At 47.0% G+C, this 1,066,645-nt stretch overlaps 11 protein-coding genes, 8 long non-coding RNA genes and 3 pseudogenes across 52 annotated transcripts; 6 read left to right on the top strand and 16 right to left on the bottom strand.

The window, feature by feature from the left end:
* Positions 1 to 13,271: 13,271 nt before the first annotated feature.
* SLC22A14 (solute carrier family 22 member 14) lies at positions 13,272 to 27,748 on the bottom strand. Of its 3 annotated transcripts, XM_058729427.1 has the most exons (12): positions 27,213 to 27,748; positions 26,068 to 26,583; positions 25,217 to 25,320; positions 24,921 to 25,075; positions 23,753 to 23,921; positions 19,859 to 19,979; positions 19,480 to 19,577; positions 18,797 to 19,011; positions 16,508 to 16,616; positions 15,870 to 16,073; positions 14,099 to 14,310; positions 13,272 to 13,581 (listed from the first exon to the last, which is right to left on the bottom strand). In XM_058729427.1, the coding sequence occupies exons 2-11, from the start codon at positions 26,581 to 26,583 to the stop codon at positions 14,142 to 14,144; spliced, it is 1,860 nt and encodes a 619-aa protein (XP_058585410.1). In that variant the 5' UTR covers positions 27,213 to 27,748; the 3' UTR covers positions 13,272 to 13,581; positions 14,099 to 14,141. The 3 variants fall into 3 exon arrangements, with proteins under 3 accessions (XP_058585410.1, XP_058585409.1, XP_058585411.1); XM_058729426.1 differs by lacking the exon at positions 13,272 to 13,581 and having other exon boundaries at positions 13,937 to 14,310; positions 27,213 to 27,747; XM_058729428.1 differs by lacking the exons at positions 13,272 to 13,581; positions 14,099 to 14,310 and adding an exon at positions 15,527 to 15,753 and having other exon boundaries at positions 27,213 to 27,373.
* A 5,839-nt stretch (positions 27,749 to 33,587) lies between these two features.
* On the top strand, positions 33,588 to 34,698 carry LOC131513031 (small integral membrane protein 19-like; annotated as a pseudogene).
* Positions 34,699 to 44,879: 10,181 nt separating this feature from the next.
* Positions 44,880 to 56,152, bottom strand: SLC22A13 (solute carrier family 22 member 13). 2 transcript variants are annotated; one of them, XM_058729424.1, is made up of 10 exons: positions 55,704 to 56,148; positions 50,530 to 50,633; positions 50,146 to 50,300; positions 49,720 to 49,888; positions 49,360 to 49,480; positions 49,174 to 49,268; positions 48,724 to 48,938; positions 48,434 to 48,542; positions 47,668 to 47,883; positions 44,880 to 47,463 (listed from the first exon to the last, which is right to left on the bottom strand). In XM_058729424.1, exons 1-10 carry the CDS (start codon positions 56,079 to 56,081, stop codon positions 47,370 to 47,372), a joined length of 1,656 nt encoding a protein of 551 aa, XP_058585407.1. In that variant the 5' UTR covers positions 56,082 to 56,148; the 3' UTR covers positions 44,880 to 47,369. The 2 variants fall into 2 exon arrangements, with proteins under 2 accessions (XP_058585407.1, XP_058585408.1); XM_058729425.1 differs by lacking the exons at positions 44,880 to 47,463; positions 47,668 to 47,883 and adding an exon at positions 47,944 to 48,275 and having other exon boundaries at positions 55,704 to 56,152.
* Positions 56,153 to 56,277: 125 nt separating this feature from the next.
* LOC131511598 (uncharacterized) lies at positions 56,278 to 66,718 on the bottom strand. Its single transcript, XR_009261618.1, has 2 exons — positions 59,651 to 66,718; positions 56,278 to 57,988 (listed from the first exon to the last, which is right to left on the bottom strand). It is a non-coding gene; the product is annotated as an uncharacterized LOC131511598 (long non-coding RNA).
* Positions 66,719 to 75,447: 8,729 nt separating this feature from the next.
* Positions 75,448 to 77,899, bottom strand: LOC131511597 (uncharacterized). Its single transcript, XR_009261617.1, has 2 exons — positions 76,169 to 77,899; positions 75,448 to 75,934 (listed from the first exon to the last, which is right to left on the bottom strand). It is a non-coding gene; the product is annotated as an uncharacterized LOC131511597 (long non-coding RNA).
* A 9,205-nt stretch (positions 77,900 to 87,104) lies between these two features.
* OXSR1 (oxidative stress responsive kinase 1) lies at positions 87,105 to 190,708 on the bottom strand. 2 transcript variants are annotated; one of them, XM_058729419.1, is made up of 18 exons: positions 190,290 to 190,708; positions 168,762 to 168,874; positions 158,482 to 158,590; positions 149,296 to 149,437; positions 135,271 to 135,326; positions 121,245 to 121,354; positions 117,140 to 117,241; positions 114,754 to 114,887; positions 107,678 to 107,726; positions 106,948 to 107,013; positions 104,013 to 104,135; positions 99,380 to 99,415; positions 95,691 to 95,837; positions 93,983 to 94,047; positions 93,051 to 93,103; positions 91,421 to 91,489; positions 90,491 to 90,555; positions 87,105 to 89,834 (listed from the first exon to the last, which is right to left on the bottom strand). In XM_058729419.1, the coding sequence occupies exons 1-18, from the start codon at positions 190,357 to 190,359 to the stop codon at positions 89,760 to 89,762; spliced, it is 1,584 nt and encodes a 527-aa protein (XP_058585402.1). In that variant the 5' UTR covers positions 190,360 to 190,708; the 3' UTR covers positions 87,105 to 89,759. The 2 variants fall into 2 exon arrangements, with proteins under 2 accessions (XP_058585402.1, XP_058585403.1); XM_058729420.1 differs by lacking the exons at positions 168,762 to 168,874; positions 190,290 to 190,708 and adding an exon at positions 155,732 to 155,868 and having other exon boundaries at positions 158,482 to 158,591.
* LOC131513000 (elongation factor 1-alpha 1-like) lies at positions 164,878 to 166,860 on the bottom strand (annotated as a pseudogene).
* A 171-nt stretch (positions 190,709 to 190,879) lies between the features above and the next one.
* Positions 190,880 to 218,134, top strand: LOC131511596 (uncharacterized). Of its 5 annotated transcripts, none has more exons than XR_009261613.1 (5): positions 190,880 to 192,203; positions 195,601 to 196,052; positions 196,904 to 197,018; positions 200,909 to 201,158; positions 217,920 to 218,134. It is a non-coding gene; the product is annotated as an uncharacterized LOC131511596 (long non-coding RNA). The 5 variants fall into 5 exon arrangements; XR_009261614.1 differs by lacking the exon at positions 217,920 to 218,134 and adding an exon at positions 203,129 to 207,794; XR_009261615.1 differs by lacking the exon at positions 217,920 to 218,134 and adding an exon at positions 196,390 to 196,440 and having other exon boundaries at positions 200,909 to 201,865.
* Positions 218,135 to 219,860: 1,726 nt separating this feature from the next.
* MYD88 (MYD88 innate immune signal transduction adaptor) lies at positions 219,861 to 222,446 on the bottom strand. The gene is made up of 5 exons (XM_058729422.1): positions 222,048 to 222,446; positions 221,088 to 221,222; positions 220,564 to 220,744; positions 220,292 to 220,383; positions 219,861 to 220,015 (listed from the first exon to the last, which is right to left on the bottom strand). The coding sequence occupies exons 1-5, from the start codon at positions 222,373 to 222,375 to the stop codon at positions 219,861 to 219,863; spliced, it is 891 nt and encodes a 296-aa protein (XP_058585405.1). The 5' UTR covers positions 222,376 to 222,446.
* A 1,525-nt stretch (positions 222,447 to 223,971) lies between these two features.
* Positions 223,972 to 233,699, top strand: ACAA1 (acetyl-CoA acyltransferase 1). Its single transcript, XM_058729421.1, has 12 exons — positions 223,972 to 224,257; positions 224,444 to 224,537; positions 225,513 to 225,570; positions 227,420 to 227,499; positions 227,802 to 227,844; positions 229,893 to 229,991; positions 230,833 to 230,913; positions 232,058 to 232,248; positions 232,393 to 232,572; positions 232,842 to 232,897; positions 233,010 to 233,155; positions 233,413 to 233,699. The coding sequence occupies exons 1-12, from the start codon at positions 224,081 to 224,083 to the stop codon at positions 233,486 to 233,488; spliced, it is 1,281 nt and encodes a 426-aa protein (XP_058585404.1). The 5' UTR covers positions 223,972 to 224,080; the 3' UTR covers positions 233,489 to 233,699.
* DLEC1 (DLEC1 cilia and flagella associated protein) lies at positions 232,883 to 325,916 on the bottom strand. 4 transcript variants are annotated; one of them, XM_058729415.1, is made up of 37 exons: positions 325,174 to 325,911; positions 324,005 to 324,155; positions 301,251 to 301,361; positions 299,503 to 299,693; positions 299,053 to 299,273; positions 297,914 to 297,992; positions 272,366 to 272,453; positions 271,452 to 271,625; positions 270,625 to 270,761; positions 269,127 to 269,219; positions 265,859 to 265,949; positions 264,969 to 265,131; positions 263,830 to 264,022; positions 262,976 to 263,034; positions 262,237 to 262,405; positions 261,768 to 261,861; positions 261,426 to 261,556; positions 261,158 to 261,316; positions 258,308 to 258,447; positions 245,645 to 245,798; positions 245,143 to 245,253; positions 244,156 to 244,286; positions 243,479 to 243,670; positions 242,497 to 242,567; positions 241,909 to 242,060; positions 241,215 to 241,333; positions 240,643 to 240,713; positions 238,081 to 238,286; positions 237,885 to 238,001; positions 237,643 to 237,768; positions 237,454 to 237,548; positions 237,194 to 237,278; positions 236,840 to 237,052; positions 235,357 to 235,518; positions 234,454 to 234,607; positions 234,154 to 234,277; positions 232,883 to 234,068 (listed from the first exon to the last, which is right to left on the bottom strand). In XM_058729415.1, the coding sequence occupies exons 1-37, from the start codon at positions 325,570 to 325,572 to the stop codon at positions 233,945 to 233,947; spliced, it is 5,250 nt and encodes a 1,749-aa protein (XP_058585398.1). In that variant the 5' UTR covers positions 325,573 to 325,911; the 3' UTR covers positions 232,883 to 233,944. The 4 variants fall into 4 exon arrangements, with proteins under 4 accessions (XP_058585398.1, XP_058585399.1, XP_058585400.1 ...); XM_058729416.1 differs by having other exon boundaries at positions 243,479 to 243,661; XM_058729417.1 differs by having other exon boundaries at positions 244,156 to 244,275; positions 245,162 to 245,253.
* A 7,315-nt stretch (positions 325,917 to 333,231) lies between these two features.
* On the top strand, positions 333,232 to 355,424 carry PLCD1 (phospholipase C delta 1). Of its 6 annotated transcripts, XM_058729409.1 has the most exons (16): positions 336,954 to 337,278; positions 338,036 to 338,164; positions 341,582 to 341,746; positions 345,113 to 345,341; positions 351,262 to 351,391; positions 351,485 to 351,716; positions 352,312 to 352,513; positions 352,618 to 352,762; positions 352,840 to 352,989; positions 353,088 to 353,246; positions 353,461 to 353,620; positions 353,800 to 353,916; positions 354,285 to 354,463; positions 354,558 to 354,690; positions 354,769 to 354,918; positions 355,063 to 355,424. In XM_058729409.1, exons 2-16 carry the CDS (start codon positions 338,068 to 338,070, stop codon positions 355,146 to 355,148), a joined length of 2,334 nt encoding a protein of 777 aa, XP_058585392.1. In that variant the 5' UTR covers positions 336,954 to 337,278; positions 338,036 to 338,067; the 3' UTR covers positions 355,149 to 355,424. The 6 variants fall into 6 exon arrangements, with proteins under 6 accessions (XP_058585394.1, XP_058585391.1, XP_058585396.1 ...); XM_058729411.1 differs by lacking the exons at positions 336,954 to 337,278; positions 338,036 to 338,164 and adding an exon at positions 333,232 to 333,383; XM_058729413.1 differs by lacking the exons at positions 336,954 to 337,278; positions 338,036 to 338,164 and adding an exon at positions 333,261 to 333,383 and having other exon boundaries at positions 341,590 to 341,746.
* LOC131511591 (uncharacterized) lies at positions 346,138 to 352,322 on the bottom strand. The gene is made up of 2 exons (XR_009261611.1): positions 352,184 to 352,322; positions 346,138 to 346,983 (listed from the first exon to the last, which is right to left on the bottom strand). It is a non-coding gene; the product is annotated as an uncharacterized LOC131511591 (long non-coding RNA).
* A 321-nt stretch (positions 355,425 to 355,745) lies between the features above and the next one.
* On the bottom strand, positions 355,746 to 372,474 carry VILL (villin like). Of its 4 annotated transcripts, none has more exons than XM_058729406.1 (20): positions 372,307 to 372,474; positions 369,599 to 369,665; positions 369,342 to 369,416; positions 368,857 to 369,062; positions 367,411 to 367,519; positions 366,287 to 366,397; positions 365,831 to 366,030; positions 365,378 to 365,456; positions 365,179 to 365,277; positions 364,090 to 364,228; positions 363,566 to 363,666; positions 361,578 to 361,715; positions 361,314 to 361,472; positions 360,621 to 360,800; positions 359,934 to 360,079; positions 358,799 to 358,943; positions 356,985 to 357,170; positions 356,724 to 356,795; positions 356,249 to 356,500; positions 355,746 to 355,991 (listed from the first exon to the last, which is right to left on the bottom strand). In XM_058729406.1, exons 1-20 carry the CDS (start codon positions 372,333 to 372,335, stop codon positions 355,878 to 355,880), a joined length of 2,607 nt encoding a protein of 868 aa, XP_058585389.1. In that variant the 5' UTR covers positions 372,336 to 372,474; the 3' UTR covers positions 355,746 to 355,877. The 4 variants fall into 4 exon arrangements, with proteins under 4 accessions (XP_058585389.1, XP_058585388.1, XP_058585386.1 ...); XM_058729405.1 differs by lacking the exon at positions 372,307 to 372,474 and adding an exon at positions 369,759 to 371,014; XM_058729403.1 differs by lacking the exon at positions 372,307 to 372,474 and having other exon boundaries at positions 369,599 to 371,014.
* A 7,142-nt stretch (positions 372,475 to 379,616) lies between these two features.
* CTDSPL (CTD small phosphatase like) lies at positions 379,617 to 500,235 on the bottom strand. 5 transcript variants are annotated; one of them, XM_058729398.1, is made up of 9 exons: positions 500,030 to 500,235; positions 416,050 to 416,204; positions 406,687 to 406,719; positions 399,831 to 399,932; positions 394,412 to 394,468; positions 390,911 to 391,003; positions 386,914 to 387,099; positions 383,171 to 383,292; positions 379,617 to 382,196 (listed from the first exon to the last, which is right to left on the bottom strand). In XM_058729398.1, the coding sequence occupies exons 1-9, from the start codon at positions 500,106 to 500,108 to the stop codon at positions 382,130 to 382,132; spliced, it is 894 nt and encodes a 297-aa protein (XP_058585381.1). In that variant the 5' UTR covers positions 500,109 to 500,235; the 3' UTR covers positions 379,617 to 382,129. The 5 variants fall into 5 exon arrangements, with proteins under 5 accessions (XP_058585381.1, XP_058585382.1, XP_058585384.1 ...); XM_058729399.1 differs by lacking the exon at positions 500,030 to 500,235 and adding an exon at positions 475,643 to 476,630; XM_058729401.1 differs by having other exon boundaries at positions 379,617 to 383,292.
* Positions 396,259 to 399,344, top strand: LOC131511513 (small ribosomal subunit protein eS1-like; annotated as a pseudogene).
* Positions 500,236 to 501,315: 1,080 nt separating the features above from the next.
* Positions 501,316 to 519,884, top strand: LOC131511587 (uncharacterized). Of its 2 annotated transcripts, XR_009261609.1 has the most exons (5): positions 501,316 to 502,225; positions 511,764 to 511,957; positions 512,042 to 512,230; positions 516,381 to 516,521; positions 518,426 to 519,883. It is a non-coding gene; the product is annotated as an uncharacterized LOC131511587 (long non-coding RNA). The 2 variants fall into 2 exon arrangements; XR_009261608.1 differs by having other exon boundaries at positions 516,381 to 519,884.
* Positions 513,430 to 877,403, bottom strand: ITGA9 (integrin subunit alpha 9). 3 transcript variants are annotated; one of them, XM_058729394.1, is made up of 28 exons: positions 876,982 to 877,403; positions 859,367 to 859,494; positions 857,478 to 857,584; positions 847,172 to 847,295; positions 834,189 to 834,256; positions 826,248 to 826,377; positions 823,481 to 823,566; positions 820,697 to 820,765; positions 816,457 to 816,594; positions 813,263 to 813,368; positions 812,025 to 812,119; positions 807,269 to 807,359; positions 804,330 to 804,375; positions 797,074 to 797,228; positions 786,070 to 786,230; positions 699,049 to 699,198; positions 683,793 to 683,869; positions 659,852 to 660,002; positions 612,046 to 612,132; positions 608,247 to 608,326; positions 600,854 to 600,943; positions 598,620 to 598,728; positions 593,669 to 593,776; positions 569,543 to 569,668; positions 567,363 to 567,482; positions 562,681 to 562,782; positions 548,031 to 548,150; positions 513,430 to 513,708 (listed from the first exon to the last, which is right to left on the bottom strand). In XM_058729394.1, exons 1-28 carry the CDS (start codon positions 877,164 to 877,166, stop codon positions 513,571 to 513,573), a joined length of 3,147 nt encoding a protein of 1,048 aa, XP_058585377.1. In that variant the 5' UTR covers positions 877,167 to 877,403; the 3' UTR covers positions 513,430 to 513,570. The 3 variants fall into 3 exon arrangements, with proteins under 3 accessions (XP_058585377.1, XP_058585378.1, XP_058585379.1); XM_058729395.1 differs by lacking the exon at positions 513,430 to 513,708 and adding an exon at positions 530,170 to 534,620 and having other exon boundaries at positions 876,982 to 877,401; XM_058729396.1 differs by lacking the exons at positions 513,430 to 513,708; positions 548,031 to 548,150 and adding an exon at positions 530,170 to 534,620 and having other exon boundaries at positions 876,982 to 877,402.
* Positions 626,516 to 627,585, bottom strand: LOC131511588 (uncharacterized). The gene is made up of 2 exons (XR_009261610.1): positions 627,105 to 627,585; positions 626,516 to 626,716 (listed from the first exon to the last, which is right to left on the bottom strand). It is a non-coding gene; the product is annotated as an uncharacterized LOC131511588 (long non-coding RNA).
* Positions 877,404 to 895,298: 17,895 nt separating the features above from the next.
* On the bottom strand, positions 895,299 to 900,855 carry LOC131511584 (uncharacterized). Its single transcript, XR_009261607.1, has 3 exons — positions 900,351 to 900,855; positions 899,638 to 899,750; positions 895,299 to 895,790 (listed from the first exon to the last, which is right to left on the bottom strand). It is a non-coding gene; the product is annotated as an uncharacterized LOC131511584 (long non-coding RNA).
* A 17,826-nt stretch (positions 900,856 to 918,681) lies between these two features.
* On the bottom strand, positions 918,682 to 1,048,164 carry GOLGA4 (golgin A4). Of its 8 annotated transcripts, XM_058729385.1 has the most exons (27): positions 1,047,836 to 1,048,164; positions 1,035,075 to 1,035,134; positions 1,032,892 to 1,032,981; positions 1,018,680 to 1,018,778; positions 1,014,268 to 1,014,333; positions 1,003,941 to 1,004,255; positions 1,001,249 to 1,001,296; positions 999,614 to 999,670; positions 992,766 to 992,864; positions 992,105 to 992,234; positions 990,567 to 990,748; positions 990,193 to 990,276; positions 987,931 to 988,078; positions 975,825 to 976,003; positions 973,561 to 973,689; positions 970,033 to 970,188; positions 963,884 to 968,124; positions 962,950 to 963,071; positions 962,442 to 962,572; positions 948,584 to 948,697; positions 945,736 to 945,756; positions 945,461 to 945,529; positions 942,524 to 942,599; positions 933,763 to 933,866; positions 928,839 to 928,925; positions 922,104 to 922,166; positions 918,682 to 919,358 (listed from the first exon to the last, which is right to left on the bottom strand). In XM_058729385.1, exons 1-26 carry the CDS (start codon positions 1,047,902 to 1,047,904, stop codon positions 922,137 to 922,139), a joined length of 6,906 nt encoding a protein of 2,301 aa, XP_058585368.1. In that variant the 5' UTR covers positions 1,047,905 to 1,048,164; the 3' UTR covers positions 918,682 to 919,358; positions 922,104 to 922,136. The 8 variants fall into 8 exon arrangements, with proteins under 8 accessions (XP_058585368.1, XP_058585369.1, XP_058585372.1 ...); XM_058729386.1 differs by lacking the exon at positions 922,104 to 922,166; XM_058729389.1 differs by lacking the exon at positions 990,193 to 990,276.
* Positions 939,792 to 940,493, bottom strand: LOC131511583 (uncharacterized). Its single transcript, XR_009261606.1, has 2 exons — positions 940,297 to 940,493; positions 939,792 to 940,071 (listed from the first exon to the last, which is right to left on the bottom strand). It is a non-coding gene; the product is annotated as an uncharacterized LOC131511583 (long non-coding RNA).
* Positions 1,048,165 to 1,066,645: the final 18,481 nt, after the last annotated feature.

The raw sequence follows: 1,066,645 nt of genomic DNA, 5'->3' as shown, positions 1-1,066,645 counted from the left end.
GACCTAGAAGCTCTTGGTTAGGAGGTGACATTTTAATTAACTCTATCTTGTTGGGCTTTATGTTGTTGTTGTTGTTGTTTGGCTATGGCTGATGAATTACTGAACTTTCAACTTTTGGACTAAAAGAATTTAAAAAAAGAAATCAAGAAAACAAAACAACAATAATGGGGGGTTATCAAGGCGTTTAGGACTTTTAACTTAGTCTCTTAAATAATTATGGGTCAAAAAGGAAATCAAAATCTGACACACTACTTAGAAAGCAAGAAAATGAAAGCATCCTTAGCAGAATCTTTGGAATTGACTCAGAGGTGAATGCATATGATTGAATATTTTCTTTAAAGAATGAAAAGAAATTAATTCTATGTAATGAGTACAATTGTGTGCCCCCCAAAATAGTGTACAAGTTCTAACTCGTAATACCTGTGGGTATGACCTAATTAGGAATTAGGGTCTTTGCAGATGTAATCAAGTTAAGATGAAATCACCTAGATTAGGGTGGGCCCAAATCCAATGACTGGTGTTTTTATGAGGAGGGAAATTTAGACACAGACATACACGGGTGGGGAGGGGGAAGGGGGGGGCATGTGAAGACAGAGGCAGAGATTGACGCAAGGTGTCTACAAGCCAAGAAGCCCCGAGGATTGCCAGAATCTAGAAGAGGCAAGGAAGAATTCCTCCCTAGATCCTCTGGAGGGAGTGGGGCCCTGCCCAAATTTCAGTCTCAGACTTCTAGCCTGCGAAACTATGAAAGATAAGTTTCTGGGGCACCTGGACGCCTCAGTCGGTGGAGCGTCTGACTTCGCCTTAGGTCATGATGTCACGGTTCCTGGGTTCGAGCCCCGCGTTGGAATCTGTGCTGACAGCTCAGAGCCTGGAGCCTGCTTTGGATTCTGTGTCTTCCTATCTCTCTGCCCCTCCCCCGCTTGCACTCTGCCTCTCTCTCAAAAATAAATAAACATTAACAAAAATTAAAAGAAAAAGATAAGTTTGCATTTCAGCCACCCATTTTGTGGTACTTTTTCTTTTTTCTTTTTTTTTTTTTTTAGCAGCTCTAGGAAACTAAAAGAGCCCATAATTCAGGAGGTTAGAAAAGAAAAGAAGAAAAGAAAAGAAAAGAGAAGAAAAGAAAAAAAAAAAGAAAAGAAAACGTGAGCCGGTAGGAAAGCAGACAGGAGACAAAAAAGGTGAAAACAATAAGAAAATGGTACAAACACAAAACTGGTAAATAATTCAAGAGCTAGTCTTTGACTCCAGAGAAAAAGATGAACCTCTTCAGAAACGTAAAACGAAAACAAAAGCAAATCTTCGTAAAGAGCTAAACCCACAATGTGGAGCCACGTGCTGTTGTCAACACTCAGGCCTCGTCACCAGGTCGGTCAGGCATCCAGGACCCAGATCTCCAGGCCCTGCCAAAGCCCGGGGCAGGGACACTCCCTGAGGATGCCCCACAAGGGACCCTGGATCCAGTGCCCTGTGAAGATTTGTCCTTCACCTTCTCATCTAAATGGGTGAGGAAGGTGACAGCAGGGCCACTGTCCCTTCCTTGGAGGAGAGCCGGTGGCATAGGACAGCAGGAGACCACTGAAAGACCGGAGCGGGGGAACAGTGTGGTCGGGGTGCACTTCTTTTTGAACTGGGGGTTCACTTTTGAAACACGAAGCTGAAATTGTAAAAATATATTGATTTTACTATGCTGACAATAGATAACCATATGTATGGGCTCATTCTTTTCATTCATTCATTCATTCATTAATTTTTTTAATGTTTTACTTATTTTAGAGAGAGAGAGAGAGACAAAGCGTGAGTGGTGGAGGGGCAGAGAGAGAGAAGGAGACGCAGAATCCAAAGCAGGCTCCAGGTTCCGAGCTGTCAGCGCAGAGCCCCATGCGGGGTTTGAACCTGCGAACCGCAAGACCGTGACCTGAGCTGAAGTCAGACGCTGAACTGACTGAGCCACCCAGGCACCCCTAATGTGCTAATTCTTATAATAGAGCGTGAATCAAATGTCAATTTGCTGGCATAACCTTTCCCACAAACTGTAGACTGGAAAACACTTTACATTTGTTTTAGGTCTATTTTTTTATTTTGAGAGAGACTGAGGGTGGGGGAGGGGCAGGGAGAGGGAGAGACAGAATCCCAAGCAGCCTCCGCGGTGTCAGCACAGAGCCTGATGCAGGGCTTGATCTCACAACCAGGAGATCATGACCTGAGCGGAAATCAAGAGTCTGATGCTTAAGTGACAGAGCCACCCAGGTGCCCCAGCACTTTACATTTTAAGTGTCTCACACACTTAAAAAGAGGGTTTGTTTGGCAAAAAATATTCGTGTTTTCCCAAGGAATGCTTAGTTTATTCACTACAATTTTAAAACCTTTTCCATGGTGACCTTTGAAAATCCATGAAACTAGATAGAATGGTAAAATGAACCCCCATGGATCCATCACGCAGCCCCCAAATCATTCACCTATGGCCCGTCCTGCCCAACCACACCCCCCACCCATCATTTCCCCCACTTTATTATTATTTTGAAGCAATCCCAGATGTGATAGCATTCCATCAGTATGTAGTTATTTAACAATTGGGGGGGTGAGGTTGGTGCCTGGGTGGCTCAGTCGGTTAAGTGTCCAACTTCAGCTCAGGTCATGATCTCACAGGTCATGAGTTCAAGCCCCACGTCGGGCTCTGTGTTTACAGCTCAGAGCCTGGGTCCTGCTTCGGATTCTGGTCTCCCTCTCTCTCTGTTCCTCCCCTGCTCACTCTCTCTCTCTCTCTCTCTCTCTCAAAAGTAAACAAAGAATTAAAAATTTTTTTTAATTTTTTTAATTTTTGGGGCACCTGGGTGGCGCAGTCGGTTAAGCGTCCGACTTCAGCCAGGTCACGATCTCGTGGTCCGTGAGTTCGAGCCCCGCGTCAGGCTCTGGGCTGATGGCTCAGAGCCTGGAGCCTGTTTCCGATTCTGTGTCTCCCTCTCTCTCTGCCCCTCCCCCGTTCATGCTCTGTCTCTCTCTGTCCCAAAAATAAATAAAAAACGTTGAAAAAAAAATTAAAAAAAAAATTTTTTTTAAGTTTACTTATTTATTTTGAGAGAGACAGAGAAAGCACCAGCAGGAAGAGAGGCAGAGAGAGAGAATCCCAAGCAGGCTCTACAAGGTCAGCACAGAACCCGACACGGGGCTCGAACCCACACAACTGGGAGATCATGATCTGAGCTGCAATCAAGAGTCAGATGCTTAACCGACCGAGCCACCCAGGTGCCCCTCTGGTTGTTTTTTTTAAAGTTTTTTTTAGGGGCGGAGCCTGCTTGGGATTCTCTCTTTGCCCCTCCCCCCCAAATAAATTTAAAAACTTTAAAAAAACCCCACAATCCCATTTTCAAACCTAAAAGAAAATTTAAAATAATTTCTTCGTATTATCAGTATTGAAATCTCCAACTGTCTTGTGAAGGCCATATTCGTTTGCATCCGGACCCCAAAATACTCACACTTTGTGATCACCCGCTTTGCCTTTTAAGTCTCCTTCCATCTGTAGATTCTCCTTCCAACTTTTTTTTCTTGTAAATGGCTTATTGCAGGAGACACGTTGTTCATTCCACAGGGTTTCTTACAATGTGGATTTTGCTGAATGTGCCCTTGGGGTGTCATTTAACATGTTCCCCTGTTCGCTGTCTTTCCTGTAAGTTGATAATTTTACACCTAGAGGCTTGATCACAAGGAGGCGGCAACAAGAATGGGAGAACAGTACCCAGTGGTATTTTGGGGAGACGAGACCACGGGTCTTGGAGACTGAAGTGGAAACACGAAGGCAAAGAAGATGCTAAAGTGAGCTCCATTCACCCCCTCTCTCAGTGTCAGGACTAAGGGTGTTCTGTGCTTTGGAGATGCTCCATCAAAGATCTTTCCTGTCTTTTCAAAAACTTTATGTGATTTTGAGCTTTTTAACATTTCTTAGTGAATTTTTGTAACCCTTCCCGAAGGTCATCATCTTTGTGAAATTTGAAGTGTGAAGCTTCATACTCTCTTCATACTCCATGCTGTTCCAGAAGTTCCCTAATAAGGGCACTGTGTGGTGTGGTCCTCTGGTGACCGGCCAGCTCCTCCGTCTGGGCCAAGTCCTCTGCGCCTGGACTTGGAAAGGAGGCTGGCTCCTTGGCTAACATGCTCCCGAGAACTTCACAGGCAGCACATGGACGTGGACTGAAAACCTGCGTGGAGACCAGCTAGTTGTATCTTTCATTTCATTTATTCCTAGAGTTTTAAACTTTTCCTGCGTGGACTCTTCTCCTATCTGCAAGTGTAATGATAGTATTTTAACATCCTTGTTCCCTTACTTGTCTCCCTGCACTGCCTTGGACGGCTAGTATTGCAGAATAGAAGTAGCGAGAGTACAGATATGCCTGCACCTGATCTCCGAGAAAATACAACATTTTAACAGCAAGGAGAATCTCTGCTGCCTAATTTTATACAGAGACTGTATTATTTAGGGTCCTCCAGAGAAAGAGAACCAATAGGGTGTATAGAGATATAGACAAGAGGAGGTTTCCTATAGTATTTGGCTTCTGTAGTTGTAGAACCCAGGAAGCCCCACCATCGGCCACCTACAACCTGGAGACCCAGGAAAGCCGATGGTGTAACCCAGTCAAGTGTGAAGGCTGGAGGGTTGAGGAGCTATAATGTGAATCCTGATGTGGGTCTGAAGGCCAGAGAACCCAGACCGCCAATGTCACAGGGCCGGAGAAGGTGGATGGATGTCTCAGGTCAAGTGGAGAGAGTGAATTTGCCCTCCCTCTGCCTTTTCGTTCCATTCCAGCTCTCATGGGATTGGATGGTGCCCCCCTTCCCTCTGCTTTACTAGTTCACGGGCTGATCTCGTCCGGAAACACCTTCACAGACACACCCAGAAATAATGTTTACACCAGCTCTCTGGGTGTCCCTTGGCACAGTCACGTTGACACACAAAATTAACCCTCGCGGATGCCCTTTATTACGGAAATTCTCTCACCTTCTTGAGTTTATGCTAACAGGTTTTTTTTTTTTTATTTAATGTATGTTAAATTTGTAAATGATGGTTTCAAATTCTGTGAATGTGGTCAAATATATTAATCTATTTTATAAGGGTAAGCCAATCTCGAATTTCGGGAATACATTCAACCTGGTCAAAGTGTATCGTCATTTTATTGCGTTTTGCTGGACTTGCTTTGTAATTGCATAAAGTTTTTACATCTATGTTCGTGAATGAGATTGAGTCCTAAACTGTGTCTATGTTGTAATCAAGACTTTGCAACGCTCATAAATTTGCTCAGAACTATTTTCTTTTTCACTATCTTCTGGAAAATTTTGTGTAAGTTTGGATTATAAAATTCCTTGAATAGTGGAACTTACCCTTTTGTCCTCTTTCTTTAAAAAAATTTTTTTAATGTTTCTCCTCTTTGGGAATAGCTTTAATATCTTATAAGCATCATGCATACATATTTAAATTTTTTCTAACATTACAGAAAAATACAGAGGCACCTGCCTGGCTCAGTCAATAGAGCATGCAATTCTTGATATCTGGATCATGAATTCAAGCCCCACGTTGGGTGTGGAGCCTATTAAAAAAATATATATACCAAAAAAAGTGCCAAAAAATTTTTTTTCAAATTAAAAAATTTTTAAAAATATTTTCATAAAACCTTCTATCCAGTGGAAATCACTCAACATTTTGAGCGTATTATCTCCGTATTAATCATCTCTGTATAAATAAATGTCTAAATTTTATATAACTGGATGTGGTTCTACAGTAAACTGCTTACTTCCCACAACATTATTCCACTGACATATTTTATGGCAGGAAATAAAGAGCTTTATCATAAGTTATATTGATTACTTAGCCTGAACAGTAGTGTCTCTAATGATGACTAAAGTCTATTTTTAAAAATTGTGTTTTTGAGGGGCACCTGGGTGGCTCAGTAGGTTAAGCGTCCAACTTCAGCTCAGGTCACAATGTCACAGTTCATGGGTTCGAGCCCCACATCGGGCTCTGTGCTGACAGCTCGGAGCCTGGAGCCTGTTTCGGATTCTGTGTCTCCCTCTGTCTCTGTGCCTTTCCCGCTCATGCTCTGTCTCTGTCTCTTTCAAAAATAAACATTAAGGGGCACCTGGGTGGCTCAGTCATTTAAGCGTCCGACTTTGGCTCAGGTCATGATCTTGCGGTCTGTGAGTTCCAGCCCTGCATCAGGCTCTGGGCTGACAGCTCAGAGCCTGGAACCTGTTTCGGATTCTGTGTCTCCCTCTCTCTCTGACCCCCCCGTTCATGTTCTGTCTCTCTCTGTCTCAAAAATAAATAAATGTTAAAAAAAAATTTAAAAATAAAAAATAAACATTAAAAAAAATTAAAATAGAATCATACAACATATGGCCTTTTATGACGGATTTATTTCACTTAGGACATTGTTTTCAAAATGCATCCATGTTGTAGCAGGGATAAATTTTTCTTTCTTTCTTTCTTTCTTTCTTTCTTTCTTTCTTTCTTTTTTTTTAGCCAAAAATATTCTCTCACATGTACATACCACATTTTATTTATCCACTCATCTGCTGATGGACATTTGAGTTGTTTCCACTTTCAGGCTCTTATTAATAATACTGCTGTGGACATTCCCGTACAAGTTTTTTGTGGATAGATGCTTTCATTTCTTTCGAGCATCCACCCAGGAGGGGATTGCCAAACCATCCAATATATCCCAACATTGGTCCTTGTTTGCCTTTTTCAGGGGGCTCTTTCCCTTTAATTCTTAATATTTTTGTTTATACCTTTTCTCTTTTTAAGAATTCTTATTGACAGAGGTTTGTCCATTGTGTCCAATGGACATTGTGTCCAATGTGTCTGTCATTAATCTTCTCAAATAACAAACTTTCAGCCTTCTTTGTTTTCTGTATTACATCTTTGTTTTCTACTTCGTTGACCTCTGCCCTTATCTTTATCATTTCCTTCTTTATATATTCGATGGGCATATTTAACTGGCCTATTTCTAACTTCTTATGTTGAAAGACCTAGCTCATTAATTTTCAGCCTTTTCTGTTTCTTCAAAAGTGTTAAGGCTCTCAGCCACGAGCGGCTAATGGCTGCTGTATTGAGTGGCACAGCTGCATAACGCTGCCCAGAAGCTTCTACCAAACCGGCCTAGTTGAAAGGGTCTAGGAGGCACAGCCTTCAATCTTTCAAAGTCTTAATAAAGGGCCTTACAGTGGTTGCATTTTTTATTTGCTCTAGACCCTGTGGCCAAGGATTCTGTATTTTAACAGGTGCATTAGGTAAATTTGTGGAGCTAGGCCCACTGACCTGTGTGGAAGCCAGGCATCCAAGCCCCATCCCGTTGAGCTCAGTGATACGTCGGCCTCCTGACTCATGTCAGCCCACACTCAGCCCACCTCCCCACAGCAGCCAGAGTGACCCCTGAAGAAGGCAAAGCTGATTCCGACATCCCCTGCTTACAAGCCGTCAGAGGCTCCTCTGGGTCCTCAGGATAAGGACACAGGCAGTGCTGGGCCAACAGGCCCGCCCACAGCCCTGCTCACGCCAAGGGGTAAAGGGAGGTTTGCTGGCCGTATCCCTTCGGGGGCCTCAGCTCCTCGTACTAACGGGTGCCGGGCGCAGGGCAGGGTGCAGCGTCCGTGGGCCAAACACCCCAGACAGGGGCGCCGGGTGGAGGGAGGCACCCTGCCGGCCCCGTCCGGGCCGGCCTGCGGGCCGCATGTGGTCCGGGGCTGAGCTGGGGCCTACCGGGCCGCGGGGGCCGTGGGAGGAAGGAGGACCGATCGCCAGGTGGGGAAGCTGCCGCCCGCCTTCGGCAGCGCGAGGCGACGGCCTTGCTCACGTCTGCTCAGGTGAACGTGTCCTTCTCGCTGTCCCTGGAGCTGCTCTCCTATCAGAAGCTCCCGGCGGACCAGATGCTGCCCGGGGTGGACGTTCGGCGGCATGCCAACGGAGAGAAGGAGATGGTGTTCGCCCAGAACCTGCTCCTGGAGTACGCCGACCAGCCCGCTCAGGCGAGTCCCGGGCCTGCCCCCCGCGCGTGCCGAGGGGGGCAGCGGGCCAGACTGTCCCGGTGGGTCGGAGGAGGTGGGACCCCCCACGCGGCCCTCAGAAACGGGAGCGGCCCCGGCCCTTGCCCTGAGGGCCCGGGGTGCCCTGGAGGACGCCTTTCCCCGAGGACACACCCCGAGAAATACAGGTCTTCCTTCCTTCCCCATCTCGGCTCAGAACCAGGGGCCGTGCCGTGGGGTGGGACGCGGGGCTCCGGGCTGCAAGACGCAGGTGAGGACCGAGGAGGGATAGCCTGAGGGGCGGGTTCGAGAAAGGCCAGGAGGAAGAATCAGTCTAGCCAGGCGGGCCCTCCAGCGGGAGCCCAGGGGCAGGGGAGGTGAGCGCAGCAGCGCCTCGCCTGAGGGTGACGTGGGGGGACTGCCGGGAAGAGGGGAGATGGCCCAGAGCCCAGGAGGGGCAAAGGGCTGGGCCTCGGGGGCCCCCAGGGGATGGAGGAAGGCGGGGAGCAGGAAACCCAGGGCTTGATGGGGGCAGGGGGAGTGGGGTGGTGGGGAGAGCAGAGGGCGCCTTCCGGGCCCTTGACCTGCAGACACGCCCACCGGCCTGGGTTTTCCATGCCAAGCCAGCCCCCTGCACAGCTGCGCTGCTGCCTGGGGGCTCCTCAGAAGCTTCCGCACTCGTACCCCTGGCTCCGAGCCCGGCAGGAGTGGACGAGGGCCCCCACGTTACAGGCTCTGCTCTGTCCCCCTAGGTGGTGCCCCTGAAGGCCACGGTGGCCGTGCCCGAGCTGCAGCTCTCCACCAGCTGGGTGGACTTCGGGACCTGCTTTGTGAACCAGGCACGGGTCCGGGAGGTCTACCTCATGAACCTGAGTGGCTGGGTTGTGCCTATGGGTCATGGAACTGAGACCCGAGTTGGTCTCCACACTGAGCGCCGAGCCTAAGATTCTCTCTTTCCCTCTGCCCTTCTCCCCTGCTTGCACGCTCTCTCTCTAAAGTAAAAATAAAATAGTTTCTAAAATTGGAGTAAACATAATTTTTTTTTTTTAATTTTTTTTTTTCAACGTTTTTTTATTTACTTTTTGGGACAGAGAGAGACAGAGCATGAACGGGGGAGGGGCAGAGAGAGAGGGAGACACAGAATCGGAAACAGGCTCCAGGCTCCGAGCCATCAGCCCAGAGCCTGACGCGGGGCTCGAACTCACGGGCCGCGAGATCGTGACCTGGCTGAAGTCGGACGCTTAACCGACTGCGCCACCCAGGCGCCCCGGAGTAAACATAATTTAAGGCAAAATAGAACTGATGGCAAACAGTATCAGTAGTTATGAGGGATGCTATTTAATGATAAGGAAAACAACTCACAAAGAACATCGGACAATCTATTCTAGCTTCCCTTCTCCATTGTGTTTTTAAACTTCAGTCGCTATATTGTTCATTTCTAGGATTTATGGCGTCTTCGGAGTTATGTCGCTTCCTCTCTTTGACCGTTTAAACAAATGGGTAACCCTTTTCCGAGAGCCCTACCACCGCTGGATGGCACATTGATGGTGAATCCTTCGCTCTATTGTTCCTGCCTCACGCCGGCATCTTTCCTCCTGTACTCAAGAATTACTACTTAAAAATTTATCTTGGGTGAGATTCATCTTCCCTGGAAAGCCCTAGGAGTCTTGGGCTGTCGGTGGCAACATCTGTGTGAAATGGTTTTCTGTCTGCTTCTGCCGGGACCTCACAAGGTCCACATCTTTTTGTGTTCATTCCTGGGCTTGGGGCTGGTATCCGTGGGGCCAGGTGTTCCCCCGAGGCCAGCACCCGAGCCCCCTTCTGAGCTGCTTCCATCTCGCCATCAGCTTGTGCAGCCGCCCTGTGGGGTTGGGGTTGGAGGCGAGCAGTGTAAGCAGCTGGGTCCCACGTGTAGGTCAATGCCTGGGCAGTGATAGAAATGCCCGAGCACCTGGGGGAGCCTAGGTGGCTCAGTCGGTTAAGCATCTGACTTTGATCTTAGCTCAGGTCTAGATTTTAGGGTTGTGAGTTCAAGCCCCGCACTGGGCTCTGCTTGAAGAAAAAAGAGGGGCACCTGGGTGGCTCAGTCAGTTAGGTTTCCAACTTCGACTCAGGTCATGATCTCATGGTTTGTGAGTTCGAGCCCTGCATTGAGCTCTCGGCCGTTAGCGCAGAGCCTGCTTTGGATCCTCTGTCTCCTTCTCTCTCTGACCCTCCCCCACTGTCATGCATACTCTCTCTTTCTCTCGAGAATAAATAAACATTTTTGTAAAAAAAGAAAAAAGAGGGACACCTGGGTGGCTCAGCTGGTTAAGCAACGGACTTCAGCTCAGGTCATGATCTCGCAGTTCGTGAGTTTGTGCCCCACACCGGGCCCTGTGCTGACAGCACAGAGCCTGGAGCCTGTTTCAGATTCTGTGTCCCCCACTCTCTCTGCTTCTCCCCTGCTCGTACTCTTTCTCTCTCTCTCTCAAAACTAAATAAACATTAAAAAAAATTTTTTTAAGGTAAATAAAAAAGACTTTCTCTCTCTCTCTCTCTCTCTCAAAAAGAAAGGAAGAAAGAAAGAAAGAAAGAAAGAAAGAAAGAAAGAAAGAAAGGCCCAAGCGGCTGAAAGACACTGGTGACAGAGTTCCACATAAGCTAGTGACCATGACCCGGGCAGCAAGAACCCCACGATTTACAGGCATCCCAAGCTTACAGGTCATTCCTACAGGGAGCCCCTGGCTGATGTGTCTGCTGTTGATTATATCATAAAGACACCAGACTTGTAGGGTCATACGATGTGCAGCTTCATGCAATTTTGGCATTTAATTTTCATTATTTCATTAAGCAACCTGTGTGATAAGAATGATGTGGGAGACCAAAAAGAAGAAGGTTCCAGTCTAGTGCTGTCTAGTAGAGATGTAACGTGAGCCACAAATGCAAGTCATGTGTGTAGTTTTAAATTTTGTGCTATATTAAATAAATATAAATTTTCTGTTATGTTAAAAACAGTTTTTTAAAAAGGTGCAATAACTTCAATATCTTATTAACTCAATATCCAATATCTTATCACCTTTACACACAACGAATATAAAAAATACTGATGAGATATTTTATGTTTTCGTTTGTATAAATGTTTGAAATTGGTGGTTTTTTACACAGCACATCTTTTTGCTGTTATTATTTATTTTTATTTTTGTAAATTTTATTATTTTATTTTTTTAAATTTGCATCCCAGTTAGTTATCATGTAGCGAAACAGTGATTTCAGGAGTAGATTCTTTAATGTCCCTGACCCATGTAGTCCATCCCTCTTCCCACAACCCCTCCCGTAACCCTCAGTTTGTGCTCCATGAGTCTCTTCTGTTTTGTCCCCCTCCCTGTTTTTATATTATTTTTGTTTCCCTTCCCTTATGGTCATCTGTTTTGTCTCTGAAAGTCCTCATGTGAGTGAAGTCATAGGATTTTTGTCTTTCTCTGACCGACTCATTTCACTTAGCATAATACCCTCCAGTTCCATCCACGTAGCTGCAAATGGCAAGATTTCATTCTTTTCAATTGCCGAGGAATACTCCACTGTATACATACACCACATCTTCCTTCTCTGTTCATCCATCGATGGACATTTGGGCCCTTTCCATACTTTGGCTATTGTGGATAGTGCTGCTAGAAACACGGGGGTGCATGTGTCCCTTCGAAACAGCACACCTGGATCCCGTGGACAAATGCCTAGTAGTGCCATTGCTGGGTCATAGGGAGTTCTATTTTTAGCTTTTTGAGGGACCTCCATCCTGTTTTCCAGAGTGGCTGCACCAGCTTGCATTCCCATACACAGCACATCTTAATTCCGACTATCGCCACATCTGGCTAGTGCCTATTGTGTGAGACAGCGTGGATGTAGTCTGTTAAGATATATAATGTCAAACTCTGAGTAATATTAGCCATTGATTAGATAAGCAAACCAGATAGGTTTATCTAGAACTGACTGACAAAGTCTTGTCCACCCAAAGAAAATCTAAGTCATGTAAGGGTACACTAAGTCTTGCCCACAGCCACGTCTGAGGTTACCAGCTCCATCGTGCCAGCGCTGCCTGTCCGTTTTCTGTCCTGACCCATTTCCTCTTCCGGTTTTCTGAGGCACTGGCTGAATCCTTCCAGCAAAGTAATCTGAGGTGAGGTGTTTAAATGTGGCTAACGTGTTGGTCATCACAACCCACAGACAGGCCTCCCCCAGAAAGAGCAGGGGAGGCCTTTAAAATTCCTGTCGGGGCACCTGGGTGGCTCTCTTGGTCTCCGCTCAGGTCATAGGCTTACAGTTCGTGAGTTTGCGCCCCCTGTCGGGCTCCGAGGCGGGGAGCCTGCTCGGGATTCTGTCTCTTCCTCCCTCTACCCCTCCCCATATCACACACATCGTCTCTCTCTCTCTCAAAATAAATAAACATTAAAAAAAAAATAAAAATAGGGGCGCCTGGGTGGCTCAGTTGGTTAAGCGTCTGACTTCGGCTCAGGTCATGATCTCACGGTTCATGAGTTCGAGCCCTACATTGGGCTCTGGGCTGCCAGCTCAGACCCTGGAGCCTGCTTCGGATTCTGTGTCTCCCTCTGCCCCTCCCCCCTCGTGCTCTGTCTGTCTCTCAAAAATAAAGAAACATTGGAAATATATACATAAATAAAATAAATAGTAAAAAATATAAAAAATAAAACATCCTGTCATCCTGTAAGCAGATGACTTATGAGACCCCTCTTTCTGGGACCTGCAAACGCTACTTGGGGGGCAATCTTGGGAAATTTGGCAAAGAACAGGGGGACCAGAAAATGAGACTGAAAGGAGGTGTGGGCACCAGCTTCTTGCTGTGCCCAAGCTTGGGAACACACACCTGGAGCAGGGTGTTTGGACCAGGCTCTGTGCACTGCGCTCCAACCCTCTCTGGGAGACCTGGCCTCCCTGCCTTTGCTCCGCGAGGTTGGACATTCTTTTCTGTCCTTCTCTCCGAAGCTCCAGGGAATTAGCTCCTCCCCGCAAGCTGGTGATCTTCCTTTTTTTCTTTTTTTAAAACTTTTTTTTAACATTTGTTTATTTTGAGAGAAAAAGAGTGCGTGTGCATGCAGGAGAGATGCAGAGAGAGGGAGACCTAGAACCGCAAGCAGGCTCTGTGCTGTCAGCACAGATGCGGGATTTGAACCTATGAACAGTGAGATCGTGACCTGAGCCGAAATGGAGTCCGACGTCTAGTAGACTGAGTCACCCAGGCGTCCCTAGCTGATGATCTTCCAATTAAGGGGGCAGAGAAAGAGAAGAGCCAGGCCCTGCCCTCCCAGGGAGAAAGCATGTGCGGCCCATGGCCCGACCCAAAGGTTTCTGACTCTGGCTAACGGATGAGGAGCTCTGGGCCTTCTCCAGTCTAGAGAAGCTCTCACACTGGCTGGGAAGGGCAGACTCACCCTCAGGGTAGTTGGGACTGTAAGCTGGATGTGGGGGCTTATCCTCAGGGAGGTGGAGGTCAGAGGTCAGCCAGGCTGGAGTCATCAGGGAAGGAATACCCAAGGATGTGGTTTGGGTAGTCCCCGAGACCGTGCTTATCTGTGAGTGTCAGAGGGAAAACTGAGCGAGAAAGCGCCATGCAAATGGGAAAAGGAGTCATTATTCCCTGACACGTGCATACCTCCTTTCAGGCAGAGCTGAAATCTATCTCAGCCTGCCCCCACTAGCAGACGCCTGGGCTAGAGGACGCGGGTGGCATGGGCGCACAGTCCTGGCCTTACCCACTCCCAGCCCTCTTAGACACAGCCCCTCGAGCCCCCACTCCGGAGAGCTCCTCACTGTCCCCAAGGGCTAGCTAAGGACATGAAGGACACTGAGAAGCCTGTCTGACCCAGCTTCCTCTGGGCCTGGGGCTCTGGGCTCTCCAGACACAGCCAATTGTGACCAAGCCATCTCAAGTCCAACCACGGCACATTTATTGCCATGAATCACACCCTAGCTCACCCAGGAGGGACCATTTTCGGGGCTCGAGGGCTGGCCTTGGAGCAGGACTGCCCTGGCCCCCGAGCTGGACTGGGCCCCTGGAGTTCGTGGCCTGGAGTCCACGGCCCCACACCCAGCCACTCGGCTCCGGTCGAGATCGTCTGGGGGCCTGGACCTCAGTCATTCTGTGGGTCTGGGTCCCCTGCTCTGCCCGGCACAGGTGTGTGGGAGAGAACGTCGGAGTCCAGTGTCAGCATCGTGGAATCGAGAACCGTGTTCCTCACCACGTCCCCAGTCCCACCTTCGGGTGCCACTTCCTTGGCGAGCAGTTCCTCAGCCATGTTCCTGAAGAAGCCATTGAAGAACAAGTCACGAGTTGCATCTTTAGGGGCTGAGAAAAGCAGTGGTAACTAGAGGCAGCAGTAGCCACGCCTGGCGCTGTGATCCCGAGAGGTGGGGCTTTCCCACACCTGCAAGTCCCCGGCCAACTTTTGTCATGCGCCCACAGGGACCCTCATCTCCAGGACCAGGCCTGTTCCATCTCCCAACCCTGCCCAGACCCTTCACACTCCTGCATCTCTGGGGCTCATCTCTAGCATTTACTGAGCAGCTGCCATGGGCCAGACTCTGCACCAAGTGCTTAATTGGACTTAGTCTTACCAAGAGCCCTATGAGAGAGAAAGGCTAGGCCTCATGTCTTTCTTTACCTCTCTGTGCCTCAGTTTCCTCCTCTGTAAAATGGGGCACAGTGAGAGGACCTATCTTGCATGCGGCTGTGGTTAGGACAAAGTATGAAAAGGCACGTGTGGAACAGGACTTGACACATGGTAAACGTTCAATAAAGGTTAGCTATTTTTATTACTCTGGTATCATTCCACTTTGCAAATGAAAAAGCTGAGTCTCAGAGGTATTAGGTAACTCCCCTGGGCACATGCTAGGATGTGGCAGCAGAGACAGAAGTCCAGGCCCTCTGGCTCCAGGGGCTGTTTCTTAGCTCCTCTTGCTGCTTTGTATTTCCCCCTCTCTACAAGGGGACAAACTCCTATTCATCCTTCAAAGCCCTACTCAAATGTCACTTCTTCTGTGACGCCTGCCTCAACTCCCCAAGCTGAAGGTCCTCCCTCCTGGGCCGTCTATAGGTCCTGTGCATCCCTCCCTCAGAGCCCATTAAGTGAAGACTTTCTCCCCATAAAATATTGCTTGAGGCTGGGGACCTCTTACCTCTGACGACGCCTAGCACAGATGGTGCCAATAAGAGTTTGAGGAGGGAGGGAGACGGGGAAGAGGGCAGAGGATGGCCAGAGACAGCCACCCTGTGATATGAGCACAGGGCACTGGAGGACATCAGCCAGCCTCTGTCCCTCACTGGTGCTCAGGTCCCCTCAGGTCCAGGGGGAGAGCGATGGGCCATATCGGCCCAAACCCCAGGAGACACGGTCCTGCTAGTCATGAGACCAGAAGAGACCAGAGGCCAGAAGTGCCCCTGGAGCAATCAGGATGAAGTCAGAGTCACGAATCAAGACTGGGTCCTCTTTGAGAACCTGAGAGTTCAGACCGGAAATCAGAGGTACTCAGAGAGCTGGTGGCCAGCCAGTCCCTCTGCCATGGGAGGGAGGGAGCCCAGGGTATCTCCATGGACAGCACCCAGTCCGGACAGGCAGCCAGAGGGGAAGGGAGAGGGGAAAACCTGGCCCGGGGTTGGTCAGGAGAGCCAAGAGGGTGGGAGCTGGCAGAGGCCAGGCTGCACGGAGGGGGTCACGGCAGCATCCGGGAGAGCTGGGCAGACTTCTGTAGACACAGAGTGGCCCTTGTGTCGCAGGGCCATCTGGCAAACAGGCAGGGATAGACGGTGCCTGACTATTCTCAGTGCCAAGGGCCGGAGCCCAGGGGCCACACACACCTACCTTGTCTGTAGGGGGTAGTGTTCCAGGATATCAGGGAGAGGCTGGTCTTGCGTTTCTGGCAACAGGGAGCAGAAGAACAAGGCCAGGATGGCTGAGACGCAGCAGAGGAGGATGGGGAGGAGGGTGAGTCTCTGGCTGATGATCATCAGGGACGAGATGGCTCCAGCTGCCCAGGCCAGGGACACCAGCCCCAGACCTGTCGCCCTGGAAGGGGAGGTGAGAGCTCGTCTGGGAGGCCTCCTGGGCCCAGAGGCTGGCTGGAGGTGGGGTGGAAACAGCAGCTCCCCAAAACCTCACACTCTCCAGTCTCCAGCCCATCCCGACTCCCCAGAGACCCTCGGCCCGCTGTGCAAGGCGCTGTGCAAGAGACATCTCGGCCCGCTGTGCAAGGCGGAGACTGCAGTCAGACTGCCTGCTGCTGCCATTCGCTGTCTGGCCTCCACCTGATGCTGTGGTCTGAGATCGGGCTAACGATGGAGTCTGCGGGATTTTCTGGAGGGTCAACGGGGTGACCCAGGGAAACCACTCATCATCACGTGCCTGTCACCGGGTGCACGGCCGTTCTCACGGAGGTCTCAGTCTCCATCCCGCGTGCCCTCGCCATGCCCTCCAGGGGCCCTGCCCGCCAGGCCACCTACCTGAGGACCGTGGGCAGGAGCTCAGCAGTGTAGATGAGGAACACGGTGACCGAGGCCGCCAGGCTGAACTCTCCAAGCGCGACCATCAAGACCATTATGGATTTCAGCTCTATGGCCAGACAACGGGGCCACCTGAGTCTGGGGCCGTCTTCCCCTGGGGACGAGGGTTGGGGGCCGCCCATCTGCTCTCCCTCCATCCCTCTTCAAGGCATCTGAACAGTCCTCCCCCACCACCCGGTGGTCAGCTGGTCAGCAGACTCAGGCCGGGCCAGGCCAGTATATCTGCGGTGAGACTGCTCCCCCCCTCTGCCTCTCAGTCCCCGCACCTCTGCCTCCCGGCTCACTCCTTTCTCCCACAGCCTCACCTGAGGCCGCTTCCCCTACTACTCAACCTGCTCAGGGCCCTCCCACCTCCCCAGCCATCCTCTGCAAGGTAGACCAAGCAGGGAGGGGTGCACAGGGGCCGGGAAGGGTTCGGGCCCTGGAGTCCCCAACTCTTAACACATTCCAGGATTCCCGACTCGGGGCAGCCAGATGTGCGCGTTGAGGAAGGAAGAGAAGATCCCACAAAGGCCATTCCTCGGCCTTGGGGAGGTCCGGGGGCAGGAGGGAGCTGGAAGCTTCCAGCTCTCCCTCTACTAGCTTCTGCTGGGCCCTGCCCGCGCCCCGCTCCCCACTCTGGCCCCAGCTTTGCTTGGCTTTGGTATGAAACCAGAGATATGGTGCATCTATTGGGGATTCCTAGTTTCCCTCACACATGTGAGAGTCTTAAACGTTTCTGTTTGACTCAGTGTAGGCCCACTTTTTACAAAAACCACCAAGCCATAGGAATTTAAGAATGCCTTGGTTTCCCCATTTTGTTTTAGCCAGTCAACGCTGCCGGCATCCGAAAGAGGGAGGGTCTCAGGCGACATGTGCGCGACGCTGACCCCCGGAGAGCAGGAGGGCTCCCCCTGGAGGCAGATCTTGGACAAGCTCCCCCACCCTGACCCCTGCAGCTGAGGGGGCTCTTGCGGTTAGCAATTCTGATGGAGTGAACCCTGACATCTTAACACCCACATCCCCAGCCCTGCCACTCTCCAGCCCTGTGACCTGGGGCATATTCATCGTCTAAGGGCTCTCTGAATTTTTTTTTTTAATAATTTATTGTCAAACTGGCTTCCATACAACACCCAATGCTCATCCCAACAGGTGCCCTCCTCAATGCCCATCACCCACTTTCCCCTCCCCCCACACCCCCCTATCCACCCTCAGTTTGTTCCCAGTATTTAAGAGTCTCTTGTGGTTTCCCTCCTTCCCTCTCTGTAACTTTTTCCCCCTTCCCCTCCCCCACGATCTTCTAAGTTTCCCAGTTTCCACATATGTGCGAAAACATATGGTATCTGTCTTTCTCTGCCTGACTTGTTTCACTTAGCATAACACTCTCCAGTTCCATCCACGTTGCTACAAATGGCTGGATTTCACTCTTTCTCATTGCCAAGTAGTATTCCATTGTATATATAAACCACGACTTCTTTACCCATTCATCAGTTGATGGACATTTAGGCTCTTTCCATCATTTGGCTATTGTTGAGAGTGCTGCTCTAAACATTGGGGTACAAGTGCCCCCATGCATCAGCACTCCCGTATCCCTTGGGTAAATTCCTAGCAGTGCTATTGCTGGGTCATAGGGTAGATCTATTTTTAATTTTTTGAGGAGCCTCCACACTGTTTTCCAGAGGCTCTTTGAAATTTTGAAAATATTGCCACCCCTGCCCCCCGCCTCCATTTCCTTGTCTGGTTCTGAGCTGAAGGGTACTGCGCCTTCCTGGGAAGGAGAGGCCTCCATGCAAGAATGTTCCGGAGAGTTTAGCCCACTGTTACATGCAGTTTTCAGTGGGCAGGTCGTTTTTTTCCTGGTGGGGTCACAGATAAAAGGCGTTTCCCAATCAGAGGCTGCAGATGAGAGGCAGGGCCGGGGGTACCAGTTGAAGGCCTGTTTGTGTGCCTCCGTTCATACGCAACCATCAGATCTGACCGGAAGAAGTCCACCTACTCTCCCACACAAGGATGGGTCCTGGGACAGCACTCCCTCCTCTCCCAGGTTTCTGAGAGCTTCCAGCACTCGGTCTCGGAGTTGTCCTTCGGGGAGGGCAGTGCTCCAGTGACTGGCACCAGCTCAGGAGGGTAGGTGAGCTGTGGGAGCAGGAGGCTGGCTCCCCGGGGTGTCTTGTTGGCCGGGCAGGGCAGGAGGAAGGGGTCTGAGGAAGCAGGAAGGCTGGGGGCTGCCGAGGGGAGGGTGAGCTGTACCTGGGGGGAGGATAAGGATAAGCAGGCACGTCAGGGTGCCTTGGAAGAGGCTCGCAACCAGGCTCCACTTCCTCCCGATCTGCTCGAGGAGAAAGATGCAGCACAGCCGGGCGGGCACCTCCATGATGCCAGGAATCACTTGTCCGAAGTGGATGTTCATGGCAAAATCCTTCAACTTGAAGCACAGCGTAAAATAGCTGTAACTGACAGTAAACCTGAAATGAAGCCAGGAGAGAGACATTCAGAGAGAGAGAGGGAGATACAGACAGGCCAGGAATAAAGACAGGGGCAGAGGAGCGCCCGGGGGGCTCGGTCGGTTAAGAGTCTGGCGTGATCGCGGCTCAGGTCACCATCTCACAGTTCGTGAGACCAGGCCCCGCGTAGGGCTCTGTTGACAGCGTGGAGCCTGCGTGGGATTCTCTACCCCCACCCCCTTCCAGCCCCTCCCCTGCTCGAGAGCTCTCTGTCTCACAAATAGGTCAGTGAACTTAACAACAACAAAGACAGAGGCAGAGTCAGCTGGGAGCTGGGCGGGACGGGCTGGGAGAGAGAAACAGAGAGAGCACAGAGCTCTGGACCCATAGGCCAGCTTCCCGCCTGCAGCCCGCTTATGCCCCCTTCCCTCTCCAGAGCCCCCGACACGCCCTGCTTGCAGTCTCTGCCAGCCGGTCCCAACTACTCACCACACACAGCCCATCACCAGGGTCACCCTTCGGAGGTGCCTATTGTTATAGAAGTCCAGGACAGACGCCTTAGTCACCTTCTTTCTGGGCAGCTGGAGCTACAGGACAAGCGGGACCACCAGGGGCAAGGCCGAGACCCCGGCTCGCTCCCCACCCCCACAGGACCTCAAGGCCCTCCTGCCCCCCACCCCCGTCCCCCACAGTCCCAGCTCGGCCTCCGGCCTTCCACTGGCAGGGTTCGATGTCGCTGCCTCCGTTCTCCTCAAACAGTGGACTGGGGACACCCTGTGGGCGGAGGTCCCACCTGAAAGGATGAGGAAGGAAAAGGCCCTTCCTGCAGCCCCTGTCCTGGCCCCACTCCGGGCCCGAGGCCTCTTACCTTGTCCAGCAGACTTAGGGGAATGGTCTTCTTGTTCACGCCCGCCGCGTAGCACAGCATCTGCTTCGCTTCCTCCAACTTCCCGTTCATCAACAGCCACCGTGGGGACTCCGGCAGGATCCTGCACGTACCACCCGCTCTTACCCATCCTTGCGAGATGCCCCCGAGACCTCCCACATGAGGCGACGTGGGTGTCGGAGGACTTGAAAGAGACCATCAACCTCGGGCGCCCCTGCCCCTTTCTGGCAGTCAGCCCTTCCCCTGCCCCGGCCACACACGGCCCCCCTGCTGCCCAGTGTCACCCCAGACACAGGCTGCCTCTGCCCTCCAGCGTCTTCCCCCTCGCCTACCTCTACAAACTCCCTACCTTCTGATCTCAGGCGTCAGTCCCGCCTGCCCAGGCACCCTGAGGGCACTGTCCCCCACGCCCACAGCCTCTATATTAGAGCCCCGCTCTCCTGGGTGGCATTTCCCTGCTCCCTCTCTGTCTCCTAACAGCTTGCAGAATATGGAGGGCAGGACCCCAGGGCCCAGCCCCTGATTGAGTGAGTAGAGGTCCTCCCTGTCCCACCTCCTCCCTCGCCACATTGCCCACTGCCTTTGACCTCTGCATAACTCTGGTCCCTCAGTTCTTCCCGATCCTCCCGGGCTGTCAGAATGTCCACGGACGAACATTTATTAGGTGCCCTGGATTGTGCCTGATGCCCTTACATATATATATATATATATATATATATATATATATGTAACATATATATGTTATATATATATGTAACATATATATGTTAATATATATATGTAACATATATATGTTATATATATATATGTAACATATATGTAACATATATATGTTATATATATATACACACACATATATATATGATATGTTACATATATATATACATATATATGTATACATATATGTATACATATATATATGTAATATATACATATATATATATATGTAATATATACATATATATATATATATATCATCCGGTTTAATCCCTGCCCAGCCCTGGACCTAGTTTGATTATCCCCTTTTTATTCCCAGCCTCCAGGGGTAAGGACTCGCCCAGGGTCACAGAGGCAGAGTTAGTATGGACGTCAGTGCCCTGATTGGGCACTCTTTACAAACTGTGCCATCACTCCCTGCAGATTCTCGCGTCACCCTCCTCTCGAGGCCCTAGCCTGAATTCCACGGCCAGCAGTGTATACATGTGCCCATGACACTGGAGGCAGCTGCATTCTTATCAAATTTGTTTAATATCTATTCATTTCTGAGAGAGAGAGAGCACAAGCGGGAGAGGAGCAGAGACAGAGAGAGGGAGAGGGAGACACAGAACCCGAAGCGGGCTCCAGGCTCTGAGCTGTCAGCACAGAGCCCGACGCGGGGCTCGAACTCACAAACTGTGAGACGGTGACCTGAGCCGAAGCCGAAAGCTTAACCGATGGAGCCGCCCAGACGCCCCAAGGCAGGTGCATTCTTTCTGCCTGCCCCTGCTCCTGCCCTCCCCTGGGGCCAGCCGGCAGTGCCCCTGACATCCTTCTCCACTGTAAGGCTGAGGAACTCTCCTAAAGAAAGTCACCCAACTGGGACTTCTTCAGAAAGATGGGAGATTGACCACATGCCCACTCTAAACAACACGAATGAAAAAGGATAGCAATAGAGAGAGTGGGAGAGAAGACCGGTGGAAGAAAGACGTAAGAAATACACATAGCTCAGAAGCTGAGGGGCTGGAAACCTCCGGTTCCTGGTGGTAAGACTCTCTTCCCGTCCCCAGGCTGCTGTCATCTCTTCAAACCTGGCAAAGGAGCCTGTTTTTGCGAAAGGGAGTCAGTCTGCCCTCCCACTCCTTGCCTGGAGCTTACTGATCCCGAAAGGCGGGAGCTGCCCTGTCCTCTGGACAGTCATTTCCAGGAGAGCTAATTCGTGTCCCCTCAAGTCGGAGGGCCTACATGAAACCAGAGATGGGGGAGCTCCCCCTCAGGAAGGAAGTCGGTGGGAGCCATCCACGATGGCAGGGCGGGGGCTGGGGGTGGTGAGAGTCTTTTTGACGAAGTGGACCCTGCTGTCTTGAAGTCACCCCACATGCTAGGGTGAGGGGACCCCTGCAGAGAGAGCCTGGGGAGTGACCTGCCAGGGACAGGGTGCGGAGAGATCACAAAGACAGTACCTAGAGCATGAGAAGACACGGTGAGCCCCTGAAGACCCACAGGCGGGCCCCTGAGGCACCTGCATTTGAACATCTGCCCTACAGAGGACAATGACCATGAATACAGCCCCTGTTGTGCACTTATCTCTTTTCTCAAATGGCCCCTCCCCTGCCTAGGATCTAGAAGATCACCGAGCAGGTAGACTGAGGAGAAAGGGCAAAGGTCAGAATACTAGCCTGAGCCGGCTAGCCACCGGGGAGAAGCTGCGAACTAGACGTGAGATCAAGTTTTAAACTGGCCTGGACTGGATTTTTTTCATGCCCGAAAGTGCGTCTGAATGATCAAAATGAGACTTTTTTCTTAGAACTAAGACTGACCGTAAAGAGATGGAACCTGCCCAAGATAATGTCACGAGTCAGCAAAGGAACAGCTGACAGGGCGGGTCTGAAGAAAAATGGACCCCATTCAATGAGCCATCTGTTCACAGAATTTAGAACTAGGGAGGCAGCTACCAGAAGAAAGAGCTAAGAGTCCAGCGTCATGGCATCTGGGGAAGGAACTGGGGGGGCTGAGGGGAGCTGAAATTGTCCACTTACTTTTCACCACAGACCTTTTGGTTGTTACGTAGTCGTCAACCACATGCATCCATTGCAGTAGTGACATTTCGAAGAAATGTTTCAAGGTCAAGCCGTGAAACACCATTTCCTAGTTACATGACAGAGTCACGCCATCTGGTATCAGCTGGGTCCCCACGGACACTTGGGCATCCCGGTGACTGCCAAAGACGGTCTCCAGCACCTGCCGAATTTGGAAGGTCTCCAAACCACCTACCCGGCCTCACTCTTAACTGGTCACTCCTCTCACCATCCATGTTGGGTATGGCGCAGTGGGTAAAACGCAGAGGCTCCCGGGCCACACAGGCTGAGTCAAATCCCAAACCGCCACTTTGTAGCTATATGGCCTAGGGCAAGTTACTTCCATTCTCTGAAGCCTCTGTTCTCCCCTCCCTGCCCCCCACCCCCCACCCCCCACGTCTTCAGCGCCCAAGAGACTCACACCCATCTTTCAGGGTCGTGAAGATTAAATGTGATGATTCCAAGGTGAGACCTGATCCTTCCTTCACACTGAACTGCCTGGCCCTTAACCAGGTGATTTCAGTCTCTTCCTCTTCTCTTCCCTCCCTCCCCAATCACTTGTCCCTTCCTAGCTTCAGTCCCTCGGGTTCCTGTCTGTGACGCCCCACAAGTCAGAGCATCACATACCCTCCCTGACTCTGCCTTTGCTGTCCAACCACGTTATCACTTTGCCCCTGCCCACCGCAGCGCAGCGCTGTGGAAGAGTCACCTCGTGGAAAGCTCCATTTTTCAGCCTCTCTTCAGTCCCTCAACCCCCTGCCACTTCACTGAGGCTACCTCCAGGCCACCAAGGCCAGTAGACTCTTCCCCAGCATCACCTTTCTTGCCTTCAACCTTGACCATGCTCTTGTCCTGAGCTCCTGCCTCTCAACCCTTTGCCTTCTGATTTCTCTGTTTCTCTGACATCTCTTTGAGGGTCTCCTCTGCTGGGGGTTAAGGCTAGGGTTCCAGAGGCTCGGCCCTGGGCTCTTCCTCATTACATCCACACCCCATCCACTTTCTTCAAGGGAAAATCCCACCCACTCCACCCCTTCAAGGACCCCCCGAAACCCTCAACTTCCAGCCCGTCAGACCCGTCACTGCGCGTGCCCTGTTTGCTCACCAGATATAGAAGATGAGGGGGAACACAGGTGCACCACCCACCAGAAACAGCAGCCGCCAGTGGGGAAGGCTGTTGGCAAGCCCTGTCAGGAACATGACTCCCACAGAGAAAAAGCAGTGTTCCAGGATGATGGCATGGGACCGGTGCTCAGCCACTAGCCACTCAGTGGCTGTGAGGAGGCCAAGAGGACAAAATCATGGTCAGCTCAGTGTCCCCAGGGCTACCCCTGTACCCAGACTTCTGAGATGCCCCAGCCCTGCTCTGGACAGTTCAGCCTGGGTGAACGTTCTTCTGCCCTAGGTGGACGTACTAGATGGCCTCCGGTCCTTTCTCAGCCTGACTGCTCCCTCTGAACACATCCTGCCTGACCCCATGCGTCTCTCTCAGAGATGGCTCATTTCTGGGTTCAAGTCCTCACACGTGGTCTGACACACAGTGCGGCGAGTTATCTGTGCCCTTGTGTTTGTTTTTAGTGCCTCGGGGCTTTGGCCACCCCGGCCTCGGGCCCTGGGGAGAATCTAGTTCCTTCTGACCCGCTCCAATGAGAGGAGGTCTCTGGCCGGGGACCCCTGAGCTCACTGGGCCACAGCAGCTGTAAGCTCCATGAGCATATGGGCACTTAGGGCTTTCGCATTCCACAGGCCAGGGATGAAATCCCAGCTCCTTCCTGTAACTGTTGTGTGGCCCTGAGCAAGTTGGTTACCTTCCTGGGGCTCAAGTATCCTTGTCAGTTAAAGGGATAGTAGATGAGCGCGTACTGAACAGGGTGCTGTCATGACACGCTGAGACAGTATGTAACGGGGTTAGCAGCTCGCCTGGTCCTTCCGAAGGGCTCAATAAATGTAAGCCATGTACGGGGAACGCGAGAGAGGTAAGGGGGGTTAATGCGTGCGGTACGAGGGGCCTAGGGTGGAGGAGGAGTCTGGAAGGGCGGTCTGCGGACATTGGCCCGCATCGCCACAGGCAGCTGGGAAGAGCCTCTTCCCTCCACGGCCTGCCTGGATTGGGCCTCAACTCTACTCGTCCTGCAGGGTCCCTGAGTACCCGCCAGCCCCGCCCCGCCCCACGATCGCCCCGCCCTTCGACCGGCCCCGCCCCTCCAGGCCCCGCCCTCTGCTCCCCACCCGCCCCGCCCCTCACAACACCGGCACGGCGGCCCGGGGCTCACCTAAAGACACGCTGCTGATGGTGTAGCCCACCAAGGCCTGGGACACGCCGAAGCGGAAGAACAGGTACTGGTGAAAGGTGTTGACGAAGGCTGTCCCGAAGCCGAAGATGATCAGCCCCAGCAGCGACATCAGGACGGTGGGGTGGCGGCCCAGCCTGCGGGCAGTCGAAGGGAGGCTGCGCCTAGCCTAGCGCGAGGGCCTCCCTGGCTCGCCCAGCACGACACCCGGGGCCAGGCCTTGAGTGCCCCTACCCTCGCCTGCCCCAGCTTGAGACTCTAGCTCTGAATGCACTCACTTGTCACTCATGAGCCCGAAGATGAGGGACCCGGTCAGGATGCCCGCGGCGAACATGGTCTGCATGCTCTCCGAGTTCTGCTCCTTGCCACACACCAAGTCAAACTGGGGGGTTTATACAGGATTGGCTACAGGTCTCCACCCAGGGCCAGGGCCAGCCTTCTGGGTCCAGAGACTACACCCCTCTACCCCGCCCCCAACCCGCAGGTGGGCCTTTAGGCAGAAGAGGCCTGGGTCAGGGACAGGCAACCGGGCCTGCAGCAGCGTGCCTCAGGTGTCACCTCTGCATTCTACACGGCACCTGGCAGACTCTGGGAGTGAGGCCTGGAGAGAGCGGACCAGAGGCCCAGGCCAAAATGGGGAAGAGGCCGAGAGGAAACTGAGCAAAGATGGGAATCACTGAAGACCCTTTCCCAAGTACAGATATCAGGCCTCAGTCTAGAGATTCCAGTTGGGCAGGTCTGTGCGGTGAAGGGCCCGGCTTGCAGCTTGGGCTGAGAAACCCTGTAGGAGGTGCCCGATGAAAGCTGCTTCTTCCCCGGGGCTCTCTATCTTGTGTGAGTTCAGAGGGCAGGGCCTCGACTACAGAAGCAGCTCCCTGGACAGATGGCAAGGCCTGCCGACTGACATTTGCCTCTGCACCCAAATCTGCTCCAGCTTCGCGGCGAAGACAGCTGAAGCCAGGGCTGGACAACAGGACCCTGAGGTTCTGCCCTGGCTCTGCCTCTGCAGGGTGACCTCGGGCCAATCACTTCCCCTCCCCGGGCCTCAGTTTCCCCACCTGCTCAGTGAGGGTGAGGGCACATCTCTGGGCCTGTGGGGTAGCTATAGACAACTCAGGAGAAGGCACACCTCATTGACCAGTGATCGCTTCTTGGTGTCAGGGTAGATCCACCCATCTTGGCATGACTCTGTGTGGTTGAGGCCAAACTGGATGATAGAATCCAGGTCCCAGGCTACGGGCAAGTACATGAGGCACGTCTGGAAACTTCCATTGGGTTCTCGGGGCAGGGTCAGGTTCATCTGCTCAGCCTCTGTGAGGTTGGGGCCCACTGCTAGAATCCAGCTGGTATTACAATAGGGCTTCTGGGCTGTGAACACGAAGACGTCGGCAGAGATAAAGAAGGCCAACAGGATGTTGGGGATGAAGGTGAGGACCACCAGTCTCCGCTGGAATGTGCCGAACTCCCCCACCGCATCCAGGATGTGGGCAAACTTGTCATCCTGGTTGGCTTCTGTGGCCCTCAGTCTGCGTAACAGCATCTCCAGAGACCAGGAATTGGAGTGTTCTTGTGCCTCGTGCTGGTTCAAGTTCTTGGAAGGGTGGTGGGATCTGTGTTTTACCTTGCAGTTGCTTTCTCCTGACATCTGTTCCAAGAAAGGACGCCACTCAGGGACTGCTGCTACCACTTCCCAGACACAAGAGACTGGAATGGGAGCCACTGGTCAGAAATGGGCCTCTCGAGAGTCTTGGAATAGTTTGGATTCTGGCCTTGATGTTCTCTGTAGCTCCCTCCTTGGCTTATGAAGTTTCTCAGTCAACGTCATTTGTCCCCCATGAGCCCCACCCACCCCTGATTTTCAGCACACTGAGGGTTTTTTAAACATTTGAGACAGGGTCACTTCTGTTGTCATGAGTAAGTTCTGAGAAGCTTTGGTCTCCCACAGCTTTCCCAGAACTGAAACTTTGTTGACACACACAGGGAGGCACTGACAGTCTTGCAAAAGTAGGAGAGGTCTCCAGGGACAATTCCTTCAAAAACAAACAAACAAACAAACAAACAACACCCCCTCCCCGCACTCCCCTCCCCCCCCATATCTGGACCAAGAGTTGCCAGGAAACTGAGGCCAAGATAGGTGGCTGGAAGCCTTGACCACAGAGGTAGGGAGCCAAGCCTGGGCACCAGCAACATAGAGCCAAACTGGAAAGGCAGGTAAGGGGAAGGCAGTGTGGGGCGGGGGGAGGTAGCAATTCTGACTGTAAGGAGATTTATTACCTTGGAACAGCAGCGAGGTGGGAAACGATGCTTAAAACTGTGTTGAGCTGAAATCCTCAATGTAGCTGAAAGAGCTCCTGGGTTGGGCACCAGCAGAAGCAGAAACAAGCCTTCTCTGTTAAGCCTGCACAGATTACAATCAAGCAAAGAGTTCAAAAAGAAAGATTACAAAAGTTGTGAGAAGGCAATCCATTCTGAAACAACAGCTCCTGGCTGCAGGTGTCGGAACGGTCGGTTACACAGTATAGAGCCACTGTCATACGCAGTTTTCGAAGAAACGAAAGTCGTAATTACAGGGTGGACCCACGACAAGAATTGACAAAAAGCAGACATTTTCGGAGGGCAGACGCTGAGCTTCTAAATGAAACAGAAACACTAAACGGAAGACTGCTGAGTCAGATCTGATGCAAAGAATTAGGGAACTGGAATGTATAGCCAAAATGTGAAACAGAGGCCCAAAGACTCAAGAGATACAAGGTTTCCCATGCATGGAGACATAGAGAAGCAAAATCTAAAGAGAGAAAAGCAATGCATTTTCTAAAACTTGGAAAACATGAATCCATAGTCTCAGGAAATAGTACGTCCCAAGCAGGATCAATGAAAAAGAAACCCACGGCTACGCACATTGCAATGAAGCTATAGAAGGCATCAGTGACAAAGGTCTTCGAAAACGTCTAGAAAGAAGACATATCACTGACGAACGACCAGCGGTGGTAGCCTTCTGTTAAACAAAAGTGGATAATCAACAAGGAAACCAGAAGAGAGTGAAAGTCTTTAGGAAAAAAGAAAAGAATAGCCAAGCTAGAATTGTTTACTCATCAAAATTATCTGTCAAGAATGGGGTAAAATAAAGACAGGTATAGCTGGTCAAAAATTGAGGGAGCATTCATGTAAAAGACCTGATTTAATGGAGTTTCTAAAAAGTAAGGAGGAGGAAAACTATTTCAGGAGAATAGCCTCAGAAGCAATGAGCAATCAAAAAAGGTAAACATGTAAGCCAATCCAAATATTGATCATATTAAATAATAAAGATCCTGTCCACTTGTGGAATTAAAAAAAAACATGACAACATGATGGGCAACAATAAAATATGTCAGGAAGGGGACATTCAGAGCCAAAATATCCCTTTCTATTGTTTGGGATGCAGGACAGAGAAACCAAAAATTCAAATTTACATATGCATGATAAACTTTAAAGGACAACCACTCCAATGATATACCCAGAGAACAGTAGTGGGAAAAGGTGGATGAAAGGGGAAAACAAATACAAACCGTCAATCCAAAAGAAGTTAAGGAAAGAGGAAAAAAAAAAAAAAGGGTGGCAATCATTGAGACTGGAAAAATGAGACACAGTACATTGATTATCACTAGTTTAAAAAGAGATGGTTGGATTGAGCCTTTTAAAAGTCAAATTCATACGCTGTTTTTCCAGAGGATGACCAGTATTTTCCAATTCTCCCAGAACACACCCAGTTCACGTCTGTTGTGCTGGTATAATGACTCACAGTGTCCCCTTAACCCCTCATAAAAGTTTTGATTTGTATGACAATTTGGTCACCCCGAGAGAAGGCACGTGTAAAGCATAAGCATGAAAGGTTGAGGGTAAGAGGATGGAAAAAGTTACATTAGGCAAACATTATTTAAAAAAAGCTGATTTAGGGGCGCCTGGGTGGTTCAGTCCATTGAGTGACTGACTCTTGGTTTTGGCTCAGGTCATGATCTCACGATTTGTGAGTTTCAGCTGCGCATCAGGCTCTGTGCTGAGTGTGAAGGCTGCTTAAGATTCTCTCTCTCTCTCTCTCTCTCTCTCTCTCTCTCTCTCTCTCTCCCTCCCTCTGCCTCCGTCTCCCACTTGCACTCTCTTTCAAATAAAATGAAAGAAAGAAAGAAAGAAAGAAAGAAAGCTGACTTAGCTACATTACTATCAGACAAAATAAAAAGATAAAGCATCATTTGGAATAGAGGGATTCCTTATCTAAATATAAAAGTTCAGTATACCACAAGCGTGAATTTTAAATATATATGAACCTAACAAATGTCTTCAAATATGTAAAACAATAATCAGTATAACAGGAGAAATTGACAGCTCATCAATATCATGATGAGAAATTTCAATGCACCTTTTGTTTTATAAGTTTATTTATTTATTTATTTGTTTATTTTGAGAGAGAGAGAGAGAGAGAGAGCACACGTGAGTGGGGGAGGGGGGCAGGAGGAGGAAGAAGACAGAATCCTAAGCAGTCTCCATGTCAGTACAGAGCCCAACCCAGGGCTCGATCCCACAAAAGGTGAGATCATGACCCGAGCTGAAATCGAAAGTCGGATGCTAAGCCACTCAGGCACCCCTTCAAGGGGTCAAATATACAAAAACTTAGTAAAGATATAGATTATTTGAATCACACAATTAATGAGATTTTTCTAATGGCCATTTGTGAAAGTCTGCATCTAACCACTAGAGAATACCCATTTTTCTCATGCCTCCTGGGAGCATTTGCAAAACTTTATCATGTACTAGGCAATAAAGCAAGCCTCAACAAATGTCAAAGAATAGTCAAAAATTGTCTTGTGACTACCACACAATTAAATTAGAAGTCACTAACAAACAGCTTAATGGCTTAATTTAGAATTCTTGTATATTTTAGGGGGTGCACGGGTGGCTCAGTCATTTGAGCATCTGACTCTTTTATTTTTAAAAAAATTTTTAAGTGTTTATTTATTTTTGAGAGAGAGACAGAGACAGAGTGTGAGCGGGGAAGGGCCAGAGAGAGAGAGGGAAACACAGAATCAGAAGCAGGCTCCAGGCTCTGAGCTGTCAGCACAGAGCCCGACTCGGGGCTCAAACTCACAAACCGTGAGACCATGACCTGAGCCGAAGTCGGACACTTAACTGACTAACCACCCAGGCGCCCCAAGCATCTGACTGTTGATTTCAGCTCAGCTCATGATCCCAGGGTCATGGGATTGAGCCCCACACCAGGCTCTGAACTGGGGGCATGAAGCCTGCTTAAGATATTCTCTCACTCTCCCTCGGCTTCTCCCTCGCTCATGCATGTGCTGGGGCGTGCTCGCTCTCTCTTTCTCTCTCTCTCTCTCAAAAAATAAAAATAAAAAAAATAAAAGAATTTTGTATATTTCCCATACATTTGTAATACAGTTGTAGTTACTTGTCAGAATCTGTCTTCTATCCGGGGACTTCTTGGTCTCCTAAATGATTTTTTTTTAAATTTACGTATGTTAAGGTTCACTCTTTGCTCTTTAAAGTCCTATGGGTTTTGACAAATGCACAGGGTCATGTACCCACTATGACACCATAGAGGACCATGCAAAAATTTCACTGCCCTAAAAAAAATTCCCGTGTTCTACCTATTAAATCCCTTTCCCTCCTCTCACACCCCTGGCAACCACTGACCTTTTTACTGTATATCTTACTTTTCCAGAATGCCAGATAGCTGGAATCATAGAGTATATAGCTTTTCCAACTGGCTTCTGTCACTTAGCAATATGCACTTTAAGGGTGATCCATAAATCTTCATAGCTTGATAGCTTTTTTTTTTTTTTTTAATGTTTATTTTTGAGAGAGAGAGAGACAGAGCATGCGCGGGAGAAGGGCAGAAAAAGAGGGAGACACAGAATCCGGAGCAGGCTCCAGGCTCCCAGCTGTCAGCCCAGAGCCTGACGCAGGGCTGGGGCTTGAACTCACAAGCTGGGAGATCATGACCTGAAGCGAAGTCGGATGCTTAACCGACTGAGCCACCCAGGTGCCCCATAGCTCTTTTTTTTTTTTTTTTTTTTTTTAAATCACTGAGTTATATTCTGCTATATCTACTTACCACGGTTTGTTTCACCATTCACTTATTGAAGGACATCTTGGCGTTTCCAGTGTTTGGCAATTGTGAATAAAGCTGCTATAAATGTTCGCATGCAGGTTTTTGTGTGAATACAGTTTTCAAATCGGTTGGGTAAATACCTAAGAACACGGGTCACTGGCTGCACCAGTTTGCACTCCCACCAGCAAGGAACGAAAATGCTTGTTTGTCTGCATCCTTGCCAGAAATTGGTGTTGTCAGTGTTTTGGATTTTAGCCACTCTAATAGATGTGTAATGTTATCCCATTCTTTTCAACTGTGAGGGGCGCCTGGGTGGCTCAGTCGGGCTGACTTCAGCTCCGGTCACGATCTCATGGCTCCTGAATTCTAGCCCCGCGTCTGGCTCTGTGCAGACAGCTCGGAGCCTGGAGCCTGCTTCGGATTCTGTCTCCCCCTCTCTCTGCCCCTCTGCCTCTCAAAAGTAAATAAACATTAATTCTTTTATTTATTTAAAAAAAAATTTTTTTTAAACGTTTATTTATTTTTGAGACAGAGAGAGACAAAGCATGAACGGGGGAGGGTCAGGGAGAGGGAGACACAGAATCTGAAACAGGCTCCAGTCTCTGGGCTGTCAGCACAGAGCCCGATGCGGGGCTTGAACTCACGGACTGAGAGATCATGACCTGAGCCGAAGTCAGTCGCTTAACCGACTGAGCCACCCAGGCGCCCCAACATTAATTCTTTTAAACGGTGATTCCCTAATGACAAATAATGTTGTGTATCTTTTCATGTTTATTTGTCCTCTGTATACCTTCTTTGGGGGATTATCACTTCAGATTTTTTGCTCATTTTTAAATTGGGGTATTTGTTTTCTTATTCTTGAGTTATGAATTTTTTGTATATTTTGGATACAAGCCCTTTTATTAGATAGGTGTTTTTGCAAATATCTTTTCCAGTCCATGGCTTGCCTCTTTATTCTCTTAACAGCATCTTTTGTAGAGCCGAAGTTTTTAATTTTAATAAAGTCCAACTTACCAATTTTTTTCTTTCATAGATTCTGTTTTCAGTATTGTATCTAAAAATTCATTGCCTGGGGCGCCTGGGTGGTGCAGTTGGTTAAGTGTCCGACTCTTGATTTCAGCTCAGGTTATGATCTCAGGGTTTGTGAGTTCGAGCCCCATGTTGGGCTCTGTGCTGACAGTGTGGGGCCTGCTTGGGATTCTCTCTCTCTCCTTTCTCCTCTCTCTCTGCCCCTACCCTACTTGTTCTCTCTCTCTCAAAATAAATAAACTTAAAAACCTTTTTTAAAAATTCATTGCCAAACCTAAGATCACCTAGATTTTCTTCTTTGTTTTCTTCTAGAAGATTTATAGTTTTGTGTTTTACATTTAGGCCTATGATCCACTGAGTTCATTTTTGTAAAGGGTGTAAAATCTATATTTAAAGGTTTTGTTTTGTTTTGTTTTGTTTTCTTTCTTTCTTTTTTTTTTTTTTTTTTTTTTTTTGAGAGAGACAGAGACAGTGCGAGTGAGGGAGGGGCAGAGAAGGGGAGAGAGAATCCCAAGCAGGCTCTGCACTGTCAGCACAGAGCCTGATGTGGGGCTCAAACCTATGAAACTGTGTGATCGTGACCTGAGCCAAAATGGAGTTGGGGGGTGCCTGGGTGGCTCAGTTGGTTAAGCATCTGAATTCGGCCCAGGTCATGATCTCACAGTTTTGTGGGTTCGAGCCCTCCATCGGGCTCCGTGTTGGCAGCATGGAACTTGCTTGGGATTCTCTCTCTCTCTCTCTCTCTCTCTCTCTCTCTCTTTCTATCTCTGCCCCTCCCCCACTCACACTGTCTCTGTCTCTCTCAAAGTAAATAAATAAACTTAAAAAATATACATATATATAATAAGAGAATCAATAAAGTCCAAAATTGGTTCTTTAAGTAGATGAGTAAGTTAGACAATTAAATAAAAATTAAAAAACAGAAAGTACAATAGAGGCTTTTACATATGAAAGAAAAAGGAATATAAAGGTACAGCAAGATTAAAAATATTAACCAGGGGCGCCTGGGTGGCTCAGTCGGTTGAGTGTCCGACTCCGGCTCAGGTCATGATCTCGCGGTTCGTGAGTTCGAGCCCCACATCGGGCTCTGTGCTGACAGCTCAGAGCCTGGAGCCTGCTTCGGATTCTGTGTCTTCCTCTCTCTCTACCCCTCCCCCACTCATGCTCTGTCCCTGTCTCAGAAATAAATAAACATTAAAAAAAATTAAAAAAAAAAAAAAAATAAATAAATAAATAAAAATATTAACCAAATGCTAATATCAACTTTATGTCAATCAACACCGATGGTGTTGGACTAGACTCAGAGGCACCAGTATGAACCCATGACTTCAGATACATATTGATACATAAGAGATACGTTGGATATATATTTTGTAGCCTTGCCCATTGAGATGGCCTAGAGCAGTAACACCCTAGTAGCAATGATCACACTTAGTTCTTAGATCTTGGTTTCCAAGTAAAAGAATGAAGGTTCTTTGGAGAAGTGGTTGGTTCCAGGGCTGGAGCAGGGAAAGTGCAAGATGAGGGGGTATGCACTGTGCTACCAGAAAGTAAGGAAGTACCCCCAAAATGACAGGAGCACATCAAAAGGACACAGAAGCCAACCAGAAGAAGTCCCCAGTAGCCACACCTCGGACAATGTTAGCAAAAAATAAATGACTGTAATAGATTATAACCCATAGACTAAATATACCTGAGTCCATGGTGATACAATAGTTGAATTAACAGGAGAAAAGGGACAGTTCTTTCTTACTGTAGGATTTTACATTAACAATATAGAAGGAATGATGGAAATAGAAAATCACCACGGTTGTAATTGTTGCAGGCAAGAAGCATTGAGGGCTGTATAAAACTACAGGATGAAAATAGGAGAAATAGGTATGTGCAGAGGTTCAAAGTATCTCCCCACCTGACACTTACCAATTACAAAGGGAAAATAATGACTTTATAATGAAGAAACTTGGTGGACACCACTTCAAACAAGTGATCAAAGTTAAAATCCCAGTAACAGGGCACGTTGACATCAGGTACCCCCTGATATCATGCACTAAGAAGGGTACATCAACACTTCTCGCCCAAAATGCATAGCGCTAATACAGTCATGAGGAAACACCAAACAAATTTAGGGACATTCTACAAAATAGCTAGTTACTACTTTCCAAAAGTGTCAAAGCATGAAAGATGAAGCCCTAATTTTTTTCCAGGTCGGAGGAGACTAGGAAGACAAATCAATGCAGTGTGGGATCAGCCCAACTCTAAGGGAAGGAGCCAGGAGCAGTCCAGTCACTTGCTGCCTTCCAATCTGGAGGTTAGGGGGTGATGGATGCCAATGGCACTATCCATTATAGCCTTCACAAGGCCTAGAATGAAGCCACCAACTTTTACTGGGTCAGGGTCCTTATCGGCTTTGGGCTCTTAATGCGGGTCAAGAGGAATAAAAGGAAATTATGAGAATATTCAGTGTGCCGCCTACAGCAGAAACTTGGTCAGAGCCCAACTTTTACGACACGATAAGCCAAATTCGTTTAAGATAGCAACTGGAAATGTATTCCATTTCCAGGCAGTCTGACTATCAGCAGCTACAAAACCAAGCTAACACTATGCGGCTCTCGTTGGAATGATATCTCAGAAAAGGAGCAACATAAGCGATTATCATTAAACAACGTCGTAGCAAACTCCGGATTCTACTAAACCATGAATAGCATTTTTTAAAAACTTCTGTCTTGCTAAAATCATTTACTTGTGACTTTTCAATTTTTTTGTGTTTTGTTTTGTTTTCTAAAATTGCATCTTTGGGGGTGCCTGGGTGGCTCTGTCGGTCACGTGTCCGACTTCGGCTCAGGTCATGATCTCACAGTTCATGAGGTCAAGCCCCGTGTCAGGCTCTGTGCTGACAGCTCAGAGCCTGGAGCCTGCTTCAGATTCTGTCTCCCTCTCTCTCTGCCCCTCCCCCACTCACACTGTGTCCCTCTCTCAAAAATAAATAAACGTTAAAAAAATAAATAAATAAATAAAATCTCATCTTTGGGGTGCCTGGCTGGCCGAGTAGGTAGAGCATGTGACTCTTGATCTTGAGGTCGTGAGTTCAAGCCCCACCTTGGGCATAGAGATTATTTTTAAAAAGTAATAAAAATAAATAAATAAAATTGTATCTCCAACTCATTTTTTGCACACATTTTAAAAATGGTTTCAAAAAGCCTCAACACAAAGAGTCTGCACATACCTAGGAACATAGAATATAACCAGGGATGAGGATTTTACCTTTGACTTCTTCAGGATACAGTCAATCAGGAATAAAAACACAGCTCTGGCGGAGAGTATCTGTAGTGCATGCCACTTTGACTTGAACATTTTTGCAGAATTAAAAAAACAAGCATCATCAGCATAACTTCCTCTTTGATTATATTCTGTGATAAAGGTACCATGGGGAATGGATTAATCTGTGTTCTTACCTGTTATTACCACTCTTTAATTGAATTAACTATCTCTGCTTCTTTAGAACTTACACAGTAGACTATCTTTTCTTTTCTTTTTTTTTTAATGTTTTTTAAAATTTATTTTTGAGAGAGAGAGAGAGAGAGTGCGTGTGAGCTATGGAGGGGCAGAGGTGGGGGAGGGGCAGGGGATCCAAAATGGGCTTTGCACTGACAGCAGAGAGCCCGATGCAGGGCTTGAACACATGAATCATGAGATCATGACCTGAGCTGAAGTAGGACACTTAATAGACTGAGCCACCCAGGTGCCCCTAGACTATCTTTTCTACCTCGTGAAGTATCCATCTGCTAATTGTGGAAGCTTTCTGTGGCTGGACTTTTCCTCCCTTAATTGTGTTCCCAAGAGTTTGTTCTCTTTCTTTCTTTCTTTTTTTAATCCCTCTTCCATGGGAAGAGTCTTCCTTAAACCATACTGGGGGGCCATGCTGCTGAATCAATGGACACTTCTGTATTGATGTTGGCAACGTTTTTTTGTCATAGGACTATCAATGTTTACTGTGACTATCTGATTACTTATGCTTTTTTTAGTATAATGAGCTTCCCTGAAGATTCTCATATCCTGTACCATTTTGTACTGTATATTAAAATCTTTTAACCTCATTTTAAAAAGTATTTATTTAAATAAAAGCTGGTTGTAGACAGTGGCAAGGAAGTTTGTCCAGGTGACTGTTCAATAATAAGTTTTTAAACCAAAGTTATTCTTTATTTAAAGAGTTAAGAGTTAATGTTTCAAGCATTATTGCCTTTTCCTTTTATAATTGTAAGGTAAAGAATATAAATTTTAAATGAAAATTTGGGCCAAATAAAATAATTCAGGGAGATTGTATTTACTTTTTTCTTTTTTATAAGAGAGAGTGCAAGTCAGGGAGGGGCAGAGAGCGAAAGTCTTAAGCAGGCTACACGCTTGGTGTGGAGCCCAAGATGGGCCTTGATCCCATGACGCTGGGATGGTGACCTGAGCCAAAATCAAGAGTTGATGTTCAACTGACTGAGCCACCTGGGTGCCACTGCAATTACTTTTAAAATTTAAGTATATCACTCAAAAATATGTCTGTGGTACAAGGTGGAATGTTGGCCAAATGAAATAATTCTTTATTAACTCACAAATGAGTTTGATGTATCACCTATGCATAAAATGAGAAATTAACCAAAGGACTGAAACAGGTATAGTTATAGGCTGGGGGGAAGCAGAGCATCCAGGGGACAATCTTAAACTTTGCTCTGTTCTTAGGGGAACTACTGTGTACTTCCAGGAGCAGAGAATATAATCAGAAACAGGAATGGTTTACTTATTGTCACTGATGTGTGGCACACAAGCTACACTATGCTAAATGATAAACCTGACCACTTAAAAACGAAAATCTTAAGACTCTTAAATACAGAGAACAAACCAAGGGTCGATGGAGCATGGGGTGGGGAGGAGGGGGAAAATGGATGATGGGCATTGAGGAGGGCACTTGCTGGGATGAGCACTGGGTGTTGTATGGAAGCGATGAACCATGGGAATCTACCCCCAAAACCAACAGTACACTTCACACACTGTATGTTAGCCAATTTGACAATAAATTATACTTTAAAAATAAAAATAAAAAGCATTCTTTTCACCCAGAAACTGTATCAAAAGCTCCTGATATGTGTTCAAACCAGGGACTAGTACAATCCTTCATCCCTCGCAACCTTTTCTATCAGAACTGTCTTACTGTAAGTAACTCAAATCTGTCCAGTTAAACTTTAATGAATGACAAAGTTTTATGTATAGTCATTGCTTATTAACAATTGTCTAACTAAGAAATGTCTAATCCAAAAGCACTAACCCGATACATAGAAGGTACTCCGAAAAAAAAAGAAAGGAAAGAAAATCGTAAAAAAGAAAAACAAAACAAAACAAAAAAACAAGCCACAACTGACAGAATGTACTTGAAAACACATATTGCTGGGGAAATAATTAGAATCAAAATCTATAAAGTACCTTACAAATCAATAATAAAAAGTCAAGAGAAAAATGGGCAAAAGACATGAATAGGCATTTCAAGAACAGGTAATTCCGGTGGCCCACAAACGTATGAAGAAATGTTTAATCTCTTTAATAATGAGGGAAATGCAATTCAGGGCCATAATGAGATATTTACACTAGTTTGAGACTAGTGTAAGACTTAGGAAATCTGACAATACCAAGTGTTGGAGAGGGTCATCATTTCTGGCAGGATTATTCATTGTTCCGCTTTGAAAAACAATCTGGGATTGTCCTATCCAGTTGAGTCTTTGCATACTTGATGACCCAGCAATTCTGCTTCCAGGTGTATACTCTGGGGAAACATTTCTATGTATGATCCAGGAAATAAATACCGAAATGTTCATGACAACATCAAACAGAAAAAATAAAAGAGCATAAATGCCCATCAACAGAAGAACGGGTAAATGGAAGCATATTTATACAATGGAATACAATACAGCAGTGAAAATGAATAAACTTTAGCTATATCCATTAAGAGTTGACCATTTCTGGCTTCAAAGATGGAAGGGGATTAGGAGCCAAGCAATGTGGACAGCCTGGAAAAGCTGGAAAAGTTGAGAAAACGAATTCTCCCCTAGAGCCTCCAGAAAGGAATGGGGCCCTACTGACAGCTTGATTTTAGCCCAGTACGACCCATTTTGGACTTCTGACCTCCAGAACTATAAGGTAACAAGTTTGTGTTAAGCCACTAAGTCTGTGGTAACTTGCTATAGCAGCTATCCGGAACTAATACAGTGTGTTTGTGTGTCAGGTTGGAGGGAGTGGAGGTGGAGAGAGGCTTCCCAGAGAGAATTTTGCTCTCGTCACAGAGACTGGGCTTTCAGGCATGGAGCCAGCCGTACTGGCCTTCCCCCATGGGGTCCCCTTCAGTGTCCCCCTCACGGGGCTCTGCCAGTCTGCAGGGCTCTGGAGCACCTACTCCCTCAACTGATCCCGCAGTTCCCTTGCCAGATGGACAGGCCCCAGGCAATTGGTTCTCAATATACAAAAGAGGAAACCGAGACCCAGAAAAAGGAGGTAAAGCCAGGAGCAGCACTGCATTTGAGGGCAGGAAATGACCAGATGCCACACCTGGGAACTCACACTTCCTGTGAGGGCAGCCTGTTCCTTCCACAGACTCGTCACAGCTGAACAGGCCCCTGCAGGCTCCTGTCCACATCTGTGCTGAGAACGCAGCCCCACAATTGCCAGGTGTCATCATAATTGCCACCTTCCACCCCCACCCCCACCCCCACCCCCGTCCCTCCTCCCCGGAGACAGGACCACAGTCAAAGCCAGGACCCACCTGACCACAATCCAGGCCTGGCCAGACCCTTGGAAGCAGAATCCTTGGGTTCCATTGGCGGCCGGGGACGAGTGTCACAATGGGGCCAGGCGGCCCGGGGGAGGGAGGGGAGGAATGGTGGGGAGCAGTAGTCGACCCCAGGGCACAGCTACCGCAGACCCCAGAGACAGAATGGGGCAAGGTGGGTGGAAAACCTCCACGTGGAGCAGCCCTAGGCCTCAGCGTCGACTGTTCTGGCCCCCGGAGCACCTGCCGTCTCCAGAAACCCTACCGAGGGGAATTCTCCCACCCTTTCAAACACCACTTGCCCATCCCCTGTCCCCATGCCTAAGGCGGGGGATGGGAAGGAGAGTCCAAGGAGCTGCTCCCAGACCTGAGAACAGAGGTGTAAACAGAGCGGAGGCCTGGTCCTCAGTGGCTTCATTTGAGATTGGGGGTGGGGGAGGGGTGGAGAGAAGTTTAGGGAGCTGCCATAGGATGGTTTCTGCTTTCTCTGAAAGGAGGGAAGCCAGATGTTAGAAAGGAGGCAGGAGGGAAGGGAGCGATACGGAGCGGAGCGTGGAAACAGCCACTGGTGAAGATTGGAAAATAAGCTCATGAGAAAAAGCTGGCAGGGAAAAGCTGGGAGCTGTTAAACCTGAGGCTGGTGGCCAGGAATTCACAGAATAGGCCTGCTGGGCGTGTGACTTTGGCAGTGACGGCAGCCTGGGGTTCAGGGAGAGAGAAGGCCAACAGTCGGGCTCGTTCGCTGCTATGGTGTTGCTAGCTAGCTGGTCGCAACCAGAGTGGAAGGGGGAAAGAGAAGGCTTTTGGCAACAGGGAGGAGTGGTGTCTCTCCATAGACGTGAAAGTGGTGACTTCCTTCCTGTAGTCCTAGAAGAGAGGACAGAGGCGGAGAGAAAGAAAGTACCAAAGTCAGCAGACCAGGGGGCCCAATGAGGCTAAGGAGGGTGTTATGGGATTGGATGTTTGTGTCCCCCAAATGTATATGTTGAATCTAGCCCTCGGTGTGATGGTATTTGGAGAAGGGGCTTCTGGAAGTGATTTAGTTTAGATTAGCTCATGAGAGTGGGGCCCTTGTAATGAGACTAGTGGCATTAAAGAAGGAGGAGAGGGGCACCTGGGTGGCTCAGGCCATGGTCCCAGGGTTCGTGAGTTCCAGCCCTGGATCTGGCTGGCTAGCCATCTTGTGCCCCTGGCCCCTCCCCTCCGCTCCCTCCTCCTCCCGCCTCCTTTTCCCCTCCCCACCCTGCTCTTGCGTGCTTGTGCTCTCTCAAAAATAAATACTAAAAAAAATGTTTTTTTACATTTATTTACTTTGGGAGACAGAGAGAGAGAAAGAGTGAGCAGGGGAGGGGCAGAGACAGAGGGAGACACAGAATCTGAAGCTGGCTCCAGGCTCCGAGCTGTCAGCATAGAGCCTAATGTGGGGCTCAAACTCATAAACCATGAGATCATGTACTGAGCTGAAGTCAGACACTCAACTGACTGAGCCACCCAGGCACCCCTCAAAAATAGATATTACAAAAAAAAAAGGAGGAGGAGAGAGAGAGAGCCTGTTCCTTCCCACTCCACGTTCTTGCCCCGAGGAAAGGCCATGTGAAAGCACAGCAAGGATGTGGCCGGCTGTCTGCAGGCCAGGAAGAGCCCTCACCAGAACCCGCCTCTGCTCACGCCCAGCCTCAGAAAGTGTGAGAAAACAAGTGTGTGTTTTTAAGCCACCAGTCTGCGGCACCTCGTTGCAGCCTGGGCAGTCCAAGGCAGACAGGAAGGAAGAATGGAGCAAACCAGCCGGAAGGATGGGGCTGCGGCCAGAGAAGGGGGTGTCTGAATTAGAGGCGCCTTCATTTACTGACTTCTATGCTAGGAATTGTTGAGATTTTGGTGGTGGGCGTGTAGTTTTGTAGGATGACAGCAGGAGCCTGGGTGGAAGGGACGGTGGTGATGCAGGTGGTTTTCGGTGAGTGAGGCTGTGTTAGCTGGAAGTCAGTAAAAGGTTTCTGCAAGAGCAGAGCAGCAGCAGTGAGGAGAGAGGAGGAGGAGGAGGAGGGAGGGGGAGGGGCTTACCTTGGCCCCCCAGCTGTGAGAGCCCAGGTGCCCAGAGGCAGAGATGGGACACTGGTGTCCTTCTAAGAAGGGCTGGGGACACGGGCAGTAGTTCCGGAGAGCGAGGTTGAGAGCACAGGGAGGGACCCAGGTCAGGGGGAACAGTGTGGGAGTAGAGGAGTTGGCTGGAGAAGAGTGGGGTGCCCTAGGCTTTGGACATTGATGTGGCAACACAAGAACAAAGTACAGAGGTCTCAGTCTCAGAAGTCTCTCTGAGGAGGGCGGGCCCAGAGAAGCTGAGCTGTGCACCCAGGGCGCGGGCCAATGGGGCACCGATCAGCTGTTCGCCTCTTCCTCCCTCCAGTTCCACCGTTATCACCCCATTTAATCATCAGGTCAGGTGAGGCAGTAACGTTTGCAATGGATTTCATTGTCGTAAGGACGCCCTGCCTTGTTTCTCTGCTCTTGCTTTTGCCCTGTTCCAACCCATGCTTCAGATACAGCGTGAGATTTATCATACCCATCTTGCGGGGCCACCTCCCTTGCTTGGAGAGAAAAAGACAACCAGTAGCTTTCATTGTTCTCAGAACAAAGTTCAAAATTAAACACGTGGCCCGATCTCTGCTGTCAGCGCGGAGCCCACTTTGGATCCTCTGTCTCCCTCTCTCTGCCCCTTCCTGGCTCATTCTCTGTCTCTCAAAAACAAATAAAATATTAAAAAAAAAAAAAAAATGTGGCCTGAGTGCGGCTTCTCAAACTTCCAGAACTCGTTCCGTCTTCACTCCAAAGTGCTTCTGCACCCCCCTGGCTGCCTGTGCCTCCTCTGGCCTGCACTTCCTTCTCTCCATGGATGACCATCCTTAGGGGGCCTTCCACGTCCTGCATGCTGGGTCAGCTGCCCGGTTTAACCCCACGGGGACCTCCAGATTCATCCAGATTCATCCAGAGCATTCCCCTGAGGCACTGGGGAACGGTTTCATGGCTGCAGATGAATTGTGCACCTGTGGGTCCAGCATGCTCCCGAAGGCAGAGCAGTAGGTGAGCGGGTCGGTGAGTGAGGCGAGCCCGGGGTGCGTGAGTCAGGCCCAGGCTCCAGGACTCAGCCCTGAGACCTAGGGGTGTGGGGGAGGGGGGTGGGGAAGGGGTTGGCACTCCTTTTCTATCTCCTTGGACTTGGGGGCCCACTGCCAGAGACCTTTGTCTTTCACACCCAAGATTAGAATCCTTGAGGATTCGAGTAAAGGGACCTATGAAACCATCCACTTGAGGGGCGCCTGGGTGGCTCAGTCGGTTAAGCGGCCGACTTCGGCCCAGGTCATGATCTCGCGGTCCGTGAGTTCGAGCCCCGCATCGGGCTCTGTGCTGACAGCCCAGAGACTGGAGCCTGTTTCCGATTCTGTGTCTCCCTCTCTCTCTGACCCTCCCCCATTCATGCTTTGTCTCTCTCTGTCTCAAAAATAAAATAAACGTTAAAAAAAAAAAACAAAAAACCATCCACTTGAAAATGGGGAGCCTAAGTATCAGGCTCCCGTCACCAAGGCCTGAGAGCTCAGCCCTGTGCCCCAGCTGACCGTCAAGGCTGCACTGCTAGGGTGTCTCCCCAGTCTGGGCTTTTCTCTGATCAACACAGTCTATGGAGAACCACCACAGTCCAGCCTGTGCTGGAAACTTCTTGGTATCATCAAGCCCCCTTTCTGTCAAGCTTCTCAGGGTAGAGCCAAGATCAGGTCCTCTGAGGTCCTAGGGGCTCAGCAGCTGAGCTCCTGTCAGCAACTGCTAAAAGACATTTCCCTTTTTTTTCTTCATTTTTATTTAATTTATTTTTTAAATTTACATCTAGGTTAGTTAGCATATAATGCAACAATGATTTCAGGGGTAGATTCCTTAATGCCCCTGACCCATTTAGCCCATCCCCACAACCCCCCACAACCCCTCTAGTTAACCCTCTGTTTGTTCTCCATATTTAAGAGTCTCTTCTGTTTTGTCCCCCTCCTTGTTTTTATATTATTTTTGCTTCCCTTCGCTTGTGTTCATCTGTTTTGTATCTTAAAGTCCTCATATGAGTGAAGTCATATGATATTTGTCTTTCTGTGATTGGCTAATTTCACTTAGCATAATACCCTCCAGTTCCATCCATGTAGTTGCAAATGGCAAGATTTCATTCTTTTCGATTGCCGAGGAATACTCCATTGTGTGTGTGTGTATATATATATATATATATATATATATATATATACCACATCTTCTTTATCCATTCATCCATCGATGGACACTTGGGCTCTTTCCATACTTTGGCTATTGTTGATAGTGCTGCTAGAAACATTGGGGTGCATGTGTCCCTTCGAAACAGCACACCTGTATCCCTTGGATAAATACCTCTTAGTGCAACTGCTGGGTCGTAGGTAGTTCTATTTTTAGTTTTTTGAGGAACCTCCACACTGTTTTCCAGAGTGTCTGCACCAGTTTGCATTCCCACCAGCAGTGCAAAAGACATCCTCTTTCTCCGCATCCTCGCCAACATCTGTTGTTGCCCGAGTTGTTGATGTTAGCCATTCTGACAGGTGTGAGGTGGTATCTCATTGTGGTTTTGACTTGTATTTCCCTGATAATGAGTGATGTGGAGCATTTTTTCATGTGTCGGTTGGCCATCTGGATGTCTTCTTTGGAGAAGTGTCTATTCATGTCTTTTGCCCATTTCTTCACTGGATTATTTGTTTTTTGGGTGTCGAGTTTGATACGTTCTTTCTAGATTTTGGATACTAACCCTTTATCTGATATGTTGTTTGCAAATACCTTCTCCCATTCTGTCGGTTGCCTTTTAGTTTTGCTGATTGTTTCCTTCGTTGTGCAGAAGCTTTTTATTTTGATGAGGTCCCAGGAGTTCCTTTTTGCTTTTGTTTCCCTTGCCTCTGGAGATGTGTTGAGTAAGAAGTTGCTGCGGCCAAGGTCAAAGAGGTTCTTGCCTGCTTTCTCCTCGAGGATTTTGCTGACTTCCTGTCTTACATTGAGGTCTTTCATCCATTCTGAGTTTATTTGTGTGTATGGTGTAAGAAAGAGGTCCAGGTTCATTCTTCTGCATGTCGCTGTCCAGTTTTCCCAGCACCACTTGCTGAAGAGACTGTCTTTATTCCATTGGGTATTCTTTCCTGCTTTGTCAAAGATTAGTTGGCCATACGTTTGTGGGCCCATTTCTGGGTTCTCTCTTCTGTTCCATTGCTCTCTTCTGTTCTTGTGCCAGTACCATACTGTCTTGATAATTACAGCTTTGTAATACAGTTTGAAGTCCGGGATTGTGATACCTCCAGCTTTGGTTTTCTCTTTCAAGATTGCTTTGGCTATTCAGCGTCTCTTCTGGTTCCATACAAATTTTAGGAGTGTTTGTTCTAGCTCTGTGAAGAATGCTGGTGTTATTTTGATAGGGATTGCACTGAATATGTAGACTGCTTTGGGTAGTATCGACATTTTAGCAATATTTGTTCTTCCTATCCAGGGGCATGGAATATTTTTCCATTTTTTTTGTGCCTTCCTCAATTTCTTTCATAAGCTTTCTATAGTTTTCAGTGTATCGATTTTTCACCTCTTTGGTTAGATTTATTCCTGGGTATTTTATGGTTTTTGGTGTCATTGTAAACGGGGTCGATTCCTTGATTTCTCTTTCTGTTGCTTCATCGTGGGTGTGTAGGAATGCAACCGATTTTTGTGCGTTGGTTTTATATCCTGCCACTTTGCTGAAAAAGACATTTCCCTTTTAAGCAGAACAGGCCACAGGGCATTTTTTATTACATACAAAGAAAAATCTTTCCCCCAACAGCCCACAATCCCTAAAAGAAAGTTCTCAAAGACCTGACCCAAAGGCAATAGGTGAATCTTTGCAGCATTTATGCTTGTGTCCTGATCTGTTTAAGTCTCTTCCCAGGAATGGAGATCATTCTGCCTCAAAAGGACGCAGTGTCCACATTGGTGAGAAGTAAATGAGATGAATCCTTTTCAGAATTACCAAATAAAATCTGTGCTGTCTAGTTGACAATAGGTTTACAACCTATGGGAAATACGTACGAACCAACCCTCCCTCCCCCAAACCTTAGACACTTCCCTTCCTGGTTCTTCTGCCCCTCTCCATTCCCAGGGCTTATTTGTTGTGGGCTTTGCAATGAGCATGAGCCAAAGAACTGAAGTCTCTGTGTCACCTCAAGTCCAATCAGACTACTTTTTGGGCTTACATGGGCATAGGCGACTTCCTGGTAAGACTGTAACCTCTATAGTACTCAGCCCAGGAATCGGGGCGGGGGAGGGGGGGACTTCACACTAGGAGACAAATTGCCTGCTGTAACCCCCCCTCCCCCACCCCAGGGTGCCTGTCCATCAGACACCTGCTCTCACATGAACTTTAATTAAAGCTTCGCTTCACAGCGCTCCAAGTCTCCGCGTCCCTCCTTTGGTGGAGGAGTTGCCTCTGGCTTTGAACTGGCCTCTGCCCAGATCCACTGCAGGTTGTTTTCACGACCAGGCAGGTTTGGCCTGCGTACCACACTGCGCCACAAAAGACTTTCAGGTGTACCCAACGGGTGACTTTAGCTTGGGATTCCATGACTGGGTGCATAGCGGGAAGCTAAAAAGAACTTTTCCCCACCATCCCAAAGCTGAGTCTGTAAGTAATAAATGATGTAATCTGGAGGTTGGGTCCGAGAGCAAACAGCCAAGAAAGAATTCTTGAGACGTTTTTGGTGCAAAAAAAAAAAGAGTGATTTTATTAAGGTCTGAGGACAGAACTCGTGGGCAGAAAAATCTGCATTCTAAGTGTGAGGAGTGACTGATTATGTAGGGCTTTTTATCCTATGAAGGGAGGAGGTGATGTCAGCGCTCCAAGAAATTGAGTCTATAGGTTTCTGGAGGTCTGACTATTCCTAGGATTGAGCTTTTCTTGTAAATCACGAAGACAGTTACAAACTGATGGAGTCTTGTGTCCTTTATGACTGTGATCTTTATCAGGTGACCATTGGCTTTTTCCTTCCTTTGGTCATGAGTCTGAGAAATGTCCCATGTGTCCCACTGCCACCTTGGGGGAGGGGAACGTGGAGTGCCAACTGGCCTTTTGTTACGTCCTCAATAAAGATTCGCGTATTCAGAAGAGGTGCTGGACACCTTCGTGCCAGATTTACAAAGATGGGGAGCACTCCCTCCAGCCTCCATCAGGGAAGGTGAGTGGGAGAAAGGGAGGGAGGTCCAGAAGGAGCCCCTCTTCAGGCCTGGGCCTCTGGGGAGAGGCGGAACCTCACTGTCTGCAGGGCAGTTAGCTGGGGAGGCCTTGGAGGAAGGGCACAGGAGGGGAAGAGGCCGGGCAAGCTCTTTTCCACTCTTTGCTGGTGCAAGGATGTATGGTGCTCTTGTGGGCCAGGTGGCTACCGGGGAAGGTGCTCTAGCTGGAGGTCCCTTGATGGGATGCAGCCAGGAGGGCTGTCTCGTAAGATGAGGAATGCTGGCAGTAAGAGACATGATGGGGGCAGCAGTGCTGGGGCAAGAGCTGAAGAGAGGGCCCTGGAGGTCAGCTGTGAGTACGCTCCTCGGATGAAGGAACAAGGCAGGGGTCCTGGGAGCACCGCTGAGAAATCCACCGATGTGTCCCCATGGAGGAGCTGTTAGAAGCCTGCCAGAGAACACTCGCTGATGATCAGCCAGTACACGCAGGGAAAGAACCACGGCCAGCAGCAGCAGAGCAGAAAGCCCTTTCCCCTGGCCCTGCAGGAGCCAGAAGCAGCAGAGGTGAAAGGGAGGAGGGAGGTGAGGACGGGAACAACCAGCCTCCTCCCTTTCCCCACTGCTGTTCCCTGGGCCACGAGGTCAGGTATGAGCTGGACTGAACTCGGAGCAGGGGGTGGAGGCTCTTTGAAGAGAGGACAACACTGAAGCTTTGGTTTTGAGCAGACAGAGTCCTCTCTCAGCAGGATGGCGGGTCCTCTGGGGCCTCCCCCTGAGCCAACGGGGCCCAGCCCAGCCACCGGAAGGAACTACAACCTTCCCATCCACAGCCTTTTCTCCCACCGGCCTGGGTACCGGCTGCGGCTTCCAACTTCCTCTCCCCCTGCTGCTGCATTCTTGGAAAGGCCCTACCCATCTGCTCTGCTCTGGGCTTAAATGTTTTGAGGGCAGGGGGACCCCAGACTGAGGGAACTAGAGGAGCCGTAAGCCCACAAGTCTATTAGAGAACCAGGGAAGCCCAAGAAACGCGCAAGGCCCGACCCCAGAACAGGGGTGGGGGTGGGCTGGGTTGAGAAAGGTGGTGAGGGGTGACGAGAAGAGGGAGGCCCTCACAGACACTTCAGAACCGGGCAGCCAGCGGCCGGGACGGGGACCAGGTCAGGGGTGTGCTTCCTCCAACTGCAAGGGGGGCCGTGCTGGCAGCCCCCAGCCATTTCCAGAGGGTGTCCAGGCAGCTCCCTGCTGTGCTCCAGCTCCAGGGACACAATCAGAAGTACGTGCTGCTCGTGAAGGTCACCCCTGGGCTGGAAGTTCTTCCTGAAGCCTCTGTTTCCTTTTCTGAAGGTGCTGACTCCAGAGACCTGGTGGGAGCCGGAGGCCGTCACCGGCCGGCCACGAATGGGTCCCGGGGCAGCGTCCTTCACCGCCCCTCCCCCAGGGGAGGGGACCTGGCCCAGAGCCAGTCGGATGTGTGTGGCTTCCGAGGACCCCCGTATTGGCCTCTAAGCAACAGAGGACACATAGTGAGGTGGGGGCCTAGGCTTCAGAGAAAGCGAGCAGCTCACCGTGGGTGGGGCTCCTCCTCCAGCTCCTTGATGGTGTCCTTCAGGGGCTGGCCCTGTGTCTCCGGCAACAGGGCACAGAGGAAGCCTGCCCCGATGGGGAGGCTGCCGTAGATGAGCATAGGGAGGGCTGCCTGGTACTCGCCCAGCAGGCTCACGAGAGGGGTGAGGATCCCCCCGATCCTCGAGGAGATGCCCATCAGCCCCATGCCTGTCTGCCTGTGGGAAGGCCCGTCCGACTGAGCACACCCAGCCGCGACCCCCGGGCCACAGCCCCACCCCCGCTGCGCCTTGGGGGGGGGGGGGTGCCCAGCCCCTCATTATGGCCCCACAGGCCTGCCGCCTCCCCAGCCTCACCGGCCTTCTGCTCTCTGCTCCTGCATAGTAACTACATGTGGTCCGGCCACGTGCCACGCCTCTCTCACCTCCAGGCCTGTCTATCTGCTGCCCCCCTGCTCGCCTCCCAAGTCTCAGGTCAAAGGCTGCACCTCACGTCTCCCCAGCAACCCCTGAGTGTTCCTCCTTCTGAGCCATTCATTCTTAGACTTGCTCCATATCCCAGGCTCCACAAGGCCAGGGCGTGCCCTCCTTCTGTATCTGTCCTCCACTGCCTGGGATAAGACGGGGACTCGGGCTAGATTCCTAGCTGCCCGGACCCCATCCGCGCTGCTGCCCCGCGCGCGAGCCAGCCTCATAAGCCAGCTGCCTGCGGGACAGGGGTGAGGGCAGAGGAGCGGGAGGGGTGAGGGCAGAGGGCGGCAGCCCTTACCGGATGACGGTGGGGAAGAGCTCGGCACAGTACACGTAGGAGATGGTAAAGCTGGCGGCCATGGCGAACTTGCCCACCACGGCCAGCACAGTGACCACCACCGGCAGATCTGGGGGAGGATGCCGGTCAGCTGCAGGCAGGTGGACGGCCCCATGCCCCGGGCCCCACCCCTGCCCCGTCTGGCCCCCTCTGCTCCCGGGCCCCAGGGTTGCCCTCACTCCTGGAGGCAGGGGGGGGGGGGGTGGGGGGGGGTGGGGAGGGTAGGAATGTGGCAGAGCCAGCCTCTGCACCTGCTGGGACAAAGACGATGCCGATGCACACGAGGCCACCCAGAACCAGAGTCAGCGTCTGGCTCCACTTGCGGCCCAACCACTGCATCATGAAGATGCTGAAGCAGCGGGCGGGAACCTCCACGGTTCCGAAGATGAGCTGCGTCAGGTAGATGTCCAGGCCAAAGTCACCGACTTGGAAGCTCAGGCCAAAGTACCCCAGACTGTCCACAAACCTGCAAAGTGTCCACGAATCCCTCTCACTGCTGGGGGATGAGACACCATCCCTCTCAGAGGGAGCCTGTCTCTGAGCAGGAGGCAGCAGCACAGCCAGGGAGAAACCCAGTGAGGCCACACAGCCCGACCCTGACCGCCAGCCAGCCACCGTGTCCCAGCCGCTGACGCGCACCAGAGAAGGGACAGCCCTTTGGCGTGGGCCTCAGGGCGGGGCGCGGGCCCTGGAGCGCTCACCAGACATAGAAGAAGATCAGGGTCACTTTCCGGAGCCGGGGGTGTCTGAACAGATCCAGGGGGTTCCCTGAGGGGCCTGTCTTCTCTGGGACCAGCTGGGGGCACGAGGCACAGTGAGGGGCCAGGCAGAAAGGTCTGGGCCCGCCAGACTCAGGGGCAGGGCTGGGCTTGGCCTGTGAGAAGTACCTGGCTCAGGAGCTCTGGGGACAGTTTCCGCCTGTTGACGGAGGCCGCCTTCTGGATCACTTGTTTGGCCTCCTCCACCCTCCCTCTTGTCAGAAGCCACCGTGCTGACTCTGGCAGAGCCCTGCAGGTCAGGAATGGCTCTGACCTTGGAGCCCACCCCACCCCCCCCACTCCCCCAGGGGCCTTCCCAGCCGTTCCAGGGCACACAGAACCTCACACCCATCGCACTGTGGAGCGTTCCCCGAGGTGAATGTGAGTGTTGCGCTCCAACCACACCCCCGCCCCCCCCCCCCCACACACACAGCTAGCAGGGGCGGGTGGGGAGGGGGAAACGGCTTGCTCCTGGGAAGTACTCCTCACCAGATGTAGAAGAAGAGTAGCAAGACAGGTGCGGTGCCGGCCATTTGGAAATACCTCCAGTTTCGGACGCCATAGGCGAGTCCTGCTAATGCCATCTGACCCAGGGAGAAGGCGCACTGGACCAGGACCACGGCCTGAGTCCTCCTGGAGGGCCCCACCCACTCTGTAACTGTGCGAACAGAGAGACTGAGACCCGGCCAGGCCCCCACCCCCACCCGCGGGCCCCCCCGCTCCCTCCCCGTCATTCCCTAGACGGTCTTCTGTCAGGGTGGGCCTCGGTCCCACTTGCGATGTGGGTGCCTGACAAGGCTCCCCCGGGCAGTCCGGGAAAGTGGCCGGCCCAGACCCCAAGGCCTCACCCCATGCCTGAAGGCTTAGGGACCCAGATACTCACCTAGGGGGACGTTTAGGGACCCAGATACTCACGTAGGGAGACGTTGCTGAAGGCGAACCCAGAGACAGCAGTAGCCACGGCAAAGCGTAGGACCATGTAGAGCTCAAAGCTGGGCACAAAGGCCGTGGTCGGGCCGAGGAGGGCGAACAGTAGCAGCTGCACCAGGATACTGACCTTGCGGCCAATCCTGGAGTAACAGAGGGGCAGGAAGTATGGGAGACCCAGCCCTGCCCTGGGCTCTCTGTCTGACAGAGGACACGTGACCCTGCCCCGCGAGCTCTGTTTGAGGGAGAGGGGAACAGGGCCTTATCCCAGACACCAGTGAAGGGCACGGGGGCGGGGGCGGGGCGAGGGGGGGAACTGTACCGGGAACGTAGGAGCGTGCGAGGTCAAGGGCGAGCCGGTCAAGTTCCTACCGGTCACAGAGGGGCCCGAAGACGAGAGCCCCAGTGAGGAGCCCGGCCATGAACACCGACTGCGAGGTCTCCTTCAGGTGCTTCTGACCACAAACGAGGTTGAACTGAGGCAGACACAGGCAGATGTGAACCAGGGGCAGCCAACGGCAAGTCCTTTGTCGTCCAGCCCACCCACTGCAAACCTCTCAGGGCAGATGCCCGTGGTCCCCAAAGTGTGTGCGAAGGCACCCCAGGGCACCAGAACAGATTCATGGGGCACGGAACGACATTCGGAATTTTAAAGGAAAATGCAGCAATCCTCAACATCTGTCTGGCATTACAAGAACTACCAACTAAGGACAGTTCTGGTTCAACATGAGATCACGCTACATTCCTTCCAGTGACATCATATCTATGTGAAGCTGTATTTTGGGGAGGTGTTTTGCAAAAAAAAAAAAAAAGCAAGCACCATGGGGAATGGAAAATGAGGGTGTCGGTGTTTAAGGACTGAGAAGTTGCACAGTTCCCAATGGGTACATACATCCTATTAGTAGGGGGTTGTATTTATTTAAAGATGAAAAATATGGAGTGCCTGTGTGGCTCAGTTGGTTGAGCGTCTGACTTCGGCTCTGGTCATGATCTCATGGTTTCTGAGTTCGAGCCCCGTGTCGGGCTCTGTGCCGACAGCTCAGAGCCCGGAGCCTGCTTCGGATTCTGGGTCTCCCTCTCTCTCTGCCCTCTCCCACTTGTGCTGTCTCTCAAAACTAAATAAACATTAAAAAAATTAAAAAAAATTAAAATGAAAGATATTTCCTTTCAGTTTCTGTGTATTATTTTTTAAAACAGTTCCTAAGTCATTTGAACATAATTACCTGTTAGGTTGTTTGGCCCTAATTACTCAATACACAAAACTTAGGTTTTTATTTTGGCTTGGAGATGCCAGGTAGAATTGCTGAGACATTAAGGATACAAAGTTTGGAACCCTTGACAGGCCACTAATTACTGCTTCCTGACAAATGGGGCCTCTAGCCCACAGCCAGGGCACCCCTGTGACTTCCTTGGGCCTCATCAAATGTCCCCATCCGGCTGCAAAATCTCCGTGAAACTCTCACCATTCACTGCCAGTGAGAATCCCAAGGAGCCCTCACGCCCCACTTGCAGAAGGAGATCAAGACGGAGGGACATGCACACGCGTGGGCGTGCGTGTGGGCGCTCATGTGCCTGCACACACAGGGGTGGGGCGACCCACCTGGAGACTCAGAGAGACTGAGAAACTGAGTGGAAAAAATATGCATGTTCGCCTAACTCTGTACGTATCTACTGCAGTGCACATGTGACTGACCCCGCCCCCCCCCCCCCCCCCTCCATTGGTCTGTGGGCCCTTCCGGGAGTTCTGTGCCCCCTGCACACAGCTCAGCTCCGGACGTGAATGTCGGTGGGGGGGAAACACGACAGGTGAGTTGTCCTCTGCGGCTCAAGGTGATAGCTTCACAATCACTGATGCCGTTTGAGGGCTCACTCTGTGCTGGGCAGTCTGCTGCATGCTTCACATGTATTATCTAATTCTGACACCAATCCTTGATTTATTATTCCATTCCCCTGAGGGAGGGGAGGTTAAGCGGCTTCTCCGAGGTCCCGCTGCTGGATGGCAATGGAGTTCAGGCATCCCTTTTGCCCCAGACAGGGACTGAAACTGCGTGAAAGCTCAGAGAACGTTTGCTGAATGAATCAACACATGAATACCTAGAGCTAGCCAACTAGCCACTCATCATCAGTCAAAATCGCTAAAATCATTTTAGCAAGAAATGAATCAGTCCAGGAGATACCATTGTGCTCATACTTCTGTTCTCAAGAACAACTGTTAATTTTCAGTATATGTCCAATGATTGCCTAATGGCCCCTGGGAGCGAAGGGGGGCAAGATAAGGGATCAGAACTTGTTCCACCCAGTTCTATTCTTTTTTTTTTTTTTAACGTTTATTTATTTTTGAGACAGAGACAGAGCATGAACGGGGGAGGGTCATAGAGAGAGGGAGACACAGAATCTGAGACAGGCTCCAGGCTCTGAGCTGTCAGCACAGAGCCCGACGCGGGGCTCGAACTCACGGACCGGGAGATCGTGATTTGAGGCGAAGTCGGACGCTTAACCGACTGAGCCACCCAGGCGCCCCCACCCAGTTCTATTCTGTTTGGTTTTTGTTTAGCAACCACAGAGTGCCTTTGTAGTTAGACGCTATTTAAAGTAACTCATAAAGGCCTGCTGCTATCAGCCTCTGGAATCTGAACAGAGAGGCTTTGTGGGACTTTGTTAACCTATCTGTTGGTGCCTTGGTTTCTCATGTACAAAATGGGGATAAAATATATTACATGGTGTCCCCCAGCAGGATTAAAGGAATTAATGCATGGAACATGCTTAGCACAGTGGCTGTCACACAGGAAGTCCTCAGTAAATGTCAGCTCAGCGGAGGGGGCACCGGCCCCCCCGTGCTCATGAAACTCACAGCTGGTGACCGACACCTCGGACACATGGGGCTATAGTGTTCTGAAGGCATGGATGCTGACCCCAGGGAGTCTTCCGAGGCTGGTGCCCCTACTCGGTGGCCACCACTCGCTACCTCCTTATAGCTTGTGTACCCCTTATTTCATTCAGTCCTCATTCTAACCTCTTAAAGGATTATCATTCCCACTGTGCAACCACAGAGGCCAAAGCTTGGAGAGGTGCCAAGACATGGTGTTCAGATGGAACAGAGGCAAAAGGCCTCCCCACCTTGGGACGCCAGCCATTACCCTCTCCGACCCTAATGCCCAGAGTGGAGGGTTCTGTCTGGGGCTTGCCACGTGGGCACACAGAATCCCGCCCCCATTCTTGGAGCACTCACATCACATCTTCCTCCCCTGTTCCAAAAGCTTCCATGGCTCCCTTTGGTCTCTAGGAGAGAGCCCAAATCTCTCAGCTCTGTATCTAAGACCGTGGAAGAGTCATCTCTTCCTGATTTCCCAACATCTTTGTTGGTCAGCATTCCTCAGTCATGCCAATCATTTTCATGCCTCCGGATCTAGAAACGGCTATTCTCTCTGCTTCCCCTTCCCTCCCATTCTTTCCCCTTCTCTGGGCCCAAGACAGATCACACTGTTGTTAGTCATTCAGAGTCTATTTCCCTCCCGATTCCAAGGTTCATGTGGACAAGGCTGGGAATTATTTTTTTTCTTTTACCAAGGACGGGCACCCAGGAAATGTTGGGAGGTAGATTGAGAAGGAGAAATGCACTCTGCTCTTCAAGAATACATAGCCTATAAGGCAATGTGCTCTTTTCTTCTCAAATTAGGACTATCCGTATTTCAGTTTGAATATGAAGCTGCTGGTTATCAGAAGGAACGTTGGGAAGTCAGCTCAGAGAGAGTCCCCTGAATCAGTGTGGTGGAGCCCCTCCTCACAGATGGGAAGCAGAGGGAAACGACCTCACGCAACAGAGCTTTGGAAGCAAAGTTGGACTCAGCACATGGGTACAGGGCACAAAGTACCCAAGGTGTGCACTCTTTTGGGAATCCAAGTCCTTGAGAGTGTTGGAGCAGGAGAAGCATGGTAGGGAAGGGCAAGAGGTCCAAGGCCCAATGCCGGTGGTGGCACAGTCCAGGTTGGTGATTAAAGACAAAGAGGTTAGCCTCAAATCCTTAGAGAACTCGAACAAGGTGCCTCCCTCCTCTGACTGTTCCCTGCACAGTTAATACTCAGCAAGCCTTAGCTGAACAAAATTGCATGAGCAGTCCAGCACAGGGTGTAAACGGGGCTAAAGAAGTCTGGAAGTCTGAGAAGTCTGGAAGTTTGCCTGGGTTTTGAGGATGGTGTTTGGCCAGGTAGGCACCCACAGCATATGGGGACCAGTGGAGGCTGGTCCTACCAAGAGGGTGATGCTGGGAACCTGGAGAGGCCACTGGGGACCAGACTGGGCTCTGCTGGGAGAGCTCCTAGGCCGCATGCGGCTCTATGGAGCAGAATGGGGTGGAGGGTCAGGAGGAAGACAGGCAGGATAGATCTTTAGGCTGCAAGGGTTCTGGGGGCAGGTTTATGGTCACATATTAAAAGTGAATGCCTGGGGGTGCCTGGCTAGTTCAGTCAGTAGAGTGTGCAACTCTTGAGCTTGGGGGTTGTGAGTTCAAGCCCCAAGTTGGATATAGAGATTACTTAAAAATTGAAAATCTTAAAGAAAATGCCTTTGGTCAAAACATCATTCTCTGAAAGCCTCTAAAAAGTAAATACTTTTTTTACCTGCAGAGAAAAAAATAAACGAAGGCTTCTGGACTCCAGATTCCCCTCTCCACAAAGGCTCAGGATTCGCCACCCTCAAGGTGAGTCATCCAGACCTCCCAACAACACTCGCCCCTTGGATGCTGGACCATCTGTGCTCTTTCCCACTCCTGCAGGGACCTGAGTGGGAGTCCCACGTCCACGATCAGCTCATTATGTTGCCCTGGACAAGTCATCTCCCTACGCTGTGCCTCAGACCCAGCTTCTGGGAAGGAGTAGAGTGGGCCTGGATGCTTCCAGAGAGCTGTCCTTGCTCAGGTGGCTGGAGTGGGAATCTGTCTGCCCAGATCCTCCCTAAGAAAATGAGTTAAGCAGAGCAAGTGCTGTTATCTGCCGGACAAATCCTAGAGTCACAGTGCGTCCGGTCCCCTGGAGGCAGGTGGGGAGAGCTTTAGAGAGGGCAGCTGAAGGGCAGGAAGCCCACATCAGGCAAGCAGGAGGTCAGACAAGTGGATGGGGATCCAGGAAGGTAGGTAAGCAGGCAGATACGCAGGGGTAACTGAAAGACAAAGGCAAGTGGACCGACAGATGGGAGCACTGGGGGGAAAGACATAAAGACAGGAAAGCAGGAAGGGATAGGAAAAAGGTCAGGCAACTGGGCACACAGGCGGATAGATGGATAAAAGGGTAGACAAAAATGGACAGAGGGGCAGATAAATCAGAGACAGAATATGGATTGAAAGGTAGATGGACCAGTAGTCAGAGGACAAAGAGAAAAGCAGGATGAATGGCCAAAAAAAAAAAAAAAAGCCATACCAAGTGGTCAATCATTCGTGGACGGGTGCTCCAGGGCAGATACAGAAGCAGCAACACCGGCAGCTGAGGGCAGACGGTCAGGCAAAGGAGCTGACCGACCCCAAACGGGCAGACAGGCAAAAGGGCAGCCCTACCTCGTTCTTTAGGGACAGGGGCCTGTCTTCAGGATACTCCCAGCCTGCCTCACAAGGCTGCGTCTCATTGGAGTGGTGGCTGAGGATGTCCTCCAGGCTGGCGTCGTCAGGGGGCGGCCGGAACATAAGGCAGGACTCAGGCTTGCCCGCAGCATCCAGGGGCACGCTCAGTGTCAGCTGTTCAGCCGCACTCAGGTTCAAAGTGTGGTTCTTGACCCAGGCTACTGAGCAGTGGTGGGCCTCGTGCTGGATCGTGAAGACCTGGGCAAACATGTAGTAAGCGGACAGGAAGCCGGGAATGCTCAGCAGCATCACCAGCTGTATCTGGAAGCGACCAAAGTCGCCTATTTCAGCCAGGACCTGGCCAAATTGAGCCATGTCAGCCTGGGGCCATAGACAGCTCTGCAGCTCAGCTTTGGGGCGCTTACTCCTCCGAGCGGAGGTGACAGCTGTGTTAATGTTTAATCCAGCCTTTGACCTGTCACACTTCAACTCCCTGGCTGTAGCCTGGGCAGGATAGAATATGATAAAAAAAAAAAAAAAAAAAAAAAAAAAAAAAAGTAGTCTACTCTGGTTTGCAAAATGCAAGGATGCTTTATTGACCGTGCGATGGACACAAGCCCCACAGAAGGACTTTCTCAGGCCCCGCACAGGAGCGAGCTTCAGCCAAATGTTCGACAGTGCACAAGCAGCATCCCCTCCCATGTCATCCCAAACAAATCGCACCCAGCTCAAACCCCTCCCATTATGATAGACCCCAAATTCTGAGGGTAGTTCTGACACTTAGAGGGACACAGAAGTCCCTTCTAGGGACCAGCTCAGAATAGACAATGGGGTAAATCAGGAGAGGAGCAAGGACCCAGCCTGCCTACTCACTTGGTCAGCTGCCCAATCTGGCCTCTTGATCTGCTGATCTTATCTTTCTCTTTTTTTTTTTTTATTTGAAAAATTTTTTAATGTTTTCTTATTTTATATTTGAGAGAGAGAGACAGAGCATGAGCAGGGGAGAGGCAGAGAGGGGAGGAGACAGAATCTGAAGCAGGCTCCAGGCTCTGAGCTGTCAGCACAGAGCCGGACTTGAGGCTCAAACTGACAAGCAGTGAGATTGTGACCTGAGCCGAAGTCACACGCTTAACCAACTGAGCCACCCAGATGCCCCTTGTCTTTCTCTTAGCGGTGATTGGCATGTGGTAGGACACCATGAAGTCCAGGAGACCTACCAAGGGCATAAGCTTGCCAAAGGCAATCCGAGAGCACACAGCAATTACAGAAGAACCAAGAGTTGCATTTTGAGCTCTATTCTGATCCAGGAACCATTAACACATTCCCAGAATACACAGGCAAGCTGCTCCAGGGTAGCTCCAGTCCCAACGGGCAATCTCAGTGGTAACAGAGGAACACAGGACAAAGCCTCCCCACACCACAGCGGCAGCCGTGGACGCCCTTGCTGGCCTCAAGGCTGGAATGGGGCTCATGGTGGCTGACAGGTCAGGATTCTTACAGGACTGGAGGCTGACAGGATCTCTGACAGGAGGAATCTCCCAAAGATTAAAAAGTCTCCATCCTTTCTACCCTGGAAGAGGTCTACTGCAGGTAGACCCAGGGCTTGGAGAGCACCTCGTTCAGTCATAGGAGGTGGGGAATGATAGGACTAAAGACAGCATTTGGGAAAAATACACACGCACGCGCACATGCTCACACATACACACACACATTCACGTGGTTGTCTGTGTATGCATAGGAAAGACTTCTTATGTTTTGGATTTTGAACCATTTTAAGAGAGGCTGAGCGGCACAGCCGTGAAGGGAGTGCACGGAAGGAAGGCTGCATGGGGCGGTTCTGGACACAGCATGCCTGCATCTGCCTAGCCACCTGGCTGGCACAGCTGTTGGAGGCAGACTGTGAAGGGCGGGGGCATGGGCCCGAGACCCCGTGTAAGGAGAGGACCTCTCTCTCTGCCCCATCCCAAAGTCCCCACCAGGCTCACCGCTGTCCCCAGCTCGATCTTTTCTTCCTCACTTAGCTTTCTCGGATGTGCTTGTGCTCAGCGTCACCTTGATTGAATTGTCAAGAAAACAGACGTTGCAGGTTGTCACTGCCCCATATGGTGTCCCCCTGGTCGGGGAGGACTGAGACGGAGACGTGAACCTGTCCTCAGCCCTCGTCATCTTCTTATTCGAGTCGGGGAGATTTTTGCTTCTTTGGTTCCAAGCAGTGGGGGCTGTTGCAAGGAGGCAGGAAGCTTGGGCACTGTTATTGATTCCCTGTGATCCTGAGTTTGTCCCTGTTAAGAAAACAAAATTCAGCCGGGCAGATTGAAAGATCTAATTGGCTCTCCTCAATGATTCATGAATTGGGCAGCATCCCATCTGGCAAGTAGAAAGGAGCTCCAAGGAGCCGTACAAAACGGAAGAATTTAAAGTCAGAAAAGGACAGAAAAAAGAAAATTTCCAGCAAAGAGTGGATTGTTTCTGGCAGTGACCCTCCTTTGGGGCAATGAGGGGATCTATCAGGCGGATTACCTCACTGGTGCTGATCAGGTAGTTCCAGATTGACTTATTTAAGGCCACATTCCTGGGAGAGACTGAAATTGCAATGAGGTCAGGTGTTACACTTTGGTTTGCTGATGTGGGCTTAGCACAAGGGACTCTGTTTGAGGCCGGTGGTTTCTTTTTTAACAAGTCCTCCTTTCGATCAGACTCGAAGCTTAACTAAGCGGTGGGATCAAAATGTAAAGCGTTGATGCCACCGTCAGCCACCACACTGTAGTTCTCACAATTTTTGTTTGTTCTGTATGGTGTTCACAGATCAGGATGTATTTTGCTGAATCTCTGTGGTGTTCACAGACCATGACTTTAGGCTCATAATTTTTTAGTTGGTTTTTCTCTTTGTTCCTTTTTTGACAGTCCAGTCTTAGGGAGATCATTTGCTCGGTGTTTCGTGGCAACGAACATGCATTTAAAGCTTTTGAGAGAACACAGCGTGGCAAGGAGACTGCTACGATTACTGTAAGCAGGGTAATTCCCAACGTCTCACTTCAGAGCCATGGTCCCCAAGACCCCAACCAATCAAAATCAAATAAGTCAAAAAAGGATCCCATAAAAGGAGTCATCTTTTTAAGCCAAGTGGTTTGCCCAGTGGTCTTATGTAATTGAGTTTTAACTTCCCCAGAAGCGCTAATCCAGGTACAGCCGGTGGTGTTGGCTGTAGCACAGATAATGAAAGGGTGGGCCTACGCCAGCCGACTCCATCTTGTTCTGCGTCCTTCACCTTGACCACGCCTCCTCCCCTTGAGTAACCTCCCGCTCACCTGCCTAACAGGACTCCGACCCTTCCCCAGCCAATCGGTTGAGGCCACAGCCGTTACCTCACCAACTGCCCCTAGGCCCCAATAAAACCTTTGTCCTTTTGAAACTAGCTCTCTTTCCCCAGTATCTCACCGCTGCGTCGGTGCAGGTAGGGGATTGAGCTCGAGCTAGCTCGAATAAAGGCTCTTTTGCTTTTACATTGGACTCGGCTCCCTGGCGGTATTTGGGGATCACGAATTCTGGGCATAACAATACCTTCTTGCTTGGCTAAAAGATAATCAAAGGCCATCCTATTGGCAAGAACAACTTTGGCCAGTGAGTTTAAGGATCTTTGTTGGTAGCTCTTGCTATGGCAGCAGATTCCACAATACTTTCCAGAGTTAAGGAGAGTTTCCTGATGATAGCCTCATTTGTATTCAGTCCTAAGTAGAGAAGCAAGGACCTCCAAAGGAAGCAAATCTTGAATGATGACAGCACCTCTTGGTAGGTGCTTTCTAACTTAACAATATAAATTCAGGGGAGTCAACCAATGAGGTGTCTGTCAACAGCTAGGGGCACTGCTCAGCTGTGTGCCAGCTATCTGGGCATCCAAAGGTCCAAGGAGGTGATAACCACCACAGACATAGAAGATCACGCACCTCCGGGGATTAATGACTCTGCTGTCTGGGCTCAAGCCGCCGTGCCTGAAGAACGCCCAACGTGGGATTTCACCACAGAAGAAGGACGAGCCCATATCCGACGATACCAGGAAGCCCTCCTTCGGGGAATCTGAGCCAGAGCCAAAAGGCCTATGAACATGACTAAAATATCATCAGTCACGCAGCACCCTGGGGAGTCTCCCAGAGACTACCATGAAAGATTATGTGAAGCATACCATGTATATGCCCTGTTTGACCCCGAGGCACCAGAAAGTCAACAGATGGTAAATGCCTCTTTTGTGGCACAGGCTGCCCCAGATATCAGAAGAAAACTCCAGAAGTTGGAGGGCTTTGCCAGAATGAATATCACTCAGCTGATAGAGGTCGCCAATAAGGTTTTCATGAACAGAGGAGTCGCAGCCGAAAGAGAAGTGGAGAGGACTAAAGAAGAAGGCCACCCTTCTCGCAACAGCACTAAAAGAAACAGACGCTGCGAAGACGGGAAGACCCCAGCCACCTTAGCAAGGGACCAATGTGCATACTGCAAAGAGAAGGGACACTGGAAGAATGCATGTCTGAATTGGAAGGGGCCCTCAAAACCCAGCCGATATTGGGAGGAACCTCGAGGCAAGAACCTCGTTGGTCTGGCCGGGGTAGAATCAGACTGAGGGGGACTGCGCTCTTTCTCTCTTGGCCCCCATGAGCCCATGGTCGAAATGAAGGTACGGGGCCGAACAAGAACTTTCATGGTTGACACTGGGGCTGAATACTCTATTGTTACTTCCCCGGTGACGCCCTTCAGCCAAAAGACGGCAACCGTACTTGGGGCTACTGGGACACGGGTGATGCAGCAGCTCTTCTGTCAAGCTCGACAATGTGAACTTGGGGGTCATGAGGTCCAGCATGAGTCCCTCTACTTACCTGACTGCCCAGTTCCTCTCCTGGGCCGGGATCTGCTCTCCAAACTTGGGGCCCAGATAACTTTTGAACCCACTGGACACACTAGTCTCCAATTAAACCCAGGGCAGGAGGAAACCCCAGGTCTTGGCGATTACCCTGCCAAGGGAAGAAGAATGGAGACTATTCTGCACACAGACCCTACCCTGTAGCCCCTCAGAATTCAGGCTTACATTCCCCTCTGTATGGGCTGAAGATAACCCACCTGGACTAGCTTGCAGTCGGGGCCCCACCGTTGTTGATCTGATCCCTGGAGCCCAACCTCAGAGACAAAGGCAGTACCCTTTTCCACTCAAGGCTAGAATGGGTATATAAGAGCACCTGACCAAGCTCAGGGAAGCAGGTACTCTAATTGAGTGCCAGTTGGCTTGGAATACTCTGCTCTTGTCAGTCAAGAAGCCAGGAGGAGGATACCAACCAGTACAGGATTTGAGGGCCATTAACAAAATGACTGTTTCCTTACACCCAGTGGTTCCAAACCCGTATACTCTCCTCAGCCAAATTCCGGGGTCAGCCAGATGGTTTCCATGCCTCGACCTAAAGGATGCTTTCTTCTGCCTCCGCCTGGCTCCTCAAAGTCAACCCTTGTTTGGCGTTGAATGGACTGAGCCCGTTACAGGGTGCCAGATGCAGCTGACCTGGACACGACTTCCCCAAGGTTTCAAGAACTCGCCCACTCTTTTTGGGGAAGCACTAGCTGCAGACCTCGCCGACTGTCCGAGGGAAACCACAGGGTGTGTCCTCCTCCAATACGTAGGTGACCTCCTCCTTGCCAGCGACACCCAAGAAGACTGTATGAAAGGTACCAAGGCCCTCCTGCAGCTCCTGTCCTACTCGGGGTACCAGGCCTCTTGGAAAAAAGGCACAGGTTTGTCAGCAGCAGGTCTGATATTTAGGCTTCCTCCTCACAAAAGGAAAAAGAGAACTAGGACCGGGAAGGAAGAAAGCTATCACCACACTGCCACAGCCCCAAACAAAATGAGGCTTGCGTGAATTTTTAGGGGCCGCAGGGTTCTGTCGCATTTGGATTCCTGGATTCTCAGCCATAGCGAGGCCCCTCTATGACCTGTTGGGAGGGCCAGACCGGGGGCCCCTGAGGAGGCAAGGGCTACTTTCACAGAAATAAAGTGGCTCTGGGATGAGCCCCAGCCCTGGGTTTGCCTGACATAGAAAGGCCCTTTTACCCTCTTCGTACATGAAAAGGACAAAATAGCCCTTGGAGTGCTCACTCAGAGCATGGGGCCTTGGCAATGGCCAGTGGCCTACCTGTCAAAAAAACTTGATCCTGTGGCAGCAGGATGGCCACCGTGCCTCAGAGCACTGGCAGCCACACTGCTGCTCATCAAGGATGAAGACAAAGTCACGCTGGGACAAACACGTGGGACCCACACATGGTCATGTCCCTCATGAGCACCCAAGGCTATCGTCTCCTCTCCAATTCTCGGCTGACACAATACCAAGGCCTTCTCTACAAAAACCCAAGGGTCACTGTCAAAGCAGTAAAAACACTAAACCCGGCCACCTTCCTTCCCATGGGGGAGGGAGAACCCGACCATGAACTGTTCCGAAGTAGTGGATGAAGTCTATGCCAGCCGCCCGGACCTCCAAGACCAGGCTATAACAAGCCCGGAGATCACCCTGTTCAGCAATGGGAGCAGCTATTTACAAGAGGGCAGCCGAAGAGCAGGATATGTAGTAACCACAACCACCGAAGTTCTGGAAGCCAAGGCCTTGCCGGAAGGATGGTCGACACAACGGGCTGAACTGTACGCCTTAGCCCGAGCCCTCATCCTTAGCAAAGGTAAACGAGTTAACATCTACACTGATTCCCGGTATGCCTTTGCTACTGTGCATGTACACGGGGCCATCTATAAAGAAAGAGGCCTCCTTACTGCTGCAGGGAAAACTACCAAAAACAAGGAAGAAATACTAAAGCTTCTTGAGGCTGTATGGCTGCCAGACAAGGTAGCTATCCTACACGGTAAGGGACATCAGACAGGAGACAACCCCATAACTCAACAAAATCGCCTGGCTGACAAAACAGCCAGAGCAGCCACCTGTAGTGACCCAGGAGAAGCTCCTACCTAGACTATGACTCTTGCGCCCCAGAGAGAAGCCTCCTCGCCCTGTACACAAATGAAGAAAGAAGTTGGGCCTCGACAGAAGGGGGCACGCTAAGCAAAGACGGATGGTGGGTCATGCCAAACGGACACATCTGTCCCGTCATCTATGGGAAAACACCTAGTGAAGGAATATCACCAACCCACGCACCTAGGGAAAACTGCACTGGAGGCCCTCCTCAAAAAAAACTATATCAGCCAGCTGCCAGCATTATGCCGAGCTGTCAGTGAACAATGTGTGACATGTGCCGAAAACAATGCTTGATCTGCCCCACGGCCCCCGCCTGGCACGCAAAGGATGGGGGCCGCCCCTTTCAAAGACTCAGAGGTGGACTTTACCGACATACAACCAAATACAGGATTCAGGTACCTTCTTGTAATAATCTGCACATATTCGGGATGGGTTGAAACATTCCCGACCAGAACGGAATGAAGTCACGAGGTGGCCAAAGCCCTTCTACGGGAGATTGTGCTTCGGTTTGATCTACCCTTAACCATACACAGTGATAATTGACCTTCGTTTGTGGCAGACATTATACAAACCCTGACAAAGTCCCTCAACATTACCTGGAAACTGCACACTGCTTACCGACCCCAGAGCTCAGGGAAAAGTAGAACGGATGAATCGCACCCTCAAGGAAACCCTGCCTAAGTTCCACCAAGAGACTAATCTCCCACGGCCAGATTTACTACTGCTGGCCCTCCTGCATGCCCGATGCATGCCTGGGCCACTGGGATTCTCCCCTTTTGAGTTATTATGTGGGCGACCCCCACCCCCCCATGTTTAGGAAAACTCCCAGGAGACCTACACCAGATTGGAGACAAGGGAATAAGAGAACAGCTCCGGACCTTGGGGGTAGTCCTAAATAAGTTACAAATATACCATAGAGAGGGCCCCAATTTCCTTAGGGACCCCCGTTCACCCCTTTCAGCCGGGAGACTCTGTGTGGGTCAAAGATTGGAAGAGGGAACCTCTTAGACAACGGTGGACTGGGCCTCATACTGTTATTCTAACAACTCCTACAGCCCTTAAAGTTTCAGGTATCACCCCATGGGTCCATCACTCCAGAGTTAAGAAGGCCAACTCAGAAGAACCCACAACCTGGCGAAGTGATCCAGATCCAGTCAACCCACTTAAACTGACCCTCAAAAGGGAAACTGCCCCTGAGACCTCCAGCCCTGCTCCAGCCAAACCCCGGAAGCTGGCTGGCCTGTGCACGGCAGAAGCTTGAGGAATCAACTCATGAATCTAGCCCAGGGGTCTGGATGCAACTCTGCCAGCCCTGGCCCCTTATTGGTGTCATAGCCCTGATCTTACTTCTTACTGTGGGGCTGACAGAGACTGCACCAACAAGCTGGACATGGGACAAAAGATGCATGCTGGGTCTCACACACCTCCTCTGGATGGGAGGGCCATTAAGTATTGCCTGTATATTATGATAACCTCTCTCACCCTCACAACTGCCGCTTACCCACTTTGCCCCCAGGATTGCTATATGACAATAAGGGGGTCAAGGGTGCTCAGTGCCTTCACCTCCCTCCACGAAGATTGCTACAAGGGAAAAATACCCACTCTCTGTCAGTCACCTGGTGCCCCCAAGGACTAAGTATCGGACCGTAGAGATAACCCAAGATGTCAGGAACCCATGTCACAACAAGGACCTCCAGAGAGGGAAGCCAGCTTGCTACACTTACCTTCCTCAATGGGGGATCTCAGATGGGGGAGGGGTGCAAGACAGGGCCCTTCAAAGAGTTATAAAGGATACCCAGGATAGGGTAATACAAGCCATAAAGGCGACCACTCCCCCGGCAGCCTACCAAGGTTTGGACCTTTCAGCCCTCAGTCAGATGCTTACCAATTCCCCACTCCAACGCTACTCTCCAAGTCCTCCGTAAAATAGATAATCACACCCAAACCTGCTGGATGTGCTAGCCCCTCGGCCGGAGGGCTTACCTAGCCACTCCCATCCCTTTGACCTGGGAAGCTCCTGAAAATCTCAAAACCAACACCTCTGTCTTAATTGGACCCCTGGCCACTGGGGTCCGTCTCATAAATGCCGACAATCTAATCTGTACAGTCCCTGAAGGTATGAACAGTACCTCTCTATGCAGAAGAAATATAACCTTAGAGAGGAATGCAACCCTGTGTTCAACCCCTGGGGTGTTCTATCTGTGTTCTAGTTCGGCCTACTGGTGCTTAGAGGCCAACTGGACTCAGATATGTTATTCCGTCTTCCTAACCCCAGAGATATCCGTGTACACGGAAGATCAGCTCCTAACAGCCTTTAGGCCCAAGTCCCGGACTAAATGGGCAATCCTGGTACCCGTTCTGATAGGAGCAGGAATTGCTACAAGAATAGGAGCCAGAATAGAGGGCATAGGTTCATCCGAAGGACTGTACCATAGACTATCTCGAGAGATAAATGAGGACATGGAACGGGTGGCAGATTCTCTGGTAAACTTACAAAGCCAAATAAACTCTCTGGCGGCAGTGACCCTCCAAAATAGGCAAGCCCTCAACCTCCTCACTTCAGAAAAAGGAGGGACATGCATCTTTCTGGGGGGGGAATGTTGCTATTTTGTAAACCAGTCAGGAATAGTTACAGCTAAGGTTAAGGAACTCAAAGAATTCAACGTAGACAACAGGAAAGTATCAATCAATGGAAAGGATGGGATCTCATGGATTGGGCATCCTGGCTTCCTGCCCTGGCAGGGACCCTCCTCTCCATAATTTTACTTGTATCCATTGGCCCCTGTATACTGAATGCCATGGTACATTTTATTGAAAACACTGTTTCTCGCCAAACTACTGCATGTGGCTTAGCCTTCCAAGAGTACCAACCTATAAAACTGAAAGGTGATGCCTACTAAAAGTTTTTTAAAAGGCATCAAAGGGGGGGACGTTGGAGAAGTGAATAAAGTATTGCACCAAAGATGACCGATGGGGCTAAAACAGACTCTGGTCTCTAGCTTAGAGACCCCTCCTCCGGGTTCTTCTTCCTTTGTTTGCTGTGCACAGGAAAACCCCCACAGATATGGAAGCTGATGACTATACATTATCCTCCCCACTTACATTTGGCGCCTAGACCTTTGGAGAAAGTCTCCTCTGAGCCCGCCGGTGTTAAATAAATCTCCGATCCACCAAGGTCTCCGAGTGCCGCTTGGTTTTTCCACCAGTGTTCCAGCCTGGTTCCATAACAAGACCATGACCAGAGCTGAAATCAAGAGTTGGATGCCCAACCCAGCCACCCAGGCATCCCAGAACTTTGTCCTATTAACAGCCAATTCTAATTTTATACCACTGTACTTTTGATATTAAAATTTATTAATCGCTTTTATGTGGAATTTGAAAAACTTAACAGATTAACATAGGGGAAGGGAAGAAAAAATAAGATAAAAACAGAGAGGGAGGAAAACCATAAGAGGCTCTAAAAAACCGAGAACAAGCTGAGGGTCGTTTGGGGGGTGAGTGGGAGGGGAGATGGGTTAAATGGGTGATGGGCATTAAGGAGGGCACTTTTTGGGATGAGCCCTGGGTTGTCATATGTAAGAGATGAATCACTGGGTTCTTCTGAACCCAAAACCACATTATATGTTAACTAACTTGAGAAAAAAAGAAAAATTCATTAATCCCTTTTAAAAACTTAATTAGATCTTGGGAATGCAAGCTGGTGCAGCCACTCTGGAAAACAGTATGGAGGTTCCTCAAAAAACTAAAAATAGAACTACCCTACGACTCAACAATTGCACTAGTCGGCATTTATCCACGGGATACAGGTGTGCTGTTTTGAAGGGACACATGCACCCCCATGTTTATAGCAGCACTATCAACAATAGCCAAAGTGTGGAAAGAGCCCAAATGGTCCATCGATGGATGAATGGATAAAGCAGATGTGGTCTGTATATACAATGGAGTATTACTCAGCCATCAGAATGAAATCTTGCCATTTGCAACTACGTGGATGGAACTAGAGGGTGTTATGCAAAGCAAAATTAGTCAGTCAGAGAAAGACAAATATCACATGACTTCACTCATATGAGGATTTTAGACAAAACAGATGAACATAAGGGAAGGGAAGCAAAAATAATATAAAAACAGGGAGGGGGACAAAACAGAAGAGACTCATAAATATGGAGAACAAACTGAGGGTTGCTGGAGGGGTTGTGGGAAGGGGAATGGGCTCAATGGGTAAGAGGCATTAAGGAATCTACTCCTGAAATCATTGTTTCACTATATGCTAACTAATTTGGATGTAAAATTTTAATTTTTTTTTTTTTAATGTGAGATATTTTTTTTTTAAACAATTTAACGGTTTTTTGTTTTTTGTTTTGTTTTGTTTTTTTTTTTGAGACAGGGAGAGACAGAGCATGAACAGGGGAGGGTCAGAGAGAGGGAAACACAGAATCTGAAACAGGCTCCAGGCTCTGAGCTGTCAGCCCAGAACCCGACGCGGGGCTCGAACTCACAGACCGTGAAATCATCACCTGAGCCGAAGTCGGCTGCTCAACCAACTGAGCCACCCAGGCGCCCCTAAAATTTTAAATTTAAAAAATAAGATTAAAAAAATTGTAGTGAAATATTTAACTCTGTCTAATGCCATTGATGATGTGTGCTCAGAAGTGTGATGTACTAATGTGTGCAATTTGCTTTGAAAACAACAACAACAAAAGATGCTCAGAAATGAGATACACTGATGTTTGCAATTTGCTTAGAAACCATAACAAAGATGGATTTATTGTTGGACAGGATACATGGATGGATAGATATATGATAAAACAAATGAAGCAAAATATATGCTGCAGAATCGAAGTAATGGGTATGTGTGTGTTTACTATACAATTACTTCAACTCTCTTATATATTTGAAATTTTTCATAATAAAAAAATAAAGTAATAAAGGGATTTCCAAAATACCAAAACCAAAAAACCAACAACAAAAAAACCCCTTAATTAGATCTATTCCAATCTCACCCAGCTTGACCACACATAAAATTCTTTTCCAAGATTGCTTTTCCACAAAGCCTCTACAATCTTTTTATTCTTTTCAAAAGTTGTTCACATTCTGTCCTGTGCTGTTTCTCTTTCCCGTTCCTGGGGTGGGAGTGGGGCCTAAATTTAAGGACAAAATTATTTTCTTTTCCTTCAACAAAAATTCATTTCCATTCCTCATCATTTCTCTTAGCAAAAACCTACATCCTATTTTCTTTGCACGCAGAGATTGTAAAGGCTGCTTTGAGGCAGCAGGCTTGAGCAATGGAAACTGAGTAAGGGAGCAGGGCCCACAGTGCCCCCCAACCCCTTGGCTGAATACAAACAGGCTCATTACGTGACCCACCTCAAAATACCCATAATCCCTAGCTGACCAATGGGCTACTGATAACCGGGCACAGGTACCAAAAAAGGAAAAATCCATATGTCCCCGTTCCTCTTCACCTACCCCCCTTAACTACAGCCCCCCAACACTGCCTCCTGGCAGACAGTCTCTCCTTTGCTGTCCTGCCTGACACTCCCTTTGCAGAATGTTCAGTAAACTTGTATCTCCTTTGTTCTGCCTCTGGTGAATTCTTTCACCACCTAGCTGGCTCCACCTGATCAGGCTGCCCCACAGAGACGTTTCCCTTATTATTTCTAGTAGCTTTAAACAGTTGTGAATGGTCTGTTACTGGCAGATTTATAAATATTTTTTATAATTTCTGGAAGCATTTGCCTTCTCACAGTAAATTTTTCAGTAGGACAAAAAAACATGTTTACTAATAGATGCAAATCTTTAGTTCCTCTGCAAAAAGGAACCAAGAGTGGATAAACCTATTTTTAGTAATGTTTCAGTGTTTTTATTTGGAGATAATCTAAATATTCCACGGGATAATCTAAATATTGACTTAACTCATCATTTAACTTAGCCAAATTTAAAGATTTGAGAAAGCAAAATATTTTGGAAACTATTTGCTGCAAAGTTATCCTAGAAACTCATTTCTTTTATCGCTTATTACATTGATTTAAATAATTTGTTCTTAACAATTACATTTAGATTACCTACCAGACCTTCGTTAGACAGTAGACAAAATCAGTCATCACCATAAGTGATTTTTCTGGCTGACGAATTTTGTTAAGAAATAACACGAACTTAAATTTCTGATTAGTAAACCCAGGTAGAACAAAAGTATTGTATTTAATACTGATAACTGTAGAGATATGCCTGTTTTAATTAAACCAACAATATTAAACTAGCTTTTATTTACTAATGGTTCATTATAGATCACAATGATGAGGTTCTGAGGTGATGGTGGGGAGTCTGGAGCCAACGGCCAAGAAAGAATTCTTGAAGACCTCTTTGGTGCAAAAAGGTGATTTTATTAAAGCACAGGAACAGGACCCGTGGGCAGGGAGAGCTGCCTTGGGGTTGTGAAGAGTGGCTGGTTATAAACTACTTAGTTGGGAAAAGGTAAAGGCAAAAGAGAGGCCTCCAGAAGGACTCTGATATGTTAAAGAGGACTCATAAAATGCCAGGGGCTTTGCTATTGTCAAACTAAGATGGTTTTCCCTCTAATAAGACATTAACATTAGGACAGTAGGGGGTTCCTGGAGAAATGTTCTACTCTGCATTTGCCTCAAGTATTTCCCAATAGGTTGCAGGTTACAGAGAAATTTAATTTTACCTGCCATTTCCATCTTGCCTTTGTTCTCCACATCGCTGTGGAGGGGAAGTTGATATCAGGGTCTCCAGGAAACTAAGTCTAAAGGTTTCTGGAGATTAGGCTGTTGATAAGATTGCCTTTTTTCTTGTAATTTACTAAGACATTTGTAAACTGATGGAGACTCCTGTCCTGCAGGACTGTGATCTCTATCAGTTAACCATTTGTTTTCTTTCCTTTTCTTTGTTTTTGGGCAGCCAGGACTGCCTGAGAAATATCACACACGTCCCAGGGTGGGGGTTGTGGGTAGGGAGATGGGGGGGTGTGGAGCTTGTACTTGGCCCTCAGCTCCCTCATCAACCGAACTTGAAAAACATTTGGGTTATGTTTTTAAGTTTCAAATTTTAGAAATCCTTAATTTATATAAGAGCTTAGTTTTCTTCAAGTCAGTTGTTTTTTTGTTTTTGTTTTTGTTTTTTTTTTTACAAATTAATTGTGGCAATATGATCCAGAGGTAGAAAATACCACACATCTACATAAACATATAGACAGACACAAACAGATGTCTTAAGACTTGCATTTTTAAAATTTAGCCATGACTGTACGTTAACTAACTAGAATTAAAATAAAAATTTTTTTAGCCATGAGATGGGTATAATAATGCAAAACTCACTAGCTTTTAAAAAGGAGAGCTGGAATACTGGCCTGCTCAGCTTGTCAAAGCTCTTAAAGTTAGTATTTGTGGAAGAGACACTTAAGATTTGCATTTGTTCGGGGCGCCTGGGTGGCGCAGTCGGTTAAGCGTCCGACTTCAGCCAGGTCACGATCTCGCGGTCCGTGAGTTCGAGCCCCGCGTCAGGCTCTGGGCTGATGGCTCGGAGCCTGGAGCCTGCTTCCGATTCTGTGTCTCCCTCTCTCTCTGACCCTCCCCCGTTCATGCTCTGTCTCTCTGTCCCAAAAATAAATAAAAAGCGTTGAAAAAAAAAATTAAAAAAAAAAAAAGATTTGCATTTGTTCTTGATAAGTAATCCTACGGAAGCTGTGGACTTTTTGGGCAAGGGATCAGTTTGCATTTAAAAAAAGCCTCTTCCCTATTTAAATTTTTTTCTTCTGTTAAGAATTACCTTAGTGAAGTGTGCATTTCAAGAAGATGGCCTAGATAAGAAGATAATAAGAGTTCCTGGAGAAGACAAGGTAGAAATCTTACATCTCAAAATGGAAAGAATGCAAAAGCCTCCAAGGACTTTTGCTCCTGAAGGTCAGAATTTTACAATACAAACAAGCCTTAGGAGATGAATAGGTGAGGTTAATTGTTAAAAAGGGTGAGTGAACCTTGAATTGTTTCTAGAGCTGCTTTTCTGGTCTTGTAAAGATCTGTAGGTAAGCACAGTTGCTTCTTTTTATTTTTATTAAAAAAAAATTTTTTTAGTGTTTATTTTTGAGAGACAGATGGAGCACGAGTGGGGGAGGGGCAGAGAGAGAGGGAGATAGAATCAGAAGCGGTTGAGCTGTCAGCACAGAGCCTGACCTGGAGCTCAAACCCCTGAACCATGAGATCATGACCTGAGCTGAAGTCCCGAAGCTTAACCGACTGAGCCACCCAGGTGCCTGTTTTGTTGTTGTTATTTTACAAATGGAAGGTTTGTGGCAAACCCGCATTGAGCGTCTATCAGCACCATTTTTCCAACAGCATTTGTTCATGTCTCTGTGTCTGTATTTTTTAATTAAGGTTATGTAGGTATTTTTAAAAAAGACATAATGCTATTGCACAGTTAATAGACTACAATGTAGTGTAAACACGACTTTTTTGGAGAGATAGTGTGCATGAGCGGGGAGCCGGGGAAGAGGGGCAGAGGAAGAGAGAGAGAATATCTTAAGCAGGCTCCACGCTCAGCATGGAGCCTGATGTGGGACTCAATCTCATGACCCTGGGGTCATGACCTGAGCTGAAATCAAGAGTTGGACACTCAACCAATTGAGCCACCCAGGCACCCCTAAATATAATTTTTATTTCCACTGGGAAACTAAAAAATTCATTTGACTAGCAAAACTAAAAGGCAACCGATGGAATGGGAGAAGATATTTGCAAATGACATATCAGATAAAGGGTTAGTATCCAAAATCTAGAAAGAACTTATCAAATCCAACACCCAAAAAACAAATAATCCAGTGAAGAAATGGGCAGAGGACATGAATAGACACTTCTCCAAAGAAGACATCCAGATGGCCAACTGACACATGAAAGAATGCTCAACATCACTCATCATCAGGGCAATACAAATCAAAACCACCATGAGATATCACCTCACACCTGTCAGAATGGCTAACATTAACAACTCAGGCAACAACGGATGTTGGCGAGAAAGAGAAAGAGGATCTCTTTTGCATTGTTGATGGGAATGAAAGCTGGTGCAGCCACTCTGGAAAACAGTATGGAGTTTCCTCAAAAAATTAAAAATAGAACTACCCTACAACCCAGCAATTGCACTACTAGGTATGTATCCAAGGGATAGGTATGCTGTTTCGAAGGGACACATGCACCCCAGTGTTTATAGCAGCGCTATAAACAAAGTTTGGAAAGAGCTCAAATGTCCATCAATGGATGAATGGATAAAGAAGATGTGGTATATATATACAATGGAGTATTACTCAGCAATCAAAAAGAATAAAATCTTAAAAAAAAAAAAAAGAATAAAATCTTGCCATTTGCAACTATGTGGATGGAACTAGAGGGTATTATGCTAAGCGAAATTAGCCAATCAGAGAAAGACAAATATCATATGACTTCACTCATATGAGGGCTTTGAGATACAAAACAGATGAACACAAGGGAAGGGAAACAAAAATAATATAAAAACAGGGAGGGGACAAAACAGAAGAGACTCTTCAATATGGAGAACAAACAGGGTTGCTGGAGGGGTTGTGGAATGGGGGATGAGTTAAATGGGTAAGGGGCATTAAGGAATCTACTCCTGAAATCATATGCTAACTAATTCGGATGCAAAAAAATTCATTTGACTCACTTTATTGTGATACTCACTTCATTGCAGTAGTCTGGAACCAAACCTGCATATCCCCAAAGTATGCCTGTAGAAAGGAGTTCTGAGGAGCTGTACAAAATAGAAAGCTTTAACAGGCAGAAGAGGGCAGAAAAAAGGAAATTTCCAGCAAAGAGTGGATTGTTCCAGGCAAGATCGCCTTCCTTTGGGAGCGGGTGGGGGTCTACCAGGCAGATTACCTTACTAGCGCTGATCAAGTATTTCCAGATCGACCGGTTAAGGGCCACATTCCTAGGAGAGGCTGAAACTTTAGCTAGGTATTACCTTTGTTTACTGATGTAGGGCTTAGCAGAAGTGACTCCATTTTGGGCCTGTTATTTGTTAACACCCTACTACCCCCCTGGACCTCAATTTCTTTATCTACGTAAAGGGAAAGATTGAACTAGATGGTCTCTAAAGATCCTTGTATTTCTTGATGTGGGATGCTAAAATAGAGAAGTGATGAGGAGACTCTTGACAGATGAGTGAGTCATAACCAAAGATCTTCCACAGTAGGAACTGATTCCCAAATTTTGATATTAAGGTGCGGGATGCCACAAATGTCATTCTCCTTTTATATTCCTCAAATTTCAAGTTTCTGGTTAACTTCTTTCTCATTGTAACCCTGCCCACAATCCTAACCAGAGGGCCAAAGGCTCCCCATGATGCTTCAAGGCCCAAAACCAGCTCTCTTCTTGGAGGAAGCTCTCCTAGGATCACTGTCACCCCAGCAAACTTTTGTTACCCCATGTCTCACTGATGTGGGGGTATGAGCTCAGCACCAGCATGCACTGTTGTTCTCTGACTTCTCAATGCAGTCTGGTCACCCCTACCACCTTGTGGAAGACTACTGGATAGGACTGAGGTTGCCTCTGGCCCTTCAGGGAGAACCTATAGGCTGTCTCCCTCCTCTTCCTTTTCTCCTTATGCCTGGCATCATTCAAGTGCACAACTAAGACCAAAGAGGGTGTAACAAGAGTTTGTTTTCAAGCCACCAGAGCAATTTAAGTAGAATGAATACACTCTCCTTATAGGAAGTATTCAGGAAAATCACTGGCAATCATCTGTCCACGGAATACAGTGTGGTAAGTTTCTTGGGGGTAGGGAGATGGGTGGGAATGGAAGGTGGTCCTCAAAAATTCCCTATAGGAATGCACTAGAAGTATCTCAAATCTCTTCCAAATTTGAGAATGACGCTAGTAAATAAAAACTGGGGGTAGGACTACCGGTTTCTGCTCTGGTTCTAAACAAGTAAAAAGCTGAATGGAAAAATCAACAGCTCTTCTTAGGTTCATCAGGGAAGTATGGTCACAGGGCAAAATGCTGTCCCTAAAATTGGAAAGGCAGGTAAACACAGAGATTTATAATGTACTGGAAAAGAAATTCACAAATGGAAACTTCTACCAGAACTAGTGTCAGAGTAAGAAAACCTGAACTGTAACTGACAAATTGCTGGAGGCTCAGAGTGGTGAAGTCTGAGAGTTAAAACCTCCAAAGGAAAGAGACCCCACACTTTTATGAGTGTTACCTCCAGGAGCTCCACCAGGTTCTACCAGGTTCATGGAAAAGTTCCCTGGGAGAGGAAAAGTAACCATTTTGAAATGTGAGAGCATTCTGAACTTCTAACCAGGGCCTGTCCTCAAGAGACACTTCTGTACCAGGGCCTAAACGGTTGGGTTCTTACCAGACCCTAAGTAATTTACGGGTTACACAATTCTAGTGCCTACTAGCCTTCCACATAGTGGAAGGGAAATATCCAATTCCAGCCACCTCTAGACATCCTGTCCCACCTAAGGGCGCAGGGGAGAATGAGAAGCACTTCTGTAGTTCCCAGCTGAGGCACAGGCTCATTCAACACTGAGACCTTATCACAGGACAATAGGATGCTTCTCCTGTCTCCACAGTTTATCACCACATCACTAAATGCCTATGTACTGGAATTTCTTTTACCCAGTACATCATGTTTGGCTTTCAAAAAAAAAAAATAAAATTACAAGCCATACTAAAAGGCAAAAGCACAGTTTGAAGAGACCCAGCTAGCTGGCATCAGAACCAGAACCAGATCTGGCAGGGATATTGGAATGAACAGACTGATAATTTTTGAAAATATATAAACATGTAAGGATTCTAATGAAAAAGTAGGCAACATGCAATAGCAGGTGGGTACTGTAAGGAGAGAAATGAAAATTCTATCAAAGAAAAATGTGAGCAATCAAAAACTGTGCAATAGAAACGAAGAATTCCTCCGATGGGCTCATTAGCAGATTGGACAAAGCTGATGAAAGAATCTTTAAGCTTGAGGATATGTCAACAGGAATTTCCAAAACTCAAAAACAAAGCAGGAAAAAAAAAAAAGATGGGGAGGTTGGGACAGAACAGTATCCAGGAACCGTGGAATAAGAACAAAGGGTGTAACACAGGCTTATTGGGAACACCAGCAAGCAGAAGAAACATAATAAATATTGGAAACCATGACAGGATTTTCCCAAATTAGTGTCAGACACCAAACTACAGATCCAGAAAGATCAGAGAACACTAAGCAGGATAAATGCCAAAATGACACCTAGGCATTTCACATTCAAACAGCAGAAAATGAAAGAAAAAATCTTGAAAGAAGACAGAGGGAGGGGAGAAAAATCCCACCTTACCTTTTAGGAGCAAACATAAGAATTATGTTGATTTCTCAGAAAGCATGCAATCAAGAGGAGAGTGGAATGAAATATTTGAAGTGTTGTGGGTGGGACGCCTGGGTGGCTCAGTCGGTTAAGCATCTGACTTGATCTCAGCTCAGGTCTTGATCTCAGGGTTATGAGTCAAGTCCCATGTTAGGCTCCATTTTGGCTGTGGAGCCTACTTAAAAATAAATAAATAAATTATTGAGGAAAAAGACCACTAACCCAAAATTCTGTATCCTGTGAAATTATCCCTTCAAAGTAAAGGATACAAACACAGAGGAAGAAATGTTAAAATAAGTTTTTCATAGAGAAGGAAAATGATAATGAGTCAGAAACTTGGAACTGCATGAAGAAGAGCGTCAGAGAAGGAATAAATGAAGGTAAAAGAAAAGCTTTTATTTTTCCTTTTCTCTGTTGATCTAATAGTTAACGATTTGTTCAATAATAATAGCAGAAATGTACTAGATCTTTTCTTTGAAAAAAAATTTTTAAACATTTATTTATTATTGAGAGATGGAGAGACACAGAGCACGAGCAGGGGAGGGGTAGAGGGAGGGGGACACACAGAATCTGAAGCAGCCTCCAGGCTCTGAGCTGTCAGCACAGAGCCCGACGTGGGGCTCGAACTCACGAGTTGTGAGATCATGACCTGAGCCACAGTTGGTTGCTTAACCAACTGAGCCACCCAGGCACCCCTAGATTATCTTTTCAAGTACGCATATATGAGTGTGCCTGTATACATACATACATTCATTACCCTTGGATTGCTCACATGTATATGATATGAATGATGATACAAATGATACAAAGAACCAGACGAAGGAAGTAGGATTGTTTTGTTATTATTTGGTACTGACACTACCTGGGAGATGGTATAGTGTTCTTGGTTTTTTGTTTTTTATTTATTTATTTATTTATTTTTGGGACAGAGAGAGACAGAGCATGAACGGGGGAGGGGCAGAGAGAGAGGGAGACACAGAATCGGAAACAGGCTCCAGGCTCTGAGCCATCAGCCCAGAGCCTGACGCGGGGCTCAAACTCACGGAGTGCGAGATCGTGACCTGGCTGAAGTCGGACACTTAACCGACTGCGCCACCCAGGCGCCCCTATAGTGTTCTTGGAAAATGGCCCTGAATTAATTTTAAATACTATGTCAAAAACCCTAGGCAACCACTTAAAAAAAAAAAAAAGTATAATTGATATCCTTCTAAGCAGGGAGAGAAAATGAGTCATATAAAATTCTCAGTTACAACCATAAAAAGCAGAAAAAGGGTAGAAGACAAAAAATAGGAACAAAGAACAAGGGTAAGAGTAGAAAACAAATATGGTGGATATTAATCTAACTATATTAATGAGCAGTTTAAATGTTAATAATGGTCTAAGTACATCTAGTAAAAGTGATTGTCAGAGTGTACAAGAAACAGGACCCAACTATATGTTATCTACAAGAAAACTACTTTCAATGTAAGACACATATAGATTAAAGGTAAATGAAAGGTTGGGCCCCTGGGTGGCTCAGGTGGTTAAGCGTCCAACTCTTGATTTTGGCTCAGGTCATGATCTCATGGTTGTGAGATAGAGCTTCACGGGGCTCCGTGCTGAGCGTGGAGCTTGCTTAAGATTTGCTCTATGCCTTTCCCTCTGCCTGTCCCCTGTTCCTGAGAGTGTGCTCTCTCTCTCTCTAAAAAAAAAAAAAAAAAAAAAAAAAAAAAAAAGTGAATGGAAAAAGATATATCATGCTAGTATTAATCCCACCCCCCAAAGTATAGCTATATTAATTTCAGAGAGCAGGCTTCAGAACAAGGAAAGCATTACATAATGATAAATACTCCAAGGGGAAATTTTTGAAAGTAGAATTCACATAGTGTTATATGTTTCAGGTGTACAATAACAATATAGTGATTCAACCATTCTATATGTTAGTCAGTGTTCATCAAGGTAAATGTACTCTTAATCCCCTTCACCTATTTCACCCTCTTTTCCTCCATCCACCTCCCCTCTGGCAGCCACCGCTTTGTTCTCTGTATTTAAGAGTGGGGTTTTTGTTTGTGTTTTGGTCTTTTTTGTTTTTTTCACTTATTTTGGTGTCTTAAATTCCACATATGAGTAAAATCATATTGTACTGGTCTTTCTCTTACTTCACTCAGCATTATACCCTATAGGTCCATCGATGTTGCTGTCAATGGCAAGATCGCATGTTTTTTTATGGCTGAGTAAGTCCATTGAGTGTGTGTGTGTGTATATATATATATTTATCTCACATCTTCTTTATCCTTTCATCTATACGGACATTTGGGTTGCTTCCATATCTTGTCTAGAAAATAATGCTGCAATACACATAGGGGTGCGTGTATCTTCCCAAATTAGTGTTTTCATTTCTTTGGATAAATACCCAGTTAATAGAGTTACTGTACCATATGGCAATTCTACTCCGTTTTCCACAGTGGCTTCATCAGTTTGCATTCCCAGAAACAGCACATTAGGGTTCCTTTTTCTCCATATCCTTTTCAACATTTACTGTTTCTTGTCACTTTGATTTTAGCCATTCTGACATGTGTAAAGGGATATCTCATGATCACTCATGATGTGTGATGTTGAGCACATTTTCAAGTGTCTGTTGGCCATCTGTAGGTCTTCTTAGGAAAAATGTCTATTCAGGTCTTCTGTCCATTTTTAAATAAGATTTTTTTTCCCAGTATTGAGTTGTATATGTTATTTATTTTGGGTATTAATCTCCCATCAAATATATCACTTGCAAATATCTTCTCCCATTCAGTAGGTTGTCTTTCTGTTTTGGTTTACGGTTTCCCTCACTGTAGAAAAAAATTTTTTTTGTAAGTTTATGTATTTATTTTGAGAAAGAGCGCGAGCGAGCAGGGGAGGGGTAGAGAGAGAGAGAGAGGAGAGACTCCCAAGCAGGCTCCATGCTGTCAGTACAGAGCCTGATGCAGGGCTCAAACCCACAAACCATGAGATCATGACCTGAGCTGAAACCAAGAACAGGATGCTTAACCAACTGAGCCACCCAGGTGTCCCTAGGAAAGCTTTTTATTTTATTATAGTCCCAATAGTTTAATTTTGTTTTTATTTCCCTTGCTTGAGGAAAAAGACCTAGAAAAACGTTTCCATGGCTGATGTCAAAGAAATTACTGCCTATGTTTTCTTCTAGAAGTTTTATGGTTTCAGGTCTCACTTTAGGTCTCTAATCCATTTTTTTTTTTAATTTTTTTTTTTTAATGTTTTTTATTTATTTTTGGGACAGAGAGAGACAGAGCATGAACGGGCGGGAGAGGGGCAGAGAGAGAGGGAGACACAGAATCGGAAACAGGCTCCAGGCTCCGAGCCATCAGCCCAGAGCCCGATGCGGGGCTCGAACTCACGGACCGCGAGATCGTGACCTGGCTGAAGTCGGACGCTTAACCGACTGCACCACCCAGGCGCCCCAGGTCTCTAATCCATTTTGAGTTCACTCTGCTGTACGGTGTAAGCAGTGATCTGGTTTCATTCTTTTGCGTGTAGCTGTCCAGTTTTCTCAGCACTATTTGTCAAAGAGACTGTCTCTTCTCCATTGTAAATTGTTGTCTCCTTTGTCATGGATTAATTGACCATATATATGTGGGTTTATATCTGGGATCTCTATTCTGTTCCATTGATCTATGTGTCTGTTTTTCTGCCAGGATTACACTGTTTTGATTACTACAGCTTTGTAGTATATCTTGAAATCTGGGATTGTAATACCTCCAGCTTTGTTCTTTTTCAAGATCTATGTGCTTTGGCTACTGGGGGGGTGGGGGGTGGGGGGAGGGGTCTTTTGTGGTTCCACACAAATTTTAGGATTATTTGTCCTAGTTCTGTGAAAAATGTTGGTATTTTGATAGGGATTACATTAAATCTGTAGATTGCTTGAGCTTTATGGATGTTTTAACAACACTGTTTCTTCCAATCCATGAGCATGGGGTATCTTTTCATTTGTTTGTGTCATCTTCAGTTTCTTTCATCAGTGTTTTATAGTTTTCAGGTTGTAGGTCTTTCACCTCCTTATTTAAATTTATTTCTAGGTATTTTATTATTTTGGATGCAATTGTAAATGGGATTGTTTTCTTAACTTCTCTTTCTGCTACTTCATTATTAGTATATAGAAATACAGCAGGTTTCTGTATATTAATTTGTATCCTGTGACTTTACTGAATTCATTTGTCACTTTTAGTAGCTTTTTGGTGGAATTATAGTTTTCTATATATAGTATCATGTCAACTGAACACAGTGACAGTTTTACTTCTTTACCGATTTGGATGCCTTCTATTTTTCATATCTGGCTGCTGTAGCTAGGACTTCCAGTAGTATGTTGAATAAAAGTAGTGAGAGTGGACATCCTTTTCTTGTTCCTGATCTCAGAGGAAAAGCTCCGTTTTTCACCATTGTGAATGATACTAGCAGTAGGGTTTTTCATTTATTGCCTTAAGTATGTTGTACTGTTTCCTCTAGCCCACCTTGTTGAGAGATTTTATCATGAATGAATGAATGCTGTGGTTTATCAAATGCTTTTTCTACATCTACTGAGATGATATGGCTTTTATTCTTTCTCTTGTTAATCTGATGTATCACGGTGATTGATTTGCAAATATTGAACCGTGCTTGCATCTCTGGATTAAATCCCACTTGATCCTTGTGAATGATTTTTTAAATCATTAAATCATTAAATTGTCGGACTCAGTTTGCTAACACTTTGTTGAGAATGTTTGCATCTCTTTCATCAGAGATATTGGCTGGTAGTTTTCATCGTTTGTAGTATCTTTACCTGGTTTTCATGTCAGGATAATGTTGGCCTCATATAATGAATTTGGAAGCTTTGCTTCCTCTTCTTTTTGGAATAATTTGAGAAGAACCGATATTAACTCTTTAAATGTACGGTGGAATTCACCCGTGAAGCCAGATGTCTGGTCCTGGACTTTTGTTTGTTGGGATTTTTTTGATTACTGGTTCAATTTCATTGCAAGTTCTCATCAGTCTACACAAGTTTTCTATTTCTTCATGGTTCGGTTTTCGAAGGTTTTATGTTTCTAGGAATTCTTTTAGTTTGTCGAATTTGTTGGCATGTAATTTTTTATAACATTCTCTTATAATCCTTTGTATTTTTGTGGTGTTGTTATTTCATCTCCTTCATTTCTGATTTTATTTATTTGAGCCCAAGAGGACAATTCTTTTTGTTTTTTAATTTTTTTAAATGTTTATTTTTGAGAGAGAGAGACGGAGTGCAAGCAGGGGAGAGGGAGGGAGAGGGAGACACAGAATCGGAAGCGGGTTCCATGCTCTGAGCTGTCAGCACAGAGCCTGATGTGGGGCTTGAACTCACAGACTGTGAGATCATAACCTGAGCAGAAGTCAGATGCTCAACCAACTGAGCCACCCAGGCGCCCCAAGAGGACAATTCTTAATGTGTATTCACCAAAAACAGATGATCAAAATACATGAGGCAAGAACTAATAGAATTGCAAAGAGAAATAATATTATTCCATGATTATAGTTTGAGACTTCAACATCCCTCTATCAGAAATGGACAGATCCAGGGGTACCTGGGTGGCTCAGTTGGTTAAGTGTCTGTTAGTTTTAGCTTAGGCCATGATTTCACGGTCGTGAGATTGAGCCCTCTGTGGAGCTCTGCACTGACAGCACGGAGCCTGCTTGGGATTCTCTCCTCCCACCCCTCTCAAAATAAATAAATAAAACAAAACAAAAATAACAACAACAACAAAATCCTGCAGGCAGAATCTCAGTAAGGACACTGTTGAAAGTACCATGGATCAACTGGATATAATTGACATTTATAGACTAACTTCATCCAACAACATAATGCACATTCTTCGCAACCTCACACAGAACATTTACCCACCATATTCTGGGCCATAACATGAAGAAGGAGAAGAAAAGACAAGAAGAGGGAGAGGAGGAGAAAGAAGAGGAAAAAGAGGAAGAAGAAGGGAGGAGGAGGGAGGAGGAGAGGAGAATGAAGAGAGGAGGAGGACAGGAGGAGGAGAAAAGGGAGGAGGAGGAGAAAAGGGAGGAGGAGGAGGAGGAGTCAACGTTGTCATACACTGAGTTCTTTAGAAATCAGTAAGATGAAGATAGCTGAAAAATCTCAAAAATACTTGGAGATTAAACAACATACTTTTAAACAACACATGGGTCCGAAAAGTAATCAAGAGAAATTTTAAAATATTTTGAATGAAATGAAAATACAATTTATTAAAATCAATGGGATCCACAAATGCAATGTTTCGAGTGAACATTTATTAATTTTTTTAACGTTTACTCATTTTTGAGAGACAGAGACAAAGCACGAGTAGGGGAGGAGCAGAGAGCGAGGGAGACACAGAATCTGAAGCAGGCTCCAGGCTCTGAGCTGTCAGCACAGATCCCAACATGGGGCTCGAACCTATGAGCTGTGAGATCATGACCTGAGCTGAAGTCAGATGCTTAACCGACTGAGCCATCCGGGCACCCCTAGAGTGAAAATTTTTTTTAATGTTTATTTTTGAGAGAAAAGGTACATGCGCATGGGAGTGGGGAGGGACAGAAAGAGACAGAGAGACAGAGGGTCTGAAGCAGGCTCCATGCAGACAGCAGAGAGACTGATGTGGGGCTCGAACTCGCAAACCATGAGATAATGACCTAAGCCAAAGTCTGACGCTTAACCAATCGAGCAAACCAGGTGCCCCTTAGAGTGAAATTAATAGCACTTTAAAGGAGAAATATCCAAAATAAAGAATTCTAAGCTTTAGGAAAGTAGAAAAAGAAGGGCAAATTAAATCCAAATAAAGCAGAAGGTAAAAATTACAGATATCGGGGTACCTACATGGCTCAGTGGGTTGTGTCTGACTTCAGTTCATGGTTTCGTGGTTTGTGGGTTCGAGCCCTGCCTCTGGCTTTGTGCTGACAGCATGGAGCCTGTTTTAGATTCTGTCTCTCTCTCTCTCTGCCCCTTCCCCACTCACTCTCTCAAAATGAATATAAAAAAAAAAAAAATCAGAGAAATTGGTAAAATAAAGAAAAATAATAGCAAAAATCAATAAAACCAAAAGCTGATTCTTTGAAAAGATCAATAAAATTGATAAGCCTCTAGTCAGACGAACTAAGAAAAAAAGAAGACAAAAATTACTAACATCAGAAACGAACGAGACATCATTACAGATCCAGTGCACATTAAAGGATAATAAACGAATACTATAAATAACTCTATGCCTATACATTTGATAACCTTAATGAAATGAACCACTTCCTTGAAGAACACAAGCCAAAACTTATAAGAATACATGATCTGAATAGGTTTGTATCAACTAAAGAAACTGAATCAATAACTAATAATCTTCCAATACAGAAATCACCAGGCCCAAATGAGTTCACTGATGAATTCTACCAAACATGCAAGAAATTATACCAATTCTCTACAATCTCTTCCAGAAGATAGAAGCTAAGGGAATACTTCCTAACTCATTCTATGAGGCAGCCATTATCCTAATACCAAAACCAAAGATACTGCAATGAAACAGGAGAGCAAGATTTCTTATGAACAAAGACATAAAAGAACATCTACAAAAATCCTATAGCCAACATCATACTTACTAATGAGAAGCTTTTCCACTAAAATCAGGACCAAGGCAAGGACATCCTCTCTCACCATTGCTTTTCAACATCATACTGTATATCCAAGCTAATGCAATACATCAAAGGATATGAAGGTATATAGATAGGGAAGAAAGAAAGAAAACAGTCTTTGCTTGCAGATGACATGATTATCTACCAGACAACTAGTATCTAATAGAAAACCCAAAAGAATTGACAAGAATACTCCTGGAACTAAGTTGAAAGATATAAGGTTAAGACACAAAAGCTAATCACTTTCCTATATACCAACAATAAAGAGGTGGACTTTGAAATTAAAAATATAATATACCATATACATAAGCACCTCCAAAACTAGTTATGTGTGAAGCTAACAAATATATAAAAGATCTAAATGAGGAAAACTGGAAAATTCTGATGAAGAAAACCAATATAGAACTAAATGAATGGAGAGATATTCTACATTCATGGATAGTTAAGATGTCAGTTCAACTTGATCTATTGATTCAAAACAATTCCAATCAAAATCCCAGTAACTTGGTGTGAACATTGAGAAACTGATTCTAGAGCTTATACGGAGAAGCAAAAGACCAAGAATAGCCAACATGATATTGAAGAAGAACAAAATCAAAGGACTGACAATACCTGACTTCAAAACTTACTGTCAAGCTATAGTAATCAAGAGTACAGTATCAGTAAAAGAATAGACAAATATATCAATGGAACAGAACACAGATCTTTTTATTAAAAATTTTTTCTAAATGTTTTTTATTTTGAGAGCGAGAGAGAGAGAGCAAGGGAGGGACAGAAGAGAGGAAGAGAGAGAATCCCAATCAGGCTCTGTGCAGTTAGATGCGGGGAGTCAGACGCTTAACTGACTGAGTCACCGAGGTGCCCCAGCAACTGATCTTTGAACAAACAGCGAAGGCAATGGAAGAAAAATAGGCAAACAAAACAAAACAAAACAAAACAAACCCTCTAGATACAGACTTTATACTCCTCAAAAAAATGAACTCAAAATGGATCACAGAATTCAATGTAAAATTCAAAACTATAAAACTTTTAGAAGATAACGTCAGCAAATATCTAGATGACCTTGGTATGGTAATGACTTTAAGATACAGCACCAAAGATATGACTCATGAAATAATAGATTAGCTGGACTACCTTAGAATTAAAATCTCCTGCACTGCAAAAGACAGTTAAAAGAATAAGACAAATATATAAATAAGAAAGAAAAGAAAAGCAACAATGTGGATGGAACTAGCATATTATGCTAAGTGAAATAAGTCAGTCAGAGAAAGACAAATATCATATGATTTCACTCATATGTGGACCTTAAGAAACAAAACATATGAACCTAGGGGAATGGAAGGAAAAATAAGATAAAAACAGAGAGGGAGGCAAACCATAAGAGACTCTTAAACACAGAACTAAGGGTTGCTGGAGGGGAGGTGCAAGGGAAGATGAGTTAAATGGGTGGCAGGCATTAAGGAGGGCACTTGTTGGAATGAACGCTGGGTGTTATATGCAAGTGATGAATCACTAAATTCTACTCCCCAAACCCATACTACACTATATGTTAACTAACTTGAATTTAAATTGAAAAGAAAAGAAAAAGAATGAAGAAAAAATAAGAAAATAAGCCACAAATTGGAGAAAATACTTGCAAAGACATATAGGCACAGGGGAGCCTGGGTGGCTCAGTAGGTTAAGCATCTCTTGATTTCAGCTCAGGTCAAGATCTCATAGTCCGTGCTGAGCATGGGGACTGCTTGAGATTCTCTCCCTCTCTCCCTCTCCCTCTCTCTCTCTCTTTTTGCCCCTCCCCTGCTTGCACTTTCTTTCTCTCTCAAAAAACAAAACAAAACAAAACAAAACAAAACAAAACAAAACAAAACAACCCAGACATAGGGCATATGTTGGAGATAATGCTGGTTGGGTTCAGGATCACTGCAATAAGGCAAACATTGCAGTAAACCAAGTCAAACGACTTTTTTCATTTCCCACTGCATATAAAAGTTATGTTTACAATACGTGGTAGTCTACTGAGTGTGTGATAGCATTATGTCTACAATAACAACATATATACCTTTTAAGCTTTTTTATTTTGAGAGAGAGTGGGGGAGGGGAAGAGAGAGAATTCCAAGCAGGCTCCATGCTGTCAGCACAGAGCCCGATGTGGGGCTCAATCTCATGAACCATAAGCCGAAATCAAGAGCCCAACGCTTAACCAACTGAGCCACCCAAGCACACCAACAATGTACATACCTTAATTAAAAAACACTTTATTGACACAGAGACACAAGGTGAGCAAATGCTGTTGGAACAATGGTACTGGGAGGCATGCTCCACGCAGGGTTGCCACGAACCTTCAACTTGTACACTGACAACACCAAATGGTGGCAAGGATGTAGAGCAACGGGAAGTCTCTCATTCATTGGTGGGAACGCAAAATGGTACAGCCACTTTGAAAGACAGCTGGGGGTTTCTTACAGAACTATACTTTTACCATACAATCCACAATTGGGCTCCCTGGTATTTACCCAAAGGAATTAAAAACATATCTACACAAAACCTCCATACAGATGTTTACTGCAGCTTGATTCCTAATTGTCAAAACTTGACAGAAACCCATAGGCAATTGGATTAATAAACTGTGGTACATCCAAAGAATATTATTATTCAGCATTAAAAAGAAACGAGCTATCAAACCACACACACACACACACACAGTGAAATGCCTATTACTATAAGCAAAAGAAGCCATTCTGAAAAGGCTACATACACACTGTAGGATTCTAACTACAAGACACTCTGGAAAAGGCAAAACTGTGGCGACGCTAAAAAGATGAGTGGTTGCCCAGGACTAGTGGGAAGGGAGAGGACAGGTGGAGTACAGGGGACTTTAGGGTAGTGAAGCTATTCTATATAACAATGGATACGTGTCACTATGTATTTCTCTAAATCTATATAGAATGTACAACAGCCAAGAGTGAACCTGAACGTCAACCATCGTCTTGGGGTGATAAGGACGTGTTACTGTCAATGAACCTTCATTGACTGTAACGAGCATACCACTGTGGTGCCGGTTGTGGGGGAAGCTGCGCGCGTGTGGGGTCAAAGGGTACATGCAAGTCTGTGTACTTTGTTTAGTTTTGCTGTGAAACTAAAACTGCTCTAAAAAAGGAAGTCTATTTAAAAAAAAACAACAACAACAAAAGGCAAAAAATGTTGTGTAGATGAGCTGGTCCAAAGGAGAAATCCATGAACTGTTGCACTGAGAATTGTTACTACAATGAGGAAGAGCTAAGGAATCAGGCCTCTTGACAACATCTGACCTTGTTAGAAAACGGGCAACGGAAAGGTTCTATTTACCCTTGCCCCGCCACCTCCTTCCTCTCCCCACATACATCTCGATCACTTTTGAGTGACTAGCACCTCCTCTGTCCCCACAGTAGTCAGAGTCCACTTTTACAGCCTGCTTATCTTGAAAGCAAATTCAATTAGAGATTACTTATCCGCAAGGTGGTGGAGGAATACAGAGGAGCCTACAATCTCACGTGTGACCCCACCATTTCGATATCAAAGCCAAAGAGGGACAAGTTCAGCCCTGCTGAATTTTCCAGAAAGACTCCCAAGAGCTCAAATCTTGCATCTTTCCCCTATCCAAAAGCCCGAGCGGAGTCAAACAGAAAACATAAATACAAGGAAATCCCACACCCCACCATATCAGATTTCCCTGGCCAGATCTTCTCTCTCCCTTCGGGATCTTAGTTTCCCCATTCGTACGATGGTTTTAAGCTGTTCTACGGAACCTGTAGATCAATTCACACATTTTTTAGCTTATGTACATTTTGGTTCTTCTCCATTCACATGAAAAATTAAGTAGTGACTCCCTGACCCACTCCTCACTGCCCCCCACCCACAAGCACTAAAAATATAAAATAATCTTTGGGGCACGTCGGTGGCTTAGTCAAGCGCCCAGCTTCGGCTCAGGTCATGATCTTATATTATTATTATTTTTAAATGTTTATTTATTTTTGAGACAGAGAGAGACAGAGTATGAACAGGGGAGGGTCAGAGAGAGGGAGACACAGAATCTGAAGCAGGCTCCAGGCTCCGAGCTGTCAGCACAGAGCCCGACATGGGGCTTGAACTCGCGGAGTGTGAGATCATGACCTGAGCCGAAGTCGGATGCTTAACCGACTGAGCCACCCAGGCGCCCCTCAGGTCATGATCTTATGGTTGGTAAGTTCGAGCCTTGCATCGGGCTCTGTGCTGAAGGCTTAAGAGCCTAGAGCCTGCTTCAGATTCTGTGTCTCCCTCTCTCTCTCTCTCTGCTCCTGCCCCTGCTTGCACTCTGTTTCTCTCTCAAAAATAAACATTAAAAAAGATTTTTTTAAAGAATCTTTACACCACCACAGACAATTTACTCTTTATTAAAAATGAAGGAAACATGCAGCAAAATACAAAGTCAAAAAAAGGGAGGGGGAAGGTCAAATATTTTACATCTTCCATAATCTAGCATACGTCATAAGGAGGAACCTCCATTTATCGATACACCATTATTCTATCCTCAGATTATTAAATAGTATCAGCTGGCTCTAGGATTTGGTTCAAAACTTAAGCGAAAAACCCAAACAAATCCATTAGTCATTTGGAATAAGACCATACATTTCACAAATAGCATTGGCACATGTTACCTTGTGCTGAATTAGTCCCTACCCCCAGGGACCAGGGGATCCTGGGGACTCAAAGACAGAGGTGCACCCCGAACCACCACTCCTGGAAAGGAGCAAGGTCTCTCAATGTGTCACGTGCTGTCCCACCTGGGAAGTTTCTGTTCACGTATTTTCTCAGCATCACTGTGTAAGTCAGCAAAGGGAGTCCACCATACATCATGCAGAAGAAGAGAGAACACTGTCCTAAGGCTTGGTGTCTGGCTCCTAGTTCCCAGCAGGGCAAAAAATGAACCGAAAAGAAAAAGAAAGCCCCAGCCCACTGCTATTGGCATGCTGTCATTCAAACATGTCCCACTGTCATTCAAAGGTAATGGCTGGCTGGAGAAACTGAACAGGGGAGTGGGATGCCGCTGACCCCCAGCCTGGGCTCCAGACCACCTCCAAAGAAAATGCCAGAAAAGAGTGATGCCACCACCCCTTGGATTTATCAGTAAGTAGATGATGATGGCTTGCTTGAAACCAAAATATGGACTTTAAGGCAAGCCACTAATCTTGTGCCAAAGAGGACACTGTCCTCTTATTCCCACCTCCCGGCCCTCATTCTTCCCACCCGCCTAAAGAAAAAAAAAAGAGAGAGAGAGAGAGAAAGAAAAGCTAAATATTTTTCCAGCAAGCTGATCAATCTTCTCTTCCTTCACTAGGCTCAGCACGCTCCCTCTTCTTACCAATCCTGCTGGGACCCTGGACTTTGGTGTGTGATCCTCTCATTTACTTTCCTCCCAACTTGCCATCCCAAACCCGCCCCCCCCCCTCCTTCTCCCCAACATCCACTCCTTTCCCAGTATGTCTTTGTACCCAGGGCAGGGGAAGAAAACCCATGACTGAAACTACAAGCTCAGAATGAGAAACAAAAGCTGTGACGACTCAGTTGTGGGGGAGGTTTCCAGAGACTCTCCGAGAGAAAACTAGGCGAAGCGATCTTGTTATTCACAGACCAACAGTGCTGGAAAGGGCCTGAGCGATTCTGTAAGAGGCAACTCTCCCCTTTCCATGGGGCCACAGCCCATCTTTGTGTGTCATTTTAAGGCCAGATCGAGTGTCCCTTTCGAATACAAAAATTGTTAGGGCTACTTGCAGTTAGACAAAGGCTGACTGTGAAGCAGTAGGAAAGAAAATCGGCCCCACCGACTACTCACATATTGCATTATGAGTGCTCGTTTCGAAACCTAAAGAATAATTTATATTACTTCTATAGAAAATCAGATGAACACTGTCTACTCATAAATCCTAAAAGTCACGGCACATGTGGTTTCACTTTCCGTCCTGGGTCGGGTTCAGCACACAGAAGTGTGGACCCCCTCCAAAGGGTCAGTGCAGGAGAGGGGCGGAAGGCAGGCCTCGCTGGCCTGGAGAGGCTCCTTTATTGCTGTAGAGAGCTCAGCCTTTCATTTCCTCATGACGTGGAGGCCAGGCAAATTTTCACGGGAGGACTGAGGAGCAGTTTTTCCTCAACTGAATTTTTTTAAGATTCGAAAATAAATACTTCCACAATGATATGACTTTTGCTTTTTCCTGTTCAAAACCACTGCTGGGAAAGTTCACTTTTATAGGCCATTACTCGGTGTTTTCACTACAATAGGTCCAAACTTCCACTTTGAAGGATCTGATGGCTTGAAGTTCGACTACAGATGTTTTGCACCAGCTGAAGTTAAGGCTAGCAACCCTTTCTGGAGGGAGGGATGAAGAGGGGTGCCTGAGAGCAGCTTCAGCAAAACGCTTAGAAACATGAACAAAACAAAAACACAGTTTAGGCTGCCTCCTCTGAGGCTGTGCTTTTTCCTAACAAAGGTTGCTAGAATTCACAACAGATTAAAAAAAAAAAAAAAAAAAAATCACTAAATTAAATTCTCTGGGCTCCAGCTAAACAATCGCCTTTTAGGTGCTACTTCAGTGGTAAAGAGATATCCCAAGATGCCCACATCCTGTCAGGTGTGGGGGAACAGGCAGGAGGAGGAAGCCCAATATAGCTGCTACTTTCCACCCAGCGCCATCATTGGAGTAAGGCAAGATGAGCTGACCGATCTCCCTCCTGGGCCTTGAGGCACGTGGACCCCTTCTCAGATGGAGGAAGACAGGGGACACGCGCGGTAAGTTTACTAACGGAACTCTTTAAAGGGATGCTGGCCACTGGTGATCCGACTTTTCTCTCCCTGTGGGAAAAAGGGGAAATGATGGCAGGAAGAACATAAAGAAAGACCTCTAAAGCTCCTAGCCGGGAGGTTTGTCGCTGGGTTCTTTGGCAGTAGTGGGTTTAGGCCAACAGAAGCAACAGAGATACGCATGTGTGGAATCTCCTTAGGCCGCCTCTTCCAGGGCTGTGGTTTAGCTGATGCTGAGCTGGGCAAATCCTATTAGTTTCCCATCATCAGGAATATCCGAGCCTTCGACACCAGATGCCTAGGAATCAAACAAAATAAGAAGCTGTGGCTACTTGTGAACAAAATCGCAGGTAGCAATTGAAACTGACTGACACAAGGACTGTGGGAAGGAAGACAGTGGGGGACAGGTCCCTGGGATACAAACGGGGGGGCAGATCAAGTGTCTTTTCCAGAAAAGGTGGGGGCTGGGTAAAAAGCTGGAGTCAGACTGGCTAATACTCTCTTGAGAGGAGTCAAGGGCGTGGGGTAGGAGGCTTCCTGGGAGGGAGAGGGGAAGAGAGGACATTCAAAAGGAGACATCAGGGGGCGCCTGGGTGGCTCAGGTTAAGCGTCCAAACTACTGGTTTCGGCTCATGTTTCATGAGTTTGAGCCCCGCATCAGGATCTGCGCCGACAGCCCAGAGCTTGCTTGGGATCTCTCTCTCCTTCTCTCTCTGCCCCCACCCAGCTCTCGCTCTCGCTCTCTCTCTCTCTCTCTCAGAAAAAAAAAAAAAAAAAAAAAAAAAAAAAAAAAAAAATTAAAAAAAAAAAAGCGACATCAGCCTAGGGCCTCAGGAAGGCTAAATGAATACAATCCACCATATTTTAATATTCTCATCACTCAGGGAATATAGAAACTGGTTCTGCAGAGGCTGCTGCTGTGTAAAGATAGTTTAAAGAAGAAGGGATGAATACCAGTTTGAAAGTGACAGATCGATTTGACTGAGGTTCTTCCACAATTTTCTGCAAATTCGCTGCCACTGTAATCACACAAACAGAAAGTAATGAGAAGCTAAGTAATCTCTACTTTCCACCATACTTTAAAAACTTAAACGGTAGCTCAGAATCTTCTATGGTCAACCGAGATGGAAGCAGAAAGATAAGTCACTCCCTAAACAAAAGTTATCTTTTAAACTTAACCCTAAGTAGCACAAATAAATCTTGAATCGTGGTCAGATTAACTTTCTTTAGGATACTGTATTAACTGGGACAAAACACACAGGTGAAAGAGGTAGGATTTGCCTACTCCTGGGCCAGAAAGCTCTAGACTGGGAGCTGGCCAACTCTGGCCAGCAGCCTGTTTCTAGTCTGGCTGTGGGCCGGGAATGGTTTAAAGAGGACGAAGACAGTGCATGGGCCACAAAGCCTAAGCTACTTACTATCGGGTCCTTTACAGAAACACTTGCTGCTTGGCCGTAGACAATGGTCTTTTCCTTCAATAACATGTACACATGGGCCGACTGTGCCTTTTCTTATTTCCTGCTTCTTCGAGGAATAAACCTCTAATGACTTTGGCTTACCTCTTAGCTCTAGAAGGGTCGAGTTTCACCCTCCGAAATGGACTAGATGTGGCTAAGCTTACTTTAACTCGTGACTTATGTCATCAGTCCTACTAGTATTTCCCAGAGACCTAAAGTGCGCCTCGACTCACTGCCACTGCAAGTCACAAACGTAGAAAGGAGACTTTCTGTTTTGTGAGGAACTGTCCCCAATAGCTGTTATTTCAGCAACACCAGGACCGTCCCAAGACCCGCGAGACCTGCTCAATGAGACAGACCTGGTTTTCTAGGTCCTCGATACACCGACAGAGACACAGGGGCACAGGGCAGAGCACAAAGTAGTTACCTATTACTAAATCCCTTCCATCGACCAGGCCAGCAGAAATAAGTTCCTGAGAGACGCCCTCGGCGGTATCTGTGGGGACAAAGCAGAAGGTGCTCTTTGTCACATCACTACTACCTCTCAGAGGAGGCGCTGGCACTGCCAGGCCCAGGCTAGCTGCTAGATCCACAGAACCAAGGAGGCAGGTGGAGTCCTCTCCCCACATGAAGGTTCCTCCCACCACTGGGGCTGGCTAGAGGGCTGAATCTATAGCAGCCAGACGGCCAATATCAGCTCGATGTAAAGGTAACCTACGGAATGGTGTAATTTAGAGGACTACAGGTTCTGCTCAAAAGAGCCCCCGCAGTGATGCCGCAGGGGAAACTCCTATTCTGAGGGTCACCGTGGCCCCGAGCCCCATCAGCTCTGAGAGGCGACCGCGAGCGTGCAACACCTCCAGGGCTAATACAACAAAATGCTTTATTTTCAAGTACACCTTGAAAGAGCAAATTGTAATCTCTTCCCTTTGGAGATCACACCCCAAGGGTTTTGCTGAAGTTACTTTCTTTTTTATTCCGGTGGGCTTTTCTTCGTATCTAGTTGTTACTTTAGGTGGCACAATCGGATTGATGGGTGTAACAGAAATGAAAAGACAAGGAGAGAGCGTCCCTAAGCTGATCTCATCTCCAACTGTGACTCAGGGCTGCTGAACACTGAGCCCCCCAGAGGAACAGGAGGACCTCGGGGGGGAGGGGGCGGGCACACATTTGAGCTGATGACCAGTGTGTGTGTGTTTGTTTTTTTTAATTCTCAAGTTAGTTACCATGCCATGTAGTCTTGGCTTCAGGAGCAGAACCCAGTGATTACCAGTGATTTGAATTAGTTCCTTAGTATGTGACTCTTCCTGGTTTTAAACAGTGAAACAGATACACCTCTGCACATCTGTATCTGTTCTCTTTCGTACTTAGTTACTGATGATACCAAGATAGCGGGGAGACCAAGCACGGCACAAAGGACAAATGTGCTGGAGTCAGGCCACCTCCCCAATCTGAACCCTGAGTAACAAAGGCAAGAAAGAAACAAGCCTCATCTCAGGGAGAAGTTCAAGGCCAGAAGCTATGCATGTCAGGGCTCAGCTTCAGCCTGGGGAGAGAGGAGCCTGGAAGCCTTGTTTCTTCTTCACTGTCATGGAGAAGGAAAACCGTGTTCAGTGAGAAGAGTAAGAAATCTGCACCCTGACAAATGTGGATATGAATTCTGGCTGCTCCTCTTTCCAGCTGTGTGAATAGCAACAAGTAACCTCCCCACTCTCTAACTTCATCATCTATGCAATGGAGACCATAATCCTTCCTTAGGGGCTGCTCTGAGAATTTAATGCGATATAATGTTTAGCACAATGCCTGGCCTACTATAGTAGGCCGCAGATTAGAGCTACACTCGTTACTGTTGGTATTACGGTAGGTTTTATAAATGAGGTTAGTAGCAAATAAATTGTATTTGAATTGTATTCATATGCTACCCCAAACCTTTAAACCAAGAACGTTTTCATCATCTTTTAAAAGCAAAATATATCCAAAGGACAAAAACTTCATGATATATTTCATTAAATAATAAATTAGAAGTTATTTTGTTTTCAATGTTTTTGATGTCTCACCTCTCCCAGGAGTAAACTCGAATCGAATATCATTTAGTTCTTTTTTTGAATTCCTATGAAAGAAAACAGAATGTGTAAAGTCAACTGAATTCATGCATACAGATGCTGCCAACATGTACTAGGAAAGCTGTGCCTCAAGAAAGAACGTTCTTTCTATTCCCATAGATCATATGATTTGTTCTAACATGCTCACAGTGTAGGGAACAGACCAAACAACTGAAGAGTGAGCATCTAACAGTCTTACAACCCTTTTAACTTATATTCTCCACTGCAGAATATAAAAACCTCATGCTAAGAGGAGAAGGGGATTAAGGGCACACTTATTGTGATGAGCACCGAGTAATGTATGGAATTGCTGAATCACTACAGTATACACCTGAAACTAATATGGCAATGTATGTTAATTATACTGGAAATAAATAAATGGAGGGGAAAATCCCAAGCACGAAGTAAACAAAACCAAACCAAAAAAGCCCTCATGCTTTTGAGGTGAATCTGACATGTGTACTCCGGTGCTTATTCCCACTAAGACGATCATATAAAACTAAGAGGAAAATGTAAGAGCCCCGGAAGGTATAATTAAAATGATAAATGATACAGGACGGGAGGGTTAGTATCTAAAATTATATAAAGAACTTACACAACTTAACACCAAAAACCCCAAATGATCCAATTAAAAAATGAGCAGAATATGGGGTGCCTTGGTGGCTCCGTCGCTTAAGCGTCCAACTTCGGCTCAGGTCATGATCTTGCCGTTCATGAGTTCGAGCCCTGCGTCGGGCTCTGTGCCGACAGTTCGGAGCCTGGAGCCTGCTTCGGATTCTGTCTCCCTCTCTCTGCCCCTCCCTCACTCGCGAAAAAAGAGTTACTTGCAAAGAGGAAGAAAAGCATCTTTAGAGTATTGAGGAAACAAACAGAAGCTGTTTACTTGCCTTAATCTGAGTACGAGGCTGACTGGGATCTTGGCTTCTTGTGAGCCTGCTCCTGAAGGCGGAGCCTAAAAATCGTTGACAGTATAAAGTCAGTGTCTGGTCTACCAAGCACGGAGGTTACTCACTCACGGTCACCAGCAGAGGAAATGTCCACGTGGCGGCAATTTCCTTCATCTCCAGGGGAGGCCAGACCAGTCCCTGGGACATGTTCCCTGCTCTGGGAGGACATGCACTCCAAGGCAACAAAAAGAACCAAGTGCCAGCACGAGTCAAGCACAGTTAGAAAGATAATTCTCAACCCCACGTGAAATTCCATACACAGCCGTTTATAGTTTGCAGTTTTCAGATCCTTGTTTCCTTCTACAAGGGTGAAAAACACGAAGGCTGGGTTTTTCCCTTTAAAAATTCTGCCAGTGTAGGGGCGCCTGGGTGGCACCAGTCAGTTAAGCTCTTGGTTTAGGCTCGGGACGTGATCTCACGGTCACGGGTCCAGGCCCCGCATGGGGCTCTGCAATGACAGTATGGAGCCTGCTTGGGATTCTCTCTCCCCCTCTCTGCCCCTCCTCTACCTGTGCATGCTCTCTCTCTCCCAAAATAAATAAACAAACTTTAAAAAATCTGCCAGCGTATCACATAGCAATGTACAAGATAGGATCTAAACTGGCTGTGCCTCAGGAATCCACCTGGCCTGGAGGTTCCAGATCTTCTGATGGCTAAACGAATCCTCTCTGAAAACTGTTAAGTTATTCCTTGCTTACTAGAGAAGACACATTCTATTTAAGTCGTTTATAAAGTAAATCCAATCTTTCCATCAGTTTTCATAAGATAAATGTATCTTTTCCAATATGATGGAAAGAAATGAAAAGAAAGCTTGGGTTCGATGGAAAGGTTACATAAAGTCAGCACCGTGACTAACCGGAAGCTTCTCAAAGCAGTGGTCTCTAAAGGCAGACCATCACGGGGACACAAAAGAAAAAAAAAAATCAGAACTTGCATTTTTACCTCTTTCTATTGAAAATGTTAGGGGGAAAAAAAATGAAGTCTCCAATGTCTAATAAATGAATAGACTCTGGAAAGCTTACTCTAACCATGGGGCATAAGGTCACGTGTTCTGCACGGCATTTGGAATTTCCTGAGGGAAGCGAGGGAGGGATTCACACACAGTGGGGCCCTCACTCCCTTGACTGCTTTCAGTGTATGAGTATTCATGATTTTTGTGTGTGACTGACCACGTGCATTTATGGATTACATCACTTCACTTTAATGAAATCAACCCTCACAAAATTGATAAATATCTTAAAAAAGAGGAAAACAAGAAAATCATGGACGGGAGACGGTATCGATAATGCAAGCATAAGCGAAAGAAAAGGAAACAGAATTGCTGACAATCCTAGTGTGAGACGAACTCCAGCGGCCGCAGAATAATAATGAGCTCATAAAAAGCTGACCGGAAACTACCTCCCGAATTTCTGATGTTTGGAATGTGGTTCATGTTATCCGTCATTAACTTATTATGCTGCTTAAAAACCTGTGGGATCCTTGAAAAACTCGCCTATTTGTATACATTTAAAACTGTGAGAACAGAACCTCTAACTTGTTTCAAAATCTCCCACCACAGCAACCTCACTACATAAGGTTGTGTTCCACGTCAATCTCTGCTTTCTTCATCTACCCAGAAGGCAGACCGCTCAAGTGCACTCCTGCTTACCTGGGCTGTTTTTGCCGGCTCTGCGGGGGCTGGGGGACAGACTTGAGTTGGCTGTGCAGGCGTGTGCCCGGCTGGCTGAGGTAGATGAGCAGAAATCTGTTCTGGAACTTGGAGTAAAGTACCCACGGGATCAGCTGTCGGAAATAGCTGTAACAAGAAGATACACACAGTGCTGCTTCAGTTGAGTGGAAAGGGAGGGAGGTGTATTGACGGGCAGGCAGGGCCTCCCAGGGTGACACTTTCAGAGCAGTGTTTGTGTGGCGTCCTGGCACATCTCTACATCTCTTGAATACATCTACTTCAAATGGAAGTCAAATATTTCTACCAGGCTTTTTTGTTATAACAACTTTTGTGAGATGTAATTCATATCCCACTAAATTCACCCACTGTAAGTATACAATTCAGTGGTTTCTAGAAAATTTATACTTGTGCAAACATCACTACGATCTAGTTTTAGAACATTCCCGTCAACTCAGAAAGTTCTCTTGTGCCCATTGACATTTAATTCCTCCAGCTCCCACACCCAGCCCTAGGCAACCACTGATTACTTCCTGTCCCTATGAGTTTGCCTTTTCTGGATCTTTCATGTAAGTGAAGTGCATGCTCTCTGTTGTGTCTGGCTTATTTCACTTAGCACAGTTTTCTGAGGTTTAGCCATATTACAGCCTATATACCAGTAGTTCATTTTTTTCTTCAGAATAGCATTTCATTACATCATATTTACTTTCAACTACATCTATTCTACCCTCTTTGCCCAATCAAATAGCACCTCTAAGATGCAAACTTAAGTAGTAAAGGGAAATTACAGAAGCTACATTTTTCTATGTCTTGGAACTTTCTATTACTTATAAAGAAAAACAATTAACCAATGATTCATTAAAATATCTGAAATGCTTTTCAAGACCGAAAGCCAACATAGACATTATATATCTATTTTGCATGGTTGAAAGATTTCATAAATTTTAGTTAGGAAACTTGGGGGGGAAAGACTGATGTTGAGTATAAAATCAAGGTGAACATATTCAAAATTATAAGTTGATGAAAAAAGTACAATGGCTAAAACTTAACAGTTGAAAGAGAAAATAACTGAAAAGTCAACAAGAGAGGTCTAAGGGCTGACAGTATGTAAACAAAATTGAGAGGCAAAGAAGTAAGGTTTTGTATTCATTTAGCTTCATACAGAGGAAATTCAAGTAACTCTGGTGCTGGGGCACCTGGGTGGTTCAGTGGGTTAGGCAACCAACTTTGGCTCAGGTCATGATCTTGCAGTTCATGAGTTTGGGCTCAGATTCTGTGTCTCCTTCTCTCTTGCCCCTCCCCTATTCACACTCTATCTTTCTCTTTCTCTCTCAAAAAGAAATAAACATCAAAAAAATTAAAAAAAAAAAAAGTAATTCTGTGGTTCTGAATTTTGATAGAAAAAGAGAACGTAAGATTAGTTTGAAATTGATGGGGCACCTGGTGGGCCCAGTCGGCAGAGTTGTGTGGCTCTTGATCTTGGGATTGTGAGTTTGAGCCTCATGTTGGGTACAGAGATTACTTAAAAATAAAAAAATCTTTAAAAAAAAAAAAAGATTTGAAAATATTAAATAGGAGTATTAGCACTATTTCAAAAGGGCAGTTTCCAAATTGCATGCACATATATGCTAACTTATATTAACTGAAAGGTTATACAAAACAAAGCAATGAGAGGATATAGAGAAATTGGAACCTTGAGCACTGCAGATGACAATGTAAAATAGTGCAGCCACTATGGAAAACAGTAAGGTGATTCCTCAGAAAGTTAAAAATAGAATTATCATATGATCCAGCAATTCCCTTCTGGGTAAGCCCCAAAGAATTAAAAGTAAGAACTCGAACAGATATTTGTGTAGCCATGTTCACACTGGAATCATTCACAACAGGCTAAAGGTGAAAACAACGCAACTGTCTGTCCAGTGGAAAGGAAAAACAAATATGATACATACCCACAATGGAATATTATTCAGCCTTAAAAAGGGAGGGAGGAAGGAAGTTCTGACACATATTACATGGATGAACCCAGAGGGCATTATGCTAAGTGAAAAAAGGCAGTCTCAAAGGACTTATGGTTTATGATTCCACTTTCATGAGGTATATATAGAACGGTGGCTGCCAGGGGCTGGGGGGGAGGAAAAAATGGGGTGACTGCTAATCTGGAGTTGCACAGTTGGTGATGGTTGCACAACAGTGTGAATGTACTGAAAGGCACTGAACTGCACCCACAAAAATGGTTAAGATGGTAACTTTTATGCTATGTCTGTTTCACCACAATTTCAAACATAACAAAGCAACGAGCCCTGAAGTATGAGTATGAGCTTGTGAGAGTCCATGTGGGAATGCCACTGAGGCAAAGGGACAAGAAGATCACACGAACAACTCTGGGTAAACTGTAAAATACCCTCTCCACTCAACTTTGGAGAAACTAAGAATTAATTAGTCTAGATTAGGTTAGAGTAAGAAATAATCTTAAATGCTCAGAAAATCATAAGAAGAAAAGTTATTTCTTTTCTTAGCAGAGGCTAAGTTTGGGATCATCCTCATTCAGGGACGCAGGCTGTGGTGGCAGGGGTAAGGGGACCCAGGGAACAGAAAGGCTCTTCCTTCTGCTAACATTTCATTGCCCAAAGCAACTGCCATGGCCACGAGTAACTTCAAGGGGTAAGGAGATGCAATTCCACCAGGTAGCACAAGGAGGAACCAGAAATCTTAATGAATCGCAGTGCTGATGTAAGTTCTGACATAACTGGCCTGTTAATATGCTGAAGTGCAGTATTTATTTTCAGTCTTAAACTATGTGATACCATGTAGACAAATCCTGTACATAATCGTGTACAAAATTGTATACTATACACACAAATCAAGTGGGGAAAAAAGCAACTTCTAAGAATAGGGGCAAAACCAAACTGATTTAACGGGCCAAGATGTGGAACTGGTAAATCACTACTGAGCCTGGAATGTAGATGCTGCCCGAAGGAAAAATGCATCCCCCAAAATGATTGCTATCTTCACGTAATGAGCGTAAGGCAGGCCAGCCCAACAGGATTCTGTTTAGTAGGACTGCCTATCATAATGAGGCAACAACTAAAGACAACATAATGTATATGACAAGAGAAGATGACAGAAGGGTGAAACCCAAAAACGATAGGTAGCATACGACAAATTCCTGGACAGATTAATGCAAAAAGACGACTTTCCACTTTAGGCGGCCCAAGCCAAAAAAGCAATTCATAAAGTCAGGCAGGAAAGGAAGGAAGAACTTCCTGGGCCTCCAAGCCAACCTTTTTTTTTTTTTTAATGTTTATTTATTTTTGAGAGACAGAGCACAAGTGGGGGGAGGGGCGGAGAGAGAATGAGACACAGAATCAGAAGCAGGCTCCAGGCTCTGCACTGGCAGCACAGAGCCTGATGCGGGGCTCGAACTCACAAACTGTGGGATCGCTTAATTGACTCAGCCCCCAGGTGCCCGCAGGCCAACTTTTGAAATGAGTGCAATGGCGCCGACTTACTGCAGAAGCCCATTCAAACTCAGAATCGATACCTCTGATGAAATTTGGCTGCTACAAATTCTCATTCCCATTTAGGCACATATAGAAAAAAAAATGTGCTTACCATTAAAAACAAAACAAAAGCACACACACTTTAATGACTCAAAACCCACAACTACTTACCTCAGAATTTGATAATGATTCTTTCACTCGGGGAGACTAAAAGAAATACAAAAAAGGCTTATTAACTCAAAACTTAGGTTACTTGTAGTTCCAAACTGCACTGAATGTTGAAATGCAAGTAAACTCCATTTCATTCTGATCCATTAAGTCACTGGTAACTCTAGTGAAAGTTTTCTGGAAAAAGAAAATATCATGATGCTATTGTATTCTTTGTCCAGGTAGCCTTCAATACATCAATGTTCTATGGTATTTTAACAGTTCCCAACTTGAGGTTTATAAACAAACATGGGACTGAGTTCTCAGGCAGCAGGGAGGTCACACTCTTCAAAGTACAATTCTTTCTACTAATCATGAACATGTTATGTACATAATATCCTAGACCAACTGCAAGCCTTCAAGCTCATTATCCAACACACCCTCAAAGCAGAGTAATTTGTATTATGGGCTTCAGCTGGAGAACACTCTTGAGCCAAAACTGAAAATTTTGGCAAATGTATAATCTGCCACTTGAAAAATCTATGCTAAATTTATTTAGTAAACCATAACAGTTAGTAGTGATTCTGGATACAGGTAATGGAGAATACAAAAAAACAAAAAACAAAACCCTGAACATATCTTTAAACAAATATCAGTTTCTGGTAAATTCTACCAAGCATAAATTTAGACTACTTAAAAGGTTAGCTTAGGCTTTTTTAAGTTTTCATCACTATTTCATTGAAGAGAATCAAGGTTCAGGTGATAGCTAATATATCACAGCAAGTATATGGCCAACCCAACACGCTTTTCAACTTTATGTTTGGAAATAATTTCAAACTTACAGAAATTTCTGTTAGAATAAGAACAGTACAAAGAACACAAGTATACCTCTGACCCAGATTCACCCATTAACTTTTTTTCCTTATCTGCTTTATTGTTTAGATGTTCACTTTCTCTCTTTTTGAACACACACACACACACACACACACACACACACACACACACACACACAACCAATCATATTGCTCTTGTACTATCTGAGAATTAGTTGCACAGACTGTAGCTGTTTACCACTGAACCATTACTGTGTATTTCTTAAGAACAGGGATATTCTCTTCTATAACTTCATACTACTATAGTAGTAAATTTCAGTAAATTCCACAATCATGCTAATTTTCATCAGCTAGTCCAGGCATTTGCCAAGTTGTCCAGTATGCGGTAACTATTTTTCCCCTTGTAACTAATAGGCAAGCTGTGGAGAAGACACTTCAAGACCCTGAAAATATTCTGCTCATCAAAAATTTCCCCTATACTTAGCACCCACTGATGATCCTTGTCTGACCTAATTTTTATGACTGCTATCCTGGCTATAAAGTGATGATTTTGCCCTCCAATACTCCTCTACATTTCCCAGTCAGCACCGGCAATTTACTGTAATGAAAAACCATCCCTCTCCCCCACTTATAATCTACCTATTCATTATTGGCACAGGCTCATAGAGTCCTAGTTTTTAAGTGGTTTACAAATTATTACTGCATTTAAGGATTTTGATAGTTAAATTCTAATTTGGTCAGTGGGAGCTCATTCAATCTGGGCCTTGTATTATTATGATTTTTTTTTTTTTTAAATAAAACACTTTTTTTTTTTTTTGACAAAAGAAGATATTCCAGAGTCATCTTGTATTTTCCCTGTGTAAGCCCTGGAATCAGCCATTTCTCCAAGGGGCCCTTGTTCTTTTAGTACAGAATGGCATTAAAGACCAAGATCTGGGCATAAATTGTGCTCACTGTTCTTGTTTTCCTGACTCTCTGCATACCTGGTAACCTCTGATTGGATACCAGATACTGTGAATATTATCTTGCTGCATGCTGATAATTTTGTATTTCTATAAATCTTCTTGAGCTTTGTTCTGGAGTACAAATTACTTGGAAACAGCTTCATCCTTTCGGATTTTGCTTTATGAGTTGTTGACTGGATCTGGAGCAGTGCTCAATCTAGGGCTATATGCTCCCCACTACGTAGACAAGCTTTCTGAGAACTCTACCCAATGTCTTGTGAATGACAGGTTTCCACACTCTGGCTGGTGGAAATGGGCACTGCTGCTGGCTCTCTGTGAGGGCTGGGTGTTGCTATCCCGTCTCAGGCAGTTTTCTCACATGTATTCCTTGAAGAGTATTCCACTGAACCCTCAAAAGGGAACCTCTGCAGACTTCTGAGCTTCTCTCTGTGTGTAGCTCTCTCCTCCCTGGTATTCTACGGATTTTATCTGCTTCCGTCTCCCTGGACTCTTAGCCCTATTTCCTCAACTCAGGAAAACACTTTTCAAGCCATAATGAAGGGAACAGTCAATCAAATAAAACTGCCCCATAAATGGAAGAATGAGCAGAGAAGGACATTAAAATGGTTATTATCACTATACTATAGTTATAATACACATTAGCTTCAAAAAGTTAAGTAGAGACATGAAAGTGTAAAAAATGAACAAGCATGCAATCAAACTTCTAAAATATTACCATGTCTGTGATATAAAATACACTGAATGGGATTAGCAGCAATCAGGTATTGCAGAAGAAAAGATGACTGAATTTGAAGGCCCACAACAGAAACTGTGCAAAATAAGACTGAATAAAAAGAGAATTTTTAAAAAGGAAAATCAGTGAACTTGCAGACAATTTTAAGCAGCCTAATATCCATGTTATTGGAGCCTCCAAGGTGCATGAAGGGCAGAAAAAAATATTTGAAAATATAATGGCTGAAAATTTCCAAACTTGATAAAAATCTACACACCCACAGATACATGAAAATAAATAAACCCAGGCATATCAAAATCAAATTGCTCAAAAAACCATTGAAAAAGAAAAAAAATATTAAAAGCAGCAAGAGTAAAAAGACATGTAACTTATAAAAGAACAAGACAAGGGATACCAGATTTCTCAACAGAAACAATGCAAACAAGAATATGGTGAAACAACATCTTCAAAATACTGAAAGAAAAAGCCTATCATTCTAAAATTCTATGCCTAGCAAAAGTATCTCTTCAAAACAAAGATACAAACAATGGAGACATTTTTGGACAAAAAAACCTTAAGCAAATCATCACCAACAGATTCACACTACAAACACTGTTTAGGGAAGTTCTTCAGAACTTCCAAAAAAGGAAATGATATAAAGATGGAAATTTGGATCTCCGTAAGAGTCTATTTTGAATATGTGCTGAATTTTGTCAAAGCTTTTTTGGAACATATCAAAATAAGAATATGACTTGACCTCTCTTTAGGCCTATTAATATCACAAGATTTCCTAATACTGAACCATCCTTGCACCCTACTCCATGTGATCATGGCATTTACTTTCAACATAGTTCAGTTTAGTTTTAAAAGACCCTCCTTTCACAAAAGAATTCACAGCATCAAAAATGGCTAACGTGAAAACTACAAAAGTGTATAATTCTCTATGCTGCTTACATATCAGTGTATTATAAAATCTTATATGTATTTCAGAACTACAAAATTTTAAATAAATTTCTCTTACAGTTAGCTAGGGGGTAATAGTCAGACATTGAAACACTATAATTTTTCTTCCCAAATATTGTGTGTTGGTCAGAGAAAACACTGTATCATCTCTTTCATAGGAAGCTAGAACTACAAGATTCATGTACCTCTACCTTCCTCTGATCACTTTAATAGAACATTACAAAAGAATACTGATTTAAGGAGGAATCATATGAAAAAGTAAGGAGAAAGTCTCTTTACACACACAGTCTCACATTTTAATAAACTCACAATTGTATGTAATCAAATGTTTAGATCTGTTATCTCCTGAAGAGCTTTCCAAGGTTGGAATGTAATAAATTTTTACCAATTTTCCTTGGCAAAGTCTTTACAAACTTAGCTCTGCAAAAAGACTAGACTCAAAGACTTCAGCTGACAAGATCAACAAGTCTTCAATGTTGACCAGCAAGTCATAAGTGCTATGACGGAGCGGGTACCACCTACCCACCATTCATACCACAAAAAGGTTCTAGGCAGTAAAAGCCAAGATGAACCTCAAACATTAGTATTTCTCATGTACATTTCTATTCTTAGGAATGAGTCCTAACAATCAACTTGAGGCATTAACTTTAGGCAAGAGTGATAGAATAAAACCAAAACAAGACCTCTGTCTACACACACACACACACACACACACACACACACGCATGCACCCACGTACATAAACACCAAAACATACACCCTCCAGGATATACCAACTGAAGAAAGGTATATTGTTCTTCTTCAGGCAGAAGGTTTGCAGACTTCAGGGAAAAAGTTTTGATTGTTAGGCTTTCAAGTTCAATAATCTCTTCTTCTGCAATGTCTCATCAGCCATTAATCCTATCAAGTGTATTCTCAGACACAGTAGTCCCCTTCTCTAGATTTTGGTCATTTTCATATGCCCTAAATATCATATCCGAACAGATGTGTCAGTCCACTTTTTCACGTAGAATTAAATGGGTTCCTATTGTTAATAACTCGCTCAAGGAAATTCTATCGCTAACACTTGTATTTCTCACACTTCAGCTGTCAAACTGAACAGAACCAAAGAATATAGCACATCTCAGAGGCTTCAGACAAAAAGACAGAGCTCTAGCTAAAGCACACAGTTTAACAAAACTTACCCTGAGTTGTGAAATTGCTGCTTTCCCTTCCTCACTTTCTTCATCAAATTCATCATCACTCCACTCCCAGCCGCCATCTTCTGTCTTATGAAGGCGGCCACTAGAACCCGGCACTCTCCGAACCTGCACATTAGGAAGGGAGATGTGGATTATGGTAGTGCTTGGTATTTACTAGGTATAGTATACATATCTTCTGCTCCTCACTTGCTCTTTGTGCTCTGCTATCGGTCTTTACTCCCACGACTGACTTTCCCTACGCTTCTATACTCTTGAGCCCAAACACCATCCAAATCCTTCTTCTGTGAAGTCACAGACCAAATCTTATCAATGGTTTCATGTTCCGAGAAATTTAAAAGTTTTTTCAGCCCCCAAAATAAATAAATCCAAGATAAAGAAGATTCTGCTTTTTTCATTTTAAAAATCACAATTATGCCTACAGTTTCAAGAGTACTATAGCTGCACAAGTTTTGTTAAGAAAAACAGCAATTTCCTAACTTTTATCCTCTTACTCAGAGGGAGCCGCTTTTAAGTCATTCTGGCTTATTCTTTTTAAATTAACATTCATCTCTCTAAGACTGTGTTCTTATTATTACCCCTTGAATTTTTGGTTTTAGGAATTATCTACTGGACTTCAAGCTATAAAAGATGAGAAGTTAATCTTATTATCAACCCCCCTCTTTTCTCAAGATACATTGTAATTTTGGTTAAATCAAAATTCAGTGTTTCCATGACATGATTGTATAAATGATACAGTTAAGTCTTATTGTGTATTACAATTACTTTCCTCCACTGTATAACTTTTTTGTTTCCCCTATAGTTAATATTTGCTTATTTTTATGTACTTGTCATATTCATCCTCAAATTCTCTGTATAAATCTCCTCTCACCATATTCATATACATTATTAGGTATTCATCACCTTCCTGAGGAAGACCCTCACCAGAGCCTCCCACCTAGACTGGTTTCACACCAGCTCTGGACTTCAGATCTCACTCTATCAACAGCTCTGTTTCCTGGACCACATGACTTCCTTGTTCTCAGTTTAAGCACTTCCTCCATTATTAGCATAGCACATTAACTGAAGCCATGCATTTCTCAACTTTTCGAGTCCATCCCTACACTTCACTTATAGTTTGCCTGGTAAAAAAGTCTGGGTTAGTAGAAAAACTTTCTTTCATAATGTTGCACACAACTGCTTCATTGTGACCTGGCTTCCAGAGGAGCAGTCCGTGATCTTTCCCCTTTCCCTGGAAGCTATGGGATCTTTTTTCTGCCTCCAGTATTCTGAGCTGGCATGGCAATGTGTCTTAGTGCTGGTCTATTTCCATTCATTGCACTAGGGCTCTTTCAATCTGGAAATTCAGGACTATCTGTTTTGGAAGTTTTTCTTGAATTATTTCTTCAGTGATTTCCCTTGTTTTTCTCGGTTCTGCTTTTCTAGAACTCTTTACTCAAAGACTGAACCTTCTCAAATGATCCTCTAATGTTGTTGTCTTTTTCTCCTGTAATCTGTCTCTTGGCCATCTGGGGTCTATTTTCTGGGAAATTTCCTCAGCTGTACCATACAACCTGTGTATTGAATATTTTCATTTCTTCTCTGATGTTTTCAATTTCCAAGAGCTTTTTGTTCATGGAGGTGTCACTGTCTATATGCTCCTCTTCTAAAGTAACAGCTTTAGGGGCGTCTGGGTGGTTCAGTTGGTTAGGCATCTGACTTCGGCTCAGGTCATGATCTCATGGTTGTGAGTTCGGGCCCCACGTCGGGCTCTATGCTGACAGGTCAGACCCGGAGCCTGCTTTGGATTCTGTGTTTCCTTCTCTCTCTCTCCCTGTACCCCACTCATGCTCTGTCTCTTTCTCTCTCAAAAATAAACATGTAAAAAACATTTAAAGTAACAGCTTTATTGAGATATAATTCATATACCATATAATAATACCATTTAAGGCATACAATTCCATTTTTTTTTAGTATATTCAGAGTTGTGAAACCATCTCTACAATTAAATCCAGATCACTTTCCTCACTTCCCGACACCGCAAAAAACACCACATAACCATCAGCAGTCACTGCCCATTTCCGTACAATCCTCCCAGTCCTGGGCAACCTTGCATCCACTTTGTCTCTGTACGTTTGCCTATTCCGGACATTTCACATAAATAGAATCAGATAATATGTGGTCTTTTATAACCAGCTTATGATGAGCATAAGGTTTTAAAGGTTTTACTCACATTAGGACATGTATCAGCACTTCATTTCTTTTTACTGATGAATAAATATTTCATCATATGGACACATGACATTTTATATATCCATTCACCAAGAGATGAAAAATCGGGTTGTTTCCACTTTTTGGTTATTATGAATAATGCTGCTGGGAACATTCCTGTACGCATCTTTGTGTGTACATGTTTTCCATTCTCCCAGGTATGCCTAGGAGTGGAACTCCTCATATGCTCATATGGAAGCTTTGTTGAGTCTTTTGAGAAACTGCCAGACTACTTTCTAACGTGGCTGCACCACCTCACATTTTCATCAGTAGCGCGAGGGTTCCAATTTCCCTACATCTTTATCAACACTTGCTATTGTCTGTCTTTTTTATTATAATCAACCTAGTGGGTCGTCACTGTTTTTGTGTAGTGTGAGGAAAGGGCTCAACTCCAAAATTCACTCTGCTGCCTGCAAACAGTGATTTAATAGAGTCCAGAATTAATTCATCAATTGTGTAACATCCCTTTTCATTCTAGTAGACAGTTCACATAGGCATACTGTGGACTAATGATATTTGATGAATAAAAATATATCAAAGGATGCTAAAGAATTGAAAAAAATGAGTACTATACTATTAACAAAGAATTACTTAACATATACTTTCAAAATGCAGAAGTAAATTTACTCTAACAAATTTCCTAGAAAACTGGAGTTAAATCCCCATTTACCTTTTTAGCTCTTTCAGAAATAGTTGGTGCTCTCTGCAGTATTTTTTCTTGAAGAAATTCTTTATTCTGCAGAGGAAAAATACGTTTTCTTCTTAAAAGAAGCTTTTATTGAACCACAGAAATTGACACAGAATATTCAAGCACAATTAAAATACCATATAGTAACTTTTATAAAGAAGTCTGAGGAACGCTTCCATTCTTTTATTCTGAAATTGAAGCTCCTTTAGTACATTACTACCATGGTTTCACAAACTGAGACAGAGCCTTAGTGTGCTGTATGAATATTATCAATGAAAAGTTTGCTTTACCCTAGGTCCTTTAGGATCATGGTCCCACACTTCCAACTACAGTAACATCACACTTACCCGTTAGCTTTGGGAAATGAGAGTTTAACCAAATTCAGTAGTAAAACCTTTGAACTGAGAGTTCAGTATTTTTCACAGATTGTATTTATAATGGCAATATTCATTGTTCTTGTTCTAAGTTTAACCTGATGTTTAATTTATATGAAAAACACATTTACCAATTCTAAAGCATGTGTCTTAATTACCAAAGGTTGTACAAATAATGCCCCCAGCAATTATTTGATCTACTTTTCCAAACATCACTTTTGGATCACTTTTCCAAACATTATCATCTAAAGATAAAACAATTTCTGAGCAGTGAATCTAATTTAGGTAGCTGAGGTAGGTCACACGAACACATAAAATCAAAAGTTTGCATTTCTTACCTTTGCTTTTTGGAAAAATTTGTGCCTTAACAGTTCTGCTGCTGTTGGTCTAAAACCAGAAAAGAACGTTTTAATAGTTAATTCAAGTGTAACTGTGGGTTTCCATCTTCAAAAATGAGAAAATGAGGGGCGCCTGGGTGGCGCAGTCGGTTAAGCGTCCGACTTCAGCCAGGTCACGATCTCGCGGTCTGTGAGTTCGAGCCCCGCGTCAGGCTCTGGGCTGATGGCTCGGAGCCTGGAGCCTGTTTCCGATTCTGTGTCTCCCTCTCTCTCTGCCCCTCCCCCGCTCATGCTCTGTCTCTCTCTGTCCCAAAAATAAATAAAAAACGTTGAAAAAAAAAAAAAATGAGAAAATGATTTCTTGAGCAGCAAGATAAAATCTCAGTGTTCTCCACTTTCCTTAACGGGCTAAAAAGCAAAAAGCAGGATAAACTCGGTACAAGACATTGAGTAGAGAAGAAAACCCAAATAGAAATGTTCTGATAATAATTATTGTAGGTTCTTTGCAAAATTCATTAGTGAAATGTTTCTTTTGGAATCATGATTTCTTAGTGGCTTCCAATATACTTGCTATTATTTTCTCAAGAATATTATTTCCCAATAATATAGACAATATCTACTTTAACAAGTCGTAAAAATAAATTTAATCTCACATAGAGGAAATGGACCAAATCAAGCTGCTTCTTGCCATGTGGCTGCTTGCCAGCCTTCAACTTATGTAAATACATAGTCTTAAAAATAGATCTGATGGGGCCTGGGTGGCTCAGTTGATTAAGCATCTTGATTTCAGCTCAGTTTGTGATCTCATGATTGTGAGACTGAGCCCTGAGTCAGCCTCAGCACTGGACATGGAGCCTACTTAAGATTCTCTCTCCCTCTCTCTCTGCCCGTCCCCTGCTTGCACTCTATCTCAAAACACACACACACACACACGCACACAAATAGATCTCACAATTTCCTTTAAAAAATTGAAGATTCTAAAAGTAATGTATATATTCCCCAAATTGACTCTAAATTCAGTTTTTAACTGTACAGATAAAGGCATCATCACTGTCAATTGTACAAACTTTTAAATAGTATGTTTGAGAATAAAGAATAAACAATACTACACTTAAGAGACTGGACCTGATTACACCACATATCCCACTATGTAACTCTGAGCAAATCTCTTCTCTAAGGTTCTGTATTACCTACCTGGTCAAGCCCCTGAAGGCACTGGTTCTTAAATACGACTGTGTACGTACTATTCTATCTGGGAGTTTCAAAAAAAAATCCCAATGCCCAGGCTGTACCCCATATCAATTAAAGCAGAATCAGTGGGGGGGGGGGGGGGGGGGGGGCATCAGTAGTTTTTAAAAATTTCCCAGGTGGTTTTAATGTGCATTCACACTTGAGAAGAACCAGGGCTTCAAAGAAGATTGAGAAAACAGATTTGAATGTGCTATGCAAACTGAAAGTAGACTTTACCCTTCCTGTGTTATTAATTATTGTACCAAAAAAAAATGTTTTTTAATGTTTATTTTTGAGAGGGAGAGACACAGAGTGTGAGCGGGAGAGGATCAGAGAGAGAGAGACACAGAATGCAAAGCAGGCTCCAGGCTCTGACCTATCAGCACAGAGCCCGACGCGGGGCTCGAACTCACCAACAGTGAGATCAGACCTGAGCCGAGGTCAGATGCTCAACCAACTGAGCCACCCAGGCACCCCCTCTATGTTCTCATTCAATCAAGATTTCAGTATGGTCAACAGTTTGCATATATACATATGTATATATATTTAATCCAAGTTAGTTACCATATAGTGTAATATTAATTTCAGGAAAAGAATTTAGTGATTCATCACTTACATAGAAGTGCTCATCCCAACAAGTGCCCTCCTTAATGTCCATCACACATTTATCCCTTCCCCCCCACCCACCTCCCCTCCAGCAACCTCAGTTTGTTGTCTGTATTTAAGTCCTACGGTTTGTCTCCCTCTCTGTTTTTATCTTAATTTTGCTTTCCTTACCCTATGTTCATCTGTTTTGTTTCTTAAATTCCACGAATGAAATTATATAATATCTGTTTTTCTCTAACTTATTTCGCATAGCATAATACAGTCTAGTTCCATCCACGTTGTTGCAAATGGCAAGATTTCACTTTTTGATTGCTGAATATATATGTATATATATACATATATGTGTGTATATATATGCGTGAATATATATGTATATATATATGTGTGTGTATATATGTATATGTATGTATATACACACACACACATATATATATATATATATATATATATATATATATATACACATACACACACACACACACACACACACACACACACACACACAAACACACACACACCCCACATCTACTTTATCCATTCATTAGTCGATGGACATTAAGGCTCTTTCCATACTTTGGCTATTGTCGATAGCGCTGCTATAAACACTGGGATACACGTGCCCCATAGAATCAGCATTTTTGTATCCTTTAGATAAATACATAGTAGTGCAATTGCTGAGTTGTAGGGTAGTTCTATTTTTAAATTTTTGAGGAAGCTCCACACTGTTTTCCAGAGCGGCTGCACCAGTGTGCATCCCCATCAACAGTGCAAGAGGTTCCTCTTTCTCCTCATCCTCGTCAACATCTGTCGTTGCCTCAGTTGTTAATTTTAGCCATTCTTACAGGTTTGAGGTGGTATCTCATTGTGGTTGTGATTTATATTTCCCTGATAATGATAAAGTAAAATTTATAGGAGTTCTTTGATAAAACGTGATTGGAAATTTTTGTCTGAAAAAATCTCAATTTCATGCTTATTCTTGAATAAGAGTTTGACTGGATGGAGAATTCTGGGTTAACAGTAATTTTCTTTCGGCATTATTCCGGTATATTCTGGCCTCAACTGATTATTATTGGGAAAGTGGCTATCAGTCTACCTGCTATTCCTCAATAGGTAATCTGCCCCCTCAGTTTGCATTTAATAGATTCTCTTTGCCTTTGTAGTTTCATGACTCGTGTACAAATGGGAAAAGGGAAATACCGCTTGGAATTTGGGGGGATGGTTCTTTAATCTGAGGATATAGGTATTTCATCAATTCTACAAAATTCTCAGCCATTATTTCTTTGAATATTGCTTCTCCCATTCTCTCTAATCTCTCCTGGAAAGTCTCTATATGTGCATGTGTATGTATGTACACGTGGATGTACATATGCATGCATGCACATGCACACACACACACACACACACACACTGAACCTTCTCATTCTGTCTCCCAAATGTTCATCATTCTTTTCTATTTCCATTTTAAAATTTTTTTTTTTTAACGTTTATTTATTTTTGAGACAGAGAGAGACAGAGCATGAACGGGGGAGGGTCAGAGAGAGAGGGAGACACAGAATCTGAAGCAGGTTCCAGGCTCTGAGCTGTCGGCACAGAGCCTGACGCGGGGCTCGAACTCACAGACTGCGAAATCATGACCTGAGCTGAAGTCGGGAGCTTAACCGACTGAGCCACCAGGCGCCCCTCTATTTCCATTTTTAAAAATCTTTCCGTGTTGCATTCTGAGCCATTTCCTCAATATAGTGTAGTGTGATTAAGAGCAGGAATTCTACAGTCAAATTGTATGGGTGGCAATTCTAGCTCCAACATTTTCTGGCTGTGTGACTTTGGGCAATGGTACTTAACCTATGTTTCAGTTTCATTCGTAAAACAGCGAAGATAATAGTGTCATCCTCAAGGGATGATATATGTTAAGATGATGTATGTCCAGTGTTTACAACACTACCTGGTAACTTGATTAGGAGTCAATAAATAATTCTCTTTTTTGTGTGCTTTACTGGCTGTTCTATTTAACCAACCCATCTAAGTTTTTTTCTGAACTTGGAAATGTTCTCAACAAGGTATAATTTTGGCTTACAAACTGGAAATAGATGTTCTACAGCTTCTAGATATTTTTCTTTTTTAAAAAACTTTTTTATTTTGAAATAATTTTAAGCTTATAGGAAGATGCAAAGATACTACAGTGTTCCTACATGCCTGTCACCAGCTTCCCTAAATGCTGACATTTTATATAACCATGGTATAATTATCAAGATATTAACTAAACTAAAAACATTAACATTGCTATACTATTATAGAATTTATTTTTAAAAATATTTATATTTATTTATTTTTGAGAGAGAGCCCGTGCCCATAAGCAGGGGAGGGGCAGAGAGAGAGAGTGGGAGATACAGAATCCTAAGCAGGCTCCAGGCTCCTGTCGGCATAGAGCCTGACGTGGTGCTCAAAGCCACAAACTGTGAGATCATGACTGGAGTCCGACACTTAACTAACCCAGGCGCCCCAATTACAGTCTTTAATATATTAATAGTGGTATAACACTATAAGCTATAGACTTTATTCAGATTTCCCCAGTTTTTGCTCTAACGTCATGTGTCTGTTCCGCAATCTAATTAAGGACACCACGTTTCAATTAGTCTTCATGTTTTTTTACCTCCTCCAATCTGGGATACTTCCTCAGTCGTCCCTTTCCTTACTTGTGAAGAGTGCTGGTCAGGGAGTCTGTAGCTTATTCCTCAATCTGGATGTGTCTGATGTTTTCTCACTACAGACTGAAGTTAAAGATTTTGGGAAGGAACATTTCAGAGGTGATATGCCCTGCACCTTGTATCAGGGAGCATATAATAATCAATATGCCTTCTTACTGGTGAGGTTAACCTGGATCACTTGTGACAGAGATGTCCACCAGGTTTCTCCACTCTGAAGCTACTATATTTCCTTTTTCATACTCGATTCATCAGAAGCAAAACACTAAGTCTAGCCTACGCTCAAGGCAATCCATTAAATTTTACATTTTTGTTACTTTATTTTTCATTGCTAAGCAGCTTTGTTTGTTTTCTTGGTCACAGTCATAGCCTTTTCTTATGGTTTTGATTTCTTCCATTAGGATTTTAATTATTATTATTTCTTAAATTTTTAACGTTTTTATTTATTTTTGAGACAGAGAGAGATAGAGCACAAGCAGGGGAGGGGCAGGGAGAGAGGGAGACACAGAATGCGAAGCAGGCTCCAGGCTCTGAGCTGTCAGCACAGAGCCCGATGTGGGGCTCGAACTCATGGACTGTGAGATCATGACCTGAGCTGAAGTCAGACACTTAACCGACTGAGCCACTCAGGCGTCCCAATTATTTTAAATATACTTATTTTATAGATTCTTCAGGTATCTCTGCATTATCCAAAGCTTCTGGAGCAAGGATTCTCCTGTTCGCTGTGTCTGCAGACTCTAGTTTGCTGTGTACTATCTTACTGTGTGTTTTATAATTTCGGATTGTGATCACTTCAATGTGGCATTATTTGGAGGAACCTCACGGACCTCGAGTTTCGAACAGTTCGAACAGTACAGTTTTCTAGTTGCTTCTGTCAGAAATAAAATTGGCTTGGCAATAATTCTTTTTGACTCTTTAATCTTGTGGGTTCCTGGATAATATGGGTAGTATAAATTCAGACTGTCAACCTACACAATGTCCAGGTCAGAGGATCTGATTATTCAAGACGAGTTTTTGGTGTGTCTTTGTGATGATGGACACATATTTTGTTTTCTGGTCCATCCTTTTACTCAGAAGGCTGACTTATGGAGGTCTTAGTCTGAAGGAGGGATCTCAGTTCAGATCCCCAATGGCTGGACCCAAGATCTCATTTCCAGTCCCACGTGGGAGTTTGAAATCTAACCGAGTAGGTTATTAAAAGGAACAGTGTCCCACTGAGGGCAGCCACAGGAGTGGTTCATGATATTTCTTCCCTGATTTGTTTTTTTTTTTTTTTTTAAGTTTGATAAATTTGTTCAGCATTTATAGGTGTTTGTGACAAAGTCTGTTATTTTAGTTAATTAACTAAAGCAGAAGCAAAAGTCTCCTATCTTTTCTACCAATTTGTTCAGAAACAAAGTTCTAATGGCACAAGTTTGACCTTTGCTACCTATTTTTCTTACCTTTTCTAATATTTCCAACAATAAACTCTGAAGCCCCATTAAGTATACTGAAGACATGACTTCGATTGAAATCTTTTATTTTTGTTGATCTTCACAGAAATCAAAATTTAAAAATTCTTAGTGCTAAAAAACTGAGTGGAATATGTATGTGAAACAGAAAAATGAGATATAGAACAAACTGAACCCTAGTTCAGAATCAGAAGTTTTGGATTCAAGTCCCACCTCAGTGACTAGGTAGCTGGTTGACCTCACAGATAAAAGGTTGTACTCAGTGACTTCCAACATATTTGATTCTGTTTAATTCATAAAGATACACACATTAGATGATCATGTTTATTCACTTACTTGGCATCCAATCTGTCTAGTGTTACCAAGTAAGGGCTATGAATTTTTGGTATGATTACTAAAATCTTTCCAATAAGGAAATACATATATGATTACATGGCCTTAGATATAACATTGGCTATGTGTATTTCTTTTGTTATTAAAATTATAAACAGGGGCGCCTGGGTGGCTCAGTCGGTTGAGTGTCCGACTTCGGCTCAGGTCACGATCTCGCGGTCCGTGAGTTCGAGCCCTGCGTCGGGCTCTGTGCTGACATCTCGGAACCTGGAGCCTGTTTCAGATTCTGTGTCTCCCTCTCTCTGACCCTCCCCCGTTCATGCTCTGTCTCTCTCTGTCTCAAAAATAAATAAACGTTAAAAAAAAATTAAAAAAAAAAATTGTAAACAGCATTAAGATACTTGTTTGCTCATAACTTTTAGGTACAAGCTGAAAACAAGTCCTCCCACTAACTTGGCATTTTATTAACACAGAGAGTTCACAATGTACAGATTTATAAAAACGTAACCAGGAAATAGCTGAACTATTTAGAGTATACACTGTATACTAAAAAGAAGGGAGAAAGTAATTAATTTCATTTCCAATCTAGTGTAATAGTCTCTGTATATTTTTTCTAAAGTTTATATTTAAATAAATATATGTGAATATGCAGAAATAATTTTGTGCGCATGAATGTAGGTATGTGATACTTAGACTTCCCACAATGGTTCACATATTTCATGAAGACAAACGTAACCTTTATCTCATATTTTACCTTTTTTCTGGATCCTTTTGAAGGCACAATGAAATCATTTTCCTAAATGATTTTCCATATTTTTTCAGCATTTCTTTATCTTGAACGCCAGTTTCCAGAGAAGGAGGATCATTTTGTAGTGTCAGCATTAAAACCTGGAAGAATTTTCGATACAACATAAACTTGTGAAAATTCAGTAAAGTACTGTGGCCAAGATTCTTCAATATAGACAACCTCACAATACATGAGGCTATATTTTCTCAAAGTTCACATCTAGACCAGTTGTTTGGAACACTGTTATTTAGACCTTTTCCACACAAACAATATCCTACAGACAGCTGGTTTCCCAGGTAACAGTAACTGTTGCAAGGGCTCAACAGTATTAGCAATGAATGTCCTTTAGTTAGAACCTTTCTTCACAGGGCGCCTGTGTGGCTCAGTCTGTTCAGTACCTGACTCTGGCGTAGATCGTGATCTCATGGTTCCCTCTCTGTCCCTCCCCTGCTCACCCTCTCTCACTCTCAAAATAAAGAAACATTAAAAAACAAAACAAACACAACACCCCTTTCTTCAGGTCCTTTGTCCCCTTCTTCCTTCCTCCTTCCTTCCTTCCTCCTTTTTTTCTTTTTTCTTTCTTTCTTTTCTTTCTTTCTTTTTCTTTCTCTCTCTCCCTCTTTCTTTCTTTCTTTCTTTCTCTGTTTCAAGAGCAAGAAGGGGAGGGGCAGAGAGAGACAGAGAGACAGAGACAGACAGAGAATCCCAAGCAGGCTCTCCACTGTCAGCACAGAGCCTGATGTGGGGTTTGAACTCATGAACCACGATATAATGACCTTAGCTGAAATCAAGAGTCAGACACTTCACCAACTGAGCCACTCAGGCTCCTCCTCTGTCCCCATTCTTATACTGCCAAACTACTTTAAAAAAAAATGTAAAGTCAGGGCGCCTGGGTGGCTCAGTCGGTTGAGCACCCAACTTCAGCTCAGGTCATGATCTTGCAGTTCGTGGGTTCAAGCCCGGAGTCAGGCTCGCTGCTGTCAGCCTGTCAGTGTGCAGCCCGCTTGGGATCCTCTGTCGCTCTCTCTCTGCCCCGCCTCGCTTGCACTCTCTCAAAAACAAACATTTAAAAATAAATAAATAAATAAATAAATAAATAAATAAATAAAGTAGAATCCTAGCAAAATAATAAAATAAAATAAAATAACAAGTAAAACCATGGCTGATTTTACCTATTCCTGGCTCTGTTTTAGTAATCTGGCCTTCTCTTCCCAGAACTCCTCCAGCACGTGGATCCCAGAAATCGCTGATGCTGCCTACTTAATAGAGCTAAAGCCTTTTTCACTTGTCAGTCTTCCACCTTCTCTGCAGTAACTGACTATTTTGATTATTCTGCCCATCCTAAATCTCTTCCTTCTCTGACTTTCATGGCAACATACTAGCTTGATGCACTGAGGTGTAAGTAATGAAGGTCATATCTATGTGGTGGGATTGGGGGTGATTTGTGTTTTTCTAGACTGTGTGACTTTTTTATAAAAGCATAAGCCATTTTTCTTTTGTTTTTTTAAGTTTATTCATTTGTTTTTGAGACAGAGGACACAGTGGGGGAAGGGCAGAGAGAGAAAGGGAGGGAGGGAGATAGAGAATCCGAAGCAGGGTCCAGACTCCTAGCTGTCAGTGCAGAGCCTGACATGGAGCCCAAACCCCTGAACTACAAGGTCATGAGCTGAGTGGAAGTCGGATGGTTAGTCGACTGAGCCACCCTGGCACCCCATAAGCATAAGCCATTTTTCTTTTTTTCTTTTTTTTTAACGTTTATTTATTTTTCAGACAGAGAGAGACACAGCATGAACGGGGGAGGCGCAGAGAGAGAGAGGGAAACACGGAATCGGAAGCAGGCTCCAGGCTCTGAGCCATCCGCCCAGAGCCCGACGCGGGGCTCGAACCTGCGGACCGCGAGATCGTGACCTGAGCCGAAGTCGGACGCTTAACCGACTGAGCCACCCAGGCGCCCCTCAGCCATTTTTCTAAACACAAAGTCAACACTACTTTAAAATAAAATAGGGAATAAAAAGGGGTTGTAGTTAGAATTAACACTTGCTTTTCAGATTCAATTTATATTTTACTGAAATGGAATTACTAAAAGCTGGAGGTATTTCTCATTCCAAGCAAACAGGCTAACATGTATATGTTTGGCTACAATTCTGGAGTCACTGCCGGTAATGGATGAAAAGTAAACCTCATCTCCTCCCCCACCTCCTTTTGAGAAATAAACCATTCCTCTGTCCTCAAAATAGCTTCCCACTTTACAGTTATAAAAACTCATCCTTTTCAAATCCATTCACTCCTAGGCTTAGTCTCTGAAAAGAAACTGGGACATGGGCTGGGGTAGGATGTTGACTGTGAACCTCACCTTCATTGGTGGATATTTATGATAAGGAGCTGCCCCGGTGGCCAGTTCAATTGCCGTGATCCCGAAACTCCAGATGTCCGCTTTGAAATCATAGCCTCGGACCTGTAAAGAACATAAAGATGTACATGATTACTTTTGCCACCCTAAAAGCACTTTTATTTTATTTCTCTTTTTAGTAATCTCTACACCCAGCCTGGGGCTTGAACCCACAACCCCGAGATCAAGTGTTACATGCTCTTATGACTGAGCCAGCCAGGTGCCCCTAAAAGTACTTTTAAAAGGAAGCTTCTAGGGGCGCCTGGGTGGCTCAGTCGGTTAAGTGGCCGACTTCGGCTCACGTCATGATCTCACGGTCTGTGAGTTCGAGCCCCGCGTCGGGCTCTGTGCCGACAGCTCAGAGCCTGGAGCCTGTTTCAGATTCTGTGTCTCCCTCTCTCTGACCCTCCCCCGTTCACGCTCTATCTCTTTCTGTCTCAAAAATAAACATTAAAAAATAAATAAATAAAAATAAATAAAAAATAAAAGAAGCTTCTAATATGTATCAAGAACCACGAAAGTGTTCATAAGCTTTTTTTAATTAAAAAAAATTTTTATACTTATTTATTTTTGAGAGAGAGAAACAGAGCATGAGCAGGAGAGGGGCAAAAAGAGAGGGAGACAAGAATCTGAAGCAGGTTCCAGGCTCTAAACTGTCAGCGCAGAGCCTGACGTGGGATTCGAACCCACAAACCGTGAGATCATGACCCGAGCTGAAGTTGGACGCCCAACCAACTGAGCCACCCAGGGGCCAAGTTTTAAACCATTAAAGTAATCTAGAGTAAGCAAAAGCTAACTATACTTGGTAACAGAAGAAGAAAAAGCAATCCCAATAAATGTTCCCCAGAAATGGTGAAATTAAGTATGGGATACTCAGTTAAAAGAAATGTTACATAGTCAACTAAAAGCAATGTAAATGAATTCTATATGAAAATATGGAAAATCACTTGTGATAAAGCATTTACGAAGAAAAAAGAATACAAAATTCTTCACAAGTTTTGATACTATTATAAAAGTGCATCAACTATGTTTTTTAAAAATTTTTTCTTAAAAAAACATTTTTTAATGTTTATTTTTGAGAGCGACATTTTTGCTCTCTCAAAAATAAATACTAAAAAAAATGTTTTTTACATTTATTTACTTTGGGAGACAGAGAGAGAGACAGAGTGAGCGGGGGAGGGGCAGAGACAGAGGGAGACACAGAATCTGAAGCGGGCTCTAGGTTCTGAGCTGTCAGCACAGAGCCTGATGCGGGGCTTGAACCCATGAACCGCAAGATCATAACCTGAGCCGAATCAGACACTTATCCGACTGAGCCACCCAGGGGCCCCTCTGTTTGGTTTTTTTAGAAAAAGAACTAGAACAAAATTGTTAGGCAGTAGTGGTAAGTCCTGTTTTCCAAATTGTTCTATGTTACGGTATTGTTTTATCCTGTTATGGTACTATTTTAACCTGTTCCATAACTTAAAATGAAAAAAGATACAAGGGGTGTGAATATTTTCAAAGTTCTTAATGTGACCATGTTGCCAAATTTCTTTCCTTTTATACTGGCATGAGCACATTATAAAATTAAATATTTTCATTTTCCATCCTAAGCAACACAGGAGAAGAAATAGGTTGGTGGGGGTGGGGTAGGGTGGGGTGTGGTTTGAGACCTGGAATTAAAGCTCCATATGATGTGCTGCCTTGACATCCAGTAAGGAGGTGGGCCTCTAATGAGCCAAGTGCAAGTTCCCCTCTCCAGTCTGTTCCCAAGGGTAAAGTCCCCTAGCCCAACAACCTTGTTTCTTACCTGGACAAGCAAAGTTCCTGCTTAGCCTTGAGTAGCAGGCTTCAGCTCCTGACCAGCCCTCAGAGTTAACCATATGAGCCAATCACACCCTCGCAAGGAAACCGAGGAGCACCTCGCTCTCTCGATACTACAAAGCCTGTTTCCCACAGCAACCGTTTATTTACTCTCTTCCTGAACACAGCCCCATGTGACATGCAGTGTCCTCCTCCCTGAACCTATGTGTATATGCGACTAATAAACTGCTGTCGGTCTCGCAGGCCCAGAACCAGGTGTTGTGTCCCTAGGGTGGGAATGCTTCCCTCACCAACAGGGCGAATACAGGCATTATAACGGAGTGAAAGTGAATTCGGTTCTACAATACCAACTTTGATGTATTTCTAGGACATTTAGGTAAAACATCTATAGGGAGCTGGAAACCTCCACCTAGAGGCTTAGGAAATAAGACTGGCATGATATACTTTAGAAAATATAATAGGTGAGGGCGCCTGGCTGGCTCAGTCGGTTAAGCGTCCGACTTCAGCTCAGGTCATGATCTCACGGTCGGTGAGTTTGAGCCCCGCGTCGGGCTCTCTGCTGTCAGTGCAGAGCCTGGAGCCTGTTTCAGATTCTGTGTCTCCCTCACTCTCTGCCCCTCCCCTGGTCACGCTCTGTCTCTATCAAAAACTGAATAAATGTTAAGAAAGAAAGAAAGAAAGAAAGAAAGAAAGAAAGAAAGAAAGAAAGAAAGAAAGAAAGAAAGAAAGAAAGAAAGAAAGAAGGAAGGAAGGAAGGAAGGAAGGAAGGAAGGAAGGAAGGAAGGAAGGAAGGAAGGAAAGAGAGAGAGAGAGAGAGAGAGAGAGAGAGAGAGAAAGAAAGAAAGAAAGAAAGAAAGAAAGAAAGAAAGAAAGAAAGAAAGAAAGGGAGGGAAAGAAAAAAGGAAAGAAAGAAGACATATTAGGTGGGAAGTGGAGATGAGACACATCAGTGAGAGAAGAATTCGAGAACAAGGTCCTGGGACATAGAAGGAAAGACAGAAAAGAAGTCAGAGAAACGGCCTGACAGGTAGGGGAAGAATGGGGAAAACTACACTAGGGAAGCTGAAGACGTAAATCAAGGTGGAAAGGTCCAAGTGCTTCAAATGACAGGACAACAAACAAGTACAACAAGGAATAAGGAATGAGCATAATTTGAGAATAGCAGAGTATCCGTAAGGTGGCTAGATGAGCGACATCTGACTGCAGTTGTTTCAGAGCAAACGGAAATGGAGTTGTGGGCAAAACCAGTCCTTCAAACACCAGAGCAGTGAAACTACACGTACAAAGATTAGGTCATTTAATTTGTAAAGCGGAAACTACTATCGAACCAGTCTTCATTATATTATTGCTTAGGTTGTGTGTGGTAGAAATCCTGAGTTTTATATATCATTTACAAAGATCTACAGGCTTTTTGCTGCTGTTGTTAACGGTGGACGGATCCTTAACCAAGGAACAGAGACACGGATCTCCCAGAGTTAGTGTAGCACATGTATCCCCTACTTTTTTTTTTTTTTTTAAATGTTTATTTATTTTTGAGAGAGACAGAGACAGAGTGTGAGCAGGGGAGGGGTGTGAGTAGGGGAGGGGCAGAGAGAGAGAGAGGGAGACACAGAATCCGAATCAGGCTCCAGGCTCCGACTGTCAGCACAGAGCCCGACGCGGGGCTCGAACTCACCGACCGTGAGATCGTGACCTGAGCCGAAGTCGGACGCTTAACCGACTGAGCCACCCAAGCGCCCCTGTATCCCCTACTTTTTAAAGGTTCCCGTTAAGTCACCTGGCTTCTATGGAAGACCTACAGTAGTGCCTGTTTACTGAAAGAAATCCAGAGGATTTCTACTTTTGTGAAAAAGGCAAAAAGCGAAAACGGCTTCGAGCGTTTTCTCCTATAGCCAGCCGGCATGGAGGTAGTGCGCAGAGCCGCGAGACTGGTGCCGCCCAGCTCCTTCCCCAGTGTGTGCACATCTGCTCTTTATCTCCATTTATTTTGTGCATCCAATAGCAAGATGTGTTCTCTGCTTTCAGAAAAGCCTAAAAGAAGTTATTTCTTAGGTCTGGGAACGCTAAACAATTTTTCCAGATAAATTAATGGTAATTGCTCCTTCGTTTTGCACCATTTCAGCTTATCAAAGGTTTCACAGGAACAAACTGCTCTGCCTTAGTGGGGGAACCTGTATACCAAACAGAAGCAAACACTACTCCGTTTTTTCCATTCTGTAACAAAACCCTAAGCCATTTTTAAAAGACAAAAGACAAAGAGTACCTGTTCCATAACTTCAGGTGCCATCCAGCAAGGAGTTCCAACAAAGGTCTTTCTCACTTTATTTCGGGTAATATCACCACCAGTTGCTAAAAAAGCACTAACCCCAAAGTCTGAAATAGATATGACGGCAAGGTATTAGAAATACGGCAACTAACACAAGTAAATAGGAAAATAATATAGTTGTAGTCCTATCCACAAACAACACATTTTCTCTTCTTTCCACTGAGGTTCTTGACTAAATTAAGACACAGTTTAACACAGACCCATCCCAACAGATTTTCATCCTTGCTCCAATCCATTCTATTAGCGTAGTCCTTCCAGACTAAAAGTCTATACCCATTAACAGTAACCCCTCCTTCTCCTCCCCAGCCGCGGGCAACCATCATTCTAACATTCGGCTTCTATGATTTTGAATACTCTTAAGGACCTCAAATAAATAAAATCATACGCTATTTGTCTTTTGTAGCTGGGTTATTTTACTTAGTATAATGTCCTCAATGTCCATCCATTTTGTAGCATATGACAAAATTTCCTTACTTTATAGGCTGAATAATATCCCACTGTATGCATATACCATATTTTGTGTATTCTTTCAATCGCTGAGGGACATGTGGGCTGCTTCCACATTTTGGCCATGGTGAATAATGATGCTATGAAAATAGGTGTCCTAATAATTATATGAGTCCCTGCTCTCAGTTCTTTGGGATTCTAAACGCAGAAGTGGAACTGCTGGATTACACGGTACAGTAATTTTATGTATGTATGTATAAATGTATGTACGTAGAACAAGGAGGGGGGAAGGGCAGAGAGAGAGGGAGAGAAAGAGACAGAATCCTAATCCCAAGCAGGCTCCACGCTGAGTGTGGAGCCCGACCCGCTCAATCTAAGGACTGTGAGATTATGACCTGAGCCAAAATCAACAGCCAGACACCGAACAGACTGAGCCACCCAGGCACGCTGGTAATTTTGTTTTTCATCCTTTGAGGAACTGCCATATTATTTTCCACAGCAGCTGTACCATTTTACATTACCACCAACAGTGGCCAAAGGTTCCAATGTCTCCACATCATCTGCATTTTCTAGTCTTGGGTTATTTTTTTTTCTTTTTTTAAAAATTATTTTGAGAGAGAGAGAGATTGAGAGAGGTAGTGCACACGAGCAGGGGAGGGGTGGAGAGAGAAGCCCAACTAGGCTCTGTGCTCTCAGCACAGAGCCCAATGTGGGGCTCCATCTCACGACCACGAGATCATGACCTCTGGAGCCAAATTCCAGAGTTGGATGAAATCAGGAGTCCACGCTTAACCAACTGAACCACCCAGGCACCCTGGGGGTTTTTTGATAGCACCCATCCTGATGGCTGCAAGACGGGATCTCACTGTAGCTCAAATTTATATTTCCCTAATGATTAATGACGTTGAACATCCTTATGTGCTTATCAGCAATCTGCGTATCTTTGGAGAAATGTCTACTTACGCCCATATTCTTAAAGACTCAATTTACTTAAACTAAAAACAAAAATAGTTCACCATTTTTCCTATCCTGTATTCCTGCCTCTGGCAACCACCAATCTGTTCTATCTATCTATGAGTTTGTGTCTAATATAAAAAATTTTTTTTAATGTTTATTCATTTTTGAGAGAGCACGAGCAGGGGAGAGGCAAACAGAGAAGGAGACACAGAATCTGAAGCAGGCTCCAGGCTCTGAGCTGTCAGCATGGAGCTGGATGCGGGGCTTGAATTCACGAACCCTGAGATCATGACCTGTGCCGAAGTCAGACACTTAACCGACTGAGCCACCCAGGTGCCCCAATGTGTCTAATACATATATTAGGTTTCATTTCATTATTTGTCTGACTTATTACACATACGACAAAACCCTCAAGGTCTATCCATATTATCATAAATGGCAAAATTTCATTATTTTCTATGATTGAATAGTATTCCATTGTATGTATACACCACAATTTATCCATTCCAAGACCTTTATCAATGAGATTACCATCTATGTTTTCTTCTAGGAGCTTTACCATTTCAGGTCTTACATTCAAGTCTTTTTTTTTTTTTTTTTTTTTAAACACTTATTTTTTGAGAGACAGAAACAGCGTGAGCGGGGGAGGGGTAGAGAGAGAGGAAGGCACAGAATCCAAAGCAGGCTCCAGGCTCTGAGCTGTCAGCACAGAGCCCGATGTGGGGCTGGAACTCACGACCCTGGGCTGGAATTCACGAATGTGAGATCATGACCCAAGCTGAAGTCAGACGCTTAACCAACTGAGTCACCTAGGCGCCCCACATTCACGTCTTTGATACACTTTGAGTTAATTTTTATCTACAGTGTGAGACAGTGATCCAATCCAGCTTCACTTTTTTGCATGTGGCTGTCCAATTTTCTCAATACCACTTAATTAAGATACTGTCTTTTCCCCATTGTATATTATTCGCTATTGTAAATAATGCTGCAATAAACATGTATATTTCTTTTTGAGTTAGTGTTTTTATTTTCCTCAGATAAATACCCAGAGGTGGAATTACTAGATCATACAAAAGTTCTACCATAAATTTTCTGAGGAACCTCCATACTGTTTTCCATTGGCTGCACCAATTCACAGTCCCACCAATAGTGCGTAAGGGTTCTGGTTTTTCCACATCCTTGCCAGTGCTTGTTATTTCCAGTCTTTTAGATAATAACCATTCTAACAGGTGTGAGACATCTCGATGTGTGTGAGGTTCTGATTTGCATTTCCCTAATAACTCATTTATCTGTTGGCAACTGTATGTCTTCTTTGGGGAAAATGTATGTTCAGATCTTCTACCCATTTCTTAATCAGATTGTTCATTTTTGATATTGAATTGTAGGAGTTCTTTATATATTTTGGATATTAGTCCCTTACAAGATATATGACTTGTAAATATTTTCTCCCATTCAGTAGGATGCTTTTCATTTTGTTGATATCCTTTGCTGTATAGATTTTTTTTTATTTATTTAAAAAGAATCTTTTTTAACATTTACTTGTTTTTGAAGGAGAGAGAATGTGAGCAGGGAAAGGGCTGAGAGGGAAACACAGAATCTGAAGCAGGTTCCAGGCTCTGAGCTGTCAGCACAGAGCCTGACGCAGAGCTCGAACTCACAATCTGTGAGATCATGACCTGAGTGAAGTTGGTCGCCCAGTCGACTGAGCCACCCAGGCATTCCTGTACAGATTATTTAAAAAGATTTTTTTTTAATGTTTATTTATTTTAGAGAGAAAGGGAGGGAAGGAGGGAGGGAGGGACAAAGAGGGGGAGTACAGGGGATCTGAAGCAGGGTGTGCTGACTGCAGAGAGACTGATGCAGGACTTGAACCCATGAACCATGAGATCATGACCTGAGCTGAAAGTTGGGATGCTTAACTGACTGAGCCACCATGCGCCCTGCTGAGCACATTTTTTGTTTGATATTCCTATTTGTTCATTTTGTGCCTTAGCTGCTTTTGCTTTTGGCGTCAGATTCAAAAAATCACCAAGACCTGTATCAAGAGGCTTGCCATCCATGCTTTCTCTTAGGTATTTTATGGTTTCATGCCTTACATTCATTCTTTAGTTCAACTGGAGTTAATTTTTGCATATGATGTAAGATGGTGTTCTAGCTTCATTCTTGTACTTGTGGCTGTTTAATTTTCTTAACACCATTTATTGAAGAGACTATCCTTTCCCCTTGTACACTCTTAACTCCTTTATGATAAAATTAATTGCCTATGTATGTATGGGTTTATTTCTGGGCTTTCTTTTCTGTACCATTAATCTGTATGTCTGTTTTTATGCAAATATCATACTGTTTTAATTAATGTAGCTTCATACTATACTTTGAAATCAGGGAGCATGATGCCTCCGGCTTTGTTCTTTCTTAAGACTGCTTTGGCTATTCAAAGTCTTTTATGATTCATACAAATTTTAGGATTGTTTGCTCTATTTCTCTGAAAAATGACATTATAACTTCGGTAGGGGTTACACTGAATCTGTATATTATTTTGGGTAGTACATCTTAACAATATGATTTCTTCCAATTCATAGGCAAAGAATATCTATGTCTTCAGCTTCTTTCTTTAATGTCTTGTAATTCTCCATATACTGACTGGTCTTTCACCTCTTTGATTAAATTTATTACTAGATATTTTACTTATTGTGATGCAACTGCAAATAGGATTGTTTTAATTTCTCTGATAGTTCATTACTAACATACGGAAATGCAACATATTTGCATGTACTGATTTTGTATTTTGCAACTTTACTAAATTTGAATATTGTAACAGTTTTCTGATGGGAGTCTTCAGGGTTTTCTGTGTTCAATATCAAGCCAACTGCAAATGGTGACAGTTTTACTTCTTGCTTTCTAATTTGGATGATTTTAATTTCTTTATCTTGCCTAATTGTTCTGGCTAGTACTTCCAACTACATTGAATAAAAATGGTGAGAGTAGGCATCTTTTCCTTGTTTGTGATCTTACAGGAAATGCTTTCAGCTTTTTGCTACTGAGTATAACATTAGCTGTGGGCTTGTCATATATGGCCTTTATTATGTTGAGGTATGCTCCCCCCCTATACTGGCTTCATTGAGAATTATAAATGGATGTTGAATTTTGCCAAATGTTTTTTCCACATGTTGATCTGATACAATTTTTATCCTACATTTGGTTAATGTGGTATATCACATTGACTAATTTGCAGATGTTGAACGAACCTTGCATTTCTGGAATAAGACCCACTTCATCAAGGTGTATGGTCCTTTTAATAATGTATTGCTGAACTGAGTATACTGATATTTGTTGAAGATTTTTGCATCTATGCCCACTAGAATATTAGCCTATAATTTTCTTGTGGCATTCTTGTCTGGTTTTGGTATCAGGGTAATGCTGCCTTCATAAAGTATGTTTAATGTTTCCCACCTATTCTATGTTTTTTGAAAGAGTTTGAGAAGGATTGGTATTAATTCTTCTTTCGAAGTCTGGTAGAATTCACTAGTGAAGCTGAATGGTACTGGAGGGTTGGGAGGTTTTTGATTACTGATTCAACCATTTTACTAGCAACTGTTCTGTTTAGGTTTTCTATTTCATGATTCAGTCTTGGTAGGTTGTATGTTTCCCGAAACATATCCATTTCTTCTAAATTGCCCAATTTGCTAGCATATAATTGTTCACAGTAGTTTCTCATGATCCCTTCTATTTCTAACTTTTTTTTTTTATTTCCTTGAATCCTCTTTTTCTAGGTGAATCTAGCTAAAGGTTTGTCAATTTTATCTTTTCAAAGAACTAACTCTTAGTTTCAATGATCTTTTCTATTGTTATTGTAGTCTCTATTTATTTCTGTCCTAGTCTGTTATTTCCTTCCTTCTGCTAAATAGGTCTCATTTGTTCTTCTTTTTTCTAGTTCCTTGAGGTATAAAGTTGTCTGAGACTTTTATTTCTTGGGGTAGGCATTTATCCATGATGTACTTCCCTTGTAGAGCTGCTTTTGTTTTCAGAACCAAGAGATTGGTGATTTGGGCGGGGGATGGGAATTGGGAAAAGAACTGCTTTTGTGGTATCCAATAAATTTCATACGTTACATTTCTATTTCCATTTGCCACAAGGTATTTTTTTTTCTTCTTTGACCCAGTGGTTGTTCAGCAGCATGTTGCTGAATCTTCATATAGCCCTACATTTTCCCATTTTCTTCACATAGTTAATTTCTAGTTTCATACCACTGTGGATAGAAAAAATGCTTGATTTCATTTCAGGTCTCTTAAATTTATTAAGACTTATTTCGTGGCCTAATATATGATCTGTCTTGGAAAATGTTCCATGTGTACTTGAGGACAGCGAATATTCTGTTGCTTTGGGATGTTAAGTCTAACATATCGTTTAAGGTTGATGTCTCCTTATTGATTTTTCTGTCTAGATGACCTACCACATTCTTATTATATTGCTGTCTACTTCTCCCTTCAGGTTTGTTAATATGTACTTTATACAACTAGATGCTTCTATATTGGGGCACAATTTTTACAGATGTTTTATCCTTTTTTTTTTTTTTCTGGACTGACCCCTTTGTCATCATGTAATGCCCTTCTTTACCTCTTATTACAGTCTTTATTCTGAAGTCTACTTTGTCTGATTTATCTACTTCACTTGTGATTTTTGTAACCTGAATCTTCTCTCATTTCTTCTTAGTCCACTGAGCTAAAGGTCTGTCAATTTTGGTGACCTTTCCTAAGCATCACCTCTCTACTGCTTTTCTATTTTCTATTTCCTTTATCTCTTCTCTAAATTTTATTATTTCCTTCCTGCTACAGCTTTGGGTTTAGTTTCTTTTTCTAGTTAATTTGCTATCTTATTTTTTAAATAAAGTATCTACAGCTATAAACCTGCCCCTTAGCCAACAGTTTTGCTATGTCCCATAAATAGTGATTTTGCTCTCATTCATCTGTATTTTTAGATTTCCCTTGCGGAGTTTTCCTTTATCCATTGGTTGTCTGAGTGTGTGTTATTTAATTGCTACAAATTTGTGACACTTTTAGTGTTCCGCTACTAATTTCTAACTTTATCCACAGGGGTCAGAGAGGGTATTTTGTATGTTATCTTTTAAAATCTACTGGGACTTAATATGTGGCCTAACATGGTCTACCCCAGAAAATAACTCGTGTGCACTTAAGACGAACGTGTATGCTGATCCTGTTGTATCGTGTGTGTGTCTGTTAGCTCTAGGTGGTGTACTGTATTAAATGTTTCATTTCCTTATCTCCTGTCTGTTGTGTCCATTATCGTGGAGTACTGAAGTCTCCCACTACTAACGTGGAGCCACTTCTCCCTTCAATTCTCTATTTCCTTTCTATATTTTGCTAGCTATGTTATTATGTATATAAACATTTATAATTGTTATATCTTTTTGCGGTATTGAACCTTTTGTTAATGGGTAATGTCCTGATTTTTTTTTTTTTTAATTTTTTAAAATGTTTGTTTGTTTTTGAAGGAGAGACAGAGCGTGAGCGGGGGATGGGTAGACAAAGAGGGAGACACAGAATCCAAAACCGGCTCCAGGCTGTGAGCTGTCAGCAAAAAGCCCGACACAGGGCTTGAACTCACAAACTGAGCTCATGACCTGACCTGAAGTCAGCTGCTTAACCAACGGAGCCACCCCGGTGCCCCTGTTTGGTAAACTTTTTTCATTTAAAGTTTATTTTCTCTGATATTAGAATAGCCACCTCTGCTCCCTTTTGGTTACTATTTGCATGGAGTATCTTTTTTCCATCCTTTCACTTTCTTTTTTTTTAATGTTTTTTTTTTTTTTTTTTCGAGAGAGAGAGAGAGAGAGAGAGAGAGAGAGAGAGAGAGAGAGAGAGAGAGACTGACTGTGGGCAGGGAAGGCGCAGGTAGAGAGGGAGATACAGTATCCGAAGTAGGCTCCAGGCTCTGAGCTGTCAGCACAGAGTCTGACGTGGGGCTTAAACTTACAAACTGTGAGACCATGACCTGAGCCAAAGTTGGATGCTCCACCTGAGCCACCCAGGCCCTCCATCCATCCTTTCACTTTCAATGTATTTGTGTCTGAGATCTAAAATTAGTCCCTTACAGAGAGCATATAACTGGATTAAGTATTTTGTTTAATCTGTTCTGCCAATCTGTCCTTTGATTGGAGAGTAATCAACTTACATTTGAAGCAAGTACTGATGAGGAAGAACTTCTGTCACTGTGTTGTTTTCCATGTCTTCTAGTTTCGTCCCTCATTTCCCACATTACTTTAGTTACTTTTTGTTGTGAAAGGCTTCATTTTTTTCTCATTTCCTTGTGTTTATATTCTATAACCGTTTTTTTTTTTTTTTTTTTTTTGGTTACCACAGAGATTACATTTAACATTCTAAAGTTGTAACACTTGAATTTGAATTTATACCAGTGCAGAGGTGCATGGATGGCTCAGTCAGTAGAGCATGCAACTCTTGATCAAAATCAAGCGGTAGTGAGTTCAAGGCTCATGTTGGGCATCGAGGTTACTTAATTAAAAAAAAAAAAAAAGTTTTTTTAAAATCTTGAATTTATACCAGGCTAACTACAATAATACAAAATCTCTTCTCCTTTATAGCACTATGCCCCTGTTGGTTGTTATCACAAAATTATAACTTAATACACAGTGTTCAAATATGAAATGATAATTCTTCTAAATATATTGGTCTCTTAAGCAGAAAATATGTTTTGGAATCACAAACCAGTTAACAGTAATGACTTTGAGACCACTGTTTTTAGTAATGTATTCATGTACAAAACAAAAAGTGAAGTCACAATCCACCATTACAATAATACTAGCTTTTATAGTTGCCCATGTATTTACCTTTATGAGATCTTTATTTCTTCACACTGCATCAAGTTACTGTCTAGTGTCCTTTCATTCCACCTTGTGGGACTCCTGTGATCATTTCTTGACAGCAGATCTATCAGAAACAAAGTTCCTCAGCTTCTGTTTATCTGGAAATGTCTCAATTTATTCCTCACTTTTAAGGAGGATTTTACCAGATATAGAATTCTTGATTGACATTTTTTTTTTTTTTTTTTTTTTTTTTTTTACCACTTTGAATTCACTGGCCCACTGCCTTCTGGCTTCCAAGGTTTCTGATGAGAAATCTGCTAACTGCCTTATTGAGGATCCCTTGATTATGAGGAGTCATTTCTATCTTCCTGCTTTCAAGATTCTTTGTCTTTAGCTTTTATAAGTTTGATTATCCGGCGTCTCTGTGTAGGCCTCTTAGAGTTCATCCGACTTGGAGATCACCGAGCTTCTTGGATGTTTATATCCATGTTTTCCATCAAGTTTGGAAAGTTTTCGGCACTTATTTATTCAAATATTCTCTCTGCTCATTTCTCTCTCCTCCTTCTAGGACTTCCCACATGTGTATTGGTCTGCTTGATGATGTCCAACAGATCCTTTGAGCTCTGTTCACTTTTCTCCAATCTTTGCCCCTTCTGCTTCTCAGACTATACTTTCTATTTTCCTACCTTCAAATTCATCGATTCTTTTTTCAGCCAGCTCAAATCTGCATTTGCATTTGAATCCTTCTAGTGAGTTTTCCATTTTGTAATACAAGTTATTGTACTTTTCAGCTCCAGAATTTCCTTTTTGTTTTTAGGTTCTCTCTCTCCTTATTCCTAATTCCATTTTTGTTCACACATTGTAGTCTTGAGTTTGTCCACATCTTCCTTTAGTTTTCTTTGTCTGGCAGATCTGCTGTCAGGTCTTTTTCAGAGACAGTTACTGTTATTTTATTTCCTTTGAATGAGCTATACTTCCCTGTTTTGTTGAATGCCCTGTGACTTTTTTGTTAAAAACTGGACATTTGAATCTAATGATATGGCAATTCTGGAAATCAGATTCTCTCCCTTTCCCAAAGTTTGAGGCTTTCTTGGTTATTGTTTTTATTTTGGCTGTGAGAGGCTGTCTCTGGTCAAGCATCAGCCTAAAGTATAAACAAGCTCTTCTCAGGACTTTTCTGTACCTTTTCCTGGAATGTGCAGTCATTTTCCAATTTTCCTCATAAATGTAACTGTTTTTTAATGTCTGGCTCCAAAATTGGGAAGACAAGAAAACAGAAGGCAAGGAAAAAAGATGCTGGCCCTTAAAGTCCCCTGGAAGTCACTTAGAAGGGACAGAGTGCCACAACAATGGCTGTCTGCCTCTTTATCTGCAGCACTGTGAGCAGAAGCAGCAATCCGTGATCAGAACACAGATCCATGATATTTAGAAGACAGGGTCCATTGTGCCCACTGTGGGTCACACAAGCTGTCTGCCAGTTGCTCCAAAAACATGTGTGCAGTTGCCTGCCAGGAGGCCGATGGGTAGGGGATAGGAATGGACTGAAATTAACTGCAATTTACCTTCCAAGTCTTCCCCTAGAGCTTGCATGCCTTCCAAGGAACTGCAGAATTATAAAATACAGTAGTTACATCAGACAGACTCTGCTGGTTCAGTTTGTGCCTAGGTGTGGAGAGATTCCTGGTGTTTCCTATTCCACCACCTTCCCAGAATCCACTCTTCTTTAGTTTTTGACCACTTGGTTTTGCCTCTCTGAACAACACAGCAAAACTGTGCCTGGTTTTGAACCTATATAAATGAAATCACATGCCATATATCCTATTTCAACTGTTTTCTTTCACCTTATCTCTTTATCATTAATGCTTTCAAATGCAGTTGTAATTCTATCCATATTCATCACTATACAGTATTCCAATGTACAAGTTAACCATAATTTATTTCTCTGTTCTACTAACGAAGGGCACTGGGACTGTTTCAAACTTTCAATGCTCTTGAACACTGTGCCACATGTAAGCATAATCTTCTCCACGCCATACATCCAGAAGCCAAAGTTTTAGGGTATGCGTATTTGAACTAATTTATTCTCCCACTATTGGAATATGAGATTTTTTCCCTTGCTTTACACTGATACTAACCACTGTGCTGTCAGATGTTTTTGCCAGGTCATCTAGTATAACTTGGTATCCCAATACCATCTGACAGGCATACCTTATTATTTAATGCTTCTCTGTACTATGTTTCACAGATACTGTGTTTGTTAGAAATTGAAGGTCTATGGCAACGCTGCACGCAGCAAGTCTATGGGCACCATTTTTCTAACACTTGCTAACTTCTGGTCTCTGTGTCACATTTTGATAATTCTTGCAATATTTCAAAGTTTTTCATTCATCACTGCATTTGCTCTGGTGATCTGTGATTAGTGATTTTTTGGTGTTACGATTACAATTGTTGGGGTGCCACAAACCAGGCCCTTAAAAGGTGGTGAACTTAATCAATACATGTTGGGTATGTTCTGACTGCTCCATTGACCAGCCATTCCCCCATCTCTCTCCCTCTCCTCTCAGGCCTCCCTGTTCCCTGAGGCACAACAATATTTCAATCAGGCCAATTAATAACCCTACAAGGGCCTCTAAGTGTTCACGTGAAAGGAAGAGTCACACAGTCTTTCACTTTAAATCAGTCAAAAACTAGAAATGATGAAGCTTAGTAAGGAAGGCATGTTGAAAGCCCAAATGGGCAAAAAGCTAGGCCTCTTTGCATCAGTTAGCCAAGATGTGAGTGAAAAGGAAAAATTCATGAAGGAAATTATTGCTGACATGGAGAAAGTTTTAGTGCTCTGGCTAGAAAATCAAACCAGCCACAACTTCCCCAACACCAAAGCCTCATCCGGAGCAAGGCCTTGACTCTCTTCAACTCTAGGAAGGAGAGAGGGGTGAGGAAGCTGCAGAGAGGAGTCGGAAGCCAGCCGAGGTTGGCTTAAGGGAAGAAGCCGTCTCTAGGACGTACAAGTGCAAGGTGCAGCAGTGAGCACTGATGCAGCAGCTGTAACGAGTTACCAGAAGATCTAGGCAGGTTAATTCACAAAGGCGGCTACCCTGAACAACAGATCTTCAATGCGGACCAGACAGCCTTCCTGTGGAAGAAGACGCCACCTAGGACTTTTTAGCTAGAACCAACTCAATGCCTGGCTTCAAGGTCTCCAAGGACAGGCTAACTCTCGTTAGGGGCCAATGCAGCTGGTGACTTTAAGTTGAAACCAATGTTTATTTACCAGTCCAAAATTGCTAGCGCCTTTAAGAATGACGCTAAATCTACCCTTCCTTGCTGGAACAGTAGAATAACAAAGCGTGGATGACAGCACATCTGCTTACAACATGGCTTACTAAATATTTGAAGCCCACTGTTGAGACCTACTGCTCAGAAAACAAGATGCCATTCAAAACAGTACTGCTTACCGACAACGTACCTGGTCACCCAAGAGCTGCGATGGAGTCGCACAGCGAGATTAATACTGTTTTCGTGCCTGCTAACACAACACCCATTCTGCAGCCCGTGGATCAAGGAGTTAATTCTGACTTTAAGTCTTATTATTTAACAAACACATTGTATAAGGCTAGGGATTCCTCTACTGGGATCTGGGCAAAGTAAACTGAAAACCTTCTGGAAAGAATTCACCATTCTAGATGCCATTAAGAACATCTGTGATTCATGGGAAGATGTGAAAATATCAACATGAACAGGAATTTGGAAGAAGTTGATTCCAACACTCATGGATGACTTTGAGGGGTTCGAGACTTCAGTGGAAGATGTACCTACAGACGTGATGGAAACAGCCAGAGAACTAGACTTAAAAGTGGAGTCTGAAGATGTGATGAATTACTGTAATCTCACGATAAAACCTGAACAGCGAGGGACTGCTTCTTACGGATGAGCAAAGAAAATGGTTTCTTGAGATGGAATCTATTCCTGGTAAAGGTGCCGTGAAGATTGTTGAAATGACAACAAAGGATTTAGAATATCACGTTAACTTCCCAGCAGCAAGGTTTGAGAGGACTGACTCCAACTCTGAAAGAAGTTCTTCTGTGGGTAAAAGCAGCATCGCATACTACAGAGAAATCGTTTGTGAAAAGAAGAGTCCATTGTAGCAGATGTTATTGTTGCCTTATTTTTAAGACCCCGCTACAGCCACCCCAGCCTTCTGCAGCCACCACCTTGATCAGTCAGCAACCATCGACATGGAGGCCAGACGCTCCGCCAGCAAAAACTTTATGACTCACTGAAAGCTCAAAGGATGGGTTAGCATGTTTTAGCAATGAAGTATTTCTAATTAAGGTATGCACATTGTTTTTTCAGAAATACTGTATTGCCCACTTAATAGACTATAATACAGTGTAAGCATAACTTTCATACACTCTGGGAAACCAACAAATTCATTTGACTTGCCATTTTGCAATATTTGCTTTGTTGTGGTGGTCTGGAAGTAAACCCACAGTATCTCCAAGTACGCCCGTGCTAGGCATTTACCTGCTTACTAGTGAGCCTGAAACCTTTTATTACATTTATGTTTTGCTGTCTTCATTTGGGAATCTTCTGCCCATTTGTTATCTGATTTTTTTTCTTAATGAGTTCTTTCTGTAATTCTAAATTTAAGCCCTCTGTCAGTTATTCATGCTGCGAATATCTTTTCTACTGTGTGGTTTGCCTTTTTGTTTATTACTGATGATAAACCATTTGTTCTTTCAATAAAGAGAAGCTGGGAATTTTAAAGGAGTCAAATTTATCCATCTTTTCTTTTATGCTATGTGGCTTGGTTAAAATATTTCCTTAGGTTGGGACATGAAGGAAGATGTGCACTTAAATTATCTTTTTTTTTTTTTTTTTTTAATGTTTTTATTTATTTTTGAGACAGAGAAAGACAGAGCATGAGCAGGGGAGGGGCAGAGAGAGGGGGAGACACGGAATCCGAAGTGGGCTCCAGGCTCTGAGCTCTCAGCACAGAGCCCGATGCGGGGCTTGAACTCACGGACAGACTGTGAGATCATGACCTGAGCTGAAGTCGGACACTCAACCGACTGAGCCCCCCAGGTGCCCCTTAAATTATCTTCTAAGGGTGAAGAAATGATTTATGGTCTGGGTGATTATCTTTCTCCTGCCAAACACCTGACTGTCCCAGCAGTGTGGGACACCCCGATGAGCGGCTTGCTTGACGATCCCACGGTACAGCCACTCTGGAGGGGTATTTTACCAGGATGGCAGGTCCTAGACTCCAACTCTTATCTCTTCAGCCCTGAATTTGCCAAAAGTGCACTTTCACCTCTCAGATTCCTCTTCTTAACTGGCAAACACCCCAATCGCCCCAGGACAGAAGCAGCGCTGTATCACTTCTCTATAGCACATCAGTTCACAAACAGTGAGGTCTCTTGACTACCTCTCCCTCAAAGGAAAGCACAGGATGCTGGGAGAACCCATCAAAGATGACTCTCTGCGGGTAAGGAGTGATAACTGGAAGGTAATGAATAATGGACAAAAAATGTCTGAGATCAAAACTGCAGGATGAGTGGTGGAGGGTATCTTGAGAGTAAGCAGGGATCGACAACATAGGCTGCTTGACTAGGGACAGTCCAGGAAACAGAAGAGAAAACTGGCTCTGAAAACATCCAAGATAAGTAAGGTGGTTCTACTGACCATTAAATCAAAATTAAAAGAAAAACTAATCATTACCTGCAATCTGTACTGAGCCATCTTCTCCAAGAAGAATATTTCCAGCTTTCACATCTCTTTAAGGAAAAAAAAATTAAAAAGTTACATATTAAAAAACACCTATTCTTTGGAGTCACATAATTTAAGCAATTGTTTACTGTATTCACACAACACTGGCAGTAAATTCTCTATTTTACATTAAAGGGTGTTAAGGCCAATAGTAAACGATTTTTAAAATTTTAGTCACTTGTACCAGAATCTAAATATTACAAAGAAAGCTACAATAACAAATAACTTTTTACTATAAAATCTAGAAGACGCAACACAATTAAATACTTGTTTGGAATAACAGTGGCCAAAGAATGCAACCCTCACCTACTGTCACCTAATTCTACTTTTTAAAATATATTGATTAAAAGAACATTTTTTTCAGTTCATTCATTTTGAGAGAGAGCGAACATGAGCAGGGTAGGGGCAGACAGAGAGGGGGGAGAGAGAATTCCAAGTCAGCGGAAGTCACTGTCAGTGCAGAGCCCGATGCAGGGCTCAAACTCACAAAACCTGAGATAATGACCTGAGCCGAAACCAAGAGTTGGACACTTAACCACTGAGCCACCCAGGCACCCTAAAATATAATGATTTTTTTCCACAACATAATACATGGTCAAAATTTTTATTTTTTTATGTTTTTATTTTTTGAGAGAGTGAGTGCACAAGCAGGGTAGAGGGACAGAGAGAGAATCTCAAACAGGCTCCATGTTCAGCACAAGAGCTCGGTAAGGGGCTCGATCCCTAGGATCATGACCTGAGCTGAAATCAAGTCAAACATTTAACCGACTGAGCCATCTGAGGCACCTCTCAAAAATTGTAAATGGTCAGTATGTGGTTAAAAACAGGGACTATCCTACGCCTGAGACATAAAGATAGATATTAATCATTCAAACATCTTTATAGTTTTAATCGGTAACTATTTGTAACTCAAATAGTACACATGCACACATTCTTATTCTAAAAACAAAATATCACCGAAGAGCCCAAAGTCCCTCTACCCACCATTCTCAAGTCTAGAACTTTCTTCACAGTTTTCAACTATTACCAGTCTAGTCAATACAATATGTTCCTGTGACCTACCTCGGCTCTTCTTCCAACATAAATGATACTACACTATCCATTCAAAGCTACAACTTGTTTTTCTCATACAACAATGTGTTAGCAATATCTGGCAAAATTTAAAATCCTCAAATCCTGAGTAGTAGCAAATCCACTTCTTGATAACCCAGAGAAACCCCCACCCGGGTACAAACAAGGACGTCACTGCAGCATTGTTTGTAATAATAAACCAAAAATGATAACAACCTAGAAGGCCAACAATACCAGAAAGGTTGAACTAATTTTGTTACAGCCATAAAATGGAATAAGGTCAATCAACATGGTTTGACTTGAAATACCCTCTAACACATACTACTAAATGAACAAATCAAATGAGAGGACAGCGCATTTTGTAGGGCATCATTAATGTTATACATACACACACACACACACACACACACACACACACACACACACACACACACTTTACATCTATTCCAAATGGAGAGTAATGAATGTTTCCTTCTGTGGAGAGGAATGGGTTTGGAATCAAGGCAAACAGTGTTGAATATCTTGTGGAAATGTGATCATGTATTTATTTTGTAATTAAAAACAAATATACAGAGAGCCAGTCTTTGAGGCTAGACAAGAAAGAGCAAGGCTAGCTCACGGAGGAAGGCTTTGTCATGAAGAGGAACCAGCGAAAAGCACAACACTTCATCCTTTTCCTATTCCTGTCTTATCTCTTATCTTTAGATCATAACCATTCCTCAAAAAAAAAAAAAAAAAAAAAAAAAGGGGGCGGCTGGGTGGCGGAGTTGGTTAAGCATCCGACTTCGGTTCAGTTCATGATCTCATGGTTCGTGGGTTCAAGCCCCGTGTCGGGCTCTGTGTGACAGCTCAGAGCCTGGAGCCTGCTTCGGATTCTGTGTCCCCCTTTCTCTCTACTCCTCCTCCACTCGTGCTCTGTCCCTCTCTCTCTAAAAAATAAACATTAAAAAAAATGGTTTTTAATCAACAATAATTTCACAACTGTGTGTATCAGCTTCACCATACCACAACATGCAACACTTTTCCTGAATGCGTACTGACGCATGAGGCAATCACGCTGCTGAGTACTCTGCACTGTTCATACATCCACGCAATTCACATGGCATTCCCCCAGAGCTGACTTAGACTCCAACTAAGTCTACTCTACAAGCAATTTACACAGCCTTCTCCCAGAGCTGACCCAGAGTAGAGCCCAGCTAAATCTACTCTACAAACATAAAGTCTCTGACTCCAGATACTATGAATAGGAGAAAACTGAAGACCTTCCCTTCCCTTGGTGACAAAAACCATCCAAGTCAACCACCAACTTTTAACTCCCTTTTCTGAGTTCATCTGGAATGACATCTAAAACTCAAAAAATGTATACTTTAGTCACTTCCTCCTCTGTATTTTTGCAGCAGGCTGTAACACAGCATTAGCCCAGACTACAGAAATGTGATCATAATCTTCGGGCTGCCTCTTTCAGCATGAGCTAAGATCTGGACCTGTACCTTACTAGATTTCTATATCACCCGCACTTACTTACTTACTAGCATTATGATTAGTAAACAGGAGACATCTCCCAGATATTCACCGAATATATTTAAATAACTAAGGAGGCAATTTCCTTAAATACTCTTCTGGAGATAAGTGGAAGTATTAAATGAATGAATGAATGAATGAGTAAATAAATAAATCCAACTAAATACCAAAATAAAACTTGACTGTTTCCTTTCCACCGTCTCAAACCCCAATTTCCACCTCCTAACTCGGTTCCAAATGTTAGGGTTATAAAGTAATACACTGCAGTCAAACAAGACAACCTAACTATCCAACAACGGGAGACCAAATTGTGGTATATCTATACAATGAAATACTAAGAATAGCAATGAACATATGAATATGGAAGCATCACCAAATATATCCTTAAGTGAAATAATACTATGTATGTATGTTTCCATTGTCTTCTTTTTTAAGCAAAAAAAAAAAAAAAAAAGAGGGATATACATATGTTTATATTGGCATAAAATCTCTCTCAAAGGAGTCACAAGAAAATGGCAAGAAATGGTTCCATTTAGACCAGGACACCAGAGGTTCAGGGAAGGAGGAAGACTTTTTAAAAAATACTTTATTTTTTAGAACCATTTTAGATTTACAAAGAAATTGAGAAGACAGTGCAGAGGCATTCCCACATGACTTACACTTAGTTTCCCCCATTGCTAACGTCTTACATTAGTATGGTACTTTTACCACATTTAATGAGACCAGTACTGATGCATGATTATTGAAGTCCACAACTTACTCAGATTTTTTAAAGTTTTTACCTAATGTCCCTTTTCTGTCCCAGGATCCCATTCAGGATTCCACATTAAATTAGTTATGTCTCCTTAGGTTCTGCTTGTCTATGACAGTTTCTTTGACTTTCCTTGTTTTTGATGACCTTGACAGCTTTGAGGAATAATGGTCAAGTATTTTATAGAATGCCCCTGTAATGGAATTTGCCTCATGATCAGACTGGTGTTATGAGTTTTTGGGAGGAAAACCACAGAAGTGAAGTGCCATTTTTATCACATGATATCAAGGTACATAGTATCAATATGATTCAGGACAGGACCTTTTTTTTTTTTTTTTTTTTTAATCGTATACCATTTTGTGCTTTTTTGAATATTTAAGTCACATACATGTGTTACCTATTCAAATAATGTTTTATACAAGTTTTTGTTTTTTGGAAAGTGAAGAGACAATAATCTATTTTCAGTAAAGCCTGCACTTAGGGTGACTACTTTTCCCGATCAGCTCCTCAGATAATCAATTCCATGCTTCCCATTTGAAACCAAAGTGCAGTCTGCAGAACAGCTTCCAGGAGTAAAAGCAGGAGAAAATCATGAGGCTAAATGGCTCACTGGACAATCAAACATACCAGTCTGTCCTCATGGGCAACAGGACAACTGACCTTCCAAGAAACAGATTTGTAACTAAATACCTGGAAATCCATAAAGGCCTTAAGAAAACAACCTTTCTTACTCTGCCACAAAATCCAAGCAACCCAGCAGCCCAACAGTTAAATCCACAATCCATTCTTAAATAAAAAACAACAGTGAGTTTTGTTTTTCACAGCTCAAAGCCATTTCTCACATGTCACTATTGCACCAAAGTGACAAATTCCTTGTAAAATTAGAAGGAATATCATATTTTTCATAAGGAGTCCCTTTAAAAAAAATGTTAAAAAAAAATAAAGGGAATATCATAGAAAGAAATAAGAAAGAACAGTGAGTATTTTCACAGGTTAATGCCATTTCTCACATGTCATTACTGCACCAAAGTGACAAATTCCTTGTAAAATTAAAAGGAATATCATAGACATGCTTGACTCTTTCATTAACAGACAGCAAAAGTGACTGCCCGAAACATGTTTATGACTCATCAATAGGCACAGTTTGTGGAAAACTCAAAAAAGGTCAAGAGAAGCAAAGAATCAAAATGAAAGCTGGAAAATACACTACATTTTAAGCATCTTTTTTTTTTTTAATGTTTATTTTTCAGAGAGAGAGAGAGAGACAGACAGACAGAGTGTGAGCAGGGGAGGGGCAAAGAGAGAGAGGGAGACACAGAATCCGAAGCAGGCTCCAGGCTCCGAGCTGGCAGCAGGGAGCCCGACGCGGGGCTCGAACTCAGGAACCATGAGATCATGACCTGAGGCGAAGTCAGACACTTAACCGACGGAGCCACCCACGCGCCCTAAGCATCTTAAACTGACTAGCCAACATTTCTGCTGGGGCAAACCTCTTTAATGGGGAAAATATTGGAGCAGGTAGATACAGAGAGAAAAGTTTAAGTCTAATTTAGAGACCTGTTCACCCTAGTTAAAACCTCTAAACATAGTGAAGATGGAGGAAAATTATTTGACCCGATCCACCAGTCTAACCCACAAATGGGTTAGACCAAAATAAAGATGAGAAGCGGCAAAAACTACTACATAGGTTCAGCTGTCCCCCAGGAAGGCCGCCTTCTCCCAAGCCTGCTGAAATCTCAGAGTAGCTCACAGCTCAGAGTGGTTGCTGCTGAAGTTTAAGCAGTGGTTCGCAGTCTTCGCTGCACATTACAATCACCTGGGGAGCTTTTAAAGGGCCCAATGCTGGGGCACCTGTGTGGCTCAGTCGGTTAAGTGTTGACTTCGGCTCAGGTCATGATCTTGTGGTTCACGAGTTTGAGCCCCGAGTCAGGATGTCAGGATCTGCACTGACAGCTCAGAGCCGGGAGCCGGCTTTGCGGATTCTGTGTCTCCCTCTCTCTCTGCCTCTCCCCTACTCGTTCGCTCTCTCTCTCTCTCTCTCAAAAATAAATAAAACATTAAAAAAAATTTTTTTTTAACTCCCACTGCCAATGCCTCATCTCAGACCAACCGAATGGACTTGTTGCAATGGATCCAGGAATCAGTACTTATTAAAGTTTCCTCGGTGATTCCAGTATGTAGCCAAGGTCGAGAATCTCTGTTTTAAAGTGTGAAGATAAAGAATCCATTCCAGCAACATGGCAAAATATGTACGGCAAACAGTCTTTCGTCACTACTGCCCGGGCCTTTGCTGCAAAACCCACCATTCCCCTGCTACACAAACAAAGAAATGCTGGATACATTAGGAAGGGAAATTGTCACACTGCTGAACATGAACTAAAATGAAATCCTCAAGTTTCAGAAATGCAAGGAACACTTAAGAGCCAGAGCAGTAAGCCTTGAGAGAGAGAAGACAAGCTGCCCCAAATGGCTGGGAATCTCGGATTTTAAAATGGTCCTGGACCGGTTTAAGGTTGAGAGTACAACTGAGACCCTTGCATAAAACCAGGAGCCTGGGAAGAATGAGCCACAGTGAAAGATACCCTTAACAAAAGTAAACTAGCATAGCCATATTAAAATAAGATGTAATTGTCTTTAATACAAAAGCATTTCTAGGAATAAAGAGGGTCATTATATTATTTTTTAAAAAAGGAATAATTCACCAGAAAGATAACAATCCTGAAAGGGTCACTGGATTCCAGGGCTCCTTCTCACGAACCTCTGGTTTCCATTGTTCTGACAGGAAGTCAGCTCTCAGTCATACTGAAGCTCTCTGTCTTAGCTTGTTCTGTTCAAGCTGCTATAACAAAAATATCACAGCCTGGGTAACTTAAACAACCAACGTTTATTTCTCACAGTTCTGGGGGCTGGGAAGTCCAAGATCAAGGCAGTGTCTGGTGAGGGTCCACTTCCTCCTGGTTCATAGGTGTAGGAGTGCTGACAACACTGACTCCATCTTTGGCCCTTCATTTCGTCCATGCCCGCCCAATGACCTCCCTCGGGGCCACGTGTTCCAGTCCCCATGGAGGTTAATGCATGCCCTGACCAGATGCAGGAAGGCTCGTGCTGACCTTCCCTAAAGTGACACACACAGAGGTGCCACTTTAGATATCTACCCTTTGACATCACCCCCATGCCCCTCACGGTATAAAAACTGGGGGTGAAGATGTGGACTGGGAGGTGAATGGAGGCAGACAATAGCGGCCATAGCTGCTTGGATCGTCAAGTTCATGCAATCCCCCTGTCAGGAAGTTACCCCCAATAAAACTCTGTAAATGGTATGGAGTGACTTTCGACATTTTTCATTCTCAAAGTGACTTCTCGGTGTGGAGGACACATTACTGACCCGCGTCCACCTTTTAACCACAGGTGACCATCTTTTCACTCTGTCTTCACGTGGCAAAAGGAGCCAGGGAGTTCTCTGGGGTCTCTTTTGTAAGGACAGTAATCCCTTTCATGAGGGCACCACCCTTATGACTGAATCACATTCCCAAGGCCCCACCTCCAAACACCACCACAGTGGTGATGAGTTTCAACACATGGATCCTGAAGAATCGCAAACATTCCTCCTATAGCACTACGCCCCCTACGTGATGGGCTGTTTTCCTCTTGCTGCTGCCAAGATACTCTGTGCTTGCATTTCAACGGTGTAATTATAACGTGTCTGCTTATAGATTTCTTTGTATTTGTCTTCACCATGGTTCGCGGTTTGGAAGTTGGGGGCCATTATTTCTCCCAGTATTTTTTTCTGTCTCTTTTACTCATTTAGCTAAATGAGAGCTGATATGTATGTATATACTCAGAGTAGCGGTTACGGTCATACAAAACTGAGCAGAGACTGAATTTGTGCTTGAACTTGATGTGAATCTATTCATTGCTTTCTAAAAGAGACAGTGACCTTAGTGTGTATGTCAGTGTGTATTTTGGGTTAATTTCCTATTAATTAGATAAAGTCTGTATATGTAAAGTTTTAGGAAAAAGGATATACTATGCTCTGAAGTGAAGACTTTGACTTTTAAAATGGGGACTGGATATATTAAATAAAAAGAGATAGCGCATAGTATATATTTAAAGCAAATAACCTCAGTGGCAGAACTGAATTCTACTGAGTTAGTAACTAAAAAATACTGACATTGAACCACTGTGTACCCAGCTTCATAGATTAGTGCGATCTTTCTTTCCTAGCAGGTTTTGGGAACCCACTGGCCTAAATTCGAGTCCCAGCTATGTCACTAGGTGGGGGACTTTTAGCTAACTACTCACCTCTCTGCCTCGGTTTCCTCCTCAGTAAAATGGGGATGGAATTACCTACCTCGTAAAGCAACTGTAACTGTAAAGATTCAATGAGGCAATTAATGCAGATGACGCACTTAGGATACCATACAGCACACGAGCTTCAGTGAATGCAGTATTGCTATCTACACCCGAGGTCAACAAACATTTTCTAAAGGCCCAGGGAGTAGACGTTTTAGGCTCTGAGGGCCAGATGTTCTCTGTCACCACTACTTTGTTTTCATCGTGCTAAAGCAGCCACGGACAACCACTAAATGAATGGGCGTGGCTGTCCTGCTGTCGCTTTTACAAAAAACAGGCGTCAGGCTGTGTTGGCCAATCCCTGATGATGTACAAGGCGATAGAAGATGGGCTTTTCCCTCTCAGGGAATAGTCCATCCATAAGTGACATCAGTCCAGTATGGTGACTCCGTAGAATCAGGGAGTCAGGCTCTTTCCATGTTATTGCTTTATCTTCCCCCTAAGTTCTTGCTACATAGCTCAGGATGGCTTACCACCACATCCACATTTCAGGGGAAGGAAGGAAAGGGGAAATAGAGGTTATGCCACTTTCTGTTAGCAGTGCTTCTCAGGACATTTGGCAATGTCTGGAGACATCCTGGGTTGTCACACTGGGTGTGGGGGATGAGGGGGTGCTGCTGGCATGTAATGGGTAGGAGTTAGGGACGTTGCTTAATATGTCCTACAACGCAGAGTTCAGCCCCTGCAACAAAGCACTGTCCAACCCACATGCCAATAGGGCTGGCGGGGGGGGGGGGGGGGGGTGGCGGTGAGAAAACCTGCTAAGGGAACAACCTTGAAGTAGTATACATTTTTGTTCTCACCACGGTGGCTAGAAATTCATTCACACAGGTGTATCTGACCTGCATGGTAGGCTATGAAGTGTTGCCTTTCTTCTGGATGGTCATACGCCCAGTAAAAATGTTACGTTTTACGCTTTTTTTCTTTGAAAAGAAGAGGAGACCCACTGGGGGCCAAGTAGCAGTTTCTGGCACTTTTTTTCCCCCCTAGAAGACTGATGAACATGAAATCAGAACTGAGGTATTAACTGAATTCTGTTCATCGAGAGCATTAAGGTATATATTCATAGGGTTACCGCTATCCAGCGGTCAGGAATCCTGTTTTTCAGGCCACCTTTTCCTCTTGCCAGTGCAGGAAATACAGTCCCAAAGCTTTACTCTTTGGTCATGCCCTTTTCAGTCATCTGTTAACCCATTATTGTAACTAGGTCCAAAATGACAGGATACAATTTTAAATGAAAAACCCTACTGTCTTAAGAATATACCTTCAATGCTTCCAAGATGTCTGGTTTATATATTATTCCTTTCAGTCAACTGTTCTTCATAACCATAAAAAGAGTTCATTTTTCTTTATAAGACTTAAGCTGGTTGGAAAATTTAGACAGCTAGAAAGCATTATTCATTTTTATCTAGAGTAAGATACTTTTATTTATTTATTTTTTTTAAATTTTTTTTTTCAACGTTTTTTATTTATTTTTGGGACAGAGAGAGACAGAGCATGAACGGGGGAGGGGCAGAGAGAGAGGGAGACACAGAATCGGAAACAGGCTCCAGGCTCCGAGCCGTCAGCCCAGAGCCTGACGCGGGGCTCGAACCCATGGACCGCGAGATCGTGACCTGGCTGAAGTCGGACGCTTAACCGACTGCGCCACCCAGGCGCCCCAAGATACTTTTATAAATGGCTGATTGCATTGGTAGATGTTTAAAAAAAAATTTTTTTTTTACATTTATTGATTTTTGAGAGACAGAGAGAGACAGAGCGTGAGCAGGGGAGGTGCAGAGAGAGGGGGAGACCCAGAATCCGAAGCAGGCTCCAGGCTCCAAGCGGTCAGCACAGAGCCTGACGCGGGACTCTAACTCACAAACTGTGAGATCATGACCTCAGCCGAAGTCTGACCGGACGACTGACCCACCCAGGCGCCCCTATATATGTTAATTTTTTTTAAATGGTGCTATTATCAGGATAACCTAATTAAAGGTCTATATGTGTGTCCATGTGGGGGTGAGGAGATTACTTGTTTTTTTTCCCTCCCTATTCTGATTCATTCCTTAAAGCCTCAGTTTTAGAACTTGATAGTTGTCTGACCTTTGATCAGTTACTTTTGTGGGCCTTTGTTTATCTATTTGCTGAGAGATTAGGGTTAAGTAGGTGAGCTTTAAAAAACTGAGGTATGGGGCACTTGGATGGCTCAGTAGGTTGAGTGTCCAACTTCACTTCAGGTCATGATCTCGCAGGTCGTGGGTTCGAGCCCCGCATTGGGCTCACTGTCAGTCTGTCAGTGCAGGGACCGCTTCGGATCCTCTGTCCCCCTCTCTGTACCCCTCCCCCGCTAGCGCTCTCCCAAAAGCAAATAAATATATTTTAAAAAATTTTAGTAAAAGTTGAGATATCACTGACGAATAAAATTGTAAGATATTTAAAGTGTACAATGTGCTTGTTTGACGTATGGACACACTGGGAAAGGATTCTTCCCACCAAGATAATTAACATACCTGTTACCTTATATGTTTACTTTTTGGGTTTTTTTTTTTTTGGTGAGAACACTTAAATTCTACTCTCTTAGCAAAACTTACTCATAACTGAGTTTGTATTCTTTTACCAATCTCTCCCTATTTTCCCTATCCCACCTGCACTCCCCACCCCAGCAGCCACTTTTCCACTCTCCGTTTCTAATTCAACTTTTCTTTTCTTTAGCTTCTACATACAAGTGATACTAGGCAGTTATTTGTCTTTCTCTTTCTGGCCTAATTCACTTAGCATAGTGCCTTCCAGGTTCATCCATATTGTCGCAAACCACAGCATTTCCTGCTTTCTTTTTTTTTTTTTTTTTTTTTTTTTTTAATTTTTTTTTTCAACGTTTTTTATTTATTTTTGGGACAGAGAGAGACAGAGCATGAACGGGGGAGGGGCAGAGAGAGAGGGAGACACAGAATCGGAAACAGGCTCCAGGCTCCGAGCCATCAGCCCAGAGCCTGACGCGGGGCTCGAACTCACGGACCGCGAGACCGTGACCTGGCTGAAGTCGGACGCTTAACCGACTGCGCCACCCAGGCGCCCCCCTGCTTTCTTTTTTTTTAATGGCTAAATAATAATCCACTGTACATATACACATCTTTATCCATTCATCCACTGATGGACACTTAGGTTATTTCCACAGCTTGGCTCTGAGATGATGACTTCACTTTCTTTGACTATATACCCAGAACTAGAATTACAGGATCATATGGTAATCCTATTTTTAATTTTTTTGAGGAACCTCCATACTGTTTCCCATGGTGGCTGTTATCAGTTTATGTTGCCACCATCAGTGTACAAAAAGGTTCCCTTTTCTCCAATCCTCATCCAGGATCTGTTATCTCCTGTCTTTTTGAAAACAGATATCCTAACAGATACGCGATGATATCTTACTGTGGTTTTGACTGTATTTCCCTGAGGATTAGGGAAACAGATCATCGTTTTTGGGAAAATGTCTATTCGGAGACTTTGCCCATTTGAAATTAGGTTATTTGGGAGTTTCTGTCTCTGAGTTGTACAAATTCCTTGTATATTTTGGATATTAACCCCTTATCAGAACACGTGGATTGCACATATTTCTCCCGTTCCATGGGTTGCCTTTTTATTTTGTTGATGGTTTCCTTTGCTGTGAAGAAGCTTTTGAGTTTGGTGTAGTCCCACCTGTTTAATTTTTCTTTTCCTGCCTTTGCTATTGGTTGTGTCACATCCAAAAAAAAATCTGTATTTCATGTATTCCCATTCTGATCTTTTAAAATTTACTTCCTTCTGCTAACTTTGGGTTTAGTTTGTTCTTAATTTTCTTTTCTAGTTCCTTAAAGGTAGGTGATTTTTAAGATTACAATCTTGTGTCTCCCGCCTTTTTTCTGCCTTTATTTTAATTGAGCATTTTACATGATCCCATTTTCCTCTCCTCTCTTAGCATATCAATTCTTTTTTCATTTTTTAGTGGCTGCCCTAGAGTTTGCTATAAACATTTACAACGAACCCAAGTCCATTTTTAAAGAGCACTATACGACTTCTCTGAGTTTTCTTTTAGTCTCACATATCCTGGACTGGGCACTAGAAAGTCTCTCAACCCAGAACTATGAACAGGCGTACACGACAAACAAACGAACAAAACAAAAATTTTAAAAATCCTCCACACCTGCTCTCTGGGGCCAAAGGAGCAGAGAAGGGGCAGCCTAGCACAGACCGAGCAAAGGACCCACAGCTGGAGTCACAGGCTGGCCCACTGTGCCAGAGCCAGAGGTTTTAGGCAAAGACCAAATGGGAAACCCCATCCTCTGCCCCACACCCACGGCAGCAGGTAGGCCCATACTGCCCGCCCCAGTAGCACCAACAGCCCAGCCAGCATCTCTTGGCCCAGTAGCCGGCTGTGGAGAGCAACCTGGGCCGAGCACTTCCTGGCACTTCACACAGCGGCAAAGGACAACCCAGACCCAGTGTCTTCCAACTCTCTACCCAGCAGCAAAAGGTGGCCCAAGGAAATGCCTTCATCCCCACAGGCAATACTAACAGAGAACGAATGGGAGCCCCACTGGCACCACGTGGCATGGGCCACAGGATGGGCCCCCAACAGTGCTCACAGACCCACAGGTACAGCATCTATCTTCCACCTTCCACCTAGCAGCATCAGGCCTGGGGCATTCTACTCTGCTCTCAATGGTGGCATCAGCAGGATTGAGCAGAGAGCCCCAGCAGTGCCGGGTGAACAAAGCAAACCAGAACAGCACTGTAATGGCTCTAAAAATCAAACTGTCATTGGAACTACAGCCCACAAAAGTAGACTAGGTTTTACATTCTAAACCTCAACACGGCAAACACCTGCTACGATATATATTTGAATGGGATCAAGAGTCTCCTAACATGATATGCAAGATATCCAGGATACAATTTAAAAATCACTCATCATACCAAGGACCAGGAAGAACTTCAGTAAGAGAAGACAACTGACATCAACACCGAGACGAATCAGATCTTGGAATTAATTATATGCCAAGAATTGTAAAGCAGCCATTACAAAAATGCTTCCACGTGCAATTTGGGATCATCAAAACAAATGAAAACCAGAAAATCTCAGCAAAGAAATAAAAGTGATAAAAAGAAAAAGAATCAGATTATCTAAAAGACTATAATAACCGAAATACTCAATGGGTTCTATAGTAGAATGAAGAGGACAGAATCAGAACTTGAGAACACATCAATAGAATCCACTCAGTCTGAACAGAGAAAACAAATCCGATGACAAAACCTGAACTGAGCCTCAGGACTTATCGTACAATAACAAAACAGCTAACTTTTGTATTATCAGAGTCCCAGAAAAAGAGGCGGGAAAAAAAAAAAAAAAAATGGATTAAAAAACTACCCAAAGGTATGACTGCTGAAAACTTGCCAGACTTGGTGAAAGAGAAAATCCTACAGATTCAAGGAGTTTGGGAACCCCAAACAGAATATACCTAAGGAAGTAATTAAACTTCAGAAAACCAAAGAAAAAATCTTGAAAGCAGCCAGAGAAAAACAACATTATAGAACACGAATTCAAATGACAGACTTCTGATCTGAAACCACGGAGGCCAGAAATTCTTATATCCAGTGAAATTATCCTTCTGAATGACCACCCCCCCCACCCACACCGTGCCAAAAAAAAGCCTGATATGAAGGAAAACCAAATCCAGGGATTAAACAGATTTGAGCAACACAGAAACCATCATCATTTGGATTCTTCTTATCTGTACCCAGGGAATGAATAGAGATGGCCAGGAATACTTGGACCATAAAATGATACATAGCTTTTTACATTAAAAAAAAAAAAAAAAAAAAATCTTTAATAAGAAGTTATTTTACAAAGAGCTTTTAATAATGTGAGAAAACACTCAAGACAAAATACTAAAAAAACACAGTGAGAAGCAACAGACAAAACTATAAATAAAGTTTTGTTTTAAGTATCTTGTGAGCACACAAAAGAAACTAGAAAGAAATATTACAAAACATTATCAGTGATTACAAGGATTGCCTCCCGACAGGAAATTATGAATTTTTCCTGTTTTTGTATTTCCCAATTTAACTAAAATCTTTACTTTTTCAATCCTTGCTAGCTGTGTAATTCAAACCCGAACCACAATGTGCTGAAACTCGCGATTCCAAGAGCCATGACGACATTCAGAGATTATGAATTCTGTGGAAGAATGGGGAATGGCCTCAACGAAATGAGACGGCACGACTGTCGCTGCACCTTCCCCAAAAGAAGAGTGTTGTCGTTTACATACCTGTGAATCTGTCCGTTTTTATGCAGGTATTCCAACCCTTCCAGCACTTCTCTAAGTATCGTAGCAATGGTAGCTTCGTCCAGGACTCCGCTTTTGTGCTCCCCCTTTGCCACAATGTGCTTAATAATATCGAGAACAGAACCTAAAAACCGAAGACAAAATTTGCCATAAACCTCTGACTCATGTCATATAATTCCAAGCCATTTTGAAATCAAACCAACGTAAACCTTTTCACAAACTTAACTGTATAGGAAAGGGAAAAAAAAAGCAAACACAAGGAAATACAGAAGTTTAAAATTAATAACTTCTTCTCCATTTTAATCGAAAACAGAAAGCAGCCTACTAGCCAAATAGCAGTGTTACACCAGCATTTCCTTTAGACTTTTTAATAAGAATTTGGAAAAGGTGGTAGAGGATTTTTAACCACATCTGAAGAATCCCTAGGTAAACCTTACCCATCTATAACACATTAGTATAAAATACCACGAACGAATTTAAGTTTCCGACACTGGATCAGACTATGCGACGCTATATGATTAAACGTATAAAAATACGATTGTAACACAGGTCAGATTACAGAAGAAATACTTGGAAAGTCAGGGTCACATGTGGGTTAAAATTAATTTTCAGTTTAACAAATAATAAGTAAGGCAAGGAAAAAAATGAAAGGATAAAAACGGCAGTTCTCTCTAAATAATAGCTACGATGTATTAGCAATCCCATTCTTCCCAGGATCAGAAATAATGCCCCGACTAAAAACTGGGGGGAGGGAGGGAAAAGACACCTACATAGTAATTAAAATCATAGAATCCTGACTGCCATACATAATTATAATAATAAAAAGTGTGCTGAAGATTAGTAAGATTTCTGGTAGTACAATGGCCCATAAAGATCACAGAACCAAAACAAAACAATCTTTAATATTAGAAATTGTGCCAAGAAGTAGAATATAACATAAACTGCACAGAAAAGATTAGATTTCCATTTCTTGGCACAAGACCTGAATGATCAAGACTAAAACTGAAACACAAACTTATGTTGAAAACTTGCCCTGGTGGGTGCTTTTATTTCACACACTTAACAAGTAAAAAATGTACTTCCAAATAGATGGAAAGCAGGGTCTAGATGGGATCCTCCAAAACATGGGAGGACAGAACACACATTTACTTCAGCTCCCACTTGAAATCCATTAACTCCATACACTTGATAAAACAGGCATAAACCCCGGATGAAAAAGAAAACAGAGAAGATAAAGAAGAGAGACAACAATCATGTTTTGGAGGAAGGAAAACAAAAAGCTAGGCAGAAGAGAGAAATCTGAAAGTCCAATGCCTGTGGAGGACTATGCCAATTAGGAAACGGCGTATCCCAACAGAGCACATACACCAAGGACTACCTGAGGGGAAGTGAGAGGAGATTGAAGAAAAGGGCTGGAAACGGGAAAACTGGTTGAAAATTCGTATCATGGGGAAGAAGATGCCCAGATTCCTCCTCCTCTCTCTGGAAACCAGACCACTGCCACTCCCCATGTCCAGCAGGAAGACAGGCAGTTTACTTTCTGGAGACAGTGAACCAGGGAGGCTCCAGATCCCAGGTGGTGTTTTCTAATACACTATCAGACTTTCCCCTCTTTATTGCTGGGATTCACAAGACTGTGACTCACACAGGGGGAGCCCTAAAGGAGACATTTTAAAAGTTCTGCTTAATCAATCACATATTAATCTCCAAAGCAAAGCCACTATACCAACAGGCCATATGTCTCATTTTTTTGAGAAATCCAGGCCACATAAGAACTCCTTAGTAAGAAGACATTTGTATAAACGCCAATTGAGACACACGTTTGTAAGGCAAAGAATATCGAAAATAGGGAATGCAAACGGGAAAATTCCTACTAGGAATTAAAAACTAACACAATGTATTCATTCAACAATTTGGCCATATTATATGCAAGATCTAGAACGGGGTGCCACAAAGTATGTCAAGGTACACATGGCACAACAGTTGACTCTGGGAATTTCCAGTCTGGTAGATCAAGAAAATGGAGCAATAAAGACCTAGGGTACACAAAAGGTTATTAGATCTGTATTTTTAAAGAGTTTGAACCAGGAACTCCTTTTTAAAATCTTAAAAGATCGGGGCGGCTGGGTGGTTCAGTCGGTTAAGGGTCCGATTTCGGCTCAGGTCACGATCTCGCGGTTCGTGGGTTCGAGCCCCGCGTCGGGCTCTGTGCTGACAGCTCAGAGCCTGGGGCCTGCTTCACATTCTGTGTCTCTCTCTCTCTCTGCCCCTCCCCTGCTCATGCTCTGCGTGTCTGTCTCTCTAAAATAATAAACATTAAAAAAAAAAAATCTTAAAAGATTTTTAATGATTTCACAACACCAATGATCAGTGGGGAAATCAAAGCAGTGCACGTCCCCAGTCTATGTTCATAACAGACATTTTTAACAAGCTATATAAAAAGCCCCCTCTTTTGTGGTATAAAACTTCTTCTCCAATTCAGTCTCCTAACAATATAATTTTTATTGGTGGAGGGATAATCATGCCACTAAGACCTTTATCTTTAACTGATAAATTTGGTCCTAGAAAGTACCCATTTGTTCCCATATGATTTCTTCAGCATCTTATAGCACCCAACATGATGCTTATAATCCTCCCTCCTCAAATATCAAAATTACACGGAAGTCTTCATACCAACTAAGAAAGGTGAAGGTAAGATACGCTAAGCAAAAGAAGACTGCAGATTATCACTGGATGAATCAATTAACACCTAAAGAAAATTAAGAATAAAAAGGGAAGGTTGTAACAGCATGCACCGTCTTATATCCTTGGGCACAACCTGGAAGAAATATTTTACACAGATAATCAGATCTCAAACTTTAACACATGAAGGAATTAGTTGGCAAACTAGTTAAAAGTGTAGATTTCCAGATCTCGCAGACTGTCTGTCATTCAAGAGATCTAAAGTGGGCCCACGAAGGTGTATTTTAACAACCTAGGCTCCTAGATGAACACTGTCCATTGAAACCTAAGCATTTCTCAGAGTAATAGCAAGGAGAATGGAAAACAAGAGGGAATAAGTACAAATTTGGTAACAAAGCAAAAAGTTAAAATGTAAACGCCTATTCCAAAAATCCATCTCGTGTCTGCTCTCCTAGCCTATGGCACAGAACATTTAAAAAGCAATGCAAAACTTTTACTGTCCAAGAATATCATTATTACATATTAAAATACTTTTGAAAAAGTAGCAAAGGAGCTTCCGGGTTAAGGCACTTGTGAAATCTCCTAATTATACTGCTCAATCAAATTATTCAGTCAACATGTTTATCGCCTCAGTTTACTTTTATGAAACAACACTCTTTGAATCCGAAATTACTCATTTTAGTTATCAGAATTTCTGCCAAGAAGCTTTAACCGATATTCAGCCATTGGGTTTTGTTCGTTTCTTCCTGAGCCATGGAAGGTTTCAAAGGGGTCAAATTGGCTTGGGCTGAATATTCCACTTCAGACAAATAGACATACCCCTCCGTTGTTGCCTGAACAACCAAAGATGGTCCCTATTATTAATACCAGATATTCTACTCGGGTCCTGCTTAGATCGAAGAAGTTCCCATACTTGGGGCACCTGGGTGGCTCAGTCGGTTAAGGTTCCAACTTCAAGCTCAGGTCACGATCTCACGGTTCACGAACTCAAGCCCCATGTCGGGCTCTCTGCTGTCAGTACAGAGCCCGCTTCGTATCTTCTATCCTCCTTTCTCTCTGTCCCTCCCCAACTCGCTCTCTCTCAAAAATAAAATAAAATAAACTTGAACATGAAAAACTTCCCATACTTTTTTTTATGTCTTAGAAGATGACAAAGTTGAGAGCATCTCTAAACAACAAAATAATTCACTCAGACAGTGAATTTAAATTAGATTTCTGCGTTGCTACAAGTCATCACTCTAAGTCGAATAGGTAACTCTCTCTTCTCCTTTCAGAAACTTTCTGAATTACTTTGATTTCTAAAACTCTTACATTGCAGTTTGGTGCTAATAAGCTGCAGAAATAGCTCTTTAGATCAGAACTGCTTCCAATTTCTGAAGATTAACTTCCTATACTAAAATCTCAACATTCAACATCAGAGATTAATTCACAGAAGAATATTACAGTTATAAGGAGGCATTAAGAAATGACTATAATACTGACACACGAAATTCAACTTATTTTAACCATGACGTCCACCGGGTTGATGGGTGTAAGAGTGACAGCTGCAACTCAGATTATGATTTAATTAGCTTCTTAAATTCTACATCGGTACATGTTGCTAGATGAAAAATATGCTTCTGGTTTTTTCTTAAAGTTTATTTATCTGAGAGACAGAGAGAGAGTGCAAGCAGGGGAGGGGCAAGGAGAGAGAAGGACAGAGGATCCAGAGTGGGCTCTGTGCTGACAGCAGAGAGCCTGATGCTGGGCTTGAACTGACAAACCGTGAGATCGTGACCTGAGCTGAAGTCAGACACCTAACCAACTGAGCCACCCAGGCACCCCAATATGCTTTTGTTTTTATGGGGCACCTGCGTGGCTCGTCAGTTGCATGTCCGACTCTTGGTTTCAGCTCCAGTCATGATCTCAGGGTCATAGGATTGAAACTCACGTCAGGCTCAGTGCTGAGGGTGGAGCCTGCTTCAGATTGTCTTTCTTCCTCTGCCCCTCTCCCCACTCACACTTTCTCTCTAAAATAAATTTTTTTTTTTTTTTTTTTAAAAGAAAGAAATCTGGGGGCACCTGGATGGCTCAGTCGGTTAAGCACCCAACTCTTGATTTCGGCTCAGGTCACGATCTCGCGGTTCGTGAGTTCGAGCCCCGCCATCAGGCTCTGTGCTCACAGTGCCACGCCTGCTGGAGATTCTCTCTCTGCCCCATCCCTCTGCACACGTGTGCACGTGTGCTCTCTCTAAATAAATGAACTTTTTTTTTTTTTAATATGCTTTTGTTTTATATATTTTGGCTAAAAAAAGTTGATGTGAAAGAAGATAGCCTAAACATATTTCTGTTAACTCTGGTTATTCACATGACTTAATTACTCAAAGGGAGCCTCTGCTTATCAATGGTCTTCTCCTCTCACTCTCTCTGCTCCTTCTATAGGCCCCCATCGGTTCCGCAAGACACACCATACTCTTCCATCCTGCCTCCAGAACCTTCTCTGCATGGTGTTCCCTCTATCTGGATGACTTCTCCCATCCTTCCCTTGAAATCACGCCCACTTCCCACGTTACCTGGCTAATTATTACCTATTCCTCTGGTCTCAGCTGAACGTCACCTCCTGAGGAAAGTCTTTGTTAACCCCACCACACCCATTCTCCCTCAATAAAATACAGTCTCCTGGTACTTCTTCCTGGTACCTGATACTTCTTCCTGGTACTCTACGTACTTAGACTTATTTAATTGTAACTTTTCCTTATTAGCTATGAGGCCCATAAGAGCAAGGAACATGATTCACCAATGCAGTGGTGATCAGTAAGTATCTGATGAATGGAATTGTAAATGAGCAATAAATCTTGGCACAGTTTCTCTGCATTTTAAAAACATTTTAGGGGTGCCTGGGTGGCTCAGTCGGTTGAGTGCCCGGCTTCGGCTCAGGTCATGATTCCACGGTCGGTGGGTTTGAGCCCCACATCGTGCTCTGTGCTGACAGCTCAGAGCCTGGAGCCTGCTTCAGATTCTGTGTCTCCCTCTCTTTCTGCCCCTCCCCTGCTCACGCTCTGTCTCTGTCTCTGTCTCTGTCTCTCTCTCTCTCTCAGAAATAGACATTAAAATAAACAAATAAATAAATAATAAAAAAAAATTTTGAAGCTGTGCTCAGGTCTAGCTTTTGTTTTCTAAAAGTATTTAATGTATTTCTTCAGCTTAAATGTTTATTCACTTTCTGACTAAAACAAGCAAGATTTCATTTTCCTAAAAAAGATGCAATTCTTTAATATTTTTAAAGGCTTAGATGGAAGATTACGTTGACTCAAAAAAAAAAAAAGGTAAGTAATTATAAAAAGAGTTAACATAACAGCTGGAACATGTTTGAAAATTATCCCCCAGGAAACGTGCTGAGTCCTAGGCTGGAAAAGTTGGGCACTGTCCCAGTAAACCTAAGATGAGGAGAGACAGAAAGGTACATTTAATAGACGTCCCACCCGGCTACATGTCCTGCCCCTTCTGAGATCAGGATATATACTCCCTGCAGAAGAAACGGGGATTTCTTAAAAAATATACATTCGTTCTGCTCAGGAGTAGCAGAAAGCATGGGCTGGCATACAGGTACGGATGAAAGAATTAAGCAGACAAAGTATTGCTATTCATCAGAGGACTTTTCAGCAAAACATTAAAAACTCTGTATTACACATTTTTGTAAGTTACAAATAAAGCAAATTATGCTATAGGTGATCAATAATGAAAGATACAGTATTACCTAATATTCCCATATCTGTCCATACTGAAAGAACCATGCTTGACCACCATCTTGAAAGGTGGTTGGTGTTAGCAAGGATTCCAACCATCATATGAACAAGGCCTTTAACAAAGCAATCCAGTTTCTCCAGTGTGTCACTAATGGGATTGAAACAAAAAGGTGATTCTGGCTACACTGAAAAGCATCAAATAACATGGGATTATTATTAATGACTCAATTTCTTGTGCATCTACATGTCAGCACAATTATAGATGCTTGACGTACGTCATCTCAATTACTACTCCCCAATACCTAAAATACAGAAAGGTATCCCCATGTGACAGAAAAGTTAACAGGTTCAAAGGGTTTAAATAATTTGCCCAATGACATAAACCGGCTAAGTAGGAAAGCTGGAATTTAATTCTAAAGCCTATGCTCTTTCCTTTATGGCCTCGCTAGGGAAGTCAAGTGTTCAATTCTAAAATGGAAAATCATGCTCCTACACAAAATACATATGCAAACAAAAACCAAGCAGCACAGTGATGGGAAGGTCGGGTGGCTCCATCACTCACTAGTCCTCCCAATCTCGCCACGATTCAAATCCATGCTTTGGCAAAATGTCTAATTTACTACGTGACTTGGGCCTTCAGATAACCATAACAACAAAATGTCCAATCTAGTGACAATGGTCTGCTTCTGGCCATCAGTAATACTTACATTTTATTCTAAGGACTTAAGCAGAAATAACTGTATACATATGGCAGGATAAAGCACCATACTTAATCATAATACTGGGGACCAAAATTTTCTGTATAAGAGAAAAGAGATTCACGTATAATTTCAAAGAAGCTTCAAAAGTCTATAATGTTAAACTTGAAATGGAAATATTAATTCCAAATCATAATTTTTAATATATTTCTAAGCTCTTTCAACTAGAAGTGACGATAATGATGTAGCAATGACCAAACATCCTACTTATGCTTTCTAAATACCCTTCCCCTAACAAAAATCAGAACTCCTTGGAGTATTGGCTGATTGTGGATCTAGGAAAAGTAATATAAACGTGACCCTAGGAAATCCTGAACCAAAAAACAAGGAAGTAACCAAAGACTAACGCATTCATGTCAAAAGGACATAGGAATAAGCTTAAAGAGAGTCCTAAAGGGGCGCCTGGGTGGCGCAGTCGGTTAAGCGTCCGACTTCAGCCAGGTCACGATCTCGCGGTCCGTGAGTTCGAGCCCCGCGTCAGGCTCTGGGCCGATGGCTCGGAGCCTGGAGCCTGTTTCCGATTCTGCGTCTCCCTCTCTCTCTGCCCCTCCCCCGTTCATGCTCTGTCTCTCTCTGTCCCAAAAAATAAATAAAAAACGTTGAAAAAAAAAAATAAAAAAAAAATAAATAAATAAAAAAAAAAAAAAAAAAGAGAGTCCTAATGACAAAATTTTGGATGACCCGAGCATCCAAAGAAGAGAGTAAAACTACATTGAAAGACACTAAATATATAAAATTCCTTGTGTCTATGATGACACTCAAAAAAAAAAAAAAAAAAAAAAAAAAAAAAAAAAAAATGAAAGCCTTACCCAACAGGAAAAAGGAAAAAAACAAACAAACCCTATTTGCAACCACTGGAGGTGAGTATTAAATCAACTCTTTACTCTGAAAATTAGTACTGAAAAAAAAAAATCAATTATTTATCTTGCATTTTTAGTAGGAACCACAATACAGATTACCCAAAGAACTCCAGTTAATGAGGTAAAGTTCCTTTACACAGAACAATGCCAAGTTTACAAATGTAAAAGAAAGGATGCAATGAGAAAAGTCACCATTCTGCAACCCTTGACAGAATAATTAATTCAAACAAGGACTGTGAATGGATGCTAAAATCATTAAAGGAAAGAGTAAGGGGGGAGGGGCGCCTGAGTGGCTCAGTTAGTTAAGCGGCTGACTCTGGGTTTCGGCTCAGGTCATGATCTCACGGTTGGTGGGACTGAGTCCCACGTAGGGCTCTGCGCTGACAGTGCAGAACCTGCTTGGGATTCTCTCTCTCTGCCCCTCTCCTGCTCATGCCCTCTCTGTCTCTCTCTCTCGCTGTCTCCAAAATAAACACATAAACTTTAAAAAATGGGAAAAAAAAAAAAAAGGTGGGGAACTGGATCCTCTCAGTGCCCAAGTATCACCTCACAGATTACTCGCTAGCTGCAAAGGGGAACAAGTTAACTTTTCCACGGTGAGGTCTGGCTGTCAAAATCTCAAGCAATCAAAAGTCACATCACCATTAAAGATATAACCAGAAAGCAACACTTCCTGGTGTGATGCACTACGAACACAGCATCACCCACAAAATACTGTCCAAAAATTTCTAACTTACATCGAATCAAGCCTTTGGGTCCAATTTTTAATTTGTAAGAAAGCAAGGGAAACAAATCGAGTTAAATATCACCAGGAAGAAATAACCAGATAAATCCGAAATGCGGGTCATTCTATAAGAAGTTATGGTCAGACCCTTGACCAGAACCTTCAACAAGCTGCTGTCATGGCACAAAGGAAGCTGTGGGGAACCATCAGAGATGGAGTGAGGCTTCAGAGGCATGGCAACCAAATGCAACGTGTGAAACCTGTCTCGGCTCATGCCCTCCCATCTTTAGCAGATACTAAGTCCTCAGCATCTCCTCCAATGCCAATGTGCACGAAAACCAAACCAGGAAAAAACCAACCGGATATCTTTAATACCTTTCCAACCAACGGAAGTTAGTGTTTCACCATACTCTACTCACCTCCACTTAGCAGCTTCATGACTAGCCACAGCTCATCTTTTACCACAAAAGACGTGTAGTAAGACACAATATTAGGATGATGGCACTGACTCATGGCTTGAATTTCTTTCTACAAGGAAGAGAAAATAGGATTAATTTATCATACGCAAGCCTGAAACAACACTACAAGTGAGCGAATTCAGATTTGTAAATCCAAGGCTGGCTTAAGCCTCTGTGAGATCTCCATGGCTCTGACCTCCTTGAGAAGAGTTAAACGAAAAAAAACCCTCAGTTTCCCTCAGTCCATTCTGACTAGTCATTCCACTCATAATCTTTGAAACTCGAAACATGCACTACTTATCAGAGCCTCACACGACACCGCAAAGGCCTCCGTGGGGACACACGTTGTTACTTCAAGGTGCTCTTGAAAAAGCATCTTGGGAAATCTGGTTTTACAGCCATAGAGCATAATGACTAATAAACAGAGGGTGGTTTTTGTTTTGTTTTGCTTGTCTTCAAGTGTCTTTATTCTGTCTTTAAAATGTATTTTTATTATTGAAAGACAGTTGAAATACAAGGTTGTATGAGTTCTAGGTATACACCACCAGTGACTTGACAGTTCTATACATTACTCACTGCTCACCACGGGAAGTGTGGTCACCATACAATATTATTATAATATTATTGACTATATTCTCCATGCTGGACTTTCCATTTCTGTGACTTAGTTATTTATAACTGGAAGTTTATATCTCTCAGTCTCCTTTATCTAGCTCACCCATCACCCTGCACCCCCACGGTGAGATTGTTCTCTGTATTTAGCAGTCTGGTTTTTGTTTGTTCTCGTTTTGTTTGTTAGATTCCACATGCAAGTGAAATCATACGGTATTTGTTTTTCTTTGTCTGACCTACTTCACTTAATATAGTATCCTCTAGGCCCATCCACGTTGCCACAAATGGCAGGACTCCATGATTTTTTATGTCTGAGTAGTATTCCACTGTGTGTGTGTCTGTGTAAAAATCACATCTTTTTTATCCATTCAATCTATAGATGGACACTTGGGTTGCTTCCAAATCTTGGCTATGGTAAGCAATGCTGCGATAAACACAGGGGTGCAAATATCTTCTCAAATTAGTATTTTCATTTTTAGGCGGTAAATACCCAGCGGTGGAATAATTACTAGATCATATGGTAGTTCTATTTTTAATTTTTTGAGAAGCCTCCATACCGTTTTCCACAGTGGCTACATCAGTTTGAATTCCCAGTAGTGCACGAGGGTTCCTTCCCTTTTCTCCACATCCTCACCAACACTTTTATTTCTTGTCTTTTTGATTTTAGCCATTCTGACAGGTGGGAGGTGGTTTTGATTTGCATTTCCCTGATGATGAGTGATGTTGAGCATTTTTCATGTGCCTGTTGGTCATCTGTAGGTCTTCTATGGGAAAATGTCTATTCAGGTAGAGGTTCCTTTTGGTTTGTGGGTTTTGTTTTATTTTGAAAATATCGTTTCATCCCATTTTTCTGAATTAATGAACAATTCTCACTCTGAAAAGAAATCTCCTGAAGCAGGACAAGGTCATAAACTAAATCCAAAGTAGAAACCTGAGCACCCTCTAAGTTTATCTACAACCTTGGGGTTATGCATTTAAATTAGGCTGGGTGAGATAAAATGCCTCATATAGCCCTGAGTGATCTGGGCCCTGCCTACCTCTCCAGTCTCAATCCTACTCCCTTCACTGACCCTACCCCAAAATACCCTCTACAATCCAGCCACAGTAAACTTCAGGTGAGCATGCTTCTTCAACCATGGATATTTAACCCTATTGTTCCCTCTGCCTCAAATAGATTTCCATCATTATTTTACCCTAGCTAAAAATGCCAATTCTTCCTTCTGATCTAGCCAAAATATCATTTCCACCAGTTCCCCAAGGTTGCTTCCAAACTCCCTGTGTATCTCTTTACATCACAGCCCATATGTACTGGAGAGTGCATTGGGTGCTTACTTATCTGTTCCTCCCTGGTGGACTGAGAGCTCCTGAAAGCAAGTACTTCCAAAAGTGGATCTCTAAATGCAAGCTGGTGCATATTACACACACACACACACACACACACACACACACTGGGCTATTAGCCTAAAAAAGAATGACATCTTGCCATTTGCAATAACATGGATGGCCCTAGAGGGTATAATGGCCAAGTGAAATATGTCAGAGGAAGACAACGTATGATTTTACTCATATACAGAATTTAAGAAACAAAACCAAGAAAATAAAGAGACAGACAAAAAAACAGACTCTTAAATACAGAGAACAAATTGGTGGTTGCCAAAGGGGAAGTGTGTGTGTGTGTGGGGGGGGGGGTGAAATACATAAAGGGAATTAAAAGTATACTTATCGTGAGCGCTGAGTATTGTACAAAATTGTTGAATCGTTATACTGTACTCCTGAAACTAATATATAACAGTGTTTGTTAATTATACTTGAATTTTTAAAAAGTCACACAAAAAAGTAGATTCCCTAAACACTGCAGAACTTATCATATTATATAGTAACTGCTTATTTATTTTTCTGTAACCTTCACAAAACTTTAAGCTCAGTGAAAGCTACGACTCTGTATTCGTGGCACTTAACACTGTGCCTGGCACACAGTACACCTTCAACAAATATTTATTGAATGAATTAATTTATACAACTTTTTACTTATTCAATTACTGTACTTGCCCTATGCCCTTGGTCTTTGTACAGTAGAGCCAATTGTGTAAAAGTTGCCCATAGGCTCTGATTCAAAAGCAGTGCTCTGTGAACCTTAGTTTTGCTTACCGTTTCTACTTGAATGTAAATTCCTTTATAGCAAGGACCTTGCCGTATGCATTTTTCCAACCTCCAAAGTCACCAGCACAGTCTTCTGTACTAAAACCTAAGTAAAACTAAAGTCAGCACCTGCCTGTTGACATAGTGCTATGAAGATTAAAGGGGATGAGAAGTACATAGGAGAGGGAATATATAGGACAACATATATTGCCAGCAAGTTGTAAAGATAGCATGTTACAAGAATCCTCTGGAAAGAACAATGAAGGTAGGCAAGAAGTCCTTGCAAAGGAGGTAAGAACGAGGTTTAGTGCGGTAGGATATAGGGAAACGACAGCAGTAGAAGGTGAGAGGCACAACCACACAAAAGATGAAATACGCAAGACATGTTTTAGGATGCAATGAGTAAACCTGTCTAAGGCAAGCAGTTCATGCTTTCAACGGACATTTACCAATGTGCCAGGCGCAGTGCTAGGTGCTTGACTACGAGGGTGAGCCCTCATGAAACTTACAGTCAAGTGAAGAAGTCAGACCAATACTAATTTAACAACACACAATGATAAATAGTTTGATAGGAGAAGTACTAGATACTACGTGATTTCACTGGAGAGGCCAATTATCAAAAAATAGGAGTGATAATCAGGGATGGCTTCCTGTAAGTTTTACAGGTTTGACTGTTGAGTTACTTGGGACCGTATCATAAAGGACTGTGTAAGTGTGTTCAAGAATTCAGGCTTCACCTTAACAGCAAAGGGAAGGCATCAGAGCTTTAACTATATATGCCATTTCATAAAAACACTCTAGCTACAATTAGAAGTAAGTGTGGGAAGGCGAGACTAAAGGCAATGATACTGCCTAAGGCTGTTGCTATGACCTGGGTGAGGGACAATGGTGGCCTGAAAAATTATAAATAACCAGTTACTCGGTTTGGGTATTTACACTGTGGTTATGTTACTGTCAGGAGAACCTGGGTGAACAGCATACAGGAACTTTCTGTACTTCTTTTGCAACTCTTCTAGAAGTTTAAAACTATCTCAAAATACAGTTTTAGGGGCGCCTGGGTGGCTTAGTCCGTTGAGCGTCCAGCTCTTGATTTCGGCTCAGATCACGATCTCCGGGTTCATGAGATTGAGGCCAGGATCAGGCTCTGGGCTGACAATGTGGAGCCTACTTGGGATTCTCTCTCTCCGCCCTCCCCCGACTTGTGCACATGTTCTCTCTCTCTCAAAATAAACATCTAAAAATAATTTTAAAAAACAGAATGCTAAAAAAAAAAATAAGTGGCAATATGAATGGAAAGACAGGGAGGAGTCAAGAGCTGTGCTGAAGAAGTATACACCATAGGACTTGGTGACTCACTGGATGAGGGAGGTAAGACAGTGTGACAATTCATGCACAGAGTTGGGGTCAAACTGTCCAATGTCTTAAACTGAAACTAAGGGTTTTCAGCTTTACTCTGGGGCGTGGCGGGGGGGGTGGGGGGTGGGCAGGGACAGCTCACAAAGGGTCTTCTAACAGGAGACTATCAGAGAACCATCAAATTCAAAAACCGAAAGGGCCTTAAAGATTTCTTTCCTTCTCGTCTATTCCTTTAAGGGGTGGGAGGGAGGGTTCCTTTATCTTAACTCCCACTGAAATTATCTTTTTCCCTTTCAGTTCAAAAGGAAAAATATGTATATAAGTTTTGCAAGAATGCTATATTCCTGACTCAATTTTCCCAGTGGCTCCCTTCCACATCAAAATGAATTCCACCCCCCTACTGAAAGTGCTTTCTTGACAGTCCTGTTACCTGCTGCTGCCACAGCTTTTGTGTGGACTTCGTTCTCCACCAGAGGCTCTCAAGTATTGCTTAATCACTTTTCATTCCTGGAACGCATCTCCATTTGTAACATTTATTCCTGATTTTCTAATTACCCCAATGCAAGCAGTTTTCATCTGTTTCACACCATTCAGTCAGGCCCCCAAGTAATGTTAAGTTATTCACTCATACAGAGTGAACACAATAAAGTCCCTGCCCTCATGGAATGCTCAATATGAAACAAACAATTCTTCCATCTATCGAATGTCTGAGCAGGGGGCACCTGGGTGACTCAGTTGGTTAAGCGTCCAGCTCTTCATTTTGGGTCCAGTCATGATCTCGTGGTTCTTGAGTTTGAGTCCCGCATCAGGCTCTGCGCTGACGGTGTGGAGTCTGCTTGGAATTATCTCTCTGACCCTCTGCTGTTCTCTCTCTCTCTCTCTCAAAATAAATAAACTTTAAAAAATAAATAAAATAAAATAATAAAATGTCTAGGGAATGTGCCTTCCTTTCCATTATTACTGTCACTGCCTGAATTTAGAATCTTAATACCTCTTTGTATGGCCCATTGTACCTCAAATTATGGGCCGCAACCCACATGGGCCAGGAAACAAACTTAAGTAGGTAATGTTAGAAACAAAAAAAAGAAATAGAAAATCAGTGTGTGTCCCACATAATATAATTAAAATTATTTTATGAAAACGTTTCAGGGATATTAATATTTATGAATATATACATAAAAAGAATTCTTTCCCAACTCTACACCCCTGCCTAGTAAGGTTTCTATCTCTGTTCAAAGTATCCCCCAGCTCTGGTGGGCCAGAACACAAACATCTCCACGGAGGCCTCCATTTTTGTAACCAGGAGGATGCCTCCTCTCTTACTTCAAAGTACTTAATACCTCTTCCAGGTGTTTGTCATGCTTGGCCTTGTATAGGACACAAGAGTCTTAACTTTTTTTTTTTTTTTTTTTTTTCCCCCAAATAGGCTTCATGCCCAGGGTGGAGCCCATCGCAGGACTTGGAACTCATGACCAAGACCTGTGCTGAGATCAAGAGTCAGACACTTAACCGACTGAGCCAGCCAGGCATCCCAAGAGTTTTGACTCTTCAACTGGATTGTGAGCCTCCTAGTAGATAGAAAGACATTTTAAGTCTCTTCATGTTCCCCTCAAGTGTTTGTCCAATGAATCTAGTCCTAGTATCTACCAGAGAAGAGAAAAAGCTCAAAATACTGCATAGTGTGCCTGTGAATAATATCTCTGGAGAAAATAAATGTAGTAAAATTTGACAGCTGATTTCCCAATCACACTTAGCAAAGGCTGTCAGACAAGAAAACATTTTGACAAAAGAAAGGAGCGCTATACTGCCTCCTCACTGATAACTGTCACACAGGATACGCACCTATAATCTGGTTCACGTCAGCACCCTTTCTACGTTATTGTAAAGATAATTTTGAAAAAAAAAATTAAAAATCACAACACCAAAAGTTTGGTATGTTGATCTAAAAGATTTTTAAGATAAACTTAAAGGGCTTCTCGACTCTCAGAAACAGAGCCCTTCTCACTCAGATCTCAGCTCCTGACCCTACAAATACCACACATAAATCCAGCATTCTTTATGTTCCCGATGTTTCTTCAGGCTTTGGTGGGACCTTACTTGTTTGCGCCCCAAAAAAGCCAATTATCTTAAATGTGCTTTACTACAAGTCACTCTCCTCCTCCCTTCACTTATTTGTCAAATATATAAATACTATATTTGCAATCTAAAGCTTATTGGACTAGGTGGGCAAAATGATGGAGATCTAACCTATTTCTTTTTTTTTTTTTTTCTCATTAAACTTTTGTTTTAGTGGGTCTCAAAACTCTGTGACAGATTTTTGGCCAAGTTGTTTCCATTAAAAAGTACTGATTTTAAAAACTAGTAACTTAAAACTGTCACACACACAAAAAACAAATGGTCCACAAAACATTCTCCTTTCCTTCTGAAGGTTTTACGATGCACTGCTGTCATTAACCAGTCGTTTACTATTCAACTTAAATGGCCAACGGACACAAATAGTTCTGAGACCGTTCTTCCACCACTGATTAAGACTGGGATGGCACGTATTGGGGATAATATTCATTTAGCCTTCTGAGCTTTCTAGAAGACTTGGTGACTCTGCCAGTTCCAGCTGCCTTCTTGTCCACCGCTTTGATGACACCCCCAGCAACCGTCTGTCTCATGTCACCAACAGCAAACAGCCCAGAGGAGGACAGTCAGAGAAGCTCTTGACACCCATGGGCGTGCCAGGAACCATATCAACGATGGCAGCGTCACCAGATTTCAAGAACTCAGGACCATCTCCCAGCTTTTTTCCAGAACAACGGTCCATCTTCTCTTTCAGCTCAGCGAACTTGCGGGTGATGTGAGCTGTGTGACAGTCCAGCACAGGTGCATATCCGGCATTGACCTGGCCTGGATGGTTCAGGATAATCACCAGAGCTGGGAGGCCAGCTGCTTCCATTGGTGGGTCATTTTTGCTGTCACCAGCCACACTGCCACCATGAACATCTTTGACACATACGTTCTTGACACTGAGGCCCACGTTGTCCCCAGGAAGAGCCTCACTCAAAGCTTCATGGTGCATTTCAACAGACTTTACTTCAGTTGTAACACTGACTGGAGAAAAAGTGACCATCAGGCCTGCCTTAAGGACACCGGTCTCCACTCGACCCACAGGGACAGCACCAATACCACCAATTTTGTAGACATCCTGGAAGGGCAGACGCAAGGGCTTGTCAGTTGGACGAGCAGGTGGCAGAACGCAATCCAGAGCTCCAAGCAGCGTGGTTCCACTGGCATTGCCACTCTACACTTAACTTTCCATCCCTTGAACCAATGGCATGTTAGCACTTGGTTCCAGCACGCTGTCACCATTCCGACCAGAAATTGGCACCAATGCTACAGTGTCGGGGTTGTAGCCAATTTCCTCCATGTAGCCGCTGACTTCCTTAACGATTTCCTCGTATCTCTTCTGGCTGTAGGGGGGCTCAGTGGAATCCATTTTGTTACACTGACAATAAGTTGTTTTACGCCCAGTGTGTAAGCCAGAAGGGCATGCTCACGGGTCTGCCCCTTCTTGAAGATACCTGCTTCAAATTCGCCTGAGAGGTGCCTGTAATCATATTTTTGATAAAGTCTCTGAGTCCCGGGGCATCAATGATGGTCATGTAGAACTTGCTGGTCTCAAATTTCCCCAGGGAGATACCAATGGTGACACCACGTTCCCGTTTGGCTTTGGTTCTCCAAGACCCAGGTATACCTGAAGGAGCCCTTTCCCATCTCAGCAGCCTCCTTCTCAAATTTTTTGATAGTTCTTTTGTCAATCCCACCACATTTGTAGATCAGATGACCAGTAGTGGTAGACTTGCCCGAACCTACGTGTCCAACGACGACGATGTCGACATGAGTCTTTTCCCATTTTGGTTTAGGTTCAGTGGTGGTTTTCACGACACGTGTGTTCTGGAGGCAAACCCATGGCAAAAAAGCTAACCTATTTCTTTTACCAAGCTATGCCAAACACGCATTCCTCTACGAGTAAGGCCCTAGTGTTAATACACAAATGTTTCTTTCAAGAGGTCAAACATCTGAGAACAGATGTTCTACTTTTGAAGCAAGATTATAATTAGTTAGTATTATGTGAAGTAGAAAACGATAGACCTGACTCAGAAAGACCTGATTTTTAATCCGGACCCTGTCACTTATCGTAGGATTTACTTCCTTCATCTAAAATGTAGCTACTACCTGTCTCATGGGAGGCATTTAGGAGGGTAAAGTACACTTAAGTGCCTATCACTGAAAAGATGTTTGCTATTATGGTCATACGAACACAGTCAAGTTATTTAAGCTTTGAACTTTCATTTCTTTAATCATAAAGTAATAAATAATAAGACTTTCATTCACCTGTAAGCTCTCCTTAAGGGTTATGTAAAGTAACTGACAAATGATACAAATTCATACTGGGCTTCTCAAATTCCAGTCTTAATTATATAGGTTAAAAATTTTGTTTCTCCTCAAGGGGCACCTGCGTGGTTCAGTCAGCTAACTGTCTGACGTTAGCTCAGGTCATGATCTCACAGTTTGTAAGTTCGAGTCCCGCATCAGGCTTTCCACTGTCAGAGCCCATTTCAGATCCTTTGTCCCTCTCTCTCTCTGCCCCTCACAGGTGCTATCTCTCTCTCTCTCTCTCTCTCAAAAATTAACATTAGAAAAAAAAAATTGTGTTTCCTCAAAAGAATTAGTTTACGATTTATAGCCTTTTTGTATGATCACTGCAGTTCAATATCCAAATGATGCCCTAAGGGGTTGCGGACATCCGTAAATCCAAGATCACTGTGTAGGATTTCCAGCAGCATCTCCCTTCAAGTGTATGTTCTCTCACCAGAGAGGCTCAAGATCATACCAGAAACTTTCTTTTTCAGCTTCTGCTCATACATTACCAACTCCTAAGAAATGCATCTGTTTCCTCTGCTGAAAGTTCAATGTGTAATTCTATTATCCCTTTTCCTTTTATCCCAGTCTTCCCTAATACTCAGTGCAGGTTACACCAGAAATTAAATCCAGTCTGGGAGCGGAAAGACTTCTGGACTGGCAGATCATCCCAGGCCTAACTCCTGCCTTCCTATCACTCACTGCACATGATCTTAGACAAATACTTAAGAAAATAACAATATTAGTTCACATTTGCATGGCAGTTTATAGTTTTCAGGTACTGGGTCATTTGATCCTCAAGAAAAACCTCGTGAAGTACACAAAACAGATATTATTATTTCCATTTTAAGCCAAAGAAACTGAGGATTTACAAAGTGAAACGATTTGAAAATCTACCTCATGTCTTATTGCTGAAACTGACTACACACCCACAGCTCTGGGTGTCAGGGCTCATAAAAGAAGTACAAAACAATCTCTGTGTGACCCTCTTTTAATGCCACAGGACATCTCTTGTAGCTACTAATCCTTGAGTCTCCCTTTCCTCTCTTTTTCCCCAGCGTTTGGAGAAGGCAATGCTGCTTGGGGGTCATTCTGCCTCTCACCTTGCATCAGTGGTCAGAATGCAGACTGGTACCATGTTCCTAGGAGGCCAAAGCCTTTTCAAGCATATTCCACTCAACCCAGGTGTCGTAACTGCACGATACCAGCATGATAATAGTTTAAGGAAAGAGACGAGCAAGGAAGCAAGGTTTATAACAATAAAAAAGAGAAAAAAATTAACTGTCCGATACCAGAAATAGGTTAAATAATATGTGGTCTACCTACGTAATGGAAAAGCACACACATACTGAAAAGCATTTTAATTCATACATATAGACATAGAAAAATTTGATTAAATTTTCAATGAAAAGAACAAGTAGATGGCTACATTATCATAAAAATACAAAGATATTTAAATGTACACAGTCTAAAAAACTATATAGCAAGTATTAATCTCAGAATGAGAGGGTTACAACTAATTTTTTTGTTTCCCTGGATTTTTGTAAATTTTACAATAAACAGTACTTAATTTATAATATTTTACTTATTTTACAAATTTACAAAAAACATTACTTAACCTTCTTTTTAGAAAAGCAATAAAAAAATTTCTGGTTATTTTTCACTCCAACATGAATATACACAGAAGTGTATTTCTCCAAGAAATAAATAGGAGATGTGCATACCAGGAGTTCATCCATGCTAGTCTGACATTTCTCAAGGTTTATCCGTTTGATTGCCACTTTCTCCTTTTTAGGGGCACAGTACGCTGCCTGGACCACAGCCGTTGCTCCGCTCCCTAAAGATAAATACATAAATGAGTAAATGAATAGATGAATAGATAAGAACATGACATTTCTAATTCCCACACAATTTAACAAGAGAATAATCCTTATCTTGTTCCTACACTCAACAACAGATGACACCCTAAAAAGCAGGGTGTCAATAAAAGCAAAGGCCTTCGACCATTTCATAGAATTGCTAATAAATACTGGCAGGGAGGAAGAATCAAAATGGCTACAGGTCCAGTTCCTGAGTATGATGGCACAGGCTCACCTTTCCCTGCTCCTCTCTTCTGAATACAACTGAATACCCTAGAAAGAATTCATCAGACAATCCTAAGATGACCCTAAAAGAAGGTGGATGAGCCAGGGGCCTTGGGATGTGAGGAAAAGCACCACTGTGAGTTCATTGGGTTTTCCTTTTATCTCCCATATATCCATGGCTGGGCACAAGAAAAGCCTGAAACCCGGAACCACCAACATAGACGGACAAACAAGAAAATCTTGCTTTTTGGCCAAAGACTGTGAAGGGGGAAGCTTAGCAGAGACCTAGAGGGAAGACAGACTCCCCAGTCCTTATCTCAGACAGTGGAGGATCCCCAGTCATCACAGCATCAGCATCAGCAGGGTCTCCACCCCAGCCCCAGACAGAAGCAGACCAGATCTGCCCCACGTGGGGCAATGTCCAGGCAATCTGCCCTTAGCAGTAGCAGAGATGGGGACCTGCACCCACCAGTCAGCGCAAGCAGCACCTGTAGAGATCAAGCAGGACTCCCTGTGATGCCAGAATAATAAAGAAGAGAATAGCAATGCAGAGCTCTGAAAACTAAATTATCATAGGAATTACCCAGCTCACAAAAGCAGGCCAGAGTAGGTATAGCTCAGTGGTAGAGCATGTGATTGCACAAAAGCAGGCCAGGACCTACACACTAAACCTAAAAAGGGGCGCCTGGTGGGGTGCCTGGGTGGCGCAGTCGGTTAAGCGTCCGACTTCAGCCAGGTCACGATCTCGCGGTCCGTGAGTTCGAGCCCCGCGTCAGGCTCTGGGCTGATGGCTCGGAGCCTGGAGCCTGTTTCTGATTCTGTGTCTCCCTCTCTCTCTGCCCCTCCCCCGTTCATGCTCTGTCTCTCTCTGTCCCAAAAATAAATAAATAAATAAATAAAAACGTTGGGAAAAAAAAAAAATTTAAAAGGGGGCGCCTGGGTGGCTCAGTCGGTTAAGCAGCCGACTTCGGCTCAGGTCATGATCTCGCGGTCCGTGAGTTCGAGCCCCGCGTCGGGCTCTGTGCTGACAGCTCGGAGCCTGGAGCCTGTTTCGGATTCTGTGTCTCCCTCTCTCTGACCCTCCCCCATTCATGCTCTGTCTCTCTCTGTCTCAAAAAATGAATAAACGTTAAAAAAAAAAAAAATTTAAACCTAAATGGAGTTATTGCCTACTAAAACAGAAGACTTAAACAGGATCAAGAGTTGCCTCATATTAATATCTTAAATGTCCAGGATAACATTTTTTTTTTTAAATCGCACACCAAGAATCAGGAAAAACACACTTGGATGAGAGTGAGAACCACACTGATGTCAACACCAAAGTGAATCACAATTTGGAGTTATCCGACAAAAATGTTAAGGCAGTCATCATAAAAATGCTTTGATAAACAATTAAGAATTCCCCTAAATAAAAAAATAGAAAATTTTAGCAAAGAAACAGAAGTTATTTTTTTAAAACCACCAAATGGAAATTATGTGTACAACTGAAATATGCAATTTCCAAAATAAAAAAGTGCTGGATAGGCTTAATAGTACAGATGATGGAGGATAAATTTGGTGAACTTGAGGACAAGATCAATAGCATACTCAATCTAAACAACAGAGAGAAAATGGACTGAAAAAAAAAAACAAAAAGAAAGAAAAAGAGAAAGAATAGAAGCTCAGGGAGCAGTGGATAACACAAAATCTAATGGCCGTGTGGTAGGTAGATAATGGTCCCCCACAAAGGGTCCATGTCCTAATCTTCGAAACCTGTGAATGTTACCTTATATGGCAAGAAGACTGCATGTGTTATTATGTTAAATTAAGGATGAGAAGATTACCCTGGATAATCTGGGTGGGCCCAGTGTAATTATAAGGGTCTTTCTTTATAAGAGGGAGGAAGGAGAGCCAGAGTCAGAGAAGAAGAGTTAACGGAAGCAGAGGTCAGAATGATGGGACCACGAACCAAGGAGCAGGTACTGATATATGCAACATGGCTAACCTTGAAACCATTATGCTGTGTGAAATAAACCAACCACAAATTGTATGACTCCATTTATATGAAATGTCCAAATCAGGCAAATCCATACAGAAAATATATTACTAGTTGCCAGGGGCTAGGAAAAGAAGACAACGAAAGTTACTGCTTAAAAGGAACAGGATTCTTTCTGGGATAATGAAAATGTTCTGGATTTAGACAGAGGTTGCAAAATCCTGTGACTATACTAAAAAAACCACTGAAATGCACACTTTTAAAATGGTGGGTTTTGGGGCACCTGGGTGGTTCAGTGGGTTAAGCGTCCCACTCTTGATTTCGGCTCAGGTCGTGATCTCAAGATTCATGATATCGAGCCCGAATCAGGCTCCATGTTGATAGCATGGAGCCTGCTTGAGATTCTCTCTCTCTCTCTCTCTCTCTCTCTCTCTCTCTCTCTCTCTCCCCACACCCTCTTTCTGCCCCTCCCCACTGGCACGAGTGTGTTCTCTCTCTCTCAAAATAAATAAACATTAAAAAATAAAGAAATAAAAAATAAATAAAATGGTGGATATGGTTATGTGACTTTTACCTCAAATTTTCAAAAAAGAGAATACCACAAACAACTTCAGTTCCTAATTCCACAATTTAGAAAAAATGGGCCAATTCTTTGAAAACAACTATCAAAACTCAGCCAAGATGAAATAGATAACCTGAATAATACTAACCCTATTAAAGAAATCAAATTTGTAATTGAAAAGTTCTTAAAAAAAAAAATCCCCAGAACTTTACCAAACACTAACAAAAGAATTAACAGTCATTTTACACGTTTTCCAGAAATGGAAGAAGTGGGAACACCTCCCAACCCATTTTATGCAACCAGTCGTTACCAATACCAAAACCAGACAAGGACATCAAAGAATTAAGAAAACTACAGACCAATGTCTCTCATGAACTGAACTGTAAAATCCTTAACAAAATATTAACACATTGAATCCAAAATAGCTAATGCACCACAACCAAGCATCATGTATTCCAGGTATGTGAGGCTGATGACACATTATGAAAGAAAAAAAAATCACTGCGACACATTATATCGACAAGCCAAAGGGGGAAAAAAATCATGTATCAACTGACACAGAAAAACATCCTTTAAAAAATTCAACACCATTCATAATAAAAGGCTCTCAGCAAACTAGGAAGAGGGGAGCTTCTTCAACCTCATAAAGAACACCTACAAAAAACCTTACAGCAAACAACATACTTAGTGGTGAATGACTGAATACTTCTGAACTGGGAACAAGGCAAGGCTGTCCATTCTCATCACTCTTAGGCAACACAGTACGAGATACCCATAATTATAAAGAAAAAGAAATAAAAAGCACCCAAGTTGGAAAAGAAGAAATAAAACTGCCCTTATTTTAGATGACATGATTGTCTATAAAGAAAACCCCAAGAAATCTAGAAGCTCCTAGAACTTGTAAGACAGTTTAGCAAGGTTGCCAAAAAAAAAAAAAAAAAAAAAAAATCAGCACAAGAAACCAACCCCATTTCCAGATATGAACAAATAAGTGGAAACCTGTTCCCCCAAAATGAAATACTGTATGAATGAAATGGTATAAATCCAATAAAATATGAAGAGGATCTGTACGCTGAAAATACACACAATAGAACAAAGAACCAAGAAATAGATTTACACAAATAAGCCCTGCTGATTTGTTTTTTTTTTAATTCACCTCCAAATTAGTTAGCATATAGTGCAACAGTGATTTCAGGAGTAGATTCCTTAATGCCCCTTACCCATTTAGCCCATCCCCCTCCCACAACCCTCTGTTTGTTCTCTATATTTAAGAGTCTCTTATGTTTTGTCCCCCTCCCTGTTTTTATATTATTTGTTTCCCTTCCCTTATGTTCATCTGTTTTGTCTCTTAAAGTCCTCATATGAGTGAAGTCATATGAAGTTTGTCTTTAACTGACTAATTTCACTTAGCATAATACCCTCCAGTTCCATCCACGTAGTTGCAAATGGCAAGATTTCATTCTTTCTCATTGCCGAACAGTATTCCATTGTGTATATATACCACATCTTCATTCATCCGTCGATAGACATTTGAAGCCCCACTGATTTCTGACAAAGGTGCAAAAGCAATTCGTTGGAGATGGATAACCTACCAGAATGGCTTAAAATGTTTTTTAAAGTGATGAATCACTTTATTATTATTGATAGTATCACTATTATTATTAATAATATTAGTAGTAGTATTAACCAGGGTGCCTAGGTGGCTCAGTCGATTAAGTGTTTGACTCTTGATTTTGGCTCAGGTCGTGATCTCAGTTTGTGAGATCAAGCCCCACATCGGGCCCTGTGCTGACAGCACGGAGCCTGCTTGGGATTTCTTTCTCTCCATCTCTCTCTGCCCCTCCCCTGTTCATGCTCGCTCTCTCAAAATAAATAAACATTAAAAAAAATAAAAATAAAACAAATAAAGTGATAATAGCAAATGCTGGTGAGGACGTGATGAAACTGGATCATTCCCACATTGCTAATGATTAATACAAAAAAAAAAAACCATGGTACAGTCACTCTGGAGAATAGTTTGGTCATTTCTTTTAAAACTGAAAGTGGACTTGTACAACTCAGCATTCTCACGCTTGGGTATTTATTTCACAGAAATAAAAACAGATGTTCACACAGAAACCTACATATAAATGTTCATAGCAGCTTTATTCATAACAGCCTCAAACTGGAAACTACCCAAATATCCTTCAACAGGTGAATGGTTAAACGAACTATGGTACACCCATAGAGAGAAATACTACTCAGCAATAAACATGGACAAGTTATTAATACGCACATTACGTGGATGAACCTCAAGGGCATTACGCTGAGTAAAAAAAGCCACTTTCAAAAAGTTACATATTTCATGACTCCACTTACAACAACTAAGTACAGTACACATATAACTAGGAAACTGAGTAAGCTTACTGGATTGTTAAAATATATATATATGTATATATATATATATATATATATATATATATACGCCTAGGCTTATTAATAAGATAATCTTCAAACACCATTCACACAATGTCATTCATCAAATCACTAAACCACAGCAGCTACTTAATACTGTACCACTTGATAACTGAACAGGTTGTTTTTCTGTGCCCCAGATGAAATTTAATTATCCCCATCTCCATGCCTCTATAAAAGTCCTTCACTTTGCTTTCTACATATTAACACGTACTCGTGCCTCCTTTCAAAGTCCAACTCACAGCCCAGCTAACTGAAAAAATTCTTAGATTCAAACTTCAGCCCCACTGCTGTCAGGAGAGTAAGTGTTCATTTCCTGACTATGTGCCTGGGACATATAGATGCCCAATAAATGTCTCTATTGTTCATTTCCTTGCCCTTTGTCTTCTTGTAGGATGCTTAAACTGTTACAACACATTACCGTGTCTCCTTAAGTATTTGGCACAGGGCAGGTTTACTATGTCTATAAGGTACTTAAGTCTTAACCAAAACACATGAGGAAGAATGATCCCCACCAACTCCCCATCTATACCCATTCCATTAAAATAGGTTTTGGATTTACCATTTTAATCGCTGATATGACCACAGACTAAACATTCTCCTGCACAAACACTCAGCCCTGAATAGAGATGAACTGTAAATACTTAAAAAAGGAAAAATGAGCAATCATTAAATTCTTCCCCCTTTCCTCTCCTTTGTCTCATCCTCTTCCCAAATAGTGATTTTATCAAAAGGTTGGCAGGAGAGACCATGGGGAAAGAAGAAGTGCTCCGTGTACTACACAGTAATTATATTAAGAAAAAGCAACTTTGAGCAGAATGCTTCATGTAAAACGCAACATGCTTTCAATATCCTAGACATTCTCATGAAGAGCATGCACTTTAGAGAATGAGATATTTACTTTAATAAGATCCTATAACAGCCTGTAAAAAAGCTAATTATCTGATCATTTAAGAGAAGGAGAAGGCAATTTAACATCTGGGGCTTTAAAACTTAAATTTCTAAGTGGGAAAAAGCAAAGAGCAAAACACCCCACAAAAGGATATATATGTATTAAAGTTTTCTGAAAGGATCCATAGAAGCTATTAAGAGTAGCTAACAGAGACAGAGTGAAAAGGAGAAGCTTATCATCAGCAAAAGACAAAATAATACACAGTATTCTGCTCTTAAATGTCCATTTTCCCCAATTTACAAGTCATATTATTATGTATATTACCAGAAGAAATCATTTCCATTTTTATTATCTTAAAATATTCAGATATTCCAGAAGATTTCTGGATTTCTAGGAAAGAAATTTCAGAAATTTCTTTCTAGTAAAGAAAAAAAAGCTTGGTAATTTTGCAATCACTTTCAAATTACAAGTCAACTTACACGAACATCAGAACATGGCAAAGAAAGACCATCTTAAACATGAATTGAGGGGCGCCTGGGTAGCGCAGTCGGTTAAGCGTCCGACTTCAGCCAGGTCACGATCTCGCGGTCTGTGAGTTCGAGCCCCGCGTCGGGCTCTGGGCTGATGGCTCGGAGCCTGGAGCCTGTTTCCGATTCTGTGTCTCCCTCTCTCTCTGCCCCTCCCCCGTTCATGCTCTGTCTCTCTCTGTCCCAAAAATAAATAAAAAACGTTGAAAAAAAACAAAAACAAAAAACATGAATTGAGAGCTGCCTTTGTTTATGTGGTCGAATGCCTTTGTTTATATGGTGAAATATATAAAAAAAGTCAGGATCAGGCACCACAGTAATTTAAATTTACTTCTTATAATTATCATTTATTTCAGTGTTAAAGTGATTTCAATTTCATTATTTATTATTCTTACATATTCCCTCAAATATCGACTCTAATAAAGACATACAATGTACAACAGATAACCCTTTCTAATACACAAAGTTTTCAATTTGAAAAATCTCTTCACAAAACCATAGTAAGATGACACTTCACACCCACTAGGATGGCTGTAATAAAAAAGACAGACTGTAAGAAGTGCTGCAAAGGATGTGGAGAACCTGGAACCCTCCGACATCGTGGGTGGGACTATACAATGACGTACCCACTTTAGAAGAGTCTGGTGGGGTTCCTGGGTGGCCCAGTCAGTTAAGCATCTTGATTTTGGCTCAGGTCATGATCTGGCAGTTTGTGAGTTCGAGCCCCGCCCCCGTCAGGCTCTGTGCTAACAGTGCAGAGCCTGCCTGGGATTCTCTCTCTCCCTCTCTCTCTGCCCCTCCCTCAAAATAAATAAATAAATAAACTTTTAAAAAAGCAGGGAGGGGGGAGGGGTGTTGCCTGAGTGGCTCGGTCTGTTAAGCGTCCGACTTCGGCTCAGGTCATGATCTCACGGTCCGTGAGTTTGAGCCCCACTTTGGGCTCTGTGCTGACAGCTCGGAGCCCGGAGCCTGCTTCAGATTCTGTGTCTCCCTCTCTCTCTCTGCCCCTCCTCCGCTTGTGCTGTCTCTCTCTCAAAAATGAATAAATGTAATGGGGCGCCTGGGTGGCTCAGTGGATTAAGCCTCCGACTTTGGCTCAGGTCATGATCTCACGGTCCGGGAGTTCGAGCCCCACTTCGGGCTCTGTACTGACAGCTCAGAGCCTGGAGCCTGCTTCGGGTTCTGTATCCCTCTTTCTCTGCCCCTCCCCTGCTCACATTCTGTCTGTCTCTCTCTCTCTCAAAAATAAACAAACATCAGGGGTGCCTGGGTGGCTCAGTCGGTTGAGCGTCCGACTTCGGTTCAGGTGACGATCTTGTGGTTTTGTGACTTCGAGCCCCGCGTCGGGCTCTGTGCTGACCGCTCAGAGCCTGGAACCTGCTTCGGATTCTGTGTCTCCCTCTCTCTGCCCCTCCCCCACTCACACTCTGTCTCTCTCTCAAAAATAAATAAACATTAAAAAAATAAAGTCTGGCAGTTCCTCAAAATGTTAACCATAGAGTTACTATACAATCCAGCACTTCAGCTCCTACGTGTACATGCAAGAAACGTTCACTGCACTAGTACTCATAAGAGCCCCAAAGTGGAAATAATCCAAATGTCCATCAGAACAGAATAGGAAAATGTGGTATAGCCATACAATGGAATACTGGTCAACAATAAAAAGAAACGGGAGTACTGATACCTGCTACAACATGGATGAACCTTGAAAACTTGCTAAGTAAATATGCCAGACACAAAAGGCCATATATGGTATGATTCCACTTATGCAGACTGTCCAGAATAGGCAAATCCATAGATGCAGAGGTAGATTAGAGGATGCCAGAGACTAGAGGAAGGGGAAAATGGGGAATGCTGCTAATGGACAGGGTGTTTCTGAAGCTATGAAAATGTTCTGGAATTAGACAGTGGTGATGGCTGCACAATTTTGTGAATGTACTGAATTGTTCACTTTAAATTGGCAAATTTCATAGTGTATGAATTATATCTCAATAAAGCTGTTACTAAAAAAAATCTCAAGTATGACATCAAATTTCAAATAGTATAAACGTGCTACAGACATTAAAATTGAAAGACAATTTACATATAATTATATAACTCAACAAAATCTGTTACATTTAAATCCATTTGAAAGTTCCAGACCGGGGCGCCTGGGTGGCGCAGTCGGTTAAGCGTCCGACTTCAGCCAGGTCACGATCTCGCGCTCCGTGAGTTCGAGCCCCGCGTCGGGCTCTGGGCTGATGGCTCGGAGCCTGGAGCCTGTTTCCGATTCTGTGTCTCCCTCTCTCTCTGCCCCTCCCCCGTTCATGCTCTGTCTCTCTCTGTCCCAAAAATAAATAAAAAACGTTGAAAAAAAAAAAAAGAAAGTTCCAGACCAAAGCCAGGCATATAGAACCATAGTCAATATGGACATGGATAAACCCAAATCATGATGATTAAAAAAAATTTTTTTTCAAAATTTATTTTGAGAGGGGGGGAGGGGCAGGGAGGGGGGGAGAGAGAGAGAGAGAGGGAGGGAGGGAGGGAGACAGAAAGAGAAAGAATGAATCCTAGGCAAGCTCTGTGCTGAGAGCAGAGGCCCAAGTGGGGCTCAATCTCAAGATCCATGAGATCATGACCTGAGCTGAAATCAGGAGTAGGGCGCTTAACCAACTGAGTCACCCAGGCACCCCACAACTCAGAATTATAATGAAGCAAAAACTCTACACAAAGCTCATGTCATACAAAATTCAAAATAAAATCTAGTATTTAAGAACACATTTCCGGGGCGCCTGGGTGGCTTGGTCAGTTAAGCGTCCGACTTCGGCTCAGGTCATGATCTCACAGTCCGTGAGTTCGAGCCCCGCGTCGGGCTCTGTGCTGACAGCTCAGAGCCTGGAGCCTGTTTCAGATTCTGTGTCCCCCTCTCTCTCTGCCCCTCCCCTGTTCATGCTCTGTCTCTCTCTGTCTCAAAAATAAATAAACGTTAAAAAAAAAAATTCAAAAAAAAAGAACACATTGCCCATTCAATGGCATCCAATAGTGTACCTGAATTATTTCGACAATAATTTAAGAACACTAACTTACTGCTTGATAAAAATGATCCAATAGGCTACCATTGAAATAGCTTGCAGTTTGCCCTCCGCTCTGCACAGGAGTTCGGGGCAGAATGAGGCATGACGGAGGGTGGGGCAAGATGAGGGCAAAGTACAGGCTAACAGCACCCCCCCCCCCCCCACCGCCCTCTGCTCCAGGTGGAACATATATATGATATTCCTTGGACACTGCAGGCTACCCCAAAAGGAGAAAGGACAAAAAATAAATGGTTAAACTGGTAAGAGTCTCCCCCAGTTTACCAGAAAAAGGCAATTCCATCATAGTCTGAAGTCCAGGAACGCCCTACTGTCTTTCGGCTAATGCTCTGCTAGAGGGAAAAACAACCTTGGCCTGACAACACAGCTAGGCCTCCAGTAAGTCTTTAGCACGTGAAAGTCTCTCTGGAAACTCTGTTGACTTTGTCTCTGACTCCGTAAAACGGTCGCCCCTCACACTTGGAGCGCAGCTCTTCCTGCCCATGGGTCCTGTCCCCATGCTTTCATAAAAATCACCCTTTTGCACCGAAGATAGCTTCAAGAATTCTTTCTCGGCCGTCGGCTCCACCCCCCACAAACCCATCACCCCAAAACTTCATGAGGCAGAACAGCAGTGTCTGCCATTAACTTTTCTCTCCCTCCCATCCTTTTCCTTTCCAAACTCTTTCTTCGTGGGATCCCTAAAGAAAACTTAACAACTCTCTTGCCTTCAGTGAAAGGCCCCTGCCCCACTCTGGGAAGCCCCAGAGGAAGGAAGCTAATCACACAGGTCCCGTTATCCATCAGGCTAAGATGAGACGCATTCTTAAGTCACAGAAGACACAATGCAGTCTCTACAGGGTACTTTTGGTCCTAGATAACAGATGTCTTCTAATATGTAAATGTGTTCCCTAATGCTTTATCATTTTAATTTTTGCAAATGGACTACTGAATGGTATTTTTTTTAACTCTCAAACCAGTTCCTCCACCCCTGTATAATCAAACATTGATCATTTATCTTATATATACAAAATCTAAAACACTAGCTTTTTAAAAAAAAATTTTTTTTTAATGTTTCTATTTATTTTTGAGACAGAGAGAGACAGAGCATGAGCAGGGGAGCGGCAGAGAGAGAGGGAGACACAGAATCTGAAGCGGGCTCCAGGCCCTGAGCTGCCAGCACAGAGCCTGACGCAGGGCTCGAACTCAAGGACTGTTAGATCGTGACCTGAGCTGAAGCCGGACCTGAGCTGAAGTCGGACGCTTAACCGACTGAGCCACCCAGGCTCAGTCCCTAAAACGCTAGCTTTAAACATACTAACAGCATGTCCTACATAAACCAAAACCATGCTGGGGTTAAAAATACAGACATAGGAATTTGGGGAATTTCGTTGTTATTAATCCCTAGTCATTAACTATAGAATTTCACTAACAATAAAACACTAAACCTAGGTATTATCAATCACAATTGTCTATATACTAACGCACCTTTCTTTTACACAAAGAATCGCTCATTTAATAAATCTCGCTAGAAGCAAGACACTAAATTCTGGTGTGATTTAACAAATGGCCTTAAAAGACAAGTGGCACTTCCCACATCTGATGATACAAAGAAATTCGCGGGCTCCGGTTCTTCCGTGTTAACGATCGCTTTCATTGACCTTCATATTCCCCCCCACCCCCCAAAATACCAAAACGTTAATGAGCAACCAAAAAATATTTTAAAGTTCTAACATTAAGGATTATGGATAATACAGTAAAAACTCAATACTAACACCACTATTTCAGAATAGCCAATGATGTTCTATCTTCCTTTAGGAAAACCTTTACTTCACAGAAAATAACTATTAATAATGTAAATAAGAGGGCTCCGTTGGTTGAGCATCCGACTTCAGCTCAAGTCATGATTTCACAGTTTGCGGGTTCGAGCACCGCATTCGGCTCACTGCTGTCAGCACAGTCTTCTTCAAATCCTCTGTCCCCCTCTCTCTGGCCCCTCCCCTGCTCACGCTCTCTCAAAGATAAATAAAATATTAAAATAATAATAATAATAACGTAAATAAGAAGATAGGGAAGACTATCTTTAAAATGTCTTTATAATCATTTTAAGTATTCACCAATTCTTTGCAGGACTTTAAAAACACAGGATTCGAGATACGAATTTTAAAAATACTCGTCTCTTTAAAGCATGTCCCTTCATGAGGAATTTTTCAAAGTACACGTCAATTTACAGACTTTCAACCATCACTTTTCTTACAGTTAATCGAGGCAAACAGAAAACATCAGTATGCATTGCACATAGCAAAAGTAAATGTTATTTTGCAAAACTTTTACTTCAGTATAAACACACATGCAAATTGTAAAATGTATCTCTTAGGAGGGTTTAGTGAAAAATGTCAAAGCTACTGCTCTAATGCCCTCTACTAAGCACCGGACTACTACGGAGAATAATACAATGGAAAATGCAAAACAGTTTCCAATAAAACATCCTCATTCAGACTTTCACGAGTTTACATTGCTGATCCGTGCACCCTTCTCTAGATCTCCAGCTCTTCCAACCTTCTGTCCTCTCCTAGTGAGCTCTTAAACTGCAGTGTTAATATGCAGTACATATCAGAACAGATTAATATACAAAAATATCAAGGAGCTTTCTCCTGAAATTCTTCACACTGCATAACTTCGTCTCTTGAGACAGAAAAGGAGATGCCCAAAGGCATGGGGTTACTAAAAATTTTTTTAGTCTCTGGCCACTTTATAAGACCCAGAAATTCAGGATAGAAAGTAAAAAATGGGTATTATTCCGGTGAGGAAAACAATAAATGAACCAAATCAGCTGAAGATAATTTCCTCCAAATTTTGGGCATCCATCATTGTAACAGATACATATTCTAAAGATCTTAAGTGTTCTTTAGCAAGGTTTTGCATTCACTGAAGAGCTAGCCCAGACTCTTCATTGTGAAAGACGATTAAGGCACCATCACCTAAACCAAGGAAAATATGGGAAATTACAATTTTGTAAACCCTCTTCTCTTGTCAGTGTCATGTTGAAAATTAAAGCTCCTAAAACTGGTGAAACAGCTGTATGAATAGTCCTCATCATAAAAATCATGCTATTCTCCCCATACGAAGATGAAATTAAAGACACACTGCCATATGCTTTGAGTAATTATTCACACAGCCTGACGGTTTTGAAATGAATCATCACTCTGTCCCCCGTTCACTCTGGTAATCTCTCATCTCAACGGATGGTAACTCCATCCTTCCGGATGCTCCAGCCAAAAATCTTAAAATCTTTTCACATCTAATCCAATGGCAACTCTCTAACTCCAAAACGTGTTATTATCCAGCATCTGACGACTTCTCACCACCTGCATCACTACCTCTCCTCTCTCCACTGGATAAACTCTCCTTCCACCCTGTGCCCTTGCAAAACTACCCTCCACATACCAGCCCGAGTTACCCTCTGAAAAGACAGCCATAGTACTCCTCTGGCTCAAAACCCTGCGACAGTTTTCAACCTCACTCAAAGCAAAAGTCAGGTGCCCAGATGACTTACGAGGCGTCGCCCCATCTTCCGGTCAGGACCACACAGCCCTATACCACCTTACTCTTCTGATCCCTCCCCATCTGCCGCCACACCCTGTCCCTCTGCTCCAGCCGCTCCTGCCTCCGAGCCCTTAGTGCCATCAGCAGGCTTCCATTCCACTTCGGGGCCTTCACTGCCTCTGCTCCCTCTGCTTCAAACACGCTTCCTGCAGAAGATCCTCCCTGGTTCACCTCCTTCAGGTCATTCCTCAAATGGCATCGTCTCAGTGAGGCTTTCCCTGACCTATTTAAAACTCACCTCTATCCCTAGGAATCTCCAACCCCTTTCTCAGCTTTCCTTTTATCCTTTGTCACACTGGATTATTAACTCCATAAAAGCAGGGATTTTCTGTCTGCTTCACTGCTGTCTCCCTAGCCTCCGGAACAGTACCTGGCACGTAAGAGAAGTTCAAAAAACATTTGCTGAATACATTAACCAACCAGGTGGTGACACATATTTGCAAGAAAAAAAAATTTACTCATTTAAGGCCGAGGAAACACTAAAATGGCCCAGTCTTCATGGACATTACCTCATTATTACCATCACGAGCGCTAACAACTACTGAATGTTTATTCTGTGTGCCAAGTACTACGTTTGCATCTCGGTTTTTCATCCGTTAGGTATTATTGATCTTACAAAGCAATGTAAGAAAAGCAATGCAGGCAAAAATAAGACTGAGGTCATGCACCAGCAAGAGGCAAAGTAGGGTCTAGAAACCAGAACTACGTGATGATTCAACACCATACTCCTAACTGGTAAGCAACTGCCTCTTTAGATTAAAGCTAACATTTATTAACTGATTACTATATGTCAGGTTAAATTATTTACTTGTAATGTCTTAATTATTTTAATTAAAAAAAAAACAAAGCCAATACTTTAGTTGCCTATCCAACAATTTTCCCTTCTTTAATAAGAGAACCTCGACCTATTTTGTTTGAAGTTATAATGTGCCCAGCTAAAAAGCTTTATTTCACAGCCTCCCTTGCAAATGGCCAAATTACACGGTTCTGGCCAATAAACTAGGAATGGAAGTCACTGAGTAAGGCTTCCAGGAAAGAAAGCTCTTTGAAAGGGAGCCAACTCAGTTGTCACGTGCCTTTGTCCTTTTGCCATATTCCTCCAGCCTGGAACACAAGCACGAGTCTAGGAGTGGAACAACTCTCTTGCAACTATGAGAATGAGAGTCACGTGCCAAGCTCAGTGGAGTAAACCCCAGGAGCCTGGGTGCCTGACGGCACCTAGGCTGCACCTCCAGTTCCATAAGGGGCAGAAGGTACTTTATTAAGCCACTACGGTTTCCATTACATGCAGCCAGATGCAATACCTATTTGACACAGCCCTATGAGGTTGTTGGCCCAATGTTTGCCTTCCTGATCATGCCACCACAGCTACGTGTCTCCAACTGGGGGAGAAAATACGCTAACCATTAAGAATCACTCTACTCATGGCGCCCGATGTCTTCCACATTTATGGAGGGGCTGGAGGTGGGACCTGGAATGTGTGCTTGAAAACCACTATTTCAGACCTCAAAATGCGTGGCTAGTGAAAATTAGTGAAAATTAAAAAGGGAAAGTAGAGAATAAAGCTAACGAGTTGCCTTCACCAAAGCGTCAAAGGTAGGTAAGTTATACCATATTAAAAACAGATCTTAAAGGACAATTTTCTAAACCTAACCCAAGGTAAACAGCAAATATTTATGGAGCCTTTTCGAGCTGTAGGACAATAAGAGGCCCATATCATGGCCTTTGCCAGACTGTTTCCCTATGCGCTATCGTACCGTATTGTTGGCAGGGCCTTATGCAGCTATATTCCCGTGTCCGCCACAAATCCTAAAATCCATCTAAACTTCAATGAAAGGCGTCTGAGTGACTCAGTGGGTTGAGGGACCGACTCTTGATTTCAGCTCAGGTCATGATCTCAGGGTCGTGGGATAGAGTCCTCCGTCAGGCTCCACGCTGAGCATGGAACCTATTTAAGATATTCCCTTTCTCTCTCTCTCTCTCTCTCTCTCTCTCTCTCTCTCTCACTCTCCCCAGCTCGTGCTCATGCTCGCTCTCTAAAATAAAAATAAACAAACTTTAAGGAGATCTGGAAGTAAGGGGAAAAAAAGATGCAGTGATAAGCATTACAACAGATTCAAAATATTTAAGTGTCACAAGATTTCAAGTCACATAGTATTTCACATTTCATGGTAATACCAAAAATTAGGGGACATAGGAGAGGGAGGAAAAAAGAAAGGCAGAGATAACAAAAACCATTATCTTAAGGAACACTCAATAAAAACTAAACCTTTTAACAGTCTTCTCTTTCTTTTTTGACCGAGAGAAAGCACAAGAGGGGGAGGGACAGAGAGAGAGGGGAACAGAAGATCCAAAGCAGGCTCTATACTGACAGCAACCAGTCCAATGCGGGGCTTGAACTCACAAACCGTGAGATCGTGACCTGAGCCAAAGTCAGCCGCTCAAGCGACTGAGCCACCCAGGCACCGCCAAACTAAACAACATTTTCTGCAATTACACTTAATCTACATAACAGCCCCAATGATAATATGTGCCATTATCTCCATTTTTCCCCAAAGTTTATTCATTTATTTTGAGAGAGAGAGAGACACACACATACACAGCACACATGAGTGGGGGAGGGACAGAGACAGCAGGAGAGAAAGAATCCCAAGAGAATCGACTCAGGGCTTGAAATCACAAACTATGAGATAATGACCTCAGCCAAAACCAAGAGTTGGACGCTTAACCGACTGAGCCACACTGGCGTCCCCCACTACCTCCATTTTATAGACAAAAAGCCAACACTAAAACCAGTTATATAAATTGCCCAAGGTCGCATAGGTAATTAAAGATAAGGCAGGATTTGATTCCAGGTCAGTACAGCCCCAAGACCATACTCTTCTAGCTATTTCAACACATGTCAACTACAGTGCAACACCCGTTCAGAAATTCAAATACAATAATAATGGCTAGTAAGGAGCTCAAAAAAAAAAAAAAAAAAAAAAAAAAAAAGATGAAAGAGTGATAGTGAAAATAATACTAACATCTTTTACAAGTAATCATACTTAAAGAACTTCAAATCTTTCCAAAGCATGCTTAAAATGATACAGTTCTTTAAAAGGAAGTCCTCTGAATTCCCAATCTGTATGCTTTTAATATGCTCCAGGAAGGGAATTTTTCTTTTCTCTATAGGATTTTGCCAGAGAGAGGAAAAAAAACAGAATGTGAGAAACAACCCCATAAATATTATAGGCCAGGAAACATAGGTAAAAAAAATTACATTTCAAATAAATGCAGGTGCTTTGATCAGAAAGGAGGCATCATTTAATCACTGCCTTAAAATACAATTCTTTGAAAACAAAACAAAAATTGAAAACAAAAAACAACAAAAAATTCAAAGGATCCTCCAAACTTTTTTTTTCCTGAACTCCATTTGTTTCCTGCAAATTTTAAGTGTAATCTGCAGAAATCACAAAGATTCATTTTGAAGATTATAGCTTATTACAAAATATCGTATTCCAAATATTTCAGCACTGAAGCAAGTTCAGAATAAAAATAAACTGCTTTATTGAGGCTTGCTACTTGTAATAAGCTATAGTTCAAGGAAAAACATTACTTTCCCTCCCTGTTGGGAGGATGGGGTGAGAGAGAAGTAGAATGGAAGGATGTTAGCAACTTTCAGGAACTTACGAATGAGAGGGAGACATTTATTTATTTATTTATTTATTTATTTGAGAGAGAGAGCACGCACACGCGTGCGCACACGCACACACACACGCACACACACACGAGGGGCAGAGGGAAAGAGAGAGAATCCCAAGCAGGCTGCACACTTGTCACAGCCTGATACAGGGCTCGACCCCATCACCCCAGGACCATGACCTGAGCCAAAATCAAGAGTCGGACACTCAACCCACTGAACCACGCAGGGGCGCCGAGAGGGAGTTATTTAAAACTTACAGAATAGGATACACAAAAGAAAAATTCTACTACATCCAAAAGGGTCACCTTCAAAATAGCTGCTATCAAATTTTTTTATTTAAAAGATATTTCCCTTAATCCTTCACTGTAAGGATATTTTCCCTAATTAATTTCGCTTGATCCCTTAATATTTCCCTTAGTCAGACTATGACTACTATCTTATAGTTTATATCTTCCATTTTATATTCAAAAACCAATCAAATTCCTACATAGAAACAAGGATGCTGAATTAAGCAATAGGAGAACTGAACACCAGTATTGGCTATGCCACTAATTAGCTCTATGGCTTTAGACAGTCATTTTACCCTGTTAGGTTTCAATGTCTTCATCTGTAAAACAAGATAAATGAAATCAGGGGCACCTGGGTGGCTCAGTTGGTCAAGTGTCTGACTCTTGATTTTGGCTCGGGTCATGAACTCACGGTTCGTGAGTTCGAGTCCCACGTTGGGCTCTGTGCCGAGAGTGTGGAGTCTGCTTGGAGTTCTCTCTCTGCCCCTCCCCCACTTGCTCTCTTTTGCTTTTTCTCCAAATAAATAAATAAACGTTCTTAAAAAATTAACCCAAAATGTCCTGGAGGTCTAAAAGTAAGAGCTAAAACTCTAGCTAAAACGCTTAGAAGAAAACATAGGAAAAAAAATCCTTGTGATGTTGGATTAGTAAAGATTTCCTACACCATCAAAAGCACACACGATCAATAAAAGAAAAAAATAATAAACTTTATCGAAATTCAAAACTTTTTGAAAGTTTTCAAAAACTCACCCCAGAACTCAATAAGAAAACAAACCATGGGCAACCCAATTGGGCAAAACATTCGAATGGACATTTCACCAGAGACAGATGAAAAGCTAATGAATAAGTACATCGTTAGTCATGAAAGAAATGCAAAACCACCACCAAATACTACTTCTTACCCACCTGGACGGCTATAATCTAAGACACCAAATGCTGACAAAAATATAGAGAAACAGGAACTCTCACCCAGGGTTGGTGGGAATGAAAAATGATGCAGTCACTTCGAAAAGGTTTAATCGGTTTCTTACAAAAGTTAAATATAAATTTACCACATGACCCAGAAACTCCACCCAAGGAAAATGAAACATGTTCATATGAAGATTTGATAAGTGAAAGCTCGTAACAGCATTATTCCAAAAGAGCCGAAAAGCAGAAATAACCCAATGGCCATCAAGAGGTGTCCAATAAGAAGGAATCACGTAATGACACCGGCTACAACATGGATGAACTTCAGGAAGCGCCATGCCAAGTAAAAGAAACCAACACAAAGGATCACAGATTATAGGGTTATATTTACATTAAATATCCAGAAAAGGCAAATCTATAGAGACAGAGAAAGTAGATCTGTGGTTGCCTGAGGCAGGGGGTGGGAACAGGGAGCGACTGCGAACGACATGAGGCATCTTTGTGGAATGATGGAAATGTTCTAAAATTGGATTGTGGGGATGACTGAACAACTCCGAAAATTAACTTAAAAAATTACACGATTGTACACTTAATACAGGTGCATTTTATGGTGTATAAATTCTAACCCAATCAAGTTGTTCTTAAAAATGAAAAAATATCACGGTGAGTGGAAGAAGCCAAACGCAGAAGACAGTATGTTATTATGATCTCACTTACACAAAATGTCCAGAAAAGGCAACCCTATAGAGACAGAAAGGTTTGTGGTTGCCTGGGGTTAGGGGTGGGAACAGGGATTAACTGTAAACAGGCACAAGGATCCTACTGGGTGAGGAAAATATTCTAAAACTGGATTATGCTTCCTGGCATACGGCACAAGTTACTAAAAACCACTGAATTTTGTACTTAAAAATGGGTGAATTTTATAGCATTAGATTGTTTTTTAAGGTTATTTTTAAAAATAAAATGGTAAAGTTATTTTTTTAGCGTTTATTATTTTTGAAAGAGAGAGAGAGAGAGAGAGAGAGTGGGAGCGAGCGAGGGGGAGTGGCAGAGCGAGGGGGTCAGAGGATCTGAAGTAGGCTCTGTACTGAGAGCAGAGAGTTGGATGCAGGCTGAAACTCAGGAACCGTGAGATCATGACCTGACCTGGGCTGCAGCTGGATGCTTAACCAACTGAGCTACCCAGGTGCCCCAGTAAAGTTATTTTTAAAAATAAAACGGCCAAGGGGCACCTGGGTAGCTCTGTCGGTTGAGCGTCCGTCTGACTCTTGATTTCGGCTCAGGTCACGATCAATCAAGCCTGTGTCGGGCTCTGCACTGTGCGTGGAACTTGCTGACAATTCTCACTTTCTCTCTCTCTCTCTCCCTCAGCCCCTCTCCCTGCTCCCTCTCTCAAAAGAAAAAAAAGAAAAAGAAACATAAGACGGTCAAATCACATTGGAGCTCTTAACCTTTTACCCATGGAGCGCTTTAGAAAGGAGATGAAAACTAACCCTAACCCGGAGGACTGAGATTTAAGTTGAGCCGCTGGAGGAGGAGAAGGAGTCTTAAGATGCCAGGGAAGAACAGTTTGTGAGTTTGCGCCCCACATCGGGCTCTCTGCTGCCAGCATAGAGCCGGCTTCGGATCCTCGGTCTCCCTCCCTCTCTCTCTCTCTCTCTGCCCCTCCTCTCTCTCAAAAAGAAATAAAATTAAAAAAAAAAAAAAAAAAAAAAGGAAACTGATTCAGGAACCCAGAAACAATCAATCAAGACAGAGACCTAGCTCGCTGTCTTCAGAAGCAACCAGTACATGTCAAAGACCCGGGAAGGGCACGGGCACAACGTGGCTTAAGGAAAAAAAAGGCGATTTCTTTCAGCTAAAACTCAGCCCAGATTTGTTTTGAAACAAGGCAAAAAAAAAAAAAAAGAAAGAAAGAAATAAAAAATGACAAAGTTTCTCTAAAATACAAATTGCAATAAACACCCCCCCAAGGCAGCTAAGGAGTCTTCAGCCAGTCTTTGTTATAAAACTAATTTTAGGACAGGATGCTGATCTAGGCAAAGTAGACAATCTCCTTCCTCCAAGACATAGGGGTCTGCTCATGTCAGTTAGATTGAGCTTCTGTTTAGCTAAACCCACCCTCTTTTGATTTCTAAAGTCACTGGATTATTGTTGTCCAACAAACACTTCCCTCATCCCAAGTCCCCACCCTCCCCCGATCACTGTGCCTGAGAATTACAATCCATGTTTGTGCCAGTTTTGGTCTCTGCTAACTGGTATTCCTGGCCCTCAAATCTACTCCACACACAGAAGCCAGATCCGTGGAATCATGTCATGTCTCTGCTTGAATCCCTCCAATACACTTAAATTCCAAAATCCTTACCATGCCTGAGAAGGTCCACTTTCTATCCCTGCCAGTTTGCCTCCGGGTCCTGAAACACATCAAGCTCTTTCCCTCCTCAGGGCCTTTGCACTTCCTCGTCCCTCAGCAGGGAAAAATCTGCCCTGGCATCTTAAGACTCCTTCTCCTCCTTCAGCGGCTCAACTTAAATGTCAACGCCTCAGAAAAAGAATTTTCCTTGAAATCACCCTACCTGGGTCTCCAGGTCACTCTCTATCAGAACATCTTGTTTATTTCCTTCCTAGCACTTGCCAAGCCTTGTAATTCTTTTTATTTGCCGAGTTATTCAATGTCTACCCCCCTGACCACAAAGTCAGTCCCAAACAGTGGGAAGTTGTGTCTACGCTGCTCGGCGCGGTACCTTCAGCTTCACCTGGAGAGAATCCCCAGCTCCACCTAAGCAATGTCTGGCGCTTGGTGGGCACTCAAGGGTGCTCACCCAGCGCGGGAGTGGACTAAAACCCCTATCCCACCATCGCCAAAGTAGGTGGCTGTGCCCACAACTCGCCCATCATTTCTCGCACAGCCTCCCTAGGGCCTGTCCGTGCCTGCACTTTTCTTCCTCTCCCAGACCCATGCATCGCTCAGGTTCAAGCATCTGTCACTACCCAAATCTCTCCTGAGCCCCTCAAACCCCAGCCCAACCAACCTCCCCGCCTCGCACGCGCTGCACAAACCCAGAGCCTCACCCACGCGCCCTACAAACCCCGAGCCCCATGAGCGCTCACGAATATCTGTGAGTCCTGCGCTCCCCGAGCTCCCGCGGGTCCCCACGTTCCCGCGTGTCACCCGCCTCCCAGCGCGGCGCCTCCCCCCTCAGCGGCGCGCCAGCTCTCACCGATCACCTCCTGCAGCTCGTAATCGTCCCTGTTGATGGACCAGGGCAGGGCGCTCGAGTCCTCGGACATGACGGCGGCGCGGCTGGCGATCCTCGCTCAAACTCGCTGACCTCTCTCGTCTCCTCGCCGCGCCTCTCCCCACCCCCAACCGCCGCCGCCGCCGCCGCCGCGCCCCCACCAACCGCCTCTGGAACAGCCACGGGTCGGACGGCGCCTGGGCGCGGGGTCACCGCTCGACAGAGCGGCGGAGGCTCGAAGCTCCGGCGGACCTCGCCTCTTGCTCCTCCGCGTCCGGCACTCCCCACCCGCCCCAGGTCCCGGTCCCGGCCTCGGCCTCGGCTGCAGCAGCGACAGGGTTTTCGCCTGGGCCCAACCCCTCTGTCCCGCCCTCCACCCTAGCCCCACGCACGGGCCAAACTTTCCCTTCTCCCTCCACCTGCCGACACGCAGCGCGCTGACGTCACCGCGCCGGGAAGGCCCCGCCTCGGCCCCGCCTCCGGCCACCATCTCAAGCGTGGCTGCGTATACACGGAGCTAGCAAGAATCCCGAGAAGGTGGAAGTTGACAGTGGGAGGCAAGAAATGCTTAGGGGGGAGTTTAGGGAGGAGTTTAGGGAGGGTATCGGACAGTCAGAGGAGAGCCTAAAGTAGCACAAAGGCGGTAGCCACACTCATCATGGCGGCCAAAGGGCGACCGAGCGGAGGGGGGCGGAGCCACTCCTGGCGGTTGGGGCACGTTGCCGTCTCCGTCGTCGCATTTATTGGTTTGTTTGAGAAGGAATCAGAAAGGCAATGGGTGGAAGTGGACGTCGGTCAAAGTTAGTCCCGCCTCCAGACTCTCAACGCGCTTCTCGGCGCCGGGACTCCTTCAAGATCGCCAGTGCCTGCCTTGCTCGGTTTGCCCTTTTCTCCGGGGTGACGTCACGGCGTAACCGTCACACCCTCGAGACGTGCGAACGGCTCCGCAGGGTGTGGAGAAGGTGGAGGGTGCAGTTGGGTGAGGTAGCCTTGGGGTGTGGACTCCTGCCTGCTGGGCTGAAAGGCCTTGAGCTACGGGACGCAATGGAACTGGGAAGCTTACCGTTTGACGACGCTTGTTCCAAGGCGGAAGTGCTCGCTGCAGCCTCTGTCGCCGCCCTCTCTGTAACCTTGTTGGGCTGGGCGGGGAGTTCCTGCCCATTCTCAACCTTGGGTCCGGAGCTCAAATGACCACCCATCTTGGGGGCCTCGAAGAGTTGGGCTTTTTTCCCCCTGCCGCGGCTTGGGCCATTAGGCAAGTGAGATTCGGCCCATGCGGTTTGGCGTCGTTTCAAGGGCCTTGACTTTTGTGTCACCTCCCCGAATTTGAGTTTTCTCTGGCTGACCACGTAGGTCCCCTGGGGAAGTTCCTGAGGGGAAAACTGATCGCGCTCGGCCAAATGAAAAAAAGAGGTGCAGCATGTTTGGGGCTGGGTGCGAAACCGTTCCCTCTTGGACGTATTTCAGACCCAATAGTAGTCGTTAAGGAGGAGACCTTCACGCCCTGCCAGGCCCTGGAGCTGAGCTCTGCGGGAGGAGGGCCGCCGACCCCAAGAGTAGTCAACTAGGGGTTGCGGAAACGGAGCTGTTAGGCTTACACCTGGTTGGTGGGACTGGAGGACGTTTCACGAAGGAGGTAGCATTCGCACCGGACCTGGTAAAGGTAACGTGATTCCAACAGGTGGGAGTTGAGAACCTAGACTATTCTGGTTACAGCCGAGGGGCCATTTCCCAAGTTTGAAGGAACCCAGGCCTTGCTGTAGAAACTGGTTTCTGCCATTACTACTGACGCCTTTACTGCCGTGTGTTGCCTTTCTTTTTGCAGGGAGAAGAGGGATGACGATTAAATACATCAGATAAGAGCTAAACCTGATGGTAAAGATTAGAGAGATCAAGGTTTGTGTCAATAGAATGATGCATAACCATAGATTCTTAACCTAGGATTGTTGATCTGTGTGGACCATGGACGGGCTTCAGAAGTTTCTAGTTTTTTGTTTTTGTTTTTTTCTGTTTTACTCTCTTGAAATTACATGCAGAATAGTATATACTCCTGGGAGAGATTTTGGCCACCTTTCTCATTCCCTGTTTCCCGATGGAAAGGAGCTGCTAACCTAATAGTGAAAATTCAGTATACTCATGGCCCCACATTCTTGCATTCATTAATGGGTTCTCTTCTACCTTCCCCCCACACACGGTTTAGTTGAGCCGGAATCTGCTGTGTAGATGTGGTCATTTTGCCTGTCTCCTGGGCTTTCCCATGTGGCCTCGTAGAGGTTAAGATTCCACGCTGTTAATGAGCAAAGAATTGGTGGCTGTTTGAGGCCAGGAGCCCAAACCTCGACCTCTTTCGCCGCTTATAGAGTATCTGCCATGTGAGAGTGCTGTCATAAACACTGGTAGACAGAGGTAAACAAAGTGACTTCCTGTTTTCGTGGAGGTATAGTCCAAGAGAAATAGTAAACAGCCAAGCAAATACATAGACAATTGTGTTATAAAGGACAATGCAGAAAAGGCCAGTGCAAACATCATAGCTTAGCCTGGCCTACCTTTAACATGCTCAGCACATTTACATTCACCTACAGTTGGGCCAAATCATCTAACATAAAGCCTGTTTTGTAACGAATTATTGACCATATCATGTAATTGATTGAATACTGTATCAAAAGTAAAAAACAGAATGGCTAGGGACGACTGGGTGGCTCAGTTAAGCATTCGGCTTCAGCTCAAGTCCTGATATCACAGTTCACAAGTTCGAGCCCCGCATGGGGCTCTGTGCTAACAGCTCAGAGCCTGGAGCCTGCTTCTGATTCTGTGTGTCCCTCTCTGCCCCTCCCCTAGCTCGTGCACGCGCTCTCTCTCTCTCTCTCTCTCTCTCTTTTAATGTTTAAAACATTAAAAAAAACACAATAGCTGTATGGGAACAGTATGGTTTAAGTATGGTTGACCCGGGTGATCACGTGGTTGATCAAGAGCGGTAGCACCTGCCACTGCCCAGCCTCATGGGAAAGGATTGTCCCGCATAGCACTAACCTGGGAAAAGATGCAAATTCAAAATTTTGGGTACAGTTTCTACTGAATTCGTATCACTTTTGTACCATCATGAAGTCTAAAAAGTATACATTGATCCATTGTAAGTTGGGGACCATCTATATACCATGCTACAGCACCCTTAAGGAGTTTGGAGAACACCCTCTATGAGAAAACTGAGAGGAAACCAGTTATTTATTTTTAATGTTTATTTGAGAGAGAGAGAGAGAGACAATGTGAGCAGGGGAGGGGCAGAGCCAAAGGGGACAGATAATTCCAAGTGAGCTCTGCACCGACAGCACTGAGCCTGATGTGGGGCTTGAACCTACCAACCACGAGATCATGACCTGAGCTGACGTCAGACACTCAACCTATTGAGCCACCCAGGTGCCCCTCCTTTCTCTCTTGAGGATTAGTTAATGGTCCTGAACTTCTACCTAACTCAGTGCTGGGAAAAGCACGTTCCTAAAGTCAGAGAATGCACTTGAGCAACATTCACAGGCAATCTTCCTCATGTACTAGAATGCTCCGAAAGCAAACTCTGGGGTAGGCCTGAAGGATATGAGCCAGGTATAGACAGCATCTACTACAGTGTGTAAACGCAAAAGTTGAGAATCACTGCCTGGACTGAGAAACCTAGAGGGAAAGTATATTCACACTTCCCTTTCATTCTTTGTTGCCGTTAAGCAGCTCACCAGCATTGTGCTCTGCTCTTAGCACCTGCAGGGTGGAGGAAAAAAAAGACTGATTTCAAGACTTAGTGATGCCTTGAAGTGGTAATTGCAGCTGTAATCAAGTTTTGTAGGCTCCTTTAATGAAAGAAAAATTTTGAAGTCTTTTTTTTTTTTTTTTTAATTTTTTTTTTCAACGTTTTTTTTTAATTTATTTTTGGGACAGAGAGAGACAGAGCATGAACGGGGGAGGGTCAGAGAGAGAGGGAGACACAGAATCGGAAACAGGCTCCAGGCTCCGAGCCATCAGCCCAGAGCCTGACGCGGGGCTCGAACTCGCGGACCGCGAGATCATGACCTGGCTGAAGTCGGACGCTTAACCGACTGCGCCACCCAGGCGCCCCTGAAGTCTTGAAATTAATGTGTGCCCTACATAAGTAACCTAAATATAAAGAAAAGCACAATTTTATGTCTGTGTTATAAACTGATTTTCTAAGCAGTTCCATGTCCGTGGAATCTGCCCCCCCGCTTCATCTGTCCCTTATCACATGTCACAGGTAGAATAATGTCATCTCTTGTTATGAGAGGGGACAATACCCACACCTTATTTAGGTGTGCTTCCTCTCTTGTACCTGGAACAGTGCCCCCCCCCCCCCACAGGCACATATTCGGGTGTCGTGTTGAATAAATAGACGGAGCATGAGAGTACAGGAGACATGCACAAGCTAGGAGTGTGTAGCCTGGTGAGAAGCTGCTATCTTGGCAAACCCAGGAAATAAATGTCCAAAGGGACAGGCGCTCAGAGCCTGTAAGAAATAAGTAGGTGCAGGGGCGCCTGGGTGGCGCAGTCGGTTAAGCGTCCGACTTCAGCCAGGTCACGATCTCGCGGTCCGTGAGTTCGAGCCCCGCGTCGGGCTCTGGGCTGATGGCTCAGAGCCTGGAGCCTGTTTCCGATTCTGTGTCTCCCTCTCTCTCTGCCCGTCCCCCGTTCATGCTCTGTCTCTCTCTGTCCCCAAAATAAATAAAAAAGCGTTGAAAAAAAAAAAAAAAGAAATAAGTAGGTGCAAACGTTACTGTAGAAAAAAAAAAAATCGGTCTGTGCAGAAAGAATTAGCATCAAGCGGGATTCTGAGCCAGAGAGTAGCTTGAGGGTCACCCCCGTTGGCACCAAGCCAACTTGATAAGCTCAAGCTGAATTAAGCAAAAGTTGGGAAATACTTGACTGAGGTAGAGCCAGTTCCTAGGTGCCTGCTCCATTTCCAACACTACTCTTGTAAGGGTTTAATATGTCTAAAAGGCTACCTCATTAGGATGTTTATTGTAGCCTCACTGTAGTAGGGGAAAACTGGAAACAAGTTACATGTCCACTGATAGAGGATTGGCAGTTGCTCGTATATATTATGTGAACATCTCAGGATACATAAATGTGTGTTGGTGTAATTAATGCTAGCTGAAGTTACAACCCCAAAAGTTGGCTGGCTGAACCCAAAAGCTTATTTCTCACGTAAAGTCCAATGCAGATGTCCCTGGTCTCTCTCCTCCAAGCAGAGAGACAGAGATTTTAGTTTCTAATGTGTTGTGGCACCGTCTTCTAGGGCCTCCTTGGACTCCTCCCCTGGACCCTCTGCATCCAGCCGGCTGGTTAGCTAAGAGAGAGAAAACCACGAAAGGTAGTGAACGCTGGAAATGGTGTCAGTTATTTGTTCCCACGTCGTGTTGGTCTGACCCAGTTGTCTGGCCCCAACCTGAGTCAAGCAAACTGGGACATGGCTTCCTATGTGCTCAGGAGGAAGAAATGGGAATGATGAGCATCTGGCCAATCTCTGCTGCGACTGCTCATTTTGGTGGCCTCCAGGCCAGAGCTACTGACTTGCTGAGGAAGAGATGTAGGAGGATTATACTCTTGTACACATTGGATTTTATAAATCCAAATATTACCTCTTCAAATAAATTAAAAAAGAGGAGACTCGTGGAATTATGGGTCATCCATACCATGAAAGAGTGAAGTACATCTGTACATACTGGAATGGAACGATCTTCAGTGAAGGTAAACAAGCAAGTTGTAGATAAATTACTGCTATTTAAAAAAAAAAATTTTTTTTAACGTTTATTTTTGAGAGAGAGACAGGGAGCAGGAGAGGGATAGAGAGGGACACGGAATGTGAAGCAGGCTCCAGGCTCTGAGCTGTCACCACAGTGCTCCACACAGGGCTCAAACCCACGAACCACGAGATTATGGCCTGAGCTGAAGTCGGATGCTTAACCGACTGAGCCACCCAGACGCCCCTGTAGATAAACTAGATTTCAACATTGACTTAGTTGGGGCTACTCTAACAAATTACCATAGGCGGCTTGTTTGAACAACAAACATCTTTTTCTCACAGTTCTGGAGTCTGGGAAGTCCAAGACCCAGGTGCTGGTGGATCTGATGCCTGGTGAGAGCCTGCTTCCTGGCTTGTAGGTGGCTGTCTTCATTATATTCTAGTTTGGCAGAGAGCAGGAGCAGGTTCTAATCCCATTCATGAGGGCTCCACCCTTATGACCTAATTACCTTTCAAAGGTAATCCTAATAGCACATTTAGGAGTAGGACTTCAATATATGAACTTGGGGAGACACAAACGTTCAATCTATAACATACATATATGTGAATGTATAGAGTAAGTTCTGGGAGATGTTTGGAGGTGCTAAAGACACTTGTTCTATGTGTGTTGTTGGAACTATAAGAACGGAACATTCCAATAATTGCTAGCTCTAACAATATAAATTCTTGAAAGTAATTCATTAAGGTTGGTTCCACAACAGTATTTTGGGGGCCCATAAATATAAACCCCAGCCACGTTAGTAATCAAGAAAATGCACGTAAAACCTAAAATGAGATACCATTTCACCCTCACCAGATGGGCAACATTTAAAAGCCAGAGAATACCAAGTGCTGGCCGAAATAAAGAGCCGCCGAAACTCTCAGACCTTGCTAGGTGGAATGTCACCGGACGCAACCTCTTTGGAAAGCAGGTGGGTATTCCCTAGTAAAGCAGAAGCCGTGCTTCCCCTGCAGCCCAGCAGTGCTACTCCTTGGTACATATCGTAAATAAACTCTTGAACATATATTCGAAGTAGCATACCGAATAATACTTATGCCACCGTGCTTTGTAATAACGAAATAAAGGAAGTCACACAAATGGAACGTAAAAACATCCGTAGAATGGACGCTGTCCCTGGTCTCTCTCCTCCAAGCAGAGAGCCAGAGATTAGTTTCTAATGTGGCACGGTGGAAATGTACTTATTCCAGCTATATAAAAAACTGGGATGAATCTCCAAAAACGACAGAAACAAAGTAACAATACATACACTGTGATTGCACTCGCAAAAAGGTCAAAAGTAGGCATAATTGAATAAGCTTTCCTGTATTTGATACTTACGAAGAGCAAGGAAGCAAACAAAAAAAAATCCAGTGCGGTGACTGGCTCGAGGGCTAGGGAGAGGGACACAACCAGGATGTGTGAACAAAAGGAAGACTTTCCAGGTTCAGGTCACAAGTGCTCCACAATTCGTATATGTTCATGTGCTCTTCCAAAGAGTAAAAGTTTGGTTTCTCCTGTCTCGGGCAGTTCTGGTGTTTAGGGTACCCCACAATCTGCCCTTCTCTTCTTTCAGACTGAGGGGTCTTCCAACACTCCCTTCAACCTGGTTTCACTCTGCCTTCCTTCACCGCTTTGTTCAGACCGGTCTTCTTTTTTTTTTTTTTTTCAATTTTTTTTTTCAACGTTTTTTATTTATTTTTGGGACAGAGAGAGACATAGCATGAACGGGGGAGGGGCAGAGAGAGAGGGAGACACAGAGTCGGAAGCAGGCTCCAGGCTCCGAGCCATCAGCCCAGAGCCTGACGCGGGGCTCGAACTCACGGACCGCGAGATCGTGACCTGGCTGAAGTCGGACGCTTAACCGACTGCGCCACCCAGGCGCCCCAATTTTTTTTTTTTTAACGTTTATTTATTTTTGAGACAGAGAGAGACAGAGCATGAACGGGGGAGGGGCAGAGAGAGAGGGAGACACAGAATCGGAAGCAGGCTCCAGGCTCCGAGCGGTCAGCCCAGAGCCCGACGCGGGGCCCGAACTCACGCGAGATCACGCGAGATCGTGACCTGAGCCGAGGTCGGCCGCCCAACCGACGGAGCCACCCAGGCGCCCCCAGACCGGTCTTCTTTTGTCCTCTTTTCGGGAAGGCCAGTTTTGTCCTCCACCTGTCCAAAGTCCTGCTGGCTCTGCCAGCTTCAGCCGATGGTCCCCCCTCCCCGCCCTCCCCTGCTTTGAATGCTTGGAGATTATTCCAGGCCCGAGGGAAGCCATGTATGCTTTCCAGCTCCCCCAAACCATTTCTGGGCACTTAGCCTGTGCTGCTATGGACCCACAGTCTTCTCTTTCTGTGAATATTCTGTATTTCAGGTTAGGTCACAGGTCACCCATCAGGAGTGAAGGCCACCCTATCACTAGAAAGGAAGTCAAGGACTTTTGTGGAGTTTTGGGTTTGGTGGTGTTTTTTTGCTTTTTTGCCCACTGTAAGCCCTGCCAGCATGATGACAATTTAGAAATTTGTGAAGAGCCACATTTCTCTCCTAATTGGGAAAACTTGCAATAAGACATTTGCCATTTAATTCTCAACCCCAGGTGGGGGGCGGGGGTGGGGTCGGATTCTCTGAGGGCGGGTGTAGTTTATAAAAATATTTGAAAATACAGGTATCTCTCACTAAACTCAGGAACCTGATACTCCTATTTATCTTCTGATAACTTGGTATCCCTCACTCTCTGAACTCAGGAACTGAAGAGATTTCAGGCAGCCTGGAATTTGACTACCTAGTTTTCTAATATAAATTCAGATAAAAAAGCCCAATAACATCTTTACAGCAACAATTAGATTTAAGTGCCAGGCAGTGTGCTAAGGGATATAAATACCTCACGGAGCCTTGTGAGGTTTTTTGTTTTCTTTTTGTTTTTTTGTGTTTTTTTTTTGAGCAGCAGGCCAAAGTTTATTAGAATATAAGACCAGAAAGGAAGAAAATAGGAAAGATCTCTTTGCAGAAAGGGGACATTCGAAAGTGAATGCCCCTGGCCTGTGAGGTTTTCGTGCCAGTTTCACAGACGAGGAAACCAACTCAGAAAGTCTGAGGAACTTGGCTCCAGAAATTCCTGGAAATGCTCAGCCCGGCACCCGCCCTGTTGTAAGTGCTCAACAAGTGGTAGCTGTTCTTTATTAGTCGGTGGGAATTGGAGTAAGAAAGCCTTGTGTGGGTTTGGAGAGGGACCAGTGCCTGCTGCGTGGCTGACCCAGGTCTGCGTCCTCAGGACAAACAGGCCTCCACCACCGTGTGCGTGATGACATGCGGCACCACTGCCTCCGCCTTGCTGCCCGTGGCATTTCCGCTTCATCTCTAATCGCAAACTCTGATGAAGGAAATGAAAGCTCTCTCTTTGATTCTCCGGGGATTGCGAAGGCTTGTTTGCCTCAGCACCCAAGCTGAAAAAGTGAATTCGGGCTTCAGGTCTTCCAGAATTAGAGAGGGCCCTGCCTGACTGCCTGGGCATTGAGTTGGAAAATTCAGGACACTAAGACATGGGGACAAAAGTGCCCTATCAGATGCAGTGCCCAGACGTTTATGAACGATTCTCCATATGCACAGCTGTGAGCAGTCTGCCTAAAGAGGAAGTTGTCTTTCAGTGTCCAAAAGGACCTGGATCCCAGAACTGGTGTTGCTTCCCTGGTGAATGGCAGCAGACCACGACAGAGGGAGGGCTCCGAATGACCTTGGAGCGGAATCTAAGCTCTGAGCATCCCATCTAGCAGACAGAGAAGGTGTTATCCTACTGTTAACAGATTCTTCTGGTTCAGTCGTTGGGGGGTGACCTGATCTCTCTTAGGTAAGTGCTAATCCAGTTAGCTCCCCACCCAGTTCCCCATGCCATCCTCCCGTAGAGTATCTAGTCGGACATGAAGATAATAAAACCCACCTTGACCCCTTACATATAATTACATACACCTGTCCTTCAGTGTGCCCTGCCCAAGAATGTAATCCACCCAACTAGTAAAAGTAGCATTGTGGTAGCTGTCATAGACTAGTTGGTGCCGTCGTGAGTCTTCCCGTGCACCTGATAAGCCTTGGGGAACAGCCTGAAAGTAGGGAAACAAAGAGGAACTCCACACGGCGAAAGAACACCCATCGGTGTTGAGAAGGTAGAGCTCTATAGGCTCCGTTGCAGCTAGAAACAAACATTTCCCAGGAAGGAGTTGGGCAGTTTCACCTGTTAATGTGCATCTGGTGTTCATGTTGTGTTACTACAATTTCAACCAGCGGGGAGACCTTGGAAGGAAGCAAATCTGGAGTGCCAGGAGCCCCTTGGACGGTCCTGGTGAAGCAAGTGCATGTGCTCGGTCACACACAAATGTGGTATTCTTCCAGATTAAGTAAATCAGGCTGTAGGAGACGTCCTGCCAGATGAGTGTGCCCACAGACTGCCTGGGCTAAGAGAGCAGATCTTCGTGCCATAACCCCTGGAGGTAGAAAGGATAGGAAGGACTATTTGAAAAAGAGAAGTGGGTAGACCTGAGGTCAGTAGAGTAGAACCAGCAACTAGGATGTTTGTACAAAGCACCCCAGCAGAGTGTCTTAACTTTTTTATGGTAAAATTTGAGGGATGGACCATCAATAGAATTCTTTGGAGGGCCCTAGTTCACAGTTGTCCTGCAGCCCTCCTATCAAAAGCCATGCCTGACTCACCCAGAGCCTGGTGTTCCTTCCATCCTGCGGAGATGAAAACTCACCTACCTGTCATATCCAGGCCATGAGGGCCACTGCCCTGGAAAGAAGGAAGAGGAAATAAAAGTAACATTTGTGTTTTCCCACCTGCAGGCATGTGGACAGAAGAAGCAGACGAGGGAAAGGAAGCAGGGCAGGCAGGCTCCAGGGTTCTCATTTCCCCGTCTATCTCCCCAATCCGTCTAGATCTTGACCGGGGGAAGCTACAGAAGACAGATACAGAGAATACAAAGAACCCAAAAGCATCAGAGGCTTGTGGACCACTTCCCCAGTATGGCATGAGGGAGGCTGCAGGCTGCTAGAAGAAACCTTGCATTTGGCTCTGCATCGTGTCCGAAATACTGTAAGAACAATAAAGTAGCAATTCTGAAGGGCAGAATCTAGGCCAGAGAATACCAGGATACCTTACCCAGTCCCTCACAGCCTATACTTGTTCTGCAGGAGATCAAAAGCTTCCGTGTGCCCTATGAAGGCATGAGGAAGTGTCGTAGAGGCTTGCACAGAGAGTGGGAATGAAAAGGCTGCACAGGTAGGACTTTGTGGCAGAAGGCGAATGGTTGGGACCGTGGACTTTAGCTCTGTGTGCTGGCATCACACTCCCAAGACCAGACTAGGCCCACTGCATCTCAGCAGGTAATTCTAGGAACTCAGGAATCAGACCCAGTGTTCATGGCAGAACCAGAGGACAGTGCAAGGACCTGCTCACAGGGATCCAAGGCAACCCCTTCCTTCTGCCACAAAGTCATGTTTGTGCTTTTCCTTTCCCATACTCCCAGATGCCACCTGAAAAAGTGGGGGGGAAGGGGAGAGAGAAACAGCATTTACTTAAGAGAGACCAGGTTAAGGGCGCCTGGGTGGCTCAGTCGATTAAGTGACTGACTTTAGCTTAGGTCATGATCTCACGGCTCAGGTCATGATCTCACAGTTCGTGGGTTCGAGCCCTGCATCCGGTTCTCTTTTGACCACCTGGAACCTGCTTCGGTTTCTGTGTCTCCCTCTCTCTCCCTCTCTGCCCCTCCCCCACTCGCGCGCGCGCGCGCTCTCTCTCTCTCTCTCTCTCTCTCTCTCTCTCTCAAAAAGAAACATTAAAAAAAAGAGACCAGGTTACCTCCAAAGACACTGTTTGAACCAAACTAATCTCATCTATTACCTACTGGCAAATCTAAATCTCCCCTTCCCACCTGGCAGAGCAGGGGCTTATGGGAAAGATTATAGAAAACAAAGAAGTTCCATTGTCTTTGCACCCCCAACTCACAGGATGAATAAACATGCATCCCTGCTTTAACTTTTCTTGTGCTTTAAACTATAGGGCAGGCATTTATAGTGTCCAGTTATAGTCAGCCCTTCAGTCAAGCCAGATACACCGTCACAGCTAGCAGTGAAGCAGGAGAAGGGGGCCTTTGTGACAGGAGCAGTAGTGATCCAAGGCAGACCGTGGGCCAAGTGTTCAACAGCAGAGTGGGCAGGACCCACAATAGAGCAAGGAGGGGCCCATCAGCAGACATCATGGGACTGTGGTTGGATGAACACTGCAGGGGGCTTGCAACAAATCCATTTTCTCAGGAGCTCTTGGTTGCTAGTGACAGAAAACTCAAACTACATCAGGCTATAATTACATTAGGCTATAATAATAGCCTACTGTTTTTGCTATGACAATAACCAAAATAAAAATTTGTTTCTTTCTGACATAAAAGCCTTAAGCAGTCCCACAACGATAGGTCAGCGCCATAGTGTTAAGGTCCCAGGCCCCGGCCCCGTCTTGTGTCTCCCATCCTTAACAAGCAGCTCTTAGCTCCCGCCGCCACACCCGCATTCCTGCAGCATGAAGTCCAGGCAAAGTAGAGGGCACACACCTTTCTATTAAGGTCATGAACTAAAAGTTGCATCACTAGCTTACTCTTCCATCCTGATGCCCAAAACATAGTCACATGGCCACACCTAGGGTCTCAGCCGTGGCCACAAAAATGCTTTGTAACAAACAACCACAAAATATCAGTGTGAGCAGTTATTCCTTGTTCACATGTCTACAGTGGAGCTGGTGTTTGGCTGGTCTGTGTTGGATTCAGCCGGACATGGCTCCAGGCTGCGGCTTGCGTTCTGATCTGTTCCATGTTTCTCTGGTCCTCTTGCCACCAGCAAGCTACCCAGGGCATGTGCTCCTTATGCTAATGACTTTCATGATAATGGCAGCATCCCTAGGCCTTGGTAAGTCACGTACATAGGTTAGAAGCTCCGTGGCAAAGGTTGCCGTAGAGCAAGATTGGTGACCTGGCACAGGTCTGAACCCTTTTACTTCTGTACTTACCTCTCCAGAATCGGAATGGCAAGACGAACGTCGAGCCCGACAACTTCACAAGCACATTTAGCGCCTTTGCTTGGATCCTGTCTGCTGACATCCCAACGGCCGACATAAGTCACATACCCGAGCTCAGCGTCAGTGGGGCAGAAAGTAGACTCTCATGAAGAGAGGAGAGAAAGAAAGGAATAAATGTCTTCTGAATTATAATCTAATCTGTGATCTTCGGCACAGTGGCCATAGTAACTCCAGTGAAAATTCTGGAGTTCTATTCCTAAGGAAAGGAAGGGAAGCTAGATTCGGAGGACAATTTCTGTCACAATGTGTATCAGTCAGGAGGCAGTTTCTTCTAGTTTAATGGAAACGTGAATGTGTTCCTCGGTGGAAGCATCCTTCTCTTTGGCACTAGGACCTCCAAACCCACTGAGCCCAAGTTTGCGGAGATGAGAAGCACAAAAATTCCTTTATACAAAGTTCATTTGATGTAACAGTGAGGAGGGTCACCCCACTCCATTCAATTGACTGAACCACCCAGGTGCCCCTCTCTAAAAAAAAAAAGAAAACATAAAGAAAAGAGTAAACTTGAACTCAAGGTGAACAGAAGAAAAGAAATGACAACCAGAATGAAATTCAGTGAAATACTAAACAAAAAACGAGAGAGAAAAAGCCATGAAACCAAAAACTGATTCTTTGAGAAAAAAATCTATACAGTTGTTAAACTAGTAGACTAATCAGGAAAAAGTAGAGAAAACACAAATTACCAATATCAGGAATGAGAGAGATGACATCACAGTTTTTACAGATATTGAAAGGGTAATTTAGGAATATTATGAACAACTTAAGGCCAATATATTTAACAAATGAAATGGATGCATTTCTTGAAAGACACAAACTATCAAAACTCCTTTCTGAAGGAATAGATAATGCACATAGAGTTATATCCACATTTTTGAATTTTTAGTTAAAATACGCACCCGCCGCCCCCAAAGACAGTGTTGGCAATGGCCAGATCAGCTTGGTGAGAGCAAGTCTGTGTTGTTGAGTCCATCAATGTCTCCTTTCGTCACCGTGGGCCACTTTGCAAATGGATCTATTAACCAAGCACTAGAGAGTATCTGAGGAAGAGGCCATCTGATGTTCGCAGATTGTGTCATCTTGTCCTGATTACTGAGAGTCTCATCTACAACAGATGCCCTTGGGTGAGCATTTATATGGAACATGAATATACTTTGTGGATCGCAAGAAGTCCATCTTTCTTTCGACCTCCTTGTCCCCAGCCTTCTAATCTTGTTCTTTCCAAATTCCTGACCAGTGGGCCAGGCTAACCCCCAAGTCAGGTTAGATCTGTGCATTAACTAGATCTGCAGTAGAGTTCTGCTCACCGGAGAATGTCCCTCCTCTACAGGCTTTTGGAGCCACTCCAGAGCCGGCTGTGCTGCAACGCTTCTGGCTGCTTCTGTAAGAAGCCTGCACTTTCCTTTCCTCCACTAACTGACCTTTTTTGTTTTGAGAGAGAGAGAGAGAGAAAGCGAGAGCACGCAAGCTGGGGAAAGGGGGAGAGAGAGAGAGAGAGAGAGAGAGAGAGAGAGAGAGAGAGAGAGAGAGAGAATGAATCTTAAGCAGGCTCCATGCTCAGCTTGGAGCTCGACATGGGGCTCAATCCCATGACTCTGGGATCATGACCTGAGCTGAAATCAAGAGTCAGACGCTCAACCGACTGAGCCACCCAGGCAGCCCTCCTCATGGCCTTATCCTTTTCCACCTGCACTTTATCCCAGGCCACTGCCATGATAATGTGCTTATTTGTGAGGACACTGCCTGTTATGGACTGCCAGGGTCCCATTTCGCCACAACAAGGAGGTTATCCATGCCTTCCTCATATACATGAGCATCTCAGTTCTGGAATCCTATTTTTTTTTTTCAACAATTCTATACATTACACACTGCTCACCACAGTAAGTAGGGTTACCATCTGTCACCATACAGTATTATTACGGTATTATTGACTGTACTCCCCATGCTGTACTTTTCGTCTCCATGACTTATTTGTTTTATAACTGGAATTTTGTGCCTCTTAATACTTTTAATACCTTTCATCTATTTCATCCATCCTCCCCACCCACCTCCCCTCTGGCAACCACCAGTTTGTTCTCTGCATTTATGAGCTTGTTTCTGTTTTTTGGTTTGTTTATTATTTGCTTGTTTGTATGTTTTGCTTTTTAAATTCCACATGTAAGTGAAATCTTACCATATTTGTCTTTGTCTGTCTGACTTATCTTACTTAGCGTAGTACCCTCTAGGTCCATCCATGTTGTCACAAATAGTAAGATCTCATTCTTTTTTTTAAGTCTGTGTAATAGTTCATTGTTATATACCACATGTTCTTCTTTTTTTAATGTTTATTTATTTTTTATTTATTTAAACATTTATTTATTATTGAGAGACAGAGAGAGACAGATCGTGAGCAGGGGAGGGGCAGAGAGAGAGGGAGACACAGAATCCCAAGCAGGCTCCCGGCTCTGAGCTCGGCACAGAGCCCGACGCGGGGCTCGAACTCACACAGTGTGAGATTATGACCTGAGCCAAAGTCTGGCGCTCAACCGACTGAGCCACCCAGGTGCCCCTATACCAAATGTTCTTTATCCACGGAATCATTTTTCCCCCCATGGAATCTTATTTCAAAACCACTTCTAATACCAATGATTGTACTAGTCAGGTCCCAAAAGGAAGTAAGTGGCACACTCAAAATGGATAACTTGAGAGTTTGATAAAGGAGGTTTTTGCGGAGTCATGGTCAGGGAATAGGGAATCCAAAAAGAATGTGCAGTAGTCCAGGATTGGCAACCTTGGGGAGCAAAACAGCCCTAGGCCATGAAGGAGCAAGGAGACAGGGGACTACTGGGACCAGAGAAGGTAAGTGAAGGAGAAAGCTACCTGAAAGTAGCTATAGCCTTTGATAGGAAGTTAGCCCTCAGCAAGCTCTCAAGAAGGGAGGCAAGCGAATAAATACCCCAACTTCCATCTCTTCCTACTCTCTGATCTCCTGCTGGTGCCTCCCATTGGCCAACAGAAAACCAGTGGACAAAGGGAGCCTACTGATGTCATCTTTGAAGGTCAATACTCTGAGGCACAGATCCTGGTGGAGAACAAGGGGAGGAGAAGGGGAGGAGGAGACCTATCTAGCACACAACCCAAACAAGTTAAACAGGGAATTTACTGGTTCCTGCAAAGTCAAGCTGTAAGGCTTGAAGCAAGGGCTCAAATGAAGTCATCAGTGTCTGGTTTTTCCTCCATCCACAGGTTTCATATACAGGCAGGCTCTCCCATCATGCTCCAAAATGGCTCCAGAATGCACAGCCTTTTTCATTCAAACGTAGTGGAATCTGTCAAAGGATTCATTGGGTCTCATTGACTCTCATTGGGTCACATGAAATGCCTGAACCAACCGCAGTGCTTAGGATCAAAGAGAAGTGCTGCTTGGCTTAGATCTCTGGAGCTAGGACTGGGTGAAATCATGGCATGGAACCTGGATGACTAGGGAAAAGTTGATATTGAATAGCCAAAATGCTACATACCCTGTATCATCTTTTAATGGTTGAGGCAGAACTTTTCCATTTTTTTTCTATCTGTGGATCATCTGGAGATCCTGTTAAAAGTGCAGAATCTGATGAAGTAGGTCTGGGGTGGGGCAAATTAATTTCATCTGTTTCTTTTTACTTTTTTAACATGGTTACTAGAGCATTAAAAAATACATGTGTTTCTGTTGGATAGTGCTATCCTAGAAGGAGGTAATGAAGTGGATGAAGGTGTTGATCTTGAAACACATTCATTTTCACTTATGAATACTCAATCAGAAGAACCAAATATAGCAGAGACCACATGAGACTTACCTCATGGGTCCTTGGACTTGGTCCACCCTCAGGACCTCAGGGTTATGTGGTTGCAGGTTGAATTCATGCATGAGTGCTTAGGATAGAGGACACTGGAACGAGCCTGGTACGGTTTGACCCGAGGAAAGAGGAAATGCTGGGGATCCCAGAGTTGCTCCCCCCAACCAGCAGTCACTTCATTTCCCATTTTTGTTTACGCGGTTGTCTGAATTACAGGAATTACAACTGTGCTTATCAACTTCCCCGATCTGTCCTGCACACATCCACTCAACTGATCTCTGCACTCCCTTTTAGCCCTTTCCTGCCCAGACATATGCACCCAGCTGCAGTCTGCTTTCTAGGAACTCCCTACTGAACCCAGAATGTCTTGTCCTACCAGTCCACGGGCCCCCAAATGTGTCTCTCACTTTCCCCATCTGTCTAAGTTATTCCCTTACTGCTTGAATCTCTGTCTCCACCAGCTCCACCTTTCAAAGCCCACGTCAAGGTTATCTGCCTCCAGAGAGGCCTTTTCAAGACCTGGCCCACAGAAGCCTGCCTTCAGAACTTGTAGGACATGCTGTCTTTGGCCAGCGTATCTGCTATGGAGGGCTGTGTCGTCTAACTCTTAAGTTATTAGGGTTTTCCTGCATTTGTGCCTTGATTCTTTGGGCTGTAAGTTCCTTGAGGACAGAGCCCTGTTTAGTTTATATTTGAATTCCCCTTTTGACCAGGGCCTGTATAATAAATAGATCCTCAAAAATATAATTTGGCTCATTTTCCCAATACAAAACAAAACGCTAGTTGAAAATACATAGACTTGGGGCGCCTGGGTGGCGCAGTCGGTTAAGCGGCCGACTTCAGCCAGGTCACGATCTCGCGTCTGTGAGTTCGAGCCCCGCATCGGGCTCTGTGCTGACAGCTCGGAGCCTGGAGCCTGTTTCCAATTCTGTGTCTCCCTCTCTCTCTGCCCCTCCCCCGTTCATGCTCTGTGTCTCTCTGTCCCAAAAATAAATAAAAAACATTGAAAAAAAAAAATTAAAAAAAAAAAAAAGAAAATACATAGACTTTTATATGAAATATATGCATAAACATACATTTTCAGTGATCATTTTTATAATGGGGAGTATTCTTTTTTAAAAACAAGATAGTAGGGGCGCCTGGGTGGCTCAGTCGGTTAAGCGTCCGACTTCGGCTCAGGTCACGATCTCACGGTCCGTGGGTTCGAGCCCCGCGTCGGCCTCTGGGCTGATGGCTCAGAGCCTGGAGCCTGCTTCCGATTCTGTGTTTCCCTCTCTCTCTGCCCCTCCCCCGTTCATGCTGTGTCTCTCTCTGTCTGAAAAATAAATAAACGTTAAAAAAAAAAATTAAAAAAAAAATAATAAAAATAAATAAATAAAAACAAGATAGTAGATAAAGGCTGCGAGGATGTGGAGAAAAGGGACCCCTTGTGCATTGTTGGTGAGAGTGCAGAGTGCAAATTTCCAATAGGCCAGTTGGAAAGCAATTCCACTTCTGCGTATATATCCAAAGGAAATGAAAACACTGTGTCAAAGAGATATCCGCACCTTCATGTTCATAGCATTATTTATAATGACCAAGGCATAGAAACAACCCAGGTGCCCACTGTTGTGTGAATGGATAAAGAAGTTGTATCTATATACACAATGAAACATTTAGCAATAAATCCTGCCATTTGAGACGACATGGATGATCCTAGAGGGTATTATGCTAAATGAAAATAAGTAAGGCAGAGAAAGACAAATACTGCATGATCTCACTTACATATGGAATCAAAACAAAGAACCAAGCTCATAGAGATCAGATTTGTGGCAACCACAGGTGGGAGGTGGGGAGGGGGAGGGTTGAATTGGATGAAGGTGGTCAAAAGGTAGAGACTTCCAGTTATAAAATAAATAAGCACGGGGGATATAATGTATAACTCAATGACTAATGACTATGGTTAACACTGCTTTATAGTATATTGAAACTTGTTAAAAAGAGTGGATTTTAAGAGCTCTCTTCATAAGTAAAAAGGTCTTTTTTAAAATCTATATGGGATGATGAATGTTAACTTACTGTGGTAATCATTTGCATTGTATGTAAGGAAAGTCATTATGCTGTATACCTTAAACTTACATAGTGTTATATGTGAATTACATTTCAGTGAGACTGGGGGAATAAGCAAGTTGGAAAATTAACTTTAATCATTGCATAAACGTTTTTTTACTTCATTTTTATGTTAATTTTTTTCATTGCTTAATTTATTTTGAGAGAGAGAGAGCACACGTGCACACACGTGCACAGGGAGCAGCAGAAAGAAGGGGAGAGGGAGACTCCCAAGCAGGCTCTGTGCTGTCAGCATGGAGCCCAACTTGGGGCTCCATCTCACGAACTGTGAAATCATGACCTGAGCCAAAATCAAGAGTCAGATGCTTAACTGACTTGAGCCACCCAGGTGCCCCAATTTTTTATGTTAAATTTTTAAAAAACTGTTTTATCTTGAGATAATTACAGATTCACAGGAAGTTGTAAGAGTAGTACAGGGTGTTTTTTGGGCCTTCTCTACAATTTCCCCCAATGGATATATCTTAGGGAATTGAGATACAATATCAAACCAAGAACTTGACATTGGTACAACTTGTGTGTATAGTTCTTTGCCACTTTATCACATGTATAGATCTGTGTAAACACCACTGCAATCAGGATACAAAACTTTTACCTTTAAGATCTCCCTTGGCTCCCTCTTTATAGACTACCCATTCCCCTTCCACCAGCAGCCCTAACACTGGACTAATCTAATCTATTCTCCATTGGTCATTGTAAGTAGACGTTCGTTTTGACTTATTTTTGATGTATAGAGAGTGTTTCTTTGTATAGATATTTAGTAGGTACTCGGTATAATGTTGTATGTACATAATTTATCTCAGTTCTCCTTGTGTTCACATTACCAGTTTCAGTGAGGTGTCAAAACTTTCTTCCCTTCAGGTCCCTTTACCTGCCCCTGTTTGTAATCGTCTTAAACATTTCCTCTGCATTAACTGAGAACCATATCAGACAATGCATGAGTGTGTGGGAGAGGGAACCCTAGACTGGGCCAGGTGGGCTTTGTTCTTCTGAGGAAAGAGGAAATTGTAGGGGTCACAGAATCCCTCCTCCTGGCCAGCAGTCACTCCATTTCTCCTTTCCATTGTGCAGTTGCTTGAAGGAGAAATTGTCACCATACTTATCAACTCCCCTAATTTATCTGGCACACAACCACTAAACTATCAGATGCCACTCAAGAGGAGAAGGAAAACATTTTTATTGACTTGTTTTTGCATTTTAGTTCTTTCTTCCTGATGTCCCAAGATTCTTTTCCTAATCATTTATTTTCTCTTTCAAAAACTTCCCGTAGCTATTTTTTGAGGTTAGGTCTGCTGTTGACAAATTCTCATCATTTTTCTTTGTCTGAGAATGTCTTCATTTCTTCTTCCTCCCTGATTTTCACTGGATATAGGATTTTGCATTGACAATTCTTTTCTTTCAGCACTTGAAAATGTGGTGCCACTTTCTTCTGACCTCTGAGGCTTCCAGTGAGAAAGCTGGTGTCATTCAGGTTGTTTTTCTCCTTATAGGGAAGGTGTCATTTCTCTCTGGCCACTTTCAAGATTTTGTCTTTGTCTTTAGTTTTCAGCAGTTTGAGTATGATGTATCTCGGCAAGGATATCTTTGGGTTATCTTGTTTGGGATTTGATCAGCTTCTTGAATCTATAGGTTCAGGTTTTTGCCATATTTGGAAAATATCCAGCCATATTTATTTGAATACTTTTAAAGTTCCATCTTCTTGGGCCACCTGGGTGGCTCAGTCGGTTAAGCGTCCAACTTTGGCTCAGGTCATGATCTCACGATTTGTGGGTGTGAGCCCTGCATCAGGCTCTGTGCTGACAGCTCAGACCCTGGAGCCTGCTTCCAATTCTGTCTCCCTCTCTCTCTGCCCCTCCCCCGCTCGCACTCTGTTTCTCTGTCTCTCAAAAATAAATAAACATTAAAGCTCTACCTTCTTTCTCCTCTACTTTTGGGATCCCAGTGACACAAATATTAGATGTTTTCTTAAAGTCCCACAAATTCCTGAGGTTCTATTAATTTTTTTCAATCTATTCTCTGTCATTCATATTGGGTGATTTCTATTATTCTGTCTTCAAGTTCATTGATTCTTTCCTTCATCCTCTCCATTTTACTATAGAACTAATCCAGTGAGCTTTTTACTTCAGTTACTTTTTTTCAGTTCTAAAATTCCAGTTGGGTTCTTCTTCATTTCTTTTATTTCTTTGCCAAAACTTTTTGTTTGTTTGTTTATTTGAAGTGTGTTTGTAATTGATCACTGAAACATTTTTATACTGGCTGCTTTAAAATCCTTGTCACATAAGGGCCCCTGGGTGGCTCAGTTGGTTAAGCATCCGACTTTAGCTCAGGTTAGGATCTCATGGTTCGTGAGCTTGAGTCCGTCATCGGGCTCTGTGCTGACAGGTCAGAGCCTGGAGACTGCTTTGGCTTCTGTGTCTCCCTCTCTCTGCCCCTCCCCTGCTTGTGTGTATTCATTCTCTCTCTCTCTCTCTCTCTCTCTCTCTCTCTCATAATAAATGAGTAAACCTTATTATTAAAAAAAATAAAATCCTTGTCAGGTAATTTCAACATCTGTATCATGTTGGTGTTAGTATCAGTTGGACTGTCTTTTCTTGCTCAAGTTGAGATTTTCCTGGTTCTTGTATGAGGAATGATTTTCAGTCCCAGACATTTTGAGTATTATGAGACTCTGGACCTTATTTAAACCTCCTGTTGTAGAAGGCCTTCTCTGGGGCACCTGGCTGGCTCAGTTAGTAGAGCATGTGACTCTTGATCTCAAGGTTTGAGCTCAAGCCCCACACTGAACATGGAGACTACTATTAAAAAAAAAAAAAAAAAAAAAAAAAAAAGGTCTTCTCCATGCTGTCAGATGGAGGTTGAAGTTCAGGTTTCCTACTCAGCCTCTGTTGACATCCTGAGAAGTGGGAATTGGTGAGGGGTACCCAGTTACTGCTGGGCCAGGATGGGAATTCAGACTGCCCACGGAGCCTCTGCTAATACCACCCTGGCTAGAGGGGGAAGGATGCCTCCATACTGCTCCCCTTGTGGCCTCCACACACATGGAGGAGGGGCACATTGCTGCCGGCCGTGGTGAAAATCTGACTCTCGCTGGCCTCTTCTGACACTGCCCTGCGTGGAAGTCTAGGGTCCCCATTTGGCTTGGCGGAGAGGGTATAGGTGGTAGTGTAGCTTTTTGTACAGTTTTTGTGGCTGGAGTAGAGTGATTATTTTCTAAAAGTTTTCTTTCCTGCTACGCTGCCCCTTGCTAGTCCTTTGGCTAGAAAGAGCAAGCCCTTTTTTCTTTCCCTTTCTTTCTTCCTTTCTTTCTTCCTTTCTTTCTTTCTTTCTTTTTCTTTCTTCCTTTTTTTTTTTTTTTTTTGTCAGTACCAATTAGTTTCTGGGTTGCTGGCTTCTCCAATACTCACTCTGAAATACATAATGCAAAGAGAAAACCCTGGGAATCACCACCATGTCATTCTGTGGGTCCCAGGGTACCTTAGCCTGTCTGCCTTCTTTACACCTTTCAAAGTCTCCTTATGTTTGTTTTATATGTTAAGTCCAAGGGTTTGTTGTTTTTTTTTAAACTGTACTTAACAGAGGGAATAGGGAGATGTGTGTTTACTCCATATTTTCCCAGAACCAGAAGTCCCCAGGGCCTTTTAGACCATTTATTCTGCATGATCTGGCATACAGCAGCCAGTGGGGACAAAGTGTCCCTGAATTGATGGTGAGTTCACCCACCCACCTACCAGCACAATGGCCCAATGTGTTTTGCTCTGTGAGTCTGAGTTCACCTTCTAGAATTTGAAATTATCCCAGCCTGGTTTGAACAGGCATTCTCCAGTTTTCCACCCCTTGCCACTTCCCAGCCCCATAACTCAGAATTTTCTGTCAACCAGAGGCTCCAAAGAGGCTGTTCCTTCATTGTTGAAGGAAAGAAGTGTGTTCATGTCTTCCTGGCTTGGCTGAAGAGCCAGGGGCCCCCCTTGCCATGAAGCAGGCTTTCGGCATGGCTACTAAGGAGCCCTGACTCTTCTCTCCTTGTTCAGGGTCAGTGGCACTGGCCCTTCTGACTCAAATGCCATGCTGTTCATGAAAGTCCTTTTTAGGGGCACCTGGGTGGCTCCGTCCGTTGAGCATCCGACTTCGGCTCAACTCATGATCTCACGGTTCGTGGGTTTGAGCCCCGCATCGGGCTCTGTGCTGACAGCTCAGAGCGTGGAGCCTGTTTCAGATTCTGTGTCTCCCTCTTTCTCTGCCCCTCCCCTGCTTGCTCTCTGTCTGTCTCTCTCTCTAAAAATAATAAACATTAAAAAATAAAAATGAAAAAAAAGAAAGTCCCTCTTAAAATAAAGTATTTTGAGTGAAAGTATTTTGAGTGAAAGTATACCAAGGGTATACTTTTTTTAAGCCTCAAAATGAGTAATTAAAAAAAAAATCAATTGTCAGAGATGAGGTTTTCAGATGTCTAAAAATAAATGATCAAACTTCCTTTCTACTTCCCCAACCAGATGAGAAAAGATTATTTTTTTGTTTCAGTCATTCCTAATTAATGGTTTTAAAATACCTACCTTAGGGAGATGCAGAGAGATCTATCCAAGTGGAGTAGTAATACTGCTTGTACTTTTAAGCTCAACACAGTTTCTAATTATCAAAAATTTTAAACACACAAGAATAAGGAGAAAAAATGAACTAATTTAATAACTATTGTGTGGTCACATTTATTTTATATATACTTTGCTACTTTTTTCAATTTACTTATTATTAAATAATAATTTAAATAATTATCTGAGAGAGAGAGAGAGAGAGAGAGAGAGGAGAGCGCGCTCATGAGTGTTTGGAAGTGCAGAGAGAGGAACAGAGGATCCAAAGCCGGCTCTGTGCTGACAATAGAGAGCTCGATGCGGGACTTGAATTCATGAACCGCGAGATCACGACCTGGGCCAAAGTTGGACACTTGACCAACTGAGCCACCCAGGCGCCCCTACTTAACTATTTACAAACAAATCCCAAACATCATTTATTTCATGCCAATATACTTCCAATTTGGACTCTAACAAATTTGGACATTTTCTTATGTAACCGTAATGCTATTATCACATCTTAAAAAAATAGTGATCATTTTTTGGCATCATCTAATACCCAGATTTCCCCAATTGTCCCAAGACAATGTCTTTGTTTTTAGTGGTAAAACACACATGACATAAGATGTACCACCTTAACCATTTTTATTTATTTTTTAAATGTTTATTTATTTTGAGAGAGAGAGAGCGAGCAGGGGAGGGGCAGAGAGCAAGGGAGAGAATCCCAAGCGGGATCCTCACTGTCAGCACAGAGCCCGACGCGGGGCTAGATCTCAGGAACCGTGACATCATGACCTGAGCTGAAATCAAGAGTCATAAGCTTAAACGACTGAGCCATCCACTTAACCATTTTTATACAGTTCAATACTGTTAAGTACATTCGCGTTGTCATACAGTCGAGCTCCAGAAACATTTTTCCTTGTGCAAAACTGAAACCTTGTACTCACTCATTAAGCAACTCTCCACTTGTACTCACTCATTAAGCAACTCTCCGTTCTCTCCTCCCCTCAGACCCTGGAAACCACCATTCTGTTTTCTATCTCTATAAATTTGGCCATTTAGATACCTTGTGTAAATGGATTATACACTATTTGTCTTTTTGCAACTGGCTTATTTCACTTAGCATAATTGCAGCATGTTAGAATTTCATTCTTTTTGAAGGATGAGTAGTATCTCCATTTTATATGTATTCTACATCCTGCTTATCCATTCATCTGTCAAGGGATATTTGAGTTGCTTACCTGTTTTGGCTATTGGGAATAACACTGCTATGACTATGGGGTCTCTTCAAGACCCTGCTTTCAGTTATTTTGGGTATATACTCAGAAGTGGAGTTGCTGGATCACAGGGCATATTGGTGTTTAAGTTTTTGAGAAATTGCCATACCATTTTCCACAGCAACTGCACCATGTTACATTCCCACCAACAGTGCACAGGGTTCCGAGTCTGCCACATCTTTGCTAACACTTGTTATTTTCTGGAATTGTTTTATTGATAGTGGCATCATAATGGGTGTGATATGGTATCTTGTTGTGGTTTTGAGTTGTATTTCCCTAATGATTAGTGATGTTGAACATTTCTTCATGTATTTTATCGATCATTTGTATATTTCCTTTGGAAAAATGTCTGTTCAAGTCCCTTGCCCATTTTTAAAATTGTGTTATATTTCTTTTTTGTTGAGTTGTAGAAGTTCTGGATATTATTATTTTTTTATATTAAATATAATTTATTGTCAAATTCGTTTCCATACAACACCCAGTGCTCATCCCAACAGGTGCCCTCCTCAATGCCCATCATCCACTTTCCCCTCCCCCCCCACCTCCCATCAACGCTTAGTTTGTTCTCAGTATTTAAGAGTCTCTTATGGTTTACCTTCCTCCCTCTCTGTAATTTTTTTTCCTCCCCTTGGTCTTCTGTTAAGTTTCTCAGGATCCACATATGAGTGAAAACATATGGTATCTGTCCTTCTCTGCCTGACTTATTTCATATTTCACTTAGCATAATACCCTCGTGTTATGGTGGGTAACTGTGGTCTCCCCCGTGGTCTTCTGTTAAGTTTCTCAGGATCCACATATGAGTGAAAACATATGGTATCTGTCCTTCTCTGCCTGACTTATTTCATATTTCACTTAGCATAATACCCTCCAGTTCCATCCACGTTGCTGAAATTGGCAGATTTCATTCCTTCTCATTGTCAAGTAGTATTCCATTGTATATATAAACCACATCTTCTTTATCCATTTGTCAGTTGATGGACATTTAGGCTCTTTCCATAATTTGGCTATTGTTGAAAGTGCTGCTCTAAACATTGGGGTACAAGTGCCCCTATGCCTCAGCACTCCTGTATCCCTTGGGTAAATTCCTAGCAGTGCTATTGCTGGGTCATAGGGTAGATCTATTTTTAATTTTTTGAGAAACCTCCACACTGTTTTCCAGAGCGGCTGCACCAGTTTGCGTTCCCACCAACAGTGCAAGAGGGTTCCCGTTTCTCTGACCCTCTCTAGCATCTGTAGTCTCCTGATTTGTTCATTTTAGCCACTCTGACTGGCGTGAGGTGGTATCTGAGTGTGGTTTTGATTTGTATTTCCCTGATGAGGAGTGACGTTGAGCATCTTTTCATGTGTCTGCTGGCCATCTGGATGTCTTCTTTAAAAAAGTGTCTACTCATGTCTTCTGCCCATTTCTCCCCTGGATTATTTGTTTTTCAGGTGTGGAGTTTGGTGAGTTCTTTATAGATTTTGGATACTAGCCCTTTATCTGATATGTCATTTGCAAATATCTTTTCCCGTTCCATCGGTTGCCCTTTAGTTTTGATTGTTTCCTTTGCAGTGCAGAAACTTTTTATCTTGATGAGGTCCCAATAGTTCACTTTTGCTTTTAATTCCCTTGCCTTTGGAGATGTGCCGAGTAAGAAATTGCGGCTGAGGTCAAAGAGGTTTTTTCCTGCTGGATATTAACTTCTATCAGTTTATGACCCAATAATGTCTTGTTACACATGACCTGTTTGAACCAGGATCCAGCACAGTCACATAGTATTATATATATCTTATTGTCTAATCTGGCAGAAACCCCTCTCCCTGTTGTTTTTCCCCTGTCATTGCTTGTGGCAGAATTCAGGTTCATAGTCATGTAGTCTTATAGTTTTGTATTTTAACTTTGCTGCTGCCCTCCAGAATTTTCTGCTTTTGCCTTTCATAACATTTCAGCCGTGAATTTTCCCTATTGAAAAATGAGGGGTGGGATGCCTGGGTGGCTCAGTCAGTTAAGTGTCTGTCTTTGACTCAGATCATGATCTCACGGTGTGTGAGTTCAAGCCCCGTGTCGGGCTCTTTGCTGTTCAGCACAGAGCCCACTTCAGATCCTCTGTCTCCCTCTCTCTCTCTGTCTCTTCCTTGCTCTCTCTCTGTCTCTCTCTCAAAAATAAACATATTTATAAATAAATGTTATAAATATTTATTTTTGAGAGACAGAGCATGAGTCTGGATGGGGCAGAGAGAGAGAGAGAGAGAGAGGGAGACACAGAATCCAAAGCAGACTCCAGGCTCTGAGCCTGACACAGGGCTCCAACTCATGAATCTCGAGATCATGACCTAAGCCAAAGTTGGACCCTTAACTGACTGAGCCACCCAGGAGCCCCTACAAAAAATTTTTTTAAAGAAAAATGAGGATTTCTCTATCAAAGGTTCCTAGAGGACTAAACCCAAAATGAGAAGAGGAAGCCTTCTTGGCGTCTGGGAACCCACCGGTGGAGAACTGGGCATTGGTGGAGAGAATGTGCGAGAGGTGTGAGGATCAGGTGGGAGTGAAGTGAGCACATTCAGGCCACCAGCCTGCCTGAGAGAATGCAGACTTTTCCCATGACGTGACTGGTGTTACCCCGAGACCCCTGCAACCTCATGACCAGGAGCCGATCCAAAGGCTATTCCCCAGCCATAGGTAGCACGGGGCAGATCCTAGGGGCTCTTCCAGGACCACCCTGTGGGTCTGCCCCCTGGGGGACCCTGGAGAGGAAGGTCCCATCTCACGGCTGCCTTGAGTACATGGGGCCTTTCTAGGAGTCCCTGAAGGCACAGGGGCAAGGCCGGGGAGCCTCCAGTATCCAGGAGGCTCAGGAACTGGGACACGGCAACAGGGAGACCATTGAGAGAAAAGCTATGGTCACTGATAATGTCGGGGCACTCTAAAAGATCACTAGAGTTATCTCTCGGATTAGAATGATCAGAGATTTTTAAAAATAATGTATTTTCCAGGGGCGCCTGGTTGGCTCAATCGGTTAAGTGTCCGACTTCAGCTCAGGTCGTGATCTCATGGTTTGTGGGTTCGAGCCCGCATCGGATTCTGTGCTGACAGCTCAAGCCTGGAGCCTGCTTCGGATTCTGTGTCTCCCTCTCTCTCTGGCCCTCCCCTGCTTGTGCTCTTTGTCTCTAAAATAAATAAACGTTAAAAAAAATTTTTTTTAAATATATTTTCCAAACTTTCTTGAGTGAACAGTAAAAAAGTGACATTCTATTTAAAAATAGATCAAAAGCAGGGCATCTGGCCAGCTCATGCAACTCTTGATCGCGGTCAGGGTTGTAAGTTCAAGTCCCGCATTGGGTAGAGAGGTTACTTAAAAATAAAATCTTTAAAAAAATAATAATAAAAGTAAAAATAGATCAAAACCTTCAGGATTAACACAAATATGCTTAAGGACCATTACTGATAACTGAGTTCTCCAGAGATCTGTGGGCTGGAGTGGAAGTTCTCCAGACCCTCTTGGAGCCTAGAAGAGCCAGGCCAGGACCTAAAAGTGTGGCACAATCCAGGGAGAACCACGCTTGGTGAAGGCGAGCAGTGCCCCTGGTGTCTGGAACTGAGGCCACAGCCCCGGTGAGGCCTGGGACGTGTGAGCAGGGGCCCAGCCTTCGAGAAGCCCCTGCCAAACAAACCCACTGGAACCTACCCAGTGGGCCCATTTCTCTTGCCCAGGAGAGCTTTATCCCCGGTCAACTGCTTCCAATCTCCCAGACACAAGTGAAACCTACTATTTTTCCAAAAGTAGAGAACTCTTTATTATAAACCCAGGATACAGAAGGGAAATGACAAACACAGGCATATCTCAGCTCTCTCTGAAATTCTCACAATGCAGACAAAACAGGTACGAAAGATACTTTTTTGAAATTGTTTAAAAAATATTCCCCAACGTCCCCAAGTGAGGATAAGTGCATGGTCAGCTAGGTGCTTCATCAAGATCATGCAGGGAGGGGCCTCCAGTCCCCCCACCAAGACCCCGAGGAAAGGTACCTTGCCCCAGCCTGGCTGGGTGCGGAGCAGAAAAGACACATTTTCTATTCGATTTAGGGTCCTGGGCTTTGCCCTGGGACAGAGACCTGAGACCAAGACATTTTCTCCCCTGAGGAGAGCTCAAAGGTAACTAGCATACAGATGCCGTAGGGAGGGAAGAACACCTATGTCTGCAGCTCACTTGCTATGCGAGTTCAAGCAGCTCGCTCGCTCTCTCTCTCTCTCTCTCTCTCTCGTTCTGTGCTGCCCTGCAGGCACAGATGCTGGCATATTGGGTTCTTTCCAGAGTCTGGTTTCTTTCAACGTTTTTTTTTTATTTTTGGGACAGAGAGAGACAGAGCATGAACGGGGGAGGGGCAGAGAGAGAGGGAGACACAGAATCGGAAACAGGCTCCAGGCTCCGAGCCATCGACCCAGAGCCTGACGCGGGGCTCGAACTCACGGACCGCGAGATCGTGACCTGGCTGAAGTCGGACGCTTAACCGACTGCGCCACCCAGGCGCCCCAGCCAGAGTCTGGTTTCAATGAAGGGGGTAAAAAGAGAAAAGGAACACACATGGGCCGCACCTTTGTCCAGGGCTGGGCTCCCTCGACAGTGATTCAAACACAGCTACTACCAGTTCTCCCTACCCTACTTAGTTCTCCGGTGGAGAGACCGAGGCCTAAGACGTGTGGACAGGTCAGAGCTGGCTCTGCTGGAGCTCTTCTCAGTCCCAGCTGGCCCTGGATTCCACTGTCCTGGCTCGATAGCCCAGCACGTGGACACGTTACTGGTCCCGTGCAGGACGTACAGCGTCTCTGTGGAGTTGGCATCTCCCGGAACTGAGAAGCAAGTGGGGCACAGGTTACCCCTACGGCAGGAGGAAGCAGGGGCAGAAGCACACACGCCCAGGGGCCCGGGGCAATCTTCAGGGCAGGGACAGGGCCTTGGCAAGGCGGGTCCAGAACCAGGACTTGGTGCAAGGGTTGGTGTAGTCGCAGACAGTGATGAACCGCAGGATGCTGGGGAACTCTTTCTTCATTGCCTTGTACTTGATGGGGATCAGTCGCTTCTGATGGGCACCTGCAAGCCAAGAGGTTCAGAGCTGGCACCAGGCCCTCCCTCCACAGCTAGTGGGATCCGTCCCCAGCCCAGGCGTTAACAACAGGCCTCCCCGCAATCAAGCACCCGTGGCACCCATTCACCCACACAGAGGGCACTCATGTGCACACACACTCAAGTGTGCGGAAACCTACAGGAGTTCCTTGGTGCTGCATCCGTGGCCCTTGATGAGGGACTGATGGCATCCCGGGGCCCCGTCTACCCCCTCCTCTGTGGCAAAGGCAGTGCTGAGCTTACCGGGAGAGAGGCTGAGCGCAAACTTAGTCTGGAAGTCACATTCCTTGCTTTGCAGGTAATCATCAGAGACCACCACCACCATCCGGCGGCACCTAGGGGAGAGCGGGCAGGCTGCAGGCACTGTGCCAACCTGGTTCATCAGGGGATGGCCTCAGGAGGAGTCCACTGTGGTCAGCCTAGACAGGGTCCAACTGGGAGAATCTCAGCATCTGGATCCCTTGGCCAGGCCTTTGTGTACCCACCCACTTGACCCCACTGGCCTCTTAGCCAACCTCTTCTCAATGAGCTCACTGGCGATGGACCAGACACACGTGCCAGGGAGGACATCGCGATCAGACACACACAACTTCAGCCGATAATCTGTCTGTTCCAGCTGCCGGATCATCTCCTGAACAAACTGGATATCGCTGGGGCAGTAGCAGATGAAGGCATCAAAACGCTCCGGCATTTGCCCTGGGTGCAGAGCACAAGGGTGATGTTAAACCTCTGCAAAAGAGGAGCCCGCCAGGAACCCCCAGCCTGGGTGACTCGGTCCTGAACCCTACACCAATCCCAAAATGACACTAAGAGAAAGTGCTCTCCCCAGGAGAGGAAAGGTGAGCGCCTCTCCCCTCCACCTCCCACCCTGGGCCAAGCCCTGGGTTGACCATAAGACAGATACATCATTTCATGAGAGTCTCACACCAACTCAGAGGTAAGATCATTATTCCCATTTCCTAGGTGAGGATGATCTTAACACAATGTCCTATGGTCCACCTGTCACGCCTGGCTCGGCAGAGCAGTACTGGATCCTTACCCAAGGGGTCATCAAGCGTGGTGATGCCCGCCAGCTCTGATGTCCGTGGGTCACTGCTATCTACAGCAGCCACCTGTAAGGGCTTCTCAGACTCCTCCTGCTGCTGTTTCAGAATATACTTCTGGCAATCCTCCTCTGTGGGGAAGAGACAGGGTGTGGCAGGCTCCCTGGGTTTGTCCCATGCCTCTATCCACAGTCAGGATCCATCCCTGGCCCTACTTCCTTAGCTATGTTGTGCTCCAGGGCTTTCCCAGCGCACTGGTGCCATGCACAGTCCAACAGCTCTGAAAAGTTGAGCTCCCACCTGGCTCTGACCATCCCGAAGGGACGGTGTTCTGGTCGTCTGGGAAGTCATCATGGCCAGGCTTGTGTCCTTCTGTCCCTTTGTCCTGGCCCTCCTTCCTAGGACTCCTGAACCCAAGGTCTACTTCTTCTAGGATCCACGGCTGATGTGAGCAAGGGACGGGATATGCAAGAACGGCTCAGGAGACGCAGTGGTGGGTATATAAACGAGGCCCCAGCCAGGCAAGATGCAGCCGTCTATATTATGTGGCAGGTAGTGGCAGGAAGGGATGCATTTCCCTGGGACCTGAGGTTTCCGTGACTGTCAGCTTTCAGTCCCTCACCTGTCCCGTTGCTGTACTTGAAGTAGTCCTGACTCCCCCACAGAGGACCCCGATTCTGAGTCCTGGCCCTACAGGAAAACATTTGCCTAAGATGTTTCCCTCTGTTGTCTGCCTCTCCCACCCTTCACCTCCTTTCTCCAGTTCCTGTCATCCCAGTGTTGAAAGAGGGAACTGGTCCCACACGGTGGTACCCCCTCTGCAGGCTGCCTCCAGCCCCCCTCCCCTGCCCCCAGGCAGAAAAAGGGGGCCTCTCCAGGGGAGAATGGATGCTGAGGCTGGTGAAGGTCAGCTCCCTCGTCCCCCCAGGTATGAGGCCGGGAACGCGTGTCCTCACCGATGCTGGGCCCCAGTTCCACCAGCACGTCATCGCGGCCCAGCTTGGTGAGCAGCTCCAGCAGACGGCCCACCGAGGCTCCCGGGCGTCCCTGCCAGTCGTCCAGTAGCTTGCCCATGGGGTCGGCATGCGCCTCCAGCTGCCGGATCTCCAAGTACTCGAAGCCCATCTCCTCAGCCAGCGCCGTCCAGTCGGCCGCCACCTGCGTCCGCACGTTCAGGAACAGCGACAGGCGGCGCCGCACTCGCACGTTGAGGGCAGCTAGAGGCAGGGAGGACGCCGAGGGGATGGGGGACGCGGACCCCGCGCGGGAGCCTCCGGCGGCCATGGCGGGCTACCGCGGAGCCTCAGCGCTGTCGAGTCGCGCAGCCGGTCCGCTCTTCCTCCTTCCTTTACCGCCACCCCCGCCCCCGGCCCCGCCCCGCGGGTTTCTGTTTCCGAGAAGCGCCGCCCTGCCCTTCAATCTGGAGCCCTAGCACTTGTGTGGAGGTGGGGGTGCCCCATCTCTGCTCGCGGGGTCTCGGGCGACAGGGGACATGGGAACCGGGGGACCTGCCTTTTGAGGTGTGGAGGCCCACAGACCTGTCCTCCAGGGTCTAGGGCGGTGGCGGGAGGGCGGGGCGCCCGGGGGCAGTAGGGGGGACACGACCTTCCTCTGGGGGTTGTAGGAAATAGGGGCCTTGCCCTTTGGGATCTGATAGAATCACATCCTTTCCTTTGGGGGATCTGCGGGGTTCATATGTTACTGCCCTCGAGGATGGCGGGGAGGGGGCAAAGGAGGAGCCCTTCCCCCCAACCCTGTCCCTGGATCTCCCGGGAATGCACCATCCAGGCCTTGGGATTGTGGGGGAATCTCCAGCTGTACACCCAGAGGTGAGGTGGGAAAGGGTATGCTACCTTCTGGAGCCTGAGGCATGCCACGGTCCTGCCTTTGAAAGGTGGGAAACCGTCCGGGGTTGAGGATAACACCCTGGCCTTTGGTGTCTGGGACAAACGCAGGGCTATTCTCTGGGGTCTAGAGAAACACATTTACCAACGGGAGTCAAGGGGGCACCAGCCTTGCTCTCTAGGGTTCTGGGGGGAGGGAAGTTGGAAAACACAGTCCTGACCTAAGGAACTTTGGTCTTTAATTCAATAGGTATTTATTGATCACCTGCTAAGTGTCAAGCATGTTGCAGGCATCCCGGATACAGGGTGCCTCCCTGCCTTGGTGCAGACCTCAGCCTAGTGCAGGAGGTGGGCATTAATTAAATAAACCCAAATTACTGCAAAATTGGTAAGATAGGTATTCTCTCTAGATTAAGAGCTTGTTACATCTCGGCCACTTTACACAATCTGTTCTCCTGCCGCACCAGACTCCCCAGTTCCCTCAGTGTTCTCGAAAGACTTCCCAGGAGAGCTCAACTACATCGGGGTAGGGCTCTGGGGCGTCTCGGAATTAAGTCCCCCAGCTTCGGAACTGGGACTCAGGAGACAGTCGAGAAGACCAGGAAGGGGAAAGAATTGAGTCCCCGCCTCCTCCTTCCCAAACCGGAAGCCGTAGGCGGGGCCTTTGGTGGTCCACTCTTCGGTTTGGTGGCAGGCCGTGGGCAGAGTTTTAGGGGAAGCGAGCCCCGGCAGTGGCGGAGTTTGTTTCAAGGTACCGAACGTGCTCCGGGAGTCTCTCCTCGGGTTTGGCAGTAGGCGGTGCTACGAGTAGAAAGGTTTCCGGCCCGCAATTCTGGGCGGGGCTTCGGAAGTGTCCACCTCCTGGTTGGCCGCCTTAGGCCACCGCAGGCGGGGCTTTGAGTAGAAAGACTCTCGGCGTAAACCGAGAGCTCCGCTTTAGCTGCTTTGGTTGGAAGCGGGGGCGGGACCTCAGGCACACAGCCCTCTGGTTGGCTGAGACAAGCGATAGGCGGGGCCTTGGGGGCGGGGCTGTGGGCCGTGTTAAGGGGCCGGGGTAGAGTGCGGCTCTGCGCCTGCGCCGCGGGCGGGCTGTTAGCTCCTGCGCTGTACCCGCAGGTTGGAGGTCTATCCCACAGAGTTGCGCGATGCGTAGGTTGCAGGTAGTGCTCGGGCACCTGACGGGCAGGCCCGGTTCGGGTTGGGAGCCGGCGCCGCAGGCCGCGCCGTGCTGGAGCGGCGCTCAGCCGGTGTCGGCCGACGACGTGGTGGTAGTGCACGGGCGGCGCACCGCCATTGGCCGAGGGGGCCGCGGCGGCTTCAAGGTGAGGCCCCTGGGCCGGGCGCCGGGTGGGAGACCGCGGGCCAGAGCGGTCTGGGGTCTGGCGCGGGGGTGGCTCTGCGCCCGAGCTGTGACCGCTGTGTCCCTCGGGTGGGATGGGGGAGCGGGGGTCCCGGGAACCCCGTGCATCGCCGGCGGGAGACCACGGTGGCCGCGCTTCCCGCTGCAGGACACCACCCCCGACGAGCTTCTCTCTGCCGTCATGACCGCGGTTCTCCGAGACGTCAAGCTGAGCCCTGCCCAGCTGGGGGACATCTGCGTGGGTGAGCACACTGCCCAGGCCCTGGGCTCGGTCCTCCTCGCCCTCCCATCCGGCCAAAGCCCTTCTCAAACACCTCCTCACCCTCCAGGCACTTTCCAGGTGCTTTCACTGAGAGAAATGACCAGGGGCTCCTTGCATTCGAATTTAATTGTTCCTTTAGGGCTACCGCCTCCGGGCACGTTCGGCCCCACCCCTACCCCAAGCAAGTTCTGCCTGTGGAGTTAGTTGGAAAGCAGCGATCTCAATGACATTCTAACACCCAAGCACTTGTCACAGGGATTTGCGGACACCGGACACCATAGGAGACCAAAGGCTAGGGTTCACTACCCATCCTGTCTGTGCCACCACAGAACACAGGGACCATCAAATACCATGTAGTTCAGCCCCTCACAGATGGAGAAACTAAGTCCTGGGAAATTTTCGGCAGAGATTGCACCCGAATCCAGGGTCTCTTGACTTTCCGACCCTTTCCCTCCACCCCTACTCCTCTAGCCTGGAAACACCAGAACACGGCCAGGCTCCCATCAAGTAGGTGCCACCCCTAAGTGGGGAATCACTGTTCCACCTCGGAAATGCCTGCACGGCTTGGCTGAGGACACTCAGGGAGGTGGGCATTTTCAGAAATTCATTTTCCTAACTGACAAGACCAGTTCGTTTGCCTGCAAGTTTTGCCTTGCAATCTTCGCCTTGCAATCTTCTTTCCATGTTTCCTTTAAAGGCAGGCAACCAGCCCGCTGTGCATTGATTTGGAAAAGCAGGGTGCGTGGGCAAGGGACCTTGCGACTCTCGGAGATGGGGTTTAATTGTATGGTCAGAGCAAGCTGCTGTATGACTGGCTCCTTGAAATTCTAGGGCCTCAAGGGAACTGCTGAGGGCTTGTGTTGCTGAAGAAAGATCTGGAATGTCCCCTTTCTAGTAGTCACAACTGTACCTTCCTGTCTAGAACACTATCTGAATAAAGGTTTGTTGTCCACAGGAAATGTGCTTCAGCCGGGGGCCGGAGCAATCATGGCCCGAATTGCCCAGTTTCTGAGGTAAACTTTTCTAGTTCTAGCTGTGGGTTATTTTGACTCTCGAGTAGGCTCGGGCCCCAGGGGACTCAGCCTATGAGTGGAAGAGGGTCAGGTTGGACACCAGGCCTGGATGCAATCTGAGTCCTTGGCACCCTGTTCTTGTGGACACTACCTTTCCCCTACTTTGGCACTTTTTTTTTTTTTAAGTGATGTCTACACTCAACGTGGGGCTCAAACTTACTACCCCAAGACCGAGAGTTGCATGCTGTACCTACTGAGCCAGCTAGGTGCCCCTCCCTTACTTTGAGTGAAGGGTACATTACTGGCTCTGAGCCAGGACAAACAGGGCCTTGGGGAATAGAGAAAAAGTTATCTGTGCCGTGATGATCTAGACAAAGTTAGCTTGTTGCTCTGCCTTTTTTAAGTGTGGGTTCTGTCCTGTTTTGGCAGGTAGCTAACCAGGAAGGTTACCCTTCAGCACACTGAAAAGTGACTTTGAGCTTTTTAAAGCTAGTTGAGCAGGCTGGGACCTCCCAGGGCACAGCACATCAGAGACTTGGGGACATGGCAGAACCCTGGGGCAAGGGGTCTTCCAGGAGGGGCCCTGGTTGAACTTGCCCTTCACCACTCGCTGTCCTAAGACAGGAGAGGAGTGCTTAAATTATTTTAATGTGTGGATTTAAAAACCACTTAATTTTGGGGCACCTGGTGGCTGAGTTAGTTAAGTGTCCAACTCTTGATTTCAGCTCAGGTCATGATCTCAGTTCATGCCCCGAATTGGGCTCCGTGCTGAGAGTCTGGAGCCTACTTGGGATTCTTTCTCTCACCCTCTCTTTCTCTGCCCTCCCCCACTCGGCCCCCCCGCCCCATCTCAAAATAAAAAAAAAAAAAAAAAAAAAAGAACCACTTAACTTTGCACACCCAGCTACCTGGAGAAGAAATAACCCTCCCTCACATGGTGCCTTGTATGGAGTAGGTATTTACTGAACACTTGGTGGCTGGGGGGAAGAGGTGGTGACTAGGTAGTAAGGAGTCAGGAGACCTGGGAAGGCCTAAACAGGCTGCATGGGCTTGGAGGCTACCTCTCTGAGTCAGCAGAGCCTGGCCTGGCTCAGGGGTTACCAACACTGGCTGCACACCAGCATCACGGAGCACTTTCACCCACTGAGGTTCAGGGTTCATGGGTCTAAAGAGGGCCTGAGGATTTCCACGGGGCTTTGTACCCTTGGCGAGGGCAGGATACTTCAGGAGGGGCAGCCCCACCAGCTTCTAGGACTGGGACCAGTGTAGGAGCCTCGGGGAACACACCCCAATAGGGCATATTACAACACTTGGTACCCATCGAGCGTTCTTTGTCCAGCTGGGAACAGGCCTTCCAGAGAGAATCGGAACATAAAGGGTTAGCCATATGGGTACTAGTAAGGCTGATGGTTTCTGACTTCATACTTGAGACTTTTTTTTTTTTTTTTTTTTTTTTTTGCTTTGGTTCTTTGTCCCAGCAATAGATCCCCTTCTCTGTTGTTTTGGAGGAAACAGATGTATAATTTTCCTTTTTTAATTTTCAAAGGGAAAGAAAGAAGGCTCCCAGTGGCCCAACCAGCTTTCCTTGACCTTGGGCTGGTTTTGACCTTGGTTGAGGAGAATCACGGGGAAAGGGCATGTACTATGGGGCCCTGGAGAGCAAGTGCCTGCAGAGATGGGGTGTGCTCAGTATGGGTCTGGCCTGCAGTGGGGATAGGGCTGCTGGTTTGTTCCCCTGGTTTTTGCACCCCTTGATGGGGCAGTGCTATTGACCAGGAGCATAGACCTGCTTTCCATGAGAGCCTGGCAGAGGAGAGGGTGCTGATTGTGGTCTCACTTTCTGTTTCAGTGACATCCCAGAGACTGTGCCTTTGTCCACTGTCAATAGACAGTGTTCGTCTGGGCTCCAGGCAGTGGCCAACATAGCTGGTAAGTTGTGACAGGGTGGGTGCCCACTGCTATAGCCTGGCCTTGGTCCTAGCTCCACGGGTTTGGGTCGGCAAGATCACTGTCTGCTGGGCAAGCAATACGGATTTCTGAGAGGGCTTTCTCTGACCACACAGTGAAGGATAACCCTTTGCCACTGTACCCGGCCTTTTCTGGATGCTTGAGTCTTCCAAATCTGAGGCTCGGGCTGAGTCCCACTTAGAGACCAGGTGGGGAAGAGGCTCCTCTGTTCCCAGAACAGATGGACTCTGATAAAGGATGTTTATGAAATGCTTTTGTTGCAGGTGGCATCAGAAATGGGTCTTATGACATTGGCATGGCTTGTGGGTAAGAATTTCTTTCTGCCAGAGCTTACTGACCAATTTCTAACAGTAAAACTAATTTGCATCTCTTGAGTTCTCAGAGGCTAGGATTACAGGATTTCCCCCTACCCCTTTAAGGCAGCTGGCTGAGAGTAGGTTCCCACAAATTCAGCTTAGAAGTAGCCCCAAGCTCTGGGTGCTCGGGAATCATGCATACCTCTTAGCACTAGTGGGGAAAGGGAATTAATTGGCTTTTAAGAGCTTGCTTTCTTGGAAATCTGTCAGGCTGGAAAATGCAAGTATTTTGAAAAAACCTAGAACTTGGGTTTCCTTCTCTGGCCCCTTTCTCATTTATGATGCTGTTGAGAGAAGCATTGCAGTTTTGGTTTCCTAAAGCCAGGGACAATTGCCTGTTGTATACCTAGTCTGTCCGTTTCTTTAGGCTGTCAGTCCCCTGGTCTCCCTCTTTGGTACCAAGGCGGAAACTTGCAGCTGCCTCCTGGGCTCTGAGGGCACGGTCAGCTGTGGCTGTCTTCTTCAGCCGTGGCACATGGAGCCCCTGGAGGTGCAACAGGCAGTGCCTCCCGGAGGGGAAGGGCCCTCGGGCCCAGAGCGGGAGGAGTGTCTTGTGTTGGGAGGGCAGGCTCTGGGACGCGAGCAGCCCCAGGGTTTTGACACACTCTCTGCCTTTCGTTTCTTCTCTGTAGCATTTTTTTAATTTTTATTTTTTTAATGTTTATTTATTTTTGAGAGAGAGACAGAGAGACAGAGACAGAGCATGAGCGGGGGAGGGGCAGAGAGAGAGAGAGGGAGACACAGAATCGGAAGCAGGCTCCAGGCTCTGAGCTGTCAACACAGAGCCCGACGCGGGGCTTGAACTCACAGACTGTGAGATCATGACCTGAGCCAAAGTCGGATGCTCAACTGACTGAGCCACCCAGGCGCCCCCTTTGTAGCATTTCTTGATTGGAGCACTGTCGGGCCTCCTTGAGGCTGTACTGCGTGGTGCTGGGTTGCTCTGTCCTATCCACTTGTAAATAAAGCCACAGGCCACACTGTGGGGCCTTTGGCCAGGCAAGGGCCACTGCCACTCTGCCCTTTGATTTCTCTCATGTTCCTCTATCTTACTGGAGGACGGAAAGGTGTGGGTAACTTGGCAGGAGCCCTCATGAGTTTTTTAGAGGGTGTCTGAGCCCCCAGGCGGGTTAAAGACTGTGTTTCCAGACTATTGAGGGTCTGGGTCAAGACTGTCCCCCATAGGCTGATCATGAACAGTAGCTCCTGGCATCCTGGTTGGGAGTGGGCTCTGGGGCCAGACACCTACATTTCTAAATCTGGATCTCTGCTGAGTGACTACGGACAAGTTACTCACCTCTCTGGGCCTCATCTCTAAAATGGGGATAACTACCGCAGTCCTGTTGAAGTTGATAAAATCAAGTAGAGTAATAACAGCAGCTAACACTCTGGGACGTATGTCATGGGACTGATGCTGTCAAAGTGCTCTAATATCTGAAAAGATTTTAAAATAGCACAGGGCACATGGAAAGCACCCAGTTATGTGTCATCCCTTGAGGCCCTGTGTTCCTGCATCTCATTGATGGGCTTTTTGACCTCTCTGAGATCTTGCCTTCCTGTGAGCAATTACCACCTCCTGGTCTATGCAGGTCAGATGCTCTTTGGTCTCTGGCTTTTTAAATATTTGTCTCTTCTGCCCTCTGAACCTTTGGTGCCTGAGGGCAGGGCCTGGACTTCTGGCCCTGGGCTCTCCCCCTACTGTGGCTAGCACTAGGCCGTTCTCCTAGGAACTGCTGATTCGGCTGGCTACAGGAGAGTTGTGTTAGGGAAGCATAGTGCTGTCTGGCAGCATGGACTGTGCAGACTCTGTCCTGGGGTGGGAATGACTCAGCAGCCCTGCACCCCCAGCTCTGCCTTGCTGGCCAGTGCCCTGCCCAGGGTTCCCACACAGCCCGCTGGATTTCCCAGGGCTCCCTGGCTATTTCCCATCACTCGCCAGATGCACAGCTAACCCTGGGCGAGTCCGGAGAGTGTCCACCTCCTCCGCTCCCTCCTCAGGGTAGAGTCCATGTCCCTGGCTGACAGAGGGAACCCCGGAAATATCACTTCACGCTTGGTGGAGAAGGAGAAGGCCAGAGATTGCCTGATTCCTATGGGGTGAGTGTGTCCCCGCGGCTCCCTTCCTGACCTGGAGCAGGGGCACAGGGGCTTGGATCATCTTGTGGCCTCCTGCCTCTGGGCCTGTTCTGCTCCGCTGGGACATGGGGGTGGGACTTGCCCCTGACTTCCCTTTCCTGGGGCCTCCAGGTCCTCCGTGCTTCTGGGTCTCCAGTCACGGCCCAGCCTGTCCTTCCCACCCTGAGGGGCCAGTTGCACGAGGGACGATGGCAGCTGTATGCCAAAGCCTTGGAGGCTTAGACACTCGCAGTGGGAAGCTTTGAGTTGGAGCACACTGTGAGGGGGCTTGGGCCCTCTCAGATGCAGTGTTACAAGCGCCTTGCATTGGCGTGGCACCTTAGCTCTACCGCTAATGTCATCGAGCCTCTGGGCCGTCCCCTGGGTCCGTAAGCAGGGAGTCCTGGCTCCCCTGGATTTGAGGCTCGGGGAGGGCAGTGCCCTGGCTTCCTCCACATCTGGTGACCCTATTTCACGGGGAGGCCTGGAAAGCCAGAAGCCCAGGTTAGAAGGCCTAGCTGTGGCTCTGGGCTCCCAGGATGAGGGCGGGCTCTGACCACTGTGAGCAGAAAGCCTGGGCGTGGCCTTCCCGGAGGACCCTGGGAGCCTTCATCTTCCCAGATTGGAGCAGCTTTCCTCGAGGCATAGCAGATGTGCCCCCACACTCCACCCTGAGTGTTGTTCGGTGTCCGTGGCGGGACGGGCCCTCCTGCTCTCCGCTGCCTACGGCTGCAGGGGCCCAGGCCTGCAACCACAGCCCTGCAGCCCAGCCTGGGTCCCCAGCTGCTGGGCACAACCGCATGGTGTGTTGGTTCCATTTTAGGATAACTTCAGAGAATGTAGCCGAGCGGTTTGGCATTTCACGGGAGAAGCAGGATACCTTTGCCCTGGCCTCCCAGCAAAAGTGAGTGCTCTTTGGGATGGGGTGTTTACGGGGCTGCAGAGCGAAGTTTTGAGGCCGGATTAAGTGGCCTCAGGTGGAGCTGTCCTTAGGCTACAGCTGGGCAGTGAGTGGTTTCCAAGCCCAGCGCCTGCCAGGAAAGAGAGGCGGGCAGGGAGCAGGGCCACTGTGTGTTGGTAGCACTTCCACGTCCTATTACTGTCTGCTCAGCCTGAGTCTCGTCTCCCTGGCTGGGCTTCAGTTGCCCCATCTAATCTTCAGGAGAGTAACAAGAGCCGGGACTCTTCTCTGTCTGTGGCTTAGCGATTAGACACGGCAGCTACCTAATCGTGTACCCTGGATAGCCTGGATTGCGGGGCCTGCACTGCTGGAGCCCCTGGCATGCCAGCTTCTGGACTACTGGAGCTCGGGTAGCATCAGAAGAACCCCAGGGGCTCGGGCCTCAGGGCAGGGGCAGGCTGAGGTTGGCAAGCCCCAGATGCCCAGACAGAATGGCAAGAGAAGGGAGTGGGCTTCTCTGAGGCAGTGGTTCCTAGCCACTTGGGGTCAGGTAGCCATTTGAAGACTTGGTGGGAAATGTGGAATGTTCCCCAGGGGAGACCCCCAGGCACTGACATTTTGCATATGATTGCAAGGATGACCCTAAAACGCCTTGTGCTTTTGTACTGTTCAAATCCTAAGATGTGCTAAGTAGCTAGTATGTGTCATTTTCAGTAGATGGAAACTGGGGAGATGAAATTGAGCTCCCAGGACGGGCAGACAAGGTGGCAGAGCCTGGCACAGATACTCCTGGGGCTCTGTCCCTAGTTTGGCAGAGGCAGACAGCAGGCTCAGTCCCACTTGGGTGCCGGGCTCAAAGGGGAGCCACCACATCTAAACGTCCCCTTCCCCATCAGGACTGGGATTGGCCGGGATCTGAAGGTATGAGGCTGGCAGCCAAGAAGGCCTCCCGCGCCCAGGCTGGGGTGGAGGGGCCCAAGGCGGTCCCTCAGAGCTCCCCGCGACCCGAGGCCACACGGCCTCGCATTTAGCAGCCTGAGCTTGTGTGCCTGCCCCGATGGGCAGGGGCGGTGGAGGCAATGGGAGGGACCCTGGAGGGAAGGGAACCCCAAGGGAGCCTGAGCCTGGCTGTCCATGGTGCTGGCAGGGCCGCCAGAGCCCAGAGCAAGGGCTGTTTCCGAGCTGAGATCGTGCCTGTGACCACCACGGTCCATGATGACAAGGGGACCGAGAGGAGCATCACCGTGGCCCAGGATGAGGGTATCCGCCCCAACACCACCATGGAGGGCCTGGCCAAACTGAAGCCTGCCTTCAAGAAGGGCGGCTCTACCACGGCTGGTGAGATCGGGCTGGGGGCAGGGACAGGAGGGGCAGCGGCCTTGCAGGGTGTTCTCTGGATGCCTGGAGCCTCCAGGCGAGGTGTGCAGGTGGAACTCTTCCTCCCTGCCCTGAGGCGTCCTAACGCCTGTGATTTGCCTCTAGGAAACTCTAGTCAGGTGAGTGATGGGGCAGCCGCCCTCCTGCTGGCCCGGAGATCCAAGGCAGAAGAGTTGGGCCTTCCCATCCTTGGGGTCCTGAGGTCCTATGCAGTGGTTGGGGTCCCACCTGACATCATGGGCATCGGACCTGCCTGTGCCATTCCTGTAGCTTTGCAAAAAGCAGGTAAGGCGCCTCCTTCACAGTCTGGATCTGGATCTGACCCCTGCCTCTCTCTCGCTGTTGTTGGGGGTGGGTAGGTCACGTGATTGGTGCAGAGGGAAGGTGGGGCAGGCCAGCATCCCTACCCAAGCCCCTTCCCGGCCGGGACCCACCTGCCCGTGTGGGGCAGACACACCAAGCTGCCTTTAGGTCTTGGATGGGATGGGGGCCTGGGGAGACGAGTCCTCCCAGGGGGACACTGGGTCAGTTCAGGTCTTTCCCCTTGTCCGCAGGGCTGACGGTGAATGACGTGGACATCTTTGAGATCAATGAGGCCTTCGCAAGCCAGGTGAGCTTTTCTTTTCCACGGCTGCCCGGGCCCTGGCTAGTGGAGCTGGGGCGAGTGGGCACACGGTGGGGGGAGGGGAGGGAACTACAGCTGATGCTCTGCCTCCCTCCAGGCTGTCTACTGTGTGGAGAAGCTGGGACTCCCCCCCGAGAAGGTGAACCCTCTGGGGGGTGCGGTGGCCTTGGGTCACCCACTGGGCTGCACTGGAGCTCGACAGGTCATCACGCTCCTCAACGAACTAAAGCGCCGCGGGAAGAGGTGAGGCTGACCCCCATGGGGGTGTCACGTGGATGCGCAGGGTGGGGTAGCGTACAGGCCCCCACACGCTGAGGCTAGAGGGCCATGACCCTGGTCTGCCCTGAGGGCCAGGGGGAAGGGCGCCGGGGCCTGCAGCGAGGGTCTGCCACCCTGTGCGCGGGCCTAGGTGGGCAGTCTGGGAACCCGGGAGGGCTTGGTGATGAGGCCTCTGCCCTGGTGCCTTCACCCAGCAAACACAATCCACCTTGTGTCCACAGGGCATACGGGGTGGTGTCCATGTGCATCGGGACCGGGATGGGAGCCGCTGCTGTCTTTGAATACCCTGGAAACTGAGTGAGGCCCCAGGCCAGAGGCACCGTTTAGTTCTGCTCTGGGGGTGGCCGCAGCACCGGGCAGAGCAAGACACGGGGACTAACGTGAGCGCTGGTGACGCAGTGTAGGTGTGGCCGAGGTAGAGGGCTGCTCTCTGCCAGGTTACCCAGGCCACCGTGTAAGTCCTGGGGGGTGAGCTATGCATCAGACAGTAAATATGCGTTCTCATCTTGGTGGTTGTGGTTTTTCCCAAGGGCCAGTTCTGGCCGTTCGTGGCGTTGCCTCTTGCCTAGCTGAGTACTCATTCTTCCTGCCTTTTGCGTTAGTGCTGAGGGCACGCGAGGCCTGCCCTGCAAGGGAGTCCCTTCCATCCCAGGAGCTGCTTGGAGGTCCATTAGCGTGCACGTCTGCCCAGCAAATCTGTTCCCGGCTCTGGGTCATGTTTTATTTCCGAAGCTGGGGGCTGAGGGCAGAGCCTCAGAGCTGGTGGGGTGACATGTATCTCTCGTCATAAGAGCCTTGGCCTCGGAGCCGCAGGGTGCAAGCCGCCTCACCAAGCACACCTTCCACCGCCAGCGTGGACTCGTACAGCTCACTGCTCCTATGGGGAGTGGAGGTGCTGAGGTTAGGAAGGGAGCCCCGGCCAGGGGCTCTAGCCTGTGGGCAGGGCTGGGAGAGGCTGGTACCTGGCAGTGAAGAAAACTTGGAGGGTGATGGTATTTGGGGGTGCGTTGACCAGTCGTGCTTCCAGCAGCCCACTGCTTGGAGATACCCTGAAGGCCCCAGGGTCGTCGTCTGGCTCCTGCCGACCTGCACCAAAGGAAGCATAGGCAGCTCCATGTGCCGCCCCGGGAAGGTCCCCATCAGTGCCACAGGGCAGGGCAACCCTGGGGTCACTTGGGATTTGGGAATCGGCCTAGTTTCCAATGCAGGAACTCCCAGGTGGTGCCAGCCTGCAGGGGAAACCGTGGGCATGTACAACCTACCCATCAGCACGGCCCAGTAGCTCCGACAGCCACTCAGGTTCATGAGGTAGACCTCCCGGACCCGTGCCTGGTTCACAAAGCAGGTCCCGAAGTCCACCCAGCTGGTGGAGAGCTGCAGCTCGGGCACGGCCACCGTGGCCTTCAGGGGCACCACCTAGGGGGACAGAGCAGAGCCTGTAACGTGGGGGCCCTCGTCCACTCCTGCCGGGCTCGGAGCCAGGGGTACGAGTGCGGAAGCTTCTGAGGAGCCCCCAGGCAGCAGCGCAGCTGTGCAGGGGGCTGGCTTGGCATGGAAAACCCAGGCCGGTGGGCGTGTCTGCAGGTCAAGGGCCCGGAAGGCGCCCTCTGCTCTCCCCACCACCCCACTCCCCCTGCCCCCATCAAGCCCTGGGTTTCCTGCTCCCCGCCTTCCTCCATCCCCTGGGGGCCCCCGAGGCCCAGCCCTTTGCCCCTCCTGGGCTCTGGGCCATCTCCCCTCTTCCCGGCAGTCCCCCCACGTCACCCTCAGGCGAGGCGCTGCTGCGCTCACCTCCCCTGCCCCTGGGCTCCCGCTGGAGGGCCCGCCTGGCTAGACTGATTCTTCCTCCTGGCCTTTCTCGAACCCGCCCCTCAGGCTATCCCTCCTCGGTCCTCACCTGCGTCTTGCAGCCCGGAGCCCCGCGTCCCACCCCACGGCACGGCCCCTGGTTCTGAGCCGAGATGGGGAAGGAAGGAAGACCTGTATTTCTCGGGGTGTGTCCTCGGGGAAAGGCGTCCTCCAGGGCACCCCGGGCCCTCAGGGCAAGGGCCGGGGCCGCTCCCGTTTCTGAGGGCCGCGTGGGGGGTCCCACCTCCTCCGACCCACCGGGACAGTCTGGCCCGCTGCCCCCCTCGGCACGCGCGGGGGGCAGGCCCGGGACTCGCCTGAGCGGGCTGGTCGGCGTACTCCAGGAGCAGGTTCTGGGCGAACACCATCTCCTTCTCTCCGTTGGCATGCCGCCGAACGTCCACCCCGGGCAGCATCTGGTCCGCCGGGAGCTTCTGATAGGAGAGCAGCTCCAGGGACAGCGAGAAGGACACGTTCACCTGAGCAGACGTGAGCAAGGCCGTCGCCTCGCGCTGCCGAAGGCGGGCGGCAGCTTCCCCACCTGGCGATCGGTCCTCCTTCCTCCCACGGCCCCCGCGGCCCGGTAGGCCCCAGCTCAGCCCCGGACCACATGCGGCCCGCAGGCCGGCCCGGACGGGGCCGGCAGGGTGCCTCCCTCCACCCGGCGCCCCTGTCTGGGGTGTTTGGCCCACGGACGCTGCACCCTGCCCTGCGCCCGGCACCCGTTAGTACGAGGAGCTGAGGCCCCCGAAGGGATACGGCCAGCAAACCTCCCTTTACCCCTTGGCGTGAGCAGGGCTGTGGGTGGGCCTGTTGGCCCAGCACTGCCTGTGTCCTTATCCTGAGGACACAGAGGAGCCTCTGACGGCTTGTAAGCAGGGGATGTCAGAATCAGGAGGTGGGCTGAGGGGAACGTGAATCAAGGCCAAGGTGAATCTTAGCCCAAGGCGGGTGGATGCGTGGTTCCCCCGGTTCTTTGGGACTAGCTCCATACAGTCAACTGAGGCACTTGTTAAAAAAGTAGCTTCCTGGGCCTCAGCCTGGACCTTCTGGTCTCTGGAGGTGGGGCCTGTGAACTTCTATCTCCAGCAAGCTTTCAAAAGGCCACGGCTTGGAAATCATTGTCCCAGAGCAAGACGTGGGTGTGGGACGACCTGGAGACTGAGGCTGGGGGTCAGAGAGGGGCTGGGAAGGAGGACGCCAGGCTCTGCTTGGGCACAGGGTGGAGGGTGGTGCTACCTGCTGAGGTCAAATGTTTATTTTGAGAGGGAGGGAGGGAGAATCCCAAGTCGGAGCCTTGCTGTCTGTGCCGATCCTTCCCCGGGGCTCCCGCTCATGAACCTTGAGACCAGGACCTGAGCCCAAACCAAGAGTTGGACGCTTAATCAACTGAGCCACCCAGGCGCCCTCTCCTGAGGCATCTTAAAGGGACCTTTAACCACTTGGTGACAGCCGGCTCTGGTAGAACCGGACTCGGGCTGGGCTGTGTTTGGGGCTGCCCCTCAGTTTTCCTCTGGAGAAGGAAGCAAATGCTGAGTGAGGGTGCCCTTCTTCTGTAGAGCTGCTCCCCTGCTCCCCTCCGTGATGAGGTCCTTGGGGTAGTCTGTCACCTAGCACAGCATATGGCCCGCCCTCAACACACCTATGCCCAAGCGCACACCGGAGGAGAACGTGGCTGCTCCCTCCAGCTCTGGAAGTGGATGACACGAGAGCGTGCCGTGTCTGGATGCCAATGTCTGCGCACACGTGTGTGAGGGCGTTGTGTACGCGTGTGTGCGTGAGGGGAAGGTGCCCACTGACCAGCATGTTCTCCTTCGGGCGGAGCACCAGCGGCTGGCCGGCCGTGGCCGGCTCCTCGTCACACCCCTGCACCCGGCCAGGGGCTCTGCGGCTGCGGCTGGCCCCATCTCGAGCAACAGAGAAGGGCCTGGAGACCAGGAGCCGGAAGGACTGTGGGATTTCTGTGGTGTTGGTCAGCTTCAGACGGTGGGTGGTCACCAGCTCGCTCAGCACCTGGGTGGCCACAGAGGTGGGGGATGCGAGGGAGGTCTCTCTCCCCTTCTGGAGCCCATGGCTCTGGGCTGGAGGCATTTCCAGGGATATCTGAGGTCCAGGTAGATTTGTGGGGGGCGGGGGGGGGGGCAGCACACTCACCCCAGAACAGGGCTGCTTGGGGATGAGGTCGCTGGCCTGGTGCCAGAACTCCGTGCCACCGCCGTAGTCCGGCTCCACGCTCAGCCTGCCGGCAGCGGGCATGGCTGGGCCCCAGGGGCCTCCGGGCTGTCCCCTCTCGGCTCCCCCGGCCCCGGCCGGCCTCTGCCTGGGCTCACCTGCTGGCTTCTCCCTCCCGCTCCCCACCTCCTTGCTCCCGAGCGAGCGCGGTGCTCCCCAGAAGGGAGGCCCAGCCAACTCACTGTGCGGGCCTCACAGAGCTGCACAGGTCCAGTCTCAGGGCTCCCACGGCGAAGTCCTGCAGGCGCCGCCGCCTCCCGGGAAGCTCTCTTGCCACCTACCGAGCCCCAGACCCGTCACGGGCAGCGTGCCCCCCCCCCCCCCCCCGCGACGGGCAGCGGCCGCGGCCCCACCCGGCCAGGAGGGCTCACCTCATCGTCCAGGCTCATGAAGCCCAGGGCATAGCCGACACACTCCACTTTGTGCCGGGTACCGGGGCCGAGCAGCATGGGCGTGAAGGACACAGAGATGCTGCTGCTGCCGCCGGCGGGGACCACCTGCACGGACCGCGGCCTCAGTGCCCCAGCCCTCCTACCGCCCCGGCCGGAGGAGGGGCCTCTGCGGGGCCGCACCCCCCCCCCCCCCCCCCCCCCCCCCCCCCCCCCCGCCTCACCATCTGCTTGGGGCTGACGCGGTACAGGTGGCCACAGGGCACCCCGTCGTGCTTCCGCAGGACGACCGAGACGATCTTCCGTGAGGCCCTGTCGCTGACCCTGGAGCAGCCCTCGGCCTGTGGTCAGAGAGTCCCTGGGGCTCGCGCGGGCTCAAGGCCCGCAGGCCCCGCCCCCTCCACCCCCACCCCTGCTCACAGACTGGGCAGCTTCACGGCTGGAGTCTGACTCATCGGAGGAGCTTGGGGGCCAGAAGGAGCTGCTGCTTGCAGGGGTCTCTGGGCACAAGAGGTCGTTTCCAGCTTGGTCCCGCAGCGGGAAGGGTGGCCCATAAAACACCAGCAGCTCCACCAGCCGGTCCTCCCTGTCTTCCGGAGTGTAGGTCTCCCAGTCCAGGCGGATATCTGGGACGGGGGTGGGGGGGGGGGGGGTGGTGGTGAGGGCTGAGGTAGGGGCGGACGCATCTTCCCTGGACCCCCTCCCCGCAACCCCTGATGCTACCTCTTCTGCACTCAGGGGCGGGGGGGTGGGGGGGGGCGGCGGGCTTGCCTCCTTCCTAGTGCCACTTCACAAGAAAAGTCCACAGGCTATCCAGCTGGCTCTGCCAGCCCGACCCCCTTGCGGGAGCAGGCCTTCACATCCAAATGCGCCACTCCAGGCATTTGGGGCTCTCCCCACAGCTTCCCCAGGCCCTCCAGCCCCTCTCCCCACCTTCTCCCTTCCATCCATCGCCTCCTGCCGCACTCACTTCCATCCCCAGCCAGGCTAGCCCGGGTGCCACCACCTTGCCAGGATTCTCACCCCCTTTACCCCCATCCTTCTGCCCACCTGCCAAAGCCTAACCCTGGAGAACTGAACTGAGCCTCTGGTCCCCACTATCATGCCCTCCCTGCTCCCGGACACCTGCACTGCCTCCCGGGTACCAGGCTGCCAGCCCCCGCTCACCTCCCGGAGCCCCCAAGTCCACACGGCCCTGGCACCCCATCCCGACACGCCCGTGTACCGGCGGGCATCTGTGCCATCCTCCCTCCCCCCGCCGCCTCGGCCCACCCCCTCTCCGGGGCCAGCCCTGCCCACCCTCCCCTTTCCCACCTCCCACCTGCTTCAACGGCAGGTAGGCGAGGCCAGTTCTCCCCGTCTTGGACAAGCTTCCCTCTGCCAGACAACCTTCCCAGGACCACCTCTGCCTGCACAGCACACTTGTAGGACCCCATCCACCGTCGCCCACCGTCCTCTGCTCTCAGCCACTCCCCAGCTCACGTCTGACTCGGCCCGCCCTGCAGGAGACCTGGTGAGCACGCCCAGGTGCCCGAGCTCGTGTTTCTTCAAGTTATTACCTTGGCATCTGCCTCTCACACCTACCAAATCCCTCTCACCAAGGCCACCCAGTGACCTCCATTCTCTGAAGTTCAGTAAAGACAGAAATGTGCGCATGGTGATGAGCCCCGAGGCCGGGAAGGGAACCACCAAAAGGAAGGAAGGTAGAAGAGAAATTCCAAACTAAACCAAAGGAAAACAGAACAAAGTCACAGAGAGCACAAGAAAGAAAAAGCAAAACGAATCACAAAATAAGGGAGAAATATATAGATTGATTTTTCCTATTAAAAGATAACGCCAGGTTGGGCTTTTAAAAAGCTCAGCTCTCTGTTGTTTATAAAGAAACATCTCAAAGCGATAAAGGGTGAAGACAGGGAAGCACACAGAGGACATTAGTTCTCAATGCATCTGACGACACAGCAGCGAAGAAGTGAAACTGCTGGAAACACCAAGAGGTTTTCCTTTTTTTTTTTTTAAGATTTTAGTTTTAAGCAATCTCTCCACCCAACGTGGGGCTCGAACTTCCAACCCTGTGATCAAGAGTCGGAGATGCCAGGAGATCTTAATACAATAAAGCCGATTAAAGCGCAAATTCAATGTCCCTCCCCTAACTGCCCGGACCTAGTGGACACACCGAGCAGGGTCACAGGCTGCCAGTGCCCCCGCCTGCTACACATTCCTTACAATTGCCAAGGAGCTTAACGACAGATCTGGCCTGGCCCTGCCCCTCGAGACACTGGCTCAGCCTGTGGGGTGGCCTAGCCTCAAGATGCCTTAATCCCTCCACCTCCAGATTGCCACAGCTCCTCCTGTGGCCCAGACGCTCCCCCTTCTCACACGTTTCCTCGGGCCCAGCTGGCTCGTCCTCCCTCCTGGACGTAGCCTGGACGCCCTTCCACGGGGGAGCCTGCCCTGCACCCTATGCGATTCTCCAGCAGTCCCCTCGATGCCCTCAACCTGGGGGCAGCCCACAGTCCCGTCTGCACCCCCGTCGGCACGGGAGCCTCTCGGCAGACTCTGCCGTCTGTTCCCTCTGGATCCCCAGCAACTTGTACAGCACCCAGCTGTGGCTCAGTACTCCTGGCTAAAGGGATGAGAAAAGGTGTCCCCCTGCCAGTGTCTGTCCTTTTGCAAAGTGAGCCTGATGAGGACAGCACCTAAGGCCCCACGCACTGAGGGACCCACGGCTGGGCAAGGGCAAGTCCTGCACTCAAGCATGGAAGCAGCTGTCGCTGACATCCTCCGGGCTGGCTGGTCGCTCCCCTGCTGGGCCCTCCGGGGGCGGGGGGGGGGGGGGTCTTCCTCAGTCACCACAGGCCACCCGGATTCCTGGGCCTGGTCACAGGCCATCAGCTTCCCTTGGCCCCATCATCCCTCCCAGCCTTGCCCACCGCATGGCACAGCCAGTAGATAGAGCCCCAGTTTATCTCGTGAGTCTCTTACCACAGGGGCTGGAGTTATTCAAACGAAGGACCCGGGTGACTGTGTCTCCTCCGGAGACCTGGGTGCCGAACCTGGAGGTAGGAGACGGGGTTCAGCGCAGCCATAACCAGCATGCACCTTGCAGGCAGGGCTGCTTCAGAGAGGAGGCCCGCAGTGGTTTATCCTGAAGTCACGAAGACCCAGGGCTGGAGTCCTTCCCCGTGCGGTGCCTGGTGAGCTGGGACCTGGGCTGTTGGATGCCCTGGTAGCACCCGCCCCACACCCCCACCCCCCATCTACCGACAGCGCAGATCCCAACTTGTGGGGTGGGGCCGCAGGCCTGGCACTGACCTCAGGCCACACGGACTACTTGCTACTTCTATCCTCCAAAGCCCTCTGCGATGTGCAGACAGCAGCCACGTGCCCGGAGGCCTCTCTCCTCCAGGGCAGCCCTGTCCTGGGGCTTTCTTGCTGGGTGGCACCAAGTGGCCTTGGGCCAGCTGGAGAGCCACGAGTCAGCACGGGGAGCCACGTTGGAGGCCAGGGGGTTTCAAGGGTTAGAGGATGAGGCCGGGGGCAGGGGGGAGGGTCACCTGATGACAGGCTCCTTCTGCAACTGGTCAGTGGTATAGTAAGTGGTCCTCAGGGAGCTGATGGGGCAGCCCACGACCGCCATATGCACCGGGATGACTGTTGGCGGCAGGTCGCCCACCTGCAAGCACACACCAATCCTTTGTCTCTTGTCCCTTGCTGCCATGGCATTCCCTGGCTCCGCATTCCCTCTGTTCACGGCCTTCCCTCCCCAAATAAGACAATGTACGTAGCTCACCCCTCCGTACTAAACTAAGAAATGCCTGTTGGGTCATCCGTTCTCAATTATCCCTGTATCCTCCAGTCCAGAGAACCACACAAGAACCCATGCACAGCAGGTACCCGCGGCACCCTGAACGAGTGAGTGGAGGGCCAGTGGGAGAGTGAGTGAATGCACCAAGGGCTAGGTGACAATATGGCTTTGGGAGGCCGTTACGGCTTCTCCACACTCACTGCCCCTCCAGGCCTCACGTCCTGGCCCAAGCAGGCGGCCCATCAGACTCCTCTGCCCTCCTCCGTGTGGGCCCAGCCTCGTGGGACCCCACAGGAAAAGGTACGGAAGGTACGGAGGTGAATGCCTATCCCAAGCTCAGTGGGCACCGTCTTACAACGTGGAGAGATTTGAGAGGCTGAGGGCCAGGGGTTGAAGGAGACAGAGCTCGGAGGTGAGGCCGGGCCCAGGACATCTGTCCTTACCGTGCAGATGAGGTCGTCCCAGTACTCGCCCCACATGTTTGCATAGCCCGTGATGTCGATGCGCAGCCGCTGGTGGGCCCCCAGCGTGCCCTGGGAAATGTGGGGAAAGAAGGCAGCTCCTTTCCCATGAGACAACAGGCTTTCCATAAAATCTGGGCGAGAACCAGGAATGGGGATTCAGGACTCCAGGGTAGGAATGAGGTCCAAACCCTCAGGAGTTAACGAAACACTGTACCAGAGAAGCCGCTCCACAGGCTCTCCTTGGTCTGGCTAAGCAGACCCTCCTGGGAGCCCAGAATCCAGCAGACGGCCTTCTTTACCTCTTGGGGGTCAGGCCCCAGTGGGAAACCTCCCTTCGGAGCCACCACCCGTCCCAATCAAAACCAGGCCCTGTGCACAGGCCATCTGCCCTAGCCAGAAGATGGCCTCATTTGAAAGGGGGGCACGGAGGGCTACGGCCATCTCAGAGGTCTTGCTAGAAAAGACACTGGAATGGGGTCTGTGGCCAGGGTCCTCTCCCTGCGGCAGGCAGCCCACCCCTGAGAAGGCCCCAGGAAACCCTGCTCTGGCCCGCCCCGGGGTTCTTACTCAGCTGCTCTCGCTTGGCCAAGCGTTCTCGAATCCGCGACGTCTTCAGCAGGGCAGGGGGCACGTCGGGGCTTTTACCAGACGGGACACAGAAACAGCATCAGGCCATCAGGCCTGTTCCCCAGAGCCGAGCCACCTCTCTGGGCGACGAGCATCCCACCAGGGGCACGGGGGGAGGAAGGCGGCTCTGCCCGCTCCTCGCAGGGAAGAAGTCAGGTCTGTTTACCTCCCTCTCTGGTCTCGGGGCCTGCCACACCCCTATCGCCCAAAGCACCCCAGCTACCGGCCACCTTCCAGCCCAGGCATTGCCTTCTAAGAAACTCAGGAGGGACTTGTTATCCCTAGGCTCTGTGCCCTGGTGATCCCCGATACAGACCCAGCCCAGGGCCCCCCTCTCTTGCCCGGCCTTCTGCAAAAGGCCCTCTTTCCAGTCTTTCCTGCCGACATCTGTTCAGCATTGAGTGTGCACTAACTTTCCTGGAGTGGGCAAGTTAATGGCTCATAAACCCCTAGTGGCTCCCACCACCCACGGCAGGGGTTTTTATGTTGGGCTCCCCTGACTTAGGAGGTTAAGCGGTGAGGGGTTCGCTGGGGGGGGGGGGCAGGACCTGCCAATTTCTGGGTGTCACTACTCCCCCTGGGGGCTGATTTCCAGTTACAGCTTTGCAGAAGGCCTCACTGCCACGTCTCTGCCTGCACAGCTCCCTCCGCTGCCAGTGAACTTCTCCCTTATGCACTGGCCTGCATGCTGCCTGACCTACCGGAAGCCCTCTACCTCACCACAGCCCTGGCCTCTCCCGGAGGCCCCCCCAGAGTCTGGGAGGTGGGCCGGTGGGAACCCTTCCTCTCCGTGTCTCCGTGTCTAAACACCTTCTCTCTCTCCTCATACCAACCGGCCTCTGGCCACTTAGGCCACACGTGTGCCCAACGGGGCCAACCCACCTGGCCACATCCTCCCTGGGACGTGAATCCCCACACTTACAGGCTGGGTTTCTGATTCGGGCCGTTTGGGGGGCCCCCGAAGTACTCAAACTTGAGGGTGAAGGGCGTCTGTATCGGGGAGCGGTTGGTCAGGATGAGCTGGCGGTTCACGCGGGTCCTCAGAGGCACTGTGGAGCCAAAGTCGAGGCAGAGCTCCTGCAGGTGGTCCGGCCACAGCTCTGTGCTGGGAATGCTGCCCCGTGCCCAGGGCCACCAAGTTACACGCCACCCTTGGCCCTGCCCAGTGAGCCCGCTTGGGCGGGAGCGCGAGAGCCGCCTACGTGCTAGGCTTCATCCTTGGGCTGCCTCCCCGGTGAGCTGCCACCCCAAGACATGTGCCAACAGGGGCCTCGGCTCCATAAACTCTCCCTGCCCCGGGGCGACGGGCCCGTCTCCCGGTTGCTGGGCCTCGTAGCTGCCGACAGCCCCGTCCCCTGCGTCTCCTACCCGCCTGGGCGTCGCGCCTCCAAGTGTGTGGGCAAAGACTGCACAGAGGGCAGGGTTTGGGTAGGGAGACCTGTTCCCACAGAGGTCGTGAGGGGCCTCAGTGACACCGTGGCCCTTTCTCGGCTGCAGGAATCAGCCGGGAGTAGGCCGGTGCCACCGTGGCACCACTGCTAGGCCAGTCCTTCGTACGGTCGCTCAGCCCTCGGGCCCCGGCCCCAGCCCTGGGCTCACCTGCCGTCAGAGCCCTCCGCAGAGATGGCAATAGCCACTTGCAGTCCCTGGGGTTTCCCAGAAATGCCCAGGACCACTGGCTCCTTCATGCCCGACACGGTACAAGGGAGGGCCAGATGGCTCAGCTCGTCCTGTAAGAGAGCCCACCGGGGGGCACATCACTACAGGTAAGTCCCAGGGCAGCCTGAGACGGTCCTCCCTCGCACAGGTGGTTGTTGTGGGGCGCTCAGCACAAAATCTTGACCTCTGTCCCGTCCCATCTCTCTGGAAGGGCTCCCCAGTCCCTCCCTCCGGTGAGCCACCGTCACTGGCCTAGCCCGCCATCCCACGCCCTGGGCCCTTCCTCAGGGCTCCTGGCTCAGTCTGCTCCAAATTTCTGGCCATGCCCACGCGGACGGGGACCCCCTCAAAGTGGGCCTCTGGAGAAGCCACACGCTCATTCCGATGAAGCTGCTACGACAGAAATCAAGCCCAGCCCGCGTCGGGTCTGCTCTGTGCCTGAGCCCATCTGCCCGTCACCCTGGAGCTCAGATGCAGCTGAGGAAGAAAGTCTACTCTGTCCACATTTGCCAGGGAGGAAATGAGACGGAGTCTCTTTCCCCACCAGAACTGCAAACAGCCAGCAGCCAGCCCCGATGGCCTTCCTGTGGGCCGAGCTGGGGAGCAGCTGTGCCCTTCCTGGGACAAGGTGGCCACCAGCGAGCCTCGGGATCATCCGGGCAAATTGGAAAGCCGGGCCCACCCGCGGCTGCAGAGGAGGGGAGGGGTAAGCTGGAGCCAAAGGCCAGACGTGGCCAGTGGGTTTCGGCACACTCAGGCCTGCTCCGGGCTTCCTGACCTCGTATCCCTAGACAGCAGGCCTAACGGGGACGGGGACCCCAGCCTTATGGGAGGCAGGAATGGGACTTGAGGCAGACCTCCCGCCAGTACAGATACGGTTGCGGGGTGCCTTCCTAGTGCCTCAGGCCCCCTCACCACCGTACTCACCTGGGTGTGAGCAGTGAACTCCAGGCTGAGCTGGCGCTCCTCACTGGGACCCAGCGTGCCACGTCTCGGGGAGACCTTGGCCATGCAGAAGTCTGCTTGGTGCCCCAGCAGCTGGCAGACACGAGGACAGGCCTGTTGTCACCCGCGGGGTTCCCGGCACGGACCCAGGATCCACGCGGCGCTGGAGGCTGGCAGGCTGGGGGCCCGCAGTGGGACCGGGGGGCTGCGTGCTCGCTGGTGGGAGTAATCCGCTGGTCCTTTCCCCTCCCCTTCCCGACCCTGGATGAACCTCACACCTATCAGGAGTTGCTGGGCTGAACAAGCTGCCCCGGGAGACCTAGGGTGATGGTGACCAGAGGGCTGCTGCCTCTGATGGCAGCAACAGACTCTGGGCAACGGACAGGGCCACGGGGGAGAGGAGAGCCTCTCTTCCGGGGAGCAGCTGGGGGGCAACATCCCTCTCCGCATGGGCCTCTGGTGCCGACCGTGCAGGCTCATTCACCTTGCCCCAGCGGAAGCGGGTGGGCAGGAGTGTGCCATTGATGAGTCTAATGGTTGCCTTGGTGGGCACACCCAGGTACAGGTTGCTGACTTCCACGTGGCTGTTTGGCAGGTACACGTAGGGCTCCTGTATGTCGGCGTATACAGGAAGGTAGCTGGAACACAAGGAAGAAAGAAGAAGAAACAAAACCATATTTATTTTCAGATGATACAATGGTCTCTATAGAAAATCCCAAGGAATCCAGATTTAAATTTTTTTTTTAAGTTTCTTTATTTCTGAGAGAGAGAGAATGTGCATGAGTGGGGGAGGAGCAGAGAGAGGGAGACACAGAATCCACGGACGCTCAACCGACTGAGCCATCCAGGCGCCCCAAGATTTAAAAAATTCCTTAAAAAACAACAACGAGGGGCGCCTGGGTGGCTCAGTCGGTTAAGCAGCCGACTTCGGCTCAGGTCACGATCTCACGGTCCGTGAGTTCAAGCCCCGCGTCAGGCTCTGTGCTGACGGCTCGGAGCCTGGAGCCTGTTTCAGATTCTGTGTCTCCCTCTTGCTGACCCTCCCCTGTTCATGTTCTGTCTCTCTCTGTCTCAAAAGTAAATAAAACATTTAAAAAAAAAAAAAAAAAACGAGAAAACAATCCCCTGCAACTGATGAGTGAGCCAAGTTACAGGGTACAAACTACAAAAACTAATCACATTTTTATATGCTAACAACGAACAGGTAGATACAGACATTAAAAATACGAAACTACTGACAACTGCTCAGAAAAACTGAAATACTGGGGCGCCTGGGTGGCGCAGTCGGTTAAGCGGCCGACTTCAGCCAGGTCACGATCTCGCGGTCCGTGAGTTCGAGCCCCGCGTCGGGCTCTGTGCTGACGGCTTGGAGCCTGGAGCCTGTTTCTGATTCTGTGTCTCCCTCTCTCTCTGCCCCTCCCCCGTTCATGCTCTGTCTCTCTCTGTCCCAAAAATAAATAAAAAAAAAAAAAAAAAAAAAAGAAAAACTGAAATACTTAGAGGTAAATCTGATAAAACCCATACAGGATTTGTATGCTGAAAACTACAAAACCAGCTGAGAGAAATCGAAGATTTAATAAACAGACAGACAGACTCTATTCATGGATTCAAAGACTCAACCAGAGTAAAGATGTCAATTCTCTACAAATTGATCTATAGATTTAACACAATTCTTACGAAACTCTCAGAAAAGATTTTTGTAAATATAGACAAGCTCATTATAAGATCTATGTGGAAAGACAAAGGACACGGAATAACTAAAACAATTTTTAGAAGAACAAATAATAAAGTAAGAAATCACTGTGCTGGCTGTTAAGACTTACTATATGGCTATAGTAATCAAGGTAGTGAACTATTGCCAGACGCATATACACACAGACCAGTGGACCGATATAGAAAAATCTAGAAATACACTCACACAAATATGTCTGGCTGAGTTTTGTTTTTGCTTTTGCCTGAGGAATAGAGATAATATGTATTATGCTTTTACCCTTTTATTTTCAGATAACTATAGATTCACATTGCAGCTAAAACAAAAATTACACAAGAATCCCGTATACCCTTCACCCAATTTGCCCAATGGTAACCTCTTGCATAAATACAGTACAGAATGGCAACCAGGAGATCAATATTGATGCAGTCCATGATTTCGGCTCAGGTCACGATCTCAACAGTTTGTGAGATCGAGCCCCAGGGCCAACTTGGGATTTTCTCTCTCTCCCTTTCTCTCTCTGCCCCTCCCCAATGCACACACACACTCTCTCTCTCTTTAAATAAATGAACTTAAAAAAAAAAAACAAAAAAAACCCTATTCACCCATTGAAGAACTTCTGAGTTGTCCCAACTGATTTTTGACAAGAGGTGTAAAAACAGTATAGTATGGGAAGAACAACCTTTCGACAAACGACACTGGGAGAATTAGATATCCACAGGCAAAAATAAAATAAAGCTCTACCTAAACCTCACAACTTATATAAAAATTAACCCAAAACGTATCACAAGCCTAAATGTAAAACGTAAACCTATTAAACTTTTAGAAAACAACAGGAGAAAATCTTTAGGACCCACAATCACAATTCATAAAAGAAAAATTTGATAAACCGGACCTCACCAGAATTTTAAAAAATGTTTGCTCCGCAAAAGGCCTTGTTTCCTTCAAAAGACAAAATTGCAGACTGGGAGAAAATATTTGTAAACCAGGTATTGGACAAAAGACTTGTATCTCGAATAGGCAAAGAACTCTTAAAACTCAACAATAAAACAACCCAATTAGAAAATGACATAAAGGGGTGCGTGGGGAGCTCAGTCAGTTAAGTGTCTGACTCTTGATTTCAGCTCAGGTCATGGTCTCAGGGTCGTGGGATGGAGCCCTGTGGCTCTGCACTGAGCGTGGAGCCTGCTTGAAATTCTGTCTGTCCCTCTCCCTCTGCCCCTCTCCCCCACTCATGTGCACTCTCTAATATAAAATGAAATGAAATAAAACAAATGACAAAAATTTCACCAAAGACCTTGGATAAGCAGATAGCAAATAAGTACGTGTAATATGTTCAAAATCATTAGCCAGTTGGAAACCATACATGAAAACCACTCCGAGAATGGGGTAATATCCCTATAGACCTATCAGAATGACTCAAATAAAAAACAGTGATGACACCAAATGCTGGGAAGGATATGGTGAAGCTAGATCACTCACATGTCGCTGTGACAACGTAGAATGACAAAGCCACTCTGCAAAGTTTTCTGGCAATTTCCCGCAAAGCTAAACGCCCACTTACCATACACCTGGCAATGTTATTCTTGAACATTTATCCTAGAGAAATGCAAACACATGTCCACACAATGACCTGTACACAAATATTCACAGCAGCTTTATTCACAACAGCTCAAACCTGGAGACAGCCCCGGTGTCCTTTCAAGGGTGCTGCTTAAACCGCACGTTCACGCCATGGAACTCTACTCCGCAGCAAAAAGGAATCGACTGTTCACACATGCAACCTGGAGAGCTCTCAAGAGAATTATGCTGAGTGGCGGGTGGGGGGAAAAGTCCTCGTCAAAAGTTACATAGGGTATGATTCAACATTCTTGAAAGAAACGAATTGCAGATATGGAATACAGAATTGGTTTCATAATTCCAAAACCTCTAACAGACTGAGTCTGGTTCTGATGTTTGCTTTGTCTCTTCAGACTGTGGGTTTTTGGGGGTTTTTTTTTCTTGCCTCTTTTCATGCCTTGTAATTTTTTGCTGGAAGCTGGACATTATGTATTGAGAAATCGGAATTGATGTAAATAGAGCTTTAACACAAAGTTTTATGTTCATCCGTCTAAGAGCTGGGCCACGTTTACTATTCGCTGTAGCTGTGGGTGACAGAGGCTTCAGTTCCCTCCAGTGTCCTTGTTTTTTGTCTCCCCTGTTGTCTTTGGGTTTACCTACAAACTCTGTTTTTTTCAAACTCTTTTTAAAAAATGGTTATTTATTTATTTTTGAGAGAGAGAGGAAGCGCACCAGCGGGTGAGGGGCAGACAGAGAGGGCGACATAGAATCCAAAGCAGGCTCCGGGCTCTGAGCTGTCTGCATAGAGCCCGATGCGGGGCTGGAACTCACGAGCCGTGAGATCATGACCTGAGCCGAAGTTGGACGCTCCACTGACTGAGGCACCCAGCCGCCCCTCTACAAATTCTTTCTTAAATAGAGTCTGAAGTCCTGCATTTCTTTTGGCCACAATCTTCTGTTATTATACCGAGGCCTGTTGATGCCGTGGGAAGGTGTAGGGGAAAAGGAAGTGCTCTATAATCCAATGATTGGTCTCTGTCTTGTACTAGTGAGGCTGTGTCCCTGGACTTGACCTTCACAAGTCCTTCTGTTTTTTTCCCCCTTTAGGTGAGATACGAAGACCAGAGAGGGCTGGGGTGGGTAATTTCCCTTCCCCCATGTCAGATGAAGCTCCTGTGAAGTCTTTCCCTTGCTGGGCAGGACTCGTGGAGAACACTCTGGACTTATTTCAAAGTGGTTCTCTGCCCCCCGCACCAGGCATATTTCAGAAGCGTTATTTTCCCCTCCCCCTGACCAAACTGGAGAATTTTTCTCCAGTGTTCCCCACAAGAACCTGGTGAGTCTCCAGAGTTTTTACCTCTCATGTTACACCACACAACCTCCAGGAATGTTCCTACCCTGACTGGCTTCAGCAGCTTTTGCTTCAGCAAAGTGACCTGCATTCACCCATCTCTTTGGTTCTTGGGGTGGCTGCTCCACGGCCTCAATTCTCTGATGAATCTAAGAAAAGTTACTGTTTCAGGGGCTCAGTCGGTTGAGCGTCCGACATCGGCTCAGATTGTGATCTTGCGGCTTGTGGGTTCGAGCCCCGCGTCAGGCTCTGTGCTGACAGCTCAGAGCCTGGAGCCTGCTTCGGATTCCGTGTCTCCCTCTGTCTCTGCCCCACTCTGTGTCTGTCTTTCTCTCTCTCTCTCTCTCTCTCTCTCTCTCTCTCTCTCTCTCTCAAAAATATATAAACATTGGGGCACCTGGGTGGTTCAGTTGGTTGGGCGTCCAACTTCAGCTCAAGTCATGATCTCACTGCTCATGGGTTCAAGCCCCGTGTCGGGCTCTGTGCTGACAGCTCGGAGCCTGGAGCCTGCTTCAGATTCTGTGTCTCCCTCTCTCTCTCTCTGCCCCTCCCCTACTTGCGCTCTCTCTCTCTCTCAAATATAAAAAATAAAACATAAAAAAATTAAAAATATGTATATATGTAAACATTTAAAAAAATTAGAAAAGTTACTGTTTCCGTTTGTTCAGCTTTTTTCTTGTTACGAAAGCAGGAATGATGACTCCTGAGCTCTTTACATGTCTGGACGTCTGAAGGTATTTTGTAGATGTGACCAATGTTCATCATCGGTTGAGTTTAAGTAAAGGAAATTTTCCTAGATGATTTGGACGGGCCTGATTCAATCAGTTGAAAGGCCTCAAAGCAGAACTGAGGTTACTCGGAAAAAGAAGAAATTTAATGTGTGCACAGCATCTTCAGTTTGTGCCAGAGAGTTCTAGTCTGCCCTTCCTGACGGCCTGTCCTATTGATTTGGGGAGCGCGAAGCCAGCCCGTATAGTCGTGTAAGCCAATTCCTTGTAATAAATACAACTACTCATTCTGTTTCTCCGGTGGAACCCTAACTGGTACAAATACATCAAGGTGAATACATAGGTAATGTAAATGACAATATAAATATATTTTTGCCTGTAACTGTTTTATTCTACCTGGTATATTTATTTTTTATCTTTTTTTTTTTTAATGTTTGTTTATTTCTGAGAGAGAGAGAGAGAGAGAGAGACAGAGCGTGAGCAGGGGAGGGGCAGAGAAAAAGGGAGACACAGAATCCAAAGCAGGCTCCGGGCTCTGAGCTGTCACACAGATTATGACCTGAGCCAAAGTCAGACGCTTAACTGACTGAGCTACCCAGGCGTCCCCATTCTATCTGATTTAAAAGACAACTTCATAAGCCAATAACTATAAAACTGTGTTGATGGATCTACATTGTATAAAGATATAAGGAAGGAGAGGGAACAGAGCTATATTGCAGCAAAGCTGATTACTATTGAAATAAATTGGTATTAATCCAAACTAGATTGTTTCAAAATTAAGATATTACCTAAAACACCCAGGGCAGCCAATTAATAAAATGCTTTTTTTTTTAAGAGTGTATTTATTTATTTTGAGAGAGACAGCACTAGCATGCATAAGCAGGAAAGGGACAGAGAGAGGGAGAGAGAGAATCTCAAGCAGGCTCCGTACTATCAGCACAGAGCCCGACGTGGGAATCGAACTCACAAACCATGAAACCATGACCTGAGCCAAAATCCAGAGTCAGATGCTTAACCGACTGAGCCACCCAGGAAAGAAAATACTTTTTAAAAAAGGTACAAGAAACACAGGAATTAAAATACAGTGCTAGAAAATATCTCTCTAACACAGAAAAAGGTAGTAATGAAGAAACGCAGGTGAAAAAAAGAAGGCCTACAGGAAACAAATAGCAAAATGGGAGATATAAGTCCTAATCGGTAATTAAATTAAATGTAAATGGATTAAACAGTCCAATCAGAAGGTAGAAATTGGCAAAATGGAGGTGAAAAGAATGTTCCCACTATATACCGTCTACAAGAAAGATCTCAGATCCGAAGACACAAATAGGTTGAAAGTAAAAGGATGAGAAGAGTATATCATGCAAACAGTATTCCAAAGACGGCTGTAACAACTAACTCATGTGAGATGAAGTAAACTTTAAGATAAAAAGGGGGGTGCCTGGGTGGCTCAGTGGGTTAAGCGTCCGACTTTGGCTCAGGTCATGATATCACGGTTCGTGGGTTCAAGCCTTACATCGAGCTCTGCGCTGACAGCTTGGAGTCTGAAGCCTGCTTTGGATTCTGCGTCCCCTTCTCTCTCTGCTCCTCCCCTGCTCACTCTCTCTCTTTCTCTCTCTCTCAAAAATAAATACGCAGTAAAAAAAATTTATAAGATAAAAACTGTTACTAGAGACAAAGATATTTTATAATTATAAAAAGGTCAATCCATCAAAAAGACATTACTGTTACAAACACACATGTATCTAACAACAGAGCCCCAAAATACACAAAGCAAAAAATGACAAAATTGAAGAGAGAGCCTGACAATTAAACAACAATAGCTGGAGAGTTCAAAACCGCATTTTAAGTAATAGAACTAAGCAGAAGATAAACATGGGAACAGAAGACTTAACACTATAAGCCAAGCAGACCTAATAGCCAACAGAATACACATTTTTCTAAAGTGCACATGGAACCTTCTACAGACTAGACCATAAGGTAGCTCAAAATAAAAGCTTCAATGAATTTAAAAGTACTGGATGGGGCGCTTGGGTGGCTCAGTCGGTTGGGCATCCGACTTCGGTTCAGGTCATGATCTCACGGTTCGTGAGTTCGAACCCCGCGTCGGGCTCCGTGCTGACAGCTCAGAGCCCGGAGCCTGCTTCAGATTCTGTGTCCTCCTCTCTCTCCACCCCACCCCTGCTTGCGCTCTGTCTCTCTGTCTTTCAAAAATGAATAAACATTTAAAAAAAATTGAAATTTAAAAGTACTGGAGTCAAAGTGTGTTCTTCAAAAACAAGAGAATCAAATGAAAAATCAACAATAGAAAGAAATCTGAGGAACAAAAATTTGTGTAAATTAAACAACACATTCCTAAATCAGCAATGGATCAAGTAAAAATCATAAGAGAAATTAGAAAACACTTTGTATCAATGAAAATGAGAACATAACCTATCAAAGTTTATGTGATGTAGCTAAAGCTGTGCTTAGAGAGAAATTTATATCTGTAAATGCCAATATTAAAAAAAAAATAAAAGATCTCAAATCAAAAACCCAAGCTTTTACCTTAAGGAACTAGAAACGAGATAAAAGAACAACAAACTAAACACAAAGCAAGCATAAGGAGAGAAATAAAGATTAGAAAGCAGATATGTTGAACAGAAAATAAAAAAAGAGAGGAAATCAACTAAACCAAAAGCTGGTTCTTTGAAAACATCAACATTAACAAAGCTCTAGCTAGACTGACCAAGAGAAAAAGAGAGAAGACTCGAATGACAGAAATTGGGAATGAAAAAGAGGGCATTACTACTGACCATGCATAAATAAAAAAGGATTACAAGGAAACACAATTAACAACTGTATGTGAACAAATTATGTAATTTAGATGAAACGGACAAATTCCTAGAACAACACAAACTACCAAAATGGAGTCAAGAAGAAATACAAAACTTGAACAAACCCATCACAAAAGATTAAGTAATTTTTAAAGTTCTCACAGAGAAAAGCCCACCTCCACATGTCTTCACTGGTTAATTCTACCAAACATTTAAAAAATTCACACCAGTCTGTCACAAACCCTTCAATAACATAGAAGAGGAGTGAACACTTCCAAACTCATTTCTAAGATGTATTACTCTAGTAGCAAAACCAGAAAAAGACATCGCAAAAAAACCTACAGACCAGTATCTCTTATGGCTACAGATACAAATATCCTCAGGAAAATATCAGCAACCCATATCCAACAACGGATAAAAAGAATCATACACTGTGACCAAATGGGATTTTTACAAGAATGCAAGGATGGTTTTAACGTCCAAAGGTTAACATAAAACACCCTGTTAACACACACAACGAAAGGACAAAAAATGACATGATCATTTCAATAGATACAGAAAAAACATTCAATGAAACTAACATTCTTTCATGATAAAAACACAATCAGCAAACTAGGAATAGAAAGGAACTTCCTTAACCCGATAAAAGACATCTACAAAAAGCCAGTAGCTGACATCATACTTAATGGTGAAAGACTGAACGCTTTCTTTTCGAGATAGGTTAACAAGCCAAGGATGTCTACTTTTGCTGCTTTCATTCAATATTGTACTGGTGTATTAGGTGCATTAGGCAGGAAAAAGAAATAAAAAGCATCCAGATTGGCCAAGAGGAAGTATAATTATCTCTATATATTGATGACACACTATCTTCTATTTAGAGAACTATTAGAATAATGAATTCAGCAAGGTTGTAGGGTGCAAGATCAGTATGCAGAAATATTCGCATTTCTGTATACTAGCAATGAATATTCATAAAATGAAATTACGAAAGCCAGTTCATTTCCAAAAGCCTCAAAACAGACACCTAGGAATAACTTTAAAGAAGAAGTGCAAGATTTATACAAATGACAAACATTACCAAAATGATAAACATTACCAAATGTTTGGTAGTGACAAACTTACCAAATGTAATGACAAACATCACCAAAAGAAATGCCAGAAGGACCTAGATAAATGAAAAGACATTTCACGTTCACAGATAGGAAGACTTAACATGGTTAAGGTGAATATACTCTCCAAAGCGATCTACAGATCCCATACAGTCCCAATTAAAATCCCAGCTGGCTATTTGCAATCATTGATAAACCGACCCTAGAACTCATATGGAAATGCTAAGGACCCAGAATAGCCAAAGTGACCTTGACACAGAAAAACAAAGTTGGAGAATTCATACTTCCTGATTCCAAAACTTACTACAAAGTCACAGTAATTAAGCAACTGTGGTGCTGGAACAAGAATAATTCTATAGCTCAACAGAACAGACAGCCCATAAATAAACTTTCACGTGTACAGTTGATTTATTTTGATAAGGGTGCCAAGACAAGTCAATGGGTAAAGAACAGTGTTCTTAATAAACGGTGCTGAAACAAGTGATTATTAAGAACTAAGACAGATCCCTTTCTCACACCATACACAACAATTAACTCAAAACGGATCAGACATCTAACCCCATGAGCTAAAACTACAAAGCTCTTGGAAGAAGGCTGCTGTGCACATTAGATGAGGCAATGGTTATTTTTAGATGGAACCTCAAAAGCACAAGCCACAAAAAAGAAAAATAAAGCGGACTTCATCAAAATTAAAAAAATTTTATGCTTTACAGTAAACCATCAAGAAAGTGAAGACAATCCTCAGAATGGGGGAAGATATTTGAAAATCATATACCTAGTAAGAGACTTGTATCTAGAAGATATAAAGAATGCTTACAACTCCATGGTAAAAAAACAACCCTATTTTTCAAAGTGGACAAAGATCTCAATCGACATGTCTCCAAAGAAGACCTACAAATGGCCAATAAGCACATGAAAGATGCAAAACATCATCTGCCACCACGAAAATATAAACCAAATCCTCAATGAAATATTGCTTCGCACACACCAGGATGACTACCATTAAGAGAGATCCTGAGGATGTGGATAAATAGGACAGCAGGGTGGAGAAGAAGGATGGAGAGTGGGTCAGGATCAGCCACCATTACACCTGTATCATTACATTTTATCAAGCACCATAAAGAATAAAGAAGTGGGGCCCCCCGGGTGGCTCAGGCAGGTAAGCATCTGGCTCTTGATTTTGGCTCAGGTACTGATGTCACTGTTCATGAGTTGGAGCCCCATGTCGGGTTCTGCACTGGCAATTTGGAGCCTTCTTGAGATTCTCCCTCCCTCTCTCTCTCTCTCTCTTCCCCTTCCCTGCTTGTAATCTCTCTCTCGAACAAATCCCGGAGGCAAAGGCCCTGCAGAGCTTCCCTAACAGAACGAGGGGCCTCATGGGGCAGGAGTGGGCCGCGGGGAAAGGGCAGAGGAGTTAACCAAAGGCTGCCCCGAGATGAACGTGGCCAGTTCAGGGCCCCAACACCTGAGCTCCCGCACACCACCCGGCGACACGGCAACGCCCCGGAGGGCCAAGCGGTGACTCCCCTATTCCGTGAAGAATGTGGGCGTGGCCTCAAGAGACACAGATCCTGCAGTACCGCTGGGCTCTCGACTGCCACCGTGGGAAAACACCCCTCCAGATCCAAGTCCTTCGTTCCTATTTACAAATGAAGGCGTGCGGCGATCTGCCGAGCTGGCCCTGGCCCGTGGGCTTCCTTGGCCGGTTGGTCTTGGCTGCTTTCCCCAAAGGTCCTTCCTCCTGGATTCGGGTAGCTGGGGGCTGAAGGTGCTCCCGTCCCCTCGGCTCCCTGGAAGAGGGGTGCTCTCCGCACCCACACCCGCTTCCTCGGGAACTTCCACCACCGGCTCCTCGTGCAAATCTGCTTCTCCTCCCGCTCAAAACCGGGGGTGGGCATCCAAGGATTACGTGATGTACAAGGAAACCCGAACAGTGAAGACGGGACCCCAACCAAAATGTGAGGAAATAAAAACTCGTTTCCGGAGGGGGGGGGGGGGAATCTGAGATGCGGTTGCATCCCTAAGACTATAACAGATTACTCTACAAAAGGAACAACCCAAGAACAAAAAGCTTGACATTTAAAAATCCGACGGCCAAAAGAAGGGCATCCGCCAAAGGCCAAATTAGTGGCGTGCAAGGCCCAGGTCATGCCCCTGAACAAGGAGCACAAACGCTGCGCGAAGGCGGGTAGGAGGGAAATGGTTCGACTGGTCCCGCCGTACAGCCCCTGCGGCGGCCGCGGTCTTCGTCGTCTGGCCGACTTTCCCAGCAGCTTCTTCCGGAGGCAGCCCCTCCCCCCTCCGGCAGGCCTGGGTGGGGGGAGGGGGGAGGCACGTGACCCAGAGAGGACCAATCCGAGTCTACCTCCGGAGCACGCGGCTCCCCTCCCCGGGGCCCCATCGATCGGCGGCGAGAGCAAGGCCAGCCCAGAGGGCCGCCGATCTGAAGGCAGGGGTGAGGGGAGGGGGGCGAGAGACTGAGACAGAAGCAGGAAGGGCAGACCGAGGAAAAGGCTGGAGCCCGTGGACGCAGCAGGGCAGGAGGGAGCCAACAGTTTCCCAAGCCGGTTACATCGGTGTTTCCACCGCCTGCCAGTGTAAACGTTCTGATTCACACGTCCTTTAAGAACGACAGAGTAGGAAAGGAAGCAGGGAGACGTAAATAAAGGCATTCTCCCAGAGGAGAAAGACTTGTCCTTCGTATTTAAGGCCCACGAGATGCCACACAGGACCAGTGAGGAACACTGCCACTGAAACCCGGGCTAGTAATCGTGTAAAAACACAAACGAGACACGGGTGGTACTCCCCCCCCCCCCCACGCCCCCCATCAGATGTCACAGTATAAATTCTCAGATAATATCTGCCACTGTGAGAGGGCAGGGTAGTGGGCAGTCTCGTACACAGTAGGCGCAAAAACAAAACCAAACAAAACCCCAACGATTTAAAACGAGCACGTAAGTGTTCCATGACGAAGTACTAAATACATGCAGAAATGCCTATTACACACATCTACAGTTTAAATATATATGCAGTTTAAAGAATAAAAAAGAACACCTGTACATCCCCCTAAGCCAGCTTAAAAAGCAGAGTATCGCCAGCCAGCTTAAGAAAATGAATATTATGCTTCAAAATCATTTGGGAAGGGATGGGGACAAGTGGAGGAAGGATACGAATGAAACGGTATTAGTGGTGATTTGCTCGTTACTGAAGGTGATGGGTACATGGGGGCTCATAATACGGTCCTATTTTTATGTATGTAAGAAAGTTTCCACAAGAAAGAGAAAAAGGCAGGCAGGCAGGAAGGGAGGGAGGGAGGCAGGAAGGAAGAAAGGCAATAGCACCAACGGCCTCCGAAATCTCTAGCGTGTGCTTCCCAGAATACAGCGGTAATTGCTCATTTAAATATGTCATGATTTTTGGTGTCCCTTCTCCTGTTGACACACGTTCAAGGTTTCCAGGTTTTCGCTACTGTGAACAGGCTGGCTGTGAGCATCCCACGTGAGCACTCGACTCCCAGTGTGTCGGTGTGTGTCCCTCTAGGAGCACATCTCCAGGGGCTGATGCTGGGTCACAGGGAAGGCACATAGTTCCCTTAACTGGGCAACGCAAAATGCTGTTGAAAGTGATTGCACTAACTGACGCTCCTGTAGCACCCAAACTGGAAGGATACACCCTATAATATCACCAGTGACTTATCCCCGGGTAATGGATTTTCTTTCCCGTAATTTCCAAATTTTATAGAACAAACACGTTTCAGTACCTTTCAATTCGGAAATGCCTGTAAATACTTGGTGCCGCGCAACATAAACGTACTGTGAGTAGACGCAGGGTGTGTTGTAGCAGCCTCCCGCCCCCCACCCCGCTCGCCCTCTTACCTCCAGGCTCCGTTTACCACCTGCAGCTCCAGGACGGTCTGCAGGCGCTGGCACTGCTTGGCCTCCAAGGTGATGGTCACCCTGCACTCCCCCAGAGCAGGGATCTGGCCGCTCGAGGGCTCAGTGTCGAAGGGAGACACCTGATGTGGAGGTCAGTCGAGAAGGACGAGGAGTGAGGACACTTGGAATTGCAGAACTGGTGGCTTTCCTGTCCCCACCGAGATAAGGAGCACCGGTCTGACTGAGGCCCCCCCCGCCCCCCCACCATGGCCGCCCTGCCTCGTGAGGGCGGCACTGAACCTGAAAAGGTCACACCCAGGAGGGTGTATCCCCCTTTGGTCCCTTCATCCCAGGAGACGGAGACAGTGAGTGCCAGGCACTTGCCTGCAGGGCAGCCTACCCACCCGGTGGGGGCCTGCCTTCGCCTACCCCCACCTCCCACCCAGCTGCCATGCTGGCCAGGTCGGGTCCAGGGCGCTTGTCTTGGGCTCTGTGCTCTCTAGCTTCTGACGGCTCACCTCCCCGGCACTGGTGGGAGGGAAGGGCTGGCCTAACTCTCAGTAAAAGTAGTTCGTGGGCTCAAGTATGGGGCCCAAGCTCCGCCAGTAAAGAAGAGACCTTTTGCTTTCCTTGGTCTTTGTTCCTCACAGGCATCTCCCCGGGAGTCCTGGGGGCATGCTGAAGGCCAGGACTGGGTTTCTGTGCCCCTGACCTGAGCACATCCAACAAACCCCAAATCCAACATTATTTTTGAGAGCTCGAAAGAATAGAGTACAGAGAACTGTTGAGACAGGATTCGTGCCCGCCTCCATTGGGACATAAATCCTGATATATGACGAAATTGATGGCTACTTCAATTACAAAATGTTGTCATTCTTCACAGTGGGAGAAAAACCCAGACTGGGAAGTAGAGAACTGGGATCCGATGATTCCACCACCCGCTAGCTGTGTGACCCTGGAGAAGCTGCTGTCCCTCTCGGTCTCTATCCAGTAAGGAGGTTGGCTGTGGTCTGTAAGTTTCTAAGTGTGCTCTGGGAAGTCCCAGAGTGCCTAGGACAGGGGACTAGGATGTGGGGAGAGGCAGGATGGGGCAGGGGGTGCCTAACAAGGTGGCCAGAGCGGTTACCCTTTATGGGTGTGAGCCTGGAGGGAAAGCACTAAACTCCAAGCCTATGTAACAGGGCGCTTGCATGCAATGGTTCTTGGCAATGGTGTTGGTGATTTGATGCAAAGTTTCCTAACTGCTAAGTTTCGGTGCCCCGCTGGAGAAATGAGGCTGTTGCCTCAAAGGACAAGGCCGGTCAAGTGGAAAGGAAAAGTCCCCGAGAAAGGGAATACCTGCTGGCAGATAAGATGGATGTGTGGCCGCACCCGTCTTTCCTCAGCTTCTGAATATGGAGGAGGGGGTGGGGGGCAGTGTTCTGACCCGGAAGGGGGCAAGCAAGAGGGGATCTCGGCAGGGAGCAGTCAGAGGGAGGGTGCTTTCACCACAGAGACCTAGTCAGAGCCTCACACACGGACCACAAGGAGCTAAGGCAGCTTCTAAGGAGCCACGGCTGCCACCTGTGTGAAGAGTGGGGGCGACCCGCCGTGACTTACAGCGAATCCCTGGCAGCTAGGGAGCGACTGAAGTTTTGTGCCACTTGCTCTGGATCTCACATTGATTTAAAGGTCCGACGGTAGGGGCGCCTGGGTGGCTCAGCCGGTTAAGCATCCGACTCTTGGTTTCGGCTCAGGTCGTGATCTCAGGGTTTGTGAGTTTGAGTCCCACGTGGGGCTCTTTGCTTGGGACTTCAAATTATTTTTTATTTATTTATTTAAAAAAAATTTTTTTTAACGTTTATTTATTTTTGAGACAGAGAAAGACAGAGCATGAACGGGGGAGGGGCAGAGAGAGAGGGAGACACAGAATCAGAAGCAGGCTCCAGGCTCTGAGCCATCAGCCCAGAGCCTGATGCGGGGCTCGAACTCACGGACCGCGAGATCATGACCTGAGCCGAAGTCGGACGCCCAACTGACTGAGCCACCCAGGCGCCCCGGGACTTCAAATTAAAGGCGATGATGATAATACTTAATCACTTTTAGTATTTTCCGTTTTTATAAGAAAAAGGGAAGGGCTTTGAGTGGAAACGAATCCTGTGTTCTTTCTCGGAGCCCTTTAGTTCGGGCCCCAAGTTCATGCCCAAGTGCCCCCTGGTGGTGGTACTCAAACTGCAAGCACAGTCCCTGGGAGGTTTCGAACTTTTGAGGCGAGCCCCTCCCACCTGCCCCTTCCTAGAGGCCCGGGAGCTTCCCGCCCAACTCAGCTGCCCATTTTCTTCCTAACTCAGGCTGCTTTTTAAAAATGTTTATTTATTTTGAGAGAGAGAGAGCGAGCCAGCAGGGGAGGGGCAGAGAGAGAGGAAGAGAGAGAATCCCAAGCAGTCTCCGTTCTGTCAGTGCACAGCCCGACGCAGGGCTCGAACCCATGAACAGTTAGATCATGACCTGAGCTGAAACCAAGAGTCTGATGCTTAACTGACTGAGCCACCCAGAGGCCCCCAGCTTGTTTTGACAGAAGGAGAAACCCCTGTCTTATTTCCACATCGGATGGTAGAGAAAGGAACAGGAAAATCCAGTTCAGGATTAAGTTCTGCTGTAGAGGGGACCCCAAGTGCCTCACAGATGGGGAGAACTGGGGACACTGCCAGGAGGGAGTCACCAGGCAGGCTCTTCCTTTCCAGCCTCAACACTCCAAATGCACCAGGACAGGTTTCACTGTCCCTACCCCACGGGTCAATAGGCTTGTGTGTGTGTGTGTGTGTGTGTTTTGGGGGGGGGGGTCCATTTAGCCAGAGGTGCCTGACTTACACTCTCCTGCCTTCCTTGGAGGCACACCAGGCTCTCCTTCATGCACCACGTGGCTGGGAGCTGGCTGATGTTCTGGATCTGGATGGTGTCGGTGGCTTTCTGCCCCAGGCGGAGCAAACCAAACTGAAGGGCTGAGGCTTTGATGACAAGGGCCGGCCCCTGAGACATCCAGAGGGGCCTGTCACCGGGCCGCCTGGGAGTGGGGGCTCTGTGCCCTACCGCTGCCACCCTTCTGGCCCACCCAGCTGCCCAGCCCCCCAAACAGCACCTTAAAGGCCGCCTCAATGTGTAACACCACCGGTGAGGGTGAGTTTTGGATTTCACACGGCAGGTCCTGGCTTGTTGGGCCGGGGACACCCCCGGTAAAGCTCAACTCAAAATCCTCCACCTCGTTGGGCTCTGGGAGAGAGGGCAAAGTGAGCTGGAGAAAGGGGGCGGGGCAGTTTCCGGCTGCGGCTGGGCCCAGATGTCTGGCCTTTGCTGACTTCTCGTCCACCGCTTGTGCCGGGCTGCGGCCGGAGCTGATCCCGGGACCCCCCGAATGCCTGCACAGGCCCCTCTTCCTCTCAGGTCTCCTTCCCCAGCCAGCCCCAGGAGGTGCCCCCGGTACCTATGGTCCCTGCGCAGGGTTCCACTTCAATGATGTGGCAGTCACTGACCTTCCCCCACAGGTATCTGATGGGGGACTTGCTGTTGTTCCACATCTGCAAGACATGCCCCAATCCAGGCTCCCCGGGCACTGCCCCTGCACACATCTGTACCCACCGAAGGACTGCGGGGCTCCGGGCTCACAACGGGTCCTCCCGACACCCTCCCTCCCCGCTAATCCTTGGCCATCAACGCCACGCGGCAGGGTCCGTGGGCATCGTGTCCTGCCAGAGACCCAGGAGCGCAGGAAGGCTTCCGCAGCCCTCTCATTCAGCGGATGCTGGGGAGCTGGTATGATGACAGACGTGCCCAGTCCGGCATCGGGTTACAACCAGTAAGCGGCCATCTGCCCCTCCAGCCGTACCCCGCCCCCCCCCCCCCCCCCTACTCATGCCAAGTTCAGCCCAGGCTCGGGAAGGACCACAGCCTACCTTAAAGTCTTTCTTCACATTTATACCAATGTAGTTCTCCCCGGGGATGATGAGGGCATACGGTTCTAAGAGAACCTGGAAAGGTTCTACCGAGCCTTTCACCTCGATTTCCAGGACAATGACGTCATCCGCAGAGCATGAGCAATCCTTCAGGGTTTCCAATTCCAAGCTGAACACAGACCCGCCGGGAGCTCAGAGCCGACGCAGCCCAGGAGCATGGCCCTCCGTGCCCCTCCCCTCTGTCCCTTGCCTGGGGTCTTGTGAAGAGGAAGCACTCCCCCCCGCCCCCCCACAGCTCCTAAGCGCCCTCAGATCAGAGGCCCAGCCAACCAGTGATTAACTCCCGTCACAGTACTGGGACGGGGCCCCTTGCCGCTGCCTCCAGGGACCACACCGCGGCGTCATGGGCACCCAGCCCGGGGTCTCTCCACGAGGCTGACTGGAGGCCCACCCTGACCGTCTGCCCGGGGCAGAGCTGGTAGAGGTGCCCCCACGGGGCACAGCCTCGCCTCGTTAGTCACCACCGCCCAGGGCCCACTGAGTGGAGCCCGGCGAGCTGTCCCCCGCAGCTGAGCCCCTCCAGGCCTAGGTGCCAGGACAAGGCAAAGTGCTCCCCTGTGTCAAAGCCTGCCGGGGAGCGGGGGGCTCCTTCACCCCTTCCCGTTGCCTTCCCCAGGACCCCCAAGGAGAAGGCAGGCCCCGCTGCCCAGCCCTCGCGCAGGGCCCAGCCCCCGCTCACCTCGTGGGATCTGGGACTTCTTCTAGCACCATCTGGAGCACACTGTGAAAATCCCTCAGCTGCAAGACAAACACAGCGCCCTGAAAACAAACTGCCCTCCGTTCAGGTGGCCCCGGAGAAGCCGGGAGCCATGGCAGGAATTCCTTCTCCCCCTGGCCTAGCTGCCACAAAGGCCTTCTGGAAAACACAGTGCTGCTTCCCTGCTACCTCCCCCCTACCCTAGGGGAAGAGGCGTGGGCCTGCCAGGACGGGAGCCAGGACTCGGGGGCCACCGCAGACTCCAGACTGGTGTTCCTCCCTCGGCTGCGCCCGAGCGGACAGGAAGGAAAGGCCCTCCAGACCCTGACGTTGCCCACCGGCAGAGCCCTCAACCGTGGGCGGCACCACACCCTCCCAGAACAGTGAGGCCGGGGTGCGGAGCTGAGAGGCAGAGGGTCCCAGGGCACCCCCTTCACACCCAGCTCTCACTCCCCTCTCGAGTCACACACAGGGCCTCGCACTGGAGCCCCCCCGTGTGAACCTTGTGCTCTGCACCTGCACCTCACACGCCGGGGGGTGCCGGGGGCTGCCCAGGTGTGGCACTGTTGTCGACTTAGCGGAAACACGGAAGACACCAGAGCCGAGGAAATGAGCCCAGGGTCTCGCGGCAGACCGGGCGTGTGCACGGTCAGGACCCGGCCAGAGAGGCTGCTTCGTCCTCCAGCCCCACTCTTAGCTACGGGCCGGCCTCAGACGGTGCCGGGATCTCGTCAGGCTCGGCTGTGGCCTCAGTGTCACTGAAGAACATGGGCGAGGGGGTGGTGGGAGTACCCCGACCCAGGCATGCGTGGCTACCACGATGGCATCATTTTAACCTCACGAGGAGAGAAGCTCAGGATGAACTCGTGGTCCGTGTGGGGGCTGAGGACCCCTCTCTCGGGCAGGACGGAGAAGGCCGTCTCCCTGTCAGGGTGGTACTTGAGGCTGTCCCTGCTGTAGGTCTCTCCAGGCATTAGGGGCTGCAGGTTCGGCTTCATGATCTGCCAGCGGAAGGCCAGCTCCACGTGCCTGTGGGGGCAGGGGATCCAAGGCTGTATACCACCTCTGCCGGGACCCGGCTCCCCACCCCCTGCCTGGCCCGGCCCTGCTGTAGGAGCGAGCAGGAAAGGACCCAGGAACAGGAAGTGGCCAGGTCAGCCCTGAGGCTCGTCCCGTGGAGGAGCCTGGGGAGCGCGTGGGTCAGAGAGTCTGCCAGAGACCTCCTAAGAGAGCTGCCCCCTCCCCACCATAGCAGTTGGGGGTTAGAGCCACGGTGACTCAGGAAAATGGTGAACACAGGGAACCAGGCTCTAACTATCAGGCTACGGACCCTAGGACATTTTTCTGCAGTGTCTCCTACCATGTGAGAGTTCCAAAGGTTTGCCCCATGATGAACTCCCCCCTCCACTGCCCTCCACCTCTCCAGCTGTGGCCTCCCAGGGCGGCTCTGTCCGGCACCGGCTGCCAACAGAGCAGGGACAACTGCATGGGGGTGGGGAGGTGGGACTCTGGCACGCTGCTGATGGGGAGGGACAGCAGATGGTAAGGCCCGGGGTCACCCGGGAAGCCTGGCTGGCAGTGAGAACTGAACCCACCGGCCACAATCTGATCCTGGGACGTGGATGGCTTCCCCTCATGGGCATGGCAAGACCTCTCTGTAAAACCGTTCTGGGGCTGAGGGTAGTCCAGGATAATCTAGAACACGGCCCACTAGAACTTCCTGCAGTGAGGGAAAACGTACGTATCTGCTCTGTCCAGTGTGGCTAGCGACACGTGGCTAGTACTCAACATGTGACTGGGGCCACCGAAAAAGTGAGTTTTAGTTTAATTTTAATTGATTTCAACTTAAATGGTCACCTGTGGCTACCATGATGGACAGGGAAAATCCGGACCCTCCTGGCCCACTGGGAGCTCCGGGCCAGGCGGGGAAGGAGAAGGGGTGCATGCCGAAGGGTACTGCCCAGCGGTCACTCACGTAGCATTTCTAATAATGAGCTGTTTTCTAGCTGTGGACTGAACGTTCTCCGGCTCAAAGCGTATGAAGTGCTGGGCTGTTAAGTCTGTAAGCTCTCCGGGCTCTGGCTGGCTTTCTTCGCCAGAAATATAGATCAGATCCAAAGCAACCAGCTGCCCAATTCCTGACACAGTAAGGTGATAAAAAGGGCTGAAATCAGGACTCTGTGGCCAAAGGCTGTCACGGGATCTAGCTACCATCCACATGCAACTGGCCTTGATCGTGACCCCAGGAGGCAGACCTAAGAGGGTAACAGGGGCCTTCGGCACGCAGATCCTGTCCCCACATCTTCCCAGACCAAAAGGAGGTGATTTTGATAAGCTGGTACATAGCGGGTACTCAGTTAAATGCTTGCTGGGTCAAACTGGAAGGAAGGAAGGACAAACTGGAAGGAAGGAAGGAAGGAAGGAAGGAAGGAAGGAAGGAAGGAAGGAAAGGAAGGAAAGGAAGGAAAGGAAGGAAAGGAAGGAAAGGAAGGAAAGGAAGGAAAGGAAGGAAAGGAAGGAAAGGAAGGAAAGGAAGGAAAGGAAGGAAAGGAAGGAAAGGAAGGAAAGGAAGGAAAGGAAGGAAAGGAAGGAAAGGAAGGAAAGGAAGGAAAGGAAGGAAAGGAAGGAAAGGAAGGAAAGGAAGGAAAGGAAGGAAAGGAAGGAAAGGAAGGAAAGGAAGGAAAGGAAGGAAAGGAAGGAAAGGAAGGAAAGGAAGGAAAGGAAGGGAGGGAGGGAGAGAGGGAGGGAGGGAGGAAGGAAGGAAGATAAGTAGGTAGGTAGGTAGGCAGGCAGGTGGGCATCTTGGGGAAATTTCAGCAGGATGCCCCAGAACCTGAGGTGGCCTGGGCGCACACACAAGCCCACCTACGGTCACCAGCTCCTTTATCTGGCAGTTGTCGCACACAATGATGAAGGTCTGCTCTGCCTTTTCCAGGCTTGTCGGGAGGAACGAGACCTGGGGAGAGAAGGGCTGTCGTTCAGGAGCTTCCCCCTCTCAGACACGCACCCCTCCCCTTATTCTCCACTCCTCGTTTCCCTCTCTGCTGCTCCCCCTTCTCCCGAAAGCCAGGGCGTTCTGCCAAGGCTCCACCCCAGGCTAAGGCAGGAAGCAAGTTGAAAGGCATGAAGAAAAGGTTCACAGAGACTGAGATGCAAACAAATGACAACACGTTTAACCTCATTCATGATAAAAGAAATGGAAAGGAAAACCACGCAGAAAACATTTTCACTCTTCATACTGGTAAAGAGCAGAAAGTTAGGAATCGTAAATGCAACAAGAAGATATCTTCATTTTCTCCAAAATCATCTGGAGGGAAAGGGGGGATTGGCTGGAAGAGATGGAAGGGTGTAGATGCCATATTGTTGGCCAAGAGTTGATAAACGTTGACGTTGGGTACTGAGGACACAGTGATCATTAAACTATCCTCTCCGTTTTTGTATATGCTTTAACAGTCCATGATAATAGTTTTTCCTTTTTTTTTAAAACAGTTTTTCTTTTGAGTTTGACAACACATTGTTGGCAAGAGTGTGAGAAAACAGGCACCCTCATATCTCCGCATGGTGGCGATTTTGGCAATGTGTATTACAATTCGGACCAGCAGAGACCCCCGAGACAGCAAAACCACTTCAAGGACTGTAACCTGCTGGGAGACTCATAGTTGGACAGAGTGATGTATGCAGTCACCAAAATGGCCAGAGATCAGAAAAAACCTTCATGTCCATCAGTGGGGGACGGCTGACCTGAATCATGGTTCGTTCACACAGTGGAATACTATGCAGCTGTGAAAAATACGAGACTGCTCCTTAAGATCTAGCAGAACTGGGGCGCCTGGGTGGCTCAGTCGGTTAAGCGTCCGACTTTGGCTCAGGTCACGATCTCACGGTTCATGAGTTTGAGCCCGCATCGGGCTCTGTGCTGACAGCTCGGAGCCTGGAGCCTGCTTCGGATTCTGTGTCTCCTTCTATCTCTGCCCCTCCCCCACTTGTGCTCTGTCTCTGTCTCTCAAAAATAAATAAATGTTAAAAAAATATTAAAAAAAAAAAAGATCTAGCAGAACTGGGACACCTGGGTGGCTCAGTGGGTTAAGCATCTGATTCTTGGTTTTGGCTCAGCTTGCGATCTCATGGTTCGTGAGCTCGAGCCCCATGTCAAGCTCTGTGCTGATGGCACGGAGCCTGCTTGGGATTCTCTCTCTCCTTCTCTCTCTGCCCCTCCCCTCCTTGTATGCACGTTCTCTCTGTCAAAATAAATACACATTTAGAAAACAAAGGTATAGCAGAACGGTGAGTGGGCAGCGATGTGTGGGAAGGAAAAGTGGGAACAAAGGAAAACACACATGGGGTATCTCTGAAAGGGCGTTCAGAGGACCCGGTGAGGTTGTGGATATCTGGGTGGCTGAAAAGCTGCAGTGGAAAAGGACATTTGACCGTTTATTCCCATCTCTGGATTTTAGTCACGTGAATTTGTTTCTTACTTGGAAATATGAGTACATTTTAAAACAAAACCCCAAACAATGAAAAAAGAAAATACACAAGGAACGCCAAGGGGAAAAACCTCCTCTTGGCTCCTCACTGCTCCCCACAGGGTCCTGCTGCTCCCCTCTGCCTTTCCCTGGGGATCAGAGGACAGCGGCGTGAGGGAGGTGTCCTGGCCTGGGCCGGGGGTGACTGACCCCAGTTTCTTAAAGCCACACCGCAAGGTACTGACACGGTCTGGACCAGGCAAGAGGACCCAAGCCATCCCCCAGCAGCAGGCGAGGACTGATAAAGCCCTATGATGCCCTGAATTGGCCTCATCCCAACTCCAAGAGCCAGGTTCTTACTGGGGATCAGATCTGCACAGACATGAGCATGAGAGCATCACTCCAGAGCTCCAGAAGATCCCACCAGGCACTTGAAACTGGAAAGCAGCTGATACAGGGAAGCCCTCCTTTTCACCATGAAAAAGCAACTTACAGCAGTGGTCCTCAGACTTTCTGCGCACCGCAGAGCTTTAAAAATCCTATGCCTTGGGGTGCCGGGGTGGCTCAGGTGGTTAAGGTTCCAACTTTCGATTTCAGCTCTGGTCACGCGCTCACAGTTTATGGGATCAAGCTCCACGTCGGGCTCTGCGCTGACAGCACGGAGCCTGCTTAGGATCCTCTCTCTCCCTTTCTCTCTCTCTGCTCCTCCCAGGTGTGCTCTCTTTCTCTCTTTCAAATAAATAAACTTAAAAAAAAAAATCCTATGCCTCAGGCAAACCCCAGACCCATTAACTCGAAACCTCAGGACGGGGCCAAGAGAGCAATGTGTCTACAAGGTTCTCAGGAGGCTGCGATAGGCAGCTACATTTGAAAACCCCATGGCTCTTGGCTCTCACTGTCTGATGCCATGGTGTGGTCCAAATCCTCCTCACCAGAAACCAGACAGCCTTCACTCTTGAGTGTCGGTGCCTCCTCCAGCGGACTAGCGAGGAAGGCCACGTACGCTTGTGGCACGGTCGGTCGGATTCCTGGGCGAGGGAGTCAGGGAGGGCGAAGGTGTGGAACGAGAGGGGCAGGGAGACGTCACCGTTTCCCACAGACCGTGCTGGGGACCAGTGAGTAGGTGTGATGAGCCCAAGGGACCTCTGAAAGAAGCTGGTTGGGAAAGGATAAGCCCACAGCCCGCAGATCCGACCCCGGGAGCTTTAAGCGGACGTTCAGAATAAGGCCTAAGGAAGCCAAGCCTTGCAGACTGTATAACCAAGAATTAAAGAAAAAAGAGGACAAAGCCACTGTCAGTCCCCAGGCACCAGATCTGGCAGGGGTGGGGGCTGGTATCCAAGAGAGATTGAAGAACCAAAGGACGATCCTGGAGGCAGCTGAGGTGGAAGGGGCCCCCCTGCTAACGGTGTTGACAGGCAGCACCTGGGGATCATGATGGAAATGCTGGGGCTGTCTCCACTTGCTTTGTCAGAGGGATCATAAGGCAAGCAAATCGCCTCACCCCCACAGAATGTGAGACTATGCTCCTACACAGAAACCACCCTGGAATGGGGGTGGATATTCAGGTCATGAAAACACAGAGGCAAAATGAAATCATGCAAGCAGTTGAGGAAAGAGTCACGGCCAATCGTAACAAGGAGAAAATACACGTCATGTCAATTACCTACCTCCACATATACGGCCTGCCCCGGAGCCAGCTCAAACATGGAAGGCAGGATTCCAAAGGGCGGTTGCTCAACGAAGCCCAAGGTTGCGACAGCCTTAAAGAAAAGTGGAAAATTACACAAGAGTGCGGAAGAGATTGTAAAATCCAGCAGTTAAGATTACACACTTCTCTAAACATCCATTTTGCAATCTGAAGGATATTAACGACCATCCGGTACACAGTCGGTGAAGAAACTGAGGCCCGTCCATTCAGCAAGCACTCGCTCCACCTTCCCTGGGCACCAGGCGCGCTTCCGAAGGCTCCCAGAACCCCTGTGAAGGGCTGACCACCGGTAGGAGGAGGAAGGAACACCACTGACAAGTGCTTCACACGTGCAGCAACAGTGTGAGAGAAGGCCTCATCCAGGAGATGGGCTCCCCCAGCACAGTCCCTTCCCCACCACAGTGCCCGGTGTGGCTGGTGCCAGCTTGCGTGTCTGCCTCCATCCCCAATCTGCCCCCGGGGCTCGAAGCTGCAGCCAGAGCCGAGGGGAGCCCCCACCTCGCTGGCAAGACTGCAGCTCGATTGCCGACAAAGGGAGCCGTCTCAGCAGGCCGGGGACACGACCCCACACCTACGGGACCCCGGCAGGTAGCAGAAGTGAGCGAAACGTGTGTCCTCCGGATCTATCGCTTGTTTTCCAGAGACACAGTTACCAAGAAATATCCCGCCCACAAGAAAAACAACCGTGTGCACATGCGGTCCACGGTGCAGTGCTGGGCTCCAGCCAGTGGGGCCGCGGTAAGGCCTGGCCCAGCGCTGCCCGGCTGCCCGTTTTTCAGAGACTGGAAATGCAGACTTTTACGTGAACTCTCCCGGCTTCTCAAGGTCGTCTCAAAAAATGTTTTTAAGCACAGTGACAAATAAATAGGCACACAGAATTCAGTCCAAGAGCTGCCACCTTGTGACCCTGTATCTCTTAAACCATTGGCGGGGCGCCTGGGTGGCTCAGTCGGTTAAGCGTCCGACTTCGGCTCAGGTCATGATCTCGCGGTCCGTGAGTTCGAGCCCCGTGTCGGGCTCTGTGCTGACAGCTCGGAGCCCAGAGCCTGTTTCAGATTCTGTGTTCCCCTCTCTCTCTGCCTCTCCCCTGTTCATGCTCTGTCTCTCTTGGTCTCAAAAATAAATAAATGTTAACAAAAAAAAAAAAATTAAAAAAAACAAACACACATTGGCTACGGTGGTGACCGCCTGAAGGAATAAATGCAGCGACACGTGAGCCAGGCCTGGGAGGGCGAGGGAGGTGAGACCACCTGCCCAGGTGACACGGGTGTCAGCACCGGACTCCGTACGTCTGGATCCGCATGTGGATCACGGCAGCCGGGAGAGAGGGTACGCCGTTCTTTTTCCCGTGTGTTTCCCATCACAGGTGCACTCTGACAAGTCCCCACGGGGTGGTGGTGGGGGGTTTCCTTTGCCGGATTCGTTCTCACTCCGGGTAGCAGTCTGCAGTCACTTACCCTGAAGCTCAGCGGTGGCCAGCTCTTTTTAGGCATGATGCAGAACTTGCCGACGCTGAAGCCCACGTTTTTGCACAGGAACCTGGTTATCTTCATTCCCCCGATGAGGCAGTAGCCACAGTCCAATACCGGTGACACTGCAGCCATAGGAAAAGACACACATGAGAAATAACCCGTCCTCCGGAGAGGCCCCGCTGCCCTTGTTCTCCTGAGGCCCAGCCAGAGCTCAGAGCAGCCGTGGCCCGGCACCCAGAGCAGGGGATGAATGGGGACACTCCCTGACCCCCACTCCCACATGGCAGCCTCCACGCACTGAGGGCTAGGACAGGAGTCTGTGCCCACTGTGGACTCAGGCCTCAGCCAGGACCACCCAGCATGGGCCTGGGGGTTGTGGTGAGAGTCCTAGCTTCTAGTCTGTGCCCAGGCTTGTAAATGAGGGGGCCCAGCCAAAGCTGGCCTTCCAAGGAAACGCCCCCCCTCCCCGGCCAGAGCCACAGAGGCGACATCTGCCGAGGGCCCCGGGCACCTCTTTCTTGCCTCCGTGTGGCACAGGCCCTCGGGGGTGTCCACGAGTCAGAGGAGCCCATGCTGGAGATAGCTGGGCTGCTAAACTCCTCTCCTCATGCGTGCGATTCGGAGTCAGCCTCCACTGGGAAGTAGGACAGTTGGGGTCTGACACCGTGGAAGTCTGCATGGAAGCTGCTAGTAGGTCCCTCCTTAGGACCCAGAAGCCCCTCCCCAAGAGGACCAAGTCGTGTGCTGCCACAAAGGGGCCCTGAGAGGAGGCAGCCTGACTGAATCGCGGGGAGGGCAGCGCGCACACTCACATGTCAGCACTGGGGGTGGCCTCCGGGCTTGCAGGGGGATCACAAGCGTGTGGGCTGACTGGGTCTCAACTAAAATGAAATCATCAAAATCCCCGAGGCAGTCGGGAGAAAACTGGACGATATACTGGCAGGTCATCCCAGGGGCCACCATTCCGCCTTTTCCTGGGAACATCCCTGTGCATGAGAAAAGCAACCGATGAGGATCTGGGGACCAGCCGGCCACCAGGGCTTTGACTCAAGGGCTACAGACGGCAGCCGGAGGGTACAGGGAGTCCCCACCACAGCTGGGGCTGCTCCATGAGTAGATGCTGTCTGGGCCAAGGCCACGGCGACGGCAGAACAAGGGCGCGCGAGGGGAACAGGCTGTGAGGGCAGGGAACCCAGGTGAAGACACCAGGGTTCGGGGCAGGGAGCAGGCGGGTGGGGGTTGGGGGCGTGGGGGACATGGTCCACCTGGAATAGTTAGGTGAGGCCATGCCTGGCCTGATGGGACAGCAGAGAGCCATTCGAGCTTCTGAGCATGGTGGGGGAGGGGAATGACTCGATCAGGCCGTTCTTGGGATTTAAAACGCCGTGTTCACGGAAGCTGGAAGGCCAGCTGGGAAGCCACCGCAGTGTTAAGTTTAAGTGACGAATGAGGACGGCCTGACCGGACGCAGCGGCAGAACGGAGGGCGAGCAGAGAGAGGGCAGGCCCGGGCCCGGAGGGGTGACTGGAGAAAGGGCCTGGCAGGTCTCAGAGACACGGTCAGGAGGATGGGCTGGCGGGTGGGCAGGCTACCGGCAGAGCACGAGAGCCCCAGGGACTCAGGGAAACGCGGGCCCAGGCCCATCAGAGGGCCACGCGGGCCGGTGCCAGGAGCGAGCCCAACACACACTTCCGGGGCGGTCCAGACCGTGGCTGGGCTGACTCACCCAATCCCAGCGCGAAGAACGGCGTCGACGGCGGGATGACTCTTAGGCAGCGGCTGGCCGCCGTGGTGTTCTGCAGCGAGATCGCCATCTGCCCAAAGGTAAAGGGGAGCTCTTTTAGACAGCAACACACACGGATGAGCGACCCGAGGCCCGGACGGACTACCTAGCGCGGAAAGCAGGCAGAGGTAGAGGTGAAATGAGTCTAGGCTGGCCAATGGGCACATGGGGATTCCTTTTGCCCATCGATCCACTTTTGATTGCATCTGGAAAAAATACAATACGAGGTGAACCGGAAGACGGGAATAGATCTGACCTTGGCTTTGCCCGCTTTACAACAGCTGCTGTGTACTGACCGTCCGCCATGTGCCCCATCAACCTCACAATAACCAGGAAAAGGTGGGAGTTCTCGCTGTCTCACACCGCAGAAGCTGAAGCTCCCAGACGTTCCTTAACCCGTGGTGTTTTGAGATGTGAGCCCAGGATATCGGGCCCCAACGTCCTGCCCACCTGGCCTCTTACTTGCCGACTTTCCCCCTACGTATATCCCTCTGGGCCACTTCTTCCCATGGGCACAGCGAAGAGGGCTATCGGCACCCGTATGATAAGGTTGTAATCGGGCCTCCCTCCAGCATTCAACCCATCCAACTCTATCAAATCCTGCCTTCTCTTCTTCCTCTCTCAGACTAGGAGACCCCCGAGGGCAAGGCCTAGGATTCGCGCACTGCTAACCCCCACCAGAAGAGGAGCTCGTACGCAAACATACCTTGTGCTTCGGTTTTGTGAAATATTACACTGGGGAAAAATGGATAAAGTATAACATGACAAAAGCCAAGTTTCCATCGCCCAGTTTAATAATAAATCATAAAAACACATGGGGCGCCTGGGTGGCTCAGTCAGTGAAGCATCCGACTTTGGCTCGGGTCATGATCTCACAGCTCATGGGTTCGAGCCCCGCGATGGGCTCTGTGCTGACCACTCAGAGCCTAGAGCCTGCTTCAGATTCTGTATCTTCCTTTCTCTCTGTCCCTCCCCCACTCTCTCTCTCTCTCTCTCAAAAATGAATAAACATTAAAAAGTACAGAGGGAACCTACCCTAGCCCCTTTTCCCTCCACCAGATAACACCTATGTAAATTTGAAGTGTGGGTCTTCATACTTTTATTCATAGGTATGTGTTCCTAAATCAACACTTATCCATTGTTGGCCAATACATTTGCACCAGTCTATCTGTGAACCACACCCAAGTGTGCAGAGAACCATATTATGGTTTTAATCTTCATCTCTCTGTTATTAATGATAATGAGCACTGTTTGATATGTTTATCTGCTATTTGGGGTTCCTCTTGTGTGACTCGTCTATCCATATCCCTTTACGATTTTGCCATTGTGTACTTTGTCTTTTTCTTGTTTTTAAAAAATGTTTATATCTTTATTTTTGAGAGAGAGACAGACAGAGAATCCCAAGCAGGCTCTGCACTGTCGCACGGAGCCCAACACGGGGCTCAATCCCACGAACTGTGAGATCATGACCTGAGCCAAAATCAAGAGTCAGACGCTTTACAGGCTGAGCCACCCAGGCGTCCCTGTCTTTTTCTTATTGATTTGTAGGAGTTCTTGATATATTCTGGGTACTCATTCTTTTTAAGGTACGTGTTATAAACAATCTCCAAGTTCATAACTCATATTTTTTGAGGTACAGTCTCCAAACTTTTAATGTAAAATTTATCAGCCTTTTGTGGTTTGTGCTTCTGTTTCATGAAATCTTTCTATATCTCCTATATTTTCTTCTTTAAAATTTATTTGAGGTCTTTGCTGGAAAGTACTTCGCTTAGGGTATGGAGTGAGGTAGGGATTATATTATCTTCCGTGCAGCATGGATGCTATCTCAGTCTCGTCTCTGCAGGGGTGCACACGTGCACAGAATAGCCTGAGCAACAGCATGTGCAGTTCCCCCCATCAGGCTGCTGTTCCCTCAGAAACATGGAGCCAGCTGCACCCACTGTTGAGATGACCAGTCAAGGTGTCCATGGCAGCAGCCGGTCCTCGCATCCACTGAGGCATTAAGACAGCCTTGCTCCAGGGGCGCCCGGGGTGGCTCAGTCGGTTAAGCATCTGACTTCAGCTCAGGTCACGATCTCACGGTTCATGAGTTCGAGCCCCGCCTCGGGCTCTGCGCTGAACAGCTGGGAGCCTGGAGCCTGCTTCAGATTCTGTGTCGCCCTCTCTCTCTCTGCCCCTCCCCCACTCGCACTCTGTCTCTCTCAAAAATAAACAAACGTTAAAAAAAAAACAAAACAACTTTATGACAGCTTTGCTCCAGCCACACAAGGCAATCCCCTGGCCAGTGAAAGGCAGGGGCCAGCGGTTTGCAAGGCTTCTGAGGGGATGTGCGACAAGCACAATGAAAACGTCAACTGCATTTAATGGCAGTCAGCTCAATGACACATTCTCAGATTGGCTCTTCCTCCTTCCCCGCACTCCCTTTCCTCACTCCTCTCTAGAGATGGCAAATGACAGCACCTACTCTCCCTGCCGCAGGCTCTGCTTTGTGGGGCACCCCGGCTGTGACAGTTGGCATCCGAGGAGTCCTAAAGCAGCAGACCCTTAGGATGCAAGTCGAGAGTTGGCTCTCCTAGCAGTCAGGTGGCAATCTAGGACTCTAGCTGCCGGGCAGGAGGGTGTGGCGAGCCCTGGTACGCAGTGCACCACAATTGGCACGGTTGTCACCCACGGCCAGCTGAAATGAGGTGCAGGTGGAGGTCAGGCACTGAAACATGGGGTAGCTACAGTGCCCGCAAGGTCTGGGGCCGCGATAATTATAAGGGCTGCAGAGTGGGCTGGCTTTCCTTAATGGCACTGGAAGGCCCAGAGGAAAAGATGACAGGCTCAGAGCAGCGAACTGCCAACTCGAGGCCCACCGTGAGGACATTCCTCGCATTCCTGGTCACACACAATTTGCTCGGGTGTCTGTGTGGGTGTGCACATGCGCACTCCTCGCTTGATTTGGTTTGCCATTTTTCACCTGGTATTTCTGCACCTATGTTCTTTTTTTTTTTTTTTCTTTCAGACGCCTTTTTTAAGTTAGCAAAATACTGAATGGAAACAAAAGACCAAGTATATGAAAGCTATAACCCCCTGGCTTACAAGGTACGGCCTCTATTCCCACCACAACCCTTCAGCCTTCCGCTCACAGCCTGGGTCCCATCTGCCCTCACGTCAGGACGGAGAAGCTCTCTCGAACCTTCCGGGGGCTGGGGACTGGGAGTGTACCTATATTCCAAAGCAAATCTGGCCCATGATTTTCATTGTCATAGGTCCTCATCTGGCTTTGGGGTCAGTGTAACATTAGGCTTAGTCTGTTCAGGCTCGTGTACAAAATACTGTAAACCGGTTGGCTTATAAACAACAGAAATTTATTTCTCACAGTTCTGGAGGCTGACAAGTCCAAGATCAAAGTGCCAGCATGGTCATGTTTTGGTGATGGCCCTCTTCCCGATTCATAGCTGGGGCTTTCTCACTGTGTTCTCAAAGTAGTGGAAGGGGCAAGGGATCTCTAGAACCTTTTTTACAGAAGCATTAACCCCCGGGGCACCTGGGTGGCTCAGTCGGTGGTTGAGGTCCGACTCTTGATTTCGCCTCAGGTCATGATCTCCTGGGTTGTGAGATGGAACCCCACATCAGGCGCTGAGCTGACAGTGCAGAGCCTGCTTGGGATTCTCTCTCTCCCTTGCTCTTCGCCCCTCCCCCACTTGCACCCACGCACACTTAGGGTCCAGTGCACGCTCTCTCCCAACATAAAATAAACTTAAGGGGGAAAAAAAAGCACCAATGAGGCCCCACCCTCGTGACCTAAGCACCTCCCAAAGGTCCTACCTTCTAATACCATCCTCTTTGAGGGCTAGGGTTTCAACATATAAATTCTAGGAGCACAGGAACATTCAGATCATAGCAGGCTCATCACCCAATAATGAGGGTATTCTTTTTCTGGTCTCTGAAACAGTTTATACATAATAGGGGTTAGTTTCAATGGCTGGTGATGGACACCTGTCAGGTGATCTGGGCGGAGCATTACTTTGGCTAGAAAATGGTTTTGTTTTATTTTAGTTATTTTCATACAAGTTGGACGGTCACATAGGTAAAGAGTCAAAGGTTTTGGAAACAGAAATCCTGCCTTCTTCCCCTGAATCCCTCTCCAGCCATTTCCTATACTTTTTCCTCCTTTGACTGATCATTTCAGAATATGTCTCCAAAGGGCATGCCACTTTTTCTTCATTTGTATGCACATATTACGGATCAAGGATATGGATATTCTCTCTCTCCTCTCCCATATCCAACTCACCATACGATATGCCCTTCCTATCCCCCATCTTTCCAATGTAAGTTATATAATATTACTTGGTTAGAACAGTCATTGATGTTTACCTTATTGTCACTGTGCAAATGATATTCACAACCGAGCATGAAATTGTCCCTTATATAATTATTGTCTTTCCAGAGTTAATAATCAACTGATTATTTTAATAGGTACTTGTTAATAATTAAGTCTCTCTGCACTACTCTAAAAATCTCTTTCTAAGATGTCCAGATATATCAGGGACCCTTTTTTTTTTTTTTAATTTTTTTTTTCAACGTTTTTTATTTATTTTTGGGACAGAGAGAGACAGAGCATGAACGGGGGAGGGGCAGAGAGAGAGGGAGACACAGAATCGGAAACAGGCTCCAGGCTCCGAGCCATCAGCCCAGAGCCTGACGTGGGGCTCGAACTCACGGACCGCGAGATCATGACCTGAGCTGAAGTCGGACGCTTAACCGACTGCGCCACCCAGGCGCCCCATATCAGGGACCCTTAATGATCCCCCCATAAGTCACCCCCATAAGTCAATCTATGCTAGAGCCTTCTGGCCTCTTCCAGTCTGGGCTGCTCTCCTGCTATACCAACTGCTAACTATCACCCAGGACAACTCCTGTGGCAGATTTAAGATACATCCACAAGTTCTTTGACACTCCTCCCATTGAGAGGTGAGGTCTATGCAGCTTCCCCTGGAATCTGGACTAACCTTAGTGAGTCACTTGTAACCTACAGCATGCAGAGGAAACAGGGACTTTCTCTACTTGTCTAAGGTAACCTCCAAGGTTAGGTCATACAACTTCCATCTTGCTTACTGTGACAATCACTTAGAAGCTCGGATACTCACTCTGAGTTGCAATGTGCAGTCTGATTACACTGAGGTGGCCACTCAGTGAGGAAACCCAGGCCGTGGGGAGAACCCACGTGTCGGTACTCTGGTAGACCCCCTCAGCTGCCTACCGACAACCAACCACTTGCTATGCAAGTAAAAATGGCTCAGACAATTCCAGCTTCCGGCTTCCAGGTCACCCCTAGGCCCTCTTTATAGCTGAGGCCTCAAACACTCTGGAACAAGTCATCCCCACTGTGCCTTATCTAAATTTCTGATCCAAAGAATCCTTGAGCATGATAAAACGGTTGTTTTAAGTTGCCAAACTTTGGGGAAATCTGCTTTGCAGCAACAGCAACTGGAAAATCATTTAACCATTAGGAATCCGGGGATTTCCCTCCCCTCTCTCCTACGCTGGATCTTTTGTTTTTCACACAACAGCCCTCCTCTTCCTTGGTTTACTCCCTGGTAGGACAGCATGCTCCCTAACGGTTTCCTCACGAAGGGTGCGTGGAACATACACTTGTAAAAAAAACTTTACAATTTTGAAAATGTTTTTATCTTTAAACGTTGTCGTTTAGTTGGGTAAACGACATATGGACATAGTCATATACCTAACAAATGCAAGGCGCATTTCTAAGAGATATCACTGTGGTCCCTGGGTGGTGGCTCAGCTGGTTAAGTGTCTGACTCCTGATTTCGGCTCAGGTCATGATCTCACGGTTCGTGAGTTCGAGCCCCCCTCTGGGTTATATGCTGGCAGTGCAGACCCTGCTTGGGATTCTTTCTCTTTCCCGCTCTCTCTGCCCCTCCCCCACTCTTGCTATCTCTCAATATAAATAAATAAAACTTAAAAGGTCTAAGAGGTATCACTAGATATAATTCAATTTATGTAACAGACTGTGGCAAACTGTATTTCTCTTTTTGGGAGGCTTGCTCTGGGGAAACCAGCCACTGTGCTAGGAGGAAAGGGGAGGGGAGGAGATAGAAGGAACTAGCTGATGTGGAGAAGCCACAAGGGGAGGAAGTGAGACCTAAGCTGAAGGCCAGCATCAACCAGCAGACACGTGGGTGAACGGCCCTTCAGAAACTTCTAGCCTCCAGTCTTCTGGTTAGGACTCCAGACATCACAGTAGAAATAAACTGTCCTTACGATATCCTATCTGATAAGCAAGCAAATGTCTGTTTACACCACTAAGTCTTGGGGAGATTTGTTACATGGTTATACTAACTGGAATACTGAATAGATTAAGATAAAATGAAAGTTGCCCTTAAAACCATGCCAGAAAGGACCATTTCAAGTACTTTTTTTTTCTATCAAGTACCCTGAACCACTTTTATTCTTAAGCTCCAGAACATAATACATCTGAGATATATGCCTTCCCCTGTATAAATGCTTAGAATCCTGCAACCGTACAGACATCCACTTACTGTGGAGACTTGACCCTGAGCCTCACTAAAAAGCCACTAGATGCAGAGGCTTCCAAGAGTAGAATTTGATTCCAAGATTCATCAGATGACTGTGGGGGAAGGGAGCCATAAGCACAGAATGGGAAGAGGCAATGTGGAATTAGACGGTAACTAGAAGATCGGTACAAAGTCATGATTTTATTATTTTTATCTTTTAAATATTTTTAAAAATTTACATCGAAGTTAGTTAACATATAGTGTAATAATGATTTCAGGAATAGAATTTAGTGATTCATCACCTACATATAACCCAGTGCTCATCCCAACAAGTGTCCTCCTTAATGCCCATCACCCATTTAGCCCACCCCCCTCCCACAACCCCTCCAGCACACTGTTTTTCTCTATATTTGAGAGTCTCTTATGTTTCGTCTCCCTCCCTGTTTTTATATTATTTTTGCTTCCCTTCCTTTATGTTCATCTGTTTTGTATCTTAAATTCCATATATGAGTGAAGTTATATGATATTTGTCTTTCTCTGAAGGACTTATTTCACTTAGCATAATACACACTAGTTTCATTCACGTTGTGGCAAGTGGCAAGATTTCATTCTTTTCGATTGCTGAGTAATACTCCATTGTGTGTGTGTGTGTGTGTGTGTGTATATACATATACATATATATATATATATATATATGTATATGTATATGTATACCATACATATGTATGTACGTATGTATATATATACCACATCTTCTTTAGCCATTCATCCATCGATGGACATTTGGGCTCTTTCCATACTTTGTTTATAGCGCTGCTATAAACATTGGGGTGCATCTGTCCCTTGAAAACAGCACTCCTGTATCCTTTAAATAAATAGCTAGTAGTGCAATTGCTGGGTTGTAGGGTAGTTCCATTTTTAATTTTTTGAGGAACCTCCATACTGTTTTCCAGAGTGGCTGCACCAGTTTGCAATCCCACCAGCAGTGCAAAAGAGTTCCTCTTTCTCTGCATTCTCGCCAACATCTCTCACTGCCTGAGTTGTTAATTTTAACCATTCTGACTGGTGTGAGGTGGTATCTCATTGTGGTTTTGATTTGTACTTCCCTGATCATGAGTGATGTTGAGCATTTTTTCATGCATCAGTTGGCCATCTAAATGTCTTCTCTGGAGAAGTGTCTGTTCATGTCTTTTGCCCATTTCTTCACTGGATTATTTGTTTTTTGGGTGTTGAGTTTGATAAGTTCTTTATAGATTTTGGATACTAACCCTTTATCTGATATGTCATTTGCAAATAACTTCTCCCATTCCGTAGGTTGCTTTTTAGTTTTGCTGACTGTATCCTTTGCTGTGCAGCTTTTCATCTTGATGATGTCCCAATAGTTCACTTTTGCTTTTGTTTCCCTTGCCTCCTGAGATGTTGTTGAGTAAGAAGTTGCTGCAGTCGAGGCCAAAGAGGTTTTTGTCTGCTTTCTTCTGGAGGATTTTGATGGCTTCCTGTCTTACGTTTAGGTCTTTCATCCATGTCGAGTTTATTTTGTGTATGGTGTAAGAAAGGGGTCCAGGTTCATTCTTCCGCATGTTGCTGTCCGGTTTTCCCAACACCATTTGCTGAAGAGACTGTCTTTATTCCATTGAATGTTCTTTCCTGCTTTGTCAAAGATTAGTTGGCCATACGTTTGTGGGTCCATTTCCGGGTTCTCTATTCTGTTCCATTGATCTGAGTGTCTGTTCTTGTGCCAGTACCATACTGTCTTGATGAGTACAGCTTTGTAATACAGCTTGAAGTGCGGGATTGTGATGCCTCCAGCTTTGGTTTTCTTTTTCAGTCTTTGTTGCTTTTGGTCTTTATTTACTTGTTTTGTTTTGTTTTTTCATCTTCTCTCCCTTCAGAGAGTCCCCCTTAAAATTTCTTGCAGGGCTGGTTTAGTGGTCACAAACTCCTTTAATTTTTGTTTGTCTGGAAAATTTTTATCTCTCCTTCTATTTTGAATGACGACCTTGCTGGATAAAGAATTCTTGGCTGCATATTTTTCTGATTCAGCATATTGAATATATCCTGCCACTCCTTTCTGGCCTGCCAAGTTCCTGTGGAAAGGTCTGCTGCAAACCTGATCTGTCTTTCCTTGTAGACTAAGGACTTATTTTCCCTTTCTGCTTTCATGATTCTCTCCTTGCCTGAATATTTTGTGAATTTATGTTGACAGTCAGTTTTTGTTGAATCTAATGGGAGTTCTCTGTGCTTGGTTTCCTTTTTCAGAATTGCTTTGGGATTGAAGCAATCAATTTAGTTTGTTCTAGCTCTGTGAAGAATGCTGGTGTTTTTTTGATAGGGATTGCACTGAATATGTAGATTGCTTTGGGTAGTAATGCCATTTTAACAATATTTGTTCTTCCAATCCATGAGCATGAAATGTTTTTCCATTTTTTGTGTGTGCCTTATTCAATTTATTTCATAAGTTTTCTATATTTTTCAGTGTATAGATTTTTCACCTCTTTGGTTAGGTTTATTCCTAGGTATTTTATGGTTTTTGGTGCAATTGTAAATGGGATCGATTCCTTGATTTCTCTTTCTGCTGCTTCATTATTGGTGTATACAAATGTAACCAACTTCTGTACATTGATTTTATACCCAACGATTTTGCTGAATTCATGAATCAGTTCTAGCAGTTTTTTGATGGAATCTTTTGGGTTTTCCATATAGCGTATCATGTTATCTGTGAAGAGTGAAAGTTTGACTTCCTCCTTGCCCATTTGGATGCCTTTTATTCCTTTGTGTTGTCTGATTGCTGAGGTTAGGACTTCCAGTACTATGTTGAATAACAGTGGCAAGAATGGACATCCCTGTCATGTTCCTGACCTTAGGGTGAAGTTCTCAGTTTTTCCCCATTGAGGATGGTATTAGCGGTGGGTCTTTCATATATGGCTTTTAAGATCTTGAAGTATGATCCTTCTATCCTTACGGTCTTGAGGGTTTTTATCAAGAAAGGATGCTGTATTTTGTCAAATGCTTTCTCTGCATCTATTGAGAGGATCATATGGTTCTCGTCCTTTATTTTATTGATGTGATGAATCACATTGATTGCCTTGTGGATATTGAACCAGCCCTGCATCCCAGGAATCCCACTTCATCATGATGAATAATTCTTTTAATGTATTTTTAGATCTGGTTGGCTAGTATCTTGTTGAGGATTTTTGCAGCCATGGTCATTAGAGAAACTGCTCTGTAGTCCTCCTTCTTAGTGGGGTCTTTGTCTGGTTTTGGAATCAAGATCATGCTGGCATGATTTTAAATATGTATACAGCTGTGTATGGACAAATGCATAGACATGTGTATACATACATATGCATATATATGGTTGAATCCACGCAGTTACTCTTTTTCTCCAGCTCTGTCCATTGAAAGGACCCAGAACCAATGACAACCCAGCAGGAAACAGCAGATCTAATGCTTGGACCCTGATTTCTAAATACCAAGTTTCTGTGTTCTCCACATAAAAGAACAGGGCTTCTTAGAAACTGATTCAAGAACTGGGACAAGTGAGTTTAAGATGAGCCTGGAGCATCCTGTAATGCCAGAATGTAAGGAAGTGCTAAAAAAGAAAGCGAAAGAACACAGAAGACCATTTGTAAGGCTCCCACTGGACAAACCTAGTAGAATTACATAAGCTTTAAACAAACTCATTCTAGGCTAACACAACTTCGTTATCCAGAATGATTCTAAATAGATGCGCCCTTGAATACTGGCCAAGGAAATGAACTCTATGCAATAGCTACATTTTATGGTACTACTAGGATACATGTTTTGAAAAAGATAAAATCATCAATTGGTCAAGTGGGGAAAACCCAACTACTTCACTAAAACTGACCAAACAGACCTTTAAGGTGTATTCTCTTGATCAGACCTATGCTGACCAAAACACTGGGTACAAAATAGGTTCCAAGTGTTTCTTATAATATTTATAATTGCCCTGATGTATTTTACTCTCCTCCACTGTGGGATATTCAGGTGTTCAAATGTTGCTATTCTGCCAATATCAAACTGACATCCCAAAATGATCCTGCATCAGAGACTAAAACCCTTCTGGTTAACTCCTGTCCTTTAGGAACTTTTGACCAAAATGGGAGGAGTTGAGAAGTTTTGGAAGAGTTGAGGGCAATGGTGCAGACCTGGCCTAAGACAGAGATACTAACAGCAAACACTGGAAGATTCACTGTCCCAGGCTGCAAGTTTTTTTCTCTCTCCTCTCAGTTACAAATTTGTTTTTGCCTTTGTTCACTGACCACAGCATACCGACTACTATCCCTCAAATGGGCATGCAGATAACAAATTCCTCTGAATTATCCTTTGAAAACGTCTGTCTACTAATGAGTCTTCCAATCCATGAATATAGTATATTCAGTATTGTGCTGGTAAATGTTTAATGACAGGTTCTTGGAGATGGTGGAGAGCCATGATTTGATAGTATTTGCTGGCTTTCATGGTGTAAATACTTCCTCTGTGGTCGAATCCAAGATACCATCACTGAACATGGAGTTGGGGAGAGAGGTGCACGGTACACTCTTCTGAGCTACTATGACCTGGCTCCAACATACTACTGGCTATATATCTATTCATCTATTTGGGTCTCCTTTACTTTCTCTCAATTATATTGTTTAGTTTTCTGTCAAAGTCTTGTACATATTTATTTAAATTTTATTTATTTAAATGTACTACAAACTATCATATTTTAAATTCACTTTATAATAGCTTGCTCTGGTACATAGGAACAAAATTAGTTTTATACATTGACTTTATATCTAGAGACTTTTAATAAATTCACTGATTAAATACAATAGGTTATCTGTGGATTTGGATTTTCTAGGTACACAATCATGTCATCTGTGAACAATAACAGTTTTATTTTTGTAAATACCTTTTGTCAAATTATGAAAGTTTTATTTGATTTTTAGTTTGCTTAGAGTTTTTTAAATTATGACTAGATATTAAATTTTGTCTGTGTCTATTGAAAGATAACTATGTGAGTTCTCTCCCTGACTGTTAAATGGGGAATTCTACTTATTGCTTTTCAGATGTTAAACTAACTTTGCACTGCTAGATCAAACCATGCTGGTTATAATGTTTTTTTTTTTTAAGTTTATTTATTTTGAGAGAGCGCGCATGCACCCATGCCTGTGCACCCAAGCAGGGGAGGGGCAGAGAGAGAATCCCAAGCAGGCCCTGCACTGCCAGCGCAGAGCCCGATGCAGGGCTTGAACTCACTAACTGTGAGATCATGACCTGAGCTGAAACCAAGAGTCAGATGCCTAACCAACTGAGCCACCCAGGCACCCCTGTAATGCTTATCATTTTCATATAAAGCTGAATTCCGTTTGCTAATGTTTTCTTGGGAAACTCTGCAGTTCTGTTCATGACAAAGTCTAGCCTTTCTTATAATAATCCTTTTCAGATTTTGGTATCCAAGATTATGCTTTTCTCATAACACAAGTTAGGCTGTCTTCCCTTTTTTTCTATTCTCTGTATTGTTTATAAAAGGTTGTTGCATTTCTTCCTCATAGGTTAGAGAGAATTCACAGGTGAAGCCATCAGGGCCTGAACTTTTATTCGTAGGTTTGTTGTTGTTTTAGACAACTTTACTGAGACATAATCTCCATGCCACAACTCACCAAATGAAAGGGTATAATACAGTGGTGTTTAGTATTTTCATAGAGTTGTGGGACCACCACAATTTTAGAGCTTGTTAGAAATTGTGAGGTTTTAAATTACAGATTCAGTGTCATAAGGTTTTTCGGGTGGCTTATTTTCTCTTGATCTGTTTTGTATATTGTATTTTCCTGCAAATGTCTCTATTTCATCTACATTTTCAAATGTCTAGATATAAAGTTGTTCATAAACCTCTTATTTTTCTAACGTCTGTAGGATCTATAATATCTTCTTTTCCTTGATATTGGTGACTTTGTACTTTCTTTTCTTTTTGATCAGCTCTGCTGGGAATTTATTAATTTTATTAATCTTTTCAAAGAACTATGGAAAGAGCCCAAGTGTCCATCAACTGATGAATGGATAAACAAGATGTGGTTGCTACATATATACAATGGAATATTACTCGGTGATCAAAAAGAATGAAATCTTGCCATTGGCAACAAAGTGGATGGAACCAGAATGTATTATGCTAAGCAAAATAAGTCAATCAGAGAAAGAAAAATATCATACGACTTCACTCATATGTGGAATTTAAGAAACAAAACAGATGAACATAGGGGAAGGGAAGGAAAAATAAGAACAGAGAGGGAGGCAAATCCTAAGAGACTCTTAAATAGAGAAAACAAATGGAGGATTGCTGGAGGGGTGTTGGGTTGGGGATGGGCATTAAGGAGGGCACTAGTTGGGATGAGCACTGGGTGTTATATGTAAGTGATGAATCACTAAATTCTACTCCTGAAACCATTATATGCTACGTGTTAACTAACTTGGACTTAAAAAAAATTTAAAAAAATTGTTTCAAAGAACTAACTTTTGGCTTTGTTGATCCTACTGCTTATTTGCTTTCTATTTCACTTAAATTTGTTCTTGTTTAGGTAGGTGGCCCAGTTGGTTAAGTACTGGACTCTTGGCTTCAGCCAAGTCATGATCTCATGGTTTTGTGAATTCAAGCCCCACACTGGGCTCTGTGCTGGCAGTGCAGAGCCTGCTTGGGATTCTCTGTCTTTCTCTCTCTTTACCCCTTCCCTGCTTGTGCTGTCTCTGTCTCTCTCTCTGAAAAAAAAAAAAAAAACCCACAATTTAAATTTGTTCTTGTTTTTATTATTTCCTTCCCATTTCTTTGGGTTTAATTTGCTATTATAATTTTGGGGAGACACCCACGTAGTGGATTTTCAGACTATTTCTCTTCTAACATGTAAATATAAGTCGGTACATTTTCTTCTAAGCTTGGCTTTAGCTGCATCCTACAAGCCTTGATGTACCATTTTAAAATGATCATTCATGGGGTGCCGGGGTGCTCAGTCAGTTGAGTGTCCAACTTTGGCTCAGGTCATGACCTTGAGATTCATGAGTTTGAGTCCAGCAACAGGCTCTGTGTTGACACCTCAGAGTCTGGAGCCTCGGATTCTGTGTGTGTCTCTCTCTCTGCCCCTACCTTCCCCCCATCAAAAATAATAAATAAACATTAAAAAAAATTTTTTTTAAATATTCATTCACGGGGCACCTGGTGGCTAAGTTGGTTGAGTGTCCAGCTCTTGATTTCAGCTCAGATCATGATCCCAGAGTCATGGAACTGAGCCCCAAATTGGGACTCAGCGTGGAGCCTTCTTAAGGCTCGCTCCCTCTCTCTCCCCCTCTGCCCATCTCCCCTGCTTGTACCCTGTCTAAAAAAAAAGATAATAAAAGATTATCATCCATATAGAGTAAATAAGGCATGGAGATGAAAACTATAGCATAGGGAATATAATCAGTAATACTGATATTGTGATAACATTGTATGGTGACAGATGGTGGTGACTTATCATGATGAGCACTGAGTAACATGCAAAACTGTTGAATCACTATGCTATACACTTAAAACTAATACAGCCCCGTGTACCAATTATACTTCAATTACTTTTTAAAATGATCATTATTTTCTATTTTCTCATTTCCATTATGATTTCTTTGGTTCATGAGTTTAGTAATGAACTGCTGAATTTCCAAATATTTGGGTAGTTGCTAGTTATATTTTTGTTGTTGGTTTCTATATTAAGCCCACTAGGTTCAAACTCTATATGCGTTTAGTCTTTTGAAAAAAAAATTAAAGATGTATTTTTGTTTATTTATGGAGGGTGCATGCTCAAGTGGGGGAGGGGCAGGGAGAGAGGGAGAGAGAAAGAATCCGAAGCAGGCTCGGTGCTTTGTGTGGAGCCCAACATGGGACTTGACCTCACAGACCACAAGACGCCACCTGAGCCAAAATCTAGACTTGGATGCTTAACCGACTGAGCCACCCAAGCACCCCAGTCCTTTGAAATGTTTTGATAATTGCTTCATGATTCAGCACATGGACAATTTTGATGTTTCATGTGCACTTTTAAAAGAAAATACATTTTGCAAGTGCTGGCTGTAGTGTTATATATAACTCAATTAGACACAGTTTGTTAATTGCTCGATTCTTCTATGTCTTTATTGTTTGGGTCTAGCTGCTTTTTAAGTTTTTGAGAGAAAAAAATGTTAAAATCTCCTACATGTTTGTTATTGTAGCTGTTTTTCTTTTAGTCTTATAAAATTTTGCTTAGTATTTTGAGGCTAAACCATTCGTGTGTACAGATTTTAAATAGTATCTAATGCTTCTCGCCTTCTCTGATATTAGTAAATCCACACCACCTTTCTTGTGCATAAAATATATCTTTATCCATCCTTATATTGTCAATCTTTTTGTACCCTTACTTTTAAGGTTATCTCATATAAGCAGCATTTAGTTGGTTTTTGTTCTTATTCACAGTCTGAAGGTCCTTCTCTTTTAATTGGGGTACCTGGTCCATTTACATATCATGTAATTGTTGTTGCTTTTCATTCCTTCTTGCATTTCTCTGCTTCCATATGAGTGTCATTTTCTTCTGATTAAAAATTCCTTTGGTGTAGATCTTCTGGTGATGGAATTATCATTATCTGATAGTGAATTACCAGTTTTCATCTGAGAATTTCATTTTATCTTCATTTTTTTTAAGTTTATTTATTTATTTTTAAGAGAGAGAGAGGGAGGGAGGGAGGAGAGGGCATGAGTGGGGGGTTGCAGAGAGAATCCCAAGCAGGCTCAATGTTCAGCATAGAGCCTGACACAGGGCTTGATCTCACGACCGCGAGATCATGACTTGAGCCCATACCAACAGCTGAATGCTTAACGGACTGAGCCACCCAGGCATCCCAACTTATTGTTGAAATTTTTGAAGAATATTTTCACTGGGTTTAGAATTCTAGATTGAAAGTTACTATCTTTCATCACTTTGAAGCTTCCAAGTATTTGCTAGCTTCAAACATTTCCATTAGAAGGTGGTGGGTCTTTTTTTTCCAGATGCTTTAAGTTTGGGTTTCCGCCACCTTTTCTTTGGTTTAGAACAGAATTTTACTATAATATGCCTGGGTATGATTTTCTTTTATTTTACTCTGCTTAGGGTTGTTAGTGTTTTACTCTATGGCTTGATGTCTTCATTACTTTTTGGTCACTGTCATCCACTAAGTTTTTCAACCCTGCTGCTGCCCCCATGCTCTCTCTCCTCCCTTTCTGGGATTTCAATTACACAATAGACCTGCTTACTAGGTCCCATATTTTTAAATGCCACTTTCTGTATTTTTTCTTCTCTTTTCCCTTTGTGTTTTAGTTTGGATCATTTCTACTGACCTCCCTGTAAGTATTATCTTCATCTGTGTCTAATTTGCTGGTAAGCCCTTCCATTGAGTAATTTCAGTTCTAGAATTTTCATTTCTTGTAGATTCCTATTCTTCAGGTTATCTAGTTATAATACGGCCATAACTGGAAATCTGCCTAATACTTGTATGTTTCTAACGCTTGGTTTTGATACTAGACTTATAAGAGTTGTAAAAAATAATCCAGAGAATTCCCATATGGTCTTCACTCAGCTTCTCCTTATGTTAACGTTTTCATAACAAGAGAACTATGATCAAATCTAAGAAATTAAGCTTGCTACAATATATTCACGAAAGTAAGAATCTATGTAAACTTTTCCAATTTGTCCACTTTCTTTTTCCATTGCTGGATCAAATCCAAAACCTGAAATTCCATTAGGTTCCCATGTCTTTTTAATCTCCTAAGATCTTTGACAGTTCCTTAGTCTTTCCTTGTTGTCCATGACCTTAAGCATTTTAGAGAGCACTGGTCAGTTATTCTGCGCAATGTCCTTCTAGAATGGTCTTCAGTTGGGTTGGTCTGATGTTTACTCATGATTACATTGAGGTTATGCATTATTTACAAGAATATCATACAAGTGACGTGCCCTTCTCAGTATGTCATATTGGAGGTATATGATACGTATTAGCAGTGATGTTAAAATTAATCATTTGGTCAAAGTCCTATCTGCCATGATTTGCCATGGCACAGTTACTATTTTTCCTTTGTAATTACAAGGTATTTGGGGAGAGACTATGCAATCATCTGTTTCTGCTAAAACTTTTACCCCCAATTTTATCATCTATTGGTATATCCTGCCTGCAGATTTTATCAGTGTGATATTTAATGGTAACTTTTTTATTTCTTTCATTCTTTCTATGTATTAATTAGAATTATTCTGAGCCACTTGGCTGGCTCAGTTGGTGGAGCCTGCAACTCTTGATCTCGGGGCTGTGAGTTTAAGTCTCACACTGGGTATGGAGATTACTTTAAAATTTCAAAAATGTTATGGGGCGCCTGGGTGGCGCAGTCGGTTAAGCGTCCGACTTCAGCCAGGTCACGATCTCACGGTCCGTGAGTTCGAGCCCCGCGTCAGGCTCTGGGCTGATGGCTCGGAGCCTGGAGCCTGTTTCCGATTCTGTGTCTCCCTCTCTCTCTGCCCCTCCCCCGTTCATGCTCTGTCTCTCTCTGTCCCAAAAAAAATAAATAAAAAACGTTGAAAAAAAAATTAAAAAAAAAAAATAAATAAAATAAAATTTCAAAAATGTTTTAAACTAACTTAGAATCCTTCCATAACAAAGAGTCATCCCTTCTCCTCCATTTATTTATTCAGATGTTTACTTATTCAGTATGAATTCATGGACTTTATTTTATTCTTTGGGTTACAATCTGAATACCATTATCATTTATTTTGTTGTTTGAAACGTTTCAACTTTGGCCATTGAGAGCTCTGTGTCCTTTTGACATGCCCCCTCTTCCTGCCCCCCTTTTTCTTTCTCTCATCACTTCCTTACACTTTATGGCACCACAAGATGTTCTAGGTTCACATATTTCCCCTGTCTCAGCCCTGGAATTAACTAATTTACCAAGGCGCCCTAGTGCCTTTTATTGGAGAATGGTACTTAGAAACCAAGATGTGGACACTAGGTGTGCTAAGTGCTGCTAGGATGCCACTATTTCTGTTCCTCTCGGTAGCTGCAACTAGGAAATACATGCAAGTGTACTAACTTATGCATTCACACACATCTATATTTATTCTTGTATGTGTGCACCTGTATGTGTAATACATAAACACATTTCGAAACCACAAATCCATTATTTGTATCTCTGACTACAACCCAGCACCCAAGAGCTGATTCCAGCAGTCCCTTTCCTTATTTGCAACTTCTTTCTGCAACAGTGGAAAACCTAATTCTCATCCATATATTTTTAAAATTTAAGATGTTTCATCAATATAAAGTTTGTGAAAAACTTATAACCATAAATTCTTCTCTGAAATGTACTAATTATGTATGATTCTTTGTGTACCATGGGTGGCTTCTTCCAGCCACATGTACTCAATTTTACACAGTCATATTATGTTGTACTTTAATTTTTAACATTATTATACATACACATCCCCATATATTTAAACATTTTTTCATCCTTAGCAACCTTCTTTTTTAAATTCATTTATTGTGAGAGAGAGGGAGAGAGAGAGAGAGAGAAAGAAAGAGGCAGCATGAGTCAGGGATGGGCAGAGAGAAGGGGAGAGAGAGAATCCCAAGCAGGCTCCGCACTGTCAGCACAGAGCCTGACACAGGGCTCGAACTCATGACATCATGACCTGAGCCGAAATCAAGGGTTGGATGCTTAACCAACTAAGCCACCCAGGCACCCTGCAATGTTCTAAAGGAATAAATAAATACCTTACTAATCCACTTGTGGGCTGTTATTCACTAACTTATCAAAACCCCTTATAAGTTATTTTCTCTCTCCCCTGCACACACACACTTGGCTTTTTTTTTTTTTTTTTTTTTTAGTAAAATATGACACCTTTCATTTGTTCTTGATTTATCAGGGGTAGGCAAGGCCAAGAGGTAGACCCATATTTGAGTATTTATGTAATTTAGTCCACACATATTTACTGAGGAACTACTATCTGCTGAGCACTGAAAATAAAATAACACAAGCCTAGAAATAATTCCTGCCCTTGTTGGGCTTACAGTCTAGTGGGAAAGATGAATATAAAATTGTGCCACCAAAGAGCAAATGGTGGGAAAAGGGCCTGCAATCAGGACATTTAATCCAGTCGGGAAAGGTCAGGGTGACTTTCCAGAGAAGTGACAACTCAGCAATAGGAAAGGGATGAGCCCTAGAGGACCAGGCAAAGGCAGAAGGGAGGACTGGTCCATGGCAGTCTGTGACCACCTCATCTACAGGCTTCCACAGATGGCACCTTCCAGTCCTGCATATAAGGGTCTGTCACACGGCCCTGAGCAGTTCTTTCTCTGCCCTATTCCACCCCCCCCAACTGAAATTATTTTTACCCCCTTTCTTGGAGTCTTTGCCAACTTCTGCAACTGTCCTTGAAATCTGATGACCAGACACAGAGGTCCAAAAGAGAATATATCACTGTTATATTTAAGGAATTAAAAAAAAAACATTGCTTTAACATTTAACACATAAGACTGACAGGTTTGCCCGCTTTTGCCCTGGGTGCTTGAGAGCTCATAAAGAATAATGGACTGCTCTTTAAACTGTAAAGTACAATACACATGTGTGTGAAAGAACTTGCCACGATTAGGCCTGGCAGTCTTTGCATCTGGTGAACAGAGTTGGCGGCTACTAAGCTTGGTCTCAGTCTGATTCCCTAGAATGGTGGAGGCTAGAATGAAAATGAAGGAGGCTAGGGAAAAGGAATCAGGAGAGTCCCTATAACTACTCTCAGAGGGATCATTGTATATGCTGTTAAGTGAAACAAGCAAGGTGCAGAGGACAGTAAGAAGGAGAGGGGGTTCAAATATATCCATATATTTGCTTATGATTCCAAAAAGAAACAATGGAAGAACCCAAACTAATGAAAATAGTTACTTGTCAGGTAAGGAGAGCATAAAGAAGAGGGGAAAGGAGCATGAAGTGAAATAAAGTTTCTTTTTATTTTATTTTTTTTAAATTTGTTTAATGTTTTTATTTATTTTTGAGACAAAGAGAGACAGAGCATGAGCAGGGGAGGGGCAGAGAGAGGGGGAGACACAGAATCTGAAGCAGGCTCCGGGCTCTGAGCTGTCAGCACAGAGCCCGACGTGGGGCTCGAACTCACAGACTGTGAGATCATGACCTAAGCTGAAGTCGGACGCTCAACCGACTGAGCCACCTAGGCGCTCCAGAAAGTTTCTTTTTAAATAGAGAATCACAGCCAATAAATGCAGAAGGAGTAACAGAATTAGAAATGACCATGTTATAACCCTTAATTTTGTTTAAAAAAAAATGGATCTAGGTAATAATCATCTAAGGCTTCTAAAGCCACTACAAGAAAGGTTGATAAAAACTTCATAAATGACGGTTCAGGCTCGCAGCACCCAAAACCATTCTTTCCTGGTAATAGGAAAAGCAGATACATGCCTCCTGATGTGATATAATAAGAAATACATAGCACCACCAAAGTATTATTCTTGCCAAGAAAAGAAAAAAAACTGAACGTGAATCTAATCAAATGTCTACATCGAACTATAAGTTTATAGAAATAGGAACAAAGGAACGTGTTTCGTGTCACCACAATGATACAATCAGCCAAATCCAGGATTTATGAATCCTGGGCCTTTTTATTTATTTTTTTTTCAACGTTTTTTTTAAATTTATTTTTGGGACAGAGAGAGACAGAGCATGAACGGGGGAGGGGCAGAGAGAGAGGGAGACACAGAATCGGAAACAGGCTCCAGGCTCCGAGCCATCAGCCCAGAGCCTGACGCGGGGCTCGAACTCACGGACCGCGAGATCGTGACCTGGCTGAAGTCGGACGCTTAACCGACTGCGCCACCCAGGCGCCCCACCTGGGCCTTTTTAAATAAATAAAGGGCCTTTTTAAAAAGTAGGCTGAGGGGCTTCTGGTCCAAGACCACAACGTAGGAAGACCCAGAACTCACCTCTTCCACAGACGCTCTAACCCTCCACCTATTTACAGTGAAATTCCTCCTGAAGAAGGGCCAACTGAACAGCTGCTCCATGACAGGAGACAGAGAGACCACACAGAGAACAGCAAGAGAGATGGGGAACAGTCACAGCGGGAACCCCTACCCCCAATGCCGCAAACTGCAGCAGGGAGGGAGGACATTGAAGGCACAGTTAAAAAAAAAAAAAAAGCAGTAGTTGAACAGGGCAACTAGAATATAAAGGATCCAGCCTTAGGACTCTGCCGGACAGAGGGAGCTGCTGAAACTCTCCGGCGGGCGAGCCCTGCGGTTAGCACTCCTCCTCCAGCCGAATTACACAGCCAAGAGCAGGGTCTGGGCACCAGAGCTGGCCTGCCACCTCCCCTAGCACATATGAGCCCCAGCTATCCCACCACCGCGGCCCCAACACACTGCATATTGAGACACCCCTGGTCAGCGCTCACTGCAACTCCAGCCATCACAAATGCAAAGCATCCCAGAACACCCCAGGCTGCCACCACCACTGTGACAGAGTTGCCGGGTCACCCCCGGCACAAAGCACCCTGGCACCCCCTGGCCCATGCCCACCTCAGCTCCAGCCGCCCCACCAGGGTGTTCCTGTGCAGAGTATCCTAGGAAACTCGAGCCCATGCCACGCCTCAGCTCCGGCCACCTCGCAGGGGTGCCCCTTCCTGGACCACCCAGGGTCTCCTGGTCCGTGCCTGCTTCAGCTCCAGATGCCCCCAAGGGCACTCCTGTGCAGACGCCCTGGGACATCTCAGCTGTACCCACTTCACCTTTAGCCGTCCTGCCAGGGTGCCCTCTGCACAGAGAGTTCCAGGACCACCCCAGACGGCACCGACTTCAGCTCCAGCCATTTCCGCAGGACAGTTCCAGCATGGAGTACCCCGGAACCCCCTGCCCATGACAGCCACAGCTCTGACCAGCCAGCCTGTGAGAAGGTGGGGAAGGGACAATAAAATATCTTCCAAACTGAGAAGGCGCTTTGTGACCAGAAAACAAAGCAGGTGAACCCACGCAATTTATAGAGTTTTATCCAGGGTAACTTACTGACAGGGGGAATCCGGGGGCCGATGATTCAGGCAGCTGCTACATGGCTACTTTCCACAATGTCTGCACCTTAGTCCACAGATTTTATAAAGCGAAGGGGTGTGCAAAAGGGCACTGTAGTGAGATCAAAGGGTTCACGTGCACTTCAAAGGGTCTGCATACACCTAATTGGTAGCTGGCCTTTAATTAGATCTCATGGTGCCACCTGCACATCAGGACTGGGGCGCCTGGGTGGCTCGGTGGGTTGAGCACCCGACTTTTGATTTTGGCTCAGGTCAAAATCCTGAGGGTGGTGGGATTGAGCCCCACGTCGGGCTCTGCACTGAGCATAGAGCCTGCTGAAGATATTCTCTCTCTCTCTCTCTCTCTCTCTCTCTCTCTCTCTCTCTCTCTCTCTCCCTCTCCCTCTGCCCCTCTCCTCCACTTGCTCTCTCTGTCTTTAAAATTAAAGGAAAGCTGGGGCGCCTGGGTGGCGCAGTCGGTTAAGCGTCCGACTTCAGCCAGGTCACGATCTCGCGGTCCGTGAGTTCGAGCCCCGCGTCAGGCTCTGGGCCGATGGCTCGGAGCCTGGAGCCTGTTTCCGATTCTGTGTCTCCCTCTCTCTCTGCCCCTCCCCCGTTCATGCTCTGTCTCTCTCTGTCCCAAAAATAAAAAAATAAAAAAAAATGTTGAAAAAAAAAAAAGAAAAAAAAAAAAATTAAAGGAAAGCAGAGGTGGGGGGAAGGAAGGAAAAAGACTATGTTATCTCTAACAGATCTCTAACAGAAGCAAGCTTCCCTCCATCCCAGCCTTGGTGGGCATTTCTAACGTGTATATATTAATCTCCAGGGGGCTTGGAACACGTAGCCCCAAGAGCGGTCACCTGACGAATGTGAACACGATGGAGGGCCAAATATGAAGCCAGCATTGCCAGCCTTCCTGCACTCGACAGTCGCCAGGCGCACGCTGTCTACACAGAGGACAACCATACACAAGATTATCCCTTCAAGTTTAGAAGCAGCTGTTCCACCTAAGTCACACAAACACAGAAAGTCAAGCAAAATGAGACGGGAATACGTGCCAAAGAAAGAAAAAGACAAAGCCTCAGAAAAAGAACTAAATGAAACCGCGATAAACAATGTATCTGATAAAAAGCTCAAAGTAATGGCCATAAAGATGCTCACCAGGCTGGAGAGGAGGGTGGAGAAACTCAAAACTTCAACCAAGAGAAAGAAAATATAAAAAGAAACCAGAATTGAAGAATACAATAACCGAAGTGAAAAATGCACTGGAGAGAACCAACAGCAGATTGGCAGATACAGAGGAATGATTAGCAATCTGGAAGACAGGGTGATGGAGAGCAACCACGCTGAACAGCAAAAAGGAAAAAAAAAAAAAAAAGATACAGGAGAGCAGGTTAAGGGATCCCTCAGACAACATCTAGTGAACAAATATTCACATTACAGAGGTCCCAGAAAGAGAAGAGAAAAAGGGGCAGAAAATTTACTTGAAGATATAATAGCTGAAAATATCCCAGACTGGGGAAAGAAAGAGACATCCAGGTTCAGGAAGCACAGAGAGATCCAAACAAGATGAACCCGAGGAGGTCCACACCATGACATGTAATGACTAAAATGTCTAAGATTAAAAATAAAGACTGAATTTTAAAAGCAACAAGAGAGAAGCAACCGGTCACTACAAAGGAAACCCCATAAGCCTATCAGCTGATTTTTCAGCAGAAACTTTTCAGGCCAGAAGGGAGTGGCATGACACATTCAAAATGTTGAAAGTTAAAAACGTACAACAAAGACTATCCTACCCAGCAAGGCTATCATTCAGAATTGAAGGAGAGAGAAGAAGCTTCCCAGAAAAACAAAAGTGAAAGGAGTTCATCACCACCAAATAGTCCTCAGAAGGAATATGAAAGGGACTTCTTTAAGCGGAGAAAAAGTCATAATTAGAAATAAAATTACGAGAGGAAAAAAATTTAGGAGTAAGAGTAAGCAAACAGTACAGGTAGTGGAGTCATCACTTATAAAGCTTGTATGAAGTTGAAAAGACAAAAGAGGGGCGCCTGGGTGGCGCAGTCGGTTAAGCGTCCGACTTCAGCCAGGTCACGATCTCGCGGTCCGTGAGTTCGAGCTCCGCGTCAGGCTCTGGGCTGATGGCTCGGAGCCTGGAGCCTGTTTCCGATTCTGTGTCTCCCTCTCTCTCTGCCCCTCCCCCGTTCATGCTCTGTCTCTCTCTGTCCCAAAAATAAAATAAAAATAAAAAAAAATAAAAAAAAAAAAAGAAAAGACAAAAGAAGTAAAATCAATTATATCTAAAAAATTAGCTAAGGACTCACAAAATAAAAAGATGTTAAATATGGTAACATATATAAAATGTGGAGGGGAGAGTAAAAATGAAGTTCTTTTACAATGTATTCAAACTTAAGCGACCATCACTTAATATAGACGGCTATATACTTAGGATGTTATACATGAACCTCAGGTTAACCACAAATCAAAAATCTTTTATGATACACAAAAAATGAAGAGAAAGAAAGCCAAGCATAACATGAAAGAAAACAATCACAAGGAAAGATAGCAAGAGAAGAAAAGAACAGAAAAGAGCTACAAAATAACCAGAAAACAATTAACAAAATGTAGTAAGTTCAGACTTATCAATAATTACTTTAAATGTAAATGGTCTAAATGCTCCAATCAAAAGACACAGGGTGACAAATAGATAAAAAAAATAACACCCCTCTCTATGCTGCCTACAAGAGACTCACTTCAGATCTGAAGACACATACACACTGAAAGTTAAGGAAGGGAAAAATATATTCTGTGCAAATGGAAGCAAGAAAAAAAAAAAAAGCCAGGGTAGCAATACTTATATCAGGAAAAACAGACCTTAAAACAAAGACTGTAACGAGAGACAAAGAAGGGCATTACATAACGATAAAGGGATCGATATAGTAAGAGGATATAACTATTGTAAATATCTATATACCCAATATTGGGGCATCTAAATATACAAAGCAAATATTAACAGAAATAAAGGGAGAAATTGACAGTAATATGATAACAGTAGAGGACTTTTTAAAAATGTTTATTTATTTTGAGAGAGAGAACACAAGCAGGGGAGCAGCAGAGAGAGAGAGGGGGGGACACAGAATCCGAAGCAGACTCCAGGCTCTGAGCTGTCAGCACAGAGCCCCACGCAGGGCTCGAACTCACAAGCTGTGAGATCATGACCTGAGTCAAAGTCAGATGCTTAACTTACTGAGTCACCCAGGAGCCCCAGAATACACATTCTTTTCAAATGCACATGGAACATACTCCAGGATAGAGCCCATGTTAAGCCACAAAACAACTCTCAATAAATTTGAGAAGAGTAAAGTCATATTAAGCATCTTTTCCAACCATGACAGTACGGAACTAGAAATCAATTACAAGAAAAAAGCTAGAAAAAACGCAAACACGTGGAGGCTAAATAACATGCTCGTAAACAACCAATGGGACGATGAAGAAATCAAAGAGGATATAAGAGAAATAGACTGAGACAAATGAAAATGAAAACACAATGGTCCAAATCTTTGGGATGCAGTGAAAGTGGTTCTAAGAGGGAAACATACAGCGATACAGGCATACCTCAAGAAATAAGGAAAAGCTTACCATAGTCTTCTCCCTAATTTTGTATATAGTTTTAAAATTCCATGAACCACTTTAAAAAAAGAAGGAAGCTGATGAAGTAGGAGCTGTAAGGAAATAAGATTTTTGTTTTAAGTAGGCTCTATGGCCAGCATGGAACCCAACACAGGGCTTTGAACTCACAACCCTGAGATCAAGACATGAGCTGAGATCAAGAGTCAGACGCTTAACGTGCTGAGCCACCCAGGTGCCCCAAGAAATAAGATTTTTACCTCATAAACTGGCCCAACTTCATAATCTGTGAAAAATCCGACTGATGGTTTAGCAAGAAACACTGGAGTATCAGCACAACTGTGGGAGGGCAAAAGAGGGGAGAAAAGCTGTTAATTTCATCCATGTGCCTCATGTAAAATAAATACACCCAAACCGGGGCGCCTGGGTGCCTCAGTCGGTAGAGCACCCGATTTCGGCTCAGGTCATGATCTCACGGTTCTTGGGTTCAAGCCCCGCATCGGGCTCTGTGCTGACAGATCAGAGCTGGAGCCTGCTTCGGATGCTGTCTCCCTCTCTCTCTCTGCCCCTCCCCTGCCCGTGCTCTGCCTCTCTGTCTCTCAAAAACAAATAAACGTTAAAAAAAAATTTTTTTTTAATAAATATACCCAAACCATCAGAGATATTCACAAGATGTCATTTACTGGATTTTGTTCCTGTTGTTGAAGCAGGTTACAAAATAATTTTACCCCACGATAGAATCTTTGTGAAGATATGTACAGCTGCGTGCTTCATTTTCAATATGCATAGAAGGCTTCAGCTCTGGAAGCTTACATAGCAACATCCTAAACTGGGTTTTTAATATGGGTGCTGGTTTTCTTTGAAAATATTAATTTTCTAATTTTTCTTAATAAAAAGATATTTGACTTATAACTGTTAAATAGTTTTAAGTCCATTAAAACTATGAACTCATAAAGCAATTCACTCCCTTCATGAGGACAACTGATGAAATAAGCCAAAGGCACTCACTGAAAGAAAATCACAATGTATATTATTTGTCATTAATCAAATTTTACGTATTTTTATTCTTGAGTTTCTATTCCAAGACATAGGAGTGCAACAGAAGAACATGTGGCTACGGAGATTCCTCCCATCTGACCAAGACTGTTCAGATGTGAGCAGAGGACCAACACTAACCCGATTCCTCAAACCCCCGGCAGGTCAGAAAAGCACAGTCCAGGCCTCTGGGGGATGTCCGAAGGCCAGGCCTGTGGGGAGCCCAGAAGCCCTGCTCTGCTCTGATACTGACACCCTGTCCCCCAAAAGTCTAGGATCCTCTATATCCCAGGCCAGACCCAGGACCTTCTGGGTCCTCCAACGGGTCTGACTTTCTGATCACACAAGTCAGGGAAAGACCCACCTCTCCACTGGCTCTCCACTCTGGAGGTCTCCTGTCAGCACTGGCTTCTTCGGAGGAAAGAGGAGAGACGTACCTCCACGTGGAGTGTTAGGAGGGAAAAACCGGGGGTTTTTGAGGAAGCGGATCCGACTGTCCATTCTGGCGAGCAGAAGTCGCTCCAGCTCTCTCTGGGGCACAGGTAAGTGGTTCATCCAGTTCTTATTCTTGGGTGGACCTGTTTTCTTTGAAACACACACACACACAAAATAGAGAGTCAATGACAGGCAGGGGGACTGCGTGTGCTGGCATTTGGCCAGCCGCACGACCCACGGGTAATCACGGCAAATCCTCCCCCCTATTTTGCTGTGGATCCACAACATCCTGTGTCACCTGGAACTCCTTCCCCAACCCCCACAACCTCCCTGTGCCCGCTGCCCCCACACCCCACCGCGCCCAGGCTTCCACACCAACCTGGACAGTCTTGCGCTTGGCCTCTAAAGATGAGTCCCATGTCAGGCTGTCCACAGTGTAGTCCAGCTCCTCGTCAGACTTACTGAGCATCTTCCTGCAGGGATCTTCAAGCTTCTTGGTCAGGTGCTTCTTTGGGACAGAACGCTTCTCACAACTGAATGTGAGTTTTGAACATCCAGGGACAGAGACGCCTGCGGCACCAAAGAACCAAACTGAAAGCTGCCACAGATGAAGTGGACATTTCTAAGATGCCTAAATAAAACCACCAAAGCCACTTTGAGACTTTTTCCTCAACTTTCACATTTATCATACTAGATATAATTGCTCCTCAGCATATAAATTATCCCTGGGACTCATTCTACGTACTCGAGACTTAGGAAGAGAGTGTTACAGTACTTGTTTGATTGTCAAACTTGGTCAAAGAACATGAGTAGGTCGCTGCCTGCCTGTCCGCCTCTAACGCATGTACACGTACCCTGTGTGTGAACTTGCTTTTCAAACAGTTCACAGGAGAAATCAAAGTTTGTATTAGTTTTGTATACGTATAAGTTCATCCCCAAAAGGTCAAAGGAGAACGCTCATTGCTAGCAAGAATGCAATGAAACTGGCAGCAGTACAATACCTGGTAAATCCTCAACACATGTTAACTCTATCCTTATTCATCTGCGGAACACCGAATTTCCAACTACCTTCACAATATTAAGTGGCTTGGTATCGCGTGACACTTAATTCTGCTACCTCTCTCTGGTCTGCCTTCTCTGTGCAGCTCAGGTCGTCAATGGAACTCTGTTCTCATCAGCACCCTTGATTCTCTGGATCACAACCTTCCCACCCCAAATACCTTCTTGGCTCCAAAGCCTCAGACTGGGTGGCTGGCGAGCTCAGCTTCCAAGCCTGGCACCACTGGGCCATCCTGATATGTGGCCACGGAATCCACAGAGCAACTTCCCCCTGTCCATACACTGACTCTCCCAAAAGTCCACCTCCCTGCTTAAACCCACAACCAAGCTCCCACCCCACTCACTCTCAAAAGATCTTGCCTCCCACATTACAGGAAACCTCAACATCACATACACATCGTTCTCTGGCTCTCTATTCAGTCTTCCCACCAGACTCATTAAAGGAAAAAAAAAGTTGTTATTTTCCTACATGGGGTATGGAAAAACCCCATGGTCCATGTTGTGACTCCGTCAGGAATTTGCCCCCTTACTTATCTAGGTTTTCAGACCCTCCCTCTCTTGGTTCATTCAACCACTTTTCTTTTCTTTTCTTTTTTGAGAGAGGGGGAGTGAGTGTGAGCAGGGGAAAGGCAGAGGCGGGGGTGGGGGGGTGGGGAGAGAGAGAATCCCAAGCAGGCTCCATGCTGTCAGTGCACAGTCTGACGCAGGGCTCGAACTCACGAACCACGAGACTATGACCTGAGCCGAAATCAAGAGTCAGATGTTTAACCAACTGAGCCACCCAGGTGCCCCCAGCTACTTTTCTAAACATTTTCATATCTCTCGGTGTTGAGCAGCTAAGAAGAATGCATATTCCACCCTGAGGAGTTGAGACTTTGGTCTTGCAGGTGTTAGGGAGTTAGAGAGGAAGTGGAATGCTTAGGACTGACCCTCCCAAGAGTCATTATCAAATTAAACGAAAGGGAAAAAAATCCGTGGGGAAATGGCAGCCAAGGTGGCCCGTGCAGTCCTGCTACAGAACACCCCTGGAATGATACCAAAGGCTCGAACAGAGTACAGAAGCATTACCTTTAGGTGCAGAGCAAAACGGTACGGTGTCACTGTAGTAATCATCCGGGCAGATCAAATGATGCTTCTGTAGCAACACACTGTCCACACACCATCTGAAGATAGACTTCACTACATAGAAGGGAATAAGGACAAAGGTGTTTCAAGCATTACATTAAAGAACCTGAACCCCAAGTTTTTCATCCTCCAAACCTAAACCAGCTCACAAAATTTTCTCAGAACCCTGTGCAATCTTGAGATTAAAGAAACTAATCGTCAAGTGATTACCAGTCACTTAAAAGAAGGCAACCATCAGACAAGGCTGTGTTGTGGTATCATTTGAGCTAACGTACTGTGTGACTCATGGAGAGGTCTGTTAACAAAATGTAATTAAGGAAAGTATGGTAGGTCAAATAAATGGCCCCAACCCCTCACCCTTCTCTATATCCACACCCTTTGCCATATGACTTTGCAGTCCCTACAAGTAGAGACAGAGTACACTTCTTCACCCTTGACTTTGGCTGTGCGATGTACTTTGGCCAATGTTGGTAGGGGTTTGCACAGCTGAGCCTACTCTCTTGAGCCTTTGCCATCATGAGAAGAGCTTCCCTGCCCCTGAGAAGAGCTCCTGCCCCTTTACCTTGGACTCCAGCATGAATCCATGTTAAGCAGACTTGAGCCCAACTTGTAGCAAAGAGCCAAGTTCAGCTGGCCCACAGCTTAAAGCTGGTCTAGCCAGCCAAGACTGGCTAGATCAGCCAACCCCCAACAGATCTACTGACAGACAAAAGAGTAAAATCTCATTTAATGAAGTGGGAAGTCAAGCATTAATATCCATGGTTGTTGTTGTTGTTGTTGTTATTGTTGTTTTGCCTCTCTCATCCCTGAAATGCTGCTAGATCAACACCAAACCATCTTACACACCTAGAAAACTGATCTGAAGATTCACACAACAATCTGCACAACATGAACCACAGAACTCAGCAGGTATGTGGCATGGAGAGGGGAACTCGGGGAGAGAGAAGCTGTGGAGGGCAGGGAGCTGTTTTTGCTTGTGAGGAGAGGACAGAGATGGGGGGGGGGGTGGGAGAGTACAGGAAAAGCACTCATCCTGAAAATAGCTGGAGAGAAAGAGAAAGAGTGGCAACACCTATAAGGGACTGAACACGAAAGGGAGAGAGGAGAGGGTTTAAATACCATTAAGACTCTATAAACAGGGGAGCACAGAGTCTGTGACTCTGCAGCTTGATACCTGGCAAAGCTCTGGTGGGAAGGGCAAATTCCCAGGAGCAGACAGCAGGGTTCGAGGGGTCTTTGGGCAACACAGGCAGAGGCGGTTCCCCTGCTGAGAGGACATTTGGTAGAGGCTGTATGGCCTCCCCACAGGCAAAGCTTCCAGTGGACCCTGGAGAACAGCCACGTTTGTTGGTGTTGGAACAAGGATGTTAAGGGTGAAGCCTGGTGCCAGATGTGTGTTGTGATTTCCCATAATCCCCGAAACACTGCTGCTACACGATCCTGTGAACTTTCTCTGGGGCAGGCTAGTACCCAGCCACAGTCTCTGGGCATCTGTAGCAGTGCGGTCATGTGAACGAACATTCTGGGGGGTGGGCCAGCTCACGGAGACTCATCCTCAGAAGGTCTGAGCGGGTCAAAACTGCAGGACCCTCAGAAGTGAGTTTTATCTCAGCCCCATCTGAGATAAAACTCAGGAGGGAGGTGCCACCTAGCAGGACGATGGCTTGGTCGCAGACAGTGTAGAAGTGGGGAATGGACAGAAGCCTGAGACAATGGAGGAGTGCTTGATGGCCAGCTGGGGAGGGTACAGAGTTCTGATACTAGAGACTGGGTAGGTGGGTGACGCCATTTGACCCCTCCCGTGCATGCGCGTACACACATATATGTGAAACAATGATCCACCCCAGTAAACTAAGCAGCACCATCTATGGAGAATGGAACTACTACACCAAGCCCCACCCAACTGGGCCAACTGTGCTCTAGAGGATCACCACAAATCTCTCTGCCTGCTAGTTTATGGCCTAGAAAGTGCTTCATAGTTTGATTTCTAGGGGAAACTGGACGTAATTTCAATAATATTTCATTCTGTTTGCTGGCCCATCATTTCAAATTTTTTCCTTTTCTTATTCTTCAATACAGAAAGAGGAAAAAATTTATTTTTATTTACCATTTTCATAAAAAATATTTTTCTTAATTTTTCTCTACTATATTTTTTACTTCTTTGTAAATTTTCCTAATTCTATTTTTACTTTTATCATTTCATTTTATTCTAGTTTATTGTATTCATTTTAAAAAATGTTTTTATTTATTTTTGGGAGAGAGAGAGACAGAGCATATGCGGGGGGGGGGGGGGGCGGGGGGAGGGGGGTAGAGAGAGGGAGATACAGAGTCCAAAGCAGGTTCCAGGCTCCAAGCTGTCAGCACAGAGCCCGACACAGGGCTCGAACCCACGAACTGTGAGATCGTGACCTGAGCTGAAGTCGGATGCTCAACCGACTGAGCTACCCAGACGCCCTTAATTGTATTGATTTTTTTTTTTATTTTTAAATGATTTTTTTTCTTTTTCTCTTTTCTTTCCCTTTTTTGTCTATTCTATCAAGATTCTTTCAACAACCAGACCAAAACACACCTAGGATATAGCATCCTTCATTTGATTTTTTTGTGTTTTTAATTTCTTAATTTGTTTATTTATTTTATTTTATTAATTCTTTTTCTCCCTCAAAATGATGAAATGAAGGAATTCACTCCAAAAGAAAGAACAGGAAGATATGACAGCTTAATCAACAGAGATACAAGCAAGATGTCTGAACCAGAATTTAGAATCATGATAATAAGAATACTAGCTGGGGATGAAAAAAGCATAGAATCCCTTTCCGTGGAGATAAAAGTAGTAAAATCTAGTCAGGAGGAAATTAAAAGATGTTATAACTGAGACGCACTCTCAAATGAAGGCCATGACAGCATGGATTGACGAAGCAGAGCAGTGAATCAGCGATATAGAGTATAAACTTTTGGAGAATAATGAAGCAGAAAAAAAGAGAGAAACTGAGGCAAAAGAGCATGATATAAGAATTAGAGAACTCAGTGACTCATTACAAAGAAATAAAATCTGAATCATAGGGGTCCGAGAAGATGAAGAGAGAGAAAAACGGGTAGAAGTTTTATGTGAGCAAATCACAGTGGAAAACTTTCCTAACCTGGGGAATGACACAGACATCAAAATCCAGGAAGCACAGAGACATCCAGTTAGATTCAACAAAAACCAACCATCAACAAGACATATCATAGTCAAATTCATAAAATACACAGACAAGGAAAGAATCATGAAAGCAGCAAGGGAAAAAAGTCCTTAGTCTACAAGGAAAGACGGATCAGGTTTGCAGCAGACCTATGCACAGAAACATGGCAGGCCAGAAAGGAGTGGCAGGATATATTCAATGTGGAAAATTGGAAAAATATGCAGCCAAGAATTCTTTATCCAGCAAGGCTGTCATTCAAAATAGAAGGAGAGATAAAAAGTTACCCAGACAAAAACTAAAGGAGTTCATGACCACTAAATCAGCCCTGCAAGAAACTTTAGGGGGGGACTTTCTGAGGGGAGAAAAGATGGAAAACAACAAAAACAAAAAAAGACCAAAACCAACAAAGACTAGAAAGGACCAGAGAACACCACCAGAAACTCCAACTCTACAGGTAACATAATGGCAATAAATTCATATCTTTCAGTATTCACTCTAAATGTCAATGGACTAAATGCTCTAATCAAAAGACATAGAGTAACAGAAGGGATAAGAAAACAAGATGCATCTACATGCTGTTTACAAAAGACCCATTTTAGACCTAAAGTCACCTTCAGGTTGAAAGTAAGGGGATGGAGAACCATCTATCATGCTAATCATTGCCAAAAGAAAGCCAGAGGAGCTATACTTATGTCAGACAGTCTAGATTTTAAAATAAAGACTGTAACAAGAGATGAAGAAGGGCATTATATTATAACTAAGGGGTCTATCCACCAAGAAGATCTAACAATTATAAACATTTATGCTCCAACATGAGAGCACCCAAATATATAAGTCAATTAATCACAAACATACAGAAACCCATTGATCATAATACCATAATAGTACGGGACTTCAACATCCCCACTTACGGCAAATGGACAGATCATCTAAACAGGAAATCAACAAGGAAACAAGGGCTTTGAATGACACACTGGATTGGATGGACTTAACAGATATAGTCAGAACATTTGATTCTAAAGAAGAATACACATTCTTCTCAAGTATACATGGAACATTCTCCAGAATAGATCACATACTTGGAACATAAATCAGTCCTCAACAAGTACAAAAAGAACAAGATTATACTGTGCATATTTTCAGACCACAAAGCTATGAAACGCAAAATCAACCACAAGAAAAAATTTGTTAAGACGACAAACACTTGGTGACTAAAGGACATCCTACTAAAGAATGAACGGTCTAACCAAGAAGTTAAAGAGGAAATTCAAAAGTACATGGAAGCCAATGAAAATGATAACACCACAGCCCCAAAACTCTGTGATGCAGCAAAAGTGGTCGTAAGAGGGAAGTATATAGCAATACAGGCCTTCCTAAAGAAGGAAGAAAGATCTCAGATACACAACCTAACCTTACACCTTAAAGTGATGGAAAAAGAACAGCAAATAAAACCCCAAACCAGCAAAATGGGGGAAATAATAAAGATTAGAGCAGAAATCAATGCTATTGAATCCAAAAAACAAACAAACAAGCAAACAAATAAAACAGTAGAACAGATCAATGAAACTAGGAGCTGGTTCTTTGAAAGAAATAACAAAATTGATAAATCCCTAGCCAATTTGATCAAAAAGAAAAAGGAAAGGACCCAAACAGATAAAATCATGAATGAAAGAGGAGAGATCACAACCAACACTGCAGAGATACAAACAATAATAAGAGAATATTATGAGCAATTATATGCCAATAAATTGGGCAATCTGGAAGAAATGGACAAATGCCTAGAAACATATAAACTACCAAAACTGAAACAAAGAGAAATAGAAAATTTGAATGACCTATAACCAGTAAAGAAATCAAATTAGTAATAAAAAAATCTCCAAAAAAACCAAAAACAAAAACAAAACAAAAAACAAAAAAAACAAAAACAAAAACCAAGAGTCCAGGGCCAGATGGCTTTCCAGGGGAATTCTACCAAACATTTAAAGAACAGTTAACACCTATTCTTATGAAGCTGTTCCAAAAAATAGAAATGGAAGGAAAACTTCCAAACTCATTCTATGAAGCCAGCATTATCTTGACTCCAAAACCAGACAAAAACCCCATTAAAAAGGAGAACTACAGACCAGTTTCCCTGATGAACATGGATGTAAAAATCCTCAATAAGATACTAGCCAACCAAATCCAACAATACATTAAAAGAATTATTCACCATAACCAAGTGGGATTTATATCTGGGATGCAGGGCTGGTTCAATATCCACACATCAATCAGTGTGATTCTTCACATCAATAAAAGGAAGGACAAGAACCACACGATCCTCTCAATAGATGCAGAGAAAGCATTTGACAAAATACAGCACCTTTCTTGATAAAAAACCCTCAAGAAAGTAAGGATAGAAGGATCATATTTCAAGATCTTGAAAGACCCAATGCTAATCTCATCCTCAATGAGGAAAAACTGAGAACTTCACCCTAAGTTCAGGAACGTGACAGGGATGTCCACCCTCGCCACTATTATTCAATATAGTACTGAAGTCCTAGCTTCAGCAATCAGAAAACACAAAGGAATAAAAGGCATCCAAATGGGCAAGAAGGAAGTCAAACTTTCACTCTTTGCATATAACATGATACTCTATATGGAAAACCCAAAAGATTCCACAAAAAAACTGCTAGAACTGATGCATGAGGTCAGCAAAGTCGCAGGATATAGAATCAATGCACAGAAATCGGTTGCATTTCTATACAATTATAAAGCAATAGAAAGAGAAATCAAGGAATCAATCCCATTTACAATCGCACCAAAAACCATAAAATATCTAGGAATAAACCTAGTCAAAGAGGTGAAAAATCTATACACTGAAAACTTTAGAAAGGTTGTGAAAGAAATTGAAAAAGACACACACACACACACACACACACACACACACACACACACGGAAAAATATTCCATACTCATGGATTGGAAGAACAAATATTGTTAAAATGTAGACACTACCCAAAGCAATTTACATATTCAATGCAATCCCGATCAAAGTAACAGCAGCATTCTTCACAGAGCTAGAACAAACAATCCTAAAATTTGTATGGAACCAGAAAAGACCCCGAAGAGCCAAAGCAATCCTGAAAAAGAAAAGTGAAGCTGGAGGCATCGCAATCCCGGATTTCAAGATGTATTACAAAGCTGTAATCATCAAGACGGTATGGTGCTGGCACAAAAACAGACACTCAGGTCAATGGAACAGAATACAGAACCCAGAAATGGACCCACAAATGTGTGGCCAACTAACCTTTGACAAAGCAGGAAAGAACATCCAAATGGTGCTGGGAAAACCGTACAGCAAATGCATTAGAATGAACCTGGACCCCTTTCTTATACCATACCCCAAAATAAACTCAATATGGATGAAAGACCTAAATGTAAGACAGGAAGTCATCAAAATCCTAGAGGGGAAAGCAGGCAAAAACCTCTTTGACCTCGGCCGCAGCAACTTCTTTCTCAACGCGTCTCTGGAGGCATGGGAAACAAAAGCAAAAGTGATCTATTGGTATCTCATCAAGATAAAAAGCTTCTGCACAGCGAAGGAAACAATCAGCAAAACTAAAAAGCAACCTATAGAATGGGAGAAGATATTTGCAAATGACATATCAGATAAAGGGTTAGTATCCAAAATCTATAAAGAACTTATCAAACTCAACACCCAATAAACAAATAATCCAGTGAAGAAATGGGCAAAAGACATGAATAGACACTTCTCTGGAGAAGACATCCAGATGGCCAACAGACACATGGAAAAATGCTCAACATCATTCATCATCTGGGAAATAGAAACCAAAACCACAATGAGATACCACCTCACAGCAGTCAGAATGGCTAACATTAACAACTCAGGCAACAACAGATGTTCGTGAGGATGTGGAGAAAGAGGATCTCTTTCGCACTGCTGGTGGGAATGCAAACTGGTGCAGCCACTCTGGAAAACAGTATTTAGGTTCATCCAAAAAGTTATAAATAGAACTACCCTATGACGCAGCAATTGCAGTACTAGGTATTTATCCAAAGGATACAGGTGTGCTGTTTCGAAGGGGCACTTGTACCCCAATGTTTATAGCAGCACTATCCACAATAGCCAAAGTATGGAAAGAGCCCAAATGTCCGTCGACGGATGAGTGGATAAAGAAGATGTGGTGTGTGTGTGTGTGTGTGTGTGTGTGTGCATGCGTGCACACACACACACAATGGAGTATTACTCAGCTATCAAAAAGAATAAAATCTTGCCATTTGCAATGACGTGGATGGAGCTAGAGAGAATAATGCTAACCAAATCAAATCAGTCAGAGAAGGACAAATACCATATGATTTCACTCATGTGTGGAATTTAAGATACAAAACAGATGAACATAAGGGAAGGGAAGCAAAAATAATATAAAAACAAAAAGGGGAACAAAACATAAGAGACTCATAAATACAGAGAACAAACTGAGGGTTGCTGAAGGGGTTGTGGGTGGGGGGGGATGGGCTGAATAGGCAAGGGGCAGTAAGGAAGACACTTGTTGGGATGAGCACTAGGTGTCATACATAGGGATGAATCACTGGAATCTACTCCTGAAATCATGATTGCACTATACGCTAACTTGGATGTAAATTTACAAATTAATTAATTAATTAAATTTAAAAAAATATCCATGGTTGATGATCCAAGGAAGAGTGGTAGAGACACGTTATTTAGATGTATCAAGAAGAATCAAAGCTGAAAATGGCCACCTTTGGCAAGTAGACTGAGGTTGGGAGAGGTGGCACGGAGGATTTTTTTTTTTTTTAGAGCATTTTTAGGTTCTTAGCAAAATTGAGAACAAAGATGTCCCATATACTCCCTGCCCCCCCCCACACACACACAGCCTCCTGCATTATTAACGTCCCCACACTAGAGGGGTATGTGTGTTACAATTGACGATCCCACACTGACACATCATTTTCACATAAAGTCCTTGGTTTACATTACAATTCACTCTTGGTGGTGTATATCTAAGGGTTTGGACAAATTTATAATGTCATGCATGGGGGACGGCTTTTTATATTTCATCCGAAGCTTCTCTAAACCATTTGAGTTTTTAAAATCATGTATATGAAGAGATTGATTAAAAAATAAGGAATAAGTAAGATGAATGGAAGACTCAGAAGTCCTCAAAGTTTGTTGTTTGCTGCATTAACCAACATGGTGCCTGTAACTGGCCTTGCCCTTTGGAGTTTCCCTATAACCCAGGATATAGGTGAGACAAGTGAAAAATATGTGTTTCTCCCATGATATTTGTTAATTTAGGAGTTTCAAGATTTTGCTTACTGTTATAATCAGGGTTCAATGACGAAAACAGAAATCACTCTCTGTAGATCATATATAAAGGGCTAAATGTAGGGGATGATGGAAAGGGAGACAGAATGTCAGGGAAGCTATTGCTACCAACTTCGGCCAGCAGCACTGAGGTAGGGAGTTCTCAAGAAGTTATCTGGAAGCTGCTGTGAAATTCACAGCTGCTCAGTTATCTGCCTGCTACTGCTTCTGGAGAACAGTGACCTCCCCTTCCAAAACTCGCCCAAATCTCTCATGAGTGACCTAACCTGGAAACCTCGGGGAAAGGTGCATTCTGGGAAACGTGGTCCCTTGGCCTCTCCTGTGCAATAGAGACCTCAGCAGAGGGTGGCGGGAATGCCAAGTTCTGTTCCATCCCACTTCCCAACGACTTTGGTATTGGCCTATTTGAAATATTAGAAGATAAAACTTCCATACAAAGGGCAGGGGGTGTGTGGGATGGAGACGTATCCTCTTCTCTTCTGATACCATTCTCTCCACGGTCCTCCCCCAGGCTGTGGGCAGTTAGGTGTTATGTCTGCAGAAGCAGGGGCCAGTTCATTTGTCAGATCTTTGGAAAGTCTTTCTCCATGTCTGGCCTGGATTATGTACCAGGTGAGCCTTGGAAAACCCTGCACTGGCCTCGTGACCATCCTCCACCACCTGGGAAGAGTGGGCTGCCTACACCGACCCTATACTCTTGAGCATGGCTCTGTTCCATTCCCTGAGAGATAATGTGGGCAATTTACCAGCAAGGGAAGGGAATGAAAGCACAAGATGTTCTGATCCTCTCCCCACCTCCCCTCCCCGACTGGGGAATTTACATGTTTTTCACCTTGTGACATTTAGCAAATAGAGAAAGGCTGCCTCTGTGCCTAAAAAAGAAAGGTTTCAGGGGAATGTCATCATCATCAATCACCGAAGTTACAAAAAAAGGTTTGGGGCACCTGGGTGGCTTAGCTGGTTGAGCGTGTCTTAATTTCAGCTCAGGTCATGATTCCAGGGTCATGGGACTGAGCCCCAAGTCAGGCTCTGCATTGAGCGTGGAGCCTGCACCTGCTTATGATTCATTCATATTCTCTCTCTCTCTCTCTCTCTCTCTCTCTCTCTCTCTCTCTCTCTCTCTCCCCTGCCCCCCGCCTCTGCCCCTCTCTCCCCAACTCACACACTCTCTAAAGCAAAAAAAAGTTCCTGGGTCACCTCATGTTCCTCCATTCCCCCCACCTGCCACCCAGAAGCAGGAACCAGAGGGATGTCCATGGAACTGGATTAAGATCTTTACTTCTGCTACTTTCGAAATAAAAAAAGAGAAACGTTACCAGCGGAAGGCTGAGAAACCAGAGCAGATAATGTCTGATTATAACTATATTATCTTGGGTAAAAAATAGAATGAAGGTCATTGAAAAACTCCCCTGACTGAGGGTGCCCAGTTCTCAATGTTTTATTTCACTTTCACTTAAAAACAACCAAACATTTCATCCCCCTTGATCTCTAGCCAGAAGAATCCCACCAAGACAGGAAGAGCATTGGACTTCTGGGGCTCAGGGGACATCAGGCAACTGATAATACCTCCTGAGAATTTGCTACCAATAATCTCTGCCAAGTCCACGGTGGAGGGAGGGGTGCTGGCAGCTACGCAACTCTGCTGTGGGGTGGGGGACACAGGACGAGATACGGAGTGTGCACCGAGTGTTCACTCTCCACTGGGCTGGGCCTCAGAGGTGGCAGGCCTGACCGAGGTTAGGGCCTCGTACCCAGGGCCACGCCTTGAGGGAAGGCATCTACACCTGTGGGACACCAGGCCTGCTCTGGTCACCAATCCTTCCTCCTCCTCCTGATAGAAGCTGAGCTCTGACAGCAGACTCACTCAAGTTCAAATGTGGGCCCCAGTACTTCTGAGTTGTGGGAACTTAGGGAAGTTATTTGACCCTTTCTCTCAGTTTAGTTCCTGTAGCTATAAACTGGAGAGGAAACCTACTTCGCAGGATTGTTGGAAGGATTCAGCGGGATAACCTAGGCAACGCGTCTTACACAGCATCTGGTCCCTAGGAAGACCCCGTAAGTCTAATGCCTTTCTAAGCCACTCTCTTCCACCTCTCCCTCCCTCTGGGCCACAGATATGCAGTCTCCCAACCCTAAAAGCACAGTCCCTTCTTCCTATTGCACCAGAAAGTGATGATTTTCAGGGATGCAGGAGGATAGATCAAAGTCTTTGGGGACAATAAAGGGAACCAGGCCTCCTTGGAGAAATGGCTGATTGCAGGTCCGGGGCAAGAAGATAAAGCCTGGAACATCTAACCATTCTAGAAAATAAGGAAGCTATCAAAGACAACTGCTATTGTATCAAAAGAGTTAGGAGGGAACTTGAAAAAGCTCCGATAGGCCCAAGATGGGACGATGTGAGCATTAATAAAGATAATAAATACAACTGTAGTTATGAAATCCACAAGTTCATAATGACACGAAAAATCAACCAACAAACCTCATTAGTCACTTTTGGAAATGCTCGGGGAACCAACTCGTTATTTTAAAAACCAGAAAGAATTAATCCTGCCCATCAATGATAACCATAGTAGTTGCTGAAAAGCTTCCCCATGGAGAAGTACCCCATACCATTAGCGTGTCATTATAATTTACAGCCCCTAATGAGATAATGGATCCAGGCAAAGGTTACCAGCATCATGAAGAGAGAGACATCAGAAATCAAGTGCCTCCCGAAGGCAGCACACAGCAAGACCTATGAAGTAGTCTTGCCCTTTCGCCCACAAAATAATCGAACCTAGGCCTCATGAAGTCTCTAGAACTACTCACTCAATTGCAGGAAATACAGGAACCAGGAGACCAGGTTAAATGACACCACAATATTGAAATCAGCAAAATCAAGACTACGGACAAGTCTACAGGAAAACAACCCAATTTCTTTAACAAAGAAATTGACCAAAGAGAGTGTTGCCATCGAGGTGGCTGTCTGAGAAAAAGGTTCTCAGTGAATGCTGGCGGGTGTGGTGATGGAGCTTTGAGGAGGAAGGAGAATCGGTGAAATCTGACCGTACCTCTCCACGAATACTCATCAGCTGTAGTTTCATTTGGAGAATTTAATGTGGAAAACCACAACAGACGCCAGCTTGACCAGGTGGTCCAGGTTACCATCACCTGTGCCTTCTGACGGCTGCAGTGAGAAGAGCACTGCACGCCTACTGTTGGTGTTGCCAAGAGGGAGTCTGAATCCGGCCACAAGGAGACATGAGAGCCACAGAATGAAAGGCCGGCCAAGAACGTCAGGAGAGGATTCTGAGACGGCCAGAAGCCATCTCCCCGCTTAGACAAGAGCTGCACTGGCAGAAGCAGCCTAAAGTAACTGTTCTGGAACGCTGGAGTCTACAGAAGACTTGGAACTTCTGGGCAAGACTTGGAGGTAAATGGCGGCTAACTTCAACTCAGCAGAGTGGCAGCTACCCAGCCACCATCCCACCCCCATGGCAAACATCTGTGCGTGCATTTCTGGTGCAACTTGCACAGTTGGCGGGAGCCTGGGTGAGCAAAGAGGGCTCCATCTTCCAAATACCAGGTATCTGTGCTCTGATTTCACATTACTGCTTCTGACCACAGAGGTGCCTACAAAGAGGCCAGCGGCCATTGCTGAGGGCCTTCCTCCACAGCTGCAAACCCCTCCTCCTACAGAAGTGACTTCTAGGCAATTTAAAGGGCTGGTGCCTTTTTCCTCCCATTCATCTTCCTTTTTCCCCCTTTTGGGAACCAGATATTAAGGACTAGGACATTCAAGGGGCACCTGGGTGGCTTAGTTGGTTAAGTGGCCCACTTCGGCTCAGGTCATGATCTCGCGGTTCATGAGTTTGAGCCCTGGGTCAGGCTCTGTGCTGACTGGTCAGAGCCTGGAGCCTGCTTCAGATTCTGTGTCTCCCTCTTTCTCTGACCCTCCCCCACTTGCATTCTGTCTCTTTCTCGAAAGTTAATAAACATTTAAAAATGTTTTTAATTAAAAAAGACTAGGACATTCAAAAACAATTGCAGATGTGGACAAAATTAGAACTTGACTGCACATGTCCGGGGAAAGGCTGAGAAAAGACCTGAGAAGACCTTACGTTTATATCTCAGGCTGACCCTTGGCACAGACAGCCTACAACAATTTTTTAAAAAGCAAGAACAATAAACAAAAATGACAAGTTCTAGAGAAGGAGGAGAGTCTGATTTCTACAGTTAGTACATTAGATTCAAATATCCAGTTTTCTTTTTTTTTTAATTTTTTTTTTTAACATTTATTTATTTTTGAGATAGAGAGAGACAGAGCATGAATGGGGGAGGGTCACAGAGAGGGAGACACAGAATCCGAAACAGGCTCCAGGCTCTGAGCTGTCAGCACAGAGCCCGACACGGGGCTCGAACTCACAGACCGCGAGATCATGACCTGAGCCGAAGTCGGCCGCCCAACCGACTGAGCCACCCAGGCGCCCCGCAAATATCCAGTTTTCAACAACAACAAATCACAAGAGGGATACCTAGGTGGCTCAGTCAGAGAGCACATGACTCTTGATCTCATGGTAGAGTTGGGTGTAGAGTTTAGTTTAAAAGAAAAGCATCACAAGACATACAAAGAAATAAGAGAGTGTGGCCCATTCAAAGGAAATCAATCGACCAACAGAAACTGTCCCTGAAAAAGACCTGATTACAGATATACTAGACAAAGACTATAAAACAACAGTCTTAAGATGCTCACAGAACGACAGGAAGATGTGGAGAAAGTCAAGAAGGTGCCGTATGAACAAAATGTAAATATCAGTAAGGACAATGAAAACCGAAAAAGAAACCAGAAAGAAATGTTGAAGCTGAAAAGTACCATAACTAGAAATGAAAACTTCACTATCAAAGAGATTCAAAGTCAGGTTTGAGCAGGTAGAAGAATCAGTGACATTGAAATAGGACAATGGAAATGATCACGTCTGAGGAACAGAATGGAAAGACTGAAGAAAAGTGAACAGAGCCTGGGGGACCCACGGGACAGCATCAAACCGACCCACACACACATGTGGGAATCCCAGAAGAGGGGAGAGAAAGGGGCAGAGAGAATATCTGAAGAAATAATGGCTGAAAACTTCCCAAATGGGAGGAAATACATGAATGTAAACATCCAAGCAGCTCAGTGAACTGTAAGTAAGATGAACTCAGAGACTCACAACAAAACACACTAATCGAGCTTTGAAAGACACAAAGAGAGAATCTTCACAGCAGGAGAGCCACTCGGCACATATAAGGGCCCTCAGTAAGGTTGTCCGCAGATCTCCAAGAATTTTGGAGGCCAGAAGGCAGTGGGACAATGTGTTCGAAGTGCTAAAAGGAGAAAACTGTCAACTAAAAATCCTGTATCTGATAAAACCGTCCCTCAAAAGTAAGTAAGAAATGAAGACATTCGCAGATAAACAAAAGCTGAGGGAGTCTGTTACCATGAGACCTGCCTGCAAGAAATGCTGACAGAGCCCTGCAAGGTGAAATGAAAGGACACTAGAGAGTAACCTGAAGCTGTATGGAGAAATAAAGATCTCAAAAAAAAAAAAAAAAAAGGTAAATGCATGGGAAATCATGGAAGGTTTCTACATGATTTAAGAGATTATTATTTAAAGGGAAAAAAACAAGTATTAGTCTAAAAGCTGGAATTATATTAGCTTCAGTTCATAACTTGAAGTCTTGTTTTCTACATCATTGAAAGAAACTAATGCATTTTTTAAAGTTTATTTTGAGAGAGAGAGAGTGTGCGAAAGCAAGGGGAAGGGTGGGGCAGAGAGAGAAGGAGAGAGAGAATCCCAAGCAGGCTCCTTGCTGTCAGCACAGAGCCCAATGCAGGGCTCGGTTTAATGAACATGAGATCATGACCTGAGCTAAAATCAAGAGTCAGATGCTCAATGGACTGAGACACCCAGGAAACCCAAGAAACGAATGCATTTAAAAGAACTGTTAGTTTATGTTTCTGGGCACACAATGGGTAAAGATGTAATTTTGTGACTTCAGCGACCTAACAGGGTGGGGACAGAACCGTAAAGAAGCAGAACTTTTGTAGGTTATTGAAGTTAAGCTGGTATAAATTCAAATTAGAGTGTTGTAACTTTAGGTTGTTAAATATAATCCCTATGGTAACCACAAAGAAACTAGTTGTAGAATATACACAAAAGAAATTAGAAAGGAATTTAAACATTACACACACACACACACACACACACACACACACTCACACAGACCCAACACAAAAGAAAACAGTAATGTGGCAAATAAGAGACAGAAGATCTATAAGGCATATAGAAAAAAATAACAAAATGACAGAAATCCCTCCTTATTAGTAATTACTTTAAATGTACATAGATTAAACTCCCCAATCAAAAGACAGTTTGGAAGAATGAATAAAAAGACATGATCCAACTACATGCTGTCTATAATGGACTCACTTTATTTTTAAAAATTTTTTTAACGTTTATTTATTTTTGAGAGACAGAGAGAGAGAGAGCGAGCAGGGGAAGGGCAGAGAGAGAGGGAGACACAATCTGAAGCAGGCTCTAGGCTGTGAGCTGTCAGCAGAGAGCCTGTCGCAGGGCTCAAACCCATCAACTGTGAGATCATGACCTGAGCCGAAGTCGGACGCTTCATCATCTGAGTATAATGCACTCACTTTAGATGCAAGACACAAATAGAATGTAAGTGAAAGGATGCAAAAAGATATTCCATGCAAATAGTAAACAAAAGTATAGCATTCCATGCAAAAGCACCTAAGGGGTGGCTATTCTAATATCAGACAAAATAGGCTTTAAATCAAAAGGTCACAAGACACAAAGAAGGACAGGGGTGCCTGAGTGGCTCAGTTGGTTAAGCATCTGACTCTTGATTTTGGCTCAGGTCAACATCTCATGGTTGTGGGTTCAAGCCCCGCAACGAGCCCCACGTCAATCTCTGCACTGAGCATGGAGCCTGCTTGGGATTCTCTCTCTCCCTCTCTCTCTCTGCCTCTCCCCCGCACTCTCTCTCTCTCAAAAATAAACATTCAAAAAAAAGACACAAATAAAGGCATTATATATTAATAAAAGGTTCAGTATGACAAGAAGATATAACAACTATAAACATTTACACACTTAAATACAGGCCATCAAAATAATGAAGCAAAAATTGACAGAATTGAGGGGAGAAATAGACAATTCTACAATATTAGTTGGACACTTCAGTACCCCATTTGCAATAATGGACAGAAACACAAGACAGAAGATGAGTAAGGAAACAGAGGATGTGAAGAACACAATAGACCAACAAGATCTAACAGTACGCTCCCCAACGACAGCCATTTATTTACATGTTCTTCTCCAGTGCACATTAGACCTTTCCCAGACCACACGTAAAGCCACAAATTGAATTTCAATAGATTTTAAAAGATAGATATCATACAGAGTATCTTCTCTGACAACAATGGGATGAAGTTAGAAATCAGGGACAGAAGGAAACTGGAAAATTCACTAAACTGTGGGACTTAAACCACACATTTGTAAACAACAAATGGATCAAAGAAGAAACCACAATGGAATTAGAAAATACTTAGAGACAGACAATGAAAGTGAAAATACAACATACCCAACTTATAGGACACAGTGAAAGTGGTGCTAAGGAGAAAATTTATAGCTATAAGCACATTTAAAAAAAAAAAAAAAGAAAGAAAGATCTGGGGTGCCTGGATGGCTCAGTCAGTTAAGTGTCTCACTCTTGATTTTGGCTCAGCTCATGATCCCAGAGTTGTGGATCGAGCCCCGTGTTGGGCTCCGTTCTGAGCATGGAACCTGCTTAAGATTCTCTCTCTCTCTCTCTCTCTCTCTCTCTCTCTCTCTCTTTCTCTCTTTCTGCCCCTCTCCCCAACTTGCTCTTTCTCACTAAAAATAAACAAGGAAATATGAAAAAATAAGAAAGATCTCAAGTCAACAACCTAACTTTAGAACTTAAGAAAGCAAAAAAAAGAATTTTTTAAAGAACTTAAGGAACTAGAAAAACAAACTAAACCCAAAGCTAGATGAAGGAAATAACAAAGATTAGAGCATAAATAGAGAACAGAAAAACAACAGAGAAAATCAACTGAACCTAAAAGTTGGTTCTTCAGAAAAATCAACAAGACTGACAAAACTCTAGCTAGATCAACTAAGAAAAAGAGAAGACTCAACTGACTCAAGTCAGACATGAAAATGGGATGTTACTACTGATTCCACAGGGGGGGGGAAAAGGATTATAAGAGTACTAGGAACAATTCTATCCCCCCAAAATTGAATAACATAGATAAAGTGGACAAATTCCTAGAAACAGGAAACTTACAAGGACAAAATCCCAAAGAATCTGTTCAGGAATAGAAAATCTGAATTGACTTATAACTAGTAAGGAGATTAAATCAGCAGTCAAAAATCTCCCAACAAGGGGCACCTGAGTGGCTCAGCTGGTTAAGCGTCTGACTTCGGCCCAGGTCATGATCTCACTATTCGTGAGTTTGAGCCTCATGTCAGGCTCTGTGCTGACAGCTCAGAGCCTGGAGCCTGCTTCAGATTCCATGTTTCCCTCTCTCTCTCTGCCCCTCTCCCACTCATACTCTGTGTCACTCTCTCTCTCAAAAATAAAGAAACATTAAAAAAATTTATTTTTAATCTCCCAACAAAAAAATGCCCTCCCTGCACCTGATGGTTTCACTGAATTCTACCAAACATTTACAGAATTGAACATTAAAAAAAAACCAAGCATTTAAAAAAAATGAAGTTTTTTTTTAATGGAGTAGGAGGGAACACTTACTAACTCATTCAATGAAGCCAGCATTACCCTGATACCAAAGCCAGACAAAGACACCACAAGAAAACTTCAGACCAGTATCTCTTATTAACCTCAGTGTAAAAGTCTTCAGCAAAATACTAGCAAATGGAATCCAGCAGCTTAGTGAATGGACCATATACGATGACCAAGTAAGACCTATTCCCAGGATGCAAGGTGGTTCAACATATGAAGAAACTTATCAGTGTAATACACCACATTAATGGAATGAAGGGGGAAAAATCACATGATCATCTCAATTGATACAGAAATAACATTAAACAAACTCAACACACTTTCATGATAAAAACACTAAAAAAACTAGGACTAGGAGGAAACCACCTCAACATGATAAAAGCCACAGATGGAAAACCAGTAGCAAACATCATACTCAATGGGAAAAGACTGAAAGCTTTTCCTTGAAGGTCAGGAACAAGGCAAGGGGCAAGGATACCTGCTGTCACCATTTCTAGTCAACACAGCGCTAGTAGTTCTAACTAGAGCAATTAGGCAAGAAAAAAAAAAAGGCATCCAAATTGGAAAGGAAGAAGTATCTGTTTGCAGATGATCTGACCTTATATGTAGAAAACCATAAAGGCTCCACAAAAAACTGTTAGAATATATGAATTCAGCAAAGTAGCGGGACACAAAATCAACATGCAAAAATCAGTTGCATTTCTATCCACTAACAGTGAATGATCTGAAAAGGAAATTATGGAAACAATTCCATTTAAGATAGCATCAGAGGGGCGCCTGGGTGGCTCAGTCGGTTAAGCAGCCGACTCCGACTTCGGCTCAGGTCATGATCTCGCAGTCCGTGAGTTTGAGCCCTGTGTCGGGCTTTGTGCTGACAGCTCAGAGCTTGGAACCTGTTTCAGATTCTGTGTCTCCCTCTCTCTGACCCTCCCCTGTTCATGCTCTGTCTCTTCCTGTCTCAAAAATAAGTACAACGTTACAAAAAATTTTTTTTAAAAGATAGCATCAGAAAGAATACCTAAAAGCTAATTGAAAAGGTGAAAGACTTGTACAATAAAAAGTACAAAACACTGCTGAAAGAAATTAAAGATGACGTAAATAGAAGGAAACACATTCCTTGTTAATGGATTAGAAGACTTAATACTAAAATGTCAATACCACCCAAAGTAATCTACAGATTCAGTGCAATCCCTACCAAAATACCAAGGATGTGTTTTGCAGAAATAGAAAAACCCATCCCAAAGTTCATATGGAACCTCAAGGAACCCCCAATAGCCAAAACAACCCTGAAAAAGAATGAACAGAACTGGAAGATTCACGCTTCCTGATTTAAAAACTTACTGCAAAGCTATAGTAATCAAAATAATATGGCACTGACATAAAGACAGACATAGAAACAAATGGAATAGAATAAAAAGCCCAGAAATAAACCCTCATATCTATGGTCAAATGATTTTTGACAAGGATGCCAATACCATTCAATGAGGAAAGAACAATCTTTTCAACAAATGATGCTGGGGAAAGTGGATATCCTTATGCAAAAGAATGAAGTTGGACTCTTATCTAACACCATATAAAACAGCATATCAAAGTTAATCAGGGGCACCTGGGTGGCTCAGTCAGTTGAGCGTCTGACTCTTGGTTTTGGCTCGGGTCATGGCCTCACAGTTTGTGGGTTCGAGCCCCACTTGTTTGGGATTTTCTGTTTCTCCCCTCTCTCTGCTCCTCCCCCTGACTCATGTGTGCATGCTGACTCTTGCCCACTCAGGTGCAAACTCTCTCTCCCTCTCTCAAAATAAATCAATAAACTTAAAAAGAAAGTTAAGACCTTTGTCTTTCTCTTTCTGACTTCTTCGATTTAGCATTATACCCTCTAGGTCTACCCATGTTGTTGCAAATGGCAAGATCCATACTTTTTTATGGCTGAGTAATATTCCATTGTGTGTATGTACCATACACACAATGTTTATTTTAATGTTTTTTTAATGTTTATTTAGTTTTGAGATAGAGACAGAGCATGAGTGGGGAAGGGGCAGAGAGAGGGGGAGACAAAGAATCCGAAGCAGGCTCCAGGCTCTGACTTGTCAGCACGGAGCCCTACGCGGGGCTCAAACTCAGGAACTGGGAGATCGTGACCTGAGCGAAAGTTGGACGCTTAACCCACTGAGCCACCCAGGCGCCCCTATAGAACCTCAGTTTCATCTATGAAATGGGGAGGAGGCTTACTTAAGTCAGAGGAGTTAGCTCTAGCGCGGAAGCAAGAGTTCCTTCCTGAGCTTCCCCCCACCCCCGCACGAAATATAAGTCTTGGCTATTTTGGAATATCTTGTACATTAAGATCCCTTGGTAGTTTATAGAAGCTAGTTCCAAGAAGCACAAAATTTTATTCAGAGCAAATAAAGCCGACTCACTTAAAAACAAAAACAAGTATGCTTATTGTGACGAGCATGAAGTAACGTACAGAATTGCCGAATCGTCATACCGCACACCTGAAGCTAATAGAACACTGTATGTTAATTGGACTTCAATTAGAATTTTAATCAAAGGCCTAAATGTAAGACCTAAAACAGTAAGACTCTTAGAATATAGGGCAAACACTTCACAGCACTGGATTGGACGATGGTTTCTTGGATATGACACCAAAGGCACAGGCAACAATTTAAAAAATGACGGGGGCACCTGGGTGGCTCAGGGAGTTGAGCGTCCGACTCCAGCTCAGGTCATGATCTCAAAATCCCAATTCCTGAGTCTGAGCTCCGCATCAGACTCTCTGCGGTCAGCACAGGACCCACTTTGAATCCTCTGTCCCCAACTCTCTCTGCCCCTCCCCCCACTCGCACTCTCTCTCTCTCTCTCACACACACACACACACACACACAAATTAACATTTGAAAAATTTTTTTTTAATAAAAATGATTTTAAAAATGGCTTCCATGGGCATTTCTCCAAAGAAGATATATAAATGGCCAATCGGTACATGAAAAGAGGCTCAACATCACTAATTTGCCGGGAGATGCAGATCAAAAGTATAATAAGATACCACCTCACACTCATTAGAACGGCTACTATCAAAAAAACCCAGAAAATAACACGTGTTGGAGAGAATGTAGAGAAATGGGAATCCGGGTGCACTGTTGGGGGCGATGTAAAAATGATATAACCACTGTGGGAAACAGTATGGCAGTCCCTTCAAAAAATTAAAAGTAGGATTAACATATGACCCAGAAATTCCACTTTTGGGTATATACCCCCAACAGAATCAAAAGCAGGGTCTCAAAGAGCTCTCTGTACGCCCTTGTTCATAGCAGCTTTATTCATGATAGCCAAAACATGGAGGCAACCCAAGTCTCCATCGACGGACGAATGGATTAGCAAAATGTGGTCTATACATACAATAGAATACTATTCAGTCTTAAAAGGGAAGGAAATTCTGACATATGCTACGACACGGGTGAAGCTTGAGGACATTGTGCTAAGTGAAATAAGCCAGTCACAAAAAAGACAAATACCATATGATTTTACTTATATGAGGTACTTAGAGTAGTCTAAACTATAAAGGCAGAATGTAGAATGGTGATTGCCAGGGGCTGGGGTAAGGGGAATGGGAAACTATTGTCTAATGGGAAACTAAATGAGATTTTTAGTTTTGGAAAATGAAAAGAGTTCAAACTTTAAAAAAAAAAAAACTACTTATATAAACAAAGGGGCACCAGAGTGGCTCAGATGGTTAAGCATCCGACTCTTGATTTTTGACTCAGGTTATGAGCTCATGGTTCATGAGTTAGAGCCCCAAGTTGGGCTCTGCACTGAGAGCACGAAGCCTGCTTGGGATTCTCTCTCTCTCTCTTTCTGCCCCACCCCTCCCCCACTCATGCTTTCTCTCTCCCTCAAAATAAATAAATAAACTTTAAAAAATACTATGAAAAGAGCTCTGGGGGCATAGGGGTGGCTCAGTTGGTTAAGTGTCCAACTCTTAGGCTCAGGTCATGATCTCACAGTTTGTGATCAAGCCCCAAGTCGGCTCTGCACTGACAGCATGGAGCCTGCCTGGGATTCTCACTCTCCCTTACTCTCTGCCCCTCCCCTGCTTGCTCGCTCTCTCTCTCAAAATAAATAAACATTAAAAAAAGGAATTCTGGAGATGCAGGGTTGTAATGGTCGTACAACATTATGTACGTGCTTACTATCTCTGAACTGTACCCTTAGAAATAGGTAAGATGGCAAATTTTAGGTGTATTTTACCACAGTAAAAATATTGAGGGGGGGGGCACCTGGGTGGCTCAGTCAGTTAAGCGTCCAACTTCAACTCAGGTCACAATCTCGCGGTCCATGAGTTCGAGCCCCGCGTCGGGCTCTGGGCTGATGACTCAGAGCTGATGGCTCAGAGCCTGGAGCCTGTTTCTGATTCTGTGTCTCCCTCTCTCTCTGCCCCTCCCCCGTTCATGCTCTGTCTCTCTCCGTCCCAAAAATAAATAAACATTAAAAAAAATTTTTTTTTAAAAATTGGGGGGGAACAGCTGTCAAGAACATGAAACACAATTATGGGATGATAAAGTCACAGGAATAAAAGGCACAACATAAGGAACGCAGTCAATGATGCCGTAATAGCGACGTATGGGGACAGACGATGGCTACACTTCTGTCGAGCACGAGGTAGACATGTGCAGTCACTAAGTCATACACGTGAAACTGATGTAACATCGTGTGTCAACTGTACTTGGCTAAAAAAAATTTTTAATGGTCATTTATTTCTGAGAGAGAGAGACAGAGAGAGAGAGGGAGGGAGGGGCAGAGAGAGAGGGAGACACAGACCTTGAATCAGGCTCCAGGCTCTGAGCTGTTAGCACAGAGCAGGACGCAGGGCTCGAACCCATGAACGGTGAGATCATGACCTGAGCCGAAGTCGGACGCTTAACTGACGTGAGCCACCCAGGCGCCCCACAACTAAAAAAAAATTTTAAAGAACATGAAAGACAAGAAAAGATCAAAGAATTCTTCTGAACCACAGACTCTAAAAGGGGGTCTGGACAATCCCATGCAACAAGACTTCCTAGGCAGAGTCCTGGACCAGAGAAGAGAAAAAGCCACCGTGGGTCAGCTGGTGAAACCTGGATGGGATCTGTGAATTGGAGGTTAATGTTGCACAAATGCTGATTTCTAGGCTTGGAGGGTGGTATGCTGGTGGTGTAGGGGACAGTCTCTGTTTGGGAGACGTGCATGCCAGAGTGTTCTGTGGTACTGAAACATCACATCTGCCATTTGCTCTCCAAACATTCAGAAGAAAGCTAGAGAGCAGACAGTGGAACAAACACGGTCATGTATTAACAACGGGGGAATCCGGTGAGGGGCATATGGGAGTTCTTTACACACACCTGGAGGCATCTTGATGAAGGTCTCCTGGGCATGCACATCGGCCTGTTGCATGATCCGTTCTTTCTCTGCAAGAGCTCGTGCGCGGCCCTGAATGATATGTCTCTCCAACATTTCAATTTCATCCAGCCGCTGCTTGTAGAGCTCCCGAATCTGACGGGTAGACCATCAAACGCACAGAAATCTGGTGAGATCACAGAGCTTTACTCACCCTCCCCCCAGCATCAGGCTTCCTGGGAAACCCAGAGCAGTCACAGAGCTATGGAGACCATCTGGTCCAACCCAACAGGTGTGAAAACTGAGACCCACGAAGGGAAACGCCTTAAAGGTTTCACGGTCAAGTCAGGGAAAGAGCCGAGCCTGAAAGTCCACCTCCTGCCTTCACGGCTGCCATGCAAACTCGGCAACGGCACACACACCACCTGGGGTAGACAGAATTGTGCCAGGCAGGTGCCCCTTCAAGGAAGGACCTGCTACCTAGCAGCAGGGAGTGTAAGGAGCAGTCAGCCTCCAGCTGTCAGCCCCTTCACAGTTGACCTCAGCTGCTGGAAAGTGCTCATCTGGGACTCCCTACAAGGGATTCCTCGGCAGTGCGGATCCAAGGCAGCTGCTTGCCTCCCTGTACAGATGGGGAAGCAGGTGTGTTCTCATCTGTACAAGGGACTGGGCGTGCTTCCTCAAATCTGGACACGGAATGCCTAGGTTCCGACTGTGGTGTGTGACACAAACACAGGCAGCCCCAAAGGGGTGACTTTTAGCTTCACGATCTCCAGGGAACAATTATTCAGCTATCTGCCCCAGGCCTTTTATTTATACGTGCAATATGTAACTGTGCGTGTGCATGTAGAGAAATGTCGATGAAGAGGTGCTCCAGACATAGGCTGTGTGTGTGTGTGTGTGTGTGTGTGTGTGTGTGTGTGTGTGTGTGTTACGTAAATGCGCGGAAAGCGTGTCCTTCTACTACACTGTCGAACGCACCGACGCACGGACTCTGCGCTTTCCCAGCGGCATCCCCAGGGCCTCGCCCCCGGCAGGTGCCGGCATTTGTCCAGCGGTTGAGTCCCGTGGGAACCCGCCTTTCTGGGGTTGCGCCCTTGGTCCCCCGCACTGTCCCCCGCCCCGTCCCCGGCGAGCACCGGCAGGGAGCGCGCGGGGCTCCGGGCCGCCTCACCCGCCGAAGCTCGTCCACGAATTCCTCGTGGCGCGCATCCTGGCTGCCGCGGGCCTTGATCAAGTTCGCGCTCAGGTCCTCGCCGATCACCTCGTTGGTGTACAAGCTGCGGAAGAGGCCGGTGAGCAAGTGCGAGATGTCTTGGGTGCGCAGCGAGGTGGGGCGCAGACGCAGCAGTGGCGGCTCGGGGAGCGGCCGGAGCGCGGCTGGCCCCGCGCGGCGGCCCCGGCCCCCAAAGCCGTAGTGAGAGGCTTCGGAGCAGGCGACCGAGGACAGACGGGTGGACTCGCTGGGGCTGCGGACCCGGGCCTGACGCGAGGCGGGCGTCCACGTCGCGCCCCCGAAAGCGCAGGACCCGGACTCTGCAGACAGCCGGTCCCCTGCTCTCCCCGTCTCCATGGCAACTGAGACGCCGCTCACGCCTTGCCGCCCTTCCGCTTCCGGCCGCGCCTCTTCCGCTTTGCCTCGCTCGTCGGAGGTGCCTTCGGTGTCGTCACCGTTGTAAATATTCGCATCTTCTCTGTGGACCTTGTTAAAGTGAGCTTCGCGTCGGGCACCTGTGGAAACACAGTTCGCTGGCGCAGCCGGGTCGGTCTGGATGCAAAACCTGGTTCCTAACTACCTCTCTTCGTCCGTTCATTCTCTGATTTCTTAAGCAATTATTAACTCGTTCATTTAATATTTATGGTATAAAGACTGTCTTTCAAGTCTGTGCTGGGAGCTGAAAATACCAAAGGAAGTAAGATGCTGCTTCTGCCCTCAGTCGTGTGTGTGTGTGTGTGTGTGTGTGGAGAGAGAGAGAGAGAGAGAGAGAGAGAGAGACCGAGACGTGGAGACCAGCGTGATGAGCAGGGAGGGAACTGGAAAACAGTGCTAGCTTTTAGTGGGTTAAGCCCAAGGTGGCGATAAGTGTTGGTTTTCAGGGAACCACAAAGTGACAGGACCTCATCATTCTGCGGACGGAGCGTAAACAGTGGCTTTTTGGACGAAGTGAAGACCGGGCAGAGATTTTTTTTAAATCACCATCATTAGTCATCAGGGAAGTGGAAATTAAAACCACAGCGTGATACCGCTAACACTTAGTACAATGTCAGGAAGTTAAATAAATGTACCAAATGAGTTCTGGTGAAGATGTGGGGAAACTCAAAATCTCATGTTGCCATGGGAGTACAAACTAGTACAGCAACTCTGGAAAACGGTGTGGCAGTTTCTTAGAATGTTACACATACAGGAGGCCCACTCCTAGGTATTTTCCGGAGGGAAATGAAAACCTAGGGGCACACAAAACCCTGTACACAAACGTTTATGGCGGCTTTGTTCACAATCTCCTGGAAAAAAAACCCCAAATGTCCTATCCACTGGCCAAAGGATAAGTTGGGGTGTATCTATACAACAAACGCTCTCAGCAATAAAGAGGAAACAGACTACTGATACAACAGCAGGGATGAATATCAAATGCATTACGCTAGGTAGAAAAACCCATCCTCAAAAGGCTATGTACCGAATGGTTTCATTTTTAGGACCTTCTGAAAAGTACAAAACAGAAAACAGATCAGTGGTTGCCAGAAGCAGGTCATGGAAAGTAATGTTGGCTCTAAAGGAGGCTGAGGAAATTCCTTGCGGTGAGGGAACTGTTCTTTATTGCGGTGGTGGTTACACAACTGTATGGCTTTGTCAAACCTCACAGGACTATAAAGGATAAATCTTATTGTATACAAATTACACTCCAGTTTTTTAAAAAGTGAAGGAAAAAAAAAAAAAAGGATGAGTAGGAATAAGCCAGGAGAGGAGGAAAAGGGGCACTCTGGGCGGAGGGAACTCATGGTACAAAAGCCAGGCAAGAGCACTGCATGTGGGGGAAAAAAATTCCGGCAGTTCATGAGTGGAAGTTAGAGTTTGAGCGGGACGAATGAAGCTGAGTGGCGAGGGCCAGATCATAAGCAGGTTTGTAGGCAACATTAGAGAATTTAAACTTCGTTCTGAGCACAGAAGGGCCATCAAGGGTCTTCAGGTGGGAGTGTCATGATGAGTTCTGTGTTTACTGAGAGCGCTCTGGTTGCTGTGAAAGAACGGACTGGAGGGAGGCAAGAGGCATCAAGGTGATGGGTTAGGAAAGTAATGCAGAGGTTAGGAAACAGGCGGATTGGGAGTTTAGGGTAGGGGAGGGGAATGGATTGGAGACATGTGAATGGGGGAATTCACAAGACCTGCCGGTGGAAAATGGGAGTATGAGAGAAGAGGGGCCCAGAATGACTCCCCAATAACCTGTGTGTGCAACCGGTGGGGGGGATCATCTCCACTGAAAGGGGGGAGAGGACCACGCTTGTCCAGGACAGCCACTTGAGATCCCACAGACTGCCATCATTAGCACGCGATGGCTTCTGCTCACAGCTGATACAGTTCGCTGCTTTTTCCTCCTGGGGTGAGCCTGTGGGCCTTCACAGCTGAAACCCGCTCCCTGAGATGAGCCCCAGGGTGTGTGTATATGTATATATATATATATATATATATATATACATATACACACACACACACACACAATTTTTTTTTAAGTAGACTTCACGCCCAGTGCAGAGCCCAGTGGCAGGGCTTGAACTCACCACCCTGAGACCAAGACCTGAGCTGAGATCAAGAGTTGGACATGTCTCCCTCTGCCTGAGAAGCTGGATTCATCCCTGATTCTGCCTCCAGCATTCGACTTCTGTTTGCCCCCTGACTGAACCAATTAAGGAAATGGTTCAGACCCGGCCCCAGAAGAAACAAGGGGCCGGGGCCCTCACTGGCACCACTCTCCGGCCTCCTCCCCTAGGCAGACCTCTTAGCACAAAGAGAATCCCTTGAGCTGCCTTCTTCACTTTTTCACAATCTGTTCTGCTGACCAGAACTTTTGTTTCTTTTAAATAAATGCAGGCCCACTCACTGTATGAAAATATCTTTTTTTTTCAATATATGAAATTTATTGTCACATCGGTTTCCATACAACACCCAGTGCTCATCCCAACAGGTGCCCTCCTCAATGCCCATCACCCACCCTCCCCTCCCTCCCACCCCCCATCCACCCTCAGTTTGTTCTCAGTTTTTAAGAGTCTCTTATGCTTTGGCTCTCTCCCACTCTAACCTCTTTTTTTTTTTTTTCCCTCCCCCTCCCCCATGGGTTTCTGTTAAGTTTCTCAGGATCCACATAAGAGTGAAAACATATGGTATCTGTCTTTCTCTGTATGGCTTTGTATGAAAATATCTTAAATTATTCAGTCAGGTGCCCCCTAATGAGCTTCACCTTGTACAATGTTTTTGTTTTGTTTTGTTTTTGAAGTTTATTTATTTATTTTGAGAGAGAGAGAGCGTGCTCACGCACGCGAGCACAAGTGGGGGAGGAACAGAGAGAAATGGGGAGAGAGAAAGTCCCAAGGAGGCTTCGCACTGTCAGCACAGAGCCCGATGGAGGGCTCGATCTCACGAACCGAACCGTGAGATCACGACCTGAGCCAAAATCAAGAGTCAGATGCTCAACCGACTGAGGCACCCAGGCGCCCTTCACCTTGTACAATGTTTTTGTATGTGATATACAGATAATATCACAGAGTTAGATAATAATATAATATCACGGAACTAGAATTGCGTAGCCAAAGGGTGTGTCCTTGTTAATATTTCAGATGCTGCCAAACTGGCCTCCAGAAAGATTATCCCAGAGCAGATCTCCACCAGCATTATGTGAGAGCTGATGGACGTTTTCAACATGTTTCCAACCACATTCCAGATTTTATTCCCAGCCTGCACCCGCCTCCAAAACTCCAGATTTGTACATCCATCATGTCCTTGATATGTTGCCTTGGCCATCTGAAGGTATCTCCAACTTAGTATGTCCGGAGTAGAGCCCCTCCTCCTCCTCAGTCTTCTCCATTTCGGGTTTTGGGAGCCGCCTCCTTCCGAGGCCCAGCCAGAAGCTTGGAGTCATCCTTGACTCCTCTCTTGATCATACTGGCCCCACTGGTAATTCTTGCTGGCTCTCCCATCAGACTGTATCCAGAGTCCTGCCGCTTCTCTGACCCCCACTCCTACCCCCGAGGTCTGGGCCACCATCTCCATCACCTGAATTACTGCGACAGCCTCCTCACCCAGCTTGCTGCTTCACCCCTTGTCCCTCCATGATACGCCTCCCTGCAGCCAGAGTGATTCTTTGAAAGCACAGGTGGGATCATGTCCCTCTTTGACCTGAAACCTCCCAAGTGCTCTCCATTTCTCCCAGTGTAAAAGTGGAAGCCCTTAGAAGGCCCAGCAGAACCTGGCCCCCATTACCTCTCACCTCCTCTCATTATCTCTCTCCCTCTGCCCCAGTCACACTGGACTCCTTGCCGGTCCCCCAACACACCGGCCACACACCTGCCTCAGCCTCGACACTTCCTGTCCCCTCTGCCCAGAATCCTCTTTCCCAGATATCCCCGAAAGGCTCTCCTACATGTCTTTGCTCAAATGTCACTTGCCTTGTAAGATCCAGCCCATTTAAAATTGAACCCTCTCCCTTCCAGAATTCCCTCACCTTACACACCTTGTAATATACAACTCACTTCTTATGTTTATTATAGCGTCTCTTTTTGTCCTACTAGAAGTTAAGCTCCACGAGGACAGGGGTTTGGAGTATATTTTGTTCACTGACGATTCCCAAGCCTCTAGAACTGTGCCTGGTACAGAGTAGGCACCCAATAAATGTTTGTTGAACAAATGAAATAGCAGAGCAGGGTCCTCTCCAGTTCACAGACGTAAGTGTGCTCCTCCCTCACAGGGGGGTCTGAGGGCCAGTCTCCTGAGTATTTCCCCACACCTGTGGGGTGGTATAGGGCTGGGGCAAGCATTGGGACCTGGTCCACAGTGAAAGAAACATCGCAGTTGTGTTCACAAACAAATACACAATGAAAATCTCACAAATATAATTATGGAAAAGTAACCCAAGTCGTCCCATATCATCCTGGGATGACCAATGGGCCCTGACACCCTGTGGTCCATCCCAGCATCCTGGATCCCTGCACGGTCAGTACTGTCTTCCTGGCATGATCTGAGCACCTGCACTTGCCCTAGCCGCTTCCTTGGGAGAGGCCGCCTTCACCTTTCCTCCTAGTGCGTCCGGATTTGGGTCCAGGACCCTCTGGAGTGGGGCTCAGATGGGGTTTTCCAGGCCTCACAAGCATCAGGGCACGCCCTTAGACCAAGAGCCTGAGGCTGGGCTCTGTGACCACCAGGCTCAGTAGAGGGGGCCAGGTAGGGGACAGCCGTGGGGAGAGAGGATTCCAGTCTATGTCTGTCCAGCAGGCACTTACTTGTACCAGGTAGGGGACATCTGTCATTTCAGTGGACTCCAAGGGAAACTGCAGCTCCTGACTGTAGAGCTCACAGAAATGAAGGGATTGCTCAAAGTGTCACAACAGGAACCCACACAGCCGATTTAAAGAGCCCCTCATCCCCGTGCCCTGGGACAGGGGCTTCAAAGACCAGGAAGGGTGGAATAAACCTACTCAAAGTTGCCTAGGTTTGCATTTCTGGGGGATGGGGTGGGCGGGGCCAGTCCTGAAACACAGAGGAGCCCGACGGTCCGGAAAGTTGACATTCAGGTTTGATCCTCTCTCTCCCCAGGCCTCTAGAATGAATAGTGGTGGAGCGGCCTGGGAAGTGACTGGAGGTAGGCACGACCCTAATACTAGGTCTCACTAGGTGTCCCCTGTCTCCAGTCATCCCAGAAGCCCCCTTCTCCTGCACCCCTCCCCACCCCCCACACACACTGAAGACAGGATGGTCCACTGAGGTGGCAAGATGCCTGAAACTCCACCACAGGACAACATGGTTGGCCATGCACGGCCCCTCTCTGCACACTAACTGAGCTTGCCAGAAGTCCTGTGAGTCACCAGGATCTCAGGGCATCTTGCAGAGGTAACTGAGAGCTAGGTTTCGGGGAGGGTAATTCAGGCGCCAGGCCAGGGCTGGGCCCACAGAGGGCCCTGCTTGTTTAGGGCAGAGGTTTGTGGTTGGGCACAAAGCCTCAAGCTAGGCCCTCCAGGCTCCCTCCCCTCCAAAGACGAATAGCTATACTCCCCCGCACAGGCAGGCAGAGTGCCTCCCAGCCTGTGAGAGAGGGAGGGGGCCGACAGGGGAGGTGAGGACAGTACCCCGGAGTGTAGACTGACCCACAGGTCAGGGCGGCAGCCTGGTTGCTCTGAGCAGGGCATCGCCCAGCCCTCTTTTCTGGCAGAACCTGGTTGCCTGTGCCAACTCTGAGTCAGCCATGCCTAATAATCTCAGGCCGGGGAGGAGGCTTCAGCTCCTCTGCTTGGGCCAGATGCCAGAGGAGGGCCTGAGTGGGGTGGGTCTGGGGTACGTAAAGGAAGAGCCTGGCTGCAGCGCCCCCCCCCCCCCCCCCCCCCCCCCGGCACCCGGGCAGAGGGAGAGGCGAAGTAACTAAATAACGCTCTAGTTTGGAGCCTGGGGCTCAGAGCTGGGAGGTGACGTGAATAAATAGGAATGATGCTTGAGATGAAGCCAAGGCAACTGCTGGTGTCAGAATTTCAATGGTCTCTGGCTGGAAAGAGGAACAGGGCTTGAGGAGGCCTGACTTGCTGAGTAGAGGGTATTGTGGGCCCCCCTGGGAAAGTCAGTGTTCCCCAAAGGGCAGGCCTGGGGACATGCGTTCTAGCCTAGAATTGAGAGGGAGAGACAGATGTGAGGGCAGAGAAAGGACCCCCTCATCCACCCTGCCCGCAGGCGGGGGCTCCAAAGTGAGGCCTGCCGGTGTGGACTTGCTCATCCCAGACTGGAAGGGAAACCAAGGAGGGCTCTGACAGGCCTGCCAGGAGCAGGGGCGGGTGGCGCTCCTACTGAAGGACAGGACCACTGGACTCAGTGCCAGATAAAGGACTAGACCTTCTCTATGTGCAGGAGGCACAGGCAGGGAGGGGGCTCTCCAAAGTCTGGAAGTTCTGACCCAGTCTCAGCCGTCAGAACAGGAAGATGTGCCCTCTGGTTTACACCCCTCCCTGAGGTATTCAAGGCCACCTAGGCCCGGTTGGCCGGGAAGAGGAAGGATTGAGGTGAGCCAGGCCTCGTCCTCCTCCAAGAAGGGTCCAACGGGCTTCTGCCAGACTCTCACATCGGCTTTACCAGCCCAGGAAGCCTGGATGATTCACTGGTGGGCCCGGCACCCTTCATCCTGGGAGGCCTTGTGGAGGCTCTCCCAAAGGGTGATAGGCAGCAGGATTCCTGGACTTTTTTTTGGGGGGGGGGGGGGCGGTATCTGGGTACCCTATAAAGAGGGTGTCTGCGTTGCAAGACTTGAGGGGATACAAGGGACCATAAGGGCCTCTTGTTCAGACAGCCCCTTGGGAAGCTACCCAAGGAAGGGACCCTGGAGATGTAACCCCACCCTAGGTCCCGTCCCTCCACTCTACTGCACAGATCACCAGGGGGTTGGGGTGTGAGAGGCTCAAAGGTGAGCTCCCTGCATCTAATTGCTGTAAACTTTCCCTGCCTGAGTCTCAGCCCTCACCAAAGGCACTCTTGGGGTCAGAAACTTCCCATCGAGAGAAGAGGGTACCCTCCTTCGGACGAGGTTCAGGCATACCTCTCCGAGGACCTCCTAACCCGTGCCCGTGCACCCATTTTGCAGAAGGAAAAGTACAGCTCTGGGGAACCTCTGCTGGCCGCCCGGCCGCCCAGGCTCCCTTTCGCAGCAGCCCGGCTGGGCGTCGGAAGCTACGCGGTCCTTTCCCCAGAATGACGCGATTCTTTCGAGCATCACCCCAACCCTGGCGAGGCGCCTACAAGTAGGGCGTGGGGCCGGGCCGCCCTTGGTAATGACAGGGCCCGCGGCCTGTGGGTGGCGGCGGCGGAGGAAGCGGGAGGAATCTGGCTATTTCTGGCCGGGACGCGCCCACTAGCCTGGGCCAGGGTTCGGGGGGGGGGGGGGGGCTGCTCGGCCCCCACTCGGCCCTCCCCGATCCCTGGAGGGGGCGGGGAGAGACGCGGGTTGGCGGGTCCAGGGGGCGGGGCGGTGTCCCGGGCCCACCTCCGGTCTCCTCCCACCGCAGTCCCTTCGGGTCCCTCCACCTTACTCGGCTCGGACCCCAGGCCATCGGCGCAGTCGCCGCGCACGTGTGTCGCGCGGCGCCCCCTCCCGCTGCGCCGCCCGTCGGGCATGGACTCGGGCCGGGACTTCCTGACCCTGCACGGTGAGTTCCTGGCTGGCGTGCGGGCAGACCCTGAGCGGGCCGACCCCCGCGGAAAGCCGTTCCCGGCCCTGGGCGGGGGGCCCGAGGCTCCTCCGGCTGCCCTCCGCCCCGCCCCGGGCCCGCCTCTCGGCCCTTTTGTTGCATTGAGGAAATCTCGGCCCAGGACTCTCGGGGTGGGACTGCCCCGCAGGACCTTGGGCGTCTCCAGGCTTGTCCCCCAGATCTGGCCGGAGGTGGGGGGGCGGGTCGTGACTCTGAAGACTTCCCTGAAGGCTACCCCCGACCCCGCCTGAAAGATTCTGCCTTTTTCTGGTCTCAGAAGGCTGGGCTCTATGGTCGGCTGCGCACGGAGGGGCCGAGGAGGGACGGAACCAGCATCCACGAATAACCAAGTTTTCCCCGCCCCGTCCGGGCTGCCCGAGAGGCTCCCCAAATCCCAGGCGTGCCTGGACCGCGTCTGGCCGAGCGGGTGTGGCGCGGGGAGGAGGGGGAGGGAAGGAGAGGCGGAGGTGTGCAAGGAGCGGGGAGGGAAAGAGAGGAGGAGGGGTGCAAGTTCGGGCTGGGCGGCCGTAACTGCCCCGCGCAGAAATCCTGGTCAGCGATGCACCAGCTGGACGGAGCAGCGCGACCCTCGTGACCGCGCACCCTCCTGGCGGGGCCGGGCCAAGTCTCACCGCGCACTGCCTGCCGCTTCACCCTTTGTCCAGCCGAGTTCTGGCCCTCCGACCCACCGGGGAAACAGTCTGGGCCGGCTCCTGGCCATATTGCTGTCCCTCCCGGAGAAAAAGCAGCTGTGGGCTCCCCCACTGCAGGGCCTTGGCGGTCTTCTGGCAGGTCAGGACCCTCAACCTGGTCTGGCATTCTTTGCTCCGCCCTGGGGACTCACCCACTCTTAAGGGTATCTTGTCCTCCTGGCCCCTGAGATCATCTGCCAATTCAGCAAACCCTGCCCTTCACGCCAATCACTGCTTAACCATAACTCCGCGTTCTCTGGCATCCCTGGGGTTGGAGGCTTCAGTGCCCACCACTCAACCATCTAAACCATACAGGGAGATAATAGATGGGAAGGAGAAAGGCAGAGGCCTCCAGCTGACCACTAGAGACCCCCTGGATTTCAAGGGGATAGGAGATGTTCTTTTCAGCCAGCCCCCAGTCTATCTTGTGTTTCCCAGTTGGCCTGCACGTGGTCTCCATGGCCCAAAGAGACCTTTGCTCAGTGCCCAGAGCTGTTACCCTCACACCAGTAGCCTGGGCTCCGCCAGGCAATCTCGTCCAGCTGGGTCATGGGGTTCCTGCCCCCTTTCCAGTGCTCCCTCTTCTCTCCTCAGACCAGACGTGTTCTTAGTGCTTCTGCCAGACTGGCAGAAAGGGAGGCTGGATGGTTCAGAGGACCAGAGTAGAGACCTCTGCTTTCTCTCTCATCCCTTGGTTAGTGCCATCTACCCTGCACACTGCCACGTCTTCCATGCCTGTCTCACCCTCAGGTCTCCTCCTCCTGCAAGCCCTCTGGTCGCCTCTGGCCCAGCTCATGTTGGAATGGGCTCCATTCTCGGGCATCTGTGCCTCTGTGCAATATCTCTTCCCTGGTGTCTTCCCCGGAGAGGAAGCTACGTGGAGGGACTGTGGCGTGGGTTTGGCCGCACTGGCCCCTTCGGTTTGAGACCTGCCTCCCAAATGCCTCACTCTGTCCAGCCCTTCCTGTGGGGCCGTCATGAACACTACAATCCTCAATCGTTTCTCTGAAGGCCCTCCTACTTCTAGCACATCACCCAGAATTACGTCCCTTAATCACCTTTGTCCCCCCCGCTACAAACCAAATCAGGACGCAAGAACCTGTCAAGGAGAATTGATGGTGGGAAGGGGTGGTCACTGTGACCTGTGCTGTTCCAGATTGTCCACGCTGCACCCCTTTCATATTTCGTGCCCCCCAGCACTGGACATGTGCTGTAGGACCACACCATCTGGTTTGGGCAGTTGGCAGTCTGCTGCAGAAAGGCCCCCTCCATTGGCCCGGGGTCGGGTGGGGGGGGGGTGGGGATGGGGGGAGGGCGCTACACAGCCTACCTAGATAGGAGATGTCCCTTACGTCCTCACCCCAGATGCATGCGGATGAAGTGTAGTCTATAGGCATGCATTCTGGAGGCAGACTATACGAGTTCAAGCCTTGACTTTTTCATCTCAGACAGATCCCTTGATTTCTTTGTGCCTCAGTTTCCTCAGCAAAATAGGGGATACGAATGCTACCTACCTCACAGGCTTGCTGTAAGGACTGAATGCGGTAATATGTATAAGGCAATGGAAACAGTGCCTGGTACTCAGCAGGGGCTACGTTTCTGCAGGAGGTTCACCCCCAAGTGATCATGCCCTGTGCGTTCTTTGGGAGATGAGGGGGCACCATAAGATAGTCCCTTGCTAGGAAAAATGTGACCAGAACAGGACTCGAGAACCAAGGGGCTCTTTCTGGTGCCTCTGAAGCCCTCAGACTGATGCTCCAGTCCCCTGGCCTCCTTCCCCTCCTCCACTACCTCTGCTGTCTCCATTCTAGCCAGGCCTGCATCCTAGCCAGTCACGGCCTCTCCAGCAGCTCCCCAAACGTGCCTGAAAGGATACTACCTCCCAGGCCCTCCCCTCACGGAACACATCCACCTTTACCAACTTTTCCTACACCAAATCCACCCTGCCCCACTCTACAACTGGCATTTGTGAAAGTGGAAGGCAGGCTGTAGGAGGGCCCCCATCTGGGCCCCAGGAACCCTGGGCTCCAGTCCTCATTTCGCATCTCTTTATGTTATGACCCTGAGCAAGTCTTTTTGCCTCTCTGGGTCCTTTCTTTTCATCCATGGTATACAACATCAATTTGCAGGGGATGTCGTAAGGATAAGACACTTATGGGCATAGGAGCTCTAGGTGGGCAAAAAAGCCGGTGCCCTCAAGAGATAACAGTTCCAGAGCCATCATAGCAGGTGGGGGTGGCCAGCCCCCTGTTCACCTCAGTTATGTTTCAAACCTGCCTGTCTCCGGAGTTCCAGGCCCATATACCCCACAGGCACACCGATCCACGCTGATCCTAACATTTTGTGCCATAGGTCACTTTGGCGGTCAGATGAAGCCTGTGGACGCCTCCTCAGGGTCATGTGTTTAAGTGCATAAAAGAAAATACATGAGCATTCGAAGGAAGCAAGTTCCACTTGAAGTGTGATTCTATCCATAGGCCCTTGGGGTGGGGGGTGGTCCTTGGTCCTCTGAATGAGAACCCTTGTGTGGTTTCTCTAAAACAGGCTTACCTTGCCCTCTGCCCGCTCCCCTCCAAATAAAGAACAACTTGCCTGTGCCCGTATTTCAGCTCATCTACACCAACACACGTTCTCACGATGTACTTACTCTCTGTGACGTGACCTTAGGCAAATCACTGTGCGCTTCAGTTTATTGTTAGTATTGTTTTGCTTGGCTGTGCTAATGGCTGGCTTTGAGGGTGACTCACTGCCCGCGCTGGTGACTGGAGCTGCAGTGAGGCCAATGGAGGAACTATTCAGAGGCGGAGAGTAAAAGAAGGGTGAGTCAGGCCTCTGGGTGGTGTTCTGACCTTGGCACAGAGTAGGGGCTGGATGCATGAAAGAGAAGTTGTAACTTACATGAAAGGTCCCACTGTTCCCGAGCACACTGGCGGCCCAGTTTTGTATAAAGTTGCGGTAGTTCTCGTCTGTTAATCAAAGCAAGCCTGCGTGAATGGGCTCATTTTTAAGATCAGCCTTTTTTCGAGAATTCCATTCGCATTCGCAACCGTGGAGATGACCCCACTCTGGTGGAGAAACCGAGAAAAGAAAACAGGCCCGCCTGAGGTTCACAAGCGAGGCAACAGCCGGCTGAATTACAATGAATTCGTTGAGTAATTGAGGTAAAATACTTGGCAGGCTTGGTGGTCTGCCCCAGGCTCCAGCCCAGGCTCCTCCTTAACCCGCCCCATCCCGTCTTCTAGACTCGTCCGCGGTGGCCGCCGCCACCCCGTCTCCCCTCCTCTGCTCAATCTCGCTCCAGCTTCTGGTCCTTCGCCCGGCCCCCAGCAGGTGTTTCGAATTCGCGGCTCGGTCTCCGCCCCCCGGTGGGACACCGCCTCCAAAGCCGAAATTCCTCCCTTCCCTGCGCGAACCCCGCGTTTTTAGGGCGGTTTACCCTTCCCTGGTCTGCCCTCTGGACCTCGGCTCCGCCCCTTGAGAGAGGCTCTGCCTCCAAGTTGCTCCCCAGACCCGGTTCCTTTCCTTCGCCCCCCGACCCCAGCTTCTGGGGCTGTGGCTCCGCCCCCTATCAGCTTTCTGGGCTGTGGCTTTCGCCACAGATCTGCTTCCTGGGTTACGGATTTGTCCCACTCCCGCCTCTCTGGCTCCTCCTCTCCCCGCCTGGGGCCCGCCCCCCCGGGGGCGAAGGTCCCGCCCCCCCGGGACTGGCCACGTCTCTTAGGGTCTGCCTCCGCCCCTTTCAGCCCAGATTTCTCTCACGCCCCGCCTCTAGGGCCGAGGCTCCGCCCTTCCAGGTTAGCCCCTCCTTCTGGGTTCTGGCCCCGCCCCCCACGCCCGGTCTCCTCCCCTGCTCCTCTCGGGGCGGTGCTTCCGCCCCCACGGCCAGGGCTTTCTAGAGGCTTTGCTGTCCCGGGCCAGGCTCGGTGGCGGCAGAGGCACCGGGGAGCGTCATGCAATGCCTAGGAATCCGCAGCCGGACCCGCTCCAGAGAGCTCTACCTGCAGGAGCAGAGCCTCAAGGTGGCAGCGCTCAATGGGCAGAGGCTGGGTAAGGGACCAGGAGGGGACCTAGCTCTGCTGGGAAGGCAGCTGGGACACGATGTAGGTAGACCGTATGTCCCTGAGCTCGGGATTCCTGCCTTCGATGCTTTGATTGGACGTGTTCAGTGCTTCTGTGAGTGAGAGCCACGGTGGGGCTGTGTTTGCAGGGATGGTGTGTGGAGTGAGTATGGGGGGACTGGTTACCTCTTCTGATCTACCTGAGCCCCTCCAAAGTGCCCTCCTTGCCACCCCTAGCCCCTCCTGTTTACAGATTTCTGAGGCATTACTAGGTATGTGGCCCGGGGTAATGACTCTGTAACCCAGTGAGATGATTGTTTGAGACTACGTGATCCAGTGTGATGCTGCGCAAATGTGAGTGACAAATGTGACATTGGGTGACCCAGTGTGTGACCTAGTGGTGATTCTGTCCCTCGTGCGGCACGTGGGGCCACTGTGCAGCAGCGATGATATGTAACATGTGTGTGACACCGTGGCACCAGTGTGACAGCGTGTGATCCAGTGTGATGCCGTGTGACTACGCGTGTCCCAGGTGACCGATTCTGTTTTTCTGTGTTACAATATGTGTTACATGGATTTTCTGACAGTGCTGTTTGTAACATTACTCATTGTGCCTGAGTAGTGACTACATAAGGCAGTGTTTCTTAGCACTAACCCTTGGGCAGGCTTCTGAGTCCTGACTCCACCGTGTAACTTCCTTGAGCCTCAGTTTCCTCATCTGTAAAATGGGAGTAATGATAGTGCCTTCTTCATAGGGTTGTTGGGGAGATTAAATACACGTGCTAAGATCAGTATCTTAGTCAAATCCTGACCATTAATGTTATGGTGGCTGCTATTATTATCGTTGTTATGACGATGTTCTGGCGATGTTGAGGACGGCAGTGTGTGATTGTGTAGCTGTGCGTTGCCGTGGGTCCCAGACCCGATTTGTCTCCATTATGCATCACCCTAGGTGCATGGGGGCAGGATTCCTGGCACCCCCCTCAGCCTCTTGGCACCCGCAGCACCCTCCGTACTCACAGAGGCCACCTCGCTACGTGTAGCCAGCCGGGGCAGGCTGCAGATCAGCCCAGGGGCCCCTGAGCTCAGAGGCCCCTTCTCAGGAGGAGAAGGTACCACAGATGAGCGAGTGGGGCTGGGCGCGGGGTGTCCGTAGACTTTCCGGGTGCTCAGGGAGGAAAAGTGGTGGGGCGGGCAGCCCAGAGGCCCCCAGAGACAAGAGGGCCGCAGGTGAGGCTCAGAGGTAGGGGTGCCTGCCCAGGTTTGCTAATGGCCCAGGAGGCAGTGGCGATTATCAAGGCCCACCTTGGGGCTGAGGTCCGTGTTCCGGAAGCCACGTCGGCAGCCAGGGGACTTATCTCTGCCTGACCGCAGACAGGGCCACGGCCCGGCTCCAGGACAGGATGAACATGTCATCTCCTCACGGTGTTTTCCAGGGCCGGAGGGTGGGGCTCACCTTCGACTGTCCGACCCCGTCCCCCCATTACCATCTGTGGTGTGGCAGCGGCTGGCCCGGATGAGCGCCCGGCTTGGGCGCGGGGGCCAGGCAGAGGGTCCGGAGAGGCCCCTGGCAGTCCTACCTCAGCCTCAGAAAGGACAGCGGGATGAATGCCCCAGCAGAGGCTGGGGGACTCCCTTCGGGCATCCGGGAACTCCCTTCCCCCTTCCTCTTGTTTCAGTGCCACAGACACAGCCGACAGTTTAGGACTTCCTGCAGGAGCCCCCTTTTCCTGCACTGACCCTCCCCAGGGGCTGAAGTAGGCCTGCTCACACCAAGGGTCTCCCAGCGGGGTCTCCCAGAAGTGTGGGGAGACTTGGGACAAAGGAGGGAGAAGGCACATCAGACAGACGCCTCTGAGGAGGCCCACAGATGCCTCTTCCTATGCTGTTCTGACCCAGTGCTGATGGGGGAACAGAAGCCCAGAGACAGAGGGGAGCTGCCTAAAGCCATGGGGCGGGGTGGGGGGGGGGGTGGTTTTCAGCACTGGGTACTGTCCCCAGTGGAGGCAGGAGATCGGGGAGGGATAGGGAGGGCAAGGGTGGCTGAGGCCTAGGGAAGTGGTCCAGAAGGTTCTGTAGGTCTTGTGGGGGTGTGGGGAAGGCTGGTCGGGGTGGGGGGAGTGGGAGCGTGGATAAAGCCGGAGAGCCTATCAGGCGCTGCGGGTCTGGGCTCAGAAAAACAAAGCTTATAGGCCTAGTCACAGGCCCCTCAGACTGGACCCACGTGGTCCCTGATGTCACCACTCTGCTGGAGCAGAAGGATAAGGACCGCCGAAGGGCCACCTAGTTTTAGTTTGGGGGACAGAGCGAGGGGAGATGGCCGATTGCCTCTGAACAGAGCTGGCTGCTGGACTGCCTCTGGCTTGGGTGACAGATACAGATCTAGGCGCATTTATCTCTGTATTACGTTGATGAGTCATTAAGGTGGGGAGTGGTCTCTCCCCGATCACAGTTGATACAGGGTCTGCTTGGGGATGAGGGCTCCCGGGGATCCAGGCCTCGTGCCCCTTTGGTACCTCCTGCTTGGAGCTGGTAGGACAAAGGGCATTATATCTTTGGGAGCCCCTGCCACGCAAGCCAGCCTGTGTGTCTGAAGACAGCTGGGCAGGAGGGGCCGTGCAGCCAGGGTTCTGGTCGTCACTTGGCGCCCTGGACCAGGTCTTGCCTCAGCTGCTGAGAAGGCTGTGCTGTGCCTCAGGGCTATGATACGCTGAGGTTCCCCGACCCAGGACACTCAGAGGTGAAGCGGGCAGGGAGAGACAGGGGCATCCCAGCAGGCCAAACATAGGCCCCAGTAGGCTCATTGGTCTCCCTGGGGGCAAGGATCAGAGACCTACTCGAGCAGGTGCAAGTTAGGGTGGGGGCAGCAGGGGCGAGGGAGGCAGGGACGGGCACAAGGGCCCTACTGCAACCATAATGTTGACACCAAGAACTACAACTGCTCTGACCTCAGGACCTTTTCTTTCCTGCCCTGCCTGATATTTTGGTCCCAGCTTCCTTCAGATCAGTCTGATCCCTAAGTATGACCAGGAGGGTTCTTACAGAACCAGGCTGTCTCAGGACACCTAAAAAACCTCAGGAACCAGATGTTCTTGAATTAGCTGCTTTCCCTTTGTCCATTCAGCTGTGGGTGGCAGGTCACGGTGTATAAAGTGTGGCGTTCAGTGGGCGGGTGTCCTGAGGTTTACACGGCCTCAGCTGGCAGTCAGAGATGACTTCCTGGAGAAGGCAGGGCTCCAGGATCAGGCTGGAGCTTGGGTGAAGGTGGGAGAAGGGAACCAAGAGCTGAGGAGGAGGCTGGTGAGAAGTGGGCTCCGAAAGGGTCCAGAGGTGGGAGTAGCTAGCATGGGTCCGGTGGCAGCAGGGACACTGGAGGCAATGGCATCTCACCAGCTCTGTCCCCTAGGCCTACAGGATGATGAGGACCTACAGGTACTGCTGAAGGGCAGCCAGCTCCTGAAGGTGAAGTCCAACTCATGGCGGAGGGAGCGTTTCTACAAGTTGCAGGAAGACTGCAAGACCATCTGGCAGGAGTCCCGCAAGGTCATGCGGACCCCAGAGTCCCAGCTGTGTGAGTATCCCAGGGCCGCAGGGTGGGAGCAGAGTGGGGAGCCTGTGTTTGCGTGGGGAAACTGATGCTGGTTGGGGCAGGGAGTAGGGGACGGTCAACCCTGGACCGGGACCACAAATAGGGAAGTCCAGGCCTGGCCTGGTGGGGCCAGGGTCGGTCACACAACCAGGACCAGATGTGGGGAGACTGAAAGTTGGCAAGGGTGGCGGAGAAGAGTTTGTTAAATCACCGATAGGGAAACTGAGGCCTAGTCTGGGCCAGAGAGGGTGGTCACGGAGGACCACAGATGGCGAGGCCTTTGGGGGGTAGGGGTATATAAACACGACCACAGATGGGAAGGTCCGGCTCAGAAGTAGGGAGGTTGCTGGAAGTGTTGTCTGAACTCACAGGGTATCCACTGAGACAGATGTGGGAGGCAGGGAAGTTGGGTGGAGTTTGACTCCAGGTGTAATGAGGCCACAAGCCAGGCCCAAAGTCCGGGGGCAGATAAGGCCCTTCCCGGTGTCAGTGGCCAGGATATGAGGTGGGGCTGTGGGAGGCAGTTCCTCCCCGGGACTGGGGCCATAGCGAAGAGGTGGGGTGGAGCAGAGAGAGCCCTTCGCTGGGCAGTTCCCTTGAGGGTGTTGGGCCTGAGGGTTTTCTGGCAGCTTCTGAAAAGGCCCAGGAACCCAAGCCTCGGGCCTGTAAACGGAGAGCGCCTCCAGCAAGCCCTCACAGAGACAGCTACCTCTTGACACAGAATGCCCTAAAGACTCTGCAACACGAGTGTTCCCCTCCGCATCTTTACGTGGTGGGAAATTTTTAGATCAGTGCTACCCCAAAAAAACTTTCTTTGGTAACAGGAATGTTCTAGATCTGTGCTGTCCCGTATAGGTCCACTGGCTACCTATGGCCATCAGGCACTGGCAACGTGGCTGGGGTGACTAAGGAACTGAATTCTTAATTCTACTGAATTTTAACTAATTTATATCTAAATAGCCACATGCGGCGGGTGACTGTTGTGTAGGACCGCGCAGGAAGATCACTGCCGTTGGATTCCACACAACCCAGATCCCTGCCTTTGGCTGTGGCAGTGGCAGGGTGGGGGAGGGGGCACACGGAGACAGGGTCAGTCGGCTGGGAGTGAGATCAGACACGGGCGACAGGCCCGGGGTGGGAGGGGGGACAGCAGGAAGCGGAGGGCCTGCCCGCTGAGGGTGCCCAGGGAGGGTTTGCCGGCCTCAGGAAACTGAGGTAGTCAGCTGAGAAAGTATGGCCTGCTGGCCCTGTGGCTGTAGCAAGGCAGGAGGTGAGGCGGGGTAGGAGCAGGGTCGGATGCGGAGCTGGGCTAGGGCCTTGGGGCTATGGGCCACGGGTTTCTGAGCAGGGCAGGGTCAGCTTGGAACGGATGGAGCCTGAAGTCTCTCAAAAAACCACCCGAGTGCACATCAGCCACACAGCATGGAAGCGACCCAGACCTTTCCTGTCCGTGGCACCAGCCAGTCTCCTTCGTAGGCCTCTGCCCTGATATGGGGCTTCCTGTTAGATGCTGGTGGGAATGGGGCATCTTGTTCTCTGAGCCCTGGGGATTCCCGAGAGCCCACACAGCAGCCAGTACACTTGTGTGCCCAGCACTTGGTGGCGGTGGGCGGGGGGGCGGAGACAGGGGAGGGGACCTGGGCTGGGGAGACGAGCCCCTCATCCTGGGACAGCTGTGAACACGAGGGCAGGAGGGGCGTCCCAGGCAGGAGACCAGCGTGAGCAAAGATGCAGAGGGGAGGACGAGGAAGGGGCACAAGTGAGTGAGGGGCCTGGGCAGAGGGGCTGCAGGGGTGACAGGTGGGGGGTCAGGCACCAGGTGTGCTCAGGTGAGGAACATGGCTAGAAGAGGCTCTCTTCCGTGACAGAGACACTGAGACAGCTCTCGGGCTGAGCACCCATGTTGGCTGCTTCCCTTCTCTGGGTGAGCAGCGAGACTGTTGGCCCCAAATGCGCTCTGTCCTCGGGGAAGCTGAGGCCAGGTGATGGAGGAGGGGAGCAGCGCCCCCAGTTCTCTCTGCCTCTGCTTCCTGCTAAGTTTCCCCTGACCCTTCCACTACCACACTCCCCCCACTCTGGCTCCCAGAGGCAGACAAGGCATTATCAGCAGCGGAGGCATCTGGAATCTCTCTCTGGTGCGGGTGGGGGTGCTGGCCCAGCTCCACAGCTCAGGTTTCCTGTTGTCACCCCAGCCTGGGTCAGCTGCCTGCCGCTGGGGTGAGCCTTGCTGGCACAGGAGGCCGTGGGCAGAGGGATTAAGCACAGGTACCCCCAGCACCCCAGATGGCCGAGGGCTCACGTGTCTGGCCATCAGAGCCTGCTGCCCAGGCGGGGGCACATGTCATACACCTAGGGCTTGTAGGTAGGTGGCTGGGAGGCGTCTGGGCACTCAGGGTGCAGGCAGGCACCGGGAGGAGAGGTGAGCTTGTAGCCAGAGCTGGTCTAGGACCCGAGACAGATGGATGTGGATGGCTCAGGACGCGGGTGGGGCAGGGGCAGAGCCTGAACCTTGATGCTGGGCAGCTTAGCGTGAGCCCAGCTGGTGGGACTGGCTCATGGCCAGGCCAGGGAGGACACACTGCGGGTAGTAGGGAGGCAGGGGCTTGCTGCTCCCTGAAGCTTGGAAGGCTTGAATGTGACGGGAGGCCTTTCCCCCCAGCTTCTGAGGTCAGAATGGTGTACTCCCTCAGACTCCTAAGGGGCACCCCTTGGGGTCCTAGAGGGCCACGGCCTTCCTGCACCCTCCTTGCCAAGGGGTTCTCTGAGGTCAGGACACACACAGACACATGCAGGGCAGGGCCCTGTCTACGCTCCAACGCAAGCACTTCTCCCTCTGCACCCACACCCCAGGGCCATGATGGCTTCTGTCTCCTGGATGGTCAGGAGAGGGGCCTGGAGGCTCTCATGGCTGTCTGAGGGGAAGACGGTACAAAGTCAAGGGCAATGAGGAGGGTTTGTGGCCTCCTGTCTGTCACAGGCTCCAAGCTCCAGAGTGGTCTCCCCCATCTCTAAAAGCCCTGTCCGGCCCCAGTACTCTCCCAGGGGTCCTACACCCTCCCAGTCCAGACAGAGCAGGGCTGGGGTCCCAGGTGCCCCTCTCCGAGGTCGGCCTCTCCCTCTGTCCCTCCCTGTGCGTATCCGCTGCGCACCACAGTTGTGTCTCACGTTCTTCCAACACCTCAGTCTCTGGCCTCCTTCCTCCCTTCTGTGCCGCCTCGTCTGTCCTCCTGTCCCTCTCCTTGTCTCTGGATCGTAGAGCTCCAGCCCCGGCTCTACCGGCCCCTACGCTGTGCCTTGGGCGCATCGGGGGCAGGGACTGGCCCTCTGCCACCTGTCCCCTTTTTGCAGTCTCCATTGAGGACATTCAGGAGGTGCGGATGGGGCACCGCACGGAAGGCCTGGAGAAGTATGCCCGTGACGTGCCCGAGGACCGCTGCTTCTCCATTGTCTTCAAGGACCAGCGCAATACACTAGACCTCATCGCCCCATCGCCAGCTGGCGCCCGGCACTGGGTGCAGGGTCTGCGCAAGATCATCCACCACTCGGGCTCCATGGACCAGCGGCAGAAGGTGCAGCAGTATCCTTTTGGTGGCAGTGGGTCCTGGCCCAGCCTGTGGATACTGGCTTTGGCCATCCCCAGGGCAACATGGGAACGGAAGATACCCAGATCGGGCCGTCGCACCAAAATAGCATAGCCTGGGGGCTTAAACCACAGGAGTTCACTTTCTCACAGTTCTGGAGGCTGGAGGTCCGAGGTCTGGTTGCCAGCATGGTTGGATTCTGACGACAGCACTCTTCCTGGCTTGTGGGTGACTGCCTTGTCACTGTGTCCTCACATGGCAGAGAGAGAGAGAGAGAGTCAACACGATCCCTGGTGTGTCCTCTCATAAGGGCACGAATTCCATCATGAGGGCTCCACCTCGTGACCTCATCTAAGCCCCCCAAGACGGATCCCCAGATGCCATCATATTGGGGGTTAGGGCTTCACCGTATTAATTTGGGGGAACACACTTCAGTCCTTAGCTGAAGGGAGGCAGAAAAGGTACCTGGAGCCCTGTTTGGCCTACACTGTGCACCCCCCAATGTCCCCTCTTCTCCCCACCAATAACCAGCACAGGTGAGGCTAACGGCAGCAGCCTGCTTCCACGAGAGGCCGTGCCTTGGGTGTTTTAAGCATGTTTCCTGGAGTTACTACATTTTTTCTCTCTGGGAATTTGGGAGGCCCTGGTACCCCCTGTGCCATTCTGGGGGGAGTGGGGCCCAAGTTTCCCGGGGCCTGGTGTGCAGGCCAGCCTGTGGGCTTAAAACAAATTCACTTCCAAGTCTGGGTGCACGACATGCTAGCCTAGGATTCAAAGTGATCGGGCTTCTGGTACATAGGGTTAGGGAGGAGCCAGCTCCAGTCCCCTCTTTTAATGACAGTTTTATTGACATATGATTCACATACCGTGTAATTCACCTGCTTAAAGTGTACAAGTTAATGCTGTTTTGTATATTCACAGAGTTGGAAGTAATTTTACAACATTTCATCACCTTAAAAAGAAACCCCACACCCCTTAGCAGCCACTCCCCATCTCCCCATGACCCCCCAGGCCCTAGACAACCACTAATCTACATTTTGGCTTTATATGTCTGCCTTTTTCTGGGCATCTCACGTTAAGTACAAGATACAGTCTTTTGTGACTGGCTTCTCTCACTGAGCATGTTTTTCAGGCGAATCCATGCTGAATGGATGAATCAGGACTTCATTCCTTCTTATGGCTGAATAACATTCCATGGCGTGGTTATGCCCCAGTTTATTTATCCATTCAGTAGTTGATGGACATTTGGGTTTCCACTTCGGAGCTTTTATGAACCAATGCTGCTATGAACATTTGTGTAGAAGTTTCATGTGGTATATACCTACAATTTATAAGTCTTATGGTAACCGTATGTTTAACCTTTCGAGGAATTGCCGAACTGTTCTCCAATGAGGAAATTTACATTCTCACCAGCAGTGTATGAGGGTTCCAACTTTTCACATCTTCGCTAAGGCTTGTTACTATCTTTTTTTACTGTAGCCAGCTTTGTGGGTATCAAGCGGCATCATTGTGGTTTTGCTTTGCATTTCCTTGATAGCTAATGATGTCGGGTATCTTTACATGTGTTTATTGGTCATTTGTATATCTTCTTTGAAGAAATATCCGTTAGATCCTTTGCCCATCTTGTGTTGTTAAGCTCTTAAAAAAAAGAGATTTTATTTTTAAGTAATCTCTACACCCAACATGGGGCTCAAACTCACAACCCTGAGATCAAGAGTCGCATGCTCTACTGACTGAGCCAGCCAGGTGCCCCTATTAAGCTCTTTTTTAAATGGATCTTTGAAAAAAAATTTTTTAATGTTTATTTATTATTGAGAGACAGAGAGACACAGAGCATGAACAGGGGAGGGGCAGAGAGAGGGGGAGATAGAATCCGAAGCAGGCTCCAGGCTCTGAGCCATCAGCACAGAGCCTGACGCGGGGCTCAAACTCACAAACTGCAAGATCATGACCTGAGCCGAAGTTGGTCGCTTAACCAACTGAGCCACCCAGGCACCCCATTAAATGGATCTTTTTAAAAAAAAAATTTAATTGTGGTAAAATATATGTAACATGAAATTTACCGTCTTCAACTATCGTAGTAGTGTTGAGTACATTCCCATTGTCGTGCAACCAACATTCAGAGCTTTTTTCGTCTTGTAAAACTGAAATTCTACATCCATTAAACAACTTGCCATCCTCCCACCTCCAATCCCCACTCCCCAGCCCCCAGCAACCACCGTTCTCCTTTCTGTCTCTCTGAATTTGACGACCCTAGGAACCTCAGATAAGTAGAATCATACAGGATTTGTCTTTTTACAACTGGCTCACTTCACTTAGCAGAACGTCCTTAAGATTCATCTACGCTGTAGCGTGCGTCACGGTTTCCATTCTTTTTCAGGTGGAATAATGATAGTCCATTGTCTGCACCGACCACATTTTGTTCATCCATTCCTCCACTGAGGGACACCTGGTTGCTTCCACCTTTTCACTGTTGTGCGTAATGCTACTCTGGGCATACCTCTTTAGACCCTGCCTTCAGTTCTTCGGGGGTATATACGCAGAGGGAGAGCTGCGAGATCATATGATTCTACCCTCAGCTTTTTGAGGAACCACCATACTGTCTCCCATAGTGTTTGCACTGCTTTGCATGGCCACCGACAGTGCACAAGGATTCCGATTTTCTCCAAGTCTTCAACACACTTGTTATTTTCTGGGGTTTGTGTTTTGGTTTGTTTTGGTTTCTGATAGGTATCTTATTGTGGTTTTGATTTGCATTTGATTCATGATGTGGAGTGTTTTTTTGTTTTGTGTTTTTTTTTTTTTAATGTGCTTTTCTGCCATCTTCTCTGGAGAAATGTTTACTCAGATCCCTGGCCCAGTTTTTCACTGGGGCTCTTTGTCTTTTTATGATTGAGTTCTAAGAGTTCTTTATATATTCTAGACACAAGTCTCAGCTTGGTTATGCTTTGCAAATAATTTCTCCTATTTTGGGGATTCTTTTCTTTTTCTCGATGGTATTTGAAGCACAAGTTTTTAGTTTTGGTGAAGCCTAATTCAGCAACTTTTTGCTTTCATTGATGTGATTTTTGATGTTATATCGAAGAAGGCTTTGCTTAACCCAAAGTCACAAACATTTACTCTTATGTTTTCTTCTAAAAGTTTTACAGTGTTAGCTATTACATTTAGGTGTTTGATTTTTTTTTCTTTTTAATTTTTTTCTTTTTAATTTTAATTTGAATTTTTTTTCTTTGAAGGATGCTCCACGCCCAGTGTGGGACTTGAACTCACAACCCTGAGACTAAGGGTCACGTGCTCTATGAACAGAGACAGCCAAGCACCCCAGGTCTCTGATTCATTTTGAATTTGTTTTTGTGGCATGATGTTGGGGGGGGGGGGGGTCCAGCTTCATTTCTTTGCATGTAGGTACACCATTTGTTGAAAAGATTGTTCTTTCCTCATTGAACTGTATTTACAGCCTCATCAAAAATCAGTTGACCATAAATATGAGGGTTTATTTAATGACTCAGTTTTATTCCATTTATCTATACATATGCATGCACCACATTTCAGTTACCATAACTTTGTACTAAGTTTTTTTGTTTTATTTATTTATTTATTTATTTATTTATTTAAAATCCAAGTTAGTTCATGTACTAAGTTTTGAAATCAGGACGTGTGAGTCTTCCAAATTTGTTCTTTTTTTTTTTTTTTCTTTTCTTTTTTTTTGTAAGATTATTTGGACTATCCTGGGTCCCTTGATGCCCCGTATAAATTTTAGGATCAGTTTCTGCAAAGTGGCCAGCAGGATTCTGATAGGGGTTGTGTTGAATCTGTAGATCAATCTGGAGAGTATTCCCCATTTAACAAATCAAGTGTTGTGGTCTGTAAATATGGATATCTTTCCATTTATTTAGGTCTTCCTTAGTTTCTTTCAACATGGTGTTGTCGTTTTCAGAGTGTAAGTTACACATTTAAATTTCCTTACTCTCTGATTTTCAGCAGTTCAGAGTTTTAAGTGTTTTTTTTCTCAAGGCTATATCTACCTGATTTTGAGCTTTCTTAAAAGTCCAATTCTGTAGTACAGGCTTGTGCTTGGACAGGCTTCTGCCCTCTGGAGGATTCTGCTGCCCAGACCCCAAGGTCATAAACCCATTCCAGCCTACGGAATAGCAGTCGGCAGGGGGACCTCATGCTTGGCTGGACCACTCTGAACGTGATTTTTTTTTTTTTTACCTAGAATTCTGCCCTAATTATTTTCTCATGTAAATATATACATAAAATATGGCTATGTTAGAATGAAATTTTAAAGGCCCCCAAAACCCATCTCCTTCAGAAACTGCTGATTTGGGTTCTGCCCCGAATCTTCTCTGCATTTCAATTTGCCTCATGATGCATTTGCCAAAAATAGTGGAGATCATACATTTGTATCCACTTTCCGTGTAACATTACATCATAATTCTTTCCCCATAAACAGCTGTAACGACTGTAATATTCCATTGAGTAGATGCCCTATAAGTTAGCGCTCCATTCTTTTAGCGGTGAACATTTATTTTTAGTCTTTCACTACTACAAGTAACATGGCAAAGAACTATGTTCATAAAACCTTTCAGTATTTAGTAGGAGTATTTCCTTACAAATAGATTCCTAGAAGTGGAATTAGTGAGTCAAATGATGTAGAGGTGTAGACGTTAGCTGTATCTCTACACCACATTCCTAAGGGCTGAACTGATTTCCTTTGTCCAAGTGCAAGATGGGAGTGTCCGTGTCACCTCACCCCCGCGTGCCTTCAAAGTAACATACTTTGAAATTGCTGATCTTACAGTTTAAGAAACCGCAGCGCATTTGCAAATTGTTAGTCTCTTTGATTACCGAGAACGTTTGTAAAAGGTCAGTTCGTGTCCTTCTCTCATTTAGTTATTAGGGTCATCGTACTGTTTTCTGGACTTTATTTTTTCTTTCTTTGACCCTCAGAATTGTGTAAAGTTTATGTGGCCTCAATTATGTTGTTTCCTTTGCGACTTTTTCTAAAAACCTGCTGTTGGTTTTTAAAAATTATGGTCGTTGTCTTTGTTCTCTAATTTCTGTGGAATGTACTGTGGGGTTCCTCTTTCTTGACTTCTCCAGGTCTAGTCTGAGGGGACAGGGGACAGAAGGGAGAGGTGGGGGCCTAAGTGCCCCCATCGTGACAGCATGAGCCAGGCTTTGTTTTTTGCTTGTGATATCCTCACCTTCTGATCTGTGGCTTCAAGTTTTGATGTTTCCTGTAAAATAAGCCTCACATGCTTTAGTCAAGTTGGCTAACAATGATGTATTGGAAACCAGAAGGACAAACCTTGAAGGGTTTGGGTGATACAAACTACGGGGGATTTGTTTGTTTACTTTCTGCATTTTCTTTCTTTCTTTTTTTTTTTTAATGTTTATTTATTTTGAGAGAGAGAGCTGGGGAGAGGGGCAGAGAGAGAGAGAGAGCGAGAGCGAGAGAGGGAGAGAATCTTAAGCAGGCTCCATGCTCAGTGTGGAGCCTGATATGGGGTTTGATCCCACGTCTGTGAGATGAGGACCTGAGCCGAAATCGAGAGTCAGACGCTTGACCGACTGAGCCACCCAGGCGTCCCTACTTTCTGCATTTTCTAAGTTGTCTATAAGCGAACTCTCCCACAGTGAGAAAATAAATGTTTTTACAAATGTGAAAAGGTTCAAATCCAGCCAACAGAAAATAGACCTCTTAATAGAATGTAACATTTTCTCCGAAGAGCCCGTTGGATCTTGTCCCTGGGATGCTGATGTGCATTTGCACCTGCAGGGGGCTTTGTCTGTGGGTGGTCTCAGTCCACCGGGGCCCAGGACTTCACCCTGGGCTTGAAACATGGCTCTAGCTGGGACCGTGGGGGTATCAGGGCTCCTGGGTTCTTTCTTTCCTTACCTCTTGCCCAGCTGGATTCACTCTTGCTTGCGAAAAGCCGACAAAAACAAGGACAACAAGATGAGCTTCAAGGAGCTGCAGAACTTCCTGAAGGAGCTCAACATCCAGGTGGATGACAGCTATGCCCGGAAGATCTTCAGGGTGAGGCAGGGAGTGAGGGCTGCTTCTGTGTGGCAGTGGGCCCTAGACCCTAGTGGGGAGCATGCTCTGAGCCTGGCCCACGTGGCCTTGCAGGAATGTGACCGCTCCCAGACAGACTCGCTGGAGGATGAGGAGATTGAGGCCTTCTACAAGATGCTGACCCAGCGGGAGGAGATTGACCGCACCTTTGCGGAGGCCGCAGGCTCCAGGGAGACGCTGTCGGTGGACCAGTTAGTGACGTTCCTGCAGCACCAGCAGCGGGAGGAGGCGGCGGGGCCTGCGCTGGCCCTCTCTCTCATTGAGCGCTATGAACCCAGCGAGACGGGTGAGGGCCTGGCTGGGGCCTTCAGCCTGCACTCCCTGGGTCTACACTGGCTGGGAGACGCCTGGGGAGTGTCAGGAGCTGGAGGGAAGGGGGGTGCCTCAGCCTGCCCCATGAAGGCAAGCAGATGGGAGACAGGACTCCAGCATCACTACCCCTCTCTCTCGGGTCCTTCTCCAGAGGGGTTTGAGGGTCCTCCAGGAAACAGGAGAGGAGGCTGGAAAAACAAACCCTTTTCCTGCTTCCTTCTTTGTGCCCATTCTGGGCCCCTCCTTGTGCTTCAGTCTAGAGGCCCGGAGGAGGAGGAGGAGGAGGAGGAGGAGGAGGAGGAGGAGGAGGAGGAGGAGGCAGACTGAGGAGGGGGCCTCGGTGTGGGGGGGGGGACCGAGAAGGTGGGGGGAGGGGGAGGAGGAGGGAGAGACAGAGCCCCACTCTGGGGTAATGACGGCCTGATGATTTGCCAGACTTACCTCTTCCGAGAGACGTCCAGGGCGAGCTCGGGACAGGGAGGCGGGGACAGCAGGGGGCTCCTCCCGAAGGTCTCCGGGAGGCGGCTGGCCTCCAGAGCTCTGACTGGTGCCGGCCTCCTCCCTCGCAGCCAAGGCGCAGCGGCAGATGACCAAGGACGGCTTCCTCATGTACCTGCTGTCCGCCGACGGCAGCGCCTTCAGCCTGGCGCATCGGCGGGTCTACCAGGACATGGGCCAGCCGCTCAGCCACTACCTGATGTCCTCCTCGCACAACACCTACCTGCTGGAAGACCAGCTCACCGGGCCCAGCAGCACGGAAGCCTATATCCGGTGGGGCCCGGGGGCGGGGCGGGGCGGGGCGGGGCCGGGGCAGCCTGGGGGCGGGGCGGGCCCGGGGCGGGGTCGGAGGGCCTAGCCGCCACGCCTACCCGCAGGGCGCTGTGCAAGGGGTGCCGCTGCCTGGAGCTCGACTGCTGGGACGGCCCCAACCTGGAGCCGATCATCTACCACGGCTACACGTTCACCTCCAAGATCCTCCTCTGCGACGTGCTCAGGGCCATCAGGGACTACGCCTTCAAGGTGGGCGCGCTCCTGGCGGGTGAGGAGGGCCGTAGTAAGGGCGGCACCCCCCTCCTAACCTGCCCTGGGGCCTCCAGGCGTCCCCCTACCCCGTCATCCTGTCCCTGGAGAACCATTGCAGCCTGGAGCAGCAGCGTGTGATGGCGCGACACCTGCGCACCATCCTGGGCCCCATGCTGTTGGACCGGCCGCTGGACGGGGCCACTGCCAGCCTGCCTTCCCCTGAGGTTCGCGGTGGGCACGGGGGTACCCATATGAGAGGGCAGGGGGGACTGGCCGGGAGGCCCGTTGGCTTGGTCTTGACCAGCTGCTTCTCCACTCTTAGCAACTGAAGGGGAAGATCTTGCTGAAGGGCAAGAAGCTTGGGGGGCTCCTGCCCCCTGGCGGGGAGGGTGGCCCTGAAGCCACTGTCGTGTCTGATGAGGATGAGGCTGCTGAGATGGAGGACGAGGCAGTGAGGAGCCGAGTGCAGCACAAGCCCAGGGTTCGAGGGGGAGTTGTGGGGGAGGGGTCAGCCCCGGGGACCTCCCCCATCATGGGATGTTTGCCTGGTCTCAGTTCTCTGTGGCTGCCACTCAGACCCTCTGCCCCCCTCTCTCTGTCTGTCTCCCTCTGTCTCTGTGTCTGGGTTTCTGGCTCTCTCAGTGCCCACCTGCCCCAACCTCTGAATCTAACCGGGGCCTCCCCATGGCCCCCAGGAGGACAAGCTCAGGCTAGTGAAGGAGCTCTCCGATATGGTCATTTACTGCAAGAGTGTCCACTTTGGGGGCTTCTCCGGCCCCGGCACCCCAGGGCAGGCTTTCTATGAGATGGTGTCCTTCTCTGAGAACCGCGCCCTCCGACTGCTCCAAGAGTCAGGTGAGCCCCGGCCCTGCACCCTCAGGGTGCTGTCCATCTGTCTGACCGTTTGGACTGGTCAGGCCTGGCTCCCCCTGCTCGGGACCTGGCAGAGTCGGCACCAGATGGAGCTGGTTGGTGGGGGGGGGGCCTGGGCTCCTGGGGGGGGTGTGCACTTCTGACCACCTACACCTCCTCAGGAAACAGCTTTGTTCGCCACAATGTGACTCACCTGAGCAGGATCTACCCTGCTGGGTGGAGAACGGACTCCTCCAACTACAGCCCCGTGGAGATGTGGAACGGCGGCTGCCAGATCGGTATGGGCCGGCGGGGGCCGGCGGGGCCTGGGAGGAGGCCTGGGTGAGGGTTTCGGTCCAGAGGACCAGGGGCCAGACACAGCGTGTTGTGGGTTCGGTTTGAAAATAATCCCCCCGCCAGCAAGTCACAGTGTCTGAAACCTCATCGTGAGCACACTAGGGCTTTGCATTCTGGCACCAGCAATAAAACGTGAGGCTGGTGTGGTGGGTCAGGGAGGGTGGCAGGAGGGCAGCAGGCACTGGAGTGGCGCTGGGCCCTCCTTCTGCCTCCCCATGGGCCTCTAAGGCCTCAGTCTACCCTGAGCAGGCCGGGCTCTAGGGCCCCGGAGACCAGCCCACAGCCTGTGACTGCTCTGTCTCGCCTCCAGTGGCCCTCAATTTCCAGACACCTGGCCCAGAGATGGATGTGTACCAGGGCCGCTTCCAGGACAACGGGGCCTGCGGGTACGTGCTGAAGCCTGCCTTCCTGCGAGACCCGAACTCGACCTTTAACTCGCGTGCTCTGGCTCAGGGGCCCTGGTGGACCCGGAAGCGGCTCAGTGTCAGGGTACGGCCGGCCACGGGAGGGACAGGAGCCTGTGGGCCTCCCTCCTCCCTCACCACCATTCCCCACCCCTCATTGGTCCCCTGCCTTTCCTCAGGTCATCTCCGGGCAGCAGCTGCCAAAAGTCAACAAGAATAAGAATTCAATCGTGGACCCCAAGGTGACGGTGGAGATCCACGGCGTGGGCCGGGACACGGCGAGCCGCCAGACGGCTGTGGTCACCAATAACGGTACCTGCGGGGCCTGGGCGGGGGGCCCCCCCGCCGGAGCCGGCGTCCACGCTGCTGACGCGGTGCTTGCACCCCTAGGTTTCAACCCGTGGTGGGACACAGAGTTTGAGTTCGAGGTGGTTGTGCCTGAGCTCGCCCTCGTGCGCTTCTTGGTGGAGGATTATGACGCCTCCTCTAAGAACGACTTCATTGGCCAGAGCACCATCCCCTTGGGCAGCCTCAAGCAGGGTGAGTGTGTGTCGAGGGGGGGAGACAGCGAGGTCGGGGAGGCAGGGCCTGCGGTCTCTTGGGCCGGGGCCCTTGTCCCTTGAAGCATCCTCATCCAGTGACCGGAACTCTCCGTGTGCTCTTTCCTGCCCATGCACCTGCCAGGATACCGCCACGTCCACCTCTTGTCAAAGAACGGAGACCAGCACCCTTCTGCCACCCTCTTTGTGAAGGTGTCTCTCCAGGACTAGGTTTGGGGATTCTGGAGGCGGCTGCCCCAAGCCAGCCGGGCCCTCTGTCCACAGGCAGGGACAGGGCTGGTGTGGCTGCTCCCAGCCTCTCGCTTGCAGCTAGAGGCCCCGTACGGCCTTCAGCTCTAGCATACTGTCAAAGCTGCTGCCTCTCTGGGCTTCCAGGAGCTGGCCCGGTCCCTGGAGCTCTCTTCGATTCCGTTAGGAAAAACACTGCAGCCCTCCGCCCTCTGGCTAGCCCCAGACTGAGGGTTTTTATAAAAATTATAAGACTGAGTCCTGTGGTCTCTCTCCCTGAATGCCGGAAGGATCCCTACAGAGGGCGCATGTGTGTGTGTGTGCACGTGTGTACCCGTGTGTGTGGGGGAGCACTGGAGCCCCAGCACCTCTCTCTCTCCGCCTCCCCCACACTCACACTGTGAGTATGAGGCTTGTCTGTCCCTTTGGGCGGGAAGGACCAGCAAGAAACAAAGCCCTCCATGGAAGACAGAGAGAGCTCCGTCCTCTGGAATATTCCCCCTCCAGCCCCAGGGGCCCCTCCCCCTCCAGAGGTGGACCCACCAAGTGAGGCAGACTCGAAAGCCCTTACAACACACCTTGTGAGGGCCACGGACTTTTATTGATGGGGGAATGCCAGCGGGGTGTCCCCGGGGGCTCAGGTCCATGCTGGGAAGGCACCCCTGGGGGTCCTGGCTACGTTAGTGGCACCGACACGGGCAGGGCCTGGGTTCAGAAGAAGCCAAGCTGCTTCTTCTCCTGCTGCTGCCTCCACTTGGCCATGCTATAGAATTCTTCCTTGGACTTCCCAAAGATCTCTTGGAAGTCAGAGTCTGAGAGATAGAACTGGCGGGGGGAGGGTTCAGGGCCAGCGTGTCAACTGAGCCCAGAATCCTGGCCCATCCACCCAGGGGTGTCATCGCAGGGCTCAAGGCTCTCCTCTCCCACATCTCTCTGCCCATCATCCCCTCTGAAACACACGTCTTCCCGGGCAACCTGCCCACTGCCCACCATCAGTGGGTCATGCCCCGGGTTACTCCAGCTCAGTTTTAGATGCATCGGTTCCGGGGGCAGTGAGTGGCAGGGGGGCCTCGGGCACCCACCTCCTTGCGGGCCGGGTCCACACCCTCTGGCAGGTCTTCAACAGCCTGATGCATTAGCCGTTCGCGGGGCAGGCTCCCATTGATGGTGGGTCTGGGGCTGCTGTGGTGGCTGTTGGTGCTGGCGTCACCTGCCTTGGGTCCTGGCTGCAGCTCATTCCCTGAGCCGTCCTGGGAGCCCTTGAGGGTCTGCAGGGTCAAAGGGTCTGCCCCGCCATTGCTTGGCCCTCTAGACAGCTGGAAGTCGTTGAGTTCCTGCTCAGAGAGGGGACTCAGGCTGGGCGTATGGAGGAGAGGCTCCCATGGAGAGGCCACACTGAGCCCACTGGGCCTCTTGCCCCCACTGCAAACCCTGCCGTCCACCAGGGCCTGGCTCCTTTCTTGTCCGTTCTGCCCATTTGGATCATGCCAACCAAGCCTAGACCCTGGTGGGAGCCTGGAGGAGGGGGGGGGCGGGGTGGGAGAACCCAGTACTCACTGCTGGTATCTCACATATGGCTGGCATTGCTCCCAGGCTGCCATCCACCACCTCCTTGTAGGACTGGTCATTCTGGGGGCAAGAATCAGGGCAGGGGCAGGATGGAGGGCACCCCTGGCACCCAGGAGGGGACCTGACAGCAAGACCAGGTCTCCGCCACCCACACGGGAGGTCCCCGGACAAGGCGATGCCTCCTCCCAGTCTGCTCAGGGCATACTCTCCCTGGAGTAGGGTGGGGCTGGGAGTTCAGGCCTCACTCACAGTCCACTTGTAGGGGTCCCAAGCGAGGAACCATCCAGTGAAGGTGGGGGGCTCATGGCCCTGCTTGATCACCACGATAGGCGTGGCGGGGCTCCTCCCTGCCGGGTGGGTCTTCAGGTACTCCTGGCCCCAGTCCACCGCCTCCTTCTTCCACTTGCTGGCAGCTTCCCCGAGCCACAGGAAGATCTGGGTCACAGAGGGGGCCTGGCCTTGGGCGAGTGGAGGGGCTGCCCAGAGCTGACCACTCCCTTCCCACTTCTGTCCGTTAACTGGTCTCACAACCCCTCCACACACCCCAGCCAACCAGGCACAGCCAAGCAGGCTGGCCGCCATACCCATACACCCATGAACATGCCAGAAGATCACAGGCATGCACATATACATTCAAGTCACAAATATTTATTGAGTACCTATGGTGTGCCAGGCACTGTTCTAGGCACTGGGGGTTCAATAATGGGAGGAAAAGCAGGCAAAAATCCCTGCTCTCACAGAGCTTTCATTTTACTGGGGAGACAAAAATAAGTAAAATATGTACTATATCAGATGGAGAAAAACAAGGCAGGGAAAGAAGACACCAAGTGTGGGGTGGGGGGAGGCAGAAACACTGCTATTTTTTCTTTTAACGTTTACGACGGAGAGAGACAGAATATGAGCAGTGGAGGGAGAGAGAGAGGGAGACACAGAATCCACAGAATCCGAAGCAGGCTCCAGGCTCTGAGCCTGTCAGCACACAGCCCGATGCGGGGCTCGAACCCATGAACCGTGAGATCATGACCCAAGCTGAAGTCGTCAGATGCTTAACCGACTGAGCCACCCAGGCGCCCCAATTCCGTCATTTTAAATTAGACTCAGGGAGAGCCTTCCCGAGAAGGTGACGTTTGAGTGAAGAGCTGGGGGAAGCGTGGGGAGCAAGTCGAGTGTTCTAACCGGAAGAAACAACCAGTGCAAAGGCCCTGAGCGTGTTAGGGGAGCGGCAGGGAGGCCACTGTGGCTGAGGCAGAGCCGGTGGAGGGGGAGAGTGGGAGCACACGGGCCCCGAGAGGGCCGTCAGGTCTTGTGGGCTGTAGGAAGGGCTTTGCTGAGATGAGAACACGCAAGCCTCGTGGCTGCATCCACACAGTGTCACAGACCCCGTGACACAGACACCCACATGATCGCAGCTACGGACACACGATCCCCTACAGTCACACGTGGCCGCACGTAAACACGATGGCGCCCCATCACACAGTCGCACGCGCTCCTGGAAGACGCAGGTAGCCCTAAACCGCTGCTGCATGTAGCCTCCCAGAAACATAGTGACCCTGCCACACAAACAGTCACTCAGTCACTCACTGAGGCCACCCAGTCTCTTAGTTTCCCCAGTTACAGCCAGGGCTCCACCACGGCCAATACAGTCACACACAGGAAGCACACACACGCGCGCACGGTCAGTCGTTTGCTTTGCAAACGCTCACGCTGACACGTTAGCCACAGGCACCCGGTCGCCCGGAATCACACGTACCGTCACAAGGCACACAGTGGCGCCCAACCACAAAACTGGTCACAATCGCACACAAGTCCCAGACGTAGCCAGAGTCTCCTGCAGCCTCCTGGTGACACGGAGCTGCCCGTGGTCACACAATGTATGCACAGTCACTCACGTGACACTCACGTGTCTCACTCACGTGTTACAGTGTCACACGCCATCACACAGACTCCCCTACAGCCTTACACGGCCGGAAACACACAGCCACGCACACTCAAGCCGGTTGCACAGACACGGAGACCCCCCCCCCACCCCACTCACCCCAGCCGGACAGGGGAGGCCACCTCACCTCCTGCCAGGTGTCCAGTAACATGATGTCATACTTGTCCAGGTCCTCTTGACTAAAGAACACCATTTCCGTGAGGACCAGGTGGCCCATGTGGCTGGAGCACTCAAACAGTCGGGGCTGGAAGCCGGAGACGTCCTCGGGGAGCCTGGCCAGCGTGGACAGTCAAGCTGTGAGGGGCGCACACAGAACTACGCCTCTCGGCAGCCTGGACCGAGCCAGCCCTCAGCACAGGGCCCCCGCCCCAGGGGAGGGGGACAGCTTCTCCTGGAGCGGACGCACAGGCCCTCCTCTGGGCTCCCCCCATCCCATAATTCACTCCAGAGATGCCTTGCTGCTCTCTGGGCCCCAGCCTCAGCGTCCCCATCTGTCAGCGGGAAAGCACATTACGTGACCTGTCTCGCCACGGCCAGCTGTGACACAAGCCGCCCCGGGAAGCTGCCCAGCAGTGGCCCCTGGGAAGGGGCTGGCTGGCTTAGCAGGGCAGGGGGAGGGGTGTTGGGCTGGGGCCCTGCCCTCCCCTGGTCCGGGCTGGGAGCCGGCCTCAGGCCCGAGGTGGGAGAAGGGAAGCTAGGCTGAGAGAGGGGGACGGTCATACTGGGGAGCTCGGGGGGCTTGGAGTGAGTACAGTGCCTACACCAGACCCGCAGACACACACAGCGGCCCTGACTCGGCCTCCTCCCTTGAAGGCCTCACCCGGCCTCAACCTCTGACACACACCCTTGTCCATTACACGCTCCACACACGCTGTTTATCCACATATCACACCCACACCCACACCCCCGCCCCCCCACCTGGTACCATGACCCCTGCGGACTGCGGGTTGGGAGTGGGGCTTTGCCCTCTTGCCCTCTGTCACTGGTCAGGTCCGGGACTGGGACATGCAGGGAGCATGTTCGGCCAGCAGAGGGCGCCACTAGCCAGCTCTCCCGGGCATCTTCCTGATCCCCGTTACCCAGGGGCCCCGGAGTGAAGGGTAGGCTGCGCTCCCGCGAACTCCTGGAGTGGGAGACCAAGAGGCCTCCGTGCTGGGGGGGGCCTCTCCAGCTCTCTGTGTGACCCTTGAGTGGTCACCCACCCTCTCTGGGTCTCAGTTTCCTCCTCTGTATAAGAACACCCTCCGCCCAGCCCCTGTCACCTCTTGTTGCCGGGGTAGGGAGCCCGGCCTCCCAGGGCCTCCCAGAAGCCGGGAGGCTCCTGACCCTCCAGCACCGTTTCCTCGTTCTCCCCAGAGACGGCAGAGACCACCGTCCGCGCCATCTCTCGCTGGTCACCGCTGCAGCCCTGGCCCACAGAGAGCTGGGTCAGGCCCTGAAGGGGGAGGGGTCTTCACCTCCAGCCCCACCTCCCCCACTCACAGGGGACTCTGGGGAGCTGGGCCCGAGTCACAGGAGGCCAAGGCTGATGTCAGGGCACACATGAGCAAGGGATCCCTCCTTCCCCCCTCCCAGGGCTGGGACCCTCTCCTGGTCCAGAGAATGGGATGGGGACCCCAGGCTCGGGGGTCATTTGTGGTTTATGAGCATTGGAGGAAACTCTGGCAAACCGGACTAGGCCTCCTTTTCCTCCCCCTGAGAGACTTGGGAAGAGGGACATGCTCCTCGCTGGAGGCAGGAAGGAAGGGAGGCAGTCTGGGCCTGGCCTGCCTCTGACCAGCAGACTCCCAGATCTACTAGTCACTTTCAACCTCCCCCCAGGTTCCAGAGGGACCCCACTCCTGGCCTAGCTGAGGCTGGACACGAAGTCTGCATCTCCTGGGAAGGAGACCCGTCCCCTGCCTGGCACACCACCCGAGGGAAAAGTCGAGAGGTCAGTGACAGAGTACCTTTCCAAACCAGAGGTAGCAGACGCTAGCTGTGACCAGCAAGAAGATGTCATGGGAGCTGAGGGCTGAGGCGCGGGCTGGTACCTCCATGGTCCTGGTGTTGCAGCTGTCGGTGCCTTGCACATGGAAGAGCCTTGTAGCAGGTGCTGGCTGCTCCTTCCCATCGTGCCCCGTGTACCCCTGTAAGAGGGCTGGGCCTCAGGATGAGGCAAGGGCTCCTGGGAGCCGCCTCCCTGTCCCGGTGATGGACAAACTGCCCTGGGGCCCACCGGACCCTCGCTTGAAGCCACCACTATTTTCTAGACCCTCTGGGTGTAGAGCGTGAGGGTCCCGTCAGCCTATGACAGGGAACCAGGCCCTTTCTAAATGGATCCCTCCCCCGTCTCCAAGGAGTCAGGGCACAGTTTCCCCCAGGCCTTATAGACAGAAAACGGGGACCCCAGGCAAGGCCCTGGGTCCCTTTCAATTCAACTTCTTCTCCTGTGCTTCTGCTTGGCGGCTGGCTCTGGGGACCAGGGGAAGAAACTGAAGCGGGGGTCACTCTTGGAGCTCCTGGGTATCTAACGGCACCAGGAAACCGGGGGTGGTGAACGGGCCCCTGGGCTGAAGAGAAGCTTAGCACGTGCATGCAAGGGCTACGGGCACACGGAAGAGCCGGCGAGGCTGCGGGAACAGCGGCAAAGTGGGCCCTACCTGGAAGACCACCAGCTGGCCCTGGAAGATGGCGAGGAAGTGAGGGGGCTCGCTGCCCATGGTCACGTGCTCCTGCACCAGGGCTCCCTGGTACATGAGGTCCAGCTCCTCGGCATTGCAGTTCAGGGCTTTGACATCACGCGTGGTGGCGCGGTGGCCCTGCAGGTGGGGATGGCAGGGGCCTGGAGCGGCTCTTAGATCCCATTCTCAGAGCCTCGGCTCTGGGGCCTGAAGGTGCCCACCACCCCTCTCGGGCCAGCGTACCCGCCACAGGTACAGGATATACTGGACGTGGCCCATCCTCTGGTAGGCGTAGAGGATGAGGTAACAGTTGCCTGCACACAGCTGTGCATGACGCTTGGGGTCCACGGGCCGTCTGCCTAAGTCCTGGATGCACCACACCTGGAGAACAGAGGACCAATGGGCGCGGGCGGCTCCTCCTCTCGAACGAGCCCGGCCAGTCTGCGCCCAGCCAGAAAGCCCCCCTTGGCCTCCGGGCCTGCCTCATCTCTGCCAGGCCTGCACAAGGATCTGCAGGTGACCCTTTCCGCCATGGGCCCCTGGGACCCGCCACACTTGCGCTGGCCCGCCGTCGGCCGGGACGCCGTTGGCGTGCGGTGCCTGGGACGGACAAGCAGTGAGGACCCCAGAGGCTGCTGGGACGGACCTGAGCCCTGCCACACACCACCCTCACCCTGCCCCCGCCAGCCACAGCAGATTAGGGGCAGGCAGCTCCTGGCACAGCTGCTCGCGGCTCAGGCCAAGGCTGCAGAAGCTGGGCCAGACGCGAGCCCTTGAGCTCTGGGAAAAATTCTTTTCTCAAGTGTCACTTAAAAAGACAAAGCCTATTCAAAGACTGAAAGGAAAATACTTCCTTATACTGAAGAGCGTGATTTCCTGCTCCTATGGGTAGCGAGCATGGGTTCTGGAGCCTCAAACCCCAGGCGGGCTGTGGGGGCAGTGAGACCCTTCTGAGCTTCAGCCTTTCCCACCTGGAAAGTGGGCATAGCCATGCCCACCTTGACAATGGCAGGAAACAAAGTCTGGACATTATGTGCCCACACAGGGCCTGGTAGCTGTCTCTGGGGAAGGTGTCCTCCAGACCAGAGCAACCAGACTCTTGCAGAAGAGACTGACTGGGACCACACGCGCTACCCAGGAGCAGCACTTCCCTGGCAGCTAGGCCTCCTGGGTCAGGGGCTCCCCTGGCCTGCCTGCCTGCTGGAAGGGATCCCCTCCCGGCCTCTGTGCTTGGAGCCCGAGTGGCAAGACCTCCTTCCTTCCCACCTTTGCCCTCCCCTCTGTGTTGTCCCCCTCTGTGTACCCCATCCCTCTTGCTCTTCATCCCATCCCCCCAACTGTCTCCTCCCTCCTCTTTCTCAGTCTCTTCTGTCTCTCCCTGTCCTCCTTCCCTCTCTTCCCTTCTCCCTGCTCCCCCACACCTTGCCACGTCTCCTCCTGTCTTGGTCTCTTCTAACAGCCTCTGTCCATCCATATTAGGACAAATACAGGAGGGAACGTTGGAGAAATGGCATTTTCTCTGACCTCGACCTACCTTGAGAACTAGGAGCCCTTCACATGGGCCCAGAAGTCCTGTTCCCAGAATTTTACAGCATCCCCACACCAGCCATGGGCCAGATGGAACCAGAGTTTTTGCCTCCACTTTATAGGTAAAAAAAACTGAGGCCCAGAGGAATGAAGGGCTCTACGAGGGATCTGATGAGATGTCAAGATGCAATCCCTACATCTCCCAGAACACTGATCTGAGCCCAGGCGGCTGACAGTATGTACCTGTGTGGGCGGCGACAGATTACATGTGACGCTGTACCGTGTCGGTGTGTTCCTGTGGGTCGACCGTTCTGTCTATGATCACGCGCGATGCAGAATTTATACAATTACATGTTTGCAGTTGGTTAACTTGGCTGATTAGGTGCAAGTAGGCGTGTGCGTCTGTGTCTGTGGCATATGTACGGTTGTGTCATGTTTGACCGAAGGGCACAATCAAGTATCTTGAAGCGTTACCGTGCCGTCTGCCAAGTGTTACGTGAGCAAGTGGCCACAGCTGCACAGATTGATCAGGTGTCACGCGTAGGAGCCAGCAGGAGGGAGGGCGTGTGTATACGTACACACGCCCCTGGGTGTCCCTGCGTAGATGCGCAACTTGGGGCACTTTAGCAGCCATACCATTCAGCCGAAGACAAAGCCTACCCCTGTGTGCCTATCTTCTCCCAGCCGAGCTAATGCCCCCTTACCTCCACCTTCCCGGAAGCGTCGTCCACCATCCTGAGCTGGGCAGCTAGCTCAGGCTGACTCTGCAGCTTGCCCACATCCGGCCTTACCTGAATCGATTTACCTGACGGGAGGACACGGGGTGTCACGGGCGTCCTCGCCCTCGCCAACCGCGTCCGCCCATCACTCAAAAGAAAGCCCACTCTGGCCACGCTCCCCCACCCGGTGGCGCTTTCTGGGGGCTGCCCCCTGGCGGCCCCACTCTGTCCCCCGCAGACCCCGCTCCGCGTGGGCCGCGCCCCGCCCCAACTATCTCCCGCACCTGGTCCCGCTTAGTCTTCCGTCCAACGCAAGGTCCAGGGTGCCGCCCCGCGCCGGCCCCGCCCCGCCCGCTCTCCCATCCCGCCCAGGTTCTGGGTGCGGCCCCACGCCGGCCCCGCCCCCAAGGCCACGCCCCCGACCTTGTCCCGCCCGCTCTTCCATTCCGGCCGAAGTCCCCGCCCCACCTCTCGGGCCCCGCCCCTCCGGCCCCGCCCCACGCGCTCACTTAGCCTGCCGAAGTTCTTGTTCCCGCGCTGCTTGGTAGACCAAGACTGGAAGAGCTGTTTAAACGAGGCCGACTCGGCGCCGTCGTTCACCACCTCCACGTTGGTGTAGGTCGGGTAGCCTTTGGCCTGGATGAAGCCCTGGAGCGGGGGCTCTGTCAGGCGTGCGGCCCGAGGGCCCAATTCTCCAGTCCACCCTCGGGGACCTGACGCTCAGCTGAGCGCAGAGCAGTATTAATTAACCGCGCTCATGACCCGCTTAAGAAGTTGGCTCCTTTACTACCGACTTCTCTGAGGTCCCTGAGGACAAGCAAGGTCCCTTTAGTCCGGGCCTCGGGAAGGGCGGCCCATGACAACCGCCGCCCCCTCCAGGCGCCAGGCAGAGCCCTGTCTCCCCTCCTCGACAAGGAGGGGGTGCCCAGTGCGGCTTGCTTCTCAGACCTCAAGGCAGGTCCATGTTTTACACGAGGACCCTTTTATTTATTTATTTATTTTTTATTTAAAAAAATATTTTTTTTTTAAGTTTATTTATTTTTGGGACAGAGAGGGACAGAGCATGAACAGGGGAGGGGCAGAGAGAGAGGGAGACACAGAATCGGAAGCAGGCTCCAGGGTCTGAGCCATCAGCCCAGAGCCCGATGCGGGGCTCGAACTCACGGACTGCAAGATCCTGACCTGAGCTGAAGTCGGATGCTTAACCGACTGAGCCACCCAGGCGCCCCACGAGGACCCTTTTACACATGGTTTCTTGGGTGTTCGCTCCCCCAACCCCTGTCAGGGCTCCCAGGGCAGGCTGCATGCCCCTGGTACCAGAAAGGGACCCTCGGACCACTGGGCAGAACTGTGTCCCCGTCATCAGATTGGGTGCTTTGTCTCCAGGCTTAGACCCCAGGGCAAAGCCATGTCCTCCTCTATCAGACAGGCTCCTAGGGCAGGATGGACCCATCTCCTGGCCCAAGGATAGGACTACCCTCCCTTAAAGGCCCCCAGGAATGGATGTGTCCCAGCTTAGATTTCAGAGTACTGCCATTTCTTCCCTCAGACCCCAGGGCAGCTCGATGTCCCCTTGAGACAGGGCCCAACAGCTTTACCAGAGCCCGGCTGAAGGCAGCCTTTTTCTCTTGGAGGCTGGACAGGCGTCCCTGCCACACGTAGATCTTGAAACCACCCTGGTCCAGGATATAGTAGTCCTGGGAGCAAGAGAGGGACTGATTGGTAGGTGGCCCAGACTGGGCTGGGGCCGTGGGTGGGCGGGGATGCATGACGAGCCGGGGACCAGGCCTGTCTCACCTCTTCCCGCAGTAGGTCTTGGGTTAGCGGGCAGGTCGCCAACTCCTGGATCACCAAGTCGTCATCCTTCTCACAGACACTGGGGGACAGGCATCCAGAGGTGGGCAGCTCAGCCCCTCCGTGGGCTCCACTCCAGCCCCCTTTAGTCCTCGCAGAGGCAGAAGGCATGGGGTCTGGGGCCCCAGGTTGAAGTCTTAACTTCACCACAGCCTTGCCGTGGAGCCTTAGGCAGCTCTCTCGGCCTCCAGTGCCTCAGTTGCCCTATCTGTACAATGGATTTCTCAGAAGAGCAGTCATGCAAGAGTACAGGCTGGACCCAGAGCCCCACGTGGCTTGCTCCAGAAACCCACGGGCCTTTTCTGGAGGCCTTTCTAGAGACACTGTGTTACGGCTGGAACGACAGACGTGCAGACCCAGGCATGCAGACTCTGCCCACCCCCAAGATCTGCTCACTGGTAGAGACGGCCGCTGGCTTTCTGCAGCTGGTTAACACTCTTGTCGGGCCTGGTGGCAGGCAGGTTGCCCACTCTGCAGCCCAGCACGGCTTCCATGATCCGCATGAGGTCAGTGGCTTCAACTTCATCATCCACCACGCCAATCTGTGCGCGACCACCGCGCTCCCTGTCCCGGAGGCTGCAGGTCAGGGCCAGGCCCTGCAGGAGAGGACCTGGCAGTCAGGGCTTCCCCAGCATGGCCCCCGCTCACCGCTGACAGTCTATCCCAGATCCTTCCCGTCGCAGCTCAGCTCCCAGAGGCTGGGGTCAGGGGCAGGGTCTGGACTCAGCTTGCACATAGCAGGTGCTTCTAAGGTTGTAGTGGCACAACCAAGCCCACCTCCTGAGGGGTCTGGAGGATGGACACCCTTCTCCCTGAGCCCTGCATCCCTTAGTTCCCAGGGTAGACACTGACCCGTGCCTTCTCAGGAATGCTGGTCTCAGGCCCATTCCACTGGATCATCACCTTGCCCAGGTCCAGCAGGAAGATGTCCCCCTTATTAAAGCTGCTCCAAGAGAGCTCCACCTGCCAGAGCCAGGAGGGGCAGGGCAGGAAACAGGGTGCCATACCACCAGCACCCAGGTGGAGGGGCACCGCAGCCCATCTCCACCCACATGAGCACAGCTCACTCGTGTGCACGAGGCTGTGTGCGACCTGGTGTATGTGTGACCACTGCACCAGTATTGTGGTGTGGAAGCACGCATCTGTTGTCACCGTATGAGACCTTGAAGGTCACCCTGTGGGTGTAGCTGTGTGCCTCTCTAGGCACTACCGGAGGTAATGCTGCATTTCACGGGATCTACAGGATTATGACACTCTTCACTCCGTGCGTGTCTGCAGCTGCACATCTGTACGCGTAATGTGCACACAAGCGGAGCGCATCTGTTTACCCATGGGTGTAGATGTGTGTGTACACGCTCATGTGTACGTATACGGGGGCACATCAAATGGGAACCAGTGCGTGAGCTCGTGGGTGACAACGTACGTGTCTCCGCATGGGGGACAACGTGCTATCCGTGGAAAAGGATAGTTATCATCCAAACAGAGACACTCTGGGGAGTAAGAGGACGGATGCTGAATAATCATGCCAATGTGACGGGCAAAACCTGGGCTGCGCGTTGTCCCTGCACGACCAGGGATGTATGGTCACTGAATCCGTGGGAGACAGCATGTGCGCCCGTGGGTGGTGAGGACGATGCGCTCGAAGAGTGTGGGGCTGTGCACCCCCCACCCCACAGCATGCTACTGCCCACGGTGCTTACACGGACCATCCGGGTGCACCGTTTGGTCCGCCTCGCCTCCCCAAGTTCTTAGTGTGCCCACGGGATGGGTGAGAAAACAGGATCAGAGGAGCCACGGAGGGGTGGGGCTGGCAGCCTGGCTCTGCCTTCCCCCTCCTCCTTCAAGATGGGCCACCTGGGAATGCCGACAGCGCACGGTGCCCCCACCGCCCGCCTCCACCCTCCGCGCTTCCCTGCACTTCGGCACACAGTCCGACCTGAGCCCGAAGATCAAGCGGCACCCGGGGCGGTCCTCACCTCGGTGGCCGACACGTGCTTCCTCCCCTGGACGTGCAGCAGTCGCTGGATGTTGTACGGGTTGGTCTCCACGTGCGTGAGGGCAGAGGCCAGGCCCCCTCTCCTGTAGCTGGGGCGGGGGCGGGGGGGGGGGCGTCGCAGTTAAGACCCTCCACAGCTCCGTGCAGGAGTGAGTGCAGGTGTGAGCACACACGTGTGCAAGCGCATATGAAAAGTGTGCACAAACACATGAGCACACACATGGGGCGGAAGTGTGCGTGTAGATAGGGGGACACGTGCGTGTACCTGTACGTGTATGCATGCAGGGCATAGTATGTTTATCCGTGTATAGATGTAAATACATGCATGTTGTGCACATGCGCATGTACCTGTATACCATGTTTGTATACTTGTATACCACGTATACAAGGAGGGGCATAAGGGCATCCGTTTATCCACGTAAGTATAGATGTGAGTGCATGCAATTTGGCAACAGCACGTTTGTGTGCACACAGACACTCACATTGACGTACATGTGTAGAGGAGCCCTCCTATAGGCTCATCGTATGGGCATGGTGTGTTTTCTGCGGGTGCGTGCGCAAATGCGTTCCCGTAGGGGGTTTAAGTGTACGAATCAGAAACGACCCAATACTGGCATTTTCCTACGGTTTAACTTACTATGTTGCAGTTATTAATTTAATACGTTGTGAAGCAATTTACAGCAAAAGACATATTTCTAGCGGGCACAGTAACGGAAAGGCAAACTCAAAACACCCTTGGCGTCCACGCCTGGGTATATACCCAAGGGAAATGAAAAACACGTCCACACAAAAAACTTGTAGAGGAGGCGGACGTCAAGCAAGTGCAGTGTGGTGATCACTTCACGCTGCTTCTAAGCCACACCATCAAGCTAGTGATGCACGTCAATTATATCTCGATAAAACTGGGGGGGGAACCCATGCGTACGAATGTTAACAACAGCATTACCCATCACAGGCCAACGTGGAAGCAATCCAAACATCCCCTAAGTGATAAATACGTAAATAAAATGTGTTCTATCCCCACACCACGTGTCGTACGGTTCCATTTAGAAACGTGTCCGGAATAGGCAAATTTTTGCAGACTGAAGAAAATGTGGGGGTGGGGGGTGGGGGGCGGGAAGGGAGAGTGTTGGGAAGGGTACGGGGCTTCTTTTTGGGGTGACAAAGGTGTTCCGCAACTGTGGGCACGGTTGCCCAAGTCGGTGAACGTACTAAAAAAAACATCACCGATCGTATACTTTACATGGGTCGGTTGTGTCCAAGTGGGGGCATAAGCGTATCCGTGAATTGGGGCAACGTGGTAGGGTATGAGAGTTGTACCCCAGACAGGACGTCTCCCCCTCCCCCGACACCCCCACACCAGGGAGGAGAGGGTCACCCCAGGCCACCCGGCCACCCGCCGCCCCGGGTCCCCGCCCGCACTCACATGATTCCCGGGCGGAAGTAGCTGCGGAAACAGTCGGACTCGTGGCCCTGCGCCTCCCGGTGCTGCACGGTGGCGCCACCCAGCGTCTCCTGCAGCTGCTGCACGAAGGCTTCGGCCGCGTCCTGCGCCTCGGCGCCCGCCTCCTTCCCCGCCCAGTAGTGCAGGTCGCTGCACGCCCCCTGCGTGGCCTTGAGGCTCTGGGGAACCTAGGGCCCAGGTGTTAGGGGGCGGGGGGTGCAGAGGCCCCAGGGGTGGGGTGGAGACTGAGACCCAGGATGCACTGAGGGCCTTGAGGGGACTGGGCAGGCGCCTCCCCGGGGCTGGAGGTCCGAGGCGGGCAAAGAGGCCTCAAAGGCAGGCGCCCCCTTGTAGGGTGGATGCTCTGGCTGCCGGCCTCCCTCTTCCTGGGGTGGAGCTTGGTCTGCATCAGCAGACTCCCCAGCCGGGGAGTCCCCACCCCTCAGACAGACTCCCCAAATGCTCACATGGAGGACGATGTAGCAGTGCTCCTCGAAGAAGTTCCCATAAGCCTTCTCGGGTACTGGCTCCATGCTCAGGTTCTGGGAGAGGAGGGTGCCCAGTGACAGCTCAGCAGGACCGTCCCCCAGCCACCTACCCTCCATGACCCTCTGGGGTGGGGGACAGGAGGGAGCTCCGAGTTGGTGGGGGGAGGGAGAAGCCTAGTCTCAGAGACTGCGCACTCTCTGTGTCCCCAGCTCTGCTGTCTGGCTGTGCCCCTCACCTCGATGATCCATACGTGGAGGTCCCTGTGGCTGTCAATGGCTGGGAGGCCCTTGTTGACGTCCATCCTAGGCCAGGTGGGAACGAGGGAAGAAACAAGAGCCAGAGTCCTCAGGCCCCGGCCACCTGTGCTCTGGGCTCCAGGCAAGAACTCTCCCCACCTGCAGCTCTCCAAAGCGCTGTCATCATAGAACAGGCCTTTCATTCGGGGGGCTCTCAAGTCACAAATGGCAGCAAAGCAGGACAGACCCTGGCACAGAGGCTTTGCAAACAGGGAACAGGTTTGTCATCTGTGGTTGTGCTCCTGAAACAGGGCCAAGCTCTGTGGGCAGGGATGGGTCTTGAACGAAGGGACCTCTGCAAGCAAGCAGTGAGAAACAGGCTGTGCAGACAGACGAGATCTGCAGTCAGGGGCAGTCACTGGAGACAGACGCAGGTTATGCAGACAGGCAAAGGTTGTGCTGGGAACAGAACAGATTCTGCAGCCAGGGGTAGACCCTGCACACAGACTTCTGGCATTCGACTGAATCCTGCAGACAAAGACAGGCTCTGCGTTGAGGGACAGAGCTGCCAATAGGCCTGGGTCTTCCAGGCAGGCAGGGACAGGCTATGCAAAGAGACACGGCACCCTCGGAGAGTGATAGGCTATGCGGACAGAAAAAGGCTCTGCATACAAGCATAGGCTCTACAAACAGGGACAACTTCCTCAGACTGAAGAAAGGGATTCAACAAGCACAGGGTCTCTTGGCAAAAATGAGTTCTGTAGTCAGGGACCAACTGTCTGTGTAAGGACAGCCTGAACAAAGAGACACCGACTCTATCCAGGGAAAGTCAGACAAACAAGCAGCCGGGCAAACAAGCGAAGGTCGTGAACACAAAAAAGACTCTGCGAACAGCTCCCGATTCTGCAGGCGTGGAGGAACTTTGCAGGTGGGGAAAGACTTTGTAAATGTGGGTGGGGACAAACCCTTAAGGTAGGTATCCTTTATATAAGGGACAGACGGCAGATACGGACAGGTACATAGATACGCAAGGCTCTGCAAACAGCACAGCATCTGCCCAGACAGAGGCAGTCTCTTGAAGTAAGCAAAACATCTCTAGGCATGGTCCGACTCTGCAAGCAGGAACAGCCTTGCAAAACAGACCCAAATCCTGCATACAGGGAGATGGGAACAGGCTGGGAAAACCATCATGAATGCTGCAAAGAGATCCAGACTCTGACAAAAGACACAGGCTCTGCAGACGGAGGCTCTACACACAGAGACTTGGCAGATCGGGAGAGGTTTTGTAAGCCGACAGTGCTCTGCAAACAGACGGGTTCTGTTAACAGCGACAGCTTTTCAGAGAGGCAGGGTTTGCTGAAATGAGCCGGCAGGGAAATCAGCTTTGCGTTCAAGCACGGGTGTCCCAGACTTGGGCAAGATCTTGAGGGCGCCTGGGTGGCGCAGTCGGTTAAGCGTCCGACTTCAGCCAGGTCACGATCTCGCAGTCCGTGAGTTCGAGCCCTGCGTCAGGCTCTGGGCTGATGGCTCGGAGCCTGGAGCCTGTTTCCGATTCTGTGTCTCCCTCTCTCTCTGCCCCTCCCCCGTTCATGCTCTGTCTCTCTCTGTCCCAAAAATAAATAAAAAACGTTGAAAAAAAAAATTTAAAAAAAAAAGATCTTGAAACAGGGCTGGGGTCTGTAGGGAGCCCAGGTTCTGCAAACAGGGACAGACCTCATAGAAAAAGATGAATTCTGGCAACAGATAAAGGCTCTGTGAGTAGGGGCACGTTCTGCTAACAGTTACACGTAGAATTAGGAACAGAGTGTGCAGACAGGATAGGCTCTGCAAACGGGAATGTGCTCCGCAGAAAGACACAGGTGCTCCCAGAAAGACACGGTGACCTCTGACAGCGATAACTCTTCATAGGAATAGCTCTTACAGGCAGGTACAGTTTTTATCCAGGGAAATTCAGATGGGGCGTGCAAACGGCTAGAGGCCCCCCAAAACGTCATAGGTTGCACAAATAGGGCTCAGGTTTCGCAGACAGAACCGGACTCTGAAATAAGAAAAGCCTCTGCAAACAGGGGCATAGTCTAGAGACAGGCTGCGGAGGAAACAAGGTCTGCTGACAGGGACGGGCACTGCAAACAAAGCTCTGCACACAGGAACAATGTCTTCAGGCACAAAGAGGCATCCCAGACGAGGACCCCAGGCAAACTCCGCAGACAGGGAGAGGTTCTACGCGCAGGGCAGCGTCTGCCTTGACAGCAAATCTTGGACCCAGGGAAGTAGGGACAGACCCTCTAGAAAGCCAGGTTCTGAAAAAAGACTCTGGAAAGAGCCTCAAGACACAGGCTCAGGAGGCACACCGAGAAGACGAGGTTTCTGCAAACTCGGGACAGGCGGCACACAAGGATGGCCTCGGATGACTGTGGTAGCGAGCAACAGGCTTAGCTGGCGAGAGAGGGTGGGTGGGGGGAGTCAAGCATGGGCCCTCTGAAATCCCCGAAACAGAGCTGAACTCTCGACAGACCCTGCGGACGGCCACAGGCTCTGCAAACAGTGGCTGAGCTCCCGCCGTGCCCTGTGGTTCTGAGCGTGCCTAGGAGAGCCGCCCGGAACGAGAGGCATCTGGGGAGGCCGGAGGGGGGCTCTGGGTTTTGTTGCGTCTTCGCAGGATGACTCTCGGCCCCCCCAGGCTGCCCTGTAACGTTCCTCCAGGAACCTGTGTGTGAGGTCCGGTCGTCCCTTCATCCGTTGGAGTTCTTTCTCCCCTCTAACCTAAATCCGGCCGGTGGCAGCTTTTCTTGTCGCTGCGGCTTGGCCCGGCGGACCCACAAGTCACTTCCGTCTGAAGTCCTCCTTCCTAGGGACCCCCAGCGCAGCGTTCGCTCCTCTCTTCTCCCCGCCGCACGCCGGCCTTGTCTCGGCGGCAGCCGCGGGAACCCTGGTGGCTCTGCTGACCCTGCACGGCCCGGGGGGCGGACTCGGTGGGAGAGTCCGAGAGAGGCAGAGGCCTCTGTGACTCATGCCCAACAGCCTGCATTCCTTCCACCTTTGTCCAGAACGCTGAGGGCTGGGCTCCGGCCCTGGTGAGCTCACCGCTGCCTGGGGGGAAACTCCCAACCCTCTCGCGGCCTCTGGAAGCGCGGAGTGGGGGAGGGGCCGCCCAGGGTTAGAGCTGCTCTCGAAGGCTCCGGGGGCCGCCGAGGCCGTGGCCACGCCCTCCCTCGCTGGCGCCGAGGGCTGCCGGGGCCAGGGGCTTGTGCTCTCGCTGACCCGCCGGCTCCCAGCCGCCCGCCCGCCACCCAGCAGGTACTCGGTGGACAGCCGTCGAGTGGACGGAGCCTGTCGCGCACCGAGTGCAGGGGGACGGGGAGCGGGGTCACCCTGTGCTCTGACGGCACCCGCGACTGCTCTTGCAGTACCTGCCTCTGGGTGTGACGGAGACATGCGTGACAAGCGGGCCCGGTGGTCGCGTCAAGGTGGTCCCAAGCACCAGAAAACGTGCGATGCCGCTGAGTGACAGGCGGCATGGTGACATTCAGCGGTGATGGATAGTGACGGCGACCAGGGCACAGGTGGGCGGTGGCCAGAGGTACAAACTACGGGCTGTAGAGCATGTGACAGCGTGAAAGCGCGACAGGGTGACAGGAAGCGTGGCTGGCCACCAGGGGCCCGTGGGGGACAGGAGAGTCGAACTGGAGGCCAGAAGGTTGGGCCCGGGCCACTTTCACCAGGCAGGGTCAGCAGCACCCACAGGGGCTGGGTTCCAGCCCGGGGAGCCAAATTCTCAGGCGCCCAGGGCCTGAGGCCCTCATCCCCATGTAACCTGGGTGGCGGGGGCAGGGATGCTCCCGGGGAGGGGGGCCGCTCTCTCCAGCACCCCCTCTCTCCTCCAGGCAGTCTCCTTCTCCCTCAGGGGGGCCCTTCCCTTCCCAGAGCACCTCCTCTAAACTGCCAAGCCCTCCCACCCTAGATGTCCCCTCTTCCCCTGGGTAACTCCCTTCTATCACCTACCCTGCGGCGGGCCCCCCACTGTGTCCTCTCCCCCCCTTCTGAAAGCCCCCTTCTTTTCCTTGGGGGCTTGCCCACTCCAGCCTGGGGCCCCCTTCTCTCCCAGATGCCTGGTTCCTCTTCTGACAAACCCATCTCCCCCCTTCCCTGTTCCCCCTCCGTTCCTGGGCGCCCCTCTGTCCGCACTGGGCAGCCCCTCACCCCCCCATCCTCCTTCCCCAGCCCCCTCCTTTCTGCCTTCCCTGCCCCCCGTGCTCCCTTCGCTCTCCCAGGCCCCCCTACCCCCTTTCCCTGCTACACCCTTTTTCTCCCCCAATGCCCCTTTCTCCCCCGGCCTCTCCTCCTCTCCCCTGCGTTCTTCTCACCGCCAGGCGCCCCTTTCCTTTTCCAGACGCCCCCTCCTTTCCCAGCCCCCCTCCTCTGGCGCCCAGTGGCCACTTCCTCCTCCTGAGGTGCCTGTGAAAGGGCGCACCCTGAGGTCACTTTGCCTGCTGGAGTCTGAGGAGGGAGGGCCGGGCCTGGGCCTCCAGGTATACGGAGTCTGGGCGACAGAGGCCCCACCTGTACAGAATCTGCCACTTTCTCCCCGTCAGGCTCCCGGCCAGGGCCTCCCTGCCCCCATCAGTGTTGCTCGCTGCCCCCCAGGTTCCGGTGGCCCCCTGGCAACCCTGAGCCCCACGACCCCTTGCTAGACACCCCTGACTCAGAGCGGCCCCTCCCAGCCGATTGTGGAGCCCCCTCCTTGCCAGGCCTACCTGCTGGAAGGTGCTCTCTTTCCCGGCCAGTGGGCAGTGCTGGGTCTGTCCCCCAACCTGTTCCTGCATGAAACTCAATCCCTGCTCCTGCCCAGGAGGACACACCCCACTGCCTGAGGGCTGGGCTTCCCATGTAGTCCGTCAGTCAGTCAACAAATATTGACCCAGCTCTCTGAGAACCACCCCGTCCCCAGGCTCGTGGCTGGTCTGCCAGGCCTCACCCCCTGGGTACTGGTGGCCAAGAGACAGCAGGGCATGGAGGCCTGGGCTGGGCCAAGATGTGGGCTGTGGAGTATACTGTGACTTTCCTTCTCTGAGAGCCTGATGAGCCTCTCTGATCCTTGTCCACCCCCCCCACCCCCACCCCCACCCCCACCCCCACCCCCAGAAGGCCAGGTCACTCCAACAAACTTTAGAAGGAAGGAGGACCGAGCCTATTGAAGGTGGGGGTGGCAGTCTGGCTCTGTGAGACCCAGGTCACTTCAGGGCCTGGAGGTGGCCAGGGCTCCCTCTAGCATCTCTGCTGTCCTCCCTGCTCCCAATTTGGGTTTGCTCACAGCACAGCCCTCCCCGGGGAGCCCTGATGCCCTTCGTGGGAGAGGCCAGTCCAGCCCTTGCAAGGAAGACACCTTTCCCACACCTCGGGCTGCTCCCTGCTTTCCTTCCTGATTGTAGGGCGGGGGAGGTGCTGAACATAGAGCGTTCCAGAACTCTAGGAAACAGGGCCACCCTTCCTTTAGGCCACAGGCCTCGGTCCCAGCCACGGCCCAGCCCGTGGGACGCCTCTGCTGGACACACTGCTGAAACCTGCCCAGTGGCCCCCATGTCCGGCCCTCACCCCCACTGCTCCCTGCCACAGAGAGGGGGCGGCTCCAGGAGATCAGGGTCGGCCTGTGCCCAGTAGGACCTCCTGCCCGTGTGCGACTGTGTCGTTGGTGTTTTCTTTTGTAAGTCCCACTTTTAAAACAATTTATTTAAATTCTAGTTAACGTGACTGTGTTTAACCGACGGAGCGAATGGGTCCCTGTGTGTGAAGGGATGCCTGTGTCCCAGGGCAGTTGGTTAGTCCCTGTGTGTGTCTGACTTTGTGTGTGAGAGAATGGCTGTTAAATCCCCTGCTCCCTTCTATGACGGTGTGTGTTTGGTTCCACCTGTGCACGCCTGTTGCCCTCCTGCTTTTGTCCCCATGCTCAGCAAAATCCCGTGTCCTCATCCCTCACTTCCTGGCCTCAGACTGTCCCCTCCGTGCACTCTGCACGTGGCCTTTGTTCCGGAAGTCCCTGGAAATTTCTCTTTCCAGTGCCTGCTCTTGGCACAGCCGGTGGTTGGTTCATCGTATCCTCCTACTGCCCAGGGACCCCGCGGACCACCCCTTCCTCTGGAAACAGCACACAGACTCAGTGTTCTCCCCCCCCCTCACTGGCCACTCTGCCCTCTCCGTTGGGACCTTCAAATGTCAGCAGGCACACAACTCGGGCCTTAGCTCCCGTGTCTTTTCTATTTTCTTCCAAGTTCCAGTTCCCAGGCTGTAAGTACCAGGGAAACGTTAGTGTCTCTTCCGACACAGACTCCCGCTCCCCCCGTCCCCCACCTGTCTTGTCACGCGTCTCCTGGCAGGTCTGACCTCACACGTGACATCCATCCTCTTCCGAGGCCAGGAAATGGGATGAGCATCCAGCTGGTTGCTCAGGCCCCATACCTGGGGGCCATCCTGGGTTCCTCTCCTTCTCTCACATGCACAGGGCAGCCACTGGCCAGTCTGGTTCATCCTCGATCCTGAACTTGGCCAGACCTCCCTGCCCGGCCCTGGAAGCCAGCCTCTCGCCAGTTATCGTGAGCCTCCCTCTGTGTCTCCTGGTCTCTCTCCCTCCTATGGTCATATTCCCACAGTAGCCAAAGGGGCCTCTTAACCAAACGGATCACACCATTCCCCTGCTTCAAACCTTCCAGTGGCTTCCCTAAACAAAGCCCCAAGTTGCCTGTCCCTCTGGCTGCCTCTCCATTCACTCTCCCCATTGCTCACTGTGTTGAAGCTACACATTTCTCATTGTCCCTTAAGACACCGACCTCATCTCTGGTCTCTGGGCTTTTGTACTTGGTGTTACCTCTGCCGGAAGCCTCTCCCCTAACTCTTCCCTCGGCTCCTTTTCTGCCTTCTGGCCTCAACCAAAAATGACACTTCCCCAGAGGGGCCTTCCCTGACCGTGTTAGCTAAAGCAGGGCTCTTCTCAGCCGCCTGCCACGTTCCTCATCTTCCTAGCCCTTCCAGAAGCGGATCACCTTACTGACTGGGCTCTTGTTCAGCGTCGCGGTCCCCAGCTGCAACGGGAGGTCCAGGGGGCAGCGCTTTGCCCGCTGCCGTGGCCGGCATTTCGAATGGTGCCCGGCGCACCAGAGCTGCTTAATAAATCTTTGTTGACGTCCTCCTGAGTCTCTGCCCTGATCACCTGGATCCTTTGCTGGGCCCCTTCCTGGAGCAGAGGCCTGGAGTTGAGCTTTCCCCAGAAGTCGGGTTCCACTCCCAGCCCAAGGGCCCATGGGCTGCGGGAGTCTGGACCCACTCCTCAGGCTTTTTCTGAGCTGACGTGTCCTCCTGTGAGAAGGCAGCTCTCTTCTCTGTCTCTGTCTCTGTCTCTCTCTCTCTCTCTCTGTCTCTCTCTTCTGGGATTATCTCTGAAGGCCGGGTGGAAGTCTAAGCCAGCTCAGCTATAATATTGACAAAGGGGTAGGTGTGGCCCGCGGTGGGCGGGGCAGACGCTGGAAGCCGGCCACGCCCCTTCTGGCCTCGCCCCGAGGATCGCGGCGCTCTGGTTGTCCAGTGGCTGTCCCAGGTCTCATCAGAGTCCCCTCCCAGACAGATGCTCCTCGCGGAGACCAGGTCCTGCAGGGGGTGCGCCCCTCCGGAGCTCAGACGAGGCGTGGGGGGCGCCCCCACGGGGGAGCAGACGGGGCGTGCAGTGGGACTGCCTGGGGTCTGGGTCCCACTACCTAAAAACATCCGGACCCCACGCCTTTCAGGAGAGCAGCCCACGTGGGCCCCTACATCTGGTTACAGGTCACGGAGGAGCAGTGACACCGTCACCAGGGCCCAAGAGCGACTCTTCGGAGGGCGCCGTGGTGGGAACCGCTAGGGACCGAGGAAGGGGGTGGGGGTCTGTCGCTGTGCCCTCAGGGCCGCCATTCTGATGGGCCTAATGGAGCCCGAGGATAGCCCCCAAAAGAGCCCTGGGTCCCTGCATTCAAGGAGGTGTCGCTGCTTTGCGTTCCCGCGGCTCCGGATGTGTGACCCTGTCCAGTCATGCACCCACCCCATCAAGGCACCGCTAGGACCAGGATAGGAGGCTGGGAGGTGGCAAGGCCCAGTTAGGTTGGTGGGCATATTCACTCTGCTCCCCACCTCAGTGTAAAAGCAGGGAGCTGCGGGGCCATGTGTGGCTATTAGGAGCCCCTCCCCACCCTGCCTTGGGAAAGGCTCCCAGTGCCCCTGTGGGGTTTTCTTTGTAATTTTCTGGGTTTCCTGACCTTTTAGCAATGACCATGTATGGCTGATCCTTCCGGTAAAGCAATACGTGCCATTTCCTCTAAGCCCTGTCCGTAACTCCTTTGCTGTATCTGGGTGTCAGCCCTGAGACAGCGTGGGGGACTTTTCTTTCCTTAGGCCTTGCTGAAACTTCGAGTCTTCTGGGGCACTTGAAGATACGATGCCCACTCTCAGGGGGTTGGGCCTCAGGTGACTGTAATGGGGAGCCAGAGCCGAGAATCACTGGGCTGAGAGATGGGGCTGTAATGGAAGTCTGGGACGGAAAACCCTGGAGCCCACATATCCTCCTCCTGAGTGCTGGAGGGTCCGGTATGTTCTCCTTGGAGATCAGGCTGGTGGCCATGGCAACTGGTGGCTCTGGGCCTTGAGCAGCCTGTTGGCCCCCGGGCAGCCCCAGCACAGGAAATCCACTTGTACGAGTCCCAGTCATTCCGAGGACTCTGCCCCAAGCCCCCAGTGCATCCCCCATCCATCAGCTCAACAGGCCGTCTTCCTAAGCTGGCTTTTCCCGGCTACTCCTCCCCTCTTCTCCTTGCCTTCCTGCCCATTCTTTGGTCCTAGAATATGTGCTCAAACAAGAAAACATCAGGAGGAAAATCTCAGCCTGCCCATGTCCCAAATAAGTGACCCTTGATGACGGATGTTTCCTTCCCCCCATCCAGAGGATCTACGGACATTCGCGGGGCCACCTCAGCTTCAGGGGGGCTGCCACAACTCTCAGCTATTTGTGTGTTTGGCTGTACACGGAGGTGGGAAGCAGTTGTGGGTACGGGGGCGATGCCAGAGAGGGCAAGAGGAGGGAAAGCTGGGGTGACTTCTCTGGCGGGACAGCTTCCCCACTGGACAGGGCACCCGGGGAGGGGGGCGGGGCATGGCACAGACTGGCTGTGGGGGATTCGGGGGGGTTTTGTCTTTGGTAAATACATTTCCTGGGCCGACCCACACGCTGTGTACTATGTGGTTTGGGATGAGTGTATGTGCCGGTGGAAGCCTGTGACCGAACAACTGCGGAGCAGTTTCCCCGGCCTCAGTTTTCTCATCCACCGAAATGGGTGAGACCCAATGAGACTGTTGCCACCGGTGTCCTTTGCTATCTGAATCGGGGAGCTCTATGAAGAAACAGTCCTGAGAGTGGCGTGGCCATGCCCTGGCTCTGGCGCGACTCCCGGGCAGAGGGGCACTGGCTGCCCCTCTCACCTTCGTGCAGAGGGGCTGAGGGCAGGGCCTGGAGGGTGTCCCCCTGGGGGAACGCGGTCTTGAATATCCTTACACTTTCTATCCCTTTGCTGTGCTCCAGCTGGCAATCCCAGCATCTCAGGCAGCGCGCCCAAGGGCTCTGGGTTTAGGGTACCTTACTCCACACACAATGCTGGTGGCGCCGACGGGGCGTCCGGGGGTGGGGGGGGGACCGTGGTTCTCTCTGCGTGTGGAAGCGGGGAGCCACAGGGGGAGACACACTGCTTCCGACTGGGGAGACGCCACCAGGGGGCTTAACACTGGGCGGGGCGGTTTCCCAGCCTCCCCTGGGGTCATGGTGCATGGCCCCTGGGGCTGCTGCAGCCCGCCTCCTTCCCTTCCCCCCCCCCCCCCCCCCCCCCCCCGGCTCTGCCCAGGCTGGGGCCCCGGGAGCCCCGAGGCGCTGGCTTGAGGCCGCGCAGGGGGAGGGAACAGAGAGGGGGAAGAGACGCCGGCGCCGGAGAAGCAGTCCATCCACAAGAGGGCGCAGTTTCACGTGTTTATTTTGGGCAGGAAGGAAATCATTGCAAACCTCTCGACTGACAAGGCTCGCCCCTGGAAACGTGCACATTCCACATGTAGTATTTCCCAAGTAACGCTGGCTTGTTTATCACATTCAAATGTCCAACAGAAATCCACGGCTACCCAGGCACCAGAATCTCCACTACGGGTGGGGGGAGGGGGGTGTTAGTCTGCAGAGAAGCTCCCTGGAGAACGAACAGGAACAGACACCATCAAATTTACAGCGAGATAGGAGCAGAGGCAGCCAGTGGATTTTGCTCGGGCAACTGCAAGCACGTCAAGCCATCCACTCTCTTCTCGAACCCTGGCATGCCAACTGCCCATCACAGCACCTTTAAAAGCAGAGGCACAAACGTCACGAGTGTTTGACCCTATAGGGCTGTGTGGTTCTAGATTTTATCAGAGGGCCGTCTTTAAAATAGAGGGTCTTCGATGTTGCCAGGTTATACAGATTTACAGTTTTCTTTTTCCAGACCAGCAGTTCAAATGCTGCAACCATGACAAGTCAGTGTCATCAGGGCCTCACGTCTCCAAAGTCACTTCATTAAAACTGCACTGTGTCAAAGGAGCTTCCCCACCAACCATGGGTTGTGACAAGTGGTGTTCCTCCTTGGCGTACAGATACATGGTTTACAAACAGCTAATGTGTGAAACCGCAGACCAACGCGGAGGATTCCCGAACAATGGAAGACAGAGCAGTGACAACCTCGGATGCCTGGGCACCTCCACTCAAGGCCCGGCCAGAGACCGCATAACATCACCGGGGCCAGAGTCCACAACCCAACATATCTTGTCCCAGATCTTAATGTAAAAAATACTTGTCCAGGAGACTATATATTAACCTGGTACCAAAAGGGCCGTGGAGACTCAGGAGGTCGGGTTTCTCTTTTGGTTGAAGAGTTGGGGGTGGGGTGGGTATTTTGGTAACATGGGAAGCAATGGCACAGAGAAATAGCTAATAGGGTTCATTAGGTTTTAAAGCCCACAATTTAATAAAAGGTAATAATTAAAAACAATACCCGTATTTACCTTAAAAAACATAAACCCCAAACATTCATCTCATTTCTTGGCCTTATGTTAGAATTCTATTGCTTCATTTACATGTAGATGATTAAAAATATAGAGAGAGATCTAGATATTCTGGCTATGTACATAAAGCAGAATCGAGGGTTAAAACAAAAATGGAATTTTGGAGTGTGGTCAAATAAGGTGCACAGAATCCAGAACCCTCGGGGGGGGGGTCTGCTGGCCCCCCCCTCCCCGAGACACTCTGTGTCCTGTGATGGCAGGAACCGGGCTCCATCCCCCACAATCGTGCAATGGTGCTCATGGTTTCAAGAACCACTAGGTGCAGCGTTTGGCTCAAGCTTGCCAGTGTCTTCACTCCGTCTCTGAGAAGTGGGACACTGTTCCTAGGTCCGATTCCCCTGAAATACTCTAGAACTTCGTCCTCTCTGCCCCCTGTTCCAGAGAAGACCTCATGGTGCCAGCAGAGAAGGGGGCATGGCTGAGGGTCTGGGGCTCTCACCAGGACCGATTTCTGTGTGGATTTTAACACACGACAGACACTGGACTGCAACATTCGAGACATTTAAGGCAGCGGGTTGACTTAATGACTAGTTTTCCAGATCAAGGGCTATGGCGTGTGCAGATCCGCCATGGAACTGCCGTGGTCTGTGCTGATGCGAGCAAGGGGCTGTTTCTACTTTAACTGGCATGTGGGTTACTGGATTCTGCACACTCAGAAAGCTGGGGGACCCGGTTACCCCTGAATAATTATTTCTCTTCTGAATGCACGGCAGTCCGCGGTCCAAAGTGCTGTTGGGAGGACACGATTGGCAGCTGGCTTCGTTATCTTGTGAACGAAAGCTAGAACAAAATTTTACTTCGACCCCCATTTCCACACTTGCTAGCTCCAGTCGCTTCCACCAGAACTCTGGCGGAGGCCCAACCCACAGAGGACTAAGGCAATGGTGCCGACACGAAAGGGTTCTTCTAAATTACTTTTAAGAGCAATACTTTATAGACTGTCTTGTCACTGGGAAAGGCTGCAGAGGAAGCCCCGGCCCGGGGAGGGCACCCTTCCTCTCCCTGGCTCGGGGCGAGGGGTTCCACCTCTAGACAGGTTTCCCCAACCCCAGGCTGTGCTTCAAAAGAGAAGACCAAGAGGGGACTTGGGCCACGTCAGCGGGGTGGCTGGGGGAGGCCACGGGTTCTCGAGAGAGAACGGTCGGCTCATCACGGTCTCTGATGTCGACTGCAGTCGGAAACCAACACCACGCCCGTGTGGCGCGCTGGCCCCTTTGTCTTTGTTCCCTTCTGAACTCCCATGGCCAGAGCCGGGCAAGGGGGACTCTTGGTGCAGTCTGCGGTGGGGCGGGACACCTACGTTTCTGACCCTGTCCGAGTCTGCAGCTTAGCAGTGAGCAGATTCTGAGCATAGGCACAGTGGCAAAGAACAGTGTAACAGCCGCTGGTCAATTCCATTTGGTGGCAGCGCAATAGCAGCAAAGAAAATTCCCAAACAGCTCCGTGTGTATCCAGCTTTTGGAAAGGAAAACATTTTTTAAAAAAATCAATAAACAGGTTTTTTTTTTTTTTTTTTAAATATCCAAGGGTTTCAGAGTTTCTGGTAACTGCTCTACCCAGAACGACGACGACACAACAGAAAACACACAGGAGTATGGCAGTCGTGTGGGAGCAGAAGTGACGATGCCACTTTTCAAGGGGGGAGACTGGGACCTCAAGACAAATGTGTCACCATCAGAAACAATAGCAATAATATAAAAGAAGCTGTCGTTCCCTAAAGGGCCGAGCCGCACAACTGCAGATACATTCCAAACTGGGTCAGTAACGAATGGAGGCACCGCCGTGGTCACCGCGACTCCTGTCGGGAGCCCGGCCCTACAACATGCCACAGGGCGTCTGAGCCGTCACACCTGTTGGGAGACAGGCTTCTATGACTCACCTCCAGCCCTAGCCGCCCCGCCCCCCCCCCCCCCCCCCCCCAGGTTCTAGAAAATTGTCGTAGTTGTCTTCTTAGAGAATCTAAGACAATAAAAGACTAAAAGATGTCTGGAAATATGTTGTGTAGAAAAATTAACTCTCAGCTTAAAATAACATTCAAAAAGGCACTTCATCCTGTAGGAAAGAGATTCTGAGTTGGGTCAGCTGCTCCGAGCTGGGATAGAAAGGGACCGGTTGTCTGCTTGGAAGGGAGGATGGGCAGTTGAAAGGAAGTCCGATAGATATCAAGCTTTTTCTTTTTTTTTTTTTTTTTCCATTTTTTTCTTTTTGGTATGTTTTAAGAAAAGCAAATACCGTAAAATGCATGTCCCTTTATGAAATCTGTTAAAAGAGTTCATTTTAAAATAGTGTTTCTGTTCTTAAAAAATAAAACAGGTAGGTATGGCCACTTTGACCTCGCGGCCTGGAGCACGGAGTGTCCTCACTCCAGGCAGGTCCCCGAGGCCGAGGTCCCGGAGCGCACAGGCGGGGCGGGCGGAGGCCGGCGCTACCTATCACAGAGTCTGTGCAGCATGCTGTACACGTCATCTTCCCGGCTCAAGCCCTCGAAGAAGGGGATGAGGTCCAGCAGCTCTGTGTCCGTCATGTCATCGAACCAGGACTGCACGGGCACCTGGAAGACAGTGTGTGGAGGGGGCAGCTGAACCGTGCCCGGCACCGGGGGCAGCTCCTAGCCCGACCGGTGCCCGCACGTTTAGCATTTTCTTTGGTAAGGAGGACGGGTGTCTAAAAAGCATCATCGTCATCATCTTGTTTGTTCTCTCCCGTCCCAACTAAGGTGGATCCAGAGCTACCTGGTTCAGGAAGAAGGCAGAGTTCAGTGTGTTTGCTTTTTAAGTGAAGTGTAAATGTCAGTGTGTGTGCGTCTGCTTGTTTTCTCTCCTGCCACAGAAAAGGTGGCCACGGCGCAGACTGTATGAGAGCTGGCCTTGCCACCTGCCAGTTTCACAAGCTCTTTCCACTGCGTCCAACAGCTCCTGACCCCTCAGAGCCCCTGGAGCCACAGTTACCTGCCGGCCACTGACACCACGGAGCCCACAAACCGGGCATGGCAAGGCTTCCAATTGTGCCGCTTTCTCAGCCAAAAGCAGAGAATTTCCTCCCATCCTTAGCAGCGATCGGTTAAAAGGAGGAGTATAAAATTTCAGGACAGTCTGAGCTCTGGGCACAGACAGGATTTTCCCTTAGTTTTAGACGTGGGGGTGGTGGCGGTAATGGGTAGCAGCCAGCGGTGCAAAAGAAGAGATGTAAAAAGGACTTTGGGGAAAGCAAAGGAGTTCACAAAAGTAACATTTTGGGCCCTTTGAAGGACTGCTCAGAAACGAAACGATTCATTGTATAGTTAAAAAATAGGGGTGCCTGGGTGGCTCAGTCGGATAAGCATCCAACTTGGTTTCAGCTCAGGTCATGATCTCACAGTTCGTGGGACTGAGCCCCACATTGGGCTCTGTGCTGACAGCATGGAGCCTGCTTGGGATTCTCTTTCTTTCTCTTTATGCCCCTCCCCCACTGGTGTTTTCTCTCTCTCTCTCTCTCTCTCTCTCTCTCAAAATAAAAAAAATATATAAACAAGGTAAGGATTAACAAAAAAATGACTACTCCTAGGGGAAGGGCAGGAAAGAGGGAGAAGGCAGACATAGACACAAGACTTCTCCAAATTTATCTCTGTTGGTAGCTTTGATGTTGGAAATCATGGAAATGTGTTACATAATTGAAATAAAATTAAACCATTAAGAAAAGAAAGCAATAAAAAATGAACCCAAGGTGCATATAAACTTGGTGACATAACCACACCGAGAATTATTTCAAGTGATTTTAAAACGTAGTGTTCTGTCCGTACGTTTCTCAAAGACACCTTAAGTGCGTGCAATTGTCTTATTAGTAGTAATAATATTAGTACTCTATTTGGAAACTATTCAACATATACTATAGAATAAGTCAAATATGTAATGAAGTGTTAATATATTTAGGAACCCAGAATTTCAGCACAAGAGAAGGAGATACAAATACAAAAATAAAACCAAAGAAACTAAATAAAAACTGTTGTAACACTGAACTGGAAAAACAATATGAATTTATGATTTAATTTTAATTCTAAAAATATATATATGTTAGCTCTGTCTAGTATAAAAGGCCAGAAGCAAAGGACATCTCAGCAACAACGAGAGTCCATCCAAACTGTGGTCTCTCAATACCATTCCCACTAATAGGAACAAGGCTCCATAGAAAAGTGGTTGATTCCAGGGTGGAGGTAAGAAACGGACAAGACGAGCCTGGAATATCTTGTTGCACCAGAAGCAGGAAGCTTTCAAAGACTATTGTTATTTGAAGGGATGTCCGCTGTCCAAAGGTGAACGAACATTTGAGCATACAAAAGAATAATAAGCGTATTAAGTTATAACAATGAAAAATGCTTGAGTTCATCATAATGCCCCCCTCCCCCCAAATTCACTGGCTACTTTTGGAAGCTGCTAGACCATCGACTCATTACTCTGAAGGTTAAAGAATTAAAGAAAAAGAACCAAGACATTACCCTGACTTCCCGATTCAAACATTCAAACTGAATTTAGGGTAATCAAGTAGTCGACGAGGGCAAATTTGATTTAAAAAAAAAGGGGGGGGGGAATTTCTGGCCAACACACGTGGAAAGAATGATAGAATTTAGAAATCGCCATTTCGCAATTCTTAATGAAATAGTTGATGTAGGCAATGATCATCAACGACTGCTCCATTTCTAGGTCAAAGGTTGATGGGAAATTTAAAAACAGTAGGATCAGGCTAACAACACCTGACTCCAAAGATCAATTTGAAGTCTTTAAAAGTGGGACAGCCTGACATGATATGCCTCCTGATGTGATAACATACTAAGTACACAATACCACCTGTGATGTGTTCTGGAAAAAACAAAACTGAACCTGCACTCAATCAAGCAGTAGTGCTCTAAGTACTTGTTCACGGGAAACATGGGAAAACAGCACGAGGCCGCAACTAGACAAATCCAGAAGAGGGGACATTTCTGTAAGACAAACAACTAGACTTTCTTCAACTGGTAAATAGGACGGAAGAAAAAGGGAGAGGGGAGGGAGAACTGTTAAGATTATACGCATTATTAACCAGAGCAGTGCATGGACCTTGCTTGGTTCTGATTCAAACAGTCCAAATGCAGGACATTTCGAGATGATAAGGAAAATATGAACACAGTCTGGATATTAGAGAGTATTAAGAAACTGTTAGCTCTGTCAGATGGGATAATGGAATTGTGACTGTATTACGAAGTAATCCTTATCTGTTAAGAGACACATGACAAAATGCATTACGATGAATTTGATTAACTCACTATAATGAATGCATGTAAATATAATAAATTTGGAACGTTTACTCAAATAATCATTACTCACTAACTGAATCTAGCTTGAACTCAGTTCTTTGCTATATGGGGAGCCACAGAGCTCTGGATTCAAGGAAAGGACGCTGGGGGGCCTTTTGTTCAGTGTGAGAAGCCCAGGCTCGGGAGGAAGCCCGCTCTCCGGGAAAGGCTGCCTGAGCTGAGGGCCAGTGTGGCGGTCCTGCTGATGGCTGGCAGTCACCAGCGGGGTTGGCTGACCTCCCTTTCCCTGGAAGCGTAGGACGGGAGGTGGGAGAGCATGTCTCTCTTGCTTGGACAGTCATGCTGCACCCAGTGAGCAGGCGCTGGGGACTGTCACACTCCGGGGAGTTTTAGGTAGGAGATGTCCCCACTGTATACTTTTCAGACATCATTGTGAGGTGGGAAAGCTTGGCAGGCTTGTCTGAAGGCCTTTATCGAGGTGTTTCATTCATGCTTGTTTAAGAACGTCGTCTGCTGAAGAGGTAGCCAGGCCTTTTGAGTCTCCGGGAGCCACGAGCCAGCTCCAGGAGGTTCGCGACGGAACCCTTCTCAGGAACAACATTAACAACGCTAAGATGCGGCCCCACTGAGCACTTACCCATCACAGGCACCGTTCTAAGTGCTTTCCACGCTCTGCCGCGCTCGATCCTCCAACCATCCTATGGGTCAGCACCCCCAGAATTCCCATTTGGTGGACGGGGCAACTAAGGCTCAGTGAGGTGAACGAACTGGTTCAGTGTCACGCAACTGCTAAGTGGCAGAGCTGGGGTTTCACCAAGGCCAGGCCAAGAGAGCTGGCGCAGGTGCTTGAGAGCACGAAGGCGAAGCTGGACGGGGCCCCCCGTGCTCTCCCCCGGGGCTACTTACTGCGTTCTCAGGATGGAAGATGTAGGAGGCCGGAGAATTGTCCACGATGATCACTTTGCTCAGCTCCCGGCCCAGGCGACTCAGGTCTTTCACGTAGTTGCCACGATGGAAGACGCACGATTCTCTGAAGAGCCGGGCCCGGAACACGCCCCAGCGGTCCAGCAGGTCGGCCACGGGGTCTGCGTACTGGAAAGCAGGAGCCGTGGTGAAGGCCGGGCGCCTGGAAGAGCCCAGAGACCTGCCCTACTGCAGCAAGATCCACACTACTTTTCCAGACAGGGGTTTACATAATTGGACGTGTTTTAGGATCCTGCTCGCTTTCCTCTCCATGTGTGTAAGACAGCCTGGCTGCTTCAATTTCTCTCACTTCTCATATCCAGTCCGTCAGAAGTTCTTGGCGGTTCCGCCACCAAGAGTATCTTGAACCGACCTGCATCTGTGTGTATACCGCCCGGCTCCCGGTGTGTGTAACCTCTGCCTGGGGCAGCTGTGTGAGGCTCTCAAAGGGCCTGCCCGCTCCCCCTTGCGTCTCCTTTGCAGCCCACGCAGCCGCTCCTCTCATGTCCCATCACCCCTGCTTACGACACCCCCGCCGCGGACCCACTGGCCCTGGAGTAAGGCCCGCACCCCTCAGGGCCCGCCCTGTCCCGCACGGCCACGGCTACGTGATGTGTGCCCCCGCTCAGCTCCAGCTCGTCACCCGAGCCGCACTGGCCTTGAACGTGGTCAGAACCCCTGCACCAGTGCTCCCTGCGCACGCAACATCCCCTCCTCAGGTCTCTGCACCAACTTCTCCTTCTGTCCCTTCGCCTTTCGGGTCTTGGCTTTCCTTACCACCCACGTAGAGCCACCTATACCTCCCTTTCTGGCTACCGGGGTCTCACGGTGGCTTCCTTCACAGACCTCACCACCCCCGGGGATTACCGGATTTTCTCTTCTCTGGCCAGAGCACACGCCTTGTCTGGCGTGTCCACCAGGATGTCCGGGCACCTTGCACCGCGGTGGGGGCTCAGTAAACACTAGTTTGCCACCGAACGAATGAGTAGACTCTGCATTTGGCTTGTGTGGCATGAGGCCACACTGCCTCCTACGGGTGCTCTGAGGAGCTGGGCCAGACCAGCACCAGCACGGGGACGGTGCCCAGACACCCGCTTCCGTTTACTTGAAGCCCAGGAGGTTTTTTTCGTTTTCGTTTTGCTTTTTCAGTGAGAGAGAGAGAGAGAGAGAGAAGAGGAAAGAGAGAATCCCAAGCAGGCTCTATGCTCAGTATAGAGCCGGAGGCGGGGCTCAGTTCCACCATCCCGGGATCACGGCCTGAGCCGAAATCAAGAGTCAGAAACTCAACTGACTGAATCACCCGGGTGCCCCGCAGAGCCCACGAGTTTTATGGGAGGGAGTGTGGGGCTCACCGTATTTGGCCTTCTCTCACGGCCTGGGGGATTTTCCCAAAGCAAGCTGAACCGGATAAAGAAATAAAGAGGTCATCCCTGAGGGAAAATCTTCATAATTGAAGATGTCGAAAAGACGGGGTTCCCATTGAGTGGCTGGGGCTGGAAGTGAAAGAGAGGTGACAGCACAAAGACCAGCAACTCTGCCAGGGAGGCAGGAAGTACCCGGAATGCACAGCAGCCCCCGGGGTGCAGAGAAATGCCAGCACGCTGCAGGATGTGGGGCTACGGGCCTACGGGCAGCAGCTCTAACTCTGTGGCAATGTCCTCCTTTCCCCAGACACATCCCGAGGGGGCAGAGTCCAGGAGCAGGCCATTTCCTGCTGACCAGGCAGGCACTGCAGTTTTCCGCTGGAAAGGGCAGTACCCACCGGTACTAGGAGGCTGACTCTAGGTGGAAATAGTGATTAATTTCCGCATGATTGTGAACACTGGCGGTGGCATACATCCTTCAAGAGAACGTCTGAATCTGGGGGCTCCAGGCCTTAGAGGTAAATGTGGAGAATGTAAGCTTCATGAGGGCAGGGGCTTTGTCTCCTTTGTTCTCTGCCGTATCCCCAGTGCCTAGTACAGAGCCCGACACACAGGAGGTTCTAAGCAAGTATCTGTTGGGTGAACGAATCAAAAAGGAAACTTAGATGAGGAAACAGACATAGAAGGGCTCTGACATCAGCTCAGGGCTCCTGTGGGTTTCTGGGCTGTGGGCCAGGAGGTCCACGGCACCAATGGTGCTGGCTGGGAGCTGAGCCCAGAGCCAAGAACCGGGGAGCGCCCACCTGTCCGCAGAGCTTGTGCATCAGGGAGGAAAGGGTCGGAAGGCTGCACTTGGGAGCCGACTCGGCTGAGCCAGGCTGGAGTAGCAGTGAGGGAAGGGCTGGAGAGACAGGTGGAGGTGCAGGTGGGACACGTCCAGGAAGAGACTGAACAAGGATGTTTAAGTGCTGGCGACTACTACTGAGAAAGAGTGTTTCAATTTTGCCAGCTTCCCCCCCAAACGCCCTCCTAACCCCCACCCCCCAATTCTTAATCTACCGCACCGGTGCCATCTTGCTGTTTGTTATTTCTGCAGTTGTCACTTCAGGCTCCTCGGTGCCCCAGAGCCTCGCCAGGAGACCCATCCACGCTACGGTTCGTCCTGGTGCCATTTGTGGGAAAGAGCGCCCACTGGGGAAGAGTATGTCTTCCCCGAGGCCATGCTCTTTTTAGTATGCCAAAGTGAGGCCTAGGTTTTGGATTCCCTTTCTACCGAGCTCATGCCCTAAGGCCTGCCAATGAGTCTGGCAGAACGTTGTGCAGGTGGGGCTCCCTCTCATCTCAGCCGTGACTGAGACATGATTCAAACCAGGAATGCCCCGTCTGGCAAAGCGGTATGTCTGGGCACCTGGGGTCAGAGTCCCCAGCACGCAGAGGAGAAGGGAGCCACCCAGAGCCAGGACATTGTAGGGGGTGGGGAAGGGGAGAGTCCTTGCAGCAGGTCTGGAGATGAGCAGATTGCTAAACTGCGCCCCACAAAGCTCATCTCTGGGGCCACCTCAGAGTCCCCAAGGTGCCCACGGGGACACTGGTGGTGCCACCAACAAATGGATGACGCTGGCCCCATCAGAGTCAGGATCTGAGGGGTGGTCATGGCAAGGATCTCCTCCGAGGAGTGGGGCCCGCCCTCTCCACCTGAGGCGCAGCACCTCAGCACACCTGTGAAAGGGCAGACATAACCATATGGGGATGGGGGGGGGGGGTCATCCTATGCACCTGCTACTTCCTTTAAACAGTGGGGAAGGGCAAAGAAACCACTCTCTTTGGTTAGAGCCAGTGTAGACGCTGGGTCAAAGATTCATACCAAGCTATAAGGCCAAAACATGTGAATTATTTTGTCATCATTAATAATTATGAAAATTAAACCCTGAGCACCAGGAGACTTACCACGCGACAGTGCCCGCAGGGCATATGGAGCACAACAGGTGCTCCAGGAACGTTTGCTGAATGAGTCCAGCACGGTGCTCTGCCCTTTACAAGTATTATTTCATTTGATCCACCCCATGTGGTAGAGGAAATCATCCCCAATTTCTAGAAGAAATGGAGTCAAGACAAGTGAAGTCACTTGTCCGAGATCACATGGCTCACTAGGGCAGTCAGAACCCTCCTCTGGCCCGTGCATGTGCCTGAGTCTTGGACACTTATCCTTCCCCAAACCTGTGTAAGCCAATGGAGGACACAAAGGCTTGAGCCCCTAGCAGGGGTCTGCCAGTCGACGGCCGAGGGGCAGATGCCCTTTGCCAGTTACACACTGATTTCCTGGCCCGTGGACATCCAGCTTGAGGCGGCTGCGGGCAGCAACTTCACGGAGCATTTGTTCCAAAGGCGCCCTGTCACCATGGTAATAACCCAGAAGCCTTTCAGGCTGGCGCTGTGCACGTGGCCTGCATCCATCCCATCTGGGGTGGGAAACTGTCACCATGGGAACAGCCTCCCACACCTTAACAGAGGGCTGCCTGGCAGACAGGGGGTCAGGGTGGAGGGGCTGGGGGAGCCCAGCTGGGAGCAGGACGTACCTTGGCCAAGCTGGCAGTAAAGAGCACACACTCAAAGAGCTGGCCCATCCTCTGGAGGAACTCGTCCACGTGGGGCCGCTTCAGCACATATACCTGCAACGGCAGCAAACAGCAGGCTGGTCAGTCACGGCAGCTGCTGGGGTGGCCTGGGCCCAACACCCACGTAGGAAGAATTCCTTAAAAGGGAACTGCCTGCTGTCCCCAGCTCTATGGGGGGGGGGACACCCCGACTGTATGAGGGCTACACAGTCAGATGCGGCACGTTAGGCCACACACACACTCCTCACACCGGGCTCCCGGTCTGAGTCTGGTGCACCCTCCTCTGAAGAGGGAAAGGGGAGCTGACCGCGGCACTGGGGGGTCTTAGGGGTTTTCAGAACCAGTAAGTAGAAGGGTTGTGCCGTGTTTGTGCGAAATGGCTCCTTCTCTCACCGTGTTTCTCAGTACGCGTTGTGGGTCAGGCCCTATGTGGACACAGGCCACGGCCCAGGGGCCGTCCATTCAGACGTCCAGGCCCGACCCAATGTCTGGCAGCTCTGGGACAAGCGGCCACCTCGTACCCTCGACTGGAACACCTCTCTCGCCAGGAAGGCCCGGGGTGGGAGTGCAGGCCCAGCAAAGAGGCGAGAGGTGCCTTCCCTGTCAGTGTGGGAAGCCATCCGCTTGACGCCGCAAAGGTGACTCTACTTGAGCTCGGTACAGAAATAGACTTTGGGGGACGTGACGCCAGCCTACTCCCAGGGCCCCATCAGGAGGGGCCTCCAGGCAGAGGGGGGCAAAGAAGAGGCTTTCCTGGAGTGGCTGGGCGGCTCTGTGCTCCTGACTGGGGAACCTGAACAAATCTGAGGAGACCAGGGAAATGGGAGACAAGGCAAAGCTGGTGAGAGAAGATAGGGAAGGTGGGAGGAGGGAAGAACTAATTAAAACTTGAATAAATTCCATGTGAAATTAGCCACTTCCCTAAAATAAATCAAACTTATTAAAATTCAATTCAGCTCATATTCACTGAGCCCCAGCTCTGTGCTCAGCCTGAAGAAGTTACAAAAATGAACAAAACACAGGCCTTGCCCTTGAAGAGCTCACAGTCTAGAGCAGATACAAATAAGAACAAATCAAACTAAGCATGCATATCCAAGTTGTAGTAGAGAGATAAATTAAGGACAATGAACTCCCCTCCCCTCTCCAGGGGAAGGATCACAGAAGGTAACATCTGGCCTGGGCCTTGCAGGATGAACAAGAGTTCACCAGGCTGGTAAGGACGAGAAGTAAGCTTCCAGGCAGAGGAAGCAGTAGGAGCATGAGACCTGGCCTGAAAATACCTGGGTGTGAGAGCAAGGCCAGAGCCCTTCGTGACCGGCCCTTTAGAGACGGGGGATAGACGAAGTGGCTAAAGAGGAAGTGTGAAAGGCAGGTCAGGGGGAGCACATGTGAGGCCGTGAATGGCAGATGTTGCCAGCTGTCTACCCCCGGAGTCACAGAGTGGGGACGGGGCTCTGTAGCACACAGGGGATGCGTGCATGGCAGAAGAATTCTGCACAGAGCCAGGACTCGGTGGGAAACTTGTGGCCCACTGAAAGACTGGGGTAAGCACGGTCTGTGGCCGAGGGTGGAGTGAAGGGCCAGAGGCCTGGCGGGGGTGCCAGCAGGGCTGTGAGGAGCTGGGAGGCTGGGGGTGGGGCTGGGGCAGGCCCCTACTTTGTCCATGAGGCTCCTCGGTGCCAGGGAACGGGTGCGGCCTGTGGTCCTCAGTCTCCTTGGGAATGCTGCTTGGAAAGCAAGCTTTGCTACATGCAGAGGGCAGGAGACTGATTTGGGAACTCTGGTGTTGGTGCCTCTGGCAGAGAGGAAGGTCCTGGGCCCGGATGCCGGCGTCCAGGCCCGCGTCCGCGTGCAAGTAACCAAGAATAGGCCCATCGGGACCTGCACAGCCTATCCTGGATTACTTGAACGAGGCCACGGCCTTCGCCAGGGCCTTGGTCCTCCTCTTGGCGCCTGTGGCTTCATTCCCTCAGGAGAGAGGGTTTCTGATCCCACCCCTGGGACCCTGGAGTATCTATCGCCATATGAATCACAGTACAGTCTGGAGGGAGGCTGGGGGAGCCGGGGTGGCTCCTTTGAGAGTGGGCTGGCCGTCGCAGGTCAGGCCCTGAGGGTCATGCTCACAGTTGCAAGGTAAGAAGGAAGGATTAATTTCTCTCCTAATTCCTGCCATGACAGTGGGCAGCCTCTCCTTTGTCTCGTTATTTTGTAGCAGAAGCCAAGGTACTAAATGAAGCCTTAACTGCTTCTCAGATGCTGAGTTAATTCAGTTGATGCTTTTGCAAATGTTAAATGCCCAAGTGCCTGTCTTTCGGCTCCCTGCTGGCTTTTAAAAGCATGACATGTGGAGACACTGGAAATATAAAGCTGCCTTTCCAAGGGCCAGCTTCCTGGCAAGACCTCCTGCCTGGGAAGCGAAGGGACCAGGGTATCAGGAAAAGAGCCATGGGCCAGGAGGCAAAAGACTGGAAGTCTCATTTTAATTCTTTCCATGATGTGACCTTGAACCAACCCTTTCTCTGGCCGAGCCTCAGTTTCCCCATCTGGACAACGACATGGTCGGACCAGCTGATTTCCAAGACATCAACTCTGACACCCTGTCCTCAAGGGCCAAGGAAACTACTGGTGTTGTTAAGGAAAGGCATCCTGTTATGGCTCAAGCACCAAGAGAGATTTTCCTTCCTGAGATATAAACACAATCAGGCCAGAGACTCTCCCTTTCAGACCCTGGGCCGACAAGAAGAGGGTCACACCATCCCCGTGGAAAACCTTACAAATCCCCCCTACTCCTCAACTTCCAAGGCTAGGAGTTTTCCCACAGTGTTCCAGTATGTTCATAAGTGAAGCTATTCCTGGAGAAGCTTCATGCAGATAAGGGGAAAAAAACCATCAGAACAAAGATGCGTGCCAATTAACTAGGGCATCTTTATTCAAAGTTGTCTCCTGATCCAAAAACACACATCCTTTTGGTTGGGATTTTGCGAAAGATCCGCTGGAGAACATGATGTAGGAGTGACAAGATCAGTCTGGAGTGGCAGGTATTGGAAATTGACATCTCTTCCCAACATCCCACCGTAAGTGGGTACTTGTGGCATTTTCCTTTTGCCTGCTAGGAGAGTAGCCGAAAGCCATTACATGAGAAAGTTAATTAGACCATCAAGCTGGGCCAGTGGGGGATATGGAAACTTCTAAAAGACTGAATTAAATCAAAGAACTATTCCAACTTGCAACCACATCTACTATCTACAAATGGATTATAGTTTCCCTTATACACTCAATATAAAGTAAATGCATCAGTGAAAAAAAGAAAGCAGGAAATCACTGTATTTATTTTACAAAGCTTGCTCCCTTTTGAGTCAGTAATAAAAGCGTTGATGAAATGGGAATTTAGGATTAAGTTCATAGGAAACGTAATTACCAAAAAATGCTAATTGCAGCTCCGATTTAGCTTTGATTTCTTACCTGATGTATAGTTCCATCGATTTCAACCGGAACAATAAAATCAGCATTACTAATGGGCTAGAGAGAAAAGAAATTATAATTAATATATCCGAAAGAACAAAATAAAATTGGAAACTTTAGAAAGAATAAGGTTTGCCTGGACCAATGTTTTTATTATTGGAAAAAACAGCTAAACACATTTTTTTTAATGTTTATTTATTTTTGAGAGAGGCAGAGAGAGAGCGAGCAAGCAGGCACGAGCGGGAGAGGAGCAGAGAGAGGGAGACACAGAATTTGAAGGAGGCTTCAGGCTCTGAGCTGTCAGCACAGAGCCCAACGTGGGGCTTGAACCCATGACCCGTGAGATCATGACCTGAACCGAAGTTGGACACTTAACCGACAGCCACCCAGCTGTCCCTGGAAAAAAGTTTTAGGTGAAGGATGTTGAAGTATGCTTTGATTCCTTAAAATAAGCACAAGCAGGAAAGCACATTTTTTTCTGTTCTGAATATCGTTAAACTTTCAGCATCTCGGTCCAACCTCTGTATCATCTCCCTGGCCTAAACAACAAAGGTAGGGCAGCCTGGCCAGAGAATGGGGCTCCTCAGAAACTCCAGTTCTCGCCTAGAGCCCTGCCACATGGTGTGGAACCAGTACTGGCCACCAGGGGGAGGAGGTGAGAGCCCAGTGGTCCCAGAGGACTTGCGACTTGGGGGGAAACTGATTTGTATTGGACCCACGGATGTAAGCTGCCCTGTGATGGGCTGCTGGGCAGGAGATGCTGAGCACAGGACACAAAGCAGGGCCACAGACGTGAGGTGAAATCAGAGGTCACAGGCCACGGCCTCGGCTCCTTTCCCTCTGGACCTTCGTTTCTCCTCTCTTCCACAGCTGCGGTAAAGGGTCTGATGTGTGCCTATGGCTCCATCTGGTCCTGAGCAGCAGTGATTTCCGCCTTGCCTGGCACCGTCTCCTGCCCTGGGCAGTGGGGAGAGCCGACCCACCCTCGATTGCTCTGTTCTAAGTAACACAATACCCCAGCACAGCCACAAACTTAAGCCTATTTAAAGTAACTCTTTGACAATACTAATGATACTTAAAATGCAAACATGATTATTTCGGCAGATTATTATGAGGTAGCAACTACTCCAATGAACAGGCCCAAGAGACTCAGAACACAAACCCCTGGGACAAATAGGGGGAGACAGCAGGTGTGCGGTGGCTATTGGGCAGGGGTGCGGACAGGGGTGTGCAGGGCAGAGTCTCTGGTCAGAATCTGAACTGGGGTCTGCTTTTATTAAGCCCATCATCATACACACATGCAATGTTCTTTGCTAAGTAAACAGAAAATACTAGAACACAGAACCATTGCTAAGCACTCAATAGAGTACCTGAAGCTTAAGATTACAGTTTATTCACTCTTGCGGTTGGAAGGCCAAGGATGAGTTCAGTATTTTATAATTCCACAACAAAATACAAAATCATGAAGGAAGAAACTCTAACAAGGCATTATTAGATTGCAAAATCATATTCCATAGAGTATATTAAAAGAAAACAACCATTCCCCAGCTCAAATCAAGCCTCAGCCTCGGTTTCTTCTTACGTGCTATGTAAAGGAGGCCATGCCAAGCCATCGTTCTTAACCTGGGTCTAAGAGCCTCTGTGTGAAACAGTTGTAGGTTTACAGTTGTATGATCTCAAGAGAGGTCACAGCTTTCAGATTCTCCAAGGCCTCTGAAATGCCCCAGAACATTAAAAACTGTACAATAAAGGCAGTTGCCAGAGGGAAGGTGGGTGGAAGGATGGGTGAAATAGATCAAGGAGATTCAGAGCACACATACCTGGCCTTTGGCACCCTGAGCAGCGCCATGGCAGTGGGCAAGAATAAGCACCTTGTGAAAGGTGGCAAAAAGGCAGCCACGAAGAAAGTGGTCGAACCATTTTCTAAGAAAGATTGGTAGGATGTGAAAGCACCAGCTACATTTAATATAAGAAATCCTGGAAAAACAGTAGTCACGAGGACTCAAGGAACTGAAACTGCATCTGATGGCCTCAAGGGTCGTGTTTTTGAAGTGAGCCCTGCTCATCTGCGGAAGGATGAAGTTGCATTTAGAAAATTCAACCTAATTACTGAGGACGTTCAGGGCAAAAACTGCCTAACATCCATGGCATGGATCTTTCCCGTGACAAAGTGTGCTCCATGGTCAAAAAACGGCAGACTATGATTGTAACTCATATTGATGTCAAGACTACTGATGGTTACTTGCTTTGTCTGTTTTGTGTTGGTTTTGCTATTAAAAAAAAAAAAAAGCAACAATCAGATTCAGAAGATCTCTTACACTCAGCACCAATAGGTCCGCTGAGTTCAGAAAAAGATGGTGGAAATCATGACCCGAGAGGTGCAAATGACTTGAAAGAACTGGTCAATAAATTGATTCCGGACAGCATCGGAAAAGACACAGAAAAGGCTTGTCAGTCTATTTATCCACCCCGTGATGTCTTCATTAGAAAACTAAAAATGCTGGGGCACCTGGGTGGCTCAGTCGGTTAAGTGTCTGACTTCAGCTCGGGTCATGATCTCAGGTTTGTGAATTCGGGCCCCGAGTCGGGTTCTGCGCTGACAGCTCGGAGCCCGGAGACTGCTTCCGATTCTGTATCTCCCTCTCTCTGCAACCCCTCCCTTGTTCGCACTCTCTCTCTCTCAAAACTAAATATTAAAAAAAATTAAAAAAAAAAAAGAAAAGATAAGTAAAAATGCCGAAGAAGCCCAGGTTTGAATTGGAAAAGCTCATGAAGCTTCATGGTTTGAAGGTGGTACTTCTGGAAAAGTTACTGGGGCTGAGACCGGTGCTAACGTTGAATGAGCTGATGGGTAAGAGCCTGTAAGAATCTGTTTAAAATTCAGACATTTAATGGTGACAAATAAAAAATCTCCTTTGTGATGAAAAAGAAAGAGTACATGTATCTTGATGAGCACTGAGAAACGTATAGAATTGTTGAATCACTGTGTCGTGTACCTGAAACTAATATAACTCTGTATGTTAAGTATATTTGAATAGCGCCCCCCCCCCCCCCCGCCCCTACAATAAAGGATATTCTGCTTGCAAATATAGGCAAGCCAGGGAGGGAAGAAATGAAGAGACGCTGTTCACATCAGCTTCTGTATAATGCTCTTTGAGCAGGCCTTGGAGACATCAGGGGCTGTTAAGGTCCTGCCTTTGGAGTCAGGAACCCTCCATAGCTTCGGGTAGTCTGGTCAGCATTGCCCACACTCCCAGAGCCTGGGATGAAGCTGTCCAGGCTGAAATGGCAAATAACCCCTGCTCCAAAGGGCTTTCCTCCAGAGGCCTTTGAAAAGTCCTGAGCAACTTGCCCACAGGGGAGAAAAGGCTTCCAGTGCTGTTCAGAGCTGAGCTGGGACATAAGGTCATGGCAACCAGGGGACCAATCCTGGAAGGGCCCTCAGGGTGCTGGGGAATGAGGTGGTATCTCCAGGTCCCAGTGGCCTGTCTCACTGCTAGATAGAGTACGTTTCCTTCTCTACTCTCCCAAAGGACTCACAGACAACCGCCTGGCCTTGTCCTATCAAGGAAGGCTTCTGTTTAGTGAGAAGCAGGCATAAGGAAGGATGTTTCTGACAGAAACGTCTTCAGGTAAATTTGATGGCTCTTCCAACGTCCCCTGCAATGGTCAAGGAATGACTGGTTCACGTGAGACACCCCCCACGCCCCCCAACCATGGAGGGTGCCTTCATATCTCTCCGCAAGGTAAGGGGTGTCACGGGTTGGGGTACAAGGAGGAATGGGATCAAACTGGCCAGTGATAGTGGAGCAGCTCATCTCCAGAAGTACCCCGAGAAAAACAGGACCAGGACCCTACTTCTTCCTTCCAACACACAGATGCCCTATTTTTAAGCTTTTTCATCATTTGCCTCTATCTATCCATCTATCTTCCTTCCTTCCTTCCTTCCTTCCTTCCTTCCTTCCTTCCTTCCTTTCTTCTTCTTCTTTTTCTTTCTTTCTTTCTTTCTTTCTTTCTTTCTTTCTTTCTTTCTTTCTTTCTTTCTTTCTTTCTCTTTTCTTTCTTTCTTTCTTTCTCTTTCTCTCTCTCTCTCCTTTCTTTCTCTTTCTCTCTCTCCCTCCCTCACTCTTTCTTTCTTTCTCTCTCTCTCTCTCTCCCTCCCTCCCTCCCTCCTCTCTCCCTTCCTCCCTCCCTCCTTTCTTTCTTTCTTTCTTTCTTTCTTTCTTTCTTTCTTTCTTTCTTTCTCTTTCTTCTTTCCTTCCCTCCCTCCCTCCCTCCCTTCTTTCTTTTTCTTTCCTCCCTCCCTCCCTCCCTCCCTCCCTCCCTCCTCCCTCCCTCCCTCCCTCCTTTCTTTCTTTCTTTCTTTCTTTCTTTCTTTCTTTCTTTCTTTCTTTCTTTCTTTCTTTCTTTCTTTCTTTCTTTCTTTCTTTCTTTTTCTTTCAGTAGGCTTTACACTGGGCCTGAACTCACAACCCTAAAATCAAGACATGAGCTGAGACCAAGAGTTGTATGCTTAACTGACTGAGCCACCCAGGCACCCCTCATCATTTGCCTCCTTAAAAAAAATTTTTTTTGATGTTTATTTATTTTTGAGAGAGAGAGTGACAGAGTACAAGCAGGGAGGGGCAGAGAGAGGGGGAGACACAGAATCCGAAGCAGGCCCCAGGCCCTGAGCTGTCAGCACAGAGCCCGACGCGGGGCTCGAACCCACAAACCGCGAGATCGTGACCCAAGCCGAAGTCGGTCGCTTGACCGACTGAGCCACCCAGGCGCCCCTCATTTGCCTCTTTTAAAAAACCTGTCTCGTTTCAAAAAATGGAGAGATGGTTCATGAAGTCATTTCTGAATAGCGTAGCCACAGCCATTTCCCCACGGAGGCCCTTTGGTAATTCATAACTTGTGCTGTCATTCTGGCAGGGAGGGGATGGAGTGAGGAACGAGGCAGACACGAGACGAGACTGTCTGATGCTCTTCTTCAGAGTTGGACATCTTTCAAAAATTGGTCTGGGGAAACTTCCAAGACAGCAGGTTGCTTGACAGTTTTAACAGTGCCTCCCCTGCCCCTTCCAATAAGACATACAGCACTCTAGCTACCTTCACAAACACACGGTGGTGTCCTGGGGCACTGGCACATTGATGGCCTTTTGCCATCCGAGAAGTATTTCTGCAGGGGTTGGAGGGTTGGAAAACTCAAACCTCATAGGTAAGAATGGGGTCTCAGTGACACCGGCAGCCCAGCATTTCCCACCAAACTAAGTAGGTAGTATTTAACTCCTCGAGTTAATGTTCACCGGAGGTAATAAGCAACTATTACTGGGATTTCTTCATGAACAGTGATGTCATCCTTTCTATTTTTCCTTTTCCAATACACCGTGACCAAAATCACAAAGGTTATGGATTGCTTTTTATGTTGATTTACCTTAAATGAACTGTGCACCAATGTTTCATCTAAATCAATGACCACACATTTCTTTCCATAGTCAAGCACCGTCGCCTCTGGAAGGAGGTATTTAGCTGGTGGCTAAAGTGAAAAAAAAAAAAATCAGTATTATTACCTTTATGTAGAACACGTACCAACCAATCAATCCCCTTATCGCCGTATCATGTTGTCAGCGAGGTTATAAGTGAGATCAGACATGTAAATGCCTGATTAAGCACATCATGGGATGTTATTAAAAACAGTAGGACTACGTAGTTTACAACTGAAGTTTTAATAAATAATGTGCCGTTATCTGAATGGCTATTGGAGGGCCTCAGTTTTGGAACCAGACAAGTCAGGGTGTGAGTATCAGATCTGTCTCTTCTTGGCTGTAAATTGGGATAGTACTACCTGCCATGGAAGGCTGTTGCTCTCAGCTGTGACTGTGGTAAAATGCCCAGTGTTCTGCCTGGTAGATACATGGTGGCTACTGTTATTATTAAAATGGGCTACACAAAATAAATACTCAATTATATTAGCTATTCTAACTACGCGGGCCCATTTCCTGGGGATCGTTTTTGTCTGAAGTTCCCTGTGGTATAGAAGTACGTTTTACAGCTATACTGGAACCACAGTGGTTTTTTGCTGGTTTGTTTTAACGAGCACAATTTTCAGAAACTTGAAGAGGACCTATGGATCCACGAGCAAAGCACAATCCAAACGGACTTCCAATAATAGAAAACAGAAATAAAAGTGGTCCAGGTTCAGGGCCCTGACTTGTGTCCACCCCACTGCAGTACTGAGTGAAGGTAGCACTTACCCCTTGGATCCTCAGTCTCTGAGGTTATACTTTAATCCACATGGTGTTTGTGGATCAGAAAACCTATTATGTCTTTGTAGTAGCTGACTCTAATCTTGTGGTAAAGAGGTTGTAAAGAGTTAATAAGCTGCTGGATATCGGCAGCCAAAGTCATTCGTGATTTAGAGTTTTATTTCTTTGGGTTTTGCCTCATTCTAGAAGTGATTCCAAGCACTTTAGTCTACTTTGTGGCATATTCCGTACCCAATGTTAACTGGCTAATTTTCTCTCCTGGAAGAAGGTCAAACTCTGTTCAACATTTAATGCAAAACAAAACACACACAAAAAAACTGTGTCCCTAGCCACTGAAGAACAGAAAATTTAGCTTATCAAAACAAACCCCAAAACGAAACAAGAAAAAAATGAAATCAAGAAGTATTCCCTTTTGAATGGATTATCTCCTTTTTTGGAGGAGGGGAGACGGGAGGTTACAGTGAATATTAGTCAAGATCCGGGGTTAATTTTGGACTTTAGCTGGTTCCGTAGTGAACGGAACACAGGAAGTCAACCGAGTAGGTAAATTTGCAAGCGTGACGATCAACTGGTCTAGGGCTGAGTGGTGATTCTAATTCGATAGGGGCTCTCTCCAGTGGGTGTTTCCTCCTGTCCAACATCATCTAGAAGAAAAAGCCTTCATGTCCTCCCAACTCCCTTGGCTCTAATTAAAGTTCACCAAGCAGTATTCCCTCCCCAGTACTCCCAGTAGCACCGGGAGGAGATGCACCTTGGACATGGGACATGGGATTCAGGGTCCTAAAAAGGATTCTGTCTTTCACTATAAATCAGCAAGCAAGCAGGGTGCTAGAAACATTACAATAAACTCGCAAGAAGAAGTTTTGTATTCAGTGTTTTAAAAAGGGAGAATATGGTGAGCTCTGTAAGTGAACATAATAAAGAGGGTTTGAGCTATTTCTGTTGTTTGGGCCATAGCAGAAAGCATGCTTGTGACCAGAATAAAATTTAATTTCTTATCACACGATTATGTAATAAAGACACATTCTCATTGTAAAGAATACAGGCACGCAAGAGACAACTATTTCCTTTTCCCTGCTCCCCATTCCTCTCCCGGGTGCCCCTCTTTTCAGTTCGGTGCATGTCTGTCCAGTCTCTATGCATTTATATACTAAAACAACATTTAAACTTTATGTAATTGCTCGCCTGGGAAATAAGGCTCTAGGGATGGAAATGATTCCGTCCCTAGCAGATCTGAAAACGTCAAAGATCTGCCAAAAGCGGCTCAGTTATTTTCTGGACCTGAGAATAAAAATTACTTTCTGAGCATATTTAACCGACACTTTGCAAGCACTCTCTGAGTTAACAGGACAGAAAAGACCTCAGGTACTACTGGAAGAGAGAGAAGAGGGAGAAGAGAGAGAAGAGGGAGAAGGGTGAGACTCCTCATAAGTAAGCTACTGATTTAGCATTTGTGCTGCAGAGAACAAGGCGGGGCTGGGGACAATGGGTAAGGAGGGTTCCGTTAACCCTCAGCCCCGCTTCCTAAACACACACAGCTTCTCTGAGAGCTTGGCTTTAGATTAATGCAAATTCCTCGGACCGCTGGTAAAAATTCTTCTGGACAGGTGTGTCCTTGGCACACGCAAGGACACTATATAATTGCAATAGTGCTTTGTTACTTCAATTGATCTGTTCAGGTGATGCTTGAATTATTAACTAAAAACGTCCTGGGGCAAATTTTCTCCCAGGCCATCAAAAAACTGGAGAACAAGAGAGACACCAGTTACATCAAGAAGAGCCTTTTCATACAAACCAAGTCTTGCTCCAAAGTACACGGAGGACACTGCCAGGGGAATGGAGAGGGTGAGGGTAGGGAGCAAAAATGTGGGGGGGGGGGGGGGGGCGGGGGGGGGAAGGAATCTTGGTTTGCCCTCTAAGATTTAGGAAGGGCATTCATTCCAGTTCTCTTCCTGGGAGAAGATCTGGAATTTTCCAACCTCGGTAGTGAACTGGCAGCCATGAATAGTTAACTCTCAGGTTCCCGGGGCACCCATCCCACTTACCCTCACAGGTCTTAGAGGCGGAAACGTTCTTGGCACACTAGATTGGGGTTTCTGCACATAAGAGTCCCAGGCCCACAGTCTGCACACTGTGCTCCCCAAGCCTCAGAGCTGAGGGCAGAGGTCTCAGGGCTTCTGCGGGAGGAGGCGAAGGAAACTCTAGACCATTTTTAATCACAATCGTTGTTCTGCCGATAGGTTCTCCATAAGGTTCGGTGGGAAAAAAGTATACTACTGTTTACTAACAGGCTTAGGCACACAGAGCAGAAATGTAATTGCTAGAAAACTCATTTCTCCTCCTATTCTCCTCTCACACCGTCGTGACTCAGCTACACTGTCAACCTTGCACCGTGAGCATCGAGAGTGAGATTCCTCCAAGAGCAGCAATGGGAGGAATCGGGTCACAGCCCCAGTCACATTCCGCATTCCTTGCTGGGGCCAAAGCATTTGAACTCTCACCTTCAGCCAAGGCCACCCAAACTTCAGGGGATTCTAAAGCTGGCCCTCTGCTTCTTTCCCTTATCCTTTACTACCTGACTTTTATTATTGGATAGCCCACGAGGCTTCCAATAAGATGTGTGGAGGGCCCCAAATCCCAGCTGACGGCTGGGCAACAAACGTTATCAAGTGGAATGTTATAACATCAAGTCCAGATAAAAATGTCATTTTCAACAGGTGTACAAAAGATGGATTAATCAATAAATAGTGTCGAGACATGTGACTTGCCACTCGGAAAAGGCAATAAAGCCGGATCACTACTTAACGCCTTACACCAACGTGAATTCCAGATGGATCACAGATTTAAGTGTAGAGATAAAACCATTAAAACGCTAGGAGAAAATATGGGTCACAGTCATAGAGTGGGGAGATCTTTCTAAGTGTGACATAAAAAACCAGGAGCCATAAGGGATAAGATTAAAACATTCGCCTGTATAAAATTAAACTTCTTTGTGGCCAAAATGATTATAAACGAGGCCAAAAGATATACCATAAATTGGGGGGGGGAAGTCCTAATTTCCTTGAAATTAAAAAGATAACAGTATAAACTCTAAAAGGAATGAATAGGGAGGCAGAAAGACATATGGACAATAAACCCGTGAAAAGATGTTCATACTCATTCATAAAGAAATGCAAATCAAAGCAATGAATTGATACACTATTCTTTGCTCACAGATCAGCAAAAATTAAATATTTGATTATTGTCATTTCTGATAAGGGAACGGGCAATCCCACACACTCCTGGTGGGAATGTAAGTCAGGCTTTCAGAGGACAATTTGGCTTTAATCTACCCAAGATGTAAGTTATATCCTGATCACAACAGATACTATAACTCAAGTCCATAAACATACACATGTTTATGCACAGGAAACATGCACAGGAATGTTCCCAAGAGAAGTATTAGTAATAGTTGAGAAGTAGAAACAAAGTAAACACCATCAAGGACGAGTAAAACAATGAGGCAGATCACTATGCACCGATATTTGGAAAGATGTTCAAAGTATATTGTTTAAAGCAAAAAAATACCTTGCAAAATTCTCATTTGTGTCAATATGGTTGTGTTTATTTAGAAAATTTCTAGAAGGATACATAACAAATATTAAAAGTGATTATTTCAGGGATTAGGACCGTGTTGGGAGATTTTTTCTTCTTTCTGCTTTATTCTTACAGTATTTTTTACAACTATGAGCTTGAATTATTGCTTAGTAAAAACTCAAAAGACCAAAGCTGCACACATTGAGAGAGTAGCATGACAATGAAATAAGAGGGGCATGGTGGGAAGCAGAGATGTGGGGGTGGGGTTGGGGTTGGGGGGGGGAGTGGGCTCCAGCCAGAACTACACTGGGCACCCACAGGCTCAGGGGTACCTTTCACCTTCAGGGCCTGGAAACAGCTTCCAAGAGGCTGTAGGCCCTGGTTTGGGATCAGCACAAGCCTGGATTTCTGGCCCTACAGTACGGCACCCCAAGCTCACAGGGGCTCCCAGCACCCACCAGGTCCCCTGTGATCCAGAAAGGGCACGGCTATTTCATTTATGTGACTTGCGGCCTTGCCATGTGCGTACAGATTCTGCAGGGGATCCCAAGTCTCGAATCCTGGGGCTGAACTGGACTCCAGATGGACTTGGGCTCAGTTGTGCATGCCCGTCAGTAGACTGCTTTTCTGGAAGCTCTCACTCAATGATGCAAGTTACTTGAGCTAGGCTTTGTTTTTCTGCAAGATATTTCAGAGATTCACGAGGCCTGACCTAGACTCTTATTTGTAGGAAGGAGCCAGCAGTGTATTGATCTAACACCGCACTAAATTATATAAGGGATCTTTTTCCCCTTGGCTATCTCGTTCTGGGATTCTAGAATGTGTTGAGATTTGTGGGGAAAGGGTCATTTTCCTCGGCAGAGTTTTACCCTGACAAATGCTTGGTTTGGCACTTAATGAACTTTGAGAAAAACCAGTGCTATGGGAGTATCACAGGTAGGGGGAGAGGTGGCACCTGTCATCTATTTCATGTAGGTATCTTGTAGGAAGAAATGTATGAAATTACTTTGCATAACGGTTAGAAGGAGACCTCTGGTAACAATCCCACTAGGTATCCTACTCAAACACCAGATGAGAAGCCCTGCTGCCTGATCAATCTTTTTGAATAAAGTCGGTCTTCCTGACAAAGCCTGACTTCCAGGCATGCTGGTGAAGTCAGAACTACTCCACAAACCATTGAAACTTGTTAATCAATGGAGAGTTAAAGTCCTGAGAAAAATGGAATTATCAAAAAATTAGGGGGCAATTTATTATTTTGTAAGTGACACTCATTACCAAATTTGGAGTCAACCTGTACTAATGAAATCCATTCTTCTCTGTGAGATAAAAAAGTCCAAGGAAAGTTAGATGCACAGATGTGAATCAAACAATCTGAATCAGAGACTCTTTAGGGATTAAAGTATCAATTTATGGACATCTTTTAAAATCTAAATCCTTCCACAAGGACACAGGACTGTTTAAAAGGTCTGTTGGATACGGACATCTCTGGCGCAAGTCTCTTTGGAGAGTCAGTCACTGGTCTGTTTCTTGCTGGCTTAGCCTCAGGCTAAATGGCTCTTGCTGTCAGAGCAGGAGGAAGAGCAGGGACAGTGGGGACAGTGGATGTCTGAGGGGTGACCCGTGCTGACGTTGACCACTGGTGGGCTCCTCTCCCAGATTCCGAGGCTGGAGAGAGAAATGGTGGCCCACAGGAGTGCCCAGCTGGAACAGCTTCAAGTTCAGGGAATACAATTGGGGCAATTTTTTTCTGATCTTAGAGCCAAGGCCAAGCTACTGACCCTGCTGAGTAAGTCAGAGACGGTCTGCTCACCCAGGACATGGGCTGGAGGAGCCCCCTGGGACACAGCCTGCTGCAGAATCCTACGTCTGGGCAAAAGTTTGTTCTCCCAGTCTATGGAGCTGGGGCTGAGGTGCTGGGGGTGGGGAAGGGCAGCAGGCCGCCTTAGCTTGGAGGCCCTTCGCAGAAAGAAAGGAAAGGTGAGAATTTGGTGACTAGATGCTGGTTGTCCTGCTGTTCCTGAGAAACCTTCTACTCACAGTTTAAAATGTAGCTTCATTTTTCTTTTTTTTTTTTTTTTTTTTTTTTTTTTTTCAACGCTTTTTATTTATTTTTGGTACAGAGAGAGACAGAGCATGAATGGGGGAGGGGCAGAGAGAGAGGGACACACAGAATCGGAAACAGGCTCCAGGCTCCGAGCCATCAGCCCAGAGCCTGACGCGGGGCTCGAACTCACGGACCGCGAGATCGTGACCTGGCTGAAGTCGGACGCTTAACCGACTGCGCCACCCAGGCGCCCCTGTAGCTTCATTTTTCAACAGAACAGAGTTGTTTGTACCATATGCTAAAACTCAATGTATGCAAGAACATTTAAATAACCATTTATATTAGTAGGCCCAAAGCTACAAGATTCTACACGTGTTTAAATAAAATTTGATAAATATACATACACTTGGTATGGGAATGACCTGCCTCTGGTCACCCTAAGGAAAAAGAAAAAAGAAATCATTGTCAGGTTTGAAGAGAAGTAAGCAGATCATATACTCAAAAGAAACTTCAAAGCACTCTTGAGTACGGCAGCCCTATGATTTCCTGTTCTCTGCACCCTGGTGGTGTTCAATGAACAGGAGGAACCCAACGATTTTCCAATTAGGGCACTGGGCTCCACTCTGCCTCCCAGACACCCCCACCCCTGACAAACCAGGCCGGGTTCCTGAGGCTCATTAATCTTGCGTGTTTAAATGTTTTTCTTAATGTTTCTTATTTATTTTTGAGAGCGAGAGAGCACAAGCAGGGCAGAGGCAGAGAGAAAGTGGGAGATACAGAATGTGAGGCAGGCTCCAGGCTGACAGCACAGAGCCCGAGGCAGGGCTCGAACCCACGAAGGGTGAGATCGTGACCTGAACCGAAGTCAGACGCTCAACCTACTGAGCCACCCAGGTGCCCCTAATCTTGCTTATTTAAATGGTGCCTCCCTTACTCCCAGGAATTTAATCCTTAATTGAAAAATAAACACAAAATCCCATATACTACTTTGATCCATTAATCCCTCTAGTAACTGCCTTATTTCTTGTTTTTAAGTTAGTTATTCCCTAAAAAGACTAAGCCTTAAGTCAATACAATATGTAGAGGAAGGAACACTAGTTTATCAGATTACAAGGAATCCCCTGGTCACTCCAGGTTTTCTTCTAGAGGAGGACTGGACAGAAGGGAGACAGAGTCCCCTTTAAGGGGAACAGAAACTGTATTTGCAGGGAGTGTTAAGAAAATTCAGGCCTCAAAGTGGGGCCTCACCCATTCTGCAACCCTGGAATGCCAGCCATTCCAAACCCGGTTGATGGAAACATTTCATTTTTATTTTTTTTAAGCTTATTTATTTATTTCGAGAGAGAGAGAGAGAGAGCGCATGCACAGGAGGGGCAGAGAGAGAGGGAGACAGAATCCTTAGCAGGCTCCACACTGTCAGTGCAATGCAGGGCTTGAACTCACAAACTGTGAGATCATGACCTGAGCAGAAATCAAGAATCGGATGCTTAACCGACCGAGCCATCCAGGCACTCCAAAACATTTTATTTTAGCATCATTAATAAATGCTAAAAAAAGAACACTTCTTCTCCGTTATCTCCACTGAGCAGTTCCAGTTTCTGTTTCTTCGTTTTTAGATGGAAGGATGGGAGGCAATAAATACCAGCATCACAGTTCCTGATGAGGAGATAGGAGACTGTTTCCTGGTCTCCCACATGGAACTATTGTGAAAAGTGTATCCATCTTTACCGAGGGCGTCGCTTGTGACCAGGGTCTCATGGGAAGGGGTCAAACCAGATTGCTGACAAAGGCAGGTGGCTGGCACCTCTTTGGGCTCTGCTCTGACTCTAAACACCAGTTAGCAACTTCTTGATCATCTGCAGCCCTAGTTACCACCTCTGCCGAGTAACAGCAACTCCTGTTTCCTCTCGAGATCCTCTTGATGGCTCTTTCCTTTTTCAGGACACTTGGGGCTTGCCTTAAGGATCCTAAACTGCCTTCTGCCATTATTCAAGGCAGAGCTGTGCTGCTCTCCAACACGAAGGTGCAAACAAATCAAATCCATTTTTAAGAACTTCTGCAGAGAAGTTCACTTCACAAGCTCTTAAGTAATATTACTCCCAACATCTGGATCTAGGAGGTGGCTGCTCTTGGTGGGGAGACTTTAAGCAGAAGCTCACAAGCCTGTTGGGTCACGACAGAGGAGAGTTTCTCAACCCTGGAGCTACTGACATTCTGGGCCTGGTAACTCTTTGCTGCGAGGGCTGTCCTGAGCATTGTAAGATGTTCCACAGCATCCCTGGCCTCTACCCACCGGATGCCAGTAGAACTCCTGGAGCGACAATCGAAAATGTCTCTAGATGTTGTCAGATGTTCTCTAGGGGGCAAAATCATCTCTAAGTGAGGAGCACTGCACTAGTGGGAGGCTACAAACAGCCCAACACACAGGTGTACCTTCAGATAAGATGAGCACATCAGTGAAGGAAGAGATAACAACAGCAAATACCTGAAGGGCTTGGCAAAACACAGGCTAGGACCGAAGGTGCTATTCTGGACAGATGTTTGGGCTGGAAAATCACCCCGGAAGTTTGCGCGCGTGCATGGGGTATGCACGTATTAGGGAGTGTTCAGCAATCCCTCTCCTCTGTCCTCTCCCTGATTAGTCCTCCGTGGTCTGGGCCACTGGGGTCTCCTGGGAGCTGACTTCTTCTTGCCTCTCGTCAGGGGCTGCACACCCTTTTATTTTGGGCAACTGGCGTGCAGGTCCAGGTTGTTAACTGTGATGGAGGCAATGGTTGCCACTCTAGGCCACTGCTGCTGAAGCATTTCTCCAGGACAAAGCGAATACGTAATGTGGATAGAACCCTAGATGCCACCTGTTGCACTCTGTCCACAGCCTTCTCTCTGCTTCTGGCATGCTGAGTTCCAAGAGGCAGGGAGAGCTGGGGGCCAGCGGTAGAGATGGGCCTAGAACCAGCTTCCACGTCTAATGTGCCTGGGCTGTGTTCCAGTTGTCCTGACCAAGGTGAGTGAGAGGGAGGGCAGAGGGTCCTCTAGGCAGTAGCTGCCCCACTTTGACAGGTTCTTTCTGTGGGGTCTGGTCTTACAGACCGACTAGTAAGTGCAATGCAAATGATGCATTACTTAGAGTTAATTCTTTGGAAAGCAATTGTGACAAACGTAAGTGAAGAAGTCCAGGAATGAATACTGAGTCCGGGTAAGCCTAGCTCTGCCAGAGAATTGCCTTGAAAGGCCTTTATTCTCTCATATATACAGCCAGCTACTCCAAGAAACCTGCCAGAGGTACGCCGCCATTTTCTCATGCCATTTCACCTAGGCAAATACAATTTTTATTTTTATTTTTATTTTTAAAATTTTTTTTTCAACGTTTTTTATTTTTATTTTTGGGACAGAGAGAGACATAGCATGAACGGGGGAGGGCCAGAGAGAGAGGGAGACACAGAATCGGAAACAGGCTCCAGGCTCCGAGCCATCAGCCCAGAGCCTGACGCGGGGCTCGAACTCACGGACCGCGAGATCGTGACCTGGCTGAAGTCGGACGCTTAACCGACTGCGCCACCCAGGCGCCCCGGCAAATACAATTTTTAAATTAAAACTTGTACCAAGACAGCAGTGATTTTTCTCTTTGTTTGAATCCTTCACAGGCCTAGGGTACCAACGATGGTCCTTTTGCTAATGGCGACTCTCTAAAGCAATGATTTAAATTGGGGGAGGGAGAGTCCGAGGAAAGCTCACCGAGGGAACACGTTAGAATTTGGGGCCGCAACAGGGTTTACAGTGGAATCTCATCATATAAATTCCACGAATAGGTTTTTCCACACCAATGTAGAGTAAGGTTAAGGGAAGTCATCTTTTCATGATTTTTTCCCAAAATTTTCTCAGCTATTCTTCGACATTATTTCGTCTATATAAAGTTTAAGTCTTATCTAGAAACCTAATACATTTCTCTATAATTAAGAGCTACCAGAGCAAAACCTTTTAATGATTCCATTTTTTGAAGTATTTTGGGGTTTCTATGTAAATAATCGTGTCATATGCAAATAAAGCTAAACTCCAATGTTTTTCATATTTATATCAATTGTTTCATTTTCTTATCTTCTTACATTAGCCAGAAACTGCCAGAGATTTTCCTATGTGGCTTGCTGTATTTATTTATTAAATATTTTATTTTATTAAAAAAATATTATTTATTTAAGTAATCTCTATACCCAGTGTGGGGCTTGAACCCACAACCCCGAGAGCAAGAGTCACATACTCTTGTGACTGAGCCAGCCAGGCGCCCCAAAGATTTTATTTTTAAGTAATCTCTACAGCCAACACGGGGCTCAAAGCTACAACTCTTGAGATCAAGAGTCGCACACTATACTAATGAGGCTGGCCAGGCACCCTGTATTTCTAGAAGACAGTTTTTTATCGTATTTAAGTGGTTTTCTTCTACATATTTGTCTATATTGTTGATTAGTATACAAAGGTTATGGCTATTACACACTTGATGTATCAGACCTATTATCATTAGAAAACGTCCCTCTTTCTCTTGTTTGTTTTTGGCCTCGAAGTTTGTCTGATACCAATTTTTTTTTTTAATTTTTTTTTTTAATGTTTGTTTATTTTTGAGACAGAGACAGAGCATGAATGGGGGAGGGGCAGAGAGAGAGGGAGACACAGAATCGGAAGCAGGCTCCAGGCTCTGAGCCATCAGCCCAGAGCCCAACGTGGGGCTCGAACTCACGAACCGTGAGATCATGACCTGAGCTGAAGTCGGACGCTCAACCGACTGAGCCACCCAGGCGCCCCTGTCTGATACCAATTTTGTCACCTTTGCTTTCTGGTTATCTTATCTGCTTTTTCCATTTTGCCCATCTATTTTCCATCTTTTAAAAACCACCGTATATTAGACGTTGGGTCAGAAACTACTAGTCATCTACTGTCAGAGTAATTCCAGTTTTCTTTCTGGGCACACGGTAGGACTGCACTTCCACGTTCCTTGAAGTTAAGCATAGTTATGTGAATTGCTTTGGCCAAGAAGATGTAAGTTAAAATGAGGCACGTGACTTCTTTTTTTTTTTTTTTTTTTTTTAAGTAGGCTTCATGCCCAGCATGGAGCCCAATGTGGGGCTCGAACCCTGAGAGCATGATCTGAGCTGAGATCAAGAGTCAGATGCTCAACCGACTGAGCCACCCGGGCACCCCAAGGCATGTTACTTCTGAGTGAAGACTTTAAGAGCCAGTGTGATTCACCACACTCCCTTTTCCTGCTATGGCAACGGCGAAAGCAAAAAGATGGGGCCTTCCTCAGTCTGAGTCCATGAATGAGGATGAGCTACATTACGCAATCTGATGGCGGTAGCTATGAGTCACGTGTGGCTACCGACCCTGTCAAAAGGTGGTTAGAGCTAAGTTAAGATGCGCTATAGGTATAAAATACATATCAGATTTTGAAGAATTAGTAAGATAGCAAGAGTATAAATTTTATCTCATTGACAGTTTTTTTTCTATCGATTACATGTTGAAATAATGTTTTGGAGGTCTTCGGTTAAATCAAATGTATTATTAAGAGCAATTTCAACTCTTAAGAAATATTTTTAAGAATGAGGCTACTAGAAAAATTTAAACAACACAGGTGGCTCACATTATAGATCTACTGGACAAGTGCCACAGCTGAGCCACGATCAACGTGTAGCGTGAGTGAAAACCAGACTTTTACCGTTTGCAGCCTCTGAGGTCTGGGGGTTGTGCCTACGGCCTAACCGAGCCCACGCCGACTAGCACGTTGACCCAGCAGCCATTTCTCCTTTCTCCTTTGTGAGAGAGCTCTGATTCTGCGGAGGGCGGGAATAGGCCAGTCTAAAGTCTTCCCCTTTCGGGCCTCCCTTCCCTTGCTGCCAGAGGGTAGCTGTGTGACAAAAGTTCTGGCCATGCAGACAGAAGGAGACGTACCCTGGGGTTTTCTGTGAGAGCACTGACTTCCCATACAAGCGGCCTAGGTGGGGGTACTCCTCCCCGCCTTCTTCCCTCGGATGTGGATATGCTGTCTGAAGCCTGTGACTCTGGGATAATAAACAAGCATGGGGATGAGGGCAACCGCGTCAAGGACGGTGGAGCGGAAAAACGGAAAGACGGAAGAACAGAAAGAACCTGGGTCCCTGACGGCATCATCGGGCACCTAAACAAACCCCGGCAACTGCCAGACTCAGGCTTTTTATGTGAGAAAATAATCCCCTATTTGTTTAAGCTATTATTTCTCAGTTTTCTTTTCCTTGCTGCCAAAATCGTTCCTATCTGATGCAGGTCTATTCTTGGAAACAGCACACAGATGAATTTGTCAAGCCAATCTGATACGGTCGTGGTCTTTTGTGAGGGGAATCTGGTTCACTGAACTTGGGTTTTATGCCTCCTCTTTATGTTAGGTTTACTATTGATGTTTGTTCTCTTCCCCCTTTCTCAATTTTGACGGCCGACTCACGTTGCTGCCCATTTCTCCTTTCACTCCTTGTGAATTTTCAGGATCTATTTCCTAACTGTGCTGCTTGTACGGTTCTATTCCTAACAGGTGGTACTTATTCTTACGTCTTCTATAATTGTATCATAACGGAATATCAATCTCGCCCAGGCTTCTTTCGGTCCCCTCTCTGAATCATGACCTGTCTGAAAATGCACTCCCTTTGCTTCAACAGATAAACGCTATCTTGGTCACGTATAGAATTTTTGGTCTGGAATTCTTTTCTCTCAATAGCCTGTAACATTTTTTTTCATAGTCTTCTGGCTTTCAGTATTGTTGATGAGAAGTCTGGTACTGCTGTAATTCTCTTTCTTTTGAAAATATCTCGTTCTGGTAGCTTGCCAGATTGTCTCTTCACACTTAAATTTCAGAATTTTTTTTTAAAGTTTATTTATGTTTTGAGAGGGAGAGAGTGGGGTGGCGGGGAGCAGGGAAAGGGCAGAGAGAGGGAGGGAGAGAGAATCCAAAGCAGGCTCCACACGGTCAGTGCAGAGCTCAGCGCGGGCCTCGAACCTACGAACAGTGGGATCAGGATGTGAGTTGAAGTCGGACACTCAGCTGACTGAGCCCCCCGGGTGCCCCTAAATTTCAGAAGTTCAACAGCACACATCCAGGCATGTGCTCCCCTAACCTGCCCCACTAATCTCACTGTATACTTACTTGGTAAAAGCCCTTACAATCTACATATTCATACTTTTTTTCAGCTCAAGAAAAATTCCTTCTACTACCTTTTCTCTTCCTGGCACTCCTATTTGCATGTTAGCTCTCCTCGATGCCTCTTCCTACCCTTCCCCCCTCCTCCCACAATGATCATCTCTGTGTTTCTGGTCTGAACTGAAAGATATTTTCTCCACTTGCTCTAGAACATTAATTCCGGCCTCAGCAGTGACCACCCTCATTCTCCTTTTTCTCAGTTTGTTTACTAAGTTTTTATATTTAGAAATCATGGGATTTCTTTTTTAAGTTCTAGACGTTACTTTTGTCCTCGAAATTCGTTTCTTGACGTATCCTTTCCTGAGTTGCCTACTAAAGTTCTCTTCTGTCTCTTCTGTTGCTTTTACCTCAGTGGGAGCCTCATAGTGTACTTTTTCGACTTGGACCTTCTCCGCAGTGGCAAACGAGGGAGCACTGCCAGGCCCGGCAAGGAGCAATGTTTCTGTGGTCCAGCAGAGCCCAAACTGACAAACCACAAGGACAGGAAGAAAGTCTCTGCACCTAGTGGGCTGCTTTAGGGCACAAGAAGTGAAAGCAATTCAGCTCATCAGTACAGCCCCTCCAAGGACCACACACATCAAGTGGGTAGTGCGGGCCCTTTCCGAGGGGATCCACAGCTCTTGCTGGCCGGTGGACCTCACGGGACCATCCATTTCAAGTCTCTGTCCTAGGACTCCAAGAGAGGCAAGCGTTTTCCTCTGTTGGTGGCTTCCTGCTTCTCACTGAGGCTCAGAGAGGATGAATCCCGCGCCTGCTCCTTCCCCTGGAGATGTCAGGAAAACCAGAAGCCTTACTGCGCTTTCCGGATTCCACTGGCAGGCTCACCGGGTTTATCCAGAGAGAGAATTTCAACGGTGAGAGCCATGTGCTCAGGCTGTCATCTTCCCAGAACCCTTCTCCTTCCATTCATATGTACTTTAAAAATAATTTACTTTCTAGTCCCCAAAGTGATTTCTGCTTATTTTGTGAAAATTGGGAAAAGCTATAAGAAAAAAGAGAGAAAGAAATGAAGCACAGGAGAGGAGAGAAAATCCTATACATAATCCCACCAGTATGAGATAGTCTCTTCATGTTTCGGCATATATCATTCTAGTCTTCTGAATGCCTGTGTGTGCATGTAGGACTATGTATATATACTTATACTCACCTGCTACATTGAAGTCTTTTATCCCCTATTTGTTTATTTATTTTAGAGACAGAGAGAGAGAAAGCATGAGTGGGGGGGAGGGGCAGAGGGAGAGAGAGAATCATAAGCAGGCTCCACACTCAGTGCAGGGCCTGACACTGGGCTCGATCCCATGACCCTGGGATCATGACCTGAGCCAAAATCAAAAGTTGGATGCTTCACCCACTGAGCCACCCACCCAGGCGCCCCTACGAGAGGTAATTTTTAATAGTTGCATACTATTTGAGTATAGGCTTATTCTACGGGTTTTCTATTTTCTATTGTTGATCATTAGGTTGCTTACAATTTTGCAACATTATGATCTGTGCTGGATAGTGTGTTGTAGTTCAATAATCCATAATTATGCCAATAAATAATTTCTAGGCTTTAAGATTATATTGCTGAATTTCCTTCCAGAAAGTTGTGACCAATTAACATGGCTACAAATAACTGATTTATATCGTCTAACCCCTTTGTCACTACCCTCCTCCGAATCCAAATATTTTTACAAATAGCCTCAATAATTCGGTAAGTGGAAAGGGCTATCTCAAGACTTCGGTTTGCTTTTCTTTGATTAACAGCCATACTGAACATTTTTTCATGTTTACTGGCCTATGTTTCCTATTTTGTGACATGCCTGCTCATGTCCTTCGCTCACATTATTTGGAACATGAAGTTTTACGGGTTTTGCGTCGTCAAAATCTCAACTGTCTTCACAGTGAATAATCCCTCTTCGCCTCCTGCAGTGATTCTTACCTGAAAGTCTAATTCGACTGAGATTAACGTTGTAATCCCTGCTCTCTTTTCCCTTCTACTTGCCTGATGTCTTTCTGCTCACCCTTTTAACTGTTCTGAGTCGCTCTGTTTAGGACAGATACATCCACTAGGCAGCATGTGGGCGGAGTCTAGTTTTTCTTTATGTACTGTGAAAATCTGACTTAGGATTTTTCATTTGCTGCATATAAAAGAATGTGTAATAAATACGTGTGTTATTAAACAAGGTAGTTGAATCCATTCACACTCAGTATTGGTTCTTTCCCGTGCCTCTGTTTCTTCATTTGTCTTCCCATTTCTCTCTCTACTACTGGTTCTTGAACTCCCCATCTCACGCGGCCGACTTCCCAAGACAGAATGTTCTCAAAATGTGAAGTGATTCTTCCAACTCTCATCAAATGTGTTCTTCCGTCTGCTAAATGGGAACGACTGACCCATCGTCTGACAAAACACATGATCTTTTGTGGAAATTTCAGGGCTGTACAGGGAGTGGCTGCACACGTGCTATCCCAGGCTCTTATTCAGGATATTCACCGGGGGGGGGGGGGGGGGGGACGGGACAGACCTGCAGCTCCTGGGGCTCTGCTGAGTGCACAGGTCCCCTCCGGCACTGACCTTCTGAAGCCCACCGTTCTCCTCCACCAGCGGCGGAAGCACACTGGGGCCGCTGGCTGGTGGGGCCTCCACATTATAATCACGGAAGCAGCAGAAGAAGGAGCTGAGGATGCCACGGTGCCTCTGTTTCTTCAAGCTGACGTTGCACTGGGATGCTGGAAAGAGAAAAGCACACTGCGGCCGACTGCAGCACGTGCTCGTGGCCGTAATGCAACGCGAAAACTCGGACGCGCAGTTGCCCCCCAGAGCCCCCATACCGGGAGACCTACTCAGCACAAGAAGATGAGGGGCCCCGGGAAGTCACGCTCAAGGATTGTTATTCGACATGCGAATCCTCGAGGGCCAGCTGGTCGATGGAGGTCCAAGCCTGCCGGGTGGGGGGGGCCGACAGAACTCCTCTGACCTCAGCCCGGTGGGGGTTGCTTGCTCATTAACTGACCCAGCCTCAGGGTCAGGCCCCATCTGCATTCCTGAACCCAGCAGACAGTCTCCCGACCCAGGACTAAGCACTACTGCAAAACAAAGATCCTTTCAGGCACAAGTCAGACTGGATACTCTCCGAGCAGCGTTACTCTGTGCAGGGTGCCAAGAAAGAGTCACTTTGAAGCTAGGTCCTTGGACACTCCTAACTCCAACCCTGACCTCATGAAGAAATAAGATGTGTGAGGGCGTGAAGACCCTTTCTTAAACTCTGCCGTCTGTCAAGTAACTGACGGGAGGGCTGAAGTCTTCCGTTGCACTTAAAACGCAAACAGCAGATGTGGGACAGAGAACACGTGCTCGGCCGGGGCAGGGCTGGCCAGGGCAAAGTCCCTCTTCCTGAAGCCCAGGGCGACCCTGTGCCATGGACTCGCTCCCCGGCCCGTCCTGTCCCTCCGGAGGGAGTGAGGTTATCTCTTCTGTTATCTGGGCCTCAAGACAAGCTGCTGCGAGTCAGAAATCAAAGGCAAAAATGAGAATAAAACGAAAAACACACCTCAGGGGAGGAGACTGACAACCTGGAGGGGCAGGAGCAGTGCCTGCGAATGCATCCAGGGCTGTCCCACCACAAACCACCTCTGGGCGGGTCAACGTACTCTGGGCAGAGGCCACAAAGGGCCCGTGCTTAGGGTTAATGGGGAAAGAACCAACGCAGGAAATCACTGAGTCCGCGTGGTAACTGTTGGAGTTTATCTATCCCGAAAAGCAGTTTTGGCACGATCCCCTGTTGCCGTACTTGAGTGATTTGTGCACCACCTTCCCCGTCGTGAGGTCACGAAACTTCTGCTAAAAGTCTCGGGGTACTCTTCTGCCAGCGGCAAAACCAAACGCATTCACGTGGAGATTCTGAGAAAAGACTGAAAAACTGTCTTTGCCAGCAACTCGACAGGCATGGACAGGCGTGGGCGAGTGGCCAAGTAAGTGTGAGTTTAAGGTCCTGATTTGCTAATAATGAGCTTTAGAACCATAACCCCCTGGAAATGATGGCTGTTTTATCTTCCTTGAGAACGGCTGGGTGCATGTCATAGGGCACCCCCGTCTTCTTACTTGGGCCGGCCCCCCATGGTAGGCCAGGCCCGGCCACGGGGACCTCCAGGCACACAGGCCTTCCAAGCAGCAGTGTGGGGAAGGGACAGTGACCACTGTTCACTGAGGGCCAGCCCTCTGAATTCCAGCACTTCTCAGTTCTCATCTCAGGTAACCCGCACAGCTACCCAAGGAGATCAACACTTCGGTCTCCATCTCCCCGCGGCAGAAATACGACTAGTAACCGCGTGTGCCAGGATCTGAACCCAAGGGGGCCTGTTTCCAAAGTCCATGTGCCATGCTGAAGACAGTCTTGACCGATCAGGTCAGATCAAGGAGGGAACATGCCAAATGGGGGAGAAAAGACTGCAATGAACTCACGGTGTTTGTTTTTATGCCACACTCAAATTACTTAGGGGAAGAAAAAGAAAAGCGGTCTCTTCCCTGGCCAATGGCACATTTCTCTGCAAGTAAACACGCTATCTGTTTATGTCCCAGGGACACTGAGCAGCTGATGCCCAAGCAGGGCAGTACATAGCTTTGCAAAAAGCACCCGCAGCCCCCAGATCCCATTTTCATCCTCGGGTCATATACGTCTTCCCCACAACCAACTAACAAACAAATTAACAGACTAACTTACAGGATAAAAAAATCCTAAACCTGGAGATGGCGAGCTACTCATAATTTCTACCCTTAGATGGCTTACCATGTAGAAGCCACAAACAGAGCTGCAGGAGTGAGTCCCCGGGGAGGCCATCACCCTGAAAGGAAAGTGGCAGCTCGCTCAGGATTTCCCTTCTCTGCACCAGGAGGTGAAGCAGCCCAAAGTGGCCTCGCTTCCACACTGAGGGAGGAGCCGGGCCTCTTCCCACTAAGCAAGGTTTGTTCTAGGGCCTACAGGAAGCTTTGGGAGGCTGGGGGCTCTCTAATTTCCTGAACACTCTTGGACTTGTCTGGTGCTCTCAAAACCAGGCCAGTGGGGGAAATGAATGGAGCTGCTCAGCCTCACCCCTCCTTGGCACTTAGTTCTGAAAGGGCTCAGGATGCTGACTGGCCGGGTCTAAAAATCCTACGGCCTTCCCCCGCCCCAAGCTGCTTTCCATCCATTACCAAGGCCCGGCCAATTCGAGCCACGTGATTGACTGGCATCTGACCCAACGTGGGCCAAGGAGAGTCTGCCCCAGGATCCACGCTACAGCCACTGGAAAGGATATTCTCTTTTTGCTGGCTTGCCAAATGGGTAGGACATAAACCTGGAGCCTTTGGTGGCTCTGGCCACCACGTGAGAAGCACCTACCCGAGGACGAGCCAAAAGGGAGGAAAAAGCAGCTGAGACACGGAGTGGGACGAATCTCTGACAACACCATCTGGGGACGTGGTTTCATTAAAACCAGATCCTTCCCGGGATTCTGAGTTATATAAGAGAATAAATTACCTGTTTTTCTGGGTTTATGTTATTTGCGATGGAAAAGGTTATCCCTGGAAACGTAAGCTCCCTGTCGAGGTGGTGTGCAAACACTGGTGAACCACACAGGCACCGTCCCCACCTCACGTGGCTCACGTCTAGCACGAGAGACACCGAACAAGAGATCCTGGTACAGTTTGCGTCTTGCTATGACGGGCAGCACAGGGCACACAGTCCCAACTGGAGGGTGGGTAGGAGTGATTTCTTAGAAGAAATGCTTTCTGAGCTGGGCTGACGGTTTCATAAAATTGCTGGAGGGGGCAGAAAAGTGGGGAGATAGCCATTGGTAAAGGGCCTGATGTGAGAGACAGCACGAGGTATCTGAGAAGTCAGAGCAGTGGCGAGGGGGTGCGGACGTGGTTGACGACAGCCTTCTAAACCATGCGATGAGTCTGCATTTGGCTCTATGGAAATGGGGAGTGGCACGAGCAGATCTGTACCGCAAATGTCACGGTTTGACCCTGCGACTGGAACCACCGAGCTTAAATTTTAAATGGACTGATACAGGCTATCAATCCATATCAAAGATTTCCAGGATACCGTATCTGCAAATCAGAGATGTGGACCGTTTTGGGTAAAGAGCCTAGAATGGAAATTTCTTACTTAAAAATTGACTTTAATGTTAAGTTTTGAGAAAAAGAGAGAGAGAGAGAGAGAGAGCATGAGCAGGGGAGGGGCAGAGAGAGGGAGACACAGAATCCGAAGCAGGCTCCAGGCTCTGAGCTGTCAGCACAGAGCCCCACGCGGGGCTTGAACCCACGAACCGTGAGATCTTGACCTGAGCCGAAGCCGAGGCTTAACCGAGCCCCCCAGGTGCCCCCAAAATTGACTTTAAGTACAAGCTACATGGAAATAAGAAATAAAAAAATTAAAATTAAAAAAAATAAATTACACGGAGAGAAAATGGGCTGTGGAGTGATTATTGGGGTTTGAGTCCCTCCCTGCCACGTGTCAGCCAGTGTGACTTCATCTACCTAAGCTACACCACTTCATTCCTACGTCTGCAGGGCTGTTGTGTGGATGCAGCAAAAACACGCGTGTTTGTAAAGCACGTGTGGTGCTCAAGAGAGAAGATCTACCGGCAGCTTAAGATACAAGCAAGAAGAGATTGATTGATTTAGGTACTGAGCAATGTCTCCCTGTGAACATTCGGAAGTTAGCGTGTATCCAGACAACAGTCCTTACAAAAACAGCCTGGCTTTATGAAAAAACACGTAGGCAGAACCATTTTGGTTTTGGTTATGTGAATTCTAAACTTAGAACTTGACGTAGCTCCTTAAAACTTTACTTCCTATCCAAAGTTTCTTTGTATAATAATAATAATAATAATAATCATAGAAACTAAACAAATAAAAAGCAGCTCCCCATGCGAAGCTTAAAATAAAGGCCTAGGACTCAGGCCTTTTCTAGGAACTCTTATATGAAATCCGGTTAGAAAGAAAGTGTTATAATTAAACACATGAAATGTCTGGGCAACGTCCACCGAGGCAGACAGTGCGGTTCGGTCCCCTGGTGGGATGAAGGGGACGGGTCCGAGGAGCTATCAAACGGTGTTTATGCCAACGCATGGAGGGTGCAAGTGAATCCACAGCCAGTTGGTATGTACAGGCCAAGACGGGCATTTCTAGCCCTCCGCTGATACTTCCTGACCTAACTGGTTCCCTCCTGCATCCAGAAACTGAGCTGTTGCCCCTCAAGCAGCCAGTGTTTCTCCATCAGTGTGGGAGCAGCCCATGCCACATAACCCGGGCCCTTAAACCGTTCTTGCGTTCTGACCTGGTTTGGGTTACAGCCGTGAGGAGGCCCTGGCTCTTTCCTGAATCCCTGGTCTCAGGACCAAAACCTCCTGGGTCTACACCAACTCTGAGCTTCACGTAACTTGTCTTTGTCAACACCCCAGCCACCTGTCCTTATCTCACATCTGACCTGAAACTCCCACTGCCCCAAACACACCCCTACACAGTCAAAAGAGTAGTTCAGGATGAAGCTCAGAGAAGCTGGAACGTTGGTTGGTCGAAGTGTTTGCTACTTACCATCAATCCATCCCAAGTCATTCGGGTTTCTCCCCAAGCCAAGGAACTGCATCTTGGCAGCTACAGACAACAAAGGTTGGCCTTTAACTCTCACAGTGCCAAGCCGGCCTCCCTGCCAAAGACCCAGCACCACAGAGTTTCTAGGAGAAAACGGACTTGATACACCACATCTACTGCTAATGTGTCAAAGCACCAACACCTGCCCTCCATGCTAGCTTCTTTCTTGTTGCAAGAGCAGAATCAAGAAAGGATTCCACAGCAGGTTTGTAGCGTCCAAGTATTCACAGCAGAACATGGAAAACATGTCCAAGCATCAGCATGGACACCGGTGCTGTTAAGGGTGCAAAAGTGCACACCAGAGTCTCCCAAGGAAAAAACGCTTCTTCACGTGTGGGGATGTCAGAGCACACCCTGAAGAGCCCACGCAGCTGGATTCACAACTGTATTACTAGGGAACAAGCTAGACACCTTTTTTTGAGTTGGGAGCGGGGGGGGGGGGGGGTTCCTCTCGCCGGCCGCCGGCGTTTAAATGAATGCACCCTTTCTTCTCTTGTAGGACTGGGCTGCAAATCTCTGGAATGCAGCCCAGGGCCGTGGTTTGGAGTGGGTGTCTAACAGGAAATTCTGGGCAGTCTATGCATACATTACATTCCTTTCCCACCCTGAAAGAGTGGTCAACAAACACAACTTTCCTCTGTTTGAATAATAGGAGGGTAAGGGGGGAGGACTGTTGGGGTGGGGAGAGGCCAGGGCACAGACCGTACAGAGTTCAAAAGCAGATGTGGCTACTGAGCATCCAAACATCCTTTTCTCCTAGAAAAAGGACTTAGTCACCAAAAGGGTCACCTTCTGAGATACCCAGTCAGTCCCTCTCCAATTTCCAAGTGATAAATTTCCCCTGGGAACTGCACCCGGCCCTCTGGAAGAAACGTGCCTTTGATCGCTCTTTTCCCACTACAGCCCACGACGGGCGGGGGCGGCACTACCCGTGAGGAATCCAGGGGAGGAGCAGGGGCTGGTGACTAAAGGCTGGGCAGGAGGAGTCCCGATGTCATCCTTCCATGATGGTAGGATGTCTCCCTTGTTCCCTGTTGGCTCCTAACAGCCCTCATCAGCTGCCGCCTCCTTTGCCGGGGGCCCTTGACATAAATCGTGGCTGGCCTTCCCAGCGTGCGGTGCAGAGATGACACCCGGTTTTCCGACGAGGAAGCCGAGACTCGGAGTACTTACAACTGTGCGGTGAGGGTGCTGGGGTTCAAAGCCAGAGCAGCCCGACTACAGAGCTTCCAGCCTTCCCACTAGCCCTCCCTGCCTCGCTCCTCTGTACTCTTCTGGGTTTGGGTTTTACTTCCAGGGAGAAAAAGCTGATATGAGGCCTTGTGCTGCCTGTCATCACGCCAAAGGCCACACTTGAGAAAATTCCACAGTGAGCCAGGGATACTTGTGGTAGCCCTATGAGGTCAGTCCAGACACAGTGGGTCCACTGTGCCTCGGACGCACCCAGGCAGTCAAACTCTCTGTGACTTAGCTTCCGAGGAGTACCCCTGTGCTGGGAATGCCCTCCTCGCCTCAGCACCTCCCAGACCCCTGGCCCAAGGCCACACAGCTCCTAAGTAACAGGGCTGGAGAGAAACCAGGTCTGGGGGAGTCCAGAATCGGAGCTCTCAGCCGTCACTGTACAGAGTCCGCTTTTCACAGCAAGAGCCAAAAGAAGTAACAGAACAAAGGACTCAAACAGAAAATGCACTTAAGAGGAAGTAAAGGTTAAAATTTAACGGTAATTAAATAAATGAACGCTGAAACGATGAAGCTCCGTTTTGTGCCTGTTAATTCAATGAACAGAAATGACGAACACAAAAACACAGCCGATGGCGGGAAGATTTTGATGGCAGAGGCACCTTCATTCACACGTTGCAGGTCACGCTGGAGACTGGAACGATCCGTTTGAAAAGCAGGCGAGCGATGTGTCGGAGACCATGAAGTCTTCCGCAAACCATCCGAACGCCCAGCAGAGTGGGAACGGTTAATTAAACTAATGCGTACCAGCTGGACAGAAAACCTTGCAGCCACAAAAAACGCCACTGGGAAGAGTGTGGAAGAGTGCTCATGGTCACTGGCAGGTGAAACCTCTTGGTGCTGTACATTCCTTATGTCTTCAGCCTTGTCAGGTGTCTCTGGACAAGATCTGGAACACGGGCTCCAGGCGCACAAGCTTGCGATGCATCTTGTTCGTGCCCAAGTCCCTCGGACATAGAAATGTGCTGGTACAGAACGGGCCCGTGGTGACACATGTTTACTGAATGAGTGTACGTATGAGACAAAACAGAGAACGATGAGCATTTCTGGGATGCTACCAAAAAGGAGCAGCGCCTGTGATTCTTCAGAGAGAGGTCAGCTCAAGCAACACTGCTTCCTGGGAAGCCCTCCTGTCCACAGCAAGCCTCCTCCTCCAAGCCGGCTTCACCTATGCCCCCCACGTCTCGCCAACCTATCTGAGGAATCCAACTCTCAGCTCCCAGATGTTTTTAATCAAAGTGGCAACCTCTGTTTCCTAGGAAATAATTGGTGCAAATTTTCAGAGAGAGATTAAATAAAATTCACCAATACGTTCGGTAAGCATGGCAATTTCTGGATCATAGGGCTGGGTCAATTATTATTTTATTAACTTTATACTTTTCTATTGTTTTCCAGTTTCTATAATCTACTTCATGTTAATAATGGAAAACAATTGAATAAATATTAAAAATGTTTGTTTCTACTTAAAAAATACATGGGAACATTTTTGCATATGTGGTACCCTTCTACAACCTTACTTTGATGGGCTATATTGCATATGTATGCCTATATACTGTGCCATAATTAAACTCACTTTGGACATTTATGCGGTTTCCTTTAAAAAAGGATCATAACAAGGGTGCCTGGGTGGCTCAGTCCGTTAAGCGTCCGACTTCGGCTCAGGTCACGATCTCGCGGTTTGTGAGTTCGAGCCCCGCGTCGGGCTCTGGGCTGACAGTTCGGAGCCTGGAGCCCGCTTTGGATTCTGTGCCTCCCTCTCTCTCTGCCCCTCCCCCGCTTGTGCTCTGTCTCCGTCTCTCAAAAAATGAATAAGCTTTAAAAAAATTTTTTGAAGTGTCACAACAAATGCTGCAATTTGTTTGCAACAGCAATGTTAGGAAATATCTAGTTGTTCACTAATATGGGACAAAGTGGAATAGATCCCTGGCGTGGAGTATTATACAGCTGTTAAAAGGCTGCAGCTCTATGCACACTGATGGTAGCAAAGACTTATGTAAGATGTGCCAGTTGCTATTCCTGCACTTTATATAGTGAGTCATCGAATCACTTCGGTAATCTTATGGGTAAGAGCTAATCCTATACTCCTTTTATAGATGAGGAAACTAAGGCCCACAGAAGCTAAGAAACTTGTCCAAGATGACCTACCTCGTAAACAGTAGTGTTTGTTCCAACCCGACTAATGCGTGCTTTTTAACTTCTGTACTATATTGCCTACTACTAATGGAACACATTCTGAGATTTATTAAATGACAAAAGCAACATACATATGGTACAGATAGTGTGCTACCACAGACCTTCAAATACAAAGTCAAACAAATTAACAAACTAAAGAGCACGATCACGTGTACATTCTTACCTGCGCAAAAAGTCCCTCTGGAAGGAGTTATAAGCAACTGGTTGCTCCATGGGAGAGAAATGGAGGACAGAACTGGGAGGGAGGGAGAATGCTTTTTCACTCCATTTCCTTTCAGTAGCCTTTGAATTTTGTACCACCTATTAAAGTGGAAATTCTATGTAATGTACCATGCATTATAATGAGTAAGAAGCATGAAAAATGATACTACAGCGAGGACGTGTACATAACTTTATGTGTCTGATTATCCTATTAGAAGACATTCCTAGAAGTGCAATCGCTGGGACCAAAGTCTTTGAAGAAATGTTGAGCCTCTAGATCCTGCGGACCATCTGCTGCCTAGAGAGGCGGCGTCGCGGTGCACCCCCAACCCGTGGGGTGTCCCCCGGAGGCTGTGCCAACACAGAGACTTTAAACAGCCTTTGCCTGTCTGCAAGGTAGAAATGGCAACAATGTCGCTTTCATGCGCATTTCCGCAATCGCCCTCCGACCTCCGAGTTCTGTGACCTCTCCTACGCCTCTGACCATTTCTACCGCTTCTGAGAACTGGGCTTATATATTTTTTGCCTATTTTTCCACTTTTTTCTTTGATTGTTAAGAGTTCCTTTGCCCAAATTGGAGACATAATCCTTGGGACTGTTCTGTACGTTGGAAATAGTCTCAGTTTGTTTTAGACCTTTTGTTTTTTACGGTGGTTGTAGATGTGCAGAAGTTTTAAGTTGTTAGGGAGTCAAATCAAATGATTTTTTTTTAATGTTTGTTTATTTTTGAGAGAGAGACCGAGCATGAGTGGGGAGGTGCAGAGAGAGAGGGAGACACAGAACTCGCAGCAGGCTCCAGGCTCCGAGCTGTCAGCACAGAGCCCAAAGCGGGGCTCGAACCCACGGACTCAGGGACAGTGAAATCATGACCTGAGCAGAAGTCGGTCACCCAACTGAGCCAACCAGGTGCCCCATCAAATGATTTTTTAACTGCTTTCTTCCCACCCTAATATGATATACTATTCACTTACATTTTCTTTTAGTTTTTTTTTAATTAAGTTTATTTATTTATTTTGAGAGAGAGAGCACACGAGCAAGGTAGGGGCAGAGAGAGAGAGAGAGAGAGAGAGAGAGAGAGAGAATGAATGAATGAATGAATGAATATCTCAAGCAGGCTCCATGCTGTCAGCACAGATTTCAATGCAGGGCTCAAACTCACAAACCGTGAGATCATGACCTGAGCCGAAATCAAGAGTCAGACACTTACCCGAATGAGCCATCTAGGCATGCCACCGCCCCGCCCCCGCCCCGGCCCGCCAACCTTCTAGTTCTTTTTTCAGTTTAAAGTATCTTTGAAGTAAAAATTTTATCTGTTTGGAGTTTATTCTGTACATAGTAGGATATATGAAATCTACCTAGTTTCCCCCCAAAGGTAAATATCCTAATAATATTTATTAAACAATTCATCTTCATACACTGAGTGGGGCATTGTCTTCATCCCTCTCTGCTCCCCTCCAGTCCTCTGCTTGTGCCCGTAACACAAAGCTTTGCTACTGCAGATACACTATTTTATAGTTAACAGTACTGGTCCCCGTTTATTATATTTTTTTCAAAAATTTCTTGGATAGTCTAACCCTTTATGCTTCCAGATGAATGTCAGAATCACTTTATCAAGTTCTAAAAAAAAAAATACCATTGGGATTTGGTTGCATTAGGCTCATGAAATATACATCCACTAACTCTAGTTAATTCCATTAAAGTAATTAAAGGAAGGTTAAGACGAAAAAGTTTAAACAATCCATTTGTTGTACCTTATTCCTTAAAATTGTGCCAAGATTAAAAGTGGCCTTGGTTATCAGCTTGGAATAGACTGTTGTAACTATAAGATACTTTATACAACTCCCATGGTAAAATAAGGAAAATACCTATAGAAGAGACACAAAAGAAAATGAGAAAGGATTAAAAACATGTCACCACAAAAAAGTCATTGACACACAAGACAGCTAAAAAGAAAAAAGAGTGACCACAAGTTACAAGACAGAAAACAAAATGCAATAGTAAGACCTTCCCTATCAGTACATGTTAATAAAGTCCCCAACCAAAAGACACACAGTGGCTGAATGGACAAAAAAATAAGATCCAACTACCTGCTGTCTATAAGAGACTCACTTTAGATTTAAGAACACACATAGGCTGAAAGTGACAGGGTGGAAAAAGATATTCCATGCAGATGGTAACAAAAGAGAGGAGAGTGGCTATACTTAGAGACAAAGAAGAACATTACTGGTAAAAGGGTCAATTCACTAGAAATACAACAATTATAAATATATATGTACCTAACACCAGAGTACACAAATATACGAAGCAAGCATGGGCAGAAACGAAGGGCAAAGCAGACAGCGACACCTTAATAGTAGAAAATTTCAATAACGGACAGAACATCTAGAGAGAAGACAAACAGAAGACCTGAATAACACAAGAGACCAAATGGACCTAACAGACATGTACAAAACACTGCACCCAACAGCAGCACCATACATATTCTTCTCAAGTACTCAAAGAACATTCTCCAAGACAGATCACACATTAGGTCACAAAACAAGTTTTAACAAATTTAAGAAGACTGAAATTGTACCAAATAACTTGTCTGACCACAATGGAATTAAACAAGAAATCAACAGAAGGAAATTTGGAAAATTCACAAATATGTGGAAATTAAACAACACACACTTGAATGACCAATGGGTCAAAAAAGAAATCACAAATTATCTGAGACAAATACAAATGAAAACATAACATACCAAAACTTAACAGGATGTAGAAAAAGCAGTATGAAGAGGGAAGTTTAGAGTGGCAAATGACTACATTAAACAAGAAGAATTATGGGGCACTTGGGTGGCTCAGTTGGTTAACTGTCCAACTCTTGATTTTGGCTCAGGTCCTATCTCCTGGTTCATGAGTTCAAGCTCCATGTCAGGCTCCGGCTGACAGCCCAGAGCATGCTTGGGATCCTCTCTCTCCGCCCCCCCCACCCTCTGCCCTGCATCCCCCCCTCAAAATAAATAAATAAACTTGAAAAACAAAAGAAGAATGTTATTAAATAAACACCCTAACTTTATACCTCAAGGAATTGGAAAAACAAGAGTAAACCAAGCCCAAAGTTGAGCAAACCAAGCCCAAAGTTACCAGAAGGAAGGAAATAAAAAATAGTTATAACAGAAATAAACAAAATAAAGACTAGAAAAACAAAAGAAAAAAAATCAATGAAACTAAGAGTTGGGTTTTTGAATAGATCAAGAAAACTGATAAACCTTTAGCTAAACTAATTAACAAAAAAAAAAGAGAAAACTCAAATAAAATAAGAAATGAAAGAGGAGGCATTAACAACTGATATCACAGAAATAAAATAAGATTATGAGACTACTATGAAACATTATATGCCAACAAATTGGATAACCTAGAAGAAATGGATAAATTTCTAGAAACATATAATCTACCAAGACTGAATCATGAAGAAACAGAAAACCTGAACAGTTCAATAATGAATAAGGAAACTGAATCAATAATCAAAATCTCCCAACACAGAAAAGCCCAGGGTCAGATGGCTTCACTGGAGAATCCGATCAAACATTTAAAGAATTAATACCAATTCCCTTCAAACTCATCCCAATAATTAAAGAGGTCAGAACATTTCACTCATTTTATGAGGGCATCTTCAATCCTGATACCAAAGCCAAAGACCTACAAGAAAAGCAAAGCACAGGCCAATATCCCTGATGGATAAAGATGTAAAAATCCTTAACAAAATACTAGCAAACCAAGTTTAACAGTATAGTAAAAGGGTCATGTCCCATGACCAGGTGGGATTTATCCCTGGGATGCAAGGATGATTCAACACACACAAATCCATCAACGTGATACACTCCATTAACAGAGTGAAACACAGATCACATCAACAGATGTTTTTTTTTTTTTTCATCAAAAACATCAAAAAGATGGGTTTTTTTGTCAAAAAAAGGCATTTGACAAAATTCAACACCATCTCATAATAAAATACTAAAAAAATAGAACTTAAAGGAAAATAATCTCAATATAATAAAGGGTATATACTAAAAGCCCATAGTTTTGCTGTTGTTATTATGCTACAGTTAAACATATCTTTCCTGTGATTTCCTATGGTTTCTTCCCCTCCCCCTCCCCCCGCCCCCCGCCCAAAGCCCATAGTTAACATCCTACTCAAAGTGAAAAACTGAAAGCTCTTCCTCTAGGATCAGCAACAAGGCAGGGTGCCCGCTTGCCACTTTGATTAAACAAGGTAGTGAAAGTCCGAGCAATTAGACAAGGAAAAGAGATAAAAGGCATCTAAGTTGTTAAGAAAGAAGCAAAACCATCTCAGTTCACAGATGACATGATCTTATATACAGAAAACTCTAAAGATCCCATAAAAAACTACTAGAACGAATAAATGAATTCTGCAAAGTTGCTGGATACAAAATCAATGTGCCCAAATCGGTTGCGTTTCCACCTGCTTACAACAAACAATCCAACAATGAAAAGGAAATTAAGAAAACAATTGCACTTTCGATAGCATCAAAAAAGTTTTTTCATTTTTTTGGTTAAACTTAATCAAGGGGACGAGAGCCTTGTACACTGAAAACTACAAGTGGTGAAAGACATTGTAGAAGATACAAACATGGGGCGCCTGTCTGGCTCAGGCAGTAGAGCGTGTGACTCTTGATCTCAGGGTCATGAGTTCACGCCCCACGTTGGGTGTGAAACCTACTTAAAAAAAATGTGAAGAAATTATAGAAGACACAAATAAATGCTAAGACAGCAGGTGTTCATGGATTGAAGACTTAATGTTATTAAAATGTTCACACTACCCAAGGCAATCTACAGATTCAGTGTAATCTCTTAAAATCCCAATGGCCTTTTTTCTTTCCTGGCAGAAATAGAATTAAACAATCCTAAAATTCATATGGAACCTCAAATAGCTAAAACAGTCTTGAGAAAGAAGAACAAAGCTGGAGGGCTCACATTTCCTGACTTGAAAATATATCACAAAGCTATCCAACAGTATGGTGCTGGCATTAAGACAGATACAGAGACTCATGGAACAAAACAGAGAGCCCAGAAATAAACTCACACATACGTAGTCAAAGGGGCTTCAACAATGGAGTCAAGTCTACACATTGAGGAAAGTATAGTCCCTTCAACAAATGGTATTTCTGAAAACTGTATACCCACAGGCAAAATAATATAACTGGACCCTTATATTACACCATGTACAAAATCAACTCAAAAGTACATTAAAGATTTAAGTTTAAGACCTAAGATTATAAAACTCATCGAAGAGAACAGGGAAAAATGTTGGTCTTAGCAATGATTTTTTTTAGATAGGACACCAAAAGTATAGGCAACAAAAGCAAAAATCAGACAAGTGGGACTACATCAAACTAGAAAGCTTCTGCACAGCAAAGGAAACCATCAACAGACTTACAAAACGGGAGAAAATATTTGCAAACCATGTATCTGGTAAGGGGTTAATACCCAAAATATGTAAGGAACTCCTATGACTCAACAGCAAAACAAACAAAACAAATAATCTGAATTTAAAAATGGGCAGAAGACTTGAATAGACATTTCTCTTAAAAAAGACATACAATGGGGGCGCCTCGGTGGCTCTCAGTTAAGCGTCCAACTTCAGCTCAGGTCACAATCTCTCAGTTCAAGGGTTCACGCCCTGCATTGGGCTCTGTGCTGACAGCCCAGAGCCCGGAGCCTGCTTTGGATTCTGTGTCTCCCTCTCTCTCTGCCCCTCCCCTACTTGTGCTGTGTCTCACTCTCAAAAAGAAATAAACAACAACCAAAAAAAGACATACAATGGCCAAATGAAAGGATGCTCAACATCACTAATCATCAAGGAAATGCAAATCAAAAGCACATGAAATATTATCTTATACCTGTAAGGATGACCATTATTTAAACACACACACACACACACACACACACACACACACACACACAGAGAGAGAAAAGACCAAGTGTTGGTGAGGATGTGGAGAAGCTGGAACACCTGTGCACTGTTGCTGGAAATGTAAAATGGTGCAGTTGCTGTGGAAAACAATATGGAAGTTTCCCCCCAAATTAAAAATCTCATATTTAAAAAAAAATTTTTTTTAACATTCATTTATTTTTGAGAGAGAGAGAGCAAGTGAGCAGGGGAGGGGCAGAGAGAAAGGGAGACACAGAATCTGAAGCGGGCTCCAGGCTCTGAGCGGTCAGCACAGATCCTGACGTGGGGCTCGAACTCACAAACCGTGAGATCATGACCTGAGCCACAGTCGGAAGCTCAACCAACTGAGCCACCCAGGCGCACCCCCCCCCCCAAAGTCCCGTATTTTTAATATTAGAAAGATCACTGCATATGATTCAGCAATCCCACTTCTGGGTACTTATCCAAATGAATTGAAAACAGGGTCTCAAAGAGATATCTGCTCTCCCACGTTCACTGCAGCACTATTAACAACTGCCAAGAGGCAGAAGCGACTGGAATGTCCAACAATGGATGAAGAAAGAAAATGTGGTATATACATACAATCAAATATTATTCAACCATAAAAAAAATAAACACTGTCATGTGCTACAAATGGGTGAACCTTGAGGACACGATGCTAACTGAAATAAGCTAGACATAAAAAAAATACGGTATACGATTCCAGTTCTATGAGCTACCTAAAGTAGTCAAACTCACTGAAGGAGAGAGTAGAATGTTGGTTGACAGGGGCTGGGGGAGGAGAAAGAAGGAACTGCTGTTCAATGGGCACAGAGTTTCATCATGCAAGATGAAACAGCTCTACGGAGGGGCGCCTGGGTGGCGCAGTCGGTTAAGCGTCCGACTTCAGCCAGGTCACGATCTCGCGGTCCGTGAGTTCGAGCCCCGCGTCAGGCTCTGGGCTGACGGCTCGGAGCCTGGAGCCTGTTTCCGATTCTGTGTCTCCCTCTCTCTCTGCCCCTCCCCCGTTCATGCTCTGTCTCTCTCTGTCCCAAAAATAAAAAAAAAAAAAGAAACAGCTCTATGGAGATTTAACGTGCAACCCCGTGCATACAGTCAACGATGCTGTCCCACGCTTAAAATTCATTTAGAGGGTAGATTTCAGGTTGTATGTGTTGTTTTGCTTTTTTATCACACTAAACCAAAAGAGTGGCTTCGGAAGGAAGCCACGACCACCGCTGATGGAACGTCACCTGCCCTGTGCCAGCAGCTCCCACAACTGATCGTGCGCAATCCCCACCTCGCGCGGGCATCATCACCCTCGTTCTAGCAGTCCAGGAAGTGGGGCACCTAGACTTCGCTCAAGTAGGCACAACCACCATGTGGCTGAACTGCAGTTTGTATTCAGGCCGCCAGACTGCAGAGTCTATGTGCGCTTTTCTACCCGCCATCATTACGACTAACACACCATGGGGTATCTGCCTCACCCCCTCTGGCCTACAGGGGACCCAAGCGGGTGGTGGGGCTCGTTCACTCTGGCTCATCACCCCTGTCGCCGGGCAGTAGCATTGCAAGCATCCTCGACATAATGACTGCATTTGCTTGTGGAATGCTCGTTCTTGTGGGTAAAAGTCACAATTCATCGGTAAAATTCCACTGAAAACTGCTATCGTTGGATCAAACTTCTCCCAGTGTACTTAATTAGAATCACTAAGCAAAGCAGCAAGCCAGCTCACCCGGAAGAGTCTTCTACGTTGGTTCTGCAATTAAGGTGTAACCATACCTATGCCTTGCTCTCTATCCAATCATACCAAATACCGGTTCAAAACTGGGGGAAAAAAAATCACCTTAAATAATTATGTCTCTATTCACCAATGAGAACAAAAATTAATTCCCTAATAGCTTATCTGGTGGCATTGACATGGGGTCCATGACGGGGGCAGAAATAAGAAAATAATGGTGTTTCTTCCGCAGGCTGGACACCCGTGAGCTCATCCACCACGGCCGTTCCTCTCAGGTCCCAGGCGCGGCTTCAGAGAAGCTCTCTTCCTCGCTCTGCTGCTCTGCTGCTCTGCTGAATTGGGCTCGTCGAGTTTTATCCCTACTTACCTTGTGTTACTGTTTAATTTCCTTCTGTCAGCCAGCCTGCTGTCTCCTCTGTGACCCTGCTCTGGCCTCACAGACCTCCCCTCGGTGGCATCCTTCTGGTCTCAAGTTAACAGTACTGTCAGCCCCCAGAGGGCAGTGAATTCACCAGCACATGCTTAGTTAGCGTCTCCTGTCCTTCGGGTAGTGTTCTATGTGGACAAAACTCACAAACATCCCTGCCTTCACTGAGCTTACTTATGTTCCAGTGGGAAGAGACAGACAATAAATAAACGTGTAAAGTATAGAGTACGTCAGATGGCGGTAAGTGTTGTGGATCAAAGCAAAGCAGGAAAGAGGTGAAAGAGAGGGACTTAAAAGAAAGAACTTAAATAAATCTATTTAGAGTCAAGGGCAGGTCCTGTGAAGTCACCACCCATGGCTTTGGAGAACCGTCACCCCTACAAGGAAGGCCCCTCACAACTGATGTATCTCTTTCACTTCTCTTTCTCCCATTCTGCTACCCACCCTTCACTGGCCTCCGCACATACCCCACCCAGCATTCCTTCTAGAATGTCTCCATAACCTTATGTTATCTGTCAGCATCTGCCCTACTCCCAGGACCAGATACTTACTTTGCAGGACCCAGTGCAAAATGAAAATGCAGGGCCCGTTGTTAAAAAAGTAAGAATTTCAAGACAGTAACTGCAGAGCATTAAACCAAGCGTGGGGCGCTCTGTGAAGCACAGGAGGCACGTCCACGAGGCTGGCCGTGCTTACTCCTACTCTACCCCAGAAGGCAGATGAAGGCAAGGCCCTGTGAATGAGGCCTTCCTCCCACCCCAAACACAGCCCCAGTTAGAGGTGCAGAATAACAGCAGCCCTTACTACATCCTCCAAAGCGCTGAATGAGTCTGCGTGGAGGAGAAAGACGAGCCGAGGAACCAGCAGTGGGAGGGCAGCTTTTATAGGACAGCTTCCTGAGGGGGGGAGCCCGACACCCAAAGAGAGGGCTACACAGAAATGCCTCCTGAGTACCTCCTGGGCTTGAGGGAACACGACAACGTCGGATGATGCAGGCAAGTATCCACAGCGGTTGGCTAAGGTTTCCCTTGGACAGAACAATTTCCTGGGGGGAATGGGGCTGCTGCTGGGCCCGGAAAGGTGGACAGAGGGGATATGGAGGGACGTTTATATGGGGGAAACGGAAAGTTACAAGGGCAAGCAAGTAGCCAGTGTGTTTGAGGGGCAACGAGGAGGCCAATTTGGCTGGTGGCAGAGGATGTCCCACACCAGATAGCACTACAGTGGGGAGGGCCTTTAGCCCGAAGGCAGCGTGTGTGTTTGAGGGGGGAGGTGAATGCTCTGAGGAGGGACAGTGACAGGAGGAAAGCTGTGCTCTTGGAAGGCCTGTCTGGCAATGTATGAAGGACAGACGGCAGGCTCAGATCCTCCTCTAAGCAGGGGTGAGGACAGGAGGGAGGGAGCCTACCCAAATTAGCTGGGTAGAGCCTTCCTACCATCGGCGGTGGGCCTGCACAGATGGACAGACATGAGAGGAGGTTTGGATGCACATTTCCAAGCAAGCAACAACAAATCAGAGAACTGTACATCCCTGAGACAAAGTTCTCTGGCAGGATGCCCCAAACCACGTGCATCCCGCAGAATTCCTAATTTTAGAAACCAGACTGGAACTCGTCTGACCAAAATAAACCTGGTCCCAAATATTTACTTTTGTCGTTATTTTGCAATTGTGGAGGCAGGAAGATCAACATGAGCCCAGAAGATTTTACGCATTACCCACCGGGATAATTCCTCACGGTGCCCTTTTGTAGACCGTTGCTGGAAAGGCCGGTAACTACGATACCGGGGAGTCTCCAAGTAAAAAGTAAAAGTTGTTGGCACGGGGCCATCCATCCTTTTCAGTCTCCCAAATATCAACTCTGGACTTCATAACCCCTTCGCATTCCCTTTTCGCATGGATAAACAAGCCTCCCAATCGTGGGACAGCAACCACAAGGTTCAAAAGAGCAAATGGCCGGCCCAGAGAAATTTATTTTCATCACATAAACAGGACACACAGCGCTCCTTCTCTCTCCTCAGGCCAAATAATGGAAACAGCTTCAGCACGAATCACGATGAACTCTCAATTCCTACCGTAAGAATGTCCAGACGAGGAAAATTTCACCTTGGGCCAGTTTGAAGCATATGGCAAGAGACCAGCTGTCCTTGTTCCCAGTTTTCAAACACAGAAAGTCCCCCATTTCGTTTTAACAAGGGAAAGGTAAACACGAGAGGCTGTGCTTGTGACAATCTGAAGAAAACAGGCATCAGCTCTCATGCATATGGACAGACGTTTTCAGATTAGTTTTGAAATTTCATCAAATCATATGTTTGTGTCATTCCCTTCCTACGGTTGTAGTTTTCCTGACAGCCTAAATAAGTGACTTAATGTTGCCTGGATTTTCTACTGCTTTGTAAGTGTGTTGTTTCATTTAAAAAACAAGAGAGAAAAGCAAGGAATACCTGGAAGGCTTGTTCGCATCAACTAGCTAAGCGTTTAATAATTCAGATGGAAATATGCACATCAAATGTCACTGTCGACAGTCTACAGTTGTTAACTGTACATTTTTAATTTCCATGAGAGCGTGACTTCACAAGAAATCTTTTTAGCTACTTGTTCCTTAACCAGGAATCTTCTAGGGTATATAACCTTTATAAACGGGAAAAAATATTAACAAACGACCCCAAGAAACCTCTCAAGATAAAAAATGCTTAAACCACGTATTTCAAAATAAACCCCACACTTTGGGGACCGAACACGGAATACGAAGTACCGTGTGATTCTTCCTACACAGAGTTCCATCCTGCCAAGATCAGATATTTTAAGAACACGCTTGAACTACCCGTTGGGATGCAGTCCCCTGGAATTCTTCACAGCATTCAGGGTGCCCCAGAAGAAGAGCTCAGGGTTCCTTCCTCCAGTTGCCTACATCACTATCACTTCAAGAACACCAGCAACACAGACAGTGAGCTCAGCTTCTCCATCCGCATCCCCCACGGTCCGCCCGCTGCCAGGCCCAGGCTCCTCTCCCGGCTGCTCAGCTGTCATCGTGGCCCACGCCACCACTCCTCCCTCCCCGGGACCTGTGCCACATCCTGACTGGTGACAGGTCTCTCTGCACTCTCCCCCCCCCCCCCCCCCCCTTTCAGAGCAGTCTCTTCTGAGATGCAGATGTGGTTAGGCTCTTTGCTGCTTACAGCCCCCCTTGGCGGGGGGCCCACTTGCCTCAGACTGGGTTGCGGTAATGTTACAGGAGAGCACGTAAGTGGTAAGGATGTTTCATGAACTCACCCCTTACTGTCTGTGATGGAAGTGAGGCCCTGGCTCATCAGATGGCCGGAGGCCGGGAGAGCCCTGCAGGCCTGCGGGCTCTGAGCCTGGGCTGGACTACAGCCTTGGAGGTGGTCCTTCCGCAGAGATGCTTCAGCGCCCCAAGCCGGGAGGTGGCAAGGCCCCGGTTGGAGAGCAGGCTGTGCTCACCAGCCTCGCTTGTCTGGGATCTGGAACGCTATCCCATAAACACTGCGTGACAAAGAGGGATAAGGTGCCCATAAAAGCTGATTTAACCCATAACTCAACAGAGCTGCCTTTACGAGGAAAAAGAGTAGCAACGTATTTAGTAAAGACTTATCTGGCACTAGATACAAGGATGCCTGCTAGCTCCCTTAATAAGGTAACACCCTGATCCTCTAGCCTGGGCAGAGGCGGGAGAATCTCTCCACGGGACGGAGCAATGGGGAGTTCTCAGTCCAGTTCCTGTCCTGAGAGCTGACTTCACTCTGGGAAACCAGCTGGCCCTTGCTGCTGCTTCACGTACCTCAGGGCACTCCTCTCAGGCCGCTCAGGCTGAGTCTGGGGACAGAGCCTGGCCTTTACGCTCCACAGCACTGCAGGTCTGAGGACAGGACGGAGTAACCTGCAGCGGCTGCTGGATGTGGCTGCCCTCACTCCCCTCCACGGGACTGTGCCTGGATACCTCTCCTCCCCCAAGCAGAGGTCTTCATTCCCCATGGCCTGGGAAGAAGTCCTCAAGCACATGTGAACTCCCCAGAGGCAAGGCCCAAGACAACAGGGCACAAAGAGAAGAAACGCGCCGTCCCAGGACGATCAGGAGTTGTAATGACCACTGCCTTACGGGGGGCATGTTCACTTGCCACAGAGGTAAGGCCTCACAGGCCTCAGAAAGTCGTAACAGTTGCGTATCAACATAAAAGTTGCACGCACTGTGTACATGCGGTGATGGTGGTCATTGTAGGGGTCGGGACTGCTTTCTCACACCAGCTATGTGCCAGACGCGGCCTAGGCACCGAGAGCTTAAAAGCAGTTAAATGAAGAAATGACTCTGTCCTGGGGAAACATCCATACTAGCTAGTGGGAGGCGACAGGCACACAGACACCCAACTACCTATAACACGGCCTCTAAGCGTGGGCGCGTCGACTACGGCACGGGTCAAACGTGTCCAGCAGCCAGGCGCTGGTCCCGCACGCTCTCTCGGCCTCTGTCCCGCCTGGAAAAGACGGTGCCACGGGGCACGTGCTTCGCCAGTCGGTCAAGCACGGAAGGAAGAGCCACTCCTCAGATGTGAGCAGGGCAAAGAATCCCAGACAGCATCAGTCCCCAACATCCTTTTCCGCAGGCAAGGGAAACTCTGTTACCTGGGAAATAAAGGCCCTGTGCTGGTCGCCTCCAGAGGATGTGAGAGAGAAAATCACGGGCGAGAAAGTTTTAGGAGGTCTCTCTCGGCTCCCCCGCTCTCCTGCTCCTGTCATGAGGGCTCTGGTTCACCGAGGCTGGCAGAGACCGAGGGTCATGGGTGCAAATCCATGGCTGCTGGAGCTGGGCCCACGGGGCTAAGAAATGCAGAGGGCAGCAGGGCTCATGGAAGTTGGGGCGGGGAAGAGACTAGACCTGGGCAGAACCATTAGGTCCTCTTACACCTAAGTGAGCTAATCAGGCCAAAATACTTGCCCCGTCCCTATGGCAAGTGGGAGGCATCCACATTAAATCCCGAGTGACTGAAAGCACTGGGGGGGGCAGGGTTGAAAGGGACCGGCGGTCATGAACCAGGTGCTGGTCTTCTCTCAAAAAAGGTCGCTCGTTGAAAATACCACTCTTGATGAGGATGTTTCCAAGTTGAAAATGCCCTGTGCCTGGCCCTGGACCATCCACAGACCCAAGTGAGGAAAAGCCCGGGCCTCCCACACACCTCCTGCCAGGGCGCCCAGCTGGGCCTCTCCTGCCCTCCGCTCCGATGTTAAACCTCCAGGGCAGATGTTCCCAGCCTGCGGAAGCACAGCGGATCTGAGGGGGAGCAAAGCTACAGAACAGCCCAGCCTGCCAATCAGAAGGAAGACAAGACTGCTTCCTTCCTGAGCAGTGCTAGCAGCTCACACCTCTGCTTCCAGGAGCAGACGAGTCGGCTCTGGAGAGAGCTGCCCCGGTGGTGCTCAGTCTCACCGAGACCTGGCACAGGCCGGGCGGCGTTCCGTCTGCTGGAGGGAAGGTCTGAGGAGCTCAGCTCTGGTGGCCTGGCCAGTTCAGCCCCCAAGACAGGGTGCCGCACCGCACCCTCAAAGACCTCAAGCAGAGACAGGAATTCCCGTCTTTCATCCAGAAACGGTTTCTCACGATTTAGCTAAATCCCTTCTGTCCTACAGTAGGTTGAATGATACTCCCCGCCAAATACTGATCTCTGGAACCTCTCTGGCAAAGGAAACTAGCATAGTCGATCCCATTAGGGATCTAGAGATGGGGAGATTACCCTGGTTATTCAAATGGACCCTATATATAATCATAAGGATGCCGAGAAGGTCACCATAGGAAGTAGGAGATGCGAAAAAGTAACAAAAGGCTGAAGTAAAGTAAGGGTGGGGTCTTGAGCTAAAGAACGCAGGTGCCCCAGAAGCCAGAAAAGGTCAGGAAACAGATTCTCTCGTCCAGCCTACAGAAGGACCCAGCCCTACTAACACTCTGACTCTCATCCAGCGAAATGGATTTGATTTCGCACCTCCAGAACTAGGGGAGAATATATGAGTGTTATTTAAGCCTCTAGCAGAGCCCGAAAGAAGGAATCACCCTCAGGGCTTCAAGAACTCTCCACCCTCTTAAATGAGCCCTCTGGCTCCTGCCTGCATTGGCCAGCTCCCTTCTCCAACCACCCTGTGGGCACCTTCACCGGGCTCACTCACTGAGGGGAATGCCCTGCAAACCGGTTTGAACTTCGTTCTGTCTGTCTTCCCTGAGGCCCTCCAGGAGCTGGAGGGCAGAGGCTGATGGCCAGCCCATTACCCTGAAGAAGGGGAGCCCTGGTCCCCCTCCCATTTGGTCTCTGATGACCCTCCCTCGGCTGCAGGCTCCCATCTGCTAACTGATTCCCCAACTCCTTAAACTGCAGCCTCCCACCAATCCCTCAAGCTTCTCCGGGACCTGCTTTGGGATTAGCAAATAGCTACTGTCATCAAATCTCCCTGGAAACTGTCCTCCACACCTGCCCCACCTACTCCTATTCCGGTCTCTACCTCACACTTCACTTTTAAAATACAGATGGAGGTGAAAACATATTCAGAGACTCTGTTCTATCATGTTGTGTTAATTATGAACTTGAGGCAAAATTCCACTACTGTTTCTCCAGGGAAGGGAAAAGCTTTAAATTCTACATTGAGGAAACTGTTTGGAATGTTCTCAGGTGAGGGGGTCCCTTCTTGGAGCAGACTTCTGGAAATAGCAAGGGTCCTCTGATCATGAGACCCCTAAGTACAGTTTCCAAATGGTCCAGAATCCATGGTGGAGTGTCTTCTTCTATAGAAAAGGACGGTTTCCGGGGCACCTGGGTGGCTCAGTCGGTTAAGCGGCCGACTTCGGCTCAGGTCATGATCTCATGGTCTGTGAGTTCGAGCCCCGCATCGGGCTCTGTGCTGACAGCTCAGAGCCCGGAGCCCGTTTCAGATTCTGTGTCTCCCTCTCTCTCTGACCCTCCCCTATTCATGCTCTTTCTCTGTCTCAAAAATAAATAAATGTTAAAAAAAAAAATTAAAAAAAAAAAAGGACAGTTTCCAAACTTTAAAGCATCAAATAATGCTTTAATGCATCAAATGGATATCACACATTATCTATTTTTATATTATGTATACTCTTTTAAGTAACAAATATTCCCATGGACACAAATCCTATTACAATAAAAGGTGCTCCTGCCACTCCCACAATGTCCCTTAGGGTTCTCTCCACTTGTTCTATAGGCCTTATTTCCCCTTCGGGAGCTTGGAGGGAAGAAACAGTACTTTCTTCACCATTCTGACAGGCTAAGAGCAGAGGGCCCGATCACTGATAATGCCTCCTGTTTGTTGGGTGAATGACTGAAACTGTTTCCAAGCTCCAGGCACTGTCCTTTAGTTAAGATCCTACCTGGTGCAAAAAGACAAACAAAAAACAACTCTACCGTAATTGAAGAATACAATGTCTAGTCACCATAAAGCAATACAAGTTTTAGTCTATTTGTCTGTGATCTTATTCAGGCAAGGGAACATGGGATGGAGAACTAGTAAGAGAACTGGTTGATATGAACACAGAATGTGATTGGAAGGACAGAATAAAGTTAGAATCCTCTAGAAACGGGAGCCCAGATGATATTCCTAGGGAGAGGCAAACCACATTTATAGGCTGGCTGGGGGTGGGGGGTATGCTCCAAGAAATACACTAAGTGCAAGAAGGCTTGGGAAATATTCCACAAGTGTCCCTAAAGGGAATGAGCCAATCTGAAAGCAGGGGCGTGGCACTGAGAACAGGTACAGGGCCCACAGGGACCCCAGCCAGCCCCAGCAGACATTGAGACTTCCAGAGCTGGCAAAGCCTTGGCTTGACGAAGCAAGCAATGAAGGCAGGTTGCGCAGGGGACAAAGGGGCTCTGCCAAGTTAGCAGTGTCCTGATACCAGGCAGATTTTCATTTCCTTACTAAAGGTACAGAGAAATGAAGTGACCTGCACAAAGTCAGAGCTGGTTAGGGGCGGACAGAGACTAACTTTGAGCTCCAGGCCTGAGGTCTGTTCTCTTACTCAACAGAGCAAAAATGCATGTTAAACTGAGTATACTGAGCATATGTCCTTTCTGGAGCACCTTCTGTATGCTTCGGGTCTCCTCCCTGCCCCTGCCTCTGCCTCTGCTCCCCACCTCTCCTCGCTTCGTACACCTGCCAGGCCTTCCTCTAGCCCCTAACCTGTTCTCACATAAGGCCCAGCTCCGTGAAACTTTCCGACATTCTTCCCCCCAAATCCAACCCACATTTCTCTTCCTTAATTCCTACCATGCCTTTGGGCATTTGGCTCATCCAGCTCTTTTCTCAAAATTTTGCTGTCAAATGCAACATCACTGAATTTTATGCTTTGCTTATTTGTGTCTTATTCAACACCATATCCCCACTGCCTGGACACTCAAATTAAGGTTGAACGAATCAAAGAATGAAGGTTTCATCACTTACAGTTTGTCTCTGGCTGAGGACAAGAACTGCCTGACACTTCCTTTAACGTTCCTTTGAAAAGTATAAATAAACATATGATGACTGAGTAACACTGTGCGCTAAACAGAAACATTTAATAGTAAAACTATATCTAGTACACTGCAGTCTGGCATTGGCTGGAAGGCTACATTTTCAACTAGATGACATCAATCCAATAATGTCTAAATTTATTAATCTATATTGGGCTGTAATTTAGGACAATTTATCGGCAGATAATTTTCTAAATAATGAGAATGAGAGTTTCTAACACTTCAGGGCAAAAGACATGCCATACATATTAAACTGGATATACAAATGCTTTCTTACATTTCATTTGTACATCAACCAGAGTGGAAAACTCACTTTGTATGAGTAAAATCGTTCATACTCTGTTAAGTTTCATCTTAAAAGCTATAATGATTTAGTTGTGAAGATGTATCTTCTCTGCCATTGGACTGTGAGCTCTTGAGGAAAGAAACTGAGTTCTCGTTCTATCCTTCCTGCATTTGTCCCCTTCCCTGTATTATGCCCGACCTCAGCCAGGCATAGGACCTTAGTGCTCAGTAAGTGTCTGCTGAACAAATGAATGAACACAAAAATGAGTGCGTGCACTGCCCAGTCAGGTAAATGTTCTATTCTTTTCAACTACAAAGCAAATGAGCATCAGCACAGGGTGGCTGGTCTCTCTTGACCTAGGACACTAGAGAGATGTGATGAAACTGAACAAAAATGATGGCATTTCGGTGGGCAGAAAGAAGCGGGACACCTACATACATCCTGACTCGTGCACCTAGCCTGTGACCTGTGCACCTAGACTGTGCCGCCTAGATGCTTCCTCTCTGGGCCTCAGTTTCTCAAACTCATCTCATGTAGCACCACCCACCTGCCCACCTTATGTCAGGATAGTTGTGCAGAACAAACAGCATGGTTTCTGGGAAAGTCCTCTGTGCAGCATACAGCAATGTATTCGTTTTTTAGGGTTTCCATATCAAAGGCACTTAAGCTGGGTGGCTTAGAATGACAGAAATTTACCGTTTCACAGCTCTGAAGGCCCGAAGTCTGAAATCCAGGTGTTGGCAGAACCATATGCCCTCCTTAACTTGCAGGGGGAGTCCTTTGCTTCTTCTGGCATCTGGTGTTTGCTGGCAATCCTTAGCACCCCTTGGTCTGTAGATGGACCACTCCAACATCTGCCTCCACCATCATGTGGACTTCTCCCTGTGCGCCTCTATCTCTGTGTATCTTCTCCTCTTCTTATGAGGACACAAGTCCGTTGGATTAAGGGCCTACTCTGCTCCACTAGGACCTCATCTTAACGAATTAAATCTGCAATGACCCTTTTTCCAGATAAGGTCACCTTCTGAGGTACTGGGGGTTAGGACTTCTCCCCATGTCTTCTTGTAGAATACAATTTAATCCACAGCAAGCACCATGTGAATAAAAGTACCACATTTAAAAACCAGTGAAATAGTGTCAGACTAGGTGATTCAGACTAACCTTCTTGCTGTGAACAACAAGAACAACAAAAAAGCTGGAAAAATATTTTTTAAAATGCTGCTTAAGTTATGTCGGATTACTAGGCAGTAAAGAATAATGAAGCCAAGATTCAGAATAGAGAAAAACCAGAAAGGCAAGCCTGGCATTTGGGGACACTTCTTCTAAGAGGAGTGCCTGCTTCTTCTGGAAGAACTGGCTAAGAGCCTGAAAGGCTGAACCGTCATTTGGACAGCCTGTAGAACCGGGGATCTCAAGTTCGACTTCTGTTCCCCAAGTGCTACACCCTGAGTAAAAAATGAAGCACAAACGGGCTGTGCTCACAGGTACAAAGGCCATCTCAATCCCTGAAACTGGATGGCAGTGATAACAGATCGCTGTGCTCCAGGGCCTGACAGAGCAAATCTAAATTCTCTTGAAAGTAAGATAACATCACTGAAGGCCTCACGTTATTTCTGTAAGTTTTCATCTATAACAGCTGGCACTCAACCAAAACTAACTGGCTGTATGAAGATACAGGACAATACGAATGGATTCTGAGTAAAGCGACAGGTAACAGAAACAGACTGGCAGGGGCTAAAAATAAAGGTGCTATCAGACACAGCCTTTTTTTTAAACTATGATTAATATGTTCAAATATAAAATTGAAAAGTTTCTCAGAGAACTAGAAACGAAATAAAACAAACAAACAAAAAAACCCCACAGAAACCATGGAACTTAAAAATAAAATAACTCGCGTTAAGAATTCAATAGAGGGGCGCCTGGGTGGCTCAGTCGGTTAAGCGTCCGACTTCAGCTCAGGTCACGATCTCACAGCTCGTGAGTTCGAGCCCCGCATCAGACTCTGTGCTGACAGCTCAGAGCCTGGAGCCTGCTTCGGATTCTGTGTCTCCCTCTCTCTCTGACCCTCCCCTGCTCATGCTCTGTCTCTCTCTGTCTCAAAAATAAATAAAACATTAAAAAAATTAAAAAAAAAAAAAAAAAAGAATTCAATAGATAATGGGGCGCCTGGGTGGCTCAGTCTGTTAAGCATCCGACTTCGGCTCAGGTCATGATCTCGGGGTTCGTGAGTGCAAGCCCCACATCGGGTTCTGTGCTGACAGCTCGGAGCCTGCTTCGGTTTCTGTGTCTCCCTCTCTCTCAGCCCCTCCCCTGCTTGTGCTCTCTCTCTCTCTCTCTCTCAAAAATAAACATTACAAAACAATTTTTAAATAAAAATTAAAAAAGAATTCAATAGATGGGTTTAAGAGGAGCTTAAATACAGTGAACTAAACGACAGGTCCAAAGAAAATATCTAGTTTGAAATTCAGAGAGACAAAAGGATAGAAAATAAAGACGAAAAAATAAGAGAGACAGGGAAAAATGGAATGAATAACAGACATTCAATTACAGTCACAGGAGGGGAAAGAAAGAACTGGACAAAAGAAAAAGTAGCCAAAAAATTTTTAAACTGCAAAAAGACATCAAGTACCGATCTAACATCCCAAATGGATAAACTCCACGCAGGATGAATAAAAACAAAATTAAACCTAAGCACCTCACAGTAAACTGCTGTGCACCAAAGACAAAGTGAAAAAGTTAAATACTTTTAATACTACTGCCAGAGGGAAAACAGATTATCAAGGGAGAAAGATAAGGTGTACAGTTGATTTCTTAATGAAAATACTGAAAGGCAAAAGACACTGGAATATTGTCAAAGTACTAAAAGAAAATATCCAACATTTAAAGAACAAGTAACACCAATTTTATATAAACTCTTTTTTTTTTTTTAAAGTAAGTCTTCATGCCCAGCACGAATGGCTTGAACTCATGACTCTGAGATCAAGATCTGAGCTGAGATCAAGAATCAGGTACTTAACTGACTGAGCCACACAGGCACCCCTTAAATAAACTCTTAAGGAAGGAGTAACACCAATCTTACACGACTTCTTCCAGAGAACAGCAGGGATGGCACCTCTCAATACATTTTATGAGACTAACCAAACCATAGCAAAGACATTACCAAAGGGTAAAAATTCTAGGTAATCCTCGTCAGGAGCACAGATGTAAAAAATTCTGAAAATACCAGGAAAACAAATCCAGCAACATATAAAAATGGTAACATATCACAAGCAAATGGGTTTAATGGAGGAATGCAATTCATCACATTAACAGGATAAAGGAGAAAAATATCAATAGAGTCAGAAAATAATTTGATAAGATTCAGTATCTATTTACGATAAAATTCCTTGCAAACTAGGGCTAGATAAGAACTTCCTGAATCTGATAAATGGGGTATTTATAAATAAATGTGGCCCTTATCATGCTTGATGGTGAAATGCTGAATGCTTCCTGCCTGTATCTCTACCTCTATCCAACATCATACTGGAAAAAACGAGGTATTAAGAAAGGGGCAAAAATCTCATTCACAGATTTTTTGATTGTGTGTGCAGAAAATCTAAAAGAATCTTCAGACAAATTTCTAGAGTGGACAATTACTTGGGAGATATAAGGTCAGTCTGGAAATATCTTTTGTATTTCTAAGCACCAATAATAAACATCCAGAAAAGGAAAAAGATTTTAAGGTTATAATTTATACTAACATCCAAATATAAAATATCTAGGAATAAACTATGATATGCAAGACCTGTATGCAGAAAATTCTAAAATGTTATCTGGAGAAATTTGTAAAATCTATTAAAAAAATGGGGGGGGGGGCACCTGCATGGCTCAGTCGGTCAAGTGTCTGACTCTTGGTCTCACCTCAGGTCATGAACTCATGGTTTGTGAGTTCGAGCCCCACATTGGGCTCCATGCTGACATTGTAAAGCCTTCTCGGGATTCTCTCTCTCCGTCTCTCTCTGTCCCTCCCTTGCTCACTCTCACTCTCACTCTCTCTCTCTCTCTCAAAAATAAATAAATAAACTTAAAAAAATTTTTTTAAGTGGAGGGATATACCATGTTCATGGTTTTGAAGATTTAACATTATAAAGATGCCAATTCTCCCCAAATTGGTCTATAGGTCCCATGCAATCTCAAAGAAAACCATGGCAGTTTTTTGTTTGTTTTGTTTTATGGAAACTGGAAACAGATAAGCTGATTCTAAGATTTAAGTGGAAATGCAGAGAGCTAGTAATAGACTTGATCCACTGGGTACCGAAATATCACATATTACTAATGTAATAGAACAGAAACCCTGAAACAGTCGCTGGCAGATATAGGTACACATACAGAGGGAGCAGTATTGCTAGATTCCTGAGGCAACATCCTTCCTCCCTGTGTAATCCTGGGCAAGTCTCGTCCCTTGTGTAGACGTTAGTTTCTTCATCTCTAACATCTGTAACCTGGTCTGTGTCACAAAATTCTGATTTGAAATAAAGACGGATTAATAAGCATTTCCAGTTTGCAGTGGGTCTCATTTCCATCCGAAAGCAAGACAATCTTCCAGGAAACCATTTTCCCTCTGCTTTCCAGAAAAGAAGGAAAAGCAGGGATTATGCCCTCTGTTCTGCCACTTGTAGATTTTAGTCCAAAATATTCCAGGCTGTCCAGGCTGAATATAAAGGGTACAGCCTGCTGAGGCTTGTACTGTTTGCTCATTTAGGAGGCACTACCGGCAGTGGATAAATCAAGTAGACCTTGGTTTTAAAATACTACTTTTCATTTACACGCCTATCAAGTTTCTAATCAAACCATTTAAGCTCTTTGAGTGTCAGTTATCCTGATCTGTGAAAGGATAGTTATTGTGAAGGTTAAGTTGAATAATGCTTGTAAAGCATTTAGGACAGTGTCAGCACATAGTAAGCATTTAAAAAGTAGAAGCCAAAGTGAAATAAGCCAGACAGAGAAAGACAAACACCCTGTGATTTCACTTATATGTGGGATCTAAAAAATAAAACAAATGAACAGACACACACCACCAACAACAAAAAGAGAAACACACTCATAAATACAGAGAACAGAAAGTTGCCAGAGAGGGAGGGGATGAAGAAAGGGCTGGGAGAAATAGGTGAAAGGGATTAAGAGGTACAAAGTTCCAGTTATAAAATACACAAGTCATGGAGATGAAAAGTACAGCAGGGGCACCTGAGTGGCTCAGTCGGTTGAGTGTCCGACTTCAGCTTAGGTCATGATGTCGCAGTTCGTGAGTTCGAGCCCCACACTGGGCTCACTGCTGTCAGCCTGTCAGTGCAGAACCTGCTTCGGATCCTCTGTCCCTCTCTTTCTCTACCCCTCCCCCTGCTTACTCTCTCTCTCATAAAAATAAACTAAAAAACATTTTTAAAAAGTTTAAAGTGTAAGGAAGATACAGCATAGGGCATATAACGTTGTAATAACTGCGTGGTGACAAGCGTTGATTCCACTTGGCGTGGTGAGCCCCAAGTGATACACAGGGTTGTCAAATCACTATGCTGTGCAGCTGCAGCAAATATGGCGACTGCATTTCAATTAACAGCAAAATAAATAAGTAAAATAAAATGTGGAAGCTATTGCTGAAGGTATACCAGGGCTGGATGTTGGGGCTATGGTGATGATGAAGACAAGAGTAACAGAAATAACAAAGTAGACTCGTGAGAGTTTATCACTAGTGCCTAATGTGTGGTTAATGTTTATAAAACATTTGTGGAATGGGGAGGTTACTAATTTACCAGACTCTCCCAAATCCTACCAGTGGTTAAGGCCCCTTGTTTATAGTGTCAGACTACCTTTGAAATGATAACTGGATTCCTAATACATTTCTGCCTCCCATTTTACTGAAGCCTGGGCTGGTTCTCACAACCCCAACACCACACACACACACACACACACACACACACACACACACACACACACACAGCTGAAGACCTGACCTCAGCTAACATCTTTTCCCTTCTTCCCATCCTAAACACATGGCAACCCTTCTGCCTCTTGTGGTAAACTTGTACCTGGGTAGCCTGTAGCCTGGCTAACACCTAACTGATTGACTGAGGGTCCACCTTACCCAGAGACTCCTAATACAAGACCACTCAGAAAGGAAACCATTTCAAAACCAGGAAGAGGCTAGGTGCTACAACGCCCTATTCCAGAACTTACAGTTGAGGCCCGAAAACACCTGCTTGGCAAGAACGAGTGGCTAGGGTTGACTGCAGAAGGACTGGCCTTCTCTCCTCCAGGGGGAGCCACAGCACTCTCCATGCTTCCCTACTGGGACAGTCATTTCACTTCTGGACCCCCACCCCACCCCACCCAAGACACCATAAATCGAGGTGCTTTAAAGTTACAAATGAATTTGCTAAACTGTAATTAACTGAAGAGGTTTTCCTAATGACAGTTTTTGACTTGTAAGCATATCAGAATCCTGCTCCTCCCTCTTTCACCTGTCACCCAGCTCTTTGGACACCTTCCTGATTCTTGCTGTCACCTCCCCTCTTGCCCTTACCACAAAGAGAACCTGAAATCCACTACAGTGTTTAAAAAATTTCTTCTCCTGCAAAGAAATCCCTATCGTTTGCCGAAGGTTCTTCTCATTGGATGTTCAGGGGAACAAGAAGCAGGTGGTCTGTACCCCAGGTAAAGAAGACTGTTAGTCCTTCGTCCCTTACCCCTCTCTGCTCCAGCTACACAGTTCTTCCCTCTCACATCTTACTGGCCCTTCTCTGAATTCTCTCCCAGTTCTTGCTGCGTAACAAAAAGGAAGTCATTACTGTGCAGCCTCAACTCAGTTCTGAATGCCCTGCAAATTGTTACCAAAAGGGATCTCCCCTAGTCTGTGAAACCCAAGAAGCACTATACTCTGATTGAGTATTCAGTCACCTCGGCAAACCACACTGCGGAAAAGCGAATGCAGTAGCCGCCGTAACCACATCTAGGGCTCACCCTCTGCTTCGATTTCAGGAGTATGGCAAGAAACTAAGTCAGCCCCTGAGACACCGTTTTGAAAGAAGCAAGGGAAGTAAGTGATTTCAACTGCCCACATGCTCACTGTAGCCTCTGCATCTGTCCAAGCACCCACGAAAGGTACCGGACGACATCATCACCTAACGAAACCCTATTTATGGTCATGAAGTTGGGCAGAGGCCAGGATTTTGCACACGGAGCAGGGGCCTCGACCTTGGAACTAGTGGAGCTTGAGAAGAGCTATAACCCACCGTCTCACTTCCCCCAGACAGCAGGGCTCACATTCACATGTGGTGAGCTCACACATGTCACATGGGCCCCCGGCCCCCACCCTGAGAGGCAGTAATTCAGCCTCTGTGTATTTGTCTGGGACAAAGGGACATCTGTTTCAGCAGCAAGCAAACTTCTTCCATAGGAATATAGCCCTAAATTTAAAAAAAATTTAAAAAATCAAAGCCAATAAAAATAAGTTACTTATTATGTTCTACAACTAATTTTTTAGGAAGAGGTCTGCTATATTCCTGATGCACATCCTTCACAAATACTATCTACTTCTAATGACTGAGAAACTTCACCAAAGTGCCTTTGAATTTAATTTCCAGATCTCTGAACAGAAGAATGCAGTCCAACCTCTGAGAACCATAGACTGAAGCGGAATTTAGCAGGTAACATCTTAGGACCTTATGCAAACTACCGTGTGGTTACTCTATGTGGCCTAGAATTCTGCTAATACTTTATTCACACTACCTCACAACACCCCTACCAGGTAGTTAATGTTACTCTCCCATTTTACAGATAAGGACACTGAAGCACAGAGAGGTTAAGTCACTCGCTCAAAGTCACATAGCTAGTAAGTGGGGCTGGGATATGAATCTTGTTCATGACTTCACCACTGTTCCCAGAATAGGAAGAGAATTAGAACATGTGATACATTCACTTTGTGGGAGATGAAAGTTTCATGTTTAATTAGCATACGTCTGAGACCCATTAGCATTAGTTCCTGGGCACCACTGTCCCGAATTCCAAGCAATGGTGACTTTCTGTCCCCTCCTTCATTCCCTCCCCACACATGGGACTCAGTGTCAAGGTCCTGCTCCCGGTCACGTGGCCCCGTGATGGTGATCACAGAGCCCCTGCTGCAGGAGGAGTTAGAGAACTGAAGTTCCCCATCCAGGACTACTTTCCCTCCTGCTGCTGACTGAGAGAACATTGCTACACCAGGAAAAACAGGAAGCTGGTAACCAGATATGCCAGAACAACAACCCCACTGTTCAGAGCCACTGGTAAGAAGCACAGCCACTGCCTCCGGCCTGGAAGGAAACAGCCAGCCCCAGGGCAGGGTTGGGCACGCCGCAGGCAGTCCTGGGCCAGCCGGCAGCCCGTTCCTCGGAACCAGCCACTCAGCCACCCTGAGCGGCCCGCTCAGCCTGCTCAGCCCCAGGATCTGGAAGGCGAGGAGCAGGAAGAAAATCCCTGTGTATTGGGCACCCACCGTGCCAGCATTTGTTGATGACCCCAGTCCCACATGTGGAAGGTGGGTCATAATTTCCACGGCATACATGAAGACAGTGAGGCTCAGACAGCTCGAGTGATGTGCTCAGCCAGGACATCAGAGGCGGGGACTGGAACCTGGTTTTGTCTGCCCACAAAGCCCTCAATTCAGTGCATTTTTCATTATGCCATGCTGTAAAAGTTCTCAAGTTTAACAAACAGTTCTCATCATGATTTTTATTTTGCTAACAAAATAAAACAAAAAACACCAACGGGCCAGTATCAGTTTCTTTAAAGAAAAACAGTTTATATAAAAATTTTAAAAAATCTTCAAGGGAAAATCGTAGAATTTGACGAAAGCTAAACACTGGGTAAACACTGCATACAAATTGAAAAGAAAAGCCCAGAAACACTAATCTCAAACTTGGAAAATTGTCAACGTCGTTATTAATCAAAGAAGTGCAAAAATGAAAGCAATGCATGTTAGCTGTTAAATTAAGACCTTTTTTAAATTAAAAAAAAAATGTTTATTTTTGAGAGACAGAGCACAAGTAGGGGAGAGGCAGACACAGAATCCAAAGCAGGATCCAGGCTCTGAGCTGTCAGCACAGAGCCCGATGTGGGGCTCGAACTCACAAACCGCGAGACCATGACCTGAGCTGAAGTCAGATAGATGCTCAACCGACTGAGCCACCCAGGCGCCGAGGCAATTAAGAACTTTTAAACACAATGTTGCTGCAAGAACGTATTACTGTTTTAAGTGCAAATTGCTACCATCCTTTTGGAAAGCAATTTAGTAATTTGCACCAAGAGTATAGATGCTTTTGTACGCCAGTTTATCCAGTAATTCCATTTCCTGAGACTATCCTAAGGGATTAATTTAAAATATGAAAGGTTATATGCAGCATTTTCTGCATTACTTGTAAATCAGGGATAAGTTGAAAGTAGCTTAAATGTCATTCTAACAAATGTTGGTATATTTAGTCAATAAAGTGCTACACAGCCATTAAAAATGATGGTGACAGAGTATGTAGCAAAATGGAAAAATACTATTAAATGCAACATTAAGGAAAGAATAACTGAGATAAGGATGTAAAATGTAATTAATGTAAAATGGGATTACATAGACGTGTGATATCATTTTTGCAAAAAATTACCCATAAGACACTAAAAACAAATTCACCAAAAAAAAAAAAAAAAAAGGTATGTTGCTCAAAATATTTTACACAGGCTCTTCTGTTACATTTACACACATTTGCCATATCTTCCACTTTCCATTAAGCATTTTTTTTTTTTAACAAAAGAGAACCATATTTGGAATAGTCTTGCCTGCTGCATCAACACTGGCCCACTTGGTGGGCACTACCGGGTCGGGTCGTGAGTTTCCAGAAGTGAGCCTGAGGTGTGGTTCACGGCATCCTTTCCTTCCAGTGGTTTCTACATGGCTTTTATGCTGTGCTCGCGTTCTGACCCGACAGATGTTACTTTTGTGCCATTAATCATTGTGGTTCAGGGGCTACGCTGAGGGCTCTGGCGGAAGAGCATTCAAACCTAACAATAAAACCCTTTTTAGGTTTCTTTTAAAACCTAAAAGAAAGGGGTGCCTGGGTGGCTCAGTCGGTTGAGCACCTGACTTCGGCTCAGGTCATGATCTCATGGTTCGTGGGTTCGAGCCCCACGTCGAGCCCCACGTCGAGCCCCACGTCGAGCCCCACGTCGAGCCCCACGTCGAGCCCCACGTCGAGCCCCACGTCGAGCCCCACGTCGGGCCCTGTGCTGACAGCTCGGAGCCTGGAGCCTGCTTGGGATTCTGTGTCTCCCTCTCTCTCTGCCCCTCCCCTACTCACGCTCTGTCTTTCTGTCTCAAAAATAAATAAACATTAAAAAAAAGAAAAAAAATTTTTAAAAACCTAAAAGAAAAAGGAAAACTGAGGACTTTGCTTGTTGTGTACCTCAAAAACAGAGCTTGCGTTTACCATACGCAACAGTTCTGATTAACGCCCTCTAGGCAAAAGCCCTGTATTTATGCACATATGCATTTTCTTCCTTTTATGCCTCGAGCCCATTTCCATTCCCTTCACCCCACAGCGAAATCTTCTAATGTGCCTGAGGTGTATCCTTATGTCTGCAACAGCACTTACAAAATGCGCAATGGGTGCTTCTGTGCACCTATTTTTAACTTACGGAAATATCAGTTTGCGCATCTCATTCTTATTTTTTCCACTAAGTACTATGCTCTTGACGTTCACTATCGTTGCTCTGTGCACAGTACTGAACTGCTGGGTAAGAAATACAGTGAGGTACGTATCCACTAGGACACGTAAGGCTGTGGACTCCCAGCCTGTCACTTCTTTACCCGTTTTCTCCTTCCTCAACTCTTCCACTGGTCTGCACGGGTGCTGCATGTGGACTGTATGTGCATGGCCTAACATACTCCCAATGGTACCAAGGCAATATGACTGAAATTCTTTAAGTCCCTTGATTATTTTTTAAAGAAAAAATTGCACTCGACGTATGTCGTTTACAAGCACGTGTTTTTCTTGTATGCCAAGAAGTCTCTGTGGTAATTTGATAATTAAAAATGAATAAATAAAGCATACTCCATTCCCTTATCCTCTCCTGGAACTATTCTGAAGCGCTGCTTTTAGAAGGGCCGTCAATGGCCACCTAAGACCCCCAAGGTCAGGATCTGAATTCCAGAAATGTCAGAGAGCTGCTGCTGCTGTCTGATGACATGACTCTGTAATCTGGTATCTCTGAGGTCACACTTTGATCCTGAAACTGACTCTCTGGGAGCTACGTATGTCTCGGCAAGCGCACATAGCAGGGAAAAGAGAACAGAGGTGGGTTTGCAGCTAGGTCAGGAGCAGGGGTAATGTCCCCACTGGGCTCTCTGCCCTGTCTGTGACCCCTACCACAGTAAAAGCTGTTTATGACCACAATTCTCTTTCGTCCTGTACTTGATGTTCATCAAAGCGGTTTCCCACAGGCTCCTTCCTTTGCACCTCCTAACAATCCGTGTCGGCCAGGATAGGTGTTACCAACTCTGGGTTAGGAGGGAAAAGGCGCTGAGGCTCGGAGGGTGAAGTCACTCGCCCACAGTCACAGAGGCGGCAAGGGGGAGGAGGGACAACCCAGGCTCGGGTGGGGTGATCCACCTTGCTCTTACCCCTCCACCACAGTGGGAGAGCACACCTGCGTAGTCTCTGGACACCAGGGTTCTAACAGCCTGTGCCTACCAAGGCACGGGTGATTCTTGTCCTAGTGACTTCTGTGCTTTAGAGATCGTATTTCTACCGGTCCGTCCCTCCCCTGATCCTGGTGAACCGTGAAGGGAGGCACGAGTGAAAAATGGGAGCCCCAAAGGGCCAGCTCCTCCCCTGCTTGCCGGCATCTTTTTTCGGAGGTGGAAAAGATCTTAGGAACCGTATCCACCAGGATTCTGGCAGGAAACAGATGGCACTTTCAAATTGGGTAATTTGAGGAGAGTTTAATAAAGGAGCCATTTATAAGGGATGGGCAGGGAGTAAGGGAACCACAGTGCAGTGTTCTGGGGCCAGTAACATTGCCACAGTTACATCCCTAGGACCAAATGGGTGAGGGCGGAGAGGCAACTGGAACCTTGAGACAGCACACCCTGTGAAAAGGGCTGTCTGCCAGGAGCCCAGACTCAGGGAGGAGCCAGGAGAATCAATACTTTGGCCCCACTCCTCCTCTACTCCCCTCTCAATCTCCTGTCGGTTTTCCTTATAGGGTAAGGAACTCAATAGGGGGCCAGGAAGCAAGGGGACCCATTAGTTTAGTCCCTACCGGTCAGCTTCCAGGGCACAGGACAGGGTGGAGAAGGCTGGAGACAGGATCTGGAGGGGCAAGGAGAAAATGCCTAGCACAAGAACAAACTGACCCAACCCCCAAACTTGAAAGGTACTGTAACTTCCAGAGAAAGTCCTGGCCCAGAAAATCAACAGATGAACTGCAGAGCTGGGCTGGGAATTCAATCCCTGGGTGCCAGTCCACACACCTCCACTCTCCATCTGACCAGAGCATTTCTTTTCCTATAAGCATGGCTCAAACCTTGAAAAAGAACAGGGCTTCAAATCAGCCGGAAACTTTATTTCTCATTTAGGGACTGTGCATTGCAAAGCTACCCCTACATGGTTCAGTCTACACTACTCCACAAATGACTACTCTGTTCACACCTGTGTGTTATACCTTTGACACAGGAGTCGGGGTCCCCACAATTTAAAGGGACCAGCTCAGAAGAAAATACCTTGCAGCAGGTACAGGCACGCGAGAACATGTCTGCAGTACTGTAGTGAAGCCCAGCTGCGGCACAAGAGGGAAGAAGGAAGTTCCTCCGTCCAGCCTCCCAGTTCAGACAGTCAGGCCCCTGACCTTCAGTGAACTGTCAGGGCACCCTCCCCACTCTACTTGAATGCAGAAATAGCTGTGCATTGACCCATGAGTTGCCCAGGCCTGGAAAAGACCTCCAGGATATTTTAAAAATCACATGTTCTTCTAAGCCTTTTAAAATTTGACTGGAGAAGTGGCTGGCTAAAAAAAAAAAAAAAAAAAGGGAAATTATTGAGATCCTTTTTGGAGGCATCATCTGAGCTACCAATTCAAAATCAAAGATCAAAAGGTTATCTGACTCTGAATTTCCTTATCTGTCCTATAAACCTTGCTCTCTTTATAAAATAAGACAGGCTTTTCCATTCTTTGGATAATAGACTCATCTCAAGAAAACCATGAAAAGACTATCATCAGTGATTAATCTCATGCATATATTAGCATGGTACCTCTATATAAAATTAAAAACACCAGAGAACTCTTGTTTGGCTTCCTAATTTTTCTATTCACTCCTTCCATCTCTAAATGCTTCCCGAGCGTCTGTGTTTGGAGCTGTGGGCAGAACAAAGTGGAGTAAGTAAGACTCAGAGTAGCAAGTGAGCACCAAATCCCAAAGGGATGTTCTCCCATCTTCTGTCCCTTGTAGGCAGTGAGGAGGACTGACAGCTTCCCAGCAGAAGGGTGATTAGACTGCATCACGCTTTGGAAAGTTATGCTGGACATATGTACAGGCTGCTGCTGCTGAGACCCAGAGGCAGGCAGCCTCATTAGGAAGCTGTTGTGATATTGCAGTCAAGATGCAAGGATGGGCAGAAAAACCACTTTTCCGGATCGGAGAACGTGGAGAAGGAAGGAGCAGAGATGTGGACAAGGTCTGCATGACGCAGCAGGGAGATGTGTCCTGGGATGTGGGAAGGAAGGGGACCCATGGCCAGACGTGTTTTCTCCACGGCAAGGGGGCTGAGCAGAGAGCTGTGGGCTGAGCGCGCAGATGAGGGAGAGCTGAGCCGTTCCCAGTGCCTTGTCTCAGAACGTGGAGAGGGGTCCTGCCCTGGCCAGGGACTGGAAGGGGACCTGTCACCCCTGATGGGCGCCCCCTGATCCCACCTCTGTTCCAGTGTGTCTGCACTCGGGCGAGTCAGTTCTCCCTCCACACAGCTCTTAACACCATCAAGCTCTTTCTCAGCGTGGGTGGGACAAGAACCCTGGGTCTCCCACCTGCTGGGGTGGGGCTTGTCCCCTGATGCTTGATAGAGTGCACCTCTCCCTCTTCTCCTGGGTGTCTAAAAAGGGGCCGAGTGAGGACCCTCCCCCAAAGGGAATTAGTGCGAAACAGGTGAAAAAAGAGCCATGACCACCTTGGCTCTGCTCAGCAATCTGGCTTTCCTCTCTGATTCAAGTGAAAATGTCACATAATCAAGTTCAGAGTTCCAGTAAAGGGCCGCTCTGTTGGCGGTGTGACAGGCAGCCAGCCCGTGGAGCCAACTTTATCCCACGGACTTGTTCACGCTCGGGAGATTTACTGTACAGCTCTTCGCTCTGGACAGGCTGCAGGCGAAGTCCAGGAGCCAGCGAGGGTGGGGTAGGGATCGGGGGAGGAAGGCAGCGCCACCCAGTTGCTTTCTGCTTGCGCTGTCCCAGCTCACGCGTGTGCAGCTTCTACGAACCAGTCACCCAGCGGCTGGCTGGCTGCGGGAAGCTGGCTGGGGGACCTGGCACCAGCCGGAAGCCACTGCATGGATCTGGCAAACACTGCCCAGCAGTGCTGGGGCTCTGGCCCACTGCAGCGTCTCAGCGGCGTAGGATGGATGCAGGGTGGACGGCGGAGCTTTTGTCTCAAGGGACTGTGAGCTCGTCGTGCCTGATTCTTACGGCCCACGATGACAGGATCTGGTGGCGGTCTGACACACCCTTTGCCGACTGTTTGCCTGGATCGCCTCGTGATGACAAGGGCATCCTTGCCTTGCGTTTGACCCTCAGGGCCCAGATCTGCTCTCCATCTGCGCCAGGAATCGCACAAATACCCGACAGCCACTACTGAGGAGACAGACGAGCCTCATTCGTCCATCTTCCGGGCCCCTTCCCCGCCCACTGACCACAGGCTCTCGGTTCCGGGCTGCCAGGCAATTCTCCCCTGCTCCCTGCCCCTACCTCCAGGCAGCCTCACACCTCAGGGTTCAACGCTGTTTGGCAGCGGCAGCAACTGAAATAACAGCAAGAAGGAGGCCTCTGGAATGAGTCACCCTTTCAAAGTACGTGAACACACATTCCCTTATTTTATTTGTCCTGATAACTGCCCCTCACCTCTGGGCAGCCGGGGACGAAGGGTGCAGCTGACAGCGGCTTCCTTTTCAAACAACGTCCTCCTCAGGAATGCCAGCAATCTGACCAGCTGCCTTTTCCCGAGACTTCTCCTCCCCCACTTCACAGAACCCGCACTCTCCACTCCGCCCTGGAGTTAGCACCAGGCTAGCCGGGTAACAGGACACCCCCTTCCCCACCATCTCCCCCACCTTCCCTCAGCCCACCCCGGCCTCAAGGTCTTAAACCACAGGGAGGCCCACTTGGGGCTTGTACCTCCCTGGTGCTCAACTTCAGGGGACCAGGGTTTCCTGGAACGCAACTCTTGTGGGTTTCGACGTGCGTGGGGCCCCTGTAGTTGTGCACAGCTATATGTCTGAGACTCTGACATAATGTACTGAAGAGGACCTGGGGTCCTTAACACCTGCCACATCCACAGGTCTCTGTCGAGGAAAGAAGCCCCAGTGTGTCCTGTGGCTAAAGGGTGACTGGGGTACTGGGGTGGGCGAGCGTAAGACCCTGCCTGACGGTGATGTTCCTCGTGAGTGGTGACGGACCCAAGACATCATCTCTTTGGGGGGTTTGACTATGAGATGCAGTGGCAGCAGAGACAGCAGTTGGGGTGAGACAGTAGAGAGAGAAGTAGAAGCAAGAGGAACAAGTAACAACGAGCTCAGCTTTGCCCGCCTAGAAGAATCCCAAGGGTAAGCAGTCATGGATGCCCAGGTCTAAAGTGATGGCATAACAGTGGGTGCTTAGAGCTCCCGGTACATCCTGAAGGGTGAGGTGTTACTGGGCCTGCTGGGAAGTAAAGAGACCCTTGGTGAATGGGGTGTGTGTGGCTAGGACCCACGCCTCAGTTTCTCCTTGTCCCTGGGGATGTTCCCGAGGAACTCCCATACCCTGAGGCAAGCTGGGCACGCCTGGTGGAAGCTGAAAAAGCCTGACCAGAATAGGAAAGAATTATTAACGGAGGAACAACTGAACTCCCAAGACATTAAGTGACTTGCTGACGCAGCCACTGATGGCTGCTGACCCATCAGACATTCCCTTGCGTCCCTTTTCAGCAGAACCCTTATCTCTTTAGGGATGACAACACAGGCAGCTGACACTTCTCCACAGAGTCCCTTATACCTAGGTGACCAAATGACAGAGTTCTGGCCAATTAGACATAAGCTGAGCATTCAGGGAAAAAGCTTCTGATTCCCGATCCGGGGATCGTCCCGGCTTTCTACTCTTCTTCTTCCTGCCTCTGATGCAGCAGCCATCGGCCACCAGGAGGAGGAAAGCCACCTGCCAGGGACAGTATAGGTAGGAAGGTAAGAGGCTGAGTCCCTGATGACATCGTGTGAACCCTGGATTGGCTCCTTCCGGAATTCTCATGATAACGACTTACTTGTTTAAGCCACTGTTGGCTTAGTTTTCGGAGTTTTGCAGCTGAATGCATTCCTGACTGATTCACCTGCCTAAGTCATAGGGCTGCTGGTAAACGGTGGCGCTGGGCTCCAAGCAAGGTCCGTACAACTCCAGAGCCACCTTGCTTGTTCTCTTCTGGGCACACTACCTCTGGCTGTCAGAACAAGCGGTCTGCGAGTTAAATAAGATGCTGTCTGTAAAGCCCCTGACATATCCTAGCAGACGCCTAGTAAATATCAGCCACTGTTATTACTGTTATTAGGAGGCCGAGTAGGCTCCACACGGCTCCAAGCTCCTGTTGGAGTACCTATGACCACAGTCAAGTAGGAACCCAGAAAGAGCTGTCTTTCTTTCTGAGGAAGACAGAGTGAGGAAGCGCTAGGTCCTTGGGCCTAGGGGGGCTCCTGGGAGCAGAGGGCTGTCCACTGACACGGACTCCCATTCCTAGAGCCTGCTTGTCCCCTGGGAAGGGCAGTACAGATACAGTGATCCCTGCCACCATTAGCTGATCAGAAGACTCGCTCCCTGTTCCTGCAGTCTGGACCCAGCACATAGAGAGAGCCAGCCAAAGGCCCTGACAAGGCTCAGTAAGGGGCATCAGGCACCCTGGCAAACTTATGCATTTCTCTTCTTCCCCAGACACAGAAGTGTGTCTCCTGAAACCAAAGATAGTGTTGCTTTCACAACAGAACGTTGGAAACAATCCGAAAGCCTAATAGTGAGGTATTATTTTCAAAAGCGATGCGACGTCCACAAAGGGGAATGAATATTCTGTAGTCATTAAATATGATATTCTCTAAGGGTTTTTATAATTTGGGAAAAATTCTCCTGTTATGTGAAAACCAGGTGGCATATTAAGCTATCTATGTGCTGTATTTCCCATGATTCCCTTATGACATTTAGGCATATACACATGTAAGAGAAATTTAAAATGCAAGAAAAAACAATGACGAATATCTTTAAGTTGTGGTATTAATGGATAACTTTTTTGTCTATACGCTTTTGGATATTTTCTATGATTTCTATAGTTTCTTTTATAACCACAAGAAAACTCCTTACAAATAAGCTGAAGAAAGGGGAAAGGGTGTTAAAAACAGAAGTTATGACACTGTTACTAGTATTTGGGCAGGATATCTGGCCGCAAAACATGCTGTTTGCTACAGCCAGAAAGCATACATTTCAGTGAAATGTTTTTAAAATCGAAGACGGTCTCTGATATGGCTCTCATTTCCCAGCAAAAGGCGGCCCAGCTCTAGAGGCACATCCCTCCCCTCTTTGAAGCAGCTCTGATCTGAGACCCCTCTCACCGGGGTTCCCTGAGAGAAGACCCTCCTCGTAAAAGACTACCTTTGTCAAGTTCACAGAGCACAAACACACGAGACACACGGAGAGGTGTGGCTTGGTGTTTTGAGGAGACTGGAACATGGTTTCTCTCCCTAATAAGATGAAAAGTGACCAAATGTTAGGAGACACGTTTTCTCTGTAGCACAGCTCCCTACAGAACGAGCATTCCATAACGATCAAGCTGGAGTCTTTGGAACTAGGTCTAAGCCAGCCATCAAACCACCACAGCCGTGGCTGACTGACTATGGAAGTGCTCTGGGCCACCTTTCTTTCTGTCCTTCCTCCCGAAGAGTTTGTGTTCCCGTACCACACAAGTTTTTCAGCCTATCACTTCTTTCCGCACATTGAACACTTGAACCCAGTGGTCTGGAAGTGACAATATTTCCACTGTCTTTCCTTCACCCTCGACACAGCAGGTGTCCACCCGGGCCTGGATGCTTAGAGATGAAAAGTCAATTTTTCATCACACACGCAACGGTTCAAAATATTGTTTGGGACCAAAGATCAGAACACATCAGAGATAATAATAAAACCATTGTTGGGACTCCTGGGTAGCACAGTCGGTTAAGCATCCGACTTCAGCTCAGGTCATGATTTCACGGTTCGTGGGTTCGAGCCCCGCATTGGGCTCTGTGCTGACAGCTCGGAGCCCGGAGCCTGTTTCGGATTCTGTGCCTCCCTCTCTTTCTCTGCCCCTCCCCCACTCGTGTTCTGTCTCTCTCAAAAATAAAAAAATGTTAAAAATTTTTTTAAAAATCCATTATTAAAAACTCACGTGGTAAAAGATAATCTTTTCATCCAAAGAAATTGTGTTGTCCTACACAACTTTAAGATTCTATTTCCTTGCACTCAGGAATGACCAGAGCGCTATAAGCATTCTGTGAAGAATCTCCTTTCAAGTTTGGGTTAGGCAGACAGATGCAGCACTCCCAGCTCCCACAAAGTGTTGTAAGGTTTCCCCTCTAACCCCCATCTGGCTTAACATCACAGTCATTTTTTCTCGTAATGTGAAAGTTCAACAGCTTGAAATGTTACAGCTCTGTAAAAAGCAGCATTACCACCCAGCAACAGCTCAGAGCTCTGACATTCTGAATATGGAATTTGTAATATATCTCACAGTACAATCCAGACTTGATGAAGAAAGGGTTGGCTAATACAGTACGATAATATTGCAAGAGGAAATATTTACTCTGTTTGAGCAACAACTTTTTCAAGCGGCCACAAGATCACAGAATGCTGAACTGGAAGGGCCCTGGAGATCCTCTAATTCCTTCAAATCCAAGCCGGGGGCCGGGGCACCCCCGCAAGGGAGCTTGATAGTGAGGGGGGGGGCGGTCAGGGCCCCCATCTGGGTTTCCGGCATTTCTAGGTCCACTAAGTAACATTTACGTTAAAGCATCTGTCTCCCCACCTTGCCCTCTCTCACCTATCTACTGAATAAAATCCAGACCTGGTTTTCAAGGCCCTAGTCCCACTTTTCTACCTTTATTTCACACTATCCAAACACCTGCACCTGGGATACCATCTCCTCTGCTGAAGCCCTCTGTCCACTGGTATTCGATACATCCGGTCCTCCACGCAGCCTCCATGGCTCCTCCAACCTGATAGGCTCTCGTTCTCCGGAACGATCACACCGGATGGTCCCTATGTCTACTAGAGAATGTATCCTATTCTGCACTCTATTTTTAGTATGCTGCTTCATATCCTTCATCAGATTGCAAGTTTCCAGAGGACACAGAAACTGCTTGATTCATATTAATTACTTTGTTAATTATTCCACGGCCCATTTTCTCCCATATTGTTTTGAAAATTTTCACATACACAACAAAGTATGTTTAAGGTCACCTAGATTCTACCATCAACATTTTACCGTACTTGATTTATCATATCACGTACCTATACACGTATCCATTCATTAATCCATCTAATCTTTTCAATGTCTTTCAAAGTAAACTTCAGGTATCGTTCTACTTCCTCTAAATAATTCATCATGTGTATCATTAACTACAGTTCAATGTTCATTTTTTCTCTCTTGAGGTAAAATTTATATTCAATGAAGTGTTCAAATCTTCAGTGTATATACACCTGGAATACATAAATATATACACTTGAGTTAAAAAAATCCTTACTCCTGGAGCACCTGGGTGGCTCAGCTGGTTAAGCCTTTAACTTTGGCTCAGGTTATGATCTCATGGTTCATGAATTCAAGCCTTGTGATGGGCTCTGTGCTGACAGCTCGGAGCCTGGAGCCTGTTTCAGATTCTGTGTCTCCCTCTCTCTCTGCCCCTTCCCTGCTCACACTCTCTTTCTCTCTCAAAAATAAATAAACATTTAAAAAGTTATATAAAAAAAATCCTTACTCCCCCATAAGGAACAACTGTTTTGATTTTTTTCCCCACCGTAGACTAGTTTTGCCTATTCTAGAATTTCATGTAAATGGAATAAAATAATATATACTCTTTTTGGTGGAAGGTTTCACACATGGTGCATGTATTAGTAATTTTCTCCTTGATATGTATTGCTGAATAGCATTCCATTGTATGAATATACCCCTATTTGTATATCCATTTTCCTATTGATGGGGACACCTAGGCTTCATATGTGTTTGTCAACAAATATTTCACTTTCTCTTGTATAAGTATTTATGACTGGAATTGCTGAGTCAAACAAGGATACATTTAGTTTTATAAGAAATGCTCGAGGGGCATCTGAATGGCTCAGTTAAGCATCTGAATTCCCTCAGGTCAGGATCTCATAGTTTGTGAGTTCAAGCTCCATGTTGGGTTCTGTGCTGACAGCTCAGAGTCTGGAGGCTGCATTGGATTCTGTGTCTCCCTCTCTCTCTCTCTGCCCCTCTCCCATTTGTTCTCTCTCTCTCTCTCTCTCTCTCTCAAATAATAAATGAATAAACCTCAAAAAACACTACAAAAAAAAAAAAAGAAATACTAGACTTTTTCCAAAGTGGTTATACCATTTTACATTCCTACCATCATTATCTGAGAGTTCCAAATTGCTTGTGAGAAGGTTTTTGATGCTAAAGTAGCATTTTAAAAACATATTTATTTATTTTGAGAGAGAGAGAGAGTGAGAGAGAGAGAGAAAGCATGTGCAAGTGGGGGAGGAGCAGAGAGAGAGGCAAAGAATCACAAGCAGTCTCTGAGCTGTCAGCACAGAGCCTGACGTGGGGCTTAATCTCATGAAATGAGCTGTGAGATCATCACCTGAGCTGAAATCAAGAGTTGGCACTTAATGGACTGAGCCACCCAGAAGCCCCTGAAGTAGATTTTTTTAAAATTGATGTAGAGCTATTCAGATTTTCGGTTTCATCTGGTGTCAGTTTCTTTTTTCAAGTTTACTTATTTATTTTGAAAGAGAGAAAAATACAATCAGGGCAGGGGCAGAGGGAGAGAGAAAAAAATCCCAAGCAGGCTTTGCGCTGACAGCACAGAGCCCACAGTGGGGCTTGAACCCACAAACTGTAAGATCATGACCTGAGCCAGAACCAAGAGTTGGATGCTTCACTGACTGAACCCCCCTAGGCGCCCTCTATCCAGTGTCAGTTTTATGAGTTGTATATTTCAAAGAATTTGTAGACTTCATCTAGTTGCTGAACCTTTTCTGGCATAAGTTTGTTCATGATATTCCTCTATTAATGTTTTATTTATTATTTTTTTATTAAAAAAATTTTTTTTCTTTAACATTTATTTATTATTGAGAGACAGAGAGACACAGAGTGTGAGCAGGGGAGGGGTAGAGAGAGTGGGAGACACAGAATTTGAGGTAGGCTCCAGGCTCTGAGCTGTCAGCACAGAGCCCGACGCGGGGCTCAAACTCACAAACTGTGAGATCATGACTTGAGCCGAAGTCGGTTGCTTAACCAACTGAGCCACCCAGGCACCCCCCTCTATTAATGTTTTAATGTCTATAGGATTGCTAGCCCCTCTTTTACTCTGGATATTGGTAATGAATTCTCTTTATATATTTAATCACTTTTATTGATCTCTTATAAGACCAAACATTTGGATTTATGGTTTTTCTATATTTTTAAATCTATTTTCCAGTTTATTGATTTATGCTCTTACCTTTTTCATGCTCTTCTTACTACTTATTTCGGATTTCTTTCTTTCTTTCTTTCTTTCTTTCTTTCTTTCTTTCTTTCTTTCTTTCTTTCTTTCTTTTTTTAGACAGAGAGAGACAGAGCATGAACAGGGCAGGGGCAGAGAGAGAGGGAGACACAGAATCTGAAGCAGGCTCCAGGCTCTGAGCCATCAGCCCAGAGCCCGACGCGGGGCTCGAACTCACTGACTGTGAGATCATGACCTGAGCTGAAGTCAGACGCTCAACCGACTGAGCCACCCAGGCGCCCCTGGATATTTTTCTTAAGAGAAAACATTTAGTCACTGAGTTTTAGACCTGTCTTGTCCAATATGGTAGCCAATAACCATATGTGGGTATCTAAATTTAAATTAATTTAAATTGAATTAATTACAAATTCAATTTCTTATTCACACTAGCCACATTTCAAGAACTCAAAAGCCACACATGACTAGTGGCTACCAGATTGTATAACACAGACACAGAACATTTCCATTGTCACAGAAAGTTCTATTGTACAGCTCATTTAAGACTTTTTTTTATATTTTTATTTTAACATTTTATTTTTTGAGAGACAGAGAGTGACAGAGTGTGAGCAGGGGAGGGGCAGAGAGAGAGGGTGACACAGAATCCAAAGCAGGCTCCAGGCTCTGAGCTGTCAGCACAGAGCCTGATGTGGGGCTCGAATCCACAAATGTGAGATCATAACCTGAGCTGAAGTCAGGCGCTCAACTAACTGAGCCACCCAGGAGTCCCAAGACCTTTCTTTTTGTAATACAAACATTTAAAGCTATAGTATTTCCTCTAAGTACTGCTTTAGCAGCACTCTATACATTTTAATATGCTGTATTTTCATTATCATTTAGTTACAAATATTTCTGAATACCCTTGTGATTTCTTCTTTGAACCACTGACTGTTCATAAGTGTGTTGCTGAATTTCCAAATATTTGGGGTTTCCCAAGACATTATTGCTTTTTTTTTTTATTTTAGAGAGAGAGTGAGAGAGCACACGTGAATGGGGGAGAGGGGCAAGGGAGATGAGTGGGGGGCGGGGAGAGAAAAAGAGATAGAGGCTGGGCTCGATGCAGGGCTCGATCCCCACAACCCTGGGATCATGACCTGAGCTCAAATCAAAAGTTGGAGTTTAACCAACTGAGCCACCCACACGCCTCTGTTATTAATTTCTAATTTAATTCCAATGTAGTAAGGGGTCATATTACATTCTCTACATATTGCAAATCTTTAAACTTTATTGAGACTTGTTTTATGGTCCAGCATTTGACCAACTTGGTAAACATGCCGTGAGCAATTGACAACAATGTGTATCCTCTTGTTGAATGTTGTATTCTACAAGCATCAATCTGGTTTATATCTTCATCTATGCCTTTACTGATTTTTTTTTTTTTTTTTTTTTTTTTTTTTTTTTTTTATAACTGATCTATCAGTTGCTGACAGTGGGGAAATCTCCAACTCTGACTGAGGTATATCTTGTTTCTCCCTATAATTCTATGAATTGGTATGTGAGTTGCTGCATGACAAATTTTACTTAGCTAATATGAAATAGAAACTTTGACTAAAAGATTTAGCAAAGAAACTTTTGGTATCTCATTAATATGTTGAAGTATACAATGAATGATGTTGCTTGTTCAGCTGTTAACAATAGTGTTGTTTACTAAGACCCTAAAAATAAGTATTTCCTCTAGTAATTTTCAAGTCCCATGCCATTATCTACATATAGATCTATTTTTCAAATCTGCTAATCTGAATTTTTTTAATGTTTATTTATTTTTGAGAGAGAGACAGAGCATGAGTAGGTGAAGGGCAGAGAGAGAGGGAGACACAGAATCTGAAGCAGTTTCCAGGTTCTGAGCTGTCAGGACAGAGCCTGAATCGGGGCTTGAACTCAAGGACCATGAGATCATGACCTGAGCCAAAGTCAGAGGCCAAACCGGCTGAGCCACCTAAGTGCCCCTCAAATTTGCTAAACTAATTATAGAAAGGAACAGTCGGCACTTAAAATGTTCTTTAAAAAGTGTGCTTTTGGTTCCACTTCTGGTGTGGCCAAGTAAGGTCCTACTAGACCAATTCTCCCAGAGAAAGCGATATACTCCGGCCAAAACATAAAAACAATTGCATGAAGGCACTGTAGAAAGACAAAAAAATAAGAAGATTCTGTAGGAGGGCTGAGATGCGGAAGAAGGGAAAAGATGTAGATAGACGTGTTTCTCAATTTTATGGCTTTTAGCCTAGTGGCAGGCTGCAGTCAGTGCCATGCTGGGTGGCTAAAATGCCAACAGAAAGCAGGCAGAATTCTGGAGACAGGTTTTGGGACCACCACAGCCACTGTAAAGTGAAGAGGGAATCCTAGAAAGAATAGAGCCAGAAAGAGAAAACCTATGTAAAAAACTCTTCCTGAGTCTCCTGAGACATGCATGCATGGGGCAGACTGTAAGCATTCTAGCTAAGGATAAAATAACAGGTTAAGAATTAAGGTGCTGCCCAAGAGACAGAGTTTGTGGTGTTAGTTCAATCAAGGTAACTGCTAGCTAAGACAAAAATCAAAATAAACAATAACCACCTCCCCCCGGCAATAAACCTCATCAGAAGAGTGTAAGAGAATCCAGGGTCTTCATAATGTCCTAGTACAATGTTCAAAATACAATCCAAAATTATTAAACATACAAAGAAATAGGAAAATGCAGCCCATGCTCAAGAAAAAGAGACAGTAGTAATCTCAAGGTAACCCAGATGTTACAATTAGTAGATAAGGATTTGAAAGCAGCTATTATAATTATGCTCAATGGCATAAAAGAATTTATGAAATACATAGAAAACCTTGGCAGAGAAATAGAGGCTATAAAAAAGAACCAACTGGAAGTTCCATAATTAAAAAATACAATATACAAAATTTTCAAAGAATCACTGGATGAGCTTAATAAAGTGGAAGTGATATTGGAAAGAGTCACTGGTCTTGAAGATAGACCAATAGAAATGACCCAATCTGAAGAACAGAGAGAAATAAAAGATTGAAAAGAAAAAAACCAGAACATCAAATATGTAGGACAATATCAAAAAGTCCATCATAGTGGCCAACAGACACATGAAAAGATGCTCAACATCACTCACCATCAGGGAAATACAAATCAAAACTACAATGAGATATCACCTCCTACTGGTCAGAATGGCTAAAATCAAAATCACAAGAAACAAAAGTGTTGGTGAGAATGCAGAGAAAAAGGAGCCCTCTTGCACTGTTGGTGATAATGCAAGCTGATGCAGCCTCTGTGGAACACAGTATGGAGGTTCCTCAAGAGGCTAAAAATAGAACTACCCTACGATCTAGTAATGATACCACCAGGTGTCTACCTCCAAAATACACACACACACACACACACACACACACACACACACACCCCTAATTCAAAGGAATAAATGCACCCTTATGTTTCTGGCAGCATTATCAACAATAGCCAAATTAACGAAAAAGCCCAAATGCCCATCGACTGATGAATGGATAAAGAAGATATGGCATATATACACAATGGAATATTATTCAGCCATAAAAAATGAAATCTTGCCATTTGCAATGACATGGATGGAGCTAGAGAGTATAATGCTAAGCGAAGTAAGTCAGTCAGAGAAAGACAAATACTGTATGATTTCACTCATCTGTGGAATTAAAAACAAAACAAAACAAATGAGCAAAGGAAAAAAGAGAGAGAGAAAGACAAACCAAGAACCAGACTCTTAATACAGAGAACAAACTGATGGTTACCAGAGGAGAGATGGGTGGGGAAAAGGGTTAAATAGGTGACAGGCATTAAAGAGCACACTTGTCGTGATGAGCACCAGCGGATACATAGATTTGTTGAGTCACTATATTGTATACCTGAAGCTAAGCTAACGCTGTATGTTCACTACATTGGAATTAAGATAATAAACAAACAAACAAGTCTGTCTATCATTGGTATAACCAGAGTCTCAGGAGAAGAGAGAGACAGTGGGGTAGAGAAATATTTGAAGAAATAATGGCTGAAAATTCTTCAAATTTGGTACAAAACCTAAATTTACAGATTCAAGAAACTCAATGAACTGTAAGCAGGATAAATAAAACCAAAGGTACAGACAAAAAAAAATCCTGAAAGCAGCCAGAGAAAAGGGACAAATTACCGAAAGGTAACAACGATCCCACTGACCTCTGACTTCCCATCAGAAACCAAGGAAGCCAGAAGATGGTGTAACAGCATCTGGGAAAAAAATCCTCAACCCAGAATTCTATAGCCAGTGAAAATATCCTTTAGGAATGAAGGTGAAGTAAATATACATTATGTTTGCCATACCTTTTAGTCAAAGCTTTTTACTTTACACTAAAAGCTGGGCAGCGGTACAACAGCTCGCACACCAATTCACAGAAACTTTGCAACGCATGGTTAAAAATGAACAATAAATTTTTTTAACATTTATTTATTTATTTTTGAGACAGAGAGAGAGCATGAACAGGGGAGGGTCAGAGAAAGAGGGGACACAGAATCGGAAACAGGCTCCAGGCTCTGAGCTGTCAGCACAGAGCCCGACGCGGGGCTCGAACCCACGGACCGCGAGATCATGACCTGAGCCGAAGTCGGACGCTTAACCGACTGAGCCACCCAGGCACCCCAAAAATGAACAATAAGTTTTAAAAAATCATGTGAATTGGGTGGAGGTGGCAATCAACAAAACAACCTGTCCTCAGTTTTTTTCTTTAATGGTGAAGAGTGGGTAAGAAGTTATTTCTATGGAATCTGATCTGAGTCTGGGAACCATTTACATTCTGCCAAGATTTCCTGGTCTCAACAGACTGTTTCTTCTCCTCCCTCCTTTCCCACAAGCATGCACTGGGAAAGTGAGGAATAGTTAAATTTATGCCTCCTAACATTATCAGACCTAGAGACAGAATGCAGAACTATTAAAAGCTCACCTACTAATAGTTCAAAATGAAGGTGGGCAAAGTATGGGGCAGGAGGAAAGAAAACAGGCCGAGGTAGCCTGACAGGACACATTCAAGTTTGGAGAATTAACTGCAAAAGGTTGAGATCGAGTCAGTATTTGCCTTAGAAATCTCAACCTGAATTAACACGTCTGTTGGACTTGTTAGTCCAGGAATAGTTCCCAAGAGAGCTCTGGAAGTGTGACCTTCTCCTGCACATCTGCTCTGACTTTTATGAGTTCTCTTAACGTTTTTTAAAGCTGCTAAGTGTTAATTTTTGTTCAAAGAAGGATTACCAGACAACCTGTTCGCAACACAAAGAGTCCCTTCATACTCGCCTTCCTTAAACCTAGAAGCAGACTGTTTTCCAAACTGTTAACATCCCAAGCTGACTGCCAAACACAGTTATTAACTAGCCTCTGACATCTAAACAACAGCTGTGTTCTGTCCTGCTAAAGGACAGCCTCGCCCGGACAGTGACTCTCCAAAGGTCAGCTGTGTCCTGCAGCAGGAAGTCCGTGCCACGGCTGGTGGCACACGCCAGCACAACGGAGCAGTCTATGTTTGTCCCAATTCCCTTTCCTCCCTTTTGGCTAATCTTCACTGGTCATGAACGTTCAGTTTGCCCTGCACAGGAAGCGGGGCCTTAAGCTTCATCCTGCTCGCTCATTGCAGCTCTTGATCTGACACAAGCTCTTTCCACTGATGATCGTCTTAGAGTTGCCACTGAAAACGGTGCTGATGACAAAGGACCAGAAGACAACGTGAAAACATTGGTCTCAGAAGCAAGCACATTTAAAAAATATTTATTAAGTGTCAGGTGCCGTTCCAGCGCTTTCTTACGAGAGCCCCGCCCCCCACTCCCATAAGGATCATTCTTCCTGGTTTATAGGTAGGGAAGCTGCAGTATTTAAATGAACTGCCCACGGTCACAAGTCTTTGAAGGGACACCATGACACTATCCAGGTTTCTCTGACTCAAGTCCAAGGGTCTTTCTACTCTGGCAACCTTCAAGGGTACAGACACCCTTCAAAATTCCAACTAGATTAAAAAAAAAAAACAAAAAAAAGAACTTGTCATATTGATGGGAGGTAGGTGGAAAGTTGATTTAAAAATCTACCTGGAGGAGTAGATGCATAGGAATAGCTAATGTCATTTTAATAATATTAATGTAAGACTTTTCTTTGAAGATATTAAAAAATTTGCTGTAAGGCTAATGCATGAAACTGTGGTATTTGTTTAACCACACAGAGCCTGGCTGATTAGTAAGTACTCAGTAAATGTTAGCTATCACTATTATAATATGCTAAATGTATCATATGCTATCTTACTTAGCTCTTTTTTCATGGGGACACTTTGATTCCCATATTATATACCAGGAAACTGAGGCATAGAGAGTTTAAATAACTTGCTACAGTTCACAAAGTAAATGGACTACCTGGAATCTGAATTAAAGCTGTCTGATTTCAGAGTTAAGGATGTTATTGCATCAAGAAAATTAATAACAAAAGTCTAGAAGAGTCTACATGTTCATCAGTTCATCAGATAAATTAAGGTACTATATATCCATATAAAGAATATTTCTGAGAATGAGGTAAATCTATATGATATGAAAAGATGTCTATAATATATGTCAGCAGAAAAAACAATGTGCATTGCATAGGTGAGATCTCATTTTTCTTGAACAATAACTGCATACATTGAGTCACGGTTGTGAAGATATGTGTGTATGTACATATGTTGTATACATATGTATATATACACATATGTTATATAAAGTTGTATATACACACACATATACCATCCTTTTTCCCTATGGATGGGATTAGGATGGAGGGAAATTTCTAACATACTTCTGACTGTTTCAATCTATTATATAAGCATGTTTCAATCTATAATAAACCAACAGGATTTTTGTTCTAGTTGTTTGGTTTTTACGGTTTTTTTGTTTTTTGGTTTTTTAGTTTTAAGAGAGAGAGAGAGTGTGTGAGCAGGGGAGAGGGGCAGAGGGAGAGAGAGAATCTTAAGCAGGCTCCAACCTCAGCATAGAGCCTGACTCAGGGCTCGATCCCACAACCCTGGGATCATGATCTGAGCTGAAATCAAGAGTTGGATGCTTAAGGGCTGCCTAGGTGACTTAGTCGGTTAAACATCTGACTTCGGCTCAGGTCATGATCTCATGGTTTGTGGGTTCGAGCCCTTCATCAGGCCCTGTGCTGACAGCTCAGAGCCTGGAGCCTGCCTCATATTCTGTGTCTCCTCTCTCTGCCCCTCCCCTGCTCATGCTCTGTCTCTCTCTGTCTCTCAAAAATAAATAAATGTTAACAAAAATTAAAAGAAAAAGAGTTGCATGCTTAACCGACTGAGCCACCTGGGCACCCCAACCAACAAGATTTTTAAAAAATGGCTCACTACCTAAAAAAAGATGTTCTTTCCAAAGGAAAACACTTCCATAAACAGGTTAATCCCGACTAACTGAAAGTGCAAGGGGTCCCTTGGTACAGTCGTTTTCACTGGAAAATGGTGAAATGCACTCCAAGCCTGCAGTGGAGGACACTTTAAGCTTTACAGCAGACCCGTGTACACAAACAGCTGTGTCCTAGCTTGTGGCTGGCCTGGGGCCCTGCACACCTGTGTGTAGGAGTAGAAAGGCTCTTTCCTGTGCAGTCACTTTTTTTAGACGGTGCTGGTCATCAGGAGTAGGGTATAGAGAACTGAATGGCTGCTTAAATATTACCATGGTCTGTGGGTAGTCCAATTGTTTTTAAAATGATTTTCTTAAAAAAAAAAACTTTTTATTCATTTATTTTAAATGCTTATTTATTGACAGAGAGAGAGAGAGAGAATGGGCAGGGGGAGGTGTGGAGAGAAAGGGGGAAAGAGAGACTCCCAAGCAGGCCCTGCGCTGTCAGTGCAGGGCCCAATGTAGGGCTTGATCTCACGAACCGTGAGATCATGACCTAAGCCGAAATCCAGAGTCAGATGCTTAACCCGCTGAGCCATCCAGAAGCTCTAGGGTAGTCTAGTTCTAAGGAGACTCAGTGATCCCAGACATGGATTAATCTGGACTGGATAGATCCCAGACTTATGATAAGGCATCTCCAGTGAGCAGTGGTAATACTGAAGAGAAGTGATACTGTTGATACTGGGACCCCTAGGAAGGAAATCTGGTCCAGCCTGTGTTTGTTCTCTAGCGTGCTTGGGTTGGCCATCACTAGGTTGGGCCAGCCTGGAATCCTCAGTAGCACACCCCAACTCCAACCTGGGCAGTGGTGGCATGGGATGGCCTGGTGTGCCCACCGGTTAGCTTTACTCCCTAGGGCTGGCCTTGAGACACGCCCACAAGCTTCACGCAGTCAAAAAGTGGAATCATCATGAGATGCCACATCCAGCTGGATGTATTTTGGACAGAATTTCCCTGAAGCTGTCTCAGTAGCAAAGTGGCAAATTGTTTTCTAAATTCATCTCTGAAGGGGATTTTCCCCTCCCTCCTTTCCTTCCTCCCTTCCTTCCTCCCTCCCTCTGTCCCTCCCTCCCCCCTCCCGCCCTCCCTCTCTCTGTCCCTCCCTCCCCACCTCCCCACCTTCCTGTTAAGAGGCACACACCCCTGTTCAGTCTTATAACCTCACCTGAAACTTGGTATGACTCTGGCAGGAGACAGCCCATAACCTGCCATCAGACAGGAAGGATATCCTGTGACAAGGAATCTAGAGACAGAGAGTCAAAATCCAACTGGGACTTTGTGTGCCGTCACCCACCATGTGTGTGATGCCTGTGGTGGCTAAAGCTTATTGAACGATGCAGGCTGGAATTTCCCACTGATGGCCAGACTTTGGAGCTTTTTCTTACAAATAATTTTCATTTTTATGAGAGCAGATAAAATCACATGGTTTAAAGCAAATTGCTCAAAAATACTGAAATAAAAAAACACAACCCTGAGGCAAACACTTCAATGTTTTTAGTTTTTTCAAAAGACCAAATTATGTTGGGGCGCCTGGGTGGCTCAGTTGGTAGGGCACCCGACTTCGGCTCAGGTCATGATCTCACAGTCCGTGAGTTCGAGCCCCGCGTCGGGCTCTGTGCTGACAGCTCAGAGCCTGGAGCCTGCTTCCAATTCTGTGTCTCCCTCTCTCTCTGACCTTCCCCTGTTCATGCTCTGTCTCTCTCTGTCTCAAAAATGAATAAACATTAAAAAAAATTAAAAAAAAAGACCAAATTATGTTAATATTGCCATTTCTTGGTTTCTCTATTTAGCCTTCATCTATTAATTTTGTTTTAACAGTTTAGGTTTTAGCTCTTTACATAATCTACCACATTCCCCCTTCCCTTACACTACTATGATAAAGAACTTTTCATTGAAAAGCCAAGGAGTTTACTCTGATTTTTTTTTTCCTAAGTACCATTTTCTTCCTTGGAGTCAACACTTCCTTTTTAATTTCATTTGTTTAATTTTCTATTCACTTTCATTCAAATTTTTCCGAACACCCTGCCTGAATTATCAGTATTATTTTCCAAATGGCCAAGTATGTCAGATAATCTGTGAATTCCAAAACAGCTAAACCCATTGTATACACATTGGTCTTCTCTGCATTGTTTTCCTGTGTTGGTTCCCCGCCTTCTGGATTCTGTTTCTCTCTCCTTTTTTATTTATTTCTTCATTTTGTTTATGTATTTGTTTTGGTTGTCTCACAGAAAAGGATCCCCAGGAAGCAAAATTTTGAGTCCTTGCAGATTTAAAAATGTCTTTGCTTTATTTTCACATTTGATTGAAAGTTCAGCTGAGTATAAAATTCTAGAACTTTTGTTGACTTTTATTTCATTGTCTTCTAGCTTCCAGTACTGACGTTAAGAACTCTGATACATTCTGATTTTCATTCATTTGTGACAGGTTTTCCCCTTCCAAAAGCCTTTATAATTCACTGTTTCTAGAGTTTTGAATGCTAATGATACTATGTATAGGTATGTGTAATTTCTTTTTCATTTGGTGTACTTTTTTAAGCTTTTATTTTTTTAAAGTCATCTCTACATCCAATATGGGGCTCAAACTTACAACTCTGAGATCAAGAGTCGCATGCTCTGTTTACTGAGAGAGCCAGCCAGGTGCCCCTCATTCCCTGCACATTTTAATCTAGAGCGCCTTGACTTGACCTTCAGTTCTGAAATTTCTCTTGTATTATTTCTTTGATAATTTCCTTCTCTCTGTGTTCTTTCTCCTTGAGATTCCTATTAGTCAGATATTAAAGCTCTTGGATGTGCCATTAAAATTTTTTATTTATTGGAGTGCCTGAGTGGCTCAGTCGCTTGGGCATCTGACTTTGTCTCAGGTCATGATCTCAATGCCCGTAGGTTCAAGCCCCGTGTTGAGCTCTCTGCTGTCAGCACAGAGCCTGCTTTGCATCCTCTATCTTCCTCGCTCTCTGCCCCTCCCCGACTAGGGTGCGCTTGCTCTCTCTCTCTAAACATAAACATTACAGTTTTGATTTATTATTTTCCCCCTATTTTCTCTCTATATCTTTTCATTTTACCTTCTGGAAACTCCCTGATTTTGTTTTCCAGTCTTTCTGTCATCCTTAAGTGTTTAAGTTAGTTATGTTTCTATGTTTCAACATCTTCTTCTTCTTCTCAAATATGCTCATTCAAATATGCTAATTCAATAAAAATTTTATTATGAGGGGCGCCTGGGTGGCTCAGTTGGTTGAGTGACCGACTTCGGCTCGTGTCATGATCTCACGGTTTGTGAGTTCGAGCCCCACGTCGGGCTCTGTGCTGACAGCTCGGAGCCTGGAGCCTGCTTCAGATTCTGTGTCTCCCTCTCTCTCTGCCCCTCCCCCACTTGTGCTCTGTCTCTGTCTCTCAAAAATGAATAAATGTAAAAAAAAAAAAATTTTTTTAAATTTTATTCTGAAAAATTTCAAACTGATTGGCATTCAAAATAATGCCTTACATACATGTACATGATGCTCAGTAAGACTGTACAGTCATCGCCCTTCCTCTACGGCATAGTGTGGTCCCTGTCTTGCGTGGGGGGTATCACGTGAATAAGTAAAAGTTACAGCTAGCTAAGGCCTCCTGGCTACTGCCTGCCACCCATCCATCAAGCTAGCTTTCTGATCCCCCACGCTGCTTGGACAGGCTGCAATAAAAAAAGAATATATTCATCTCAAATTCTGTTCTCATTTATAAATATTAAAAAATTATTTATCTTAAAAGACCCTGAGGCAAGATTGTGTATTTCAGTCCAACAAAGTTTTCCAGGACCTCATCCATTTCAGGGGCTCCTTCCATGGCAGCTTCCTGCTAAGGCAAATGGCAGGCTACCAAGTGCAGAGGCCGAGTGGAGGCTTTCAGCCTGACTTGGTTCAGAGCAGCCCCTTCTAGCAATCTCCCCATCCGTGGATCTAAAGACCCCAGGTTTGAGCATCATCTCCAAAAGGTAAGGGCAACAGATGAGCCATGCTGGCTCCTCCCAGGAGACGAGAATGATGCTTGTCCTAAAGATGGTTCCAGAAACAAACTGGCTTTCTGGTCTCTAGATGTTTGAGCCTTGTGTTGTGACAAACACCAAGCAGTCTATTTAAATCAGCCAGTCCTTTTTTCAAGAATATGACACAACTCAAACAGGGCAGTCCAAGAAGCATTTTGGTAGCACATGAGATCCTTGGTAGGTGCTCATAGACTAGCATCTCCCATCCCCAGAAAGAAATAAGCCATGGGAACCCGCTTTTTAGCACCCTTGTAGGGCTCTCCTATACGTGGAATCTGAAGTATGGCACCACTACATGTGAAGCACCAAGAAAGGTCAACTTGGCTCTATGACCGCAGCGAGGTGATGCTCTGGCAACCCCATCAGTTGAGTTTTTAACAGAAAAGTTTAAAGAACATATGATTTCAGAGAGTAATTCAGCTTTGTGTTACTTCAGAGACTGAGGCAATCCTACTTTTAGCTTAAAAACATTACCAAGGAGTGAGAAAACACTGGCAATATGGCTCATGAGAGAAAAAATTTCATACCTCCCATTGGTGTTAGCCTGATAGTAAATGTCGAGAGATGTCTTTCCTGCTGTCGAGCCAACATGTGCCATGATGGGCATGCGTGGATCTCCCGGACCCAAGCTTCATGAAGGTTTAGCTGCCGCCACGTCTGTCGGCTATCGCACCCCTCACTCCAGCACTAACACCTCTCTTAGAAGCACCCTCTCCCCCACCTCTGGCTCTGCTCATCTGCGTGGTTACAGGCTGTTATGTAACTGCCACTTATCAAGCACCAAAATGCGAAACCGCTGTGTATTTCTAAATTATGCAAGGCTTGCCCTTACTGCTAGGAAATACCTGGCATATCTGAATTGTCTTCAGAGGTCCGGGCAGCATTTTGAAGAGCTATTACCACGTTATTAGTCATTTCTCTGATGTGCGCTCAGGCAACAAGGAGGGCATTGATAACTCCTAGACTGATAACTGTGGAGAGCAGTGAGTCATGCCTTTAGAGCCTCATTATTCCAACACAGATTCCGGAGCCTTGTCCCAATCGCTACACAAAGTGCCTTTCCTCCTTGTCATACGGGCCCAGGGGTGCATGTGCTGGGATTTGGCGAGCTCTAGGTGCCTGTTTGGGTTTGGTTTACTTGGGTGTCCTGTGGCAGAGACGGCTGGCAGGCTGCAGAGGCCGGGCATCCACACTTCAGAAGGTGCTCAGAAACACCTTGGCAAGTGGGGTGTTTCCAACAAGAATTCCACTACGATCAATATTTTGCCAAGGTATGCCTAAAAGTATTTTGAAAAATAATTTGGCTCCCGGGGCCAAATGGCCAAGCATATTAAGGGAGGGCAGCAGCCGGGCCCCAGGCCAGTTGGAGCCTGAGAAGTTACACAGGTTACAGCACAGAGCTGATGGCTTATGCGTTCTGGATGGTAACATGGTTGTGGCTTAACTCAAACCTGCTCCTGACATGGGAGGCTTCAGGAAAGCTTAACAATGTTTACAGGGGCAATGTTAGGGAGCTCAAAAGAGAAAGACACAAACTGTTTTGCGAAGGGTGATCCAAGGATCATCTGGAGAGCTGTTTTCATTTGTTTGTTTGGTTGGTTGGTTTTGTTTTGTTTTGTTTTGTTTTAAGCAGATACTCAGGTCCTACTCCACACCAACTGAATCAGTTTCCCCCTACTGGGCTTAGAAGTCTGGATTTTTAGAAATCTCCCCAGCTAATTCTAACATATTGTGAAAATTGATAACCATTGCTTTGGGTCTCTGGGGCTCCACACCCAGGTATCAAAGAAAAGCTGTATTTTAAGAGCAAATTTCAATTCAACATGTAGTATTTAGGGCTGAGAATCAGGGTTCTGGGATCCGCTTTATTAACATCTTGCAGGTTGACTATGGGGATGTCTTTTGGCCTCTCTGAATCTTAGGCTCCTCATCAGTAATATCAGGGGACTAGGTTCCTCCCGGCTCTAAATCCTGTGCTCTCACCTCGGTGTACCGAAAGTATACTCAACACACCTAAGTGTTTACTGAAATGCAACTGATAAGTTCCTAAAAGGGGTGGTCAGATGAGTACCTGGAAGGCCAAACATCAGTCATTATGGGCTGGAGTAAGGCACCAGGCCTTCACATGGTGGTGGGGTTGGGGGGGAGTGGAACAGTATGGAAAGATGTGGTCATCCTTAACAGGCCAGGCATCATAGTGAGGGGACAGAGAACCAGATGTGAGGATGTGGGAAAGTGAGCTGGGAGGGAAATAAAGCATGTCTAAGAAAAGAGAAATATTCGGAAATGAGTGTGGGGAAATAAGATGGTTCCGTGTTAGAGACGCCCTTGAAAACCAGGGAGGGATGTAGTATATGATGGAACCTGCAAAGAGAAGCAACAATGGAAAGTGGTATTTGGGGAAGATGGCTGTGTTGGTTTATACACGGGAAGCGGGGGAGAGGGGCTGGGGAAGGCCCAGGGGCTCAGCCAGGGAGAGAGATTTATGACCCAGAGGACAAGCTTATTGTAGACATGATGTGGCCTTGACCTGGATTTACGGCAGTAGGAACAGGAGGGAAGAACATGTCAATGGGAAAAGCTCCAAGACCCTGGGATCTGGGTAGTTCTTACGGCTTTCTGTTTACTTGTTTTTGCTTTTTGCTTATCTGTAGTTGCTGTTCTCTCTGTAGTGAGCAGGTACCGCTCTGCGCTAAGAAACGTACAGTTCAGCATTTCCTCTGGGAATCCAGCAGCCAAAGCTCCACCCCTTTGCAGCTCAGACCTTCCTCCTGTCGGCTCACTTCTCTTTAGAACCCCCTCTCTCATACTGTTTGCCCACTCATCTGTACCCCTTTGTCCCTGCCCCGGATCCCTTTGCAAAGAGGCTTCTACAGAGCGTTTCTTCTCCTTTTCTGGCCCATTCCTCTTGTCAGCCTCCTTCCTGCACTGCAAACCTGGCTTCTCCCATCAGCCTTGAAGGTCTTCTGCCTTGAGACTTCTCCTGGCACCGAGGGTCCTGAGCTTTAGGAGGGCAAGTCAGTAAACTCCCTGCTCTCCTGCAGTGGCTCCAGACCAGGGCTTTCCCGCCTCTCTTCATTAAGCCTTCTCTGAGGAGTCAGCCTTCTTTCTATCCTTGAAACCAGAATTCCTGTCACCACCCTGAGAAAATGCTCCACCCATGAGGAAGACCACCGAAACTCCCAACATCACAACCCTGACCTTCCCAACTTCCACAACCATTCCTGATACTCCATGACCACCTAGCTGACCTTGTGTCCCCTGGAACATGTCATACTCTGAAACCCCACAATGACCAGGAACACCTGTCCTCTGGCTTTTTGGATCTCCATATTCCAACTCAATATCCAGTCCTTCCTTAGTACTCTTTCTAATTCATGTTCCTCCCAAGCGTCCTAGATTCCAAAGCAATTATTTAAATTGCCCTCATCACTACCCTGAATTCTGTCATCCTCCAAAGCTCTGCTAAGCGTGCTGTGCTGCCCTATAACCTGGCACCAATTGTGCATTCTGCTAGAGAAAACCTGCCCAGCCATACCACTGGGCCCTTTCAAAAGTTTCATCAGGCCCCCAGTCTGATCTGCTGCCCACACCCCACATCCCCCTCCTCTTGTCTCAAGACCTCATTCTACTCTCGTTCCCCACTCTTGGCAAATGGCCTTACCTCCGATTTCACTAAGAAGTCGGCAGCCATGAGTTGTGAATGTTCGTATCTCCCTTCTTTTTGGCTCTGAACTTCTCTGTATCTCCAATCATCTTTCCCTCCCTTTTGGGAAGAAATGCTGTCCTGCTCCTTTAAGGCTAACTTCTGTGTCTGAGTCCAGGCCCTCCTGTCTTTCTAAGGGATTTACTCAATTGACTGTCCCCTCTTTCTTATAGTTTCAAGCTTTCCTTCCTTCCTGGCTATTCTCCATCAGGCAAGAAAAATGCTTTGACACTCCCCTCCCCAACCACCCTCTCATCTTGTGACTGCCAAGCTTGTCAGAAAGTTTTGCTATTTTTGTAGAAATGATGCATGTTCATGCAAACATTTTAAACAATACAGAAAAGCAAAAAGAAATTTGGTGACTATACTTCCAAATTATTTTCTTTGGATACATTCACATAGAGAAGTATGTATTTAACACAGAAGAGGGTACACTCTACATGCTCTTCTGTGATTTGCTTTTTGTAACCAACAGTATGTCTCTGGTACTTTTCCATGTCAATATCCTAACTTTTGTGACTGGCAAAAATGATTCTAGTGAATGTAATTAACGTAATTACTTCCCTGTCCCCTATTGATTGGTTTCCAGGTGTTTTTTGTTTGCTTGTTTGTTTTTTGCTGTTATGGATAACACTGTGGTGAATATTTTTGCATTTGCGAAATTATTTATGGCAAGTTCCTTTTAATTAATCTATTTAAAAAAAATTTTTTAATGCTTATTTATTATTGAGACACAGAGCGTGAGCAGGGGAGGGGCAGAGAGAGGGGGAGATAGAATCCAAAGCAGGCTCCAGGCTCTGAGCCATCAGCACAGAGCCTGACGCGGGGCTCAAACTCACAAACTGCAAGATCATGACCTGAGCCGAAGTCGGACGCTTAACCGACTGAGCCACCCATGCGTCCCTATTAAAAATTTTTTTAATGTTTATTTATTTTTGAGAGGGAGACAGAACATGAGTGGGGGAGGGGCAGACAGAGAGGGAGACACAGAATCTGAAGCAGGCTCCAGGCTCCAAGCTGTCAACACAGAGGCCAACACGGGGCTCGAACTCATGAACCATGAGATCATGACCTGAGCGAAAATTGGACACCTTAACCGACTGAGCCACCCAGGCAACCCGGCAAATTCCTTTTTAAAAGGGTTGTTACATAGGGGCACCTGGGTAGCTCAGTTAAGCGATGGACTCTTGATTTTGGCTGGAGTCATGATCTCCTGGTTCATAGGATTGAGCCCTGTGTTGGGCTCTGAGCTGACAGTGTAGAGCCTGTGCGGGATTCTCTCTCTTTCTCTCTCTGCCTCTCCCCCACTCATACTCATATGTGCACACACTCTCTCTCTCTCTCAAAAATAAACAAACAGTAAACAAACAAATAAATAAATGGTTTGTTGGATAAAATATACTCACATTTCGTTTGATATACACTGCAAAACAGTCTTCCAGAAAGATGGTACTAATTTCAATTCCCATCAATAGTTGTCATTTCCCTAAACCCTTCTGAACTCTGGGTTTTGTTCATTTTTAAAAGTTTTACCTAATATCAAGAATGAAAAAGAGTACAGCATTATAGATTCTACAGACATTAAAAAGAGAACCGTTTGGGGGCACCTGGGTAGTTCAGCTGGTTAAGCATCTTGCTCTTAATTTCAGCTCAGGTCATGATCTCACAGCCCACACTGGGTTCTGCGCTGGGCAGGGAGCCTGCTTAAGGTTCTCTCTCTCCCTCTCCTTCTGCCCCTCCTCTGCTCTTTCTCTTGCTTTCTCTCTCTAAAACATCAACAAAAACAACATCATCAACAAAACAACAACAACAACATCAACAAAAAGAGGGCAGTTTGAACAACTTTCACAACTTTTATTATTTTGAAAATGTAGATAAATGGACATATTCCTAGGAAAAAGAAACTTGCTCCAACTTATATGAGAATAAATAGGATATATGAAGAGCCCTGTACCTTTTAAGTAAATTAAATCTACATTAAAAAACCTTTCCACAAAGGAACTCCAGGCCTCAAAGGGCTTCACCAAGGTATTCTACTAAATATTTAAAGAAGAAATAAAACTAACCTTACACAAATTCTCCCAGAGAATAAAATTCTCCAATCTGCTTTTTAAGGCCAGCATGACCTTGATACCAAAACCTCACAAGGACATTTAAAGAAAAGAAAACCACAGGTCAATCTCTCTCGGACATGATGATAAAGTTACAGGCACTATTAACACTACAGTGGTTTATCGCCAGTTATCTTCATAACTGAGAAGAATGCTAAATTTTAGTTAGGGGTCAATGAAAATTAACAAGTAATATCTTCCGCTAACCAAGTTGATGGGACTCCCTGAACTCTACTCACGGACCAGTTGGGAGTGGACTCCAGGTGAAAAACCCTTGCACTGAAAATCCAGTGCTGGAGGCAGCCCGGACGACTAGGGCACAAGAGCTCCAGTCCAAATGGTGATGCATCAGTTCAAAGCCTTAGTGAGGGCCTCTGTGCGAGGGATGCCACAGGTCTTCAAACGCTTTTTCAGTTGATTTCTTTTAAGATGACTCCTTTTGATTTTGCATTTCACACATCTCTTTGTTCTCCTTCCAATATGATTTTCCTTCGCTTAATATAAAGGACTTGACTGAACCTTTCAGTTCCTTTATTCCCAAAATAAATTCCCACGATAATGGGGTAGAATTGGCAAATCAAGCAAATCCTCCCTTTGATGATACCAAGACTATTTGACTACACGTTTGTAAATAGGATGGTTTAAACCAACATAGACTTTTGTGGCCAGCACTCCACACAAAGCCAACCTGACTCCAGACCAAGTACTCACGACACCCTTTGGAAGGTCACCTGAGAGAAACATAATAGGACTGGGGTATGACCTGGCTCCAATCTGCGTATCTGGCACAGCCTGAGTTAGCAATGAGATCACTTGAACCCCTTCTGGAAAGCTCAATGACCAAGTTTTTTGGGTATCTTCCTGAACACTCTCCTATTGGGAAAAGAACCAACTAAGTTCAGTAACTGCCTTGTTACCACTTCCTTTGAATTTATCTCTATGTAAAGGAGGCACTACTTTTCAAAATTTATGTTAATACTCAGAGTCCAGGATTAACATTATTAATTATGAAATATTTAAACAGAAGTGCAAGGAATAAAGATAACAGACAACTATATATTAGGCTACCCACCACCCAGCTCTAGCACATCTTAAAATCTTGCTTAAAATCTTGTCTCAAGAAAATAATTCATAAAAACAAACAAACAAAAACAAAAAATGTTCAACACGCACCCAGAATTAATTATATAGCCATCCCTGATTCCACTCCCTTTTCTCCCTGTTGGAAAATAACCACTACTGAGGCACCTGGGTGGCTGTCGTGATCTCACAGTTCGTGAGTTCCAGCCCCACATCAGACTCTCCGCTGTCAGCTCAGAGCCTGGAAACTGCTTCAGATGCTCTGTCCCCCTCTTTCTCTGCCCCTCCCCCCCTCAAAAATAAACATTAAAAAAAAGGAAATAACCACTGGTATGAATTTGTCATTCATCATTCCTACGGACGTTTCTGTAGTTTTGTTATATATGCATATATCCACACACTATACAAAAACTGTTTTTGCCTGTTTTCACATTTATTTATGGCATCACACTGTAGCTGTTATTAGGGGGTTTGCTTTTTCATTCAATGTTACATTTTAAAATTAGCCATGTTAGTGGCTCTGGTTTATTCCCTTTAATTGCCTGATATGATTTCATTGTTTGAGCATGCTTCCATTTATTTACCTAAGATTTTGTTTCTTTTTTTTTTTTTTTTTTTTTTTTTAATTTTTTTTTCAACGTTTTTTATTTATTTTTGGGACAGAGAGAGAGACAGAGCATGAACGGGGGAGGGGCAGAGAGAGAGGGAGACACAGAATCGGAAACAGGCTCCAGGCTCCGAGCCATCAGCCCAGAGCCCGACGCGGGGCTCGAACTCACGGACCGCGAGATCGTGACCTGGCTGAAGTCGGACGCTTAACCGACTGCGCCACCCAGGCGCCCCTAAGATTTTGTTTCTATAAGATCTCTTCTAACTAGATCTCAGCCCAGCTCCTCAAAAGCATCCACCTAAAAAGAATCAAGCAGGCCTATAAGAATTTGCTTCCTGGAACACCTGGCTGGCTAAGTCAGTAAAGCATGCAACTCTTGATCTTGGCGTTGCGAGTTCAAGCCTCATGGTGGCCATAGAGCTTACTTTAAAAAGCAGAAAACAATTAGTTTCGTTTCGTTTCTTACAGTTTCTAGAAAATGAACACCAAGTTTAAGGGAGAACAAGTACTGTTCTGGTGATGCTGCTAAGCTGAATCATTAGCAGGTGAGGGCAGCAGTATATTATTTTACTAGAATAACTCTAAGGTGTAATTAAGCATTCTTCCCTAGCTGTGAAACAGCCAAATCTAATTCTTTGGCCAAATCAGAGGGCCTACAAGTCACTAAAACCTTTTGACAAACTCCTTTCTGTCTCAAACAGTTCACATGGTTTCTGTGGTTTGCTGCTAAGAACTCTGACCAATACCATGGGATTGACGCATCTTTAAGAGCCTTCTTAGCACTCTTTCCTTCCAAAAGCACCTCAAAACTCCACTTTTATTTAATCACACACCTAGAAAGAGTGTAAATGATAAGAGTGAAACCTATCACTTTCAGAATTTTAGAGATGAAAGCTGTTGGACTCTGGGCCCTTACCTTCTCTCACTTCTAACTGTTCACAGTATACAAGTGAATATGAATCGGGTGAAGAGTTAACAGTAAGACTCAAGGACACAGAATTTGTTATATAAATAACAAAGCACAAATTGTAAGAAAATGTGGCCTGTCAACTTGGGTGAGCCCTAGAATTTATCCTGTTAAAAATGTTGCCTCTGGCAGAAGCAAAAAGAAGCATCTTTTGGAAAAATATGGTTGCTGTCTTTCAAGATGTAAATCTTTTGAGCTTACCATATTCTCCAAAGATTTCCTACATTTCCTTTTAACGGAGTCAGACGGACTACATTTAACTCCTGGCTCTACTATTTGGTAGGTCTATACCTACATCATACAGGCAAGTTACTTAACCTCTCTGAGACTCTGTTTCCACGGACATAAAATAGGGATTATGGGGGCACCTGGTGGGGGTGGCTCAGTCAGTCAAGTGTCCGACTTTTGATTCAGACTCAGGTCATGATCTCATGGTTGTGAGATTGAGCTCCGTGCGCTGAGCTTGAAGACTGCTTGGGATTCTTTCTCTCCCTTTCTCTCTGCCCCTCCCCCGCTGCCTCACTCTCTACCTCTCTCAAAATAAATACATAAACATCTTTTTAAAATAAAATAAAATAGGGATTATTATACCTCCATCTAAAGGTTGTTCGAGGATGAAGTAAGATACGCATGCAAAGTACTTGGCATACAGTAGGCATAAAATAAATAGTAGCTTCCATGGCACTTTGCATAGCCTCTTTTTAGAACATTATGTTTGAGCACCTCAAATATATGGGCAGGTCTCACCCATCTGTGCATTCCAAGTACCAGGTATGGGTGAATACCACAGAAGGTGCTAAATAAATGCTTCTGAATAAATGAATTATAAATAATAAGAAGTGTTTATTACATATTTATGTACTTTGATATGCAATACATATATGGGTATATACATATATTATACTGTTTAATCCTCATAATAATCCTAGGAAGTGTTAACTACTATGGAATCAAGGCTCAGAGAGGTTAATTAAGTTGTCAAAGTTCACACAACTCATAAGTGATGGAGCTAGAATTCAAACGCAAGCCTATGCCTTTAAAAAAATTTTTTTTAACGTTTATTTATTTTTGAGACAGAGAGAGATAGAGCATGAACGGGGGAAGGTCACAGAGAGAGGGAGACACAGAATCCGAAACAGGCTCCAAGACTCTGAGCTGTCAGCATAGAGCCCAACGTGGGGCTCGAACTCACGGACCGCGAGATCGTGACCTGAGCGGAAGTCAGACGCCCAACTGACTGAGCCACCCAGGCGCCCCAAGCCTATGCCTTTAAATATTACACTCTATTTACTGCATCCTGCTCAGGCAGTACAAGAAGGTGTCAAGACAAAGTAACACGTGAGCTGGATCTTAGAGGACGACTAAGAATCCATCAGGCACATAAGGAAAAAGGCATCTCAGTAAGGTGAACCAGCACATACACAATGGAGCGAAAAAGAAAAGCATGTTAGTTCATGACGGTGTAGAAGAGAAGTCCCTGGACAGGAGACTGTAAAGGTGGTCTAGGGTCAGTCCATGAAGGGCTTACAGGTTATACAACATCATGTTCTTCTCTTGGGGCCAATGGGGAATCACTGAGAAATAGCTTTAAGCAGGCAGCAGCATGATCAGAGCTGTGCTTCAGAAATTCACCTCCAGCAGCCTCACAGAGGAAGAACTGGAATGAGAGCCCAGACAGGGGGTAGGAAGATAGAAAAGGAGATTAGCCATTTGCCCAGGCTTTCCCATCTCTGAGGCTCTGATCATCGCTATACTATTTTCTAAGTGACATCTTAACATTAGCGGCCAGCACAACTGTGATCTCTATCCAAACTGGGTCACACTTCCTGGATGAGGATTTCTTTCTCAGGAAAGTTTCACCTGTTTACTTACCTGGGGGCAACAGAAATGAAGCTACCCAGCTAATGAGCTGGCTTTGCCCTTTTGTTTCAAGCAGTGTCAGCACTTCCTTCCCCCTCCCTGCCGACACATGGGGACAGCCTGAAAGGTATCCCTCACACCCTCCAGAGCCCAGGCCCTCTCTGCAGAGCTGGGGTTTCAGCACATTTCTCTCTCCTGGTGCTTTTCTATTCCTTTGTTCTCTCAGACTCCATCAAGATAGTCACTATTTTTATACTATTGTATAACGATGGGAGGCTGTCTTTGAAACTCAAATGCTTGTTTATCTTCTCTCGTACTTTTGTATTAGGTCTCTCCATAAGGATGCTCAAGATGAAAAGAAATTCTCAGCGCCGATTTTAAATCTGCAAAAAAGATATACCGTACAAAATCTGTTTGGGCAAGTTCCTAAAAAAAGAGTGGAGGAAGTCATAGGTTTTGTCTTTTAGAGCCCCCCACCTCCTCACTGCAAAATGCAGAGTAAATCTTTCCTGCCAGATTGTAAAATGTCTTGGTCTTCTCTTCCGCTTAAATCATGACCAAAAATTTACTTCTGAGGGAGGACTGGTACTATATTAAGCTTAACACCACTTCACATTAAGGAAGCGATCAAAATTTAAGGAGTACAGTATCCAGAAATAGACCCACATATATACAGTCAATTGGTTTTTACTAAAGGTTCAGCAATACAATCGAGAAAGAGTGCTCTGTTCAATAAATGAGGCGGAAACAATTGCCACATCCATATGCAAACAAATAAACTTCAATTTCTGCTCTTCAGAAGACATCAACATCTCATACCCATTAGGGTAGCTGCTATCAAAAAGACAGAGAATAACAAGTATTGGCAAGGATGTGGAAAACTTGGAATCCTCTTTTTTTTTAATTAAAAAAATCTTTTTCAATGTTTATTTATTTTTGAGAGAGAGAGAGAACACGAGCAAGGGAGGGGTAGAGGGAGAGGGAGGCACAGAATCTGAGAATCAGAGCAGGCTCCAGGCTCTGAGCTGACAGCACAGAGCCCAATGCAGGGCTCAAACCCACGAACCATGAGATCATGCCCCGAGTCGAAGTCGGACCTTAACCAGCTGAGCCACCCAGGCACCCCAATTTGGAATCCTTATATACCTGATGGGAATGTAAAATGGTGTAGCTGCTATGGAATCAAAAAATTAAATATACAATTACTATATGAGGGGCCCCTGGGTGGCTCAGCTGATTAAGCATCCAACTCTTGATCTGGGCTCAGGTCATGATCTCACGGTTCATTAGATCGAGCCCCGCATCGAGCTCTGCGCTGACGGTGCAGGGCCTGCTTGGGATTCTCTCTCCTTCTCTCTCTCTCTCTCTCTGGCTCTCCCCTGCTTATACCCTTTCCCTGTCTCTTTCAAAGATAAATAAATAAATATTTAAAAAAAGAGAATCATCATGTGATGCAGCAGTTCCACTCCTGGGTATATACCCATTCGCAATGGCTAAAACACGAAAGCAACCTAGTGTCCACTGACAAATGAATAAATGAGCAAAACGTGGGATATTTTATATATGGCATATACATAAGTGTACACAGTATGTATGATATGTATACACTATATATATAATATATATACAATACAGTCGACCCCTGAAAAACATAGGTTTGAACTGTATGGGCCCACTTATATGTGGATTTTTTACAGTATAGTAATGTATATGTACTTTCTCTTACGATTTTCTCAAAAATATTTTCTTTTTGGGGCGCCTGGGTGGCTCAGCGTGTTGAGCATCCGACTTCGGCTCGGGTCATGATCTCACAGTTCGCGAGTCTGAGCCCCATGTCGGGCTCTGTGCTGAGAGCTCAGAGCCTGGAGCCTACTTCGGATTCTGTGTCTCCCTCTCTCTTTGCCTGCTCATGCTGTCACTCTCTCTCAAAAATAAATAAACATTAAAAAAAATTTTTTAAAAGAGAACTGCTAAGATTGAAAAAAATTTTCTTTTCTCTAGCCTACTTTTTTGTAAGAATAGAGTACATAATATATAACATACCAAATATGTGTTAACTAAAGGTTCATGTTATCAGTAAGCCTTGCTGCCAACAGCAGGGTATTAGCAGTTTCAGCTGTTGTGAAGGCAAAAGTTACACACGGGTTTCCAAAAGCGTCAGGGGATCAGTGCCCCTAACCTCGGAGTTATTCAAGGGTCAACTGTATATATGATGGAATATTATTCAGCCTTAAAAAGGAAGGAAATTCTAACAGATGCTACGACATGGATCAACCTTGAGGACATTAAAGCAAGTGAAATAACCCAGTCATTAAAAGACAAATACCTCTGGATTCCACTTCTATGAGGTAGCTAGGATAGTCAAAATCAGAAACAGAAAGTAGAATGGTAACTGCAGGGGCTAGGGAGAGGGGGAAAGGAGAGTTACTGCTCAAAGGGGAGAGAGTTTCAGTTTTACAAGATGAAAAGAGTTCTGGAAATGGATGGTGGTGATAGTTACATAACAGTGTGAACGTACTTAATGCCACTGAATTGTACACTTCAAAATGGTTAAGATGGTAAAATTTATGTTGTCTGTATTTCACTACAATTTAAAAAGTTGGAAAATAAAAGAAGTTGCTTAGAGAATGAAAGGACAAACCAAAGACTGAGAGGAAATACTTGCAAAACATATCCAACAAGAAAAGTGTATCCGGAATATACAAAGAACCTTCTCATTCAATAAGAAGAAATCAAACAGTCCGATTTTTAAAAAATGGGCAAGAATTTGAACAGACAACTAACCACAGACTTCATCTAAATGGCAAGCAAGCACATAAAAGGAATCTCAGCACTGACAGTTGTTAGGGAAATACAAATTAAAACCATGACAATAGATAGATACCTGCTACAATGGCTAAAATAGAAAACTGATGGTACCAAGGACCGACAGGGATGCAGAGCACTTGGAACTGTCACACACTGCTGATGGAAATGCAAGATAGTACCGCCACGTTGGAAAGTAGTTTGGCAGGTTTTTTTTTTTAAGCGAAACATACACTTTTAAATTGCGATGTTTCCATACAACTGAACGCTACCCAGCAATAAATGTGAGCGAACCGCTAGCACATGCAGCCATCTGGATGAGTTTCAAAAGCATCAGGTTAAGTGAAAGAAGCCAAACTCAAAGAGCTACATATTGCAGGACTCCATTTAGTATATGACATTCCAGAAAAGGCAAAAAACAATAGAGAAGAGAACAGATTATTGTCGGAGGCTGAGTGTAGAGGGAGAACAGCTGCAATGGGGCACAGGGAGTATTTTGACACCAATGTTAATATCCTCCATCTTGACTGGGGGGCTGGTTATATAGCTGCCTGAGTTTGTCAACACAGAAACTGGGAACCTTGGCTTAGGCCAAAAAGAGAGTGATTCTTCTTGTCTGCACATTTATCTCGATACAAAATCAAACTCAAAAAAATTCAAAAGGAGAAGTCAGGCCTTCGGCAATGATACAGGGTGTGCTATGGAGTAGAAACATTAATGCTCACCAATAACTGTTTAAATATCTGAGTTAAAAATAAATAAATAAATAAATAAATAAATAAATATCTGACAGAGTTATTAATAAGCTACTCAAGCTGCACACTGTTTGATGACTGCTATGAAATGTATCCGTTCTAGCCAAAACCCAAATGAACGTGTTTCTTCAAAAAGGGGAAAGAAAATATGGCTCTGACTGAAGTCTATGGAATTAAGGTCGATGGTTTCTGACTTGAACATAAGTGAGCCAAATACTTAGAACAAATTTAATGACATTGTAAGCATGAAAGCTTAATCTTGATCAGACTGCAGAAGGAGGTTTTAGGTACAATGTAAAGTACAGTATAAATTCTTATTGGAATACTGACTTCTGGTACTGAAAGGCTATGTTTCATTCAAGCCATGTTGACAAGGTGGTACAGTTTGTTCTTCAAGAGACCCTAAAAACATTTAAAGCCTGGGTTAAATACTAACTATGAAAAGTACGAACACTATTGGGCATCAGGTGCTAAGCCACTTCTCTTCAGTTTTTAAAGCGCTTTTAAGTACCAAGATTTTAAAACATTCTGGCAAAGAGCCTTAATACAAATCATAATTACAAAGAAACCTTTCAGTTTTTAAATTGAAGCAGCTACTCAGAATCAAAATGAGCTATTACTTAGGTGATTACATAATCCTTAGCATCCATAAAGACCAGTGTTTATTATTCCCTGCTTTCAGAGAACTATGCCACCAGTGTTTTCAGTCCTGATCCCCAATACAAAAATGTCCACATCCCGACCCAGTGCTCCATTATGCAGAGCCATAAAAGCAAATATTTGCTTAATTTTATTTTAAATTTAGCACTGAATATGCATCCTCACTTTGTGAAGATAGGAGGATATATGTGAAAAGATTAAAGGAAAGAAAACTATTTAAAGAAAGTAGACTTTAAACAGAAAGATAAGTCATTAAAAATACTAAACTCTCAATGTCTGATCAATCAAGATCTAGAAAATAAATTTGAAGGTATATATTATGCCTTTAATATTACCCAAGAGACTCCTTACATTCCCTGACCTTGGCATCATACGTTACTGACAAAGCAAGTGAAAAAAACATATATTAAAACTATATACGTACATTTAAGTCTAGAATCATTGGTCGCCAGAGTATATCCTGACTTCTGCCGGTTCCTGGCTGAAAAGACCCAGTGAATCTACTTGCAACATGTATCCTACTTCCCCTACCCTCCACATCAGTAAAAGAGACCAAGGCCTTTTCCTCACTTCTGGGTATATATCCAAAGGAAACAAAATCACTATCTCAAAGAGACACCTGCCCTCCCTACCCCCATGTTCACTGCAGCATTATTCACTTAGAAACAATCTAAGTGTCCATCAATAGAGGAATGGATAAAGACCAGGTGTATGCCTATACAATGGAATGTTACGCGGCCATAAGAAAGAAGGAAATCCTGCCCTTTGTAACAACAGGGATGGATCTTGAGGGCATTATACCGAGTGAAATAAGTCAGACAGACAAAAATAATAAATACTGTGTGATCTCACTTGTACGTGGAATCTAAAAAAACCAAATTCACAGAAAAAGCGATCAGATTTGTGGTTGCCAGAGGCAGGGAGTGGGGGAGGGGGACTGGGTGAAGTGATCATAAAGTACAAACTTGTAAACTTCCAGCTGTAAGATAAATAAGCATCAGAGATGTAACATACAACATGACGACTACAGTCAACACTGCTGTAGGGTATATTTCAAAGTTGCTACGAGAGTAAATCCCAAAAGTTCCTATCATAAGAACAAAAAAGGTGGTTTTTCTGTTTTGTAACTATACAAGGTGAAGGATGCACCCTAAACTTACTGGAGTAATCATTTCACAACATGTATGTACGTCAAATTATCACGCTGTACAACTTAAGTTTAAATAGTGTTGTATGTCAATCATATCTTAATAAAACTGGAAGACAGATAAGTAGGTAAGTAAACACATACGAACATACACCTATGTCGGAATTAAACTCGAAGCTCTGTGGTCCCTCCTGAAAACCCAGTCCGTTCCAAATGGGGTTCCTCTCCAACCTGGACGTGCCAGTCAAGTACGGTCTGGGACAAGTTCCTGAAGCTCTAAAACCTCCTTCCAGAGCCGTCAGGCTGGAAGCAGACTTTTCCAGTCACTGGCCAGCAAGCCACGTGTGGTGGTCATGAGTGCTAAATCCAGAGATGAGCTCCTTTGTGTTTATCCTATGAAGACATTTCTATTGACTTAAATTGATGCTTTCTTGCTTGAGAAATAAAATGAAAGACAGAAGTTTAAACATGCTTGCCAAGCAAATGGAATATTAGATCAAAAATATATTTAAATCAGGATACTATGAACTCTGATAAAAAATTCTGGTGTTAAGACCAAAGCTTATGGAAGCATTTTTTTAAGGTTGTTTGAACAACAATTGTCACTGAAGCCCTACTGATCTAGCCTTGATTTCCCACTGAATTAATTATCATTTTCTTTTTAGGGGGCAATCAAGATTCTCAAAGCACTAAGTCACTTTGACTTTTACATTGATCATAAGCACAATGTTGAAATAAACCTTGAAAATGACAACTTTCCAACTCCAGTCTTCCTTAAAACACTTAATTTGGATCGGTCTAAAAGTCAATCAGGGGACTTCTGCTTTCAGGAACATGGAGTAGACATACTTCTGGTTCTTTCCATTAAGTATAACTAAAAACCCTAGGCACTGTTTATAAAGTAAACATAAGAAGATTCTGAAAGGTGGAAGAAGACAGACCAGCTAGGGGCTCTGAAACTTAAAATAACATTGCAATGATCTCTGGGGTTTCTTTTTCTAGCAGCCCAGACTTAGCTGAAGAAGGTGGTAAGGTGAACACCAACAGTTGCAGACGGGAATTCCCTCCAAAGACTACTCTTTATAACTAAGGGACCAGGAAAGGGATAGTCTGGCAACACACAAAACTTTCAGACAACAACTGCTCTACAGCAGCCAATCACCACACACACACACACACACACACACACACACACACACACACACACACCTCCTCACCCGTGCCAGCAAAACTGGCTGAGTACCTAGAATTCCACCCTCATCAGGGTGTTAGGAGGCCAGGGTAGTGTCCGAGAAGGCCAAGTAGGGAGCAGGAACTTCCAAACCTGACAACTGGTAAAGAGTTCCCCTGTCTCCCAGAGGTGTCAGTGGAGACCATGTGGCCAGCCTGGACTTCCATCCCTACCTAGAAGTAAGGAAGCCCTCCTCCCACTGGAGCGGTGCCAGAGGAGGCACAGGAGGAGGCAGGGGAAAGTTTCCCAGCACCCAGTGGCATGAGACCACTCCGAATGCAGTTCAGTAGAGACCATGTGGGAGCTGAAAACTCCCTCCCTCCACAGCAGCGTGTCAAAAGAGGCCAAGTAGAGATCCTGGACTTCTACATCTATCTGGCATAATGAGACAGTGCCCTCCCCTCCGTTCTCTGCTGGAGCAGTTTCAGAGAAAACCAAATAAAGCAGAAGGTTTAAATAAGATCCAGAGACTCATAACATAGTATGAAAATGTCAAGATTTCAATTGTAATTCACTTACATCAAGAACTAGAAATTCTCAAATTGAATGAAAAACGACAATCAATAGATGCCAACACCAAGATGACAGAGATGTCATACTTCTCTGACAAAGATTTTAAAGCAGCTATGAGGGGTACCTGGGTGGCCCAGTTGCTTAAGCATCTGACTTGATTTGGGCTGGAAATCAAGAGCCTGCTTGGGATTCTCTCTCCCTCTTTCTCTCTCTCTGCTCCTCCCCTGCTTGAGTTCTCTCTCTCTCTCCCCCTCTCTCTCTCTCAAAATAAATTAAAAAAAAAAAAGAAAAAAATAAAGCAGCTATCATAAAAACAATTAGGAGCACTTTAAAACAAATGAGGAAAATAAAAAGCTTCAGCAAAGAAATAGAAAGTCTCAGGAGAGAAATACAAGATAGAAAGAAAAACTAAATGGAAGATTTAGAACCAAAAAATACAAAAATTGAAATAAAAAGCTCAGTGGATGGGAGATACACAGCAGCATGGAGGGAACTAGGAACAAATAAAAAAGCTTGAAGACAGGACAACAGAAATTATCCAATCTGAACCAACAGAGAGAAACGAAAAAAGAATAGTTAGCATTGATAAGCCCATGGACTATAACAAAGGATTTTAATATTTGTGTCATTAGAGTCCCAGAAGGAGAAGAGACATGGCAGTGTTGAAAAAGCATTTCAGGAAATAATAGCTGAAAACGTCCCAAATTTGGCAAGAGACACACTCTACAAATTCGAGAAGCTGAGGAAATTCCAAACAGGGTAAACCCAAAGAAATCCACACCAAGACATATCATAACTAAACTTCTGAAAACTAAAGATGATACAGCCGCTTTGGAAGGCAGTTTGGCAGTTTCTTACGTAACTAAAAATATTCCTACCACACTAGACGGCAATGGTGCTCCTTGCTATTTACCCAGATGAGTTGAAAACTTGTGTCTACAGGAAAACCTGTACCCAGATGTTTATAGCAGCTTTATTCACAACTGCTGAAACGTGGAAGCAACTGAGAGGTTCTTTAGTAGGTGAATGGACACACTACAGTGCATGCATACAATGGAATACTATTCAGTACTAGAAAAAAAATGAGCCAGGAAGAAACAGAGGAAGTTTAAATGCACATTACTGAGTGAAAGAAGCCAATCTGAAAAGGCTACATACTGTATGATTTCCAACTATGTAATATTCTGGAAAAGGCAAAACTAGGGAGACAGTAAAAAGATCAGTGGTTGCCAGGGGCTGCAGGAAGGGAGGAATGAATAAATAGAACAGGGAGGATTTTAAGGGCAGGGAAACGATTCTGTATGACATTACAATGGTAGATACATGTCCCTACACATTTGTCAAAACCCACAGAATGTAAGACACCAAGAGTGTGCCATAATGTGAACTGTGGGCTTCAGGTGATAATAATGTGTCAATGCAGGGGAGGTTGTGCATGTGTGGGGTCAGTGTCACATGGGAACTCTAATTTCTGTTCAATTTTGCCATGAACCTGAAACTGCTCTAAAAAAATAAAGTCTATTTTTAAAAAATACATTGAACTGAGTGAAAATGAAAATGTAGCATCAGAATTTGTGGGACATTGCAAAAGTAGTGTTAAGAGAAAAATTTGTAGCACTAAATGCATACATTAGAAAAGAAGAAAAGTCTCAAATCAATCTAAGCTCCCTTTCGAGAACGAAGAAAAAAAGAGCAAAATAAACTCACATCGAGCAAAAGGAAGGAAATAATAAAAGAACAGAAATCACTGAAGTTGAAGACATAAAAGCATAGAGAAAATTAATGAATCAAAGACCCGATTCTTTGTAAAGATCAAGAGAACGGAGAAATCTATAGCAAGAATGACAAAAATTACCAATATCAGGAATGAAAGAGTATATCACTTCAAACCCTACAGGAACCAGATAATATGAGAATAATATTATGAACAACTCTACACATAAGTTTGACAACTTATATGAAATAGTCAAATCTTGAAAAAAAAAAAGCAACTATAACTTAGCCAACGTGAAAGAGATTATTTGAATAGCTCTATAACTGTTAAGGAAATTAAATTTGTAATTAAAAACTCTCCCCCAAAGAAATCTCCAGACCCAGATGATTTCACTGGAGACTTAACACCTATTCTGCATAATCTCTTCCAGAAAAAAGAAGAGAGGACACTTCCCAATTTATTTTGTGAAGTTGACACCAAAACAGATAAAGACGTTGCAAAAAAAAGGAACTACAGACAAATATCACTCATGAATACAGATGTAAAAACTCTTAACAATATCCATCAATGTAATCTACCACATTAGCAGACTAAAGACAAAACTCACAGGACGGTATCAGTTGATGCAAAAAAATTACACAACAAAATAACATCCTTTTAAAATTTTTTTTTAAAGTTTATTTATTTTGAAAGAGTGCATGGGAGGGCTCTGCACTGTCACTGAGGAGCCCGATGTAGGGCTCAAATCCACGAATGAACCAGGAGATCATGACCTGATCCAAACGAAATCGAGTGTCAGACATTTAACAGACTGAGCTACCCAGGTACTACCCAAAAATAATAACATCCATTCTTGCTAAAAGCTTTCAGAAAAATAGGAATACAGGGAAACTTCCTCAACCTGATAAAGACATCAAAAAAAAAAAACAAAAAACAAAACCCTACAGCTGACATTATATTTAATGGTAAAGGACCGAATGGTTTCCCACTGGGAAGGTTGTCCAATCTCCCACATATTATTCAACACTCTAGTGAGTGTGATAAAGCAAGAAAAAGAAAAGCATACAAATCAGAAATGAAGAAATATAAATGTTCTTATTTGATATGTTTGTGTAAAAAACTGCAAGAAATCTACAAAGCCTCTTACAACTAATAAGTGAGCTCAGCAAGGTCACAGGATATGAGACAAACATACAAAAATCGATTCTATTTCTATACAGCAATGCACACTTGGACCAAAATTAAAAGTACAATATGATCACTTAAAACAAGCTAGAGAAACATTTAAGTGTTAGTCTAACAAAACATCAACAGGACTTGTATGCTGAAAACTATACAACTCTGATGAAAGAATCAAAGAATGTCTAAATAAGCACAGAAACATAACGTGTTCATGGATTAGAAGACTCAACATAGTAAAGATGTCAGTTCTCCCCAAATTTATATACAAGTTAAATTCAATTCCTATCAAAATCTCAGCAAGATCTTTTGTAGATACAGACCAGGTTATTGTAAAATGCATATAGAAAAACAACAGAACTAGAACAGCTAAAATAATTTTTGAAAAAGAACAAAAAATTGGAGAAATCAGTCCATCCTATTTCAAGACTTACTACATAGCTATGGTGGATCAGTGAACAAGAGACCCTACACAGGGGGGACTGGGTGGCTGTCAGTTGAGTGTCTGACTTTGGCTCCGGTCATGATCTCACAGTTGGTGGGTTTGAGCCCCAGGTCCGGCTCTGTGCTAACAGCTCAGAGTCTGGAGCCTGCTTCAGATTCTGTCTCCCTCTCTCTCTGCCCCTCCCCTGCTTGCGTTCTGTGTCTCTATCTCAAAAATAAATAAAAATTTTAAAAAATTTTTAAAAAAGAGATCTACACTAATATGCTGAACTGATTTTTGACAGAGGTACAAAGGAAATTCAAAAGAGGAAGGATAGCCTTTCCAACAATTTATGTCTAATTGCTTCAACAGCAAAAAACTGAACCTAAATTTCTCATCTTATAAAACAGTGAACTCAGAATGGATTTTTTGCTACTGCAAGCAATGTACCCATCAGTGAAAATTCCTGTACGTGTTTCTTTGATCACATATGAGGGCACTGCTCCAGGAGAAACACCCAGAAGTAGAACTACAAGTTTGAAGATACGGCCAACGTGGCTGATTGGCTGAACCAACACTTTGTTCCCACCTATTTCTAATCATCTCCTGCCTCCCATAACAAAGGCTGGAAAAGCTGGAAGCTCATTCTGCTTGCAGCTAGGGGTGGCCATGTGACCCAGTTCTTGCTAAATAAACATCGGCAAAGTTTGCTGACCAGTCCTCAAACGTTTTTGCTTTCCAGGTAAAAGGGACAGACATGACTGTCGCGGTTTCCTGCGCTGAAGGTGGCTGTGGTGTTTGGAGGGGTGGCAGCTACGTTACAACAAGAACAGAAGCCAAGAGAATCATGGTGATGTCAGGCCTGGTACCAAGGAGTTGCTGAACCAAAGCCAGCAGGAGCTTACGTCCAGACTGTTAGCTGTGTGGGAATAAAGTCCTATTGGTTTGCGCCATAGGCTAAGCCCAGTTGTCTGTTACTTGCAGCCAGAAAGGTTCCTAAACAATTCAGTGCTAAATTATCCTCTACAAAGTCTGTATTGATTGTATTCTCCGACAAAAGTCTGTAAGAGTATCCATTTCCCAAAACTTTTATTTAGTCTGAATGTTGTCATTTAAGTGCTTAACCGAACTGATGCATGCAACTATGTCACATGAAGTAGAGCATCACTTCATACATTTATGGGACAGATTGGCTCTTCTATGCTAGGACTTCCCTGTTCATGAGCTTGTCCACTTTTCCACCGTACTAACCCTTCTTATTGATTTGTAAGAGTAAATGTCTAGACAGCAAAGCAGGCTGAGTTGAACTAACAGGGAAATCTGTCTCTGCATCTTTATACTGTCAACCAAATCAAACACAGCTAAGAACTAAATCTTCCCTGACAGGCCAGGCTGTTGGTGGCAATCGTGACAGTCGTCTCCAAGGAGTGCACCACCACGTGGCAATGTGTCAAGGAGTAATTCAACTCGTGCAAAACACCAGAGCCAACGCTGAGTATTTATGTATTATTATTCTTTTTACAAATCCATACCTAAAGAAAGGTTTAACATACATCATCTCATTTAACCCTCCTATCAAACACAAAAGCAGTCATTACTATTCCTGTTTTACAGAATAAATGATAAAGTAAACTTTTTTAAAACCCACAGTGTGTCTCTTTCCTCCCACAAAATCTTACAACATTCCAGGCCCCACCAATAAAAACAAAGTGGTTAAGTGTTTACCTAAAATTAAAATTATGTAAAATATATTGTGCCCATCTAAACAGATCAACATGCTTAAGCTAGAAACATCGCCGAACCTATTTAGTGATGTACGAGTATGAAGAAACTGTTCCAAATTTTGGCTCTGAAGTTTATTGCCATGTCGTAACTGACCAATTTTTTTCCATTTTTTAAAAGTGAAAAACTGAATCAAGTATTATTTAATGTTTCGGCAAGAAGAATCTACTGGCTAGCTACCCCACCCCCGAGCAGCCAGTATTGGCCTAATCAGATAACAATCAGCCAGCCAGACACTAGAAAACAAACAAAATAAGCTGTTAAAGATAATAAAAGACCGCCATGAAAAGTAACGTAAACAGGTTGAATAGAATAAGCACCATCCTTGACGATTTGTGTGTGGCTTGGATTTTGGATAGATTGACTCTAAAAAGCCTAGCAGCTAGAGGAAGAGAGAGTGTTGGGGAGGACCCCACTCCTAGACTCAGGTTGGGGGCGGCAGGAGGGCTAAGGTCCTGACAAATATTTCCCTGCTTTATGCCACACCTCTCTTCATAACAGCTGTGGATTCTCGCTCTGGCAAAGCATCACGCAAAGCACTCGATCCAGAGTAGGTGAGAAGCAGAGGCACCAAACCACCTTCGTGCCTCCCACTAAACCTTCGATGAGAGGACACACCCGGCCCAGGGCCCACAGGCCAGGGCTCCAACTGACAGTCCTGATGGCAGAAAGGTCAGAACAAGTGTTGCCCACTTGGGCCCAAAGAGACATACAGATGGACCTGAAGCACCCTCTTCGCTTAGTTTTGCAGCTAGTTTGTTAGGCACAGAAAAATGCCTGGGGGAGTTTGATTTCTAATTCCGCATGAAAGAAAACACGTCTGCAGACACATAATGTTCCTGGTTTACGAAAGTGCAAATGGGTTGACAAATCCCCAATCTGGGGGTCCCTCTGGTGGTTTCTTGCCTTTTCTGATGGGCCTGCCCAGTGGTCCCTGCTTGGAAAGAGACAGGGGCTTGTCTCCTCCCACCTTCACCCCACTTCCTCAGATGGGCTGCACCCCTTACCCCGCTGGCACAGCAAGGGTCGTAACACATGGAAAGAAATCTGATTCTTTCCCAGAGTTGGCAGTAGCCAGACTAGGCTGGGTGGGGGGAGGGTGTCCTTGTGGGCTGCTCCTGACATCAGTCTAGGTGTTTGGGGGGCGCACAGCAGGAAGAGAGGGAGGCAGGCTTTAGTCACCAAAACAGACCAAGCCAGATTCCTTGGCCCTTCAAAGACCTCAGGACAACTCACTAGAGGGACAATAAGCAGGGCACATAAGAAAGGGGGACATCAAGTCTCAGAGGGGGGCAGAGGCACAAAGAAAAAGAACGAGGAGGAGACAAAAGTGGGTGATGGGGTCAAATGTGCTAAAACCAAACCAGGCATTGCAGCACAGAGAGAAGGGACACACCCGGCACCCTAAGGGCTCTCTGAGTCTGTGTTAGAGGTCGGCCCTAAAAGGGCCCAGGGAGCATCAGACCAAGCAGACACTCCCAACAGGCTGTTGTCACTGAGACCAGAAGTCGAAAAAGGGGGAATGGCTTAGGCAATGCCTCCCCCCCGCCCTTGCCTCCCCAGCACTTGCACAACCAACTAAAACACCCAGGCACACGGCCTCACTGGTGCACACATATGGCACAGACAGGCCACAGCCTTCGCGTGAGTGCACAAACACACACAACCTTCCAGTTCATGGACACAGTGTATTCAACCTGCCAGCTGGTGGTGTAGGCACACCATGCACACACACAAACTCCCGTCAGTAGGGAACACACACACAACCTCTCTGCAGGCTCACGCTCATGCACACACACACACATACTTACTCCACAACCTCTTGGCTACATACAAACCTGCACATAAGGTACATACAGAACCTCATGGCCTGGCAGGAGAACACGCACTCACAACCTCTGCGAGAGGTGCACACACACACACACACACACACCCCTACAATCTCAGTTGGCGTGTCCGCGCGCACACACGTTTAAGTGCACACACACGCACTCACAACCTATCAGGTGCACAGCATCCTCCGCACCTCTCTGGTAGACGCACACACCCTGAACCACCTCTCTGTCTCATGCACACACAAAACCCAAAGGGCACAAGCACTCACAACCTGCCAGCAACACACACACACACACACGCACACACACGCTCACAACTTCTCCGTTGGTGGAGCGCAAACCTAAACTCGCAGCGCGTCAGGGTCACCGCCACCCGCTCACAGCCTCGCCTGCGGGCTCACCCCCACACCCACGCACCCTGCTGCGCGGGCGCACCCCTCCCCCAGGCCCGTGCGGGCGCGCGGCAGCCAACTCTTGCGGCGCGGGGAGTGCGCCCGCCCCCCGCCCGCGCCCGCCCACCCGCGCCCCTGCTCACCTTTCTCGCCCGCGCCCCGCGCGCGGCCCTCGTCCTCCTTGGGGTTGGTCACCTGGGTGATGATGGCCGGGCCGTCCATGGGTGCGCGGCGCGGCGTCCGCCCGCCGGCCCGGCCCCCCGCAAGCCAGGCGCGCGGGGGCGCGGCGCGGGGGGCGCGCGGGGCCGCGGGCCGGGGGGGCGCTCGCCGCCGCCGCCTGGGCGCGCCCGCCGCCCGGCCCCGCGCTCAGGGAGAGGCGGCTCGGGCCCGCGCCCCAGCTCCCGCCGCCGCCGCCGCCGCCGCCGCCGCCGCCGCCGCCGCTGGGCTCGAGCGGCCGCCGCCTCGTCACCATGAACCCCGGAGCCGCGCCCGGGAGAGCCGCGCACGGGGAGGCGGAGCGGGAGGCCCGGCGCCGCGGGAAGCGGGAGCGGCCGAGGGGGAAGGAGCGAGCGCCGAGCGAGGGCGGGAGGGCGGGCGGGAAGGAGGGAGGGAGCGAGGGAAAGAAGGAGGGCGGGCGGGTGGGTGTGTCCCGGCCCGGGGACCGGCCTCCGCCGCCGCCCCCGGCGCTGCCCGCCGGGCCCGAGGGGAGAGGGGTGCGGGGTGAGACGGAGGGGTGAGTGGAGGGCGGGAGGGGCGTGCGCGCCGGTGTGTGTGTGTGTGTGTGTGTGCGCGCGCGCGTGTGCGTGAGGGGGTCTCGGGCGGAGGACTGGGGCGCAGGGCTCGCGGTGCGGGAGATTCGGCGGGGTTCTGGCGGTGGATGCGAGGGGCCCGGGGCTGGGGGAAGAGGCGGGGAGCCTGGCAGGCGCTGGGAGCTAAGCGGGGGCCTGCGGGCGTGCGGGTGGGGTTCAGAGGGGGGGTGCACTGTGGGACCCGGGGGCCGAGGGGGGCTCGCACGGCTGCGGGAGTGAGTTTGGGCCCTGAGGAGGGATGTTTACCGCGAGGAGGCCGGGGGAGGAATATGGGGGGGGGGGTGTTCCGTGGGGGTGTCTGGGGGGAGATGCTGGGTGAGGGGCGTCCCGGTGCGGGGACCGAGGAGTCAGGGATCAGGGCGCGGAGGGCAGCGGTGTGCGGAGGTAGAGGCTGCTAAGGAGTGGTCCCTCATACACCGAGGAGGTCCGTTGAGGGGTCCCGGACGCTCGTGTGAGGAAAACCCCGGGGGCGCGCGGGGCGGCAGAGGGGTCCCAGAGTGCGGAGAATCCTGGGGAGCCAGGGGTGAGCGGGGAGTCAGGAGCGGCGTCCGCGGTCGGGGCTGGGGGATCCAGGAGTGAGGTGCCGGCGGAACCCGCATCCGCATCGGGCCTGAGAGCCTGGGAGTCGGGCGGCGGGTCCCCGAGGACCAGTGTCCTGGTACGTGTGGGTATCGGCGTCGAGGGGGGCCTGGGCAATGGGCATTTCCGGGTGCTCTGCAATAAGGGGGGTGGGGGAGTCGGTCGTGGGCTATGGAGAAGAAGGGGGCCTAGATGAGCAGGCACTGTGCTTCTGAAGAGCAGCCACCTACTGTCAGGCCTGGAGCGACGGCGTGCATGACGGCTAAGTGGCCCCTCGGCCTCGGAGGGTCCGAGCTTTTTCGCGCCCGCGCCTTCGCGTTCCAACTTGGAAGCCACACGGCCAGCCTTGTAAGCCAGGGGGCGGGGCAGTGCCGCAGGAGGGCGGGTCCGGGGGCGGAGCGGCAGCGCTCGCGCGCGCTCTCCACCAATCAGGAGGATTCGGGAGGGCCTGCGGAGCGTGACGTGATCGGCAAGGCCGAGGGGGCGACCTGCGGCCTACAGAGCCTCGCCTGGCCGCGCGGGGTTGCGCGCGCACCCCGGGCCTCGTAGGCACGTTCAACCCCGTCGTGACTTAAAAGACATGACGCTGGTAGGTCCTTTCTCGCTCCCCCGTACCTCCCGGAGCTGGTGACAGCCAGGTGGCGTGCGCACCGAGGGAACCAGCGAGCCTCTCCAAAGTTTTCAAGTACACTCCCGGTAGCCCTCTGGCGGGGGGCAACCGGCCCACCTCACCAGTTCCTGCGCCAGGTGGAGCGCAGTGAGGGTCTCGGTGTGGGAGACCTGTCCCCGGGACAGGGCTCTTGTGGCCAGGCAGGGGGGAAGGCACTGTAGGAGAGCTGCTATAAGAGGTAGTCGGGGCCGCCTGTGGTTGTGCTGTGCCCCCAAATCCAAGACCTCCAGTGACATCCTGGCTGTCTGTGCGTGTGGATGGGTCCTGTGCCTGTTGCCTTGGTACGTGTTGATGCTTGTGTACCTCTTCGTCTAAGAGCACCTTTGGGACCCAGTGGATTGCTGGGGGTAGCTGAGATATGAAGGTTGAAGTGAAGTGCCCTGTCGGTTAGGAACGGAAGCCCTGGGGTATATACGGCCCAGGCTCCAGGACATGCCCTGCCTAACCCTCCCGGGTACGGACCAGATTGGGGCCCCATGGCACCCAGGACTAACCGTGTTCCTACTCGTGATGCTCTTGACATTTGTCACGAGGGTGGGGTTGGCCCAGGGCCTGGTGAATTCAAATGTTCTCTGAATTCAGTTTCTAAAAAACTGCAGAATTCTCAGGGGTCAGAGGGGTCTTGCAGCCAGATACTGTTCTACAGTTCTTAGTGTGTGACCACAGAGATCTGTATCCCTGCTGCCTGGTTGAGGCAGCATCCCTTTAGCCAGGGCAAGGTGATGGGAGCATTTGGACTCACTGATCCACACGCTGGAGGCCTTGATTCCTTTTGCATGGGGGACTTCCAGAAGGTCTACTCACTTAGCTGAGGCAGGGAAGGAGCTCAGCGCTCAAGGGTACAGGGCCAAAGGACATGATTTTCACACACAGAGCTCCTCGGGTCTGGCCTTTCCTGAAACAACGACACCCGCCCCCCCCGGACCCTCCAGTTTCTCTTGCCTGTATCCTTCACTGTCCGCAGCTTACTTCTGAGATCACCTCCAAAAAAAGGAAAAAAACAAAAAGCTACCTCACCGAAGCTTTTGTCTCAAGCTCAATCAAGAAAACAGCTTGCTATCTTTTTCAAGTTCTTCTTACCCTCCATGTTATGTTCATTTAAAGTTTCAGGGCTTTTTTAATTTCGTAAATATTCACAGAAATCAAAGAGAAAAATCACCCACAGCCCTATCAGCATCCTTAAATCTATTTTTTCTCTACTTCTCCCTGTCCTTGCCAATATGTTGACATAATTTTATGTAGCTATAAAAATATCATGGTTAAAGTTATAAGGTGAGCATTTTTCCATGCGGTGCATAATCATTTATAACTACCATAATAAATGATTGCATAATGCCTCACTGAATGAGTCTTAGATAAGATAGTGTCTTGGTTTGATAGATGAAGGAAAGATTCAAGAATTGCTATTGGTTCAACTGATTGGTCATGAGAAGAAAATACATTTATCTCAGTCCTTAACAGCATATCCAGAAGGATCAAATAATTAAATATAAAAAATTCATAGGGGCGTCTGGGTGGCTCAGGCGGTTGAGTGTCTGATCTTGATTTTGGCTTAGGTCATGATCTCAGGGTCCTGAGATGGAGCCCCACGTTGGGCTCCATGCTGAGTGTGGAGCCTGCTTAAGATTCTCTCTCTCTTTCTCTCCCTCTGTCTCCCTCCCCTGCTCGCACACACACGCTCTCTTTCTAAAATACAAAAATAAATAAAATTTTAAAAAATTAATTCATAAATAAATAAAACAAATATAGGTGAATGCTTTTTGATGTCAGATGGGAAAAGCTAAGAGTGACACAAATTACAACGAAATACAGAAATTACAGAGGATAAGATTAATAAATGTGGCTACGTTTGTTCTTTCAACAAACGTTTATTGAATGCCCACTATGTGTTAGGGTCTGTTCTAGGCAGGCTCTCAGAGTTGTCTGAAATGAGCGTTAGGGAAATGGGCTGTCATATTCCCACATGTCCAGTTAAAGCTATGGGCTGTCCCTGGGATTCAGGGGGCTTAAAGCCCCCAGACACTTTGGGCTCTTGAGGAATGGAATCAAAACAGACGTAGTGACCTGAGGACAGGTACCAGCCATTGGAGGCCAAAGCACAACAAGTCCAAGAGAGAGATGCCCAGAAACAGTAAAAGGGATCTCAGGGGTCTGAACAGAGCACTGAAATGTTATCTGAGTCTCAATCCCCAAACTATTATAATGCAGTGTCCTTGTACCATATGCCCGATTTAATGTTTTTCTTTAAATTAACTTAATTTTTATCTAAATAGAAAATTAGTGGATAAGATTTAAAAAAAAAAAAAAAGGCAAATGGAAGACGTAGGAAGAACCATGACTCAAAAGGGAGTGCTGCACAGAGTGAGGGGGCAGAGATTAGGGTACCAAGGGCAGTGGGACATGGCCCTAGAACTGGCAAGCCTGGCCCCATGAGGCCAAGGACAGGAGCAGGTAGGAAGATAGAGGGTGAGGTCGGCCTGGCCTACAGACTCTGGTAGAGCTCTGGGGTGGAGCTCCAGTGTGGGGGAGGACAGTTGGACCAGAAGCTGGGGGATGGGGGCAAGAATGCTGGTGGGGGGGAGAAAGAGGCTGCCCTTGACAAAGGAACACTGAGTATGAAATGGGTGACTGGGAGGAGGCAGGGGAGGATGAGTGTCCCAGCTAGAGGGAACAGTAGCTCGATTTCAGGCTGAGCGGCCAGGGAGAGCATACCTGGGGGAAAGTTCACAGTGGTTGGGGTTGAAGGCTCTGGTGATGTGTAGGGCTCATGTCAAGCAGAGCCTTGTAACTCAGGAGAGGTATCGGGGTTTTCTTTACTCTGAGGGCTGTGGGAATGACATATTCAGATATGTCTTTAGAAGGTTCCTACTGGGGCACCTGGGTGGCTCAGTCGGTTAAGCGTCTGACTTCAGCTCAGGTCATGATCTCGCAGTTCATGAGTTCGAGCCCCGCATCCAGCTCTGTGCTGACAGATCAGAGCCTGGAGCCTGCTTCCAATTTTGTGTCTCCCTCTCTCTCTGCCCCTCCCCCCGCTTGTACTCTGTCTCTCTCTCTCTCTCAAAAAGAAACAAAACATTTAAAAAATTAAAAAAAAAAATCCTACTAACAGATTGGGTCAGAGGCAGTGCAAGAGGCAGGAAAAACCCGCAGAAGATGTCGCGTTAATCAAGAGAGGAGATGATGGGATGCTCTCTGGACTTGCCATTCCCAGCCTGGCTGGCCCTACTCTTTGTCTTTGAATCTCTGCTGTCTAGGCTCTGTGCTTTGTCAGCTTTCTGTCTTCTCTGTGGGCATCTCAATCTTGAGTTTTGTGTCTGTTACTTAGTTTCTATCTCAGTGTCAGCTTTTCTGGTCTTTCTTGGATTCTAGCTGCACGTGCTGCTGGCTCAGGGCAGCAAGTCTCCTGCTGGGAAAGGAGTAGAAGAAGTGAGATCTGGGCAGAGATTCCTGGCGGTCAGTTAAGTGGATACAAACCTGAGTCTGCTCACAAGTCTCTCTGCCTAGATGTGGTTCCTTGGGACCTAGGACCTTGGGACCTAGATGTGGGTGGCAGTTCTCCCCTACAGTGGACCAGCCCAGAGTCTGATCAGCTCCAAAAAAGGCGTATTCTAGCTATGCAGGACAGGCTGCACTCACAGAGGTCGTTTATTTATTCTTCAGGTATGTTTTTGGATGCCTTCAGTGTGCCAGGCTTGGGCCAAATGCAGTAGACATAGTGCCCTCAAGAGACTCATGGCCTGATGGAAGACGCAGAGGAAAATCGAGATGGCACAGAGTAGAACTGATTTATTCTCCTGGTAGTCCAGGAGTCCCCACAGAGGATATGATGCTGGCAAAAGCATCTTTGAGCCCACAGTGTCCCAGTTAAGAGGACTTTTCCAACCACGGCGTCCACAGAGAAAGCTCCATCTGAGGAAGAGTGGGACGTCATGACGGAGGAAGAGATTGGGGTTTTGAGAGCCAGGTTGAGTTTGGACTTCAACCTGTGGGTAATCTGGCGCTATTGATACTTCTTGAGCAAGGAACAGGTAGCATTTAAGAAACTTGTTCAGATCTGTGAGCTGAAGTGGAAAACAATTCAAACCAGGCTAAGCAACAGCGGGGACTATATTGGCTTGTGTAACCAAACAAGGGTTAGATGCCTGGGCTGCAGTGGTCTGGGAACAGCACCTCTGACTCAAGGATGTGGAGGCCCCAGGGGGAACTTATGAACTTCCTATGAGCTGGAGGATCCAGGTATAGTTAGGGAAGCCAGAGGGCTTCTTTATGCCCAAGACGCCCTGTCTTGTCTTTCCCATGCAGGTTGCCCAGGACATCATTCCTGAGGGCTCCCCAAAAGCTCATCTTTTTGTCCTTAACATCCATGCTGCTCCCACAACATCCTGATTCTTCCTTTCCAAGACTCCTGCTCCCTCATCACACATAGATTCCTCCAACCAAATGCCTATGTCCACTGACACCTGGCATCCTGGCCAGCTTTGCCCTCTGCTGTCATCCCCAGGGATGCTTTCCATCTGTCCCCGTGTGGGACCTGTGCAAAGCATCCTTGCCACCTATAGACACTTGACTGCCAAGAATAAGGCCCCCAGATGAGCCAGTGGTCCAGCAGGTGCAGCCTGCCCCCTGGTGGCCCCCATGTTGTGAGGTCCTTTTCATGTGCCAGTTGGATATGGAAGTTGGACTCACTGCCTGCCTGTTCCCTGATGAATAATGTAGGGCCCAAGGGTGGGCTGCTCCAGAATGTGCCACGTTGGCATATTGATTATTTAATTAATTTATTTATTTATTTTAGAGAGAGCAAGAGAGCGTGTGAGATGGTGAGAGGGGCAGAGGGAGAGAGAGAGAATCTTAAGCAGTCTCCTCAGGTACCCAAGGCTTGATCCCATGACCCTGGGATCATGACCTGAGCTGAAATCAAGAGTTGGACACTCCACTTACTGAGCCCCCCAGGTGCCCCTGGCATAGTTGTTATTTTAAATAAAAGTTACCTGAAAGCCAGCCTGTGCAAGAAGGACACTCAGACCCTCTGTCCCCCTGAAATCAGGAAAGAAATCTGTGTGAAAGGTACCCTACCTGTACCAGGAGGTAAAGAGACATCCTTATCACCAGAGATGGGAATTTTAGAGCTCAGAACAAGCTTTGTTACTTTTACTAAGTTACTACTCCAACCCAAAGTTTTTTCTTTGTCTTGTCAATTCCTCACAAATTTATTATCTCTTTGTCTAAAAAAGTATAAAGACCCTGCTTTGGTCATTTCTTTGGGTCTCCATTTCATTATTGGGCCTTCATCTACACATAAGAAAACCTTGGGGTTTTTTTTTTCCACCCGTTAATCTGTCTCATGTCAATTTAATTTTTCATGCAGCTGGAAGAACTTTGGGCCAAGGGAAATCTCTCCCTTCTCTTCAGTACCATAGCCAGAGTGGACTCGCTCCTGTCCCCTGCCTCACCGAGCTGTCGTGGGCTGCACTCCTGTTCAGTTTCCCCCAGGGTATTAACAGAAAAGAGCTCAGGAACGTGAGGGCCCATGTGCTTGTCTAGGGCATAGAGGGCAGGGGAAACGAGCATTGGGCCCCACTTGGCAGCCAGTCTTGGTTAGAAGATGAAGTGGCATTGGTGATGCTGGCCACAGGCGATAAAGAACAGGCCAGTGAGCTGGGGTCCTGAACACTGAGAAGAGGACCCTAGGCAAAAAGTAGGTGGTTAGGAAGTGTTTGGGGAATTTGAAAACAAGACACGTCCTGGCCTGAGACAGACTCTCGGGCCTGTGAGGCTGAGTTGGTGCATCTTCAGGGCACCCAGAAATCCGAGAAGCCTTTGCGGAGGAGGACATCCTGGCCACTTTCCTTCTACTTCCCAATTCCCAGACCTGCCCTGCCCAGAGAACTGGGGTAGGATAAGGGGAAACGGCCCTGTGCTCACATCCTCCCTGGGACTCCTGGGGGGAGGGAGGGCATGGTCCTACCCTGAAACTCGGTTACCAAGGAATAGCTATTAGAACAGGGTGGGTAAGGCAGCCCTGTGTCCCCTCAGCCCACTGGTGGGAGTGGCTTTGGTTCCTGAAGGGCCAGAGAGTCCCAGAGTCCCAGGTTGATTTGGTGACTCTGGAGCCAATGAGCTCCTTGAAGTGGGACTCCACACTTTTAGCACCCCATGGATTGCCCCTTCAATGCTTCTCCTATGTCCCGAGGTACCAGGCATCACCTGCCCAGGCAAGTAGAGCCTGCTCTAGCCTAGCTGATGGCATCTGGCTTCTCTTACCCAGGCTACCCAGGCCCCGGGCTTTGGCCCAGCCACAGGTCCCCCCTTTATTCCCTGACTTGTGTTTGCAGTGGCTGAGTTGGAGCTGAAGTAGACAAACCCAGACATGCCCAAAGTCTGTGGCATGAGATATTTCACAGGCAGGTCTGGTCACAGACACACATTTGGCACACACAGGTACAAACTCATTTGTACACAGGCTCATATACGTGCTGGGACAGAGGGCACACACATGACAAGGTTGTCTCTGCCCAGGCTGGTTTCTTCCACCTTGGCATGCCTGTTTCTCTCTCTCTCTCTCTCTCTCTCTCTCTCTCCCTCTCTCCCTCTCTCCCTTGCCTCTGGTTCTCGAAGTCCAGCCCTGCCAAGCCTTACCGTGCCTCTTCAGTTCCCCTTGAACTGTTCAGTTCCCCTCCTACCTTCCTGGTCGTTTTGGCCCGTCCCTCCCGTACATGATCACAAGTAAAAGCAAGGAAACGTCTGCTAGCAATTTCTATTTTTCACACAAACTTCCCCAGAGGCCCGGGTGGAGAAAGGGCTGGGCTTTCTGCTTTGGAACTGGGGGAGAGAATACAGCGTGAATAAAGGATGTCAGTATATTAGCCTGTCCTCTGACACAAACAGCCCCACCCCGAGCCACACACATCTTCGTTCCCCCCAGCACACTCTCAGGTGTACCTGCTCCCCTTCGTCCTTCTACACAGCTGTCCCACATGCACCGCTAAAGCCCATTCCCAGATGGGGCTCTTAACCCCAATGAACCAGCGGTCCTGCTCTGCTGCCGAGGTGGCCGTGGGAGGCACTCCCTGTGCTCCACACCTGAGTGCTAGGCTGGGGACCCTGTCTCCACTGAAGGAGGCCGCAGGCCAGGTTCCTCGCTCTCTGGGCCTTGCTTTTCAGGTAGATGATGGCCTGTTGGCCCAGAAAGAATGAGTGCAGACCAGAAGGGGACGCCTATCCTGGTCTGAGCTTGGAGATGGGACTAAGGAAGTAAAATGTCCAGACATTTTGGAACCACTACAATGATATTTTAAATGTTCAAAGCAGGGGCGCCTGGGCAGCTCAGTCGGTTGAGCGTCCGACTTCAGCTCAGGTCACGACCTCACAGACCGTGAGTTCGAGCGCCGCGTCGGGCTCTGGGCTGATGGCTCCGAGCCTGGAGCCTGCTTCCAGTTCTGTGTCTCCCTCTCTCTCTGCCCCTCCCCTGTTCATACTCTGTCTCCCTCTGTCTCAAAAATAAACATAAAAAAAAAAAACTAGTTAAAAAATAAATGTTCAAAGCAAATTTTTGAGAAATGAAGATACGAGTCACATAGATTTGGCCAGACCTAGAGAGTCCACTGAGTTCCTTAACATTGTCTCTGTCTCTAAGTCCCTGGCGGCTCTTGGTGGGAGAGAAGGTGGGTGGGTGTCACCCATCCTGACTGTTTACCTTATGCCAAGCTCTGACTGGGTACCATGTGTCCCCGAGGGGGAGAGGCTCCTTTGGCTGCAAAGAATGGAGACACTCGTAGGGAAGGACAGGGGTGAGGGTCCCAGAGCAGGGGTCTCTGCCCCATCTAAAGCCTCATGGGAACCTAGCTTAGACTCTGGAGAAACCTACTGCCCGACGGCCCTCGGGGCTGACTGGGTCCCACTGCTGACCTCAGGAAACTGGGTCATTCAGGATCAGAAGCACTCCAGACCAGCCCTCTTGTCATTTGTCTTGAGTGTGACTCAGCCAAATCTTCCATCCCTGCTTCTCTTTGGGTCTAATCACCTGTCTTCCTGTTAGCAACTTACTAATGCTCTCAAGTCCCATTTTCAATTCTGGGGAGAGAGAGAGAGAGAGAGAGAGAGCAAGAGAGAGAGATAGGCTGTTTAGTTCAGCTCATTACCATTGTTCAAGTTAGGTTATGTAAAATTTTACTACCAAGCTTAGTGACTTAAAAAAATTTATATTGTGTATGATCTGCAAATTGGGCAGGGCTTGACAGAGATAGCTCACCTCTGCTTTACATGGTGCCATCTGGACAGCTTGAAGGCTGAGGCTGGGGCCGTCAGAAGGCTCACTTTCTCACCTCACAGTTGACGCTGGCTGAGACTTTTAGGCTACTGGAAAATCTAATGGTTGTATTACTCATGCCTTTCACTTGCTGTACTCTGACGTTTTGACATCTTGGGATCTTGCTGACTCTGGATGGACTGCGCCTCCCAGGGCTAGCTCATTCCTAGAGATGGCGAGTAGCTCGCCTGCGCGCAGATCTTTCTTATGCAAACCAACCAATCCAGAGCTCATCTCCCCGCCCCAACCACTCCCTTATGAAGCTTTTACACTCCAGGCCAGTTTTCCCTTTCCCTAATCACCTCAGGGCCAAGTGCATCCCAGAGCCCATGGACACTATTCAAACTAGCCAATCCTTAACCGGCCGAGGCTGTCTCACTCGTACCTTTCCATGGAAACCACAATAAAGTCTCTTGTCACAGCTTTCCTTTCTCTTAGTCTGCTTCCTGACCAACCCTGGCTCTTCCTTTTGAGCCCCCACCCCATGGCCTGGTATACCCCCTTCTCTTGGGAACTATGAGTGTAACGAATTGTCTTTTCAATGGCAGTCACCCTCTGATCTGTTGGCCTCACCATATGTGAATGATAACAAAACCCATATTTTAAACCAATGGTCTCTCAGGTGGTGTGGGCTTCCTCACATCCTGGTAGCCGACCTGCCAGAGCGAGTGCCCTCTGAGAGAGAGCCCAGTTGGGTAGTCCTATCACATTTCATGACCTCGTCTCAGAAGATACCCGGTACGGCTTCTGTTGCTTTCTGCTCACCAAGGAAGCCGCAAAGTCCCGTCTCGGTTCAGGGGGAGGAGAAATAGACCCCACCTCTTGGCGGGCATGGCGAGGTGACAGACGGACACGTGAACAGAAATGTGGCGGCAAGTGTTGGCAAGTACAGTCTGCCAAATCACCCTCTCTGGGCAGAAGTCTTCGCGCCAGGCCACCTCTTAGGTCACCGGCCAGTCACTGGTTAGGCTGCTCATAGGTCAGATGTCCAGTCCCATTTCAGTATTGTCCTACCTGAGCAAGAGGAGCCCTCGCCCTGGGCCTGGCACTGTGGAGTGCACTATCCATGCCCTCGCCCCAGGCTTCCCCTTCTTCAGGGGAGGAGGAATTTGCAGGACCACAGGGCATGTGACTACCTACAATCTGTGTACCCACCAGCCCTGTTTTAGAACATACTCAGAGCACCCACAACCCTGGAATTTCCTACCCAAACAGCTCTCAACCCACCGCTAAGATCAGTAGGCATGTCTTCCCTGGATCTGTTTCTTGAGGGCTGACCTCACCATTGGTGAGGAATGACCAAAGGGTGGCTGTTTGCAAACATGGGGGAGGGGGGGGTAAGAGTACAGCTGGAATGGACAGATAGAGGAGAGTCCCCATGCACGGCCATGGTGCCTCACATGTCAGGGGGAGGAGGAAGGCAGGCTGTGGACCAAGGGCTTGGGGGCTTGGGGATGCCCCCATGCAGAACGTCAAGGAATCTGATCACTTAAAAACTTAACTTGGTCTTCCAGCCTTGTGTTCCTTTGCAGTTCCCTGGAATGGATTGGACAGAGCGAAGCATGCGGAATCTGGGCCTCCATTTGTTCTCTTTCCCCACAAATGTCAGAATTGGGTCTTCCCTTGTCCAGCTGGCTCTTGGGGAGTGGTGGCATTTCCTGGGGTGTAGAAGATTGCCTGAAGGAGAGCCCAAGGTGGCTGTAGGTATGTCAAGCACAAGGGACTCTGTCTTCACCAATGCTCACAACCTCTCTGTGAGATGTAGAAATTAATAATGGCTTGTTACTGGCAGGACATGGGATCAGAGAGGCCAAGAGGCTCGCCCAGTCACACAGCCAGAGAGGAGTTGAGATGGCAATGGTTTCCCTCACGTCTGGGCCTCCTTCGGTCCAAGAAGCAGCTGCTTGAGATTACAGGGCAAGGAATTGCCAGAAGAGTTTGCAGATCTGGATCCCGTGCCTAAAATAGTATGGCTCAGAAGGTGAGTGCACTTGATTTATTTGAGGAAGAAATGGCGTCGACAGAAATCTAGGAAAGGGTTCAGCGATAAACATAATAGTTAATAAAGCCTCCTCAACCTGAGTGGAGACACATTCATCTGGGACAAGTAGCACGTGATCAGGGACTGAAATGGGCCCTTTTTCCTACATTCTGATTAACGAGGCCTGAGACCCAGAACCTGCTAGATGGGTGTTCGCTAGGTAATGGAGACATGTTCTCAGCTCACAACTGCAGACTGCCTATCTGTGGAATATTCCAAGAGAAATATGAGGAGATGGAGGTAAGCGGCAAGAGAGTATGGCATAGCCCTAAAGTTATGTCCTATCTATTGTGTCTCTCTTTTGCATATGCTATTCCCTCTGCCAAGAATGTTGTTCCTGCTCTGCTCCTTGAGTAACACTTCCCTGCCTCCCAAGGCCCAGATATCAGGGGACCTCCTTTTCTGAGTTCAGTATTCCTGGTATGTGCTCCCTTGGCCTTTGGACTCATTAATCTGGAAACAGCAATTGCAGGGTGAGAAGAGAGAGGTGGCACGAATGTCCCCTGAATCGGTCTGCAAACTGATTTAACACATCCTGGCTCTAGCAGATTCGGCTGCACCCTCAGATGAGACTGTCCCATATGCTGCATGGGGCCTCTGCTTCTCACCTGGTTTCTCCTTCCTACCCAGAAAAGCTTGATATGCCAAGACCATTTCCCTTTCCAGTACTGAAACACATTTTTCTTCTTTCCTAACTTCATTCAACTTTAAAGTCTCTTTTTGCCTTTTGGTTATATATATTTTCTTTTTTTAGTGTTTGTTTTATTTTTGAAAGAGAGACAGTGTGAGCAGGGGTCGGGGAGGGGCAGAGAGAGAGAGGGAGACACAGAACCCAAAGCAGGCTCCAGGCTCCGAGCTGTCAGCACAGAGCCCGACACGGGGCTCGAATTCACAAACCGTGAGATCGTGACCTGAGCTGAAGTCGGACGCTTAACCGACTGACCCACCCAGGCGCCCCTACAAACATACTTTCTTCAACGGTGAGGCCCTGATAGATCATGAGGCACCACTCTAACGGCTAAGACCAGAAACCAGGAAGCAAGGTTGCTTGCACCTCTCCAAAGGCAGTGCAGGCCTTCCACAGGGCAAGGCTGTCTGAACCTCAACCGCTTTTCCTCGTTCCTGAGAACAGAGGCTGATTCAGATTTACAATGCTTTATTACTTATTATTATATAAGAGCCATCTCTGCATCCTTCTTGTTGGTGCTAAGTCGGTTTAAAAGTTCCAGATGCAGGAAAAGCCTTCTCCAGCCCTAGCACTGGCTGTTGTCAGCAGGACCTCACTCAAAATCATGTAAATATCCAAGCCAGAGAATGCACACTGGCAGCGCAGGCGTCCATGCTGGAGGCAAACCTGGTTGGTTGTTGTTTTCACTGTTGTTTGGTTTTGCTTGTACAGGGAAGACTCTCACAATGGACTAAAAAGAATAATAATTATAGGCTTAAAGAAACATTGCAAAAATAAAGAATTCCTGTTATACCCTTCAACTAGATTCCCCAAATGTTTGCTTTTTATCCCCCCATATTATTATCATTTGAACCACGTGAGAATTAGTTGCAGACTTACCCCTAAACACTTCAGTGACTATTTCCTAAAAAAACAAGCACAGTCTCTTACATAACCATGTACAATTCCCAAAGCAGAAAATCTACATTGACACAGTATTATTATCTGATCTGTAGGCCTTCCTCACCTTTTACCAGTTGACCTGTTCCGCCATTTAGAGCAAAAGAGAAAATTTAGTTTTTCTGGTCCAGGAGCCACTCTAGGATCATGTTGTCATGTTTCTATTATTTCCTTTAATCTGGAACAGTTCCCTGGTCTTTCTTTGTCTTTCATGATTTTGTCAGTTTTGTAGAGTACAGGCCAGTTATTTTGTGGAAAATCCCTTACTAGGGGTTTGCCTGTTGTTTCCTGATGATCAGATGTGGGCTATGCATTTTTGGCTGGAATACTCCAGAAGTATTGTTTCCTTACCCGTGTGTCATGTGAAGGGGCCCACCATGTTGCTTTGTGGCATTGGTATCATTCACTTCGATCTCTTGGTTAGGACAGCATCCCTAGGGGTGTGTCCACTGCAAATTTTGTCCCTTTGTATTTCCCCCTTTCTAAATAAAAAGCATTTTGTGGGGAGGTACTTTGAGATCATGTAAATATCTGTATTCCCGCCAAATATTTACCCTCTGTTTCTATCATCTGTTGATTCTTGCCTGAATCAGTTACTGCCATCTGATTTTCCTGGTTTGGGAAAAGTGGGAATTGGTTTACGTTAGCTTTTGTGTGTGTTTGACATTCCCATTATTCTTTGGGCCCTTCTTTAATTTCTTTTCTGTCTTTTTTTTTAAAGATCTTATTTTTCAGAGACAGAGAAATATTTTAAAGTCTTATTTTTCAGAGACAGAGAAAGACAGAGCACGAGTGGGGGAGGGGCAGAGAGAGAGGGAGGCACAGAACCCAAAGCAGGCTCCAGGCTCCGAGCTGTCAGCACAGAGCCAGATGTGGGGCTCGAACCAACGAACCGTGAGATCATGACCTGAGCTGAAGTCAAACGCTTAACCCACTGAGCCACCCAGGCACCCCTCATTTATACCTTTCTTTTTCACTTAATGTAGAGGCAAATAACTCCATTTCAGTTTACAGAGATCTTCCTCGTATCTTTCTTTTTTTAGCTGCACTGCATAGGAGTATCTTAAGGATACATTCCTGAATAACTGTGTAAAAGGGTAAACACACATATAGTTTTGTTAGGAATTGCCAATTTCCTCCCAGGAAGGTTGTCTCAATTTGCATTTCCACCAGCAATGTATGAAAGTGCCTCTTTCCCCACAGCCACAACAATAGAATGTGTTGTCATATTTCAAATTTTTGCCAGTCTGCTGGGAGAGAAATGGTATCACAGCATAGTTTAAATTTGTATTTCTCTTATAATGTGAGCTGAACATATTTTCATATGTTTAAGGCCCATTTAAATATCTCTATATATTTTAGTGAACTGTCTATTCATGTCTTTTGCCCATTTTTTTCCCTATATGTTTTGTTAAATCTCACCTCCTCCATGTTTTAGAGTTCTTTCTATATTAAGGATATTGGCCCTTATCTGCAACATAGATTGCAAATATTTTCTCCCGTTTTATCATTTGACTTTGCTTATGGTGTTTTTTTGCCAAGAGGAAATTTTTTAGTTTTATGTGGTCAAATTTATCAATCTGTTCTTTATTGCCACCAGATTTTGAGGCGTAGTTAGAAAGCCTTTCCCTACACCTAGATTATGCAAGAATCCATCCATATTTTCTTCTAGTACTTGTATGGTTTCATCTTTTACAGTTAGATCTCTGATCCATTTGGAGTTTATTCTCCTGTGGGGTGTGAGATAAAGATCTAGTTTTTCCTTTGTTCCATGGCTACCCTGTGGTCCCCATGACATCTAGTAAAAGGTCGATCTTTGCCCTAGTGACTTGAAATCTCAGCTTTATTGTATACAAATTTTCCATATGTATTCAGGTTGATTTTTTAGGCTTTTAATTCTGTTCTGCCGGACACTCTTCATGCACCAATATCACACTGTTTTAATTACAAGGCTCTAAAGGATGTTATAATGTCTAGTAGGGCTAGTCCCTGAGCCCTTATTAAAGTTTTTTTTTTTCCTGAAGTATTTTTCTAGATATTTATTCTTCCATATAAATTTTAGTATCGACTCGTGTAGCACCACTAAAAAATGATTTGTCCCCAAAATGTTCCTAAATTTTGAATTAGTTCCCAGTGTTTAAAATGGGGGAAAATATATGGACTTCTGGTTTCTCTTGAAAACTGGGATGGTTTATCAGCATGGGCCTTCTCTTTGCACACCACCTAATGGTGTAGAGCAGAGCAGTAGCTGCGGCCTTCACAGAGGCCTGCGGTCCCCGGGGCTACACAGGGCCCACCCCTCCCTCTGACCTCTCACCTATGACCTTCACACATGGAAGTTCCTTGTGTGGCCTGTGAGTTGGTGACACAGGCTTTAAATGACCACGAATGTTATATTCCATGACTGCCTTTGTCATCTGTTTCTCTGTGTGACAGTTTTTTTGTTCACTGCTGTATTTCCAGGGCCTAAGAAGAGAGCTTGGGGCATTGCTGGCACTTGGTAAATATTTGTTCAATGAATGGATTTTTATAGATGGGAAACAAGAAATGACCAAAATGTGTTCTCTCTTCAGGAGACCACTGAAAACCAGCACATATGGGTGGGTAAGTTGGTACAACCCTTACTGAGGGCAATTTGGCAGTTTTTCTCAAAATTACAAATGCCCAGATCAGTAGTGCTCACACTTTTACTTATTTCATTTTATTTTACTTATTTTATTTTATTTTATTTATTTTATTTTAGAGAGAGAGCACGAGTAGGGAAGGAGCAGAGGGAGACAGAGAATCTTAAGCAGGCTCCATGCCCAGCACGGAGTTCGACATGGGGCTCAGTCTCACAATGGAGAGTTCATGACCTGAGACGAAATCAAGGGCTGGACCCTTAACTGACCAAGCCACCCAGGTGCCCTTCACGGTTTTACTTCTGACATTTGCCTCGCATGTGTTTGCACATATGCAACATGATGACATAAAGGGTTATTTATTGCAGTAATAATGAAGATGGGAAAGAAATTACATTTTCTTCAAAGGGGGGCTGATTACATAAATTATGGCTTATCTATACATTAAAACAATTGAACATCATACAGGTAATGAAAAGAATAAGAATACTTTCTACAAGGGGTGCCTGGGTGGCTCAGTCGGTTGAGCGTACGACTTCGGCTCGGGTCATGATCTCACTGTTCATGAGTTCGAGCCCCACGTCGGACTCTGTGCTGACAGCTCAGAGCCTGGAGCCTGCTTCGGATTCTGTGTCTCCCTCTCTCCCTGCCCCTCCCCTGCTCATGCTCTGTCTGTCTCTGTCTCAAAAATAAATAAAGACATTTAAAAAAATTAAAAAAAAAAGAATACTTTCTACTGAGAGGGGAGAATAGGTATAGCAGGCTGCCTTTTGTTTATAAAGGGAAAAAGCAAAGGTCCATATTTATACCTGCTTGTAAGTATGTAAGGAAAATCTGAATGCACTCAGAAGGAATAAATAATATGGTTGGTCAGGGGGTAGAGGAAGTATGGTAAAGAAAAGAAGCAAATGGGGATTAGGTGGGAGGGAAACTCCTCTCTCCTTCCATGACCCTGAGGAGTAGGTTTTAAACCAAGTACTTCTATATGCATACATAATGTATGCACACACACACACACGTGTGTGTGAAAACAGCTATTAAACTAAAAAGATAGCAGAGGAAGTCATCAGACCCCTGGAGACCACAACTATTCCGTCAGGACACTCTGTAGGGACAGCCATGCGATGGGGCCACTCACCGGAATTTCATCCACTCTTGCTAAAAGATGATATATTGCACATGTTAATTCAATTTGGACAGAAAAGGCAATGAGATATGTTTCCGGTCCTACTATCATGCATCCAGAAACTCCCAGAGAGCACTTTACAAATTGACAGTCAATAAACCATTTCACCCAGTGGAGAAACAGAGCAAAACCCAAGATGGAATGCTGATATTCATGCCACAGAGGACGCTCCTCCCCCAAATACTCCATGATAAAAGAGTGAAATATTATAGCTAGTGAACTTAGGAATTTAGCAAAGAAAGAATTTATGGAGTAGCTATAGTTCTAGAATGATCGAAGGCTGTATCTTCTAAAATATTAAAATGCAAATTCAGGAAATCTGCAGAGAATAACACAGACCTTATATATTATATAGGGTTTGGCACATGGCATGTGATCAATGTGAAGTGAATCAAAAAAAAAAAAAAAGGAAATGTATTAAGCTGAGTGCTATTACTCAAATAAATTAAATTAAATAGATGAATCTGTATCTCTCATAGCATTTATCAAAATATTTTAAACTGGGGAGCCCAGAGAATAATTAGAACTAATACTGTGGCAGATAATATTTTTGATGTATGTAGGTCTCAATAACTTGCCTTTTGCCCCTTTTTGATTTATAGTTTAATTTTTTTTCTGGGAGTGCCAGCTTCTTTGGAGTTATTAGCTTCTTTTAAAAATAATTCTCAAATAGCAAGCTATTCTGTTTCCCATCCTTGTAGGCATCAAACAACAAGCAAATTTTAACATTCTCGGTGGGCAAAATACTGGTGTTTTGAATCAGTGTGCTACAGCTCAAGGTCATGTATTCAAAGTAGAAGAATATTAACTTTCAAAAAACTTTAGCACGAACCACCTGGGAATAATGATACTTGTGTGCAATGAAAAGAGGTCTTAGCACATGCGCACAGACCCGGAAAAGAATCTCCATGAAACAATGTAAGGTGTTTAGAATCAGATTATGCCTCTGTTACTTTTCTAAGACAGGTTTCCAATGATTTTCCTAGTAACTGAGATGACATTATAGAGAAAATGTTGCCAAGAGCCACCCGTTGACTTGGTTGTGGCATTTCCTCCATTGTTACAAAGGTGAAGAGTGAATCTCCACCATGCTATAGCTTTGCAGGAGGAGTGGGGGAAATACGTTACAAAACCGCACAGAGAATGGCCCCACTTCAGTAAGGATCGAGTTCCCCGCAGCATCCTAATTTTCCCTTTCTCTACTGTCCGGCAACTTGAAATGAATGCCTATGTTAAAAATTGCCTTTATATTAACATTAACAACTCAGGCAACAACAGATGTTGGCGAGGATGCGGAGAAAGAGGATGTCTTTTGCACTGCTGGTGGGAATGCAAACTGGTGCAGACACTCTGGAAAACAGTACGGAGGTTCCTCAAAAAACTAAAAACAGAACTACCTACGACCCAGCAGTTGCACTAAGAGGTATTTATCCAAGGGATACAGGTGTGCTGTTTTGAAGGGACACATGCACCCCAGTGTTTCTAGCAGCACTAGCAACAATAGCCAAAGTGTGGAAAGAGCCCAAATGTCCACTGATGGATGAACGGATAAAGAAGATGTGGTATATATATACAGTGGAGCATTACTCAGCGATCAGAATGAAATCTTGCCATTTGCAACTATGTGGATGGAACTGGAGGGTATTATGCTAAGTGAAATTAGTCAGAGGAAGACAAATATCATGACTTCACTCAAATGAGGACTTTCGGAGACAAAACAGATGAACATAAGGGAAGGGAAGTAAAAATAATATAAAATCGGAGGGGGACAAAACCTGAGAGACTCTTAAATACAGAGAACAAACAGAGGGTTGCTGGGAAATTGGAGGGGGAGGGGCTAAATGGGCATTAAGGAATCTACTCCTGAAATCATTGTTGCACTATATGCTAACTGACTTGGGTGTAAGTTAAAAAAAATAAAATTAATATGCAAAAAAATTGCCTTTATAAGTTTACGGTTGAAGGGGTTTTTTTTGTTCTTTTAAAAGCTGCTTGATTTCTTTTCCCATTATTCCCACTAATTGCATAACTTAATTTCTTTTTTCATGTTGCCCCTCAGCATTACTTTACTGACGTTTTAGAAAGGTAAATGTTCTGCTACCATAAATACCAAAAATATCCACAAGTCTCTGAAGCAGTCGTGAGAAAGGCAGTCCTGACTTGTCCTGACCAGCAGGGGGCCAGCCGGGAGCCAGATTATTTGATTTTCACCCAGTTAATTCAGACTTTTGAGGGTGAGCTGTGCCTCAAAAAGCTTCCCTGGAAGCTTCCAAATAGGCAGAAGCTTCCTTCCAGCCTCCTGCTAGCAGTGTGCCTGCTTCCCGTGCCTCACTACCCACCTGTATCTCTTGGCTCTTCCTGTCTGGACACTGGGCTCTGCACAGGTTCCTGAATAATCTAAGTTTGCACCTGCCACTGGACCTTTGCCCATGCCGTTCCCTCTGCCTGGAATGCTTTCCCCCCCTTTTCCACCTGGTTATTTCTCCTTCTCAATCATTCTTCCTTAGGGAAGACTTCTCTGCTACCAGAACAGGAAAACCCTTCTGTTTTATGTTATGAGTAACACCCTTTTTTGATATGATTATCTGAATGACCATCTATATGGTTATTTTGAGTAACCATAGTTATACAGCCTTCTTGTAGTTTGCCAAGGGGTGCGGTGTTAGCCTGGGAGACCCCGAGACCTGTTTCTATACCCAAACTCACAAGAAACTTCTAGGCTGATACTGTATGTTTTACAGTGGGAGCTGTGACTATCAGTAGTTTCTTCAGCGACCATGAAAGTGGGGAGCAGGGGTTGAGGCTAGATGCATCTGTTTCCCTTTTCTGTTCAACTTTTGTTTTCCCTGAAGTTAAGAATTGTCTCTCTTTATTTTCCCTTTTACTTGGTTTTCTCTGTACTGCTCACGAATTCATCCCCGAACTTTGCTCAGCCTGTTTATATCTCCCTTCCTGGCGACCAAACACGTTAAGTGTCCTTCAGCACTGATTTCTTGAGGAAGCCACATCTCCAGAGCCTCCTGACTTGTTCAGTTTGGCTGGGCTCACTCTGTCGTCCACTGCTGGTGGGAATGCGGAACGGTGCAGGCACTTGGGAAGAGTTGGGCAGTTCCCTACAAAATTGTACACACCCTTACCATACAATCCTGCAATTGCGCTCCGGGGCATTTCCTCAAATGAGCTGAAAACTTAAGTCCACGCAAACACCTGCACACAGGTATCTGAGCAACTCTATTCAAAACGGCTACAACTTGCGAGCAGCTGAGATGTCTTTTGGTAGATGAATGCATGTATAAACTGTGCTGCATCCAGAACAATGAAATATTATTCAGTGCTAAAAGCAAGTGAGCTACCGAGCCATGAAAAGACGTGGAGGAAACATCAATGCTTTTCACCAAGTGAGAGAAGCCAGCCTGAAAAGACCACATCCTGTATGCTTCCAGCCATGTGACATTCTGGAAAAGGCAAAGCTCGAAAACTTTCAGGGGAAAATAAAAAAGCAGAAGGAAATATCCACAACCTCAGGTGAGGTGAAGAGTCCTTAGACTATGACACCAAAAACATGATCCATAAAGGAAATAATAAATGGATAAATTACAGACTGGGAGAAAATATTTCCAAGCCACATATGTAACAAAGGACTACTATCTAAAATGTATACAGAACTGCCCAAACTCTGCAGCAACATGTGACACAGTCCAGTTCAAAAATGGGCAAAAGAGGGGCGCCTGGGTGGTTCAGTTGGTTGGGTGCCTGACTTCGACTCAGGTCACGATCTCATGGTTCGTGAGTTCGAGCCCTGCGTCGGGCTCCGTGCTGACGGCTCAGAGCCTGGAGCCTGCTTCGGATTCTGTGACTCCCTCTCTCTCTGCCCCTCCCCTACTCACTCTCTCTCTCTCAACATACATCAACATTTTTTTTAAAAAATGAGGGAAGCGGGGCGCCTGGGTGGCTCAGTCGGTTAAGCGTCCGACTTCGGCTCGGGTCATGATCTCGCGGTCCGTGAGTTCGAGCCCCGCGTCGGGCTCTGTGCTGACAGCTCAGAGCCTGGAGCCTGCTTTAGATTCTGTGACTCCCTCTCTCTCTGCCCCTCCCCTGCTCATGCTCATGCTCTGTCTCTCAAAAATGAATAAACGTTAAAAAATTAAAAAAAAAAAAAAAAGAAGTTCAAACATTTTTGTTTCTCTGATCCTGGTCAGGTAAGTCATCCCCAATCTGCACAATGTTTGCCAAAGTCAAATTTGTCTACACAGTGTCAACAGAGTATTTGCAAACACCTGCTAACAGACTGTTTTCCACTTCAGCCTTTGGAAAATATTCCGGTTTTTGGAATATCTCAGTTTTCTCTGAGATATGGGTAGAGCTTGGTCCAGTAGAATAAATAAATAAATAAATAAATGAATAAATAAATAAGTAAATAAAATAAAAGCCTAATGAAACCATATAATGTGTCTATAGGCTAGTACCAGAAAACAAGTGTTACCACTGTGGAAAGTAACTACCAAGTGTGAAATTGGGAATCTCCCTTCTCCCACTCTCCCCACATGGCTGAAGAAGGTTTTCCACACATGGACATTTGTATGGAAGACACATATGTAAAGTGAGTATTTCTTCAGAGGAAAGAAAAAGGAACAGTTTCTGTGAATAGAAACAAATCTGCCTAGAATGTACAAGTGGAAAGAAAGAAGAAGGTTATGCACGCTATGATTCCATTTATAAAACATCTTCTAGAAGATGTGGAGACAGATTAATGGTTGTCAGGGGTAAGGGATGGTTGGGGAGGGGTAGCATGAAGGAGTCCTTTTGTGGTGATTAATCTTTGCAAAACATTTTTAATTGAGTTAAAATTGACATATAACATTATATCACATTATATCAGTTTCAGGCGTACAAAATAATGTGGTGATTAATCTTGATTGTGGTAGTGGTTATGTGTGTCTCTATGGCTGATCAAATTGCTGAAAGCTACAGATCTCACACACACACACACACACACACACACACACACACACACACGTGCATGTAGATAAAAAGGGATGAAATCCGAATATGATCTGTAGATCGTATCAGCACACATTTCTCTTTTTTGATATTGTATGTATTATAGTTATGCTAGATGTTACCACTGGGGAAAGCTGGGTGAAGGGTACACAGGACTTCTTTGTACTATTTTTCAACTGCCTGAGTCTATCATTATTTCCCCCAAAAGTTAAAAAAAAAACAACCCCAATGACTCGACAAAATAATTGAAGCAAACACGACACAATGGTGGTAGATGTCCAGGCATTTGTTGTAATCATGTTTGCACTTTCCTGAAATATTTCCCAGAATTAAGACAAATGGCATAGGGAAGATATTTCTTTTTTTCTTTTGTAGCGGTGGATTAAAAAATACCGACGAGTTGCCCACAACCTTCTTATGAGTCCACAGGATGGCAATGCTGCAAATTAAACGTGGAAAAATTCTAGTTACTGAATTTAGTTCTATACTGGCAACTCAGAGCAAGGAGGGAAAGTTGAGGGGTGGCTTCATTACAGGGTGGCAGTTTCTTCTATGTCAGAGATGGTGCAGGATGTGGAAACTGTCATAAAAATAGTCTTAGGAACTGGAGATTTCTTTATGCAGGAAAGAGAAATTTTGTAGGTTATACAGCAGCTCTTTTCATATGCTTTGAGTGCTGTCATGGAGACAAAATAGAACTTTTTTTTTTTTTAAGGGAGGCTTAGGACAGATGGTGGGGAGGGTTGGGGAGACAGTGGGAAGAACAGACAAATAGACCAACGGGATAGAATAGAGACCCGGGAATGAACTCTCACACATATGATCAAATGATTTGTGACGAGGATGCCAAGACCATTCAATGGAGGGGAAAGACAGTCTTTTCAACAAATGGGCCTGGGGCAACTGGATATCCACAGGCAAAGAATGAAGGTGGACCCATACCTCACAGCACATACCCAAATTAATTCAAAATGGAGGAAGGACCTAAAGCAATGAAACTCTTAGAAGAGGCGCACCTGGGTGGCTCAGTCGGTTAAGCGTCTGACTTCAGTTCAGGTAATGATCTCATGGTTCTTGAGTTCAAGCCCCACGTCAGGATCTGTGCTGACAGCTCAGAGCCTGGAGCCTGCTTCGGATTCTGTGTAACCCTCTCTCTCTGCCCTTCCCCTGCTTGCACTCTGTCTCTCTCCCTCAAAAATAAGTAAACATTAAAAAAAACTCTTAAAAGAAAACACAGGACAAAAGTGTCTCAACATTGCATTTGGCAATGATTTCTCGAACACAACACTAAAGGGACAGGTAACAAAAGAAAAAATAGACAGTTTGGACTCTATTAACATTGGACTCTACAAAAACTTAAACATTTTATGCTTCAAAAGACATTGTCCACAGAGTAAAAAGGAAACCCACAGAACGGAAGAAAATATTTGCAAATCACATATCTGATAAGCAGTTTTATACCCGGAATAAATAGAGAACTTCTAAAACTCAGCAACAACAACAACAACAACAACAACGACAACAACAAAAAACCCAATTCAAAAATGGGCAAAGAGTTTGAGTGGGCATTATTCCACAGAAGATATACAAATGGCCAAGAAGCACATGAAAAGGCGTTCCACATTACAAATTGTTAGGGAAACATTAAGTCAAACCTACAATGAGATACTGCCACATACGCATTAGGCTGGCTACTGTGAAAAAACAAACGAACAACAAAACCCAGAAAACAAGTGTTGGTGAGGATGTGGACAAATTGGAACCCCCGTGCATGTTTGGGAGCATAAGTGGTGCGGCAGTATGGAAAACAATATGGTGGTTCCTCAAATACTTAAAAATAGAATTAACCATATCATCTAGCAATCCCATTTCTGAGTATACACCCACAAGAATTGAGGGCAGGGTCTTGAAGAGGTATTTGTGCACCCATGTTCACAGCAGCATCCCTCACAGTAGTCAAAAGGTGGAAGCAACTTAAGTGCTCTGTTGGCCAGTGAATGGATGAGCCAAATGTGGGATGTATATACAATGGAATATTATTCAGCTTTAAGAAGAAAGAAAACTCTGCAATATGCTACCACATAGATGGGCCTTGACGACATTATGCTAAGTGAAATATGCCAGTCACCAAAAGACAAACGCTGTAGGATTCTACTTACATGAGGTACTTAGAAGAGTCAAAATCATAGAAACAGGAAATAGAAGGGTGGTTGGCAGGGGTTGGGGAGAGGGGAGAATGGGACTTGCTTAACAGGTAGAGAGTTTCAGTTTAACAAAACGAAAAGAGTTATGGGGATGAATGGTGGTGGTGCCTGTACAACAATTAGAATGTGCTTAATACCATTAAAAATGGTTTTTCATGATGATTTTTTTTTAAGCAAAAAAAAAAAAAAAAAAAGGAGGCTTGGGATAGATGGCTGGGAGGGCTGGGGAAAAAGAGGGAGCCCGCAAGGTTCAGGGAGCGCTGACCAGTTGGGCGGGGAAATCACGCGAACGTTCCATCAAATGGAGTGTTTAACAGAAGCTGGAAGAATGTAATTTCCGGACTGCTGAGGAAAAAACTTCCATAATGAGTGATGTCCAGAATAGGTAACAGTTCGAAGATTCAAATTCTAGAGGTAACTGATACGGGCCAGAGCTTGCTGCTAATGAGTGGGTAGACAAAGCCATAATGACACCATATGCAAGTATCTATAATTCAGCCAGAATCATTCAACCAGATGTTCCTGAATCCCCTCTTTGGGGATGGTCATGTGTATATGCAGCTGCATTATTCCCTGTGTCCATCTGCCCTGGGGGTCCTAGGTGAACTTATTTTCTTCCCAAGTTCCCTTAGGCAAGGTTCTGGGATGTGGTGGGGTAGTGGTAGTTTGGCGGGCAGGGGGCGGGGTACTGCCCCACCAATAACCAGGGCTCTCTTCTGCAAGTCCCCTGTCTCTCAGGGCCCTGGTGGGTATGGTCCTCTGCTCCTTTTCTCTCCTGCTGGCTGTTGGCCCATGATCTGCTTAAATCAATAGCTCATCTTCTCAAACACACCCCTACACTGTACATTCCACACATCATCTGTCAACAGTTTTGGACATGGCAATGACAGCATCTTAGATATTTGATATTACAAATATCCTGAGGAGGTCTTACATGGAGAGTCCATGGATGGTCATCATTCCTCAGAAGAGCCTGGGCAATAGTCTGTATTTCTGTTGTGTAAGGAGTCACTAAATGTTTTAATGATGAATGTATAGCATCTTAGAGCTATCTCTTGTCCTGAAAATACAGGATCCCTCAAGAAAGCTATTCATTACTATTCACTGTCATTGGAGTTTGCAGTTTCTGTTGTTATTCTCATGTTGCAAGCCCCCAGGCTAAGGAGCTAACCTTGCAGGGACTAAGGAGGGAACAGAGGGATCTGAGTTTTTCATCATTGAGTACGAACACTCATGCACCGTGGGTGAGAATGCAAATTGGTACAATCACTGTGGAAAGCAGTATGGAGGTTCCTCAGTAAATTAAAAATAAGATTACCCTGTGAACCAGTACTTTCACCACTGGGTATTTACCCAGAGAAAACGAAAACACTACTGGAAAAGCTACACGCACGCCTATGCTCATTGCAGCGTTATTTATAATCGCAAATACAGGGAAACAATCCAAGCATTCATCCTTGATGAGTTACTAAGAAGAGGTGATAGAGATATATAGATATAGATATAATGGAATATCACTCAGCCATAAAAAAGAATGAGATTCTGCCATTTGCAACAACATGGATGGACCTAGAGAGTATTATGCTGGTGATACAAATCAGACAGAGAAAGACATATACTTTATGATTTCACTTACCTGTAGAATCTAAAAACAAAACAACTCGACAAACAACAGACTCTTAAATACAGAGAACAAACTGGCGGTTGCCAGAGGGGAAGTAGACGGGGGAAGTGGTGCTGAAACAGACAAAAGGGATTAAGAGGTACAAACTTCTAGTTACAAACTAAAGAAATCAGGGAAATGAGGGGGTACCTGGATGGCTCAGTCGGTTAAGTGTCTGGCTCTTGATTTGGGGTCGGGTCTTAATTATGAGAACCATAATCTAATGGTTCTTGAGATTGAGCCCCATGTTGGGCTCTGTGCGGAGCCTCTGGGATTTTTCTCTCTGCCCCTTCCCCGCCCCCGTGTGCGTGCGCTCTCTAAAAATAAATAAATAGTGTGGAGGTTCCTCAAAAAATTAAAAATAGGGGCGCCTGGGTGGCGCAGTCGGTTAAGCGTCCGACTTCAGCCAGGTCACGATCTCGCGGTCCGTGAGTTCGAGCCCCGCGTCAGGCTCTGGGCTGATGGCTCGGAGCCTGGAGCCTGTTTCCGATTCTGTGTCTCCCTCTCTCTCTGCCCCTCCCCCGTTCATGCTTTGTCTCTCTCTGTCCCAAAAATAAATAAAAAACGTTGAAAAAAAAAATTAAAAAAAAAAAAAAATTAAAAATAGACCTACCCTATGACCCAGCAATAGCACTGCTAGGAATTTACCCAAGGGATACAGGAGTGCTGAGGCATGGGGGCACTTGTACCCCAATGTTTAGAGCAGCACTCTCAACAATAGCCAAATTATGGAAAGAGCCTAAATGTCCATCAACTGACGAATGGATAAAGAAATTGTGGTTTATATACACAATGGAACACTACTTGGCAATGAGAAAGAATGAAATCTGGCCTTTTGTAGCAACGTGGATGGAACCGGGGAGTGTTATGCTAAGTGAAATAAGTCATACAGAGAAGGACAGATTCCATATGTTTTCACTCCTATGTGGAACCTGAAAAACTTAACAGAAGACCATGGGGGAGGGGAAGAAAAAAAATGGTTAGAGAGGGAGGGAGCCAAAACATAAGAGACTCCTAAAAACTGAGAACAAACTGAGCGTTGATGGGGGGTGGGAGGGAGGGGTGGGTGGGTGATGGGTACTGAGGAGGGCACCTGTTGGGATGAGCACTGGGTGTTGTATGGAAACCAATTTGACAGTAAATTTCATAATGAAAAAAAAATAAAAATATATAAAAATAAATAAACTTAAAAAAATAATACTATGTACATTTCCATGGACATGTACTCCATTCACTAGACTTGGTGCCTCGGGAAGAGGGGGAAATGTAAGTGGGGACGGAGCCGGGTGGATAAAGGAGAAAAATGACACAAAATGAGAAAAGGCTTTGCGTGGACATGAATTTGATTAACCAACTCTGTGTACCTGAGATTCCCACCCTGACCCCAAATAAAGCCTTTCCCTTTGCTTACATCCAGCCCTACACACTTAGGGTTTAGGACCCTTACATTCTGAGTATCTTACACATGGTGGGTGTGGCGACGTAGTTACCTTCAACATGTGCACTCCTCTTAGACCTTAATAACCCACTCCCCATCCTCCTTTGCGGGCGGGTGGATTTTTATGACAAATTTCTGGTTAGTGTTGTATGGGACTTCTGGCAAGGCTAGTGAGAAGGGAGGAGGCATGTGGCATTTTATCCTCCTCCCCTACTGTTGGCCTGGAATATTGTCATGGTGGTTGGTTCCTTGGTAGCCATCCGGAACCAGGAAACAACTTTAAGGATGTAAACCACATGCCTCGAAAGATAGGAGCTGATGTGCTGATGATCCACGAAGCTGCTATATGAGATCTTGATGACTCAGACCTCGTCTTCTCTTATGTGAGAGAGGAACACACTTCTATCGTGTTTAAAATGTTGTCATTTTGGATTTTTTCTATTATATGGAGCCAGAGAGTCTCCTAACTGATAAGGTGGGTTCTGAATAGATGTCGATTTGGAGATAATTTCACTTATCTTAATCTGTCACTTCTTAGAAGAAAGGTTTCCTGGAAATACTTTAAAAATGCCCCCTGCTTTTTCATCTGTTTGGCGAGTAGTTGTACCTTTGATGAGATTTGTTTTAATTTTTAGGATCTTTTTCAATTGTGGAAGAGTCACATCAAATAAAGTATAAAATGATCTGGATCCGACTTTGAGGCAAAGCAGGGCTTTGGTAGCAAGCCCAGATGGCACAGCTTCAGATTTCGGCACAGAGTCAGAGATACCTTGTTAAACACACTTCAGTTGGACGTGTACGTAGAATGAATGGACGTGATCTCAGGGTCAGGCGCCTTTGCTGATGGATAGCTGCCAACTGGTTTCATAGCGTAGGCGGGGCTCTAAGTAAGTACTTACATTAATTCGATTACCAAGCACAGTAACCTGATGAACAGATAGTCTATAAGGACCAGATGTAATCTGGCAGACTGAAAAACTCCTGACCGAAGGGGGCCTGACATTGCTAACTGGTGATTTTCTTCCTCTTAGTTTTGTGTCTTTTGATTCCTTTGAGTTTGTCCAGACCTCTTCCTGGCTTAAGGAAACAGGTTGGGTAACCTTAGAGAAATGTATTTAATTAGTCTTCGTGACGGCGGCAGTTCTTGTTAAGCCAGGAAGTATCTGGAATTAAAAAGCTTGAAATTACTCACTGGACCATTGTCCTCAGAGTCAGACTCATCAGTGCTCTTTGCTGCAAACAAAGCTCTTCCTTTCTGGACTTGCAATTTGAGATCTCTTTTGGCTTAGCAATTCATATTCTCCCAGATGTGATTTTATTTAAAAAATAATTTGCATATGCCTCATTGTTGCAAAAGAAATACACACTAAAAAATGCCTGGAACTACACTAAACCTCAGGCAAGGAAAAACAAAACAAAAAACAAAGCTAAAACACTGTCATTCCCATCTACCTAAAGGTAACCATTTTTAACCCCCTGGCGTGTATCTTCTCATACCCTTCTTCTATACTGTGTGGTGTGTTTGTGCATGAATTTTAACTACGGGGCACTGTAATAACTTTTAATAAGTATAAAGGCAGTAATGAATGAGACAGAAAACAAAACCCAGTAGGTTTGATTGGTATGGCCAAAGGCTTATTCTTGAAAGCACTGGCAAAATAGATCTTTGTTGGTCTCATCCAGGGAAAAAAGAGAAACACACAGAAGTGAACGGCATTTGAGATAAGAACAGGGACGTAACTAGACAGATGGAGATTACAAATGTAAGAGAACACGATGTTTGTAAACGTGTAAGGATGCTACCAGAAAGCTTCTGGGGAAATGCTTGGTGACTAGTGGAAGCAGTCTACTAACAACAAGGAATCCACTCCATTTACTTTGGGCACGTTTGTCTGCAGATCAAAGTCCCAGGTGTGGCCCTGGGCAGGTGGGTGACACACAGAGAAAGTGGTGACTACGGAATGGAGGCCAAGGATCGGGGACAGTTCGGCCACATGGAGGGGGTTGTTCACGCACGATTAGATAGACCTGCACGTGCTCTTTAACGCTCGTGACGTATTACATTCAAACCGCATCTTCAACACCCTGAAAAGTTTCAAGTTCTTCACCAGCAAAGAAATTACAGACCAAACTCCTGAATCATCTGCAGCCATTTTTTATTCCAAACATGTATTTTTGTAAACCTGCATTCCCCTAACAGTGCAAGTGAATTAGAAGTGACTGCATAAACTTTAATACACTTTTAATGACTTTGGGAGGAGGAATACCCCTCCCACCAAAATTCCTCAACGTAAATGTACATGGATGCATCAGTCAAGTTCTGGAAGTGAAGTTAGCGTGGGTGTCTGCCATGCAATTAATCACTCTTAGAGCTTTTAAACTCACTCTGCCCGTCACACCGTGCACATTAGGAAAAACAACAACAACAACAACAACAACAACAAAGTCTGAAATCTAGACCATTGTGCTATAAAGCATTGCACCATGTGGGAAATTTGTTCATTATCCCAATGTGCTGAAAATCGGAAGACATTCTAGTAGGTTCATCTTGGCCCTAGTGGCATCTGTATCTTCCCTTCAGCCATTCTTTGTTTCAGAAAATATTACCCGCTGTGTGTACCACTGCTCCACATAGCAGAACAACACATTGCTTCGACCCCTGTACGTCGGAGCACCTCTGAAATGACACTCACTTGCTGCCTTTTGTCTGCTAAAGGGCCATTTCCCCGACATAACAATCTTTTGCAGTGCCTCTACATTTCCGGAAGTCTGGGTCAGGTGCATGTGGGCTTCACCAGATGCACATTTCGTATGTAACCTATGTGTAACTGCATTCCCCTGGCCATAATGTCTTTTCCAAGAATAAGAGCAGCGGAACAGCCTTTAAAAAAAAGGACTCTGCTAGGGTTTTAACAGGTAGCCCACAGCACATGTATCACTTGGGGGATCTACTATACTTCTGCATTGAAAACAGGTCCCAGATGTTCCTGGGAGGCCTGCTGCTTTTCTGTTTGTTCTTAACTCCCTTGCCTTTGGCTCAAAGATGACTTGGTGAAAGACGACTTTCTAGTGGATTTTCTACAACATTCACCGAACGTGAGAATACTCCTGGTGATGCTGATGCTGGTACCAGCTGACTGAGAGAGCGGATTCTTGACGTGTGCCTGTCAGACGGCATCAAGCCAATGGACCCGCCCCCTTCTTCTAGTATCTCCTTATTCCTAAACCTTGTGGTCTTTTCTTGGGAACAGGTCTAGGACTCACTCTGGGGATGTCCCCAACTCATGAGTCCCATATCAACGGAGCATAAATCAACCATTCTTGAAAAGCGGGCATTATTTTCAATTTTTACAAAGGTCCTTTTTCATATTTAAAAAGTGTCTCAATCTTCCCGTCAGGTAAAACCATACTGAATACATAACTAAAAGCCGAAGCAGATTGAACTAATGCTGTGTAAGAGGATATCTGATAGGATTCCACAGTGAACCCACAGAAGCAGGAGGGTTCGAAACCGGAATGCACTGTGGACTTTCAAAAGAATATTCTGGAGAAGTTGTACAGATGCCATTCACCCTGCCTGCTTCCCCTGAGAGCCTATTGAGAGGGCTCACGGTGGGCTGGGCTTCTTTATCACCGTGTCAAGCAGCTAACTTCCTGCTGTCGCCCCACCTGCTACTCAGCACCATCAGATGGGCAGAGGCACCGTCCTTCTCCGGACAGATTCCTGGAGTGGCTGCCTTATGAAGTCTTAGTGATCTCCTGAGCATATGACTGCTCATGTGGGTCTGCCGTTCAGAATCGACCAGGGGCAAACAGATCCTGGCTCCGAGACCGTCCACAGGAACAGGAGGAGTCATCCTCTACCTGGCCACCAGTGCGTCTGCACCCCTCTTAAGGGAGCTGGTTACAGGCTGTAAATGCGTTTGTCCAAAGCCGCTGAGGGAGCTGACCCAGGCCTACCGTCTAACAATCTTCAATGGCTTATTAAAGGACGGCATGATACTACGAGCAAAAGCCCATTGAGGGAAAGCCGCACATGGGGTCTCATAGAGGAGACTCTCCATCTGCCTCTGGCGGGAAGGTTTGGCTCTCCGGGCAGAATGTGCTGCGGAGTTCTCTGGGGAAGCCCCAGCACTTAACGCAGCTCCTGATGCACAGCTCAAAAGTGTCCTTTAAGCGAGTGACCAAGACCCCCTCAAAACTGCCCTCACTACTTTTGATACAACTCACGGGGGAGCTTTGACAACTGGTGTCTTTGACTGCATCTGCCCGGTAGCTACCTCTGTCTCCGTCTCTGTCAGAAGCAACATCCCCGCCTTCATTCTAAGATCAGCCTAGTTCATGCCATTGACCCTCTGGCCTTGACATCTATTCCCAGATTCACCAGGAAGGGACACATGATACGTTCGTTGTCTTTCCGCATCAGAGTCAACTGCATAATAAGAAACGAAAAGACGCTTCTGTTCCACGCCAGGTTCACAACTGTCCGGCATCCTCATGATTTTGCCTAAACTTTGGCTATCTTTCCAAGTATTAGCCAAGTATGTGCGTGGAAAAGCCTGTCTCCTCTGGAGTTCTGTGTCTTTGCAATGATGTTCACAGACCCCCCCCAACATGTTAGCTTCCAGTAGACAAGACCCTACAAGAAAGATCCCCGTCTTGTTTCTTCTTTCGGTCCCATTTGCTACGATCTTTTATACACCTGGGGCTCCAGCAGGCTGTAATAAGCCATTAAGGACTCTTTGTCAGACCCTGTTCTCAGCTGCGTGTTTTTTCTCTCATCAGAAGGTCTGTGGCGACCGCGGCCAGGGCTGCGGCCAGTTACTGAGTGTCCCCTGTGGTCCAGGTGCTGTGCTGGGCGCACTACACGCATCATCTCATTGCCCTTCTAGAAAATCACATTGCACTCAAAACCAGGTGGCACAGCGCGGCTGATGATAAACACCAACCGGCAAACAGGGAGACTGGAACCGAGGGCAGCAATTCAGCATTCAGGCTGGGCAGGGAAGTGCCAGCGCTGCGCCCAGGTCCCAGTGCATTCTTTTTCACATCATTTCTGGATGCCTCCCCGGGCTGGGGGTGCATTTGCAGCTCTCCTGCAGAGGACTGCCTCTGGGCTGTCGGAGCTGTTCTGCCAGCAGGAGCTGAGAGTGGGAAATTTATAGCTCCCCTGCGCCCAAGAATCTGAAAGATCAGCTCCCTTGCCCCGGGTTGGGGCGACTCTGGGACATAACTTACCCTCCAGAGCTCCCCGCAGGATCAGGCTGAAGCTGCCCTCCTCGGGATGTCCTCTGAAATGGCACCCTTGCCTGGCTTCCTCCCCTTCCCTGTCCTGCTTCCCTCACCCCCTTACTGCCGTCTCCTACGGGCACAACACCACCTTATTTGGTTACTTGCAGGCAAATCTTTGTACTGGAGTCTGCTTTCGGGGAACCTCCCTTAAGACGCTGTTTTAAAAACTAAGGACAGGTTGAATGGTCATCTCTGGGAAGGAATCTGCAATGGCCATCAGCTGGGGCAGCAAGAGTGGGAGGGGAAGCGGAGACCTCTGACCTCAAATTACCACGAAAAGGCAACACATCACAGCATTCTGACACAAGTCTTTGCTTGGTGGGCACTGATTTAGTCCTCGTGGCGAGCGGACTCGGATGCATGACGTCCAGGATGAGATGCCTTGCCGAGGCTTGCCAGGTGACCCAATGGCCTTGCTCCAAGCTCTCGTCCATTAATCCAAGTGGAAGGAGGGTGTGATGTCCGTACAGGTGATGCCGAGCAGACTTGTGCTAGGGGCAGGTTTTTCCATCCAAAGTCCTGTTGGAAGCCTTCCGATGCAAGGTATGTATGAAAAACCGCTTAGAGTTCTTTAGCACATTATTTCAAACGACTCCAGGCAACAAAGATGCGAATTGTCTTAGGGGTCTGACCTCAACCAGTATACGTGTGGTGCCGCCTGCTTCGTGGCTCACACGAGGTCTCCTCAGATTATTTTATGTGCACGTCTCTTTTTAACAGCAAGTCCCAAAGTACGATCAGATCTGTACGAATGCACGCGTACTTCCAAGATTTCAGCCCGGAGATCAGTGCTTGAGTGAATTATATAACTATTTAATAGAAATAATAAAACATCGATACAAATATAAAGACATAATCAGTATATAAAAGGCTTATATTTATAAAAATACTTTTAGGTAACAGTTTTCCCCTGAGGGTTGACCACGCACGTTGCATCCATAAATATCGTTCACCTCTGTAGCTTGCTTTCCCAAGTTCGGAGTTCACCTTTAAGAAGAAACAGGTGGTGGCTCCAGTCATGTGACCTGGCCAGAGCGGCTGCCTCAGGGTGGCTCCTGGGCTTGACAAAAAACGAGGAAGAGAACAGCATCAGTGGGGCCTCCGAAAAATCTGGAGAAGATTCTTTCTTCCAAATATGGAAGATACAAAGATCAAGGACGACAGGCGGCCGATTTGGGTCACGTGACTGGTGTGGCAGGTCACTGGTTTTTCTGGACCCAGTCCCAACTGTCTTCGTTCTCTTTCCGGTTTTTCTCAGCTTCAATAATTTCTTTGTACCTTCGGCGAAAGAAGCCCATCTAAAAGGCAGAGAGAGGAGAAGCCGGGTTAGAATGCTGGAGAATCAGCCCTTTCGGTCCCAAGGCAGCCTGGGGGAGGAGGAGAAAAAGTCCTGTACTCACAGACCTGGGAAGGCTTGGAAAGCCCCTCAGATTAGACCGATTTAGGAAGAGCATTATTGTGGGGCCACTTTTCAAAATGCACGGACTTTCTGCAGGTTCTCTTATGACTGTTCCTTATAAAGTGTTTTTGGTGAAGTGTTTTCCGAACGGTGTGCTGGCAAACACTAGTTACCGAGAGTTATTCAAAGGCATTTGGGAGTAAAATAGTGATTTGCGAATAAAATTCACAGTCAAATGAGTTTGGGAGATGCTGCCTTCTTCCTTAAAAAAAAATTTTTTTTTAATATATCTTTTTGAGAGACAGAGCGAGACAGAGCACGAGCAGGAGAGGGGAAAAGAGAGAGGGGGGACACAGAATCCCAAGTGGGCTCCAGGCTCTGAGCGGGCAGCGCAGAGCCTGACGTGGGGCTCGAACTCATGGATGGCGAGACCATCACCTGAGCCGCAGCTGGACGCTTAGCCGACTGAGCCATCCAGGCGCCCCTCTTCCTTTAAGACGTATGTAATGCACGGTAGAAAGTCAAGGAACTAATAGACCCTTAGTAAAGGATCTAAGAAACTCAGGGACTTGACATTTCCTGAGCTCATTTGGCTTTTGATAAACCTATTGTTATCCGGGGAGACATCAGCCATCGTGGGGGAATTGCTAAATACTGCTCTCACAGAACAGGCTTTGAAAAGCGTCCGTCAGTCTGCATTCTACCTTGCTGTTCCTCTAGATCTTTCTCTCAAACCTACAAAACATGCAGTACCTGCCCCACACCCAGCAGTGTGAACTCCCCGAAAACTGGCATCTCACCGGATCCGGGATGGCAGTTTCCTTCAGCTCAGTTCTGGAAAGACCTTCCCCTCTGACGTCACATCCGGCAAGACGAGTTTCTGGGTTTTCTCGCACAGGCATCACAGACATTAAGCATGGGAGCTGACCTTCTCCTATGCTCAGAGAGACCCGGCACGTCTTGTCCTCTGTCGCCAGCATTCGTGGCCGCTGTTTCTGACGTCAGACATCCCTCCCTGCCTCTGCCCTTAAACGTGGCCAGCTGGAGTGGGGTACTCCAACACCCCCTCTTCTTGGCTGTGACAACCCTCAGGTGCACGACCTACCAGAGATCCCCGGTGGAACTTGCCTGAAGCAGTAACCAGCCTTACTTACCACGTCTTGGTGGGCCTCCTTCTCTTTTGCTCTCTTGCTTTCCTGCTCTGATCAGGGTTTCCTGCGGTCACCTTGCAAATCAGTGACCCGCCCTCAAATCCCCGTTTCAATCCCCTCGAATGGAGGAATTCAAACGGCCGCACGCATTCAGTCTGCTGTCGGTGAGCCTGCTGTCCTGCAGGTTTGTGGTTCCACACCGTCATGAGCTTGTGACTCCCGTGGCCACGTTCGAAAGCGCTCACGACCAGGAACTTCTGCAGTGTGCCACCAGGAGCGAATCTGAAACCTGCACTGAGCGAGTCATCAGGCCAGCCCAGCTCTCACGGGCACGCCCACTTCTCTATCTGTCCATTTGTCCTCATCCTCCTTCCCTGTGAGCTGAGCGTCCTCAGTCATCCCATGGTCAGAATTCCTCGCCCCAGAGAAGGGGCTGATTGGCCTCTCCGGGTTGCCAGGGGAATCCTGGGAGCGCACTCGGAGTGCAGTCAGTGAAGAGGCTGAGGCAGGTTGAATGATGGGGAAGAAGCTTTCTTAAAACAACTTCCAAGGGTTTGCGGCTCTGCGTGTCAATCCGCACGGCCAGCGTTTCGGACACTGAGTTCCTAGTGTTTTCGGCCCTGGAAGTTTCTTCTCGGCATAAGACTACATCTGCCAGGACCCCACTTTCTGGCACTCCCCTCCACCCCCCTGCCCACACACATTTTCCTCTCCTTAAGTCCCTATCACCTTCTCCTCTCTGCAAGGAATGTGGAATCAGGGCTTGGTCTGGATGTTCTGGAAAAAGGCCGTTGTCAAGGCCCTCAAAGCACGCCTGCAGAAGGTCAGGAGAGCAACCCAAGACTTACTGGAAATGTCTCAGAAGTCACTGCTTGAAATACCGTTAAAAGATGTGGTTGACTGGGCAAATATGTCATGAGCACCTTCTGTGCTAAGGAGGACATAATCACGAGAGTAAGGCTGGATGTAAGACGGAAATAAGGTTCCTTAGCACAGAACTCTGCCTGCTGTTGGTGCCATGCTTCACTAATCCCAGATTACTCACTTTCGATTCTAGATAAGTAGCTCATCTCCAGTCAGGCGGAATTTCAACGGCTCCCTCATTATCCTCCGAGTTTGTCTTAAGTCTGAGGACTCCTTGAAGGCAGGGTTTGTGCATTTTGTCCCCGGAGCTTAGCGTATCACCTGTACTTGGCAGTAACCGCAGAAACACCCACAATCCTGCGTCCCCCGCGTCCAGGCCCCTCACCACGTGACTCTGTGGGAGTTCCCATCATGAGGAGGGGGGCTGGTTCCCACCCCTTGACTCTGCACTGTGACTTGTTCTGAAAACCGGACGCAGTGGAGGCGAAGCCGTGTCGGTACCCCGCTTGGGCCTCAAGAGGCCTCTCGCACTTCCCAGAACCCTGCCCAGCCTCCACGAGTTTGGTCTAGATGCGAGTGCGCTCAGTGAGGCCCCCGAAGACCGGCCAACCCCCAACTGCCTGCAGGCGCAGACACGAGTCTACCTGAGACCAGAGAACCCCCCCTGTTAAGCTCAGCCCGACCCACAGACTTGTGAGCTAGACAGACGTTTGCTGCTTTTAAGCCACTCAACTTCGGGATGGTTTGTCACGCAGCAGGAGTCAAGCGATACGGCACCCCGTGTTTTCTGTCTGACTTACTGAAAGTCTTCCTCGCAGGAAGAGAGGCAGGGGCAGCTGGTAGGGTTCTAGACCGAAGGAGCAGCGCCGTGCCTTGTCCTGCTGAACAGACTTTTCTTGCTCGTCTCCAAGCAGCACAAAAGTCGGCTCACTTTCTCACAGCTGTGCTAGCATAAGGATTTAAAATAGAGTGTGCAAGCAATCGAGCAAGGATCTAGAGCAGCCAGATGCACGGTCACATGGAGCTCCCGTGTGCCCATGTTTAAGTGTCATACTTGTTACCAACGAGGTGACAGCACCATCATCTCCTGCAGGCATCCAGAAGCAAGCTCTTTTCTCTCAAGTGGAGTGGTGTCAGCTTTAGTCCTAAGAATCCCTCCCCACCCCCGGGACGGCTGTCACACCGCTCTCAGAAACAAAAGAGCCTTGCAAACTCTATGCCCCACTGCAACACCACGGGGTCTCAAGCGCTCTGCGTCCGACACAACCCGGGCGTGGCCTCTTAGACGGAAGGCTGGAGCTGGCCACTGGCGTTTGCCCTTCTTCGATGCAGCCCAAAGACCATTTCTTAAAACTCAGTCCACTCTCACGGCTAGGGAGTTGGGTACAGTGGTGCAGGCTGTGCACTGTATGAAGGGGGCAGTGCCCCTCACGCCGTGGATATCATGGACATGTCCATTTATTACAACTATTTCCCAGCAGATGGCAGTAGAGTGTCTTTCCCCCCACTCCCCCTCAACAAAATCCGCAGGTTTCCTGAATTTTCTAAAGGATGGGAGTACAGTTTCTGGACGAAGGGGCTCTGTTTGCTAGTTTGCACAAAGGTGAGTGGTGGCTCTCTGTCGAACTAATATTGTTTCTTACACAACTAAGCTAACTCTGTTTCAGAAAAAGAGGATATCAGCTTTGGGCCGTTTAGAGCCTCGTTGTGGCTTTTGATACAGAACCCAAAGCCCAGGCTCTGAGTTTACCGAGCAGTGGTCCCCCAACACCTGTGTCACACCAGGTCTGCCCATTGCCATAGGACCTTCTCGGAAGCGGTGTACGGGAGAGACGCGACAGGGGGAGCCCCGAGTCCTGATGACTGCTCGTGCTCCAGCCACCTATCTCCTGGGCCACAGGTGAGGTCATTTCCTGGCTCTAAGACACCGATGGCATTCTCAGACCTCGGCGGGTTCCCAGAGCAACCCCGGGGCTGCAGCCTGGGGGGCACACAGCTGCATACACCCAGGGTTCACGCGAAGGCGGCCCAAGACACGGAGCCCTCGTCCGGTGGCGATCGTTTTCGAGGAGGTTTTGGAAATTTTGGGAAAACTGCATTTTCCATGTTTATGCTACAGGATGGATACACACAAGGAGTTATAAAATTCTTAGAACGAAGATAAATTGAGACTTCAAAGACATTTCTCTGGCAGCAGGCCTTCCTTAGGCACCTCCTCTCGCTCTGGTTACTCTGGGGGAGACATCTGAGAAGTGCTGGGCAAACCTGGTTTGGCTGCCAGCTGCGCCCCCTGGGGGATGATTCATAATGAGTTTAAGCTGGACCCTCAGCAGCCCCACAGTCCATTCCCATCCAGTGGAGTCAATGTTGTCCTGCACTTTTTTTTTTCTGGAACCTTCCAAGGGCTTGCATTGCCACTTGAAGGGCAGAAGGCCGTGTTTAAAACAGTTCTGTCTGCAGCGGAGGAAACGTTCACGGAAACCCTCGAGGAGGACTCAAGCCAAGCCTTGCTCAGCTGCAGACAGAGGCGTCAGCTTGCTTTCTGGCTTTTGTCCGCACCGGCCCTGATTGATGGCAGCCCGCAGCCCCGAAGAGCATCGCCCTGAGCCCTCCTGAGAGACTTTCACAATTTTCCGATATAACCTTCTATCAAAAACCTACCCGAAAACAACTAGGGAAACGGCAGATTTCCTCAGGATAGCCCTCATCAGGGAGGTGTTGTGGGAGGCTCGAGGCCTAGGAAGAGAGAAGAAGGCCTGACCGAGTTCTGGGGTCTGCACCAGCCTCTTCCTTCCCAGCCCGAGTTGGAGTGAGTGAGGGACTGGACCGCACGACTCCACAGTATCTGTGCTCTTGTGAGATCCGCACCCCCTCCTCCCCCAGCCTGTGGGTTACCTCCCGGGAAGCTGTTCCAAGGACCTCGGACACACTCCTTCTTTGGACTAGCTCGGGGCCTCATGTTTACGGTCTCTCCGGTTACCCGACTATTTACACAGCACGTCTCTGTCTGGAGATGTCGGCAGGGCAACATCAGCCCAATATTTACTTCCAAGCATAAATAAGTCCCCACTGAGTGTCTCTGGCACATGGTTTTAATTGAGGCAGTGTGAAGGGTGTTGGTGGCTGTGTGTATTTGCACACGTGCGCGTGGATCCGTGCGTTCCTTCTCCGGAAGCGAGGCAAGGATGGGCCTGGTTGGAGGGAAGGCGAGAAGGCCAACGACCCCCGGAGGGGCCGCCAAACCTTGCGCGTTCTCTGAGCCCTTTCACAGATTTCTTTTTCTCAGGGTTTCGGCTTGAGGTCAGAAGTAACGCTCTCAAATAAAAACCACGGACCCAACGCCAGCTCGAAAGCGGCAGGCTCTTGGAGCGGGCCCAGCTGAGGGCGGGGAGCAGCCCGCCTGCCCGGTGCTTGGGAGAGGGGAGGGCCGGGGGTCCCGGCCATCGTGGGAAGGGGCTGGCCACAGGGCTGGCAGGGGAGTGGCACTTCCCTCGCTGCTGGTCATCTCGCCTGGCAAAAGGGGCAAAGAGGAGGGAGGGGACGGTTCCTTGAACACGGGAGAGGAGGAGGCAGAGGGTTTCTCCTCCACCGAGGGGTGGCCTGTGGGTTCTGGCCAACTGCCCAGGGGAGGGGGTGGGAGGGAGAGAGAAGCGGGGGGCCCTAGACGCGGCTTTTTCTCCTAAAGGAAGAGCCTCCCGGTGTCTTCACTCGCTTGCCACCTGACTCAGAGGCTGGCTTAAGGAGCCGAAGGCACTTCTTAACGTGCCCGAGTCCCACACCAAGCGGTTCTCCCTACCGTAGCTCTGAGCAACCACGCTTTCTTCCGTAAACAGGCCTTTGTGAGGGTCTTGGAGAGGCACGAGGCCCGGGCAGGAGCTAAGGGAGAGGGGAGGGAACTCATTTGGATTTTTCTCCCTTAAAAAGAGTCTCACGTTTCAAAGTTTTCTTCCTGCATGGTGGTTTGGCAGGCTACCGTAATCCTGACACACACAGTTTAAATTATGGCTCCCGGCGTCTGCTAACATCCCAGCTTTGGCAAAGCTGATTAGGATCCATTTCAGTATCTGAAGAAGGGGCTGGTTAGCTCAGGGCCCTCACTGTGGATTTGGTACTGGAGTCAGGGCCTGGGGCTGCCAAGCAGGAGAGCGCCTGAGGTGCAGTGGGGGGCGGGGGGGACCTTCGGGAAGGCCCTGGGTCTGCCCAGAGGCACAGGAGGAGGCCAGTGGTGGGGGTGGGGGGCGGAGGGGGGTCTGGAGCCCCGCTCTGGAACAGGCCATCTGCTGACCTGTAAGGGGTTTCTTTTAGATAAACACGTAGAGCAACAGTGGATGATGGGCCCGTTAGCGGCCCCACAGGGACATGCGGGAGCGCCCAGGAGCTGGTGGCACAAGCTTGGCCCGGCCAAGTCCTGCTCAGGTGTGTGTACGTGGCTCAGCCACCATCTCTGGTCACTTAACCGCATTTCCCAGAGGTCTTCCAGACTGACTAAGGCCTCTTGTGCCTACCACTGTCCTTTTGCCCAGAGTCTGTCGCCTGGTAGGGACCCAACACTGTCTGCTGAGTGAAGGGACTAGCCATCTTCCAAGTGTGAAGCGTGCTGACCCGCAGGCCCGTGTGGCACAATGAATACATCAGCACAGCCACCTGCTTTGTTCCGTCTCCCAGCCACGCTACGATTTGTGTTTACGTGGCACATTGTGGGGAACGGCCATTTTTGGCACATCGGCTCGAGGCAACGGCCAACGACCGCAGGGAGCCATGTCAGGAGCCACTCGAAAGGGAACTTCAAGAGATGTGGCTCCTCAAGGCAGAGGACTTGAACGCCGCCTACCTGTCTTCAAAGGCCCCAGGAAGGCACCCCCTGGTCAGCAGTAGCGACTGGGGACCACTCAGTGGCTTTCCCCTTGACAGGAACAGAGGGGAATATATACGAACTGTGGCAATAAGCCCAAACCATTAAGACCTCCCATGGAAGTTACATATTAGGCTGGCTTTTCGTCCAACTAATCAACAGACTTCTAGGCACTGGACTGTCCATACGATATCAGATCTCAATTCACTGTATGTAAAGCATCATTCTGAGGTTTTGGACATAGGAATCACAGTTGACAAGAGGTCTGTAGGTGAAGTTTTAGGAGTCTATAGGTCAACACAATAATCCTACATTTCGTTTGCCATTTTCAACCTCCTAGAAAGTCATCACATTTAGTTAGCTGTTTAAGAAAGAAGATATTGGGGCACCTGGGTGGCTCAGTCAGTTGAGTGTCGGATTCTTGATTTCGGTTCAGGTCATGATCCCAGGGTTGTGGGATCGAGCCCTGTGGGATCCTCGCTCAGCATGGAGCCTGCTTAAGATTCTCTCTCCGAAGAATGAACTCTTGCCATCTGCAGTGATGTGGATGGAACTGGAGGGTATTATGCTAAGTGAAATAAGTCAGGCAGAGAAAGATACCATATGTTTTCACTCAAATGTGGATCTTGAGAAACTTAACAGAAGACCATGGGGGAGGGGAAGGGGGGGGAAGTTACAGAGAGGGAAGGAGGCAAACCATAAGAGACTCTTAAATACTGAGAACAAACTGAGGGTTGATGGGGGGTGGGGGGGAGGGGAAAGTGCGTGATGGGCATTGAGGAGGGCACTTGTTGGGATGAGCACTGGGCATTGAATGGGAGCCAATCTGACAATAAATTATATTAAAAAAAGAAAAGATTCTCTGTCTCCCTCTGCCCCTTCCCCACTCAGGCACATGCACACGCACGTGTTCTCTCTAAAAGGAAAAAAGAAAAAAAAGAAAAACGATATTTTTCTTAAACTTCCTCTGTCAACCTCCTTCCTGCATTGTAGCTTTGCCCGAAGAGATTACCCACTCTGAATGCCGAGTGCATTCATGAATGTTGCACCAAGATTTGCTTTTACCCCCTTTTCCCCAAAGGAGCTCAATCATGATTTTCCCCCAGACACTATGGAAGAGAGGCGAGGTCTCATCTACTTGAAAACGATCGTGACTTTTGAAGAAACGATTGAACGTTTGCCCCTAGTTCTGAACATCATGAATGTGGCAGATGAAAGGCGGCCCCCCCTCCCATGAAGATGCGGCGTCTATTTCCCCTCCCTTGAATCTGGGCTGCCAGGTGACCGCTTTGACCAACCGAGTATGGTGGAATGATACTACGCCAGTTCTGGGCCAGCCTTTGAGAGAACGAGCAGCTTCCACCATGCTCCCTTGGGGCCTCAGCCACCACGTAAGAAGCCAGACCCCACCCTGGGGAGGCTCTAAGTCTACATGGAGAGAAAGAGGGGCTCAGCTGAGTCTGGTCCCCCAGCCATCCTCACCAAGGTGCCAGGAATGTGACTGAGCTGTCTTAGACTCCTCAGACCAGCCTGGCCGCCAGGGAAATGCCACTGAGTGACCGCACTCAATGTCACGGGGAGCAGAAGAATCACCCAGGCAAACCCTTCCTGGATTCCCGACCCACACATTTATAAGATACAATGCCCCTCAATTTGGGGGCAGTATGTTACACAGCAGCGGCTAAAAGGTACGATATAAAAGCTCACAGCTCGAGCAACGGCACCTCAGGAAACCACGAAACCCTAAAGGGGTGAATGCCTGTCTAACTTCCTTCTTTTATGAGAGTAACCCCAACCCCACCCCGCCTCCCAAAGTGCCATCTTGAATCTTCCTCCTTCCCGAGTCTTAGCCGTTGGGATCAGTAGGGCACATGGGACCCAAGCTGAGCCAAGTTCTCTCCCTGCCAGCTCCCTGCCTCCAGCCACAGCGGTGGACATTCTCTCCCCTGGACTTGCAGAGCTGGGCGTCAGAGGTGGCCGATCAGTCTGTGTCTGGGGCTAGAAGTCACTGAGACGTACCCCTCAGGAGCAGCGGGGGGCACCCGTTCTTTCCCGTGTGCAGAGAAGTGTGGGGAGGCAGGTCAGCTCGGGGAGAACAGGATGCAGGAGTGTAGAGGGGCAGCGGTGAGGGGCAGCGGTGAGGGGCTGCGGGGGACAAAGGGAGGGAGAGAGGGGGTTATCTGGCTTGGCTTCTGGACACTTTCTGGGTCTGGATGCACACATCTCCTTTGGGGCCTGTGTGTACTCTTGCACCCTTACAATTCTTGCTGAAGTGGCTGTGAATGGATTTCTGGGCTTTTTTTTTTTTTTTTTTTTTTTTTTTTTGGCAACTGACAAGAAGGGCCTTGGTGATGCCTGAGGTAGGAAACGGAAGGGAAAGCGGGCCGGGCCGGTGAGGTGACAGGAATGTCCTTCCGTAGACCTTCCGCCTGCTGGGTGAGGGGGCCTGGGAGTGATTCACGCCCAGTCTAGTCTCCTGTAGGCCCCGCACACTCAGAATGCCTCACCCCAAGCTGCCTCTCTTCTGGAATGAATTCAAATCGCACCTTCCTTACTCTCACCAAGGGAAACCGTCCACTGTCTAGTGAAAACAGTGAGGGACCGTCTTCCTTCCTGACCTCCCCCGTCCAACCGGCCACCAAATCCCGCTCTAATTGGCTCCCCTCTCCTCCATCCGTGGCCACTGCCCTAGCCCCCGTACTGTCCCCAGATCTCTCTCCCGAGACAGCTCTGGCCATGCCACTGCTCTGTCCACAGACCCACCCCTCCCCCCTTTCCCCTTTCCCCTGGGTGGTGGGCGTTTTCAGAGAGTCGGGGTCGACTATCTTACCGCGGGCCACTGCTTGCCCGTGACATGCCTCCCACGCGGCTCCCATTCTCACCTCCTCTTCCTTCTTAGGGAATATCCACCTGCCCTTCCCTGCCTGGAGAACTCAAACCACATCCAAGGTCAGGCTTGGATGACACCTCCTTTGCAAAATGTCCTCTGACTTCTCTCGGGTGCTCCCGTGTGTTCAGCTCGGTGCTAAGCATTTTGCCCGCATCCTCCCTATGCCTCAAGTTAGAGGTTGCGGTCTCCGTTTTACTGAGGGAACGGAGGGTCTCACAGAGGGTGACCGTCTCCAGCCACACAGCTGGCAAACGTGAGAGCCAGGTTTCAACGGTACCTTCGTCTCAGTTTCCAGAGAAGTTTGCACACGCTTATCACCCCCTATTCCATTTATAGGTCTGTGTGCTAGATGGCGAAGCATTCAGGGGCAGGGAGGAGTCACAATTATCGTCGTATCCAGGTGCCTACCCAGCGTTTGGTTCAAAGCAAACGTTCAATAAATTGAGCTGAAATGAAATATTGCTCTTGGAGGATGAGCAAAGTGGCTTTCCACTTTGGAGTCATTTAACTGCTTCCTTAAAGGTGTTGTTAGACCCTGCGCTTCCCCCCTTGTTAGTGATGGCAAGACCTCGTCTGGGGTAATGCCACCACTTGACTGCCACCACTCTGCCCCCTCGCCCAGTCCGTGGTAGAGGGTGGGGTCCGCCTCCTCGGGTCCTGGCACTTCGGATCACACAGCAGCTGGGTGACATCAGGGTCCTGACTACCCACGGCAGCTATCTCCTGCAACCTCATTCTTTAAACAAACACAGCAGAAGCAAAGCTAGGCAGATGGCAGGTGGAAGAAGGCACGAGTGTGGACACAGAGTTGGGACACAGACCTGAATGGCAGGGCCAAGGCGGGTGGCCAGAAGGAGGGCATTCCCTCACGAGCAGGGCATGGCCACCACACTCCCCACTCTCTGTCCCTGTCTGGTCTCACGTACCCAGCCTTGGAGGACTTCCTGTCATCTGAGGAGCCCAAAGGCAGAAGGAAGGAGTACGTGCGCGCGCACACACACACACACACACACACACACACACACCCCAACCAAAGCTCTTACTGTCTTTTCAGATCAAACACCGAGCTGGCTTTGTTCTCTGCCTGCAGACCTGAGGCCGTCCCGGCCGGAAGGAGTCGGAGGACACAAGGAAGAGTTGAGAACCTATCTGGCCACGCAGATTAAACAAACGACAAACTGGCACATTATTTTTTGTTTCTTTTTGAACAGGTAATATTCACTCCTGGCAAATATATAGGGAAATGGACACTTTTGATATAGCGCTTGTGGGAGGGGGAATGGGTATAACCTTTCTAGAGGCGATTTGCAGGATGTAATAAAAGGCTTAAAGTATGCATTTCCTCTGACTCAGTAATTCCATTTCTAGGGTTTCATCTTAAGTACATAATGAAGGATTTGTGCAAATATTTGGCTCTAAGGATATTCACTGTGGCACCGTTTAAAGGGGGTGTGAATCCAGGAGCCACCTGGCTCCCAGCATCGGGGGACAGGATGGGTGCGTGCAGACACTGGGGCCGCCTGGAGGTGGGTTTTTAACAACATGGAAAGATGTTTGCAGTATTGTGTTCGGGGTGGGGCGGGGGAGGCTGAAAAGAGTACACGGAATGTCTGAGAAGCATGGGAACATAAGAGAAACTTCTCTTCAAGGAATGTGTTCCATGTAGTTTTCTTTAAACCTCCAGAACTTTTTCAGGTGACGTAGCCCTCCACTTAGAGCAATCAGCCCAATTGTCAGTCTGAAGAATGTGTAGTGAAAACATGGAGTTTCCTGTGTCTCGACTTCTTGGATACAAGTATGTGTATTATGCTTTTATTTCAGATGAATAATTGGACCCACTGTTTTAACGTTAGAGGTATTGTACCTCTAAACATGTCGTGTGTATTACTGGGAAGTTCAACATCCTTCTCAAAAATAAATAGGTGCTATGAGAATGCTTGGTCTATATCTCTACAGAGAAGAAGGTCAAGAAGAGACAATACTGTTCATCGTGGTTATTCTGAGATGCGGACTCCTGAGTGTTTTTGTGCTTTTTTTCTTTTAGAGACTTAAAATTTTTTTAAGTCTTTATTTATTTATTTATTTGTTTATTTATTTAGAGAGACAGAGACAGAGACAGAGCAAGCAGAGGAGGGGCAAAGAGAGAGGCAGAGAGAGAGAATCCCAAGCAGGCTCCACGCTGCCAGCATGGAACCTGATGTGGGGCTCGAACCCACGAACCGTGAGATCACGACCTGAGCTGAAATCAGGAGTCGGACACTTAACCGATGGAGCCACCCAGACGGCCCTATACCTTTTTTTTTTTTTTATGTTTATTTATTCCTGCGAGAGAGAGAGAGAGAGAGAGAGAGAGAGAGAGAGAGAGAGACAGAGCACGAGTGGCGGAGGAGCAGAGAGAGAGGGAGACAGAATCCGAAGCAGGCTCCAGGCTCTAAGCTGCCAGCAAAGAGCCAGACGCGGGGCTCGAACCCACAAGCCGGGAGATCATGACCTGAGCCAAAGTCAGACACTCAACTGACTGAGCCACCCAGGCGCCCCATATACCTTTTTTTTTCTTATTGACAGGTTACAACGTCTGATCGATGAATGCAAATTATTTTGTGACCCCCAAGAAAGTGATGATTTGAATTTAAAGCATCCGTCCATAATAACATAAGAGGCTGCTTCCCACCTGCATCCGAAACCCAGAACACTAGCAAAGCAGGGCTTTGGTGGCAACAAGTCCCAGCTCTGCCCTCTGGTGTTATTCTAGGACCTGGAGACGTAAGGACCAACCGGGGACCCACTTACCTGGGACATGAGCACTCAGAAGGAGGGGCACACCTTCGCTAGATAATGACTCTGAGGTTGTTACTGACGAGCACAGAGGCTCTGAAGGGAAGAGACTCCAGACCTCTGAGAGTGTGAGGCAAAGAAACCAGCTCAGACTTGGGGTGTGGACACCCCTTTCCCCTTGAGAAAGTGACAAGAGGCGAGAAGGAGGGGCCAGTGTTCCCCGGTGAAGGAAGCAGGGCAAGTGTATTCCCGGGCTCACCTACAAGTGAACCACCCGGGGTTGGGAGAACGGACCACGCAGCTCCCCAGGCGGAACTCTGGACTATATCTCATCTTAGTTGCCCGAGTCCTCAGGGCAAAAGTCCTTTTCCTGTTCCACATGGGAAGAAAACCAAGAGTCGCTTGGCTTTTGCTTTGCTGGTGTTTTCTCCGAGCAAACGGTGAACCACCCCAGGCCCTGCTGTTCCTCCCAGGCTTCTGTCGTGGAGTCAGGCTCCCACCTTTCTGTTGGGACCAGTGAGAAGGTAAGAACAGGGCGGGGCTGAGACGTCTGCTCTCGCTCTAAAGGTCCAGGCCTCGGCTGTAATGGCCTCAAGTGGAGCCAAGAGTCCATTCGAACCTGAGGGGGACGCTGACCTTGCTTCACTGCAAGGTCTGGTACCTGCACCGTGAAGGAAGTTCTAAAAGGAAGCTCCTTTCAAGAGGATCCTCGCGAGGCAGGAGGGCTGGGCATCCATGGCTGGGGGCTCCACAGGGCCCTGCAATCACCAGACTCACCTTCCAGAGCAGAACAGCCAGCAGCAGGAAGATGAGTATTCCCACCAGCAGACTTATGGCAATGATCCAGCCCACGACATAGCCACGGGGCTCCAGATTGTGCAAGGCTTCGAAGACCACCTAGGAGGCAAAGCAGAAGGGGGAATGATTTTCAAATGGAAGTGCCCATAGCGTGACGGAGCCCGGCCTGGGCTTGACGTTCGGAGCGAACTACAGAGGAGTCCAGACTGTTGTTACCGAAGACTGGACTCTGTGCAGTTCTCTCCTGGTTGTAGACCGATGGATTTTTCACCATCAGGGGGTGAAAAAGCCACTTGAAATCCAAGCCCCAGGTCTTGAGAGGGTTGTAACAACAACAAGCCTGACTTCAATATCATGAAGTGAACCTAAGTGTGGTGAAAGTCTCAGAAGACGCAGTCTTCTGCATTCGGGCAACAACGGCCTCCCGTGCATTGCGGTTTTGCGATGGAGGACGTGGCCGTGCCGGCTTCTTTCCAAGTGTTCAGCTCAACGTGTCGCTCAGCGCAAGCATTTGACGGATGCCACTTTCCTGACAGACTGTCACTCCCCAAGGGCCGGGACGCCATCCGTCTCCGGTCTCATGGCAATGCCTAGCACACTGGAGACCCTCACTCCTGAAGCGCCGGGCTCTGGTTTTCGGTGGGAACCATGTGCAATCCCAGCCCGTGCCTCCATGAGGCAAGTTTCCCCAGATTTATGGGAAGTCAGTGGTGTGCTGGAACTGGCCATCGGCCGGCAAGAGCCAGCCGTGTGCTCCTCTTCCTGGCTACATCGACGTGGGGGCATTTACACTCCAGAAATTGGGAGACAAGTCAGGGCCCCCACCCACCTGCCGGAGAACGGATTGCTTAACATGTATTGGCTCAACACTAATTGGACCCTTTGGCTCTGCTCCAGCCCCACTGGGCACGGTGGGGTTTGGTTTTGTAGAATTCCAAGCATCCATTGTGTCCTTGCCGCATAGTAACTTTGCCCTAACAATCACTGCCCACTCAAGCTCGCTGCAAAAGAGACAAAAGTCCCAGCTCTGGGCAGTCATTGTTTCCCTTGGCTGCCCAGCTGGCCCATCCCCGGGTCTTTGTCCACGCTGGGCCATCCCCTCCTTGGGGAGAGCCTGTCTGAACCTAGCTAGATGCTGGAGGCCGGCTGTGGCTTTCACCTTGCCTGGAAGCTTCACTAATCATGGGAGCCCAGGGATTCCCCACTCAAGCTTCATGGGGTGATTGGGCACAGTACCTTACAGTGACCAGCACTGCTTATGGCCCCTTTTAGGGCCTGTCTCCCAGCTAACTCTTCCCAAATGCTCCTCTGTGTCTTGTAACCTCCTATCCACGTTATACAACTACCCTATGAGGGATTCAATGCCCATTTTACAGAGGGGGACCATGGAGGCCCAGAGAGGACAAGCCTTTTTCTCTGGGCCAAGTAGCTGAAGTACAGAGTCAGGATTTGAACTCAGGTCCAGCCAACCCCAACCCCCCAAATCTGAGCTTGTCAACACTGCACCACTGAGTGCCCAGATGACGATGGCTCTTCTTAAAGACTACCTGTTGGTTAAATAGGTCATTTGTTGACGGTGCCCTGGTGATAAGAAAAGCAAAGGTGTGCATCTCGATCTCATTGCATCCATTCCCACAGCCCGAGTAGGAGGGGAGGGGTGTGTGCTGGGGGGAGGGGCTGGATGGCCAGTCATGAGGAAGACAAGCTGCCATAGTTGCACCCATAGACGCTGAATCCAGAACCTCATCTCAAAGAAAATCAGGCAGAGCAGAGACCATCCCTTCCTACATGGGGGCAAATGAAAGAAAACTGCCTACACACATAGTCATTCTGGGAACGGAAAGGAGGCCTCTTTGCTGTATTGTGCTCACTGGCTATGTGACCTTGGGCAAGGTACTTAACCTCTCTGAGCCCCCTTTCTCTCATCTGCAACATAGGGGTAAAACAGCAGCTCTGCAGAGAATTCAAGGGGCTAAGACACACAGAGCCCCAAGCTTGGCACCGGGCAGAACCCAGCTCTGACAAACAGAAGGTGATTTCTCCATCACTGCCGGCAGGGAGGTATTTTTGAGGTTGGGCATGGTTGGCTACTTTTCCATTTTTAAAAACTATTTACTGATGTCAAATATACACAGAGAAAAGTAAACACAACCCAAGTGCACAGCTCACTGAATTCTTATCCCACGCATGCTAAATGCACAGGTGCAACCAGTACCCAGAATAAGAAACAGAATGGGACCAGAACCCCTGGAAGTCCCCTTTGCATGCCTTTCCGGCTAACCACCTCCCCATCACAGGTAACTGTGACCCTGACTTCTAAGGGCCTGGATTAGCTGCACCTGCTTTTGTCCTCAGTACACCTGGAATGGCACAGCGTCAACTCTGAAGTCTGCCATCACGCACCCATCTGTTCAGACTAGAGATTCAGGTCTTTAAAGAAAGATTCATGCCCTTGGGTTCTTGCCCCTGAAAGGCTGTGGATTGGGTCACCCCCCACAATCAGAATCTCTCATGGCGTCTTGTACAGATGAGCCTTGAGGCACTATGGCCAACAGGTACGGTCTTAGACAGCCAAGATACCGCCTTCCGTTTCCTCCTCTGTGAAACGGGGGTCTGAGGGGGAAAATCAGATAGCGTTGTGAAAATTCCCACCGCAGGGTCACGTAACATAAGTCTGCCGAACCTTCTCATCGACAGAGAGTTGCTGAGACAGGCTGTGAGCTCAGTGTGGGTCAGCTGTGGTCGAGCCCCTTGGATCACCCCGATGGCTTCTCAGGGACGCTGCCTGCCCTCCGCATCAGAAATCTGCATCCTGGCAAAGCCATGCTGGAGATCTGGTTTTGTGGATACAGGCACAGCTAACAGTATCCACAGCAGTTTAGTCTAGCAAATTCCACAAGAATGCCCTGTCACTTCGCCAGAATGCGTGTTTAATCCTTTCTTATTTTTAGTGATGCTGTCCGTCTTCTTGGATGCATGTCTCGTGCTTTGGCAGAGCGGGTTCCCGTGCGTCAAGACCCTAATAAGCTCACATGGGGGAGAAAATCAGAGCGTCCTGCAGCTTTAAGAAGTCACATCTCAGATAAAACCCCAAAGGAAGGCACAGCAGCTGGACTACAGCAGGGAGTCAACAAGCAGTGACCAGGAAGCCTCGACTATACCACTAAAGAGCTGGTGATCCTGGTCACGCCCCTGGACCTCTCTACGTATCTTTTCTCTGTATTCTCTTGTTCCCATCCCCAGTCACTATTCCAGGTCAGGCCTGGTCTGATCTCATAGCACCCTTTCAGGGGCCCCGGAGAGGCCATCAGGGGTTGCCTTTTTTTTTTTTTTTTTCAAATATTTATTTTAGGAGAAAGAGAGAGAGGGAGGGAAGAAAGGAGGGAGGGAGAGGGAGAGAGAATGTGAGCAGGGGAGGGGCAGAGAGAGAGAGACACACGCACAGAATCTGAAGCAGGCTCCAGGCTCTGAGCTGTCAGCACAGAGCCTGATGCGGGGCTTGAACTCATGAGCTGTGAGATCATGACCTGAGCCAGAGTCAGCCACCCAGGTGCCCCAGGAGTTGTCTTCTTAAAACGCAGGTCTTATGTTGCTTCTCTGCTTACGCTATTGGTGACTTCCCTTTACGCTGAATACATATTCCAGGGTCCCAAGTTCTTTACAGTCTCGTCTCCTTCCTACCTTGCCAGCCCCTTGCCGGGCCATCATTCCCATCCTTGTTGGGTTGCATCATCTCGCCAGCCAGAACTGTGCTCTCCGGCCTCTGCAGGCTGCTTTGGCCGCCTGCAATGCCTTTCTGTTCTTGTCCATTTGACAAAATCCAACATTGCTCATCTTAAAAGTATTCAGGGGCGCCTGGGTGGTTCACTTGGTTAAGCTTCTGACTTTGGCTCAGGTCATGATCCCACGGTTCATGGCTTGGAGCCCCACTTCGGGCTCCGTGTTGACAGGGTAGAGCCTGCTTGGGATTCTCTCTCTCTCTCCGTCTCTCTCTGCCCCTCCCCTGCTCACGTGCATATGTGCTCTCTCTCTCTCTGGTGCATATGTGACGCCAATGCCATTGGTCCATACTTGGAGCAGAAAGGGGCCAGGGAACGTTCCAGTCTACCATCGGAAGGACATGCGATCATCTTTTCGCCTGATTTCCAAGTTTTAAATACTTTTGAAAATGGGATAATATCATGGGGAAATGACAAATGTTACAACATTAAGTGCAAAAAAAAATCAAGATAGCAATTTAATATCTAGAAGACGTCAGCTTTGCAGAAACATGGTAGGAAGTTTTAAAAGTACACAGGTGCTTTTTTGAGATTATGGGGCTTCTTTTCCTTTTTTTCTGTTTTTCGCTCTTAAAACTTCTTTTTGACTCAGTGTTTTAAAGCCAAGTTGAAAAAAAAAATGGAAAAAGAGAGACTCTGCTCCTACATCTGCTGTTCCAAGAAACCTGACTTTTTGGCAGAATTAGTCATTCTTTGAGCTTTTGGAAACATTGCCATTTTCAGCCTCTGTTAGCAGAGAAGCCCTATTGTGGCATCTCAATGTACAAAACGGAAGAAAACGGAGGTTCTCTGGTTGTAGAGAAGGTAGGCAGCCCGAGCCCAGCCCGCTCAGCACCCCCTTCCTACGCCGTCCCTCCCTACCCCAGCCGCAGCAGGCCCTGAACCGGATCAAGGGACCCCCATGGCTCCACAGGACTTAGTTTTAAAACCTTAGCTGAGCAGTGCTGTCTCTTAGTCCTTATCACTCTGTAAGGTAACGATGCATCTTCCTGTTGACGGGCTCCAGCACCCTGTGAATTCCTACAGAACAAGGCTTCAAATGCACGTCTCCAGTCACCTAAACCAGGATTGTGATTCACGGTGTGGTTCATGAATGCAACGTCCTCTCGGCTCTAACATCAGGTGGAGCATGGATATAATTCAGTCTACAACAGAAGATGCTGGGGTTTGAAGCCGGAGTCTCTGAGTGTTCTCTTCTCTACCTCAAAAATATATTTGCAAATGTTATTTCTCGGCGGGGAGTTCTGGCCATCCGTGCATCCATCTGCCCACCTACCCACACGCCCATCTGTCCATCCATTCATCTGTCTGTCCACCCCATCCATCCATCCATCCATCCATCCATCCATCTGTTTGTCTATGTAGCAGCTGCTACGTGCCGGGCGCTTGTAGGAGGTCCTTGATGAATCAAGCAGATAGTGTTGTCCTCACGAAGCTTCTGGCTTTTAGAGAATACTGATCAATTAGACACATAGATGTGAAATTATAATTTTGGCCAGTGCCCCAAGGCAGAGGTTCAGGGTTATAAAAGACTCTGAGATAGGCGTGGCAGTCAGAAAGAGTTCCTGGAGGAGCTGCTGGAGCTGAGAGCGACGAGTCAAAGAGAGGGGAGGGAACAGCATTCCAAACAGAAGGAACAGCATATGCAAAACCCCTGAGGCCGCAGTAAGCTTGGCAGGGGTGAGACAGGGCCAGCAGACAGCGGGGTCGGAGCAGGCAGAATGAACAAGGCACCAAAGGAAGATGTTCAAGGTGAAGCTGGAGAGATAGGAAGGGCTGGAGGCTGGGTTATGAGTCACACGTTTCATCTTAAGAGAAATGGGAATCCGACGCAGGGTTTGGACCCGGGGAGGGATATGGTTCACAGTTTGCCGGGAGCACTTAGCTGAAAAACGACGGTAGATGAGAAGGGAGAACTTCGCACGGGGCGGGGGGTGGGGGGGAGGTTCAAGGAACAAACAGCCCTGGTAGCAGGGTTGTAGGGGAAGTGGTGCAGGGGAGATGTTGTGCTTCCAGCACGAAAGGAGGTGAGGAAAAAGGGGAAAAGATCTGCGGACGGTGGGGGGTCTGGTGGTGGAGGCCGGGAGACCCGAGGTGGCAGTTCTGCCCGGCGAGGGGGTGGCTGATGGCACAGCCGTGGATGAAAGCCGGGAGGCTCGTGTGCCGGACGTGAACTAATAATACGTAAGAGAAGGAGGGGCTTGAGGATTTGTCTCCACAGAGGCTTTGAGGAGGACGGACGTCGGGCCGGGGCAAGAGCGGGCCCACATCCTGGGCGTCCTGCCGGCTGCTGGGGAGTTTCATGCACCTGAGGTTGGCAAGCCGGTGTCTGGGAACCTCCGGAAGCCCACTTCCGGTCTGAGGCAGCTGGCAAACCCGAATCACAGTGCTGGACTCGTTTCTGTGTTTCTGGAAACTTTCAAATTCCCACCACCGCAAGTAGGCCTCGTGTCACAGCTGGCAACGCTCAGGTCTCTGTGAGGCCTGAGGACGTGACCACAACGGGGTGTGCCTGGCCCAGGCCCCTGCGGGGACAAGGGTTTCCGGTGCTGAGGGGACGGTGCAGTCAGCACCACCCAAAGGGAGGTTCAGCCTCAGACCCAGGTCGGCTGAAGGTCAATTACGACGGCAAGACGCTCTCTGCAGTCGACCTCACACACACCTCACAGAGCAGGAATTCGAGTAAGAGAAAAAGTGGAGGGGACGGAACATCTGGGACGATGAAATGACATTTCCACCTGCTTCTGATTACATCTAACAGCCAGCGAGGGGGGAGGCGAGGGGGGAGGAAATGTTCTCAGCAGAACCACGTCTTAAACTGCTCTCAGAACACAGCCCTCGGAAAGCACACCCGCTCAGGGGAGCAGGGAGACTTCTGGAGACCACATCAATGAACAGAAAATAAACTGTGCGTTTGGCGAGATCAGCATCATACGTCTGTGCCGTGACAAACAGACGTCACCCGTGCCCGTGGCTGCCAGGTGCCGGGTGTCGGAGATGGCCTGCTCTGTTAGAATTTGCAGAGGCGAGAGCTGGGCTGGTGCCATAATCCCTTTGTGGTTAATCATGGGCCGCGTCTGTTGGGAAAGGGCTGAGTTCTCGACGCCGCCTTGAGAGGTTTTATAGCCACCACTGCTGATAATCCTCACGGCTGCTCTTTAGAGGACAGCTCATCCACCTCAGGCTATCCGGACGAGGAGCCATGCATCTGGTGAGGCACCAGGCCTCACCAGGAAGAGCGCCAGAATCAACAGACCCCGGGGTCGGCACGTGACGTGCTGCTCAGGCCACCAGAGCCGAGGGTCGCTCCTGAAACAAAGGGCCAGCTGCTCACCACCCAGGACTGTGATCCCTACCACCTGCTCAGAATGGCCTTCCCACTGTGCGTGTGGGCGCGGGGCAATGGGCCAGCACAGGGCAGAGGAGCACAGGGGTAAGGAAGGCTCGGGGCCTGCAAATAGCCAGCCCCAGCAGCCCGTCCTGGCTCTTCAACCGGCAAGCCGTGGTGCCTCAGGGTGGAAGGTCTTTTCACCTCCTGGAGCCTCAGTTTCCCTTCCTGGGCTCACAGGGAGCACTTCCTTAATAAACCGGTTGCACGCACACACTCATCTCACGTCTGCTCCTTGAGACTCTAGCTTAGGACACCACACGACTTCCTGTGGAATGCCTGTCCTTCGCCCGTCCCTTAGAAGACTCCTTTGGCGCCTGCTCAGGGGTCGCTGTTTCTTCCCACGCAGCCCGCCCTAACCTCTTCAGCTGGGCATTCGCAGTACATAACCACACCGGGCTGCGAGCATGTCTGCGTGCCCGCTTGCGTGTGCTGTGAACGTCTTGAGGGTATAGAGTGATGCTGGTTCATACTCACTGGGGGTTCAACTCGTGTCTAGTGAGAGAAGTTGATGGACCGGACGGCAGTCTTGTCCTAAAATACCACCTTTCGTAGCAGAACTCTCTAGAGTCCAGGGGTTCGGCGTGGGGTACAGCGTCCACCAAGGGAAACGGAGAAGGGGGAAATGCCAGGCTCCCCACCCCTGAGACAACTGAAGCGTATTTCAACCTAGGAGTGGGTTCTGTTGTTTACAAAAATAACGATGATAGCGATCGCGATGATAACCAGAAATCATCGGTTTAGGATAAACTGACCAAGACTCTTGAGGATTTGGGGGAGGAAGAGGCTTATTCTTCATGTGGTTCAGCCTGTCCTTGGCCATGCAGTGAGAGCCACTATTTTTTTTTTTATTAAAGAACAAAAAAATTTTTTTTTAAATGTTTATTCATTTTTGAGAGACAGAGAGAGACAGAGCACAAGCAGGGATGGGGCAGAGAGAGAGGGAGACACAGAATCCGAAGCAGGCTCCGGGCTCTGAGAGGTCAGCACAGAGCTCGACGTGGGGCTCGAACTCAAGAGCTGTGAGATCACGACCTGAGCCGAAGTTGGACGCTCAACCGACTGAGCCACCCAGACGCCCCGGAGCCTGTGGTTTTTAAAGAATACACAGCTGACCCTTGAACGACACAGGTTGAACTGCAGAGGTCCACTTACATGTGGATTTTTTATTTTATTTTTAACGTTTATTTATTTTTGAGACAGAGAGAGACAGAGCACGAACAGGGGAGGGTCAGAGAGAGGGAGACACAGAATCCGAAACAGGCTCCAGGTTCTGAGCTGTCAGCACAGAGCCCAACGTGGGGCTTGAACTCACAAACCATGAGATCATGACCTGAGCCGAAGTCGGCCGTTTAACCGACTGAGCCACCCAGGCGCCCCGACATGTGGATTTTTAAAAATAAATACAGTGCAGTGCTATGAATGTATTTTCTTTTCCTTATGATTTTCTTAATAACATTTTCTTTTCTCTAGCTTACTTTATACATAGTAAGGACACAGATATATAATACAGATTATTACATATCCGTATATAGGTATATAATACAGAGGACATACTATATAATACGGATAACATACAAGTTACATGTTAATTGACTGCTTACGTTATCAGTAAGGTTTCTGGTCAATAGCAGGCTGTTAATAGTTAAGTTTTGGGAGAGTCCAAAGTTCTACGTGGATTTGTGACAGCAACAGGGGTTGGTGCCCCTAACCCCTGTGTTGTTCAAAGGTCGACTGTGTATTAGATCATGCCATTCCCCTCTTCAAACAGAAGCTTTCATTGGCCTCCCTTCGCCACTGCCCCCTCTGGTGTTTCACGGTGCAGACCTGCCCGTGTGTTTCCCCACAGATGCGTTCACCCTTCCGCAGGCTCTTGCCACACTGGTCTTCGAGTTGTGAGCACAGCGGGCCGCTGGGGTGTTAAGCAGCTCTCCCCCTGAGCTGGGGCGCTTCTCCCCATCCTTGGCAAGCCAATTCCTTCTCATTTTCTAGGTCTCACCTTCCTTGGAGAAAGACTCCCTGACTCCTTTAAGAGAAAGCATGTTGCTCCCAGGGGGCCCCTGGGAGGCTCGGTCAGTTCAGCGTCTGACTCTTGATTTTGCTCAGGTCATCATCTTGCAGTTCGTGAGATCAAGCCCCACACTGGGCTCTGCTGACAGCACTGAGCCTGCTTGGGATTCTCTCCCTCTCTCTCCGCCCCTCCCCACTCATTCTCTCTCTCTCAAAATAAATAAATAAATAAACATTAAAAAAAAAAAAAAGAAAAGAAAGCAGGTTGCTCCCATAGAACTAACCTCAATTTGTTGTTGTTTTTTTAAAAAAAATGTTTTTAGGCTTATTTGTTTTGAGAGAGAGAGAGAGCATGTGTGCACAAGCAGGGGAGGGGCAGAGAGAAAGGGAGAGAGAGAATCCCAAGCAGGCTCCACACTGTCAACACAGAGCCCGACTCAGAGCGGCCTCAGTCTCACGAACAGTGAGATCATGACCTGAGCCGAAATCAAGAGTCGGAAGCTTAACCGACTGAGCCACCCAGGCGCCCAGAACTAACCTTAATTTGCAATGAAATCCTTCTTTGCTTCCCTGTTTCCCATCCTCTGTCCCCTCAATCAGCCCTGGGAGGGCCGGGGCCACGTTTATTTTGTTCCCCATCTCATCCCTAGTGCCTGCCTAGTACGGTACCTGGCTCTTAGCAAGGCCCCTGTAAATATTCATCAAATAAATAAGCAAATGTGACTATTAGGAAGTAGGACTCATATTTTGGCAAACTTTGCTGGAATACTTCTCAATTTCTTATGGTTATAACTTAATTCTCACTTGTGGGGCTGGTGGGTGCGGAGTAGGACCGGTGGTGACCTTCCAATGACCCTCTTCTGCAACCTACGTCTCAATGTAACTTGAGGTTCGAGGGGGAAAAACTCTCTTGCCTCGTGGAACCTAATTTTAAGTGTAACTGGCCACGTAAACGGTGAAGTACAGGTCACAATCTACTCGGTGACTGTAAAAATTGTAAAGCTGCCATCAAGAAGCAGCACAACAAAAGGACCGCAAGTGGCATCTTTGAGAATAGTCTCTGTTTACCGCGTTAGGTGACGCCCGTCTGGTTGAGATGCCCCGGCTTGTGTCTTTGGTTGGGGGGCAATGGCGGTTTGCAGAACAAGGGAGGAGATCTCTAGGACGGAGAAAGCAGCTTTCCCGTGTTATGGATGAGGAAACTGAGGCTCACACAGCCTACCTGATCCCCAAAGTCACAGGGAGGGAGAAGGGCTGGAACCCGGGCTTTTCTGACTCCCGAGGGGAGATGCAGTCCTCTGCATTCACAGAGGACTGGCTTCTCGAAAGGGCTGAGCTTGGGAGTTGGATGGAAATGGCTTCAGAGAAAATGAACTCTGTACTTGCTGCCCTGCTCGGTTAGTGGTTGGCTGGGCAGGTGACTTTAGAAGCGAAAGTGTGGCTGCAATGCTGAGGCTTCATTCTGGGGTCTGATTAGAACGAGAAGGGAAGGCCCCCTCTGGGGTGAGGACAGCCAGGTCCAGCCTGAAGGAGCTGGCTGGGCTCCCAGGCCACCTGGGCGGTTTTAACAGAGATACTTTAAAACAAGTCAACGATTTCCTTTCCATGCTGGAGACTTTGCTTTTGTCCAGGCCCTTTCACCCACAAAGGCTCAGTGACTTCCTGGGGGACTGGCTGGCTGAGGCAGGGAGGGGGAAGGAGCCTCAGGCCGGGACGCGGTGTTCTTGCCTCAGTCACTGTGAGATGCCGGGCAAGTCATTTCTTCTTCCCAAGTGTCAGAGGTCCTTCGTTCACTAGAGGCAGAGGCTTAGTGGTTCTAACCGAGTTGGGGGGGCACAAGGAAATCTCCAGGCACTTGTTAAAATTCTGACCCATCCGAAGGGGTGCCGAGGGCAGTGGGCTGCGTGAGGGAGGTGAACGCCCCAGTGTGGACAGATGGTTCCCATGCACCATGGCAGAAGGTGACGGGCCCCAAATGCCTGCCCTGTCAAATACGCAAGGAAGTATCACCCTTTCAAACATACTATTTCTTAAAAAAAGAAAGACAGAAAAAAAAGGCAAAAAAGCCCAAACACTCCTCAACCATCTTTGGACAAAGATTTTCACATTGTCTCACTAAGGCTGCAGATGGGCGCCCCAAGAAGAGCCAGGGGTTAGCTGGCCTGATGCTGATCCTCAGGATAAGAGAGGCCCACGAGAGGGGACAACTGTCACTTCTTGGCAGCCCTGTATTGACCCCCTCCCTCCCTTCTAGTGCTGGGGAATGCTCCTCTGTGTAAGTCTCAGGGCAATGGTGTCACAGAGATGCTAGTGATCTGCTTTCCCTGGGGTGTGGTCTCCCGGCGACAGGGACCCAACCTCGGCCAGTGAGAGGCTCCCCACTGACTCCAGAGCAAGAGGCTGAGAGAAGCCAGGGACAGCTGTGTCCAAAGCATCACGTGCACTCTTCCCATGGCCTGAGCCCGTGGTCCTGGCTCCTCAGGTTTCTGGACTCCTCTCCTGCCCTCAGCCTGGTTCTCCAGACTTCCTGGCAATGCTGAGAGCTGCCATATATCCTTCGAACCCATTCTGACTCTGCCAAAAAGAGAATCAGTCCTTCCCGCTTGCTCCTAAGGTCTTAGCCCAGTATACACTCCACATGGCAATGACTTCTTCACCTGTGGATTTATGTGTGTATCCTATGTTCTTCAGCTGGAAAATATCAAGAAAATCGGTGTGCTATGTAATTCATACAAGCTTCTCATCCAGCCTGAGAAGGGGGTTGGGGATGGTGGCTTGCAGTAGTAAAGCTGATCCTCCAGATTCTTGGTTTGTCCTGGGGGAGTTTCTAGCCTCAGTTGTTGGCAAATCTCCCTGAAAAGTGAGAAGGGCCAGGTCGGGGCGCCTGGGTGGCTCAGTCGGTTAAGCAGCTGATTTCGGCTCAGGTCATGATCTCACAGTTTGTGAGTCTGAGTCCGGCATCGGGCTCTGTGCTGAAAGGGTGGAGCCTGCTTGTGATTCCGTCTCCCTCGCTCTGTGCCCCTCCCCCGCTTGCTCTCCCTCTCAAAAATAAATAAAAATAAACTTTAAAAAAAAAAGGGCTGGGTTGAATAGAATAGGAAATTCAGCATACTACTGGCACTTGGCAACCAGTACAGAATATAACACGACAGATCTCACCTGGAGCTCTCAGGTTTGGATCTGTACAGGTGAGCTTGATGGGGCTGGTCGTAGACATCCCCCCCCCCCAAAGTACCCTCCAGATCTATTTATTAATAAACATTCAAAAATCGATCACATATTTCTAGTTATTCACTCAAATGCTTTGTAAAGCACTCAGACCATAGCATAAAAAGAAAAGATCCAAAGAGTCCCAGGAAAATCACTTGATTTCCCGATTGGGGAAATTTACCACAGTATACACATTATGTGGTTACAAATCAGATTATTTCCCCTTCTCACCCACACCCTGCTCCTTACCAGCTGAAAGGACACTTCCTGTTCATTCCAAGGCCATCAGAATTTGGTATCTCATCTAAAATCTTGTGAAACTTTGCCCGGTTTAAATTTGGTGGCTATAGCCTCCATGGAAATTTCCCCTCAAATAGATAGCTGACAGAGAGCCAGGCCTTCAGAAGACTCATGCAGGGAAGAACGTGTTTGTTCTAAAAAAGTAAACCTTCCTACTCAGAAAAGACTTTTTTTTTTTTCCTGCCAGGAAAGTTGAGAACAGACTGTAGGACTTCATCTAGCTCATGGGTTGAAAGGCAAAGTCCTGGAAAGGAGGGAGAAGGCGACATCGTAGGATTCTCATGGGTCAGTCCTAAAGCAAAATCATTGGAAGTGAGAGCTGCTTTCACAGAGCTCTTGATAATGAAAATATCACCATAGTGCTCAAAATGGAACAGTAGTTAATGGAAGTGGCATTTGGGGGGCATACAGATGACTCAGAAGGCCAACAATGGCATGTTAAGCAATGTCCTCCCGGATCCCACAGCTCAGTGTTCTCACTGAGGGCGATGTGCCCAGTCAATTGGTTTTTTCATCTACACAAGGGATTCCACCTGTAGGAAACCTGCTAAATCACATCCCTTAGCTCTCAAGCGGGAACACCGTGGTCTACTCAAACATTCCAAACCTCGCATGTTGGGCTATAAAACTTTTTAACCAGACCTATGACAATGGGCAATGAACCAGTCTCCTTCACTTCTCAGGCGAGGGTCTGAATTAGCAGTGAAATGGCCAAAAGGCGGCGAGGGGAAGGCAAAAGCCAGCTCCGAACACCTGGTCCGCTGGAAAAACTCGCCCTAGAGGGTGAGAGACGCCAGTGCCATTCCAAGTCACCCTTTCTGGTTCCTGTTATTAAAATTAGAAATTGCCTGGACAATTTCTCAGAGCGAACAGAGGAGTCCAGCTCTGCACCCGGCCGCCCTTGCCCACACTGAGCATGGCACACCCAAGCCCTGGCGCAGCTCTAATGACCCTCCCCCATTCCCAGATTCACCTTCGTTCCGCACTAGCTGGTGCTCTTGGCTCTTGTTCACCACACACAGGAGCAGGACTGAGGTTTCGTTGCAGTCCCTGGAGACTTACACGAATGGGCTTTGGGCTGATTCATATCCTAACACTGAGACACGTGGTGCTCCTATTGTTGTTGCAAAATAAGTTACCAGCCTTTTCTTTGCAGGTACACAACCTCTATGACTTTATCACATTTGTAAATTTGTCACGGCAACACCGACCCCTCCCAGAGTCGCGTCACTGCCTCGCTCCGTGGCAAAACCCGTTCGCAGGCTGCTGTCTCGACCCTTTCTATCTGCCCAGGATCTGAGAGTGAGTGTCAAGAATGCACCTCCCCTCCCGACCCCTGAAAACCCGTAAAAGGCAGCACGGTCCCAAGGCCACACTTCCCCTCCGGCCTCCCCCACACCCCCACATCCACGCCTCCCGCTGCCGCACCCTCCTGTGTCTCCGAAGCTTGCACCCCCCGCACTTTAGGCAGGACAAGGGGGCAGAGAGTGACAGAAGGTTGTAGGGCTTAGAAATTTGGATGTGACTTCTTTAAAGTTATTCAAACCACTTGTTTTTAAGACGCCTAGTGTTTATCCATGGAGCAATATGATTGGGGAGGCAGATGAGGTTTCAGGGAAAGGTCTGAGAAAGATAAAAATAGTCTTGGCTTTCAGCGTGGAAATCCAAGCCCTGTCAAGGGTACTTCCAGACTATTTTTCCTCGAGCTGGTCATAGCAGAGAGCCTTCACATAATGATGGCACAGTAAAGAACAATGCTATCACAAGAGCAGACCGCAGCAGTTCTCCGTGGGGGCCTGGGAGCCAAGGCAGGCATGGTCTTGGGTCTACCGCAAAGCCAACATCTTGGCTCAGAGACTGTCTTTACCCTCAAATTCTAGCACCAAGCCACCCAGATTCCCTCACCCTCCCAAGAGGGCTGCTCTAAGGCTGGCTGACTCACCGTCATCTCTTCTGGGTTCCCATTGGCTATCTCCACCACCCTCAGGGCACCATCCACCTTGACCTTGGCACGGGTCATGAACTGGATGACAGATGAACTGTCCTGTGGAGGAAACAACACAACTCAGTGACACATTTTTCAGTGACAACGGCTGGGCCTCAAAGTAGCAGGAAGAACTGAATTCCAAGATTCCATGTGGGCCGGACGAAAATTTTATCCCTGAACTAGGTACCTCCCCATTCCAGGCACCCACGTAAACAGAGGTTTCCCGTCTGTCTCTCGAGAATTCTTTCCTGCTATGGCGGATGCTGAAAAGCTGAAGTTTTGCCAGTCATCGATACACGCAAGCTTGTGTGCTATGGTTTCCAAGCGGTAAGAGCCAGATATTCGGATACTGATATTGACATACTCACAAAGAGGGGAAAATAAATAAAGCTGTTTAACTGTGTACAACAAATCCAGGCCTGGCATTCCATGGAAGGCATCTGATTTCTATTTCTCAAGCATCTTCCTGCTCTGACCACAACCCTCAAACCCTTCACATGAGTTACTTTTAACTCTTTCTTTACCCTTCAATGAGGCTGTCTGGGGGTCAAAACCATTTAACATGGAGAGAGGAGGCTGGATGGGGTGATGAGAGAGGGACACATCTAGCTTATAAATCGGGCCATGGCTTGAGGAGTAAGGAGACTGGGGTGGGCGTGGGCACATCTAAGACTCAGGAAGAGCCCACCAGCAGTGGCCTTGGTGTGGGCTCAGATCCACAGAATGAGAAAATGGCCACCAGGCAGGGATGGGGTTGGGAATCTGGAAAGAGGGCAAAATTGCGGCTCAGGGAAGGGTCAGCAGCTTGAGCCAGTGGTACAGACAGTGCTGCCTTGACTGTGGGTGGAGGACCAGCCTGGCTTCTGGTGAGGAAGCAGGATAGGCAGGCAACTGGAACATTCGGCAGCCCACCTGTGGGGATGGCTGGGGCTCTGCCAGCGAGGTGACTTGCAGTAGACCCACCCACACTTCCTCAGTCTGCCTGCCACACAAGGAGGTATGTACCAGATGCCAGCTTTGACCCACTTCTGGTAAAACCTACCCCCCCCACCCCGAAAGTGAAAGCAGAGGACCCTCTCAGAGCAAACAGTTCCCTCTGCTCATCTCTGCCAAAGAAACCACAAAGACCCTCCCCGGAGGGCACACGGGGAGGCCACTTTGCCTGCTTCACCTGGGAGGTATGTGCTAATTATTGTCCCTTTTTTTTTAAACGGCGGTGAAACCGATTTTCAATGCTTCCGGGAAGCTTGTCACTCAAATGAACCGCTCCGTCAGCTCTCCTCCAGCAGTAAATAATTCTGTGTGCGAATGATCTTTTACCAATTTGACAGTTTTGTAAATGTGTGGTTTATTCGCAACCTTGACTAATCGTCACCGTGGATCCTCATCATCACAAGGATAATAACAATGATGGTGGTAATTGTCAGAGTTAAAGGCGGGGCAGATGAACAGCCCGCCCCAGGACAGGCCTCCCTGTGGTTGGAGAAGGGCACTTTCAGAGCAATCTGAATCCTCTGATAATTTAAAAAGTCAGACCCTGCATTTCAAATAAAAACTAGTTAAGATCAAAACAATAAAACCTCAAATTCCCTTGTCTGGGGCTGGACCTTGAGGTCAAAGGAAAATAAACACAACTGGAGGCCCAGGCCAACCTCAAGGCTGGAGCGGCTCCATACCCTTAGGGAGGCCAGAGGGCTCTGGGGCGTCTCGTCTGGTGCTCACTCCCCAAGGGAGGTCATGGCTGGCTTCAGGGGACTGACATTCTGCATTTCAAGCTCTAGGAGCAGCTGGGGACCCATCTGGTTCCAGGGCAGCCTCATTTTAGGCTCTCCTCTGCACCTGAAATTTCTGGCTTCTGCAGAAAGGGCACTTTCAGGGAGACCGATCGTCCAGCACCTACACATGACACCCCACGGCTGTCTCTCAGGGCGCAGACTGGACTGGATGGTCCTTGGGAACGGCGGTCAGTGGGACATGATCCTTGGCAAAGGGCTACCCCTGGCCACTGACAGGGAGAGCCACGCAGAAGGCCAGGCCACTGAGCCGTGTACACAAGAAAGGCCTGAGGCCTTGCAATTCAGTTAAGGACAAATGACGGAGTGCAAAGCGGCAAACATCTGGGTTGACGGTGCAGGAGGAATCAGAATGGCCTCCCCCCTGCCGTCCGGGCCCGGATCAGGGCTTCGTCGCAGTGACGAGTGTGGCGTGGGGAATAAAACTGTCACCGGGGCCATTTGTCAAGAAGATGAACGGGACAGGTAAGTATACGGAAGCCTAATCTTTCAGCCTGACCCAGGAGACCCACGTTGGGAAGGCACTTCCTGCGATGCGGGGCTTCCAGACATGCTTCCGGAATCACAGGACGGCCACTGGGACTCTAGCTTTCGCCTGGTCCTCTCCCAACGCTGTCCCTTTTCTTTTCTTTTTTTTTGCAATTTGTTGATTTTTGAGAGAGTGAGTGGGGGAGGGGCAGAGATGGAGGGGGAGAGGGAGGGAGGGAGGGAGGAAGGGGAGGGGGAGAGAGAGAGAGAGAGAGAGAGAGAGAGAGAGAGAGAGAGAGAGAGAGAGAAAATGAATGAATCCCAAGCAGGCTGCCCATTGACAAGGGCAGAGTCTGAGGCGGGGCTTGAACTCACAAACCATGAGATCAGGACCTGAGCCAGGACCAAGAGTCAGATGCTTAACCGACTGAGCCACCCGGGTGCTGCCCCCCACCCCCCAACGCTGTCCTTTTTTAAGGGAGAGGAGCAACAGGGAAACACTGCCGGGAGAGCCCAACTGGCCCCAAACTGGTTTCCCTGCAAAGGAAACCAAGGAAAAGAGAATTGTGCGCAGCTCTCCCTGGGCGTGTGGGGGCCGCGCCAGTCACAGATGGAAAAGTGGGCGAAACATCTTGAATCTCTCGTGCCTGTGACTTCTCAGGTCAGCATGCTACTGCCATGCCTAATTTAAAACTAACATTGGGATGACTTTTCTAAAGATATTCATTCAGGTTTATACCGACTAACACACACAGTTTTTCCAGAGGAAAATAAATAGAATCTCTGCAGCTAACATGCATATTTTATTTTATCTTCCCAAGCGATTCTTTTTAAAGCAGCTGGTTGGCTGTGGCCTTTCATACTCAGCGGCTCTCATGTTAAAATAAATCACAGGGAATTTGTATGATATTTTTAGGGAACCGCTAATTCACGGACTGAGGTATTTTTAAATGAGCCACTTTTGATAAACTCATAATAGCAAAGTGACCTGAAGATCAAAAGTTGGACTTCCCTGAAATAAAGTGTCATCTAAACAAAGGACTGGCAAACTACCACCCGTGGGTCAAATCTGGCCCTTTGCCTGTTCTTGTAAATAAAGTTTTATTGGAACACAGCCATGCCCATTCATCTGCGTATTGTCTATGGCTGCTTTCACAAGACAATGGCCAAGTTGAGCTGTGACAAAAGACTGTGTGGCCTGAAAAGCCAGAAATATTTACAACTGGCCCGTCACAGAAAAGGTGTGCTGACCCCTGATCTAGCATGGGGTCCGCAGAGCAGTGGCAGAGGTATTGCATGGGAGCTTGTCAGAACGACAGAATCTCAGACTCAGCCCCCAGGAATCTGCATTTTAACAAGGTCTCCAGGGGATTCTGATGCAAGCTGAAGTCGGGAGACACTTAAATGTGCAAAACAAAACACCGGGGGAGCTTATTAAACTGAAGGGTGCTGGTTCAGGAAGTCTGGGACGCAGCCCAAGATTCTGCATGTCTTTTCATTTTTCTTTTTAAATTCCACATTTCTTTTTTTTTTTAATTTTTTTTTTCAACATTTTTTATTTATTTTTGGGACAGAGAGAGACAGAGCATGAACGGGGGAGGGGCAGAGAGAGAGGGAGACACAGAATCGGAAACAGGCTCCAGGCTCCGAGCCGTCAGCCCAGAGCCTGACGCGGGGCTCGAACTCACGGACCGCGAGATCGTGACCTGGCTGAAGTCGGACGCTTAACCGACTGCGCCACCCAGGCGCCCCTTAAATTCCACATTTCTAACAAGATCCCAAGTGCTGCTGATACAGTTGGTCCTCAGACCGCGTGTAGAATAGCAAGGGTCTAGTGTCCCCCACCCCTACCCCAGCATCTTCCTGCAGCGAATTACCAATGGCACTTGCCAGAAACGTTTTAAAAGGGGGCAGGCAGTGTTTCATGAGAAAACCTACTCCAAGGCTTTTCTTTTTAAAATCTCTTTTTTTTTCGTTGCTAAATAAAACTGTTTTATTTTATTTTTTTAAATATAATTTATTGTCAAGTTAGCTAGCATACAGCGTATTCATAGTAGATATCACTATACCTAATAATAATACCAACGTTTAAAAGAATTTTTTTTAATGTTTTACTTAAAAAAATTTTTTTTTACATTTATTTATTTTTGAGAGACAGGGAGAGACAGAGCGTGAGCAGGGGAGGGGCAGAGAGAGAGGGAGACACAGAATCCGAAACGGGCTCCAGGCTCTGAGCTGTCGGCACAGAGCCCGACGCGGGGCTCGAACTCACGGACCGCGAGATCATGACCTGAGCCAAAGTTGGACACTTAACCCACTGAGCCACCCAGGCACCCCTATAATACCAATGCTTTTAAATGAACCGAAGGGCATTACCTTCTTCAATATTTCTGTGTTCAGCAGCATGTAAATGTCTATAGTACGACTTTCTTCTTTAGCAAGCGCGCTAAGGTTACAGTGCATTGTTAGGCAAGAGATTCCTGGTTTTTCACAGTCCTGAGAAGAGAAATCAGAGAACTTTCTTTCAAACGGTATTAAGAACAAAGACAAATGCGCAGCAGTTTCTGGAGCAGAGGGCTCCATGAGCTTCTATTCCGGTGACTAAAACAATCCTAGGCAGAGAATCCAAAGGAAGATCGTGATCATTCCTTCTTGCCACCAGAGGGCAATGGAGGGATTTCCTGCCCCTGCAGGCACCAGAACACGGCTTCAGGTCAAGCAAATGGGAAAAAGCCACTCACTGGTTTACACTACCCGAAAACTGGATTTCACAGGGACAGATGACTGTTTTCAAAAAGACACACATCTACGTATTCCAAAGGAATTTTTCTTCTGAGTTTTGAGCACAGGATGTAATTCCTGCATTATGTGATTTCTGCCTGTGCAGTTGGCAAACACACTTTCGTGCTCCTTTTCCAGGTAGAGCAAATTAGAGGGCTCAGAAGTCATATCATGACTCAAGAAAACACAGGAGGAAAGAAAAGCACGTTTGACCAAGAAAACACGCGAATCACCAACAGACACCTAAATTCCAAATGTAAGTTACAAAAGAGGAATTCTTCTCTTTCGTATGGTAGAATCCAAAACGCACACACCTACCGGCATGATGTTTCGTGGCTGGGGTAAAACTGCCAGCCGCACACAGAGTTGTGTCTGTCAAACAACGAGATATCACTATACCTAATAATGCTAAGGGCTTTTAAAAATAGTTGTATCATCAGCACTAGGTAAGTTAAAAACAAAACAAAAAACAAACCAAAAGAACCCATAGTGCAAGTGGCAAACAGTCCTCTTTTTTTTTTTTTTTTTTTTTTTTTTTTTTAGGAAAAACGAGAAAAAGAAAAGTGAGATGTGCCCATCCTGAAATAATAAGCTAAAGAGGGGCGCCTGGGTGGCGCAGTCGGTTGAGCGTCCGACTTCAGCCAGGTCACGATCTCGCGGTCCGTGAGTTCGAGCCCCGCGTCGGGCTCTGGGCTGACGGCTCGGAGCCTGGAGCCTGTTTCCGATTCTGTGTCTCCCTCTCTCTCTGCCCCTCCCCCGTTCATGCTCTGTCTCTCTCTGTCCCAAAAATAAATAAAAAAAAAAAAAATAAATAAATAAATAAGCTAAAGAGATATAACCAAATATATGGGGAAAGGAGGCTTGGGGAAAGCATGTAACTGTATCTTCAATACCTTTACTTTAAAAAAAAAATGGAGGTATAACTTACATAGAGTAGATGGAATAAATCTGAAGGGTCCCCCTTGATATATTTTTCATGTTTATACCCAGATCAAGGTGTAGAATAATTCTGGTACTGAAGCAGGTTCCCTCATGCCCTCTCCTGTTGACATTCCTTCAAATGCAACCACTATCCTGAACTTCATTACTATTGCTAGCCTTGGTTTTTCTGAACTTCCTGTAAGTGAAATATTATACTATGTGTGCTTTGGCTCCAGCTTCTTTCGGGCACTATTATGTCTGTGAAATGCGTTCCTGTTGTAGCGTGGGGTAGTATTTTTCATTGCTCTGTAATATTCCCGCATGTGGGGCTACACCACAATTGTTTACCCATTCTCCTGTTGATGGGGATCTGGACTGTTCCCAGCTTTTAGCTCTAAGAAGATTGCTGTCAACCTTCTTATCCATGTCATTTAGGGCACATAAATACACATTTCTCTTGGGGGTATGCCTCAGAGTGGAACTGCTGGGTCGCAGGATACGGAGATGTTTAGTTTTAGTGGAGACTGCCCAGGAGTTTTCCCAAGTGGTTGTAGAACCATCAGTCTTGATTAGACTCATACTCGTTGGAGAAATGTTTTACTTTGTGCTTGGTGGGTTGCAAAGGTTTTCCCTTTGCCAGGCAATGGAATTTGGAATGTAAATTTAACACTTTGATTGAAACCTCAGGCTGAAAAATAGGACTTGACCACAGTCCTTGTGACTTTAGACGTCAATTGATTAAAACCAGATTTGGAAAATAATAAATGCCAAATAGAAAACTAGTCTCTCTATCTCCTACTCGCCTTCCTCGTGAGGACCACCCATGTTAACCCAACCAGTGAGCAAATTCTTACCAAGACTTTTCTTCCAGACTTTGTGAAAAAGGCAAATATCGTATGGAAGATATTTTCTTGCTCCTGAGGGATGATGCAGGGGGTTGGGTTTTTTTGGAAAGAACAGTTTCCCTTCTCTTGGCCCACCTGAAAGGGAAAAGAAACCTGTCACAGTGATCCATCCCAAGAATGAATTATGAACCTGGAATCCCTTACTGCAAAGTCATCCCTTCCCCCTTGACCATCCTCCAGCGGACAATATTGCTGCAAAGCTGAAGGGTGAAGGTAGTACCATCAACCAGGCCAGATAATCCGAAGTCCCTAAATAACTGAGATGAGATGGCACGCAACATGTGAATGAAATGTCACTAGGAGACGGTAAGACTTAAGGAACAAAATAAACCTTATACTTCATGGTTTCCAAAGCACATTTATAAGCATTCCGGTAGCTACTCCTGGAGATGAGCTTTCACGCTCCTTGTCTGGAGGAGGAAAATAAGACTCAAGTTAAGTCCTTGCCAGCAATCACAGAGTCTAGAACCCAGGTTTTGAACCCAGGTCTTCTAAGACCAAGCATTCATGCATGGTCCACTGCCAGAGGTTTTCAAACTGTGTTCCACAGAATACCTAGGGTGCTATCAACCCCCCTTAGTCATCTCCCTAGAGAGGAGAAGAGGCATCCAGCAGGACTTCTCTGGGCCCCTTTTTCTGCTCCAACTAGAGAATGACCTATAACGTCATTTAAAATCAGAGTTCTGCGGGGCTCCTGGGCGGTTCAGTCGGTTGAGCGCCCGACTTTGGCTCAGGTCATGATCTCACAGTTCGTGAGTTCGAGCCCCACGTCGGGCTCTGTGCTGACAGCTCGGAGCCTGGAGCCTGCTTCAGATTCCGTGTCTCCCTCTCCCTCTCCCTCTGCCCGTCCCCTGCTTGTGCCCCGTCTCTCTCTCTCTCTCTCTCTCTCTCAAAACTCAACATTAAAAAAATTTCAAAAACAAAACAAAAAACCGAAACAACAGTGTAAGCCTTCCATGGTGGTTTCTTTAAGAATAACACTATTTTTCATGCCTAAATTGAGGATATGGTGAAAAAAACAAAGACTTCTTTACATACATCATTACATAACCCTGCTTATCGCTGAAGACTGGACATAACTTAAGGTCAAGTTGTAAAATTTGTAATTAGTAATTCATAATTTAGGACTGCGTTTATAATCCCTTTTCTAACCAGAATCATCTGTTTAAATCAAACTCTCTCATTTTTAAAGCTCTTAAGGAAAATATAGTGTGTCTGAATTTATTCAAGAACGTTTCAGGGGTGTCTGGGTGGCTCAGTCGTTTGAGCATCTGACTCTTGGTTTCAGTTCAGGTCACGATCTCATGGTTTGTGGGTTTAAGCCCCACATCCAGCTCTTTGCTGACAGTGCTGAGGCTGCTTGAGATTCTCTCTCTCTCCATCCCTGCCCCTCCTCCCCAAATAAACATTAAAAAAGAAAAAAGAATGTTTCAACTTCCCATTCACAGTAGGGAGCAAAACTTAAAATTTTTACAGCAAGAAACTTCTAACTTAAGCCCACAGTGCTAATCTTTTAATAACAAACTATAGAATAAGATCCCCAAATTTGCTGCATTAATCTCGATTTTATCTTTGGTCTAAACACATATGCCAGGATTTACTATAATATATCTGAAAACAAATAAGATGTTCTAGTTCCTCTAATTAATTATTACAAAAGAGTGTGCTGCCTTTACAAATCTCTCCTAGTTTAGGACTTCTTATTCTTTAAGAATATCTCATAATTTGGTACTGTCTCAATTACTTTGTTTGAACCACAGAATCTGGGAAGATACATCAGCCTGATTCAGTCTCAATCAGCCCTGGTTTTGGCTGCTTTTCGAGGTCACCAGAGGGAATTAATGGGAAGAAGGCAATGAGATTTAACACAGATTTGGGAATTATTCTTCGGAGCGAGTATGGCAAACTGTGACAACTATTTGAAAGTCCCTTTTAGAAAGCAAAACACACGTCCCTGATGTAGTAAGGATCACGAATAATCACGAGACAAATGAGAAAAACCGTTGCAATGTTATGGAAATGGGCATTCACGGTTTGCAAAAAAAATTTCAATAAGAAGCTTGGATTGAAAATGTACTGCATTTCCCGGGGCACCCGGCTGGCTCAGTCAGTAGAGCATGCAGCTCTTGATCTCGGGATCACCAGGTTGAGCCCCATGTTGGGTGTAGAGATTACTTAAAATTAAGGTCTTTAAGGGACACCTGGGTGGCTTAGTTGGTTAAGCATTAGACTCAGTTTGGGCTCAGGTCATGATCTCATGGTTCGTGAGTTTGAGCCCTGCATGGGGATTCTCTCTTCCTCTTTCTCTGCCCTGCCTGTGCTCATACGCACACGTGTGCGCTCTCTCTCTCGCTCTCTCTCTCTCAGAAATAAACATTTAAAAAATTTTTAAAAAGTGGCTTTGTCATGATATATGCTGATGTCAAAGGATGTACGTGTGCATAAAACCATTTTGTGAGATGTGCGAATGGGAAGAATAATGTAAGTTGACATATTATTCTTAACGTAATTTTAAGAATGCAACTGCGGGGCGCCTGGGTGGCTCAGTCGGTTAAGCGGCCGACTTCGGCTCAGGTCACAATCTCGCGGTCCGTGAGTTCGAGCCCCGCGTCGGGCTCTGTGCTGACAGCTCAGAGCCTGGAGCCTGTTTCACATTCTGTGTCTCCCTCTCTCTGACCCTCCCTTGTTCATGCTCTGTCTCTCCCTGTCTTAAAAATAAATAAAACGTTAAAACATTAACTTTTAAAAAAAAGAATGCAACTGCATAGTTAGGTTAAATATTGTGAGTCGAAGTTATTTAATTCGCGTTTCTAACTTCTTTTATTGAGGTAAAGTTTATATTCACTAACATGCACAGATCTTCAGAGTGTAGTTTGATGAATTCTGACAAATGGAAGTCACCCACATCACCACCTACCCAGTGAAGGTACAATCTGTCTCTCATTCCAGAAAGTTCCCTCCTGCCTCTTTCCAGTCCAGTCCCATCCCCCACCTCCAAGGCAACCCCATTTCTGATTCCTATTAAGCTGGCCCAAAGAAGTGTTGAATGCACCTTATTAGGGAAGCGGGGTATTGTGTTATCTGAGGGTTGCCCTCCATTTAGGCACAGAGGGCACACGGTGGGTGGATGGAACGCATTTCGTTCACTGAGCATTTGAGAATTTGCACGTGTTGTGCTCATGTTCTTAATTCCACTTGTTTCTCATTCTGAAGCATCCTCCACTTAACCTGTTGGTCTTCTGGAGCGGACATTCGAGGAAAGGTCACTGCGAAAACCGGTCCTGCTGCAGCCCCGGGGCGCCTGCATGCCTCTGCTGAGAGGGCGGGGCCTGGTCACACAAACACTTTGGTCTGGGTTTAGAGACACAGAATCTCTGAGTCTTGTGCGATGCATTTGTCCCCGATCGAAATCAGGCGTGGAGGCAGAGTTCCTCCTGGCTCTGCGAATTGGTGCTTTGGGTCTCTAGGCTGGGAGAGGAAGGGCGGGAACAGAGCCCCAGACCAGCCAAGTTGGCTACCCTTGGATGCAAGGAGCCTGGCACTGTGAATACCCCCAAACAGGAGGAAGCCGGGAGGCAGGGCGAGGGGGTGAGCACCAGCCGAAGCCTTGGCGCTCAGCCTTGGGCGGCCTGCGAACAGGGTGCCAACAGCGATGTGATGTGACCCCGTGTGACGTCTGATCTGGCCCAGGGGAATGTGGAGAAGGGAAGTGGAGACTGAGTCTGTGGTGAATGAAAATCTCAGCCAGTTGTGCTCCCGACTGTGGTTACACGGGAATCACTTCAATTGGGGGAAAATGACATTTTTCGGGGAGGTTCAGGGTGGTCCTCGTTCAAAGGGAGATCGAAGGTTGCTTGGTGCTCTGATGGGTCTGATTCCGATCGACCTAATCCTGTTGCCGATGTGCAGATGTTCCCTCAGCTAGAACTGAGCAACCCAGTCCCTGTCCGGGTCGTGGAAGGGCAGGATTTTTCTATGTTGGGTAGGTTTGTATGCAACAGCCACGACACTACCTAACACGTGTGCAGGCTCTGAGTGCTTTACACACATTAGCGCGTGCAGTCCTTGCCCTGGGAGGTGAGTGCTATTACCATCGCCATTTTACAGATGGAGAAACTGAGAGGCAAGGGGAGGCCGGAGGTCCGCCTGAGGTCTCTCAGCTGGCAGGCCATCCAGCGCCAGAGCCCGTACTTATAACCATGTCCCTGCCTCTCAGGTACAGAGGAGGCTGGGGCTGGGGTGGCAGTCATGCACAGGCACAGGTGGGGGGAAAACCAGACCTTCCTGTTCCTCCCTTGATCAAGAAGAAGAAAGCACTAGCTCAAAGTCTGGGAGGCCCAGAACCCTTCATCCTGACCCATTTCTGCCACTGGGGCCAAAGACTGACTCCTGGCCAGAGTGTGGGAGATAAAAGCGCCTGTTGGCTGAGAGGCCAGGCTTCTCCATGCTGTCTCGGCCTGGAAGGGGAACAGAGCATCCTGGAATGTGGTTTCTGGGAGGCAGCTTGGAGATCACGCCGTCCCTTGGCCTCAGCTGACAGATAAGGAACCACAGGCCCTGAGTTCCAGGACTTGTCCAGGTCATGTGACTGGCTGCTGGCGGCAAGAAACACCCAGTGAAGGCCCAGAGGGGCTTGGGGGGCACTCGACAGTCCCGGGCGTCGGCCCGAGCTCTGCCTGCTAACAGCTGCCCGTTCGAGTCCCCGGGGTCTCAGCGTCCTTGTGTTCAATTAGGGTGGTCGCCTAGGTGGTCACTAAGGTTGTCTTCACCTGCTTATTCCATACTTTGAAGACCACCCGTGCCTTTTGTAAGAGCAGGGGGCCACCTGATCTCATGTCATGTAGGTAAGCAATTGCCGACATCTCCTACTCCCAGCTTGGTTATAAACACCTTCTTTGCATACTTTTTTTAAAATGTATTTTGAGAGGTGGGGGGAGGAACAGAGAGAGAGAGAGGGAGGGAGGGAGAGAGAGAACCCCAAGCAGGCTCAGCACTGTCAGCACAGAGCCTGACACAGGGCTCGAACTCATGACCATGAGACTGTGACCTGAGCTGAGATCGAGAGTCGGACACTTACCAACTGAGCCACCCAGGTGCTCCCTCGCCACTTCTTTGCTTAAAATCAAAGGGAAACGTTGTTTTCTTCCTGCGTTGCAGACAATCCAAACACCAAGGCGCTCGTGTCCAACAGATTCATTTCTGTGGCTGGCCAAGGACTCTGTGGCCGTTGCCCTCTGCTCGTCCCTGCCCACTCAATTCTCATCTATTTTCCAGACCAGCCGAGTCCAAATGCTTCCCATGACACGGCTGCTTATCTTCCAGGACCTCTGGGAGCTGGATGAGGCCCACGTCTACTGGAATGTGAATAATAGGTCTTCACCAAACACACACAACAAGGACAAGAGGATGTGGGCCACAGTGTCAAGGCTGGATTCGGCCAAGGCAGCTAATGAGGGTTTTCTGCTGGCATTTGGTCTCCTTTACTCCCCTTGTCCGGACCCCAAAGAAAACACTGTGTAAGTCAAAACCAGGAGATGGTGGTGATTTGGGAAACTGTCAGGAGCCCAAGGACAATGTGGACATCACTTGGTGGCAGAGTCCGAGTTAGCCTCGGTCAGGAGCCTCTGTGGTCAGAAGCCTCCGAGGTCCCAGGCCCATCTGAGGACGAAGTGCTTGGTATACTTGGTGTGGTCTAGCCAAACCTCCCTGCATAAACTACGGGGTTCAAAGTATGAATCGGGACGATTCCAAAGGCATGACGCTGCAAAAGAGAGTCCGTTACCATTCAGAGGAACGTCTAGAGCTTTTACTAAAGACTCTCCAGGCCGTGGTGGTCTGATAAAGGGGTTGGAGAAAACAAAGCACTCCCATGTTGTGGCCTCAAGAGAGGGGCCTGCCTAGGGTACCTCTGAGTTGTTTGCTGACCTAGAGGTAGAGAGAGGACATAGGTCTCTCCTGGGGTCCCAGAACAGAGCCACCCTAAGGCAGTTCTTGTCCCTGGGCCTCAAGACTGGAGGGACAGAGCAGTCCTCCAATCTGTTTTCGGAGTCTCATTCCCCAAGCGTATCACCCTCGAAATCAATCCCAGCTGCTTACGGCCCCATCCCTGTACGGAGTTCAGATATAAACAGGAATTACGCCAGCTAACGTGGGTACTATTCTAAAAGTTATGGGGGTGCCTGGGTGGCTTGGTTGGTTAACATCCAACTCTTGACTTTGGCTCAAGTCATGATGTCATAGTCATGAGATCAAGCCCTGAGTCGGGCTCTGCAATGAGCGTGGAGCCTGCTTGGGATTCTCTCTCTTCCTCTCTCTGGGCCCCGCCCCTGCTCATGCTTTCTTTTTTGAAATAAATAAACTTAAAAAAAACAAAAAAACCATTAACAGCTACGGCACATACTGAATCGTCACAGTACCCATGCATAGAAGGTGCTGCTATCAGTGGGGTGATCATAAAATTTATTGTCCAAACGAGGATATTTTCGAGAGTGAAGTAGGAGACTTAATCAGATGGACGAGCAAGACAGAGACACATATCAGGGATGTGCCAGGCAATCTGGGCCATCTGGTCTCCTTAACTTTCACTCCTATTTTACAGATGAGAAGACTGAAGCCCAGAGGGCTTAAGCAGCCTGTCACACACCTAGATGCTTTGATTATGGAAGGAGTGCCATCTCCAAAGCTTCCCCCAGGATGCCCCCTTCCTGTTCCTCCTTCCTTGGGCCCAGGCTGCAGAGCCTCTGTCCCCCACACGCCCGGGCCTTAATCTCATCGTCCACTCTCTCACAAGCCCTCAGAAATGTTTCCCTCTACCGGCAGTCGGCCTGTCATGATCTGCATTCTTGACTCAGAGGAGGTGGTGCTTCATGTGGATCTTGGAAGATAAAGAGAACTCCTAGAGAGCAGAGTGAGAAGGGGAAGGCAGTTCCAGGCAGGGACGAATAGCATGTGCAAGGGCACAGAGGTGCCAACAGCAGACTTGAACTAGAGAGTATTTGAGTTCAACATGGCTCACGCACCGGACAAATGTTGGGTTGTGGTGGGCAGAAAGGAGGCAGTAGAGGTGGGCCTTGACACAGAGGAGACAAATCTCAGATGGAGGTGGGACAGCCACCTAGAAGGCGATGAACAAGTCTCAAAGTGAAGGAACCACTTTTCACCCGGGGCGTGTGATATTACTGCAGATTTTTAACAGGCTAAGGCATAGACGTCCCCTTTCTATCAGAATCAGCTCCATTTCTTGACCATCCTCCAGCTGGCTGGGGTCCAGGGATGGGAAAGTTCACCAAAGTGTCCCTGGCTTGATGTACAAAGTGAACTGCCTTGAACACAGTACACAGCCAATAAAAGAGAAACGGGGGATCAGATCAGCAGGGGAGCAAACTCAATGACATTAGTGCTCCCTATGAAAGATGCTCAGAGTCTTTGCCAACGTGGGTCTTAGATGAAGTTTGATTTGAAAACTATGTTTGTTGAACTGACTCGGATTAAAGAGGGCACAGGTTCATTTTTGAATAACACGTGTTTCACGTTAACTCACATTCATCTGTTAATCAGTGACTCTGTGTTCTCTGTTACATCTTGGGGCCACTTTTCTGTATCATGTCCCACCAATCACAGCGGATGGCAACTGGGTAAACATGACCCGTCCCCTGACTTGCCACCTGCTCCTCTGGATTCACACACCCCTGGAGTTTGAAAACCCAGAGAATGTTTCGAATGCCTACTTCGCTAATTCAATTACCTACTGCCCAATCTCGGAACCAAGTATCAAAAGATAATAGGCCCCTTCTGCCACAGGAGGCAGAACCTTCACCACAGTGGCTTTGGTGATACTAATTTTAGGACTTCAAGATTTGAAATAAAAATAGTACTCAGAAAATGTTTGAGAAGTGATACCCACTGGCTAATCAGGCTGACCTAAGAGGTTTACTAACAGAAAGATACATTGAAACTATGCCTTTTCCATTCAGCAAAATATAAACTGATAGACCATCTTTCCTCTTATAGAGCTCTTTATGTTATGCCTTATGTTAAATCACGTTGCTCTGATTCACTATTATTTCTTGGTGTTGACCGAAGAACGGTACAAGGGCTAACATTTTACGAACAAATCCTAAAACAAACATGTTCACGTATTACCAGTCATTTCAAGTCTTTGCACGAATATAGACCCAGAATAACGCAGAAGAGGCTGGCTGCCCAAAGGCTCTGTTCATTTACCTTGATTTTTTGACTGCAAGGACACTATTTAACATGAGCAGAGAAACCACTAACAATCCTGAGTAGTTCCCGCAACAGATAGACCTACCTTTATGTAACGAGTGTCTTTGAAAGGTTGGAAACAGCTTTTGTGTTCATGCATCATTTCATGCGAAGGAAGGGGTTCTCAAAGGTGTCCTTTGGTAGACCCTCCCGGAGCACGGATTCTTCTGCTTTGCGAAAAGGGCCCTCTTGTTTATCAGTTCAGCAAGTTCTGACTTTCCGATATTTACCTCTGCGTGGAGCTAGACACTTTCTGTGTTCATACGGACACACAGAAAGGACAGACACTCTGATGATCTCAACAACAGGAGGTACGTTAACATGAGGTGCTGGCTTTGGCCAGTCCCTCCCAGCCTGCATCCCCAAATGAAGTGAATACCCTGTGTCTGAACTGAAACAGCTAAATGAGGGCCTAGCAGCCTTCCATAAAACAACAGCCCGCCTCCAGACTGGCAGTGTTGGGGATGGAGCAGGAAGACGAGGGGGTTTACGAATGATCTGGTGTCGTTTAATTTTCCAGACAGGCAAAGACGGTTACTTTTAAAGAGACTGAATGGGCAAGGGGCACTAAGGAATCTACTCCTGGAATCATTGTTGCACTATATGCTAACTAATTTGGGTGTAAATTTTAAAAAATAAAAAAAAAACAAAATTAAAAAAAAAATAACCAATGGAAAAAAAAAAGAAAAGAAAAAAAAGAAAAAGACTGAAAAGATCCTAATGTTCACTCTAGATGTCTCCTCTCTTTCTAATTAAAAATTATCCTCTAAATAAAATGCTATCTTCTTGGGGCGCCTGGGTGGCTCAGTTGGTTAAGCGTCCAACTTCAGCTCAGGTCACGATCTTGCTGTTTGAGAGTTCAAGCCCCAGGTCGGGCTCTGTGCTGACAGCTCGGAGCCTGGAGCCTGCTTCAGATTCGGTGTCTCCCTCTCTCTGCCCTTCCCCTGCTTGTGCTCGCTCTCTCTCTCTCTCTCTCTCTCTCTCTCTCTCAAAAGTAAACATTAAAAAAAAAAAAAAAAGCTTTCTTCTTCCCACTCCCCATGTCACCCGGCCTCAGCTCCCATCCCTCAAGGCCGCCACCACCACTGTGAAATGTCAGGGTGTTACAGAGAACAAAACTGAAACAGGAAATCAAGGGGCAAAGCTTCAGAACCAATCTTCCAAAGGAAAAGGAGAGCATAATCCATCGTACAATGTGACCTCTGTGTGAGCCCGCCATTATTTCATACAATATTTCACTTCTTACGATAAAAGCCAACGATTATTTCCCCCTCACCAGCTCTAGGGTTTGGCAAAAACAATGGCATGCCCTCCCCGCTCCCCCACACCCTTTTCCTCTGGGTGTGCTGGCCAACAGGCTGGAAAGTCCGAAGTTCAGGCACCACCAGGCCGCCCAGTAGAACAGAATTCATTTACATTTAATCGGAGAAAGCCAAATCTCCCAGAGGAGGCCCATTTCGCGAGCACCGGGATGGTCTTTTACTGGAGTTAAAGGGATACAGATGGGAAATAGTTTCAGAGAAGCGGTGACAACAGAAGAATTTCCAGATGCGGTCAGATTCTCTCCAGTGAAAAAAGTGAGACATAAATATGTTATCTGAGCACTTTGACGTGCATGCCAAAAATGTTTTCCTTTCACAGATAATGAAACATTTTGGAAACAGAACAATCTGTTGATGTGGATAATAAATGAGTCAGTAGCCCTCATGTGGGACACAACACAGCCCTTGGATTTGGATCGGTTTATTCAGATTCCGGGTCTAGCTCTTAGACCCATCTTATGGTAAAGAACAAAGCCCGTCCCCAGCTTCCATGAAAAGATAAAGTAGCACACCTGTTGATTCACTGAGTTATCGCTGCATTTATTAGATGTATCCCTTTATAATTATCCCTTTCTCAAAAAGTAAAGAACGATCATTTTCTGATTATCTCCCGTGAAGCCATCTGTCTAACCTCCCTTCCAACTTTCTGAGAGTATATTCGTCAGAGCGGTGAAAAGAGAATCCTTAGGTCTAAAGTTTCAAGACTGTGAGATGCCTAAAATGTGCTTCCGGTCCTCATGAAGGATGAGTGAAGCTGGTTCCCGGACAGCCGGGGAGAGAATCACTTCTCAGCGTCTAACAATGTTGAGAAAGTTCCCTTCGGTCAGAAGAAACTTGGTGTGTATATCAGAGAGGAGTCTTCCTGTTTTGGTGCTTCTGAGGCATCCACAGTAAGTCCTGGGCAGGTTCAATGAGAACCACGTGTTTCTAGGCAATGACCGACAGCTCTGTTTATCCTCAGGGAGATTTCCTGTTAGCAGCTCCAGGAACCACCCCTCACCCGGCAACGACAGGGCTCTGTGTCATGATGCTCTTAAGGAATGAAGGAAAGTAAATGGTAGAATCACTCACTTCTAACCTTTATCCATGTCAGGGACCAGAACAATCCTGTCCCAAAGTGTGGGCATTCCGACCGGCCCACACACCAGCTACGGAGCATTAATGCTTCCAGATGTCACAGCGGCCGTGAGTATAGGACCCTGGGCTCCTTGATAAGCTGGCGCCCTCAGTCAGCAGGGAGAGGTCACTGACTTGATTCATTGGCTCCGCCCACACGGGTTAAAGGGCAGCCTCTGGACCACACTGTGCAGGGACAGCCCCGGCTGAAGCTTATCGCCACCTTCTTCGGCTGCGTGCCGAACGTAAGCTGTGCAAAGAAACACACACTTCCTCCCTCTAGCCAAAACTAAAATTGACCCAAGAGCCCAGGAACGTAACTCTCTCTCCAGAATTCAATCAGCCGTCTCCCCGTTTTTAAGTGTCTGGCTTCTGTTAGAAAGAAAAAAAAAATTGAAGCCAACAGAATCCTGACTCATTTTAGGAACTTGACTATTCAGCTCACATTCATATGCAGAACCAAGGGAAAAAGAAAAAAGAAAAAAATGGTTGGAGGCCACTGCTGAGATCAGCGGACTTGACTGTGTGTGTGTATGTGTGTGTGTGTGTGTGTGTGTGTGTGTGTGTGTGTGTGTCTGTGAGGGAAAAGGAGCATGTTTTCACGATGTCAGAGAAAGTGGAGTTCAAGTTTGTTCTGAGAGGCCTTCATTTCTGTTAAGAGATTTGGCCCCTTATTTCAAAGTTTTACCTTTTTGCTTATTCCCACTTTACAATTAAGGCAGCCTCTGCTGTGAGTCAAGGGAAGTTGCCAAAACATCTTGGGATTTCAACTCAACGCAAATTTCCTGAGTTCCGAGGACATATGAGGTGCTCGTTAGATGTGTTGCAGGGTATGCAGGGGTCTAAGGACACCACCCTGTCCTACGGCAGAAAGAAATACTTAATGTCGATTCTATTCTTTCATTTATCTGAGCACATATTATAGTCGGGCCACCAAATGCTGGACACAAGGCAGCCATGACTTTCTTGTCATAGTGTTTTCAATCTTGTGGAAGAGGACAATTGAAAAATAGTCATTTCAGGCGGTGACAAGTACTATGAAGAAAGTAACACAGAGAAATGGGATAGAGTTGATGGAGATTTGCAACATTAGCTAAGGTGACCAGGGAAGACCTCGGTGAAAAGGTGAACTTGGGGCTCAGGCTCACACTATGAGAAGGAGCCAGCCATGCAAAGAACTGGGGGTAGAGTGCTCTCACAGCAGAGGCAGGTGCAAAGGCCCTGGGCAGGACTACCCAGGAAGGTATCTGGGAAGGCTTGATGGGAGAGAGGATGTGTGAGAACTAGGTGTCGAGGAATGAGTGGGCTTTCCGTAGCCAGAGGGAAGGAAGGAGCCACTAGGAAGGCCAGGAGGCCCAGCGACGTGCGTGGTGGGTGAATCAGCAGCCCTCATGGTCCAGAGTGGCTGGAAGACAAGGTCGGGGGCAGAGGATATTGGAGGACATGGCCTGGAAAGGTGAATGGGAGGTCACGCAGGGTTTTAGACCACGTGGTTTTGACCATTCAGATCTCCTTGTTAATCTTTTTACAGAGAACCCCAGGGGTGTCCCTGAGAGTTACACAGATAAGTTAATACAAGTCCTCAAATGGCAAACCAGGTCCTCAAGGAGAAGAAGAACATCCCCCTGGACTCCGCATCCTGGGGTTTCTAGGCCTTGAATTCTTGTTAGTAGGAAAGCCCCTCCCCGGATGAACGCTGGTTTGGTATAGGATAAGCCCTCGCATTGAGAGTGGAGAAGGGGGAATAAAAGAAGCATGGGTCCACTATGGAGGAGAGTAGTAGACCGTGAAAAAAAAAGTGAGTGGTTCAATGTTGGGTTATCTGCTGGGTTGGTTTGGAGCACCAGACCTGGCTGGTGCACAAGTTCTGGCCTCCAGCAAGCCTGCCACAGGGGAGACTTCTTGTTGCAATTATCCTCCGTGTGTAACTAAGTCACGGAGCCCAGGCCTTCGCTCCTGCAAAATGTGCCTTAACAACCGGCCGGCTTCAGAAACCGGTGTTACTGTCCAACTGCTGTTGCCAGCGAACTCAGTGATTTCCTTTGCGGCAGAAAGCTCCCCCCGGGTGAGGGCTAGCAAGCACACACGGAGGCTCCTGGATGTCCAGTCTGGACACCGCAAAGGGCAACATGGGGCCTGGGGCTTCACCGGAGAGAAACCACAGAGGGCTAAAAGCAAGGAGAGAGAATTCTCAGGAAAACACAGACTCGCCAAGCCAAACCTTCACGCGCAAAGATCATGTTACAACCTCCTGAGACAGCTCGGGGCCTCCACCCTGAATGAAGGTCTCCGCGAGACCTCCCCGACCACAATTCTAACTTCCAGGTAATGCTAACATCCAGACAAAGAGATGTCACAAGGCCTTGCGCGTGGCTGTACGGTCTGGTCGTTAAGAGTGAATACTGACTTTGAGCATCCGACCTCAGCTCAGGTCATGAGCTCACAGTGTGTGGATTCGAGCCCCACATCGGGCTCACTGCCGTCGGCACAGAGCCTGCTTCGGATCCTCTGTCCCCGCTCTCGCTGCACCTCCTCGCCCCTCTCAAAAATCAACATAAAAAAAAAAGTGAACGCTAACTTAGCCACTTATCAGCTCTGTGACCTAGGCACATCCCTGTGCCTCTGCTTCCTTGGTAATTTCTAATGAATATTAAGTTAATTTGTCCAGATAAAGTACTTGGTATATTGCCTCATCTGTTACAAGTTCTTAACAAAAAGTTATTATTATTACTACTTTTTTTAAGCCTGAATCTAACAGCTCCCTCTCAGAATCCTTGTGGAATATTATTTGCTACTTCACCAAAATAGAAAGAGTTTACTTTCATGCTGAGAACAATGACATCCATATCTACCATCAAACAGAAGTTTCTGCTGGATATATTTATGTGAGAATTTTGACACAGGTTCCTAAAAGTGGAATTGCTGGTAATCACATTTTACATTCTGATAGTTACTGTCAAATTGCTTTTTAAAAGTCGATTTACGGGGCGCCTGGGTGGCTCAGTTGGTTAAGCGGCCGACTTCAGCTCAGGTCACGATCTCGCGGTCAGTGAGTTCGAGCCCCGCGTCGGGCTCTGGGCTGATGGCTCAGAGCCTGGAGCCTGGAGCCTGCTTCCGATTCTGTGTCTCCCTCTCTCTCTGCCCCTCCCCCGTTCATGCTCTGTCTCTGTCTCAAAAATAAATAAAACGTTAAAAAAAAATTAAAAAAAAAAGTCGATTTACTTATATTGAGAGAAAGTGGGGGAGGGACAGAGATGGAGAGACAGAGAATCCCAAGCAGGTGCCTCACTGTCAGTGCAGAGCCCAGTGCATGGCTCAAACCCATGAACCATGAAACCGTGACCCAAGGCAAAACCAAGAGTTGGACGCTCAACTAACTGAGCCACCCACACGTCCCTATCAGATTGCCTTTTAGATGAATGGTATTTAGGAGTGCCCATTTTTCCTCATCTTAACCAACTATGGATATTAACAATCTTTTAGATTTTTTTCCAGTTTAATTGGGGAGGGACCTTGGTTTCATTTGAGTTTACACTGCTCTCATTACTGGTGAGGCTAATGTTTGTTGCTTATTTGCATTTGTTTTTTTAATGTTTATTTGCCATGAAAACTTCTGTGAATTGCCTGTTCATATCCCTTCACCCATTTTTATACTTTTTGGCCTTTTCCTTATTGATCTGAAGAAGACATTTACATATTTGTCTGTCAACTATGTTGCAAATATATTCTCCTAAATAATCTGTTAGTTTGTTTGGGATGTTTTATGATCACACAAAAGTTTAACATTTTTATAGATTTAAATCTGTCAATGTTTCCTTTAATGGTTCTGGATTTTATGATTTGATTAGGAAGAAGCGCTTTCCCATCCAAATATTATGAAAATATTCAGTACTTTCTGCTAATATTCCTTTTTTGCATATAACTTTCTAATCTGCCTGTTTTTCCCCCCAGTGAGGTCGAGGTTTTCTGTAACTTCTTTCCAAATGGAGAGTCAGTTGCCTCCATATCTTTTATTGTGAAGGAGTCTAAACATCTCTACTATTTGGGGCAATTGTTTCATTGGATATTTTTTCTACCTCTTTCTCTCTATCCTCTCCTTCTGGAACTCCAATTATGAGGATTTCTATGTGTATACTTTATGATGTCTAACAGGTCTGTGAGGCTTCCCTCATTTTTTATATTTTTTTCCCTTTCTGTTCTTCAGATGGGATATTTCTACTGATCTTCAAGTTTGCTCAAGTTTGCTGATTCCCTGTCAGTTCAAATTTGCTACTGAGCCCCTCTAATGAATTTTTCATTTCAGGTATTTTCCTTTCAACTCCAGAAAAGTATTTTTTGGAATTTTTGGAACAGAATTTCTGTTTGGCTCTTTTTATAATTTCCATCTTTTACTGACATTCTTTGTCCAATGAGTCATTGTTATTATACTTTCCTTTAATTCTTTAAACATGGTTTCTTTTAGTTCTCTGAACATATTTATAATGGCTGCTTTGAAGTCCTTGATTACTAAATCTAACATCTGGGCTTCTCAAAGGCAGCTTCGATTGATTCCTTTTCTCCCCCTGCGCCCTGTTTACCCTGTTCCTTCTTCTTTGCATGTTTCACATATGTATTTTTCTAAACTGAAAGTTTTAGATAAATATTGTGGCAACTCTGAGTTCTTACCCTCCTTCGGGAAGAGGTAGTCGTTACTTTTTTTGTTTTGCTTATTTGTTTAGTGCCTTGATTGGACTAATTCTGTGAATCTGTGTCTTCTGCAATGTGTAATCTCTGATGTCTCTGCTATTTTTTTGTTGTTGTTGTTTACATTTGTTTTACTTTTAAGCCTGGTTTCCTAGGGGTTGTCCTGGATCAGCATAGCCTAGTGATCAGCCAATGACTGGCCAGAGGCTGTACATAACCACCTGGGTCTCGTAAGGCTTTTCCACCCTTAGCCAGTGGACCGGTGTGTGGCTTGAGGAATGCAAGGTCAGGCAGTTTATAAGCGTGCCCCAAGCTTTTACTTTCCGCATGCACAAGGCCTCACATCCAGTCAGTTGATTACCTTATATTTCCTGGGGGTGAGCAACATTGTTTGCCATAGAGATACGTCTGTTTCTTTCCTTACAATAAAGGTTATTCATTCCTTTTTAAGTGTTTTTAGTGTTTATTATTTTGAGAGAGAGAGAGAGCCAGCGAACGAGCAGGGAGGAGGAGAGAGAGAGGGAGACAGAATCTGAAGCAGGCTCCACGCTCTAGGCTGTCAGCACAGCCTAACCGACTGAGCTACCCAGGCAGCCCAACCTTATGGGTCATTTTAAAGGTGTGCCTCTTGTAAGTAACTTACGCTTGGATTAAAAAAAATCTAACCTAGGGCGACTGGGTGGCTCAGTCAGTTGAGCGTCTGACTTTGGCTCAGGTCCTCAGGTCATGATCTCACAGCCGTGAGTTCAAGCCCCGTGTCGGGCTCCGTGCTGACAGCTCGGAGCCTGGATCCTGCTTCGGATTCTGTGTCTCCCTCTCTCTCGGCCCCTAACCCACTTGTATTCTGTCTCTGTCTCTCTCAAAAATAAATAAACATTAAAAAAAAAAAAGAAAAACAAACAAAAAGAAACCCTAACCTGACAGGCTCTGTCATTTACTAGGGCATTTATTTCATTCACAGTTATTTTGATTATTGATATGTTTGGATTTATTCTTGCCATCGTATTATATATAAACATGTGTATGTATTTATTAATGAGTTTTTTTTTAATTTTTAATTTTTAGAGAAAGTGTGCATGAGAGGGGGCAGGGACAGAGGGAGAGGGAGGAAGAGAATCTTGACCAGGCTCCACACTCAGCACAGAGCCAGATGAGGGGCTCAATCTTGCGACCATGAGATTGTGACCTGAGCCAAAATCAAGAGTCAGACGCTTAACTGACTGAGCCACCCAGGCACCTCCATGAGTTGTTTTAAAATGCTTCTTTAGTGGTTTGGATGTCTTTGCTTTCATTCTTTTAAGGCATCACTAAAATTTTCATGTATTTATACTTTTTATTTTATCAAAGCCTTGAGCTAATTGGTACAGAAACTCTTCCCCAAACAAGACAAGAATCTTGACTTGCTTTCATTTCCATTTTTCCTGCCTTCTAATTCTCATCTTGAGATCATTTGGATCTCCCTTTCAGGTTGTTATAAAATAACGGAATAAGTTTGACTGGCATTTTGGGGGTCATTTAGTGCTACGTTGTTGGAAAACCCCTCAAGTTTCCAACCCGATGCTTTATTCTCTTACATCCATTCTACGACACAGCTCATGGGCTGAGGTTTTTGTCTGAGGGATCAAAATTTTAAATGTACGAAACGCGAGCTTCTCTATTTCATGGACACACTGTCTTCTTGCTTCTCTCTGAAGATACCGATCTCGCTCATTCCCCCATCTTCTGTCTGCATCATGATTACACCGTCTGGGCTGAGGTTTTCTTTTTGCAGCAGTTGGTGCCTCTCTGTCCTGGGGTTGACGTGCTGCAATTCAGTGAGTGTTTCCTGGTGGTCTGTTCATCATCTGTCTCTTCTACTGATTGAGTCTGCCTCTGGTGGCTGGGCAATGCTCTGAGGAGGGGTGTGAAATACACTGGAGTAGGAAACGCATGAGCTTTGGAGCCAGACAGACCTGATCACGGACCCTTCTCTCTGACTTACCAGCTGTGTAACGCTGGGCCAGTCTTTGAGACTGGTTCCTCTACCTGGGATAAGGATCACCCTCCCCACCCCACCGCCACCCCCGCCCCTTGTAGAGGTGCTATGTGGATTTAATTTGACAGCTCATGAACACAGGCCACGAAAGCCTCAGGACAGCAGGAAGTGGTATGTTATCTTGTCAGGTATTTAGGAGAAAGCTCTTCATTCTTTAGTCATTGATTAAATGTGATGGAGTTAATGGTGCCAACACCACCGTCTTTAAGAAGCTTCTCCAGGGGCGCCCCGGTGGCTCAGTTGGTGAAGTGTCTGACTTCAGCTCAGGTCATGATCTCGCCGTCTGTGGGTCTGAGCCCCATGTCAGGCTCTGTGCTGACAGCTCGGAGCTTGGAGCCTGCTTCTGCTTCTGTGTCTCTCTCTCTGCCCCTCCCCTGCTCACACTCTGTCTCTCCCAAAAATAAACATTAAAAAAAAAGAGAAGCTTTTCCAGATCATTCTAGGGGAAAGCAATTCAGTCCTCCATTTCTCAGTTTAATCTTCTGTGTGGTCACTGATGTATCGGTACATCTTTCCTTTATAGGGATATAGACTCATCACAAGTCAGGTGAAGCTCCCATATCAACTGACTCATCCTGGCAGAAATTAGATCATGGGCAGTCCCGTCTGATGTGTCTGCAGGGACAGCGTGGGAGGGGGTTTATAATTTACTTCGATATATTTTAATGGATACTAGTTATTAATATCATATTGATGTCAACATCCTAACGATGCCCTATGCAAAGTTATTGATGTGTCTCCTCAGAAAATCATCCCTTATTTCCACATTCTTTTACCCCCTGGAAATCAGGTCAGTTCTTTAGAATTGCTGTCCCAAAGCAAGGACAGAGCTGGCCAGAGAGGTAAACCTTTTCAGATGGTTTTGTGGGGGGAACAAAGAATGGGATGCATATTCAGTGTCTCTAGATTAACACTAGAGTTCTTTGAAAGACCCAGGCTTTCACCTAGCATACGGTTCCAGCCCTTTATTCTCTGTAAACTGTCATGTCTGACTTTCTTCCATCTTGCATTTTTACAAGAGCCAAACCCCAAAGCTCCCACTTCCAGCATCAGAAAGCTGCACACATAGGTTTTCAATGTCAGCAAATAAAACTTGAATCCTGAGACAAACCTCCCATCCCTGTCCTTGAACTTCATACATTGTGAGTAAAACTTAACTCTGGAGTGGGACCACCACCCAAGTTCAAATGGTCGCCCCTTCATAAGCCATAATGCTTGTAACCTATGTGCTAACTTAGCTTCTCTGAGGCCCGTGCCCAGGGGCTCTGCTAAAAGGCTTGTCTGTGTAGACAGACTACACCAAAGTGAAAGCCGTTACATTTTCCAGGCCAATTCCCATCAAGCTGTATGAGAGGTTATGTCCTCACTTCCAATAGGAACTTTCTCTAAGGAGCAAATGCTTGCCTCACAAGGGCTGTCTGGCCCACAGAAGCCACTGTCCACAGGTCATTTATTGGCAACATCCATGATGTGTGGTTTGACAGCCTCTGGGGGCAAGTGGCTTGGCCTTTCCCATTCCTAGGTCAGGAGAGATGGAGTGATCCACAAGTACACAGAAATGAGGCACCCCAGAAGGAATGGTTAACTTACCAACTGTCACAGGAAATGACTTCCTATCACACTGCCCAGGTATCTGTCTGCAGTATGCTCTGGAGAAGGTGTAGAAAACAGCTACCTTTGCCAATTTTGTATAAGACTAGGCACAGAGAACAGAGAATCAGATACTGCCTCCATTGTACACATACAACTGGTGACCTCTCCCTGTCTGGAAAGTTCTCCCCTTCGCGTGTTCTCCTGGTGAACAACCACACATCCTCTCAGCCCTGACTCAAAGAGTCTGCATTTCCTTTGCCCTTCCCAAGGTGGGATTTGCACCTTTGTACCACGTGCCTGGGTCTGGGCATGCCTCCATGCATCTGTCACATGGTATTTCAGTGACATTTCCTAGGTCAGTCTCCTGCAAGTCTGAATTTCTGGAAGTGCTGAGTGACTTATTCCTCTTAGCAGAGCCTGGCACATAATAGGTGCCTTTTCTGCCAGTGTCTACAGAAGAAACCCAGAATGATTTATTGTTTGCCATGGTATAGATGTATGTATGTATGTATGTATGTATGTATGTATGTATGTATGTATGTATGTATTTATGAAAGAGAGAGGGAGTGTGCACATGTGTGAGTGGGGGGGAGGAGAGGAGAGAGAGAGATTGAGAGAGAGAGAGAGAGAGTCAGATGCTCAACCAACTACCCAGGCATCCCTGTAATGATTTTATTTTAGATGGTCCAGAGAAGTCTGGTGTTCTTTCCCTCTCACTCTCTTTCATGGTTATTGCACCTTGGCTTCCTGATGGATACTATGCTCACCGCGGCTTACCCACATTTTTGCTGTGCTGTGAGAAGTCAGTGTGTCCCCACAGGGCACCGCGCAACGCTGATGGGTGGGAAGCAGTGGAAATTAAGTCTTTCCTCGGACCACCACTGTGGTCTATTTCTAAATAGAACACAAGCAGAGTGGAGGGGCTTAGACCATTTGCTACAAGGAAAGATCATGAACCACAGCTGGGAGTATGAAGGGGTCACGCTTCCTTAGGCTCCCTAGAAAAATCTCTCCCACATGAGCAAAGCCACACTCCACTCACAGCACCTGGACCTTAAGAAACCCTCCGGGAAAACACAGAGTCTTTGGTGAAACCTAGAGGCAGGTCTGTCCTGCCCAGGGATCATAGCTCTAGCCCCAGACGGGCCTGAACGAATTACTATTTTTTAAGCCTTTTTTTTCATGTTTATTTATTTATTTTTGAAAGAGAGAGCAGGGAGAGGCAGAGAGAGAGAGGGAAGGAGAGAGAATCCCAAACAGTGTCTGCACTGTCAGTGCAGAGCCTGATGTTGGGGCTCGATCTCACAAACTGTGAGATTGTGACCTGAGTTGAAATCAAGAGTCGGATGCTTAACCTATTGAGTCACCCAGATGCCCCTGAATCATTATTATTTTTTTATGTTTCTTTATTTATTTTGAGAGATCGAGGAGGGGAGGGGCAGAGAGAAAGGGAAAGAGAATCTTAAGCAGGCTCCACGCCCAGCACGCAGCCCATAAGTGGGGCTCAAACTCACGACTGTGAGATCATGACCTGAGCCGAAATCAAGAGTCAGATGCTTAACCGACTGAGCCATCCAGACGCTCCTGAATGAATTCTGAGCCAACAGCTGGAAACCTGTGCCACAGACTCAGGGCCAGAGGTGGGGTGATGGCCCAGTGCCCATGGGGACGGCACGCCCACCCTTAGCATTCTACGTGGATGGCGACCACAGGCAAAACAGATACTGAGGGCAATGTTGGAAACAATCTGAGGGTCCCACGGGGTGTGGGGAGGGATGACGGAGGGCCCTCTCCCACGAGGGCGCTTCGGTTGGCTTAACCGTAGCCGGCGGCTGGCCGCTCAGCCGTCCCAGGCTGGGAAATGGAGGTGGCCTGGGGAGGGGATGCCACCAGGCTGGAGAGTCACCTCCTGTGCGGTATAGGAAACGAGGGCCGGTTTCTCCCCAAACGGGTGAGTTCCATTTGCACCACGCTACCCAAATCTCCCAAATGAAAGCCCTACTCCACTCGCAGTCCCGGAGGGCCAACGTGGAGAACGCCATGAGCTTTAGGGGCCACACCTGTCCCAGGGAGCATTCTTGGGCTCTGCTGAGGAAGGGAGGGGCTGAAGCTGGGGACACGCTGAGCTTGCCTCAGAACAGGACGCCCTCGCTCTCAGCCCCGAGGGCTTCAGGGCAGAGGATGTCCTGCCCATCGGCCTCTGAAACAGGTACCCGGGGACCCTCGCCTCATCACTGCATCGCCTTTACATTACCAGGGTCGTCGTAATCCAGCCGTGACTGTTCACGGGAACGAGGTGCTTCACTACCTGCTTAGCGAGGTCTGCCAGTGAGTTGGGTTTTCCATACCACGAAAAGGCTGTCAGCCTCTGACCACGGGTTGGCGTATCCAACGGGAGGCTTGGCCATCCTTGCGGATTCTGTTACAGACTTCGTGAAAATTCTAAATACGGCCTTGAACATCCAACGGGTTTGCTTCTGAGGACTCCAACAGTGGAATGAGGCCAGCTGACACCACGTGGGCTTTTGAGCGTCCACTCAGCTACACTAACAGCCATGCAGTTCTGCAGATCTTCAGGAAAACCACGTCTCACGCCTCCCAGGCAAGCCAGCTATTTATAAATGTGTTCCAAAGTCCGTTCCAGTGGCTCCTCCTTGGTCCGACGATCAGTCAAGAGAAAGAGGGGTGTATTGGTTCTGATATCCCCTCAGAATCTGAGCGCCTTAAATTTCCTGTTTCGGTCAATAAATAATTCTGTCTATGAAGAAAAAAGTTCTCTCTGCCACCCTACAGACGTTTCTGCCGACAACTCTCAGGGCACGCTGAAGAGGAAAACGCTCCTGGGCCCAGGGGAATAGGTGGAGTGGTGGGTATGACTGATAACATTTAAGGGGGTAGACAAGAGCACGCGTGACCTTACGCCGGGTTCAAGCCACGGCACACCGCTGGGAAGGAACGTGGGCTCTTTTCTTCTGTGTCAGCAGAGCTCACAGACGTGGGCCCTTCACGGAACAGGAATGGAATATCGTGAGGGAAGGAAATGATCGAGCAGGCGACTCGGGACGGGGCGACCTGTTCTACGTTCGACATTTCACACGGTCTGGGTTTTCAGGCCACAAGACCCAAGCGGACCGAGATGCCAGATGCCGCTGTCACCATCACATGACACTTTCCACACCTGTGGGCAGCGTCTGCTTCAAGTGTCGGCTCAGATGTGTGACATGTGGTGGGCCTTGCTACCCCAGTTTTCAAGCTCTCAGTGGAGAGACTGTCCCTTCGTCTGGCTAGAGCTATGTTCCTCGTGTGTCCGCGTGAAGAGCAATGATTCCGTGACTCTTTCAATGTGACGGCATGCCTTGACTCACTTGAGCATCCTGCCCCAGTCCTTCCCAGGAAGGGTCCCCCCTCACACCCAGCCACTTCAGACTGAATCAGCCTGAGGCAGTTTTGAACAGTATGGCTCTCTTCCTGAATTCATGTGGACAGAGTGAACAACTCTGTTTCAGACTGTAGATTTTTCTTTCAGCCCACAGATATTCATTGAGCATGTATTACATGCCAAGCATCGTACTAGGGTCTGGAGATATCACAGTGAGCAGAGAGAAACCCTCGTCCTTATACTGTAGGGGGCCAGGAGGAGGCAGATAAACTGGTCAAACATGAAAACACATGGAATGTCAGCTGGTGATGAAGGTGACAGTGAAGTATGAGCAGGAAAAGGGCATGAGGAGTGCCGGGACCAAGGCCGGCCAGGGAGGGTGTCACTGGGCAGGTGGTATTTGAGCACACAGCTGAAGGAAGTAAGCTGGAGGTCATGCGGCCCCTTGGGGGAAGGGTATCTGGGTAGAGGGAAGGTCAAGGGCAAGTTCTGGAGGTAGGAAAGTGTCTGCTGTGCTCTAGGACCAGCAAGGGACAGTGTGGCAGGAGTGGAGAGAGTGGTCAAGGAGGAGGAACTGAGGTCACAGAGCGACAGGAGACAGACTGTGGGCCAGCTGGGGTGCCGGAAGATTCGGGGGTGGGTAAGCCATTGGATTAAGATGACCTGACCCACATTTTGGGAGGCTCGCTCTGCTGCTGGGCCAGGAACAGACTGCAGGGGGGCCCAGAAGGAAGCAGGGACACAAGTGAGGGGCTACTGCGATAACTGAAGACAGATGATGGTGCCTGCGAGTGGGGTGCTGGCGGATCAGAAGTGAAGTATGGGAAGAGAGGCGTCAAGGATGATCCAAGGTCTTTGATCTGAATAACTGGAGAGACTGAGCAGCCATTTGCAAAGACGGGGAAGGCTGTGGGAGCAGCAGATTTGGAAGGGGACCACTGAGAAGGCCACAGTTTTGGAGAAGATTGAGATTCCTGTCAGGCATCTAGATAGAGATGGCCTGAAGGCAGTTAACCATTCAAGTCTGGATTTCATGGGAGAAGTCTGGGCTGGATGTCATCAGCACACATTGAATACAAGGCCACGAGTCTGGGTGAGGTCTCTGAGATTGACCTCGAGCCCTACAGATGTTGGGGGGACGAGGAGAAAAGCCAGTGAGAAAGGAGGAACCAAGGAGGCTGTTTCAAGGAGGTGGGAGGGATGATCACATACTAGCTGTCAAACTTCCCCTTGAGATAAAATCGACAGTTGACATAGAATCAAGTGGAACTACACATTCTGTATATAAATGTCAGTTTCAATCTACACCTCTGTCTTAGGAACTAAGCCTTCATCCCCCAGGCCTCGGTGACCCCGTGAGAATCTTCCTGAATGCTGTGGATCTTCCCCTCAGAAAAATGTAGCCTTAGCCACACCTAAGGTTGCCAGGAGTTTCCAGAACCAGAAAAGTCTATCCCAGAAGTCATGTTCATCATCAACCCTTCCCCATCCCCAGAGAGATCTTATGGCGTTAACCAAACTGTCCCAATGCAGAAATTCAGGTGTCGAGGGTCCCCGGCTTCTCCAGGTATGTTTCTAAAGGTTGGAATGAGCTAAACTTTCTGGGTCCTCGGGGTAGAAGGCAAAATGTGAATGGGCTAGTTCGAATCTGAAGGCAACAGTGACAATAAGCGAGAACTCACCATCATCTCCTGGACATGAAACATTTCTGCACCTCCAGATGACAGTCGATTGGGGAAAGTGATACTGACAGATGACCCAGGAAGGGTGCTTGGCCCAGTATTATAGACCTGTGGGTGTGAGACACACACAGTGAGTTTTAATAGAAATACAGATCTTCGTTTCATGGCATGCAGTAGATACTCCCACAGAGACTGTAGGGTTTGGGATCTAAAAGGTCATGACTTCAAGTGATCTGAGATATTGAATAATGGCAGGTTTTAATGAAACAGAAATCCTCCTAATACACATTTTAAACCCCCCAAACTTCCAAATTACCTTGTTCCCTTTCAGCATGTCTTTGTCTTCTTCCTGCTAAAAATTTTATTTCCTTTTACATACCTAGGAATTACTCATCGGCTATTACACTTGGTGGGAATATAAACATAGTCTAGTCCCGTGGTTCTCAAACTTTAATATACATCAGAATAATCAGATGGGCTGGTTAAAACATATACTGGGGGAGAGTCGTGCCCAGAGTTTCTGCAGTAGGTCTGTTGGGGGGGTGGTGTTGTGAGGGGGTTTACGGGCTTCTAGTAAGTTCCCAGAAGATGTTGACGCTACTGGCCCAGGAACTGTAGTTTCAGAAGCACTGATCTGGTCCAAGTCCTGCTTTTACAGTTTGAGGTAACAGAGGAGACGAAGTGAATTTTCCCCAAACCAAATGATGTAACTTACAGAAAGGGCTGTTCTTACTACACCACCGGCTGATCAGGGTTTCTCCATAACTTACAGCTGATCTCTTGCTAATCCTGTTTGAGGACATCTGTGTACCTCTTTTCTGCCCCAGCATTTGGTCCTGCAAAACTTTATCCTCCCATCCCCCCCCGCCCCCCCCCCCGTCCCCCGATAGTCCTCTCTGTTTTCTGTCTCCAGAATCGCATCATGTCCTAAGAAATGAGAGGAAAGACAGTGGCCACAAAGAGACAGATAAGGGAAAGGGGATGGAGAAAAGGTCGAGAATGGAACTCAAGGCAAAAATGGAGTATGAAGGAGAATAAAAAAGATGGATAGAGGTGTAGAGACAGAAGGTAGATTCGTGGTTGCCTGGGGCCGGGATACGGGAGATGTGGCAGGCAGAAGAATGGCCTCTGGAGACGTCCCTGTCCCCAAATCCAAGGAACCAAATCGTGAACACGCTATATGGCAAGGGGGATCTAAGGTTGCTAATCAGTGTCCCTTAAAATGAAGAGATTACGTTGGACTATCCAGGTGGGTGTAATGTAACCACAAGGGTCCTTATACAGGGAAGAGGGAGACGGTCAGAATCAGGGGGGTGAACTTTGAGAAAGACGCAGCTGGCCATTGCTGGCTTTGAAGATGAAGGGGCCCATGAGTCAACGCAGCAGCCCATAGAAGGAGGAAAAAGTAAGACAGATTTTCCCCTAGTGGCTTCAGAAAGGAACAGAGCCCTGCTGGCACCTTGAGTTTTGCCCGATGAGACCCATTTTGAACTTCTGACCCTCTAGAACTGTACGGTAATACATTTATGTTGTTCTCAGCCACCGAGTTTGTGGTCATTTCTTACAGCGGCAATAGAAACGCCAACACGGGGAGTGACTGCTCAAGACTGTGGAGCTCCTTTTCGGGGGGTGACGAAGATGGTCTAAAATTAGGTGACGATGATGGTTGCACGACTCTGTAAACAAGCCAAAAATCCATAAACTGCACACTTTAAACGGGTGAACTTTGCGGGAGAAAAACGATATCTCGATAAAGATGTTATTGTTTTAAAAAAAACCAAAACATGGGTAGAATGAAGAGACAGAAGCAGCTAAAGGCTGCTCTGGGGCCTGGGGACTAGAGACAGAACTCGGGGATTCAAGGCGTCTCTGAAGTTGGGGTCAGAAGGGCAGAGCCGGGAGGGGAAGGGAAATCTGGCCAGGTCTGCAGACACCGACAGGACGTCTCAGGATCGAGCTGCAGCCAGCTCGTCCCTAGAAAACCACATGCTCATTGTTTCCGCAGTAGTTGGTTCTGCTTCAAAGCCCAGGGACATGACGGAGGGGAGGAGCGGTGCTTGCCAGCTCTTGATTCAAAAAGAACAAAACCCACCAAAGACAACCGCCCCAAGACGCAAGAAAAGGAAGGAGTATCTAACCACAACTGAAGGAACGAATTGGAAGTGAAACATGAGCGCGCAGAATTGAAAAGACAATTATTGACTTGTCTGACGGAATGCCGACGAAAACCATGGGGGGGGGGGGGGGGAGAAAGAAGAAAGTGGTTTTGCTCTTCGCTAGTTCACTCACTACCGCAGGACGGGTGAGAGGGCCCCGTGTTACCACGGTTATTTTTTAACAAACGCCTTAAGCTTGGATTCTCCGCCAATGTTCTCGTGCGGCAGATGTGTTCTTTTCCACCATTATTTTTCAGGTGAGAGAAATGACGAACTCTCGATGAAAAAAAGACAGCCTATCAGGGCTCAACAGATGATTGTGTTCCTGTTAAGAAAAGTCTGATGGAAGGCAGAAGGCAGGCCCAAGGCTAGTATTTCTGCCTTTCGCCTGTCTGCATCTGCAGTGAAGTCTTTAAACAATTAGTAGCTTGTTGAATAATAGCTTTGGAAAAGACAGAAAGACCACGCTGTACGGAAAGTCTTATGCCCTTCCTCAGCAGCGATGCTGCCAGAATGAGGAAATACGGAACAGATTTATCCACATTCCTGATCTTACCCTCCCCCACTAGCTCCGTTCCTTGGTCATTAGGACCATCAGCCTGGTCGGTGGCCATCCTACGTTTCAGTCATAATAGTGACGATTAGATCAGAAAGATGAGTCACCAGAGCACCCTCAAGGAAACTGTCAGCTTTGCTGGCACAAGAGGATGCCTTCTAATCGACGACACACGCTATCCATCTTTCGGACTCAGTCAGCTCCCCTAATCCTGAACGGAATGCCGTGTACTTCCTCAGGCAACTGCTAATCAAGAGATTTATCTAAGGGGCATGGCCCGGCCACTCATTCCTGGCCCCCTTCTCCAGCCTGTATCCTATGTCGGGTCAGATGTGAAGAAAGCTTTTTGCCTGAATACCAGACCTTAAGCTCCCTGCAAAAATGCCTTCAGAGAAACACGACTTGACCGCATGCCCTCAGATGCATTGATCTTTCTTTCCTTCTTTCATTTTAGAGGGTGATAAGAACATTTTTGGATCTTCAGTATAACTCCGACTCTTGTCTTCTCTCTTAACACCTATACCCTCTTCATTAATGGTGTGTGTCACGTGAACCCTTCTGAATCATTTTCTGGACTGTATCTTTTGTTGTAAGACACCTCCAAAACTTACCGCTAAGAGTGGGTAAGTAATTAAAGTGATTTAAGTGAACGAAATCACTCCATCTGGTCTTTATCTGTTTTCTATCCAATTACAAAAAGCAACGGAGAAAGATAAACTAATTCTGAGAAGCGATTCAGAAACCCAGAGGTCCTACTCACAGCAATCACTGTGAGGCTTCGAAAGCAGGTCTAACCCCATCTTCCCCTTTTCCCTGGAAACTAAGCACAGGGTGTGACACTAGGGGCTTAGCTGGTCAGGAAGCACCTCCTCTCTGAGCTGGGAACATGCGTCCCTCATCACAGTTTTAGAGGTCTCTTGCCTGGGACAACACTTTAGAGAGAGGAAGACCATTGTTTGGGAGATCCCACAAATGTTTCACCGCCTCGTTCTAGACCCACACCCCATGATTATTTCTCATCCCTTCAGTCCACCCAGGAGTGGCCGTGGGGAAAGAAAATAGTAATTATTGGTCATGGCAGTCGATGCCAGACTGGAAAACCATCTTCTCTATGGGGACGAACGGGTAGAGGCCGGGGACAGCTCTAGGAGCTGGAATGGAGGGATGTGGGGTGTAGATTCCAGTGCACCATGGGTCAGCCGGGTTCATCTCCCTTCACTTCATCCACAGCTCCTGGCAGGGGGCTTGGCCACACAGGGTTGTCCCGTCAGAGCCTGACCAGTGTTTGCCAACTGAGGAGAATGGACTGGATGAGGCCGAGGTCCCTCTAGCTTAACACACAAAGATGTTCAAGTCGAACAGTGCTGGCCTGAGAATTTATACTTCGCAATGAGGGTCGGCAAACTGGCCTGTAGGCCAAATCTGGCCTGCCACCTGTTTTTGGCATGGGCTGCAAGCTAAGAATGGTTTTACACTTTCAAATAGTTGGGAAATATATATATATATATATATATATATATATATATATATATATATACACATACACAGACACTGCGTGGCCCACAAAGCCTAAAATCCTTACCTGCTGGCCTCTGGCAGAAGATGTTTGCCCACCCTGATCTAGAGAATGAATGGTGTTCCTTATGATGTCCAGGGTCCACACCGGGTGGGCCTGCTGAAAATGTGCTTCTATGACCAGGGAGAGCCAGCCACGGCTCCATGAGGGAGCAGCACGCTGCCTCCCGTGGGGAGCTTACACATTCTCACACGACTTTGCTACTGGAAGACAGCACTTGTGAATGGCTGTCCCTGTTCCTTCAGGCCGAGTCAGCATGAAGAACCCCAGGAAAAAGGGGACAAAGCAAATGCATGAGGCTGCCCTCTCCATAAGCTGAATAATGATGGAGAACTCAAAGGGATCCTTTGGGGCCAGTTGGGTTGGGATGCTGGCCAGAGGCCTTCTTGGGGAAAGCTGGGGTTTATCACACAGTTCTCCTTCCAAGTGTTGAAAAGCAGAGGGGTCTATACAGCAGACAGGGAAGGGATTAATTCTGTGTGGTTACGGAAACCTCCCCCCCCCCCTCCCCCGGCCACACACACACTACACTCTAGCCAAGCAGGCTGGGACAAGTTTCTCCCGGAAAGAGCCTAGTTCTTTAGCTGTTTTTCAGTAGAAGATCCATCTCATGGGCCCTTCCGTGGGCCCTCAGTGACAGAGACAGTCTCCAGGGGTGGGTACCTGAAGGGTGATGTTGAGGGGCTGAAAGTGACACTCCGTGTCATCCAGCTGAATGAAGTTGGATGCATCCACAGACTCGCCGTACACAAAGGAGGTTGGAGACATGATTCTGAAAGAGGAAAGCATTTAATCCGTCACCCTAAACCTCGGTCAAGCAATCCACGGTCACAGTTGTCCTGAGAACCCAAACCTCTGTCTCTATTTAATTTAGAACCTTGCTCCCTCCAGTGTCTTCACCAAACCCTTCCCTTCTGGAATTGTTACTTCTTTTTCCTATAAATGGACACAGCCAGATTTATGTTTTCCTAAACAGAAGCTTCCAGGAATGTCTTTTTATATTAAATCAATAAACTACACATACAAATATGTACTGAGATTACATTTCTAAAAGGAAGACGACGACAATGGTAGCTTTGAGTTCAGCTGTTTGTTGTTTGTTTTTTTTTTAAAGTGGATCACAAAATTATACATGTTCTATCATTTGAAAAACATTTTGGGGATTGAGGAATAACACGACAAGCTTTTAAGAAATAAATATAAATGAATTATGTATCTGGCGTCCTACACCCCACTCCGACAGATTCATTAAAACAACTTAAATGTCAGACCACCAAAACCACGAGAAATTAGGTATTAAAAGCTGAGTCTGTTCAATGATAGCATTTTTCTTCAGACTTCAAACAGTGGCTATTGAAGATGTGGTTAAGAATTCGAGCTCAGTTTGTAGCGATGCTTTCCACATTGCCCATGTGAACAAAATTGAGACGAAACCAAGCTCGGACTCACTCGAATTCCGAGACAAATCACGGATTCTAGATGACATTCTAGAAGCCACTCACTTGCCCAGACACGGTAATGTAAGATTTCTGGTACCAAACCTGAACGGACAGCAATTCATCTACTTCCAACTTACATGTACTATTTTAGAAATGTAGTGAGTTTCTGGAGTGACCAAATGGCAAGAACTGATTCCTTTAAACTAGCCTTGTTTTACGTTCCTGGAAAGGTCAGAGGTTGACTCGCGGGTGTGTAACTGATGGCTTCAGTGGGGGCTGTTAACGCCTCCACAATGAGGCCTCCTAGGGCCTGACAGCAGGATCCAGTGTTTTCTCTTTCCTCCCCAAGGGCAGGGCTTGGTTCAGGCCGTATTCTCACCGTGCCTCTGATGAGGCAAGTAAATAAACCGCACGTGGTTAAAAATAGAACAGAGGCAGATCTATGCTAACTTGCAAATATATTCCTCTGATGCCTCCTGTCTCAAAGACTTGACTAAAACGCCCAGAGTGCAAGCACGCCCAGAGGCTCGTTGCAGGCACCCAGCGGCATGTGAACTCTTGCAGAATGGCCCTTCTGCAGTGCGTTAACGCTCCCGCTTCTAGCCAAGGCCGGGACCCAGAAGCACTTGAGAAGTGAAAAATGAGAAACTCTGAACCTCTAGAAAGTTCAGCTTGCATCGGGGCAGGGGTTCAGTGGGTCCTCATTTGATCTACACTTAATTGTGCAAATCCTTTTTCCACTATCAAAGAGGTATGTGCTCTGTTTTCTGAAGCCAGAAACAGGAACTGAGTTCTCATTTTTCCAGGCCTGGGCTTTGGCTGAAAACCACCCGGGTTGCTTTGGGTCCCTGCAGCCTGCGGCCTGCAGCCCTGCCTTCCAACGCCAGCAACGCTGAGTGGCCGTGGACTTCCCCCTGGGCAGACGCCGTGCCCGTTGGATTTGTTCCCTGCCCATTCCGGACCACCATAGACGTAGGGAAGAGCCACCGCAGAAGGGGTTAACAGAAGCATGCAAAGCCAGCGCTGACTGTGAAGCTAATCGGAAAGGTGGACCTTTCTGCAAGCCAGCCAGGGTCGCTGGGACACATCTGGCTGTAACTTCTGGCCCAGCAGCGTTCGGCTGAGATTTGAATCCCAGACATCATGACACTCTGGAGGGGTGGGTGCCGGGAAAACACGCACATTAAGGTGTACAGAACGCTCAAAGAAATTATGGGGCTTTACCTTGCCGTCCAACTTCTTGTGTTACCCAGCAGGTGGGTGGGTAGCTGGGAAAGAGGAGAAAACAAGGAGGGAGGAGGGCACGGGCCAGTAGCTCTAGCTTTTGCCCTGCATTTCAAAGCTGGGAAGAAGTGGGACCGGCAGGGCCCCGGACTCCTGGCTACTCATGCAAATACAAGCAAGGCCCGGTGTGCCACCGCGGGGTCCCCCTGTGTTTTGGCCGGCCTGGCTACTCACCCAGTGATGGACGTGTCCACCTCGTGCATCAGCGGCACCGTCAGCGTGAGGGTGTTGTCATGCAGGGACTCGGAGCGCTCCACGTTGCCACTGCGCGGGAGGGAGAGGGGTGAGTGCCGGTCAGTGCCAGCTACCCGGCAGCAGGCTTGTTTGTTCCGAGTTAGACCTCAGTCCGTCACCCTCCGAGGGCTGACTGTGCACCTTACGTGTCCTCAGTTCTGTTTCCGGTCCGTGTACAGAGTCACGGTGGGCACTGTGTTGTCCCAGTTGCGATCCCCTTCCCAAGATGTGAGTACAGGTAGGGTGTCGGGGAGGTGACCCCCAGAGACACCAGTTGGGAGTGGAGGAGGGAGACAGGGAAGGGAAGGAAGACGAAGAAGGCACACGGTGCAGGCGGTCGGCGCTGTACTGGGGTTGGTCTCGCTAGGGGCATCTGGGAGGCAGCGTGGAACACACAGCTCGTCTTCCCAACTCAGTCTTCCCAGGGAGGTGGGTCTTGGTCCACGGACTCCTGAGACCCGCCACTCGGGGGACAGGGAGCATGCATTTCCTGGCACCTGCCCCACGCACCCAAGTGGGTGGGCTCTGGCCAGAGAAAGCCTCGGCAGAGGGGCAGGTGCTGGGAGCTGAAAGCTGGCCGGTGGGTGCAGGGGCAAGGGGAGTGCTGAACGCTTATGGGCGGACACCACCAGCGCATGCGACTTCTGTAAGTGCTTGTTCCGCGAGCGGCGGGCCGGCAAGGTGCGGGCACTGCCGCTGGGAAAGGGTCTGCTGGACTTGAGCAGCTGCTGCCCAGCTGGGGGCCTCACCCACCAGCCATGGAGCCGAGCAGCCGAGCCCGGGAGAGAGGCCCTGGCCAATCCTGTCATGAGAAAGATCACGGGGGCTCCCTCTGGAGACTTCTGGCTGCGGCATGTCCACACACAGGTGTCCCCTTTGGAGTGAGAAAGGGGAGTGTTGTGAGGTCTTTCTGGAAAGGGGAGGGCAAGGAGGCTGATGCTGTTGGGTGGCCGCTTTGTGCCAGGCATATTGCACAGCATGATCTCACTGGGTCCTAAGAGGAACCCGGAAGGGATTACCCACCTCTGACAGGTAAGGAGCAGCTCAGACAGATTAGGGAGCTTGCCCAAAGGGACCCAGAGCAAACCAGGTCAGTCTGACTCCCAAACGAGGGCTTTTCCATTGTGATTCCTCCTCCAAATCTGGTAGGAGATTTGGGAGGTTGTGGAGGGGGAGGAAGAAGAGGAGAGGGAGAGAGAAGACGGAACTTGCTTTTACTATTTTGTTACATTTCCCAGATGATGGGTTCTACCACATGGCCTGAGTGTGGGACCCCGGCTGGAAGCCAAGCTCATCTTCCAGGGGTGGAATGCAGTAGCCCGGAGACCTGCTGAGGTTTGGGCACGGCTCACTGGATCGCTCCCCACCACCCCCATTCCCTGAGGCAGGCAGAGTTCCTGCCTGCTCCCTGCCCTCCTTCTGCCCCCACTGCCTTCCTCTCCCACCAGAAAGTGCTAAAGGCAACAATACTTAAATAGCAGCCCACATGCCCTCTCCTTCTTTCTCCTATTGTTCTGAAACAATGGTGCTCTGTGACTCTGACCCCTGGCTCTTCATCCGTCTTCCGCATCTGGGGTGACATCCATCACTCAGAGGGCAGCCAGTCTGACGAAGCCGGATTGTCAGGTGTCCACCTGGCCTCTCCTTCCCCGGGGCGGGGGGTGGGGGTGGGGTGGGCAATAAAAGCCTTAGAATCACTGCTAGAGGCCCACCAGGCTGCAGAATGGATGGGACAGTCACGCCCTGGCCTGCCCCCTCCCCACACCCGGCATCCTGCCAGGTCTGAGTAATGGGTTCCTGAAGGAAGCGCCACCCCTTGCCCTACCAATTGTGCAGCCACCTGTGGCTGCTGGCCGCTCGGGCCCAACGGTCTCATCTGTCATCGAGTGACTGCTCCAGACCGACTGAAGTTGAAAAGTTGAGATACAGAGGCCAGACATCAAAAGGCTTCCGGTCACTCTGCAAGCTCGTGACTTGGGATGCTTTCCCAGGGTCTGCAGAGCCAGGCTGCTGAGAGAGCTCTGGAGGACTGTTTAGCCTCAACTTTATGTCCTCCTAAATCCACAAGTAGGCAGGAGATCTTCAAAGGGTGGTGACGGGGAGGACTGGACGATTGATATTTTAACTGTGGCTTTCAAGATAAGGGGCTTTAGGGATCTTTCAGGCATAACAGGGAGTCAAGAGCTGAGGCCGCCCTCTGGGGCAGTGAGACCAGTTTTCCCACCATCTGGCAAGAAATGAGTGCCGGCTAATATTCCGCTGCATGTTTAACATATAATACAGCTTCCTTAACATTTGTGATTCAAAGGCTAGAAGATTCTATTTCAATTACGTAAGCTGCCACTACTACGTGTCCCCTGATGCGATGTAGCAGTATTAATGCACAAAAGGGGGTGTTCTTGATTTTAGTAAGTTATTAGCATGATTTCTTATGTGCCCAGCACTGCATTGAGACGTACTACCCGCTTAATAGGTGTTTGCTGAGTGGAAATGTGCCCAGTCTAGAGGCAGGGACCCCGGATAGTGGTTCTCAGCCTTGGCTGCTTCTTAGAATCACCTGATGAGACTATTTCAAGCTGCCGAAGCTCAGATCTCATGCAGACCAATAGACCCGAATTTCTGCAGGGTGGACCAGACATAGGTAGCTTTGAAAGCCCCCTGGGGTGATTCCAATGGGCACAGCTGGAGTCTACGGACATGTGATTCTGACAGATAGAGTTTTCACCGGGGTGCCCTGGGCTCTCCTTCTCTGACCACTGATTAGCTCTGGGTGGGGTTGGAAGGCAGGTGGAGTTTCCTCTTTTTAACCAGGGAAGTCGCTTCCGATGTCATTTATTTCCTGCCCAGGAATATCGACTGTCCCAGGTGGAGAGGGACGGAGAGTGCACCCTGATGGGTCTGCCCGACCACAGGGTTTTCTGTGGATCCAAGACTCAGCAGGAGAATGAGAATTTCCAGGTTTGATCGGCTATTTGCCTCCTTTTATTAAATTCAACGATCTCGTGCTCTGTGGGCAAACCGTGGCACGCGTCACTTCCTGCTTCAAAAACATTTCTGCCTTTGGGATGGAGGGCGGACTTCCTGAGCTACGTGGGCCTTCCGTGGCCCAGCCAGATCTCCTCCGTCAGTCGTCTTCCCCAGCCTTCCCCAGAGATGGCTCACGAACCTTGCAATGCCCACCACCTGCAGTGGGTCTTAGGCTCTCCTGTGTGAGCTCTCGACGCCGTGCCTCTGTGTCCTCAGCCTGAAAACACACTCTTCTGGTAAATGCCATTCCCCGGGGAAGCCATTCTGGGTTCTAGCGATGGGAACAGAGTCCATCTTCTCTATGCTTTGTATGCAGTTCTGTTAGGTCGCAGTCACATTTTAGGTGGCCGGGAACCGTGTGATCTTCAAACAGTACGCATGGGAAATAACCAAGTCTCACACAAGCCCGAAGCTCGCAAGCCCCGCCAGTGGTCATCGGCGTTGAAACGCTAGTAGCCCGTGGCGCGGTCCCCCCTTGCCAGGCTAGAAGGTTCTGCAGCATTTCCGGCCTTGCTGGGCTGGCTGCGAACAATCACGGCTGTTGGTATTGACGTCTACTTTTTACACGCGCTTAGTGTTTGTTCACCACGTCCGACTAGCGCTGAACCGAAGGCCAGAGAGTCATTGCCTCTGGAGCGGAAGTCGGACACGAAAACGCGAGGGAAAGAGAGCCAAATAAACACTGTGACATGCGGCACTCTTAGTTTTAGGAGAGAGAACATTCTCTGAAATATTAGTGATAATGCTTTAAAAAAAAAAAAAAAGAAAGGAAAGAAAGAAAATACAGAAACGGCACGGAAGCCAAAAGAGGCGACCGTGGTTGTGGACCGAGGGGCTCTGAAAATGTATGCTTCTGGCATCCAGTCATTCCCAAGGGAAAGTGAATCTGAATGCTGCCAGCTTTAAATAACACGGAGACTGAGGAAGGCCTCAAAGGAAAACAAAAGCGAAGGGCAGTGGGAGATACAATCAGGGCTTCTTTGTGTCTGCATCTCACCGGAGGTGCCTGCTGGTCTGTGCTTGTTGGGGACCGACCTGAGCTTCCCAAACCAGCGGCTAGAGATGGAGATGGGATACCTGAGGGCAAAGCCATTAGTGAGGGGCCCGGCATGGACTGCAGAGAATGGACAGACTCAGGGCTTGGGAAGGATCTCAGTCGAGACTCTGGGGAATTGGTGCGTCTGTGAAAATTCAACAATCACTGGGGGGGTGGGGGGTGGGTGATAGTATGTTGGCTCTGATGCATGGTTTGGCTGGGGTATAAAAGATGCCAAGATTCAGAGGAAAGCACCAGACCAGGATTTCCTATGGTCGGGGGCAAAAAATCCAAGCTGAAACGTCAAGGATGTACTAGCAGAGAAAGGAGGATTTCTGGAGAAACAGCTTTTAGAGAGAAGTGCTCGTGGGGGCAGGGTGTCTGCCCTTTCAGGCTTCAGGGCACCTTGCTGTGGGGTGGGGGGTGGGGTGCATCCCCAGAGAATGTAGGGGAAGGCGTCTGGCTTTCCCTCTCCTGGCCCAGTGAAGAGAGAGGGGCATGAAGAATCCAGAGACCAGCAGGGCTGAGGCTACTGAGTAAGGACTCTGTGTGAAGGCCAGTGTGGGGTCCCCTTTGGTCCCGTCCCTGAGGGTAGCCTCAGCTGAACGGGTCTCTAGCTGTGGACAGGCTGAGGTTGGAGGATATGAGGAGGGAGAGCAGCTGAGAACCCGCAGCAGGGGGCTGGCTGTGCAAAGGCAAGAGTTAGCTTGCAAACACCCCTGCGGCCGGGGGAGTGTAGACACCAGCACCTGTTAAGGGACGGGCACTTTTCCTGCTTCACACACACCTCCCACAAGCCCTGCTGCGAGCCTCGGGGGCTCAGGAACTCTCCCAGGGAAAGAGGGGGCAGGAGCAGCATCCCTGGAGGGAAGCAAGACCATTCCCGAGAGAGACAGACAGAGAGAGAGAGAGAGAGAGAGAGAGACACAGGTAGGTTTCCCTTCTGCCGCTTGCCCACCCTAAGGGGCGAGAGCCTTCACTTTAAATCAAATTTTGATTATTTCAAGGGACACCTTAATCACAGGTTTGTGAATGTGCTGTGAGGCTTGAAGTGATTGAGACCTCAGAATGCACAGGACTGTCCTGGACCCCCTCCTAGGACAGCCAAAGAACCCCCTATGGGGGTTTAAGTCCCCTGAGTGGGCTTAAAGAGAGTACAGGACAAAAAGAAGATGCTTTAGGACTGCCGGCGAATGCGTCCCGCTTGCTGGATGAATCCCGCTGTCTCCTGGTCTCTCGCTGACGTTACGCAGTCATTTGCTCATTATCTGTCCCCCTGCTACCAGCCCACTGGTTCTCCAAGAGGAGGGCCTGTGCCAGTGTCTTACGCAGCACACTGGCTTGTGGGAAGTGTTCGGACATTTGCAGACTGAAGGGGCGAAGCGTGCCTGCCCTCGCTAGTTCCTCTCTCCTCCCCTGTAGGAAGCTGCGTGTCTGCCTCCAACTCTAGACTGGAGCCTTCTTGAGACGGTTTGGGATGCAAGACTCCCCCTCACTCATCCAGGATCCCTCTCAGCCCCAGCTCGGTCCTTTGCCCATGACAGCCACTTGGCAATCGTGCACGGGGGGTGGGCAGATGGTCCCAAGCATGACTCTTGCTGTATCTGGGGGCCGGAGACGTGGCTGAGTCGGTGCCTGTTATCCCGTGCGGCACGTCGCCCCTGAGCTGGCCCCAACGGGGCTCATTTGAAGAGTCCAGGACATGTCATTCTCTAGAATTGTCATTCTCAGCTCCTGAGGGCATTCTCCTCATAGGAAGGTTTGGGTTAGTTTCATGAAGCTGAGCTCGCTGCCTCCCTCTGCACCCCGGATCCTGCGCATTTTCAGGTCGGAACCCTGTGCCAATAACCTTGTGACTCCACAGAGCATCTCTCCCTGGTTGACTTTTGGTCCTTGACCGCTCACTCGGTGTCTGGTCTTCCGACTTCCTGGCCTCTATTAATCATGCAGGTTCTTCGTTTTGTTTTCTCACCTTTTTCAGTGGTCCTTGCCTGACCTTGGCCTTCAGGGAGTTTGGTTCAGATCTCCAGACCACCTCCAGGATGGACTTAGGACTCGTGGCATGAAAGTTTGTTTGGAGGTTAAGGCAACTATAGATAAGACATGATAACTGAAAGCAATGCGTGATCCTTGACTGGACTGTGGACCAGTGAAAAGTGACTGAAGAGTCACTGGGACGACTGGGGGCAATTGGAACACAGACTGTAGATAACAGCATTGTATCAGCAGTCAAATTTCCTGAATTTGCTAACTCTATGTGGTTATTTAAGAGAATGGCTTCCTTCTTAGGACGTGCACCCTGAGGTACTTACGGGAGGGAGGCATGACTTCTGCAACTTACTTCCAGATGATTAAGAAAAAAAAAACACACACACAGAGAATGAGAAAGCAAATGGAGCAAAGTGTGGCCGCTGGGTGATGCTGGGCAAAGGCTATGTGGGAGTTCCTTGAATTACACTTGGCAACATTTCCGGTGAGTTTAAAAAATCATTTCCAGAAAAAGAAAATTCAAATCACAAAGGTATAGGCTTGGGTGTCCACCCTACAGCTCAATCGAAGCTTTTTTTTTTTTTTTCCCCTATTCACCCACCTAAATACCTCTCCGTCCATCCCAGCTGTCAGCCGACCGCTACCCCGATGGCGCTTCAAGGTGCGTGTGGGTCCTGGCTTGTGGAGGCAGCTGACAACCCCCAAGGCCCTTGGGGCTCGAGGATACATTGCAGAGAGAGGGGCGGGAGCACCGTGCGGAGGGCAGGAGCCGCCCTGCATCGTCCCCCCGCCCTCACTATCGGCCCACAGGTTTTCCAGGACAAGCTCTCTCTTGCGGAGTAGGTCTCGGGGCCTCTGATCACGGGCTCGGCCAGGCCCTCCGACTGCAGGGCCCTCTCTCCACGTCAGGGAATGCGACGGTGTGCTCGTGAGAAACAGCTGACTCCGTCCGACAACCCACGGGGGAAGTTTGTGAACGAATGAGCTTGGCTCAGAATCCTCACCTCTCCCGGTCTGTCTCTCCTTGGCTGTAAAAACCATCAGCTCCGACTGGATGATCCCCAGACACTCCGAGCTCTGTCTGGCCCGGTAGCCGCATAAGCAGACCTAGACTAGCGCCACCCCTGAGAGATGTGGTTCCACCCCGCGGCCTGGGGCTTCATTGCTGAACCGTTTCTTCCTCCTCAGCGTCCTGAGCCTCATCAAAGCATGACCTGGCCATGTCCTCTCCCATGTGCATAACTCTGTTATCTTTGAAAAAAAAAATGAAATCCCCCTTACCTCTGAGCGGTAACGATGAAGCTAAGAACTTCCTCTTCCCCAGACACGTGGCTGGTGTCAAAGATCACGCTGAATTCATACTAGGGGGAAAAGAAAGTGACGCCTGGCGTTAGCAGGCATTCCGAACTTAACCGCTACAGTCTTCTGCAGTTTATGACCTCTGGAAGCCCACTTGCATGGCAAGCTTTATTTTTCACGTGTATCTTTCTGGTTGCCAGGCCAGAGATACAGCTTTCGCAGGAAAGCCAGGCCCGGAGGGCGCTCTGGTGAGAGGCACGCTGTCCTTTTCAGCAACTGGGGTTCCCTAGGAAGTGATAGGCTTGTCCTTTAAACCAGGCAGCTTTCTAATTATCACTCACACACCATTTTCCTAAAGTCTGCAACATCTGCATATTGTATCACCTGTGTCATTTACTTTGTACTTTTCCTGCCTTACTCTTTTTGTTTAAAGACTTTTTTTTAAGTTTATTTATTTTGAGAGAGAGAGAGTAGCAGGGGACAGAGAGAGACAGAGAGAGAGACCCAAGCAGGCTTCGTGTTGTTAGCAAGGAGTCCGATGCAGGGGTTGATCTCATGACCTGAGCTGAAATCAAGAGTCGGATGCTTAATCGACTGAGCCACCTAGGGGTCCCTAAAGACAGGAAACTTTCTATTCCCGATCACAGATGGGAACCAGCGTCCCTTACCATTAAGAGAGGACTGTCATAAACATAAATGAAAACAAAGCATTCTGTTGCCTGCTGAAGGCCCTGAGCCGGAAGGTCCACTCTATTTTGGTGAGAGGGAGATTAGCAAGTGACAGGAAGGTGTTAAACCACATGCCAGCACTATCAGAGACCTTCTCCTGCATACGATTAGGGAGAAAGGGTGTTGACCAGGTAATGACTGTCTCACTGAGAGTCAATGTCGTTGAGTGCAGTTTCCCTGTTCTGCCTAAAATAATCTCGGGACCTACAATCGTCTCAGGTACTCCCAGGGGTGAGCATCCTGTGACTGGGGACAGACTGCCCTGAACAAATGGTTTTCACCAGGTACATACTGGGCATGTGTGGGAATGTGGGAGGGGCCTCTGGGTAAGGGTTATAAAACCAGGCTCCGCCACAAACGATGTATCTTAGCCAAGACATTCAACCTCTTTGCATTTCAACAAAAAGAAGAGGTTGGACAAAGTGATTTTTTTTAATGTTTATTTTTGAGGGGGGGGCGAGGGAGGGAGGGAGGGAAAGACAGAGTGCAAGCAGGGGAGGGGCAGGGCGGCGGGGGGAGACACAGAATCTGAAGCAGGCTCCAGGCTCTGAGCTGTCAGCACAGAGCCCAACGCGGGGCTTGAACTCATGGACTGCGAGATCATGACCTGAGCCAAAGTTGGATGTTTAACCAACTGAGCCACCCAGGTGCCCCTGGACAAAATGATTCTTAAATTCGACCAAGCTCTGAGAGTCTCTGATTATTTAATATGTAAATATTTGGGTTCCTTTATGACTAATGCTAGGCACTGGTCTAACTTTGCAACACTGGACTCAACTGCCCTGAATGCTACCTGAAAATAATGGACGTTGGACCATCAAATACAATGTATACTGGACATCCCTCTCTGGACGGAAATTTCTGCTGCAGCAGGGGTTGTTAGTTTCCAGGGAGGGTGAGGCATGGAGACGGGATGGGAAGCAGAGCTGGAGGACACAAAGGAAGGGAAAGCCAAGGGTCTTGTCCCAGCACAGGGTCAGAACTGGCAGGAGATCGGAATTAAACACACTAAAGACCCAGGTGAGGTCAGAAACCAAAACCAGAGACGGGGGCCTGGGAGAACGGAAGGCCGGAGACTGGGTGGGCTGGTCATGACCGAGGGAAACTCGTGGCCAAAAAAGCAAGCTGACGGTGTTATCATGAGGCTCTGCAGGTAGTCTGCAGCCTGATGAGCCACAGGGTCTCAGGCACAGGGGAGGGCAAGGTGGGCACGGAGAGAGGCAGTTCCTGTCCCCGCTGTGTCATTTCTTGGGCCTTCTCCAGGGACTCACCCCTAGACCTCCTGTCTCCAGGTTTAGGGTCGCTATGGTTTCAGCCTCTGTATGTGGGAGGAAGGTAGCGGCATTACCAAGCTGGGAAAAAATCCAACTTTCCAACATTCATACTTCTGTCGGTTCCCATGACTATTTTGAGAGTTAATGAATTTTGACAAAATTGAATGCTTCCGAATTCAACGTGGCTTTGTTTTCACTATATTCATTTTTATGACTACATACCCTCTCTTTATGGTAAGCGATCCAGGATCCGTACATGGAAGTGACAAAATTTTCCTCTTAACGTAATCTTTAAACTAAAATTAGCCAGACACACCTTAGGTTTGATTTGGGATACAGGCTGGATTTTACAATGAAATGGCAATTGCCACTGTTTTTCAATTAAGTCTATTTTCTGTTGCTGAAAAGATTTCAATTACATTTGTGTGTGGAGGTGCCATGTATGTTTCCATAGGGCAATCATGTCCAGGGTTCAGGATGTTCCTCCTCCTCACCCTACCTGGAGTCTAAGGGGATGTGGCCAGGGTCCGGCTGGCTATTTGTAACTCGTTTTCTTTCTTTCTTTCTTTCTTTTTTTTTTAATGTTTATTTATTTTCGAGACAGAGAGAGACAGAGCATGAGCAGAGGAGGGTAGAGAGAGAGAGGGAGATACAGAATCCGAAGCAGGCTCCAGGCTCTGAGCTGTCAGCACAGAGCCCAACGCGGGGCTTGAACTCACGAGCTGTGAGATCATGACCTGAGCTGAAGTCGGACGCCCAACTGACTGAGCCACCCAGGTGCCCCTGTAACTCGTTTTCTAAGGGAAGCTACATCATCCCTTCTCCTGGGATGACTGTGGACAGAATGAGCAACAGAGCAGGAGAGGGGTTAGAAATCACAGATGTAAGAGCCACTGTAGTTTGGAGCAGACATATACAATGAAGGGTCTGAGTGATTTGCTAGGAAATAAGCAAACCTTCTTTCTCACTAGAATATTCTCACAAATGGTTTGCAAAACAGCTACCAGGTATTGGGACCAAAATGCCTTGGAGATTAAAACAATTTGATTCTATGACAAGGGGGAGGGGAGGGGAGGATTAAATTTTCATTTTTTGGGGTGGGGGCGGGGATGTTCGACAAAGGAATGTGAAATTTCCTTCAAATCGTAGCAGGAAAAAAATAGCTTCCATTTCAAAAGGCAGACCTGATCTTTTAGATCCTAGTTTTGCTTCCAAAAATCACATCTTCTACATATCTTTGCATATTCTTCTAAGGCTGATATACACCAGAATGTTCCATGAATGTCTGAATATACTGGACCATGACCACATTATTTAAGCTCAGAAAATTGGGTTCCTATAAATGCCAAAGTGACTCTAATTTCTTTCACCTTAAAAAAACAAAATGCAATACCAGTATTTATGTTTTAAGAATTTTATGAGGTCTCTTCAGAAAATTTTGAGTACTCAGGGGAGTGACAGAACAGTAGGTCACTAGCCCAGACCACATTTCTTCTATGTTGTCTCTCTCACAGTGGCATGGAATGTCCCAGAGAAAGATTTTCAAGAAGGCCAACCAGACGGGGCTTGCCAAAGTCCCAAGGCCATGGTACGTCTCTCACATTCATGGTACGTCACGTGGATCAAAGGGGAACATGTGCCCAGGGCCCCTGGGGCGCCACTGCCCAGGGCAGGGTTGTGGAGGAAGACTGAGGGTGGGGGTGCAGCTGACCGGGCAGGTGGCTGATGGGAAGGGCCGGGGGCCTCTGTGAAGGAAGTGCCCTGTATCTGCCCCTTACCTTTGACTTGGACCTCATGAAAGGAAATCCCACGCTGCATTTGAGGAAGTCTGATTCCAGCAGTTCACAGGAAATGCCCATTTCCTCCTGAAAGAGAAAAAGCACCAATGGATGGGCTGGCTGTGTGGACAGATATGTGTAAGTGGCCTCCAAGAGGCAGATCGAGACTTTAGCAAACACGGTCCTTCTTTGGGGCAGTTCCCAGACAACAGTCACTGCTGGCTCCGGTGGGAGGGGAACCTGGGACCAGGCCCAGTCCCCTAGCCCTCCTCTGGTGGCCCACCCTACCTATGGTCCCCCTGGGAAGGGAAGCAGGTACCCAGGACATTCTTAACTAATGTTTCGGCTCTGAACCCCGGTGCTCTCCTGGTAAACTGAACCAGCCGCACGTGAGCTGGATGTCTCCAAAGGTTTGGCTTAAAGACAACAGGACACTTTCTGGACACTTTCTCCTAAGCCCACACTCGAATCCTGCCTTTCAAGGTCTTGCTAGTTTTGGAAAGACAGACTCTAAGGAAAATACACACCAAGGAGGTGTGTGAGGGCTGAGCAGGGCCCCTGCAAGCCTGCCCAGGTACAAGGACAAGGAGAAGTTTCCTTGTGTAGCCCACCAGGGCTGGACCCTACACACGGTGGCCTGAGAAAGCCAGGAGAGGGGTCGTGGCGAGCTGCTGTCTTTCCACCTGTGTCTACAACACAGGGAAGCCAAGAGGCTCTTCAGAACCCACAGGATCCAAGTTACTGAAGCCAAATCAAGACTTCCAAGGGGAGACGGTATGTTGCAGATTCTGGAGAAGGCAAAGGCACAGAACTAGCTCTTGCTGTGTGTCTAGAGGCCAGGACACCAAAGTTCAATGAGGTCATGTGCCTTCTTGGTGCATTCTAAAGCCTGTCTCCTTCTCCATTCCACAGCTCTGATTTTCTAGAGGGAATAAGCATACACATTACTATTCTACGAACACCCTTTACTATTCTACACTTCTCTTTAAGTTGTCCCCACTATCAGGAACACTCTTTCTCAGTCCTGCTTCCAAGGCTTACTTCGTGCATCTTGGCACCAAATACTCATGGGTGCTAAGTTCACACCCAGAGTATGGAAATGGCACAGGATTCAGAACAGACCCTGAGCATCTGTTGGGTTAGCTGAGTCAGCATATCACCTACCATGATCAGTGTGAAGGGCACAGGTCTGAAAGATGTCAGTCCTGTCCTTGAAGAGCTCATAGCTTAGAAAGAAGAGACCTCCCAGCAGAGAAACCGACATTTACACATCAGAGTGAGGGGCTGCTCTTGGAGCCTAGGGGTATGTGTTGGCAATTTCGATAAGGAAACCAGAGAATAGTTTCTCAAATGCTGTCTCAAGACCTGCATATCCCAAAGATTGGTCCTAATGATTCACTGTGGTGGCTTTGTCACCATCCCCTTCCTCATACTCCTCCCTACAGAAGCAGAGTCCACATTGGCCCAAGGAGAAGCTCCTTGAAATCCTAGCTAATCAGCCTGTGGGCATCAGAGGCAGCCAGCCCAAGCCTAGGTGACGCTGACTCTCAGTTTCCCTGGCACAGTTCCCGTTCATACCTGTCATGGGTATAATTACTCTCAAGAGCATCCCAGCATGTATATAAATTACACGATTATTCAACCTAGTTCCAAACTCCCTTTGTGAAGTTCAATACCCCACTAGAAACCCCTTTCAAAGAAGGAAAGAGGTCTTCCTTCCTTCCTTCCTTCCTTCCTTCCTTCCTTCCTTCCTTCCTCCCCTCCCCTCCCCTCCCCTCCCCTCCCCTTCTTTCTCCCTCCCTCCCTTCCTTCAACTTGAGAGGGTGAGAGAAAGTAAGAGAGAGCACACACACGTGGGCAAGAGAGCATACGAGTGTGTGTAGCAGGGGCAGAGAGAGAGAGAATCCCAAGTAGGCTCTGCAATATCAGCACAGAGCCTGACGTAGTGTTCAATCCCACGAACCATGAGATCATGACCTGAGCCGAGATCAAGAGCTGGATGCTTAACCAACTGAGCCACCCAGACGCCTCCAGGAGAGAGGTTTTCAATTCAAGTCAAAGGTCTATCTGTTCTTGAAATAAAGATTTATTGCCCCAAAGACCTTTTCAGTTTTTGCGTGAGTGTGCAGGAATGACTGGGGCTTCAAAAACTTGCTCTGGTACTTGAGAAGCCCTTGGTTTTCTTGGCCTTGGCCTAAGATTGCTTTTGATTGATTATTCAAGAGCTGCTGAATTTCTTTCTTTTTGTTAATTCCAAAATGCTAGAAAGTAACATTGAAGCCAGCATTTATTGCATTAGTCTGACTCTTTCGGTCACTCTACTCAGTCTACTGGAGATTATAAAATTCTGGTTGGATCTTGGTGGGGCTAAGCAGAAAGAGCAAAAGCCACAGACCTCTCTGGGATTCAGAGCGCTCAGTGTACGATTCATGACTCATGAGCTCCTGGTGGTCCTACAGGAAGGGATAGCATGCATCACCCTCTTGCTGCCTGTCAGCACAAATACAGCCCTGCTGGGGTCATTTATTTCCATACCCCGCTCTCCTACGACAGTTGTGAAGTACGCAAACACCGTGACTCCTTGTATGGATGGTGTGGGTGCTTGCCCGAGGACCCCTTTCCTACGTGGGTTCAATCAGCTCCCGGCTGAATGGGAGCCGCTTCGCCCGGGGGCTTACAACGCCCTTCCCCGCAAGGATTCTGCAGCCTGTGATTGGCATGGGTGCAAAAGGCCATCCCTCTGCCTCCAGGTGAGACCAGCTCTGCTGTGCAACTCGGGTTCCAGTGGGATTAGGTTAAAGCAGCCTCCAGCTGACAGCACATCTGTTTGGTTCCTTCCTCTGTCCCGTTCTGCTCCATTCATTCCGCTTCTTTCCAGAGCATTTCCCTAATAAATCGCTTGCACAGAAACGCCCAGCTCGGGTTCTGCTTCTGGTGAACCTGACCTCACACAATACTCTGTAGAGCTGAGGCTCCCGGCACTGGGAGTCACTGGAAAGTACGGGGCATTTGGTCTCAGGTGAGGAAAGGGAATGCAAGGGGAACCTACAATGCTAATTGATCACGTTTAAATCCACACTCACCAAGAGAAAGCTTTCTTATCTGCAGTGAATAAAATCTGTATAGCCCCGCCCAGCCAGGGGAACAATTTACCCCAAAGCAGCATCGCGTCCTCTTTGTTCTGGCTTCACGTTATGCCCAGCGCAGAACTGAAAAACAGGCTTATTATGGAGCCGTTCGCCCCCTTGGCAGGGGCAGGCACCTTGTAGACACAGAGAGACCCAGTGAAGTTTCAAAATAGTGATCTACTGGGGGTTGCTCATCACTTCTGCCCGGCTCTTGGTACCGTACCGCCAGGAGGTAGGTGGGCGAGGTTCCAGACCCCAGGTGTCTCCTTAGCTCCGCTTTTCCTCATGTCCCAGTCGTTGCTTACCCTGACTTTAGGTTAGAAAACACAACTTTGTCACTGTCGCAAGACTTACGATGACCAGCTCTCAGCTGACTGGGAACACGGACCAGTGAACAAACTGTCTCCCTTTGTCCCTGATTGCCAGACAGTGTAGACATCTGATGACCCAATTCAAATACGGTACAAATTTACTGCTGAGGGAAACGAAGCCCTTGCTGCAAAAAAAAGCAGGCTTTCATGAAATCAGTGAAAGTGATGTTGGAAAACTGCTCAAACCACCGAAAGCCACTGATAAATCTCGATCTGGCTGAGTTTAGGTTGGTTAACTGATAATTATCCCTGGATGACAACACTTTAAGATGCTTCCAAAGATATGGATTTAAATAAAAAAGATCAAGAGAAGTGCTTGGAAAAAATACACCCTTGTAAAATGACCCTTTTGTGATTGTCCTAAAAAAAAAAAAAAGGCAAAATCTGAAACAAAGAATATTACCTTATGATATAATAGGAATATTCACACCCAAAACCTGCCTATCTAGCACTCAATTTCTTCATCTCCAAAATTAACATGTTATTTTAAAGATGCTAATAAAGCAAATAAGCTTTTGCCCTGGGTCTAAGATATCCTTGACATTATAATTCCAGTGCGACAAGGGCTGTTAAATGTAGGATAATATAAACTTATTTCCACAATTTTTAGTTTTCTTCTTCTTTTAACAAAATATTTTAAAATGTTTTATTTATTTTTGAGAGAGAGACAGAGCACCAGTGGGGGAAGGCAGAGAGAGAGAGAGAGAGACAGACAGACAGACAGACAGACGGACAGAATCCAAAGCAGGCTCCAGGCTCCAAGCTGTCAGCACAGAGCCCCACATGGGTCTTGAAGTCACAAACCATGAGATCATGACCTGAGTGGAAGTCAGACGCTTAACCAACTGAGCCACCCAGGCACCCCTAGTTTTACTTTTCAAGTAAACACCCAATCAAATCTGAAAAAAGTTTTTTACTCTGAAATTTTGGATCTTATTCTAAGAAGATTCACATAACTGGCCTTTTTCCCAGTCCCACTTTTCCTTGGCTAACAAGGATATCCAATACCATAAAATGCTATTGGGGCTTCTCCCTGGAGATTAAGTGATTCAATTTAAATTAATTTTTTTTTTTGTAACCGACACGCATTACTCTCAGGATCAGGAAAACATCAATGAACATTTTCTAGAACACGTGATGAAAAGCATACTTGGTTTATGCACATTTGCCTCTGTATCCTCGATGCCTGGCACTGTGCCTGGCACTTAGGGGCTCCTGAGTTTGCATTTATTAAATGAATGGGCCTTGGATGGTCGAGGATTCGGATGGAGGGACTGCAAGAAGAAGTTCATTTGCTGGTCTGCCTGGCAGGGGCGATGCTTGCCTTGGCAAAGTCCCCCTTTCTTCCAGACATACCTCAGCTGTCCCAGGCCTGGGAGCTTGGCCGGTGGAGTCAAGCCCCAGTCCTGTTTGTAACGTGCAGTGGTTGGCAAGAAGAATCAGATAATGAGGATAGGGAGCCTCCTTGGACTCCTTCCTCCCAATCACACGCCATCTCATTTCATTCTGGAGTGTGCTTTATTTGACTGCCAACACAGTGCTCTTTGCGAGCAGCGTATCTGCAAGGTCCCGGCAAGGGCTAGGCACCTGCAAAAGTTTGAAATTTGACTTCTCATTTTCTAGCTTCCTCATGTGTCTGTCAAACTGAAGGTGACACTCATGTCCCCATGTCTGGCTGCCAGTCTAGCAATTTAGTGTTCATCTAAGATCCCCTCCTCCCACCTTTTTTTTTTTTTTTTAAGTAGGCTTCATGCCCAGTGGGGACTCCAACGCAGGGCTTGAACAGACAACCCTGAGATCAAGACATGAGATGGAGTCAGACGCTGAACCGACTGAGCTACCCAGGCACCCCCTCCCCATTCCTTCTAGGCACTTGAGGTGTGGTCCTTGTGAGCTGGTGAGAGAGACCTCCATGTTAACTCAGCTAATACAGAATTCGGGTAAATTTCGGAAGCACTTTACCCCCAATTCCCTAATCAACCGAGGGCTCAGAGGTGAGTGGGGGTTCCCAATAAGTTGGCCAACTGCGTTAACATAAAGAGAGTTTATTCCCAGGAAATACTTTATTGGCCCCATTTGACCGTGAGTCAGCCTGAGCCTCACCAGAAAAAACAGTCCTATTCCCAGAAGGGAATCCTTTGGGACGGGGCCCATGAAATTCCTACCCAGGAAGAAAACCACATGGGCTTACAGCATAGAAAGTGCACAAGTTAGCGTCCCAACTTTAATTGCTGGCTCAGGTCTGCAACAGCTATGTGTCCTCAGGGAAATTAACCATCCTTTCCTTAAGCTTCTGTTTCCTCACCTGTCAAAGGAAGGCAAAACACCTGCCTTATAGGACTCTGCTGGTGCCGATGGCCATAAGCATGGAATCCACAGATGGCCCCTACTCAGTAATGGCTTACTACGTGCCAGGTGGCTCCTCTGTGTGGTAGCTTCCCCTCTGATGCCATTTTACAAGGAGGAAACTGGAATGCCAAGTAGGGACATCGCTTGCCCAGGCGTTCCTAGCTGGCACCGAAAGAATGGATCAGAAGGGGCCTGGGTGGGGAATACCAAACAAGGAACGGACAAGGCCTCCCTTTCCCCCTCCCCCGAAGAATCCATGGAAACCAAGCCTAAAGGCGGGGAGCACAACCCGGCGTACCTGGCACATACGTTACAGATGCCCAATATGGCTGACGGCCTGGCAAGGCCGGGTCCGTGGTGACAGACTTCCTGCCAGGCGGGAGCCGGCAGCTGAGCAGCCCAGGGCACCAGAGATGATCACCCACACACACGGGGCGTTTGGAGGAACGGGGTAAAGGAAGCGTTACAAAACAAGTGCCTTTCTCAAATTTTGTCAAAACCCCGTTGGGCAGCCAGGGCACAGACGATGCTGGGTTTGGTCTTTTCACGCTTAAAAAAGTGAAGCAAGCAGGAACTACTGTCGGGACAAATGTTTGAGACGGACGAACCGTGTAACTGTTAATGCAAAATTCCCCTCTGACGTGAAGTCCTAGAATCTGGTGAGGAATTTGGTGAGTGCACTTTAAGCAACTCTGAGCCAGTCACAGGCAGGGGGATGTCAGCGGTAGGTAGGTCGGTTGGTCACAGGAGGGAGGATCAATTATCTGATCCAAGTGGAGCCAGGCGTCTTCTTCCCTTGGCCCTTAGAAAACAGTGCTTTGAAAGCTTTAAAATGAGTAAAAATATTACATTTTAAAAGCCAATATGACTTAGAAATGAGTTGAATAAGCTTATTCCTGTAACATGTCCCCCTTTGGTGCATTACATCAACCCCATATAGAGCTAATCGTTATATTTTCACAAATAAAAACACCTCCCTCAGTGCTGGGGTTGCTCCCTTTGGAACCACAGGGATATGAACTTGAGAATACAAACAAATAAAAAGAAATCAGCCAGCTCTAACTGAAAAGCCCAAAGTGCAAAGAAAGGTGAGTAAGCCATGTCTTAAGGCTTAAGACATCATGATTTGATTTTCATCTAGGAACTTGGTCCTTCTGTTAAACAGAGGCCATGTCTTGTCTTAGATTAAAAAAAAGGTTTTTTTTAATGTTTATTCATGTTTGAGAGACAGAGAGAGACAGAGCATGAGGAGGGGAAGGGCAGAGAGAGGGGGAGACACAGAATCTGAAGCAGGTTCCAGGCTCTGAGCCATCAGCACAGAGCCCGACGCGGGGCCCCAACCCAGGACCTGTGAGATCATGACCTGAGCTGAAGCCAGACGCTCAACTGACTAAGCCACCCAGACGCCCTCGAAGAAAGATCAGTAAGCCATGCCTTTTAAGCCTTAAGACATAATGATTTGACTTTCATCTAGGAACTTTGCCCTCCTGTTAAACAGAAGCAACGTCCTTTCTTAGATTTTTTTTTTTTAATTTCTTTTTTTTTAACGTTTTATTATTTATTTTTGAGACAGAGAGAGACAGAGCATGAATGGGGGAGGGGCAGAGAGAGAGGGAGACACAGAATCGGAAGCAGGCTCCAGGCTCTGAGCCATCAGCCCAGAGCCCGACGCGGGGCTCGAACTCACAGACCGTGAGATCGTGACCTGAGCCGAAGTCGGACGCTTAACCGACTGAGCCACCCAGGCGCCCTTTTCTTAGATTTTTAAAAACACGCTTTCTATTCTTAGATTAGAAAAAAAAAATAGTTCCCAGATTTTGCAAATTCTTCATCAACCAACTAAGAATTCAGCGTTGAATTCTATCTCACAAATCAAATTATTTCGATTTTCTTTCACTCTTTTTTCCTCTTCCCTACAGGTTGGCTGGAAAATCAATAAGGTGAGGGCCTCTCGGAACCTGCAGGAAAGAATTTAACATCGGGGCATAAAAACAATGTATGAGTGGTGTTTGCATGAGAAAGGAATTAAGTGTTTGTAGGAATTCAGTGTTTGAGAGGTACTTATTAAAATCCTGGCCAGGAATCTTGGTGTTAGAGATGTACTAACAGTGAAGAGTTTTACCCCACCTACAAACCCGCTTACACTCCTGCCCACTCGAAACCCATTTTCAAAGGACTGTGCCAGGAAGGGTGTTGCTACTCAAAGTGTGGTCCTTGCACCTGCAGCATCACCGACACTTGGGAAACGTGTTAGAAATGCAGATTCTCAGGTCGGACCCCAGACCTGCTGAGTTAGAGTCTGTATGTTAACACGATCTCCAGGCAGCCTCTATGATTGTGACCATGTGAGAAGCACTGCTCTACATCACTGAGCCCACCCGCTCGGGAAACAAGAGTGGAGACCACCTTCCTCATGCTCCCCGCCCTCCAGAAAAATATGCACACGGCTGATGTTCTTTGAGGGCTACTGCGTGTGTGCAGACACACTCTTCTGGAGCTGGAGATCTGCCCATTCCCATGTCCCTTATCTAGGTCCCCCCCACAGCAGACGCCGGGACAAGGACTGGGCTGCAAGTCCTCTATTTGGGAGGCGACCCCAGGGCAGGAATGCCACGGACGGGTGAGAAATCCGGGGCGTCTACCCTTCAACATCCGACTCTCCTTGTCTGAGTTGTCCCAGGAACGCTGACCGTCCTGCACTCCAGCCCCTCGGTGCTTGAGCATAGCACACGCCGACTGGAACCGGCTGGAGCCAGGGATATCATGCGCAGTTGTGTAGGCTGTTTATTGCACAAGAGAACTAGCTGAGGGGGAGAAGGGCTGAAAACCAGCTCACGGCTGCTCTCCAATCCTGCTCCTGGCCAAGAGGCCGTGGACCACCAGAGGGGGCGCTTCTCTCCAATTGGTATGACAAGTGCTAGAAAGACCACGTCTAATGTGGAAAGCTTTCTAAAAAGGACTCAGGTGGAGCCCTGGCGCAGACCTACTGAACCACGGCACACAGCACAGGCAAGCATTTGCTGAACAAGCTCCCCGGGGGTTCCAACGTGCACTCGAGTTGAACACCCTCGGAGGTTAGACTGCATTATAATCATTGTTCAAGGTGCAGATGGCCGGCCCCACCCTCCAGAGTGGGGTTCCTTAGAGCAGAAGCAGGGTCAGAACACGTGGATTTGGAATCATCTGAAGCACATGTACTACGCCAGCTTTTGAAACAGACCCCAAGGGCTAGGATAGTCACCGCCTTTTTGGAGGTTAAGAGATTGAGACCCAGACTGAAGGGGGTGGGGTGGGGAAAAGTGCTTTCCCTGGGTTCCAACTCGTGAGGACAGAACACCTGTCAACAGGTCCCACACTGCCTCAAACGGGAGCCTCACACACTGCAGCCCCCATGCCCTCCAGGAAGTGGCAAAGAGAGGCGAACTCCAGAGACCGAGGCCAGTGCCAACATGGGTGCCCGCCTTCTGCTGCCCCCGAGGAAGCCCATCCATTCATTCAACAAGCGTTTCTTATTTTGTCTCAAATGGGAAACAGCTCCTGCAGAATAATTCTTATGTACGAGAGATGCGTGTTTTCTGTTACGTCTCACGTTCTTTTGTTCGTCCTCTCATTTAATAATTGTCTGCTGAGCAGCCCTGCTGTCCTTCGCTGCTCTTATAAGCAGGCCCCTGTTGCCTCCCAGGAGGTGCTCCCAGCCTGCGGGGAGGGAGAAGGACCCAGCTGCTGGAGGAAAGACCCCTGTATACTCACTCCTGTATGATGGCTGCCCGGGAGTGATGCACTCGATGGGCAGAAATTGAGCTCCCTGTACAAATCCAGAACACGGAGGTCAAAAACTATTACAAATGACGAGCAACTCAAATTAAAAAATACTCTTCACAGGGGTGCCTGGGTGGCTCAGTCGGTTGAGCGTCCGACTTCGGCTCAGGTCATGATCTCGCAGCTTGTGAGTTCGAGCCCTGCGTCGGGCTCTGTGCTGACAGCTCAGAGCCTGGAGTCTGCTTCGGATTCCGTGTCTCCCTCTCTGCCCCTAACCCACTCGCATTCTGTCTCTGTCTCTTTCAAAAATAAATAAACATTGGGGCGCCTGGGTGGCTTGGTCGGTGAAGCGTCCGACTTCGGCTCAGGTCATGATCTCACGGTCCGTGGGTTCAAGCCCCGCGTCGGGCTCTGTGCTGACAGCTCGGAGCCTGGAGCCTGTTTCAGATTCTGGGTCTCCCTCTCTCTGTGACCCTCCCCCATTCATGCTCTGTCTCTCTCTGTCTCAAAAATAAATAAACGTTAAAAAAAAAATGTAAAAAAAAAAACATTAAAAAAAATTTCAAAAACTACTCTTCCTAAAATGGCAAGATCTAGCTGAGGGCCCTCTTATTCAGAACCGTATCTAGCAGACTAAATAAGGCAAACAGGTCCCTGTGGGACTTACGTTCCGTTATTAATTTACTCAACAGGCATTAGTGGACTAATCTCGAGTGCCAAGCATGGAGGTACTAAGCAAGCCTTCCTGTTAAACACCAGACGTAGAGCGACTGCCTTGGTGGCTGATCTAACAGAGCAACATACACCAGTTGAGGACTCGAGGTGTAGGGAATGCCCACGGGAAGGTCAGAGAGGAGAGCACAGGCTGTATCTCAGGATGTTCCGATTACTCACAGGCCAAGGAAAAAGCCTGGTACCAAGAACCTTGAGTATCAATACCAAGATTAGGACAAAAGCAAGTTGGGACACCCGGGTGGCTCGGTCGGTTAAGCGCCCGCGACTCTTGGTTTCGGCTCAGGTCATGACCTCACGGTTCGTGGGTTCGAGCCCTGCATTGGGCTCCATGCTGACAGCGCAGAGCCTGCTTGGGATTGTCTCTCTCCCTCTCTCCCTGCCTGTCCCCTGCTCGCTCGCTCTCTCTCTCTTTCTCGATAAGTAAATAAACTCAAGTTAAAAAAAATAAAAAAATAAAAAAAAGAACAAGAAGAAGCCCGTTTTATAGCACTGAACTGAGAAGGGCCCTCTACTGTAACTAAATGCTAATGTCATGTGTCCTTTTTTGTATTTTCAAGAACGCTATGGGGAGTGTCCTGGTTTTCTAGGATTATGGTTGGCTTTCTCTATATTTGGTTTCAACATTTTCAGTTAATTGGCCAATTATTTAAAATGACTCACACACACAAAGAGTAAGGGTTGCTTTTGGTTGTTTTAATGACTAGGTTTTAAGTTTAATCTTGCTGGAGTTGTTTGTAAAAGATCTGACTTTTCCTGGTTCTCTTAAAAAAAAAAAAAAAGGTGAGCCGCAGGTTCATAACACTTTCTCGGGGCCCGTGTGTTTTGAACTTGTTGTTGTGACACTCGTGATGTCAGAAGCTGGCTTTGGTGGCAGGGGACCGACGCATGGACTGCCTTCTTTATTACCTCCCAAGCCCTGACGCTGCAAAAGCAATCAGCTGATCCGCACTTTCTGTGCGTCCGTCTGTCATCTCCTGGGTGTCTCCCCCACAGACAGTTTTTGCTTGTTCTTTATTCTCCCTTGGACAACGTTTTCATTTGTCTTGCTTTCCACATTGGGTTTTAGTTCCACTTCAGCGGGCTAGACTGACCACACAGCGCCCTGCTCACAGCAGAGCAGAGGAAGGGTCCACAGCGCGGGAAGGGCCCCCTCCCCCTCCCCACGCACCTCTACACACACACACACACACACACACACACACACACACACACACACGGCCGTGCACACAGCAACTCTTTGTGAAAGGGGAGAGAGAGATGGCCGTGCTTGGGAATTCCCATCCCCTCGGGGGAACTCTTACCCTGATGGGGATGCGCTGAGATGTGACTTGTAACTCTGGGTGGAAGTTACCCACCTTCTTTCTCCCCGCCCCCCCCCCCCCCCCCCCCCCCCCCCGCCCCAGCAAGAACTTCAATATACCTTGCTGGCCTCCTTCTCCACTTCCCTACTGGGTTCTCCTGGGAACACTTCCTAGTATGTTACTTTTGCAGGATGCCTCATCTCAGGATTTCAATCCAGGGAACTCAGAGACCATCAGAGAAACACCCAGGTTCCCTCCTCTGTCTGTACTCCAGGTAGGGGGAAGGCGCCAGTGGGAACACTTCAGGATGTGAGCACATGGCCTCCCGGGCCTTAGAAAAGCTCTCATTCTCTCTAACGCACGATGCAGCGCTGAGCTGCTTTACTGGGAATGTCCGTTCCAACCGAGCAAACCGGGATCTTTTAAAACAAAGAATTCCACCCGCCCAGCGTTAAGGGTGCAAGCTAAGACGGCCGTGCAGACTTCTGTGACTCATATATTGATTTCAATCCACTTAAGTGCCTCTTAAACATAGACTCATTTAATTAACGTTCCTAAGCATTTTCTGTTTGTCCACTTTGGGAAGGAGGCCTCCCACGCTGCCTGCACCAGGCTCCGGGAAGGGGCCCTGAACGGTGGGCGGCGGGCGGGTTAAAGCCACTCTCCTCTTTACAGAGCTTTCCAGGGGGAGGGCCCCGGGGCCCCGTGAGCTTCTCGACCTGTGATTGCACAATGAGTTTTTTCACACTGCCTTGGGTTCAGGTCGTGGTTCTACCACTTGTCCAGTGGTGCCTTAAGAACCTCCCTGTAAACACACAGAGAGGAATTCCTACCCCACCAGCTTGCTGTAAGGACTTAGCCAATCACTTTGGTGCTGCCACCGCGGTGCAGGTGGTTGCTACTCAGCTCCACCGGGGGGGGGGGGGGGTTGCGGACTTTTCAAGTGCTTCCTTTGCTCTGAGCCGCTACATTTGGGGGGCAAATCCTTAGGCCTGTTTAAAGCCTCTCCCAGAGCTCGACCCTCAACCTGGCTGGGCTGCCTGAAAACTAAGTGACAGAATCAACGTGCACTGAACTCTGACCATATGGCAGGCTCTGCCCTAGGCGCTTTGTCAGGACGGACAGGTTTATGCTTCTCAACAACCCTGCGAGGTAAGTAATCGATCATCCATTTTGCAGAGGAGCATCCAGAGGCCCAGGGAGGGTGAAGGAACTGGTCCGAGGCCCCCCGCAGCTGCGTGGTAGCAGCAGAACTCGACTGGGGCCGACCGACCCCAGAGCCGATAGCTCCTCACCGGGACCAGTCTGCAAGGGGGCCTTCAGGGCACGGGGTGCGCAGGTTTTCCTTCCTCTGCTGTGCAATCACGCGCCTACAGCGCAGAGGTTCTTCAAGTCTCTTGTGCATCGGACGGACCCTGCTGGGACTCGCCCGCAGGACTTCTGATTCAGCAGGTCTGGGGAACGGTCCGTGAATGCACTTTCCTCATCGGGTCCCAGGTGGTGCGGACGCTGGTGTCCCGCTGGTATCAGGAGGCCATGCTCGGAGTAGCGCCAAGCTGCATTCTCAGAGCCACTGGCCCTGGGCACGACCCACAGTGGAGGACGGCCTCCTAAGAAGGAGTAGGACTTGGGGCGAGTGGGTGGCTCAGTCGGTTAAGCATCGGACTCTGAATTTCGGCTCAAGTCATGGTCCTGCAGGATTTGAGCCCTGCGTGTGGGCTGTGGGCTGACAGCATGGAGCCCGCTTTGGATTCGGTCTCCCTCGCTCTCTGCCTCTCCCCCCACTTGTTCGTGTTCTTTCTCTCTCTCTCAAAATAAATAAACTTAAAACAAAAAAAAAAAAAATAAAAAGAGGGAGTAGGACTCAGTCTGCTCAGCCAGTGAACACGGGACACGGCCCCTTCCAGGTAGGCTAGGAAGTTTGTGGGGCCCCTGCTGCTGGCGTATGGGAGCCCTGCACGGGCCAACCACTGTCACCGGGATACCCGCACGTCACCTTTCTCTACACTGCCCCTCACCCCCCTCAAGCCCCAAAATGCAGCCAGAAGATTAACATGACGGTACCGTGGTGAAGAAATGCTGAAGAGAACAGAAGGGCAGGAGGGAATAAACATTTACCGAATGTCTTCTCATGTTGGACCTTGAAGTGCCATGTTATCTGAGCCTGCCACTGTGAGGTAGGGCTCATAACCCCCACTTTACAGATGAGGAACATGAGGCCCCAGGAAGTTGGACAACTTGCCATTATGTGGGCAGCTACATCGCAATTCCAACCCTGGTCAGTTTGGCCGCTCGGCACCTAAGCTTCCTCTACCCCGGGTTGCGCCCCTGTGACCGTCTAGATGGTAGGCATCCTGTCTCAGACATAACTGGACCCGAGCAGGCTGCAGAGAGAGGCCTGGGGCCCCGTGTGGTATTTCTGCTGGAGAAGGAAACATTTCACACGCAGCGTCTCAAGCCATAAAACGGACTCTGGTCTATGCAGGGTTTCCCGGCCAGAAATAAAAGGGCCAGATGGTGTCTCACCTGCCTGGGGGATCCACGGCTTATCCTCAGCCCAAATAGAAACAGCAGTGTGACTGCAAGGAGGGTGGCCCCAGGCCTTCAGAAATGGCCAGCAGATGCCTATGGTGGCAGGCAACGTGCCCATCCGTGAGCCTCAACCAGCAGCCCCCTCGTGAAGAGAGCACAGCAGGCTTTTTACAAAGAGCACAGAGAGTTTTCTTTGGCACAAGATTCAGATTTCCTGCCCTGTTCCAATGACCTCACGAGGGAAGCGCCCTCGGACCCCTCCCCAGTGCCAACGACCTCGGTTTCACAGCTCAGGCTTTCTGCTTATTTGGGGAGAGAGCTTGTTTCTTGTCTTCTCGAGGCCCTCCTCCCTCCTCCATCTGTGGCTCAGTCCTGCCCTCCTCTGTGCTTGGAGAAGACAGGCTGTCCTTTCAGCTGGAACCTTCCGGATGAAGGGATACAGAGGAGGGAGGCCCCTCTGTTGCGAGCACCAACTCTGCACCTCCTCAGAGCCCTCCTGAGAAACGACACGCGGGGGAAGAATTCTGTGTTTGAATCTTACAACTGGCACTAAAAAGTGACAGGAAAAGTCACACGAACCTTGAGACAACAAAAGCTCCCACTTGGGTTGTCCAGGCCCGAGTTCTTTCAAGGGTTTCAGAGAAGAACCGGAAATTCTGGCTCCTCCCCTGGGTGGATACCATCCAATGTCAAGATCCCACCATTGGCATTTTAACCCACTCATTTCTAGAGCCATTGGTCATGTCCTAGAGTTACAGGTGGACTTAAGATGGCCACAGAGCACTTAGGAGTCAAGGCTGGGGTAGGGAGAACCTCTTCCTTCATCAACATGAGCAGGGGAAGTAGGAACCCTCAACTACTGTGTCTATGGCTAAGTTACTCACCTGGGCTGAGCCCGGTTTCTTGCCCTGGCACATGAGGATAATAACGCTTCTCATCCAGCTTTGTGAGAACTTACCACAAATCCCCTCTGGGGAGCCAGGAACTGTGGGTGGCACTCCCCCCCCAACTCCCACCCCCCCGAGGGGTGGGGCATGTGACCTAGGCTAGGACTTTTATGACATGAGATTGCTCATTGACTGCAGCTTGGCAGCCATTTTGCCACCCTGAGGGGACAGCCTGTCTGAGCAATGGACCAAAATGAGAAAGAGAAGCTGACAGATGGAGAGACGCTGTAACAACTTTCTGAGGCCCAAACAACAGACTGCGGCTCACGCCAACCCTAGGTTTTTTTTGTTTTTTGTTTTTTTCCAGTTTGCAAAATAATAAATTGCTTTTTCACCCAAGCCAGTTTTCATCACTTGCCACAAAAAGCTTTAAAACATGTATAAGTACCTATCTCAGTGTTCTGGGAAGTAAATTAAGTAAAAGCCCTTGAAAGGGCCTAGCAGAGGGTGGTGTGGAGAGGGGTCCCCAAAGTAGGGCCATGGGCTACAGCTCTGGGGCCCAGCTCCCTGGAGAGGGCGGGGAGACTCAGCCATGATGGCTCCAGGCACCAGAGGGGGGCCGGGGGGGTTCTCATCAGAGGGTTTTAGGGGGACATGTGTTAGATTCCACACTGAGATGGAGTCTTCTATCTGGATCCCACAGAGGAATGGCCTATATCTGAAGCGGCCTCAGAGCTGACCTAATACCATCAGCCCTTTAGTTGTAAAGGTGACTCAGGTTCATTCGTGTCTGGTAGGCATGCCTAGGCTTGCGGGACCTTGAACCCCGTCCTTGTCCACCGTCATTTGGGAATGCTGCTTCTGGACCTTGGAGGGCCAAGAGAATCTTTGTTTTCAACGAGTGCCAGGAACTGTTGCTGGCAGTCTACAGACAGCACTAGCTTATAAGTCCAGAACATCCATCCTGAATAGGGACAGTGATCTCCAAGTGTGTCTGTAAATTATTTGCTCCTCCTCCCCTCAAACCGTGGAGTCTCAGTCCCCAGCCTCTGAACGTGGGCCAGACTTACTGACTCACGTCCAAATAACATCATGTGGCACAAGTGACGGATTCTGTGTGACCTTCTGAGAGAAGGTCGTGAGCAGGTGAGCTGCCTGGTTCGCTCTGGGGAAAGTCAGCCGCCATGTGGTAAGGACACTCAGACCACCTGCTGCAGGCGCCTTGGTGCGGAAAATGTGAGGCCTCCCACCGACCGCCACCACCAACCTGCCAGCCACGTGGGGAGCTACCTCAGAAGCAAATCCTCCAGCCCCACAGCCCAGCCAAGGCTTAGACAGCTGTAGCCCTAATCAGATCCTGATGGAGCTCTCGTGAGAGACCCTGAGCTAGAAGCATCCCAAACTGCTGACCCTCTGTGAACGATAACGACCGTTGTTTGCAGCGACTAGGTTTTGAAGTGATTTGCTGCACAGCAATAGATGTGTAGGCATCGTTAGGGCTGCGGTACAGAGACCCAGACTCAGACAGTTGGGGAAGGGGGTAGACTAAGGCCCACCTCATCTGGCTCCAAGGCCAGAGTCTTCTCCTCGTGCCCACTCCAGGGAGGGTGCTGAGTCACCAAGCCTTCCTTGTATTTTGGTCATAGGTAGGGTGACCATGGATCCCAGTTGCCTGGGACAGTCCCAAGTTATGCCTGTTTTCCTGGGGCTAATTGTTAATGATGCTCCCAGTAAGTCCCTGAAGTGTCCCAGTTTGATAGACTCTACGGTCACCCCAGAAATAAGGAACCCTCTTGGAGGACACTCTGAAGCCAGAATGACTCTGTTCAGTGTCCAAGTGACAGTCCTGCTCACTTTCCTCCCACCTGACCCACGCCTGTGAGCTCATCCTCAAACCCTATCTTATCTCATTCTCTATTTTGGGCAGGGGACGGCAGCAGGTAGGACAACAATATTTACTTCCTGGCAGTTTCCTGATGTCAAGGATTAGGCCCTGTCCTTAACTGTGAGGCAGGATGGCAACAGAAAAGCTTTGTCATCAGACAGATGGGGGGTGTAGTCCCACGCTGCCACTTGGTAGCTTGGTGACTTGGAGAAAACCACCATCGTCCTGAGCTGAGTCTTCCCCTCTGCGAAACAGAGATGATCATTCCATCTCCTCAGGATCAGCAGGGGTGCTTCTTGACACAATGTCTGTGACTGTGCCCAACAGAGTCCCTGTCACACCCTGGGTGTGCTCCTCTCCCTAGCACGGCTCTGCTGAGTCTTTGTGAAAATCAAGCCAGAGCCGGAAGCCAACCCGTACTCGGTTTTCTCTATCACAAGAAAGAGTTGGATGGGGTCCTTTCCTCCTCCCGGTGTCATTTTCACCCACACAGAGAGACAGAGAGGGCACAAGCAGGGGAGGGACAGAAAGAGGGAGGGAGGGAGAGAGAATCCCAAGCAGGCTCTGCACTCTCAGCGCACAGCCCGACTCGGGGCTCGAATTCACGAAACTGTGAGATCGTGACCTGTTCACAACTGACGGAGCCCCCCAGGGGCATCCAGGGAGCATCCTTTAGAAACACCGGATTCTCGAGCTCTGCTCCCGACTTTCCAAAACCTCCCAGAGCTGTGCTCTGCTTCCTCCCTGTAGGATCCTTGAGTTAAAGTTGAGAAGTAAAGACAATGACACCCCCCTCCATCCCTCCTCACGTCCGCGCCTCCTGGCAGCTGCCCCCAGCAGGAAGTAGACTTCATTTTTCCACCTCGGGTCCGGGTGGAACGCTTGACTTAGTCTGACCAACAGAACGCAGCAGGAGCGATGCTCTGCCTGTGGCAGGCTTCATCTCCGGAGCGCTTGGAACTTCCGCTGGCTCTCGGGAAGCCCACGTGATCCTGGGCTGGCCTGCTGGAGGACGAGACCACAGAGCTGTCGCTCCCATGGCCCGAGACAACTGCCCGCGGGCCTGCCAGCTCCCCACAGATGCCCCCGCAAAGTCGGAAACTGGGCCTGGTGTTGCGGGACCACCGCCAGGGTCATGAGCAACGTAAGATGACTGTTATTGTATTGGGCCACTACAGCTGGGGGTGGTCTGTGCCAGCGATGGGTACAGAGTTGTTGTGAGGGGTACATGAGGGCCCTTGTGAGTTACTGACGTCCCACCCGGCCAGCAGGAAGCACTGAGGAAGGGGTGGCCATGATAACGTGGTTGGCCACCCATCCGCCTCGCCAAGCCCATGCTGCCAGCCCAGGAAAGCCCTGGCCTGTCCCTACTCTTCTTGCTATGAAGTTACGGTCAGTTCTTCTTTGGTTAGCCCCCATGGAGAGGCAGAACGGACGTCCACAGAGGAGAGCAGAGAAAGAGGAGAGAGACAGAATATAAGAACACAACTGCAGAGTGGCTCTGAGGGGTGGGGTCCCCACTGGGCCCACTGACTCAAGCTAAGGGAAACGGGGCCCTGGAGACACGGGACGTGCACAAGAAACCTGGGCATCAACGCATTCCACTGTACTTGTGTCCCTGGGGACCGAGGAGTGAACTCCTGAACACGGGAGAACATTACCAACTCAAGATGGATGACAAAAAATGGCCATCAGTTTTATTTACTGTCCCCAAACCTTCAAAGTGCTTGAGGGTACCTCAAGTAGAAAGAAACGGGACAAAAACACAAACAGAACAAAAACAAGGGAGGTGTTTCGTAAACTTCTTCAAGGAGATGGTTTTCCTCAGTCCCACTTAAACAGAAGATAACTCACCGGTAAGACTGTTCTTTACCTCAGTATTTGTTAAGCTATTGAAGCACGTTTAACTTTTTATTTGCGCTGCACTGACCTCTGTTAAGATGTTAAGATTAAAATTTCTTCAGCATTGATCTTCTTGTAAACAGAAGGAGTTTGTGGTTGAAGTAATCAATTCCTTATTTACCTTTCCTAAAGCCTGGGTTTTATTTGTTTAGCTCAAAATAAGGCCTCTTGCACAGTATAGTTGAAATGTCATAGCTTTTCAGGCATTTTCCCATTTACGTTGCTTCCTAATTTATATCTAGCGTCAAGCACAGTGATCAGGAGGAGTCAAGGTCTAGATTCAAACTCCACCCATCTCCATCCAAAACACAAAGTCTTATCTGTTCACCTCTACTTAGAATGCAGACTGTCTTCCCTTCGGGCTCATGGAAAATCTCAGGAAGGGATTACGGCCAGGAGGAGAGTTAGCCAATGCTTTTGTTCAAATGGCAAAAGGCAGTTATGGGTTGAACTCGTGTTGTGGGAGCTGGTGTTGGGGTTGGGGTCAGAAACCGGTTTAGAATATGCCTCAGATGCCCCGCATCACTTGCTCCTGGCCCAACTCTGATTTCAGCTCTGGCACGGCAGACGGTCCCGAGGGCATTCACACTCAACTGCGCCCTTGCCAAGGCAGGACCATCTCATCCTTCAGAGGGAGCCCCCAAACGCCTGGGAGGCGCTGGTAAATGAATGCCCGGTCTCCTGTCCTCTAACCGAGATTTCTGGTGACTTTCTGCACACCTCTAGAAGGTGCAGGCACCAGCAGCAGAGACCTATGCTCATACGGGCTCCTCGTCCCTCCTTCCTGTTCCCTGGGACCCTGCTCCAATAAACCACCTGCACCCACATCCTCATTTCAGGCTTGGCAAAGGGCAGACGTCATTTGCCTGGGTGGGGGAGGGCAGTAGATCTCAGGAAAAGGAACGGTCTGGAAAACATCACTTTGGGGAAAAGGTGAATCAAAAAGCCCAACAGTCCCACCGAGGCTGAGAGGAAGACGTCCAGAGGGAGCTCACGGGGAAGAGCCATCCCGACAGCTTCAAGGGCTCACGGGCGCGATACGCGAGGACAGACGGCTCTTCTGGACAAACGCAAAGTGTAAGAAATTAACCCGCTCGGGTTCCTGTTCTGCAAAACCAAACTCCCTCTGGCCTCCCTTTCATCCTTCATATCCGTTTTGCCCCAGATGTCAAGCGCAGCCCATGGAAACTGCCAGACTCTCGGTCAACCTTTTCATTTTCTGCCGCCTCCACTCCAAAGTCCCCTTCAGAGCACTGGTAGAGCACACTCCTTCCTTGCCAGAGAGCAAGACGGGTTCTAGAAAGCGGGGTGGACTGTGGGTTTAAGAAAACCCAGATGCCCGGTATGCGTACCCTTTCTCCTCATTGCCCAATTAATTCATGGGGCGCAAGCAAAATAAAATGGTCGCTGTTATACTTCCAGCCAAGTGAAAGAGACCTTATTTCCCAAAGCCAAAACTAACATTGCATACTGGAACTGGCTGGAAGCCGATGCAGAGCACAGGTAGAGCATTTCAGGGAACACACATCGTAACCCTGAGCCTGGAAACCAGAGCGGGGAGCCTCGGGGTTCTCCCGCACCAAGCTACGCTTTCAGAGGGGCTGAAGAAAGAGGGAACTGTTATGCGAAACCTAGCTATGGTTTTCTGAAACAAGGATCAAAAAATCGGTATGCGTGTGCCTTTGTGACGTTCAATGCACCATTTCCTTTTCCAGGGGCTTGTCCCACTGGTAAAACGTTAACGTTTTAGGTCTTTTAGAGTCTGAGCTTCCCTCCCCCCTGACACGGTTCAGATTTAAAGCTTGGATCCCTCAGCTGGCTAATGACCATCAGCACCAACCAAATGTATAAACGGTTCTTTTATGATGACAATTCTGGTCTCAATTAAAAAGCTTCTATTTTCATTAAGGACAGCTTTTTTTTTTTTTTTTTTTTTTGCGGGGGGGGGGGCAGTGCTGATTTTCTAAAGTAAGGAAAAATAACAAAAGTAGGCCCTTTCTTCCTTGGATATAACCGCGGGACTAGAGCTTTATAATAAATAGGTACATAAACATTTTTATGGTATTTTGTAAACCTATTTGGAGGTCCCAATAATAAGGAAAAGCAGAAGTTGAAATACACACACAACCTCCCTCCCTGCGGCTCACGCAGGGACATCTGGCCGTGGGTCTGAAGTCGGCCAGTGCCATCCGGCCCCACTAGTCCCTCGCCTCATCCTGGTCTCTCCCCAGCTCACTCGCCCACCCACCTTAGGCATGCCGAGCTTCCCTGCAGGGTCTGTGTTCCTCCCAGTCTCAGCGTCTCTACTGGAAACCTCTCACAGCACCTCAGGAACATCTTCTATGGCAGCCAAGTAAGTTCCAGTCACCAAGGTCACAATCCACCCCATGCAGGATTGTTTCCTTGATGGACTGTAAGCAGATCGAGGGGAGGGCTTACGTCTGTTTCACTCATGTATCTCCTATGCCTGATCCACGTTAAACACACGACTGAGGTTTGCTGAGTGAATGGATGGCACTGTGATCCCAGTCATGACCCAGGTAGCCGCCGTTTCTGCCATTCTAAACACCCACCTGGCCATTTGTGAGTTCGGTACTTGCAGAACTGATTCCTATAGACCTTGGGATCTAGGTTAACGGTTACCTCCCAAGCCTTGTACTAAACGATGCAAACGAGGGTTCTATGTGATTCATTCAGCTTCTTGTTGGCACAACTAGCCTTTGGCTTATTGAGAGTAAAGCAAAACAAAAATAAAGGCTTTTATCTCATGAAAATCACAGCTGGGTCTACAACCCAGTGTCCCTCCATGGTACACAGTACGGCAGAAAGTTAGAACGTGTCACAGGATTCCGGCCGTTGCATGATACAATCGTTCAATAGCCCACTGGTCTCCTTGTTAGACTCCCTGGCCAATAGCTCAAAGCAGCCGCAGCTCCTCTCCCACCTGTCAAATGCTCAACTGGTACATGTGAAAACAGGGAGGATGGAGCTATTTCCACCTTTCCAATCCCACTGAAGGCAAAGCCTTCCCGGGTGATCTTCCTCTTACGTTGGGTTCACTTGGGGACAAAGTCATTTCCTCCCATTCCTTGGGAGGAAAACCCAAGGGTGAGGCTCCTGCCAGTCTTCCAGGATCCAGCGTGGAGACACGCAGGCACCGAAGGAAAGCTAACTCCAGGAGGAACTGGTAGGGAGCTGGGTCTCCGTGCCGGTATCCTCGGGAGACCGAAGACAGCCTTGCTCAAACTGCGGCCGTCTCTGCAAATCCATCAATGCTTCCTTGCCCCTCACCTCCCGCACAAAACACTGGTAATGACGTGTAATGAAAAAGACCTGCTTTCCAAAGCGCCTGGCCCTCCACCGGGTGATGGCCCCTGGGCACCACATCACGCTGCATGGGATATGTAAATAAGCCTCTTTATGCAAATAAGATGCACTTGAGCTCACTGGGGTTGGCCCGTCTGGGCCTGAATTCCCACTCCGCTACTTCCGAGCTCCGGCTCTTCCTTAACCTCCTGGAGCCTCGGTTTCCTCATCGGGAAAACGAAGCTCGTGGTTGGACGCCCCTCGCCGGGTCGGTGTGAGGGTGCCGCACGTTAATAAAAGTTCAGTCCCGGGCAGAGGCGCATAATAGTGCTGCAGTAAGGGTCAGCGCCGGCGGCCCGCTGCTGTGCCCATGCGTGTATGTTTCTAGAGTACGGAGAAAGAATGTAAACTTCCTGCTTCTTTTTGTGAACACTGGCCAAAGCCTGACACCGATCTGACAGAGGCCACACAAGAAAGACAACACCAGACAAATCTTGTTTATGAAACCAGGAACAACAATACTAAACGAAATGTTCGCAAAATGAGTCGGGCAACAAAGTGAGGGCATGATACACAATGACCAAGTAGAGGTTGGAGCTTCTATTAAAAAAAAAAAAAAATTTTTTTAATGTTTATTTTTGACAGAGACAAGAGCTCGAGTGGGTGAGGGGCAGAGAGAGAGAGAGAGAGAGACATGGGTTCGGAAGCAGGCTCCGGGCTCTGAGCTGTCAGCACAGAGCCCGACGCGGGGCTCGAACCCACGAACCGTGAGAACATGACCTGAGCCAAAGTCAGCGCTTAACCGACTGAGCCACCCAGGCGCTCCATAGGTTGGAGATTTTAAAATACATTTGATCTTATTAAAAGGTCAAAAAAGGGAAGCAATATGAATAGTTTCATAGGCCAATATTTGAAGAATAGTAATGAAAAGAAGTAATTTCAGTGACCCAAATCGGTCAAAAACTTTAGATTTAACTGAACTGCGCTGGGCGTCATTCAGAACAGAAAATCACTCAAAACAAATACTTATAAAGAGGGTTTCTATTAGGTTGTGTTATAACGATAAGATATTCCAAACAGGTCATTTGAGGAAAAACGCTGTGGTAACAGAGAAACAAAACAAAACATAACTGATTGGTCAGATCTGTAATTTGGGATGTTTCTGCTATAATGAGCAAAGCCTATTTATAGAAAAGGGGGCCTGTCTGCTCTAGGTCTGGGTACTGAGAAGCAGACCCTGAGATGAGGGTTCTTGTTCAAAAGATGCATTAAAAAATGTGTTCCAGGGAACCGGCAAAAAAGTGGGGGAAGCAGGAAAAGGGATCTGGGGAATGGAGGAATCAGGCAAGGATGTAAGCTCAGGCCGAGTCCCACAGAAGGTGGCCTCACCTGATCCCACAGGGGAGCTCTGGAGTGAGGCACCTCATAGCTGTCCTGATCTGGGGTGCTGGGCGTTGATAAGATCTGTACCACACAGTCACGGTCAAAGACCGTCCAGGTCAAAGCACTTGGGTTCTTCATAACTACAGGTAAAGTGGCTTCTGGAACCTGAGGTCAGTCCTCAATAAAAGAGTCACAGCTCCTGGGTGTTAAAAGAAAACCAAAGTGGGGTGTGTGTGTGTATGGAGGAACAAAGATGGCAGGAAAGGCCTGGAGGGGACCAGGCGGAACACAAACACTCTTAGCTACACTGGCCAACTGGATAATGGACCAGAGTAGTATCCTCACGTCCCTGGGTCCGAATCTCCCACCACCAATGCTTCAGGCTTGAGCAGGTAGCCCTCACTCTTCTGGGAATACTCGTACACGTGCAACGCCAGGGAAAAATCAGAACCAAAGTCAGAATTAGAACCAGGCTAGAGAGAATAAATTTAGATTTCTGAAAGCAGCACTCGTGTAGTTGTTTTTCAGTGTTAGCCCATTGATCGGTGAATCATGAGTTTGCTTTTTAAAGTATTGAAGGCATTTAAGAGAGTCTACGAACTGTGAAAAAGTTCAAGCGATTCAAAGCTGAATGGGAAAATCTATTAGACTGAACCACTTCGCATTGCCAATATTTGAGCTACCCCAAATCAGTTTCATAGGGTTCGATGTAAACCCCTGAAATTCACGTTTTTACCTTACAAGTTATGTAAGTACTGTGTGAATATTTGTAAAGTGGTAGCTGTTTGAAAATAAGTGGACTGGTGGGGTGCCCGGGTGGCTCAGTCGGTTAAGCGTCTGATTCAGCTCAGGTCATGATCTCGCAGTTCGTGAGTTCGAGCCCCGCGTTGGGCTCTGTGCTGACAGCTCAGAGCCTGGAGCCTGCTTCGGATTCTGTGTCTCCTTCTCTCTCCTGCCCCCTCCCCCGCTTGCACGCACGCACTCTCTCTCGCTCTAATAAACTTAAAAAAAAGAAAGAAAGTGGATTGGACATGAGATATAACACTAATAGAAGTGACCATTCTTTTTCATGCATAAAAAGTCTTCAGATAGGCAAGGATCTTACAAATAGACTGAAAGTATATCTGACAATATGTCAACGCTGATCCATGTTAATGCACTTCCTTAATGTGACTAATAAAATATAGAACTCAGGTCTCTAACCATGAGCATGACCCATTCAAGTTGACAATGAGAAGGATGCTGTGTCCACTGTTGTCCAACCTTGCCTTGAAGTGAAGGGCAAGGTGTTCCTCTGGGAGGAGTGAGGTTTTAATGTTAAAAGGGAGGGTTAAATCGTGATTTGCATAGGATACAATTTCTACCTAAAAAGGGTTGAGATAAAGGACACTGATAAACTAAGATGCATGTCAGTAAAGTCACCTGCTGAACTTACACCAAACTTGAAAGCTTTCTTCCCCCATATATATGTAAGAGCCAGTTAAAAAATATAATGGATCTTCCAAAAATTGTAACAAAAGGACCCCATCTACAACGGCAAATATCCAAGAATGACAAGAAGATGGGGGACCTCACTGGGGACATGACGATATTCTTTTGAGGGATGGAAAGGAAGAGTAAATGAACAGAGTAGATTCTTGGATGAGAAACCTGAAAACTGAAAAATGTACATGTTCTTCCAACATTAAAATTAAAGTACATATTTACAATGATTCCAGTCACATTGCGATGGAATTTTTCTGAACTTAAAAGAATGATCTCAATAAACATGTGACATTGGACAGAACAAGTTGACAACGTGGAGTGCTAAGGGAGACATTGCTTCTTCCAGATGTTCAACGGTCATATAAAGCTTCCGCAATTAAAGCTGCATTTGGTGACCCTGACGTAGAGAGGTCAGAGGACAGAACAGAGAAATCCAGAAATGGGTCCAAATGTAAACGAGAATTCAGAACAAAGATGATGGCTTCAAGTCAGTGGTGGTGTGGGTGGGTAAGGGGGTGTTTAACAGATCTTTTGGAGACATCTATTTGGAAAAAATTAAGTTGGATCTGTACGTTTTTCTCCTTACACCAAAGTAAATTCCACCGAAAATTTACATGTAAGAAAAATAAAACTAGGCAGTTCAGATACATATTGGGTAGATATCTGGAGACTGGAGGATTTCTAAGCCAACACCAAAGTCAGAAACTATGCATAAAGGGCCACCTGCGTGGCTGAGTTGGTTAAGCATCTGACTCCGGCTCAGGTCATGATCTCACGGTTTGTGAATTTGAGCCCTACATGGGGCTCTGTGCTGTCAACACAGAGCCTGCTTCAGATCCTCTGTCCCCCACCCACTCCGCCCCCACTCAAGTGTATGCATGCATGTTTTCTCTCTCTTAAAAATAAACAAACTTAAAAAAACAACAACAAAAAAGAAACTATGCATAAAGAAAAAGACAAATAGGGGTGCCTGGCTGGCTGAGTCGGTACAGTATGTGACTCCTGATCTCGGGGTCGTGAGTTTGAGCCACATGCTGAGCATAGAGATCACTTAAAAAAAGTTCTTTATAAAAAAAAAAAAAAAAAGAAAAAGAAAAAGATGAATGACTTTGACCACATACGAGTTAAAGGCTTCTGTTGGGCAAGTTGTCGCAAAAAAAGTTAAAAAACAAAGGACAAATTGGGGACAAATGTCATTGGCAAAGGATTAGAGTTCCTGGTATGATGCGCATAAAATATTCCACATGTCTTCTCATATGATATATATTCAAGTACATAAAAATACAAGAAACTTGAGACCTATGCCAACAATTCCCAGTGGTCATCGTGGTGCTGTGGGGTCGCAGCAGATCTCTCTGCTAAGCAGAACCGATGCCCCTTCCAGGCTCGAGTAGCAACAGGACCTCTTCCTACCCCTCTTCCCAGGCACAGAGCCGACACCTGCCCCGTCTTTGGGTCCTCGGCCTCTCCAGATACCACCGAGGTGTTCAGTGGAGGTCTATGGAAGTCTCACGCCTCTGCTTAGAGGAGCTAGTCTGCATTCAGGAAGGCCGAGCTTTCGTTAGGCAGATGCTTGGCCAAGGGGGCACCCCACCACGACGTGTGGTTTTCCCAACTGTGGCTTTCAGGAACGTGGCACCCTTGGGAGGCGCGCTGGCCACTCCTCTCCCGTGGCTGACCTCACTGCAGGGTGTTCTGGGACAGCTCCCACCCTCCCCAGTACAGCCCCACCTCTCCTGCCAGGACCGTTCCCTGCTCAGCCCCAGAAGCCAGCAGCCCCAGGTTTCTTTGTTGCCCTCTGGCCAAGCCTTGGGGGAACTGCACCCATCTGCTGAGGTGGGCCAGCCAGGGCAAAGGGAACAGAGCCCTGCAGCCAAAGGCTGGGGGCTCTGAGAGGTCCTTCTTTTATCTTCTTGGGGGGGAAAAGCCAAAACTTTGGTGGAGACCTCTCAATGCACAGCTCTAACCACCTTGCAACCCGAGGGACCCCCAAGGGGCTGTCGCTGTCACACACATCCGCCGGGGTGAAGGGAAACCTTGACCTGGGAGCAGCATGAGCACAGTGGGCAAAGCCCAGCCTTGGCCTCCAGGCAGACTGGGCTCACATCCCAGCTATGCTGTTTCCTGGAACTGCCTGATTTCTTTAGGAGCCTCAGATTCCTCTTTTTATTTTTAAATTTTTTTTTTAACATTTATTCATTGTTGAGAGACGGAGAGAGACAGAGCACGAGTATGGGAGGGGCAGAGAGAGAAGGAGACACAGAATCTGAAGCAGGCTCCAGGCTCTGAGCTGTCCGACGTGGGGCTCGAACCCACAAGCAGTGAGATCATGGCCTGAGCCGAAGTCAGAGCCCTAACCGACCGAGCCACCCAGGTGCCCCAGATTCCTCTTTTTAAAATGGGTTGCTGAGAGGCGACAGTGGGTGATTAGAACGAGTCTTCATATCCCTCCTTATCACAGATAGGTCTGCATACCCACCACGTAAGCCCTGTTAGCGGCTCACGTGTGTTGGTAGTCTTGGCTACAATTAGGCTGCTCACGCACCAAATAACTTGCTCTTCGGCCTGCCAAACACCCGCCTTGGGTCCTGCGCCACACTTCTGGTGGGTCACGTGCAGGTGAGGCCATGTGACCTGTCCCGCAGAGTCTGGGGACTCCTTGAAGGCAGAGGTGGCCTGCCTCGTGTCTGTCAACCTGAGGCCGATGTTTCTAGATAGCTCAGTATGAGGCCTGCATTTACTCCAGTCTCCTTCAGTCCTACAGCCCCTGGACCGCTCTTGTAGATGCTTCACTCTGTCTCAGTGACCAGCAGAAAGAAGCAAGTGAAAGAGAAAGAAATGTGGCCAGTGACTGAAGAGTCAGAGGTCAGCCTTGGCTGCGTGATTTCTTTTTGGGGTGACGGCAGTCACTGCAGACGCTGTTGGTCCATATCCCTGCCCCTCTCTCTCCAGCTGTGGCACCCGCAGTTTTGCACTGGCGGGCTTTCTCTAGGGACAAAGCCGCTGCGGCCTCCATGCAAGGCAAGCTGGAAGTGATCAGCAGTGTAACGCCCTCCGGAGCGGCCCTCGTCCACTGACTGTGGGGAGGTGTGGATAAGGCCCTCACCCGCCTTGGGCAGCCTAGCTCTCAGCTGTCTGATCTATGGGCGCAGAGCTCCCCAGTGGGAGCGGACCCAGTCGCCAAGAGTATACCTGTCTTGATAACCTATCCTTTTCCTGCTGCTTTCTTTCCTCTCTCCCCTCATCACCCCCTGCCTTTACCTCTGCAACAAATACCCTGCATTTGAATTCCCGTCTCAGGGTTTACTTTCGGGGAAACCTAATGAAGACATGCATGTTACTTTTTGTTCTTTGCAAGAACCCACAGCATAGATGGCTTTCAAGCCCGTGGGACCGTCGCTCACATGCCCGGGCCTATCACGGGCCTACAAACCTAGGGCAGAGACCCGTGGACAGAGGACTACTCTGGCAGGGAAAAGCTGCTGGCCTCAAATGAGGGAGCGCAGGGGGACCCGCATGGTCTGTCACCCCCACAAGGCACAGACAACATCCCTCAGCACCAGTGGTGGCTTTCAGCACCAAAGAACCGAATTTGCTCTTCGGGTCAGGCCTGATTCTCCACAGCAAGGCTCTCTCACCAGGTGGGGGTAGCATTTCTCCGTTTCTCTGATTCTTTGTGGTTTGCCTTTCCAGGGAGATAAGAGATCAGCATAACTCTCCAAACCACCAAGTTGTTCAAAAAGAGCATTTAGCACTTAAAAAGCACTAGGGCAATATAAAATTTAATGACGACTCACATAGTGACCATAAAGTACCCAGAAAGAAATATCTCTACATATAGGTATATCTATCTATATACCCATTTGCCAGCCATTCCTTTATTCAGGCAACAATATTGAGATGTGACTATACCCCAGGCATGGCTACAGGCGGTAGGGATGAACTGATGAATAAAAAGTTATTCCAGGGGCGCCTGTGTGGCTGAGTCGGTTAAGCGTCTGACTTCGGCCCAGGTCATGATCTCACGGTTGGCGAGTTCGAGCCCCGCATCGGGCTCTGTGCCGACAGCTCGGAGCCTGGAGCCTGCTTCGGATTCTGTGTCTCCCTCTCTCTCTGCCCTTCCCTGGCTCCCGCTCACTCTCTTGTGTCAAAAATAAATAAACTTAAAAAAAAAAAAACTTATTCCATACTATGTGGAGCTTAGTCCAGTGGGAGGGCTAAGACAATCAGCAAAACAAACGGTATATCAGATGGTAATAAGGTCTATGGAAAAAATCAGGGTGTGGGAATGTGATAGGGGTGTTTGAGACAGTAGGGTATTTCTAATCAGGTGACATTTAAGCCAAAATGGAAAGGAATTGAGGGATTGGGCCATGTGCCTATCTGACAGAAGAGCCCGTGCAAAGACCCAGAGATAGGAACAAGCTTGGTGTGTTGCAAGGAACAGCAAGGGGGCCACTGTGGCTACAGTGGAGAGGGCAAGGGGGAGGATTATAGGAAATGTGTTGAGGGAGACCGCACCTGGGCCAGAACTTATAGTCTTCTAGGTATTGCAAAGAATGAAGTTTACAGTGAGATAGGAAGCCATTGGAGGGTTCTGGACAAAGGAATGTAAGGGGGCAAGAGGGGAAGCAGGGAGACCAATTATGAAGGAAGCTACTGCAGTCAATAATCAGGCAAAATAAGGTGGGGACTTGAGCCAGGATATAAGCAGTGGTAATGGTGCAAAGGGTTGGATCATGGATATATTCTGCAGGTCCAGCCAACAGGCCATTTGTGCAACAGATGCAGATGTGAGAGGAAGAGGGGTGGGGCAAGAAATAGGGAGTTGCTATTTCCTGCAAATGGAAGGTTTGGTGGAGTTAGGATCCCATTTCAGACATCTTCCTGTGCCACTAGGAATGTTCTCATTCTTTTTTTTTTTTTTCCTTAATGTTTATCTATTTTTAAGAGAGAGAGAGAGGGATAGGAGCAGAGAGAGAGGGAGACAGAGGATCAGAAGCAGACTCCACACTGACAGAAAAGAGCCTGACATGGGGCTCGAACTCACGAACCGCGAGATCATGACCTGAGCTGAACTCGGATGCTCGACTGAGCCACCCAAGTGCCCCTGTTCTCATTCTTGATGTGGGTGGTAGCTAGATGGGTATAGACACATACAAAAATTATGGATCTGTATGCGTAAGACGTGTGCATTTTACATTACGTAAATTATATCTCAATTAAGACATGCTGTTATAGGGGCGCCTGGGTGACTCAGTCGGTTGAACATCTGACCAGCTCAGGTCATGACCTCATGGTCTGTGAGTTCAAGCCCCGCATCAGGGTCTGTGCTGACAGCTCAGAGCCTGGAGCCTGCTTCAGATTCTGTGTCTTCCTCTCTCTCTACCCCTCCCCCACTCATGCTCTGTCTCTCTCTCTCTCTCTCTCTGCCGAAAATAAACATTAAAAAAAAATTAAAAAAAAAAGGACATGCTATTAAAGACTAAAACCAAAAGCAGATGAAAAAGGGAGGTAATCAACTGTGCTACCCGTTGTGCTGGGCTCAGAAAGAAGACTGGATTTAGGCGGGTGGAGTCCTACTTGTCTTGGTAGTAACACAGCTGATCTCCAGCACAGCCCCCTCCTTGGCCCAGGGAACGTTTCGCCTTTTCTTTTTCTCAATCTTAGTCCACGGCAGCTGGGCTCACGGTTGTGCGTGACTTTCTCACCCTGAAGAAGGGCACCTTCCCCTGACCGTTCTAAGCTGTCTTGAGGCTCTCCTCTGGATCCCTCAAGACCTCTCCTTGGTTTTGGGCTTCTCTCTCTGCTCCAGCATATGCGCCAGCAAGCTTCTTTTCCTTTAGGGAAGAGCCCACCTCATCGCTTCCTACATGGGCAGCCATTTTCATGCTGGGGAGAAACAGTAGTAGAGGCAGAGACCGATCTCCCTGGCTAGCCAACCACATTGTTGGCAAAGCCTCTGAGAGATTTCCTGGTGGATGAGACAATGAAATCTGGGCCAGAAGGTGACGTCAGCATCAGCTCAGCCACTCTCTGGTGTGACCTCAGTCTTGTTAACCTTTCTGAGTCTTGAGCATAAAATGATGGTGTTCCTTTAGTCTTGTGAGTTTCTCTTCCTTCATCTATACATTGGGAATAAAAGCACCCATCACACAGGGCCATGGTGAGGTTTCAATGAGATAAATCACCCAGTATAGTGCCTGAAGGATGTTCCATAGACACCTACTCCTTCTCTCCCAGTCCACTCGGCAAGCGTCCTCTGGGCCGTCACACCTGGAGCCCACCAGGCCCCTTCCTCCAAGTGCATTTAAGGGTTCTCGTCAATGTCTTGCTAAGTTACCAGGTCAGATGACGTAAAGTCAGGAGCTACGACCAACCGCAAATTTTGCTGTGTATAAATACTCAGAGATTGTGTTAAAATGCGGACCCTGATTCAGCAGGTTGGGGATGGTCAGGTCTGAGAGTCTGCATTTCTAACAAGCTCCTGAGTGATGCCATGCTGCTGGTCCATGACCATATTTTGAGTCACAAAGCTATAAATAACACAACTAGATTTCCAAAGAGCATAAAAAGACTAGAAGAAAAATAGAGAGTAAATGCATCACAAATAAATATAATTGTGCTGTGGCTGCCACATTAACAGAAATACCATGTTTAGAACTGGGGCAATCATAAATCTATGCTGGGCTCACTGGACGGCAGTTCAGGCCTGGGATCCACATTTCAAGAAGGAAGAGGCCAAACCAGACACAGCACAAAACCAAAAATAGAACAGCAAGGAAGGGACTGGAAATATATACAGCAAACAGTCAGAAGGCCAGGGGTACTGGATGCTGGCCTCTCTTGTTGGCTGGACAGAGAGCTGTGGCAGCATTGGAATGGCTTCCTCTTGTGAAAATAAGAAATGTATACGTCAATGAAGATAGATAAGGTAGACAGTGTAAAGATGATCTTACACTTTATCCGGGTCTGACATCAGCTGGAGTAGACTCATTGGGTGCTGCCTGATAAGACAGAACTGAGTCATATCACCTGCTGGTTCATACCAGGTGCTCTGTTACTCTCCCCAACAGGTATCCTTGACGATGACTTTAAAATATCCAAAGGGGTGCCTGGGTGGCTCAGTCGGTTAATGGCCAACTTCAGCTCAGGTCATGATTTCACAGTCCGTGAGTTCAAGCCTCACATCGGGCTCTCTGCTGTCAGCACAGAGACCGCTTTGGATCCTCTGTCTGCCTCTCTCTCTGCCCCTTCCCTGTTTGCTCGCTCTCTCTCAAAAATAAAGAAACACTAAAATACATATATTTATGGGGCACCTGGGTGGCCCACTTAGTTAAGCATCCGACTTCGGCTCAAGTCGTAACCTCATGGTTTGTGGGTTTGAGCCCTGCATCGAGCTCTGTGCTGACAGCTCAGAGCCTGGAGCCTGCTTTGGACTCTGTCTACTTCTTTACCTGTGTCGTTCCCCCCACTCATGTGCGCGCTCTCTCTCTCTCTCTCTCTCTCTCTCCCTCAAAACTAAATAAACATTTAAAAAAAAATTTTTAAATATATATTAAAAATATCCTAAATGCAGTAATGGAGAGTCTGAAAGAAATTTAGCAAACGGAAAATAAGATGGTGATCATGGGGGTCATTTGTCTATTTGTGATTCATTCTCTCTCCTTCCCCCTTTCTGCTATGTTTCTCAGAGACATGTCCTTGTAAACAACCTCTCTCAGGTTTCTGCTATGGCTGACTCCATCAATGCCTCTCAACGGCCACTCTTCCCTTCCTCTCATAGACAAAACAACCTGTGTTTGGGGGCAGCGACGTGCCGAGCTAAGAAAACTTTCTCTCAGCCCTCATTGTGGCTAGGGTTGGCCATGTGATAGGGTTCTGGCCAATGAGAGGTACATGGAAAATGCCAAGTGGAGCTTCAGGAAAGCTATTTAAAAGGGGGCAGGCTTGGGACGCCTGGGTGGCTCAATCGGTTGAGCGTCTGACTTTGGCTCAGGTCATGATCTCGTGGTTTGTGAGTTCAAGCCCCGCATCAGGCTCTGTGCACAGAGCCTGGAGCCTGCTTTGGATCCTGTGTCTCCCCCTCTTTCTGCCCCTCCCATGCTCATGTTCTGTCTCTCAATAATAAATAAACGTTAAAAAATTAAAAAAGAAAAAGGGGGGCAGGCCTAACTGGACAGCTACATGCAAAAGCATGAAACTGGACTACTTTTTACACCATAAAAAATGCATCACAAACAAAAAAATTAATTACACCATAAAAAATTAAAGTGGATTAAAGACCTAAATGTGGGACCTGAAACTATCAGAATCCTTGAAGAGAGCACAAGCAATAATTTCTTTGACATTGGCCAAAGCAACATTTTAAAAAATATGTCTCCTGAGGCCAGGGAAACAAAAGCAAAAATAAACTGTGGGGACTACTTCAAAATAAAAAGCTTCTGCACAATAAAGGAAACAACCTGTAAAACAAAATGACAGTCTATTGAATGGGAGAAGATATTTGCAAATGACATATCTAACAAAGGGTTAGTATCTAAAATATATAAAGAACTTATACAACTCAACACCAAAAAAACCCAAATAATCCATTTAAAAAATGAACATGAACATACATTTCTCCAAAGAAGACATACAGATGACCAACAGACACATGAAAAGATGTCCATCATCACAAATCATCACGGAAATGCAAATCAAAACCACCCCACGTCTGTCAGAATGGCTAAAATCAAAAACTCAAGAAGCAACAAGTGTTGGCAAGGATGTGGAGAGAAAGGAACCCTCGTGCACTGTTGGTGGGAATGCAAACTGGTGCAGCCATTGTGGAGGACAATATGGAGGTTTCTCCGAAAAATTAAAAACAGAACTACCATATGATCCAGTAATCCCACTACTGGGTATTTGCCAAAAGAATACAAAAACATTAATTCGAAAAGATACACACACCCCTATGTTTGTAGCAGCATTATTTACAACAGCCAAATTGTGAAAGGAACCCAAGTGTCCACTGATAGATGAATGGGTAGAGATTATAAATATTTTTACATAATAAAATATTACCTGCCCATAAAAAAGGATGGTATCTTGCATTTGCAACAACATGGATGGATCTAGGGAATATAATGCCAAGCGAAATAAGTGAATCAGAGAAAGACAAATACCATAGGATTTCACTCATATGTGGAATTTAAGAAACAAAACAAATGAACAAATTAAAAAAGAGAAAGAGACCAAAAAAACCCCCAGACTCATAAATATAAAGAACAAACTGGTGGTCACCAGATGCGGGGGGGGGAGTCGGGAGATAGGTGAAAGAGGGGATTAAGAGTCTTTATCACGATGAGCACTGAGTAATGTACAGAAGTGTGGAATCACCATATTGCACACCTGAAACCAACATAGCACTGTATGTTAGCTATTGAAAAGAAAATAAAAAATAAATAAAAGGGGGCAGGGCTGTTCTCTTTCCTCGTCTTAACGCAGCTGCGGTGTTGGAAGTGGAAACCAGGAAACAACATGCATGAAGGCAGGCTGCGCGGAAAGACCAAAGGAACTAGGTTTCCTGATGGCATCACACAGTTGCCTCCCAATCCTGGACGGACCACTTCTGGATTTATCTTTACAAAAGAAAAGTCCCATTAGGATCGGCTGCTAAAAGTTGGCCTTTCTGTTACATGCAGCCAAACACATTCCTAACTATTTTCAAAATCAGTGGTTTAATCCATCTGCCGAGGGTAGAGGACAGGCTGGCCAGTTACACTCAGGTGCCTGGGTAAGTGGCCATCAGGAAGCAGCGAGGCTACTGGGAAGTCTGGCCTCAAAGGGATGAAATAACAGTTCTGGCAAGTTGGATCTTAACAGGACGTAGCTATGTATTCACGTTCTCTGTGAAATTCCAAGGGCATATATATTTGTTCCCAAATTCAGATGCTCGCAGAAATATCCTGTGTGCCACTGACATTATCACGTGAGAATATCACACACACACACACACACACACACACACACACACACACACGTCAAGAGCTGGATCTTTGTCAATATGCTTATAACACAGCCTTCAGGACGCAAAGAACACCAGTCAGCGGCAATCCTACCATAGCAAACGCTTTCAGGGTTCCACCAGATCCCCTAGGACCCTGTCTAGGTGTCCACCTTCTGGCTGCAGTATGTGTCTTCTTCCAAGAGCCAGCATCTGTGGGTCTTCCTTGGAGGCTTGCCCTCAGGCTACTGGACCACTATGTCCACACCTCACCCACAGAGGGCGGAAAGTGCTGGGACTTTGATTCCTCAGTAGGGGCCCTTAACCAATGACTGGTGCCGTGGGGGAACAAAAGCCCAGCTTCCTGACCTCGACAAGGACTTTGCTGAGGTGGGACTCACACTTCCCAGCTCCCCTGCAGGATCAGGCAGAGGCCACCCTCGGCAGCACTGAGCCTGAGATCACCCCTGCCCTGTCCCGCTTCCCCACTCCCTCTGCGTCTGCTTCAGGGAAACCCAGCCTGAGGCACCCTTGTTCTCCTTAATCTTTTTCGTTTTCTTTTGTTTGCCTTGGCTTAGCAGTCCATTTTCATGGCTTTCCTTTTAAGAGGTGTTGCACTGCTTTATGAAAAAGATTTAAAATCCAAGACTCTCCTTCCCCTTAGAAGAGGAAATTATTAAATTGCTGTTTTTCAATTCATTAGAAAAAAAATCCAGAGGTTTAACACATGTTTTCTAAAATAACCCCTCCCCCCATAGATTTACCCAAGTCCTGCAGCTCTGGGAAACGTCCTTCTTAATTGATCCTTGTTGTAGCTAAGGCTCTGTTGACATTTCTAAAGCAAAACGTAGCCTTCCTTCCAAACACAGTGAATACACAAATGAAGCTTTTCATATATGTGAAAAACGAGCCCCACCGTGGAACACCGAGGCCACGTTGTGATGGGAAATGGACATCTGGGTTTTTCTATCACCTCTCACTGCCAACTGGGGCAGGAAGGGCCCAGGCTGGCTCTCAGGCACAATTTCTCCAGGGGTTAGAATCTCTGACCTGGCCGCAAGGCTAAGTAATCCAGGTGAGGAACTAGGAACCTGGCCTCAGGGTACCTGCTCCCTACCACCCACTCTTGTCCTCTCCAGGAGGAAGGGCAGCAACCAGTAGAAAGAGCTCAGAAACGGGAAAGGCACTAGGGAACTTGGGATTTACCCTCGGCAAGCGGGATGGGGAAGACCGACAAGGGAAGAAAGAGGAAAAGAACTCGCTGCTGTGTCAGAGCCACAGATAGGCTTGGAACCCGGTGAGTTTTTTCTGCCTGGCATTATGCAGGAAGTTCAAGGTAAAGTCACCGAGGGGCCTGGGGCACTGGATTAAAAACAGAAAAGGGGCGGAAAAGACTTATTATTTTCTGAGTATCGATATCCACCCTCAGGCCTCCCTTACAAGGGCAAGAAGCAAGTTCATTCATCATCTTAATGGCCGGGCCAAGATGACTATAAACATCTAAGGGTTGCATTTTACTCGGGGCGACTATTAACTTGACAAGAGACGGGAGAAAGCAGAACACAATGAAAATCAGTTCCTGCCGCGAAGGAGAGCAGCCGCAGAGGGAAGGCAGGCTCTTTGAAATGTGCTCACACACCAACGGCCACTCGCGCTCCTGCCTGCAAACCCTTCCTGACGCAATGCTGGCCTTCCCAGCTCCACGGAAGACTCTTGTCGTGTTCCTTGGTGCAGGTGCAGTTCCTGTGTGCAAACTTCTATCTGAGAACAGGCCAGGGCACTCCCACAAATATAAAGGCATACAAACACGTAAGTACCTAATCTTTCCCACTCTTCTTTGGGTTAGAAATGGGATCATTTTTATCGCCTGGCGCCATCTTGAGTGGTTTGCCTTGAAAGGGAGAAGAGAGAAGCCCCTGAGAGAAGGCCTTTCTGTGGTAAAGGTAGATACAAACTGGAAGAATCACTTTATAAGAAAAACAAACTTATGAGCCCTCCTCTGCCTTTGTCATAAAGAACAAGCCATCGAACGCCACAAAAGCTGACCTGGTGCTTTCAACTCAGAGGCCAAGTTTAATTTGGAATGCAAAGCACGCCTCAGCAAGAGCAAAACTAAGCTTTCCTTCACACCACTTCTAATGGACACCATCAGGCTTCCCACACTGGGCCCTGTCGTGGGAGGAGACAGAAGGGCCCAGTGCCCACTTCGCTACCTCAGTCTCTCAGGGAAGTTAGATGGTGACACCACAGTGTGTCAGTGGGATTCAGTGACTTACAAACAACCGGGGCCGGGCACTAACTATGTTTCTTATGAACTTGAAAGGGCAGAAAGCTCTAAAAGGCATTGTAAGTGGTAGGTCTCCATTTTCCCAGCGGGATTCAGGACTCTACTGTTTCCTTACTGGTCTCTTTCCTTCCGGCAATCCCAAGACTGAGTCTCACCCGGTCTTCCCTGGTCTGTTTGCTCTTTCTTGGTTCTTCCTCCAGCATGTCACAAACCTCTGTCCTCTCTTCTATTTCCTTAGTCCATATTTTCAGTAGAGAACACATAGGGCCCATCACTGCCTGGCTGATAAAAATGCTGGATTCCCCCCACCAGGCTTCACTGGGCCTGCAGACCTTTGGGTCGGTCCTCTCTGATGAGGGAGCATGATGCAGGCTAAGGGGCAAGCACAAGCTAGCACCGCCCCCCTCCCTAGGTGGGACATGTGTGGTATTCCTTGGACACCCCCAGCTACCCAAAACAGGAAAGGACAAAACAAAACAAAAAGCAAATGGTTAAGAAAAAGGCAATCCCATCCACAGCCTAAAGTCCAGGAACTCCCTACAATCTTAAGGTTAATGCTTTGCTAGAGAGAAAAACAACCTTAGATTGACAACAGCTAGGCCTCCAGTAAGTCTTTAGCACATGCACGTCTCTCTGGAAACTCCCTCTTGACTTTGTCTCTGACTCCATGAAACCGTCACCCCCCCGCCCCCCACACTTTCAGTGCAGCTCTTCCTGCCTCCAGGTCCTGTCCCTATGCTTTCATAAAATCACCTTTTTGCGGGGCGCCTGGGTGGCGCAGTCGGTTAAGCGTCCGACTTCAGCTCAGGTCACGATCTCGCGGTCCGCGGGTTCGAGCCCCGCGTCGGGCTCTGGGCTGATGGCTCAGAGCCTGGAGCCTGCTTCCGATTCTGTGTCTCCCTCTCTCTCTGCCCCTCCCCCGTTCATGCTCTGTCTCTCTCTGTCTCAAAAATAAATAAACGTTAAAAAAAAAAAATCACCTTTTTGCACCAAAGACATCTTCAAGAATTCTTTCTTGCTCGTTGGCTCCAGACCCCACGAACCCCCCATCACCCTCCAAATTTATCACTCTCCCTGCCTAAAGACTCCGGGCCTAGCCCTACATTGTTTCGCGAGTACATTATTTTCCTCATTCTCTAAACTCTGATATTCATCACACATATCACACATTTGAACCATTATAGATCTTGGATTTTAAAAAGTCAACATCCCCAAACCAAAATTCTAACACGTAGGCAAATAGTAATGAAAAAAAAAATCAATAGGCATTATTAAAAAAAACTTTTTTTTAATGTTTATTTATTTTTGAGAGAGACAGAGACAGAATGCGAGTGGGTTAGGGGCAGAGAGAGAGGGAGACACAGAATCCGAAGCAGGCTCCGGGCTCTGAGAGGTCAGCACAGAGCTCAATGTGGGGCTCGAACTCAAGAGCTGTGAGATCATGACCTGAGCCGAAGTCGGACGCTCAACCGTCTGAGCCACCCAGGCGCCCCAATCAATAGGCATTATTAAAAGCAAACAAATGGGGACGACAAAAGTTAGCCCACTTACTTAACTGATATATATATATTTACACGTGTATATGTGTAAATATATATATATATACATATATATACATATATATACACATATACATACACATATACATATATATACATATACATACATATACATTTACACATACACATATATGTATATTTACACACACACACACATATATACACCAAATTTTCCATTATTTTCATGTAATTTCATTTTTTTAAATAAAGGTAACTAATTAAATATAAAAATATGTTTGTTTAACACTAGCTCTATTTTTTGACGTTATGAAGGCCCATGCACACACTCTCCTGCAATCCCTTTGCTAAGACCACAGGTCTTGATTTTCAGTTTAAAAGGAAGAGTCTGGGCTCCTGGCTGGGTCAGTGGGTCAAGCGTCCAATTCTTGATTTTGGCTCAGGTCATGATCTCATGGTTCAAGGGTTCAAGCCGTGTTGGGCTCTGTGCTGACAGCACGGAGCCTGCTTGGGATTCTCTCTAACCTCCCTCTCTGCCCCTTCCCCGCTCATACTCCTCTCTCTCTCTCTCAAAATAAAATAAACATTAAAAAAAAAAAAAAAAAAAGGAAGAGTCAACACCCTCTGACTGACAGCGCACCGTCTAGTATTCTTGCTTTTTCCCCCTCCTCCCCCTCAGCATGTAATCTTGGTCTGGAGTAGGTGACCGATGCACACCTTCTGAGCAAATGAATGAATTACAGACTTGGTGCTTGTGGGTGGCGGGGGCCGCCATGGTAGCCGCGCATCATGTACGAGTAGTCTGCACAGACGCCATTTGACCCTCGGCACGTCTCATTTCACAGAGAAGGAAACTGAGTCACAGAGAGAAGACCCTTGGCTCAAGGTCCTGCTGAGCGCAAGAAACAGAGCTGAGTTTCTGCATCTGCGTCGGATGGGAGCGAGAGCCTCGCCTTCCCTCTCCCCCACCTTGGCGGCTTGCTGTGTTACTTCTAAGAATTTCTGAAGCACAACCCCCGGCTTGGCTGCCTCTTGCAATCGTGCAAGGGTTTTGAGAACATCATTGGCTTTAAAGTGCCATGGATACTACCTGTAAATTGACCCTCCCTCCCCCCAAGCAGACACTCACACTTGAACCCCCAAATCTCTTTGGCTAGCTAACCTGCCACCCAGGGACAGGTGTGAAATGTAGTCACGCCTGCACACACACCAGGGTCTACCCCAGATACAGATCCATGTGACAACAGGCAGGCGGGAGAACTGCCTACAGCATATGGAAAACAGCTAAGTCAGAGGTCACGAGTTGGTGGCCTACAGACTGGATGCAGTCAGTTGGATATGTTTTGTTTGGCCCATACAATGTTCAGAAAACATTTTAATTAGCTGCCAAAGTCATGAGATTTCACATAAAAATGTGGACTTCTGGCTTTTCTTGAAAAGTAGGAAATCTGGCTGCATCGGCCCTCACTCCCACCTGGGAACCGTGGCCTGCTCTCTCTGGATGAGGCCCCGTTTTTCCACAGTCTTCCCTGCCTCCTACTGTCCCACACCTGGGCCCCTTGTCCCACTTACAATACTAGCCTTGCGCCACTCCCGTAAGACCGTGAGGTGTGCATCGCTAGTTCTCGAGCTAGAACCCTGGCAAAGTTCCGTTACGCTAACTTGTGACTTCTGGAAGTCTAGAAAGTGAGGTGTTTAGGTTACATAATGCTTCCAACCCTGTGGGCATCTCTACAGGTTCTGGGGAACCTCACACAGACGTGTTACACCTTTCAGGGTGCCCCACCCCACGTCCAGTTGCCAGCGGCCGCAACCCTGTGCTTGAATGGAACTTTCCAGAATGAGCTTGGTTGTTCTGGCCACGCACAGCACAGGATAGAGGTCTGGGGGATGCGTGCTCCTAGAAAGCTTCAACCACTGACTCCCCCAGCTGCCTCAGCCCCCAAGTTTGGGTTTTACACTGCTTCCCAGGGTTGTCCTGGGATGAAGTCCCACTGCCCACTGTGGCAGCTGGTTGAACAGCACCCCCTGCATTAGCCGCCTCCACCTGTCTGTCGCTGCTCCATTTCCCTCCCAGTGTTTCTTGCACCTCTCAAACAAACAAACTGCCCTCAATTCCTTGCTTCAAGGTCAGCGTCTGGGAGATCCAAACCAAGAGAGCACTCACGCTACAGAGGGTGCTAGGTCAGGGACCCCCTCCTCCTTCTTTCTCGCCAAGCACGACCTCTTCTGTGACTCTGTGGCAAGCCACCACGCCCCCTTGGGACCCAAAGGTCACCTGGGAGTACCCTTGCACTATCTTCAAGCTTACAACTGTCCATGTCCCTGTCTGTTCCCATGCGGGCCCTAACAGGCACTGACTGCCATGAAGATACGTGACCACGCACCCGGCCTCGTCTTTGAGCTTATCTGTCTGGCCACATGAAGCATTCTTGAGCGCCGGAGCCCCAACCGACAAGCAACTTCAGCATAGGACAGCAGGCATCTGCATTCCTAAAACGTCCAGAGGCCACGCTGCCACTCGGAGCGTCGCTGGCCCTTAGACCCACACGGGCAGCCTTTCTCCACCTTGCTGGATCGCTCCTGTCCCTCTTCCTCTGCCCTCTCACGGGGCGCCAGCCAGCTCTCCCCTTCACCGAATAAACTCACTCATCCATCCCAGCTCTGCGACGGCAGCACCAGCTGATATCAACTCTTCAGAGGAGGCCCATCCTCTTTCCCCAGCACTTATCTGGGAGCTTCAGGCAACCCGAGACTAGCTGGTGTAGGTCATCGCGTGCTTCAGAGCAATGTCATGTCCCAGTGCTCTGGACAGCAGATGGCCTCCGGTGCTGTTTGCTGACATGCCTCGCACCCCACTAGGCCAGGAGTTCTTCGCAAGCAGGGACCGGCCCTTACTCGTCTTTGGGTCCCCCAGCCGTTGGTACGGCCCCTGGCACTTAGCAGGTACCTAACGACCGCTGTCTGAACAAATGCGTTCCTGTTCCACGGAGGCAAGAAGAGCCGCTGTGTGCCGAGCGGCATCGCGGCGAGAAATTAAAACTCAACTTTCCCTTGACCCCACAGCCACATGGCTGTACAACTCCGGAGGGGGAGGCACCACCCACGTAGCCTGTGGGGTGGTGTTCCGGGGGTGCCGCTCACGCAGAATCTAACCTGAATGTGACCCTGGGGCTGTGTGGTGCAGATGTGCTCCAAGTGCATCGTCTCCGTTGTTCTTTACTCTCCTTTTCCACTGTGCCCCTCCCCCATCCCTATGAGACCCGGCACACGGCTTCACAGACGGCCACTACACGACCGCCGTGGGCTGCGCCCCGGCCAACCCGCACGTGCCAGCCAATGAGCGGCCACCGGCACACGAAGCCCCGTTTTACGGAGTGTTTTCACGTTAGCTTGATGGAGGCGAGAGAAAAGTCAGCGGATGGTTATCCAATGTGCATCCCACATTTTTGTAAGCAGTCTTCCCTTACAGGAAAGAACCAGCGTGAATCTTTGGAAGCAGTTCTGCGTTACAGAGGACAGAAGAGTCCGTGTTAGGGGAGATGTTTTGTCCAGTCTCAGAAACGAACACATCACCAACTGGGTGATGACAGAGAAGACCGGAGACCTTGGAGGCCTACGCCCCGAGCCACCTTGTGGCTTTGGACAGAGGGAGAGCCACCCACCCACCCACCCACATCACCCGTGCAGCCAGGGGAGGCATCGGAGCGGAGATCTGAGGGCAGGGCAGTTCACTGAAGAAAATGGGGACGGAGGGAATTCTAGGATAAAGGCAGCTTTGGGTCTGAATTATAACTGGATTCAAGTGCATATGTGGGGCATGGCGAACACCGAGGCTGGGGAAGAGGGGAGGCAGGAAGCGGCGGCTCAGAATGGCCTCTCACCAACAGCTGAGGAGTCCAAACTCCCTTCTGAAGAATGTGAAGCGGCAACAGCGATGAGATTATGTTTCTTCCCAAATTTGTACGGTACAACTGATATTACAGTCTTAGTTTTTAAGTTAATTGTTTCAATTATGTCTTTACTGGGGCAATAAATCTTTTTTTTTTTTTTTTTAACATTTGCTTCCTATTTTAAATGTTTGCAAAATTTGTTTTTTCTTACTTCTACGTTTCTTTGGCCCTAACGCTTTATTCGACGACTCTATTCTTGAGTGCTTTATCTGTAAGTATCCTATTTCTCAGGAATAGTTTCATGCTTATTAAAGCTTCAACAGTTATTGAAGCAGATGCTGCCTTGCTCACATTCCCTAGAACTAACCAAAGGGTTGGTCACCTGAAGCCAGTGCCCTCTGGGCCAGAGGCTTCCAACTTCTCACTGCTGGAATTGTTCACTCACCCCAGGGAGTATGGCTCATAGCCAGAGAAGGCTGGAAGTGCCAGGGTGTTAAAGCCCTTGGAGTGATTTTCTGTGGATGAATGGCGAGAGTTGGTGGAGAAATCTGGGGCGCCTGAGTGACTCAGTCACTCTTGATTTTGGCTCAGGTCATGATCCTGGGGTTGTGGGATGGAGGCTTATGTCAGGCTCTGCACAGAGCATGGAACCTTCTTAAGATTCTCTCTCTCTCACTCTCTTTCTCTTTCTTTCCCTCTCTGTCCCTCTCCCCTGCTTGCATGTTTTTTTTAAGTTTATTTTTTTGAAGGGGGGGCAGAGAGAGAGAGAGAGAGAGAGACAGACAGAAAGACACAGAAGCCAAAGCGGGCTCCAGGCTCTGCGCTGTCAGCACAGAGCCTGATGCGGGGCTCGAACTCAGGAACTGAGATCATGACTTGAGTCAAAGTCAGAGGCTTAACGGACTCAGTCACCCAGGTGCCCCTTGTGTACTCTCTTTCTCTTTCTCTCTCTCTCAAAAAAAAAAAAAAAGTTGGTGGAGAAATCCTCTAGCAGCTTCCTTACCCCGGGGAGTGACTCTGAGAGCGTGTTCCACAGAGACTGTCTGAGAAGGTCTGCAGCAGGACACAGCCCAAGTTCCCCATGGCTCATCAGCACACACTTTCCTAGCTTTCATCCCTTCCCTGTCTAAACGCACCACTCCCACAACGTGCCTCCTGAGATCACTCCCCAAATAAACCACCTGTACCTACATCATAGTGTCAGAGTCTGCTTTTGGGGAAATCTAAACTAGGAGAGTTAACAGACTTTATGAATTCTCACATATTCAGGGATGTCTTCATTTTGCCTTCCCGAGGGAGTGCAACTTGGCTGGGTATAGAATTCTTAATTGACAAGAACCTACTCTGACTTTTTAATACTGTTAAAGAAGTCTATGGAACATTGGTTTATTTGTTTTCTGTTAGGTATCAGTAGCATCACTTTCACATTTTGAAAATTAAAAATCTCGTGAAGCTGTGTGTTGACATTAAAGTGTTCTCAGTATTTTTGCCTGGTATTTGCAGAGACCATTCAAGAGAATGGAGATCCTTCTTTGGTATCTACCCATGTCTTCTGTTCCAAGTATTCTGGACCCACTTATCTATGCCGATTCTCCAGTCTCCACCTTCTACATGTATGGTTTTCACCGTCATCCTTCTTCACTGACTTTTTTTTCCCTCTGGATCCTCAGAGACCATCATCTCAAATATGTCCTGTACAGCAATGAATCAGATTTCCATTCTACTAATTCTGCTCTTTCCTAATTACAGCACGTTTTAATTCTGCCATTGCTTTCTTGGTTTCATCATATTTCCTTATCCTGTCTACAACCTTTATTTTTTTTGGCCTCTCAGTTCATTCCTTTCTCATCCCAGTTTATCATTCTACTCTCTGATCTTCGGTGGTGCTCCTATTTTTCTTGAATTTCAGCGAGAACAAAAGTGGGTGCTCTGCAAAATTGACTTTTGTTTTCTATTAATAATCTTTCTAAAGGGTATGCTTTTCTTCCGTGTCCTGAGTTACACTCGTCTCAGTTTATGTGGTAGGATCTTGCCGTGGCGTCCATGTTGGTTCTGTTAGGCCTATGTGGGGTGGGTGGGCTCTCTTGGTTCCTCTGTACCACCCATCTGGGTGCTATTAGAATCCTGCTCTGGGCTGAGTGATGCCATCTACATGTCCACGTGCAGTTGTGGTCATGGGAGAGGGATTTTTGTTTCTTTACCTTCTCCTATCACATTGAGGGTCATCCTCCCTGCTTTTCCAGACAGTCCTGCCCCCACGGCCGCTACGTGCTGTCTCTGCACCCTGCCACCTTTTCACGCTGATGCGTCCCACATCCAGAAGAGCCCCCGAAACCTTGTCAACTCTCTGCCAAACTGAAACCAGGGCTCCCTGTGCCAAAGCTCGTTGGGATTCGATGGAGAAGAGAGAAAAATGATCGGCTATAGGAGCTAATGACATACCTGTGGCCTTCCCAGGTACACTGTGCTCACCTGACTAGAGCCCCTCATCAAGAATGCCCGGGGGGTCACTTACTACTCCTCAAGGTAGTCAGTATGATACAAGGGCGGGAACGGTGCTCTCCTGCCACTTCAAGAGGGGACGGTTCTGCTGAGTGATTTATGCTCTTGGGCATTCCTCCACGTCTTTCCACCCTATCATTCAGACCAAAGGCTACATTTTACAACAGCATCCCCTTACTCAGCCCTTTGCCTGCCTCATCCTGCTTCCCTCACTTCTCTCCTGCAGCATTCCTCCAATATGGCAGATGTGCCCAGATCCTACGCAGTAAGGAGGGAATGGGAAGATGTGTGCGAAACCCCTGGTATATAGTGGGTGGTCGATCACTGCTGTGGCCCATCCCCCAGATAGTTACAAGACTAAAGATAAAATCGCTTGTTCAGGGCAATCTCCATGAGAGACAGTCATCACAGTATTCTTTTTCAATTTTTTAAAAAAATATTTATTTTAAGAGAGAAAGCACACAGGCATGCACACGAGCAGGGTTGGGGCAGAGAGAGAGGGAGAGGGAGAGAGGGAATCCCAAGCAGGGTCCATGCTCAGCACAGAGCCTGACATGAGGCTCAGTCTCACAAACTGTGAGATCGTGACCTGAGCCGCAATCAAGAGCCAGATGCTTAGGGGCGCCTGGGTGGCGCAGTCGGTTAAGCGTCCGACTTCAGCCAGGTCACGATCTCGCGGTCCGTGAGTTCGAGCCCCGCGTCAGGCTCTGGGCTGATGGCTCGGAGCCTGGAGCCTGTTTCCGATTCTGTGTCTCCCTCTCTCTCTGCCCCTCCCCCGTTCATGCTCTGTCTCTCTCTGTCCCAAAAATAAATAAAAAACGTTGAAAAAAAAATTAAAAAAAAAAAGAGCCAGATGCTTAACAGACTGAGCCACCTAGGCACCCCTCATCACAGCATTAAAGAGAATAAAACTAGAATGAAATATCTACATAACAGGAATTTAAGGGTAATCCCATAGAATACTTTATGACAGAATATTATGTAGCCTCCATGCTAAAAAGAAACCTATGATGAAGGAAGTAAAGTAAGATATAGGCAGTTATACAGTTTATGAAATAATACTACCAAATCCTATATACCGAAAGAGCAGGGCCAGCTCTCAACTTTGTAGCAGACAACAGACAGAACAAAGCTTTGTCACAAGGATGACTGTGTCTATAGGCAAAAATAAGCCAAGGTACTTGGGGAGACACAGCTCTTCCTAATTCTGAGGCCGGAAAGAAATTTCTCCGGTGGATCCTAAGTGAGAGGAACCTGCAACGTAATGACCCAAGTCACCAACCACATCCTTTCAGTTACCCCAGAGAGGAGTTTTACAGATCTGTCCTTGAGTCTGCCCCTCCCCCAAATCCACCCCCTACAAGACGATGCCACAGCACAGGAAATCCTATAAAAGACATTCTGTATGGAGCCAGAGATACTAGAACCCTAGAGATACTTGGTTCCCTCTTGACTGGGCTTACCCCAGGACAATTTTAGCTTACAGAGGATGGGAAGTGTGCCCTTCTCATAGTCCTTCTTGATCGCTTTTGTGACCTTCCCAACCCTGGCGTTCCTAAAAGCTATGAAGCAGCAGAGATTTGAGATAACCTCTTGTGAGGTTCTTGGAGCCCCATCACTACAGATCTCTCTATAGCCTTCAGGTGCCCCCTAAGCTGGGCAAGGTTGGTGTAATCCTGCCAAAACTGGTGAGCTTGCCAGGATCTGTGTCTGAACAGACGTTTTCCCACAGGCTTGAAGGCACGCTCAGTGCTCCTCTGTGGGCAGGGCACGACTGTTCCTCAGAAAGTGATTTTGGTTCCGTTTAACACAGATGTCAAGGTACTGCAGTTCCATGTTGTAAACACGTTGAAAAGTGACAAGATTTGCCTTCAAAACTGCTGTCAAGAGTTAGAGCAACCACCGGGAAGGGCAAGGTCTGTCTGAGCCCACTCATTCCTGTTGCCTCCTGGTGACTCGTTCTTCCTTCTTCCCATAGGTGGTTCACTGAGTTGGATTACAGGACAGGAGAGAATACCAACTGCTTTTTCCTTTCTGAGTCACTCGACTTAAACTTCAATTCATTCAAGTACATTAGTTCATGCTGAAAAATTTACTCATTTCATGAAAGTAATTTAATTTCCTCAATTCACTCACATGTATCGTAAATAAACGTGCCAAAGCTTAGACTGACATACGTGACCCTTTCATGGAAAACATCGAGTGCACCAGTGGTGATAACAGGCAGCGATTTGTCCTCATTTCTTATCTCGTTCCTTGTAACTACCGATGTACAACTGGAATTCTCTAGAACATGCGAGTGTTTGGAGAAGTGGTGAGACAAAACAGGAGGGGGAGGGTTCCACGAGACAAAATGGATGGGGGGCAGTGTTAGATATGGATATCGCTCCGGCACCCTGTAGGTATCTACAGTTTCTTCTTTGGCCGCACCAACGCACCTTCTAAGTCCAGGAGGAGGAAAAATCCCCAGAGTTCCAAATGATGCCCCACATAACGAAACAGGCTTCGCAGAACCACTGCACGTTCCAAGCTGTGATGAAAGTCAGAGAACGCACCAGACGGAACAAAGGCTCCCTTTCGGGGGTGCCTTCCTTACCTTCTGCCACATGTTGATAAAGAAGAGCTCGCGGGAAACATTGAAGGACACGTTGGCATCGTAGGCGTCGTCCCCAAGGTTTGAGATGGAGATGTTTAGGGAGATATTCTTCACAGCTCCCAAAGCTAGGTATGGGGTTTTCTCATCCACACTGCAATGAGCAATAAACAGCAGTGAATGCCTTGAAGCTTTCATAACATCATATGAGGCATCAGAGGGTAGCTGAGGGTTGGGGGCAGAAACTCCATTGGGGTCAGAAGTACAAGTTCCAGGAAACTCATTCATTGGCCATGCATTCGTGGGTAAGCAGTTAGCTCCCATGGACCTCAGTTTCCTCATCTAACAGCCTAACTTGCTAGGCTTTTCTGGGGCTCACATCAAACTCAGAAAATCATAAGACATTTAATACCCTGGACATGGAATTCGGTCACGTATTCATTCAAGTATTTTTGAGCACCTACTAAATGCCAATCACTACTACTGTACGTGCTAGAAGAAAGAACAGCGGACAGAGGTCTTGCCTTCGTGTGGCTTTAGGGAAACAGAAAACATACACGATGCAGCAAACGTACAGCATGGTCAGAACGTGGAGAAAATTCACAGAGAGTATGAAGGGTGGAGAACGTCATATTGGAAGGGAGAGTGGGTTGTGATTTCAAATAGGGTAGTTGGGGAAGGCTCACTGGTGAGGTGACCTCTGAGTAGAAACCTGAAGGCATAAAAGGAGCAAGATACATAGACATCTGGGAACTAGCAAGGGCAAGTTGGGCCTGGCATGTTCAAGACATGCCAACGAGGCCAGAGTGGCTAAGAGGAGTGAGCAAAGGGGTGTGGGGAAGGAAACGGGCTCAGAGAGATGAAGGGAGTGGGGGCAGGCAGAGCATATGGGGCACTGTGGGACCTCCACAAGGGCCTTGGTTTGACTCTGAGAGGAAGCTCCTGCAGGGCTCTGAGCAGAGGAGTGGTGTGACCCGACTTCCACATTTGAAGGCTCACACTGGCTGTGATGAGAACGGTCCGTGGAGTATGTGGTCAGGGGTGAGCAGGGAGCCTGGTTAGGAAGCTCTCGCAACAAACCAGGTGGCAGCTCAGACCACAGTGGTAGAAGCTGAGGTTGTGAGAAGAGGTCGTGTCCTGGATGTGTTTCCATGGTTACGGCCAACAGATTGTGCTCACAGATTGATTGGATGAAGGGCATTAGGGAAAGAGAGGCGTCGAGGATGGCTGCAAGGATTTTAGGTTCAACACGTGGAAGGGAAGAATTGTCATTCACTGACATGGGAAAGGCCATAGGTGTAGAAGGTTCAGCAGAAAAAAATCCAAAATGACCGTTGGATCTTTAAGAAGAGGTGTTGGACAGCTGGATGCATACGTCTTGAAGGAGGGTTTAGGCCGGGGATACACATTTGGGATGGACTGGATACGATCACGGGGGAATGAGTGTAGACAGAGAAGAGGTCTCACACGTGGGAACTGCAGATGGGGAGGAGCCACCAAGGTGAAGAAAAAGCATGACAAGGGAGGTAGGAGGAAAAGCAAGACAGATGGTCTCTCTGTGGCCACAGAAGACATGTTTTGCCTGTTTTGTCAAATGTTGGCAGATAGGCCAAAATAACATGAAGAAGTAGGATTGGCCACTGGAATTAGCCACCTGAAGGTCACTGGTGATCTCGGTAAGAGCTGCTTGACTGGAGTGATAGGGATGGAAGCTTGGAATTGGTTTAAGTGTTGGAATAGCCGAACAGATGGAAACAGTGAGAATACTCAACCATTTGGAGTTGGTTTCCTGTAATGGGGAGCAGAGCAATGGGATGAGGGCTGGGGGTGGGGAGTGGGCGCAAGGGAATCGTTACCTTTTTCAAGATGGAAACTATGGTCGCACATTTGCACGATAAAGGGAAGGACGCACCACAGAGGGGACAGTTGCTGGATGGCCTGGTGAACAAATGGAGGGGCTGGGACCAGATGGGACCAGGTGAGAAACGAGCCCATGGCACAGATGCGTTAGTAGACGGGTGTTAGAAACAAAGTGGAGGCTCCTTTGTGATTACATCCATTTTGCACGGAAACAGAAGTAAAGTCAAAGACTGGGAAGGGAGAGGAGGAGGAGGGAATGTTTGAGGGGCGAAGAGGAGGAGGGAAATGGCAGCCCTGGCCAGTGGGGGAGCGAGTGGGCCGTCAGTGGGACAACAAGGGGACGAGGACAATACGAAGTGGCGGACTATCATGTGACGCGCGCTGTGGACGAAGTAAATGCACCCCGGTAGCCAATCTCTGGCCAACCACTTAAGGGATGACGTGATTAAGCTCATGCGGGTTCATGTAATGGACAGTTGGTATTTTGGGCTGCTCAGCAAAATAATAATAACAATAATAAATAATAATATAAATGTATGACTTAATAATACAAAATACAATATAAAATAATAACAATTAAATGACACCTTCCTGTTTGGGAGGAATCTCAAGATAGATGGGAAGGGTACATCAGAAGAAAAGGGGCAGTCCCTCCCATTCCCCCCCTTCTTGATAGCTAAAGTGTGGGCACCTGACTGTATGCAGTCATGTGGCCTCAGTATGCGCAGATGCTCCCAGCCAGGGCCAGGAATTGTAAGGGGTTCTCAAAGACAGCCACCAGGGCCCTCTGAGATCATCTGAGGTGGCTCCTGAGATGTTGAGGTGACATCCTGAGCTAAGCCTTATCTCCCCTGTTTCCTGTCCCCGTTGGTTCTGCAGGCTTCCTGCCTATGCTCCGAACTGGCCCATAGCCTTCCAATAAATTCCTTTTCTGCATAACCAGCACATGTTTATTGTTGTTTGTAAGCATTAATATGGTGACTATAGCATGAAGGAGAAGAGAAAGATCCAAAATCTCAGTAGGCTATAATACTTTGAAGCACAGACTTTTGGGGAGAGCAATCCTCATTACCCAGCCATGAGGACAAGGCCTCACTTTCCTGCATCAGCAAGAATTAACATGTGCACCGAGAGATCTGATGGCCTTGCTTTTGGAAGCACGAGCTTTAAGGATCCAAACAAGATGTGGAAAATTAACTCAGAAAAAAAGCTTCAAATTCTTGAGTGGCCTCCAATAAATTAAGACCCTGACCTGAAGCTATTGCGGCAATGATTTATTATTGTTGGCCATTTTAATTTTTAACGATTGATGGGTTATTTCTGTCCTCCTGTTTGCTTTTGTGAGATTACAGAAGTAATCCTCAGGCCTTGAGGAGTTATGAGGGACTGATAGGCTTGCTTTCTCTCGAGAAGGAATTGCATACACACTCACAGGTAGCCCAGTCGCCTCAGAAAGTAGCCAGTTTCCAAATGGAACATAGAGAAACAATATAGAAAAGCACAGGACCGTGGGGGCAGGGAGCTGCCTCCTCGTTCCCATTTTGTTGTTTGTGATCAGCCTCCTTTCCTCACGTGTAAATGGCAAGAGATCAGGCCTGGGATGTCTCACCTTCCCCAGCCCCCGGAGCCTGGGCCTCTGTCACTTAATCAGGCGAGCAAGGTCGTCCCTGGGCTTCTAGTCGAGTGATTCTAACATGGCTCCATGATGAAGGGAAGCCAGGCGCCTTCCAGGGTGGAATGTGAACTCAGACTTCTTTAAAAAGGGGAGCCTGAAAGCTGGTTTTGCTCTTTCTCCACAGCTGAAAACCTATGTATAAAATAGTACGTCTCTGCTTCCAAAACTATTCTTAGAAATGAAATGAAATGAAATGTAATTTGCCTGGTGTTGGGTGCTTTGAAACATGTCAACCTTCTGAAACCTTACAACGCTGCGAGCGAGTGGTTCCTGACGTTAGTCCCATTTTTAGAAGTGAGGAAATCGAGAAGCAGAGATAGAGGCTGGCCGAGGAGCTGTGCTGGGCTTTGAACACAGCACCTCCTAGGCCTTCAAAGCCCGCCCCCCTCCACTGCAAGCCCCTTGTGATCTCTCTCCTGGGGGAGAATAAATCTCCCTATTATAAACCCCTCCAGCCCATGTGCTCTGCCAGTCCTTCACAGCACTTACCAAGGTTGGGATGACACATTTATTTGTGTGGCTATTTGATTAAGAAATCTCTCTTCCCAATTAAAATCTAAGCCCCAGAAGGCAAGGACCCTGGTCTGGTTTTGGTCATCAGTGAAGTCCTCGAGACTCAAGACTTGTGCCTGGCACATAGCAGGTGTCCAGTGAACCCTTATGGAATTGATGAATGAATGGAAATGCCCAACGTTCCCACAACAGCTCACCAGCTCAATCTTTGTATTTTACAGTTGAAGATGAGCCCCCCTACCCCAAAGGGGAACCCACTTTAGTCAAGGTCACAGAGCCATGCAGTGGCTGAGCTAGCACTAATGCCCAGTTCCCTTTGACATGAAGGTTGTCTGAGCCACAGCTCTCACATAAACTCCATCTCAGTCGGGAAGGGCTTTGGCAAGAAATGGCTTTTGATGGCGTCTAACAAGGACAGAACTCCATGAAGACCAATCCCTTTGACAGGACTGAAGGAGTAAGACAATCGAGCACAGGGGTTTTTGCCAAACATCCCATGGGTGCTTGGTTACTGAAGAACCACCCTTCTTATTTTCAGGAAATCTTATTCCCTGAGAAATTTTCCCATGAATTCTAATTTGCTTCTGCAGTCTTTTACATGAGTCATATCACTTTGTACACCAATCACTGGTGTATTCTTATGTGGAAAGTGTTACTAATAATAGTCAACATATGACAAATCGTACAGTTTCTATAAAGCTTATCTTACAGCACATATACAGCCCAATGGAAATATACTGCTCATCTCTTATAAAAAATAACATATGTAACTGCTCTAATACATCTTACAGCACTTTGGGCTTATATTTAAGTTTAGCATTGATTTGATGTTACTGCTGCCATCTCAGTAGCTGTGTGGTGCCCGAGAGTCACTGTAGAACCCGTTCTCTGACCTCACTCATCACCATACGGAAAGAGTGAGTGCCACACGATGCTTAATCTCAGGATCTTGAGTTTGAGTCCCATGTTGGGCATGGAGCCTACTTAAAAAAAAAATAAGAGTGCATCCCATTCCAAATTCCTTATTGGGTAAATGCAATACGTTTCCATATCAGTCATCATATACTGAATGACGAAGGCCACTGAGGTAAATGCTTTCCCCTCTACCATCAAGCAAACAATTTTATGCAGGTAATTTTTTGAGAAGATGCTAAGGGAAGAAACCAAAGTAGCTTAAGGGTGTTTAATTATTAATTATCCACTGGATCATCTTAGATTTTCCTTAAGTCTTAAAGATAAAAGCTGTGACCTTATTTAAATATTTGTGGTTATAATCTACCTTCCATAAAATGCCTTACATAAAATGTAGCACTTTCATTTTCTTTTACTGCTAGCTTCAATCTAGCCTGAGTAAAGGATGCTAATGTGGGAGTTAATCAAGTGCATTCTAGTCAACTGCACTTAAGTTTTAAAAGTCTGTTACATCATTATCATCACTGATCATGTACTTGCCACCCACAGCTATACTTAATAATGACAACCAGGATAACAGTATAGGGCAGCCAAGTCCATCCATTTTTAATTCCTGCCTTCACTCTTTCATCCACTTCCCTCCCTCCCTTTCTTCTAACCATCCATCCGTCCATCCGTCCAACCATCCACAATTTTTTTTAAGACTATATTCTCAACATAGGCATCAGGGTACAGGTCCCAGACCCCAAGGAGTTCTCAGTCTAATAGAGGGGACAAACACATAAGACGTGAGTTAACATCAACATGTGTGAAGCGCTGACCCAAAAACCTTCCTAGGAGGTCCCCTATGCTATGAGAGTACAAAGAAGGGATTCTTCAGGTCAGTGAGGGGAGGGGAGGGGAGGGTGGGGGTATTTGGCAAAGTATTACTGAGGAGGCAAACGAACCATGAGTCCTACAGCAATGGCAAGACAGCTCTTCCAACAAAACCGTTGCTAAGCTTGATTATACAGACACACACACGTGCGTGCGCACGCACACACACACACACACACACACACACACACACACACGGAATCCTTAGTTTTCCACTCATGGAAATCATATTAAGAAGGACATTGTGAAGCAGATCATATTCTCCCATAGGAGAAATGTCAAAACTGGGGGCGGCATTCCTGAGTAAGGATTCGGCATCCAACAAATCACAGATATCCTCAACAATGCGTCATAAAAGCACGGATATAAATTATAGCCACTGCAACTTATAATCACAGACAATGCTTCCTATTCTTACAAATGGGTAGACATCATAAAATCAGAAATGGAATTTGACAGCTGGATGGGGACTCGCTTGAGTCATCATTTTGCAGAGAGGCCAGAGAGTGAACCGCGTCCCTGCGGCCACTCGGCAGACAGCAGCGAAGCCAGGCAGCCCTCCCAACTCCCGTGGGAGGTCTGGTATTCCTCCCTGTGTTCTCAGTGCTCCTAAAGTAGAGAAAAATGCGATTAAACAGACTAAGATTCACATGAAGCTTCTTTGGCTATGATAAGATGAGCAATGAAATTGTGTTTGCCTTGTTGGCATCTAGAATATTTAGACTCTCGGGAGGTATCATCTCTTTACAAAAGCTCTCCGAGGTGCTTAGTTTCCTCTTGACAGTGTCCTTGAAACTGGAAATGATTGTGCATGCCTTTAGCAGCTCTTGTGGGCAACCTCCTCCTTGGCACTTTGTTGACAACTATCAAGAGGTTTTCAACTATAAGTGCTTAACATCACAAACGTGAAAAAACCATAAAGCCGCTGGTGTGGGTTTTTGTGCTCATCTGAAGTCTTCCTAGAAGGGATATGTGCAAAAGTACCAGACAAATTGATTACGACGTGAAGGACATATACCACAAAGCTGAGAAGACGAGTCATGCCAAAGATACAGGTGCAGAATAAGGTGCAAAAAAAAAAAAAAAAAAAAAAAATTCCGAGTAAAGGAATCGCTGTAGGACTGTAGTTACCATAAGACGTTCCTGAGAGAGGTACGAATTGAGCCACGTCTTAAAGGATGAGGAGCACACGGGTGGAAACAGGAAGTCGATTTCAGACATAGAAGGAAATGAATAACAGATAAAAGGATGGACGTGACTCTGAAATAATATGGAAAGGAGCAAGAAAAGGGCATCCTTAACAGTAAGGTAAGTGAGAGGCACGTAGGATATAGACGAGGCATCCAGAGTCCCATGAATCTCGAATGTCACAGTTTGGGGTTGACCTTCTAGGCCAGTGAACCTAATCATGTAATCTTGAGTCACCAGTGTCGGGCAGTGCTCTAAGTAATTAGTTAACAAATAATGAGGCACCAAGGTGAAAGTATTGTAGCCTATTGGCTATGGGTGGTTCTCCCCTTGTCCCTGGGGTCTCACCACTGTGGCCTGCACAGACTGCAATTCCATCTGCCAGCCTCCCCATCTTTTGCTGGAGGACTTTCCTCTGCAGGCTGGCAGAGTGCCGAAGAATAGGGTCCCTAACGGCCCATAGCAGCTCTCGACCAATGACTGATGGCGGCCGGTGTGCAATGACCTCAGCCCCCTTGCCTACTGGGTGCTACAACTCCGAAGTACGTGTTCCAAGCCTGTGCTGTCCCACGTGGTAGCCACTGGTCACGTGCGGCTTCTGAGCACTTGAAATGCAGCAGCTCTGAATCGGGTGTAAAACTCACATCAGATTTCTAAGACTTAGCACAATAAAATGAAGAAAAGGATGTAAAGAACCTCAACGGTCATTTTCATATTAATTACAAGCTTAAACGATTTTTTAAATATGTTAAATAACATTTTTTTTCCATGCATTTGTTTCACTTGAATTTTTCAGTGTGGCTGCCAGAAAATTCTAAATTGCATAGGTGGTCTGCATTCTGTCTCTACTGGTCAGGACTGTTCCAGACTTTCAGTAAATTCTATGTATTTTACTTTCAACCGTATGGTTGGTTTATGATTTATCTTCAGTGGTACATATTTGTTCACGTTACTTGTCAAGTAGAGGTTTGGGGAAAATAAAGTACACGGGTAAAAATAAAATTCTTAAAAAAATAAAATTGATGATATTTAGCTCCTAAAATTCACTTGCTTATAAAATGCTGTTAATAAATATTATGAAATGTCAAAAAAGAAAAAGCGTTCCACCACGCGTGCTTTTTCTCCCCCCCAGAGTAATTTTGTGGGCTGCCCACAGTTGTCCACCGTGCAGGTAAGCCTTCCCGGTTACGTGTCACTTGGTGGGAGAAAAGGAAGCCAGCACGTGGACCTCAGCAATCAGGAATGTCTTAGCCTGACTCTGTCAGAAGCAGACCCTGACGCAAGTCTGAGAACGAGTCACTTATTCCTGAGGTGGTCCCCGAAAACACCGGTAGGGACAAGATGGACTGAGACGTGCAGGGACAGGCGACCAAAAATGGGCGTGACATCAAGTCCGTCACCTCTGTGGGCACCTGCAGCTTTGTCTTGCCGGGGTTTCCGGGGACTTACAGAATGTGCGTCTCAGAAGATTCCGACTGCGAGGGGAGGGAGGTATTTGCATGTGACTCCGGTCAGCCACTGGTCGGAGGCTGCTGCTGGGAGGGACGGTCCGTCCCCAGCACCTCGGCCTGCTACCCGGCGGGCAGAGCAGGCCAACACGCGGTTGCAAGAGCTGTTACGCAGGGCCTGCTGGGGGGGGGGGGGTCTTCTCCAGCTTTAGGGGTGGAAGCGTGACCCAGCGATCTGTCGCTGGCAGATCGGCTCAGTTGATCCTCTCTGCCCGGCAAGTCTGGAAGGGACACAAGGCCTGGAGAAACCCCAGCCCACCCCTTGCAATACCTCCTGCTCACTTCCCTTCTGGAGCAACTGTTACGAGGATCCATCTCAGGTGCCTGAGTCTCCACTGTGGCTCCAGCCCACTCAGGCCTCAGTCCTGCCGAATGTGGTATGGGTGAACGAACACACCCGTTCCCCGGGCTGGCCGCCGGTGGGTTAGAGCAGGGGCACCGTACTAGTCGTCCGTGACTGGCGACTGCTCTTAAGGGTAAACACGCCGATTCTCTAAAGGTTGTTAACTGTTCTGAATACTGCCCCTGCCCCAAACCAGTGCACATTAAAGTAAGACAAAAGGACACCACCCTTGCTAAATCTGAGGGGTATATATTCCGGAGCTGACCTAGTGCAATCACTTGGGAAAGAATGACCCGTGATCAATCCGAGAAGGTCTAGACGACAACAAACATAAGTTTCTGAGCCCATCTCTGCAGGCGTGTGCTCTGTAAGGGACCTCCCTCAGCTTCCCAGCCTGGGGAGCCAGACGCTGATTCTGCCAAGGTCCAATACTGGTGGTCACGGCATTTTGCCCCAGAATGTCATTACGGTGTTCATGCCTCAGCCTCTGTTCACCTTTAGGGGCTGAGACCTGTCACAGTCAAACCTACTGCTGCTTCTGAGGGTGATTCCAAAGCCCCCCTGAATTCGTTAACACAAGCGTTTGCACTCAAAGAGCCAGACCCGAAGCCTCTCCTCTGTGATACGGACAACTCCTCTATATAGAAAATTAGCCATCTGACCAAACAGCATTCACAAAACCCCAACATTTCTACGGCTCCAAAGAAGAAAGCTGCTAAGCCCAGCCTTTACAGGTAAGATGCCAGGATAAATGCCCTCATCGGATTCTGTTCACGCTGAGTGTTAGACACCATGTTTTCAGACTCTTGATCCCTCTCTCTCAGCCTGTAGTAAGTTGGAGAAGCTATCCTTTCCCCGAGATGGTCATTCTCATGTGACAGCACTCCGGATAAGGAAACCCAGGAGTACAGCAAGGGACTAAAAAGGACTCAATCCTCAGGCTATGTTCCAGCATCAGCTCTGAAATGCCTCTTTCCTACAGGGATAGGAAATCATTTTGTCTTGCTGGCTTACTTTAGTCAGTGACTGCCTATTACTTAGTTTTCCTGTAGATCTCATTGATAAGTTATTTAGAATTCAAATACCAATTTTCACTGCTGTGAAAAATCACTACAGTTTCCGGATTTATAAGGTTCTAGCTATTAAGGCAAATATTCAGGAATTTATTTTACCTAACCAAGAGCACCAAAAAAAAAAAAAGCTTCTCCTTTGGGTAAAAATATTTTTTGCAAAAAAAATAAAAAAACAAAAAATCACCAAGAACTATCCAAAAAGTATATTGTATCAAAAAGGCACAATTCTAAATATGGCTAATAAATCAAATCTAACCTTGCATTACATTTTAATATACTCTAGAATGCTAGGAGTTGTTACCTCTGCCTGATTATTAGTCTCATCCTGTGGTGACCCCAGAGCGGGCCCCACAGAAACCCAGGCCTCCAGCCACCTCCTGTGGTTTACAGCCTCGTACCTGAACCACCTGCTCTAACCCGTTTGATGCTCCTCAGGCCGGCTTGCTCAAGACCCTCTCATTGCACAGCCTATGACGCATTTTGCTTTAAAACTCAGCGCCACATCTGGGAGCAGCCTGCTGCTCAGATGTCCGTGCCCTACCCCTGCCACCACTCAGCCCTTCCTCCAGCTGTCCTGCCTTTGGTCCCCCTGGACACACACCACAGGCTTCAGCTGACTCCCTTGGATGATACGCTCACACGGCTTGTCCCAGACCCCTACCAGGGTCTGTCTGGACACGTGTCTGCTTCCATACACACTTAAAAAATATATAAACGGCAACCGTCTACCTTCATTTCTCCTTTTGTTTTAAATCCGTAACTTTAAGTAGCTTTAACGGTCATACTGTTTATACTCTCAAACGCTGCCTCAACCCGATAATGCTATGCTTAAACAGAACGCACTGGATGGTTGGATGTAGGTTTTAAACTTCTCCAAAAATGGGTTATCACGCCATATAGTTTGAGACGTGCCTCACATCTCACCAGGCTTTATAAATCCCTTCTAATCATGCAAAACAGATCCACATGGTTATTAACTCCAGAGAGAGATCATGAGGCACCTCGGGAAGGCACGTCAATTAAAGTTCACAGGGGGTCACCAAAATGATTCCTGGGACTGAGTTTCTGGTTTGAAAACCACTTATATGAAGCCAGAAACACCTCTGTCTCCCTCAAATGTACCCACCCGGGCCAGCTTTATGCTCATAAAGTGAGAGAAAAGCATACACTAAGGTGATGTGACCCAAAATAGTGGTTTCCCTAGCAGCATTCAGATAACGAACATAAATACGCGGTATTTACAACAACAACAAAAATAGCATGCCTATATCCTCACTGACTCTGCTAGCATCAGTGTGGCCCCAGGTCTGGCTCATTTAAGAACTCAGGTAGCAGTAGAATCAGCATTTGCTTTAATGGTCGTTCTTGCTCCAAGAAGGCAAACATGAGAAGCCAGAGGGTCTGCCCTCCCCCGGCCCCATCAGTCTAACTGTGAAAAGAACTGCTAGTTCTCAGCTCACAGAGGAATTCAAATCCTCATCAGCCTTTACTTTAGTAGTTTCTGGAATCACTAAATCTTAGGACATCTGGAACAGATCAGGTCCACTCACTGTAACAACCGGATTAAGGACAAAGAATACTCGGGTGGGTGGGGGGAGGGCACAAAGGAATTCCCCAAATCTGCAGGCTGCTCAGAGGTCTGATGTCATCAGACAGGATGGCGGGCAGCAAAGTAGGACCCGACCGGGCAATGGCACGGTGCCACCCTCTACCCCACATACCCCGTTTCTTCAACCTGACCGCCACATACTCAGAATGTAGGAAGCTAATGCGTATTTCACGGAAGCTGGCAGGCCAGATAACTCAAGAGAACCCAAGTCGGCGGGGCCACTGTGGTCCCTTGACAAGTAAGTCTGTCGTGGCCGTAATTCCTCCTTGCTTTGAGCCCAAGAAGCAAATGGGAGACATAAATGGTCACAGACAATAAAACGCGTTGAAATTCCAAGCCTCCCTGGATTCGGAACCGTTCTTCCTGTGAGGTGAGCAGCCATAGGAACAAGGAGAAAACAGCTCTGCCCACCTGGGTCCTCTGGATCTCCCTGAAGCTAGAAACAAGAATACACATGGCATATTCAGCATGTCCAACGACCACGAACGTGCCCCTCTGTCCACAACGTAGCTGCCACGTTCACCCCAAGCTCAGCTTCTCTGCTGTGGGCCTGAGGCACTAGTTTCCTTGAGCTCATCAAAGGTCTGACGGGAAGTTACCTGTGCCTTTAATAACCCAAGAACAAGGAATGGATGTCTATGACAATAGCTTTCTAATGAAGTCCCCGTTATGGGTATTACCATAAAAATCTCTCTACTCCAGTGGGCAAGGCAAAAATATTTGCTTCTCTAGTATGTGTCTTTTCCTGTAATCAGGAAAAACTTCTGAACAGGGGTTTTTATGGCACCAGATACTCTTGGTGGTCTACTGAAATGAATGGTCCCCTTATCAAAGTAATGTTTTTTTTTTTTTAATTTTTTTTTTTTCAACATTTTTTTATTTATTTTTGGGACAGAGAGAGACAGAGCATGAACGGGGGAGGGGCAGAGAGAGAGGGAGACACAGAATCGGAAACAGGCTCCAGGCTCCGAGCCATCAGCCCAGAGCCCGACGCGGGGCTCGAACTCACGGACCGCGAGATCGTGACCTGGCTGAAGTCGGACGCTTAACCGACTGCGCCACCCAGGCGCCCCATCAAAGTAATGTTTTAAAAATGCATAGGGGCGCCTGGGTGGCTCAGTCGGTTGAGCGGCCGACTTCGGCTCAGGTCACGATCTCGCGGTCCGTGAGTTCGAGCCCCGCGTCGGGCTCTGTGCTGACAGCTCGGAGCCTGGAGCCTGTTTCAGATTCTGGGTCTCCCTCTCTCTGACCCTCCCCCGTTCATGCTCTGTCTCTCTCTGTCTCAAAAATAAATAAACGTTAAAAAAAAATTTTTTTAATGCATAAAATGAAAAATCAGATTACAAAGAAACCAATCATACAAAAATATGATAATTATATTTTAAGATGTGTGGTTTAGCAATATGTGTTTTGTTTTGTTTTGTTTTGTTTTAACAACATTAAGTAATAAGATTTGGCGGTGGGTCTAGTGACCACCATAACTTTGAAGTAGGGGTGAAGGTAAGTGATATTTTGAAATATCTTCAACATTGTAAGTTGATAGGAAAACATCAGTGATTTCTATGTGCGACAGTCACAGGTCCCGCTAGTATTCCTATGCTTTGGGGTCTATGTTCCTAATCGAATAAAATGCTGCATTTCAGCTTGGAGCTAGTGAAAATAAAGATCTGATTGTTTTCCTCTTCAAGTTCACAGACCCCACGGACTCTAGGCACAGGTCACTAAGGGGATGTGAACCCAGGCTAGAGCCTCTGTCCTGTGAGCAGGTGAGTGGGGGGGCTGGTTTCATGATGGGAAGGAGAGGCCACACTGGGGGAGTGAGGAGAGACAAGAACGACATTTTTGAAGGATGGACAATAAGATATTTGCAACTGCTGTGGATTTCTTTCACCTCAATTCCACTGTCCCTGGACTAACAATGAACCTGGGGAGGCTGGCGGGGAGGTCCACAAGTGAGAACCTTCTCCTTGGCTTAGAAGCTTAAATTGTTTGTGTTTTTCCACACTGGGCGGGGACAAAAGGAAACGCTTTAAAAATTGTCTTTCAGTTTTCTTCTTGAAGAAACACAACTGTTGCCAGAAGTAATGGCATTCACGTCTTGTTCAAATTTCATTATCACAGGAAACATTCTAAAAAAAGAGCCCAGTGCTCCCGGCAAGGAAGGCTGATTTATTCCATCTGAGTATCATGTGTTCCCTCATGTACTGAGGACTCTAACTGCTTTCAGTTTCTACCACTCAGGACATTTTGCAGTGAAAGCCATTTCTCACAGGGGTACCCCTCTCCTGTTATCCCTTGTGTCTGCACAGTCCTCCTTTTTTAAAAATTGTTTTTTAAATGTTTATTTATTTTTGACACACACACACACACACAGAGTGTGAGTGGAGGAGAGGCAGAGAGAGAGAGAGAGAGAGAGAGAGAGAGAGAGAGAGAGAGAGAGATACAGAATTTGAAGCAGGCTCCAGGCTCTGAGCCATCAGCACAGAGCCCGATGCGGGGCTTTGAACTCACACACTGCGAGATCATGACCTGAGCCGAAGTCGGACAATCAACTGACTGAGCCACCCAGGCGCCCCTGCATAGCCCTCTTTAAAAAAAAAAAAAAAGTCCCAGGGACAAAGCAACCAGAAGTAATCCTAAAGACACAGAATCCCACTCACCCCCTGAAGTGACCTCCTACACGTCACTCCACAGGCCTGGTTTTTAAAAATCCCTAAAGCCTCCCCAATTCTGAGAGGGCAGGTGAAAAGTCCATTGGCAACTATTTCCCTCCACTGATACCTGACAAATACATTAGATTTAGTTTCCTCCGTAAACTCACAGTCTTAAAGAAAGAGATCTAAGAATGGACAAATCAAACCTGAGGTCTGAGTGCTACAGCCTGTCAGGTGGGTTTCTCCGGAAGCAGTCTCTCCTGGGGATTCAGGCAGTTCTATCAAGGGATGCCCTGAGGGGCAAGGGGCCATGGAAGGAGGACAGGATGGGAAGGAGCCGAGCAGGACTATGGTCTTGGGCAGGGTCTAGCCTTGGCCTGGTTCACATGGGGCACAAGGTACAGCATGGAATGAGCTGCACTTGAGATGGGGAGGCTGGCTGTTTTGTACCCCAAATGAGTCCATCACTGGCTGAGAGCTGCCCCGGGGTGGGTATAACCTCCCAGGCAGGGCGACTGCTGTGAGAAAGGGCCATTCTCCAGACCAGAGGCGGGGCAGCTGGGAGCTCTTAGCAGCCAGCACTTATGGCAGCTGCACAGTAAAAGGGACCCGGGGGTGGCCCCAACAGCAGCCACCCAGCCTCATCACGTTTGGGTCAAGATCACCCAGCATGGAGTCAGAGGAGCAGGATCACGGAATCCAGAAGGTTCTTGACACAGCATCTCCCTTCGCAGGGCAATCGCAAGGATCCGTGACTTCCGGGCAGGACATGCGACGCCCAAGCTTGTCACTTTTGGCTCTGGGGGAGGAGCCAGTAGCCACAGGGGACAAAGCAAAAGGATGGTCCCTCCTCAGCTGCAGTTGTCTGTGGTTCTTCCTCTGTGGAGAGCAGCAAGGGCAATTTCTGATCTGCCGGGGGCCACATCAGATGGCTCAGAACAAACTGGGGAAAGGTGCTACCAAGGGAGTGTGTACCAAGGCAACAAGAAAAGTATGTGCGGGGGGCGGGGGGGGGGGGACATTTACCTGTGGCAAGAGACCACAGACCCAGTCACAGGACACACTGCAAAAGTCCTAGCACAGAAATAGCAGGTGGCTCCCTGTCTGCTCTCGGCTTGAGAAGCAAAGGATCTAGCTGTCACCTTCTCTTCGCTGCTCCTTTTCGTGGCTTAAATGTCCACGGAGAAGGAAAGTAACAGCCATATCACTTGGACCCTGTGGGAAAGATGCTTCCACATAAAACCTCCGACGGTTGGCTGTACTTGAAAGCCAAGGAAAATGCTACCAAATAAAATTTTATTAGGTACACCGGTGACGTAGACCCAGCCTCCCCAGGTCGCTCAGGAGGGAGGTGGGCTATGTGCAAGCCCTTTCCCAGCAGCGTCTGTGGTTGCCATGGTCACCCACAAGCCTGCCTTCAGCAGGATCCGTAAGCTCCTTTCTGGATTCCCCAACCTCTCACCATCCAGATGGAAAATCCCCATGTGTGCTCAGCTGGGGGAGGGCTGTCCCTGAAATCTAGTGTTTGTTGGGATAGATTTCTGCTGCTCTTGGGCGGTGGGGGGGGGGTGGGGGTGGGGTAGGTGGTGCTGAACACGAAGTGACCTCCCCTCCATGTTTTCAATCTGCCTAACAAGGGAACACGGTCAGTTCCTCAGGCGGTGACCCTGAGTTCACCTTCTCAAAGAATCAGTGACCCACTGTCCGCAACCTCACGCTGAGGCCGGCAGGCCGTTTAGGAAACTACAAATCAGGTCCTCCCTGAGATAGGAAGGAAGTTCCTCAAGTCATTTCCACTTGGTTAGCGAGTGCGGCACAGTGGGTGTGAAGGCGAGGCCAGGTTCCCCAAGCTGCCGTGGCTACTTAAAGACAGAGGCCATGGGTCTAATGGCTAGGACGCTAGACTGGGACTCAGGAAGCTACCAGCAGGTATTTTTCCTGCCACTGCCATTTAACTTTCTTTTTGACCTCAGGTAAGTGACTCAAATTCCTACCGGCTTCCTGTTCTACACCCGAAACCCTATGGTTCCAAGTACGTCCATGAAAGCCACCAACCACGAAGGACCTGTGAGCTGGGCTTGTTTCTGCCCTGCCTGAGTCACTTTAATGGGGAGGGCATCTCAGAGCCACAGGGTGATCCTCTGTGCTCATCCCCAGACTGGGCTGGAGTCAGGGCTCCAAAGAAACACTTGGTCCATCCACTCAGGTCCCTCCCAGGATGATGGAGGGGCCAGAGGTCTTATCCTCTGCCACTCGGATGTGCCATGGACACACCCTTACCTGTCTTTCCTGCTGTCCTCAGGAAAATGGGAACAAAGCTCCTATCCTTGTGCCTGGCTCTTGGGTTTGCTCTAAAACCAAGTGCTCTTCAACATATGGGCAATACTTGGTTCTGTTCGCAAGAGAAGAGACAAAGGAATAGAATACAGACAAATGCAATAGGAAAGAAAGTTACCATAGTAATGGAGAATGTTGGGCATTTGGCAAAACATGGAAAGAAAGCATTCTCGGGAAGTTGAAGGGAAGAAGCCTGGGGGGTCAAAGGTGGTATAACACTCCTGCTAGAAATTCCAGAATAAATTCATTAACTGAGATTCTTTGAGAAAGTGGGTGTAGCAGACATAATCCACGCACCTGCCGCCCACCTCAGACTGTTCCAAATGCCCTTGCTGACTTCCAGCTGCTAGTGTTTGCATCTTTGTATCCAAGGGTCTTTTTCTAGAGCCGGACAAGGCTGCTGCCTGCCACAGGTTGGGAGTGCCGGGGAATTAACTGTCCCTACCCTCCCAACCCGAGAGCAGCCCTCAACCAATGACTGTGAGTCAAACACCCCAGTCCCTTCACCCCTCTGCTGCAATGACTATGAGGTGAGCGTTTTCCACCTTTCCTTCGCATGTCCTTGCAGGATGAAGCTACTATCCACAGTGGTAGCCGGGTATGACGAACTGACTGATGGCCTCTGTTCACATCCTTTGTCATGTGACATTGCAGCCCCTCCCGTCAGGAAGTCAAGTTTATGTCCCCATCCCTCAAATCCCGTTGGCCCCTTGGCTTCGCTTTGGCCCACAGAATGTGGCCACGAAACTAGACTTCACGAGTCTTTGTGCGTCGCTGTTCTGGATTTCAGACCCCCGCCACACAGTAAGAATAAGCCTGGGCTAGCCTGCTAGAGGATGAGAAACCTTGTGGAGGCCAATGGCAGAACCCCAGTCAACAATAAGCCAATTGCAAGCAGAGGCAACTGGCCAATCTAACCTTGGCTGCAGATCCACGAGGGAGCCCAGGAGACCCCCAGGCCCAAACGGCTGAGCCCAGCCTAAAGAGCCGACCCACAGAATCAGGAGATAAACAAATGGCAGTTGTTCCAAGGCATGAAGTTTCGGCACTGTTTGTTACACAGCAGTAAGTAACTGGTACGTTGGTGTTGCACTGTGATACGGTGAATCTTCCCCATTTGTTTCCACCAAGCCCGGCATATCCACAGTGAGTGCTCTATTATTATTTGTCACATGAATGAATATACTAGCACGGTGTCACCTCCCGTCAGGTGAGTAGAAGCTATCTACCCTGGATCGATACCGCATCTTTCAATCTCCCTTCCAGTGTGCGAATGTCTCTTTGCTTGCCTGACTCTGCTGATTACCTTCCCAGGGGCCTCAATCCTACCCTCTGCTTAGGTAACTCCCACCGAAGGACCACCCACATGTCCATTCGGCCTTGCTGTGTTCCTGGAATGTGGGAGACACGCCTGCTGCTCTCCATTAGGGAACCCGCATCAGAGCAAAAGCAAACTCATTCTGAGAGAGGGCAGTAAAGATGAGCAATCCTTTGACTCATTCAAAAACTCCTCTTCATTGGAGCATTTCATTTTTCTTTCAAGAATACACCCTTGGATAAAAAAACGTCCCTGTGTCCAGAGACTCCAGAAACAGCAATTGCAAAAGCCAGCTGCTCCCCATTAACAAACTTCTTTTGCATCCCCCCCCCCCCGCCCCCACCTCCCCCAGATCTGGGACAGACGGCGAAGAGAAAAGAAACAGTAAATCACATGGTTGATATTCTGGCAAAGGGCACACGTTTTCCGTGTTTCTGACCAGCCTCCAATCATCTTCTTTCATAAAATAACAACAACAACAACGATGATGATGTTATGATGATAATGACTGAGGAAACCGCTCACGTGACAGCCACGAGCTCATGGTCAAATCCGAGGCCTGCCAAGGAGAGGAAAAGCCAACCTATGTGGATTAAGGATGGGTGACTCAATGCAGAGACCACCACTGACCCAGCAGGACGGGCAGTGGACCCCTCCAGGGAGAAGAGCCTGGAGAGCGGAGCTCCACATGTCCGACGGCACATGAGGAAGCATGAGCGGGGAATGGACGGAAGCCATCTTGAAAATGGCTTCCTTAACCCCTCCGCCTCCTTTCTGAATGGAACTTCTCACACAGAGGATGACTCTCTCCCCAAGGTCCCCAGCCATGGTACTTCTGGTCCAGAGCCAGTGGTATCAGACCCCAACAGCAACTAGTAGACATTCCCAGCTTCAATGACTTGAGCCAGTAACCTAGCTTTCCTGAGCATCTGTATCCTCCCCACTAAAAAGAGTATAATAGTATTTATTTACTTCTCAGTGTCATGGAGAGGACTAAATGAAACAATAATGCTAACTCTCATTTAGTCAGTGCTTATTATATGCTACGCACTTCTGGAAGTACTTAAATATGTTTTAAGTCATTAAACACTTAAAATAACTTGCTAAGGTATTGCTATTATTTCTCCCATTTCATAGATGAGGGCACAGGTGCAGAGACGTTCAGCAACTTGCTCAAGGTTGCACAGCTGGTAAGACACTACGGTGTGCTTAATGTATACCAAATACTCTCTAGAGGATCTGGTGCACGGCAGGTGTTCCAGAAACAGGGGTCTCTTCCCCTTTATCAAACGAGACTTTACTTCTACTACCTGTCGTGCCATGGATGATTCTGGCCACTTTGCTACTTTTGAGAGAAGAATAATTTGTTTCAAGTTCTAAACAGCTCTCTGGGTGCAGCGATCCTCCTCTTGAAGCCTGATTTTTCATGGATGCAGTGGTCTCCCCGCCAAGGATTCTGGGAAATGCTCCTGACCCCCCCACCCCCACTGTGGTAATAGCATTGCTAAGGCTACAAACATTGGACCATTAAATGTGGCCACTAGATGGTTCTCCTAACTTCGTAAATATTTTACTGTGTCTCTTCAGTTCCCTTAAGAGTTCTTTCATTATTCCGGTTGGCGAGCCAGAAGGCACTGAAATGTTCCACTGGTCTCCTATGGGATGCATCTAGATAGACAGATCAACTGCCATGGTCTATATTTCTTTTTCTTTATCTTAATCACACGTGATATAGTCTTAGGTACTGTAAGTATTCAGACAGACAAAACAAAACAGTTGCATCATTTTACAAATGGGAGTTTTCAGTTCTGTTTAATAGAAACAATCTAAACAGCTTCATCCCTGTTCCTGGACATTTTGGAAATGGCATGTTTTGGAAATAGGCTCAAGACCATTAAAGGCTGTGAACTCTAATTAAAGAGTTTGATTGCTTTAAGAGACAACAGGCCTGCCAGAATTCATGCTCTCCGGAGAGAAAAATAAAAACATCATGAGTCCCCGTCACAGATAGCATTTCCTGGCTTGATCCCTGGCCACTCTGGGGGACCCAATCATTCCCAGATGTCTTTCCCTCCATCCTCTCCAGACAAAGCCTCCTCAGTCTGGTGGGTACTTGGCTGCTTCCAGCCACAACACCTTGTCTGCACCCTCCGCCCAGTCATTGGAAGGATCTTTCTCGGTTACCACTTGGCTTCAACTTCTCAGTACAGTGGGTCAGAGCGAACACGAGAGCCAGGTTCTAGAGACGCTATGAAATGCAAAAATCATGTCCAAGTTGCCCTTCTGAAATAGTTGGGGAGACACCATGGTGGAGATCAACAAAACATGCCTTCCCAGCCCAACGCTGCCAAGGGGATTCTGTGCCTGGACAAAGGGCAGCCACCCCATGGACCCGTGCCAGGGACTAAGAACTGAGATGGATGGCTGACTCAAAACCCAAGCTTTTGCTGAGTGGAAGAGAGGACAAAATGACCCATCCCACGTCAGTCTCTCTCAGTCTTGCCTCAGCTCTCACTGTGTTCTCCTGACCCCCTCCTTCACTCCAGACACTTGCAGATCTCATGGGAACCAGCCCTCCACACTGCCATGCCTCTGCTCACATTTTGCCTCTGCCCAGGATGCCTGCATCCTCCTCCTCACTCCCTTCATTCCTCCCCTTGGAAGCTGCTCCCTGGTCCTACAATGACCCATCTGCCTCTCTTCGAGCACTGACCGGGTGGTGCCACCATCACCCAGCTGTCCTCTCCAACCCACACTGTGCATGTCAGGAGAGCAGGGCACACACACTGCTCATTTCTGCAGCTTGGAGCCCAGTTCTTGACTTGAACAATGAAGGGGTGTGCAACCCACCTGGGGCACAAATGAGAACCAGAGCAGCTTGTTTCTGATTGTGGCGACTAAGCCTTTGTCAACCAAATTCAGACCTTGGCTTCCACCAGCAGTTTATGGACTGTGCCTTCTCTCGCTTTGTGCCTGGCTCTACGTGAAGGTCCAGGGAAATGCAATGTAATTGGAACTACCATTTGGTTTGGCATCTTTCCCTATCCAATTACCAATTAATGTTTCTCCGATGACTCTTTTGGGGACAGCTGTGAGCCCAAGATACAATGAAGCTTTAATGGGGGATCCAGACAAAAGGCTATTTTGAGAGGCCAGGGGGCCTCCTGGGAAATAACTCATCCTAAGGAGAGGCTTAGACCTTTCATCCAAGGACACTGCTTCTGAGGTTCAGAAAATCTCCCCACCCAGTCTAGGTTACATGTCTGAGTTGAGGACGATGGAATTATAAGAAAGAGACACAGAATCTGAAGCAGGCTCCAGGCCCTGAGCTGTCAGCACAGACCCCGATGCGGGGCTCAAAGCTACAAACCGCAAGATCATGACTTAAGCCAAAGTCGGACGCTTAACCGACTGAGCCACCCGGGAGAGCTGCCTTCTTCTTTATGTGGTGGTACAGCAGATTGCCTTATGGGCCCCAATTTACCCCTCCCTGTACTTATGCCCTTTGCTGTGTGACTTTGCAGTTCCTCTCACTAAAGGGGCACAGAATATGTTCCTTTCCCCTGACTTTGGGGTTGACCATATGACTTGTGACCAACAGAATAAGGCTAAAGTGAGAGTACACCAGCTCTGAGCCTAGACCTTAGGGTTACTGCATGTTTCTGCTTGCCCTCTGAAGTGTCACCTTGCCACGAGAAGAATATGCCCAGGCTAGCCGACTGGCTCCAGCAGGACAATGAAAGACACATGGAGCGGAGCTAAAGTGGATCACCCGAGCCTAGCAGAGATCAACTTACCCTCTGTTCACCCCCACGTGCACGGGCGAGTCAGTCAAGATCCAGCTGAATCTGACCCTCCACCGACCTGAAGATCCATGAGAATAAATGATTGCTGTTTTAAGCCATTGAGTTTGGAGACACCTGGTTACGCAGCATTTTTCTGTGGCTGTAGCTAGCTGATACAGAGGGGGGCTGGGTCCTGGCCATCACACCCGTCATTCTCAAATTATCAATTAATGGGCTCACAGAGCAGAACTCACTCTGATCGACACCCCTGAGGGGCCAGGGAGGGGCAGTGGAGGCGGTTTTAAGCACAAGGTGTCTTATTGACCCTGAGCTTTGGGTTTTTATCTTAATACATGAAAAGTATAATTGAACACAGATAGATTTGTCCATATCCATTAATGGGCAGTGAGAACATCAGGACTTCTGTAACCTAATATTTAACCTTGGAGCAAGTGACATTCTCCCACCGCTCAGGGTTTTCTGATCCAAAACAAATTTCCAACATTTACAGTCTGCCTCAAGACAAAACGAATTCATAGATTTTTGTTTCATGTTACTTTTTCCCTAAAACACTTTTTGGAAGACCTATTTAAAACTAAGAGTAATGACCTGATAATTTATGAACTTTCTGTAGAACTGGTTTCTCTTTCCAGAAAATTCTTCTTAATGTTAAAAAATTCCAATATCCATTTCATTCATTTGAAGTAATCTTCTAAGCTTGGCAAAACACATGCCATTTTAATGCACTAATCTTATCCTAAGTAAAAGTAATGTGAATTAACATTTAAGTGGTTTAGGGGAGTATTGTTGGAGGAGGGGAGGGTGTTACACTATCTTCTGCCCAATAAACGCAAACAAAAGAATCTTACCGTTACTTTGATGACTAATAGATTATTTATCAACATAAGTAAGCATTCCACTGCCGTCACTGATAGACGAGGCACTGATAGACTGAGGTTCAAGAGGGGATATTTCTTACATTTCACCCAAACGTAACTTTCATGGTTACAAAAACGGGACAGAGGCACCCGGGTGGCTCAGTTAGTTAAGCGACTTCTGATTTGGGCTCAGGTCATGATCTCAGCCTGGTGAGATCAAGCCCCACGTTGGGCTGCACACTGGGTATGGAATCTGCTTGGGATTCTCTCTCTCCCTTTCTCTCTCTGTCCCTCCCTCACTCTTTCTTTCTCTGTCAAAAACAAAAACAAAACCCAGGGACGCCTGGGCGGCTCGGTCGGTTGAGCAGGTCATGATCTCGTGGTTCGTGGATTCGGGCCCCACCTTGGGCTCTGTGCTGACGGCTCAGAGCCTGGAGCCTGCTTCGGATTCTCTGTCTCCTCTCTCTGCCCCTCTCCTGCTTGTGCTGTCTCTCTCTCTTTCTCTCTCAAAACTGAATAAACATTAAAGAAAATTAAAACAAAACCAAACCCAAAAAACAAAAAAACAAATAAGGGATATAGTATGACATTTTAGAGAATAACTGTCACAAGTGATGACTCTTTGTGAGAAATGGTAACAGATACCTGGAGATACTTTCTGGCCCCCAGGCTAAAACAATCTTTCAGAAGAAACTGTCCCCAAAGGACACCATTCTCTGAAATGTGGCCAGATGACTCAGGACCAGCACCTTCGTCGTACAAGAAATCTAAAGTAAAAGGTTGGCAAAGAGGAAACAGAAAAACAGAAGGCCTCTGTGTGGTTTACCCCTGCCTGGGGACCCACATATGGTGGGAAGAAAGCCTGAAACAATATGGACTGTTTACTTGAGTCAGGACAGCCTGCCCCTCTCCTTCACCCCCTCCCTCCATAGAACCTTTACCTGTTGTTAAAGCAAATGCCACTGTTAAGTGCCGGGTGGCGGGAGGTGGGGGGAGTTTTTTTTCTTTTCTTTTTTTTTTTTTAAGAATCTTGATATAACAGTAAGTCGAATTATAGGAACTGTCCCAATTAAATACTGGCAGTTTCTTCTGGTTCAACCTAATACAACGAGTCAACAAAAAATAGCTCCTCCCTTCCCCCCACGTCACACAGATCCAGGAATGAGAAACATGGGCTACATTGGGAGGTATGTGGAATTGTAAAGAAAACGAAAAGCGAATCATCCCATCCGTATGACAGCTATTGTGAAAATGCGCGTAGAACATACACTCTTTTAAGTTGTAAGATGCCCTTGTCACCCACCAACTCTAGTTACCCTCTTCGGTGGGGAAATGGGCACATTCTGGCTTTGGGCCTGGAGGCAAGACACCCTGGAAGCTCTCAGAACGAGGTCGTGGGAGGAGCCCCGAGTTACCTGGAGAGCAACAGCTGACCCCGAAGCTGCAGGTCTGTGGCACAGTCCTCTGAACGGCAATTCCTTTCAAAGACGGTCTGGGGGGAGATAGAACAGGAAGGACAGGATTTAACGGCAAAGGAGTACACACCAGCCAACCACATCCTTCTAGATCGGTGGGAACTCTTCCCGGGGAACGGGCACCCACGCCCTCCCTGCCCACGAAGCCAGGCTCCAAGAAAGCCCAGTCGGCGGTGGCCTTGACTGCGGAGCGCGTTCCTTATCTGATTCACTTCTCAGTGTGCGGAGATGCTTCTTCGGGTGGTTTCCTCAACACGGGTACATGGCAGGTGTCCTTTCCACCTCTGAGAAATCTTAAATGCTCTCAGACGTGAGTAAGAGTCCGGGCGTGTAAAGAATTCTTCGATGACAGCGGGGTCATTGTCTTCTGTCCGCTGTCTTGGGGAGTGGGGAGGCAGAAAATCTCTACTTGACGTGGGTTCCGCCTGAGCGATGGGATTTTATCATCTTGGTTTCAAAGAGAAAAGTCAAAGGCAATGACGCCATTAGGCTGAGGGCAGCACACCGGGGCGGAAGGGACCCTTTCCCGTGTCTCGGGGGTGGGGAGGCAGCCTCTAACCCAGAGTGGACCTCGACGGCCAAAGCCCCACCCAGTGCTGGGGCCTAATGCTCGGAGTGTCCAGAGGGCCTGCCCTGTGTTCGGGGCTGGGCCTACCCGTGGGGGTTGGCAGGGGAATCGGGAGCGGCACTTCAGGAGGAGTTACGGTTTTCCCCTACGGCCCACAGGCAGGCTTGCCGATGTCTCCCTCAGACTGCTCTCCAGCTCTCGTACGTGTCTAATCTACGGACAGCAGGTTCCCTGTGTTCCGGACTGACAGACGCTGCTCGCTATTGTTAAGCGGCTTTGATCACTGTTGGATTTTGGAGAGAAGAGCCTGTTGTCATTTTTTAGTCGTAAATCATTCACTGTTAAACCTCTCCTCTGTCACTGCTCGTGTCTGGGTTTTTCCCCACCACAGAAAACGGTTCCCGGTGATTTGCTCCCCTCCCACAGGGTACGTCCAGGCGGCTCTCGGAACGCCAGTGCGCACTCCGGTGAACTTGCTGGCCAGCGGAAAGTCTAGACCTACCAGACAGAGTAATTTTGCCCTATGGAAATTCATACTCCTGTGTCAAACTTCCAGAAGAATAAAGCGCCCCAGCCAACATTCCCTGCCTTGATTGTGGCGGGGGAGAAACTCACGGAAGGCTTGGGCAAAAAAGGAAATTCCCATGTTCTTTTGGATACCACCGGGGGCAGGGAGAGAGCCAGACTTCCAGGAGACTTCAGTAGAAGACTGTTGAATAGAAGCGCTTTGTTTCCCATCTCAAGCAAGGAGAGAACAGGAGGAAGAGGATGTGGGCTACATGGATATCTCAGGCGAGAGAAGCGGGCTCTCCAAGGGCAGGAATGAGGGAAAAGCACCAAACGCGGCTTTACCATCAAGCTAACGAAACCAAAGCCTGAGGGTCTCTCGCTGTCAAGCCCTGACAGAGGCCTTTTACCTGACTTTTTCTTTCATAACTTCACATTTTTCTTCAAGAGGACTTTCCTCCCAATTGAATAAGCTTCAGGCCAGCTCTGCCCCTGCTGACAGGCTCCTCCTCTGCACGAGTCCATCCAGTGTCACGGGGTCCCCAGTTCCTCCACCTGGTTCACTCGCCGTGTGTCCTCCCATCCCGCCAGGAGCAAGTCAATACCACGTCTCTGAGCCCCTTCCCCAGGAGCTCAAGCTCCCGCCGTCAGCTCTGGCAACTCTGGGCACTTTCTCCTGCTACTGCTCATCTCAGTCGTAACTCGCTGATTGGATGACTACATGTTTCCTGTTTATCTCCCCTGCTAAAATTATGCTCCATGAAGACGGGGACTCTATTGGTCTTGTTCACCTCTGTGCCGGTCCCTAGAGCCTGGCAGGTTGACGTTGCTTCGTGCCACACGGAGGACCACACGGTGCTCTGAGAGATGGGGTGACCCCTGAAATGGGGAGCCTAAAGGTGGATGCCCCGATCTGGGTCAATGCTATTGCACCTTGTGCTCTCTATTTCCTGTCACTGAAACTGGCTGAAGTCTTCCAGGGCTGCTAAATTTCCATCCAATAAAGACAAGAACTGAGTCTTCCATAAATAGATAGATATGCATACACATGCAGGGGTATGTATGCTTACAGACACACATACACGTATACACACACGTTATGCAATTGCTTACACTCACCAGCTAAAATTAAGCACAACCTATACTGAGAAGATAAAGTACCAGCTTAGACATTAGCCAGGACTCAATTTCCACAGTCATAAAAGGAAAATAAGCCAAGGCTTTAGGCAAAGACCCTCCCAAGCTGGGGATGCACTTGTCTCACAGGTAGAGCAGTAAAGACCGAGGGATCAAACACCTGCCTCACGCAGCAGGGAGGCTGAAGTGGAATCTCAGATTCAACTTTGGACCTGGATTTGTCTCTCTGGGCAAACGACCATTTTGTTTCCTGAGGAACCGAAAAGCATGTCCCGGGACAGAACAGGGGCAGACTGAAGCCTCAGAATGCCAACTGGCAACACTGAGTTTCCAGAAGCAAGTAAAAACTACTTCTCCTTTACTAAGTACAAAGCGTACAGGTTCCCTGTGAAGCCAATGGGCCAAACTCCCAATTTCCCTCTCAGGAACGACCCCAGCGCCAACCAGGGCCTCCGAAGAAATTCCTCTGCCCACTTTTCCCCCCATCTCCCTAGTCTTCCGGGCAAACACAATCTTGGCTGTTCGAATCGGACAAATCCCCCGCCGGCTTGGATGCAGTCCCTCCCGCCTCCACCTACTGGTTGGCAAAGCTGGGTCAATTTCTTTACCTGGAAGAAGCCTTTCTGGAAAATACAAACAGATCTGAGGAGCCATCGTCTCTCATTTCTCTCGGGTTAAAGGAGGCAAATCCTTTCTCTCAGGAGAAAGCTGTTTCCTGCCTCAGACTTTGGTGACTTGTAGACTAGACATCCAGTGGCCTCTTCAGCCCCAAGGACTAGATTTCCTTGTTGGCTCCTTCCTCACCCTGGTCTCTCGGGAGAACAGTTTTCTTTTTCAAATCCTTCATCCAGCTTCTCCCCAAACCCTTACTCTGCTTCGTTTAGAACAGGGTTGGCAGACTTTTTCTGTAAAGGCCATCTAGTAACTACTTTTGGCCTTGTGAGCCACCTGGTCTCCATTGCACCTAGTGGCGTGAAAGCAGCCATATGCAGTATGTAAAGAAACAGGTGTGGCCGTGTCTCAATAAAACTTTATTTATAAAAGAAGGCAGCAGACCAGAGTTGGCCTGCAGGCTATAGTTTGTGGCCTCCTCTTCTAGAATATTTATTTGGCTATTGGTTTCCTCATTCCCTTCGGGCCAGAAAAAAAAAAAAAAATACAATGAACCTGGCTGAAGTTACATTTCTCTCTGAGCCAGAGTACAGAGGCTGGAGCTGGGAGCGCTTTCTTCCCAATGCCGTGGCCACCAAGGCCAAGGCAGCCCTGGATGTGTGACTCAGGGCTGGCAGCTCAATGGCTGTCCTGGCCAAGGCCGACTTCAGACAGGACATTGGTCTAGATGCTCAGGCCTTGGGGTGCCCATTTCTCCTACTCAAATCTGCACTGGAAAAAAAATCTTCCCTTCTGATGTAATTGGAGTAGGATTCTTCGCCTATTCCAGCTGTCATGTTCACAGGAGAGTCAATTTCTTGGACTTGGTGATGTTTGCTTTAAGATATATAAACATAGTCATTGACACAGATACATACTGTTTACAGGGTTGCTGTGGCAACCACATCCATGCTGAGGCCTGAGAAAATTGGGACAACTGGACTGGGTGGGAATCCATGCTTGTGAAACCCCACCCCAAGGGGACCAAACAAGAAGACTGTTTTTAAGCTAATGTGAGCGAGCCATTTCCTGATGGGCAACGCGGCTTTGCAAAGGGTCTCTGCCTGGATGATAGGAGGAACATTTCGGAACTTCTCTTCCTCCCACGGTTTTACAGAAGCTCCCGGAGGCCCTGGCCACACGTAAATCATGTCTGCAACCCGCGGCACCTGGTACCGTGTTAAAAAGCTGTTTGTGTAAATGCCATGACCGGGAGTGCAAAAGGTTTCTCTTCCCGATTCCGTTTCAGTGGGCTCTTTTTCCAGAATCCAGCACTGTCTTTAATGTGACACACTGTAAGGGCTCTGGGTAGTCCCAGAGATTTCTCCGTTCAGCCCTGTGCCCGGATGAAGAAGGGAGATGTCTCACTGCCTGGTATTTACGATCAGGTCATACAGACAGAGTTGCTTTCTAAAAAGACAGCACGTCCAAAGGACCAAGTGAAAGACAAAGACGTCATAAAATTAAAGTGGAGGAACTCCTTCTAGCTCAGGGTCTGTACAGACTGTCCTTTTAGATTTTTAAAGTCGCGGGACGGCAAATACTCTACTGGTTTTCCTCGAAACACAGACACAGAGCGAGTTCTGCTTTATGGAAAACCTGGAGGTGGCTGAGTTCTGTCTGAGGGCATCCTGTGGTTTGCTCCATGGCCCTGCACCTCGCAGAACAGTCCCCTCTGCCTCATGACGGCCTTTCCGCGATCCAGGTCAGCGCCTGTGAACAACGGAGTGGAGAGCTGAGCTGGCCCACCTGGGACTGCAACTGGGATCTGGACTCACCTGGATTCCAGGACTGCCTGGCCTTTTACAGGCCACATTTCACATCCCCTTACAACCTCCGACTTTTTTTTTTTTCTTTTAACATGAGTCACTAAAGGCTGTCCTTGACCAAATTCAGGGTTTTTTTTTTTAATTTTTATTTATTTCCGGGGGCGGCGGGGGGGGGGGGGCGGGTTGCAGGTGGGAGGAGAACAAGGGGACAGAGGATCCGAACAGGCTCTGAGTTGACAGCAGCAAGCCCGACTCGGGGCTCGAACTCATGAACCGTGAGAGTACGACTCAAGCCGAAATCAAGAGTCGGACGCTCAACCGACTCAGCCACCCAGGCGCCCCAACCTCTGACTTTTAGTATCAGCCATAAACTTGCTTCTAGGGACCTTCTGCCTCCCAGGACCAGAAATGCTCTCACCCTTGATGTTTGCCCAGGAATCTTTTGTGTTCTAGGCTTCATTTATTATTTTTTAAAACGGTTCCTACTAATCAGTCACCAGAGGCAGAAAACAGAGCCAGCAATAAAGGTGCTCGTGCCGTCAGAGCAAAGGAAGGCTATGCTAGCCGTTATTTCTAAAAGCTGCGGAGACAGACGCAGGCAGGCAGCTGGGGGTGCGAAAGATACCCTCAAACTAGACAGGCTGCTAGTAAGACTGATCCCCACGCGCTCACGAGAGCCTCACCTCGGTGGGGCCCCAGGTGGGGCTCTGAGCAAATGCCTGGCCTCTGACTTCCTCAAACACCGTAGGAGAGAACAAGGGAGGGGCGGATGTTTCCTCCTCTGCCAGAGACCGTCCACTGGACACGCGCCCTCGTTCGTTCATATACACTCCGCAGGCTCGCGGGCGAGGCTTTCCGTTAGGCAGAATGGAAGAAAGAAAACCCGACAGGCCTGAAGATTTGGGGAAAAAAACCCCACTGTTTTCCCCTACAAAGAGTTCGGGAGGGTCAGGAGACGCTCCTTCTGTGCATGAGTTGCAAAGAGGAAGTGCCAAGGAAGAAATTTAGCAGATGGAACAGGTCACTCCTGGGGACAACCCAGCCTTTGAGAGACGGGAGTCCCCTCTCCCCTGCTTTCGGGGTTGACCCTGGAGGAGAAGCCAGAGACACAGAGAGGTAGCCAGGCTTCCGGGGTCAGTGGGGGCTGAACTACCTGTCTGCCTCACACACACTTGAAGTAGATGGCTTTCACATGTGTTTCACTACGGTGCCCTTTCTGAAAAGATTGCCCAGAAGCTGTGCCAAGCAGGTGATGCTTGCAAAAGTGGGGCTGATCTGGTTGGAAGAGGGATGGGGTGGAAACTTCTTCCTTTAACCGCCTCCCCTTCTCCTCCGCTGGGCCAAACTGCTCCCCTGAATCCAGGTGCCTAATCTGCCCCCCGAGATTGGATGGTCCCTGACACCTGTCTGGCTCCAAGGTCTGCGGTGACATGCCCTCTCTCTTCCACCCTCCGAACCACCCAGCTTTCCACCGTTCGGCAGAGACTTCATATATGATAACGAAAATAAACCTCAGAGCTGGCATTTCGACGCGGCTGGGAACCTCACCTGGGAAAGTATTACCTCACGTCCAGGCTGAACAAACAGTGAGTTCTCACAGGCATGGGCTCTGTTTCCACACACACAGGCGCTGAGGGGTCTAGGGTGAGGGGACAGATGGTGACGATTTCCAGTACCATGGAGGCCCAAAGTCTACGGCTTCAGCAGAATTAAAAATTAATGTGAGAGTAAAACAGCTCACTTTTCACTTCAAAGGTGACAAAGTGAGTATTCTCAACGCAGGGGATGCCTCTTCTTTCACTGGGCGTGTTTCCTCCATCTTGTTTCTTGGGAAGGACATCCACAGGTGCACGAACATACTACGGTTGTTAGGTGAATCTCCCTAAAGCACACACCATGTTCTCCTGCCTGACTGGAATTCCCAGAGAGAGCAGAAAGCGCGTTTTCCAAAGTGACACAGCTTTGCTGCATGTGTCAGTGAAGAAACTCTGATAGGATGTCCAACCTCCGCGGGATGACCCGGCCTTGTGTTCTTTCAGAGGCTGTCCACCGAGATACGTTTGCTGAGTGCCCACTGATCCAGGCCCTGTGCTAGGTACTAGGGATCAGCAGACGATGAGGTAAAATAGACCCCTGCCCTCTTGAGCCTCCACTCAAGTGAGGGAGACAGAAAAGCAATTAGACAAAGTAGTAATAAATTGGGGCGGGTTTCATAGAGGAATCAAATAGTTAAGTCAGGGCATACAGGTAGTTGGAGAATGGTTCTCTGAGGAGGTGACAGGTAAACGGAGACCTGAAGAATGAAGAACGGGCTGTGAGGAAGACATAGTAAGAGCTTTCTAGAAGTGGTATCAGCATGTGCAAAGGGCCTGAAGCAGCAGAGGGTTTGGAGAGTTTGGGGGTGGTTGGCGTGTGATGTGGGGCTAGCATTGGATGATACTGGAGAGGCCAGGGCCCCACTGTGCAGGGTCTGTGGACCTTAATATGAGTCTGGATGATGTTCTTCTTCTTTTTAATGTTCATTTATTTTTGAGACAGAGAGAGACAGAGCATGAACAGGGGAGGGGCAGAGAGAGAGGGAGACACAGAATCTGAAACAGGCTCCAGGCTCCGAGCTGTCAGCACAGAGCCCGACGCGGGGCTCGACCTCACGGACCGCGAGATCATGACCTGGGCTGAAGTTGGATGCTTAATGGACTGAGCCACCCAGGTGCCCCTGAGTCTTCTAAGGGCAGAGGAGAGTTGGAGGGCAGGGAGCGGTAGGCATTATGCAGAGAAATGACCTGGTCCAGGTGAGAAATGGTGACGGCCTGGACTAGATTAGTGGCAGCAGGGATGGAGACCAGAGGCTTGTGCTGGGAGAGCCAGCTCTCCGGTTCTGGTTGGATAGGTCATCCCCATACCATCCCCTCTAAGGCAAGGGCATCTCTGGGCCTGACAGCCAAGGACCAGTCATGAAGACCACAAGAGGTCCACATGAAGAAGCAGCCAGAGCTCTTAGATGGTGCCACTGCGTCCCACCCAGGGAAACTACTCACGGACTAGCTGCGACTGGACACAGCCCAAGCAGAGAGGAAGGGGAGGGGAGGGAGCAGAGTCTGATAATGCCTTACCATTTCAATGCTTCTCGCCTGTGATTACACAGAACCCCACAGGGAGGCAGAGTAGATGACACCCCAAGTGACAGGTGCTAAACAGGGCTCTCAGGAGGTAAGTGACTTGCCCTGGGAGTATACTCTGCTTGGGCCTGGGCCCCTGATCTCACTCCAGAGACTGTGCTCCTTCCCCAGGGAAGCCAGGGGAAGAAAGAAGGCCTGGGGTTCTCTGGGGTGTAGGACACGTTCATTCTCCACCGCTGCAGATATGAATTAGCACACATTTGGCAACTTAAAACAAGACAGACTTCTTATCTCACAGCTCTGTAGGGCTCGGCTGGTTTCTCTGCTGTGGCTTTCACGGGGCCAAAATCCAGGTGTCGCCTGGCTGGGCCCTTATCTGGAGGTTCTGGGGGACAAGCTGCTTCCGGGCTTCCTCGGGTCGTTGGCAGAATTCAGTTCCCTGGGGCCGTAAGACTGAGGTCCTGCTTTCCTTGCTGACCCTAACCGGGGGCCTCTCGTGGACCCTGCAGGTTCCCCACATTCCTTTTCAAACCGCCCCTCCATCTTCAAAACCAACCATGGCCTGTCACGTCCTTCTCATGCTTCACATCTGACTCCTTCTCTTCCATCTCCCTGACCTCATTCCTCTGCCTCCAGCTGGAGAAATATGGGGCCCAGCTGGATAACCCAGGAGCGCCCACAACCTTAATTACACCTGCAAAGTCCCCTGTGCCGTGTAGTTTATCGTAGTCACAGGTTCCAGGAATAAGGGTGTAGACATCTCCGGGGGCCATTCTGTCTACACAGTGGGCAACCTGGAAGTCCAGCCGCAGCCAGGTCTTTGGGGGCCTCCTGAGGAAGCATGAGTGCCATCATAGTTTTTAAAGCTTTAGTCTGTGCACAGGGTTTGAAGACAGGGTCTCTGTCATAGCCACTGGTATAGCCACCTGAAGGGGAAAGATAAGGTCCCCTCAGCTGATAAGTCCAGGGCCAGCCTTGCTTCTTTCCCAGCACACAGGCCAACTAGGGCCTTGCGGGATCCTTTCATTTAGTGCCATACTGTTTCAGCAGATGAGACCAACTGGGAGCCATTAATGAGAAAACTCTCTGGGTCTATCACACCGAACTTTCGACAACCCACCTGCAAAGCCTTCCTGGGGCTACCGTGAGAGCTCCCAGGTGCTCCCCCGAACCCAGGCCAACCAGTCTCCCTGAGGCACGCCTCTGATCTCCCTGCACTCAGAAAGATATAATGGTCTCCTGTCCCCTACAGAATCAAGTCCAGCTCCACGGCCAGTGAACAAGTAGCCCACATCTTCATAGCTTGTCCTCCGTCCCTGACACTAGACATTCAACCATGTGGAAGACCGTCAGCATCCATCAGTCCCTCCTTCTCGGTTAGTCTGTCAAACCCCTCCAGCCCTGAGTGTCCAAATCCTACTTCTTCCTTCGGGCTCCAGCCAATTCTCCTTTTCCCCACAGAACACGGTCTCCTCAGCTGGAAATAGTCTCTGGAATGAAACACTCACGCACACTCACCTGAATCTCATTGTCTGCTCTGTACAAGTTATTCCTGTCCTGTAAGTCCACTGAAGGTAGCAATGTTTTATCTTTTTTTAAGTTTTGTTTTACTTATTTTGAGAGAGACAGAGGGGGGTGGGGGGGAGGGGGGAGGGGGGGAGAGAGAGAGAGAGAGAGAGAGAGAGAGAGAGAGAGAGAGAGAGAGAATGAGTGGGGGAGGGACAGAGAAAGAGAATCCCAAGCAGGCTTCATGCTGTCAGTGCAGAGCCCAATGTGGGGCTGGATCCCATGAACATGAGATCATGACCTGATCCAAAATCCAGTTAGATGCTTAACTAACTGAGCCACCCAGGCACCCCAGCAATCTTCTATCTTTTTATCAAGGTCTTACACGAAATAGACATTCAAATGACTGAATTGCTCTTGGATTTATAGTCCTTTTAAATACGCTTCTGGTTAAGGGATAAAACAAGTTGTTTTTTTAAATTTTGTTTTAAATGTTTATTTATTTTTGAGAGAGAGAGAGAGAGAGAGAGAGAGAGAGAGAGACAGAGCATGAGCGAGGGAGGGGCAGAGAGAGAGGGAGACACAGAATGGGAAACAGGCTCCAGGCCCCGAGCTGTCAGCACAGAGCCCGACGTGGGGCTCGAACTCACAGACCGTGAGATCGTGACCTGAGCCGAAGTTGGACACTCAACCAACTGAGCCACCCAGGCGCCCCAAGTTGTGTTTTGATATCCTTGTTGCTTGCTTTTGTATTGAGTATCCCCTGACGAGAAGTAGGTCTCTGCTTTCCTTAAATGTTTAAGGAAAGTGTATACTCAACAGGCTGAATGTCCTACCGAGGCCTGCAGAGGTCCCAGAATCCCAGTCAGTTCTCGGCACTGGCGGCAACTCCACTCGTCACCCCACAGCCTAGCCCTTATCCCACAGCCCAGACTCTCCCAACACTGTTCCTCACCCAGCAGAGGGGAGGCTCTGTCCCAGTCACTGCAAAACACCGCAGATCCATCAGTCAGCCTGAACTGTACATGCTTCGTCACCGTCTCCAGGTTCTACACGTCTGTGCAGTTACCACCTGAACGAGACCGTCCGTGAGGGCAGGCCCTGACTCCAAAGAATCACTAGGGTTCAATTCACGCCGCTGCACAATCCTGTGTACCTACATGGGCTCGGTGCCTTTTAGTTAGAGAGACTGCAGTATTTAAGCCCTAATGTTCTCTGGCAACATGACTTAAAGAGCTCCCATGAGATTATTCCTCCCCATGGAGAGGCCAGATGCTCTTTGTGGAACTGTCATATACGCATACGCGGGCTGAAACACAGCTCTGTCTGCTGGAGCGGGCCTAGCTCTCAGAATCTTTCTCCCCCCGCAAACAGAGCCAACATCTGGAAGACACATGGAGGATGATCATTCAATGAGTCCCCCTCCCACCTAATCAGGGAAAGGAGAAAAAGCAAGGATCACTCTCCCAGAATATTTCTCAGACTCCTGCACAATCTCCCCAAGCTAAGAACAATATTTTTCTTTCATTTTCATTTCAATCAAAGAATCACATGGTTCAGAAAAAATAATGACCCCCCTGCCACACACCTCCCTGGACCAAGTCCTGCTGTCCAGGGGCAACCACATGTTGCCACACGACCACGTGTTTCTTTTGATGATTAGTCAGATTTAGACATTTTCTTACTGAATTCTCGCCATGACGGACAGGAACTTATCTCACACGATTGCCCCCTCTCCTCTGCCTTCCTAATTTTCACAGGCGGACAGGCAAATCATTACTCTTAGCTCCTCTGTTGCATGGCTTCTCAGACCCCAGCTGCCTTAGAGTCACCTGGTCAGCTTGTCAAAGCACGGATTGTTGGGGCCTCCCCCATGAGTTTCTGATTCAGTGGGTCTGGGGTGGGGCCCAAGAATTTTCGTTTCTCACGAGATCCCCAAAGAGGCTGACATGGCTGGTTCAGCAACCATAGTTTAAGAGGTAGTACTCCGCTGATGACCTCTGTAATTTTAAGTCGTAAATAGCTAGCTCTCACTTCATCAAGTTTTGCACCATCTCTCGACTCTCCGATTTAAAAGATTAAGATGTTGAGAGAACTTCGATCATCATTCTGTTCTGACCTCTGGGCAGTCAAATTTAATGACATTTACATTTTATACTGTAACTGAAAATCAATAAATAATGCTAATTTTATGGCTACATGATTATTCACATTAGAACCGAGACAAGTGTCATGATTACACACACTTTTCTATGGGTGCAAAGCTCAACTCTGCAACAGGCTCAACAGGTGCAAATGCTCAGCTTCCACTTCGGGGAGAATATTTCTAGTATCAAAGTCCTTCTCTTCCTTATACTCTTCTACCTGCTCAAAATCCCATGACATTTTATGTTTCAACCATGACACATTGACCAAATTTCTGTTTTTCTGAGAGTTTTCGATTGCTTTTATTTTTCTTATTTGAGAAGCAATTTATTTCATCTATACTGTATCTTAAGTTTTGCTACTTTCTGTTATTCTGTCTATCGCTGGCTTCATTCTCCCTGAAGTTCACTGATCCCCTGTTCTAATTTGGTCAATTAGTTTTTAAATTTGCTGTTACCCTTTTGTTTCATTGGAGCACATCTAGAGTTATTTCCTTGGAAGGGTTCCTAGGGAGATAAACTATCTGGTTCTTGCCCATCTGAAAAATTACTGTATTCCAACCTCATACTTTACTGTTAGGCTAAGTATAAAATTCCAGTTTCAAATCTCTTTCTCTCAGCACTCTGAAGCCTTATTTCACCATATTCTGGCTTCTGATCTTGCCAATCAGGAGTCTGATGGTCTGTTTAGCATGTATGATTCCAATAATGTTGTAAGTGGACATATATCCACCGCCCCCCACCCCACCCCCCCCACCCCCGCCAATCCTGAACTCTCTAGCCTGGCAGCATTTAGAAGTTTCCTCAAATCTTAGTAGCAGTGAATTGCAAATATCTTAGAAATTATATCTAGGATATTTTTGGTTTATCCTGCTTGTAAGTTGGGGAGACCTTTAAATTAAAAAAAATGTTTCCCTTTAACTCTGGGAAATTGTATTCTTTTGTCTCTCTTGTAACTTTTAAAATTTTCTCTGTTTACCTTTTCTGGTACTCCTATTATTTGAATCTAGGACCTTTTAAATTGATAATTTAGCTCTCTCTTCTATTTGTCTTTTAGCTCTGCTTATGGGGGATTTCTTTCCATTATCTTCTAATCCTACAAAATTTTTGCCTCTGCAACCGTATAGTTAATTTTTAGGAAGCTTTTCTTTTTTCTGTTTCTTCCCTTTAAAGAAAAAATTCCAACCATTTCCTAACGGACAGAATATATTCTGAAATCTCCTTGTGTTAATTACATACATTTTAAGGTGGTTTTTAAGGTTATATAATCTCTTCTATTCCCCGCACAACCTATTTCCTTCTAAGTCAGCCATTCTGTTGTTCATTTTGGTCTTTTTCTTCTTCTCAATGTACCACATCGCCCCCTCCAATCTCAGGTTTCATTGGTTGTCCATTTGTATTTAGGAATAAGGCCAAAGGGCTGATTAGACAATCCAGGGACGAATGGTAGGAGGCTTACATCGGAGCCTCTAAATGCCAGAAGAAGCAAGGCTTTCCTGTGGGGAGCCAGCCACACTATCTCAAGCCATGTGTTAAATTCTTTAGAGAAGAAAATGCCTGGTTGCATGCTACTCTGAATGTCTCAAGTGCATGGGGACAAGGACAGAGGTGAAGAGTCAACTCTTCCACTTACTAAACTTCACTTAATACCTCCCTTCCCTGTTCAGTCCCACCTGTCACTCTGGCACCCTTCTGTAAACCACTGCCCTGGCCATGGCTGCAGCGTTCTGGATCCCTGGGTAGACGGGCACCCAGCCTCTCTATGTATGGTTCAAGGTTCACCCACCAACACTCTTTCATCTTTTTCCCTCACTGCAGAAAATTAACAGACTCTCTCATTGGCTGCCGCCCCTTCCCCCGCAGTGTTTTCCTCCCTGTCCCTATGTACTCGTATTTAATCACTGTGTTGGGGCCTCAGGAACCGTGAACATACGTACTTGGTCAGCCATCTTGAACCAGAAGTGACCAGGAACAGCACTTTAATAAGCCGTCCCTGCATCACTGGCTTTGATCGGGCTGATTTACCGAGCCCCCAGCCTGCTCCGAGTGTTAATAACCAGCCGCCTTCCAGGGTCCTTGTGTTTTGAAAGAAGTTCGTGTTTGAAATCAAAAGGAGAACCTGAAGTCAGAGTTGCCAGCAGGTTGTATGCGTGTGTGTTGCGGGCGCTGGGCGCCCTGCTCACATCCCTGTACAACTGCTACCCGTCCCCCTGCTGACGGCAGTGTAGGCAGCTCACGGCTCAACCCCCCCCCCCCATTCTTCCACAGAGAACTGTCCAAAGCTGAAGAGAATCTCCTTCAAGAAGACCTACGCTCCACTTCTACACCAGCCAGCCAGCCGATGGTTGACTCACAAGGGGTACAAAAGGCCAGCCCCTCCTGCCCTGAGAAGACAACCTGTTGGTGTAATTCGTGCTCCCGAGTTCCCCAGCTAAGGCTAGACTAGCTGAGGCCAGATCGTTGCTCCGTCCCTTCCACTTCCATCCCTTCCTTCAGCTTCTCCTAAGAACACAGCCTCATTAGACCATGTGCCCCCAAATGCCTGCCTCAGGCTCTGCTTCTAGGGAACCTGACCCAAGATCTCGTGGGAGGTACTTTGGTAGAGAATTGGGATGCCTTGCGAAAAACCTCACTACTGAACTGAACATCTGGATGGACATCTCAAGCCTGACACTTCTCTGTGGCTCTGTTCACAGCTCTAATCTGCAAGGCATGGCTCACCGACGTGCTAGTTTTCCCCTAAGCTCAGAGCGGTCGGCGGGGGAGGGGGGCAGCGTGTGGTTCCACAGCTTTGCTCCCACCCGCACAGGAGTCTGGTTTCGCCAAGAAGCAGTTTTGCCTGACCTTCTCCCCACCAACGTCCTGGATCTGTGGTGATCCTGGATGTTGAGGGAAGATTTAAAACAGATTTGGGACCAGATTCCTTGCATATTTCCTGTATAGTAGACAGCGTTGCTCATCTCACGGATGGCTCAGGGCAGACGGGCCGCGCTGCAGTACAGAATCAGTTCACAGGCTCGCTCCTGCTTGTAGGGTCCGCACCCGACGTTGCTCTGAAGCTCTGTTCCACACAGCAGAATCTGATGAGTACCCAACGGGATGGGTGGCCCACCCACACTGGCAGTGCTTGGGCCATTCTGCGATGCTTGGGTTGAAAATTTCTAACTCAACCGCTGGTTCTACAAGATGATGTTCTTTTCTTGTTTGTTTGTTTTTTTTTTTTAATTCTTTAAAATCATTTTTGAGAGAGAGACAGAGAGAGAGAGTGTGCACATGCGAGCAGGGGAGGGGGCAGAGAGAGAGAGGGTGACACAGGATCCGAAGCAGGCTCCAGGCTCCGAGCCGTCAGCACAGAGCCCGACGCGGGGCTCGAACTCACGGACCGCGAGATCGTGACCCGAGCCGAAGTCGGATGCTCAACCCACTGAGCCTCCGGCACCCCGACAAGACGATGCTCTTGCTTCCTCACGTCACTCATGCCCTCACCAACAAAACATTTAGCGAGCACCTACTGTGTGATCTGGGCTCTGGAAGCAGTCTAGGAACAAGTGTCAGGTTCAGGGGCCAAGGAACCAGTTCATGGCCTCGAAGGGATTATGAGGCATAGTCCCTCAATGCGTTTAAATCATGTGGCTGTTAGAAGGACCCCCACGAAACATGCGTTCCATCATTTTGCAGATCAGGAAAGGGAGGCGCAGAGAGGGGGTGTGCCCTTGCCACAGTCCGCCAGGGCCACAACTTCCGCCACAGGCACCTGCCACCCCGGGCCCCGGTCCAGAGCTTCAAGGTTCTGACCTGATTCTTCTGGGCAATCTTCTGTCCCTTTTTCCAGCGGAGCACTGGTGTCAGAGGCGGCAGCTCCCTCTCCTCGTCTCCGGTCACATGCTCACCCAGGCTGTAGGCGGCTTCAAACACGATGGGACTGATGACGTCCTGAACTCTCCGCTGAAACAATAAACAAGCGCGCGCGTTAACCGCGAATATTGGCCGACACGTGCGGAGCATTTCACAGTTTACAGAGGCCTTCCACACGGATGGCCTCACATGGTCCTCACAGCCACCCTTGTGAGGGAAGACTTTACTGCTCGCACCTTTTAGGTGAGGTAACTGGGACCAAAAGCAGGGAATGTCTCATGCAAGGTCACCTTGTGACCCAGTGGGGCCTTCCCCACTCTACTGTGCACAGTGCTAGATCGTCTTTCTCTTTAGCATATGGAATGCATTAGCTTACTCGTCTTCCAAATATTCTTAGAAGCCAGCTGACGGGCGGGAGAGCGTCTGTGCGCCACTGCAGGCTAACCCTTTGCATCCGTGGCGTTTTGGTGACCAAAGGCCTTTTGTATTGACATAAATACGGCTCTTGTGCCGGGGCAGGAAATCCAATGATACTGGGGGGCCTAGGGTCTTCCCAGGGTTGGTTGTCAGTGGAGTCAGGATTGAAAGTCTTAACTTCTGGCCTTTGAAATCGAAGGGCTTGAAGACCCAAAGGAAGGACAGGTTGGTGGTCACAACAGGAAAGGAAAGGAAAGGGAAGGAAAGGGAAGGGAAGGGAAGGGAAGGGAAGGGAAGGGAAGGGAAGGGAAGGGAAGGGAAGGGAAGGGAAGGGAAGGGAAGGGAAGGGAAGGGAGCAAACATACAATGAACACCTACAAGATGCCTGGCACTGTGGCAGGTGTTCTAGACAGATGAGCAACGGGCCCAAGCCCTGTGAACTAGGCCCTCTCATCCTCCATCATACGGAAAAAAGGAAAAGCAAGATACAAGGATAAGTCCCCCAGGCCACAAGGCTGACAAGGATTTTTGAGTCACATCTGTTCAAGCCTGCAGTTCTTGGTCTTTTGGCACAAGGCGTCACCATCTCCGGGGGTCTCTGGGTTCCCGGAGAGGTAGGTAGTCCCCCATGAGGGCCAGCATGCGGGGAGCCAGCAGAGGAGAAGAGTGGCCCTGCCAGGGACTGAGAGAAGCTGGGCAGGTGGGCAGAAGCCAACCACGGGGCCGTCAGCAGAGCCAAGGATTCCCGCACACCACTGTATGTGCGAAGTCTGGTGGAATTTCAAACAGATCGGAGCTGTGTTCGAAACAGCAGAAAGTTCTAAAGTTCCCAAGAAGTGCACAGCGAGGAGCCTACTCCCACCCCTCCCTGATACCCAGAAGCCCTCTCCAGAGGCAGATACGCCAGTCAGTTTTTGCATATTCGTCCAGTCTAGGCGTATGCAGGCAAATCGGACCCTGTGGCATCCTGCGGTTTGTTTTCTGTGCTTCGCATGGGTCCTGGAGACGGTCCAGTCAGGATGGAGGGCCGTGGTGCCTCTTTTCTCATAGCACAGGGCGTGTTCTATGGATGCCCTTACTGACCAACGTGTGTCCTCAAATCTGCTTTAACAAGAGAATGGGCGACGGCCCATCCTTCTCCAAGATGGGGTCTACTAACCGCAGTCCCCTAGGAGGGGAATAGATAAAAGGGCTGTGACCAGACAAGTTGGAGGGGGGGGGGGGGGGGAGATACCAGGTTAAGGAAAGTCAAAGAGGGTTTTTATTCTGCTTTGTTTCCTCCTGTCTTTGTTGCGACTGCCTCTGAAAAAGGGTAAGGTTGTCTGTGGAGCGGACACTCAGGGACACTGGAGGGCAGAGGAGAAACCTTACGCACACCCAGGAAAGGGGGTGGTACCCAAGCCAGGGCGGTGTGGGGCAGGGAGCCAGATGTGGCCACACCTGTGGCTGCTCACTGTGGAGCATGGGGACAGGGCACAGGGCACAGATGAATGACTCTGTGGGTGGGGGACCTGCAGACAATTTCTACTTGCGTTCAGAAAACACAGCCGGGAACAGATTCAATCGTTCAGCATACACAAAATATAGGACCTCTCCAGGAGCGTGATGGGGAAGACTTTTGGATAAACTGCTTCCAGCAAATTCCGTCCGACTTCGGATTTTACGAACAGATCTTTAATACGTGTCCTTTCCGGGAGCAAAACACACACCTGGGAACCAGATCTCTTCTGCCTTTGCTGACTCTGCTAAGCAGAATTTAAGGACTGTTGGAGGTGGGAGAATAACAGACGAGTACCAACTGAATGGTTTTACAAATCAATGCTTTCGTGGTGTTTTTAAAGGTTGACTATCTTCAGGGTTTGGACTTAAATTCTTCATGTTGAAATAAGCTGGTTCCTATGCTTTTATTCTTGGGGGAAAGGTTGAATCCGGGGGTGGGGGAGACAGACATAACTCATCCTTTCCTGGCTACCAAATGCATGTATTCCAGAGACTGGCCAAGATGTTATTTTACTTAACCTGCGTAACACCTGAGCTTGGTAGATGATTGGTCCCATTTTATAGATGAGGCAACAGAGGCTCAGGAGCTCAAATAAACTGCGCTCCTAGCAATTAGTGCTAGAGCCAGACTCATTCTTAGAACCAGAAGCAAAAGTGCTTTCCCTGAAGTTTATAAAATACTGTTGAAAAGTTATCCCGGGGCGCCTGGGTGGCTCAGTCGGTTCAGCGGCCACCTTCGGCTCAGGTCACGATCTCACGGTCCGAGGGTTCGAGCCCCGCGTCGGGCTCTGTGCTGACCGCTCGGAGCCGGGAGCCTGCTTCCGATTCTGTGTCTCCCCCGTTCTCTGCCCCTCCCCCACTGGCACTCTATCTCTCTCTCTCTCGAAAATAAATAAAGATTAAAAAAAAAAAAGAAGTTATCCCAACTGCTTTAGGTTCGGACATCACCCTAAGAAGTCATCCGTTAAGAGCACACAGGGCAGGGGTGGGGGATGTTTCCCACACCAGGATGAGGGTGAACACGCGGCAAGTAGGAAACGGGGGGTCTACAAGCGAGTGCCGCTCCTCGCCTGGCTCACCGCGGGGGGAAACCCTACTCATGGTGTGGCTTATTCGGGGTGAGTAACGAAGTCCGACATCCAGATGCTCCGGCACTGACGCACAAACCTGTTTTAACTAAGACGTTTGGAAAACGGCTCTTTTTACATGTCCCGGTAGCTCTGGGCCGAAGGGAACAAAACCACACGGAGCCGTGGGTGGAGGCAGAGGAGGGTCCCGCATTTTGAATGGAGCCAACACCCCCCCCCCCCAGAGGACCCCGGCCCTCCCACGCTGTGTTTGTTTTATCTGAGCTGCAAAGGAAAAGGAGCAGTAACACTTGGTGGTTTCCTTTTCATTTCTGAAAGCTTCCCGCAGATCAGCACTGCAATTAGCGAAGAATTCCTTAGGATAGAGGAGGCTTACCCTTCTGGCACGGACTGTAATCGCTGACATTTTACTGCTTTAAAAAAAAAAACAAACAAACAAAACAAAAAACCCACCACTACGAACTGAAGCTTCTAAAGTTGAACTTATTTGACAGGCCAAAAGGCCTAAGAATCTACCTCTTCACGTTGAAATTCTACAGGGGTCCCCTGATGCTTGAAAAGCTGAAGGAGCCCACATGGAGACCACACCCGGGCTGGCGGCAGAATCTGCGGTGGCTTTCGTTTTACAGGGGACTTACCATACGCTCAATTTGAAATTTATTGGGTGCTTACGAGATGCCAGGCAACGTTCTGGGCCCAAGGGAGACAGAGGTAAAAGACCTTTGGGGAAACAGGCAAGCGATGATGACAAGCTAGTGTAACATGCACAAAACAGAAGAGGCTGTGGGGACACAAATGGGGGACATCTGATTCGGCCGGTGGGTTGGAAGGCTGCCCAGAGGAGATACCCTTGGCTCAGCTGTAAGACAGAACCACATCATCCAGAGAGCAGGCAGGAAGCATGGGTGGTCCGGCAGGGTGGAGGGGACATGGGTGTCCAATGGATCGCATCTGATTCCCAAAGGTGGGAAAGTCAGGCTTGTGGGCAGGAGTAGGGAGAGAAGAGGCTGAAGCAGAGACTGGCTCCCAGGGGGCCTCACAGGTTGTGCTGACTTCATCCTGAGAGCTGGGAAGGACTGGGAAGAGGGTAAGATGAGGCTAGAGGCCGTGTTAGAGAAGAACCCCTCTGGTGTCTTGCATTGATAGGTGGGAGGCAGGGAGGCCAGGAAGGAGGCTGGAGGAAGCTGTGTTCTATAAAGATCCCTCCAGCTGTAGCACGGAAGAAGACCGATGGGGGTAGGCCTGGGTGTAAGCAGGATAGGAGGAGGCTGCCATTGGGCTTCGGAGGAGAGATCACGAAGGCCTGTGACAGGACACAGCAGTGGTGACGGAACAAAGGGGAGGGACGGGAAGGTGACTTGGGAGGAAGAGGAGATGGGACTGGGGACTGGCTATGGGGACGACGTCTCTTCCATCAAGAGTTATGGATGCCCTAGTGTTCAGCTGGCACGAGCGCACAGACACATATCAGTCAGCGTCACGGTACCAGCGGGACAAGGGTGCGTTGAGCTTGGGCGTAGACATACTGGGCTTTACTACGGCACAGAAATCCCCTTCCTGTCTCCAGACTCGAACTCCACGAGGAATCTCCCCAAATATACTGATTTGGGCCTAAAACATGGTGCCTCCTTTTTCCTCCCCCAAAACTGTCCCCCTGCCCCAGTGTCCAGGGTCAGCCTTCCCTGGACAGACCCACACAGGCCCTTTGCCAATAAGATAGCCCACCCACCCATCTTTCCAGGGATGGGTTCTACTCTCCTTTGGACTAGGTCCTCTTCCTTCCTCAGCTCGCCTCACTTGTCAATACATTCTCCTGGGGCCCCTGGAGAGGGCCGTGGGGCCTCGCAAGGTCTGCTGACAAGAGGGAGTGAGGGCCTCAGAGCGAGATGCCTTCCTATGGACTCCCGTTCCTTCCTGGAGTGTCCCTCAGGTTTCTCCTTCTAACCCGTTACCTTGCTCTGAAAATGAAATACAAGTAACTCAGGTGGGAAATCCAGCAGGGGAAGCCCATGACGGGGAGGTGCCACCCACCCCCGGGGTTTCTACGAGAGAGGCGGTTCCCTGCCCTGTTACCCTGGGGCACAGAGGCAGCTGTCAGAGACCTCAAAGTCTCTGTCTCTTTTATTTGTAGAATCCTAGACTTTTCACGGGTGAGTGTAATTAGTGTCAAATCACAAGACCCCACCGACCTGCCCAAAAGAGGACACGCACTACGGTCTGGGGGAACCCCCCCCTCTCCCCCGCCCAGGGTGATTCGATTCCACACCTCCCTGCTCCAAGACTGAAGTAAGCGGGCCCGGGGCACTGTGTACCCTCGACCTGCCTTGTGAATTCGAACCCTACTTAGCTGCTTTTCCCCAAGAAATGAAGGGTTTTCATCTTTCTTAGCTAACTCACGGCTGCAGGGGTCAGCTAAATGAAAACAGGAAGGGCTGGCCTCACTTTAAATGGGCAAATAACACAGAAGGTCAGCAACTAAGCCACTAGCATTAAGCCACATAATGGGTTTCGGAAAAACCCTCTAAGTGTTTTTTAAAGAGGCCTTGGTATTTTTTCTTCTTCCAAACATGAGATTTTTTTTTTTTTTTTGGTCCCTTTCCTGTATCCTTTCTCCCTATTTCTGCCTATGCTCAGCTTTACTTCTGCCCGTGACAGGCAGGCCCAGGAATGAGAAAGCCCCAAAAGTGGAATGCCTTTTATGTCCTTGATCATAGCGGTTAAAATGGCAGTTAAATGTTATAACAGCTTAAAATTCTCTTTAGCTTGAAGATTCTTTCCTATTAATTTTTAAAAAATTTTTTCAGTTGATGTATTTATTTTGAGACAGAGAGAACACAAGCGGGGAGGGGCAGAGAGAGGGACAGAGAGAATCCCAAGCAGGCTCACCACTCCACCTCACCACCATGAGATCATGATCTGAGCTGAAAACCAAGAGTCGGATGCTTAACCGACTGAGCCACCCGGGTGCCCGCTTGACGATTCTTTTAAAAACAAGGTGAGGATTTCACATTTCTCGTAATAATAGAGTAACACTGCAGATCTACCCTCAATACAGGTAACAACTAGAAAAGCTGGATGGATCACTCACACACACACACACACACACACACACACACACACACACCTGTTTAAAGGTACTAGGGAACGATGCGGGGCGCCTGGGTGGCGCAGTCGGTTAAGCGTCCGACTTCAGCCAGGTCACGATCTCGCGGTCCGTGAGTTCGAGCCCCGCGTCGGGCTCTGGGCCGACGGCTCGGAGCCTGGAGCCTGTTTCCGATTCTGTGTCTCCCTCTCTCTCTGCCCCTCCCCCGTTCATGCTCTGTCTCTCTCTGTCCCAAAAATAAATAAAAAATGTTGAAAAAAAATTTTAAAGGTACTAGGGAACTATGAAGAGAGGCAGGACTTCAGAGTCTAGGGTCCCAACAAGAAGGCAAGGACAGTGAGGGGACCCCTTACGCTGTGTACGGATCTGGAGGCAGCGGGGAAGCAAGGAAAGTGAATGTGAAGTGGTGGCCAAGAGGCCGAGTTTCTGAGCTGAGTTGTATGAGTCTGTGAAGATAAAACCTGAAAGCCAAGCCCTACTAAGGCCTCCTGGACTTGAGGGCCAAGACCCCAAAGAGAAGGGAAGCACACCGAGGCTGATATTGGACACCATATTTACTCCCAAGGCACTGGCTGAGCCCACAGCTCTATGGGGCTATGAGAGGCAGAATCCAAGCAGAAGACAGTGGTGAAGGCAAGAGAGGGTATACTCAACTGTGCACTAGAAACAGCAGAAGACCAGGGATCCAGAATATAAGTCAACAGAAAATATCCAAACTGAAGCATGGAGAGGAAAACGGATAGAATATTCAGAAAGGTAAGAGGCCACAACGAAGGAATAACATTTATAATGATACACTAATTTCTATAATTATATAAAAACCTAACACAATGCCTAGCACACTGTAGTTGAGCAATAAGTGCTTTTTTATTTTAATTTGAGAGAGAGAGAGAGAGAGAGAGAGAGAGAGAGAGAGAGAGAGAAAACGAGCAGAGGAGGGGCAGAGGGAGAGAGAGAATCTTAAGCAAGCTCCATGCTTAGTGTGGAGCCTGACATAGGGCTCAATCCTACAACCCTGAGATCGTGACCTGAGCTGAAATCAAGAGTCAGATGCTCAACCAATTGAGCCACCTCCTGGGAGGTGGAGCATCCCCTTTATTTGTGGCTACTATTTTTTTTAATGTTTTATCTATTTTTGAGAGAGAGCTTGCAGCAGGGGAGGGGCAGAGAGAGAGGGGGGACAGAGGATCAGAAGCAGGCTCTGTGCTGACACTGGTGAGCCCCACACGGGGCTCAAACTCATGAACTGTGAGATCATGACCTGAGCCAAATTTGGATGCTCAACCAACTGAGTCACCCAGGCATGCCTGTGGCTACTATTTTTATCATGATTTTTAAATGGCAACTTCAAAAAAAGAGTTTTAAAAAACCCGCTCTATCACAAAATGAATTCTTATTATGAACTCCACATGTAGCCAGAACCGATTTCCCATTTTATGAGAGAATAAACTGAGGCCAAGTGTTTCACTTAGAGTCCTATACGTTTAAAAACAAACAAAAATTTAAATTAAAGCTGAAGGAAAAAGTTCCAGAAAAAAAATTTAAACAAAACTTTATGAAAAGCACAAGCGACTACAAGAATCTCATGAGACGAGATTCACCCTGGGAAGAGACAAAGCTTTATCTTTGGGCGAGTACAGTTTATAAACACAGACTAGACGGAGCTCTGAAAAACAGCTGAATTCAACGAACTCCAATAATGCTGTCACAAGAGAAGGAAATAAGTGGTGAGCAAATCAGTACGTCTTATTTCTGAAAGTTTCTCAATGAGATTAGAGATTTTAATTCTGACCACGTATTAGTTTATATATAATATCTTATGGAAACAACGTTATTAGTCTGGGATGTAGGATTCTCTGAAGCATCTGTGCTCAGGAAGCCAAAAATGACTCTGCAATGGACATATCTGCATACATTATCTATGAAAAGCCCATAACCTGCTGATGCTTTTTCCTTGTCAAAGATAAAACAACGTCTAGCTGGATATCTGGAAATGGTTTGCTCTTGTGTTTGAGAGTTTCTGTATGGGTGTGTGTGGTGGGGGGGAGGGTGCTGCTTATCGAGCTGATTTGTATGTTCTGTGATTTTCATTTCTTCTCTGCATCCATTCCAAAATATGCTAGTGGGGGATTAGAACGTTAGACAATTTGGAAATAATCTTTTAAGAGCTTGTCACATCCTTGTGTAACATTCTTTGCAAAGAGACATGTTAATTACATCATAGATAATTACACACATCATTTGGCAGCTAAATGAAAACAGACGAAATTGGCCCAGCATAGAGATTATCCAGCCTATGTGTCCTCCAGGGGCAACCAAATTTTGGCCTCTAATTTACTGCCCTGCCCTCCTTCTCTTAATTTTCTCTTCCCATCTCCTATCCCCAAGCTCCCATAGTGGCTTGTAAAGGTATTTGTAGGTGACTAAGGAACACAAAAGAAAATGCTAAAAACATAAACCATGAAAGAAAAATGAGCATAGCTGACCCAGGAAGGTTTTTTTTTTCTTGAGGAGGGTGCAAGTGAGCGAGGGGCGGGGAGAGAGAGAGAGAGAGAGAGAGAGAGAGAGAGAGAGAGAGAGAGAGAGAGAGAGGGAAGTGGGGTTCACCTGAAGCAGGGCTCCAGCTCACCCAGGGTGGGGCTTGAACTCACAAACCACGAGATCATGACCTGAGCCAAAGTCAGATGCTTAACGACTGAGCCACCCAGGCACCCGAGGTTTTCCTGCTCCACCACCCTTCTCCCACATCATCTCAGCCATCAGTCCTGTAGCCACTTGGTGTGTCGGCCTCAGTCATCGTATCAGGAGAGACGCTCTGGGGTCACCAGAGTGAAAAGTGGACTTTGTGCTCCCACTCGGTGGTCTCTTCCTGTTAGGTGAAGGACGTGGGGACGTGGTTCCCACGTCTGCACTGCTCTTTTCCCCACCGGACAGGATTCCATCCTTCGAGGCCCAGCTCAAGGCTGCTCCTTCTATGAGACTTTCCTTGACGATGCCAGCCCTCTGGCCATGGCCCCCCAGAAACCCAGTGTCCTCATGACCCAGTCTGGCACTTGATTATTTTCTGTCTTCTCCTACTGTCTTTCCTTGACTTTAAGGACTCTCCCTCGCCTCCAATTTAAAGTTTCTGAAGCTGGGATGCGTCTTAGCATTGAATAACACATTTTATCATAAGAACGTTTCCCCTCCTCAACTCCTGCCTGAACAGCTGTCATTACGTTGCTAGCAATGTCGGGAGTGAGGAAATAGGGGTGCTCATAGTTCTGGGGTGAGCTAACTCACGGTTGGTAAGTATGGCTGTGGGAACTGGATGTCAGCTCTGCCTTGAGTTTGCAGTGTCTCTTGGACAGCACCGAGTATGCTCTTGTCTGACAAGGTAGCAGGTGGCAGCCACGGCCAGGACATGGCACTCGGGGATCCTCCAGGGCCAGGGATGACAGGTGTGTATGGCAGAGAGGCGGAAGGGTGCGTGGACACTGTGGTTGACCCTCCTGCGGCACGTCAGCCGTTTGCCTTCGGCCAACACTTGGTTGCCGCGGGCCTGTGCCAGGCACCTTTTTAGGCGTAGGGAAGCAGAGAGGAGGCAGGCAGGAGGGTGTGAGCAAGTGGCCATGATGCAGAGGGGAAGGTGCCCGCTCAGGAACTGTGGGAACTGATGAAAAGGAATTGCTTTGGGCCCAGAGTCCGGCGTGAGTGGGGGTACCAAGAGTTCTTGGAGACGAGGTGACTTTGGAGGAAAAACTAGAAGTTCAGCAGGCTGATGGAGGAATGGGAAAGAGGTCTTCCATGGCAGCTGGGGGAGATGGTTTGGAGGTCTCATAGACCACCACATGCCTGGGGAACGGAGGCATCAGACAAGGTGGAGAGCAAGGACACTGACAGAAGATGTCCCAGGTCTGAGGGAGTCCCAGATTCATCTCCCGCAGACTGTGCGACATTGGTTACTTCATCTCTCCGAACCTGCTTTTCACGGAATGTAAAATGGGGTGACACAGTCCACCTGGCAGGACTGTTGCAAAGACTGGAGACCATACATGTTGAGCACCATGGAGAGCTCCTGGCACTCAGGAAAAGCCAGTGGCACCTGCATTACCATCATCACCATCATCTCACTGCTACCACCATGGGCACCACCTGAGAAGGGGCAAGAACACAGGGTGAGGGGCAGGGAGGGGCTGCAGACAGGGAGGGGAAAGCGGGCTAGAACCAGGCGGCAGGACCTGAGAACCAGGTGAAGGCCTTTCATTCAATTCTGTAGGCAATGGGGACTGTCACGAATTTTTTAAGCCAGCCTTAGGATAAGAACTGCGGAGGTGACACAAACGACTGACCGTCGATGGAAAGGGAGGACAGGACCTTTGCGGGGCTGGAGCACCCATCCCCCAGCTGCATAAGCTCGCAGCTACTTCTTACAGAGAAATGTCCTTGGTTGAATGGGAGCCACGTCCTAAAATGGGCTTTATGCCCTCCACTCCTCCTCACTGGCAATGAGGGACTGCCACGGGGGTAGAAGAGGGGAGGCTCCCTTGATTTAAGGTGAGACAATTCTGTGTGCACCTGATGCCCCAGAGCTCCTCTGCGGGATCAGGCTGAGGCTGGCCTCCAGCTGGGATGCTGGAACCAAGCCTTGCTTAGCTCCCTCCCCTGTCCCCTCCTGCTCTCCTCCTTGTCCTTTCCTGAGAGCCCCTCGATAAATCCTGTGCAAGTGAATTCCTATCTCAAACTCTGCCTGCTGGGAAGCTGATCTCACATAGCAACCCAGTGTTACAAAAAGTTGAGGCAGCAGACATCTGTATATACACACACGGTACATAAAATACGGACTTAGACATAGGGAGACAGAGTCCCTGCTTGCCCACCACCCTACCCTCACCCCCTTGGCATACCCAAGGGGAATCCCTATGCCCCCTGGGAAACCTTCATGAAAGAGATGAAAAGCCAAGAGGTGAAGAGACTCAGCGAGATCACAGGACCAGCACCCCTCCCTGCATTCTGTGAAGGAGTGAATGCAGCAGGGTCTGGGGGGGCGGTTTGCTCTGGCCAGGGAAGCCTTTGAACGCGGTGAGGAGGAACGCCTCCGCAGCTCCGTGGATCCTGTGGCTCCCAGCCTCTGACCGGGAGGGAAACGCGGCAGACAAGGCAGCATCCTAAGAGCTGCGAATGGTCTCAGAAGTGACCCAGTCGAGCCCTCCAAGCTCCCAGAAGGTGCTGCTCCACAGGTGGCAAATCCCCCCCCCCCCCCCATTCGGACTCCAGCCCGCCCGCCCAGTGCTGCGTGAGTGACGCAGTCACTCGCCCTCATGCCCGTCTTGCCTGCCAAACTGGCGGATTGAAATAGCACAAGGGGCAGAAATCAGACTCCCAGGGCAGCTCATCCCACATCAGCTTCGGCCTCTATTTCAGTGATTATAGTGACTCCAGGCTGCAGCAGGCTCTGGCTCCTAGCAGCTCACATCCACAACCTTCTTCAGAGGATGGCCTCTGGCTGATGGGAGCCATCTCCTCCAGAGATGCCTGCCAGGTGACGCTCTGTGACACGCAGAGTTCCAAGGTGACCCCCGATGACTCATGCTCTTGTATAACCCTCCCTCCACCCCTTGAGTCTAGGAAGGACTGTAAATATGACATATGTCACTCCCGCGATAATGTTACATTATACGGCACTGGGCAAAAGGATTTTGCAGATGGAAGTAAGGTCTCAAATCCGTTGACTTTGAGTTGATCAACAGGGACATTATCTGGGTGGGCCTACTCAGGTGAATCCTTTATAGGTGGGCTTAGGCGTTCTCTGAGCTAAGGGACTGGACTCAGGAGACACTCTTCCTGCCAATCTTGAAGAAGCAAGCCACCATGGTTCTAAGCTGCAAAGAAACGACAAAGCCTACCACCGACCACGTGGGCCTGGAAAAAGACACCAAGCCTCAGACAAGACCTAAGACCTGGCTGACAACCCGGATTACAGCTTTGAGGTCCTGTGGAAGGGGACCCAGGTCGGCCGTGCCTGGGCTCGTGACCCGTGAAAACTGAGATGGTAAATGTGGGTTGTTTCAAGCTTCTGGATCTGTAAGTTTTTATGTATCATAGAAAACTAAACTGTGCCCCATTCCCCCGGCTGGTCTGCTGGCCTCTGCATGGATGAGCTCTGTGCTGTGATTCATTCTCCCGGGCTCCCTCGCAGAACTAGGCTGAGGCTCAACTTCTCCAGAGGCCACATCCTCAACCCAACTTTTCCCTACCCCGTTCTGTCTCCCTCACTTCTGAGAGCCCTCCCCGAGTCAATCTGGCAGAAGCCCTCACCCCAGATTCTGCTCCTGGGGAAGCGGATGTGAGATCCCACACAGTGAGTACCACACCCAATTGGTTGGTTGAAATATCCTTAAAGAGAAGAGAGGAGCCAGGGAGGGTAACCCAGAGCTCACGGCTGACTAAAACACAAGCAGATCCAGAACAGTGCCATGAGTGGGGGGTTCCACATGGGCTACAGCGTTGACCGTTACACGCTCCACAACTTTCACCTCGGAGTTGTACTGTGCCCTTCTTTTATTTATTCTCAAAAACAACAGAACACTCCATGAAGGAGACTTGGGGTTCAGGGGGTGGGTTAAAGATACAGCCCCAGGCCTCCTCAAGGCAAACCTTTTCTTTCCTTTCTTTCTTAGAGCTGCTCACAAAGCACCTTGGTCTCTAGTGCACATGACACCGAGTTTTACAAAGCACAGAGCGGCAAGAAAGGGACAAAATTAATAAAAGAACTGGGGCTTGGAGTAGCTATAAAATTAACCCTGAAGGGGCGCCTGGGTGGCTCAGTCGATTAAGCGTCCGACTTCAGCTCGGGTCACGATCTCGCGGTTCGTGAGTTCGAGCCCCGCGTCGGGCTCTGTGCTGACGGCTCGGGGCCTGGAGCCTGCTTCGGATTCTGTGTCTCCCTCTCTCTCTGCCCCTCCCCTGCTTATGCTCTGTCTCTCTCTGTCTCAAAAATAAATAAAAACATTAAAAAAATTGTTTTAAATTAACCCTGAAGAGGTAGGATGCACATCATGTAACCTGTAGAACTGTTTGCCTTCCTACTTGGGACCAAAATTGCATCTTAACCCAGAGGTTCTCAACCTAGATGAGAATTTAGGGGTCTGTGAACTTGGATGGAAAGGAAAAAATTACATCTTCATTTTTATTAACTTCTCGCTGAAATTTAGCATTTCCTTTCATTGTAAATGTAGGCAGCAAACCACTGAAGTATTAGAAAGACTTATGACTCTGTCATCGATAGAAATCTGAGATATTTTCATGTTAAACTACAGTTACAGAGTCCTTGAAATATTGTTTATACTCACTAATACATCAAATAATGTCAGACTGCATTCTTTACTGCATTAAAAAAAAAGGCAGGTATAAGACTATATCATAAATGGGGGTTTCCTTTTTAACACTTTGATAGCTGAATTTCAGTCTAAATCTACAGCGTTTAAAAAGTTCTATGTATTTGGGGCACCTAAGTGGCTCAGTTGGTTAGACATCCAACTCCTGATTTCAGCTCAGGTCATGATCTCATGGTTTGTGAGTTTGAGCCTCGCGTCGGGCTCCGTACTGACAGTGTGGAGTGTGCTTGGGATTCTCCCTCCCTCTATTTCTCTCCCTTCCCTGCTCTCTTCCTCTCTCAAAATAAACAAAATGTAAAAAACTTTTTAAGTTCTACGTATTTGATTACATGCATTTAAAAACATTATTCTTTATAACATCTTCTCCCAACTGCCAAAGATGTCCGTGTACAAAAACGGTCAAGAACTTTGGTCTTTATGGTAAATGATACAACGAGAGGGACCATCTTGTGGTTTCTGAAATGCTTCCAAATACGCTTCAAAAACTGCAGAAAGAAGCATGACGTTGTTCCAGTCTTCACAGGTTATATGAACTCCCTGGTTTCAGCAGTTAAAAAATATACTGTCCATTACATTTTATGACAGGTTCAAGGCCTGGGCTCAAAATCATACCAGGGCCCTTGGGGTTTTAAGAATTTGGTCCTGGACAGATATTTCGCGCCAGAGTAGAGCAAATGTGCTTCGATGCTGAGAATTATATGAAAGCATCTGTTTCTCTGTGTGAGCCCGTAGGAGGGGAAGGAGAGAGAGAGTAGGTTCTCTGGGCTACATGTAGTGTTCACTGCTTTTACAAAAGGAATCCTGACCTTCCCGGGGCAGGCCTGCTGCTTCACGATCCCTGAGAGGGTATCTAGAAAGCTGAGAAGCTTGCCCTGGACCATGGTGGTGTGTGAAAATCCTGAACCGTGACCAAAATGAAGGAGAGACTCAACATACCGACCCCACAAGATTCCTAAGTTACTCAAAACCACAGTGGGCCTATCTACTCAGCTTGAGGGCACAATTTCTTTGAATGATTTGCAGCTTAGCAAGTGAAGAAAGTAGCTCCCCTCAAACCTGTAATAAAACAAGGTCATCAAAATTCCAGTGAATTTCATCGAAACTCATTCACTCTTGGGGCTATCCCATTCTCCTTTTTGCCACCAACAGCTGCCATGTTGCTAGATCCAATGGGCAGCCCCTCTCTGTTCTCATCTTTCTTGATCCCCATAGGTACTCTTTGTAGTTGGGTCTCTTCTGCCTGAAGCTCATCCTTCCCTGGCTCACCCAGGGGAGGGCCCACTTCTCCTGTCTCCACTATTCCTTATCCTCCTGAGAGGATATCCAAAGCAACACTTGGCATCTACTGGGTAACATATTCCCCACCTCCCACATGAGACTAAAACTCTTTGGGAGCGGGGGCCATGTCCCATTCATTTCGACACGTCCCAGTGCACGGGACACGACAGACACTCAATAAACATGTGCTGCGGTGTATAAGAAACGGACATTCATACAAAAAAGAAGGCATGGCTGAATTTGAGATCGCCCTTCCCAAGAAAGGCCGCTTTTCTCAACAGACCAATCCTACACCTACAGTTAATGTGCACGAGCGTACATTATTAGCTTTATTTCTTTGCTCTGCCATCACTTCCTTTCCGTGTTTATATACCTCACACCTCTTTCTTTTCAAACTTCCTTTTCAAACTTCCCTCCTTCTTAACCTTGGCTAGTCTCAACATCTTTAAGTTCAAAAGAAGCATGTCACACTTATCCACAAAAACCTTATTAAACCACTTAATAAATACCATTTATTACACCTCTTAGCTAGCACTGTTGGGTTTACTGGATACTGTGGGATCCTAATCCAGTAATAAAGAAAACAGACTGGTTTCTTACTCGTGGGGGAGGGGCTGAAACCACTGGTAAAGGGACACTCTGAGTGAGGACTCCTTTAGTTTTGGTCCCTTCAGCATTGGCACCTATCACATTTGAGTTCAACTACATTGATCAATCACCAATACCCAAGACTGAGCCACATGTTCAGTTACCTGCTTACCTGGTAGAACCTCTCCGTAGGGATTACTTTTCCTCAAATAGTGAAACTCAGGCTTAGACAAATTAAGTCTGTATATGTATCATTTCAGAGTTTACTGATATGATCCCAAGAAACTGTCAAAGTTCTCAGGAATCACAGCAGAAGACTCCGAATTATTGCTGCATTTCTGGATATCGTTTTCATGTGTCCTCCTCATCTCTCCCCCTTCTATTTGGATAAGCCTCATTTCCTTTCCCACCTGACTCTTGGACAGAAACTTTGTACAAATTTAAGACGACATGAGTTTTAATTAGACAATTTAGAGAATGAAAAAAATCTCAACTTCCTGGATAAATATTAAACATCCCTGCCCTCCAAAAGTTAAAAGCTTTCTGTAAAAGATATAAAGAAAACAAAATAATGCAATTATTATTTGCAATAATACTAAAAATAATACTTGGGAATAAATTCAATCAAGGAAGTGAGAGATTCATAAGACACCACTGAAAGAAATCGAAGATAACACAAATACATGGAAAGATAGCTTGTGTTCATGGATCAGAGGAATTAATATTGTTACACTGTCCATACTATCCAAAGCAATCTACAGATTCAATGCAATCACTATCAAAATTGCAATGGCATTTTTTCATTGAAAGATAAAGAATGATCCTAAAATTTGTCTGGAATCACAGAAGACCCCAAATACCCAAAGCAATCCTGAGAAAGAACAAAAATGGAGGTATCACACTTCCTGACCTCAAAGTATACTACAAATCTACAGTAACCACAACAGTCTGGTACTGGCACAAAAGTATACATGCTGACCAATGGAATAACACAGAGAGCCCAGAAATAAACCCACAAATAGATGGTCAATATCCATCAAGGAAACCAAGAAGACTTAATGGGGAAAAAAAGTCCCTTCAATAAATGGTTCTGGGAAAGAAGGATATCCACATGCAAGGGAATGAAATGGATCCTATCTTATACCACTCAAAAAATTAGCTCAAAGTAGGTTAAAGACTTAAATGTAAGACCTGCACTATGAAATTCTGAAACACTCCTTGACATTGGTCTTGGAAATTATTATTATTATTTTTTGGATATGGTACCAAAAGTGCAAGCAATAAAAGCCAAAATAACCAAGTGGAACTATATCAAACTAGAAGTTTCTGCACAGTAAAAGAATGATAGACAAAATAAAAAGGCAGCCTACAGAATGGGAGAAAATATTTGCAAACCAGATATCTGATAAGAAGTTAATATCCAATATAAGGAATTCACACAACAGCAAAAACAAAAACAAAAACAAAAAAACCCAAAGTTTAAAAAATCCCCAATGATCCAATTAAAAAATGGTCAAAGGAATTGAACATTTTTCCAAAGAAGATATACAAAGGGCCAATGGGTACATGAAAAGGTACTCAAAATCATTAATCGGGGAAATTTAAATCAAAACCACAAGATATCACCTCACAGCTGTTACAATACTTATTACCAAAAGGACAAGAGATAATGAGTGTTGGGCAAGGATATGGAGAAAGCAGAACCCTTGGGCACTGTTAGCGGGAATGTAACTTGGTACAGTTACTATGGTTTCCCATGCCTCCCATGGAGGCGCCTCAGGTTAAAAACAGAATTACCTTATGATCCAGGCAATCCCACTTCTGGGTATATGTCCAAAGGGAAGGAAATGCCCATCTCAAAGACATATCTGCTCCCCATGGTCATCGCAACATTATTTACAAAAGCCAAGACGTGGAAACAACCTAAGTGTTCAATTGATGAGTGGAGAAAGAAGATGTGAGATACACAGACACGAATGTTATTCAGCCATAAAAAAGGAAGGGGGGGGAGGAGGAGGAGGAGGAGGAGGAGGAGGAGGAGGAGGAGGAGGAGGAGGAGAAGGAGAAGAAGATCCTGCCATCTGCAACAACACGAATGAACCCTGAGGGCATTATTCTAAGTGAAATAAGTCAGACACAGAAAGACAAGTACAGCGTGATCTCACTTACATGTGGAAAGTAGAGTGCTAGTTGCTGGAGGTGGGGGTTGTGAGTGGCGGGGGTGGGGAGAAGGGAAGTAATCAAAGGATACAAACTTCCAGTTATAACATGAACAAGTTCTAGGGATCTAATGCACAATATGGTGACCATAGCTAACAATACTGGACATATACTTGAATCTTGCCAAGATAATAGATCTGAAATGTCTCGTCACACACAGAAAAAGAGATTGGAACTCTGGAGTGAGGTGATAGATATGTTAACTAACCTTACTCTGGTAATCACACCGCAAGAAATACAGGTCACACAATCGTCACACCACACACGTTAAACTTACACAATGTTACATGTCAATTATATCTCAGTAAAGCTGGAAAAAATGTGAAATCGTGTTTAGAAGACGTAACAGGCCCTTCAACTCAGCTAGCCAGTCTAGGCCTGTATCTCTTTTCCCACTACACAAGACTCCTCATCCCTACTTAAAGAACCTTACTGTGGACCCCTTGCTCTTCCTCTTCCAGAGTTCAAGGTCAATTCCAAGATCTCATTCTCCAAGACATTTTCCCCAAGGGCCTCTCTGTCACCCAGTAATAATTACCATTGGTGCCGCCCATGTGGGCATTTACTTACCGCTGCAGATTGTATTTTCCAAAGATGGCTGCAAATTATCTGCCACCCCACATGTTCTTCTACAACGTGACCTTGATACTCCCCGCCCCCCCCCATGAAAACATAGGGTGCAATTCTCCTCCTTTTTTTTTTTTTTTTTAAATTTTTTTTTTTAACGTTTATTTTATTTTTGAGACAGAGAGAGACAAAGCATGAACAGGGGAGGGTCAGAGAGAGGGAGATACAGAATCCGAAACAGGCTCCAGGCTCTGAGCTGTCAGCACAGAGCCCGACGCGGGGCTCGAACTCACGGACCGCGAGATCATGACCTGAGCCGAAGTCGGCTGCCCAACCGACTGAGCCACCCAGGCGCCCCTCAATTCTCCTCCTTTTGAATCTGGATGGGCCTCAGGACTCACTTGTAGCCAACAGGACACAATGCAAGTGGTGTTATATGACTTCCAGCCTGGGTCAGAAAAAGCCACGTGGCTTCCAACTAATGCTCTTGGGATGCTTGCTCTGGAAGACGCCAGTGGCCGTGTGAGAAGCATATTCCCTCTAAGCCCCCAGATTATATGGCTGGAGGTGCCAGGCCCAGCTGCGCCCAGGCTTCCAGCCAGCCCTGAGCCGAAGTGCCAGATGCGTGAATGAAGGAGGCTGGAGCCCTAAGCCGTTAACGTCTCTCCCAGCTGAGGCACCAGCATCGTGGAGCGACTCTACTTGCCCTGCCCAAAGTCCTTGCCCGGAGAACCTAGGGGCACAACAAAATCGCTGCTGTTCCGCACCATTAAGCTTACGGTGGTTTGTTACGCAGCAGCAGTAGATCATTGAAAGACCCGTATTTTGTGATGCACAGTTGTTCACAGGTGCCGTGGGTGGAGACCATGTCATTCTTTGACAAACCTTCCACTGTACCTGGCACAACAAGGTGCACATAAGTGTTGAAGAACTCATTTAGTTGTTCAGCAAACACCTGTTTAGAACGCCCTCTGTAAGGTTAACAAAGATGCTCAAGATACCATCTTCCTGGTAGGGAGCTCGCAAATTTTCTTTACATGGGAGATAAGACCTGCTCACGAATAGCTCTAACGCAAACGTAGAGACACAGAGTGCTTTGGGAATTCATGCGAAGAATACCTTCCTATCAAATTGAGTGAGAGGTGGAGTGTTTTATAGGAGGATGCCAGCAGGTGGGAGATGAGAATAGAGGGGAGTGACAGGTGCTACTCCTGTGAGCATCCGGGATGGACAGAGCCGGAAAAGCACAGAGCATGTCCCGCCTCTCAGGAAGGGCAGGGAAGGGACTGAGCCTGGGGCTTCAGTCAAGAATTTCTTGCTCAGTGGATGAAAAGAAAGGGTAAAACACCACTTACTTTGGGGGAGTCACAAATTCAGGAGATATTGACCTACATCTTAGGACAGCATGACACGGAGGGCACAGCCCCTTCCAAGCAGGACGCCAGCCCCTGGTCCCATGTACCCAGATCTCTGGGTTCCATCCCTGCCCAGCTCCCTCTGCCTCCCCGTGCAACAGATAACACCAGGACTTACAGTCTCTGCTTTAAGGACTACACCAATCTGGAGTTTAAAAGAAAACCTCAAAGAAACAAGGAAAAAAATCCTCTAGACCTGTAAAACACACCATAAAAGAGTGGGTCCCTCTCACCACAAAAACAATATTTATGTCCTTCAGCTCCGTGCCACTGAAAAGCCCAGTAAAAGCTTTTCGTCGGGATGGGGAAGAATCTCCAGGAACTCTAAGTGCAGCCCTATTTGTACCAAGGACAAGCTCGTCTGGAATGATTCATGAGTGCCGATGGACAATCTGGGGCCACGAGGACAAACCTGATTCATGTGAACCAGCATCCTTGACATAACCAGAGCCAAAGAAGATGAAAACGTTTTTGTTATGTAAGTCTCAGTTGAATGGCCCATTTTCCACTAAATACAAGCCTATTTGCACTGATACTCCATATGGTCACTTAGGGGGGAAAAAACAAGGACAGAAAAGAAAAAGCACTTAACACTTTTGGGGGTTTACCTTCAAAGACATTGGCCCAAACCCTTTCTGTTACTTAAAATAGCTGAAGTTTCTGTTCTTGAAGTAGCATTCATGCTATATTTTAAGATTTCTTTTATCTTAACTTTTTCAGTGGGTAAATTAAGAACACTCTGTATCCTGGGAAGGGAAACATAAATGACTGAGGCTTTTATGATAAGTCATTACCCTCCCCAATTGATGTAAATTTGATCACAGTATTTAAAAGCATATTCTGGAAATACAGAGCCCACAGACAATCTCCATACACACCCAAACCACCTTTCTACAAGCAGATGCGCTCAAACCGAGGGTCTCAACGAAGATGTACCAAGTAGAAAAGGCCGTGGCTGCCTTTGGATAATTTGGATAATTACCTGTAATTGAAAAACCCTGCTTGGTTGTCCCAGCAGGAAGAAAAATAGCTTTGAGAAATGACCACCAACGGTGAGACAGGGCTACCCCCAAATTAAAGTTGGTTCCCATTCAACTTACTTACTTACTTATTTATTTGGCATTTATTTATCTTGAGAGAGAGAGAGAATGAATCCCAAGCAGGCTCTGCCCTAGCAGCACAGAGCCCAACATGGGACTTGAGCCCATGAATCTGTGAGATCACGACCTGAGCAGAAATTAGAATCGGACACTTAACCAACTGAGCCACCGAGGTGCCCCTCGACTTGAATTTTTAAAAAAAAAAAAAGACGCAGCAGCCACGTCTACAGGGTCCCGGCCTCCCTGCTCTGAGCTGTTGCTGGGCAGTCATATTGTTTCCACCAGATGTGATGGACTCTGAGCATCTCTTTCCTGTAATAAACAGCACCAGGCATTTTAACCCCTTTCTTCCCTAGAAAAGTTATATTCTAAATCCAGGGCAAGCTGCTCTCCGTCAAACATTCATCTGTTATCTTTCAAGTGTCTTTTGCTGTGTGTAGGATATAAATGACTCCTCCGTACGCTGAATGCTGATACGTTCATATGAGGGGCAGGACCCACACAGACCTCAAATTCCAGGATGGGAGAGAATTAGACGCCATTCACAACTAACACTCATTCAACCATCGAGTGTGGGTGCGTCGCCAACCTTTCTTTCCCCACCTAGAGACTGGAGAGAACAAGGCCAAGCCCAAGTTTTTGTCCTTACACTGCTTCTCACCTGCACTGGAGTCCCCTTCAACTTCTCCCTCTGTGGACACGCGAGCTACCTGATTTCTGACCTTGAATCCAGGAGTCTCTGGTTCTGGAAAGCACTGCTAGCTAGTCCACCTGCCTGCCTGCCATTCAGCAAGGGCCTCCTGGAAACACTCCCGTCCCCAAGGAAGTGAGCATACCCTGAAGTTCGTTTGGCTTTGCTGTTGATATGGCCCCTGCACTGTGCTCACTGTTCTCCAGAACTCTCTAGCACAGCCCACGAAGCAGGCACATGCCAAGGAGCCACTGACTTTCAAGTGTCTGTGCTAGTGGGAACAATTTAAAATGCTAAGTGACAAGCGCCCTCCCTGGGACTTGCTGTCCTGCACAGCCACGGCCGGGCACCCAGAGATCCAACAGGAGAAAGCCAGAAGCTCAGAGCAGCGCTCCGTGCCGGAGACACGCGTCCCTCCGTGGACAGCCTTCTCCATACCGCTTAAATCTCACGGCACGGACAGCGGTGCAGGCCGAGGTGGCAAAGCGACGCCCCGTATCCGCCCAACAACGAGTCTGCATCACAGCGCCCCCCAGACACGAGAGACACAAACCCCGGTGAGGTTTCTCCGTGGGCATCAGAACGGTCTGTGAGCTCCTGGATTCACACAGCCCCTGGGGCACGGAGGAGAGGTCTTCCATGAGGAAAAGGAAAATTCCTCTAGAACCACACTGTCCAATACAGTGGCTATTAGCCACACGGGGCCACTGAAATTGAAACTGAGCGAAAGGCCACCCAACCTCGCTAGTTGCACTGGCCACATTCTGAGTGCTCCCCACCACACGTGGCCAGTGGCTACCGTACCCACCAAGGCTTACAGGGGACGTGCCTACCACCGCAGCGTGTCCCCAGCCAACATTTTTAAATCGGTCTCTGGAGACCCTCTTGGATGTCAGGGCAGCAAACCTCAGCATCTGTTCAGGGCCCTAGCAGAGAACTGCATTTGAAACAGGATATTTCCTTGTAATATAAGGATTCCGAAAGGCCCAAACTCGTGACAAAAGATAGACATGCTTTGTTCAAAGTCGAGGTAAGTGCTATTCACCCTAAGAATATCAGGGTGCTTGGGGGTTGAGAACCCAGCACTCCACTGGACCGGGGCGGTGATGGTCCACAGGTACCCGTGGGCCACGAAAAGCATGCCGTCTCTTGTCAGAAGGGGAGTGACTGCGGGGAGGTTTAATGGGCCTCCATCAGGCATTCCATCACACCTACACGCTTTATCACATGCATGTGTCCCCCACAGATGGTGACCAGAGACATGAAGCTAATGGGGGGTGGGGAGGAGGAAGGCTCACCATTCCAAGTTATTACCCTAGTAAGTGACTGCATATAAATGACCACACCATGTGATTTTTCACCAGCCGCCCTCCCCGAGAGAGACATTGATGGCAGTGAGAAACAAAAGCATCTTTTCAGCTCCAGGCTGTAATAAGATGTCGCTCACACAGGGGCAGCTGAGTGATTTTTCCAACATTGCAGGAGTGCACCTCCTCTCAATATGAATCATATTATAGCTCAGATCAGCATATGGCCCAAGTTTATAGAGGACTTTATGAATGCTTATTCCTTCCAGAGACCACATGAGAAAATACTTGTCCTTACTTTACGAGGGGTGAACAGTTGAATGCCAGAGATGTGAGGTGACCTACCCAAAGTTGTAATGGAGTGGCAGGGGCAGAATTAGAGTCCTCTCTGGGTCACTGGGATGCACAGCAATTTCTTGCCCGACCTACCACATGAATCTCCTCTCTGCCTCCCTGCCTGCTCCCTGCTCCTTTCTTATCCACTGTCCATGCAGAAGCCAGAGTAATCTTAAGATACAAGGAAAGGGACACCTGGGTGGCTCAGTCGGTTGAGCATCCGACTTCGGCTCAGGTCATGATCTCGCCGTCCGTGGGTTCAAGCCCCACGTCGGGCTCTTGTGCTGACAGCTCAGAGCCTGGAGCCTGCTTCGGATTCTGCGTCTCCCTCTCTCTCTGACCCTCCCCTGTTCATGATCTGTCTCTCTCTGTCTCAAAAATAAATAAACATTAAAAAAAAAAAAAGATACAAGGAAAACCCACATACTCCTCCTGGAAACCCTTCCATAACTTCCCATGGCTCATCTAATTAGACCCATTCGCTGAGCATGGCCACCAGGCCCCGTGGCTCTGCAGACTTCTCTGCTATCCCCTCCCTCCTCTGCTCGATCGTCCACCACACTGGCCTTCCTGCTGCCCCTCTGAACACTCGTTCCTGCCTCCGGGCCACCACACTGGCTGTTTCCCCTGCCTCAATGCTTTTGCCCCAACACTGAGCATGACCGACTCCTTCTCAAACATTTCACCCTGGTCGTCTTCCTCACACCAGCTGTAATAATCAACTTCTACTTCTTCAGTTATTACGTGTTTATATCTAGCATTCCTATTAGATGCTAAGCTTGGCAAAGAGGAATCACGTCTATTTGATCGGCCTCAACACCCCGCCCAGAAAAAGACTCAGTAAATGAGCTGAATAAATTGATGCACTGGATGCATGACTGCTTTTTCAGGCCTGGCCAACAGGCCCCGGTGCTTTCGTGGTCCGGAGGAGGAGAACCTCTGTGTGGTTTCCCTCAACGTTCTGAAACCAACTCTCCTTTCAGGTCATAAACGGGTGGGGTGAGAAATACTGCACACTCTCCCAAGGACATCGGCCAAAAACGACATCTCTCGGGTTTCTGTTCCATAGCGAGTACCGAAGAGAGAGGACATTGAGGAAAGGCGAATCATAATTAAAGGCTGCACACAGCTAGAGCCACACGTGACTTCTACACCGTTCCCTGAAGCCACACAAAGCCCTCAGTGTGGAAACCCTCTGGCTAAACATTTGCTTCTATAAGCAAGCTTTTCCTCAACGTTCAGCTTGAGCTCCGGATTCTCACAAGGAGCCCGTTTTCTGCTTACGCTCCAGGCATACGCAGTAGGGAAATGATACAGATTTCCGTGAATTATTTCCAAAACACCCCAAAAAGGCAAGCGTCTAGCAAATCTGCTTCTAGAATTCTGCTGCCAGTGGGAATTTCTACCTCTGTAACCAAGTGGTGGCAAGTGGAGAAAACCAGTGCCTCACGAAACGGGAGCTTTGACTTCTCCGTATCTTGTTAGCACCTCTCTGAGCCTCTTATCCACATCCAGCTTTCAGTCTCTCCCTATTCCTCGCCCATGGAAATCTCAGACGCTTCAGGGACTGAGATGCTGCAGAAAATAAGAACCACAGACGTCTACCATTGCTGAGAGGGGGTGTGATCTGGGAGAGGGGGGCAGGGGAGGAACCCGAAAATTTCTTAAAACTGAATTTGTTTCCATTCTGATAGAAATGTTTGCCTGCCTGTGTCCTTTGTCTACTTTCTGGCTGAATAGGTAGCCTGCTGTCCAGTTCTAGGGCTAGACATAAGGGAACTCGAGCACTAAGGACATAGTGCGGACACACTTCAAATCGGGCACGCGACTGATTCCTTCATTTAGCACTGGGCTTCCTCGTTGCCCTTCACCATTCCAACAAGGTAAAAATAACGGCAGCATGGTGTGGTGGAAAGAGGAGGGCCCTGGGGTCAGAAACTTCGGGTTTGAACCCTTTCATCTGTGATCCCTTGTGTAAGGAATTTAGCCTGAGTTTCTGTTCCCTCCTCTGACAGAGGAAGACATGTGAGTGAGTATGCATCTCATGGCGTCTGGCGCACTGGGGGAAAAGGAACCATCGCAATACGTTCGAAGAAGCAAAAGCCCCTGTCACACGGCCCCTTGTCAGTTACCTCCACGATGGAAACACACACGCTCCATTCAAAGCCTCACAGCATTCCTGAATTCTCAGGAAGCATCATGCATCAAGGACCTCTTGTGATCTCATGACTGGGACTTAGCCTTAGGTGTGGGGAATACTGGGCAACACAAACCCCACTTGGCGTGGCCCTCAGGACGTCAAAGATTCTTGAGTGGCTGGAATAAATGGTTCGCGTGAAGTCGTGAAGGAGTTGAAGAGCTGGGTCAAGGGGAAGAGCGCGTTGGCCACTCTATGTGCATCCAGATCGTCATGTCCTGGGTCCAGACACACCATCGTGAAAAAGTGGCCATTCCTCAGAGAAATTCTGGGATGGGTGTTTCGCCCTCATGAGAGAACATTACAGAATAATGGCTGGCATCTCCACCTCTGAAATAAAATGGACCTTTGCCCCAGCTTTGCCAAAGGATGGGTGTGTGGCCTCCGATGACCTGTCTGTCCTCCCTAACCCTCAGTTCTCTCTTTGGCAAAATCACAGTCATGGTGGCAACCATCACAGAGATGCTGGTTTCGATCAAATGAGATGCTGCACACAAAACACGTGACATCAAACAAGGTCTCAGGGACTACAAAATGCCATTGTTAAAAGAGAAACTTATTTATAATGACAGCTTGAATCCACTAACTCTGTGGTTGACCTCACTTGCAAAAGGGCAAGAAATGTAGAAAACTAGAAGAGAATGCCTGATTTAATGATAAAAGAAAAGATACAAATACGAAAGACAGAAGAATCTAGATCTTAATGCAAAACTCATCATCTAATGAAGGAAGATATTATTTCACGAGATATACTTTGATTTTAAAAAGATGATGGATGGATATATGTGTGATAAAGCAAATACAGCAAAATGCTAATTGTCAAATCAGAGTGATGATTTTATATAGATGTTCACGGTGAGCATCTTTAAACTCTTCTGATTGTTCAAAATCTTTCATAATAAAATGCTGGGATAAAGGAAGTGGGGATCCTCGTTTAGAACTCCAGACTTACCCAAAACATTTCTGAAGTTTATAATCCTTGAAAGAATTCCAGTTTATCCTTTGGGACAGTCTTCAAATCTCATTACTTCTCTGAACTCCCTTCAGATCATTCTCATAGCACTTAAGGGGTGTGTATGAACTACTCAAGAAATACATGAACATATTCCTACCAGGTGAGATCAACTCCCTTCCTTGTCCATCTTAGTCCTCTTTCCGTACACAGTCACTGTGATCAGTCTTCCAGAACTTAAAAAAAATTTTTTTTAATGTTTATTTATTGTTGAAGGAGAGAGAGACAGAGTGTGATCAGGGGCGGGGGGCAGAGAGAGAGGGAGACACAGAATCCCAAGCAGGCTCCAGGCTCTGAGCTGTCGGCACTGAGCCCGACGCGGGGCTCGAACTCACAAACCGTGAGATCATGACCTGAGCCGAAGTCATATGCTTAACCGACTGAGCCACCAGGCACCCCAGTCTTCCAGAACTTTAAAATGTACTTTATACATATAAAAAGGAATATACAGCGGTGTGGGAATTGTTTTCATGTAAGTGGCACCAATAGGCCTACGTTTCTGCCACTTTACTGTCACAGGCTGGGTTCTGGGGAGTCAACTCTGAGACGGCGATTAGTTGCATTATCCCCCCTAATGAGGATTATTAAGGGGTGCCCTTGGAATCAAAACTGGTGGAGAAGTTATAGAAGCAGACCGGGCAGACAGAAGTTGAACTGTGATGCGGTCTCAATGGACTTAGCCAAACCTATTAATTACTCAAGAAATAATAAATAATATGTATCATATATTATATATATATATACATATATATATATATATTATTAGTTTTTTTTTCTTTTTTTTTATTATTATTATTATTATTAGTTCTAATGATGGAATGACCTTTCAAGGTTGTTCCAAGTTGGGCCAAGAGCCCCAGGCCTTTATTCCTCTGTGAGGATCAGCCACTGGATACAGGTTGCTCCGGGAACGGGGTGTGACCCTGGACAAGGTCCACTGAAGGTGGTGTCCAAAGGGAGAAGACAGCCGAGGGCCTCAGCTGGAGGAAGAAGTCCATCGTTCTTGGAGGCAGACCTGAGCCATGAGTCATGCATTATAGCACCCACCATATCGCTTTCTTCACTTCTTTTTTTTCTTTTTTCCAGGTATGATCTCTGAGAGCTTTCTATTGCCACTACAAACACATCTGCCTCATTCACTGTACCTGCCGAATACTAGATTCCATACTATTACTCCATTACAGTCCGTTTATCCATCTCCCTATTTGTGGATGCCTAGGTGGTTTTAACTGTTCTGCCATGAAAAACAACACTGTAATAAACATCCTTGCTTTAAGCCTGTGTGCAAATATTTCTATAAAGAGGTCAAAAAATGGAGTCATTGGGTTGAAGGATACGAACAATTGAAACATTTGATAGAAGTCAAATACACATGCAACACTGGTAAATCCAAGTAACTATTCCCCTATTTTCACCAACCTTGGATCGAGTTAATCTTTGAAAAATTTAAAAATTTTGAAAATGGTAAAAATGGCATCTCATTGTTCTGTGCTACCTTAATTATAAGTAAGCATAAATAAGTATATTTTTGCTTGCTTATTGGGTTCTTGTATTTCCTAGACTATTAACTGCCTCTCATAGCTTTTATGAGTGGTAAATGGTTTTCTTTATTGTTTTTTTTAAGTTCTTTATAACCTTCTGCACAGTGAAGGAAACAATCAACAAAACTAAAAGGCAACCTACTGAATGGCAGAAGATACTTGCAAATGACATATCCAATAAAGGTTTAGTATGCAAAATATGTAAGGAACTGATAAGGGGTGCCTGGGTGGCTCAGTCGGTTAAGTGGCCGACTTGGGCTCAGGTCATAGCCTCATGGTTAGTGAGTTCGAGCCCCATGTCAGGCTCTGTGTTGACAGCTCAGAGCCAGGAGCCTGCTTCTGATTCTGTGTCTCCCTCTCTCTCCCCTTTCCTGCTCACACTCTGTCTCTCTCAAAAATAAATAAACATTAAAAAAGGAAGAACTGATACAATGCAACACCCAAAAAACAAATAACCCAATTGAAAATTGGGCAGAAGACATGAACAGACTTTTCTCCAAAGAAGACATTCAGATAGCCAAAAGACACGTGAAAAGACGCTCAATATCACTCATCATCAGGGAAATACAAATCAAAACCACAGTGAGGGGTGCCTGGATGGCTCAGCTGGTGAAGCATCTGACTTCGGCTCAGGTCGTGATCTCATGGTTTGTGGGTTCGAGCCCCGCGTCAGGCTCTGTGCTAACAGGTCAGAGCCTGGAGCCTGCTTTAGACTGTGTGTCTCCCTCTCTGTACCTCCCCCACTCACACTTTCTCTCTCTCTCTCTCTCTCTCTCCCTCCCTCCCTCCCTCCCTCAAAAATAAACATTAAAAAAAAAAACACAGTGAGATATCACCTCCCATGTGTCAGAATGGCTAAAATAAAATCACAATAAACAAGTGTTGGTGAGGATGTGGAGAAAAAGGAACGCTCTTGCACTGTTGGTGGGAATGAAAACTGTTGCAGCCACTGTGGAAAACAATATGGAAGTTCCTCAAAAAGTTAAAAATAGAACCACCCTATAAGCTGGTAATCATACTCTTGGGTATTTACCCCCTCAACATTAAAGAAAAACACTAATTCAAAGGGATATATGCACCCCTATGTTCATAGCAGTGTTATTTACAATAGCCAAATATGGAAGCAGCCCAAGTGTCCATCCATAGGTGAATGGATAAAGAAGATGTAGTAAATATATAGACAGTGGAATATCATTCAGCCACACACAAAAAACGAATGAAGTCTTACCATTTGCAATGGCATGGATGGGGTTAGACAGTATAATGCTAAGTGAAATAAATCAGAGAAAGACAAATACCGTATGATCTCACTCATACGTGGAATTTAAGAAACAAAACAAATGAGCAAAGGAGAAAAAGGGAGCTAGAGGGATACACCAAGAAACAGACCCCAAAGAATAGAGAACAAACTTATGGTTACCCTAGGGGAGGCAGGTAGGGGGATGGATGAAAAGGGTGACGGGGATTAAGAGTACACTTATCTTGATGAGTGCTAAGTAATGTATAGAATTGTTGAATCATTATATTGTACACATGAAACTAATAAAACACTGTGTTAACTGTACTGGGGAATTAAAATAAAAACTTTTTAAAAAGTTCTTTATATATTCTGATTAGAAATCCTTTGCCTAGTATATATATTCTCCACTAGTCATTTTGCTTTGTTGAAGGTATCAATTGTTATAAAAGGGGTTTTCATACAATAGAATGTATCACTTATTTTTTATGGTATTGACATCTCATATCTTGTTTGAGCAGCTCTCCCTCACTCCAAGTTCCTAAATATGGTCTTTTTTTCTGCCTATGTTTCCTATAATCCTGCTTTTTACACTTAACTCCTCGATCCATGTGGAAATTATTTTTGTGAATGGCATGCAGTAGGGATTTAACGATTTTTTTCAAATGGATAGTTATTTCTGCTAATATTTAATAAATAATTCAGCCCTTTCCCCAAGACTTGAAACATAATCTCTATCATCTATTAAAATCTTATATATACATGTGTTTCTGAACTCTATATTTGACTGATCTATTTGCCTATTTTTGTAGCAATTCTATACGGTTTTAATACTACTTTATGTTTTCATATCTGGCTGAGCAATTTCCTTCTGCCAGTATTTTTTTTCCTTTTAAAAAGGGTTTGATTCTTTTTACCCATTTTATTTTATATATGAATTGTAGATCGGCCTGTCAAGTTCCATGTAAGAAAAATCTTACTGTAATAGTGTTTGAAGATAATTGATAGATTTGTATGCTATATCTCTTTATTTAGTCAAACCTTTTAAGTCCTTTTAAAAAATTTAAAAGTTTCCCTATATGGGTCTTACACAATTCTTAGGTTCATTCTTAGATACTCTGTATTTGCTGCTATCATGAATTGTGATTTTTTAAAATATATTATCCAAGCACTGGTATACAGGAAAGCTATTGGGTTTTTTGTATATGGATTCAGATAAATTGCTGAAATCTATTACTCTAACAGTTCGATTATTCTGTACATTTTCTAGGTAGATAGTATTATCTGTCAGCAATGACAGTATTATCTTTCACTTTCCACTATGTACAACTATCTTTCTTGCCTTATTACACTGGCAAGAACCTTCAAGTAGCAAGGACAGCATGCATTCTTGCCTATAGTTGCTATTACAATGAAAATTATTTCTATATTCCACCAATAAGATACTTGTGAGTTTCTGGTTGAGAGATTTTATTAAATTAAGGAAATTTACTTTAGACCCTAGAGTTTGCTACTTGTATTTTAGCTCTATTTTATTACAGTAAAATGGGCAAGGATCTCCCTGTTTCACTCAGTTTTGTAACTCCAACTCCTAAAACATCATTTGTTCACAAGAGGTTCACAATTATTGTTATTTGAGCAAATTGATGGGATAAAAGAAGAAAGATGGGAATTTTTTTTGTTTTTAGAATAGTACTTTGGGATATTTTTTCATCTTTTAGAAAAACAAAGTCGTCAATTTTGCCTTTAAGAATCTGATGAAAGGAAGAAATGCAAGTTCTGATATGTATATGAGACTTTCATTAAATTCTGTGTGTACAGAGTTCAAGTCTCAATAATATCTGAGAAGAAAGCCCAAGACTGTTCATCTTGGTGATTAGCAGAAGTGATGATCTGGAAATTTTCAGTATTTTATCTGGAGTCCTTGGAAAAATTCCTAACTGTACATGGCTTCTGAAAATCTTGTGAAGCTACCTCAGGATTATGCTGCTTCTGAAAAATACCCAACAGTAGACTCATGCTAATGAGGTGTTAAAAAAAGGTGAATTGATAAGATGCTGATACCTCTCCATTTTATTTACTGCTTTCTGAAAGCGACACCAACTAGGTTATGCCACTCATTGTCTGTACTCCTCCCGACTGCCATGTTCCTGCCCGCTAAGGGAGCTCTCTCTTCTGTTTCTGGCGCATTTACCCTCCCTCCCCTATCCCCCCACCCTGACCTCCATGGAGCAGTTATGGTTTGGTTAAGAGCTGTTCCACTCAGCAAAAATGCCACAGAGGGGAAGTCTCCAAGGGAAGATGGAGACATGACAGAAAAGAAAGAAAGAAAGAAAGAAAGAAAGAAAGAAAGAAAGAAAGAAAGAAAGAAAGAAAGAAAGAAAGAAAGAAAGAAAGAAAGAAAGAAAGAAAGAAAGAAAGAAAGAAAGAAAGAAAGAAAGAAAGAAAGAAAGAGAAAGGAAAGGAAAGGAAAGGAAAGGAAAGGAAAGGAAAGGAAAGGAAAGGAAAGGAAAGGAAAGGAAAGAAAGAAGGAAGGAAGGAAGGAAGGAAGGAAGGAAGGAAGAAAGAAAGAAAGAAAGAAAGAAAGAAAGAAAGAAAGAAAGAAAGAAAAGAAAAGAAAAGAAAAGAAAAGAAAAGAAAAGAAAAGAAAAGAAAAGAAAAGAAAAGAAAGAAGGAAGGAAGGAAGGAAGGAAGGAAGGAAGGAAGGAAAGAAAGAAAGAAAGAAAGAAAGAGAAAGAAAGAAAGAAAGAAAAGAAAAGAAAAGAGAAAAGAAAAGGAAAGGAAAGGAAAGGAAAGGAAAGGAAAGGAAAGGAAAGGAAAGGAAAGGAAAGGAAAGGAAAGGAAAGGAAAGGAAAGGAAAGGAAAGGAAAGAAACCACTATTCCCCTTTGCCCTCCAATAAGTCTTGAAGGTATGTGGGAAGAGAGTCTGAAGTCTTACAGAGTTGCTGGTGGGTCTCAGAAGGGCTGGTGATGGGGAAGAGAGGGATTCCCGAGCTTATCCTGGGTCCAGGGGGGAGGCACAAAGTCTCCCCTCCACGGGCACGTGACTGGTGTCCTTGGACGGCTTCAAGTTTTTTATGTCATTTATTAAACTAGTGTTTGTATTGTGCTAAATCCCACCCAAGATTTGCAGGTTAAGGGAAAAGAGGATGGGGCAGGCTCCACAGCCTCCCGTGCCTTCAGACATTCCGTAAGAAGTATGGGTGCGTGGATGCGGGTGGGGGGTTTCTGTCATTGCCTGTGGCACTCCTAGGAAGGGGTTTCACACACTTCGGGCCTAAGAGCAGGCGCTCTGCTTGTGGAGGAGGGGCCAAACCCCACGCAGCAGCAGCATGCCTCAGGGCTGGTACTCCTCCTGGCCAACCGGCCTCTCCGATTTCACTGGGTGCCAAGGTCTCCCTGCCCACCCCCGACCTGACTCTCTCACAAGGCTGAGTAATCACTGCTGTGGCCCTTGCACCTACAAAAACATGCTGCACATAGTCAGTGCCAAAGAGACACTATTAGAAGGAAGTAAATCACTCGCTTCCATGCATCCAGATTGCATCCAGAATCTCCCATGGCTCCCCTAGCTAGCAAAATAAGATCAGGACTCCCTGGCAGCACAGCCCTGGAGCCAGGCTTCCCACAAACTGTCTCACCTCTTGACTCCAGAGCCTCTGTGCTACGTTACGTCCATGCCTGTGTCGATGCTACTACTCCAGCTTAGTGCTGCCTCTCCTCCCTTTGTCTCTTTTCCATCTGGGAAGAGTCTGCTTTTTCTCATCTATACTTGTGCCCTAGGCAGAATTATTTACCCCCTTGGGATGACAGGAGATACTCCTGCTGTTATCCAACCCTCGTGTCCAGGTAAGATCGATTTTCTTAGCCCCGTTGTACAGATGAAGACATCAAGGCACAAAACGTAAAACAACCGGCTGAAGGTCACACGACCAGCGAGTGTTGCAGATGACATTGAAGCCTACGTCAATCTTGACTCCATCGATGGCTCCTTCCGTCGCCGTGAAGACATGCCAGGGCTGGCCTTTTGTGATGACGTACCTGTGAAACAGAGCTGGGCTGCCAGAGTCGCCTCAGCCAAGGCCGGTTAAGATAGCCGAGAGCCAGCTGACCCCTAGTCACATGCACAAGGCCGACCAGATTTGTGAACGTGCTCAACATTATACGCCGACTGAGGTGTTGCGTTTGTTTGTTACGCGTTATTGTTGTAACAGATCATTGAAACAAACTCTAATGCTCGTTTTTCTTACTATGCCTTATTAAGGAAGTATCCATCGGTCAGTTACTGAATACCCTGGATGGGTAGGTGCATATCATAGATCCTGGGGGGGGACGGGGGTTGCTAAATCAGAATTCTCTTCATACAATAGAGACAAGTCCATGGTAGAGACAAAAAAAAAAAGACCACAGGAGTCCTACATCACTGTATGTTGCCTTCTCTGCAGCCTGCCTTCCCTCTTCACCTCCACCACAGACCACTGCCAACTTTCTCCCTATTCTCCTCAAATCCTCATTCACCCCCTAATGCCTCTTCCCGAACCTGCAGCCAGCATGACGTCCTGAAATGTGACACTGATTGTGCCCTCCTGCACCTCTCAAACGCTTAGCTATCTAGGTCGGTCCCTTTCTCCCTGCTGCCCTAGGTGAAACCGTAGGCAGTTCCTGTTCTCTCTCGGATCACTCTTACATCACAAAAAGTCTTGCAGCCACTCCAGAATAACCCCATCCTGTATTAAAATGGCCAGGCCTACGTAACAGTATGAAATTCCAAATTTCATTTGAAGTTAACCTTTGCTGTGTCCCATTTCAGGTTTGAAGGCTGCTAGGAGGTGGGGGCGGAAGGTGGTCACTTTCTTCCTTATCCTGCCTTTCCCAGCAACTGCCTAGGACATCTTTGGGGGCAAGGCGGTGGGAAGGAGGAGAAGTCACACTTGGCTGGAACACGTATCATCAGGTATTGATGGCCACTGCAGACATTCGAAGCTGACTCTTTCTCTCTCTGGACACTTCCGTGGGGTGGCAGGATTGCACGCTGACTTCTCTTGGCTTGGCGGGTGTTCCCGGTTAAATTTCTAGGCACGTTTCAAGGCTCCCTGGAGCTTCTTTAGCATTGGGACCCTTCCCTGAGGCTCCTGAGAAGATCACTGCTCTCCAATCCCTCTTAGATGGGGCAGGGTGACACAGTGGGTCAAGTCTCCCCGTGATGCTCTCACGCATCCTTCTGCAGGAACAGGGTTCTGCTGCCTCCTCTCGGATGTCCAACATCCACCTTTGTGCCCTGAGACCCTGGAAGACACCTGGGCAAGCGCTCTGGTCTTCTTTCTCTTGGCTTTAGGGGACGCACCCTCTCCTCTGCCCTAACAAGCTCAGGTGGGAAGCCACCACACCACACCATCAGCCTTCTCCAAAAACACCCCTCTCCCAAGTCAAACTTCCTGGGCTTCTCTAATGGCAATCCCTTTGTATCCTGGGCATCCAGAAGGGGCTAGTCCGAAACTGAGAGGTGGCCTTTCTCTTTTCAAGTCCTCACAGGTAGTGACGCATCCCGACCGAGGATGTGGCAAGAGCGGTGACCGCGCGGGGCTCAGTGGAGACTGACGACTGTATGCCACACGGAAACACCGGGCTACGCTTTAACGGCAACATGTTTCTTCACAGCAGGTACCACAGCTGGAAGGAGACGCTGACTCACGGGATTATTTTATTCCCACTGGAACCTTCTGTAGGACAAGGACCAGGTCTGCTTTTCCTCATCACGGTATCTGCAGCTCCTTGCCCAGTGCCGGTCCACGGAAGGTGCTCGATAAATGTTTGCTGACTGACCGAATGTATCGAGGAATGAACGGAAGAAAAAGAAACCATCTGCAACTGGGAAGCGTGGTTCAACCCTCCCGCCACAGTGGGACAAGTGGATGGTGTTTTTCATCGCCTCTCGGGCCTGGGCACAGAGGCAGACTGACTCCCAAAGCCCTGGCTGCGGGGGCCAGACGGTCTTTTGCTGCCACACACAGGGACGGAGAAAATGCTCTTAAAAACTGGGTGGCAGGAAACCACCCCATGGCTTTTGTCACGCAAACACTGCCATCACGCTGACAACCCAAAGGCCAAGCCAGGAAAGGCAGGAGAGGCAGACTTAGCAACTCGTTCCGACACCGAGGAAAAGCCAAGCGGGGCCAAGGGGCTCTGCGTCAGACTCTGCTCTTAACCAGCGTCCCGGTGCCGCCTCTGATCACTAAAATAAAGAGATTAAGTAGCCGACTTGGGTTTGCAGTGTTTATGCTTTTTCTCCATTCTCTGAACTGTGCACTCGGGATGAGGGGAACAAGCTTCTCAACTCAGAGTCCGTTTGCTTTCAATTTTGCTTGTTTTTTCTATGCAGCTTTCGGACTCCAACCTGGTCACACGCCATCAGAATTCCCTGACATCTGCACTTCGTGTTTCAAAGGCTTTTGCTCACTGTTTTCTTCTTTTCCCCAGCCTGGCCCTTGGGTTGCCAAGGGTACGGTCTGGCCTAATGGTGGGGCTGGCCACAGGAGGGCAGCTGACCCTGCTCCGGGGTGGACAGGCCTGTCCCGTTCTGTGGCCTGGGCCCCCTGGGGTCCGCTGGTCCTTTACCTCCCAAAGCCCAGGCCTCTGAGGCTCCCAGCTCCTACCAGCCTCCCAGACATGGCTGGGCTCCCGGATGCCTCCCTCTTCTAGCCTGGACTTCTAGCAACGTCAAAAACCTTCTGAATCTGAATAAGGCAAAGACATTACAGGTGCCTTGTCAGGACACTCTAGGGGAGGATACCTTTGTTAGATTTACCATTTAGTCCTGAACAGGGCCCAAACTATTGACAGTTAAATGTCCATCTGTGGAATACTGATAATCTGGAATGGTTTCTGTTTACTGGAAAGATATCCTCCCAAAGTTTCCACTTTATTAGCTGGAGGACACGAACCCAGTTTTAAACCCAACTTGGCAATCTTACTATTTTATTCCAGCATCCTTTCCCCCCTGACTATATAGGGCTGGCTCTCACCTGTTCCTCTTTCCCCTCTGTGCGCTCAGAGGGCCTCTCCTCCTCCCTCCCCTTCCTGAAACCTTGCCCAGGCATCAGGGCAAGGCTGCAGGGCATATTCCATCAGGGGAAGCTTCCGCATGCCTGTGGGCCCCAGAGCGCTCTCCCCAGCAGCACTGGCAGGAAGGAACCTGGAACCTCACACTGAGTCACACTGCATTCTAGGCCATTCCTCAACAAGCTCGCATCTCTTGTGTCTCAATCACTGCCCAATCTGTAGCTGTTTTCTGTCTTCCCACAGTTCTCAACACTGAGCGGATGCTCAATAAACACTGTGATCCATCATGTGAGGTCGAGTATAAGGATAACGCTTAACCAAATGGCAAGTGAAGCTCACAACATTTGCGGAGAGGAGAAGCCAGGCACTGTGGAGAGATCAGGCTCCTCCGACAAACAGAGGTGTTGAGTCCTGGACTCCGGGCCAACTGCCAGACTCACTCTCAGGCTCAGCTGGCTCATCTGTAAAATGGACACAGCATCCCCAACACTCAGGACGGGGGTACTGTTATCACCGTTTTACGTGTGGGGAAACTGAGGCACTGAGCAGTTAGTGACTCATCCAAGGACGTAAGCGACAGAATTTAGATTCAAACCCGGGCTGTCTGGCTCCCTAATCTGTGCCCTTAACCTCTGCTACGCAGCCTTACAAACACTTTGGGCTTCACTTAGGAATTAAACAAACAGGGGCGCCCGGGGGGTTCAGTCAGCTAAGCGCCCAACTTCGGCTCAGGTCATGGTCTCACAGTTTGTGAGTTCGAGCCCCACGTCGGGCTCTGTGCTGACAGCTCGGGGCCTGGACCCGGCTTCCGATTCTGGGTCTTCCTCTCCCTCTGCCCCTCCCCTGCTTGTGCTTCTCTCTCTCTCTCAAAAATAAATTTAAAAAAATTTTAAACAAACAAAATTTCCCTAACAGTGACCTCCTTGCTCCAAAAACGTCTGTGTGCTCCTCACGGTGGAAGCTTCTCCGTAGGCTTTAACAGAAGGAAGGGAGAAGGAGCGCACGGATTTGCTGAGAGCAAGGGGAGAGGTAAGAGAGCAATTTGGCTGTCAACTCTCCCCTCCCTCATCCAGGCTTGCCCTCCAGGGAGGGGTGTGAGTCCCTATGCTCCCCAGTCCCGGGCGAGTCAGGCGGTGCCCCCTCTTGCTGCCGGTGTAGAGGCGTAACAGAAGGTGGCCAGTCTGACGGGAGTGGGGCCAACCCCACCCCACCCCCCAACCCTCCCCTGCAAAGCTTCTCTAAATCCCTGCCCCCATGACCTGCCGCTGACTCAGAGCTCAGGTGGCCCAGTCTGCCTGGCACCTGGGGTCAGCCCAGTGACCAAGTGGACTGTGGCTGCAGCCCAGGACCTGGCCCACAGCTGGCTCCCCCTTTCTTTCTGATGAGGGGAGGAGGGGGCAGCCTGTGGCCTCTGGTCAGACGCCTGGGAAGTCAGCTCCCAGGCCTTCTTAGAGCCTGTCATGGAGCAATGAGACAGAGGCCAAGGAGGGCAGAGGGAGCTGCGCCAGTATGAGGCGGGCGGGCCCTCCTCACCTGAGTCAGGTGGGCCAGGATACGCATCTGGATGGTTCTTACCTCTCTCCCCTGGCTCAGAGAAACGAGAACCCGGCGCTGAAGAGGGCTCGATGCCTGGGCTGGTGCCCTCTTCTGAGTTACTGATGATGCCTTTTTCCTCTCAATTATTCTTATTATCAGCTTTGCACTTGCACACTGATGGTCCGACCCCACCGGGTGCTGTGGTTTCCGGCTGTGAGTACAGCTACCAAACATCTTTTCCCAACTGGACCTCCATGGGGTGCGCAGAAGGGCCTCAAGTTCACCCACTCCTGTTTCTACTCGTTCCCAAATCACACAACATCCCTATAGCGCCCAGCCAAGGCTGGGCACGGGACAGACAGCAGCCTCCCCTCTCGACCCCGCCCCTCTTCCTGCTGACTTCACATCCTTGGGTGGCAGCACTGTCTAACCTCTCCCCCAAACCAGAAACCTGGACGGGCCTCGGACTCCTGACCTCTCTTCGCTGCCCCCACGCTCACCCGCCGAGTCCTCTGACATCGCCGCCTCCCCGGGGCACCTCCTCTCTCCATCTCCTTCCGCTGACGCCACGTGGCGTGATCGCCGTGGTAGCTCCTAACCTAGGACCGCCTTCCTCGGAGGCCAGTGGCCGTGTGGCTGGGTCTCACCGATAGGAAGGGGTGCAGGTCATGTCTAGGCTGGAGTGTTTAAGGAGTGGACGTGCCTCCTTCAGTAGCCCTTTCTCCTCCTGCTCCCAAGAAAGCAGACCACCTTGAGGCCCTGAGGGATGACAGAGCCAGCCATGGAAGGAATCCGGGTCCCAGAACCCCCATGGGGAGGAAGTTGCCTCCTCGGAGGAAGAGCCTTATTTGATGGATACATGAGCAGTGAGCATACTTCTGGTGGCTTAAATAAGTCACTGAAAATCGAGGCTTTATTAGCTACAGCGGTTAGCATTATGGGAATGGACACACACACACACACGGTCGACAAGCATATGTAAGCAGAGAAATCACGCGATGGGAGACAGCGCAAGCCAGACCGGGGTGGGGAGAGTGAAGAACGGGTTTCTTTTTTTTTTTTTTTTTTTTTTTAAATTTTTTTTTTCAACGTTTTTTATTTATTTTTGGGACAGAGAGAGACAGAGCATGAACGGGGGAGGGGCAGAGAGAGAGGGAGACACAGAATCGGAAACAGGCTCCAGGCTCCGAGCCGTCAGCCCAGAGCCTGACGCGGGGCTCGAACTCACGGACGTGAAGAACGGGTTTCTTACCACCTCCCTGGATGGGGGTGCATCCCCTTGTCCCCCCACCTCATCCACCCCAACCAGGCCTCTTTGTGACTAAGCTAAGTCCAGGGTTCCTAAAACCACTCTATGTCTTTGTCTCCTGTTAAACTCTAGAAGTCGGTTTAAACCTCCAGCTCCTTATAACCCAGGACAACACCCTGTCCCCTGTCAAAGTAATTCCCTATAGACCTAGGTTTTAGAGTAGAAATCAAGGGGTCTGGGGCCGGAATGTAGGGGCAGAAGTGGCCTTCAGTCAGGGTTCTGCTGGGGATCCACAGGAGCATGGAGACAAGTTCCACAAGCCAGCCAGGAAGGACGGTGCCAGAAACAGCTCACACGTCCTTCCAAGGCTCAGACAGTGATGCTTGGGCTTTTTGCAAAGGTCCAGAGGCAGGCTGGAGGAAGGGTCTGAGCTTTGCACGTGAGGAGGGTCTAGGACCGAGGAGCAGGCAGCAGACCCAGAGAAGATATAAGAACTCAGCCCCCAAAGAAATCGCCCTCCTGACTCCATTCTGCCAAGTGCTTCTCTGCCGGCCGCCCCCGCTCCCTGGCTCCCTCCCTCCGGCAACTCCCAGAGGCAACTTGAGTGTTCAGGATGCCCACCCTCACAGGAATGGCGAGGGTGGGGTGCGCTGGGGGGGGGGGGTCCCCGGATGCCAGTGGGATTCATTCCATCCCAGGTTACATAACCTCTTGGCTGTGGCTAAGGTCTGAACTGAATATGAAAACGGAAAATGCTCCAGCAAATAAATTCCAGGGGCATTAGGCAAATGGCCCTTTTAAATAAACAATAGCTTTCATTTTCACACAGACATGAGGGAAGGGAGGTGGGAGGAAAATGAAGAAAAATCAAGCCTGCCCTGATCACAGAGCTTACCCTTAGCAGAGCCCAGGGACCTGGCGTCAAGGGCAGGAGGGGCAGCCGCACTGCCTGGCGTGAGCCGGACTCTCCCATGGGCAGGGCTCCCCTCTGTAGGGCAGGGTGGGGCAGAGCAGCACAGGGCGGCAGGGGAGGACTTCCCTAATCTGAGCAACCCTGATAACCCATGGGGCTCCACTAAGGGAGGCCGGTGTTTCCACTGGCAGAGTTCTTCCTGAAACAGAGCCATGGGGGGTCTTGGCATTTACTTAGGGTAGTGGTGGGAGGGAGGAGTCTATCAGCGGGAGCTCTGACTCAACGGGAAACCCTCTGTCCCTGAGCCACCCCTCACCTCTGCTGCTGTGAGCAGTGGGTGACGCCAGCCTTGCCTATCCCCATCCCATCCCCCCCCCCCGGGCCCACCCATAGAGCTGCAAAGCGGGACGTCGGCACCTTGGCATAGGATCCCAGAGAGCCTTCCAGCCCCGGCAAGGCCGTCCAGGCCGATACCGGGGGCAAGGCAGCTATCTCTCAGAGGGTGTCTGGACTGGTGCCTGTGTCACAGTGCGTGCTGAGCCGAGCAAGGGCTAGCATGGCCACAACTAAAGGTCTGGACTGTGCCATCCACAGGAACAATGCCTCTCCAGACTGAGCCCCGAAATCCCCCTGGGAGAGCCTTACAGAGAACAAAACCCAGCCCTGCTTCCTGTTGGCTCCCTCACACACACACCCTCACCCTGCTGCCCTCCACCCAGCCTGGGATATCTTCTTCCTGCCTTCCTGTCCCTCCACACTGGGCACAGGACAAAGGCAGCCGGGAGCCCGGGGGCCCAAGGTGGCCTGGGCCCCGGCACGGGGCTCCATGGGAAGCGAGGAGAGCCCAGCCAAACCCAGGCTCGCAGAAGGGTGGTCATCAGCAGCTCTGTCAGAAGCGAGGTGAGTGCCCACAACTCGCCCAGGTCTGCATTCCCACCGGCAACGTCACTACAGAACACGACGCCTCAGATCGCTGGCTGTAGACAGACATCTGGGACTTGAGGGAATGGGACCCAGGGCATAGGTGGAGAGGGGCGCGCGACACGGATGGGGGCAGCGAGCCTACAACAGGAACAGAAGCGGGTGAGGTCTGGGGGCTCGCACTGATGACACAGAGGCAGCCTGAGGGCCCTAGCCGCGGGGAGGTGTGGAGGACCAGTCACCTCCTTGTTAATGCCCCGCAACGGCCCCTCTCACTCGGAGCAACAGGCCAACCCCTACTGAGGTCGATGAGGCCCTCCCTGAACCGGCCCATCGCTTCTCCAATCTCATCTGCAATCCGTGTGCACGTATACACACACACGCGCACGCGCGCACGTGTGCACACGCGCTCCTTCTGCTCCAGTAACACCGGCCTCTTGGTTGTTCCTGGAGTAACAGACGCTTCAGGGCCTTAGCACTGTCTGTTCCCTCTACGTGAGATGCTCTTCCCCCATATCTTTCTACATGGCTCCTTCCCCTACTTCCTTCAAGTCTTTGCTCAGACGTCCTCTTTCATAGGGCCTGTCCCGACCACCCTACTGAAAACTACAGCCCACCTTGGCGTGACCAAACCTCCTTCCCCTCTCAACTCCCCCCCCCCACCCTCCATAGCTTATCGGCTTCTATGCAACATCCATAATTCCTATGCTTCTGATTTATCTCTGCTTTTGCCTATCAGGAGGTCCGCTCTGTTACAGCAAGGCATTTTGCTTCTCTTGTTCACGGGTGAAGACCAAGCTCCCAGAACAGTGTCTGGCACATGGTAAGTGCTCTGTAAATACGCGTTGGATGGATGAATGGACAGACGGACATATGGATGGCAACCGCTTGGAGAACAGCAACAGGTCTCATCTCAATAGCTGCCCTTCACTGAGCACTCACTGCGGGCAAAGCCACCTGCTGGGTTTCTACACACTTCACTTTCCGCCTGTGCAACTCCACCCACAGATTCCATTTTATCACAGTTTCCAGACGAGGGAAGTGGAAATCACTAAGCTCGTCAGTGTTGCTACTGAGGTATGCCCCTCAGACACCTGTCCCTGAAGCTCCAGTTTCTGCCTAAACTGTAGTCACCCACGGCAGGCCTGGCCTCGGGCGCTCACACCTCGGAGTGCCGCTAGGCATTTCACTAGGCGTTTCGAGAAGCTCAGCCTTCTGAAACCTGCGTGCAGGTGGCACGCTTACAGTGTAAGATGAGCACAGGGCACCGGCTGAGGGGCTGGCAACCGGGCTCCAGACTCTGCTCTGAGATTTACAAGCTCGGCTCTTTGTTGTATAAAATGCAGCCCCCTCTATCCGATGACTTGGCAGGTCTGGCATCACGTAGGACCCACGCAAAGGGGCCCTTGCCTTGAACCCCACCCTCAGGGGAACCCTTTAGTTATACTTATCCACCGGGGGGGGGGGGAGGGCAAGGAGCTGGTAAAGCCAAGGACAGAGTCCGTGTTCTCCCCACCTCAGGCAAGCTGCGGGTGCCCAGGATCCCTGAATACGCCAGAGCCTACTTTCAGGGTCCATGTTGGGCTCTTCTCCAGGCCCATTCCCTCAACTGCAAACTGTTCCACTACCGAGCGTCCCCCTGGGCCCCGGGGCAGCCTTCTGCGGGGAATGGGTGGGTGGAGCCCGGGTGCGCGTGCACACACATGCATGCCTACCCCGGTTGCTTGCGTACCGACACGCGCTGCAACGTGGGATGGGGCCAGATGGAAGGCAACGTAGGAGCTGGGCTGGGGACCCGCTGTCCTCAAGCTGTAAATTTCTACACTCGACTCTGAGGAGCCTGAAAAATGTACATTCCAACCTGGCCTTGCACGTGGTCATAAAGGTCTATTTGCCAAGACAGGAGGACAGAACGGAGTGTTCTAAACAGCTATCTTCCTTTGTGTCTTTTTAATATTTAGACACTCACTAAGTGGATCCCCATTTGTACTCTTGCACAGGTGCCACCCTCCAGTGACAGGGGAAGTCTGGACAGAACCTCAAGCTTCCAAGAGATTGCCAAGGTAAAACAGGGGAATGAGAGCTGATGGGCCTCCCCGTGGTTCCGTCCTATTCGCACCCCTCGCCCTGTTTCACTGATGGTGGAAAGATAGCCCTGACAAGCCAGTTCTGGCCCTGCCACAGAATGCTCACTCTCCCCTCCGGTGTGGGCCTGGGTCCAGGCAAACAGCAGAGTCCAGGTAACATAGAAGAAGGCAAGGCTGCTCCCATCCTACATGTCCCAAGGATGCCTCCGGCCTGCTCCGCCTTGACTGGCTGAGCCATCTGGGTAAGGTACGTTAGCTTCTGTTCTCTCATGGAGGGGGGTAGGGGGTAAGAATTCTTACCTCACAAAGGTGCTTGGAACATTGGAGACTGTCTGGCAATAGCAGGCTGTGATACATGATGCAATACTATGCTTTTCCATTGTAATCCCAGCATGTAAACACAGTGTCAGGTACCTTGTAGGAATTAGTAAATGCTGATATGGATGGACGGACAGACAGTAGACCAGTGAGTAGATTCTTGGTTGGATTCTTTAAAGGACATTACAAATTTTGTAGCACTCGCAAAACTCCCTATCCAACACTGCCCTTGAACTGAACCTCAAATACCAGGGCATAAAACTCCCTTTGTCTTTCGGGAAGAAAAACAATAACAACAAGCTTGGAATTTATCACTGGAATTAGGACTTGGACTTAAGCGTATCCTCCTAAAACATATGCTATAAGGTCATGTGCAACAGTCGTAAGCAAGGGTCATAAGCTCAGTTCTAGGAGATGCATTGTGCAAGGTTCACGGCCTCAAGGGTCACCATATCCACCACGGCTCAATCTCTGCCTGCGGACATGGAAACCTTTATTAATATCACAATTACTGGCTCAACTAATTGAGGCCCCAATCTCGGTCAATGCTGTGCAGAATGAGAAAACAGGTATCACACCCTTCCCAGACATGCGATGAAGTGTGTTCTCTACCAGGGAAGCCGGTAAATCAGCTTCGATCCAAGCTCTTAACCAAGGATGAGGGAAAGGCGCCAGCACTGAAAGGCACGGACATCATAGCTCTGCGCTCCACCGAGCCCCCCAGGCTTATATTATTCGTTCAGTACTGTCAGAGATTCTGCAAAAGGCAGAAGAAAGCGTGTGGACCAAGGGAGGGAGGCAAGAATGTGAGACAACCAAATGCTACAAACATCACGCACAGGGGAAAGAGAAAAATGGAGCAGTCAGCACCCGGAGAGGACTCTGCTTCGCCGGCAAGGCATTTCTTTCCTCGGTGGGACATAGAAACAATAACCAGCTGAGCTAGGAGTCAGCAGGCAGCCCAGGATCTCTTATGAAAATAAATAACATGAAGGTTCCCCAAATGTATTAATTAATAAAGTCTGAACACCCACCCCACGCCCCGAATCCCAGAGCACGCTCACAGCACGTTTGATGGCGAAGGCTGCAGAGTCATCTGCTGTGGGAGTAATTCACAGATTTCTAGGCCTGGCTTTCTGCAGGACTGCTACAGAAACCTGGGATGGCGTTCCTGAAGGCAGGCCTCCCAACCTGCAGGCAAGAGACAACCCTGCACGCCCTTTTTAGGAGGGAACATCTGTGCTCCTCTCCGGGAGAACAGCGAATGGGACACGCCCTGGCCTGAAGATGCCTCTGGGAAAACCCTCTGCAGAGCTTTCTAGAAACTCCTCTTGCAAGATCCAGGCATGGGATGAGGTTGAAAGAATCCTATCCAGAGGTCGTGCGGGGGTTCTCAAAGGGTGGGCTAAAGGCTGCTGGCTCTGGAGTGTGGCATATGTGTAACATGAGAGCTGCCCCACCCTCACTTGTGGCATCAATTAGGACACTTAACAAAAACCTGATGGTACCGTTCTTCCCATTCAATTCTGGTCAAAGAATGTTGGCACAGGCAATACCAGACACCAACAAGTCCTCAAGGGGTCAGTGTGGTTAATGAGACAACATATGCAAAATCTTGGCAAGTTAGGGGCCCCTGGGTGGCTCAGTCGGTTAAGCATCAGACTCTTTATTTTGGCTCAGGTCACGATCTCACGGTTCGGGAGTTCGAGTCCCGTGTCAGACTCTGCACTGACAGTACGGAGCCTGCTTGGGGTTTTCTCTCTCTCCCTCTCTCTTCCCCTCCCTCCCTCATTCTCTCTCTCCCCAAAATAAAGAAATTTAAAAAAAAAATCTCAGTGGGGTGCCTGGGTGGCTCCCTCGATTGAGCGTCCGACTTCAGCTCAGGTCATGATCTCACAGTTCATGGGTTTGAGCCCCACATAGGGCTCTGTGCTCACAGCTCGGAGCCTGGGGCCTGCTTCAGATTCTGTTTCCCTCTCTTTCTGCCCCTTCCCCACTCGTGCTCTCTTGTGTCTTAAAAATAAATAAATGTTAAAAAAAAATCTTTGCAAACTATAGAGTGCTTTTCTAAATGTTACATATTCTTGTATATGATCATCATCACCACTGGATTTCTCCTTAGTCAACAGACCAAAACCTGTGAGAATCATTAGCCATGCCCAGTGTATCCCACACTTGATTAACATGACTCACCCAAGATCCACGTTGAAAGCAGGTTTCTGAGGCCCCACCCCAGGACCAGTGATCCTGAATCACTAGGGATCTGAATTTTTAGCAAAACATTATCTTGACTGGGGAAGTATGGGAACTACTCCAGTGGTTCCCAAACTCACTTGGGAAATTGAAATTTGGGGCCCTTTTTTTAGGAAAAAAAAATTTTTTAACGTTTATTTATTTTTGAGACAGAGCATGAACAGGGGAGGGTCAGAGAGAGGGAGACACAGAATCTGAAACAGGCTCCAGGCTCTGAGCTGTCAGCACACAGCCCGACGCGGGGCTCGAACTCACGGACCGCGAGATCGTGACCTGAGCCGAAGTCGTTCGCTCAACCGACTGAGCCACCCAGGCACCCCTTTCCTACTCAAACAGGCAAACAAACAAAAAACAAATGCATTGATCTGCTTTTTCAGGTACAGTGGTGTTAATTACCCCCTTCAGAAATTAACTAAGGAATTTCTTATTGGAAGGATCTACATACCACTTCCTTATGTTGAGAGTTCTTTAGCCACAGACATTGCCTACATTCCCTTCTTGGAACATAATATGGCATAAATCACACCTCAGAAATAACCCCCCCACAATTTATGAAGAAAACGTTGCACTTGAAAGAATCCCCAATTATCCCAAAGGGCATGCCAAAAAATCTCAGATTAAAAAACATAACCCTATCTATGCAAAGTCCCTCTGATGAACATACTGGGCCAGGTTCCTATAAGAGGGGATGATGGCAGACAAGTAACGGCAGAAATCCCATTGGGTTTTCAAGAAGAACTGACCAGTCACTTCTGTAAAAGTGGTGTAAAAACCAGAGGGCAGGAAAAACAAGGAGCCCGGATACTCACTCAACCGTGCACTTACTGAGCACCTAATGTATCCACGAGGGTCCCTGCCAGGAACAGGTGGCTCTTGCAAACAGGGAGAGAGAGAAGAGCCCCGGGAAGGGATTATTTAGGAGAGAGGGGCAGGTTTTAACAGGGAGACCCTGTGGTAAGGCACCCCAAGCCAGCAACAGCAGGGAGTCTTGCCGCCCCTAGGGCGAAGGTTACCAGGACCCCAAGGTTATAAGGACTAGCCACCTGGTAAAGCTATGGCCTTCTGCAGAGTATCACACACCAACCTGTGGGCGGGCACACTTCCACCCTCTTTTTCCAGGGTTCCCCTCTGACTGAACCAGGCTGAAAGCCAGAGGGAAGGTCAGCCTCCCAGGGCACGAGGCAGGGAGAACCATTACATAGCATGGATCTGGAGAGGGAAATGGAGAATATCCAACATACTTCCCAAGGGCCAGGTACTGCCATCTGCCCACCCTGGGGCTCTGCAACTGAATCTATTGCGTGTGGTAAACTGCTTCCCCTACCCACCCACCCGCCCCAACCCCTGGCCAGCTGGCGTTCATGCCTTTTTGTCACGGACCCTGAAGTCCCTCTCACTAGAGGCAAACTCTGTTCCCCTGCTCCCCTGATGTTGGATTTGGCCACATGACTTGCTCTGGCCAAGGAAACGTGGAAGAGACGACGGTGCCAGTTCTGAACCTGCCCCTCACGTGTTTCTGTTCACCCCTCCTGCACTTCTGCCCTCACCGTGAGAAGAGTCTGCCCCAGCAGCATGTGGGTTCTAGACACGCAAGAGACAAGGAGAAAGAGCTTCCTTCCCCTGCCAGCCTGTGGACATGTGGCTTGAACCACAACTGTCCAGGCATCCCTTAGACATGTGAGAATGAGAAATACTTCTGGTTGCGTGCATTTTGGGGTGCATTTGGGGCACCGAGTTTTGGGACGGTTTGTTACACAGAAATGGCTGACTGATACGTCAGTCCGGCCAGGTAAATAAGCCATCCCAGCTCAGGAACAGAAGCTATGGGGCCAAAGATGAAAAGAAACACAACAGCACACCTGATACAGCCCGGTCCAATGTGGGTGTTAAAGTGGTGCCCAGTAGGGAGAGAGACCAAGGCTTAGTCATGGGGCCTCAACAAATGTGGGAGCCTGTCTGCAGTGATAACATAAATAGTCTCTCAGAGGAACAGATGCTCTGCTTATTGATTTTTATTGTTTTTTAATTTTTTTAATGTTTATTTATTTTGAGAGAGACAGAGACAGAGACAGAGCATGAGCTGGGGAGGGGCAGAGAGAGACAGGGAGACGCAGAATCCGAAGCAGGCTCCAGGCTCTGAGCTGTCAGCACAGAGCCTGACACGAAGCTTGAACTCATGAACTGTGAGATCATGACCTGAGCCAGAGTCAGACACTTAACCGACCGAGCCACCCAGGGGCCCCTATTATTGATTTTTAAGTTACACCTAGCCTTGTTCCAAACGGAATTGAAGCATGCTTTTAAAAATGCCCACAATAGAATAAGCAAGTAAGAACAGCAGAGATAAAATGATGGGATATGAAACCAAGGGCTTGATAAACCAAGTGCCCGCCGTGAAGCCATGTCGTCTGGCTAGATGTGAGCCACCAAGCTGCCTCTGAGCTTCCTAGCAGCTAAGACAAAGACAGAAACAAGATTCAGGGCATGAGTAAGGCACGGATGAGCCACGGATGAGCTAGTAAGGATAATTGTCAGAAGGACAATTATCTCGTGGAACGGAGATCTGACAGACATGTCTTCTCTGGGGGCCCCGTAAGACCCTACGTAGTGAATACTGGTTCTGTCTTCAACAGAACGCTCACAGAAACACTCAATGCCATAATGATGAGGACAGCAACAGCTAATGCTTCCAGAGTGCTCGCCACGCGTGTGCAGGTGTTTTCTGGGTGCTTCACATACAACCTGTCTCATTCTTTTCCTACCGTCCTCTTAGAACTAGCAGTGGCTGCTTCCCATCATGACCCACCGGACGGCTGCCCTCGGGAGGACAGGCATCTATGCGCTACGGTCTGGGGACTCCCCGATCAAAAGAAGAAGTAGAAACCAAGCATATCTTAGACCCCTCCTGAGAATCCGGAAATCAAGATCTGCAAACAAAATGTTTCACTTTTCCATCCTGGTGACGGTACCGGTCAACACCAGACAGGACCAACAGAACATGACTGAGTAAGATCTGGCCTGCAGGCTATCAGTTCTCAACCTCTGGCTGAGACACAGAAGGGCAGCATTACTCTCGGGCCCTCCACCATAAATAGAATTAATTCCAGCCAACGTTCTAATAAATGTCGAAGAGGAGGAGGTTTGAAGCCCTCCTGATTGACAACTTTCGGGATGCTGACATTAGATAATGTTGTTAAGTATACAGGCCTGAGGACTGCCTAGGCCAGGGGTGGGAAAGACCCTTCTTTTGTGGGTTGTGGAGGACAGAGTCAGCCCCCCTGCCCGGAAATGGAACAAAGAAGACGCAGGAATCAGCCGATCGGTCTGGGAGAACGAACACCATTATTTCGCCAACTGTGGGTTTATTTCTTCAACTTAGTGGATGTGTGTGGAACCCACGAAGACCCAACAATGAGTCCACCGCCATCACCCCTGCTCAGAGCAGCATCATCAAACCTGCCATCGACAGGCAACATCACAGACCCCATTTGAAGTCCTGCCCCTCCCCCGCCAGCCCCGACCCCCGCCAGCCCCCGCCTACTCTGCTGAGAAAACCTAACCTTTCTTTTTCTCAAGAGGAAGGGTGGGGTGATGCAGGAGGTAGGAAAGGGGAGAGAAGAAAACTAGAAATTCCGTACGCACCCGGCCATCTTCCTCCCCTTCAAAAGCAGTCCCTATTTGGAAATGTTTGCTGCCCCTTCTTAAACAAGACAAGTGACCTCAGGGCTGGAGAAATAAAATCCCCTTCCTGTCTCGGCTCAACAGGTTCCCCGACAAGCGGCACTTTGGCCGCTATTTTTAGACCCAATAAATTCTGTTCTCTCTTTCTGTCTCGGAAATGTTCTTTACAGATTTGCCAAAGACTTTTATCTGGGCTCTGACTCCGTGACAATAACTTCGTGAATACAGAGTCCTCGCTGTGCCTTTGTTTGATGCTTTTGTCATTTTAGGGACATACTCATAAAGCACGTCGAGCGTTTCTTCTTCCTCGGAGAGGAAGCTGCCTGCCCCTCATTGCTCCCAGAGTCTGAACTATGAACAGGAAGAGGAAATACTACCACCAAATGGATTGTTAAAAAGAGGAGTAAATAAATAAAAGTGGGAGGAAAAGAACCAGGCAGGAGTCGTCTGGAACCCCTCCTCCAGGACAGTGTTTCTCCAAGTGGTTCAAAACCCTGATTTCCAGGTGACCATCCCTCCCCAGTCCCCTGAGATCTACCTACGTGGAACCCCCATGGGTGGGGGCATGACCCCACCTGTAACGGTCGCGCCGTCACAGCACCCAGATTTGAGGACGTTGCCAAAGTCTGGCCCTAATCCAACGCGGGGTTAGCTTGCACTTTGTCCCGACTCTGTTAGAGCGGGCAGCTGCACTGGCTGTACCGGGGTCACCTGAGCTGGTATCAGGGTGAAGATCAGAGGCCCCTCAAGCTTTCGAGAGACTGTGTCACTTTCCAGGCCCAACTTGCTTCTAAAAGCTGCCATCCGAGCCGGTGGATGGCCAGAACATGATGGCTTCCAAGCAAGAGCAGAAGCAGACTGTGGCCTGTCCCACTGTTTGTCATCCAACGTGGCCCAAGCACAGGCAGTCCTTCTTTGCCCCAGGTACGCATGATGTTGGCCCCCCAGCTACCACTCTGCAGCTGTCATCCACGTGCAGTCCTTTGCTAGGTTCCATGACAGGCACCACAGCACCACGACCCCCGAAGCCAGGATTTCCGCTTGACCCTTCCCCTTCCTTCCCTCCCTGTCCACATCGAAGACCTCAGCTGCTTTCCCTGCCATCAAAAGGTCTCCGGGTCGGTCTGCCTCCCCCTGACCCAGCCATCTGGTACACTGCCCTCGCCTTCTAGCTGGCCTTCTTGAAAACACCTATCACATCACATCACTGCCCTGCTTCCCAAAGCACTCAAATAAAGTGCAAACTCCCAGCATGCGTTATGCAGCCCAACACAGTCTGCTCTTTGTCTACTTCTCTGGGCTTTTCTGCTACATTATCTCATTCGGTTCTCCTAGCAAACCTCTCAGGGAGACATTAACCAAAGTTTATAGATGAGATCCGGGAGATTTGGCAAAGGGAAGTAATCTGCCCCGAGTTACACAGCCAATGATGTTGGAGCTGGAGTGGACACCTGCGTCTTTCAGACCCGAAGCCCATGTTCTTTCCACCTGCCCTCCTAGCTCACATTAACCAGATTCAGAAACAGAAAGATGGCAGGAAACCCCCACAGCTCCTTGCTCATGCATTTCCAAAGGTCACACCTGAGTTAATTCAGGGAGAGCAGAATTGTTGCACAGAGGACCACAGCCGGGGGTGGGGGAGAGGAAGAGCCAGAAAGAGGAGGGAAGAAGAGAAAATGAGGACAAGGAAACAAGAGATGGAACAAGTGACATTTAAAACGGAATTACAGGGGCGCCTGGGTGGCGCAGTCGGTTAAGCGTCCGACTTCAGCCAGGTCACGATCTCGCGGTCCGTGAGTTCGAGCCCCGCGTCGGGCTCTGGGCCGATGGCTCGGAGCCTGGAGCCTGTTTCCGATTCTGTGTCTCCCTCTCTCTCTGCCCCTCCCCCGTTCATGCTCTGTCTCTCTCTGTCCCAAAAATAAATAAAAAACGTTGAAAAAAAAATAAAACGGAATTACAAAACATAGCTGCAAAACTCCATCTGCTTTTGGCCAGAGCTCTGTTACGTTCCTAATGCCGGAGGGCTGGGCTGACAGTGAGTTTCCCCCTCCCCTAGAAGCTGCAGTCCCTGGTTACATCACCTCTCCAGGGACCTAGCAGACAGTGAATCAGCCAGTCACGTGGGGAGGGCTCAGCAAAGACACTTTCCAACTGACATGTCCGGCACAAAGTTTCCTTCCCTCCCAGAGCAAAAGGGAAAGCCCTGCCCTCCAACCATGCTGATTTTTTTCCATCCGCTTAATTTTTTTTTTTACGCGGTGGAACATAAATTTACGTAACTAGATTTTCAGAAGGATTCCCTGCCTTCTACAAACACCAAGGACGGACACACGTTTTCTTAGCGAAATCCCACCCTCCCACATTGCTCAAACTCACACAGAAGAGCCAAACTTTTTCATACATATTTTTCATGAAAGTTTCCAGCATTCTACTCATACTGGCTAATGGTATGCTCCAACATCATTGGCTATGCAACTCGGGGCAGATTACTTCCCTTTGCCAAATCTCCCGAATCAGATGTTAGAGGAGCAAATTCGTATCTCTTGCTCCTCTAACATCTGGATAGTATACCTACATTTAAAGTAAATAGTATGACTATGTATTTACTAATACCACCAATTTCCATGGCCTGCATTTTTCTCGTTTTATTGACAACTATTAGCACCTTTACTATTATTCTGTGTAAGCTGAGAATTATGTAAAAGCCCTCCGGGGAAGAATTTACTTTTGTTTTTTTTTTTTTTTAATTTTTTTTTTTTCAACGTTTTTTATTTATTTTTGGGACAGAGAGAGACAGAGCATGAACGGGGGAGGGGCAGAGAGAGAGGGAGACACAGAATCGGAAACAGGCTCCAGGCTCCGAGCCATCAGCCCAGAGCCTGACGCGGGGCTCGAACTCACGGACCGCGAGATCGTGACCTGGCTGAAGTCGGACGCTTAACCGACTGCGCCACCCAGGCGCCCCAAGAATTTACTTTTTTAAAAAAATGTTTGTAAGTGACTTCTTATTAACTGTAGATCCATTGAGGGGGGGAAGGGCAAGGGTGAATCCGATTCAAATCTAAAAGATGGGCTGAGAACCCACCATGCATGCCCCTGGGTTAGGAGCTACAGATGATACAGGAGGAAGGGGATATGATCAGGGCTTCCAAATAGCTCAGGGTCTGATAAGAGGGTTAGATATTCTCTAAATGGCTAAAATGCCAGGCGGAATACATTATGGTTCACACAGAAGGTAGAGACTGCTATTTACCTAGCCGACACCGTTCTCCCCTTCTCCCTTTTTACTGAACTTCAGTTTTATTCCAGCCTGCCAGGACGAGCTCAAGGGGGGCATTTCCCAATCACCCCTGGGGGAAGAGGTGGTCAACAGGACGTAAGCAGAAACCATCATGCGAGGCTTCTATGAAGGGAGACAACTGTGCTGAGACAGGTACTCTTTTCTCTTCCTCTTGTTTCTTATCTGGAATTTGGAGGCGATAATTAGAGCCATAACGGCCACACGGGGTGATGAAACAGCGTTGAGGCTGGAAGCCACGGTCTGAAGATGGCAGACAGAAAAAGAGAAGAGTCCCGGCACCTTGACGGCCACGAACCACCATTCCAATCTCGAACTTCTTTCGCGTGACAGCAATAAACCTGCATCTTATAAACTTCTTCCTGGGATTTTCTGCTACCTGCGACTGGCCTGGCCGAAAAGAGTAGCCACCAGGAGAGGACTCAAGAGGAGGGTGGCTAGTGAGAGTGTTTCCCTGGGGCTGCAGGCCCTGCTGACAGGCCACTGCTCAGAGACCAGAGGACAGGTTCTCAGAACTTCTCTTGGGAAGGACAGGAGAGTACATGATGAGGGAGGGGACGATGAGGCAGGGGCAAGCAGCTTGCTCTTATCAGGATCGAACTTCCACTCATCAGTTACAAAGCACCCAAGACAGCCTTCCTTCTCCCCTCTCTTCCTGCTTGTTCCCCCTTCACGGCTCTAGGTGACTTTACATGGCCACAGACGACTGAGCCTCAAGGGCAATGGGGAGGAAATCTTGGGACTTCCTTCTTACCTTCCTTTCTCCCTCCCACCTCCATGAGGCTTTTCCTGCAGCTCTCTCAGGGACCTGAGCATGGAAATAAGTGGGGACATGCCAGGAAGAGATATTCTTGTGATTATGGATTAGGGGAGGTAGGTTCCTCTCGTCTCTCAAAGGACAAAAGGGTGCTCGACAAAAATCCCTGATTCCACATAAATCCAAATCAGAGTGGTGGACTACTGCCCAGGAAGTTGGTCTCTGTTGTCCACATTGGCGGATGCACTAAACAAGGCTGCGAAGTCAAGGGCCACATAAAAGGGAGGCACTTCCCAAGGGCGCTCCAACACAAGACTGAAGAGGGGACAGCTGCAATCTTCTTTGAAAATTCATCCAAGAGTAGACCAGCCTTGGGACGTCTGGGCAGCTCAGTCGGTTGAGGACCTGACTCTTGATCTCGGCTCAGGTCATGATCCCAGGGTTGTGGGATTGGGCCCCGTGTCGCGCTCCATGGTGAGTGTGGAGCCTGCTTGAGATTCTCTGTCTCTCCCTCTGCCCCTCCCCGACTCTCTCAAATAAGAAAGTAAGTAGACCAGCCTTTACGTTTCCCACCAAAAAGCAGCAGGTTGCAGGAGGTAAGCTTTCCCACGCCCTAATGTCAGCTCATAAGACACATAAATGTTTATGAAATGAGCTCATTTCCCAGCAATGAATTAAAATTTAGCAACACCAAGCAAGACACTTAAAAATTCCACAATCTTGGGGCGCCTGGGTGGCGCGGTCGGTTAAGCGTCCGACTTCGGCTCAGGTCACGATCTCGCGGTCCGTGGGTTCGAGCCCCGCGTCGGGCTCTGGGCTGACGGCTCGGAGCCTGGAGCCTGTTTCGGATTCTGTGTCTCCCTCTCTCTCTGCCCCTCCCCTGTTCATGCTCTGTCTCTCTCTGTCTTAAAAATAAATAAACGTTAAAAATTTAAAAAAAAAATTGCACAATCTAACTTTATTGTTTCCCCAAATGCAAGTTTTTATTTTTATTTATTTATTTATTTTGCAAGAGAGGAAGTGCACAGGAGAGGGGCAGAGAGAGACAGAGAGAGAGACAGAGAGAGAGAATCCCAAGCAGGCTCTGCACTGTCAGCACAGAGCCCAACACGGAGCTTGAACTCATGAACTGCAAGATCATGACCTGAGTCGAAATCAAGAGCCAGACACTTAATTGACTGAGCTACCCAGGCGCCCCCCCCTCCCCCGAATGCAAGTTTTGAAAGAACAAAAGGAAAAGGAGACAAAATATCTCCCCACACTGAACATTTCTTCCACCTTTCAGATGCATCCCATCCCCCCAAAAGAATTCTTTTCAGAACTAAAAATACCACACTTCCATCTCTCCCTCACTAGGAGCCATGTTTGGGCTTGAGATTAAATAGCAAGAATTCTTTAAAACTACATTATTTTTAAAAACGTAAATAATGACCAAGGGGAAAAGAATCTCACGTTTTTCCAATACAACAAAAAGATGACAGCTCGAGATAATTCTGAAGGCCTCCAGGAGGAAAGACCAATATGAGAATCATTTCGGGCCCTATTTATACCCCGTGCGACACTCACTGCTGAATAAAAATGTGTTTATGTTTCCACAAGTCTACTTAGATTTCACACGTTGTGCTCACTTAGCCATCGCCACGCAGGTAGAAGTTACAAAGCTTCACAGCTGATGTAGAAATAGAAAGCTTTATTAATCGCCCTTCTTGTACTACAATCTCATTTAAAACAGAACTAAAACAGGAGAATTAAAAGAATCTTCTAGTGTACAAGAATTGGGGGGGGGAGCTGATTACTCCAAAATTAGGCCACTGAAAAGGGTTTTTAACCTTTCTAGCCACATCTGTGCCATTTTTCAGGCCTTTTATAAGGGCACGTTAAGTACGAAATGGCAGACAGGGCTGGAAAAAGCCATTTGGATGATACACTCAAGGCAGAGAGAGCTGGTTTCACTGCTGGTCCGGGGGCTCAGTGCGGCCACATTTTATGGGTCTCCAGGGAGCCCCAAGTCCACCCTGCAGTCAAGTAAAAGGACTCTCTGACTTGCCTCTGAAGGACACGTAAAAGTCCGCCGTCCCCACAGCCGTCGGCCATGAGGGTGTGAACAGCACCCTTGGCACAGATGAGGCCGAAGTCATCGTTTGGTTTTTATGATTAGAGCCACTCCATGTCCAGCCAGATTTTTTGTACTCAAGAAAACCAAAACAATGAGTTGAGCCTCAAGGCATTCCCACCCAGGAAGGGATGGGCAGTGAGGTTCAGCCTGTGCAACTCGAGACACGGGGGAGCCCCTCACCCACGGGGCACCGTGATGGGCGACACCACGGCAAGTCAACGGCCTCCCTGGACGTGGCCCTCACCGGCCTGCTCTTCCCATGCCTGTGGCCAGCTTCCGCGGCTCAGAGAACAGAGCTCAGGGACCGTGCTGCCCCAGGATGTGGTCCTGAGACTCGGGGGCCAGCCTCGGGCAGCCTGGATCTCAAGGCACCCCAGCAGTGCCTGGCTTCTGAGCTCCAGCCCTCCAACTTGACTCTCTAGTTCCTGCTTCGCGATCTTGAAACGAGAGCCGTGGCCAGGGGTGCCTGCTTGGCTGTGGCTCCCACCAGCACCCTGCCACGAGCCGGGAAGTCTTTCGCTATTTTTTCGCACCTGGACTTCTCCAGCAGGACAGGGAGACAATCCTCACGGGAACTTCCCTTGAGCCCCCTCACGCTAGACCGAAATTTCTCATAACCACATGGAGATCTCAACACTTAGGTGTAATTTTTATCGAAAGCTTGCTTTCTCTTATTAAAAGGAAAAACTCAAGAGTTCCTATTCACAGGAAGTGCACTGCAGGAAGGTTATGAGTGTTTCTATTAAAAGACATTAAGAGGTTGCATCAGAGTGCCTGGGTGGCTCAGTCGGTTAAGCACCTGACTTTGGCTCAGGTCACGATCTTGCAGTTCATGAACATGAGCCCCGCTTCTCCTTCTCTCTCTCTGCCCCTTGCGGGATTCTCTCCCCTCCACCCGCTCTCTCTCTGTCCCTCGCTCACTTGCCCCCACCCCTGCCAAAAATAAAAAATAAAAAGACATTAAGAGGTTGCCCCAGGCCACGGCCAATTTCACACTTTTCTCCCCTCTGCTTCCCCAGCCCTGTGTGCCCACCAGAGAAGGGCTCCATCACACCATCATACATCGTCCCCTGGGAGGATGAGGTCCTTGAGGACAAGGACGTGGCTGGCCGGCCTCTGTGTCCCTGGAGACCAGCAGGAGCCTCAATAGTATGCAGGGCAGGTGCTCCACAAACAGCAGCAGAATTAAAGCCACGGGAGGGCCTGCTGGCTCTGGGCTCTGGGCAGTGGCCCTCCCCCAGGGTCGCGGCTAACTAACCCCTTCGCCACTTCTGAGACACCTTTGTTCCAAAAGAGTCCTTTTCCTTGACTTCAGGCTTTGTTTCTTGAGATTTTCGGATGGTCTAAAATTAGCAACCCCCCAACTCAATTATGAAAACCTTGACATTTTATGAAGTGCAACAATCCCTTGGCTTTAATGACTTGCTCCACAGTGTTCCACTCACCTTCCAGATAGCCCCACTTCCGGTGAGCAGATACCCAAGGGGCACGATTATCCGCACAGCTGTGCTCTGTCAGCCGGGTCACAGAGCCCATGCTCTACCAGGATGGCCTGGACGCTCCATGAAACAGCCCGGCCCCAGCGTCCAGGCTCTGGGGTCAAATAAACTGGGCTTGGGGCCCGTCTCATTGCTTTCTGCTTCTAAGAGCACGGGCTGAATCACTTGCCTCCGTTTCCTCGTGAGTACAGCGGGGATGATGACAGCCGTACTTCGTGGGATGGAGGTAAAGATTAGCAGACAGCTGGGTGTAGCGAGCATTCAATAAATAGCAGCCATCAACACTGAGGTTGCTGTTACGACACTCGCTACATTTATTTACTCTTAAATAGGAGACAGCAGATACTGTCAAATAAAGTAACAGCCTGAACAAAACACTAGCAGGTGTGAGGCTGGTGGCTTATGTTGTATAACAGTCACCACCCACCCCCCACCTCTGTTAGCCCTCACTCAGGGGCTTCCCTTCAGGGAGGCGCCTTTCAAGGAAATAGACTCTGGATACAGGTCAAAAAGACGATTCCAAGGCAAAGTTCTGGGAAAATTCCAGAAGGAGCTCTGTAAATCTGGACCAGGTGCCGACGTGGACCATTCTGCCATGTGACCTCAGAGCTGCCCCACCAGGAAGGATGGAACAGCCCCACCCAGGGAGAACTCTCCTCTGCAGGGGAGAAACGCAGCTGAAAAGCCTGGGACCTCAGGAGCTTTGCACAGCTAAGAGTCCCCCTCTGATGAGAAATGGCACTGAAACATCAGGGACCCTTCCAAAGGCTCAATAAGAAAGCAACTCTGGGGCTAAGAGACAAATCAGGAAGTTTAGGAAAAGGTAACCACATCCCAGTGGGAGTTCAACGGCTTTCTAGCTTATTGGTTAAAGCCTGGAGTTTTAATTTTAGGCTGGATCTTGATGTAACAATCCTTGGCCGCAAGAGCTGGAGGAATATGGAATAACAGGAAAGAATAATAGGAAAAAATCAGCAGAGGTGACTCTTGGGACTGACACTTTATTACACCACACTTGATCCTAACCCAAAGGTCAAGACGCAACAGTTTACTCTCTACTTAACCTGGAGCGTCTCCAACCATCATTTAAAGTGAGACCTTCTAAGGATACGAAGATGGTTCAAATCTCAGAGTTCTTTTGGTGGGAGTGGCAAATGAAAAGGAAATACACTATTAACAGTCTTAAAAGAGAGACCTACCCTACGAAGAATACCAGGACCAAAAATAAACCTCACACAAATGTTAAATAAACTTCGACAAGCACTCTTGTCCTGGTAACGATTTTTTTTTTTTTTCCTTCCCATCTGACTTAAATATAAGTGAGACAGCATGCTGACAGAGATGAACTTTTCGCTTTTTTACATAGTAAATGGAACTCTGCAGGTCCTGTGCTGGATATAAATAAATCTTAAAATGGTCTCCAAGAAGGTCAAATTTTCAACGGGATGAGTCTATTCTACAGAGCCCAGGGTCTCCTTTGAGAAGTGATTATTTGGAAGCCCTGCTCACTCTGCTTGGCTCCAAGATAATCTGAACAAACATGTGTGGGGTGAATGCCTCCCTTTCTTCCTCTACTCCCCACCTCACTATGTCCAAACTGACCTGACCCTGACCTTGCACTCCGGATCCTCATCAAGGGCTCCCTAGGCCTAGAACCTATCCGCTCATATTCTCTGCTGTCAATGTTGTTAAAAAAAAAAAAAAAAAAAAAAAAAAGGATTTACTTCCTTCAATCATCTGCTTTTCTATCATGTGACCTTGACACTCCTCCCACTGAGTGACAAGGTCAAGGTCTACATGCCTCCCCTTTGAGCTTGGGCAGATGACAAACATCCTGTGCATTTGCCCTCTGCTGTCCTGAGGCTCCAGCTAGGAATACCCGCCCCCCGCCATGTGGCGAGAAAACCTAGATCGGCACACATACAGAGAGAACTCGTTGAGAGGCCACGTGTAGATGTTCTGGCCAACAGCCCATCTGAGGTCCCCGCCCCGGCCAAGTAGCTGCCACGCACGTGAGGGAAGATGCCCCAGATGATACCAGCCCCAACACGGGCACCTTCCCCACGGAGGCCCCAAATAGCATGGAACTCTGAGAGCCACCCCACTGTGCCCAATCTGAATGACCCACACAGGATCCATGAGCGAAATAAAATGGTTGTTTCACACCCTCAGGTTTGTTATAGAGTGAGAATCACCCGGATATCATCCCTCCATGAACAGAATCACAAATGTGCACGAGAGCCCAAAGTAACACATGAGCCAGGGGTTACACACGCTGGGAAGAGAGTGATCCCAGAGGCACGAGAGGAGGCTGAGAGTCTAGGTGTCGCTAGACTGACAGCTAGACAGGTGGCTGAGAGTCCACCTGTGGGGCCTGAGCCAGCCACTTCTCGGAGGTCGTTATCGTACAAACTATATCACGGGACTGACGCAACCTAGTAAGACCACTGTAAGAATTAAATGAAACACCGCATACAAAGACCCTCTGAAGGGAGTCAAGTGGGAGGCATTATTATCACCGCCACATGCGAGGTCTTACGATCTCACATACATCTTCATTTTAGACTTCGTTTTATGAATTTCAGGGCTCCGTAACACTGGTCCAAGCCTACTGGAAAGGTCAAACGAGAGACAGTGATGAAGGGAGCAGCAGTAAAAGCTTAGGTGAGGCGGAAAGGCTTTTATAACTGTACCCTTTCCCTCCCTCCAGCTGACGTTCTCTACAATGCCCACTGACTGCTTCTATAAAACATAGTTTTGGCTAGGTAGGAAAACTGAGAATTCCATTCCTAAAAATATACATACACAAACGGCATGCTTTACAGGCCTTTGGGCGACTCAAGTCTTACAAGAATAATAACGAAAGCACGTTGACTCTTCTAAAAGTGCCGTTCTAAGGGCACGGCATTACTTTATATAGCACTTACAGCAAATTATCAGCCTCCAGTATTATGTCAATTTATAGGTGAGGAAACTGAGGCACAGGGAGGTCACACCAAACAGGGTTAAGTGGCAAAGCCGGAATTCAAACATGAGGCAGTCTGAATGAAGCAAGGCCAGGCTTTCGCCCACTGCGCGTCGGGCTTCCCTGCAGCCATTTTCCTGAGGGCCAGATGTGAACCTCACATTAGGTTCATCTCTTCCCCAGTTACTGGCAACTTAAAAAGTGCTGTTCTGGGGCACCCGGGTGGCTTGGTCGGTTAAGCGTCCGACTTCAGCTCAGGTCACGATCTCACGGTCCTTGGGTTCGAGCCCCGCGTCGGGCTCTGTGCTAACAGCTCAGAGCCTGGAGCCTGTTTCCGATTCTGTGTCTCCCTCTCTCTCTGCCCCTCCCCCGTTCATGCTCTGTCTCTCTCTGTCTCAAAAATTAAAACAAACAAACAAACAAACAAAGTGCTGTTAATGGTGTTTCGCCACTGCAGTTCCCCTGAAGAGGGAATGACAGAAAGCACCTTTATCGGAACACAGCGAAGAAAGGTTGTTTGCTCCGTCTCCAATGGACTCAGGGCCTGAATCACATGTTCACATCCTCAGAGCCCGTGGACGTGGCTACAAAGCAGGACCCAGCAGGTCCCAGCTGAATATCAGGGGGCCACGTCACGTGGCAGGGACCCTGGAGAAATCCAGACACAGAACTGAATGGGCGACCGAAATAATCTACAAAACCCCAGGACCCACGTGGCAGGTTGTTCAGCTCTCTCCTCAAACTAAAAATGCAGTTTCACAAGCCGCCCTTCAGAATTTCTGAGACTGAAGGACAGAACAAAACGAAGACTGGCGGGTCTTCAGATGGTGAGCCAGGACTATGACAGGAAGCTCCCCTGTCACCTCCCACCATCAGATATCTACTTGGCTTCCTAGAGTCTAGAAGTAGAAAGCAGGTCCCCTCCCCAGGATCCAGACCTCTTCCATCGTCTACATCAGTGGTCCCGGACCAGGGCATCAACATCTCCAGGAAGTGGTTAGAAATGCACGTTCCCGGCTCCCTCTGAATCCGAAACCTGAGGGTGGGGCCCAGCAACCTGTGTTTTAACAAGTCCTCCAGGTGATTCTGATACCTGCTAAAATTTGAGAATCACTCATCCCACCTGAGAGCCGCGGACCTGAGCTATGAGACCACAAGACTCTAATCCCGTCTCGTCCGAGCCCCGGCCCCACCCCTGGCCAGCGTCTAGGTAGTGCTCCTAGCTCCTGAATCACCTCACACCAGGGCCCTTCCTGAGTTTGCTAGGCAGCCCGGTGGGACAAGCGCAGCCTTCTAATCCAATGGTCTTGGTCTTGATCAATTACCATCTCAGTCATTGAACCCAAACCACGGGCGACCTGGATGCAGTACTGAGACCCCTGAGCACAGCTCAGACCTCACGTGCTTCCCCAAGCTCTTAAACAACTCATGTGCCTGATACACTGCCTCCAGCCGACCCCTGCCCTGGGCTGATCCTTGGCCAGGAAACAGCCGCCCCGGGCACTCGGGATTGCTGTGCATCCCGTCTGCCCTTAGCCAATGCCTTTGAGGACATGATTCCCAGCAGCCAACTTTCCCAGGGTCTGTGCATGAGGCTTGTTCTCCTGTTTCAAATCATCACAACCGTATGAACAGCCAATGTGTTTGACAGAAAGTCAGTACGTTCTTACCATCAAACTGACTATTATTTACAAATCAAGTTTGATGAAGTGATCGCTGTCCACAGTGGTTCGAATTTGAAGTTAAGAAAAAACGGTTTATGTTGTAGGTAATATAATTTACAAGAAGTCCACATTCCCTTCTCAGAAAAAGTGGGTCACACGTTTCTGGCCTGGAGAGCCCCGGTGTCCTGGGAAATTGGAGAGTGGTGGGCCTAATATCCAGCCCACTGCTGCTGGACACACTCGCATCATGCAATCCAAGCAGCTCCATGGGAGCCCTGATTTGAATTCCTGGACCAGGGTTTTTAATTTCCATCCACCGCTCACCAGGGGGTTCTCATCACCTGGCTTCTCATCCAGCACTACGTTTGGACTGTTGTTTTCTTCCCTAATGTTTTCTCATCTCTCTCCTCTCCACAGCTGCTCCATCCCACTCTTATTTCCCTTCTGCAATTAAAAAGTATTAAAATAAGGGGGGGGGGGGTCTGGTGGCTCAGCCGGTTGAGTGTCTGACTCTTGGTTTGGGCTCAGGACACGCTCTCACAGTTCGTGAGTTCGAGCCCCGTGTCGGGCTCCGTGCTGATGGTGCGGAGTCTGCTTGGAATTCTCTCTCTCCCTCTCTCTCTGACCCTCCCCCACTTGTGTTCTCTCTCTCTCTCTCTCTCTCTCTCTCTCAAAATAAACAAATATGTTTTTTAAAAAAAGTATTAAAATAAGAACCTCTATTTTCAGGAACCGAAGGAAGGAAGTTGTCAAACGTGAGTCTGCCTTGGTGGCAGGTGTCCTCCCCGGTCCTCACCCAGGTCCACGACAGAGGCAGATCCTCCTGCTGTGGGAATCACACACGTTCCCCGATCGGGCTTACGATGAAATATGCCAAAGTGGGTCTGAGAGGTGATACCAAGGGGCAGCCGAACAGGAAAGGATGGCTACTTCCAGAGCCTCCTGTGGTTCAGAAGACATTTGTACAACAGTCTGCTCCCCAAACTGCTCACTGCAACTCATAGCTGTACTATTCCCCCGCCCCTGTCCCAAAGGGTCCCACCCGGCGGAGATCCAGTCTGTGAATCTTTCGGGCTCTCAACACGTAAGAGTAGCCCACAGGAAGCTGCCAAACCCTTGAGAGGTGCATCCTGTTCTTCTCTGCCGCACTCTTGAGAAGGAGGTCAGCCAAGGCCAAGGGTAGCCAAGCCCAGCGAAGAAATGCTGGGACTCTGGGGGATCAAGGCAGCTGCTTCACAACAGGGCAAGATTGCTGGCCAACCCCACTTTGAGGGAGCTAATTTCTCACAATTACACGATCCTCAGATGGTTTTAAAGCTCTCACTGGCATGACCCAATAGTCAATTCTCAAAGCTGTCAGCAGGACTGACATTGGTCATCCGCGTCAGGCGGTGGCCAATTCTAATCTGGCTTGATGTGCAGCCACTAATTTACCCCCTGGAACCTACAATCTGTCACACCAAGGTTTCTTGACATCTCCCATGCATATACAAAGGCCATGCCACAGGACCTTTGCATGTGCTGTGTCCTCTCCCTAGGATGTCTTCACTTCCCTCGATTCTACCCCCAACTCCTCTTCAACCCAGCAAACTCCAACCCATCTTCTGTGGTCTAGCTCTTCTCTCAAACTTGCACCCTCCCAGCCTTGTAGATAATTGTAGAACTACTTCCCTGAGTCTGTCAGTACCTCACACCCACATGTATCGGGGCACTTAGTTACATTCGAGTTGTGTATCTGTATCCGTTTTCCCCACTGTATGCTGCCCAGACTCACAATGTGTTCATCTCTGGACTCCAAGGTCTAGACACTGCCTGGTAAGTAGTGTGTCAAGATTTAATGCACATGCCCAGGAAGTTAATCACTTTGGCAACTATATCGACGTGCAGTGAAACTTGATTCATAGTCTAATCAATGTTAGTTGCAAACTCTGCCAAAGCAATTGGGAGAATGACAGGATTTTCAAGGGGTAACAAGACACTCGAGGAGCATTTGGTCCAAGCTCCCTCTCAGTGCTGGGCACGGGGATCCTAAAGCTCATGCTTGAGCATCTCTTCTGATGAGAAACTCACTACCTCATAAGGCAGTCAATCCCAAAGAATAAGCTGGATCAGCCACAAGCCACAGGTGATCAACACAGGGAACCTACCTGATTCAGATCTGGATGCAGTACTGAGATCCCGTTTCTCTGAGGCCAAGCTTTGCTGAGGACTGGCTAACCCACCCCAGATCCCAGGCACTTATGTCACCAAAGCAGAGACAAAGTAGGCAGCTCATACATTGGGCTGCAAATACATTCCTAGTCTTGAGCTGGGTACTCTTCCCCCCAAAAAAAAAATTATGGTATTACGCTAATGCCAACGTCCTAGTTTGATAATGTGCTACAGACAGGTAAGACGTCATCAGTGCATAAAGGGTACACGAGAACTTCCGATATGCCATTTTTGTAATTTGTTATGAGTCCAACTATTTCAAAATTTAAAACAGATTAAAAATACATTTTAAGAAGCTATTAAATTAGAAATAAATTTTATACACACACACACACACACACACACACACAGAAATATGAGAGGCAGGGTCACTGCCTTGAGGGTATGTGCCTATAATGGAATGCTCTGTGAATGGACTCCTTTCTCTGAGGTCCTTACCATCTGTAAGGTAAGGCACATTCCATGATCTCCATGGCCTTGTCCTCTCACCCACCGCTTTATAGGCATCTGAGACCAGAGAAGTCCCATCAGTTTATCTGCCAGTCCCCCTAACGCCACCCCACCCCAGGACTATCCACAATACGAGGCACGTCCCTATTTGCATTAGCCGACCCGGCCTTTACCCAGGCTTCCCCAGTCCCGGGAATACCCAGGTCTCCAGGAGGCCCCAGAAGGGAAAGTAAATGAACCATAAGGAGCACCAGCCATGAGCTAAGCAACCCCCTGGGGTGCTCTGCACACGTTACCTCCGTTAATCCCCACTATAATCCCATGTTGTGTCCGTTCCATAGAGAAGGAAAACTGGGGGCCCAGGAGGTGGGAAATGTGCATGAGGTCACCAGGCCAGGGAGTGCAGAGGAGGACGTCACACAACAGTTTGGTCCTCACTCACCGATAACTCACTGAAGGACGGCCGCTGACCCATTGGGCAGGTTGACACAAGCCCAAGACCCAGCCTGTTTTGCTCAAACCCTTGACCTTCGCTCGTGCCTTGAATCCCAATACCCATTTCCACTCCTCTGCAGGGTTGGTCTTTTGGAATGTCCATTAATCCTGTGGGCTTCTTTTAGCCACTTTCTCCTCATTAAGTCTGGGTGGGGACGGGTGTGGCTGAAGCTCTGGCCCTTCAGCCAAAGCCCGAGGGCCCCCGGCCAGCATGATGTTTGCACTCAAAGGCATTCAACAGATGCCTGTTGGAGTAAAGGGACAAATATATGTCCATCTGGGTGATGTGTCACAAGTTTTAAAAAGACACCCACTCATCCAGTGGCTGCTTCCTTTGGTCATAAATCAGTAAAAATCTAATGATGGGGAGAGGAAAGAGGATCACATTTTCTTCCATTAAGACCAGCAATCAATCAAGCCTGCTGAAAGCCCAGCTAAATTTAGCATGAGATATGGGCTTTCAGAAAATCTTCCACAGTGTAGGAGGCCACTAAAAATATAGCAAAACAATGAAGTCACCACAGGATTGATGGACATGTATAAAGGGTGAGGGCCCGAGAGATTGGTACAAGGGCCTGCCATACCTTTAAACAGGTCTTATCGATGAGAAGGACCTAGAAAAAAATCTCTAGATGTGAAATATCACTAAGTTCTTCTATTATTAAAACGTGTGGGTAGGAAGGGTAACCGTGTGAATAGGAAGAAAGGGAATAGGAAGGTGCAAAGCCAAATTACTTAGAGAAAACAAATCTACGCCGTAGCAAACTCTTCTAAAGTTCGGGAGAGAAAAGCATTCTGCGGTCAAGTGGTCAGGTACTCTGGGGAAATGCTGAACACTGTATCCCCCTTGTGCATGAGCTTCCAAAGCTCTAGGAGATCCGGGAATAAACAAACCTGTCCAATGTTAAATGCGGTATTTTCCAATATTTATCTGAATACAAAACTTTACTTTTGTTATTGACATAAACCCTGCTACCATCCCATGTGGAGAAAAAACCCCAGCTCTGGGAAATGCTGATATCAAAGATAATATTCTTTAAGCTGTCGATGTGATTTAAACAGGGATCTGGGGTGTCGTCAAAGACTCTTCCATAAAAATGATCAGCCTCCACTTTGCTGCTGACCCACAGGATGGCAAAAACAGAGGGGTGGTCCGACAAGGTGTGAGAAACCAAGCCAAGCCCAGCATCTTCTTTTTTTTTTTTTTTAATTTTTTTTAATGTTTTTTATTTCTTTTTGGGACAGAGAGAGACAGAGCATGAACGGGCGGGAGAGGGGCAGAGAGAGAGGGAGACACAGAATCCGAAACAGGCTCCAGGCTCCGAGCCGTCAGCCCAGAGCCTGACGCGGGGCTCGAACTCACGGACCGCGAGATCGTGACCTGGCTGAAGTCGGACGCTTAACCGACTGCGCCACCCAGGCGCCCCAAGCCCAGCATCTTCTACATGCAAGGCAGGACTTCCAGATGGATGGGCAGAGGAAGAGGACAGCAACTCTAGTGACCAAAGCCAACAAAGGTGGGATGGTAAGTGGCTGGAGCCGGCAAAGCCACGGATAAGAATTTATTCTCCAGGAAGAACAGGCAGGCACCCAAAGACATGCACTGTGGCCTGACAGTAACGGGGCAAATGAGGAGGAAGCGAAACCTTTAACAGCGGTAGATGGGACAACCAGAACGGGGAGGCGGGCTTCTCCATCCACTGACGCCCTAGCTCCGGGCTAAGCGGTGTCAGCTGAGCACTGCCCACACCAGCACCCCGAGAAAGGCTGGCTGAAGATTCCGTGCTTCCGCCCAAGACGCAGCCATGACAACCCCTAATTTGGCAGGGGGAGGTGGAGAGCTACTGGCCCCCCACTCGGAAGCCATACTTGAAATGGAAGACCTCTCAGGTAACTGGTTTTCAAGCTTTCAGGCCCCATGGTCTGACAGGTATTCATTGACTTACAATTGCAGTCAAACGGAATATTTTTATTCACACCTGTTTTACAATATCCTGGACGACACGCAGAAATGAACTCGAAACAGATCGCTGACTTAAACTGTAAACGCTAACACTATAAACTTCTAGCAGCCTCTCTTGGGCATATGTTCATCTTGGACATAGCCCGGCTTCTAACATTCAGTGAACATTTACTGAATGATTAGTCGATGTCAACGACTCTGCTTAGCGCTGGATACACGGTGAGAACGAGACAGTCCCTGATGCCAAATGTCTTATCTTTTAGGAGCTTGTTATGGCTTTGTCGTTAATAAAATGATCCCCAACTTCTTGGAATCTGTGTCTATTCCTTGCCAGCACTACCTTGGTCCTAACCTAGCTTTATGGAACTTTTGGGCTCATTAACTGACGAGGTATATCATCTGCTACATGCTGACATTTTCTTACCAAGAGGATGGGAAGAAGGACATCCAGCCTGGGGAAGTCTAGGGTGAACGAGGAAAAACTGTCAGGTTCCGGAGAGCCTAACAGATGAGCGTCACTGTTAAACCCAACCATCCCAGACTCCGGTGTGCTCGAAGAGTCGAGCCAGCCAGGACACCAAGTGAGAGGATGTCAACCAGTCGGGGGGAGCTGGCTAACAGGAAGGAACTGGCCCATCCATTTAACCCCCTTTTTACAGCATCTTCCCCATACTCTTGTGGACACACAGAAATAGGGCTGCTTTGAATTTCTTCTCCTTCACTTCTTTCCCTGGTAAGCGGGGTGGGGAGCACAGATTGGCTGAAGGTTGGATACGAAGGAAGAAAAGAATAAAAACGAAGGCTGGGTATCTCACCAGTGGAATATCAAACTGAACACCCAAAGGAACAGGGGACACTGAGCTCCTGAGGGGAGGAGGAAGTGGGGGACTGGGGAGACAGACAAATGCCTGTGACTGCTCAGGCACAGAACTAGGAGAAGGGGCGAGATCACACGGAGGTAGCCTCTGGTCCGGTGCAAGGAAGGACTTGCGGGTGATCCGCACCACCCAGCTCTGGATGGGCTGCCGAACCCACCGGAATCCTCCCACAACCAGGGTGGCCGCCCCCCACCTCCACCCCGCGCTCTATTCATGGCTCTCTGCTCTGGGAACAGGGGAAACCCCCCAGCAGGGCAGCTGGAGGCCGAGGAGAAGGCCGGCCAGAGCTGCGTTTCCCAGGCATTCCACACGGGTGGAGAGCATTATTTGTGGCACACAGGAAATGATTACGGCCTGACTTCAACACCGGAAGCACCTCTAACCAGTCATAGTGTTGGCTCACTTCATCCACCTTTCGTGCCCTCCAGGGCCTCTGAGCGTTAACAGGGCTGACAGATGAGTCCCTCCCTGGGAGGTCTGTCTTTGCGCCACGGGTGAGAGCGCGGTCACCGGAAACGTGGGCCTCTCCAGCCCCAAGGGCTTCTTGACCCATGGCCCCCGGTGTGACCCCAGGAAGCCTGACCTGATGTCGGTAAAAGCTGAGCGGCCCGGGGTCACCTGCAAGCTAGGTGACCACCCCAGCGGACAGCAATGATGCTGACACTGTCACAGCTGGATGGCAATCAGGGGGCCTCCCACAGGCTTTCTGAAACGCTGGGAAGATTTCACAGTCCCTCACCACCATGTTTATGGCCCCTTGGGCTGCGGAAACTCCAGCTCCGGAAACTGAGAAGGCTGCTCCCTATCTGAAGCATAAGGACAACCTTTAGAGCGCTAAAGTGCTCCTCGGAACCTCAGGTGATAGAAGCTGGTGGTTGGTTAAGGAAACGAGCATTTCAAAAACCTAGTACAAAAAAAACGAATGTTTCATTAATAATGTTTCTACGGATTACATGCTGAAATGATAATATTTTGGATTTAAATCTTATTAAGCTTAATGCGACCTGTTTAACTTTTTCCACACGGCAACTAAGAAAATTTACAATTACACGTGTGGCCTCCATTACATTTCTGTTGGGCAGCACCGTTCTAGAGTTTCCACTCTGGGGACAACAACCCTTCCCGGACCGAAGTAAAAAAGCCACCGCCGCCTTGCGGTCACGCCTGCACGACTCCCTATCACCTAAATCAACTTCTTGCCACTAGGCAACCCAGCAAGCCATGGAACTGACTTCCTCCCCAGGGCGACAGCTCGGTGTGGTTTCCTTAAAGACGGCATAGCCTTGGACCATTTCCTGAAACTGGGTCCCTCCCTCATTCCTTCCGAGCCGGGTTAGGTAATCTGGGAAGGGATGTAGGGTAGCGTTCACATGTGATTCCACAATCACCATCCGGTGGGCCTTTGGCATTACACAAACAGAAAGCAAAATCACCAAGGGCTAAAAAGAGGCCATGAGGGCACCTGCCTGGAAATTCCGGCTCAATAGATTCACAGAAGACTCCTATGAATGCGTTTGCACGTTTCTCGTGTGCTGAGTTTAGCTCACTGCAAGCAAGGTCTCACTTTATCTTTACACTGACACTATGGGGTTAATACCTGGGCCCTGGATTTTCCCGGTATTACATTTATAGCCAAGAAGAGAGATTATCCAGAAAGAAACTCGTTACTTTTAAATACATGACCCCGGAATGGTAATGTCGTATGTGGATGCGTTCATGCGGTTTCATCCAGCAAATTCTTTCCAGGATCAGAGAAGTTTGATCCATTACATCAGGGGAAAAAAAAATAAACGTCTCCTCCGAACTTCAGTCCATGAACCCTACTCATCCTTTGAAACGGACAGTAAGGAAGAAATGATACTGGAACTTATTCATTTGACAAACGTTTTGGGGGGTCCTACTAGATATTAGGCATGGCTCAGAGTGACCATGCCCAGTGTTGTAAGTTCCCTGCCCTTAAAGAGCTGACACTCAGATAAAGGAGACGAATGAATAGTAAGTACCAACGTGTTACAGGCAAAAGTGTGTCCTTCCCAAACCCCTATGCTGAAGCCCCAGCCTTTGGTGCCTTAAAACGTGGTCCTAGGGGCACCTGGGTGGCGCAGTCGGTTAAGCGTCCGACTTCAGCCAGGTCACGATCTCGCGGTCCGTGAGTTCGAGCCCCGCGTCAGGCTCTGGGCTGATGGCTCGGAGCCTGGAGCCTGTTTCCGATTCTGTGTCTCCCTCTCTCTCTGCCCCTCCCCCGTTCATGCTCTGTCTCTCTCTGTCCCAAAAATAAATTAAAAACGTTGGAAAAAAAAAAATTAAAAAAAAAAAAAAAAAAAAACGTGGTCCTATCTGGAGACAGGGTAATTAGTGGTAATTAAGTTAAAATGAGGCCTTACCATTGGCCCTAACCCAGCATGACTGCTGTCCTTATAAGAAGAGGTGATGAGGACACAGACAAGCACGGAGGGAGAAGCAAAGGAGGACACAAGGAGGAGGTGGCATCTGTGAGCTTGGAGAAGGGCTTCGGAAGAAACCAGCCCTGCCCATACCTTGATCTTGGACCTCCGGCCTCCAGAACTGCGGATATAAATTCCTGCTGTTGAAGCCGCCCAGTCCGTGGGATTTTGATACGACGGGGCCCTAGCAGGCCAGGACGCCAAATAACAAGCGGGAAGAAGGCCCAGCCCACCTGAGGGGTGGGGGTGTGGAGAGAATCAAGGCGGTGGGCAGTTATTCTGGAGAGGGAGCCTCGCGGCTAGATCAGGAAAGGGATGGTTTGTGCAGGTGGGGGTGGTGGGAGGACAGCGACAAGGGTGAGCGTGAGGAGTGCGGGAGGCCCGGGTGGCCTGACGTACGGAGCCTCACTTCCAGAACAGATGCCCCGGAAAGCAAGAGTTGTTTTGGAGGCAGGGGCCGTGTTCGACGGGGCTCCATCTGCGCGGGGCTCCACGGCGTCTGGCAAGTGCTCAACCAACGGAGTGGCTGGTGCACGTGATTGGCCACAACAGGCCCACCTGGATGTAGGTCACCACGCCGGTGATGCGCGTCGAAGCGAACTCAAAACGCCGCGTGGGGGCAGAAGGGCAAAGCCGTCAGGTGGCCGGATAAGACCGTGCTCCGAATGCAGATGTGAGAATCCGAGCTTCTCAAGGGCGGGCCCCAGGGCTTTTCCGTCCCTGTTGCCCCCCCCCCACTCAGCCGTGCCTGGCACCCAAGACATATGTGTTGGTGGGCCGAATGCGTGAACCAGACTTCAAGGTCTTCAAAATATTCATTGACGTTTGTTTTTAATTTTATTTTTTTAGAGAGAGTGAGAGAGCATGCAAGCAGGGGAGAGGGACAGAGGGAGAGAGAGAGAATCTTAAGCAGGCTCCACACTCAGCACAGAGCCCGACATGGGGCTCCATCCCATGACCCTGGGATCATGACCTGAGCCGAAACCAAGAGTTAGACGCTCAACTAACTGAGCCACCCAGGTGCCCCCTGACATGTATGTTTTAAATGGCTGAGGCCAAAAACAGATTGGGAAGTCCAAAGAGAGGACGAGAACCTCCATTTCCCCAGGCCTCACCCTTGCTCTGGGCTCACCGACCCACCCCGAGCCTCTCTCCTATCCTGGACAGACCACATCGGATGCGGACACGCATGTGCAGCCCTGAGTCAAGTTCTACGGCCAACATGGGAACCCAAGCACCGATGTGCCTGGAGACAGGCCTCCCAGAGCCAGGACCCTCTCTTCCTCAGACCGATCTGATGTCATCAGACAGCAATCGACACTTCTTATGGGCCCTGGTGCTATGATTACGTAATTGGTCCAAGGTCACAGAACTACTGAGCTGCCACATGGGATTCAAACCCAAGACCTGGCTGGTGAGCAGTTGCGAGGTCCTGAGTAAATCAAACACTCAAGTGTCAGATTCGTCAACTCTAAAATGGGATTTTATTTTGTCTACGTATGTAGAATGACAATACATGTAATTTTATGTATAATTTATCGCATGTCATTAGGTTCTCATAAGGACTAAATGTACATGTAAAACACTTTGCGCAAATAGTCAACATTCAATAAAAATAGTTACTGTCACTGTTATCGTTGACTTTTTTTTTTTTTTCGTTTTGCACAGCCCCAGTGCAGCATTTGAAGAAGAAGCAATTTCCTGTCACACAAAACTTGTGGGATGCGTCGATAGACTTTACTTTGGGGTCCCCATTATTCCAAGTATAATGACACAGGTCTACATTGGTCTTGTGAGAAGACCCCAAAAGCCAGGGGTTGGGTTTTCAGGGTGGGGGCTTCCTGGCTGGCTGCGATGTGGGAGCACGCTTTCTACCACCCACATTCATTACATCCTCAAAAACAGGGGTCACCAGGAGCCTGGTGTCCCACTGTAACCTGCAAGGGAGGAGAACGTGTATGACCACCACCTCTGTCAAATGCAGGAAGAACCCACACAATCTAAGTCGTCTCTCATTCTCTTTGCTCCGAGAGAGCCGACCCCAGGAAAACAGGAAGAAAGAAAAAAAGCTTAAATTATTCTGCTTAATAAGAGCTTGTCCTTCAAGAAGTTCCTAGTCTCTGGGGAAGAGAAATGGATTTCTGACATGGCTGTACCCAAAACACTCCGGTGAAGTCAAACAGAACTGCCACAAAAGTTATGCTCCGTAAGCTGACTGCTGACAATTCTGTCTTTCAAGCAACAGGCAGTGAGCGGACAGGGGACCCCGGCTCCCGCACCAGCCCTCCTATACGGGGCCCTCCCTCTGTTACCGCCAGGCATCCGCGTGACCCAGTGGGTCGCACAAGGTCACAATGAAGCCAGAGTGTTACCAGCAGAGCTACATTCCCTCCTCACTGATGGGGGACTCTCCCACCAGCAGTGCGAGGGGAGAAGCTTCTGGCCCCTCTGAAGCCTTGTGATGCCCGGGAAACGGCCCAGCGATGGTCTTCATCCTACTCGACTTGTAACTCTTGGTACCTATTTGTTCCAGCTCCTTTCCTCGTAGAGTGCGGTCTGTGGACCAGCAGCACGGGCGTGACGGGGGAGCTTGGCAGAAATTCACCCCAGACCTGCTGCATCAGGCTCTGCACATGACACTTCGCACGGTCCCCAGGTGACCGGTGTGCACGCTGCACAGGGGCCCTGGGAAGCCGGCTCACGAAGGTAACTCCGTCTTTCTAACTTGCTCCGTTCCGGATGAAGGAAGGTGCCAGTTATGCGACCATCTGCCCTCCTCTCTTCCCACGTAGATTTCTCGTTTGGGCCACACTTTCTATTTCCTTCTCACCATCTGCTGCTAATCAGTAAAATCAAAAAATCCCCCGAACACCTAGGAAATGAGTCTTGATCCATTGCACACCGGGAGGCAGCAAGGCAGAGTCATAGATGTACGGGCTAGAAAAGGAAAGAGGGGCTCAGTGCTAACTGGACCCCTACTATGGAGTCGATATTCTCCTGCCCATTTTCAGCCAAGGAAACTGAGGCTGAGCAATAAAGGTGAAGCAGGTTGCCCATGACCACGTGACGATGAGACAGACCTGCCCATCCTGGCTTGTGCCATGCGGGAAAGTGCTTCAGCTCCTGTGCTCACAAATGCTGAGTTCAGAAGGAATCACTCTACCCCACATCATCAGGACAGGCGACCTTTATAAACCACAAGGCAGTTTTGCAATCTGTCTCCAGCTTTAAAATGCTCTTGCTTTGCACCCAGCAATTGTGTCTCTCTCCTCTACACTGCCACCGTTTATACAGTTTCAGGCCACAGAGAAGAAAACAGAGGACATCAGATGCAAGATTGTGACACTCCTTCAGGAACATCCGATTTTCTCGGTTCTAATCCTCTTCCCCGCCCCTCGCGGTATACGGCCTATAGACACCATGTGGATACAGGCACGTGTGTGTGCATGTGTATGTGTTTATGTGCGTGACTGCGTACACGCTCCAAAAGGACCCTGGAAAGACAGACTGGAAGCTCAGGTTTTAATCAACATGTGTAAATACAAAGTGAAGCAGCCCAGTGTAACTTCCAACCCAGTGATTTAAATTTCCATTTAGCTTACGAGGCTTGACTTGTAGGACCAACGTGTCCTGTGATGACTCCATGCCCTCTTGTCACAGAATCTACAAGTTGCCCACCCAGGGTCCATCCCTCCTCCTCCCGTCATAACCAAACTTCAATACTGGCACTGGCCAATATGCTAGTTACTAGCCACATGTGATCACTTGAGTTTAAACTTGGAGTGAAAATTCAATTCCTCGGTGATACTAGCTACGTTTCAAGTTCTCAGTAGTCATATGTGGTTAGTGGCCACCATAAGGGACAGTAAAGATAACAGCACATTTCCGTCTCAGGAAGTTCTACAGGACAGCAGAGCTCTACACTGTTAGAGTGTGTAGGACGTCCAGCCACAACTGTCACCTCCCGACCTCCCTTAAGATACGGTCAGTGAGTTGGTAGAAGTCACTGCAGACTCTTCCAAGGGGCCTCAGATCAGAGGGAAAGAGCCTTTTGCCCTTCTCCCTTCGTGGAAAGCAGACACAGTAGCTAGAACTCAGCAGCCATCCTGGTACCATGAGGAAGAGGTGCTCCTAATGTTTGAGGAGTATCTTTGCTCCTATTCTCTTGCCCTCACCTTGGTGACCTCTTCAAATCTCGCGGCTTTGGGTACAGTCTATCTGCTAATGACTCCCAAATTTATACCTCCAACCCAGACCACCACTCAATCTGCAGGTTCATATATACACGTAGCCACTTCACCATCTAATGTGCCCTTCTAACTCAATGTGTCTAAATAGGAACTCCAGACCTTTCCTTTACAACCTGGCCCACCTGCAACCTTTCCAATTCCACTTGAAGACACCACCATTGACAACTCCATGCTTCCAGTTACTCAGGCTGAAAATTTTGGAGTCAACATGACATCGCATCCCCTGATACCTGACTATCAAAGCCTCAGGATCCACCTTCAACAGGAATGAGAATGCAACCACTTCTCCCCAGCCACTGCTATCACTCCAGGGGAGCCACCAAGCTTTCTTCCTGGATGCTTGAAGAGTCCCCTAAAGTATCCCTGCTCCTATCTCATCTCCTATGGCCCATTTCAACACGGCGGCCAAAAGGGTCCTTTCAAAGTAAGAGCCCTTACTTCGAAGTGGAAGGTAAGACCGCATCACCGCTCTGCTCCCATGTATTCAGGGTAAACGCAAGTCCTCCCCATGGCCTGTGGGGCCCTCCGTGGTCTGCCCCATGCCCACCACTGCCACCCAGACTCCTCTCCTCCAATCCCACTCTCACACCAGCCCTCTGCCCCTCCTCAAACACGTCTCACACCCCAGGACCCTCTCTGAATGGTTCTTGCAGGAATCCATCTTGCTAGCTCCCTGCCTCCTTCCAGGCTCTGCCCAGATCCCACCTTCTCGGTAAGGTTGCCTTGACCTCCAGAACCCCAACCCCGCACTCCCAACCTGCTTCGTCTTGCTCTATTTCTTTTCTTTTTCCATCGCCCTCATCGCCTAACACGATTTAAATTACTCCTTTATTATACTTATTGTCTGTCTCTCTCCACTGGCACGTAAGCCCCCAGAGGGCATGGATTTCTGTCTGCTCCCAGACCTGAGAACCCACACAGTCCAGGACATAGTAGGCACTCAGTAAATACTTCCTAAGTGAAAGGTCATGAGAATCGCATCCTTGAGCCACTGAAAGAACACCAGAAACTTCTCTCCTGTAAGAAGTCTTACAATGTGGGGAAAGGTCAACTGATGTGCTTAAGCCCCTGTAGCCAGGTCTCCATTCCTGGTGGCTGGCTGGATTCCTGTGAAAGCCAAGGTATCATGCTGTATCCACAGAGCGCAGGGAGAACGGGGAGCTCCTTGCGGAGGTAATGATACTGGTACCCAATCAGTATATCACCTCCCAGGAGCTGGAACTTACCTCTGCTCCAGGGAGCAGAGGAGACGTGGTGAAGCAAGTTATCCTGTTATTATGGCCGTCTCCTTCAAGTCCTTAGCTGACTTGGAATTCTTCCTCAGAAGCTTTCCCTGGACAGACCCCCCCCCTCCCTGCAACTGCCACCCTTACCAGATACAGTCATCACCCTCTGACGGATGTCTTTATCCACATCCTATCTCAACTTGCAGGGCAGCACAAAGGGAGCTCTCCTCCCCCACTTCCGCTTCTTGCAGCTCCCAGCCAGCCACACGACTCTCATTTTCTGTCTGGGCTTGAGCCCCCAAGCCAGCCTCGGAGATAGCACTGGATGATTGGTGAGCTGGCCGCAGGGTCTGCTGCCTTTGTAGGAAGACACTGGGCTCATCCACGTTCATCCAGAAGCCACTGTGGGCCCTCCCACACGGAGTTGGACGTGTCTCAGACACAAATGCTCTACCTGGAAGGAGACAGCAAGGGCTGTGTGGCCTGGTGGAGGCAGCCCTGGGGTAGACTGAGGGGCCAGCTACTCCACAAAGGGCGGTTTCCAGGCCTGGTACTTCTTAATTCATGTGGAGCTCCCTTATTAGGTCAAAGAACTCTCAGCTGGCTTTGGGCACGAGTGCCTCAGGAGGGAGTAAAGACAACAAAGAAAAGCATAATAGTACATTTTGGGCCACCTTGATATGCTCCTTCTGATTAGAGTAATTGGCAAGAAAAGGGCAGGACCAGCCCTAAGGTTCTACTCGATCAGATCACCATGCAAAAAAACCGAGAGGCTGAAGAAAGCGGCCAGCCCAACCCACGCTAATCAGGACTGGGCCAAACTCAAGTCTCCAGAGGTGATGGGATTCCCAGGGTTTAAACTGGCCTAAGGGAGATCATCTCCCCCCTTTTCCAGGCTCTTTCCCTCCTCCAAGACAACTCCACAGTCAGCGCATGATTCTTTGGTGTGTAAAGGGTTGCTGAACAGAACCCCAACATGCATACATGGGGTAGGGAGTGAGGAGTGGCTACCTCGATAAACTTAAATAAAATCTTTTTCATTATTTTGAATGGAAACTATGAAACTACCTAACAGTTTCCATCAAAACACAGAGTGCCTCTGAACCCAATGCACAAATAGAAGAGCTGTGGTCTGGTAGTTAAACTAACCCCACAGATTGACTTTCTGATTATTTGTCAATCTAGAAAACCACAGGAAACAACAATGAAAAGACGCCGATAACCAAACATCTGTGTGTAAGGCAGGACTTGAGTGATGTGACCAGCTTAGAGACAAACACAGCAGACACAGTGGTCACAGCCAGCGGAACGTTCTGTAGCAGGCTTGCAAGAGCCAATTGTTCAATTTTCAGAAAGCGCATGAGCCAGTGGTTAAAACAGCCATTCTTAACTTGCATAAGCTTACAATCGAATGAATTAAGTTAAAGGAGGATAATACTCAAAACTCATTACTTCCTAATTATTTTATTATGCTTTACTATTATCTATGGTCTTAAGGTTATCAGATCTGGCATGTTCCCTCATGTGTGGTAGAAATACTATACAATAACACGCTACGGTACATCTCTTCCTAACGCAATGATGTCACATTGATACAATGACATCAGCCACGGTGGGAGTATTTATACCAGGGAAGCTGGCAGAATGCTCTAAGTCAGGTCCTCTCCCCCGAGCGCTGGTTGTTACACATCACGAGCACACCACAGCTCCACAATGTGGTCATCGAAAGCTGTTACCCGTGGTGGCCATGTGCTCCTCCCAATAAACGGAGAGCTTTGCAATCTTGGGCAAATTACACGGCCTCTTTGTCCACGCCAAGCCCATAGAAGAGGGAGTGGCATAAAAGTCCTGGGTTGGCTGTGGCTTACACTTACGAGAGGTGTTACAGCGTGGTAATGAAGGGCCCAGCCTTGGGAACCCCACTTGCTGGGTTCAAATCGCACCTCTGCTTCTAGTCAGCTGTAAGGTACGAGCAAGTTCCTTGACTCCTTTATGCCTTGTCTTTTAACTGCCCCAAGTAAGGATACCAGCAATCACTACCTCTCATGTTAGTGTGAGAAGAAAACGAAGATTAAAAGCAGTCAGACAGTGACTGTGTTTGCAGCTTCCATTATCATTACTCCGAATGTCCAATGTCGTGGCAATTCTCTTAGTGAGAACCACTTTCAAAGGGGGTGTGCTTACCAAATTCTTTACTACTAATTTCGGTATTATCACATCCCACTCTTTTACAAATAGACTATTATTTACTGGAGAGGATCACAGAGAAATCCTGCTGCTTTCAAAATTCAAGTTCATTCTGGGGCATCTGAGTGGCTCAGCCAGTTGAGCATCCAACTTTGATTTCGGCTCAGGACACGATCTCATGGTACATGAGACCTAGCCCGTGTCGGGCTCTGTGTGGACAGCATAGAGCCTGCTTGGGATTCTCTCTCTCCCTCTCTCTCTGCTCCTCTCCCACTTGCACACTCTCTCTGCCCCCCACTCTCAAAATAAATAAACTTAAAAAAAATTTAAAAATTTAAGTCAACTCCAAAAGTTTACCATAATTAAAAGTGAATATTTAAAAACAGAATTCCCGTATGATCTACTAATTCCAATTCTGGGTATTCACCCAGAAAAAACAAAAACACTAATTTGAAAAGATATCTGCACCCCTATATTCACTGCAGCATTATTTACAACAGCCAAGACATGGAAGCAATTTAAGTGTCCAGGGATGAGTGACCGGATAAAGACGAGGTAGTATGTCTACACACACACACACACACACACACACACACACACACACACACAAATAAGAATTTACTCCTCAGCCATAAAAAAAAAAAGATGGAAATCCTACCATTTGCAACCACACGGATGGACCTTGAGAGCATTATGCTGAGTGAAATAATACAGAATAAGACGAATGCCTTGTGATCTCACTTATATGTGAAATCTAAAACAAAATTCACAGAGAACAGACTGGTGATTACTCGAGATGGGGGTGGGTAGGTAAAATGGGCAAAGGAGGTCAAAAGGCATAAATTTCCAGTTTTAAAATAAATAAGCCCTGGGGATATAATGCACAGCATATGCTATAGGCAATAATACTGTACTGTATTTTTGAAAGTTGCTAAGAGACTAAATCTTAAATAAATGTGTAACTGGATGTGGTGACAGATGTTAACTATACTTACTGTAGTGAGCATTTTGCAATGTATACATATAGCAAATCATTAAGTACACCTAAAACTAATTTAATGTGCTATGTCAATTATATCTTAATTTTTAAAAAAAGGGAATAAATAAGCCATGGAGGAAATTCCAAAACATGAACTACTAAGAGATGATCACTTTGAAAGAAATCACTTTTACAATAAACACGTAAGGTTTAGGTTTGAGGGGGTAAAGAAAATCCTCGTAACCCTTGAAAATCGTATCTCAAATAGAGGGACAAAACCAGGAAGACAAAACACATCATCAGGTGTGGCTTCAAAAGAATAGTGCTCTAAGGGCATCAACAACATATAGGTAAATCCAGAGTAAATAACAACGAACAGAAAGTTGTCTCCTCAAATGAGGACTTCAGCTGCAATTGATATAAGGCTTGTCTCATACAACATACTAAAAAAAAAAAAAAAAAAAAAAAAGCCTATGATAAAACCGTCAGTGTCGATGCCATGCCTCTGTATTTATATCGGCCTTGTTTCCAGGAAAAAAAAAAAAAAAATTTGAGGTGGGCAAAGCCCTTGTATGAGAATTATTGTACCTTCCGAGCTTCCGTCACTGATCCCAAGGTCTCCGGTGACACTGTCCAAACGCAGAAGACCAAGGACCCTTCAATCCACCCAGCAAAGAAATCAATGGCCAAATGGTACTCACAGAGAATAGCAACACCCATGTGGAACGTCCCCCACACCCCTTCAATTCCTGATCACTCCCCAGTGTGCCCCCCAGCTCTCCACAACAGCCTCCCAGAGGAGGTCGCCAGAGGAACCACACTCCGGGGGTTGAATTCAAGCACGGGCTCCAAAGCCCAGCCACCGGTTTCTTGTGACATCTGTGTGACCAGAGTGCATCACATGAGCCACTTTGCAACGGGGCTGAACAGTGATGGCAGCTTCCTTCCCACCGGTCAATTCCAGCCATCTCAGCCTCCCCACGTCCCCTGCCCCACTTTATAGCATGTCTTTAGCAAACACTCAGGCTACCTATGCCATCTACAGCCAAGGAGGACCTGACAAAGGCAGAAAGCTCGCTGCAGGAATGAAGAAAGATACCCTCAGTTTTCCTCGGGCACGCCACAGTTGAAAGGCTCACCCTTCTCAGGCAGGACACGTGTCCAAGGCCACCGCAGAGACCACCAGGGCCCCTCCATCTGTCCTCTTCAGGGGTCCTAACAAGCCCTCAACCGGGACACGATAGACTCACAGCGGGGAAGAAGAGATGAGCGCAGCTGGAGGGGACGTTTCTTGCATGTTTAAGGGCTATCCCGCTTCCCTAGGCAGGCTGAGGGTCTTCTGAAAAGGGACCGTGCGCCACATCGAGAGAAGCAAAGTGAGCTTACTAACCTACAAACTCCAGGTGAAGTGAGCTTGGAGCTGGCTTATTTATTTATTTAATGGCTTATTTATTTTTGAGAGAGAGAGAGAGACAGAGTGTGAGCAGGGGAAGAGCAGAGAGAGAGAGGGAGACACAGAATCCGAAGCAGCCTCCAGGCTCTGAGCGGTCAGCACAGAGCCAGATGCGGGGCTCGCACTCACAGACCGTGAGATCATGACCTGAGCCGAAGTCGGACGCTTAACCGACCAAGCCACCCAGGCACCCCTGTTTGTTTATTTTTGAAAGAGAGAGAGACAGAGTGCGAGCAGGGGAGGGGCAAAGAGAGAGGGAGACACAGAATCCGAAGCAGGCTCCAGGCTCTGAGCGGTCAGCACAGAGCCAGACGCGGGGCCCGCACTCATGGACCGCGAGATCAGGACCTGAGCTGAAGTCGGACGCTCAACTGATTGAGCCACCCAGGCGCCCTTGGAGCTGGCATTTAGAAAATCCCCTGGGCAGGTTAAATAAAAGAAGGGATAGTCTTTCAACAGAACACCAGGCAGCCATGCAAAAGAACAGGGAAATTTCGTGCACCAATATGGAACAACCCTCAAGATGCCTTAAAAAAAAAAAAAAAAAAAAGTTCGGTTGAAATATAATTTATATACAGTAACATTTACCAAGTTTAACTATACACTGTGATGAGCTGTAATAAATGTATTTGATCATATAACCGTCACCACAGTCATGATCCAGAATATTTCCATCCCCCCAGAAAGGTCCCTCTTGCCTCTATGCAGTTAATTATCCCCTTCTCCTCCCCATCCCTGGCCCCGGGAAACTACTGATCTGCTTTCTGTCTCTGTAGTTGGCCTTTTCTACAATGTCGTATGAATGGAACCACAGTACAAGTAGTGTTTTATGTCTGGCTTCTTTCACTTAGCGTAATGCTTTGGGGTTTGGTCGTGTTATTGCATCAATGCACACACACGCTATTGCACGTTATAGACGCATACACGTGTTGTCACATGCATCAGTTCTTTGCTACTGCTGAGTAGTATTCCATTGTACACATTTACCAAAATCTGCTTCTCCGTGTAATTGGAAATTCTAAAAGGAAAATGCAAGCCGCTCAGCAGTCTGCCACGGCATACTTCCAGGGACGTGAAAACGGGACGTAGGCACACAACTTTGTGCATTTATTGACAAGCTCTTGAAAAACACACAGGAAACCGGAACCACGGCTGCCTCTTGAAGAGAAACAGCATGGCTGAGATACGTCCCTTCTCCGTGTACCTTTTGGTACCAGTTAAAAATTTTTTTTAAGTATGGACAGCGACTACCAATTCAAATAAATAAGCCTTAAGATGACTTCCTCCATCTATTCATCTATATCCCTTTTCTCCAAATCCTACAACTTTTTTTTCTTTAGCTATTTCTTTCACTCATCCAGATGACCAAAAAGATTCAGCGTGCTACTTTCCAGATAAAGAAGGAAATGTTGCTGTCTTCCTGTCTCCTCTTCCTCATGGAGTTGTCACACATCCAACTGAAATTTCCCTTAACTATGTGCTTCATAGGAAAGGAAGTAAAGCCCTCTAACATCTGACCGCTGCACCCAGGAGATCCAAAGGCCCTGCCAAAGCACAGCCCGTCGTGTGACCGGAGCTCGGTCGGAGGCCTCTTGTTGGATGTGAGAACGGAAACAGACTGGACCACCTGGGCAGAGCCCAAGGCGTGACCTCTGAGGAGACCCGGTGGCCAGAGATGCCCTGCCCTTTGCCAGACCAGGCCGACCATCTGGCCCTACCAGCGACAAAGGGGCTATAGTATCTTAGGGCTTGAACTCTGCTGAAAAAAACCCTCCCACAACACGAAAGCACAGCCGCGTGGACATCTGCAGATCCTCAGGAAAGCCCGTGCGCATTCATACTCCCTTGTCTGGTGCGGGGTCGGGGTTTTCCCCCTCATCCCATTAATCCTAGTTCTTGGCTCTCCTGACAGTGTCTGACACATGGCTTTGCTCACTGAAGGTTTTCCGAAGGCCTCTAGAGGGGTCGCCGGTCCTCACGGTTGGGAATGATGTAACTGATCCCGTGCCCGGGCCTCCCCCTGACCTCCCTGGAGAGTTCCGGCCGCTGCCCTGCTCTCTGACTCCTGAGGAGGCTCTCACCTGCCCAGCACACACACGCATCCAGAGTCCAAGGCCTGGCTTCTCCAGACACTGTGCGGGACTCGAGGGTGGAGCCCAGGTGTCACCCCAGGGAACACACACGCGCGCCGGGAAACAAGGGGGGAGTGACGGGCCATGCTTGTTCGGTCTTCAGCTGGGGCCACGGGCCTGCAACTCTTCCCTGCTGCGTCATGCCACCAGCTCCCAGCAGCAGGTTCCCGGGGAGGCGGGCACTCCCCACCCCGACCGGATGCTCCCTGGGACCGTCGGGCTCCAGCCGACCAATCAGTCACTTCAACGAGGCTCGGCGGGACGAGCATTTGTTCTGTGCCTTTCGTCCCCAAAGCAGGAATCAGGACAAGCTCCCGGGACACAGGCAGCTGTGGCGGCATCCCCAGGGCCCACAGCAGCGGCCGGCCGTGGCCCGACGGAGCCTTGAACAGACAACCCTCAGCAGGCAAGGGGTGGGGGAGGTGTATCCAAGCAAAGCAGAACACGGCCAGGCCTTCCCAGACAGGGCTCAAGACACGGCTTTCCACAAGGCTATCTCGGAACCCACATGTTTGGCAAGTTATCCCCCAGGGAGTACCCCTCCGGTCAGTTCGGTGTGGTGTTCACTATGTCCTTGACACGTCCCTAGCGCTCCAAAATTTCCCCTCCTCGTACATAGGAAGAGTGGGCCACTTCTCCCCAGACTTTGGCAAAGGATGAAATCCAGTTAGACTCTGAGGACGCTGTTGTGTCTTCAATGTATTTATTTTTACAGTTACTTTCTGTTTGGTATGCAATCGTGCGTCTTCTGCATACACGAGGGTACAACGTTTCCGTTTCAAGTTATTCTACTGGAGGCAAAAAGCCAGCTGATTTAAATAAAAAAATATGAAATAAAATACCACGGGAGGCATGTGTTTGAGATATAAAAAAAAAAAAAAAAGCAACATCCATGTAGGTGGTTATATACATGGATATGATCACTGAGGTGCCAGAAATGCTGGGGTGAACATGAGAACTGAGATGCGGAGGCTTGAGAGGCATGTTCCGGAAGAAAAGGAGTCAGTTCACCTTGACAGGAGCTCAGAGCACACATGACGTGATGCAGACGATGCGTCTAGAAGTGCGAGCCGAGGGCAGGTTGTGGGGAGCGCTGAGGCTGAATGGCTTTCCTCCAGTGACAGGGAAGACCCCTGAGAGGCTAGGAGCCACTTTATTAACGGGAGGGAGCCCATCCCCCAAACTGGGCTGCTCTGGGGGAGGAGGGGAGTTAAATCGGGGCATGTGGACTCTGAGGCAGAGAGGCCAGGGAAGCAGCCAGAACCGCCTCTGCTCTGCGGGCCACAGCGAGGTCTTGAGAACAGACCCCCAGGAGGATGGGACTTATCACCAAATTCCGTCCCTGCTGGAGGCCCCACCAGGGCCGAGAAGGGAACAAAGCGTGGGACAACACAGCTAGCCTGGGGGGGGGGGGGGCAGGTGTTAGCTCAAACAGTCTTCTACAATAGAGATATTTACCGCCATATATGGAAGGAAAACTTCTAGGGAAAAGAAGGAAAAAAAAAAAAGATTGGAATAGGCTTAAAGCAAAAAAGAAAAAAATACCTAAAGATAGCCTAAACAAAACACGCCCAGCCCTTAGCGCCTGCCTCGCTGTCTGCTGGCCATATGGTGTGCGATAAGCCAGAGCGCTTTTATTTACCTTCCGTCAATGTCTGCAAAGCTGAGAGCCAGCCCATCGAGAAGGTTCCACTTGCATCAGAGGCTACACCAAGCTCTCGTCCCCGGACGGCCAGCATCCCCCCTCCAGCCCCTGCTTCAGGAGGCTGCCCCCTGCCTCTCCCTCCCCACCCTCTCGCCTGCCTCAACTCCCACAAGAGCCACGGCTCCCCCAGCTGTTCTCCCATGACGGACAAACCAGGGCCAGGCCTTCTGCCTCCTCGGCCAGCTGGGCCACACCATGGACAGCCAGCCAGCTCCCCAGGGCTCGCCCTCATTGGCTCACTCTGCCATTCACCAGGGTCCTCTGCTATGGCCCAGACAACAAGAGATCAATACATTTTCTCAGTGGATATAAATCATCAGCCACCTGAGCGCCATTTAACAGGGATGCTGCTTCTTGAACCATAAAGGCCACAGAGGCACGAGCCTTCCTCAAGCATCCCACCAGCCCCATGTCCTCACGTGAGAAGACGGTCAAGTATTAATCATGTCCTAATTTCTCTAGGTCCAATGTACTAGACTGTTCTCTCGCTCCTCCTGAAGACGACCCAAATCATCACATACAGGTATGTGCTCGCACTGCCCTCCCAGGCTGCCCTCACCCTCCCCAATCTTCTGACCGCCCCCTTAGTCTCTCTTCTTGAGGGCCATGGTTCTTTTGTGTTTTTAGATTTTCTTTGTCCTTTAATTCTTTTTGGGTTCTATACGCGGACACAGAAGTAAAAGAAAATGACACTTAAATATGAAAGAACTCTTTGCAATTAAATCCACAACTATATATGTTTAGCTCCAGAGGCAGGCTCCCGAGTCCACATTCCCACCCTTCCAACAGGATGCCCGGTTAAATCTGAATTTCAGATAAACAAATAATTTTTAGTATGTATATCCCATGCACTATTTGGGCTACGCTTCCACTAAAATATATACACATACACACACACACACACACACACACACACACACACATATATGTGTATATATTTTTTTATTTTTTATTTTTATTTATTTTTTTCAATATATGAAATTTATTGTCAAATTGGTTTCCATACAACACCCAGTGCTCATCCCAAAAGGTGCCCTCCTCAATACCCATCACCCACCCTCCCCTCCCTCCCACCCCCCATCAGCCCTCAGTTTGTTCTCAGTTTTTAAGAGTCTCTTATGCTTTGGCTCTCTCCCACTCTAACCTCTTTTTTTTTCCTTACCCCTCCCCCATGGGTTTCTGTTACGTTTCTCAGGATCCACATAAGAGTGAAAACATATGGTATCTGTCTTTCTCTGTATGGCTTATTTCACTTAGCATCACACTCTCCAGTTCCATCCACGTTGCTACAAAGGGCCAGATTTCATTCTTTCTCATTGCCACGTAGTACTCCATTGTGTATATAAACCACAATTTCTTTATCCACTCATCCGTTGCTGGACATTTAGGCTCTTTCCATCATTTGGCTATTGTTGAGAGTGCTGCTATAAACACTGGGGTACAAGTGCCCCTATGCATCAGTACTCCTCTATCCCTTGGGTCAATTCCTACCAGTGCTACTGCTGGGTCATATATATATAAATATGCTGTTTATTAGTGAATTTAACTAGGAAGGCTTTATGTTTATTTGCTAAACTCTGGCAACCTCGGCTATCAGGAAGCAGCCGGACCAACAGCCTTGGGCAGCCCTGCTCTGCCCGCCTCGTTACCCCCAGAGGCCACCACGGAAACAGCCCTGCCCCCAGCTGACACCTCATCACCTCATCATTGCTGTTCCCTGAGTGCACTTTGCAAAGGCCTGCAGGCTCTTTGTGGCCCCATCTTGAGGCCTGACATGAAGGGCAACCCTTCAACCAAAGGGAGAGGTCGCAAAGAGCCCTGAAGGAAAGCATTTGTGGAAGAGACCCAGCACGAGGAAGCCGAGGGCAGATGTCCCATCTCTGGGAAGTATGGACACATCAAGCATAGGCACTTAAAGGTGTCGCAGCCTGTCCTGGGCAGCCCCCCCACCCCCAAGGGCATCCACGAACTAATGTAATCTAAGACCTAGAGGCATGAGGGGCTGGCTGGCTTAACACTTTATAAATGGCCTTCACCCGGGCCATAGGGCTGCTGGTCTGGGCAGGCCCCGGCACGAGTCCTGGCAAGAGACATAGCCCAACCCCACTGAAAAGCATCTCAGAGGCACGGACGCACGGGCTCTGGGCCAGACCGAGTGCCATGGGCGTGTGGGGCATTTCTCTACATACGATCCAGAAGCATCAAGAAGCAGCTGTTACCCTCCTGCTCCAGCACCAACAACTCAATAATGGAATGAGACTCTACTCTGCGGACTATTTTTACTCTCGTCCAGAAAGCCACGGGCTAATATTAGGTTGAACTACATGAAAATACCAGTTTTGTAAGTCAAGAATGTCAGAATATTGGCAGCTACATATGGCCCAAACAAATAATAGTGCCAAGTGCCTGCTGGGAGTCAGACTCCGCCCAAGGCCCTTCAGGTATACGTGCCCACTTTAGAGACGCAGAAACTAAGACACACAGAGCTCAAAGCGCCACCCAGCAGGACGCACACCAGGTCTGTGGGACTCCAAGACCCACATCCATTTTGCACCCGTGTGGCCGGTTCACATGGGTCGTTCTATCTCCCGTGCTCTCTGCCCGTGGGTTGGCACCTAGCCACGGCTGCAGGATCGGGCACCACCGGGACCCCCACCCTGGCGGCACCTGTCTACACAGAGGCCGCCCTGTAGCTAATCAAAGCCTGGCGTCCGGAATTAGCAGCAAAGTGTATTTAACAAACACTCTCAAGAGGAAAAAAATACTTGAAAGTTTATTTAGAGTAAGAGGGAAAAGGGGCCAAAAAAAGCACTCCTAAAATAAACAGAAAGTAATCAAGGGATAAAACCTAGCCCAACTAGTTTTAAAATGCCTTAGCCATGACTATGCACTAACATGTAGTGGACCACTGAGGAAGCCATCAGGCGCGGTGTGATCCAGCACCACTGCAGAGCGAGACACACGTGCTTCCACGGCTCTCCTCTGACAAGACCACCGAGCTTCGAAGAGGGAAGAGGACGAGAAGCCTCCCAAAAGGACAAGTCAAGGTCTGAGAGTGTCACTGGTCTCCTGGCCCACCATGACCCCCCGCCCCTGCCTCAGAGGCTAAGACCAGCACAGTAAGATAAATAAAAGGGCTGTCGGGCTCCAAGTTGAAAAGAAAAAGTGAATGTTCTCCTCCTTGTGAAATAAAGCGTCAGGAGTCAGAGCGTACGTAACACCCAACAAAAGTAGTTCCCACGAGCGTGCAACGAATACCCACAGGGATTAAGGCTTGAGAATAAAAAAGAGGACTGACCTTCACGTGGGCCACGTAGTGGTGACACATCTCCTCCATGTGGACCAGCTGCAGCTTCTCTGTGACCTGACCCACGGACTCGCCCAGCAACACAAAGTAGACCCTGGGCAACTGGCCCTTTGCCTTTTTGGCCACATCAGCCGTCAGAACGTAATTGAGGCCTGCCAATAAATAAGGTCAAGATGTCAGCGAGGACACACGCACTCAGAGAAGGCCACCTCGGTGCCCCCTCACAGGCTCACGAGCGCATTTCACACACCACCTAGCCCTCCACAGCACAGAGGACAGCCGCCCCAAGTCAACACCTTCGCGGAGAGAAGCATGCAGCCGGGGCCCTCACAGAATCAACACACACCCAGGCTGCCCCCCGCCTCCCTGGTGATGCTCTGTGTGCCACACTCCCTGGCCCCCCCTCACTTAAACCCCATGAGCTACCGACTGAGTCACCGATATACGCATCAACAATTAGCCGTACTCAACACAGCGTCCTGAAAAGGGGATACCATGGTGAACCTGTAGCCTATTACTAAAATCTGCAGAAATGATCACGGCTGCACATTATCCTGATTCCTATAAAGCAACGGGACATATGCCCTACACAGGGAGCAATCACCCAGTAATTCACAGATGCTGAGTCGTGCTCTCCAAATTTTTTTTTAATATTCATTTATTTTTTTTAGTTTTTTTTTTAACTTTTTTTTTTTTGAGACAGAGAGAGACAGAGTATGAACGGGGGAGGGTCAGAGAGAGAGGGAGACACAGAATCCGAAGCAGGCTCCAGGCTCTGAGCCGTCAGCACAGAGCCCGACATGGGGCTCGAACTCACGAACCGCGAGACCACGACCTGAGCCGAGGTCAGATGCTTAACCGACTGAGCCACCCAGGCGCCCCAATATTCATTTATTTTTGAGAGAGAGAGAGAGACAGAGTATAAGCTGCGGAAGGGGTAGAGAGAGGGAGACACAGAATCCGAAGCAGGCTCCAGGCTCTGAGCCGTCAGCACAGAGCCCGACATGGGACTTGAACTCACGAGCTGTGAGATCATGACCTGAGCCGAAGTCAGACGCTTAACCAACTGAGCCACCCAGGCGCCCCTAGTCGTGCTCTCTAACTGCTACATCTCTTGGACCGTGTGCCATCAGGTCCACCCGGCACTGACTACATGCCAGGCACTATTAAAGGCATGTGACATGGGACATGAACCATGCAGGCAAAGCCCTGCCCTCATGGTGCTTACACTCACAGAAACTCAGACATAGGCTAAAGCTGACTTCGTTCCCAAGTAGGTGAGGATACTGATCACGTATGTATATTACAGTGCCCATCGTTCCAACAAAACCATGACCACTGTGGGGCCTGAACTCAGGCGTACTGCAATGCACTCTTGAAGACAAAAACTCCACCTATACCTGAATGTGTGATGGCAGATGGCAAAAGCAAGGGTGACACAGTCTGGAACTTAAAAAAAAAAAAAAAAAGTTGGTTACAATATAGGGCCACCTGGGTGGCTCAGTCAGTTAAGCAACCTACTCCGGCTCAGGTCATAATCTCACAGTTCAGATGTTCGAGCCCCATACGGGGCTCTCTGCTGTCAGCACGGAACCTGGAGCCTGCTTCGGATCCTCTGTCCCTCTCGCTCTCTTCCCTTCCCCCACTTGTGTGTGCTCTCTTTCTCTTTCAAAAATAAATAAACATCAAAAAAAAAAAAAAAAAGATGGTCACAACATAGAAGGCACATTGGACAAACCCAAAAGGCTTTACTTCCATTAGTTCAGAGTCAGTAACCCTACAACAATGTGTTTTATTCGGCAAATAAGGCTGTGGGGTCAATGGACCCAGCTCGCTGCTTTTCTGCACCACAGAACCCTGCTTCAGAGGTCAGTCCTCTGTGATACTTTTTATTTTTTAACTGCTTTGGGGATTCAGGGGGATGTGGCATTTTTCAAGTGAGAGAGAGGGAACGTTCTGTCCCCAAAATTACCAGATGAGGCCACGGGAAACCATGCCCATGCCCTGTCTCCACAAACCAGCCCCTTAGAACCTGGGGCTCTCGCACCGGTAATAAGCACTCACATCTGCCCACATTTAAGTCTGTGAAGCAGGGCAGCAGGGATGACTCTGGCTTTTAATAGCATCAAAGGGATCAGCCACCAGGGTACGTACAAGCAAGGAGGGAGGAAAGTGACCGGGACAGGCATTCTGCAGCTGCCACAGGGCGTATTTTTGACGCGTGTAATGGTTTTCCTGGGCCTCTGCCATCTCAGGGATCTTCCCATGCCCCCTGGCAGATTCCTGGTCAGCAAGGGCCGGTCTGCCCCAACTTGTTTATTTCGGCAAACGGCCGATTGCCAAGGCCAGGCAGGGTCACCAGGGGGACCTGAGACCTGGATACTCGCAGGCAATATTATGAAGGAAAGAATGCATTGTGGGAAAGGAATGTGACAGAGCAAACATGGAGCCCATATGAGAGTCACACACCGACTCCCTCAGTGACAGCAGGTAGCGAGGTGGACACGCAGAATGCTGAAGCTTTGGGGCAATCTGGGGACCATCCAGCTCAAAACCTTCATTTTTCAGATATACAACTGAGTCTCCAAAAAGGGAGCCAGACTTGCTCCTGGCCAGAGGGCCATCCACCACAAAGCTCAATCTAGAACTCTCCTAACCTCCAGGGTAGGGCTATTCCAACCACACTGGTGCTTGGGGTATTTTTCACATTTTCTGACCAAAAAAAAAAAAAAAAAAAGGCAAAACAAAAAGTCACATTTTTTGCATGCACACAGCAGAACCAAACACACACAATGATCCAGAACTGAACTCTGGCCCACTTGTTTTCTACTGATCGCAATTTCCCTGGGCAACAGCCAAACAGTAGGAAAGGACACATATAAATGGACTGAGTTTGCACCTTCTGTTCCAGGGCTAGAGATGGGCACTGCTGGAAGACAAGCCAGGCCATGGCCAGGCAAACCAACATGGCGGTGGGAAGCTGCTGAGTGGGCCTCGTCCCGGGCAGCGCCCTCCCTGGCCTTCCTCCCGGGTGGGAGAGCTGCCCTCTCTTACAAAGGGTGGGCATGGGGACAGCGTGTGAACCCTCTTGCCAGCGATGAGCTAGCTGAGCTCAGAGAAAGTCTGGGTAGAAATGATCCCAGGAAGACGGAGAGGACAGTATCAGTGCCCCACCCACATCCTCTTGGCTCGTCCCATTCCTCTGCTGCCAGCCCAGCTTGCACCCTCACCCCCTTTCCTGAGAGCTTTCTCCGGTGGCTCCGCCCACACGCATGGCAGACCAGAAGTGCCAGAGAACCCAGGTCCCCGCCACAGTCCCTCATCCCTTGGCTGGGGTAACTCTGAGGGTGCTCCACACCGACTCTCAGGGTTCCCCAGCAGGACGCAGCTCCAGCTGCCTGCAGTGATAACTTGTTCAACAACACACCTTCTGTGCAGCTGCTGTGATGGTTTGTTTGTTTTCAACCTTTTTTGAGAGACAGAGAGGCAGAGCGTGAGCGGGGGAGAGACAGAGAGAGAGGGAGACACAGAACCCGAAGCAGGCTCCAGGCTCCGAGCTGTCAGCACAGAGCCCGACGCGGGGCTCGAACTCAAACTGTGAGATCATGACCTGAGCCAAAGGTGGACGTTTAACCGACTGGGCCACCTAGGCGCCCCTGTGATGGTTTATTTTATGTGTCAACTTGACTAGGCTTCACTACCCAATCTAGACGTCATTGCAAACGTATTTTTAAATGAGATTACATTTAATTCAGTAGACTCTGAATAAAGATTGCCCTCCACAATGCGGGTGGGCCTCATCGGATCAAAACCTTATGAGAAAAAAGACAAAAGTCACCCCAAAAGAAGGAATTCTACCTTCAGACCGCCTCCACACTCCAGTGTTACTACACACACAGTCTATTGGTTCTGTTTCTCCACAGAACCCTGATGGGCATCGCTGCCTTCCTTTCTTGTCTCACTGTCACACTTTCCTACCCGTCCTTGCTGGGACTGATCATCACCCGGGTCAACCACGTGCGCTCGAATCCTTGACTCACGGGTCTGCTTCTGGGAGAATCCGAATTAAGATGGGGCAGCTCAGGAAAGGGGATCGGATTCAACCTTCAGTGTGGGCCAAGCACGGTGCTGGATACTTTTCAAACACCTGTGAAACCCCATCTCGCCGTGGACTCTCCGACCCGATAGATCCCTCTTACAACTCAAGGGGGGGACAGAGACAACTCACAGTTACTAGAAACTGAGCTGAGGACCACGACCGCTGCTCCTCTCCAGGCAGAGCGCGGGCATGCCAACACATTCACCTATCAGATTTTTTCTAAACTGTTAAAATATACAGTCACAGACAGACCGAATTATCCAATTCGCCAAGCGCGATCGTTCTGGAAGCTTTTCATCTTTAGAACCGCCTGCTTAATGTCTCTCCTTGATTTAAAATTTACTTTGACATTTTAAATCACACAAAAAGAAGTCGGCTCCATATCAAACTCTCTCTTCTAGAAGAAAGCCACCACAAGACTCACCATGGGAAGCCCAGCCCAAGGAAGGAGGGTCGACCCTAGCTACCAGCGTGGCAGGAAGTAGTGCAGATCATTCTGGAGCCCCGAGTTCGACTGGCAGTTCTAAACAGTACCGACCCCAAGAGTATCTGAAAGGGAGTCCCTGAGAAGTGGATGAGATCCCAGAGAAGCAGCCAATCAGCTGGCGTGGTTCAGCCCGTGGGAGGGTGGCCGCCCCTAATGCAAGCCAGGACAGCCAGCCCCCATCCCGGGGAGGGTGCTGGTTCTGATTAGCGCCTGCTCCCACCACACGGTCCACATCTTCAGGTTTTCCTTCTGGCAGCTTGTGTCCATGCCATGTCGAATGATGTCATGTTGATGGAAAAGCTGACCAGCCCCAAGTCATGTTTCAGCCTCCTCCTTTCCCTGCCCCCAGCTGGCTCCTAAGGGCCCCCCATGCTGGCCCGGGCCAGGAGGGAGCCAGATGTCTCACATCAACTCAGCTCTGCTCGGTCCCAGCAAGGTTTTGATTCATTCCCATTCTCCATCACAACATGGTTTCAGCTGTGAAATTCTACTAATAAATCCTCCTTCCAGACTTACAGAGCTTCCCTCGGAGTCTCCCAAGAGAAGGGGGGAAAAAAGGATATTTCCCCCTTTACTAGCTTTCATAAGCTTTCTCTCCATCCCATAAAGGAATGAGGTGGTAATTATTAGACGAGGTGACCCCATTCCTCATATAACATGGATTTGCCTCATTATCCCATCTCTGTGCTTCTCAAGAGACCACAAGGAGCTCAGAGAATGTTCTCTGTGTGCAAATACTCTGTGGAGGGGACACACCCCCTAAAGCCAGAGGAAGGGTCTGGAGACAACCCTACTTCTGCTACTGGCTTGGATGACCTGGTGCCATCTCTCAGGACCTGGAGGGAGGGCAGGCACCCCTGCTTGCTCACAGCTCTGCTGAGAGCCACGGAAACGAGGGGCGCCAGATCGGAGCCCAAAACACAACCACTTAGGGCTCATCCTCTCCTGGTTTTCATTTAGCACGCTGGTGAGAGTCCAGAATTGTCGGCTGGATCCTTAGCCTCCAGAGACCGACAAGCACATTTAGGCATTAGCCTGGTCAGGCGGTAGGTAGAGGCTCAGCCCGTGGGTAAGGGCAGGACCCTTCAGGCACAGCACTCACCACCCTTACTTACAGCAGCCAGGAGGCTCCGAGGAGTGAAAATCTGCTCCCCAGGCCAGGGATGAAGTCGGCAATAAGACCTGGGATGGGCAGAACTCTTGTTTTCAACCGCTTGGTGAAGGAAGTTATAAATCCGTTCTCTGAACCTCTGCCGTTGGGTGTGTGCCTGCACCCCAGCACTGAACTTGGGGCCTACCGCACAGAGGGACCCAGACACGTGGGTCTGGGAGTGAGGGAGCAGGGGCGGTTTTTGTCTGCCTCCTTCCCTGCAGACAGAGTGCAAGCTCAGTGAGGGCCAGGGCTCGGCCTGGCCTCTGCCTTGCTGCCAGGGAATGCACAGTGTGGCACTCCTAGGAACTTAGTAACTGTTGAACGGCCCAGCAGGTGCCTCGGTAATTCCACGTGACTGGCCATCTGCTGCCCCAGTTCCCAAAGCTGTTGTCTCTCAGCTCCAGACCCCCCTGCTCCGCGATGCTGGGTCTGGGGCTCTCCAAACCTCATTTCTGCTTTGCCAGCAGTTCTGTGGGAGGCTCTACCCGGATGGACAGCTCGAGGGAGGCTGCAAGGCTGGTGGACGGAGAAGGGACTGTATCATCTCCCTGCCTGCTTCCTACTCCTATCAGCTTCACCCAGCGACAGATTTCCCCAGCAGCTGGTTCCAACAGCACTTTAATACCAATCTCAGTTTTCCCCTCCTGCACCCCTCGGAGTCACTGCCAGCACCAGCTAGGGCCCTTCTCCGAGGTTTAGGTCCCCAGGTCTGCAGGGTCCCTTCTCTGAGCTTCTAGGTTTTTTAAATTAAATTAAAAAAAATTTTTTTGAGAGAGAGAAAAGGAGAACAAGTGGGGGAAGGACACAGAGAGAGGGAGACACAGAATCCGAAGCAGGCTCCAGGCTCCGAGCTGTCAGCACAGAGTCTGATGTGGGGCTCGAACTCACGGACCGGGAGACTACGACCTGAGCTGAAGTTGGACACCCAGGCGCCCCCTGAGCTTCTAGGTTTTGACAACCCCAAGGAAGCATTTCACCCCAAGTGTGACCTTTTCCCTCTGTCTGCCTGACCGGTGGTTCTCAGGTCTAAGCCACGTGGAGGCTTGCTAAATTCCAGGGGCCGGGCCCCGCCCTCAGTGTTGGATTCAGTCGGAACGTAGATCCGGACATCCCACGGGCTACAACTGGACTGGGGAGCACACCGTGCACCCACCTGGTGCCGACCCAGAAGTGGGGGGCTGCTTCCTACAGTTACCAGCAGGCCCTTCGTGACCTGTTTTGCCAGTTCCCAATGTTAAATTCTGTTGCAATAACCGGATCCTGCCGTGACAGGGGCCACAGCAGTGCCACCCCTACCGAGAGCCTGTGTCGTCCCCACAGTACTGCCAGGGACCACCCCTGCCCCTCCAGGGGCTCGGCAAATCAGCTGGCCCCGAATACTCCTGAGAGCAAGTGGGAGCTGTGGTTTTCCATTGCTAACGCAGAAAACAAAGGGGAGAATGGCGTCCCTTCTCTATGCACGTGCTAGAGCCCCATCAGGTCCTCAAGGACAGAAGAAACCAGAGGCAAGACTCTTAAAGTAAGATGAAGTTCCTATAGCTCCCAAAACCACCCCGAGGGAGGCCCTGTGGCAAAGCTGCCAGCAGCTGGATTGTGCCCTCACAGCCATTCAGAAGTCCCGAGCACACCACGGGTGCCTCTTTATCGCACCGCGCCAGCCGCACGGCCCCACCGCGGCCGTTCTAGGGACAAGACACAGCCCCAGATACGCAGACCTTGAGAGGTGCCTGGAAGGTGGGCCCGAGGAAGACTTCCTTTGCCAGGCAGCCCGGGGCCAGAACCACCACCAGCAAGGCTCCTGCACAGCTTCCGGCTCTGGGCTCCCAAGGCGTGGGCCGGGCCACGGAAAGCTGGAGCCACTGAGCCTGGAAAGCTGGAGGATGACGGTGCCCCCACCCCTCCACCACCTGGAGACCAGGGACCCAATCTTCCTGCCCACGCAGGGCCAAGGCGCTGTCTTCCGTGCTGGGCTCGGGGACACCCCGGGGCAGTGCGACCCACACAAGCTACCTCCCACCTCCCTGATTTCTATCGCATTTCCATAGCAGCTGCCCATTTCTCCTTCCTCAAGTCTCTCCATATTCTACTGCTGGCTCGTCTTTTACTGGATTTCAGCAAAGACAGAGACACAGCACATTTCCCTGAATGCCAGGGGAGGGCAAAGGAAAACAGAATGTGGTTATTTTCTGCACTGCCCTGCCGATACCAAAATTCCCCAGTTGTCATGATCATGAAGCCCCAGCCTTAAACAGGCGTGAGGAAAGACCCGCTTAGATTGTAAAGGGATGTCTGGGTTCATCAATGAGCCCAGGTGGCTGACGGAGGCCAAGGAAGCGAGCTGAGCAGGACAGCACTCTGCTACTTGACGTCCAGCACCTGCTTCCGCTGCCCGCCGGGGGCACTGCCGTGTGCCCCCCAACTGCCCGTTTCGCTCCCTATTCCCTGACACTTCAAGGGTCACGGTGAAGCCTAGACTTCATTAAAATTCTCCCTCGAGGTCAACGAAAAGGAGTCCCAGTGACCGGAGCCCAGAAAGGCCCACTGGTGGGGAGCAGCACGAGAAGACAGCCACGTCTCCTCCTGGCTCAGCCATGAACTTCAAATCAGGGTTTTCTCTACTACCTTTCTTGTGCTCTGAAATCCCTCTTGCTCAGAACTTACATCTTGGGCTTCTTCTCCTCTCTTCCTGCTCTGCCAAATTACCTTCCGTTTCACCCTAACAGTGAGGTCATTAAAGAGCCTGGGAATTGTGTATGCTGCTTCAGGATCGAGAGATAGAAACTCTGCGATTCCCATTAGAAGCTCCACGAGAATATGCTTGGCACATGTCAGGCCACAATAAACATTTGTCGAATGAACACACACAAGAACTATTAATCACTTGCTTATTTTAGAGTTCTAGAAGAGTTCTGCTTATTTTTATGCACACCAACATTAACCTTCAACTCAACAATTCTTTTATAACATTCTTTAATAGAGTCCAACTACATCAGGAGTTGGCAGTTGATAGAACACACACCATCTAATTAGGCAGAGGACACAGGAGTCCCAGGACCAACAGAAAAAAAATTTTCTTCCCTAGAGACTGAGGTTTTAAACAATTCGTTTTTGGAAAGCAAAACTAAGTGTCATCAGACCAGGATTCAATTCCTGGCTTCACCGATAGCTATGTGATCCTGACAGAGCAATTTTCTCATTGAGCATGATCTTTTCCTCCCTGGGCTACACATAAAACGTTTGTTATTCCTCTGTCACTAACCAAGTCTCAAGTTCATGGTATGTTTACATCCAATTTTGAAATTTCTAAGTTCTTCTAAAAAATATTTACACGAAAAAGTTCAAGGTTTGATTGCAGAACTTACTCAATCCACCTGAAGATCAAGATAAAGTACCAATGAGACCCTTAGCCTAGAAGGATTAGCCCACTGTTGAATAAGGCAGAGCATTCAAGGTGCAGTTGGGAAATGGACCAGCACATGGAAGCGTATTTCTGCATGTCTGGGTTTGTGTTGGCACGTGCACGCGCACACACACACACACACACACACACACACACATACTCCAGCAGCACTTCTCAAACATAAATGTGCACACGGGTCTTGTGGGATCTTATGAAAATGCAGATTCTGATTCTGAGGTCTAGCGCAAAACCTGAGATTCTGCATTTATAACAAGCTCCCAGAGAGGCTGGTACTGTTGGGTCCAGGGACCAGTGTGAGTAGGGAAGGAAGATAACTTGATCCTAAAAATGTCTAAGAAGGGGCGCCTGGGTGGCTCAGTCGGTTAAGCATCCGACTTCAGCTCAGGTCATGATCTCGCGGTGAGTTCAAGCCCTGCATCAGGCTCTGTGCTGACAGCTCTGAGCCTGGAACCTGCTTCAGATTCTATGTCTCCCTCTCTCTCTGCTCCTTTCCCACTCACATTCTGTCTCTGTCTCTCTGTCTCTGTCTCTCTCTCTCTCTCAAAAATAAACATTAAAAATATTTTGGGGGGACGCCTGGGTGGCTCGGTCGGTTAGGCGTCCGACTTCAGCTTGGGTCATGATCTCATGGTTCGTGGGCTGGAGCCCCATGTCGGGCTCTGTGCTGACAGCTCGGAGCCTGGAGCCTGCTTCGGATTCTGTGTCACCCCCTCTCTCTGCCCCTCCCCTGCTCGCACTCTGTCTTTCTCAAAAAATGAATAAAACAAAATTTTAAAAAAAAAAACAACATTTTGGGGTGGCTGGATGGTTTAGCCGGTTGAGCATCTGACTTCAGCTCAGGTCATGATCTCATGGTCCATGAGTTGGAGCCCCGCATCGGGCTCTGTGCTGACAGCTCGGAGCCTGGAGCCTGCTTCGGATTCTGTGTCTCCCTCTCTCTCTCTCTGCCCCTCCCCACTCGTGCTCTGTCTCTCTCAAAAATAAGTAAATGTTTAAAAAAAAATTTTAAATGTCTAAGAAAGGCAGTAAGTCCAGGTCCTTTTTGTGTTGTGGGTTATTTTTTTTCTAGAACTCTGTTTTCTATTATTAAATCAGCCTTTCAAATAAAAACAAAGCACCTATTGATCTGCACAACTAACTGCTCCAGATTCGTGTCCTTCAGGTGATCACACACTGAGTTCTCCTCCACACGGAGCCCATCCTGTTCGAGGGCTTGGTGCCGTCTCTGGAGCTGGGCTAGCAAGCTGGCCTTCCCCAGCCAGAGACACACTGCAGGGCTGGGGGTCTCTGTCCAATCATCCGAAGCCGACAAAGCAGCTCCCCCTTTTGCAGGCCTAAGCCTCCGTAAACCTCAGCATCCCAATCTTACCATCGACCCGTGGTCTCAGATTCCTCAGGCTTAAGGCCCTGACATCTGGTGGTGCCACAGGCTCAGGGGAAGTCTCCAAATACCCACCACTCCTTTTTTCTAACTGAATGGAATGTTCTGTAAGGGCCAGGCTCCGGTCACTACCTTTCCACAAGTCCCACTGGCCTGTGACACCTGTGGCCCAGTGAGGTTTCAGTCTGGTCACACGTGTGGGGAAAGGATGCTTGGGGTCAAACGTTATTCGCTCTAGAGCCGGACGTTATGCTAAACAGGGGAACTATGGGAAGCAGAAAAAAGCAAGAACCCCAGAGGGAAAGGGTATCCGGCCTGCGTGCCTGCTGCCCGCAAAACCAGTCGGAATGCACAGGGAGGGCAAAGAATCCAGAAGAACCCATCAGCAGCCACAATCCCACAAGCCCACGCCAGCCAAGGTGGCCTCCTGAGCCCTCGCTCAGTGGCTCATTACCAATTTCTCCTGGAACATGCTTGCCGTGGAAGCTGAAGCAGGCGGTGACATTCAGGCAGTTCACAGGCTGCAGCCCATCGTGACACTGAGGCGCCGTGATGTTGATGGAGGCCGGGAGGAAGATGGAGACATCCACCGTGATGACGGGTCTCGCCCTGCATGTCGAGAGGTGGAGGTGACTTAGTCATGCTCTCTCGGAACCAAGCAAGAACTAACCGGGCGAAAGAAATCCTAGGCCTTCAGCCCAGCATTTAATTAAAGCATGAAATTACCCATGAGGGAAGGGCCAGTGTGCCCCGTAAATACTTTTTCCTGGTTTTAGAAGTGGTTTATTTCCTAATAAATTAATGGTTAGCTTCCCAGTAATAAAGGCAAGTCAGTTGTTAATAAAACACATCTGGTTGAAGCCATAAATGAACTGCCAGATGTTGGGTGATTATTTAAAATTTCACCAATTAAGTTCCGATTTCCATTTTATTAGAAAGATAGTAATATATTTAAGAGGAGTTCCTACAGCGGATGCCAGGGCTGGAGACAGAGATGCACCATGGGGAATCCCCCAAAGCATGTACTGTCATTGGGAACAAGAACTACAGAGTTCCAGTCCCATCCGCTGGGTCAAACCTCCCCCTCCGTTTACTCCCCTCGATTCATCAAGTATTTTTCTAAAAGAACCTGATTCATGGAGTCCCAGCTGGTAACAGCAAAGCACTTCAGAGCTGAAGAAATCAACCGCTGGCCTCAGGAGCCAGTGAAACCCCATAAACATCCGCACTCTTATCGCCAACATGGACCACCCTCAAACCCCACCCTGTGCTTACTGGATGCACAGCATCCCTGCTGTGCCCCCCGTGGATTCCCCAGGGTCGCCCGGGGAAAGCCGAGTGACTCCCACCATTCCATTCTCCTTGTAAACACCTGCTCAGGCACGGTTCACCTAAGCGGGTGGCTTAACCTTCTTCCCTCCAGGGCTCACAAAGAGATCCTCTTACCTCTAGGGAGCCCCGGCCTTCATGCCACTGGGGTGACATAACAAGATTAAGGGGCTTTAGTGGCTTGTGAACAATGACCTCCCTTGTGTGCAAAGATCCTGCGGAGCGCCCGCGGTGACAAGACAGATGGGAAAGAGGAGCACAACTCTCAGAGACACAAGTATTAAGGAAGACCTCGGAGAAAGAGGGAAGGAGGGAGACACGAGGCCCAGAGGGGGGGAGGGGTTTTCATTGCTGCCACCACTGCCATGGATGTGGGCCAAGATCAGGACAGCTGTGGCAAGTACAAGGGAACTGTGGGTCTCCCAGAGCAAATCCAGCTGAGAGGCCGGCAGAAGTCAGACAACAGCGGTGCCTGAGAGAAATCCAATGTGCTGGGGCCTTCCAACTTTCTTCTGGGTTCATCCTGAGAAGATGCTATAAATAACTTAGAAAACAAATGGCCTGCTCTTGGTCAGTGTGTTTGTACAAATGCCAGAGACACTCTCTAAAGCCCCCGGGGTCCTTCTACAGCCAGCTTGCCTTCCCCCTCCCAGGAGGCCTTCCCGAAGACCCCTGGTAGTTGGGTCCCCTCCCCCACGGCCCCAGCACTATATTCACACCTCACCTCACTTATTAATGAAGTTTCTTATCTACTTCCAAACCTGCCCCACCAGCCTGCAGGCCCCTTAAGGGCTAGGATCCCAGCAAATTCATCCTGACATCCTCAGGGTAGGTGTTCAAAATCCCTAGGTGTTAAATGGGTACCAACTTCTCTCCAGGCCAAGGTGCTGAAAACCACAGGAGGGCCTCAAGTTTCATACAACCGACACAGGCACCAGGGAGAGCTGGTCTCCACCCCATGAAAGCCTCCACCCTGCCCAGGGCACATCCTGCCTGGTCACCACATGGAGGAAAGGCCTTTCCGCCTCCCACCATCCCAGGGGCCACCGTGTCGGGGAGGCCGCCTGGTCCTTCCTCACAGCAGAGCCCTGCAGAGGATGGCAAGGTGAGCCACCTGGCGAACTGACAGGGACATGGACAGAGCCTATCAACGCAGATTCCTCTAACGTGAGGACAAGGACCTTCAGAAGCCCACGTCCCACCAACATCAGATCGGGCCCTCGAACCTGTTTCAATTCCAAGAATCGTCTTTGGACCACAGAAAGCCCCAAAATCTCTCCTGAACTCTCTCACCATTTCCTTTGAACTTAAGTGGCACAGAAAGAGTAGCCTATCACCCTGACACATGCCCTGCCCTCCCAAGCTAATCTGAGAAGGCAAACTCACGCAGGGCAGAGCTGGGCCAGCCTCGGAGAGAAAAGCAAAGGGGCACCCAAGGACAGCACTGCAAAGGCTTCCAAGACTTTAAAGTTTATTTATTTTGAGAGAGAGAGAGAGAGAGAGAGAGAGAGAAAGAGCGAGCGCCCCCACATACACACAATGGGGGAGAGGCAGAGAGAGAATCTCAAGCAGGCTCTGCACGGTCAGCGTGAAGCCCGATGCGGGGCTCGAACCCACGAACCGTGAGATCATGACCTGAGCTGAAGTCAGATGCTTAACCAGCTGAGCCACCCAGGCGCCCCAAGACTTTATTTCTAAAAAGCTGGTGGCTGGAATACTTCTTTCTGATGACTCTGACAGTTCAGATCCTGATACAGATGGTCCCTGACTTATGATGGTTCGACTTAATGATTTTTCTACTTGATGAAGGGGCGAAAGCCATGTGCATTTAATAGAAACTGGACTTTGAATTGTGAATTTGGGTCTTTTTGCATGCTGGTGCTATGTGGGATGATCGTGTGGGGACCAGTGGGTGCAGCTCCTAGGGTCAGCAACCAGTCACGAGAGAGCCAGATCTTCTGTACCCACATGGCCATTCTGATGGTCGCTCTCCGTAGAGTTCAATAATTTGCGTGAGATAATCAACACGGTGCTATCAAATAGGCCTTGTGTTGGATCATTCTGCCCAACCTTCAGCAAATGTAAGCGCTCTGAGCACAGTCAACGTAGGCTAGGCTAAGCTGTGATGTTCAGGAGGTTTCAGGCAGTAAATGCATTTCCACTCATGATATTTTCAATTTATGATGGGTTTATCATAACATTAACTCCTTCCTAAGTCAAGGTAGATCTGTATTTCACCTGTATGTACTTCCAAGCAAACAGTAAAACCAGTTAGGATGTCCTCTGATGTGGTACCGGCTCCCATCACCCCAGCTTCCGACGGGGGCAGGTGCCGCTTACGGGACAGACACAGGGGAACAGACAAAGAGCCTACACCCCTGGTGGAGATGCCAGGCTACCAAACAGCCCTGGAGCCGCCTCGTCCAGGAAGCTAATGAAGGTCTAGGTACTTAAAACCAACCTCAGTAAGGTTTTTCTCTTAACGGCAGCCCAGAGGATTTCAAGCCCATACACATGTGGAGTCTCTTCCTGAGAGGCATAAGAACGGGCGTGCTGTGTTTTGCACATACGCATACACGTGCTTGGCTTCCTTTTCGGGTCCCACCCAAACTCCGAAGTGACTCAAAGTCCACCTAAGTTGCCAGCCAGCTGGGCCCTGCCGGAGATGCCCACCTAGCTTAGCCAGCTGATGTCTCCAGACCTTCTTGCCCACGGTTGTTCAGCCACGTCCGGCAGCTCATCAGCAGATGTCACCACAGATGACCAGCCTTCCCGGCTGCTCAAACATCCTCAGCAGTCCCTCCGCCTGCCTGCTCCTCCCTGTCCCCTCTCTAACGGGCCCAGCTCACCTCTAAAGCTTTCCCCGCACTCTGAGTACCTGAAGCTCCCAGAAGAGACCCGAGGAGCTCCTCCTCGCCCACGTCCCCTGCTGAACCTTGCCCGGGGCCTGTTCCGATCTTGGAGCCCAGCTCCAAGAGGAGGTGCCTGCCACTCACAGCCTACACACATCCCACCTCCCTCCTCCCCCTTCAGCCCCCATTCATCCTCGTCCTCTCCTCCCTGTCTCTTCCGGCCCCAAGGCAAGAGAGGGGTTGGGGCAAGGTTTGTATGGATCTGATTCTTGCAGGATAGAAAGGGACTCGGGAGAGCAGGGAGGCTTCAAAGACCCTCTCAGCCTAATCCCAGAGCCAGGCGGCAATCCCATTTGCTCCTTTGTAGCCTGGCTGCTGGAAAGGAGTCAAACTCCACCATTTGTTTTCTTGCTTCTCCTTCTCTCTCTCACCCACAGCGATCTGACTTCTGCCCCTCACTTCTGTAGACCTCCCAGAGACAAGGGCACCGCTGACCCCACACCACCACCTCTGACAGGACTCACTCTACATGGCCTCCCCTGCTGGACTCAATGCGGGCAGGTGCCCCCAACCACACAGCCCTGCTCTATCACCTTCCCGGCACTGACCACAACCTACGATGATCTTCTTTTTGAAAATTAATAAAACTTCAGTGCCACTTGGTTTCCTCATCCGTAAAATGAGAATAAAAATATCTCTATCATGGAGCTGTTACAGAAACTAAGAATTGGGCGTCCCTGGGTGGCTCAGTGGGTTAAGCGTCCGACTCTTGGTTTCGGCTCAGGTCACGATCTCACAGTTCATGAGTTCAAGCCCCACGCTAGTTCAAACTCCACACGGACAGCACGGAGCCTGCCTGGGATTCTTGCTCTCCCTCTCTCTCTGCCCACCCCTGCACCCCCCACGCGCGCTCTCTCTCTCTCAAAACAAATAACTTTAAAAATTTTTTTAAAAACCTAAGAATTAAAATATGTTCTATCGACAAGAGAACCAATGAACAGACTACAGTATATTCAGTCAATGGACAGCTACTAAGTAAGGGGTAAAAAAGAACTGAACAACACACAAAGCATAGATGAGTCTCTATTGAGGGAAAGAAGCCACAACCAAAAGGGTGTGTACTATATAATTCCACTCATGTGAAATTTTAGAACAGGAAGAATTGCTCTATCAGGAGGGGGCATAACTGGGAAGAGGCAGGAAGAAACTTTCTGGACTGATGGAAATGTTCTTTATCTATTTTAAGTTTATTTATTTATTTAGAGAGACAGAGCACATGAGCGGGGGGGTGGGGGGGTGGTTGCAGAGATAGAGGGAGAGAGAAAGAATCCCAAGTAGGCTCTGCACGGTCAGTGCGGAGCCTGATGTGGGGCTCGAACCCATGAACCGTGGGATCGCGACCTGAGCCGAAGTCACGAGCCGGACACTCAACTGACTGAGCCACCCAGGCTCCCAGCTATGTTACTTATCTTCATGGGGTGGCAGTTCCACAGGCAGCTACACTGGTCAAAACTCACCGAAGCAGTATGCTTCCATGGGCAGGCTCTGCTGTATGCAAATTTACCTCAGTACAAAAAACAAAACAACAAGAACCACCAAAAAGAGTTAAGGCACGTGAGTGCCCAGACGGGGGGCCTGGCGTGTGGTAGGTGGGCACTTACCAAACACTAGTTGTATCATTGCCCCGGAAGGACCCTGCCTTCGTCCCTGGAAGGTCTCTCCTCACCAGATTCACCCCCCACCCCCACCCCAGGCTGGGGTCTGGGGCCCCCGTCGCCGTGTAACTGCCTCACTTGACGTTGACATCCACGTGTGGGCGAAACTCCAGGAGAAGGCCGTGCGTTGCCATGAAAGAGAGGGAGAGAAAACGCCCTCTGGGCCCAAGCTCACGGCTGGAAGTTTATAAAATACAAGAATGACGACAAGGAGAATTTCCAGGATCTACCTTAAGTCAGCCGCTCCCGGTTTTGAGAGGGCCCGTTTTCAACTGCGAGAGAGAGCCGGGGATTGTGTTTTGTTCAAGAGGAGTTGCGACAAGCCAGAGCAGGCTGCTTGGGGTGACGAAGAGGGGGAGGACAGCACAGGGGCACAGGGGCGGTGGGCGAACTCAGCTTCCGAAGTGTGACTTCAGTCATCTATCTGTACATAAGCTGGCTTATCTCAGAGGAAACGGCCAACCCACAGGAAGGGTTGGTTGATGAAGAAAGCGGAGACCTAATCACCCGGCAATAATGAAAACAACCAGGGAGGCGTCATCTTAGTGAAGTCACATGCCAACATCAAGTACTGAAGGGCTGCTACGTGCAAGATACAGGATCGAGAGGCAGAATTTAGCCCAGTTTATCTAGCTGCTAACACGTATCGACCACCGGACCGTTCTTACGCATTTGGCTTGAACTACTAACTCGTACCAACTCAGTGGAGTTCTACCAACCCAGTGAGGTAAGTACTGCCGTTATCCTTTTTAACGGGTGAGAATACTGAGAGAGGTTACCTGACCTACCCAGGAACCCCCCTCCTGCCAAACAGAGGAGGGATTCAAATCCAGGCCATCCGCACCGGCCCCCCCCCCCCCAGTTGACCCTCCTAGCCTAAGGCTATCCTGCCTCCTTAACAATTTAACATTCCGAATTGCCTGGGGGTTAACTGGTTCCCTCAGAAGTTACTAAGCTCCCACCCCGGGCACCTCATTCAAAAGGAGGCCCTGTGCCTTGCTTGCAGCCGCTGGAGACTCAGAGGAAGGCACTCAAAGGAAGGCACTGCTGAATGAGAAGAATCTGGGGTGTGCAACTACATGGCCTCTGGGATCCCTTCCAGCTCTAAGATCCTACTGGCCTGTTTTAGAAAGTTCTGCCATCAGGTTATTAACAAAACCTAAGAGCTGGCTCCCACTCCAAAGGGTAATTCTGCCTCCTCTGACTCACACAGACAGAAATCCTTGGAGATGGTTCACAGCGGGACGGCAGCCCACAGCCTCTGTAGGAGAGAGCCAGGCCACAGGGGCTCTAGGAACCCTGGGCCCGAGCTCACGAGCTCACGAGCTCACGTCCCTCACCTTGGCCTCCGCGGGCAGTGGTGTCCTGTCCTAAGGGCAAGAGGCTCCTGGCCCCCAGGTGTCTAGGGAGTAACAGGTCGGGACTAAGAGATGGGACAGGGCAGTGCTTCAGAGCCCCCTTGAGTGTCCTGCACCCATAGGAAACGATCATATCGTGCACACGTGTTAATGAAGCAGTTGTTCAAGGCAAGAGGCAAAATCCCTAAGGCTTAAGCCACCCCAGGCTCTGTCTAGAAGCTCCAGGAATGCTACCACCTCATAGCTGCAGGCCATTCAAGGTCCACCAGCTGGAACTCTGGGATAGGAGATAAGAAGAACGAGAAAAGAAAGGCAACATCCTCACTTTCCAAGCACCCCTCGCCTCCAGGAAGAGGACAGACAGAATTACGGACTAACGGGGAATAACTCCCCTTACCACCCTACCGCCAAACTCCAGCCCCCACCACGAAGAATGGAATTCGAGAAGCATCTCACCTTAGAAGAACTACACTGTCGGACATGAAGGCTCCAACAGTCACATCTGAAAATGAGAAGTTCACAGCATTCAAAAATGTGTTGAAGCCCATCCCACCCGCCCCCTGCCTAGGTCCACAGCCACGGGGGCCCAGCACTGAGGTCAGAGGCCCCTGACAGCCTTCCTCTGGGCCATACAAGAATCTCGTAAAAGTGAGAGCCACACTGTCCTGCATGGTTGCCCATCAGCAGGTGTGGCTTGTCGAGACCTTGAAACGTGGTCAGTCTGAACTGAGATGTGTAGGAAATGTAAAATACAGACCAATTTCAAAGACCTGGCACAAAAAAACATGAACTAGCTCAAAATTTTTTACATTGATTATCGGAATTAATTTCACCTATTTTCTTTTCATCCTTTTTTATATAAGTCCCAGAATATTTTAAATATATATGTGGCTCATGTTATGTATCTTTTGGACACCAGTGAACTAGAGAGATGGGTGTTTGGAACTAGAGGACCTGGAAAAAGCTCTAGGTTCTGTAGAACATGTGAATCATCTCTGCTCCACCCCTCACTCTGTGTGACCTCAGAGGTTCTCAGGGTGTCCTTGTCTGTAGTATGGACATAATTATCCCCAGTGTCTTCTTCAAAATCTGATGAGACTTCATAACGTTTAAATCAGAAGACCTCTGTTAAATATTTATTAAACACAAAATTAAACAGTTGTTAAATATGATAATTTTTAAATATTTAAGTACATGTTAAATATGTGAAATCATATAGTTACATCTGAAAATTCATGAAATACGTAGTACACCACAAACCAACCTGCAAGTGTTAGCTGGTAATGTTTATTCTTGGGTAACTTTAATTTAGGAAATATATACTCATCCAAGAACTCTCCGCCTTTCTTCCCCTCGAATACAGACTCCTTAGTCCTGAGATTCCCATTACCGCCTCACAGAGCCAAGCATCTGAATCCGAGAGAGCCTGAATCCCCATGTCTATACAATACTCTCATCAAGGAAAAAGAAACAGCAAACCCATGAATTGTAGTGCTGCTAAAAATTTCTGTACTTGGGTGTGCTTGTTAATTTTGCCGTTTCCAATAGTCTTTTTGAGTTGACTAGATATTTGAAAATAAAAGAACCAGGGCAATTTGTCATTTCTTTTACAAAAAAGGCAAGAAATTCACACGGGTCACGAAGTGTGAACACACACCTGCTCACAGTGCGTGTGCAGAGCTGAAGGTATGTCCCCTCCCACCACGATGTGGTCTCTGGCCAGTCCCCTAAGTTCTCTGTGGCTCAGTATCCTTATCAAGTGGAGGACACCCTGTCTCTACCTACCTGCTGCGCTAACCATAAGATGTATATTACATGTGGAAGCATTTTGCGTATATTGAAGTGCTAAACCACCGTAAGGTATTATTTTGAGGCGGCCACAAATTACCCCAAATGAGAACAACTGCCTTCTCCCACTTACAAAGACCCGTGAGTGTCCACAGGAACAAAAACTTCGACAATGACCCTTTCCTATTCCTTCCTCCTAGCTCAGGAAAGTCACAAGAAATGATCAAAACTGCTGCCCATAAGAAACTACAAGAGTCCGGTGGTGCCCTTGTACAGGATCGCACTGGATTTCAGAGATCCTTTGGAGGCGTTTTAAGTGGAAAGAAATACTTCCTGCAGATAGCAAGATGATCTATGGTTTCATGGAAGCGTTTCCTGGATTCCATGATGGTTTTGGATTCTTTCAAATTTCCTTCCTTCCTTCCTTTCTTCCTTCCTTCCTTTCTTCCTTCCTTCCCTCCCTCCCTCTCTTCTTCCTTTCTTTCTTCCTCCCTCCCTCCCTCCCTCTCTCTCCCTCTTCCTTCCTTTCTTTTTTTCTTTTCTTTTCTTTTCTTTTCTTTTCTCTTCCTCTCTCTCTCTCTCTCTCTCTCTCCCCTTCCTTCCTTTCTTTCTTTCTTTCTTTCTTTCTTTCTTTCTCTCTCTCTCTCTCTCTCTCTCTCTCTTCTCTCTCTCTCTCTCTCTCTCTCTCTCTTTCTTTCTTTCTTTCTTTCTTTCTTTCTTTCTTTCTTTCTTTCTTTCTTTCTTTCTTTCTTTCTTTCTTTCAGTAGGCTTCATGCTAGCATGGAGCCCAATACAGAGCCCAACACAGGGCTCAACTTCACGATCCTGAGGATCATGACCTGGGATGAGATCAACAGTGAGTCAGACGCCACCCAGGTGCCCCCTGGATTTTTTTCTAATTCTTATCTCATTTCCTCACCTAACCACACTGCATCCCCTTCAAACACCAGAAGAACCATCATCCCACTGCCCAGTCAATTTTACCTAACTGGACAACACTTGGGATTGAGGTTGGAAATCGTGCATTTTTATTCAATTAGCCTCAACCACCACAAGGCATTCATTAACCTTGAAGCCAAGGCAGGCAGCCTTGAAGGGTGAAGGTCTGTTCTGTCCATCAGGGAGAGGGCATGGTTTTCTTTTCTGCTCCAAATTTTTTTAATTTTCTTGCAGGGGCTGGGAGGTGGGTGGGGAAGGGATTGCTCAGCTCCTTTTTCCCTCTCAAGAGTAAGAAGCCTCTTAATACGGGTAATTATTGAGCAAAACATGAGTTTTTGCTAACATTTTCAAAGTGGACAGTGCTTTTAGAAAGAGCTGCTGCCACAGAAATCACTGGTTTTTGTTTTTGTTTTTCTGTCGTTGTTTCCTTCGAAATCACTGTTGCAATCCACCCTTGTGGTGCTTAAACTCTTCAGCACAGATCATTCTAAAAGCCCAAAATAAACGTCAACACCTTCAAATCGAGCACTAGGCAAAGCATCCCATTCTACTGTGGGAATTTTCCTGATTCTAAATAGATGTGGCCACTGCTTACCAGACTGGAAATGACTCTACCTCAAGCATTTATGCTCGTTTATCTCATTTGCCTTTAAAGAAAAACAGCTTACCAGGATAGCCATTTCCATCCATATCAATGCCTCCTGATATGGACTGACCAAACATCCCCAGAACCGGACTTATCTTCTGCCCCGACAGTTTCTGAAACAGATAATAGGGAAATTGAGTCGCCGGACAGGAGCACAGTCATTAATAAGAACGCAGGACTGTTCTGTGCAGCTTCTGTGGGACACTTGGTCCTCAGACTGTGGAAACAGAAAACTGTAGTCCTAATTTGATCACGGAGTCCTTAGCATGCGGTTGAAGACCACACACTCCTGTATTATTACTTCGTCACATGTCATTGTTTAAAAATGTTTCCAAGCTCAGTGTCAATGAAAACTCCACCTACACTGGTGTGTAATGTTTTCACCTGCCAAATGAAGTTCGAAACGGATGTTTACTTCCATTTCCAACAGAGGTTCTGTTTTGTTTCCACACAGGTAGAGCTGGCTGAAGTTTTGTTGTTGTTTTTTTTTTTCTTTAAATATTTACTTATTTTTGAGAGAGAGGCAGAGCACAAGCGGGGGAGGGACAGAGAGAGAGGGAGACACAGAGACGGAAACAGGCCCCAGGCTCCAAGCTGTCAGCACAGAGCCCGACGTGGGGCTCAGACTCACAAACCATGAGATCGTGACCTGAGCCGAAGCCGGATGCTTAACCAAATGAGCCAGCCAGGCGCCCCAAGCTGGCTGCAGTTCTAAGAACGTGTTTTCCTGAGATCTCTCTACCCAAATATGTACCAAACATGGAACACCCCTCTGCTCATGTTAGTCTTTCCCTAAGTGGACAGGCCACTGGTGCATCTAGCGGGAAAAGATGGCCACAGGGAAACCGCCACTCAGTCAAGTTAACCAGAAGATCTACGGGCTCCTGAGCCTCACACACAGGATGAAACAGTTCTAGCTAGTAAATCTGGAGCTCCATGGCCCTGAACCTTCCTACCACAAACGGTGGGAAATCCAAAACAGCAGAGGAAGCCACCCTCCTCCCTAAAAGGCGGCCCTGTGGAGTTCACAGCTGTACCGCCAAGGGGCATCTGTACTGTTACTCAGCTTAATGATGAGTAAACTTAAGTTAACTCAACTTATGTTCAACTTAGGTTCACACAGGACTGCACTGGTTCAGGACTCTTTACCACACAACCAAACCCCTTCATTCGTTTGGGTGGCACAGTTCCTCAAAAGATATCACACTTCCTGAATCAGAAAAGTCCCATCCCCTGGGATCTGGTGTGTTCCTTCTTCCCTTTGTTTATACGGTCTCTTTTGGGAGGCTAACCTCCCAGGGCCCTCATTGTGGGTGATAAGAAAAATGCTTTGTTTCCATGCCATACAGCAAAATCCCTATCAGAACCAGGTTTACAGATATCCAGGGGCTCTCTAAGGACTCTCTTTCCATATCCTTTTTCCTTATTGAGTCATCCTGCGGAGAAGTCATGAGAGTGGGGAGAGGGAGTTTCCATAGGATCCACAGACGGAGACGCCAGGGACCTTCCCCGACCCCTCCCGGGAGCCCATCGCTGCAAATAACCCTCCACTTGCCATCTTCAGTTAAGCCATCCAACAGAAAATACGTGAGCATCAATGTACGAATTACAACAGCATAGCACACACTGAAGAAATGTTTCTTGCTAACAGGCAGAGTTCCTCATCCCACATGACTCTGTCTAAACAAACATGTATGTGTGTCTCTTTCTCCAAAGGCACTTTTTGAAGGCCACCGTCTCAGCTCCACAGCCCAAGCAGGTTAGCAGCGGCTGGTCCCGGGTCTCCCCTTCTAAGCTATGTTGTGGCTGGGACGAGGGGGAAGAGTGAAGGGGTGGTCCATCTGGGGGTGGCGATGCAGGCTTAAGTTATCCCACAGACATCTGCAGGCCATTATGCCATAAAGCCAGGAAGATAAGTCTGCTCAGTGCTAATAACCCTAAATGAAAACCAGGAGCCTTGGAAAACCTCCGCTTGACCAGGTTTACGTGCAGTGTCCTTACTAGCAGGAGAAAGATCACACGGGCCGCCATGACATGCCCAGGGGACTCTCAAATTGAGAAAGGCACACAAGGATCTTAAAATCAACACTTTTCACGGTGAACTCAAGAAAGAGGAATGAGTTAAAGAGTAACGCGGACAAACTGCAGCCCTGATCTCACAATTTACCCGGCAGAAATAATACCAGTCTGCGCCAAAGAAAAGCAACTCCTTTGCCCAGAGCTGTTTCTGATTTCTTCCTCCGGTTCACCAGCACAATGCCTGCTCTGTCTGGACCCCAGCCCTGAAGAATCTGTCGTTAAAGGATTTTTTTTTTCCTTTTAAATCAGTGACCTTATCATATACATATTAGCGGCTTAGAAAAGCATAAGCAGAGTTGTATCTTTCCTTTTTTTTTTTTTTTTAAAGTGCCCCAAACCACTTCTCTTTGTCAAAGCCAATGAGCCTGCCAGCCTGCTGACAAAGGCAGGATGGGTCCAGCTGCTTGCTGATCCCTGCTTCCGACTGAAGGCACTCCACGCTAACCACAAAATCTGTACTTCAGTTCTCTGTAGGGATTCCACCCAGCAACAAAACAAAACACTGGAGGAGGGAAGCAGGGGTCTCTGACAGGTTGCCTCTCCCTATGATTTGCTTCCAAGGTCCAGGAACAAGCTTCCAGGAGGATGCGTGGAAAGTGACCCCGGCAACTGCCCGAGGACACGGTTCCCTGGATGACTTTCTGCTCGTCACATCGGGAAGAGGGTCCCTACCTCAGACTACAGCAGCCCGCACCACACAGACGTGGCCGCCAACCCGTGCCCAAAGCTCTCTTCCTCCTGCCACATTGGCTGAGTCACGTATGAGCTTATTGCCACCATTGATTGCCATCATTTCTAGTGAAAAGACGGTGGTCCGGGTAAACCCATGCCCCTTGGAGTATGCATGCCTCACAAGCAAAATAAGTTTCCTTACTTCTAAGTTTTCCAAGTGAGCTTCCCTGAGTGTTCCTTCCTCCAGTGTGGAGTTGAGGGCGTGGTTACAATAAAAGGTTTGGGAGTCAGACTGGCAAAGTTTCGGTGGCCACACTGCCATTTACTAGCCGGAGACCCTGGACAAGCAAAGTCACCTCCCTGGGCTGGACCCCTCATAAAGAAAAGGTGGAAAATAAAGATACCATCTCACGGGACTACGACAAGGACTAAAGAAAAGAATAGGGCAGAGTGGTCCCTCCTCTCTGCGCTCCGTGTCTGCTGCTATGGGAGCCACCGAGCTGGGCCGGCCCCAGCAGAGAGGGTGCTGGAAGCTGGCGATAAATCAACCCTCAACCCTTAATCAGCTCACTTGTATCTCCTGCATGAAGAACAATCATGAGTGCATGGACTGAACTTACACTTGGGCTCTGCCTCTTAAAATCAACTTGTAAAGTCTCTTTCTTACCTTCAGGTACTTTAGTACATGAACAGGCTTTGACGCTTCACTAACACCTCACTTATAGAACATTTTATGAGAACATGACTCCGTTAAAAGTTCTGTTTCCTTGGCGATAATCAAGATATGAGGCAAGCTTCTTCATGATGGGAAATAGAAGCAGGAGTAGGAAGCGGTGAGCACATAAAAAGCGCTCAATAGATCAATATTTGCTGATGGGAAATTTCTCGACTTGTGCTCAGTCCCTTTCTGTCACTGACCCACTCCCTGGGAGAATAACACAGGCCTGTGCCAACTCTAGACACAGACATCCACAAATACCCTGACGATGCTTCTGTCCAAAGAGTGACTTCCTTTTTTCCCATGGGCTGGGCTTAACACCATCAGCAAGATTGAACACCCAGCTGATATGGCAAAAAACCAGAACTCAAACCACTTCCACATTCCCAAGTCTGGCGCCCAAGGCCAGAGCTTTGATCAGCTCATTTCAGTGCCAGTTACAACCATCAGCCCCGTGAAAGCTTTCAAGCCCCCTCTTCTGCGGACCACTGTCTCTCTACATTATATTTTACAATTCAGGGTGCCTAGGTGGCTCAGTCAGTTAAGCATCCAACTTCGTTTGGCTCAGGTCATGATCTGACGGTTCATGGGTTCGAGCCCCGCGTCAGGCTCTGCTGACAGCTTGGAGCCTGGAGCCTACTTCAGATTCTGTGTCTCCCTCTCTCTGCCCCTCCCCCCCCTCTCTGAAAAATAAATAAACATTAAAAAAATTTCTATTTTGGGGATGCCTGGGTGGCTTAGTCGGTTAAGTGTCCGACTCTTGGTTTCATTCGGTTCAGGTCATGATCTCGCGATTTTGTGAGTTTGAGCTCCAAATCAGGCTCTGAGCTGATGGTGTGGAGCCTGCTTGGGATTCTCTCTCTCTCTCTCTCTCTCTCTCTCTCTCTCTCTGCCCCTACCCCGATCATGCTGTCTCTCTCTCAAAAATAAACTTTTAAAAAGTTTATATTTTACAGCGTATTCCTTTGGCTTGCACCGACAGTTGATAAAGGAGTCACTAAAAAACAGCAAGCCTCTTCCTCATCTTCAATAAATAACTCTAACTGGGGGCAAGAATTTGGATGTAATCTTTCACACAGGCAGAATGCATCCCCGAATGTGAGCAAACTCGGGAGTCTCTGAATAGGGTTTTAAGTTTTAATAAGCAATACCAATTGTTTCTGTCTTTCACTGGAGGGTGAGAAGGTTGAAGGTAGGAACCGTGTTGTGTTTTCCTCTGTACCCCGGGGTGTGGTATGGACTACAGGTTCCCTATGTATTTGTCAGATGAAGGTAAGAACAGTTCGCATGTTATTCTCACAGCAATTACCATTGAGTACTGAGGGACGATCCCGCTAGCGTCGCCGTGATAGATATAGACGGCCCCCGAGAAGTCATCCTCCTTGGGTGCACCAATGGCCACATCTGAGGGGAGAAAAACAGCTATGGGTTAGAAAGCCACGTGGAGTACTGTAAGGACAGTTTTCCTCATTCCTGCCCTCACATAGGTCCCTCTGTACCAGAAATTTCTTGGTTGTCGGTTGCTCAGACATTAAAGTAGACCCACAGGTCTACTTTGCTACTTTGCTTAGCAGGAAAAAAAAAAAAAAGTAGGAAGAAAATCATCAAAACTGAGAAGGGTTTAGTTCCAGAAAAGTTCTGACCTCATCCTTTCATAAAAAAAATCATGGACCCATCCAATAAAAAAAAAATGCAAATATAAACCACCCACCCAAATTTCTGTCAGACAGGGGAGTTCCATAGACCATGGTTATTGCATAACTGAGAGAGTCAACTGTTCCTGGAGAAGGGACTTGCACAAAATGGCACTCACTTCCCCCCAAAAAAAAGAAAAAGAAAGAAAAAAAATCAACGTTACCCTCGCAAACTGACAACCCCTGGAACAAAGCCTAGATCTTCCTGACTTTCTTCCCTTTGCTTCTAACAAAAGTCATGTGTTTGCAGAAGCGAGGTCAAGGGTGAGGGGCACGCGCCCACAGGACCTCAAGCCGAGGTCCTCTCTGGCCGGGGCATGAGGGGTATCAAAGGAGCCTGGTTGTCTGGCCTGAGGCAAGAGCTGCCCCCCCACTTCCGCCTCAGCCTCCCCCTAGCGAGGCGGCTCCCCCACGTCCCGATGTCTGCCTACCGCATATACAGTTAGCAGAGGCCCCAGACAGACCAGAGAGAGAAGCCAAGAGACCGTGAAGGAATCTGCAGTCCAGACAGAGTGGACATCAGTACACACAGCCCGACCCTCCCGGCACGGACGCATTCAAATCCGTCCCCTCGCTGTCGCTCTCGGGGCTGAGAAGGTCTAACTCCCTCCTCACTCAGCAACATGGCGGAGCCTCGGACACAAGAAAGGTTGGTGGCAGGAGGGCGCGCGTTCAAACTTGTCTGCAACAAGCCAAAGCACGGTGGGCTCAGAGCCCAGCCCCGAGTGTCCGCACGGAGACCATCTTCTCCAAAGGGCACCTCCTCCCCACAGGGGCCTCCCAAGAGGGGCAGGTGGGCCCAGGAGCACGCCTTGCCGGGGCGAAGCCAGAGGGCAGGTGTGAGCTCACTGACCCGGGAAGCCATCGTCATCAAGGTCGCCCAGGCTGGCGATGCTCTCCCCAAAGTGTGCGTTGTAGGTGCCATCGCCGCTGAGGGCCAGCTGCTCCTCGAGGGCTCCCTGGGAAACAGGACGGAGGACAAAATGGAAAACACAAACAAAAACAGAACCAAAACAAAGAAAAAACACAATAAAACCAGAGCTTCAAATGCCATCCCCAAAGCACTCCCATCAGCGGGAAACACCCGGGCATAATCACGGGCACCCAAACTTCTCTCTCCTCGTGGCAAAAGGAGTCCCTCTCACCTGTGCAGCCAGAGGGTCTCCCACAGCCTGATGCCTTTTAGAGGGAAGGAGAGGGTCATGTTGGCTGATGACTCCACCTCCCCCTTGTCCTGACACTCTATAAACCTGCCTGCCTACCTACACACCTGTCCCTACAGCATCCTCTAGCTGCCCTTACCTCTCCTCCCCAAAGTTGTTTGACACGGGCAAGCACATCTCTACTTTTTGTCTCCTGTGCCTTTCGGTGCAAGTTTACAGAGCTGCTTTGCAAGGTGCGTGTGTTAGTCATCTTGACCGTCATGATTCAGAAAATCCAACACCCAGTAGGTCTTGGTCAGGGGGTGGGGGTGCACACAGCCGGGCCCATCAGCACGTGTGGCTCAGATTTGGATTTCCTGAGCGAACACCCACCGACAGAGGAAGGGAGTCAACGGTGCCCGGTGGCGGCAAAAGCCACCTGAGGACACACGCTCTGCCTCCAAATCACTGACGTGTCAGTATCAGAGTATTAACACGCAATCTGATATCTTGAGGCGGAAGAACTTCGAAACCTGCCCCAGGGCAGAGGTACTCTGGACCCACTGCACACCCTCAAGCCAGCCCAGGCAGTGTCTGGCTTCACATCACACCTTCTGACTCTCCCCACTTTACAGATGAGGAAACTGAGCCACCCGTTTTAAGCTCCTTTTCCACATCGCACAGGCTAGTAAGGGGAAAAGCCCAGATCCAGGTTCCATCGGACTCCAAAGCCATCGTGTTTTCCACTCCTCTGTGCTGCTCCATAATCACTCATCAAACAGGGAGAGGCCCAACAGGTCGAAGAATATCTCGGTGCTCAGCGCAACCACCGGGCATTTAGGATACACTGGTTGGGGGGGTGGAACGTATGGGTGCCGCGTGTCGGGGGGCATTATCCTGCTCCAAGATTCCTCGTGTAGACACTCTCCAGCTGACTGCTGCGCTGCTCACCTTACTGCCTGACAAGTTAATACCTACACAAATGTTTCATCCTCTTGCAAACGTGGCTGGGCAGCCGCTAAATAAATGCGGATGGTCTCACCTGTATCATGACCACCTCACCTCTCCCCACACGTGCCTGTCCCTCTCCCTTAGAACGTCAATGGGGACGCAGGTGCCAAGCCTCACGGCCACAGGTGCCAGGAAGTTATCTTGGCTCCCAGGTTTTCGATTCGCTTTCTCAAAGAGTCTGCAAGCATCCAAGATAGCCCAAGGCTCTAACGCTCGCTGGCTCCTGTTCAAAAGGCTGTCCTTTCTTTCCGACATCTGCCCACCTACAGTTCAAGACCACAGCCCCCTCCGACTGGATTAGTTATCCAATTGGGATAACGAGCATCTGGGTCCCTGCTCAAAAGTACATTTTTACCGATTATTTTTTTTATTATTATTATGAAAGTATTACATTCTTGCTCCTTGGATAAAATGAAAGCTAGAAATCTACCCAAACCCCACCACCTACAAAGATCTGTTGTTAACATCCTCTATGAATTTTGCATACTTTTAACATTTTGGGGGGGGGGGTTGGTTTCTGTTTTTTTGAGAGAGAAAGAGAGCTTGCGTGTATACAAGTGAGGGAGGGGCAGAGACAGAGGGAGACAGAGGATCCCAAGCTGGCTCAGCACTGTGAGCACAGAGCCCAGTGTGGGGCTTGAATCCACAAACCATGAGATCATGACCTGAGCCGCAATCAAGAGTGGGCTGCTTACCCGATGGAGCCACCCAGGCGCCCCTGCGTATTTTTCACGGTTGTTTGTACAGGGAGTCTTTATCCCTCTTTCCACTCATTAGCCCATAAGCATTTTCTCATGTTTGCTCAAAGGCTGCTGGTCACAAAATTGATGCATTTCACTCTCTTGTTGAACATTCTTAATTCTAGATGCTGAAGACTCTGCTCTCTCATTGGTCTCCTGCCTCCACGGGGGCACTGCTTCCCCTCCTCCCCGTCCCTGTCCCCCCAACCCTCCACTCAGCGGCAGAGGGGCAGAGGCACCTTTCTGACACCTTCACACCCCTTTCAAGGATCTGCGGAATCAGGGACATAGGGATCACAGCCCTTGGCCACTGCACTGGCCCCCACCCGACCCCCGACGCTGCACTAAGGGGTCCTGCCGCCCCACGCCTCAACCTGCTTGCCGAGCTCCAGCCCACCCCTGCCTGTGTGCCTGACTGCTTCCCCTTCTTTAAGAGTCTGCCCAGCCACTGTGTCCTCCAGGAGGCCTCTCTGCTCCCCTGGGCACATGTCTATATACTGCCAGGGAGGCAGCTGGCCCAGGTGCAAGTCCCAGCCCACCGCTTCCAGTCGTGTGATGGAGGGCAGTGGACTTGACTTCTCTGGGCCTCGGCTGCTTCACTTGAAAAATGGGGACCCCTGACACCATGCATATGTTACACTGAAATCATTTCTAGAAAATAGGAGGAACGGTTTCAGGTACGGGGTCAACACTCAAAATCAAGTAACAGGGGTGCCTGGGTGGCTCAGCTAGTTAAGCAGCCCACTCTTGATTTCGGCTCAGGTCATGACTTGGGTTTGTGAAATTGTGAGACTGCTTGGGATTCTCTCTCTCATTCTCTCTCTCTCTCTCTGCCCCTCCCCCGCTCACACGTACGAATGTACTCTCTCTCTCTCTCTCTCTCTCAAAATAAATAAACATTAAAAAAAAAAAAAATCAAACAACAGACATCAGACCTTACCGTTTTTCTCAATCCCCACGCGTCTGCAGTAATCATGCTGCGTATAGCTTTCCATTAATGGAACGCTGGGTTCTCTGACGGCAGGAGGCAGGTCTTTTCTCCTCCCCTGGGTAACGGGGCCCAGTGCCCAGCCCTGCGGGCTGTTCAGTCACTCCTCGCTGGACACGTGTCCCTCTCCCACACCCGTCCACCTGGCACCCAGCACTGTACTCACATTTCCTCTGTTGATGTAGACAGTGACCTGCCCCTCGTCCCTGATCTCAGAGAACATGGGGGCCCCCACCAGCAGGTCAGAGAGGCCGTCCGCGTTCAGGTCAACTGCGCATAAGGAGGAGCCGAAGTAAGAGCCCATCTGCAACCAAGTTGAGTCGCAACAAAACGTTCAGTGTCTGCCCTCACACAGGAGGCCCTCGCTTTCCTCCAGCCCGCTGCTTTAGAAACACTTGCTCCCAAGCGCCTCACAGGCCGTGATGGCCGTGCTGCCCCACAGGCCAGAGGGCCCCGGGGAAGTGGGGAAGCACCTGACTTCCCCGGCTGCCGGTAGCGGGGCCGGGCCCCCGTCCGCATGACCGTGAAGCTAACCGGGTCGGAGTCCCCCCTCCGCGGGGAGCCCTACCAAGCGGAAAACAAGCGGACCGGTGCGGGGAGAACAAGGTATGGGTCTTAAAAGTGCAAGCTGAGGTTGCGAAACGGGTTACAACCACAGTAAGAGCGCCTCGTATAACAGACACGTGACAGGGCCAACCGAGTGGGAATATGAAATTTCATAACACAAGGCAAGCATGAAAATAAATACTGCACGGGGAACTAGGTTCCCCTCTGCCAGGCCGGCACGTAGCTAAAGCTAACCAGGAAGGCGTGAACTCCAGTGGCAGAAAAAGGTACAACTCACAAAACTAGTTAACGGATAAGGGAACACGGGTTACACTGGCCAGTCTTGGATCGTAGCTGAATTCAATACCTATTCCTGTAAATCAGGGGCCTCAAACCCAAATGCCAATGGGATCCAGGAAGGTGTCGTAACAGGGCTGACGGGTGACAAGGGACACCTGGCTTGGAACCAGCGAAGGAGGCCACCCCTACCCAGCCGAAGTCCACTGCCCCCACGAGGGAGGCTGACCCCGAGAAGGCCGACCTTCGCGTTTTTCCAGAGAAGCCAAAAGTCTACAACGTCATTTGAAGCGCCTACTTTTAGAACGCGGGCAACGAGTTCACAATAAAAAAAAAGAACAAACAAACAAACATACCGGCAGGCCCAACAAAAGAATTTATAGGCTGCATTCTTTCCAAAGGCTGCCGGTTTGCAACCTCTGTTGGAAAGAAAAAAAAAAAAGCCATTCTTTTAAAATAAATGTTTTCAAATCAAAGGGCTCCAGCTCTGCTGATGGGAACAAGCATTCTCTTCCAGTGTTGGGGTGTGCTGCAGCCGCCCCGGGGAGTGTGAGCAGCGGAAGGCACTGCGGTGTACTTCCTGCAGTGAACTCTGGGACAGGGGCCCTGCCCCAGTCACACGCCGAGGCCCACTTGTGCTCAACCCACCCCACCCTGCGACCAGCCATTCCCCAAGGAGAAGGGTGTGGGGAGAACTCAGAGTCAGGCGGAAACCAAGCGGCCAGCTCCAATTCCGTGGCTTTGCCAATCACTCTATCTGGACTTTAGTAAAACAAACAAACAAATAAACAAGCTGGAAAGGCCCGGAGAACCTGGCTGTTCGCCCTGGTTGAGCCCCAGGGGAATGGTTATTCTCATTCCAACGGGCTATTTAACTTGGCATCTTCGTCAATGTTCAATCAGAAATCCCTGTACGTGACTTTTCCTAAAGTTTTGACATACAAACACTTCAGATACCCCGTTAACTCAGTAAAACTCCTATATGGCAGTGGTATGCTTTGGGGTAGGTGTTCCTTGATCAGAGCTCTCCCAGCAGTCTGGAAAAGTGGAGACATGTGTCTAAATCAACACCTGGATTGAGCACATATTGGTGATTTCTTAGGAGCACTATTCGAAGGATGTCAACCAATAAAAACCAGAATTTGGGGGTATTTTTTTTTCTTACGATGAGGTCAAGAGATAGGGTTGCCTGACCGAATTCTGGACGAACAAAGGCAGAAGTGGACCAGTGGTGGACTGAGTCGGAACCCTCCCCCATGTGTGTGACTCTGGACACAGGGGTAAAGAGCTACTGACATCCCTTGAAAGCCTGCGGTCATGTCCTTTCCCTCTGAAATAACGGAGAAGTCAGACTAGAATTCCTGGTTTCTTCTGGCAAAGAAGCAGAATAGGACATATAAAGAGAGTAATGGTCTTTTTCAAAATCAGGGAGCGGACGGTGGGGATCAAGGTAGAAACCAGAGAAGTGGGAAGGAGAGTGAGAGGCAGAAAGGGAAGGCCCTAAAGCCAGAGTGGTGAAAGTGAGGGCAAGAAGAGCCCTCACGAAAATGACAGGTGACATGGCCGTGGAGCCCTTCAGTCCCCTCCCAGGGAGCCCCAACACATCATCAGGACATCCAAGCAGACACGAAGGCCAGTCTGTCCTGGGACCCCACGTCATAAAGTCCTCGGGATGTGTGCACAAGGGGCTTCTCAAATGTTTACCTCTCCCACCGCCCACTCTGAAACCTGTGGCCACAAACCTGACCGTGACCAGTCACAGATGGGTGACCAGGTAAGTTGTCATCTGCACTGGGAGGTTTTTGAGAAGGAGGGGGGGCATAGTTATAGGCTGTTAATAACGCCAGGATGACCGGCATTAACTGGGCCTGCCCTGGGCACAGGCAGCAGGCGGTGGTTGGGAGTGGGGGGTCGGAGGCAGCAGGTGCAGAGGCACAGGTGGATCCTGAAAACTGGGTGACAGATGTGTTGCAGCTCCACAAGCCACTTCAGAGTCCTTAAAGAAGAGCAGTTACGTGAAGGGACGGATGTGTCCCTTCAACCACACTGTGATGTCACAAAAGACACATGTACCAAAGCACTGTGTTCAACATCTTAAACTCACCCAATGCTCCATACATCAAGTATATCTCAATAAAGCTAGGGGTGGGGCGTCCTTTAACGTTGTGCTTTCAAGCCCAGGTAGATATGAATGGGCGGGGTGGGGGTCTGGCTTTCCCACAGTAGGCACACTTACCCATTTATTTTTAAGAAAAATATAAAATGGTAGGAACATTCACACCCTCCTTGCTCTGTGGGGCTCTTTCTACCACAAATGGCACAGAGTTATTTCTTGTCTAACTGTAAGGGGTGCTCGGAAAAACTTTTTTGCTGAATTGTTCACCATCCTTTTCCAGTGTTGTTGCTTTGGGGTTTTGGAAATGTTAAAATAATAGGCCAGTGCAGTTCCCAGGGGAGTGCAGAGCTGTTCTCGGGGAACTCTTCACAAAACTGACTTAGTGATGCATTTTTTTTTTTTTTTTTTTACTGAAAAGATTATGACAGTTCTATACTAAGTACACACATTAAGGCTGTTAAAATTGAAAAGAAAAGCGGGGGGCACATAAGTGGCTCAATCGGTTAAGCATCTAGCCTCAGCTCAAGTCATGATCTTGCCACTCGTGAGTTCGAGCCCCGCATCGGGCTCTCTGCTGTCAGCTCAGAGCCTGCTTCGGATTCTGTCTCCCTCTCTCTCTCTATCAGAAACAAACAAAAAATTACAAAACAAAAACAAACAAAAAAAATACATTTTTTAAAAAAAACTGAAAACCAATTTCTACTTGTGAGTGGGATTTGGGGAACTGGGAATATTCATCACCAGCACAGTATGTAATGGTGCCTGGAGCAAAGCAGGTCTAACCCACAGGGGGACCTGAAATGGGCCGGGGCATGTGCCCACCCACATAGGAAACAGTCATTGTCCCCACTTTTATTGAGGGCGGTGGTAGGTAAAACCACCTTCCACATTCTCCCACCTCCTAGAATCTCCCTCCCAAGTCCCAGGTGTCCTGTGCTTCCTCCCAAAGCCCACAAAGCCTTCTACCAAGACAAGCCTCCAAATTATCCCCCGGCCTCCGAGCCCAAATGTGTGCGTCCCAAGAGCAGCCAGTCTCGACAGTCCTGCTGATCTAAGCCACACTAAGGTGTGCAGGACGGAGAAGCCCATAAAAAATGTTGCTTATTAGTCAAAGGATTCTCTACCTGCCTTAATTTCAGACTATGGTACAGTGCAATGGGAGCACGCAGGAAATGGAGAGAGGATTAGGGCCAGGACCAGGAAAAAATGACACAGGCAGACAAACCTCGTCCAGGGCTAATTTCAAGCCAGCCTTCCCAAGCGATTTCTCTTTCGAGGTTCTCAAAGTTGCTGAGTGACTTTCCTTTGGTTCTTCTTTGCGTGCATCACAATAGTCCTTGTGGCAATGGTGATGCGGGGCTCAGGATGGGAGGGGGTGGGTTGAACTGATTTCCCACATGATGACATCCCACAAGCAAAAAGACGACACTAGGGCCAAGAGCCTCACCTTTTTACCTGATGCTTGAAAAATCTTAATCAAGGTGCCCGATCTTCGATCAGCTCTAAAAATATACACCTAAGGAATGAAAAAAAAAAAAAATTGGTTAGGATGGAAGCGATGACCAAAGGTACTAATCAGCACCCTCCTGAGAGTCCTACTTAAATGGCCAACCAGGCACAAGGCATCACAAGCTTCAGTCGGCTGATAATGAGGAAGTCAGTGGGCCTTGCATTTTACCAACTCTGCGAAAAGAGTGTCCTTCAATCCTGGGCAGAATTCACGTCCTCTGCTCCTGGACCACATCGTTTATGGAAGCCGTGCCCAGTAAGTCCCGAGAACCTTGCAAATTACTGGTCAACAATTCACCTCTTAGATAAAGTGATTTTCTTCCTTGAAATATTTCTTTCCTTCCTAGGAGTTAGAGCTGTCACAGGTACAGCATTGAAAGACAGAGGGGTGGAAGGGAGAATTTTAGACAAAGCAGTCTTCCAAAGTGATTCCATAGAACACCAGAGCCGGGAGATCTGCTCAGGGAAATAGGAATTAAACATTAGGGGCGCCCGGGTGGCTCAGTTGGGTTCGAGCCCCACATCGGGCTCTGTGCTGACAGCTCAGAGCCTGGAGCCTGCTTCGGATTCTGTGTCTCCCTCTCTCTGCCCCTCCTCACCCATGGTCTGTCTGTTTCTCAAAAATAAATAGACATTAAAAAAATTTTTTTTATAAAAAAGGAATTAAACATTAAATCAATGCCTCTGCTGTAGGACTTTGAGAGCCTTTAGTGTGCACATTAATACCATGGGTCTCTACCACAAAGAGGATCACTGATATGGAACTTCCCAAGTGACAGGACTATGGAAGTTCTTTCTCAAGTCGCATCTTACGGGAACAGCGTCCCTTGAGAACTAGGGTCAGGGACACTCCTGTGGCGTAAGCAGCCACCGCCTTAGTGAGAACGTGCTTGTGCCCTTGACCCCAGAAATGATTAACCACCAAAATCCTGCAGACCAGAGGTCTGTTCTAGTGTCCCTGGGAATGGGACAGTCAGCAACTTTATCAACTACGCCCAATTTCCCCAGCAACTCTCACACGATCCGACTCAAAGAAGCATTTTCAGGTTCTTTTTTTGTTAACAGAATACAAGATTCTCTCTGTCTGGCTCTATCCGTTACAAATACGGTTCTTGTCCTAAGACTTGACTATCTTAAGGCTATCACAAGCCTGAAAGGAAAACAATGCGATTAGATAAAAGTCCTTGTAACTGGGGAGAAAAGGATGCACTGAGGCATCCGCATGGCTGCGAACCAGGAGGTAAGCATTTTTGCCAACATTACAGACATGCCTGGTCACACGCACGCAGCTTCTTTCCTGAAGGACATTAGCAGCGTGGGGACAGGTCTTGGTGCTTCTTCACTCTACCATGTAGAAGAATCATGTGATCTTAAAGGATCTGCTTCCTTCTTGCATGACTCGCCCTGCTCAGTGCCCTAACATTTTATCTGGTTTCATTTTCAAAGATCCTTTCTCCCCAGCATCAGTGTTCGTAGGGAGGAAGGGACACTTCCAGAAATGAGGGCTGAGGCTCCTAACTTCTGCCCAGGAGCATGCAGGGAAATGACCCTCATGCATCAGTGAAGCCCAGTCAGCTGACCACACTGACCTGCTGGCTCATGGCTCCAATTAACAATGGTTCTGGCCCATCTGGGCCTCTCTAGAACCCAGACCCCACTTCTCTGAGCCCCCGGACATATGGCCAGACTCTATTCTAGGTCCACCCCATGGGCTCAGGTCCAAAGATCATTCCTTTGTTCAGACTTTTCTATCAGAGAACCCAATGTAGTTTGTTAAAAACGCAGGTTCCAGACTCATATAGACCTAATGGATGTAGATTTCCCATACCCTGGAGCTAAAGAATCAGCAAGCATGGTTGTTCGTATTCTCAGCCCCCCTGAGGCCATGATTCCCAAGGCAACTCAGACAGCCCTAGATCCAGTCTAGGTCTTTCCTATACTCTGGGCAAATCCTTTAGGAAAAGTGACCCACATATTCCCGGTCCAGCCTTTGGGCTGAACTGGTCTTGGCTCTAGAACACTAGGGAAACAGGCCGCTCGGTGGCTGTCGGTTGAGTGTTGACTTCAGTTCAGGTCACTATCTCGTGGTTCGTGGGTTCGAGCCCCGCGTCTGGCTCTGTGCTGACAGCTTGGAGCCTGCAGCCTGCTTTGGATTCTGTGTCTCCCTCTCTCTCTGCCCCTCCCCCGTTCACTTGCGCTCCTTCTCTCTCTCTCAAAAATAAACGTTAAAAACAAAACAAAACAAAAAAACCACTGGGGAAATAAATACGCGACCCTAGGCCCCAAGATAAGTAAAGTCCCAAAGATACCCAGGACTAGACTTGGCTCTATTAAGTCAAAGCCAAGATTGGAAAGAGCTTGGCAGAGTGGACAGTTTGAAGCTGGAGGGCGCTGGACGCCATTCACTTGGAGGATGCCACGGTGCCAACGGTCGGTCTCAATAATCTCACACACACGTAGTCAGCTGCAGAACGCAGCCGAGATGAGAAGGGGCCGGGAAGGGCGAGGTCTGGGAGTAGCGGTCACTCTCTGATTCAGCTTTCAAGGCACACTCGCAAAAGCAGTTGGAAGGAGGCCGACAGGAGACTCACGAGGTCACCCTTCACCTGCCAGCCATCCAGCAGGGCATTCGGACCGAGTAAGTGACAAACCTCTACGACAGGGGCAGCATGCTTCCCCCTCAGGTCTGGCCCCACGCTCTCGCGCAGACTTTTCTCCTCACCTTCCCAACGCCTTCGTCCTGGGGGGCACCTCCCACCACGTCGGTGGTGGACGGGCGAGAGAAGGAGCCGGCAGTCACTGCGTAGCCTGCAAAGGGAGGACATTAACCAAAGAGAGGATGAGAGAGGGCAGGGGAGAAAAAGAGCCACCAGAGAAAAAAGGGTCTCAAGCATCCCTTAAATCTGGACAGTTACGACCCAGCTATTTTTGGAACATAAGCCACAGGGAACAAACAGCTGTCAGTCTTCTGACATTGAAATGGCTCATCTCACAAAAAGTCATGTTCCCCAAGACATCAGGGGCAGGAAAGAATGCTTTCTGAGGGTCCTCTTTAAAGCAGGTACTGTGCTAAATACTTTATACCTGCTTTTCTCTTTCTTTTAAAAATGTTTGTATGTATTTTTGAGAGAGAGAGAAAGCAAGCACAAGCCAGGAAGGGGCAGAGAGAGAGGGAGAAAGAAATCCCAAGTAGGCTCCACACTGTCAGTGCAGAGCCCAACGTGGGGCTCGAGCTCATGAACTGTGAGATCATGATCTTAGCTGAAACCAAGAGTCGGATGCTTAACCAACAGAGCCACCCAGCCACCCCTGTTTTTTTCTTTTTGAGATAGAAGTTTCATACAGTGAAGCACATACACTTGAAGTAGAGAACTCATTGAAAGTGGCCCCATGTACACAGCCATGTGACCACCACCCAGAGTGAACAGAAGCATAGAACTCTAACCAGAAGGTTCCCTCCTACCCTCTCAAGTCAATGCCCTCCCTCAGGCAGACACCATTTGGATTCCTATCACTATATATTAGGTTTACGTGTTCTAGAAGCTCACTTAACATCACACTTGTGACATTCATCCATACTGAGTGTAAGAGTCGTTTCTTTTCATTGTCGAGCAATGGTCCACCGTATGAATAGGTCATAACACCTTTATTCTCCCGCTGCTGGGCACCTGGGCTGTTTCCAGTTGTTCCCGCTTTACTCCAAATAAAGCTGCTGTGAACATTCCTATGCATGTCTTTGGACGCCAGCATCTTTTAATGACACAATTCAATGAGGAAGGTATGATCATTTCTTCCCTTTTACAGAGGTAGGAACTGAGACTAAATGTGGTTCAGTAACATGCCCAAGATAACCTGGCAAGGTTCAAATCCAATCTGTGCATCTCGAAAGCCCTTGCCGGTAACCACTATGCCACCCTCCCTCCTAAGAGAAGGCAGAAAGAAGCTGACAGTGGGTGGGTGGGTGGATGGATGAGGGAAGAGTTTGGACGCAAAAGGAGCCTAGAAACAAAGGCAAAATTTGTCTGAGCTTAGTCTAAATGTCTCCTGCTTCACAAGCAGGCTGAAAATTCTCTAGCTAGCATATATTCCCAAACCTTGTCCTCACATTTATACCCTTAATGCTGTGATCACAGGCTGTTTGGATTTTGTGATGATACCCTATTGTGATCAATCCTTATTGACCATGTGGCCTGACCACATTACCTAAGAGTATTACGCGTGATCGCAAAGCCTCGAGTGACCCTTGAAAGCCTTTCAGCAACAAGGGTCTCTGGTACACAGGGAGAAGCCATGGGCCCTCAAGTTCAAAGGACCTATCCCAGACCCTAAAGCCAAACCCAAACCAAGCTCTCTGCTGCCTTCTCTCCACTCTCCAATCTACCAAACATACGCTGGAACTCCCTGCTGTGTACCAAGCACTCTATCAAGTCCTGGAAACGTCAGACCAACTCCCTACCTCCAAGATGCTCCCAGCCGAGTGAAGGGTCCATACCAGTGGTCAGTGCTGTCTCCACAGCCCAGGAGGCAGCTCTGCATTGAGACTCTGGGCTCTGAAACCACAGGTTTAAGCCCCTCACTCTGCTCTTTACAAGCCACGTGATCTTAGCAAGTTGCGTACTTTTCTGTACCTCGGTTTCTTTGCCTACAAAACGTGGGTAATAATAGTTGCCTCGTACGGTTGTCTCAGGAATTCAAAGAAATAGTATCCAGGAATACCTGGATGGCTCAGTCAGTTAAGCATCCAGCTCGTGATTTCATCTCAGGTCATGATCTCTTGGTTCATGAGACTGAGCTCCGTGTCGGGCTCTGTGCTGACAGCACAGAGTCTGCTTGGGATTCTCTCTCTCTCTATGCCCCTCCTCTGCTTGCACTCTCTCTAAATAAATATTTTTTTTTTAAAAAAAAGAGAAAATAATATCCAGAATGATAGCATTCAGGACGTGAACTAAGGAAAAGAGCCACATAAAATCTTCGCGCCCACAAAGACAGCCTATCTCTTGGTTGTATCTATCTTCTTTCTAGAAGGTTAAAAGAGCTGAGAACAGAAGAGAAATCTTCTGAGCCTGTGGTTCACCTTCAGCATTACCCTGCCATCCATCATGCTAATTATTGCTTCTTATCATCTCTATTTGCAACTGCTGTTGAGACCGGGAAGCGGAGGCTGTACCCAAAGAAATGCCGTGGAAAACCAGGATTCTATTGCACTCATGTTGTATCTGAACTTGAGGAATGGCTCAAACAAGAAAATAAAATGTCTGCCTCCAGCTCTGCAACATGATCACAGTTTTAATCCAGAGCCCTCCTTTGTTCTCTCCCTGCTGGGTGTGAGGCTCCACGTGAGGTGCCCGGAGGGAAAGTGGACCGAATTGGAACAATACCCGTAAAAGCCAATAAACCCTTCTTTCCCCCCGTAAAGCAATAGTGTGTGAGCTTGGCGAGAATCGCTCCCGTTTCCCCTTCTCACCTGTCCACGTCCCTGAGCTACTCACCCAGGTACGTGTACCGCCTGTTCATGATCGCTTCGTCGTTCAGCTTGAAATAGGTGTTGTCCGTAAGGTTCAGCACCTTGACCGTCCCGGCCCAATAAAAGGACCCTGGGGCACCCATCACCACCAGCTCCTGCCGAAGAGAGACCCAGAGGTCAACGCGGAAGGAAGCGGAAGAGGGAGTGCAGGTGAGAGCAGGGAGAACCACAGCCACATCAAAGAACTCCGTGAAAGACGCCTCACACCCCGGACTTTCTTTCGCTGAGCAATAAAAATGACTTCAGCGGGTCCCCTGGCATGACGGGATCCACCAAACACCCAGGGTCGGCAGGGATACAGACGGGGAGAACGCAGCGAGGTGACGACAGAGTGACTCACGTACCAGGTCCCTAGCCCACCCACGGGGGAGCTCACGCACATCCCCTCACCTTTACGCCTGGATCAAACGAGGAAATGGCATCAGTGCACATCCTTATAAATCACAGAATTCCAGGAAACAGAGCTCATGAAAAGACAGCACCCCCCTCAGCATCTTGGCCTCCGACCCCACCTCCCCCACACAGAGCGAGGAGAAAACCAGTGACCAGAAGCATCTCTGCGCACACTGTGCACCAGCACTCCGGGGAGATCCCCACGTCCTCGCTCAGGACGCTCTTCCCAGGAAGGGCTCTGAAGCTCGCATTTGTGGCTGCTGTGGCCCACTGCGAACTCACAACAGAAGTACAAGGGCAGAGAGGTTAAGGGAAGGACAGGGACTCGAGACAGCAGGAGACAGCACTGCTATTAAAAACAGACCCAGGGGGCGCCTGGGTGGCGCAGTCGGTTAAGCGTCCGACTTCAGCCAGGTCACGATCTCGCGGTCTGTGAGTTCGAGCCCTGCGTCGGGCTCTGGGCTGATGGCTCGGAGCCTGGAGCCTGTTTCCGATTCTGTGTCTCCCTCTTTCTCTGCCCCTCCCCCGTTCATGCTCTGTCTCTCTCTGTCCCAAAAATAAATAAAAAACGTTGAAAAAAAAAAAAATTAAAAAAAAAATAAAAACAGACCCAGGGGGCACCTCGCGGTTAAGCGTCTGACTCTTGGTTTCGGCTCAGGTCGTGATCTCACGGTTTGTGAGTTCAAGCCCTGCTTCGGGCTCTGTGCTGACAGTGTGGAGCCTGCTTGGGATTCTCTCTCTCTCTCTCTCTCTCTCTCTCTCTGTCTCTCCCCTGCTCATGCTCTCTCATTCTCTCTCAAAATAAACTTAAAAAAAAAAAAAAAACAGACCCAGAAACACAGAGACACAGCCGTCTCCAGCGTTTGGAGTGGGGGCAAATGGCCCTGTGCCCTCAACGGGGCCGAGAGCAGGTCTGTGCTACAAAACCACCCAATGAGCAACGCTGATGAGCATTCCAAGTGCTCCCAAGTGATGTACCTACCTAAGGGGGTCAGCATGGACAACAGCATGGTTTTACCCACAAGAACAGGCATCATCACTGTGCTAAAGAAAGTTGGACATGACCTAAATGTCGAACAGCGGGGATTCTAAACCATGGCACATCCAATTCAACAGAATCCTGCAGCAATAAAAATACTGTAGATCTGATAGCACTGAGACAGAATCACAAAGTGCTAAGTTAATAAGGACAGGCCACACGATATACAGTCAATGATCATGTTTTAGAAAGGAAAAAAGATGCATACGGGAGCAAGACAGACAAAACAAAGACGAGCAGCATACGTCCCAAACGTTTATGGTTTTTTCCACTGGGTGATAAGGATTACAGGAATCCCTCCCTTCTTCTGGCATTCTTTTTTTTTTTTTTTAAGTTTATTTATTTATTTTGAGAGAGAGAGAGAGCACGCAAGTAGGGAAGGGGCAGAGAGAGAGAGGATCTGAAGCCAGCCCCACCCCTGTCCGTACAGAGCCTGACGTGGGGCTTACACTCAATGAACCATGAGATCATCACCTGAGTTAAAGCCAGACGCTTAACCAAGTGAGCCCCCCAGGCGCCCCATCTCTCTCTTTATGTCTCTCTCTCATCCCTAAAATTTATTTTGTTTTTCAAAATTCCAGAACAATGACTGGACACTGACAAGGAAGTCCCCTCCCAAAACGCCCACTGTGTTCCAAACGGAGCACACAGTGTGGCCGCTGTAGGCAGGGTGGTGCCCACTACAGCATTGTGTCCACTGGATGACCCTGGCTGAGGCCTTCCTCCCTTCCTTCCTTCCTCCCTTCCTCCCTTCCCCAACGGGGAATGCCGTCTCTTGATTATATTTTCCAAAGTAGCTACACTGCACTAAGAATCAATAAAAGTTATTTTCCTAACAAAATCATGAGTTTTTCCTTCAACAATATGAAGCACCTACGATTACATATAGAAGCTTCTACTAGAGACACAGACCAATTCAGTCCCTTTGTATGGCCTTCCCTGGGGAAGGTGACACGGAAACATACAGAATACTTTAGACAAAAAAATTCTATCCAAAAGGGTTCAAAGACAACTTTAACGGAAACCCCTCAGCTGCACAAAAACACCAAAGGAGAGGGCCACGCAGACACTGGAGACTAAACACTCCAATGTCATCAAGGCCTCTTGCTCCCAAAACACAGCCACCCCTCCTTTGGCCCTTAGGGTTCCCCACATGCTGTCCTATTCCAGAAACGCCCTTCCAGGTTGACCCCTCCTCTGCAGAGCTGGCCTCAACACTGTGGGCGCCTGGGTGGCTTAGTAGGCTGAGTGTCTGCCTTTGGCTCAGGTCATGATCTCTCAGTTTGAGGGGTCGAGCCCCACGTCTGCTTTGTGCTGACAGCTCAGAGCCTGGAGCCTGCTTCCGATTCTGTGCCTCCCTCTCTCTCTGCCCCTCCCCTGCTCATGCTCTCTCTCTCTCAAAAAGAAACATTAAAAAATTAAAAAAAAAAAAAAAAAAGCATATCACTTTCCACACTCAGAACGCATCACTGAAAACACACATGTGGTGGTGCTTTTATTAAGTCCCACCCCCTGTACTCATCTGTTCCGTGCAGGGACTGTGCTAGTTCTAGAACGAGTGTTAGACAAATGATCGGTTCGTCAGAGGAGAGAGCCTTTTTCCTTGGGCTTGAACTCGGAAAGGAAATTGGAATCGGTGTCCCAACACACAGGCCACGGAAGAACATAAGGACCAATATCCCTGGTGCCAATCGCACACACCATATAACAGCTTTCTCTACCTGCAGCCCCTCCTAAGCCAAAGCCTTGAGCATCACCAGAGACCCCCGTGAGGCTCTTTAGGACACCAGCTGGTAGACACGTTGCTTTCTGATGATTTAAAATCAATCCAGCATCGGGGCCCCTGGGTGGCTCAGTTAAACATCTGACTCTAGATTTTGGAATCAGGGGCCCAGGTCACGATCTCACAGTTTGTAGGATCGAGCTCCACGTCGGGCTCTGCGCTGACAGCACAGAGCCTGCTTGGGATTCTCTCTTCCCCTCTCTCTCTCAAAATAAATATTTAAAAATATATATTTAAAAAATAAAATAAAATAAAATAAATTCAGCTTAAAGACTCAGAACTATATGTCTAATATATCCCTGCACCCACCCTCTCACAAACGTTACAAAGAGTCTAAGAAGGCAATCCCTCTCCTCAAAATCCTTTATTTTTTGTTAATGTTTTATTTATTGTTGAGAGAGAGAGAGAGAAGGCACGAGCAGGGGAGGGGAAGAGAGAGAGGGATACACAAAGCAGGCTCCAGGCTCTGAGCTGTCAGCACAGAGCCCGACACGGGGCTCGAACCCATGAGCCATGAGATCATAACCTGAGCCAAAGTCAGACGCTTAACCGACTGAACCACCCAGGCACCCCATCTCCTCAAAAACCTTTAAAACCAACAGCTCTTATCTATCTTGCCTCTCCTCTTTGTGTTCATGCCTCCTTCTCCCTTGGTTCAAACTAGATAACCTGAAGCTGAGCATGAGACCCACGGGGAGAGGCAGGATACTGTCCTCCTGAAACTCCCTGGATTCGGTTCTCCCGGTCACCAGGGATGGGCTGCGCCCTTGTGGCACTGTTCACGAGCGCCAGGAAAATGGCCTCAACGCTTAGCCCCCCACCACCCAGAAACAGCCCATGCAAATGGCACACAGAAATGCAAGTTTCTCTGCAAGGCAAAGGCCACCCCGCCTGACTCACATGTAGAATCCCTTCCGTAAACAGTGCGGGCCTTTTCCCTAGGTACACGTTAGCAGAACCTCCAGAGGTACAGAGGCGTGGGGTGTGCCTCAGGAGCCACAGGCTTTTCTCTGTGAGCTGTAAGTTGGCCTGAGCGGAGGTAGGGGCAGGGCAGATGGGCACTCAGGCTCTGCAACAGAAGTCTGTGTCCCAGACTTCACCCAGATGTCTCCAGGCTCCCGAGGTAGTGCTCCTACACGGGTGGGCCGGTCCACGTCTCCTCTAGCTACTCACAAGGATCTGTCTCTGTCCTCCAGAGCTACAACAATAAAGGTCCCAGGAAGCTCTCCCTTATCCTCAGTAACAGGCTAAAACTCACGTGGTATCCATAACGCAGACAGCTTTGGTAACCCCTGGGTCACAGACCTTCAGGCCAAGCAGGCGCCTTGGGCCAGCGTCCTTGGGGGCAACGTGGCCACATCCGGAAGGCCACAGAAGCAGTTGCCAGCCCTGTGCAGGAACAGCCGAGCCCACAGCAAAAGCAAGCCCAAGTGACGAGGTCAGCGGGAGGGCAGGCGAGGGGAGAAGTCCTGCCTGACCCTTTCAACCACATTTCCTGCACGGCCTCCGACAGCTGAAGTTCCAGAAACGAGAGAGGCCGTGAGTTCAAAGACCTCCTGTTTAGGGAGGCAAAGCCCAGGGCAGCCAGGAGACGGTGGCCGGGTCAGAGGGCTGAGCCTCCCACTCCCTGGCCCCACAACCCCACATCACATGCCCTCCAGCCCCACTGCTGTTTGCCCGGCCGGCACATGCTGAGACTCCGTGGCTCCCAGAGCCTCGAGTTCCAATAGGTGCTCCCGTTCCTCTGGTCACCAGCAGCTGGCACAGGCACCTGAGTTCCCATCCGGCCCTGCCCTTCCCGCTCCTCCTACCAAGACCTCCTTCTGCCTGGCCCCGATGCCCTGCCTTCCCTGACCTTCTGGCTGGTGAGACCATGAGGACACCCCCTCCCTGGGAACTCCTTCTCTCCCTTAGTTCTCCACCAACGGCTCTGATGAGCCCTCATTTCTCATTTCTGTAATGAGTCTACTTTTTCTCCCCTGCTGGCTAAAGGAGGCCTCCTTCCCCCCACCCCATCCCCAGTTCCAGGCTGAGCGTACCCAGCCCCCTTGCAGACGTACTAGCAATGGCCAGATCCGAGTTTCCAACTCGGGTGGGATTGTGGTCTCTGCGTCCAAGCATCTTGCAAAAATACCTCTGAGTGTCCCACCCATCACCTCACACCTATCCGTTTCCCTCCTCCGGTGACTCATCTCTAGACAGCCTTCTTCCCACTGGGGCACTACTGTTCTCCAGAACCCTGGCTCAACACATACTTCGTCTATACCACAGTCCCCTGGCCATCCAGCCCACTGATACGGCCTTGATATTCTCCAATTGCTCCGCTCGCTTCTTATTCCCGCCCTGTTGTTTTGTGGCTGGACCCCATCACAGACCACCCCCCCCACCCCCGGCCTCCCTCCAGGCCCTCCCACTTTTAAAGTCCTGGCCACACCAGCCCACCCAGCCTTTCTCTCTCAGCACTGCCATCCATGGTGTCCGTGACCTGCTTGTGGACTGACAGTGGTTCCCTGTTGCCTACTGAGCTGAGTCATACTTTACTAGACCTTCCTGGAGGAGCGACAGCCCCAGAAGTTACCCCATCTAAATGTGCAACAGAGATGGAAGAAGTGTATGAGCCTGGCATATGGCAGGATAGGATTTCAAGTCAGTGGGGTGAGAAAACCTGGTCAGCAGACCAATATGACAACAAGAACTACACGTTTAGGAAAACAACGGAGTTTGTTTCCAGCATATAATGTCTGCGAAAACAAATCCGAGAGATCAATCTTTTTTTTTCCTTAAATTTTTTTAATGTTTATTTATTTTTGAGAGAGACAGAGACAGAATGCAAGCAGGTTAGGGGCCGAGAGAGAGGGAGACACAGAACCCAAAGCAGGCTCCAGGCTCCGAGCTGTGGGCACAGAGCCCGACGCGGGGGTCGAACTCACAAACCGTGAGATCGTGACCCGAGCCGAAGTCGGACGCTCAACCGACTGAACCACCCACGTGCCCCCGACAGGGCTCGATTTTGAAAGATTCCTCGGGCTGCTGTGCAGAAAACACAGGGTGGGAGTGGAGAACACATGCAGGCTGAGGTGATGGAAATGTTGTCAAGCTAGAGAGGCCATGGTTCCACAACACTGTGAATGCAGTGAATACCGCTGGATTGTTTGCTTCAATATGGTCAATAGAGGGTCGCCCGGGCGGTTCAATCAGTTAACCACTGACTCTTGGTTTTGGCTCAGGTCATGATTTCACCGTTTATTTAGTGGGACTGAGCCCACGTTGGGCTGTGCATGGACAGCACAGAGCCTGCTTGGGATTCTCTCTCTCCCCCTCTCTCTGCCCCTCCTCCCACTCAGGCTCTCTCTCTCTCTCTCAAAATAAACTTTTAAAAAATGGTCAAAATGGTCAATTTCATGTTATGTATATTTTACTACAAAAAAAAAAAAAAAAGCAGATGCAGGGAGACTAGCTCAAACCAGAGCATCTCAGGGGCGCCTGGGGGGCTCAGTCGGTTGAGCGTCCGACTTCGGCTCAGGTCATGATCTCACAGTTCGTGAGTTCGAGCCCCCCATTAGGCTGTGTGCTGACAGCTCAGAGCCTGGAGCCTGCTTCGGATTCTGTGTCTCCCTCTCTCTCTGCCCCTCCCCTGCTCACACTCTGTCTGTCTCTCTCTCTCTCAAAAATAAACAAACATCAGGGGTGCCTGGGTGGCTCAGTCGGTTGAGCATCCAACTTTGGCTCAGATCATGCATAATCTCATGGTTTGTGAGTTCGAGCCCCGCATCAGGCTCTGTGCTGACAGCTCAGAGCCTGGAGCCTGCTTTGGTTTCTGTGTCTCCTTCTCTCTCTGTTCCTCCCCTGCTCACGCTCTGTCTCTCTCAAAAATAAATAAAGATTAAAAAAATTTTTTTTAATAAATAAGCATCAAACCAGCGCATCTCCAGGTGACGACCGTGGCTTTTCCAGAGGGTGATGATGGTGGGGAATTGAAACGGTCATATTTGGGATATGTTTTGGAGGTTCAAATAACAGGAGTGCAGATGAATTCTAAAGGAAAAGTACTCTTTCGTTTGGGCCTGGACAACCACCTGGATGACTGGGCCACTTACAGGACCTGACACGGAACTTCGCACACGGCACATAATCAAAATGATGCCTGAGAAACGAGGGGCAGATGCGAAGGGGACACTCAAAGTAGGTAAGACTCACTTATGAACAGTCCCTCAAGATGTACCAGCAGCCAAAGATCATGGTGCCACTACACAGGCACATGAGTATTCAAGTGCACGGTCCTTTGCAATTTGGGAAAGGGGCTGGCTGAGTTACATACAAAATCCTATGATGTCTCCACCTAGGACACAGGAATGATAGGAGGTGACGCTTAATACATCCTCCTCACTGCCAGCAACGAGACACACGCTTGACTGAGCATCATCCCACCTGCACTCCCGTGAATCAATTCCTTCCGTGGGTCTCCGAGTCAAGAGGACTCCTTAGAGAAACCGTCCAACTAGGTGTATCCTCCAGATGAGCCCGCCCACCCTCCCCCGGTGCTTTCTGGCCAGCAGGTGCCCCCGCCGGTTTCCATAACCTTCCCTGGATGCGACTGGAGGCATCGTCTCAAGAAGCTCCCAAGACCACCGTCAGCCAGGAAGTAAACACCACCAGCAGGAGGGCAGAGATGCTCAGCGGCCGACACCCACCTCGGTGAAGAAGCCTGCTATCCCAGCCTGGCAGGAGCCGTGTTCCTCTCCGTACTTCTTCTTATACTCTAGAGGGGAGGAAGGAAAGAAGCAAACCACAGCCTCGTCAGTCTGTACCGGTCGTGTGTGGAGCAGCTGAGCGTGCTGGCCACTTCCCCGTGCACCGCTGTGGGTCGGGCCCAGGGACGCCTTCCAGGCTGGGGTGTGGAAGGAAAGTCTCAGGAATCCACCAGACCTCAAAACTCCAGGCTCTGGTGCCATCGGGCCGTGAGGCTCCCAAGCGCCCCAGCGGACTTCCTGCACGCATGTAGGGGTGAGAGGAGCGGCAGCCGTGGTAATTAAGTGGGAGGCGGGTGACGATTATTTCATTTACTCCAGACAGGATGGAGCGCCCCGGGAGGAAAAGGAGCTGAACACATGACCCAGAAATGGAATGATGTGGCCATCCCTGTGTGGAGTCCACTGGAAGACAACCCCTCCTTAGAGCTGGAGGCAATATGATTCCTGCCATCCAGCCAGAAACCAGCCATCGGAGCCTGGGGCTGCAGGAAGAGGGGACCCCACCAGACCTGCCCCGCACTCGGTTACACTATCACTGATGGGGTATGGTGACACTATACATTGACCCCTGTATCTTCCATAAAAGGGGAAGCTCTCTCCAGGTGAAAATAAACACAGGCAGTTAAGTTCTTTTTCCTCCACCGTTCCCTCGCCGTTCTCAACACTCTGACCCGACAAAGGGGGCATTCTGTTGCTGATGTTCTATTCTTCAGTTGGAAAGAAGATATTTTCGCACGTTCTAGGCACTGTTAGCTGCGTCCACGCACGCCATTGCCTTGGTCTCTTATCCCTGGGAGCCCATACTGTCATCGGTTAAATAGGCAAAACTCCTGAGGCTCAGAGAGGTTAGGTGAATTGTTCAAGGTCACACAGCTAGTAAATGGCAAAGCCAAGATTCACATTTGTTCACCTCTGTGGCCTATCAAAGGCTCTGTGGAGTGAGTGATTACTCAAAACCCATACAGTGACCAGCCGGCTGAAATAATTACATGGGTAAAGACACGGGGAGAGAGAGAGAGCGACATTCTGCTCAGGTGACTCTGATTAATTACACATGAAACCAACACTGTTGGATACAGGTTCATGGCTGCCTGCCCCTGGGCACCTGCAGGCCTGGGCTACCCAACAGAATAACCCAGTGATCCTCCTGTCACCCGGGGGGCTCTTGGCACATCTCTGCTACCATTAAAGGCAATATATTTAATTTTGAAACAAAATAAATAATCCAGAGGAACAATGAAGCTATGATTGCAACAAAAAGCCACTTCCTGCAGCTCGAGTGTGCACTAGAGGAGAAGGGGGAAAAGGACCCTGGGGAAATATACAGAGTAATTCAGTTTCTAACAACACTCACCGCAGAGCCTGGTAACATTTTCCAGTAAGTGGCCATTAACCGACTGCTAAATTACAACGGAATGTCAATTGAGTTACTCCTCTTCCTTGAGAGGGCTAAATCAGTTCCTCCAGCCTTGTTCTGTTATTACAAGGAGAACTCACAGGCCTGTCAGCAAGCAACCCAGGGACAATGGACCCCACCTGTTCTCTGCAAAAATCTTGCACCAGGGCTGGAAGTGGGGCTTATGCAAAGTCATAAAGACATCATGCATCAAACTGTCTGATGGCAAGAAATAATAAAAATTAATACTAAATCCTACATCAAATAGCATAATGGCAAGAAGGATCAAAATGTCCCAACCCGAACAAACAGTTATATTACATCTGGAAGGTCCGGCAAAAAGCGTATCCTCCCCCACTGCCTCCGGGGGTTAAACAGCCAAATGTAACTCTCATGCAAATGAACCGAAGAAAATTCAGACCCCACCAGCTGAACGAAGGGACAGAGCAGGACACATCGGTTCAGCCTCATCAATGTATGACATGAGTAAGGACTGCGCAGGAATCTTTGACATTTCAAAGAAAATAGCCTCAAGGTCTCCTTTGTAACAGGGACTCCAAAAATAGCAGATATGAAAACGTGTCTTTCTCCATCTCATCTCCAAACTGTGCTGGTCAGCTCTATGCCAGGAGCAGGACGCAGGGCTCCTGAGGGAGCCACGGCCACTCTGGGAGCTAGCAGTGCTCCCACCCCCGGCCCCAAGAAAAAGTCCTGAGCCAGCATCGAGGTACCGTTAGAGGCCAGCCCCGGGCTCCCCAAGCTGGGACGGCCTCATCAGAGGTCTGAGGGCCAGGGACACACAGAAAACAGGCACGATCCCACCGGCTTTGACTTTCTGAGACCCAAGGGTCTATACCTGCCTTCTTGGGATGCTCTAGAACAAGGGATCAAACCACGTGCGGCTCGTGACTAGTACCCAGAGCGCTGAACTCCCAGAAACTTCTGTAACTCCGAGTCACCCCTTCAACTTGGAACAGGATCCAGTCCTAACGCCTCCACCCCCACCCCATCCCACCACACATACTCTGCGGGGAGGAGAGGCAGTCACGGCAGTTCAAGTCTAGGAAGGCTCAGCTGGTGTGACCGGATCAGACACGTGCCTATTCTGAGCTGTCCACGGCCTTCTGGAACTCCTGCTCAGAACAGCTTCTCTGCCCAGGTGAGCCTGGAGGTGTCTGTAAATCATACCCCCTCCCCGTCACAGCATGTGTTTGTTTATCATGGCTGATTCGACACCAAGATGAATTGGTTCATCTCACTGTCCCCAACACCAGCCTTGTGCCAGTTAGGAGGAAGTGCCAGCGCTGCTATGCTAAGGGAGCACGCAGGCAAGTGGCTCTGTGCACAGCCCCAAGGCCCAGGTGGAGACAGAAGAGGAGCACGCACATTCCTCCAGCCGCGAAGCACCGGAACTCTCCAACCTACGTGCTTTAGACCTTTGTCCCCACTGCTCTGCCAGCCCTCACCTCTGCCTTCCAATAGGTCAGGCTCCCTGACCACCAGCCCCAGCCTCGTTTCACAAGGAGTTGTGTTCTGGGTACCAGGAATCCTGAGCCCCCCGCCCGGGGCCACCACTAACCCCAAAGGCCTAAGGGTGGTGGTGGTAGTGGTTGGGATTGGAGCAGGGCAGGGACCCACAGGATCGATGTTTCTGGGCTTTGTAAACCTAGATTGGCTAATTCCACCTCGGGCAATTCCGTTCCCTTTGGGGCCTCAGGAGGAAAGGGACAGAATGCTCAGATCCAGTTCCTGAGACGGCAGGAAAGCCTGTATACCCCAGAGCTTTGAAAAGGGAGGTAGGCATGGAGACAAGAGGCTGCCCCATCCCAGCGTCCCCAAGAAACCCCCTGCCCAGGTCACAATCCCTTCCTCCACTGAGAAGTCCAGGCAGTGCAGGCTGGAAGGATGGGGTGGGACCTCCAGATGCCTGTGTCCCCAGAAGAACTTCTCCTGCACAAACACAGGCTGTGGGCCCCACATTGGCGACTCCTGGCCATGTCCACACAATCTCCACCTGCCCCAAGGATGTGGCCAGGCAGAGAGCTACAACAAGCCGGTACCCTCCCCTGCCGCCGTGGAACAAAACATTTATCCACCTTGAAGCAGCAAAGGGGAATCAGGCTTGGCATGAAAGCAGCCCACGGATGCAACAACAAACCTAACACCGTTTAATCCAGCGGGACTGAATCCGAGAAGCCAAAGATGTGGCTGAACAAGGGGACCTGGAAATCACACGATGGAGGTGGGAACAGGTTGCCGTGGGTGGGTTTGAATTTCTTGGCCTGGGGCACACGCTGATCCATTAAGCTGTGTGGCTCCTCCGTTCTAAAAATGGTAGTATTTTCCTTGGGTGAGCTGCTGCCTTTACTAAGCCCTGTCTAAACAGAAGGCAATTCAGAGAGGAAAAAAATAGTGGTTTCCAAGTGTTCACAACCCACGACTCAATACATGGACCTTACACTAATGAATTTTAATTCAATCAAGAATTTAATTGGGTGGGGTCACCTCCTGCACCTCTTCCCCAATTGCTGGTGGGATAAAACCAACCCATGGAAAGATCAAGATTTACATGCAGCGTAACATATTATTCCCTCTGATCTCTCTTCCTATTTCAGAAAGGTTCGGCTCTCAAAGATAGTCTTTGCAATGCGTCAATTTTAAAATTATTTTTCCCGTAGCTCCTGAACTTAGCCATGAAACAGAGACAAAAATAGCCTTCTAGTCTTAAGTCGTTTCTGAATTTTTGCTCAATTTCTGAGTGAATACCAAGTAACTAATCATTAAACTACAATTTAGAGGACAATGAATTCGGGAAGACAAATCTCTGCTAGTAAGAAGGGCAGCTCAACATGTAAAACTGAAAAGACAAAACTATCCTCAGTTGCAAGGGACCACAGTCTAAGTGGAAAAAAAAAAAAAAAGTAAATAACCTAAATAGCTAGGTTAGAGAAGAAAGGAAACCATTTTATCAAAATAATTAACAATTAGGGGCGCCTGGGTGGCTCAGTCGGTCAAGCATCCGACTTCAGCTCGGGTCATGACCTTGCGGTTTGTGAGTTTGAGCCCCGCGTCGGGCTCTGCGCTGACAGCTCGGAGCCTGGAGCCTGCTTCACATTCTGTGTCTCCCTCTCTCTCTGCCCCTCCCCCACTCGTATCTGTCTCTCCCTCTCTCTCTCAAAAATAAATAAACATTAAAAAATTTGTGTTTAAATATTTAATAATTAAGCAATGGTGGGCATTATAAGGCAAACTACAGAAAGCCAGAAACTTACAATGGAGAGAAGCTTTAAGACGGGAAGAGATCTTTAGAGCATGTCGATAATTCGAATCCTATCCGTTTATTTTACAGATGGAGTCACTATTGCTCCGAGAGAGCAAGGAATGTATTGCAAGGCACACAGCAAATTAGGCTGAGTCAGGATGAAAGGACAGGGCTCCTGAATGCCCACACCATCATGCTTCCCAGAGCACATCTGCAGTGATAAAATTCTTATCCTTTAAAAAAAAAAAAGTTTTCCATCGATGGATGAATGGATACACAAACTGTGGCATTCATTCAGTGGAATATGAAGTCTTAGGGAAGGAAACTCTAATGCGCGCTACAATACGGATGCCCGAGGACATCGTGTTAAGTGAAATAAGCCAGTCGCAAAAGGACAAATACTGTATGATTGCACTTCCATGAGGCGTCTGAAGTGGTGAAACTCATGGAGGCAGAAAGGAAAATGGCAGTTGTCAGGGCCTGCGGGGGCGGCGGTGGGGGTGCGGTGGAGCGAATGGAGCATTGTCTCGTGGGGACAGAGTTTCGGTCTGGGACGCTGACAAAGTTCTCAAGATGGACAGTGGTGTTTGCACGACAACGAATGTATGCGATACCCCAACGGCACACTTAGAAACGGTTACGATGGTAAATGTCACGTTTTGTATTCTTTGCAAAAATTCTGAAAGGGTTTTAATGTTTTGTAGCCTTGAGATAGTTCCTTCCACACCCAGAATCCACCACCAATCTTGCCAACTTCAGAAGCAGAAGCAAGCAACTGTACAGGCACAAAATCACAGACCTGCATTCAACGTACCGTGTGTCACAGACGACATGTTTGCGTCACCCTAGAATTCATATCTTGAAACCCTAATCCCCAATGCAACGGTATCAGGCGATGGGGCCTCGGCAGGTGACCAGCATTAGGTGAGGTCATGAGGGTAGAGCCCCCATAAATGGGCGTGGTGCCCTCTTGTGAGTCCCGAAAGACCTAAGGGAGTTTGTCTCTCTCTGCTCTCCACCACGTGAGGATGCAGAAGAGCGTCCTCACCAGATGCCAAATCGGCCAGGGCCTTGATCTTGGGCTTCCCAGCCTCCAGAACAGTGAGATACAGGTGCCTGTTGTTTGCAGCTGCTGAGTCTGTGGTACTTTCCTTACGGCAGCCTGAAATGACCAACGCAACGCACGCTGCGTTAGCTTCCGTCCCTCCAAAAAAAAAGTGACCCCGAACATGGGACAGTCACATCTCAGTGAGAGTCCCAGCTCCGAACAGAATAGAATTCACACGATGACCAAAGCTAACAGACTCAGGGAATGACTACCCCTGCTGCATGGACAAACCACTGTTCAGACGTGATACCAAATGCTTACAGTAAGGAAAGATCTAGCTCGCAGAGCAGATGGGCCTCCCAGTACATGTTATCAGGCTGAGGGGCCCCATCTGCCCCCTGCACCTGCTGGAACTTGTCTATAGTTTGCGTCTACAGTTACAACTGCAACGTAGCTTGAGAAGTCTCTAGCGCAGTGTCCTAAAAATTCAGGATAAAATTATGACATAACAGGAGATTTTGCTGAGCGATGGGCCACAGCACCCCAGTAGTCACAAAGAAAACCAACACCCCAACAGAACAGGTGGTGCAAAGAAACCTTCTCTAAACTTAAAGGCCAACAATCATTTCTCTGCTTAATGAGCCTGTGACCTTCACCATCCTCCCCAAGCCTGTTTTCTCATCTGTATAATGGAGATAAGAATACTTACCCCCAAAATGATGTCACTACTCAGGAGGATCATAAGTGTTAATTACCTAACACAATACCTGGCAGCCGGTAGGTAACTCTGAAACTGTTAGTTTCTGTGAGAGGAATAAAACCCAGGATACCCATCATACAGATTTGCAATTTTAGGAGAGGAGATTCCTAACATTTGGACTTCCAGAAGGAAATGTTAGACGATGCGGTCTGAGCAGTCAAGGATTCCACACGATGCATGGAAACATGTTTGGAATACAGAATATATTTGTGCCCATGGTAACATGCTTGGCACAAAATGGAAATCTTGATGGGGTTCCCTGAGCCCCAAGAGCCACTGCCACAGAGCTGGTCTCTTCTTCTGGCCCTGGCGTTTCCCTCTGGCCACCCTCCCTCTCTCTCTCCTCCTCAGGGTCCCTCTCCGCCTTGACTGGCTATAACACACAACTACATCTGTTTTTAAATTTGCTGTATTTACTTAAATGAGATAATGTTTATGAAAGCTCTTTAGAAACCATAAAATCCTATGTAAATGTAGAGTTCTTTATTTAATAAAAATGTATGGGGCTTGTTCTTGAATTTTTAAATGGATCAACTTAGCCTTTTAGGGATCTCTCCAAAACAAAACAAAAACACAACCAAACAAGACAAAACCTCAAATCCTTTTCATTTGTAAATGGACCTTGATTGATTTTTATCCCCTGTAGAGCCACAGCATTCAACGGGGGGGGGGGGGGGGGGGGGGGGGGGGATAAAAACTTCACATCTGAATGGGTGATCTATTTCCTCCTCTAGAAAGAAGCACCGTCCTGAGAGATACAAATCAGCTGGGAATAAAAGGCCAGTCACACCCAGATAAGAAAGAAGGAAAGTGGCACAGAAATCTTGGGAATCAATGGGACAATTTTAAAGCACAGTAAAATTTGATAAATTCAGACCCTAACAATTCCCAACATGAGAAGGTTTAAACATGGCATGAATTAAATTTGAGAGCATCTACAAAAAGAAAAAGAAAAAAAAGGGGGGGGGAGGGAGGGGAGAGGAGATCTCACCAAGCAAATAAATCGTGCCAACAGGATGTTTAAAGATATTTAAGAACTTATCATCTTTTCATAGAGCCTTCAAATCATTTTTGTAATATCCAACTTTCTACAGCCTTCATTATCTATTCATTAAAGCAGGATCGGCTAGAAACCTTCTCAGAAGGTTTAAGGATACTGTAACAGCACTTAATTAGAAAAATCATACTTACTGAGGGTTCACCCTGAGCTACGAACTATGTGAGGCACCTGATATATCTCAAATACCTCTTTAGGAGGGATTAATCTCCCCATTTTTACAGATGAGGGCCCCGAGGCTCAAAGTCACCCAAAGCAGGAGCTGTGGGTGCAACCACAGGGACAAGTGATCCTGAAACCGGGTCTAATATCCAATGTTGCTCTGCCTGCTCCTGTTCATCAGTGTTTTACCTGGACCACTTTTTGTTAATTTAGCAGAGCTGCTCCCTGGTTTTTCCATATTCGTGAGGCTTTTTCTGTCGCGGTAAAAAGAGGACTTGTTTAGACCCCACTGCTGCCGAGCTCTGGCTTCTTGCCTCTGTGGGCTCAAGGGCAAACGATGAAAGACATCTCTGTGCCTCACAGTCTCCATGCACTGACTTAACTTCTGGGAGCCCCCAAGTAGGACTTGGTTGACAGTCCCAGGCTTCACAGAGCTTTCTCTTCAGTTGACAGCTAGCTTCCCCCCTCACCGTCCCACCGAACCTCTCGTTTTCCCACACATTCTGATAAAACCAAACAACATATGGTAGCAATGATGCTGTTCTTGTATCAAACACAAACTAAACGGCTGACTTAACGGCATGCTCCGCTGGTTTACTTTGTGTCCTAAGTTCATCTTTGTTTCCCATTCCCTTTCCATTTCCTGGTTCCAAACAGGATATTCTGATAGCATTTCCCACCCACCCAGAAACAGGAAGCACCTGAAAAGTCATGAGAAAAATGTCTTTGTGCCAAAGACCGATTTTTTAAGAATTCAAAAGTTTTGAGACAGTTTGGACAGGGGCCCACATACTTCGAGGCTTTCCTCTATTAAACCAAACTTGCAACATTCTGAAGAGAGCACAGGTGACCCTCAGCGAGACCCATAATAAGGCCGCAACGAGAGAACAATGTGTGGTCTTTCTCAGCACTTCTGAAATTTCTCATGAGCCCCTAACAATAACCTTCCGAAGTAATGCCAGGGAGGCATCACGGCATGTATTCCCACGGAAGGCCCAGCCACAGGCGTGAGGCCACAGAGGCACAGAAGAGCAGGCCCCAGCCCAGCTTCCTACGCCCTTCAGTGGTCCTCCAGCTATCCCACAAAATGCACACCCAGAAGCAGCCGGGCCCCCTCCTCCCCTCCCAGCACCCACCGCCACGACCGACACCGGATTCCCACCGTTCCTTCCTTCTGTGAGCCCCAGTCGGGTGCAGACTCTAAGGGGGTATCCATTCCTCCAGGAGTTGCAAATTGAAATAAGCTGTCTTAAGGCCACTTAGACCCGGGATGCGGCTTGGGCCCTTGGGGAGAGGTGCCCTCTATATACGCTGGCATGAGATTCTCTCCCCCGCACGGCTCTCCCACTTGTGAAACATCATGTTTCCACTGTTTTCCCCTGAGGATGGGGAACTTGACAGCTGGGACTGGGTCACTTGGGTTTGATTTATCAGGCACTTAAGATTGTGTGGATTTTATTCCTAGCAGACAAATCAGTCACCCCACAGTGATTGACAAACACTTGCCTAGCGTGCATATAGTACATTAGCACGGAATACAGACCACAAGCACATATATGCTTAGTGTGCACGCTTGCGTGGACACACACACGGGGCACTGGTCTAAGAACTTACAAGTTTTAACTCACTTCGTCCTCTTCACAGACCCCTGAGGTAGCTTAGGCACAGCTCAGCACATTAACAATGTGGCAGAGCTAGGACTCGAACGCTGGCAGTCTGGGTCCAGAGGCTGTGCTCTTAGCCACCAGGCTACGTGGCCTCTCCATTGCATGACACATGAATGACGGAAGGGAACGAAAAACTTGGCCCGGAGCAAGCCACACCGCATCTCTAGACCTCAATAAAGATAGGCTGGCCGAGATGATATCCAAAAGGTCCTGTCAAACTGTGAAATATTTTAGTTGTACCGTACTTAGCTGTAACGTGATCCCCCACTTGGAACAGAGAGCCTGAGTCACCGAGTTTTTCCACATTAAGAGAAAATTTGGTTGCTTTAAGACCAAAAGTAGTCCACAGAACTGGGAGGTGGACATCCCCAAAGTCAACAGAGCCCAGGCCAGGGTTCTCTGTGGCCGGCATCCCCCATCCTGCCAAGCCAGTCTTCTAGAGAAATCTGAGCACTTACCACTCTTGCCTCCACAGGACCAAGCACCACAGAAACATTCTCTTCAGTGTCCCATTGTTCTAGGGGCTGCTGTTATACCCCAACACTCCTGGGGGAGTGTTGAGTTAGGACACGGAAGTGTGTGTGTGCCCATGAGAAGGGAGGATTAGGCAGGGGGACGGGGTGAAGAGGGACCGCCATTTTGCTTATTTTTTGGCTGGCTCCATTTGGCCACCATTAAGCCGAGGAACAGTGGAAGAGTAATCCTGGAAGCCTGAGCTGATCCCACATCCACTGTCGTGTGAGGAATCTGGGATCATGAGATGAGCCCCGCGTCAGCTTAAACTGTGTAATAACCACAAAACCTGTGACAGATAACAGGCATTCGTCTCTCACTCCCACTCCTACAGATCAGCTGGGGTTTGGCCATCTAGTTGGGCTCTGGCTGTAGGTTCAGTTCAAGTCTGTTCCACACGTAGCTCGTCTGGGACCAGTGAGCCACAGGGGCCACGTCCTATGGTGAGGATCCCAAGCACCCAGGGGGGTGGGATGGGGTGGGGTGGGGGACACACACAACACCTCTGAAGGCCCAGAGCTCACACACACTTGTGAATGAGGGACACTTGTGGAACAGTCACCTGGCCTCGCTGTGGCCCTCCTTGGCTCACGTGGGTTTCCATCTTCCTGCCAAGCATCACACCAGAGCCACCAGCAACGGGGAAGGCAGGCAGGGCCTGCTCTTGAGAGCACCGACACCCAAAACGTTCACGTCTGGGTAGTTCAGTCGCCCTCTCTTGTTCTGTGAGGGTTGTTGACTGGCTCTTATTAAAGTCTCATTTAAGTTGGAAATTTCAAAACACACACAGAAATCACCACTAACCAAGAGGGCACAAAATGACTTGCTGAGGTCAGACAGATGAGAAATCCAAATCCCAGCTCTAACATTTATACTGTAGGAGGGACCTCCGGCAACTTATTTCAATGGAGTCTCAGCTTCCTCATCTGTCACAGGAGAAGGTCAACCTCCAAGCCCACCTTTGGGGGCCCCACCCACTTCCCCTCGGGCCTCACCATTTCCATGACTCAGCCCAGCCTCCAGCACCTACATCTCTCCGCCAGGGACCTTGCCCTGCCCCCACACACGGCAGGACAGAATGGTGGAAAAACTCCAGCCCCCACACTCTTCAGGTGGGTAATTCCAAGGTGTGCTCCATGCCGGCCCCCGAGCTCCCGAGACTTGCCCGCGACGGTAGCCTGTTAGGCAGCATCCCTTATGGGCTGCGATTCCTTCCCTTTCTCGTTTCCCACGCCCCCACTGGCGTCTTCTAGAACAACCTCCAGAAAACTACCCCTCTTCAAACCCAAGCAAAGAATAGCTACATTCTAAGGGATTGTAACGATTAAGTGAGAGAATGTGTGAAGTCCCCAAACCAACACCGGCCTAGTGCTGATCCCACATCTGAGGACAACAGACGTGCCGGAAGCGTGAGCCACGGTGGCTAGTGGTGCACGTAACATTGGGCTCCCGCGACCGCGTCAGAGGTCTGTCCTTTTGCGTTCTGATTCTTATAGGGGTACACAGAGGAGTCGCTGGGGACGGCAACGCGTCCATATTTCACAACACGACTCCTGGGAAAACCAACATGCTGGCCGTATTGCGTAACTACTTTGGATTCCATCACCACTGCCTCCTATCGATTTCCTCACCTCTCCCTGGGCCAACGAGCTACCCAAAAAGTTGTTCCAGGGGCTTTGCCTTTTCTTCCTGGGGGGACAAAGTGAGGAATAGGCTGGGGCAGTCAGGACACTGCCTTGACCCCTTATTTGTGTCTTCATACTATCTATCCCTCCCTCTTGACGGACTACATCACACCTATTTTTCAGATGAAGTTTTTCTTCTGACCAGGACAATGCAGAGACAAAGGGGGCCAGAGTTCAATTTCCCCACGTGGCCCGGCGACAGCTGACCAAATGCTGACACAGGAAAAGAACAAGGCTCACCCTCACGGAAGGATGGGGTTCACGTCTCCTGCAGGGACCCTGCCAGTTCTTCTGCGGGGACATTGCACGGAACACCTACTCGGGACACTTGAGTCCCCTTCAGGGCCCTGGAGGGTCCTCCATGAGGCAGAAAAATGAATGTGCCCAGGCAGCATTTCTCAGAATCATTTTTGGTGGCCACAGATTTGAAACCTGGGAAACCCCAGGGAGACCCAGAGGAAACGTGAACAGAGGCTGGTGGAGACTTGGGTCCAAACAAATAAATTAGGGGGAATATAACCAGCACAGCACTTAAAGAGGAAACGAGTTCTATCTCACTCGGAACTAAGCAAAGAAAACCTGATATACAAGCTATAAAACTGATGAAAAGGAGAGTGTTTCCTGAACCCTTCAAGCTCAAGTTCAACTGAGCTAAATAACGATCAGCTCAAAAAGAATTTTTTTAAGAAGTGATAATAACAACAGTGATGATGATGATCAGCTTATGGTCCAGTGCCCAGGTGTTTGGAGGTTTTAAGCAGGGAGCCTGAGAAATACATTTCCTTCCAAGACCCCAGGTGCCCCTTGGCAAGGTCTGAAAACTACCATGAGGTGCACAGACCGCATGGGAAGGAAGGTCAGCCGTGGGATGTCACGGAATGACTGAATCCTGAGTCTCCTCTTCCCCCTGCCTCAGGACGTTTGTCCGTGGAGCTGTCTCCGGAGCATTAGGATCCTTTGGGAGCTGGGACTGTGGAGACTATCTGGGCCAACCTCTGAATTTTCAGGCGAGGACACTGAGGTCCAGAGAGAGAAAGTACGTTTCCCAAGGCTGCACAGCATGTGGCAGTGCCTCTGCCTGATGGCTTGGCTGAGGCTCAGTGAATCTCAGTCTGAGACTTCACATAGGTCTGTAAGCACTGTGGACTCTGGGGCAGAGATGGGCCGGGCTGGGCAGGGCCTGGAACCATGGCCCCCTTGTCACCCCATTCCCTGGGTGGGGCTGTGGGTGCCGAGAGGCCAATCAGGGACCCAGTGCTGCCTCTGGTCAGAATTTGGGAAGCTGAGGGGAACAGAGATGATGGGTGTGGCTTTGGGTACCTTGGGGGTGGAGATCTGGCATGGGGATGGGGGTGAGAATCAGCAGCTCTCACCTTCATAGCAGGGGATCAGCGTCCTGCCTTTGGCCTGGAGATTGGACGGGATGATGTAACAGAAGCCATGGGGCAGGATGTGGTCTGTTTCATAGTAGATGTTCTTCCAGCGGTGGGCACAGGCCTAAAGGACAGAGAGAGGGGTCAGAGCAGGGAAGTCAGCCCCAGCAGGTCCCAAAGCAGAACCCAGGCAACATCTGGTGGTTGTGTGGGAGGAGAGGGGCAGAGGGGCCAGAAAACCACCCTCCCTCCTGTCCCGCCAGAGCTTGGCACCAGCTGTTTGGGGCATCGGCAACCTACATGAGCGAACCCCAGGAGGCTACTAGGAAGAGACAGGAAACAAATACGTAAACCAACGAGGACTGTACCTAGTGCTGAGCACCGGGAAGGAAAGACCGGAGTTATGGGACAGAGACTCTGGAGGTGGGAAGGATGGAGGTCAGGGAGACAGGAGAGCAAACCAGCCACGCTGAGGGTGCAGGACAGTGTTCCAGGAGAGGGGTCATTGGGTGCAGAGGAAGCCCCCGCGAAAGGCTTGAAGGTTCGAGGGAAAGGAAGGCGGGCGGGTCTGGACTGCGGTGGGAGGGAAGAGGTCAGAGAGGGGACGGGGCCAGCCCACGGGGGTCTTGCAGACCGTGGGGACTATTACCTTCGTGGACGTGCAAGGGAAGCTGACAGTCTCACACAGGTGAGTGGCATGACCTGGTTTACAGTTTAGAGAGAGAACGTAGCCACGGTGTGGAGCCCGCAGGCGGGCAAGAGTGGAAGTGAACGTCCAACGGACGCTGGGCTGGGGGGAGCAGCAGGAACACGGGAGGGGCGCGTCCTTCCCCACCCACCACAGAAGTCCCCCACTCGGACACACCTGCCCGCTCCAGTTACATGTGTGCGCGTGACCTCGCACACCCCAGCACCCACAAGTTTGGTTAGGGGCCGACCCGCTTCCTGCGAGGGCGGGCACTCTGCCCAGCCTGTTTCTCATGGACACACACTCACTTCTGCCCCCGGTCCACTCTGGCCTACAAATGTATTTTCCTAAAATAATCAGAGCTTTTGCTTGTTTGTTTAAAGTTTATTTATTTTGAGCGTGAGAGAGACTAGGGGAGGAAGAGAGAGAGAGAGAGAGAGAGAGAGAGAGAGAGAGAATATCCCAAGCAGGCTCTGAACTGCCAGTGTGGAGCCCAAGGTGGGGTTCGATCTCACGAACCATGAGATTACGACCTGAGCCAAGATCGACAGTCGAACGCTCAACTGACTGAGCCGTCAAATATTTTGGCATCCCAGAATAATCAGACCTTTTAACTTCTTGGTCTCTTTCCTTCGAATGCACAACAGGTCACAACGTTCAGCATCTACAGGGCCCACATTTGATTTCTTCTGCAATGCTAGAGGGAGGCCAGAGGTGTCTTTGGAATTCCTATTTTCCACACGGGAAGCCCAAGTGTCAGCGTGGCTCCCGTAAGTCTCAGAGCCAGCAGGTGCTGCCTACCGCGGAGGAACCCACCGCTTCAGGGTCCTCCTTGTCTCACTAGAAAACCTTGTCCATTTTCCATTTGACAGTTCCCATTCCGGCAATCCCTATCAAGATAACACCAGCATTCTTCACAGAGCTAGAACACACAATCCTACAATTTGTATGGAACCACAAAAGACCCCAAATAGCCAAAGCGATCTTGAAAAAGAAAACCAAAGCTGGAGGCATCACAATCCCCGACTTCAAGCTGTATTACAAAGCTGCAATCATCAAGGCAGTATGGTACTGGCACAAAAACAGACATCTGGGTCAATGGAACAGAATAGAGAACCCGGAAATGGACCCACAAACGTATGGCCAACTAATCTTTTTTTTTTTTTTTTTAATTTTTTTTTTCAACATTTTTTTTTTTTTTTATTTTTGGGACAGAGAGAGACAGAGCATGAACGGGGGAGGGGCAGAGAGAGAGGGAGACACAGAATCGGAAACAGGCTCCAGGCTCCGAGCCATCAGCCCAGAGCCTGACGCGGGGCTCGAACTCACGGACCGCGAGATCGTGACCTGGCTGAAGTCGGACGCTTAACCGACTGCGCCACCCAGGCGCCCCTGGCCAACTAATCTTTGACAAAGCAGGAAAGAATAACCAATGTTACAAAGACAGTCTCTTCAGCAAGTGGTGCTGGGAAAACTGGACAGCGACATGCAGAAGAATGAACCTGGACCACTTTCTTACAACATACACAAAAATAAACTCAAAATGGATGAAAGACCTAAATGTAAGATAAGAAGCCATCAAAATCCTAGAGGAGAAAGCAGGCAAAAACCTCTTTGACCTCAGCCCCAGCAACTTCTTATTTAACATGTCTCCGGAAGCAAGGGAAACAAAAGCAAAAATGAACTATTGGGACCTCATCAACACAAAAATCTTCTGCACAATGAAGGAAACAATCAGCAAAACTAAAAGGCAACCGACAGAATGGGAGAAGATATTTGCAAATGACAGATCAGATAAAGGATTAGGATCCAAAATCTATAAAGAACCTATCAAACTCAACACCCAAAAAACAAATAATCCAGTGAAGAAATGGGCAAAAGACATGAATAGACACTTCTCCAAAGAAGACATCCAGATGGCCAACTGACACATGAAAAAATGCTCAACATCACTCATCAATCAGGGGAATACAAATCAAAACCAAATGAGACACCACCTCATACCTGTCAGAATGGCTAACATTAACAACTCAGGCAACAACAGATGTTGGTGAGGATGTGGAGAAAGAGGATGTCTTTTGCACTGCTGGTGGGAATGCAAACTGGTGCAGCCACTCTGGAAAACAGTATGGAGGTTCCTCAAAACATTAAAAATAGAACTACCTACGACCCAGCAATTGCACTACTAGCTATTTATCCAAGGGATACAGGTGTGCGGTTTTTCAAAGGGGTACGCGCACCCCAGTGTTTATAGCAGCATTATTGACAATAGCCAAAGTATGAAAAGAGCCCAAATGTCCATCGACAGATGAATGGATAAAGAACATGTGGTATATGTATACAATGGAGTATTACTTGCCAATAAGAAAGAAAGAAATCTCGCCATTTGCAACTACGTGGATGGAACCAGAGGGTATTATTCTAAGTGAATTTAGTCAGAGAAAGACAAATATCACATGACTTCACTCATATGAGGAATTTAAGAGACAAACAGATGAACATGAGGGAAGGGAAGCAAAAATAATATAAAAACAGGAAGGGGCACAACACATAAGAGACTCTTAAATACGGAGAACAAACTGAGGGTTGCTGGAGGGGTGGTGGGAGGGGGGATGGGCTCAATGGGTAAGGGGTGTTAAGGAATCTACTCCTGAAATCATTGTTGCGCTATATGCTAATGTGGATGTAAATTAAAAAATAAATAAATTTTTTAAAAACGTTCCCATTCCTGCCTGAGGAGCAGTCAAACCCACCCCCTGAGGGAGACCCAGTAGCTGTTGTTACTGGCCTACCCAGAGGTCCCAACACCCCTGAGATAACCATTCTGGGGTCGAATGAAATACCCAGGTCACCAAGGGAGAGAGGGGCCTCTTTGGGGCTTGGTCATCCCTCAGATCATCTTCTGATGAAAATCACTGCCTTCCAGCCTCTCTGCTCTTCATTCCTTCAAATCCACCGCCCGCAGGACCCTTGAAGACAAAGCCACTCACCGCCCAAGGGCAAAACTACCGGAAATGTGAATCTGCCCACACATCGGTGCTTGCCCTGTGAGATTAAACTACACAGGAAGACCTCTTGTTGTTCCTTATACTGCAAACCACCTTCATTCCTCCCCACTTGATACAGTTTTGTGCCGACAGCATAGTTTCTCAAGGACCTGTGCAAATCTATCGCAAAGCACATAATCACTCCATTTCACCAAACAGTTGATTTCTTAAATTTTTAGCCCTGACTCAGTTCTGATGGCTTGCAAACTTGAATCACTTATCTAGTTGGCTGGCAAATTACTTCCAGTTTAGCTTATAGATTCAGCAAAGCCCTTGGCTTCCAGGGCTTACCACGTTTTATTGTACTTCTGGGCTGGAGGGACCGTACAAAGGGGCGGGTATTTATCATGGGGCATGCTGACTCTTCTAAGGAAGGACATTCTGCATTTAATGTCTAGTTTACTGTCTCCTCATTTGTTTTTGTTTTGTTTTTTTTAAGTGCCATAAATTGTTTAAGGAGTGATCTTGGAGAATTCCTAGAAAATCCAAATATTGCATTTCACAGTAAACTAAACTAAAATTAAGGCATCCTGTGAGGTCAGAGATCAAAGTGTCAAAGGCAGTATGCATGTAGGAAAACAAAGAAGACTGTTTCTGAATATAAATTACAGAAAGAAAAGACTGTTTAGCCTTGATTATCATTATATATACACACACATGTCAATCTGACCCCTACATTAAAAAAAATTCCTAGGGACTGTCTCCAAAGGATTACTAACCCCATCCATCTCTCCAAATGAGTTCTGCCATGAGGGAGGAAGGGGGCAGAGCAGGGAAGAACAGGAAAAGAAGCGCATTCTCTAGAAACAACAAGACTAATCAAACTCAGATTCCAAATGATCTAAAAAGGGGAAGATGGTCTCACATTACCCCAAACCTTAGAATTTGACATCTTTCAAGTTATGAGGATTGTTTTTTACTAACCCCCCCAAAAAAAAAATAAAAAGGAGAAAATGAGCAATTTATTACAAAGGTCTTTTTTGTTGAATGGAAACAGCACGTCCTTCTGGGGGAGGGGGTGGGAGGATCCTGGGCCTCTCCCGATGGCTCAGCCACAAAGACACGTAGGTCCCCACCCCACCCTCTTACACAGATGGCCAGAGCTGTTACCACGCCTCAGGTCCACCCTGCACAGCCAGGGCCAGGCCCCAGGCCACCGAGAACACCCCACCCGGCAAGGAAGTCCCCCCCACCCCCCCAGCCCTGCTCCAAGGGAGGAGGGAGTAGCCTGGGAGGCCCAGGGAAGGGGCTTCTGGAATGCTGGGAAAGTCCTTCTGAGACTGCCGACCCAATGACAATTCATCGAAGTGAACACAAATCATCTGTGTACTTTCCTCCGTATGTGTTATAGCACATTAGACGTTCTCTAGCCATCACCACCAGGAAACACGGCAATGGAAGTAAACGCAGCACCGTATGCCGCGGCTTTGAAAGAAGTGGACAGATGAGAAGTCGTGAGCAGACAGGGGCCTCCCTGATGTTTAGGAAGGACGAGGCATAGAGCCCAGAATGCCGCTGCCACGAGGAATAATCTGGATGCTTCAATGATTTGTTGTCTGAGCCTTGGAGACTAATGACAAGCAGAAGACATCAGACTTGAACATCCTGAGGTGCCCTCCCAAATCCAAGAAAAGGGCCCATGCCCATGCGGAGTTGCCTGGGTGGCCATGGCAACAAAGACTGCTTCTTCTCTATTTCTTAAACGGTCGTCTGCACACAGGGGAGCAGGCAGACAGCGTGGGAAGGGCCTTGCCCCTAATCCCGATGCTGTGTTTGCATCTGGTATCATCTGGATGGAAAACAGGAAGACTGGAGGAAAACAGGAAGGCACCATAACACCTATGAGCCCAGACTGCAGACACTAAGCCAAAGTCAGCCCACCAGAGCTGGTTGCCGGGTTCGGGGCTCAGAAAAACGTCATTTGTCGATGAGACACTTGACTCCCTGTCGCGGCTTTCAAATTCTCCATCTGTTCTATACTTGGAAGTCAGCACCCGGTGCCATTTAAAAAAAAAAAAAAAAACTCACCCCACCTCCCCCTGTTCAAAGCCACCGTGGAATCCAATATTACGTTCCATGGGGACCCAGGTCCCACGCTCACACCCCAGGCACCTCCTGCGTGCTCAAAGTGTGTTCGAATAACACGCATCTTCCCGTGCTTAATTTTAAAGCAAACAGCTGCCTAGCAGAAAGCCTTGACAGGTACATTTGACACCTTAAAGAAAAAGCAAATGGATACGAGGCCTCCAAAATGTAAATATGGATGAAGTCACCACTCCTTGTACCTTGTCACCTATCATTTCTAGGGCTGTTTTATAGCATTTTGCCTCATGCTTCCATCAACCACTCAGCCACCAAGAAGAGATGGCAGCTGATTTGCTTTCTAATTGTTTTAATAGTGACACTCTGCCCTTCCATTATTCAAACATACTTTTAGATACCCCTCCTTAGAGAGACCATCTCTAGGCACTGATAACTGACAGTGAAAAGGGTGAAAAAAATGTGGTCTCTCCCCAGGCAGCTTCCATAAAAAAGGAGGCATACGTGCAAGATAAACTATACTTACAAAGGTCACAACATAATGCCGAGTTCCTAACGACACACAAGATGCTAGGCTTATTCCAGAAAGCGCAGTCACCAATGACAGGCCTCAAGGAGGAAGCAGAGTCTAAACTGGGAGGACGGAGGGGGCTGGGAACAGAGGAGACTCAGGACAAGCCTTTCCTAGCAAGACGCCACAGGTGCAAAAAGTCACCGGGACAACTCAACAACAACAAACAATCCAACTTAAAGATGGGCAAAGGAGTCAGACAGACATTTCTCCAAAGAGGACATACAAATAGCCAGGAAGCACGTGAAAAGATGCTCAGTATCACCAATTCCTAGGGAAATTCAAATCAAACCCACCATGAGACACCATCTTGCACCCATCAGGATGGCCACTCTTAAAGAGAAGAAGAAAAAAAGAAAAAACCTGTCGGCAACGATGTGGAGAAAGTGGAACCCTTCTCTTGTGCACTGTTGGTGAGAATGTAAAACGGCGCGGCCACCGTGGGAAAACAGGGTGGCGGTGCCTCCACAAAATTAAAAATAGAATTTCCATAGGGTTTGGTGATGCCACGTCTGGACAGCTATACAAAAACACTGAAAACAGGATCTTGAAGAGATCATCGCACACCTGTGGTCATAGCAACACTGTTCACAACAACCAGGCCACCCAAACATCCATCAGTGGATAGAACAGTATTCGGCCCTAGAAAAAAGAAATATTGCCACACGCTACAACACAGATGAAACTTGAGGACATCGTGCCAAGCGAAATAAGCCGACGGCAAGACAAATACTGCATGATTCCACTCACGTCGTTATCGAAAGCAGTTCGACTCTTAGAAACAGAAGGACGGTGGTTGCCAGAGACTGGGGGGAGAGGGATGGGGGTAAGCGCTCAATGCAGAGTTTGTTTTACAAGGTCAAGAAGTTGAGAGGTCTGTAGCCCAACAATGTGCACACCGGTAACACTACTGTGCTGCTCGTTTAAAAACGGGTAAGATGAGGGGCGCCTGGGTGGCGCAGTCGGTTAAGCGGCCGACTTCAGCCAGGTCACGATCTCGCGGTCCGTGAGTTCGAACCCCACGTCAGGCTCTGGGCTGACGGCTCGGAGCCTGGAGCCTGTTTCCGATTCTGTGTCTCCCTCTCTCTCTGCCCCTCCCCCGTTCATGCTCTGTCTCTCTCTGTCCCAAAAATAAATTTAAAAAAACGTTGACGGGGCGCCTGGATGGCGCAGTCGGTTAGGCGTCCGACTTCAGCCAGGTCACGATCTCGCGGTCCGTGAGTTCGAGCCCCGCGTCAGGCTCTGGGCTGATGGCCCGGAGCCTGGAGCCTGTTTCCGACTCTGTGTCTCCCTCTCTCTCTGCCCCTCCCCCGTTCATGCTCTGTCTCTCTCTGTCCCAGAAATAAATAAAAAACGTTGAAAAAAAAAAAAAATTAAAAAAAAATAAAAAAATAAAAAAACGTTGAAAAAAAAAATTAAAAAAAAAAAAAAAACGGGTAAGATGGTAAATTTTAGCTTGTGTCTTTGACCACAGTGAAAAAAACAAAGCCATGAGGAGAACGGATGCTGTTGGGTGCCCTCTTCCCCCAGCACCCACAGGATGGCTTATCGAATGAAGCCGGGCTCGTGTAAGACGTGAGGAACACAGCTCTGCGTACGATGAACGAGAACTGGGTTATGACGGCAGACTACCCTGTCGTGGCACCACCACCCTGAGCCCCAGCTCCTCCTTCTCAGCTTCCTTTGCTAACTCATCCCCATGACCCTCACTGCCGTTCATGTCCCCAGAGGTGGCCCCCTCCTCTGATTGGCAGTGACACAGAACTCTCTGGAAATGAGCTCTTGGCTGCACAGAGCTCATCTTTCTGTGGGAGGAAGAAACGTTTTCACAGGAGCAACCTCTGGCTCTAGGCTCCACGCGCCCTGCAGCATCGTGTGGGGTGCCTCCACCAGACCGCCACCGCGTCTGTGCTGAGTCTCGACCTCAGGCCATCCTGATTTATAGAAGGAGCAGCTTCTTCCCTCCTTTCTAGAGGATGGCGGGCAACATTCCAGCCGTCCTGGGGCCGAGTTGTCCAGTCAGGGTCAGGCCACTACGTCTGGAGGCCTGGAGATGGTCCAGGGCAGCCCGCAAACTGGACACAGAGACAAACAGAGGGGCTGGGGGCCCTGCGCAGACCGACAGTGGTTCCAATAGGAAGGTCCCTCCACACTGGTGACAGCATCCAGCTGCTTCTTCCCTCCCCCAAGGGGCCTGACCAGGGGCAGATGCTAACTTTGTGGTGAGAAGGCAGGCCGAATTCACACAAATAGCCTCTTCCATGGAGAAGTTTAACACAAAAGCGGGCTCCTCAGGCAGGGAAGGAAACATTTTGCCTAGATCCTGAAGGAAAACCTGTTTCTCCTGGGATAAAATATAAATATATAAACCCTCGACTTTACAGCACGTGGCCCGGAGGAAGCCCTCAATGAATGGCAGCTGGCAGTGTTCTCCCTCCTTGATCTTCTGCTTTTATGAGAAAACGCTTCACACAGCTTCCAAGAAAAGCCAATGAAAAGAAACGGCCTATGAAGTCAGAATGCTGGTTCTCTCAGTGGAGAGGGGCATAGGGGAACACTCTGGCCTTAGCAACGGGGATGCAGGAGCGTGTGTATGAAAAGGCCACCAAGCCGTCCGCATCAAGTTGCGTGTGTCGGTATGTAGGGTCATACCTCCATAGGAAAGACTAAAAGAAAAAGGAAGAAGTGGACAAAACTTCTGAGGCAGTTACAAACGCCTGTCTTGTGGAGTCCAGTAGAAGTCTCTGTGGTGACGGAAGGGTTTCCTCTGTGCGCTGTCCAACACAGTAGCCAGTAGCCACATGCTGTTACTTATCACTTGAAATGTGGCTAGTACAGAGGACTGAATTTTTGACTAGATTGGCTTAAAATGCACAGACTCCACGTGGCTGGCAACTACCTCACCGGACGGCGTAGCTCTCGAAAAGCCTCCAGGACAAAGACTTTTCTTTGCGCCTCAACGCACCTAACGGACCTGAGAAGGCCACATGCACTTTGGAAGCCAAATATAGTTGACCCTTGAATGACAGTGGGGGTTAGGGGCACCGACCCTCTCATGCAGTTGAAAATCTGCATATAACTTTTGACTCCCCGACAAGTTAACGAATAGTTGACCTATTCGTTGACCTAACAGTTGACCAAGAACATCAAAGGAGGTTAACACAGATTTTGTGTCTTATATGTACTACTCTCTTCTTACAATAAATTAAAGGAAAGAAAACATTAAGAAAATCACACGGAACAGAAAATACACTTAGAGTGCTGTAAACAATCCACGAATAAGTGGACCCATGCAGTCCCAACCCGTGTTGTTCAAAGGTCAACTGTAGAGCACCAAAAATAACATGGGTTTCCTAACGTGTAATACTATGTAGGAATAAATAGGAATAAACTGCTGATACACACAAGTTAATCTCAGAAGTATTCTGAGTGAAAGAAGTCTTAGACAAAAGAGCACACAGGTAGCTTTCCATTTATACGAAGATCTAGAAAAATCGAAAGGAATCCACGGTAGTACTGATCATAAGAGCGGTTGCCTTGGGGTGGGAGGAACTGACTCGTAAGGAACATAAGAGAACTTTCTGGGATGACAGAGATAGTCCATAACTCGATGGGGGTCAGGGCATCACACAGGAGTGTACCTTTGTCAAAAATAAAACTACAATCTTAAGTTCTGTGCATTTTATGCTCACTATACCTCAACTTAAAAGACACACATTCACAAAAATACTTATGCAACAAACACGATCACGTTTCAACAGCCATATCTCCGCACCCCGGGACGGGCACTGAACATCTGACAGATGAAAAAAAATAAAAAGATCAATCATCTGTTCAAGCAGTAGTCCAGAACGGGCAACAACCTCAAGGCCATGCCCCTGTCACCGTGCCGCCCAGCCTTCCTAAGGCATCTAGAAGTCATTCACCCTCAGAGTGCCGCCCCCTCCCCACGGCACTTACCAGCACACGGCCATCAGCCTTGGGCTGCCGGGCCAGGCTCACCCCCATCCACTCGTCATCCCTGTCTTCCCGGCAGGTCTTTCCACACGACATGCCCCGATTCTTCCCTGGATGAAAAAGAGAAAAGCCAGACTTGCTTTGAGAAATGACGTTCCATTGGCTGCTTTTCAAAGGGTGGTCTACAGTCCAAGTGCTGGTTACCTGCCAGTGAGGAAATAAGGAACTTGGAACAAAATGGAAATCAACTCCAGCGCGACGCATGCCGTTTGATTCAGCCAATACTTTTTTCATCGCAAGACTTCCTCGAGGAGGGAAGTGGTGCAGTGATTTATGTTCTGAAGCTAGCTCCTTCATCTGTTACGTACCAGTAATAAGCAGTTTGCAAACCGGACATTTTGAGCGGCACTAAAGAACACAGTGGCACGATGGATACCTCTCCTTTTCAGCTAACGAATATCATGACAATTCTTCGTTAAAAAAAAAAAAAATTAGAAGCTCTAGATGGGAAAGAACTTTGGAGAAAGTGAGGACGTGAAGGGATTATCATGAAGTAGCTCTCACTATGTACAGATACATGTGTCACCTCTATTATCTCATTTGTCCTTCTCAAGGTAGTCAGGTAAGGTAGGTATCTTAGTCCTGACTTTACAGGCAAGGAAACTGAGGCCAAAGAGGCTGCGGGACTTTCGCAGTGAGTCCCAACTAGCAACTAGCAGAGCTAGGCTCTGAACCCAGGCAGAGTCACCTGATTCCAAAGATGATGGACCATGTATTTTCCACTGGACTACAAGGTGAGCTTTGAAGCCTATCACATCTTTCCTTACTTAAAATATAAAACCTGCGATAAATTTTAATGGCCTCCCCCTTCATGCATAGCATGAAATCTTAACACTTGACTCCAGCCTACTGGGCCCTGTGTGAGCCAGCCCCAGCCCACCCTGCCAACCCCCTCCACTTCCGCTCCCGCCCACCACTCCAGCTGCACTGCCCTCACTCGGAGCTTTAAAATGGCACACGCTTCCTCTGCTTGGATGTTCTGCCTCCCATACCTGCCCAGCTAACTACCGTGAATCCTTCCAATCAGGTGTAGATCAACTACCCACCTCCCCTCTGGTATTCTGGCATTCAACTACTCATTTTAATGTCTCTTGGCCCACTAATTTGTAAGGTCGAGGATGGCAAGATCTTTGTTTTGTTCACCATTATGTCTCAGTGATTAATGAGTAACAGGTACCTAGCATATGATGGATGATGGATGGATGGATGGATGGATGGATGGATGGAAGGGAGGGGAGGGAGGAAGAGAGGGAGGGAAGGAGGGAGGGAGGAATGAAGGAGGTAGGGAGGGAGGAATGAGGGAAGAGAGGAAGACAGGAAGGGAGGGAGGGAGGGAGGAAGGAGGAAGGGAGGGAAGGAGAGAGGGAGGGAAGGAGAGAGGGAGGAATGAAGGAGGGAGGGAGGGAGGGAGGGAGGAAAGAAGAGAGGAAGACAGGAAGGGAGGGAAGAAGAAGGGAGGGAGGGAGGGAGGAAGGAGGAAGGGAGGGAAGGAGAGAGGGAGGGAAGGAGAGAGGGAGGAATGAAGGAGGGAGGGAGGGAGGGAGGGAGGGAGGGAGGAAGGAAGAGAGGAAGACAGGAAGGGAGGGAGGAAGAAGGGAGGGAGGTAGGGAGGGAAGAGGAAGGGAGGGAAGGAGAAAGGGAGGGAAGGAGAGAGGGAGGGAAGGAGAGAGGGAGGGAGGGAGGGGGGGAGGGAGGAAGAAAGGAAGGAAGGGAGGAGGAAGGGAAGGAGGAAGGAAGGGAGAGGGGATGAATGATCAGGCCACCCTGAGAAGAAAAAGAGGAAGTGGGAGGGCACGGAACCCGTTTCCACCTTGGCAGTGATGTCCACCCACCTCGAGCCATGTCTAATTCGGTGCATCTCCGGTCAGGGTTGGTGTGGACGCGGCACTTAAACACAGCCCCGGGGGACTTCACTGAAGTGCTGTACTTGGACTCTGCCTTTGGTGCGCCCACAAGGACCCTGCACATCAAGAAGAAAGGACATTCTGTCACAACCCAGTACCGGCAAAGAGGAGGCCAATGCTTAAATCCTCACCCAGTGGTGGGTGGGCTGCCTGAATGCTCTAGGGGGCCCAAGGGGGAGGGCCTTCAACAGAGAGCCTGTTAGATTTTCTCCAGGCACATTATTTTTAAATGTTTATTTATTTTGAGAGAGAGAGAGAGAGAGAGAGAGAGAGGGAGAAAACGAGCATGAGTGGGGGAGGGGCAGAGGGAGAGAGAGAATCCCAAGTAGGCTCCACACTGACAGCACAGAGCCCGACACAGGGCTCGATCTCATGAACTGTGAGATCGTGGCCTGGGCCAAAATCAAGAGTCAGAGGCTTAACCAACTGAGCCACCCAAGCGCCCCTCTCCAGGCACATTTAAAGCTTAAGACTGGCTGAGGAACACATCCAAGCAAAGAGTTCCTATCCACAATCTATGAAGAACTCCTATAAATCAATAAAAAAAAAAAAAAAAAAAAAACAGACCAATAGAATAGTGGGCCAGATACTTGACGAAAGGAGATAACCAAATGGCGAATGAACATAGACAAGATCCTCAACTGCATTAGTTGTCAGAGAAACCCAAGTGAGAGGCCACTTCACACCTACTAGAAGGCGAAACCGAAAGGGATGAAAATGCCAAGTGCTGGCCAACCACAGCTCCGCAGGTAAATCTCACAAATACAACACCGGGCAAAAGACAGGAGGGCCAACGGGTACTCACTGAGTCCACTTATCTGAAGTTCAGAGCAGGTGAAATTTAACTGGTGCTAGAGGTCATGCTATGGGTTACTTCCGGAGAGGAGCAAGGGGGGCGGTGTAGCTAGGGAGAGGGGGCTTTCCAGGGGTGCTTATCATGTTCTATTTCCAACCTGAGTAGTGTCTACTCAGATTTATGATAATTCATTGAATTGCATATATATGACATGGGTACTTTCCTGGATGTGTGGGATGCTTTAGTAAAAAAAATAAAATAAAAAGCAGGAAATTTAGAGATGCCATTTCTCTTCTGTGCCCCCCTCTTCCCTCCCCCCCCCCCACAAAACATACGTACTTAGGGGGCCATAGGAAAGAAACAACAGAAGTGTCGAATTATAAACCACATCCTCTGTCCCAAGGCAAACCAGAGATAGAATAGTTCACATGTGAATAAGGCAAGAAGGAAGCTCTACATCCTTTATCTTGAACCGGAAACTGCCAGGGTCAGTGGGGTGGGGGAGGATGGCCCCTGCAGGGCCCCTCCCCACTGGAGGAAAAGAGCAAGCCATGCTAAGAAGACAGACAAGACATATTCAGGGCTGTGTGGACGTAGAACATCGGTGGGGGGGGCGGGGGGGGGGGGCGGGATTAGCAACAAGCTCCCTACAGATGTCACAGAAACGATTCTGCCCTGCATTTGTATGCACTGTTTCCAGAGTGGTCAAGAGCAGTGTTTATTTATTTATTTTTATTTAAAAAAAATTTTTTTAATGTTTATTTTTTTTATTTTTGAGACAGAGAGAGACAGAGCATGAACGGGGGAGGGGCAGAGAGAGAGAGGGAGACACAGAATCGGAAGCAGGCTCCAGGCCCCGAGCCGTCAGCCCAGAGCCCGACGCGGGCCTCGAACTCATGGACCGCGAGATCGTGACCTGAGCCGAAGTCAGACGCTTAACCGACTGAGCCACCCAGGCGCCCCAAGAGCAGTGTTTACAATACTAAGCGGCACCAATCAGGCAGGGTGTGCTGAGCCACAAGCCATTTGGAAGAGGACTTGTAAGGTGAGACCCTGAACAAGACCTACACCGATGTCCAAAGAGTAGAAAATTCCAAGCCACTGCTCAATGAGGACATGACCTGCTCCTTATGTCTAGCAGCCTAGAAAGGAGATGCTGTTCACCTGGAAAGGTTCCAGGCACATCGTGAAGTGTGCTGTGCCCCCTAACCCTGCGACAGAAAGCGTTATCCCTCATGTGTCTGTGGAAAAGCAGCCTAGCAGAGGTTAGAATGACCCCAGAGAGCCTCCCTGGAGATGTGGCCCAGGCTCCCCTCACTTTGTCCTGAAAGCCACCTTCACCTTGGGGTCATGATATCCACCCCTACCCTGGCAGCAGAGTGATGGTGTTCCCCCCCCCAGCACCCCAGCTGAAAGGAGTGGAGATCTATACATCAGATAACAAAAGTCTGGGACCTTCAGAGGGACCCTCAGCAAAGGCTGGACACCCATACTAATCCGGCCCAGACACATGGTATCAGGTTCACGGGAAGGGACGTGGGTCCTGCCTTTGTAGGTTCCACACTCAACGCGGGGCTCGAACTCACGACCCTGAGATCTAGAGTCGCACGCTCTACTGACTGAGCCGGCGAGAATGTGGGTCCTGTCTTAATTCCCAGCGCCCTGAGCCCAATCCCTCAACGCCCACACACTGACGACACAAAGGATCACCAAGGATCTCTGGGGACACACGGAGCCAAGGAGGACCCACCCTCACCGGAGCATTTCCTGCCAGGTGGTCTTGAGAGTTGGTGCTCGAGTCCGGGCGGGGGGGGGGGGGGGGGGGGGGGGGGGGAGAGGAACAGATCCCCGAGCTTCCCCAGGGCCCCTCAGCAGCACCCCGGGAAGCTGGCCGGCTGCTCCCTGCTCCTGCGGCCTCACCGCGGGGGGCCCCAGCTGCAAAATCCACAGGCAGAAGCAGGGCTGCACCCCGAAATCTCAGCGAGCACTTTCCCTCGCAGGGCGGGCGGCCGGGCCAGCTCCTGGCGGCTCCAGCTCAAACGCAGGATGACACGTAAGACGCAACCCCGGCGAGAAGAAAGCCACATTAAGGGACCGGCTCCCCCCCTGGCTTCTGGGGCTGAGCCTCAGAGCCACCGGGGCCAGCAGAGGGTTGCTCGCGATAAGGCCGGCTATGTTTTCACAGGTGACAAGAATTAGCAGTTTGACAGATCTAAACTGCCGAACCGTCCTCCGCCTTTCCACGCGTCAGGTTGTAGAAGCCTGGGAACATAAAACGCCTCCTGCGCTTGAAAACCCCAGCGGGACAGGGCTGGGCCCACGAGTTCCCACAAACTCCAAATTTACATTAGCTCGGCGAATAAATGCCACTTGCAATTCATTTTATTAAAAACCACGAAGATTAGACAAAGGGGAGAAGTATTCACACAGCAAGGAAGGGAAACGGCTGCAAGGAGCAAGCTGTTTCTCCACCGCATCCCCCAAAACGGCACTGGGACCCCGGTCCTGTCAGAGAGTGCCACTGGGCCGACGCCACAGACCCGGGGTCACGGGTCATCCCGGGAAGGGACCCCGGAGAGCCGACATCCCAGGCACCGGTGCTTCCAGCCCAGAGCGGAGACTGAGAGGGACAAAGTTCGTATCAGAGTCTAAGGTGGAGAAAGGATCCGCTGGATGAGTTTTTTCCCCTTCCAAACCCACGGTACTCAGCGGTCCTAGCGATGGCTGATCGAGCACTGATAACAACCCTTTGGTTCCAAGTCCCCGTCAGCCGGTCGGACGAGAAGGTTTTTCCAAGTCCTTTGCAATGGGAAACGAAGCAGGAGATAAGGGGGCGTGTGCACACACACATGCGCTCCCGGGGGCGGCACGGTGGAGCCCCGGCTTGTATCTCTGTGTTTACAGAACGCTGTGGCTTCCTCCCCAGCCTGGCGTTGCTCTGGGGCAGCTCTGGGGCTGCTTGCCCAGCAGCAAGACCGCTGCCATAGGCCAGCCCGTGAGCCGGTCTCTTCTGAAGTCAGTTCAGCTGGCTGTCTGCCAGGCCGATCCCGAGAGACAGAGCGTGCGACCGCCCAGAGTTCAGGACAAGCCACCGCACAGACGCCATATCCGCCTCTTCTCGTCTGTTATTCTCTGCGTTATAAAGAGACAGCCCGTCACTTCCCAGAGCCCCCACAATCTTCCCTGGTACCTTCGACACGACACTGAGATGGCTCCTTCCTTCGTACGGTTGCCACAGGAAAGGGCCCAGGTGTCCCCGCCAACAGGCTCCCATCAACAAGCCATCAGGCCGATTCTCACCCTTGCTTGCTACTTCACGTGTGGTCCTCAGACCAGCAGCAGGGAAAGCAGGGGAAATGCCCGGGAGCTTCATGGAAAACCAGGACCTCAGGCCTCAGCCCCCCCCAAATCAGAACACGCGTCTTAACTGGCCCTCCCGGCGATGCGGAGGCTAACACGCTATACAACCCCCTACGTGGATGACAAATAATCGCGCTCCACCTGCAGCCAGTACGAAGGGATGACTCTTGAGAAAGGAACCCTGCTCCTATCCCACCCCTAAAGATGCGCTCAAACTTCAAGGACATTTTAGACTCCTCTCCTTAACTCGTTACTTGAGATTTCTGATGACGAGGACAATCAGGGTGTATCAGGCACTTGGAGGGCACAGGATCAGGGCAAGCGGGGTATAGCACGCACCCCGGCGGTCGAGCGCACTGCCCACCCCCCTATTCTGCCCACCCCACGTCAGCCAGAAAGGAGGAAAAGGGACCCAGAAAGCGCAGGGTGACCAGTCTGCAGCCAGCCACCACAGTGTGATCTTGCCCAAGAAAAGCCCTCACGAGACTCTTCGGGTGGTTCCCGGGTTAACACTTTGATTTGGAGGTTCTGTCATGCCAAAGAACAGGGGTTTAAAATAGAAAGAAGCCCTTTCTCCTCTCCATCAGGCTGAATGTCAATCACGTCCTCGCTTTTCTAAAACGCGTATGTGGCTGGCACAGTGATGCCCAGAGGTTTGCTTTTTTTTTTTAAGAAGAAATCATCAACACCTATCTTTTTTTTTTTTTTTTTTTTTTTTTTCAGAGAGGGAGAGAACATGAGAGGGGGCGGAGCAGAGAGACAGAGGGAGAGAGGAAGAATCCCAGGCAGGCTCCACACCCAACGCACAGCCTGACACGGGGCTCAACCCCACGACCCTGGGGTCATAACCTGAGCCGAAATCAAGAGTCAGACACTCAGCTGACTGAGCCACCCGGGCGCCCCCAGATTTGCCTCTCTTAATGAGTAGTTCACACACCTGTCTGGAAATGTGGGCCCATCCGTTCACCTGCCAACACTAGTTATGCTCATGGGTTGTCTGATTTCTTACTCAAGGCAACCCTGTCGGGCAGCTTCCCATGTGTGCTTTACTCAGAGACGGTGGTTACGCTGCTGGCAAGCTGGGATTTAAACCCGGGGCATCCGTGGCCAGTCCTCCAAACTCCGCCTCTCTGACACAGCCACCCCCCTGGTTGACACGTGTGGGAAAGCGGGCCACAGAGCTCCACTCCGGCCACCCACCAGCTCTGAAGCCCTCCCTCGCATCACCGGAGCAGACGGCAGGTAAACTCCCTGGCAAGCGGGCAACAGAAGAGGACCGAGCTGCCTCCCTGGGGAAGGCTCCCTCCCTACCCACAAATACCTCAGCAGTGATTCCTCAGGGCGAAATCACAGCCGGGAGGACAACAACTGGGAATGGAAAACCTTAAATGCATTAGGTTTGCGCTCATGCATTTGAAGCCAAAGCCAAAGCTTCCCCAGAGACACGTGTCAGTTACAGGCGTGGAATTCGTTCATTGCGTGTCCCACAGGACCACCCAAGGAATCCCTGGGCAAAAAAAAGCTGAGATCTGAACAGACAGGGGGCTGTTTGGGGCCAGGGAGCCACCTCTGACCACACGGAACCCTTCCCCCCCCAGAGAGAGGAGACTCTGGGGCCAGTGCTTGCCAACTGAAGCTGGGGACCCAAAAGGCTTCGGAAGCTCCTCTTTTCATGTTTGGAGAAACTGAGGCTCCAGCTCAAAACACTGGATAACTAACTGCTTTTTAGGGGGTGGAAACTAATAGTTCCACTAGAATTCTAAGCTTTGAGGGCAAATTACTCAGGTTGGTAATTTGGCAAGAAGCACAGGATTCAAGTTCTGCCTCAACCACTGATAAGCTATGTGACCTCAGGCAAGTTTCTTAACTACTCCGGGCCTCGGTCTTCTTCCTCTGTAAAATGGGAAAAAATAAAAATATACCTAGTAAGGGTGCTTGCAAGGTGGAAGACAACGTTTATAAAGCACCTGGCACAAAAGGGGTGCCTGGGTGGCTCAGTCGGTTAAGCGTCCGACTTTGGCTCAGGTCATGATCTCGCAGTCTGTGTATTCGAGCCCCATGTAGGGCTCTGTGCTGACAGCTCAGAGCCTGGAGCCTGCTTCACGTTCTGTGTCTCCCTCTCTCTCTGCCCCTCCCCCACTCGCGCTCTGTCTCAAAAATAAACAAACTTTAAAAAAAATATTTTTTTTTAATAAAAAACGTACCTAGCACCGTGCTTGGTACAAAGTAGGTGTTCAGTGAAACATAAGAATGTTCGACATAGGCCAAACACCCTCGCACCCAACTCACCCCCGCTCCCCCTCTTGGCAGAACTCCCAGGAGCTCCTCAGAACCTGGAATTCATTTAGACCCTTAGCTGAGGTCACAGAAATCCAGGAATGGCTGGGACACTTTCGCCACTAGCGGTGGACTGCAAAAGTAGTCACAATTCGCCATCCCTCCCGTATCCACGCCTTTCTTCCTGGTACCTCGCAGCTTCTCCCATCAGGAGGTAGAGTCTGTCTCCCCCTCTTGAATGCGGGCAGGCCCCGGAACTTGCCTCGGCCAGCACCATGTGACCGAGGGGGTGGTGTGAGTTCCCACCTCGGGCTTCAGGAGACCGCGCGTGCCTCTGATTCCTCCCTCGGCACCTTGCCCGGCGCATGTACAAGCCCAGGCTGCGGGAGCACGAAAGACACAGGGAGATGGGCCGTCTCACCTGAAGCCATCCTAGACCAGCCGGCCCGCCTGCCTGCCCAGAAGCTGAGAGCAGACGCGTGAGGGAGCCCAGTGAGAGAAGAACCATCCCGCTGAACCCCGCCGAAACCGCCAACTACAGACTCAGTGGTTTCAACCAGAGTTTGAGGGTGATTTGTGACGCAGCAACACTGTGGAAGCAGAAAAGAGATACAGCATCAAGGCAGGACACGCTACTTCTGAAGGGACGTTATGGCCACCCAGGGCCGCACACTTTTACTGAGGGCCCTGATATGGGAAAGGCAGGGTGGGGTGGCAGATTCAGCCCCGAAGAATGTGGCGTCTCCTCTCCAGCTCTGTGACCTCGGGCAAAGCCCCCTGACCACCCCGGCCCTCCCTCATCTTTAAAAGATAATACGGGGCGCCTGGGTGGCGCAGTCGGTTAAGCGTCCGACTTCAGCCAGGTCACGATCTCGCGGTCCGTGAGTTCGAGCCCCGCGTCAGGCTCTGGGCTGATGGCTCGGAGCCTGGAGCCTGTTTCCAATTCTGTGTGTCTCCCTCTCTCTCTGCCCCTTCCCCGTTCATGCTCTGTCTCTCTCTGTCCCAAAAATAAATAAAAAACGTTGAAAAAAAAAATTTTTTTTTAAAAAATAAAAGATAATACAGGGGCTCCGGGGTGGCTCAGTTGGTTGAGCAACCGACTCTTGGTTTCAGCTCAGGTCATGATCTTATGGTTCAGGGGCTTAAGCCCCATGCTGGGCTCTGCACTGTCAGTGTGGAAACTTCTTTACATTCTCTCTCTCTCTCTCTCTCTCTCTCTCTCTCTCTCTCCCCCTCCCTCCCTCTCTTTTGCCCATCACCGGCTTGTGCTCGTCCTCTTTCTCAAAATAAATAAATAGACATTTAAAATTTTTTAATTAAAAAGAACAAAAATAAAAGATAATAAAAACACACAGTCCCCTTCCCAGTGCAGCAGGGAGGCACGAAAAGAAATGGCAAGTGTTGGGGGTGGGGTGCATCCAGGATGGCCTGACTTTTGAGAATGGGGTAGGAGTTTTCATCTGCCAAGGCCAAGAGCAGACAGCAATGCTCCCAGAAAAAGCATCAGGGCACTTTTCCTTCCTCCTTTGGAAATGGATACCTTGGACAGGGACTCGGTGAGGGAGGGGACAGCAGCAAGCCTGACCCTGGGAACAGCCAGACAGGCATTGAGTCAGGCCCACCTGGGTTCAAATCACAAGCCTGCCATTTACTTGCTGGATAACCTCGGATCTGGCTTTTGCACCTCAGCCGCAGCTCCCACTGCAACAGAGTAACCGTGAGCACAGCACCCTTGGCACATAGAGTACTCATAAAAGGCTGGCAATAATCCAGCTCAGAAAATGCTAAGTCTGAGAATGAAACAGGTGACTTCATGCCCAACTGGGGAAGAGCAGAAACACAGGCAGGGTCCCCCCCCCCCCCACACCGCTTGGAGAGGCATCAGCCTGCTGGTCACCCTGGCAGGGAGTGAAGGGCCCTCAGAGCCTGCCGCCCTGCCCTGGCCGGGGCCTCGGATCTTGGCAGATGCACTGAGAAGCAGCAGCTGGAGAAGGAAGCATGGTGAAAGGGCCAATGTTTTCCTTCCCCACCTAAGAGCATCAAGGACACATTAAAATCCAAGAGAGGAAAGCTACAGACATCACGGAGATGAGTAAAAGCCGTGCGTGAGGTCTTCCTGGTAGTTTCTCGTGATGATTTTCTTCTCCAAGAACAATACTTTTATTTTTTGCTAGAATTCTCACCACCCCCTCCCAGACTTATGTGGAGCCCAGGATGGGGGCCAGAGCTCCCCATACCAGGGGCGGCCTCCCACCTGCTGAGAGAAGAAAGCAGCCTGCAGAGCCCTGGGATGGACAGTCCCACGGGTCTCCAAGTAAAGGAGCCATCTCAGGGCCTTTCTGGAAGCAGACAGCATGTAAATGAATACACAGAAATGCAGATTTACGTAGAGCATGACCACAATTTTAGAGACCACACATAATGAGGGGTGCGTCTTAACACAAGACTATCTCATTCATTTCTGTATTGAGTATTGACACTCAGATCGTGATAAATGAATAAAGGATTCAACAAATGTACCAGAAGCAAACTCTTTTAGCATCTAAAGTCAGGATAAAGATGACCATTCGTTCCACAAGTCAAATCAAAGTAACAAAAAGAGTAACTACCAGTGTTGATCGAGGGTGTCCTACAAAGTAACAATAGGGTAAGTACTTACCCAGGGTTTCCTTTGTGCTGGAGGCTGTGTTCCAGGCTCTGCAGAGATCATCTCATTTAATGCACTCAACAATGTGGGGAGAGAAACGCTTTATTATTACTCTTTTCCAAAGAGCTCAACAAGGACTCGAACACCCGAAGGGACTGACGGTCCTACAAACGTCTCCGAGGCTAAAATAGCCAGCCGGGGGCAGGGCTGACCTTGAAGCCCACCCTCGTGGCCACCAGGCACTTGGGCATCTCAGAAGCCCCCCTTTCATGGCCTGGAAACCATGGGTTTGGCTGTTGCTGGGGAATCAGGGGCCACAATGAAGGCAGAGCCAGGAAGAACCCCGCTCCCTGTGCCTGGGACATTCGCTCTGGAGGCGCCATCCTGGTGGGTAAGAGGTGCAGTCCCGCCTTTAGAAGACCCTGCACCACGCCAGTTTCGCTCCAGGGGGTGTGCACCCCGCAGCGCTGGAACACCACACATCCAGGACAGGGTAGGAGAGGCCACCTGGGCTCCAACGTACCAAGGGATGTGCGGAAATGGAGAAGGTTGGCTTTGTGTTTGTTATCTTCAGGTTCTGGGGGACACAAGTCATCCTGTCTCGCGTGTCGGCCACTCATGCAGAAAGTCAGTGTGGGTTTCTTCAATAAAGTTATAAATCCAGGGGTGAGTCCTAAACGCTGGTTGCCATGGCTACCTTTCCTAGCTCCTCTCCAAACTAAGCTGCTTAAATGGAGATAGAAGGTAACAAACTCAGCCCAGGGAGATTAGGATGAATACATGGAATAGTCCAGAATGTGCCATCTTTCCTAAGACACTTCTTACCTTCACACAGACTTGGGGTGACAGCAGGCCTACAAATGTCCCTGGCAGAATCACTGGGTCCCTGTTTAACCCAGTGATCAAGCATCTCTGGAAAACAGAACCCCCAGAATCCCTCCACCTGTGCCCAGTGGATCATGAATACGTACCCCAAAGGATGTCACAGGGAAGTTACCACTGCTATAATTCCAACCACTTTTCCAGAAAAGCCGGGAAGGAAAGAACCTTACGAGACAGATGCTTGGATGCCTTGAAGCCCCAAACTTAGACTGCTGACTCTGTGAGAGGCATAAGCACACTCCCAAGCCTACCACTTTGGCCAGGTGACCTGGGCAAGCAACACCTCTGTGTTTGTTTTCTCCTTCGTGATGGGGGCTGGAATGACAACCAGCCGACACTTGGGAACATTCAACGAGCTAGAGCACATAAAGCACGTAGAACAGCACTCAACACCTGCTAAGGACTCAGTAAGTGCATAGCTGCGGCCACCATGTTGTTTCTGCTGGAAACTGAAACTCACAGCATGAGTCCCTTCTAACGTTCCCCCACAAAGCACAAACTGGGGACCCAGTGAGGCTGTAGTTTCAAAGACTCCAGATCTTTCCCAATCTTGGATTCACTTTCCAAGGTTCTGTCAAAAAGGAAGGTCCTGATAAAACACTTTCTTCTGCTTTGGTTGGTCACCAACCCACTTGGCTTCATGGTTTGTGGTTTGTGAAGTCCCAGGAAGGAAGTGCTGCTGCTCCCTCTGGTCGGGAGCTCATCAGCTGCCCGATGGCTCAAGGTAATGGGGGAGGGGGGGGTCTCTCTCTCCTCCATCCCTCACCTGTGACTTCTCTGAAGTCAGGAAGAGGTGCCCTGTGTGAAAGTTGGCAGCTAGAATGCTCTAGAGTCTGCTTCAGGCCAGATTTCTAATGTCCCCCGTGCTGACCCAGTGCAATAAGGCACAGATAATCCCCAGCCACAACTGCTGGCCAAGGAGCACATCTCCTGCCTTCCTAACACAGCAATCCACAAATGATGGGTTCCGTGGCCACCATGGAGGTGTGCATCCCCTGTGCCACCTCGTGCCATTCAGCTGCAAGTCAGCCGGCAGTCCCCACTGGCAGCCCCTTCAGGAAGGCCACAGCAATCAAGCCGAGGCCACACTCCGCCCAGGGGGCAGCAGCCAGTGACTGATTATGACGATCACAGTTGCGGCAGGGGGGGGGGGGGGGGGGCGGGGGGGGAGGTGCGTCCTGTTAAGTTGGTGGACATCTTAATCAGGTCAACAGCACAGTCTGAGGCTCTCTCTGCCCGGTCTTGCTCCTCCCCAGGCCTTGTCCCCCCACCTAACACGTCCCTTGCACTCCTACCTCTGCCTTAGCATCTGCTCCCAGAGGACGCACACTGACAATGTGCGTTGATCACCGAGGCTGGGGCAGGCTTCGGACAAGGCGTGAACCCTAAGCTCCAGTTGTCTGACTGGCACACTGGAAACCACTAGCCAGGCGGTCCCAAAGATTCAAGTAAAGACTATCATGCCTATGAGAGCGTTTGATCTCTTGGAGATAGATGCCCAGCAGATAATATCTGATCGAATCGCTGATTTTTATTTCTTAAAGTTACAGGCTGCTCCCTTGATTTCTGAGAGCGACACAGAGACTGTTTTCTAATACACATGAAAACATGTTCCCTAGACAAATCACAGTAAAAGCTATCAGAGAAAGACCATTTCCGGACATCAGCGGGGAATCAGAGCTGGCCGGGGCCCAGTTCTTCACACCCTCACACCCAGAGCTGTTAGTGACTAGCTGAGAAAAGTCATCTTCTTGTCTCTGAAGTTTCTCCCCCGGGCAAGACAGCTGCCTCAGACCGGCGGCCAGCAATCAGCACTAGCTCTGCAAACAGCACCCTTGCCAGCTTCCCCAGATCTCCAGGGAAACGCCCCGGAAACCCCAAGAGACACTTTCTGGGTCCCCTTAGAACTTGGGCCTCGGGGCGCCTGGATGGCGCAGTCAGTTAAGCGTCCGACTTCAGCCAGGTCAGGATCTCGCGGTCCGTGAGTTCGAGCCCTGCGTCAGGCTCTGGGCTGATGGCTCGGAGCCTGGAGCCTGTTTCCGATTCTGTGTCTCCCTCTCTCTCTGCCCCTCCCCCGTTCATGCTCTGTCTCTCTCTGTCCCAAAAATAAATAAAAAACGTTGAAAAAAAAAAATTAAAAAAAAAAAAAAAAAAAAGAACTTGGGCCTCACACACGCACCGCGCCTTCCTGAGAGCATGAGAAGCGGGCTCTTCGGGGCAGTAAGACCCAGGAATAAGGTCTGAAAATGCTACATCGAGAAAAGCCAGATGGGGAAGCGGACCCACACTCCCACCTGAGGGCCTGGCGTGAGACAGCAAAGACCTCCATCACACGGGGTTCGAGAAGGCCCGGCTGCCACTGCCATTTCTGGGTGTCTCCTCACAAAGATGGGGTGCAGCAGGGCCCGTGATGCCACGGTCCCCCTTCTCAAGGTTCTACCTTCACAAGGGTCTCCCCTCTGCCCGTCGGAACAACTGTGCCTCTCTCCCATCAGAGCCCGTAGCCTACATTTTGCCTGGGTTGCTAGAACCGCATGATCTCCTCACCCATCAGACAGTGGGTGGAGTTTTCGTTCTTGAATCCCTCCGCCTTAGCACTCCAGTGTTTGACCAGGGAAAAGACAAAGAAGTCAGCCTCCCTGGCTGTCCAATGCTAATTCTGAGTTAGGTTTAAGCACCCACACTTGTTTTGACACACAAACCCTCCAAGGGTTGATTTTTTCCTTTTTCTCATGTTGCCTGTCGATCTTTGTCTAGCCCTTTAAGACTTAATTTGTTGCTCTAAACCGGCACTATCCAGAACTTTCTGCCACGGGGCGCCTGGGTGGCTCCGTCTATTAAGCCTCCGGCTCTTGATTTTGGCTCCAGTCATGATCTCACGGTTCCTGCGATTGGGCCCCAAGTTGGGCTCTACACCGACATTGTGGAGCCGGCTTGGGATTCTCTCTCTCTCTCTCTCTCTCTCTCTCTCTCTCTCTGCCCCTCCCCTGCTTGTTCTCTCTCTCTCTCTCAAAATAAACTTAAAAAACAAAAACAACAACCTTTCTGCTCTAAGTGTTCCGTGTACTGTCCAGTCCCACAGCCACTAGCCACATGTGGATACTGAGCACTTGAAACGTGGCTAGTGTACCTGAGAAAGGGAATTCTTAATTTTGTTTGGTCGTAATTAATTTTAATTTAAATAGCAATACACCTGGCCAATGGTAACGGCATTGGCAATGCAGCCGAACTGTCTTCGCTTGTTCATTTCATTCTCAACCTTAATGCACACTGAGAATGTTGTGTTCTCCTTGGCTCTGAATTACCTCCTATTCCTCACTGAATGCTCTTCTGACAACCTTAACAAAGCAGAAAGCCGGCGTGTCTTCCATTTCCGAGCACTTGCTCTGTGCCTGAGCACAGCCGTCTTGATGTGTCCCGGGAGATGGGGCAGGAAGCGCGTCACCAGAAAGGAAGCCAATGCACCCAACCACCTCGGACTCCAGGGCGTCTGGGGCACAGAGGAAGGAGGGCAGGGGAGGGGTGTGAAAGAAACCCACTCTGGGGGCTGGACGCCAGCCGGGGCTGCATTTATTTATATCACAGGGCGTTACAGTCGTCTGCCCTGCAGCTGAAGAACCGGTACATGTCTAAGGGAAGGGGACAGAAATCGGCTTTGTCCATGTTCCCTGGCAGTTACTACTGTGGCTCAAAGGGTGCAAGGAGACCCCGGGCACGGGGGCGGGGGGACAGGAGGGGAAGCTGGCTCTGGCAGGCAGACACCCTCGGAGTGTTGTCGGAAAGGAGGAAACTGAGTCATTTGCATGTTTGCATCCAAACAGATACAAATGACATCTGCAGCGCTGTCCAGGATATCCTGGTCCACCTGGCCATGGGGACAACCGTCACTGCCTAGAGCACGGCCACAGAGGGACCGTTCAAGCCAAACACTTGGAGAGGTGCTGGGTCTGGGGCTCTGCTCTCAATGCAGTATGACTGCAGAAGCCGTGTTCAAGCCTCCAGGCTTAGAAAAGCAAGGTTATTACCCCCATCTGTTACAGAAATCGTGACAATTTTGGCTTAAAAAGAAAAGAACTGACAGGTATGCTGGGTTATGGGGTTCGGGAACAAATGCGAGCTCTGCTGGCAGGAGCATACGAGAGCACTGTGACCCGCGCCCCGGTCCGCCAACACCAAAGACCCTCAGCTCTGCCACTTGCAAAGCCCATGCTGGCTCCGGTGGCCGGGCTGTCCCCCCGTGTTCTCCAGCACATTCTTCCTGCTCCTCTGCCCTACTCCCAACAAATCCTTCTACCTGAACAAAGGTGTTTAATTAGCATGAAGCCGACTTATTAAACCATTGATACTGAATTCGGAGGCTAAGGAGTAATTTCTTTTTTTTTTTTTTTCAACTTTTTTTTTTTTTTTTTTTTTTTTTATTTATTTTTGGGACAGAGAGAGACAGAGCATGAACGGGGGAGGGGCAGAGAGAGAGGGAGACACAGAATCAGAAACAGGCTCCAGGCTCCGAGCCATCAGCCCAGAGCCTGACGCGGGGCTCGAACTCACGGACCGCGAGATCGTGACCTGGCTGAAGTCGGACGCTTAACCGACTGCGCCACCCAGGCGCCCCTAAGGAGTAATTTCTTAAGAAAGGCACCAGACCCAGCCATTCTACGCCCAGGAATTTATTCAAAGGAAATAATTAAGGATGTCCGCAAGGCTTTAGTTACAAGGATGTTTACCCCTGCTGTTGTTTATAATTGTGAAGAATTGGAAACAACCTACATGTCCCTCAGGCAAGGCTAAAAGATCCAGGGTCCTGGGACTGCCTGGTAGGAAGAGACGAACAACCAGTCGCTAAGTCAATCAACCAACCACACAGCTACAAGTTCAGATAGAGAGGTAGGGTAGATCCAGATTCCACAGGGCCCGAATCATGTAAATTTAGGGTGACCACCTTTAAGAAAATACAAAACAAAATTAGCTACAGGGGCTCGGTGGGGGCCCATGTGAGTGAGGGGCCTTTGGTGGAAGTGTCATCAGCCTCACGGCAAGTCTAGTCTCTAGAGAAAAGGAGAAAGGAGGCAATGCTGGAAGTCTGTTGCTTCAAGAGCTGCGGCTTACAAAGTCTGGGCAGCATAATCAGCTGAGAATAACGTTCAAGGCCTAAGACAAAGAATACTGGGAGGAAAGCAGAAGAGAGAAAAGGATAAGGAGGAAAGTAGTTGGAAAAGGCAGCAAGAGGACAGATATCAAGGACATAGCCAAACGAAGATAAAATTAAGACAATGTGAGGCAAAAACGGAAAAAGAAATTTTGCTTGAAAGAGATTTCCGTAGAGTCTAGTTGCTACCTGAGAAACTATAGGGACAAGCCCTCCCATGGAAAGAACAGCACGCTCCTGTCAGAAGCGGAGAGCGCGCTTCTGAGAGCAGGAGCCTGGCTGTTGATGGGTTCCTTAGGACCCCAGGCATACCTGCCCCACGGCCATACACCAGCATTACCTTCCAGTTTCACACCTCGGGTCTGCCCTGTACTCCGGGTGCCAAGTTGAAAGCCAGCCCGTCATTTCCTGCAACTGCCCTATCCCAGTCCCACAGCTTTTCCTCATGCCCTTTTTGAAACAAAGCAGGTCAAACCTGCTCTTGCCTCCCCTGCCCCCAATTGTTCCCCAGCCAGGGCAGCTTTGACCTGCGGCCCCTCCAAAGCCAGGTGATTGAGTCCTGGCACTTCTCCCTTGAGCTGAGCCATTGAAGAGTCCGGAGGAGAACAAGCCTGTGCACCTACAGATCCAGCTACAGATCCGACACAGTGCACAGCTCTCCTGCCTGCCTTTCCTCAGGAGCCCCCCACCCACAGAAGCCCTTCGATTCCTGACAGCACTCCCCACATACTTTGTGCCAAGGTCACACGGTCCAGGAGCCCAGCCTGGGATTCTGGGATGCGTTCTCCCACTGCTCCTGCCGCATTCTCTACCAAATCCAAAGCCCACAGTGGACTCTCAGAGTGCAGGACATGGAAAAGGTGTGCAGCCCGCTTTACTCGAAAAAAAGGACTTGGCGGGGCACCCAGGGGGCTCAGTCGGTTAAGCGTCCCACTCTTGATTTCGGCTCAGGTTATGACCTCACAGTCTGTGAGCTCGAGCCCTGCATCAGGCTTCGCACACTGACAGTGCAGAGGCTGCTTGGGATTCTCTTTCTCTCTCTCTCTCTCTCTCTCTCTCTCTCTCTCTCTCTCTCTCTCCCCCTTCCCTGCTTGCTTGCCCGCTCTTCTCAAAATAAAAATAAAAATATTTAAAAGGCGTATTTGGCAAGTGCAGGAAAAGATAGTCTGGCCTTAAATTCAGCAACTGGGGTAAACGGTGGGGAAGGAGTCATAGAACTGGACAGGGGCTACGCGGGACTTTAAAAACCGGGTCTCCTGGAGGCAGTTCTCTTAAACAACATGACTTTTAATGGGCTGACTGGTCACGGAGTCCTCCCTTTTCCAGGAATGCTTGAGGACTCAGATCTACAAATCCACCCTCTTGGGTCAGCCTCTGTCCAATTCGGAGCAGGAACTCTCCCACAGAGCTGCATGCTGGGAGCACACATTACTGACCGCGCCTTCCTAACCTGCAACCCCGAAGGACACTCGCACTGGTGACCACACAATAAAACCAACCCCACACTAGCTGTCCCAGGGCCCCCACTGGGACATGACCTTGAACAGGGGAACTGTCCACCGCCTAGCTCTCCGATGAAGAGGTAATGACCCTTGTGTGCCGTTGCAGTCCCCGCCAGGAAAAGGTCAAGGAAGGACCAACCTCGCCTCCGCGCTTCTCGGGGGCTGGGCGCTCAAGCTCTGCGCCCCTTAGCTGATGGCACTTAGCGCGGAGAGCCCTTAGGGGGCAGCTGGACTCCTTGACCTCTGCAGAACCACATCCTTTCTCCCAAGACTTAAGGTGCTTGTCTCCAGGTCAGATGACCCGGGTGAAATGAGGCCCAGGCTGCCCCAGAAATCACCCACCAGCATCCCGGACCCTCTCAGCTCGCGTCCTCGGAGAGCCTTGCAAGGAAGGATGGGGCCCCTCGGGCTCCCACTCACGTCTGGGGAGCCCCCACGCCCTCCCTGCACACGCACAGCCCGCCCCTCTCACGTCCCGGGTTACCGCGCTTCCTCGGCGCCGCGCACCGGAGCGGCTGGAAGCCGGGGAGCGGTGGGTGGGGTGTCACCAAGAGCTCCCTGAAACCGAGGGGTCTGCGTCTCGAGTGCCCGGTGTCCCGGGGCGTTCGCCTGGAGGTTGGGGGGTGGGGGGGGAAGGCTCGGGGACAGAGGGGACGAGTTACTTCGCGAGCGGGCGTTCCCGCTCCGCCGGCTAGGAGGCCGAGGGGGGACCGCCCGCGCGGTCTGTCCCCGCGCACGCCGGGCTGGGACCGCGGGCAGCGCCGGCCCGGCCGCCTCCAGCCCCGGGCGCCCACCGCGACGGCGGCGGGACCGGAGCCCGGCGTCCGGCCCTCCCGCCGTCCGCCGCCGGGCTGCGCGCCGCCGAGCCGTTTCTCTCGGGCCCCGGGGAGCGCGGCGCGGGGGCGGCCGGGCCGGGCCGGGGTCGCAACTCACCAGCGCGTGTTGTCGTGGAAGTGCTCCAGCACCGCGTAGCCGAAGAAGGAACCGGCGGGGCCCTGGAAGCGCACGGGGCGCTGCGGGTCGAGGTTGTAGGCGCCCGCGGGGGTCCCCGCGGCCAGCAGCGCCAGGAGCAGCGCGCGGAGCCCCCCGGCGCCCCTCCGCGCCGCCGGGCCGCCCATCCCCGGCCGGCCGCCGCCCTCCGCTGTGCCCCGCGAGCCGGGCGCCGAGCGCGCGGGCGCCGGGGCCGCGGGCTCCGCCGACGGCCGGGGGCTCTGCGCCGGGACGCGGCGCGGGCCCGAGGGCGGGAGGCCGAGCGGGCGCCGCAGGCGAGCGCAGGGGCGGCCCGGAGCGGGCGGCGTCCTCGGGTCCGGCCGAAAGGTCTGCGCGCTCGGCGCGAGCGGTCCCGGGCCGGGCGGCGCTGGGCTGCGGAGAGGCGCGCCCGCGGGGTGGGCGGCCCGGAGGCCGGCGGCGGGACGGCGCACCGGCGCCCTCTGCCGGCCTCCAGCCGCGCCCCCCCCCCCCCCACCGCCCCGCCCCAGCCCCTGCCCCGGGCGCCCCGGCCGGAGAGGGCCCGGCACCCGCTCGGGCACCGCGGCTGCGGCGCCTCCCACCACGCCCTGGGGCCGGACAGCTGCCCCGACGCGGCCCCGCGGCTGCGCGCTCAGCCCCTTCTGCGGGGTCGCGGGGTCGCGGGGTCGCGGGGTCGCGGGGTCGCGGGGTCAGCGGCTCCCTCCGGGTCTCACACCCACAGCGAGGACCAAAGGAAGCCGGGTGACGGGTCGGGCTTCTGCTCCGGCCCCGCCCGTCTGCTGTCCCTCGCCGGGGCTGTGAGTCCACCTGAGGAACAGAGGCGCTCCACCGGCGCCAGCTGTGCTTTTGGGGGACAACTAGAGCCACGTGGGGGTGAGCGAGGGCCTGCCCTTCCCACTACCCTCACCTGGCCCCCTGCACCGGCGATCCCTTGGTGTGGTCTCGGCCGCAGCAACAGCCACGACACCCGGGAACCTGCCAGAAATGCGCGTCCGCAGTCCCACTCCAGGGTAGGGGCCCAGCTGGGGGCGGGCAGGGGTAATGGTGATAAAATGCACAGGGTATAAAACCTACTGTCTCAAGCATCTTGAGTGTAAGTTTCGTGGCGTTGAGAACATTGACACTGTGGTGCAGCCGCCGCCGCCAGTCTCTACAACTTTTCCGTCTGGCAAAGCTGAGACTCTACATGCATGAAACCCTAACTCCCCAACCCCCTCCCCCCCCCCCCCCCCCCCCGAGCCCTTGGCAATCACCATTCTCCTCCCCATCGGTGAATTTCACTGCTGGAGGTACCTCATGTGAGTGGAATCATCTGTGGCTGCCTTACTCGCTCCACTTAGCATGATGCCCTCAAGGTTCATCCGGGTTGTAGCAGATATCAGTATTTGCTTCCTTTTTAAGGCTGAATAATAGTGTATGTAACATGTGTTCCTTATCTGTTGATCCCTTGATGGGGACTTGGGTTGGTTCCACCTTTTGGCTATTGTGAATATGCGACTAACACAGCTGTGCATGTAAGGGTACGGTTATCTTTTCGGGGTAACTGCCTTCGGGTCTTTAGGGGGTCTGCCCAGAACAAGATTGCTGGATCCTATGGTAGTTCTGTTTTTAATTTTTTGAGGAACAACCATGTTTTCTGCAAGAGCCACACCATTTTACATCCCACAGACAGGGCACAGAATTCCAGTTTCTCTACATGTTCTTAATGAACACTTTTATTTTCCGGGGGGGGGGGGGTGGATTTTTTTATTTTTATATGTAGTAACCTAATGGGTGTGACGTGGTATCTCCCTCTGGCTTTGATTTTCGTTTCCCCAAGGATTAGTGATGTTGAGCGTCTTTTCATGGGCTTATTGGCCATTTGTATATCTTATGAACAAATGTCTGTTCAAAAGGACTGTGTTTAACAGTCTGTGGTTCTGATACATGCTCAAGTTTGAGAATCGATACCACATCTATATTGACGCACTTCCCTTTCCCTCGAGCCACTATGCCCTGCGAGTCAGTAGAAAGCAGAACTCACCGCCTACTTGTTGCATGAACCCATGTTCCAAAACCAGCCCTAAGTTCCAATACAGGCTCCCCAAGGGGAAAAAAAAAATGAGAACTCTGCCTCCTTGACCACCTGCTCCCAGCTGCTTGCACACATATCAGAAGAGACCCATGGTCCCAGAAGCCCCAATGACCGTAGGAAAGAGTGAGAGGAAAGAAAGGAACAGCACCCTTTACTGAGCACTTACTACCTGCCAAGTACCTTACACATCGTATTTTATTCAATTCTCGCAACATCCCTTTAAAATAAGTACTGTTGGGGCGCCTGGGTGGCTCGGTCAGTTGAGTGTCTGACTCTTGATTTCAGCTCAGGTCATGATGTCCCCTTTGCCAGGTGTAGGTAGATGCTTAAACATTGTTGAAAGAAGGAAGTCCTTGAAGGAAAGCAAGCCGAGTAAAAAGATAAAAACCCTTTGGAAGAGACTCTGAAGGAGAGTTTTAACTTTCTCTGAGTTCTGGTTGTGAGGGTGAAAAATGGTCCATTCTACTCTTAGGAAACAAAGCCTAAGTTTCTGTTGACTGCTAGTACCTTCCCAATGTCTATACTTCCCATTTTCCCAACGTAAAGAGCTTGGAATTCTTGGAGCATAAATGTATCTATCTTAAAAAATAAGTAAATAAAACTATGTTGCTCAGTCTCTCTAGCAGATGGGGAGGCCACGTGTCCGTGTCTGGCCAATGAGATACAAATGTACATTGTGGGGGGTGGGGCTTCTGGAAAGGATTTTTAAAGGGGAGCCGACTCGGCTGAGCTGTGACTCTCCCCCTGTGTCCTTCCCTCTCTTGCCCACACTACAGACAGAGGTCATGCCCGGAGACTGCAGCAGCCATCATGAAGGCTACCTCAAAGTAATTGCAGGGACCCCAGTTCCAGCATCCTGCCGCGGCCACACTTGACCTGGGCTGCCTTCCTTGGGATTTCTTATCACATAAGGAAAAATAAACACCAGTTCATAGGAGCCACTGCTTTGAGGAGTCGGTTATTTGTAGCTAAGCAACTTCTGTGCTAACCCAACACTAGAATGAACAGTTTCTTAGAACAGATGCTCCTAATCTAGGGTTCACACAGTTCTATAGGTAGCTTCAGAGGTCTGAGACCCCTGCAGTTGGCAGAATAATGCCCTCCCACACGAAGATGTCCACATCCTTACCCCTGGAAGCTGTGAATAGGTTACCTAACCTGGCAAGGGGGACTTTGCCAATGTGCTTACAGTTAAAGACTTGAGAGCAAGATTTTCCCAGATTATCTGCACGGACCTCATATATTCATTTGAACCCTTACATGTAGAGAGAACCTTTCTTGGTCGTCAGATAAAAAGATGTGACCGTGAAGGGAGGGGCAGGGTCATGCTTTACAGATGGAGGTAGGAGGTCCATGAACCAAGAGATACAGGCTGGAAGCTGACAAGTTTTGGTGAAAATGGATTGTTCCCCAGAACATCCGAAAGAAATGCAGCCCACTAGCACCTCAAAGATAGTCTGGTCAGATTTCTGACCTCAGAACTCTAAGATAATAATAATTGTGTTGTTTTAAGCTGCTGAGTTTGTGGTAATATGTTATAGCAGCAATAGATACTAATACACCCCCTAAAAAGGGTAGGTGCGGGTATGTGTGTTTCTTAGGGAAAGATCCATAGATTTCAACAAAAATCTTAAAAGGGAAGGTAGCTTTTTTTTTTAATTTTTTAAGGTTTATTTATTTTTGAGAGAAGGAGACAGGGCGTGAGGGGGAGAGGGACAGAGAGAGAAGGGGAGGCACAGAATCCGAAGCAGGCTCCAGGCCCCGAGCTGTCAGCACAGAGCCCGACGCGGGGCTCGAACTCACAAACCGTGAGATCGTGACCTGAGCTGAAGTCGGACTCTCAACCGACTGAGCCACCCAGGTGCCCCAAAGTTTAAACATCCAATTACAAAATAAGTCCTGGCTGGGGTTGTAAAGTACAGCATCGTGACTGTAGTTCGTAATACTGTATGGTATATTTGAAAGCTGCTACGAGAGGGTAAATCTTCAAAATTCTCATCACAGCAAAAAACAATCTGTAACCCTATGTGGATGTTAACTAGACTTACTGTGATGATCGCGTCACAATATAAACAAATATCGAATCATTATGTCATGCACTGGAACTAATATCGTATGTCAATTAGACCTCAATTTAAAAGAAAGGCAAGGTAGTTTTTAGAAGGTTAGAAACTACAGATCTAACTCCCACTGTTTCCAACCCCATAAACCAAACTCTGAAAGTGATATCAGGTGCAGGGCTCAGTCGCTTAAGTGTCTGACTCTTGATTTCGGCTCGGGTCATGATCTCACCGTGTGTGAGCTGGAGCCCTGCTTCAGGCTTTGCGCTGACAGCGTGCAGCCTGCTTGGGATTCTCTCCCCCCTTCTCTCTGCCCCTCCCCTGCTCACACTACAAATAAATAAATAAGATACTGGGTGAAAACTGTAGCATCCCTCCTCGATGTACCAATGCGGCCCAAACTTGGCTGTATACCAGACCCCCAAGGAACCGCTGAAAAATACAGATTTACAACCACCGCTGAGTCAGGTCTGGAGGTGAGGCCCAGGAAGATGTATTTCAAGTCCCTCTCGGAAAACTTACCACGTAGCCAGGTTGAGGAAGCAAGGTCCTACGGGAGATTCAGAATCCTGCATTGCTTTCTTGAACATGTGACACCATGATATGGTAGGAAAAAATAGAATTTGGCCTCAGATGGAGAGGATTTAAATCTCAGGTCTGACCAGCTGTGTAATCCCCAGTAAGTCAACGAAATAGGGAAACGAATAAACATACCTACGCATGGGCTTCTTGGGACGTTATTTTCTAACCGTAAAACTCTAAAAACATTTGTCATCCATACAACCTCACATCAAGAGTGAGCTCAATTTCCTGGTTGCCAGAATGAGCTTTCCTATAGAGACTTGAACTGAAGTATGAGTCTGTAGCATGACTATTGGGGGAGAGAATGTTCCAAACCTGGCCATGTAGAATGCAGATTTGCTTCAAGCCCATGTGCCTTTTGGAAAACAGAACCTCTTGTCCCATTTTCTAAGGGAAGTGACAACCAACTTTTTTTCCTCCCTTTTCAGTCTCTCGCTTCAAGGACTGATCTGGGAAGGTTTTCTGTTAACTCTGGTGGTTGCAAACGGAACAACCTGCACTGTCAGCTTACCTATCGTTAGCCTTTTCCAGAATCTGCCATCAGTTTCTCTAAGGCAAGCTTGACTTCCTCCCAGAGGGGCAGAAAACTGTGGAGAGCATCCTTTTCATAACAATGCAAAAGAAGCGATTGTTTGCACTCCCTCCCTTCCTGCCACACAGCACAGAGGAATAATGTATTGAAATGATTAACTGTCCCAACGGAAACTTGGGTTTCTCCTAACCTTTGAAAAAGTCGGAAGATTTATTGGTCTATTCTCCCCCTTCCTTTCTCTACCAACTTTTTTTTTTCTTATAAATTCAATATTTCCCAACTGCTTAAATACCAGGTCAAAAGTTAAGTACATTTCTAAGGCTTCATACAAGCTGATTGGCTCAGTAATCTCTAGGTTCAGAATATGATTTTTTTCATCCCCAAAACCTTCGATTAGGACAGAAAATACACATAGTTCTTCCAGTTGAAAAGAAAAGTCAAGTGAGTATTTTCAAGCCCTATCTTGATCCCCAACTTTGCCTGGGATCTCTTTTCCTGAACTGTAGCCCTCTGGTCTCTGATGGGAAATACTGATTCCTTCCTGATGGAATGACCCCAACATGACTCTCTAACATCTTCCTCAGCCCCTCCTGGTGAGAGTTCATCTTTCTGGGCACTGAGTGTATATGCCAGCCGGGTGCCGCGGGGAGGTGCAGCCCGCAGTGGTGACTGTCGGCAATGCTTTGCAAAGATGGGAGTCTAGACAACGAGCAGACCAGGCACTGCTGTGAGCGAACCGTGCAGCCAACCGCAAAGCAGGTGGATTTAGCACACATCTCAAGCTGCAGCAAGCATTTCCCTGACCATGTTGTCTCACTTAAACCACACAGTGATCTGATGAGGAAGATACAGGTGAGGACTTGATCTCAGTTACCAAAGGGCTGTGCAAACCGAGGACTGTCGATATTACAAGTTCACAATCCTTGTCCAAAACTCTTGGGGCCAGGTAGGTTTCGGAATTCAGATTTTTTTTTTCCCAGAATTTAGAAGACAACACAGCATAATCACCTCTGAAGATTGGCATCTTTCCTCAGTGCTAGAAAGGTCTCAGTTATTGCTTACTCTTTGAATCTGTATTCTCTCCTTCTGGAACTCTAATGTGCCGTATTTTAAGCCTTCTTGCTCTATCATGCGTGGGTATAAGCCCTCATATTTGCCATAAATTTGCCTCATTAAGCTGCATTCTGAGTAATTTACTTCCTTGTGTTTTCTGGGTCACTGTCTCTTCAGTATAATCCATTGTTTTACCAGTCCTTTGAATTTGTACTTTTCATTATTACATTTCTTTAACCTAAAATGTTCTAAAAAGAGGGACAAATAAAATCAGGCACGCCTGGGTGGCTCAGTTGGTCACGTATCTGACTTCGGCTCAGGTCATGATCTCACGGTTCGCGGGTTCAAGCCCCCAGTCGGGCTCTGTGCTGACAGCTCAGAACCTGGAGCCTGCTTTGGATCCTGTGTCTTCCTCTCTCTCTGCCCCTCCCCCACTCGCACTCTGTCTCTCTCAAAAATGAGTAAACATTAATTTTTTTTTAATTTGTGTAAAATAAATAAATAAAAGTAATTGATTAAATTAAAAGTTCCATGTGGTCCTTGTTTGAAAACCCGCCTTGCCAACCTGATGGTGTGTGCCTTGCTCCTTAATTGTACTTCCGACATCTTCCTTCATTTCCTTAAAGTTAAACTTGTTCATTTTATATTCCGTTTCTGATGATTCTAATATCTGCATTCTGTACCTTTGCTTCTGCAGTCTGCTTATTCTCTCTCATGGTGGCTTGTTTCCTTGTGCCTTATGTAACCTTTGCTTGTGAGCTCCTGTCCCACGGGCGTTTATCTTTGTTTAGAATACGTTCCTCCACGAGCGATTCGTGTTTGCGGCTGCCAGTGGGCTGGGGTAGTGCTGCTTCAGTACTTTAACCTAAATTTCTACTGGGATTTTCTTCTGCAACATGTATGTGGCTCAGCGTGCTCAGAGAACACGTCTTCCTTTTCTTTTTTTTTATTCCACCAAGAACCAAGGAGGCCATGACACAAAAGACTTCTTTCAGTCCCTCCCTGTGGGCAGGTGTTATCCTAGTTCGCCCACTAAATGTGAACTAAGCTTAATTTGGGGTCTCCAATCTGACTCCACCCAGGCTTTGGTTGCTGTCCCCTGTCTGTGTGGGAGCCACTTCAATCCAGATATCCCCAGGGTGAATGCTGACATCAGCACTCCCTTTTTCCCCTAGATTAGAATTTTTTTTTCATTATTTCTGGCCTCTGAACATGTATTTCTTGCCAGCTTAGCAAACCATTATTCATTTTTATATGCTGTTCAGCAATTTTAGGTGTTTTTGTACCAGGAAAGATTCCCAGATGTCTACTATATTGCCAAAAAGGAAGCCTCACTAATTTTTAAGTCACTGAACAATAATTTAATAATAAGTCAGGAAGAATAATGACCTCATCATGTTTTTGAAGCCTTTGAAGTTCTACTAGGAGTTTTCATGTTATTTCAAATCCTTAAAGAAGGAGCCAGGATAAAAGTGGGGCCCTAGAACTGGAAGGTCAGTGTGGTGTAAAGACAAGACCTTCGCCCCCCCCCCCCCAGGTGAGAGGCCATGGAATGAGATGACTTGCGTGGCATCGTGGCTCTTTAGTCCCTCAGGATCCGCTGTAGCAGGACATTTACAAGAGGACAGAAGAGGATGACAGGTAAAGCCTTTGATGTGTGTGGTTGTTTCCTTATTTATTTGCTCAAATGTATTTGAATCCCTCATCCATTAGGTTCAACTTTTTCCAACAGTAGAAAGAGTTCCTCCAAGCCCGCAGTTCCTAGAGGCAACCAGGGCAGCCAGTTTCTCAGCCTGCTTCTGGAAATATTCCGCGCCTACTCAAGTTGAAGGCTTTTTCATACACACTTAGCGCACGCATCGTGTCGTGCCTTGCCTTTTTAAAACTTAGCAATATGTAAGAAATGTTCCATATCGATACGACTTACTTTTCTAACGGCTGCGTGGATGGTCATCGTATGGCTGAACCGTAATTGATTTAAACAACCTCCCCCCTCCCATCTGGGAGACGTGGGTGACTGTCAGACGCACGGAAGTGCGTCGATCCTGTGACCGCAGGCAAGTATTTCTGTAGAACAAACTCCTAAAGGCAGAATTCCTTCATCAAGGGGAGTGTACATTTCAATTATTGTGGATATCATCCAACTGCCCTCCAAACAAGCTGAGCCAGTTTGCAGGCCCAACAGCATCACAAGAGAATACTTACTTGCTTCTGAGAGCTCTTTTATAATCTGCTTCAATCAATATGTTCTTACTCTCTTAATACGTTAACAGCTTGCCCAGCTAATTGAATTCATCCAGAAAGCCTATGAATGCACATCATATACATGCCTAGTATTATTGTGTATGACGCCTGTTATTGAATATAGGAATAGCTCTCAAAATTGCATTTAACTTCATATGTAAAAGTAACAGTGTTCTATTTCTAAATTCCTTTCTGATTTTGACTACCCTACTGATTGCTAGTCAATTGGAAACGGATCCTTAGACATTCAAGCTAGGTTTATACGCGTCCTCTTCCCCACTCCACCTCTGCACAAACTGAACCTCAGATGTTAACAATCTGATAATGTTGTAAAGTCCTATCCTCCCTAGCAGTCACTTCTTAGGAATTTATCATAAGAAAATAATTGAAGGGGCGCCTGGGTGGCACAGTCGGTTAAGCGTCCGACTTCAGCCAGGTCACGATCTCGCGGTCCGTGAGTTCGAGCCCCGCATCGGGCTCTGGGCTGACGGCTCAGAGCCTGGAGCCTGTTTCCGATTCTGTGTCTCCCTCTCTCTCTGACCCTCCCCCGTTCATGCTCTGTCTCTCTCTGTCCCAAAAATAAATTTAAAAAAAAAATTGAAAAAAAAAGAAAATAATTGAATATAAGACTTTTTAATGTTTGCATAAAGGTTTTCATGGCAGCTTTGCAACGGTGAAAATCAGAAAGCACTAAATGACTAAATTCTATCAGGAAAACATTGGCTTAGGGCGCCTGGGTGGCTCAGTCGGTTGAGCGTCTGACTTCGGCTCAGGTCACGATCTCACAGTTCGTGGGTTCGAGCCCCGCGTCGGGCTCTGTGCGGACGGCTCAGAGCCTGGAGCCTGCTTCGAAGTCTGTGCCTCCCTCTCTGTCTCTCTCCCCTCCCCCACTCATGCTCTGTCTCTGTCTCTAAAAAATGAATAAACCTTAAAAAAAAATTTAAAGAAAGATATTGGCTTTTTGGGCAGCCATAGAATATAAAACTACGCAGCTGTCACGAAAAGTGAAAAGGGTCTGTTTCATCTCAGTATGCCTACGTGCATAAAATGTCTTTATATTTTCTCGTCATCTCTACAGCATAGCCCCCTACACAGCAGCCTCTCTTGGTAATATCCCAGTACAAATCCATAACCCTTCAATTTGTCCACAGTCTCCTCTCAACAGGAGGACGTTGTCTTGTTCATTTGAAACTTCAAATTCATTTGTTTCAAAGCTGTCCTCTTAATCCCAGCGCAACGGCCATGGGGACTTGGGGGCTGAGTGTGTGCGCATGCGTGTCCCACGTGCCGGGGGACACCTACTCTCTCACACACTCCCCTGGCCCTGTGCCTACCCCTCTGGTGTTGGAGTGCAGTGTTGGAGGTGAGGGAGCGCGAGGAGTCTCCTGACTCGACTGCCGGGGAGAGTCTCTGTGGTTCGCACCACCCACAGAGCGTGTCCACAGCCACTGCAGACTGCACGGGTGGGTGGGTCCTGGCAAACCTTGCCGCTGAGGGACTTGAGCCCAAGCGGGCCCACGGGCACTGGTCATTCCTTGTGAGACGTGGCCATACCCTCTGTCATCACCCAGCCGGTGGCTTCGCTCCATATTCTCTGATGCGAGCGCCTCCCGTGTCCATGCCACGATGGTCTCAGATGAGTCCCCACCGCACATCCCAGCTGCCACCCAGCCTGGATCCAGCGAGGTGACAGAGATACCCATAACTCTCAGGGAACGGAACCTCAAAGGGGCAGTCGTCGCCCCTCTCCGGTGGCCACTCCCTTTTCCACTGCCTTCCCTTCCTTCCCTACATTGTCCTCAGCTCTAAACTGGTAGCTTAACATGAACAGGGGACAAGATACCAGCTTCTCCTTCTTACAGTCACCTACAAATTTTATGACCGGTTATACTGAGGGCCTCCTCCATAGATTCGAGGGAGAAAAATCTGGTAAGCATCCCTCCATCTGTCCTCCACCCACGGGACAGTAAGAGAAGAAAGACTATTTCCGAGGACACTGCACTCCCCACCCCCCCACCCCCCGACACACACGCAAGTGACCGGTATAGTTCCAGTGCCCCCATAAGTGTAAACAGCCCACAGGATTTACCCTCTCTAGCTCTTGGGAAACGTGGCACCTCATGCTGACAAGTAGGCCTTCTTCAGTTAGCCCTAAAGAATTTCACTTGGTTCTTAATAGGGCACAATCTAGGCTCCACTCTTACCATTCTCTGGTTGAATCTGCACTCACTCAAGCCTGTTATGAAGGGATAGTGGACAACTGTCTACACGGAGAAGGAGAGACGTCCAGGGTACATGAAGGGGGAGACTCAGGCTCCTTAACACATGCCCAGGGTGATCCGAAATACATAGATTTTCACGCATCTAAATATGTACATGCATGTAAAAAGAGATCTGGAAGTTTATCTCCAGTGTTAGTAATGGTTATGGTGGAGATTATGGGCTGTTCTTGGCGACCTATCTACCTGTCCTTTAGTACCATATGAATTGTCTAAGAGAGCCAGCATAGATATAGAAGATGCCAGATCCATAAGGCGAAAGTCACTAATCAAAGAGAAAGCCTGTTAGAGACATGAAAGTGGATAGGATATCAAACTCAACACCCAAAAAACAAATAATCCAGTGAAGAAATGGGCAAAAGATATGAATACACATTTCCAAAGAAGACATCCAGATGGCTAATAGACACAAGAAAAAATGCTCAACCTCACTCATCATCAGGGAAATACAAATCAAAACCAAATGAGATACCACCTCACACCTGTCAGAATGGCTAACATCAACAACTCGGGCAACAACAGATGTTGGCGAGGATGCGGAGAAAGAGGATGTCTTTTGCATTGTTGGTGGCAAGGCAAGCGGGTGCAGCCACTCTGGAAAACAGTATGGAGGTTCCTCAAAAAACTAAAAACAGGACTACCCTACGACCCAGCAATTGCACTACTAGGCATTTATCCACGGGATACAGGTGTGCTGTTTCGAAGGGTCACATGCACCCCCATGTTTATAGCCACACTATCAACAATAGCCAAAGTATGGAAAGAGCCCAAATGTCCATCGATGGATGAATGGATAAAGAAGAGGTGGTATATATATACAGTGGAGTATTCCTCGGCAATCAAAAAGAAAGAAATCTTGCCATTTGCAACTACGTGGATGGAACTGGAGGGTATTATGCTAAGTGAAATTAGCCAGAGAAAGACAAAAATCCTATGACTTCACTCATCTGAGGACTTAAAGAGACAAAACAGATGAACACAAGGGAAGGGAAACAAAAATAATACAAAAACAGGGAAGGGGACAAAACATAAGAGACTCTTAAATACAGAGAACAGAGGGTTTCTGGAGGGGCTGTGGGAGGGGAGATGGGCTAAATGGGTAAGGGGCATTAGGGAGGGCACTTGTTGGGATGGAGCACTGGGTGTTAGACACAGGGGATAAATCACTGGGATCTACTCCTGAAATCATTATTGCACTATATACTAACTAACTTGGGTGTAAATTAAAAATAAATAAAAATAAAAACAAACCAAAAAACAAAAATTAAAAGAAGACTCATTAGTGTTTGTGGTGTTCTACTGTTTGGTTAATAAGTGTTGCCATTCCTTGGAAAAAAAGAAGAAAAGCGGATCAGGAGCTATGCACACGAAACTGTCACTCATCCAAATAAGAAGGAAACTTGACCTTCACGAAACAGGGGAAGAAAGTGGGGCTAGAGTCAGCCCTCATTACCCAACTGTTGACGAAGTCCTGTTACGTACAGTGCAGACCCGTGGAGGGGCTGGCATCCGCTTCCCGTGAAGGGGCTTTGCCAGCAGAGGTAAGGAGGAGACCAGCCAGCATGTGGAAGAAAGTGGTCAAAGCCAGATGTCTCCTTACAGCATTTTCAAAGGAGGGAGAGAAAAATAAGAAGGGCCTAGATCATTCACACACCAGATAATCATTCTCTAAATGACTGATACTTAGCTAAATGCACTTCTTAAAGTCAGTTCTTCAAAACTGGCCTGGCCTTAGTTTTTATACAAGACAAACTGCATTTCCACATGGCTTTCAAATTCAGAAAGTTCAGGGGAAGGGTAATTACTATCGCAAACCTTCAACTCTCATAGCAGGCGGAGATTTAAGCAAATACTTTCCCACTGAAGTAGTTCACAAGCCAAAAGTCCAACTGTTATTATTGGGTGCAACATTTCCAACCTGCTTCCATGCTCAAAAAAAAAAAAAAAAAAAAAAAAAAAAAAAAAGATTTTTCCAGAGATCTAAATTTAGTGAACCTGCAGCCATCAATGTTAGAATACATCTGTATACCATAATGCCAAGTTTTTAAAATATTTCTCACCTCCGTTCAAATATTAAAACTAGCATGACACTTGTCAAAACATAAAAAGGTTTAAAAACAAATACAAATGTCTAAGTGATGATATTTCTAGAAGGCAGTGCAGGGGCATGGAGCAAAGGCTCTGGGGTTTGTAATCTCATGTAGTTTTGTCTCGTCAGGTGTCTTAGTCAGCTGGGGTTGCCATGACAACATACGACCGACTGGGCGGCTGAAACAACAGCAGTGTGTTTCCTCACAGTTCTGGAGACGGCGGGTCCAATATCAAGGTGCCAGCAAGGCTGACGTCTGGTGAGAGATCCCCCCTCAGCCTTTCTCCCTGTGCACTCACACGACCTGTGCCCCGTGCTCACGTGTGACGAGTGAGCTCACAGGCATCCCTTTTTGTAAGGACACTAATCGGTTCAGGCCCGACTCTGACGACCACACTTCACCTTCATCACTTCCTTACTCCACATACTGCCCCGTGGGGGGCTAGGACTTCAACGCATGAATTTGGGGGGACATATATATTCAGTTCATAACATCAGATATGTGACTGAGAAGTCATTTAACCCCTCTAAGCCTCAATGTTTCCATTGGTAAAAAGGAGACCATACCCAGAATTTTGTTGTGAATATTAATTAGGTAAGCCGTGCAAAGCGCATTACATTAATATTCACAACAGAATTCTGGGTATGATCTTTTCACCAGCGGAAACATTGAGGGTTAGAGGGGTTAAATAACTTCTGGGAAGAAACTGATAAATGTGAACCAATCTAATGCCACTATTACTGTGCTATTTATTTTACTTTTTATTTTTTAAGTGCTTATTTATTTTTGAGAGAGAGAGAAAATGTGGGGGAGGGGCGGAGAGAGAGGGAGACAGAGGGTCTGATGCAGGCTCTGTGCTGATGCCAGAGAGCCCGATGCGGGGCTTGAACTCACAAGCTACCAGATCGTGACCTGAGCCAAAGTCAGTGATTAATCAAATGAGCCCCCAGGCACCCCTTTATTTTACTCTTTAAAAAACAGGTGTTGGGGCACGGCGGTGGCTCAGTTGTTCAAGCACCGACTTCGGCTCAGGTCATGATCTCATGGTTTCGTGAGTTTGAGCCCCACATCGGGCCCTGTGCTGCTAAGGATTCTCTCTCTCCCTCCCTCCCTCTCTCTCTCTCTCTCTCTCTCTCCCCGTCCCCCCACTCACACTGTCTCTGTCTCTCTCAAAATAAATTAAAAAAAAATTTTAAACTAGGTGTTTTTGTTTGGAGGAAAGGAGACAAAACGCAAAACACTATTCTTCCGGTGGCTTCATTTTTAAGTGGGTTATTTGAGAGCCTTCTTTGGCTTAGAAGTTCAAGACCTCAGGCTCCCACTCGCTTCGGGTGCACCTCGTGAAGAGCCGGGAAGTAAATGACCACAGCCATGACCTCAAGCTCACATCAGTGGCCCACACCAGCCGGGCTCCTTCCTCAGGGCTCTCTCGACAGTCACTTTGGTGAATTGTCACGTCTGCGTCTCACCGGCTTTCCAGATGTGAACCATCAGCGGAAACTCCTGAAATGCCTTCCTTGGCCATTTCCTCAAGTTCCCACCCACTATTTTCCCTGTTTAAATGCAGTGGGGTTTGGAGATACTGCTGTGTGTGTGTGTGTGTGTGTGTGTGTGTGTGTGTGCTTGTGAGACAGGGGTTGGGGGAGGTTTCTGATGGGACATCCATAAACTAAGTTTCCAGAATTGAGTGTGTCCGAGGTTAGCTGCCCTAGTGGAACACACAGGAATGGAGACTTGGGAGCGGGGAAGGGGGTCGGAGGTGAAGCTCCTGGAGATATGGAAGCACAGCCGCAGCCCCTCTGTGTCCTCTTTCAGGCGGCCCGGCTTACCGCAAACCCGAGGTGGACGGGCTTGTCTTCAGGGAAGGGCAGGTTGTCGGACAAGGATTCCAGTCCTCGTTTCAGAGCCTGGGACTCCGTGCTAGAAGTGCTTCAGGCTGCAAAACAGACACGTTCTACTCTAAATGCACACATCTTTCCAGCAACGTGATGGGGGAATTCGGTAGTACGTAGTGTGGCTCGGATGGCCCTGAGCCGAACCCAGCGACAGGGACCTGTCATAAAAGCAAGGGGACCAGCCCATCCATGCACAGCGTCGGGCTGAGGAGGGAACAGTGATTCCGAGCCCATGAGGTGAGATAGCCTTCCCTCCCGGAAGCAGGCTTACTCCCTGGACTAGGGCTGAGGGAACGTGACTGCGTTGGTGACACCACAGGTGGGGCCGCACCTGCTGAGGGGCAGAGGGGAGCAGGAGACAGGTCCCCAACCCCAGGGACCACAGCGGCTGTGAAGGGTCTGTGCCAGCGGCCGTGGGAAGAGCCGGAGTGGTACCCGAAGCCCCAGTCACATTACCTGGGACACCAATGAGGCGGTGCTCACACAGGCATATGGCGGTCATCCTTGGGCCTCGAGGTGGGGGTTCTGACTCCGGTTCCCCTCACAAACCCAGGGGTGGAAACTTGGTACCTACCCCAGGCACTCTGACGAAAGGTGGGACAGCCGATGAGTCTCCAGAAAAAACCTCCAGAAAAAATTGCTTTGCTCTCGCCCCGTACTGAGTAACCCAAACTCAATGCACGTGAAGCCCTGTGTACGCATTTAGTCAACGAACACTTAAGGTGCTGAACACCCGTCACACAGGACCTGTGCCATGTACCGGAGGTGCTGCGATAAAGAACGCACAGTCCCCCAGGCAGCTAGTGGAGGGCCGGGGGCGCCATAGGTTAACAAGGTCATCAGTGGGAAGAATATCAGGTCAGAGGACAGAAGGGCAAGGACAAATGAAGGTCACCTTCTGCACCTTCTGCCACCACATCCAACCACGACGATCTTCAGAGAGCACCGGCCGCCGCCTCCCTTTTGCCTTCCACATCTGGTGCCAATTGCCCTTTCGACCAACTCCAGCTCGAGAGCACACCGGGAAGGGGGCTCTGGGAAACGTACCCCCCGCTTAGCCACCACAGGCCTCAACAGAATCTCTCCGTCAGCTCCAGTCACACTAGCTGATGTTCTGGGGGGAAATAAGTCTTCTCAACCCAGCATCTGACAAACACCTACGTTAGCGTTCCATACGAACTCGTGACACGGTTTGGGGGGTCACTTCACCCTAAATACCGTGATTGAGCTTAGACAGCCACAAAACATTTGCTGTCACTCACAACCGCCTGTAAGTTAGAACCTATAGACATAAAAAGCATGGAAACAAGTTCGGGGCTCAGTGGGTTAAGCATCTGACTTCGGCTCAGCTCATGATCTCACGGTTTGTGGGTTCAAGCCCCGCGTTGGGCTCTGGGCTGAAAGCTCAGAGCCTGGATCCTGCTTCAGATTCTGTGTCTCCCTCTCTCTCTGACCCTCCCCTGCTCACGCTCTGTCTCTCTCTGTCTCAAAAATAAATAAACATTAAAAAAATTTTCAAAAAGACTGAGATCTTGCCCTTTGCGACAATATGGATGAAGTGAGAGAGTACAAGAAGTGAAATAAGTCAAAGACAAATACCATTTGATTTCGCGCATTTGTGGAATTTAAGAAACAAAATGAACGAGCAAAGGCAAACAGAGAAAGAGACAGAGAGGCAAACCAAGAAACAGAGCCTTAACTATACAGAACCAACTGGTGGTTACCAGAAGGGAGGGCGTGGGATGGGGGAAACAGGTGATGGGGCGAAAGAGTGCCCTTACTGTGATGAGCACTGAGTGACGTACAGAGGGGTTGAGTCACTATGTTGTACACCTGAAACTAACATGACACGGTATGTTAACCACGTGGGAACTAAAATTTAAGAACTTATACAAAATAAAGCAAAATGTGAGTAAAACGACTGGCTGGACAAGCGCTGCTGAGAAGAAGTGGGGTCCTCATACGCTGCTAGTGGGAATGTGAGACGCAGCCACTTTGGAAACCAGTTAAACATATGGCGCGCCCGGGTGTTCGGTCGATTAAGCGTCCAACTCTTGATTTTTGCTCAGGGCGTGATCTTGTGGCTGTGAGGTCGAGCCCCACGTGAGGACAGTGAAAAGCCTGCTTGGGATTCTCTCTCTCTCTCTCTCTCTCTCTCTCTCAAAATAAATAAATAAATAAATATTTTTTAAAAGGTTAAACATATACGTACCCTATCACCTAGCCACTCCACTCTTAGGTATCTATCCAAGAGAAAAGAAAGCTCAAGTCCTGCAAAGACTGAACCACGAATGTGCACAGCAGCTTTATTTGTAAGAGCCCCAAACTGGAAACAACAACGTAAACGTCCATCTACAGATGAATAGACAAACTGTGGCACAGTCATACAATGGAACAAACACGTAACAATGTGAGTGAATCTCAAAATAGTCATGCGGAGCGAAAGAAGACAGGCAAAAAGAAGAATATACATTGTGTGATTCCCTTTATAGAAAACTCTAGAAAATGCAGCTAATCTATAGTGATGGAAAGAAGATAAGCAGTTGTCTGAGATTAAGGGTGGGAGGGACGGGAGGAAGGAATTACAAAGGAGCATAAGGAAACTTTTGAGAGTAATCGATGTATTCGTTATCTTGATTGTGGTGACGATTTCACAGGTTACACACATGTCAAAACATATCAGGTTGTGTGGTTTAAATATGTATAATTTATTATATGGCAATTATGCCTCAATTAGACTGTTATTATATAAATATACATATATGTATAATCTGTCTCTCTCTATATATGTATGTATATGTATATGTATATGTATATGTATATGTATATGTATATGTAAAATATATCATTTCTCCCTCGTGTTGCCAGCCCCCTACGATTCTGTCCTAGATCTCTGTCTAATCTATCTCACTGATATATGTATATATATATATATATATATACATATATCAGTGTTTTTCAAATTGGTTTGACTACAATCCTTTTTCTCTGCTCACCTGTTACCCTAGTTTGCAGGAAAATGGCATATGCAGAGACAGACCTAGGACTGATCCTGGCTTCACTCTCTTGTTGGCTGTATGCTTTTCGGTAAGTGAAGCCTCAGTTTTCTTGTCTGTAAAATGGAGCTGTGGTCCGGATTTAAGTAGTGAATTTCAAATGCCTGCCACATCGTAGGTTCTTAAAACCACCCCAGAAATCAAGCCCGCCATATTTAAAATTTTTTTTTTCAACGTTTTTTATTTATTTTTGGGACAGAGAGAGACAGAGCATGAACGGGGGAGGGGCAGAGAGAGAGGGAGACACAGATTCGGAAACAGGCTCCAGGCTCCGAGCCATCAGCCCAGAGCCCGACGCGGGGCTCAAACTCACGGACCGCGAGATCGTGACCTGGCTGAAGTCGGACGCTTAACCGACTGCGCCACCCAGGCGCCCCTTTTTTTTTTTTTTAATTTTTTTTTTCATGGCCCGCCATATTTACAGGTTTCCCCAGTTGCATTAGCTTTATTTCCAACTAAAGAAACCAGCATTCAGTCATCTTGAGTCCAAAAGTCCAAGGGGAAAGATGTTGAGATGCTTAGCATTTGCGGGCCCATCTGCTCTGCATTAACTGGTCTTCCTCTGTTTATTATTCCTGGTGTTAAGTCTCCTCCAATTCTTGTGTGAAAAGTTCGGACACACAATAACCTCTTTATCACATTTTCAAATTCTGGGCTTGTTCTGGAAAGCTTGCACCTTTTTCTTGTTGCCATTGTTTTCATGGGGATTCAGATTTCCGAAAGAGACATTTGGAGCACTCGCCTGGAAGCATTTATGTGTAAGCTGGATACAGACAAATATCATCAAAGAACGAAAATGGGATGTCGGAGGAATCAGAGCCGCCCTACGTGGGCTCTGTGCTGTTCGTTGAGGCTCAGGCTGGTGGTCGGGATCCAGGGCTGCTTAGCCCCCTCCCTCGGCCCCTCTCCTTTGGGGGTAGAAATTGAACAGTGCCAAAAAGATAAACAGAAACACGGCAATGTTAGGGTATAGAATAAAAAGTGCACATAACTATAAAGATAAACATATCATAACAACGATATTGGTTGCCATTCATTGGCTATTAATTGTGGTCCATGCTTTACTAAATGCTATTTTTTTTTAAGTAATCTCTACACCGATTCGGGACTCAAACTCACGACCCCAAGATCAGGAGTCGCATGCTCTACACACTGAGCCAGCCAGGCACACCTAAATGCTATTTTATGTAAACCTCAAAACAAGCCTGTGAGTTAAGTATGGAACCAGGGAGGACTCGTTCAGTCACAAGTGACAGAAAATTCACCTTAAAGTGACTCATAATATAAAGGAGTTTTTTTTTATTGGGTATGTCAGTTAAAAACCTAGATTTAATCTTGGCTTCAAGTGAGATTGGACCCAGTAGCTCCAGATGTCTCCAAAGGCTCATATTCTCTCCCTCTCCTCCCTCCTTCTTCTTGGCTTTCTCTCTGGGCTTCACGAAGTCAGTCCGGAAGTGTCAAGCTTTCTCATGGTGGCAAAATGGCTGCGGTTGTTCCAGACCTCACACCTTTACACCACATCACTCAGAGAAAGAGAGAGCAAGCCCTAGAATTTACTCTCTCACGCTGGTCCCACACAAGTCGTGTGTCTGTCCCCGAACAGATCACTGTGGCGGCGGAGACCAAAAGAAGAGCTGAGTGACAGCAGGTGGCTGGATTAAGACCTTCAGGGTCATGGAGGGGCCCATGCCCAGGAACGAGGGGTGGGGACGGTCCCAACCAAAGCCCCAGGCTGAGAAATTGGAAGAAGTGGTTTTTCAAAGGACAATGGAAATGAAATTGATACGAAAAGGGGAAATGAATGGTGGGGACACACTTACAAGTGTCTATTCTAGTTTCAACAATTTAGGGGAAAAAAAATCCCTATGACAGATGCTGTGGATGCTCGCCCCGCCCCTGCCTGCCCCTGGCCCGCCTACAACTGTGACGGACCATTCCCGTTCCTGGGGACTGGGTGTACCTCCCTGCTTCTTCCCCTGAAGACTTTTCGCAGCACTGGAAGCTTGTTCGGCCCACGCGCAAGGCTGCCTGGGCGTGCCAGAGGTTTAATGCAAACTGAAGCAGACAAGGGACAGGAGCTGGGGACAAATGCTCCAGGTTTTTGCTTTTAATCTCTGGGTGGAAAATCTCTGGGGCTGGTTTGGCAGGGCTTCTCAGAGGGTCTCAGAAGTGTCGACCCCCAGGTCAGAGCAGCAATGAGCTGATTAATGCATCCCTTACTGCGTTTGCCCCCTTCCTTGTCTGTCTTCCCCCAACCCTCTCTCTTGTGCACCTTGGGGTCACCTCCCAATGAAGAACTGGCACCAAAGTCCTTGTCTCACCGTCTGCTTTCAGTGGAACCCAAACTTACACTCTCCCTGCCTTCATGAACTCACATTCTGATGGCAGTGGGAGACAGATAACACATTTAAAAAAAATTTTTTTTACCATTTATTTTTGAGACAGGAAGAGACAGAGCATGAACGGGCGAGGGTCAGAGAGAGAGGGAGACACAGAATCCGAAACAGGCTCCAGGCTCCAAGCTGTCAGCACAGAGCCTGACAACGGGGCTCGAACTCACGGACCGCGAGATCATGACCCGAGCCGAAGTTGGATGCTCAACCGACTGGGCCACCCAGACACCCCTAACACATTTTTTTAAATTGTTAAAATGTTTATTTTATTTTTATTAACAACTCAGGCAACAACAGATGTTGGCGAGGATGTGGAGAAAGAGGATGTCTTTTGCATTGTTGGTGGCAATGCAAGCCGATGCAGCCACTCTGGAAAACAGTATGGAGGTTCCTCAAAAAACTAAAAATAGAATCACCCTACGACCCAGCAATTAAAATACTAGGCATTTATCCAAGGGATACAGATGTGCTGTTTTGAAGGGACACATGCACCCCCATGTTGATAGCAGCACTATCCACGATAGCCAAAGTGTGGAAAGAGCCCAAATGTCCATCAATGGATGAATGGATAAAGAAGATGTGGTATATATATACAATGGAGTATTACTCAGCAATCAAAAAAAATGAAATCTTGCCATTTGCAACTATGTGGATGGAACTGGAAGGTATTATGAAAAGGAAATTAGAAAGTCAGTGAAAGACAAAAATCATATGACTTCACTCATATGAGGACTTTAAAAGACAAAACAGATGAATATAAGGGAAGGGAAACAAAATAATATAAAAACAGGGAGGGGGACAAAACAGAAGAGACTCTTAAATATGGAGAACAAACAGAGGGTTACTGGAGGGGTTGTGGGAAGGGGGATGGGCTCAATGGGTAAGGGGCGTTAAGGAATCTACTCCTGAAATCATTGTTGCACTATATGCTAACTAATTTGGATGTAAATTTTAATTTTTTTTAACGTTTATTTATTTTTGAGACAGAGAGAGACAGAGCATGAATGGGGGAGGGTCAGAGAGAGAGGGAGACACAGAATCTGAAGCAGGCTCCAGGCTCTGAGCTGTCAGCACAGAGCCTGACGCGGGGCTCGAACTTGCGGACCGCGAGATCATGACCTGAGCCGAAGTCGGACGCTGAACCGACTGAGCCACCCAGGCGCCCCTGGATGTAAATTTTAAAAAATAAAAAATACATAAAAAAAAACAACCATCTACAAATCCTTAAATAAATAAATAAATAAATAAATAAATAAAATGTTTATTTTATTTTTGAGAGAGAGAGACAGAATATAAGACGGGGAGGGGCAGAGAGAGAGAGGGAGATACAGAATCCAAAGCAGGCTCCAGGCTCTGAGCTGTTAGCACAGAGTCTGACGCGGGGCTTGAACTCACAGACCATGAGATCATGACCTGAGCCAAGGTCGGATGCTTAACTGACTGAGCCACCCAGGCGCCCCTAATTTCTTAAAATGTCTATTTATTTTGAGAGAGAGAGAGAGAGAGAGAGAGAGAGAGAATGAGCAGGGAAGGGGCAGAGAGAGACAGAGACACAGAATCCGAAGCAGGTTCCAGGCTCTGAGCTGTCAGCACGGAGCCAGACGTGGGGCTTGAACTCATGAGCCCTGAGATCATTAGCTGGGCGGATGATGCTCTGGTGCCCCAGAGGGAGAGAGATAACAGAATAACTGAGCAAACTCTAGAATGTTCAATGGAGATGGTCTTTGTGGAGAAATACAAAGCGGGGAAGAGGGTAAGGGATTCGAGGGATGTGGAGCTCTTTTATACAGGGCCCAGGAAGGCTTGGATCAGGGGTGCCTGGGGGGCTCAGTCAGTTAAGCATCCGACTCTTGATTTCGGCTCAGGTCATGATCTCAGGGTTCGTGAGATTGAGCCCCACACGGGGCTCCATGCTGACAGCACAGAGCCTGCTTGAGATTCTCTCTCTCCCTCCCTCCCTCCCTCCCTCTCTCTCTCTCCCCCCCCCCCCGCCCCTCCCCCCACAAAATAAACAAATAAACCTTTTAAAAAAGGAACGCCTAGAGGAGAAGGTGACATGTGAATCAAGACCTAAAGAAGCCTATCAGGTCAAGCTGCCTTATCTGAGTTAACAAGTGACCTTCAGATCGTAACGGCTTAGAGGTCCATTGCCCTCATGTGCCTGCTGTAGATCAGCAAGGACTTTGCTCCACACGCTTTCACTTAGTAGCCAGCTGAGGAGACACTGCTGGTCTCTATCCCTATATATGTATATTTTTGCCAAGTGTCTGGGTGGTAGAGAGCTAAAAATGGTTGGAGGACAAACCTAATAACACATCGTCCATCTTTCTGATTGTCAAATATTCAGGCAAAAGATACTCACCCTCTCCCCGATGGGGGTGGGGGGGGGATGTCAATCATAGCATCAAACTCAAAGTCCATCTAGGGGTAACTTCTCTGCCTCAAGTGTATTATGGTTGCTCTTGACCCAGAGACCTATGAACCAAAAAGACACATTGTCTGAACCCGCCAGGCCATACATGTCTAGCTTTCCACACGAATTATAAAGCATAGTAAAAAGGCAAATTACACAATTTGAAGACACAGGGTGACCATCAGAACTAGAGTCAGATATGGCAGCGATATTGGAATGATCAGACCCGGAGTTTAAGTAACTCTGATTATTATGCTAAGGGCTCTAATGGAAAAAGTAGACGGCAAATGAGTATAGATGGGGAATGTAAGCACAGAGATGGAAATTCTAAGAAATAACTTTTTTAAATGCTAGAGACCCAAAATACTGTGACAGGAATGAAGAATATGCCTCTGTGGGGCTCATTCAGTGGACAGGACGCGGCTGAGGAGAGACTCTGTGAGCTTGAGGCGACGTCAATGAAAATCTCCAAAACTGGAAAGCAAAGAGAACCGAGATGGGGAAAACATGGACGGGGTCCCCAGGAACCATGGCACAACTACGACATGTGTAACATATGCATACTGGGAACACCAGAAGAAGAGAGAAAGGGACGCAAGAAATAGTTGAAGCAATAATGACTGAGATGTCCCCCCCCCCACCACCAAATTTACATCACATACCAAACCACGGATCCAGGAAGCTCAGAGAACGCGAGGCAGGATAAATGCTCCAACCTCTACACCCAGGCATATCATATTCAAACTGCAAACAATCAAAATAAAGAAATTAATGCGTCCACTATTGTGGCTGGAGACCTCAACACCCCCTTATCAGAAACGGACAGATCCTGCAGGCAGGAAATTGGTAAGGACACATGGGACCGCACAGCACCAAGAGGCCAACTCCGAAAGGGAACAACAGAAGAAACAGAGCAGGCCCTGCTCGGCAACAATTCTGAGATCTCAGGATCTCAGGATCGGCCGAGGCCAGGGCGCCCCACCCCGGAGGCAGGGAGTGCTCCCTGAGCGGGTCCCGTTCTGCTCCCTGGCATATTGGGGGTTTGTATCCCCCAGCTCCCTGCTCTGGGACACTCTTCTTTCTCCATTATCCTCCTTGGCCGCATCTGAATTGGGCATTGGCAAATACGTCCTCCCTGGGGGCTGCATCAGGACACAGATCCCGCACAACTTCCCAGATTCTGTCGATGGCTTCCTCCCACCGCCCAAAAAATCTACCCTGAAGATACCCTTCCAAAGCACGAAACAACATACACACACAGTCATTAATGACAGCCATGTTTGTAATAACAAAAGGCTGGGAACAACTCAAATGCTCATCAGTAGGGGTCTGGTGGGATAAATTACATCCACACAGTGAAACTGATGCAGCTGGGGAAAGAATGAGGAAGTTCTGGGAGCTGGAGTGAACTCGAGGAGACACTGTCAGATGAGAGAAGGTACAGAACAATGTGTCTAGTATGCCAACTTCTGTTTGGGAAAGGGGGGAAATCAATGCTTCAGCTTATTTTTGCCAGAAGAAACACTGACAATGGGGTAAAGAATAGAGGGAGGGCAGCGGGACCCCTGCAAGGGCGCCTGCTTAATATTGTTTTGACACTGAACCGTGAAGTGCGTTACATATTCAACAAGACAGTTGAAACAGAAAGGGAAACATGAAAACCCCCAGATCGATGCTAGTAATATGGGGGCTCAGGGACCGAGAGATGTGGTGTGCACAAAACAGAGGAATGCACATGCGAAAGTGGAAAGACGACACTACGTTTTGCTGACATGGGGGCGGCAGTTGGGGGGGGGGGGGTGCAGGTTTGGAAGGACAGTCAGGACCCAGTCTTGGATGCGCGAACTTTGAGATGCTCTCTAAGCATCCAGGCGGAGACACTGAACAGACGCTTTGTGTGAGTCTGGGGACCGGGGAAGGCGGTCAAGCTGCAGATATGAATATGAGCGTCACGGGCTTGTAGCTGGTGCTTCAAGCCACGAGACAGGATGAGATCACCGAGGGGATGTAGATAAGAAAAAGGAAAGGCCTGGGGCCTGAACCTTAGGGCCCTAAGTCGTCGGGGTCGGGGGGAAATGAGGATGTGCCAGCCAGTGGGGAGGGAAGCAGGAGCCGGGCGCTCAGGAAGCCAAACAAGGGGAGGGCTTCTCAGAGGAGAAAGGGGCCCCCCTGGAGGTTCAGATGGAGACCTCTGGAGACCACTGGTCGGAGCAGCTGAGCAGGCAGAGAGCAGCTTCCGAGGAGGGTGAGGGGCCCTGACCAGTATGGTTAACATACAGTTCTGGGTTAGTTTCGGGTGCACAGTGATCTCTTTCTGAGGCGTCGTCTAAAGAGGAGTCGAGAAATGGGGTAACAGGTTTGGGGGGGGGCAGTGTGGAGCCTGGACAGCAGTGCGTTTTAAGATAAGAGCCATAAAGCCCATCTGTCCGCGACGGTAGAGATAGAGAGAGAAACATGACGGCAAGAGAGAGGCATGATTATACAATTTATAAGGCGAAGGAAATGACACTTTGGGACGCGGCTCCTGGAGGCTGGGACAGTGACTTGCCGGGGTCACCCAGCAGGACGTGCCCCCCACCTCCAAGCCCACCGTGCTCCCCAGTGAGCCCCTCGGGGCTCTGGCTCTGCCCATAAATGGCCACAGACCTGGGAGCAGCCTCTGCCCCGGCCGCCGGGAGACAGCGAAGGCGAAACCACCTCCATTAATCAGTGCGCGGGATTAGATAGGAGCGTCTGAAGCCCTGCCAACAAGTCCGGCTGACAGCTGACCGGGCAAGTCAGGAGGCTCTTGAGCACAAGCATGCCTCCGAGAGCTTCCACGAAGCCTATCAGAGAGAGGTCACATGGCTCACATACACGGCCGCGGGGCCCAAGGTCACAGGAGACACGACCCCCACAGAACCCGCCACCCGCTGCGATCGGAGCCGCGCGCCAAGGACCTGTGAGAACCAGAAAACGCCCTGGCCTGTGGATGAAGAGGCCTCTCTCCCCTTTCTCGCTCACACCTGTGGGATCTGTCCACTGGCCGCCCCCCCATGGTACATTATAAAAATGGCCACAGTTTCCCCCCCTCCGCCTCTACCCACACCCCTCCTTTTAATGGCTGTGGGTTACAGAGACGGAATACCCGGAGACTGAATACCCAAGTCCTGGAAGCTCATTTTCAGACAAGTTCTGGGTTCTGAAGATACCCCAGCGAAGAAAACAGACTAAGTCCCCATCCTCATGGAGCCACAATCTGGTGAGGAGAGGGAACAATAAATGAATTCCCAATTCCCAAGAAAAAAGTCTAGACAGAAACAGAGTCACATGGAGTTGACTGCTGACTGCTGTGGGAAAACACAGAGCAGAGTGAGGGAGATAGAGTCTTAGCAGGAGGGGAACCCTATTTGTTGTAAGGTACTCAAAGAAGACCTCTCTGAAAATTCAAGTTTGAGCAGATACCAGACAAAGACGAGGGAAACCTACTGTATAATGTCCAGTGTTAAGAACATTTCAACTGGAAGGGACAGCAAATGCAAGGGCCCCGAGGTAGAAACAGGTCTCAAGGAAAAGCAAGGAAGGCAGTGTGACCGAGGCAGAGAGAGCAAGCAGCAGAAAGCTAAGAGGTTACGGTGGTGATCATGTAGGGCTTGCTGGCCACCGAAAGGACACTTTCCCTAGAGGGCTCTGGGGCCTACCGGGGGAAGGGAGTTAAGCAGTGAGTGAAATGGTCGGACTTCTATTTTAGGAGAATTGTTCTGGCTGCCATGTTGAAAAGGATATTGGAGGCCAAAGGCACAGACAGGATGCCATGTAGGAGGCCGCTGTCATAATTCAGTTTAAAAATGATGACGGCTCTGATCAGAGTAATGACAATGGGGGTAGGAAAACGTAATTTAGAATCCAGACACGTTGTGAAAGTTGAGACAACAGGATTTGCTGATGAACTGAAATGTGAGCCAGAGAGGGGAGTCGAGGGTCTGGTAAGGTTTGGGCCCGAGCGATCAGAAGGACTGAGTTTCCGTTCACCAAAAAGGCAAAGGCCGCCAAGGGGAACAGGTTTCGGAGGGAAGGTTAAGAGCTTCGTGACGGATACGTTAGGTCTGAGATGCCCACTACACCCTCGTCACGGACTGAATTGTGTCCTTCCAAATTCATGTGTTGAAGCCCTACCCCTCAGTGTGACTGTGGAGATAGGACCTGTGAGGACATAATTGGGCTTAAATTAGGTCGGAAGGACAGGGCCCTAATCTGATGGGACTGGTGTGCTTATAAGAAGAGGAAGAGATACCAGAGTTCTCTCCCTCCCCACACGTGTGCGGAGGAAAGGTCATGTGAGGACACGGTGAGAAGGCGGCCGTCTGCAAGCCAGGGAGAGAAGCATCGGGAGAAGCCCACTCTGCCCCCAGAACTGCAAGAAATTCATTTCTGTTGTTTAAGCCTCCTGGTCTGTGGTATTTTGTTCTGACGGCCCAACACAACATCTAAGCGGAGAGGTGGAGTGAGCAGGTAGATGTGTAGGTCTGGGGTTAGCGCGAGCGCTGGGCTGGAGAAGTATGTTCGGGAGTTGCCGAGCACTTGAACGACGTTTGAAGTCAGGAGACCAAATGAGGCCAGCCGGGGAAGGAGTACATACGGATGGAGAAGGAAGGTGGTTGTAGGAGTGATCCTGAGGGTGCTTGAAAGAGGCTGGGGAATGAGACTGAGGGAGAGGTGGCCAGTGGGGTGAGGCCAGAAACAAGAAAGGAATGTCCCAGAAGCCGAGAGGAGAGAATGGCCGACAACATCACATGCTGTTGACAGTTTGAGCAAGATAAGCACTGAGGATCAACCATCGGATAGGACTCTTTGGAGATCACTCGTGACCTTGGAAAGAATCATCCTAGTGCAATTAGGGGGCGAATCCCTGATTTCAGTGGGTCAGATAGAAAGAAGGTGAGAGACGCCTGAGTGGCTCAGTCGGTTAAGTGTCCGATTCTTGATTTCGGCTCGGGTCATGATCTCACGGCTCGTGTGTTTGAGCCCCACATCTGGCTATCTGCTCAGGGCAGAGGCTGCTTCAGACCCTCTGTCTCCCTCTCTCTCTCTGACCCTCTCCTGCTCGCCCTTTCTCTGTCTCTCTCAAAAATAAGTAAACATTTTATTTATTTTTTTAATGTTTATTTTTTGAGAGAGAGAGACACAGAGCATGAGCGGGAGAGAGGCAGAGAGAGAGGGAGACAGAATCCAAAGCAGGCTCCGGGCTCTGAGCTGTCAGCACAGAGCTGGACCCACCACTGGAACTCACCGACCGCGAGATCATGACCTGAGCAGAAGTCGGACACTGAACCGACTGAGCCACCCAGGCGCCCCAAGGTAAATCAGCATTTTTAAAAATAAATATGATAAAAACTTAAAACAGTTTTTGTTGTTGTCGCTAAAGAAAACCAACCATGCACAGCGCCTGGCATAAAGGGACCATCGGCCAGGGCCAACCCGCTTCCGCCCTGGCTCCGAAGTTTCCACCCCAGCTTCTGAAGATCACACGTGGTTCAGTGGCTGTCTTCCCAGCTGTTTTCAACAAGAGCCCTTCCCTCTCCTGACTGCTCTCTCTCTCCCCCTTCCCCTCCCATCCCCACCCCACGCCATCCCTGCTCAAGCAGTGCTAACAGATCTCATTCCCCCCTAGCAAAGAATCCGAGCGTGGAGTGTCACCAGGCCACAAGGCACCTGGCGTTTTTCTGAGCCTTGAGCACTTCCCTGTTTAAGCTTCGATTCCTGTCACTGCTCGGTAAAGCCCAGTTTCAACTTTTGAAACGGCTGTAAGATACGGCGCAAAGGACACCCAGGTTCGTAAATCGGTGACAACCGTGCCAACATCCCCAGAGGGCTAACGTGAGCCAGTGTGCCTGAGTCCCTCAGGCGGTGCCCAGAAAGAGAAGACGGGGCCTAAGAGCTCAGCGCCTCCTCCTTCTCAGTCTTCCTTCTTAGAAGAGAGCAGCGCCCTCTGTGGGTGCCCTGAGGCAAAGCTAGTGTTCGCAGGCGTAAAAGAGAAGGTGCAAATACTCTTGGAAGGGCAGAGAGAGGGAGCGAGAGGCAGCGACAGAGACAGAGACAGAGGATCAAAGGGAAACTCGTTCCAGCCATGACAGGAACCTACCCTGGCCTCCACTGGCCAACCAAGGGCTGCCAGACATCAGGGAATACCAGGCACGTAAAGAAAAAATTAACAAACAGAACAACTCGCCCCAGAAAAAGAAGCTATAGGATAAAGAAGGAAAAAAAATTAATTCTAATTAGTATCTTCAGAGAGATTTAAGAGGAAGTTTCATTAGAAGACTCCTTTAGTTAAAAAAATTTTAGTAGTAAGGGACACCTGGATGGCTCAGTCGGTTCAGCATCAGACTCTTGATTTCAGCTCAGGTCGTGATCTCACGGTTCTTGGGTTCGAGCGCTAAGAGCACGGAGCCTGCTTGGGATTCTCTCTCTCCCTCTCTCCCTGTCCCTCCCCTGCTCATCTCTGTCTCTCAAACTAAATAACCTTAAAATAAATTTAGTATTGAATTTATTAACATCACAAAAATAGAACTTTTTAGAATTTAAGTTTAGCTTATAGTTCTCATTCTAACTATTTATTTTGAGAGAGAGAGAGAGAGTACGTGACCAGGGGAGGGGCAGAGAGAGAGGAAGAGAGAGAATCCCAAGCAGACTCTGTACTGTCAGCACAGAGCCTGACATGAGATTATGACCTGATGGGAAATCAAGAGTCAGATGCCTTACAGGCTGAGCCACCCAGGCGTCCCGAATGCCAAATTATCTTAAAAATACAAATAACCTCGGGGAACCTGGGTGGCTCAGCCCGTAAAGTGTCTGACTTTTGATTTCGGGTCAGGTCATGATCTCACTGTCCAAGCCTGCATATCGAATTAACCTCTGGGAGCCTGAGTTTCCCCGCCTAAATTTAGGGGTACCCAAGGATGAAAGAGTTGGGTGTGGAGCCCCATTTGAGCCGGGGTTCAGGACGCTGCAGGGGACCTGGCGGGCTGTGGCTCTTTCTCAGCCTGGAGCCTGCTTCCCTGAGAGCCCCAGGGTGTTTTGGATCCTGGCCCAGCCTCAGCCCCAGGTCAGGCCTCCCCCTGGGCCGCTCTCTGGGGAATACACGTGGATTTGCAACCCCCACAGACCTGGAGGATCCTGGCACCTCTACCCTCTCCTCTGCTGAGAGTCTGTCCGCCCTTCTCCGGCCGGGCACGGCCTCCTCTGGCCCCACGAGCGGCCCCCTCCTCGCAGTCAGTTCGGGCCTACGAAGCATCGAGAATATAAGACAAAAGAACGATCAGAGCCCGAGTACGCATATGTCAGAAGCAGAGGGCAAGTCCAGGCCAGAGGAAGACAGCAGAAACAATGAAGCCACCAGGGACAGCCCGGCGGTTCAGACTGAAACAGAATCTGTGCAGTTGAAGCCTCGGAATCTGTATTTTAAAAGCACCTTGGGCCAGTCTGGTTTTAAGAGTTCTGTAAACCTGTGACCTAAGTTTGGCATCGTGCTTCCAGGTGGCCAAGGTGAAAAGGGAGATACGTTACGTGACACATAAAATAGTTCTAAGAGAGAAAATACACTGAAACTTCCCCTGGCACTTGGCCATGAAATAAATATCTTATAGACAGGGGACTCTCATAAAATAGTTTTAAAGAACACGCAATCATTGATTCCCTGGTTTTTCTTCTGCTAATGGCCTTTGAGGAGAGCCTAGGGCACAGCAGAGAAAGACTTCGGTTCTTCAGGGACCAAAGAAATCTGTGCTAAGCACGTTCCTCCTGCTGGTCTGAATACATCCAAGGAGAGGACACGTTTTAAAGTCATTTGACGGCAGAATCTTTTTTCAAATAAAATCCCATGTCGAACCCCAGTATCTAAACCAAATAAAAGTGTGGCAGCTCTGAGTGGGGAGGAGGCCCAGAGCCATGCCTTTTTGTCCTCTCCCTGCCCCTGCAGACTTCCCTGAAGCACCCCCTTTGGAACCAAAAGGCTCCACAAAACCCAGCTTGAAGGTTGCACATTCACGGTTGTGAGGGCAAACAGGTTTGAGGTCAGGTGTGAACACAACTGATGGGCAGTGGCTGGGGGGTGCTGAGTTGAGAAGTGTTTTGATAACCTGCTCACCTTAAGGGCCCCAATCTTCAGCCCCTTACTGTATTCAGTACACGCCCTTACGATGTGACTTTTTTTTAATTTGGGAGAGAGAGAGCAAGCAGGGGAGGGGCAGAGAGAGGGAGAGAGAGAGAGAGAATCCCAAGCAGACTCTGTGGTGTCAGCACAGAGCTCAAACCCACGAACCAGGAGATCGTGACCTGAGCAAAGAGCGAAAGCCAAACGCTCCACCGACTGAGCCGCCCAGGCACCCCTACAACGTGCCGTTCCTCCTTGATAGGAATCCTCCTGTCGAGAGATGTTGTTTCCGTCCCCCTTGATCCTGAGTTGGGCCCAGGTCATGATACAAGCGGAAGGGTCAAAGGCTGGCAGGTTGCCACTTCTGCTCTCGTGTCTGTGCCTTGACGTGAGAACGTGCCCGGCCAGCCTGCTGCAAGGGTGGCAGCCAGGGAGTGGAGCCAAGTGTCCCCAGCTGAGCCGCTACCAGATGGCCCGCCAGCCCCCCAGATCACGGAGGGGGCCCAGCCTGAGCCACTGACCTGCAGGTGTCCTTGAGCTAAATAGATGCTTATTTTAAGCCACTGGATCCCGTGCGGTTTGCTCTATAGGATGATCGTGGCAACAGGGAACGAGACGAGTGTGGGCAGTTATGTCTGGCACGGGGCGGGAAGGTGCTCCGAACCATTACCCGCACCCTACCGTCCCCGGGCTCCCCGCACATTACACGCCACGGGCATACGCCCTTCGTCGGACACTCAGCTGCGATCACCCAGCCAGCGGCAGGGCCCGGGGCCGGGTCCAGTCCCGGCCGCCCGGTGACACGCGGGGGAAGCCAGGGGTGCAGGTGAGGCTGGGCCAGGCACCTGCTTCTCAGCAATGGCTCCACAGTCCAGAAGTGGGGAGCGAGGGCGGGGGGAGGGATCTGCTCTTGAAAGGCGCACACAACTGCCTCCCTCCCTTTGGATCATCCTCCAGTCATTGGGTCGGCTTGCTTTTAGTCATTCACACCTTCAGCTGGACGCGGAGCTTGAGCAGCGGGCCAAGGGGCCTGGAGGCTGGTCTAAAGCTTTGCCTGTGAAGCCGCTCAGTCTGGGGGCCTCGGTGACAAAGGCCAGCCGGCTGTAGCCTCATTCTCCTGGGCCCAGAGACGAGCAACGCGGTGCACACGGCACCAATAAACAAACTCGACTTCAAACAGCTCCTTCCCCGCCGGCCACCCCCGGCCCGATCACTCTGTGCATTGCGTTCGGCTTGAGCAACGGAACACCCCATGTGCCTTCCATTTTTTAGAGCCCACACTGGTGAAAGCTGCTTTTGCAACAAGATTCCTGGCAGCAAAACTGGCCTTGAACTTTCAAGGAAGAAGATAAATGGCTTTGAGCTGAGAACATCAAGAGTGTTGTGCAGTTCTCTCTTGTCACTGCTTGCGATGAAGTCTAAGAACTGAGCGGTGGCCTTCATCACCGGCCCCGCCCGCCCCACACCCGAGGCCGGCAGCTCCCCCTTGCTGTGGCGTCACGACCACACCCCACACCCGCCGTCCCTCACCTCTGCTCCTGCCTTGGAGGCCTCCCCGCCCTCGCCGGCTTGCTCCTGCTCCCCCGGGGACTCAGGTCCCGTGTCACCCTGGCAAAGCTCAGTGAGGGGTGTTCTCACCCTGCCCCCACTCAGGGATCTGTTCCTTCTGGCGATTCTCCGTGGGAGCCCCAGCAGCCTGGGACGTGCAGGCTTCCCGAACGCGGTGGCTTCTGGCTCGCTAATGCTGGGGTTCCAGGGGCTCCGGAGCTGTGTTTCTGTGCCTTTCCTTGCTCAGGGTCTTGGCACGACTCTGTTCTGGCACCGCCTGGGTGGTGGGAATCTGACCGTCGCACACTCACTGACTCACACACACCCCTCAGTGGCTAGGGCTGCAAACCTGGTCACGGTGGACACAGGTGCGAACAGGGTGAATAAAGGCGTTAAGTTTCCTGGGCAGCTGGTCCCCTTGAAGACCTAAGGCAGAGCCGCACGAGCCCCGATTGGCCCTGGAAGGTGGTCCCCTGCGGGACAAACAGAACCTTATGGTAAGACTGGTTTGCAGGCCCAGGAAATCCTGAGCCTTCAACAGACACGGAGCCAAGGTTGAAGGAGGGGATCTCTCCTGAGCCCCGCTCTGAGCCAGCACCCAGGGAAGTCCCGGCCTCTCCAGGTAACAAAGATCCTCAAGGGTCCCTGCAGGATGAGGCCACAGAGGGTGCGGTGCAGACCCAACACACCCCGGGGGGGTACCTCTGAGAATCGAGAGGAAAAGGAAAGGAAACCCTGCTCTTGAGGCTGGGAAGCATGTGGAGAGGAGAGTGGGCACTGGTGACCCCTCCCACATGGGTGACACCCCTCCCCACAGTCTTCGCTGTGACTCCTGTTGGCCTACTTCCAGGCAGGATTTGGGCCCTTGTTCTGATCGAGGCTATTCTCTTGAGGTCTTCCTGACATAGGCAGGGGCTGGTTCTAGCCAATGTTTCTCTAGATCTTACCATGTTTTAGATACCATTCCAAGCATTTTATAAACATCGATTCAATCTAAGATGTAGATGCCATTATTATTATTATTATTATTATTATGCCCATTTTACAGATGAACTGAGGTTTACAGGTGAGGACCCTTGCCTAGTGAATAAATGGCCAATCCAGGCCTTGAACCCTGGCCATCTGGCCCCAGAGCCTACACTTCTAGCCAGCCTCCCCAAGAGATTAGGAAAATTTAATCTGGACAGATTCTTTCCCTGGGCCCAAACTAATCTTCACATCCAATGTGGCTCAGTCTTGAAAGCAAAACATCTAGGAAACGAGGAATGAAAACAACGGGGAAGGGATTCTTTCCAGCGGTGCTCATTTCCACTGGTGCGTCCTGAGGTGCGTTTCCAGGACTTGGTTCCTTAAAATGTCAGTCTTTGTAATTTATAAAACAAGTCAAAACAAAGTCCAGGCTTTGCCATGAGTATGGTCCTCTTGCCGCCCTGCACTCCCATGTGCCTTCTCAATGCAGAGAGAAAGAGGCCTTTAAACATTTTTCCAGTCTCCGGGCGCCTGGATGGCTCAGTCAGTTTAGCATCTGCCTGACTCCTGATTTCGGCTCAGGTCACGATCTCACAGTTTGTGAGTTCAAGCCCCGAGTCTGGCTCTGAGCTGACAGTGTGGAGCCTACCTGGGACTCTCTGTCTCCCTCTCTCTCTCTCTCTCTCTGCCCCTCTCCCTCATTCTCTCTCTCTCAAAATAAATAAATAAATATTTTTTAAAATTCAAAAAAAATTTCCAGCCTTTAAAAACATTTTTGTTTCTCATTACAAAGAAAGTACTGGTACATTTTTTCCTCTTTCTTTTTAAAATTTTTTTTTTCAACGTTTTTTATTTTTATTTTTGGGACAGAGAGAGACAGAGCATGAACGGGGGAGGGGCAGAGAGAGAGGGAGACACAGAATCGGAAACAGGCTCCAGGCTCCGAGCCATCAGCCCAGAGCCCGACGCGGGGCTCGAACTCACGGACCGGACCGCGAGATCATGACCTGGCTGAAGTCGGACGCTTAACCGACTGCGCCACCCAGGCGCCCCACATTTTTTCCTTTCTTAAGTCACGTGTTCATTCATTCATTCATTCAGTGCTCACAACATGTTCTAGGTCCTAACAATATAGTCGTGGACAAGACAGATACTGCGCTTGACCTCTCAGATCTTTCATTCTAGTTCAAGGAAAAAGACCATTTTTACTGAGCGCAGGCAATGCTGGATGCCCATGAAGAAAGCTAGAGAAGGTGAGGAAGCAGAGATAGGGTAGAGGTGATCCGGGAAAACCGGTTTTAACCACTGTTGTGAATTAACCGCATGCTCTTCTGGTTTACATATTCATACAGTTGTTAAAGTACGTGCATCTGTAACAATATGTAGAATTCTCTGAATCGAATAAATAATACATAATACATAATAAATGCATAAATAAAATCACACTGTGTAGGAGACTTCCCCTTCTAGGAACATGGATAGACACACTTCTCCCTGTTCCTCCCACCAAGTACAACTAAAAACCCAGGACAGGGACGCCTGGGTGGCTCAGTCAGTTGGGCATCCGACTTCGACTCAGGTCACCATCTCACAGTTTGTGAGTTCGAGCCCCGCGTCGGGTTCTGTGCTGCCAGCTCGGAGCCTGGAACCTGCTTCGGATTCTGTGTCTCCCTCTCTCTCTGCCCCTCCCATGCTCTGTCTCTGTCTCTCAATAATAAATAAATCTTAAAAAAAATTAAAAAAAAACAACAACCCAGGACGTGATCCAGAAGACAAATGTGAGAAGATTCCGGAAGGTGGAGGGAAGATGGCGGACCAGCTGGGGGCCTTGGGGCCTGAGGAATGGCCTGCTGTGAATTCCCCAGGGTTCCCTGCCTCATACACACAGGCAGACCCGGGGCTGGAGGAGCTGGCTGCCTGCAAACGCTCGATGCCCTCCCTGGCCGGAGGGCTGGGAAAGGAGCCGCCTGGCAAGACGGAGGGCCTTCAGATGACAACTGCCGTGGTACTCTGCCCAAACACGGCAGAAAACCCCACGGCCCTACCCCCACCCTGCCAGCAAAGGCCCAGTGGGAAGCCTAGACCCCTAACAGAACCAGGCTGTAGGGAGGGGCCCTCAACTCATGCCAGGGTGATGGTAGAGGAGATACAACAGGCAGTAGGACTTGCATCCCGGCAGGTGGCCGTGGGCCTTCCCCATCCCACCTCATCCCCATGTCGGTGGGGGAGCCTGGACTCCCATCCCTGCTGGCACCAAACAGCTTTCCTCCCCGTCTCTGCTGGGGGTGTATGAGGCGGCCCAGTGGAGAGTCGAGGTCTTTGTCTACTACCCGAAGGTAGAGAGGTCACCCTTTCCATCACTCCTCCCGGGTGTGAGTGGAGGCCACATGGGAAAGAGTAAAGGGGCACCTCCTATCCTTCCCAGCCCAGGTGGCATTGGCAGGGATCTGTAATTCTACACCCCCACCCGGCAGTAATGAGGGGACCCTCCCCGCCTTGGGTGTCAGTGAAGGCCAAGTAGAGACTTCTATCCCCGCCTGGCACAGCCCCGCCCTTTCCCTTGCCAGAGCAGTCCGAGAGGAGGCCAGCTAAAACAGGTTTCAATAAATTCCAGAGTCTCATAACATAATATCCAGCATTTCCAGGTTTCCACTGAAAGTCATTAGACCAAGAGCCAGGAAAATCTCAACTTGAGTAAAAGAAGATAATAAATGTCAGCATCACAATAACAGAGATGTTAGAATTACCTGACAAAGATTTTAAAGCAGCCGTCATAAATATATTGCTTTCAACAGCAATTACAACCTGCTCGAAACAAACAAGAAAACAAAATCTCAGCAAGGAAACGGAAAATCTCAGGAAAGAAATAGAAGAGGTAAAGACCCAAGTGGGAATCTTAGAAATGAAAAATACAATAGCTGAAATGAAAAACTCCATGGATGTGGGTTCAACAGCAGAATGGAGAGACAGAGGAAGGAGTCAATGAACCTGAGACAGAACAACAGAAATTGCTCAGTCTGAATAAGAGAGAGGAAACAGGCTGAAAAAAGAAATGAACAGAGCCTCAGGGACTTGGGGGACGGTAACAAAAGATCTAACATTGTGTCACTGGAGTTCCAGAAGGAAAGGACGGAGCGGAGAAAGAGGGTAGGGCTGAGAAGATACTCAAAGAAATAATGGCTGAAAACATCCCAAATTTGGCAAAAGACAAACCTGTAGACTCAAGAAGCTGGGAAAACCCCAGACAGGATAAATCTGAGGAAATCTACACCAAGACATAGAGTCAAACTCTAAAATCTAAACACATGATCTTGTAACCTGTTGTAACCTGTTTTGCTTCATGACGTACTAATCAGCTTTCGCTAGGTTAGGCCACAGTAACAAATGATCCCCACATGTCGGGGGCTTACGACAATAAATGTTTACTTCTCACTCGTGTCACATGTCTGGCTGATGTGCCTTCACGATTCCAGGGCCCAAGCCGAAGGGGCAACCGCATCTCAGTCCCATGGCGGAGGTCAAGAGCAGTGGCTGACCTGCCCAAGGGTTCTTAAGACCGCTGCTCAGACACGGCGTTTATCATGTTCACTCAAAACCCCTGGATGACGGTCACATGGCCACGCTCAGTGTTGGTGGAGAAATGCGTTCTGCCCACTCTGACAGGAAGTACTAGCAAGTCGGGTGGCAAAGTGTGTGAAGACTTGGAAACAAGAATCCAATCCACCACAATCTGCTCACAGCATCATAAATATTCATCTCCTTCCCGGCTGCCCAAACAATGCACTCGGCCTCCTCCCAAAGGCATCCCAAAAGTCTCAGCCAATCGCTGCACCAGACATTATGGCCAGGACCTCAGGATCCACCCCAGATCCTGGGTCAGCTTCTGCTGGAGGCCATGAATGAAAAAGACAAATTATCCGTCCTACCCACTTCAACAGACAGCAGTGGGAGAGAGAAGAGGGACAGACAGGGAAACACGAAATACTCCCCATTTATTTATTTATTTTTTTTTTTTTTTTAACATTTTATTTATTTTTGGGACAGAGAGAGACAGAGCATGAACGGGGGAGGGGCAGAGAGAGAGGGAGACACAGAATCGGAAACAGGCTCCAGGCTCCGAGCCATCAGCCCAGAGCCCGACGCGGGGCTCGAACTCACGGACCGCGAGATCGTGACCTGGCTGAAGTCGGACGCTTAATCGACTGCGCCACCCAGGCGCCCCGAAATACTCCCCATTTAAAAGGGAAAGGCAGCCTGCTCTAGGTGTGGGGTAACCAAGAGGCAGTCTTCCTGCAGCGGGGGAACGAGCTGGGAAAGTGAAAGAGACGTTCCCATGGCTGCATTTTAGGCTGATTTAGGGGAAAATACTTGGAGGAAAGTTAAAAAAATTTTTTTTAATGTTTATTTATTTTGAGACAGAGAGAGAGAGAGAGAGAGAGAGAGAGAGAATCCGAGGCAGGCTCCAGACTCCAGGCTTTGTGCTGCCAGCACAGAGCCCGACACAGGGCTTGAACTCACGAACCACGAGATCACGACCTGAGCCGAAGTCAGACGCTTAACCGACTGAGCCACCGAGATGCCCCTGAATCAGAGTTTTAAATGGCTGTATTGTTTACTGTGTCATTGAGGACAAGTTCATCTATGTTTGGTGTTTGAATGCTTCTAGAGAACATTCCAACAACAAAACCTAAAGAGGATCCCAAACTGAAGTCTGAGGAAATTGTTGTTACTACAGAAACACGTGGCTCGAGGACGTAAGGAATGTCCCTTGCTGCCTTGTCTGAACCTTCACCTGCACCCACCCACCCACCCTGCTGTGGAAAGTATGCTTTAGGCATTGCTATTTCATCTTGGGCACGTCAAATTTGGGTGAAGCCCAGTTCTGAAATGTAGTGTTCTAAGTGTACTGACTCAGAATGTTCCCGCATGCATCACATCTTTGGAATGTTAGGGGAAATGATGCCAGACAAATGTGGCACGTAGTAAAGTAAAACGTGTCCGCTTGTTTGGAAACCAAAGTCTGTTGAGGGAAACGCAGGTTGGTCCCGGATTGTGTCGTTTTTGGCTTTTTTCAAGGATGCTTACAATACGGACAGTGAGATCATCATGGAGAACTAAATGAGAGTGACTAATTACACATAACCTAAATGTTCAAGAGCAGAAAAGGGGATTAAACAAGAATATATCCACTGGATGAAATGTGGGGCAATTACAAATAGTTTCAAAGAAATTTTAATGGTCCCCAATGTAAACAGACATATGATTGTAGGCATGTCTGCGCGCGCGCACACACACACAGAGCGTATTCACACATTAGAAACATACTCCATGATTAAAGGCACCAAAGGAAGAAAGAAAGAACAAGAAAAAGAAAGGCACCAAAGTAGTAATAGTGATTTCTTGGTGGGGGATTCCAGAAGATTATTTTCTTTTTTTTTTTTTTTTTTTTTTTTTTTTTCAACGTTTTCTATTTATTTTTGGGACAGAGAGAGACAGAGCATGAACGGGGGAGGGGCAGAGAGAGAGGGAGACACAGAATCGGAAACAGGCTCCAGGCTCCGAGCCATCGGCCCAGAGCCTGACGCGGGGCTCGAACTCACGGACCGCGAGATCGTGACCTGGCTGAAGTCGGACGCTTAACCGACTGCGCCACCCAGGCGCCCCTATTTTCTCTTTTTAAAATGTATTCTCCAAATTGTCTACAATGAACCTAAATTTCTGTCAGAATCAGAAAGAAAATCAAATCAAAAAGTCTTTTTTTGCTTTTTCAAAGAAACATCGTATTTTATCCCATGGCCTTCAGACCCTTGCCTGCTGTGCCTGGAAAGATGGCTGTGCCTGGGCCACCCCCATCTTCTGGGCCCCGCGGCCAGAGAAAGGCATGAGCATCCTTCTAGTATCTGTGTCCTACTTCCTCTACAAGCACTTTTTGTGGTCAGTGAATTTTGGTAAGAAGAAAAGTAAACACACTTCAGAAAACCATAAATGATGTTCCAGTCCTTTGTTTAGAAATGCCTAATTCAAAAACTCCCAAGTTGCTATAGATTGAATGTTTGAATCCCCCCCTCCCCCCCACCAAGATTCATGTTAAAGCCTATCCCCCAACGTGAGGCACCTGGGTGGTTCAGTCAGTTAAGCGTCTGACCTCGGCTCGGGTCATGATCTCGCGGTTTGTGAGCTCAAGTCGGCATCCAGCTCTGTGCTGACAGCTCAGAGCGTGGAGCCTGCCTTGGATTCTGTGTCTCCCCCTCTCACTGCCCCTCCCCATGTTCATGCTCTGTCTCTGTCTCTCAATAATAAAAAAATTTAAAAAAAATTTTTTTAAGCAAAACAAAAATAAACCTGTCCCCCAGTGTGACAGTATTAGGAAGTGGGGCCCCTGGGCAGGGATCAGATCATGAAGGTGGAACCCTCATGAACGGGACAAATGCCCTTAAAAAAGAGGCCAGGGAAAGAAAACGCCTGCCTTTCTGCCACGGGAGGGTATCCTGAAAAGGCATCTATGCACCAGGAAGTGGCCCCTCCCCAGACACCAGGTCTGCCAGTGCCATGACTGTGGACTTCTCAGTCCATGGACCTGTGAGAGATAAATGTTCCATGTTTATAAGCCACCGAATTTTGTTACAGCAGCGTGAAGAGACTAAGACACAAGTCAACAAGGAGATGGTTCTCTACCAAAATTCACACGCACCTGCCCTGAACAAAGTGACTATACAACTAATTCCTGTTAGGTGCAAGTGATTTTCACCAACCACTTGCTAATGCAATGTCTTACCAACATCTAACACCTTTCGAGGTGAACTGCTGGTTTCCTGGCAGTAAATGTACTGCACCAACCTTTTCGTGTGCTGCTGTCACGAGGTCTTGGAGACGGCCTTGGGTTCAGAGCCCCAGCGCCAGGATCTCTGTGCTGGGATCACAGCTCTCTCTGTGGCAAGTCACGGTCAGAGTGGAAGGCCAAGTCCTCAGCAGTCTGAAATCTACGATGCAAACATGTCCTGTTAAGTACTGGTGGAAAAGCTGTCCTTTCTCAGGCATCAAGGGGGGTACACACGTACAGGGGAGGGTCTTCAAGAAAAGGCCCCAGATGGGTCTGAGACCCTGACACTGACCACAGTGAAAGATGAAAGGCTTTGTCCTTCTTGCTGGAACAAGTCATTGAGAAAATGTCACCATCATTCTTGATCAAGGTGAACCGAATGTGCTGTGCCTTTTTCCGAAAGAAGAGGCCGCCTGCCTGCACTGGGGGAAAATGAGCAAGTCCTAGGATTAAGGGATTATCACTCCTCCCCCCACTCCGCGATGAAAATCCAGCTTGTTCACTTTCTCAGGGGTTGGCAAACCACAGCCTGCAAGCCAAATCCAGCCTCCCACCTGCTTTTGTAAATGAAGCTTTACTGGAACACAGCTCTGCTCATTAACTTACGTATTACGTACGATTGTACTTATACGACAGTGACAGAGGGCGGTTGTGGCAGAGACTGGATGGCCTATAAAGCAGAAAATACTTACTATTTGACCCTTTCTAGAAAAGGCGTGCTGACCCCCTACATACTTTCTGATATGCTTATCTCCATAAAGGAGTTAGTAGGAAGTCATATGCAAATGTTACTAAGAGTCCACAATTTCTACCTTAGGACAAGCTATATAAAAAAGGTAAGAAGTCATGTCTGTTGTCAGAAACTCTTTGGTGGCACAAAATTTTGCCCCTTAAGTAAATCCTGATTTTAAAAAAAGCAGGGGTGGTGGTTAAGAAGACCCTCTTCCCTTGCTGGAACAGGTGTCCTCAGAGGAGTCAGCTGTGGGTTATGTAGGAAGACCCCCCCCCCCGTCATCTACCCACCCCCTCCCCAAGCTCCCCACTTTTTATCACAAAATAAGTTACACCAGGAGCGCTAAGGTGCACACTGTCTGTACTGTGGTTCCACCTCGAGGCAGAGGTTAGGGAATACTTGGATACTGAATACTGTATTTGCTAGAACATAGAGTGTATGAAACCCTCTGAACAGTTCCCATCTCTTGCTGTCCAGAAGACGCTCTCTCATTAAGTGTAAAAAAAAAATCAGAGTATGGTCTACTCCAGAGAGAGGAGGCATCTCCAAGTTGGCAGACTCCTGAAACATACACCATGAAGTATTCTTTATTTCCATACTTCTTCTAACTTGGTCATGCTGATTTTGAAAAAAAAAAACAAAAAAACAAAAAAAAACAAAAAAAAAAAACCTTTCCAAATGGTTAGCATTTAGCTATCTTGATAAACAGTTCCTCATGATATTCGTCCGGATAAAACATCATTTCCTAACTATTTTGAAATACAGTTCAACTTAGGAAACAGCACCATAAGCAAATTTTATACAGTAAATAAACTTTATTTATTCTTCCAAGATGACATTGCCAACAGTCACAGATCTGCATACAATACAGTATTGACTATTTACAATTTACAGTAGTATTTTTTTCCTCTGAAAAATATAAGTACAAAAGCTAAGTAAACAATGAGGTACTGCTATTTGGATTTATCATATGTATAGCTTAAAGAACTTTAGCAAATATTCAACAAATCTGGATAAAATATTCAATTAAATGCTCTAATTTATCAGAAAAAAATCCACTACGTTTCACCTCAAAATGTATTGCACAAGTCTTTAAAAAAAAAAAAATCACCCTAAAAATAAATAGGAAGGGCAAGCAGTTCTTTAAAAAGAGGGACAAAAAGAATGGAAGAGAGGAACATTAAATGAGCCCATAAGTCAGGTGGAGTTAATCAAAAAAATCTCTTAAACGACATAAAACTCTTCCCAAGAAAAAAACTGAAGAGAAAAGAAAAAACTATCACCATTTCTCCACTGATATAATCAATCTGAACGGCAGTCTGCAATATTAGCTGTGGGCCAATGTCAGATTTTTCTTGGTCTTTGGCTCCGTAAGGGGCCCTGAATAACAGCTTGCTTCTCCAAGAGGCAGATGCACGCTTGCCCAACATCACCACCCCATTTCCTCAAGACGATGATCGGAGCCATGACTGGAAAAGAAGAAAGGAAAAAGGGTAAAGTTAAAATAGAATTATATTCTACGGTCTAGGGAATGAAGTAGAAATATTCTAAATAGTAAATCCTAAAAAAAATCTTCTAAAAATTAATGTTCTTGGAATGATCTGACCTATATAGTCCGTGGTCCTGGAAAACAGGATGCTTCAGTGAAAACTGGAACTGCCACCTTCCACCAGGTTGTACCTGGAGAAGCCAGGAGGAGGCATGCTGACTTGGGAGAACCTCACAAGGCCCCAGCGGCTCAGACTGAAAGAGGACACACAGCTCTTCCCTCTTCTCTTTGTGCTGATCTTTCTACGTATCACAATTCTCCCGGGATGATATGCATGGCAGCAAAGGATGGGAAATGAACAAACTCAATCTTAAGAGACTAAAAATGCTGAGAGAAACAATGGTGATGAGTGATTCCTAATAAGGTTTCTCTGATTAAAACACTAAAGCCAGTAGCCCGGGTAAGTTAGAATGCCACAAAAATAAATTACCAAATAAGATTAATGGAGATGAACTTTTTATACATATTTAGCAGAAAGAGAAAGTTTTAAAGTCTTCTCCATTTGTAAATGAAAAATATAATGCACTGACACTCGTGATGTACTCCCCATAGTGTGTTATGTATAAAACCTGCTCAATAATCATGTTGGTCCTAGAAGCCTAGAGAAGATGCAAGATCTTCTGTCATATTTAAGTTCCTGTGTCAGTTAGTATTTTGAAACTTGGCTTGTGCTGTTTGTGGAAAAAGAAATTCACGCACAATTCAATAATGCTGCACACAGTGTCAATGTCATGTAAGACAAAAAAAAAAAAAAAGCTGGGAGAACATTTCTAGTTTAAAAGAGACTAGAGAAACTGGGGCGCCTGGGTGGCTCAGTCGGTTGAGCGTCCGACTTCGGCTCAGGTCATGATCTCGCGGTCCGTGAGTTCGAGCCCCGCATCGGGCTCTGTGCTGACAGCTCGGAGCCTGGAGCCTGCTTCGGATTCTGTGTCTCCTCCTCTCTCTGCCCCTCCCATGTTCATCTCTGTCTCTCTGAGACAGAGAGCTCTGAGAGCTCTGTCTCTCTCTGTCTCTCAATAATAAATAAACATTAAGAAAAAAAATTAAAAAAAAAAAAAGAGACTAGAGAAACATGACAATGACATGTGATGTGCAATCTCGGCGTAGATCATGGAATTTAAAAGTTTGTGGAAGACATTATTTGAAAAACTGGAAAAATGTGAATATTTACTATATACCAGGTAACAGTATTATGTTAAATTTCCTGAGAGTGATAAATGTATTGTTGAGTCTGTAGGAAAATGTCCTTTTCTTAAAGATATTTGCTGAAGTATTTAGTTTTCTTTGCAAGTAACTGTCAAATGTGTGCAAACACAAGTGTTTGCAAGCAATGGTCACACCATTACAGACGGGAGGATATATATGCAGAGAGCAAGGGAGAAAATTTTGCAAAAGGTTAGGAATTGGTGAATATCGGTGAAGGGTCTACAGGTATTCACTGCACTAGTTTTACTAATCTTATGTTTGAAATGTTTTAAAATAAAAGTTGACGTAGTCAATTGATCAATCGATAGAAATGCTGGAAGTGTGGTCACTTCCAGTGATAAAGGACGGTACTGAAATGCAAGAATACAATGACAAGCATGATGCAGTGTTTACAACATAAAAAAAAAAAAAAAAGGAAAATGTTAAGGGATTTATGAGACTGAAGATAGTTCTAGACAATCACTAAGGCAGGTTAATTGATACACAGTAAAATTGAAATGAGACTCGAATGTGGGCATAAATGATTTTTAAAGCTAAGAGGTTGAAAAAGAAAAGCTGTCTACTGGCATTTTAACCCTTAATACCATTAGCTGAATACTAGTTGAATTAACAATCACAATTAACAATCGAATGATTTCAATTATAATTAAGCTCTATTAATTGCAATCGAGCTTGCTTGTGATTTGTAAAAATTCCAGCCAAGTCTGAGGCAAAGATGTACAAAGATATACCCTAAATTTTAGGGGGTGCCAAGTCTAGCTAATAGCATGACTACTACACGGAGGCCACGGCAGAGGGGTTTAAAAGGTGAAGACCCGTGACTCTGTGGAAACAATCTAGATGCCTCCAGTTCAGTTAACAATATGTTAATTACTAACAGCCACACTCAATTGACGCAGGCTGCCCAAGGGTCTCCTGGGGACAGAGGTTTTCTTGTTATACTGTACCATCCCCGGAAGTAATAAAATGATACTTCTTTTAAATCAACTTTACTAGCCTTTACGATTTCAGGCTATAGCCTTGATAAGTGGACCTTATGATGTTTTGAAATCTGGTTTCGTGAAGTATATCACTTCACTTCTATCTAGAAAATGATTTTTCATTTCTCTCTCACAATTTTTATTGATTTCCAAGACTATGCTTGGGAAATAAAAACAAAAAAGATTATAAAATATATAATTTCTTTGAGTTGATAAAATTTCCAAGAGCAATTTTAAAACTTTCAATTACTATTTAAAGAAGTAAAACTTCCTAAAATTGTATAACTCTTCCGGTGGTGGTGATTAGTAATCTATTTATTAATCTATAAAGCAAAATTAACAGAAAACACTTATATTAACACATAGCATAATCATGTATTCATTAAACAAAAGAGCACAAGAATTCCAGGAAAATGGTTAGTATCATGCAACACGTTTGATTTTTGCACAAAAGACACAAGACATTATTCTTCACTCACCACATGCTAACTAAGCACAGACTGATGGTTTACTCAGAAGATACCACTGCGAGGTGAAGAATACTACAAGCCAGGAAGAAAAAAAGCTTATTGGGTTAGTTTTAAGACTTAATATAACATAGAGATTATATGTGTATATGAACTTCAAAGGACTAAACAGAATGTACTTAAAATTTTCTCAAATCTCCCCCAAGTCAAGGGAGGCTAGGCAAAGTATAAGGAACCTATAATAAGTCCCACCCATCCTAAGAAAATACAGTAATTTGTAGCGGAGATTTCATCTGCGACTTTAATTTAAAAATGTAAGCAACATAGTTAAAGATGCTTTCACACTTTAAGTAAATATTTATATAACATTAACTGGGTATGATTATTTGCCTTATAAAAATATTTTTCATAATTCCATTAAAGTACACATGAAATTTGATTTATATAATATCTATCAATTTACCATCAAAAATTGGGGGGAAATGGTGACGAATGTGAATACAGTAGGTCTATATGTTGAATTATCATTCCTAATATATGTCAGTTTTATCACTGAGTAATTTGCTTGTAATTCAACAGTATATCATCAGGAATGGTTTCAGCAAGGATAACCCAAATGGAAATTTCCATTCAAAGGGACCCAATCTCAAACATAGTTTTTACTGTAGCAACCTTCTTAAATTAATTCTTTGTCCTATCTAAAATGGTCATAATCTAAGATTATTGATTAGCTTTCTGGTTTGTTAAAAGAGCATCAGTAAAAACAAAAAGGGGATTATTGATAAAATGAGTCTATTCTTAGCGTGACGAACCTCAGAAGCATCATTTCATTTACCTTATTTAAGGGTACAGTTACTAAGAAGCAACGAAATCAAAAGACAAACTAGAAAACAATATTTGCGGGGCGCCTGGGTGGCGCAGTCGGTTAAGCGTCCGACTTCAGCCAGGTCACGATCTCGCGGTCCGTGAGTTCGAGCCCCGCGTCAGGCTCTGGGCTGATGGCTCGGAGCCTGGAGCCTGTTTCCGATTCTGTGTCTCCCTCTCTCTCTGCCCCTCCCCCGTTCATGCTCTGTCTCTCTCTGTCCCAAAAATAAATAAAAAACGTTGAAAAAAAAAATTAAAAAAAAAAAAAAAAAGAAAACAATATTTGCGACACAGCACACAACACAATAAGGTCAATACCCTCTTGAAAAACTTGCAGAAGTATGCAAAATACGTATATATGCATGCTCCCTGTGTCTGTGCTTGTACGTCCTGAACAACTGCAAACAACCTAAGTGTCCATGAATAGGAAACTGGTGAACTACATTGTAGGACACCCGTGTAATCATACAATCGGCCACTGAAAAGAATAAAGGACATCAATTTGTAATGAGGTTGAGATAAAATAAAAGTACGTTAGGTGAAAAAAGCAAGCTGTTGCATTCTGCCATTTTTGTAAAATAATTAAGTGATTAAAAACATGACTATAAGAATATATATTTATAAAGCTTAGAAACCCTGGGGATATTCACCAACTATTGACAAAGATGATTGTGGCATGGTGGGAAGTGTTGGGAGGCTGAGAACACGAAGGTCTCCCTCTCTGTGTAACATGACTCCGAATCATTTGCAGTGTTTTCTTTTGCAATGACCACATATTACGTAATTCTAACAGAATCGAGAGTCTAACCACTTCTGAGACAACAAATGTGTACTTCGTCTGTACAGTTTTTTTGTTTTGTTTTCCCTTCACAGCAGCTCTATTTGCACCTGTTTCCTGGTCCACCTTCCAGGTATGCACTGAGCCCACGCAAAGGTGAGCCTCTCCTGGATGGAAAAGTTCTCCGTCTAACAGTGCCGAAAAGTCTGGATGAATCTGTTAACTCAGAAGAGATTTTTAGAATTCCAACCAAGGGGAGAAAAGTGCGAAACATGAAGTACAGACGGGTCAAGGGCAAGGACGGATCGAGAACTGGACACAACCCAAAGGATCAATGTGAAAGAAAAGTAAAAAACAAAGGCGACAGAAAATCAATTTTTAAAAATGACTAGAATGGATGGGGTGAAAATAAGCCAAAACTTCTCCATCAGAAGAGAAAAATTTTCTTTCAACGAGGTCATCAGGAAAATAGCTGTCTAGGTGAAATAACGTCGCTTTGCTAGCACTCTGAAAAGGAAAATGCATTTCTAGAAACATTTTTCAGAAGACATGTCTATATAACAAAAGAACCTCTCAATTTCAAGAGATGATTTAGCACCTGATTGAAACAAACTTTCTTAATAAAATAACCCTAAATAATAACACTCTCCTTTAATAAAAAAAAATCTGATGGCGTACTTTTAGGGCAGTTTTCTTCAGCACAAAATAGACGAGCCCAAGACTTTTGTATTCACTCTTGCTCCTACCCTGTTACTCAAATATCCAGTCTGCTCTGCCCGTCCAAACTGCCTAAACCATCACAAAATGAGGCACAATAAGCTAAGAGCTGAGAGAAGGTAAAAGGCTGTTTTCACAAAGATGAAAGTGTGTGTATTTGGTACGTGCGTTTTCTTTTGAACTTCTGACTACCGTATAGAAGGCAATTTTTTCCCAGTTGAAACAAATCCAAAACTTTAAAATCTACAAATAATTGAGAACTTTAGAAGGAAAGAAGCCTTAGGAATAGAACAATCCACCGTGCTCATTTTACGAGCAAGGGCCAGAAACATGGAAAGGGCCTGCTCCAAGCCTCCCAGGGTTGGGCTGGTGAGATCCACACTCACCACAGCAGTGCCACTCGCTCTGATGGGGACAATTTCTGAGATGACGTCATTCCTGTGAAATGACCTGCCTGTCCTACTGACGTCTTTAATGACTGATCTCACACACAGTAATATTAACTCACCAACCTAAGTCTCCTTTTCTAGGAAAGACTAATTCTACACCCACATGTTGCTCTCTGGTGGCTAAGGGATCGTCACCACCACCCCTGCCACCATCTCAAAAACCCAGGGCAGGCACTATAGTCTGGCCTTCCAATAATGCTAACAAGATGATGTTCGTTTTGTGAAGGACCTGAGGCTCTGGGACTTGTCAATGAAGGACGTAGGATAGTCCTTCTCTACACATCACAGCCTTCGGACAGACCAGAATTTAATTATGCTCTACAATTTAATCTTACTTGACAGATAACGACTTCTCATCTACGAAATGTAATCTTGAAATTAGGTTAAACTCTGAAACCACTTATTAAGTAATAACTGTTGTGATCTAGAATGGGGTGTTTCGAATACAGACTGTAAAACTCACTGAGGGGAGGGGAAGTAAAATAAAAAGGGGATACACTGAGAAAGATCTTACCAGCAGTCACAGAAATGTTTGGCCGATGCCAAAAAGCTAATGCGTAATCACCAGAGTCATGAAGCCAGTTTTTAGACGGTCTCCCCCTACAATACCCAGTAAATACTGCAAGCACTGATGTGGCTGCACGCTGTCAGCTCTCAGCGCAGCTCACACTCTCTCTCCAGCATCCCAAATATTAACGGATGGGGAGGGCAGCTCTGAAACGTGTTCGGGGTTGTTTTGGTTTACTTTTCCCAGCCTTTCAGCCTTCACAGCTAAAAATAACAAAGCACTCAAGGTTGCTGGTTTTAAATACGAGGGAAAACATAGCTCCACGTTTATAACAAATTACAGAAGAGATCCATTTGGAACATGCGTTTAAAGCTAACACGACTAAGTAGTTTTTAAATGTTCGCTTAATAAACTGCTAAAAAGCCTGGTTTTCTACACATTTATATATCTTCCTATTGGAAAGATAGTTTCTATATTTACATTGAAAAAATATATAAATATCTTTCTATTGGATATCTTATCTTTCTATTAGAAGAAGATATGTCACTCTTTTTTGCAGTGTTATTTCCTAGTCAGCTACGGACACTGGACAGGAGTAAGAAACAGGTTGTAATTCCAAGAGACCTGTTCAAAGATAATGATTCTTATTGCTCATTTTATGAATGACACCGGTCTTAAAGGCAAATGTGTCTCTTGGTTCAACCTTCTCAATCAACAACAATCTTAATCTTCCATCAAATATAAAAACACAATCATGAATCACTATCAAGTACCAAGAATCTCAAACCAACAAAGAGTGACTCAAATTGATTTACAGGCCATCAGTGGGCCTCACTTCATGCTCATTATAAGTTATTTCCTATTTCCTAAGCATCTACTTTTATTATCTGAATTACATGACTTAGACATATCTTTCATTCATGCATGATAAATGGGTACTACCTCTTCCCCCGAAAATTAAAGGCTCCACAAGGTCAGCAACCATTATCTTCCACGTCTTCAATGCTCCTATACCGGCCACAACAAGCAGGAGAGTATGTGTGTGCTGACTGCACTCATTCATTAAGCAAAAGATAATGATGGATAAGACTCTGCTTAAAGTAGCAGTGGAAAGAGTGGTACTTTCTTCCTGGGCAAATCAGCCTCTGAGACAAGGGAGGATTATTTCAGGAAGGAATAAACAGTCACCATTTCATTCCTATCCAGAATGAATACCACTTTATTCAGGAATAAAGAATGTAATGGTTTTCAAAGATTTCTTTTTAGTGAAACTAAAAAAAAAAAAAAAAAAAAAAAAAAAAAAAAAAAATTCCATCTCCTTTAAAAGGTTTTTTTTTTTTTTTAACAGGGTTCACTATTTACATGTATCAACTCAATTAATTTCCTTCAAGGCGAACCAGTCTAAGACCGCATGTGTGTATGGGGTGAAGGGGGATGTTTCCCACCATATCTGCCGTGGCCATGACTTAGGATGAATCTAAACTGTAAAGCAAATCCGGATAAAATGTAGCCCAACAATGAGAGTTTGCCATACCCCAACATCAAGATGATAAAGAGGCCATGGGAGAATGAACAAAGGCGCATTAGATCATTTAAAAATATTTTCTTAAACAGGCCATAATGACAGAATCATGTTGACAGGTTCCAATTGCACTGGAGAGTTTTATTTACACAAAGGCAAATTCAATGAGGAGAAAAACTACTCTAAGCAACTGCATTTTAGAACTGTTTGCTATAATTTAAAACAACATTCTATTGGTGAAGGGCATACATTATTATAGTGACATACTTCTTCTAAAAAATATGTATAACCAGAGGGGCTCAGCTGGCTCAGCTGATTAAGCATCCAACTCTTGTTTTGGCTCAGGTCATGATCTCAGGTTCATGAGATCGAGCCCCATCTATACTGCACTGACATTATAGAGCCTGCTTGAGATTCTCTCTCTCTCTCTCTCTCTCTCTCTCTCTGCCCCTCCCCTACCTCTCAAAATAAATAAATAAACATCAAAAAAAATGTATAACCAGAAATAACTACAGAGGTATAACAATGTTTTTCAGGCCACTAGATACCAGGGAGGAATACTTTCCAAAAAACACTTAATGTTAGCCAAAATAATTGTAACTGTCTCAGAAAATATACAATAGGTATATGACAAAATATGCAATAAAGTACTAGGACAAAGGTCAGGGATGCGGGGATGACCCTGGAGAAAGCAATGCATCAGAAGAGAGAAGCCATACCTGGCTGGCTCAGTCAGTAGGGATGCAATTTTTTTAAATTTTAAGCAGACTCCACGCCCAATGTAGGGCTTGAATTTATGACCCTGAGATTAAGAGTTGCACGCTCTACTCACTGAGCCAACCAGGAGGAGCCCTGGGATGCAACTCCAGGTATCTGGCCTGGAGAAGAAAAGCCTTCCATTCAGGCCATTGACAGATTTTTTGGTTGAGTTGCATAGGTGAAAACCAGAAGAAATTGGTGACCACTGCAAGGAAGGAAGATTGGGGCTCAAGATAAGCAAGAACTTTTGTTAAGAGACGTAGTCTGTTGAATTAAGATAGGATGCTTTAGGAGGTAATGACTTAGTCCTTACTGGAGATGGTCAGACACAGGCTAACCCATCACTAAGGAGAAGACCTTTGCTTGCTTCAGTGAGGAGAGAGAAGAGAACAGCGGTGCTGAAATCTTAAAACAGGTAGAGAAATGGGGGAGGACGTGGAGGGTGATGCAGGCTACCAGCAAGACAAGAAAAGGAAGGAGAAAGAGAAAGCGGAGGCAAGACCCGAGACTTCCCAACAAATTTCACACTGTGCTTAGAATGGATCTTTTCTTACTGCATTACTGGCCCAGAGCAAAAAGAAGTCAGGCAAGGGGATTTTGCATAATTTATGAAGTGTGTATTTATTTCATTTCGATCACATCTGACTTCACACAAAGGTTCTACTAATTCCGTTACTACATCTCCCTTGCTGGGTATCTCAAAAGCTCAAAAATGCTTACATTCTTTCAGTCAGAATTACTGTATTTGAAAACCACTACGGAGGATAAGGAAATAGAATACAGAACATCTAACATCATGATGTAATCTGATTAAAAATTATTACTGGATATACCAGGACAAATGTCTTTTCTGTCCTTTCCATAAACAGCCCGGGTTCTGGAAATCCCAGATAGCACGTGTAGGTGTCAACCTCATAAAAGCTATTGAAAAAGACTGTTCTTTCCTTGAAGACACCAATTCCTATTTGCCCTCGGTGAAACTTTCTTAATGTAGATTCGCTCTCAGTTTTTACGCTACAGTACAATAAAAATGAAACATTTAAAATGTCTTTTACCACCTCAGAGTCTTTGTAAATGAAACAGAGCATGCGATAAAGTCAGAGATTGCGATAAAGTCGTCTTCTATCCGTAGCCCACTTTTAAAGCTTACCATTAGCCGAGCATCTTCTCTTTCCAAAATTTTCTGAGTCTGATCATCAGGGAACTTCAGGACAGTGGTTATAACCTTCGCCATGGTCTACAAGAAAAACAAGAGATGATCACAGACAGTTGAGCAGATGACGTTTCACCCATCCTGACACGTTCTGCTGGTGGGATTCTTTAGTGCTCTCAATGGAAGCCACGACCAAAGAAGTATGATGTGAAGATATTAGGCAAGGAAATAACAGCCAACACTAGAATTTCAATTTAAAAGGACTCTCCACAATGCCTGGGTTGGTATTATTTCAAGAAGATGCGATTACAATAGCACGAAGCTATATAAAGTTCTAATGCTCTTGGCCCTTTATCGTATTAAAATGGAACTTTATTACTCATTCATTTTAGAAGGCTTTTCACTTATAGAAATCTATCTAGAAAGTAATGTATTGCCAAGCTCTAAATCATCAGAAGTTCAGCTTTAACTAAATCACATCATATATCTCATACACATGGGCTACTGCATGAACATGAACATGCTTAGTAGGTATTTTTTACAACATGCAGCACATCAGCCTAATAGAAATACAAATTACATTTTAAATAAACACGAGATGTTTTGTTGGGTAGAAAACATGATGAATCAAAACATTACACATGGTGGCTTGCAAAACAAGATCATAAATTGTGCAGATCTAAATGCATATACCGTAAGTCAGACTGTCACCCATAAGCTCGTGGAAAATTCTCCTCAAAGGTTGAAATTCCCTATTTTGTATCAAGATGAGATGTTTTGAGGGAGACAGAGAGGAAAGAAGATACCTTATGAAATAAGATACACTCACGAAATAAGTAGGATAACAAGTTCAGTGCTTACATACAAATTCAGGGGCTAGTGCTCTCCCCCAAGGATGCCCACAGAGGACGGCAGGGGCACCTAGGGAACTCACTGTAACGTTCTTTGTTCACGGTTACACACACTGTGTGTGTGCGTGTGTGTGTGCAGGGGGCGGGGCTGGGGACCAGAGAAGGTCACTGAGGAAAAGATGACATAATAATCAAAAATTTTACATTTCTCAGGGTGCCTGGGTGGCTCAGTCGGTTAAGCTTCCGACTTCGGCTCAGGTCATGATCTCATGGCTCGTGAGTTCAAGCCCCACATCGGGCTCTGTGCTGACAGCTCAGAGCCTGGAGCCTGCTTCCGATTCTGTGTCTCCCTCTCTCTGCCCCTCCCCCATTCACGTTCTGTCTCTCTCTGTCTCTTGAAAATAAACATTAAAAAAATTTTTTTTAATTTTACATTACTCACATCATTAGAAAAAAAGGTAGAATTATCACCAGGAAGGAAAGAAACTAACATTTTTAAAATTCCTATTATGTGCTAAGCCTAGGCCAGGCACTTTACATACTTCTAATATTAGTTTCAACTAACAGATCAACTAATACTATTCTTTAATCACAAACCCCATACGTGGCAAGGTTTCAGCACCCTTCCCTCCTTTTACCTTTGCCTCTGCCATTCTGAGAATCAAAAAAAAAAAAAAAAAAAAAACCATTTAAACTCTTGGAGAATTCCAAAGGCATTTTACAAAAACCCTCATCCTTTAAAGTGTATTGCCTAGACAGAGTCTTCACGTTAAAGCGAAATCGAGAAACTAAGCATATATGTGGCCTTAAATGGCAAGAGAAAATAAGAAGTGGTCAAGTTTGTCCGTATTCTTTTTATTAACACTCTGAAGCAATTTTAAATGGTTTTGGTATACTGTCTACGAAGACTGTTTTTAGGAAGCAACAAACACCTAGAATTTAGGGACTCATGATTATAGGAACATTTCTTTAATGTCAATAGCTTGTGAGGTTCAAAGCACCCAAGAGTCCGTTTATATTCACCATGAACCACACACGCACATGCAAGTATGTCTGTCAAAAGACCCCAGAACTGTCGCTAGGTGTTTCGTCACGTTTCTAAACGTTAATGAGGAACCCACCTCTAAATTCACCAGTGATCCTGAATCTGCAGCAGATTACCCAGCAAAGACTTAAAGCTCTTCCCTGGCTTACCAAAACGCACTTACATGAAGAAACCCAGGCGCTCTCTGCCTGTCAGACTGTCTACTCTACGTACAGTATCCTCGGGCCCTGGGAAGTAAGGAAAAGTTCAAATGAGCCACCTGGTGGAGAGGCCGTGTCTCCTGCCAGGTCTTCTTTAAGGAGGGGCTTTCCTAAAAGGTTACAATGAGAAACACTTTCTACCGAGAAGGAGAACAGACTGAGTTTTAGTGTCCGTAACAGCACGGGAGGACCCCAACCCGAGAGAAGGAAAGTGAAGAAGACAGAGGAAGCTTCGTGCCGTAACAATGTGTGTCCTGCATGTGGTCTTCTTACAAAGTCATCTGCCTCATCAAGTAAGGAACACCGTGTGCAGAAGCAGAGGAAGGAACACAGGGGGGATGACACACATATCCCGCTGGACGAGGGTCACAGCACAAAGGCCACGACACACACTGGCTCATTCTAAGGCCACAACCCGGTTTCCATTTCAAACTCTTTGTTACTGTGTAGAAATTAAGGAAACCGGTGAAAGATGTGTCTAAAACCAGCTCTGATCTTGTCAACCTCAGCTCATGGGCTAGCCACCCCCCGATGCCTACAGGCAACACTCGGAAGTCATCCCGGGCCCTCCACACTCTGTGCAGCCCTGGAAGGAGTCACTTCCAGCACACAGATCCAGTGTTTCAGTCGGACCAGACGACTTGTCATTCCAAAACCCGATGTCCCGCCTTGGACCTTCTGTCTAGACTTTCCCTCCCGTCTGAGCGCCTCTATTAAAGTCAAACCACACCTGCATACACCTCATCCCGCTTTAAAGCCCAGCAGATACACCTGCTTCTCCATGATGCCCCCCCCCCCTTGACCTTCTCACAAGAAAACAGGAGAACTCTGTGCCTCTCTTAACAGCCCCGGCTACGTTCTGCATCACGTCAAGCTTAACTACGAACAGCTCCACTTTGCTACTATAGAGTAAACTCCTTAGAATTAGGGACAGTGTCACATTTCATCTTCGTATCCATCGGGGTGATAAACAGAAGGCCACATGGAGCAAGCGCTCAATAAACACGCAGTAAATTAAGCAGAGCGTCTGCTACCGATGTTCTAGATTGGCCTGTACACTGTGATGGCACGGTGACAGCCTGACCATTTGTAGTAACCAGGTGCACTGAGTGTTGAAGACAAAAGGCCAGGGAGAGCCCTCGGCAGCATGGCTTCCCAGTCAGGTGTCAGACGGGGCGTGGGGACATCCCTTCCAGCTGTCTCCTCAGGCACAGCCTCAAACTAACCGCACGGCCCTGACGGCGCAAGCTGGCGCCCGGCACATCTCACGTTTGCGCCGGGTCTTTCTTCAGGAGGACTCAAGCTCTGTAGGGCTCCTACCCCGCACAGTTCACAACCTCCAGAAGGCACGGTCTGAGGCACGTAAATATTTTATTTAGCGACACTGGGATCACAGCTTTACATTCACAAATGAACCAATACGGCTAAACTGCTGAGAGGCTTTTTTTTTTTTTTTTTTTTTTTAAAGATATATCCTTCTCCTTTCCCTACAATAACAAGGTAACATTAAATTATTTACCCCACCTCAAATACGGGCTGCTATCCAATACAAGTCTTAATAAGAGGAAGCTATATGTCATTAGCTTTATTTATTTTTTTATTATTTTTCCATTAGCTTTACTTTTAAAAAGATAAGGAGAAAATTAGTTTTAGCTGTTCTCTGAATTAAAAAAAAAAGCCCTTTAAGAAAAAAAACACTGAATCACTGTGAGTTAATATATCCCTCTGAATTACATGTTCAGGATCACACTAGATATTACTTTAATTTGAAACTATTTGATATAATGAAATGAGATTTCTACAGATATTATGGATTAAAACGACTTCCACTTCTATAACTCCTGGTGTTTAGCAGAATCTATAGTCTATAAATTCATAATATTCTTTTAAGAGATTTCTTATGTCCTTACTTCTTAGGCTTTTAACACACCTGCCAAATTAATCCCTGAACTGGCTTAGCACTCCTTGACTTAGTAACCCCCCAAGGGACCCCTAAGTTAAAAACACTGATTGCTCTTAAAAATGGAAAACTCATGATCCCATCCTCGGCCAAGGTATATGGACAAGGTAAAAGTTTATGAAGGTAAAAAGTTGAAGCAATGTCGGAAAAGAAATTGCTTTAAATAAAAATTTGTTTGAGGAAAGGTTCATGAATTTCCCCTAAATACATGGTTCAATTCAATTCAAGATATATTTACCAAAAGTCCAATATAAGGCTCTTTTAAAAACACTGCAGGGAATACAAACAAGAAAAAGACAAGACTATACACTCAAGAACCTTACAATAATTTAATATTCCAGAAAACAAATTTAGCCAAGCATTATTACCTATATGATGTGGTAATTTTAATGACTGATATTCCATATGTTTTGAAATGATTTTCTCACTGTAACTAAAGTAAAATATTTAGAAATACCCCTAAGTAGTCATTCTTAATTATGACCATTTCCAATACTTCCACATTATCCTGAAGTTTCCATGAAAATGAAATCAAATTTTGACTTGACTCTAAAATTTCAAGTCAAAAGTAAAAATACCCATGTTTTACAAAATATTAAGTCAGTGAAATTTCTATTTTTAGTATTTAGCATCATCCAACAGTATTTTTTAAATTAATATTTTATAACTGAAACAAATATAAGCAAGATCTACAAACCATTTGTGTAAACAACGAACTATAACACAATTAATTACCTATCACCTTTTAGCATGTGTGGTCTGCTAACAGTAAAATATGGCATCAATACGTGTATTAAAGTATTAGAAGTGGGCACATTTCCTTTTAAATTAAGCCACACGCCAAGTCACCAGAAATTATTTATACCTTAGTCTCACGACCCATCATATACTCAAAAAGCACTTTTCGCAAATACTCAAACTCGGTAGGTTCTCCAAAGAGCGAGACATCAGTATGATACAAATTGCCACCTGTCAAATAAAAAATAAAAAAAAAAAAAATCAAATCTTAAAGAAAATCCAGATCAACTACTTATTACTTAGACACCAGACAAAGCAAGGCATAACTCTTATATTAATTATATTGTACTGTGTAGTATTGTACACATATACATAAAGTATTTCAATGGTATTTTTCCCTTGGGAAAGAAAATTAGAATTATTATAGCAATTTTATTTCTCAAATCTTTTCCTCCTCTTCCTCCTCCTCCTCCTTTTGGCATGGCAATTTTAAAAGACTATACTTAGGAAATACAAAGATTCCTTAAAACTGGTATATCTCTCCTCAATATTCTGTGGTTGACTGCAGATATTCCACAATGAGTGAAATTAACAATAATTTTAATTTTATTAAGAATTTATTATATCAGTATAGCATTCTAGTTTTTCTAGTATTCCAAACCTAAAAGTACTTAGGTTTAAATCAAATTTTCAAAACTGTTTTGAAACACAGGATAGATAAAATAACTCGAAAACACATGAAATATTAATGCCATTATAGTGGTTTTCAAATATTTTGATTCGACATCTTAAAGCCTGTCATAAGAAGTTACAGTTCATCTGTTAATCAAGCCCCATTTCAGCCTAAAAGTAAACAATAATTACAGTTCAGGTATATGAAATCACACTGAATATTACTACGTGTATATTTATGCCTTGATAACTCCGAAGTTTTTAAAAAACTGAATCAATAACAGATCACACTGTGCTGTAGGATAATATAATAAAGCTTCCACTATGAGAGCTATGAACAATAAGTGAGCCTCTAAATGCCAAAGCTGAAAGCAGCCTTTTATTGTAACTTTATATTCCTTTTGGCTGAGAATTTAAGTCACCATTTGCTCAGTGAAAAGAAACAAACAAATGAAAGCTGAAGTACTATTCACACGTATGAGATTGGCAAAGTCCCGAGAGTCGGACAATTCCAAGCACTGGTGAGTATGCAGAACAACGGGGATGCCTGTGCATGTGCGGAGTGAGCTGATACGAGCACTCTAAACAACTTCACATGACTCTGCAGAACTTCCTGAAGTGGAAGGATGAGCATGTTCTGTAACGCAGTCATTTAATTCCTACCAGTACATCCTAGAGAAACGCTTCATATGTACACCAGAAGTCAATGTTCACAGTTACACTGTTTATAAGAGCAAAATTAAGACAGTTCAAAGGTCCACCAATAGGAGAATAAGTAAAGTATGGTATAAAGATACAACATATTGTGAAAATCAGCATTCAAAATGGTTAAACTATAGCTTCACACACATTAAAATGAACAACTCAGGAAACTGATGTTGGCAAGGATGCAGAGAAAGGGGAAAACGTTTGCACCGTTGGTGGGCATGCAAACTGGTGCAGCCGCTCTGGAAAACAGCATGGAGGGTCCTCAAAAAACTAAAACTAGAACTACCCTACGACCCAGCAATAGCACTGCTAGGTATTTACCCAAAGGATACAAAAATGCTGATGCGAAGGGGCACACGCACCCCAATGTTTATAGCGGCACTACTGACAACAGCCAAAGTATGGAAAGAGCCCAATGTCCATCCACTGATGAATGGATCAAGATGTGGTATACGTATACAATGGAATACTGCTTGGCAGTGAAAAATAGTGAAATCTTGTCATTTACAACAAAGTGTATGGAACTAGAGTATATTATGCTAAGTTAAGTAAGTCAGAGAGAGACAAGTATCATAGGATTTCACTCATATGTGGAATTTAAAAAACAAAACAGGGGGCGCCTGGGTGGCGCAGTCGGTTAAGCGTCCGACTTCAGCCAGGTCACGATCTCGCGGTCCGTGAGTTCGAGCCCCGCGTCAGGCTCTGGGCTGATGGCTCGGAGCCTGGAGCCTGTTTCCGATTCTGTGTCTCCCTCTCTCTCTGCCCCTCCCCCATTCATGCTCTGTCTCTCTCTGTCCCAAAAATAAATAAAAAACGTTGAAAAAAAAAATTTTAAAAACAAAACAGATGAACATAGGAGAAAGGAAGGAAAAAAATTAGGTAAAAAGACAGAGGAAGGAAAAACATAAGAGACTCTTAAATACAGAGAACAAACTGAAGGCTGCTGGAGGGGCGGTGGGTGGGGGAATGGGCTAAATGGGGGATGGGTATTAAGGAGGACCCTTGTCGGGATGAGCACTGGGTGCTGTATGTAAGTGACGAATCACTAAACTCTACTCCTGAAATCAATACTACACTGTGTTAACTAATGTGAATTTAAATTAAAAAAAAAAAAAAAAAGGTTGAACTATAGCTTCACACCTATTAGAATGAAATCCAAAATCATAATGCTGGGTGAAATAAAGGCAAGAACATGCAGAATACATATAATCTGATATCATTTCTATACAGCCCAAACATTAAAGTCACTTGTTTTAGGGAACAGTACGCATACACGTTAACAGTGGTTACCCTCGGGAGAGAACAGAGAGATACGAGACTGAAGAGCAGTACGAGGAGCACTGACGATGTTCTAGATGGTGAATTCACAGGTGTTAACCGTCTTCATACTTGATATTTACACCCTGTGTGTTTGTACGTTTGGAATATTTCACTTTTAAAAAGCGTACACTTTTAAAGACCCAATTCACTCAAACCACACTCAGCAAATACAGAGCGCCCAGAACTAAATAATGACAATGTACTATTTCCTCTTCAAAAGCCATCTCTCTGTATATCACCCTTAAGTGTTTCATTCCTCTAGATTGACGCAAAGTGTAAGAGTTTACAGTGTACACTTTTCAGAAAAATAATTGATTTTATTATTATAAACATGTAGATCACTTACATATAGCCATTTTCCTGGACAAGTAATTAATACTGTTTTCCAAGGCATGTACCCTTTCCTGTCTTCTCCCTAACAGTGGCATATAAAAGAAATTTCTTCCTCTTTTTATAATTCTTACTTTGGGTTTTAAGCAATGAGAGTGGAAATCAGTTATCATTCAAATAAAGATGCTTGCCAAATTGTCTACCCATTGCTTCTTGTGAGTCTTTCCAAATAACTTTGTGGGAATATTGCTCAGCATTTTTAATACAATCCTTTACCTGGGCCCAATTCCAAAATGTACAACTGGAAAATCCATTTAACTACACTTAACACAACCTTAATCAACTAAGCGTATGACAGATAATTTTAGTTAAAAGCAGACATGCTCAGATATCCTTCAAAAATGCACAAGAATGTCTCCTGAAAATGCATTTACTTAACTGGAAAATAAAAACGAGAAACAAATTTTACATTTACAATCACACCTAAGAATAAATGTAAGAAGAGAGGTACAAGAGGTAGTCAGAGCAATAAACATTATTGACTGAAATTACAGAAGGCCTAAGTAAATGTTGAAAGATCATGATTATGGGTTGGAGACTCAATCCCATATAGGTGCCAATTCTCCTCAATTTTTCTATAAATTCAATGCAATCCTAGTCAAAACCTTCCCAGGTTTGGGTGTGTGTTATGAATGCAATTTTACAATCTGATTCTGAAACTTAAATTGACAAAGAGTTAAGAATAGCTAAGACATTCTTGAAAAACAAAGTAGGAGGGCTTCCCCAACTAAACAGCAAGATATATTATAAAGTCATCATAATTGAGTGAGGCGTTACAGCAGGCAAAGACAAATTCACGTAGGAGCTATACCCCAGATAGATAACAGGGCACATTTCCGCTTACAGAAGAATGCCAGTTAATATCTGCACAAGAAATGGTAGGATCTGAATGATCACCGTTACACAACGACTGGTGAAACAACCGATGTTGGCCAACGGTCACCACTGGGTGCTAACGTCTAAGGCGAAAGGTGAGGAATCAGACTGACGGCACCCGGAACCGTGTGAAAGATACTGCAAAGATAGCGTGTGTCTTTCGCTGGGAGGCAACAGGCAGTACGGCTCCCTTGAGGAGGCACCACTGCCAATAACACAGTCTCCATCTGATCAAGCCCCTCGTTCTAACTACCAGGGGCTGGAACACCAAGAGTTCAGAACGTGTGAAACTTGAGCACAAGTAATTTGGTCTCTTGAATAAATAAAGGGGAAAAGAAGAGAGAAAGAGAGAGGGAGACAGAGAGAGACAAGGAAGGCAGACTTTTAAAAGAGATTTAAGCAGGGCGCCTGGGTGGCGCAGTCGGTTAAGCGTCCGACTTCAGCCAGGTCACGATCTCGCGGTCCGTGAGTTCGAGCCCCGCGTCAGGCTCTGGGCTGATGGCTCGGAGCCTGGAGCCTGTTTCCGATTCTGTGTCTCCCTCTCTCTGTGCCCCTCCCCCGTTCATGCTCTGTCTCTCTCTGTCCCAAAAATAAAATAAAAAACGTTGAAAAAAAAAAAAAAAAGAGATTTAAGCAATTTCTCAATCAAATGCAAGGTACGGATACTACTTGGCTACTGATTCAAATAAACCAACTGTTTATCACCATCACCACAAGAAAACATTTGTGAAGCTACAGGTAAGTTTCACTGTGACTAGTTATTTGAACATACTAAGGAATCGCTGTGAAAGTTTTTGGTGTGATACTAGCACTATGCTTATTGGTTTCATTTTATCTTATTTTTTAATGTGTATTTATTTTTGAGAGAGAGAGAACGAGAGAGAGCATGAGCAGGGGAGGGGCAGAGAGAGAGGGAGACACAGAATCCGAAGCAGGCTCCAGGCTCTGAGCTGTCAGCACAGAGCCCGACGCGGGGCTCGAACTCACAAACCGTGATATCATGACCTGAGCCAAAGTCGGACGCTTATCCGACTGAGCCACCCAGGTGCCCCTAGTACTACAGTTATTGTTAAGGAATCCTTTGTATAGATGTATACTGAAATTATTTATATCAAATAAGATATGATATTTAGGACTGACTTTAAAATAATCCAATAGAGCAAGGTTAGGAAAGGTTGGGGGTACAGATGAATCAAGATTAGATATGTCTTGGGGCACCTGGGTGGCTTGGTCGGTTAAGCGCCCGACTTTGGCTTAGGTCATGATCTCACAGTCCGTGGGTTCGAGCCCCGCGTCGGGCTCTGTGCTGACAGCTCAGAGCCTGGAGCCTGTTTCGGATTCTGTGTCTCCCTCTCTCTCTGCCCCTCCCCTGTTCATGCTCTGTCTCTCTCTGTCTCAAAAATAAATAAATGTTAAAAAAAAAAAAAAAAAAGATTAGATATGTCTTAATAATTGTTGAGGGTGACGTGTACATGTGTGTTCATTATATACCACACTTATTACTTTTCTATACGTCTAAAAAATAAAAAAATTAAGACAATAAAGACACCAGCTAGTAAATATCTCTACAATACATATATATACACACACACATACATATATGTATACATGTATATGTAGTATACAAAACAAGGATTAATATTCAGAATTGTTTTAAAACTGCAAATCAAAGGAAAAGGAGAGATAACCTAATTTTAGAAAACAAAAAAGGAATGGCTAGGACTTCACAGAAGAAGAAATACACACAGCTAAAATGAATGAATAAAAAAATGAACAATCATATAAGATGTTCAACATGATTACTAGTAAGAGAGACGTAATTAAAATCACAAGTCATAGCTTAGCATTAAGGGCCATAGCCAAGCATTAAGGGCCTTTAATAAAGTTAGCACCGCTGAATTAATTTAGCACCAGCACTAAGGGGCTGGAGTGACAAGACCTCACACACACTGCTGGTGGGAATGAAAGCTAGTACAAAAAACATAGAAAACAATCTCCTATATTATCTTCAAATTGCATGTAGTTTGCCAATCTAGGATAGGATGTGCGTGAAAGCATTCACACCCTATGACTCAGCAAGCCCGGTCGTAGTTGTACAGAGAAAGTCTCTCACGTGAGTACGAGGAAGACGTGTACAAGAACGTACAAAACTGATAAATCGAATTGAGCGAACAAGAGCCACACACAACACAGACGTATCTCAAAACGTGTATTATGCAAAAGAAACAAATACAACCTTACAGTATGATTCTGTTACATAAAGTTTCAAAACAAGCAAAATCTAAACAAAATATTGTTTAGAAATATATACACAGGTGGTACACAACGAAGAAGAACAATGGTTAACATAGAGTCGGGAAAAAGTCAGGGTGAGGGGAGGAATAAAGATATTATTGCAGAGGCTTACATAAAGGTTTCTGAAGAACCGGTCAGTAATCTTTTATTTCTTCCTGTATGATGGGTGCTTATTCTGTTGTTACTCTTTAAATTTTTTTTTTTAACCTTTGTTTATTTTTGAGACAGAGAGAGACAGGGCATGAATGGGGGAGGGTCAGAGAGAGGGAGATACAGAATCTGAAACAGGCTCCAGGCTGTCAGCACAGAGCCCGACGCGGGGCTCGAACTCACGGACCGCGAGATCATGACCTGAGCCGAAGTCGGACGCTTAACCGACTGAGCCACCCAGGCGCCCCACTGTTGTTACTCTTTAGAAAGACCCAGCATGGTCACCTGGGGGGCTCAGTCAGTCAAGCGTCTGACTTCAGCTCAAGTCACCATCTCACGGTCTGTCGGTTCGAGCCCACAGCGTCAGGCTCTATGCCGACCGCTCGGAGCCTGGAGCCTGCTTCAGATTCTGTGTCTCCCTCGCTCTCTGCCCCTCCCCTGCTCGTTTTCTCTCTCTCTCTCTCTCTCTCTCTCTCTCTCTCTCTCTCTCTCTCTCTCTCTCTCTCTCTCTCTCAAAAATAAACATTAAAAAAAACCAAAAAGGCAGCATGGTGAGGAGATTAATGTGCTTATTGAACCAGACTGATTGGGTTGGTGAGGGGATTAAACGAGCTGAGATACGAAACAGCGCCTCACACTTAGCGTCACTCAGGTGTTCCCCGCCTTTCGAAAATTCACATCACGCCGCTTCTCTTTCACAAAAGGCCTGCATCAGTACGTGCCTCTGCTAACCGCAAGAAATCTAAAGACGCTTTTTGCTTTTACGAAGAAAGGTGAAGTGGAAATCGTGCTCGGCATCCATCTGGCAGTAGGCCATCAGAGACGCGGCACAGACCGCTGCAGCCAGAGCGGCCCCACCTCACCCCTTCCCCAGCAACCACACTCAGTATCCGGCCGCCTGTGAGCTTTGCACGGTGCCTGTGAGCATCGGTGTTTTATCTCGATTGATTTTGGGCGTCTGTTAGCAAGACATGTCTAAGGTAGCAGACAGGCCTAAGAGAGGAGATTTTCGGGTCTGGGGATGCTAAAAATTTTTCCACATATATTAATGGTAATTGCTTCTTTGTTTTACACCACTTCAGCTAATGAAAGGTATGACAGGAACGCTCTGCTCTCGGAGGAGGGAAGGGACGCGTACAGGTGTTAGTTATTAAATAAACCGGACATGTGTGTTCATTTCACAATTTAAAACTGAGAACAAAAGAAAATGATAAACATCTGAAGGTGAAACTAACAAAAAGAATCAGCAGGATTCTCTATGCACTGCTGAGCACGGATGCAGCAGTTACGCTGACGATCGCATCTGGTGACTTAGACACGGCAAACGATCCTTGTAGCAGGAGTCCTCTCTGCAATGAGCCACGGGCCACTTCCAAGGCGGTTTTCTCTTGTTTTTGAAGCGCGTTTTGGAAAGAATCCAAAGCGAGGCCTTGCTTAATTTAATTAAAAATTGTATAATATCTTGTTATTTCATTGCATTAAGCAAGAGCTTTCAAAAACACAAAGGAAAGGTTTACATTTAGGCCCTAGTGCTTCCCCGAAGAAGCAGAAAGCTTTACAAAACATTTAGCAAAATAAAACTATTCTTAATGAAGTGAGGTGTAAAACTGAGAATGGAAAATTGTAATGAGATTATTCAAGGACCATGATTACCTCACGATCATGAGTTTACACAGTTGTATATAACCCTGTAAACACTCAAGTTCATTTTTAAAACCCTTTGTAAGCAGTGTATTTATTTCAATCAAGAGAATATCATCCTTGGGGCGCCTGGGTGGCGCAGTCGGTTAAGCGTCCGACTTCAGCCAGGTCACGATCTTGCGGTCCGTGAGTTCGAGCCCCGCGTCGGGCTCTGGGCTGATGGCTCGGAGCCTGGAGCCTGTTTCCGATTCTGTGTCTCCCTCTCTCTCTGCCCCTCCCCCGTTCATGCTCTGTCTCTCTCTGTCCCAAAAATAAAAAATAAAAAACGTTAAAAAAAAAAAAAAATTTAAAAAAAAAAGAGAATATCATCCTTTCCTACCTTGAATATAAGAATTTTTATGAAATTATTTTCTCCCTAAATCCAAGCTTAAAGTAGATAATTTTGGCATTATTATAATAGTAAAAAATGGGAAGCATCTAAAAGATATAACTGTGTCTGTATGAGTATATACAGTAGATCATACAAATGTTTGCATACATACAGAAGAGTCTGGAAAAATACACATAAATTGCCACTAGGTCGGTTCCATCCGGATAGTGTGGAACAAGTGCAGTCCCACTTACACACTGCAGCAGTTTGATTTTTTTTTACAACGGATACGCATTATTTTGTTTTAGATTACTAGCATGCTTTCCTTAAAACTAGCTGTTATCGGTGAATTACAAAGGTAAAATACATTCATGGTAAAGAACAGACGCGCAAAGACAAAAACAAAAATCATCCCTAAGTGCACCAATAGGAGATAAGCATGGATCACATAAGAGACCGTTCATACCTTTGTACGGTGTCCCCACAGTTGTGGCATATACATTCTTCTCGTACTTCTTCAAACGGTCTTCTAAATTGTGAATCTAAAAGTAACAAATACTCAAATTGTATCATAAGATTCACACAGAAACCATATGTGAAAAAAAGGGCTTCTGTAGGCACTAGGTTCTTTCATACTTAAGACACAACACAGGCAAATACGATTAATGCAAATGGTTTCTTAGATATGGCACCAAAAGCCGTATCTACAACAAACAAAAGAGAAACAGATCTACAACATATCTACAACATACCACATAGAGAAACAGATCTACAACAACAAAAGGGAAAATATACAAAATGACCTTTATCGAAAGTAAAACTTTTGTGCCTCAAAGGATATTATCAAGAAACTCAAAAGAGAACCCACAAAATGGAGAAAACACTTGCAAATCACATACCCGATGAGGGACTTGTATCTAGCATACAAGCGTGAAGCGTACAACTAAACACGAAACCAAGTAACCCAACTAAACAATGAGCAAAGGACTTGAACAGACATTGTTCCAAATAAGACATGCAAATGGCCAACAAGCAGATAATAAGATGCTCAACATCATCAGTCATTAGGAAAATGCAAACGAAAACCGTAATGAGAAACCACCTCATACCAACTACCATGGCTATATCCAAAAAACTTGTTGGTGAGGATGTGGAAAAACTGGAATCCTTATAACTTTGTTGGTGTGAACATAAAATGGTGCCACCACGTAAAATAGTTGGGCGGTTCATCAAAAAGGGAAACATATAATTACCACATGATCTAGCAATTCCACCCCTGGGTGTACATACCCCAAAAAACTGGAAATAGGTACTCAAACCAAAACTTGTACATAATGTTCCTGATGGCACTATTCGTAATAGCCAAAAGGTAGAAACACCCCAAACATTCATAAACTGATGAACGGATAAACAAAGTACAGTATATCCATATAATGAAATAGTACTCAGCCATAAAAAAGTATCAAGTACCGATACATGCCACAATGATGAATCTTAGAAACATCATGCTGAGCAAAAGAAGCCACATAAGAAGGCTAGGTTTTGGGGCGCCTGGGTGGCTCGGTCGGTTAAGCGTCCGAGTTTGCCTCAGGTCATGATCTCACGGTCCGTGAGTTCGAACCCCATGTCAGGCTCTGTGCTGACAGCTTAGAGCCTGGAGCCTGTTTCAGATTCTGTGTCTCCCTCTCTCTCTGCCCCTCCCCTGTTCATGCTCTGTCTCTCTCTGTCTCAAAAATAAATAAATGTTGGGGCGCCTGGGTGGCTCGGTCGGTTAAGCGTCCGACTTCAGCTCAGGTCACGATCTCGCGGTCTGTGAGTTCGAGCCCCGCGTCGGGCTCTGGGCTGATGGCTCCGAGCCTGGAGCCTGCTTCTGATTCTGTGTCTCCCTCTCTCTCTGCCCCTCCCCCGTTCATGCTCGGTCTCTCTCTGTCTCAAAAATAAAATAAACGTTAAAAAAAAAAAAAATTAAAAATAAATAAATAAATGTTAAAAAAAATTAAAAAAAAAGAAAGCTAGGTTTTAACATATGATTATATTTACAAAAGATACTCCTAACAGGCAAATTCACAGACACAGGAGTAGATCAGCAGTTGCCAAAAGGTAACAAGGAATGACTGCTTAAGGGGTTAGGAGGTTTTCTGATGGGGTGATGAAGAATTCTGGAACTAGATAATGGTGATTGTTTCACAACACTGTGAATGAACTAAATGTCAACGAACTATGCACTTTGGTTAAGATGGTCAATGTTACGTTATGTGTATTCTGCCACCATAAAAGTAACTAATACAAAAATTGCCATGCTAGCAGTTGGAAAATTTGAGGATGCTAAAAGAAGGGAATTTTCAGGCAGCAATCTGGAGAATAGATGAGAAAAGATAAACCACTGGGAAGTAGGAAAAAATTAAGTAGCATTGGGACTTAGCGTCCATAATTTTTTTTAAAAATATTGTGAAAATTTTCTATCCTACTCAGCCACAGACAATATAGTACAATTAATGCCCATATGCCCATCCATTACCTAAGTTCAACGATTATCAAGATTTTTGTATGTATGACTTCTTAAGAAAACTGGGAAATCCCCAGAGATGTAGCCTTCAAACAGCCTGCTGACTTGTGCCATTCTCTCTCCGGAGTTCGGAAAGAAAGACTACTAAAGATGATGCACCACAGACACACGTACACTGGGACTCTTATGCTTGGGCATCCTTTTAGGCACATATACATAATCCTTTTGAAATCTAATAATTGGACAATATATGGACAAAACTTATTCAAGGAAGACAATTTAGCCACTAGGAAAAAGTAGTAAAAATTGATGTCAAATATATTTTTCCCTCTGATAAAAACGAGAAAATTCCTTTTTTAATTTTTTTTAATGTTGATTTATTTTTGAGACAGAGAGAGAGAGAGAGAGCGAGAGCAGGGGAGGGGCACACAGAGAAAGAGGGAGACACAGAATGCAAAGAGGCTCCAGGCTCTGAGCTGTCAGCACAGAGCCTGATGCGGGGCTTGAACTCACAAACTGTGAGATCATGACCTGAGCCGAAGTCAGATGTTTAACCGACTGGGCCACCCAGGTGCCCCAGAAAATTGCTTTTTTAAAAAACTTAAGTTATTACAAATTAAACAAAAATTCTTATCCAAGATGTTAAGCACTGGAAAGAGTAAGATGCAAATGTTCTTGTTTAAATACATGCGATCGATCACAAATTTAAGAGATATCCTCTAGCACGTTCAGATTTGGGAATAAAATTTCCTGTGCAAGACAAAATTGCAAAGCCAACTACTAAATCAGTATGATATCAGGTCTTTTTTAAAAATTAGCTAAATGAGACCCAAGTACATACTCATGTAAATTTTAAGGCCGTCAGTTCAACACAGAAGGCACCAATTAAACCCGTACCTGTTCTCTGAACTCTTGCTCTTTCAACTTTGAATCACTGATGAGAGTAGTCTTCTGTGCTAGTTGAGTCTGAAAGAACAAAAGTCAGATCTGAAGCGCGTATGAATTTCATCACCGCCTGAATATACTACTATATTGCCTCGTAAAATTTTCCTTGCTAAAACAGTTACCTTTATGTTTCAACTTAAAACACAAAATACTCCTGAATACAATACAATACACAATACAATACAATATACTGCCTTCAGTCAAATTCAGTGAAGAACTAGTCTTACCTGTAACTCCATAATTGTTACCTGAAAATGGAAAAGAAGAAAAATGAGTGGATACTACACTAAAATCTGTAGGAAACAATAAAATAGAATAATAGGAAATAACTAGAAAATAAAAACTTAGTCTTTTGGAAGTGATAACATTTGAGATGAGACAACTTTAAATATTTGCTTTTAACCTCATCTATTTTGTTACACAAACTATTGTAGTGTGGATACACACCAACATAGGTAAACGCAAAGAAAAAATACTGGAAATTCACTCACCAAACTCCTAACAATGATTACTACTTGGCAAGGACAGGTGCCCACCAGAGAAGGCTCATTCTGTATACTTACGTATTATCTCTCTTATAACAAGAATATATTCATTTATTATTTCTATGATTCAAAAAAATTAAACATATTAACATCTATTTAAAGCATATCGGCCCCTTAGGGAAACTCCTAAAGGACAATTTCTGGGAATCCACTCGAAGCTATAATCACAAACTATTCTTCATTGAACTCAACACTGATATATAACTCACTGTCTCCCAGAAGCATCAAAGATGCTCAAAAAGGATAAAAACTCATGAAGAATAAAACAAAACATTTTTTAGCGTAGAAATAATAATTAAGGATTTTTTTTAATGTTTATGTAATTTTGAGAGAGAGAACAGGGGAGGGGAAGAGAGAGAGAGAGAGAGAGAGAGAGAGAGAGAGAGAGAGAGAGAGAGAGACTGAGGATCTGAAGTGGGTCCGCTCTGTCAGCAGAGAGTCCGACGCGGGACTCGAACTCAAAAACCGCGAGACCACGACCTGAGCCAAAGTCAGATGCTTAACCAACTGAGCCACCCAGCCGCCCCAATTTCTCTCCCCTTTCTTTTGACACAAGGTAAAGGACTCAGGAGACCTTCTGAATATTAATTTCATGTTTCAATACTGGAAGGCATCCCAGCACAGGTCGAAGTAACACTACATGCAACGATGCTTATTCTGATACTGAGGAAAAGAACACGTAGCGAAGTACATGTACTCTCCTCAGAGAATTAATGTTTAACAGCACCTGGTATATTCAAATCATGCCCAGATGGCAAAAACCAAAAACAGGAAAACTAACTTGCAACTATCAAAGAAATAGAGAAATAGTCCAGTAAACCTGCTGGGTGCTAACTGCTAAGATATATGCACCAAGAAGCGCAGCACAGCAGAGCCCCTTATAAAGGCTTCTCCTCCCCATCTGGAAGAAGTGATCCAGGCAACGGGTTGTCTAGAAAATTGCTCCCTGGTAACTGACATTCTATGATGAATCCTCTACAGCTCTCGACGAGGAGGTCACGAACCTCATGGCCTCAGGCCGGTACCCTGTCCGGCGTCTCGAACTGGGGCCCACAAGCCCTATCAGCGTGCATTTGCTGGGGTGCAGACTGGGAAGGGCAGCCACACGGCAAACATGGCCCATCTTCATAGCATCGATTATACGGCTGGAATTCTAAAAATGCCCACTTATGTACTGCCAGGGAGCTCTGAATCCAGTCCCATTTTCCAAAATAATCCCACTACATTTGCCTCTAGTCCATTAACCAAGGAGAAAAACAGAAATTGTTTTTCTTACTGATAAATAACCAAAAACAATTTATGTGACTACAAATAAAGATGTATGATAGAAGAGAATATAAAATCTATATGAATATTTAGCACAGAATATAAAAATTTTAAATTATCATATTTTCAGTGTGCCTGGATGACTGAGCCAGTTGGGCGTCCGACTTCGGCTCAGGTCATGGTCTCATGCTCGTGAGAGTCCCCGTGTCGGACTCTGTGCTGACACCTCGGAGCCTGGAGCCTGCTTCGGATTCTGTGTCTCTGGCTCCCTCTGCCCCTCCCCCACTCACGCTCTGTCTCTCAAAAATAAATAAAAACATTACAAACTTTTTTTTAATTATCCAATTCTCTATGGACGCTTTTTGCCTAAGCCCCTGGGCAATGAGGTTCACTTTCCGCTGTATTCTTTCTTTCTAAGGAAAAGACTAAGAAGCATTGCTGTAACAGAAATGTCCAGGGGTGCCTGGGTGGCTCAGTCGGCTGAGCATCTGCCTTCGGCTTAGGTCATAATCTCGCGGTTCGTGAGTTCAAGCCCCACATCGGGCTCCGTGGTGACAGCTGGGAGCCTGGATCCTGCTTCGGATTCTGTGTCTCCCTCTCTCTCTGCCCCTTTCCTGCTCACACTCAATCTTCTCTCTCTCTCTCTCTCTCAAAATAAATAAATAAATATATTTTTTTTAATTAGGAAAAGAAAGAAAGAAAGAAAGAAAGAAAGAAAGAAAGAAAGAAAGAAAGAAAGAAAGAAAGAAAGAAAGAAAGAAAGAAAGAAAGAAAGAAAGAAATGTCCAGGCTCAGAATGCCTGGGGGGCTCAGTTGGTTGAGCGTCTGACTCATTTTGGCTCAGGTCATGATCTCACAGTTCAGGAGATCGAGCCCCGTGTTAGGCTCTGCACTGACAGTGCAGAGATTCTCTCTCTCTCTGTCTCTCTGTCTCTGGCCCTCTCCCACTCGTGTGCACACACACACTCTCTAAATAAATAAATAAACGTTAAAAAAAAAAAAAAAAAAAAAAAAGAAATGTCTAGGCTCTGAAGTCTGGCAGATGAGGTTTAAATTCCCAACACAACATTTATAGTGTGAGCTTGGACACTTTATTTAACCTCTATGAACCTCGGTTTCACTGCCTATAAAACAGAGGCAAAAACCTCTCTCCTCAAGGTTTTGGGTAGGATTAAATGAGGTAGGTATGCAGGTTAGCAGGCAAGTCAAATGACAGAAATGACAGTGTCTTTAAGAAACAGCAGCAAAGACCAGTTGCCCTCACTTTATCATTGCTAGGATTCTCCTCCTGATGCAGCCTTTGCTGGTATTTATTCTGTAGCTCCTCGAGTTGAGTCTGGAGGTCCATTACTTTAGCAGTCATTTCTTCTTCACGAGCCTTTAGGATAAAGACAAACAAACAAGTGTCAATTAACATATCAAAAAGAACATCGCAGAGAGGCAACGCAGTATATGGAAAACCACCTCTGAAGGAGAAACAAACACCTAACCAGTCTGGAGGCACAAACCGCTGTTTCTATGATCGGTCATGACTATGCTGTACACACCTTCTTTCACGTCCCACTTTAAGCACCACGCTCGCCATTCCTACGGTATCGCTGTTCCCTCTCGCTCCCCCTGTCCCCACCCCATAAAGCCCACTGAGCAGTGTCTTTCCCCTGAAGCGACAACCAGCAGGTGTTCGCCAGGTGGTGACAGAACTCGGACACAGAGCCTGTGTGTCAGGACTCGGCCTTTTTCCACGTTAGGATTTGACTTCCAGAAAATACCCGTTCATATAAATGAGTAGAGGGGCGCCTCAGTGGCACAGTCGGTTAAGCGTCCAACCCTTGCTCTTGGCTCAGGTCACGATCTCATGGTTTTGGAGTGGGGAGTCGCGAGCTGGGCTCTGTGCTGACAGTGTGGAGCCTGCTTGGGATTTTCTCACTCTCTCTGCCCTGCCCTTCCCCTGCTCGTGCTGTCTCCCTTTCTCTCTCTCTCTCAAAATAAATAAATAAACTTAAAAAAAATTATAAACTAGTACTTTTAGGCACAGCAGTGCTCAACCAGCTAGTAACGTACTGATCACAAGAAGCTGCGGAGGCCTTCCCCAACCCTTTGGAAAAGCCGTGAAAATCAAGAAATGATTCTTTGTCCTGGTTCAGTACACCTGCACATCTATACATGTGCCTCCCAACAACACCAGTGGTTCTCTGGGCTAAAATGCTCAACTAAAGTCTAGGTAAAAAAAAAAAAAAAAAAAAAAAAGATAAGTTATCGTCCAGTGTATTAGTAGCCATGTAATGTCTCCATTTGCCCCAAACTTAACAAAAAACAAAAACAAAAACAAAAACAAACAAACAACAACAAAAACAAAGCTGAAAAAGTATATGTGACTTATTGGTCCAAAAATGCTACTTAGAAAATGTGGTATTCAAATCATTCTCTCTTCTGCTTTGATTACCTTGTAAAGGCTACTGCCCATTCTAGATGTCTTCATTTGTCTTGAAAACTGCCCTGACTTATCATACAGAGCAGTCCAGACCTCTTCTTGATCTTATAAATCTTGCAATAACCTTTGTGCTGAAAGAACATTTGGAATTGGAATATTGATCACATTTGAGTAATGAAGACAGGACAAGTGTTTGCTGAGTAAGAAGCTAAACAGGAAAAGCAGCAACCAACGGGTATCTGATGTAACAGATGCTGACTGGACGGGACCATCATCCCCAAAAACAAACAAAAAGAAACAGGCCCCTGGCACAAAATAAGGCAACGAACCACGGGGACACTTGGAAAATTTACTTTTAAATGCCACTTGTCACGAAACAGACCAACCGAGAAAGACTGAACCCCTTCCGGCAACATAAGCAGGGCCATCTGGTAACCAGCCTCCTCAGACGTCTCCCCACTGAGGCTCGCTTGAACCTAGCCTCCACCCCTAAAACACCAGCAACCACAAACTCTTGTCAACGTTATTGCCCGCGGTCTCGGTTTACTGTTCTTATTCTACCACGGCATATCCTGTGTGGACGTCTATGTCAGTGTGGTTTAGGCACCTTTGAAAGGATCACCTCTACAGCTACTTATTCAGTTGGGCTCAGGTTTTAATACGACAATCAGCAACGTCTGACATTTCCTGTGACAGTTGTGGGACACCAACCTACAGTAGACCCTCTAAGAATTAGGAAAAGAATCCCTTCTGTATTATTTTGTACTTTAAGAAACAATTTTGTAACTTCCTTTATAAAAGTATCCTAGTCTCTTGGAGGAGGGGAAAAAAAGGACTGTTTACTTCAAAGTAAAAACAATAAAGAAAACTCATTAAATTCAATGTTAACGCGCACCATGGAAATCATGTTTGAAAGTCTGGTTATTACACCAAAGCCAAATCGCTAAAATGCAGCCCATGTCAAAAGGAAACCAGTTTTGTGTCATGGAGCCATGACACAAAACTTCCTCCCGGTGGGATTGCTTGGAGTTGGGACCCGGCTATTACTTAAGCTCACTTATGTGAGTTCTCCGTTCTTCCTTGCAGGCGTCACCGTCCCTCTTCCCAAACGAGTTCCTGCCTGCCGTGCCACGTGCCTCCTCTTTCGAATTCACCAAGTATCTGGTCTGCGCCAAGTACGGTGCTAGGTCCTCAAGACTAGAGATGATAAACAAGACCCCTCCCCACCAAATGCTTGTAATCTAGGAGAAAGGCCAGATACATTAATATTTTCCTACACACATTATGTATGTATGAAAAAAGTTACACGTTATAAGTGAAGTGATGAATATAGATGAGTACCAAAAGAACACAGATGCAATTAATTCTATTTAAGGCGTTCAAAAAAAACTGTAAGGGAAAACAGTATGATGCCAAAAAAAAAAAAAAAAAAAAAAAAAATTCAAAAAGCAAACTTTTGGTAGAAAAGGGAAAAAATAACGTATTTCATTTTTGTTTCTGTTTACATAAGAAAACACTGGAATACTATCACAGAAACTAATCATTGACTCCTGGTTCAACATGGCGACATAGGAAGGTCCTGAACTCACCTCCTCCCACAGACACACTGTGTCTCCAACTACATATGAAACAATTTCCTCTTCAAAGAAACAAAACAAGAAACAAAAGCCTGGCTGAGTGATGACCACACATCAGGCAAAGAGGGGGAAAAAAACACACTGAAGAGGGCAGGAGAGGCTAAGATACAACCTTGCTAAACCCCAGCCCCAGTGTTACAACCAACAACTGGGAGGAAACTCAAAACCCAGAACTTCTCCCTGAGGACTGAAGGGTTTGAAACCCACACTGGGCATCCCAACTTTTAAGACCTATACTTCAGAGACAAGCCCCCAATACATCTAACTTTGAAAACCAACAGGGCTCACATCCCGAGACCCACAAACTGTAGTGATCTGAGTAACCATTCTTAAAGGGCTCACCAAGGTGCCTGGACTCACCCACCCGGGGCCCAGCTCACAGGTAGCCAACTGCACCCAGACTTCAAGTGAAGGGGACGCACTTGCTTACATTAAAGCGTCTGCCTGAAAGGGCAGACATCTGATTTAACACACACATCTAGGAGGCCACGGAACGCTCTCCAGGGACACAGACTGGCGGGTGCTATTTTTGCATGCTCCCTTTGACACGTTCCAGAGCACCAGTACCTCCCAGAAGGCAGCTTTTACGTGCATCTGGTGCCCGGATTTTTGCAGCTGCCAAGGTAGGGGACACCTCCTGATCACACTGCTCTGGAGGTCAGGGGAGCTTGTGTGCCTAGTCTCATGAGACTGTCATAATCAATGTCACCCAGAAAGGAACCCCATCTGGGGTCCCAATTTTCACAGCTGCTGCCAGGGAACACTGCTACATTTCCTGGCTCTAGTGGACATTGGTCATGGATCCTGCATAAATGTACAGGGAAAAGGTCTTAGACAGCTACCACCCCAAGGGCAAAGCAAGAGGCAACAGACACAGGAGTTCAGTTTCTGTGAAGGAGGCCTATTGGCTAATCACCATGACGGTGGCCTAAGGAGAAGGCTTCTGCTGAAACAAGCACGTGAGGGCAGAATGTAATCTTTTCCTTGGGCCATCTGCGAGCGCACCCTCTGCCACCCTCCAGAGCACCTGTCTTCTGGATGAGACGCGTCTGGTCTCCTGGTTTTTGCCACTACTGCCCACGGGACACCCCTTGATCACCAGGCCCTGGTGGCTGGGACGGCTTGCGTTTCTGGATCCCATGGGACTAAGGCAACTGGAGAGCCGGTTCTTCGCAGACTGCCACCCCCGGGGCGCTGCGCAGAGAGCGGACTGAAATACACCCTGAAATCTTACTGTGAAGGAGGCCTCTTTGCTTGTCCCGGAGCTTTGGCCCGAAGGGCAGGCTTCAGGTTTGGCTCACATTTTGTGGCCAGTGGAGCTGCTCTCAAGGAACACAGGCTGTGCATGTCATTAGGGGGCTCTCCCCGCCTCTGCCGTGCTCCAGCTTACCAGTATCACCCAGAAAAGAGCTTATAAACTCACTTGGAGCCCTGAGTTTTGGGACTGCCACCCAGGGAACCTACCCAGATGGCCTGCCTCTGGTGGCCAGCAGGACTCACACTTGCTTACAGTCCCACAGGACTGTGTACGTTTGCCTACGGTTAAAAGCTGATACCTGAGGGCCGGGCTTCCAGTCAGCATGAATCTAGGCGCTGAGATCCTCCCTTCTGAAATACTGACAGGTGGCCGCACTTCCTCAACTAATGGGAACCATTAAAAAATAGAACAGGCTGCTCGGACAAGCACAAAGGATTAAGAGAAAACCAACAACTCAGGCAGGGCTGAATAGTAAGATTCATCTCCTACATGAGGCCACTCCTTCAAGACTGAGAGGGGTGGTTGTTTCGTCTACTGTATAATCACTTATAAAGCTAGTTTACAGTTAAAAGACAAAAATAGTAAAAATAATTATGGTTATAATAATGAATAAAGATAAAAAGAAGACGTAGAACGACGGGCACCTGGATGGCTCAGTTGGTTAAGCATCTGACTTCACCTCAGGTCATGATCTCATGGTTTGTGAGTTCAAGTCCCACATGGGGCTTGCTGCTGTCAGTGCAGAGCCTGCTTCAGATCCCCTGTCTCTCTCTCTCTCTCTGCTCCTCCCCTGCTTGTGCTCTCTCTCTCTCTCAAAAGTAAATAAACATTATTAAAAAAATGTAGAATGTAACATCGAAAACAAAAATGTCACAGAGTGATTATAATGCTGGGCTTTACAACAGAATCAAGCTTACGTTATCAACTTAAAATACTGTTATAAGTTGTTTTATGTAAGCCTCATGTTAATCACGAAGCAAAGACTATAGTAAATACACAAAAGAGAAATATAAACATACGGCCAAAGAAAGTCATCAAACCATAAAGAAAGAGAACAGGAAAATCAGCATGGAACAGAGAGGAACTACAAAAACAGCCAGAAAACAATGAACAAAATGGCAATAAGCATATACTTATCAAGAATTACTTTAAATGTAAATGGACTAAATTTTCCAATCAGAAGACTCAGGATGCCTAAATACATTAAAATCAAGACCCATCCGGGGCATCTGGGTGGCTCAGTCGGTTAAGTGACCAACTTCAGCTCAGGTCATGATCTCACAGTTTGTGAGTTCGAGCCCCACAACAGGCTCTGTGCTGACAGCTCAGAGTCTGGAGCCTGTTTCGGATTCTGTGTCTCCCTCTCTCTCTGTCCCTCCCCTGCTCATGCTGTCTCTCAAAAATAAATAAACATTAAAAAAATTTTTTTAAAACAAGACCCATCTATATGCTGCCCACAAGAGACTCGCTTTATTTTTTTTAGTTAATTTATTTTTGAGAGAGAGAGACCAAGTGGGATGGGGGAAGAGAGAGAGAGAGAGAGGGAGAATCTCAAGCAGACTCTGCACTGTCAGCACAGAGCCCAACGTGGGGCTTGAGCCCACTAACTATGAGATCGTGACCTGAGCTGAAATCCAGTCAGACGCTTAACCAATTGAGCTACCCAGGCACCCCTAGAGATTCACTTTAGATGTAAGGATACACACACCAAAAGTAAAAGGATGAGAAAAGGTATTCCATGCAAATGTAAACAACAACAACAACAAAAAGCCAGGGAGAATATCAGACAAAATAAGACTTTAAAACAAAGACTGTAAAATCAGAGACAAAGAAGGATATCACATAGTGAGTGATAAAGGGGTCAGCTCAACAAAAAAGACAAAACTTTTACAAATATTTATGCACCCAACATATGCACACCTAAATATATAAACCAAATGCTAACAGACCTAAAGGGAGTAATAGACAGTAATACAATAATAGTGGGGGGCTGTAAACCCCACTTACATCAATGGATAGATCATCCAGGCATACATAGATAACCAATAAGGAAATAATGGCCTTAAGTGACATATTACACCAAATGAACTTAACAGAAATATACAGACTACTCTATCCAAAAGCAAGAGAATACACATTCTTCCCAAGTGCACATGGAACATTTTCCAAGATAGATCATATGTTAGGCCACAAAACAAGTCTTAATAAAGTTAGAGGATTGAACTCTATCAAGCATCTTTTCCAACCACAACAGTATGAAACTAGAAATTAATTACACAAAGAAAACTAGAAGGCATAGCCCAGGGAATATAGTCCATAATACTGAAATAGCATTGTATGTTGATAGATGGTAGTTATACTTATGGTGAGTGTAGCATAACATATAGAGAAGCTGAATCTCTATGTTGTACGCCTGAAACTAATGTAACATTATGTGTCAACTGTACGCAAATAAAAATTTTTTAAAAACACACACACAAAGAAAACTGGAAAATTCACAAATATGTAGAGAATAACCACATGCTACTAAACAACCAACGGGTCAAAGTAGAAATCAAAAGAAAAAAAATCTTGAGACAAAAATGGAAATAGAACACACTAAAATTTACAGGATGGCAGCAAAAGCAGTTCTGAGGGTGTCCATAGTGATAAATAGCAGAAATAAATGATCTAAACACTAAAAACACAATAGAAAATTGATCAATGAAACTAAGAGCTGGTTTCTCTAAAAAGATATACAAAATTGGCGAAACTTTATCTAGACTCTCCAGGAAAAAAAAAAAAAGAAAGAAAAATCAAATAAATGAAATCAGAAATCAAAGAGAAGTTACAACTGATATCACAGAAATACAAGAATCGTAAGACACTACAATGAAAAATTCCAAGTTAACAAATTGGACAGCCTAGCAGAAACGGATAAATTCCCAGAAACATATAACCTACCAACACTAAGTCATGATGAAGTAGAAAAATCTGAACAGACCAATTACTGGTAATGAGATTGAATCAGTCATCAAAAACCTCCCAATAAACAAAAGTCCAGGACCAGAAGACTTCACAGGTGAAATGTACTGAACATCCAAAGAAGAATTAATACTAATTATTATTTCTTAAACCTCTTCCAGAAAAACAGAAGAAGGAACTTTTCCAAACTCATTTTAAGAGGCCAGCATTACCCTGATACCAAAGCCAGACAAAGACACCATACACTTACACAAAAATTATAGGCCAGTACCCGAATGAGCATAAATGGAAAAATCCTCAACAAAATATTATTAGCAAACCAAATTCAACAATACATTTAAAGGATCATATACCACGATCAAGTGGGATTTATTCCAGGGATGCAAGGATGCCTCAACATCTGCAAATCAATCAATGTGATATACATGAACAAAATGAAGGGTAGAAATCATATGGTTATCTCAAGAGATGACAAAAAAGCATTCGACAAAATTCAACATCCATTTGTAATAAACACTCTCAACAAAGTGGGTACAGAAGGAATGTACCTCAACATAATAAAGGCCAAACATGACAAGTCCATAGCTAACATCATACTTAATGGTGAAATGCGGAAAGCCTTTCCTCTAAGATCAGGAACAAGACAAGGATGCCCACTCTCATTACTTTTATTCAACACAGTATTGAAAGTCCTAGCCAGGGAAATTAGACAAGAAAAACAAGTAAAAGGCACCCAAACTGGAAAGGAGGAAAGGAAGACGTAAAACTGTCACCATTTGCAGGTTACCTATTACACACAGAAAATCCTGAAGACCCCACCAAAAACCTGTTAGAGCCAAAAAATAATTCATTTTATATAATATATAATATTATATATAATATAATATAATATTTCATTTTATAAGGTTTATTTCTTGGCTCTGTCCTCGTCCGAAATATAATAATTCATTTTATATAATATATTCATTTATATAATAATTCATTTTATATAATAACCTAATTCAGGTTGTGGGGCAGAAAATCAATACACGAAAATCTGTTGCATTTCTAGATACTGATAAATAAACTACCAGAAAGAACATTAATAACACAATCCCACTTACAATTGCATCAAAAAGAAGAAAACATGTAGGCACAAATCTAACCAAGGAAGTAGAAGACCTGTGCTCTGAAAACTAAGAGACACTGACGAAAGACACTGAAACATACATAAACAAAGGTAAAGAAATTCTGTGTCTACGGACTGGAAGAATTAATATTGTTAAATGTCCATACTACTCAAAGCAATCTACAAATTCAAGGTTATCTCTATTAAAATCCCAATGGCATTTTTCACAGAACTCGAACAAATAAATTTAAAATTTGTACGGAACCATGAAAGACCCCAAATAGCCAAAGCAATTGTGGGAAAGAAGAACGAAGCAGGCAACACCTTGTCCCCTCATTTCAAACTATACTGTAAAGCTATAGTAATTAAGACAGTATAGTACTGGCATAAAAACAGACACGGAGCTCAACGGACGAGGACAGAGCCAAGAAATAAACCTCTGCATAGATGGTCAATTAATTTACAACAAAGGAGCCAAAAACACACAACAGAGGAAAGGCTAGTCTCTTCAATAAGTTGGGTCAGGCAAACTGGACGGCCACGTGCAAAAGACTGAAACTGGACTGCCATCTTATACCATACAAAAAATTAACTCAAAATGGATTAAAAACTTGAATGTAAGACCTAAAAACATAAAACTCCTAGAAGAGAACATAGGCAGTAAGCTCCCTGACACAGGTCTTGGTGACGATTTTTGAATCTCACACCAAAAGCAAAACAACAATCACCAAAGTAAACAAGTGGCACTGCATCAAACTAAAAGAATTCTGGACAGCGAAGGAAACCGTCAAGAAAATGGAAAGGCAACCTACTAAATGAGAGAAAATATTTGATCTGATATGTCGATAAGGGCTAATATCTGATAAGGGGCTACTATACAAAATATATAAGGAATTCATATAACTCAACAGCAAAAAGAAAAAAAAAAATCCAACTAAAAAATGGGCAGAATACTCATTTTTTCCCAAAGATACACAGATGGCCAATAGGTCCATGAGAAGATGCTTTCCATCATTAATCATCAGAAAAATGCACATCAAAACCAAAATGAAATATCCACTAACAGATGTTAGAATGACTATTATCTTAAAAACAAAAACACTAGAAATAACAAATGTTGGTGAGGATGTGGAGAAAAGGGAACCCATGTGCACTGCTGGTGGGAATGTAAACTGGTGCAGCCACTGTAGAATAATGTGGAGCCTCCTTGAAACATTAAAAATAGAGCCACCATACAATCCAGCAATTCCACTTCTGGGTATTTATCCAAAGAAAGCAAAAACATAAGCTCAAAAAGATGTAAGTACCCCCATGTTCACTGAAGCATTATTTACAATAGCCAAGATATGGAAATAACGTAAGTGTCCATACAAAACTGAATGGATAAAGAAATTGTAATACACAAACACACACACACACACACACGAATATCATTCAGCCATAAAAAAGAATGAAAACTTGCTATTTGTGACAACATGGATGGACTTGAGAACATTATGCCAAGTGAAAGAAGTCAGAGAAAGACAAATACCATAATGATCTTGCTCGTATGTGAAATCTAAAAATAAAGAAGTAAAAATTTTAAACCAAACTCGTAGATACAGAGAACAGACTGGTGGCTGCCAGAGGATGGGGGGGGCGGGGAGGGGGGAGGGTGGTGGTGATGACTGGGAAAAACGGATGAACTGTTTTTGTTTGGGTTTTTTTACTTAACTAAATTTAAAAAAGAAAAGAAAAGAACAGTGAGGTGTCTGGGTGGCTCAGTCAGTTAAGCATCCCACTCGTATTCAGTTCAGGTCACGATCTCACGGTTCGTGGGTTCCAGCCCCACGTCGGTCTCTGCACTGTTAGCGTAGAGCCCGCTTGGGATTCTCTCTCTCTGCCCTTCCTCCAGTTGCTCGCTCTCCCTCTCAAAAATAAATTTAAAAAATAAACTTAAAAAAATAAAGAAAAGAATGGTTACCTGTGGAGAGAGAAGGGGGCCAGATATATATAGAATACAGAGAACAGGCATACGCTTTCATTATAGGCCATTTTCTCACTATACTTTTTTATGTTATTTGATCTTTAAACTGTGTGCAAAGATTGACTCAGATTTTTTTTCTAAGTAAAAGTTAAATTTAAAGCTTATGTTTTTAAAGCCAAAATTTGACCGATGACAACAGCTGCACTAATTCGCAAAGCTTGAGAAAGTGGTCTTCAGGCACACAGAAAAGCATGCCCAAAGGTAAAATGTGGAGAAGAACAAGCCTACGTTGAGCTGGTCTATGACACAGGCAGAACCGGAGGAGGGATCACTGGGACAACGGGAAGCCATCGGAGGTACTTAGGAGGAGAAGTGGTATGATCACATCCTCATTCCAAAATAGGAAAGAACTCTGACAAGAAGAGATGAGTAGCTTAGAAAAAAGACCAGCAGCAAAGACACCAGTTGGGAAGTTAACCCAAAAGACCAGACCACATGAAAGATGGCGGCCAGACTGTGGCAAGAGCAGCGGGGTTAGAAACATGCAGTGCAGCTCAGTGGGAAGCCATGTCCTGAGAGTCCTACGGGTCAGGTACTGCGCTGCTAGTGCACATTTAAAGGGAGACACAGGATTTCTCTGCCTAGTAACTCAGGGAACATTAAGTCGATCACACGCCCTAAAACGTGTGGTGATGCACACGTGTGAGGGGCTGAGAAGGACAGAGGTGTGAATCAAGGATGACAAAAGTTCCCAGCATCTTCAAACGCAGCAAAGAATAGTAAGAATGTTACCTAAGACAGCAAAGTCGGGAAAACGAAAATGTCTCTGCGCTCCACTTTGCTATCGACAGGTCACAAAACTGTTTTGATGGATGACAAAAATACAGCATTCTACAAGGTCATCACTCGGACACAGCAGCAATCTGATTAATAGTTTTTCAGAGGGTGAAAACACACCACTATGTAAGATACACAAATCCCAGGTAAAATTCTGGAACTTTTAAAATGGGAGAACAGTAGAGACTATGACTCAGAATTAAAGGAATATGGTATTTGGTAAGAATTGCCAGGATCTCTCTTAGTAGTATCTGTAACCTTTGAAAAGAAATTCTTCGAGACAGAGTGTGTACTTGGAGTGTTCGGATGGGGACCGCCTATTTATCGCAAAGTCAGCCGTGGACCCGGCAGCTGGAAAGTCTGAGGCCACGCTGCGGACAGAATGCGGTAGCCACAAGCCGCCCACTGTGGCCACGAGCACTGGAAATGCAGCCCATCCAAACTGATACGGGCTGCAATATGTTTTTCTATGTGCAGCCCGCATCAGTTTGGATGGGCTGCATTTCCAGTGCTCACGGCCACAGTTCTGGGGTGGCTTATATATGATAAATATAAATATACATATACATATACATATACATATACATATACATATAAATGTCTTTATAATTGACCACATATTGAAATAATAATATTTTGGATATAATGGGGTTAACATTTTACTATTAAAATTAAATTCACTTAGGAGAGCCTGGGTGGCTCAGGTGGTTAAGTGTCCAACTTCGGCTCAGGTCAAGATCTCGTGGTTCGTGAGCTCGAGCCCTGCATCAGGCTCTGTGCTCCAGGCTCAGAGCCTGGAGCGTGCTTCGGATTCTGTGTCTCCCTCTCTCTCTCTCTCTCTCTCTCTGCCCCTCTCCCGCGCCCACTTTATGTCTCTCTCAAAAATAAACAGTAAAAAAAAAAATTTTTTTTTAATTAAATTCACCTAATAAGTCAGAAGAAAGACAAATACTGTATGATTTCACTCATCTGTGGAATTAAAGGAACAAAACAAATGAGCAAAGGGGGAAAAAGAGAGAGAGAGAGACAAACCAAGAAACAGACTCTTAACTACAGAGAACTGATGGTCCCCAGAGGGGAAGGAGTGGGGAATGGGGGAAATAGGTGATGGGGGTTAAGGAGGGCACTTGTGATGAACACAGGGTGTTGTATGGAAGTGATGAATCACTATATTGTACACCTGAAACTAATATTACACTGTATGTTAACTCACTGGAATTAAAATAAAAACTTAAAAAAAAATTAAGCTCACCTGTTTCTTTTTCCTAATGTGGATTCTAGAAAATGTTCAAACACATGTATGGCTCACATTTGTGGCCTGCGTTGTATTTCTAATGGACAGTGCCAGTGTGAGGCCCAGGAAGGGGTTTTGGAGAAGAGTCCAACTCCTTCGCTGACCCTCCACTTCCTGCCTCCAAGCCTCCAAGCCTCCAAACCTAGAGGGCCACTGTTTTAATTTCCCTAATAAACAGCAGATTTTCAAGGAGGGACTTACTGTTACCTGCCTCCTGTTTCCTCACCCCTCTACCTACAGAGGTCTGTCGTGACCCTAGAAAGTCTTTCGTCTGCTACCCCATACATCCAGAGACAGAGAAGTGGTTCACAAGAGGGAACGCTCTAGCTATGACACCGTTCGTCCCCTGCAAATGAAGCTCACTGACTTACTTATCCATGATAAATAACTACTGCCCTCCCCCAAATTCCTTTCTTAGAGAGAAGTCTTCACAAATACATGAAGCTAATGAAGGGTCGGTGCTCTCCCACTCATTCTGAAGCTTTAGGGAAATCATTTAACTGTACTGAACTTGCTTTCCCTTCTGCAAAAAAAAAAAAAAAAAAAAAAAAAAGAAAAGAAAAAAAAGGAAACAAAAGAAAAGAAAAAAATAAAAAGAAACTAAACTAGCTGTAATGTATCTTCCAATTCCAACATTCTCTAAGCATTCAAGAAACAATAGTGTTTTTTAAAGCTTTTCACATTTATACTCTATGGAAGTGTAAGAAAACGTGAAATTATTCAAACCTTTTCATCATGAGATCTAAAGTTCAAAAATTACACAAAGGTGGCATTTCTATGCATGTGCCTTTCCTGGAATTTCAGCCTTTTCACTTGCATTTAAAATAATTATTATTACACTCTGTTCCTGGCTCAGACTTCCCTTGCTGCTATAGTCAGCTGAGGCATGATTCTCTGATTTATGGATTCTTAAACACCAAACGGTTCCTGGCATATAGTGAAATAAGGCTTGGAGTAACTAAGGAATCTACATCCCAACAGAGCATGATTTACATTGTGTTACACTTGAAAAATTTCTGGAGTCCAAAATACTCACTGGCATTCACGGCTTATTTTGACACACAAAAATGGCCATGCCAATCCACCACAGGCAGAATAAGTACACTCCACCAACCTTCCACTAAATATAAAAGATTTAGCTGATGCGTTCCATTCTTCCCCCATCTTTGTTCTCCCTTGAGAGCAATAAAAACCATGCAAATTGGTTTGGGATGGCCCTCCTGGAAAGATCCCAGCTGGGTGGCCACGCCCATGTACACACTAACTGTCCCATTACTGAGACTCGGCCCAAGCACAAGCTCTCGATTCTTAGCCTGGTTCTCTTACAACTCAGTCTGACTCCGAGAGAAAGAGGAGAAGAGAGCCCATCTCCCCCGTGGTAACTCACTGTTGCGTCCACACCTGCCAAGTGGACTGAGCTGCCGGGTTAGCAGAATCTGATCAGGGCACTACGATCCCGGCAGAAATCAGTCAGACTCCTTATAAATCTGCACAGAGTGCCAATATCAAATTCGGGTCATACTGAGCCTCGACACCAGACAAACAGGACATCTGACAGCCCAATCTTTAGCGCCCCCATGAAATCTATTATAGCTGAATTTCAAAAAAGAGAAAGAAAATCAAGTACATCAAGGATTTCTTCATATCTTTTGGCTGTTCTTTGTAAATCATCTTCCTTCTCTGCAATTTTTTTATATAACTGATTTGTCTCTTCTTGATGACTTTCCAAAAGTTCGGCTTCCACTTCCTGGGCTTTATCTAAGATACAAAAAATGGGCACACAAACAAGAAAACACATTAAGGAAGAATTAATATCTCCCAATTTCAGTTCCCAATCAAATTTGCTAAAAACCAGTTGGTCACGCATCCCCTCTCCCAGAGCAGAAACGTCCTTAGGAGGCAACTAAGTAGCTAATGTTTCAGGTCCTTTCACCACCGGCTCCTCCTCTCCTAAAGACGAGCCGCTGCCAGGCGGCTCACGTTCCCGTTAGAGAACTTTCTTGAGTAGGAATCACTTTTTTTCTCCAGTTTAATTACTTCAGGCACTTAGCACAGTGTGAAAACAGTAAGTTTAAATTATAAATGGTCTCTGCTGATTCCGACTTGTTCTTTACGGACTCTAAAATAGGACTTACCAATGGTTTCTTTTATGGTCATTTCCAGCTCCTGTTCCTTTTGGGCCAGCTGCGTGTGGAACTCCCTCATCAGCTGTTTTAGCGTAGAACTGTGCTTCAACTCGAGATCTTCCTGCTCCTGTCTGCGTCACAAAAATATAAAGAGCTAACAGCTGTCAAACACAAAACAAGCTGTAAAGAGTCACCTAATCTTCAGGATGGTGCACATAACAAGATCTCACTAGTATAAAAACAGGTTTAAGGGCGCACATGCGTGTGTGTGTGTGTGTGTGTGTGTGTGTGCATGCACGCATGTCCAGAAACAGAAAACTCCTGGGAGGATACGTAAACCAGGATTATCTCTAGACAATGTCCTGGGGATTTAAGAATTTTTCTTTTCCACTTAAAACTTTCATCACACACTGGGGCGCCTGGGTGGCTTAGCCGGGTAAGGGTAAGCGTCCGACTTCGGCTCAGGTCATGATCTTGCGGTTGACGGGTTCGAGCCCCGCCTCGGGCTCTGTGCTGACAGCTCAGAGCCTGGAGCCTGCCTCGGATTCCGTGTCTCCCTCTCTCTCTTCCCCTCCCCGGCTCGCACTCTGTCTCTCTTTCTCAAAAATAAATAAACATTAAAAATAGTAAAAACAAAATTTTCGTCATACACATCTATGTTATATAATAATGCGAATACTAAAAATAAAATGAGAAGAGTATTCACTGGGATATATACCTAATAAGCATAATCTTCCAGGCAAAAAATGGTTTTCCCCCTTTAAACGGACATGAAATAACACCGCCTCTTGCCTTAAATTGTTTTTATTTCCCCTCAGCATTTAACTTACTCGATTTATGTTTCATAGTTTGCGTTGGTGAAATTTAAGTGTATTTGGCACGATAAAAGGGAGTGAGTTAAGGAGGACTGTCTTATAATAAACATTCATGCTGAAAAACTCACTTGATTTTCTCTTCCATTTCTTGTTCATATTCTCTCTTCACGATATCCAATTCTTGCTGATGCTCCTTCCGCAACGTTCGAAGATCTTTCTGCAACCTGACGATCTCCTTGCCCAGCTTCTCCTTCTCCTGCTCTGCCCCTGCTAACTGAAATTCCAGGTCATCGTGCTGGGCCTCCACGTCAGCAGGCGACGTGGGTTGCACGACGCACGACTTGGACTTTTCTGCAGCACGTCCTGCCAAAGCTTCTGTGGGTTTAGCTTCTCCCTCCATCCGCTGTCGTAAAGCCTGCAATTTTTCAAGTTTGGAGGTCAAGTCTTCCATTTCCAGTCTATGCCCCTCCCTCTCTCTTGCTAAGCAGGAATCCAGCTCTGTTATCTTTTGCTCCAAGATCTGACAGGTCAGTTCCTTCTCCTGGAGAACCTTCTGGACGTCATCAACCACGTTTTCCCAGTGTTGCTTCGCCCCTATGTTATTTTTACCCCCGTCTTCCTCCACGTGCTGGGATGCTATCAAGGAACATCTCTTGCTTTTCTCTTCAAGTTCTTCTTGAAGACGACTTATCACAACCTGATCCTCACGCTGCTTGGCGTCGGCGTGTTCTAGCTTGATTAGGAGCTCCCGGTAGCTGCACTGCATTTCAGAAGGAGAAGAAACCGTCTCTTCTTTTTCCTGCTCTGGCCTCTGCAACAGCTCTTCTCTTTCCATTAGACTTCTTTGTAAAGCGCTGATTTTCTCTTCACGTCCCTCCTGCAGACAGCCTTGGAGATCTGCTTCTTCGTGCTCAGTCCAGGCTGCCGCGGTTTTTGCTGACCTGGGTACAAGCGGTGCTTCTGACCGTGGTGAACCTTCCACCGATTTAAGTTTTGCTTCCAAGGCCTGAATTTCTCGCTCTCTCTCCTGAAGCTTTGCGTTTAGCTCCCCCAGATGGCCTTCTGCATCTTTTTTATATTGCTGCTCTTTCTCCTCCATTTGAGACAACAACTGCTTCTTGATGGCAGCAATTTTTTGCTCGGCTTTTTTCTTCAGTTCTGCCAGTTTCGCGGCACCCTCCAGCTCAAGCCTGTCTTCCAGGGCCCTCAGCTCCTCTTCTCGGCCCTTGACGCTTGCATTTGCGTGTTCCAATTCTTTCTCCTTGGTTTCAAGTGCGGATGTCATAGAAGACACTTGCCTTTCGAGCCGCAAGACTTTTTCTTCAGCTTCTTGAACCCTGCTGTCCTTTTCCTCTCCTAACTCTTGAATGTGCTGAAGCTCACGAAGCATCTCTTCCCGTTCGGCGTCCTTTTGCCGACTGTGTTTGCTAAGGGCTTCATTCAAGGACTCGGTTTCAGCTGTCTTCCGAGCCAGATGCTCCTCCAACTCCGCAACTCTCGCCTTCTGGGTTTCTAACTCGCTCTCTAAATTACGCTCCTCTTGCTGCAGCTTGCTCTTACCTTCCATTTCGCCCTTTAAACATCCAAACCTTCCATTCTGCTGATCAAGGTCCGCCTTCGGTAAGTTTACCTGCTCAGCCGTGTCGCTGGCTTCCTTCGCTTTTGACTCAAGCTGCATCTGCAGTTCTTTGACAGTATTTTGATACTGTATGAATTTTGACTGTGCTCTCTTCTTCCACTCGGACAGCTTGCCGGACAAGTGATCTACCTGTGCGAGAGCAGAGGTTTTCTCCTTACTCAGAGTTTCAGCGTTCAAGGATAAGTTTTGCACCTGGTCCAGCAAGTCACGCTGCTGTTCATCGTATTGCTTCCTCAGTGACGCCACGGCCGCTTCTTTTTCCGTTGCGCTGATGCTGTTCTGAAGCTGAGTGTTCAGATCGATCAGCTGTTGGCTAAGACTGCCGATCTCAGATTTCTTTTCCCTGAGCTCTTCTCTCATCAGGGTGACAGCATTGATGTTTTCAGATAACTCTTTCTTCAACTGCGTGATACAAGACTCCTTTTCAGAGGCAGCCTGCTGCTGACTGCCTCCTTCCTTCTGCAAGGCTTCTTTTTCCATTACAAGACCTTCAATGTCAGCCTTCATGCTCTTAATTTGACTTTCTTTTTCTTCTAATTGACGGGTAGCTTGTTGAAAAGAACTATTTAGTGCATTCTGCTCTTCTGTTAGCTGTCTAAGCTGCGCTTCTAACTCAGAAGCCTTGCAAGTTTTAATCAGTAGTGCCTCCCTCACTTGTGTTGTGTGGTGTTGACAGTGGGAAATTCTAGAGAGAATGGCATTCATTTTACTGCTACTATTGTTGATCAGCTCATCTGTTTTAGCTTGTAGCAAGGCTTCGGTTTTCCTAGAGTAAATATCCAGCTGAACTGCTACTTCCTGAGACAGTTTCTTGAATTCCAAGCTTTTGTCTTCTAGGCTTTTCTCACTTCTTTCATGCAAAGACTTCAGACTCTGGAATTCCTCATCCGTGGCTCTCAACTTGTCAGTCAACTCAGAAACCTTCTGCTTCTCTTTCTCTGCCAGTTCCTCCAGCTCAACTATACGCTCTTGAAGAGAAGTATTTTCCTTCAGAGAACGAGTCAAGTCAACCTCCAGCTTTTCAAGTCGTGCCCTTAGCTTAGCTTCATTTTGTGAGAGAGCATCCATGTGAGCAGACTTCTGGTGCAGCTGTTCCTGTAGTTCCTTTAATTCCGTGTGCTGCCTAGCGCCTTCTTCCTTCAGCCACACCAGTTCCTTGCTCACCTCTTCTTTTTCACACCCGGATCGGAGGACCCTTTGCCTCAGTTCTGCTACCTCTTGTTCTTTTTCCTGTAATTGGACTTCATGTTTTTCCTGAAGTTCTTCCGCTTGCTGATTAAGTTTCTTTTCCCAGACGGATACCACATCACTGAGTTCTCGTCTATGTACCTCGGTGAGACTTTCTATTTGCTCCTTTTGGTTTGCTTCCAGTCTCGACACTGCATCGCTGATTCCAGCGGAGTTTGCCTGTGCCATTTCCAAAATTTTGGCATTGAACTGTTTCTCTTTCTGACTCAGCTCTAGAACGGTATTTTCAAGCTCTTTTTTAAGTTTGGCTTCCTGATCCAGCAACTTCTTCTTTAATGTTTCTTGCATCTCCTTTGCTTTCTGCTTAATTTTTTCCATCTTCTTTTCTTGATTTTTAAATTTGGTTTCATATTCCTCATGTAAAATACTAATATCGTCCTCCTTGGCTGATAATTTCTGTTTGAGAGTTTCGATTTCTCGGCTCTGCCCTTCTCTCATTTGTAAAATTACATTTTCCTTTTCTATCAAGATTTGCTTTGTCTGAGCCTGTTCTGTGTTAGTATCTCTAAGCTGGGCCTCATAGAGTTGGGTTAAAGAGTGCACTTTTTCCTCCATTTCACTTTTCTGCTTTTCAAGTTGCTGCGTTAAGTCCCGCACCTGGACTTTGTGAGCGTCTAACTCGGAGCAAACATCATTCTTCTGTGCTTCAACGTCGGCTACCTGTTTAGCGAGGAGAGCTCTTTCCGTTTCCAAGGCCAACAACTCCTCCCGCAGCTGAGCCAAGCGCGCCTCGGACGCTGCAGCCTGCTCGTGCGTGGTACTCTGCTGTGACTGAAAAAGAGCCAGCTTAGCCGATGCCTGCTGGAGTTCCTCTTCGGACCTCTTAATATCCGCCTCCAAGTTCTCCACACGAGCCTGATGCTCGTTCAGATGCCTGTCCTTTTCCTTCAGAAGAAGCCCCAGCTGATTAATTTCATCTTTTAATGCCTTCTCAGTTCTCTGGATAGACTTCTCTTGTTCTTTAATGATGCTGTTGACTTGCTGCTCGTGATGACTTTTCTGTTCATCCAGCTTGGCCTCTAGTTCCTGCTTTACTTTATCTGCTTGACCCTTTAGTACAGAAAGCTCCTCTTCTAGCTTGTCACGGGCTTCTAATACTTCCGCCAGTTCAGAAGACAGGGATTCCAGTTCTGTTTGCTTCACATCAAGCTTTTCTAAAGTCTTTTCATTCATCTCTTCTATGTGGGCCTGGAAGAGACTCTCTTCGTCTTTCAACAGTGTTCCTTTCTCTTGTTCCTGCTTTTCTCGAAGCTTTTCCATTTCGGCCTGATGCTGTTGCTTTAAGACTTGGAGTTTTTCAGTCCAAAGAGTATCCTGCTGACGCCGCAGGCTTTCCAATTCTGTCTTGTGTTTTTCAACCACGATTGTCATTTCTTTATTGTGCTTATTTTTTTCAGCTTCCAAACGGATAGCTAAATCTTCTGATTGATTTTTGCTTTCTTGCAAGCTTTTTTCCAAAGAACTTTCCAATTCAAGAATTCTCTGTTAATAAAAACAGATGTATTTTTATTAAAGTACAGACTTATTTATTAGCAATGATACACATGACATAATGTCTACACCTGCTTAAAGATTAAAACGTAGAAAAATAACTCTACGTATCATGCCAAACACTAGAAAGCACAAATAATCCGTGCCCAGTTCCTAAAGGAATCATGTAACAAAGAAAAGATTTTCTATTTTAATACAACTTAAGGTTCCAAATTCTTTCTACCTCCCTGGGTAATTATTTCAACCACCTATATTTTCAAGAATATTCTGAATGGATAGTCAAAAAGAAATAAATCATAAAGAAGATAACAGTGACTTTTGGTAGGAAATTTTTTTCTGTGTGTTTTCTTAAGGCCTACATCAGTATTCTATTACTTTCATAATTTAATTTTGGAAAATAAATAATGTATCTGGTTTTTCCACCTCAAAAATGATTATTTAGAAGATGTTTTGCAAAAAGAAGGAACTTATACAAATTTTACTGAAGATAATTCTTAGCTCATGAGAATGTCAATCTTGATTCTAAAGGAAAAAGAGCTAAGACAGAGCCATGCAATGTCACAGCTGGAAAGGTCCTAAGGAATTACCACAGCCAAGTCTCCATGTGACAGGTGAAGATATTAAGGTATAATTAATTTACAAAGCTAGCAAGTGGAAAAATCTAGGCCTCCTGAGTATCAATTCCCTTCTACCATGCCACCTTACATCAATGTTGGAAATGGGAAATTAAGGCACAATTTAGAACTATGGGAAAAAAGTGTGACTCTTTCACTGTCTAAACCAAAGCAAAAAATCTAAATAATGTGTCAGTTTATTTAAAACAGGTCATACATTTCTATATACTACCGTGGGAAGAGCCAGAGGGCCTTAAAAATGTGCATTCGGGGACATATCTATAAATTTATTGACTATAGGACTATGTTTAACATGGGAAAACCAGGAAAAACTCAAATGTTTTATAGATAAATATTCCACAGTCCAACCATCCAGGCATGGACTATGATTTTTTTTTTTAATTTTTTTAATGTTTACTTATTTTTGAGAGAGAGAGAGAGAGAGCAAGAGAGAGAGAGAGAGCGAGAGAGCGAGCTGGGGAAGGGGCAGAGAGAGGGAGACACAGAACCCGAAGCAGGCTCCAGGCTCCGAGCTGTCAGCACAGAGCCTGATGCAGGGCTCGAACCCACGAACCTCGCGAGATCAGGACCTGAGCGGAAGTCGGACGCGTAACTGACTGAGCCACCCAGGCGCCCCAATGTTTGTTTATTTTGAGACACAGAGAGGGAGCAAGCAGAGGAGGGGTGGGACAGGTGGAGGGAACCCCAAGCAAGCTCCGTACTGTCAGTGCAGAGCCCGAAGCAGGGCTCAAACCCACGAACTGCAAGATCGTGACCTGAGCAAAGTCGGACACTTAACCAACTGAGCCACCCAGGCACCCCCAGAACTTAACTGTTTTAAAAGCAGGGCACTGGGGTGCCTATACTGTGATGTAAACAGAGAATGAATTAGGTCCAGGACATAGCAGGAGATGGACACAGCACGGCAGGAAGGTGCCAGAGCAAGTGCTGCCTGCAAAGTGAGGCGACTTCCTAAAGGTCAAGGGCAAGTAAGCAACGGAACAGACATGCCACAGAGCCTGAGTGCAGAGAATCAGAGTGAGTGGCTGACAGAAACACAGCCAGACGCAGCCAGTTAAAGGCAGAGTCAGCAGCAGCATGCAGCGAACACTAAAACCACTCCCAGGAAAAGCTCTGATTATCTAAAAATGAGGTGCACGTACATGTGAATCTCACCCAGTAAAACAAAAGCTCCCGACAACTCCATATTGATTGGCGGGATAACAACAGTTTCCCCCTGCAGATAATTCCACAACTCTGGAACCGGAACATTACCCAGACTTACAGTTCTAGAAGTCTCTGCTTCTTGTTGAAGGTCCCGAAGTTTATTTTCACTCTCCGTGAGGATTGCTTTCTTCTGCAGTTCTAACTCTTCCAGGGCCAAAGATTCTTGCTGTTCTTTTTCTTGGGTGATCTTCAGATATTCTGATTGACTTTTTTCCTGTGCCAAAAACAATACCACCTTAGACCCACATAAATCGTCAGCATTCCCAAGGCACTTCCACAGGAACCACGTGTTTCATTTGATCTGCACACCAGCCTTGTGAGGTAGGCAATATCATCACCTCTGTCTTCCCGTGCCCTAGTCTGCAGAAACAAAGCACCGTGGCTTTTCCAGTGTGGTCTGGCCCACGTTTGCCACAATTACTATCGATAGGAAAAATTTTGTTCCAGTAACCCCACTACGTCTGCTATTTTTCCACTACTTAAAAGGTTTTGCAAAACACGGCTCAATGTGAAGGGTCACGAAAGTGTCACTACCTCTTCTCTGTACTCCAGAGTTTGGTTATTTCAACTCCAGGCCGAGGAACTAGGTTGTGGCCTTATATAATTTGTGAGAAACACCTCATTAGGGAACCCTAGGTAGAAAACCGAATCAAAATCAGAAGATTACATGTGAATAATGGATTAGATCAAGGAAGCACCTGTAAGAGCCTCCCTGAGCTGTTCTACCCACCCCATCAATCCTGAAAAGCTTCTTCTTTGTCCTTATTACCTATCAACATTTATATTAAAAAGTGTTTACTGTTTGGAAAAGAGAAGCTCTAGACAGCACTTTCAACATTTAGTGGCTTTGGATTCCACTGAAGAATACTTTATCCATACCTACTGCACAGGGATCATGTTGCCAGCAGCAATATTTTCAGTTCACTACACTCTGGTGAAACATTGCTTTAAGGAAAGATGCTGTGCCATATTACAAGCAGACTGATAAGAAACTATTAGTTTCTAATCGATTTCAAAACATCACATAAGGGGTGCCCGGGTGGCTCAGTAGCAGTGTCTGACTCTTGATTTCAGCTCAGGTCACGAGCTCATGGTTTGTGAGTTCAATCCCCACATCAGGCTCTGCAGAGCCAACTTGGGATTCTCTCTCCCTCTCCCTCTGTCCCTCCCCTGCTCATATCCTCTCTCTCCCTCTCTGTCTCCCTCTCTCTCTCTCTCCCTCTCTCAAAATAAATACATAAGCTTTAAAAAAATCTATAAAGTTTTTTTCAACATTTTAAACATACTATACTGTCTAATGTAAGCTACATTTTAAATGCATCTCTTTATGCCCATAAAAATAAGAGGAGGGGCGTCTGGGTAGCTCGGTCAGTTGAGCATCCGACTCTTGGTTTTGGCTCAGGTCATCATCTCCGGGTGAATGAGTTTGAACCCCCCTGTCCTCCTCTGCATGGACAGCGCGGAGCCTGCTTGAGATTCTCTCTCTCCTCTCTCTGCCCCTCCCTGACTTGTTCTCTCTTTCTCTCTCAAAGTAAATAAATAAACTTCACAAAAAAATAATAGTAAGAGAACATTTTAGCAGCCTGTTGAACTTTGGCTGGCAACACAAAGCTAACTTCTTTGAAGAACTAGCTAGAAAGGGGAGTGGAAGGCAGGAAGCGCGCCCGCGCGCGCGCGCGTGTGTGTGTGTGTGTGTGTGCGCATGTGCTTCACATGTATCTGCATCCGGCTCTCTCTACTCAGACTATATCTAAGTATATCAGTTCTGGAACACAGTTTTGTTTTTTTTTTAATTTTTTTTTTTAACGTTTATTTATTTTTGAGACAGAGAGAGACCGAGCATGAACGGGGGAGGGTCAGAGAGAGGGAGACACAGAATCTGTAACAGGCTCCAGGCTCCGAGCCATCAGCCCAGAGCCCGACGTGGGGCTCAAACTCACGGACCGCGAGATCGTGACCTGAGCCGAAGTCGGCCGCTTAACCGACTGAGCCACCCAGGCACCCCTGGAACGCAGTTTTTAACAAGGCCAATGTTCAAGTCTCAGCGTCCCCAAAGGCCAATTACTCCAGCATGAAAACACATAGATCTTTATGACAGGAATTTTTAGAACAATTCCTGGCTTCATTTATGCCCACTTTGTTCTTAATTTTCATGCCCCTATTTTAAATGTATGCTGTCCTATTATAGTCTAAGCATTCTTGTAAACTACCTTAAATCCTTTCTGGACTAGAGCACCTGGCTGGCTCAGTCAGTAGAGCATGCGACTCTTGATCTTGGGGTCATGAGTTCGAGCCCCACATTGGGGACAAAGTGTACTTAACAACAACAACAACAGCAATAATATAATTAATTAAATAGATAGATTGGTTGATCCTCTCTGGACCAAGAAAGAATACAAGTATGTGCCCATTACGTGTTCTTTTCACGAATGCAGAGCAAACCCCTAACCTCAGCCAACAAAACTGTGAATCCATGTGCCTGTTTGCCCCAGAGATCAGAGAACTCCCTGACTCAGTTCAAAAACAACTGCTGCTGGAAATTCTCAGAGCCCCAGATCCAGATGAGAGTGAAAAAACACAAATGTGTGACAGCAAGAAGACTAAAATTACAAATACTATTTCTCTTCCTTCTGCACTAAAAGTGTTTTTAAATTATACACACTGTCTAATGGATACTAATTTCATATAAAGACAATCAAGTACATTTTTGGCATTAATACTTCTTATGGTAACTTATATAAAAGGCTTTTCACAATTTGAAAAAAAAAAAATTGTTATAAACCTTCAAATTATACTATTCCCAAAAACCTTATCTTTGTTTTTCTGGATATTATTTTGGTTAGTTCGGTCAGTGGTTTCTTATTTTATTTTTTTAATAAGAATCATATGTATTGAAAATTACTACTGAAACCATTCTACTTAAAATGAAAACTACTTGGGTCATTTTCATTTCTTCTCCTTTAAAATGCATTTCATGGGGCACTTGGGTAGCTCAGTTGGTTAAGCATCAGACTCCTGATCTCAGCTCAGGTCACGATCTCACAGTTTATGAGACAAGCCCCACTAACAGTGCAGAGTCTGCTTGGAATTCTCTCTCTCCCTCTCTCTCTGTCCTTCCCGTGCATGCGCGTGCACAGTGCGCTCTCTCTCAAAATAAATAAATAAACTTAAAATAAAATAAAAATAGAATGCATTTCAGACAAAACTTTCTGAGCTTTGAACTCTGGTACACTCAGTCTGGTGAGTCTTTAGACATTCTTCCTGAGTTATGCAGTCCCTGGTTCACAGCTTCAATTAGCCGACCGTCCCCTTTACTTCTCCACCATCACAGCCTACCCTACCGCCAGGGTAAGAGGGACGATACACAAACAAACTGGCTAATGAAAGCTTGTTGGTTAATACAATTTTCACACAATGCCAAGTTAACAAGCTGTGACAGCCTTTTTCCTGCCTACATCCTACCCTCTCTATGCACTCAAAGGTCAAGGCCGCCAGTAGTCTGACTTCAAGCTAGAAGTTAGGGGTGAGGAGAGAACTCTATAAAGCTACAAAGTTTACCTATAACAAAAACAAAACGGGTACTTACGAGAGCTATTTTCATTTGCTCCTGAAATTGCCTTTCTTGGGTCTGAAACTTCTTGGTCAGTTCCTGCTCTTTTCTGGCCAACTCCTTTTCGTGAAGCTTCTGCAGTTTAGCAATTTGTTCTGAGTGTTTCTGAAGGTCAGCCAAATAGTTAAAGTGAAACTCCCAAAATATGTATTCTACAACTAAGTAACCCTTTATTACAACTTAATCATCAAGACGACAGTGTAAGAGGAAAAATCAAAACGTATTTCCCACAGAAATCAAAAGTGACCAAAGTCTCAATAGTTAAAAAGAAAAGCTTACAGAGTGTATCACTCATTTGAGACAAGGAGAGCTGTTGCTGCAGGAGTCATTCTTACAGGAGAGGGCACTCCACTGAGGTCAAGTTGCCCTGGCTGCACCAATCTAGCTTTCCGGTAAATACACTATTTATTAGAAAGTACTGGCCTTGTTCTTTCTGGGAGAGGAAGACTTAATCTTACAAGAAGGTCAAACCTCCCTGAATAAATCTAAAAATTTAATGTAACTGAACAAAACTACCAACAGAATGGGGGTGGAGGGGTCCGGTGGACAAAATAAACATGCAAGAATAGCCAGCACTCTTCTGAAAAATAAGCATAATAAGGGGAGGCTACCAAACAATAGAACATATTATAAAACCAGAGTAATTAGAACAGTGTAATACTGGCATATAGTCAGGAAAAGCAATGGAATAGCACAGAGAATTCAAGAAAGAGACCAATATGTAGCACAACAATTTAGGATGAAATAAAGTAGTACGTCATGTCAAAAGGGAAAACATGGATTATAGTCACCTGGAAACAAATTAAAGTTGGATCCCTACCTCACTCCTTACACCAAATAAATTCCAATTGGATCAAAGATTTAACAATAAAAAATGAAAGCATATACGTGCCATAAAAAAAGTAGAATTTTTAACTGATGTCAGTGAGAATGTATTTTTACAAGCAGAACAAAAATCCAAATAGAAAAATCTCTACATGGCCAACAAAACAACAAAAGACCAATCCCAAAGCAAAAATAAGTGATAAACAAAGTCAATTAAAATGAGAGAGAGAAAAAAAATTATTTGGATAAATGCACTGTATAGTCAAAGAACTAATTCCTACTATACGTAAAAAACTTACACAAATCAGTAAGACCAACTGTCCAAAAGGAAAATGAGTTAAAGAGTTGACCAAGCAACTCAAAGAGAAAAAACTACCAATTCCTTTTAAATATATAAAAACATGTTTATCAGGGGTGCCTGGGTGGCTCAGTCAGTTGAGCACAGAGCCTCCAGGCTCTGTGCTGAAGCGTGTGACTCTTGATTTTGACTCAGGTCATGATCTCACAATTCATGAGTTCGAGCCCTGCGTCAGGCTCCACACTGACAGTGAGAAGCCTGCTTGGGATTCTCTCTCCCTCTCTCTCTGACCCTCCACCACTTGCACACGTGTGCATGCCTGCTCTCTCAAAATAAAAAATGTTTATCATACTGATAAAAAGATAAGCACATTAAAACTACAATGTCATTTTCTTTTAACTCCTCATCTTGGAAAGATTAAAAAAAAAAAAAAAGTAACACCATCCTTGTGAGGTAATACATCACTTGCAAGAGTATAAAGTGTCCTCTATAGAGCTTGTAGCAACTATGCAATAATTGAAAGTACACATAATCTCTGCCTAATATTCCACTTCTAGGAAACTATCCTAAAGAAACATACATGTGAGCAAATACGATAAGGATATTCACCAATTGCAACAGCAGAAAATGAAAAAAAACAGAAAATGAAAAAATCAGAAGATGGATTAAATTATGAAACATTCATACGGTGAAATCCTGAGCAGTCTTTAAAACAAATGCGGCATAACAAAAACCAAAACCTCAAATGTGGCATCATTACCAATTGTCAACGATAAGGAACACATTAAGCGGGGGGTGTGTGTGTGTGTGTGTGTGTGTGTGTATACACACACAGAACAGTATATATAACATACTATCTTTTGTGTTAAAAATTTAAAAGAGATTATAAAACAGCAAAGAGAAATTATATGCAGAGACTACGTCTGGAAAGTATATCCACAATGATATAAATTCTTTTCTCTATCAAAGTGATTTTTTTCCTATGTCCAGAACTCACAAAATGGTCAAGGTCTAAAACATAAATTAATTCCTCTTTACAGTCAAAAATTGTAGGAAAAGCATAAGACTTTAAGTTTCAAAATTGCTGTAGCCTGTTTCAATCTAGAATGATTCTTACTTTCATCACATCAACAACCTCCTGCTTCACCCGACTTAATTCGTTCTGTAGAATGGTGCGTTCCTCCTCCCTCGCTTTTTCAATAGCTTTTATTTGTTCATCCATTTCTGCCTTCATTTTTCTCCGTGCTTCTTCTGTTTTTTGGGCTGTACTCAAGGCTTTTTCAAGTTCCTCAAAAGCTATAAAGGAAAACAGCAGAAAACAAGTATCTCAAGAAATACTATCATTGAGCTAAAGTGTTTCATATCCAATTTATGGGAACTATGAGCAGCAGTAGCAAGACAGGTTAAAATACTCATTTTTGTTTTAAGCCAAGAGATATTTCTGAGCCGTTCCACAAAGCCGCAAGAAGTGTCCAGTTACTGAAATCAGCTTGTCACTGAATTCTGGATTCAGATCTTAAGACTACTTATATGAACTTAAACTCAGGAGTTTGGGAAAAAATTAAATTAGTAATGGTTCCCCACACTTTCTGCCTACAAGTGTCCTTACGGATAGCAAATGCAAAGAAATGAAGACTTACTCCTCCTTCTGTATGATGTAATTTCAACTGCTTTCTTGTTTGCTATGGAGTTCTTACCTATTGTCAATAAGTAGGTAATATTATTATATACTCACAAGGACATTTTTAAGAATGGAAAAATTATTCTTTGACTGATCCTATTTTTACAAACCTCTTAACCATGTAATAAAAGAGCAGAGTTTTTTGGTTTTTGTTTTACCATTTACCAGCTGAATCACATATTTAAAAGATGTATAATGACATGAAACGTACCCTTTGTACAAGCTTCAAACTAAGGCCACTGACTGGAAAGAAACCTTTACTGATTCAACTGTATATAGAAAGGCACTGCTAGGGGCACCTGGGTGGCTCAGTGGGGTTAAGCTTCTGACTCTTGATTTCGGCTCAGGTCATGATCTCACGGTTCATGAGGCTGAGCCCTGCGTCAGGCTCTGCGCTGACAGCGTGGAGCCTGCTTGGGATTCTTTCTCTCCCCCTCTCTCTGCTCCTCCCTCACTTATGCGCTCCTCCTCTCGCTCTCAAATAAATAAACTTAAACACACACACACACACACACACACACACACACACACACACACCCGGCTCTACCAGCAGGGTGTCCTTGTGTGAGAGAAGAATTCAGGCCCTGCAAAAACAATCATCTAGGATACAGTAGTATTCAGTAGTATTATCTTTAAGGAGGCCAATAGCTCACCCGGCTTCCAAAAAAACCAGATAGGGTGGGTACAACTACTGGGTAACTCGGCACTGAGAATGTGTGCGTGTGCTTGTGTGTAGATGTATCTGTGCACAAGTATGTGTGTGCATGTGTGCACTGTATGTGTTTCTCTTTCTCTCTACCGGCATAGTGATATGCTATCAAAATAGCAGTGCGGGGGGGCACCTGGGTGGCTCAGTCGGTTGAGCGTCCGACTTTGGCTCAGGTCATGATCTCGCGGTCCGTGAGTTCGAGCCCCGCGTCAGGCTCTGTGCTGACGGCTCAGAGCCTGGAGTCTGTTTCAGATTCTGTGTCTCCCTCTCTCTCTGACCCTCCCCCATTCATACTCTGTCTCTGTCTCAAAAATAAATAAACATTAAAAAAAAAATAGCAGTGGGAACTGCTATTATCATCCTAGATTATTTTCTTTAGTCCTCACAGAAGACACCAGGCTCCCTTCACCACAGAGATGGACTATAAATAAAACACAAATTTTCCGGATGGGTTTTTAATGCTATCAAGAAACCTATGTCCAGAGGAGAGGCAGTTCATTAATATTTATAGTATTTTTACCCTCAGTGGTATAAGAAATGTGCAACTTTAACCTATGGCATCTCAAAAACAAAAAGCCCATTTACTAACCACAACTTGGCTTCACCTTAACAGACAGTGGTTTGGGCACAGGAATTTCATACCTGAAGACAAATATCTGTTCTAAAGCATTTTCTTAATGGTAAGTTGCATTAGTACAAAAAAAAAAAAAAAAAGGCCTAAGAAAGGCTGTACTCTAGTAACAACTGGGAAACACAACTTACTTTGCTCAACATTTAAAAAAATAACTTCTCTAGCAACCATATATCTTGATTTTTTTTTTAAAAAAAACCTGTTCAGGGGTGCCTGGGTGGCTCAGTCAGTTAAGCATCCAATTCTTGATCTCGGCTCAAGTCATGATCTCACCATTCGTGAGTTCAAGTCCCGTGTCAGGCTCTGCATTGACAGTGCAGAACCTACTTAGAATTCTCTCTCCTTTTCTCTCTGTCCCTACTCCACTCATGCTCACTCTCTTTCTTTCTCAAAATAAATAAATAAACTTAAAAATTTTTTTAATTAAAAAAATGTTTTAAACCTGTCCAATTTGTTCATTTTATATGCCCAACGTAAAAAAACTGATGCTTTAAATTTCAAAAGGTTATTAATTAGCTGACATCCTTTTTTAAAGATTCCTGCTCATGGGGGTGCCTGGGTGGCTCCGTCGGTTAAGCGGCCGACTTCGGCTCAGGTCATTATCTCACGGTCCGTGAGTTCAAGCCCCACGTTGGGCTCTGAGCTGACAGCTCAGAGCCTGGATCCTGCTTTGGATTCTGTGTCTCCCTCTCTCTCTGCCCCTCCCCTGCTCTTGCTCAGTCTCATTCTCTCTCTCTCTCTCTCAAAAATAAATAAAAACATTTCAAAAAAAATTTTAAAGATTCCTGCTCTAACTTTACCGGTATTTGCCTGCAAACACCAAGATTCTCAGGTATAAATATGTTGGAAAACAAAATATTCAAAGGAGAATGTTGTTTTTGTTTTCTTTAGATGTTCTTTTACTATAGTAAATGTTTGCATCAAGCATCAAGAAATATCTCTTGTTATTAACACAAAATTAGTTTCCTAATTTCTTAAGAACCAGTTTCCTAAAGTCAAGTGATCAATTATGGGAAAGAAATTCTATAATAAAGTGCTTACTGCTCAGTTTGTGCTGATGGTTTAAATCTGGGAAAGAAAAAAAACGGAAAAAGAATTTTTTTAATGCTTGGATGTCACCAGCATCGTTCCATTACCACTATTATTCAGCATGTCAAATAGTATCCTGGCATTTCTAAGCACTTTACAGAAATCTCTGAAATCAGGCTCTGGAAAACCTGAAGGTAGTCTTGATATTCGTCCAACAAATCAAGTTTTAAATGAAAAACTTGTCCTGATTAAGCAAAATAAAACAAAACTGTATATAGGCAATACCAAGTGAATTTTCCTCATTTTCATTCTTAAAATTCCAGAATCCAGCACACTACAAAAATAGATGTAGTGCTCTCACCTTTGGAAACAACAAAAAATGTATGTCACAAAGTTCCTATTCAGAAATAATTTTCCAATAATTCAGTTTTCTAACCACACTCAGTAAAATTTAGAATATTCTCCTCTATTACATTCTAATTTTCGTGTTTCATCCACTGAAATCATTTTCCTAAGTCACTTGATTATGCATCATACAATGATTAAAATAGGATAGATCTCGGGGCGCCTGGGTGGCTCAGTCGGTTAAGCGTCCGACTTCGGCTCAGGTCATGATCTCATGATCTCATGATCTCATGGGTTCCAGCCCCGCATCGGGCTCTGTGCTGACAGCTCAGAGCCTGGAGCCTGTTTCATCAGATTCTGTGTCTCCCTCTCTCTCTGCCCCTCCCCCACCTGCGCTCTGTCTCTCTCTGTCTCAAAAATAAACAAACATTAAAAAAATTTTTTTAAATAAATAAATAAATAATAGGATAGATCCGGTTCCACAGTTCTTTTTATCTCCCACTTTCTGCTACCATGTCAGAGAACCACATAATTTTATACCTAGAAAGAAATCTTCGAAATTTTTTATTTTAAATTTTTTTTTCAACGTTTTTTATTTATTTTTGGGACAGAGAGAGACAGAGCATGAACGGGGGAGGGGCAGAGAGAGAGGGAGACACAGAATCGGAAACAGGCTCCAGGCTCCGAGCCATCAGCCCGGAGCCCGACGGGGGGCTCGAACTCACTGACCGCGAGATCGTGACCTGGCTGAAGTCGGACGCTTAACCGACTGCGCCACCCAGGCGCCCCCGAAATTTTTTAATTCAACATTCTCATTCAAATGCAAAAACTAAGGCATCCAACTTTCCCCTCAGATGATAAATCAACTTGAATATATAAAGCTTGGTGCCAGAACTTTCAAATTTTATTTAAGGAATAATCCTCACCTTGCATCATTTTTAAAAACTCTTTAAGACTGCTGACATTGATCCAGCTCAGTTGGACAATAATGCATCTTACTACACCAGAATTTCCGAATCAGTCAATTACTGATGGCTTCTAACTCTCAACAAAACATAGTTATGTTATACTTCTGAGAGACACACAAAAACTCAGCCGTGTTCCATCTCCACTCTGCTCTATGGAAATGTTAGTAAGTATCCAGAAAAAGGGGGGGGGGGTTGTCATACTGCAAATCCATCTGGATTCTACCCCGTAACACCAATGAAGCCGCTTCCTCGCAGGAAGTGTGCCTCCAACAAGGAGTCCCATCATCTCGACGTTGAAGGAGGCTATACTGAGAGTTTGCTTACTAACCAGAAATGTCTCACCTTCTGATCTTATTACCATCGGATGCAGAAAAGTGGTGTCCACAGCTGGTAACACTCTAAAGATGAATTTCCCCCTCTTCCCAAAAGGAAACTATGCTAGGATTTTAACGTGAGTACTGAAGAAGTATGTTCTGAATGTCTACATAATTTACCTTCTAGTCGCCAACAAAGGATAAGTGAGCGGGGAGAAAGAAAGCGGGCATCAGCCACCGCTGACAAGTCCTCCACCAACATGCAAGAGTGCGCAGGAAAACCACGGTCACAGCACACGACAACGGGAAGGCGAAGCACAGGCTGCTGCCACATGTTGCAAGAACACGCGGTGTTCTTCCAAAGCAAAATTCAATGTATCTCAGGCACTTTGTATTCAATTTAAAAAAAACAAAACAAAACTTTGAAAATGTTTCTAGGCAAAAATTTAATAAACCTTAAGAAGGGTTCTCTGTCAAAAGTAAAATGCCAGGGGAGGCCATAACTTTATCACCAGGTTCCTAGCCTTCCACTTCAGACGAGTTTCACTGACATCCACGGGGATTCCAAAAACAGACAAATGCTCGCCGGCAGTTAAATTTAAGTGAGAAAGGCTGGTCACCTCTAGCTGATCAATCATCCAACCATTCACTCATCAAACATTTACTGGCTAGTAGCTAGTAGGCACTGGGTGTCAAAAAGACCCTCTTTGACGAAAAGGCGGCTGAAAGGAGTAAAGGGACTGGGGAATAAACCTCGGGCGAAGCGAGGGAGGAATGTAACATTTGGCACTTCACCACCTCTGCCTCTCCTCATCCTCAAACTCCTGACCAATCGCAATAACAATTGCCAGAATGCCGAGATCAAGGTAGTGCTCCTGTTCGTGGTTCTATCCCAGAGGACGCTCTACCGAAGGAAGAGAAGGCCCATCTCTACTTCCTCTGCAGGGAATAAGCACAGATGCACAGGTGGGGAAAGGCTGCCAAGCTGCAAATTAACTGTTGACCCTAAGAAGCTGACTGATACCATCAAGAGTGAATAAGTAAGCCAGTGCCTGTGTCTCTCTCCCAGCAAAAGAACTGCTGAAATTCAGGTTATTGAACAAAAAACAAAAACAAAAACAAAAACAAAAACAAAAACAAAAACAAAAAAAAAAAACAGGCAATACTATAAAATGAATGAAATGCAAGCTAACAGAAAGCAATAAAGAGAATTTTATCAGACTTCCAACCCACCGTCAAGGCTCTTTTGTGAACAAAAGGAGTATAGACTAGCAGTTTTCAAGGTGTGGTACAAAGACCCAAGGGTCCTGAGGCCCTTTCAGAGGTCGTCTGTTTTCCAAATACGTATCTGCATAGCTGTATAATGGCAGATTTTCCTCATATATTTCAACCAAAATAACATATCACAACAGATTGAATACAGAAATAGGCATGAAAATCCGCTTATTATAAGCCGAACAATGAGATAAGAAAAAATGTAAAACAAGACCACTCTTCACACTAAATTTTGTTTTAAAAAATATTAGTAATTTTTATAAAAGCATTTAGGCCAATATGTAACAGGTTTATAATTGGTATTTTTAAATGCACTAAGAAATGTTTTCATTTCCTAGTCTGAATTTCTAATACAGCGAATATCGTTACACGTAACCCACATAAACAAAAGCTCTTTGGCATCCTCAGTAAGTTTTAACAGTGTAAAGAGGTTCCCGAGATGAAGAAAGTTTGAAAACCACTTGTCTAGAGCTTATGTAAAAGAGAAGAATACTACCACCCAGTGGTATGAACCAGATAGTACAACACATATACAAATTGGGGCCTCCAGAAATGTAAGATCACCTTTGCAATGGAAATCTACTCTTTAAGCCACTTTCCAAAATACGTAACAAGGTTCGCTCTATAGACGGACCATGCCCTGACTTTGAAAAATTTTTTCAATTTTACAGATCTATCCAAATGTTCATGCAATCCTTACATCAACCATGCAACTTATCTATACCTTGACAACACCAGGCTAATCTTGAAAAATGTAACTAAAGACAAGTAAAATTAATTAAATCAAAAATATGATTGACAGTCAGGGGTACTGTAACAGCACTGTGTGAGAACAGATGGGGAGCTACACTTGTGAGCACAGCATAATGTATAGTTTTGTCCAATCATTAGGTCATACATCTGAAACTGATGTAATATTGTGCGTCAACTACACTCAGATAAAAAAGAAGGAATGAAAATATGATTCTGTAGCAAAGAAATGTGTTCCCGATGCTTTCCAGTAACAGTGACATTGCCAGGGACAGAAGTGCAAGATGACAAGACTATGGAAATATAAGGATGCACAGCTACTGTTGTAGAAATATATCAAGTACCATGAATATATGGCTATTAAATAAACCACCTATAATGAATGAAAATCTAATTCCATTTAAAATAATAAATTTTTCCGCCAGGTATACATTTAGTGCCAAAATAGGTACATATTACTTATCGAACATGACAGATTTAAACTCTACTTTGATTCATACTTTTTTGCCTGAGAAACATGGAATTTTCTTGATAAAGCTTTTTCTAAGTACCCATGATAAGAAAAAAAAATCAGCCCTTACCCCAGTCCTGTTCATACAAGGCTTGGGAAAGGCACCATGATTCACTTATTGGCATGTGTGGATGCACAAAAATAAGATGTTTTGTGAGACTTAAGACTCCAAGAAAACTGTGTTACATAAATTATCAGCAACTAACAAAGCACTTAAATACACATGTGATTTTCGCTTATTATATAAATATGAATAAATCTTACATATCATTGAAATACATGAACTCTATTAAGAGGGTCCTTCGAATGTCAAATAAATATATTCCACTGAATATCTGACACCAGGCCTATACCACACAAATGAATAAAAAACTTATTTCCTGCACAAACACAACATGGCAATAAAAAAGCAAAGAATGTTATGAGTTAATCTAAGTGTTTAAATGCAGCCAATCATATAAAACACATGACTTAGGCAAAGACGGGGTAAATGAAAGGGAAACAAGGTTTACAAAAGATATTCTGGAAAGCACTCTGGAAACTTTCCTAATCCAAACAGAATATTTTATTCATTTTACGTAACTATAGGCAAGAACATTTTAAGGGGGAGGGGGAGGGGGGCAGTTAACACTGTGGTGTGGGTTTTTTGTAGTGGCTATATTTAAATCCATAAAGGTAACTTACAAAAAAAGACTAGAAGTCTATGGGTAAGAATTTATCCTGAGAAAAAAATTCAAAGATGGAATAAGCTGTATCACAGAGTTGTTACAGTATTATTCATGACAGCAAAAATATAAAATAACTCAGATGTTGATCAAGAGAGAAATGGTTAAGTAAATGACGTACATGCATTCTGACACAGCCATTAAAATATGTTAGTATTTTAGCAACATGTAAGAGTACTCCTAATATAATGCTAAATGGAAAAAAGGGAGCATATAAAATTATATGTATAATATGATTACAATAATATAAAAATAAGGATTGGAGAAAAGACTAAATGGAAGTGTATTGAAACAACAGCGACGTGCTTACATTTTCTCTATTTTCCAATGTTTTTGTAACACACTGTATTAATAACTAGCCAGCTACCTCCCCCCACCCCGCCCACACTTAAAACATACACATGCACACATACAGAACAGCCAAAACCTAGTGTGAACTTAAGCAGCAGTAACATTCTGCACTGGTGTTGCGCTGAATCGATAATATTCTAGCAATTAGTGATAAGACCTAGCATCTAAAATACGGCATTATGCAACTAAAGCTCAATCACCAGACTTCTCTAAGTTTAAAACCTGGTTACTTGAAGATACAGCCATCTGTTCTTAAGTTACAGCTAGAAAGGAACAGTATCAACAATTGTAGCAAAATGCTTCTAACAAATAGATTTGGCTTTGGTTTTCTTTATCCACTAAAATAAATAATTTTAACAAAACAAGAGTGCTATAGTACCATACGTCAAAAACCATGCCCAGCTTCCTCTCCCCTAGGGAGGACAGTAAGTAATACAGGTTGATACAGCATATACTGTAAAGGAGACAGATCACCACATTCACATAGTTTCAGCCTTTTAGGATAGAACTGTTCTTTTTAAAATCAAAGCCATGCCGACTTCCTTGTCCTCTAACATATGGGAGGCATCACAGCTCATTTAGAAAAACTATTAGAACTCGTGCAATAGATTGTTTTCCAAGAAAAGTAGCGGGAAATGCACTTGAGCTGATTCTTAACTCCAAAATAAGTGAGCCAAAAAAATAAACTATTGTCTCCTGACGGCCACATGCCAAGAATTACTAAATACAGTTAAATTTTTTACGGTTAAAAATGCATTAGGAGAGTTTATATTCTCTTATAATTGTTTTATGTAGACGAATTTACTTCTAAAAATCTTTAACAACTACAAGCTTTAACGATGTTAATTAATGCCGTTAATGCTTCTTTCCCATGGCCAGCTTTTATGTGTTTAGCCTTTGAATTTTAAATTCAAGAAAGAGAAAGACAAGTATTTCACAGAGGAAGAGACTTCTCCAAGTGCCAGATAATGTTCACAGACCATATGGAACCTCTACTTCCTTTACAAGCACCTTTTCCTACTCTCAGCACTAAATTGGAATTCTTCTGTCAATTGGCAGAGGCATTTTATATTTGAACTAAACACTGTTTTACATTTCAACAGTTCTGTTCAGACTCAAGATCAGTAGATGAAATGCACTTGTGCAAAACCAGCTTTCATTATAGATTGAAAAGGCAGTATCTTCGATGCAGAATGAGTCTGTTACAACTTTCTGTCACGGTCCAATAATTGGGACTACAAATATAATTTTTAAAATATCTATACAAACACTTACAACAAAGTGATCCAAAGACTTTCCAAAGTTAATGTCTCTATTAAATAACTTTAAATCATAATTCCCTCTTTAAGCACTTATTAAGTTTTGATATTTTTACAGTAACAGAAACAGAAAAGTTTCTCAACCTATAAGCTATGAAATAGTTACACAAAATACAGTTTTATGAAAATGCCATTTAAAGACAAAATACAACCATGTTCTGAAGAAGCAAGAAAAGGAAGGCTATGCTAACTGATGAACTGACTGGAATAGGAGCCTGCGAAATGTTAGCCCTACATGTGAATTAACTATATATTTTGTCTACCTTTCTGTCACGCACCTCTTTCAACTTGATACTGGGTCATGGGTTTCTACCTCCTCCCAAGATACACTCCAATTTAAAAAAAAAAAAAAAATTAACCCCCTAAACAGTATTATTTTCTCTTGACTGGTTACATTAGTCAACAAAAGCAGTCCTGAAAATGGTAAGGCTTGCTATGAGAAACTGAGACCATACATTTGGTTTTTTATTCACTGAAAGCAAACCTGTTTAACAATGTCTCACAACCCTCAAACTGCTTCCGGTAATTTTTCAGAGATTGTATTCTGACAGTTGCTGTCAATTAATGCTCTCTGAAGGGATATTTTCTTGGGTTTACTGGGAACAAATTCATTAACTAAATTCCCCAGATACTTACCAATAAAACACTTCAAAGAGATATTTATGAGCACATCTGGTGTCAACCAAATAGCTCTCTCATCCAATTCATTTCCCTCCTTAAATTTTATAATCTGGTTTCTAAAATCATTTTTGAAACTGCATCCTGGGAGTCAAATCCTCACCAAAGTTGAAGACCTTTCTTAAGATCTTCAACCTACCTCTCTCACACTTCTGCAAATGGTTTTTATATTCCCCCAAAAGCACAACTATCCACAATTCCTGTGACTTCTTGTGTAACTTTTTTCCCTCTCGCTTATTTCTCTCTGCCAGACTCTAGATTTCTACGGTTCAGAGCACAGACTCTGGACTCAAAATGAGTGGATTCAAAACCTACTACACACTCACTCTCTCGTGCGTGAATGTAGGCAAACTACTTAACTTCCACGATCGTGGGTTTTCCTATTTGTAATAATAGTACCTATTTCAAAGAAACTGAGGGGATTGAATGCATGTACACACCCGAGAAAATACAAGGCAAGCATTTATAAGAGCCTTGCCTAAGAAAAACTAAATGTTGGCCAACAGTCATAGTAGCAGACACGGCTGTGCTAACACACATCAACCCCACTGCTCGTACCGCGGCAAAACTCAACCCTTCGGAGAGATCGGCCTCTCTCTCCCACAGACTTCACCACAGGCTTCAACCTTAGGCTACGGACTCCTGAAAAATGCCCTAGTGTCTTTTTCCAAATTCCTGTAAGTCACTTTCATTTGGAAAGCTCATGGCTGAGAAAATTCAAAGTATCCAAGCAAACCCCTCCTTTTACTCCATTCCTCAAATTCCCCGGTTAGATTTCCTATTCTGACTTCTCACTTTTCATTCAGTCTCCCCAGCTTCAAACCTTGGAGTCATCTTAGATTTCTGCTGTTTTTCTGCCCCTGAAAGTTGATCACACACCAAATTTGGCAGGTTCTACTCTTCCTCTCTTTTCCAGACCCATCCCAGCCAAGGTGGCCCAAGTTCTCAGTCCTTCACGCCCAGATTTCTGCCTTTGCTTTTTTAAGTCTGACTTCCCACTTCATTTCTTTTCAGTATAAAACACTAGCTTCCATCACAGTATGCTTTCCTACGACTGGTTTCTTGTTGCCTTGTACACCAAAGTCTACGCTGAGCTACTCACCTTTCAAGATTTTAACAGTCCATTCTTTCACAATCCAACTTCGTTTCCCACTCGCGCAAGAACTGTTTGCCGCCGATTCACACACCCACTCGACTCACCGTGCCTGCCGCTGACCTTGTGGTAACTGAAATGTGTGCTGCCCCCACCTCTCCGCCTAGGCCCCTTCTATTCATTCCTGGAGGCCCAACTCAACACTCACACCCTCACGAACCCGAAGTGCTCATTCACTCTGCTCTCTCCTCTCTTTCTTCACGTGACTCAGTATCGCACCTTGTGGAATACTATGCCGGTCTCTACACTTTCACGGCCTCCGTTTGTTGTGACTAAACTAACTCTGCTATGTGTAGAGGCTTATCTTAGACTTTTTTCTATACTCTATCTTAAGCTCTTTGTTTACCCTAGAGCATCTGTAGGGCAGCAATTGTTTGCTGTGTACTGCTGTGCCTCCTTGGGGAGTTGCAAAATTGTCAACCTGAAGGTTGATACGCCGAGGCAGGAGTCAGCAAACGTTTCTATAAAAGGGCCAAACGATAACCATTTTAGGCTTGGCGGGCCACGCGTGGTGTCTGTCACATATTCTTCCTTTTTCTAACTATAGAAAAATGTAGAAAGCATTCTAAGCTTGAGAGTCCTACAAATGGGCCATCCGTGGGCTGGATTCCACCCACAAGCTGTAGTCCACCAGCCCCTCCCTCCTCTAAGGAACAGTTCGGTATCTATACAGAATCTCTGTATCAATATCAAAAGTTAACTAGTTTCTCTCAATGTTGTTTGGTCGATCACTTTACATGACTTTTGAGTTCTAACGTCAAACAAATAACCCCTGAGTTCTTACCAGCTCTTTCGGACTTTTCTTTCTGTTCCCGTAACTCCTCTCCCTGGGTAGTCATCTGTTTGATGCGACTACGAAGTTGAGCAATTTCTTCTTCTTTCATTTCCAGGGTTTCGTGCATCTGACGTTTCGTCTCTGCTATTACCATTCCCTAAACAGAAGTGCAGACACTGAAGTGTTTGCCTAACAAAGCTGCATCATCGATAGCACATATCAAACTCACTTAAAAGGCAGAAAACCTAGTATTTCGTACTAAGGAGAGCGTAAGAATGATTTTAGTATTTCACAAACTGAAGTGTGTGCTCTGTGCTCTATACTACACTATATACTATAACAACTCTGGTTACCTGGCAGATCAGGGTATTTGTTAATATGAAAAATTATTTTAATAGTAAGTTCAAACTTTTGAGTGTTAAAAACACATTTTAGTTAAAAGATTTATAATCTTCCTATAAGTGTTTGCGCCAATGTTCCCTATCTCAGTAACTAGTTTATAATGAACACAGTACAGCCTTTTGTACTTGGCTCAGGGCTACCATGAACTACGGTTATCGATCTGTGCTGGAACACGGGGAGAGCCTCAGAGGCCACTGAAGGCGGAAGGTTACTGCTGCCACAACGATGGGCCAAGACTGTGGTAGTCTGCCTGCTTTTTCTCTTTTCTCTTGTGCCAGTCTCTGGTGCCACCCCGACTCCTCCAATTTGCTAACTGCTACTGTCCTCCCGCTCTCTGGATAATCTACACATGAAATGAAGGTCACTAAGGGGAAAAGGGATATTATGTATTATACATTATATATTATACACTGAATCAGTCATTTGCGACTAACAAAAAACAGGGTGGTTCAACTTGTCTCCTGAAAAATAAGATCTGGGGACAGCTATTTCATGATCTTAAGATTATGACTTTACTTGTGGAGTTTGTCAAACCTCGGTTTACGCTGTGACTCTTCCGGATGGCTGATATTAATGGACAGATACAAACCAGGTGAATGGGGATTATACAAAATTTCAAAACAAGATCGTCAACCTTCAGTTTCTTCAAAAACCAAATCACAATGGAGAAAAAGAGACACGGGGCGGGAGGGATGGGCAATGGAACCTACTGATTAAAAGAAGTCTTAAGAGTCACATGTCAACCAACTTCAATGAAAGAAACTTACTTAGATCTTGACTCACAGAGAAGGGGGGGAAAGTATGAGACAAAAGGCAAAATCTGAAACCAGATAGGTGGTGGTATTAAGGAATTATTACATTTTTAGACGGTGAACATGAAAATGTAGTTATATTTTTATAGAAATAAAAAGAGTCTTTTGTTTTAAAAATACATCAAAATACTTAGGGAAGAAATTACGAGACTTCTTGGATTTGCTCTACAACAAAGTAAATTCTGGGCTGAGGATAATAAGGGCTAGACATGTGCAGGCGAAACAAGATGAGCCCAGAGATGTCACCTGTTGAAGCTGGGCGGTGGGTTCGCTTTTTTTAAGGTGGGCCTTCATGAAGTGGATAGAGTTGAATCTAGCAAAGTGACATCGGAGAATGAAAAGATTGCTAACACGTTTCAAAAGTAAACAGCTCTGACATGTTCTTAATTGCCTGGTCACCTTAAATACTATAGCTATAACGTAGCATAGTAAAGAAAATGGTGGACAACGTGAACCAACTGGGAGCTGCTTTAGAAAAAGAAACCAAGAACTCGGGGCTGAAAGACCTGGGGGGAAAGGATTCACCCATGAATTTTCAGTTGTCTTTGCTGCCATGGCCACAGCTGCTACTCCCTCTGTAAACTGCCAATCTCACCTGTACATCCTAAAATTTCTTGGCCCAAACTTCCGTTTATACCAATACACACACTACCACTTCTTTACTTAAGGCAATTTATCTGAGAGATTAATCTGTTTCCGTTATATTTGAAGACAATACTTAACATCATTCACTTTCAGTAATGTCTTACCTATAAAAAAAATTCAACGTTTCTCCGAAAAGTACTCAGGTACTATAACTAGGTTTATTTTTGCAATAGTTACGCTAATCTATAAATCAAAACGCTTACCGGAATCAAAAAATGACAGAGAATCGGCTTCACATGATATACAACTAATGCTAACAGTTATTCAAATTTCAAAATTACAACAAAAAGATGTTCCAGGGAAGCAGCTATAATAACTTTGGAAAGCATATGCCTGAATGCCTCTACCTGCTTCCAAAGTGAATTCTGGGGCCCCCTGAAAACTTTTAGTATCATAAGGTTTATTGGTTTACCTTATCTTGTTCAAGCTGTTCAATTAAGTTCTTTGCATCACGCAACTGAGTGATAAGTTTAGTCTTCTCAGCCATATGAAGCTCCTAAAAAAATTTTAAAAATTCATTTCCATCTCTAAGAAAGCTTCTCCTCACATGAGAACTCTACACATTTTGTCTAATTTGGATACTTGTCAGTCCAGTAAGAGCAACGGCGCACAGGACGTCGGGAAAGGACGGTCAATGCTACAAATCCCAGGGCAACTGGGAGTCCTCTCCGTACTGTGCATGGAAGAAGGGAAGGGCTTTGCAGGAGAGGGCGATGCGGGCCACGCTGGGGCCGGTGGATCTAGCTTTACAGGGTTACATCAAGCCAAACTCATTTGAGCTTTTACCTTCATCTTTTCTAGTTCTTGAAGCCTTTCATCTAGCTGTTCTTGCAGAGCGTCTTTCTCACTGGTTAGCAGTGCGCATTGTTCCTTATGCGACTGAATTGTTGCCTTACAACGCTGCAGGAGATTCTCTTGCCGCTTAACTCTGTGCTGAAGTACTTGCAGGCTTTTAGCAGAAGCTCCATCTACGGCGATCAATAAAGCAGCACGGGCAGGGGCAGTCAGTAAGGAACAGAAGGGCTCTCTGGGAACAGTTCCTCTGTTAGGACACAGGGGTGCACTCTCACCCTACGCTCTGCTGTCCTCTGAGCCGGACGGAGAAGAGAGGCCTACCCTTCCCAGCCTCTGCTCAGTCACTATTTGTATGGCCTGTATCTGAAGAAGCAGGGCAGTGCATTCACCCGACCTATGGTACAACCCCACCCCAAAGGGCACAAAACACCCAGTAGTTAACTAACTTGCCAGAGTCCACCCTCCTTGAAAGACAGTTGGATGACCGTCTTTTGTTATTCAAAAGTGCCCTCTGTGTCCTGGCTCCCATCCCAAGAGGATTAATAAGAAATTTTTCTAATGTATCCTCATCTGTTCCTGAGAGGAGTTCTGGTAAGTACAGCTTTCTACATTCTCCATACGTTTATGAGTAAAGTTTTCATACTCACAGGGGAATTTCAGGACCCTTTCTAGGCTGGTTGCTCACACAGATGGCTGTTCAGCACCTAACTCTGGCCCTGCCCGGACTAACGATTTGTCATAAGCATCTTTGGGAGAAAGACCTACTAAATAAAAAGTGGGGATTTTGCTGACTATGTACCTTAAAGCCTCAAAGAGTATGGAGGGCAACAACTGGATTGTGAGACAAAATTTACTATTCTTTCTTTTCTTTTTTTAATGTTTATTTATTTTTGAGAGAGAGAGAGAAAGACACAGAATGAGAGGGGAAGGGGCAGAGAGAAGAGGAGACACGGGCAGGCCCCAGGCTCCGAGCTGTCAGCACAGAGCCTGACACAGGGCTCGAACTCAAGGACTGTGAGATCATGACCTGAGCTGAAGTTGGACGCTTAACTGCCTGAGCCACCCAGTGCCCCTATGCCTTCTTTTCTAATTAGAAAGCAAATACAGATATCTTTGAATGCAGAAATATTTAAGCAGTATTACTTAAAAAATGAAATAGCCAGCGACAAGAACAAATTCACTTATCTTAAACAGGATGGATCTGTTTTTACGAAATCTAGCTACCACTATCAATAAAACAGTGTAACATCATGAATTTTAGCGTATGTGCTGCTGAAGTGAGCGCTAGAGTGAATTTTAATTACAACGAAAACGTGGTGCTACTCACGGGCTTTCAAGTCTTAAAACAATGACTTAGCTCCGTTCTCCTGAATAACCACAACAAACAAAGAACCAAAGTAACAAACACTCGTGCATCTTTCTGGAAATCGTAGGAGGACACTTTTCTATCTCAGCCCACATCATGCCCCGGAAACTCTCAACATCCTCCCCTAGCTTCTAAACTAACTTTTTCACAAGATGAAGCTTACCTACTGGCTCTATATCACTATCCGTGTTCTCTTTAGTGGCACCTTCAGCCTGTGGTTCCATCTGAGGACACGGTTTCGGTAAATCAACATTCATGGGGCCATTTCGTAACCGCTGTTTCAGCAGAGAAACCTAAAAAAGAAATGTGCATTAGAAAATAAGATGATAGGGCCGCCTGGGTGGCTCAGTCGGTTAAGCATCCAACTTCAGCTCAGGTCATGAGTTCGAGACCCACATGGGGTCAGTGTTGTCCGTGCAGAGCCCACTTTGGATTCTGTGTCTCCCTCTCTCTGTGCCCTCCCTCGCTCATGCTCACTCACTCACTCTCTCTCAAAAATTAAAAAAAAAAAAAAAAAAAAAAAAATAGGCCATTTTGGGGCACCTGGTGGCTGAGCTCAGGTCATGATCTCATGGTCCTGGGATCGACCCCATGTCAGGCTCTGTGCTGAGCATGGAGCCTGCTTGGGATTCTCTCCCCCATTGCCCCTCTCTGGCTCACACATGTGCCCCCCCACACACACACACATACACACTCTCTCTCACACGCGCGCGCGCGCTCTCAAAAAAAAAGAAAAAAAGGCCATTTTGTAACATCTAGAGCTTCAAAACTCCCTTCATTTTTCTCTATCCAAACACCACACACTTTTTCTTGTAATCTTTTACCTGAGTCTGGAGAACACTGATGTGCTGATCTTTTTCCTCTAAAGATGCATCAAACTCCTCTTGCAGACGTTTTTTCGCTTGTTGATCCATCTGCAGCTCCTAGAACACAAAGAGCTTTAAAGTAGTTTTCGGTAAAAAACAAAAAAAATACAACCTTGAGGTTTTCAAAGCTCAAAAACATAATCCAGATTTGCGTTTCTCTGAAGGTAAAGTATCAGCAACAATAATTAGAGAAGAATCAGCGCATAAAACGTTAGCATTTCTCCCAGCAGATAATTTTGTTCCTTCAAAACCCCGAAGGTCCAAGAAGAAAGTGTATTTGTAGAGCTGGAATGACTGCTCTATGATGTTAATAGTGTGGAGAGGACAAATAATTATTTAAGCTAAAAAATCTTTATCCGACTTTAAGACGTCTTACTCCTTGTGCTCTCTGGATGCACTTGACCTAAAACTACATTGTTTTCTACCAAACAGAGAGCCAATACAACCTTCCTCCTCCCAATACCCAGAAGCAAGAGACAGCCAAAGTCAGAAGCTTCCTCATCTGTGAAACGAAAAGGCTGAACTAGCCCATCACCAAACTGAAAAATTTCAAGTTCCTGAAATTACTTAAAATGCTCCTTTCTCTGGGTCATTAGGGAGCCTTCCCAACTAAATCCAATGGTCTTTACCTCTCTATTATAGCAGTCACCAATAGTTCCCTTCTCAGATGAGGCACCTGCTCTCTGGGGCTTTAGGCTCCTGTCTACACTCCTGTCTCTTATTTTGCCCCACCTGCCTCACAGATTCTGTTGGCATCGATCCCCCTTCAGTCCTGTGCCTTCGGTGCTTCTGACACTTATTCCGTTAGAATGCTAGAGATTACAGTCTGGAGCATATGAAATATCCCATCAAAACCCATCTATTTTTCTAGGATGCCTCCTTTTCTAGTTCCCTGAGCTCAGAACGTTCACAGTCACATTTTGCCTCCCTTTGTCAATCCCTGCGTATGAGCAGATTCTTTTACTGCTGTTACAATATTTGAGCGCTCTCGTTTTCCACATCCGTAACTATAGTCCAGATCTCTATCATTTCAATGACTAATTTCCTTCAGTAGCCTTGTAGAGAGAATTCTCACCTCAAGTCTTCCTCTGGTTTAATCCATCCCTTGCACACACATTTGCTAGGAAATTTTCCCCAAACAACATTTGCAAGGACTTAACAAGCAACGCCCTCTTTCGACAATGTTTCAAATTTATTAGCTCTCAAAACACTGAAGCACTAACTGTTCTCTATTCTCCCCCACGCCTACACCGCCCCAAGATCCCACTGGCACTGCTCCTCTCACTAAAACTCCTGGCCTGGCTCCTCCCACAGAACGAGTCTCCAAATGCCAGTCTTTGAGTCAGGACAGGTCCACAATGAAGTCTTGACGGATCCGCGGTGAAATAACAAACACAAAGCCGGTGTAGACAGTTTTTCCTTCATTTAAACAACTGTCCTTTACTCTGAGAATATGTCTTTCCTACTCTTTTTTGTTATTAAAAAAAAAAAAAAAACAACCTTTTCAGGGCACCTGGCTGGCTGAGTTGGAAGAGCAGGCAACAGCTGATCCCAGGGTTGTGACATGGGTATAGAAATTACTTAAAAATTAAAAAAAAAAAAAAAAAAAAAAATCTTTCACAAAATAATGACAATAAAAGAATCTGGTTCCTTATTCAATGTCCTACTTGAAAAAATAAAAGTCTGCAGCTCCCTGACAATTCTCCTTTCCCCTATATCTGGAAGGAACTAGAAGGTAATTTTTCAGTCCATGAAAGCCAAACAGTCTGGAAAGCACTGCCGTCCACGACTCCGCACAGGCCAATTCTTTATGATCCTTTACTCTCCTTAAAATTCATTTCTTCCAAATAATTTTCTACATCCTACCATACTAGACTCTGTTATATGCCATCTCTAACAGCCAACAAAAATGCCTCAATTTTTTTTTGAGAGAGAGCACGTGCACGCACACACACACGCGCGCACACATACGCGCACACACACGTGCATGGGGGAGGGGGAAAGGGGGAGAGGGAGAAAGAATCGTAAGCAGGCTTCATGGTCAGTGCAGAGTCTGACACAGGGCTCGATCCCATGACCATGAGATCATGACCTGAGCTGAAATCAAGAGTCAGACGTTTAACCAACCTAGCCACCCAGGTGTCCCCAAATTCCTCAATATATATGATGATTTTCAGGTTTTTAATGTTTTAACCTCTCTGTGTAGACAAGAAATCCCTGGATACAACAGCAGCATCTTTTAATCATACACTCCACTCCCTCCACTTGTCACTTTACCTCATTCTACTAAGTACTCCATAAACAATACAGACTACAGTTAAAAAGGAACTTAAGAACTGTCTACTTATATCCTGACGACGGCCCACAGGCTGGCTAGCCAATTGTGCAATATTTCCTTGATAGGGATCTCACTACCTCTAGAACTGGACCCTAGTATCTGGGGTCATTTCTTACTTTAAAAATTTCTTCTAGAGCACCTGGGTGGCTCAGTTGGTTAAGTATCTGACTTCACCTCAGGTCATGATCTCATGGCTGGTGAATTCGAGCCCCACATCAGGCTGTGTCCTGCCAGCTCAGTCTCCATCTCTCTCTCTGCCCCTTCCCCATTCATGCTCTGTCTCTCTCGCTCTCTCAAAAATTAAATAAAACATTAAAAAAAAATTCTTTTGGGGTGCCTGAGTGGCTCGGTCAGTTAAGCATCCGACTTCAGCTCAGGTCATGATCTCACGGTTTGTGAGTTTGAGCCCCGCGTCGGGCACTGTGCTGACAGCTCAGAGCCTGGAGCCTGCTTAGGATTCTGTGTCTCCCTCTCTCCCCTCTCTCTCTCTGCTCCTCCCCCACTCATGCTCTGTCTCTCTCACTCTCTCAAAAGTAAGTGAACATTAAAAAAATTTTTTTTAATTTATTTTTGATTAAACCTTCAGGGTATATCTAATACTATTTGAACTTTTTAGCCAAATAATAATAAATGGCTCTATAATATTACTAAATATAACAAACTAATTCAATAATGTTCCCATTTTTGGCCATTCAGACTGTTTACAAATTTTGGCAAGTCTTGAAATTAACATTTTTATGCATATGATTTGAAAGGTCTTTCTGATTATACCCTTAGAGAGAAATCCTGATGAGTAGAATGTATCAAATACATTAACTATTTCACTATTTTTTATCTTTGCCCTATGCTACCCATTATGCTCAGATGTGATTTCAAGCTGCAAAAAATGAACCCTCCTCCCTAAAGTTAGCTTTGAGAACAGCAATTGCTTATAATGAACTGCATCCAGGTGAGCCTAGAAAAAGTACATGCCATGCACGGACAGAAGGACAGAGAAAGGAGGAAATATCTAGGATAGTGTCTTCATTTACTCCCCATTTATCTGGCCTTAAAAGGGAATCAGAACCCTATCTACTTGGATGAGCTCATAATATTCATAGTTCTATTAACTTTCTCATAATATGATATTCCTATTTAATATCTGTGGATGTTATAAGATTCAAGATCAGGCAAAGAAAATTACATGCTATCTGTTGGGAATGGTCTTGCTTACCTTTTTTTACTTATCTGATTCATTAACAAATGCCTAATATGCTAGAAATCAGTGTAAGAATAAAATATACATACATATATGGATATGGATATATAGGACTGCTGTTTTGTTTTGTCATCCATCCAAAAAATATTAGGAGAGATGTTCATGGATTCTACTCACGTGTATATGCATGAGGAAGAAATAAAATACTAAGCAAGCAATGTTTTCTGAATATCTTTTTTTATTACAGTTATTTGTTAGCTGCTTGTTTATCAAGAGAAACTATGCCATAACCGAGTATTCGTGTTCCATAATTGAGGAACACAGATCAGTGACAAAATTCCATGGGACTCAACCCGAAGAAATTCTTTACATTCCAAAATCCTTTTAGCCCCTGAAAGATACCAGCTTTCCTCATCTCTTCAAAATCTTTCATAGAATCTTAATTTCCATAGAAATCTGCAAATGCCTTCTTTCTTGGTTCAGCCACGGCAAACTTACAGAAAGCTGCAACCCCCCAGGGATACAGTGAATATGCCAACAGTAAGAAACTGCAGACGCTTAGCCAGAAGGCCTTGCATCTGAGGTTTCGTCAAAGCACTGGAAGTCACGGTGGTTCTCAATGCTAGCCTCAAACCCGACATCCTTCCTAATACCCTGAGTATCTTCATATAACAAAATAAAGAAAATTATACTCTTTTGCCTGGTCTAAATCAATAAAGTACTACCTGCGTGTAACTTCTCTTCAGACTTTAATTCCAAAGAAACGAAATACTTTATGACTAACAGCACTTTGAGTGCTTAATTAAATACTAATCATGATTTTATGGATCATGCTGTGTAGCTGAAGGACATTTTTTGCTCTTTGTGAACAAAATTTAAAATATCCAGACCCTCACTTATCCATTCAGTATCTACACATAAATGACGGAATAAATCTCTCTTCATGTAGCTGGAACCAGAGTTATAGTTCAGAAATAGATCTTAGCCACTAAAAAAATAGAGTAGATCTGTACCAAACAAACTTTATTCTATGGCCTCTAGACCCCTTGTTCCTCCTCTCTTCCCGTGGCCCAGCTGTCCCCTGGCCATTCCATTGATTACAGTCTTGACTAAAGACAGTGTGGTAGGCAGAATATGGCCCCCCAGATCCCAAGTCCTAATTCCTGAACCTGTAATATATCAGGAGAAGGTGCAGATGTGAATAAGTCAAGAGCCCCGAAATAGGAGATTATCCTAGATTATCTGGGTGGGCCCAATCTAATCTCATGGGTTCTTAAAATCAGAACCTTTCCCAATTGAGTTCGAAGAGAAGGGGGGAAGTGATTATGGTCGAATGGGCAGAGATGCAACATTGATAGCTTTGAAGATGAAGGAAAAAGGCTTTGCCACGTCCAAGGACCAGAGGACGCGGCAGCCTCAACAGCTGGAAATGGCAAAGAAACAGATTGTCCCCTAGAACCTTCATCAAGGAACAGTCCAACCGACACCTTGATTTCAGCTGCATAAGACTTGTGTCAAATTTCTGAGATGTGTGTTGTCTTAAGCCACTAAGGTTGTGGTATTTGTTGCAGCAGCAACGAAAAACTAACACAGGTAGGCAGATACGAAAAATAACTAAAACTTGTCAATCTGTGTCTCTGACAAGTATTTCCTAACAGGGTTTTCATTTTCACAAGGATTAAAAGGAAAAGAATACATATGTAATGGCTCATGACCTAACAGTATACATATGGAAAAAGATCTTTAAATGGTGGAAAAACTGGAATAGTATATAAAAATTTATTTAACTAATTTCATGAATCATAATTGATGGTGGTAGTATTAGAATTGTTATTCTAAGACTGTTGTGTTTATAATGCTGGAATAAGGCCAATAAGTGATTTTGTGTCTTTTATCATCAGGTTTTTCCATACACGAACTGTAAGGAAAAGAAAGGGATCCAGGGGGATGTGTAGATTCAAGGAGACTTTTCAAGATATACCAAAACAATTTTTACACAGGCAAGACTATTATGTCTAGAGGTGCACACTTAGGTGATAAAACCTTAGGGGTACCTGGGTGGCTCAATCAGTTAAGCGTTGGACTCTTCATTTGGGCTCAGGTCATGATCTCACGGTTCAGGGGTTCGAGCCCTGTCTCAGACTCCATGCTGCCAGTGTGGAGCCTGCTTGGAATTCTCTCTCTCTCTCTCTCTCTCTCTCTCTCAAAATAAAGAAACTTAAAAAAAAAAAAGCTTAAAGAGACACAAGGAAGTACAACACAAGTCAGTAGTTATTTTTGGAGAAAGGGACGGGACTATGACTTGGTTGGGAAACACACAGGGGCTCTTGGGATGACAAGGAACATTCTATTTCTTGACCGTGGTGGTGGTTATGATGTGTTCAGCATACACATATAAGCCATATATTTTTGTGCATGATTTTCTATATTTGTTATACTTTACAATTAAAATATTTTCACAATCAAAATATTTTTAAAATTTTACCATAAGCGATACAGGAGCGATATAGAATCCTATCCTCTAACCAATACAAGTCAATAATATCTGTTCTTCTCAAGACAGGACAGGAGCAGAAATGAGCAAAGTATGATTCCAAATGATAAATATCTGCCTCAATTCTAATACTTCATTGTAAAAGTTATCCCCCAAAATTATAATGAACATAATTTTTATCTAATTTTACCAAGATTATTGGTTAGGAAAAACAAAAAACAAGCCTGAAATACCTAATAGAGGAGACAGGTTAGACTCGGAAGTTGCCACTGACTGTTCAAGCTGGCAAATGATATTCTACTGCTAACCATGATATTCTTTTTCTCTTAAGTTTATTTATTCATTTTGAGAGAGAGGGTGTGTGTGTGTCTGTGTGCACATGCACAGGGGAGACACAGAGAGAGAGGGAGGGGGAAAATCCCAGGCAGGCTCCTCACGTCGTCAGCACGGAGCCGGACTCATTAGAGCGGGGCTCCAACCCATGAACTGTGAGATCCCAACCTAAGCCCAAACCAAGAGTCGGATGCTTAACCAACTGAGCCACCTAGGTGCCCCTAAGTAAGATCCTCTTATGTCATTAATTCCACCAACAGTACATACCTTAGGAAAACGACACAAATAAAAACTGTAAAAACTGATCACTGATCTTATAAGCCGGGCTGTTTAGTTTTTACTCTAACTACCGAAGTGTATATGAAACTCTCCCAACAAGTACAAGAGTTCTGATAAATGTAAGAGATTTAATTACTATTCTCAAAGTACTAATCACAACTTACCTCTCTTAACTCTCCAATTCTCCGAAGTGCTTTATCCTGACTCTGACTTAATATACCCTTCAATTTAAAAAGAAAAAAAAAAAAAGTTGGTTCAAACAACTGCATGACATACTAATGAAAAGCAAGTAGAAAAAGAGCACAAATCATTGAACTTTATCTTTAACATCCTTTACACTGGGACTATGCAACCACAGTTCTCTACCGCCACTTAGTGGTAGAATTACATACATCTAGAAATAAAAATCCATAGACCATTCACAGATACACAAGCAAGGTACCCACAGACTGTAGGAATAAGATGAACTTTTGAATATGAATTTATGAAATATTAATAATACAATGGATTAAAACAGAGCTACCTCGTGTCAAAAGACCCCATGTTCAAGAAAACATTAACTAAAAACTCTATTTGTAATATCCTGATTTCCACATTTGTTATGGACAATGAGAACACTGAATCAGCAATAAATAATTGGTATGATCATTCTGAACTGATTATACTCCAGATCAAAGCCAGAAAATTTAATATTGTACTTAATTAAGATTATTATTTATAGCAGATTAAATATTTTACAATAATGCACATGGGGAAATTAATTAGTGTCTTTAGATGGGACAAAATGCTAAACTGTTAATAAAATAACTTTTACTGTAAAAAATAAGACTATATTTTTGGTGCATGACTTTCTATATCTGTTATATTTTACCATTAAAAGACATTAAAATGTTTATCGTGATACAGCAGAGATAAAAATTGCTATCCCCTAACAAAAATAAGCCTATATTCTCCATCTTTCTCAAGACAGGACAGAAACAGAAATTAATACAGCATGATTCCAAGTGATAAATATTTATACATCTTATCACAGCAAACTGATGGTACCGTTTGAAGTGGAATGGATACTTCCCCTTAGCTCTGACCTGTGAATTATCACCTGGGATACCTGGTGGGAAATGTCTAGCCACAGAACAGGGTGACACAGTGGGGCTGAGGTGCGCCACCCAGAAGAGCTTCCTCTCTCCACATACTTAACCAAGAGCTTTACAAGCAGCAGCCTCAGGAAAAAACAGAGAAGATGCTTGTGTTTGGACCTTGACATAATGATAAGGAACAGAGACGTCTGCAGATATTTCAAAAATAGAAGGGAAAGCTTAGAAGGCTGTATGTCTCTACCACTAAAAACCAAGATGTGACTTGCAAATTGAGACACCAGAAAGCATGTTTGAAAGAGGCAAACACGCCTTAAATCCGAACCTCTTACACACCGCAGGGGATCCACAATTCAAAAAAGCCAATCCCGACCAGAGGTAAAAATCTCTGGAATTTCTCATTCACTCCCTTTATTAAAACAACGGGGTGCCTGGGTGGCTCAGCTGGTTAAGTGTGACTCTTGGTTTCAGCTCAGGTCATGATCTCAGGTCAGTTAGTGAGTTCGAACCCTCGACAGTGATTCTCTCTCCCTCCCTCTGCCCCTCTTGTGCTCTCCTTCTCTTTCAAAATAAATAAATAAACTTAAAAAAAAATACTTGGGTCACATGGAGAATTATTAAAAGTGAGGGTCAGAACTATCTTACTGTAAGACTCTAATTTTTAAATAATGTATGAATCAATATCACAGCCAAGATATCACTTACTTGGAGTTTCTTCTTCTCTCTCTGAAGAGTCTGATAAGCTATGACAAACTAAAATAAAGAAAAAGTCACCAATAATATCAGTCATTCCTAAATAAATGAGTTATTTTATTTTTTTTTTTATTTTATTTTTTTTAAATGAGTTATTTTAAATACTGCTAACGCATCTCTTTATGAAAGTCACAAATACACAAATCAGGAGAATCCTTTTACAGATAATTCAACCTCATTAGATGCATATAGCGTACAGTCAAAATTAACAAATGAAATGTATTTCTAAAAAATAAAATAGAACTTGACTGTACAAAGATGTTAAATCTGTACTCGATTCCACCTCAGGCACACACATCTTTAAATCTCAGTACCCAGTTATGATCAGAGCCAACTTGCCTAAAGGCACGAGGCTGCTCAAACTGCGGCCACAAACCAGTACCATCAGCGACAGCATCCCCCGGGAGCTGGCTTAGGAGGAGAAAGTCTTGGGTCCCACGCCAAACTAACGGAATGAGGCTGGAGTTGGGGGTGAGGGGAGGGATATGTGTTTATTTAGCAAGCTCACCGGGCGGTTTTGTTGCTTTGGGCTATTATAGACCATGTAATTCATCTCTAAAAGACTCTGATTATAGGAACTGTGACGAGGGCTGGGTAAAAATCTGAAGAAAGGGACTCGTAACCAATAGATGAAAACGGGTAATGTAGGTTCTGAAGAGATGTTTAACCATTTAACCTAATTAAATAGGAAGGATATTTAAACATTCTACACAACCTGATGAAATTATACACTAACAAATCTCTTAAACCTAGAGGTTGCATAGCCCTATTCATCTGAAAAACAAGCACAGGGCTCCAATGGATTATTTGGACCCTACTTCAGAAGTACAAGAGGGCTCTGAAGAGACAGGCTGCAGCCTGAAGAGGAAGCACTCCCCTACTCCGCACCCTGCCATTCTCCTTGGAAGGTTGCTATGTGCCCCTCAACGCATCTACTGATGCCTTGAGTTAAGAGGCAGGCAGTCACGGAAGGGGAGTCCATGCAATAAAGAATTAAAAAAAAAAAAAAATCTGCCTGAGACCACAATCATCCTCCTCTTACTACCTTAAAATAGCTATTCTTATTCCCGGATAGGAAAACGGTGCTCAACAAGCGGGGAGTAGGAGAGGTGGGAAGAGTAAGCCAATAATGAGATGTCACTTACAGCACGATCTTATCCTGGTCACCTACAATGGCAAGGAAAGACAGACACGAAGACTATGTGCTCTTTTCATCCCTAAGAAGCTGCATGACTCTACTTGAGGTGGCACAGAAGGGTGGAAACAACCAGAAAGACCTGAGGTCTGTCAGCTGCTACCTGTGTGACTTTAAGCACATTTTCTTAATCTCTGTGATTAAGTCTCCACGAGCCTCTCAACCCCATTCTACTAAATGAAGCTCATTAATATCTACTTCACAGAGAAGGTGCAAAATTCAATGGCACCGTAAACTTAAAATGCATAGTGTCTTGCATACTTTCATACTACTTACACTGCTGCCCCAGCTTCAAACTTAGAAGCAACAGGCAAGTTAGTAAAAATAGCATAAGTCTAAACAACAAATAATCCAGGACGATTATTGACTCGGACAGAAATGAATAACAATAAATTTACGGGAAAAAGCTGCCTGATTCCACGAGTACCTCATGAGAGAGATGGCTTTAATGCTAGTTACATGTCTAGCTTCCAGCGAGCTGAGAGAGTTTAGCCTAATAATTCCTTCCTATTTTGTCAGCACTTTGTAGTTTTAAAAAGATATTTTACATATTTCGTCTAGGGGTTTCTGTTCTTATGTTTGGCTGCAAGGGTAAAACTAAGCATACTCCAGCCATAATCGAAAATGGCAGTTATGGCTAACATTATATACAGACCTTGAACCTTATTATTCATCAATTAAAGTTAACTATAATGCTGAGTTAACTGGTAAGGCAATAAAACATTATGCACTGTCTAAGGAAAAAAATTCCACGGGCAACCCGCCCCAGAAAGGCTTTCCTAAGGAAGAAGAGTTTTCACTGCACAGGACCGGGAGGGAAACTAATACAACCCAGCCCAAAGGGAAGAGCGGAAAAAAGATGGAATGGGACTGCTGCCTTCCTCTCTTAGACACACAGTGCCACCCTCAAGGGATTTAGCAAGTAAAGATTCATCTGAGGTGAAGTTTAAATGCAGGTATAATGAGAGTGAACCAAATGTGTCAGAAAATCGGACCACCTAAAACATAATTAGGGTAAGCAGCGATGGAAGTCTGGTCGGCAGAAGAGGTCACTTCGGAAGCACAGCAGTTAGAAGATGAACAAGAAAAGGGGATGTGAGGAGGAAAGATGATGCGCTCTGCACGCCGGGAGGGCGGGGGGGCGGGGGTGCAAGCAATGTTGGGGAGAGGGGCTGGGGGAGAAGAGGGCCACGGAAGGTGCAAACCGGAAGGCTACAGAAATGATCTTCTCCAAAATTTGACTAACCGTCTTGCCAAAGGGGTTCTGTACACCTGAAAATCTTTAGATAACGCCAGAGACTAGCCATAATAATCAGCGGATATGGGGAATCAATGGTTTAGCCAACCACAAGAGTAAAAGCCATACAGTAGTATGAACTAGACAGAGAACAAGAGGGAAATTTTTCGTATTGGCAAAAAAAAAAAAAAAAAAAAAAATCATGCTCCTACCTCGGAACATTTTCCTTTGTAGCTATTCAACCTTCGTTCCATTTTTCGCAAGCATTGAATCAACTGTTCTTTGTTGAGACTGTCTAAATTAGGGAGTGAGTCTTCTGGTTCACTCTCCATATCAGAGGATGGATCAAAGGTGGCCGCAGAAAAGTCCAGGTCAAATCGATTCAGGGACTCTCTGGAAGACGTTCGTACCAAAGACTCTTTAGAAGAAGATCTGAACAGAGACTCCTTTAGTGGACTTCGAAACAAAGACTCCACTGAAGGTACCCGGAGCTGGAGCTTCTGTGCAAAAGACTGCGTGTCACCTGACTGCAACCAAAACCCGACAAAATATGTGGTTAAAATGCACATTTAGACTTCTAGTATTCCCTATCACCACCAACACCAGTAATCTATTAAAAGCTCTAACAAATGCAATTTACACGCCTGACATTTTACATAACACACCGTTTTCTGGAAAACAAGAGACACCCGGCTGTTTCTGAAAAAGCACTGGACCTGGAGTCAGAGGGCTGGGATACAGGTCCCAGGTCCGTCACCAAGCAGTGGAACGACCTTCACTAAGTCACTTCCCTTCAGTTTGCACATCTGTAAAAAAGGAGGATGCCATGCTTCCCAGCCGACCTCACCGGTGTGCCGTGAACATCTGTCCACTCAACTAGAAGATCCTCGGAAGCAGTGATGTCTGTATCACCAGTATACACACCCAGTGCCTAAAATGGGGGTATATATGTTGTGAAGTGTGTGGCTAGAATCAAGTGGGCTTTACCTTGAGTCTCCATGAGGTGCTGATTCCTGATTGCCCTCTTTAACACAAGAGGCGAATGGGGGAAGCGGGAGGGGAATGCTTAGTGAGCCCACTCTGTTCACTAAGAGAATGCCAGGCAGGGTTGACTAGTGACATCCAGCTCGGTGTAATTACCGTTCTGTCTACTGAGAATAAAAATGAGCATTAAAAAGTCACGGAGGACGACTCAAAAATCTGAGCTAGAATCCCTCCGCACAAATCAGTAAGTCTGATGTTAGAAACAGTAATAAGCAAGAGCTGTTCTCTTAATTTGAATGATGTGTTAATTTGAATAGTAACAACGAAAAATAACATAACATAATTCAACAGAATGCTCCAAACTGCATTGTTTTGTTCAGGGGACAGCAGTATTTAACAGGTGTTTCCTAGGAACTCATTCTCATTAGTGTGCCACAGGGTCACCTGCTAGATCTCAGCAATGCCAGGAATGAATGCCCACGAAAGACAGAGGCCATGTGTGGGCAAAAATTACAGGAAAATAAAAATATTCTCTTTAGTATACAATTTAAAAAAGCGAACCAGGAAAACTTGACTCATGGATGCTAGAGACTTAGTATCAGTATTAGGCAAGGCGGGAGTGAGGGGAGATAACATGCCCCTCCCCCTTCACATGCACAGAGATTTCTCACAGGTGATTTATAATAGTAAAAACCGGAAACCCAAATGTACACCCACTAGAGGATACGTCATGTACATTACAGTATACGAAAAGAGGTTCAAGACATACTATTAAATGGAAAAACACCAAGTTAGAAAATAATACACATACTGTGAACTCATTTTGATTTAAAGCAATTACAGGTACTTTTCCATATGCAGTATATGTATTTACACAAACACCCTTCTATCATAATGTGCAAGTTTACCTTTATGGGGGGTGGAGGGATGGAGAAAGTCTTAAGGGAGAGGAGGGACCCTCATGCTCAAAACCTTTTAAGAACTGCTTTACTGATACCCCACGACCAGCCACTTCTGACCTATGCAAAAAGTGCTTTTCACTTCACACAGACGGTGAGTTGCCCTGGGACAAACAAGTGAAGCAAGTTCGAATTACACTAGAAACAGTTGTTGTCTTAGGGTCAGCCAGAAGCTAAAGAACAATGCCAAAGACACGTCCTCGCAGAAGCTGATAAACCTGGTAACAGCCACCCCGGTACGTTTGGAAGTGACACGTTTGAGTGTAGTGATTCGGCCTGTGGACTATCGAATTAGGGTGCCTAAGTTCAAATCCTGGTTCCCCCAGTATGTTCGACATGACCTTGACCAAATTACTTAACTTCACTAGTCTTCTTTCTTCCTCTTTAAAATGGGGATGATAAAAATAATTATATGACGATGATGATAACACTACCCACCTCAGATGGATGCCACAAGCACTGAGTTAATACATGCAAAGTGCTTACAATGCAGCAAATACTCAACATACATTAATAATCATTACAATCATTAGAGAAAGGAGACTAAATTAAAAGACAAACTTACAAATGAGAACGTCACACACAAGCTTCTGTGGCAGACCCTTTCATACGATGCAGGAGCTAAGAGCACAGGCTATGAAACCAGACCTCTTGGGCCCAAGTCTTAGCTCTGCCATTACTGGCACTATGACCTTGGGCAAGTTACCTGACCTTTGGTGCTTCTGCTTCCTCATATGTAAAATGCACTCATCGCACAGGGTAGTCGTGAAGGGTAATAAGTCAATACACGCACAGTACTTCAAGGTAAGACTGGCTTAAGGTAAACAAATACTGGCTACCACCTGATATCTAATCTTCCTGTTTTTCTTTCTACCAGGACCCAGTTTTGTTCAGAGTAAGTAATACTCACCTTCCCAAGCACAAATTAAAGCCACATGAGACACCACCACCCATCCACCAGAATGGCTACAATTAAAACTATGGAAAATACCAAGTATTGGTAAGGATATGGAGTAGTCCACTTTGGAAAACTACTTGTCGGTATTTACTAAAACCAAATACAAGTACACAACCTGAATCAGCAATTTCATTACTAAGTATGGACTCAGCGGAAATGTGTATGTATGTTCAGCAAAAGATAAACTAGAAAGTTTACAGCAATCTTATTCAAAATAGCCCCAGGGGCGCCTGGGTGACTCAGTCGGTTAAGCGTCCGACTTCGGCTCAGGTCGTGATCTCAGGGTTTGTGGATTCGAGCCCCGCATCGGGCTCTGTGCTGACAGCTCGGAGCCTGGAGCCTGCTTCGGATTCTGTGTCTCCTTCTCTCTCTGTCCCTCCCCAACTTGTGTTCTGTCTCTGCCTCTCAGAAATAAATAAATGTAAAAAAAAAAAAAAAAAAATAGTCCCAAACCTGAAGCTACTGTTGATGCCTATCAATAACCAAATGGATAAATTGCAGTCTGTTCACCAACGGAATACTAGACAGCAGTGAGAATGACTTACAGCCACAACAAGATAGACGAATCTCATAAAGCATTGAGCAAAAGAAGACAGACGAAAGAATACTCATTTTTATTCCACTTACATAAAGTTCAAAAACAGAAAATTAACCTAGACGTCAGGATAGTAGTTATCCTTGGGAGTCAGAGCAGGGAATGGAAGCGACACTGGTAATTTCTGTGTCTTGATTTGGAGCACTGGCTACAAAGGTGTACTTGATGTGTAAGCATTCAGAAAGCTGTATAAGGTGTATATCATACTTTTCTGTATACATTATATTGTGATATATTTCAATTAAAGGGGTTTTTCTAATTAGCTTTTCCCAGACCCTGTTTCATCTAGGAGGGGGCCAGGTGACTGAGTTCAGCCAATAAGGCACGATACATGGAAATCTATACAATGGAACCTTCTAGGAGACAGATTATTTTCTTCATAAAAAGGAATATGCCTTTTGTCTTTGCCTCCTGTCTTGAGTCTTTCCTTCTGTCTAGAAGGAAGATGCAACTCTTGGAGGGCAACTGGTAGTTGTGAGGGTGAAAGGCAGTGGTAACGGGTGTGGGGGGACAAGAGGCTAGCTGGAGAAGGGCCCTTAAAGACTGTTTATCCTCACGCTTTCTGATATGTGAAAAAATACACTCCCGCTCGTGCCAAATGTTGTCAGGTTTCTGATATCAAAGACATTCACGGATTTAGAATTCATTTTTGAAAAAACTGATGGGGGGGGGGTAGGGAAGCAGAAATGTATACGCCAAAGTAAGTGAACAGATCAGAGTTACTTTCAATTCCTTTCTGTCTCCCCCATTTGACCCCGTTTTCAATGCCTCCTTTTTATTCTCCCAACACTATTCTTCTTCAGAACCTTATCCTCTATAAGCTGGATACCAGCAGCAGTCTTCCGTTCCCCTGCCTCTTAATCTCTTACCCTAATCTGCCCTGTCACACTGTCGCCAGAATTGTCTTCCTAAAACATCATTTAGATCACTTCATTCCAATTCTTAAACTGGATTCCCATTTAATAGAAGGTTCAAGATCCTGAGTTTACATTCAAGGTTCCCATCTCCCAAGACCCATTTCTCTATAAACTCACCCCTCCATGTGCCAAAAACCTGAGTCACAACAGGCAACTTCCCGCCCCCTTAACAAATGCATCAATGTGTGCCTCTGTACCACTGCCCATAATTTCCCTGCATACGAAAATCCAGACATCCTTCAAAACTCAGCTCAAATGTCCGCTTTTCCAGGAAACCTCAGATCTCACTCATCAGAAACAACCTTTCTTTATGGCCTAAGCTTTTACCAGAACCATTCCTGGAGCACTGACTGCATTCTGACTCACCGTTAGTTAGTTACATACTGGTGTAACAACCAGCTGAGTTGTTTATGCCCCAAAATAACTACGGTCACTTACAGCACAGTGACTAAGAACACAGACTCTGAACCGAATTCCCTGATTTGAATCCCAGTTTCACCACTCACTAGTTTTAAGACCTCTATGTTTTAATTTTCTCATGTGTAAAATGGAAATAACAACAGTCCTGCCCAGTAGGATTGTTATGAGAATTAAATCAATGAAAACATTTCAAATGGTGTGCTGTATGCAGTAAACACTAAGTAAGTTTTCCTGCCGTTATATCTGCTACACACATACCCTCACCTCTAAATATGCCCATTTTTAAAAAAAAATTTTTTTCTACATTTATTTATTTTTGAGAGACAGAGAGAGACAGCATGAGCAGGGGAGGGGCGGAGAGAGACGGAGACACAGAATCCGAAGCAGGCTCCAGGCTCCGAGCTGTCAGCACAGAGCCCGACGTGGGGCTCGAACCCACGAACCGTGAGATCGTGACCTGAGCCGAAGTCGGATGCTTAACCGACTGAGCCACCCAGGCGCCCCTAAATATGCTCATTTAGAAAAGAATCCATATTCTCTATCTCTGTCTCCTTGCCACAATGCTTTCCATAAAGTAGGTACTTAGTACACATTTGTTCAGTTAGGCCTTAATCTGGCAATATGATAATGATGATCCAATAAGAGATATTTAAACATCCCATGCTTGGTCAAAAGGATATATAACAAATACATCATTTTACATATACAGTATATGTTATTCTAGAAATCATCAAAACATATTAGTACACAATCAATAACAGTAAAAAAGAAAAGAAAGAAAAACATACATCCACAAAAAGATTTCTACAATAATGCTGGTAGTAGTTCTATTCATAATAGTTGAAAACTGGAAACGGCCCAGGGGTCCATTAACAGGTAATAAACTGTTCAAAGGGATTCTACACAGCAATAAAAAGGGACAAACTACTGATAACATGATCCACAACAACATGGATGAAATTCCAAAAACACTGCGGTGAGTGAAAGAAGCATTCTACAAAAGACTATGTACTACATACATGAGGCCACTATATAAAGTCCTAAAACAAGCAAAACTAGTCCCCCGTGGTATGGTGGGAAAAAATGTCAAGAGATTGCCTTTAGGAGGAAGAAGAACCATAAAGGAACTTTCTGGGGTCTTGATAATGTTCTGTAATCTCTGTATGGGACTAACATATGGCTTCAGCATACACATTTGTTAAAACTCGGGTCGATGCACACTTGAGGTCTGTACATTTCACTTTATGTAAAATTTACCTCAAAAAAGAAAACACAACTCCTAGAAGAAAAAGGCAGTAAGTTCTTTGATATCAGTCTTAGCGGTACTTTTTTTGGACCAGTCTCATTAGGCAAGGATAACAAAAGCTAAAATAAACAAATGGGATTACATCAAACGAAAAGGCTTTTTGCACAGTGAAGGAAACCATCAACAAAATGAAACGGCAACCTACTGAATGGGAAAAGGTATCTGCAAATCATATATTTGATAAGGGACTAACATCCAAAATATATAAAGAACTTACATAATATAAAAAAAAAAAATGTTTAATGGGCACAGGACTTGAATAGACATTTTTCCAAAGGAGACAAGCAGATGGCCAACGGGCCTGGGAAAAGAACATCACTAACCATCAAGGAATTGCAAACCAAAACCACAGTGAGATAGCACCTCACAGGGGTCAGATCGGCTATTATCAAAAAGACAAAAAACAGCAAGTGTTGGTGAGGATGTAGGGAAAGGGAACCCTTGTACACTGCTGGTGGGAATGTAAACCGGTGTAGCCACGATGGAAAACAGTATGGAGGTTCATCAAAAAATTAAAAATAGAGCTACCATACGATCCAGCAATTCCCCTTCTGGGGACTGATGTGCAAAAAAGAATGGAAACACAGACTCCGGGAAAAGTATGCACCCTCACGTTCACTGCGTTATCTACACAAGCCAAGATATGGAAGCAACCCAAGTGTCCTTCAACAGCTGAATGGATAAAGAAAATGTGACATATAGACAGAACAGACACAGACACAGAGATAGAGACAGAGATTATAAGAATATTATAGGAACATATATATAACAATATTACTTGGGGCACCTGGGTGGCTCAGTCAGCGAAGCGTCAGACTCTTGATTTCCGCTCAGGTCATGATCTCAAGATTCGTGAGATAGAGCCCCACATTGGGCTCTGCACCATCAGCACAGAGCCCGCTTGGGATTCTCTCTCTTCCTCTCTCTCTCTGTCCCTCCCCACTGGCGTGCACAAGCATGTGCACTCACTCTCTCTCTCAAAATAGATACATTTTTTTAAAAAAGAATATTACTTAGCCATGTAAAAAGAGTGAAATCTTGCCATTTGTGACATGGATGAACCTAGAGGGTACTATTCTAAGTGAGATAAGTCAAAGAAAGTCAAATGCCATATGATTTCACTGATATATAAAATTTAAAAAAATAAAACAAACAAAACAATACAGTTTCATAGATACAGGAAACAAACTATTGGTTACATGAAGAGGGAGGGGTTTGGGGAGGAAGGAAAAATAGGTGAAGAGAATTAATAAGTACAAACTTCCAGTTGTAAAAGAAAGAAGTCAGAGGGATGTAATGTACAGCATAGGGAACCCAGTCATTAATACCGTAATAATTTTGCATGGTGACAGATTCTGGTAACTAGACTAATCATGGGGATCATTTCCTAATGTACAAAAATATCAAATCACTATGATGTATACCTGAAACTAAGGGGGTATCATATGTCAATTATACTTCAATCTAAAAAAAAAAAAAAAAATCTAGGGAGATAACTACCTTTTAACCAGACAAATTAACTAAAAAATTAGTAAAGTAAATTTTCATCATGATTCATTACTACAGAACCTCTAGGCTGTGTGTCCTTAGTAGCTATATATGTAATTATACCACTAATTAAACCTCTGAAACTAGTCAGTTTCATAGTAAGGTCCTTTAAAATTTGATTTAACTTGTATTTTTAAGAATTCTTACATGTGGTATTTCCATTCCTCTCTCCTCAAAGTAATTAAAGTATTAATACTTAAAAAAAATACAAGTAATGAACTCTGGTTAATGATATACATGCTAAAACATTAAAGGGAAGGATAACATGACCCACAACTTACTCTGAAATGCCATTAAGAAAGTAAAATTGGGGGGCGCCTGGGTGGCGCAGTCGGTTAAGCGTCCGACTTCAGCCAGGTCACGATCTCACGGTCTGTGAGTTCGAGCCCCGCGTCAGGCTCTGGGCTGATGGCTCGGAGCCTGGAGCCTGTTTCCGATTCTGTGTCTCCCTCTCTCTCTGCCCCTCCCCCGTTCATGCTCTGTCTCTCTCTGTCCCAAAAATAAAAAAAATTAAAAAAACGTTGGAAAAAAAAAAAATTTAAAAAAAAAAAAGAAAGTAAAATTGGGGGCACCTGGGTGGCGCAGTCGGTTAAGCGTCCGACTTCAGCCAGGTCACGATCTCGCGGTCTGTGAGTTCGAGCCCCGCGTCAGGCTCTGGGCCGATGGCTCGGAGCCTGGAGCCTGTTTCCGATTCTGTGTCTCCCTCTCTCTGCCCCTCCCCCGTTCATGCTCTGTCTCTCTCTGTCCCAAAAATAAATAAAAAACGTTGAAAAAAAAATTTAAAAAAAAAAAAAAAAAAAAAAGTAAAATTGGAGGGGTGCCTGAGTGGCTCAGTCGGTTGAGCGTCCCACTTTGGCTCAGGTCATGATCTCATGGCTCACGAGTTCGAGCCCCGCGTCGGGCTCTGTGCTGATCGCTCAGAGCCTGGAGCCTGCTTCAGATTCTGTGTCTCCCTCTCCCTCTGCCCCTCCCCTGCCTGCGCTTCTCTCTCTCTCTCTCTCAAAAAATAAATAAACGTTTAAAAAATTAAAAAATAAATACGTAATTTTTAAAAGTAAAAATGGATTGAGGGGCAGACAGAAGAATGTATACACAGACAGACTGGTGATAAAGCAAACACAGTAAAGTACCAATGACAGAATCTAGGTGGTAGGTATACAGATGCTCACTTGACAGTTCTATTTCTCTGTATGTTTGAAGTTTTTCACAATATACTGTGTGGAAAAGAAAAAAGGAGCAAATACTTATTAAATCATTATACTGGGTGCCAAAACCAACTGATACGTAGGATGTTCAACGCAGTAACAAGGAGGGGGTGGGGGGGTCACCGGCAGCTGTATGAACTCTCGGGCTTGCTTTATGCCGTCTCTTCTCCCTTGGCGTCAACTCTCTGATCTCCTGCTGCTGTCAAGATGCCCAATCACAGGAAGCATTCCACCCCCTTGGAGGATATGCATCATTCCCAATTTGCTAACAACAGCCAACAACCAACTAATCAGAAACGTGTTTAAAAATAAAGACTTCTGAGTAAGGGCATCTGCTTGTGATTAAGAATTCAATGAGATCATATATATAAAATGTTTAACGATGTCTGACACATAGTAAACACTCAATAACTACTACTTTATTATTTTTGAGAAAAATATTTGTATTTTTTTAAGAAAGTTCCAAGCCTTTGGTGGGCTTACTTCCTGAGTATCACCCATGTTCATTCTTCACCTTCATTAAAACTTAAATTTCTCCTGAATGTGTTAGAAAGCTGGTTCTCATTCATTCTAGTTTTTGCATTTACAACAGTATTTAGCCTTTTTGAACTATTCTGTAAGAGAGGAAAATACGCATTCTAAATAATAGTTTTAAATAATATTCATTAAAGACCCCTGGATCTGTCCAGTACCATTTAGACCAGTGCCTCCAAATATTTTACCCCTACTTCATGGCATTTCTAGATAATGATGTATTTGGAGAGGATTGGAATAGTTTAACTAGGGAGGCTGAGCAAAGCCAGAGCCAGAAGCCCAGGGACTTGGACTATGCCCAGAACCTGACCAGCTCCCCCCAAAAGGAACAAAGTTCTCAGCTCATAGAATCTGTTCACGGAGTTTGTGAAGCTATAATCTGTATCTGTGCTAGACAATACTTTAGAATGTTTAGTCTACACAATTTAGTTCATAAATCATCTAGCTCCTAAATTGTCTACATATATGCTCCAGGTTCACAGATTAGAAATGTTTCTGCCCTACATTAGAGACTGCTAAGAATAGCCAGGTTAATGATAACATCATCGCTAGAGCCAAAGTAAACGAATGTTCATGTCAGACATTGCTGTCATAATGACGCTTTTAATGAATTTTTTTTCTTTCGTTTTCGGAAAGAATCAAAAGAATGTCACTTGTGTTGCACCCCCAAGTAACTTTTTTAAATCAAGATAACACAAGTGCTCTAGTAGTAAAACACTCTGCATTAGAGCAAACTTTAAAAGAAATCCCATTCCGTCCATATCCCCCCCTTCCAAATTATGTAATTCAATATGTCTTTCAATATAAACTATCCCTAATATTTTACAAGCATAAAGTCATATTCCTTTTTGTCAGAAAGTTTTCTCTTTACTGCCATTAATTTTTTAAATGAGTAACAACGTCGTATTACATGACTGCTGTATATACATGCACGATTTTTATTTAAAACTGTTTCCAAGAAAGCATCAACACATCTGGATTTACCAGACATATACATATTATATCAAATGTCTGGACATCACTCTTTCAATAGGAAGTCAAATGCTAATAATATAGATTGACCAACACTCTGAAATGACTTGCTATTTTTTAAAAATAACAGTAGTAACAGACCTGAGGAGTGGTTGGTTCACTTCCATTAACACTGTCAGGAGATTTCGTGGCTTGGATAGATGCATTCTAAGAAAAACAAAGAAGTATCATAAAGAAAAGGAACAGAAAAAACTGTTAAGAACAAACGCCAAGCACCAAGACCCATTAGATACATTTATCAAACACAATTAGTTCATTTATTAGAATGTTTTCATGCAAGGCAAAACTAGTACGGTGAGTATTTAGAAAATTTATTTTGCTATATGTAACTAAATAGCAAAGATTAGTACGTTGACAATTTCATTTTAAGCTAATCACATACCTCTCCCCATTATAAGGTCCCTAGCTTTTTCCCCCATGACAAAATTAACACGGGGATTCAATTAGCAAACCTCATTCAAATAGACAGCTATCCAGAAAAAGCAATGTCAAGTGTCCCCTACGATAAAATAATACTCATAGTTATTTGGGCTAAGACCTGAAAAACATCTTTGTTACAAGAGATGGAAATGCCTCATTCATCTGAAGCCAGCACTCTAAATGAAATTGTTATGGCAATTTTCAGAAAAACTTGTCATTAAAAATATCTTCTTCCACATATGAAAGCTTTTTGTTTTGTTCTGTTGCCATGACAAATGCTCCAAATTAAGCGACATTCTCCTGATTACATCAGCCTGGCATAGGTTCCATGATAACGAAGGAGATTCTCTGAGATTCAAAATTCTATACTGCATTCGTAATACACTGACCAAAATTAGAGCCTTAAAAGTGGCTCATGATAAAATAACTTCTAAGTTTTAAACAAAGCGTTAGAGCAAATCCTAGCCACTATGTTTCAGTAACTCGGTAGATTTTTAAATAAGACATTTCCTGTACATTTGTACAGCTGACCAAGGAAAGGTCAAATAACGAATATTCTTTTTTTAATGTTTATTTTTGAGGGTGGGTGCAGAGAGAGAGGAAGAGAGAGAATCCCCCCGATGCAGGGCTCGATCCCTCGAGCCATGAGACCATGACCTGAGCCGAGATCAAGAGTCAGACGCCCAACCAACAGAGCCACCCAGGGACCCCTGAGTATTCTTGAGTATCAGTGGAGATGGCACTCAGCTTTGCAAGTGTTCTCAATTTTCTGCACTGTACTCCCATTAGGTATTCGATACTAAGAAACTACTGATTTTTAGGTGTGATAAATGCACTGTGTTATATATTTTTAGTCATTATCTTTCAGAAATATATACCAAAACATTTAGATGGAATAAGGTTTCTGAAATTTGCTTCAAGTAACCCAACAGGGATGGGGACGGGGAAGGGAGGTGTGCGTGTGTGGGAGGGTGGTTAGACAAGTGTGGGGGTATGATAATAAGAGAGCCATGAGCCATTCACTGATGCTACTGGGTACTGGGCATGCGGGGTGGGATTCTTTTGCCACCGTTACTACTATTTCCACTCTTGTCATACGTTTGGATTTTCCCCAAGAACAACTGGTACACCTTCTCCCTCTAATATAAAAAGACTTATCAAATTTTATCAGTCCAAGACATCTCCCTTAGGGTTGTATTAGGGAGAAAAGTTGGGGGAACGTAACTCTTATCTTCCTGTTCTCTGCCATTTCAAAGAATTACAAGCTGTATATATGGCTATATTTGTGTAGCGTGACCATTAATGCTTTCTGGCCCTAAAAATATACTACATTACACACTATAAAATAAAAAACCTACTTTATAGAGTTCAAGAAGTCTCTCAATCCCTATATTGAAAATTAAGATCGTTAAATTGCAGAGAAAGGAAATGAAATGGTTCCGTAAAACATTTAAGTCAGGATGAAGAGTGGCAAGAGAGTCTATATTCTATTTTAAGGAAATTACTTGACACATGATTGTGGTCCATACAAAAAGCTCTTCTATAACTGACCTATCACACTATCGGACAAACATTACCTACCGTTTAAAAACTTTCCCTCCCTGCAAATGTGTTTCAATACGTGTATCACATCACATATTTAAATAGACACAGCTAAGGGCAGCATTGCCATGTTACCTCGTAAATTTGAATTAGGAATCTGCAGAAGCAAAATGAAAGATTTGTCACCACTTGTAAGGCCTTCACTTTTGCCCAGCAAACTCTCATTTACTTTTCGACTTTCAAATGCAGCTTCTTTTATGAAGTTTCATATGGCTTGCCTGGGCGCTAACACATTTCCTATCCCTGTTATTTTCTTCTAGGAAGGCTTGATTCCTTTGCATTCTAAGTGTTTGTCTCTAGACTAAACTATAAACGCTCGGAGGGCGGGAGCCCTGCGTGTCCATCTTGGTGCCCAGGACTAGTGGTAGAGGCTTAGTATATGCTTTTGCCTGACTGGTGGTAGAGGCTTAGTATATGCTTGTCAAATCCTTATGCAGTTACTTCCTTCAGTATAAAAGGGCTTCTGAAGTCCTCCTCCCAGAGAGAAGCCAAAAGAACTAGCTCAACGCATGTCAATACTCAGCTGTCACCAGTACTTTCTCCCGGAGGCAATTCTTAGATAACAGAAAAATTCTTCTAATCTAAAGTGCATTTAATTTAAAAGCACACACAGGTTCCCTGCCAGATTTGTCTTCAATTATGTTTTGTTCTCTCTTTCGACAACTATTTTTTTGACTGCTGAGCACTAAGGATACAGTAATTTTGAGAATTTGGGGTCATTTTCAAAAATCTGAATGAAGGAAAAATCAATAGCTGGTGAACTCATAAGTAGACCCTCACTAAATGTGTGTTCCATTTGTATTTTGTTATAGGTTATGCCGTGATTTCCCTTTGTTGCATGGAGAGAAGTTTTTATCTGGACAACACTTAAATAAGATAAATGAAGACTTTTAGTCTACTCAAGGTATTTTTAAATAATTACAACTTTATTTTATAAACATATAAAATACATACATTTCAAAGGCATCAGCATTTTTTACAATAGAATAGGTACTTAAATTACTTTTATGTATATGGAAGTAGGCCCAGGAGGGGATCTTCCTTTTTTTAAGTCTGTTACTATTACATAAAATATAAAGTAATATCATTTTATGTTTTTAAAGTAAATTAGCGGGGTGTCTGTTAAGTGTCTGACTCTTAGACCTCAGCTCAGGTCTTGATCTCAGCATCATGGGTTTGAGCCTCGCGTGGAGTCTACTTAAAGAAAAAAAATTTTTTTAATAAAATAAATTGGTAGGTTAGCTTAGATTCCTGTCTGCCTCTCAAACCAGTTTTGAAAATAGCGAGGTATTACTTGTAGCCAGAACCAAGGAGAGACCTTTTGCCCTGAGATCCAAGCTAGGGCATCACTAGAACTCTCAGCTGCTTTCTTTTCTAAAACCAAGTTCAGAATGTGATTTAGGATTGCTATTGACCATACGCACACCAAGTCCTTCCTGGCTGCATGGATTAAGTACAGAAATGTTCTAGTTTCATCACCAGCTACTTAATAAATTAAACCAATTCTCCTCGTTTAAAAAAAGCCTCAATCCCTTAGGGCACCTGGGTGGCTCAGTCGGTAAAGCATCCGACTTTGATTTCAGCTCAGGTCATGATCTCATGGTTCGTGAGTTGGAGCCCCGCATCGGGCTCTGTGCTGACAGTGCGGAGTCTGCTTGGGATTCTCTGTCTCTGTCTCTGTCTCTCTCTCTCTACCCGCCCCCCCCCTCCCCCCCGTTTGCTGGCTCTCTCTCTCTCTCAAAAATAAACACTAAAAAAAAAAAAAAAGGAAAACCTCAATCCCAATTAGTGTCCAATGCAACACAAAAAGCTTTCCATACTGGGCAATCAAAGATCTCTAAGTTTTAATTTCCTAACTTAAGAATTTAAGATACGTATGAAAACAGTCCACTTCCTCAAAGTGAACTTATATGCAGGATTCAAAATTATATGAATTCAGTCAATTGAAACATAATGAGATTAATTACTTCCTTTCAGATGTTTTATAGAAAACTGGTACTCTCCCCAAATAAGATGCAATTATTTGTTACAGTAGAATCCACCCACCTACTCAATGTTGTTCAATTACGGATTTATGAACAATGCATTGTTTTTCTCAGTGAGTCATAGCTCAAAATATTCTTGGCCTCCTGCCAAAAGTAGAACAGAGATTTCTAGCAATGCATACCATTTTTAGTTAATGAGCAAACATTCCCCAGAGAGAAAACTTAGAGTTTAGACCAAGTTGAAGGTAGCCTTCGCCACATTAATGAAAACAGTGTTATTTTGCCGCTGTTAAAAAGCTGCCAGAAAACACACCAGCCGTCAGAATTCAGCAGTTTACTCTGATTTTTTAGAGCAGGGTTAGCAAGAGGGCACTGAAGATGCTTGGAGGGACAGGGAGCGACAAGCAGCAGGAGATGTGCTTCTAGAATTACCAAATTCCTTTGCTTCCCCACAGGGGGGATGCAGAAAGCGGTGGAAGGACTCACCACACTGTCAGTCTGTGTTTTAGGCTGCTTGGAGGAATCCAAAGCAAAGATAGTATACTCAGAGAGAAAAGCAGGCTCTGCTATCATCCCGGCTAGCAGCTGTCTCATTCAGCGTAACAGCAGAGGCACAAAAACAAAACACATCGTGAAAAACGAATCATGAGGGCATGTCGCAAAGTGTCCTCGCCACGCCGCACGTGCACCACCACCACGGCTACCATCTCCCCGCCCGCAGAAATAGCAAGTTGCCAGAAAGCTCAGCAGTGGAGGGGACCTAAGCTCCCTGGAATCTCAACTTGCTTCCTGGCGCACAAACGGCATGGGCGACAGCCACCACAGCGCACAGCGTGTCCGCCAACTCGGTGTAAGAGTCCATGCCGATAAGAACCACACACGGTAAAGAACACAAAGCCTTCATAGAACAAATGTTGACTGTGGTCACACATTCAACAAGAGAGCACGGAGATTGGGGGCAGGACAAAACACAGAAAATGTTAAATAATCGTTTATTTTGTGCTTAGAAACGAAAATATGTACAGAAGAAACTTTTGAAACTGACATTATACAATGAGTCTTCGGGACAAATCCTTTTATACTAATTCTTTTATTATACTAAGGTCTACTTGATCTTAGCCAAAAGGCTGAGAAGCGATCAGCATACGAATTCTTTTAATATGTATTCTCTTCTGTCCTTCAGTTTCTTTCACAAGCTGTACACTATACACCAAAATATTAATAATCATGAATTAGATTAGAAGAAATTATAATTAAAATGAACTTTTAAATGTAAAACTGGTGAACTCGGAATAATCTCTGTGGATGCCACAGTTTACCAATGGCAATTCCCTCATTTTGCCGGTGTACCATAGTTATACAAGATACTATCTTTGGGAGAAAATGGGTAAAGGGTACAACAGGGCCCCCCTAAAAAAAATATTGTAACCTCCTGTGAATCTATGTTTATCTCAAAAACTAAATAAATTTTTAAAAACCCAAATCTTTTGCAACGTCAACTCAGCAGTTAATGTATATTATTATTATATATTATATATAATAAAGGAATTAACAGAAAATAAATGTCTGCACAGGCTTAAGAACTTAGACTTTTCATCTCAGTACTACAGCGTTATAGACACTGAGTAGAGCCTCCACTAACTCTCTTCATCTGGTCCTAAAAATTGAGTATTAGTGGTGTACTAAAATATACTAGATGCCTGTTTGGCTCTGGGTACTCATTCAAGTTTCTACTCTTGCTGAAAATCTGAATTCTCCTGGGAACTCAGAAAGGTCACCCTTGGAATGGATGTGATTTTAAGTTAAAGGCTATACAAATTCACTCTTCTTAGGCTCCCAAGATTAATGTTTGAAACGAAGTCACTCTGGCCCACACAACAAAATAACTTAAAATTTCAGGGGCGCCTGGTGGCTCAGTCGGTTAAGCGTCTGACTTCAGCTCAGGTCATGATCTCTCGGCCTGTGAGTTCGAGCCCCACATCGGGGTCTGTGCTGACAGCTCAGAGTCTGGAGCCTGCTTCAGACCCTATGTCTCCCTCTCTCTCTGCCCCACCCCTGCTCATGCTCTGTCTCTCTTCCTCTTTCAAAATTGAATAAATGTTAAAAAAAATTTTTTTTAATTATTTTTTCACAGTTAAGCAAGCCCTATCAAAATAACAACAGCATTCTTCACAGAACTAGGACAAACAATCCTAAAGTATGTATGGAACCAGAAAAGACCCTGAATAGCCAAAGTAATCCTGAAAAAGAAAACCAAAGCTGGAGACATCACAGTCGTGGACTTCCAGACGCATTACAAAGCTGTAATCATCAAGACAGTATGGTACTGGCACAAAAAACAGACACTCAGATCAACGGAACAGAATAGAGAACCCGGAAATGGACCCACAAACGTATGGCCAACTAATGTTTGACAAAGCAGGAAAGAATAGCCAATGGAATAAAGACAGTCTCGTCAGCAAGTGGTGCTGGGAAAACTGGACAGCGACATGCAGAAGAATGAACCTGGACCACTTTCTTACACCATACGTAAAAATAAACTCAAAATGGATAAAAGACCTAAACGTAAGACAGGAAGCCATCAAAATCCTAGAGGAGAAAGCAAGCAAAAACCTCTTTGACCCTGGCCACAGCAAGTTATTCAACACATCTCTGGAGGCAAGAGAAGCAAAAGTAAAACTGAACTACTGGGGCCTCATCAAGATAAAAAGCTTCTGCACAATGAAGGAAACAATCAGCAAAACTAAAAGGCAACTGACAGAATGGGAGAAGATACTTGCAAATGACATATCAGATAAAAGGTTAGTATTCAAAATCTATAAAGACCTTATCAAACTCAACACCCAAAAAACAAATAATCCAGTGAAGAAATGGGCAAAAGACATGAATAGACACTTTCCGAAAGAAGACATCCAGATGGCCAACAGGCACATGAAAAGATGCTCCGCATCACTCCTCATCAGGGAAGTACAAATCAAAACCACACTGATATATCACCTCACGCTGGTCAAAGTGGCTAAAATGAACAAATCAGGAGACTCTAGATGCTGGCGAGGATGTGGAGAAACAGGAACCCTCTCACACTGCTGGTGGGATTGCAAACTGGTGCAGCCACTCTGGAAAACAGTATGGAGGTTCCTCAAAAAATTAAAAATAGAATTACCCTATGACCCAGCAGTTGAACTACTAGGTATCTATCCAAAGGATACAGGTGTGCTGTTTTGAGGGGGCACATGCACCCCCATGTTTATAGCAGCACTTTCAATAATAGCCAAAGTATGGAAAGAGCCCAAATGGCCATCGATAGATGAATGGTATATACATACGATGGAGTATTACTCAGCAATCAAAAAGAATGAAATCTTGCCATTTGCAACTACATGGATGGAACTAGAGGGTATTATGCTAAGCAAAATTAGTCAGTCAGAGAAAGACAAATATCACATGACTTCACTCATATGAGAAATTTAAGATACAAAACAGATGAACATAAGGGAAGGGAAGCAAAAATAATATAAACACAGGGAGGGGGACAAAACAGAAGAGACTCTTAAATACAGAGAACAAACAGAGGGTTGCTGGAGGGGTGGTGGGAGGGGGGATGGGCTACACGGGGAAGGGGCACTAAGGAATCTACTCCTGAAATCACTGTTGCACCATATGCTAACTTGGATGTAAATTAAACATTTAATTAATTAATTTAAAAAATAATTAATACATTTTTACAGTTGAGTGTATTTGAAATTCTAAGAGAAAAACACAAAAGCTGACGCTCAGTATGGAAGATCTTGTTGAGCAAATGTCTCAAAGGAAGGTCCTGTCAAGCAACAATCTATACCCCTGCCTGTTGCCCAAGTAGAAGCCAGGTGTGGCGTGCATCCGACCCTGAATTTCAGCTCAGGTCATGATCCCAGGACTGTAGGATCAAGCCCCACATCAGGCTCTACGCTGAGCATGGAGCCTGCCTGAGATTCTTTCTCTCGCTCTCCCTCTCTCTCCCTCTCCCCTTCTCTCCTGCTCCTATACACTCTAAAAATAAAATAAGTCTTAAAGAAAACAAACGTTCCCATTGACACGACCTCAAAACCCAAAGGGCTTTTCCCCCCACTTGCTGTCCTTGTGCCTTCTTTCCTTCTTGTGCCTATGAAAATCTTCTACACATCGGTTCTCAAATATTCTCAATCAAATTCTGTCTCAATTCCGTGTCTCTCAAACTGTTCAAATTCTAATCCAAATCTGTTAAGAACTTAACTCACTTCTTGTGCAGTCCTTAGGTGAAGCCATCAGCTGCACTAACACTGATTGAAGTTCTGTGTCTAAACATTCACGAAGATACATAAAACTCCAATTAGATATCTGTTGAAGGCGTTTATCTATCTTCCGTATCTTTTACGCTCATATACATATTTCTTTATCTCTGTGCGTTTCTGATAGAATTACTCAGTATTCTTCCAGAATACCCTAATTTCCCCATGAACTGGGACTTCTGTTTTATTCTGACTTACGTTTTTATATCAATTTTTTTTTCACTTCAAGGATTCCTAATCGGTTCTTTTTCAGACCTACCTAATCTACTTTTGTTTTTTCCCTGCAATTTTATCTTCTTTTTCAGAAAATTATTACTTCAGGTATCCTATTAAAGATACTTCTTTTAAAGTCTTTTTTGGGGCGCCTGGGTGGCTCAGTCGGTTAAGTGTCCGACTTCGGCACAGGTCACGATCTCACGGTTCGTGAGTTCGAGCCCCGCGTCGGGCTCTGTGCTGACCGCTCAGAGCCTGGAGCCTGTTTCGGATTCTGTGTCTCCCTCTCTCTCTCTGACCTTCCCCCATTCATGCTCTGTCTCTCTCTGTCTCAAAAATAAATAAACGTTAAAGTCTTTTTTAATTTCATCTAGGATAAATTCATATTCCAATTCCTGTTTTGTTTGCCTGCCTTTGTAGCATTTGTTTCAGAATTTTCATTTACAGGTTCATTTTGAGGAAGGCATTGTCTTTCTCCTTCCTTCTGTACTCATCTTTCCTTATCCAATCAATCTGATTCCCTGGGCCCCAGTTTGAGTTTCCTGCCTTATGGCAACACAGGGGTCATCACGGACTCAGTCGCAATAAGCCAACGTGAGGTTTGCTTCAGTTCTTGGTCACGAAGTCTCCCTAGAGATGGCCGCTTCTCATAATGGGCCACAGAGCGTTCTAGGCAGCAGTTTGCAAAAGCTTTTCTCAATCTCTTTCTGCCAATGCTGGGAGCTCCACTTTAGCTCCTGGCACCAAATCTAACTTTGGCAGTTAGATCTAACCCTCCCAGTCCTTCTGAACCAGAATTCGAAGAGAAAATTAAGTCCTAATGCCTGCCCCAAGGCATCCAGTAGCACCTGCTGTATGTAACAAATAAGCTTATCTCCTATGAATTAATGTATCTCCTGTTAGAGGGAGGTCTCTAAAAAGTTTAGTATCTTAGGGAGTGTAAGTCTCTCTGTTTTGAAGACAGAAGTCCTGTTTCTACCTTCCTAGACACTATTATATACAGATGTCAGTTGCAATACTCACTATTAGGGTACATTAAACTCATTCTGTTTTTATTTCCAACAATGTGTATTTTAAGAAGTACTTGTGATAATATATTCTACTAAAGATATAAGATGCTAAGTCCCAGCGCACCTGAGACTTAAGAAAAATAAGTCATCAAAGATCAGCTCACCACTCTAATTCTGAAAATGCTCAGCACACTCAACAAGAAAGTGGAACTGAAAGTTGGTTCTTCAAAAAGATACAAATATTTAGCTTGACTGACAAAGAAAAATAGAAGACTCATATTACTAATATAAGGAATGAAAGGGGAAATTACTACAGCATTTATAGAAATAAAAAGGATTATAAGATAATGCTATGAACAACTGTATGCCAACAAATGAGACAACTTGGATGATAAAGACGAATTTCTAGAAGGATACAAATTACCGAAACTGACTCAGGAAGAAAGAGAAAAACTCAATGGAGCTACAAAAAGTAAAAAGATGGAATTTGTAATCAGACACTTCCCACAAAGAAAAGCCCAGGATCAGATGGCTTCACTGGTGAATTATACCAAACATTTGAAGAATTAATACTAATCTTCACAAATTCTTCCCCAAATATACAAACAGAGGGAATATTTCCCAACTCATTTGATGAGGCTAATATTATCCTGATACCAAATCCAGACATCACAAAAAAGAAAACCACAAGCCAACATCTTTTAGGAATAGAAACATAAAAATCCTCAACAATATACTAGCAAATCAAACCCAGCAATAAAAGATATACACCATGAACAAATGGGATATATCCAGGAATGCAAGGTTAGTTTAACATCCAAAAACCAATTACCATACCTCACCATGTCAAGAGAATAAAGGACAAAACCATATGCCCATCTCAACAAACACTAAGAAAGCATCTGACAACATTCAACACAGCTTCATAAGAACACTCAACAAATTATGAAAGTAAAGGAACTTTCTCAGCATTATGAAGGCAATCTCCTAACACCAACAGATAACATCATACGTAATGACAAAAGACTAAATGCTTTCCCCCTAAGATCAGGAATGATCTGTCTACTTTCACATCTGTTCAATTGCACTGAAGCTCCTAGCCATAGCAATTAGGAAGAAAATGTTATAAAAGGCAGCCAGATTAAAAGAAGATATAAAACTACTTCCTTTTGCAGATGACATGATCTTGTACAATCCACTAAATAACCATTAGAATCTAATAAACAAGTTCAGCAAGGTTGCAGGATACGAGATCAATTGACAAAAATCAATTTTATCTCTATAAAGTAGTAATGAGAACACAAAAAAATGAAATTAGGAAAACAATTAAATTTATAGTAGCATCCAAAGAATAAAATACTTGTGAATACATTTAACAAAAATAGTATAAACCTTATATTCTGAAAAGTGTAAATTTTTTTGAAAAAAAAATAAAGAAGATCTAAATAAATGGAGAGGGGAAAAAGGAAGGAGAGAAAAGAAAAGGTAGGAAGCTTCCCAACTAATTAAAATTGATAAAGGTAACACAAACAGAAAAGTACAAACCACTCCCTTACAAATAGAATTGGGAGAAATGTAAATAAAGCAACTACCAAAGTGAATGCAGCAGGATATTAATAATGCACTCTGACACTACACTAGTAGAGTTGATTTACGGAATGAAAGATTGGCTTCATAGCAGGAAGCCTATTAATATAACTCATTTCCTATCATTAGATCAAAAGAAAAAAATATGAGAACTGAGTACATACCAAGGCAATTTGACAGGGATATTTTTTACTTTCATTAACTGACAGAGGCTAGGGGCAAGTAGCTTCTAATCTACTGTCTAACAGTAAAATCTCTGAAAGTCAATCTATTAGGGGCAAAATTAATTCCAAACTTAAGAAACATTTCTTGGGGCGCATCCAACTCTTGGTTTCGGCTCGGGTCACGATCTCACAATTCGTGTGTTCGAGCCCCATATCGGGCTCTGTGCTGACAGTCGGGAGCCTGCATGCAATTCTCTGTCTCCCTCTCTCTCTCTGCCCCTCACTCCCACCTCTCAAAATAAATAAACATTTAAAAAAAGAAGAAGAACATTTCTTTTTTTTTTTTTTTTAATTTTTTTTTTTCAACGTTTTTTATTTATTTTTGGGACAGAGAGAGACAGAGCATGAACGGGGGAGGGGCAGAGAGAGAGGGAGACACAGAATCGGAAACAGGCTCCAGGCTCCGAGCCATCAGCCCAGAGCCTGACGCGGGGCTCGAACTCACGGACCGCGAGATCGTGACCTGGCTGAAGTTGGACGCTTAACCGACTGCGCCACCCAGGCGCCCCAAGAAGAAGAACATTTCTGACCCATTACTTTCAAGATACTTCTCAGAATTTCCTAAAGAACAATGCCTATAGCCCTGAAGCAGAATAAATTTCTAAAAATGTGGTTAAGAATTATCAAAAGCTGAGGGGCACCTGACTGACTCAGTGGGTTAAGGGACCAACCTTCGGCTCAGGTCATGATCTCGCGGTCTGTGAGTTTGAGCCCCGCGGCAGGCTCTGTGCTGACAGCTCAGAGCCTGCAGCCTGCTTCTGATTCTATGTCTCCCTCTCTGTCCACCCTTCCTCCCTCCCCTGGTCTCAAAAATAAATAAACATTAAAAAAAATTTTTTTAATTGAATTCCCAAAAGCTGAGAGCGTCAAGAATCTCTGTTACAGATGACTTCACGGAACGGTGCAAACTGACTCAGAAGGACAGAGACAACTAGAGAGGCAGTATTTTATTTCTGAAAGATATCTCCAATTAAGAAGAATAAAAAAGAGGGGCGCTGGCTGACTCAGTTGGTGGGGCCTGCAACTCTTGATCTCGAGGTTGTAAGTTCAAGCCCTGTGGTGGGTGTAGAGATTGCTTGAAAATGAAATCTTAGGGGGAAAAAAAGGAAGAACAATAAGTAAGAAAAGCAAAAAGTGACCAAAAAAAAGACAAGAAAAAGTGACATTTTTCTTGAAGTTTGGGAAAGCATTCCAATCCAAAGCAGCCCAATGCTTCATCATTTTTCACTTGCAAATGTCGCGATTAACAAAAAATTGGTTATGTGCTATGCCATCCAAGAACTGACAGGCACAGCAAAAGCCTTTTTGTTTCCATATAATAATAATCTTCGGTATGTGATTCACAAATTATGAGTATTTTCATACTTCTGAATTCATTTGCTCGTCACAAGGACCCTAAGAAGGGGATCTGCATTTCACCACAATTTTAAGGCTCTCAGAAGTTAAAGGCAGTTTTGCCCAAAGCCACATGGCAGGTAAGGGATGAAATCCTGTGATCCCTCCACTATTCCAGGCTGTCTCTATGGGGAAGTGTGCCTGAAAAACAGCAAGTTAATGAGCAGGGTAAGTGAAGGTATCAATCCTTCCTTCCAAAGTTCAACAAGTAAAAAGACAGATAACATCCAGGACCAAAGTCCACATAATGGTCTGTCTGTTTCCCTCCCTCCATGTAGGGACCTGAGCAGAACAAGCACGGCAGGCCTTCCCATCTTCCATGGCTGCCCCCAGTAACAGCTTCACGAGCACCTACTATGTGCAAAGCATCGCGAGAGGAGATTTACATGCCATGTTACTGGCAATGCCCACAGCTCCACGAGGCAAGTACTATTCTTTCCATTTGACAAAGAGAAAACCTGAGTCACTGAAAAGTTAACTTCCAAAGGTCCTCCAGCCAGCAAGCGGCAAAGCTAAGATATAAATCCAGGCTGATCCAGAAGACTCCAAAAACCATCCTCTTCTCACTAGTCTCTACCAGGTCTTACTCCAAACTATATAAATAGATTATCATGCTCTTAGAAAAGTCATTAGATTCAGCCATAAAAAAGGAATGAAGTAATGAAACCTGTTACAACATAGATGAACCTTGAAAACATGCTAACTGAAAACAGCCCAGACACAAAGGGTCACAAATTGTACGGTTCCGTTTATACAACGTATCCTGAATAAGCACATCCACAGAGACAGCAAGCAGATTGGTGGTCACCAGGGACTGGGGGAGAGGGAGCGCAGGGAGTAAGTGCGTAATGAGTATGGGGTTTCTTTTTGGATTAACGAAAATGTCATGGAACTAGAGAGATACGATGAATACACGGTATCACTAAGGTACCATATGCCACTTTAAAATGGTAAATGTTATGTTACAGGAATTTAATCTCAATTTAAAAAAAAGTCATCAGAGTGGAACAGAGGGCAGGAGGCTATGGTCGCTTTATGTGGCCTAGTTAGCCTTTCACATGCTCTTACACTCTCAGCTGTTCTAAAGCACCCTGCCCTAGAGAGGCAAAGAAGATTCATCTCAAGCAACAAAAACGGAAGGAAGCTCTACGCTGATGTTAAAACAAGACTATGCCCAGGATCACAAGGGGAAAGCATATGGTCAACTGAACAGATCTGCCATTTACACAGGGTGAGAGAGTGTCAGAAATCTACAGACTTCAGAGTCAGTGCAAATTCAGTCTGCTCTCCTTTGCCTTCAACGCCTACAATCATATAGATGATTTTTTATATCCTTATAAGGAAGCTTGCAACCAAAGACCGACTTATTTAGATTTACATATAGTATTTACTGACACAAGAAAATAGACATATTAGGATTTTCTGCAATAGCTGAAAAAAGGTAAAACCTTTAATTGACCAAGAAATTAACTTAATGAAACCATCTACTTCCCAAGCATTCTGGATCACAAAGACTTTACTGTATCTACTGGAGAGGTGAACAGATATTTACATCGAGTTAAACTTCCACATTTTGCTAAAAGAAACCTTACAACATTGAAAACAATAAATCAGGGTCCTAACCCACGCGGAGTATCCGCCCTCTTAGAGGTTTAACGAAACCAAAACCCCAGGGAGTGGGAGGGCAAAGCAGATACACCCTTTTAATAAGTAACTTAATTATGAAATGAGAAAGTACTTCCTGTAAAATAAACTGAACTGGGGTTTAGTCTACATTGTACTTTGTGGTCAAAAATACCTTTTAGAATTGTCAGAAAATGCTTTAAAAGCAAAGAGGGGGCGCCTGGGTGGCGCAGTCGGTTAAGTGTCCGACTTCAGCCAGGTCACGATCTCGCGGTCCGGTCCGTGAGTTCGAGCCCCGCGTCAGGCTCTGGGCTGATGGCTCGGAGCCTGGAGCCTGTTTCCGATTCTGTGTCTCCCTCTTTCTCTGCCCCTCCCCTGTTCATGCTCTGTCTCTCTCTGTCCCAAAAATAAAAAAAATAAAAAACGTTGAAAAAGCAAAGAGATGAACGGTAATGCTACTCTTTCAATCAGAAACGACTTCTGAAGTTAAACCTCTGAAACACAGGATCTTTAGGATTGAAATTTGGGAGTTTGGGAAGAAATAAAAAGATAACCTTTACCTTACTTAGCCTATTGTAAAAGAATGTTCAAATCATCCCTTTCAAAAAGGATTGTTTTGGGGAAAAAATATTATTTTGTAAAGAAATATTCAATTAAAAATTTTTTTTAATTGTTGTTAATGTTTATTTTTGAGAGAGACAGAGACAGAGCACGAGCAGGGGAGGGGCAGAGAAAAGGGGAGACACAGAATCTGAAGCAGGCTCCAGGCTCCTAGCTTGTCAGCACAGAGCCTGACATGGGGTTTGAACCCACAAACCACGAGATCATGACCTGAGCCAAAGTCGGATGCTTAATCAACTGAGCCACCCAGGAGTCCCCCCACCCCAAAAAAAATCTTTTTAATGTTTATTTTTGAGAAGGAGAGACAGAGCGTGAGCAGGGGAGGGGCAGAGAGAGAGGGAGACACAGAATCCAAAGCAGGCTCCAGGCTATGAGCTATCGGCACAGAGCCCCACTCAGGGCTGGAACTTAGGCAGGGCTCGAACTCAGGAGCTGTGAGATCATGACCTGAGCCAAAGTCGGAGGCTTAACCAACTGACCCACACGGGTGTCCCTCAATTAAAATGTTTTAAGCATCCTGGATAAAATAAGCCTTTTTAAAAAGCAGTAGTAGCAATCAACTACTAAAAACAAGTTATTTTCAGGGTTTCAACTGTATTGTATAGAAACCAATATACTAGAATATCAACCAATGTACTGAGTATAGTCATGATGCTATCAACACTGAGTATTACTCGGTACTGCAGATTTCAATCAAATTGGTTACATGTATAAACTAAGTTCAACAGCATTAAACTCGAAATCACAAAGTGAAAGGGATGCAATGCTGCAAGAAAATAAGATCCTAAAGAAAGTATGCATGTGCTTCATATGCTTATACAACTTGCGAGATCATTTAAATGTATTCACCAAGGACACCGTATAATATGCCATTAACTTTGAATGCAATAATTGTACTATAAAGTGTTTATTTTGCTACCAACATCTACTATAAAAAGTCAAAATTTTTTTTGTTTTAATGTAACTTTCATCAAACCAACATCTATAAAAGCTAAAAAAAATTTGTTTTAATGTAACTTTCATCAAATCGACATCTATAAAAAGTTAAAAAATTTTTGTTATAATGTAACTTTCATCAAAATGTTTAAATTTGCATCTATCCTAGAACCCAGCAGTCCCATTCCTAGGATTCTATCCTACAGAAAAAGAGCATTATAAGTGTTTATGTACATGCTCAGTACAGTACTGCTTGTAATACTGAAAAGATTATAACATTTGACTTATAATACTGAGACTTTCTCCAACCTAATCTATAGAATCAATACAATCCCAATCAAAATCTCTATAGGTTTGTTTTGTTGTTGTCACTGTTGGTGTTTTATTTTGTTGTGAGTTTGTTTTTGTGAGACTTGAAAATCTGATTCTAAAATTTATATGGAATTTATATGGAAAGGAATAAGAATAACAAGACATTCTAGAACAAGGTGGGAGTGCTGTCGTGTGTCCCCCAAAATTCACACGTTGAAGCCCCAGCCCTCAAAATGTGATGTTATTTGGAGACAGAGCCTTTGGGAGGTAATTAGCTAGATAAGGTCAAGAGGACGGGCCTTCATGATGGGATTAGTGCCCTTGTAAAAAGAGAAAGAGACAGGAGAGCTGTCTTTCCCCACTACTCCCACCCATCCCTCTCTACCTAGGTGCATGTAGTAAGGAAGGCCCACGCTAAGACATAATGAGAACACAGCTATCTGCAAACCAGAAAGAGAGCCCTCACCAGACAGCCAATCTGCTAGCACCTTGATCTTAGATCGCCCAGCCTCTGGAAACATGAGAAACAAGTGTTTGTGGTTTAAGCCTTTGTCTATGAAATGTTGTTAAAGCACCCCAAATTGACTAAGACAGGAAAGACCTGCTGTACGGAGGGTAAGATTTAAAATAAAACATTAATTAAAGATTTAGTATAAAATATTAAGACAGTGTGGTATTGGATCACAGACAAAGCAAACAAGGGTACAGAATAGGGAGCACAGAAACAAATCCACTCAATATAGGCACTCAATTTCTGAAAAAAGGTAGCACAGTAGAGCAATGTGGAAAGAGTGGGACAACTGGATAGCATTATTGGGGGGGGGGGGGATGTCCCAGGCTTGATCCCTACCTCACACCATATTGAAAAAAAAAAACCATTTCCCAAAGGAATGTAGATCCAAATGTGAAAAATAAAACAGGAGGGGAATATTTGCAAAATGGGTGAAGGAGAGCAACAGATACAAGCTTCTAGTTATGGAATGATTAAGTCACAGGAATAAAAAGGACAGCATAGAGGATATAATCAATGATATTGTAATACCATTGTACGGCGACAGATGGCAGCCACACTTTGAGTGAGCCCAGCAGAACTTACAGACTTGTCAAATCACTATGTTGAACACCTGAAACTAATGCAACATTGTATGTCAAACATACTTCAATAAAAAAAAAAAAGTATTTTTTAAAAGTAAAACAGGAAAATACCCTCAGGGTAAGAAAAGAATTCTTTAGTAAGAAAAAAAACACTAACCAGAAAATATGAATACACCAGAGCACATTAAATCTAAGAATTTCAATTCCTCAAAGGACACCATTAAGAGGGTAAAAGGGAAGCCACAGGGCAGAAGATACCTGCAAGGCATAAAGCCAATAAAAAACTCCTATCCACACTATATAAAAAAGAACTACAAATCAACAAAAGACAAACCAACAGAAAAATGAGCACATCAACAAGCACTTCACAAAAAAAGATATCGAATGGCCAATACACAGATGAAAAATGCTCAATGTTAATAGTCATCAATTAAAACTACAATAAGAGAACACTATACACCCACCAGAATGGCTGAGATTTTAAAGACTAGCAAGGACGTAGAGCAACACTAACTTTCAGAAGCTCCTGGTGGAAAGGTAAAGTTCTACAACTATTTTGAAAAACAACAGGCATTGTCTTCTAGAGTGTCAAAACTATATACGCCTTTGGACCCAGTGTTCTACTCCTAGGTACACAGCAAATGACATGCTGTGTCATTTGGTACACAGGTATGTGTGTACCAGAAGAAAGGTACAACAATGTTCACAGCAGCATAATTTATAATAACCAAAAACTGTTAACAACCTAAATGTTTATAATATTTACAATAGAGAGCATACTTAAGTGGTACTATAAAGAAAAGGACAGAAACAAATACCAAAAGATCAGGATGAGGGCAATCTTTTTGGGGGGGAGAAAACAGTGCTATAACGCTGGCAATGTGCCTTTTCTTGACTTCAGTGGTGGTTACATGGGGTTTACTTCATAATAAATGATTGACTTGTGCATTTCTGTTTTACTCTCTTCTGTATCTCTATCACAGTTCACAGAAAGACAAAAAGTTGAAAAAATCTAATCTGAACTATGTTGCTGGCTGCAAGTCACATAGAATCAGTTGTTACTACATAGTTTCCAATCAATAGCTTGAAAAAATAGAACTTTTCCCTGTATGTTGCTATGTTGAACAAATTATTATCAAATTATTATAAATCTCAAATATTAAAGGCAGAGTATATTATCTCTCAAATTAAGATTCTCAAAGAAAACATACTTTACAAAAGCATAATTACTATTTACCAAAAAAGAGTAATTGCTGCTAATAAAAATAATACCTAGCAATTAAATAATTGACCTGTCCAAGTAATGTAGTAGCCTACATTTTAGATTAATAAGCTTCTTGTAAGACGTTTATTTTAGAAGAAATTCCAAACTTACCTCTCTGTTGGGTGTACCTTCATCAAGTTGCTCTGTAAATGAAGATGCCCTGCTCCTGGTTCCTGTTGGTGTTGAAGAATTGGAGGGAGCCTAGATTAAAAGATTATTGCACAAATTAGAAAGACTTCATTGACTAGTGGGCTATGCACTGTGTAGTCCTTCTCTCAGTCCCCGCCCAAAGAACCCCAGGAAAGAAAGGAAAAAAACAAACACATGAAAAACAGAAAACGATACCTAAAACATAATTAACTAGAAGGCCTAGGCTGCCTACTCAGTCCTCAGTAGGACTCTGCCACCAACCAAAGCTATGATCTTAGCTATATTAACTTTTGGAGGGCTATGTGTCCTCACATACAAAATAAGGTTGTGAAGTTAACATAAGATGATAACATCAGGTGAAACCGAAACCAATTGAGGAGTATATGAAACACTCTGTACTATTCAGGCAATTATCCTGTAAACCAAAATTATTCCAAAACTGAAAGTTCATTAAAAGCAATAAAGTTGCCAATTTAATCTTTAAAGTGATTTCCAGTTCTAATATTCAATACTGTGTAATGCACAGGAAAACATTTCTTTTTTTTAATGTTTCTTTCTTTGAGAGAGAGGGAATGTGCATAAGCAGGGGAGGGGCAGAGTGATGGGGAGAGAATCCTCACGAGGCTCCCTGCTCAGCACACAGTCCAACACAGGGCTCGATCCCGCGACCCTGGGATCTTGACCTGAGCCGAAATCAAGAGTTGGACGCTTAACCAAAAGAGCCACCCAGGCGCCCCACAGGTAAACACTTATCTAGTCAAGGGCCTTGTTTTAAGTCTATCTTGCACACCACAGCTAGATCCTGAGATGCCAGTCCATTTAATTCTATAAAGGACAGCCTGGCTCCTATAATTCTCAGTACAAAAACCTTCAGGAGAAAGGGTCCAACCTTAAACTAGAAGGTTGAGGTCTATTCCAAGGTGAACTCAAAAGAGTCCTAAAAGTATAAAGCTGAAACCTTAAGACCCTCCCTTACCCATAATAAATAGATCTGAACTCATCTAACATAGAACATCTAACACAGAAATCAGTCTTGATGTCTTACCCTTTTGTAGTCTGCATATGCATAGCTTTCCATAAATAAAAGGCATTTAATAAGTATCTGTTAAATAAATGAGTGAATGAATGAACAAATGGAACCCTGATCTATCCTATAGGCACACACCGTTAGGGCTAGGCTGGAACAGAGAGGTCATTAGGGACAATGTTCACGCATACACATGCACGTATTTAGTTTACGATAAGTGTAACATTCAAATTAAGATAGATGTTCCATAAATAGTATTGAGACAAATGGCCATTCAGATGAGAGCAGAGACACCAATCAGATGTTTCCTTCATACTTACCTATATTGAAGATATTTTTTCAGTTTTTATTTAAATTCCAGTTAGTTACATACAGTGTAATATTAGTTTCAGGTGTACAAAATAGTGATTCAGCACCTTCCATGTAACACCCTGTGCTCATCACAAGTGTACTCCTTACTCCCCATCACCTATCTAACCCATGATTTTTTAAAAACTGCAATATAAAAGAAGAGAGGAGAGTCTATTTCTGCAATCACTGAATGGGAAAGAGTATTTTATGTCAAAAGCAGAAATCAAAAGGATAATTTTAATTGGGACCGGGGCGGGGGGGGGGGGGGGGGGGGGAATGTCAACAAAATAATGACAAAAATCTAATAACCTTTTTTTTATTTCTAAACAGCTCTTGTAAGTTCATAAATTAGAACTCAGAAAGCTTACTAACCCAGGCTCCCTTTCACCTCGGGCAGGTGACCTGAGCTCCACCAATGAATACACCCATATGAAACTCTGAGTCATAAGTGAGGGATGTGAGGAAACAGACATACAAATTTAAAGTTTATCGTCTGGTGAACGATGGAGACAAAGCTTCCTGCAGTTGTGCACAGGAGTGATTAATGCAGCTTCCCAGATGCCTGGCAAGGGCTCCCGCAGACGGTAACCATCCAATCACTTGAAAAGTACACCCCCGCACAGTAAAGGTTTACAATTGTCATTACGTCTTTATGCTTTGGCTTCATGTGAGCCTGATCAGTAACTGACAGCTGGATCAGCTCCGGATTAACTGGCAAAATCAAATGTTGAATTTACAAAGTTGAAGAACAGGTCACAAAACACACCGTCTTCAGAAAAGTTAGTACCGCTTGGCAGGCTTGGCCTGATGGCTGGTAGGTCTTCCCCTGGAGTTGCAAGAGTAAGGATCGCAGACATCACATATGACTGTAAAATATAAAACATGCATAAAAACTAACTGTACTTGAGCATTTATCTGAAGGAAGGTCCTGGATCTTTAATGGGATATCCTCACTTCAAAATGTAAATGGGTTCAGGAATATCTGGGTGGCTCAGTCGGTTGAGTGCCTGACTCCTGACTTCGGCTCAGGTCACGATCTCACAGTTCACGAGTTTGAGACCCGCTTCAGGCTCTGCACTGACACTGCGGAGCCTGCTTGGGATTCTCTCTCACTCCCTCTCCCTCTCTTTCTACCCCTCCCCTGCTCGCTCGCTCTCTCTCAAAATAAATAAATAAACTAAAAAAAAAAAAAAAAATCAAAATATCAATGGATTTAGATTCCTTCAAACTAAACTTGGTCTAATTAATTCTCATAGCCATGAGAAATCTAGATAGGTTTCTAAGCTACTTGTCACAATTAATATCTTTATTGCCCACCAATGGATTATTAACTAACCATAGGCCTCAATTTCAGTAAGAAAAATCTTTCAGTCACTGTGGTAGGCAGAATTCTAAGATGACCCCAAATGACCCTCACCCTGTGAGTATGATGAGATCACTCCCCTGATTATCTCACATTACATAGTAAAAGGAACTCCTACAGGCATGTTTAAGGCTACTAATCAGTAGTTTTTGAGTCAATCAAAAGATTAGCTGGATGGTCTAGCTTCATCACAAAAGCCCTTCAAAGAAGAGTCTAGAAGGCAGAGGCAGAAGGCAGAGAGATGCACTCCTGCTATCCTAAAAGAAAGCAAGTGCCTATGAGGGCCAAGTGACACGGGGCTCCAGGTAGCCTCTAGGGGCTGAGTGGCCCCCTTCAATAGCCAGGAAGAAATAAGGACCTCAGTGCTACAACCACGGATGACTAAATTCTACTACAGGCACGTGAGCATGGAAGAATACTCCAAGCTCCAGATGAGAACCCAGTCGGGTTAACACCCTGTGAGACTCTTAGTAGAGAAGCCAGTCACCCATACCAGACTTCTGACCTACAGACTATGAAGTAACAACTGGGTTATTAGGTGCTAAGATTGCAGTAATTTGTTATGCAACATTAGAAACATACACAATCACTTGTATAAGCCTTGGGAATAATGAGCCTTAACTGGCTTGTCCCTATGCCACGACTTTTCATTACCCATCAAGACTCTGCTCAGGGGGCACCTGGGTGGCGCAGTCGGTTAAGCGTCCGACTTCAGCCAGGTCACGATCTCGCGGTCCGCGAGTTCGAGCCCCGCGTCGGGCTCTGGGCTGATGGCTCGGAGCCTGGAGCCTGTTTCCGATTCTGTGTCTCCCTCTCTCTCTGCCCCTCCCCCGTTCATGCTCTGTCTCTCTCTGTCCCAAAAATAAATAAAAAAAAAAAAAAAAAAAAAAAAAAAAAAAAAAAAAAAAAAAAAAGACTCTGCTCAGATGTCACCCTCTCTCCAGAAATGCGTTCCTATAGACACTACCACTCTCCCAGGAGTACATGCCTCTCTACCTTATGGCATAGAGACTACATCTACCCTTCAAGGCAAATGCAACACTTGGCATAGCATGTTAAATAAGTAAGTGCTCTGTAATTGTAAACCCTTTTTATTAAGGTAGGTTCCATGCCCAACGTGGGGCTTGAACTCACAACCCTCAGATCAAGAGTCACATGCTCTACCAACTGAGTCAACCAGGCACCCCAACAAATGCTTTTAAATACTTTGTCTCTTCTGATCCCCACAACCAATCTGAAATGTGAGCAGAGCAGATATTATCATCCCCAATTTCTCCTGTCTGATGAGAAAATAAGAAGCTCAGAATGCTTATGTAGCTTGCCCTGGCTGCATCTGGGTTCCGGGTTAGGACACAGGTCTTCCCTTTTTTTTTTTTTTTTTTTTTTTTAAACTACTTTTTTTCTTTTTAATTTTTTTTTTTTAACGTTTATTTATTTTTCTGACAGAGAGAGACAGAGCATGAACAGGGGAGGGGCAGAGACAGAGAGAGGGAGACACAGAATCAGAAGCAGGCTCCAGGCCCCGAGCCATCAGCCCAGAGCCCGACGCGGGGCTCGAACTCACGGACCGTGAGATCATGACCTGAGCTGAAGTCGGACCGTGAGATCATGACCTGAGCTGAAGTCGGACGCTTAACCGACTGAGCCACCCAGGCGCCCCAGGACACAGGTCTTCTGATTCCCTCATCCACTTCCCTGGTATTCTTTAGATCACTGTTTCTCAGATTTTTCACTGGGACCCACAATGTAAAAAGACAAAACAAAACACCCATTTTAGGGGCACCTGGGTGGCCCAGTCGGTGAAGCATCTGACTCTTGGTTTCAGCTCAGGTCATGATCTCACGGTTTTGTAAGTTCAAGCCCCACACTGGGCTCTGTGCTGGCAGCTGGGAGCCTGCTTGAGAGTCTCTCTCTCTCTCCCTCTCTCTCTTCCCTTCCCCCACTCGTGCTGTCTCTGTCTCTCTCAAAATAAATATATAAACTTAAAAAAACAAAATTTAGGGGCACCTGGGTGGCTCAGTCGGTTAAGTGTCCGAGTTCAGCTCAGGTCACAATCTCACAGTTTGTGAGTTCAAGCCCTGCGTTGGGCTCTGTGCTGACAGCTCAGAGCCTGGAGCCTGCTTCTGATTCTGTGTCTCCCTCTCTCTCTGCCCCTCCCCTGTTCACGCTCTGTCTCTCAATAATAAATAAACGTTAAAAAAAAATTTTTTTTTTAGTAAGAAAAACAAAAAAAAACAAAATTTAAAATTAAAAAAAAAATTAAAACAAGATTTGCTCTCTCTCCCTCTCTCTCTTCTCTTCCCCCACTCATGCTGTCTCTCTCAAAATAAATGAACTTAGGGGCGCCTGGGTGGCGCAGTCGGTTAAGCGTCCGACTTCAGCCAGGTCACGATCTCGCGGTCCGTGAGTTCGAGCCCCGCGTCAGGCTCTGGGCTGATGGCTCGGAGCCTGGAGCCTGTTTCCGATTCTGTGTCTCCCTCTCTCTCTGCCCCTCCCCCGTTCATGCTCTGTCTCTCTCTGTCCCAAAAATAAATAAAAAACGTTGAAAAAAAAAATTTTTTTTAAAAAAAATAAATGAACTTAAAAAACAAAAATTTTTAAAATTTTACACAGACACCTCAAAAACAAAAGTTTTATAGAACCTTTATCTTTTTGACATACGTGTCATATTTCCTGACCCAGCTGTTCTTTCATTTAAAAAAAAAATCTGCTCAATCCACCTTTCATTTAAAAAAAAAAAAAAAAAATCAGGGCACCTGGGTGGCTCAGTCAGTTAAGCATCCAACTTCGGCTCAGGTCATGATCTCGCGGTCCGTGAGTTCGAGCCCCACGTCGGGTCTGTGCTGACAGCTCAGAGCCTGGAGCCTGTTTCAGATTCTGTGTCTCCCTCTCTCTCTGACCCTCCCCCGTTCATGCTCTGTCTCGCTCTGTCTCAAAAATAAATAAACGTTAAAAAAAAAAAAATCTTTTTTTAAAATCGGGGCACCTGGGTGGCTCGGTTGGTTAAGCCTCCAACTTCAGCTCAGGTCATGATGTCACAGCTCGTGAGTTCGAGCCCCGCGTCGGGCTCTGTGCTGACAGCTCAGAGCCTGGAGCCTGTTTCGGATTCTGTGTCTCCCTCTCTCTCAGCCCCTCCCCCACTCGTACTCCGTCTCTCTCTCTCTCCCTCTCTCTCTCTCTCTCAAAAGTAAATAAAACCTTAAAAACAATTTTTTTAATAAAAAAAACTCTGCTCAATCCACTGACTCCACAACCCTCTTCAAATGCTTTTACCATACCATGGCACACTTTGTAAGAAGAATGTATATAAACACAGCCACTAACTCTTAAATCTAGAGTACATCAAATAGACTTAAGTATTTTAGCTGTCTTGAAAAATAAAAACTAAAAAGCATTAACTCTAGGTTAAACAATATAATCTAAACACAACAAAAACACAAATTTTGGCTCTTCACATTACTGAAAAGTTCTACGTATTTTTTTAATTCTATTTATTTATCTTGAGAGACAGTGCGTACATGTGCACAAGAGAAAGAATCCCAAGCAGGCTCCCAGCTGCCGGGGCAGAGCCCAATGTGGGGCTTGAACTCACGAAACCGTGAGATCATGACCTGAGCCAAAGCCAAGACTCAGATGCTTAACTGATTGAACCACCCAGGTGCCCCTGAAAAGTTCTACATATAGTCAAAACTATGATAACCAAAGCTTACTCACTGGGGGCTCTATTCTCTGGGAGTTTTCATGGAAAGAATTGAGACAGCTGAATTGTTAGATTTAGAAAAATACAGATATAAACATAAGTATAGGTATAGATATCTATATAGAGTTATAGATCCAAAACAGTTAAACCTCATTGGTGCCCGAAAGGCTCTGGAGATACAATGAGGTTCAACCATTTTGAATGTATAACTTTTTGAAATCAATTAAAAAACTGTAGCTTTTAAAGACAAAAAGAGACTGAACATAATTTAACATTTTCCAGGTCAGTTGTCACTCACACAACTTGCATAAGTCTTCTCTACTCATTTTAGCCTAGTACTGGTTTAGAAACTGGATAATTACACTTACTGGAATTCTAGACAAAATAAGCATGAGGAGGGGGCACCTGGGTGGCTCAGTCGGATGAGCATCCGACTTCGGCTCGGGTCCTGATCTCGCGGTTCGTGAATTCAAGCCCCACATCGAGCTCTCTGCTGACAGCACGGAGCCTGCTTTGGATCCCCTGTCTCCCCCTCCCCACCCTTCCCTGGCTCCCATTCTCTCTCTTGAAAATAAACATTAAAAAAGATAAGAATAAGGAAGCTTTAAATGAAGGTTTTTTTAAAGCTTCCTTATGAATAACTCAGATTAGCTATGGAATATGAGGTTGGTGACATTAAAATTTTGGCTGCCTTTTGACTTATTTCATGGTTTAAGTTATGCCCCAAAGAGATGAGATGTTATTCCTACACAGCATAACAAAATCTGGCTTCCCTGCTCCCTCCCGCACCCATGGATAATCAATCATGGCAAGGGCACCACCACAGAATCCTTATCACAGCCCTGGTGAAAGTCTCTTCCTAATCTATTTGATGTTCCAACTCTATTGGAACGGCCAAAGTAACTTGGGAGTCAATTCTTCATATAAACCTTTATATCCTACTTACCAAAATTATCAGGGCTTTCACGTGTCCTTAATAAAGCACCTTCTGTATCCCAACATCTAAAACAGTAGTGCCATAAATGAATACTGCTGTTCATGTTATAAAGGCTTACCTCTCAAAACAAGTCCTTTAATATAGTGAAACCCACTCACCCAAAAGTAATTTAAGGAAACTTGCAGTCAAACAAACAGATGGCAGATGGACTATATGCCCATACGTTCTCTACCTCTTTCTACTTTCTACCTCTACCTACTTTCTCTACCTTGAAATTAAAAATTGTCAGCCAAGTTTCGGAAGACTGGTATGAAAGAAAGAAAGAACAGTAAAACATTTAACACAGATGAGGACACTATAACCCCAAGGACCTACAGATGGGAAAGTGATGAGAAGCAAGCCTGTTTTCATCGTCATGACCATGAAAAGACTTAGGACTTAAAACAAAAAGCATAAATGCAAGATGCAAAGTGAAGAGAGAGAATCAAAAACAAAGATCGGTTGAAAGATCCTCAGGTCCCCGTCCTACCTTACAGATCCTCTAAAGAACCTGAGGTTTATTTTCAGGAGCTAATGAGGCTCCAAACTGGGTGAAACCAGGCATAGTAAGATAGGAGTGAAGGGCAAAGTACTTTGGAGGGATTAAGTGATACTATCCACAGTGAATTAGCCCTACTTCAGAAAGTTGGCAGCTTGGCTTAAAACCCCTCACCCTTTCTCTAAAACACACCATGCTTCTCTGGAGAAACCAAATGACCTCTTTAGAAAGAACTCTGGTTACCAGCATGAAGATATTTCCCCCAACAGTAACTCAGCAGTGAGCCCCAGTGTCTCTATGCCATCACATGCCATTTCCAAAGAGTATCAGATTTTTAGTGCCTCACCCTTGATAGCCCAGAGCACTTAATAAAGTTCCCAAAGTAAAAAAGGGAGCCAAAAAAAAAAAAAAAAAAAAAAAAAAAACCTAGAAAAAACAAACAATAGAGATTAAAAGAAAACTTCAAAGCAAAAAAATCACCATTATTCTCAGAGATATTAAAAATATTATATCTACATAACAAGAATAATGCTATGAAAAAGTAAAAGACAGTAAGAAACAGCCCTTAGAAATTTTAAGATAGCCAAATTAGTTAAAAATTCAATTGAGTTTGAAAGTTGAAGCAATCTCCCAAAAGTAAAGCAAAACAAAACAAAAATCCAAACACACACACACACACAAAACAACAACAACAACAACAAAACCAAAAACGGAAAATAAAGGGTAAAAAAAGTGAAAGAATCTATCCTGAAGGCATAAAAGCTACCAAACTGCAGCTCAAGAGAAAAGACAAAAAACAAAGGAGAGGGAATTATCAAAGAAATTACATCTACAAGTTTCCAAGAAGGTGAGCACAGGAGTCACAAACAATGCCCACTGAGTGTCCAGAACAAAGCATATAGAAATCCATTCAAAGGCATATTTACCATGAAACTGGAGACAAAATATAAAAGGAAGATCCTAGAGTCTCCAGAAAGAAAAAAAACAGCACAATGACAATGGACTTCTCAATAGCAACACTGCAAACAGAAAACAATGGATCAATGCTCCCAAAATCAACGACCTTGGCGGGAAATCAGTAAATACGGTTTATAATGTACAAATCAACAAACCAGCAAAGCAACAAAATCTTTTTATTAGAAATATGAAGTTAAATATCTGGGCAAACAGAAAATATTGAGAACATGGAGAACAGGACTGCAGGGTTGGAGCAGACAATGGTTCTTTTTTGCATAATACCCTTTTAGCAGTACTTGACCTTTTAAAACCGTACATTATTTTTGATAAAAATAAAAGCAAATGTTTACTTTAAAATTTAAATTAAATATCATAGGTAACACGTTCAATACAAAATACCCAACAAAATTTAAAAGCATGACTAAGAGATGATCTATTTCTCATCTTAAATCTCATCCAATAGTTGATAAGAAATATTAAGTGGACTGATATTCTCAACCCTTGAGACACTAGCTATTGTTAACAGCATATCTGAAGGCCAGTCACATGGCACATGCTAACTGAACCCCAGTGATTCTATAAAGTAAGACAGAAAAATCAGTAATACCTTTACAATCTAAGGAACATACACTTGTTGAGAATTTATAATTTAAAGTCAAATATTTCAGAATTCGAATTTATGTTTAAGTACATCATGGTGATTGGATTTCTACTATCAGAATGTAGACTGAATGCTATTGTTTACCTCCTCTCCCTCCCCAAAACTTATTGAAACAAAGGCTTAAAAAAAAAGTAGAGAAACAGACTAATGAAAACTCATGAACAAGACAGAGAACAGCAGTGAAAAGACAAAACAAAATTCTTAAGACTCGAAGGCAAAAGGATTCAAATTGGTCGAGAAATCAGGGCAAAGGTAGCTACAGCTCCAAATTTGCACAGAAGGCTAAAGAAGAGGCAGCAGCAACTTTTTCCAATAGGAAAAAAAAAAAAAAATCATGGGTTTAAAGTACTAGAACGGGAAATTATTGTTCTCATTATTGCTCTCAGGGATTAATTAAGGGTTTGTGTAACACACAGGTACTTGAGGTCAGCCTCCTCCAACCCAAACATTTACAGACCAAAATATAACTGCAAAATATAATAAGCAACCTACCTTGTAGGAGTTAGATCTTCAATAGTGGGGGCTGGTCCCACAAAGCAGCAGGGTAACAACATAGCCACGTTTGCCCAATGCAATCCCAGGCCCACCCAGTTCATGCCAGTTCATGTTCCAAGATCATTATTAGTAGTGTCCCCTTTCACTCTCAAGAATGTTAGCGGAACAAATTATACGGTCACCTTTCAAAGTAGGTAGACCCTCTTCGTTTAGGCTGGCAGAGGAGGCATTGTCTTACTTACACAAGCACTCTCCACACAGGACAGAAGCACGAAAGAGCAGAGAAAACCCATGTCATCTATCAAAATAAATCACCCTCCAGGACTTCATAAGTATAAATGAACAAACAATAATCACAAGGCATCTGTCTTTAAAAAAAAAAAAAAAAAAAAAAGCAAAACGAGATGATCAATACAAATACAACAAGTGACCCAGAAAAATTAGATAAATCAAGAAACAGAACTTAGGGGTGCCTGGGTGGCTCAGTCAGTTGAGCATCCAACTCTTAAATTTCAGCTCAGGTCTTGATCCCAGAGTTGCGAGTTCAAGCCCCGTGCTGGGCTCCGCGCTGGGTGTGGAACCTACTTAACCAAAAATAAATTAATTTTAAAAAAATAAAAATTTATAACTTCATTTTTAATTGGTGATTAGGCTTCATCAGAGTTGATTAAATAATTACTTAAAATAATATCTGCAAGGAAGGATGCAAATACTCTTAGTACCAACCAAACAGAAGCAACTGGGGAATATTAGAAGGCTATCCTGCTTTTATTAAATGTTTTCAAACTCTTAAGGGACCCTACACTATATCACTATTACTACTGCTGAAAAATTTTACAAACATTGTAAAGAAAATGGTTCACCTATCCCACAATTACCTACGCCTACTAGCTCAATCTACTGGAAACCTGCCTATCAGGCCACCTCACCTACGAAAAGCAAGCTGAGAACCAGGAAGTATGCACACAAAGGCCTCCAAAAACCTCAAAACAAATGTCTCAAAATTTGTGTTAATACACTAACGAATCCCTCAGGTACCTGCCCTTATTTAATGCAAAATTTTAGAAGCTTATGTGTCTTGATTCAAGCTGGAGACACTTGAAAAGCAGAAAGAAGAAAGACACAAGGCAGATGGCAAGGAAGGTAACAAAATTACAAAAGGTAGACCAAGAGCAAACAAACCTCTTTTTTTTTTTAATTTCTTTTTAATTTTTTTAAATTTATTTTTGAGACAGAGAGAGACAGAGCATGAGCAGGGGAGGGGCAGAGAGAGAGGGAGACACAGAATCCGAAGCAGGCGCCAGGCTCCGAACTGTCAGTACAGAGCCTGACGCGGGGCTCGAACTCACGGAGCGTGAGATCATGACCTGAGCGGAAGTGGGAAGCTTACCCGACTGGGCCACCCAGGCGCCCCAAGAGCAAACAAAACCTCTTGAGTGAATAAAAGGGAAATGCCTTTCACACCCTGTTAAATTCTTTTTTTTTTTTTTTTTTAATTTTTTTTTTCAACGTTTTTTATTTTTATTTTTGGGACAGAGAGAGACAGAGCATGAACGGGGGAGGGGCAGAGAGAGAGGGAGACACAGAATCGGAAACAGGCTCCAGGCTCCGCGCCATCAGCCCAGAGCCTGATGCGGGGCTCGAACTCACGGACCGGACCGCGAGATCGTGACCTGGCTGAAGTCGGACGCTTAACCGACTGCGCCACCCAGGCGCCCCCACACCCTGTTAAATTCTTAAGCACGGTGCCTTCAACACAAAATAATTTATACTCAAAAATGAAGAGGACGCCTGAGTGGCTCAGTTGGTTAAGCGTCAGACTTCAGCTGGGTCATGATCTCATGGTTCATTGGTTCAAGCCCCCACGTCGGGCTCTGTGCTAAAAGCTCAGAGCCTGGAGTCTGCTTTGGATTCTGTGTGTGTGTCTCTCTCTGTCCCTCCCCTCCCTGCTCTCTGTCTCTCAAAAGTAAATTAAAATGGGGGCGCCTGGGTGGCGCAGTCGGTTAAGCGTCCGACTTCAGCCAGGTCACGATCTCGCGGTCCGTGAGTTCGAGCCCCGCGTCAGGCTCTGGGCTGATGGCTCGGAGCCTGGAGCCTGTTTCCGATTCTGTGTCTCCCTCTCTCTCTGCCCCTCCCCCGTTCATGCTCTGTCTCTCTCTGTCCCAAAAATAAATTTAAAAAAATGTTGAAAAAAAAAAAAAAAAAAAAAAAAACTTTAAAAAAAAAAAAAAAAAAAGTAAATTAAAATGTTAAATTAAAAAAAGAATTTTTTAACGAAAAAATGACAATATACAAATTCAAGATCCTTTGCTTAAGCAAACAAGTATACGTATAATCTACTGCAAAATGATTGTCATCAAAAAAGTTTTGTTTTTAATTTACCCTTAAAAAAAGAAACATTAGATCTGAAAACAATAATCTAGAACTTCTCACCTAAAGGGTTCTTAACAGCTGAAGATCCGAGACCAGAACAGAATCAAGTTTTTATCAGTAGATGATCACTAACAGCTTAACTCTTTCGTTCTTGAAAAATACACATAGTATCAAAGAGGATTTTTGAAAATCTTGCATACCCAAAGTGATTTTATTTGATCCAGATGTACTGTCTCACTTAATATGTTAGCTTGTACCTAACTTTTTTACTATTCTAAAAACCACCTCTCTCAGTTAATGCACACAAGCAATGCATTTTCATGAAGAAAAACTAAACATTATCTATAAGAAAAATAATCTGGGGTACCCGGGTGGCTCGGCTGGCTGAGCATCTGACTCTTGGTTTCCACTCTGGTCATGACCCAAGGTTGTGGGATCCAGCCCTGCATCGGGCTCTGCATCCGGCTCTGTGGCCAGGCTCTGCACTGACTGTGGAGCCTGCTTAAGATTCTCTCTCTCCCTCTGCCCCTGCCCCCCTCACGCTCTTGCTCTCCCTCTCTAACATAACAATATAATATCTCATGAGCACTTCCCTCTTAAACTATTTTCACTGCCTGCATATAAATATCCTTTGTATACATTTTCCCCCACAAAACTGGGATCACACTTCACATGCTGCTTCTTAATCTGTCCTTTAACACAAATACCTTTGCACGTTAACTATTACTTTTCTGTGGGCTCTAGCAACAGCTGTGTGACGTCAGGCAAGTTAGCCTCTCTGAACCTCACTCCTTCATCTATAAGGCTACCTACCTCTTTGGTTTATGTAAGAATGAAATCAAAGAATCCACACAAAATACAAAGCAAAATGCCTCCCACGTAGTAAGAACCCAGTGAATATTGGCTTTTGTTAAGGCTTCGTGATAGCCGACTACCAAACACAGCCTATTAACCAATTTTCTATGTTTAGCCAGTTTTTACCTACTAAAACAGCATTGCAATAAAAATCCATGAGGCCGAACCTTTTAATACATCCTAAACTTTCTCAGGATAAAGTCCCAGCGATGGAATCTTGGATCAATGATATTTTACGCATTCCCAAAGGTAAGTGCTTTACATCCACTAACCTGGTGCTTCCCCACATTCCTCCTCCCTACCTCACTTTTAAGACTTTTGTTTCTTAAGAACCCTGTTTTGTAAAGTTAGAAAAGCTTGCAGTAAATGCCACGAACAGTAAGATACTTACTATTTGAATGTTATCACTATTTACATTTTACTCAGGAGAATGACCAAGCCTTCAGCGTCATGTTCCAATGTATTTCAGTTTTACTGTACATGAGCTTTAGCCTTTGAGAGGACAGCTTCGATTGACAGTTTCAGAATAAACCCCATGCAATAATCGATTTAATAATTGTTAATCAGTTGCTTCGCGGTTGTTAAAAAGCTGTGTAAGATAAATGCTATGTTTTTTAAAACGTATTTTTAAATGTCTCCAAATGAATCAAAACTCAGCCTTTCTTACAGAAACTCTAAAATAGAGAGAGAGAAGGGCTCAGTCCGTTGAGACTGAGAAAAGCCGGGAAGCAATGCAGCAGAAGCCCTCATCTTTGCTCCAGAGACCGACTGCCGCAGGCACCAACACACACATCCTCAGCGGAGTCTAGGAGACTGTTTCTTTAACTTAACAATGCTAACACGCCCCCTTTTTCCTAGAAACTGTCACTTCCTGAAGCCACGGCATTCAAGAAAAAGGAACGGAGCACGGCTCTCGGAGAAGCAGAACGCCCGGCTGGGGACAGGCGCAACCCTGGCCTGGCCTCGGGACGTCTGCCCCTCCGCCCGGCCCGGATCAACCAAGTTATGCGAAGTGACTAACTCGTGACAGCCTCGGGCTTTGGACGCGGGCCACACCGCCACCCCTTTCAGGTCCAACGCTCCAGCGAGCAGCCTGGCCCGGAACGGCCGGACCCTCAGCCCTCCCCTCCCCACGGTTTGGCACTACAGTCGCGTAACAGGTCAGGAGTCTTGCGGGATCCTGGCCCTGGCACGCTCAATCCCCGGGCGGTGACGGGACAGGGAACTTCGGTGGGGAAGTCATCAGATACGACAAGGAACCCAAGTTTTCCCATCCTGCTCTCACGCCTGAGCTGGGGTCTCGGACGCGTGGGGGGAACCTTCGGTACGGGTCAAAGGTCATGCAAGATCGGAGCCCTCGTCACGTAGTCTCAGGCGAGGGTAGTTGCGTTGGGGGAAAACTAGAGGTCAGACGTCCCGAAGGATCCAGCCACCCCACCCACTCTCCTGAACGGAGTTGGAGGATGGGGGGGAGGGGGGGGCGGGTGCCCGACACAGAAGACCCGGGCCGTCCTGGGCTCATTCCCAGTCCGGAGTTTGGGGACGATCCTCAAGTTCCAGGTCAAGGGTCACGAAAGAACCCTCCCTTGCCCTGGCCCCCGAACCAGTATCGAGGGGGGTCGGGAACTAGAGAGCGGCGCCATAGTACCTGAGTCGAGGCCAGCGCCTGCTGGAGCTGCTCCTCCTCGATGATCTTCTGCTTCAGCTTCCTGAACATGGCGCAGCGCGGGGTCCCGGGTGTGAGACCGGAGGGGCGAGCGTCCACGGAGACCCGGCCGCGGCGGGGACGGCGGCTTCTCTACACCAGGGACCGCAGGGGCCGGGCCTCGCCGCCTCCTCCTCGGGCTCGCAGGCGGATCGGGACACTCGGCCTGCGGGTGTCGGCGTCGCCGCCGCCGCGTCTCTTTCTTCTGGGTGCCACTGGTTGGCCTATGCCCCCCATCCAGCCCCGGCGGCGGCGGCGGCGGCGGCGGCGGCGGCGGCGACAACGGCAGCAGGTGAACCGGAGGCCAAAGACGCCTGCGCGGCCTACGTGGAGCTCGCCGAGGGAGCTCTACGGAGCGCCGGAGGGGCCAAGCGCCAAGTCGCACCGGCACATGCGCGCTCTGGGCGTCGCTCTCGAACGCGGCGGCGGGGGGCCGGACGCCGCGCTCTGCGGTGCGGAAATTCGCGTCGTGCCGAGATGCCCTCGGGGCTGAGTCGGAATGCTGCACTGACGCGCTCCGGGGCTCCGCCACTGCAGAGCACAGCGGGGAGGGTGCCACTTCGGTGGAGGACGGCGGGCCGCACGGGCCCGCCGCGAAGAGCCGCGGGGGCGAGCGTCTGGGGTGGGAGAAAGGGGGTCGCCAGGGAACCCGCCTTGTGCCCCGAAGGACGGTGCGCTTTTGTTTAGTACTTGTGGTTAAGAGTCTGCATCTTCAGTGCCTGGGACCCCTGCTGCTCCGCAGAAGGGCCCTCTTTCCTTCCCTGGACTCGCCCCGCGGTCAAGAAGCACCTGACCCGAGCCTCCCAGGGTCCAAACGTCCCAGGCCGATATTGGAAAATCTCAGTCGTTTGGACATCTGCCCTGATTTTTTTTTATTTAACCGAAATTGTATACGTTCACGTGTTCATTCAAAAATCTTTATCATTCTAAGTGCCAGGGTCTTCGGGGGTGCTAAAAGAATTCACATGGGGCGCCTGGGTGGCTCAGTCGGTTAAGCTTCCGACTTCAGCTCAGGTCGTGATCTCCCCGTTCGTGAGTTCGAGCCCCGTGTGGAGCTCTGTGCTGACAGCTCCGAGCCTGGAGCTGCCTCGGATTCTGTGTCTCCCTCTCTCTCTGCCCCTCCCCTGCTCACACTCTGTCTCTCTCTCTCAAAAATAAATAATAAACATTTTTTAAAAAAATTTTTTAAAGAATTCACAGCCGGTAGAATACACAAATTTTTAAAGGGTCCAAGTTCACCCCTAGTATCTGCAATCATCCTAAAAGAGTTTAATGTGTATGTGCCTAATTCTTCCAACACCCGGAACTTAGACCGTCTGTGAACTCTCAAATCCATCTCGGCAGCATGCTATACCAGATTGCTTCAGAACCTGAGAGGATATACGCCGATATTCACATTTTAGCTCATTTTATTTACTAACAAGTTCTTCGGTGAGATCCCATAGCACGATCCCTAAATGTGGGAGAGCCAGGGCAGGGTCTAGTGTGAGCACTGCATTGACAGCTGGGCTAAGTCCTCTCTTATCGCATAGTGAACACCTATATATTTACCAAGAAAGTTGTATCACTGTGACCTTTGGGCGCATAGTACAAGGTCAGATTCCTGAAGGGATCAGAAAGGTCACGAGTGACACCCATGTGGTATAAGACAACGGAGAATGAGGGAAAATAACAAACTAGATGGCGCAAGCCCATCCAGAGGCAATTTTAAATCCCTGCAGCACAACAGCTCTTAGAATAAAATTCAGCCCAAAGGCCAGATTGTGACCTCTGAGTCTCAACTCCCTGCCCCTCATTTTCCTCATCTGTAACCTTTTAACATTTCATGGGTATGTTGTCAAGCTTGAAGTGCATAGAGTATAGCTCATAGTAAACGATACTTAGAAGTTCCAGGAGTTTCATTCTCTTTTTACTTCTAATACTCTCCCTCTGTATGTCGAGAGCTCTAGTCCAGACCTCTCCCGTGAGCCCCAGATTATAGCGTCTTCATTAGGCTGTCAGGTTTGGAAAGGCAAAAACCATGGCTGTCATACAACTCAGCTTGTGCCTGGTCCAGGGCCTGCCACTCCATTTCTACAGAATTATGTAGAATACACCCAGCTGCCTATTGGACAACTTTTCTTAACGGTGCACGGTCACCTCGATTCAACATGTCTGAAATTGAAGCCATCCGCTGTTGCACCCCTCCTGTCACCATCAGACTTGCCCCTTCTGTGTTTCCTCTCACCCTCCTGCATTTTCTCCTCCTCACAAGCTCGTTTTGCCGTCTGTATTTTATGCCTTGGCGGGTGTCACCGCCATCTGCCCAGTTCCCCAAGTGAAAACCGCGGAAGTGAGTCAAAACGTGCCTCTCATTCTTCACCCAGATCTGGAGAATCCCCAAACCCTGTGTCTTTTACTCTGAAACACTTCTCAAATCCATTCTCTTTCCTATTCACCCTGCCACTAGTTAGTTTTGATTTTCATTGCATTCCACCACTTAAATGATCTCCCAGTTTCCAGATTGGCTGCTCTCCAATATATCTCCTACGTAGCTGATGTTACTCTCCTGCCGAAACCCCGTCAGTGGTGTTCCAGTCCTGCAGAACACTATTCAAATTCTCAGGCAGTACGAGAAACCCTTGGCGGCCTGGGTCCTGCTTTCCCTCCAGCTGCACCCTCTCCATACTTCACACTTAAAACCTCTAGGAATTTCAAATTAACTTGTGGTTCTCTTGCACATCTGGCTTTTTAAAAAAGAAAAAAAAATTTTTTTTGAGGTGGGGAGGGACAGAGAGACTCCTAAGCAGGCTCCAAACTGTCAGCACAGAACCCTACATGGGGCTTGAACCCACAAACCATGAGATCGTGACCTGAGATGACATCAAGAGTGAGACACTTAACCAACGGAGTGTACTTCCTTGCCTTTCTTTTTTTTAGTCCCCAAGCTATACGTAGTAGCTATACAAACATTAAGAAAATCTTAATGAATTCCGTATAATTATTTCCTCCACGACTTTGTACTTTTCTTCTTTTCCACCTTTCTCGTCTATCCGTGATAATCTTGCCTACATGTTCTCATCCCTTTCAAGTATTTCCTAACACCACCACTAAACCCCTTACCTACACACACACCGATGGGGTTATTCATCCTACCGTCTGAACAACCTCAGTCTTACATGCTGTTAATATATGTATCACACTGTATTTTTATTCTACTACATAGGTAATATATGCTCACTGTAACAAAAACAAAAGTACCGTTGACCGTTGAACGACACAGATTTGAACTGAACAGGTCTAGTTACACGTGGATTTTTTTTCAGTAACTACAGTAGAGCAGTGTAAATGTATTTTCCTTACAATTTTCTTAACAACACCGTCTTTTCTCTAGCTTGCTTTATTATAAGAATGCAGGATATAATACATATAACATACAAAATATGTGTTCATTGACTGTGTTATCGATAAGGCTTTTGGTCAACAGTATTTGTCATCATCATAAGGCTTTTGTCATAAGTGCTCACGTTTTGGAAGAGACAAAAGTTACAGATTTTTCGACGGTGCATGAGGTGGGTACCCCTGACCCCTGCATTGTTCAAGCGTCAATTTGTATAATCTTATCCCCCAAATAACTCCTATTCATAATTTAGTTTGTATTCCTTCCATTTTGTTTCTGTATTTATGAAAACATGTATTTATGTGTACATGTAATTGTATATATTTGTAGTTTTACAGAAACAGATCATACATATTCTACATCATGCCTTTCTCAATTAACATGCTACGAATATCATTTCTAATCAGTGCCTGTATTTCAGTTTCCTTAATGTCTACATAGTATTTTATACAATGGATGAAGTATAATTTATGATTAATGTATTGATGCCCATGTATTAATGGATATTTTGCTTCTCTCCACTTTTTGCTATTAAAAAGACAATATTAAAGTGAACAATTTTACAAATATGTGCACTTGTGTGTATGTTTTTGTGGAAAATAGTGGATTTTTGGAAATGTAATTGAAGTATCCATTCATTATGTATGGTTAATGCCAACTTGATCTCCACAATGAATCCTAATTTATGTTTCTACCAACATATTTTTTTAATGTTTTATTTATTTTTGATACAGAGAGAGCCAGAGCATGAGCAGGGGAGGGGCAGAGAGAGAGGGAGACACAGAATCCGAAGCAGGCTCCAGGCTCTGAGCTATCAGCACAGAGCCCGACGCGGGGCTCGAACTCACAAACTGCGAGATTATGACCTGAGCTGAAGTCGGACGCTTAACCGACTGAGCCACCCAGGCTCCCTCTACCAACGCATTTTTTTTAATGTTTTGACAATAAAAAGATGACAAATGGTATTTTACTGTTAATTTCCATTTATTTAATTGGAAGCAAAGTTAAAATTCAGTCACAAGTATACATGTTATTATAGATCTTTCAGATTATATTATAAAATTCATGTAACCCAGGCATTAGCATTTCCTTTTCCCCTAAGGGACAGCTCCCTCTAAGTAAATTTAGGGACATGGAGTGTTCCTTGATCTTCCAAGGTATGTGTTCTTCTAAAGTCTCTCTACTAAATCCCATTCCACCTTGGGGAATGGTGGAACCAACCCTTCATTGGTTTTTGTTCTCAGTCTGGAACTCATGACCGTAGTCTCCCTGGGTACCTTGATGCTGTACCTCTAAGGGACTTTGCAGGATGAGAATCAGCAAGAAGTAGAAAAGCAAGTTGCATTTGGGGGATATACCGAATGACCTAATGGACCCGCTCTCATTTCCTTCTGTTACAGCCCTGCTCAAGACATGTGGACTCATCAAATGTATTAGCAGACTGGAAAACACTAAAGGAATTATGCCGTATTAAAGGAAGAAATTAAAACTATATGTTAAATCAGGGTTGGGGGGTTGGGCAAAATAAACAAGGGAAGTGGGAGATACAGGCATTCCCAGGAATGAGTAAGTCATGGGAATAAAAGGCACAGCATAAGGAATCCAGTCAATCTACTGTAATAACAATGTAATGGAACAGATGGCAATTAGTGCTGAACCTAACAAAATGTATAAATCTGTCAAATCACTAAGTGGTCCACCTGAGACTAATGTAACGTTGTGTGTCAACTATATTAAAAAACAATTACATGCTAAATACAACTTTTCCCATAATTGAAGGAAAAAACTCATCAGAAGTTTTATCTTTGGAGTGCCTGGTTGGCTCAGTTGGAAGAGTATGTGACTCTGATCTCAGGGTTGTGAATTCCAGCCCCATGTTGAGTGTGGAGATTACTTAAAAAGAAAGAAAGAAAAGAAAGAAAGAAAGAAAGAAAGAAAGAAAGAAAGAAAGAAAGAAGGATTTAAAAAAAGTTATGTCCTTAATATGATATATGTTACATATATTATATATTATAATATTCTTAATCCTATTAAGGATATAACTTAAAATTTTTTTATGTTTGTTTTTGAGAGAGAGAGAGAGCACGAGTAGGGGAGGGGTTGAGATAGAGGGAGACACAGAATCTGAAGCAGGCTCCAGGCTCTGAGCTGTCAGTGCAGGACCCGATGCGGGGCTCGAACCCATGAACCGAACTATGAGGTCATGAACGGAACTGTGAGATCATGACCGAGGTCGACAGCTCAACTGACTGAGCCACCCAGGTGCCCTGAGGATATACCTTTAAATTATCCATTCCCAGACCTTCATCTTATTCCCTGTCTTTATCCATAAGCGCCCCTCAGTAAGTGCATTCTCTTCTAGCTTCTACAGCGCAAGTCTCCACCAACCTTTACGAAAACTCTTACCTTTAACCACAGGAGTTGGCCCATGCTCCTTCTCCATCCAGGCAGTCTTGGAGACTCAGTATTTCTTTTTTTTATTATTATTAAATTTTTGTTAACGTTTATTTATTATTGAGAGACAGAAAGACACAGAGCATGAGCAGGGGAGGGGCCGAGAGATGGAGAGACACAGAATCCGAAGCAGGCTCCAGGCTCCGAGCTGTCAGCACAGAGCCCGACTCCAGGCTTGAACTCACAGACCGCGAGATCGTGACCTGAGACGAAGTCGGACACTTAACCGACGGAGCCACCCAGGCGCCCCGGAGACTCAGTATTTCTTAATTTTACATTTATCATACTCTGAGCTATTCAGGCTAGAGTAACGCCACATGGGAAGGAAACTGAGTTCCCAGGAGTAGATTCCATGGTAGACTGTGGCCCTCCACACCTGTCCTCCTCAAAGTCTCCCTTGAGAATTGAAAGTATGCTACTTTACTCCTCCCCACAGCACGGATGATCTTAAAAAGCAGCCAAAGAAAAAAAGACATGTTATATACAGAAAAACAAAAGTGATGACTGCACGGAACAGCATCTTTAAAATGCTGAAACAAACCAAAAAATGCTGAGAAGTATTCATCTATAATGAAAACCAAACAAAGGCATTTTCAGAAAAAGGAAAGCTGAGATAATTTTTTACCAGCAAACTTGTACTATAAAAGGTGCTCAAGGGGCGCCTGGGTGGCTCAGTCGGTTGGGCGTCTGACTTCGGCTCAGGTCATGATCTCGCAGTTTGTGGGTTCGAGCCCCGCGTCGGGCTCTGTGCGGACAGCTCAGAGCCTGGCGCCTGTTTCGGATTCTGTGCCTCCCTCTCTCTCTGACCCTCCCCCGTTCATGCTCTGTCTCTCTCCATCTCTGAAAAATGAATAAATGTTTTAAAAAAAATTAAAAAGAAGTGCTCAAGAAATGATACCAGATGGATATATAAGAGGGAAGGAAGAGCTCCGAAAATAATAAATATGTAGAAAAATATGAAAGACTAGTTTTTATCCTTTCTTAATTTCTTTAAAGTCAAATTGTTTGAAACAAAAATAATGACCCTATATTCTGGGGTTTTTCAACATACAAAGAAGTAAAATCTATGAAAACAGTAGCACAAAGGACAACACATAGTTAAATGGAAGCATACTGTCATAAGGTTCTTGCATTGTATGTGAAGTGGTATAACATTAAAAAAAATTTCTTTAATGTTTATTTATTTTTGAGAGAAAGAGACAGAGACAGAGTGTAAGCCAGGGAGGGGCAGAGAGAGAGGGAGACACAGAATCCAAAGCAGGCTCCAGGCTCCAAGCTGTCAGCACAGAGCCGGACATGGGGCTTGAACCCACAAACTGTGTGATCATGACCTGAGCTGAAGTCCGGTGCTTAACTGACTGAGCCACCCAGGCGCCCCTCTTTTAAGTTTTTTTAAAATGTATTTAAGCGATCTTCACCCCCCAAATGGGATTTGAACTCATGACCCTGAGATCAAGAGTCACACACTCTTCTCACTGAGCCAGGCAGTAGCCCCCTAAAATGCAATCCTAAAAACTGACATAATCAAAAAGAAGGAAGCAGGGGTGCCTGGGTGGCTCAGTCCGTTAAGCGTCCGACTTCGGCTCAGGTCATGATCTCATGGTTCATGAGTTTGAGCCCCCCATCAGGCTCTGCATTGACAGCTGGGAGCCTGGAGCCTGCTTCAGATTCTGTGTCTCCCTCTCTCTGTGCCCCTCCTCCACTCATGTTCTCTCTCTCTCTCTCTCTCTCTCTCTCTCTCTGTCTCTCAAAAAAATAAACATTAAAAAAATTTTTTTAAAAAAAGGAAGCAATGAAAAGAAAAGCGAACAAAGAAGTAATGTGACAAATACAAAACAAGGAGCAAGACGACAGACTTAAACCCAATCATATCAAAATTACATTAAACATAAATCGATTAAACACCTTGATGAAAAGGCAGAGATGGTCACGATGAATAGAAAAGCAAGATCCAACTCTCTGCTGTTTTTAAGAGATGCAATTTCAAGATACAGACACGGGTAAGCTAATAATAAAAACATGGAAAAGAATATACTATATACAAAGTTCCCCTTGTAACAGACTCTGAGATTTATTTAGAAGAGATTTGTTAGAAGTTGTTAGAGGGGAAAGAGAAGGACAATTCAGACAGGTGTGAGCCACCTGTAGCCACACTATTCGCTGCTGGGGAAATAAATGCCTCAGTTCCGACAGCACATCTGAACAACGCACTAGGGAATCCAGGATACTGTGCAAACCTGAACTGGAGGAAAACTGGTATGACTATATTAATACCAGATAAAGTAGACTTCAGGACAAGGAGTATTACCAAAAAAAAAAAAAAAAAAAGAGCATTTCAAAATAACAAAAAGGTCAACTCATCAAGAAGACATAATCCTAAATGTGCATCTACACAGTAACATAGTTTTAAAATCATGAAGCTGGAGGGACACCTGGGTGGCTCAGATGGTTAAGTGTCTGACTCTCGGTTTCGGCTCAGGTCATGATCTCATGGGTTCATGAGATCAAGCCCCACATTGGGCTCTGCGCTGACAGAATGAAGCCCGGTTATGATTCTCTCTCTCTCCCTCCCTCTCTCTCTCTCTCTCTGTCTCTGCCCCTCCCCTGCTCGCACATATGCTCCCTCTCAAAATAAAGAAACATTTTTAAAAAATGAAACAAAAACTAACTGAAATGAAAGGATGAATTTTTTTAAATCTATTTTTGAGAGAGAAAGAAAAAGAACACACGCACACCAAGTGGGGGAGGGGCAGAGAAAGGGAGACAGAGGACCTGAAGCCTGCTCTGTGCTGACAGCAGAAAACCCAAGGCAGGTCTCAAACTCACGAACCATGAGATCATGACCTAAGCTGAAACCAAGAGTTGGACACTCAACCAACTGAGCCATCCAGACACCCTTGAAGGGACAAATTTTTAAATCTCTAACTATAGTTAGAGATTTTAAGATACCTCTCTTAGTCCTTGATAAAACAAGTAGACAAAAAAAGTAGGTAAGGATACAGGGGATTTGGGTCAGCTAACTTTGCCTAATTGATCTTTTTGGAAAACTACAACCAACAGCTGTACTCTTTTCGAGTACACGTGGAATGGCAGGTTCACCAAGATAGACCATATGCTAATTCATAATACAAGTCTCAATAAATTTCAAAGGATTAATATCACATAGCATACTCTCCGACCACAAAGGAGTTAAATTAGAAATCAATAACAAAAACAAATCTAGGAAATCCCCCAAATGTTTTGAAATTAGGCAGCTGACTTCCAAATGAGTGATGGGTCAAAGAACAAAGCACAAGGGACATCGGAAAATGTTTCAAATGAACGGAAACAAAAATAGAACATATCTCAATTTGTGAGGTGCAGCTAAAACAGTGCTTAGAAGGAAACTTAAAGTATTGCATGTCTATATTAGAAAAGAAAAAGGTTGGGACGCCTGGGTGTCTCCATCACGTAAGCGTCCGACTCTTGACTTTGGCTCAGGTCATGATCTCACACCTGTGGGGCTGAGCCCCACGGTGGGGTCTGCACTGACAGAATGAAGCCCGCTTAGGATTCTCTCTCTCCCTCTCTCTCTGCCCCTCCCCTGCACGCTCTCTTTCTCTCAAAATAGACAAACATTAAAAAAAGAAAGAAAAGAAAACCCTTGAAAATCAATCATCTAAGACTTTGCCTTAAGAAGTTAGAAAAAAGACGAGAAAATTAAGGCCAAAGTAAGTAGAAGGCATTACACAATAAAGATAAGAGAGAAGAAAAATCAGTGAAATAGAAAACAGAGAAACAACAGAGAAAAGCCAACAAAGCTAAAATTTAGTTCCTAGAGAAGATGAATAAAAGTGATGAGCCCCTAGTAAGATTCATTCAGAGAAAGAAAAACACTAGTTATCAATATCAGGAATTAAATTCTACAGATTGTATGAGGGAATATCACAGACAAGCTTAGGCCAACAAATTCAACAATGTAGAAAAAATGGACACATTCCTCGAAGACACAAATTATCAAAACCCAGATGTTTCTCAGCCAGTGAATGGGTAAACAACAAATTGTGGCACATCCATACCATGGAATAGTACCCTGGCATATAAAAAAAAACAAACAAACAATTATTGGTACCCACAACGACCTGAATGGACCTCAAGTAAGTTTTGCTAAGTGAAAGAAGTCAGACTCCAAAGTTGCCATACACATATACGATTCCGTTTATATGACATTCTGGAAAAACAAAACTATAGGGAAAGAGAACAGATCGGTATTTGCTCGGAGTTGAGAAGGGGGAGGGGTGGTAGTAGGGAAAGGGGGGTATTAAAAGGGTATCGTGAGGGAATCTATGGGATGATGAAAGAGTCCTTGTCGTAACTATGGCAGTCGATACACAGCTTTGCGCGCTCCTCGAAGACCCCAAAAACCTATATACTCCAAACACTGAACTTCGCTACGTGAAACCTTTAAAATAAAAATTAAGGGCAGCTGGGTGGCTCAGTCAGTTAAGCGTCTGACTCTTGGTTTCAGCTCAGGTCATGATCTGGGGATCATGGGATCCAGTCCCATGGAGCCTGCTTAAGAATCTCTCCTTCTGCCACTCTCCCCTGCTTGCTCTCTCTCTCTCTCAAAATAATAATTTAAAAAAATTTTTAAATAAAAAACCTAAGGCTCAGAGAGGTCAAGAATCTCACCCAAAGTAACACAGCCTGGACACAGTAGAGGCAGCATTTGAGCCCAGAGCTCTCATGGCTCTAAAGCTCACTAAAATAAATTTTCTCAGTTATAAGAAGCGAAATATTTTATTTTATTATTTTTTAAGAGCTTATTTATTTATTTTGAGAGTTGGGGGGAGAGGGGCAGAGAGAGGGGGATGTCAGGGCTCAGTCCCATGAACCACGAGATCATGACTTAGGCAGAAATCAAGAGTCAGACACTTAACCGACGGAGCACCTAGGCGCCCCAAGAAATATTTTATTTGGTACATTCGGAGCACTATCCTCAAACGTGAAAGTGATGTTGTTCTCCACATACCAGATCTGTGTGGAGCAGGGGGATACATATGTATATGTGTATGTACATTCACATCATTTGACTGTGGCAAGAAACAGATCTGAGCAGATTGCAATATTTCATTACACTGTCTTTTGTTTGTTTGTTTGTTTTAAATGTTTATTTATTTATTGAGAGAGAGTGAGAACAAGGAGGGGAGGGGCAGAGAGGGAGAGAGAGAAAATCCCAAGCATGGACTTGGTCCCATGGCCCTGGGATCATGACCTGAGCTGAAATCAAGAGTCAGCCACCTAACCCACGAGCCACCCAGGCGCCCCCTCATTACACCGTTATAATACGCTTCTTGAGAACACTTGGAAACACGTTATATTTTTACTATTTACATCTGCAAAAGAACATTGTATATCTATGTAAATTACAGTTACAAAACAGTTGGAAAGCCTCCCAGGAAAGAAAGGTCTCCATAGCTTTGTCTGAACTTGGACTAGGACTCTCCCAGGACTTTAGCCTACTTTTCCACCTCTGGTCTTTTTTTCAAATAACTTTTTTTTTGGGGGGGGGGGGGCAGGGGGTACCCTTGTTTTTAATTTAATTCCTATTGTAGGCAGAAAGGAAGTAAACTGGGGAAAAGTGAAGGGTTACGCTGTCATTGCTATTGCCCCCGTTTGACAAATAGACACAAAGAAAAGCACAAGTTACTCTGCTAAAGTCATATGATCTCAGTGACAGAACTGGAAAGTGACCTCAGGCCTTCTTGCCCTTTGTCCTGGTCTCCCGCTGGCCTATGTTTAACACTTCCTTCTCTTCTCTGAGACACACCCTGCTCAATTTTTCAAAGCAGTTCAATTTAATCTTCAACAGTTTTACGACCCTTTGCCCGACATGTCCTAGAACAGTTTACACAGCTGATGGCAACAATGTAATGAGAAGGATCTTTTGAAGGGAAAACCCAACACCGGGCTGAGAAAAAAAAAAAATCCAATTTGAAGAATGAGGCCTCTCAGTAACAAAGAGAAGGGTGGAGGGAATAAAGGTGAGAAGTGTCAAATTCTTTGCTCCTAAGTAACTGCTTGATAATCAGGCTCTTAAGTAAACAAAGTCACTCTTGAAAACATTTGCATGCCGTGTTTGTGTTACAGTGAAAAGAGGGAGAGCCCTTGCCCCATAGTCAAGATACTGTGTTGGTAGGTTCCTCCCACGTGGGAAGGCTGAGTAGATTAATGGATGAGCACACAGACATTAAACTCAACTGACTGGGTTCAAATCCCGGTTCTGCCACTTATTCTGTGATGGGGGCAAGTTACTTCACTTCTCTGTTTTAGTTTTTGCATCTGCAAAATGAAGACGTGTACGTATAGCCACCATAAATTTCCTATGAGGATTAAAGAAGCATTTTGGGGGCGCCTGGGTGGCGCAGTCGGTTAAGCGTCCGACTTCAGCCAGGCCACGATCTCGCGGTCTGTGAGTTCGAGCCCCGTGTCGGGCTCCGGGCTGATGGCTCAGAGCCTGGAGCCTGTTTCTGATTCTGTGTCTCCCTCTCTCTCTGCCCCTCCCCCGTTCATGCTCTGTCTCTCTCTGTCCCAAAAATAAAAAAAAAAAAAAAAAAACGTTGAAAGAAGCATTTTGTGGGGCGCCTGGGTGGCTCGGTCGGTTGAGCATCCGACTTCGGCTCAGGTCACGATCTCGCGTGATCTCGCGTGAGTTCGAGCCCCGCGTCGGGCTCTGTGCTGACCGCTCAGAGCCTGGAGCCTGTTTCGGATTCTGTGTCTCCCTCTCTCTGACCCTCCCCTGTTCGTGCTCTGTCTTTCCCTGTCTCAAAAATAAATAAAACGTTAAAAAAAAATTTTTTTTAAATAAAAATAAAGAAGCATTTTGTCAGTGTCTTTTTTTAGGTTTATTTATTTTGAGACACACACACACACACAGAATTCAAGGGAGGGACAGAGAAAGAGGGAGAGAGAGAATCCCTAGCAGGCTCTGCACCATCAGCACGGAGCCAGATGTGGGGCTCGATCTCACAAACCGTGAGACCACGACCTGAAGCGGAAATCAAGAATCAGATGCTTAACCCACTGAGCCACTCGGTCACCCCCAGTAAGTTAGCACCTGAAGCAAAAAAAAAAAAAGTTGGCCTTATTCCTCAAACCTGAAAAATGAAATTATTAAAGCACAAGAAGAAAATGTGGGAGGGTTTATTTTATAATCTTGGAGTGGTAAAGGCCTTTCTAAGTATAATACAAACCCATAAACCATTGTAATAAACAACGTTGAATTTATCAATCTATGTAAAAATTTTTCCTTAATACTGCATGTCAAAAAATGCTATAATATAATGAAATATTGTGCAATGCATTGCTCAGGAGTAATCACATGAATCTTACATAATGTTGAGTAAAAGAAGACAAACCAAAGAATGTATGCTATGTGAGTTCATGGAGGCAAAACTAAACTATGGCATTGAAGGTCAAGGAGAATATTGTCTTGGGTGTAGGAAAGACATTGCAACAAGGAGAGGAAGTTTGAGTGGAGATCCTAGGGTACCTTCAGGTAGTATTCTGTATTTGCTGTTGGCAGTAACTACATGGATATGCTTGAAATATTTGTTTTCTGATGTAGTCTGTTTGCGAAGTGCAAAATCAAAGTGCACTGCAGTGTATACAGCATGCTGCCTTTAGTGTGATTAAAAATTGTATTCATAGGGGCACCTGGGCGGCTCAGTCGGTTAAGGGTCCTACTCTTGGTTTCGGCTCAGGTCATGATCTCATGGTGTGTGAGTTCGAGCCCCGTGTCGGGCTCTGTGCTGACAGCTCAGAGCCTGGAGCCCGCGTCGGGTTCTGTGTCTCCCTCTGGCCCTCCCCTGCTCATGCTCTCTCTCTCTCTCTCTCTCTCTCAAAAATAAATAAACATTAAGAAAATTGTATTCCTGTATACATACATGTTATGTTGAATCTTATGAAATTGCTGATTTTTTAACCCCCAAAATGGTAATCTCCTCTGGTTCAACATGATGTGCATATATATTTGTAAATACATAGGTATTCCAAAATACTCCTCAGAAGACACATTAAAAAAATACAAAAAAAAAAAAAAAAAAAAACCCAAACCAATGACAGTGATTATTACCCACGAAGGCAACTAGGCAGCTGCCAAGTATCGAGGTCTCTAGTCTCAGCCAAAAGCTCTGCCCACCCCCACCTTCGGGCCACGCTGTGTCTTTAGCTTCCAAAAGTAAAGAGACATTTCTTCCCACAGAGTGCTCTCACCTCAGACCACGCACCTGTTCAGCGGCTCCCCCAAGGGGTGTGCCCAAAGACTGGCATGGCAGTTCGGGGCGGCTGGTGGCTCAGTCAGTTAAGCTTCCGACTTCGGCTCAGGTCATGATCTCATGGTTTGTGAGTTCAAGCCCCACACGGGGCTCAGTGCTGACACCTCAGAGCCTGGAACCTGCTTCTGATTTTCTGTGTCTCCCTCTCTCTCTGCCCCTCACCAGCTCACACTCTGTCTCTGTCTCTCTCTCCCTGAAATAAATAAGCATTAAAAAAAAAAAAAAACCAAAAAAACCCCCACAAAACACCTGGCAGTTCTTGGTTCAACCTCCAGAGGAACATCACCTTGGTGATGAGTGTCCTTATGTGTGCCCTGTACCCTCAGCCTTGGCTCTGTCTATATTCCCAGGCACAGTATAATTGTCACCTTGATCATGGGGTACTTGAAGGATGATAACATACATATACAAACATGCAATATTCTGAATATACACACTGTATTTATTTCAGACTTGGAGGCTTACGTTTCATTACAGAATCTTCTTGCAGAAATCATACTCAGCAAACAGCCATCTCTAACTGTCCCAGGAGTATGTGATTCTAGAATTCTATTCTTCCCCTTTTGAAAGGGCATTATTCAGAGTCCACTGGCTTTCTACTTGAACAGTCTTTGGGAGAAAAAGACAGTCTCTGTTGTATCTATCCCCATTACGTATGAAAGAATTGCCTGTCCTCCAGGGCCATGGGGCGGATGCCAGGGTGAGCTGTAGCTCAGCAATGTGGGATGACTGTGAAAATATTGACACTTGACAATAGGCCCCAACCACCAACTGTGACAACTCAGCAGCTGGCCCAACCCAGACAGGTGATGCACGCAGCCAAAGGCAGTTGCCGCCAACCTGCTCCAAGATGAAGTTTCTGTTGCCGGACAACTCCTCTGACCTCCACCCCAGCCAACTAACAGCAGCAGTGATTTATCTGGGACTTACAACCAGAGTCACTCTTGGGGAGGCAGGTGGATTGTCCTCCGTAACCTGCCCTTTTCCCTATACATAAAACTTCCCCACAACCTCTAGATGGAAGACATTAGCTTTCAAGGAAGGTGCTATTGGAGGGACACTAGGTAAGAGCTTGTGACACAAATATGCTGTCATTGCCTCCTGGTCTCCATTACTTGTCCTGGTGTGCCTGGACTTCAGGGTTGCCTATCGAGTCAAGTAGAATTTGCCTGTTTCTCAAACGTTTTGCCCCTATGCCCATTCTCTGATACTTCCGTGTATCAGTCAGAGTCCACTCAGGAAAGCATAGCCCATATCGGGTGTGGGAAACTAGAACAGACAGGCAGCAGAGAGATCAGCAAGGACAGGAGGCAGTGTTAAGAGAGTCCAGGAGCGAGCCCGGAACCTCAAAAGTGGTGTCGCCTCGACGGAGACACTCCTCCCCTCCCACCCTCAATCTGCCACCACTGCCTCCCAGCCTGGGAACTATCATTCCAGGGTCAGCCCTTTGCAATATCAAGAGTGCAGAGCAGCGCTGAGAACAAACTGGAGAAGGACTGGTACGCTCCGAGAATGCCATTTCTGGGGCACCTGGGTGGCTCAGTTGGTTAAGCACCCGACTCTTGATGTCGGGTCAAGTGGTGAGCTCCTGGTTCGTGAGAGCAAGCCGCAGGTTGGGCTCTATGCTGACAGCACGGAACCTGCTTGGGTTCTCTCACATAGTGCACATTCACAGGGCAAGGGAGTCAGGTGCTGTCACAAAGGCGGGACCAATGACCGCCCGGTGTTCACCAGAGAGGGTCTTTGGCAAACACATTTTAGGAAACCGGCAGTTGTGGAAGGGAAGGAGAGTAGGAGAGAAGAGAGTCCAGGAGCAGGGTGTTTTGGGTGGAGATTAGATAAGATGGGATTCGCATTTTTACCAGAGAAACTTGGTTGTGGTTTAGAGCATGCTGATGTGCACACAGATCTCTTGGGGATTTTGTTAAACCGCAGACAATCAGCAGGCTGGGGTGGAGCTTGAGATTCCGAGTTTGTAGCAGACTCCTAGGTGATGTTGACCACATGGGAAAAAAGCAAGGATCTAGACTCTTGAGTTTGTATAAATGCTGATGGCAAGGATCCAGGAGGGAGAAGGTGTCGATCCAGAAAGAGATAAGGGGATAGAAAAGGTAGTACAACCTGGGGGTCCCCCAGATCTCTCTCTTGCCTCAAGTCTTTGGATGGGACCCAGGGACACGCCTTCTTCCAACCTCCAACCACCCTCCAGCCTCTCTTCCGGCCGTGCCGTTGTCTCAGCCACACTTTAACTCCAGGATCAGCAGACACCGTTGTGTGCGTGTGTGTGCATGTGTGTGTGCGTGCACGCACACGCATAGACTTATTGCCAATCAACCATCAACCCCCGGATTTGCCAGAATTATTCCACCAAGTTGGAGGCCACTGTCAACTGTCTAGTCAACACGCATCTGTGGCCTCCCCCGTATTTACCTCTCTCTCTCCGAGCTTCTATTTTGACCCAATGAGGTGGTTTCGGAATGCATGGGCAGCTTATTCCTGGAGTCGGCCACCAAGAGGCACAAGTGCAGGGACTCTGCCCTCTTCCACGATATGTGGAAGCTGTCCCAGGATGAGCAGGGGTAAAACCCTGGTTGCCAGGGAAGCCACCATGGTCCTGGAGGAGAAACTGAATCAGGCCCTTTTGGATCTGCATGCCCTGGGTTCTGCCCTTGCAGACCCCCATCTCTGTGACTTCCCAGAGAACGACTTCCTAGATGAAGAGGCGAAACTCATCAAGAAGATGGTCAATCACTTAACTCACCTCCACAGGGTGGCCAGCCCCCAGGCTGGGCTGGGCGAATATCTCTTCTATAAGGCTCACTTGCAAACACAACTAGGAGCTTAGAGGGCTCAATGGCCCTTAAAGGGCCCCTTTGGCATTCTCCCTGGTGTCAGGACTTCTGCCTGAGCCTCTCTCTGCAGCTACAGAGAAGATTTTTTTTTTTTTTTTTAATTTTTGGGACAGAGAGAGACAAAGCATGAACGGGGGAGGGGCAGAGAGAGAGGGAGACACAGAATCGGAAACAGGCTCCAGGCTCCGAGCCATCAGCCCAGAGCCTGACGCGGGGCTTGAAGCGCGAGATCGTGACCTGGCTGAAGTCGGACGCTTAACCGACTGCGCCACCCAGGCGCCCCTACAGAGAAGATTTTTAACCACCCTGGAGCCCTCTCCCAAGCCCTGGACCAAATGGAAACAATAAAGGTTTTCTTGCAGCAAAAAATTAAGATTCCTGAGATGGGGGGCAGGGGGAGATAAGATGCTAGGCATAGATGAAGGGATAGGTTTTATGTGGCAAGAGATCATTTGTGAAAACAGAACAGAGCAAGAGAAAATGGATGCAGAAGTAGGAGGTTTAGCATCCAATAATTTTGCAATATCCTTTTGATCAATGTTAAAAAGATCTCAGTTCATATAGGTTTCTTGAGTGTGGTTTCTTTCAGAACCTTTCGTGTACTATATTGATATGCTAATGTGAACATGCATTGTCAATCAATCAGAGGTTTCCCAATCATAATCTACTACAAACCCCCTTTTCCTGGATATTCCAGGGACTCACATTCTGGAAAAGAAATCTTGGAAAACACTGACCTACCCAATATATGCCTGGACTTTTCTAGTTATGGAATGGAGACTATAGATCTTATCTGACAATGACTTCATAATGATACTGGGAAGGTAAGTTTGAAAACTATACGCCGTATCTCACAGTTAAGTCCTCAACGTAGAAGTTCAATCAGGGACAGGCATAAATTCCATCAACGGCAGCGTCCAGGTCGTTATTTGAGAACGTAGAGCAGCTTGTTGTCCCGGAGACCTCCCGGGGTGACAAAACTCTCAGTCCTGCAGGCTCTTGAGACTGTTTCCTCAACACATCCAGAGCAGACATCGTTCAGAAGCAAGTGCGTGTGCATAGCACCAGTATCTCAAGATAGAGACATAAACTAAAATGTATTAGTTTATAGCAACGGGGCTATATCTGCCACATGGGCCATTATAACCTTGTTCATTCACTCAAGAATATTTATTGATTGCCTATTATATGCTGGGCTATGAAACGTTTGGCTGCAGAATGCATCAGTACCAGCCTGTTGCCTGAATCGCGGTTTCTCCTCTGGCCACAGCTGCAGCCCAGCCTCCCGCCCCCACGCCCAATCATAGCCTGATAGAGGAGGCATCTGACTCGTTCTGGCCCCATAAGTTAGGCATCAAGACGGGTGATGTCACTTCACTCTGGTTGCAGTGATACAGTTCTGATAAGTGAGCTCTGGTCTCATCAGTAGGATCACATCCCTGGCACCCACAAGCGTCCTGATTATTTGGCATTTGCCTCGTCCCTGGTCCTCAATTCTGATTCCGGTATGCCGCCTACTACCTCATTCTGCCTCCTCCTCTGTGGACTGTCGATTTGCTCCTCCCCTCAGGCCAGTGGCCAGCATCCAGCCACCCTCTGACCCGTCTACCTGGATTTTGCTCATCCTGGCTTGCTATCTTTCTACCGGGCTTATTGCAACACCTTCGGGAGACTCGATTAATAAACCTCCTACTCTCCCTTCAAGTTCTGAGTCAACTGAGAGATCAACAACAGGACTTGGGGAACAAAGTAT

This window comes from Neofelis nebulosa, chromosome 5 (genome assembly GCF_028018385.1).
Source record: "Neofelis nebulosa isolate mNeoNeb1 chromosome 5, mNeoNeb1.pri, whole genome shotgun sequence".
NCBI lineage: Eukaryota > Metazoa > Chordata > Mammalia > Carnivora > Felidae > Neofelis > Neofelis nebulosa.
Note: the sequence above shows the minus strand (reverse complement) of the source record. Positions and strands in the feature narration are given on the sequence as shown.

Bases quoted from the DNA above. Each gene is read 5' to 3' on its own strand.
- MYD88 (XM_058729422.1), bottom strand. From the start codon at position 222,375: ATGGCCGCCGGAGGCTCCCGCGCGGGGTCCGCGTCCCCCATCCCCTCG. The intron at 221,223-222,047 runs GTGAGGACACGC...TCTTCCCCACAG, and splicing joins GGAACTGGGGCCCAGCATCG to AGGAGGATTGCCAGAAGTAT. The intron at 220,384-220,563 runs GTTGGCTAAGAG...GCTCTCCCCTAG, and splicing joins AGTGAGCTCATTGAGAAGAG to GTGCCGCCGGATGGTGGTGG.
- VILL (XM_058729403.1), bottom strand. From the start codon at position 369,802: ATGAAAGGCCTGTTCTATGATGACAGCGCTTTGGAGAGCTGCAGGTGG. The intron at 367,520-368,856 runs GTGAGTGCGGGC...CCCCCGCCCCAG, and splicing joins TACTTCCGCCCGGGAATCAT to CTACAGGAGAGGGGGCCTGG. The intron at 361,716-363,565 runs GTAAGGGGGCAT...TCTGTTCTCCAG, and splicing joins ACGCTTCCGGGAAGGTGGAG to GTGTGGTGCATCCAGGACTT.
- GOLGA4 (XM_058729385.1), bottom strand. From the start codon at position 1,047,904: ATGTTCAGGAAGCTGAAGCAGAAGATCATCGAGGAGGAGCAGCTCCAG. The intron at 992,235-992,765 runs GTAAAAGATTAC...TTTCTTTTTTAG, and splicing joins TCAGTGTTCTCCAGACTCAG to GTTTCTCTGCTGAAACAGCG. The intron at 945,530-945,735 runs GTAAGACTAGTT...TTGTTCTTTCAG, and splicing joins TAACAATTATGGAGTTACAG to ACTCAACTAGCACAGAAGAC.
- OXSR1 (XM_058729419.1), bottom strand. From the start codon at position 190,359: ATGTCCGAGGACTCGAGCGCCCTGCCCTGGTCCATCAACAGGGACGAT. The intron at 149,438-158,481 runs GTGAGTAGAGTA...TTCGGTTTTTAG, and splicing joins CATGAAGCTGCTAAGTGGAG to GTTCTGTTCTCGATATTATT. The intron at 94,048-95,690 runs GTAAGCAGGAGT...AACGATTTTTAG, and splicing joins AGCCGGCAAAAACAGCCCAG to GCTCCGCCTTCAGGAGCAGG.
- ITGA9 (XM_058729394.1), bottom strand. From the start codon at position 877,166: ATGGGCGGCCCGGCGGCGCGGAGGGGCGCCGGGGGGCTCCGCGCGCTG. The intron at 834,257-847,171 runs GTGAGAGCTGCT...CCTCCCCTCTAG, and splicing joins GCTGATCCCCTGCTATGAAG to AGTATAAGAAGAAGTACGGA. The intron at 548,151-562,680 runs GTGAGTCAGCCA...TTTGCCTCCTAG, and splicing joins GGAACCCAGAAGAGATGACG to GTGGTCTTCGAAGCCTTGCA.
- SLC22A13 (XM_058729424.1), bottom strand. From the start codon at position 56,081: ATGGCTCAATTTGGCCAGGTCCTGGCTGAAATAGGCGACTTTGGTCGC. The intron at 50,634-55,703 runs GTAGGGCTGCCC...TGTCTGCCTCAG, and splicing joins CCCTGTCCCTAAAGAACGAG to TTCAACCTCGTTTGTGGTCA. The intron at 50,301-50,529 runs GTAGGAACTTGA...CTGTTACTCCAG, and splicing joins TTCGGGCCCCTCTGTGACCG to GATTGGCCGCAAGGTCAGTA.
- ACAA1 (XM_058729421.1), top strand. From the start codon at position 224,081: ATGCGTAGGTTGCAGGTAGTGCTCGGGCACCTGACGGGCAGGCCCGGT. The intron at 227,500-227,801 runs GTAAGTTGTGAC...CTTTTGTTGCAG, and splicing joins GGCAGTGGCCAACATAGCTG to GTGGCATCAGAAATGGGTCT. The intron at 232,898-233,009 runs GTGAGCTTTTCT...GCCTCCCTCCAG, and splicing joins ATGAGGCCTTCGCAAGCCAG to GCTGTCTACTGTGTGGAGAA.
- SLC22A14 (XM_058729428.1), bottom strand. From the start codon at position 26,583: ATGTCAGGAGAAAGCAACTGCAAGGTAAAACACAGATCCCACCACCCT. The intron at 23,922-24,920 runs GTGAGCCCCGGG...GCCTCCTCACAG, and splicing joins CATCAGCAGCGTGTCTTTAG to CCACTGAGTGGCTAGTGGCT. The intron at 16,617-18,796 runs GTACAGCTCACC...GTCTGGCCATAG, and splicing joins TATCCTTATCCTCCCCCCAG to AGCTGAAATCCATAATGGTC.
- CTDSPL (XM_058729398.1), bottom strand. From the start codon at position 500,108: ATGGACGGCCCGGCCATCATCACCCAGGTGACCAACCCCAAGGAGGAC. The intron at 394,469-399,830 runs GTAAATCAACAT...TTTTCTCTCTAG, and splicing joins TGGTGCACAGTTCATTTAAG to CCCATTAGTAATGCTGATTT. The intron at 382,197-383,170 runs GTAGCGCCGGCC...CCTTTCCAAAAG, and splicing joins CTGCACAGACTCTGTGATAG to CTGGATACACACGGAGCTGT.
- DLEC1 (XM_058729415.1), bottom strand. From the start codon at position 325,572: ATGGAGACGGGGAGAGCAGGGGACCGGCTGTCTGCAGAGTCCGGGTCC. The intron at 299,694-301,250 runs GTAATGCTTCTG...TTGGTGCCGCAG, and splicing joins GTTTTGCTCTGCACCTAAAG to GCGTCTCTGTCCCTGGATGT. The intron at 261,557-261,767 runs GTACCGGGGGCA...CCTCTCTCCCAG, and splicing joins ACCCTGCGCAGGGACCATAG to AGCCCAACGAGGTGGAGGAT.
- PLCD1 (XM_058729408.1), top strand. From the start codon at position 333,350: ATGGACTCGGGCCGGGACTTCCTGACCCTGCACG. The intron at 341,747-345,112 runs GTGAGTATCCCA...CCCTTTTTGCAG, and splicing joins GACCCCAGAGTCCCAGCTGT to TCTCCATTGAGGACATTCAG. The intron at 351,392-351,484 runs GTGAGGCAGGGA...GTGGCCTTGCAG, and splicing joins ATGCCCGGAAGATCTTCAGG to GAATGTGACCGCTCCCAGAC.